Consider the following 1,153,433-nt stretch of genomic DNA (forward strand, 5'->3'; position numbering starts at 1 on the left):
GAAATATATGAGTTCCCAGGTAAAATACAGGATATTCAGTCAAATTTGAATTTCAAATAAACAAAAAATATTATTTTTATTGAGGTAAAGTTCACAGAACACAAAATTAACCATTTTAAAATGTACTTTTCTATGACATTTAGTACATTATGATGTTCTGCAACTACCACCTAAATCAAGTTCTAAACATTTTCATCACTTTACAAGATAATCGCATGCCTATTAAGCAACCCCTTCCCACTCCTCCCTCCTCCCAGACCCTGGCAACCATCAATTTGCCTTCCATCTGGATGGATGTATTGATATCTATTCTTGGTATGTCATATAAATGGAATTACATAACCTGAGATCTTTTGTGTTTGGATCTTTTCACTTAACATAATGTGATTCATCCACTATGTAGCATGTATCTGTACTTTATGTCTTATTGTGGCTAAAAAATATTCTATTGTTTAAATATACTATAATTTGTTTATTCACACATCCACTGATGAAAATTTGTACCATTTCCACCTTTTGGCAGTTGTGAATAGTTTTGCTATGAACATGCGTGCACATGCACTTAATTGAGTACTTAATTTCAGTTGTTGGTATTATACCTAAGAGCGGAATTATAGGGTCAAATGTTGATTCTATGTTTAATTTTTTGATTAAGTGCAAAACTGTTTTCCACAAGAGTTGTGCCATTTTACATTCCCACAAACATTATGTGTGTGTTCAGATTCCTCCACGTCTTTGCCAACACTTGATATTTTTCTTTTTGTTGTGGTTTTTGTTTAATATAGCCATCCTAATGGGTGTGAAGCTGTAACTCATTGTGGTTGTGATCTGTATTTCCCTAATGATTAATGATGTTGAGCATCTTTTCATACTCTTGTTTTCTATTTGTATTTGTATATCTTCTTTGGAGAAATGTCATTTAAGTCTTTGCTCATTTTTTAATTGAATTACTTGTCTTTTTGTTGCTGAATTTTAATTGATCTCTACAGATTCTGGATATTAGACCCTTATCAGACATATGACCTGCAAATATTTTCTCCTATTCTGTAGGTTATTTTGCACTTCCATGATAATGTCCTTTGATGTTCACAAGTTTTTTAATTTTGATGACGTCTAATTTATTTTTTCTTCTGTTGCTTATGGTTTTAGTGTCATTATCTAAGAAATCATTGCAAAATTCAATTTCATGAAGATTTGTTCCCATGTCTTTTTCTAAGAAGTTTATATTTTAGCCCCTATATTTAGATGGATGATCCCTTTTGAGTTGTTTCTATCTATGTATCATACAAACTAGGGAGAGATCCAATTTCATTCTTTTGCATGTGGATATCCAGTTGTTCCAGCACCAATTGCTGAAAGGACTATTTGCTGCATTGAAGTATCTTTACACCCTTATCAAAAATCAGTTGACCATAGATATTTTGGTATATTTCTGGACTCTCCATTTTGTTCCGTTGGTTAATGTCTATCATATGTCGTTACTACCATGGTGATGCACCCCCCTCACCCCACCCCCTCCCCAACTTGGTCTGCAGCAGCAAGAGTCAGCCCTTTTAGAACCAAGCAGATGACTCCAATCTCTGGAGCCAAGGAGGTGTTGACCTCCCCTACTGGGTCCAATCTCCTGGGACCTTAGTGGCAGTAGTAGTCCTACTGGCCTCTGAGCCACCCTCAAAGTCATTTTTCTCTTTTTTTGAAGGAGATAACATGTTTGCAGCCAAACAAACATGTCTATTGGCCCAGCAGGCAGTAAGAACTTCCCTTACAGGTGAATATTAAGGACTCTGGGAAGATTAATTCGAAGGAAGGAATTTAGGCACTAACTCAAAAATCTAGGCCAGAGTTGGCTTGGTCTGGTCTAAGGAGTAGCAATAGGAATGCAGAGATTTTGGAAATATAACATCATAAAATCATAAAATGAGTAGGAATTGCAGAATTATTAAAGGAAAAATTCTTTTTCCATTATACAACAAATAACTATTGCCCAAATGCTTTCTACTGTTATGACTAACATATTAAATTACCCAATAAATGCTAATTCTATAATTGTCCACAGTCAAGCTGGATTTTTGAAAAATCTGCACATTCACACAGAACTCAGACTAGGCGAAATGTACATAATTATTATCTTTTGACCTCAGTTTTTCCCTTAAGTCATCAACTTATTTTGGTAAACTGGCTTTTATATCTACCTATATAATTACCTTTATCAATATGATGATATTTTGCTTTAACTCCTCTTTTTTTTAAATATGATTTAAGAAACAAATGAATAAAACATGATTATAACCTTATGTTATTGGGCACATAAGATATAAAACTATGATTTGTGGTAATAACATAAAGGGATGCTGTAAGTTTAAGGGTTAATTTTAACCCCCAAGTAAATTACTGAATTCATTTTCTAACAAAAAAATGATGTGATACAGTTAAAATATTCTACCAGAGAAATATAAAGTGAATATCCACAGATAATCAGAATGCACAAAAAATTGCATAGGCCAATTAAAAGATAAACTAGCACTGAATAGAGTTATAGTTTTAAAAATAATTCATGTTTTTATTTATATGATTTTTTTCTTTGAAATGTATGCACTCTGGGAAGGGAAGAGTACTATACAAACAAATTCAAAATCTTAAGTCATTTCATAGTTTTAGGGGTGCTTTTTTTTCCCCAAAACACACTCATAAAAATGATAGGAACTCATTGATTGCTGAAAGCAAAAGCTAAATTATATGATAATTTCACTAAACTGTCATGTTCAGAGAGTATTATATTATTATTAAGACATTAGATTTTCATTAAAGGTTAAGAAATTGAATGTTTTAGAAAGAGGCTTGTGTTAAGTAAATTATGCAAATTAATAGGTAAATTTGCTTGCATTGAAGAAATATGCTAATTTTTAACCTTCTGACTTAGTCTTAGGAAATTGCTAAATGCTGAAAATGTCTAAACATTTCAATTTGAGTGCATTATTAAAAATGTAATGATAGATTTTCTTACTCAGTTTGTACTTAACAACTGAAAGGGTTATTTTAAGTTAACTGTAAGTAAGCTCCCTAAAGCTTTCTTTGATAAGCAATCCCTCTGTAGTTACTACTTTATTAAAGCCAAATAAAAAATCACACTGATACTTGAAGCACTTTCATATGTTAATATTTTATATATTACCCATGGAAGCTGGAACTCTACATTCACTCTTCTACTTTTCTCTCATTTTGATTGCTTATTATATCTAGAAAGCATATGTCTTTCTAGATATGATACAGAATCATTTATATTTTAACTTATCAGATGGTTTATTATCTCCATTAAATTGTGACATTTTCAACACAGGCTAGAAGCTCACAGGGAAGGAATTACCAGGGGTAACATCTAACCCCAGAAACATGTTGTCAGATGTGTTAGTATGAAACTGCCTTCTGAATTGTTAATTATAACTTTTTACAGCAAATAACACATTATTTCGATTCTTGAAGATGGTATTTATTTATAAATAAGCTATGTAAAAATATTCTATCAAAGCAACTAAACCATAATAAATTCCATTATATATTTTACAAAGTATAATTTATCAAAACATTTATATTCTTGACATAACCAATAAGAACTTTTATGATTTTTAAAAGAAAAGATCAAAGTGTATATTTGCATAGATTAATTTCAGGGCCGAGTTGTTATATATTTTCCAGACAGAAAAAAATAATGATATATAACTAAAGTAAAACACATTAAAGTATTCAAACTTGCATGGCATTAATGACAAAAATGCATTAAAATTAATTGAATATTTTCAACCTATAATTTTTCTATATTATTTCATTTGTTGATAAATTTTAATCATCATGGATCCGTTATTGAATACAATGGGAAAGTTCTTTTATGATTAATTGACTTATATTTTACTATTTACATTCAGTTCGTGGTATGTTAATTCCTTTAAGGGGGAACTGTAATTCCCTGGGTTAATAATCAGTCAGATAATTCAGACCTTCCATTTCAGAATAGTAGACTCTCTTTTTAACCTGAGAATATATTAAAATCAAAATAGGGGAGTATAAAATAGTATAAATTAGTAATAATAAAAAGTATAGGAGGAGAGAGAAAATTGTCTAAAAATTCTTCTTAAAGTAGAAAATAGAAAAAATAATATAATACGGAAAGGGGGAACAAAGAAAAACTTTCCAGTGGACAAACACAAATATAACATTAGGTAATCAAGTTCAACATCAACAGTGATATGCTGATATGATATCATGTACCCTTCATATAATGTGATGAGAATGGCATTTTATCTCTGAGGTCTTCCTCTAAAAACCATAGCCCAGCCTAATCATATGAAGGCCATCAGTCAAATCCCAATTGAGGGACATTCTACAAATACCTGACAAGTATCCCTCAAAACTGTTAATGTTATCAAAAACAAGGAAAGTTTGAGAAACTATCACAACCAAGAGAGGCTAAGAAGATATGACAACAAAATGTAATGTGGTATCCTGTATTAGATCCTAGAAGAGAAAAAAAAAAGGATACTAGGTACAACTAAAAAAATAATAATCATGTTTCAATATTGGTCCATTAATTGTACAAATATACCATAATAAGGTAAGATGTTAGTAAGAGGCGAAACTGAGGGTGTGCTATCTGGGAACTCTCTGTACTACCTTGTATTCTTTGTAAATCTGAAATTAGTGTAAGAAGTAAATTTTATTTTAAAAAATTATTTGTAAAACACGAGTCACATAGACACAACCAACTTGACAATAGAGTTTCCATCAATCACACTAAGTGTTAGAAATTAGAAGAAAATTTTAGAAGGACATTATTTTCAACTTATAAAGGAATATACCAATAAGTCATCCCTATCTTATATTTTTGTACCCCCATTCACCCTTAAGATGAATTTATATTAGGATACATTCTAGCCACATAATGGAGAAAAACTGGGACAGAATTTTTCTGAAAAATCAAAAGACTATTTAGAAATGTATTCTAACCAAGGATTGCAGTGAAAGGAAGTCTCAGAATGATACTTTTGCAGCAAACCCATAAATTAGCCTTAACTGGTTGAACAAGAGGATAGGAGGGCTTTGAAAAGGGTAATCACCAAATAAGAGATTTACATGCAATAGACAGTATCACTCAAAAACGGATACATCCAAAGACCTGGAGACTGCATATTTGTCAATAAAATCAAATTAAATTTTGTAAAATTAAATACTAGGAACTAAAAAAATATTAGTACCCAAATTTATGGTCTCATGATCAAAACTGAATTATGTCACTATTTTCAATATTGATGAGTTATTGTTATTAACACTTTTTCTGTTAGTAAATGGTTATGGAATTGGGCATTGGGAGATGGAATTGTATTATTTATATTCTACTTTCTGTAGTAAAACATATTCACAAAAATAACATAAGCCACATTTATTTTCATATATTGGCATCAACCTTCATGCAAAACAGTAGTGAGTACTGTGACAATACTATAAAAGCATAACAAAAAATTACAAAACCCCAAACCATATAATCTTTCACATATTTATATAATTTTCTATTTATAGTTATAATTTTGATTAACTGCATAGCACACACGGTTGAGGATTCCTAAAATAATCATTTTTTCTGAAATATTTTAATTTGAAGGTGAAGATACATATGCACAAATCTGTAGGGGAAATCTTAAAATTCATTTTGTATCACCATTTTATTATAAAGAAATCCGTACCTCAATTCCTATAATATTTGCTTTTCTGTACTATATTCCCAACATACTTTCTTAGTAGGCTAAACTTTTCTGTATATAAAGATAAAGGGGCCATGTTCTGATTTTATTTTATATCTCAGGTTTTAAAAATGATGCCATCAATGCATAGGGAATAAAACCCAAAACAAATCTTGCTATGTATTAGCAATCATTTCTAGGTATACAGGATCTGGCAGGGTCAAAAAGCTGGCAGTGGATTTATGGGGAGAATCATAGCAATGGATGAAAACTAGTTATGAGACTGTGGTCACATCATTCTTCTGGAGATTTCCAGTGTGTAGGATTAAATTCAAAATACATGTTTATGAGTGACCACCTGTGCCAGAGTCTGTAACTGTTAATGGTATAGATACAAAAAGATGCTCAGACCCTTTCTTCAAAATCAGATGGTTTAATAGAGGAGATAGATACGTAAAATATTCTTATAGTCCACTGTGGTGGGTGCAACTGTTATATAGATTTTAGCTGGGGTCGATGACAATTGAGATTTAGATATGATTTAAATTAACCCTATTCATGTTCTGCTCAAAGTTTCTCCAAATGCCCAAGTTCTCAGGTTCTCATGATCATCTCTGGCTCCTGCTTTCTCCCCTGGCTGAATGTATATCCACCAAATCCACAACTTTGTCTTTTATTTCTGATCTGGCAGAGAGTAACAGTTGGATCTCAGCCCCTTTTATATAAGTAACAGACAAATCTCCCCCAAATAAAGACACCAACGAAGACAAAATCAATTACCATCCCCTGCATCCTTAAGTTTATTTTTGGGGTGAGACACAGGGGTATTAGACAGCCACAGAGCAAATTATTTAATTTTGAATTTTAGATATCCCAGTTCTCAAAAGTACTATAGCCAGCTTGCCATGGTGCTGAGCCAATCCACTACTCTGCTTTTTTCTCTTCTCAAAGTTACTTCTAAATTCCTCTTCCCTTCTAAGGCACTATTGCCTGTTTCCTCAGAGTATTACTTCATATCCATGATCCCTTTATTTCAATTGATTTATAAAAATATTTTCTTAAATAAATATTCCTTCCTTATAAGAATTTCTCTTAAAAGCATTACAGAAATTTTTCATATAGCTTCAATTTACTATAAATTAATGCATAATACATTCATACATAAACACAAATTTTAATGATAAAACAGTAATATTAGCATATATAACACTATTAAAAATATGCCAGACCTAGGGGCAAGATAGAAATAAAGACACAGACCTACTAGAGAATGGACTTGAGGATATGGGGAGGGGGAAGGGTAAGCTGGGACAAAGGAGAGAGTGGCATGGACATATATACACTACCAAATGTAAAATAGATAGCTAGTGGGAAGCAGCCACATAGCACAGGGAGATCAGCTCGGTGCTTTGTGACCACCTGGAGGGGTGGGATAGGGAGGGTGGGAGGGAGGGAGACGTAAGAGGGAAGAGATATGGGGACATATGTATATGTATAACTGATTCACTTTGTTATAAAGCAGAAACTAACACACCATTGTAAAGTAATTATACTCCAATAAAGATGTTTAAAAAATAAACAAATAAATAAATAAATAGGCTTAAATTTTTTTTTAAATAAATAAAGCTTTCAGCCTGCACACACACACACACACACACACACCCAAAAAAAATGCCAGACAATTATAGAAGCACATCAAATGAATTATATATATACCAGGATATAGATATTGCTATGATATTTCCACTTTATACATGTTATTCTTAATCCATTAAAATTAGAGAATTTTGCAAATGCTACTCCAGCTCAGCAAAACTTTAAGGAGTTAAGGAGCATGGGGTTCTTCTAAACGTGGCACATACAGCTTTAATTTTGAAATATATTGGTGGTGGTCAAAGTTACAGAGTCAAGGTAGAAATTTGTGAAGGAAAAAGGAATTTTAAGTACAAAGACAATGAAATATGAAAAAACATGGTTAGTATGGTGAAGCATAAGGATCTCAAAGTGCTACACTGTTACTTGCAGTGGTAAATGGGTATCAGGTGGTGAGGAGTATAGTTCAGAAAAACAGTCAAAGCCCAGAGCACAATAGACTTAGAAGGTAACTGATGATATTGAAATCTATCTTGTAAACTTCTCAGGCTAAGCAAGGGATTAGAATAGAATATAGAGTATAGAATATAAAATATTCTTATGAAACAAAACTACTACTTAAGTGTAGAAAAAATTAGTAGGAAAGCAAGACTGCATTTAAACAATACCATGAAAGAAGAATATGAGAGACTATTATAATAGTTTAAGTGAATGATGGCAAAGTCCAGAACATGGGTAACAATGATGTTGGAGACTGGTAGATTCAGAGATTTAATTTGTCTTTTGTCTGCTAACAATCAATTCAGCCTATACTAAAAGCAATACCTTCACTATTATAGGGAAAACAAAACAAAAAAGCAAAACAAAACAAAGCAGCAAAACTACTTTTCAGTGGTCGCTGACAAAGGAAAATGTAGGAAAGTCAATAGTAGAGCATGGTAACCAACTTGTAAGGTGTTACTTTAGTCCATGTGAGACATAATGGTGCCTGGGAATACAGTGGTAGCTGAGGAAATGATGGGAAATGTATAGCGTTTGATTATATTTTAAAGCTAGAGCCAAAAGGAAGATCGGTTGCAAGTGAGTTATTAAAAACAAGAGTTAAGACTGCCAAGCTTTTGGAACAAAGGAACTGAGTAATATACAGGGATGAGGGAAACAGCCAAAGGGAGCAAGCGTCGTTGTGAGTTTGGATTGGAAACAAGATCAGTTTGGGACATAAGTTTGAGACACATTTGATAATTAAGAGAAGATTTCAAGAATACAGTTTTAGGTAGGAGGCTGCAGTTCAGCTGAAGGAGTTGCTGGATGGATACAAACTTTGTTATATAATATAATTAAAGCCATATGACTATAATTTAATATAGAGTTAAAGCCAAATGACTGGAAGATAGAAATGGTATGGTAGCTGGGGATGAATGTTGGTCAGTAAGAGTTTCTGTGTGTGTTTGCATACATACACGTTGATGGAAATCATTGAAAAGAGAAGGAAAGTGATAATGTAAATGATATTAAAGTATGTATTTTCCACAGAACTAATGTCCTAAATAGTGATTATTTACTTATCAAGTCCATATATACATATAAATGTTCTATGTTATCAGTGGTATTGCAATACATAAATATTTACATTATTTTCTAAGTTAAAGGAATTCCACATTCCAAAATAGCATGTAGAAAGATATTTGAACCATTTTACATTTTATTATTGGATATTGCAGGTGTTAATTTGGATTTTGAAATATTGAATATGCAGAAATTTCATATTTTATTTCTGTGGAAATCAGACTTGCAAGTAATACAATGGCTTAAATGGCTTCATTTAAACCATGAAAATGTTAAAATACTTGTTTGTGGTTTCAGAGAATGTTGTTATTGACAAACGAGAATGTGAAATTCATGTTTACAATACTTTTGTGCAAAGTTCTTTGCACTTAGTTTTTCTCATCTGTAATTGTTGTTTCTCAGACAAGAATTTGAATCAGACTTATACATAATCAGCAAACATATTTTTAATTGGCTCAAATTTTCAATAAAATCTGAGTCCATATTCTGCGTAGTTTCTTGAACAGCTCTAGCAATATTTTTTCATAGACTTTTTTGTAATACCACATGTCATAAACTTTTAAGTTTCAAATAAGAAATGTATTTAATAAAATTGAAATGCCACTAACAGAAGCCTATATTCATATTCATATAGAAATTCTTTCAGAATTTGTGTGGTTGACATTTAGAACACTAATATGTTGAATTGCCATGTAATTGTTATTTTTCTAGAGCAGTGATTCATCTCTAGGGTATCATTGCCCCCCACAGAAGCACAGGTGCCACTTGATGTGTCATAAACTTGTATAGAGTCAAAATAAAATTAAAAACCCTGTAAATAATGACTATGAACTAGACATATTAATAGAGGAGACTTTCAAATTTAATTTGGGCATAAATCAAACTACATATAATATTATCTGAAATACTAACTCAACAAGCAAATTCCAGCACTATTAGTGATGCTATGTATATTTTAAAGATTAGCATATCTATATTATTTTAGGGGAAAGTTAATTTGAAAGATTGAGAAAGTTATTGAGAATTGTATAGACTGTGCTTTTTGTATAACAGTTTCCTCAATCCAGCTCATTTTAGCTACAATCTGACAGTTTTTCTTAATAGTTTGAACTAGTTCAAAGAACCAGTAAATATTGATGAAAGGTTGAAATATAGAAGGGCGGAGATTTAGGAATAATGTTTTAGAAACTGATGTGATGTGGACAGATTGTCCAGCCTGGGCTCAAACAGAGCGCACATCTGAATGTCACAGTTTCTCATGGTGAGTTTTGATTAATTAATCTTAATTTAGGGTTTAGAGGTCTCTGAATACTTAATACTGTACCTGATTCAGGAGTGCTGAAACCTAATAAACTATCATCAACCAGGATGTGATTTGATAGGTATTTTGAGGCCTGTCATTCATTTTCAATTTGTGCTCACCTTACAAATGCAATAGAGATACGGCAAGTGTTAACATTACTCCTAAACAGGATTGAGATAAAAGAGTCAATTTAGTACTTGGCTGATGAAAGAGTTAATGAAAATGATTTTGAATGATACAAATTAAACACAGTACTGAATAATTTATTTTTATTTTAATTAATCCTTATTTTTAATCCAGTCTAGTTTATAAAATTAAATACTTACATAATACTTAGCAAGTGTCGTGCATTATTCTAAGTATGTCATATATTATATTTTCTAATTTAACGAGAAATATGAGCTGCACAATAGGTACCTTTACTATCCTGAGTTTACAGACGAAGAAAATGGAAAAGAGATGTTATATAAACTGTTATGCCACACAGATAGGAAGTGGTGAGGCTGAAGTTCAACTCCAAGCAGTCTGTTTCTAGAACATCATGATGTGAATGTGAATGTGCACACACACACACACACGTTTTATATATAACATGTAGCAACCGTTTGAGTTAATTTTCTTCCCTTTCCTAACCTGTCAGTGCTTAGTTCAAAATTAATTTCTTTCACAGAAATAATTTTCAGTACTCGCCACCATTTAAAACACTCTGAAGCACTGTGCATTTGATGTTTTGTACTTTATGATTTATTTGGATGAAGTATATGTAAGTATACACAATAAGGTTTCAACCAGTGCTTTATACCTACAGAAGAATGGGACTATACAATTTCTTTTTCTAGAGCATTTAAAATAAACTGTAAAATCAACTCGTATTTTCATACAGAAGAATCTCAATATTTTATATAGAGCTGTATGAATGTATTTTAGAGCTTTATTAATTTTGCTCAGTGATTTGCTTTTATTTTTGCATACTTCATCAAAATCAAAATTGTTTTCTAACACAGAGTTTCTTAGACTTGTATTATGACCTTTTTAAAATTACAGTACTTTGCAGGATATGCACTGCAGCTATAAATTAAATATATATTTGGATTAAAATAAATAATAAGATATCACAAAGTTAATTATTATAAGAATTGGTAAATGTATTTAAATATGTATTTTTTTATTTTATACTTGAGAAAAATCTTACAACCAAATTCTTTTAATTTATTAAAGTAAAATCATCACAATAAAGCTCAATACTTTAATATTTTATCATAAAATATGACATATATAGACCAATATTTTTCATGGAAACAATTTTTGTTCATTATCACTGATCTACTTAATATTCTAAAGGATGAGAAGGTGCAAGTATCATCATATCAGTTGTAGCATAAATTATTTTCCAAAGCTCAGCTGTCATCCCAGCATAAAATAAAAAGCCAATTTAAACATGCACCTTGAGGTCATTTCCTCTTTTGCATGAATTGTGTACTTTTAATTTTTATGTTCCAAGAAATTTCATCATGAGCAATTATCTCCAACATTGTTTTAGAAATAAAAGATGCACATTTTTAATGTACAAACTAACACATTTTTATGTATGAGTAAAGAATTAATACTTTTCTTGAATTCAGGTACACTTTATCCATTGATCCATGGAGAAAAACTATGAAATAAATAAATGTTTTGATATGAGGGGTAATTTAGAGAGAGCTTTTATTGGAAGGGTAAAAAAAAGTATATATCCCTGATTTAAAAGTAGAGATGGAATTATGAAATCCTAATTTGGAAGAATTATATAGGTCACCAGAAAACAATTTAAAACAGAAGTAGAATTATGGAACATTTTGCATTTACTTGTTCATTACATTGAGGTAATCCAGAGCAAACACCTAATTAGTAAGACTCTAAGTCACATCCACAGCTTTCCTGGTTGCCATGGCAATGGTGATCTATCCTATATTAATGGCATTATAATGAACATCAAAATGAAGTAAATTATAATTAAAATGAAGATTAATTACTTATCTTGATCTTGGGGGATAGTCTGGGGATGCCCTTGAAAGGGTTTATGATAAAGAACAAAAATGAGGTCATGATGTAAGACATGCAGGTAATGTTTACAAGTTTAACGTGTGATTGCATGCTCAAGAGAGGCTGAGGCTTATGGTAACACATGAATTTGTTTCTACTTCTGACTTTGTTTGAAGACACTGTAGAGCCATGTTTACTGGCAGCACCTTGGATTTGATTTTTACTTTGATGCCATTTCTTAGTTTGAAAGTCTTTTGCTACAAGGAAATGAAGATTAAAACTAGGTTATATTTTTAAAACCAGCAATCCTTGCTTTTGTATTTTCTCTAACATTTTTTTTCAGAAACTGAACTAATACCTCTTCAGTTATTCTTTCTGATATTTTATCATTGGTAGCTAGAAGCCAGTGGATAATTTTTACACCCAGCCTGAAATCTTCCATGCTAGGGATAAGAGTTCATGAGATTCTCTTTCTACTTTTTATGTTACTACAGCAGCAACAGTACTGCCAAATTTCTACTACTACATAAATACGTTCTTGTTTTCTCCAGACCACAGAAACAACCACCTCATTCTTCTTCAAGCTCTCAGCAATAGCCTTAGTGAGACCTCCAATTTCCATAACACTCTCTTCCAGACTCTTTTAGTTTCTTCCTGCCACCATTACAAAACAATGCTACATGTTTTAAGTGTTTCTATACCACCACAATTCCATTATTAAACTATGCTCCAATTATTTATTGTGGCATAACAAACTAACCTCAAATTTAATGGTTTAAAAATTTATTGTTGACACCTGATTTTATATGTCAGGAATTTGGGAAAAGCTTAGTTGGGCAAATATTTTGATCCACACGGTATCAATTGAGTCACTTGGTAATATTCCGGCAATGACCATGCTGATATAGAGGGTTAAATACTGCTTAATTTCCCTGTCTTGTTCCTGGGTTGTGATGACTGATAAAGCCAGGAGTTGGTAGCACTGGTATATCTCAATGTGGCCTTTCCACATAAAAAGCTTGGGCTTCCAAGGCAAGTTTGGGGTGGTGGTGGGGGGACATCCAGTGTGGGAGTTAGTCAGAGGGTCACCACTACAGCATGAAATGTACCAAAAGGGCAGAGAGGGAGAAAAATTCAAATACCTGGTTTCACCCTCCTCCCCATTTTGATTTTTTCTGTTTTCTTTGGTCCAACCTAAGAAGAAGCCACACAGCAAGAAGGCAAGTTAATGTAGTCGACATGGGGAAAAAGGGCAAAGAGTTGAGGTAGAGGGTCAAACAGAAAAAAATTAGAACAATCCCCCAGTTTTGCTCTTCAGCAACTATTCATTCACTTTCTTTACTTTAAGAAAATCTATTTCATTACCATGGAGATGAAAAATTACTATCATGAACCATATCACTGGGCAGATGTTGATTCAATTGACACCTCCAGTTCTAAAGTCTGTGGTGCTGGCAAAAGTGTTTTGAGCAGACATATGTTTATCTAGGTTATGTAAATATCTCTTGAAGGACACATTGCAGCCTCTTCTATGAAAAAGGAATACAATATAACGTACCCCAACGTGGCTAGGGATTCCACATTGACCTCTGCTGTGATTGGACTCAAAAGTAAAAGTAGCAAGATTTTTCTAGCTCAGCAAAAACCCATGCTGTTTGAGAATTTTTGCTTCTCATTACCACAATTTTGCAAAGAAAGTCACTATGCATAAAAGTAATACTTACCCAGTAGTTATAGCTATAGTTCTCTTAAACTCCTCAGCCACAGGGAAAAATAAAAAATAAAAAGGTTACTCAAATTGTTGAACTGAAAGCTTAAAAATGAGGTTATAACTAGCTGGGGTGAATGATTCTGATAAACAAGATAAATTTGAGTTTGCTGCTATGCTGTGGTTGCAGATAAGACTATGGCTATTACATTTTGTTGAGTTCATTCACACTTTCCAGTTGTGCCACTGTAGCCATATTGTATTTGTGCCTATTGAACAACTTGGGTAACCAAATGAAGGTGACATTCACAAGAAACTGTGTCTTATTTGCGTTTATTGAGAGACATTTTTGCAGCGAATGTCCTCTAATGTGCATTTCTATGGAAAAAAATCTTCATACTTTGCATTTATTCTAAGAGGTATATCCAAATGACTCCTCCTCAGATCTCCTAGTCATCAATCTTTTAATCTTGACTTCTTAAGACCCTAACTCGCCAGTCAACCCATTACGAATGTCCATGAGTCACTACTCAAGGTCTGTGTGTCTGGCCACCTTTTCTTCTTAACAAAGTGGAAATCATATATTTTGCTCAAAGTTCTGAAGTTTTCTTTTCAACACTTTTTTTCAAAACCAATCCTGCATACGGCTGTTTTTCAGAAGCCATCAGATTCGAGATGATACCAGCTTCAGACTCAGACTCAGCTGCAAACCAACTTACATTTTTTTTCTCTTCTGTTCATAGTCATAGTGGACACCCCATGAGGTCATACGAGTGTTGTGAGGGAGATGCGGAAGAACAGCAGGGGTAAGTATTATGGTAGTCTGAGTCACCTGTTCATGTAATTTATTTGCATCTTTTAAAGCCTGTTTGGATCCAGCTTGTATACACCATTTCTACTTAAAGATGGAATGCTGCTGTGCATGCATCAGATAATACTCAGTTTACGAATGGTAGAATGGTAGCTAAGTTCAAAGAGACTTCTTGTTCCATGGCCAAGAATAATGATTCCTAAAATAGTTCCTTACACATCTTGAGAGAATTCTAGTCAACAGTATGAGGCCTGAATAATCATAAAAGGCACAGGAAAATTACATTACATGTATATATTGTTTTCACATCTAAACTCTGTCTACTGCAATCATATGGCTACCAGTTGGATTCGTTAAACCCACACTTATGTTCCTGTGTAGAATTTATTAAGAGCTTCCTGTAACTTTTAAAAACCAAGAAAACCAGGGAACAAAAAGAAATATTGTCCCTGTTTTATATATGGTTTTGTGTATCATGATAGCTTCAACTTAAAGTCAACCTCTGAAAGGCTCCATGGTGTTTATTAGCTCACTTAGTGGTAGAACTCAAGGTCAGGGGTGAAAAGAAAAAGAAAAAAAAGTCACAGTTGATAGAACTTTGACCAACTATAAAGATAGATAGATAGATAGATAGATGTCTATGTCTCTATCTACACACAGAAGGTGCACTTATATATTTATTTTACATGAAGCAAAGGTATCCCATGCATAATTTTCTGGCTAGATGATCAGAGATTTCAAAGGAATCCTTCAACAAAAGATGACAGAGATGTCAAAGGAAAGGGTATTTGGATAGAAATTAGAAAATTCCTTGGGCCACTTCCTACATACTTATGCCTCTTAATACATGTTAGTGAAAGATGACCGCCAAGATATCATTGCAAGAATTTACATCAAAGACATATTGCTCTTTCAATTGAAAGTTTGAATTATTTTACTTGGCAAAGAATCTTGTGCTACTGAAATGCTGAGCAAAGGAAAGGAGCACACATGATATGTGATGGAGGGGGGAAGTCACATACATCACTACTGCTTTGTCATCATACAATGAACATTATTTATTAAAGATTATATTTTATTAATTATTATTTTTCACTTTTCTATTTTGTTTATTTAGTCTTTTATGAATTTTCCCTAGATCATATTTATCATAGCACTCTAAAGATATTTTTTCAAAATTGTTTCTACAACTGAAATTCTGAATGCTTTCTTGATTTTGATCTTCCAAATTTTCAGTTGATGTTCTAACTCCCTTATTTCTATGATTCACCCACGATCATTTTCATAAGTGTTTGCTTTGTTTTGTTGTGCTTTTGCTTTATTTGTTTTGGTATTAGTTAGTGAGACCTGTATTTGTTAGAAGAAAATAACTCTGAAGGATAGAATCTGTGCATTATCATAAATCTCATTTGGAACACCTTTCTAATTTGTTTTAAATAGTCAGCCAGGAATAAGAATTGGGGTGGAACTGAGCTGTACTGAACAGAAAATATATTCTTAGATTTCTCCTTTTAGCAACAGAAACATATGATGTGGTCTTTCAGAACTCAATAGTGTTTATGGTAGAATCTAGAGATTTGCCTATTTTGAAATGGCTCATGTGGTATAGTTTACATACCACTTTTAAATAACTTGCAAAATAAGCATTCTTAAACTGAGCCATTTCTCGTGTTCTTGTATTTTTTAAGAAAAATGTGGTTATTTCAGTATTATTATTGATCACCATGAGGGAAAAATTGCTCACCCACTATGTTGTTATATTTTTCATTCATACAATAAATATTTGTTGAGTACCTTCAGTGTGCCATTTACATTGCTCTGAGTGAAATATGCAGTGAGAATAAAAACATATTTCTTCCTTTATAGAATTTATTGGCTTACTTTTCAAGTGACTTAAATATTATTTCCTAACATATATAATATTAATATAATATTAATATATTCATTTTTCCAAAAACTTAATGGTGTTTCACATTCTTATGTTTTTAAGAAATATCATTCAGATTGCTAGAGTTGTGCTTATTACTTATAAGAATCTTCCCATTTAACATTGCTAATTGCTAAGAGCTAAACTGATAATTCTGTAGCAATTTTCCTTTCAAAATATTCCTTAGTATGTATTCTCAGGCTTACTAGTATATGATGGTAATAGGTCATAATCATATACCTCTTTTAAAAATATTTTAAGGTATTATGAAAAGTGCATTTCCTTTCAATTCAACATATAACTTGATGAGCTCTAGTAGTTTTCCGGTAGCGTCTTTAGGGTTTTCTATGTATAGTATCATGTCATCTGCAAACAGTGACAGTTTTACTTCTTCTTTTCCAATTTGGATTCCTTTTATTTCTTTTTCTTCTCTGATTGCTGTGGCTGAACTTCCAAAACTATGTTGCAAACAAGTGACAAGAGTGGGTATCCTTGTCGCATTCCTGATCTTAAAGGAAATGCTTTCAGATTTTTACCATTGGGTATGATGTTAGCTGTGGGTTTGTCGTATATGGCCTTTATTATGTTGAGGTATGTTCCCTCTATGCCCACTTTCTGGAGAGTTTCTATCATAAATAGGTGATGAATTTTATCAAAACCTTTTTCTGCATCTGTTGAGATTATCATATGGTTTTTATTCGTCAGTTTGTTAATATGTATTACACTTACTGATTTGCAGATATTAAAAAATCCTTGCATCCCTGGGAGAAATCCCACTTGATCATGTTGTATGATCATTTTTTTTTGTAACATCTTTATTGGAGTATAATTGCTTTACAATGGTGTGTGAGTGTCTGCTTTATAACAAAGTGAATCAGCTATACATATACATATATCCCCATATTTCCTCCCTCTTGCATCTCCCTCCCACCCTCCCTATCCCACCCCTCTAGGTGGTCACAAAGCACTGAGCTGATCTCCCTGTGCTATGCAGCTGCTTCCCACTAGCTATCTATTTTACTTTTGGTAGTATATATAAGTCCATGCCACTCTCTCACTTCATCTCAGCTTCCCCTTCCCCTTCCCCCTCCCCGCGTCCTCAAGTCCGTATACCCTGAGAAAACCATAATTCAAAAAGAGTCATGTGCCACAATGTTGTATGATCTTTTTAATGTATTGTTGGATTTGGTTTGATATTATTTTGCTGAAGATTTTTGCATCTATGTTCATCAGTGATATTGGCCTCTAATTTGCTTTTTTTTTGGTATCTTTGTCTGGTTTCGGTATTAGGGTGAATGTGGTCTCAGAATGAGTTTGGAAGTATTCCTTCCTCTGTAATTTTGGAATAGTTTCAGAAGGACAGGTGTTAACTCTTCTCTAAATGTTTGATAGAATTCTCCTATGAAGCCATCTGGTCCTGGACTTTTGTTTGTTGGGAGTTTTAAAATCATAGATTCAATTTCAGTACTCATAATTGGTCTGTTCACATTTTCTACTTCTTCCTGGTTCAGTCTTGGGAGACTGTTTCTTTCTAAGAATTTGTTTATTTCCTCTAGGTTGTCCATTTTATTGGCATATAGATGCGGGATTAAAAAATTAATACACAGAAATCAGTTGCTTCTCTATACACTAACAACAAAATATCAGAAAGAGAACTTAAGGAAAGAATATCATTTACCATTGCATAAAAAAGAATAAAATACTTAGGAATAAACCTACCTAATGAGGCAAAAGACCTGTACTCAGAAAATTATAAGATGCTGATGAAAGAAATTGAAGATGACAGAAACAGATGGAAAGATGTACTGTGTTCTTGGATTGAAAGAATCAATATTGTTAAAATGACCAAGGCAATCTACAGATTCAATGCAATCACTATCACATTACCAATGGCATTTTTCACAGAACTAAGCAAAAATTTTTTTTAATTTGTATGAAAACACCAAAGACCCTGAATAGCCAAAGCAATCTTCAGAAAGAAAGCAGAACTGGAGGAATCAAGATCCCTGACTTCAGACTATACTACAAAGCTACAATAATCAAAACAGTATGGTACTGACAAAAAACTAGACATATAGATAATGGAACAGGATAGAAAGTCCAGCAATAAACCCATGCTTGGGTTAATCTATGACAAAGGAGGCAAGAATATACAATTGAGAAAAGACAGTCTGTTCAATAAGTGGTGCTAGGAAAATTGGACAGCTGCATGTAAAAGAATGAAATTAGAACATAACACCGTATACAAAAATAAACTCAAAATGGATTAAAGACCTAAATGTAAGACCAGATACTATAAAACTCTTAGAAGAAAACACAGACTGAACACTCTTTGACATAAATCACAGCAATATCTTTGGATCCATCTCCTAGAGTAATGGAAACAAAAACAAAATCAAACAAATGGGACCTAACTAAACTCAACATGTACCATGTCTTTTTAAAAGGTCAATTAAAATATTTTCCTATATGAATGTTTCCCATTAGCAAATATTGAATCACTAGTAAAATATTTCAATCCTACAAGGGTTCTCTAACTTGGATGATGTCTTGAAAATAAAGGTTAAAAAATAAAAATATTATGTTGTAATATGGAACTTGCATTCTAGATTATAACCAACTTTTATTATAAAATTTTTATTTATTTATTTATTTTTTCAATAAATGCTTGAAGCAACTATATTAAAAGTATCAGTATCTTATGGATTATACAGTGAACATAGACTATCTGATATTGTCCTGTCCAAAGTTTAATAAAATTGTACTCATTCTCTCAACACATATAATTTGACCTCTTACCATATCCTCAGCTGTAAGTCAAAATATTTATGACTCAGTTATTCAATAACTTATACTCTATGAAATTTCATTACCTTAGGTTACTCTGAAATTAATCTATTTCCAATGAGAAAGACATTATGGATATTTGTTAGGAGCTGAGTGTTCAGAGCTAAATTTCCTACATTTGAATCTTAGCTCTACTACTTACTATTTATTTGACTTTGGAAAATTACTTATCTATTGTTTCTTCAGTTTACTCAATTGTGAAATGAGGATAGTAATAGTACCTACACCACAGGGTAATTGTGAAAGTTAAAATGATAAATTAAAAGTAATTAATGCAATATTTGGCACACCTCAAACAATATGTAAATGTTAGTTGTTGCTGTTAATTATTATCAATTTCTGGTTGTTTTAGTGTGTATGAATTTAAAAATGCATAAACCATAAGAAGTATCAAAGATTGAAATATTGGAAGTAAATAAAATAGTATTTATATGTCTCTTAAAACCGTTCAATACATTTGGAAAAAAAGTCACAATATTTTGATAGGTGATATAAGGAAGTGTCCCCTACACAAGTAGTATATTTTGTAATAATGCTAACTCATTGAGCAAAATAACCAGTGGCAATTAGAGTGATTAAAAATTAAAATAATTCTTCTCACTTCATCTGCTCATCTTAAGATAATACTCAATGATCTACCACACATATATATTCATTGTTATGCAAGACAGGAGAACAAGGGTTTTGCAGGAAAAAAAATTCTAGTGAAAATCTAATATAAATTAATCTAAAAGGTGAGTAAGTTTGTGATAAACAGAAAGGACATTTCAGATAGAGCTACTGGTAGGATCAGAAATATAGATGTTGGGAAAATTAAAGCACAATATCAAACCAGGATTCAGTTGCTACACAGCTCTGTCTTTCTACAGTCACATGCTCCTTTTAATGATGAAATAATTCCCTTTCTTTAACATAGGCAAAGTTAACCTTGTGTCCACACAGCCTATGCCAAATAGGATATTTGCATTCTATGTGAAATAAAAGGCACTCTTTCTGAGCAGAAATTTATTTATTTAACAAAATATTCATATGTAAAAGATATTCTGGTGGACTCCAAGACTAAAATGCTGCATATGATAAAGGCAGTACTTACACAGGATTTTCTGGGGAAAAGGCGGGAAAACCAGTTCTAGGTGAATAAAATGGCAAGTCTGAAAGCTCAAAGGCATAGGAATGGAGAAAGAGGACAGAAAAAATTTCAGGGTGATACCTAGAGTGTATGTAAGTAGTCTTGGCAGGGGTGGGTTGGCGCTGAAGTTAAGTTGAAAGATGTAAAACAATGATGTTGAGAAAATAGGTGAAATATTGTGGAAGAAGATAAACCGACCAAAACTTTTAGCTTAAGCATTTATTGAAACTTTGCAATGTGAGAATAGCTGGAAATGTGTCCTACAGGGAACAAGGAGCTTAAAGATTTAAAAAGGTTCAACTGGGGAAGGCAGTCAAATTTTGATTAGTATTAAGAATTGGTCACTAAACAAATTTTCAGAAGATATAGAAAAACTTAGGTTGGTTGCATTTATCATGAGACAGGAAGTGGGAGCAGCAAGACTAAAGTCACAGTTGAGCACTCATCAGTTGGATAATTTGGATTTAGCAAGGGGGTGGGGAGGAATAGTTGGGCCTACAGTCTTGCAATGATCAGTGGAAAATTTTTAATTGGTCAATACCTATTACAATACAAATTTGAATATTCAGATGTTCAATAAAGAGCTTTGGAAATCACGTGAAGAAGACTCAACTTCTTAACAAGGAAACTGGAGAGCAGTGGAAGAGTTTATGACACATTTGCAACATGATCAAATTTATATGTCTAAAGAAAAATAATACTGCAAGAAATGTAGATAGAAAAATTTTTTAGATTAAGCCAGCTGGGTACAGGGATATCAGTTAAGAACCTATTGTAGTAATCCACTGAGAAATAGTGGTTGTCTGAATTTGGGAAGTGGCACATGAACCGAAATGGATAGAGATGAGACAGAACTAGGAGGTCAGATGAATGATAATTCGTAAATAAAAGAGCGTGGGATGCAAGGAACAGGAAGGAGTCAAGGAATTTTTCCAAGTTTCAAGATTAAATGGTGGGTTGAATAGTGGAATAGGAAATTGTTTTCATGTGGATAAGAGCACTGCAATTGGGTGGACGGAGTCCTGAACAAGTTTGTAGCACAGGGTAAATTGTGTTGAACATACTGAAACTGAAGCAACTGAAGATAGAGAAGTAGAGATGAGCAATAGGAAGGTGGATACAGATGAGAAATCAACGTTTGTGCACCTGGTTTTGAAACCATTAGCATTACTAGGATAGCACAGGCACTTAAGAGTAGACTCCAGAACCTGACTGGCTAGGTTTGCTTCTTGGTGCTATAGTTTACACAATGTTTTATCTTTGTGCTTCAAGGTACTCTATTTATGAAATTTGATGTATTTACATCATGGAAGTTGGCAAAAGCAACAAATGAGGGCTTTTTTTTTGAAAGCCTATTTTTAAACATTTACCAGCAAACCAATATAGTGTAGTCTCTTTGTGGATGATGATTTCAGGGCTTTCTCTGCCTGATCTCTTTGTTGTTTTTCTTTTTTTGGCATGTCTTCATCAATGCAGGGCTTGAAATTCTTAATTACTGGCCATCTTGAATTAGAACCCCGCATTTACTCAGTAAATGCTAAGTTACACTCTCATGAGGCGAATATTTTTCTGTGTATAATCTGGGGGAAACTGGGGAGAAAGTGAGATTGGAATGAATGAAATTATCAAGAAAGAGTGACTTTGGGTAAAAGCAAGAAAGTCTGGGGCAAAACCCTGAGAAAAAATAAAAAGGAAGAAAAACAGAAAATGGAAATAACCAAAGAATGCAATTTTTTAAAAGAAAATGTAATACCATGTTTGTGCACCTGTCTAAGTGGGTGATGTTTTCATGGTGGGCGAGTGTCAGCCCCTGAGCAAGACTGTACTGTTCAATGTGCTCAAGGTCACCAAGGCTGCATGCACCAAAAAGCCACTCCAGAAATTCTGAGACTGGACACCTGCCCATTTCTCCAAACAAAATAAAGTTATTTTCCCAGTCTAAATAAATATTTTTAAAGACATTAAAACTCATAAGGCAAGTATGGACTCCCCTTTATGTTGCTTGGGGACCTATATCAGAAGTCTAGGTCTCATTCTACACAGTTTGCCAAGATCATTCAAGTAATTTCATCTGTTGCCCTATTTGTTTAGCTACTAATAAAGAGAATGGAAAAAACCCCACAGGTTTTCTTGCCTTTTCCTCAATGAAGCACAAGCAACTACATATGTAGGAATAATATCTTTCTAATATGCAAATGGTTTATGCTTTCTAATTAAAAATGTTACACATGATGATCACAAACAATTCAATAGAAATCACAAGACAGAAATTCCTCACATTCCACCACTTAGAAACAACAATGGTTTATTTTGGCAAATATTTTAACAATTATTTATGTAAGCAAAAACACATTCTCACTTGAGAATGATAAAATCATTCTATACACCCTGGTTGTGTATTGCAGTTCTCACTGAACACCTGGCACACATTTCTCTGTGAATCCATTCTTGATTATCACAAAAATGGATATAAAACTGTACTTAGCATAAAAAAACTTCCAAGTGGCAAGTAATCAGTAAAGAATCATTACCATTATTATTAGAATTTCAATGTCTATTCTGTAGTTCATTTATGAATTTACCGTAATTTATGTAACTTGACCATTCTAATCAAAGATTGTTTTGTACAGTAGTTAAAGGTATTGGACTTTCAAATCAGCCTAATGTGATCATATATTTAATCTCTCTGACCCTCAGTGTTTTCATCATAAAATGTGGATAATTTTACAACTAATATTACAGTGTCCTGAGGAAAAATAAATGAAACAATGCAAAAATGTGTCTATTATAGGAAATAGTATGTAATTACTACTAAGCAATTTAAGTTTTTATTATTACATTTTAATTATTTTTAATTCATACTCATGTTTCATTGCTTATCTAGTGCACAAAATTGCTTGTTTTTTTCTAATTATCTGATTGTAACTAGTCTTCTTTTATTTTGCTCTACTCAATGACTTGGGAAAAATCCCAAAGAAAGATGAGAGATGTGCTGATATTTGGATAATAGTCTGTGGTGGGATAATAGTGCAATAATAATAAATTTTTTTTTTTTAAACTACATATGTCATTCTCCCTGTCAAAGTTTTAAGCACATAACATTGTATATTTTCAAAATACCTCACTGGGGAAAATATAACTCTCTATATCTTGCAAAAGAGTAAAGTAAGGCCAAAATGCAGTTTGTTTAAGAATTGAAGACTTGAACTTAAGTTCAAGTTTAGATCCTCTACATCCTTAGAAACACTTGATATGGTCAATCATTTTAATTTAAGCATTCACATAAATATGCAGTGTCATCTCAATGGGATTTTAATTTGCATTTTCCCAATAACGAATAATAATTTCTTTTCATGTGTTTATTAACATCTTTGGCAAAGAATCTATTCAAATATTTTTCCATTCTCTTTTTAATTGGCCATTTGTATTCTGATTATTTAGTTTTAAGATTTATTTCTATATTTTGATTACAAGTAATTTATGAGAATTTTTTTGTTGTTTTTGCAAATAAAGGACAGTTTTACCTCTCCCTTTCCAATCTGGGTGTCTTTATTTTTCTTGCCTTATTGAACTGGCTGGAAGTTCTAAGACAATATTGAATAGATGTAGTATGATTTGACATGTTGTCTCTTTCCTGATACTAAATTAAAAGATTCAAAATTTCAACATTAAGTGTGATTTTTGGACACCCTTTATGAAGTTGAAGAAGTTTCCTTTTAACCCCAATTTACTGAGCATTTTTATCAGAAATAAATTTTGGATTTTTTTAGATGCCTTTTAATATCTATTCTAAAAATCGTATATTTTTCTTTTTAAAGTAGATGATATGACAGATTAAACTGACTGATTTTGAGTGTTAAAGTAAACCCATATTTCTGGGTTAACTGGTCAAAATATAAAATAACTTTTAAATATATTGTGTAACAATTTCTACTTGTTAAAATTTTGTTTAGATTTTTTTGCATCATAAGATATATTGGTCTTTGGTGTTCTTATTCTGCCTTCTTGATCCTGCCCTCTTTGGTATAGTTTTCGTCATGCTTCTTATATTAAAATTTTATTAAACAACTTTAGTATGTAGTTTTATACTTCTCATCAAATGTGGAAAAATCTGGCCCATGATTTTTTTCACATATTTTACTGTAATCCATCATCTCTTTTCTTTCAAGGATTCAAATTGCAGTTACATTAGACTTCTTAAATTTATCTTACAGCTCAATTTGCTTCTTCCTTTTTTTAATTCTTCACTCTGCTTCATTTTTAATAGTTTCTCTTTTTTTACTTCAAATTTACTAATCTTTCCTACTCTGATGTCTAACCTGCTGTTAATCTCACCTAGTGTTTATTTACTACATTGTAGTTTCCACGTCTGGATGTATAAATTTTAAAAATATTTTCATGCCTCTACTTAGTTTTTGAACATATGAAATGCAATTATGATAACTGCCCTATGTCTGTTTCTTCTAATTGAAACATGTATGTCAATTCTCTGTCAGTTTCCATCAGTTAAATTTTCTTGCTAGTATGGTTTATATTTTCCTGCTTCCTATCATACCTGAACAATTTTGTGTTCTTATAAATGTTCTTGAGCTTTGTTCCATGCAGTTTAGTTACTTGCAGAAATTGTATCTTTTGGCATGTTGTTTTTATGATTGATTAGGCAGTAATGGAGCCACATTCAGACTAAAGTTAGACTCAGTATTGAGTCAACATCTTCTCTATACTCATCACAATATCCCATGAATCTTTAGACTATCTAGTGACCAGTGGAAACATGTGCTATTCCTGGCCATGTATAAGCACTGGGCACTTTTACCCCTAATCTTTTCAACATGGCTAATTCAGAGGTCTCTGTTAATTTTCATACATATATGCACTTTTCCGTACACTGCTGAATATTCAGAAGAACCTACCGAAGAACTCCAGAGTTCTCCATGTGCAGTTCTTTCATCTGAAGTTCTCTCTGTATTGTAAACTGCAGTCACTTTGGTCCTCCAGGAGTCTCAGACCTTTCTCCTAAACTCAGTCAGTGTGTCTAATTCCTTCCAGGTTTTTTGTTTATTCACCATGATCTTCGAGTCTTATCAGGGCACTATTCTGGGACAGTAATAAGGCTCACCTCATTTTTTTCTTTTCTTTCTCTGCAAGATCACTTTCATTTATCAGTTAATCTCTAGTATCTTGAAAAACTTTTTTCACATATCTTTTGCCCATTGTTTTGGTGCTTCTATGGAGAGGATAAATCCTTTCTCTGATATTTCACTTTGGCCCAAACCTAAGTATTGTGTTTCTAGTCATTTACTGGATCTCTATAGAAGAAAAGCAAAGGATGATCATCTAGGTCAACACACTCACAAGATATTTCCCTTATTTAATTTTAACATTTGTAATAACTTTGTATCACATATTATTTTGTGCTCTCTGTATTAAAAAATAATACAGCAGTTTCCATCCTTTATTTTTTATTTTTAGAAGATCAACATAGCAATTTTCAATACTACCTTTTGAGGATTCTCAAGGTATGCGCATAACAACATAAGAGAGTGTACTTGGCATTCAATACAGGTTTAATTGGGAACTTGGCAGATATTCAGCAAATGCTACCTAGAAGAATTGATTACAGAATTACATTTGAATTCATGATTTGGAGTTTTCAATGGAAGAAGACATAGCATGAGAGCATTTCAGACATAGGTAATATTAAAAAATGTGCACAGGTGTGAATAGAATATAATGTATTTGCAAAGTCTCAAACAGACTATTTCTCAATTATGAAGTAAAGTTGTAGAATGTTAATTCAGCATTGAAAATGAGGCTGAGGTAGCAGACTGTTGCCAGTCATCAAAAAAGAGCCTGTATAATAGCCAACATACCTGACCATGATCCACTGATGAGAGTAGGATAAAAAACTGAAAAATAAAATCTTTGAGAAGCCATATGGAGACTCCAACAAACATTAGAAAAAATAATTTTTAGAATCAATCATATGGTGATGAGATTTTTGACTAATATCATTGTCATCATGGGACTATTATAGCAAAAGACAGACAATAGGTTGATTATAAGATCTGGGTTTTTAAAGGGTATATAAATGATGAAGCAGAGTCAAGGGTTTTGTGGATGATGCTATGAAACCATGAAATGATCAGTCAAGAATTTCGGGGTTGGCAAAGAATGAAAATAATATTGGATTGTAGTGGGTACAACTAGAAAAAAATAGGAAGCTGTTTCCTAAAAATGGGACAGAAGAATTTAAGATTCTGGAAGTTCTGCAGTTCTAATACTATTAGAATGACATTAAATGAGATAAAAAGAAATTAACTGGTTTCCCTCCTTATGATGGTTTGTTCTAGAAAATAGTTCAATAGTTTAATAGAAAATAGTGTAATCCATTAACAATGCTATGGCTATTTGTGGGAGGTATCAATGGAATAAAGCATGATTTCTATAACACTTTAATGCCTAAAATAAACCTTTATGTTCTGGCCTCCTTCAATCCTCTAGCCCTAAGTGTGATCACCCTCCACTCCAAAATGCATAGAAATTGTCCATTCCTTCTTGGTGCCAAGCACTGTCTAATCTCTGAGTCTTATAGTACATATTGCTGTGTATTGGGACACTCCTCACAATCACCCTTTTTTTGGGGGTGGGTGCTGCTAAGCCCTGCTATCATTAAGGTTTCAGCTCTAAGGGTACATTTTCTAAGAAGTCTTGTTTGCACCTTCCTCTGCTACCCTCTCAGTGAGGTTAGTGTACCTTTTTGTATAACCAGAAAACACCTATACTTACACAGTTTGATGTGATATTGCCAAATTTCCTATTTCTGTCTGTATTCAAAAACCAGTATTTAGAGTAACCTTCAGCATTCTTTCTGAGAATCGCCAATATAAGTATTAATAAGCTGTGCACAGATCCTCAGTGAACAGTAATTGTTCATGATCTTATTGAGGAATCTTTTTTTTTCCAAGGAGAAACTCTTCTGTTGAATATCTTTATTTTTGCTTTCAAATATTCCTTAAAATGCACAGAGAATCACCAAAGATTACATATTCTGCACCCCAGAGTCCTTGAACATAACCTTTCTCTAATATATCTGTGTCATCTGTGTTTGCTCTGCTACCAGTAGCTTAGGGAAAAAATTATACTTTCACTGGCACAGTGGCAAATATTGTTTTTCCATTTTTGCCGATGTCTGGGATTGGAGACTTATAAGGTTCCTTAAACATCTCTGTCCAACACTGCCGCCTGAAGGTGTCTCTTATATGCTCACAGCCACCATTGTTAGTACCAACATTCTGGATCCAGTATTTTTGTATTTTTATTTCTCTTTTAGTTCTGGCTCTTATTCCCTGTGGTTATATTTACTGCAGAGCATACATCTTTACTGTTGGCAGCTGCTGCATCACGTTGCTACATTAATGCCTACAGAACTGCCACCAGTGCCAATGCAGAAATGTGCAGAAGCTGCTCCCCATGCCTCTGTGTCTTTGTGGTGTTGTGCCATCCACGATGGTTTAATTCATCCTCCAGCAGTGACCCTAGGATTCCAAGGATTCACAGAAACTCTTTAGTGAAACACATCTTTCAGGTTTTCACTTGCTGTTATCTCTCCCAGGAATTCTGCTCCAACTCTATAGGAATTAGAATGGGGAATTAAATTTATCCATTTGTGCAGTCAACGTACTTTTATCCAGTTTCTATTAAGTGCCAGGTGCACAACTAAGCAGTGAGAACACAATGAAGGTATTGTTTCCTGCCAAATCAAGTGGGCAGTCTAGGGGAAGAGACAAATACTCAGGGTTTTTTTTTCCCATTTATCCCAATTAATTAAAGAATATTATCATATGCCAGGCATTCAAATGGAGTAATAAATACAATTGACCAGGTCCTTGCCTCTTGGAAGTAAAATTCCTCTACTCTTGAAGAGAGTTATTAAACATAAACTCAAGCAGTGACAGATGTTATGAAGTAAAACAAAACGGAAAAGTAAAACACCATATTATACATAGTGAATCATAGAGGAGAGTCTTTTAGATAGAATATCCTCACTACCAATATGACATATAAGCAGGGATCTGATAAGGATAGTAAAAATAGACCAGTCAGAAGGACAATAGACAATTACAATAAAACATGCAAGGCCATTGTTATGATTGTTTTAAATAGTTTCTACCTAAATTTAATTTTGATTATTGTCACAGTTTACTAAGGCATGGCATTCTTGTTTCCATGTTTAACATTTTTTTTAATTAAAATTTTTCCCTCTACAGTTAAAACTATATCACAACTAACTTGGACAGAAAAAAAAAAAAAAAAGAACGTGAATTTAATCATGCAGTTTTTCAATCTAAAACACCCAGTTGGTTACTAGTTACTAAACATGGATTTAATGCAGTCAATCTCTTCTTTTCAACAGTCATTATTTCTTTGGTTGAAGTCATAGGCATAGGAAGCTAAATATGCACGTTGATTGATCATCAACTAACCAGGGTGATTCCATCAATGAAGTTACAGATAATCATTCTGGCCATTTGTAAAAGGTAATTAGATTCTTTTAATGCCAAATAAAAAGTCCAGATCTAGCTCTTTATGAATAGTTTATGCTGAGAAACTGATGATGGTTACGTTTCCTTGTCTTTCTAAAGGGATACTACATGGGAGACAGATTGACACAGATTTGTTATGGCTCTTATTTTTTCATGTACATATTTTAGATAGATAAATAGAGGGAGAGAGCGCCATTTCTCATACTGAAAGGTAAGATGATCTTCCCTAGTTTATATAGAATCAAGGAAACTTTTACTCTTGTTTTGTTAGTGTAATATATAGGATCCCTGAGTGTACAAAATTAATACAAAGTTTTCTTTAACCCACACAATTTATATATATAAATTATATATATACACACATCTATCCAGATTACTTTATCTTAGAAAACAGCATTACATGTGATCTTTGTGCTAGCAGTAAAGTTTTTTTTGTTTCCCAAATGTTAAATACTTGAGTCATTAGTTAAAATTAAGAAACACATCTATAAATTTGGAGCCACCTATATTTTTAATTTGTTAAGATGATCAATATTATTAGCGCTGGTTGTGGTATCCCCGTTTCCTCATATTTAACAACAGTGAGTGTTTGAAAAACCCACCCAAACATTGTGCTGTGTACCTAAAAGTCTGAAATGCCATTTCTAGGACAATGAGTTCTAGACATATTTATGGTCTTTTCAGGTAGATACAAAATGTGAGAAAATAGCTGCAATCTGCCTCAGAGGTGTTAGTTGAAAAAAAATCACATCAGAGTATAAGTCCTCAATGAATTTCAAGTAGCATAATCCTGTAGTTAATTTCCAATGCCTGTTTTATTTTAAAATCACTGATGTGTTTGTCATTTATTGCTATACTATGGCAATAAATTATTCCCAACCATGGCAGCTTAAAAAAATTTTTTATTATCTGACAATTTCTGTTGTCAGGAATCTGGTCATTGCTTTTCTGAGTCCTCTGGCCCAGGGTTTCTCACAATGCTGCAAAATCATGTTGTTGGCTGGAGTTGCAATCATCTCAATGTGGGTCTGCTGTTCCATGAGGAAGGGATAACCCCTATTACTTTGTTTCCCTTTGTTTTCTTTCTGTATAGCTCCCGACAAGGCATTGTAGCAGAAGTGAGTGGCTTCTAGCCAAAGACTGAAATGGGAGAAATTTATTTACCAGAAAATGTCTATGAGATCACAGAGATAAATAAGACCTGGAAAGTAACCCCAGTAATAGTTTATAAACCCTTGTGCACAACTCAGACCTGTGCATACATGGATCTGATTCTAAGTAGCATGCCTAAGGCTTTGTAAGCTGAGCAAATAGAGCTTCATTGAGGTCTCAGATCGACCCCTGAGCAGTGCACATACACAGGGAAGAATGAAATCGCACAGTGAATCTTTTTATTATTGAATTATAAGTATTCTATATATATAGAATAATATAACATATATATGAATATATTTCTTATATATATGTTATATTATTCATATATATGTTCATATTCATATATTCATATATATGTAACATATATATATATTCTGGTTATAATTCTTCATCCGATACAAGATTTGCAAATATTTTCCTCCATTCTGTGAGTTGTCTTTCTTAATGGTGTCCTTTGAAGCACAAGGTTTTAAACTTTGAAGAAATCTATTTTTTCTTTTGACACTTGTGCTTTTGTTGTCATATCAGAAGACGTTACCTAATTCAAGTTCACAAAATTAACTCCTGTATTTTCTTTTAAGAACTTTGTAGTTTCAGCTCTTACAGTTAGATCTATGTTTCATTTTGAGTTAATTTTGATGAGGAGTCCATCTTCATTCATACTTTCATGTGTGGATAGGTAATTTGTTGAAAAGACTATGATTTCCTCTTTCAACTGTTTTGGCACCTCAGTAAAAAAAATCATTTGACCATAAATGCAAAGGTTTATTTCTGGAATCTCAGTTCTATTCTATTGATCAAGGTGTCTATCTTTATATCTGCACTGTACTGTTTAATAGTGTGAGTTTTAGTAACTTTTGAAATTGGGATTATGAGTCTTCTAACTTCGCTCTTTTTCAAGATCACGTTGGCTGTGTATCTTATGTTGATTTTTCTGAACTATGTAAATAATTTAAATATTCTGAAAAATAAACTTTAAAATATAAAAGAAAAAGCAAAGTTGAAAATAAAGTGAAAAAAATGATCCTAAATATAAGTCAGATTGACCACATAGATAAGTAAGTAATGAACATACTGTATATTCTTACCATACGTTTTTAGTTTTAAATTCTAAGAAAAATAGTGTGTAAAGATATAATAGACATCCTTCAGATTTTTTATATTTTAGTAGTTAATGTTGCTATTTAAATTATTTTATGAACTTTATATAAGACTATATTGAGTAAGTAAGTTAAATTAGGAACCAAAATATATTTAAGGTAAAACAATAAAAATATAAAGTTTTCTTTAAATAGAAGTATGGTTGACTTACAATGTTATGTTAGTTTCTGGTGTACAGCAAAGTGGTTCAGTTATATATATACATATATATGCATATATATATATTATTTTTCATTATGGTTTATTACAGGATATTGAATATAGTTCCCTGTGCTATACAGCAGGACATGGTTTATCAATAAAAATATAAAGTTTTAAAGAATGTTTTAAAAGATTAAATTTGATTTGGAAAATCAAAATTTAATCATCAACCTTAAAAATGTATTTTCTAAGTTTTACCACTGAAGGAACCTAGAAGAAATGACACTCAGAAGCAATGAACCACATTCTACCCAGATCTTGTTCTTAATAATGGAACAGAGGCTTAGGAGATTTGGAGAAGAACTATGTGATTGTAGGACATTTTATGTCAGAGATCAAGGAGAACACAATATATAATAGGTTTTTTGATCTGACACTAAAACAAATTTTAAGGTGCCCCACTACTTGAATGCTGAAGAATATACACACAAAACTAAACACTGATTAGCCACTAGAATATTCAAAAGAGAAAAATATTTCCACCATACTAGGTACCATTACTCCAACTTCTTTTGAGAAACAGACAATAGATGAAATAAAGATTTAACCCAAATTTAAAAAAAAAAAACAAAAAACTGTTGTTCATTCTCATTTAATGACATTCTTATTATGAGGCTGTCAAGTAATAGAGAAAAAAATATAGTACCATAAAAATCACCATTTTGCTACCTTTAATGAAATAATAGATTCAGGTAAGGATCATCAATAAATGTTAACATCGGTTGAAAGGCGACACTTTATTATTCCATATATTGCTTTCTAACTGAAAAGGGGAGATGTTTTTAAGGGAGAAAGCTGGCAGTCATCACTATAACTAAATGTTTAAAATTAACATCACTAAAAGTTAGACTGTCTATAATATGTGCTGCTTAATGGAATGTGATATTATGTACCCAAATCACTATGAAGAAGTCTTGCTAAAAATATTTAACCTGAGTTTAATTAAGGTTTAGACTATCCTACTCTTTGGACAAAATTAAGTAATACCACAAAAAATTAGGTCAATCCAGAATGTTTAACTTCTATAAGGAAACTTGTCTGATTTCTTAATGAAATAAAGTCATGGAAACAAACAGGAAAAAAAAAAAAAAGCGGCCAGTACTGTTTTACTTTTAAAAATAAATAAAAAGCCATAATAACCATATACAATGGAAAAATCTGGATCCTGAACCCTCTTTTGGAAAAAAAAGATTCATTGTAAAAGCCAAATGCAGAAACTCAAGGTTAATAAATCATATTAGAAAACTGTTTATTTCCTTTGGTATGAAAATTATAGGAGTGTTGATGTAGAACAGGATTCACCTAACTACTATGGCCTTGAGCAAAGGGCAGGTATGCTTTCTTCTTATTATAAAAATCTGGGTTTCCTCAACTTAGAGTTCTCCTGTAACTCAACCCACTGCATGTGCAAGTGTCATCTAGGTACATCTATCTTGCTTCCATGGGATCTGGGGACAAGGAGAAGGGATACCTATACACTGATGCTCATGCTGGTCGCTATGCCATTAACAATAAAGTCCTTCTGTGACCCAGAAGTATTGTGTCTTCTATCAAATTCCATGAAACTGCAGCAAGCTAACTTGTTGACTCGCAATCAGATAAAACCTCAGACCTTTCACAAACTTGACAGTCAACTAATCAACTAATCATATATTCCTTAAAAAAATTTTGTTTGAAAAGTTTTGCTTAAAAAGAAGAATCAGAAATTCTTATGAGTTTTCTGTGTTGTTACTCCAAGTTGAGGAATCTGATAGGTCTAATTTAACGCTCTATTCCAACACATTAGGTTAAGATGATTCCTTAGTAAACAAAAAGGACCCTCACAGGGATCAATAAGAATGCTTACTGTATAGCACAGGGAATTATATTCAATATCTTGTAATGACCTATAATGGAACACAATATGAAAAAAAGAATAATAATCACTGTTGTACACCTGAAAATAACACAGTATTGCAAATCAACTATACTTCAATAAAAAAATGGGAAAAAGTTAAAATTTAAATTAAAAAAAAAGTAAAAGCAACCAAAAAAGAAGCAACTAGGGGAAAAAAGATGAATGGCAGCAGTAGTAAACCTAGGCATGTTAGAAAAAAAAAAAAAAAGAGTAGAAGAAATAACCTGAAATTTTTATGTTGAAAGTTTTTGAAAGTTCAGGAAATTATTTTTGTTGCTTTTATTTTTTTCCTTTACAGTTAAGAAGGTGTTTGCATGTTTATTTCAAAGAGAGAAGGAAAAGGAGTTGGGGAATTAAATATATTTTTCTGATCATTCATTTGGCTACAATGTTAAGGACAATAGTATTCAATAATAATAAAGGTGACCATTTTTTCTTATTTCTGACTTTAATTTGAATACATACTGTATGTCAGCCTTAAGTGGGATATTAGCTATAAGACTGAGAAATAATTTCTGCACATGATAAATGCATTTCTATTTATCCTTGGTTTCAATAATGAATCAAAAATTTCGTTAAAATTATTCTTTTAATTTACCAAAATGCAATGTAATCATGTTTCTTTTGATTGGTTGATGTATGACATCGAAAAAATATTTATTATTGAAACTGTTCCTTAATTTAAACAATTTTATTACTTGTGGCGTAGCAATCTTTAAATATATTGCTAAATTTGATTGTTAATGTTTAATGTAGAATATTTGCAACTTAAAATGATGCATTTGTATTAAAATGATGCATTTTCAGTTTTTTCTTATTCTGGTTTTGATTTCAGGGTTAACAGATTAAAAAATGAATTGTTATATCTTTTATCTTTTCTCTGCTTTGTAACAATGAAAATGAAAGAAAATTATATAGTTTTGAATGTTTGAGCAAGAAAGTTATTTTGGGGTGAATCATTTCAATGATCTGTTTTGTCCTCTTCATAAATTAAGTTAGTATTTGTCAAAAAAGTCATCAGACTCATTGAGGTTTTACACTTTTTCCATAGAATCACATATATTAGGCCACAATTAGTTTATAAACTTGATAGAAAAGAAAATACAGATATAAATAATTCATCTCTAAAGTAGATGGAAACTGCAGAAAATTGCCTCTTCATTTCACTTTATATAAATGATATTTTAGAAAATAAAATTAATCACTCTTGAGATTATGACCACTTTATATACTACACATGAATAAAAGTGAGTTTTAGAATTATGGAATACTAAAAAAAGTACATTGAAAAGAACATTCAAATATTTATTATTAGAAAATCAAAATATGTGTCTACATATATAAATACCTTGCTTTGGGTATGTTAATCTATTTTATCTAGGCTAAGCTTTTACATCAATAATTTAGAACATGTTTCTCATTTAATCCTTCCAAAAGCGTGTTAATTTTTAGACATATTTACCTACATTGTTAAAGGCAAATTGCCCATTTTCTCCTTAGAAGTAAAAATAGTCTTGTGTATTTTTATTCATTTAAAAATGTCATAAAAGTTTTTTCAGATTTCATATTTACTTAAAACATTTTAATATACATATTACATAGACTACAGGAAAATTTTATGTCTTGATATTTATGAGACAACTACTTAACAATAAATCTTATTACTTATAATAGGTCAGTAGTACATATTTTTGGACTTTCTTAAAATATATTTGTATTTTCAGCAAAAATAAATATTTCCCAAGATTTTCATTATTAATACATACTAATACTTTTCCAATTGTGTTAGACCTGCCAGAAAAAAATTTTGAACATGAGAAAGAAACAGTCTTTTCTTGCTTCTGTTTCCACTAACAGTACCTTGGATAACAGCTTTTCAAAACATTGATGTATTACCTGCATGCATTGTTGAAAAATGCATGAATTTTTTTTTTTTAAACATCTTTATTGAAGTATAATTGCCTTACAATGGTGTGTTAGCTTCTGCTTTATAACAAAGTTAATCAGTTATACATATACAATATATTCCCATATCTCTTCCCTCTTGCATCTCCCTCCCTCCCACCCTCCCCATCCCACCCCTCTAGGTGGTCACAAAGCACTGAGCTGATCTCCCTGTGCTATGCGGCTGCTTCCCACTAGCTATCTATTTTACATTTGGTAGTGTATATATGTCCATGACACTCTCTCACCCTGTCACATCTCACCCCACCCCCTCCCCATATCCTCAAGTCCATTCTCTAGTAGGTCTGTGTCTTTATTCCCGTCTTGCCACTAGGTTCTTCATGGCTTTTTTTTTTCCCTTAGATTCCGTATATATGTGTTAGCATACTGTATTTGTTTTTCTCTTTCTGACTTACTTCACTCTGTATGACAGACTCTAACTCCATCCACCTCATTACAAATACCTCCATTTCATTTCTTTTTATGGCTGAGTAATATTCCATCGTATATATGTGCCACATCTTCTTTATCCATTCATCTGTTGATGGACATTTAGGTTGCTTCCATGTCCTGGCTATTGTAAATAGAGCTGCAATGAACATTTTGGTACATGACTCTTCTTGAACTATGGTTTTCTCAGGGTATATGCCCAGTAGTGGGATTGCTGGATCGTATGGTAGTTCTATTTGTAGTTTTTTAAGGAACCTCCATACTGTTCTCCATAGTGGCTGTATCAATTTACATTCCCACCAACAGTGCAAGAGAGTTCCCTTTCCTCCACACCCTCTCCAGCATTTATTGTTTCTAGATTTTTTGATGATGGCCATTCTGACCGGTGTGAGATGATATCTCATTGTAGTTTTGATTTGCATTTCTCTAATGATTAATGATGTTGAGCATTCTTTCATGTGTCTGTAGGCCATCTGTATATCTTCTTTGGAGAAATGTCTATTTAGGTCTTCTGCCCATTTTTGGATTGGGTTGTTCGTTTTTTTGTTATTGAGCTGCATGAGCTGCTTGTAAGTCTTGGAGATTAATCCTTTGTCAGTTGCTTCATTTGCAAATATTTTCTCCCATTCTGATGGTTGTCTTTTGGTCTTGTTTATGGTTTCCTTTGCTGTGCAAAAGCTTTTAAGTTTCATTAGGTCCCATTTGTTTATTTGTGTTCTTATTTCCATTTCTCTGGGAGCTGGGTCAAAAAGAATCTTGCTGTGATGTATGTCATAGAGTGTTCTGCCTATGTTTTCCTCTAAGAGTTTGATAGTGTCTGGTCTTACACTTAGGTCTTTAATCCAGAAAAATGCATGAATTTAAGTGTAAAGAGATTAGCGAATATTTACGTAGCACTAATCTAATTTTTTTATATAAATGTTCCATCTTATATATTTTTTTTAAGGGGAACACTTTTTTAAGTGTTATTTCCATGAACACTTAAGGTTAAGAAGGTGTATTGAAGTGGTAATTTGCATCAAAAGACTTCAGTGTTCTGCATCTTATAATTCTTAAATCATGTTACACCCATTTTACATGTGGTAAAGTCAAGGCATAGAGAATTAATATAACTTGCCATTGTAACACAGATTTTGTATATATGTATGTATTTGTATATGTGTATATATGTACTTATATAAATGCGTTTGTGTGTGTGTATAATCACATATATAATCATATATATGTTCACACACACACAAATAATTACATAGCCTCTAGTCTTTTTTGATTTGAAGTGTAGCATTGAAAGAAGACCCTGACTGGAATAGTTTCATCAATAATGCGAGATGAGAAATAAAGACAAACTGTATTGAATCATTTGAGGAGTATAAAAAGAGGAGAACAAAACCAAAACGTGAATTATTTTTTTACTTAGAAAGAATACTGCCTTAGAAAAATATTATCAAAATATTTACAGCGATGATGTGATTCCTTCAATGTGTTTCAAGAATAATATACTTTGGTTAATTACGTTTTATTTTAAAAATTCCACTGGTCTTCTTTACAAAGTTTTATTATGAATATTTATAAGTAAAGAATTATATAGAAGGCAATAATTTAATGACTTAATCTCATTAAACAACAAAAACAAAACGTATCATTTGGTTACATAAATACAACCAAAAGTCAGTTTCAAACGATCCGCTCATCAGATGAATTCAAGAGATACCCCTTTGTTCAAGAACAAGAAAATTAAGCCTGCTTTTGCAACATTACTTCATATTCTTCAGGAAATGTAATTAATGTAATAAAAAGTGAAAATAAACACTAAAAGGGAGACTGTTTCACCGTTATTTCTATATGTTACTATTGGCTGATAAACAATACAGGAAAATAAGAAAATAAAACATCACAACAAATGCTGGGATTATTAATTGGTGCAATGCTTGTGCAGAGTCACGTAGCAACAGATATCAAAAATTTAAATGCAAGTTACTTTTACCTCAACAGTTCCAATTTTAGATATATATACCTATATTAGAGTCTGTATTATATGGATAGAAATTTATTTAAATAATCCAAGTATGAAATAATGAAAATCATAACTAAAGCAATATGCAATATATATGAAGAATTTAATATATTTATAAAATATTTAGAAAGTGAAATCCAAAGAACCTCTTGTCTGCTTTAATCTGAATAGTGAGTAGGAAATATAACCTTAGATTTCTTCTGGTTTTTTTTCCTATGGTGACTTGTAAGGGGCAATACTAATGGTAGAATATAGAATATATACAGCAGGACCTATTTGTCACATATTGAGATGAGTTTAGATTTGGACTAGTTTACTGTGTACTGCCTAGAACATAGGCAAATATTCAGGGCATAGTCAAGGAAAATATTGTAAAATGAATAAATAAACTATTAAACAATGTTGCAAGTTAGAGATCAAGATGAAGATTTATTCAAAGGATATAGATTTTGGCCTCAGCATTATATAAATGGTTGTGGAAGCCATGACTATGAATGAGGGCACCAATCTGCATAGCTTTGCCTTTTTCTGCAGTAACGTTAATCAGCCAAGGTCTAGGAGTAGAGAAATCAAATATTTATATGTGTGATTTATGGCTACAAATTGACTTAACATAGCATCCAAATCCTAAGGGCACAGTCCTTTTTTTATATATCAAACATATATTTCACCAAACTAGGTTGATGACTTTTCTGTGCATTAGCATGTATTCTGCTTAAATTAATGCACACACACACACACACACACACACAACACAGAATATGCTATATAATCATGTCCTCTATACAATACAGTGATTTTGAAATGACCCTGGTATTTCATTATTTCTAGAGTGATGTCACTTTTAACAGTGTAAATCTCCCTTGTATTTAAGTATAAAAATCACTTGTGGTTAAAAATTATTTCCATGTTGAGAAAGCAGAATAGTAGGCTCTTATATTCCACCAAATGCTTACTGGGGCTGACAGTAGTAGACATATCATAAAATGGTATCTTCTGACTATTTGGCTCATTCTATACTTTGATATTGGAAATATATTTCCACTTTCTAAAACTCATATTAGCCTTTAGAAGCATGCAGTTAATTTGGATATTACTTGGTTGATAATATTTTACTACCCTCAGTGGTTTCCAGTTTTACCCAATATATAAAAAGCAGGAGAAAACTATGTAAAGCATTATGCAGAATCATGTATGGCAGGAATAATTCAAACATCTGAGACCAGATTGGTAATTTAAATATGTGAAGTGGCAAGTATAATACTATTGTGAGTTTTGGTCACTTTTCTAGAAAAAATGGAACCCCACCTGGAAGCATCAAAATCCATTTTGCTTGAGATAGAAAGAGATGAGAAGATAGAGAGACAGAGAGAGAGAGAAACACAGAGACAGAGAAACAGAGACAAATGGAGAAAGAAGAGAAGCAGAGACAATCCTGTCCAAAAGAACATGATCATAATTAAAATTTGCCCTGAAGTTTGTTGACTCTTCTAATATAAATAAATAAATAAAAAGATATGAAAGAATATCCAAGTACGATAATTGTTTATTGAGAAATTCATTTTTGTTAAAAATCATTGGAAGTTCCAGTTCTTGTCTCCACGTGTTAGGAGCTCGAAAGTTGCCACTGCATCCTAATAACAAGTAAAAAGCTGAACAGACTGAAAAATGAACAATTCTTCTAGGATCTATAAGAGACATGAAGACATGGACAATCCGTGGCCCCTGAGATAGGTGACATAGGCAAATACAGGGAGATACGGCTTAGCAAAGAAGAGATTCATGAGTGTAAATGACCATGGGCACCAGTGCTGGAGAGGAAAACCAAAACTGTGATGGATGAATTGCTGGAGTCACAATGTGGACAAACTTGAAAGTTAAAAGCTCAGAACCCAGTCAGAGGGGGGGTTCCCACACTTTTGTGGGTCATGTCTAGGAGCTTGACCAGGTTTCAAGAGTAAATATTGGAGAAAAATCCTCACATGCTTCCAGCAGGGAGAGGGGTAAAGGAATCATCCAGAAGACTCTGTTCTTAATAAGGCCTACACTCAGGAGAAATTAGTTAACCTGACCTTAACCTGCTGGGGTGGTATCAGAGCAAAACTGTCCAGGCAGAAGGGTAATATCCAACTCCAGCCCACTCTAGCCATTGTATCCCACCTAAGGGAGAAGGAAAACACTGCTCTGTGTATTCATCCCTCCCTCTAACTTAACCTCTGGCAACCACTAATTTTTTAACCATATCTCTTTTCTCAGCATATTGGTTATACTTATTTACTGTTTTTATGTGTTACCCTAGAGTTTTCAATATACATTTACAGCTCATCTAAATCCACTTTCCAATAACACTATGCCACTTCACGAGTAGTGTAAGTACTTTATAATAACAAAATAAACCAAATTCCTCCTTTCCATCCCTTTTATTATTGCTATTATTTATTTCACTTATATACAAGCATACACACACACACAAATCTCTGTGATGGGGAAAACTTGATGTTGTTTATTGTCATGATTTTAGGATTGCAGACAGTAGAAATTGTGGCTACATAATTCCTGTTTATAATGAACAGGAAATGGCACATCTGTCTTTCCATGACTCTCTTTAAAGAATATGAATCTCTTCCTTTCCTACCCCTTTCCCTCTATCTCTTCCTTCCTTTCTTTTATTCTTTAAACTTTTTTTCATGCTTCTATATCAAAACAAATTTTTTTCAGTTTTGACCTTGATGGGAGGAAGGAGTTTCCATTCAGAAGATTAAACTGTATATCTCTTTTGAGTTTATATTTTAAAGATTTGAACCTATGCATTCTTTCATTGAAAAGAAGGATCTCAGATTTCCAGGACAATAAAGATATGTGTTCTTGGTGAGAGAGGGATAAGTAAAGCTACTCATATATATGTTAAAATTCCTATAGAAATGGAATTACAATGGAATTATTAACTCAAAGGATTTTATTTTTATATCACAAAAATTTTTGAACTATAAAATTCAACTTTGGGGTATAAAATCTACATAAGGTAGCTTGGAAAATTGACCCACTGTGCAGTTCTAAGTTTTGGATACAGGAGAAAGGAGGGTGTTGCTGAGTATCAGTAACATTTTGCATGAGATGCCTCAGATCTTCCCAGCTCTCAGCTACCCATTGTGCTCCAGCCAACACAACAAATAATTCTATAGAAACCTAAGCAGTCCCTCCACTGAGGGGTAAAGCCTGGCTTTTCCCAATTCTTCCAGACTTAAACAATACATTAAGGTTTCTTTCCCAGTAGCCAATGAAAGATCAAGTGACCACTACCAGAACTGCAGAGAAGTTAATTCCCTACAGGATACATTTTGATGATTGTGGATAAGAGATGGGAGAGAGTGCTGCAGGTAAAGTCCCGCTCTGTTTCGTCCTTTGATAGACTGTTTCTATACCACCTGCCCAGATATGTCCTCCACACTGATTGACTGGCTATGTGTCTTTTCTAGCAGTGGGCAATGTATCTCTTCCCATTCTTTTCTGCATGTCCTTTTTCCTCACTCTATTTGTGCTAGCCTTGCACCTCCCAATAAAACATTAGCCTTAACTTTCACTTCACATTATGTATTTTTAGCAAACCCTAGGCTAAGAAATTCTAAATAAAAGTAAAGTTTAGATGATCAACCATGAGTCTAGGGATGGGTATAATAAAAAGGGAAAAAAATATGAGAAACATGATAGAATTGGAAAGAATGAAGCATGCAAAGAATTAAAGATATCTTGAAAGTTTAACACAGGTGTGCTTTTAACTGAATGTTAGAAATGTCGAAATTTGGAATTTTGTCGACAGTGTAAGTGTAAAAATTATGTAGCTGTATTGTTAATGCAGAAGAAAGTCTATGGTCTCTCTAGACTCACTGGTACCACGATAGATGGGGTCTGTTAGCATAGGCAGTTTTGTTTAGTATGATTTTACTTGCTTAATAAGCTAGATTGGTGCAAGAGAAGCAAAAGGCTCAATTATGAACTGGTATTCAATTGATCCTAAGTGTTGAAGAGAATATTTTATGGAATTTAAAATTTTCAAGTCAGTTTATTTACAATAGACATAAGGTTACCAATGGAGCACAGTGGGAATTGCATGCAACACATCTATAAGTATGAGCAGATTGGAAAGAGAATCCTGGATATGGTTTGATTTCTGTTTCAGCACAAAAGATTGCAGGGGAAAGTGGCATAAGTGGAAGATAATTACCTAAAATTACAATTTTTCCACAATAGTTTTGTTGTTGTTCATTTAGCATAGGCTGAGATCCCAAGCAGTATCTGGAATGGTTTCAGGGATGCGGGCTGCCTGAGACTAGGGAAGGTTATGATTGGTCTTGGCTGAACAAGGCTGACTCCATCTTCTGTGTTTTGGTGAATGCCTTGCTTAGGGATGAGTTCCCAGAAAGTTTGTGTCAAAACACGAACCAGAAAAGAAAGATAATGAGCCAAGATAAACCGATACAGATATGTAGGCTGATTCCTGAAACTCTGCTATTACATTCATGGTTATGCAATTTGCCCTCAGTGTAGGCTCTTATATAACATTTTTATTCTGTGGACTGCATAGTAGTTTGTTAAAGGAATCATCTCTTTAGGAATATTTAGTGATATGGAGGTTGGTACTTTAAAACTTTAAATAACCTCTTTCAGACTTTAATTCATAAGATGTAACATCAACAACCATGAGATAATGTTTCCTTTTTTTTTCCTTTTCTAGGTCAGCTCATATACACTTTGAACAAACTTATGGCATTGATTATTCCTTCATTTCTCTTAAAGATAAGTCTCTCAGCACTACCTAAATCACCATCATTTTGTCCATTATTATTTTTACTTTTTTCATTTATTTGCATTTCATGAACATTCTCTTTAGTCTCATTGGTAACATTTCCACCGTTTTCAGGTTTACTATCTGCCATCCTATCTGATTCATCATTCAGCTTGCTCCTGTGTTATCAGGGAACACATTATTAATCCTATTGTTCTGTTTCTCCTGGCTGACATATTTAACAGGATCAGATAAAATTTTAGTTTCTTTCATACAAGATGTAACCTCACTGTGCTCTTTGCTGGTAATGACTTCCTTGCTATATCATTTCATTTATTAGGATTGTGCTCAGTGTTCTGGGGAGGGGCAATTTGACTTATTATCAACCAGAGTTTTGTTTGTGATCTCCTACATGCCTATGATTAAAATCCATGAGTGCTTCCCTAGGTAATTCAATATTATATTAATATTAAAGCTTAATACAGTATCATTTTATTTTCCTACTTTCCTAATTTATAGTGTTGGTGCAAGCTGTGGCTTTGTTTAGAGTGGTTATAAGTTGTTGTGACAAGGCTAGTCTTATGTTTATAATTGACTCAGTAATTTAGCTTATGGTATTGGGGAGACAACAATATTGTAGTTCACTTATTTCGTATTTACCATATTTGTTGTAGCTATACACAAATGCATGTCATGGTTCAAAAAAACATTAAGATCACACAGATGTATTTATTTATTAAATACATATTCACTGATCACTTTTCATGTAGCATGCATTGTATTCAGTGCAGAAGACTTAAAGACAAAGACCAGTAGTCTCTCTCCTCAAGCAGTTTATAATGTAATGGGAAGGCAGCTCAGGTAAATGGCAATGCAGAGGTGCACTAAGATTTTCAATGAAAATAAGAAAGAGTCAATTTGGAATTGTCAATTTTGTGGTGCTTTGAGAGACATATATGTAGATGGATTCAAGCAAGAGTTGCATATAGTTTTTAAGAAATCCACATAGGTGTCTGAGCCAGAAGTAAAGACCTGGAATTTATAACTCTCGCTATGATAGCTCTTTAAGGAGAGGGAATTAGATCCCTTGGTAGAATATGGGAGACACAGCATTTGACCTTGTTTCGACTTTGTTTTAATGTTATTGAAACTAATGAGTAGAGTAAAAGGATAACTTGGAACACAAAAATGTACATGGAGAACATAGAACCTTCTATTTGTAATATGCTCTGTAATGGAAATTAAAGAGGGATCTTAACAGAGAGAATACTTATTTGTTTTTCTTTTTAAGATGTTTTTCTTTGCAAGAGTTTATTTAATTGATGCTGTCAAAGGTCTGTAATAAAGAAGGAGATGAGGTTAAGTGTATAAGAGATGGACAAAACTGAATTTAATGTTGAATTAACAAATGAAATGGTTTATCATATATTTATATTAATTGACTCTAGAAGTATTTATGTGTTGATTGGTCTAATAAGCAAATCATTATATAAACTCTTTAAACAGCACACTTATTCATTAAGAGGTGTTTAATAACAAGAGCTAATATAAATCTAACTGTGTTCTCTTTATTTCCCTAAGGGAATGTAACCTAATTGAGACTAAAGGGGGCATTTTATTTAACTGTATTTTCTCCATTATTTCTATACTATCTTGAACATTAAATGTGAACAAAATTTGTTGATTGTTATGAATTTTTGGTTGACATGTAAAAATTGGACTTTTATCTACTTTAAAAATAAGGATCAAAACAATTTTTTTTTTTTTTTACTGTATCATGGGTGCATGAGTGTGTGTGCATATAAAAGTGTTAGAGCAGAGAAAGCACATGAATTTCTAGGAGAAGGGGAGGTGCCATTTTGTGTGCCCCACTCAAAACCCATCCATTTCTTAAGAAAGGCATATGGTCCTTAATATCATCCCAGAGGTACTGTGGTTCATAAGTATCTACTGTGCCACATCACTTGTATATAATCAAATGGTATCTTACTAAGTATTTATATGAGCTATTGGATATAGGTCAATAATTCTCACAAGTAAGGAGACACACACAAATATCAGAATGCATATCTACTGAATTGTAGGGGAAACACAAGTGAAACAGTTGAAGAAAGCAAGAACCTGTGTTTATTTTTTTTTTAGTTAAATTTGACAAATTAGAATGCATTACTGAATTATTCAAGCAATCAATTGTTGAGTGGGTAATCCATTTCATTTAGAATTGTGTGATAAAAAAGCAATGTGATGGGTTATTGCAATTCAATGTAGGGTTTATTTTCAATATGCCAGACTAGGAACATTCCTTTGTTTTCTATACCTCCCATGATGGCATAAGAGTATAGAGATAGATAAAGGAATAAATAGGTAATAAACAAGAAGAAGTTCATAAACAAATAAAGATTTTGGAGTATTTCTGAGAAAGAGAGAGAGAGACTAACATTGGGGTATGTATGAAACAGAAATAAGCATCAAAGTCAGGGCAAAGAATATGGTTCAATGTTGCCCAATAAAAGGAAAGAGAAGTCAACTCAAGAGGAGTCCAGAGAGATTTTCTGGGCTTAGAGTCAGAAGCAGGAGAGAGTTGTAATGAAACTCATGTTAAAACTGAAAGAATCAACTCAGAGCCTGTATTAAAAAGCATTCTTCATACAGAGAATAGGGAGCCTGCATCATTCCCAGACAATCTAATGCTGATGTGAATGTCTGTAAATAAGACCTCCATATATTAGCCTTTCTGGTGTCATTAGTATATGTCCCTAAACCAACAGCATCCAAATCTCCTCATCTAAAAGTGAGTTTTGCCAGTTATTTTCCAAAAGTGATGGCTAGAAAGCTCACAGCACTTTTATTCACAGTGATGGTCTAACCATGGAGTAAAGAATCTACTTACTCAACAGGAAAGAAAAAAATTACATCTACACCATCCCTGGGCTTAATATATGAATTGAGGAAAATTAAATATCCTCATGCTTAAAGGCAAATCCTAAGCATGACAGATAACAACTAAACAAAAACAAAAACAAACAAAGAAACAATAGAAAACTGAACCAAGGGAAACAAAGATAATTTAGAAAAATAAAATATTCACAATAAGCTAAATTTAAATTCAATCGAGTATTCAAATATTCCAATATTTGGAGGAAATGCATTCCTTAGAAATAAGATGTCATGGAAAAATTAAGTCAAAAAAGAAACCTCAAAAACTAAAATTTGAATTTATATTTTAAAGAAAAATAAATGGGCTATAAATGATATATTCAAAAGCATTCCCTCGAGACATAAAGAAAAATATTAAAAGAAAGCCTATGAAATTAAGATGGACATATACTTTTGGAAATGTACAATCTTAAGTGTCAGTTTGGGATACTTCCAATTGCACATAGTAGGAAACTTAACAAATTATATTAAAACTGTGCTTGCTCCTGTATCTGAAACATCTAGAGATGAGATTAGCAATGGAAGTTCCTTGAAAAGAGCTCAGCTTCTTTCTCTGTCATTGTCTTAGCTTTGCTCTCCTCCATGTGTGACCTTTATCCTCTGGTTAACTTCTCCGGCTGCAGCAGCAGTTCCTCATGTCACATCTACATGCCACGCTATCCATATAAGTAAGTATCTTTCCAAGTAGCTTCAGGACAACAGGAAGAAAGCTTCTTTTCCGGAAGCCCTAGTCACGGCCATCTTTATGACCCTGCATCAACATTTCAGAGAAGGGCATGGTGACAGCCCTTCTTGCCTTAGCCTGGGAGCTCAGAGTGTGTTCTGGCTGATGATTCAGTGGAAGTGAGCCTTTTTCCCACTTCAAAAACCGAGAATGTCCTGGTGCAGAGTTTGCAAAACCATGGGGGTCATCCATCTGCTGTTGGTTGAAGATATGAACAATGGGAAGGTGTGGCTGACATCTCCATCCCAGGAGGGGGCAAGACCCCTGGACCAGTATCAGGCATGAGGCAGGACAGGCAGTTGGTGTGATGCAGGAGTACAGTGTCAGGGTACCTGTAGTGTCTGTACTCACCTTGCAAGTATCCTAAGTGTCCAATGCCAGAGGGAATATGACATTAAATAGCAGATAAAAAACATGACAAGTCAGGAGAGAGACCTAAAGAGAAAGGGGAACTTGTTATATTTTGGTACCTTTAATGGCACTTCTCTCTTTAGTTTTTGTGAAAGAGACCCTGCATTTTTATTTTGCCATAAGCTATGAAAATTAGGTATCTGGTCCTGGGCACAGCATATATTTCTTTGCAACACATCAGCCTAAATTGTGCCATACACCCAATCCTGAATCAAATAGAACAAGAAGGAGAATTACATGTGCATTTGTAAGCAGAAATAAAGATGAAGTAAGAATAATGACCCTGCATTTCATGGTTATATGGTAGAGTTGTGATAACCTCAATAAAAGAAGATTCAGTGCCAAGCGAATTTCCACAAAAACCTATGCCATAAAAGATCTATAAAGAGAGGAGAGAAAATGAATGAGAATCAACTATGAAAGAAATAATAGAAGAAAATTTACTTGCGATCTTAGATGACATAAAAGACCTCATTTTAAGATGAACAGAGTAAGTGAAAAAATACTCATATCTATACACATGTTTATAGAATTTTAAAACACAAAAGATAAAAAGCAAATCCTTAAACTAAAAGAAAGAGAGGAAAGAAATATTTCCTGATAATGAGAATAAAAACAGCAACTGGGAACAATGAACTTCACAGATGCTGGAATCTTGCTGTCAAATGTCTGAGCAAAAAGGTGTTGTGGGGCCACATCTAAATTCTGTTCTCAGCCAAACTATCAGTCAACTGTAAAGTCATAAAAGATATTTTCATACATAAAAGAGAAGGAAGATTTTCTTCTGATGAACATTGTTTATGCTCTAGCCAAGTGGTTGTGGTGTGCCGTTGCAGGGGGGAGGAGGTCAATACAGAAGACATGTGGCCCAGGAGACAATGACTCTAAGTATAGAGAGTTGGACAAATACTTGCAGTAGCCTAGTGGGTGTCTCCTCCAAATCATGCAGAGACATTCAATAGGGAGATTCTAAGAAATAAGGGATCTGGATAAAACATTAAGTAGATTGAAAACTGAGAAAGAGGGTGGTGATAAAGACACAAAAATGAACAATATAATAAGAAATCAGAAACTCTAGTAAAAATATTTATGTATAAATGTTACAGTTTAAGTAGAAAGCAAAACAAAAGATGTGGTGGAGAGATAAAAATTGAAGAGGTACAATAAAATCAAAATGTTTGTTTTTGAAACTAACAATAGTAATATTTGAGTGTCTATGGAGTGATAATAATAGTACATACAGATGAAAATACAATATTTAAATTACTTGGAAGATCATTAGCATAATTTTCTAGTAACAATGAGAAGATTATATTGCTTCATAATCTTAATTTAGGGACATAGAATTAAAAAAAATTTTGAAGGCAGAACATAAAAACTCTTAACATCCCTGAAAATGCTAAATTAAAAGTATTGTTGATAGGAACTGGGGAGATTGGGAGCAAAAATTACTCTCAGGATAAGCCTGAGATTTTGTTAACAGTTGACTGAAATAGATATAAAATTTTATGTCGATTTTTTTTTTTTTTTTTTTTTTTAGGGCTTCCTCTAGCTGTGGCTATGTCGATTTTAAAGTTGCAACTATGTTTTATAGGAAGGAATAAATGCAAATTTTCTTACATTGACAAATGGAAAAATGGATTAAACATATTAAATAAACATAGACAAATTTTAAGAATTTGCCTTTGAGGAGATGGACTTGAAACCAGCAAAGAGAGTTTTGCAGAGATAATGTTATTTGTCTACCAAACATTCATTTTCATCCTGTGAGCGCAGAAAGATGATAATCAAGTCTTTATGTCTCCATTTGGAAACATGTAACTAGTTCCCATCAATGGAATGTGAACAGAGGGAAGTAGCCCTCCTACCCATAAACAGCTCCCCATTTAATTTTTTTTTTCACATTTTCTCCTATACCTATAGCAAGAGTCACTTAAAGGAGGTTCTACCACAGCAGGTCTACTAGGAACATCCACACCAGTCTTTGAAAGAGCAACAGACAACATTTTATGTGTTAAGCTGCAGAAATTTGGGGATTTTATTTTATACCAGCTAGATATAATTGTACTGAGTAAGTCAAAATACAAGGAGACTGTTTCATGATAAACCCTTCTAAGTGCAAATGATATGCTATCATGGGTATGTATCACTCTGAGGAAAATTGTTTTTAAAATGTCAATGAAAGCAAAAGTAAAAAGCCTTTGCTCTTGCTTTACTGAAGGTTAAAACTGCATGCAATGCAATTTTCTGAATATCATTATATGCATCATGCCAGGTTTCAGAAAGCACTATATTGAAAGCCTATGATTTCAATTTCCTTGAAAATTATAAAATCTATATTTTCCTAAGAGAATGAAAACACTAACTTGAAAAGATATATGCACCACCATGTTCATCTGCAGCATTATTTATAGTGGCCAAGATACAATGCAACCTGTTTCCATCAGTGGATGAATGAACAAAGCAAATATGGTATACATACACAGTGGAATATTATTCAACCATAAAATAGATGGAAACCTTGCCACTTGTGACAACATGGATGGACCCTGGGGGCATTATGCAAAGTGAAATAAGTCAGATGGAGAAACACAAATACCATATAATCTCACTTATATGTGGAATCTAAAAACAAAAACAAAAAAACCCTCAGATACAGAGACCAAACTGGTGGTGGCCAGAGAGAGGAGTTGGTCAAAAAGTACAGACTTCCAGTTTTAAAATAAATAAGTCCTGGAAAGGTAATGTACAGCATTGGTGACGATAGTTAGTAATAGTGTATTGTATATTTGACAGTTGATAGGAGAGTAGATCTTAAAAGTCATCATCACAAGAAAAAAATTGTAACTATGTGTGGTAATGGATGTTAATTAGACTTACTGTGGTGATCATTTCTCAAAATATACAAATATCAAATCATTATGTTGTACACCTGAAACTAACATAATGTTATATATCAATTATATCTCAATACCAAAATAAAATAAATGAAAGTAAATAAAGGTATATATGTATATTTAAAGTTAACCAAAATGTTATAAAATGATTAATTAAAAAATACATGTACACACAAGTGAGGATTTTCATAAGAAATAAGATAAGGTCATGTATTTGGCAAAAAATCATTAAATAAAAGGGACTAAATAATCAGAATAGATCTCAAACAATCAGAAAGCAAAAATGAAGAACATTGTACAGGAACTCACTGAAGAATCACAAGCAAAAATATACATGGAATAATTTAAATCTGATGGACTATAGTAATACCACAAAACTGTTTTATTAATGCAGGAGACTGAAAGAAATGTTTCTTGAGTATATATTTAGAAAACCATTAGATGATTTCTAATTTGTCTGCAGTGCACTCTGGCATATTAATAAGCCTATTTATTCATGCAACATATTAGCTTCACACTACCCCCATTATAATTTAAACTTTTAAAAAATAGAGGCAGTACCCTGGACTATATGTTTACAAGGTATAAAAGAGTATATCAGTCAGATTTTCCTGCGTAATAAACTAATACAAACCTATGGCTTAAAGTAAAATCATTTTATTTAGCCTATAATTCTGTGGCTCAGCTGTGTGATTCTTTTAAGCCGGCTCAGCTGATCTCTGCTGGGTTCTCTCATGCCTCCATTGCCAGCTGATAAGTCACTTGGCTACTAAATGTTCCAGGATGGCCTCACTCAAATGTTCAGCATTTGGTGGCCTGATGAAATAGGGGGATATGCTGTGACAACTCATTTCTGCTCTTCATGGTTCCTTGTCACCCAGTAGGTTAGCCTGAGCTTCTTCCTGTGATATCCCATGGTAGTCTCAGGATTCCAAACGGCAGCAAGAAAGCACGTGTTCATGTGCAAATGCTTTTCAAGCCTGGGTTTGCACTTCATTAATAATGTCTCATGGCCAAAACAAGCCTCATCACCAAGTCAGAATCAAAGAGCAGAGAGAAAGACTATACCTCTTCTTGGGAGGATCCTCAATATCATAGTGCAATAGCATGGTTGCAACAAGGGGGGAAATTTGTGAACAGAAATGGCAACTTTCAAAACACTAATGTCAGAGTTTAAATATACATTGTATATGTATATGTATTTCTATTTATTTATGTATTTTGTAATACATACATGCACTATTATATACACAAAGCATATGCTGCATGCACATATTCTTCAGGGCTTTATTTATTTAGTTTTTAGCAGTAATTTATAATACTATAGAGTCTTCTCTTTTAGATTGCCTTCATGGGCGTTCACTCAGTGCCTAGAAGTCTTACCATAGTCAGGCTTGGAAAAATCATATTGAATTCTCTATTTCAGGAAAGCCTGAGAAGCTGTGGAGCTAGGTTTTTAGCATGAGACAGAGAAAGAAAAGTTAAAAATGAATTGCAAAGGTATTTTTTAGATTTTGCTCGGCAAGCTCTGGCTAGATCTGGAATTTCAGTTTATTCTAGGGTAATAAACATGTAGGCATTCCTTTACTGATATAGGATTACAGGTACTTTCCTGTGGCACCATGTTTTCCTCTGTACCACCACTACTTTCATAACAAAATGAATTTGATTTTCCATAGTACAACACTTCAGTACTTTTGTACTACTGAGAAATTGTTAAAGAAAAATATAATAAGTAGTTTAGAATTTTAAAGTAGCCCCAAGAGTCTCTTTCTTCCTATTATAATACTATGACATCCACATCTTGTAATATGCCGATATGGCTTATATGGAGTAAAAAGTATCCTTGTTCTCCTAAATATCTTTGCATAATTATATTTAAATGCCTTAGGCTTTCTGTGTAGATCCGATAGTTCAAACGTGTGGGTACTCTTGAAGGAAGGTCTGTTAAGGTGGGGAACTTGGACAAAAGACTACACCAGTTATTAGTTTACATAATTCCAGCACTTTCAGTGGTATTAATTTGTTTGACTTCAAAGCAAGAGATATTTGCTTAAAATATTTCTGAAAGGCAAAAGCAATCATTAAATTAAATATATCCCATGTTTCTTTTTTTAAAACATCTTTATCGGACTATAATTGCTTTACAATGGTGTGTTAGTTTCTTCTGTATAACAAAGTGAATCAGCGATATGTATACATTTATCCCCATATCCCCTCCCTCTTGTGTCTCCCTCCCACCCTCCCTATCCCACCCCTCTAGGTGGTCACAAAGCACCGAGCTGATCTCCCTGTGCTATGTGGCTGCTTCCCACTAGCTATCTATTTTACATTTGGTAGTGTATATATACATGCCACTCTCTCATTTCATCCCAGTTTACCCTTCCCATTCCCCGTGTCCTCAAGTGCATTCTCTATGTCTACATCTTTATTCCTGTCCTAACCCTAGGTTTTTCAGAAGCTTTTTCTTTTTTTTTTTTTTAGATTCCATATATATGTGTTAGCATACGGTGTTTGTTTTTCTCTTTCTGACTTACTTCACTCTGCATGACAGACTCTATGTCCATCCACCTCACGACAAATAACTCAATTTCATTTCCTTTTATGGCTGAGTAATATTCCATTGTATATATGTGCCACATCTTCTTTATCCATTCATCTGTCGATGGACACTTAGGTTGCTTCCATGTCCTGGCTACTGTAAATAGAGCTGCAATGAACATTGTGGTACATGACCCTTTTTGAATTATGGTTTTCTCAGGGTATATGCCAGTACTGGGATTGCTGGGTTGTATGGTAGTTCTATTTTTAGTTTTTTAAGGAACCTCCATACTGTTCTACATAGAGGCTGTATCAATTTACATTCCCACCAACAGTTCAAGAGGGTTCCCTTTTCTCCACACACTCTCCAGCATTTATTGTTTGTTGATTTTTTGATGATGGCCATTCTGACCAGTGTGAGGTGATACCTCACTGTAGTTTTGATTTGCATTTCTCTAATGATTATTGATGTTGAGCATCCTTTCATCTGTTGGTTGGCCATCTATATATCTTCTTTGGAGAAATGGCTATTTGGGTCTTCTGCCCATTTTTGGATTGGGTTGTTTGTTTTTTTTGATATTGAGCTGTGTGAGCTGCTTGCATATTTTGGAGATAATCCTTTGTCAGCTGCTTCATTTGCAAATATTTTCTTCCATTCTGAGGGTTGTCTTTTCATCTTGTTTATGGTTTCTTTTGCTGTGCAAAAGCTTTTAAGTTTCATTAGGTCCCATTTGTTTATTTTTGTTTTTATTTCCATTTCTCTAGGAGCTGGGTCAGAAAGGATCTTGCTGTGATTTATGCCATAGAGTATTCTGCCTATGTTTTCCGCTAAGAGTTTTATAGTGTCTGGCCTTCCATTTTGGTCTTTAATCCATTCTGAGTTTATTTTTGTGTATGGTGTTAGGGAGTGCTCTAATTTCATTCTTTTACATGTAGCTGTGCAGTTTTCCCAGCACCACTTATTGAAGAGGTTGTCTTTTCTCCATTGTATATTCTTCCCTCCTTTATCAAAGATAAGGTGACAACATGTGTGTGGGTTTATCTCTGGGTTTCTATCCTATTCCATTGATCTATACTTCTGTTTTTGTGCCAGTACTGTACTGTCCTGATTACTGTAGCTTTGTAGCATAGTCTGAAGTCAGGTAGCCTGATTCCTCCAGCTCAGTTTTTCTTTCTCAAATTGCTTTGGCTGTTTGGGGTGTTTCCATACAAATTGTAAAATTTTTTGTTCTAGTTCTGTGAAAAATGCCAGTGGTAGTTTGATAGGGATTGCATTGAATCTGTAGATTGTTTTGGGTGGTATAGTCATTTTCACAGGATTAATTCTTCCAATCCAAGAACATGGTATATCTCTCCATCTGTTTGTACTGTCTTTAATTTCTTTCATCAGTGTCTTATAGGTTTCTGCATACAGTTCTTTTGTCTCCTTAGGTAGGTTTATTCCTAGGTATTTTATTCTTTTTGTTGCTCTTCTCTATATGTTTGATAGAATTCGCCTGTGAAGCCATCTGGTCCTGGGCTTTTGTTTGTTGGAAGATTTCTAACCACAATTTCAATTTCAGTGCTTGGGATTGGTCTGTTTATATTTTCTATTTCTGCCTGGTTCAGTCTAAGAAGGTTGTACATTTCTAAGAATTTGTCCATTTCTTCCACGTTGTCCATTTTATTGGCATATAGTTGCTTGTAGTAATCTCTTATGATCCTTTGTATTTCTGCAGTGTCAGTTGTTACTTCTTTTTCATTTCTAACTCTATTGATTTGAGTCTTCTCCCTTTTTTTCTTGATGAGTCTGGCTAATGGTTTATCAATTTTGTTTATCTTCTCAAAGAACCAGCTTTTAGTTTTATTGTTCTTTGCTATGTTTCCTTCATTTCTTTTTCATTTATTTCTGATCTGATCTTTATGATTTCTTTCCTTCTGCTAACTTTGGAGGGTTTTTTGTTCTTCTTTCTCTCATTGCTTTAGGTGTAAGGTTAGGTTGTTTATTTGAGATGTTTCTTTTTTCTTGAGGTAAGATTGTATTACTATAAACTTCCCTCTTAGAACTGCTTTTGCTGCATCCCATAGGTTTTGGGTTGTCGTGTTTTCATTGTCATTTGTTTCTAGGTATTTTTTGATTTCCTCTTTGATTTTCAGTGATCTCTTGGTTATTTAGTAGTGTATTGTTTAGTCTCCATGTGTCTGTATTTTTTACATATTTTTTCCTGTAATTGATATCTAGTCTCATAGCATTGTGGTCAGAAAATATACTTGATACAACTTCAATTTTCTTAAGTTTACTATGGCTTGATTTGTGACCCAAGATAGGATCTATCCTGGAGAATGTTCCATGAGCACTTGAAAAGAAAATGTATTCTGTTGTTTTGGATGGAATGTCCTATAAATATCAATTAAGTTCATCTTGTTTAATGTATCATTTAAAGCTTGTGTTTCCCTATTTATTTTCATTTTGGTTGGTCTGTCCATTGGTGAAAGTGGGGTGTTAAAGTCCCCTACTATGACTCTGTTTCTGTCAGTTTCCCCTTTTATGGCTGTTAACATTTACCTTATATATTGAGGTGCTCCTATGTTGGGTGCATAAATATTTACAATTGTTATATCTTCTTCTTGGACTGATCCCTTGATCATTATGTAATGTCCTTCTTTGTCTCTGGTAATAGTCTTTATTTTAAAGCCTATTTTGTCTGATATGAGAATTGCTACTCCAGCTTTCTTTTGAATTCCATTTGCATGGAATATCTTTTTCCATCCCCTCACTTTCAGTCTGTATGTGTCCCTAGGTCTGAAGTAGGTCTCTTGTAGACAGCCTATATATGGGTCTTGTTTTTGTATCCATTCAGCCAGTCTATATCTTTTGGTTGGAGCATTTAATCCATTTACATTTAAGGTAGTTATCTATATGTATGTTCCTATTCTCATTTTCTCAATAGTTTTGGGTTTGTTTTTGTAGGTCTTTTCCTTCTCTTGTGTTTCCTGCCTAGAGAATTTCCCTTAGCATTTGTTGTTAAGCTGGTTAGGTGGTGCTGAATTCTCTTAGGTTTTGTTGTCTGTAAAGGTTTTAATTTCTCCATCACATCTGAATGAGATCCTTGCTGGGTAGAGTAATCTTTGTTGTAGGTTTTTCCCTTTCATCATTTTAAATATGTCCTGCCACTCCCTTCTGGCTTGTAGAGTTTCTGCTGAAATATCAGCTGTTAACCTTATGGGGATTGCCTTGTATGTCATTTGTTGTTTTTCCCTTGCTGCTTTTAATATTTTTTCTTGGTATTTAATTTTTAATAGTGAGATTAATATGTGTCTTGGCGAGTTTCTCCTTGGATTTATCCTGTATGGGACTCTCTACGCTTCCTGCACTTGATTGACTGTTTTCTTTCCCATATTAGGGAAGTTTTCAACTATAATCTCTTCAAATATTTTCTCAGTCCCTTTCTTTTTCTCTTCTTCTTCTGGGACCCCTATAATTTGAATGTTGGTGCGTTTAATGTTGTCCCAGAGGTCTCTGAGACTGTCCTCAGTTCTTTTCATTCTTTTTTCTTTATTCTGCTCTGCAGTAGTTATTTCCAGTATTTTATCTTCCAGGTCACTTATCCATTCTTGTGCCTCAGTTATTCCGCTACTGATTCCTTCTAGAGAATTTTTAATTTCATTTATTGTTTTGTTCATCATTGTTTGTTTGCTCTTTAGTTCTTCTACGTCCTTGTTAAACGTTTCTTGTATTTTCTCCATTCTATTTCCAAGATTTTGGATCATCTTTACAATCATTACTCTGAATTCTTTTTCAGGTAGACTGCCTATTTCCTCTTCATTGGTTTGGTATGGTGGTTTTTTACCTTGCTCCTTCATCTGCTGTGTGTTTCTCTGTCTTCTCATTTTGCTTAACTTACTGTGTTTGGTATCTCCTTTTGGCAGTCTGCAGGTTCGTAGTTCCCCTTGATTTTGGTGTCTGCCCCCAGTGGCTAAGGTTGGTTCAGTGGGTTGTTTAGGCTTCCTGGTGGAGGGGACTGGTGCCTGTTTTCTGGTGGATTTGGCTGGATCTTGTCTTTCTGGTGCGCAGGACTATTTCCGGTGGTGTGTTTTGGGGTGTCTGTGACCTTATTATTATTTTAGGCAGCCTCTCTGCTAATGGGTGGGGTTGTGTTCCTGTCTTGCTAGCTGTTTGACATAGGGTGTCCAGCACTGTAGCTTACTGGTCATTGAGTGGAGCTGGGTCTTAGCGTTAAGATGGAGATCTCTGGGAGAGCTTTTGCCGTTTGATATTACATGGACCCGGGAGGTCTCTGGTGGACCAATGCCCTAACTTGGCTCTCCCTCCTCAGAGGCACAGGTCTGACACCTGGCCGGAGCACCAAGACCCTGTCAGCTACACGGCTGATTAACTAAAGTTCAGGATTCTCTTCAAATTGGCACAGACATATAAATGTGATTTGATTTGAGCATCCTTGAATCCCTAGCCGTTGAAGCACAAGCTTTTCAAGTCTGCTAGTGTCAGAATATCTCCTGCAGAGGCAGGTGGCTGTGGCTTTCCGTGGGGACAAGGACACTGGCAGCAGAAGTTCTGGGAAGTACTCCTTGTCGTGAGCCCTCCCAGAGTCCCATATCCCATGTTTTTGGTAAGCATGAAACATAGACATGAAACATAGCAGCTTTATTCAAAAAAAAAAATTTTTTTTTGTGAAACTTACAAGCAAACAAGATGTCCTTCAGCAGATGAGCAGATAAACAAACTGTGGTGCATCCAGACAATGCAATATTATTCAGGGATAAAAAGAAATGAACTATCAAGCCAGGAAAACACGTAGAGGAAACTTAGATACATACTGCTAAGTGAAAGTAGCTAATCTAAAAAGGCTAAATACTTATATGATTTCAAGCATATGACATTGTAGAAAGGGAAAAAGACAATAAAAAGATCAGTGGTTTCCAGTAGGTTGGTGATGAGGGAAGAAGGCCTGATATGTGGAACACAGGGCCTTTGGGGCAATAATATCATTCTCTGTAATACTGTAATGGTGGATATATGTCATTATGCATTTTTCAAAACCCATAGAGTACACAAAGAGTGATCCTAATATAACTATAAATTTTAGTTAGTCATATTGTTTCAATATTGGCTCATGAAGTGTAACAAACCTACCACACTGAAGCAAGATGTTAATGATAAGGGAAACTCTGTGTGTGTGTGTGTGTGTGTGTGTGTGTGTGTGTGTTGGAGAAAAAGGGTACAGTATATGAAAACTCTTTGGACTCTTTGCTCAATTTTTTATAAACCTATAACTATTCTAAAAGAGTAGCCTAAGTAAAAATGACCCAAATTTTTATATACTGTCAAATAACACACAAAGAAACGAACAAAAAAAAATTATAGTCAGGGGGTAGAGACTCATGCTATAAAGGAAATATAATGGCTCCTATTTGTCTTCAGAGTGTGCAAAGTCATATTTATTTTGAACTTCAATTAGACAAGTATCATTCCTGGTAAAAAGATGAGAACTTAATACTTCCTTCACTTTAGTGCATGATAATATTGCAGCACAGAGATGAAGTCAGCGTGTTTGATCAAAACTACTTTTATAGGGCTTCCCTGGTGGCGCAGTGGTTGAGAGTCTGCCTGCCAATGCAGGGGACACGGGTTCGAGCCCCGGTCTGGGATGATCCCACATGCCGCGGAGCAACTGGGCCTGTGAGCCACAATTACTGAGCCTGCGCGTCTGGAGCCTGTGCTCCGCAACAAGAGAGGCCGCGGTGGTGAGAGGCCCGCGCACCGCGATGAAGAGTGACCCCCACTTGCCGCAACTAGGGAAAGCCCTAGCACAGAAACGAAGACCCAACACAGCCATAAATAAATAAATAAATAATTTAAAAAAAAACAAAAAACAAAAACTACTTTTATAGTAGCATTGCTAACAGCTCTTCTACCAGCACTTCTACCAGCATAATAATAATAATAATAGGGTTACTTATGCATCAATCTCCAACTTACTATCACTTACTAATAGAATGTGATTTGCATAATGTTTCTTTTTATGTATGTGTCTAAAATTTCTCTTTTCAAAATAATGTATAATGATTGCCCAATATTTCAACTATACCTGAAAAATAATATGATTTTAAAAGTTAGGGAAAATTCCAAAAGAGATAGTGTTAGCTCATAGGGGATCTAAATGTTAGTGTCTTCAAACCTTTCAAACAATTGCAAATACCTTAACTAGGATTGCTTCAAAATCATAGCTGCATGTAGTAAACGTAAAGAAAAATATATATTAGAGGATTTCCCAGTTCTCTCTAAGATATATCATTTAAATGGGATTTCTGTTCTGTAAATTGAATCAAACCATTTACAAAATAGTGCTTTCATAGTTCTATTGATGGATGTGAATGAATTCTTTATCATTGTTGCTATCATATCATAGTAGAGAAATCTAAACAGATAGATACAATTTTTGCTAAGAACAAGATCAACTTCACTTTTGGGCAGTTTCTAAATTGTGTTTGTCAGTTGTTAGTGAAATTATAGAGATAGATGATCACTGGTCTTGACCTTTCATTACTCCAAGGCCATGGTGTGAAGGAGCAGTTTGCTGCTGTAAAATTTTTTTACTTTGTTTCAATTTACAGTATCTCCAGGTCATTTCTCAAAGCTCAGAATGAGATAACTGTCCGGAAAGGCTTACAAAACTTCCACCCTTACATTTTAGATGTTATAACTAGCTTCTAGATTTTGGCAAATCTTCTTATTCTTATTGTACCTACTTATAACTTAAATTGTTTTAATTATACAACTATGCGGACAGATTTTGGGGTATAACTGCACCTGGTCTTTTCACCTGTTACACTTAATCTATTGAACTTACTTCATTATAAATGGATTTCCTTTGTATGCAATATCTAAGTGTATCCTTCTTGAAAAATGTTTTAAGCTTACATTTTTAATAAGAAAAAGTATTTCCAGATGGTTTAGATCCCCAAATAATTAGCTTTCTCTTATTTTAAAAATTAGGAATTAATGCAAAAATGAGCAAGTCGTGATCCTGAAACGACTCTAGACACTCCCAAAAACACGTCTGATTTTGAGCGACAGCACAGCTGTGAAATATAACATCTGTATTGTGATATCTATTGTTGAAATAAATCCAATAGGTATGCACTGGCATCACCCAGTCATCTACAGTCACTTAGTCATCCATAGGATAGAAAAATAAACAAACCACTACTCATTTAAAGATTTTATACACGTGGGTTTACATTTTAATTTTGGGAGAAACAAATTATCACCATTCCCTCTCTCCACACCACACACACACACACACACACGCACACATGCACCTTCAAAGAAATGCTATTTTGAAGAGACGTGTTCTATACCTTTTAGTGAACAATCACTTACTATGGAAATTCATGTTATCTGCAATGCCAGAATCTCCAATCTACATTACAAAGACAGACAAACCGATCTATTATCTTGAGGTCTGAGGGTTATTGCAAAAGAACCCTATTTCTTTTAAAATATTTTCCTTTTTATAGTTATAAAATAATAACCATTTAGTTATTACTTGGACTAAGCTATTCTCTTTCCAGGAACTTTGTATTAAAATTCAAATAACTTCACCTAGTATTCTTATTTATTTCCATCCGTTTTCATTGCCAAGACAGATTTATTATCAGATATTTTAAAAATCACCCAGAAATCAGAGATCATTGTCCTGAAAAATATAACAGAACAATTCATGAATGTAGGAAAGTGCCATGTAGATGTTGCTGCATAAGAGCCGTTGGTGAGGATGGGAACCACCATGACTTCCTAAAAGGCTGTTCTAGCAGATGGTAGCTACATAGGGTTGAGGTTTAATTTTTCCTATCTAAAGTTTGGTTTTTATTACTTTATTATTTTTATACTTTAATTTTTCTGTTATAGTTTTGGCCACACCTTAAGCCCTAAATGCTGCTTATCTTGGGTTTCCAGCATCATAGCAAGTGGAAAAAATGAGAAATTTCCTCCAAAATGATAGAAGGGAAAATGATAATTTTATTTAGATAGACTCCAAACTCGGACTGCCTGTGATCCTCTTACTCATTGTTAGTTTGAGTTCTTCCTTTTTTATATACTGTGAAAAGCTAATGAGATTTCTTTTGCTCTTGCCTATGAGTACTGTAAGCTTGTACGGATGTCCATTTCAAGCAAATTCTTTGGTAATAATAATAATAATAATAATAATAATAATAAACTATTTTAAAGACATCATGTGTGTTTTGGGCTGTTTTGCCCACTAAGCTGTAGACTATTGTAAGACAAATCTATTTTGCTTTGTTATAACCTCTGTCTCTTTTTTTTCTTAAATCAGAAATGCTAACCTCACTATCTGATACATAATAAAAATTCAATTAATATTTCAAATGAATGGGAGGACTAATGAAAAGTTTCAGCCCGTGTTTCTTATCTATGGACCTACAACTAAACTATTGCAAAGACTGTTTTCTATAATATTTAATTATCAAAGCAATTCTACAGTAAGTTTCCACAGCCTAAGAAACCAAACATTTTACTTCTTCCTCTATAAAAAGCTGACTAAAGAAAACTGAGTTAGTTCAACTTATTTTCCATCATATTTAAACCATTCTACTATGTGCTAAAAAGAAATAATTGTGTTTTACTCTTCCAATTTATCCACCCAGTTTTTACTTACATGTAAGTTTTCCTTTCTATTTAGATGTTCTGTTATTTTTCCCATCTGTGCATAATGGAAAGCAAAACACTGTAGGCTTTTCATACTTTTGTTGTGGCTCCTATACACTAAGTATCTGTTAAAAATATTCTAAAACGTAGCAAAGGAAATGGGGACAATATGACAACAGAGAAAGTGGAAAGGTGTATTCTTTGCTTGGAAGCAATTTTTATATATATATCACAACACTTAAAGACTATAGTTTGTGGCCATTACCCAAACTGAACCCAAAGTGTAATGGCATATGCTGTGTTTACTTTTTGTATCTGGCTTCTTTTGCTCAGCATTAAATGTTCTTGCATGTTGTTGCATGTAGTAACAGTGCATTTTTTTTATTTTCTTTTTTAAAATTTTTCTTTCTGAAATAGTTATAGACTCACAAGAAGTTTCAAATAGAGTATAGTCTCCTCTACCTCATAATTTTTGAGACTGTTATAAAGATGCCTAAACCAATCAAAGTCATTATAAGACATTATCTTTATTCATGGAATTACATGCAAACATACAAAGTTAATATATTGGAAAATTAAATCCAGAAATAAAGTTTAAAAAATAACATATGGGGCTTCCCTGGTGGCGCAGTGGTTAAGAATCTGCCTGCCAATGCAGGGGACACGGGTTCGAGCCCTGGTCTGGTAAGATCCCACATGCCACGGAGAAACTAAGCCCGTGAGCCACTACTACTGAGCCTGCGCGTCTGGAGCCTGTGCCCCGCAACAAGAGAGGCCACGACAGTGAGAGGCCCGCGCACCGCGATGAAGAGTGGGCCCCGCTCGCCGCAACTGGAGAAAGCCCTCGCACAGAAACGAAGACCCAACACAGCCAAAAATAAATATTAATTAATTAATTAATTAAAGAAACGTTTAAAAAAATAACATATGACTAAATAGAGTTTACACTGTGACTCTAAGAATGTGTCAGTATTAGAAAACCTCTTAACATAACTCAACACAATTCCAAATTCCAAAGTTAATGGATAATAACCATATGATTGTATCAATAAATTCAGGAAAACATTTATAATACTATACAAGTTATAATAAGGTTTTTATAAACTTGAAGTAAAAGAGAACTTAATAAATTTCAAATACATTTTATTAGCTAAAATCATTAGCAAAGATTATACTTACTAGTGAAAAATTACTGGGGTTACTATTAAAGTGGTGGATTTTTGCTGTCACTGCTGTTATTTTCTGTTGTGCTGGAGTTTCAGTTATCTCACTAAAAATAAGTTACCTGTTTATGGTCAAGGCACTTTATATAATAGGAATAAAAGGAAACTTCCTTTTCTAATCAAGGTAATAAAGCCAGGAAACAAAATTCTTAGAAAATATTGCTAAATATGACTTCATAAAAATGAGAAAAATTACAGTATAATACCTTACACGAAAATAACAAGTGACTAACAGGAAAAATGTTAGTACCTTCTATGCTTAACACCTTTACAAATTCCTTGATAGTATTCAAACGTTCTTACACACCAACCAGTGGTATTGTTTTAAAATTATACATCAATAACTGTACATAAAAATATATTTATATTAGTTTCACATATACAACATGGTATTAAATTCTGTCACAATCAAATAAATGTAAATTAAAATAACAATGAGATGCCATTTTTAAAATGTCATTATAGCAAAGCCAAATAATGTATAACACACATTGCCGAGGGAATATGAGAAAGCCTGGACTCATACGCTATTGTTGATACTCTGAATTCCTTCTACAGCCTTTTTTAGGGGTTGGGGGTGAGGAAAATGGCCAATCTTTGGCAATTTTAAAAATACATATATGCTATAAGTCACGAATTACATCTCTAGGAATTTATCTTATACTTGTATTGACAAGGAATGGCAAATAATAAACAGTAGTATGCTATTTTTAGTATTATCTGTTATTGCAAATATATTTATGTTAGCAAAAGACTGCAGACAACAATTGTTCACATTAAATATGCTGTACATCATCATAATCCAATGCATTAGAAACAGAGTAAAACCAGTGAGAAAAATAAAAATAATTATATGTAATTCACTTATTTTTTAACAATTCCTAAAAATCCTGTCAACATTGAATCCTCCCCTCTCCCAATTCATTAGTTCACCTGTATTCATCTAGTGGTAGATTATTAAATGTCAATAACCAACCAGTTCTTCATTAGAGAGAAGCTAAACTTAGTTACCATGTCTTTGATGGTAAAAAGACAATACTGAAAATGGCCACAGGTCTTCAAACCCTCAGTTATGTTCAGTAGAATATAGCTGTGTAAATTTGTTCCCTCACATTTACCACAATTATATGATTATATTGTATGCCAGTGATGAAAAAATACAGAATCAATTGCCTAAGCAAACATAGAATAAGCTCTGTCAAATGGATGAGGTGAAAATTAATATAAATTTCATTTAATGTATCTAGATAACTCTATTTAGAAGATTTACTTTGTAAATGCACTGTATTGTTTATTCTTGTGAAAGATTCAAATTATAAAACATGTGGCTTGTTAACGTGGCTTGAAAGCGTGTAAGCTGAAATGTGTATTAATAACATATTAAACTTTAAAAAAGTTTTAATTGAAGGGGAAAAGTGTTATATGAGCTTACCTATTTAGGATGAATATAAGATATTCTAAGATATTAAAGGAGATCCTTTCCTTTACAATGCTTATAATAATCATCATCAGCTATGACCTTTACAGAGATATATGTTCTTTTATTATTATTATTTCATGGTGGAAAATATCCAATTGTAAAAAATTTAAGGGAGTTCTTTATTTAAATCTGTAATCTTCTTTCAAAAATATCTATTGGCATATCAGTTCACTCTAACTTTCAACAATTGAAAGACTACTAAATTACAATCAAATAATTCCACGAGTATATATTCTTTCTTTATAGAAATGTTTAAAGCATCCTTCATCAAAACAAGGAACATACATGTGGTTAAGTCCATTTTTAATTGCTTTGTCTTTTTCTTTAAGAGAGATCTCTTTGGCATTACCAATAATTATCGTCCTTTCCCCCGTGGGGTTTCTATTATTCTGAGACTTTGTCCTGTCCAACCGCCTTGATAATTATTTCTGCTAAATACTGTGATTATACTTCTTGATTTAAGAGTAAATTTTTTGTCACAACAGAATATCTAAATTAAAACTAAAGGAAAACATTTTCTAAATCTAAATATCTATCTATATATCTACCACAGCTGTCACAATTTATCTGTTGGATTTTTACCCTTGGAGCCCTTCAATTTTATTGTATAGGATTAAGGAGGGATTTCTGTGAACATTTATGGTCTGCAAGATTTTCACACATATTAAATAATGACCAGCAACATCCAACAGAAAGTGAAACAAAATTCATATGGAACTGCAAGACACCAAGTTAGCTAAAACAGTCCTTAAAAAGTAGAAGAAAGTAGGATAACTCACACTTCCCAATTTCAAAACTTACTACAAAGAAACAGTTATAAAGAAAGTGTTTTACTGACACACAGAAAGACATATACATCAATGGAATAGAACAGAAATAACTCATATACTTATAATCTACTGATTTTTTTCACAAGTGCCAATTTAATTCAATGTTGAAAGAGTAGTCTTCTCAACAAATGATTCTTAAAAAACCAAATCGTTCAAGTGAAAAATGAACATGATCCTTGTCTCAAACCAAATACAAAAGTTAACTCAAAATGGATCAAAACTATAATACTCTTAGAAGAAAACTTAGGGCAAAATATTTATGATCTTGTATTTGGCAAAGGATTCTGACATAGGACACGAAAAAGCACAGGAAAGAAAGGACAAAATAGATAAATTATACTTTCTTAAAATTGAAACTTTTGTTCTTCAAAGGACACCATCAAGAAAGTAAAAAAACAAAACAAAACTATAGAATGGGAGAAAGTATGTATCTGATTAAGAGATTTATAAGAATATAAAAAGAATTCTTACAACTCAATAAAAAAGACCAGTAACCCAATTAAAAATTGGACAAAAGATATAAATCATTTCTCAAGAAGATATACAATTAACCAATAAGTACATAAAAAGATTCTTGACATAATTACTCATCAAGGAAGGTAAATCAAAACCACATTGAGATACTACTTCACACTCACTAGGAAAGCAAGAATGAATGAGTCATATAACAAGTGTTGGCAAAGATGTAGAGAAATCAGAACGCTCACATGTTGCTGGTGGGAGTAAACAATGGTGCAGTTGCATAGGAAAACAGTCTGGCAGTTCCTCGCATGATTAAACATAGATTTACATTATGACCCAGCAATTCTTCTCCTAAATATATACCCAAGAGAAGTTAAACTCCTGAGTATATATTCAAGAGCAATTAAAATGTGTTCACATGGAAACTATGAATATTTATAGCAGCATTATTCATAATAGTAAAAAGTAAGAAAATCCAAATGTCTAGTAATGGATGAATGGATAAACAAAATATGGCCTATCCATACAATGGAATATTATATAGCCACAAAAATGGGTGAAGTATTGATACATGCTACAACATGGATAAACCTTGAAAACATCATGCTAAGTGAAGAAAGCCAATCACAAAGGCCATATACTATATGAGTCCATTCATATAAAAGTTTAGAAAAGAGAAATCTATAGAGACAGAAAGTAGAATAGTTGTTGCTTAGGTCAGAAGCATGGAATGGGGCAGTGCGTAGTGAGGTGATAGCTAAAGGTTAAGGGTTTCTTGTGGAGGTGATGAATATGTTCCGAAATTGATGATGATGATGGCTGCACATACATATGCATTGTAGTATAAATCCTGAGAGGTGGGTTTTTGTTTGTTTGGTGGTGGTGGTGGTAATTAAGCTTTGGTTGTGAAGGCATCCATATCAAAAAAGCATCCTTTTCAAAGATGGCTATCTTGAAAAAAGCAGTTACCAGCCACCTTCCTCCCTTAGGCTTCTTTGGGAGATCTTGGTTGATTTTGATAACTGATCATTTGGGTCACTTGTTTCTTCTCTTTCTGTGCTTTCCTGCTTTTGTTTTAAATCCACCAGTGTAATTTCCAGGACCTGCAAGTAATAGCTTTTTTTCTCCCCAAACTTTCCTGATGACTATTGCTGAAGGGTGTCTTGCAATCATAATAAGAACCATAAAGTTTGCTCCAACCGCAACACTGCTTGTCAATAGAGTGAGACAGGCACAAAACATAGATATACTAAAAAATGTTGAATTGTACATTTTATGTGGGTGAATTATGTGATAGGTAAAAGTCAGATGGACTTTATATAAGCATTGAAAGATACCCTTTCCTTCAGCAGCCAGAGAGCCAACTGTGATGGAAAATCTGACTGAGGAAAAATAGTAGAGTAGCTAAATTGCTACCATGGTTGAATTCACAGACCATGCAAGTCCCTATGCGAGAGTGGGTCCCTGATAGGGAAGGAGTGAGATAAGGGATTAGTGATAAGGAGATGCTAGTGAATGTGCTAGAGAAACTTTAATTCCCAGATTCCCCCGAAACCTCTGGACAAGCAAAAGTGGACTGCTCCCCCGTGCTAGAGAAGAGTTGCCTTCGTCTGGAAACTGTGCAGAGGTCTTTTCTGCATTAGATAACTTGCTCGACGTTGTTTACTATATCAAGAAATGGCAAGTGTCTGACATTTTTCCTATGTGTCAGCTAACATGTTAATATATCACAATATCATGAATTCTAGTAAAAAACACAAGACTCCTGTTTCAAGGAGGAAAGGTTGTATTACTCATACCATGCCAAACATGATCATATTTCCCTCTTTCCCCTTGTAAAGCAAAATCTTACACATTTTCCCACCATTACTCAAGAGGTAATATTTCAGGGGATACCCTCTCATTGATCCAAGGAACAAGTCAGCTTACATGTTTAATCTGAAAACATGCATGTGTATGTTACTGATATAAGAAGAACTAATAGACAAAGGAGCCAACAAGAATGTCCCACGTTCTAATCTATGTAACTAACACCTGCCTTCATTAACTGTATTAGTTTTCATTAGACTACGCAGTAGATGAAAAGAAAAAAAAATCCCAGAATAAGTGCAGTTTAAAATGATAGAGTTTCATTTACATCTAAAATAAAACTTCATAGGAATGCAAATAAGAGCAGGCATGCAGGCTCTGCTACATTAAGTCCTCAGAGACCCAAGATCAAGTTGTATTGACCACTCCACCTTCTGCAACGTGGCCTTCACTGTCCACGACTCCGACCTCACTCCAGGAGGAAACGGAACAAAGACAAGGAATTAAGAAAAAGGAACAAAGGTCATTCCCGAGCCACTTTCTAAGGAAGGGTTCTGGAAACTGCCTCTCAATACTCCTACTTACTTTTGATTCATCAGAATATAGTTATATGCATTCATGTAGCTACAAAAGAAGATGGAGAATAGAGATCTTATTTTAGAACAACATGTGCCAAGATAAATATTACACCACGGAGGAAGATGGGGAGAAAGGACTTCAAGAACAGCTATCAGTTTCCCCTCAAATAGCCGGTTTCCTCTTTAATAGCTGGTTGGTTATTTTATCTTACCCACAGAGCACATTCAATCCCAGACCAAGCATCTCAACAAATTGTTGTATTTGCCTCAAAGCCCATTGTATCGAGCTGATGCAGGGTCCCTTCAATCAAGTCTGGAAGTGGCTCCTCTTGGTCCAAGAAACTGTCATAGCCAAGAGGACTCTAAGGAGACATGACAACTAAATGTGAAGTATAGTGGGATGGTGGAACAGACAACGGACATTATATGAAAATTAAGGAGATCTGGATAAAATATAGACTTTAATAATAATGAATCGGTATTTCTTCAATATTTGTAAAAGTTGTAACATACCATTGTGAAATGTTAAAAATAGAGTAAACTGGGTACGAAGTATACGCCAACTCTCTGTACTATCTTCATGTTTATAAAGTCCATTCAAATTATATGACAACACACATGTGGGTTAAATAAAAGTCATATTACTCCTTTGATGTACTTTTTTTACTCTTACTTGTCTATCAGCTTCTATGAACTATTGCATTAGTAAAGCATTCTGAGATTACAGAGGTTAAATTGTTCTTTTCTTCATTTGTATAATTATGAGAAATATGTTGAAATACCACTATCACATTCAATGAAGAATGTTATGGTCACATCCCAAAATTAGATAATAAACTATTTATTCTGTAGATGTGTTTTGCATAATTTGAACTCTGGAAGGAGAATTTCAAATATTGAAATATTGGATGTGGGAATTTCAGCTTACTTTTTAAAGTTGCAATTGTTGGAATGCTTATTTCTTCACAGCCCAGGAAAATCATAGTGTGCCAGTGAATGTGATCATTTTAATTCCTCAGAATATCTTGCTCTGGCTTTTGACACCAATATTACCTATTTATGCCTATCCCATTAAATTTTATGGTTGATTCATCAGTGTTATTCAAATTGTAATAATATGTCACATGTCACACCCTTAAAATATTATAAATTTTAAAATGTAATAGTGAAAAATATGTCTCTCCATTTTCTGCTGAAGTAAAGAAATAATATGAGCCATGCCTTCTTTTCTCAAACTCACTTTTGAAGGGTTGACAGAACTCACAGGCAAGTCGACAGATCTGTCAAAATAAAATGAATGTTAGGGGAAAATTTGGGGAGCATTAGAAAGCGAATGGGTTGAGACTTATGTGGCAACAGAGAATTTAGAGGAGAAGATGAAAGCTTCTCATGGATAGGCGATATTGGAGAGAGTGGGAAAATGTATTTTAGGTAATCCTGTTAACTCTTTCTGGTAGCCACTGGAGGACACTCAGACATCAGCCAGCTGATCACCTGGCAGATTTAGCAGGTTGGCCTCTGTTGTCTTTTTGAGCCCTGGTAATGTGGTGATGGTTGACGACAAGAACATGGAAGACTCTTTCCTTAATGTTCCCTTCTACCCACCAACTTACATACTCTGAGTTAGAAATAGATAACATGAGAAAACCTTCTTACAGTATTTTTAATATCTGTAAAATCAGTCTAAATATTAGCTCAAGAAATCGAACCAGTCTTTGAAACCTCTCCATTATCTTATAAAGTTAAGAAGACAAATGTCTAGACCATTGGGGGAATATGTTCATTTTTCTTTTATTCCTTTGGAGATGGGTAACGGCTTTACTGGAGGGCAGTAGCCAAGAATGAATTAGAGTTGCATAATGACTATTCCATTACATTTCCTTTAATACTTTGACTTTAATTCTTCAATACTAATAGTGTTTTTTGCTGTTGAGACAAGGAACTGAATTTTGCTTGGAAAATCCTACCAGAATATTTGTCTTTGCATATAGTTCAGCTGGGCAAATTGGAAAACTGTTTGACTGGTGTGAAATAAATGTAACTGGAGGTTTGAAGAATGACTACATTGATTAATCACATCACTAAAAATAGTTATAGGAATTTACACATGTATTTTCTATATCCCAATTTTTAACATAAAGTTGATAACTGACACTATCCAATTCAAGAATTCTCACTTTTTAATGTAGATGAACTACAAATATGAGGTTGTTTGCCTCTTAAATTCTCCTTTCCACTATATACCATGCAACAATCCTACCGCTAGTGTGGATAGCTGAGGAGGAAATAAAGAAAACTGGGATATAAATTTCTGCATTTACATTGTGATATGTCTGCAATGTTAAGCAGGACGTACCTATTTTCAGTTCTGGCTTTGACACATTTATTGGTAGTTTGACGTTGAACAGTTTATTTAGCCTATCTTAATCTCAGTTACAACCTCATTTGTAAAATGCAGAGCACAAGGCCAGTTTTCAGTTGGCAGGTTCAAATGAGATGAGTATGGCAAAATAAGCCCAAAATTAGGCACATAGAACTCAGTGCATTGTAAGATGATCATTAAGTGAATTTATTATAAGCAGAGTAGAAATAAAAATTAACATAAACTGATTAGTAAGTTATTGAGAAAATTAAGTATTTTTTACAAGTTAAGAACTGGGCATTATAGTTAGATTCTGTATAACTATATATTTATAGCTGTGTATAGGGAATAGACAACACTGGGAAAATGAAACAATTCATTGTAAAAACTGCAAATGGAAAATGTTTCTATTTAAATTTATTTAATCAACATGTGTAACCGAAAACATTGCCTATCACACTTTATGGCACGCTACATCTTGTGACTTCTATGATTTTTTTAACTGAAAACTTATTAGAATCAGAATTAATTTTAGAATCTTCCATTTTTCTTTTTCTTGGCTAGTTTGAGTCTATATCTATTTACTTTGGTGTATGTACTTGGGTGCATGAATGTTTATCTTGCAGTTAATAAATATTTTACTACAGGTGCTAAATTGGCACGTTATTTGTCCTACTCTCAAAAATTTTTTAGACTATTGAAACTTATAACTGAATTGTCCTTTTCTGACAATCTATCAATTTGAGAAAGAAATACTGATTTTTTGCTCTTTGTGAAATTGTCCAGAACATACTGGTTAGAAACACAAGTAACACAGTATATCTATATACTTTACATGACTTTAACTTGTGCCAATAATCTGCCATATAGTTCACTGAGGAAATCCATTTATTAATTATACAGAGTTATTCATATGGTATTGGATAGCACTTAAAATAAAATAAAATATAAAATAAAATAAAATATAAAATAAAATAAAAAATAAAAAATAAATAAAATATAAAAAATAAAATAAAATATAAAATATAAAAAATAAAATAAAATATAAAATAAAATAAAATATAAAATAAAATAAAATATAAAAAATAAATAAAATATAAAAAATAAAATAAAATATAAAATATAAAAAATAAAATAAAATATAAAATAAAATAAAATAAAATATAATGCCTTCAAAATTTTATCTGTGCTGTATGAAGACATGAAAGTAAGCTCATTTTTCTCTTTCTGTGTTTTTTACTAGTCAGAACCTGTAGGTTTGCCCTTTGATACTTAGTTTCACACCTCATCTGTCTGCTGATTATTTTAGAAAGTAGATATTACTTAATGACCCAAGAGAATTTTGTCCTTATGCCTGGAATGTGATTTATTTTTCTCCAACAGTAATAATTTACCAAAATATGAGCAGGTACTAGGGTCCATCATAATGAATTGATTTTATGGATGGTGAGAGGTGATATTTTGACAGCCAAATAAATTTTCCCATGTGTTGATGGAACATATAAAAATTCAATTTCTTTCTGCTTAGCTATTGATTATACTCCAATCTTTTAGGGCCTGGATAATAATTAGTCTTTTATCTATTACTTGGTAGTTAACAAAGCAAAATTTGTAATTAAAAACCTCTGGCATATCAGGAAATATACACTATCTTTTTATTCTAATTGACTTGTATTTATTTAACTTATTGATTTAACCGTATTTTACTGAGTGACCATATATCAACTATATTTTACTGTATTTTACTGAGTGATAAGTCCAAGGCAGGCAGTGTGACAAGTATCTACTGTTTGCAAATGACTCCGAAGCATTACTTACCAAAATGGAATTTAAGAACTCATGGGAAGTTAACAAAAAATAGAATGTAATGAACTCTAAAATAAAGATATATAGAAACATCTTAGTCAGCTCATGCTGCCATAATGAAATAGCATAGACCAGGTGGCTTACACAGTAGGAAAGTATTTTCTTACAGGTCTGGAGGGTGGGAAGTCCAAGACAAAGATGCCAGCTGATTCCATTCCTGGCTTGCAGGTGGTCATCTTCTCACTGTGCCCTCACATGGAGGAGAGAGAAAAAGCTCTGTTCTCTCTTCCTCTTCTTATAAGGACACTAATCCTATCATAGGGGCCCCATCTTCACACCTTATTTAAATCTAATTACCTTCCAAAAGCCTCACTTCCAAATATCCTCACATTGGGAGTTAGGGCTTCAGCATATGAATTTTGGGGAGATTCCTACATTCAGTCCACAACAAGTTACTGTGGGATCCCAGAAAAAGGAATATCTAATTCTGCCTACCAACTCTTTATACAGGTTTTACTTTCATGTCTTCATACAACACAGATAAAATTTTGAAGGCATTATATTTTATTTAAAACTTAGGTGCCATCCAATACCATATGAATACCCAAATTTTTTCAAAGAAAAACTAGGATTTCATAAATAGATAACTAAAGAAATTTGAAAACAGATTAATACCAGAGTTATGAAATTTCCATAAAAAATGACACTGAGGGCTCCCTTTCAAGAACTTCCCACCACTATTACCCATGCATAAATAGTTCTTGATGCCCCAAATTATCATGATTCCTTGAACATTTTACATAGTATCATATATGTTCCATTCGTGCATTTAATTCTTTCTATATGGATTATTAGGTCATTCTGGGTGTGCCCCAACCTCCTTCTCATTCCAAAGCATTCAGCTTTTCAAAAATTTTTGGTTTCATATCCTTAATATACGGAATCTAAGTAGTTTTTAACAGTAAAGAGTTCATTAGTAACTAACTTTAAACTAAAAATATCAGAGATATATTAAAAGCAGTTCATAATGAATGGAATTTTGACTGCATGCATTGTGACATGTGTTGCTATTTATCCTAGAGACCAACATAATTAATCACTTACCAGTTAGGAGCTTCATTACTTAGTACATGCATCACTCTCTATTTATGTATTAAAGAATTGCATTAACACTAATGGTTATCAATTGCTACTAAAAGTAACCCATGGTTATTAACTGACAAACTAAGTAAAAGCAGTAGTACAAAGTAAATTAGTATTTAATTAGCAAAAATATTAAATATCAAAATATCCATCACTTCAAAATACATATTGAATGGAACTATCACTTGACTTAAATAAGGAACACAGCTACTATTTTACAGGAAACAGATAAACTCAGGGAAGTGGTTGTAATCTGTAGCTAAATATTTATATTATATCTGGATATGGTCCCTTTCTTTTTCTCCACTAATATATAGCTGTTTGGACAATCTCCCAAATAGAAAATATTATTATTAAAGTTTACTATGTACCTAGAACTAAGAAGTATTAGCTTTGTTTCAGAACTTAGAACCCAATGAGGATCCTACATTGTGTCGGGGGGAGGGGAGGGGAGATTGGGTGAATCAGTCCCACAGTAAACTTTCAAGTCAACGTTTCTGTTAGTCCTGCTTAGACAATAAATAAGCTATGTCTTTTACTTGTTGACCTGTACTGTATATTATAATCTTGTTTAAATGTTTGGATAACTACCTCTTCTCTATGTAAATTCATGCACTGTTTGCATGCCTGGTTCTCTGATTCTCCAGAAAATGGATTTACTTTTGCTCTACTATTATCTTCTTTGATTAAACCATCTCTTCTGATATTAGTAAAGTTTCTAGAGTCACTCTGCTTGCATATTTAAATATAGTTTCAAATGTTATTATTTATTGGCCCAACTATTGCTCAAATACAATTTATGTAACATTCATTTTCATTTCAAAATGTCCCTTATCATCTGTGTGTTTGTTTCCTGAATTGTATACTGGGTGAAAACAAGTTGAACTGTTGTTGCATCTTGCTCTGCTGACTGGTAATTAATCTTACTAACCATCTCTTCTCTAGTCACTGGCTTCAAACAAATTTTCCATTCATCTCTAAGTATTATTATTTTAATTAATTTATTTATTTATTTATTTTTGGCTGCGTTGGGTCTTCGTTGCTGCATGCGGGCTTTCTCTAGTTGCGGCGAGCAGGGGCTATTCTTCATTGCGGTGCACAGGCTTCTCATTGTGGTGGCTTCTCTTGTTGCAGAGCACGGGCTCTAGGAGCATGGGCTTTGGTAGTTGTAGCATGTAGGCTCAGTAGCTGTGGCTCGTGGGCTCTAGAGCGCAGGCTCAGTAGCTGTGGCGCACGGGCTTAGTTGCTCCACGGCATGTGGGAACTTCCCGGACCAAGGCTCGAACCCATGTCCCATGCATTGGCAGGCAGATTCTTAACCACTGCGCCACTAGGGAAGCCCTCATCTCTAAGTATTAAGAGGAAATATCTGTCTTTTTTTCCTGGTAGACATAATAGATTTCACACAAAAAGAAAATTATGGTGATAAACTTTTTGTTTGATATGGTGTTTGAACTACTTTTTCAAAGAGTCCTAATTTTCCATTCCAAGCTATAGGATAAAGGGACAAATACAACTCTACTTAGTCAGTTGAATCAGAAACATATGCTTTCATTTCAGTTAAATGAGAAGAAAGGTTAATCTTCACACTTCTAAATCCTCTCTGATATACTAGGAGTTACATTTACACAATGCAAACACAAACAAGGGGAAACTGGAAAATTTGGTCATAAAGGCTATCAACTTTCAAGATGATTCCAAAAATTGCTTTTGAAAAATAAATATAAAAGTAATCAAATGAACTCCCCATAGCTATTTGTAGTTTTGTATTCTTGTAGTCTGGTACAGCTTATTTGAATAAAATTACTTCTTAGAAAATTAAACTCAATTCAGTATCAAATAACTAGTTTTAATTATTTTATTTCAATTGATTCACTCTAAACATATAAATTTGTTCTAAATCAAAAGAGGTTATGAAATATTGAGTTACTGTTTAACCAAAATGCTTAATAATAAATTATATTTTTATTTGTGGTTATAATTGTTTATAGTTAGATTTCATATTTGATAACTTTCATATATATTTCAAATATATATATGCATACATATTTTGAATTATAAAAGACATAATATTTGAATGTCTTTTAACATTTTTGAAATATTCAACACTTAAAATTTTGTTTACCAATCCTGTTATGTCTGATGTAGTATGTCTTATAATGCCTTATAGCAGGTATTATGTTTTATTTCAAAACATATTAATGATTTTGGGAAAACAAATGTACATATTTGACTTCCTATGCATTTATTAATATATTTATAAATGTTTGGTATTCACAATTCAAAGTGACAATCAGTTTGACTCAGAATATTTTTCAAAATAGAGTAATAAAGTGATTCATTTTTACTTATTCTCCAAGTCATTAATATGTTCCCTCACAAAAAGTTTAATCTAAAATAATCTTAGTAGGGCAGCTACTGATACAGTTATTGAAATATAAATAATTTCCTCCCCAAATCCTCAGTATATTTTTCCTGACAGCTGTACTGAATTAAACAATTAAAGTAAATATCAATTAAGTACAAGTACAACAAGTATTTTTCAAATATGTGTGTAATTGCCATGTTAATCCCCAAGGAAGCTCTTTGTTTATGTCTTGCTCTTTTTCCTCCTTCCAAGAGGACTAAATATTCCTATTGTCCCCATTTTATGTTTTATTTTGAGCTGAAAATTCATTATGTTTCCATGTCCGTATGACTTGATTTTCATTAGAGATCATTATACTACAGAAAAATAATATATCTCAGAGACAATGCCAGCAGGGTCTACTCAGCCTTGATTACATAGCATTGTGTTTTTAAATTAATGTCTGAACACTGAGATCAATTAACATTTTTAAGGAAAATATTTTCTGCACAACAAATTGCATTTAAATTGTCTTGTGGGTAGTTCATTGTCATAAAGTATAATTTTAAAAAATTCTTATCACTGCTTGGTTATGATGAAATGGAAAGTCTGATAAACATTAACCCCTATAAACAGATAAGAAAATAGGAAATGAAAGTTCTCTTTAAGGTGTTGAAATGTTTTAGGATAGATTTTCATGCCAGATGATAATGTAATAACATAAACTAAGGCAGAATGCTTAAGGGATAATAAAGGGAAAATAATAGTGTCCGTTTGTGCCTTGAGTCTCTGGAACATCTTGCACAATGGCTACAATAACTTTTTCTCAGGCAGTAGTAACTCTAAAACAAAAATCAAACAAAGAGTACTCTTTTCAGATGGATAAGATCAAGTATAACTATATATTTCATCTACTGGATCAGAGAATAAAACTCTGTTGAGAAAATAAAAACAAAATGACTTTAACTACCTATATCTGAGTTCAAACTGAGAAACGACGCTTGGTCCTAGGCTCCATGTCCAGATGTTTCAAACAAATTTGGGAAGTTATAAACAACCTCAGGAAATGGACACCTTAGCTTTTCACATGAAACTTATCTTCATATTTGAATCACAAGCTGATTCATATTTGAATCACAGTTCTGATTATAATCCTTAAAAATGCTTTTCCTCTGCCACATGTGTAGATACTGAGAGCAACCCTGAGGATGATGGTAGATGATAGACTCTGTGAAATTAATACAAGTTTCAGGCCAGTGACTCAGTATAGAGTTGGCTTCCAATGCAAGCATTTAGAACTCGACCTTAAGGAAAAATAGCATCTCTTTCACCTAAGATGATAGTAAATAAAACATCCAATAATTAAGAAGCAGAACTAAAAAAATGAATGCCCATAAAACGGCAACATATATTGTCTAGAACTGACATGGAACACACCATGTTATCTTGGCACCAGAGTTCAGGAAGTGCAGATATTGTATGGAACACTGGAGACATTTAAAATGCCAATCTTTGGGGAAAAGCTTTTAAAAAGCCCATTTATACACTTGTCATGTGTTGATCATTTTTATTTATAACATGCATCTGGGCAGTGTCACATTTTGTAACTTCCCTTAACAAACACACAATGTTGTTAGCTCTTCTTGGCCTAATCAAATAGATATGTATCGATCTTTTTAATAGGGGCTTGGTAACTTTTCAACAATACATAAGTATGTGAGTACCGAATTTGATTAAATTGTATTGTTAAATGTGTAAATGAATATATGCCAATATATAATTAAATAGAAATATTGAATACATGTACATTTTAAAAAACTGATCTGAAATCTGAATGATGAAGTTTAATATTTCACCAGAAAAATTGGAATTTTAGAGAAAAATATATTATTGAGGAGTCAGTAGCATACAAGAAATTTTTTGCTACAAATATAAAAGCAATATCATATCACTGTACATATAAATACTAAAATAGCAGTTATTTTAAATATAATTGTATTTTTTAGTCACATGGATGCTAAAATGGAAAGTTCAGTGGTGATAAAAAGACCTGAGTTAGAATCACAGTTCTGTCATTAACATGCTTGTATAAAACTTGACAATTTAAGTCTCTGTATTCAGGATTATTATTTTAAATAGTAATGAGAATTCTAACCTTAAACATTTTGTGTGAACAATTCATGAGTTTAATGTAAGAGAAAAGTCCTAGAGGCTGATGAGCATGCCAGAGCACGTGTGTGTTTCCCCTTGCAAATATATAATGCTGCCTTAAATCACTTTTTATCTCATTTTTAAAAAATAAATTTATTTATTTATTTATTTTTGGCCACGTTGGGTCTTTGCTGCGGTGCGCGGGCTTTCTCTAGCTGCGGCGAGCAGAGGCTACTCTTCATTGTGGTGCGCTGGCTTCTCTTGTTGCAGAGCACGGGCTCTAGGCACACGGGCTTCAGTAGTTGTGGCACACAGGCTCGGTAGTTGTGGCTTGCAGGCTCTAGAGCGCAGGCTCAGTAGTTGTAGCACACAGGCTTAGTTGCTCCGTGACATGTGGGATCTTCCCAGACCAGGGCTCGAACCCGTGTCCCCGCATTGGCAGGTGGATTCTTAACCACTGCACCACCGGGGAAGTCCCTAAATCACGTTTTAATAAAATTACTTAATAAATATAATAAAGGTAAAATTAAATTGAAGAGGTTTAAAATAATCCCATGCATGCATACATAGTAGAAAATAAATTATTAAAATGAAAATCCAGAAAAATAGTTGCTTTATTTTTACTCACTCTTTATACAACTTCTCCCATATCATTTTGTATGTAGGCATCAGAAAGGACTAATTAAATTATGTATTTCTCCTTAATATTAATTTTCAAATATAACACATAAAGTAAATAAAATATTCACTATGAAATATTATTATATGAAATATAATGCACAAAAATGCATTGTATTTCAATTTTTAAGTATGGTGTTTATTTGCATCATTTCCCCTTTGAAAGTTTCCACTTAACGCTACTGAGACATTGTATCTGTGGAATATATGTCTAATGGGTGCATTTTAGAGAGATATGCATCAAAACCTTAACAGATTAGAGAAATCTTGGCTCTATCAATATTCCAACTGACTTTCTCATAGACATTAATAAGCTGCTTCTGTTATGTATATTGATATGCAAAGAGCCAAAATTTCCATGACACTTTGAATGAAAATAACAAAGTGGGAGAAACTATCCTACTAGAAACCAATGAATGCATGGGGGTAGTTTAGACCACTTGCAGGCGGGGAAGGCAAACGCATAACCAGAGTAAGTGTTTATTTCAGTAAGTACAGAATGCTGCTCCTTCCACAGTGGAAGCGGTCCAGTGTAATCAATCTGCTGTCAGGTGGCTGGCCAGTCACCAGGAGATGGGTACCTTATTAGGGGCTGAGTGTTGGTCTTTACTGCTGACAGATTATTCACTCAGCAGTTGGCCTTGGTGAGTGGACATTCATGTTGCTGGGTCCCTGCATAACTTCCATGGCCACATGGTTCATGAACCCATTGGACAACAACAGAGATGGCTGAGGAAAGAGGCTGACTGGTATCCACGAAGTAGGGTCACCCTAGCCATTTGATTATTAAAATTCTTCTCTGCTGAGTTCACCTTGGGGTGAGCATTCACAAAGGACACAAATATCTTCATGGTTTTTTCCCATTCAGAGTCATTGCACATATCTCTTTCCCAAATTTCTTTGTCACCAGTTCTTCAAACATGTTTCTTCCAAGTCCCTTTTCCAGCCAAGCCCATAAATCAACATATATTTTCACATCTGACCGTTTTTCTTTCAAAGCAAACAACTAGAGTAAACCAGGCTCAAATCTTCTCCTCACCCGTCAGCTGATCATAGGGAATGCTCCCTGAGATACTAAGGGTAGGCTGGGAGAGAGCAGATTTTTAATAAAAATGGCAAAGTTGTTATACACGAATTTCTTCAATCATAACAAGGGTATTCCCTAGCAGTATACAAGAAGAACAAAAACCCTTCAGATGGAACTGAGCTGAGAAGTTTTCATGGGAGGGGAATAATTTAAGAATGCTAAGAGCTAAATGGGGTATCAACAAACATATTAAAGCAGATAGATTACTGTAAAGAGTCATCCATTAATTTGGATCGAGAAATCAGATGTTAGGCAGGTATACATAAGGCTAACATGAAATAATCAGCTTCAGGTTTCCTAATATTTCTCAGATTCTCTCACAGTGTAGTGTTTAAAGGAAAACATGTTTCGTGAAAGCCAAATGAGTTTATTTGATAAAGAACTGAGTGGGGATTGGAAGGCAGAAGAAATTCTGGATTAGGTATAGAACTACAGATGTGAGTCTGGACTCTTGTTCCAAACATGCAAGAGGGCCAGAAATATACTCCACAAGCTGCAGCATTTGGAGAACTTGGGAAATGAGTACAATTTGTCAAAAATATAAATTGGGGAATAATCCTGGCAGGGGAGCTGAAATGAACTCCAGAATTCTCAGCTGGCTTTTATTTGTTTTTGCAGAGGGACTAACCAGAAAGTTAATTCCACTTAAGTTACTGAAAGGAGAGTGAACAAGTGTTTACAACAAAATAATGGGATAAAGATTTAATAAAACCTTTGCAATTTCTTCCTTACTCTTCACCTGATGGTTTATGGCAGGCATTGAGCTGCTGTGTCTTGTGGAACTCACTCTGATCATGAGTTTAAGTACCTTATAATGCATTTTTGTTACACACATTATTTGCCTGAAAAAAAAAGTGTGAAAGCTAAAAGAATCAAAATGATATTTGAAAGAATAAAGGCAACATATCTTGACCATTTACATAGCAGAATATTTCCAAAATTTGAAGAAAAGAGCTCTTCTGACTTCTAGAGAGGAAGAGATGATGATACCATCAGACGCTGCTGGCCAGTATTTTAAACACCAAACGAGACCAGGCTAATATCTCAGAGAGCAGTAAAGAAAGGACCATTAGACAAGACCCTAGCTCCCTGGACACAAGCCTTGATTGCCTTGGTACAAGCATGGAGAAACATTTAATGCACATAATACTTTTGGAAATCACCTGACTCCATCGATAGTCGCACGTCTATCAATAATTGACATCAGAGAACATGTTGGGGCTTTCAGCATCATTGGCATTAAACTGTGAGCACAGTGAACTGAAACAAGAGAGAAACAAATGGGTGGCAGGCATATAGCAGTGATATGAGTAGGATATTCAAGTTCTAAAATTCAATATTTATGCAGGTATTATATAAAAAAATGAAAAAGACACATACAAATAGAAGAAAATATGTTAGCAATCTTGTTGGTAACCTTTATGTGAAACCATATATATTTATGGTTTTTCAACATCATATTTTAATAATTTCAAAGTAAGAGTGAGTTGACATTTCTTTTTCAGCCTTAATTTAAATGTTTATTTCTGTTATAACACATTAAAAACAAACCGACAAACACAGAAACAAGAAACTTTCGACCATTATTTTGTTGGTTTGTCTAGGAATGTTCCCTTTATAACCCTAACTACAAATGACAATCAGATGCTCAGATACTTCCTCCAGACAATGCCACATACCCATTTATTTACAAATAGCTGGATGATTAACTGAAACGTACTACTTCCTTTCCAAAGTTTCATGACCTATAAGTAACATTAAATTGTGTCACCGTCCTTGTTCCCTGGGTTGCTGGTTGCTTAACAGAGTGCTATCAAAGAAGCCATCGCCTCAGTCTCCACTTTTTGCAAAACTGCCTGAGAAAATATGACAGCCTTTACAAATATATCTAACTTCAATTTAATCAGCACGAACAATTTTAATTTGGATAAAATGCTAAAAAATAAGGCATAAGCTACACTGAATACATTTTTTAATTCCTTGAGTTTTTAATTTTTTGCCTTTCCTAAGATATTCTCTTGACATAATGAAAAAATGCTAGACTAATAAGTGGTCTTTTAAAATGCCTTTTGCTTTTAATCAGTATTGTACTAATTATGTTTCTGAGTATATAATTGCCTTTGCTCTCCTGAAAAGGAAAAAGAATCAGTTTTCATGAGACAAAGATTTTGTCCTCAAATGTGAAAAAAGCGATTTCTTTAAATTCCTCAAATTATAACCATATAGCTTTCTTTGCAGACTATAATTACACAATGTCCCTATAATTTCTCTCAGTACAAATTTAGCTCCTCTTCTGTATGATTATTGTATAGCAACAGTACAATAGCTTCTCCTCATGTGACTGCATTTTGGCTACCTACCCTGGCCCACATTTGCATAGAAGGCATGAGAAGCCAAGAAGCTGGGAAAACCAAGGAAATACAAGAGTTATTTTTTTTAATTGACAGTTTTGCAAGCCACACGTATTTATTACCTGAATTTCCTATAAAAGTACTTGTTACTTTGAATATTTTTCTGAGTTCCTGATAGGAAAATCTTTTAACATCAAGTCCTTAAAGCAGTTAGGGAAAATAGGGAATTACTGACATAAAAACACTTACATTCTTATCGTTCTCCATTAAATACTTATATAGTTTTTAAAGAATCATAAAGTCTAAGAAAACACATTAACTTTTCTGACAAAAACATGAGCTACTTTATCAAAGTAATTTGAAACAATTTTATGTTTCCTGCAAAATTCGCACCGAAATCTATTTAGTCAGTTCTTTTCAGTTCTTTATCATACCAGCAGGTGGCAGAATTAAGGCACAAAATTGCAGAATCCTTGAGAAAGGTAGAAATATCCCTTTTCAATGTCTTGGGATGGCAGTTGTTTTCATTCCTGTGCATGCAGGTGACTGAACTCATTCAGTTCTAGTCCTCAGCAGATGCAGCCCTTTCCTTGAACTAGCTGAGGCTGTACCCTTTGATCACAAATCACTACTTTGCTGCAGTAATTTTCATCCTTTGCCATAAAGCAGATCCAAAGCATATGGTACACATAAATTTGGATCATTTTAATACTAAGTTACACCAGGCATTCTCTGGGAGAATGACTATTCAAATGAGAAGGAAAAGATGAAATTAATCTTGCCTCAGATTATCAAAGATATTTTAGTGAATAGTGCATTCCTGCTTTGTTTTAGAACAAAATAAATGATAAGTTTATGGATTACGTGCCTTTTGAGAAATGATTCAAGGGCTTGGTGTATGTAAGCCTGCTGCTTTTCCACTGAAATTCTCTCATATGTTCCTACGTTTATTACCTGTCAACAAATGCACACATCCCTTGGTGGTGAAAATGTTTCTTAACTGGTTTTCCTATATTGAGTGGACTGAGTAATGTCTACATTTTCTTTTACATTTCTAATCTCTGAGTTCCCTTATTAGGTTATTTTTCTTAAAGAGATAATCACCTCTGCATATCTTCTTTTCAATCCTTCCAAATAATGTATAATCAAATTAGAATACAACACAACACACTAAACTAATCAAGGGATGCTTTTATAAAAAGCATATTTATTAATCTCATCTTAATTAAAGATACTGAAAATCTGCATTTTGGTATTATCAACTTCTAAGATCTTTGTAAATATTTGTCTAAGAATTAAAATGAGATGGTGAATTTAAAACTCCTGGAACATAGTCAATATGTATATATTACATTTTAATATCTTTCCCCCATGTTAAGTGTATGTTCAAAACTCTTGTTTTAAGCAAAATTATCTTCTTAAATAAAATACCTCAGGATGAATTCAGCCATAAGTTTCTCATGTTATAAAATAAAAGGAAAACATTTTAAAAGGATCAATTAGAGGGTTGTACACCATGTTATCAACTAAAATATAAGATATAAAAATATATATAAGTAAAGAAAACAGTCTGAAGATTTACCCACCAGATATCTCGTGGCTTGGGCAAAGGCAACAAGACGCCAGTAAACAACAAAACAGCAAAGCTCTAAGATAAGAACATAATAACATATATCGATACTATTTAAGGAGTTCTTATTATGTGTCACAACACAGCAGATAAGTGATATTTTCCTCAGTTTAATTAAATAGAAGCTCTCAGACATAAAGTAACATATTTATCACCCAATCACAGAAGAAAGAACTGGGATTGAAACCTAAGAGGATACAATCAAAAACTGTTGCTCCTTCCTTGCCACGTCACAGTTCTTGATAATGTATGGCTCTGTATTCACACCTGTATTTTATACTCTGTTTTGCATCCCTACAATTTCAAACATATAGACTGCTACACTATTTAAATGTCAGGCTGAACTCTTCTCATATGAATTTGTTTAAAAATAGTAATGGCATTAGTATGGTTAAATTATAATAGTCCCATTATGATTGGCAAAATAATATAATTAGTGTATGAGAGCCATTGTTCTAGTTTTAGTTTTATGTATTATAGTACATAGTTCAATTCTTACAATCCTGTAAGGTAAGCAGTACTATTATCCCCAATTTACAGTCAAAGGTTGTGGGGCACGGAAAAATGTAAGAACTTGACGAAAATCACACAGCCAAAGTAGAACAAAAATTTGAATTTAGGCAATATGAGTCCAGACCCTGTCATTTGTTCTATAAAAGAAAATCTCAGCAGTGCAGATGCTATGCTTGTAGGAGTTATTGACAGAGCATCTTTTGTTAGACCTGACACTCTGAAACTGTTCCATAAAGAGTTAGGAAATTTTCATGGAAGAATCTGTAGGTGGTGAGGGCAGGAATAAAGTAGGAATCAGCAGGAAAGAACAGAATGGAGGTCATGTTTGCCCAAGTGTAAAAGAGGAGTTGTGACAAAAGAATGATGTAGATCCCTGCCAAGACAGTGAACTTCATTTTTTCACACTCATTTAACCTTGGAAAATGGCTAGACCATTTGATTAGGAAGAAAGAAAAGAATCATTGCCTGTCTTAATCATGTGGTAATCTGACAAGGCAAGCTGTGAAATGTGATTTCTGATTCAGCATGTAATTGGTTTCATAAATAATAGGAAAAGACTTGCAGTGGTATAAACTCTATCAGGATGGCCATGCTATATATAGTCCCTGTCATACTCTGTTCTAAAGGCACTTTATGTATAATTTTTCTACTCTGGAATTCATTGAGTAAGATTATTGTTTTTTCTGCATCAGAAGTGTGGAGTCTGGAGACTAAAAATAATTTTTAAAACACTCCTTTTTATTTATTCATTTTTTTCTTTAGTTTTTTTTTTTTTTTAATTTTTAATGTCAGACTCTTAAATAACATATTCCCCTAAGCAACATAGCAACCAAAGAAAGTCTTGCTGGAATTTTAGAGTATCCAAATGCCACAAGGATATAAGAATAATACCTCAAGTTAGTATTTATAATAATGTATGATCTTCTTAATTTTTGCTTGAACTAGCTTGCTAAACTTTCAGGAATTTCAAATCCATTTACATACCTATGCAGACTTGATTATAAGCCTAACAGATTTCGGCTTAAGTATTTCCAGTTCACTTACATCTAAAATTTTTCATTAGTAAATTAAACATATCAATGTAACAAAGATTTTAAAGTAAGCATGTGTCAGTGTAAATGCTTTCCTTACAATGATCTTTTCTCATCAAAAAGCACTGTGAATGTGCAAAAATGATTCAAATTAAGTTGCAAATTAAGTTGAAAGTAATTGAATCCATTAAACTTTTTGGTCTATCTGGGATGCTCCAATTGAGTATTTTCATCAGATTTTTAAAAACATTTTATATATAGCAGCAAACTTTCCAGGAGAAAATTAAATATCCAAAGAATGGACTTTTTATGTGCTAAATCTATGTTTTAACCATTCTCTTTCTATTGGGCTCTGGTAGAATTAGAGAAAACCTGGCAGTAGTGAGGACCAGAGCCTTATAATTAGAGCCTATATGTTCTATTATAATCTTTACAAACACAATTTTAAAGGACAAATATTGATTTATTCTGAAGCTACAGATGTCATTTAAAGAAGATAGAAAAATTTTCCTCCTAGGATGAGATTAAATGATCAAAAAGATTTTGTTTTCTTTAATGTGACTAAACCTATGTAAGAGTAGAACATTTAGAGCCCCAATACACCGATATCAAATGTCTGCTTCAGGTAACTTATTTATCAAAGGGGTTTCTTTATCCCACGTAAACCAACAATGCCCTGGTATCCAATGAACAATCCAGGACTGACAATGTAGCTTGATGATGTCATCAACACATTCGTGTATTTTATCTTTCTATTCTGCCTACCTCCCACGAAGGTTACACTACATTCTTCTCATATTCACAAAATAGTCTGGAATCTCCAGCATTGCAAGACACTGCAAACCAGAAGAGTTAAGAAGGGTAAAGAAAGACACAACGTTCATGCTAGCTGACTCTTTACCTTTCAATCAGGGCAGAAATCAGGTTGTCTGGAGACCCCACCAGTAGACTTCCACTTACATCTTATTTGTCACAAGAATGTTGCAACTCCATTCATTGTTTCATGGAAGCCTGGGAAATCATTAATCTGGACTCTTTGCTTCGCCAAAAAACTTGAGATTCTAGTAATAAGGAGTAAGAAAATGATGGATTTTATGAAGGCACTTAGCTGGGTTTGACACAAAATACTTCACACTTATAAGTTAAAGAATATGAACAGAATGAGAAAACAGTAGATGAAACCATAGATACTTGCATGTGATGAAAAAAATCATATATCTTTATATGTTTTGTTATATCATTCAATCCCTCTCTCTCTCTCTCCACTCTCTGTCTCTCCAGCTGTCTCTCATTTTGATCTCACACTTGGCTTTAACAAGTTTTTTCTTCCTAGTTCTCAAAGATATTAGTCTTGACTCAAAGGGGGTGGGGGGAGTTTTGTTTTAGATACAACATAGATAGCATGCATACCAACTAAAATTGTTTGTTTGGTTTTTTGTTTGTTTGTTTATCCTGAAGTATATTAATTGTCCAATATTCTGTGCATATAAAATAAAAAGCTGAGACTTTTTTTTCCATTGGGTCACAGTGAAAATATAATACAATGTCAAAACATGCTGCCATTTTAGTTATATAGCTTACCTAAAAGTTGGTTTCCTACAGTCAAATTAGTTAGATCAAAGGTTCAATTATATACTTTTATTAACTTATTTTATTTTGTTGTGGCAAGAACAGTTAGCACAAGATCTACCCTCCTAACAAATGTTTAAGTGCACAATACATTATACTATATAATAAATGTTGTATGGCCGCTCTGGAGACCTTATTCATTTCGCTTAATTGAAATTTTATGACTGTTGATTAGTAACTCTCCATTCTTCCCTCTCCCAGTCCCTGGCAACCAGCATTCTACTCTTTGAGTCCATGAATTTGATTCATTTAGAGAACTTATATAATCCTGCAATATTTGTCTTTCTGTGACTGGCTTATTTCACTTAGCATGATGTCTCAAGGTTCATTCATGTTGTCACATGTTGCCAAATGTTCTTCTTTCCAAAGGCTGAATAGCAGTCCATTGTATGTATCTACCACAGCTTCTGCATCTACTCACCTGTCCAACACTTAGGTACTTTCCACATCTTGGCTGTTGTGAATAGTGCTGCAATGAATGTGGGAGTGCTAGTAACTGTTTGAGATTCTAATTTCAATTCTTTTGAACATTGGTCTTTACAATGATTTAATGAATATGACACAAAAAATAAGGACAACAAAAACAAAAATAAACAAGTGAGAATACATCAAACAAAAAGCTTCTTCACAACAAAGGAAACAACCAACAGAGTGAAATTACAACTATTGGAATGGGAAAAATATTTGCAAAACATATATCTAATAAGAAGATAATCTCCAAAATATGTAAGGATCTTCTACAACTCGATAGCTAAAAAAAACTAATAACCTGATTTAAAAATGAGCTAAGGACTTGAAGAGTCATTTCTCTGAAAAAGACATACAGATAACAAACAGGTATATGGAAAAATGGTAAGTGTCACTAATCATCAGGGAAATGCAAATCAACACCACAATGAGGTATCATCTCACACCTGTCAGGATGGCTATTATCAAAAAACCAAAGGCAATAAGTGTTGACGAAAATGTGGAGAAATTGAAGCCCTTGCATACTGTTGGTGGGAATTCAAGTTGGTACAGCCACTATGGAAAACAGTATGGAGATTCCTCAAAAAAATTAAAAATATAACTACCTTATGACCCAGCAATCCCACGTCTGTGTACTTATCCAAAAGAATTGAATGCTGGATCATACTGAATGTGCTCAACAGCTGTTTCAATATTTTTCAGACTCAGAGAGTCTCTGAAATCATTATTAATTATGCACTCATGAATAAACTAATTCTTCTATCATGCAGTCAATCTGTTATATACTTGTCTTGGGAACACTGAGTTACTATCAGAGAAAGCATAGTAAGATATTTATCTTTACATCTCTCTAGAAAAACACAGGGAGACTAACTGCAACTAAAATTTTGTATCAAACCAAAGTATTATTAGAGTTCATATTCCTTCACTTGAAAATAGAGACAATATTATTCTACCTATTTAATTGTAGTGGAATATATTATTAAAAATATTTTGAAAATGTTGAATTCTAAGTAAGAATGAAGACAGCAGGGATAAGGAGACAAAGAGGGAAGCAGAGAGAGAAGAGTAGAAGAAAGTGACAGGAAAAGAAAAAAATGTTATTTTATGAAGATCTGATGTTTTAAAATTATGTGTTCGGATGGTTTAGAATTGTTAACACTAATTTTTAATATTCAAATTCATAACTCATATGCACATAAAAGTCATCTTTTGTTATACTCTTGGATGGAGTTCTCCATCTTGCAAACAAGAAAATTCTTTTACTTTGCATTTTTAATATGTACTTCTAAGCTTTTAAACACCTGACACTTTCAAAAGAAGAGAGTAAGCATTCATACTTCAACAAGATTTTTCTAAATTTATGTGAATTTAATACCTTATGAATTATGCCGTACCTTTGCATGTTTTGTATAACTTGCTTTTTTGAAGGTCTCATTTATTTATTTCACATCACAGTTGCTGTAGCAACCGATTACTGTACTATTTAGTTTTATGGCTTTTTTGATAAGACTATCTCCAAATTACAGCATGTCTAGAACTTGTTGGCTCATAATTTAACTTTCACTGTGAAGAAACAACATATTAGCCCTATCTTGGCAGATTTATATTGGCTTCCTGTTTCACTAGAATTATCTTCAAGCTATTAATTCTGGAAGATTTTCTTTTCTTTCGGTGATTAAATGAACTAGAATCCCCAAATCTTTCAGGATGTCCAGAGAAAAATACCATCTCTACAACCTTTACCCTTCTGATGAATGTTTTTGCGAATTATGGTGTTTTCAACTAAAATGTTTGTCTCAAAGGCTTTTGTTGTTGCTGCTGTTATTTTTTTTCCATTTACTTTGGAAGCCTAATCTTCATTACACAAAAACTAAGAATTATTGGTCATTTAGATTTTTAAAAAATTTTCTACTGCTCTTGGGGATACCTGTTTTTTATATGCAGCGTCAAAATGGAAGATTATGCTGAATGATTATTTTGGTCTGATGGGCTTACTGAATTGCCTTATCGTAACCTCAGTCTAATAAATTGCATTAATGAGATATTATTTTGAAATGATGTAAGGTAGACCCTTGAACAATGAAGGGGCTGGGCCCCAACCCTCACGCAGTTGAAAATCTGCTTATAACTTTCCAGTTGGCCCTCCTTATTCAAGGTTCTACATCAGCAGATTCAGCCAATAGCAGATCGTATACTACTGTAGTAAGTATTTGTTGAAAAAATCCGCCTATAAGTAGACCCATGCAATTCAAATCCTTATTGTGTTGTTCAAGTGTCATCTGTATATATTTAGGCTTAATATACAGAAAATATATATTTGAAATCTAACTTACGTGGAGCTGCGGGAAGTACCAACCTGTTGAGCTCATGAAACCCTGTATACATCCTGACATGTCTACAGCAACCACAATAAACCAGGGATTTGTGCCTTTGTCTAGATATGGTCACATAGACTTACTTTTTATAAGATTACTAACCACATTTTTCTACTCTGTTTGACTGTTTCAGGGTATTCATGGGCTTCTTTTACTTTGAGCCCATTTAGATAAACATTTAGACATCATGATAGACAAATACAGCTCTATTTTAGAATAATGATTTAGTTCAAATTTCAAATAATTCTGGGTAAATCCTGAACAATATAAACCTCTGGTCAGCCTTTTTATCCACTTTCCTCCTTTTTTAAAATTAATTTTCTATATTGAATGGTAAAAAAGAAAAAGAAAGAAGTTGTCTAGCTTTCCTTCAGAGATTGCCAGAAAGAAAATAAGTTGAATTACAAACAAGGCTGGACCTCAGTACTGGCTTGCAAAAAAAAAAAAAAGAGAGAGAGAGAAAAAAGGATTATCAAATTTACTGAATTTCTATTTGTCTTTCATGATGGAAAAATCGCAGTTTTCTTCCATGATCATGATATTAGTAAAGGTTGCAATATTTTCTCAAGCATCATCGCTGCAAAATGGGTTTAATATTTTGTCAACAAATTTTTCAAGATTCCATTTTTTTTGATACCAGGCATATACAGTTTGACCCAAGTTTTTTGTTATTGTTTATTTCTCTAAGTGAGCAAAGTGCTTTTTTCTTTCTATCTGGGAGAAGTAATATACATGATTATTCAAAACGGAGGCAGGGCTTAGTGTCAGTTTTCCATCCTCATATATTATCCTGGTACTTTCTCTGTACTGTTTTGTTCTTTTACTGCTGTCCCAATTCTGACATGGATAGCTGCTCACTGACTCTGCAGCTGTTCATCTTCTGGATATATTGGACACAGTGCCCTTGATAGAATGCTGAGCCCTCTCAATGGATGTCAGCAGAGAAATTAATATTGGGCAGGGTTTATATCCTTTTGCTGTTCCTTCCCATTTTTCTATATAGAACAGAAGGAAGACTATGTACTTTAGACTTTACCGAAGTTGGGGGAAAATATGAAATTACTATACATATACTAAAAAAGGAATTATATGTTAAATACCATTTCTTTTATGGTCTAAATATGTTGAATTATCGAAGTCAAACTGTCACTCTCCTCAATACCTCCATTACAAACCTTGTACTTTGCCTTCAGGTTTGCTTGAGAGCTCTCTGAAATTACCTTCTTCTCTTGATCTCAGAAGGCTCCACCCAACGTAGAGACCACTCTCTTCTCAACTTGCTTATGCTTTTTAAATTCTTCATCTCACAGTACATTTCCCTTCATTATTTGTTTTAGAGTTTTCCTCAAAGCCTTCCAAAATAATTCTCAAAGTCTGATAAAACCGTCATAGATTCGTGTACCCCAGGTATGTCCACCACTTAAACTTGTGCAGTTGTATTCAGGTCATTTTATTCTGCCAGTTGTCCTGAAGATAATAGTGAAAGACACAGATACATAAACACACACAAGCACACAAAATAACCCCAGCCCCGACACAAATCCACCCACACACACACATATACACCAGTCTAGTTCCCTCATATGAAAGTCAGAGAACTGATCAAAAACCAGTGAAACATGAGACTTAGAATTGAGACTTTTGGGAGGATTTGGAATATGAAAAGCACCCCAATTCCTAAACCATATTGAGACTCCCTTGCCAGCCACACAAGCCCCTCTAGCTCTGTTAGAGGCAGATGTCCCTATGTGACTTGAGGACTTGGAAGGATATAACTTGAGACAACTGCTTTTCAAGGAAAAGAACACTCCCTTCATTTCTCATCTCTACCAACCTTCTTTTTAATACAAACATTCACAGAGGCCTTATTGTGGTGTAAGACCTATAATTAAGGTATACATTTATATATGTCTGCCTTGATATCTAATAAAGTCAGCAGGGCCTCAAATGGCCTAACCACTAATAAATATTTAAGAACAGATAGCTTACTTAACTCCACAGAGAAGTATGGTTAACATTCTTGCAAAATGAAGCAAGATTTTAATAATAAGCATATCTTTAACAGTTTAAATTTTGAATCAATGTGTGCCTGAGAAGTTCTATGAAAGTAATCATTTTTGTCTGAGATTGTATCTAACGAGATGGCAAAAATATCTTACCACACATGAGTCCATGCTGATGTAAAGAAGTGACTGAATAAATAAATAAATGGAGGATAAGAGACAAATCTTCCTTGTAAAAACATTACAGATAATTTCTGTATTACTCTGCCTGCACTGAAGAGGAAGATAAACCCCTACTCCTCAAGTGTGAGTTTGTATAGTGAATTTCCTCCTAAGGAGACAATATGGAAAGGGGGGAAAACAAGCAATGAGAAAACCTGACAAACACTACCCTAGCCAGGTGATCAAGGTCAACATCAGCATTCATATTAATACTATTAATCAAGTTAATAGTACATGTCCTTGATATGATGGGATAAAATGGCACTTTACCTCTATGGTTTTCCTCCCTAAAATCCATAACTCCAGTCTATCTATGAGGGAAAAAACCCACATAAATTCCAACTGAGGAGCATTCAACAAAATACCTGGCATGTATTCCTCAAAGCTGCCAAGGTCATTAAAAACAGGGAATATCTGCAAAACTGTCACAGCCAAGAAGAGCCTAAGGAGATGAGACACCTAAATATCATGTAGTATCCTGGATGGGATCTTGGAACAGAAAAAGAATATAAGGTAATAACTAAGAAAACTTGAATAAAGTAGAGAGTTTAGTTAATTACAGTCGTTTAACATTGGATCATCACTTGTAGCAAAGGTACCATACTAATATCAGATGTTAATAATGGGGAAACTGTGTGCAGGGTATAAATGAACTCTGTATTATAATCTCAATTTTTTTTCTGTAAATCTAAAACTGTACTATAAATATTTAAAAGTGTCAAAAATATCTTACTACACCTTTAAAATCTTTATTGACAGTTTTCAAATTTACCATAAGATAACCTTTATAAAAACCTAATACCTCCTATTTTTCAATGGAGCGAAAAATTTACCTATTCCAATTTCAAATCTTCTGTGTTTGTGTGCCAACTAGAAATCACCTTGTACTGCTTGTGAAAATCCAAAGTCTTCACATTATCTGAGTCCAATTCGAGTCTTACTTCCTCTATGAAATTTTCTCTTATTATTTCAAATCTTGTTTCTCACTTCAACTGAGCTTTGAGTGAATAGATTCCTGCTTAGTGTACCTGTGTACTTTTTTTTTACTGCAATCTCACACATCTATTACAGCTTTGTGTGTAATGGATGCCCACCTTATGCTTATGAATTGAATTTAATTTTAATATGAGCAAAAAATATGCAATTGTTTTATATAATGAACACCTTGTTTTGTTCACCTCAGTTTGATTTATGGTTCTCTTGACTTCTCATATGGAATAGAAGTTGTTCAGGGAGATAAGCAATGGATTTTATTTCCAGTGCTATCTCTTTCTCTACATTAGCACAAAGATGAATTTATAGTAGCTCTTGATTATTAATCATTGGCTGATTACAAAACAAGTAAATAAATATTCAGAAACAATGAGCATGTTAGATTCAAGATATCATTGTTAATGTAACTGGGATGAAAGTGATTGGGAGGAATTCCTGGAGAAAAAAGTATAATATTCAGTAAGTTGACATCATGACTGACTATTATCAATTCAACTTTAGGTTAGGTAAGTATGAATTAACATATCTATATTAACTTATGAAGTAAAACAAGTGATTACGTTAATAAAATGCCAAACTCAAATTCTGCATAAAATCAAAATCATAATTGTAGCCTATCGAGTTTTAAATACCATTTATCTCCAAATGTAATTTGAAGTAGCTCTCCATAAGGAAATGAATATTTAGTTTCTAAGTAGCTGTCTTTCCACACTGTAATGTAGAAATTAGTACTGGGGAAGAAACATTTTCCTCTCAGGCACATCCTCAGATCAAGAATTTCATACTCCACCCTACTTTGCCTTATTCTTTCCTCTGCTTTCCAGTTGGGTATGTCTAATAAGAATAAAAAATTACTAGAAAAATAAATTGTGAGTTGAGAATATTTTTTATTCATTACCCATTGAGTGATGGGTTTTAGCATGATGGACATATGTTTGTATTAAGTTCACTAGCAAAGGGGAGTAAACTACATAAGTGAAATGAGAATTGGCAGAATAAATCCAGGTGGTCAGTTAAGTAAAATAAAAAATAAGGGAAGAAGAGGACATTTCAGTGTCCATGTGAACTTAACTCACACTGACTGAAAGGTTATAATAGTGCAATATTAAGTGATTAATTACATCATCCTAAACCAACAAGTTTTTTAATAACCTTAATGTTTTCATAGCTAGTGAGGAGCTAAAGGCAGTTACACTAAAGGTTTGTTTTAAATTGTTATAAAAGAAAATCAAAATAAACAAAAATTAGTAGAAGAAAGAAAATAACGACAATAAGAAATAAAATAATGAAATAGAAAAAAGTGATATGGAGAGTAGCAAACCAACAAAATTTAGTTTTCGAAAACCCTTACGTTGATAAATCCTGGGGAGAAGGGTAAAAAAAATAGACAGGAAAAATGAGAAAAGAAAAATTAGGCAAAATCAGAATGAAAAGCAGGCCTAATCACAGATGCTACAGATATTTAAAAAAGATGATTTTATGAAAAAAATATTTACCAAAAACCTTGATGATTTTTTTGAAATGGAAAAACAATTCCTCAAAAACAGTGCAACTGATACAGGAAGGCATAAAAATTTTTTAAAAGTACTGTATCTATGAAATAATTTTAATCTGCCATTAAAAATCATTCCACAAGAAAACTTCATTCCCAGATGACTTCACTGTGAAATAACTAAAAGACAAGTAGCATACTGTTACACAATATTTGCCAGAGAGCTGAATAAGAGAAAATGCTTCCAGATTCATTAAGTTTGAGCAACATGGTCTTGATAGAAAAGTAAGACAAAAATATAAGGAAGGAAAATTACAGCCCAGTACAACTGAAACAAAACAAATAAAACAAAAAATAACAAAATAACAAAATATATATTTTTAAAAATTATTTATTTATTTATGGCTGTGTTGGGTCTTCATTGCTGCATGCGGGCCCTCTCCAGCTACGGCGAGCAGAGGCCACTCTTCACTGCAGTGTGCAGGCTTCTCATTGCGGTGGCTTCTCGCTGTGGAGCACAGGCTCTAGGCCTGCAGGCTCAGCAGCTGTGGCGCAGGGGTTCAGTTGCTCCATGGCATGTGAGATCCTCCCGGACCAGGGCTTGAACCCATGTCCCCTGCATCGGCAGGAGGATTCCTAACCACTGCGCCACCAGGGAAGCCCACAAAATATATTTTAAAAACTAAATCTATAAGATGATTTGTTTAAAAGACAAATTCATCAATTCAATTTGGTTATACTACAGGCATATGTTGTTAACATTTGAAAGTCAGTTACTACCATTCAAAAAATTCACAGAATGAAGGAGATAAAGAGAACTATTACCACAAAAGATTCAGAAAAAGCATTGGATAAAATTCAATACTGAAATGAAGCAGGACCCTATGGCCCTTCCCCTCCATGTCATCAGCCTGCCTTTTGTCTGTGGAAAAACTTTAGCCAAAAAATAAATTTAATCAGAGAAGTGAGAAAATGCAGAAGCAAAGAAAAACAGTCTAATAAGACTAAATAATAATAGTTTAGTCATTAAGCATAATCAAGGACCTTCAGTTCCACCTCAAGGGCTATAGATAATATTCTGATACATCTCCTGTGAGCTGTCTTGTAGATACTGAAACCCCTACCAGGTGGAAGGAGTTAACTACATGATGACCAGACTGTAACCATGATATTTGCTGCCACAATTCCTAGAATTAGCCTCAAGGAAATGGGAACAAACCGACCCTGGAACTGAAGTTTAATTATGCTTAAAACAATCAAGATGACACTGGTCAGACCACCACATGACCAATTTCAAGAAGACTGTCAGAGCTGACTGTGCTGTTTCTACATGTAGCCCCCAACCTCCACCTATAAAAGCTCTTGCCCCCTGACTGGCAGTGGGGGTGGGGGAGGCGGCCTTTGGACTGGAGTCCACCCTCCAACCCCCATCCACACCCCCTGTTGTCGGCATCCAAAATAAAGCAAACTTTCCTTTCCACCAACCTTGTCTCTTTATTGGCTTTTGAGCGGCGAGCAGCCGGACCCCACATTCGGTTACAGTTACTGCAATTCAGAAAATTCACAGAACGAAGGAGATAAAGAGAATTCTTATCACAAAAGATTCAGAAAAAGCATTTGATAAAATTCAACATATATTCATGATATAAAACTCAGAAATTTGGACACAAAGAAGCATCTTTACTCTTAAAAACAGTTGGCAAACCATGGCCCTAAGACAGTGCAACTTGTCTTTGTTATAAAATAGAAGTACTTATGCACAGAGCTACATTCATCTGCATGTTATCTCTGGCTGCTTTTTTGCTCCATTGTCAGTTTTGTAGTAGAGATAGAGGTTGTATGGGATACAAAGACGATGATTCACATACCTCTCCCTTTACAGGCAGTTTGTTGACTCCCGAACTACAATAAAATGACTGAAATTTCTTGGTGAGATTGGGTGAGATTTTCTTATTGGAAGGATGCCTGCTATTCTATTCACTATTTTACTAAAGGACGTAGCCAGTACATTGACAAGGAAATAAAATAGAAGGCATAAAGACTGGAAAAGAAGACATAAAAATGTCCTTATTCATATATGACATTATTGGGTACATAGAAAATCTGTAAGAGTTACAGACATTAGTATATTTCATAAGTGAAATTGTCAGGGTCACTAGATAACCATCAATACAAAAATTAACTTTATTTCTATATTGCAGTTGCAAAATATTAGTAATGAAGAGTTAAGATATTTTCAATATATTAAAGAATTTTAATCACTTAAAAATAGCTCTACTGAACAGTATGTCAGGTCTTTACACAGAAAAATACAACATTATTGAGATAAAATAGAAAATACTTCAGTAGGTTGAGGTTTATACTATGTTACAATATTGAATGCTCAATATTATAAAAATGTTTTTCTCCCAGTTTGATCTATACATTCAGTGGAATCTGAATAAAGGTTCCAAAATATTTGGGAGGGCAGCAGAGTGGGAATTAATACCCTTATTTTAAATGCACCATGAAATGCCAAGAAACAAAGATTGTAAAGAAAATTTTGAAAAATAATAGTTATAGAATTTATGCTGTTATATTCGTTATAAATCTGACTCAATATGTATAGTCATTTTATGAAGAAAATTATTCACCTGTATTGAAAACCTTTAAAGAAGACCTAAATTAGAAAAATTAAATATTCTTACCATGATAAGGCAATATCATACACACGTCTATTCTCTCCTCACAGGATGTTTTCATAAAACTTGAAGTCAATTCTAAAATATACATTGAGAAGCCAAGCTCCAAGAACAGCCAGGACACTCCAGAAGTAAAAGTTGGTGGGAAAATGTCTGACTGGTATCTTTATTTATTATGAAACAATTTAATTAAGACGGGATGGTCTTAGGGCAAGATTGGAAATGTAGATCATTGGAACTGAAGAAAGCTAGACAGAACCAGACATGTATGGACATATAAATTATAAGAAATGTGGCATTACCAAACAGTGAGGAAAGATCAATCTTCTTAATTAAGTTTTCTGATTCAATGAGATATCTATATAGGAAAAAATGAGTATTTACCCCCATTCGTAGCATAAAATATTAAATTGAGTTCAACTGTAGATAGAAATGTAAAAAGCAAAAGGAGAAAATAAAATTTTTCAATGAATACATGTGAGAATTCCTTCATGAACTTGATGTAGGAAAAAACTTTTAAAGAGTTTACACAAACTTCTAAACAGAAAATAAATAATTCATTTGAATACATTAGATTAAGAGCTTCTGTTCATCAATAGGAAATAGTAAGAAAATGAGCAGTACACCACAGAGTGAGGGAGATAGTTATAAAATTTATAAGTAACATAGGTGTCATATTTATAATACATAAAAAGGGTCAATACATAAATAAGAACAAGACAGCTAACTCAAAAAATAAAAAATAAAAAGTACAAAACCATGAACAAGGAGATCACAAATGATGCTATTCAAATGGCCAATAAACATTTGAAAACATGTTCAAACCCATTATTCATCAAGGGAATGCAAAGTAAAAACTGGGAATATTACACATACTTATAAGAATAAATAGATTTAAAAGTGACTGCTGATAGGAACATAAATTGTTTTAAAAACTTTGGAAGTCCTTGGGACTTCCCTGGTGGCGCAGTGGTTAAGAATCTGCCTGCCAATGTAGGGGACACGGGTTTGAGCCCTGCTCTGGGAAGATCCCACATGCCACGGAGCAACTAAGCCCGTGCGCCACAACTACTGAGCCTGCGCTCTAGAGCCCACAAGCCACAAGGTGCCACAAGTAGTGAAGCCCGTGCACGTAGAGCCTGTGCTCCACAACAAAAGAAGCCACCGCAGTGAGAAGCCCTTGCACAACAAAGAGTAGCTCGCTGCAACTAGAGAAAGCCCATGTGCAGCAATGAAGACCCAATGCAGCCAAAAATAAATTTAAAAAATAATTTTAAAAAAAAACAACAACAAACTTTGGAAGTACTTTTGGCAGTATATACTGAAAATGAACATATGTATAACCTGTCACTCAACAATTTCACTCCCTGGGCAACAAAATACGTGTACGTGGATGTTCGTAGCAGAATCACCTGTAATAGAAAAACAACTAGAAACAATGTAGATGCTCAACAGTAAATTAAAAAATAACTTTAGAACTGGATGGTGGAATGTTTATATAGCAATAGAAATGATTTAATTATTGCTACACCACCACCATGGATGAATCTCTCAAGCATATACAGCTCATACTGAATGATTCCATTTATATAAATGTAAATAACAGGCAAGCATGTTTATGGGTTTAGAATTTGGAATAGTAGTTACTTCTGGAGAGCAGGAGTGATTAGCAATTGGGAGAGCTTCTGCAGAGGGCTATTGGGCTGCTGGACAGTTCGTGTAACTCATCAAGCTGTACACTTGTGATATGTGTACTTTCTCTATTTATAGACCCCACATCAATAAAATAGCTAATAAAACAAGAAAAAAAAGACATCAAATTTCAATACAAAATGACCTCATAGTTAAGAGTGCAGATTCTGGATGCACAATATCTTGGTTTGCACCCAGGCTCTGCCAGGTACTATATGGATAATCAGGAACAGCTTACTGCCCTCCTTCTTCACCTGTTTCACCATCTGTAAACTGAGGATAATGTAATTCCTATTTGTTCTGAAGATTAAATGAGCTAATACATGTAAAGCCACTGAACAGTGCCCAGCACTTATAAAGCTCTAATTAAATGTAGACTATTTTTGTTTATTAAGATTCAACTCTAGGGCTTCCCTGGTGGCGCAGGGGTTAAGAATCCACCTGCCAATGCAGGGAACAGAGGTTCGAGCCCTGGTCTGGGAAGATCCCACATGCCGCGGAGCAACTAAGCCCGTGCGCCACAGCTACTGAGCCTGTGCTCTAGAGCCTGCGAGCCACAACTACTGAAGCCTGCGTGCCACAACTACTGAAGCCCATGCGCCTAGAGCCCGTGCTCTGCAACAAGAGAAGCCACTGCAATGAGAAGCCCACGCACCGCAACGAAGAGTAGCCCCCGCTCGCCACAACTAGAGAAAGCCTGCGTGCAGCAACGAAGAATAAAGGCAGCCAAAAAAATAATAAACAAATTTAAAAAAAAAAAAGATTTAACTCTAAAATGAAATGATTTATTAAGGTAGTCTTTGTAAGGAATCTGATTGAGATTTCTTCTCCAACTGGGTCCATTAGAAAATGGAGGCCGTAGGGAAGGGTATTGCTCATGGCATTAATGGTATTAGAAAATAGGGGCCAGTGAAATGCTTTTCCTGCTCTTATGGGCAGGAGGGTGAAAGTGGGATAAACATATGAAGACTGGAGCCACTCTGGTGGCCGTATGATTCACCCAATCAAACAGAGTCCTTGAGAACACCCCCAAACAGGCGTTCTGGCTTCATAGACACATAATCTATGCAGGACGATAGGGTCCCACAGTTGGTTTAACATTCTGCTGTTGGCATGTTGAAATTCTTAATAATTTTTGAACAAGAGGCTCTGAAATTTCGTTTAGCACTTGGTCCTGCAAATTATGTGGGCGGTCCTGCCCAGAAGTGTTCTGTCAAGTGCATAATCTTTGTCATATATACAGATTTGTTTGAAAGGACTTGTATGGGTGGTAAGAGTGTCCAGAGTTAGGAGAAAAAAGAAGTTCCATTTTCTGCCTATTTGGCAATAACTCACCACCCCATTCGCACTCACCTGTAAAGAATCCTAGCTCTCATGACAGACTATGAATGCTCTTGAATACCTTCGCTCTTTGTGGGAGATTGATTCTAATCTCCCTGAGAAAGCTATGGAAGTTCTTTACAAGGAGCTGATGATTAAAGAAGACTGTATTCTGAATACCAATCTAAGGTATTACAAGAACAGGGGGAGAGAACATATCTATATTTATTTGATTGATATGTTTACGTTTGTGAAAGATTGCTAAAAATGTGAAAAGTTCAGTGAGAAACAACGTGAATATTTCTTTCATAATAAATTCCAGATAATAATTGGAACTGACTCTATAACAAGTCTTGCTTCTTTTTAAATGCAATATTTCACCAATTATTTTGACATGATAAGAACACAATGAAAATCTACAAGTTCACAAAGTTAAGGTCTAAAGAATTGCTGATATTTTGAAATAAGACAGAGGGGCTTAAAATCTAAAGGACAACTTCTTGATTTTTCTTTTAAAAACTCTGAAATTTGCTCATGATTGTACAGACTAAATATATTATTGCTTGAATTTTTGCCATTTACGCTGAAAACTCTAATAGGCCTAAATGTAAAATTCATTTATAAGTCAAAATTGTCTTAATACCGACTTAATTTTACTTACCTTTTTTATTCCAACAGGTTTCCCATCCTGTACCTTTACTATAGTTAAAATTTTGAGGACAAATTGTGAATAGACTGGTTTACTTAAATAATGGGTAATATTTTGTTGCAAATGTAAAAAACCCAACTGAGCCCAATTTATTATCACATAACACAGGCACATCATATTACCTGCACAACAAAGATTTCTATGACTGTTGAGGATGTGTGCATGTGTCTGTGTGTGTGCATGTATCCATGTGACATGTGAGGACGTTTATAAAGCATGTTGAATAGAATTTCTCTGCAAAAATTTTCTTAAGTTTCCCAAGCAGCAAAAGTTAACGTGGAATGAAATGAATGTCTTCACAAAGAGAAAGGACATAAACATGAAATTAAACATAATTTAGAGTTATGGTAGTGATGATACCTACTATATCTATTATCAGCTAAAGCTAAGAAACAAAAGATTATTCATTGAAATGATAAATAGAATGACTAAGGTAACTAACTTGAAAATACGAACATAGTGATGGAAAAAGAGCAATATGACCAAGATTTGACTTTAAACAAAATGCCGAAAACAATGTACTTTATCGGTTCAGTAGAGGTCACAATTATTTCCATTGTCTAACACTTTTCCCCCTAATTTCTAGATATATTTAGACAAATCTTTATATGAGTTTCTCCAGTTTATTTGAATAAAAATTCCAAACCTGTAGAATAGGTGTGAGTCCAAAAACACTGAAGGCACAACTTTAGACTGATAAGGAAAGCTAAAGGATATATAATTATTCAAAATTTAGAAGCTTAATAATACTTATAAAAGACTGGGTAGTTGTATGTAAAACCTGGAAGCAATAATGGGTGGCATTTAGAAAACAGTTATCTAAATTGCTTGCAAATTGCCTGCACCATATCATTTTTATTCTAGGCAAAAGTTCTTACTCCCATTCCTAAACTCATCTGCCCTTTCCAAGTTCTAAGGCCATTACTGAACTAGAAATTACTTATAAAGAAATGATTTGAGAGCTCTATATCAGTGTATAGTGATGCAATATCAAGTTACACCTTTTGCTAGTATTTTGTTAAGTTAAAATAACTAGCTCTGATATATTCCACAGTTCTATTATTGGGTCCACCCTAGTTACTATATCCCGTGTTGTACTTTTCTGATTAGCATACGTCTGTTTCATTTCCTTTTGCTTACCCACCTGTCTTAATGTTTCACCTCTTGTCTGTCCTCCCTTGAGACCTGAGGAGTACCTGATTAATTTTCTTGGATGTCATTTCTCCACCTCTATGTTTCTGTCGTGATCCCCCATAGTGTTGTGGATGGTTCTGCTACCTGCCTTTTCTTGCTGTGCTTTCAACATGTGACTTGACCTGAACTTCTCCTGGTTGAGCTTTACTAATGCTATCCATTCAATTGTAATTGCACATGTAGCTATAACTTTAATACCATGTTTGTTTAGTTTCCTAAGGCTTCTGTAATAAAGTAGCACAAGCTAGGTAGCTTAAAATAAAAGAAATTTGTTGTCTCACAATTCTGGAGGTTAGATATCTGAAATCATGGTGTTAGGAGTGCTGGTTCCTTCTGGAAATGCTGAGGGAGAAGCGGTTCCATGACCCTCTCCTAGCTTCTGGCAATTATCAGCAAAACTTGGTGTTCCTTGGCTTATAAATGCATCACTCCAATCTCTGTCTCTGTCATCACATGACATTCTCTCCTTCTGTGTCTGTGTGTCTTCTCTTTTTATAAGGATATCAGTCATATTGGATTTATACCACTCTAATCCAGTATGACCTCTTCTTGACCTGATTACATCTACAAAGACCCTATTTGCAAATAAGGTCACATATACAGGTTCTGGGGATTAGGGTTTCAACATAGTTTTTGGTATATACAAATAGTACCACGACACTATGCTTTAATCATCTAAAAGAACAAAATAACAGCTAAAACATGAGTATTTATTATACATCAGAAAATTCTCTGAACACTTTATACATAACATAAACTATTCCTAACACCAAATCTGGAAAATAGATATTATTATGATAATCCCTATGTTACAGGTGGTAAAGCACTACATAAGAATGCTTATTGCCTAACGTCACAGAAATGCTAGTTACACACAGGGCTGTTACCTTAATATCTGCATCATACAATTCCCAAAATTTATAAATACCATTATTCTTATGTTTATTATTTATGTTAAATATAGCTAAATATTTTCTAAGTATAAAGTATATCTAAAATTCAAATCTAATACTACATTTTGCATTATTTATATCTGATTTATTTTCTGTAATCATTCCTCCTAAATAACACTATTTTCTTCAGACCAATCCCAATATTAGAGCATATTTTCTATGCTGACTATATAATGACTTGGAAGTCAGAAAATTTTTTTTCTGGGAACAAGTAATTTAAAACTGTAAGGAAATGTGACTAAAAGTTTTTGAGGCTGGGAGCAAACCAAATATAGGCAGCTGCATGTTTGTATATGTATGTGATTGTGAAAGTAGGGAAAAGGGTCCCAAACCCAATTAAGGAAGCATAAAATGTAAAACCCAAAGTGAACAGGAAGGTAATATATATCAATTTATGTAGTAGGGACATGGATGGCCAGAAATTCAATCTATCACATATATCAAAAGTGAAGCTTCTTCCAGAATACATAAAAAATCTGAATGCAACCGACACAAGAGATTACGTTCTTAAAATCCACAGACAGGAAAGGAAATGTTTAAAATCGTATGTCGTGCTGATTTGGAATGAAATTGGATTCCTTCAGTAACTGACCAAGGTACTGTCAAATCCAAATCATCAAACAATGCACTGTGCACTTCAAAAGAGGGATCTCTCAACTAATGAATAAAAATGCCTATGGCTAATTCCTTTGTCATCATCTAAGGATCACTGTCACTAGAGAATATTAAGAAAAATATTTTTGAAAAGCCCTCCATTAAGATTATAGATTACTGTTTCTTCTCAAAAAACCAAGGCAAATGTGAATATAGCTTTCTAATTCTTAATGCAAAATTTGAAGAGTTTACAACCGTCATAAAAGCTTCTGTGTTTTCAGTCACACTTCAAATTTTTCCTATTTTTCCTGAAGGATATTACATTACAATAGCTCTTCCTCCTCAACAGCTTTTATCTTAAGAACCAAGATCATGAGTTGGATTAATCTTGTCTGAAAATGGAGTAGATCATACTATCGTTGAAATAGGAAACAGCCATAGGGGTCCTGCTTTAGTGTCTTTGTGCTAAAGTAAACTGGATAATCATTGTATAATTTTCGCCCTGGAAGAGGGACAGTTGTTTTTGATTATTCTTGTCAGTAGATGTGAAAGATACATGGTTTTAGAAAAAATTTATTTTTAAAAATAAGCATAGAATTAGTCAATGCATTTTCTGCCATAATTGGTGTTTCTTGTGTGTTTTTTTTTTCTCTTTTTACATACTCTTAGCTTCTCTTATTCTGCAAAAATTTCCTCATTCATTTTAAAGTTCTTTAAATTTAAAGTTCTTTAAGTTTAAATTTCCTCATTCATTTTAAAGTTCTTTTTAGGTAAACAAGACAGTCAGGTGTGCCAGAAAGCCACAGAAATGCTCATGGTTCTCAAGCTCTGAATATATAATCCCTTTGAAATATATGCAATTAACAAGAAGTATAACGAGTAATGTAGACAGAAGATAAAATTCAAACAACAGGGAGACAGTCTTGGGAATGCACTGGGACTTATTTGTGCTTTCATCAAATAATTAGATACCTGGCATGTATCAATGATGGTTTTAAAAAATGAAATACAACTTGGGTTCAAAAAAGGATATTATATATACATGAGGATAATTTATTAGAACTACTGAAATTTGTTTTTAAAACTGCTTAGATTTGATGACTCACAAACAAAATTATGTGGAAGGGGAAAATAATTGAAATACTTAGAACTAACACCAACTCAGTGAAAGGTGATTAATCCTGTTTCAGAAGAAAAGAAATAGAATCTCAGAACTGAAGGTCACCTCCAGACATAGCTATGCTTATCTACTTGGAGCAGATTTTTTAAATCCTATATTTAAAGATATCTGTGATTGATATCTCATACCTTTCTCTAGAAATGTAACCTTCTCTTTAGTCAAATGTCCAATCAATAGCATCTGCTTAGGTCTAAGTTTCTCCAATATTATACTTAAGAGTCACCTGAGAAGCCTGTTAGTAACGCAGATTGCCAAGACCCACTCCCAGAATTCTGCTTGATTTAACGGGTTTGGAGGCTGAGGTAAGAGACATTATAACAACTTCCCAAGTGATTCAGATATAGGTGGCTTGTGGACCATACTTTGGGAAACACTGCATCAGTTAACCCAAACCCCTTTAAAACCCCTTGTCATGACCTTCCAAATTCCTGACTCTGGAATCTAGCCACTCTAAATATATGAATATCCTTTACTACCTGTATAGGTATAGGCATATTATAAAGACAAGGGAACTTGTGATACTAGTCAGGAGTATATTAAACAGCTCAGATTAACAGAAGTGGTGATTTAGCTTCAGGACAGACTTGCTCTTTGCCCTTATCTTTTGGTTGTAATTTTCCATTTGCTTCATTTCTATGATCGATTCCACTCCTGTATTATATTTCCAATGTAAATATTAAGTCTATTACTAACTTACTAAGAAGATCTAGTCTTTCTTGAGCTTTAGGTCTTTCTTTTTTGAATACATTTTGACTTTCTTCTAAGTCAGATTTCTACTTGAACCACTCACCTATTGGCAGATCCTTTTCCATCAATGCTCAGTTGTACAGTATTGACCACCTTTGAGCCTACATGTCTGCACATTAGCATATGACAGCGCTCCTTAAGTGTCCCTTCTACAACCTGAAATGATTTCTAGCTGTTAGTGTTACAAAGCCCCAGCATCCCATTTATATAGTAATATATGCACACAGTACCTCTACTATAATTTATTCTAAATTATTCCTCAAATCACTGTCATGTAAAGTCAGATGACTTCCTCAGTATCATACAGTTTGACTTGAGAAACAGGCTTTATTGGGAAAACTTTTGGATCAAGTTCAAATAATAGAAATCACAGGTTCTCCAACCCATTCATCATCCCAAAGAGGCATGCATTCAGTGGAAGAGGGTCTCTCTCCATACCATTGTTCTTTCTTACAGGGCAGGCAAGAAAGCAACCTGGTCTGTCAGAAGATTAAGAGAATTTCTGGGCACTAAGCATTTACCTGTTTCCTGGAGTTGTCAAGAAAAATCTAGCTGCCTAGAACTTGAAGAATTTGTGGTGCATGGGTGGTGAGTGGTAACTCTTCCTGCCACAGAGGAGAAAGCCATCAATACCCTTAGACTGGAGAGAATGCTGCCTGAGTTATTAAGAAAAGGGGGTATCCACTGGTCCTAGTTAGCTTGTTCTCCAGATAAACTAGAATGACCTACAATGGTCATTTAACACAATTCAGTAAGCATAGGTTTACTTATGTTTATACAGACTATCTTCCAACAACCGTGGTTTCAACCACAATTTCTACCATAATTATATCTAAGGAGAGTTGGAACAAGAAATTTTACTAAGTTACAGTGTTGGTCATGTAGTGGACTATTCATTGCATTTTTTTTTTGAATTTTATTTTTTTATACGGCAGGTCCTTATTATTCATCAATTTTATACACATCAGTGTATACATGTCAATCCCAATCGCCCAATTCATCACTTCATTGCATTTATTATCTAAATACAAATTAAATAAATATATGGCCACTGTTTTTTTCAAGTAAACATTCAATAAACACAAAACCTTTACAATGTAACAATTAAAACCATCTTGTTTATAACTCTTTTGGAAAACAATAGTGGAATAAACAAAGTATTAAGAGGCAAATTTTTGACTTCTAGACTGAGTTCACAGATTATAAACTTCAGATCACCTGACTTTTTAAAACTTTAAGTTATTTTTTTTAATAATGTGAGCAAATTGGGTTTTATGTTCTCTAGATCATTTAAAGCATTAAAATTGTATGCCCCTGAGTTTATGTGTTAACATAAACCCCCTAAATTAGCTATAAGACAGTTATTAAATGGTATTTTTCTCCATAGCTTTAGGTACTGTGATATGCCTTCAGTATAGAAATGTCTCCAACTTCCATAAGGTGGGGCTGTTTCTGGTATGTATCTGCTCACAGAGGAATAGCTCTACCCTATTGGGTATTCTGCTTTTCAGTTACAATTCTTTCTAAATTGGTTCATTTTGCTAACAGCTGTTTGCCCATTTTGAAACACTTTTCATGTCTTTTTTCTTATTCTACCTCTGTATTGAGATTAATAACAGCTGACTCTTGTCCTTCTCATTAATATTTCATATGACTGAGCCAGTTAATATCACCCATTTTCCTATTCTTCTGGAGTCTAAACAATCTCAACTTACTGAGATCTTATGGACCATTCTATCTGACTAATTTATCAATTTAAATTTACCCTTTTTCTCAGGAAAAAATTATAAAATTAATATTCTAATGAGGATTTCTTAATGTAAATTGTTTTAGTGAGAGTACATCCAGGGTGAAACAAACTACTCTAAGTTTTTTTTTTTTTTTTTAGGTCTTTGCTGGCTATCTGTTTTAAATATAGTAGTGTGTACACGTCAATTCCAAACTCCCAATCTACCCCTCTCCCTCACGCTTCCCTCCTGGTAACTAAGTTCTTTCTCTAAGTCTGTGAGTCTGTATCTGTTTTGTAAATAATTTCATTTGTTTTGTTTTGTTTTGTTTTTTTAGATTGTGCATGTAAGTGATATCATGTGATATTGTCTTTCTCTAAGTATTTAAAATAGAGGGAATTTGATGTAGATAATTGGCTTAATAGATGATGGAACAGCTTAGACAACAGAAGTCGTGATGTTGCTGGAGCCCAGCGGACAGGCCCAACAGGCAAAATCTGTCATTACAGAGATTTGCTTGGAGATCTCCTAGTTAGTAAGAGGCGGCAATGACAAGAATCTGCTAGATAGAAAGTAGGGAGAAGTAACCAGCACCTCTGATCCTCTTATCCTCTAATATCCTACAGCACTTCACATTAGACCAACCCAGGCAGAAATGAGTTGTCATCAGCCACTGGGCAACATTGCCTTTGAGGGTCATTCCCCCAGTGAGGTTAAATAGAACAAGTAATAGGGCATAGAAAGTGCCTGAGGGCAAGTTTCACACCTGTCAATTAGAGCATGTATATTTCCACACTGCTATAAACATTAGTGGATAATGTTGATGGCAATAATTATTGTCTATTAAAAAAAACCTAACCCCAGGACTAATATCAGAATTTTTAAAAGTACATTTCTTTTATTTTGATGTTAAACTATTGGATATAATATAACTATGAGTACAGAGTTAGCCAGTAGAAATATTCAAATAATATAGTTATAAAGCATTGGGAGGAGATAGGAAAATCCGAATTAAATCTTCACATGTAATTGTGAACATCAGTAAATATTGCATAAATCTGTCAAATCAATAGCTGATAGCAGTGGTAAACAAAGAAACACAAATAAAATCAGAAACGTTTGACATTAGTACTGATTCAGGCAGAAGGCTGAGCTAACATGGATTTTTCTTCAGGCAAAATGGTATAAGATTTATGGTTAAAAATAGATAGTACTATATTGTGAAAATATAGAATTGAGCTTGAAAACAATGTCATGGTGACAAATATCAATAGAGGGCCCCATAGAGCTTTTGAGGTACAGGGCTTGAACAGCTCCAATCATTCGCTGCACTCGCCACATATTTTAAGATTATTATTTAATTTTTCTCCAGAATTCACTTTAAAATAACTTTGCTTATTTCTGAGGAGGATCCTTTTTGAATTAAGTTTGAGAATGCATTGGATTTATAGATTGAATTAAGGTAACTTGACATGTGTACACTGTTGAGTCTTTCTCTCAAAGGACAGAGCTGGAAGTCCAGGGAGTTTAAGATACTGAGAGTCACAGGACAAAGTATTTGAGAGGAGAGAGCTTCACAGAGAGAGAACCAGAGATCTGCAGGGGGTTCCCCTGAAGTGGAAACTGTCCAAGCAATGTATTAGTCTGCTAGGGCTGCCATACAAAATACAACAGAATGGATAGCTTAGAAAAGAGAAATTCATTTTCTCACAGCTCTAGAGGCTAGAAGTCCAAGATCTAAGTGTCAGTAGGTTTGGTTTCTCCAGAGACCTCTCTCCTTTGTTTGCAGATGGCTTTCTTCTCACCATATCCTCACGTGGCCTTTTCTCTGCTCACACGTATCCCTGGTGTCTCTTCCTTTTCTATAAGGACATCAGTCATATTGGATTAGAGCAACAGTCCCCAAACTTTTTGGCACCAGGGACTGGTTTCATGGAGGACAGTTTTTCCACGGACTGGGGGCGTTGGGGGGGCCGGGATGGTTTCAGGGTGATTCAAGCACATTACATTTATTGTGCACTTTATTTCTATTATTATTACATTTTAATATATAATGAAATAATTATACAACTCATCATAGTGCAGAATCAGTGGGAATCCTGAGCTTGTTTTCCTGCAACTAGAAGGTCCCATCCGGGGGTGATGGGAGACAGTGATACCCAAAGTGCTTTGCTTAGGTCCAGTCTACGCCGTAATCTCATTGCTGTCACTGCAGAAAACCCGGCTTCACAAAAATAGGATAGTGGAAGCAGGCTTTTCAGCTTTTGTGGCAATCTCAGGCTATTCCGCTTTGACTTTAATCCAGAACCTATGGAGATTTGAAGTTGTCTCACACATACTTTTAAGGCCACCGTCATTTGCCATCTCAAGCAGTTGATCCTCTTCTAGCACGGACAGAATCGATTCACCTGGCTTATTCACAAATGGGTAGCGGATACATTCCTTCCCAGTTCGGGGATCTTTTGTGGTTGGGAGGTAATGCTAAAACTCTTGAAAGCTGAGATAGGTGATCATGCACCGGCTGGGAGAAAGAAGGCCCTGGCTCAGTCTCTTTCAAAATCTCTGCTAATGTTTGAAACATGTCAAAAATCCCAGTGTTCACTTGTCACCGCCACAATTCCAGTTTGGCTTTGAATGCAGCCACTTTATCTGTGGACTTGAACACAGCTGTCGGTCTCCCCTGAAGTGACAGATTGTGTTCGTTGAGCAGGTTGAATATGTCACACAGTAAGCAAGTTTTGTGACCCATTCTGTGTCACTGAAATGTGCCGCCAGTGGTGACTGTTTTTCTAAAAGAAATCTCTGGAACGGGTCTCATAACTCAAAAACTCTGACCGGTGATCTACCTTTAGAAAGCCATCTCACTCCTGTGTATAAGAGAAGACATGTGTGCTCTGCGTCCATCTCCTCACAGAGCTGCGTGAAGAGACATGAGTTAAGGGCATGTACTTTAATGTTGTTGATAATTTTAATCACATCCTGCAAAATGTTGTTAAGTTCAGGTGACATTTTTCGGCTAGCCAGCATTTCTCTATGGATGACAGTGTGTAGACTCACATTCAGAAGCGACCTCTTTGACCCGAGTAGTGAAACCAGAAAGACGTCCGGTCATGGCAGCCACTCCGTCCGTGCATATACCGACACAAAATGACCAATTTAGTTTTCCTGATATGTAATCATTCAAAGACTTGAATAGTTCTGCAGCTGTGGAGTTGGTTGGCAACAAAAGTGCACGTAACATATCCTCATGCACATCTTCCTGAAAAATATATCACACAAAAACAAGCATTGTTGCCTTATTGTCAACATCAGTAGACTTGTCATCCTGGACTGTGTACCACAGTGACTCATTAATCCTAACAATTGTGCCTCAATATTCTCTGCTATTTCATCAATTCTTCTAGGTATGGTGCTAGTTGAAAGAGAACACGTGCCACCTTTTGAACTTCAGCCTCTCCCAAAAGTTCACAACAAATGTCCTTAGCAGCAGGCAGGATCAAATCTTCACCAATAGTAAAGGGCTTCTGAGCTTTAGCAATGTGGTCAGCCACTAAGAATGATGCTCTCAGTGTAGACATATTTGATGAAATGGTGCGTCACCTTCAATAATTGCTTCTGTTATTCGTGTTCATGTTTTTTCTTTTGAAAAACTCCAAAGACTTGCCTTTTAATGCAGGGTGCTTGGTCTCCATATCATGAAGCAGTTTTGAAGGTTTCATGGCTTCGTTGGATAGCCGGTCACCACATATTATACAAAGCAGACTTGGAGAATATGAATCACCTGTTGCAATGAACCCATAATTTAAGTAGGACTCTTGGTATTTTCTTTTAAATGCAGCTTTCTTTTTGTTGGCAGTCTTAGAGTCTTTTGCTGTCTCATCATTGGGTCTTTCCCCCTTTTCAAAGAAGCTCTCCAGTGACGTTTATTTTTTACTCATTTTGGCTAGGGTTAGCTTGTGGGCTTAACAAAACTGTGACTGAGACAAGTGCATGGTGTGGGAAAGAGACACGGATGTAAGTGGTAAATAAAATAATGGGTGGGCCACAGGCAGACTAAAATAAGTGTCGGATTCTGACTTAAAGCCTGTCACCAGATGCAGCTGTACAGTTGAAGTACATCAACTCACATGCCACTATAAAGCCTGCCACCAGATGCAGCTAATTGTCACTTGCCACTCACTGATAGGGTTTTGATATGAGTCTGCAAGCAATTGATTTACTGTGGTCTCTGTGCAGTCAAACCTCTCTGCTAATGATACTCAGTATTTGCAGCCGCTCCCCAGCACTCGCATCACCACCTCAGCTCCACCTCAGCTCAACAGGAATTAGATTCTCACGAGGAGTGCACAACCTAGATCCCCTGCATGCACAGTTCACTGTAGGGTTTGCGCTCCTATGAGAATCTAATGCCGCTGCTGATCTGACAGGAGGCGGAGCTCAGGCGGTAATGCGAGCGATGGAGAGCAGCTGTAAATACAGATGAAGCTTCACTCGCTCACCTGCCGCTCACCTCTGCTCTGCAGCCTGGTTCTTAACAGGCCCCGGACCGGTACCAGTTTGTGGCCCGGGGGTTGGGGACCCCTGGATTAGGGTTCCACTCTTAAGAGACCTCATTTAACCTTAATTACCTCTTTAAATGCCCTATATCAAAAAATAGTCCTATTGAGAGTTAGGAATTCAATACAGGAAACGAGGGGACAAAATTCAGTCCATAGCAGCCAGGGAAAGAAGTACCCAGAAAGTGGAGAGAGACTGTGAATCATACAGGACCAGGAATAGTTCATATCTAACATCCATGGTAGAGAATCTCCTAATTCATAGAGTACTGGATAGAATACTCAGAAAGAGGGACTTCCCTGGTGGCGCAGTGGTTAAGAATCTGCTGGCCAATGCAGGGGACACAGGTTCTATCCCTGGTCCGGGAAGATCCCACATGCCACAGAGCAACTAACCCCACGAGCCACAACTATTGAAGCCCACGCTCCTAGAGCCCATGCTCTACAACAAGAGAACCCACCGCAATGAGAAGCCCGCACACCACAACAAAGAGTAGCCCCTGCTCGCTGCAACTAGAGAAAGCCCACGTGAAGCAACAAAGACCCAACATAGCCAAAAATTAATTAATTAATTAACTTTTAAAAAAATAATGACCTTTAAAAAAAAAAAGAATACTCAGAAATATATTGCCTCATTAGTGGGACAAAATGGCCCCAGACAAATAAAGATTAAAAGTAAGTGTAATATTATCAAATTTAATTTAAATAACATAATTGTATCCCAGAACAAAGCTCCAAAAGTTTATAGGGATACAATACAGCTAGCATCCACAAAGCTAAAATTGAAGATACCTATATCTCAATCAAAAAGTACCAGGAATGCAAAAGAACTGGAAAATGTGACTTACAATGAGAAAAAAATGAAGAAACAGATGCAGAAGTGACATAAATGATACGATTATTAGAAAAGGACATATAAAAAGCTATTATAATTATATTCCTTATGTTTAAAAAAGGGAAAGGGATATATTAAGTAGGAATATGGAAATTATAATAAAAGGCCAATCACATTTCTAGAGATGAAAAATAAAATGACTGAGATGAAAAATAGAGTGGATAAGGTGGTGGGCCCCCAAAAATATGTCCATATCCTAATCCTTGGTACTTGTGAATGTTACCTTCTTTGTAAAAAGAGTCTATAGATGTAATTAAAGATCTTGAGATGAAGAGATCACCCTGGATTATCTTGGTTGGTGGTAAATCCTATGACAAGTGTCTTACAGGAGACACACTGGAGGGCAGGATGAGCAGAAAGAGATGCAGCCACAAGTCAAAGTATGCTGCCAGCTGCCAGAAACTAAAAGGAGCAAGAAATGATTTTCCTATAGCGCCTCTGGAGGGGAAGGAGTGGGGCCCTGCTGACACCTTGATTTTGGATTCTGCCTCCAGAACTGTGACAGTATAAATTTCTGTTGTTTTAAACCACTCAGTATGTTGCAATTTGTTAACAATAGCCTCAGGAAACTAATATGGGTGTTAGCAGAGATTATATTACTGGGAAAAAAAAGTCTTAGAGCAATAATAATTACTCAAAATGAAACAAATACAAAACAAACAAAAAAAAGACAAAAGAAGAGAGCACCAGTAATTTTGGAGAAAACTCCAAGTAAGCTAATATGAGAATCCTCTCAAGGACAGGGCAAGGTGATAACAAAAATATTGAAGAGATATTGACCAAAATATTTCCTAATTTGATGAAAACTATAAACCCATAGGTCCAAGATATTCAATGCACCCCACACATAAGAAAAAAATAGCAAAATACACTGTCATAACATAACCAGTTTGCTTAAAATCAATAATTAAGAGACCTTAAAAACAGACAAAAATAGTATGTATTATATGTAAGAAAAAAGATAAGAATGACAGAAGACTACTCATTATAAAAAACCCAACCAGAAAACATTACATCAATTTCAGTAATATTATCTATGGGAGAGAGAGTAGATCCGATAAGTTTAAATTAAATCGTATTTTTTAAAAAAAATTTCACTTAAATGTGGCTCTATATTCATATTTGGCAGGACTGGCTATTACATTAATCTGTTTTTTATTCTGTTTACAATAATTCATAATTTAAATTTAAAAGTAAAATTAATACAGATGGCCAAGAAGCACATGAAAAGCTGCTCAACATCACTAATTATTAGAGAAACGCAAATCAAAACTACAATGAGGTATCAGCTCACAACAGTTAGAATGGGCATCATCAGAAAATCCACAAACAACAAATGCTGGAGAGGGTGTGGAGAAAAGGGAACCCTCTTGCACTGTTGGTGGGAATGTAAATTGATACAGCCACTATGGAGAACAGTATAGAGGTTCCTTAAAAAACTAAAAATAGAATTACCGTATGATCCAGCCATCCCACTACTGGGCATGTACCCAGAGAAAACCATAATTCAAAAAGTCACATGCACCCCAATGTTCATTGCAGCACTATTTACAATAGCCAGGTCATGGAAGCAACCTAAATGCCCATCGACAGATGAATGGATAAAGGAGATGTGGTACATATATATAATGGAATATTACTCAGCCATAAAAAGGAAAGAAATTGAGTCAGAAAGTCAGAAAGAGAAAAGCAAATATCGTATATTAACGCATATATGTGGAACCTAGAAAAATGGTACAGATGAACCGGTTTGCAGGGCAGAAATTGAGACACAGATGTAGAGAACAAATGTATGGACACCAAGGGGGGAAAGCCGTGGGGGCGTGGGGGTGGTGGTGTGATGAATTGGGAGATTGGGATTGACATGTGTACACTGATGTGTATAAAGTGGATGACTAATAAGAACCTGCTGTATAAAAAAATAAATAAGTTAAAATTCAAAAATTAAAAACAAAAGGGATCCCAGAGAGCTCCCTTTCCCTTTCCACCATGTGAGGACACATTAACCAGGAAACAGGCCTTCAGCAGACACTGAATCTGCCTGTGCCTTGATCTTGGACTTCCAGTCTCCACAAATGTGAAAATAAATTTCTGTTGTTTCTAAAGCCAATAAATAAATAAATAAATAAAAGTAAAAATTATTTTCCTTCCAGAGGCTGTAACTTGGGCTCTGGAAGGATGAGAAAAGAGATTTCTGTGTTAACAATAAATGATTCCATATCACTTATGCCCATGTACATATAAAGTGATAACATGAAATGGAAAAACTCTAAAATTAAATATATGTATTTATATTTGTATAAATATATATGTATTCGTTCTGTATACAGAACGAAAAAGTAAGCTACAGATCAACATTCCTAATCAATGTAGATGCAACAATTCTCAACAAAATGTGAGGATACTGAACACAGAAATATATTTTAAAATACAATATTTACCATATTTTAATACGTGGGAGAAATGCATCCTGTATTGATGATACGTGGGAGAAATACATTCTGCATTGATGCATTTTTGTCACATCCAAATTAAAAAAGAAAAGATGTGTACTCAGGATCCAGGGTTCATCAAATTAATAGTTTCAGTAGTACTTCACTGGGGACATCCTGAAAGTATGCTGTCTTTATTTGTGATAAGGTGCCAGTAGCTTTAACCATCATTGCTTTGACACCATCAGTGTAACTGACAGCACCCTGGAAAAGGCAAATAAATATCTTAGTATTATTATAAAAATAGTTTTGACCTTACAAATTTTTAAAAGAGTCAATGTTTCCTTAGGTGGAAAGTTTACCTGTAGCACAGTAATTTGATCAGATTTACTTTAGTTTCTTTATAATCCCCCATATTCTGATGAAAATATTTGAATTTTAAAATACCAGTTTAATTTTCCTCCCATTGAACAATTATTTTTTTTAGCATTTAATATATTTATCCATCTAGTCAACTTTATATGAATGATCCTAATATGTTAATGTTTCTTACATATGAGTAATGAAAAATTGTGCATTTTTATTACTAATATGTGAAATAAATATTTTTCCTTTTGCATGCATTAAGAAAGGAATATATATGTATGTATTACTTTTATAAAACTTATCATTGCACAATATAGTGGAAGAGACCTTTGCAGAAAAACAATAGCAATTAGGTCATAATATATAACAGCTACTTTGGGTAGAAATGTTCAAAGAACTTGCCAGCCCGGCATGAGTGTTTCAGTTCCCCAATGAACAGAAGAGTATCACAGCTCGATTCAAAGCTGGCTGTGTCAAGCCCTTCAGACTTGCTTCTCATTCAACAACTAAAGTTATCTAAACTGGTCTATTCCCATTTGCTGCAATTGATGGGCAGCAAGCGTTTGTTGGCTCTTCCTTCTTCCTTTTAGTAGCTGCATTCACCAAACATTTATTGCATCTACTATTTACTGGACACTTTGCTAGGCACTGGGGATGAAGAAATCATATAAGACTTTGTCCCTGACTGCAAAGAACTTGTAACTTAATTTACAGTCTAAATATGACTTCTCAGCCCCATAGCGCTATAGTTGCTCTCAATATGAAAAGGGATTGAGTACTTTCTATCATCTAATTCATGGTAAGACTGTTTTGAGGAAATGTGAGTTCATCTTGGGCTCTAGTGATGGATAATTAGTCGCCTTTTAGTGCACATTTTCTATGTACCAGGCATTAGGTTAAGTACTTACAAAAATAAAGAATATTTCATTTTGTATTCATAAGTAACTTCTGAGAGACATTTGAATCTCTTTGTTTGACACTGGTGAAAACTGAGGCTTAGAGAGGAAAAGTCATTTTCCTAAAGCACGAAATACATGGGCCACAGATCAGCCCAGGTCACTTTATCCACAGTTCGTGCTCCTCTCATTCTATTATCTGCCTCGCTCAGGGACAAATCCACTTATGCTGATGAGAGTTAAGCCATCTCTAAAATATTCTAAAAATACTGAATTTTAATCCTGAACTCAATACACACCAGGAAAGGGGATGAGGAATAGTTGCCAGAAGCAGGTTTATTATTGTGATTGATGCCAGGTTAGTATCACGGCTACTAAGAGCCTTGTTGGAACTTATGGAGTATAGCTGACATTATAATACTTGTTGTTTTACAATCATCCTTTATCATCAGATTTCATGTAATCCCTATATATATATAATGTATTTGGAAATGATCTGAAACTAAAGATAACACTGAAACTTGAAAAACCACAATTTGATTCTGGCTTGGACCCGTTCCTCAGCTGGACCAAGAAACATACAATTAACATGGCATTTGTTGTTTTTCGTTTTTTTTTTTTTTCATTTGTGGTTTACATCTTTCTTTTGGGGGTTGTTTCATTGTTTTTTGGTCAGAGGCCACTGCAAGAACTATGCTTTGCAGGAATACTTTTCATTCCAAAATCTTGCAAATTTTGGTCTGTGGAAGATTTGTAACTAATTCAAGCTTGATTTTCACTCTCTTCATCAATTTCAGCTAGTTTCTTTTCCTTGGCATTCACAAAATACACCTTGATTTTTTTCTTCTTTATAAGATTCTCTCATTTGGGGGATACAATATATGTTCTACAAACCATTTAATGGCCATCTCAAGATAAAACTGACCTCTGATGTCTTCTTTGATTTATCATGACTCAGACTGAGTTCGTCCCTACTTTTAGTCTATTACCACATTCTCAAAACCTTTTCATTTGTTTTGAAGTCTAAAGTTTTTTCATATGTGTTTATTTGATCTATACTAATACATGAATTCTTTTTGATATCTGCTATCTTAAACTGCTTTATTCAGTCAATGAAAATTCGATACATTCTTAAGAAGTACTGTTTGTGAGAATGATTTAAAAATAAATCCAATAGCATTGTTCCACAGAAAACATTGAAGGACCCAAATTTATAGCAAATTCCATGGCAGTTTTAAAGTTGAGCTGCTATAGTAAACTGGGCATTCTTGATACTTGAACATGAAATGTGTGCACAGGGAAAAGAAATAACATTGTACTTTACAAGCACTGTATTGTAAGTGGAAAATGCAATGTCTTAAATAAAACTGTATTTAAAACTGGAAAAAATAAAATAAAAAATAAATCCAAAATACCCACTTTTATAACTACTGAACATTGTCTCAAATGTTCTATTATTTTTTATTGTTTCAATTTTAATTAGTAAATTCACAGTATATTTACCTCACCTTACAGTTCACAAACTAAAACATATTCACATCTGTTATTTCAATTACTTTTACCTAAATTTCTGGAAAATAATACAGGCAGATATTTTATTTTTCCGATATCATAGTTTATAGGAACAAAATTAAAACTTTTTAATTAACTTGTCCAAAAAAATCACATAAACTTTAGGCTGTGAAATTGGCACTGGAAATCAAATCTTCCCATGTCAAGCCTTTGTAATTCATCTTGATATTTTCCACTTCTTAGGGACATACCATGATATTTTTTTTATTGATCAACAAGAATAGATGCAAATGAAAAAAATTTTTAATGGCCTTGTCTTAAAAAATTCTTGTTAAACCAATATCACGAAACTGTGTTTTACAGATGTGCATTTGAATCAGTAAAAGTCATATCGATGAATTAAGATGTTGTTTAAACTTTCATCATGGATCACAGACTACTTCAGGACAGGCCAACCACTCCCAAAGCTTGCAAAATAATGCCCTTTAAATGTCAAACCTCTTGGCAGTCTTTTCAATATTCGATTAGTACTGTTTAGAGTCGACATAACCCAGCAGCTCAGCTTTTATAGTAAGCCTACGTACTCATCTAATGGTGAGATGTGAGAAAACTGTTATCCTGCAAAAACTGCCCTTGGATGAGTATGATCAAAAAGTACTGACCATATTTGATCTTAGAGCAACACAAATCATTTACAAAACAAATCTTGCTGCATTGAGAGGTACATTTACAGATTCTCACCTTCAGTTTTTTTTTCATTTGTATTTATAGGCATAATACCTGAGATATCCTATATCCACAAATGATATTCTAAAGAAAGATTATCTGAACCCCTTTTTCAAGAAATGTCAGAATGCTGGAAATCTGCAACTCTAATTTTTACAAGTCAGTTATCCTGTAGAATGGCAAGCCCTTGCTTTGTGAAGGCAGGTGGTATATTAGAAAGATGTCAGCACTTGGAGGCAGAAGAAAAATTCTGCCATTCCATTACTGAGATGTGTAAGTGTTCTAGGTCTGGTAGAGGAGACCAAAAAAGGAATCAAAGATAGCTCCTGTTCTCAAGAAGCTTGGCCTAATTGATGAATTAATGTGAAATGTAAATTTAGAATTATCTACATGTTTGAAAGGTATAGATTAGGTATTATGGAAGTTCAGATTAGGGAGAGATTTACCACAATATTACGGATAGCAGAAAATTTTGAGAATAACACGATAGTAACTTGGAAGGCTTCAGTGTATATATGACTTTAACTTGTACAGAAAAAAAAGGAGTTCTGGATAAAGTGAACTAAATAAGTAAAGGAAGGGTTGCCAGAAATTACGGGACACAGTTTGCAGAAAGATGTACATCAATTTGGTTGGTAGAGAAGTTACATAAGAAGCAGCCTTAGAAATCAAATAGGGCCAATTATTTCAGACAATAAATTCAGCAGAAGATCATGAATGCAAAACTAAAGTATAGTTTACTGTAGAAATAAGAAACCATTGAAGGTTTTGAACAGAATTAGGATTAATCTTAGGGAAGTCTTGTCTGACGTTGACATATACATTTGTTAACATGAGTTAGAGACTAAAAGTAAGGAATTACCTTTGAGCCACTACAACTTCATTAAAACAGATTAGAATTAAAGTATAAAAGAAGCACTGCAGAGAATTGGTCTCAGAAATGTTCTGGAGGGAGCTTTGACAAGGCATGGCAACAGATGGAATAATCACAACAATTTTAATTTTTTTAAACTTTGATTCATCAAGTATCTGTTGAACTTAATATGAGACAATTTAAGACAAAAAAAAATCACAAAGCAAAAAGCACTCATTATTAATAAAAATGTTGCCACTCCATATTTTGCTTTTTATAGGCCACTTTATCAAGTATTGTACATATATTATCTTACCTATATTCTGAACTATTTATGAAATGAGTTTTATTCATATTTTATAGTGAGGAAGCAAGGACTCAAAGAGAATAAATATTTTGCTCACATATCAGAAAGTGCATGTGGCAGATTCAAGATTCATTTTTCAGTGTTTCAATCCCAGAAAAACTAAACAATTTTCACTTTGACCCTTGCAAGCCATTCATCCACTCTTACTTTTTCCATCTATCTTGTTAAACACAGGACTGACCGATCAATGACTTCTAATCTGTGACACAAGTTTTGATGACTTTTGTCCTATATTAATATCTGAATATCTTTATACCTTCCAAGAATTTGAACAGTGAAAAATTCTCAGTACAAACCTGTACTTGATCTTTGTCAATCTTCCCTATAAATTCTGAAATCTGATCATGTCCCCCATGGCATTCATTATAGAGCTGTCCGTATTGTACCATTTTAATAAAGGTGGAAGCTAGTGGTTTTGAATGGGTTTTCTCCGTCCACATGCAGACATGGAAAAATGTCGATAGTAAAGTACCTTAGAGGAAAAATATTGAGAAGAGACAATAAATATATTGAAGTGCAGAAAGGGAACTGATACAGAGAGAAGAGGGTTAAGGGTCATGCTTGGGAAACCAACTTGTCGAGATTTTCTCCAAGAAGGAGTATGAAGTTCACTTTTCAGTATCCAAAAAAATATTAACAACTTCAGGCTTGTATTAGGAAAGGACTGATAAATGAGAGGATGCATTCAATCAGATTGTGATGCAGATTAGAGGAAGTTTCAAAGGCAAGGTCAAGTCATTATTGGGCTTGGGGGAACATCATGGTTATATTTGACCATTCTATTGAGGACAAGAAACTAGAGAATCCAAGAGTGTAATATGACCAAGTTCTTATAAATATTTGATACCTGGAATACTGGCCTTAATGATTCATTTTACATGACTGTTTTAATGTCCCTTTATTTATTCCACATTTGTGTAAGTCAAATTAGCCACTTTCATTTCAGCAATAATATTTAATTTTTGCCTTTTGTGATATGTTTGCTAATATAATTCACTTCATTTTTTTCTATTTTGTTGGCTCTATTAACTTCAAACATCAAAGCAATTGAATATATATAATTTGAAACAAGTTTATAATAAATGAGGGGTCAAATTTGAAAGAACTGAGAAATTTCATATGAAATGAGAAATACTGTAATATTCTTATGTGTGTGTTCATGTGTGTCTGTTCTCCTGTTCACATAATGTATGTGAGTTTCATCCATGAGGTTACGTATATCAATACACTGTTTTTATTGCTGAGTAATATTTCACTGTATGACTATGCAACAATTTATTTTTTATTGATGAATAAATATTAATATTAATTAAGGATGTTTATTCATCCTTCCCCTGATAGACTTTCTTGTTTTTTGTAGTTTTTAGTCTTTGGCTATTACGAATAAAGTTGTTAAAAATGTTCTTGTAAATATCTTTGTGAAATATATATATATATATATATACACTTATTTATAAAAGTTTTAAGATATATAGAAGTTCATATGTATATACATATATACATATAAAGTTGGCTCAATAGCTATGAATAGAATTGTTTAATCAAAGATAGTTGTATATTTAACTTTATATTATACTGTAAAACTTTTCCAAAGTGGTTGCATTATTTGAGACACCATTAACAATGTGTAAAGTTGAAATCACCTACTTTTTATCAGAATTTTCCATTCCTTAAATTTAGCTTATGGTCAGTTCTTGTCTAAATAATTAAAATAGGCTGTCACTAAGTCTCCCACACTACGGTCAAGCTATTCTCTATTCAGCATCTTCACAGTGAATTCAGATTGATAATGCAAAAATACATGATGTAATACTTCAGTTCTTACTGCACATTTTTAAAGTCCGTCAGCCAGCATCTTCTCATCTTTAGCATAATATCCACTCTTTAGGAAGAAGATAGCATTGAATGCCATGACTCTGCTTATCATAACCTATATGATCCAGCCATAATTAATTTCTTGTGGCATTTCTATTTTTTTATCTTCTTTCTGTCTCTGACACTCTCTCTCCCTTCCCCTGAGCTAGCTATCTCCTTTATATTATGCTGGAAACAGTATAGCCCTCATTTCCAAAGGCTTACAAAACTGACTGAAAGTTTCTCTTTTACAACTGAGACATTTTTACTTATATCGATATTAAAATTGATTTTTGCAATAGATTAAATTTTCTATTGATTTTTGTCTCCCACATGAGTTTGGCAGCATCTTGAAAGTAAAAACAGTGTCTTATTCGTTGTCATGTATGTGAGAGATAGAAATTAACAAATAAATATTTGCTTTATAATGATGCATGAATAAGTATAGTTATTAATAAACAGTTAAATTATTATGAAGCTGAAAAATATCTGATATTTTTCAGGTATGGCTACAATTTAAATTTTGTTGCGAAAAGTGTAATTGAAGAGTGATAGTAGTTACCACTTAGAGACACCAATGTGACCATTATTTTTATATAGCACATATTTGGAGCTGTATTCTGTTATTTATTGAAGTGAAAATAGAGCCCTAGAAATAAATGTCAGGTAACTCTCTGGAGGTAACTGTTGAATGTAAGATTCAAATCCAGCTGTCTCAATCCAGATGGTATTGGCTCCAATAATATTTTTTGCAATTATTGCATTGAAGGTGGTACTCTTTGATAAGACAGTCTAAGAAATACTGAGCAGGACATTTTTGGCATTCTTAAATAATGATACCTCAAATATTATCTTCTCTGCCTCCGCAAATTGCTAGATCTTCTTTATTTTTTATAAATGAACAGGAATAATGATTTTTACAGATGAGTAGGTATATGTTAGCTTAGATGTGTTACTATACAATACATATGTATATATATTCTTATTTATGTATTTACCTGTGTGCAAATATATGTATATGTACATATGTGCATATATTTGCATGTATATGTATTCATATGAGTATCTATTTGTTTATGCCATATATTTATAGAAACATATTTCTAAGGTATATCTGCTAAGTCCTCTTTGAATAAATTCTCTCAAACTAAGCATCTCCCAGGTTCTACATGACCAAGTGAGTTCTCACTGAATACTGGGTATTCAGTTTAACACTTCAATTAAGGCACTGAATCTATAAGGTAAATGGAAGAACATCTTTCTAATATATCAGTTCTGAAGCAGAGCTGCTTGTGCCTGGATTTTGTAGGGAGTTTTATAGATGGTCTCTCTCTCTCTCTCTCTCCCTCTCTCTCTCTAATTCAAATGCATGATTTGCCTCTTCATTTGGCATCTTATTAATTCTCCCTTTCTCCCAGGCATATAGGATTCCAATGATTTGAATCACTTAAAAGCAACTTCAGTGGCATGATTTACAAAATGATCCTTCCACCCACTACCTGCCCTTGCAGCCTCAACTAGGGATTTCTAAATGAGCCAAGTATATTGAGTCTTATGCTTCTGTCTTAAGTAGTTTTTTCTCACAGGAGACTTTCCAGTCTAATGTTAGGGCGCCCCATCAATGTCCAATATTTGTCCAGACCCAAAGCAATAAGAGGTTACTTGGTCCTCAGGAACAATTATTGGCGGGCTTCCAACAAGTTTTCGTGAAATGAACGTCCATACTTGAATCTCACCTAAGCTTGAGATATGATTGTTCTATATTTTAAATTATATTTCCAAACTGGATAGAGTCAGTATTTTGAAAAACTATTGATTTTATATACTTAGTTTGAGGAGAAAGATTTATGAAATTAGCGTATTAATTCTAACATATACTTCTACACTTTTGTAAATTATACTTCCTTTTATAATTTTGGTTATTTGTTTTAATTTATATGTTTACCAGTTTGGAAGTCTCTTTGTTTGCTGTGAAGGATGGATCCACTTCCAGCATTTTCCCTTGTACAATTAATTTTATTTTTCCTTTTTTTTACCGACTGTCTTCACATGTTCCACCCTCTATCCTGAAGAACGATAAAGCAACAAATTAAAAAAACTCAATTTTTGCTCCTGGAGGAATCTTCTTGTCTCCTCTCTCCCCTTCTCTCTAATGGGCTATTAAAACTATCAAATACTTCTCTGAACACAGCTATATGAATCTACATATTGATATGTTATTCAATGTGCTAAGAAAAATTAAATAAAAATGGTTAACTGTCATATTCAGATAAAGCCATTGTACACTAAAAATAAAAAGCATCAAGTTTTTTTTTAAATAACTTTACTTATAAGGGAAAATAATTCAGCTGGTCTCAATTTTCTCAAAAGCAACCTTCAAAATCACAGTCCAATTGAGTTACTCCTACTGTATAGTTAGAGAAGGAATGTGTTATCCATGGATTTTACAATCAGTTCAAATTTCCTCAAGTATAAAGCCAATATAAAAATTATTTTAAACATGCAAGAACTCATTTTTTGTTCATGAGAATGACTTGGGAAATTACTACAGGATGAGCTTTAAGCAACCAAGAAATGACTTGGGAAATTACAGCTAAAGGACAAGCAGTGATAATTGAATATATTTATATGAAAAGTAAATATTAAAACAAATATGAGTATTAGAGCAACAGAAGGATAGCAAATGTTCTGTCTTCTAACCAGGTGGATATGATCAAATTAAAACAAATTAGCTGAGGAAGAACAAAGATGAGAAGTAAAGTGAGTCCATGGATTGTCTCCTTTATAATACTGAAAGTCAAATAGTATCAGTTGGTTGGAATACTAAGTACTGAAAAAATAAGAGGAAAAAGAAATGTGCATGTGTGAGCATTTCCTTGCCTTGCACAGATGCACAAGAATGCAATTATAGTACCTACAATTTGGGGAGGAATGGGGCAATTAGATTAATATGTAATATATTTAAAAAATCATGCACCAACATACTACTGAATATTTTATTTTGTATTTAAATTTTGTAACCTTCATAAGATATGTCTATTTATAACTACATATATCTTACATATCTATTTCTATAACTATAGTCCTCATATATATTTTTTATGATAAATATATAATAATATATCAAATAGAGTATGCATATAATATATGCATTATAACCATTGTATTATGATATTTGACTTGTTTACAGCTTGAGCTATTAATATTTATGCCTCTAAAACATCCCTGTACATGCTTTTTTTTGCACCTATGTACAAATTTGTATATATACATAGGAGTGAAATTACTAGGTCAAAAGACATGTCTAGATTTAAATACAAAACAATTTTCTGAAGTAGTTGGATTTGCAAAATATTTTGATAATTGTTTTAAAGCTGTGTTAAATATTTAACTACTCTATTTTATTCAGTTATTTTTGTGATAATATATGTTATATAATTAAAATAGCAAACATTTGTTGACTACCAACTACATGCTAAAGGCAGGTGTTATAAAGCCGAATAAAATAAGGTGCCTTCAAGGACATCACAAATTTGTTACAATTAATGGAATTACAACAATATATTCAGGTTGCATGTGGCATTGACATGTTTCATATCTTACTAAAATAGCTCTTCACTGGAAGATTTTAAACAGCAGATGACTATGTCTACTAAAACTAGGAATATCAGAATCAATAAAAACTATATTTTTATTTGATCCAGGTACCTACTTTGTACAAACCATATTGCATCATAATTTTCCACTTGGATTTAAATTCTGGTATCTGTACTCATCACAGGCTTCAGGGAAATCAGCAACAAAATAAAGACATAATAGCTAAGCTATTAACTGAGAGATAGATACAGCTGGATAAACAGACAGATAAACCACAAACAGAGCAAATAAAAAGCACCAAAAAAAACCTCTATCTGAAATTCAAAACTTTATGTTCTATAGCACTGTTTCTTCATTGTCATACTATTTTATCTCGAGAACTATTTATCCAAGCCTTGAAAATGATTTAGGAAATTAATTAGATCCACAGAAATTTCATCAGCTTAAAATTTTTTCATAAGCTTTGATTGAACACACAACCAGTCCCAAGAACTGCCAAATACATGCACATGTTCAAAGTTATATTACACAGAGACATGTAATCTCACATATTATTACCCCTATATGAGAGAGCTACATCCTTCCAATCCTTCATCTATATGGACATGGGATTTGCATATTTTAGTTGACTGTCATAAAGGAAATTCATTGAAATCGCTTCTTCTTCACTGCCATAGCTCAAGACTCTCCGCCGGCTTGTGTGTACTATCGCGGTAAAGTCCTGATTGATCTGTTCTCTGTGGTCTTTACCTCAACTTCATTTCTGCATACCTTCCTTCTCCTATAATCATTCTGAAATATAGGCATAATCATATTTTAAGCTCCTAAAACACTTGAGTAACTCCAACTTTGTATAAGCATATTTCATACTCCAGTTCTTTATATAGTTTCGAACACTAAGTATGCATAAAAATTATTGGCTAAGGAATGAATGTAATGAAGAAAAGGTAAGCATGGAAGATTGTTACAAATTATATCTTTCAGTTTTTAGTTTTAATATTTCTCATATAACATCCTCTTTTAGTTTCCCACCTTATAGAAAATCTTTTTAGTTACTGCCCATTTCTCAGGTAAGTTTTTTCTACATGCCCCAAGTTTTATAGTATCAAAATTGCAAACTTTGTCATCCTTCAGACAACACTGAGTTAGACTATGATTAGGACTAGTCTGTGTGTGTGTGTATATATATATACATACATATATTTTTTAAAGGTATTTATAAGTACTACATTATGAAAGAACTAAAATTGAATTAAGGTTGTCATTTATCTTAAAGTCACATATTTTTTATTTTGAATTGACTCTGATTTATAATGCTATATGCCAATAGTATTTACTAGAATATGAAAAGAGATCAATCATATTTAGTATATTTTGTGTAGGATGCTAAATCTGTCATATTTTATGCTTATTAACTTATTCATTGCATAGATATTAATTGACTACTTATTGTGTGTCAGATATTATTCATGTCAAAGTTTACACTATGGCTGAACAGTTAATTGTCTTACTAAAACAGACATCTTTGCAACTCCAGAAAATGCAAATATAAATATTCTCTGATGTCATGAACTGCAATGATAGGGAACAGTAAAAAAGCAATTTTCATGCCTATAAATTTCTATCGTTTTATTTTATTTTTTTGAGTTATAAAGAGATCAAACAAAAATTCTTTATTATCAACCAACAGAATAATAAAGAATTTTTATTAACTTTTCTCCAGGAGGTATTATTTGTTGCCATTATTTTTTTTTTTGCTTCTTTTTCTAATTTGATTGCTTAGAATGTAGCAGGAGTTTTAGAATTATATCTGAAAATAAGTTAGGAAAAAAGTAAAGAAGAAACTATTCATAGCACAAATTTATTGAGAGGATTATTGATTTAATTAAAATTTTAAATTGTTTTAACAAAATGATTTATACTTCCCAATATTAAAGGACAGTTATTAGTTTTACAGATTCATAAATAGAATTTGGGAATTTGTGTTCCAGATTCTAACAACTGTATATTGTATGGCCCTCTCTTGATGCCTCTGTACAACACATTATCCTAGGTTTGGAAGAATTGAGTTAGGAAAATATCCCTTTGGTAAAGTTGATTTTACATTGAAGTTGAATATATTTTATTTATATTTGGTTCTGTATATTTTAATCCTAACGACTGAAGGAATACCAAATTTTATTAAGTGTAAAGTGAAAAAAAGATCATATTGACTTACATTTTTATTATGACTGAGTGACACTGAAAATCCACCTGCTTATAATGTAGATGAATGTTAATAGTTTTAGGAAAATACTGTACACTTTTCTCAATTGCTTTAATACAAATGTTTTAAATAATACTGAGTAATATGATGAATTTCAGCTGTAATTTAAATCATTTTAAAAAGTTTAGAGGAACAATATGCAGTATATTCTTATCTTTCATTATTCTCAGCAAAATTGTTTTTATGTGATCATGAGATATCTAAGGAATATACTGACCTCAAGTTGTTATATTTTCTTTAAATTCTCTCTCTCTTTTATTTTTTTGGCTGCGTTGGGTCTTCGTTGCTGCTCACAGGCTTTCTCTATTTGCCGCGAGGGGGGGCTACTCTTCGTTGCAGTGTGCGGGCTTCTCATTGCAGTGGCTTCTCTTGTTGTGGAGCTCGGGGTCCAGGTGCAAGGGCTTCAGTAGTTGTGGCACGTGGGCTTAGTTGCTCTGCGGCATGTGGGACCTTCCCGGACCAGGGATCAAACCCATATCCCCTGAATTGTCAGGTGGAATCTTAACCACTGCGCCACCAGGGAAGTCCAAGTTGTTATATTTTCATTATATTGCTATAAAATAGAAATTAAAAATAAGCAAATACCCGTAAACATTATAATAATTATATTTGTGTTTAGCTGAACTGATGTTGTCTTATTTATAGAAACAGCTGAATCTTTGAAACTTTGTGATTTATAACAATTGAGGTTGATTAATGTTTATTTTCTTAAGTTTTAAATAAATGAGATCACATATACATTATAACAGTACTTGATTTATTAAGATAAGCTAATCATGGCAGCAAATGTTTAACATGATAAGACGTTGACTATAGCAGATGACTGGGAAAGTTTTAGCTGACAAAATTCTTTTTTTTTTAATGAGTCAAAGATCAGTTCCACTCTCTGGGGAAATGGAGTAAAATATACCATTTTCTCTAATAATCCCATCAAGTATTTGTCAATATCACCAACATTATAAGGTTTTTTTCATTTGATAAATATGTGAAAATGGTCAAATTTCCAAATCTCAATGATCCTTAATTTCTTAATTAAAACATTCTAATATTCCTGAAATAAAGTAACTTTTCCATAGGGTTGAAATAAGGATTAAAATAAATAATGTAAGTGAACTGCTAATTAAAATTTAATACATGCGGATTATTCAACAAATATTATCATTATTAATATTTTTATGGACCATTGTTTTGTTGTATGTGAATTACACTATGCCAGATGAAATACTGAATTAAAGTGAAATATAATAGAGGTTTTAGTTTTAAATTAGCTTAAAATTTATCTGGGAACAAAAATATTAATAAATAGATAAGAATAAGAACACTTACCCACACACAAAAATAGAAATGTTTAGATAATAGGTGGATTGTAACAACCCTAGTAAGCATGTAAAGTATTCTAAAGATTATTGTAAATTCTAAATTCACACATTGTTATTCAAAATATTGTTATCAAGGGAATAAATAGGCAAAGTGTGTCATAATTCCCATTGCTAAATGACTGTGTATCTGTAGACGGAAAGAAAGATAGAGTCCTTAAATAAGTTTGAAGGAGGTAGGGTTTCTTTCTTTCTTTCTTTTTTGTGTTCAGATCAGATGTGACTCCTTACCTCTGACAGCAGAAAAAGAAGTAACTCTACCTGAGCCTTTTAGCAAAACTGCACAACCCAAAAGGACAAATTCGAAGATCATTTGTGAATGTATTTTCAGATAAAAAATGCATCACGTTCCCCTCATTCTTAATCTCTCTACTGTCTCATTCAAAACTTGAGGAGTGAGACATTTTATTACATTCTGACCTCCTCCGTGACTAGACAGAATGGTGCCACTTATACAAAGATAATGGCTATTTTATTTTAATGACAATCATTTTTGTACTCAGGTGTTCTTAGTATATAAAAAGAAATGCTTATAATTCCACAAAGAGATGATCGTTGTGGCTAGATTTATTGAGAGAAGCTGGGACACATACTAGACTGAAAAGAGAACAGGATATGTCACAGACACATGGTAAATGAGTTGTGACTAAATTCTCGATTTTCATTTTCAAGTTTTGTAGAGCCTGCAGTCTCACTCTAGGGGTTGGTACTATTTTTATGGTAGAATATATCTACGGATGATCTCCTAGGTGTGATTTTATTAATATTTAAACAGATTTTAACAGTAAGCCAAACTAATTGTTAACAGCATTTTTTTCATATTTATTTTATCATTCTGGCTCCAAAATATTTACTCAATATGGTATCAACATAGTATCTCAAATTTATGAAATATTACCCTATGGAAATCATTTTTAACTATAAATATTCAGCAACTGGACCATATTTAGCTACACTTATATCAATCAGCAACCTATCCTAAAACAGAAAGCCCACCCACAGTAAGATAATTAACAGATTAAGGAGTCATTTACAAAAGAGTAGATGGGGAATTGAGCAGCAAGAGGATAGTGCATTCATTGTTGTTTAGCCACATGGAGCTGTGACTGCCTCCCTGGGGAAGAGGGCACAGGCCCGTTGCTAGAATCCAGAAATACAGAACAGTATACTTGTGAAGTACAGTGTACTTTAAGTAATGAATTTCACACAGCAATACAGGCAGCCCATAGTGATTGCACAGAGGCTAAGGGGAATAAGTGAATGAATCCACACTTCTCCCTTACTTTGATATTCTTCCATGGTGTCTTAGTCTGTTTGGCTGCTCTGACAAAACACACAGACTGGCTGGCTTATAAACAACAGAAATTTATTTCTCACAGTTTTAGAGGCTAGAGGTCCAAGATCAAGGCATCAACAGATTTGGTGTCTGGTGACAGCCACTGGTTCATAGATGGCTATCTTCTCACTGGGTCCTCACATGGAAGAAGGAGTGAGGGGGCTATTCTACTCTCCTGGCCTAATCACCCAAAGGTCCCATGTCTGAATAACATCACCTTGGGGAATAAGTTTCAACTTATGAATTTGGTGGGGGACAGAACCATTGTCTATAACGTTCTGGTGTTGGGCCCCCAGATTCATGTCCCTCTCATACGCAAAATACATTCATTCGACTGTAATATCTCCCAAAGTCTCAACTTGTTCCAGCAGCAACTCAAAGTCTAAAGTCCAAAGTCTAATCTAAATATCATCCAAATCAGATATGGGTGAGACTCAAGGTGTAATTCATCCTGAGGCATACTCTTCTATAGCTGAGACTCTGTATAGTGCTTCTAAAACACAATTGTGAAACAGGCATAGGATAGACATTCCTAATCCCGAAGGGAGAAATAGGAATGAAGGCGTGACAGAAAGGAGTGATTCTGATAAATCTAAAACGTAATGGAACAAACAGCATTAAATCTTCAAGCTCAAAAAATAATCTCTTCAGCTCTCAGGGATTGGAGTCTATGCCTACAATTCTTCCAGTTTTGCTTCTGCTGTTCTTCCCAGTTGGGCCCTCCCACCTGCACTTCTCCAGGGAAGCAGGTTGCTCTTCTGATTTGGACTCTCTGAGCTGACTCTGCCTTCTCCAGGGCTCTCTGCTGGGGCCCCACCCACCGAAATCTATGTGAGGGTGGCCTTGCCCCCATGGCTGAGCTCGTGTACTCTGTGTGCCAACAGAGAAAGCACTGAAGACACCGCCAAAGTTTGCTACCTGCTCCCTCTGGAGGGGTGGTTACTGTGACTGCCCTTCCCTGAGGCTGGCAAAGCCCCACCCGGGGTAGCTCCAAATGCAGTAAGTGGAGCCTGCCATTTGAGATGGTGCCAGCAGGACCTGCTGAGGTCCCATGAATGCCAGCAGCCCCTCCTTTGAACCCAGTCTGCCCATTGGACGTTGAACCCGGAGCCCCTGACAGGACGGATAGTCCTGTTGATCTCTGAATTGCCTTTGGGGTCATTCTTCCATTGCTTTGGACAGTAGTTCCTGCCTTCTGTTGAGATGACTGACTGATCATCTTATCAAATGGTCATTTGGCCCTACCCTTAGTGTTCTCTCCCAAACAGACTTTCTCATGCCTTTCTCATTCTTGTATGAGAATTTTCCAAATTTTAAAGTTCTGGTTCCTTTTTGACTCAAAATTTCATTTTCAAGTCATTTCTCTCGTCTCACATTTCATTATAAGCAGTCAGGAAGAACCAGGTCGCTCCTTCAACACTTTGCTTAAAGATTTCCTCTGCCAAACACTAAATTTCATTTCGTGCAATTTCTACCTTCCACAAAACACCAGGACATGAACACAATTCAGCTAAGTTCATTGCCACTTTATAACAAGGAACACCTTTCCTCCAGTGTCCAAAACCATGTTCCTCATTTCCATCTGAGACCTCATCAGAATGGCCTTTATTGTCCATATTTCTACTGACATTCTGTTTAGGATTACTTACGTGTTCTCTAAGAAGACTAAGGCTTTCACTACAGCTATCCTCTTCTCTTTCTGAGCCTTTACCAGAATCTCCTTTAAAGGTCTATTTATGGTAAGATAGGTTTTGGCATGCCCCTCAAAACTTTTCCGGCCTTGGCCTCAACCAGCAGTTCCAAAGTCACAACTACGTTTATATATATTTATTACAGCAGCACACTCACTTCTTCGTACCAATTTCTGTCTTAGTCTGCTTGGGCTTCTGTAACACATGCCATAGAAGTGAGTAGCTTAGAAACAACTGAAATTTATTTCTCACAGTTCTAAAAGTTAAGAAGTTCAAGATCAAGACACCTGATCAGATTCCATGCCTGGTGAGCTCCTGCTTCCTGGTTCATAGACAGCCCTAGAGACAGGCACTCTCTAAGTCTCTTTTATAAGGGCACTAATCTCATTCTTGATGGCTCTGCACAGGTGGTGGTTGACGTAGCCCATTTAGGTCATCCACTTAATACACAGAAAATGGTGAAGAAGATTGGAGAATGGATCCCAGTTGCAAAAGGAAAACATCGTGGCACACCATTTTTAATTAAAATTTAAATTATCAGTTCAACGACTATTATCAGTTTGTAGCTATTTATTCAATGTTAACAATAAGCAAGTTATTGGACTTGACTTAAAAAAAGATTAACATAGGTATCCTTACTTTCAATAAATAGGAAATTTTTATAAAGGAAATGTAATGAATATGTGTTATAACAAGACTGGCGATGTAAAATACTATGAGGACTATAAACAGAATGTTAAAGAACTGATGACAGAGTAAATAAATCCCTACATATAAGTAGAAAAACCTTTTAGAACAGGGAGAGAACAAATTGAAATAAAAATTTCTTAATTTTTAAAAGCATTATTTAGGAGTTTGAGAAGAAGGTAATACTTGAAGAAAAGATCGTCATATAATGATATATTTTCTTTTTCTGGTTTACTGAGTTTCTACAAAATTCTACCTATTTTGCTTAATTTACATGCCTCTATAATCTTCTGAGATGCTAGTATTATCTGGAGCCCCAGTGCCACCCAATCTATAGTATTTTGTTATAGCAACCTAAACTAAGACTAAGACAGTGATATTTTCCCCCATATTAGTGATTCTTTTGTGAGAATAGTCCTTCTGTTGACTCAGTCAGTCTTGTATGCCATGCTGGTAAGTTTTCTCCCATTTTCAACAAATGTTACAGAATTAAAACTTGCCAAGTTGTGACTTATGACTTTTCTGGTTTTATCTGATGCATCCAAATATTTCACAACTTCTGCCAAAGTGGCAATGATGAGAATATAAAAATCACAAATTTAGATCCAAAGAGTTTGTATTTAACTTACCAGGTAGTGAGGAGATACATAATATTTTGAAGTCATGGTAGGAGCTGAGCTTTAGAGAGATGATTAAGATGACCATGTATAGAAAAGTTGAATAAGTACAGAATGGAGACTGGTATTGAAAGTCTAAGTCAGGAAAGATTTGATTATGTGACTGTGAAAGGAACAAAAAACATACCAACCTCAGTGGATTAAAACAACAAAAATTATTTCTTCATATCACATTTCTATCACAGGTCAGCCAAAAGTCTCTGCTTATCATGGTTATTCAGAGATTCAGACATCTGCTGCATCTAAAAACATGCTACCATGGTTACAGAGCCAGGGAAGCTAGAATGAAGTGAATGACTCTTAAGGGTCTGCCTAGAAGTGTCACACATCACTTCAACTTATGGTTTATTGGGTACAGAAAGTAAAATGACCCAGTGTAGTTCTTATGGGACAAGAGTAAATCTCCATGTGCAAGAAAAGAAAAATCAAACTTAGAATGAGAAGAATTAATGACTGCCACATAAAAGTAGGAAAGGAATTTGATTGCATGGATAATGTGAGGAATAGAATTGATTAAGTAGGAATTTTTAAAGTACAGTCTATAAGACAGTTAAATCTGAGACTGTGTTTCCATTGTTTCTTTTGTCTATTTTTAGTAAGGTACCCACATTTCCCCTTTTGCTTCTTAAGGACTTCTAATATCAGCATCTAATACAGACTTGCATTAGGTTGCTGTACACCCTCTCACATGTGAGAGGTATGGAAGCAAACTAATCCAAAAAGTCTTTGAAATTCTAAACCTGACTATCCTAAAAGTTTTCGGGGCAATTTATTCAAAAGAAAGCTATGAATACAAGCTTGCTTTGAGAAAAAGACCACTTTTTTAGGCATCCAAAATGAGATGGGAAACAGGATATAGATTTGAATCTAAAGACAAACATTTCAGAGTCAGCAATCTCCAAGAGAGTTGAATCTCTGATAAACCAAAAGGTTATGTACCCACAGTTTGAAATGTCATCAAGTAGTGATCTGGAAATCTAGGCAAAAATAGCAAACAAGTGAATTAATGACCTAAACTTCTATAATTTTATTGCAAAAAAATAAATAAAGGGGGATTTCTTAAGGTTGAAATTAAAACATAAATTCAGATTAGAATACAACAAAAGCAAAATTATGGGAATCACATCTCTTATCCACCTATCTACTTGAGTGTTAGTCAAAATACTCTGACAAGGTAGAGATAAATTTTACTTTTGTATTTTAATTCAATGCTCAGATTGTTGGAGCCACCTCCACCTGTTTAAATGTTTAAAAAAAAAAAAAAAGCTGGCAAGAGGCAAGTATAACAACTTAAATTATAATACAAAATTTAGAAAAAATATTGTCCTTTCATCTAATCAATATTTAAAATCTTATTATACATTTTACAAGGGGCTGCATAATAACAACAGCAAAAGTCATCTGATAATCAGTCCTATCATTTCATGTGTATTTGATAGTTAATTGATTCCACTGAGAACCGATTAGTTAATAGTAGAAATCAGCTTCTATTTATGTCATGCTTTAAATAACGGTAGCTGACCAGAAATTAGGTTTGTTAAGTTTTTAAGATATATGGATAAAAAAACATAATAATATGACATGGGATTTCTTTTTAAAGAAAATGTTATCTGAAGCCATTGCTTTAGTGTTTGGGGTAGCTTTTATTGCATAGCCATCCTAAAAATTTTGCATGCACTAAGCCAATGCATGCACTGATTATTTTCATTCTTTTCTACCACAGGCTAAATACCATATATATGTATAATAGCATAACCTTATGAATTTATGGTTTCCAAACTCAACTAGACCAATTTTTCTATCTTAAGTCTACCTCTACTCTTCCTAACTTACTTCCAGGAGAAACATGCTTAACCTGACAGTACGATAAACATAGGAGTAATGTAGATCAGGAGAGATATGAAGTGAAAGGTTTAGAGTACTGTATGTATGTGAAAACCTATAAGTAAGACAGAAAGACAATATGTATTGGAAGATGTCTAGAGTCTGCAACATGCAGAATAGCAGAATTATTGATGAGTTAGTGGGCAAGTCATGGTAATTAATTTGATCTTTATTCTATATATATATAAAGGAAAGTCATTAGATGACTTTAAGGAGAATTGCAATTCAATCTACACTTTTAAAAATATAATTTTCTCAACTTGGAGAAGAATTAATTGGAGGAGAGCAAGGCTACCAAAGACAGTAGGGAAGGAATAAAGTAGACGGATGGGAGAAATACCTGGGAACTAATTGAAACAGCTTGATGACTGACTAGAAGTGGAAAGATAAGGAATAAGATGGCATCAAAGGTGAAGCTAAACTTTTTACTTTAAACATGTATTTGGATATCATCTGATGAGAGAATGAACCCTGGAATGAATAACTATTGAGCAAAATGTTACTTAATTTTACTTTATAACATGTTTGAATTGCGGGTAGGTGGTTGAAAAGACATTTGTGTTGGACATGTGCATTATGAGCCACAAGCCTATATGTGACAGTAAATCCAAAGAGAGTATTTTCTGCTTAGGACGTCTGTGTCAACTAGATGTCCTGGAAATGAGCTGTTAGTTATATCAATATTTTCAGAATGGATAGAGGCTGAAATGTCAGCAAAGCAGGATCAATATATATTTGCTAGAAAGATAAGAGGGAAAAAATCAGGAATGTGTAATCAAAGAAACTGAAGTTGCTGGAAATAATGAAGATAGATAGAGGATTGTACGTCCAAATAGCACAAAGCTCAAAGGAGATGTTCAGTTTACAAAATGGTGGAAAAGTTAACTATGTGGACCCTGCCTTTCAACCATAAAGACAGAGCATGAAGTAGGGCATGGCAATGTTAAAAAACTGCCAATGGACCAAAAAAAAAAAAAAAAAAAGCATCTACTAATAGATCCAGAGAATATTTGAATAAAAGTTGAGCTAGTTCTGACTTTGCTGTTTTATGTAATCACACCTTTTACAAATAAAAATATGACATCTCAAAATCAAATATATAATTTTATTTCTTATAGTTTATAATGTTTGGATAGTTGGTTATCATAACAAAACTATTGACTGGTAACAGATTACGTACACTGTGCCTTTAAAAATGTACAATTAAATGCTATTTCCCAGTAAATTATTTATATAAATAAATAGTAACAAAAACAAATTGACAAAATTATCTCAATGTACCAATGTGATAGATAATTCTTATTGAATTGATGAATTTCAATATGCCATTCAATACTTTCCATTAATGAGAATTACTATGATAATAAATACTTAGATTAAAAATCAAAATCCTTACAGATTATCACAGTCCATATGATATAACATTTTTCACGTACAAGTTACAATGAAGAGATTTTTCAGTTGGTTTGCAGAGTTCTACATAAGGAATCAAATACTTGAGCCTGAATCTTATTTATTTAAATGACTCCCTTCATAATGCCATGCAAAATTTGTAGTTTTCGTAAAAATCAAATGTAACTATTATAAAATGCTCTATGAGCTATGATGTCAAACACACAGACGAATATATACAAATATATATATATACACACACACACGCACTCTTAATGTATTATTTTATTTAACTTTTATAAGAAAACATAACATACAGTATCACATATGTCAATTTGTTAAACTTGTTTTCTTAAATGCAATCATGACAAACATAAAAGTATAAAATTTTATCTAAGAATGCTCATAAAAGGCTTTTTTAAATACTTAAATAATTTGATTCTGTGATATGCTTTATAATTATAATGTAGACTATTTATTGATGGTAAATGAACCAAAGAAGAAATTTCAATGTTCCAGCTATTCTTGAGGAATAATGCTAATATGAATGCATGTTTCTGATCAGCTTAAGTGAAGTCAGGAAAAAATTGTAACTTGCAATCTTCATACCAAAATCTGCTATTACCTCTTTAGCATTCCAGATCTGTAATGATTATTAAATTATTACTTATTACTTATTTATTTATAAAGCATTTTCTAAAGCTATAGTCGACTTTTTTTCCAAATATGGTGTAAAAGAGAGCAGGACTGACCTGGTATTGCATACTTCCTCAATTGCTTTGGACTCGAATTAATTCTTACTGGTATCTGGGTAACCAGAATATTTCTTGCTTCGATAATATATAGCTCAATAATTTTCAATGTTGAAAATGAATGTAATTTCTAAACTATACTATCTTTTTATGCATTACAAGTACATTATTCATAACTTATACACTGTGTGGGAGATATTATAATTAAATAGCAAAATTTGCTTAATGATAATTTATAAATCTAAAATTTAGTAGTATGAAATATAGGAACATTCCTCATTAGCACAACACTTTTAAGGCAAATCTCCCAATCTGTGTTACGTGAGGGACAAGTTATGGGAGATATTAATAAAATCTTTGTGAAAAAAAAAGGAGTTCACAGACAAACTGGTAAACAATACATATTCTACCCCCTCTTCATGACTTGCAATATTCACCTGCTATTATTAATATCTGTCATAAATCAGCAGACAAAAATATACTTAATATAGTTAAGATGGTATCACCTAAATCAATTTTAGTACAGAATTATTTTGTCACAATGTGACTATGGTTTTTTTGCAGAATATTATTTTGCAGTCCTACAGGAAGGCACTTTGAAAGATGCTTACTTAAAGCAAATTTTAAAATTGAGAATCTAATTGTGAAGTTCTGTGTGCCAAGTATTGTTCTAAGAACTTTAGAAACACTATCCAGTGTAAGCCTCCTAACAAAGCTATGAGAGAAGTATGATTTTAATCTCTACTCTACCAGTGAGAAAACAAGCACAGACAGGTAAAGTAAATTTCCCTTAATCACACAAGTGCAAAGTTCTTAGGATACGGACCTGGAGGTTGTGGATCCAGGGTACAGATTTAATATATTGTGCTGAATTTCATTACCATTTTATCTTTATTTATTTTGTTTCATCTCATTTCATTTTACAGACTGTAAATACTAGAATTGGTTGTACAAATTAGGTTGAGTGTACCTATCCACACCTGCATCCCTGCTGGGATACCACTGCATCTTGCACAATAGAGATAAATTCCGCAGGAAAAAGCAGTTCCAAATAGAGCACGGGTTAAAATTTTAACAACTCTCTTGACAGCCGAGCAATAGCAGATCCCAGTGAGAGCTAAAATACATGGTGAGAGAGGTTTGAACTCTGAACATGACTAGCTTGAGTGGACATATTTACGATTCTGAAAAGGATATCATTTGGACATTTTAGAGTGGGATTGAAAAGTAGCCCACAAAACCCAGGTGATTACTGCAGCTATCAGAATGCATCTGTATTAACAGTCCAGGTAATCCCAGAGACTCTAGTACCTTACTCTTCTTTGTCCTCAAAAAACTGAAACGTATACAAAGGGAATAAATGTTCATAGGTGAGGGAGTCATTGATTCTGCTATAAATTAGAAGGGTGTTAGATGAATTTCCATTGAAAAATGCATTGCATAGGTCTTTAAATGAAAATAGTGTTATTCCTCCATCAGTTTGTGATTAGGTTAAAGTGCTAGTCATTGAATCAGTTGGGACAAGAACTGAGGAATTTGCACTACAGATATTCTTGTTGTTATGAAATAAATAGATCAACATTTTCTGAAAAAGTTAAGTTCACCACACTTAGACTCAGGAGACTGACTTATGTTGGATCTTTCAGTTACTAGTGATTTAATTTTTTGATATATGATTCTTACATTACTTGATTCCTTTCCCTAAGCGTGTTCAAACGCATAATTTCTAAGGTATTTGAAAAGCCCAAGGTCGTTTTGTAGTCAGATATTAGGAGATGCAGTCATGTGTTAGCAATCGCATCTTCTCTACAAATGGTCAGACATCAAAGGAGGTTAAGAGGAAGTTTCCTTGATGTCCTGTGTTGAAACTCAATGTGTTTACACACAAATGTGTTGTAAACAGTAGGGGCTGGGTAGTTGCTCTACAGTCACATTGAGAATCTCCCATACAAAAAAAAAAAAAAAAATGCTCATTGATTACCTTCTATGTACCAGTATTGTATTAGCATTACAAAAAGCAGCAGTGAGCCAGACAAGTCCCAGCTTTCACTGAAGTTCCACAGTACTTGTGAAATCTGGCTTCTGAGGTTTCACAACCAAGAGCTTTCAATGCAAAGACAGGAATAAATACAGTGTACAGGTAGACTAGATGAGACAGCACAGGCTTTGTGAGTCACTAGAAATTTGTTTCCATAAGTAATGACATAGAAACTGAGACAAGAGGGATTCATGATCATTATCTAGGTGAAGAAGGCAGGGTATTACAAGATGAGAAAAACACAAATGCCAAAGACTGGAGGTGAGATGAATGGTGTATTTGGGAATTGCAATTAAAGTTTGACTTGAGTATTGAATTTAAGAATAAGAAATGGTACTGATAAGGCAGAATTTGTTGGCAGGATCCAGGCCATTATAAAATTTCCCAAGCGAAGGCATTAAAGGAGAATTGTTCCTTTAAGGTGTAATAATTTACATCTGAGCAGTGCTGGAAAACAGGAACAGAAACGTGTTCCTGATTTCTAGTGCTCTTTCCAAACTACAAGAGGTTGAAATTAAGTTCTGTTAACATACGATATTACTCCCATTCTCTCTCTTTCTTCCTTCCCCTCAACCACTTGTCCTAGATGTAGAAGACTTTTCATGGACCCATCTCTGCTGTTTTTGAATATTCTTGATGCAAAAATGGATGTGATGATACTAGTCTCGCTAAGTTCATGCTAAATTGCCTCAACTATATGCTCCAGGCGTAGCTGTCTGTCGGGCACACCAAGAAGTCCAGTCTCAGCAGGAATCTCCAGAACCATCAGAGGGTCCTCATGAAAATGGTCTCAGTGCCTTGTTTAGTCCAGAGAATTCACCATTGTTTCTTCATTATCACATCTTCATTATCTCATCACAATGAGAATATTCTAAGATTCTTCAATCTGTAAGTGTTCTTACTCTCTGCAGTTTCTTTTTCCCATTTACTGGAAAAACAAAAAGATGATTTGAGTCTTGCCTCATTTTTTTGATGTTGTACTTTTTAAAGGTTCATTTCAAATAAGACTTTACCAGACAAGGGTACAATTTAGTTTGTCAATATTTTCCTTAGACTGCCCCTTCTAATCTTGCAATTAAAATATTGATAATTTTAATTAAGTATATTTTATAAAACATGAATAATTCAAGCAGTGAAGCAGCAGAGAGAATGATTGCTTTATAAATCATTTATTCAACTATATAATCAGTCATATGAATTAGAATAATCACAAGTTAGGGGTAAAATATACAAATTAAGCTGAATTTGGGGAAAGACTGGAAAAAGAGAGCCTTTTAAATACAGCTGTTGAGGTTTATAATGATCAATTAATATTTCAAACCTTATTTGGTAACATAACTGCCATTTGCTAGAGTGTTATTATCAAATCATGATGGCTTTAGGCTATTTCCAAGAATAAATTTCAGCTTCCATGGAAAAAAATCTTATTACACTAAAAATATTCAAAACAATACATTTATAGGAGCTATTAGACAGGAGTTTCAGAAACTCCGTGGAAAAGCTGACCTACTTATTTGGGTCAATATGTTTTTTAAGTGTCTCCTTGAAGAGGGTAGTGCTCTAGGAATCTGAATTTACCAACTTTTGGTGTCAAACATTAATATCAATAATTAAAATGTTAAAATTCATTTCCTATAAATTTTCTTTAGAAACTTGCTCAAGCATAAAGAAATGAAAGGGAAAGCCTTACTTTGAGATGTCAATTATAGATTCTATTGAAAATACTACACAGCTTATTAAAATATTCAAAATCTCATTTAAGTTGAAATTATTATATAAAAATACCTTTTAAAATCACCAGCTCTCCTGGTAATCAATGTTCAATGGAAGAATGGATAAGCTCAACATTTAAAGAATCTTTCAATTTACTGCCAATCTTCAAAATAAAGACTTTTAATTATTTTGGCACACCTCAATTTATTATTCAGTATAGAAAAGAAAATGATCTGTATAATACAATTGCTTCTAATAACTTTGGATATACATAGAAGGAGTGTGAAGTATAAGGGGGAGCAGTTGTTAGGCCTTTTAAAGCAAATGATAGTAAGGAATCTTAAATTTTTCTTAGGACCCAGCAAAGTAACTTTACCTCTGTGTTTCTTAGTCTGCAAAAATGGAAATGATGATGCTATTTCACAGGTTTCTGTGCGTTTAAAATGAGAAAACTATGGGTGAAAACATTTACGAGCTGTAGAAGCAAACCATCTGATTTCTTTTCAGTGACAATTGGTAAAATGAACATAATGCTATACTGTAGGATAATTTTGAAGATTAAATGAGATAACTCATAAAGTAAATAACAAAGTGTCTGACATAGTGTAAGCACTGAATAAAAGTAGATATTTGTCACAGTAAGAAAGTAATAACATCCCATTTTGTACTTATTTATAATATCATCTTTATAAAGACAAACACCATGTTGAAATATAACACATGCTATTGATGAAGGGAGAATACATTGTTTGTAATATAGTCTTCAGTTTTATTATATATTTCCTGTGCCAAATCTAAAATAACATTAAACAGTCAACATTCATCTTGCCCTACAATTTGTTTCTTTATATATAATCTTGTCTTTCTCCTGGTCTCTGTCAGAAACTTTAGCAAAGACTGCTTCCCTTTTAAAAGAATCTGCTAGGTCAATCCCAGGTCAACATTTAACAACTCTCTAGTGTTCAACGTGTCTTATATCTCAACTCAAGAAAAAAAAAAAAACACATAATAAAGATGGTCATAAGAGTGCTCCCTACTTGCTACTCTGAGACCAGTGTGATTTAAGAAAATGGATGTGATAGACATTTTGTAATGCATGTAGAGAAGTGTTGCACAAAAAAACATATGTAATAAAGGTGGTTATAAAAGAAAAAAATTGAAATTTATATCTCAGTGCTATTTTAACTCTATGCTTGAGATCATATCTTTTATTAAATAAATGTTGAGAGGGTTGGCACACAGGGACTAAAGTGAGGGTGTAGGTAGGAACAAAGCTGCTTTTTCTTTCAGTATAAATGAAATATGAGTTTGCCAAGGATGTGGAATAGAAATTTTGGATCTCTTGGGCTTCCCTGGTGGCGCAGTGGTTGGGGGTCTGCCTGCCGATACAGGGGACGCGGGTTCGAGCCCTGGTCTGGGAAGATCCCACATGCCGCGGAGCGGCTGGGCCCATGAGCCACAGGTACTGAGCCTGCGCGTTTGGAGCATGTGCTCCGCAGCGGGTGGCGGGGGGCCGTGACGGTGAGGGGCCTGCACACCGCGGTGAAGGGTGGCCCCCACTCGCCACAACTAGAGAGGGCCCACGCACAGAGACGAAGACCCAACACAGCCAAAAATAAATAAATAAATAAAGTGTAAAAATTTAAAAAAAAAAAAAAAAAAAAAAGAAATTTTGGATCTCTTAACTATCTTGAACAAGTTGCATTTAAATTTGATGAGATAATACTTCACCTATAGGAACAAAATATAATTTACCTAGTGTAGCTCATTCCCTCAAAGTTGAAAGGCTTATTAAACGTTGCATTATGTAAAAAGTTTTGAAGTCTATTATAAAAAAATGATGTCTGTTATGTCTTCACTGTTCTAAGACTGATTTTTAATATGGCTCTCTATCCACTAATTTCAAAGTCATGTCAGAGCTTAATCAGCCTTTTCTTTCTCTTCCCTGGTAGAGGAGCATTTGTAAAACTAGATGAGACTCTGATCTAAGTTAACAATTACAATTTCAAAGTGCAAAACCCAGCAATGCAGGTACTGAGTGAAGAATTTGATAAAGCCAAGTAGTTTTGAAATTAGTAAAAAAAAAAAAAGAGAAACTAAAAAGTGAAAAATGGAACATAAAAGGTTAGAAAAGAAGTCTGTCTGAGCTTTTTCACTCAGGGTCAAAGTGACTTTCTAGTGCAGTGATAAACAGGAATTATGAAACAAAATGATGTTAAAATCACAAGGAAAAATAAAAAGCGTTGTGACATTATCTCTGTGCCTTATTTCATATCTATCAGCCTCAGCACAAATGACAATTATAAGCAGATGTTTTGCTGAATGTTTCTTCTTTTGTGAGAAATAAGAAAGTTAGGGAATAAATATAAATAACTGCATTGAAGATAGATCAAAAGATAGATTTCGAGCTAGGCATAAAGTCATATTAAGCTTAACGCCTTCTGAAGAATTTTCAGTGGTATAAGTTATCATACAAAAGGGCCCATATTAATGTAACAATTTTCAGATATACATTTTTAATATCTGAGGAAAAGAGTGGTAAACAATGCAAGCAATACAATCAAATATAATCTTAACTCTTTGGTAGTATTTTAAAATCATCTGAAATTTTATAAAAAATGTTAAAAAGATCTGGTTCTATTATATTACATCCTTCTGTCAATGAAAAAACCTGGAATACACCATCTGAAATGTACAACTAAAGATTCAATTCACTCTAAAAATGATTTTGGGAGAGCAGTAATTGATACAAGCTTGTGAAACTGGGTTAAAATTTTCTGTGTCTCTAATTGTAATTCACATACATTAGTCAGTGGAAACAGCCATTAATAAATCTTGTAAAGTTTAAATCACTCATTTAAAGTTAATTATGCCCTAAAACTTTGCCAGTATTATGCTAGGTCTGAGAATAAATAAAGGAAGAAGAGGCTCTGTTTTTAAACAACTCAAAATATTGTGGAAAAGAAAAACAAACAGAAAATAAAAATTCTATGTAAACCTGGATGCATGAACAAGATAACGGTTCAGCATGGAAAGAAATGCACAATTTCAGTGCACACTGGCCTCTGCTGACTAAAATGCAGCTGGGAATCATCAACGTGGCTGCCAAGGCTCTGCCTGATCTGGCTCCCAAGTTACATGGCCTTTGATTATTCTTCAACCTGTATTATATTGATATTATGTGCACTCACAGTACCCTAGCCACACCGTTCTTCTGGCCATTGTCTGTTCTGTCCACTGTCTATTCTACAGGTTAGGATTATTCCCCTCACTTGGAACTTTTGCACTTTCTATATTCCTTTATACTAAAATAACTTCTTTACGATTCTTTCCATAGGCAGCTCTTTATTTTTTTCTAGGTCTCATTGTCGGTATCAACCCCTCAGAAATGCTTTCTCCATCTTGCTATCTGAAGCAGCCCCTCTGCCTGTCATTTTGAATAGTTGTACTCTTTCTGTTTTTCTGGAAATTCTTTATTTGTTTCTTTACGCGGTTGTTGGTTGTCTTCTCCACTAGAATAGATGCACTATGAAGGCAAATAACAAAAGTTTATTTTTTGTCCTGCTATCCTCAATTCTTAGTGCAGTACCAAGAAGCCCCAGTTTCCTAATTTGTAAAATAGGGATAAGTTATAATATGACTTCATGGGGGTGATTTTTTGAATTAAATAAGAAGATGCATCTAAATATTTAAGAGTGACTATAGTGACTGCCAAAAAATATATATTTTTTCACACCTAAATTTTTTTGCTGATAATCTTCTACATGCTACAAATGTTTGGCTGCAGAGGGGAATAAATATTGTATTTAAAATACATTCAGTATATAGAGATAACAAATGTTTCTTATTTTATATATAATGGATACCAATGATATACACATAAAGGACATTATACACGTATACAATAATAATCAGTGTTATAAATAACAGATATTACACATCTATCCAAATACTAGATGTAATTCTTTATGATGTGAATAAAGTTTTGTGTTAAATATCATCATGTCAACAATAAATATGACTAAAATAAACACATAATACTTCTGACTTTCTCTTTATACATATATATTCAATTTAATGGGATGATCTTGTGAAAGAATAAAATTGGTCTTAAATGTAATTTAAAATTGTAAGTTAAAAAATGCTATTATGAAGCAAATGTAAAGTAAAAAAGAAAATAATTTGTCTTTTACTAAATTTCCAATTTTAGGATGACTTCTTTTCTTCTTATTATTAGAGTGTCTGTAAAAAATTAAATGAGTATAATGATGAGCAATTACAGAATGAGATATCTTTGGAAATCAAATCAGCCTGTATCATTACTGCTTTCTTGAAAAACTGATCTTGTAATTGTTAGAATAATACCTGAACCTGTGGTGAGCTTATGATCTTACGATTACATGGGGAAGGCAAATGAGAGCAGTTATAAATATTGCACCACTTGCCTCTCACAAAAAATGAAAAAATGAAAAAAAATAGTAAATTCGAAGAATAGAAAAATTCTATTACTTTTTAAAAGAGCTTTTTATTAAGAAGAGCATAATTTCCATTACTGTACCTTATAATTACCTTAAAAATTGGCAAAATAATGGTTGTAAATGGAAGATAAGTTTAAAATGAAAAAAGAGTCCTAGGTTGAAAGGATGCAGCACAAAACAGGGGATTCTTGTGAAGGGAGAGAATATCAGTGGTGGGTGGGAAGTGGGAGGAAGATTTGAGGAAATACCTTAGATACACATTTTACACCAAAAACCTCCCACAAACAAACAAACAAAAAACCCTCAAGCACACCATTAGGCTACAACTGGCCCTGAATAATCTTTTCTGAAACATAATGTTTGAAAATATATTCAGAATGTCACTCTTTCATTTGAACATTAATTAAAGTCATGGCATTTAATTTTCCTGACTTTATAAAAAGTAATGAAATTAATGTGACATTCTGTGTTTTATCTTCTCCCCATCTTCACCCCATCATAGTCCATATGATCACTTTCTCGATAACACTTTCTGCTTCTGTTGAATGCTCTCTCAATTAATTAAGTTTTCTTATTTTAAATATTAGTTATCTATGCTTCTTTAGTAATTTTATGCTCCATTTTCTCAATTAGTAGTTATAGCTACAGACAATATGCCATTAAGAGGAGGGTTCATAGGTTATAGATTATGATCTTCTTCTAAATGTGAGCTGACTGTTTAGATGCCACGTCCATAGTAAGAAAGAAAGAGAAACAGATTTATTGTAACCTTTTTCTTGTTTATATCTGCCTTCAGGTTTCTATCAGACTTAATTATGTTGATACAACAAATAGTTTCAAACACAAAATGCCTTTGAGGAACAAAGAATAGAAGCAGTTGATAACTTAAAAAGTCAGCCTTGTCTTTACTTTAAAAATATGTCAGATTTATGGAACTGGAGTGATGGGCTGGAAATTTTCTTTTTCAGAATCTTAATTTGTTAATCTGACACAAGCCTAGTCATATAGTTCAAAATAAGCTTATTTTTCCTTTTAATTTCTATAGAATTATTTTATGTTACATTTTAAATTAAAAATTTTTAAATGGTCATTGTGAGGGACTTAATACTGTACTTTGTAAGAAAAAGATCTTTTGTTTAAAATACTGGGCAACTCACTGAATCTGTGGTAAAGTTGAAATATTGTCAAGATCTAGAGATCAGGGATTCTAGGAAACACTCATCGTAAGGAATACACACCAACCATTTTCAAAGTTTACTTTTTGGAGAATATCCTTGAATTGGTCTACTTTTTTTATCATAGTTGTTCCCTCTGTTCCAGAAAAGAAGTGTATCTTGATTAACTTCTGGCGTATACACAATAGTGTGAAAAGTAATTCTCTACCCAAAAGGAAATTTGAATTTTTAATCAAGAGATAATTTGGGGCCAGTAAAAATAATTCACAACCATAATAATAATAATTCACAAAGCCTCTTTCACTTCCCAACATTCTTTTAAACTATTATCTCTGATATCTCATGAGTAACCCAATCATTTATTCTCTCAGTGGCTACAGCAGGTAGGTGTTTTTGTTGTTGTTGTTTGTTTGTTTTTTAATCATGCAGGTAGTATAAATAGATTCAGATGAAATTCAGCAGAAAGTAACTTCATATGTTATTGGTGAGGTAACCAAAATACCAGTAAACCTCTACAAAAATTTTCAGATGGTAATTAACAGAATTCCATCCAAAATAACACCAAGGAATTAGTCTGGTGAAGGCACAATTGCCACTAATATAGAACACTGTACCCTGCAGATTTTACCAATTGAATTGAACATGATATTGCTGTGAGCTCCACTACTACTGCACCACAAATACTGGACGCTGCTGCAACAGTGCAGATATGACGTCAAATACACAAGCAGTGAAAGAAAACTAGATAAATTAGATTACAGCAAAATTTAAATCCTTTGTGCTCTAATTGCTACCATCAAAAAGTGAAAACATTTGGGGAAAAAAAAACCTTCAAATCACGTATCTCACAAGGGACTTTGATCCATAAACTATAAAGAACTCTTACAACTCAAAAATAAAAACACAACCAATAAAAAGACAAACCAATAAAAACTGGGCAAATGCATATTTATGGAATCTAAAAAAAAAAAGGTACTGATGAACCTAGTGGCAGGGCAGAAATAAATATGTAGACAGAGAGAATTGACTTGAGGACACGGGGAGGGGGAGGGGGAGGGGTAAGCTGGGGTGAAGTGAGAGAAGCATCTACATATATACACTACCAAATGTAAAATAGATAGCTAGTGGGAAGCAGCCACATAGCACAGGGAGATCAGCTCAGTGCTTTGTGACCACCTAGAAGAGTGGGATAGGGAGGGTGGGAGGGAGGCTCAAAAGAGAGGGGATATGGGGACATATGTATGCATATGGCCGATTCACTTTGTTGTACAACAGAAACTAACACAGCATTGTGAAGCAATTATACTCCAATAAAGATGTATAAAATAAAATAAAAGTACTTAGAGTTTGAAATAAAAAAAAAAAATACTGGGCAAAAGATTTAAATATGTTTTCCACAATCAACTTCTCTAACTTTATATTAATTTTTTAATCTTTCATAAATACCCACATCTCTTGCACATTGGATTTCTTGCCACTTTTTTATGTTATTTTATTTTGCTATTTTTTGATTTGCTTTTACATCCCCCAGGTCTTTTATTTATTTGCTCCTCCAAGTTAAAATGCAGAGGGAGAACTCCTATCATCCTGTAAAATTTCTACGTGCACTTCAAGACTCAGATCAATATATTTCACTCATTAACATTCATGAAAACGTCTGTGGTGAAATTAGTCTCACCATTATTTTACCCATGTAGTAGTCTATTTGCATCTTTATATTGTTACTTATTTTTGTGGGTCATGTTTGTGTACGTAACTGCCTCTCTTTTGAAGGCAGGAAAAATACCTTGGTTCTCACTTTTTGTGAGCTTTGTATTTCCCAGGAATCTAAACAGGGTCCTATAAATATAGAAGTTCAATAAATTTGAAGAATAGAATTCAGCACACTCATACCCAGTATTATTTAACAAATCAAGATATATTATTTCACACCTATATGTGAGGTAAATGTTAGTTATCACTTGGGAATACCTGGATGTATACTTTGCTTATGAACGCTATACACTTTACAATTGTGTTTTGGAAAATTTCCCTTTCCTAGGATAGGGGGTTTATTAAAATTTATTAATTTTAAAGTTAAAATCTCTTGGTTGAAACAGGGGTATAAAAAGGTATTTCAGAAATAAATTTTAACAGAAGTTAAAATGATTTATATTTTTAAAGAAAGAAATTTCAAAACATTCATTACCAGGCAATTGCATAATATGATATATTCATAAACTCTTCTATGATTTTAGTTTTAATTAAAATGTACCTAAAGTGTTTAAACATGGTTGGTGTGTATTTTCAGTATTATTCAATCATTAAATAAACTGTGAGGAAAAATGCTAACTTGAAGGCAGCAAATATATTCCTCCTACTTGTTTAAAAATAATCTCTACAAAATATTGCATATTTAGCATAGTGATTTTACAATAGTGTTCAGAAAAGTCTGAAATATCAGGCAAGGTTCCTGGAAGTTTTCCTCTTGGAAAGTTAATTCAAAGCTCCCAGTGCTGTTTCCATCAGAAAAAAACAAGTTTTACATACTGGCATTTCATTTTTTTGTGTGTTTGAAATACAGTTTCACTGGTAAAATATTATTTACAAATATTTAGTTTTATTAAATGATTGACAATAACCTCTGATATATGTGAATAAAATATTTGGTTCAAAATTATTTAAATATTTCAGTACAGTTTATTATCCCAGAATTAGCCACACTATAATTTAACCACCTTTCAGAAAATATTTTGAAATAGTAGTTTTTGGGGATCAATAAGTAAGCTATTATATAGAATACTGAAAATAATTTCCCTTAATTTTAAGGTGGCATATATACTAAATCTATGATATTTTATAGTAAAGTGCTAGGAGTTTTTTTTGTTGTTGTTTTGGGTTTTTTTTTAGGAGTTTTTAAATAAATGGAAAATTATGCCAATTAATGATTCCAGGTGGTAGATATCAGTCATGAGAATTAATAACACAAAAGGCAGTGGTTCACAGACAACACGTTTGGTGATATTTAAGTATAGTTTATAGGCAGAAGAAATGTGCTAATTTAGGAGACCATGAAGGAACGCTGAGTTGAGTAATAGACTAGGAGGTATAATTTCAAACTACAGAAAGACTATCAAGGAAGGAAAGACTATCAAAGAATACAGCCTTAACTGATATTAATTTGCAGTGTGACTGAGGAGACTGAAGACTAAGAAAATATATTTCCACTTGGCAACAAGTATATCATTGCTTAGTTTTGAGAAACGTTTTCAATAAAATAATGTTGAGGGTCAAATGATAGATGGCTAAGCACTAAGTGTTTGATGACAATAGCAGCATATATTTTGTATAAGAAATTTTGTAGTATAAGGAGAATAGATTTAAAAAATTAAGTAGGAGTGGATTTGAAAATTAAGCAGGGGTGACTCCGAAATGGAAGACGTAGATTTAGAAAATGATGAAACACTACGACCTCATACCCACTAGAAGAAATAAAGTGGGAGAGAAGTGAAAACAGATGAGTATGACTGAAAAAAATAATTTGCAAATTCTTGCAAACCATGTCTTCTTTCTCAGATAAGGTAGTATATATATTAATTATGTTTATATATTAATTACGTTTTTGTGGAAGATGCTAAAACAAAGTCTTAGATTAGATAAAAAATCAAAAACTATACATTAAAGTAAACTAAGGAAAAGGTTATTTCAAACCTTTGGATATTTTCAAACTCGGATATTATTTCAAGTACATGCTCTGCAAGTGTTGCCTTTAAGCCAAGATGATCTATTAAGAATACGTAGAGAGTAAGATGAATCACAATTATTTTAGATGGTTTCTTTCAAACAGGATAATCGCCACTAAGTTCACAATGAGACCTGACAGCTATAAAAGTACTCTAATATTTTCTGAGGAGAGTATCACATGCTGGCACCTTATATTGCTGACTAAGATCTAATCGAAAAGTTTTAAACTGTAGCACACGGTAGAATAACAATCAATCGATCTTAGGAACACCTTTTTAGGTAAGATTTTATAAACTTAATTTTTGGGTATTTTCCAAGTTTCTGTGCAGCCTTGGTGTTATATGACTTCATAATATTTCATTATGATACCATTTATGCCCATGTCTAACAAAATGTGTTAATTAAAAATGTTTATTCCCTAGCACTGACCTCAGTTTGAATTTTCATATTTTTCCCTTCCTTATTTTGCTATCATAATGATACTAAAAAAAAAAACTGTATGTATTTTTGTATTAGGCAAGTTTCTCCAGGGAAACAGAATCAATAGGATGTATTTCTTTGTTTGTTCGTTTATTGTAGGAATTGGCTCACATGGCTATGAAGCCAAGAAGCCCCTTAATCTATTGTCTGTAAATTGGAGAATTAGGAAGCCAATGGTGTAATTCAGTCTGAGTCTGAAAATTTGAGAACCAGGAGGTGTGATGTCCAGGAGAAGGTGGATGTCCCAGCTCAGGAAGAAAGCAAATTTGCCCTTCAGCTTTTTTCTGTTCGGGCCCACGCTGATGAGAGTGGATCTCTTTATTCAGTCTACTGGTTCAAAAGCTAATCTCTTCCAGAAATATCGTCACAGACATACTCCGAAATAATTTTATTAGCTATCTGGGCCTCTGTTAGCCCAGTCACGTTAACACAAAATTAGCCGTCACACTGAATAGTTTTTTCCTTTCCTTTTTTAATATTTTGGATTATTTTCTTAAAATAAATTCCTGGGATTGAGATTATCTGTCCAAGATGTGTAAATATTGTGTGACTTTAAAAAATTAACCTGGGGCCTCCCTGGTGGCGCAGTGGTTGAGAGTCTGCCTGCCAGTGCAGGGCACACGGGTTCGAGCCCTGGTCTGCGAAGATCCCACATGCCACGGAGCAACTAGGCCCGTGAGCCACAATTACTGAGCCTGCGCGTCTGGAGCCTGTGCTCCGCAACAAGAGAGGCCGCGATAGTGAGAGGCCCGCGCACCGCGATGAAGAGTGGCCCCCGCTTGCCGCAACTAGAGAAAGCCCTCGCACAGAAACGAAGACTCAACACAGTCAAAAATAAAAATAAATAAATAAATTTTAAAAAAAAAAGTTAAAAAAAAAAAAAAAGAAAGATCAGTTTGGCTACAATATGCAAAATTAAAAAAAAAAAAAAATTAACCTAAGCATTTATATGTATTCATCAGTATAGAATCATTATTCCACCTAGTAATCCTTTAGCAGTCAGTACCCAAAGGGTTTAATGAGTTCATCATTTAAACCACATTGTCTGCAACAATAATATTTATATGCTAAGATACTGAAATATTTTCAAATGTATAAGATTTGGTGTATGTTTTTCAGTGTAATAATTTTTATAAATTATAAGAAATGTTACCTATGACAAATAAACATAATTTATACTCTAGCCTTCCATGAATGAGTAGAGCTTTATAGAAGAAAAAAATGTATTCTTGTCAAGATTTATCTCAAAAAATTATAATTCATATTAAATGTCCTATATGCTAAAAAAAACTTTTTTCTAAATAAATATTTATAAATTCATATTATTTTATTTTCTCTCTTATTCCAGAAATGTAGCTGGATTTAATTTTTGAAGAATTTCAACATAAAATTATTTATTTTGTTCATATTTCCTTATGTTCTAAAGTGATTTTAAAATTTTTATTTTATATAGGTGATTTTAAGCACATGCATTTAAAAAGATGCAGTAAGAGAAATTACACATTTTATTTTTATATTTACTGTAGCAGGGGTAGAATATTTTACTGTGATTTTCTTAGATTTTTCTCATAAAATAGACAAAATATGGTTTGAAATTATCATGAACAAGAAGAACTGGTGATAAACCATCTAAAATTACTGGGACCTCTTTGAGTAAGAACAAATATTTTTAATATGAATATCTTTTTTTGTAGCCAATCAGTTGATTGTAAATTTATGTCATGTATAATTTGGTCATTTTAAATTTCAATTAGATGCATACTTATGACACTTAATTTGAAGTATTATCATGACAATACTCTGAATTTTAATTAGATATTTAAGAGATGGCTTGACTATGAGGATATGTTTTATAATACTTAAATATAAAAGTACTTTTACTAACAATTATATTTTTGCTTATATTTCATTATTTATATAATTTATCTTTTCATTGAAAGGCAGTTTAAGTCCAACACTTAATGCAATACATATATTTTAAGGAGAGAATAATCAATTATCTTTCCTATATTTTACACTAAATACATTTCTTTCATATCTGTGTATGTTAATATATGTGGATCTCCTACCAAGAATGCATTTAGATGCATATATTCTTATATTTTTCCCAGCTCTCTAATGATAGATATCTAGGTCAGTTCCTACTCTGGAAAATAACAAACACTGCATTGCACATTCTTATAATGCCTCCTTGCATATGTGTGCATGTGTTTCTCAAAAAGGTGAATAGTGGGAAAATTGTTGGGTCACAGTGTATTACTATATGTCATCGACTATATTTATAGACTATTCATTACATGCTCTCAAGAAGCAGTTATCCCAAATTTTCATTAGTATTTCATATTATTTGACTTTGACTTTTTCAAATATCAAAGGATCAAGTCTATACCTTTTAAAAATTTACCTTGCATGCTAACTCATAAGGTTATAATCTCTTTATAGATTACCTTCATGATATGCCATTCTATGAATAGCTAACTCACATTTACTGCTCATTTTATTCTAATTTATTATGTTATTTAATTTTCAGGAATTTATTGTATAGTGTCAATAGCAATTTTTGTCAGCTATATTTATTGTAAGCATTTCTCTCAGTTTGTCTGCTCTACCAAGGAGCAGAAACACAAAAGCCAGGATTGGTTTACTTGAATGTTAAAATATGGACACCAGTTTCAAACGCCATACTCATGCTGCCTCTGTATGAGCTGCCTTCCTTACATAAATATAAGACACAATGTTCAACTTTCTCTTTTGCATTCAAACAAAACATTTTTTTTACTCTTTCATCTAGTATCCATTGACCAAAATCTTTTTATAGTTTCATTTTACGTGAATATATTATATGATATTGCTCAGTAATCATTAATCTATTTAAACAACTTTAAAAGGACTATGTTCTTAATCAATGTATATATTATATTTATATAGAATATGAATATAAATAAGATACATTATTTATATCTTCATTATTAATATAATAGATAAAAGAATTTATGCTTACACCACCTATATTCTTAAGGTTTTTAATTTTCTTCTCAGACAGCCTGAAGTTCACATACTGTTAGTTTTTTGAGAAAGCTTCAGTAAAATTCCTTAATCATGTTAATGTAAAATTAAATTAAATATAAATCCTTAAGTATAAGGAAGAAATATACAATTAAATTTAAAAATTCAGAACATATATTACTAAAAATCATGGTTAAGTATATCATATATTCCTGAGGTAAAGAGTGACTTTTAACACTAATGACAAAACCTGTAGAGGCAATATGTAAACACATTCTAAAAAGTAAATTTTAAATACCTAGAATGCTTCCAAATTAAGGCAATAAAGTTTAAATTATGCAAACTAAAATGACTTTTAAAAATAACGTTACATAAACCCATCCCACAAGCCAAACACTGTCAAAATCTTGGTGTATATTCCTTTACGCATATACTCTATGTATATAATAATGCAAATTTTATTTTATTAAAAATATTTTAGTTTATCCATCCTGTACTTTAACTTGCTGTTTATTCTCTTTAACATCAAAAAGGATATAACATGCAGAATTAAAATTACATTGCAAACCAGTGAAATATCTATAACACATCTTATTAAAAGCTACTTAAAAGTAAAAATATAGGAGATAAAAACAACAAAAAAAATTGCCAAAAGATAGACTGGTTACAATTACTTGAAAAATATATTCAACTTCACTAGTAATTAAATAAATGCAACTTAAAATAGAAATTTAATGAACTTTAATTTGTTCATAAAATAATTATTTAGTTAAAATACTAATTTTTTAATAGAAATTTCTGTACAAAGATACTTATAATTCACCCATACTGTTTTACACGATTGAATTGGCAATATATATCAAAAGTTTTAAATATGTTTCTATCCCTTACTTGGAAGTGGTGACTGGTTAATTAAATTATAGTAATATTAAATATCAAGTCATTAATGGCACTGAAAAATTATAATGCCATATTTTAATCGGTAAAACAAGTTTAAAGAACATTCAAACATTTTCTTTAAATTATGAAATGCGATTATTTCTATTTTTCCTCTCAACTCACTCTCTATCCCCGCACTGCCAATTGCCATAGATGGCCTGGGATCCTCAGCTGATTATCCTGCGCCTGTTCTCAAAGAGCCCATTTCACATACCTCTCAGGAAACAGTAAAGTTAAAGTTTAGGTGAATATTGATTACCTAGTCAGCTAACAAAATATTTCCCATTAGCAGAATAAATCTAGGGAATCCTTTGTGGCACAGGCTTTGTTGAATTTAATGCTTTACTATCGGCCCATGCAAAATAAAAGTGTATCTTGTTTACTGGCAAAGACAAAATAGCAAAAGACCGCCAGTATTGAGAACCATGTTATAGAATAATGACACCAGCACGTATAAGCTGGGCATCCTGTAGTATTAAAAGCAACAGGCAACATTTTATGAATTCTTGATTTGTTCAAAGCTTGGTGCTTAGCACTTTGTATAATTTACACCACATTTGCTTTTTATAAGCCTAAAAATAAATATAAAATGTGCAATAGAAGTTTATAACATATTCAGACTCTTTTTATGTTCCTCTAATAAAAGTTGAAAATTAATTAGGGCCTTTCTAACAAAAGGGCTTAATTAATTTAAAAGTCATTTTAAAACATCAGATCATTATATCTGCACAGTCAAGAATATTTTTGTTATTAATGTGTTTACCTCTTACTTTTATACTATGTAAAACTGTGTGTTGGGCCAGAAAAAGACCTCACTGGAAAATGATCCACCTAAACCAGCAAAGATTCCAAATACACATTTTAGGTGTTGTTCTTACAATAGTAATATGAAGAGTATATAAATGGCTGTCATAATTCATTGCATGCTATTAAATACATACTGTATTTTAACTTCATAAAGCATTTGAATCTCATATTATTTGTTGATTCCTTTTATATAGTGCTCTTTATTATTTCTTAACCTTAAAGAATTAAAAATGATCAATGATATAGTTGAGTGGTAAAGAGTGTTGGCTCTGGAGTTAGATTTTGTTGGTAGAATCCTGGCTCCATCAGTAATTAAATGTGAGAAATTGAACAAGAAACTTTGTCTTTGAAGAGTATATAACACTTCCTAAGTGTACAATAAATATACCCAGATATAAATTAAACATTGCAACTGAGGTAATAATTATTTTATTTTACATTTGCTGAGGCATAGGGGCCTAGTTTATACATGTACTTTAAGTAAATGAAAGGTAATTTTTTTCCAGTTTTGGTATTTTTTTTCATACTCAGAAATACACTTAGTTTCTTTCCACTGGTATAGTGAAATGAGTCAGAGAAAATGACTTTCCACATTTCAGTTTATTTGGCATCTCTTAAAGAAGAGTTCCAAAAAAGGAAACAGCTACTTGTGTGAAATTTAGCAATAAAAACTTGATTTTCTCCTTTGATTTTCTTCTCTAGTTATTCCTAAAATGCTATGATATTTCTATTCCCCAGAAAACCTCTTCTGTAAACAAAATTCTGGTAAATATAATTGAACAAATCTGAGCATTAAGATTATGTCAGTAAAATACAGCAGAAAACAAATTTGAAGTTGACATTAATATAGCAATAAAGGTAATAATTCATTTTATTGTGAAAAGAAACTCCAAGTTTATATAGTAAAAATTAGGAATCCCCATTAAACATTTGCTAATTTAACTTAATTTATTATAGAAATGTTCTGAGGGAAAAGAAAGATGGACTTCTGAGAGTCTATGTTCTAACATATCATCCTGCTACTGAAATCACTTTAAAGTCCTGATGATCTCTTTACTTTTAAAATAACTAGAAGCCATAATTTAGAAATTGATGAAGATAATCTGTAGTACTCAAATACAGTGGGAGAAATGAGACAATCAATAATTTTAAACTGCACTTCCCCAGTGTAGCAGTATTTCCTCAATGTCTGGTACCATTACAAAGCAGGCACTTAGGGTTTTTGTGTGTATTTCCTCTACTCTTTAATCAATTTGTGTAATTCAAGTTAATCCACATACTAATGACTAGAGAAAGTTTAATGTGTTTCCTTCCATATATATTTCATTATGAAAGTATAAGGTATCAGAGCGACAAAAGTGCATTGAGTAGTCTATTTTAACACTGCAAGAAAACCATATAGGTAGTTCTCTATCCAATAAACATTGAGACATAACCCTACTTACATTCATAAATTGTTTTACTTGTATTGGGTGTTCAAATGTGCATGCTTTAGTAGTTACTTTTGTATTAATTCCAATATCAATTTATGTGGAAATATGTAAATTTTAGCAATTTGTTTTTAGTTTACCACTTCCTCATAGCTAAATAGATATTTTAATTTTATGTCCCATGTGCCTACTGCAATCACATGAATCCTCTGGGAATTAATAATGTATTTTTCCATTGAAAACTTGCTTATATTTTTTTAGGTGACTGTTTCAATTTTTTGCATTATGGGAGGATTTAACCAGCATGACCTATTTCATTAATGATGCCAGAAGGATATATCTATTAAATTATCCATGACTAAAAACAAATTAAAATTGTTAACAATACATTAAAAGTGTTCATTGACAAAATATTCCTAACCACAGAAATATTAATTAGAAAAGAAAACTCTACTTGAATAATTGTGTTGAAGGAAGATTAACTGTAGAATAATTTTTACCCATCCTTATCCATTTTTTACCCATTCTAAAATAAAGCTAAATAATATGTTACTTCCCTCTTCTGCTTCAGAGTAGAGAATAAGACTTATGACTTACCAAGTTTACGTCTGGAGTAGCCATGACATATGAATTTCTTCATTAACTGTACACAGACATACCTCAGAGGTATTGGGGGTTTGGTCCCACACCACCACAATAAAGTGAATATCACAATAAAGCAAGTCATGAATTTTTTATTTTCCCAGTGCATATAAAAGTAATGTTTACATTACACAGTAGCCTATTAAGTGTGCAATAGCATTATGTTTTTTAAAAATACACATACCTTAATTAAAAAAATACTTTATTGCTAAAGAATGCTACCCATCATCTGAGCCTTCAGAATTCGTAACATTTTTGCAATACCAACATCAAAAATCACTGATCGCAGCCTTTTCTCACCTTCTGAGATGGCCCACACTCTGTCTGTGGAGTTTCTCTCTAAATAAATCAATTTCTTACCTATCACCTTGTCTCTCACTGAATTCTTTCTGCGATGAGACATCAAGAACCTGAGCTTCATTAAGTCCTGAAACCAGGTGTGTGATCTCAGTTGGAAGACTATGGGTTTTGGCTGAGTTCGAGTCCTGGCCGCTTGGGTTCAAGTCCCAACCAGGGTTTTGGCCGGGTTTGAGTCCCTGCACGTGGGTTCAAGTCCCAATCTGAGGTGCACGGTTTCAGCTGATGACCACGAAGGGACAGTGTTAAGGTAAGAAAATGTTGAGAGTTAGGTCTTAGTCCTAAAGAGGCCCGTGGGACACCGCGAGCCAGGCATACTGGGGAGGACACTCTGCCGATATCTGCTCATTTTTTGACTAGCAGGTCAGCCCCGTATACTTAGGCACATCCAACTGCAGATCCAGGACAGGATTGTTAATCTCTATACTCTTCTCCTTGACTCTGAGGTTTTTCTCCTACATTTTTGCATTCTTATTCATTCCTGCTGTATTTATTTCTTTCCTCTGTTAACCCCAGAAGACCTGTGTGACCACCAAGGTGTACTTTTTATTGCTTTTACTCCCCTCCCTCTGACCCTTATAAGTGCTGAGCCTTTATTCAACTCCCGCTCATCGTCAACACTGCTGGGGACGTCTTCTGCGCCGTTTCTTTGAGACTTTTTGGGCACTAACACCTGGTTGGGCACTAACACCCTTGGAAGGCTTAGCATCTAAAATCATAAGTGCAAATCTTGACCAAGTTACGCAGTGGATTTTGACGTAAGAGTGGATTTTTGGATAGCTTGGGAGTTAGAGACGTCACCTCAGGCTTGTCTGAAATGGGTCAGGCTGCATCAAAATCCCAACCAATACCCCTCTGGGCCATATATTCCTGGATTGGAAAAGATTTGGACAACAGGAATTAAAAGGAAAAAACTTAGTAGGTTATATAATCAGGTTTGGCCACAATATGAGTTAGGAAATTTAAAATGGAGTGAAGTAACCTATGTTCAAATGTTCATGGCCTTATATCTAGGCAATGGAACTGAAAAGGAATTTAAGGCATGTGTAGCTCAGAGGGATGACTCTAGGCAGGACACAGAGGACATTTTAACTGACCCACCCTACAGGGCCATGGATCCTGAAAGAACGTGGATCCCTCCTCCCCCGAGGTACAGGCCCTTTTGGCTATACATTTCATAGCCCAGTCTGTCCCAGACATCAGGCGCAAAATTCAGAAAGCAACTGCTGGTCCTCAGACTCCAATGAATGATTTGTTCCAATTGGCTTATTTGGTTTTCAGTAATAGGGATATGGCCAAAAAGGCTGAATGCACCCAGAGAAATATGCAAAAGGCCTAAATAATCGCAGTGGCTTTGTCTGCTCAGAGACCACCAAAGGAGAAGCTGGCTTTTCTGGGCCAGTCTGGCCCTGGAAGACCACAAGGCCCACGGGTACCCATACAAGTCCAGTGTACTCAGTGTGGACAAAGAGGGCACTGGAGGGAGGATTGTGATCGATGTGTCCTCTGCAAACAGCCAGGGCATTGGAAGAGGGAATGCCTCAGATTCCAGAGGGCGACCGGGGCCCCTCAGCCATTGATGGTTTTGCAATAGAAGACTGAAGGGGCCCAAGGCCGAAAGTGGCTCTGCCTAGAGATACCAGCTACATAACTAATGTTGAGCCTCAGGTGGTCATTGACGTGGCAAATCAATGTGATAGAATTTCTTATAGACAATGGTGCAAGCTTCTCGGTCTTAACCCAAAGGATTGGAAAGCTTAGCAATCATAAGGAATATGTAATGTGGTTGTCAGGGAAGAGACACGGGCACAATTTCTTGGAACCCCTTTTGTGCAAGATCAACGGCCAGCTGTTTTTACATTCCTTTCTGTTTGTGCCTGACTGTCCCATTCCTTTAATGGGAAGTGATTTATTAACTAAGTTAGGGGCCACTCTGTTTCTCGAGGGGCAAGGGAACCACCAAATGGTTCTAACAAAAAGCAAAAAGGAACAGATAAAATCTGAAGCTAAAATAGAAGCCTTAGTAGACCCTGCAATGTGGAATATTGAGGTTCCGGGCTTGGCCAAAGATATCCAGCCAGTGATTATTAAATAAAAAGGGTTATATAGTGTCTAAATATAAGGTACAAATTTCTTAAACCTAGGGAAGATCCTCAAAAATGTTTGTAAGTAGATTACCAAAATAGGAGGCCACTGGTCTGACTAAAATGACCATAGCTGATATTCAGAGCCTGACAGGAATTTTGGAAGAGCCCTTCTCCCCTAAGCTAATTGAGGAAAAGTAAAACTTTCCAACATAGGTGATGGGTATGTCAGTCCTTCAATATCATTGAGGTAACCACCCAATTCTTTGAAAAAGAAAACAAAACTGTCCTTGTTTTACAAATGTAGTCCTTACAAGACCAGAGGTGTGGCTCCAAAAATAATCCAAAACCCACCAATCCTTTTACCACTCCCCAAACTTCCCTATTTATCATAAGAGGCTTGTAAATATTAAACAAAGGGGAAACAAAGTCATCCTAGGAGGAACTTGCCTGTACCTTTGAGATGCAAATGTCCTACCTGGTCTTCTCAGGAACCCTTATTTCTGCCATCTTTTTAAACGCAAATTTTAAAAAGAGGGTAAAGTTATTTAGAACTTGACTTGTCAAGGATAAATAGAGATCTTAAGTGTCTTTTCTGTAAACACTAGTAAAAAGGGTTTAGCCATCTAGGTAAGCGACCTTGATTTGTTCCATCTGCTAGAAGCCCAATTTGAACCAACCTCTTGCAACTGATGGCTTTTATGTTGTACATGACTCAGGGCTGAAATTTTGGTATGGGAACTGTGAGGCCTCTGTGTTTGTTTGTTTGTTCATATGTATCTATATGTACGTTGTAGGTGTATGATATTGCCAAAAATTAATTTGTAAAAGAGCTCTACTTAATTGGCTTTTAAAAAATGAAGCGCTTATATAAATACTCAGAAATAAAAAACAATCTGGCCAGATTGAATTTCAGGTTCATGTCATCTGGAAAATATTCAGTACTAAACTGATATCTGGTACTGAAGGTGGCTTAAGCTTGTTGGTTTGATTACTATAGACATGTTAGAGTCATCCATGATAAATATAATACTTCTGTTGTACCTAGGTTTATTAGAGGTCAAATAAGACCGCATTCTATCTGTTACAAATTTGTCAACAAGAAAAGTAACTCAGTGTGAAAAAAACTTTTAAGAAAACTTTTACTAAAAAACTTTTAGTAAAAGAAGGTGTGAAGAATGAAAAATACTGAAAAGACTTATGTATGATCAGGATTTTATAAGATTGGATTGAATTTAGTTGGGTAAATGGATTTTGTTAGGAATGGGCTAGAACAAAACTGGATTTGGTTTCTCCCTCCAAAGTTTTCTTGAAATGCTGCTTTTAGTAACAGATAGTATGAATTTCTTTGCCTTTAAGTGATCTGTATTTGCTTTTGAGATCTTTTGTAACTTTGGTTAAGGAATAAGTATTGTCTCACAGAGACCTATGATCTTATTTGACCAAGTGTTTTAAAACTTTTTGCCAAACTTCCCAAATACCAAATTTGGGATATACCAATTTCCTTTGATTTCCGTCTAACTTTGGTTCACTTTAGAGGGCCCCTGAGGTATCTTAAAGAGAAATATTTAGGAGTATTTGGTATGGTAAGTTAAATGTAATCATTCATAATCCTGGTTATTGTAACCAAGTTTCTTTATCAATTACACTGTATTCAGATGTTTAACCACGGCTTTTAAGTCTTGTCATTTGTAGATATTTTTGTACTCTGATGCTTTCACAAAAAGTGCTTCATCATCAAGGAGATTCATAAAAAGGCTATGGAAGCTGTTACAACAGTTCCACACCAAGATGATGGCTATGGGAAGATTCCAGCCCACACTGACTTAACCCAAGGTGCTGTCCTGCCCCTGGGGCCCCTAGATCAGGCATCCAGAGATTTTTACTCCTTAACAAGCAGGGTCAACGCCCCTACTCAGCCTTGAAGTAGTTACAGAAGATGGACCCTCGCCCTTCTGCTTCCTATAAGAATATGGGAGTAAAATCTCTGAGGGGGGAATGAAACAGGAGTGAAGGGGGCAGGGCACAACCTTTGAAAGAATGACATAGCCCGAGGACATGACATAAACGGATAAGAACCAAATGGGTCCAAGATGGTGGAGAAGTCGACTTCCACTAGACCTTGAGCCTCGGTATACACTCATTGTAACACATCAGCAAGCTAAATGACACACCCACAGGCTCCATGACAGTTCTAAGGCAACCATAAGAATCAAAAAGTGGGCAGTGACCCAATTCCTGGAAATCCCTGCCTCTTCCAGAAATAGCTGGAATACTCCTCCCACTCATTAGCCTATGAAATTACCCACCACTATAAAAACTGACAACCCCATACCCTGGTGCCCTTTCTCACCTTCTGAGATGGTCCACTATCTGTCTGTGGAGTGTGTTTCTCTCTAAATAAATCCACTTCTTACCAAAAAAAAATCACTGATCACAGATCACCACAACAAATATACTAATAATGAAAAATTTTGAATTATTACAAGAATTACCAAAGTGTGACATAGAGACACGAAGTGAGCAAATGCTGTCGAAAAAAATGGTGCCATAGACTTGCTCAACACAGGGTTTCCACAAACCTTTAATATGAAAAAAATAAGAATATCCATGAAGTACAATAAAGTACAATAAAGCACAATAAAACAAGGTAATTATATTTGTCATTGTATTGAATTTTCTTCCATAAAAGGAAATATTTTCATATTTTATTTCATATTTTATTTTCTCCCACTCCCTAGTACTGTCTGGCACACAGTGCTTACTTTTAAAAAAAATCAGGAAGAGAAATGCCGTTCATTTATGCCTCAGTATATTGGTCTATGACCTTGGGATCAGAGATCTCAGAAAAAAATGTGTTCTATTTTCTGACCTACAAGGACTTTTTTTTAAAGTATGTTTCAGCCTCAGGGTAGATGTACATTTACTGACAGTAGTTTGAGATCCATCTTAAGCTTGTTGCAATATTCCCACAATTTTCATCACCTGTGATTTCTTCCCATGAAGCTTTGTTGCAGGATGGGTGTCTGAGAGAGTGTTTGCTGGGATTTAAAGTGTTTGATTTTTTATTTTCTTTTGAAGTTTAGGCATTCTCTATCTTCAATTTATACTGAAAGCAAGATTTCTGTTGAGGTTCATTTTATTAACTTTAATTATTCCATATTTTTTGGGGAAAAAATATTGGAAGATTTTAATCTTGTTATTTCTCATCATTGTTAGCTAACCAGAAGTCCCTAAATGCCACTCTGATATGAGAATACAAATTATAAGGAAAATATGACTTTAACAGATGGAAATCCTGGAGTTTCTTGAAAATAACATTAAAATTAAATTTAAAAGGCAGTATGAGAAACTAAGAATTTGCATGAACTTACCTTTACAAAATGGGACATCATTTTATACAGTACCTGCATATGAGCATGTTTATTTTAATTTTAGCAGCACTCTCCTTGAGACGAGAGTCCTATAAATGTAAAATATAAGACATGAAAAAAAACTTTTTAAAGCTCCTCATATTTCTATTCATATTAATATGGGCAAACAAGTTTATAGGTCCTTTGAGTTCCCCAAATGCCATTTAGTATATGTAACAAAACTGCAAACCAATTAATATAATCTTGCTTTCTTTTTCTTAGAAGAGAAGCAATGTTTTTAATAATAATGTGTGCAAGACGATTTCAGGATTTAAATATTCACACAAAATATTATGGTATATCTTTTAGAATAATAATCCCTATTTCAATAAAAATGTTTTTAATATACTATGCAAATCAATATGTTCTGGTTTGGGATATTATAATCTCAGTATTTGCTTCAGCGAATATTATTACTAATCCTGAGGCAAACAGGAGCATATTACTTTTTTGCTAAGCCTTGTATATTGTACCTAATGACTGAAAATGGATCACTGGTAATATAAATTATTTCAACAAATTTTTAATATTTTAATATCTACATTTTAGCAGCAGCCTAATATTGTAGCTTTAAGGCAATAAAAACCATTTAACAACTGATCAATTTACTATTATCCAAATTTAATTATAATGTATCTACATTTATAATTTTATTTTTTATTTGTTATTTTTTTGACAATAGACAAAATTTTTATCACTAGTCTGTATCTGATAACAGTTTTATCTCTAAAAATTAAATTAAAAATTATTTTTACTAACAAAAATGTTTTATCCAAAGAAGCAAAACAAATTTATTTTGGTATATAATAGTATAGAAATTCATCAACAACATATATGTGTCTATCATGTCTCATAATACAGTCACATCAGTTTAAAACAATCTACACATTTGCCTACCAAAATCTCTTAAATTAAAATGCTCAGGAGTTCTCTATGATTATGAAAATAATGTAATAAAGGTAATAGATAAATGAAAACTTTATTTAATTAGTTATAATTACGCCTGAATATAAATTTATTTGGCAATATTTGTCTGGAACATTGTAGCATTGACACATATACACTACAAAATGTAAAATGGAGGGCTAGTGGGAAGCTGCTGCATAGCACAGGGAGATCAGCTCGGTGCTTTGTGACCACCTAGAGGGGTGGGATAGGGAGGGTGGGAGGGAGGCACAAGAGGGAGGGGATATGGGGATATATGTATACATATAGCTAATTCACTTTGTTATAAGCAGAAACTAACACAATGTAAAGCAATTATACTCCAGTAAAGATGTTAATAAAAAAATCCTTGTGGATTTTACTTTAATAATTCTGTATTTTTTAACATAGTGCTATAAAGCACTGTAGAAATGCAAACTTCTAACTTTATTATGATTTATTTGCAATCCAAATAGGAGGAATTCTTCTCTACATGTCCCATGTCAAACAGATTAATTTACAGTTGGAAGATATACTATATTTTGTCTTTATGCTGTTTGATTTAGTGCCATAAAACTCTTCATGCTAGCACAGAAAGTCTATGCGGTTTCATAAAAATAGCACAATGCAATGTATTGAAAACAAAACATGAAATTTTACAAACTCATAAAGTGTTGATTACAACTGATTATGCATTCTCCTTTCAGTTCACATGAGAGTTTAGTCAAATTACTTAATTGAAATTACATGCAAAAAAATTCCAGATTATATTCAATGTAAACTTTTGGCCACATTTTTGTCAGAAACTATAAAAATTCAACAAATTTCATATAAATCATGAAAATATGTCACGGACTACATACTAGAAAACAAAGACAAATTATTGTAGAACTCAATGTAAGAGAGAGGAATATGTGAGGAATTTGAAAAGAAAGCATTAGGAATGAAGAATTAATGCTCTAATAACTGAAGAGAGGAATAAAAAATCCACAAATATACAGGAGATTTCAACACTCCTCTCTCAGTAACCAAGATAACCCGTAGGTAGAAAATCAGCAAGGATAAGAAGAACTGAACAATACAATCAACCACTTTTTGTTTACAGCTTTTTAGGCAATCCTTTTTTTAAAAACTGTTATTTAAAAATCTCTTATTGTTTTACTATTACAAATAATGATGCAGTTTCATCCTGTTCATGCACCTAAATTGAAATATTTTTAAGTAGAAGTTCTAGAAGTAAAATTGCTGAAGCAAAGTTTATGTGCATTTTATACTTGATAGTTATTGCCAAATTGACCTTTAAAAATATATACTCCCATCAATATTGCATGAGAGTTCCCGTTTCCTCAAATTTCCTGCACTAGTTATTATAATCATTTTATTTTTTTCCCAATCTCATTGTTGCATCAATATTCATTTTCCTGATTTTTTGTGAAGTTGAGCAGCAGTACTTCATTGTGTTTGTCATTTAAATGATTTTGTAGAATAATGGATTTCTATTTATAATTTTTTTCTATAAGATTGCTTATATTTTATTTTTTGATTGCAGGTTTTTTATAAATGATGAATTTTAATCTTCAATCTGTTGTGCATATTTAAAAATTATTGCTCCCTGTCTCTTAACATTATTCATGATACTTCCAAAATAAATCCCATTAATATTTTAACTGATATTGTACTGAATTTATAGGTCTATTGAAGGAAGAATCTATCCTTTTCACAATGCATCTTTGCTTTTAAGGAATTATCTACCTTTCTCTTTAGGTCTCCATATATACTTCAAATGAATTTTATAGTTTCACTCTTACAGAAATGACACTACTTTTAAGTATATACCAACATATATTATAATCTTTGTTGTTTACATGAATGGGATACTTTTCATACATCATTCATACTTTTTAATTGTGGTGTAATAGAAAGTTGATGAATTTCACATATTCACACTAAGGGACACTGTATACACAGATAGTTAAGATCCTAGCTGTGGATTGAACTCTATTTGACTGCTCTCTAGGTGTACATCCTTAGACAAATTGTACTACTCACACCAATCCTCAGACTCACTGTAAAATGAAGCCACACATATACAGGGCTTCTAGTCATTGTACTGGAAATGCTGCTAATATTTTATCCTTAAGAATGAGGTTTTTTATAGATTTTTTACAGGTATTTTAAGAGGAAAACACAGTAACCTTTAATTTCTAGGTTACAAAATATTTGTTTTCAATTATTTTTGTGAGATTTGGTGAGACTGGACAGGCTGAAAATCTGAACATTACAGATTTTGACCAACATTACAGGTATACTACAATGTTTAATACAGGCAAATTGCTTTTATTCTTTAAAATAAAACAGAAATATTGAGGTCTTTGGGGAAGGTATATTTTTGTATATATTTGAGAAATACTAAAAATTTTTTATTATTGATTTTATTCTTTTTCAAAAGAGTTTCTTTTTCCAAAACTCAGGATTAAGTAAGCAATTGCAAATCTTTTCCTTTTGATCTGCTTCCTTAATTAAATTTAATCACCATAAAAATGCATTTCGATTTTTATTTACATATGCGTGAATGAAAATTTAAAACTAACTTGGACACTATAAAATTTAATGTTAATACCAACCACTATATTTAGAACCATGGTTACATTGTTATGGTTATGCACAGAGAAAAAGAATATGGCTTTATATATTTATATTCTAAACAACAGGGGAAAAAAGGAAATGATTTAGCATTTGAATAACAAATACATAGCAATGTAAGTATAGGCATTTCATAAAGTTTATGTGGAAAAGTCTGTATGAGAGAACAGCTAGAAAGATTTTGAAAATAGAATGGTCATATGAAGACCTAACCTTACTAGGAATTGAAATGCCTTCTAATATTAGTATGTTTAAGCTGGTGCTACTGAAGGAATAGCAATCATAACAATAAAGCAAAGTTGAAAGTACAGAATAACTGTGGGAACTTAAACTATGCTAAAGATTATATTTCAAACTAACATGGGAGAGTAGATGATTTAGTAAATTGTTTTGGAAGTAGCTATTTTGAAAAGTAAATAAAGCTAGATACCTACACAAATCCATTATCCCAATAACTTCTTCATCAATGATCTAAACTGAAGACACATTAAAACTACAGAACAATACAGAGACTGTTACATTCATAACATTGTAATGGAAGAAGGTCTTTCAAATAATCAAAGGAATCCCACAAGCTATCAATGGAAAGGCTAATGAAATTGGACACACACAATAAAAAAAAAAAAAAAAAAAAACAACTTTTGTGGAATGAAAGGGAAAAAAATGCCTAAACACACTAAAATTAAATATAGATACATACACCTACACAGAAAATATATAAATATAAAATATATAAATATATCTATATTACACATATGTGCATATAGTCTATGTAAATTTTAACATATGTCTATTTAAATAATAAATTTATGAATACCTGAGCATATTTTTACAATAATAGGAATTTTTCTTATTACAGTAACAGGGACTATTTCTAGAACTGGAGATAAGAAATATTTCACATCTATACATTTTCACACATAAGCCTACATACATACATATGCACTCAAAGACAGTGAATGAGTTAGAAATACTGTTAAAGCCTTCTTTGATACAAATGTTCTTTGCATTCTCCACTTCTGGGAAGGTGGTATGGTCATGTGACTTGCTTTGGCCAGTGAATTGTGAGTGGTTATGAGTAGCATATCTGTAGAATAGATTTCTAGACAAACAGTTTTGGCATCGAATAATAAATGCAGTTTAAACTTCAATAGATAGTTTTCAAATAAAAGAGACTGCATAGATGTACATTCTGAATTTTTTTTTTTTTTTGGTGCAAGTGGGGGGAATTAAACTCCTGAGATACTAGGCATATATGCACTGCAGCATAGTCTAACCTGATCTGATACCCTGGTTAGGTGGTAAGCCTTACTTTAGATAAAACTTCCCTTTTTATTACTTATTAATCTTGGGAAAGTAACAATATCTGTCTAACCCTCAGTTTTCTTACACCAAAAGTATTTTTTTTTTTTTTAAAGGAAGCTTTAAAAAACAGCTTTATTGAGGTATCATTGACATAAATAAACCATATACATTTAAAATGTACCTTTGAAAATTTTGATATATGATAATATATACATGGAAACTTAATCCGCTATAAACAAAGTGAACTTATCCATCACCTTCAAAAGTTTCCTTGAGCCCCTTTGTAATCCTTTCCTCCCGTCCCTTCCTACCTCCCCCTCCAACTCCATCTCCAGACAACCATGAATCTGCTTCTGTCACTAGAGATTAGTTTTCATTTTCCAGAATTTTGTATCAAAGGAATCATATATACTTACTCTTCTTTTGTCTGGCTTCTTTCATCCTACATAATTATTTTGAGATTCATCCACGTTTTTGTGTACACCAATAATTCGACGTCTTTGTTCCCAACTAGTATTCTATTATATAAACATACCACCCTTTGTTTATCTATTGACCAATTGATGTTCATTTGGGGTTATTTCCAGTTTGGGGCTATTACAAGTAAAGCTACTCTGAGTATTTATTTAAAAGTCTTTGAATGGACAAAAACATTTACCCATTTCTCTTGAGTAAACACATAGGAATGGAAGGCCTGTATCATATAATAGATGTAAGTTTAACTGCTTCGGAAGCTGCTAAACTATTTTCTAAAGTGGTGAGAGTTCTAGCTCCTTCACATCTTCATCAGCACTTGGTATGGTAAGTCTTTTACATTTCAGCCATTCTTAAAGGTGTGTAGTTATCTCTCACTGTGGTTTTGATTCGATTTCCCTAATGACTAGTGATTTGGCACATTTTTTCATTTGTGTATTTGTCAGATATATATCTTCTTTGATGTGGTGTCAGTTCAGATCTTTAGCTCATTTTTAAATTGGGTTGTTTGCTTTTTTATTATTGAGTTTTAAGATACTACTATTGACTGAATTTTGTCTCCCCCCAAATTCATATGTTGAAGCACTAACCCCTACTTGACTGTATTTGAAGATAGGAGTTTTAGAGGTTAATTAAGGTTAAATGAGGTCATAAGGTTGGAGTCCTAAGAATTAGCGGCCTTACAAGAAGAGAATGCACATGCATGCCATTTGAGGACACAGCAAGCAGGTTGCCGTCTGCAAGCCAGAAATAGAGTCCTCACCAGAACTCAACCCTGCTGGCATTCTGATCTCAGATTTCCAGCCTCCAGAACTGTGAGAAAATAAATTTCTGTTGGTTAAGCCACCCAGTCTATGGGATTTTGTTATGGAAGCCCAAGCAGACTAAGACAGATAACATATATCTGATTTACAAGGATATATAGACATAGATATATACATACACACATGTATATAACATATGTATATTTTCTTGATACAAGCCCTTTATGAGATATATGCATTGCAAATACTTTCTCCCAGTCTGAGGCTTTTCTTTCCATTTTTAAAACTGTTTTTAAAAGAGCAGATGTTTTTAATTTTGATAGAGTTCAATTTATTAATTCTTTCCTTTTTGGATCATGCTTTGTGTGTCAAATATAAGAAATCATCGCCTAACTCAGGGTCACAAAGATTTTCTCCTGTGTTTTCCCTTAGAAGTTTTATAGGTTTATGTTTTATGTTTAGGTCTATGATTCATTTTGAGTTAATATTTGTGTATCCTGCAAAGTATGAATCAAAGTATGGTGGGGTTTTTCTGCATGTGGAAATCCAATTACTACACTGTCTTCATATCCTAGCTTTATAAAAAATCTTGAAGTCATGTAGTGTTACTCTTCCAACTGTGTTCTTTCTTCAAAGTTGTTTTGGCTGCTCTAGTTCTTCTGCATTTCTAAATGAATTTTGGAATCAAATGTCAATTTCTATTTTTTTTCAAAAAAAGTCTGCTGGGACTTTGATTGAGATTTCATTGAATATATACACCACTTGGGGAGAATTCACATTTTAGCAACAGTGTGTATTCTGACCCTTGAACACAGTATGTCTCTCTATTTACTTAGGTATTTATGTTCTCTCACTGATGTTTTCAGTGTGCAGGTCTTATACATCTTTTGCCAGATTTATCCTTCTGTATTTCATTTTTTTTTTTTTTTTTTAGCATCATAAATTTTTATTTTGCTAATAATCAAACAATTTTAGCTCTACATACAGAAAATAACATACACTATGGATGGCATTGTAGGTTTAGAAGTTGTTCCTGTGCTAAAATGTCTTCTCCTATCCCCAAGGTATCTCTTTTTTTTTTTTTTTTTTTTTTTTTTTTTTTTTTTTTCACACACACACACACTGTATTTTATTTTTACAAGACATAAATAGACTGACACCAAAAGTATTAAATGCAATTACTTATATGAAAATTGATGTCTTCTTATCTACTTTCAATAAGAGAAAATTAGAAGTTGAATGGATCTCTGATTCATCTGTCTAACTAAAGTACTTCCTACGATTTTTTTCCTCACCATTTTAGGAAACATTTTTTTTTTCCAGCAGTCTTTGACATTTCACATTGAGGTGAATATGAAACTAAGATTGTCTATTATGTCCTGGGATTTTTAAAATAATTCATTTATTTTAACCTTCATAATAGTTACATAATACTTCTTAAGGCTCCTCTTGTGACTATAAATTTTAATTAATATGAAGACAGGGCAAAAGAATGTCACTATTTATACTTGGAAATATTTTCAGTAGGCATTTCTTAAGTTTTCTCAGTGAAACCACTTTGAAAAAGAAAAATCTAAATCCTACCAATGTTTAGACTTTAGGAATTGATATGTTTAGTTTAAAATATGTTTAGTAGAAACAATTGGAGACAATTCTGAATTAATCAATTGGACCTAGCCAAAAACGTTTTGATTTCTATTATTGAAAATTTCTTTTTCTCTGAGTTAGATAAACTTAAATCAAGGTTTGTTTCTCTGATTCATCTCAATACAGTACACTTAACAGAGGGTGCTTAGTGGAGATCTGAGATCTGTTCCTGATGAAGTCCAAAGCCTCCATAGGCCTAGAGGGGATGGCTAGATGGGAAAGAAATCACTGTAAGAGTTTTGAGCATTAGTTAGTTGTGGGAATCCTACACAACTTGCTTCATCATATGATACTTGGAGATCAAAATGGCAGAAGTAATGATTTGGTCAACGAAGGGTTATTAATACCATATCCATGTTTAACACTGAATAAGGATATCAGGATTACCAAGGTGTGTTACCTTAGGGTAACAGTTACTTTCTTGCTAGTGGAACTTAATATAGCCCAAACATTAAAATAAAAATAAATAAATCTATTAAAAATATATATCTATATAGCCCAAGCATTAAAACTACTCAAAATGAAATATAGCATAGTGTGGAAAATTGTATATAATTTAATTATAAAATTAAAAAAAAATAGATCACAATGTTGGGTCCATAGATATTTAAACTTATTCACATTTTGATTTATTAGTGCTGTTATTATTATATAGTAAACACATACTTCATAATTTACTACTTTCTCAAATATGAACCTCCATTCTTACATTTTGAAATTATTTCTGAAAACAATTGCAGAAAGAATGCTGTCCATATACACTAAAATTGAGTCTATGCTAATATATACTTTGAGGAGAGGGTGTTCACATAGAAAATTTTTATTTTTTTTGCCTCAGTCCAAGTATACCTTTAGGTTATGTGCACTTTGATGGCAAAATAGTTCTTAAATATATAATTCAAGGTTAGAATTTCAAAGATGCTAAATGAATGCATGTTAAAAAGTCTTAGAAAATACTTAGTCCAGGTTGAATTTCACCAGGGCTAGATTAATTGTCTTGGTTCTGAATTGATTAATGAATTTGACTTCATTTCTAATGAAAAATATTGTTTAAATATTTGATAGATTTTCCCTAGAATGACTAATGGAATATAAAATATACATTCTTATTACTTCATATAGTTTATTCCTCAGAGAACATTTTAATTCAGTTTTTTGATTAATAACAATGTCCACAAGAAAGGCTAGTCCCCAGCGACATACTGCATCATTGCTGACAACTAAAAAAAAAACAAACAAACCCATGAATATTTAATGTTTAATAACAATTTACAAAATTACAGACCATAATAACAAAAAGAGATTGTGATAGTTGAATTCAGTCTCTTGGTACTAATCATGTAGTACAAATAATGACACTGGAAAATGTATTGAAGCAAGATTTTACAGGTGCCTATATTCTAATAAAACTTTTTAAAAAGATAACTAGATTTCAATAATCTTAAAGTAGTTCAGGAATGTTGTTTTTAAATGACAGAAACTAATTACCATATTCTTACTTCTTGGAACATGATTAGTACTAGAAATGAATGCAAATATTGAAATTGGCCTCAGATGACCTAACCAATAATACAAAATGCAAGGGGCTAATTAGGTTCATTTCATTAAACACAAAATGAGGGTGAAATTCCTCTCTCAAAATTAAAACTGTCACTATTTTAAAGTCCTAATCCTACATTATAGAACCAGTCTTTAACTAAAAGATATTTATTTAGTTACACTATATGATGAACACTGTATTAGGCCTAGATTTTCTCATTTTCAAATTTCAAAATTTAACTAAAATGTGTAGCTGAACTTTTTATCAAAAGTTACACATACACAGTAGAATAAAATCACTTTATCCAATAGTATCAGAAGGTGAGCTTTTGCAAATGCTCTAATTTTATATGCAACTGAAATCTTGTTTACTAAGTATAAATGCTTGTTATGATTAATCATTGATGTTAGGTTTCTTACCAATGCCTTGAATTTTTTCCCTACCTCTTAAAACACAACTTTTCTATTACCTAAGTAGTCTAAAACATAATTATAAACATAATTATTATTAAAATTATTTTTAATTATTTTTAATTTTAATTAAATTATTTATAAATAATATAAATATTTTAATTATTTAATTTTAATCAAATTATTATATAAATAATAATTATTTATATAATTATATAATTTATATAATTATTTATAATTATAAATTATAAATAAATCCATTATTGTATGGGACAGTGATGTATGCAAAGGATGGTTATTAAAATTGGAAGCATAAGAACTTCAACTTCTGATTAAAATGTGAACATAAAAATCACACTTTATACCATGAAAATATTTTTTAAAGATAAAATAAAAATGATATACTTCTATGATGCTTTCAAAGAGCAGTGGATATTAGGTAGCCTCAAATAGCTGAATTACATAGATAATAAGCCCTTCAGAGGGAAGCAGAAAGCTGTTGTTTTCAATAATGGACGCAAGTACATAACATGTTCATTATATAGTAGCCAGTTTTACAGGTTTCAAGTAGGTAAATAATTCTTAGGGCCAAACTATTAATCATAAAAGAGAAAAATGATAAATCTAATCTCCTCAAAATAAAAACTTATTTTCATCAGTCTCAATTTAAAAAACGGGAAGAACCAGACAGTGAGAAAATATTTCTAATAGATTTATCCAACAGAGCACTTGTATTAGAATACATAATTACTCTTAAAAATCAATACAAAATAAACAAGCAACCCAACTAAAAATGAGTAAGGACTTAAAAGTCCTTCACACATACATATACACATACACACAATATACAATTAGGCAATAAATACAGAAAGAGAAGAGCAACTTCATCATTCTTCATAGAACTTTGAATTAAATTCCAATGAGATATGACTTAGCCATAAGAATGAAAAAAACTAAAAACTGTGATAATGCCAAACGTTGGCAAGGAATTGGAACAATTGGAATGCTAAGGCGTTCCTGGGGTTGTTGTGAAACAGTAGAACTGCTCTGAAAAACTGTTTGTTTTTTAAGGGTAAAATATATCTGCTTGATGATGCAGCAATTCCATTCATAGTTATTTTGTTGGCATCAGAAAAGTATGACCACAAAACACTCATACATGACAGTTCATAACAGCTATTCATGATAGCCAAAATCTATCAATAGAAACAACCCAAATGTTCAAGAACAGAAGAATGATAAACACAATGTGGTATACTCATTCAGTGAAATATTATTCAGCAGTAAAAACACACTGGTGACACACAAAATGCCACCTATGCATCTCAAAACCATTATGTTGTACTAAAGAAAGCAAACAGAAAAGAGAACGTACCCCTTTATTACCACATCTATGAACTTTAAAAATGGGTCTAAAAGTAATCATGGTAATAGAAATCAGAAAGGGATTACTTTGGAGTTTCGCGGGTGGTGATGCAGGATTGACTGAAAAAAGTCACCGAAGGAACTTTCTGAAATAAGAAAAAGGTTCTATATCTTGATTGGTGGGTTGGTAACATGGGCATATGCATTTATCAAACTCATCAAAGTGTGTATTTTAAATGGATATAGTTTTGCGTATGTAAATTACACCTTAATAAAAATGCAAATTATATTACAGAATATTGGGACCAGAAAATATTGTCATATCAGTTATAGCACATAGCTATTTAAAATTCATCCCTGGAAGAAATAAATTTACTTGAGTTAAAGCAACAATGCTTAAAAGCTGAAATTCTTTATTTTATTTATCATTTTGATGGTGGCTGAGGGGAGATAGGCTCAACGAAATGGCAGAGACACGAGAGAGACATGTTCTCCAAGGAGCCTAGGTATTTTGGCGTGGGGATTTCCTAGAGATATTTAATGTTGAGAGCACTGTTGTCTGGTGGAGGGGGGATGTGAGGCTTAGGCTCTGAGGCTACTTTCTAGTATCTTCTGATAAACAGATGTCAGAGTATTATTATTGGCAGCAGTATTATTTAGTCATATGTATCTAACTAAACTATCCCTCAACACGTAATCGGGTGTTAATATTTATACTTAGTTATTTTCCGAGCGGGTTTTTATCGATAAGCTGCCTTTATTACAGTTTACTGCTAAGGTCTAAATTCTGTGGAGCCAGAAATATTTTTATCTAGTAAGTAGACTTTAATAGACAATCTCAAAATTTGTGAAAAAAAGAATCACAGATTTAAAAAGAAATAGATCCATGTTTTCAAAAAATTTTAAAATGCCTTGTTAATCTTATGAAGAAAGTGGTTAGGTATAATGTTTATGGGTGCTGAAAATTTATTGATTAATCAAAAGATTTTTGCAATACCTACTATGTAGTAGGACAGTCACTGTGTAAGATGAGAGATGTTTAGCAGAGGACCTCACTTTTCTGCTCACATCACCCAGTACTCTACATTTATATGCACATCAATATCACTTCTTTTTTTTTTTTCTTGGTGTCCAAATGCAATGGATCTAAGAAGGAGTTCATAATGGCATTACAGCTCTCTTGGTATTTTAATGTCAGTTTAAAGAGTTTTCCTGTGGAAGAGTTGGAGACAGTAACATGCTTCTTTAAGTCAAATGTTTGGGTTTTCAATTTCAAGCACTTTCTTTGGCTACAGGACCCCACTCATACCAACCTAAGTGCATATACCAAGCAAAGTACTAGGGAGTTAAGCAATCTCTTAGAGGAGTCCTTAGCCAATATCTGATGGATTTATCCTTTGTTTGTGATAAATTTGAGGCATTAGCCATATTGCCTTCTAAGGTTTCCCAGAAGAATTATAACTTGTTTGCTCACATTAGCACCTACTCGAAAGGAAACGTCCTTTCTTTTCCTAATTCACTCCTTCATTCTTACCAGTAGACTTGAACAGCTGCAGATAGCAAGGGTGATTGAACTGGGGAATGTGCCTGTGGCCTTCGTTTTGATAGTCACTTGGTTTCCTGGGTTCTTCTTCATATTGCATCTTTTAGGGACAGGTATTCAGTTCCGATGCATGAAATCATGAGCTTATTGTTTTATAACACTTACTCAATTCTTGGGTTGAATTGTTATGCAACAATAGATTAATGGAACAAGTAAAAAGATACCCACTTTCTGTTACCAATATAGTGGTCACTGTGATATTCTGCAGAAGACTAAAATGTTCAGGGTCTTTCCTATTATAGGACTGAAAGCATGAGAATTAAAATATCCATTGGACAACTCAGTGGATGTGTAATGTTCTTATTTCCATGTTAATTTTAACAATTTTTTAGGCTTTTTCTTGAAAAGGATCTAAATGATTGCTTCAACAGATCTGCATACCTGGTGCCAGAGGCTATTACTCTTATTAATATGTAAAATCCAGATGAAACACTTGCACAGAAGCTGATAGTCAGGCTATAAACTGGGTAAGTTGATAGTCAACCACTATCATTCACCATCCACCATCTGTTTCTTTTACTTATTTAAATTTTTTAAATTTTTAAATTTAATTTAATTTAATTTTTTTACAAATGTAGTCTTTTCATTTTTAAATTTATTTATTTATTATTTTTGGCTGCATTGGGTCTTCGTTGCTGCACGCAGGCTTTCTCTAGTTGCATTGAGTGGGGGTTACTCTTTGTTGTGGTGCGAGGGCTTATTGCAGTGGCTTCTCTTGTTGCGGAGCATGGGCTCTAGGCACGCAGGCTTCAGTACATGTGGCACGCTGGCTCAGTAGTTGTGGCGCATGGACTTAGTTGCTCCGTGGCATGTGGGATCTTCCTAGACCAGGGCTGGAATCCATGTCCCCTGCATTGGCAGGCAGATTCTTAACCACTGCACCACCAGGGAAGTCCTACAAATGTAGGACTATAAACTGCGTAAGTTGATAGTCAACCACTATCATTCACCATCCACCATCTATTTCTAATTTGTTTTACTTATTTAAATTTTTTAGAACCTGAACTCATTAACTGAATAGGAGTATAATAGGGAAAATCTCCCCTCTATTATTTAAAATTTCGATGCTGGCACTTAACCATGCAATTTCACCTGAGATGTGTTATTTATTTTGATTTATTTATTCTGATTTAATTAATACATAACATATAAATAAATATTATTTATTACTTATAGTAAATAAGTTTCATGGGCCTCTCTCAGTTCATTCCATCATAATAGCTCTTACTTCATTGGTTGACAAGTGATGTGAGGATTCTGACAGCTGTCAATAATGTCTTTCAGTTATATACCAACGGACTAGAGAAATGAACACAGGATCAGTTTTCAATGGAGCAACCATGAAAAGAAATAATCTTATACCTACCAACATGACAGATATTTTAAAGCCTGAAAATTCCAAATGTTGAGGAAGATATCAAATAATAGGAATTTTAATTAAATATTTGTTTGAATTAAAATTAGAATGCAACTTTTAACAAAAAATTGTCTTATAATAAATTTAAATATATGAATTATAAATTCTGACCCAGCAATTCCTTTTCTAGTTAAAAATTCTAAGGGAGTTCCTTTACAGCTACATCAGAAAGAATATTCATATCAATATTTGCTGTGAGTTAAGCAAAAGAAAATTAGAAGAGAGCAAATTCTCAATAGACAGGAGAATGAATAAATAGGTTGCAGCAGATTCATTTAATGGCTTGATATACAGCAATGAAATTGAGCAGTATATCTCCATTTATAACCTGAACGGATCTCAGAAAATAACACTGAATTCAAAAAATTTCAAATTAATATACATAGCATGATACATTTGTATACCATTAAGATAAGCAAGAGGATGATAAAAGACAGAGTTTGGAATCATGTGTACACTTAGGAGGAGAATGTGATTAGGAAGGTACTCAGTACGGGCTAAAGGTATTAGTAATATTTTATTTTATTTCTTAAATTGGGTAGAAAGTACACAGATGGTGTGTGTGTGTGTGTGTAAATGAGTACATTTCATAATAAATAAAAGTAGAATATAAATCAAAGTGTTTCTAAAAGGAGGTAGTGGCCAAATTTGTCAGGCGGCTAACTCCAGTCAGTAAGGAAAATGTTCCATATGTACATTTTGCTTACAAAGAGGTAATGAATGACTTTAATAGGAGATTCATTTGAGTTGTGGGAATTAAAGCATTGTTGGGTTGGATTTAAGACAGTGGGTTTCATTGAGAAGAAAGTGAAGACTTAGTGTCTGTAAGTTCAGATATCTTTGCTTAGATTTACTGCAACGGGACGAAGAGAGGGTGCAGTGGCTGATAGTGAAAGAAGGGACAAAATAGATTTTGTTTTGCTTTATCTTTCTTGTAAGTTTTTTAATGAAAAACATTACAACATGCTTTTATTGACTCTGCTAATAGAAAGAACTTTGTGATGCAGAGAATTAAGGCACAATTACAGGCGTGGAGTCTTTGAAAAGGTGAGTAGAAATGGGACTGAAGGGGACAAGATGGGTAAATGGTGGTTATTCAGAGAGAGTGTAACACATAGAAGCTGATAACATTGAGAGACCTGGTGATGGGATAACGAGAAACTTCTCTCATAATTGCCTTTTTAATCTCAGCTGAGAGGGAGGAGTGGCAATGCTAGAGACTTGAAGAGAGAGAAGATATGAAATAATTTTCCTATGGCAGGATGGAGGGAATCATTTTGAACTGTTGTAGGATTTCCAGCCACTTCCTAAAAACAACTCTGTTTGTAGTCATTTGGAGTTTTGCCTAATGAGTATGAGAGGGGAAAAATAGAGCTGGCATTATTGAAAGTGATGCAAGAGATAATTACAATGAGCCACGGAATACAAGGTTAATAAGAATGGAGTTAGGTTATGAAAAGTCAAGGAACAATGTGCTTTAAATATAAAAAGCCTAAGAGATGTGTTTTTATTATCACTGTGACAATCACTGAACAATATCTTTGATTTCTTTTTTACCCATGCCCTGTGATAAAATTTTATTTACTGGAAGAAAACAATTGAATAACAAACATAGAAAAGAAATTTAGCAAAGGTTTAGAACATTTTTCTGAAAATACACATAATCTAGTGTTTAGGGCAACATGTAGAATATTGTGCCATTCTTACGCTATTTTTATTGGGTTAAGCATTGACAAATAATTTTTGAGAAAATTTAATGATTAATAATTACTACAGATCTTTGTTGTAATTAGACATAATCAAGATTTAAATTACAAATAAAAACTATCAAATGAATATATTTTTCTAGGGTCATTTAAACTTTCAGCAAGTGCATTATAACAAATACTCTCCCAGAGTAATATTTGAGCACACAGAGTAAAAAAAATTAAGTTTCACATTTTTCTTACAGCAAGAAATATATTTTATTCCCAATTCTTAGTTGGAATATTTTTAAATTCTTAGAAGTTTTAAAGTTTTGCTTACTTAATAAATTAGCTCTCTTTTTTTTGTTATTATTGTAAAAATGGAAATTTATATCATGTAATCTACCTATCCACACACTTTATGCAGAAGCCAAACAATACATCTTAATTGTGGTTTAATCTTCAAATTGACCTTCAAAAATAGGGCAATACATTAAATTCCCACAGATGTGTATGTCAGAGCCTATATTCTCATTTTTCTGTCATATTCACATTTGCATTTACCTGATAACAGTGAGCTAGACAGTCATTTTAAGTACTTAGGTGTGCTATTGGCATTTCTTTCTTTGTTAAATGCCTTTTAGACACTCAGCACTTTTTAAATGGATTATTTGTCTTTTACTTATTCATTTATATTTTTAATATAATTCCAATGTTAATGTCTTTGCTCTCACTATATTTCCAATAGCTCTTGTAATCAATCTGTGCTTAAAATCTAAATATATTTGTCATACAGTGTTTTCTAAATCTCATGTAATCAGGTCATGTTTTCTGTTTAGATTCTTGGTTTTTCCTTTCATGAATTCTGGGTTTTTATATTACCTAAGAACCTTCCCCTTTCAAACATTGTAAAACATTATAATTTTAGAGTTTCCCTATATTTCTTTTCTAAATTTATTTTGGATGTGCTATTTAAATAAAATTAATATTTTAAATAGATTATGAATTAGTAAGAGAATATTATCTTCCTGGGGCCAATTTCCCAAAAATTATTAATATAATAATCCAAGATCATTAACAATCATCCATGCCCAGATATCTGGTTAAACATTATTTCTGAGTGTGTCTGTGAGGGTGTTCCTGGAAGAGATTGGCATTTAAATAGGAAGACTGAGTAAAGAAGGAGGCCCTCCCAAAGGTGAATGGCATCATCTAACCCGCTGAAGGCCAGAACAGAACAAAAATGTGGAGGAAGGGAAGATTTGTTCTTTCTCTGCCTGACAGAAAGCTTGACACACAGAGCTTGAGCTGTGACATCTGTCTTCTGCTCTCAGGGCTCCTGGCTTTCAGGCCTTCAAACTACACCACTGGCCGTCCTGGGTTTCCAGCTCGCAGAAGGCAGACCATTTATACTTGACAGTAGATTATTTCTGAGCATTCTCATCCGTAAGAATTTTTGTGTCAGATAACATACAGCTCATAATGAATGAGTAGTTCTGAATGGCTGATATTTTATATCCCACTATTAGGCACTCAGTCTTTACCTGATTATAGTAGCCAAAGTCTGCTTCTCAAGAAGAGAATAATAATTGGAAAATGAAGACATGAATATACACAAGAACCTTAGAGGCCAGTGCTGGGATTTTCCCATTGGTTCTTGCCCGATGTTTCATAAAGTACCCTTATTTGCCACAGACACATAAAGCACCATGAGATCTGCTGAGTTATAACAACCAAGCAGAAGAACAGAGTGCAGTGAAGCTTGGATGGGCTGCAGTGATTTCTCCTGCTCTCCTTCCCAGTCAAAACTAGCATGCATGCTTATGGTTTACACGGTAAGTGCTCTACTTAAATGCGAAACACACTGCTACTATATTCAAAAAATCTTACTGATAATCATGCCTCATTTTTAGTGTTAGGTATTCCAAGGTGAAATAATCTGCCTTTCACCATGGAGAGGAGATATTGACATTTTTCAGAAAACTAGTCTTTATAAACTTGCACCAAAAGTTGGCCCTAAATTGTTTAATTTTTAGTGATTTATTTATAATTGTTAGAAATACATATACACATATATGTAGGTATATTACAATAAACATATATTATAATGTACATTTTATATATGTATATATTCATATATGTATACTTTGTGTTGCACATAAAATATTTGATGCCAATATAATCACAATTCTTCTAAATTATTTTTTGTCTCCTTCCAGAAGGCTTTATTTTAGCATTTTAAAAATATTCTTGACAATCAAAGACTTCACCATAATTTTTGGTTGAGTTTCTCCCACTTTAATGTTCTTATAAGGTACGTGATGGAAATTTTCCACCTGGAGCTTAACACTTATTTTAACTTTAGTGAAAATTCAAATATATATATATATATTTTTTTTTTTTTTAATCTTTTGTGCTTACCTCAATTTTTTCTCTCATATTTTCACTCTCCTTGTATTTTTCTTATATACTCTGAAAGATATTTCAAGTATATCTTTCAGAATACTGCTTCATTTTTCGACTGTGCTAACTTACTGTTTTGAAATTTTGCTGAATTTATTGTTTTGAAATTTTTGTTTTTAATTATCATGTTTGCTCTTCTTTTCATGCCATTTCTTTCTTTCTTTCATTATACATGTACAATTCTGCAACACAACACATATCTATTTCCTCTCTTTATGTCTTTTCTACCAAACCTTATGCTTTGGTGGTCATGAGGGATTAATCTTTTTTTTTTCCTTTTAAATATTTATTTATTTATTTATTTATTTTGGTTGTGTCGGGTCTTAGTTGTGGCAAAGGGATCTTCACTGCGGCACATGGGCTCTTTAGTTGCGGCATGCATGCGGGATCTAGTTCCTCAACCAGGGATGGAACCCAGGCTCCCTGCACTGGGAACACGGAGTCTTACCCAGTGGGAAGACTGGACCACCAGGGAAGTCCCCATGAGGGTTTACTCTTGAAGTTCTTTTTTCTTACCTTTTATAGAGGCCTCATTCCCACATAAGTTCAAATATATTGGCATCTTCTAAATTTAATCTTCAATCTATAACTCTATGTGGAACTTCAGATGTATACATTCTTATGTCACCTTGAAATCTGGAATACCTAAGAGATATTTAACCTGTTTAACCAGTCTCAACTTGAACTTATGATTTTTCACAACAAATTTATTCATACACTAATGTCTTCTATCACAATAAATAATCATTCAAGCAGTGTTTTTTCTGGAACCTTAATAACAATAATAAATCACTCCTCTATTTTACCTCTTTAAATAATTTCAAGTCCTGGTGATTTTAAATATGTATGTTTTCTCCTCTTTGTTGACACTGTTCTAGACTAAGGTAACGTTATATCTCACCAGTATTCTTGTCTTAACCTCATTTTTACCAATAATACATTTTTGTATTCATCCAATAGATTTTCTAAAGTGCAGGTAAGGTGAATTTTTTGAAATGTAAATTTGATGTGTCATTATCCTACATTAAATATTTCAGTTTCTACTCACTAGCTTTTAAATACAGAGGTCAAATATCTTTATATGAATTAAAAGACTCTCCGTAATTGGTATCTTAACTCCTTCTGATGATTCATCTCTGGTTTTTTTAATCTTATATGGTGACACTAATTATCAGAATATTTTTCAATTTTTATAATTAAGAGAGGACACTGAAAAAGAGAGTGGATTACACTGACTTTACACAGTAAGTAATATTCTTAGTTTGGTTGAGTATTCTCAATTGATTTCAATGCATAAAATAGTAATTTTACACACACAGATATCTGTAATAACAAAGCACAACCATATAAATACTCATATTCTGAAGAAGTCATAGTAGACATGAGTGTTAATCTTTATTGCTGTACCTACAGAAAATTTAGAAGAGCCATCACTTTGACCATCTGCTCTACTTTCTACTCATTCATTCTGATGGAAGAGAAAATCTAGAAAATGTATTGACTGCCAAGAGTATAAATATACCTGCTGGCAAAGATTAATGATCTGTTACAATGGACAGTGAATCAGCTATAGGATGAATTCCATCTCACTTGAAAAAACATCCTGAACTGTGAAAAATAATATGAATTATACTTACAAAATGGTAATGAAAAGGTTTGATATAAGAGATGAAAGCAATGAAATTCCAATTGCTTATTGCATTAATTTATTGATCAGTAGCTTGGTAAGTGTATAAATTAACAGAACAGTTAAATAGTTAATATCTAATGCTACCAAGTAATAAAACAATTCTGAATATGAGATATAGTGATTTTACTAAGTCATGGTAAAAATAAGCTATAAAATTCCGTTAAAAATATCATCTATATTTCTATCTATCTATCTATCATCTACACACATACATATGTGTGTATGTGTACACATATATATACATACATTGTAAAACCTTATAATATTTACTGAATATGTATATATATATATATATATATATATATATATATACACATTACAAAACAGTATTAGAATCTCATTTGAAAAAAATTTGAAAAGAAAATGGAGGTAAAGGACTTCTTTATTTTTGGTTTCTGCAGAGTTTTATAAAGGGAATGCTAAGCAATAATTCAAAGAATATTGAGGATGAGGATAAACCTCAACTGTAAATTCTTCACTAATGCAAGAATTCCATCTTGAATACCTCAGATAGAGATCCTTGGCACTTAATACTGTCCATCAATGCAGTGTTCACAGGGAAGTTATTTCCATTTTTGGTCAATTAAGTTTTTTAGAAGATTTTATCTAATGATTTTTCTTTTTAACTAATTGAATTTTACTACCAACATATGAAATCTCTGTTCAACTTTCATTGAAAACTCTTGTGAAATGTTAAAAGAATATGACCCATTAATATCCACGTAACTTTCTAGGTACCACAGCCAAGTTGTTATGAAAAGCATAATATAATACTAATAATTCAAAATTTTTGAAGTATAGCATGTTATATTAGTGTATTCAGTAGGATGTTTGAGGGTATAATAACTAATCTTTTAACAGAATTTGTCTACATAGAATTTACTTGCCTAGTGAACATCACAGTTTCCTTTAAGATACATTTTCACTAGGAATAAATGTAACACGCTAATAAAGAAAATGAAAATATCTAGGTCAAGTTTGGAAAGAAAGAAATAAAGTCTGATCACTACATTATTTCTGTTTTTAAATACAGTAAATATATTTGCTAATTTTATGCTTGAGGGACCATGAACTATAAAATTTTTATACTGCAGGATTCAAGTGACATTTGTAAGAGGATGTGGTCCTATCATCTCCCTCTTAGAATCTAAACTTTAAAGGATCAGCTGATGAAGAATAAAAATTATGGGTTTTTTTGTTTTTTAATTTATTTATTTATTTATTTATTTTTGGCTGTGTTGGGTCTTCGTTTCTGTGCGAGGGCTTTCTCTAGGTGCGCGGTGAGCGGGGGCCACTCTTCATGGCGGTGCGCGGGCCTTTCACTGTCGCGGCCTCTCTTGTGTGGAGCACAGGCTTCAGATGCGCAGGCTCAGTAGTTGTGGCTCACGGGCCTAGTTGCTCCGTGGCATGTGGGATCTTCCCAGACCAGGGCTCGAAGCCGTGTCCCCTGCATTGGCAGGCGGATTCTCAACCACTGCGCCACCAGGGAAGCCCTAAAAATTATGTTTTAAGAATAATATTAGTAGGTATATATTTAATTTTATACATAAAGTACTAGATCTTTAAGCATAGATTTAAAAGATTACTAAATGTTAAAAAGCATGGAGAAAGTTCGAATGATAGTGCTAAGTGATGGTAACTTTAAATGAAATTTTCACTGGGAAGATCATTAATGATGTTATTTTTCCCAATTTTGTTTACCAAAATTATCTCAAAGCTAAAGAAAAATAATATGCAGAAAAAATTAGGAAAAGTTATTTTCTATTATGCTTTCATTAATCTTTTCTAACCTAAACACAACAGTTTTCATAAACAATTCCTTATATTTGAGTATTTTATTTTTATATTTATTGACTAATGCAAAAGAAATTTGCACAGCTGAAATGTCCACATATCCCTCTACTTCCATTGGGTTGGATAATTAATATCTTTTATTTTTTTAATTTTTTATTTATTATTTATTTATTATTTTTATTTTTGGCTGTGTTGGGTCCTCGTTTCTGTGTGAGGTCTTTCTCCAGTTGCGGCGAGTGGGGGCCACTCTTCTTCGCAGTGCGCGGGCCTCTCACTATCGCGGCCTCTCTTGCTGTGGAGCAGAGGCTCCAGACTCGCAGCCTCAGTAATTGTGGCTCACGGGCCCAGCTGCTCCATGGCATGTGGGATCTTCCCAGACCAGGGCTCGAACCCGTGTCCCCTGCGTTGGCAGGCAGACTCTCCACCACTGCACCACCAGGGAAGCCCAATATCTTTTTCAAGACAATAAAAAAATGGATAACTTATAAGTTAGCCAAATGTGAAACATGTCTTTCCCCATAAGATAAAACATATTTGAGAGAAAATTAAAACTCACAGGTTCTATGCAAACGTTTTCTAAATATAAATATTTCTTGTCTGAATATTGATTTAACTATAGTCTTGCTGTATTCATGGGCTTCAGCAACCCAAATACGATATAGCAAAGGGGACCAAGAGGAAAAAAATAAACAAACGAACAAAAACAAAAATAAGTAAAGAGAGAAACCAAAAATGAAGGTGCACAAAATCAAAGATAAATTATTCAAGAGAGAGATGAACTGGTGGAACACATCCAATCTTGCTGCCAAGTCAAGTAAAGTGATGTCTGAAAGTGTCCATTGGGTTTGGTCCAATTTTGGTCATTGATGAATTTGATAAATTTAAATGCAATAAAGGAGAATGAATTGGATGGAAGAGTAAATGGAGAGAAATGTCTTTTCTCGTATTATTGCTGATAATGCATCTGGTTTACATAACACCTGAAAATGTTTGATAATACATATTTTAAGTCATCCATGAGCTGATAAATTTGTAAGGATTTATCATGCTAACCCCAGTGAAGTAAAGTAAAATAAAAGCTGATTTTTCCTTGAGGAATTTAGCGAAGAAGAGAAACTCAAGCACTGGTTTTCACAGACTCAGTTTTTGTGGAAGACAAAGCTTTATGCCAGTACATGTGTAGTAAGGTTCTTGCCCATAATGTTGAAATCCCTAAGCGTTGTTCCCCTATCTCAAAGGGCCACAACAAAAATTGTTTTGGTTTTATGCGAAGTGGGGGTGGGATAGTCTTTTAGAGAAGTTTTAAACCAAAGCTGGTATTCAAAGGTTTTTATAGATATAATTTACATTGCCTGGGATGTTCAAAAACAGCCCAGCTTTGGAGGAAAATCAAACTAAATAGACTGAAACTCCAGCAGGAGTTTATAAGGTAACAGTGTATCATTGAATATTTTCTTCATAGAGAGCATTTGCTAACACTAGACATGGCTGATGATTGAACTTGGCCCTTACAGAAGTACTCGACTGGGTAAAGAAAATCTAGCAAAGATTTGGGTGTTTGTGCTGTTCTGGCACAACAAATTTGAAAATCCAGGCACCCTAAATGTGTGCTTCTGTTTATATTATAGTCCAGCGGTCCCCAACCTTTTTGACACTAAAGACCGGTTTCGTGGAAGACAATTTTTCCACGGACCAGGGTGAGGGGATGGTTTCGGGATGATTCAAGTGCATTACATTTATTGTGCTCTTTATTTCTATTATTATTACATTGTAATATATAATGAAATAATTATACAACTCACCATAATGCAGAATCAGTGGGAGCCCTGAGCTTTTTTCACTTGCCACTCACTGATAGGGTTTTGATATGAATCTGCAAGCAATTGATTTATTATGGTCTCTGTGCAGTCAAACCTCTCTGCTAATGATAATCCATATTTGTAGCCACTCCCCAGCGCTAGCGTACCACCTCAGCTCCACCTCAGGTCACTGGGCATTAGATTCTCATAAAGAGCGTGCAACCTAGATCCCTCGCATGCGCAGTTCACAGTGGGGTTCTTGCTCCTATAAGAATCTAATGCCACCGCTGATCTGACGGGAGGCGGAGATCAGGCGGTAATGCGAGTCATGGGGAGCAGCTGTAAACACAGATGAAGCTTCACTGCTCGCAAGCCACTCACTTTCTGCAGTGTGGCCCAGTTCCTGACAGGCCACGGACCCTTACTGGTCCATCTGCCAAATTCTTGTGCTAAGTAGCAGGTTAAGAGTTTCTGTAAAGCGAAATAGAATTCCTATAATCTTGCAACATTTAGAAGAAATATTTACACCTAGAGAACGGGGCCTCTCTCAAGTGCACACCATGCTTTTCACTCACGACTTTTGTTATGATTGGAGTAGGGTGCAATCGAAAGAAAAAACTACAAAGCCTGAAACCGCCAAATAACAGACTCACACAATCCTTCAGTTGAGAATAGAGAGAGACCCAGTAAGATTCTCAGATAAAAAAATTTTGGGAACATTGCTATACACTGAATTTTGTGCCCCCTTTCCAAATTCTTATGTTGAATCCTAATCCCAAGTGTGATGGTATTTGGAGGTGGAGCTTTGGGGAAGTGATTAAATCATGAGGGGATTAGTGCCCTTACAAAGAGACCCCAGAAATCTTCCTTGTCCCTTCTCTCATGTGAGACACAGAGGAACGATATTCGTTTATGAACCAGGAAACAGGACCTCTCATCAGATACCAAATTTGCCAGCTCCTTGATCTTGGACTTCCCAGCCTCCAGAATTGTGGAAAATAAATTTCTGTTTTTCATAAACCACTCAGTCTATGGTATTGTGTTATAGCAGCCTGAATAGACTAAGACTAACATGCACGAGGAATAGGAAAGAACAAAAGGATAAATGATTCTTACTAAAATTTCAACCTTGTCCTGACCAAATGAATCTCAGATGGATTGAAGGGATCCATCACTTACTCTGTCTGCCTAACAGTAGAAAGTGGGAATGATCTTGTCGAAAGATATCATTTGGAGCTTTTTCTGTTCCTTTCTACGTTTTGTCTAAGATAACATAAAAATTATTGCACACGTCAAGAGATAAGATGATATGACTCATAATAAAGAGAAAAACAAACATTAGAATGAAACCACAGAGAATCTCGACATTGAGATTAACAGATAAGGATTTTAGAATAATTGAAACAACATAAATATATGGAAATTAACAAAATATGTTAGACAAATAGATGAAAAGATGGAGAGTATTGCTATCAATAGAGTGAATCACCTATACATGATACAAATATGAAACAAAATAGCTATAATTTATAACCCTCTGAATAGGTTTAATAGTAGAAAGGGCACTGTAAAATACGACTAGTTAAGATAAGGTGGATATAAAAAGCTAGCAGAAAGGGAAAAAATAGGGGGTGAGGGGAGAAGAGCAGAGTCTTTGACACAAAGACAACATCGTAAAAGTCTAAAATAAGTGTAAATGGAGTTCCAGAGAGGAGAAAGAGGAAATGTAGCAGGAGAGACATTTATCAAAGCTAGCAACACACAGATTCAAGAAGCTCAGTGGACACAATGTGAGAGAAATATAAGGAGAGGCATAATTGGATGCATCACAGTCAAGCCTCTGAAAAAGGAAAAGGAAAAGCAATTTTTCAAAACATCTTGAAAGGAAAAAGACATGTTACCACAAAGATCACCAGAAGACTTATAGAGAAGACTTTAACAAAATCAGTGAGTCAGAAAATATGAAAAGGGTAAAAATAATTTCAAAAAAATTACAGATATTAAAAATCTATACCCAACATAAATTTTCCTGGAAAACTCATGTGAAATAAAGTAACTTCAGGCAAAGAAAAGGTGAGATAATTTGTCACCAACAGTTCTGCACTACCAGAAGTGCTTAAATTCAAACCTAACCTCTACTTAACTAGCTGAGTGACTTTTTCCAAGTTTATTTACCTCTCTATCTCAGTTTCCTTATCTGCAAATATGAGATACAAATATTGCCCAACTTACAAGAACAAGGTTTAAAGGATTCATGGATTTAATATATTGAAGATACTCAATCTATTCCTAGAATTTAAAATATACTTAACATTATTTTTATCAGTTTTAAACATTGTACTGAAAACTACTATTTATTGTTGCATAGTATCTCATTACTGGGAGAATATGTTTCAATCACTGAGAGGCAAGTTTATGTGGATATCATGAGCCAGCAATTAGGATTTAACTTGAATTATTTCCTTGATATAAATCTTTGTCTTCCAACATCTCATTTGTAATTCTGGACAAGTTGCATTACCTCTTTGTGCCTCTATTTCTGCATCTATAAAATATCAATACTATATGTAGCTAACATTGTATGACCATTGTGAGTTTTAAGTTAAGCAATGTATGTTTAGAGATCATAAACATATAGTATTTTTAGTAGTATTATATATTGTTTTTTGTAGACATTATACACAGTGCTGTAATAGCAACTACTACACCTATCTCTATGTGCTCGTCCAGGATCAATTCCCAGAGATAAGATCCTCAAGAGTAAACATCTATCAACATTTTAAGATGGTAAGTATCATTAGACTGCCCTTTAGTCTATCCTAGAAATTAAAATGCTCACCAGGAATGTACAAAATAGTGCATTTCTACACATCCCTGAAGAAGATGGATAAAAGCATTGTTATATTCATATAAATTTTTATGTATTTTACAGCTGAAAAGAAATAGCTCACATTTTCCCATTTTTCAGCTAATAAAATATGATAAATCACTATGATTAATAATATACTGTGCTCAATGAACATACTTTAAAAGTAGTATTCTAACAGAATTCAAATTTAAAAAGCCATTCAGAATACTAATTAAACACAATTTGTTTTGATTTGATGATTGTCCACATACAGTTATATTTATTATAGTGACCTCTATCTGATTGGTAAGCAACAATGATTCGCATAAATAATTTTCATTGGAACAACATAATGCTCCCTCCTTTTAAACTTCTGACTTAATATTTTTCATTACTGGACCTAATTAGAACTCTTTTTCTTCCCAGATGAAACAATAACATATACTTGTGGTTTTGTTCTTATCTTCTTTGAACTAAGAACAAAATGAAGTCAATAAAAAATGTGCTGAAGCTAATTCAATGTGGAATGGACACCCTGAACTCAGATTGTTAGAGCTTCAGAGGTCCTCAGAGATCATTTTAACGCGATTTTTTCCCCAATGCTGAAGCCCTTCTGAAACTTCCCTAGTAGTTATGCATTCCACGTCTGAAGGGGGATGATTAGCTGTTAGAAATTACTTTCTAATATTGAGCCAAAATTTCTCTTTTTTTTTGGTTGCATTCACAAGCCTGACCCTAATTCTGCCCTAAGATGTCTTAAGGCATCTTCAATACAACATTTTTTAAATGTAAGAACACAGTTTAAAAACTAATGAAGTCCTAACTTTTGATAAACCAACTTTGCTTTAGATATTAGAATGGTATTTGATTTCCCCTCTTCCTGGCTATTCTCGCTAGGTAAATTCAATATCTCAACATCTCTTTGTACTTAAGAAGGGAAATTTTTATTTAATTTCATTTAAGGCTTTTATTTATTTTACTAAATTTTGTAATTTCTTTTAAAAAATCAATTTTGTAAAGATTTATTTTCCACATTGTCAGGGCATCAAGGAGTAGTAAGTTCAATATTTGCATGTCTCTTTATAAACTCCAACAGCTAAAAGAAACACAGAGGCTTACCTTCATATATTGGGCATATTAATCAAAAACATTATTTGATATTGAGCTACGTATTATTTAAACCTTTACAAAAAAAATTCCGAAAAGATTTTTTAATTTGAAATAAATATATACGACATTATCATATCCTTTAACATCACCAAACTGAATATTCTTTTCAAAAAAATTCAATTTACTCAGAGCTCTAATGATAAAAAAAAAAAAAGAAAATCTCTGGAAACATAAATTTAAAGTAATCTCATCTTTTTATTCAAACTAAGTAAACCTGTAGGTAAATAAAGATTAAGAGGAGGCAAAAATGTCTTTGATAATTACAAGTTAATTAAATAGAATATAAAAATCTGAAAATGAAAGCATTTTAAATGCTTTGGCCACTTTTTGCCCAATGTCTAATTTACACCTTCATATTTTTAAGAATGAGCCATATAAAATGTGGAATAACAAAACTCACCCCACAGAAACAAAGGATAAGCTTTAAAAAGGCAATTCTTTCTGCTGCTGCAGCTAAAGCTAGAATTGCCCTGCAGGCAACTGCAATTCTCTGGTACGTTTAAGTAGTTCTCACTTACAATAGTGGAGTAAGGCAAAAGACCCTGAGGAGAAGCCCTTTTGTTTCATTTTTGATCACAGCAGTTTCTATAAAAGATCAAATTTTAATGAAGGAAAAATTAATATATGTTTAGATGATGGAGACAAATAATACAATAACAACAGCCCCTCCAACCAGTCCTTTTGAAAAAAGAGAAACTAAATAATTACTCATGTGAAGTCTGCTTATAGATCTATTTCATAGCATTACAATTATTTTTGGATGAATAAAATTGCTGGAAGACATATTTCTTCTCTTCCTTCTTAAAACTGGGTAATAATCTGTTAAAGTCATAGCTAGGTGTACCTTTAGACTTGCTGTGTTCTGTTTCTAAACAACCTAGTTTAACTCTTATAAATGCAAAACACACCCTGTATTAATCCTTTCTGCTTAGCTGCTCAGCAGGATGAATTTAAAGTCATCTTAATGGCCCCAAGCAATATTTTAAAAAAGAAGCATAGAAAAATCTTAAGAGATCATCTGGATCATTCTGATGTCAGAAAAATAACACTCCTAAATACAGCCTTCAGTGTTCTATTTCAGACTCATTTTCAAATTCCCAAGTAATAGAGTTTTAATAACAGGAAGAGATGTTAATCAAGAATAAATTTATAGAGTTATACAAAAATAGTTCGGTGAGAATTTGCTCGTTATGGTACTAAATTTGAGATGCTCATCATACCGTGTGCCCCACGGGAACTGGTTTGTATGCAAAACTGAAGAATTTGATAAAATGAGGAACGATTTAGGTTCATCATAAATAATTGTAATAATATGAAAATTCTTTAGAACAAATGAAATATATCACAGGTAAAGAATATGACAAAATAGAAGTAATTACTTAAAATTACATTAATATTGTTCATATAAAACTTGAATGTTCTTTCAAACATAATTTTGTTAGTAGATACATAGAGAAACCTATTTTGACCTAAATAAACACGTATATTAATTTGTAAATTATAGGAAAACCAGATTTTATGTACTTTATTAGAAATTTAGTTGTTAAACATTTATTTCTTGTTCTGAATATGGTGTTTGTACAGTTATAAAACTGGGGTTAGGTATTTATTATAAAAATAGACAATGCCTATTGTTTCTTTTTTTATTTGTACACGTGGGGAATATATGACTAAAGGTGTTGGAGCTGATTGGAGAGAAAACACATACATTTTTCCTCTTATAGGAATAAATTTTAAATCTACTAATGACAAAGTTGCATTATTATATATATATTTTTTACTTAATATTCTGTTTGAAATCAAGTGTTACTTTAAACTGATAAGAAATTTTCTTAATTATTCAGAGAAGAGGCTTGGAAGTATTTGCATAAATGAAATGATATTTTAGGAATGTTTGGATTTTTAAAAAAGAATGATGGAGATAAAGACATGATATGTAAAACAGAAATAGTGTGATGTGGAAGCTATACCATGTTAAAAGTTTAGCCATTATGTTATGGCCATTCCTTTGAAATTAATTCCTGGTATTTTGACCCATATATTATTTTATAACTTACTGAGAGAACCACATATTAGCTCTGTGAAATTGCATAGCCCACATGTTTAAAGCACAAATTAGCAAAGAAAATTATCTACATTAACATTTGGATTTGGAGAAATCATGAGATTTAATGATGTTGTACCAAAAGTATTTTATCATCTATATTTTTCCCTCAGATGAATATATAAAGTATATATATATTTTTTCTGCTCAAAATGCCAGCAGATTTTGTGCTCTGGTTCCAGGTAAGATGGAGTAAGCATATTTCACCCTGACTCTTCCACTGAAAGAATGAAACATTCCAAAAATGGATTTAGTAGCTCTTTGAGGACTCTGAAAAGTAAATAGTAGCAGACTGACTGGGGAAAATTTCAAGCAGCACTGAACCAATGGTGATTTACCAATTGTTTTCCACTGTTTTTCCAGGGCCTGAACACTACACAGCATAAAACACAAAAATAAATTCTTCTTTACAGATAAAAGAACACCAGGAAAAGCCCTCTTGTTTGGTTCACAGAGCTAGAAAGTGACTTTTTAAAGATCACCAGACAGGAAATCACAAAGGTCACAACAAGAAACCACAGGAGCCAAGACTGTGAGGAAGAGGAACCTTCCTTTTTGATTGGTGGAGCTCTGGTGCCAGGAGGTTGGAACAAACCACTGGTGCTTTTTGCTCTCTCTCTGTAATTCTAGCACTTGGCCATGAATGTGGACATGCTCACTGAAGTGTGCCAGAGCCAGTGACTAAAGCCCAGTCCTCCTAACAGAGAACCAAAAAGGAGAGCCCCAGAGAACCCGGAAATACTAGGAAGATTGCAGAGAGGAAAGCGTGTGAGAAAGTGACCCCTACAGTTGTCTATCAACTCCTGGGCTTGCTCTTGAATTGAAAGAAAAAAATGGAAAGTCTCAATAAATGCACTGAAGAATACAAAAGCGAATCAAGTGGAAATACTACATATAAAATATGCAACAGATGAAATGAAGAATACACTGGATGGGCTCAACAGCAGGATGGAAATGACAGAGGAAAGAAACAGTGAACCTGATAGATCAATAGAAATTATCCAATCTGAACAAAAAAGAGGAAAAAAAGAAAAAGAAAAAATAGAACAGAAAAGATTCTCAGGAATCTATAGTAAACAAACAAAAGGCTAAATCTTGATGTAATATGAATTCCAGCATGAAAGAAGGTGGTGCTTTAAAAATATTTACAAAATTAATGGCTGAAATTTCCTAAATTTGGCCAAAGACATAAAGTGACAGGTTCAAGAAGCTCAGAGAATCTCCAACAAAACAAATCCAAAGAATGCTATGATCAGGTACCTAATAATAAAACTGCTGAAAACTAAGACAAAGAAAAAATCCTGAAGGTAGAAGAAAGTAGAGCACCATTTTTATTTTTATTTATTTATTTATTTTTGGCTGTGCTGGGTCTTCGGTTCGTGCGAGGGCTTTCTCTAGTTGCGGCAAGTGGGGGCCACTCTTCGTCACGGTGCGGGGACCGCTCTTCATCGCGGTGCGCGGACCGCTCTTCATCGCGGTGCGCGGGCCTTTCACTGTCGCGGCCCCTCCCGTTGCGGGGCACAGGCTCCAGACGCGCAGGCTCAGCAGTTGTGGCTCACGGGCCCAGCCGCTCCGTGGCATGTGGGATCTTCCCAGACCAGGGCTCGAACCCGTGTCCCCTGCATTAGCAGGCAGATTCTCAACCACTGCGCCACCAGGGAAGCCCAAGAGCACCATTTTTAAAGTGCTGAAAAAAAGTTCTATATCCAGTGGAAATATCCTTCAGGAATGAAGGTGAAAGACATTTTCAGATGAAGAAAATCTAAGAAAATCCATTACCAGCAAATTTGCTCTAAAATGATTGCTGCTAAAAGGAGTTTTTCAGACTGAGGGGAAACAATGCCAGACAGAAACTTGGAACCTTAGCAATGAAGGAAGAACAATGGAAATGGTAAATATTTGGGTAAATATATTATATTATTTACCTCTGGGTTTTTATAATTTATTTGATGCTTAAAAGCAAAAATGATAGCACTGACTGATTTGGTTTTTAATGCATATAGATGCAATATACAAGAGAACTGTAACAACAGGAGCTTAGATAATGGTACGTTTTCTATATTTCTCATCAAATGGTAAACTGTTGGTTGTAAGCAGACTGTGTAATTTGAGTATGTACGTTGTAATCCCTAAGACAACTACTAAAAAAAATTATATGGAGATAAACTTAAAACTACATAACAAACCTTAGAGTGTATTACTAAAAATTAATCAAATACTGCAAAAGAAAATGGAAAAAGGGGGAAAGTAATAACAAGAAGAAGGAACAAAAAAATTAAATTATAGAACTAATTCCGTACATCAAAAATTACATTAAAGATAAATTATATAAATGTAAATGATCTAAGCACACCTACGAATAGATAGAGAAATAGGGTTGTTTAAAAGTACAAAGAAGAATAAAGATATATCGTGCAAACACATCAAAACAAAGCTAGAGTGGCTATATAAATATCAAAGAAGCAAAAGAGCAAAGGACATTACCAAGGATAGGTAAGACATTGCTTATTCACCAAGAAGGTACATAAGTCTAATATTTATGTGCCTAAAAATGAAATTTCAAAATACAAAAACTGGCAAAACTTAAAGGAAATTAAGACAAATCTACAGTTACAGTTAGAGACTTCAATATTTCTCTCCCAATAATACATAGAACTATTAAACAGAAAATTGATAAGGATATAGAAGAAATGAACTCCATCAATCAACTGGATTTTATCAACAGTTTTTAGAACATTATATCCCAAAACATCAGAATACTTTTCAAGAGCATGTGAAATATTCACAAAATGTAATCATTTTTGACATATTCCAATGTATTAATACACTATTTCTTATTGCCTAAAAAAAAGCAAAGAATGAGTCAGTAGTAGCCTCACTCCCAAGTTAATCTCTTTAACTTCATTGTAAATGGCATGTGCTTATATCCTTTAACTTGATGAGTCTATTAGACATATTAGTGGCTTAAAAGAATTGTATTTAAGGCTCCCAAATCTGTGTTGAACCTTAAGTTTCAATCGAAAACATATTCATAAACTCTGGAAGGAAAGGAGAAAGGAAGAGAGTAACAGAGAGAATTTCCCCTAATGTCTAGCAGTCAGGTCACAGACAGAATCAGTATTCAGCTCTGGAGCAAAAGGATTTGTATAGGGTATGAGGTGGTATTTCAGTTCACTTTGAGGACATTATTGTCTAAGATATGAGAGTACCTTACAATCAAACCTACTCCATTGGCAAAATACTCTGAGGAGCCTAAGCCCAAGGAACAACAGTACAACACTCTTCAGGGCTACATGCTTACCCAATATTTTAATGACAAATTCTGTTAGAAGCTGAGTAGGAATATGGGCTTAGGTTGGAGATTTTATCAGGAACTTCTATTAGATTTTTCCATGTAATTGCAAATATTTTTGAGACCACCATGTGCAGGTCTGCCATTGGTGAGAGAGAACAAAAGTATAGGCATTGGTTTTCCATACTGCATCTTAAGGCCTACATTTTGAAACTTGTTCTTTACTGCACTATAATGACTGGACACATTGTTGTTCAGTAATATAGTTATACCTGATTTTTTTAATTAAATATATAGAGAATGTATGCACATATATATAATTCCTTTTTTAACTGAAGTATAGTTGATTCACAATATTGTATTTGTTTCAGGTGTACAGCTTAGTGATTCAGTATTTTTACAGATTATACTCCATTAAAAGTTACTACAAGATAATGACTATAATTCCCTGTGCTATATAACATATACTTGTTGCCTATCTATTTTATACATAGTAGTTTTTATCTCAATCCCATATGCCTATCTTGCCCCTCTCCCCTTCCCTCTCCACAATGGTAACCACTAGTTTGTTTTCTATATCTGTTAGTCTGTTTCTGTTTTGCTATACACATTTTCTTATTTTATTTTTTTAGATTCCACATATAAGTGATAACATAGAGCATTTGTCTTTGTCTGACATATTTCACTAAGCATAATATTCTCTAGGTCTGTTCACATCACTGCAAATGGCAGAATTTTATTCTTTTTTATGGCTAAGTAATATTTAATTATATATATATATATATATGTATATACACGCCACATTTTCTTTATCCATTTGTCTATTGATGGACATTTGGGTTGCTTTCACATCTTGCCTATTGTAAGTAATACTGCTATGAACATTGGGGTGCATGTATTTTTTTGATGTAGTGTTTACATTTTTTCCAGGTAGATACCTAGAAGTGGAACTGATGGATCATATGGTAGTTCTATTTTTAGTTTTTGATGAACCTCTATACTGTATCCCACAGTGGCTGCACCAATTTACATTCCCATCAACAGTGTACAATGGTTCCCTTTTCTCCACAGCCTTGCCAACATTTGTTGTTTGTAGACTTTTTGATGATAGCCATTCTGACAAGTGTGAGGTGATATCTCACTGTTCTTTTGATTTACGTTCCTCTAATAATTAACGATATTGAGTATATTTTCATGTGCCTGTTAGCCATCTGTATGTCTTTTTTTGAAAAATGGCTATTCAGGTCTTCTGCCCAGTTTTTGATTGGGTTGTTTGGTTTTTTGATATTGAGTTGTATGAACTGTTTATATATTTTAGACATTAACCTTTTGTCAGTTATACTATTTGCAAGTATTTTCTCCCATTCTCTAGGTTGTCTTTTTGCATATATAATTTATTTCTTCTGAATGAAGGAAACACAATTTAAAAACATTATTTGGATAAAGTTATAAATAGATGCTTGTAATCTGGACAGTTATATCAATAACATCCCGTATAGGATGTTATGGTTAATAAGCCTTATTTCTGTATATTTTCCTTACATGTTATAGTACCCTAGGCCATTTACTCTCTATAGTCTCTGAAATGAGGGCTTTAGATTAGATGTGCTCTGTTTTGCTTTTTGACTCTTTGTTTCCGAGTCATGGAGGCAAAAGGATTTTAGTTGGGAACCCGAATCAGACTGATGCTTCATTTAAACTTTGAAGGATGCCTATTTAAATAGAAGGTAATTTATATTTAGAATAATAAAAGGTGATAAAGCTGAAAACATAAAAAGTGTCAAGGTAACAGAAGTGGTATAATAGAGCCAGCTTGTACCTGCTCATAAAAGCTGTTTGTATGCAACTATTCCCAGTAAATTTATGTCACGTAAGTAGGATGATATCAGTAATGGTAGAAGAATTTACAGTATGGAAAAAATAAAAACAAATTGTGCCCACACAAATGGTCCACTGTTCCAGCATTACCTGAGTATAGCACCAAAATATACCAACAACAAATAAACAAACAAAAAATCTAACAATTGTCCAGAAGAAAATCAGAGAATTAATAGACATAATGCACAGAGTCTCCAAAAATGTTTTCATATTCTTAGCAAAAATTAGAAACCAAATGTAATCAAAATAATTATTTTGAAGATTTAGCCAGAATCCTCACTTCACTTCTTCCTTCCAGTAAGCCTAAAGGAAAATTCAGATTTCACTGTATGAACTTATATATGCTTTCACTTGCAATAGTTTCTGTTCTGTTGGAATAGGCAGTTCTGAGATGGATCTTTTCTCTTCTTCCCATTAAAATGTTCGATCATTGTGCTTCAGCTCTAGCCTCTTCCAAAGACCCTTTTGCCAAGCTGTACTGCTCAGAATCAAATTTTTCAGGAAACATCTTCTGACCCTGTTCCAAAATTTGCAGCTATCTCCCCTTAAGGAGCCATGTTCCTATTTTGTGGTAAATAGTTTAATGATCTTTCCATAGGATGTAGATATTTTGCTTCTGTGAATTTTTTAAATGCAAAAGAACAGATCACTGATGGTAGGACCTCAGGGATCATATTGCTTTTATAACTTCAGGGAAGAACGAAGCATGTTGGGGCAAACCAGTAGAAAGAAAACTCTTTGAAAACACTGTGCTCTATAGTAAATATCTTGCTTACTTCCAGCGACACAAAAGCCCTTGGACATAGGCAGACATTTATTACGTCTTTAACACTTTTTCACATTCCTGAAAATAAAAAAAAATACCCATGACCACAATCATGTTTATATCAATGATAATCAGATAGACAAAGACAACTGTTTAAACTGGGATATACCCAAAATATTGCATGGATTAATTTATATATATCCACAAATATTGCCAGAATCCTTAAGGATAAAAATTATAAAAGCACAGGCATAGTTAGAGATTCACTCTTTTATATCGCTTATAACTAATTTCAGCTACAGTTTAACATTCAAAATATGTGCAGAAAACTCCCTATGCAATTTCTCAGTCTTCTTCAGTATAGTTAAAAAATTTGTCACATAAGAAGAAAATTGAGAAAATTCTAACAATTTTAGTTTAAGAGCAAATATCTTAATGTTGTGACTATTATAACAAATCATGCCTGCTTTCCAACTCTGACATTCATTTACACACCGACCACAAAGATGAAACATTTGTATTTAAAACGTATCTGCTATATGATTAATATGTAAATTGCATTCAGGGCACAGAAGTAGGCAAGGGAGAAATGAAGATCAGTGAGTTGAAGAACTTGCTCTCAGAGGGCTCAGAGTCCAATGGGGAGGCCAAGAGACATGCATACAGAGTTACATCTCTTGATAATTGCCTGGTTACACAGTGCTGGCAAAATAAGCCAAGAGAAGAGTAAAGAGATCCTAATTTGCTAGCAGATGAACGTACCTAATGGAGTCTGTCCAGTATTAAGCAGACATATTGCAACATGCTTTAAATTACAGTATCAATACATTAAATTCAAGGTCAGTCAGCCTTGAATTAATGGCCATTATTAAAGCAGGTGTATTGATTTCTGTCAGTAATATAATGAATGTTATTCAAATGGTCAAATGATGAGTACAATTTTTGATCACAGTTAAACACATCTGCTCTTGGGGTACTGGAAATAATTAAATAAATATTCTAGATGAATAAATCCATGGGTAATTGATTTTATATGATAAATTTAAAATATAAAAGAACTATTTTTTGCAGGGCAGGGGCCATTTTGTCCAGTGTAATGTCTGAAAGAGTTATCTATACCAAAATTTCCCAAATAATATTTTCAGACATTAAAGCATATTAATAAGCCTTAATTGGAAATAAAATAAGTCTAATATATTACTAATCTTATCCACTGGAATGGGCAAAGCTGTAACATGGACCCATCAGCTGGTCAGTTAAGCTTGAGATTAACTTTGTGTTTATTTAATATAAGTATACACATTTTAATTATTTATAAGCATGCCACTTCGTGAACAGGCTTGGGAAGTGCTGTTCTAATCTCAGAGACTATAAAAAGCAATTTTAGGGACTTGGTACACCAAAATAAATGCTCCTCCTGAGTTCTCTGGTTGTTCCAATGAAATAGTAATTGTACAAAAACCTAAACACAAATCAGGAATTTGACCTAGATTCTTCCTCCTCCCTTATCTCCTTTATGAAATTATATTTTAATACCAGTGAGCACTGCTGTTAGGAATAGCACGAGGCATTCACTCCTCATGCTAGTAAAACACTAGAAAAAAACCTATGGCCTCTCTTCCCACCCTTGCTCCTCCATGGTTAGAAATACTCTAACAATTTTTTTAAGATTGGGAAGAGGATGCCTCATTATGACCTTTCTTTCCACCTCTCTTGTTACTACTGTTTCCCTGCAGAGAGAGGCATTCTCAGATTTCTTTCAGCCATACATTAAGTTTTGCAAGGTAGGTTCAGTTACTGAGGGAAAGATAAATTAAACCCAGAGGTGTCCTAGAAAGGAAGACACTGGCCATACAAAAGGTCTGTGTCTGCTATTGAAAGTTATTTTATTAAATAAAGCCAACATTTTGATCACTCTCCGTTTTTCTTTTGTATCTTATCATTCACTCCCTAGGAGAACTCATTTAGTTTCATATCTTTAAATTTAATCCATTTCCTGATGACTTCTACATGCTAATCTCCAGCCCTGTTTTCTCCCCAGAATCCTAGACTCATTATCCCACTGACAGTTTGGATATGTATAACAGGTAACTCAACCATAAATGTGCCCAAAGAGGGAGGAGATATGGGGATATATGTATATGTATAGCTGATTCACTTTGTTATAAAGCAGAAACTAACACACCATTGTAAAGCAATTATACTCCAATAAAGATTGTTTTTAAAAAAAGCAATTAAAAAAAATTTTCCAGAAAATATAAACAACAGTTTTCCTTCTAAATTCCCTATTTCAGTTAGATGAATTTTCATTTCTCCAATTGCTCAGGATAAAAATTCTTTGTTGACTCTAATTTTTCTTTCCTATCCATCCCATCACCTAAGCAATCTATCAACAAGTCCTAAAGAAGATGTCTTTTAAATATATATAAGCTGCAACAACTGTCATTACTTCTACTGCTGTATCCTAATCCGAGCCACTGACCTTTGCTTCCTGGTCCATTTTAATAAACTACTAAGTGATGCCTCTACCTCTATTGCTGCCTCCTAACAACCCTTTCTACATGGACGTCAAAGTGATCTATACGTTTTAAAACTTTCAAAAGTTTGCAATCTCATTGTATCAAAATATATGTCCTCACCATGGTATACAAATCTTTTCAATACACAGAATGATTATGAAATGTGCACTACACTGTAGCATTCATAAGACATAGTTTTATTCTTTACATTATTCTGCATTCACAGCAACACAGAGTAGCTAAAGAAGATTTTAAAATGGACTTCAGCATCTCAGAGATGTGGGTAAATATTTATATTAGCTTATAAATTCTTGTCATAAAGATATAAAAATTGTCCTTAAAAGAAAAACCATGAATTCATTAGTAAAAAAGAGCAATAGGAAAGAAGTGTATGTACACGATATTAAAGTAAACATCTTAAAGAATGAGAGAAAGTATAGTGATTTCTTTATAAAATCTTAAAGCATTCTGGCTGTCACAAAAATATGTTGTGACATTTGTTTCAATCCAATCTGTGGCTCCCTGGCTGTCATTTAGCATGGCTGGGAAACTCCCTTGGAAAAGAAAAGGCAAATTAAATTTTCATTTTAATATTGCTCAGGAGTAGTCAGAATTAAATTGCTAATTATAGAATCACTAATTAGAAATACAGCATCTCTAAACATAAAACATTTCTTTAAAGAAAAGCAATGCACATTTTCATTTAGAGATAAGCATTATGTAAAATATGATCCTAAATACTATTCTGAATTTCTCCAAAGCCACATAGAATAGTTAGAAATAAAAGGATTGGGAAGGGCTATTTAGCTTAAGTTATTTTGTTGTTTAGTAGAAGAAGCATCATTCTAGTTCCCTGCATATTGAAAAGTCCTCTCCCTTGGTGGAAACCATTTAAATCCCTGAAAAAAAGTACATTTCAATATTGGGTTTTTATAATTAGCTTTGCATTATATACACATGTTCAGTAATCAAATCCTAACTTGTGGTACAGAATATCAATTTGTTTTGAAAGCATTGTTTATAGCGAATATATCCCTTTAGACAATGCATAACTTGAACAACATACCCAAACAGAAAGGAATAGCCTGTGGGGAAATTTAAAGCTTTATTGTTTTTAGAACCATGACATTATAATACAATGCTTTGTGCAATACTGATTTATAATTTATGTTATCTGTCTTTTTTTAAAAAACTTTGAGAGTGAACTCTTGGGATAATGCTTAACTTATTTTAGATGTGTATTAAAATGCTCAGCTTCAGCATTTATAAAGTATTTTGATAATAATTTTGCTTCAAGCTGTATTAACTATTAATCCTAAATTTATGTGTTTACATTGAGAATGCATATTCCATATGTATAACATTTATCTAAAATAGCAAAATAAATGAGTAAAAATGAATTCCTCATCAGCAATATCCCAAACTATCAACCACAAGAAACTATTATTTCAACATCATTTTAACAAGACCACTTATTGAAAGAGTATGAGAATAAAATACCAGCTAAAATTTGAAATATAAAATATAGCTCTAGGAGGAGCTATGTGTCTATATAGGAGAGGAGAGGGAGTTAGTTTCCTTTCATTATTATTTAATAAGAAAAAAGTTTAAATCTCAAAAATAGTTGAAAATAACTTGATTTCTTTATTTTATCTGCAAAGTATGTTTAATTTACCATCCTTATTGTTTGGGAAAACAAAGATGATACAAAAGGTATTAAAACACATAGGTTGTTACTAAAATTATATTTTATTTTAATTGTGATGTATATTCAAATTATAATATAGCATAAACGGATTTATTTGATTTTCTAAAAGTGGGAAGAAGACCCTGAGGTTAATTATCTGAGGATCTAAATCTTTTGATTTCTTTCTTGTTTTAATTTTTACTATATTTGCTACATTCAAAATTTTCTTTCCCAGTACGCATTACATCAGATGAATATGTGCTCTAATTTTTAATCAAATGATGCAAACATAGTTATCAAAAGAACACATTTAGTAGTATATTTTATAAAGTTTATGGTTGATAGACATGATATTGCACCTCTGACATTCTATCATCAATAAGTAGACCGGCTCTGCGACTGGTAATTGATTCAAATAGAAGAAATGATGTCCCAACTTTATGTAGAAGGAAAATTCATATTTTTTGTAGGAAAAGGCCACAAAGTTATTTTTTTAGAAACATTAAGGTTATGTATCTATCAGGAGCTTCAGTGTAATCGTGCATGTGTCTTGCAAAGTCACTGCAGCTTCAGCATCTTAAAAAATGAGATTTGTGTGTGCGTGTGTGTGTGTGTGTGTGTGTGTAATTTTACGTAACTTTTATTAGTTTATTTAAGATCACAACAAAGGGAACCATTTTCTGTTCACCTCAAAATTATCCACAATAATAAGTATTGGGTGAGAGTGGGCTTCTTCCTCCCATTTCTGAGAGATGTAAAATCATGCTCCTCACACTTAACAGATGTAAAATAAAAGTAATTGTGATATTATAATATATTCAGTTATGTATTTAATTTAAAGCATCTATTGAGCAGCTATCAAGTTTTACATATCTTTGATTTGTAGTTTAATTAGGCACGTTTTCTATCTGCCTACTGCCCATGTCCATGGACAGAACACATACAATTAAATAATAATTGAGCCAACTCTTAGCCTAAATATTTTGTAAATGTCCATAGAGTCATAAAATATGATTAATATAATATTTTAGAAATCTAAACATATTTATATGAGATCTTTGGAGTTTATTGCTTGGTTCTTTTCCTAATAAAAGTATATGTGAACTTCTCCTGTTTTGGAGTGATCTTTTTACAACTGGTCTAGTCCTAGAAAGGCCTGAGATTTACTCTAGGAAGCTCTTGTTCTCTGACTAAATCTACACAGAAATACATAATATATGATTACTACTTTGAAGATTTAAAGGATTTAAAAATTCAACAATAAAAATATTGAAGAAGGCCCAAAATACATGATAGTTATTCTAAACCAGTTTATTCCAGAGTAAAAGGATGTTTAAATTATTATGTATTAAACACTCAAAGTGTACCAGGAGCTCTAGTAGCTGCTTCATACATTCAATTATCAAAACAATCTTAGAATATATTACTATTCCTTTTTTACATATAATATTACATAACTTGTACAAGATTGTATAGCCAATAACTAACCTACCTAAGTGGGTCTTGGGCATAGGTTTTTGTGACTCCAAATAGTTTCTTATTTCTGAAATAATACTGATCATTTACAAACACATATTTTTGAAAATGGTAAAATAATTTAGTTCTAATTAATGTATCAATTCATTAGAGTTTCACTATTTCATCCATTTGATATTTTTATACTAATTATCTACAACCTTTATCATACTGTGCAAGGTATAGAGGACGCTGTAGTAAACAAAACAGAAATTGTTCCCACCCTCATAGGTCCTATGCTCTAATGAGTAAAGCAGGAATAAAAAATGAACATACAATTATTTGTTTTTAGTGATTTTGTTAAATGGTATAACAGAGAAGTAAGTAGTGTCATAAGCATCTACAAACACAGACCTGAATTGTCCACTGAAGCAAGGGATGGTTTTCTGATTGAAAAATGATTAATATGCAATCTAAGTTAGAAGAAGGTGTAAAGGGTGACAGGATATTCTAAGTAGATGTGGTACGCAGAATAATGGCTCCCCAAAGAGGCCCACAACTTAATCCCTGGAGCCTCTGAATATATATTATGTTATATGGCAATATTTGTAGATGTGATTAAGTTAAGGATCTTGAGATGAGGAGAGTATACTGGAGTATCTAAGTGAGCCTAACATAATTACAAGTATGCTTGTAAATAAGAGAGAGATACAGAAAAGTCAGAGTCAGAGAAGGAGATGTACTAATGGAACCAGAATTCAGAATCTGACAGATTTTGGAAGCTGCTACCCTACTCACTTTGAAGATGAATGAAGGATTCACACCCCAAGGAATTCAGGGGGCTTTGAGAAGCTGGAACAGGAAAGGAAATAAATTCTCCACTAGAACCTCCAGAAGGAAGACAGCCCTTACAAAATCTTAATTTTAGCCCAGTAAGACCCAATTTGGACTTCTGATCTCCAGAATTTTAAATTAATAAATACATTTGTGTTGTTTCAAGTCACTAATAATGTGCTAATTTGTCATAGCAGGAATAGAAAACTAATATAGCAGAAGAAGTAGAGCACATAAACCCCAAGGTAGGAATGACCATGCCATGTTCACAAAAATACAGTTTACTGCTGGAGAAATGGAGAAAATATTTAAATCATTTTAAAATCAGATCCTTATAAAGTTCTTTATTCTTCTCAAATCTCTTTGAATCTCATAAGAAGGTTCTCAGATGTATCTTATATCTACCAAATGACCGAGGCTTTCAGCACATGTGGTATTTTAGATTGCTAAGGCTGCTGTAATAAAATACCACAGACTGAACGAGAAGGTTAAACAAAATAAATTTATTTTTTCCAAGGTTCTGGAGGCTAGAAGTCCCAGATCAGGGTGCCAGGAAGATTGGATTCTTCTGAGACCTCTGTCCTTTGCTTGCTGCTTTTACAAATGGTAGTCCTTTGTGTATATGTGCCCCTGATGTCTCCCTGTGTCCTAATCTCTTCTCCTGATAAGGACACAAGTCAGATGGGATTAGCTCCCACCTTAATGGTCTCATTCTAACAATTAACTTTTTAAAAGCTTAAATCTAAATAGAGTCCCGTCCTGAGGTACTGAAAGTTAGGATGGCCTTTCTCCCAGCTCACTGTGCCCTCCTTGCTTCTGAATTTGTAAGTAGTAAACCTGACTCTACTTCCTTTGTGTGGGTGTATTGAAACTTTGTCTTCAGTCAAAATAAGCCCTTTGGTTTCACTTCCCCAAAGTGGGAGTTTTGATGCTAAAGAAGTTAGCTGCTGCCCCTGTGTGGGTAGTTTGTGCCTCTGAATTCAGCAGCTCATATTCTGCTTATTCTAAATTCAATATACCAGCTCCAGCTTCTCAGCACCTAGAGCTTCAAAATATTAATTCTGGGGGGGATACAATTCAATCCATAATAAATGGTTACAGAACATCATCTACCATGGCTTCTGTGGTAGGCACTATTAATAGTTTCCTTAAATTCTTGACGTAAAAGATGATCACTCCTCAAAATCCATTGAAGTTAGCAGTAGCCATATGACTTACTCTGACCAAAGAGATATGAGAGAGAGTGACACTGGAGGTATTTAAACGCCTGACCCTTTGGGGGCTCTTCCTGCAGTTGCCTTAACCAGTGAGATTCCAGATGGTGGAGGTTCTGTCAGTCTACAGGCTGGGCTAGGTAGAGGATAACTGAAATCAGAGCCTCATGCCATGGGGACGAGGCATTCTCACTTGTTTATAAAGCACAGGTACATTTTCCTCATTTTTTTACTACAGCATAGCCTAGTTTTTGCTAACTGTGTGCTTTATCTCAATGTATTTTGTGCATCCATTAGCAAGGTGTGTCATAAGGTAATTGCTTCTTTGCTTTACGCCATTTCAGTTTAGGAAAGGTTTCATAGGAATGTTACTTTTGGATGGGGGGAAATGTGTAATGTGTTTGCGTGTATCCACATTTTTTCCCGGAATGATAAAGAGGGAGAGTAAAAAGTAGCAGCAGCAATAGAGCTGCTATTCTTGCTGCTCCCGGAATATTTATGATGTCTTACTCTGTGCCTAGTTGTGCATTAGAGTCCCTTCATGTCATAATTTCCTTTATGCTTTCTTACTGTGCCTTGGTTTACATTTGCACTTAAGTCAATTTGTCTCTTTTATTATTTTCATCTAACTAAAGCAAAAGATCAGTATTTTCCTTTCTGTCACTGTGATTTTTTATTGTTTACTTGAGCCTCTGGTATTGATTAATACACCACCCAATTTCCACTCTGATCATTTTAGGACGCCAGACGTTATTGATTCAGCAAATACAGCTGAATCTAGATGTGTCCTGGAGGTTGATTACTCTTGATAATTTCTTCCAATACATTTTGAGAGGTTGCTTTTAGCTTTGTAAAACACTCATTTTAAAGAAGAAAAATATTCATGTTTTGGATTCCATTTAAATAGTTGACCAAAACACTGCCTTATATCAGGAAAGACCTTATTTTTTGGCAGAGGAAGTTTATCTTCAGGAAGGGCATATTGACACTAGGACACTAGAAGAGCTAAATATAGAGGAGCAGAAAGGAAACTTGTTCCATTAGATGTGAAGCCATATTCTAAAGACAAGGTAAGTAAAAGAGTATTGAACAAAGAGGTGAAATTCCAGTAACTTACATGAGTTACTATATTTGCATTTTGGTTTGTGTGGAGGGGAAAAAAGAGAGAGAGAGAGGGAAGGGAGAGAGGGATATGTTTGGGTGTGTTTATTACCCAATTAGGTTTCAAAAAAAGTGGTGCATCATGCTTTGTTACACAAACCAAGGCTTTTTTTTCACTTGTTTGTCATTTTTAATCCCATAAAGATTGGTTTTATTAAATTATTGATCCTTTAGAAGCTAAAAACATGATTTTTCAGCCTACATTGTATATCAGAGATGCCATATGTCACACTTGTGGGCACTGAGTCATAAATTAATTACTCCTGTCTCTTTCTCTCTCCAACTGTGTGGATCTTGAATGTGAAGCTTAGAGGTTGAAGTGTCATCTGGAAACGACGAACACAAAGTTAGTAGCCAATCGTTAATAATACGAAAGAAAAATACAGGTATCCCCCACTTTTCAAAAGATCGCTTTACGCCATGTCACTTTTACAAAAGATGCATATTAATACATGTTTTCACTAACAGAAAAAAATTCAAAGATGATTTTCACTTTTACAAAAAAAGCTGAAAAGTGAAAATAATGTTCAGTGTTGGTTTTGCAGCAAGTCATAGTAGAAGCAACACGCACCCTGAGCAGTGAGGGCGGCACCAACAAGTTCCTTCCCTGGGATCTATACTCAGTGTCTTAGCATCAAACCTCCATAGCCTTGAACTGTGTCTGTGAGCATCTGCGCTTTATCTCAATTTATTTTGTTCATCCATTAGCAAGGTGTGCCATAAGGTAATTGCTTCTTTGCTTTACGCCATTTCAATTTAGGAAAGGTTTCATAGGAATGTTACTTTTGGATGGGGGGAAATGTGTAATGTGTTTGTGTGTATCCACATTTTTTCCTGGAATGATAAAGAGGGAGAGTAAAGAGTAATTACGCCTAGAGAGTGGGACTAAAAGGCTAATATGAAAGAGTAGCTTGCTTTATATTATACATTTGAACTGGTGGGGTCTTTGAACATATTCCTGCTTAAATATACATAAATAAATTAGAGGAAATAAAGTAATTGCTTTAAAGTAAAAAAATACATATGTATGTATTTATATAGTATATATAATTTTACTTTACTTACTTTAAATGATTTAATTTACTAAAGTTCTTTCTTCCTAGGCAAGAAAATTGGGTCACTCAATGGAAAGAAATTCCAATAGGCATTAAACATGTCATTAGCAACATTCAAAGTGAAAAACAATAGAGCGACATCTGTGCGATACTCAAGGAAAGAAATTATGAGGCAAGAATTTATATGCAGCTCACCTGTCCTTTAATTATCAAAGCTATAGAAAATTTTTGGAAATGCAAGAATTCAGAAAATATCACACTAACAAGATCACACCCTTTCCAGGAAACTAGATTTAACTTCATCTACTTAAGAAATGACTGTGGAAACCTCAGGAAAGGGACTGAGAATTACATATGTTTAACTGTAGATCTAAAATTAAGACAAGAGAGAACTTAATGGTTCAGCATTGCTGTGCTTACTGTGGATGATATTGATAATAAGTGAAATTAATAAAATGTTAAAAGACAAGGCACAGGTAAAGGAAGAATAATATAAGTTTCTCAATTGCCTCATAAGGACAGTTGAGTTTCAAATAACATCATGTAAAGTTTTAAAATTTTGAGCAAGTGTAGACATATGCAACAATTCATAAATAGATGCTTAGGAAGATACTTCTATTGAGTAAAATGGATGCTGGAGGAGATTAGGGCAGAGGGTTACAAAGATATTACAAGATAATTTTAATATTACTTATAATGGAGAACCAATCAATATAGTACAAAGGAGGAAGGCCCTTATGAGCATCATTCATCCATTAGATTGCTAACAAAGTAAAATTCAATTATATTTTAGATATAACGCACAAACATGATCAGAAGTTTAAAAATAATAGGATGAATAAAAGAATACCATACAAAGTCAAACAAAAAAAAAAGGAAGGAGAAGTAATAGTTATAATCTCAATAGCTTGCAAAAGTAAAAATCTAGCCAAAATTCTAAATGAGAAAGAAAAGAAAGAACATCTATAGGCCTCAATGCACAGCAGAATTATAATACCTATCAACAGCTATGCACAAACAAAAGAAAAAAAAAGCTCAATAGGAATCTTTTTGAAGCAGAAACTACAGGATATGAAATATAGAATGGCACAGATAATAATAGGACGTAATATTCCTCTGCAGTCCAAGACATATCAAGTGTATAAAAATTTGATATGGATACAGGAGTACTAAACAATATAAGATGAAAAGGTAAAAAATATATATATATATATATATATATATTTATATATACCAAAGCCTGTAATCTTAAAGATTATAACTTTGTTTCCGCTATATACAAAACATTTACAAAGAAAAGAACCCTATAAAAAGTCTCAAGATAATCCTGATATGTTTTTAAAAATTTATATAATGTCCTTTTATCAGAATAAAATAAAACTAGAAATTAACACAAACTTAAAATACTTTATCTTGATGTTGAAATCATGATTTTTTTCCTTTTAAAAGAAACAGCCCTTGTGTAAAAAAAAATAATTTTGAATATTTTCCAGAATATAATTGAAATGAAAAAAACATAATATATCTAAATATTTGATATAGCTGAGGCAGTTTTAATAGGAAAATTCATAGTATTCTAATACCTACATTAGTAAAAATAGTAAAGGAATAAAATGTCCAATAACAAAGCTAGAAAAGTGACAATAAATCAATAAGAAAAAATAGTAGAAGAAAATAATTCAAGAATAAGAAAGCAGTAAACAATGAGTTAAAAAGCAGAGATAAATTAGAAACAATAACTAAATACATACTATTTGGTTGTAAAAAAAAAATCAACAATAGAAACAAACTGTTGATTAACCTAATCCAGAAAACAAGGGGAGGGCTTTGGTTACTTGCATATCACCACTGAGTCCCACACCACACTTTTATATATTCTGTTCTACAAAACTGTGATTGTAATCTGAAAACTGTATATCCAAGGACCCTTTGCTACTTCGCTTTTTACTAGACTTACACTAGCGTTCAGAAGGTGGTTGGAAGAGAAAGTTCCTTCTTTTGGTCCCAAAAATATGTCCACTGCAGACAACTTCAGTGTGTAATTGTAACGTCAGGGTCTAGGATTCTAGATCTGCTCAAGCCAGCATGTTTGAATGATCAAGCACCAAATGAGAACCAAACTGGAGAAAGAAAGTTCAGAAAAATAAAAACTGAAGACCAAACTTACATGTGACTATTGGTTCAAAATCACAAACAGTAAACACAGGCAAAGAGTATAATAAAATAATATAAATTTTACTGCAAATATCATCTGGTTGGAAGATAAAAATTAAAGAGAAATCTCATCATAAGTAATAACAAACAAGAAAAAAAATGCCTTAGAAATGATGAAAGTGTGCTAAACCTAATGACATACAATCTTCTTTTATAGGAAGACTCATTAAAAGAAAAATTCGTGTCAAGTACAGTTATATATTTGATGAAATACTAATAAAATGCCAAGAGGATTTTGTGTCTGAAACTAGAAAAAATGATTTTAATTTTTTTATGGAAAAATATACAAGGTCAAAGCAACCAGGCAAATCCTCAAAAAGAAGGTCAGTGATGTGGCTGAGGCAGAATGGGACTAGCTCAAACAAAAAATAGAAATATAGTATAAATATTTTATAAATAAAGCTGTACGATATTGACACAAGAAAGATTGCCAGAAAAAACACAACAGCGCAGATCCAGAAATAGATTAAACAGTTAGTGTATGATAAAAGTGCTATTTCAAATTAGTGGGGAAAACAACATTTTTCTAATAAAGAATTTTGAGACAGTAGGTACTAGTCTCAAATAGAAAAATATTAAAAAATAGAAAAATATTTTTTTACTAGAAAAAATAAAATTTGGAATTGTACTTCATAAAACATATCATAAAAACTCTAAGTGGTTGGAGGTCCAAAAGTAAAAAAGAAACATAGTATCAAAATAAGCAAGATTTAGAAGGAGAGATGAGTGAGTTCATTTATATACTGGAAACGAAGAAAGTTTTTTAACTAGGATTCAGAACCCAGTAACAATTAAGTAAGTGACTGATAAATGCAACTACAGAAGCATTAAATTTTAATGTATAATATGTATGTATATATGCTCATCATATTTAATGTATCTATGTATGTATATGTTTAATGTAATGTGTATGCATATATAGAGATATTCATTTATCTATACATCTATCTATCAATAACCCTAAATTAAAGACTGAATATGGCCAGATAAGTTTTAAAATAGTTGTAAATAGAATTACCTATGTCTACTTTGCCATCACCTAATCACATTCTCCCTTTATTATATGTAAAATTTCTAAGAAATTTCAGTACAAAATCTTATACAAGTACTTTCGATAAAAATGTATACAGTGTGTTGAAAAGAAATCGTAAATTAAATTATTTGAGCCCTACTCATTTGTTCCTCATTTGTAAATATGGAACAATCATAATCATATGTATCGTGATATTTGTAGAGAATAAGCATCATTTTGTCCCTTTTTTCTCTGGGAAATGTATTCTCCTTTTTGGACCTGCCACTATTTCCCACTCATCTCCATGATGTTTGAAGGTGCTTCACCAAACATTCCGGGAAGGGAATTGAACAAGAGAAGTCTGTCTTTCTTTCATTTTCTGTATCTATGTAGCAAAGCTTAAACCTATCAGTAGAAGCATTTCCTACCATTCAGACATGAGAAATGGGTGAAATTAGAACGAAGAATTAGAAATGGAAGAGAATAGAGGGTGAAAGAGAGTTGTTAGTTCACAAACTGGCCCGTGTACTTGGAGGGTAAGGAGAGACCTAGGAAAGAGGCAGACCCCTCCACATTGGTAGGTGGCAGGTTTAAGGAGCAAGGGAACTTACTACAAGGCTTGCCTTGGGCCACTGAAAGATGAGTAGCTCTCCGCACCCACCCATCAGAATCCTAAAAGCTTATGCAGAAGCCTTAACTGGGTTCAGCCATGTATACAGTCCAGATGGTCTTAAGAACACATTACTCTCTCAAGGTTGCTTCCTTGAAACGGCTCCAACTATGGGAACTGTGCACTGAACGTAGATTCCAAGGATGGGGAGGGGATAAAGAGCCTCTGATTGTCAGTGTACAGATTCCAGGTCGATCTGTAGTCATGTCCTCTCATGGAGCTCCTCCCCTTTTCCAACAAGAGTACACACATAAGAAGCTGGAATGAGAGAACAAGCTCATGCTTTTAAACTGTTGTCTGTATTTGTTCCACAACCACACTTTTGTCCAGCGTGTGGTTGAACCACACTGAAGCTATTTTGTCAGCTCCGTCTTAAGCCTGTAGCCCTACCCTTTCCCCTTTCTGCATGACTGAGCTTTAGCCTACTCACAAGGAATGTATCCAAGCTAGATAAGGTCCCCATCAACTTTCACCCTTGCCTTCATCTGCTGTAAAAACTGGAAGAGTGCCTTTTGCTGACGCAGATGGTTAATGGTCATGAGATCGCTGGGGGAGAGGAAAAACCCCTGGCTCCCATTGGTGCAGACATGCTTCTCCCTAGTGGTCAGACCCTATTTTTAGCTTTGGCCCCTTTAAATTCCCCTGTACCCCTTGTGGTGTCACAAGCAGCTGCAAATGCCTCTGGATCATTGTCTGTCTGAGCCTGCCTGTATGTAAGTTACCCACAATAAACTTCATAATTGCACTTTATGGAGTTGCTGGCTTTGTTTTTGGTCTCAAATTTCCTTCTTAGTTCAGAGGATATTATTCAATATCTCCATCTCCCAGCAGTCCACTAAGTTCCAAATATCAGCTGAGGACCTTTATAATAAATTCATCTAAATACTTAGGCTAGTATAGGTTAATATGTCTGTCATGTGCAATCAAAAATACCCTTACTTATTCGGTTATTGTAGAGATCAAATAAAAGCACCTCATAAACTATGAAGCCCTATACAAATATATGGTATTATTATCATGATGACATAATACTTTCCTCATGTTGACTCAGTTCTTATGAGTGTCTTTTTCACCTTTATTCAGAGAGTTTTAATGACTAATCAACTTCAATTAGTAGTGAAAAGACACGATGATACTACTCAGTGAATTTTCAGACCCAAGGAAAAAGTGCAGCTATGAATGGATTTGAAGTCTGAGAATTCCATTATAGCACTTTATGAATAAAAGTGAGATTTAAATTTTTTTATATCATCACAATGATTACAGAGGTATGAAAAAGAACACTCATTATGACTATGCAAAAACCAAAACTGTTTTAAATGAATTATCACACATTAATTTTAAAATATCGTGCTAAGACAAAGGAACATTTTGAACCCAGTAATGGACGGTAAAGACCACTTTGCAAGCATAGAGAGTACAGTGGCACTGTAGAGGATTTTGGAAAGGTAACTTATTTAACAACAGTTTTACAAGCCAGTAATACTTGATGGATTTTTATATGTTTGTTTGTTTGTTTTTTTTCTGTTACCTTAGCAGAAATAAAAAACAAAATATTTACATTCAAACAGAATATGCATACCATGGTTGACTTTTAGGTTCCATAATGCAAACGGAATTTACCTTAAGCCTTAAAAACTCTATCCTCTGAATTTTTCTCCTTTACGTTCATTCCTGCTTCTCTTTCAAGCTTTGATACTCTGTCCTTTTTTTCTTAGATGCTCCAGTTCCCCCAACCACACACCCAAGACAAAAACGAAAACCCAAACCCACATATATTCTATATCTCAAAAAAAATATTTAGACCATCATAAAAGAAAATTAGGCTCCACACATTTGTAAAATGTAATTTCTGCTTTAATTCCTCGTATTTTACTCCAGGGAGTACATCAGTGGGATAATAGGTATTTGTTGTTTCTAGCTCACAGCACACTATCTTCCATTTTTCCCAATGTTATCCATTTATGAAAATTAATAAAGTTTTTGTTTAAAGAGATTCTGAACCTATTCTACTTTAGTAGATTATTTTAGAAAAAGCAGCTCTTTCTGTAAACGCTCTTCAGCAATACTCATGATGGTGGTTCACTGAATCAAATCCACTTAATTTCTTTTTTGCCTAGTATATGACTATAACAGACTTTAGTAGATGTGGAAGGAGCCTGGTTGAAAGACGAAAAATAATCAGATTGAGCTCTAATGTATATAAAAGGTAGGGCACGAAGCAACCATATCCTGGGATTCCCCAATTACAGAGAAAATAAATGCCCTTTTTCCTTAAAAAAAAAAAAAGTTGAGCGGAAATTCACTCACCTGCTAGTGACAGTGAAAGGACTACTGTTACTGACTAACATTTATTGAGTGCTTATTATATGATAGATGCTAATATATTCTAGATACTATTTTAAGCCATACCTTTCCAAACTTTGTCATCACCTTGGATTACCTGGTGAGTTTATTCCAGTTTGACTGTTGAGATGCCTTTTTCCTACTTTGATGTATCTTTGTGACTCAGTCTCCAAAATATGAATAACAAAAAAAAATAATGCATAATCACTTAGATCATGGTTTAAAAGTTAACAGTTTTTTCTGGTTCTTTCCTTTGTATATAGTTCCAACCTTCCTTGATCTTCAAACAAAAAGGCTTTTTTCAGAACAATGAGTAGTTTTTCTCCGAGTTTTTTATTTCACACTGTTCCTCTTTAGACCATTCCTAAGATGATTTTATTACGATATAAGTTTTCCTTTTATGTTTAATGTTTAAGATTCCCTTTCAAAAGCCTAATTAATGGTTTCCTATTTCAAGTTCTAGTTCTAAAGTCTTTTCATCTTGCGTTTCACTGTTTTATTTTTAGTTCTTAAAGCTAGTGTGTTTCCCCCCCATCTTTATTCTTGATTTTTACAGAAATGTGTTTGAGTAAAGGTAAAGTTCAGCAGAGAATCATTAAGCTTTGATGGAATTTAGGTAATATTTGTAGGTGCGAAAACAGAAATTACATCTATGTGGAGTCAAACCAAGGGAGCTTACAGAGTTGGAGGATATAAGAGACAAAAACAGAGCAATTGCAAAATCATAATAGATCAAGTATGGGTTTGAGATGTTTTGGATTGATAAATGGAAGTTAATTCTTGTGTGGAAATACCCTACTGTAAAAGGTAGAAATTGGCAGATTTTCTTAAAATGTGAATTACAGCTATAGTCACAGACAGGATTAACTATATGATTTTCAGGGCCCAGAGTAAAATGAAAAGGTGGGGCTCTTTATTTAAAAATCATTAATAAATTAAGATGTCAACATCAGAGTTTTAAACTAAGCACAAGCCCTTCTAAACTGAGGACCACATGTGATGGCAGAAGTGGCATTCCCTTGAAGCTGGTGGGAATCATTGTCATGAGGATATGCCCATCAGATCTCTGACCTCAGGGAATCTAATTGACCATTGGTCCCAGCTGCTGTGCTTTGAAATCCATCACTGCACTCTCAGTGAGCTCATACTTCCAGTAGTGTCCTCTCAGCAAGGACTGAGAGTGTCAGGGTCACTGAAGCTGGCCTGTTCTTGAGAGATATGTTATATTGCTAACTGGTGACTTTGGCTTAAAGACTCAACATTGTCCTTGCCATTAACTTTCTTAGAACTGTACCCCTGTCTAAGAATTTTTTTTCTATCTAATCTTTCTTACTTCCCTCTCTCCTCCACAGGAGTCAGACCTGCATTATGGTCTGATAGCTTTCCTGACCTTCTCCAGATTTTTCCCATTCTCTCTCACCCAATAAATCTCTTGTATGTCTAATTCCATATTGGTGTCTGCTTCTTGGAGGACTCAAACTAAAATATATGGCACCAGTAGTAATCTGCATTCTGGGACCACTTACTCATCACCTGGTGGGCAAACATGATGATATCCAGAGTAGTATGTATAGCACAGATAGAGTGGGAGTGGCAATCCAGTCAATAAAGAATTCACTGTAGGTGCCCTGGAAAATTGTTACAGATGTGGGAAATGCCCTTGCAGATGCAATGATTCAGGCATCTGAAAAGTGTGAAAGACAGCGTAAGTGGCTGGATATTGTTGACACTCTCCAGAGGGATAATGAGTAACTTAAAGCCATTAATAGCAAATAAAGAATAAGTTTGAGAGTCAAAGGGTTGTTTTGTTTGTTTGTTTGTTTGTTGTTTGTTTTCTTGCTTGTTTTTAGATTACAAGTATGTCCTTATAGTGGAAAGATGAACATAGTTGAGCAGAAAAGAGAACATCAAAAATTAGAGGTACAGCATCAGTAGGTATTAAATACTCAGCCAAGACATAGTCAACAATGGGACTATCTGAGGTATTGGATATTGAGGATGCTAGATCAAGAGGGTGAGCATATAAAAAAACAGGTAAGTAAAAATTCATTGACTTGAGAGTACTTTCTAGGGATTTGGGATTTAACAACCTGGCAAAGATCCTAGGAAATGGATCGAACTCTCTGTCAGGGTGGCTCTGAGAGATGTGGAGAAATTGATGACTAATGCTGAGCAGAGTAGAAATGATCGTTACTCTGTAAGTAGAGGTAGAAAGAGAAAGGCTGAGGGAGGTGGGCATGCTGAAATCAAAATCTTCTCTGAGGTCAAGAAAATTGCCAGAGTATTGTGTTCTATTGGAAAGTAAAAAGGACACACCATTCACCAAGGCTGTCAAGAATGTGTTGGTGAAAAGGGCCAGCTTCACTGGGAAGTCAGGTTAGGCACGACATCAGGGTAGTGATTGCAGTGCTCAGTCTGTCAATATCTATGGGGTCCCGAACTAATAGGGGCCAGGTGACAGCACCTAAATGCCAAGCCAGAAGGCTGCAATTGCTATAATGAATAGCAAGTTTGGAGGGGCAGACAACAGGGCTTCACCAGCAAGGAATTTTATGAACAGTTAATAAAATATCATGTCCCTTGGAACCATCAACAATGGTGCAGGAGCAGGCAGCTAAGATTGGTTACCTCAGTAAAAATTCATGACACTTGCTCAGTTTTCAGCCCATAACCAATTTTCAGTTCTGGAATCTATTGACTGGAGAGGTTGCAAAATCCTTAAGAGGAAGTACTTTGCAACTGTATAGCAAGTTTATACCATACTAATTCCTCCAGTCGTTATCCAAAAGAACCTATGGCCATTCACTCAGTTTACTGTACAATGAGGAAAGAAGAATAATCCGATATTTTGAGAACTAATGAACAGCGGGTTCTGAGATGGCATGGATACCCAGAGACCCGACGTGCCAGCATTGACCTCCTGTTAGAGGTATTTTATGGGGACCAAGTAATATATAGCATCATGGTTAACTCTTGCCTGTGAGGGTAAGAGTTAACACCTGTGAAACTGGGAACCCCATGTCCCAATTTCACAAAGCAATATTTGCTCTGCTTTGGTAGGAAAATGAATGTACTAACCTGGAAGCAAAGAGGGAGGAAGGTACTCCGATCCATCAAAACGTAGCAGAGGTAGAATAAGGATAAATCGAGAATTAAGTTAAAAATATACCTTTAACAGCTCTGTCTGCTTCAAAGGTTTAGAGGAACAACAAGGGAAATTAAACATTAAAGAAAGATTATAAGTATATCTAATTGCTATAATAAAGGAGGTGACAAGTAAAGAATGTTTATGCAGTCACTGATGTACTGCAAGTTATTTAAGACCTGGGAAACTCAAATGCTGAAGGACGCCAATGTTTTGGGGAGGACCACCAGCTAAGTACATGTAGTTTCTTATTGGATGCATAAGGTTACAGAATTTGGAAGCATCAATAAACAGCTTCAGTTCAGAAATCTGTTAATGATGATTCTCCAGCTGGTATAAATGTTCAAAGAAGAGGGACGATTTTTCAAAAGGCTGGATTTATGGACCTAAGGAACTCAGGAGGAGAAAAGAAAAAGAGTGGAAGATAGACACCCAATAAAATACATTCCAAAAACGCCTTGAGTTTCTCCTGTGATTGAAGCAATGCAGACGGAATAACATGAGGTGGGATTAGGGTAAGACTACTAATGTCACCTGTGGCTTGTCCTCAATTTAGAGTGCCCTGCTTATCATAGAGGATATATTTATGCATTGTGATTCCTGCATGGAGTTGTTAAAGAAGAAAATGTAAATAGAATGGTTTCAAATATTCAAGAGATTCATTGCGAGGAGAAATTATATCAAACTGTTGTCATTACAGCTAATCTGGACATAGGATGAGGTCGTAATTAATCTCCTCATGGATGATTTCTGTCATCTGATTTCAAGATCTCAGTCCATAGGATCTGGTCAAGTGGCATAGACTGGTTAGATCTGGTACAAAACTAAGATGAATTCCTCTATTTTCTATTCCTTTTTCTAAAATGCAATGTCTAACAAATACTAGGTAGAGATATTATTTCAAGCAATATTTTTGCTGCAGTACCTTGAAATATAAGAGTGTAGAGATTGAATTTGATATCCTTCTGTCCTTTTGAATCACTAGGCAGATCTGAGGCAGACATTTGCATAAATTTGATAAATCTCTTTTGGTGTATTCCAATAGACTTCTATCCATTATCAAGAATAAAGTCCAGGGACTTCCCTGCTGGCACAGTGGTTAAGAATCTGCCTGCCATTGCAGGGGACACGGGTTCGATCCCTAGTCCAGGAAGATCCCACATGCCGCAGAGAAACTAAGCCTGTGAGCCACAACTACTGAGTCTGAGTGCCACAGCTACTGAAGACTGCGTGCTGCAACTACTGAAGCCCGCACAGCTAGAGCCCGTGCTCCACAACAAAGAGAAGCCGCCACAATGAGAAGCCCGTGCACCGCAATGAAGAGTAGCCCCTGCTCACCACAACTAGAGAAAGCCCACATGCATCAACGAAGACCCAAAGAAGACCCAATGCAAACAAAATTAAAAAATAATAAAAACAAAAAATAAAAAATAAAATATATAAAAAAAAGAATAAAGTCCAAACTGAAGCTACGGACTAGACAGTCTAAATAATAGTGTTCAGACCATTACCTGAAACCTATAATACTTTACTTGCTCAGCAGCTGCCCTTCAATCCTTCTAAAACCATTGATTTTGCATCTACAAACAAGGCTCATATGATAATTATTACCTTTTAAATTCTTGTCCCCTTGTCTGATATTTTGACTGATTCAGGGGTCTTGATTTCATCAAAGTAGACTAAACTGTTTTCCAAAGCTAAGAAAAAGTTTAAATGTTTCTCTGGGGACAAACCTGCTCATTTTCTGTGTGTCCTTGTTTCCTGACATGTGTTGGAAGCCTGCCTGGAAAATGAAACCAATAAGCGATGGGAAGCAGAGGCAAGAAATGAGATGAAAAAGATTTCATGGTGAAGGCCGTGGTTCCATTAGTACTGAGGCTCTGCTACTCTACTGCTTTTTCTAGAGTTACGTGAGCTTTCTAAAAAAGCTTTTTGACCAGAGTTACTTGGATTTGGGATTTCTTCCAGTCTTTGTATTGAAGTGAAAAAGAGGAGAAGATACATTTTAAAGACTGGCTTTTCTGAAAGGGTTTTGTAATCCTACTTTTTTCAACTCTAACTTATTATTTAAAAGTAGATAGCACTTGAAATTGGGAGAGAAACGGTAGAATTAATTTCTCAGTGATTTTATTATTGCTGAAATCATTTAATTTGAGATGTGTTGTCATTTATTTTGTTAGATCAAAGTTCCATAAAGGAAAGGGAGTTTGTCTGTTTTGTTTAAATATCTAGTCCAAGAAGAATTCGATAAATGTTCTATGAAACTTTAAATGTACTATGCATTGTAGAAAACACACGAAGAGTTAAGACGGACAATGCAGTTGGAGTAGCTTTTTTAGAAGCTTCTTGAACTAATAGAAAATGAAAAACATGGAAGAATATTTAGAGGTTTAGCTGCCCATATAATTAGTCATATAAAAGTCATATAAAAAAGTGGCACAAGTTGAGAAGATTTTTACATGTTTTTACATGGAAATGGTATCAGATTCTCCCCTGAGGAGAACATGGTGAACAGTGCCTTTGATGATAAGCTAAAGAATTTAACAAAATGGGGACTTCCCTGGTGGTCCAGTGGTTAAGACTCTGTGCTTCCACTGCAGGGGGCAAGTGTTCGATCCCTGGTAGGGAAAGTTCCACATGCCACATGGTGTGGCCAAAAAAAAAAAAAAAAAAAAGAATTTAACAAAATGAACTAAATAGTAAGTGAGTGGATGCTTTCTTCCTTTCTTCACTCAGCAAATAATTCATTCATATCGTACAGGGGCCTGGGCACGTAATGTGTTTTAAAGCAAGACACAGATGGAGAGGCTTTCTTCCTCTTTTCTTGGATTGAAAGCTGCTTTTTAACTTGATACTGTTGCCAAAACTCGACCTCTGTTCACTGGTGCCAAATAGAAACGCAGATAGAGTTTTGCGTGAAGTAGAAAAGAATAGCTTTATTGCTTAGCCAGGCAAAGGGGGCCACAGCAGGCTAACACCCTCAGAACTGTGTGTCCCACTCTAGAGGGGGTAGTGGGGAGTCTTACAGTGTTCAAGGAGCAGGGCGTGGTCAGCGCGTGGACATTCTTCTGATTGGTTTGTGGTGATGCAATTGGGAGTCAACATCATCAACCTTCTGGTTCCAACCTGTCTGGGGTCTACATGCTCGTGGGCACCAGTTAACTTCTTCTACCTGGTGGGGGGTTTCAGCACCTGCAAAACAGCTCAAAGGACACGGCTCAGAATGTTATCCGTAGCCCTTCAGGTAGAACTAAAGGTCCTTGACTTTGCTTAATGGCTAGAGTATTATTTTGTCTTGCTTGACTGTTTTCCTCTCTTTCTGCATTGTCTCACTTCTTTGATTAAATATATTCTTTGACTAAAGTTTTCCTACAGACAAAAGGTGGGTGGAGGACATGGACGGCGGTCTATTTTGGGAAGACCTCATAGGGTCCTGCTGGCTTACAATACTTCCTTCCATTAGCAAATATCCCTTTTCCTGTGCAGAAATTTCAAGTGTAGAAAGGCCCTATTTCTTAGCAAGTTAGTCTTTTTTTTCTGAATTCTTATAATGCCTGTTCTTAAAACACCATCATAAAAATCTCTTTATTTATGACTATTACTTCTAAGAATATTAACAATTTAAGGTAGAAAAATCTATTACTTTTACCAAAAAAAAAAAAAAAAGACAATTGGTAGAAGAAAATATTTTGGGGTGATTTAAAGTTAAACAAATACATTTTAGTGAAGCAGGTAAAGTATATTTTCCTTAACTGCTATATCTGACTCAAAAAAAAATTCCTTAAAGGAGGAATTCACAAGAATAGTCATTATTGTACTATACATGATAGCAAAACATTTTAACAATTGAACATGGAAATTAGATTATTTACAAATGAATTTATTATATTCCAAATGAATACCAAAGTATCAAAAAAAAAACCCTTATAACCAATCAAAAACCAGTTAAAACAAATTTAAGAGTTTTTGCTTGTTTTAAGAGCTCTTATTATGAAGAGCCCTAGAAATTAAACATTAGCTGAGAAAAAGAAAAGATATGAGGACCTATAAAGAAAACCCCAATCTCTATTAAGCAACCTAAAGGCAGACCTAATTACTTTTGAAGCTCTTAACTAAGTTTATCTGCAAAAGAAAACACACCAAAAATACATATTATATTAAATAAAAACGAAGTTCAATAAGGGGTGTTGTTACTTCGTATGTATTAAGGACAAGATAAAATAGTGGCAAGAGAAGAAAGAGGCCACAAAATCGTCTTACTGGGAACACATGGGAGGTGTTAGGCAGTTCCATTGGTATCCACAGCCAGTAACGTCACAGCTGGGAGATGGCTGGCTCTGCTATCAAGAAACTCATTCTCTACCAATGAGAAGAAATGTCAGTAAAATGGCATGTCAGGGGGAAACAAGTTTGGGACCTAATTGGTACAGCTGTGCCACAATGTCTTTTCTCTCTATGAGATGTAAATTAAGCCATAGAGAATACTAGAGGAACTAGAACTTCTTAGAAAAATAGAATTTCCCTAGGGAATTCAGGGATGCCCTGATTAGGGCATATAAAATACAACCCCCCCCCCCGCCCCCCCAAAACCCTAGAACCTCTTCTTGTGCCAGAAAGCAAGGAAGTGCTCAAAAAATGAAGGGGAAATGTCAAATGGACACAGAAGCCAGCCATTTGACAAATAGTCAAGTCTGGGACAATTTAAACACCTAAATAAATTAAAGTAACATATCAATATTATAATCCATTGACCAAATTTGGAAACCATGACTCCATACTAATCTAAATTACTACATTAATAAATACTTATATAGTTTCAAGTAGTCTCTCTACAAAATATCTATTCATTATGAAGAGTAAAATAATAACTTTGCAATGGAGAAATCTGGCCAACAACACATTAATCAGGTGATCAAAGTGAATATCATCAGCAGTGGGACAAATCAAACCTGTGATCTGGCAGGACACAAAGAGAAGGAAGAACACAGCATCACTTCTCTCATCTTCTTGCCAAAGATGCATAACCAGAATCTAATCAAAAGGACCAAATTGAAGTATATTCTACAAAATAACTGACTGGCAATCTTCAAAAGTGTCAAGGTCATGGAGACTGAATAACTCTTCCAGACTGAAGGAGAATAAAGAGACATGACTACAAACTAAATGCAAAGAGTAATTCCTCACTGTCTGGGTCAGCTGGCATTTAGCTGATCTAGGCTGTACTTCACCGGTCTTGACTCCAGGCTGTGGACTGAGTTCAAGTCTGTCCCACAACTTTCATTCTCTGGATCAGCAGGTACCTTAGGCACAAGTTTTCATGGACAAAATTCAGGGCAAGCTCAAGTGCACAAGTATAGCTGAAGTTCCTGCTCACTTGACATCTAAAAACATCTAATTTGCTAATGCATGTCACAAAGCCAAGCCCAATATCAAGGTGTGGGAACACACATGGCTGTATAATACTGCTCTAAGAGAGCAGTGAAGAATTGAGACCAATACTTCAACACGCCTCACGTACTATGTGCCTTACGCTTGTGTAGCCTTGCTATACAGTCTGGCACACAAGATGAATTCTTATTCCAGGTATGAATCAGTGCCAGTCACATTGCTGAACCCAAGGAAGGTGCTTTTTCTTACTAATCTATTGTTGTAAAATGTTCTTTTTTTAACTCTCGTTGATGAAGTGACTATCATGTCAATGGCCTCTAACTATCTAACAACACAGTACATTGGTTTGAGGCAAAGGTGGCCTTCCTGCAGTTTGGACCTATCATTATAAAATCTGTAAACATTTTGTATCATCAGTTCAATTTTTTCTGGTCTGGAAAAATACTCACAGATGTGATTTAAATTTTAAAAAAAAGACATAAACAAGGGTGCTTATTAAAGCATGGTTTGTGAGTGATAAAGTAGAAAATCCTAAAGGCCCTCAACAAGGTAGGAGCTAAATATTGCTGGTTTAGTCCATGGAAGTTAAAAAAGAATAAAGAATAAAGGAGAGTTAAAAAGAAAAAGATAAAAATAGTGGTGAAATAAGCTGGCTTTAGGATCACAATGCCTGGGTTTATGTGTTGGCTCCAGTATATAGAAATTCTGTGACCTGATGAAAAGTACCTAACCTATCCATGTTAATATCCTCTTCTCTAAATCCAGGTATGAGGAACATTTATTTCATGGGATTTTTTGAGGATTAAAGGAAATAACGCAGATAATGCTCACAAAATGGTGCCTGGCACAGCCCATTTCAAAAGCTCCTAGGGCTTAACACTACGTTGAAATTACTATTTAATAATTACTTATTATGACTTTTAAGCATGATAATAAAATTAGTCTATCACTAGTTCAAAAAAAAAAAAGTAGATCAGGGCTTCCCTGGTGGCGCAGTGGTTGAGAATCTGCCTGCCAATGCAGGGGACACGGGTTCGAGCCCTGGTCTGGGAAGATCCCACATGCCGCGGAGCAACTGGGCCCGTGAGCCACAATTACTGAGCCTGCGCATCTGGAGCCTGTGCTCCGCAACAAGAGAGGCCACGATAATGAGAGGCCCGCGCACCGCGATAAGAGTGGCCCCCACTTGCCGCAACTAGAGAAAGCCCTCGCACAGAAACGAAGACCCAACACAGCCATAAATAAATAAATAAACACAAAGTTAAAAAAAAAAAAAAGTAGATCAGTAAACTAACATAAAATGTCCCTAATATTTCGTTATATATCACTATATACATTATTATGCATATATCAGCTATATATATATAAATACATCACTAAATATGAATTACCTATGATGATGTGCACATATCTCCTAATGTCATTAGAAAAATTAATTTTTAAAAAGCAGTAATCTAGTTAAACATTTGGAAAAAAAATAAAGCTAGATTGTCCTTCCCCAAAACATTTTAGAACCTATTCCATAGATTTAATTAATCATATATTAGTACAGATCTATATATTTTAACATATAATATCAAAGATTTAATACAAATTCGGTAAAACTTCCTTAGTATGAGGATGAGGACAGAAACTACAGCAATCTTTATTAAATAATTTTCTACATGAAAACAACTCCTTTCTGTAACAAAACAAAGATTACACAAATGTGAATACATGTAGTGAGAAAATGCATTATAATAAGAAATTTTAATGAATTAACTATCTTTAAATTTATCAATAAAAAAGACAAAATTCCTATATTATTTTTTAATAATGAAATGCAAACTAAATGAAGTGTTCAGAGCTTTGTTTAAATCACCAAAAAAAAAGAAAGGAGGGGTTTTTTTTTTTAAATGCTATAAGCATTCTTTCCTATCTCTAAGACAATGTGCTCTTAAAATATTTACTTTGTAATGCTTTGTTTCATTACATAATTAAATTGCTATAAAGTCAAAGTTTCCACTAGTTCCTAATTACTTTGTTTCACTGGACCCAATACTACCAAATAAGTTTAATTTCACTGTGTTTAGAAGCACTTGTAACAGAGACCACTTCACCCAATCCAATTTAATATGACCAGATATATGAATTAACTTGTTAATTATTTCACTCCCACACTTATTCATTTATCCATTCAAAATTAGTTATTGAATATTAATTATGGGCAAGGAATAAGATATAGCACTTTTTTATACTTATTTAAGTTAACACTGTCAATTGTTATATTTTCCTTTTGGCTACCACAGGGACCTATTTCACACACACACACACACACACACACACACATAAAAGGTCCCAACTTAGTGTAATCTTCCTATATTTATACATTCATTTAATTAATTCATTTATTTAACTCTATTGAATATATGTTGTATGCCCTTGGTTATTTCATGGACTTTACATTATATGGCAAGATATAATAAACAAACAAATAAATAAATATGATTAATTAAGTAGAAAAATAAAATATAAGATGGCGATAAGTATCATAAAATAATAAAAGCAGATTAAAGTGATAGAAAAAATATTCAGTGATGTGTACAACTATAGCAACATTTTACTCACTATTATTTTATATCAAAGGCTTATAAAGTTTTTGAAAATTATTTTTAAAAATCACACTACCTTTGACAGGATTATTGTTTGATTATTATTTTTTCAAATGTTAAATATAATTGGACCTCCATTTATAAGAAAATAAGATCATTTAACTTGCTAGTTGACATTCCAAGTAATTATTAGTCTCATATAATGCTGTATGATTTTTAAGACATGCGTGCGTGTTCTTTTGTGTATTTCAATTTTGATAAAGATATCAATCTAATTTTTTTATTTTCAAATATTCCTAATGTCAAGGTATAAATATACAGATACTTTCAAAATAAAATAACAGACTACCATTGTAACTAATATTCAAATTACATAATTATTATTTTTTTCACAGGTACAAGTAAGCTAGCTAGTTCAGGGCAAAATAGTAAGCTAGCTAGTTCAGGGCAAAATAGTAAGCTAGCTAGTTCAGGGCAAGTAAGCTAGCTAGTTCAGTAAGCTAGCTAGTTCAGGGCAAAGAAATGCTTTGACTTCAAAAATTAGACCAAGGATTTGAATACTTTCCATTAAAATATTTTATTAATTTATTTTCCTCCACTTGTGACTACAGATGAGCCTTATAATAATTCTTCCTTAGTTGAAATTTTGTTTCTTATAAAAGGTACTTCATTTATTTGTTTACCTAAGACTCTGTCCAACACATTCCTTAATGCATGCATGAATGCAGTAATTGGTTATTCTATCATTCATTTAATGCCTAGTTAATGAGTACCTTCTAGGTGAAGGGCAATGTCCTAGGAACATGAATGGACACTGAAATCAATGATGTCTGTAAGACATGGCTTTGGTATTCCTAATTTAACTTCATAGAATCTAAGAATTATAGTGCATGATAAATTACTAATGGCCTCTAAACTGTCATGAAAATGCTCTTTAGAACAATCTGACATATTACAATGGTGCATTATCTGCAACATCATGGCATTGCCTTCTAAGACTCATTAAAGAGGGGATTCTGAAATATGAAGGGGTTTCAGATGTTCTGCAGTCAAGAAAACAGTAAAGTCTATGAGACTGTTTTAGGACACCACAACATTCCAACCCCTCTCTCTACCACCCTAAATGCACTCTGGGGACAAACTTGATTCCTTGCTCATCCATGAACACACCACCGCTTCTTCCTAGTCTCCGTTTTATTTTTCCTAATTCTAAGATGTGCAATGTTTCATCTCCATTAGCTACTGGTGACTTAGAGAAACTTTAACTTCTCTCTCCCTGGCTTCCCTCAACACACAAGCGTGCACACATGCACACACATACACACACACACACATTCACCCCAAACCTCCAAACAGTACAAACTGTTGGTAAATACCAGTGTGCACTTTCTATGGAAACATGTCTTCCAGTCAACTCTTCTGACCACTTTCAAAACATCAACCCTTAAGTACTAGCAGTCATCACGGCCATCTTCAGTCCACCTAGACATCAAAGACTGACTCCCCAGGGAAACGTGTTCTCAGTACTACTGAGCCAACACTTTTTATTTATTGTAATAATAGTAACAGCAATGTCAAAAACAACAGTAAACAACAATATAGCTAAGTCTCTGATCATTACTTTTCATAACTGATAATCTATGTGATGAAACTAAAGTTTTTGTCATACTTTTTGCTGTTGGGTATACTTATAAATTTATTATATAGATTGTTACATTTTAGAGGGAGAAGCCTATATGATATTAATCTATCTATTTATCTATTGTTGTGCTTTGTACAGTGCCCTATAAAACAGGTTACTCATTACATATTTATTGAGTTTAGTAATTAATAGAAAATAATTCATGAGTGCTACAAGAATGTTGACTACTTCATTACACTGTTTAAAAGAATTAGTTTTGTTTCCCATCATCCCCTCATCACATTTAATGCTAAAATTAATTATACTTAATTTTTACACTTGCAGAAAATTGGAGAAAAGTGGAAAAGAGTTCTGATTTTGTCACAAAGCCCACTAATAGCTTTTGTATAAATTCTGTTAAATCTTAAATCAGTTTTTTTTTTTTTTTTTTTTTAAGTTCAAGTGTGTGGGCTGTGACCCTGACAAGCTTCTGAAAAATTCTTATCAGATTCTAGTTGCTCTGGTGATCAACCATCTGTTTATACAACTGCAATTTTATTTCTTTTGGAAGATTAGAATAAAAAAAGGAAATGAGAGCTTCTCTGCTTATTTTTTCATCATTCTATTTTGTTATAGAACTTTTAGCACTGGAAATTAGAAATCATGATCATTAGAACAGTTTTCAAAAGACATCTTTTGATTTTATGTGAAATTAAAAAGATAATGACCTTTAACAGCTTATGGTAATTCACTAATAAGATCATATTGCTAGATATGTAAGAATTAATATAAATATAAATCTTATATAGACAAAGACACAGAGGAAATGGAGAGTTTTAATTTTTTTTTAATTTTAAGAGAGACACTCAAAATGGTTGTTTTAAGGTAATATGCCAAGTACAAATTCATAGAAAGGAAGAAAGGAGGCAATAAACATAATTGAACCACTTAAATGGGAGGGATATGAAAAGGAGAAATTGGAGCAGAAAAAAAGGAAGAAATATTAACTGCTTGCTATGACAATTTCTAAATTTTGTAAATTTTATAAAATCATTGTGTCTATAAATAAACATGATTAAGATCCCTCCCTGTACCCATGAAGAGGCTTGTACAAGTCAAATCCATAAATTCTGAGCTTCATTAGCTTCTTAGTAATTCTGCCTCTGGTAAAGTTTACCTAAATTTTGGAAAATCTTGAAAACTAAAGGAAAGAATCCTCTAATTCTGAATGAGAATATATGCCAGGCTCAGAGTAAGAAAGCTGTAAATCTGAAACTTACCAATTACATAAACAAACTAGTTAATGCACAGCTGTATTCAATGAGGGTGTGCACAAATAAGTTTATGAACTTCATAATTATGAATAATTCTTACATGAAGCTTATTTTTATTTTTAAGCAAAAACTTCAGGGAATTTGCTCATTACCTATAATATTGACCATTGAGGTATGAAACCAGAAATTGTTTCCCAGGAGCTCTTTTGGCTAAAACGATAATTAAGACTGACTGAGGAACCCAGGTAGATATAAAGACATTTTAAGGAAAAGTAGAGCAAAATCAACATTTTCATTGTAGTAGTTTAACTTGTGTTTGATCCCCCTAATGGAGAGAGAGAATCAAATACTTGCTGTGTGCTAGAATCAAAATGGCCTTTGAATTATAGACTCATTTCTGATAAATTAGATAATTACTGCAGAAAATTTTACATGCATACATAGATGTATTTTACACCATTTGTAAAATTGCCTTATCCAGGAAGTATATATTTTTTCATAATACTCTTGACCTAACGGTACAGATTTTCCTAAGTTCTCCATTATCAAATATCACTTCTGGTCCTTCCTCTTCTGGAGTGAAAAATACATTATGCTTTATATTAGTGATATCATCACTAAAAAGTGAACCCCAGGTAATGAACTCTTAACTGAAAACAAGGGTGTAGCCAAGAGAGTCGTTTCTATGTAGTTTGCAAAATAAGCCTGGGTCTGAACTGTACTTAAGGCCATTAAGAAAAATTATACATTATGCACATTTTTTCTTAATGAACTAAAATCTTTAAAAAAGAAAAGAACAAGTGGGCTACAGTTTAATAAATAAATAGACTTTCTTTAATTATATGTTGACTAATCAAAATAGTTTCAGAACTATTCGCTCATTAAACGATTCATGCCAATTCATCATTGGCCCACTTCCGCCAAATTTGGCTAGCCTAAAAGTTCCATCTGAATTTTCCATGCAGCATAACAGGTAAGACTTTTCAATGTACATCCCCATGTGCTTTATTTTCATATATTTTCAAAGGGTACACTAATAATTATTTTTTTAAAAAAAGATTCAAGAATATTGATTGTTCCTTTCAATACTTGAAGCCTGATACTTTGAATTAAGGGTTGACTTATGTCATAAGCATGTGACAGATTCAAATATCCCTTTCAATTAATCATACTCCAATCAAGTTAATTAATGTCCATTATGTAGAATTACTTTTTTTGAATTCTATTCTAGCAGAATTATGCTGGCAGCACTTAGCGATAAGAGCTTACCTAGTTATACGTATAGGACCTACCATTTTTTCTGTAACCAGCGTAAAAACCAGTTGACACATTGCTACTTCATTGCAATGTAAAAGGATGAAAAAAATGGTTATACCATGTTGTTTTATAAATGGATTCTTGCTTTATCATATCAGCATGATGGTGTTGGTCTAGTAAGTGCAGCCATTTTTCATAAACAATGTTGCGAGGAACATTATAACATTTTATCCTCATGGTGTAGTCATCCATCTAACTATGCAAAGGAGTAGGAATTGTCTTGTTACTTTCAGGATGGTGTACAACAATCTTTCCCCTGAAATGTTTAATGAGGTATGATGTTAGTTTTACAGGCTCATCTTAGTTCGTGTTAATTTAATTTTTAACAATAAGAGAAATATAATACACCAGGGTTTTCTTACATCCATTGATACTACAAACATTTCATAACTTCTGTTAACGTTACTGAAAATATCAAGAAAATATAGCTGCGTAATGTTGCCTAAAAGAGAATTTAAGATATTGGGGATTTTTGTCCTCTGTGGTGAAGATACCTACACTACATTATATTCTACCGTGTAAGTTTTCACTTTTTCTCATGTTATGTAAAATGAAGTTTAAAGTGGCAACCTTCCCTACACACATATAGAATCAAAATTTTGGAAATCTCTACACTATGATGTCTATTCGATTATGTTATATCCAGAAAAAAAAAACTATACTGTTTATCAACTACCCAGCTAATAGTGGAGGATAATTTATCACGATCAAAAATGCATCAGAGTGAACATTATTACAATATTTGAAAATTAGCAATTTTTTAAATATGTGATTTGTCCCTTGGCTAGAAAACTTAGAGCAACAACTGTCAAATAAGTATGACGGTACTTGATAAGAAATAATGAGAGGACGAAAAGAACACAGTATTCATATGCAACAAAGATGAATTGCAGTACACTCAAAATGAATTGTATGATTTTTTAAAATTATAATGAATAGACTTGCAGCATAGCAAGTCACAGTTGCAGCATGCAACTAACTCAGTGATATTCTATGTCTAATTCACTTTTCTGAATCTACAGTTTGTGAACAAGCTATCAGGAATAACCTCTTGTACAGAACTTCATGAGATGTGTGTATTGACCTCATCAAATCCATTAGCTGTAACCAATATCATGCTCCTTGATTATATATTATGCTTTAATGTTGCTGTCAAATTAGCTAATTTCCTTCTGTTGTTATCATCATTGATTATTGTTTACTAAGTATATCAAGAAAAAGATCAGGCAATTTTAGCACAGAGATCTCAGTTTAAACATCCAAATTTTATTTATTTTATTGATTATTTTTATTTTTTATTTATTTTATTTATTTATTTTTATCACTCTTTCACTCTTTAATTCTATGAATTTGACTATTTTAATTCTATGAATTTGACTATTTCATCTTTGTGTTTTATGGTGAATACCACAAAGGCATTCAACTTCTTTTCCAATACAAAAGGAAAAAAGGCATCCAATAGTTGTGGTAACCCACCCAAGGGCAGGTGAGTTCATCAAACTCTCCTTTAAGGCCTTGAAGGCTGTGTTTTCTGATTCTTCCCATAAAATTGGGCCAGGGTTGTTATTGTTGAGTAAAACAGGGAGAGGTCTGGCCATAAGAGAGAAATTTAGAATCAGATTTTGGCACTAACCAAGGAACCCCGGAAAACCTGGCACTAAGTTTTGGTTTTTGGGAAACTTAGGACACTAGGAAGTCTATCTTGATCTAGATGTAGTCCTTGTTGTGATATCAGATGTCCTCAATATCTAACCTGGGTTTAGGCAAACTGCAATTTTTCTTTGGTGACCTTATGTCTCTTTAAGGTTAAAAGCTTTAGCAAATGGACGCAGTCTTCCTGTGAGGAGGCTTGAGAAGGACAGTAAAGAAGCAAATCATCCACACAGCGCAACAAAGTAGAACCTCCGGGAACTTTATATCATCCAGATCAGCCTTTAGGATTTTTGAGAAATAAGAAAGACTATCAGTAAAACCCTGAGGCATTACTGTTCCGGTGAATTATTTTTCTTCCTAAGCCAAGGCAAAAATGTATTGGCTAGCTTCTTCAACTGGAATACTAAAGAATGCACTGCATAAATAAATTACAATAAAGAATTTACTTCTGGTGGGAATGGATGTTAGAAACTTATGAAGGTAAGGAACAGCAGAGTGGAGAGGAGTAACAATGTTGTTTATTGCTGGGAGGTCCTGGACAAGTAACCATCCTTGGTTTTTAAGTTTTCTCAGGGGTGAAATGGGAGTGTTATGGGGCTAGCACAGAGGATAATGAGGCCTTAAGACTTGTAATCTTCTATTGTGGGCTTTATGCCTTGAAGCACTATTTTATTTATAGAGTATTGCTTCATTCTGGGAAGAGGTTTTGAGGGGTCTATTTGAATTTTGATGGAAGAGTTGCAGCAAATTTTGCCAACAGTAGTTGGAGTTTTTCTCCTATGAAAAGTGATAGCTAATTCAATAAGGACAAATGATCAATGTTTCCAGAATCTGCTCTAGTGCTATCAGAGATGGAACAAATTAAAGATGTGAAAGGGTCATTTAATTCACCTGGTTGGTTACTTTTATGACTACTGTCAAGTTCTAGAATTACTTCCCCCTTTTGGGATGAAGGAATTCCAGCATTATACTTCTCTAAAAAGTCTCAGCCTAATAAGCTTGGTAAGGGCAGAGGATACAGGAAGAAAAGGATGTGTCTGTCTCAGCCAGCCTAAACAAAAGGAAATGGTTTCAGAGACAGGAACCTCTTGAAGTTCATTACAGACCCCCACTATCTGAACTTTTTTAGTTGTCTGGGGCTGTTTTATAGTAGAAGGGTTGGGCACCACGAGTGTGGTTCTGGTATCAATTAGGACTGGAAGGATTTCATTCCCCATGTGGAGAAATGTTTCTCTATGGCAATTAAAGAGGAGGATTAGTGAGAGTTCCTGTAATTCCCTGGAGCCTCACCATTGAGAATTGAGAGGACGTTGGAAAGGCTGGTTAGGTTGAAGGTGCCTAAAATGCTTAAATTTGTAGCAATATCTTTTCCAGTGCCCTGGCTCTTTGCAAAAATTGCAGAAGCTAGGAGGGTTTTGGTTCATTTAGGAGCCCCCTTTTGCAGGAGCCCCCTTTTGCAGGAGTTGAAGATTAAGAATTTTGGCAGTCTTCCTTTTAGGTGACTCATCTAGACTAATATAGAGCTGATTTGCCAGATTAACTAAATCTGGAGTGGACATAGTTTCTCATTCCATCCTGGTCCTTTTTACCAGAAGGGAAAGATGATGTTTCAGCCCATTAATAAACATAGAATTAAAAGCTACTCATGTTGGATCAATATCTGAAGGAAGACCAGAATTTTCTTTAAAAACAGTCTGAAGTCCATTGTAACGTCATGAATTGGTTCATCAGATTTCTGTGTGCAAGGCTGAATTTTGTTCCAAGCAACAGGTTTTGGAACAGCCCTAGGACTTGCTCTTTGAAATTGCCTAGTAATCTTATAATAAGTCAGCATGATCATCTCCCAGTTGTAATTCTAGAGACCTTTCAGGATTTTCCCAATTAGCAATTTTCATCCAATATTGGGCCTGGCCTTCATGAACTAGCTGGTATAAGTCAGAGAAACCAGGGTGATAAATTTGAATGATTATAGTAAATTCCTCAGCAAATCTATGAGGATCTTTGGTTATTTTGGGAAAATCTTTGACCACGGCTCGCATTTCAGGTTTAGTCCAGTGAGTACAAGTTAAGGGTTTAACCTCTAGATCCTCAGAAGGCTTAATTTCAAAGGGACAGATTCTGACAAGTTCAGAAGAAAAGGGAATGGGGAGAGTTTCAGAGAAAAGGGGAATTTTGGTGAAAGAATTAGCATGAGACAAAGAAGCCAAGGTCGACTGCAGGAGCCATTTTATCTTTCTTTAATTGTTTGTTTACCTTTGTTAATTGAAAAAAAGGTTTTTTTTCAGACAGGACATTTTAGACTTCTTCTTTTGGAGGCCTCAAAAGGCCAATCAAAATAAGCATTCCTCCAGTTCTAGAAAGTTCTGAGCTATTGTAGTCCAATTCGATTTTAAGGAAATTATGTTTGGAGATTTCAAAAGTTCCTCATACAGGCCATTGATATTCTATGTTGCCTGAGGCCAGGTCAGTCCATTTGGTTAGAAATGCACACGAGGAAGGACCTCAGTCTTTATACATAAAATTGGTTGGAGTTTCTGGTGGAGGGCAGCACCTTCAAAATACAAATAACTGGGATCCCAATTCCTAGCAATTTTTTCTCTATAGTAAAAAGCAACTTTCAAACAGTTTAAACAGCTTACAACACAAATGGCTGAATTCAAACAGCTTGCCAATCAATCCCAGTCAGTTCTAAGAAGACAGCCTGGTTTCCGAGGAGCCAGGCTGAAGTTTTGTTTGTTTGTTTGTATTTTTTTTTTTCCAGTCGGTCTCCAGAGGGCAGCCCTTCCAAAGGAATAGGCAGAAGACTGAAGAATCTGGCACTGTTTCCACGAAACAAACCCTGTTCCTGAAGGAATGTGTTGAGAGCTAGCCAATTTCAGAAGTCCCGGCTCTGAAGGGAATGGGCTGAAGGCTAGCTGATTTTAGTGGAACAGTCTGATCTCAAATCAGACTGAAGTGCCAAATGCATATTTGCGCATAGAACAAGGTCTTACCCAGAAAGACACAACTTTTAAATAGATTCCAAATAAAGCCTGGAGAGCTTTAGATGCGAAGAGAGTGTTAGCTTCCCCCGAGAGGAAGAAGTACCTTAGAAAACAGTGAGCGGTAGTGGGCTCAGTTGTGTGTACTGCACCTGTTTGCTCACCGGCCTCGGAGCCCTCAGGAGTCTCCTCCAGTCCCCGAATGGGCCACCAAAATGCTGATCGTAACTAAAAAGATGGCCAGGTACTTCTCCAGCAAAGATGAATTTATTTGGAATTAACAGAGAATAGCTATCAATTGGGGTTCTGCCACCGTGGTGAGTTACTTGCTCGGCACAACAAGGAGGGAAGGAAAATGCTTTGACAGAGGGAAAAAGGCAGTTGGAAGGGCTCTAAGTAAACAAGGAGCCCATGGCTTTCATTGGCTGAGTCCTTGCCAGGAAAATAGTGGAGTCTTTCTTCCTGTGGGCTGTGCAATTGTCGGAGGGTGTGAGAGCTCCTGCTTCCACTCTCAACTCTTATCTAATCGAGGTTTCTATTTATTAATTTTTTACATTACTTTGGTATAAATATGTAAGTGTAACCAACACTTTCAATCATTAACAGAACTGATAATTTTAACAGCAATATTCATTTAAAAATGTATCTTTTGATTAAACAATTAATGACTTGACTTGCCATTTAAGCTTTTAATGACATATCAAGCCAGATGTATGTGTATGTGTGTGGGCATACATACATATATACAGATAATACAGTTTCACATATAGTGAATTAAAAATAGGTAGAAGATGGTAAATCCAGATGGCTCAGTATATGAGAATAAGAGATTCTGAGAAAACATACTGGATGAGATAAAATATATGAACTAATTATGTCATAAAAATATTCACAATTGAAGAAAACAAAAAGACTTAGAATTATAAGATAAAATAAATGTCTAGAAGCCTGACATCTTAGAAGATGTGTGTATGTGTGTGTCTGTGTGTGACAGACAGACAGACAGAGAGACAAGGTCACATTTAAAGGCAAGGAAATCAGACTGATATCACACTTCTCAACAGCAACACTAGTTGCTAAAAGATAATAGGAAAAAATAATTATGGAATTTGGAGGACAGTATATTTTTAAATTATGCTGTATCAGTCAAATATTCTCTTAAGTAATACAGTTACATGCATAATTTAATGACTTTTATAGAAAAAATGATTCAAAAAATATGGGCATCATTCATCCTTTTTGAGAAAACTAAATGTAATTGCAGTCCAACAATATTAACATTCAAACTAAGAATGGGAAAGCTTAGGATTTACAAAAAATTGGAAATGAACAAGAAGAGTAATTTTTTTAAAAAACTGTAAAAGTATTTAATCTAAAAAAACAATTATTTCAAATTAGGTAGTAAGACAATAAGATCTGAAAAAAAATGTCCTCAGGAAGAAAAGAAAAATATCACGTAACAAAGATAAAATGCATATACTTTGTAACACCTTAATAAAAATACACTTTTTCTCTCAATAAAAGTAATTAGGGTCTCTGAATGAAAGGTATATGTAAAACAGAATCATGATCCAAGTACAGAACTGAAACATGACATTGTTTTAAGAGCTGGTGCACTAAAAAGCATAAGCAATTTGACCTTTGAACCAGACACTGTCCACACAAATTTCTTTTATTCCATCTGCTGCTGAGTCAATGATACCTGTGGGCTCTGAGCAAATCCACACGTGCATAACCTGACAGCATCTTTCCTCAGGATGACACCTACACCTCTGATCTCCTCCCCCAGAGATTGCCTGTTGCCCCACCACAGACATCTCCTCTGTATTTATGGTTTTGTACCTTAGAAATATCTCCTAAACCTCACCTTTGACTCTGTGAGTTGGCAGCTGGTGGAAGGATTTGTCCCTGTTTTGCCTCAAGTGATGGTGCTGAACTTCAGCTTCTCTGAAAAAAGACCAAGGGCACTGATAGCTCAGGAGCATTGGTCAGCTCATAAATGCCTTTCCTTAACGGGTCTCTACACCTTTCCTGCTTCATTCTTCTTAGCCCTCACTCCTGATCCTTGCAATTATATTCCCCGATTAAAATAATGAAAAATAAGACCTGTCTTTATGCTCAGCTATTTTGGGAACACAGCTAAAACAATGATTAATTCAGGATTTTTTTCTTTTTAACACCAGGAATTGAAATCACAGGCACATAGAGAAATAAAAAAGAATAAATGATCACTAGTAAACACTACTTACTTAATCACAATAATACAAATAAAGGTTATTGTGTTTAAAGTACTGTGCTTAAAATAGTACAAATAAAAGATTATTATGCAAACTGGAAGCCCATGGGCCTGATATTAACTGTTTCATTAGAATGAATAGTCTGTAGAATATTTTTTTAAATATTTATTTGGATACAAATGTCTCAATTTTAGTCATGCACTATCCAATCCATCATTATTTCCAGTTATGTTAAATGAGTCTCCACTTATGTTCTGTTCACTATTATATGTTTATTTTCTATTTTATTACTTTTAGATCTCTCTTTTTAGTTCATTCCTTCTACTTTCCTTGGGTTTACTCTGTATTTGTTATGTTTTTTTTGCCTCTTGAGATGGATATATATCCTCTTGTTTTTGTTTTTGTTTTGTTTTGCTTTTTGTTTGTTTTGTTAAGACTTTATTTTTCTAGAGCAGTTTTAGGTTCACAACAATATTGACAGGAAGGTACAGGGAGATTTTTCCCATATACCCAGTACATTAATTTTTGTTATTGGCCTTATCCCTTTAAATATCTGGTTTTGGGGCTTCCCTGGTGGCACAGTGGTTGAGAATCTGCCTGCCAATGCAGGGGACACGGGTTCGAGCCCTGGCCTGGGAAGATCCCACATGCCACGGAGCAACTGGGCCCGTGAGCCACAATTACTGAGCCTGCGCGTCTGGAGCCTGTGCTCCGCAAGAAGAGAGGCCGCGATAGTGAGAGGCCCGCGCACCGCGATGAAGAGTGGCCCCCGCTTGCCACAACTAGAGAAAACCCTCGCACAGAAACGAAGACCCAACACAGCCATAAATAAATAAAATAAATTAAAAAAAAAAAATCTGGTTTTGTAGCACTGCAGCAATATGATTAAATAAAGTTACTGAACACAGTGTAAATATAATATATCTTGATAATTTAAAAGTAGATGCATAACTGAGATTTTGGTAAGTGGGCAAGAAGAAGGATAATTAGGATAAGTTCACAGAAGTGTGAGGGTTACACATGCTGAGAAATCTATAAATAATTTTTTAAATAAATGGATCAACAGATGGAGAGTTACATATATTACTAAAACTTACAAAGGTAACAAAAAAAAGTGTTTACTAAACACTTAGTAAAACTCAAACATTTTTAAAAAAAAGGAAAGTTGACCTATTACTGTTTTAGGTGTTTGAAATTTTAATTTTCAGAGTGAGGTGTCAATATATAATGTCTAATCAGTGGTTCTCAGTAGGGGTTATTTTGTGTCCAACGGGACACTTGGCAATGTCTTGAGCCATTTTTGACTGTCATTACTTGGGGGTCTGGGGTGGGAGGAGGGTGTGGGAAACGTGCTACAGGCAACTTGTGGAGACAGAGCAGGGATACAGGATGCTCCAAGACATCCTGTAGAGCTCTAGGAAACCCCTGTAATGAAGAATCACCCTGTACAAAATGTCAGTATTGCTGAGGTTATGCAATTGTGGTCTAAAGTTAGTATATCAAGAAACTTTTATTAAGCAATTTAGAGTTATGGAGTTTACCACAAGAAACCCAAAACAGAAATGATTCAATTGCTGCTCTTAATAAGAGGAATGGATGTGGGAGTATTAGGGTAGGGAATTGTTGCTTTTCATCTTAACTCATCTATAACATGATTTTTAAAAAAATTTTGTATAGTTTGGTCATTTTAAAACATTAATAGCAATGATGACTGTTAATGGTCAGCTACCAGGTTTTTTGGGATAATTGTGTGGATTTCAATCCAACATATTATCAAAAATTATAATAAACAGATGGTGGTTTTTGAACATGTTGAAGAAAGTTTAGCATTAAGAAAACAATGTATGTTGCCAAGTATGTAACATTGGCTATTATTATATACATGGATTTTATAAACAAGCGTCAGTATAAAAAGAAACACGGAGTTAAGTAATGAGAATTAATATTTTTAAAATAACATAAATAACTTGTTCCAACCAACTTAAAACAATGTAGTTCCAAGAGTTCTTGACTAGGAGAAAGAAAAGAAAATGGGAGATTATAGCAAGAACAATTATTTTTTGGTTTTGGAAAATGTCCAATCCAATTAGAAAAACTGTCATTATGTTGATTATTTATTACACAGACTACATTAAAAGTAACAACCCATGTTTGGGTTTCAGCAACTGCATGCATTAGTGAATTACAATCTCTATGGATGCTTACCTAATTTAGACATTTTGTAATACAAAAATGCAAATTTTAAAAAATGAAAGGAAAGACATCGTTGATTTATAGATTGTCATAGTATAGTTTGCTTTTAACATAGCTTCGTTTGAATAATAAATTGACATCGTACCTTTTAAAATATTTCCTTTTTGAACCCAAAATAAATTAGTATTTCAGTATATCTGTTGCATATATAAAATGTTCTCATAAATAAAGCTTATTTAAGATGCTTCTTACACAACCACAGTGATTTTTTAAAAGATTCTGAATTTATACTTGTAAACTTGGATGATTATACATTATCAAAATAGAATTACATGGACATAGCAGAAATAAACATTATAAATCATACTCAGATTGATCCTAAACTTATTTTTATACAATAATATGTCCATAAAAACAAAATTATCCCTGAATACACTTATAATTTCAGAACCTCAAGTAATAATGCTTAATTTAAAGTACTACTCATGACAAAAAAAGTAACATACAAATCATTCAATTTTTTTGTTGATGATGATTCCTAAAAGTAATTATGCAATGAGGAAGTGAAATATATAGAGAGAGTAATAGGTAAAGTGAAGTAATAGAATATTCATTTTATATTACTAATTTTTAACCTCATCATGTTCCTGAAAACATGTGAGCTAATTGACTAAATACATACAATGCTCCGTAAAATATCTGCACTTCCCACAAATTATTTGCTAAAAACTTACATCAATAGAACCAGATTTGAGAAAATTTCTAGTCTCCTGTACACAACATTCCCTCTTGGGAGTTTCAGGGGTTTCTAAGTCTCAAGACGATTAATGGAAATAATATCTATTCTACTTTCCATGCTTCCATAGAAGGTAGGAGATCACAAATTGACTCCACAAAAGGAAAATAAATGTGTGAGAATAAGTTATCTGATTTATTAACTTAGGAGAAATAGTAGAATCGCCATGGCTGAGTTCCATGTGTATCCTCCTATTTTTGATACAACTCAAGTGCTGAAATGGTAAATTCTTGTCTGCTCTTCATTATTTTGTATACTTGCTAGAGCAGATTCTGCCTTGAAAAAGAAAGTTCTTTGGGTTGGTGAATTTAGTTTAAGTGATGAGGGTAAAAAGAATCTCTTTGAGGCCATGTGTCTAAGCCATATTCTCAAGAAAGCATATATCATTAATAAATCAAGTATTTGTATCTTTATTTATTAATGGGAAGAGGCCAAAGGGATATTCATTATGGAACCCTTCAAATCCTAATGTCTGAAATCAATGATAATTATTTATACAGTAATTCAAGAAATATTATATCTTCATAACCCAGTACCTTTTACTATTTAGACATATTTTTCTGTGGACAGAAATACACCATAGTAGAAACTTACTGATATTTGGGGAGAAAAAAGATACCCAGATATATCAGTTTGGTTGTGTTATGTAATAAATCACCTCAAGATTTAGTGGCCTAAAACAAAAAATATTTATTATTTCTTACAATTCGTTGGTTTTGCTGGGGAATTCATTTTGTCTGAGCCAGCTTGGGTAGGGCTGGATGGTCTGGAATGACCTCCCTGACATATCTGGAGACTCAGCTGAAATGGCTAAGGTTATTCTTGGGACTTTTGGAATGGTCAGTTCCACTCTCTAAATGCACTCCCATCCTCCAGAAGGCTAGCTCAAATTTATTCACATGTTGACAATAGGAAAGGGCAAATCCCAATGTGCAAACATCTTTTGAGTCTCTGCTTATATCACAATTGCTACTGATTCATCAGTCAGAACAAGCCACCTGACCAAAACCATACTTATTGTGGAAGAGGATTAACCCAACTTATGAGTACAGGAAGGAGGGTGATCATAGCCATTTGTCAAAAGATCTACAACACCAGCAAAAGAAGAAAAGAAATTTGTCATTGTTTCATATATACCAGAATGCCAACTATTTTTATATTTAGATATCAGATATAAATATTCTACAAAAGCAGTTTTCAGAAGTCTTCCAAAATGAAGGTATTGCATTAGGTGAAGGGGCTCTATTTTCCACAGTGTATTCTTACCTGTACCCACTAAATGAAGCCAGCTTAGACAAATATTCCATCTACATATTCAAAGCTCAGAAACCAGCTTCTAGTTCTGGTCAAAATTTAGTAAGAAAGATATAGTTGAGGAAACCAATACTAGGAATTTATCTATCATTTTATATCAGCAGATGTTTGAGGAATAATATGCAGTAAAATTATAGAAAAATAAGCAACCAATAAATGGGCAAAGATTATATAGGCACACAGGTGTTCTGAAGGTAGTGTAGGAACAATGGCACAACTAAATAATGCTTATTGATATATTAAAAGTAATTCAAGATAGCATTAAAGTTACAAAAATGTCAATGCATGGTGAAGTGGGCAATCATGTATTCTTAAAAATGTTCAAGTACAAAGTTTAAATTTTCAATAATTTCAACTGCCAAGCAAAGCAAGACTAACTCTTAGATTTAGCTTCAAAGCCTCCATCTGTGGTCTCTACTCTATAAATATTTATTTTCAAATATATAATAATATATATATAATTATTGGTTATATATAAATTATAAATTACATACACACACATGCAACTATTTCAAATGTCTGAATAATTTAAAGGATTCACAAGACTCCACAGATATTATTCACACAAGATTTTAGTTTTAATGCAGAGAAAGGATATGGTACAGCAGGAAAACAAAACACAGATAAGAACCGAGCCTTTGAGACACTTTTTGTTGCACAGAATATGGTTCATAACTGTATTGTAAATCACCAAGATATGTACAAGGACTCTTGGTTTTTGTAGAGCTTGAACAAAAGTTTCTAGCAAATTTTATGCCCCACTGGTCACACAGGCAAACAAGAATTTGTAGCTGGGTAAACCGGGGGAAAGCATCATGTAAACATCCTTAAACAATATAACCACTTGGCACAGGGTGCTTCCAGAGGAGTTTTAAACATTACACAGAGTACTATAGATTATTAATATCCCATATTGTCTTTCAATTGGCCAAGAGTTGGTACCACGCTTCTATGTGTTCCTAAAGATCAGCATAAAGCTGTGCTTGTCCAGGTGTACGATGACCCTACCTTACATATATATATTGGCAAGTGTACATTAGTGAATGATAGAAGTTATTTTTTAATAATCTTACAGGACACCATTTTACTTTTACAAATGCACAAAAAAATGTATCTGATTTAGTTGCAAATAGTGTGTTATTTTTTGCATATTTATGAACAAGAAAAAGAACTCCAGCATTACTTGGAATTACAAAATATAAAAATTACTGGAAATATTCTCAAACTCTATCAAGCAGAGCTTCAAACAAAATTAATTTTAGTACAATGTAGACATGACAAATGATGAGTGCTAACAGATATAGACAAGACACAGAGATAGAAAAAGAAATCCAAGTAATTTCAATGAATTAGACATAACAGGTGTGTGTTTATGTGTATTCTGTGATATTTAGATAAAATAATTTTGTACGTTTCTATGCATATATTTATGCAGGTATGATTACATGTATTGTGTGTTCATGTACATATAATTTTTTAAAGTTTTGAGAGTACACAATGAAAAATTTTCTGTGGTTATATTTAAAGAAGAGAGTAGCTTGAGGTGAGTAGGTGAATGGAAATGTTTTTTCTGTATACTTTTCATTCAGTACAAATCTGTGTAATCTTACAGCATATGTTTTGTACTGCTTGTTTTAAATCATTTTGATATGTTAAGTGTGAAATTAGGGCTTCCCTGGTGGCGCAGTGGTTGAGAGTCTGCCCGCCAGGGCAGGGGACACGGGTTCGAGCCCTGGTCTGGGAAAATCCCACATGCCGCAGAGCAATTAGGCCCGTGAGCCACAACTACTGAGCCTGCGCGTCTGGAGCCTGTGCTCCGCAACTAGAGAGGCCGCGATAGTGAGAGGCCCGCGCACCGCGATGAAGAGTGGTCCCCGCTTGCCGCAACTAGAGAAAGCCATCGCACAGAAACGAAGACCCAACACAGCCATAAATAAATAAATTAATTAATTTTTTTTAAAAAAACCCTGAAATATTTAAATTTAAAAAAAAATGTGAAATTAGTTATAAATGGTTAATTCATTGTTAAAATAGTTGAAATTAGTCAAGTGTTGTTTTGTAGATTTGGCCCAAATATATGAACAAGAAATAAATGGATTATTCAGGTACAATAAAAAGTAAGGAAAATCCAAATTTGACTTTAATTTATCTCAATTTAAATGATTTGGATCTTTAAATGACAGAGTGAAGCTTTGTTACACATTTAAAGTAATTATGGACTAAACTACAGGATTGATTTTGCAACTAGAAAAAGACAACTTTAGGAGGAGCAATATGAGAGAGAGTGCACTGAAATTAAGCACAGAAAGTTGGTGGGTGATATATTTTGTTTTGCAGGTAATCCATTTTTACAAAAAATTTTGTTTATAAAAAATTATCCTCTTGCACTGTTGGTGGGAATGTAAATTGATACAGCCACTATGGAGAACAGTATGGCGGTTCCTTAAAAAACTAAAAATAGAGCTACCATGTGACCCAGCAATCCCACTACTGGGCATTTACCCAGAGAAAACCATAATTCAAAAAGACACATGTACCCCAATGTTCACTGCAGTGCTATTTACAATAGCCAGGACATGGAAACAACCTAAATGTCCATCAACAGAGAAGTATATAAAGAAGATGTGGTATATATATATACAATGGAATATTACTCAGCCATAAAAAAGAACAAAATGGGTCATTTGTAGAGACATGGATGGACCTAGAGATTGTCATACACAGTGAAGTAAGTCAGAAAGAGAAAAACAAATATCGTACATTAACGCACATATGTGGAATCTGAAAAAATTGGTAGAGATGATCTTATTTACAAAGCCGAAATAGAGACACAGACATAGAGAACAAATGTACCAATACCAAGGGGAAAAGGCGGGGGGGATGAAATGGCAGATTGGGATTGACATATAAACACTATTTATACTATGCGTAAAATAGATAACTGATGAGAGTCAAGCTTATTGGAATAGCAAAACAATATTTTATTATTAATAAAAACTCATATTTATGGATCTAAGTTTAACTGATTATATTACAAAATATAAACTTAATGAATTCTAAGTTTTAGCAAGCAGTGTTTTTTGCTATGGTGGTCAATCACTAATTCAACAGGATCGCCTCTATCTGATGTTACCTATACAATAATGGGGTTGGAGGTGGGGCAAAGGCAATTTTAAAAGGAAAGAATCATATATATGGAGAGGTTTTTTTTTTTTTTAATTTATTTATTTATTTATGGCTATGTTGGGTCTTCGTTTCTGTGCGAGGGCTTTCTCTAGTTGCGGCGAGCGGGGGCCACTCTTCATCGCGGTGCGCGCAGGCCTCTCACCATCGCGGCCTCTCCCGCTGCGGAGCACAGGCTCCAGACGCGCAGGCTCAGTAATTGTGGCTCACGGGCCCAGCTGCTCCGCGGCATGTGGGATCTTCCCAGACCAGGGCTCGAACCCGTGTCCCCTGCATTGGCAGGCAGACTCCCAACCACTGCGCCACCAGGGAAGCCCTGGAGAGGTATTTTTAATGATATACTTTGTTCTAATTTTTAAGGGCACCATATTTTACGTAATTGTACTGTGCTAGCTATCAATATACATGCTTCATTGCTTGTACTGCAATAATAAAGTCCTCTAAACATTTTTCTTTTATTACCTGGCACAGTGTTAAATTTTATCAGTAGAGGGTACTGGAGGGTCATTGAAGGAGTGAAGGGCTTATCTTCTTGGTTCCAGTGTGCTTCTGTTCCTCTTATTTCTCCTATGGCTGCTGATGGTATGTATGGAGAATATCTAGTGGCACTTACCACCATCAAGTTTCAATACCATCCTAGTGGATGGCTTCCCAGTGAGTTTCTGTGAGTTCTTTGCAAGTTCCACTGGTACCCCAGGGGGCAGCGTTTCAGGAATGCAAAGTGGGTCTCACTGGCATTTTTGTACAGGGTCTCCAAGTGAATCTAATTTAGCACATCAGAGAGTTGTTGCCTGTTTGGCCGGCCCAGCCTGGGTTCCTCAGTGGATTTCCCTATCTAATAAGTAATGGTTGAAAACTGTCCAACAAAGTGATTGGGATTAGGGGAGATTTCCCATTTGTTTCTTTCCTGTTTGGTCTGTTTCAGCCCTCAAGGGAGTCATCCCTCCCAACATCTTATATTACTCTGTTTATTAGAAGTTTTTTGTTTTTACCCATTCACAATTAATCTCTAGTTACAAGTTAATAATTGTTTGCATGCAATTTCTCTGTTCAAATTGCTGTGGTTTCCGTCTCTTGATTGACCTCTAAATGATACAAGTTTTAACAAAGAGAAACAACTGATCTTACCCTAAACTATGTTCAAGACAGGGAATGATCATATAATTAGGAAATAAAACGACTCTCTTACATTCTTCCCTTTCTGTTATCTGCTTTATGTAATATCATCATCATTCTTTATCATTTTTAAAAGGTAGAAAGATTGAATGATGAGAAAAAAAGTCAATTAAACTTGTTTTTTTAAAATGCTGTGTTCAAATAGTGGATTAGGAACCAGATCTGCTTTCAAGCTATGAGTATGTCGGTATCCTGTTTTATAACCTTGGACAACTGATCCCTCAGTGTCTTTCCTGCCTTGCCTTATGTGTACTGGTTAAAACATACATTTGAATCTACTTTTAAATATATCCATATTCTTCATTAACTTTTAGCAAAAATAATTTGTTTCGATAAAAAAACCTGTTTTCATCACAATGAGGATTTTCCATTGTAATCAAGTGTTTTGTCAACACTAGTCTTTTAACTGTTTAACACTAAGACTTTTTCACTTTGATTCCCTGGAAGCTCATTAATAAAGCAAGAGTCTATAAGAATCAAGCAATATTTTAAGTTGCTAATTTGAGAAATTAGAGACTGACTTGATGCTTTTAAGTGTACTAAATCAGGCCTTTCTTTGAAACTTCAATGGCAGATTCAAAAAATGTTTAGGATAATAGATAATAAAGTCTACCAAACTACAAGAATACACAGGAATAAATAGGTGTTTGACACAAGTTCCAAAGTGGGGAAAGATTGCCATATTTTGATTAGTAAACAGTGCTCCATACCCCACAAATTACTACTAATTAATAAAGTTGAACATTTATAATATTCCCAACTACAACGAATATTTTTGTGAAAGTATACAAGAATATGATGCCTGTATATTAGATCTAGCTCAATAATCATCATCTTTTAATGGAAAGTAAATTTTACTCATTTTACAGGCAAAGAAATGGGGATTTAGAGTTTAGGTAGTTTTGCCAATGCACTCAAAATGTTGAATAATTTTTCATCTATTTGGAAAAGGCTTAATTTATGAGTCCCTAGCAACAAAATGAGTAACTAATAAAAGTTCTCCCCCAATTTGAGTGCTATCAAATGCTACGCCTGCAATTGAAACGTGCAATCCTTACTCTTTCAAATGTGCTTTGCTAAGGCTGCTTTCATCAAGTTTAAGAGGAAGCAAGATCTGAATTTGAAATTAGATAGTCTAACCAGACAGGCAAATGAAAAGACAGAAGGGAATGGAGGAAAGCAGACTCTGAGGAAGCCAGCAGTATAAAGCAGGTATTATTTGAATCCCTTTTTCTTTGCAGGTTTGTGACTGGTGTCTTCACAGAAGGTTTTCAGTGACATACTGAGAACTCTAATTAAGAGAGTTATCTCCATTTGTGAGGCTTGAGGGGGCACTTCAATCAAGTAGAACCTGTTGAAGTGTGAATAAGAAGAGCAGGGGAAGTCAGACTGTCATCGGGGGAAGTAAGTTGGCTGTTGACCAAGTGGCATCACAGGACAGCTTTGCTGCAGCAAAATGTCCACAATCTACTATGGAGACTTGAGGCAGAAATTACCTTTTGCCAGTACACTGGACATGGATCTGTTTCTCAGGGGTAGACTGACAACTCTCAGAGGCTGATATTTAAGTTCAAATGCCGATTTATTATTTTGCAGTGGAAAACACTACTTATTTCTTGTCTGATTAATATATTTCCTCTATTGAGATGAAGTTGCATTAGAAGTTGACACATTTTTCAAGAATGGCATGGTAGTCATGAGACCTAAGGGGAGAATTTTAAATAATAATACCTTCTGATAGTCTGATGCATCTGTCTCCTCTGTAGAAATATACCTGTCGTTAGAACTAGAAAGGTCATATATCTTCTCTTTTCACTCCTTGAATAACGACGGCATTTTTTCTTCTCCAACCTCATTCTTTTCTCTGTTTTTATTTTTGACCAGTCCTTCCAACTGACACATTTCAGAGAAAATCTGTTGGTGATATTCAGATGCACTCCTTCCCGAGAAGTTGGAGACACATTAGGTAATCTTGTAAAAAAAATAATAGGGCTTCCCTGGTGGCGCAGTGGTTGAGAATCTGCCTGCCAATGCAGGGGACACGGGTTCGAGCCCTGGTCTGGGAAGATCCCACATGCCGCGGAGCGGCTGGGCCCGTGAGCCACAATTACTGAGCCTGTGCGTCTGGAGCCTGTGCTCCACAACAAGAGAGGCCGCGATAGTGAGAGGCCCGCGCACCGCGATGAAGAGTGGCCCGCACTTGCCGCAACTAGAGAAAGCCCTCACACAGAAACGAAGACCCAACACAGCCATAAATAAATAAATAAATAAATAAAATTTAAAAAATAATAATAATAATAATAATAAATTGGGCAAATTTGACACCACCAGAAATTATTAGCAATCTGTGGAATAACCAAGAGTTTATATATCAATGTATGCTAAGTAATTTGGGAAGATTCAGATTGCAGTTATGATGTTCTGGTAGTAATCTCATGGAAACTCATCCAGGGATTCTATCATGACTGTCTTTTGTTAGCTAAATTTTAATTAATTTATTTTTCCTTTTTCCATTTTTATTTTTAATGGATTTTAATTTCACAGAATTGGATTTAATCCTATTTACATTCATCATTGTTTCATACAAGACTCTATCTATCTATCTATCTATCTATCTATCTATCTATCTATCTATCTATCTATTTCAAAATCCCTATACCTTTATCTATAGTACAAAGTATCATATATTTGAATATTAGAACAATAACCCAAACTTAGAACCACTTTTTTGGTCTTTCCCCATCTCTTCCTTTTCATTCCCCAACCATTGCTATCTCTATTCTGAATTCTGTGTTCATTATTCCCTTGCTTTTGGTTTTTTATATAATTTGATAATGTTTATATGTATGATGAGAAGATGTGTGAGATACTTCAATCATAGCTGTGAAGAACCCCTCAAAGAGCCAAATGTCGTCCAATGGTGAGAAAAAGGATGAGTGAGCAACTGGGTGAGAGTGCTTTCCCCATTCAGCTGAAAAATCCATCGTAAAGATCTTTGCTCTGATTTCAAGTTCACCTCACAATCTAATAAATACTTACTAGGCTCCAAGGAAATTGCCAAGAGATAAAAATGCTCTAAGAACTTTACAAAATGTTTTGTTTAACTAAGAGTTTGCATTTCCCATTATAAATTTGACAGACATTGTGATTCTAATTTAGCTTGTCATGGAGCATCCCTGCGGGGAGAGCGCACACAGGTAGTTTGAATCTTTGAACATTCATGCTGGAGATGAGATTGTTATGTTGAAAGCTTGGTGTGAAATCAAAACATCTACAATCAAAGTTATTTTCCACAGTGGTGATAAAAATAGCAATTAACATTCAAAATACTTAAAAAGTATGGGCTTTGGGCTTGTCCTCAAATCCAAACTGTGCCACTTAGAAGTTATGTACACTCTCTGATTCACATGTCAAAATCTTAATTGTAGTAGCTCCCAGATCCTTCTTGAAGTTAATGAGTGTGTTAGAAAGCACGTAGCACAGTTTCTGACACATAAGAAGTGCTCAATCTGTAATTTTTTTTTTTTCCTCCTTCTCCTCCTCTTCTTCATGGCAAGGTAAGTTCTTTCTAGGTTGGACAAACATACTGGCTTTTGATTAATTTCTTTACATCAAGTTCAATTGCATGCCCATAGAAAATAATTATTTTGGTCAAAAATTTTTAAAATACATTCTTGAATATGGGAAATATTGTGCTCAAGACAATGTAAAAACCATCTTCTCTAAGTACACTTGGGTTCTTTACTACCGTACCACTGAATTGAATACTTGTGACAGATTTAAATTACTGACACAACTTGCTTCTTTGGGGTACCAGCTCTGCATGCAGATTACACCATGCTATCTGAAATCCCAAATATGTAACTCTTCAATAATATTATCCAGAAAACTCTCATTATCAGAACTAACCAAAAGGCTTCATAACACAATTTGGAATCTGCTGTAACAAAATGAAGACTCCAGCATGTTGTATTGATCTCCTCGCCTAAGCACCTAATCACGAGCACTAATCAGACTTGGAGACATAAATAAGAATGTAGATGGATGCTTAGAAGACAGTTCTTAAAAAAGAAAAAAAAAAAAAAGGAAAAAGCTGTTATCAATACAAAGTACAAAACATTAGGAATAGAGGTCGTTGTGAAGTGACTTGGCAAAACCAACCCTTGCAATATCAACACAAGTTTTGCCTACTTAATCTGTATTTTAGGGGCAAATTTTCTGAGAACAATGCCTTTTGTGCCACACTGTTATATGGAATTTTGTGTTTAGGGAAACAGCCCCAAAACTTTTAGTTTAAGAACCATTAAAAATAAATACTGTTCTGCAATATTAAAGAATGGACAGGTAATTGTAATGGTTGCTCAAAAAAAAAGAACAAAAAACAGTATATCTCAAGATATAATCCATGGAAAAGCTACAAATGAATCACCTTGTAGCTTTGCAAAAAATTAAAATTTCCAGTCTCTTGCTAGATTAATTGGTATGTAGACTCTAGGAATCTACACATGTTGAGATGCACAAATGCTTCTCATGCATACTTAAATTTGAGACCAATGTCCTAAGAAATTTTTCTTGGATAGGTGCCCAAAACAAGGAGAGACTAGCACCTGGCATGGACAGTCAAATCAGGTGAAGATGGACACTCCTGAGGCTTATTCCTGGCAAGATTATAATTACAAACAAATGCTTACAAATGTTGCTGTTGCCCTCTCTTATAAGAGAAACATATTCATAATAAGAGATGAATATTGTGATAAATATTGGAATATCAATTATAGATTCTGCTGACCAGACTTTAAGGAAACGGTTATTCTTACATTTTACCATTTTGAGTACAAATGAAAGATCCACATAGAAACAAACTTAGAAATAGCTACCAATATTACACATGCATTTACACATCAAATCACCTATTCACTTTTGAAAATATACCCTGAAAATATAATTGCACACATACATAATCATCTACATACAAATCTCTTCATAGAAACATCATTTATAATAGCAAAAGACTGAAAACAATCAAAGATGAAGTAATAGGAGATTTGTTACACAAAATATATTGTACTTATACAATGGAGAACTCCTCACCTTAAAAAATATCAGGAAGCTCTCTGTGTACTGACATAAAGGTAACACACTACATACTGATTTAAGAAAAATTGCTGAAGAGTGTATATCATATACTAACACAGATGAAAGAAGAGGAAATGTAATGAAATGTATCTATATTTACACTAAATCAAATAGGTTTTATGAAAAAGTACTTAAAATAAATTCTTATAGGAGTATATTGACGGAATGGTAGGTGTTGGGACAGTGTTGGGACAAGACCTCTCAACATATACCTTTTAATGTCATTTTGCTTTTTGACTTATGTTAATATATTTTATATTAAAATAAATTTGATAAAATGTATTTTATCTCCAAGTACATAAAAATCCTTGTGATACACAACTAGACATATTCCACATATTTCCACCACTTAACATACATCAAAGACTTAAATGGATCTACAGCTTTTCGCCTCTGGCTTTAAATTGTGGCTTGTTATACATTCACAACGTATTTATTTCTCCTTATTTACTTTTGTATGCATGACAACTTCTGAATCGAACCACCTATAAATTATTCATTGGATATCACATTCAAAATTCGTGGTTCAGTTCAGATTCCAAGATGTTCATGCTTAAAATTCAGACGTCATCAGTGCTAAAGGTAGTTGTAGAGGAGGAGTTAACATTTGGATTATGAATGCATATAAAACTCTTTTTTAAATCATCACTCTTCTTTGTAAATTTTAATCACACGATTGTACAAGATTTGTCAAATAAAAAGGGATATTTTGCTCCCTCAGAGTTTACATAACTGATATATCTCCTGGACATAGTTTGATGAAGTCACTAATCAGCAAGTTTTTTAAAAACATTTTGATAAGCAAGACTTTTAAGTTTAATTAATTGGTTGTAACCTAGAAATACAGACTACGGACAGAAATTCAGGAAGAATACCTGTTCTGAAAAGGACTGGAGAAATGATAAGCTAATCATAGCATTCAGAATCTGACAAATTGTTCCAGGAGCTGATTTTAGGGGACCGGAAGGATGTATTTGTATGTCTTGTTGGTCATCTTTTGGGGGCAAGTATATTCAGAAGATACTCCAATATTACAAGCTTCTTGCAGATTCTGATTGTCTTCTACTGTGTTTCCTTCTCTCCTCTGTGACCATATTGGGAGACAGTTAAAATTCTTGTTTAATGCTTCTATGGAGACAAATGAGCTGCTCTTTTCAGTTAACGCTTTGGGAACGTATGTGATTAAATTTTACCAGTAAAGGAAAATTCTGTATCTTCAAGGATTTCTCTTCACTATTCTTCCACCTCTATCCTTGAGGTGAGAAGCTGGGCTTGGGGTATACCTAGGGTGCCATTGAAGTCTGTAACAGGAATAAAGCTACCCCTAATAGTCTCTGAGAGAAAACTATTTAAAGCTTCATTGAGAAATTTTAGCTTTTGCCCAGGAGCTAGAGCGTGCATGACAGTAAAACAGTGGAGTGGGAGGTTGTAGTAGAGTGTATGGCAGCAGAGGTCTCCCAAGAGTAGACAGGACATAAGGCAGCACGAGTACCAAAACCCCAGGCTGTCAGTGGTTTGGCTTCAGAAGCCCTTATGGTACCAGAACTCTTGTTGATAACAAGGATAGCTTTATGCTAATTAGCTTTACTGGAGTTATTGAGCGCATTGGTTGGAGCCTAATTATAATAAATGAATGCAGGAGATTGACATCAGAGATAAAAAGCAAACATCACTATTGAGTGAGAAAACTGTTGAACTGTTAGAAACAGGGCTGTGTAATCTCTACCTTTTGCTTAAGGTAAAAAGTCAGTGAACAAATAGTGATTTTTTAGAAGTTCTTCAATAAGGAATTGAATTTGTTCCATGATATCAGAAGTACTATTACAGGGCAATTAGGAAGAGGCAAGAGATACAAAAGACCCTCCGTCTTAGTCCATTTGGGCTGCTATAACAAAAATACCATAGACTGGGTGGCTTATAAACAACAAACATCTGTTTCTCACAGTCCTGAGGCTGGAAAGTCCAGGATCAAAGTGCTGATAGGTCCCGTGTCTGATGATAGCCCACTTCCTGGTTTATAGATGGTGTCTCCTTGCTGGAGTCCCTTTAATAAGGACACTAATCCCATTCATTGGGGCTCACCCTCATTATCAGATCACCTCCTAAAGGCCCCATCTCCAAATACCATCACACTGGGAAATGTTTCAACACATGGATTTCGCGAGGGCATAAACATTCACTTTATAGTAGTCTCTGTTAGCCAATATTGATGTAAAAGATAATATTAAGCTGCAAAAAAAAAAAATAAACTTTGAAGTCAGACTTAACTTCTTGAGCTTAAAACTTGATGAATAACTAAAATTGGAGAGAGTGTGTCCTTTACCGTCTCACCAGAGGGATATTTTTCACTCAACTATCGGACATTTTGTCAATAAACAGAATGATAGTTAACATGTATTAAATGTTTACTGTGTATCAAGCAAATTTTTAAGCACTTCACTTAAATTAGCTCATTTAATTCTCACAGAAAACATGTGGTAGGTTATCAGCTACTATTATTATTCCCAAATTACAGGTGAGGAAACTGCATTAGAAAAAGTTAAGTAACTTGAGACATTAATACAGCTATCAACTAGCAGAAGTGGCTCTAAATCTTATTCAATTAATCACTAGTAATAGGATTTGGTGTCTGTATTTACATGTTGTCTCTTAAATGTAGAAAAGTGTTAACCACATTTAATAAAATAAATTCTTAGATACTATGTTACTATAACTAAAATAATTTGTACTTTAAATAGCATATTACTATCTATTGGAAATTAATCTATTTAGCAAAAAAAATTTTTAAAGACCTATAATTTTCATTTGGAGATGTATTTGGAGATATTTTCTAACAGGGGGTCTATCATGGGCAAATCACTCTAAATCACAAAATGAAATGAAAGATTATTGTTCCAATATGAGAGGACACTTTGAATAATTCATTTTTATATGAAAATTATCAAATAGATGATATTATTGATTTACCTGACTTTGCAAATAAGAAACCTGAGGCCGACTGAGGCTACGTGACTTGCACTAGTTAACTGAGGCTTTTTAGGGAAAGAGCCTATAAAGCAATTTCAACCTGTCTCCTCTTGTACAGGGAGATATGGACTAATTTCAGTCTTTTGGATTAACTAATATACAAAGAATAACCTAATACATATGCCTAATTGTATTATAATTGGGAATATATATTAGGAATATTTTCCTAGAAGTAGTTTTCTTGAGTGAAAGTATGAATGCATATGGTCTTTTGCAGGATACTGTCAAATCTCTGGATATAGTGCTTCTGTTATTTTGCATTTATACCAGGAAGGCATAAATTTACCCATTTGACCACAAAGTGTCCAAAAGAATATGTTGTCAAGTTATTGTATTTATTTCATTGGATAAATAATTAATAGCATATTATAATATTTTCATATGCACATATCTTATTACAAGCAGAATTCAACATTATTTCATATATTAGGAACATTTACATTTCTCTGTGTATGTGTGTGTGTGTGTGTGGGTTTGTATCCTTTGTTTAAATCTTGAGACTATTGTTCTATTGGATTATTTGTCTTTTTCATCTCCATTTTTTAGAAATTTTTAATGAATAATCTGTGTGTTATGTAATTTGCAACTATTTACCAGGATTTTTCTCACATTTTTGTTTAATAATCTAATATCTACCAATCTTTTCAGTGTAAGATAATTTTTGACTAATAATTTTCCAAATCTTCTTAAATATTAGAACTTTTCCCAAATATTTTGACTCACCTTTATTCTATGCAACTTTTCCATGTATTTCAAAGTAGATCTTAACCCCATATCCCAGATATTTGTTAACTTATGTTAGAATGAATGAGATATGTTCTAAGTGCAGGAAAGTGGCAAAGTAGCAAATAAAGTAGCATTCCTCTAACTATAATATCTATGTACTTTATAGAATTATAAAATACATACATAGTGTGTGTGTATATATATATAAATCTGAGAATTGTGTAAGTACTTTACATGTATTGCCTAATTTAATAGTTTAATACTATCTAGACTCTGTGAGGCTGGTACTATTTATCCTCCTCCTTTTGCAAATTAGGAAACAGAGCCACAGAGAGCCATGCATTGAGTGCAGGCAGCCTGGGTTTTTAAATCACTACAAATTCTTCCTTTCACCCTGCTCAGGCTGTGACCATGCTACCTACTTACACATCTGGGTTTCAAAGTATTTATCATTTAAAACCAAGTATGACGTGTAGGATATTGGATATTGTCCCCATCTGATTTGAGAAACACAAAGCAATATTGCACAGACATGAAGTTCATTCAGTGCAAATCTAATATTATCTTATCATATTTCCCACAAATTGTGTTACTTGGAGAACTTAAAATAACTATTTAGATTTAACTGTAGCTATAGCTACTGCTATTATCAGAGACAATGTGAATGTCTTCTACTTGAGTAATCACTAAATCATACTCATCATATTGACAGGCCATAGAGAACAGTGGCTAAAGTTCCAGCTTGAAATTAGTCAGCCTGGATCAAATGCTTATTCAGGCATTAAGTTAGCTCTGTAGTCACAGACTTACTGCTTTAAATTTGTTTTCTTCTCACCTAAGTGGGGATGAAAATAATAAACTATACTCATTAGATTTTTCAAGAACTTAAATATAACATCAGAAATGCTTCACACATAAGTGTTACATACGTTTTTACCTATTATTATATCCAAAAGAACTAGTTAATTGCTATACAAAGAGGAAAACATGCCAATAACTACATTTTATAAACAAGAATAAGATAATCAATGGATTTCTTCCACTGTCTTTAATGAGCTAAAATGAGAAGCAAAGTAAATCTTTTACATATGACTACACATGGGAAATAAAGCATGTTACTCTGCTAATTTGGTTTGGAGACAATATCAAACTATGATATTGTTTTAGCATCAGTAAATCTGATGCTTAGAGAAACTAAGTATTTAATGGAAAAAATCACAGCGAGCAGGAGAGAGTGGATGGGGAGAGGTTTTCTCCTCATTATTCCCACCAGCCGAAGTCAACTTGGCAATCACCAGGGAGGTAGATACATGTGAAAGAAAAAGTTTTTTTCATAAATATAATTTAAATCAGTAGCAACAGAATCTACTATGAAAGAAAAATAGAAGACTATGTAAGGAGTTCATTATTACTCTTCATTAGTCACAATGAAAATTAAAGCTTAGCATATAAGGTGCCCAGTGCTTACCTTCCCTAGTTATTCTTAGGCTTCTTGCAATAACTTTATAAAAAGAAAAAAAAATGTTGGTTGACTTTGCCCAACTCAAATTAGGTACTTTATTATAACAGTTTACTATGTTTTAAGAATCTTATTCTGACTCTAAATGTCTTTATCATTAGATTTAACATCCTGAAATTTAAATATCTTTCATTCTTTTGGGTTGAAAGCTCAATATGAGAGTCTAAATAATAACTGTCAAGGGATATAATGTCACAACAATCTTTTAGATAGTTAATAATTACGGTTGCACAATGAATCTATTATCTACTTCATATCTCCAATCATCATTTGAAACACTTGGGTTTAGAATCTGTGGCTTTTAGAAAAGCAAGCAAGGTCATAACCATTCAGTATTTGCAGCCTACAAGGATCTCTGGCATCATCCCTGCAGCAACACATTAACATTTCTGCAGCTAAAAATGATCACACTAACTGCGATGTATAAAGAATATAAATAGCCTGACGTCCATTCTCTTCAGATTTGCCACTAAATGCCTTTATTATGATTTTCAGAAATTTTTGGATTTTAGAACTGTGAAAAAGGTTATGTCTAACAGTCATTTAATTAATTTAGATAGCTAGTTATATAGAAGTTAAAGTGAAGGCATTAGTGGACAAGAGAGTGAATACCAAGCACTAAATGCTATTTGGAGAAAAAACCCAGAAAGCTGTTTTAGAAACATCAGAGCCTATGGGCATGGCGAATATTTTCTTTTATTCTTTGCAAGATTGATGCATAAGGAAACATTTGGCAAATCTAGGTATATAAATGGATCTTATAAAATGAAATACACAGAACTCAAAGTAGTAACCTAAATACAGAGGTAGATAGAAAACAATGCTACATGATAACTATCCAACTTGCTAGGAGATGACATCTTAATTATTCCAACCACAAAAAAGAAATGATAATTATTGATAGAGGTGCTAACATTACTATAATCGCAATCATATTACAATATATAAATGTTTCAAATCAACATGTTGAACAACTTAAATTTACAGTTTTGTGTCAAATATATTTCAATAATGAAAAAAAGAATTGCATGAACTATCACAAGTGTGCCTAGATTAGAGAATTTAGACCCTTACCTAAAACTGACACAAAAATTACCTGATGGAATATCCCATTATCAGTTTAAATAACAGAATAAAGTATATCAGAATATTCCAATTTTGTGAGATAATTAATTATTGTATATATAATTTGGTAAATAAAACACACAAGAACCCTATATATATTTCAAAAGGCAAACCATTACTTCTGTTATTCGGTTTTACTAATTCCAGGCAAGTAGCAGCACATTAAATTAAGTTGATGTTGCTTAACTAAAATAGGCATGAGATCTGTTCCTTTGTATCTTACACCTAATGAGTGCATGTGACTTTAAGACAGACTATTTATTGCTTAGCAATATCTTTTTGTTTGTTTCACTGCTAATAAGAAAATAACATAAGGCAATAATGAGGTAAAAATAATTTTCTGTTTTCTACCCTGTTTGATTAACGTGGCATATGAATATTTTTATTTTATTGAAAGTTCTGTTTTAACCACCTTCATTTGATTACTTTTGAAATTTTTAAGTTCATTTTTAAGTTAATTTGAAAGAGTAAATATGCAAGTATACCAAAAAATCTTTGAATAGAAATCGATGATACTTAATGGAATAGAAATTACCTGACATCATGTTAAAATGAGCTATAAAAGAAAATAATAGAGACTTCCCTGGTGGTCCAGTGGTAAAGAATCTGCCTTCCAATGCGGGGGGTGCGGGTTCAATCCCTGGTTGGGGAACTAAGATCCCCCATGCCACTGGGCAACTAAGCCCGTGCGCCACAACTACTGAGCTCATGTGCCTCAAACTACAGAGCTCACGCGCCCTGAGCCGGCATGCTGCAATGAAGAGACCGTGCACAGCAACTAAGACCTGACACAGCCATAGAAAAATAATAAAGAAAATAAATAAATTAAATAAATTTAAAAAAACAAAAAAAGAAGAAAAATTAAAGTGTGAAATAGCAAAAAAGTATAGACAAATAAAATATTGAAACCAAGATAATCTAAAATTAACATGTCATGAAAGGGAGCCTTAGTAGAAAAAAACAAGAAATTTTAAAACAAAGGCAAAATAAGAAATTATTAAATGAATTGTTAAGTAACTTGAAAATGTATTATTAAAAGTTAAAAAAAAAAAAAAAGAGTGTGTTAGGACATCCCTGGTGGTCCAATGGTTAAGACTCCACGCTTCCACTTCAGGGGGCAAGTGGTCGATCCCTGGTCAGGGAACTAGGATTCCGCATGCCGCGTGGCACGGCCAAAAGGATAAAATAAAATGAAAGTTTAATATTACCTTATTTCATTAAAAATAGCCAATGTTGATTTAGTTTCTAAATAAAATAAACAGAAAATATACTGTAAGATAGTATATATGTTTGATAAGAAAAGCTACCAAGAATAATTGGAAATGATGATTCTTAATTTCTGGCTTACAGTTTATTAAATATATCTAAAACATTGATTTTTCCAAAATATCCTCAAATCCTAAAATTTACTGGTTTTGTTTGCATATTAAAATGAAAATACACATTTCAGTATTGACTTTTTGCAATGTATATTAGAATGAAGACCTTTTCTCGTTTAGTAAATTGGCACTTTAAAAAAAATTATTTTATTGAAGAACAGTTGATTTACAATGTTGTGTTAGTGAACTGACACTTTTGTCTAATACCCATATTTAACTTGTATAGATAGTATGAAGACTTTCATACATACAGCTGCCCCCATTCTTAATTATTATTTTTGAATGGTGTAAGGTTGGAGTACGTGTGAGGGGGACCCTCCTCCTTGTCTGACTCATCAATATCACAGTTTATCATCTTTTTTCATTGTCTTGGTTGAGGTATAGGAAAGCCTTAGCAATCACAGTCAGGGCAATCGTTTTCTTGTTTCCCCTATCCTCACTAACACCTGGAATTATCCACCATTCTAAATTCTGCCCATCTGGTGATATGAAATGGTATCTCATTGATATTTTGCTGGTTATGGTGAGTTTGACATCTTCCTACTCTTGTAAGACATTTAGACTTTTGCTTAGAGTATTGCCTATTCTTAATTTTCATCCATTTCCTTATTTGTTTTCATTTTTAAATTTGCTTATGTACGAGAGTTTCTTGTCAGTTTTAGACGTTGCAAATATGTTCTTCCATATTGCCATCCATCTGTTAATAGTTACCTAAGACATCACTGATTGAAAATAAATCTGTAAATTTTTTGTAATCAAATGTATCAACTTACCTTTGTAATCAAATGTATCAACTGTATTTGTGCACATTTAATCCATCAGGTTTGTTTTGCTTTTCACATTTGATTCTTTAAGGAATATAGATTTTATATTTCAAAGTAACATGAGGTAGAAATTCAACTTAATTTTTCACCAGAGATTAATTGCATCTTCCCAACCCTGATATGTTCTTGCTTCATTTACAATGTCAATTTTTCCATTATAAATTTTCTATCTATAGATGGGTCTGTTTCTGAGCTCTACGTTTTGTCACGTTTGATTTTTTGTTGCACCAGTACCACACTTTTGATGGTGATGATGGTTATTATTATTATTATTTTTTGGCCACACTGTGTGGTATGTGGGATCTTAGTTCCTTAACCAGGGATGGAACCTGTGCCCCCTGCAGTGCAAGCATGGAGTCTTAACCACTGGACCGCCAGGGAAGTCCTGATTATTTTTCTTTACAGTATACTTTTATATGTGGTTGACTAAAACTTCTTTCTTAAATTGACTTGACTCATAGATAGTATGTACTCTTCCATATACATTTTAAAATCCATTTGTTGAATTTCTCAAATATTTATTTGATTTTTATTGAAATATGCATTCTTGGTTTGTTTGGGTATAAAGACATCATATAACGTGTCTTCTATATCATTGCTCATCTTTTGACAGCTTGCTTTGTTGTTTTCTGAGAGGAGAATATTGAAATCTCCAGTGATAAAAGTTGATTTATTTATTTCTCTCCATAGTTTTGTCAGGTGAAAATTCATTGTGGTGCACATATATTGATTATTGCTTTATCTTCTTGATGTGCTATTTGTCTTACCAATAGATAACATCCCTACTTGTCCCTTATATTGCATATCTTTTGAAATATATTTTCTTTGATATTGAATTTGCTACCATTGATCTATTTTATTTGACATCTGACAATTATTTAGATTGTGATCAAATTTCTCATCCAAATTATGTCATCTATGAATAAAATATCTTAAGCTAATTAAAATTTACAAATATGTGTTGATTTACTGACACTTTGATTTACTTTATATGAAGAATATTTAATCTTTTAGTAGCTATACATCTTTGTTTTTGTTTAAGTGTATTTTACTCTAACCATCAAACGGATAGACAAATTTCCCATTCATTGTTTCATAAATATTCATATCAATTTTCCTATATTTTATATGATTTGATCTGTAAATATTTATTTGTTAAGTCAGAAAAATGTTTTGTTCTACGTTTTGAGGATCTAAATTTAGTTATTATATTCACAAAACTACCCAGTGAAACATAATTCACTTTAATGTTGATTTGTGATTCATCCATTTTTTGGATAATGAAATTGTGTAGAGAAAATAGTTTCTATTTCTGGACCATTTCCTCAACAATGTCTTTTTCTCTTCTTTTGCTAATAAAACACTTATAAACATTGTACTTCTTTGCAATGATTTACTATTTCATTACTCTTCCTTTTCAGACTTTCATCTGAGAATCTTATCTAGTTATTCTTTCAGATATATTAATATACTGTAAAAGAGACATGCACATCATTCTTTGACTTAAAGAAATGATTTCCATGCTCTCTTCTACTATATTATTAGAATTTCCATGTTTATCCAATCTATTATTACTTTTAATAAAAAATACTTGTAGATTTAAAATTAACTTTTTAAGTAGTGTCTTATTTTTTCACAAAATGTCTTATGCATTTTTAATAAAAATAATAAAATTTAATCAATTTTATCAAATTGCCATTATTTCTATGAATCTGGCTTGCCCATTTCTATCCTACACACATCTCTATTTTCTGTATACCCTGGGGAAAAAAAACCCAGAAAATTTACTCTTTTGAGACAGTTGAGGGCAATCAATTCTTTTGTTCAACTTTTGCCTGCTTCTTGCTAACATCATTGAATTTCAATAGGTTATACCTTTGAAGTACTAAAATAACCTCTGCAAAACCTGAAATTATGTAAAATGTCAGGTAATAACTGTAATTTTTCCCGATGGAACCCAGTGAAAATTAGTAAACAATGCTTATAAACTATTGTGTGGTATGTGGATAAAAGTCAAAAAATACAGAGCCATTTTCAGACGTATTAAAGATAATATTATGATAAATATATAACCTTTTCAATCCAAACTAAATTGACTTCAATATATGCATGTATATTATTTACTTTTTGTGAACATATTCAGAATTTTTGCTGTACTCAACTTGCAATACATTAGCAGTCTGAGTTGTTGATATACAATGACAGTATAGGAAAAAAATATTAATTAATTGAATTTGGATCAATCAGGTTATCTCAAGTTTTTATTCTATAACTTACTTGCTATATGTTTTAGACCAATTGAAAGTAGGGTGCTACCTTCTCACTGGTCCTTTTTGAAACAGAAATGTTCCATTTCATTTTGCTTATCATGAACTTGTTTATACTAATTGGTCCTGTCACACAAAAAAATGGGTAAATGAGAGTTCTGTTGCTAAACAGAGGGGGTTTATCAGGGGTCTTGCAAAGCAAAGTCTCAAAGGAGATTTTTCTCACTATAAGACCAGTGGCTATGTGACCCTTACTGACACCCAAGAAGCACCTACTGGAAATTGACGTGCCACTGGGATCTATTTTTTGATCTAAAAATGTTGTGTGGTTCAGACAGTTCTCCCGCTACAGCTTTTACAAAGCAGATACGTTTGTCACCACATCTTCCTGCACGAGATGAGAAGGAGAAAGTCTCTGACTCTCATAGCATCAAGAAAGTCTATCATTCCAGATGCTTCTTTTTTCAAGGTGACATTTGAGTAAGTAGTTCTTTTTTCATACATAAATCTATTTAAATTAAGAGAGATACATAGTCACATAGAAATAATTAACTGCTTTTTAGCCATCTTTTAATGCTCTAGCAAAGGACTCAGCAAGTCCTGAAAAGCTGGCAATTTCACTCTTCCTCCATGAAACCCTTGCCTTTTGTCTTATTAGAATTCTATTCTATACTTATATATTAAGTCTATTGGTATATTGACAAAGTTGACACTTTCCAGTACTAAATTAATGATCCAATAGTTTGTCATTGGAGAGTGCAAAAATTTTATCCAAGTCCTCTTCCAAAAGTTACCTTTTCCTCATTTCCCCAGTAGTGAATGAATTAGTTAGTTGTATTTTTATTATAATTTTTATTATAATTGAAACATGCCATGTTTAAAAAAATTTTTTGACAGATGACCAAATATAGAAAAGGAAATTGGAAAAGAAAAACTATGAAATTACCATATCACATTTTATTACAGGAAAAATATTATATTATAAATGACAAGACTCAAAATTTAATACAGTAGTTTCTTAGACTTCCAAGCTCACTGATAGTCTCTTTATTTATCTATAATTTATTTATCTATAATTCATTTATAATTACCATACCATGAAATTCACCCTTTTAGTGTGTCAATTCATTGGTTTCTAGTACATTCACAAAGTTATGCAAACATCAACACTAATTTGGGAATACTTTCATCACTCCCAAAAGAAACCACATAACCATTAGCTGTCACTTCCTATTTACTCCTCACCCAGCCCCTGGCAAAAACTAATCCACTTTACGTCTTTATATATTTGCCTATTCTGCATATTTCATATAATTATCTAATATGTGATTTGCGGGGGCTGGCTTCTTTAATTTATCATAATGATTGAATGATTATTATTGTTGTAGCATATCAGTAATGCATTTCTTTTCATGGCTGAATAATATTTTATTATATGGATATATCACATGTGGTTTATTCATCAGCTGAAGATTAGAAATAACTGAAATTTTAATCAAAAGATAGATTCTGAACCAACCACAATTAGGTAAAAGAGAAATAAATGTATGAATATTTTGATAACAACTATTAATTTCAAGAAAAAAGAAGCCTACAATTATCAGATCATAAAATAAGTTATAGAAACAAGAAGAATAATAAATTGCCCTGAGAACTGTCTACATCATTAAAATTTGAATGCATTAAATCAGTGGTTCCATCTTTGTTTATCAATCTTTTGACAATATGTATGTATAACTTAATCATTGGAAAAAATGAATTATTTCAAAACTAGAAGCTAAATTCAAAATTATTTAAATAATATAAAAGAAAAATATAAAAATCAAGTGTATTTTCCTAAAAGATATCACATTAGACACATAAAAATTTACATTCATTTCAAATAGCATATATTTGAATAGCCACTGTGTAAAATAAGCAAGGCCTTGAAATGAATTTAGTGTTAAAGGTCTAAAATTAGCCCAGTTTGTTATTTTCCTGTTTTATAAGCACTCTATAGCTACTGTCTTTCAGCATAATGTGTACTGATTTCCATACAATACTACATTGGCTTACTTCCTTGCCTACTAAAAAGTTGCTAGAAGTTACCATTTGTGAAAATATTGCCATGAATCTTTTCTCATTTCATTTTCAATTTGTATAGCATATTAATTTTTTCTATGTGCCTACCTTATGAATTTTAAATATTAGTTCTATTTTTATTACATTTAATTTGTTCACCAAAGCATATTTGACAGGTGCTATCCAATATTGTATTTACTTAGTCAATTTGAGACAAGATGCTATACTTAGATCTATTTTGTTCTGTCTAAAAATGTTGGCAGAATGAGAATCCTGACATTTTAAAGTAAGAGCAATCAATTAAACAAATTATACCCCACATTAAGAAGGGGGAAGAAAAGATGTCAAGTCAAGGAAGAAAGATTATTTAAAAATTAAGTTCAAGACGGTAATATGCAAATAAATAGTTGACAAAGTTAACTACCATTTTAGCCCAAATCAGAGTTAGAAATGATAATTATCCTTAGGCTTAGATGAAGCTTTAATGTTAATGAAATATTAATCTTTAATGCTACTGCAGTATACATAGGTAATACATATACATGTTTATCTCCATATTAATACAATATATGCATATATAATATACCATGTATTTATATATCAATATTAATATAATATATATATTATACTATAAAATTAATATTGAGACTATGATAATGGCCAAAGTAAGATTGTGATAGAACATTGCAATTCTATGAGAGCAAAGGGAATACACACTCTCTTTCATGTTCCTTGAAAGTTAAAGAAATCTTGCAAAACTGTGTGTAATATTGTACCTGTCCTGGAGGATCCAGTTTTTTGTTACAAAGGATACTGCAAACCCAGTTCTGGACCCAGTAGGCAGTTAAGATTGTCTGGTTTTAGGGATTTTTTTGTGAATCCTTATTTGACTTCAGTCAGAAAGAATTATATAATCCATAGTGCCAGAGAGTAAACTCACAGTTTTTTTCTAAATGCCTGAATGGATGGGTGGAAAGCTCTGCTCTAATCCACTTCATGAGGCCTGGGCTTTAATCATTACACACCATAGATCACCTTAAACTCAGCCACCATGCTCCATCCCTCAAAATGATGACTGACTCACATAGCTTCAACGCTTCTTGTCATAGTGGAGGGGCTTTGTTCTGTTTCTTGCCCAGGAGAAGTTTATTTTGAATTTAAGAGTGTCTGTGACGTTGTACTTAAAAATATTTAATTTGCCATAACTGGGTTTGGAAGAGAGAGGGTTAATTTAGAATGTCAACTCATGGTGCCTTCTAGAATTGGAAATTATCTACCTGCTGGTATTTTTGAGTGAGAAGTCTATTTTAAAATTAAGGAATTATACAGTAACATCTCTAATATTTCTTCCAGATATAAAATTATATTATTGTGTGTGTCAATGATAATTTTGAAATTCTTTCCTCATATTTATGCAGAACACATTACTTTTCTACTGATACTTTATCACATGAAGACAGTTGATTTTGACACAACCTGAACTATCTCTACATATCAAGAGTTTACGATTATTAACAATATACCATTTTATTTTTAAAGTTATTAAAATATAAGCTTTTTCACACATGCATATTCAGACTTCAGCCATTCTTTCAGCATCTGGAGAAATATTTCTATAATAGCTGTTCGGACCTCTATTCTTTGAACTGTACAAGTCAAAGCTGTCTTCAAATGTCTTTGAATTCACTGGAAAATGCCATAAAAATAGTTTCCCCTGAAGACTGGATTCCGATTTTGAACATACTTTACCTTCAATGAAATAAGTCAATCCAGTTTCCAGACAAAATGGATGACAAACAAAATATAAGAATTCATTTACTGAAAATGAGGAGCATTTATGAGGAAAAGTTTTTATTGAAGCCAAGAAATCCTCTTCAAATACGTTCTAAAAATTTACTCTGTGATATTATTACTATGAGATATCCCTGGCTTCTCACAGCGGCTCTCTTATCAGGATCAACCCACAAATTATCTTTTTCTTCCATCATGGTGAATTACTTTGAATCCTGCTGACTCTGTGTCCTCATAATTTCACTTTCTACCTTAGGAAGTTTTTAAAAGTATTTTCTCAAAATATAATAACAATTCTCATGTCACTTCTTGACATATTAATGTTTTCCTCATTATATATAGAGGATGAATAAAGGATAAATACCTGTTATAATCCCTTCTTGTTAAGATTCTACCAACTCCTGCATCCTGAGGCAATTTTTACCTTCTCTGTGAAGCAAACCCTGAAAAGCTCAGTTGGAAACGCTGTTTTCCTATTTCTTAACTTCAATAAAACTTTGTTCTATCACATGTCCCTGTATTTTAACGAGATCATTTATATTTACTTTCCCCCCACAATATCATGAACCCATAAGGATTACAGCCATAATTTCCAGTTACCCTTTAGCCCTCCATGTCCTGTATTTTAATTATAATAAGTACACAAACATGTCCCAAGAAAATAAATTATATATAAGTGTTTAAAATGTAGGAAAAGAGGTTATTTTCATGTTGAGAAGAAAAAAAGAAGTTAGAGGTCATGAAAAGCAATGGCACTTTTGCAGTGTAACATTTGTCAAGTTAAATAATATGGGAAAATCCACTAAACTTTGGAACCTCAGTTCTTCTTATAAAAGAAAAGACAAAAAATAAATTTCTATTAAATTTTGATATTTTCTGAATTAAAATTGTCACAAATTTGCCTAAATCATTAATATCACTGAAGGGACTGGGAAAATACTTTTAGGAACCCAAGAGTATCTTGAATTCTTTAAGCCACTGAATTAAGTGAACTAAAAATAATATGTTTTAGGGCATTTTCCATGGGAAACATCCTTGTTACTCAGCAACTCTCACATCACAAAGAGACTAAAAAAAGAGTTAACATTCATACATTATGTCATACAAACATTTATCATACTATCGTTTATATGAGTTTCTTTAATTAATAGTCTATAGTTCCAAAAAACATATTAATGGGCACTGGTGTTAGATAATTTTTGAAAGCTGCAAATCATACAATTCAATAAATCTAGCTACTACCACCTAAAGTTGAATAGAGAAGCAAGGTCAAAGTAAAAGAGAAATAGTTGAAAAGTATTTAAGAATGTAAATAACACCAAGTATCCTGTTGTACAGCTCATGCAATTAAATTAGGATTTCTTTAAGTATTTTTACGCATTATTTTTTTTTTAAATTTATTTATTTTATTTATTTTTGGCTGTGTTGTGTCCTCGTTGCTGCATGGGCTTTCTCTAGTTGCGGCGAGCGGGGGCCACTCCTCGTTGCAGTGCGCGGGCTTCTCATTGCAGTGGCTTCTCTTGTTGTGGCTCACAGGCTCTAGGTGCGCAGGCTCAGTAGTTGTGGCGCACGGGCTTAGCTGCTCCGCGGCATGTGGGATCTTCCCGGACCAGGGGTTGAACCCTTGTCCCCTGCATTGGCAGACGGATTCTTAACCACTGTGCCACCAGGGAAGTCCCTCCCCATTATTATACTTGTAAAATGCATACCTCTCCAATTTCGTTTGTAAAAAATAGTACTAAAAGTGCTTGTTCCACCCCAATAACAAATATTATTTGTTTGTGCTACACTGATCTTTGCATTTAAAAAAAAAAGTGCAAATGCTGTTTATTTGTATAAATGTGCTTTAAGGACCACTGATTCCCTTTACACACTTCATAAATGTCAAACCTTTATTTTCTAAGAGAGGCAATTCTTTTATGCAGTGTCACTTTCCTTCTCCCCATGGAGTAACTGATGACTTTACTACACATGAGTCACCCATTTACAATTACTGTTGCCTAAGACAGTCGGTCCACTGCTGTTTCTCTGCACCCCATTGCTGTGGCATGTTGTGTGGAGTTGTGCCTCCGTGAGTGCTTGCAGCATTTCTCCTGCACGCTGTGCGCTGGTGGTTTCCCTCCTCACCTCACCATATCGCAGCTGTCATCCTGCTGTCATCGGTCTTCCTGGATGTCTTCCCCAGCGGCGCTGTGTTACAATGCATTGCCTCATTGCTTAGGATCTGGCTGGGATCCAGGAACTCGAATTTGGCAATCCTTATGAATGAAAGCTTCTGCCAATGTGCTTACTCTCATAAGTATATTGAAATCTTACGTGCAGGACAGAGATAAATTTTATGCAAGCCTACATAAATGACTGAAAAGAAATTTAGTAAATTTACTGAGAATTTCAATGTTAATTTATACTGGTAGAAAAATAAGTAAGGAGTCTGTTTTAGTCAGGGTTCTCCCGAGAAACAGTACCAATTGGTTTTTTTTAAGAAGAACTAGTAAGAGATACATATGAATTATAAATATCTTCAGATATATATTTTATGTATATATTACATATGTACATATTTATATATGTTTACATATATACGATATATTATAAGGAATTGACTCACATGATTATGGGGACTAGTAATTCCAACTCTGTAGTGTCGGCCAGCAGGTTTGAGACCCAAGAGAGGAGATGGTGCAGATGATGTCTGAAGGTAGTTTTCTGGAGAGTTCCCTCTTGCTCAGGGAGGCTGATTTTTTGTTCTATTCAGTCCTTCAGCTGATTGGATGAGGCTCACTCACATTATGGAAAACAATCTGCTCTACTCAAATTGGACGGAGTTAAATGTGAATCTCAATCCAAAAGAACCTCCAAGTTGACACAAACATAAACCATCACAGATTCCATTTAACAGTCTACTAATTTAGTTTCAAATAAATTTTCTTTTTTTTTAACAACTTTATTGGCATATAATTGCTTTACAATGGTGTGTTAGTTTCTGCTTTATAACAAATTGTATCAGCTATACGTATACATATATCTCCATATCTCCTCCCCCTTGCGTCTCCCTCCCACCCTCTCCATCCCACCCCTCTAGGAGGTCACAAAGCACTGAGCACTGAGCTGATCTCCCTGTGCTATGCGGCTGCTTTTCTCACTTCTAATGAGTAGTTTTTACTATTTAACTAGCTGTGTACAGCTTCGTTATCTGTATGTTACTTTGAATTCCAAAATTACTATAAATAACTTATCTGAGCCTTTGATTTAAGCAATACCATATTGTCAACAGCTATAAGTAACAACTAATCATGAGGTTACCAAACATAGTATTAAGATGTCTTTTTTAGACAAATATTTCTTTTTTTGCCTTGATTTTGGCTGAAGAATCAAAAAATTAGTGAATTTCATAAGGTTAATATATATTTAAACAAAATTTTTGGATTTAATAAGTATTATATAGAGTTATGATCAAAGAAAATAAAATAAATTCATATTATCAGGCTTCCATCCAATTTAGATTTATATTAAATACATGAAATAATAAGAAAGATGTCCCCAGAAATAAGAAAAAAATTGGAAAATGACAGAGCTCAGATGAAAATGAATGAATGAATTATATTGTGGTTTGTGTCATGGACTATAGCATTCTTGGAGAGCATGCTTGCTAGGAATGGGATGGATTTTGATGAACATCCAAGGGAAAATTCCAATGGATAAAAACAATAAGTAAACACAGAAAATAGATGGACATAAAGGTCACGTGTCTTTACAAATTAAAAAATATTTATTGAGCACTTAAAAATATTAAACACATTTTGGAGATAAAGAAAAAATATTAATAATGAAAAGTGAGAAATGTAACCACATGCATCAAATATTATAAAAAGAAAAGGTAAACAAAATACTTTGAGGACATAAAGAAAAGTCTATTTAAGAAAGGTAGTGTATTTTAGACATATGATTACATAATTTTTGTAGTTTATTATTCAGTAACTTTGGTGAGGGAGTTCCATGTACAGTATTCTTTTTTAATGCACATTTACAATACAGTCAGATAATCTGTCTAAATAATGAATGTATTGAATTAGAGATTGTCTGCTAACACACATATAAAAGTTATGTAAGAATTCAGGTAGTGAATCTTGCTTCTAAGAAATGAAATTCAACTCTTTCTGATGTGACTTGTGGCAGAAAAAGCTGAGTTAATGAAAGCATTGCTATCTATAGTGTAGATGTTCCAGGGACACATGGCACATCAAGAGTTGATTGAAATAAGAAAGGAGACACAGAAATCTGCATGACATACTAAAAAGTCAGTTGTGCACGATTTTTTCCTGATCTTCTAGTTTTGAGATTAATTTGGTATCAAGCTTACAAGTTGCTCTTCCTCTCCCAGATAGGAAGGTGTGCAGATTTTGTGCCTCCAAACAGTCAGGGCTTGTTAAAGAAATTTACAAGTAGAAGAAGTGATCATTCATTCATTCAACGTATTGTTTATAGATCTATCAGAAGTTCTGCTCAAAGTAGAGGATGCCAAGATAGTAACCTTCACAGAATACCCAAGACTTGCAAAGGTTTCTGGGAACCACCTTCTAATTAGCAGGTAGAGTCTCCTTGGAGCACATTAGTCCTATTCAACACACCAAGGTTCTAAACTTGGCCAGCAGGGGAAATACAGACAACCACATACTTTGCTTCTTTCCACTCAATAAACGCTTCCCAAAGGATAACAAATTTCCAATTAAAACTCAAGTGGGTGGGCTTCCCTGGTGGCTCATTGGTTGAGAATCTGCCTGCCAATGCAGGGGACACGGGTTCGAGCCCTGGTCCAGGAAGATCCCACATACCGCGGAGCAACTAAACCCGTGAGCCACAACTACTGAGCCTGTGCTCTAGAGCCCGTGAGCCACAACTACTGAAGCCCACGCACCTAGAGCCCGTGCTCTGCAACCTACAACAAAGAATAGCCCCTGCTTGCCACACTAGAGAAAGCCCGCAGGCAGCAACGAAGACCCAATGCAGCCTAAATAAATAAATAAGTTTATCAAAAAAAAAACTCAAGGGGGAAATGGATTTTGAAATGCCATTATGTAGCATTTTATAAATTAGAATATCTAATTTTTTACATCACTTTTCTGCACTTTGATCACTTTGCTGCACTGTAGCAAATAACAAATTCTATCACTTTTGAATACATAGAATATTAAAAATTCATGATTTGATATTTTAAAACCACACTATTTTATAATTAAATCAATCTTTATCTTTTTATTATTCAACTGAAGAAGTTAACAAGGAAAAATGTCTACATACATTTTATAAATGTATATATATCATAAAAGATATATAGACACATATAATACACACATATTTATATATCTTTTTCTCCATATTTAGTTTAACAGGACTTGAATCAAACTGAAATGCCATATTTTCTTTCAGTTAAATATGCATAACTTCATCTAATTTACACAGTGCACTCTTGCAGATTTTTCTCTACCAAAGGGTTTTGATGATATTTTCTGTTAATCTCTTGCAGAATGTACAGCCTTAACAAATAAGTCAGTAAAAAAAAAAGTTTAGTCTCTTTTGATTAACAACTCATGCATGGTTCATTATATAATGTAATCCTATAATTTTGTTTTATACTATTTTCAAATTATTTCATTTGTATGCACATCTTATCTTTAAAAATATACTTTGGAGGGGCTTCCCTGGTGGCGCAGTGGTTGGGAGTCTGCCTGCCGATGCAGGGGACACGGGTTCGAGCCCTGGTCTGGGAGGATCCCACATGCCGCGGAGCGGCTGGGCCCGTGAGCCACAATTACTGAGCCTGCGTGTCTGGAGCCTATGCTCCGCAACAAAAGAGGCCGCGATAGTGAGAGGCCCGCGCACCGCGATGAAGAGTGGCCCCCGCTTGCCGCAACTGGAGAAGGCCCTAGCACGGAAACGAAGACCCAACATAGCAATCACTCAATCAATAAATAAATCTTTAAAAATATATATATATATACTTTGGATATTTTAATTACATCCTTTTATTTTAATTATACCATTTGCAACTTGGCTTCATTTTGTCTCTTAAGCATTAAATCATTTTATTTTCTTTGAGTCTGTCCAGTAACGATAATACTTTTATGACTGATTTATAAGTATAAATGATATATTAAATTACTGTTTCTTTTTCTTTTTCTTCCTCTAGAAAAGTTTAGTTGAGATTATATTTAATTTTCACTGATCTGTGAAAATGTTTATATAGCTATTATTGAAATAAATATATTACAGTTTAAGTATTGGAGTTACCAAAATATTTCTTAATATGCAAAATTTTGCTGAATACATATAATAGATTTTGAAAAATTACAAAATCTTAAAAAATAAATGACTGCTTTAAACGTTAAACTTTTTAGCTTATATACTCCTTTACATCTCATTGTAAAAGTGTTGTTAGTTTAATTACTTACATTCATGTCTTTAATTCTATCAATAAGTAATATGCTCATTTTTCTAATATTTGTGCAGTTCAGGGAAGATCTATAGAAGTAATTATGACCATTCTTTATCACTATTGAGAACGTTAAGAGCCGAAGGGTCTGAGAAAATACACACTATAAAATCTCTATACAACCAACAAATGAGTGAAAATAATCTTTAAATAACATATTTTGGTAGCAAACTGACATCTGGATTCAGGTGCAGTATGGAGGCCCCCTGCTTCTCCACATTAGTGCACTAAATTAGCAATCAACTAGTTCATTGTGGAATCAACTGCTGTTTCCAAACAAAGAATGCCAGCATCCAATGTCAGGGTTGCTAAGTGCCTGATTACACTAAGACAATGATAGGCTGCCAAAGCTCTCCCTTAGTCCAGCTTTAACACTGAAAAGCCAAGAGACATTTGGTATGCAGAGCAGAATGTAGTCAAACATGGGTAATTGAACGACTTAAATTAGTTTTTTTTCTGTGTATCCCCTTTTCTTACAATCACATTCTTATACTCTCCCTGGCTGTGTAAAGGATCTGTTTGGATCTATATGGTTTTTATGGAAAAAGATGTAAAGATCCACTAAAACAACCAATTGTCTATCTTTATACTTGTTCTATTTTTATCAGTCCTGAAGTGGTTTTAAGATTTGTGAACATTCAGTTCTATTTAACCTGATCTCTATAACCTCCTGGCATCTCTCATTGTAATTAAGGGCCTAACAATCAATTCCCCAAAAATATGTTAGATATTCTCAGTGAAATACTACCCAGAGGCATTATCTCAACCAGCACAGTCCTCACCCTGTATAAGGCCTTGGTGTTAGTTATCACCACTGGCTCCCTGAAAATAAGCAAGTTGACTGATGACTTGGGAAAAACAGGAAAATGAAGGTTATTCATTTCCAAAATTACCTCACATGCCTGGAATATTTGATTACTGAACAAAATAGTCCTTCAATCATTTTCTAAGTTACTTAGAACTCTGTTCCTCAAATTTATTTTTCCCATTATTGTTCCACCTTGACTTCAACACCTAGCCAATATAATAACTGCAAAGATGCTTCAGAATCTCACATTTATAGATTTACATAATCATTGCAGATTTGAGTCTCTTACTTACATATCTAACTTCCTGCTGTTATTTCTACCTGGAATATGTTTTACTTTTCCAATTAAACTGACTACTACAGAGTTCTCCCTTCTGGTGATGGTATTACCATATATACCTTATTTTACAAGTTAAGAATTTATCATTTATCTTTGCTTCCTTTTTTTTCTTGCAATATCCTCCATGCATTCAGAGACCCAGCATTCCTTGCATTCTAATTGCTTTATGTCTCTACAGCATTATCCCAGGAAATATATATGGGACAATCCCTCATCACTTTCTTAAATAACTAGCCATCAATCATAGGATAAAGATAAAACTCCTCTAAGAAGACATTCAAGACCCTACATCATTTGAGTCCTGTCCATTTTGCAAAACTCATCTTTTATCCTCCCTGACACTTTACGACCCAGCACACTAGATTTCTTATAGTTTCCAGACAAACTATGTTGTTTTGTGCAAAATTCATTTATTTATTTACTGTGTCAGAAAATACTAAGAACTTCGCTGGGCCTTTGCTTACTCTCTTTTTCCCAGAAGATGTTTCTCCCTACTTCAGCTGGCTAATTCCTATGATTATCTAATTCATTTCCAGTGTTGTGATGCTTCCTTTTATGTCTAAACTTGAATAGTTCAGGAGTGCCCAGGTTAAACATTATTTCTGGATGTGTCTGTAAAGGTGTTTCCGGATGAGATTAGCATTTGAATTAGTGGACTCAGTAAAATAGATTGCCCTCCTCAGTGTGAGTGGGCATCATCCAATCTGTTGAGGTCGGAAATAGAACCAAAATATGGAAGAAAGAGGAATTTGCCCCCTCTTCCCTCCTGCCTGCTTGATTGAGCTAGAACATGGATCTTCCCCTGTCCTTGGACTGGGATTTACACTTTTGGCTCCCCTGGATCTCAGGTCTTCTGACTTGGACTGGAATGATGCCAATGGCTTTCCTGGGTCTCCAGTTTGAAGACAGCAGATCATGGGACTTCTCAGTGACCTAATCACATGAGCCATATTTTCATAATAAATCTGTTCATATATATGTATGTGTATATATATATATATATATATATATATATGTATATATATATATATATACACACACAAACACATACACACAAACACACATATATATGTATAATTGATTCTGTTTCTCTGGAGAACTCAAATAAAAGTGTCACATCATTCAGAAAGCTGAGCTTGATAACCTCACAAGTTTCATGTTTCTCACACTTGGACTTTTTTTTACAAATCTACAACTATCTCTAACTCTGATTCTGGGCCTATTGGCAATATGCCTCTTTCTCGGTTGTAGGAGATCCCACTTATCCTTCACCATATAAGGGATGTTGCAACATGCCTCATACAGTAAAAATAGTGATAATTATTTACTAAGATTCTGTTAATTTTCTGAATAAATTTTCAAATACATACACTTATATATCTGTAAAAGAATTCAAACTGCAAATAATCACATAGGCTTGGAAAATTTAGAATCTAAGTTTTTTTAAAGCTCATGAATTTCTAGCTATAAATTGAAAAAGAAAACATTAAACTTTTACACGAAGCCAGCTTTGCATGTGAGTCATTATCAGACAGAAGTTAGGGCATAAACAAGAAGAAAAATATGCCCTTATCATTGGGGCACATTCTCTTCATTTTGAAGAGTCTCACAAATTGTTTTTCAAAGTTGACTTGAAAGATAATAGAAAATACGGTTAAGTGTCCTGACATAAATGAGTTGAGGAATTTATAAAATAGAGGTGCCATTCAGTTCTAGAATTTCTGTTAGAGCACTTGTACTCTTTGTGTGTGTAAGATTGTATTTGAATTCAGGTACCTCAGCTTTTAAATTTGTGTTTGTAGAAAAAAAATTTTGTAATTTTTTTTAACATTTTGCTATTTCTACAGTATCTTAGAACCTATTTAAAATATGCATGTAAGACGATTTCTACTCTCTGTCTGATCATTTATAGGCTAAAGCTACTTATGTTAACTTTTCCCACAGTGGCAATGACTGCAAAATCTGGAGTCTTGCCAAATTGAATTTCAGTCCTGGCTATGTCATTTACTAATTGTGTGATTATTAGCAAGATTTTAACTTCTCTAGTCCTCAATTACCTCATTTGAAAAGCAGAGGCAATAATAATAACTACTTCATCTATTATGAGGAGTAAATAAGATGACAGACACTTGGAAGTAATTACATGCCCAGTACATCTTCTGTTTATTATTAACGTCATGTGTCTCCTCTAACATCTGTAATGTTGCTTCCAATATTCTCTTCTCAAAATTAAAATTCTATATACCTTTTCTGGTTATAATTTTTAAATAATTTTTTGGGGATTAAACTTGATTTAGATAAACACTGAGGATTGACTTTCACAAAGAATGAACCTAATTATCTGTCACTTAATGATAAATATAGTATGACTGTTGTAGGCAGACAAGTCTATTCTTTGGGAATATATGTATATATGTATATAAAAGAAGAAAATATAGTTTCTGTTCTCGCAGAATGTTTTATTTTGTGTATGTGTTGATTTTAACATATACAAAATATTATTTATTCTTATTTTGATAACTAAATATTGTATTAAAAACACAGATGGAGTAATAAATCATAAAATCTTGCATAATAGGAAAACTAAAATTATTTGATATGATGTCAATATAAAAAGTAGAGCAGTGACAGGAACAAGTCCACAGAAAAAATGACAAGAGTGAAATGGTCTGCCATTTTGAAAAGACAGGAAAAAATGACCCATTGTTTAGAAGTGAAAACATTGATCATGTGCAAGTTTAAGCCATCAAACCATTTTTATATATAATTTATCCAGTGTTTACCTTCAAACATTTATCTTTAAATATTATCCCTTTAGAGCTAGGCTAATTTTTCTCCCTCCTTTCCTAATGAACATGGAATGGAGACATCAGCCTAATTAGAAATTGAATTCAGCCACAATTCTATGTGTCAGTTTATTCTTCTATCATAATTTTCAAATATTTAACCACATTTTATTCCAAATAATACCTTATAATTGTATACAAAGAAGAGTAAACCTTAATCCTTTTTTTTAACAAATAAAATGTTTATTGTAATGCCCAATACAATAAAGAGTGCATGGAATGCATTTTGTGAACTTCAGTCATTCAATAAGCACTAAGTGGACACATGATGTTCCAGATCCCAGGCCAGATAATGAAAATACACCTTTGAAAAACACAGATGTGGTTTCTATCTTCATGGACCTATGTATTTGCACATCTTGAGGTATTAAATGACCAGCTCCAGGCAATATTTTTCCAGACTTATTAGCTCCTTTTAAACAGTCTACATTTTTTATTAACATATAACAATTCTTAATTAATATAATTGGTAAAAATAAATAAATAGGAATATGTACAAAGGACATGTGAATCATACTGAATAAATTATGACTGGTACATATACCTCTGGTTTATTACCAGGGGTAAATTACATGCAGCATAACAAAATATGCCTGAAAGTATGTTTTACTGTAATATACAAATGACTACTAAATTTGGAAATTTAAGGTATTTAGACCCATTAATGAGGAAGTGTCTGCTTTTATAAACATGTATGTATATATAGAGAGAGAAAGAGAGAGAGAGAGAGAGATTTAAAGTGAGGAATTGGCTTCTGCAAAGATGGAGACTGAAAAATCCAAGATGTGCAGCTTTTAAGCTGGAGACATACGAGAATGAATGGTACAGCTCCAATCTGAGTTCAAAGGCCTGAAAACAGGTGGTGTAAGTCCCAGTCTTAGTCCAAGGGCCTGAGAACCAGGAGAGATGATGGTGTAGTCCAAGTCCAAGTATGGAGACAGATGAAGACCTATGTCCCTACTCACAGACAGTCAGGAAGAAAGTATTCTTTCTTACTCAGCCTTTTATTTATTTCAGGTCTTTAACAGATTGGACGAGGCTTACCCACATTGGGAAGATCAATATGCTTAGTCAACCGAGTCTCAACCAGAAACGCCAGTACAGACACACTCAGAAATAATGTTTAACCGACTATCTGGGCCCCCAGTGGCCCAGTCAATTAGGTACATAAAATTAATTATCACAATATCATGGAAGACAGATAAATACCAAAATGATTGAGTGCATGCACTTGAGTCAAGTTGTTTGTATATTGAAACTTTGTAGTTACATGACTTAAGTCAAGTTCATTAACCTGTGGGATTTAAAACAGGAAGGAGTTCACAATTATATATTCTTACACCTGGTGTTTAAAACAAATAGCTTTGGTGATTTAAATAATGCAATAAAACTAATAAATCTAAAATTTAGAAATAGGTTTTCATAATTAAAACTCTACAACCAAGTTATACCTCCAGTCCTGAGGTTGTAATAAGTACAAGACTATCTTTTTATCATAAACAACTAAATAACTGGGAGGAGGAGCACAAAATAAATGGTTTTTGATGTTGAAGAGCAGGCAGTTCAGGATCATGATCTGTGAGACAAGTTGTAAATGAGATGAGCTCCATGATTATCCTAACTCTCTGCCTGGACACATTTTCTAAATTACAGCATGTATATGAGGACAATAACAGCATATAGAATATGTCAGCCTTGTTAAGCTAAGATCAGAGTTGGAGTTACTAAGATGTTTAAACATTGCAGAACAAAGTACTGGAGAAGAGGCAGCTAAGCAGAGGAAAAGATTCATAAGTAAGTAAGAGCCTTCCCTTGAGTTTTGGGCTGCTCCCATGCTTGCCTACTCTTTGCATGAGGCTAAAAAAAAAAAAACAACGATTGGGAAAAAAACTATTGGCATAAGAACAAGTATCCAGGGACTGTGAGATGAGTATCCCTGGAACTCATAAAAGGCTAAAAGATAATTGTGCTCAAAATAATCTGATTGGAAAGGCACAGTGAACACCCCCAGCAATCAGCAGGGGATCCACAATTCAGTAGAAACCACAGAAAGCTCTCACCATAGTATTAGAGCTAAACTAGATCAAAAGTAAACACTACACACAAGTAAACACTACATATCTAACAAAATCTAAAATAATCCTCAAAAAGATGAGACTAATTTTCAAGTAGGTTAAACATAAAGAAAATCACTGAATGGAGAATCACAAAAAAGGCTGATAACCAATGATAAAGATCACCTCTTAAAAGTAGAGGAATGAAAATATAAATCGAGTTAAAAATAACAAGAAAAGAACTTCCCATACAAAACTATATAAACCAGAAAACACTGAAATAATCATCTTAAGGAGCTGATACAAAACAAAACAAAAAGACAACAAAACCAAAGTTGTCAACCTAGAATTCTTTTTCAGTAAAAAAATTCTTGTTTTTAAAAAATGCAGTCTGAGTTTGTATTTTAATGGTGGTGTGTTGTTGAATTACATTTAATGTAATTATTGACATGGTTATATTATATTTAACTCTAACCATGCTATTTTTTTCTATCTAGCTAATTTTTTGGAAAATATAACTTAGATATTTTCTCATTCTTGCTTTATTTTTTCTCTTCCCCCTAAACCTACCCCTGATACCTGGGAAATTAAGACTAATTGGAAAGCATATTGAAATTCACTGAAACTTTGATAATTACCTACTTTATTTGAAGAGTAATTGAATAATATTCTTTATCACATGTATAAAAAGATTCCTGGAAGTGATAAAGCTATAACCTCATTGCCTATTACATTCACACAGTTTTGCTCTCCTTGAATAAGCATTAGCTCCAAAAAAATCATTATTATAGAAATAAAACTTGACATTGTGTTTTAGGACATTATTGTAATTTCCTGCACAAATACAGGGCTTTATAGTATTGTTAAAACAAGTTTTCATTTACTCTGCTGGCCAGGGTACTAGCAATTTCCCTTAATTATAAAAAGTCCTTATGTTTAGAGCATAATGCACATAAGGACAAGGAAAATGTTAACAATTAATTCTCAAGTAGGAAGCCATGTGGGTACAATGCAGCATGAGTTATTCTACACTATTTCAAATCCCACAAAGGGGCACTATCAACAAGAGGTTCAAAATAACTGGCTTCAAACATATAGTTAAAATTAATACTAAGTGTATTGTCTTTGGAACTCAGTGTGAGCTGCACGAACCATTTTAGAAAACGCTTAGCCTAATCTCACACCACCTGTAAATCATGAACTTTTCTTTTTTCAAATCTATTAAACTGTAGCTTGATTTTCTAGTGAGCAATTCTAACATTCTTATAATTAAAATTTTAAAGAAATGGCATACTAGTCTAAAGAAGATAAAAACATTTGTTGAGCTTATCAGTAATCTGTTTCCCATGCCAATCTGTCATTGGTGTTGGTCTGACACTTTTGATGAAACAGGGTGGATCAATTCTCCTCTTCTTAAGACTGGTCCTTCTTTATTCACTGGAATGACGGTGTTTTTCCAGAGGTTCCAAGAGTAGGACTTCATATTCTATGTACAATTTACATATACTATTTCTTAGATTATTAACCAAATATTTTAATATAAAGCTAAAATAAAATTTCTACAAAATTATACCTCTATAGAAGTAATATAGTATGCGGGAATGTACCAGGGAAGAACAAACCCGACTTCACATTGGATCTATTCCTTTATCTGTAACCTTTGTGCTCTGTTACCTGTGCTTGGTCATGCTTGCCCTGCACCTTTGTCTCCTTAAACAGTAAAAGGGTGTTGCCTAAAAGCCTGAAATATACATAATAGCTCTTTTTCCAGGCTGTGCCTCACAGGCTTGACCTTTAAAAGCATAACACTTTTCATTCATATAGAGATAAAAACTTGCAGGACAGAAAATAACATTTGTCTTGTTGAAAGTTTACAAAAACATTATGACCGGACCTAGTGGAGAGCTGCAAGAACAGAGGATAGTCACATCCCCTCTGGGGTCTGGCCAGCACCAAGAAGTCTGCAACAACCAGCCACGCGCCCTCCCATTTTAGAATAAATGAAGCCTGAATTCTGAATTCTGAATTCAGGGAAGATGGTTCTTTGGGACACTAGTCCGCCATATTCTCAGTTGGCTGGCTTTCTGAATAAAGTCATTATGGTAAGTCCCCTACACACGAACAAGTTCTGTTCCGAGAGCACGTATGTAAGTCCAATTTGTTCCTAAGTCCAACAAAGTTAGCCTAGGTACACTAACACAGTCAGCTATATAGTACTGCACTGTAATAGGTTTATAATACTTTTCACACAAATAATACATGAAAAACAAACACAAAAAATAAAGAAAACATTTTTAATCTTACAGTACAGTAATCTTGCAGACACATGAACTAACTTACGTGATTGGATATGCAAACGCATGTTCACATCTTTGAAAGTTCACAACTTGAAGGTTCGTATATAGAGGACTTACTATATTCTTTGCCCCAACATGAGGTCTCTCGATTTATTGGCTGACCTGTTTTTCAGCAAGCAATATGAGCTTGAACTCAATAACAGGGATATTGTATATGACAAAGATTTTAAGAGTCAGATGTAAAGACTGAGAGAATAATATATAGGAAGAAGATATTTGAAATGCATATTTAGTTACTTAGAAACACAAAAATAAAGAGAAAATTGAATTAAGAATGTAATATTTTTTTATGTTTACTTTTTGAAAATGGTTTGGCATTGTATTAGTTTTCTAGTTCTGCTGTAACAAAGTACTGCAAAGGGGTGGCCTATAACAAGAGAAATTTATTTTGTTACTGTTGTGGAAGCTAGAAGACCAAAATCAAGGTATCAGCAAAGGCCATACTCTCTCTGAGAATCCAGAGAATAATATTTTCCATGCTTCATTCCACTACTGGGTATTTTTCTGAAGAAACAAAAAGACTAATTCAAAAAGATATATACACCCCTATATTTATTGCAGCATTATTCACAATAGCCAAGATATGGAAGCAACCTAAATGCTCATTAGATGAATGGGTAAACACTATATGGTATACATACACAATGGACTATTACTCAGTCATAAAAAAGAATGAAATCTTGCCATTTGCAACAACGTGGATGGACAGGGTGGGTATTATGCTAAGTGAAATAAGTCAGACAGAGAAAAACAAATACTATATAATTTTACTTATATGTGGCAACTAAAATTTTTTTTTAAATGAAAACAACATAACAAAACAAACAGACTCATACAGAGAACAAACAGGTGGTTGCCAGACTGGAAGGAGTTTGGGGGATGAGTGAAATAGGTAAGGGAGATCAAGAGATACAAAATTCCAGTTATAATATAAATAAGTCATGGGAATGAAATGTACAGCATAAGGAATATAGTCAAAAATACTGCAATAACTATGTATGGTGACAGACAGTAACTAGACCTATTGTGGTGATTATTTTGTAATGTATAAAAATATTGAACGACAATCCTGTATACCTGAAACCAATATAATATTGTAAGTCAATTATACATATATATATACATACATATATATATATGTATATATATATATATATATATATATACATATATATATATATATATAATTTCCATGCTTCTTTCCTAGCTTCTCTTGGCTACAGGCTATCCTTGGCATTCCTTAACTTGTAGTATTATTATTTCAATTTCTGTCTCCATCTTCACATGGCTGTTTTCCGTCTGTGTTGTGTGTGTGTGTGTGTGTGTGTGTGTATGTGTTTGGGTCCAAATTTCTTTCTTTTTATAAGGACACCTGTCATAACAGATTTAAGTCCCCCTTAATCCAATATAACCTCATTTTAACTTGATTACATCTGCAGAAACGATGTTTCCAAATAAGGTCTCATTCACAAGTTCTAGAGACATGAATTTTTAGGGGACAATATTCAACCCAGTACAGTAATAATCAGTAAAAAGTATTTTAATGTTATTCCCCTTTAGTGAGTTAAAATATAATTTAACTAAGTATGTGAAATTATGACATTGTGTCATTTATTTATTTAATTATTCATTCACAGATACAGATCACCCATGCAGTGATAGTCACTGTGGTAGATGGCTGAGAAAGAAAGAAAGAAAGAAAATAAAACAGAAGGAAGGAAGGAAGGAAGGGAGGGGAAAATAAAAATAGAGATAAAAATAAGAAAAATACACAATTTATTACTACCTTAAGTCTTAAGTAGATCATCTTTTGCTTTGAAAAATGTATTTGATGTCAAATTGCTAAACACAAAACATTCAATGATGATACAAATGTAATTTCTACAAAGGTGGTGTCACATGTCCTATTATTCTATATAGGATATTTAACTCCCAAGTGTCAATTTCCCAGATTCAGTCACTGAAAAAAGTAACAACCAGAGCAATAACAATCCAGCCCTAGAAATACTGATTATCTGGTAACTAGAAAAACAAGATTACACAAATTTGTCCCTAAAACATAACGCCCCATGGACACCATAAGCAAAATATACAGAAAAAGCAGTATCAAACTCTACTATCTGCTAAGTTTTCAACCTCAAATTCTAAAAGTGAAATATCTAGAACTAACTAGGTTGATTTTTAGCCTATTTCTGTCCCATTATATCAATACAATGATTCTCTAAATATGCTGTGGAAATCACTGTATTCAAATTATCTGTAATGACTGTTAAAAACAGACATTCTTTGGCCTAAGACTACTAACTTATTCAGAATCTTTATTGATAAGTACAATAATTTGCATTTAAATTAGTTCTTTAACAGATTCTTACATTAAAATTTAAGAACCATTGCTGTAGCCCATAATAGCAGTATTAAAAAGGAAAAAAAGAAAGTCCTTCCAACAAGAAATGTTATAGTATGGAAAAACTAAAATGAGACAGGAAGGTTAAGAGAGAGCAATTGTCGGAAGGGTGTTTGAACAACTGCTAATGACAGGAAGGAAAATAGCTGTGGAATGGGTGAGTAGAAATGGCAAGGAAGGCCATCTTAAATCTTTGTTGATGAGATAAAAATGTATGAAAGACACAGTCAAAGATTGCTGAAATGTTGATCTTACCTATGGGCAAACTCCAGAAGCTCAACGGATTTTTACTTTGGCACTGAGATTTTACTAGCATTCTAATTCAGTTCCTTGAAATCTGACTAATTTTTCTCTTTAGAAGTGACGTGATCTCACCTATCTAAGGAGAATATTAAAGAATCAAATTATGAGCTTACTGTAGTGGCTATAACCTTGTCCCACTATTTATTAAAAATTATTTGAAGCATTAAATATTCCTCTAGAAATCTGGTGTCACGTGAAATAAAGGTAAAAATGCTATATTTTTTCCAGCGTTATCTTGGCCTCCTGCAAAGGTGTTTGACCAAATTACATTTCAATATTATATAGTGAACATCAAAGGTCCCTCCTTTTCTAAGAACATGGAGCAAAGAAAAGGATGAGTGAAATTTCAGTCAAGTTTATAAGTGGCAAGAGGGACCTAATTGAGGAAGTTTCAGATGAATAGCTATACTCAATAGTTCTCCACTGCCTGTAGGAATATATTCAAATCACTTGCCAAGGTCTTGATCTGACCCCTATCTATTTCTCTTAACCACGTCTCTTAGTTCTCCCCATATGCATCTTTCGGTCTTAACATGCTAAAGTTAGTCCTGTGTGTCTCCTAAGTACATGTTATTCACTTTGCATAGTACATCTTTCAATTTATTTGCCCACCTCATGAACTCCCTCTAAGGTCAACTCAAAAAATCTTTAACAGTGTAAATGAAAACTATGCACATCTTTTTACCTAATTGTATTTTATTATTTCCATAACTGTTATAACATTTAGCTAATTATAGGACTTGTTAACATACCTCCCTTCCCTGGTAGACTGTTTCCAAAGATTTTTTTTTTCTTTATTTTCACAGTTGGGATTATATCATAGTAGCTTGCTGACATTATTGAACTTTGGCTGAAAACTGTGATCATGAAAAAGAGCAACAGTTAAAGAAATCCTCTCAAACTGTTTGTGTTCTGGAAACAGTTTCCCGTAAACAACCATCTTTCACTATAAGATTTAAATAAGACTCACAGATGCCACTGGCCTCTGTTTATCTATTACATGGACAGATACAGACACTCTGAATTCCCATTCTTTGTCTCATAAATGATTAGTCAAGCTTCTTGTTTCCACTGATCAAACAAAACAAAACTTTAAGTTACTCTCTTTCCTCCAGGCCCCTGAATTTTGGCCCACCCTGAATCTGAACCAGCACCCAGTTCCTCCTTAATAGCCTCTCCTGGAACAGGCTGGCCTCAGAGTAAAAGACTCACTTATCTACTCTCCACTCTTTCATCCCACTTCACAACTTTTGGTTCTTTCTAGTGATGCATATGTCTCCCTATTTAAAACAGTCCTTTTGCTCTTCATCAGAGAATTCTCCCTATTGCAAAACAGCTGTCCTTCCATATCTGTGGGTTCCACATCTGCAGATTCAACAAACCACACGTTGAAAACATTAAAAAAAAAAAAAAATTCCAGAAAGTTGCAAGAAGCAAAATTTGAATTTGCCATGTTGACAAATATTTATAGAGCATTTACTTTGTATTTGTAACTATTTACAAAACATTTATACTGTATTAGGTATTATAAGCATAAAAACATTAATAAACAGAAACCTCAGTTAAATAGAGTTGGGAGACCAGAAGAGGTAGCTCTCACCCCCTACTAGAATAGCAGAGACAAACAAGAAGAAGAAGGACTCCTCTTCTGTCCTAGCAAGAGCTCAGCCAATGAGAGACTGTCACAACTCAGCCAATGAAAAGCCATGGACTCTTTGCTTACTATAGCTCTCCCAACTTCCTTCCTCTCCTCTATAAAAGAGTTCACCATGGTGGCACACCCCAAATTGCAATTCTTTGCTGATCTCTAATAAACCCATTTTTGCTGGAGAGTGAACTGGCAGTATATTTGTTTTAGGTCAACATAAGTAATCTAGAGATAATTTAAAGTGTGTGGGAGGATAGGTTTGCACATAGATTATGTGCAAAGACTAGGACATTTTATATAAGGGACTTAGGCATCCTTGGATTTTGGTATACATGGAGTGGGGAGGTCCTGGAACCAATCCCCACACAGATATCAGGGGATGATTGTAGCCTTTTGAGTAAAGTCTTTCCAAAACATAGTTATGCATTTGTTTTTTATTTGATACTGCTTAATAAATTTCAACAAGATTAATTACCCAGTTCTCTTTATACATTTACCTTAATGCAGTATTTCCAACATATACTGAAGTGTATTATTCATGTAACTTTGTAGAATAATAGCTCATCAGGGTCAATGTTTAATACAGTTCTAGAAAAACAGTTATCACTCCATAAAAGTTTACTGAAATTATAAATATATTTATTTAATTTTAATATATTTTCTGATTATAAAATAAATATGCACATAACTATTAGAAAATAGATACATGAAAAGATTAAAAGAAAAATTAGTTATCACATGAATATGTATTTTTGAGTTTTTTTTGTTAGTAACAATTTTATTTTTAACATTCAGTCTCGATCTCCATAAATAAAATGTAGTTTCATGTGGTAAATATGGTACAAAATACTGCATAATTCTTTGTTATTACATAATTTTAAATATGTGAATTTTAATATTAAACATTGGTCAATACTCTGACACAATCAAATATATTGATTTATTTATTTCATTTTATTACACACTTGCATTGTTCCTAATATACATATAACATGACGATATGTGTATAAACTATTAATCAAGTAACATAAAGGAAGGAATAGCCTGATTTCATAAATTTAGAGCAGATAAAGAAGTATATCAACATTTTTATACATTAGGATACATAGAAGGAAGTGTCATAAATTTATATACAGTATATATATAATTATATATCTTATACATACACATAGTATATATATTGTATTTTCCTGTATCTTTGCTTCCATTAATGAATACTTGATCATCATATGACTGTGTGTGTTTGCTTGCAAGTGTGTATTTCCTACATTCAATTTGTGCTCTTCCATGTCTTTTCTATTACCTTGAGTCACTTCTTAGCTTGTAAATAATCATTAAATTTATATTCATTTTCAGGTCTCCCTTTTCTCATATATAAATGCAATAAAGAAATGAACCCTGTATGTAAATACTGTCAAATAACAAGGGGAAAAGTATCAGCTGGTCTTTTAGACTAAGTACTGAATTTTAAGGTTCTGAGTGTATATAATCTTATTCCAAATATTTCTTACATTTTCAAAACTCAAGAAGTTTAGCAATCATTATTATTGTATTGCTTGTATGTTTATTAGACCTCATGTTGCCCAGGTCCTTTGCTCACAGTGTGTTTCTTTTTGCTCTTTACTCTATCACAATCTCTGAAACTTGTAGGGCCTCAATGTATATTTGTTGAATAAACCAATAAATCCTACAAATCAATTTGGGAAATAGTGAAAATCATGCTCTGACAATTGGGAGTAAAATTTGTTATTGAGTTGTTCTGCTTCCTAGGTAAGAATATGTTCCTAAAGAACTACAACTGCTTAATACTGAGATACTACAATAGCATGTCAGGATATTTTTGTGTGAGTCCAAGAAATGATTCCACTTAAATCACTGGCACAGGCAATTTATCTTTTTAATTTTAAAACAAAGGCACAGCAGTTTTCCATTTATGAATTTGTTTGTGATAACACTTTATATGATATGTAATAAAGATAACACCTTTTTACATGAATAGTTATATTTTTTAATTCTGTAAAAATCATTTTTATGCACTGAACTTTTTAAAACTTTACAGGTAGTTATCAATCATTCCTTCCTTGATCTCTTCCATTGCATTTTTTTCCTGTAAAAAATTTTTTTTAAATGAAAGAGTTTGGAACATAAGCAGATAGAGGGGGTTGAGTTATATTAACTCTTCTCAAAGGATAAGGTCTCTCAAGGTAATTAACAGAGAGAAAAGGATGGACAGCACAAATGAGACATGAGTAACTTTAGAAAATGACAGAAATCTATTTTATCAGTGACTGCTTTCCATTTTTTTTAGTTGAATGTTATCAGAATATTTTAAATGGATAATTATAATGTGCTTATATGTAAACAAGCTTAGAACTTTCTGCCTCAAATTTATAAGCTATCAAGCTTTCTACACATAACTTCAACCTTAGTTTTTTAATGAATTATGGAAAACATTCTAATGAATCATTATAAGAGGGCAACAGGGTCAGAATATCTGATAGTTTAGGTACATAAAATATCATTCAAGAAACATCTACTTAGAATTAAGTGTATTACAATCATTTCTCATTTATATGAGAGCCTTATTGTGGTCCAAAGCATTAAAAAATATATTAAGTGATACTAAAATTCTATTTAGAAAAATGTTATTTCAAAAGAGTACTTAAAATTTTTTTGTATTACTAGCATATTTTCTTCAAGCAAATCTTCCATAGAAGTATAGTATATAAAAACTATCAAGTGATACTATTCCATTGGATGGGTTAAGGAAAGAAAAGACCACTTTAGTCGGAACCTTGGGAATTCCCACCTAATTTGGGTCATATTATTCAGTAATTCAGGATCTGGGAAGAACAATTTGAAAACTAATACTCAAAAACATAGTTAAATTCAGTCTGTAAATATGTGTTATGATTCTGTTTTGTTTGTTTTGTTTTGTTTTTATACAGCAGGTTCTCATTAGTTATCTATTTTATACATACTAGTGTATATATGTCAATCCCAATCTCCCAATTCATCCCACCACCACAATTCCCCCCACCGCTGATTCTGTATTGTTGTATTATAAAAATGTATGAATTTGTATGTGTCTATCAGAAATATATATTTGTATAGTATAATACCATAAATCCTTATGTGGTTAGTGGATTGGACCAGATTCATGATCATAAAACCAAAATTTTGTTCTATCAAAGCATCCCTATGAGTTCAGGTTTTTAAAAACTATATAAACATTCACAGATTAAGAACATCAGGGCATATTCTTTTCAGTTTGCTGATAAAATGCACTCTAAATCCCTGGTGTGCAAGATTGGGCTGAGTTAAAGGTTTCTTTTGCTTAGGCTCAAGGCCAACCTTAGCAGTTTCTTCTCCCTTTGCCAGTAGCACCACATCAATTTGACAGTAACTGTAACATTAGTTGCAAAGGGACATGTGCCCGATGACATCTCTAAAGAAAATCAAAAGAGGAATTGGAGATTCACCTTCAACTCAGAGAATGGCTGACCTAATCTCCCCACTGCAGGCCTTTCTAAAATAAGGATAGTTTCCAAGAAATCCTAGGCATAATCCTTTTTAACAGTACATCCGTTTGGGAACAAGAGAGTAAAACAGAGTACACTTCAACAAGAAGTCATTACATGTCACATGTAAAGTTCAAACCCTATGGCATATTGACCCAATTAATAGCCTTGAATATCATCTACTCCAAGAAGTATTTCTTTGTGTTGGGGTGGAGCTCTGACAGTGAGGAGTTGTGGGATCCTGAAAAGCAGATAATTAATACACAAAGCTCCCCCTCATAGATTACATAATTTAATTTTATATTGTACTAAATCAAAGGATGGATTATAAATAGCATTTTATAGATAAGAAACTAAGGCTTAGGCAGATAAACGACTTGTTTAAATTTCATAATAACAGTGGCCTTAGAATAAGTCTTCATCTCAGACTGGGAAATCAATAGTTTTAAGTAGATATTCTGGTCTCAAGTGTTCATTTTGTTTTATATTCTATCATTACAATTATATTGAAACACAAAATGTATACTGGTAAAAAATTGCCTAAATAAAAGCATAAAGCTCAATGGGCTTTCAGGAATTGAGCCACAATCAATATCAAGAAATACAATAGAACCACTTAGAAACAGCCACCCTCATGTCTCCTCTTCATCAACCAAACACCTCTCCCCAAAGGTAACCCCTATCTTGATTCATAGTACCATGAATTAGTTCTGCCTGCTCTTGAACTTTATATAAATGAGATGATACAGTTTTAATTCATGTCTGGTTACTCTTTCTCAAATTATATTTTTACAGTAGAGACCTGATGTTGCTTGTAGCAGTACTTTATTCATTTTCATTTCCATAGATTATTCCAAAAACAATACACCACAATTAATTAATTTGTCCTCTGATGATTGAAAGTGTGCTATTTATAGTCTGCATAACTATGTTGAGAATATGCCTAGGAATGGAGTACCTATGTCATAAGTTATGTGTATGTTCAGTTTTAATATATAATACTAAACCAACTTCCAAAGTGGTTGTAACAATATACTTTCCACCAGCTCTAGTCATAGCTTACATATGCTTGATCCAGGAAGATCCAACAGTTGTCCTAAAGTTTGTGAACGAATTAATTCATGATAATGCTGTCAAAATGCAGTGTCCCACTGCTATGTATAGAATAGATAACCAACAAGGACCTGTGTATAGCACAGGGAACTATACTCAATATCTTGTAGTAACCTATAATGGAAGAGAATTTTAAAAAAAAAGGATATATATATATATATATATATATATATATATATATATATATATATACCAAATCACTTTGCTGTACACCTGAAACTAATACAACATTGTAAATCAACTATATTTCAATAAAAGTTTTTCTTTAAATGCAGTGTCTCAGGAATCCATCCCAACAAATATAATTCAATATTACTGGGGAAGTGCCAAATAATCTGCACATTTAATACAAAAGACCATAAGATTGTGATGATGAAGATAATTTGAGGGACATATGTGCAAAAACTTTGCATTGAAAAGTTTTGACATCAGTCCCCAAAATCAGAAACCTAGAACCTGAAATATAGATATTTAAATAAAGAAATAATCTCTCAACTTTTCCCACCACTATAAAATTTAGGATATTAATAAAGAAGTATTTCCATAGATTAGTGGGTGTCCTTAATCAAGAAGAGATGGTAGGGACTTCCCTGGTGGTGCAGTGGTTAAGAACCCGCCTGCCAATGCAGGGGACACGGGTTCAAGCTCTGGTCTGAGAGGATCCCACATGCCTCGGAACAACTGGGCCCGTGCGCCGCAATTGCTGAGCCTGTGTGCCACAACTACCAAAGCTTGAGCACCTAGAGCCCGTGTTCCGCAACAAGAAAAGCTGCTGCAAAGAGAAGCCCGCGCATTGCAACGAAGACCCAATGCAGCCAAAAATAAAATAAAATAAATAAATTTATCAAAAAAAAAAAAAAAAGAGAGGGTATAATGGGAAAAATAAATACATTTTATGGATTCACCCAGAAACATAGGAATCTAGACCCTCTCAGTTTTTCTTCCAGAAAAGACCATGGGACTTGGTGTGTGTCATTGGATAATAAAAGGACAAACACCCCAATGGCTCATCCTTGATTATGATTTTATCTAAAGTCTTTACTTTCTTCTGCTTTCTTTAGTTTTAAATTTATGTTCTTTTTGCAACTTGTTTAGTTGAGGGCTGTGGCAGAGACATTTAGTGGCTATGAGAAGTTTATCTCATGTTCTAGACTCTTAATTAGATCAGGGCCTTAAGATGGGAGTGTGCCTCCTCCATCCCTCTCTCTTCCGTCTGTAGCATCTTTGAGGCCATCCAGATGGTGCATCACAAGATGGTAGAACCTCCAGAAGCCTAGCACCCTGTGTGGTGAAGAGAACCTCACTGACAATGAACATGTAAAATGAGTGTAGAATTCACTTCAAGTAGTGGTTGTAAGAAAAGCAAAAATCTGATAAATATGGTAGTGATTTAGGGGTCAGTTTGTAGGTGATAAGAAACTGATATAGGAAGTAAGAAATAGATTCATATACATTATGTGAGGGCAAAATATTTGGTTATCTTGGGCCTACATTATCTTGACATGGTAATCAAAATCCCAATGAACTTCTAATGATAGGGAAAGATCTTGGGGGAAAAAATAAGGTTAATAGTATGTATTGGTTGTTAGTGGATATATTTGGCAAGATGTTGCAAGACAATAATGGGCTCATGCAAGAACGGGGTAGTCTGTTAGAAGACATGAAATATGAAGAGAGATTCCAGAATTTGTGTGACTTGCAGAGTTGCAAACGCTGGCTGCTTTTAGTAAAAGATGAAATTGAGGAAGTTGTTGACAAAGATTGATTTAATATGAATGGCCTGTGCAATACAGTACTAATTTATGAAAAAAAGTGAGCTCCCATTATTGAAATAAATACTATGATAAATATCTGGCATTGGCTATGTTATTACAAAGGTGCCTCCAAATCAAACATGAAAACAGAGCAGATGATAAGACCCTCACATTTCATATTCCTATCAGTCCTTACATTCTCAATTTTCAGTTGTACAGTCAGTCATATCCTTTCAAACGTCTCCCAAAATGCTGCAATTTTTAGAGACCAAACTTTAACAACAACATTTCTCACACCTACATTAAAATTCTGTCATTAATGTCTGGCAACACACTAAGATGTCCCTTAAGATTTTCCTCCTTCTGGTGTATGTGCCCTGCATAATCCCCAGATCTGTAAAGATGATAAACTCCATGATTTATCATGGAGTTTATCATCTTTACTCCATGATTAGGTTATGTTATAGGGCACATTTGATCTTAAAATAAGAAGATTATCTGGGTGGGTGTCATCAAATCACATTAGTCCTTTAAATGAGTGTTTTCTCTTACTAGAAGGGAAAATGAATTCAGAGAGAAACTCCAGCTGGCCTGGAAGAAAGCAAAAATCCATCCTGTGAACTGCCCATGGAGAGGGGTGCCCTTTAGAGGCTTCGAGTGATCCTAGCCCACAGTTAGCAGGAAAAGGATGACTTCGGCCCCACAATGGCAAATAAATTAAGTTGTCAACAATCTAAATAAAATTGGACGAGTTATTTTTCTCCCTAATAAGCTTTACGGCACTAAACTAAAATAGAATTGAAAGAATGCTTAATTTATCCATGATCAGAATATCCCTATATTATATGTGACATCCAAGTTTAATTTAAAACAAATAAATGAATGGCACATTAATGGATGTCATCTAGTAACTAAGAGGATGATGTCTTTTAGCCCAAATGAGTTTCCCAGCCTTCATAAACCCTGGATATATTGTGGGATGGGGATTTTTCTTTCAAAGTTAGATATTCTGTCAGTGTATAGTAAAAATATTGTGGGTGGAGGACACTATTTTGAACATTCATTACTTTGAAAAACAGAAAAAATAATATTATTTTAAAAATAGACTGTGAGGAAAACAATCATAAATTAATTTACATATGTACTAATACACACATATAATTTTTGAATATATATATATATATATATATACACACAAACACACTTAAGTTACATGAAAGAGCTTTCTGTGGTGGTACAATAGAATGAATAAATGTTAGGTAAAACTGAATAATGCTATTGCATTATCCCAGAAATCATGATGATAAATAAATAAATACATAAGTATATTTATGAGATTGTGTATATTTTTATCTATATAAGGACAATAGAAAATTATTGAATTAACGGCTTAATTTGAATAAAAGCCTTGCCAGTAATTAAGAACAATGAAAGGCACTCTTTTAATGATTTATATATTGATAAAAGTCTTTAATTTTTATTTTACTTGAAATTAGAATGACAAAGCAGTAGATGAGGTTTTTTTCAAGGACTGCTAATAGCATAGTTTCTGGGTGCACAGAGAATGAAACATTTGATAATTATTTTTAGAGACTATTTGTGTAGGATGATGATTATTTTAAAAGGACAGGAGATAAAATAAATTAAAATGTTCATTTTGTCTATTGCTTATATGCTTGATTTAAATTAGACATTTTAGTGGTAAGTTTCTCCTAAATAAATGTTCATTGAGTTGTGTCAACCTTATTCATGTGACATTCAAACTTATCAGAAACAAGAGTCTAAAGTTATATTGAAGGCACCTGGAAGCTTCCATACAAACCTGAGTTAAGTATAAACAGCCTTAGTCACATCCACTTCTGATTTGAAGGAAATCTGCAAAGACAAACAAGAATATCTTTCTTATGAGAATGACTCTAACATTCAAGTATCAGTTTTTGTTTAACAACTATTGTCAAGACTAGTTGCTTTGTGTGCGTACAGATATGTGTGTATGTATATATACATATACTTAGTGTGAGTTAACTATAATGATTTACAAAATTTAATGAGAATTTATTATCGGAATAAAAAAATCATCTCTGCAGGGCAGCATCTAAGTTCCAGGAAAGAGTCTATGACCACATTTTGCTATTGGCACAAATATGTTGACATTGACTTATCTATGCATTGTTCTGCCAAAGATAAACATGCCTCCAGGCAGTGCCTGCTGAGATGTCTGGATACTCAGTGTCCTCTGTTCTTTGATCCATGCATTCTATACCCTTCACACCTAAATCCCAAGGATATATGATCATCTGACTCCCTGACATGCTGATACTTCTCTCTAGGTAGCAAATGAATCAATGCATTTATGAATAAACAAACAGACAAATAAAAGTTATGTATTTATTAATTTCTCTACCCTTCAGTATAATCTTGGACAGGAGACTTGCTTGTGGCAATGGGGCATTTGTAAATGTGGTCCAGGGCAGATGCTTGAGAAATGCATTTGCATGAGGATTCATCTCATCTTGTTGTTCTTTGCAAAGCACAAAAAGCACAACCACATCATGTGAGTTAGTACAAGCTAGCCTGCTTAAGAGAGACACATGACCTGACATTGAGCCAACTGGCTGACATGTGAGTGAGATCCCAAAGGCTAACCAACCAGCCAACCACTAAATATGAAAGGCATCATACACCATGCAGCACTATATGAGACTGCCCAGACCAGAATAACTACCTATTTAAACTAGAGAAACATGAAAATAATAAATGTTTGTGGTTTTCAACTACTTGATTTGCAGTGACTTGTTACAAAGCAAAAACTAATAACTGCACCCTTCTTCCAATTCTAATCATTGTCATCATAATTCTTCTTTTTTACTGATGGGCCCCAAAATAGCATCAGATATGGAATATTTTGAGCTAGATTTTTCTAACACAATTTACTAAAGATTTTTTCAACACAGTTTGTAAACTTTATCTATAAGTATAGAGATTTGATCTACTTCTTTTAACTTTTATGAAGATTAAAGGAAATAACATATGCACAGCACTTAGCAATAGATGTACTGTAAAGCACATTTTCAGAAAATTTAATCATTAATATTACTAAAACATGTTCATCAGCACTTCATGTTTTTCTGATATCTCTCATATTTTAAAATGCTTAAATACATTACAAATTAAATAACAAACAAGAATTCAATTATCTTTACAATATTCATCATAGAATTTAAAACAATAGCCTACAGATGAGTGCTAATGTATATTCTATTACTTCTTGATCAAGGCATAAGAGTGATGTGTCTTGTTTGTTAAGTTTGAATCTTAAGGAATCGGATTGGCTTATGAATGTATTTTTTAATTGGCAGGTTTCGATTTTTTGCCAAAGTATAAAGATTGGAGTAAGCAAGAAGTTTGTAATAGATGGTTTACAATGTAGCAGGATAAGATAAGTTCAAACGCTACTTTTTTAAATGTGCAATCAGAGGCACATGGAGCCTAGGGATAGAAATATGTATATATACATATTTAAAAGATTTGGAACTAAATCTAGGTTATTTCCATTGTAGGTTCCTTTCAATCTATGGAAAAAATAAATTAAAAAGTGAGATAATAAGATAGAAAATTGAGGTGAATAAGGAGATAGATGAATTTAACAACAAAAACTCATTTACTAACAAAGACCTAAAATGAAATATGCAAATTAAGTTTATAAAAATAAAAATCAATAATGCATGAAATTTACTCAGCAGTGTTACTCTTCCAGGAAATCTATCCCAGAATTAATTAGAATAAAATAAAAGGATAAATGATTGATATGAAGGACAGGGAAGGGAAATACAACATATATAAAATCGCCATTCATGGAAAACAGACCAGAACAAATGAAACATAAGCAAAAAACAAAGATTTAATTTAGCTGTATCTTAAAATTGAGAGGTTCATGTATATATTGGGAGGTTCATGTATATACTCAGGTACCCTTCACAACTAAACTCTTGCTAGTCAAATATTCAATAAAATTCCTTTCAAAAGTTATCTCAAATTTAATTTTGAATTTAAAAATACCTTAATCCACAGGCAGATGCCAGCAAAACTATTACAAGCTGAGAGGGAAGAATGTAGATTGCATTGCAGTTGTGTCCTAGTAGGAATACATCTCATACTTGCATTTTTTAAGTTGGTTTTTCATTTGTGCCATCTTCACCTCACATTATTAAGCCAAAATAGCTTTCTGTGAAGGAAAGTATGTGACTCTAAAGAGTCTAAAATGGTTTTTAGCAGCGCATCCTTAAGAGGAAAAACTGGAAAAATACATTTATGTAGAGAATTCAATTCATAACAGCCATAAGCTTGGCATGCGTATCTGCACAATTGTGCACATATTTTTATCTCTGAAATAGAAAAGGAAATTATAAAAAATTGTTGGTTCTGGTAAGCTTTACTGATTTACTTAAGCTTAACTTTTAAGAGAGAAAAGGAGAGAATCACAGTTGCTATGGACTGATTATCACAGCTATAAGAAGTCATTGATCACCACATTGATAGTGCAAAAGGATTAAACATCTTCAAAGTTCTGAAGAGGAAGGCAATGAAGAAGGGATATGATATATGTTGAAGCAGGTGCATTTCAAAGCACATTTGGAAATGTTCAAGAAATGTAACAATCATGAGTATGTTAAAGATTGAAGGTGAAGTAAGTAGTTTCTGTTGACTGCCCATCTATAAATATCAATCTCATTGATTTGCAAAATAATAGGAAATATGTGCATACATAAAAATAAGTAATGAAATGGCTATCCCGAAATGAAAAGGCCATCTAGTGCAGTATTTCTGAACGTTGAGGGAAAAGAAATGCCAGATCGGAAAGGACCCAAAGGTAGGTTAATGAGGTAGATATGGTGCAGGTTCTGTGAAGCCAAAATACTTGTTGTTGTATAACTCTTCAACTGTCCAATAAAGGACTGTTCAAGAGTCTGTTGTCCATTAAAGGACATTGGATCCTAAAGCCTGGATAAAGAAGGTGTTTTTAAATGATTAAGATATTAAAGTTTTCAATGCTTTATCTGATGCAGAACTTCTTCATAGATAATAAGTCAAAAGTGAGTATTTTAGAAGTAGTTTTGTAAATAGTTTTTTCTGCTGTTGTTGCTTGTTTGCCTTTTATTGCTCTGTGATTAATAATAAAAGGTGGCTTTGAAATAATGAAATAGAGGCTTCTATTCTCTAAAAAATTCCCCAGCCATACATTTTAGGCAATGTATTTAATTAAGATAATTAAAAATGGTGCCAATATCACAATTCCCTATTTTTGATTCATGTTTTCCTTTCTAGTCAAACTGTAACGATGAAATTTAAATATTCTACATATTTACTCAGTAAATTGTTTTAGTCTACCAGAATATTGCAAGATGGATGTTATTTATAAGCATTTTACTCAATTAAACAAAACAATGTAATTTTAGGACCCTAAGATTATGGGAATTAGCTCCAGCAATTGTAATATGTCTCAAGAATCTTCCCTAATAAATTATGAATGAAAAACCGATGCTGATCTGGTACTCATTTTAAATAAGATGTGCAAATTAAGAACATACTTGAGCATTCTCTAAAGAAACTAAAATAATTAATTCATAATATCACAAAAATAGAAATATCTTAAAGAATCTGGGTGAATATTTTATCCCAAACTAGTGTAGTACATCATTATCAATGCAGTCCTAAGTACATAGTGTTTAACATTTCTGTGGTTCTTCATTTTTTATTTTAAACATACTTGGTGAGGCATTATTGGGAAACAGAAATGATTAAAAGACAATTATTACACCTGATGAAAATTTCTGAGGTACACCAAAACATACTTAAATTATTATTTACAAAAATAGTTTCTGGCTAGCAACCAATAACTTGCCCTTTCAAAATTATTGCTAAATTATTAATTAATAGATAAAAGCCACAAGTTCAAAAACTAAAAGAACTTTCAATGGTATCGTCAATGCAAAATTCAAATTAATAGTAAAACAGGTAATATCTGTTTGAAACTACCCAGTGTTTTATTCATTTTCAGCATCAATTCAGGAAATAAAGAATAATTTGAGGACAAATTAATAAAATAAGGGAAAATTGGGCCAGCTGTTCCTCGATCTTTGATGAGAAAATTTAAAAAGTAAACTTTTTCATCCAGTGTTGAACTATAAATTGGGAGAAAGGAAGAGAAGAAGGAAGAAAGGTTTGGAAGACAAAGGGGAGGAGGGGGTGAGCAGTGGAGAAATAGGAGAAAACAACAATAAAGAGAAAGAGGGAGGGGCTATTTTTTTCATGAACTGTCTAAAAGACTTGTGTATAACTGTATGTATCACTTACTGTAAAAGGATGAAGTATGTATAAGTAAATGACAGAATACTGTGGGAGGTTACAGGAAACAGTAGAACAATTATAAACACAGTAATTGAATAAGTGAGACCTGGGTTTAAATCCTGGCTTTACTTTCCAGATGGAACTATTAGGTAGAAATTACAAAAGATTTATTAACATAACTTTTATTGTTGATAAAGTGCTGATTACTAAATCCCAGCTGATGTTAAGTAATCAATAACTGTTGTTGTTATTTTTGCCATTTACAACAGGGGTAAGCCAGGGATCTGTGATTTAAGTAGGTTGCATTCAATTGCAGAAGGTTAAGAATGGTTAAAAACATTAAATTCAGAGGATTTCGCCAGTTTTGATGGGAGTGGTAAGAGATAAGATAAAAATATATGGTGAGTATGGAACAATTATTAATGAGGCTCTTATGCTAGATACCAGCATCTCAGTTGGTAAATATTTTAATCAGAGCTGGGTTTTAGGAAAGTTTATCTGGCAAGAGGGAATGGGATGGATAGAAATAGGAACAGGATGGAAGAAAGGGGAACCAATTAAAAAACATTACCAATGTTAAGTAATTAGTGGTGAGATTCTACTTCAGATATTTGAAAAATTTGAGCTCGATCATACATCATTTAAGTAAATTCATAGATAGTTAACCACGCTAATTGAAAATCTAGTGATGAAAGGACTGGCGCCCCCTAACAGAAGATTCATCATTACATAAATATCATTTCATTGTTACTAAATATTGCTAGACTCTGGGAATACGAAGAAAGAGAGATCAGTTTAGTGAATCTCTCTCCTTAACTTTCCCTTTTCAAGAAAATTAAACTTAGGAAGACATCATTTAAATTGGCAGATGGCACGAACCCAGAGAAAATAACTAATATATTAAATATGACAAGTTAATAAAAGTTTTTTAAAAGTCAAAAATTTAGTAAAACACATAGTTTAAAAATTGTACACTTACTGGGTGCAACAGTTCATATCAAGTACAATTTAAAGGCTCACCATTATGATCTGACTGCAAAAACAATAACAAAAAAAATTTAAGCCTAATAGCTATATAGAAAAAATTTTCTGTGTTTTGCACAGAAAAATGGATGCAAAACACAGGCAAGCGTTCTTTTCAGAGAGAGAGAGAGAGCAAAACAGATTAATCATGATAATATCATTAAATGGTAAATATTTTTCAGACAATTCTAATATATCTGCTCTTTGTCTGCTTCTCAGACTTCAATTGAACTGTTGTACATAGTTCACATAGCCATGATTTAACAAGAACATTGTTAAACTGGATTTCTTCCAAGCAACAGCAGTAAGGATAGAGAGAGGAAAGAAACCTTGTAATAGGAGTTCTAAGGGAGTAGATTCTTTTTAGACAGGATGAGATTTCAGACAAATACAATATTTTCAAATATTTGAAATGCGTCCATTGTAATTAGAGTTTAGATATTTTACCTGTGGCTCTGAAGAGTAGAGCTTTTGGAAAATAGATGTGTGTGTAATGTCCTAAAAGCGTTATAATAATTAGAACTGCCACCCTGCAATAGCTTCAGAAGGTTACCTCCAGGGTGAGGATGGTAGGATACTTATCACTGAGTTGTTAAACAGATAATGAATAGCAACATTGGTGAATGTCAAAGTATGGAGAATAGGCTAGTGCAGATAATCTTTAATTTTCCTTTCCTTCCAGAAAATGTATGGTTCTATAAAAATGGAATGCTTTTGAAATCAACAGAATGGATTGAAGTTAACATTATTTTGCCATATTTTACAGTTGCTCATTTGGCTTGATATGTAAAGCTCATCTTTTGAGCATAAATATAAAAGGATTTCCTGGCCTGTAAAATAACTCTGAAAGAACTTTTCTCGGGTATTAATTCGAGATGCCCATATATTCACCTTTGACTTTAGCGTGTCTTGAAAATTTTTAACATTTGAAAGTGTGATCTTTATTGGATTGGCTATGGCAAGTCAAGCAAATACATTATTAGCATTACCTAGAGACCAAAAGAGAAAACACTCTGGGCTCAGGTTAAAGTCAGAGTCAGGGCAAGACAGAAATATCTTTCTATATCCGGCCCAGCAGGCATGGAGATCCTCAGTTGACTGTTTCCAGACAAGGTGAAGTTTCTCATCTGTGGAAACAGCGCTTACCTGCAGGCTGTCAACGACAGCCAAGTGAAGAAAGCTGCAGGACTCTAACTTCTCTCCCTGAAACAGGAGAGCCCTGTAGAAGCACACCTGCTCATCTAATCTTGTCTTCTGGAGCCCTGGCCATGGTCCACACAGGAACAGAAAGTTCTGTTTTTATACTTCTGCTATGCACATTGATAAATCATGCATAGTATTTCTTTGTGTGTACGTGTGTTTAAACTTGGCCTGTGTGTTTTCACATTCATATATATATCCTGACAATTTGTCAATTCTTAATTAACATTTTGCTTTAAGATCAATAATATTCAAATATGTGGTATGGTTATGTTCCATTCTTTAGCTGCTATATAGTATTCTATTTTACTATGTGCTGTAATTTAATGATCTGGTCCCATACTGGTGGACAAGTCCTGTTTTTCCAAATTTTACTGCTATAAACAGTATCACACATATCCTGACATGTATGTGCAAGAGATTCCTTAGACAATATGCCCAAAAGCAAAATTGCTAGCAGATATAAATATTTTCAAGATTACTAGATACTGCTGATTCACTCTACAAGTTTCCTAGTTGTTAGACTTCCTCAAATAATTGCTTATTATTTGAAGATTTAGTAAAATGTTATTAAAACTTCTGGGTCTAATGTACTTAGAGTAAGTACAAGGACGAGTATGTGAGGCAATGTGGGAGTTCTGCCTTCAAATCTTCAGTGGTTTTGCACGGTACCGTTTTGTCTTTTGGACCACTGCTGGTCTTTCCCACTTTTGTTCTTGCTTTTTTGTTCACATATACATCTCCTTCTTTTTTGTTTATTCTGCAACTGCTATAGCTGTGCCTACAAGTTTTCATACACAAAACTTTTTTTTTTTTTTTTTAGATTAAATGCTTCCAAATTTCACTTAATGATTTCCTCTTTTACTCAGGATTTATTTGGGAGTATATGTACTTGATTTCTAAAGTTGCAGTTTCCTTATGCTTTTATTATATTGAATATTTTTACCAGCAGGGAATGTGATCAATGTGACAAGTTTTGTTTTTTTTTTCCTTGCATTGTCCCCGAACAGCTTCAGGGTGGTACTAGCATTATAAAATTATGCTCCTTTATTTTTCTTTATTTTTTTCTATACCCTTAATAAGTTTGAGCAAAAGAATTGACAGTTACATAAAGGTTTAGTAAAAATGCATTGCTATATGAACCTCCTATTATTTGAATTTCCTTTAAATATATAGAGTATATATTTCTATTCCTTATGATTGCTGATATATGTGCATTTATCATTACCATTTTATTTATGTTTTTTATTGTCACTGATTTCTCCTCCTCCTTTTCCTTCATTAATATGCTCTAAGCTATTCATTAACTTTTCCTTTTTTTTCATTTTATTTCATGGGAGTGTGTTGTTTCCCAAGTTCATACTCTCCAGTTTGTCTTATTTCTCAGACACCAACTCAATATACATCTAGTTCCCATAACCCCATAGTCTTCTAGTATCCTCTCAATTCAGTTGATTCTTAATTTGTGTAATGTGGAGGTTTCAGTTATTTAAATTTCAGCTACAATGTATGTTTTAAATGTTACAGTGTACCCAACATAAAGTGTGCGTTAGGTCACAATGGGGTTGAGTTGGTGTTCAGTCAGACCAGCCCAGTTCACCATATTTATGCTTATACAAATACAAAATTAAACACACAGATGTATGTAGACACACAGTCACACATACACACATACCTGTGTGATTTTTATTGTTATTACTATTTAATGACTGTCTCCTCCACTAGACAGTAAGATTGATGTATGTAGGAATCATGGCGATACATAGTACAATCTACATACGCCACTGTTGAATTTGTATGGCCCAGCCAAGTCACTATCTGGGACACTTCAGCAACCAACATTTTCTATTTAATTAATGAAATAGACACATCACTATAAGTGACAAAAATGACCACAACATGAAATAAGAATGAATAATGCAGTGTTCTTTAAAATACATATGGTAATCTGGGGAAAATTCAAAAAATTTCATTAGGAAATTTATTTAGAAACACAAGAACATGATTAAATGTTAAATGTCTAGGTTTTATTAATCTGGATAAAATGTACAATATGGGTGACATTTCTTTATGTAGATGTTCTCATTGTCAGAGATAAATAACTGGGCTTAATGTACAACTAAAATAATTTGACAAATCCCTTTCTCTGTCAAAAATAATTCCAATAGTATTTCCAAAATATGTTGTTAAAATTCTAGTCACTGAATTTTGTATACAAATAGCAGTGTTATGTCCTGAGTAGTTCATAATTCACGCTCCTCATAAGGTGAAATATCAACCAATTAACCTTTTGAATGTTTCTGTGTATTTAGTGAATAATTTATTTCCATACTGATATAGCAAATGTTAAAACTAAAAATTAAGTGAGAATGAAAACAACAGGGAAAATAATATCAAAATGTGTATAGCACAAATGCTTCTACCCAGGTGTAGACATAAATGTGTATGTTTGTGTTGCAAATCACAGTATAGTTGTTAACAGACTATATGAGGAAGGAAGCCTAATGAATAACGTGGTTAACAATATTAATACAATTGCTTAGGCAGAGTGTAGTGTATTTATTTTTTGGTTTTGGTGTGTTTTTTCATAATTTTTTTATATCACTCAACAATACCTTGTGAAAATACTTAAAAATTAATTTTTGCTGCTCTAATTCATTATCTTTTTCATGTCAAAATACTTGCTAGAGGTTGAATGTTTGTGTCTAAAGATTGAATATCTGTGTCTACCAAAATTCTTATATAGAAATTCTACCTCCCCATGTGATGGTATTTAGTAGATGGAGCCTTTGGGAGGATTATGAGTTGGAAGCCTCATGATTAAGATGACTGTCCTTATAAAAGAGCCCCCGGAGCACTCCCTTGCCCTTTCTGCCATGTGAGAACACAGTGAGAAGTCAGCAGTCTACAGCTCAGAAAAGGGCTGTCACTGGAGCTCAGTCATGCTACCATCCTGATCTCAGATTCCAGCCTCCAGAACTGTGAGAAATACATTTCTATTGTTTAAAAGCTACCCAGTCTATGTTACTTTGTTACGGCTGCCCAAACTGACTAAGACAATACTATTTTATTGTTTACCTATCTCATCATTTATTCAGTTCTTTTCTACTAATAGGAATTTTCTTGATGGAATGATAGAATAAGCATCCTTACATGTGAGTCTTTATAACAGTATTTTTCAATATATGATACATTATACAACTTGAATTTTGTCCCTTAATCCTCACAACTTCATACAGTAGCTAAGTTTATTATCCTTATCTTGTAGACATGGGACCTAAGGGACAGGGAGGTCATGTCCCTTTTCCATAGTTACATAGTACTTCCTCTCCATGTGTGTATCAGTGAATGAATATATAATTAAGTGATATTTTTAATAGTACACATTAATATATTGGTTTTTTTTTTTTTCTCCTTTGGTGTACATAGCACAGCTCTAAGATACATTGCTAGTTCCATGTAACTAATTTCCAAGTCAGAGGTTTCCTATTGGTGTGCCACTTCATGCATGGGATACACATGTGGCTCAGATCATGGATCCCCTGAAACTTTGAGCCCCCAGAGCACAAAAAAGAGCTTCATCTTACAACGGGCCACATAAATGCTATCACCTCAGTGTCTCTTAATATAACAATGCTTGAGAGGTTGTCTCAGTGATGTGATAGTTTTGCAAGATTCGTAACTGTGAACCATGTCTCTGGTGAAAAGTGATACAGAAAGGCAGAATCATAAATTCTTGGTCAGCCACCAAAATCTACATGAATTTCTAGGGAATAATATTTTTAAAGGATATCCCAACTAAACATATAATATATTATTTTCTAAGAAATCCCTAACATCACCAAGCAAAGCTTAGCAATATATAATGCTTGATTATAATTTGTGTTCCTTTCTTCTCATTACAGGCTAACCTAAGCTAGGTATTAAAAATAAAATTTTTAAGGATGGATTTTGACCCTAAATTTCTTAAAGTGTGCTGTCTATATATGTGATAGAAGGCAGATTTGAAAATGGGAGACAGGGCTGGGGCCAAGATCTGAGAGATAAAGAAAAAACTATCATAGAACTATCCATTTATGTACCTCATAAATCATACACTTCTTGTCATGTGGTTTGATTTTGGCCTTCTAAAATCTACGGTGACAGAGCTTTTCTTGGATATCCTCTTCTGCACTGTAGGCTACAGAATTGGAGAGGGTCTTGAGTGCTTGTGTATGTTAAATAGGTGACAAACAAGTATCAATATCTCTTTTGGAAGTCTATACCTTTCACAAATTTAGGCATTTCTAAATATAACCAAATGAAACCCTGTTGGGAGATAATTCCTCCTGGGTTCCACATTGCTGTACATCTTTCGAGCAAAGGCACAGACAAATTAGTTCTTGATTATTTTTTCAGGGATGTCTGTTTAGCAAATAGCCATGGAAGAGCCAGAGATTGTCCTTTACTTGAACGAAGGAAGGCACACTTACTGTACAGTATAAATATTTGAATTTCCTTAACTCAGAATTCCTCTCCTTTAATGCAACTTACTGATTTTGTAGGTGTACCATGGCCTTCTTTTCACCAACTTGTGGGAACTGAGGCTCAAAAAACTGGCACAGGAAAGTGCTGGTGTTCAGCAACTTTTCTTGCTTTGAGTAATAAATGCCTTGACCCTGACACAGGTTTTCATGCCTTCCTCCAGTGTACATGAAACTATAGCAGGCTAACTTGTTAGCTTGTGAATAGGATAAAACCTCAGATCTGTTAGTTGTTAACAAATGCTAAATAAGATGGAGTTAATTTGTTTATAAATACAATCACGTAACCAGATACAAATTCATATGTGAATGCACACATAAAGCTTTTTTTTTTTCTCATGTGTTTCAGAGTGTATTCAAGGACATAAAATAGTTGATGAATATACTTCCTTAGAAGACGTCTTTGCCAAGTTTCAAGATAAAATGCTAGTGAGAAAATCTTTAACTGAACTGTTATATAGTGACTTTGAACACACTGGTTTGATAGTGATTGCCTTTTAACATAACATAATCCTGAGAAATTCTTATAACTCATTATTTAGTTTGTTTGCCATCTAAATGCCTTAAATAGTGCTAAACTAAAGCATTTTAAACATTTATGTACATATTCTATGCCTCTAAATATGTTTTAGATATAGGTTTCTTTGATCTTATAATAAAATTCCTTAGTTACAAAATCACAGATTGAATGGTAGGAGAGTGATGGAAAGTAATAGAATCTACTTACATAGTCTCTAATATCTGTACAAGAAAATAGCAGAGCACAAATAAGTGGGGCACATCCAAACTAACACCCTGAAGAATTCATTTAACAGAGTATTTCCACCCCAGTGGTTAGTACCATAGAAAACCAAGTCAAATAGCTCTGAACTTTTCACAAGCAACAGAGGAAAAAGGGCAAGTTCAAATGAGAATATGTTTGATATTAGCTCTGAATAAGTAATTTTAAAACATCTTTCTTCTCATTATGTTTTAAAAATTATCATACCACAGAAACAATCATAATCATCACAATATTTATGAAGGCTGTTGATGAGAACATTACATGTTTATTATAGTGTTATTTGAGAAATGGTACCTGATTCAGCTTTCACCAGACTTCCTATCGTAGAGTATTTGGTCCATTAGAAAATGTTCATCTTTCACTTGCTTGATTCAAATAATACATATGGCCAGCCAAACTCTTCAGGGATATTAGTTCTAAGTTAAAATAAGAATAAACAGTATTCTCTGTAAATGACATAGTTTTGCAGTTTTTCCTAATCTTCCATGTTTATCAAAGTGAAATCATGAGGGTCTGAATATATCATAGATGCCTTTAAAAAGTAATTTATTTTTCCTGTACAACATTAAAAAAACTTTTCCTCCTAAATGCGGTGGAATACAGCCTTAATTTAAAAGTCCTTAATTTGCTTAATTTGGCAAGCTCTTTTGAAAATCAGTACATATATCTGTTAAGTATATGTGTCCCTAAATGCAAATACATTACAATGTATACATCAATCTAAATTGCACTGTTTATCATTAGATAATGCATTTATATTTTTAACATATGTAAAATATTATATAGTATAATTGTTTAAGAATTAGTTACATGTGAAATAAAATGATGACCTCACTCTGTAGATACTTAATAAAAACCAGTTTATTAAATTTCTAGGACTGACTTAACAAAGTATAGGCTTCCTCATTATCCAAAAGTAGAACATTCCTACGACATATTTCATAAGCTGAAATGGCATAAATAGAAGAAACAATTACCTTAGGACATATCTTACTAACGGATGCACAAAATAAAAGGAAATAAAGCACAGATGCTCACAGACACAGTTCAAAGCTATGGCAGTTTGAAGTTGAGATGCTGAGCGTAGCTCCTGGGGAAGGAGCTTGGCGGTGCCTCTCTCCTGCTGTACCACTCTCACTGCTCAGGATGCATGACGCCTCAGTACCTGCGTACTGCAAAACCAATGCAGAGCACTGTTTTTGCTTTTCACCTCTTTTTGTAAAAGTGAAAATCCTGTTTGAATTATTTTTTGGTTAGTGAAAACAGGTACTAATGCAGGTCTTTTGTAAAACTGAAGTGGTATAGAGTGAGCATTTGAAAAGCAGAGGATGCCTGTACCTCAAGCTGGGTAACTTAAACAACAGAAATTTATTTTTTCACAGGAATGTAAGTTAGAAGTCCAAAATCAAGACATCCACAAAGTTGGTTCCTTCTGAGGTCTGTGAGGGAAGGATCTGATCCAGGCCTTTCCTCTTGGCTCGTAGAAAGCCAAATTCTCCTTATGTCTCTTTACATCCTCCTCCTCATGTGAGTGTCTCTGTGTCCAAATTTCCCTTCTTAATAGGGACACCAGTCATACTGGATTAATACCCACTATAATGACCTCATTTTTAACTTGATTATCTCTGTAAGAACCCTATCTTTAAGGAAGGTTACATTCTGAAGTACTAGGTCTCCAACATATACATTTTGGAGGAACACTTGTAACAACTCATAACATCAACTAATAACCATTTTGTACCATATAAATCTGGAAAATCAAGGATAATATATAGATTTATTATAAGCTGTTTTATATTAGTGTTGAAGTAAATTATATGATTTTTACTCATGGGCAAACTGATATTTTAAAATAGTGATTATAATTTTTCACACACTGACTCAACCATATTTTGAGATTTTAACATGGTAAACTATAATGTGAGTGTATTCTTTATTCCTTAATTTTTGTTTTTAATTTAAAAGTCATTTCAAAGCCCAGGACCAGATGGCTTCACTAGTGAATTCTACCAAACATATGAAGAATAATTCACACCAATTCTTCCCAAATGCCTCTAAAAACTTGAAAAGGACAGAACATTCTATGAAGCCAGCATTGCCATGATAAAAAAAAAGCCAGAAAAAGACACTGTAAGAAATTAAAACTATAGACCATTATCTCTGATGAACATAGGTGTAAATAACCTCGACAAAACACTAGCAAACAGAATTTGATGGCACATTAAAAGGATCATACACTATGATCCTGGAACACAAGTATGGCTCAGCATATTTATTTATTTATTTGGGATAAATTTACTCCTGGAATGAAAGGATGATTCAACATTTTAAAATCAACCAGTGTAATTTATTACATTAACAGAATGAAGGAAAACAAATAAAAAACATGCACACACATGATTATCTCAACAAATTCAGGAAAAGCATTTAGCAAAATTCAGCACCCTTTCATGATAAAAAACATTCAATAAATTAAGAATAGAAGTAAACTACCTCAACATAATAAAGACCACAAAAAGCCCACAGCTAGCATCATACCCAAAAGTTAAAGATTGAAAACTTTTCCTTTAAAAATCAGGAAAATGACAAGGATGCCTGCTTTTACTGCTTTTATTTAACATGATACAGAAAGTCCTAGGCAAGAAAAAGAAATAAAAGGCATAAAAATTAAAAACTTCTGTGCATCAAAGAACAAAATCAACAGAATGAAAATGCAACACATGGAAATGGAGAAAATTTTTGCAAATTATATACCCAATAAGGGGTTAATATGCAGAATGTATAAAGAACTCCTACAACTCAACAACCAAAAATCACACAACTGAGTTAACAAATGGACAAAGGTAGTTGGATATTTCTTCAGAGAAGACATACAAATGGCCAACACACAAATGAAAAGATGCTCAACATCACAAAAGATTAGGGAAATAAAAATAAGAACAGCTATGAGATACCACCTCACACTCATTAGGATGGCCACTATCACAAAACAACAAAAATAACAGAAAATAGCAAGTTCGAGTGGTTGTGGATAAATTGGATGGATACCTTGTGTACTGTTATTGGGAATATAAAGAAGTATAATCTCTGTGGAAAACAGTATGGTGGTTTCTTAAAAAAAAAAAAAAAAAGAATATTGACCATGTAACCAGAAATTCCACTTCTGAGTATATACTCAAAATTATTGAAATAAAGGGCCCAACAGTATAATAATACACCATGTTCACAGAAGCAATATTCACAATAGCCAAAAGTTGAAAGCAACCCAAGTGTCTGTCCTTTGACAAATGAATGAATAAACAAAATGTGATAAATAAATACAATGGGATATTTTTCAGCCTTAAAAAGAAAGGAAATTCTGACACATCCTAAACATGGATGAAACTTGAGGATATTACGTTAAGTGAAATATGCCAATAACAGAAGAACAAATATTATATGATTCCGCTTATATGAGGTATGTAGAATAGTCAAACTGCACAACATGAATGTACTTAATGCCAATCAGCCATACACTTAAAAATGGTTAATAAAGCAAATGTATATTTTACCACAATTTAAAAAAATCATAAAAATCATTTCATACTAGGAATTTTCTGATCAGTACTGCTTTGCTGTAAATATCACTAATTAAATTTTACATACTCAAAGAAGTTCTATTATAATAAAGTTCCTTTCAGCGTTAAAGAGTGACAATGCATTTTTTTCTGAAATTGCTAATATCAGCAAAGTACATATTATGTTTGATATTAAATGCAATGATGACAGCACTGGTTATGAAAAATCCAATTTGAAGTTTCTTTTATAAAATAGAATTAGCCAGGCAATTAGCCATGTTCTATTTTAATGGCAATTAATCAGGAAAAAATGAAATCTTCTATGTCTGCTATACTTGTGTTGCACTTGAAATTTAATTACCTTGTTAAAATATCTCTACGAAACAATGAAATCTCAAAGTAGAGAACACTTTGGATATGTTATTACTCCTTTTAAAATCATACATACATGTATATGTATTTTTATATTTATAATCATAAAATAATATCAGGGAAATGTTTAAAGATACCAAGTAAATTTGACCACGTTACTAGAAACACAAGACAATTTTTATTAATATTACTAAAACAACCTCTACATTGCTGTTTCTTGCTGTAAACTTGTATTAAATTACTAGGACTGCCATAACAGAGTTTTGCAGACTTAAACAAGAAATTTATTTTCCCACAGTTCTGCAGGCTAGAAGTCAGAGATACCCTTTTTTGCCTCCCAACCATGGCTTTAAAATCTCAGGTAAATAAGTGTATCTTCTCATAAATAAACAAAAATACAAATGGTTAGAATTTGTTCTTTCTTTATATTGACAGAGGGTGTGTGTGTGTGTGTGTGTGTGTGTGTGTGTGTGTGTGTGTGTGTTTTGATATTCTTTACCTACTTCTGTGATCTCAATTGACTGAAATACTATGTGAAATTTAGTACTTGATGTAAGGTCATTTGGTATGGTTTCAGGCAATGAAAATTTGGTTATGTTCCATGAAAGTGTATTCATTATTCTCCTTTTTAAACACAATAATTAGTTTATGAGCACTAATTATTATTTTTTGTTTAATTTTGCTTCAAAACTTTCCTCAAGTGTCGAAGTTTTACTTAGAGGCACAAAGGATTATTCATTTGCCACACCATCGTGTTTGAAATAGAATATAGCATAAATATATCTCAGGTCATAACTGAAGAGGCCTAGATTTTTTTCCTCAAACTAAACTGATTTTCATTTTTTAAAAAGTATATATGCATACCAAAGCATCAAAATTTGTCCTGAATTAAATGTATTAAATATTAATAGTGCCTTGGAATGATATCATATTTTGATTAGGATACCTATCCAGACAAATTATATATTCTGAGCAGAATTCTAGATGACTCATTGATATTTGAAGAATAGTTTCTAGGTAACATTCTTCACTGGCATGTCCACCTGCTTTTTGTCTCTAGCAGTTTCCATAGTTAAGAATCCTGCCTAGATTTAACATGGCAGTCGGGACAACTTGCCAGAGTGCTGCACTACATATCAGCTAATTGGACCACTAATGAGCTGAGTGACTTTTTAATACCAACTGCCTGCAAACCACCCAGGGTGATTGCAGATGGCTTCTTAAAATTAACATGCCTTGTTTCTTACATGTCAACAATGTAAAACACAAGATATGAATTTAAACATTTGAATACCAGTCCCTCATCCTCCAATACGGGTGGAAACTTGACCTTTTGCTTTTATGTGATATACTATTAAAATAGCCAAAATTACCATAAAATCAACAAATCTGTATAGAAAATTTTATTTTCTCTGTGCTAGTAAGAATTATTTCTCCACTAAAGCCAAAAGAGTTTCATCATTTTCACTATCATCTCAGTCAAAGCATACATTTTTAATTGCAGAGATACACCTTTGACATTTTAAAAGTAAGGCTCAGGTTAAGAGAAGCAACAGTAACCAGATGTTAAACAGATCCTGCAGAAATAATTTTCATAGATGTTTTCTACTTATTTTACCAAATGCTGTCATTTACGTTTATATATCTAAAATAAATACCGTTGGCTTAACTTGGCTTAGGTACATCTCTTTAATTTACAAAAATAAAAAAAGTCTTTTAAGCTTACATCTGTTTTTTAAAGTAACCATTTGGTGCCTCCAACTACGGTAATCTTCTTTCTCTGAAAATGCTCTACTAATATTGTTACTAAGAAGTTAGCCATATGGCTATTTTATTTCTAAAGCATATCTTGGGAATGATATTTACATTCAATTGCACCCCAGATCGAGCCAATCAGTGTAATCCAGTGAAGGGAATCTCTGCATCAACAGTGATGATTAGACCGATGGTAGGGAAATCTAACTCTTTTTAGGGCAGTAACAGCCAAGGCGAGGACCTCTAGGACAAAAATTTCCTTTTTCCTAAGAGATTCACAGCCAGTCAGTCTCTCTACTGAATATAGCTGAAGCCCATGTGGCAATGATCACCAGAGGTAGCCATGTTTCCTCCACAGGAAGAACAGATAGATTTAGGATAAAGCCAATACTCTGTGGCCAAGTAGTGAGGCAAAAACAAGATTAGGTGGGACCAGGGGATATATGGGAAATCTCTGTACCCAATTTTGGTGTGAACCTAAACTGCTCTAAAAAGTCTTAAGAAAAAAAAAAATAAGTAAAAGTTTGGTTCTTGAGGATATAATTGTCATGGAGATAACCACATCTCTCTACCACAAATATAAGAAAACACATTTCGTCACAGCATTCTTCTATTGATGGGTATTTGGATTCAGTACCAGCTTTAGATTTAATTACTAAAGCTTCTATAATATTCCTGTACCATCTGTTTCTTGATTCAAGACTTGACTTCTACTAAAAATGTTCAGGTCATAGAACGGCTTTATATTTAATTTCATAAGAAGCTGCCAAAATGTTTTCCTTTTTTTTTTTCCCAACTGCTCAGTTTACGTGAAGTGGAAAAAGAACATCCGTAGTTCCTCCTCTTGTACCTCAACAGCGACTCCTGTCCCAGGCAGCCTAGCTGAATTCAGGGCCAGTTTAAGTTAACTCCTCGCCTCCTGGCTGCCCTTCCGATGGCTGGGCTTAATCTCGAAGGGTCAGGATTCCCCGTTTCTCAGCATTCACAACGCAGAGATAAGGTTGGCACACGCGTCTCAGCCTCCCACTCCTTGCCCTCGCAGGAAGCAGCGGGAAGGCCCTCCTCCTCCACGGCGCACGTGGCCGGCCCAGCTCCACCTCCGCCGTCGCAGTGCTGCGCAGGCGCAGGGCGAGCCGGGATGTGCGGTCGCGGACGGCGGGGATCATTCCGCCGCTTTCTTTGTGTGGCTGAAGCTCTAGGAACTACCCTTAGTTGAGAAGAATAATCAGACCCTTTCGCCCCCTTCCTCCCAACGAAGTGGGATCAGGAAGTGGGTGGGAGAGCGATCTGCTGACGAGGGTAAGGGTGGAAAGGCTCAGGCCAGGGGTTGACGCAGGCCGCGTATGGGAGGGATGCTAGGAGTTTTGACTCACTCGCACGCTACGTGTCCTTCCGCGCACAGCACTGGGTACTTTTCGGTGGGCATTTTGGGCCCTGACCAGACGCGGCGTTTTTGGAAAATAGTGTCCAGTGTGGCTGAAGCGTTTTGTGTGTTGCAGGCCCTTGTCAGCCCCGCCCGACACGAGGCGCCTTGGATCACTGAATAACTTCCTGATTCTCCCTGGTCGCTGCTTGTGAAGCATTTCCAGGTCAGTACAGGTCTGTGTAGGGCCCTTTTACCACCAGATGCGCAAAGTGTTTTGAAAAATGAATGTACCATTATACCCTACTGCTAGCAATGTAAGAAGTTTCCAGTTGCTCTACAAGCTTACCAACATCTGTCGTTGTCAGTGTATTTAAAATTTAAGCCATTCTGGTGGGTGTGAAATGGTAACTTTTCATTTGCATTTCCCTCATGACTAATGTTGAACATCATTGCCCATGACCTTTTCAGCCATGTCTATATTTTTGTTTTTGAAATGTCAGTTGTTTATTAATTTAACTGGGTAAATTTGTTTTATTGATTTATAACATTTTTATACACTTGCGATACAAAGTATTTCCCAGGAAAATTCATTAGGAATATTATTTCTTAGAATGTATCTTGTCTTTTCATAGCCTATTTCGTGATGAGTATAAGATTTAAATTATATTGTTGTTGTTTTTTTTATCATGCTCTCTTTTATTTCGTGATTTTATGGGCTTTATCAGGAATCTTTACTTACCACAAGGTCTCAAATATATACTTTTACATTTACTTCTTGTAAGATTCAGTGGTTTTGTTTTTACATTGAGTTCAGTGTTTCAGCTCAAATTGTTTTTTATTCATAGCCTAAGATAGTGGTCATTTTTTTATATGTTTGTCTGTTGAGTATCATTTATTGAAAGGATGTTTCTCCCACCTCCTATCCCTGTAAAATGTCGTGTTGCCTTTGTCAAAACTGAATACGTTAGGTGACTCCGTACATGAGGGTCTTCTAATGGATTCCCTCTTCTGTTAAATTTATTGATTTTTTAAAAATTCTTGCAGCATTATCACACTATCATGATTATTATGATTTAAAATCTTGAAATCAGATTATGTGCTTAATCAAATATCCTTTTTAATTGATCTTGCTATTTTAAATCATTAGCATTTCCATATAAATTTAAGATTTAACTTTTTAAAAGGTAGATGGTATTTCAATGTGGTTTTAATTGTAATTCCCTAATTACATATGATGTTGCATATCTCTCTGTTTTCCATCTGTATATTTTCTTTAGTGAAGTGTCTGTTCAGATCTTTTGCCTATTTTTTAACTGTGTTTGTTGTATTTTAAGAGTTCTTTGTATATTTGGATACCAGTCCTTTATCAGATATGGGTATTACAAATATTTTCTTCCCTTCTGTGGCTTGTCTTTTCATACTCTTAACAGTGTTTTTGTGAAGCAGAAGTTTTTAACTTTAAAGTAGACAGACAGACATCAATTTTTTTCTATTATTGATAATGCTTTTGATGTTGTATCCAAAAACTCTTTGTCAAACTCAAGGTCACCTACATTTTCTCATATGTTATTTTCTAGTCAGACTACTTTTGATTCTCTATTAATGTGGATCTAGTTTGTTTTGGTCTTAGTTACAGGGCATGATTCTTACTCTAGGTCGTGATCCTATCTTATAATGTTTGGCTTTTATAGACAAGGTATAATGTGCGGGAGCTCAGCTGAACACTCAACATGCTCAGAAAGGTACATCCACCTTTAAGATGCCAGGATTGCAGGGATTTTCAACACATGTGACTTCCAGTGTCTCCATACAGATCTAAATTCATGCTCTACACACATGCTCTCTTCTCTGCATCATGAAATCTCACCCTGCAAAGGCACAGATAGTCCTAGGATGTCTGGTCGTTGCCTGTAGGGCCCACAGGCAACTCTCAGACATCCTTATGCACCACATCTTCCAGAGCTGGCTTTTATCTGGTACCTTGCTTCACAAATTCAGTCATATCTGCAGCCCCCAAATCCAATCTCTGTCTGCTTAACACAGCAGGCTCTTTTGGGGCTGTGCAAACCAGGGCAGGTATGGAGGTCTCCTTCTCTGTGGTTTTCCTCTCAAGGACTGTAGCCCTATGCTGCTTGTTTTCCAATAATTTGCAATATTGTCCCTTTCTATATAATTTCTTCATTTTAACAGTTGATTATGGTAATACGGAGACCCACTACCAATATTTTAATCCTTGGCTCTGATGATTTTGGTTTGTTATTGTTTTGTTGTTGTTGGATTTATTTTTTAATTGATTGAATATTAGAAACTTAAACACTTAAAACAGTTAACAAATTACCTGAATTTACATGTTTCCTCCTGAATCCCAAGAATGAAAGAGGTAATAAATAATAGCAATAAATTTCTATTTGCTATCAAGATGTTAAGGAGTGGAAACTTAATAAGCATCGTAGAAATAGCTGGAGCTTAGTTGTGTATTGTTTGGTGTGTGTGTAGAGAAGTTAAGAAGGAAGCTCATTTTTGACTAATGTTTGGAAATTACAAGCACCTCTGGAAGCACATATGTTTGTTTGTGAGGGAGGTGGGACAAAAACAAGATAGATTGAAAACTCTAGGTCCATAGTACCTTTTCCCAAAGTAAGCAACCATGTGACCCTCTTTGCCAGTGTAGGGAAGAAGTTTGGAAATTTCTCGTTATAGTTTGACCCAAAGTGACTTCCAACATTTTTAGCTAACGATGGGATTTTAAAACTGAAATCAGAGGGAATAAATGAAAGTTCATATGCAGAATATAGAAATGTCACAACCTTATTTCAACACTTAGCTCTGAGAAGAGTAACAATTAGTTTTAATTCACTGTGGGTAAAAGATTACAGGAATCTCTTCTGATAAATATCATAGGCTTAAGAGATAAGCCATAGGCCAGTGCCTGAGGACGCTGGGAATTTCCAATGCCTGTCTCCAGGCCAGGACACCTGTCTTCGTAATGACCGAGAAATTGGCTTTTAGAGGAGCTCAGAGGACCTTCAGGATGGCAGAGGAGTAAGACGTGGAGATCAACTTCCTCCCCACAGATACATCAAAAATACCTCTACATGTGGAACAACTCCTAAAGAACACCTACTGAACGCTGCCAGAATACCTCAGACTTCCCAAAAGGCAAGGAACTCCCCATGTAACTGGCCACATGGCTGACAGGGTCTCGGTGCTCCAGCCAGTGTCAGGCCTGAGCCTCTGAGGTGGGAGAGCTGAGTTCAGGACATTGGACCACCAGAGACCTCCCGGCCCCATGTAATATCAATTGGCGAGAGCAGTCCCAGAGATGTCCATCTCAACACTACGACCGAGCTCCACTCAACGACCAGCAAGCTCTAGTGCTAGACACCCCATGCCAAACAACTAGCAAGACAGGAGCACAACCCCACCATTAGCAGAGAGGCTGCCAAAAATCATAATAAGTTCACAGACAACCCAAAACACACCACCAGATGCGGTCCTGCCCACCAGAAAGACAAGATCCAGCCTCGTCCACCAGAACACAGGCACCAGTCCCCTCCACCAGGAAGCCTACACAAGCCACTGAAACAACCTTACCCACTGCAGGCAGACATCAAAAACAACAGGAACTATGAACCTGCAGCCTGTGAAAAGGAGACCCCAAACACAGTAAGTTAAGCAAAATGAGAAGACACAGAAATACACAGCAGATGAAGGAGCAAGGTAAAAACCCACCAGACCAAACAAATGAAGAGGAAATAGGCAGTCTACCTGAAAAAGAATTCAGAGTAACGATAGTAAAGGTGATCCAAAATCTTGGAAATAGAATGGAGAAAATAAAAGAAACGTTTAACAAGGACCTAGAAGAACTAAAGAGCAAACAAACAATGATGAACAACACAGTAAATGAAATTAAAAATTCCCTGGAAGGAATCAATAGCAGAATAACTGAGACAGAAGAATGGAGAAGTGACCTGGAAGATAAAATAGTGGAAATAACTACCACAGAGCAGAATAAAAAAAAAGAATGAAAAGAATTGAGGACAGTCTCAGAGATCTCTGGGACAACATTAAACGCACCAACATTTGAATTATGGGGGTCCCAGAAGAAGAAGAGAAAAAGAAAGGGATGGAGAAAATAGTTGAAGAGATTATAGTTGAAAACATCCCTAATATGGGAAAGGAAATAGTCAAGTCCAGGAAGCGCAGAGAGTCCCATACAGGATAAATCCAAGGAGAAACACGCCAAGACACATATTAATCAAACTACCAAAAATTAAGTACAAAGAAAAAATACTAAAAGCAGCAAGGGAAAAGCAACAATTAACATACAAGGAAATCCCCATAATGTTAACAGCTGATCTTTCAGCAGAAACTCTGCAAGCCAGAAGGGAGTGGCAAGACATATTTAAACTGATGAAAGGGAAAAACCTACAACCAAGATTACTCTACCCAGCAAGGATCTTATTCAGATTCGATGGAGAAATTAAAACCTTTACAGACAAGCAAAAGCTAAGAGAATTCAGCACCACCAAACCAGGCTCTACAAGAAGTGCTATAGGAACTTCTCTAGGCAGGAAACACAAGAAAAGGAAAACAACTACAATAACAAACCCAAAACAATTAAGAAAATGGTAATAGGAACATACATATCAATAACTACCTTAAAAGTAAATGGATTAAATGCTCCAACCAAAAGACGTAGGCTGGCTGAATGGATACAAAAACAAGACCTGTATATATGCTGAAGAGACCCACTTCAGACCTAGGGACACATACAGACTGAAAGTGAGGGGATGGAAAAAGATATTCCATGCAAATGGAAATCAAAAGAAAGCTGGAGTAGCAATTCTCATATCAGACAAAATAGACTTTAAAATAGTCTTTAAAATAAAGACTATTACAATAGACAAAGAAGGACACTACATGACGATCAAGGGATCAATCCAAGAAGAAGACATAACAATTATAAATATTTGTGCACCCAACATAGGACCACTTCAATACATAAGGCAAATGCTAACAGCCATAAAAAGGGAAATCAACAGTAACACAATCATAGTAGGGGACTTTAACACCCCACTTTCACCAGTGGACAGATCATCCAAAATGAAAATAAATAGGGAAACACAAGCTTTAAGTGACACATTAAACAAGATGGACTTAATTCAGATTTATAGGACATTCCATCCCAAAACAACAAAATACACTTCGCAAGTGCTCATGGACCATCCTCCAGGATAGATCGTATCTTAGGTCACAAATCAAGCCATGGTAAATTTAAGAAAATTGAAATTGTATCAAATAGCTTTTCCAACCACAATGCTATGAGACTAGATATCAATTACAGAAAAAAAAACTGTAAAAAATACAAACACATGGAGACTAAACAATACACTATTAAATAACCAAGAGATCACTGAAGAAATCAAAGAGGAAATCAAAAAATACCTAGAAACAAATGGCAATGAAAACACGATGACCCAAAACCTATGGGATGCAGCAAAATCAGTTCTAAGAGGGAAGTGTATAGCAATACAATCCTACCTCAGGAAACAAGAAACATCTCAAATAAAAAACCTAACCTTACACCTAAAGCAATTAGAGAAAGAAGAACAAAAACCCCCCAAAGTTAGCAGAAGGAAAGCAAAGATCAGATCAGAAATAAATGAATAAGAAATGAAGGAAACAATAGCAAAGATCAATAAAACTAAAAGCTGGTTCTTTGAGAAGATAAAATTGGTAAAACACTAGCCAGGCTCATTAAGAAAAAAATGGAGAAGACTCATATCGATAGAATTAGAATGAAAAAGGAGAAGTAACACCTGACACTGCAGAAATACAAAGGATCATGAGAGATTACTACAAGCAACTCTACGCCAATAAAATGGACAACCTGGAAGAAATGGACAAATTCTTAGAAAAGCACAACCTTCCAAGACTGAACGAGGAAGAAATAGAAAATATAAACAGACCAATCACAAGCACTGAAATTGAAACTGTGATTAAAAATCTTCCAGCAAACAAAAGCCCAGGACCAGAGGGCTTCACCAGCAAATTCTATCAAACATTTAGAGAAGAGCTTTTAGAGAAGAGCTAACACCTATCCTTCTCCAACTCTTCCAAAATAGAGAGAGGAACACTCCCAAACTCATTCTACAAGGCCTCCATCACCCTCATACCAAAACCAGATAAAGATGTAACAAAAAAAGAAAACTACAGGCCAATATCACTGATGAACATAGATGCAAAAATCCTCAACAAAATACTACCAAACAGAATCCAACAGCACATTAAAAGGATCATACACCATGATCAAGTGGGGTTTATTCCAGGAATTCAAGGATTCTTCAATATACGCAAACCAATGAATGTGATACACCATATTAACAAATTGAAGGAGAACAACCATATGATCATCTCAATAGATGCAGAGAAAGCTTTCAAAAAAATTCAACACCCATTTATGATCAAAACCCTCCAGAGAGTAGGCATAGAGTGAACTTACCTCAACATAATAAAGGCCATATATGACAAACCGACAGCCTGCATTGTTCTCAATGGTGAAAAACTGAAACCATTTCCACTAAGATCAGGAATAAGACAAGGTTGCCCACTCTCACCACTATTATTCAACATAGTTTTGGAAGTTTTAGCCACAGCAGTCAGAGAAGAAAAAGAAATAAAAGGAATCCAAATCGGAAAAGAAGAAGTAAAACTGTCACTGTTTGCAGATGACATGATACAATACATAGAGAATCCTAAAGATGCTGCCAGAAAACTACTAGATCTAATCAATGAATTTGGTAAAGTAGCAGGATACAAAATTAATGCACAGAAATCCCTTGCATTCCTATACAGTAATGATGAAAAATCTGAAAGAGAAATTAAGGAAACACTCCCATTTACCATTGCAACAAAAAGAGTAAAATATCTAGGAATAAACCTACTTAAGGAGACAAAAGACTTGTATGCAGAAAACTATAAGACAGCGATGAAAAAAATTAAAGATGATACAAGCAGATAGAGAGATAGACCATGTTTTTGGATTGGAAGAATCAACGTTGTGAAAATGACTATACTAGCCAAAGCAATCTACAGATTCAATGCAATCCCTATCAAACTACCACTGGCATTTTTCACAGAACTAGAACAAAAAATTTCACAGTTTGTGTGGAAACACAAAAGACCCCGAATAGCCAAAGCAATCTTGAGAAAGAAAAATGGAGCTGGAGGAATCAGGCGCCCTGACTTCAGACAATACTACAAAGCTACAGTAATCAAGACAGTATGGTAGTGGCACAAAAACAGAAATATAGATCAATGGGACAGGATAGAAAGCCTAGAGATAAACCCACACACATATGGTCACCTTATCTTTGATAAAGGAGGCAAGAATATACAATGGACAAAAGGCAGCCTCTTCAATAAGTGGTGCTGGGAAAATTGGACAGCTACATGTAAAAGAATGAAATTAGAACACTCCCTAACACCATACACAAAAATAAACTCAAAATGGATTAAATACCTAAATGTAAGGCTAGACACTATAAAACTCTTAGAGAAAAACATAGGCAGAACACTCTATGACATAAATCACAGCAAGATCCTTTTTGACCCACCTCCTAAAGTAATGGAAATAAAAACAAAAATAAACAAATGGGACCTATTGAAACTTCAAAGCTTTTGCACAGCAAAGGAAACCATAAACAAGACGAAAAGACAACCCTCAGAATTTGAGAAAATATTTGCAAACAAAGCAACCGACAAAGGATTAATCTCCAAAATATACAAGCAGCTCATGCAGCTCAATATCAAAAAAACAAAGAATCCAATCCAAAAATGGGCAGAAGACCTAAATCGACATTTCTCCAGGGCAGATATACAGATTGCCAACAAACACATGAAAGGATGCTCAACATCAACATCACTAATCATTAGAGAAATGCAAATCAAAACTACAATGAGGTATCACCTCACACTGGTCAGAATGGCCATCATCAAAAAATCTACAAACAATGAATGTTGGAGACGGTGTGGAGAAAAGGGGACCCTCTTGCACTGTTGGTGGGAATGTAAATTGATACAGCCACTATGGAGAATAGTATGGAGGTTCCTTAAAAAACTAAAAATAGAACTACTATACGACCCAGCAATCCCACTACTGGGCATATACCCTGAGAAAACCATAATTCATAAAGAGTCATGTGCCACAATTTTCACTGCAACAGTATTTACAGTAGCCAGGACATGAAAGCAAACCTAAGTGTCCATTGACAGATGAATGGATAAAGATGTGGCACATATATACAATGGAATATTACTCAGCCATAAAAAAGAAAGGAAATTGAGTTATTTGTAGTGAAGTGTATGGACGTTCAGTCTGTCATACAGAGTGAATTAAGTCAGAAAAAGAAAAATAAATACTGTATGCTAACACATATATATGGAATCTAATTAAAAAAAACGGTTCTGAAGAACCTAAGGGCAGGACAGGAAAAAAGATGCAGATGTAGAGAATGGACTTGATGACACAGGGAGGTGTGAGGGTAAGCTGGGACGAAGTGAGAGAGTGCATGGACTTATATATACTATCAAATGTAAAATAGATAGCTATTGGGAAGCAGCAGCATAGCACAGGGAGATCAGCTCCGTGCTTTGTGTCCGCCTAGAGGGGTGGGATAGGGAGGGTGGGAGGCAGATGCAAGAGGGAGGAGATATGGGGATATATGTCTATGTATAGCTTATTCACTTTGTTATAAAGCAGAAACTAACACACCATTGTAAAGCAATTATACTCCAGTTAATATCTTTAAAAAAAAAAAAAAAGAAGTAAGTCATAGAAATGCTGTTTGGAGGGGAGAAAATTGCACTATAATGATTTGTCTTGAGTGTATGGTTTTTTCAACAACCGAAGAAATCATGCATAACAAAAACTCAATGTTAACTACTGGTAGTAGGTCAAAGATAACAGAAATAATTGAGGAAGGGTTGTTACCTATAACATAGGGGGGAGAAATGAGTTGGAAGTCAGTTTCACTTAACCAGTGAAAAGACAAAGATAGAGGATCATTTTAACCCTTGATTATAAACATTCAATTTACAATTATGGTACAGCACACACTCTGCCGTCTCAAAGAAGCCTTTCCAAAACTTCCGCATGTTATTTTGCTCCCATAACCCTTGTAAGTACCCTATTGTTACATCACCAGTATTATACTTTACTTGTTCATTCAATTCACATTCCTTCCTACCAAAAGTTAAATTTCTTGTTGGTAGGGTATGCTTATTGCATTTCTTCATTCTTAGTATTTTTACAAAGTATGGTTTATGTTATTTTTTTGAGTGGGCAAAACTTTGTAAAGTAGGAGACATTTCATTTCTAATAATCCATCTCTTCTAATACTAACTGAAAAAAAGCTTTTTTGCCAAATATTACCAATAAATACATCTCACAAAATACATTAATAGAGTTGTGGGATGAGTTTTATAGATTCTGTTCAATTTAGGTGGAAAAAATAAAGCAGTTTGTATGAAAGCTTCCTCAAAATCTCTCACAACTCAGAAAAGCTTATCATGTTTATTTCTTTAATGTCAAAGTTCATTGTGGCTCCAGGATTTTGATTTAAAAAATATTTGGACTCTTGCATTTTAATTTTTTTATTATTCATGGCCCATTACTGTGAGTTACAAATGCATAAATTAATTGTTGCCTCGAGCAAAGAAAATTAACAATTTGCCTTCCTTTTAAACTTACCAGTATTTAACTATTAACATGTATTTTACTTTAAATATATATATTTTTTAAAATATGATGAATCTCTCTCTCTAGCTTTTGCTTTTGCTCACATTCTTCTTTTGGTGGTGGTGGAGTGATTAAAGAAATAAACATTTTTTTAAGTGATGTTAACAATTGATTATTTTCCATAATAATTTTCAATATTTTCAAAGATTTTAACCTTATATTTTATTGGCCAAATTATATATAAACAGCCATATATATATACTGTTAACTCTTAAACTAATTATAATTTAAATCCATACTTTTTTGGTATTACAGAAAAATCAGTTTTTAAAAAATTTTCTCTGGAATATTACAATCATTCTAACACAAAGTTAATTAGTGATCTTCAGTCTACCTAGTTTGACTTCCATATTATATTTACTTGATTCACATTCCCTTATAAAACTATCATTATGTTGTCATAGGAGTCCTTAACTAGTATGATATGATTTCATTGACCTCATAATTTCTAAATTTTAGCATAGCTATTTCTCCGTATTTCTATTAAGCACAGACATGCCATCAGAAAACTATTTTTCTTTTCCTTATCTTAGATCATTTAATGAATAAAATCATCATAAAATGTCCAGCTAACAATAACTAGATATCTTGGCCTTTGCTTGTTCTAATTTAATTTTGTAAGAATATGAAATAAGCGTTTACACTGTCTTTGAGCAGGATATATTTCTCATCCAATGCTTGTAAGTGTTTCAAGGACATTTAAAATGGTATGATTTCAATAACAAACATAAAATGTTTCTATGTCTTTACTTATATAGCTTAAATGTATTTCAAAATCATAATTTTCTAAACTGTTATTGCTCAGAATACAAATGAGTTTTCATTAACCATTCATATCTTTATCCTCTGTTCATTTGAATTAGTTTTGTTCTGTTTATACGTTAAGGCAGTTTTATAAACCACCATCTAATTATGCTTGCTGGGAGTATATTTTGGACTGCTTAACCTTGATATAACTGAAATGAAATATCTACAACCCTACTGTCTTTCAAAACATATGCATGAAATATTCTGAAGAATTAATAACACACTGAGATGACTAATACAAGATTTCCAAAAGTACTCAGACACTTAACTATCAGTTATCATATGTTAGGGTGTTCTTTTTCTCTGCAATCAGTGTCAAATCCTGAGAAATATTTTTTAACAAAAATTTCATGATGCATTTCATGATAAAGAAAACATGCTTGAAAATAGCCTTCTGCCTTGTAAAAAATGGAACAAATAATAATAATTAGCTTTTAGTTAGAAGGGTAGAATTCACCTGCCAAAATACAAAATCTAAATCTAGCACATACCCAATTTCTAGATTTGTTAAAGTAGATCATTGATCGTATATGTTAATCCCCAAATCTTGAGAAAGTTAACATCATGTACTGGTAATTTACAGAGTCACTACTGACCACGAATAGCACCATATGAAGGCAAATACCCATTATTTGTAAATTGTTTATGTGCTTTATAGAGAACTCAGAGTAAGCAGATTTACCTAATTTTACAAACTTCCTTGGTCACCGGTTTTCAATAATCGATACAAGGGAGGCAGGTTGATAATGATGGAAAATACAGGATATACAGAACTGAAATGATTAAATTATCAACACATTCTATTCAAAAAAATTTTTTAAAGCATGGTTTGAATACATATTTTATAAACCTAATTACATAGTGAAACAATGAGATTAATATATGGTAACTGTCCTGGAGGATTGTTGAAAGAATCACACACATAGAATCTCACATACAAGACCTAAAAATGTTAAAATGGAAATAACATATGGTGATGAAAATGCACCGAGAGGACATTGGAAGGGAAGTTTAAGAGATACGCAAGTTTGATAAGAAGGAAAACAATGCAGGCCAGGCTGAAGTACTATTTGTTTATAAAATGAAATATGATGCAGGAGATGAACAACATGCTGTTTAGGGAGAAAATATGTAGAATAATTTGGAATAAGAAACTTTTGATGCCTGGAAAATAATTAGAAATTATATTGCTACAGGAAAGTTAGAAAATTAAAGAGCTAAATCTTAGAGATTTCTGCACTGAAGAAATCAGATTTCTGGACAAAAATCTTTTTGATTATTTAAACTTCTTTATTGTAAAATATACCTATTGAAAAAATACACAATGCAAAATTTTACAGTACTATAAATTACTCAGAAGTAATTAATCACATATAACCATATCCAAGTCTAATAATATATTTTAGTATTTCCAAAGACACATGCCTCCTCAAATCACTACCTTCTCTCTTTCCCTGAAACAGGCAGAATCCTGTTTCCTAAGAGTATAATTTCATTTTGGCTGTTTTTGGATTTTATGTAAATGGATTCATATGTTAGATGTTCTTGGATAACTTGCTAAACTTGACATTTGTGAGATATAACTATGTTGTTGCATGTAGGCGTCATGTGTTTATTTGTATTGCTGTATTTTTTCTCAACCTTTTCATATAGTCTAGTGTGAATAGACATTTGTGTGACTTCTGTTTCGATGCTGCTATAAACATTCATGCATATGTTTCGGTGCTCAAGTACATGCATTATTGTTAAATACATATCTAAAGAGTGGAATCGCTTTGTCATTGAATTTGTATATGTTAAACTTTAGTGGCACTTGAGGACACGGGGAGGGGGAAGGGTAAGCTGGGACGAAGTGAGAGTGGCATGGACTTATATATACTACCAAATGTAAAATAGACAGCTAGTGGGAAGCAGCCGCATAGCACAGGGAGATCAGCTTGGTGCTTTGTGACCACCTAGAGGGGTGAGATAGGGAGGGTGGGAGGGAGACGCAAGAGGGAGGAGATATGGGGATATATGTATATGTATAGCTGATTCACTTTGTTATAAAGCAGAAACTAACACACCATTGTAAAGCAATTATACTCCAATAAAGATGTTGAAAGAAAAGAATAATAATTAATCTTTTCAGCTTTCCAGTAATTCAACTACCAGTAACCTGTTCTTTGACCTGTTTATGTCATATTTCCTGCTGTATAATTGTAATATTTGATATCCTTTTCTTTTCTGCTTTTTATATTAGGCTTTTGCATTCTTCATTTTTCCTGGTATCTGATTACAGCACACATGTGATTTTGGCTTTGTGATTCTAGTCTCAAAGCTCGTAACTAGTATTAAACTTTCTTTAATCCACAGTTAATAGAGTTCATCTAAGGCATTGCATATAATTACCTGTGCATCAAATATTCTGGTTGTAGAGTAATGCCCCTCCCTCAGTTTCCCTCTGTTCTCATCAAATTATTTATTCAATAAAATTTGCATTTAAGAGAATAAAGAGAATAAAAATTAAGTCAACTATAGTTCTCTATTTTTCTACAATTTTTGTATATATATGTGTATGTGTGTGTGTGTGTGTATATATATATATATACATATATATATATATATATATATATATATATATATATATATATGTATATATATCTCTGAAGGCATTTGGCCTGTCAACTGGATTTTTCTTCTGTTGATCAAAGTCATACCCTGAGGACTTGAAGAAATAAAAGCAGAGATAAATAACCTGTCCCCCAGCTCCTCTATAGATAGATTGATTTGATTACTCAACATGAGAATTTTCAAAAAGAAAAAGAAGCTATTTTTTAAAACTGAAAATTCAGCACTGTGCTATTTTTCTTTACAGCATTTAGAACATTTAGTACTGTTGTGTATCTTTCAGAGTCCATTTAGTTCATATATATCTTACACACTTGATTGTAAGGTCCATTAAGATAGGTATTATCATTTTATAAGACACAGTTTCCATCATCCAGTATACTGATTAGTTCAATAAATATTGACTGAATGAATGAACAAATGAATTAGTGTTAATGAAGGAATCCATTCATTAACTTGCCCATCTTCTGTTCAAAGACATACTACAAGTCTAGTTATTTTATTCTGGGCTGACTGTTGCCAGGCCTTTGCTGGACTATGACTTCACTACTTACTGGCACATAATCCACAGTAGCCAAAATAATTAAGTTACATATGAAATAGTGTGGTACAATAAAAATAAATAATGTTCAGGTCTTTCTCAGGGCTGAACGCATAATGCAGTTGTTCTTTTCAATTCTGATTTGGCCCAAATGTCCTAAATTTTTTATATCAGGTGTCCTGAGTCATAGCCTTATTTATTCCATAGGTGCACTCACTAGAAGTGATTGTCTCATTATTTTTCATTCAACTAGTACATATATTTCAGTGGGACAAAGTTAAGAAAAATGTAATTAATATTATTCTGTTGTAAAAATTGATAATTTCTTAGTCTCTGGGATCAGGGAAATCCATGTCTCATGTGATGCGCTGTCTGGAGTGTAGACACTCTACTGTCGCTGACTCATGGCTGGGAGCTCTGTAGTGTGGGGCAAGTTTTCTGGATCACAGAAACTGGTATGAAAAGAAAAGGTTAAAGTTATTTGATGTTGAATTTTGCCTAAAAAATCGATATGGGATTTTTGAAGTATTTAGAATTTGTCAATTATTTTTCAACTTTTTCTTTCTTTCTGGAGATGGAGATTTAAATTTGGCTTTGGCAGTCTGAGCTCTTCAGTTGCTGATGTTGATAGCACATCTTATATAAGGAGAAGAAATTCTGCCTTTTCATGCCCTTAACTGTGTCTTTTGATTTGTAACAGTTTTTAATTTTTATGATGTCTGTTTATTTGCTTATATTGTTCTAATTATGCCCGTCCAAGTTCTTGAAGACATTAGTAAGATTTCACAAAGTATACCTACATAAGGCTTTACTAAGGCAAGAGGAGGAATAAAACACAGACGAACATCAAGGAGTCCAAAACATCTAAACTTAATATCCAGATTCTTCCTTTTTCACACATGACATGCTTTATTCACAGATCAAGATACTTGTGAAATAGCTCAAGTTCAGGGAAGCCACAATCTTAGCCAAGAGGGATCTTTTGTATACCTCTGGTCATAGAGTGAAACCAGACAAGCCATTAGTCCACCTGTATTCTGTAAACATTGGTATGTATATGGTGTATCCAGTATGTCTCAAGTCCTTGTGCAGATCTTCATCAATCAGTAAATACATTCTGGTTTGGCCAAGGGTTAGCACCATTTATCCAGACCTCTGTGGAGAATAACATATAGATACAACAGACTAGTTGATATTACTTGCTTACCATTGTGTCAGGAAGACATTCTCCTACCTTTTGATCTAAAAGCTTTGGGATTTTAGAGTGTCACATATATTTTTTATATTGTCAATCTTAAAGGAATTTTGAGAATCAGGTGAGGCAGAGATTAAGTTTTTGTTTTAGTTTTTTGTCTATATGGATATCCTAATATTCTAGGCCATGTTTTTGCATAGATTTTACCTTCCCCATTGAAAATATGGAAGATTTTGTGAAAAATCAAAATACCTATTAAGTGTGGATCTGTATGTAGGGTTCCTTTTTTGTTCTACATACCTGTATATGTTTTCCCTTAGGCCAACACCATACTTCCTTGAATATACCCTACCTTTGGTGTAGGACTTGAAGTGAGATAATGGAAATCATCCAAATTTGTTCTTCTGTTTTTTTAAAAGGGTTCTTTTTATATTCTAGATCTCTTACATTTTCATGTATATTTAAAAAGCAGTTAGTTTATACAGAAATTTTTAATTGCTATAAATTTTGCTGAGAGTGGATTGAATCTATAGATCAACTTTGAGAGAAAGAGCATCTTGAAACTGTTCTTCCAATCCATAATTATGATGCATGTCTTAATTTATAATTTATGTAGGTCTTTTTACATTTCTCTCTGCAACATTTTATAGTTTTCAATGTAGAGAACATGAAATTTCTTTTTCTTTCTTTTTCTTTCTTTCTTTCTTTCTTTCTTTCTTCCTTCCTTCCTTTCTTTCTTCTTTTCTTTCTTTCTTTCTTTCTTTCTTTCTTTCTTTCTTTCTTCCTTCCTTCCTTCCTTCCTTTCTTTCTTCCTTTCTTTTCTTTCTTTCTTTCTTTCCTTCTTTCTTTCTTTCTTTTTCTTTCTTTCTTTCTTTCTTTCTTTTTCCTTCCTTCCTTCCTTCCTTCTTTCTTATCCCTACCTATTTTGAATTTGTTGACACTATTGTAAACAAACTTATTTTTATTTTCCTTTCCAAATGTGTCTTAAGATTACATAAAATATAACTGTTATTTTATTTATTAACCTTGTATCCTGCAAATTTACTAAATTCATTATTTGTTTTAGTAAGTGTTTCATAGATTCCTTTATGTATTTTAAATAAATAGTTGTCATCTGAAATATAAATGAGAGTATTTATTCCTTTCAAATCTGTATGATTTTAGTTTTCTTGGCTTATTACAATAATGAGAACTTTCAAAACATGTTGAATAAAAATGATGAGAGTTGGTATCCTTGTATTTCCTGGATTTAGAAATTCACCATTTAATAACTCACCTTTAAGTAGCTATAATATTTTGTAGATGTCTGTTACCAGAATGTGGCAGTTCTCTTCTATTCTGAGTTTACTGAGAGTTTTTCTCATGGATGGACATTAATTTTTGTCAAATAATTTTTTGCATCTTTTACCCTAATCATGTAGGTTGTCTATATTCTGTTAATGTGGTTAATATTAGTAATTCAAGTATTAAGCCAAACTTGTTTTGTTGAAGTTGACTATAATCGATCATGATGTGTAATCTGTTTTTATGTCTGGAATTCATTGGTTAATAAATCATAAAGTTTGTGTCTGTCTGTGTGTGCCAGCATGTTCATGTAAGAAATTGGTCTGTAATTTTTCATGGTAGTATTTTTATGGGTTGTGAAGTGTTTGTTCCTTCTCTGTTTTTTTCAGGGATTTGTATAATATCGATGCTAATATTACCTTAAAAGTTGAAAAAAAAATCCATAAGTAAAACAGTGTGAACCTGGAGATTTCTTTTGGGAAGATATGGATAAAAATTTAATTTTTTAATATTTATGGGGCTAGTTAGGTTTTTTGTTTAATTTGGTTTAATTTTAATAAGTTGTATAGTACAAGGTATGTTTCCTCTAAGATATATAATATGTGGGCATAAAATTATTCATATTTATTATAATTAGTTTAATTTCTATAGAGTCTGTAGTGATGACTCCATATTCATTTCTGATATGGACTAATTGTTTCTTCTCTTTTTTACCCTTCATCAGTCTAGCTAGGTTTTTAACAAACATTTTAATCTTTTCAAGGAACAAACTTTTGTCTTTAATGCTTTTTTATGTTTTTTCTCTGTTTATTCTGGCTCTAATTTAAAAAAATTTTTTTTCTTTTTGCTGAAATTGGATTTACTTTTTTCTTCTTAAGGAGGAGCTATAACTCCTTCATTTTAGACATTTACTATTATACTGTTATATTTTAATATAAACTAATATTAAGCTATTATATACTATAAACTACTGTTAAACTAGTATTTCACTTTTATGTAAATGTGTAAAGCTATACGTTTCTTTCAAGGTACTGTTATAGAATTATCCTATGAATTTTGATATGTTCTATTCTCATAATCATTCAGTTGAAAATATTTTATTCCATATTTGGAAGGAAATATACTCTGATTTTAATCCTTGAAATGTATGAAGACCATTAAAACTCACGGTCTATCTGATACACATACCTTTTGTCCTTGAAAATAATGTGTGATTATTCTATAAATTATCTATTTGATGTTGCTGCTGCTTATATTTTGTCCAGTTGTTTTATCAATTGCTGAGAGAAGGGTTTTTAACATACCAACTGTGGTTTTGTTTTTGTCAGTTTCTCCCTATTTTGTTCTATTCATTTTGATTCATGACTTTGAATTAATTGCAAATAATTTCATTTCCTAATGATGAATTACTTCTTTTGTCATTAAGATATTTCTTTTCAGCAGTGTTATTTTACATGAAGTCTATGGTACCTGAGATTACTACAGCCATTCCATCCTTCTGCTCACTAATAACATAGTATATGTTTTTCAATGCATTTTTTTCAGCTTATGTATTTATATTTCAAGTGCATCAATATAAACAGGTTTTTTTTCTCAATTCTGACAATCTCTGCCTTTTAGTGACACCAGAAAAAATTTCTCTATGGTTAACATAGACCAGAGACTATATATTCTACAGGTTCATCAAAGTTCATAATAAAAATCACTACATTATTGATCAGCCTTCAGTTTTCTCATATCATCTGTCCTATCCACTTTTCAAACTCCCAGAAATCTTAATAAATTAATTAGCACATTAATTTTTTTATTTTTCTCTTATCAGTTTTAAAGCCATTCTCACTAGACATTTTTGTCCCACAAAATTAGATTAACAAATCTGGTTACATCCTACAATTTTCTCTATCTTCTTTTAGTTATTTCAACTTTGCTGTCAAAAAAATAAAAAATGTAAACAATAAATGTGGAACACAGAATTAAACAAAATATTTATTAACTGAGTTAATTATCTTGGTGCACTAGAAATATTTGGGCTCCAAAATCATCAGCTTTTCTGTACTATATTTTTAAATTCATATTTGTATTATTATTATTAAGGGAGAAAAAATAGCATACTAATCAGAATGAGCAAAATTGAAATGACTAGAATGAATAAACATTTGAATGTCCATTCTATTGTTTGAATTTATTATGATATCATATATACTTTAACATGTCTATAGATATTATTTCAAATTAGAAGGGAAAATCCGTAATTGGTAAAAGTTTATCTTCAAGTAAGTATTTTTAAAAATCTCTTTCAAAAGGAATTTGAGCATCTACTGAGACTAAACATAATGCTAGGACCTGAGTTTGTAGATATAAATAAGAATTTGTCTTACTTTGAAGACCTAAGAAATTACTGAGTATTCAGTAACTTCTAGATATTCTGGAATTTAAAAAAAACTTTAAATTTCTTTTAAAACAAAATGTATCTTAAATACATAATTTTCTTTGTTTTTATTTTCTTTGTTTTTATTTTTTATTTGTTTTTATTCTTTTAACATGGCTAGTATATCATCCTTTTCATTTTAGAAACTTAGATATTATTAAGTTTGAGTCTACACATTTTCATAAATTTAAGATGAATTTATATAAAGGAGTCAGGTGTGTAACAGAATCATCTTCATGTCTAAAGGTATAATTGGAATGAAAAATTAGTAAATCCTATGGCAAGAGCTACCGCAGTTTTTAAAAAGATAGAAGTTGGTGAAAATTATCAAAAAAAAAAGTAAAGGTTAATGGGAATTATAATGTCAAATTAACATTTCTTTCAATTACTGAAGTTCATTAGTGCTAATCTGTACATGATTTATGGTCAATGGAGACAAATTGAAATGGCAATTGTTGCATAAGACTTATTAGAGCAAACAGACTTATTCTCAATTTTTTAAAGCAGATAATTTAGATATGTTCCCAGCTAAAGTATTTTAAGAAAATTTCATAAATTTCTCTTATAAAACATAGTTTTAAATGACTTGCTCTATAATTTCAAAAATTATTTCTACATAATTATATTTCAGTAGTAAATGGAATGTACAGAATATCCTTAAAATTCATGTGCAAATGCAAGATATAATTAACATGATATTTTCTTTAGGAAGATAGCTGGCAAAGCTTATTATTTAGTTCAGTGTGTATTCTCCCCTTATATTAAAAAGTTGTCATGACAGTGAGAGCAGATTAATATCCTGTAAGTCTTAGCTGAAGAATAAATTTCCAGCTTAAAAAAAATGAATATCTACATTATCCCATGCATCACACTAGCCACTAAACTCTGTCTAAATAATTTGCCATTTTTTTAGTATAGTAGGGATACAAAATGTTGCACCGGAATTTTCAGTGTAATGTAGAGAGTGTTATTATTCCACTGTGAGTGAATATTTTGGTTTATATTGAGGATGTAGGACTCCAACCTCTGATTAGATTTCGATATGTTCTTCAGTTCCCTTCAAGGAATCTTACACTTGGAAAGTCAGCTAAGTGGACAACCTGTGGGATATGCCTAGTGATTTCAACCTCAAAAGATTATATTTAATAACTGAGAAGTTAAAACACAACTGTCTTGTTTAAGATTTCATTTTTAGCACATATTTATTTTTCTTTCCTAAGGCTCACATGGTAACTGGGAACATAATACTTTCCTTAAACCAATGACCTAAAATGCTAACCTCTGGCCAACTAAGTTTTGTATGGCCTGAATTGAAACAAGAAAACTAAGGCTGACATAGGTGTGTTTGTAAGATGACATTCCTGACCAAAACTGCTATTGGTGTTAAACATGTCATGCTGTGAACTTAGGCTGGTGGTAGATAGCGTTTTTCATATACATTTGCTTGGAAAAATAATGTATTCATAAATTTACAAAATGCTGAAAAGAAACAAACAATAATTTACTCTTTTAAAACAACTGTTCCACATCTACATCATATAATTTTACTAAATAAACTCACTTCATTAGGTCCCATGCATATTATCAAGGAGAGCAACTCAGAGATGAAGGGCATTTCACTTGGTGTGTAAGTGCATGGGCTTCCAATTCACATGATACTTGAATTCAGAATGGTGCTCCCCATGTATTAGATTAGGTGAGTTATTTAAATCTTCTTTCACTTCTATAAAATGAAAACACTAAAATAAAAGCAGTGTTTGATGTGAGTAATAAATAACACATACCCAGCGCCTTGAATATTGTAAGAGCTAATTAAATTATACCTCTTATTGTATTTTTATAAGTAACTCTTTTTTTTTCCAAACCCATTGCTTTAACATAAGTACTAAAAATAAATTAGAAAGAGCTGGAATTATTGTAAGCAGAGATAAAAAAAAAAGAAAAGAAAATGAAAGTAGGTATTATATTACTATGTCAAAAGGCTCTCCAAATCTATAAGTAGATAAAAAAGAAACATAATATTTAATTAATTACTTAATGTTTATTTGTTTGGTAAAATTTTTACATTACTGCAGAATTTTCTTATTTAAATTTTGATTACATTGTTTATTTAAATATGTAAATGTAAGCTGAACTGTTTAAATGATAGTTATTAGAAAATTTTATGAAATAAATTAAGTCATAGGGCATCAATATATGCTTTGAGATTCATTGAATAGTTGCAGATACAGAAAAATGCATATTTTCACAACCTCTTATAAGGCTTGCATACTAGTGGGATTTGGGTATTTTACATTTTCTACATGTTGATTTTCTGTATTCTCTAAAATTTGTAATTACTTTGTATAAAAAGAGTGATAATGCTCAACTTTTCCCCCTTTTCTCTATCTTCTTTTCCCTCTCTTCCTTCCTTCTTTTCTTCCTCTCTTTCCTTTTTTTCCTCCTTTCTTTCTTCCTGAAAGAAAAGGCGGAAGCTTAAGAAAAATCAACAAGATGGATTCCATAATTCACATTGAGCAACATGAATTATTGCTCAAATTCTAATTCACTCCCAAAATCTAATTGTATTTATCAAAACATAAATGTGTGACAAAGAAAAGCTTCAAAACATTAAGGAAAAGATCATGGATGCTATTTAACAAAGATTCTTTATCTGAATTTCAGAAGTGTGGAATAAATCAAATAAAAATTGTTCTAAAATTATATTTTTAGATAAACTTTATTTTTTTTTCATTATGCCATTCTTAACTGAAGATGTCTGGTAGTGCTGTGATAATAATGTAATCTGCTGGAATTTAAAAGACTAGTGGTGATTTCACAGCAGGCCCGATCAAGTGGTACATGCAGAAGTTTGGAAAAGCCCAGTAATGTCATGGTGTTTCTACAGTTGTAAGGCTTGCTCTGTCAACAAAGTTGAGGACTAAAAGGTTTTCACTAATGCTAGCAACAATCAGTATCACTGGATTCACTGATAACATTCAAATTAGAGTGACTGTAAAAGCAAATGGAAAATGAGAAACTGGAAATCCTAAGTGAAGACTTCTGATACTTTTTTTTCCCATTTGAATGGTTTGTCACAGATAAAGCAGTCGTTTCAAGTGCAAGTGGATCCCAGAAAACACTTTTTATTTATAACAGGGGATATATTTGAATATATTGAAACACTAATGAGATAAATGAGCAAGAGGTAGAATTGAAAATAAAGAAGAGGACGCAATGTGAATAATAATTTAAATAGTCAAAGAAATGGGAAATACAATGTAAATCACAGTAGAGAAATTGTCCTCCAATCAGGAATAAAAATCATTTTTAAAAGGATAGAAATAGTAGAGCATGAGCACAGTCGCTGGTAATTTTACAGGATTTAATGGATAGATGAGATGTTTGAAGTGCATGTATTTTTTTCAGCATAGGAAATGGCATCTACTGAGATTGAAAGAGGAAGAAGGATGTGAAGTTTGAGGAGCGCGAAGTTTAAAAATGTAATTACAGGGAGAGTGAGGCTGATGTTAAAGATTGGAGTGGTTGCGGTGAAGTAGTGGGAGAGACTACTGTTGTGAGTACTGTGTACCCTAGCTCAACAGTTTTTTAGTATGAAGACTAAGGGTTTGATACATGTAATCTGGAATGGTGTGGGACCCTAATCATCATACAAAACTAGACCATGTCAACCTTATTTCAAGACTTGGCTCACATGTCACCTTTATCTCTTAACATTTCCAAATTCCCTTAGAAAAAATTAATCATTCTTCTGGATAGCATAAATCTTGGTCAGTAGATGTTGTATGAAATATTCTAATCATGCTGTATGAAATATTTTAGTGTGTATTTTATCTATTAGGTTCTGAGTTCTATAAACAATGATCGTCTTTACACAGCTCGTTATCTGAAATAGAGTTAACTCTTGTTATTCTGTAAGCTCATGGCTAGGTTTAATGTTCATCAAGATCAGACAGTCTTTTGTTCTACACTTTGCTTCCTTAGCATAGTAACTGAAATTCAGAAAGATACACACACACACACCCCCACACACACACCCACACACACACACACACACAGCTAAAAGGAGGATCCACTCTGATCCTGTAATTGTTATCATTTCAGAACCCTTACTCTTTTTATTCTGCTTGGTCTCTGACTTAGCTTGGCTGACCTTAATTACCATTCACTTACTTCTTTACAACTAATTTTTAGATTCCAGTGCCTTTCCAAAATCCATAAAGTTTTAATCTGTAATTTTTAAGAGCATGGGATTTAGAGACACATCCATAGTTTTTAAATCTTTCTTTATACCTCACTGGCTGTGTGGACTTGAAATAATTGACTTGTGATAAGAAAAAATAAGTTTAAAAAATGTTTTGTTTTTTTTCTTTCCCCTGACCATTAAGACCTAGGGCTTTAATTAACCTCTTAAGCTCTGAGAGTGTTAAATTTATGTGCTGTTAAATAGAAAAGACGTGGTTAACATTTTTTTGGGGGGGCGGGGTGTAGATTATAAGTAACCAACACAGAGTAAAAATTCAGTAAATATATGAAATGAACAAATCATAAATTTCTTATCTAGTCATTTCTTTTAACTGTGTGTTGTGTGTATTCTATGCAAGAGTGAAACCTCAAATACACAGAACAAAAGATGCCAGGTGACTGTATCACCAACAGTGTCTGTCAACAAGTATCCATTGCAGACACCATCTGAAGGCCAAGTCTGGCAAGTACTAAAAAGTATTCTACAAATGTTTACCAATGCACCATTTGGGACTGACTCTTACTAATCACGTGAAAACAGTGGAACAGGAGATACTGTCTAGGTAATATTTTGAAAACAATAAGTAAAGAAATAGATAAAACAAGAGAAAAAGAATTTCTAGAATATACTGTAATAAGATCTAAAATGTCAAATTACACAGGAAAGCTTGATTTATGCAAGACATGATAATGTCATATTTGTTATTTTAATTTATTCCTAGCTAAATATTATTAAATTTTACAAAACAAGAAATCAATTTCAACAATAAAGAAGAGTATTTATACAAAGAGGTTTAGAAGCATGCCCCAAATAAGTAAAAGAAAAATATATATTCTGTATTAGCTTGCTAGGACTGCCATACCAAAATACCACAGAATGGATGGTTTAAACAACAGAAATTTATTTTCTCACAATTTTGGAGGATAGAAGTTGGAGATCAGTGTTGGCAGGGTTGGTTTCTTCTGGGGCCTTTCTCAATGGCTTGTAGATGACAGTCTTCTCCAAGTCTCCAAGTAGTCTTCCCTCTGAGTGTGTCTGTGTCCTAATCTCTTCTTCTTATAAAGATACCACTAATATTAGATTAGGGCCCATCCTAATGACCTCATTTTAATTTAGTTACCTCTTTAAAGATGCTATACCCATATATAGTCACATAGTACTGAGGGTTAGGACTTCAACAAACAAATTATGAGGGGTCACAGCTCAGCCCATCACTTACACATATGTATTTTAAAATACTTTATGAAAAATCATAACTCAAATTATAATAAAAATAAAGTTTGTACATATGTATAAAATATTTGAAAGATATATACCACACAAAATTTCTTCAATTACAATAATCAAATACATAAAACTAAAATAGTAATATATTTGATTTTTTCCTACATGTTTATATTAAGTAGATAAAGATTAAAAAGAATTACAAGGAACTGAGTCCTATCCTTGCTGCCTGTTAGCTGTGTTACTTTAGGCACATTATTTGCATCTTTACCAACGTATATAAAGTAATTTAGTATCTAATACATGCTGGACATTTGTAGGGCTTTAATGAACCAGTACAAGTACTTATCATTATTATCAATATTGATTTCAATTTTGTATTATGATATAGTAGAATATTTTAGAAGAAAAATATAGCTGAACAAAGGTTAGACTAGCATTTACTCTAAGTTATACTGAATTAATTACTTTTTAAAATTTTCCAACAAAATATGTGCTTGTAATTACATATAAATTTGTATCAACTCATATCCCTTATACCCACTTTACTTTTTCCAAAGTAATCTTTTGCTAATTGAGTACTACTAGTTGTTTGTATGGATGAGTGCCTTTGTGAGTCTTTTAGGGTTTTCAAAGCAGCACTTTCTTCTGTATATTTGGAAAGTTTTTCTGTGGTAATCATTGCCCATTTAAAAATCTTTGGAATAAAAACCTAAGTACTAGATTGTTTTGAGATCTGATCAGAGACACTATATACAACAGTTAAGGAAACAAACATATAAAACAATTAAGGAAAAATCAAAACACGGGTTATTGAGCTCAAGTTGCCTAAATCTAAGTTGTGAAAAATACCCTTGTCTGCCTTAAATAATATAAGATAAATCCAATACATTCCCTACCCAGAGTACATTAGTTTTATTGATTTGCCATGTTTTTACTTATTTAATTTTTTAACTTTGAGAGCATTTCATGGTACCTTTCCAAGACCCTAGCAAAACTTATGAATGTGTTTGCATTATTATCTCTTATTAAAAATGTCAAGGTGTGATATTTAGCATTACTTTATTTTAAAGAGCCCACCACTGCCACTAATTTTATAAGCTTTAAGCTTCATAACGCCTGGGTCTGTCTCTACGATGTATTTTATATACAGAAATATCAGAGAAAATGCACATTGTCATTTCTTCCAGGATTGTGACTGTTGTAAATTCTTTTTATTTTTCTCAGGCACTGACTGATTTGAATTTGTGCTGGGAATTTTTAAATACTCTATGTCTGTGAAGGTAATGCTCCTAAAATAAGGCTGAGGCAGTAAGGATATGTAGAATTCAAGATAATTGGGAGTGGGAGGAAAAATCTGGACTGGACTGTCGCAAGATACTAATAAGGCTGTGTAAAATCCAATGTAAATACAGATTTACATGTATTTTACATGATCAATATTGTCAATTAATGTTCCACCCTTTCTTAAACCTTCCAATATATTTAACCCAGGTATGAATAGATGTTAAATGCTATTGCATCTCAGAGCTATAGTCTAGAAAGAGTTGATAAGTGTGTTACATAGTTACAAAAGCGAAACAGTTCTCTTCTAAGGATGTATCATGATCAAGTCCTTTAGTTGCTGTACACCTCTATTCACCTCTATTTGCTACCAACTGACATTGTATTACTAACTAAAAAATATTAAAACTGCTTCTTATCTCCTACTTTTCTTCTAATATTTGTCCAGTGATTGACTGTAGGTATAACCAGGTGAAATGGGAATGAAGTACACACTGAACCAAGGAGAAAAGTTAAATAGAAATGAAATTCACTCCTTTTTATAGAAAAATTATTGAAATGCCTATAAATTATTCATTATCTGATTTTAACAGCAGAGTAACGTGATTCTGGAAATATAAGCGTATATTCATAATGAATGGGCGTATCGGCATATTTTGTATACATATTGTATATTACTCTACAAATGAAATATTATCTGTGTTTCCAGACTTAATGGCCACCCTGCATGTTTCATCAGTACAGCACACTTTCTGTTATAGCGTGATTGATTGGTGTCTGTTAAAATAAGTCCTCCACATGTCATTCCAGCTCATTTAATCTTGATAAAGAGGTTTTGGTCTTTCTTGCTTTATGTTTCTTAAGAAATAGGCTTGCCAAAGATGATCAGAAACTGGAGTAACTCCTAACCTGACTGATAAAATTTAATATTTTAAATATATCTTATAAGTAATCATTAGGAAAATATTCCCTGAACTCTTACGTCAGTCCACTATATACACTCCAACCTCATTAATCACTAGTAATTATATTCAATAAACAACAGAGAGAATACTAAAATAATTTTACACAAAATTTTTACTCTCCAAGCATCTCTTATAATTTGTTTTTATCCCTGAAGCCATTCAAATAGACTCTTTTACCACTGAATTTAATAGCCTTTCCACAGTACTCGTCTTCTTTCCACACTGAAACTGTGTTTTTAAATATTTTCCATTTTTCTTCAGTAACATTTTACCTTTATCCTCTTCAGTATCAATCACTATCCATCATTCACAGTCAATATTTTTTCTCTCCCATGAAAATTAAAAACTGCCACTTCATATGTCACTAAAAACCATAAGTATAAAGTAAAAATGTGAGTAAAAAATAGACAAAACAGACATTAAGAATATAGGTTTGTTGGAGGAGGCTACTTAGGCAACAAGATACTCACTAACTAATTAAATTTAAAAACGCATTATATTTCCTTTCATAGTAATGGTTACATATCACCGTCATTTTCTATAAATCATAGACTCTTGGTGTCCATAATAATGTTCCTTGAAAATAAAAATAAAATTTACTTATCCTAAATACAGTTTTAAAACCTACAATTAATTCCACCTTATCAGAATGCTATACATTAAATGGGTATATATTGGCATATTTTGCTCTCCTTAGATAGAAAATTATAAATTTTAGTGTGACTGTAACTCTAGCGTAGTCCATGTTCAGATTTGGATTTATTTTGTATATTAAAATCGCTTCATAATGTGTATGTGTCCTTCCTTCTACTAGCTTTGGGTTTAGTTTTCTCTTCTTTTACTAATTCCTCAAGTTGTAAAGTTAGATCGATTTCAGATCTTTCTTTTTTTTTAATGTAAGCATTAAATAGCTCATATAATAAATATAATAAAGACATAAATTAAATAGCTATAAATTTCCGACTCAGCTCTGCCTTTGCCTTTCACACAACGTATATCTAAACCTACAAAGATATTTATGATGATTCTCACTCTTCTTAGCAAATATGGAAATACACATGTAAACCATAATGAGATACTGCTATTCAACCACTAAATTTGTAATTATAGAAAGACTAGTTTGCCAAGGATGCAATGATCCCTGCCAATTAAAAGAAAAAAATTCCATGCCTCTTCTATTATGTGGCAATACCACTTTTACATTCTTCACAGAATTTCACTATAATCCAAGTTGAAAACAACACATGTCCATTAATGGTGGAATTAATGAATCAATTGCAGTTAAGCTATTCAACAATAGAAAATAATGGATTATTCCTATAGGGACTGTAGATGAAACTCACAAATACAACAGTGAGAGGAACTAGCCAGCCACAGAGGAATATACATAACTTGATGATGTCAGGCAAAGTTAGGAGCTGAGAGGGCTGATCATGATAGGGATGATGCAAATATCTGTGTATTAGAGAAATTCTAATGGACTTTATGTCACAACAAAACTTCTTAAGTGGTTGATCAAAACCCCTAACTATAAATTTTTTCATAGATGTTGAGTTGGATGCAGGGCATATAAAACAGTGTATCAAAATAAGATGAATATATTTACACTAAAGTAGGCAAATATGATGCCCCCGATTACTCATTTTGTGTACAGAACTCTGAAATACATTCTTCTTTTGACATTTTTGTTTATATGGAAACACTGTTTTTTTAGTTTTCATAGATTAGTTTTAGCTGAGTTCACAAAATGACATTTATACTTTGATACATTCAGAGGTCACATCAGTGATGAAAACCAGGAACTATCTGCACTGAATGACATCAGAAGTTTTACCCCAATAATTACTGATGGAAAATGTTGTAGTTGGCAATTCTACAATAATCTGCTTCAGAAAACTGAAAGAAATTCAAGACCTTTGGAAGAAGATGATGTCATTTTTCAGAAAAGAACTTCTACTCTGTTTCAAGTCACAAAAGAGCATATGCAGAAATGTGTTAATCTATCATGTTTGGATTATTTTACCTAGAAGTGTGTTGATTTTTGTGATGCCTCAAGATAAGATTTTTCATTCTTTCATATTTGCTTTGCCCTGTAAACCCATTATATTCTGGAAGAAATTCTTTTTGATAGCTTCCTGCTTTCATTAACAAAAATTTTGTCACGAAAGGAACGGTGTGAATTTGATGTCATAATATGCATTACCAATAATCCAAACAATATATAGACCTTGTTGTATTTCCTCTTTCTTGATATTTGCAAAATAAAATATGTTAGTTTGATTAAATGAAAATACCTGTGTGATTTCTTTTTTAAAAAAGAAGGTATATTTTATTTAATTGTTTTCAGTAAAACAGGTACACATCATAGTCACATGGCACTTATTAATCCATTGTGTACACATGAAAAAATTATCACGGTAAAAGAATGTTTTATATATATTACTTTCTTCACTATTCTTTTTTCTCAACATAAAGACTGTAGTGTCCTCTCACTAATCACCCTCTTCTTGGCTTGCATGCTGTTTCTCTCCAGCTAGTAAATCTATTTTGTATTTTCTAACCTCTCAAATTAGTCATCTTTATGATTATTTTATCTAGTGATGTTTTTTGAGATGTACTCATAAGATTTTTTCTTTTGCTCTCTCTTCAGATTAATACAATAGCTTTCAGACAGAAATTTGGGGATAATTTCTTTTTTTTTTCTAAACTTCAAATTTTAGAAATCCTTTTACTCCTGAGAGTGATAACATGACTTTGTTTTTATTTCTATGAAATTATCCTTACTTGGCATCCATTCATTAAAGATAAATTCCAGGGTAGAGAATTCTAAGCTTGCAATGTTTTGTGTGTATGTACTTTGATGTTGTTTTATCTTACCACCGGACTCAAAACTATTAGTGCTCTGTAATCTGAGTTTCATTGTAGCTTTTAAGAATTTACATATATAATTCATGATGATCCCTTTATAAATGTGAGCGTTTATCTGTATGTGTATCTGTGTGTGTAAATATATGTACTTCATTTTATATGTATATTTATCTCGGATTACTTTAAAGATGTTTTCCTTTAGTGTTCTAAAATTTATGATAGAAATTTCTATTAGTGAATCTCATTTATAATTATAATGTTTGTTATTATTTGTGCTTTCTGAAAATGCAGATTCACACTGTTCAGTAATTTGATAATTTCAAAATCATTAACCTTGCGAAGGTTTTTTTAACTCATACTCTGTTTTATTTTTTCTAGAACTCTAATTGGATATATTTTGAGTCTTCTCCCAAAGCTCCATGTCTCTACACACTTCTCTTATGTTCTCTTTCTCTGTCGTAGCTGCATGCAGTGGAGAATGTTCAGATCAAATTTCTACCATTGTATTTAAGAATTGCACTAAGTGTTAATTTTAAAATTTATATTTTTGTTACTAAGAATTACATTTGTTTACCTTTCAATACTCCTGATCATTTTAATAGGCTTCTGCTCTTGACTCATTTTTTATTCTTACATTAAATTGTATATATATAAAATTTAAACACTCATACATATGTATACACATACCAACTTATACACCTACGTGTGTGCGTGTATCTTATTCATTCATATACTAGGCATGAAATTTCTGGTATCTGGATTTTGTATTATTTGCATTTTTGATGTTTGTTTTTACTGCCAACTCTCACTCAGCATGATTTCTTTCCTTGAGTGTTTTTAAATTATTTTTTCCTTTCATATTAAAAGCATCTATTTTTTTGAACTCTATACTGGTAATTATGTATGCCTTAGACATCAGTTGTATGAGTGTGTGTTCTTGTGTGGTGTGTGTGTTATGGGCCATGAAAATTGCATAAAGCAGGGTTCCAGGCCATTGTGAGGGCTAACCAATGGCAAAAACTTTTAAAGGAATTCATTTTTCCTTTATAAGGAGGTAAGTCTGTGATAAACACTTAAACATTTTGTATCTGCATTGTTTTGCGAAAAGTGTTTTCTCTACTGTGTCCATTTTCTGTGTTACAGATCTATGATGTATGGTCTTTAAGTTAACTTCTTAATATAGCCTTAATCATCTCTCTGTACCCTAAAATCCTAAAGCTACTTCTATTCATAGATATGCCTGTCATATATTAAAGATTCAAGAATTTCTTACCTTCATAGATCTATGTTTCAGGTGTGCTTTTGGCCTAAGTGATTTCTCTTAATTTCTTTTAGGGCATTTACTCATTTAAATTTTTCTATAATTTAATAATACGTAGAGATGTTTATAGTGTGAGGATTCCACAATATTGCTGAAATTAGAATTCAATAAAAAGTTTTCTTAAATTCAATCAGCACTTTAGGCACATAGTTCTTATAACCAAACAGAAAACCAAGACCAAGTATCTCATGAAATCATTTAAGTTATAAAATCAAGATGGAAAATATTAATATTTACCTTGATACAGATACATTTCTAGAACATAGCACAGTTGCCATATAAATTTGATTGAGTGAACTCATTTTTTTACAAATGAAGTTTTTTATTTGAATCATGAAAAAAAGAATAAAAATTTAAATAAAACTATGAATATTTCCATCATTTATAACACACGCAATGTGACATTATATTTGAAATTGCATTTGAAGTTCTTTTGAGGTAAATATTCTTAAAAAGTAGTAAAAAATATTCCTGAAATCAAAAGTTTTAACAGACTACAGTTAATAAACATATTTTGGATGTACAATTCCTCTTGACAGAAAATTGGAATACTTAAGATTTTTTGGAAGCTAATTGTACTCTCATTTAGTTTAATGAACATTTTCTGTAGCAATATTATGATTCATATTTCTCTCAGAAAGAGCAGCTTGATACTTATGAAGTGTTGAGCTATTCTGTGCAAAACTTGTGGCTACTTTGGGAATATTTTTTTAACAATTACCTCAGTCTTACATTGCCAATTATTTCTTAGAGAGATCTATTCTTGTATTGAGAATGTGTTGTTAACGCTTGGAATAAGGAAACTGGCCTTCAGCAGCAGAGTGTAGCTATTCTAGAGAAAATTTTGCTTGATAGTAGCAGCCCCAAATATTTTTCTTTACTAGCAAAGTTCCCTCTGAAAAGATCATCAACTAACCATACCATCATTGATGGGGGGAGTGAGGAGGGAGAACATCTCTAAAACTCACTAGACAGTTTTTTCATTATGTTTTTACAGATTTTTAAATCATTATCTGTAAGTAAAATTACCATTAAAATTGAGGTTTTACAAGAGTCAAATAATAGCACTTATTTTACCCTCTCAAGTTTGGGCCCAGTTGAGTGACAGAAGTATAAATTAAAATGTCATCTGTTTTATTATTAATAAAAGATATTGTTGAATATGACTTATACCTATTTCCAAAATTGCATGATCTGAATTAAAGAAATATCCTGCAAAGGATATTTTTTCCAAGATACCATCTTTTTTTGGCAGAGGGGTGGGACAGTGACTCTCTAGGGATGTTGTTAACTGCATTAAGTATCAAATTTTGTAGGTAGAAATTTATTATCTATAAATATGTTAATTTAGCCTAATATCTGAGATCACTTTAAAAGTCTCAAACTGGATTTTCATTCATATACAACAAATTTAATCTCTTCCACTAGCCAGTATCTTAAAATATTAATATTTGAAATGCTGGAATTTTCAAATTTAATGCAGTGATATTTCATTCTATAGATGTAGTTGTTAATTTAAATTTCACTGTCATTTAGATTACTAGTGTGGTGTAATCAAAGCAGTATTCTTAGATTCAGTAAGAACTCAGTTCAAAATTTAGCTAAAGTAAATACTGTGTGATCTGTGCATTAACTTTCTCATCTTGAAAATGGGTTTATTAATGCCAACCTGTTGAGAGAATTAACTTCATATATCACAATAAATATTTCACAAAATAATAATCCATATATATCCATATATGTTAGTTTTTAATCTGCCTAAGAATACATTTCATTTAACATTTTTTTTAAAAACTACGTATTTTAACAATAATTTCTGTTTTATGAAACATTATGTGAAAAGTTACTCATGTTAGCATATTACATATAGATAATTAAATAATCACCAAAGGCATAAATTATTATTTGCCAAAGCATAATTAATTCTCTTCCACATTGTCTATAGAAAAATTTATCACATATTTTACCACACCAAAACATTCTCATAATATTAAAATTCTCTGGAACAGTATAATCTCTATTTTTGTCAAATAACAGGTGCTTGTCCATAGTCCCTTCACCACTTTGAAAAATTTCTAAAAATCACTACTCATTTTCCTATGATTTTGATTAATTGCTTAATCTCATTGACTTGCATATATTAATGTACATTAATTTGGGGGCTGTGTGACAGAAAGAAAAAATTAAGTGCCTCATAGAAATCCTACTTTGAAGACAATGGCTTATATTCACAATTTTGAAATCTGTTGAATTACAACTATAGCAAAAAATTGCTCAAACATCCTTCCTAGGTTTCAATTTAAACCTCAAAATTATTTCCCACCCCTATTTCCCTTAGAAATAATATAAAAAGTGATCAAATCGAATCTTTATGAAAGAAGTTAACAGAAACACCTCATAGGACAATTTTAACAGAAAATCAATACTAGTGATTGATATGGAATAGAAATATTGCCCAGATTATAATCTGTGAAAAATTAAAATATCAGGTTAATGCTATAACAAAAATCATAATAAAGAATCACAAATATAGAATTGTAATGTTTAATTATGTTTATTACAATAACAACTTTTTAAAACTTTTTCATAATATTTTAACATTAGTATTAGGCAAATATTTATAATATAAATAGTGTATTGCTATTATTTCTCCTGTCAGCTTTCTCATTTCCTCAGTCATTTTTAAGTAAACTTCTAGTCACTTTTTTTTTTTATCATATTCTTTTTTTAAAATTTTTTTTTAATTAATTAATTAATTTATTTATTTATTTATTTATGGCTGTGTTGGGTCTTCGTTTCTGTGCGAGGGCTTTCTCTAGTTGCGGCATGTGGGGGCCACTCTTCATCGCGGTGCGCGGGCCTCTCACTATTGCGACCTCTCTTGTTGCGGAGCACAGGCTCCAGACGTGCAGGCTCAGTAATTGTGGCTCACGGGCCCAGTTGCTCCGTGGCATGTGGGATCTTCCCAGACCAGGGCTCGAACCCGTGTCCCCTGCATTGGCAGGCAGATTCTCAACCACTGCGCCACCAGGGAAGCCCTCTAGTCACTTTTGAAGTAACCTTTTTCATTAAAACATAAGATACACAGAGAAAAGTGAACAAACTTGTTGTTTAATGGATTTTTACCTATTGAACAAACCAATATAACTATCACTTAGATCAAGAATATTACCAGAACCTTAGAAACTTCTCTTGTGTCACTCCCTAGTCCAGTACTCTTTCTTCTGTCCAACTAGAGAGGGAGGAGTTAAAACTACTGACCTATAATTCATTTCTCTTCTGATTACCAGGAAAGCCTAATGGAAAGAAAAGAAGAGAACCAACTAGGCATAATCTCCTTTAAAAAAATTTTTTTACAAAATTTGCAGCATATCCAGATACTTTAATAATAAAATATTAAAAGATACATTTTATTAAAAAGCTCTAAAGAGAAAACAGAGAAATAACTGAATCCCCTGATAGATAATATACAGTAGTGATTAAGGTACCAAATCGTACAAATATATAAAGATTAGAGTAATTATGTATTAAATCATAAAAGAAATATTTTACAATGATTTACCCATTTGTTTTAATATAATTAAGTAGATGCAGCATATGTTATCTTTGTATCCGAATCACCAGGCTTAACCAATTTTTCTTACTCTCATATATGCTATTTCTTCATCACTGCCACACACAAAAAATTGAGCAGGAAAGTGATGCATACGAAACTGAATTTAATAACAATCTGTAGATTGTGTAGAACTTGTAGAGTATGAAGAGACTGAGAGCAGAAAGAAATATATTTTATTTAAACTCTAAAGGCATACTGAGTTGATTTAGAATTATGGACATAAGCTTCCTTTTAAAATGATAACTGAACTTCTACGTAAATAGGCAAATAGTACCTGCTAAGAGAAGGATGTTTATCTTATGGAATGTCCTAAAAAGGATGTCCCTGATTAAGAAATGTATATAGTTAGTAAGTCCAGAATCTATGAGTTAAATAGGCATGACTCCTTAGAAAATGGCACATAAATATTAAAAGACAATGGAGATGTCTCATAAACTAAATGCTCTTCTGTTGTGGATGTAAAACCACAAAACTTCAACTGGAGCCTTGTCCGTAATTCTAGGCTAAGTCATCTAGGATTGATATAGAAAGGACCCTGGAACCACCCTCCATATGTAGACTTACCAGGCTTTTTCTGACACTGTTGACTGCCTGTATCCTTGTACTTACCAGTAAAGCTTAACTTTTTGTAAGAGCTCAGATTTGACAATTTGACAATTTGATCCTTTGTGTTAGTTTACTCATAGATTAGTTTAGCCTGTTTTTGAATTGTATTTAAATAGCATTGAACAGTACATTAACATTTGTATATAAATTCTTTGCCTTAATATTATCTTTATGACATTCATCTATAGCACTGTATTTGTCTATATTTGAGCCAGTTACATCTGTATGTGTATATATACATTCATATATATGTATATATACGGAGATAGATAATATTTCAGCTTTGTTCTTCAAAATCGTCTTTGCTATTTTTTGTCTTTTATATTTCCTTATAAATATTATAAATTTCTCATTAATATTCATAACAAACATGCTGGGATTTTTATTGTGATTACAATGAATCTATAGATCAATTGGTGACATCTTAACAACACTGAGTCTTAAAAGTCATGAGTGTGGTACATCCTTTCACTCATTTAGTTCTTCTTTAATATCTTACACAAATGTTGAAAATTTTATTCTTGGATATTTGATGCTGTTTAAATGGTGGTGTTTTGTTTTAGTTTCTGTTTTTTACATAATAGAAACAGATTTTTTTTGTTATATTGGACTGGAATCCTGCAAACTTCCTAAATTCACTTAACAGTTCCATGTAAGCTGGTATTACTTGAATGTATACATTATAAATTTCTTAAAATTTCTTGTTTTATATTATCTGTGCAATTTCTGTAAATTTTATGAGAGGTTAGAGGTAGAAACAAATACTTATTATCAAGTTACCTTAGTTGACCAAAAGTTAATACTAAGGTAAGACTTATTCACATTAAAAAATCAAAAGGAATACAATATGAATGAAAAAAGAACTTGTTCTTTATGTCCTGTGTTTATAAAACAGGGAAAATAATTATATCTAGCCAATTAGATTGTTTTGGATTAATTTATTTAACATATTAAAGCCTTTAGAAAATACCAAGAGCTGTAATTTTTGCTAATTCATTTTATGCAATATGTGTTTATATATACATAATTATGAAGTGGGTGGTATTTTGAGAAAAATTAAAACTTAGAAGGAAACAAAGTAAAAAGATAGTTATCACGAAGTATATGACTGCTTTATTTTATTCTAATACCATACTTTCCCCCGTATCAATTTTTTCTATAAATGCCTCTATCACTTTCTATTTGTGACAAAAAAGTTTTTTATTTTTTAAAAATAAGTATGATAAAATGAGAAATATTAGAATTTTTTTTTACTTCAGTTAATGAAAGCTAGAACCACCGCCATAAGAGGTAACATTTTTCTAGCATTCTTAACTTTATTTTTCTCCGATCTGTAAAGCCCTTTGGCAGAAATATACTTTGTATGCCACACCTGCCGGTCAACTCTGCTGTTCTATCAGCTGATAAATGTGAGCTAGCACTAGTGTTTTATAGTTGATGATTTATTGGGTTATTTCAACCCATATGAATAAGTGGAACAAGAGAGTAAACCAAATTGTATTATTTTTGTAGGTTTTTTTTTTTTCCAAGCTAGAAGAGGGAGAAAATACCACTACTGAACATAATAATAGCATCTGTTATTGATGCAAACATGAACATTTCATCCCTCACTGATGGGAAAAATCTTTCATAAAGATGAAGATGATGGAGCATCCTGTTTCTGAGCTTTTACTCTTATTTTTTTCAATCTTCTCACCTTTACCAGAAAGTTTCATCTTCCTATGAAGATTCAAGTTGCTCAGTGAGGAACTAATATATATGAATTGTGCAAACGTGTTTCTAAACAAATACATGTGTCTTCACCCTGTTAAAATGTCAGAGTCAAGCATTTAGTAAGTGATATCTTTAAGGAAAAGAGAACCACTTTTATTTCTTTTAGTCTTCTTTTTTCTATACTAATGACTGAGTCACAAAGCTCATTTAAATATTTTAATATAAAATTAATACCCCAGTTAATATAATCTTTTAAAACTGAAAAAAAGGGGAGTGATTAAAAACCATTTCAACTCTACCACAATTTCCAGGTGTTATTTCCGATAGAATTTAAACAGAGTCATGGATTTGCTCTCAAAAGGTTTATTATGAAAGTGTTTCATGTATCTTAAAATGCATGCCTGAGGTATGGTTTGGTAATACTACCTGTTTTTATAGTTATAGATGTGCATCTACTCTGGGGGGAAAAAAATCAATGAAAATATTTCAGGGAGACACCTGTAAAATGAGCTTTACATGTTATTTAAAATGACGTGCTCTCCTCTCAATAAATCGTTTCACTATATTAAGCAGGAAACCATTGAATTGTCAGCCCCATACCCGCCTCCCACCAAGATGATATAAATTAACTCAAAACCAAAAAACAGATGGCAAGGAAAATGCCCCACCCTCATGCCGAGCCTTGCAATTATACCTCTTCCAGTTTTGGTTGCCTCTCCTGTGACTGGACCAGAACACTCTCCTGATGCTTTTGTCTATGTGCAAAGCAGAAAATTGAGAAGCAATTTTTAGAGTTATGCTGATTAGGATAATCTTCATGATGTGCTGATCTCAAAAGCCTGGTATCCCTAGAGTTGAATTTAGAAAGATGTAAATCGGTTTTTTGCAATGTGTAAATTAATAACTTGACATTTCACAGCTGTTTTAAAGGCTGTGCTTTAAAGAATGAAATATCAATCACAAATATACATCTACCCAGAAATGTCAAATCCCACCCAAATGAATACCACTGCAAATTAGCAGCGGGTCACATTGTTCTGCTGCCTTTCACCTGTGATGCATTTCCTTCCTTTCCAGGTTAACAGCTCCCCTGGAGAGGCTTAAACCTATCTTCTACCTCATATAAAAGATGGGTGGTGAGCTGCTTTAATAACAGAATATAGTATCCAAATGCTAAACCTATTTGTAAGAAACAAGGTGGTATAGTAAAAGGAGAAATAAAAATGGGAGTCAAAATACCTGGATTGAATCCCCAAGCCTGTACTAGAATGTTGTTTGTTCCAAGGTCTCTCATGGCCTCAGTTTTCACATCTTTAAAATTGGCCTTGCCTAGTTCACAGGGGCTTACACAGTTAGAACGAGCTAATAAATATTCTGTTTTAATTTAAAAAGTAAACTTAGAGAATTACAAGGGATTATTAATGCTCTAAAGAATAATGTTTCCTCTCTGGTTATATACACTTATGTCATGATATGTACTTTGCCCATCAGGTCATTGGGGGAATGGCATTTTGTCTCATATAAAGAATAATTTAGTAAAATAAACTGTCATTCAGCAATTGAGTCCACATGAGTAAATATAGACAGGAACTGCTTAACTACATTTCATGTCTAAAGGGCACCTATCATCTTTTCAGTAATTTTCAAAATACAGTTCAAATTCTGTCTCTAATATGCAATTTCTGAATCCCAATAGAGGTTAATTTTTAGAATTCTATAGGATATTTCTGTACTTTTACTATATGTAGGGAGTGTATATTGTATTATAATTACCTGTTGAATTAAATTTGTCTTTTCCTAACTGGACTGCAAAATGCTTGAAGATGCCACGAATGTTTTATTCACTTCTACGTACCCTTGGCATTGAGCATGATCTGTACACATAGGGTTCAATAGAAACATGCTGAGTGAATGAATAAGACATAAGTTGATTGCACATTTTATCAATTATCCCATTATTGGAAGGACACCCTAATCTTCTATCTGAGAAATTTAAGAATGAGGCAGAGTTATATCAATACTTAATTCCAGTCAGCCCTGGAGCCAATGAATATTTTTGGTATTTTTTTATTTTAAAGAGTTATCAATATGAAGGGTATTCTTAAAGAAATATATTCTATCCATTAATGTATTCATTTAAATAAGTTACACTTAAGATTAAATATTTTGCAAAATATTAAGATCAAATATTTTGGAAAAACTTTGCATTGAAGCACTGTTTACTTAAGTACAAGTTTACCCAAACCATATGGTACACTAAATTTATCTTTTTAAGTTTTGATGCTTTTTGCATTATAAGCGTAATGAATTTACCAAACACATGAGAGTGATTCAAGAAATGTAATGAATACATGTGTTCATATTTGTCAGTTGATTGAATTGGAATCAATAATACATGTAGGGTTTAATATTACTGTTTAATAAGTTATTTTTATTTAGCTCTGTATTAGATTATGTAAAACAAGTTACTCCAAAATTAAAAATAAGATTCTTTTTCTTAAGTGATATTTAGGAGAGCCGTATTCTAAGGAAGTCACAACAGGCAATTTGTTTATAAAGTGAGGTCTCAAATCATAGAGATCATTCAAAGAAACTATTAAACATTGAGATTCATGGGAACATACACCTATAAAAATTGTGAAAGTGGCTTAAGTATGCTTACTTTCATATTTTATGCAATTTTATTAAAATAATCTTGTAAAATGAGTCTATGATCTGTGACATCCTGTGCATCAGTATAAGTAGAGCCATGGAGGATGGCTTCATTTGTTAATGTTTCCAGCAGTAGACGTAATGTTGTGTTTCTAGTCCTGGAATGAATTAGCTTTATATAATTATCTCTACACTAATACAAAATAAAATCTTGTTTTAGATTCTTCACACTAATATAAAAACAATTTTCAAAATATACTGGCTAAAAGGAAGATCTTCTGATACACAGTAGGACTTTGCTGGTGTTCTTGTGAAGATTCAAATACAGGGATAGCCTGAAACACCATAATTAAATGCAAAACTAAGTTGGGTTCTGATTGCCTCCTAAGTCATAATTTGAAAAATATATATTTCTTTGTTTCCTACAAGGACATAATCATTAGATATTCTGGCTCAATTTTAGGAATACGAGCACGCACACCCTAACTCATAGGTGTACTTTCCTTTTCTCTCTAAACATAAGGCTGACAGTCAACTTCCAGGCCCTGGACAGATGCTCAGATACCATTAACTGTCTTACCTCCTATGTTACAGCCTGCTCTCTCAGAAGCAGAATTTATTGGTTTTTGATCCTATCTACAAATGTTGAAAGAAAGAAAACAAACAAAAATAAACTTCAAGCATCTGTCCACAGTTTCTAGTCCTGATTTATTTTATCTCAAATCTTAATTTGTTGGAATTTGATAATATTGGAATGGGGAGACCTATGTCTGGGCTAACTCACTTTCCTAGTTGCAAGATGCTGATAAAAAGTGGTAATTTGTAAATATTTTTCTGAAGATTGTGAAGATACATAGTATACACTATAATATCCATACACAATTTCCAAGAAATTCTACATTTAGTTTATTTTTTAAAAAATTATATACAACTTATATCTAAATTTGTGTATAGTATAGCCTATTTAAAATAAAAATTGGAAACACTGAAATGCCAAATAACAAAAGAATAGTTTAAATATATTAAGATGCAATTAACATACAGTTAAGGCATTTACAAATTTGAAATTCCTATTTATAATGCACTACTAAGTTAAAAAATTAGAATGATTTTATATGACTAAGAATAAAACAAAAAAAAACTGTTAGTAGATAAATATGCAGATTTTTTTTTTTTTTAAAGATTGATTGATTGATTGATTGCTATGTTGGGTCTTCGTTTCTGTGATAGGGCTTTCTCTAGTTGCGGCGAGCGGGGGCCACTCTTCATCGGGGTGCGCTGGCCTCTCACTATCGTGGCCTTTCTTGTTGCGGAGCACAGGCTCCAGACGCGCAGGCTCAGTAGTTGTGGCTCACGGGCCCAGTTGCTCCGCGGCATGTGGGATCTTCCCAGACCAGGGCTCGAACCCGTGTCCCTTGCATTAGCAGGCAGATTCTCAACCACTGCGCCACCAGGGAAGCCCTATGCAGATGTTTTTAACCATGTAAATTGGTAAGGGAATTATCATTTTACTTATCTACATCTGGTTGATTTTCTAAGATAAGCATATATATGTTTTGAAATTTAAATTTTTGATTAAAAGCAAACTAAAAAAAAAATAGCTTCTACAAATAAGAAAGATATTCCTATCATTGGACAATGAAAATCCACTAATAGAATTCATCCTTAGAGGAATAAAAGAAGAGTTCTTTACTAAGATTTATTTAAAGTGATATTTAAGGCAGTTTTATTCATAGAAGTGAAAATTTTAAATTGAATACTCAATATTAAGAAAAATTTTAGAAGAATATATGGTAAAAACATTACTCTTAAAATATATATTTTAGGAGATTTTTAATGGAGTGGAAAATGAAGAAAAGATGGAAAACAAGACTACAAAATCTGTATAATATCTCAAGTTTTGTGGTTTTTTTTTTTAAGTCAATGTACTATCAGAAAAAAAAACCCTGCAAACTATAAGAGATGGCTTTGGCTTTCAGATGCACATCCAACTTCAGAAATTTTAAAATGTGAAGAATTCACATTCAAAATAGAGGACATAGAGTATATACAGAGAAAAAGAATATGCAAAATACCAGATTGAAAATACAGGCATGATTTCTTCCACTGCATTTTACATTTTGTCAAAAACAATCAAAATAATTTTTAATCTAATGATGCTACATTACTTCTATCACTGGTCCAACTTCCATTATTATTGCTACCGTATCACTACTATTAATATGAATACAGTTTATTAAATATATTCTTCTCTCTATTAAGCCCTTTACCTACTCAGTTAATTCTTAAAATAACCTAGCAATGTTGATACTGACACCTCCTCCCAATAGACGAGGAAATTAAGGACTTTTTTAGAACCTTTAAGTAAATAGTCTTGCCCATCCAGTAATCAGTGAAGCAGGATTAAAACCCAGATTTGTCTTGATCTAAAATATTTGATGTAATAAAACGTTTACCATAAATATGCACAGTATTGTCAGAACAGTATACTCTGCTATTTTTTAAATACTTTGGATTAAAGTATTTAAAATGGATAAAAAATGGATAAGCCTCATTTTCTTTTTCTCATAGAATCATTTTGATTTGATTCAACAATGATACCTAAAAAGTAATTATTTAAGTTATATTTTTCTGGTTCAATCATATATACTTTTCTGGTAAAAAGTATATATGATTTTATTCATTGAAAAGCTTAAAATTTTATTACTTTATATTACAGTTTAGTCAAATTAAATAAATGAATGTGTATTTACTACAGGTTTTACTTTTGGTCATGTCTCTAGAATGTGGCTGACTTTCCCACTACTATTGTCCACATATTTAGTGCTAAATCACCTATACTTTTATGAGACAGAAACAAAAAGAGTTGGTAAATATTGAATACATGAACTATTCTGTATCCCTCATTTTGGGGAATTCCTAATTTTGTAGGGGTAAATGATGTTTACATTATTCTAATAAAAGTTTAAAGAAGTACAAAAACATTCACTTATTTTCTTTTTCCCTCCATGGAAAGTCAATCTCAAATTGTTTTTACACAGTTTTTACAAAGACTCCACGTATATTTTAAAATTTCATAAAGGATTCCCATAGATTGTGCAATTTAAGCCTCTCAGAAACCCTTTTTATTGGTGGAGCAGTTATTATTTTTCAAGTGTAATAGTTGGAACATCTGAATAAGGAGATACACGGTATTTATATAAAATATTTTTGAACATTGACATTTTATTCCACTGAGAAACTCCATTGAGAGATGCAAGGAAGAATCATGAAGCAAAGGGCTCCCACCATCTCCACACTTACTAGTTCTGTGTTCCTGGGCATGGTGCTCAGTTTCTTCGGTAAAAAAAGAATGAAGAGGTACTTTGTCACAGTTGAGTAAGATAACAAGAACTTATGACAGTGAATGGTGGGTAGTGGGTGGGCAATGAGTACTAGTTGTTAGTAGTAGTAGTAGTATTAATAGCAGTAGCAGCAGAAGCAGTAGTGTTTGTCTTTGGGTATAATAAAAAAAAAAAAAAAATGAGGAACCGTACAGGAATCCATAAACCCATGTTGACAAGGCTACTCCACAAAGATGAAACTGGTCATAAAAAGACATTTTTCCTAGCTGCAATATTATCTACTCAACATATATTTCAGACATTCTGAAATTTTTCCCAACTTATTCTAATTAATCATTAGGGATGTTTTACTTGTATTTTTTTCAAAATATTTTACTTACTACTGCATGAAATTTCCTATTTTTGAAATTTCTTCTTTCTGCTTATATCAACCCCTGTTATGTCATAAATCCCTAATGCTTGGAAAAAAAGATTTTCAAGTACATGTTGCTGATATGTGAGACAAGGAAGGCCTGATTTCCAACATTTCCAAAAGGGAAGGTGACCCGTGTTCTCAATGTACAACAGAGATGGTTGTAGCAGTTTTGAGTATGGTAAATTTAATAGATAAAATCTACATAAACAAAAGCTCTTTGGGGTGCTCAATGATTTTAAGAGTGCAAGGGGGCCCTGAGGGAAGTGAAATTATAATGAACATGTTCCTATTTAGAGAAGAAGTTATGGAAAAAGTACCACTGGAAGAATAAGTCCTGGTCATAAGCCATGACCACTACGGGACTGATTTTGTGGGGATGGAACAGTTGATGAGCTTGACCTTTAAAACAACTGAAGTTTCATGTACAGCAGCAGCTGAGCCAAAATCCAAGAGGTATCCTTGTGTTTCCCATCACCAGTCACTTGTATCTTGTAGGACAAAGCCCACATGGACCTTTTGACCAGTGGTGAGAAATCGGGAGAAGGTTTGCCTGATGCCACTGCATCCTTCTTCTAAAAGCTTTGCTGTAAAAAACTGCATTTGAACTGATTTTGTGGAATGATGGCCATCCTCACTGCAATACTGCTATGCTTGCTTTATTTCTCTGATTAATTCATGTTAGAAAGGTATATGAGACTCAATGAATATTCAGTTTTCAGTAGCTTAATTCACAACTTCCTGTATAAAATCTTCAATTCTGGCACTTGGTTGAATTGTTAGAATGGAATATGTTGTCCTGCATTTGTGATTCTTCATGGCTCTGTCTAACATTTGTGTATCCTTTGTGCCTACCACAGAACCTAGGACCAGCTCTGCATACAATGAATATATACTGAAAGCATAAGTTATCACCTTCCAAAAAAATTTGACTGCAAATTTCTTAGATGTACAAGGCACAGACCAAATTATACCAGTCAGGAATCCACTTTAACTATATTTGTTCTCTCAATTAAAAAAAAAATTCCAGGGCTTCCCTGGTGGCGCAGTGGCTGAGAATCTGCCTGCCAATGCAGGGGACACGGGTTCGAGCCCTGGTCTGGGAAGATCCCACATGCCGCGGAGCAACTAGGCCCGGGCGCCGCAATTACTGAGCCTGTGCGTCTGGAGCCTGTGCTCCGCAACAAGAGAGGCCGCGGTAGTGAGAGGCCCGCGCACCGCGATGAAGAGTGGCCCCCGCTCGCCACAACTAGAGAAAGCCCTCGCACAGAAACGAAGACCCAACACAGCCATAAATAAATAAATTTAAAAAAAAAAATTCCAAACATCTCTAATATTGCTCTTGAACAATGAATTTTGAGTTGTCTTAGCCACAAGAGTTAAATATTTTTGGAACTTTTGTTATGATATTGTGACTGAACTGTATATCTTTGTCTACTCCTTTGTCTTCGTAATAAGTAGCATTCTCTATTTTTCTACCCACCAGCATAACCCTAGTTTTATGCAAACTTAGTTTTATCTTTCAAGCCATAGGAACTTACATCAATCATTCTTGCTCCCTAATTTCCCGAACAGTAAAACCTGGCAATGTCTCCTCCTCTAGTTTGTTATCACAATACACTCTTGAAATTTTTAATGAATTTGATTCTAAATCTGAATTTGCTTCATGAAGCAAAACACTTTCTGTTGCAGGTCAGTAGCAACTCCCCTTATTAAATAAAACTAGTGATATTTTGTAATAGATAATAGTTTCCACAAATTTTCATATGAATGGAGGTAATAGTAGAGGGACAGGCTGTTCATTTAAAACATTGTCCATTGAAAAGTTGTCAATGTTTTCATACCACATGTCTTCCCTATGAATGGCTTTAATAGTCCTACTGGTAGAAACAAAGAATTTAGATTGTTTCTGTTAAATGTATGGCTTATATTTTGAAAAGGATGATCTCTAGATTTAAAAAAATAAATTTAAATCATGCTTTGAGGTCAGTGGTTCTGTTGCACGACAAGCAAGAACCTCCTATATATTTGCCTTGTTTTTTCTTACCTTGGCTGTAGAGGTGGAGTCTGCACATTTTAGAGACAGTGTTTTCTATTTCCACAAACAAATCAATTTAAGCTGGCCCAGCCAGGACACCCTGTTACATGCTCTTGCCAACAAAATATTTTCAGTCTCCAAAAGCTCTTGAAACTCATCCACATATTCTTCCTGGAGCTCATGGCACTAAGCAAAAGATATCCCAAAAGATACTTACTTTTGCAATTCAGCAATCAACTTAACGTAAATTTCTAAGAATTCACCTTCTTACCTTTTTTTTTAACTCTAGAAAACAAGAGCTTATTATTACCATCCTATTTATATTCGTTGAAAAATATATGCACAGATCTTGATTAAAATCCTTAATTCCTCTCTAAGTAGACTCTTCTGATTGTTGGACATCATAATGCTTGTACAAAGGTCTCTTTTATGTGTATTTTCACCAACAGAGGGCTCAGACTAGCAACTGACTCAGGAGCCTCTCCATCGCTGCTCTGTCCTTTCAGCTTTCCAAGTTAGTGAACGACACTCACTCAGCCTTTCTCCCTGGCATTTAGGAAAATCATCACATGCTCAGTTTACATCTCCTTCCTGGAACCACCAATTTCCTTTTGGTGACTTCCAACCCCCAAATGCTACACCATTAGCAGCACCAAAACAAACAAAAGACAGAAGAGGGATAGGCTAGGGAAACTTTTCTGAAATTCCCAGCCTTTTTCTGAGGCATTGCTCTTCCAGTATAGTCTTTTGAACAGACTGAAAGTTGATCATTTCAGAAAACAGGCCCAGAATTGTTTATTATAAGAAAAATTTTAGAGAGGAATAAGGATTGCCAGATAATCTCAGAAGCTGAATTCGCAGAAATAGGTGAGGTTTATTTTTTGCAAGTCCTTTGTAGAATTGATTTTAGAGCACTGGAATAAAGCAGAAAGGAAAATAAAGTTATGAAATTTTGTGTTACAATAGGCTAGATGTCAGATAATATATGATATAATACATGCATACCGAAGACATTGATGTTCAGGTAAATTCCATTATGTTAATACTACTTTTCAAAAGAAAAGGTTTAAGATGAATACTGAAATCAAATCTAAAATAGTGCATATATAGCAATGTTTTCTGTGAGCCACTTCATATTAGAGGTACAAGTTACAATGGTAAAGGCTGATGGATGTATTTTTACTCAGTTCAGGCCCACCAGCTGATTGCATGGAATTCTACTGCTTGTAGTTCAAGAGAAGGGAAAGAGTGTATAGTATCGCAGTAGCTCAACAAAATTTTGTTATACACTGTGCTTGCCATATCGTATCAGTCCTTCAGATTGTTTTCCTGGTGTCCAGTGAAACTATCTGCACTGCTGTAGCCACACCCTAGCCCCTCTGGGGAAGTGGAATGTTTATCTACCTCTAGGGTCCTTTTATGTTTCATTCTCTTAGACACCTTCTAAAGATTCATGCTCAATGTTTTTTGTTTTGTTTTGTTTTCCTTCTCCCTTCATTGTTAAGATAAGGGGTTATTCTGTCTCTAAATTCTCTGTAAAATTTTCTTTTGTCTCTTTTGCATCATATGTTTCTCCCCCAAATTTCCATAAATAGCAACTTTTGAGGGGATGAGTGTCAGTCATAGGCTTTCCTTATAAAAATTCTTTGGTTATACCCTCAAAAACAAAACACCATGAAAAAAGAAAACTGAAAAAGACAAAAGACAAAGGAAATATTGAAGAGGCTGCAGTTAAAAATTCTTCAAATTAGGGCTCTTCAGTTTAGAAGACTAAAAAGAAACATAATTTTAAAAGGCTCCATACATGAAAACTGTCAGATTATGAACTTAATTATAATCATATTTTAGATATACTAAAAAGTTTCCCCATTGTTTACGTGAACTGCTCAGTCTTTCCAGAGTCTGGAGAGCTAAAAGCCCCTAAGAAGGCTTTGACCATTTGAGTTTTAAATCTGGTACTGCCAGCACACCAAGCTGTGCTCATTCTCCAATAAAACATTTGCAGGGCATAAAAGGTCTTGATGCTCATCCAGAAGTCTTCTTTGGGGGCAGTAGCACTGAGCAAGCAGTCTTACCTGGCATCAGATACTTACTTTGGCTCATCTGTTAGTGAGAGTTTCTTTAACAAACAAAAAACAATGCAGACTAAAAAGTTAGAAAACATTGTTGTGAGTTTTCTGAAGATTTTTTAAGATCCTTTTTTGCATATGTCATTTTTCAACCAAGTCATTTTAGGGTGCATGCTAGTGCTAGTATTTAAATATATTCTAATCTCAATAGTGGGTCCGTATCACCTGTAGTGTGCTAAAAAATAATTTGAGGTCTTTTTGGATGTCCTGGAGGTTGCCAAGAACAGAATGTATAAGTTAAGAACTAGCATGTGGAAAAGTCAGCCACACAGCCTGATGTATCATTTAGCAATACTTATTTCTCTGTTTCAATACCTACTTTATCTGTGCTCTTTCTTGATGTTTCCAGAACAACAAAGATTTAATTTTCAGTTAGTTATCTTAACAGTGGTCAATTACAGAGTACCCCTAACCTATTCACTGATCCCATTCTCTGGAAACAGGCCGTTTCCAGAAATTGAATGCACAGACCCGTGATTTTTACTTTCAGACACATCTCTAGAAAGATAGGGAAGAAGAAAAGAAAGGGAAGACAGGAACAAAGGGAGGAAGGGAAAAACAGATAACATAAAATATGTAAATGCAGATGAAAGAACAGAGGGGGCGAGTATAGAAAAGAGGAGAAGAGGGAGAGGAGAGTGAAGAAGAGTATTATATTCTATTATATTTATTATATATATAATATATTATATATTATATATTATATTATATTAATAATATTAATATAATATTAATTATTAATATAATATATATTATATATTATATATAAATATATTATATATAATATTATATTGATAATATTAACATAATATTAACATAATATTAATTATTAATATATTATATATAATATATAATATATTATATTATATTTATATATTATATTATATTTATATTAATTATATTATATTATATTATATTATATTTAATATTTTATAATATTTTATAATATAAAATTAAATTATAATTTGTGAATAACTTTATAAAACTGCAAACATAGATTACCAGAATAACTAGAAAGTAATATTTAATCTAGATTTAGTGAAAACTTAATCAAAAATGACAAATAATGACCAAAAATATTTACAAAGGTAAAATGCAAATGAAAGACTGGAAAGACATCAGCTGTATGTGTACATTCACTGCCCAGATGTTGGCTTTGAGCCACTCAAAATCTATGGGCCAGAGCGCCCTACTCCACGCTCAAGGGGTAGGTAGTCCTTCTCCTCTGGGAAATAGAGGTACAGTCCTAGAAGACATTAAGTCCAGAGCTACTGTAAACTACATCTCCATTTGTTGTTTGCTGACATTCTTTAACTGAGATTCACGTTTTGAAAACAATATTTGGGGGTCGGGGTGGGGTCTCTTCAAGCCCATAGTTATTTTGCCCATCCCTTACTTCTTCATAATGATTTTTTTTTTAAGATTTTTTTTGATGTGGACCATTTTTAAAGTCTTTATTGAATTTGTTACAATATTGCTTCTGTTTTATGTTTTGGTTTTTTGGCTGCGCAGCATGTGGGATCTTAGCTCCCTGACCAGGGATTGAACCCGTACCCCCTGCATTGGAAGGTGAAGTCTTAACCACTGAACCTCAGGGAAGTCCCTCCCATTCATAATGATTTTTATTGGAGTCCAAGTCTTTTCAGCTGAGTATAAGAATTACTTACGTTAAAAAAAAAAAAAAAAAAAATTACTTACGTATTTATTGCCGGAATTTAAATATTTTTTATGATAATACCACCCTTTTTCCAAAATACCAAAAAAGTTGACCCCTTTATCATTATTAAATACATCTCTATTTCCCTGGTAATATTACTTCTTCAGACATTTACTTTGTCTGATATTAATATAGCTACACCAGATTTCTTATGATTTGTATCTGTGTGGTACATATATTTCCATTTGAGTTGTACAAGACAAAGAAAAAAAATAACTTTTTTTTCTTTTCTCGTACTGGGAAACAATTTGTAGATATGCTGACAGAGAAACCAGACAATTTGAATACTAATAAAAGACCAAGCATTTAAGTTAGCCATGAAACGTAATGACTTTCTTCTCCTGAAACAAACACTGCTGGACAATGTCATTTCTACATAGAAAAGCCTATTGCTTGTGTGACCAGCCGGGAATGCCTGCTATATGAAGGGGGTCCAAAAGAGTGAAACAAGAAGGATAAGAGAGGAGCAGAGAAAGCCTGTAAGTACTGTGCCTATTCTTTCTCCTCCTGGGGAGAAGAGTAGACATTCCCTCACTTCCAGGTAAGCATAGGAAGTGAGAAATGTGTTCTGTCCCAGCAAACGCAACCCTGCGAGATGCTGTCATCTCTGTATGTTACAGATGGGAAATTAAAAACTTATAAAGTCATATTAATTAGTTAGTCATATAACTAGTAATTGAAAAATCTGGTTTTGGAAGCCAGAATCACCTGGACAAATGTCATGCCTCATTCAGAAAGTCCACACTTCATAGGTACATGCATGTATGTATTCATGAAATATTTTATGGGAGGCTACTAAGTAAATAACTATTAACAGTTGGAGGAAGTATAATGAAAATAACAAAAACCATGCCTTCCCTTTTAAAACATATGGTGTAGTGGAAATTCAATTAAAATGCTGTGTGCTGAAGTGTTTTGATAATCAGGTTTGGCCATGTTATACAACTATAGAAGGGTACACAAGCTTCATCTGGGGGCTGGTGAAAGGAAGTGATCCCTCCACAATGAGTAAAAATTGGCAAGGTGAATGAATCATGGATGCAAGTGGGAGTAGCAGTAAAAAAAGAACATTTTGTGCAAAGCCTAGGGTAAGAGAAAATACAGAGTCATTCAGGAAATAGATGACACTTGATTTGTATGACTAAGGGATTACTGGTAGTGTCGAAGAGACATGATTCAGGGCCATATAAGCTCTGTTAAGGATTTGGGTCTTCATTAAAAAAAGCAAGGTGGGGGAGGCTTGAAGATATTTTTAAGTAAAGTAAAACTTGATCTGATTTGCACTTTAAATGATTTGCTTAATGTGTATTTTGGAAAATGAATCAGATGGAATTAAGACCTCATTATAAGAAAATAATTAGGAGGAGGTAGCAGCAATGGAGACAAGAAATGATGTTGGCCTAAACTAGCAAATTGCCACTGTAAACAGAAAAATGTAGATTGACTCAGAGAAAATATACAAAAGAGAAGAATGGGAGGACTTTGGCATCATTTGGACAAGAAGGAAAAGGAATCGGAAGGGAAATGCTAAGTCTGCTCTTGGGAGCAATTAATTGGATCTTATTGCTATTCACTATGGAAGGAAACTGATTTAGAGGACACAGAATAAATGAATTTTCTATATTGGACATGTCGAGTTTGAGGTATCTGCAAGCCAACCAAGTGAAAACGTACAGTAGGATAATGAAAAATCAGATCCAAAGTAAAAACTACGAAAATAAGGATACTGATTTGGATAATGAAAGTTCAGTTTACAACTTAGGGAAGAATGCTGAAAAGGGACAAATGAAAGGGGTAAATGAAAAAGACACAACAAAATTAAAGAGAAGACTGCCATAGGAAAACTGGAAATGATGGGTTTTGGAGAGTAAGCAAGAAGTTTTAAAAATAATGTAAGGGCTTAATGATGACAGAAGTTATGGGAAGATTAAGTATGACAGAACTGAAAAAATAATGGTAAATTTAAGAGCAGTAAGGTAGATTAAATAAGACCATAAAAATTTTGCTGTCCCATTATTTAGAGATGGAGTCAAATTCTCCTTTCCTTGATTTGGGGTTTACCTAAAGAACTACTTGACAAATATACTGTAGTGGAGCGGAACATTCCAGGACTTCCAGGTCGAAGCCGTGAAAAGTTTGTGGCCTGTACCACAGCTACTAAGATTTCTAAACCACCTGTGAAGAAGTGCAACTACTTAGGTGGCGATATGGTGTGAAGAAGCACTAAAATTATGTGGAGAGGGAGAGAGGCTCAGCCTTCCAGCTTTTCCCCAAGGCACCAGGCATGTGAGAAAAGGTATCTTGGAAAACACCTCCACCCCCAGCCCAGCTGCCAGCTAAATTCCACTGAGTTACCCAAGTCAATGCCATGTGAAACAGAAAAAAAATGTGCCAGCTAAGCCCTGACTAAATCTAAGAATAATAAAATCATAATATATGATAAAATGGCTATTTTAATTCATTAAATTTGGGTGAACTTTTAGTCAGGGCTTAGCTCCCCCCTACTTCTTTGGAGTAGTTCCTTACTATCCAGCTATCTGAGCGGCTGGCTTCTGGGCTATAGTCTTCATTTTGCCCCAAATAAAAATTAACTCACAACTCTCACGTTGTGCATTTTTTTCTGCCGACAGTAATATGGAAGATATAAAATATAGCTAATTAACAGGTGGACTTAGCTAGATGGAATTCCAAGTTAAATATGACAATGAATTCAGTTTTCTTGCTTGTGATAAGGTACAGATAAAGAAAGATGAGCTAAGAAAAAACTGTCACTGTTCAAGCAGAATTTAGAATCTAAAGGAGCCAGAACTTGCTGAATTCAAAACTAAAAGAGTTTCTCATCCCTAGTTTCTCCAAAAAAAAAGAGGTTATCACTTAAGGAATGGATTCAGGGCAAATGTTCAATATCCAGGGCATTATCAGTAAAGCAGTTAAAAGAGTAAAGATACTGAGAAATGTGACTGTAAGATCTTTTCTTTTGTTTAATCCTTAGAACAATTTTAGGGTTGGAGGGACATTAAGTATATTGAGACGCATATGTCCTGTCACTTAGACAAAAGACGTAGAAGAATCTTAAAATCTAGTCCACAGCTCTGTGATACTCAAGTGCAGGTAGAGGAGGTCTGTCTTGCGAAGAAAGGAGGGAGCACTTTGTCTAGTAGAGCAGATTATAATTTGATATATAAAAAGGGTATTTGACCAGCTTAGACTGAAATGGAAAGAAGCATAATGAAGTAAAAAAAAAATTTTTTTTAAGGAATCTGGACTCCCAAACTTCCACAGGCAGGAAATGGGCTGAGAAGCCTACTCAATTGCAAAGATCAGTCATTTATTATGTGAAAGAAAAGTGGAATCAGAATCAGAATGTAGAGCCAAGAGTGGTAGAGAATCATTTCCAGGAAATAGGACTTGGCCTTAAAGAAGAATCTGGTGACAAATGCAGCTTTTATAGCTGCTTTTCATCGATCCAGTGCACTATTTCTTTGTCACCCATTCTTCAGTGGACTTCCAGGACAACACAGTACCTGGATTTTTCTCTTAATTCATTGTTTGATTGCTCTCAGCCTTCTTTGTTTTAGCAAAACTTTTATTTCTCCCAAAATTCGTAATATGGACTACGCCAGGGTTCAGCCTGTCTATATTCACAACACTGATAATCTCATCTATTCTCCCGGCTTTACATATTGCCAGAATGGTGATGAATACCTAGTTTAAAACTCAAATTCTCTCCTAAATTCTAGACTAATTTATCCATATATTTATATGACATCTATCATTGTATATCTAATAGATTTCTCAAATACCACACGTATAAAACTTAAGTATGGTTCCCTCTCAAACTTCTTCCCACAAAATTTGCCAACTGATTTGAGGACAGCAGCCATTTTCCAGTTGTTCAATGAAATGTTTTGGAATTATCCTTTACTCTTATTTTCCTCTCTCACTCCACACTCAATCTATCAAAAAATTCTATTACCTCTATAAAATATACCCATCACTTCCTCCACTGGATTTTTCTATTGTTAGGTTATCCTCAAAATTCAATTCTTCTAAGAGTTAGGGTTAAATTACTTTTGAAGAGGTTCTTGTGTGATCTGGAGGTAAAAGTGAACCTGTGGCCATTGCTCTCTGAAGGACATGGTAATTACTTGTGGTGACAGATGAAAGCATAGGAACTGGCAGGTTTAGCTTTTCCTTGTTCTCCTCAAAGCTGCTTCCAGTTCTTCCAATTTTTGACAGTCTGCACCCCAAGCGAATTACCAGACACTTGGCTGTGAACCCCCAAATACTGTACCTGCCATGGACTACTACAGCAGTTGCCAGTTCAGAATCCCACTGGAGCCTGTTTTGCTACTCAAATTGACTTGTTGGTGACTCCTCCTGGTTCCCCAAACCTCATTAGACCTTTACTTCCTAATTTTCTCCAAAAATTATGCAAGGCCTAATATGTATATTTGGACATAGAATATATATATGTGTGTGTGTGTGTGTGTGTGTATATTCAGCTTCTCTGGGAAAACCTAAGTAATAGAACCAAGAGTGGTTCTAGAGGAACAGATTTTTAAAAAAGCTTTATTGAGGTAAAAGTGATATCAAAGTACTGCACATATTTAATATATATAATTTGATGCATTTTGGCATTTGCATAACATGTGAAACCATCACAAAAATTAAGGTAATAGACAGACAGCTGTCAGTTCTGAAAGTTTCCTTGTATAAAGCCACTGCATTTCAAGATTAAATTTTCAAAACTGGATGTGGGGTTTCTGGAATTGGCTCTCTAATATGTATTCAGAAAAATTATGATTCTATTTCCAGTAGTAAAAAGACTAGCAATAATCCATGTCAAGAACATCTGACAATAGATATATGCAAATTATCCCTACTGGAGGTAGATATATTTATGTATATCCTCTGACTTCTGTTTCTCTCGAGAACCCTGACTAATATCCATATATATATGTATGAATGTATATATATTTAAAGAGATTTATGATAAGGAATTGATTCATGTGACTGACAAGTGCCAAGATATGCAACTGGCAAGCTGTAGACCTAAAAGAGCTGATGTGTATAGTTCCAGTCTGAGTTTAAAGACCTGATAACCAGGAAAACTGATGGTGTAAATTCCATTCCAAAAGCCAGCAGGATGGATACCCAAAAGCTAAAGTTTCAGTGGTGTCTGAAAGCTGGAAAAGACCAGTGTCCCAGCTCATTAAGCCAGGCAAGAAGAGTTCTCTCTTACTCAGCTTTTTTTGTTCTATTTAATTTTCAGTTGATTGGATGAGGTACATACATATTATGGGTGCAGTCGGTTTTACTCAGTCTACTGATTCAAACCTAGAATTCAAACCTAGAATTATGTATGACCAAATGTTTGGGACCCACATACTCCAGTCAAACAACACATAAAATTAACCATCACATATGAAAATGCAAAAGACTCAGAAGGCTCCAAGACTTGTATAGAGCTACTACAATGAAGATAGTGTGGATCAGTGAAAGAATGCATAAAGAGATCAATCAAACAGTTTAGAGAGCCCAGAAATACACCAACAGAAATATAGTCAACCTATCTTTCACAAAGGAACAAAGGCAATTCAAGTGAGAAAGAGTAGTCTTTTCAAAAAATAGTATTGGAACAACAGAACGTCAAAAAAAAAAAAAAAAAAACTGAACTTAGATACTGAAGTTACACTTTTACAATAATAAATTCTAATGGATCATAGATTGTAAACATAAAACCTCAAAATATATAACTTCTAGAAGATAATGAGGGGGAAATCTAGGTGACCTTGGGTTTGGCAATGAGCTTTAGATATACCAGCAAAATCAAGATCTATGAAAGATAAAAGAATAAGTTGGATTTCATTAAAATTAAAAACTTCTGCCTTGTGAAAGACATTGTTAAAAGAATGAAAGGCAAGCCACAGACTGGGAGAAAATATTTGCAAAACATATATATAATTCAGGACGTATGTCTTATAAATATATAAGAATTCTCAAAATTCAGTAATAAGAAGACAAACACCCAATTTAATATTGGGCAAAAGACACCTCACCAGAAAGAATATGCAAATGGCAAATAAATACGTGAAAAGATGCTCACCTCAAACTAACATAATTTTGCATATCAACTGTATTTCAATAAAAATTTTAAAATTAAAATATATTGAAATAGAAAATAGAAAAAAAAGACTCAACATCATTAGCAACTTGCAAATTAAAACAACAATGAGATAAGACTACACACCTATTAGAATGGCTAAAATCCAAAACATCAAAAACACCCAATGTTGATTAGGGTACAGAGCAATAGGAGCTCTGCCTTCATTTCTTGTGAGAATGCAAAATGGTACAGGCACTTCGGAAGATTTTGTTCATTACAAAATATATTACAAAGCTTAACATAGTCTTGCCATACAATCCTGCACTCACACTCCTAGGTATTTAACCAAATGAACTAAAAACTTTTATTCACACAAAAATCTGCACACAAATGTTTATAACAATGTCATGCACAATGTCATGTTATAACAATGTCTAATTTCTAAAAATTAGAAGCAACCAAGATTTCCTTCACTTGGTTAATGTATAAGCACACTATGGTGCATCCACACAATAGAACATTATTTAGAGATAAAAATAAATGAGCTACCAGGCCATGAAAGACATGAGGGAACCTTAAATGCATATTCCTAAGTGAAAGGAACCAGTCTGAGAAGACTACATATTGTTTGATTCCAATTACATGACATTCTAGAAGAGGTAAAACTATAGATAGTAAAAAGATAGGGGTTGGAAGGAGAAAGGATAAATAGGTAGAGGGTGCATAAATAAGAGCACAGAGTATTGTATAGGGCAGTGAAACTACTCTGTGTAATACTGCTATGGTGAATACATGTCATTTAAACATTTGTTAAAACCTATAGAACTGTGTAACATTAAGACTGAACCTTCATGTAAACCATGGGCTTTAGTTAATAACTATTTATCAATATTACTTCACTGTGGTAACAAATAAATCACATTAATTCAAGACATTAATAATGGGTAAATTGAGTGGAGGAGACAGGAGGTATGTGGGTACTCTCTGTACTATTTGCTCAAATTTCTCCAAACTTAAAACTTCTCTAAAAATTAGTTATTCTTATTTAAAATTAAATTTTTAATTTAAAAAGAAATTCATATAACTATTTTCCTATCAAAACAGAAGTATTTCTCTAAAAGTCCAAAAGAAAAAAATGGATGAGTATTAAGAAAATTATGGCAAAAAAAAAATGAATATACATTTGCACCACTCACACACAAGCATACAGATATTCATAAGGATATCTTTTAATGATAATGTTATGTATGTGTCAGTATTTTTAAAGCACATTTTGGAATAGTTGGTTAAATATTAAGAATAGTTAGATAAGAAATTGGTAGCTTCCGTAAACTTTGTTTATGAATATCACAAAATTAATAATAAATAATATGCCCCAAATTCTATTATAATTTAATATGAGAAAATTAATACTATAAAACAAAAATTCTTGTGTATGTGTCTGTTCTTTTAAACTTGTAATTAGATATAATTATGTTGTCGGGCTATGCATGGTCAAACAAATATGAACAATACACCTTTGTAAAATGTTCATTAAAAGTTACATCATAAGGCCAGGACACAAAGTTTGCATTGCATTGGCATTGCTAAGCAAATTTAACAGTTTTGTTTCCTCCTCAGAGAATATGATTGTCTCTGCTTTCATCATATTTGTGGGGCTGATATCACCTTCTTTCTCTGGTAAATAAAATTTTCATTTAAATCATCTACACTACCTAAAAGAAAACATAGAATTTACAAATAACTTATATTCGTTAATGAATATGCTTCTATAAGATCAATTTCAGTGATGTGTAAATAATATTGCTAACAAGATTTACAAAACTAATGCTATTTTTGTCTGTTTTAGTATACACTCAATATTTAGGTGGATAAATATTGATTATGTAAAATCAATAAAAATAGCATGTATTTGAGAGGAAGAGAGCCCTGAACCAAGATGGCGGAGTAGAAGGACGTGCTGTCACTCCCTCTTGAGAGAACACCAGAATCACAACTAGCTGCTGGGCAATCATCGACAGGAAGACACTGGAACTCACCAAAAAAGATACCCCACATCCAAAGACAAAGGAGAAGCCACAGTGAGATGGTAGGAGGGACGATATCACAGTAAAATCAAATTCCATAACTGCTGGGTGGGTGACTCACAGACTGGAGAACACTTATACCACAGAAGTCCACCCACTGGAGTGAAGGTTCTGAGCCCCACGTCAGGCTTCCCAACCTGGGGATCCAGCAACGGGAGGAGGAATTCCTAGAGAATCAGACTTTGAAGGCTAGTGGGATTTGATTGCAGGATTTCGACAGGACTAGGGGAAACAGAGACTCCACTCTTGGAGGGCACACACAAAGTAGTGTGCGCATCGGGACCCAGGGGAAGGAACAGTGACCCCAGGGGAGACTGAACCAGACCTACCTGCTAGTGTCAGAGTGTCTCCTGCAGAGGCAGGTGGTGGCTGTGGCTCTCTGTGGGGACAAGGACACTGGCAGCAGAAGTTCTGGGAAGTACTCCTTGGCGTGAGGCCTCCCAGAGTCCGCCATTAGTCCCACCAAAGAGCCCAGGTAGGCTCCAGTGTTGGGTTGTCTCAGGCCAAACAACCAACAGGGAGGGAACCCAGCCCCACCCATCAGCAGTCAAGCGGATTAAAGTTTTACTGAGCTCTGCCCACCAGAGCAACAGTCAGCTCTACCCACCACCAGTCCCTCCCATCAGGAAACTTGCACAAGACTCTTAGATAGCTTCATCCGCCAGAGGGCAGACAGCAGAAGCAAGAAGAACTACAATCCTGCAGCCTGTGGAACAAAAACCACATTCACAGAAAGATAGACAGGATGAAAAAGCAGAGGGCTATGTACCAGATGAAGGAACAAGATAAAACCCCAGAGAAACAATGAAGTGGAGATAGGCAACCCTCCAGAAAAAGAATTCAGAAAAATGATAGTGAAGATGATCCAGGACCTCGGCAAAGATCAAGAAGATGCAAGAACTGTTTAACAAAGACCTAGAAGAAGTAAAGAACAAACAAACAGAGGTGAACAATACAATGACTCAAATGAAAACTACACTAGAAGGAATCAATAGCAGAATAACTGAGACAGAAGAACAGATAAGTGACCTGGAAGACAGAATGGTGGAATTCACTGCTGCAGAACAGAATAAAGAAAAAAGAATGAAAAGAAATGAAGACAGCTTAACAGACTTCTGGGACAACATTAAATGCAACAACATTCGTATTATAGGGGCCCCAGAAGGAGGAGAGAGAGAGAAAGGACCCAAGAAAATATTTGAAGAGATTATAGTTGAAAACTTCCCTAACACGGGAAAGGAAATAGCCACCCAAGTCCGGGAAGCACAGAGAGTCCCATACAGGATAAGCCCAAGGAGAAACGTGCCAAGACACATAGTAATCAAATTGGCAAAAATTAAAGACAAACATTATTGAAAGCAGCAAGGGAAAAACAACAAATAACTTACAAGGGAACTCCCATAAGGTTAACAGCTGATTTCTCAGCAGAAACTCTACAAGCCAGAAGGGAGTGGCATGATATACTTAAAGTGATGAAAGGGAAGAACCTACAACCAAGATTACTCTACCTGGAAAGGATCTCATTTAGATTCGATGGAGAAATCAAAAGCTTTACAGACAAGCAAAAGCTAAGAGAATTCAGCACCACCAAACCAGCTCTACAACAAATGCTAAAGGAACTTCTCTAAGAGGGAAACACAAGAGAAGAAAAGGACCTACAAAAACAAACCCAGAACAATTAAGAAAATGGTCATAGGAACATACATATCGATAATTACCTTAAACGTGAGTGGATTAAATGCTCCAACCAAAAGACACAGGCTTGCTGAATGGATACAAAAACAAGACCCGTATATATGCTGTCTACAAGAAACCCACTTCAGACCTAGGGACACATTCAGACCGAAAGTGAGGGGATGGAAAAAGATATTTCACGCAAATGGAAATCAAAAGAAAGCTGGAATAGCAATACTCATATCAGATAAAATAGACTTTAAAATAAAGAATGTTACAAGAGACAAGGAAGGACACTACGTAATGATCAAGGGATCAATCCAAGAAGAAGATATAACAATATAAATATATATGCACCCAACATAGGAGCACCTCAATACATAAGGCAACTGCCAACAGCTATAAAAGGGGAAATCAACAGTAACACAATAATAGTGGGGCATCTTAACACCTCACTTACACCAATGGACAGATCATCCAAACAGAAAATTACTAAGGAAACAAGCTTTAAATGACGGAATAGACCAGATAGATTTAATTGATATTTATAGGACATTCCATCCAAAAACAGCAGATTACACTTTCTTCTCAAGTGCACATGGAACATTCTCCAGGATAGATCACATCTTGGGTCACAAATCAAGCATCAGTAAGTTTAAGAAAATTGAAATCATATCAAGCATCTTTTCTGACCACAACGGTATGAGATTAGAAATTAATTACAGGGAAAAAAACGTAAAAAACACAAACACATGGAGGCTACACAATACATTACTAAATAACCAAGAAATCACTGAAGAAATCAAAGAGAAAATCAAAAAATACCTAGAGACAAATGACAATGAAAACACGATGATCCAAAACCTATGGGATGCAGCAAAAGCAGTCCTAAGAGGGAAGTTTATAGCTATACAAGCCTACCTCAAGAAACAAGAAAAATCTCAAAAAACAATCTAACCTTACACCTAAAGGAACTAGAGAAAGAAGAACAAACAAAACCCAAAGTTAGCAGGAGGAAAGAAATCATAAAGATTAGAGCAGAAATAAATAGAAACAAAGAAAACCATAGCAAAGATCAATAAAACTAAAAGCTGGTTCTTTGAGAAGATAAACAAAATTGATAAACCATTAGCCAGACTCATCAAGAAAAAGAGGGAGAGGACTCAAATCAATAAAATTAGAAATGAAAAAGGAGAAGTTACAACAGACACTGCAGAAAATCAAAGCATCCTAAGAGACTACTACAAGCAACTCTATGCCAATAAAATGGACAACCTGGAAGAAAGGGACAAATTCTTAGAAAGTTATAACCTTCCAAGACTGAACCAGGAAGAAATAGAAAATATGAACAGATCAATCACAAGTAATGAAATTGAAGCTGTGATTAAAAATCTCCCAACAAACAAAAGTCCAGGACCAGATGGCTTCACAGGTGAATTCTATCAAACATTTAGAGAAGAGCTAACACCCATCCTTCTCAAACTCTTTCAAAAAATTGCAGAGGAAGGAACACTCCCAAACTCATTCTATGAGGCCACCATCACCCTGATACCAAAACCAGACAAAGATACTACAAAAAAAGAAAATTACAGACCAATATCACTGATGAATATAGATGCAAAAATCCTCAACAAAATACTAGCAAACAGAATCCAACAACACATTAAAAGGATCATACACCATGATCAAGTGGGATTTATCCCAGGGATGCAAGGATTCTTCAATATACGCAAATCAATCAATGTGATACACCATATTAACAAATTGAAGAAGAAAAACCATATGATCATCTCAATAGATGCAGAAAAAGCTTTTGACAAAATTCAACACCCATTTATGACAAAAACTCTCCAGAAAGTGGGCATAGAGGGAATCTACCTCAACATAATAAAGGCCATATACAACAAACGCACAGTAAACATCATTCTCAATGGTGAAAAACTGAAAGCATTTCCTCTAAGATCAGGAACAAGACAAGGATGTCCACTCTCGCCCCTCTTATTCAGCATAGTTTTGGAAGTCCTAGCCACAACAATCAGAAAAGAAAAAGAAATAAAAGGAATACAAATTGGAAAAGAAGAAGTAAAACTGTCATTGTTTGCAGATGACATGATACTATACATAGAGAATCCTAAAGATGCTACCAGAAAACTACTAGAGTTAATGAATGTGGTAAAGTTGCAGGATACAAAATTAATGCACAGAAATCTCCTGCATTCCTATACACTAACAACGAAAGATCAGAAAGAGAAATTAAGGAAAGAACCCCATTCACCAATGCAACAAAAAGAGTAAAATACCTAGGAATAAACCTACCTAAGGAGGTAAAAGACCTGTACTCAGAAAACTATAAGGCACTGATGAAAGAAATCAAAGATGACACAAACAGATGGCGAGATATACCATGTTCTTGGATTGGAAGAATCAACATTGTGAAAATGACTATACTACCCAAAGCAATCTACAGATTCAATGCAATCCCTATCAAATTACCAATGGCATTTTTTTATGGAACTAGAACAAAAAATCTTAAAATTTGTATGGAGACACAAAAGACCCCAAATAGCGAAAGCAGTCTTGAGGGACAAAAATGGAGCTGGAGGAATCAGACCCCTTGACTTCAGACTATACTACAAAGCTACAGTAATCAAGCCAATATGGTACTGGCATAAAACAGAAATATAGATCAATGGAACAAGATAGGAAGTCCAGAGATAAACCCACGCACCTATGGTCAACTAATTTATGACAAAGGAGGCAAGGATATACAGTGGAGAAAAGACAGTCTCTTCAATAAGTGGTGCTGGGAAAACTGGACAGCTACATGTAAAAGAATAAAATTAGAACACTCCCTAACACCATACACGAAAATAAACTCAAAATGGATTAGAGACCTAAATGTAAGACCAGACACTATAAAACTCTTAGAGGAAAACATAGGAAGAACACTCTTTGACATAAATCACAGCAAGATCTTTTTTGATTCACCTCCTAGAGTAATGGAAATAAAAACAAAAATAAACAAATGGGACCTAATGAAACTTCAAAGCTTTTTCACAGCAAAGGAACAAGACGAAAAGACAACCCTCAGAATGGGAGAAAATATTTGCAAAGGAATCAATGGACAAAGGATTAATCTCCAAAATATATAAACAGCTCATGCAGCTCAATATTCAAAAAACAAATAACCCAATCCAAAAATGGGCAGAAGACCTAAATAGACATTTCTCCAAAGAAGACATACAGATGGCCAAGAAGCACATGAAAAGATGCTCAACATCACTAATTATTAGAGAAATGCAAATCAAAACTACAATGAGGTATCACCTCACACCAGTTAGAATGGGCACCATCAGAATATCTACAAACAACAAATGCTGGAGAGGGTGTGGAGAAAAGGGAACCCTCTTGCACTGTTGGTGGGAATGTAAGTTGATACAGCCACTATGGAGAACAATATGGCGGTTCCTTAAAAAACTAAAAATAGAATTACCATATGATCCAGCAATCCCACTACTGGGCATATACCCAGAGAAAACCATAATTCAAAAAGACACATGCACCCCAATGTTCATTGCAGCACTATTTGCAATAGCCACGTCATGGAAGTAACCTAAATATCTATCGACAGACGAATGGATAAAGAAGAAGTGGTACATATATACAGTGGAATATTACTCAGCCATACAAAGGAACAAATTGGGTCATTTTTTGAGACATGGATGGATCTAGAGACTGTCATACAGAGTGAAGTAAGTCAGAAAGAGAAAAACAAATATTGTATATTAACGCATATATGTGGAACCTAGAAAAATGGTACAGATGAACTGGTTTGCAGGGCAGAAATTGAGACACAGATGTAGAGAACAAACGTATGGACACCATGGGGGGAAAGAGGCAGAGGGCTGGGGTGGTGGTGTGCTGAATTGGGCGATTGGGATTGACATGTATACACTGATGTGTATAAAATTGATGACTAATAAGTACCTGCTGTATAAAAGAATAACTAAAACTAAATTTAAAAAAATAATATGTATTTATACGTAAGCCTTTGATATTTTTTTGAAAATTCAAAAAGTCACATTGTAATTTTTTACATAATTTTGGTGTAATTATATAACAGTCTGAAGAAATTAGCAAGTAAGGGTTTTTCTGTTAAAATTTGAAAGAAAAATATGATAAGGAATTGGCAGTTTTCCTACCATATAATATACATTTTAAGCCAATTTTGATGTTTCTTATAGGTTCAGATTGGAAAAGAAGTAAAAAAAATTTTTTTTTTTTTGGCCACGCCACATGGCACGTGGGATCTTAGTTCCCAACCACGGATCAAACCCCGCACCCCTTGCAGTGGAAGCACTGAGTCTTATCCACTGGACCACCAGGGAAGTCACTAAACATTTATTTTATATATTTTTTACTTGAATATTCTTAAATTATAAACCAAAAAGTTATAGTGCTTACACACCTTGATCACCTCTGAATCAAGTTTCTCCCTCATTAAAACTGATGCTTTTAAATAACCATTTGATTGAGAAATCTTGTTTTATACATATTTTGGTTGGAACATTTTGTAAGTAATGTATTATTTCTACCTCTTGAAATTTCAAGTTGAAATTAATGAAAAGAAATTTTCAAAAATTTGAATGCAGATTATTAAGGTTTCTGTGATATTTGAGAAAAAGTCATTTACTTGTGAAACTTTTTTTTTTTTTTTTTTTTTTTTTTTTTTTTTTTTTTTTTTTTTTTTTTTTTAATTTTTTTATAGCTACTTTTATTTTTATTTATTTATTTATTATTTTTGGCTGTGCTGGGTCTTCGGTTCGTGCGAGGGCTTTCTTTAGTTGCGGCAAGTGGGGGCCACTCTTCGTCGCGGTGCGGGGACCGCTCTTCATCGCGGTGCGCGGGCCTTTCACTATCACGGCCCCTCCCGTTGCGGGGCACAGGCTCCAGACGCGCAGGCTCAGTAGTTGTGGCTCACGGGCCCAGCCGCTCCGTGGCATGTGGGATCTTCCCAGACCAGGGCTCGAACCCGTGTCCCCTGCATTAGCAGGCAGATTCTCAACCACTGCGCCACCAGGGAAGCCCCAACTTGTGAAACTTTTGAAGATATAATGTTTCCCCCAACATCTTCTATTTCTTATAGATGAATACACATTGGGAAACCTATCTGATATAATTAGCAGATAGTTGATGATAAAGCAATTAAATAAAAGGTCATTTGCCTTATCTCTGAACAAAAAATTACCATCCCTGTTAGTCTGTTAATTGGTGGAATAATTTGTTTTATGCATGTTTCTGTTCATGCTGAAAATCAGTAACTCTCATAATGGAATGCCCTGGTTGAACCTGGTATACACAAATTGTAACACCTAGTGCTATGGTTGCACTTTAAACTGATACGTTGTCACTTCAAATTACTTTGCATTGGCATCTGTGGTTATTTAGAACTACAAGTTAATTTGGATGATTTCCAGAACAAATAAAACAAGTGTAAAACTGTCTCAATGCATTTATTGTGCTTGAATGATTGAAGGACTTTTTTTGGGGGGGGGCGTTAATGTTCCAGAATAATTTTATCTAACAGCAGGAAGTGGCTAGACTCACAAACAAACTGTTCTTTTCTTGTAAATTATATGAAATCTACATGAAAAAGGATACTTAATTTTAATTACAATAATAATAAATAGAAAATGACTAAAGCATCTTACAAAAAAGTTCTATGCATAACATAATGACAATAAAAACTATAACAGTAAAATTGAAATGGCAATAGTGATAGAAAAAAGTTAACAAAATAAATAGAAAATGTAAGGATTTTGAACTACTCATAGTAAAGGAATCATGGTATAATGAACAGGAGACTAGAGCTATTCAAAAATGATAAACAAAAAAAATGTAATCCTAAAACTATTTATTTTGGAGGCTAGAAGATGATATTTTCTATGAGAATTTACCAATTCTATGCCATCTAAGGAACCACAGACTAAATGAATACACATCCTTTATGTATACGGCCATATCCATATTCTCAGTCTCTCACTACAACTTATGAATCTTATCCTTACATATACCTCTTTATCTTAACCTCATGTTGCAGCCATGTAACATGCACACTGCAACATGGTGATGACTGTCTCCTGAAGCACATCTTTTCTCCATCTGCATATTCACTCAGGGAAATCTCAAGTCCCGTGCTTTAGTCTACATGCATGAATGTATGTCTTCTGGCCTGATTTCCTAGCTAACATATAAAACCTCCTAGGTTTAAATACTGTGATGGTTAATTTTATATGTCAAGTTGGCTAAACTGTGGCTCCCAGGTTTTGGTCAAACACCAGTCCAGATATTTCTGTGAAGATATATTTCAGATGTGCTTAACATTTAGATCAGTAGACTTGAGTAAGGAAGATTGCCTCCATAATGGAGGTATGCGCCTCACCTAACGAGTTGAAGGCCTTAAGAGCTAAAACCGAGGTTTTCCAAAGAGCAATTCTGCCTCAAGACTGCAACATAGAGGCCATAACTGGTTTCAGCCTGTAGATTTCAGTCTCACAACTGAAACATCCACTCTTCTTTGAATTTTCAGACTGCCTACCTGGTTGACAAATTTTCAGCTTGTCAACCCCCATCCAATTCCTTAAACACATATTCTTTCTCGCTCTCTCTCTGTCCCTCTCTCCCATATATATACATATATATGAAAATTATTATATGAATAAAATTATAATACTTTTACCTGAGATATATATTATAAAGAGCTGCTTTCTAATAAATGGATGAAATTGAAACATACCTAGAAAGTAATAGAAGTAGAAAGAGAAGTGATGGTGGAAATATTTAACACACAATATTACAAGTGTACCAATAAATTAGAAAAGACCTCAGGTCTTTAGAAAAATAAATGAAGGTACACTAGTAATAAAGTGTCCTAGTTGTAATGTAAAGTGTAAAGCCTTGTTTTAAACCTTTAACGAAATTGAATTTGTAATAAAAAGTTATTTCAGAAACTCTTTGACTTAGAGCTATTTCCTAACAAATAGACATGAAAAAATTAACTAGAATGTAGAACAAGCTTCTGCAGAGTATAGTAAAGGTATTTATATTCCCCCAACAGCAAAAGAAAGGAAAATTATTATATATCAGTCTCATTCATAAATTTGAGTGTAATTATTCTAAAAATTGTTCACAAATAAAATGCAGTGATTTTTTAAAAATTATAATACATGTTGGCTATGTAATTTCATCCCAAGAAATTAAGAATCTTTGATATTAGAAAGTCAATTAATTTAGCTAACTAAACTTACAGAATTAAGTGGAAAAATCCAGAATGTATGCTCTATAATTCTTTCTATACAAGAATGACAGGGATTTCTGTCTTTATTTTGTTTAAATAATGTATCCTTATTTAGAAGTGTGCATGGCACATAGTAATTCTTCAGTGATGTTTATAAAATGAATAGCTGCAGAAAAAAAAATACATAAAAATACAACCTTCATTCACTGCTAAAAAAAATTAAACCCTTATCAAACTAGGAACAATATATAACTTCCTTTAATGTGTTACAGAGTATCTTAAAAAAAAAAAAGAACAACTACAGCCATATAGGTGTTATATAGGTAACGCAATACTTATTGTTGAAATATTGAAAACAGTATCTGTAAAACTGGTGAATATAAAATCAAGATAAGATTTTCATTAGTAAGTATACAAAGAGAAATATGACTTTATAATGGTATATTTTATAAAGGCGTAAAACTGTAAGGTGCCCAATAGTAAATGGCAATTCTGAATTATTTGATATTTCATATATACAATTATAAAATTTTATTGAAAGACATTAACAAATCCTAAGTAAATGAAGGTTATATCATGTTTTATTTTTTATTGTAACAATATCATAAAAATATCTACTTTTCAGTATTTTATCTTTTTACTTAATGAAATGCCACTCATACCAACAGATCCTTTTTTGAGAATTTTCACAAGCTGATTAAAATATTTATATGGAGAGCAAATAGTCCCCAAATTACAAGATATTTCTGAAGAAAAATAACCTGGGGATAATGCTTTCCTACATTCAAAATATGTAATATAAAGTTATAGAAATTAAGGTAATGCAGTATTTGATCAGGAGTGGACAAATTTATGTATAAAATAGACCCATGCCCATATGAAACTTTAGTATGGCAGAGGTACTCTGTCACATCATTGGTAAAATGGAGGACTATACAGCGAAGTAACTAGAAAAAATAAAGTTGGATCCTCAAATCCTCATAAATAAAACTTAACTCCAGATGAATTAAGAAACTAATTGTTTAAAATCCCCAGCAAAACTATGAAGAAAAACCATATATGTGATTGAAAGAATGGAGAGAAAACATCAACAGACAATCCCCCAAAAAAGAATCACATATGGCCAGAAAATAAACGTGAGATGTTCAAAATTTTTAATGATTAGGGGAATGCAAGTCAAAAGTGCAATTAAATTATATCCTACATATTACATACATTCCATTCACAAAAATTGCTAAAGCCTACCAATATCAAGTGTTGGGGGCTTCCCTGGTGGCGCAGTGGTTGAGAATCTGCCTGCCAATGCAGCGGACACGGGTTCGAGCCCTGGTCTGGGAAGATCCCACATGCCGCGGAGCAACTAGGCTCGTGAGCCACAGCTACTGAGCTTGTGCGTCTGGAGCCTGTGCTCCGCAACAAGAGAGGCCGCGATAGTGAGAGGCCCGCGCACCGCGATGACGAGTGGCCCCCACTTGCCGCAACTGGAGAAAGCCCTCGCACAGAAACGAAGACCCAACACAGCCAAAAATAAATTAATAAACCCAAAGTTTGAAAAAAAAAAAACTGGAAAGAAAAAAGTAACAGTACTATTGATGATTATAAATAAATATGGGAAAATATCAAGTGTTGGGGAAGATGTAACTCTACAGAATCTCTCAGGCACTGCTGGTGAGAGCTTAACTTGATACACCTACATTGGAGACCATTTTTACATTACGTTTTTACATCAGAAAATATATTTTCATAATATATTCTTCCATTCTTTTCAGGCCAAAATGTTTGGAATCTACCTGCCACCACTCTTGCTCTCAAGACTATGGTGACCAAGCACCTAGTTTTCCTAGGACTGAGAGGATTCTCAAGATTTGATACTTTCCGTGCTATAACTAGAAAAAAAACCTAAGGCAAATCAAGAGGTCGGTCACCATAAGTCACACCTCACACTCAATTTATCAGAAAATCTAGTTTGCTTCAACTTTAAATTATGTTCAGATCATCAGCTTGACACCATCTCTACCATTACTACCTGCCTCAGACTCCCGATGTCTGTCACCTTTTTGAGATAAGAAGTTAATCTCTGAAGAAAAACATTGATTTGAAGCCCAGTTTCACCCATTACTATTATTACTACCAGTGCTACTTAAGTACCAAATACAGACGCAAGGGTTTATATGTATCATCTCATTCTTATAACAAAATGAAAAAGGTTTATTATCCTTGCCAGGAAAACTCTGAAACCTGAGCCTCAGAGATGTAATTTCCTCAACTAGTAGCTGTTGGAGTCTACTCCATCTCAGATCCTTCCATAATACTTGTGATTGCTATCCATATGGGTGACATGTAGATAAAGAAAACAGAATTTCAGAGATTCCCAATAGTAGAAGCAATGTGAAGGCTTACCTTTACTACTCTACTTTTGTTATATCTTGTCTCTTGCCCACATCCAAGATTGACAGTAAGATGAGAATGGGGTCAAGAGAGGCCAACTTTAAATGTTTGCAGCCCACTTCCTTCATTCAAAGAATTTCAGGAGTTTTATTACAGGTGAGTAAACAGAGCCCAGAAATTGTTTGCAAAATTTTTCCTCATTAAGTACTTGTTAGTCAATTTTCTTAAAAAGAAAATTGCTGAAATCAGATAGGTTTTGATTTTCACACACCCAACTCTACCCTATTTAATTCGCCAAGCATTAAATAGGGCATTTTGTACTCCTCTTCTACAAGTTCATGCGACACAGTTATTTAATTTTGAGAAAATAAATGCTATTTCTACTTTCTTTCACCTAGAAAAAGAAGCAATAATTTTAAAAAATAAATTCAAGCACATTTTGCTTTAATTATTGTGAATAACAATCTATTTGATTTACAATGATTTGTAAACTTTAGGCATTAAATACATATGAAATAAAAATAGTATAATGCTATATTTGTGTCATTTGAATTTATATATGAAAGTTGTCTCCTGATATAAAGGTGCAAATGGAGCATTTTGTCCTCCATGGTTATTAAAGATATGAGAGGAAAAACTGTATTGTAGATGCATTGTATTATTTTTACAGAGGTCATACCTCAAATCTATCAGTCAAGTGTTAGCACAAGGAAAAATCTAACTGAAAGCAATTTATCTCCTTCATAAGAAAAACAAGAATACTTTCAGTGTCTTATTTTAAGCTCTTAAAAAATGTTTTCTGGAAACTATGATTCCTGTCTTTTTTCTTATAATTTCAGCTTTTTGTGAGAGAAAATGTTCTTTAAAATCAGAGACCAGTTAATAATTTGTGAGTTCCTGTAATTGGGTTCCACTTGCATTTAAAAAGATAGGCTCTCGGGGAAGACATAACTGTACTTGGTCACATTGGTGTGTCACCTTGGCAAAACATTCAAAACCACAAGATGCCCCAAATGACTTTGTCTGGAATAATAAATATAAACATTGATATTCAGTGATTACTTTCCTAAGAAAACACATTAATCATACCTTTCATGGGAATATACTAGTTTAAATACTGGGCACAAAACTGTTTATTTGGCCTGCTTTCTTTTAATTAACAGGTATGTCTTTCTAAAGTTAATGTAAGCTTGGTAGCTTACACTCTAGTCTGTATATTCTTCAGGAAATGACAAATGTTAAGAACAAGGACATAAATTAATTCATGCTGGAAAGAAGGAAGAATGCCATTCTTAACAGGAAACAGCCAGCTAAGGATGCTAGATGTAATGTGTACTGAACTGGATATGTTGGAAAAAGACAAATGGGGCATCTTAATATTCTGACTCTCATTAAATGGCAGATTGGGTGTGTGAAAAAGATCTTACCAAGGTCTCATTAATATTCCCAAACGTGGAAGGAGGGCAGATGAGTATAGGCAAATAGACCAAAGAGATATTCTGCATAAAGAGATGGGTCACTCCTTCCCAAGAGAGTGGTCCCAACAAGCATAAAAGCAATGCTACCAGGATTCCTCATGAAAGTGAGCAACTGCAACAACTAGAAGGACTTATGAAAATACATTACAAATTTTAAAGAGGGAATGACACTGAATTAGCAGAGGAAATACATTTTTTTTAGATTAAGCTACTAAAAAAAACTGTAATCAAGTTTCCCGAGATATCCCCAAAGAGAGAAACTCAGGCAAGTAATAATGAAGAAAAAAAAACTTAATGACAGTAAAGATAATGTGAAGATGTGCTTTGAAATAAAATGAATGAAAAGTAGATTGTTCATTATTGAAAATTGATTTAGTAAAGAGCTAAACCTAAAGTGGTTCTCAAGTAAACATTTAACATAATGCTTACCTGTGAAACAGTAGAGCTAGTCCCATCAAAGTCAGCAATAGGATATTTATTTGCCCTGACCTTTATTTTTAATATATTAAAAAAAAAAAACCTGGCCAATAAAATGCCATAAGAATTGACGTGAAAGAAAAACTCTTTTAACTAAAAAGATAGAAATTAATATTATTATTTGCAAATGAAATAATTTTCTTCCTTGAAAACGCAAGCGAAAAACCTAAAATCTCATAGATGTATAAGAACAGAAGTTCTATAAAATGTATAACAAATGCATATATAAAGAGGCATATGCATGTATGCAAATATAGGGCTAATATTTATGTAGTTGAAATATATTTCATGTTTTCAATAAATTAAAAATCAATAAAGATATTGTTGACCTGATAGAAATAGACTGCCAGTTATTTCTCTAGCAAAAATAGGTTTATTCAGGATCAGCAAAGAATTGAGATTTGGGGTCTGCAACCATAGGAAGCCATGTGCTAATCCCCCCACAGCAAAATAAAGATTTTTCATAGGAAAAGGAAGCTGAGAGGGCTATAGAAAACAGAGTCCCTGGTGTTGGAGTTCAGGGCAGCCCACCCAAAAATATGCCACAATGGCATGATTATTTGGAATTAAAATTAAGAAATGGCCAACACAAAAGGGACACTCCGACCCTATTTTCTGTCTACCTGAAAGCAGGAAATAAATCTTCCATGTGAAAGGTGCACTCCCTGCATCTGGAGATAGAAGGACACCCTTATCACCAGAGATAGAAATTCAGACCAAGAAATTCAACCTATATGAACAAACCTTGTTACTTCTTTAATTTACTACCCCAAACCCACATTCTATTTAGATTCTTCACTCAGTAAGTACCCAAAACCTAAGTTTCTTTGTTCTGTCAGTTCCTCACAAATTTATCGTTTCTCTTTATAAAAAGTATAAAAGATGCCTCTTTGGCCACTTCTCATGTCCCATTTCTATGAGACCTCTGTGTGCACAAATACAAATTTGTTTCTTTTTCTCCTGTTAATCTGTCTTGTGTCAGTTTTGTTATTAATCTAGCCGCAAGATCTCAAGAGGGATAGAGGGGAAAATTTCCCCCTCTCCAACAAAGTCCATGCCTTCTCCATTGGTGAGTTTCTAGAGATTTGGTCATCCTCTTCTTCCTGGTACAAAGAGGAAGACTCCCTTACAAATGGAGACTTCCCTTGTAAATGCAAATGTCTCTTACAAATGGGTAACTTTTACTTGCCTTTCAGAGCTTTTTCTTATGTGTAGGGTTTCTTAAAAATAACCAGTTCAAAATAATCCTTATGCCAAAGAGACATATTTTGGGACGGAAAATTGTGCTTCCCTTCAACAAAATATGTTATAATTCATGTAAATAAATACATGATTTTAGTGTATATCATTGAATAAGAAATGATTTACAAGAAACAGTAATATAATTAAAGTTTTCTTCCATAGAGTTTTACTATATATCATGTCCATTTCATATTTTAACACTTAAAAATGTAATTTCTATTTTGAATCAATAACAGAATTAATATATATAACTCTAGATCAAATAAAAATCACTTACAGTTTATTTCTTGTTTCCTGGTTAGAATAAGGACAATCAGTAACATTAATTAGATTCATTTATAATGATTCAAGGAAAAAGTGTACAAAAAAACACAACAGACCAATCTATACACTTACCTTGATTCTGGCCAAGATAGATAAAAATAGATAAAATAGCTATTGCTTTTGGTAAAAGAGTTAGAATTATATAAAAGATAGTAGAAGCTAAACATTTTAAGCATGCAAATAGCTAAATTCCTAGGAAAGTAAGATAACTTTTTTAATTGAAAGAAAATTTTGGTTTTCTATTATTAAGAATTAGGCTTCCTACCAGAGAATTATTTTGGAACTTTAACATGCACATTTTGTATGTAAATACGTCTGAAGTTTTAACAGCACATAGATCCTGAGTATTCACAAGTGAGATATGGCTTCCTTTGTGACTATGTATCTCCCTTAATATATCTCACTTCATAAATTTTGTGAGGCAGAGGTTTGCAGACTGTATCACCAAGTGAGAGTAGAGCAGACACATATGGCAATAGTTTCAAAAAGAACAAATACACTTTTTTTTAAAGGTATGCTTTCCTACTTTCAGAAGAAACAAGTTAACATTAATACTAACTTTTCGCAAGTTTTTAAATCCTTTTTCTAGAGCCTGGCACCTTGAATTGTGGTTCACGGAGTATGGGCAACAGTATGGGCAACACCTGAGTGTAAGTGAGAACTGCAGAACCTAAACACCCACTCCAGCCTTACTGAATCAGCATCTGCAGATGATACATATGTATATTAAAGCTTTAGAAGCATCTTCTATAGAATTCCAAGATACTTAAACTTCTATTTCTTGTTTCCTCAGTTACGGTCAGGATCTCAACTCTACCATATTCTAGGATAAGGAAATACAAACTTCTCCAACTGACCAACTCTATCAGATCTACCATTTTGTTTGTTGCTTTGTTTGTTTCTCAGTCTAGATCAAATATAATTCCACATAGATGGGTGAATAATTAGCCCACAGGCTAACTGAAAACACTGAAAAGTCTGAAAATGGAAATGTTTAATTTATTATGTTCCTGGAGGAATGCAGAATAGACTCTGACTAAAACCAGAGTGGAATGGAGTGATTCTTGGAATTTTACTTTTATTAGTCATTAAAATACCTTCTTGCTTTCTATGAATTAAAACTAAGGTGACAATTTATCACTAAGTGATAATTTATCACTCAAATTGGTACATTTTTGAGAGTGAAAGTGTTAGGGCATAGACTATCTTAAACACCAGATATAAACCAGGACTGTCCTGGACAAACTGGAAAATGTGGTCGTTATTCATTTAATTGAAAGTCTTAACTGTTACATCATTTATAATTTAAACTAAGAAATATAATTCATACAAACAATTTCAATTATAATCAGGCTGAATGGGGTTTTGGTCATCATTTTGGTGGTAAGTGACAACTTATGGTCTTTCCAAAGTGACAACTTATGGTCTTTCCAATGTTTATTTAATGTAAGCCTCCATATAACTGTAGCATATGAGACAGAAGTATTTATTTTGAGAATTGAGAATCATAAATTACAAAAATGAAAATTAAGTATATATATTATAGAAGTCATATATATATAATGCATATAATAGTCTACCATTCTAAATGGAGAAAAATATTAGAAACTGTTTCTATAAATCTCTTTAAAATGTCTATAGTGATTTGTAAAAAAGTAATTTAAATTAAAATTACACAGGCTTTTATTTTAAATAGAGAAAGAAAGATAATTTTAATATATACAGTGCTATATTCAAAATGGCTTTGTAACTAACTTTCAAAGATATGTTTCTTTGTTCTTTTTTTTTTTATTATTCAGGATCTTAGAGAATGGGACCATTTCACTGAAGTTTGAAATTTTTTCATTAATTTTAAATGAAATTCCTTTTTTGCTTTCTAATTTCAATGTATTTTTTGCCTATGATATTTCTATTAAAGAAGCAAGAGGGAGGAGATATGGGGATATATGTATATGTATAGCTGATTCACTTTGTTATAAAGCAGAAACTAACACACCATTGTAAAGCAATTATACTCCAATAAAGATGTTTAAAAAAAGCTTATATTAAGACCAGATCTTCAAAGATCTTTTTTTTTAAAAAAACATGATTTTCAACTTGGCTGCACATTATAGTCACCTGTGGAGATGTGTTAAAGTATCAATGTCAGGGCCCCACGCCCATGACTCTGAGCTAAGTGGCTTTGGTGTACTCCTGTCATATGAACATTCCACATGTGAATCTAATGTGCAGTCAAATATAACCAATCTTTTAAAATATGAAATGGAAAATTTAGATTAAAATGGACATAACTAAAATCCCTACCTCTTTTCTCTTCTAATCTCCCTCAAAATACGTATGAAAAACAGCGTAGATGTAAAATTATAGTACTATCAACAACTAAGAAAATTACAAAAATAAGTAATTTACAGATTCTGGAAATAATTTTCACTAACTGTAAAGCCAGTGGAGCCACAATGGAAAATGCTTATATTTAATCTAACAACGTGTTTCTTCTGATTATAAAATAAAGACTCTTTTATTGGTTTCAGTTTAACAAAATGAGATTTCTTAAAGGTCCAGACAAGAAATTTGAGTATGTAAATCTGGCTAGGTATAGGAATAAAGACAGATATTCCCCCAACAGGAAATTGAAAGTGAATATTCTGCTAAGAGACATTAAATTCAAAGAGCATTAAATGAATAAAGTGCAATGTCTATAGGATTGGTCTAGAGCTGCCTAATTTAGCTACTGTAGATCAAAGAGGAGAAATGTTGACAGTCACTCCTCTTGAAGGGATTTTATGTGTTTTTATTTGACCAAAATACTGTTTACACATCCTCTCCTAAAACTCCCAGAAACCCATAGAGGATGACAATTGGAAGGCCAGCTTGATGGAGGCTCCTAATACAAAGGGAATGACAATCTTCAATATTAAAATGCAAAAATCAGAAACATCTGTGGTAACACTGCATGCTGAAGACTGTAACTTTTCTTGTCCTCTTGGATTGGAAGTTCAGAATGTTAGTTGATTGTGGCAAAGAGAGAATCCACTTCATTCTGGAGCCACCAACATCAGAAGAGGTGAGAAGGGAGTCAAGGGTGCTCAGATCAACCTCATCACTTCAGTACTCTGACAATAAGCAGAGTAGTTAGTAAATAAATGAGGACCAAGGTAACAGACACATTTTGTACATTGACTAACACTGGGTGGGGCTTCATTAGTTTCTCTGCACTTGAATATGAGTAAAATTAACTTAAAATAACAATCAAAGCCTGTGGGGAGAAAGCACCACAGAACAAAAATGGTGATGTGATCCTGAAGACTCGAAGTATAGGAGGACTTTAAAAATAACTTATCTGAGACAAAAATAAACAACATATGCTCTGCTAAACCAAATTGGGGGGAAAAATTAAGAAAATATCTGTTACCCTTCAAGCATTTTAAAATTGATACGAAATTATTTTATACTATTTAAATACTTAAAAATGATATAAGTTCTATGAAAATATATGTACAATGTTGACATCTTAAACCAAATGTCACCTCATTTTTTAAATGAAATTAATGGAACCTGAACACTATCACCCATTTAAAAAAGATCATGAATGAGATGTTCTTTAACAAAGGAAAAGTCACATTTTCCCTTTTGCTCCTTGAATTTAATGTATTTCACTTCCCACACAGAATTTTATTCTTTATTATAAAATAATACTCTATTATTCCTGAAAGTCTTTATTAAGCACCCTATCATTCTTGTCTCACAATGAAAACATATGTGTAAATTTAAGTTGAAACTTTAAAGTTCTTATGACCAGGCTCTAAGTGCTCATTTGCCCCCCACCCCTGGGTTCACTTATCATTACAATTATTAATGGTATTCAGTTGACAGAATATATGCCACAAATTTTAATTTAATTATAATTAAGCATAATAATTTTAAAATTTATTGGAAATGCATCTCAATGAATTGAATAGAGCTGGTTTTTCAACTAGATCATATTTTCATGGATAAATATTATTGCTAGAATGCAGCAGTTTTCAATATCATTCTAATTCTATTTTTCATTTTATGGTTATAACCTTTTAGAAAATTTTTTCACATAAAGGGAGATGAAAATCATTTAAGCAATGTCATTGGATATTTAATTACTTTCAAATTATATGCCAGAATCATGGAGTAATTAGTTTTTGTTAATTAATTATGTAATTAAAGTAAATAAATAGAAAACACTTGCCTGGAAAAGGAGACATCCCCAGTTTTTAGTCAGCCACATTCTTAACAGCAATACTAGGACATAGCATCTTAAGAAGATTAGGGGAGGTTGAGAAATATTGGTTTTTAATATTGGTTTATTTTACATGATAAAAAAAAAGATTTTGAAAGAAGAGATAGGAAGAAAGAAGCAGACTAGAGAAATATTTCAGGCAGATCATTTTAAAGAAAGGGAACATCTGGAATTTAGTAACTAAAAATTATTTTAAAACTTTTTGTTCCGGAGTTAGCCTAATGTGGACCCATGTTTACTGCAGGTCTCTGCTTCTTTTAGTTTGAAGACAACTGTAAAACTATTAATGACTTCCCCTTTGGGGAAGTAGGTTGTTTAACATATGGAGATAACGGCACCCCCAAACCTATACAAGGCCTTTCTTTGCTCTTCTGAGCTCTCAAATGGAGGAAGAGGCAAACTGATTTATTTGAAAGCAGGACATTCGGGGATCTGTTTTCCTCATGGCTACAGTTATTACTATTAAAAAATTGCCAAGATATGGAAACAATGTACCTAAATGTCCATCAATGGATGAGTGGATAAAGAAGATATATATACATACCACATCTTCTTTATCCATTCATTTTATATATATATATATATATATATATATATATATACATACATATATATATATATATAAAATTTTTTCAACCATATAAAAGGATGAAATCTTGCAATTTGCGAGAACATGGATGGATCTTGAGGACATTATGCTTAGTGAAATAAGTCAGACAGAGAAACACAAAATACTGTATGATCTCACTTATATGTGGAACATAAAAAACAAAAAAGCAAACAAAAAATCAATCTCGTAACTACAGAGAACAAATTGGTGGTTGCCAGAGACAGGGGGTGGGAGGTGGGCAAAATGGGTGAAGGAGGTCAAAAATACCAAATTCCAGTTATAATATAAATAAGTTATGGGAATATAATGTAACTATAGTTAATAATACTGTACTGCATATTTGAAAGATGCTGAGAGAATAGATCTTAGAATCCTCATCACAAGAAAAAATAATTTTTTGTAACTGTGTATAGTCATGGACATTAACTAGACTTACTGTGTTGATTATTTCATATATATATATATATATATATACACACACATATTGAATTATTATGTTGTACACCTGGAACTAATATAATATTACATGTCAATTATACCTCAGTTACAAAATAAGCTTATTTAAAAATTCATGTGTACCACCAAGCCAGAGATTTTTCATTAAGTTAATTGAAGTTGTATTTCCTTATTTTAGATTTACTTTTTCTTCTGTCCCTACAGCTTTTGTAAATTCTTTATTATTAAAATCATCAATAATCTGCTGTCAAATATAAAGGAAATATCCAGCATGAATTTTTCAATCTTTAACATTTTTTGTGTCTTTCTGAAAAATCTTATCTATTGTTATATTTGAAAGCAAACCATATGCACTGTCTCCAAATTATTGACTTGAATTGCAGCCTAGACATGCCATGTCTTCTCAACTCTTTAATTTATAGCTATAGTTACATATCTCACAAGTACCTCAAATTAAGATTCAAAAATGAAAGTCAGTATCATATTAAGCCAATTCTTCTTCCTCGTAAATTGCCTATCTGGTCAATTAATTGGGTTTTATTCATTTATTGTTAGCCAATAATTAATTTGAGTTATCAAATATTTATTAAACATTTGCTGAGTATCAGGTGCTGTTAAAATCCAAAAAATATAGCATAATAAAATAGATACTTTCACCACCTTCATGAAACATATCTTGTACTGGAGTAGAAAGACATTAAAATAGTCACACAAGTAAATGTAAAATTGCAATGCTGTTTACTGCCATGAAGTACAGGTACTTGAATTCATGTTCCTAAATAATAAGGAGGCCTGGCCTAGCCTGAAACAAATTTTAAAAAATGCTTCTCTGATAAATTGTTTTCACAAGTCAATGTGTATTGTGGTGGGAAGAAGAATAGTGCAGACAAAGGAAATAGTAAACAAATATACCGTGGTGGAAAAAAGATGATAATGATAATTTTAAAATCTTTGGTGGTAGGCAGAATTTAAATACAGCCTCTGTATTAATTTGCTAGGACTGCTGTAAGAAAGTTCCAGAGACTGGGTAGCTTAAACAGCAGAAATTGATTTTCTTATAGTTCTAGAAGTCTGAAATCAAGGTGTTAGTAGGATTGGTTTCTCCTGAGGGCTGTGAGGGGTGCTCCATTTGATACTTCTTTCCTTGACTTGTAGGTGCCGTATTTATGTTCACATGGTGTCTTCCTTGTGTGCGTGTCTGTGTCCAAATTTCCCTCTTTCTTAAGGACAATAGCTATATTGGATTAGGAGACCATGCTACTTTCATATGACCTCATCTTAACTAATTTCATCTACAATGACCCTATTTCCACATAAGATCACATTCTGAAGGACTGAGGACTTAGGACTTCAACATATGAATTTTGGGGGAGACATAATTCAACCAAATTCAACTCAAGATCCTCACTCCTTTTGTACACACACCTTCTCCCGGTTAATCAATGAAACACTAACCTAGGGGCTGCTGTGAAGAGATTTTGCAGAGGCAAATTAGGTCTTAAATCAGTTAATTTAATACAGGGATATTACCTTGTGTGAGCCTAACCCAATCAGGTGAGCCATTAAAAAGGACTGAACTCTTTTCAGCCACAGATCTATAATATAGATTCTTCTATGAACTAGTCTCTGTATTGCTACAAATTATCCTTATAACCTTTGTATATTCCTTAGTATATTTTTTATATTCTTCTGCAACATACCATTTGCTACAGGCTGACATTTTATTTGGTAATATATGTCCACCATGATCTTTACAGAAATAATTTTTATCACACTGCTTTTCAGTCTTTTTTTTTTCCCCACAAGCTCATTGAACTAGAAGAGATTCTCTACGTGCACCTTGATTTGTTCTGTCTGTCTTGGTGTGTTTTGACAAACATACCTTTGTCTCTTCCTAGAATGCATTTTCTTACTTTAGAACCTAATAAGATTGCCCATCAATCTTTTAGAATTTAACTGCTAACATCTTTTCTGTGGTGTTGTCACTGCTTTTTCTTACTGCCAAAGGTAGCCCTGTGTTCTTGTTACACAAAGGTGCACCTCTCTTCTAATCCTCATCCTATTAGTAATTTTTAATTACACATCTATCTTCTCAATCTCACTGCTATCTCTTTAAAATCAAAACATTTGTGGTACTCAAATGTATATAGCTACCCTGGCCATATATTAGGAAACAAGCAATATGCGTAAACTGAAAACATTTCAAATTCAAATCTCATCATTACCGCATATTCAGAATGAAAAATTAAATGATATTGTATAAGACCTGAGCATTTTCCTTAAGATAAGTGACACATATTTGATGACTGATTTCACACAAATCCCATCAGTCTGTTCTATTGTAAAAGGAAACAGAAATTCTCTCACCCATCAGAAAACAACAGAATAAAATTTGGTCTAGGAAACGACATGCTCATTTGATTTTAGTAATTGCTTCCAAACCTTTTCTATATTTTCCTTATAACCACCCTCTATATGCCACTCATCTTCTTTTGCACATGTCCAGCTTTCATACACTTTTTAATATATAAATATATATGAAATACGCTCTCAAGATTGGTCCATTGCTTATGAAACTGAGTAGGACCCTGCCCCTGCTGGACCTTTGTGGGGACAGATCCCATCCCCACCCCCATGTCCCCTGCCTTTAACCTCCTAGGCCTTCTCCATGTTCCAATAAACAAATTTAATCAGAAAAGTGAGACAATGCAGAAACAAAAGAAAACAGTCAAGCAAGACAAAATAATAATAGTTTAGCCATAAAACGAAGTCAAGACCTTTAGTTCCTCTTCAAGGGCTATAGATAATATCCTGAGCCATATCCTTGACTTGTTTTGCAGATACTAAAACCCCCACCAGGTGGAAGAAGCTAACTAAATGCTTACCACAAGGATGCAGACCTCAGACCGGTTGGAACCAGAAGGTCGATGACTGAGATTCCTGAAACATCACCCTGTTACCTCATTATCAACCAGTTGGAGAATTGAGCACAAGTTAATCATGTACCCCATGACCCTCTCCCTCACCTTGTCTTTAAAAACCCTTCCCTGAAAGCCACTGGGGAGTTTGGATCTTTGGAGCATGAGCTACTTGTTCTCCTTCCTTGGCCCCATGTTGGGTGCCTTGCAATAAATGCTGCACTTTCCTTCACCAAAACCCAGTGCCAGTAGACTGGCTTTATTACGCGTGGGCAAGTAGAACCCCAGTTTGGTTCTGTAACACTTACTCTTTCAGAGAGATTTTGGTGTACCATATTCATTGAAGTGCACAAACTGAATTGACAATAACTTATGATAATTATTACCACATTGGTTTTCAACATTTCCCATCTTCAAGATATACCGTGTACTCCATTTAGTACGAAAGCATCTAAAAGTAAACTTTAGACATTTTCTAATTTTCTTTAAATTGTTAAAAAAAAAAACCTTAAGCAAAAAATAATGCAGTTCATTTTATCACTCTGTGAGCAAATGAGTCTTAAAAGTGCACCTTATATATGAAGATAATTTTATATTAGCTTTGTTTAAGATAATTGCACATATTTTTGCATTCTGATTACCAATGTAATTAGGTTTAAAATGTTAGGCTTCAATGAAATTTATGACTTATCCATTAAAATGCATTTTTTACATTTATAAATTCATATTTTCTTTCTCTGGTTCAACAATATTCTGGTGATGATACATTTAATGAATTGGAATAAGTAGGCTAAACTGTTTAATCTGCATTCTGTCATTCTTTCATCCCCAGGTCCATGAAAAATTACGATTATTTCTGTTGTTCTCTTTTAATCTTGAGATTTCCTGATGTCTTCGTCTTGCTCAAACCCAGCCACCTGCTATCTGACTGTCATTCACCAGCCTGGTCACTTGGCTAATGCTGTTTTACAGGCATTTCCATTTGTGTCACATAGTCCAAGGTTGTATGTTACAGTTCCTGCCAGCCATTCCTGTAGGTCATGTCCTGCTGTTAACCAACCTTTGCATGTACTCAAGCCTGTAGAGCTGCACTGGAGCAAAACAATGCTGACAGACTGGCAGTGTCCCAAGTCCTTGTTGGTAAGAATCCTGTCTTGCCATTTGGTCTCTCTCACAGGGCTGACAGGAGTTCCAAATCATCCTGCATTTTTTGGCCACCAAACCAATTCTACTTCATATACACCTTCCTTGAAAAGTGTTTCCTTAAACAATAATGGTAGACAATTACATGTCGTACGAACAGGTAAACATAAATTTAATAGGAACTACTTTTTAAATTTTTATTTGAATAATTTCAGACTTTATAGAAAAAGTGTAAGCATTGAATAAAATTTCCCACATATTCCTCAAATAGTTTCACCAAGTGTTTACATTCTGACACATTTACATCATAGTCTGTGTGTGTCTGTTTTCTGTGTGCATGCACATGCATGTGTGTAAAGATAGATATTCTATACAGAAATAGACATTCAGCTACTCAGCCTCCCAAAGTCTGAGGCTAAAACAATATATGCATATACTCTCTCACATATATAAATATAACAAAAAATATATACATGTTTATGTTTTATATATACATAAACGTACACACATATGTAATTTTTGGTGAATCATTTGAGAACGTTTCAGATACGATTTTTACTCCAAAAAATTCAGTGAGTATTTCTTGCACAAAAATATTTACTTGAATAACTACTGTGCAGTTTTCAAATTCAGCAAAGTTAACATTTATTTAGTATTATTTATATAATTAACTAATATTATTCGGTTTTATCAATTACCCAGTGATGTCTTTTAAAGCACTGGCTCCCTCCATCACCTACTTCAGTTCAGGAGTGTACACTGTATTTAGTTTTCATGTCTCTTCAGCCTCCTTATAAGCTGGAGTGGTTCTTTTGCATTTCTTGATTTTTCATGATGTTGACATTTTAAAATATTACAGAATATAGCCTGATTGCTTTTTATTTTGTAGAATATCACTAAATTTGTTTTTTGTTGTTGTTGTTCTGGATGCCTTCTCAAGATTAGATCCATGTCCTATAATTTTGGGCAAAATTGATATTGTGTTTGGCATATTTCTAATAATCAAAGGTGGATAAAATATTACTTCTTCGTATTTTATATGTTAATGGAGGTCATGGGGGATGGAAGGATGTGAGAGATGGGTTTGGATGTTTTAACTGCACCAGAGAGATTTTTAAAAAGCAAGAACAAGCAAGAAGTGACAGTCATTTTAAGACATGGGATTCTGGGGCAGGCTGTTTACCCTATCTGGTTTGAGGACTTCTTTTTTAAAAAAAAGCTTTATTTTTAAAAGGTATATTTTATATATAAAACACCAGTTTGATGAGTTTGGAGATATGCATACACTCATGAAACTATCACCACAATCAAGTTAATAAACATATCTATTACCTACTAAAGTTTCCTCCTGTTCTCACCCGTTTTTTTTGTGGTAAGAATACTGAATATGAGATCTACCCTCTTAATACATTTTTAAGTGTACAACATGTAGTTGTTAACTATAGGTACTATATTGTAGTGCAGATCTCTAGAACTTATTCATCTTGCATAACTAAAATGTTATACCTGTTGAATATTTCCCCTTTCCCTCACTCCCTGGCAACCACCATGCTACTCTGCTTCTGTAAGTTTGACACTGTTTTAGATACCTCATATAAATTGAATCATGCAGTATTACTGGCTTTTTCACTTAGCATAATGTCCTCCATTTTTATCCATGTTATTGCATATGGCAAGATTTCCTCCTTTCTTAGGGCTGAATAATATTCCATTGTATACTGTATTTTCTTTATCCATTTGTCCATTGATAGATATTTAGGTTGTTTCCATATCTTGGCTATTGTGGATAATGCTGCAATAAACATGAGAGTACAGATACACTTCAACATATGGATATTAACCCCTATCAGATACATGGTTTGCAAATAATTTCTCTGCTATTCTGTAGGTTGCCTTTTCATTCTGTTGATTGTTTCCTTTGCTGTGCAGAAGCTTTGTTACCATTGGAAAATGGGATTCTGGCACCAGGTGCCAATTTATATTGTCACCTGTGCTCACCTACATTGAAATGCCTACAGAAGAATTAGTTTTGGCAGACTGACTAACTACTATTTTACATGTTAATGGAGATCATGGGGGATAGAAGGATGTCAGAAATGGATTTGGATGTTTCAGCTGCACTAGAGAGACCTTTAAAAAGCAATGACAAGGGGCTTCCCTGGTGGCGCAGTGGTTAAGAATCCGCCTGCCAATGCAGGGGACACGGGTTCGAGCCCTGGTCTGGGAAGATCCCACATGCCACGGAGCAACTAAGCCCGTGCGCCACAACTACTGAGGCTGTGTGCCACAGCTACTGAAGCCCACACGTCTAGAGCCCGTGCTCCACAACAAGAGAAGCCACCACAATGAGATGCCTGCGCACCGCAATGAAGAGTAGTCCCCGCTCGCCGCAACTAGAGAAAGCCCGCGTGCAGCAATGAAGACCCAACACAGCCAAAAATAAATAAATAGAATAAATAAATTTTTTTTAAAAAGCAATGACAAGCAAGAGGTTTTAAATTCTTGCCTAAAACCATAGTCAGGAAAACAATTTTTCTGAAGGCTTTAAAAACTCATATCTTCATACGTTACTAAAATTCAGACATAAAGTCTGCTCTGTAGTTACTGAGTTACAACCTAGGTTATATTTGCAGCCCACCAAATCCACTAATTGAAATTTAGGACATTGACTGGGAAAGTGTGGAATTCTGAAAAGTAGAATTGTAATAATTGAAATTATTCCATTGACTCTATATCTAGACTCCAAAAACTCATTAAGCCTTCCAGACCACTAGATTAGTTTGATTTTCACCTGTCTGATAAAATTGTTCCTGCGTTGCCTGAAGAGCCTGTAATGATATCGTCAGAAGTAGTTCCTCTGCACGGGGACAGAAATTCTCTTTATATTCCATGCCCATTACCTCATTGCCTCCAGACGTGTAATTAGAATCATACCTTTACATGTTCCACAGCCATTTGTAAAGCAGAACACTTACATACAAACAATAATAAACAAAAAACAATAATTGTTAAAATGTGCTAATATATTTTGGTTAAGCCTTGGGGATTATGTGTGGAGAATATTTCTGAGGGTATTAAAACCAGTAAGGGAAGAACATAATTTACTTCAGTTTGAATTTATCAGTATAGATGTACGTGTCAGAAAATACAGATTCAATTCAAACTTTGAGCAGTTTGAATTGACTAAATTTTGTTATAGGCTTAATAAAACCTCTTCTCAAAGATTGTATATATTGAATGATGTTGCAAATCAAAAATCTATAATGTCAAGAAGAAAAAAATCCAAAAACTCATGAAGTTGCCATCAGCTCAAAGGCTCACAACGATGATATCTGATAGCATCATTAGGAAACTTCCTTCACCACATTTAAGAAACACACACTAGTGGTTGTCTCATTTTGGATGAGTGGAAGGAGGAAAACCAAACAGTAGATGTAAGTTGTTGTCAATGTTATATTTTTATTTTGATATGGTAGTAGTTTCACTGATATTCTTACTAAACATAATTTAATAAATAAGCGTTTAGAGGGGTGGAATGGGGAGGGTGAGAGGGAGATGCAAGAGGGAGGGGATATGGGGATATAAGTATACATATAGCTGATTCACTTTGTTATACAGCAGAAACTAACACAACAATATAAAGCAATTATACTCCAATAAAGATGTTAAAAAAATTTTTTTAATAAAAATAAATAAATAATTTTTAAAAAGGAAGTATTTATATAGGTCAATGATGAGAGTATGTGAAGAAACAATGATTATGATTCCAAAGAAATGAAGGAGGAGAAATGCATTGATAAGGAGAGCAACAGCATCATTCAAAAGGACAGTATGGGATGTTCTGTCTAGCCCAAGGATGAATATGGATGGCTCTGTGATTAAAATGGGATTTCAGTTATCAATATGATATGGAATCCCAGGAGAATGTAAGCCAAAAAACTGCATTTAACCACCAGAAACAAGATGTATGTGGTTACAATAATAGACAGTGTGTATATACATAATACATATATATGTGCACATATACATACAGAAAGAGAGAGAGAGAGGATATTTTCACACAGGAATCATCAGATGTGACTAAATGATTTATGGGAAATTTCAGTTGGAAGTGGTTGGACAGCATTTTAAAGCACTAGCTCTTTGTGTAACCAAAACCAAATCCTCTTCATGGGGAGACCTGAATTGAGTCACCATGATCAAAATTGGTGGCTCCCCAAACAATTCCCATGCCTAAGTTAAAACAAAGATCCAAAGGCAAATAATTAAAGGGAAGAGGGTAATCTTTGAAAAGACCCTTAACATCATGAGAACATTCACTAAGTATTTTCATTATCATTCTTAACAGGGTCCAATACCGTTTATTTGGTAAATATGCCACTGGAGAAAAAGAATTGTCCATAATATTGGAGTGTAAGAGAACATTGGCTCTGGAGTCATTCTAGTCACTACTGTCTAAACAAATGTGGTCCCATATTCAGTATGGGGACTTATGGGAATCAGATGGTAAGTGGATTTGAGTGAAAGGCCATCCCTAGGAGTTCAGTGATTTCATTTGGTGTTTATATCCTTAGATCTGAAATGTGTAGCTTAACCAGACATACCTAGAACTTAGTTGACAAAAATACAAGATACTCTGGATTTCTTGGGTTACAAACATACTGTTCTCTATCTCCATTGTTGAACAGCAACTCTATTTCCCCTTGATTCTCAGATAAATTACCCCAGCCAGTACAATAAAATGTAATGAACACCCCCTTTTAAGGACAAATACATATAGTAACACTAATTTGTCAATGAATTCAAATTTCAAATATTATATTACTTTTATACTAATTTGATGTTATGAGTCATCTAAGATTGTACAATGTAGGTCTCTATTTCATATTCAGTGTCTGATTCAGACTCCGCTATCCCTTTATGTGAGCATACCACAGTGTTCTAAGTATGGGAAGGAAGAAAAATGAGATACTACATTAGATGTTATATTTAGGGTGACCTTGTATCCTTGTTTGCCTGGGACCATCCATCTGTCATTTTGTAGAATTTCCCAGCAATCTATCCATTTTAGCATTTGTCTTACATTTTTCATTTTTAAAGAAAGTATCATTAATATTAACATTAAACTAACTATAAATGAACTTGGTGGTCCTCCACATAGTACATGCAACTTCTATCATGACCTCATGCAACATATACTAACCTTTTTCCTACTCTGACTCCTTTTACATATTCCCACAGAGACCCCTGGGAACCCTGTTGATAATATAAAGTTAGGTATATCAAAGTTGTTACAAATGGGATAAGCAGCACCTTGACAAAGCCTCAGTAGTGATTCCAAAGGTAGAAGTCAGGGAAGGCTACATAAAGAATATTGGGATCTGTGGTTAGTCACAGCGAATTTAGGGCAGAAGTTGGTAAGGAAAGCCTGAGAAGAGGTTAACTACACGTTTACTGGAATTGCCAGAGATCTTATTTTCAGAATATAGTAGTCAAAGAGGAATTACTGTTGATGTGTCTTATCTTGGAACATTCAGATATGAGCAAGGTGGTATTAAAACAACTTAGATACTTTGTGCTGAACTTTATGATTCGATATAACTTATTTTGCACCTCATAAATATTTTGAAAATTGTGGTTTCTCTTTCATTTCTCTACACAATGTAATGAATAACTCCCTTTTAAGGACAATACATATAGTAACACTAATTTGCCAGTCAAATTCAAACTTCAAATAGTATTTAAATTTAGTTATTTTAGTGTTCCTTTTTTCACTCTTAAAATTTCCCATTTTAAAAAGATAAATCATATGTTATCCTACTTATATTGAAAGGTCCTATTCCTATGTTCATCCTTGTTCTCAGATCCATGTATTTAGACAATAGCAGATATGAATGGCATCATACGTCATCATGTACCTCATTCTGTAAGCCAGGATCCCAAATTTTCATGACATTGTTTTCCAGTTGGTATTATAAATGAGGCTTCAAGGGGATATTCCATAATTCTGTAAATCCAGCTTCACCTGGATAATATAGAATATAGATGAGAACATTGAATGTTGTGAACATTAGCGCATAACCAAAGTTCTTTTTTTTTAAACAAAATTTCCTTGTTCAGATGTCAAGTATGCATCAGATAACATATTAGGGGTATAATTTCAATGAAAATAAAAACAATGGAATTTTTACAAAATTAAAAATGTACTAAGAGTTTAATACTTAAGACAAATCTACAAACATCAACCCAAGGGGAATGGAGCCAGACTGTGGTAAAACAATTCCTTTTATTCTTGATTCCTGGTTGAGCTTTGAGCCTTTATGATCTAGAATTGTCTACTTTACAGAAAACAGAAAATGTGGTCACTTTAGAGATGTGGTAGTCTATTTAGACTAATTACAATTAATAAATTGTAAGAAGAAAAAGAGAAGGTATAAACCATCTTAAAGGAAATAAATATTTGTATTTTGTCTAGATTCAAAGAACCTTTTTCATTGTGAGCCAATTATTTCCCATTCCCCTTTCTACGTGTAAGAGAAACCTGAGTGTCTTCTGGGAAACTATCCCACCCCCTACTCTGTTTTTTCTGTTGGTGAAGTTTGAGGTTGACTCTTCCACCATACTAGTAAGCATTGGAATCAAGACAGGCTAGACAGCATCTCATAATTCCTTGGCCTCACTGACTGGTTCAGGAAAGAGGCAATACACCTAACTATTCTATATATTGATAATGGTGAACTTCTCAAAATTTACCATAAATTTGAAATATTTCTCTCCACTCTTCTCTCTTATGCCTTATGACTCCTTTTCTTCCTTACCCAGTTAGTCTAATTTTAGAGGCATTTGGGAAATGTATTAGAGATACTCTCTACTCACATTCAAGGAATAATGACATGTTCTGCTGGAGTCTTTTCTCTCAGTCTGGACAATTGGTGGTGTGCCTTAAAGCAATTATTTCTGATCTGGGCATAAAGTCCTTTGCCAACTTTGATATGAATATACTGTCATTTCAGTTCTTCAAAGAAAATATTTCTCAGATTCTTACTATATGGATAATGCATAATAATTTTTGGAGTTCTTGCGAGTTGTTTTATTTTTCATTTTTCTCATTTCATGAAAAATTTCCAAAAAAGCTAAAAGAGGATGAGCTAAAACATATTTGTACAGATTATCATGAAATCTTTTTACTTTTGCAGTTTAGTAGAAATCCGGTGTTTTATCTATTTATTTTTTAAAATATTAGCATGGTCATTTTCATAGCTTTGTCATATTTTTATATTTTCTCTATATTTATATTTTATTTTCAACTCAAACCTTATATGTTTCTTTTTTCTCTCTTTTTTATTGTTTATATTATAGGAGTATAAATCTATTTATACAGGTTTTACAATTTTTAAAAAAATTTTTCTACTCTATATCTATATTCTATTATTTTCCATTATCTTATATTTCTCTTTTGTCTTGCTATTACTTTCTATTTCCTATTATCTTATACATTGAAGGCCATAAATATAATAAATCAAATTATGCATTTGTATTAAATCATAAATGTACCCATGTCATTTTTTGCATTTGTTTGTTAATTGATAATACTTTAGTCTCCTTTAATCCATTCTTTGCTTTCTTGGCTGCTGGACACTTTCTCTTACAAGACACAATATCACAAGTCAGTTGGTTGCTGCATTTTGTTCCTATATCAGTTTCCAGTGTCTAAAAAAATAGCATGTTGGCCCAAGATGGGATTTGTACATTCTCTGACTACCTGATCTGTATAAACTCTAAATATATCATGTAAATAAAAAGCTATAACATAAAATCTGCCCTGGAAATGGGATTCTTTCTGCCTCTATAACTGCTCTACGTAACACCTATAAATCTTAAAATGTAAATTTGTGCTTCTGCCACACGGCAATTTGGAATATGTAGAAAATAAAAAGACTAATTGGGGAAACATTCTGGATGTGACAAAATGGAGAAATCATGCAGAGAAGAAACAGCATAACAGTTGTCAGTTGAGTTTTTTCTGACTGTCTCCCCATCTCTTAATTATTGGTATAATGTGGATTAAGAATGAATATTTGTGTTTCCTAGCCACCCTGTTTGTTGTAGCAGAGCACACAAACAGTATGCACCAATCCAGGTGATTCATTCTAGTAATAAAAGTCTCTTCTAAATTTTGGCAATAAGATTATTTTACCAAACTTAATTTTTAGTGCTGTTGTTCGAGGTCACCTGCCTGCATCTTCATCTGTATATTTTTACTCACCATTTGGGAGAGACTGGCACCAGGACCCAAAAGACAGGTGATGTCTTAAAACTGAAATCTCACAATTAAAACAAAAAAATGGAACAGCCAAAGCAAAACAAGAATCGCTTCTTCAATGTAATTCAGTTCAGTTCAAGTTAACATAAATTATATTCAGGAAGTACTTATTGTTCCCCAACTCTAACACAATTTGCATAGTGATTTGATACCAATTTGCAATCAGACATATACTTATATTCATACATCCCAATAAGATAAAAAAGAATACCATACGATCAGATACACATTATTTACTTTCCCATCTTACTTTCTGGAAATTTCTTTTCTTTTCTTTCTTAAACTAACAAAGTCCATTATCATTCGATCTCCCCACGGTGCTTCTTCTCAAAGACTCTTTTCTCATAATCTCACAGAGTAAACCTTGGGCTACTTGACACAACAGCCTAATAAAAGCTGTTTAACCCAGGGATGGACATTTAACTCAAAACAGACACAACAGAGACACTTGTTCCCAAGAATTAGGAATGAGAACACAAAAGTTACAACTAATAATATGAACTTTAAGAGACAACACAGGTATGTGACTGCTATAAAGGGAGGAACAAAGCAGATCAAGAAAGAGGAACAATGGGACAAGACAAGTAGCCTCAGATAAAGGAAGGCAGAACTCAGAGAACAATAAGTCTGGTCCCTGAAGTATTGCCAGTTCCTTAACTAACTACATGATAAAGTCAGGCTCAGCTATTGTTCTCGGGTTCTCTAACACTTCTGTAACCATCCAACACACTTTCTATTTGTCTTAAGCTCACTTTAGTAAGCTTTTGTTCCTGGTAACCAAGAACCAAGAACAAAAAGAAAGGCAGTAACCTTATTTCCTTATATTTCCTTTATATATAAAATTATTGTATGTTTATATAAAAAATTCTTATTCTGATTCCTCTGTATTACTTATTGCCTTCAATGGCTAATGATCATTGTTTACACTCATTTCTCATAATCCCACATGATGGCAAATTATCACTCCTCTTATGCAGTGTTGGCTACTTTAGGATGTCTCTCTCACATACAAAGGTTTTTCTATAAAAATCCTCTTCTTTAATTTTCTAAATAATAATAGAAATATAGAATGTATCCAAAAGTAATTTCTGAAATGAATAAATTGAGGTTTGATAAATAACCTAACCCACAAAAAATAGAAATTATCTTGTTTTAACTTGTTTTCACTTTCACATCTGTATTTATATTGAAATTAAAGTTTGAAATGAATTTTTACAACATGAACTACCATGTGGGAAAACCCAACAAAATTCTACTCAATAAGTATTTTTAAACTGAGAAAACATGACATCAAATTGCTCCTGTTTGAGTATTATGAAAAAGGTTTCATTTATATATGTCAAGTAATAGTAGAAGAGAGAACAGGCACATATGACGGAGGAATGGAAAGATGAAGGAGAATGCAGGTTAAGGATTGATTGTGGTTGCATTGCCTATACTTTATGAAATTGTTATATATTACATTTTATATCTAAAAATACCATGCATGTTCATTTCTTTCAACCTTAAGCTATCATTTTACAGTTGAATGAACTGAGCTTTAGGAAACATGATTTACTTTATAAAGATCACAGAACTGGTTATTAACAGAGCACAGTCTCTTTATCCTTTGTCCAGAGTTTTTCTACTTTGTAATTCTATTGTAACCTAAAAAAATCATAATTCTACTTTCCAAATTTTCCTGTTCTTACTCTTTTAATCTATCACAGATTTTAAGCACTTGTGACTTAAAGTTCTCATGTAATAATAGGAAAAAAAAAAACAATGTTGGCTTGTGATTCATCATGCAGTGCATGCAAATTAAAATATTCTATCGTATTTGAATTGGCAGTTGTTTTGTTATTACTATAAAATTAGGAAAAATGTATCCACAGCATTTTAGTACTATTGAAATGCCCAAAATCATCATAATAGAAAAGATAGTTATATATTCTTGCTATATGATACTAACAGAATATCTGTTTAGAATTACAAGGCACAGAGAACATAAGCGTAAGTATCAAATTGCTTAGTTCCTATAAATCTATTGCATTTTTGCAAGCATCAAATCAATGCATTTCTTCTTTCAAATCTACTAATTTATGGTAATCTGTACTGCTAGCAGGCTCTCTGAATATCTTTGCATATTAAATGCATTTGGATAATACAAGACCAGTTTTTTCATCACTAAAGTAAGGGAGCTCTTTTTTCTTTAATAACAAAAATAAGATACTTTTCTTCTGGTAAATACGGTTCAAAATATTTCCTAAAAGATCATCCTTCAAGAGGAAAAATGACTTCAACATTCAAGGGAAAAAAACATTCTGAAGATCCCAGGTCTTTCATTTTCGTCATTTGAGATAGCCCATGATTTATATGGAAGGGTGTGTATCATTTCCTCATTTCACATGTGCACTGTTCTTTTGTACTTAGTGCAGAAGCTATGTAAATTTCTAAAGACTGTGACTCTCTAGCAGGAAAATGCCAAGGAACAGACCCTTGACATTCCCCAGGGGCTATAATACATGAGACCCTTCACTCTTTAGGTTTTCTGAGATTGTCTTCTTTAGTCCCAAGAACTCAGGTCAGTGCCTATTCAGCCAAATGCAAACTTCACAGTCTGACATTCTCCAGTGGTAATGTGGCTTGTGGCAAACAAGACAGGATGCACTGGAAGCTATTTCCCTGAAATTAGGGGATAGTGTCACTGGGGGAAATCTGCTTCAGCTATGTTGATGACAGATATATAGATGATAGATGATAGATACATAGATAGATAGATAAATAGATAGGCAGATAGATAGATAGATAGATACACATAAATTGATGTAGTATAGATATAACTAAAGCCAAGAGGTTTTTTAAAACTTATTCAACTTAGACAATAAACATGTAGTGATCAACTCAAGAGGTTATTACCTAATTTTCCGATATAAATGATGATGCTATTTAGAACTAAACTACCCCATTTCCGTCATCTCCAATATCAATTTGCTCTAAGTATAGAAGTTCTCCCTATGATTATGACATAGTGTAAAACCACCAGAGGATTTCTACTGCAGAAAATAATTTTCAAATGAACACATAATTAATAGAGACCCACAGTGGCCTCCACACTGTGGCAGGCATTATGGAAAGCAAATAAATATATGATTCAATACCTAATATTGAGGAGTAATAATGCAGTTACATGCCAAAACATAAAGACAAAGAATTCCATTCTGAGTAATCAGGAAGATCCCTGCTTTCCCCGCCCATACAATAGGTGAAGACTGAAGAGCTGCACAGAGACTATACTTACACAAAGGTTCAGCTTCACTTTCCTCCCATGAAACCTTCCAACAAACATGGGGGATAATTAGTCACTAAGGACAAATAAGCTATGATGATCATGATCATTTTAACAAGTGAGCATAAATTATAAAAGGAACATTATATTTCAAATTAAAAGTTAATTAAAAAGGCTAAAAGGTAAAATCATTGCTCGTGAAGAGGTTGTTTTATTTTTTTTTTCGTATTCAAGAAATGTCTGATTTTAGACCACTGCAACCATTTTGTGTTTAGCTTTGACTATCACTGAAAATTCTGATTTTGAAATTTCTGCAGTAAATTATAGGGACAGTCTTCTGTATGCTAGGTACTCTTACTCAATTATGTTACTGAGTCCTCAGAATTCTCCCAAGGTTGTACTCATTTTTCATCTTGCTAATACCCATTCAAGAGGATAGTAATAGTCTTAGGTGGGATGTGAGTGTGCAGGATGAGGTAGATGGAGAGATGACATCAGTCGGAATCAGCACATCAAGGAAACATGATTTTGAAGTGTTTACTAGGAAACTCCCAAATCATTCACATACTCCTCTCAAAAAAATTAGCCTTTCTTATCTTCCGCACAAAAGGAAGAAGCCAGAAATGTTATCACAATCAACAGAAAGGACAGCAAAGTTGTAAGCAACAAAGAGACACTAACCTTTTTTTCTTCTCTTCCTTGTCTAAACCCAAGTAATCTAGAAGATGAAGGAGGAAAAGGTGCATGTCTCAGACAATGCACCCTCCCCTCAAAGCTGAGGAGAGGAAAGAATAAAATAAGACACACTCCTATTCACACCAATGCTCAGTGCCAGGGAGAAGGTATCATATTTAAATTGCATATGAGATTAGAGTTCATAACTAGAAACAACTGAAGTTTTTTACATAACCAAAAACTCTAGGAAAATTACGGTATTTTCCTAAATACTGATAAGATCTTCTACTCAATAAGGAGGCAAAAGTACTCAGAGTAGAGTGAGGGTTAGTGGAGAAAAATAAAAATATTTTTATTTTTGTTTTTATATCTAGCCTGAAGTTCAGACTGTTCAATAAATTGTTATAAAATTATTCCAAAAGAATAAATAAGTGCATGATTTTCTGTTCTAAATTTACAAATATTTGAAATGATTTATGTACTTTCTTTGAACTAGGTTTTAAAAATATTGTTTCTTCATAAATCATATCTGAAGGTCCCGCATAGGCTGTTTAGTACAAAGAGCATTCAATTAGAAGTTGGAAAACCAGTTTCTAACCATAGCTCTGTCAATAAGTAGCTCTGTGGTCTCTGACAAGATTAAACCTCCCTTAGACTCAGTTTCCATATCTTAAAAAATAAGGGTATTGGGTGTAAGGAATTTTCATTGCAAACATTTTATAATTCAAAAAAAAATTATTTGTCTAATGGATACCCAATGATATTGGAGAAATAAAAGCATGAGGCAATTTTAAAACTAGTGGTCACTGATCTTAAATGTGTAGTTTTATTAATTTTTTTACAAATATAGATAAGAAAATATAATTGTCTAGAAATTTATGGGAATTCAAATTAATTATTAAATATTTTGGTTCGTTAATGTATGAATATTGCCTCTGTAGTTATTGAAAGAAAAGAGATAAACATAAAACATAATTCCCTCCCATAAAGAGAAGATATCATAGCCACCTAAGCATAATTGAGGAATCCAAAGAGTATATTTTAGCACAGTAAAATGGTATAAGCCATATCAACAAGCAGTGTGAGATTACTTCAAAATAGGTTGTATAGCAAAGAATAGATATAAGAATTTACATATAAAATAGGATGGAGTAATCACAAAAAGCATCAAAGAAAATAAAGAATATGAGACTTTTGCTAAAGACAGGTGATAATTCGATATAGCAAAGATAAGGGAATTAAAGCATTGCAAGAACAAAAGCATGAATCCTGGAAGCCAGAGATACACTAAGTGAATAATTTTTTCTTTTATACCTTCATAGCTTGGGCAGTTCTGGTTCCAGTCGTGATAGAAGAATGCTTATCCAGACTTAACCATCGTAAACAAAGATAACACTAAACACATTATATGAAACAACAGTTTTTCAGGCCTCGGACACGGAACACTCCAAGTCTGTCATTCATTTGATAAGGAAAGCGTGTAAGCTGGGGTATAATACAGCATGGCTTTCTGCCTCAGATCCTATTTCATACAACAGCACAAAAAGGTGGAATCCTGACTGAGATCAGCTATCTTAATGGCAGAAGAAACATATCAAAGTTTGGGAGTCTGGAGATGAATAAAATTTTCAAATCAGGGTTCTGGAGAGAAAAGAGCAAACAGAATAAGAGTACTAAAATTTTGCATAGAACAAATGGAAGAAGAGTACCAAAAATCCGCATAGAAGTCATTTTAAGTGTTTGGCCAAATACATAGCTGTGCATGTACAGAGTGAAACACTGTGACGCCTGGGAGAAAATTGCTACTGGAGGGCTATGAGCCAAATGGTTGGTTCACACTGTTCAGAAGACATGGGCGTTCCAACCTTCTAGTGTTTAGAGATATCACTAAAAGCTCACTGAAACGATTGCAACTACAAAAAGACTATGCCTTTGAAGTGAACTCATCTTGCCCCAGAATAAGAGCTGGGGCAACTGCATATATGTATGCATGTCTATATGTATGTGTGTGTGTGTGTGTGTATATATATATGTGTATATATATATATACACACATATATATACATACACACATTGCAAACTAAATTATTTCAACAAAATTCTGATTTTTTAAAAAATAACTTAAAAGTCACCCTTCAAACTTGAGCAATGACTTAGATGTTGATTAATCTTCGTCTCTTCTAAAATACCTTGAGGATAGCATATGAACATTTGAAAATACTTTGTTTTTCATTCAGATACCTTTAGTCGAAGATGAAATGTTGCTCAGAAAAAAAAATTGTTTTATCTTTTGCCTTATTTTGTTGTGTATGTGCTTTACCAAATCTATAGCATTGTAGGCGTGAGTTTCCTTTATTTTTCTGTTTTCTCTTTTTACATTAGTGAGTTATTGTCACTCTGATTGACTTTTGCTTTGGCATGTACTCATTTATCTTGCTTGGTTAAGAAATGTTTTCTGAAGGTCTAGAATTTTCAAGCTTGTTAGACGACAAGGAAGGCTACTTACGCTTTTCCCTGGAACCAATGCTACTGTCAAGAGTTTTCCTTTTCTCTCATCTTACACCAATCTGATATCTACTTAATGAGGTTACTAAATGCAGACATTCATAGATAACTTGAGTCAATGTGACATTGACTTTTTTTATTACAGTATACTTGATTTACAATGTTGTGTTAGTTTCAGTTGCACAGCAAAGTGAATCAGTTATACATATACATATAGCCATTCTATTTTAGATTCTTTTCCCATATAGGTTATTACAGAATACTGAGTAGAATTCCCTGTGCTATACAGTCCCTATGAGCTTTGAGTACTAACACCCTAGCTGCTTTGTTCATTGCTATTGCCTCGGTGGCACAAAGAATACTTTTAATCTAGGAAGGATCAATAAATATTAATTACAAAAAGGGATTTGTAGAATTGTCAATTGTATTGCTCTCTTCTCCTGACTTTTGTTCACTTGAACCTATTCTCTTTCATGGTTGAAACACGCGTCTGCTTAGATGTTTATATATGCGTAGAACTGTATGTGTCTTAACAGCTTTGGTAAATCAAATTCCTCCACTGGGTGGGGAGGATCCAGTTCATTAGTGTTGAAAGCCATTACTGAATGTAAGTGTTTTCCTCTGTCCACATATAGATAACTTATATTTCTTGAGTCAAGCATACATTTGTGTTGGTTACACAGAAGTATTAGAATGGGCACTGTATAGTCTAAAAGATGGATGTAACGTATGTTTGGGAAAATACAGGTGAAATTTTAGTATATAGTGATTCAGATCTTGCCCCTACCAAATTATATTATGCCTTAGCTTTTTGCATTTTAAACCCATTAACCAACCACACACACACAAAACCTGAAAATAAGATGTATATTTGCTTGTTTATTCCATTTAAAAATTCAGCTATGGGTTGCATGTTCTCATCACAGATAAACTATGTTCAATAGTTTATTCAGTATTATTTTGTTTTGTGTGAAAATCCTAAGGGGCATACTGCATAGCTGAGTATTTCTTACAAATTATTGCTCATGTTATTTACCTCTACTTTGTAACATATCTTCAAGAGAAAATATACTTAAGATTTTTTTCAAATTCCTCTGGCAACAGTAGAATACATATATTTGATTTACCTATAATGCATGTAGCCATTTTGCAATTGCTTTAACATATTGCGTTCAACATTTTGAAAGTTCTGTACACTTAGAAATAAATTTTTACTTGATTTTCTCCATTTTGGGCATAACCCGCCATAACATTTGATTTACCAGTCTGTAACTAAATATATTTGACTTCTTTTCTTTATTGCCAATCGTAACAAATTTGCAAAATTCTTACATACCAGTGTACTAGACTATAGGTTGAATCAACACCATGGTTTTACCTTTTCCAGCCTCTGGATCTGTTCTCAAAATATAATTATTATTACCACCTTTTATCTTAATACTTGGGTTTGTAAAATTGATGTGTGTCCTTATTAACATAACTGGTCTTACACCAGTCAATAAAACTTGAACCTTTAGCAGAACTTCCTTTATCTTCTTCCATCCATTACCAACCCTCACACCTAACATCAGTAAGTAAATTATAAATTATACATTATTATATAATTTATAGTTATAGAGTATAAATTATAAATTTGATTAGTTTATAAATTGTTAACTGATTAATTGTTCTACACTTTCATACTCCTTTTTAAAAAAGTTTTCTGAGAATAAGAAACAGCACACAAGTTAAGGAGTTTGGGAATTTTTATAGTGTTATGAAACTGTGTGAGCCTGCTTTTTAAAATTCTCTCAACAATTCCCTTTTCTCATCTTCTCAAGTTCTGACCCATTTCACTTTGTCTATGTGGACATAATTGAAACTAAGTAAAACCTTACTTCCTTGTGATAAAGACACTCATCTACTTTTGATGTCAAAATAAACACCATACTTCATACTAGCAATTTAACTTGAAGTTGGAATATAATGTAATTACCTAGGACTGCATATGGATAAATTTGGAATATAATGTACCTTTGGGGCATAGTATGTTTTCTGCCAATATCAGATTTCAGTACCAAGAATGGATGAAAAATGTTGTAAAAATTGACTCTTTTCTATATCTTCTTCTTCTCCACTAGAATATCAGCAATTTTTTCTTGCTCATCTTTGTATCATCAAGATGTAGCACAGAACCTGAACCTAAGCAAAAAGATAAAGAGTGAATATTTATTAAGCACTTTATAGGGTAGTGATTACAGGGCTCTTGAAATGACTTAATACATGTAGGATTTAAGAAAATTACTTAATCATCTTTGTGTCAAATTTATCACCTGTAAAATGACAATAATAATAGAGCCTCTATCAAATAGTTGAGAGAAAATTTAGAGAAATGACCTGAGTCATTGAGCAGAGAATTTGGCATATAAAAATTCCTTAAACTATAAACCAGCTATTCTGCACCTGATATAATACTTGGAATTTTACCTCTATTATTTTATTTCCTCCTTACAACAAATTTCTGCAAGATAAATATTTTATTTTATTTCCTCCTTACAACAAATTTCTGCAAGATAAATAAAGTAAGATTTTCTGCAAGGTAAATAAACAAAGTAAATTTATATGACATAGAGCCAGAAATTAACCAGAGAAGGCCTACCCCAGAGCTTCTACTATAACTATATTTCATCCCTGTTTAATATGGCTGACATTAAATGATTAAATAGATACAGAATAGATAGGATGGGATTAGATAGGATTCCTTATGATGCAAAACTAGAATCCATTTATGCAAACCCCACACACCCCACACATTTATTTAATACCCACTACATTTTTTAAAAAATTAATTAATTAATTAATTTTTGGCTGCATTGGGTCTTTGTTGCTGCGCGCAGGCTTTCTCTAGTTGCAGCGAGCGGGTGACACTCTTTGTTGTGGTGCACGGGCTTCTCATTGTGGAGGGTTCTCTTGTTGCGGAGCACGGGCTCTAGGCATGCGGGCTTCAGTAGTTGTGGCTTGCGGACTCTAGAGCGCAGGCTCAGTAGTTGCGGCGCACAGGCTGAGTTGCTCCACCGCATGTGGGATCTTTCCAGACCAGGGCTCGAACCCGTGTCCCCTGCATTGGCAGGCAGATTCTTAACCACTGCGCCACCAGAGAAGTCCCCACTACATGTTAAGTATAGGCTAAGGGAAGCAAATGTGGTTATAAATTATTTTGGAAGGTGTAAATCCATGAAACATAAAGCTGACAAACAGTTTTTCCCACTCTAAGGTTCTGGCTGAGAGAGGACACATACAAAGCCAAAGCAATATCAACATATAAGCTCTATCAATGACCATCTAGTTAGAACAGAATTAGATCATGAAGTTGGTGCTATTATTTTCTATTTCAAAATCAAATCACATGACTAGCTATAGATGGGTTAGTAAGATAATGGTGTATTCTCCAGACGGACCTCTCTGGAGGGAAAGGGCAGCAAGGCTAGAGCACCTACTGTGTTAAATTTTAAAGGAAGCAGGAAAAAAACACTCCCTGGGATACATCACCCTAAAAATGGTAGAAATATGAATTAAATTGTATATTTCTCTTACCTTGGGGAAGTGAAAGTGGAAGATGCATAGGGAAAACAGACCGGGTTTCCACAATGACACTCTCAGTGAGAAGAATGGTGACATCTGAAGTCTCTCCTGTGGAAATGTTAAAAGGAGAAATTAACAGCCATCACCCAACAGTCTGATAAACTTCCAATTACTCGTTCAGGAAGTACTGCTATACAGGTATCAGATGAATGAGAGCTCCTGGTATACTGTGATGACCTAAATCGGTTTTGTAATGTACACTGGAAATTGACCTGAAATAATACATGAATTGGGGAGAAAGGGAAGACTATCAAAGCAGAGATAAACCTCACAGATTTAGAAGGGAAAAGGGTTTAACTTGGTTGAGCAGATTTTTTAGGTGAGATATAGATAGAAAAATTTAGTGTAGACAGCAGTCATTTTGGACCAGGCTTTGTCTCTCTCCCTCTCTCTCTCTCTCTCTCTCTCTCTATATATATATATATATACACATACATATATATCATTTTTATACACATATTATTTATATGTTTAAATACACATGTTTTGGACTTCCCTGGTGGCGCAGTGGTTGAGAATCTGCCTGCTAATGCAGGGGACACGGGTTCGAGCCCTGGTCTGGGAAGATCCCACATGCCGCGGAGCAACTAGGCCCGTGAGCCACAACTACTGAGCCTGCGCATCTGGAGCCTGTGCTCCACAACAGGAGAGGCCACAATAGTGAGAGGCCTGCGCACCGCGATGAGGAGTGGCCCCCACTTGTCGCAACTAGAGAAAGCCCTAGCACAGAAACGAAGACTCAACATAGCAATCAATCAATCAATCAATCAATCTTTTTAAAAAAAATAAATAAATAAATACACATGTTTTAATATTTAATTAATTAATCATTTGTTTATATAATGTTAACCTGTCAAGATTGGGAATAATAGAAGGAGAAATTGGAAACTGCAGGATTTCTTAGGGAACTAACTACTAGAAAAATAAATAAAAGTGTCATGATACACACCTTATACACACAAGATTTGATGTGGGTATCAGATAATCTTTTATTTAGAAAATAAATAATAAAATTACAGGTGTAAAAACAAAGATTAGAATGAAATAATTTTTTGACACATAGATTAGTTTAAACTACATTTACTTTCAATAAAAAGAAAAATTTAACATCATTTGAAAAATATATTTTAGTATTATTTAGATGTGTATGCATTTTAATGCATTTTTCCAATGTGCTATTAATCAAGCAAGATTTCTAGAATGTCAGGAGAATTCTGTGCAATCTAAATATGTAATCAGTGACTAGTAGCAAAGTTTATTTATGTATCCATGTAGTTTCTGGTCATTTTTATCTGGCACTTGTTTGATTGAGGAAACAAGAAGACTTTTGCTTCACTGCTTAATGGCCTCTCTTTTTCCAGTTTGCAAAAAACCCTTTTGGCTAATTCATATCTGCAACTATGAATTATTTGTGGTCTTTTACTTAACTTTCTATAGAATACTGTCTACAAGGATAATGAATGATAATATGGATAATAATAAGGTAATACTAGCATGTATTCTGTTTAATAGTTCATTCTGTATGAGGCATTGTTTTAAGCACTTTATAGGCACAATTATTTTACTCTTCACAACCAACAAGTAAGGCATACATAGTGGTTTTCCAAAGTTCCAAACGTGGAGACTGACTCACAGATTCATTTTATTTTGCTTTCAGTGTGCCTATCACCAAGTTCAACAGCTTAAACTTGGCTTTTTTGTACCAGTGGGAGTCAGTTTTCTTCAGATGCCAGGACCATAATTCCACTCTTTGGTTCTAAGTCTGACTTCACTGAAAACATCTAATTAAAAGAAAAATTTTTTTTAATTTGGACTATTAGGTTTATACGCTGGATTTTTTTTGATTTTTGTTTGTTGGTTAGTTTTTTATCAAGCATCATAGTAAAATTCAGAAAAAAAAACGATTAAAATGTGAGAAAAATATTCTTTATAAGATACAATAAGAAAATAGTGTTTACTTTTTATTCCCATTTTATTTTCTTTCTTAATTTTATTTTTAAATGAGCATATTTAAATGACAGAAAATATTATAATTAACTCTCATGTATCTATTGCTTTGATGTAATAATTTAACATTTTGCCATATTTGCTTAATCTATTTTTTTGTTGTTGCTGAAGTTTTATAAAGCATGTTTTTAATATTGTGGCACTTTACTCCACAATACTTGATTATGCCTCTCTAACAGTATAGATATTTTCTTATAAAATTTAAAGTGTCATTCAACTCTAACAAAATTAACAGCAATAATTTAATAATCACATCTTATACCCAGCCCATATTTAAGGTTTTTTTCTGACTTTTCTCTATGCACACTATACATATTACAATTGGTATAGTCTAATCAAAGTACACATAGTACATTTAGAGGTTATGTCTCTTAAATCTGTTTTAATTTTGAGTATCACCTGCACCCAATTTTCCTTCCATTGACTTGCTGAAAGTCTGAGTCTTCTGAATTATCTTATTGTGTCCTCTGTTGATTTTTGGCCTTTTTCTCTACCCCCATATATTCTATAAACTGTGAATTAACACTAAAATTTTACTTATTATTTTTCCCTTTGTTTTTTTTTCCCCCAAAAAATTAACAAAACTTCATGTAGAGTGTACTTCATGTTATATCAATCAAGAGGGATAAAGTATCTGGTTGTCTGACTGGGGAAGTTAATTTTGTTGGTGGCTTTAGTTGCTGAAAACTGGATTCCTAGGTGGTAACGTTTCTTTTTCCTTATGACCAACAAATAATCTGTGGGTAAACTTTAGCATGCTACGAAGAACAATTTTCTTACTAACATTCGACCTAAATTTTTTAGCATTCACTCATGCTAGTTTTCCACATCAATTATTTCATCAGTTTTTGCAAAATGGTGATTTTGTTAATTTAATTTTTCCTTCCACGTTCATTAACTGACAATATTCTAAAAAGAGAGGCTTAGTCTGATCAGAACATATTCTTTATAAATCATAAGCATAAAAGTAAACAGCTGCAAACATATTTAAGTATATTTGATGGTAAAAAAAATTATTTGGACATCTCAAACTAAAAAAGAAAAAACTTATTTAGTTTTTTATTTTTATTTATTTTTTATTATTGCTAACCAGTCCCTCAAATTCATTCCTTTGAACTCTCTAAATTTAGCACATGTTCTTTTTATAATAAATAGTGCAGATTTATATACATAATCACAATAAAATCCATACTTGACTTTATATTCCTCACATAAATAGCCATATATACATTTACAATGAATAAGTGTTGAGAGAGGATATACTTTGAAACAATCTAAGTAACATCATTTTAAAGGATCAATCTTAAAATGCTATATATCTTCAAATAATTATGTTAAAATCTCACTGTGATTAATTATCTCCCGGGAGTATACTTATTATTTTAGAAGCATCTGCTAAAAGGAATTAGATAAGAAAAAATAACTTTCTGAAACCTGCTTTTTATCAGCATCATTTTGACAGATTCAGGCTACCTACAGCCTCAATTCTCCCGAAAGGCAATGATATAACATTTATGTCAAATGTAATATAAGCAAATAATCAGTAGTGAAGCTTGGAAGAGTAACAGGAAAATATAATTTGGGGTATATGATTTTGTTAAATCAAATAATGCCAAACTTTTCTTAATACACAAGAAAAATTGAGGTGATGTTGAAAGTTGGCAATATTAAAGATATATTTGTATAGTTAAGGAGATATTACAACTGTGTTTCACTCTAAGTTTTTAATCTTCAGTAATTATGGCTATCAAAAATCACTAGTTATCTTTTTAAGGCATGTAACATGATCGTATTTGCATTATATAAATTTAACACATTTGTAGAGAATTTACACATATCATTACCTGGTAGTTCAAATTTACTTCAAATTAAGCATATTTTTAAAAATTCTTTTAGCCATCTATTTCATTAAAATGACTTAAAAATTAAAATCTAGTAAGTATTAATTAGACATTCACTGTCTAAAAAAACAAAGTGCCACAGAAGCCACAACAGTGAATTAAGCCATGGCAATAAAAATGGTCAACCCATAAAGGATAAGTGATATGTCCACACATCTGCAATATAAAGAAGTATGGGTGTAATGCATATTCTCATAACCAAGGTATATAAAAAATAAACAAATCTTACTAACTAGAGCCAAGTTTCTCATTTTTGGAGTGAGAGATCATAGATAAACTGAATGATCAAGTGGTAATAGATTAGTGCTGGCGACATCAGTATAAACTCATGTTACTATACATACAGATAGATACATTTAAAATACTCATGAATATGTGTATATACACAGGTTAGCATATACACATATATTTCCTTCTGGTGGAAGCACATTCTGGAAGCCATGACGTCCCAGCAGGAACAAGCACATCCAGTGCCTAGAATTCTGTTTTTAATGTCATTCTCCAGTGAAAGTGGACCAGGGCTTCTAGAAAAATGGCTAGGATTCTAGGGCTGGGGCAGCAGATAACAATATAAGCCTGCAGTATATTTTAATAACAGAAAGTAAGAAAATATTTACCCCCCAAAAGTATATCTATCAAAGAAAACAGTGAAAGAGTTGCAAATGGCCAAAGCTGACAATTTGAGCTACAAAATACTGTGGTATTGGATTGTAAGCCAAAGTATACAGTAAATATCCATGAATCTATACTGATATAAGTAAATAATTGAATAAATAAATAATATGAGGGAAGAGTTGGCTGCACATATTACTTCTTTCCAAAGTGTACTGTATGGAAAGGGAGAAAAAAGAGTAATTTTAAAAAGAAAAAAACATAATGAATTCAGTCAGGTGATCAAGATTAACATCAACAGTAATAAGTCATGTTGATTATATATGTGTGTGTGTATATATATATATATATATACCTGTATCTATATCTATATCTGTATCTATATCTATACCCAGCTATCTATCTATCTATCTATCTGTCTTATTTGTTCTGTTTCTCTAGAGAACCCTAACTGATATGAAATGAGAGTACTAATATTGTTATTCTTCAATTTGCCATGGTGTGTACATTTTATGGGATATTCTAATTCTTCAATCCCTGTATCCTTGAGAACCAAGATTTTCAGTTTGGAAAAAAGGAGATACAGATACAATACAGAGGTGTTTCAGTAAAAAGCTTGTAGTTCAGTGTTTCAATTGAAACTACCTGTATGAACTCAAATATTTTAGTGTGTGTGTATCATATATTTTCCTATGTATAACAACTGAAATGCCTAGAAATAGTGATCAACACAGTAGCAATGAACATTCCTAGAGATGGGATTGTGGTCATAAGATGCCATCTCATACATAAAGAAAGTAGTGCTTCTTAGAGAAATGACTACTCCGGTTCTGACACACAAAAAAATGTGTAAGATTAGCCTGGAGTTTCCTGTTAAATCAGATATAAAAAGCTTTCATTGTGTATTGGGGTACTGTCAAAAGGCTAGAAAACCAGCCTGAAAAGTTTTCTGCTCTCAAAGACAACACCATTTGAGCTCATTAAGAATAGTAATTGCAGTGAATTAAAACCTATCAAATGTGTTCAAATCCATCAGTTTATAAAGATATTAAAAACATTAACCTTTATAGAATAATAAGCAACAATTTTAATACCTTCAAATATAGCGTACAAAACATACAAACAAATGAAGTATTTATACTGCCTTTTCTCTATGAGACATACCACTGCATAAACAAAGGAGGATAAGTAATTGTTTATAAAATTATTCTGTATATAAATAAAAATATATGACAGGATTACAATATTACCAGTTGTCAACCTAACAAATGAAATGATCTGTCAATGAACACCTATGACTACTAATGTCATAAAAAGAAGGAATAGCAAACCTATGAGATTCCTCATGAAAGAACATTGCATCTCCCAAAATCTGGATAAAGGAATACAGTTGGAGTCCTACGTAACTTCTGGGCCTATATGTCAATGCTCAGGAACTACAAAGGAGAGAGGAACATGCAACATGACATGAGTATGTAATCAACAAAACCCAGACCATGGGAAACTCTACAGGCCAAAGGGTACAAGCGCATCATTAGATAAGGTATAAGAAAGAAGTCAAAGAACGGAGGGTGAATCTGTAAATTAAAATATACCTTAAAAATAACAACTAAGAACTTTAGCGTCTAGGTTTACACATTTAGATAGTAAAACTATAAAGAAATGTAAGAATTGATGACTAAAAAGGACTGGGTTGTGGTTAGTTACGTAGGAAAGGGAGGACTCGATATTGGGACAGGACATGGGGAGGCTTTTCATGGATGGTTGCCAAAGTTTTATTTCTTGAACTGGTATTGGTTAGAGTAGTATTCACCTCATAAAAATTCATTCAACTATATTTTATTGTGCATATTTTTTCTGTATCTGTGTTTTATTAATAATAAAAAAGGTTCATACCAAATAATATATTACAAAGTCAGTGATTATATACAATAATCTCATCCATTTATTCCAAACTGACTTATCCAAAGGAGATGTTTTATACCTCAATGTAATTTCAAAGATAGGGATATTTTATATCCCTCTAATTATTTGATGTTTGATAGGGAATGTTCCATTAAATATTTTAAAATCTTCATGTGCATTTATAAAATTTTAAAGAATACTTTTTATTCTTAACTAATAATTTAACTCTTTTCTGTAATTTAGCATCATTTCTAAGGTGTACTTTCCATGCATTGGCTGAGTATTAAATTATTCACTATAAATACCATTCGTAAGACAGAATACTTTGGTTTGGGCCTACCTAACATCCTCAATTCCTTTTTGGAAATGTCTCCTGTCAGCCCACTCTTAGAGTCCAGAAGAACAATGTGGTTCTCTGTCCCTGGCACCAGGCTTGGGACATGTAATCCACATTTAGCCAAGCCAAGAACCAAATCCTCTTGTCCACAGTGTTTTTATTGGTGAAACACAAGATGACACAGTCTTAGTAAATCTGTATAGAACTAGCTCCTGGCCACAGTGGTTATTTCAGGAATAGACATATTATCCACTTTGTAAGCAAAGTAAACCATGAAAATGTGTGATAATATACTAAAATAGAAGCCCTCCTGGTTTGCTAGCTTGCTACCTACAAAGACTTCGAATTGGGACTGAGGGCAGTAATTCTGCCTTCATTAGATGCTGGAGAAAAGCCAATATGACTAGAAGTATGAGATAAAGAGAAAGGACTCTGTTTCTGGTGACAGTGTTTGACACCCAGATTAAAACAGAATTGCTGACATTACAATTCTTGGCTTTCCATTTAAATAATATAATTGTCTATTTTGCTTAAATCTATTTGAGTTGGATTTTGTGACAATTGCACTATTATATTTGCAATGTTTCATTCAAATAATGGCATGTCCAACTAGCATAATTGTTTGTTATGACAGTTATCCTTGAATGTAATTGAACATGTCACAAACAACTGATAAAAACGTTTGATTAAATATTTTGTCAAACACTGTGATAGATAAATAACATTTGACAAGATTATTGTTACATTTTCTATCCTATATCTTTGTTCATTTATTCAAAAGGCTTGTAATCTCTACTATGTGAAGTACATAGCTCCAGATATGGGACATGTGATCTATGTGGGATCACTCTAAGACCGAAGGGATATAACAGCAAGACATATAAAGTTAAAGGTAAAATTCTTGCTTTCAAGAAGCTTAGGAACATACACACACACACACACACACAAGTCCTAAGAAAACGTGAGTTTGTAATTGTTACTTGCCTAATTGTTAATGTCTCCTTCATTCAACTATCTCACCTCTTTGGCTTCTACTAGTACCTTGAATACACCATAAAATCCAGTCTCTATGTATCATGTGGGTTTGGTACAGTATGTCTTTGGCTGGGTTCCCTAGAGGCAGAGCCTGAGATAGAAACTATTGTTCAAATATTTAGCAAGATAATCTCAGAAAAAAGGAAGTGAATAAAACAGGGGAGAGCAGGGAGAGAAAAAGTAAGCAGGAACGAGTTCTTGGCTGGGGACTAACTAGGTTGAACCACCTGAGGTTTATGGAAGACAATTGTTACCATAGACTTAACTCCTTCTTGAAAGCAAGGGGGGAGAAATGTGTACCCTGCGTGTCACTTAGTCACTGGCTGAGGAGGCCTGCTTCCAGAAGTAGGGGTGGATGCAGCTCTGGGGAAGGCAAGGCACAGGGGCCAACTCACTGGACAAAAGAGCAGCTGTGAGTGGCTATTAGCCAACACTTGCAGCAACTAGGAATGAATATCGTGGCCAAAGGGGATCTAGCAAGGTACCCTCAGAGTCTACGCCTCCAGATCCATCCAGGCTAACATGGCTGCAGGTATGCTGTTTCTCCCCGTCTAGGCTGCCCATCAAAGTCTGCTGTGTCAGAGAAAGTTGAGCACTGTTCATTTGTTGTTTACAGCACTTCATGACTCAATGATCACTTATCACAGTATAATATAATAATGTGCTTATAAGTGTGTCTTCCCCAGTCTGAGAATTAATTAAAGGTAGTAATTAAGTGTGATTAATCTTTATTTCCCCAGTGCCCAACACAGTGATGTGACCTCATGTTATTATTGATTGCACATATGCGAATTTTTAATTGTTTGAAGGACTGAGAAAACGATAAAGACAAAGCTGAAATTTTGAATACATAGTTCCCTTGATATAGAACGCTTTAGAGCTGGGTCTCTCAAAGTAAACCATTGACCAGACAGATGACCTGGAAGTTCTTTTAACTCTCCAAGCCTTAGTTTCTTAATGTAAAATGCAGGGATGATAAATATTGCTACAGGCCTGTTACCAGAACTAACGAAGTTAATGCATATAAAGGGCTTTTCACAATGAGTAATAAATAGTAAGTGTTGAACATACACTAAGTAAGATTTAGCTTGTATCACTGATGATTTTACTGAAATCCACAATGATTGCAATAAAATTTTAAATTTCAAAATCTTGTGCTGAAATTTAATCATTTAAGTGTTTTTAAAGAGTCAACAGAAAGGTGAGGAATGTTAGGCGTGAATTTGATATTTTCTGTATACTGTGCTTTATTAGCTCTTCAAATTTGTGGCACATGACAATATGTATCATAGAAGTTGCTGTTTTGCTGTAGCTCCTGGTATCATATATCCTCTCATTGCTGAGGCTAGAATTCATCTTCACTGAGGTCAATTTAACAGACTAATGTCATCCTGTTATTGGTCCCCAAAGGAGAGTTTCATCCTTTAATCCCAAGTAGCTCTATTAGTTTATAAAAGATATCTAAGGAGTGACAAAAAACATGGAAAAGGAAGTACATTGTATAATAAAAAAACCTATCTCAGCTTTCTTAATTAATTCAGTGTTTTTAATCAATTATCCCATAAGATTGTGCTCCCTATATGAGTCACACTGCTAGACCATCAGATTGCTGCTAAAATGGTTTTTTGAATGCTGTTATAACCTAAAAATGTAGTTTCAAGAAATAAAGTTCCCCATCTTAAATTATACCAAGACATTGATTTTAAGACATTGATTATTACAATAAATTATCTTTCTTCTGAAATCTTTACTAAGAAACATTATTAGAAATTTAAACATCTAATTACAGATAAAAGGATTCTAAATATTACACTTTGTCTTTTATACCTTATTTCATATACTCTATACTTTCTCTACAGCTTATTATGAATCAAAATTTGGGAGTGTATCGATTAAAGGTTTAATTTATATGTGTAAATCAGAGAATGGTAAGAACTGCCTAGTTTTCCATTTTCATTAAAAGCTAGAAGTGAATTAAAAATAGAGTAAAATGTGTTGGATTTAACCACAGTTTGTTGGTCTAGAGTACTATAATATGCATGTGTGTGTATGTGTGTGTGTCCTCTATCAGCAGAAATCTAGAAATATTACTGTCCATGGAGCTTGAAAAAAAATGCATGTCTTTGTGTTGAGTCTATATCTTTTTTTTTTTAATTTTTTATTGGAGTATAGCAGATTTACAATGTTGTGTTAGTTTCTGCTGTACAGCATAGTGAATCAGTTATATCAGTTACACATACACATATTCTTTTTCTGGGGGGCTGCGTTGGGTCTTTGTTGCTGTGTGCGGGCTTTCTCTAGTTGCAGTGAGCGGGGGCTACTCTTCGTTGCAGTGCACGGACTTCTCATTGCGTTGGCTTCTCTTGTTGCGAAGCACGGGCTCTAGGCGCACGAGCTTCAGTAGTTGCGGCACACAGGCCCTAGAGCACAGGCTTAGTAGTTGTGGGGCACAGGCTTTGTTGCTCCGCGGCATGTGGACTCTTCCAGGGCAAGGGATCGAACCCATGTCTCCTGCATTGGCAGGCTGATTCTTTACCACTGCACCACCAGGGAAGTCCTGAGTCTATAACTCTTAATCTCTGTATATCCATAACCATATATATGGTTATTACTGTATATCCAGTACATAGAGGAGAACTGGACTCAGAAGTTGCTCATTGAATCCTTGTTGACTGACTCACAGATTGACTTAATACAACATGTTTTCATGTAAATAAAAAAATGTAAACAAACCACATTTTTGTTATTCAATCTAGCTATTAAGTCTATTCATATCTTCACAATCCATTGTCTAATGCCTTTTTGCATCATCAGTCTTTGTTTTGGCCTTTTGCAAACTGTAAATTTCATTTTTCATAGCAAAAAAACTTTTTTGATTCATTCATTTATTCATTGAGTCTGGTGACAAATACCTATTGAATATTTATTACTTGCCTGACACTATGCTAAGTGCTGAGGGAAAATTACATAATTCTAAATATTTACAACAAAAACAGAGGAATATCAAGTCATTAACTAGTAACTTTGCAAATTAAAAACTAATACAGATGATTCAGGTCTACTAATGGATGACTCCCATTATCTGATCATATATGCTGGAGTATTTATACAACAAATTGATTAGAAGGCAGAGCCAATGATGCCATGCCTTTTCTAATCCTACTTTCAAAATTCACCAAGGAGCAGAGTGGATGTTGTAGAATAGTTTATCAGAGCTGATTTCCATTTTCTTGTCTCACCTACATGATTCAATAAATTAAGCATGCTAAAATAACAGGCGTTGAAAGATATTTTTAAAGGCTCAGTTTTTACATGTGGGCACAATTACAATACTGAATTTACCCATTTTGGCCCCTTCTCTGAATTCTACCTCCCAATTTTCAGGATTTATATTGCATATCTATCTTTTCAAGTTGTTTTTGAGTATTTTTTCTTTCCCAGGCTCTGATCTGGGCAATATTTCCCAGATATATTGTGAATAAGATATCCAAAGTTTCTGGTTTAAGGCAACTTATATTTTAATTGGGAAGACAAAATAAATTTAAAAATGGAAAAGTATCAGGTCATTATAAGCTCTGTGGAGAAAAATGCAGGGCAAACAGTCCGTGTATTGTACGCAGGATGGGGGATAGTGAGCAGGTATGGCGGTAGTGAGGAGTTAACGTTTGATCAAAGACCTGAGTGATGTGAGGGGGAGCATTGCTTGCTGGGAACATAGTGTCTATAGGCCCTAAGGTGGAAATAAACTTGGAATACAAGAGATACAGGGAAAATGTTCCATATGTGAGAGAAGGGAGCCTTAGGGAGAGCAGGAGAAGGACACAATAAAGTTCTCCTCTTGGCTATTGTTGGACCTGCATTTATTCACTTTTTATAACGTTGGCAAGCCCCAGACATACTCTGATATTCTTCCCGTTTCTTTATCATCCAAAGCATTTATTTCCTTAAACATCAAGCCTGCTCCTAAGTAGCTCTAAAACCGTTTCATATAAATTAGGGGTTTCTTTTTCACTGGTCTGCTTAGACCTAAGGAACAGTCAGAGAAATGGGGAGTCTAAAGTTATTCCCGGATCCATAAACCTCTCTTTTCTTAGAGATTTAGAATTTAGTAATACCTAAGAAGATCATTCTAACCAATATAAAATTATGCGTAACCAACTCACTTTAAAATAAAATGCCATGCCAATCTGATACTTACAGTAAGATAATGAGGTTTTCACTTTTCTTTTGCAAGAGGAGGAAATTATTAAACGTTCTTTAGGGAAACTCTCTAAACTTATGCTGCCCTTCATTTTCATCCTCCCAGTTAGATGTTCACAATGGAACTTTAAATAATATTCTGTAGGATGCAGAATAGTATTTCTATCCCTTTAACCACTTTCCTATCACTAGACAGTTATTAGTTAATTATTGAAAATAGAGTCCTTATCCTGAATACTCACATACCAGGAAATCTTTGAGGGTCCTATCATTCAGCCTTTGTTCTTGAATACGCCATCCACGGCCATAATACTGATACTGTAAGAGTAAATACAAATAGAAAAAGAAAAAATTCTCCCAGTTGGAAATGAAGAGATTCCCCGCCTCACCTCGCCCTGCCTTCCTTTTATTAAGAGTATTTACTTAAGAACACTTGCAAATGTAAGTTCTTTCTCTGTGAAATATATATAAATATTTTTTTAAAATTAAATAAACCTCTCCTCGGTTTTAAGACCCAGGGATGTCTTTCTAAAGGACCTAGGAACCATCTCTTTGAAACGCAGTCATTAAGACAGATAGCACCCCGATCTCCCACTTTCTGTGGGAAGGTAGGAACCTAACTTCAGCAGACACCTTGCTCAAGTTGCAAAATGACCTCTTGTCATAAAGGTAAGAGTAGTTTTTCTTTCTCCAGGTAAAGCCACTTAATTAACAGAGATATCACCCCTATTACCAAGTAAAGTTAAGATGAACTACGCGTGACCAGTGGTGCTGTCAAGTCCTCTTACTTGAGGACGGGTTTTTATTTATCTTGAGAACATGTGCGTAATGGATGGTATCTGCTTGGCTGTATAAAGGTGTGAGATTTCTTTAGGTCTTTGCAGTCTTAGCGGATTGCCTGGGATGTACATCACATTCTGGTCTAATGCTTCTTTAATAACAATACTGCTTTCTTTCTCTTCTAACTTGGTGGTGAGGTTTTCTTGGTTGGGAGAAGATTTGGGCTTTAATTATATTTCTCCAACAATCCTGACCCAGGTCTGAGATGCGGGAATGGGGTGATGTTTGATTGCGAGTGATAGAATGGAAGCTGACAGACATTCAAAGAAACAAAATCGCCAAGTTGAGGAAAGGTATTATAAGAGTGTGAATCTAAAAGTGCCGATACCAGGTTCAGGAACTGACAAATGAATCAGACATATAACAATGGATTCCAAATTGTGATTTGAAGACTGAACATAGATTTCCTAAGGTGCTGTAGCCGGGGGTGGGGAGTGGTGACTTCAGCCCTGAGGAAGAGCAGTAATATTGTTCTGACATAGTTGAGGCTTTGCTGGAATCTTGTATCTAAGAAGTACATTTTAAAAAGCAAAGTCCTTATTTTTTTTTCCAGGAATAAAAACCTTTATGCAGTTCACTTTTTTTTTTTTTTTTTTTTTTTTTTTTTTTTTTTTTTTAAATCAGTTTATTTGTTTGTATCTGGATCCAATTAAGGTCTACACATTGTTAGTGTTGATATTGCTCCTAAGTCTTTTTTTTTTTTTTTTTTTTTTTTTTATTTTATTTATGGCTGCATGGGTCTTCGTTTCTGTGCGAGGGCTTTCTCTTGTTGCGGCGAGCGGGGGCCACTCTTCATCGCGGTGCGCGGGCCTCTCACCATCGCGGCCTCTCCTGTTGCAGAGCACAGGCTCCAGACGCGCAGACTCAGTAATTGTGGCTCACGGGCCCAGTTGCTCCGTGGCATGTGGGATCTTCCCAGACCAGGGCTCGAACCCGTGTCCCCTGCATTGGCAGGCAGACTCTCAACCACTGCGCCACCAGGGAAGCCCCCTGCAGTTCACTTTTGAGAGTACATCAGGAAGGAAGACTTCATCAAAATGCCAAGATAGTTTTCCAAATAACACTTGATATACCCAACAGGTAAAATTAAATAAATCAATCTTTGAATTAGTAATTTAATTTTATTCTTTAAAATTAGCAAAAAGGAAAGATGGATTCAACCAGTGGAAATAGACTCGGGGAAATAGAATATATTTGTCCTCATTCTCCCTGACGTGATGGTAATAAAGGAAAGGCAAGCAATTATGTGGGCACTCTGAACATGTAATTATTCTTTTTCTTGCCATTTCTCCTTCTCTCTAAAGGGACTCACAACTTACGTCCCTTTAATGAATGACCTTAGGGGACTCTTACTAACATACAAGTCAGCACATAATTTTTTTGGGGGTGGGGAAGGGAAGCGATTATTGCCTGATTTTATACCACAAGAATAAACTTGGGTTCCACTTTTATATAGATGGGATTCTAAGTTCTAAAGGAATATCCTCAAACCGTAATATCTCAATTGGCTGTCTGTCCTTACTGGCAGGAGGACTAGAGAATCTAGCCAAAGTCTGGGAGATGAGCAAAGACAGAGTGAACCAGCAGGTCACAGAATAAATAGGATTTGTGGTCTAATAGCTGGGAGAATTTGTGCTCCACTCCAGCTGATGCGCCCTGATGTATCAGTGGGCACAAATTCACAGGTGTGTGCTGTGTGTGTGTGTGTGTGTGTGTGTGTGTGTGTGTTTTCTCAGCCAGTAAGCAGTTAAGTTATAGTTGTCCTTATTTATAGTAGTGCTGGGAGACTGGGATTTCTTGAGATTTATAATCAAACGTGTGACAGGAGATATAATTGGAACAGGAAAAGTGAATTTCATGTGTGTGTGTGTGTGTGTGTGTGTGTGCACATATGTATATAGTATTTATCTTCTTATAAATTGAATAATTTGAAGTTGCATTTAATCCAAGCTCATTACAATTATTTATATGTCTGCCTTGCATGCTAAAGAAACAATTTAAATTTCCATTCTTATTTCTAACATCTCATGGAATACAAAAATAATTCCGATTGCCCTAAATGACTTTGATTTTCTCATAATGTGCATGTCTTGTATGTATGTTCAATTACCTTATTTTGCATAAATATGACATAATTAAACTTTATTGCTTGTAATTTACACCCGTGGTTAATCATAGCTCAAAGGCCATGCTTGCATTCTACACAATGATTTAAAATAAAATGCCTTTCCAAATGAATAAATGTTCAGTATTAATAATTGCATTTGGAAGTGCTTTTATCCAAAACTACTGGTATGATTTATTAGAAATAGTCAATGTCAGTTAGCGGCATTTTAACAGATAAATTACTTTCTATAATAGCAAACCATTTACTAAGTAGAATATAAAAGATTTGGGAAAGTAACTCCTGTCAATTAATGCAACTTTTGTATGTAAATTTGTTTATTACTGAAAAAAAAACCTTGCCAAGTTTTTCTTTTTAAATATTTGACACCTGTAGTTTTATATCTGACCATTTGTAAAACATAGAAGTATTAGCAAACAGCTACACATCTGAAACACTTAAATGGTGTAAATAATATAGATGATGATCACATTTCAGTAAATTTATCCTAAAGCATAAGTCCATCATTTGGCAATTTATCCATCATGAAAAGGATACCATAAAGAAGAAAACAATGCTATTTGGGAAATATATTTTTTGGTTACTCTGGAATATGTCAAAAATGTGTAGCACACTTGATTTTGAAGGCATCATAACACTCATTAAAACACAAACTTAGGCAAGTACTTTAGGCAATCACAACGCAGTTGTGATTGAGGAAAAGCAAACCGTGGGGGGCGGCCAGGTGCGTGTCTGCCACCACTTCCCTGCGCTGCCCCTGCTTGAGGAAGGCAGCAGTCCTTAGCTGACAGCAGCAGCACCCTGCTTCTCTAACCGAGGGTGAGGAGGGTAAAGTTAGAAAAGCAGAAATCACACTCATGATTAAACAAAGATAAATTAATATTGGTACAAGGTTAAACATATCCGAGAACTAAAAGGAAAAAAGGAGCACTGAAGCAGCTGCAGATAACCCTAAGAAACAAAGGAAACACGCTGGCATTGCCAGATCTGGAACCGTGGGGGAGGAGACCTTTGACCCTGTTTCTGGGGCAGAGACCGCTGATAGGATGCTGGCTGGTGCCGGCTGGTGCTGGTACCTCTGAAGGGATATGATATGAAGACGGCTCTGGCAGGGCAGCAAGAAGCTGTAGCTAGGATCCAAAGGCCGCTTCAAGGTGAAAGTTTACTGCTATGGCAACAGCCACAGACTTAAAGCAAAAAGGGAGGGCATCTCCCTTATCCCTTCCTCTTCTCTTTCCAGCCTTTTTGTATTGCCCGCACTCAGGCCCCTGACGGACAGCCACCAAAGGAGACAATCAGCCTGCAGTCTCCCAGCCCAGCATCACAAAGGGGCATTTAAAAGGTTGGATTTGGAGGAGAGAGGAAATAGCTTAATTATCTGCACAGTACCTTGCCTGAGAATCAGTCACCCGAGGGAATTAAATGCTACAGTCTCCGTGTTACAGTTTTTTGGAAGTGGAATAGATTTAAAATCAGGCTTCCCTAGTCTTACTCACTGCCTTGGGCTATGGCAGGGTTTTTGGCTAAATTGGAATAACCCGACCTGGATGAATGAGAGGCTGTATGCCCACCAGGCAACCCTAAAGCAGTGAGTGCATCACCATGACAGGGTGTTAGCAGTGCTAGGAGCAAAGGTCAGGCACAGGCTGACAGCCAGCAAGAAGCAGGGGCTGAATTCACCCAATAACCTGAGTGAGCCTGGAAGGGGATTCATCCCTCGACCCCACAAAAAAGGAAGCTGTGGCCCTCTTGACACTTAGTTTCGGTCTTGTAAAACCCAGAGCAGAAAAAGTAGGTGAACCACTCTGTGTCCTAGACTTCTGACTCACAGAAACTATGAGATGATGAATGAATGCTGTTTTAAGCCACTGAGTTGGTAGCGAGTTGTTAGGGCAGCAGTAGAAGCCTAACACTGATGGCCACCAGGGGAGGTATGTTTGCTTAAATCTTCATCCCCTGCTTCTCGTCACTTTGGAAAGTTTCAAAATTCTAAGAAGAGAAAGAGAAACCTCTTTTGTAGCTAAGAGTGCAGTGGATACCCTCGAATTACAACCTGGGATGTCCCTTCAGAAGAAAAAGCTTCACAGGCCCCACTCAGCCTCGGTTCTGCATATAAATTATTCTCATACTCAGCTGTGAGTCTATTCTAGTAAAATGAAGACTAGGAATAAAGCCGATTCCCTGTTACCCTGAACCGGAATGATGGCTGTGTTCTCCAACTCATATACACCAAAAAAAACCCAAAACCGAAACAAAAACAAAAAAACAGAGGTTGCCAGTTTGCCAGGCAATTCTGGGCTTGCTTGGAAAGAAGCTCAAATATCTATTATTCCTAGAGCTAAAGTAGTGCTTTGATAAACAAATTCCCCTTTCAGCATTATAAAATGTCATTACTTTTGGCCTAGAGACAGCAGTTACAATTATTCTGGGGGTCCTGGATTCTTTTATTAGATTGTGATTGATGGCCATTTGATAAATATTATTTGATCTGAGCATTTGGGGGTATGTAAGCCCAGTGCAAGCATGCAGAGCTGCTACCTGGACACACTCCGTGAACTCCTGCTGGCACGCTCTATAACTGTATTTGTGGTGTACTGCCAGGTACCCACTATACTTATAAGGCTTGTCAACATTATATAGTTGAAATAAGAGAAGAAAAAGTACTCGGTCTTTTAACAAAAGATTTAACATAGACAGGGTCCTGTGCAAAACTATTCCATTAACAGTGGACATCACTGATGCTTGGACCCCCTTCTGCGGAATATCAAAGTTGAAACAGGAAAATAGCTACTACTGCACAGACAAGGTCTAATATCACAACTGTGGCTGAACAGACTGCTGCCATTATGGTACCTGGGATGAAGCCTTGGATATCGCCAACATTTTCTTTTTTGTTTTCTTCCCCCAAAAGATCAGGATCGATTGGCTTCCACGTGACAAGGCCTGCAATATCTCTGTGCACTCCTTTCACAAAGCTATTTGAATTATTCTACAGTATTTCATCAGTGGATCAGACACGTTTAAACACGATATGAGCTATTGGTAGGTGTTGTTGAAATGTTCCTTTGCATTGAAGGCGTTCTGATGCTGACTTGCACTGAGGAAATTGCTCACACTGCAGTGATTAAATGAAGAGGAAATTCAGACCCTGTTGCTCCAATGTCCTCCACTATGAAGTGGAAATGGCACATTCCACCAGGGGCCAACCCAGGTTCTTAAGGCCTTGGTCAATTTCAAGAAGAGGCGGCAACATACTCATGAGTTGCAGAACCGGTTCCACTCACTGTATTACCTAAACTACTTGTACAAAAGGACCTTGCTTTTGAAACTTGCCACCTGATAAGATAGCATGATTCACTGATAAAACCAATGGCCAGAATGGGGTATCTAGTGGAATGCCATAACTTGAATATAAAACAGCTAAAGCCATCTTGAGACTGATTGAAATATGTCCTCATGTAGACTCACAGATCATCACTAATAATGGCTTTAGCTCTATGATAAGACCATTGGGACACCAAGATAGTGATGACTAAATATATAGTGATATGATGTACATGTAACTTTTAGACACACACTCACTCTCTCTCAGCTGGAATCACTGTGTGTCTTGGATAACAGTTCTACAGAATCCCCGTGCTCGTGAAGGGCATGGCAATATATTCTCATTTTCCATTTAGATTATGAATACCTTGAACACTAAAGGAGAATTTCACATCCTATATAACCTAGAAATGTCCATGCATAAACTATTCATAGGAGGTATTTCTAGATGAAAATTATAAATTTATATGTCACACATTTAAATTTTCAAAAAATTATATAATACCTCTCCAACTTGATTGTATGTACTATGGAAACAGAAACACAGTTTACCTCTGTATGATTTCCTTGAATCGACTACTTCAACTTCTAAATATAGTAGATAATAAATGTACATTGGTTGGCAGGTGCACAGGTTTACCTGTGTTGTGGCCATATTCAGTATATTTATAGTAGAGTTTTATTATTCTAAGTAATGTACTTATTTAGGTGTATATAACACATATACCTGATACAAATAGAATATACCTTGAAAGTACAATAAAAGAACTTCTCTCATTCCAGTCATCCAGAGTTCCTCTACTCCTCCCTATGACCATTCTTTCTGTTTGTATACAGATATATTCCAGAGTAAACTAAATATTTTATCCATCAAAATTATGTTTTACCCAAATAAGAGCATAGAGGCACATTTCCCTGCATTTTCCATTTACTACTGATATATATATATATTTCATTCCATGTTAATAAATATAGAGCTTAGAATTGCTTCAGGCTATTTTACCAGCTACATAATATTTATTTTGCATTTCTTGTGTGTTTATTTGTGTGTATAGAAGTGAATTAAACAGACAGAATTCCCACTATCAGGGAGCTAGCAATGTAATTAGGAGAGACAGTCATTTAATAAATATATAGTATATTTGATGGTAATAAGTGATGTTCAGGGAAAACCAGAAAGGTAAGAGGAATGTTCAGAGATAAAGGTGATAGTGGGTTTGCTAGTTGCTGCCCGAAAACTACGAAGGTCTCACTGAGAATGTGACATTTGGCAGAGATCCAAGAGGAATGAGGCAGTGAGCTGTTTGGCTCTCCTGGGGCTTTTGCATCTCCCAAGTGGGAAAAGCAGGTAAGAAGAACCACAAACGTTCATGCTGCAGCCAGGAGGGGAGACTGGGGCGCAAGGAAGAAGAGAAGGATTCTTGGAGATCAGGTCTCAGAATGCACTGGAGTCAGCTCAGGTAGGCTTTTAAATTATTTTATTACAGTAGCTTTTACATTGAGGGATAAGAGGAATAATGGAGTCCTGGATAGGTTTACATGAGAGGAGTATCCTGACCAGACTTACACACTGTCAGCCATATTGTGTGTCTTGTGTAAGGATAGACTATATAAAGGTAAGGGCAGAAGCAGAGAGAGTAGGTGGCAGGTAATTTCAGAACTCCAGATGAGAAATGACGGTGGCTTGATGGGGTGTTATCAATAGAGATAGGGAGATGTGGTGTATACTCATCTGCATATATTTTGCAACCAAAGCCAGCAAGAAATAAGGGTAGATGAGAAGTGGTATATGAAAAATAAAAAAGAGTCAAGGATGAGTTCTCAATTTCTGCCCAGAGGAAATGGAAGGATGGAGCTGAGAGGAAGATAAGAAGCCTTACTTGGGGTCTGTAAAAAGTTTAGGGTGACTATTAGTTACTCATATAAACTAGGTAAAAATGGTAGTGAAGGCGTGAGTGTGGTGAGAGAACACAGAGTGAATATACTAAGTTAGCTATGGTTTGAGGAACAGTAGAAGGAATGAGCTAAAAAGAATATAGTGATTGAAAAAGGAAATAGTTGAAATTGAGATTATTAGGGGTTGAAGTTATTGGCAATGAACAGTTTGACTAAATCATTACTGTGGAGGTTGGTATTTGAGGCAAGTGGTGTAACATCAGTGGAGAAGATGAATCTAAAAACTGAAAAGAGGGTATTGGAGGAATCACTTTGAAATCAACAAAACTTATGAAATGATTAATACAAAATTAAGCAATTTAGTTGAATAATGCATGTTCATCTACAATTACAGCTAAAAATACAGTTGATATATATTGAATGCAAACATATATTGAATTCTAATTGTAGTTAAAAGCTAAAAAAAATACTATAGATTTCAGAGAAATAGTGTTTTCTGAAAATGAGTAAAGTACAAAGAAACTTTTTTTTTTCCCCCTTCAGGATGTCATTTTCACATTTTGGCATTATCCAAGCACATACTTGTCATGTCTATCTAAAGAAGAGCAGGTCTGATTTAACTCATGTAATCCACCATGGTCTTGCAGTACTTGAGATTAAAAGAAAAAAGCTATGGAAGACCTTTGTTCATATAAAGACTCCTGCTTTTATTGATGTTCATCAGTTAACACAGCATCTTATCTTTCAGGACCACTACTCATCAAAGGTCAGTTTAATAATCTCCATAGTATTGTCTTTACCTAAACTTTCGGACATCATTAATTTTACTTCCTTATTATTCATTTTCCTAATATTCTGATTAAAGTCCCCTGTAGTGACCACTTATTTGCATCCTATTGGTACAGGTGCACACACATGTGCGCACACACAAAAATTTTGTCCACACACACCACCCGTCTCCAGTTTTACCATGCTGTTCCTTTGTGATAAGGACCTTATTCCTTTCTATCAAATTATACTATTTAGATTTTTATTGCTGCTGTAACAGGTTAACACAAACTTAGAGGCTTAAAACCATGGGTATCTGTCACCTCACAGTTCTGTAACACAGAAGTCCTGGTGGACTCATTAGCTCTGCTGTTTTCTCTGCTCAAAGTTTTACAAGAATGAAAACTGAAACAAAGTGTCCATGTTGGATAAGCGGGCTCTTATTAGGAGGCTCTGGAAAGACTCTGATTCCAAATTCACTTAGGTTGTTGACAAAATCCAGTTCCTCAAGGGACTATTACTAAGGTCCCCATTATCTTGCTGGCTGTTAACTTGCGGGCTACCCTCTCTGCTTCTGGATGCCTCTTTCTGGTCCTGGCACGTGGCCCTTTAACCTTGGAATCTCTCTGACTTCCACTTGGCTCTATCTCTTCTGCCTCCAGCTAGAGATAGTTTTCTGCCCTTGTGATTAGATTGGCTCCATCTAGGTAGCCCATAACACTCTCCCTAGTCCCTATTTGTAGATCCATAACCTTAAATACCTCTGCAAAAATCCCTTTTGCCGTGTAATGTAACCCATTCCCAGGTTCCAGCGATTAGAGTGTGGACATCTTTGGGGGACCATTCTGCCTACCACACGTACACATCTCCCTCATAACCACTTTCAGACTCATCTTTAACATTTCATCTTTGATTAGCACCTTCTGTGTTCTTCACCAATGCCTCTGTGAAATCCATCCTTAGTTATTTGGATCTAACTAATCTTTGAGCTACCGACCTTTCTGTGTATGTATGTGTGTGTGTGCGTGTGTATACATATATATTTCCTTTCCAAGTCTTCATGTTATTAGCCTCTTCCATGTCTATTCCTGCGCTGTTCCCCTTAGTAATTTTATTGACGATAGCAATTGTGCCTTGTTAGTAAACTTTTGCTCTTCAAAATATACAACAAAATCCAGAATCCACATCTGTCTACTACCAGCTTTCTGTGGAGGTCAAGACATTTAATTCCATCTTTGATTCAGTTTTAAGAACTCTTTAAATGCTTTTTGCCTATGCACACTATCATCATTGTAAGTTAGTGATCCTATAGACATTCTCTGTGCCAAACATTCTTATACTTTGGGCAACATCAGTAGCTTTCATTTTTTTCTCAATTCTAAACTAAGTTCACATTTCTTTATCTGCTTTCTGAAGTGTGATTTACAGAAAACTTGCAGAATGTGGCACCAGATGTACAGGACCCAAAGGCAGAGGAGTGCAGAGTGCGCTGCTCTACAGAGTGTATGAGACCTGAAGACAAACAACAGATCCCTCCACGCTATTCATAAGCCTCTCACAGATGTCACTGTGAGGATGACATCAGAAATGCACATTAGGAACAACTTCCAATCTAAAAATTACTAGGAATGTTTTCAGTATCTACATCACTTCTTTACTAGAAACCCTAAATCCAGATCCTACCCAGTTTGATAGTTTTAAAATAGAAAAAACTATTTTTAATTATAAACAATTAATTTTAAAGAGTATTTAGACAACAGAGGTGTATAATATGAACATGAACTAATCACCCTTAATATTTTGATGAGTATATTGTATATTGACATACACTTGTCTATGTACATACATATATATGTGTGCGTATATACATATGTGTGTACTTATTGATAAGATACATATTTAAATAAGCATACACATAACCACCTAATATGTATATTTTTATATACAATCAGCATATTATATATATATTTTTAAATTAGCATCTATTGTGACAATATTCTTTAGCAATACATCCTGAGATAAATTGCTGTACTTATCAGCTGAGTCGTTGTGCCTGTCTGTAAATATTTTATAGAAATGCAATTTGGGATGCAAGGAGTATGAACATTTAGAATCCATAAATGAATTTCTAAAATCACTTTAGTATCTGAGGAAAAATGAGAGTTTTAGTTTGTTTATTAACTGTAAGACCTATAAGAGGAAGAGAGCAAATATTTCTAAAATAGAGCACAGTATTATGACCACAGAATGTTGAAGTATTTAGTGTGGTTAAATATTGTCTCATCACACTTTTCAATAATAATTATACACTTAGTTCTAATTACCACATCCTCTGAGTAAAGAAACCAATAGAAGTAGCTCTTCATTTTCAAAAATAATTTATTTTACTCGAAAAATAATGCTTATGACAGAGAATTTATGAATTACCAAAATATAACCCCAAAAAGGTAGCAAAATAAAGTTAGTGAAAATCCTATAACTACAAAAATTATCACCACAACAATTTGGCCACTTTAATTTCAGATTCCTTCTTTCTTCCTCTCTCTCTCTCCCCTCTTCCCCTATCAACTTCTGATGTCACATTTCCATCTCTATCTCTGACCTTCCTCCTTCCTTGTTATAAGGACCCTTGTGATTGCATTAGGCCCACCCATAGAGTTCTGAATAATCTTCCCATCTCAAGATCCTTAGCTTATAATCACATCTACAATGTCCCTTTGACCATGTAGGGTAAAATATTCACAGGTCCTGTGGATTATTCTGTGGACATATTTAGGAGGCCATTATGCTCTCTACCATGGAGTCTAAATAAGAACAATTTGGAAAGATAGTTGGCATTTTATGTCATGGTAACTAATAATACAATCTCTAGAATCAGATTTTTGGTTTCTAATCCTACTTTAATAGCTGCATTACTTTCTGTTACAATTAAGCTATCTAGGCCTTAATTTCCATCACATTATCACTTATAGAATTTATTAAAATAACTTCAAAACACAGTACAGTAAAGGTACCTGACTCATAGTAAACTATCATTATTATCAATATTAAGCAGGAGCTGAAAAATTCCTATTTTAATAGCCTGGATTTAAGAATGTTTAATTTTTTAAAAAAAAGAAGAATGTTTAATTCACACCACCTACATGGGTGTGTTATAAAGAAAGAAGGAAAGAAGGATCCTTTCAGCATCATTTCCTAGGAATTCACCACTAATTATTTGGAGTCATTACATTAAATGAAACATTTGGCATTGGTGCTCTAAAGAATCTTCACAGGATTTGTTAGAAAATGAACAAAGGCAAAACCAATGTTTCTCTTTTGTTTTCTCTTAATTTTGTGCTAAACAATATATTAAAGATAGGTGATCATCTATTTTCTCATTCATTCCAGGCCAGGTTTGAGAACAAATGTGGGGATTATTAAAAGTGAGAGTTATTAAAATTATGCCAAGGTGCAACTCAAGATATTTGGTCACTTTAATTACATAAAAATAACATAATATTAAATAATATCACTCATCCTATCAATATGTTATTTTCAGTGCATATTAATGCATTTTTCCAAAAAAAAATTAACTATAAGTTTTCTTACAATGGCTGTGTATTTGAGCAATTTTGTTTGCCATGATTTCTAACGCAATATAACCTTAATTCAAAATTCTGTGCTTTGGGGGCTTCCCTGGTGGCGAAGTGGTTAAGAATCTGCCCGCCAACGCAGGGGACATGGGTTCTAGCCCTGGTCCGGGAAGATCCCACATGCCGTGGAGCAACTAAGCCCGCGCACCACAACTACTGAGCCTGCGCTTTAGAGCCCGCGAGGCACAACTATTGAAGCCCATACACCTAGAGCCCGTGCTCCGCAACTAGAGAAAGCCCGCGCACAGCAATGAAGACCCAACGCAGCCAAAAATAAATTAATTAATTTTAAAAAATTCTGTGCTGTTCTTTACATCCCTTAGCTCTTGTCACTTTCAATCTTGGGTGCCATTATGTTCAAACCCTGAAATTACTTTTATTAATAAGTGAATTGAACAGTAGTGTCTCCATATCCCTATGACATATTAAATAGGACATGAAGTTATTGATCTTATCAAGAAATTGAAAAAGGTTGTTTCAATGTAGCATTATGTAATGTAATATGGGTATGTTCTGAATCCCTAATGGTCGTCAGTTTTTACTCATATTACAGAGCAGAATCAAAGATGCTAAAAATGTCTTGGGTATTAGGTATAGGACATAAAACAATTTTTTCTCAGTGATATTGTGGCAGCTCTAATCTATGCACATGTGGATTTTGCTCAACTTTGTATCAAAATACAATAAAATTTTGTATTTTGAAACATACTTTGAACAATCTAACACAGAGAAAATAGATGTTATTTATTGGGCCTCCTCCAAAGCCCAGCCTGTGTCAGTTATTCTCTTCTCCCAATTTGTGTATCTTGGATAAAAATATAATCAAATTTCAGTGTAGATTTTTTAAATTGCAATTTAAAAGTTATAACAGTAAAAGTTTCCATCAATCTAAAGCTTTTTCCTTGAAAATTTACTTAGCTGTTACATACTAGGCTGGATTTTTGAACAAACTTAAATAAAAAGAAATCATAGTGACCATTTTTTCATTGAAACATATTTTTTCATGTCTCTAAGACCCTGAGCTTAGCAAGGGTCAGAGTTATGCTTTAGAACTTTTGTGTCCAGTAAACAAATACAATGCTTGACTCAGAAAGATTTATGCAAAATAAACAAATGAATGCTAGCTTTCTACAATTATTCTGCTTAAGAAAACCCTACTGTGTGCTGTTTGGGGGACAGTGGTTTAAGCTGGGGATTTTTGATTTGGTTCCACAGCTCCAGCCAAAACAGATCTCTGAATTGAATCTAAATGCTCTCTTGGAAAGATGTGAGAATGCAGTCTGCTTAGGTGTTGAGGTTCAAATCCGCATTTGAGAAAGCATTTTGAAAATTTACATATAAAATCCTCAAATAAATCTGCCATTACATGATCATTCCCAATGTGGAAGTCACTTGAAGAAACACATTTATTTCCATGACCTCTCCTATAAATACAAAGATTGCAGTTATACATCAAGATTTTTATTCATTGTGAATACTATCTAGGAGGCAAATGCATTTTTATTGAACTGCAAATCAATGAAACAGAATTAGTTAAAAACTAGGTGACAGATTTTAATTAGCTTTAAATCCAATTATAGATGCTGTATAACAGTTATGATAGATCACCTATTTTTTTAAACCTTAATTCTATTTTTAAGAGAGATTACTAAACAATTCTTTGGTTTATTTTCCTTCATTATTTCTCTCTTTACTTTAATATGGCTAACAATCTTCCTAACATAAAGATTAGAAAAACACCTGTAACGTTTTTATCTTCTGCTAGTTATTTGTTACCTGTAATCTCACCTGACTGGCACCTTTGACTTTACTCTTTCTCTTACACCAACATCTGCCAGTTATGGTTGGCTATACCTTCAAATATATCCTGGTACTACCAATTCTCATCGCTTTCACTGCTAGTGCTATGACCATCAATATCACTCATCTACACCACTACAAAAAGCCTTCTCACCGGTCTTTCTCCTTTTACCCTGCTCTCTACAGTCAATTCTCTACAAAACATCCAAGGTAATTATTTTAAAACATCACACTGTAGCATTTATCCAACAAAACCATACTGTGCCTACTCATCTCATTTAAAGTAGAACCAGAAGTCCTTACTATGACCCTGAAGTCATGACATGACCAAGCCCCACCCTGTTTCTTGGACTACCCCTCACCAACCCCAGGTTTATGACACTAATCTGCTCTCTTTGCCTCCTGTCAGCAGAACTGGGTTCTGATCACCAAATATCTAACCCATAAAGGTCTTTATACAAGCATGAAAACATCAAACTCTCCATAAAGCAGGAGAGGTAACACTGGACTACAAAATGTTCACCGTGTGTCTTGTGCAGTTGGGTGTGACCACATGACTCATCTCACAAGAGAGAAGACAAGAAGAACATACCATACCTAGACACAATTTGTCACAAACTATCACACCTCCCATCTGTTCTTCTAGGGCCCATTCATCTTTCCTAAAATCATTTACTCTCCCCTAAGAGGTCTACTTCCCCTTTCCCTTTCCCTTGCCCTTTCCCTTTCCCTTTCCCTTTCCCTATTAAGATGATATTTAAGCCTGAATTCTAAGCCATCTCAGATAGTTACTCTGAGATGATTTTTCCCTGGGTATCTCCTATGTATACATGAGGAATACATGTTACTAAACTTGTTTGTTTTCCTCTTGTTAATCTATCTTTTATTACAGAGGTCTCAGTATTGTATATCTATAGTACTGATGCATACTTCTCTACTAATATTTGAAAATAGAATGCTATTATTTTTAAGAGACATTGCTTCCTCTTAGGAATCTCTGTCTCCTTTGGGATGAGGACCATTTAAAATGTGGTCTTTCGAATACCTATACTTCTCTACTCTCCTCTTCCTATCAATGAACACTGAAATTATTTTACATATCATCGTCTTCCTCAAAGTCTTAGGTTTTTTTGAGAAAGAAGGTCTAGTATTTTTAGGTATATACCAAGGTTGAATTTTTTTTCCCGTAGAGGGCCAAAAAGTAAATATTTGGGGTTTGGGGGAATATACTATCTATGTCATCACTACTCACATTTGCTGTTGTAATGCAAAAGCAGCCATAAACAATACATAAATTAGTGGACATGCCCTTGCTTCAGTCAAAGGTTATTTATCAAAAACAAGCAGTGGGCAGGATTACTTTGCTGACTGCTGATCCAGATTAGTAACTGAAACTTCCCTATACTACATCTCTTTTCAAGACTTCTTTAGAATTTAAATCACATATTCCCATCTATCACCTTCCATTTATATTTATTACGAGATTCTTTCACAATTATTGTTTATGAGCCTCCTTCCTTAAGTTTCAAGACTATATATATAGTCTTTTTCAGATTCTTTTCCATTATAGTTATTATAAGATATTGAATATAGTTTCCTGTGCTGTACAGTAGGTCCTCATTGCTTACCTATTTTATATATAGTAGTGTGTATATGTTAATCTCAAATTCCTAATTTATTCCTCTCCACACACCCCCTTTCCCCTTTGGTAACCATAAGTTTGTTTTCTATGTCTATGAATCTATTTCTGTTTTGTAAATAAGTTGATTTGTATCATTTTTTAGATTCCATATACAAGTACTATCATATAATATTTGTCTTTCTCTGTCTGACACACACCACTTAGTATAATCATCTCTAGGTCCATCCATGTTGCTGCAAATGGTATTATCAATATTTCATTCTTTTTTTATAGTTGAGTAATATTCCATTGTGTATATATACCACATCTTTATCCATTCATCTGTCGATGGACATTTAGGTTGATTCCATGTCTTGGTTATTGTAAATAGTGCTGCATTGAACACTGTGGTGCATGTATCTTCGAGTTAGAGTTTTCTCCATTTGTATTGGCCATTGATATTCAGAATATCAACACATACAAGTTCTTTAGCAGTCAACAGAGTGCTAGATGTATGAAATAAAGTGTCTTTGTATGTGTGTGTGTATTTGTCTGTATGTGTGTGTGTGTGTAAGTTCGTGCTTAGCCTAGTTTATATGAAGGTACTCAAAGCTTTTGAGAAGCCTCTGTTGATCTTCTATCCACATGATGAAAGGACTTGTTGACTCAGAGCGTTTACCCTTTTGTCACCCTGCTGAAGAACCTCTGGTCCCATTCTCAGCACAGCTGCACCCCTGCCTGCTTTACCTTCCCAATATTTCTCCCCACTTCTCCATCTTATTTGTCAAGGTTTTATGGAAAGGATTGGCTATGTAATGTTTTGAGTAACTGAATTTAATTTTTATCTCTTCCTTAAGATTGCATGTACATTAATTAGCTAAATTGTGTTTTTAACTCCCATACTACAATGCTTTGCACATCCTAGTAGATAACCATGTCCACCTTTAAAATAGGAATGGTAATGCCTGTTTTATCAGTTCTCAAAGATCATAATATATAACAAAGATGAAATTAAAAAGAAAAGTGATTTTAGAACTGTAAACTAAAATTTAAATGCAAGTAGGATTTTATATATAAACATTGTAAAGCATTGATATAATAGGCAATATGAGATTAGTTTATAAAACACAAGACTACCATTTGCATATTATTCATACTAATTTATTGTCATGGACTATACTTTTCTCAAAGAAAATGACACTTCTAAATAGAATCTCTTGAACAACTGAAGATATTAAAGATATTATTAAAAGAATGTCATATAATATATGAAAACTGTATTTTAAAAGACATTTCAAAAAGTGAACAATAGAAATAACTTTTGGGCAGTCAACAATACTTCAAAAATCTCGCTAATACTTTTTGAATCTTTCAAGTCAGGAGAAGAGCACACATAGTTTTAAATTACATTCATTTCCCAGAAACAGGTATTACCTATCATCTTAACTCTCTCTTGCCTGTCAAGACATGTCACACTACTATTTAAGAGTAAAGCAAAGAGATCTGTCCGTAGCTATCAATTTTTATCCCATAAGTATTTACAAAGAAAAATGTGTTTTTTTAAGAACTCACAGATCAGTCTTGAATCAAATTGCCATTTCCTCCAAACCCTATGAAATTTTATGGTTTAAAAAAAATGAAACTATTTCAATCACTAGAGAGAATATCATGTACCTTAGGTGAAAATACATAATTTTTATAAAGATTTTGTTATCCTTTTCACAGAAAGAGAAACTTTTCATGTTAAGATGATGATGAAAAGACAGTGCTGGTATACTTGCAAGGGATCAGAGACAAAATACTTTTATTTATATTTCTATATTCTGAGATAAAGAATATAGTTATATAATTCAGTGTTTTCTTTAACATGATATAGATGGAAAATCATGTTACTCTTCATCACTTTTTATTATTCCTAAAATATTTAAATGAGCCAGTGTTAGGTAGATTAAGAGAAATAAAATGTACTTTCAGTTACCTAAGTAGAGATGAAAGTGATGATTAGAAGGGAGAAAGTTGGAATGAAACCAAAAGTTATAGGATTTCAAATGGAAATTCTCTTTAAAGTTTCTGCTGTGTAGGAACCTATTTCTTTTCATCCAACATAGTTCCATTTAACTGTGGATTTTAGAGAAATTATACCTATATCTGTATTAATGTCTGTATCTATACATGTCTCTTTATCTGTCTATTGAAAGAACATATCAATGATTTTCATGATTTTATGCATGCGTGTGTGTCTTTGTGTGAAAATCTAATAACTGTATGGCAAGAACTGTATGAACTCTTTTTGTGTCATCATAGTTTTCATCACCTAAGTAATCATAATGTAGAACTTGGTGTGCAAGACCTGTAGTGAAGTGGAATACAGCCTATTCTTACATAGGCATAATGTGAGTGTTATTTACTGTAAAATTAATAATGTGTAAGTTTTCTTAATGTTTTATAAATTTGCTTTCAAAGAATTGCATTACCATACAGTTTGCCTTTCTCTCTCTCTCTCATAATTGGAGAAACTGTGTTATCAGCCTATCATCACAGGTTATGTGCTTTTTAAAAATGTAACAATGTTTCCAATACTGTATTGTGAATAGAACTGTAATATTGTATGTCACAAAAATTTTATAACAATTCATTCATTACTGTATAGATTAATGAAGCAATCATATCAATTACACTATGCTACCATAAAGAAATCATACTGCTGCTTCTTCATTATCAGTACGTGAATTGTTATACTTGTAGATAAATATGAATTTCTTTTTCACATTATCGTTTCAGTTTTGATGTCCAATGTTAGTAATACAGATAACATCTACAGTGTTTTATATCAAATAAGACAATATTGATGTAGGTAATAAAGACAGACAATTCATCTTGTAAACAGATGATGAAAACTTACAGTATCAGTAAATACAGAACAGTATTGTGAATGTATTCTCTCTTTCATATGAATTTCCTGATAACATTTTCTTTTCTCTAGCTTAGTTGTTGTAAGAATACAGTATATAATACACATAATATACAAAATATGTGTTAATCAACTGTTTATGTCATCGGTAAGACTTCTGGTCAACAGTAGGCTATTAACAGTTAACTTTTGGGGGAGAAAAAAGTTAAATTAGAGTTTTGGGATGGACAGGGGTTGGTTCCCCTAACCCCTGAGTTGCGCAAGGTTCAACAGTAATGCAGTAAATAGCATGTTTTAATGTTTGTTCTTGTTTACATATTATATTAGCTAAAACACCTCCAATCATGATCAACATTAACCCATTAAATATATATCTGGTTCTTAAACAATAGGCAAAATAAAATGTGAGCTGAAAGGATTATCAAAATCATCTAATCCACTGTTTTACAAATTCTATTCCATGGTACCCTAAAGTTAGGGTATTTTTAGATGTAAAAGTTTTAATTAAGGTAGTCATTGAGGAAAGGCTTGTTGTGTTTCTGTAGCTTAAAATTGGGGACTGAACCTTTTGATATCTTCTGATGTTCTTATTTTACTGTTGAGAAACCTTAAGACTCCAGAACTTCCTAAATCATCGGCTATTGTCTCAAAATAGCCACTTAATAGCTGAAATTTTGTATCAACTTTGGGTCACAAAAATAATAAAAGAACAATTTTTATTCTCATATAGAGCTAATTGAATATTGACATATTGTCTAGTTCTTAGCAAACAGGTATGTTTAACTATTTTGAAGAAATGACAATTTTATTTAATTTCATTTTTATGTGCATAATTGTGGCTAAAAGCCAAAATATATATTCATTGAAGAAAACATATTTTTCACTTTTACTATTTGGAACCAAATTGAAAATTTCTTAATGCAGCTTTCAAGTGTGCATTTTACTCAGAGCAATAGTCAAGGATCAGCCAATAGAGATTAAGAAATGGTCCTTGAATATATGTACAATGTAAAATGGCCATTTGCAATAAAACAGTGTTTATCTTGTAAATTAAGAATAATATCATGACCTGAATCAGTAGCAGGAATTAGTAAGAATTGTGTAAATGTAACTGTGATTTCTTGCTATCTACTTTTCTAATTTTTGCCAACCACATACTCCTTTGACTGTGGACATCCATATATCCATGCATCATTTTTTCTTAGAATTTTGAGTCATTATACATGTAATTACATGAGTGTTTGTGTGTGTGTATGTGTGTGAAATAATTGCTACAAAAGAAGCTAGCAAGCATATTTAAAAGAGTTTGTATGAAGTGCTTTTAAACATAGTCCAAAAACTATTTGGCTGTCATGACTGGTTATTACAACACAAATCATGTGTTGGCCTATAGCTGTTGAAATCCCTAGCTGCTGAATGTCCTAGAAATTAAATTATATTTTTCTTTTTCTGCACTCTACAGAATTTGAGGCTGATCTCTGAGGTTAAATCATTTTTTTGACCTTGAAGATCTTTCAAGAAGTATTCATAAGAAGCTGTCTCTGGAGCCTTCCACTTTAAGGTAACAAATGATGTGAACTATGTCCCTAGTGAAAAAAAAAAGCAAGAAAATGTTCAGCTAACAGAATCCAAGCTAACACGATTTAGATTCCTTTTCCTAAATGTTTTCCCTTTGTTCATTTTCTTATTTATAACAATTACTCAACTTCTTACCAAAATAAAATAATAATAATAGTCCCTAACACTTTAGTACCCTGGAAAGATATATGAGTGCAATTAAAGTAGTAAGCATAGGCATTAGGGGAAATGTCTGTCTCCTACTTATGATTTTCTTGAAAAGAGGTTTTCTTTAAACATCCATAGGCTTGAGTTCCAACATTCATTTCTGTGGATGAAGATGATCTGAATTCTCTTGAAAGTGAGCAGCGATGTTTAAATTTCTTAGTTGGTTAGAACTAGTTTATTAAAAGTCCTGTATGTAGGGTGAATTTGTCTTTTTATCTTTTTGTTTTTTTAAGTAGATACATGTGGGAAGTGATATTGTTAGTAAATAGGTCTTCTCTACAAATTCAATTTTTCCCTCAGAATTTTCCAAAGACTAGACTGGGAATCTAATGATCATATATTTTTTCTCTCACAATAGGTAATTTTAAACTTCAGTTTTATCAGTAATGTAGGTGATATTAGGGTTCTCTAGTAGTTTTTCTCTCTTATTTTTTAAATTAATTCTATACTAGATTGGGGAAGGGGTCTAGTTCTTCTTCACTGGGCTCAGTCATAGAAGTTTATCATAATAATAGAAATAAAATATTTACTTAATTCTTCATAAGTTTTATGGTAAACTTTAAATTACATAAACCTATTCCCAATTTCTCTTATGAAAACTGAGTAAAGAGTTTATATATAGTAAGCTTTTTTCCAGTTTTATTGAGATTTATTGACATACAGCATTGTATAAGTTTAAGGTGTACAGCATAGTGATTTGACTTACATATGTCGTGACATGATGACCACAATAAATTTAGTGAATGCCCATTATCTCATATAGATATAAAATTAAAGCAAATCTTAAGATTTGTTCTCCTAACATTTTTCATATATAACATACAGTAGTGTTAGTTATATTTATGTTGTACATTATATATATATATATATATATATATATATATATATATATATACACTAAGATTTTATTTCTTCTTTTCTTAGTAAGGTATAGTTAAAAGGTACATGTCCTGGTTAGTACTTGTTGTCAATTCTATTTTTTCTGTTTTACACATAATAGCTGTTCTTACTGTAGACTATATAAGAACAAAAATCATGGAAAGTCCTAAGGGGATTCTTGGGTGCAGCTCACATACCATAAAATAATGTGAAGTTAGTAAACAGAGCAATGAATAAGATAAAGTGCTTATGATGCAGATATGATCCACATTTGTAAATGTAACTATTTAATAAGTGTATATAAACTGATGTGCATTATTATGTTAAAGTACCAAATATGATAATGTACAAAAATCTGCTGAGAAAATCTAAAAGCTTCATGAATCCTGTGTATTTGCTTAAAGAGAATTCACATAGTGGAGCAAAGTATTTTTACCAAAGGGACTGTTAAGTCAATTTCCTGATAGTGGTCAAGGGAATATATCTGGTGAGTGATGTATTTTTAATTTTGTATAAGTGAAATAAAAATTGCTTTTGTATATGTGTGTTCATGTATGTGTGTCTCTGTGTGCATTGCACTATGAGTGAGACTGCTCTATCAAATCTGCGTGACTTTTAAAATTAAGAATTAAGGCTTCAAGACATGGATTGACCTAGAGAGTATTATGATTAGTGAAGTAAGTCAGATAGAAAAAGACAAATACTATATGTTTCACTTACATGTGGAATCAAAAAAATAAAACAAACAAATGAACATAACAAAACACAGACTTATAGGTATAGTGGACAAACAAACAAACAAAAAAAAAGAATTAAGGGTTCAAACAACTAGAAGAAAAATAGTGACAATGATTTTTTAGAATTCTGACTATATAGAGTGCTAAACTAACAGTACTACTACTACTACTAATAATAATAATAATAAAACAAACAAAAAAAGAGAGATGTCAAAATGGGCCCTATCTCTTGAGGGCAACATGGTATTTTGTTATTCACTGACATTCAGCTGGGTTTAAACATCAATTTGACTAGCACTGGCCTTCCAAAAGTATTTATGAACCTAATCATTTTATCTTAGTTCAGGATATATCACTCAGGTGCAATTTTGTCCCCAAAAGAGCATCAAAATGTGGTTGTAATGCCTTCCCTGTAGTGCATAAATCCATCAGACTAAGGACTTTGTATTTAATTCCCCGTTATGAGGGGGCAAAAATACTAACAAAAAGACACAAAACCTTCTCAAAACCTTTAGTGATAGTGCTTATTCCCCAGACATCCTCATGTGGCCACAAGGCCCCACTGCATTTGTAGGTGTTGTATAGATAGATAATTGTTTGTCCTTGAGGTATTAATATTTAGTTTTCTGGCTGTGATACTCCTATCAATTTGGATTGCTTATGTGGAAAATATACAAATTTTGTTTCTGGAAATCAGGTCTCAACATTGCTGTCTAATTCATCATCCATTTGGGGAAATCCAGAATTTCAGCTATATTACTGGTTTTTCATATTTTACCCCTGTATTGATTAAGACAATGGAAATCAAAATAAGACCATGGGACTATACCTGTTTTGCGCATTATGTAAAGCTCAGAATATGTTCACTGAAGTTTACTAATTCCTTAATCATTCTTTTGTTTAAAATATATTTTATAATCAAGATGCCTTATACTAGGAAAACACTGACTTAGAAAATACCTGAACTGCTTAAATGATATCAGAAACAATTCTCCTTAAAGAAAAAAGTTATATCTAAATCTAGGTAAAGTAGTGTGATAGGATATTAAAATGAAAGATTGAGCTGAAGCACAATAAATAATATATTTTGAGGTGATGTATTAGAGACTATAAGAAGTATTCCAATATATTTTATTTTTTCTTTATTACTAAAACTCCTAAAGCTAGGCTGTATTACATTTACAGAATATAAAAGACCACTTTTCAGTTTCCCTTGCTTTTGGCATAGTCATAGAAACAGGTTGTAGTAAATGGGGTGAGTAAAGAACTGCAATGGTGTAACTTTGGGGAAGAGGTCTTAATGGGAGAAGGCACGCTCTTTCCCTTATGTTTTTCCTCTTTACTGCTGGATCTCTGGATACTTACCCCCTAGAAGTCCTCATGTGGCTTGAAGGCAAAAGTGCATTTTGGAGGTAGTTATTGGTAGTTATTTCTAGATTCAGATTCACTGTGGTCCAGGCCAAAGAGACCCACGTAGATGATAGTAGACAGCTGGAAGAAACGTAGATCTTTGAAGAATCATAGAAATTGACCTTGTGACATTTTGCAAGTGATATAGCACATATCTTAAATCACCATTTAATGCTTCTGGGGGAATGCAGCAGTTAACTGTATTTCCTCCCAGCTAAGCTCCCTTGGTAAAGCCTCCAATCAGTCTCTCACTGTTTCTTTAGCTCTGATACATACTTAGGATGATCTTTATTCCTTCTACATTTTCTGAACTCCTTCTTCCAAGATTCTTTGGTTGAGTAAATGAGCTGGAAATTTTGGAAAATACCTCCAAACAATTTTTTTACCACTTCATATCCCCTTAAAGGATTAATTCATGTCTTAGAAACTAATTTAAAAAGTTAATTTTGGTGAATATCAGCTGGTATTAGCCAAATATATATTAGCTCTTAGGTAACATGATAACATTTAAATGGTCTTTCTATTCATTACAAGTGAAGGTCACATTAAACAGTGTGAACATTTCAGGCAAGTGGATTATCAGTCACAAAATGAGTTAAATTTCTTCTCCCATGTGTAAGTATAGAACTGCTATAAAATAGGTGCAAATTAATAACTTTCCAAGGTTACACATCCTGTAAAAATATGTATCATTTGACTTTCACCTCAGGAACAGACACCCTTACTCTACAAGCATTGAATTCTCATACTTCATACTTAGACTGCCGACTGGTACTGAGTAAAATGTCAAAGAGAACAAGGGCCCATTTGACAGCCTAGAATACTCAGCTGACGGTGACAAGTAGGCAGCTCTAACATAAATAGCTCCTAGCTATGCTTTGGAAGGGTTATTTTCCTTAGATGGCTCTGTAGAAACCTCAGTGACAAGCTGTTATATCTTTTACAAATCTGCCAGCTACCTTTTATGAGCTTCAGTTGCTCTTTATGACTATAATAAAAGAAGAGTAGCAACCACCTGGGTATCCAATGGTCCCCAAAGCAAGCATCCTTATACAGAGAATGTAATGAGATTTTTGGATGTTCTTTCCCTTCAGCAAACTGGTTGCTATCATAACTCTTCTTTCCAAACCATTCCATTGTTACTTTAATAAAAGTAGTATGTATGAAGTATACTTAACAATTCTCATTATTGTTAATTAATCTAATAATCAACAAAATAGTATGCCCACTATCAAAAAAAATAAATCAATAAGGAAATCAAAATTTCCAGTAATCTAAACAGTACCCATTAACTAAACAGTAATAAGTTTAAAGGTAATCATTCACAGTGCAATAAAATTATATGATATTTTCAGTAATTATTTTTGTGTTCTAAGTATAAATTTGAGACTGTAATCATTTTAAAAGGACATAGTTAAAATAACACCATGTGTATAAATGTATCAACTCTTATTTCAGATTATTACAATAAATTCATAAATTTGTACCATCCTTTAACTCTACATCTACATAGATGACATTACAGAATTTTAATCTCTCATGGATTACCAAACTAAGTGTTGCCATTAAAAAGGTTGATAAGAAACTATGCCAAAAATTCATTAATTCACTATATGCCAAATCTATTTTTTAAAAGTAAAATAGAAGCAATATCCACTGTCTCAATTCCAAAAATTGTGGTTATTTTTTAAAATTTGCATATATTTTATGGATACTATGTTTAAGTTGCTAATTTTTATTTCTTTAGTGCCTAGAAAACTCACAGCTGACTTAGTGTCTTACATTTTGATGACATGCAGGAATTTTATTATGTAAATTTTGAACCCTGCCTTTATTCCTAATCAATATTATATTTTAACTTTATTTTCCTTCCTAATTTCCTGTTTCTCTATTTATATGTTTCCTTTGTTTTGTTGTTTTTAATTATAGAAAAATATAGTTATATGTATTTTTATAAGTCATTACAATTTTTTCTAAATGAGGTACTGGTGTAAAGCAAACAGACGTATTCAGTGCATCTGACGAGACTTTTTTTTCTTTCTTGAGGTCAGCACCATGGTTTTTATTTCTCTATCTGCATATGTCTCCATTTTTCATAAAATAAAATCTAAATGCAATAATTGATATACAAGTACCTCTATGACATTCCAGGCATTACTATTTGTTACTAGTTACTATTTGCTACTACTACCAGTTTGAGGCTTGCTTTAGACCTTAGTATCATCAAACTGCTTTTAAATCCTCATACAAAGAGAATTTTTGCCTCCTTATTGTACCCTATACCTACAATTCTTTATCCATTTGTCTTTATTTTCCAGAATTCTACTTTAAGATTTAATTTAGGCATCACCTTTTTCACTGAAGTTGTTTTTGGCTTCGTTTTGAGTTCAGTTTCTTGAATACATTGAGCATTTTTTCACAGTGCTCTTGCCTCTGTATGATCAGTCCTTCCACATTACCCGATACCTAAACAATGACCTCCTGGCCTGGTCTCATCACCATTGCCTTAAATAGTTTTTTGTTTGTTTGTTTGTTTACTTTCCTTCCTTTTCTCCATCTACGTTTTTCTTTAGATCTCTCCATTCTCTATGCTTCCCTCCATTTTAATTGCCATTCAGGTCTCACCTCCTCTGTAAATCATTCCTCAATGTCCAACATTTTTCTGACCTTCCATTCCTCTGACCACTACAGTCATTACTGGTCATGCCATTCATCTAGTGTTTCACATGTACTGTTGGCTACTGTTGTTAAGTGCTGTTAATTGCTTTAAAAGTGTGTTCTGCATCTTCAACTAGTTTGAAACTTTCAAGTACTGGCTCTTAATCAGGAGTTCACAGCTGATCTGTGGGTGTTCTCCTGAAGATCTATGAACCTTTTAAAATTACACATAAGAAAATGTATATATGTGCATTTTTATATACACTTTCTTTTTCAAAGAAACGGTGTCTAAAATTCTTTATCAACTAAACAAAACACCCATGTCTAAAATCCATGGATCTAAAAGATTAAGAATCATGGTTTACACTGTTTTTTTCTTCTTCCATCAGGCATACAAATGAAATGTATTTGTATTTATATTGTATTTGTGTATTTGTGATTAATTCCCCAAACCCCAGGCTGTCAGTTTGGATCACTACAGAGCCATTCCCTAGAAGCAGAGAAAAACCAGAAACAGATCAAGACTAACAGAAAGTACAATAAAGCCATGGATTAGCTCAAATCCATATTTTTTCTGTCTTGGGTTATATTAGTCATATTATCCTCTCAAGGATTTTTTAAACATTTTATTTTATCACAAGATATAAGTTACAAACACAATTCTGTAAAATATATATGTATAATTTAAGGACTAATCAAAGATCAAGATATAGAAAATCACCTGTACCCAAGAGGTCCCTTAGAAGACACTCCACATAGCAATTCCCTTTTTTCTCTTAGAAATAATATTTACCCTAAATCTAGATACATTAAAGTAGACATAAATAAAAATTGAGATATACTACAATCATAGATTGGGAGATTCCTGTTAGGAACTAATTCTTTTTTGGTCTCTCATGTTTCTGCATGTTTTTCATGCAGAGTCACAGCTCTGTTTTTTCTGGAATACCTTTTCAAGGATGTTTGTGATACAAACATCCTTGGAAGACAGAAATGGAGTGTCTTCCTCCTGAGTAAAGAGAGTTTATCTTCCAGTGTAATAAAGATAATGTCTCCCTCTTGGGCAAAGATTAGTTAGGCTTATATTCCAATTCAAGACAGGTACCCTGAATTAACTCTAACTCTCCTTGTACATATGCAGCAAAGGTGTTAGAAAAGTTTGTAACAGTATTGTTTATAAAAGCCCCAAACTGAAAAAGACTCAAATTTCCAACAACAGTAGCATAGAAAAATACATTGGTGTATATTGAGGTAATACTTTCTACTAATGGAACTTAATGAAATATAGCTAGCTACACGCAACATGAATGTATCTCACACACGTATGTTTTGGAAAAAGAAGCGAGTGCAACAGAATACATAATAGACAAGTTCGTCTATATAAACCAAAAATAAGCCACAAGTAAATGCTATTATCACCATGTGTATATGTTTGTGTGTGCATGTGTGTGTGTTTCTACGTTAGAATGATAATGAATAAGCTGATAAACATTTGAGAAACTGGCCAAAACCTGTAGGCCATTGTCAAATAGAAATACCTTTGATGGCATTTTGTTTCTTTCTTGATTTCAAAGAGAAGATTCACTTCACAAGTAATAAGATGTTTGTTGTTGGCTTTTGGAGATAACTATTTTCAGGTAGTGGAAGTTCTCTTTTATTCTAATTTGCTAAGAGTATTTTTAAATCATGGATATACATTACAGCTAATCAAAAGCCCTTTCTGCATTTTATGAGACAGATGTAATATTTTTCTGTCGCATAAAATGCAGAAAGGCAGAATACAGACATCTATATCTGAGATGTCTTACAATCATTGATTTTGTAATGTAAAAATCAATCCAGTATTACGGAAATTAAACAAACTAGGCTATGATGTATTTTTTTTTATCAGTTTGCAAAAATTTTGCTTAAGATTTCCATTTTTATTCTTGAATTAGAGTTGCCTGTAATTTGCTTTCCTATAATGTTATGTCGGTTACTGGTGATAAAGTTGATGTAAGCTTCATAAAATGATTAGTGATATATTCTCTATTTTTCTATACTCTGCAAGAGTTTATAAGCTAGGTATCTTGCTTTTACTTTAGTATTTTTAGAGTTTTTAGGGAAAATCATATAAGCATGGAATTTTATTTGTAGTAAACATTTTTAATGTTGTTTTCATTTTAACATAAACATTTTATAATTGAATTACTCATTATTCAATTGTTTTATGATTGAATTAATGTAATTCAATTACCTTATAATTTAAGGTTTTATGTGTTTTCTATTACATCTTTTCTTCTTGCCTAATAAAGTTATATTTTATTTCATTAATAAAAATTCTTCATAATATAGTTAAGTTTTACTTTTGGCAGCATCTATAGCTAATGTCCCATTTTCATCGCTGATATTGGTTGTATATGTTCTATCATCTAGTTCTGATCAAGTTTTCTACAAATTTATCAAATTTTTGTCATTTGAAAGTTATATTATAAAATATTTATTTATATATGCTTGGTTTCAATTTTTTTGCTACATTACACGTTAGTTTATTTTCACCATTTTTAGTTTATTTTGAATTTTTTCCAGCACCTTGAGTGACATTCTTTTCAACACAATGATTTTCAGCCTTCCACTTTTACAATATATACATTAGATGTGATGACATTTCTGTTAGTATCAACTTAGCTGCATTGGTTTGTCATTCATTTCAAAATATTTTCTAATCTCCAATATGATTTCTTCTTGGGCTCTTTTACTATTTAAAAGTATATTTCACAATCTCAGAACACCTGATGGTCTTACTTAGATATTCATAAGTATTATTATTTTTGGTTTATTACAATTACTGCATATGATTTCAGTCCTTAGGAGATTGTTGAAATTTGCATTATGAACTATTAAATAATCCGTATTTACAACTTTTGTGTATTGCAGTTGTTTGGAGCAGTGGTTTATGTATATAATATATATATAAAATTTCATATATATTGATTTATATTTAATAATTTATATAACATACATATATTATATAAAATTCAAATATATATACATATTAGGTGTTCTTAGTGAGGTTCATATCCTGTATATCCTTACATAGTTTTTGCTTGTTTTTCAGATTACAATGATTATTAAAATCTCCCAATATGATTATGAATTTTTTTGTATCTCTCTCTAGTTCTGTCCTTTTTGATATTTTTATATTTAGGCAGTATTTAAAAATTCATACTAATTTAGAATCATAATATATTTAATTACTAAAAAGGGACCCTTTTATATCTAATTTACCTTGTTTAATGTAAAATCTCATTGTCTATTAATAATATAGCTACAGCATTTTGCTCTTACATATTGCATGTATATATATTAGATATGTCTTTTCTAATCATGAAATAATTGTGTTCTATTTTTAATTTTAATCTCTTAGCTGGAAACTTTAGTGTATTTATTTTTATAAATTTACTGATACGTTTATATCAAAATTACTTTTTTGTGCCTTCTGTTTGTCCTCTATATACTGTTGCTTTTTCCATACCTTTTATACTATTTTTATCATTCTACTCTTTTATCATAATATTTTCTACCAGTTTGAAATCTTATTTAAGAAATTACAACATTAATATTTAACCTATAAAAGCCTAATTATAATGTATTTATTACATTATTCCTGAGCCAAAAAAAGAGACTTAGATAACTTTAATCTCCTGTACTACCTAGCTCCACCTAACTTATATTTTATGGTTATTTTACATTATAATTTTATCTTGTTTATTATAGCAAGACATTATTTTTTTATATCTACATTTTTAAAGTTAAACGTGTTCTCTCTCCCTTCCTTCCTCTCCCTTCTCTCTTTCATTCTTTCTTCTTATTATTTTTTTCTAAATCTCTGACCTTCTTTGTGGAAGTAGTATCCTTCTAACAGAGGTAACTTCTTCATATCTTTACTTTTAGTTATGGTTGTTTTGTCAACTTTCTCAGCTTTTTAGAATTAAATATTTATTTAAGTAATCCTAGAATTCTTAAAGGTTTTTTTTTAATCTGTTTATATAATAGAATTCAAGTTTAATACTTATTTTCTTACAACATATTGATGATATTATTTGTCTATCATCTGTTATTTGTCTATATAATGACTTTCATTGCTTCTGAGAAGTTAATTGTCACAGCCTTTAAATTGTGCATGTTTTTCCTCTGGATATTTTTGGATCTTTTAGTTACCTTTACCTTTCATCAGTTTCTCTCTTATGTGTCTTAGTGTAGATTTTTTTTTCTTAACTAACTACTCTTCGTATTCATCAAATTTCTTGAATCTACTGATTAGAGTCTTTAACCAATTTTGGAAAATTCTTGGTCAATAACTCTCTCAGTATCTCTGATGCCACATTTCTCTCTCTTCTCCTTCTAACTGCAGTTAAATTTATGTAATCCCTACTTACTCTATTCTCTTTGCCCTTTTATTTATTTTTAAGCAAATTATTCTTCCTGATGCTCCTGAATTTCAAGTAATTTATTTTTCATATTTTCCAATTCAGTGAGTCTCTCTGCAACTTTTCCTATCATGCTGTTAAAAAAATGAATTGTTGGAGAGTAACGTCAGGAAAATTGTGATGCAGGTACCTTCAGATTCCCATCCATACACAGAAACAAGGGAAAAAAAACAAGCAGAAACTGTTGGAACCAACTTTGTCAGAATTCCAAAAAACAGTTGAGTTTTACAACATCCAAGCAAATGCTGAATCAACAGAAAAACAACTTTATAATGGTTGGACTGTTTTGTTGGGTCCAGTCCAACAAATGGTTAGGTGGTTTTCCCTGCACTTGACCTATCTCCTCCCCAATTTGGCAACTGTCTTGAAGAGACCAGCCCACATCCCTAGTGGGATCCTGTTCACTGCTTCTAGAGGAAGCAGAGAAGCCTTTATTCTCAAATTATTGTGTTGTCTGTTCTAAAATATCTGGAGGCTACCTGAGGGACTGACACAAAGCACTAACCTCTATTTTGCCTACCTTGGAAACCGTTTAGAGTAGAAAAGCTGTGAGCATTTCTCAAAAACATTGTAAGATGATTGAAACTGCAGCACCCAAGGGCAAAATATTATGGTTGAAACATAAAAGAGGCTACATAAGGAGTGGAAGGAAAAGCTGTGGAGAGAGTTTCATCTGGAAATTAAGGCATTCAAAAGTGTTCTCGTACATTTGGGGATTTAGAAAGTAATACACATGTCCAGGATGGGACACATGCTCATAAAAAGACCAAAAACACACTAAGTTTTTACCACTGGTTGATTTATAAGCTCAGAACAAGCAGGAAGTAATGGCTGAGTCTGAAGCAGAATTGTAAGTGGTCTAGCCAGTGTTAAAGGAGGATCCCACTAATGAACTAATCTACATCGATTGGGAGAGAAGTTTTTGTTTTGGACTATTTTGTTTAAACTTCTGGCATTCAAGGAAATCTCAGTCAAAAAACTGGCTGAACAGAAGCAACAATCAACAATATCAAACCCTGGAGAAGGGGGAGAATCTGATTTATAATGTTACCAAATTGTAATATTCAAACATCTATTTTAAACAAACAAACAAAAATACAAAACATACAGAGAAACAGGAAAGTATAGCTCATTTGAAGAAAAAGTAAATGGGCAGAAACTTTCCACGAGGAAACAAAGACGTTGAACGTACTAGATAAACACTTTAAATAAACTGTCTTAGGTGTACTTGAAGAGCTAAAGAAATAAGAAAATAAGGAAAATGATGTATGAACACAATGAGATTGTCAATAAAGAGATAGAAATCATGAGAAGGAACCAAACAGATATTCTGGAGCTTAAAAGTACAATAACTGAAATTAAAAATTTACTAATGTGTTCAACAGAAGATTTAAGCTGTCAGGAGAAAGAATCAGTTAAGTTGAAAATTAAACAATTGAAGTTATATAGTCTTAGTCGTAAGAAGAAAAACAAATGAAGAAAAATGAGCAGTCTAAGGGATCCCTTAAGTGGACCAACATACACATTGTGGGAGTCCAACATACACAGAGTGAGGAGAGAGAAAGAGAAAGACTATTTGAAGAAATAATGGACAAAAACTTTTCAAATTTGATTAAAGATGTTTCAAATTTGATTAAAGACCACTGAAGTTTGTGAGAATTTATGTTAATAATCCAGGCATCTACCAGTATTATCATTCTTGGAAAAGTATCAAAATCTATGGCTTGTAGTGTTTTGGACCACCTAGGAAAGTGGATTTGGGGCTGTCATTCCACAGGATTCAATTTCTAGTTCTATTTCTCAATGACTCTTTTCTCTTCCTGTGCTCAGTACCAATGCAACCTTCCTTTCAGATTCCTCTGGGTAAGGGAGTAGGATGGTTTTACTTCTGGCTCACATTGAAGTTATAGACATTTAATGCCTAAACTTGAGTAGAGTCTCCTACTAGAATCCCACCTAGAACAGACTTGGAATTTTCATTTCTGTCCCTTCAAACCTAAGTACTGTTCTGCTAGGTGGTAAATATCCTCAGAGAATAATCAGCTTGGTGCTTCACTTTCCTCTATGGAGTCCCAAAGTCACTTAAGATTTTGGTCAGATAATTCCTTATGATTTGACAGAACTCTCACATTTATAAGAGGATTAAAAACCTATTTCCCAGTATTGTATCCTAAATTCAGTCTGAGGTTAACCCAAATACCAAAACACCATATTACTGGAAAATTTCCCATGTTTTTTCCTTTTTAAAACCATGTTCCATCCTCGTGCATTTCATATATGCATATGCATATATATGTATACACATACATATATATATATATATATATACACTTACATATGTGTACATATGTATATGTACATAATTATATGAAACCACTTACTTTAATTTCACCTTCATACAATTTACATAAGGATATTTCCTTTCTGTGGATTCCAAATGAGTTTTGGAAATAGCTGCATTTATGTCTGTGTTTGATTGTAATTATACACTTCCTTGGCATTCTAACACTCACTTTCCTACCACACACAATCCCTATCTACATGCCTGGTGCATATCATTTTAGAGGCAGAGGCAGAACCAGAATGTTTGCAATGCCAAGTTGATTTTACGAATTACTGAATGTTTTAAATGTGTTACTTTGATTACAATTATTTAATTTTATACATTTTAATGATATGCATATTTTCTCTATAATTTTCATTAGTTTTCAAATATTTGTTCTTATTTTTATTATTTATAATATAATGCTACATAAATGATATTTATGTTAACTAAATTATTTATAGCCTTCATATATCAAGGCATTAACAATTTAAATTTAACTTTAAAAATTATATTACTTTCAAATTTTCTGACCAATTCCTTGTTTTTAGCCCTAATTATTATTAATATATGGTCCAACAGCCTCAAGCACTTTGATGATGACAGTTATATTTTATAGTATGGATTGTTGCTCTATGTCTCTTTTGAATTACTTTTGTTTATTCTTGCTTTGTATTACCTTCAAACCGTATAGGAATGACTATTTTTCTCTATCCAGCCTTCGTTTGGATGGAGTAGAACAGGAGCTCTTTCTTTTTCCAGTCTTTATGTCTTCATCCAAAAAAATCACATTATTTTTATTAATATATGAGGGATCATATTATGTCAAAAGCAGGAAATAGGCTTTACATCTTTTTTCTGATGGATCAATAACAAGCTCCCTTCAACTTTTTTCTTCCATGTAGTAGGTATCCTGGGAAGGTCACCCTGACAACCAAAGCAGGAACTACAAACTATTCTTTTGTTTTTCCACTTAATGATGGGCAAATCTTACCAGACTCTTCAACCTAAGTTGTGAGATTGAAGGTCCTGTCCTATTCTCCACAAATTCTGAATAGTCTCATGACTTTAAACCTCACTTAATTATTCCCTATTTGTCCAAAACTAGAGGGGTAGAGGAGTGAGACAGTAGCTCCATAAAACTCAAACCTAATGATGCGTTCGCGGGGAAATCTTGACACAAATTGTGAGATCAAAAAAACCACAGCTGGTTGTGCAGGTGCAGTCCAGGTGGGCCTTGGCAGATCATTTTGAACTGATGAATTGTAGTTCTTATTGTCAGGGCTGCAGCGATATTGTAGGTTCAGCTAAAGTAGTAAATTATTGGGAGGCATCATTAACTTCCGACTAAGATTCACTTCCAAACAGGTGGCTGTTCAATCTAAAGATATTTTTTCAAGTACAGCTAGATTCCACATGTTTTAAAGCGTGCACTAACACATACCAGTTGTGCATGAATCTCAGAGCCATTGGTAATTAGATTTATGGGAACCACTAGGCAGAAATAAAATCATCCATCTACCTTTCCCTAGTCTTACAGAATTACAGAAGTAAATGCTACAATTCCAAACTCTGAAAGCAAAAGAATTACAAAAAAATCTTTGTAGACATTCTGCCTCCAAGAAGGTTAAGTATAAGTCCTCACTTATAAAGTGTGGGCTACACAGAGTAACTTCATTCCAAAGAGGAAGGTATGAAAAGTAGGGGAAGAAACAGTAATTTTAAAGTCAAGAAACCTAATAAATATTATTTCAACTCAGTGATCAAGGTTAGCATCAACAGTGATAAGTCATGTGGACAGTGTGTATCCTTGATATGTGAAGAGAATGTCAGTTCATCTCTGTGGCTTTCCTCCCGAAAACCCATATCCCCAGTTTACTCATGAGATAAACATCATCAAGGGACATACTACAAAGTACCAACCAGTATTCCTCAAAACTGGCAGGTCATCAAAAGTGAGAGACTGAGTAACTGTCACAGCCAAGAGGAGCCCAAGGAGATATGGATGCATCAATATAATATGATATCATAGATGGGACTCCAGGACAGGAAAAGAACATTAGGTACAATCTGAGGAAATCTGAATAAGGTAAGGACTTCAGTTAATAATGTATCAACACTGGTTAATTTTGACAAACATACGATACTAACATAGGATGTTAATGATAGGGGAAATTGGGTGTGGGATATGTGGGAACCCTTTGCACTATCTTCATAATTTTTCTGTAAGCCTAAAACTATTCTAAAACAAAAAGATATTTTTTAAAACATAAGTAATGCTCAGAAAAAGTGGCTTCTGATTCAGTACATGTGGATCGGAGCCTGAGATTCTGCCTTTCTTATAAGCTCCTGAGGCTGCTGGCGCTGCTGGACTTGGTTCAATGCAGTTGTTCTCAGGGAGTGGTTCCCAGGTCAGCAGGATCAACAACACCTGAATGCAGATTCAGGTGGGGTTGGTGGGGATGCAGATTTTCCTACCACCAGCTTACTGAATCAGAAAGGCTGGGGCTGGGGCCCAGTAATCTGTTTCATAGCAAACGCTCCTGGGACGTGGACCCTGCTAGTGTGGGGACCACAATCATTTTTTCTCCTTGACTATCAGCCATCATAGTGTGACTCCAAGGCCATCACTGGAACTGAAGGCAACAACCTCTCATAGACCCCTGCACCAGCACCTATATGTGGTCCCTGGTTAAAGGCATTTCTCTTATCTTCTAATAGCTTCCTTTTCAGCCTTTTACTTCCTTAGCTTTTGACAAAATAGGTAAGGTCTTATCTTTAAAATAAACCCCTGTTTTACCATATCACTCACACTGGTTCTGGTTCCCTAACCATCTCTAAATGATAGACTTAAATTCCCTTTAGTCCATAGATTATTAATCCATGTAGAATTGTTATGTTTGTATGAGATATGGTAAGTATCTTTATTTTCCTATAAAGATAAAATAATTGACCGAGCATCGCCATTCAGAAGCACATCTAATGTAATATTTATGTGTATGTTTCTATTCTTTTACATTGCTAATTTGCATTCTGGAACTATTCCACACTGCCTGAATTAATACATTTTACAACTTGTAATTGTGATATATGTTCATATTTAATAGGGTATGTCATACAACATAATTCTTCTTCAGTTATGTCTTTTTATATTTGGTTTGTTGCAATGCCTATATATTTTGGAATAAGTTGCATATATAGGTTTATTTCAGGAGAATATATGTCTTAATGATATCGAGTCTTCTTACCCGTGACCATGGTAGATATAATTTTTTGTGGAATTTAAAGCAGTAATCTGTCTGTATTCAAATTTGGCATATTTTTATGTTACTTGCATTATTTCAGAATACCTAATGTGGTTCATATCAGTCATTTTACAACCCCCTCTGATATAGCTGTGTGTTCTTTGTTTTAAGTAGATCCTATTATGACAATTTGCAGACCATTTTGAGAGCAAAATGAAGTCTACACACTAGTCTCCAGGCATTTTTTGGTCACAGGAAGCAACTTTATGAAGATGAGAGCAGGGCTCCCTTTACATGCTTCTTTCCCAAGAGATGGCTGTAGGCTTAGATGATGACTTAGTTAGAACTAAACTTGGATACAAGAAGTAATGAAGTCCAAAATAAGTTTTAACAAAAGAGAAGCTTATTCCCTCTCAGGCTTATGAGGAAGGGCAGAAGCTGGCAGAAGCAGGCTGAGATTGCGTCTCCCTAATGCTCAGGAACAGTTTCCTTCCAGTTCATCATCCTGACATCCCTGAGTGTGAACTTCATCATCATGGTCTAGAATGGCTGCTGGAGATTCTGGTATTTCATCTGTGTACCAGGAAATCAGGTGGAAAAAGGAAACAGAGCAGTGGGCCATGTGTGATAACCAAATGTTTTTAATGGGCACATGACACTTCCATCCATCTCATTGACTAGAGCTTGGCCATGTGGCCACACCTTCATAGAGAGGAAGGCTGGGAAATCTTGTCTTTACAACAAGTAGTCATTTGCCCTCTTTAAAAGTGGGAGGTCTTTATTAAGAAAGGTAAAGTTTATTTTAAAGATAAGACCTTACCACAGTTTATAGACCACATGGTTTTACAGAACAGATTGAGGGAAATTGGTAGAAACCACATTTTGGCAATCTGGACATCTGTTCCTTGTTCCTTGAGCTATAAAGGTAAAACCTTCTGCCTTCTTGAGACATTTCTTGGGGGGCGGGGTGGGGGGTTGTTTGGCTGTGGTGCTGAGGGAGAAGAGTCTGCTTCTGTCTTTCTTTGTAACTCCTTTCCATCCCTTTTAATGGAATAGCTAACTTAATTGATAAATGTGATATTCTTTGGATCATATTTTATTAATGTCTACAAAATACTGTTGTTAAAGCAAGAAATAGACTGACTCTACGGTTTGTCTCATGAAGTAGTAAGAAGAACAATGTCATTTTCTCTCCTTTTTCTCCCTGAAGGGTAATCACAATGGGGAACAGATCCATTTGCAATTTTCAGATACAACCCAGAGGATAGGAAGAGTAATGGGTATGCAAAATTTCCAAAGTTCACTTAAGTTACAGAGCAAAATTTTGAAGGTTGTCAACCAAATTTAATTCTGGATTAATTTCTCTTATCATTGGTGATTTGCAGTTCTGAATAAACAGGAATTTTTAAATATACACAAAATGAATTCTTGGTATAATTCAAACAAAAGTCATGCACCATTTAATTTCAAAATGAATATGTGGAGTATTATAAAAAAAGAAGCATAAGCAATTAAGAAAATAAAATCTGAAAGCAATGAAAAAGCACATTTATGTTAATTTGATGCTGTTAGTTCACTCCCATAGTAGTCATAGCATAAGCACTAAAAATTTTATGAACAGTTTCCTAAACTAAAGATTATATCTTAAAAATTACATTTCATGAAAAAAGTTGTTTTTCATGCATAAATCCAAGCTCATATTTACAAATGAGTGCCTTACTCATAGGTACGAACGATGTTGTGTGGCTTCTTGCTGACCATCCATCCCTGCAGTAATTCACACTCTCCAGCTTCTACAGTACAGCTGTGAAGTCAGTGGAGAGTCATTCAATTATCTGTGATTTTACACATCTGTCAGTTAAATCTGAACATCAAATGCAAAATTGTACACAGACGGGCATTATGCGGATTTGTGACTCTCCCTGCTGGCTGCTGAATCTATACACCAACAAAAGAGCCATAAATGACCCTTTCCATACATAAGAGATATAGATGCCTTTTTCACTAATGTTTATGCTATACCAGCCCCAAGAATTTTCAAAACAGAAAGACCTGTAATCATCAATAAGCTGAAAATGGATCCTGCAGATTAATTTGACATCTTCTTTAGAAAATATAAGGTTTCTGAGTGCTGTGTGGCATCATAGTGGTTACCACTCTTTACTTTTAAAAAGTTTCACATGGCCAGAGGAAAAAAAATGTAGACTGAACATTCTTCACATCCATATGTGTTTGGGTGGAAGGCTTCAGAATGAGCTGAACATGTCACAGAACTGAGAGCATGTAGTACACCCAAACATACCTCCCTAATTGAACAACATTACATTTTATTAGGGTGATTCTTCCAGGGTCACCTCAATTTCAGGGAGAATGTTATGTTAATTGCTATTCTTATTATTTAAAAACTTCAAATCACATATACTATGAAATCCTGTTTTCTGTATAATTATGAAAAATTATGGATTATTTATTTATGATAGCATTTGAACAGTTTCAGATTATAATCAGCTTGAAATTTAAAGGATGTCTGGTTTTCAATATATAAAATTTAAGTTTTTAAATAGTTTTTATATATTAATCTTTCTTATCTATTTGATTCATTTATCTTTAAATTCTTAGCATCATGCCATAAAATACATCATGGGCCAGAAAATTTTGATTAATATTCTAGCCTTTTGCTTAGTAAATTTGTGTTAATATATTGGAGTCTTTTCCATGATCAGAGTGTATCTCATATGTAGATATAACATCAACTTGCCTTTACTCCAATATAAAATAATCCATCTATAAGAATGCAAAAGTTCTACATAGTTTTTAGTTTCTTACTAAAGAAAACACAAAAAAAATTGTTTTTTATTTTGAATAGTACTTAGTAGAGATCTTTGAACACAAAAATTCTTCTAATAATGAAGAACTCTTTTTTTTTCCTGTTATCTAATCTAAAATCTGAAGAGAATTTCCACCCCAACCCATTCCCAGTTTTTGTAGAAAACATTGAATTTTGCCGTACAATTCCGTATTTATGTATGAAAACTTTTCCAATCTGTTGGTGGTGGTCCTGAACCTCTTCTCATTTTGCTATCATATGTCGATACCTGTGAGGTGGAAGCAAAGTAGGCTGACACATTCCTATGAATCAAATTTGACACTTTGACCTTTGTGTTATCTCAGGTTAGCACTATGTCCCAGATTGCCTTTCAGAACCATGAAATATAGCTAAAGCACTTTGTGGGGGGCAAGAAAAAGGAAAGAATGGAAAAACAAAATGAGAAGTTGATGCCAAGATGGCTTCCTTATCATCTTTAATAGAAAGTGATAAAAGCTTTGGGGAAAATTATGGGAGTAAAATCTTATCAATGAAACCTGGAGGAAATAGATCCAAGAGAACTGATAAGGGGATAGATAAGCAGCACATTGCAAACAAGAGATCAGTGAGAAAATAATTCTCTGGCTGCTGTGAGTAGAACTGGTAAAAGCTAGAACCCTCAAGGAAGAGATATGAATAGTGGCAAAAAAGCAATAAAATTGGTTTTCTTCTCACTGAAAAACGTAATTCTTGCTTTCCACCTGAGCATATGTTATATTTACTCACAAGTAACTCAGTTATGACCATTGGGGGAATTCCCTGGTGGTCCAATGGTTAGGACTCCAAGCTTCCACTACAGAGGGCACAGGTTTGATCCCTGGTTGGGCAACTAGGATCCCATAAGCCAGGTAGTACAGCCAAAAACAAAAAAAAATTATGACCACTGGTTTTTTCTTAAAAGTATACAGATAATTGAAGGCCAAGGACATGAGTCTACTTACTATTGAAGGTATTCTGTTAGAATTAAAACACTTTCTAGAGGAATGCTTGCAGAAGCCTGGTGAACAATTATGGACATTGATTCTTAGAATTAATGATCATGGGAAAACATTGGTAATTCTAGACTGCTAGTGAATTAGATTTTTGGCTTGAGAATTGATCTCCAAGTAGCTGCTTATTTTTGTGAACAGGTACTTTCTGGTGGAATGACAACTGATGGGCTATGTTGAATGAATGAAGGGATTTGTCAGGCTTATTTTCAGAGGGGTAATAGCCATAAACCCTTACCAGCCCAGAAATGAAATTTACCTTCCAAAATATGGATGATCTCGGGTTGTCTTTATCATGGCCACATGGGCACATCTAATTTAATGTAATAGATGTGGATTATGACAAATGCTGTGATAAGGACTTCCCAGTCTTAGAGTTTTATGTATTTTGTTATAGGAATAAAAAAAAACTTAGGAAATAGTAACTGACATGAAAGCTCAGTTACTACCATGGGGCTGATTGATATAAACAAGACTCATGTCATTTGAAGAACGACATAGTAAAAACAAAGGTTAACTGACAGGATTTCTATTGATGAGTTGAAAGTTCACCATCAGAATTTGTGGGATGGAGGAGCCACTCTGACACCACCTCCACATGTTAAAATGCCAAGAAATTTTTTTTTTCTATCTATCCTAATTTAGAGAGACCCAAATCAAATTGAGAGGATTGATTGGGGACAGAAATACTTGAACAGAGGCTGAATTTTTCCCTCCAATTAAAACAGTGGTATCTGAGATAGATTTACTGAGATGTCAAAATGTGTTCTTCCAATTTCTAATGAAAGCTCTTAGGCTAGATGAGAAGATTTAGGTCAATTAACCTTCCAAAACTTGCGGCAAGTGTCATGCACAACTATTTTGGTTGAGAAAATGGACGAATTAGATTACTGTAATAGAACATCAGACCCATCAACAATGCCAGGAGTGTGCTTAAAACCCTCACCCAGGAAGGACGATTGACATTCTAAATAGCGTGGGAACAAAATGACTTTAAAGGTCAGAATTGCTAAGTGGGGAACAGGAGTGCTCGTTCATGGGAACACTGCATTAAGTCTCAAGGCAGAACATCTCTAAACAATGTATTCTTTATCTTTATTCTCAGATGGCATGGGCAACACAGATTAAAGAGATAATTTGACCTCTTTATGGAGCAATTGGTTGGAACTGGACAGCGAAAAGAACAAAACCATGTTGATATTATAGAAATTGATGGATAGTGATAAATACGCCACCTGGAAGTTGGTGTTTATAAAAGCCTGTGCTAGATATCTGGAATACAGTTATGTTCATAAACTAGTACACTCTATAATTATCAGTTAATGGCATCTGGTCTCTACCCAGTCATTGGAAATATGTAGTTAGTGGCCAAAGGTCATTTATGTTGAGAAAAAATAAGAATGATATAATTTTAAGTGATGTACTGTGTGTAAATTAATACTTTTATTTTTCTGCTAAATGTATGTATTATAAGAAAAGGGTTGTAAGTTCATTGCTAGAAGTAAATGAAAATCAAATCTATGTACACAATGACTCATAAGAAGAGTTTATTTCTGGAAGCTCATTCAAAGCATCTGATTAATGTAATACCTATAGAGAATTATTGGCCAGAAAAAAAATTTTAAGTGGCTTTAGAAAGATTACACACTCTACTGAAATCTTACACATGCTCAAACGACTATGGATAACAAAACGAAAAAACAAAATCAAAATATTTGATCTTGAAATATACTGTTAACAGGCCTCAGAAGGAATGAAGCTGTTATCAACACGCTTAACAGCAATAATTCAGGATGCTCATTTATATGTTTCAAACCCAGATGGTCACTGGGGTGTTAAGAGGCTTTTTTTTTTTAATGAAATACTGCAGAAACTGTTTTAAGACAAATTATATAAAGATAACTGACATATGTGTCAAGGATATATTGACAGAAGTCAGAGAGTACATTGAGAAGAAGAGAATTACCCAGAGATCTACAATCCATTCTGGTCAAATCCCTTTGAAAATATGCTAATGGCAGATATTTATTAAAAGCACTGTTGGTATTTACTAACAGAGAGTGCCTTATTTGGCTAGAATTGCTTATGATAAACAAACATACAACCCAAAGATGGGGGGATGCATAGTTCCCTGGAATACGTCACACAAGCTATTGAACAGATACATTTCATTATGATAATAGCTACCTTTTATGTAATCAATGATGGCACATAACATTTAGAAAACTCAAATATTATATCTGAACCTCAGTATTTCCTAATGAGTTATGGAAATGGGAAACTAGGTCTATAATCTAGGCATATTACTGCTTCACCTGGTGCCTCATTACTACTTATGTCTATGAAATTATGATTAAATTTTGACATTATGTAAGATCTCAGATTCTTGTACGTGATTTGATGATCTGAAATTTCATGTTAACTCAATGTATAATTTCTTGAAAGGCAATATACACTTTACCTGAATGGCAAAGCTTTAAATGGAGCACTTTTGTTTTTTGTTTAGTTTTCTTCTTTAAGAAGGAAAAAAGAGAAACTACCACTGCTAAAGGAAAGCATGGAAGTTACCACTCCAGGCTCTAAGTTCAAATATTGACCTCTCCTATCTGAAGTTCATAACGTTTTTGTTTTTTCAGAATGGGAGAATGGAGTGTAAGAGAATTCTTGTTGGAATCACTAAACAAACATATAATTTACTGAGTCTATTTTCATTTCCATGTTTGGATTATGTGATGTGAGAGTGGGTCATTTTCCCAAAGACTAAAAGGCAATATAAGAATAAACGTAACAAAAGAGTTAGAGGAAAAGAGTTATATCAAAGGAATATTTAACCAAAAATCAAGTATATCTTTCCTAATTGCTATCATCAACCAATAGACAAGCCACTTTTCCTATTGATGAGGTTTTTGAATTTTAGTTTACACAGTTCCTCTGCAACCTTACTCCTCATGGCATTAATATCCATATATACAAATTGTTCAACATTCTGCTCTCTAAATTTGTTTAGCTCACCAACTAAATCATTATTTATTTTCTACCTCTGTTCATCCCTAATCTTATGACCATACTTTCAGACCACTTATCATGATAGCACCATTTGTGAAATATCCAGTTGAAGTATTCCACAATTTGAAACTCCCTCCTATATTTCTTGCTCGTTTAAGTAATACAATTTCAAAATCTCTTAGCTGCAATTTCAAAATGCTAAAATTGTAAAAGCAAATGGTGTTTTTATAATTTTTGTGCTAAAACTCACCTTGTGGTAAAAACCTGACCTAATTGACTTTATTCATCTCACTTTATAGTCATTGGTTCTCTCACTTGATGTAATTCTGCGTATATTTAGATGAAGAAAAATAATTATCTTTGATTACTGAGTCCTTCCCCAATCTCTGTTGGAGATGTTACACAATGTTAACTTACATGTTATTTAACATGGTAACTTTCTAAAATCTGAAACATGCTGAATTATAAAAATATTTGGTCCCAAGGGTTTCAGATAAGGGATTGTATATCAAGAATTTATTTGATCCCACCCAAGACATAAAATCCTGTATTCAGCCAATTTTTTGTTTTTCCTACCACCATTCACCATATTTCTTCTATTCCTTCATACCCTGTTTAGAATAAGTCCATCATTTTAATGAAAAAATTACAAACTCCACAGAATATCCTTGTATTATTAATAAAACAAAACAAATAACAATCCATTTGCATTTTTTCTGCTTGCATCTCAACATTTAAAGTTACATGACCAGGGCTTCCCTGGTGGCGCAGTGGTTAGGAATCCGCCAACCAATGCAGGGGACAGGGGTTCAAGCCCTGGTCCGGGAGGATCCCACATGCTGCAGAGCAGCTAGGCCTGTGCGCCACAACTACTGAGCCTGCACTCTAGAGACCGCAAGCCACAACTACTGAGCTCGCGAGCCACAACTACTGAGCTCGTGAGCCACAACTGCTGAAGCCCGTGTGCCTAGAGCCCATGCTCTGCAACAAGAGAAGCCAGTGCAATGAGAAGCCCACGCACCGCAACAAAGAGTAGCCCCTGCTCGCCACAACTAGAGACAGCCCACACGCAGCAATGAAGACCCAACACAGCCAAAAAAATAAAAATAAACAAAATAAATAAATTTATTTAAAAAATTTAAAAAAATAAAGTTACATGACCAGTCGGCTTTGAATTTATCATTAAAAAAAAAAACCGTCTCTCAACTCATTCCCTAGCAACGGCAAATTCCCTAAACCAAGTGTTTTCTAATTGCTTTATTCTCTTTTAGACCCACATATGTTTTTCCCAGTTACACTTAAGTGGTTACCAAATGATCATACACCCATCCATTATTGAGGTAATTGAAGGACTCAGAGAGAAAATCCCACACCTTTCCCCTTCCAAACGCATATGTTTGTCCTCAATTCCTCTATCTCGGTTAATTTTAATTTTCTCTTAATGTACATTAACTTGAAAGTATCTTATTTACTTACTTGTTTACTTCATTATTGTCTATCTTCATTCCAGCCAAATTAGAAGCTCCAATGAAGGAAGGAATAGCTTCTGTCTTATTCCCTCTGGTATCTCCAGGTCTAGAATAGTGTCTGTTATGTAGAAGGTGTTTGAACAAATCAATTACCTAATTTATTCTGGAAAATCTATTTTATTATAATTTACTAAAAATTGACTCCTAGTTGTAGTTGAATGAGTTTAATTCAAAAGAAAGGATTTTTTTTCTTGTGCCAACAATTTTAAAACAGATGCCTTTCATTTTGCTTATCATTAAACAAAAAATTGACACCTAATAAAAGAAGTTGTATTTACTTTTGTTAGAAGAATTTTCATCTGGATTTTACTGAATTACCTGAAGAAGCATAGCATTTTCGAAATGTAAAAATAAAAAATTTGGATGCATCTTTCAAACCAGATCAAAATTCTCTTCTTGATGTGTTTAACACTTTATGAGCCTGCCAAGTATAGGATGTGGTTCTCTCTGTTTGATCTGATAGTTAACTACTGGTTATCCAGGAAAGATGATTACTGTGATTTTTCTTTTCCCAGGAATCACTTGTTTTAAATTTGACATTGCAAGTGTATTCACAAAGTCACTAAGTACTTTTAGCAGTGTGTGTTTGGCACAGGGTCCTTTCAGAGCTTGTTTTTGTGATTATATTTTAAAAGAAGAAGAAAAAGGAGAAGAAAGAGTAGAAGAAAACAGAGGAAGAGGAAGAAAGATGAAGATGACAGAAAAGCGAAAAGCATACAATCTCCAGCTTTAGCTTATATACTGTAAAACTAGAGTCATAAAGTTTTATCTCCCAGCCTCTCTTCCTATGCTATTCCTGGAGTATATGAGCCTTAAAACACATTTTAGGAGGTTTTGTTATCTTTCCCCAGATACTGAATTAAGGACCAACACAATTTCACATTGCATAAAACTGCCACCCAGGGCTCCAGACTCTTCTATTAGTGCCCTTTCCTCTAGTCAGTATCTCACATTATCTTCTCATCCCCTCTCTCCACATACCTTGGCTGTCATTATTGATTCACACTTTCCATTCAAAGTATGATTTTTTCCCTATTCTCTAACAAGACTGTGTTTTTCTCACTAATGTTAAGCCTTACTATAAGATGGGACCTTAGGGTAAAATTGTTCTCATTACTTTGTCCAAGCCTAGGGAAATAGGAGAGAAAGTGGAAGACTCAAAAGTCTGTCTCCATTCACACATATCCATTTCTTGACCAAAGAATAGCAAGAGTGGGTATTTTACCTATTTTTTTGCATAAGAAACTATCATGCAATAAAAGATCATGTAGCAAATATGCTTGCTATCACACCAAATTATATGCTCATTTCTTGGAACAAATGAAGAATAGAAGAAGCTATATAAGCATACTGCTGAACCTTCCTTGTCAATGTCTAGCCATCAGCAACCACAGAAGCAATTATAACATTTAATATCACGGTTTCCTATAATGCACTCTCTCTGGAAAGCCTCTCCTGGAGGCACCCATACTTTTCTCAGAGCCCAGTAATTGGGCCTGCCTGGGCTTTTACCATGTTTCATTACTCTGGGTTACATAGTATGTGGAGCACTCATCTGTGTCTTCACTGTGTTGTGTGCTACTTGAGATCGGTGAGTCTTTTATTTCAAAGAGGGTCACAATTTATGGTTTGATTAAATAATCAAAACTCTTTTGAGCTTTCAGCAATTCGCTAATTCTTTTCTCAAATATTATCCTAGGCAGAAAACCACTTGCCACAAGACACCTTAGATATATGTTGGAATTCCAGGAATTTAGGCTCACTGGTAAAATAATAAAATCAGGCCTTTGTAAATTAGTGAATACAAAGTCAGGGGAATGTGGACAAATGTAACATATTGAGCTGTTATGCGCCCAACCCTTCATAAAGGTTCACTGAAGTGATTTATCTTTAAAAAGTGGACATTTTACTATTAGTAATGAATGAATTGATTCTCAGAGAGTTAAAGTCAAATTGAAGTTCAAGTCTTTAAATTACTTCCTGGTGTGCCCAATAGTGGTTGGAGGTACAGTTTGAGAATAAAATCACTCTTAAAAAAATATATATCAAATAACTAAAGTTACTTTAAGATAATTTATAATGATTACTGAGACAGCATTTCAACATGATAAAATGAATTGTAAAGATTTGATTGACAAAAATATTGAAGTAAGACCGTTATCTGGAGTATTATTTTTATCAAATGAACTAAATTCAGAGTGCCATCTCATTTATAAACAAAGCAGTAAACATTTTGCCTCTTTTAGGTAATGTCAATTGACCCCCAAATGCTAAAATAAAGTTCATGATTGCTGAGTGAGTAACCTGGGATGTCATAATGCCAAGACTGAGATGGAACTCTTTTTATATTGCCTTACAAACATTTTTGAAAACACATATTTTTATTCCTAATTGATGAACACTTTAAAACCAATGTAGTTGGTCATTCATAACAACTTCTGTAGCAGGACAATTACTTGCTGAACTTCTAAAACTTAAAGTGGATAAATATTGATAGAAGCTGATACTGTTGAAGTCTATAATGTCAGGAACCACACTGGTTCCTTCATACCTCCTTCAATTCTATACTTTTCATTTGCATTCTTAATACTAAATACCCTCCAGTGCCACTGACAAGTGTTTAAATAGAAATTCTATAACAGTTATTGCAGACCACATATTCACAGTTTTCTGCACTTTGTTTATCAAACAATTCTCTACAACACTAGGAGCCATTAAATAAGCCACTGTAAAATACACAGTTCTTTTTTTCTTAACTATGGTTAAAAATAGCTTTAGGTTTCAAAGTATATTAAAATTAGATGTAAGAGGTATATAAGTTTATGATGCTTAGTTAGCTTTATGTAAATTTAAAGCATTGCAGGAACAGAATTCAATCTGGATTGAATGCAAGATGAGTTAATTATCTTTACTGTCATTCCAGAATGATACTAAACTAAGAGAATTTTCAAAAAAAAGATACCCACAAAAACATAGTGACTGTGCCATCCATTAATTCTTTCTAATATAGTTTTATATGTTATTAAGAAAGAAAGAAAATGATCCCACAAAAAAGATTGAAAATGTATGGTTTGTAGCCAAGAAAAATCTGTAATTGTGTGGGTAAATCTAAACAAATGTTGAAACTATAAAACTGAAATGTCCCCATTAGTGATAACTATAAGATAAAACCAGAAGAGCAGACAATAATACATGTTTGTGAGAAACAGGAGAGAGAAAGTTTTAGGTATAGTATTGTAAGGTCATTGAATTGTTTGAAAAGAGAATGAAGAAATTTATTCACTTCAAAATTTTAATGAAATGGACATTATAATTTCAATAATAGCTGCTTTAAAGGGAGAAGTACAGTGTATAAGTTCCAAAATGCTAACATAAGCATGTAACAAATACATATTCTTTATAACACAGAAAAGAAAACAATAAAATAATATGGAAATACAAAATAATATGAGAGAAATAAATCTTAATGTTTAATATTTCCATATTAATGAAAATCACTTAAAACTGAATGATAATGCAAATACTGCTGATATAGACTGTGAGATGAAGCCCAGATGGGCTTAGAGGAACATTTATACCTTTAAAAGCTTCTATAGGAAAAAAATCATTGCACTTAAGTGCAATAATCTGAAAAGCAAATAGGCTAACATATTAATGAAACAGGAATCCAATTTAAAGAGAAAAAAAAGATAGATTAAACCTAAAGAAAGAAGTAAGAAATTTTTAAGTGAATTATTGAAAACTAACTGAAATAGAAAACAAATACAAAATAGAGATGATCAAGAAAGCCAGAGGTTTTTCCTTGAGAGAAAAAAAGCAACCAGTGTGTGTGACCAGCAATTTTATAATGCCATTGTCAAATATTATTCTGCTAGTATTCTTTTGGACACAAATGTAACAATAACATTTTATATTCTTCCATTACTCATGCTATATATGTCAATATATGTCAGAGTGATGTAGTCCATCACTTCATATATCTTTCTTTTCTACCCACCTTCTGAATCAAAGTAGTAACTTTCCCCACTTTTCTTCTGGTGAGATGGATCAAGGAAACAGAGAGAAACCATAAATATATAATGTTAGGAATGAAAACATAGAAACAGATAGATCATGACTCAAAAATATTTAACCATTAAAAAAAATCTGGTATTAGCATATATCAGCAAATCAACCAATGAAAAAGAATGGGAAGCCAAACTCAGTCTTTGTAAATGGCACGTTAAAGTTTGGACAGTTCCACAAATAGTACTGAAAAAAAAAGTCAATAATGTTGAGTCAAAATGTATTACAATCCCAAGCAATACATGCAAAAATTTTTGAGTGTATTAAAGACCTGTATTTGAAAAGAAGATCCTTAAATTTTTGTAAGACTAGCTAGTCATTATTTTTATGTTTTGGAGATTATGAAATTAAGTATGACATAAAAGCAATAAAGGAATGATTGATAAATTTGACTACATCAACATTTTAATTTTCTTCACTTCAAAAGACGTTCTAATCTGGAAGAAGATGTTTTCAAGGCATAAACTAGATTATTATTCATCAAACAAACATAGGGAGAATCTATAAATAAAAAGAAAAAACAAACAATTCTACTTTTGTGTATACATCTAAAAGAAAAATCTTACACAAAGTAAGAAGGAAATACTATATACAAAAATTAAGAAAACAGCCTAACATCCAAATAGTTTTTGCATAGCAACATAATGGAACAGTAATCCACAATGAAACTGGGTGAACTGAAGTTACGTATCTCAAAGTGTTAAACGGTGTTAAATTTAATCAATGTAAAATTTAAAAAGCAGGTTTACAAATACATAAAATAAGATTTATATAAAGTACAAAGTGTAAAACATGGTTAGGCTAAGAATATAATATGAAGAGTAAATTTTTTTTAAGTTACAGGAATGTTCTAAAACAAATTTGGACAGAGAGAAAGAGGGATGTTATCAGCCCAGGAAAATGGGAGCTTCAAATGCACATATTAGTTTTATTTCTAAAATGGGTTTTAGGGCCTAAATATTTAATTGCATTATTATTCATAATTTTTGAATATTAAAAACATCACATGATTAGATTTGAACTGTACTAATTATATCTTCTCGGGTTATTCTGAGGATTAGTGTTATAAAAGTATGCATGAAGCACGGTATCTGGTACAAATGCTTTTACTGTTATAAGAAATATTATAAGTACATTATTTAACTATGCCTCCCAATAAATGTACAGATATGGTATAATATCTCCAAACCCACGTATAGAAAATTGTGTTTCAAATATAAAAAATACCTTTGTTCATCAGAAGACTATTTCCTCACAACCTCAGAATGTAGCAGTATTTTTTTAAATAACAATATGATACCAAATTTATGAAAACTTCTGTTTTCTGTTTGTTTTAAAGATTATTTTCCTTTGCTCTGAATTTGTTAGTGCTTAAATTGATATCCTTAGTTAATAATATATAGATTTTCACTGATCTCTTCATTGAAATACATTGCTTTCTAGTAATGATGAGTATCAAGTTAGAAGGTAAGAAATAACAGAAAAATGTAATTAATGGGAGCATTTATGTTAAAGAAAAATCATAAAAAGCTAAAGGGAAAAAATATATAGTTATAATCAAAGATAATAAGCCAAGTTATATTAAATAGATACCAAGATTTCATAATTTTTCTGTGGCATTCTCATTCATGTGCCTTCATATTTCATATGATTTTTAAATTACTTTCAGACCATCAAAATTCAAGGGGATAAAAAGAGTGATTGTGCATATTTATTTGTCAGCCTTTTCTTCTCATCATTTACACTACACGGGGATTATTTTCTTGTATGGGTTTTGCATTGGACGTGCCTCTTCAGTTAGGACAAGAATAACACACTTTCAAATTTAGATATTGTCACCATATTGTACATTACAACTCCAGAACTTATTCATCCTATATAAATGAATCTTTGTACCTTTGACCAACATCTCCCCGTCATCTTTCCCTCACCCACCAGCCCAGGGCATCCACCATTCTACTCTCTGCTTTCATGAGTTCAAATTTTTACATTCCACATACAAGTGAGATCATGCAGTATTTCTCTTTTTGTGTCTGGCTTATTTCACTTAGCATAGTGTTCTCCAGGTTCATCCATTTTGTCCCAAATGACAGAATTTCCTTCTTTTTTTAAGGCTGAATAATACCATTGTACATATATACCACATTTTCTTTATCCATTCATCCATCTATGAACAATTAGGTTGATTCCACATCTTGTCTATTGTGAATTATGCTGCAATGAATGTGGGAGTGCAGATGTCTCCTTAAGATAGCAATTTCATTTCCTTTGGATACATAACCATAAAAGAAATGGATGGATCATATGATAGTTATATTGTTAATTTTTTGAGGAACCTCCATAATGTTTTCTGTAATGGCTGTACCTGTTTACATTCCCACCAACAATATACAAAAGTTCCCTTTCCTCCACATCCTTATCAACCGTTTGATGTACTCTCATTTCTCATTTTTCCTAACATACACATTAGCCAGATAGGACTGATCATTTTTAACAGTAAATGCATTTAGGCAATTTTAGACAATGTTTTTGTTATACGTTGCTGTTTAAACAAATAAACTAAAGGACTCAAAATTGTGCTTTCTAAAATATTTTTTGTTTTATTTTGAAATAATTATGTATCCACAGAATATTGCAAAGAAATGTACACGTTTACTTTGCACTCTTCACCCAGTTTTCCCCTCTGTTAACATCCTCCATAACTATAGTATAGTATTACAACCAGGAAACTGATATTGCTTCAACCAACATAAGTTACTCATATTGCACCAGTTATAAATGCACTCATATCTGTGTGTGTGTATGTGTGTGTAAATTTATGTAATTTTATCATATGTATAGTTTCATACTACCCCTAACCCCTCTCTCTCAAATCTTTTTTATTTTTTTTCTTTTTTGGCCATGCTGAGTGGCTTGCAGGATCTTAGTTCCCTGACCAGGGATTGAACCCGGGCTCCCCGGCAGTGGAAGTGCAGAGTCCTATCCACTGGACCGCCGAGGAATTCCCTATCTCTAATCTGGTAAACACTAATCTGGTAATCTGCTCTCTATCTCTGTAAGTATGTTATTTCATGAATATTAAGTAAATGGGATCATGTAGTTTGTATCCTCTGAGCTTGGCTTTTTATGTAAAATATAATTTCTCAGGTGTTGTGTTAGTTTCTGTTGTACAACAAAGTGAATCAGCCATATGCATACATATATCCCCATATCCCCTCCCTCTTGAGCCTCCCTCCCCCCTCCCTATCCTACCCCTCTAGGTCATCGCAAAGCACCAAGCTGATCTCCCTGTGCTATGCTGCTGCTACCCGCTAGCTATTTTACATTTGGTAGTGTATATGTGTTGATGCTACTCCCACTTTGCCCCAGCTTCCCCCTCCCTCCACCGTGTCCTCAAGTCCATTCTCTATGTCTATGTCTTTATTCCTGCCCTGCCACTAGGTTCATCAGTACAATTTCTTTTTTTTTAGATTCCATATATATGGGTTAGCATATGGTATTTGTTTTTCTCTTTCTGACTGGTCAGAGTGGCCATTATCAAAAAATCTAGAAACAATAAATGCTGCAGAGGGTTTGGAGAAAAGGGAACCCTCTTGTACTGTGGGTGGGAATGTAAATTGATACAGCCACTATGGAGAACAGTATGGAGGTTCCTTAAAAAACTAAAAATAGAACTACCATATGACCCAGCAATCCCACTACTGGGCATATACCCAGAGAAAACCATAATTCAAAGCGACACATGCAGCCCAATGTTCATTGCAGCACTATTTACAATAGCCAGGTCATGGAAGCAACCTAAATGTCCATCGACAGATGAATGGATTAAGAAGATGTGGCACATATATACAGTGGAATATTACTCAGCCATAAAAAGAAACAAAACTGAGTTATTTGTAGGGAGGTGGATGGACCTAGAGTCTGTCATACAGAGTGAAGTACGTCAATGCTTTAATTTTAATTAAAATTAAAACTTATTTAAATTAGTGATTAAAGGTATTCAGAACTCTGAATACCTTTGAAGATGATGCTTTCAAAGAGTCACAAGGAAAGCTTCTGGGATGCTTATAGTATTCTATTTCTTGATCCAAAATACATGAGTATGTACACTTTGCACAAATTCACTGAGCTGTATATTCATAATCTGTGAACTTTCAAATATATTTTATCTTATAAGAGTTTAAAAAGGAATGGAAACATTTGAGGCCAGTCTCTCATATAAATATAGATAAAAACATCCTAAATGGAACATTAGCAAATAAAAAGCCACATGTTCCAAAATAATTTTAATATCAAGTTGTATTTATTCATGTAAGCTTAATTTAAAATTATGAGATGTTAAATGGCAGTCACCAATTAAACAAATTAAGAGATTTTAAAATATCATTACCTAATAGAGAAAAACCATTAGGTATGATTAAATCCTGCCATACATCAAAGGCAAAATTCAAATCTCAAAGGATTAAGGATTTAAATGTGGCAGGTAAACTTTTAATAATTTCAGAAGAATGTTTAGAAAAACATTTTATCACCTTGGGGAAAGAGTAGAATTTCTTAAGATGCAATGCTAATCTTAGAAGAAAAGGTTTATAAATACAACTGCATTAAAATAAAGACTATCTATTTATCAAATACGTCCTGAAAAACTTAAAGGGTAAGTCATAATCTGGGAGGAAATATATGCAATGTAAATAATTAATGAAGGACTATTTTCAGAGAAAAAGTGTTATTTTAAAAACAAATAAAAATCAGGAAAAGATATGATTGATAAATGGGAAAAATACATTACTAGTTCACAAAAGTGAAAAAATGAATGAAAGTTTTTAGGCTAATTTTTACAAGTGCAAACAGCATAGTTTTTTACACACACATCAAAATTCAAGCATATTTACTTAAAGGAATAGATCCAAGATGAATTTGAATCCAGCAGCCATCCACTGCCAATAACTGGCTGCGTGGGATACGGACTAAACCACTTTATCAAGCATTAAGAGATAAAGTGGTCTAAATCTGAGCTTATAATTAGGACACTGGATTTTGAATTCTACAAAGAGAATAGTTACAAAATAAACTGGTGAGAATGCAAAAAAAAAAAGGAAAAGGAAAAAAATACAACTACAACATTGGCAATAGTAGGGACCAAAATTGTTGTTGGTTCTGACTCCTAAGTTTTTACCATGCACAGGCCTCCAAGAAATGGAACAAATTGTTTAAGATGACAACCAGTCATTCACAGGAGCAGGATTCGAAATCAAATCTATCCAACAGTAGAGACCTTGCTTTTTCATATGAAATACCATTAGAGAACAGGAATCTAATTCTCATTTTTGGTATGTTTTGACTTGGTCTCACCTTAATGACTCAGATTTAGAAGGCTTCCCTTTTTACGATTTCCAAAAAAGAATGCTTGACAAGTTAGACAGCAAGCATGTATCTCATTAGCTCCTAGGAAATGTCAGATTCATTCACACATTCAGAGAGTTAATGATGCATTTCTAGATGTTTTCTTATAAGTAACTATTTTCTAGCTAATTTTAGAACACCTAGAAGGTTCTGTTATTTTGTGAATTGTGAAAATTCAATCTTCTGCTAATGTCAGAAAACATATACTCTGTGAATGTGTAGAAATTAATATATAGATATATATGATATACTTATGAATACATAGAGAGTAATATGTAATACTTCTCTATCTACTGTTCTACTGTATGTACTATATACTCTTTACCAGCAGTCCCCAACCTTTTGGGCACCAGGGGCTGGTTTCACGGAAGACAATTTTTCCACAGACTGGGTTTGGGGGATGGTTTCGGGATGATTCAAGCACATTACATTTATTGTGCACTCTATTTCTATTATTATTACACTGTAATATATAATGAAATAATTATACAACTCACCATAATGCTGATAAGAGGCGGAGCTCAGGCGGTAATGCCAGAGATAGGGAGCAGCTGTAAATACAGATGAAGCTTCGCTCACTTGCTCGCCGCTCCCCTTCTGCTGTGCAGCCCGGTTCCTATATTATATAGGGGATTGGGGACCCCTACTCTGTACTATTTACTATATTATCAATTTATAATCTATACTATTTATACTTCATATAAACTCTAAACTATACTATATACTCTATAGTCTATTGTACATACACATATTTTTTCTGACAGTTGGAGGAGATATCTATGATAAAGTTTCATGACTAAGTCTTCCTCTTATAATTCTCATTAATATCTTACTTCCTAAGCATGTGTGAAACTATGTGACGAAAGGACAATAAGTTAGTTATTTCCACACAATCCATCTGTCTCTTATCCACTCTAAAGATGAGTCGATCTTTTTTTTATCGTTAACAACTCAATTTACCCATTCACTTTTAAAAAGTGGCAATCAGCCCATATTCTTCTAAGCAGTTTTATTAAGATAAAGACTAAACTGCTGAAAAAAATGCAAGGGCTTAAAATAGATTGAAAGTTATCTCATGCACATGGAACAACTTAAAAGCCCAAAGAGCCTAGGTACGTGAGGCACATTTGCTCTGTGATTTTTCTTTTCAGGGATTTGTTTTCTTCTCATTTCATGCTCCATCATTCACACACATGTTTGCTTCATCAGCATGCTTGACATTGTACCTCCACCACATTGGACGTTTCAGCCTGCAAAAGGCAAGAGAGGCAGACCAGGGCAAGAAATCTCCTTTTAAACAAGCACCCTTCATTTCTGTTCATATTTCATTGGTGAGAACTTACCTGCAGAGCCATACCTGGCTGTAAGTGTGAGGATGAGAAAAGTCATTCATACCTATGCAGCCATGTGCCCAGAAAGTAAATAAAATCTTGTTTTGAAAGTAAGTAAAATATTGCCTGAGGTTTTTACTTTATTGTAATAAATTGCATAAATCAGTAAGAATAAGGCATTATTCATTCACATCATGGCTCTTTACAACCATTTCCCCAGAGATACAGACTCAAGAGCCACATGTTCTGCTTTACAGGTTTTCAAAGATGACAGTTCACCAACTGTGATGACACAACAAGGGTCACCAACTTTCCAACTTTATGGGTCCATACTGCCTGACCACTAATCCAAGGCCTCATATTTTAGGTTTATGTTGTAATTTCTGTTTTATCTTGATTAAAGTTTAGGCTGCAGTAGCAAGAAGTTCCCGAATGTAAGAACTATATTTTGTAGACTCACCAGCAGCTAGATGCAGCCTGGAAGACTGGGGGGATGTATTTTGGGATAACAACTGACACAGCATTTTAACTTTAAAAACTGAAACGCCACTATCACTCTAAAAAGCACTCAATAAAGGTCAATAATGGTCACCTAATGATTAAATTAAATGGTATCCCTTTGCTTAAATACCTTCCCCCAAACCCCCTTTTCATTCTTTCATTCCTCTTTCTTACAACACCTCAGCATCGGACAACAATCCTCATAGCTTGAACACCCATTCTCTTTTAGTTCATCAGAGATTCAATTCTTTTAACTTTTCCTCTCTTTTTCATAATATCTTGCCCTCATTTTTGCAAGCTCTACATCTCCTTGGTTGCCTACTTTTCTTATTGTATGTTTTATGGTCAATCTTTAATTTTAACTCTACTTCCTAGATTTCTCTGCAAAACTCCACTCCCAATTTCTAACTATGATTATATCTCCACATTAAATGTCCATTTATCTAGTTTATCAATTAAAGAACTCCGTCCACTCTTTTCTAGCTCAGGCTTGCCGTTGCTCATGGTATGTCCTTTATTTTGCATGAAATCTTCTTTGTTTTACTTTCTCTTTTTTTTGTCACCATTCAACTCATTCTTCAATGTTTATGTCAAATGCTGAAAATAAAATACCCAAAGGAATTCTGTCTTATATAAAGATTTCATCCATTAAGCTTCCATACAACTCTGTATCTTTCTATGGGACTCATTCTTTAACTAAAGTTCTTGTCCCTATTCCTTGCTTCTAAGATCATCCTCCCACAAACTGTACTGTGGAATACTAGGATTTATCTGACATCACTTCGGGCACCTGCTATTTTGAGTTCCATGCACTTCTTCCCTGTTTCTGTCTCCATGGTAGGCGAGTCCATTCACAGCAGATACATTCAGAGCCCGCTCAACATGAGGCTGATATCTCTAAAAAGACACCAGTGGAGATTTCGAAGTGGTCGGGCTCAATTTTTTTTTATGTCCCTACAATTTTACTGTCCACAGTAACAATGTATAAGTTTGTGATATGTACAATTTTTGAAGTGGTTAGCATAAGTCAGGAAAATTCAATCATAAGAGAAAAACATTTTAAAACTGTTCTAAATTGCCTTCGTAGTCCATGAAAAATACAAATAGACTAAAACGTTAACAATGACTGTGTTGTCAAGCCCCAATTTCAAGACTTGTTTTTCTTTCCTCAGGATCTCCACCTTATACACAATTTATTTATTCTCTCCTAGGTGATGTCTCATCATTGGTTTCTTTTGTCTATCTGTAAGCTTTTTTTTTGTTGTTGTTTAATTCAAGGACTACGTTTTCATTTACAAAATTTCCAGTTTTTTGTATGCCTGCTATTTTTATATGATGCTCTTTTTTCTCACAGTTTCTAGTCCATTTTTTACTTTGAACACTGTAAACATGCTCTCTTTCATAGTTCTCTATTATCTTTAGTTCTTTGTCCATTATTTAATACGTATTTTGAAAGTTGTTTTCTGGTATTTAAGAGACCTGGAATGAAAAGACTTCCTATAAAATATATTATTTATGCCTTGTAATTCATATAGGTTGTCTAAATTCAGAACACTTTTAAAATTAATTTTTGACCTGGAGTTTCTAAAACTCGTTGGTGATTTATAGACATCTTGCTTCCTTGCTTCGTATCTAAGACATTGGGGTAAAAACCTATAGTCTCATTTCAAAGATGAGGCAGTATTCCCTCAATGTTGATTTAATGCAAGACGCTCAGATTCATCTCTCTGTAGCTGAATGTGATGGTCTATGGCGTGGCAATCTTTCTTACTGGGACTTATGTGTGTATCACCTTTTCATGCCCACTGAAATGTTTAGTCAACTCCTACTTGCAGTTTTACTTTATCCTCTTTTAACTTGTAACTTAGAATTGATTTTCTTTTTATTTCTTTTGAGCTTAATTATATATTCTTAACATATTAACTAGAATTTATATATTTTTCAATGTAGGGACCTACCCCCATTAGTTCAGTCCACCATGTTGACAAGAGTCCTCTCAATCCCCTCAGAGTGCATCCTTTTTCAAACATATGGCTACTTATCATGGTTCTCCTTTCAGGAGAAATCTATCCCTTATCCACATGGCTTTATCTTACCCCAGGCCCTAGACCCCTACTCTCAGCAAATCTGAAATATACACTCAAGAATCACACATTATGAGGTATAGTAGCACTAGCCAGGACTTGGCACTCCAGGAACCACAGAACATTTTAGGATGGGTGAGGGTATTCCAAGTCCTGTCTCTTTAAAGACTTCTCTTTCAGTAAGACAGCTCAGGTGCTTTATGACATTTTTGGAGATTAGACAACAATTAGATCAAATAACCACACACACAAACATTAGAGCACAAATACTTGACTTCAGATGCACTGCCATATAAAACCACAATAAGAGAGATATTTTATCTATCCATAGCTCCTGCTATGGCAACATGATGCAACTTTATTATTAAGAAATGAGAAAGGTCAAAGTTCTCCTTCTCTTTGTTTATTGATGTTTTCAGGCTATGTCACTGGGCATAGGTGTCCTGAACTCATCTTTTTTTTTTTTTAACCTACCAATTGGTAACAAAAAGTTGGGATGTTCAAATTAACCACTTCATGTCATTCTGGGTCAAATCAAAATCTAAGATCAAGTACCATCTTTCCATACAAAGATTTTGGATACTACAATGAAAACAGATACTATTAGTCAATAGAGCTGGAGGAGGGAAATCAGCTTTTTTATTAACCCTGATCTTATATGTAAACATGGTATGTTTGTCTCAACCAAGCTACTAGATTATAAGCTTTAAAATATAAAGAAAGTTTCCTAGACATTGTGTCTTCTAGATGTTAGGTGCTAATTTTTAAATCTGTTAATTAAATTTTAATTGTAGTAGTGTTAGCTTAGAGCCACATCAATTCCACAGGACTGAGAATTCAAGCCCCACAAAGAGCGTGTTTTAACATGAAAAGTTCAGAGACTTTCACAGGTAAAACCAGACACATTCTCAATGTCTATTTATCAATTTGGTAAATATCTATAAGTTACATAGTTGATCTAAGAATGTATTACTTTTCCCACAATTTTATAAAGTCTAAAAGCGTATTATTAGTATATGTGACCATAACTTGCAATCTTTCTCTATCAGCATATGAAACAAATAACTATATAAAAAGGAAAAAAGCTAATTTACTGGATGTTTGTTTTTAACAAGCTATGCTATATTGTTGAAAAATATACTCCACTGGGTTCAAAACAAGCACTCATTTGATATTACTTTTTGTCTTGTACTTGTTTTGGTAAAAATCAATGAAAATTAATTATTTAGAGAGAAAAAGCCATAACTCTTTACTGCAATAAAAATAATGATATTTAAGAAGAATAAATAGTTAATGTTAGTAATTCTTTAATGGTCCCGTAATTGGTGATATTAAGTTTGGTCACTTGGTTAAGGTAGTGTTTGCCAGATATTTCCATTGTCAAATTAAGTTTTTGGTTTTTTGTCATTAATTAGTAATCTGTGAGGTGATAATTTTAGACTCTTTGTATCTCCTAACATTTATAATCTAGAGATTTCTCATTAACTTATGGTTCTTGCTTAGTCATTTACCACTACTTTAGTCATTAGTCATTTACTACTAAAATCAGCCTAGTTGTTCACTGCTGATTTTTCTATTTCTATCATTTCCTTTTAATCAGCATTCTTATATAAATAAGAATTTTTCTCTCCCTCTTTTAATATTTTTAATATTAAATGTCAATATGTTGCTAAGTGATTTAGTGCAAAACTTGAGTGTAACATCAGAATATAAGCACTTCCTATTAAGGAGTGAAATAAATCCCTCAGCTGTACTAAAATTAGAAACTACCATTGAGAATAACTTATTGAACCTGAACAACTACAATCAGACATATAGCTGAAAAAGAAGAGGTATGTTTGTTAGGGAGGCCACAGCCTTCACGAATTAGACTTTTATTTTTCTTGGACTTGGTTGAATGCAACAAAATATGTTTAGCTATTACCCTACACATTCCCATTCCAGTAAATTTTCAAGCAGCCTGCAATGTTCCTTCCCTTACAATATTCACCGTGAGCACGTTCATGGAGAGGATAGTCCTTTATATAGTAAGGGAGGTTTTCATTCAGGAAATGCTAAGAGGCCTGACAGCCTGCCCTGTGAGTGATCTTGGTGTGCTCTCTGACTACTGCCACTCCATTAGCAGGGACATCACAAAGTGCTGGCATAGGTCACTTTGGGTTAGAGTTGAGGACTACTACAGGCCTTTGTAATATTTTTAAAGTTTTGTGAATAAAGATAACAATATTTGTTCAGGTTTTTAACAAATACTCTTTTATCAGGTGAATGAACCTTTATGATTTGTTAAGTGTCTGGTTCTGTTTTTATTTTCATTCATGAATGAGTGCTGAATTTTTATCAAATATTTCAAAGCAACAACTGAGATTAACTTGTTATTTGCTAAAATATCTAAACACACTCTTATACTTTCTGATACTAAAGCTCTTTTTTTTTATTGCTGGAACAGAACAAATTTAAATGTGATATAGTTTATATACATACCTTGCAGGCTTCAATTTGATAACAGTGTATTCATGCTTTCTGCACTTATGTACCTAAGTGAGTTTCTTCTACAATTTTATTTTCTTGTATTTTTCCTGTGCAGTTTTATAATTGAGGTCACACAGGACTAATAAAATCTGTCGGGGAGTCCTTTTTTCTTTCCTATTCTCTTAAGAACTTTCATAAGATAAGGATTGTTTGTTTCTTGAAAGGCTTGTTAAGACATCTCCAAACCTACTTGAACCATATTTATTTTTTCTAAAACTTTTTATAGAAAAAAATTTTTTGGCCACTGATTCATATTTTTATATTAATCATTATATATTTCATTAATATTAGTTGAAAATATATTTTCTAAAATATCATCTCTATTACTCTTTTTCAAATATATCATCATTAATGTTTTCACAAGTCTGAAGATTTTTAAACAGCTTCTACTAATTTAACTCTTCTATTTTAATGCTCATTTACCTTCTTTGTGCTTTTCTTTTTCATTTTTTCCCTAGTTTGTCCTAATGGATTGTCTTGTATTTTTACTTTGAAAGAATCAATTTTTGTTTTATTATCTGTATAGTTCTTTTCCCCATGATTTAATATGTGTTTTATTTATGTCTGATTGTTATAAATTTCTTTGTCCCTCTTTTCTGTTTACTTTGCATATTTTTCCTATTTTCTTGAGTTAAAATTTTTTAATTAACATAATTTCATCCTTATTCTTTAATTCATACACCCTCCACTATAATTTGCCTCTAATCACCACTTTGACCAGATCTCACAACTTGTAATATCTATTACTTTCATTTTTATTCAGTTCTAAATAGCATGTAATTTTCCATGTGATTTCCTGTTTACCACTTATCATTTAGAAATGTGCTTTATACTTTTCAACTGGATGTTTGCTGTTTTCTGGGTTTTTTTAAATTTTATATTGAATTGCATTGTGTTTTCCATGATATAAGTTTTTCAATTTTTAAAACTTCCTTTGTCAATACATTATGACCAATTTTAAATATATTCTATGTGCCCTTGGAAATAATTTATTTCTTTATTATGTGTTCAAGGATCAACATCTATCTATTAGATTGGATAGGTTAGTTGCATTGTCAAATCCTCAATATCCTTCCAAATATTATATTAACTTTATATTTTTAGTTTTTGTGAGATTTTACTTTAAATATTTTAAAACTATGTTGTTATATCCTCATACATTAATGACTTTACCTATCTTCGGTGAACTGTTGAGGTTGTAGTTATGCTATTTATATAACATCCTTAGGATGAGTGTCCTTACATTTTGACTGTAATTAATATTGTTAGATTAATGTTTTCTCTCTTTCACTCTCTCTTGTTTCTTTCTCTGATATATCTGTATATTGAGCTTTTATGCTCCTACATTTTATGTATCTCTCTGAATAGTAGATAGTATTTTTAAATCAAATCTGATATTCTTTGTTAGTAAGATAATCACATTCCATTTTAATAATAATATCATATTTGGAATTATTTCTGCTCTCTGTGGGTTTCTATTTATTATATCGTTTTAATTTTCTCCTTTCCTTTTTCTTATTGAAATGATGAATATGTCTTTAAATTTTCCCTTGCTAGTTTTGAGTCTAACAATCAAACAACATATTTAAAGTGTAAGTTTTTTACATTAATTGGTATATATTTAACAGCCTCATAAATCAAACCCACACCTGAACAGATTTCACTAGATACAGAACAGTTCCTTCCATCTCACTTGTTATGATTCCCTTAAATTAAGACACTTATTTTGTTCAGTTTTTATTCTTAGAAATAAATTGACATATCAGTAAGTCAATAGACAGATGATATACAATGGATAGATAATTAGTCAGGGTTCTCTGGAGAAACAGAATCAATAGAATAAATACAAATATAAATAGATTCATTATAAGGAATTGGCTCATACTATTATGGAGGCCAAGAAGTCCTAAAATCTGCAGTCAGCAAGCTGGGGACCCAGGAGAGCGCACGGTACTGTTACTGTCCGAGTTCAGAGGCACAAGAACCAGGAGAGTTGATATTGTTGTTCCAGGCTGACTCCAAGGCCTGAGCCAGGAGACCTGATGTCCTAGCTTAAAGATAGGCAGAGAGAGTGAATTCTTCCTTACTCCTTCTTTTGTTCTATTCAGGCCTTCAGTAGATGAGATGAGGCCCACCCACATTGCAGAAGGCAATCTGCTTTACTCAGTCTACAGATTCATGTATTAATCTCATCCAGAAACACCCTCACAGACACACCTGGAATAATGTTTAACCAAATATCTCAGTATCCTATGGTCCATTCAAGTGGACACATAGAATTAACCACAATAGATAGAGAGATGGATGGATAGATTCACTTACTGATGTATTTCACCACTTTGACTCCTATCTTCCTTTTTCCATCTAACTCCATCACTCTGTGCTCTTCTCCTTGTCCCTGAAGTAAGTGCTTTGGTGATTATTCCATTGTGGATCCACAGGTATTACTACCCTCCTTAGATTTTATATCTTAAAAAGTCTTTGCTTTTCATATGTGAATGAAATTTAACTGTGTACAGAATTCTCAGAATATGTTTACTTTGCCTCAGTGCTTTGGAGACATTCCCCTCCCCATTCTGACACCTCTTGCTGAGAATAAGTCCACTGGGTGGAATCATGCTGCCGTTAGATGTGATCCCTTTTTCCTCCGGGAATCATAAGGGATTTTCTCTTTGCCTTTCTCATTCTGCCATTTCTCAATGATAATCTAGGTAAAAATGTCCTTAACATGTTCTTCATGTTTGTTAATTCTTCTCTTATAATTTTTTTCTTCTAATACTTGTTGTGAGCTGAATCTCCTCTGAATGCCTCAATACAAATTTTGTCTTTGGCTTTGTCCAATCTAGAGCTTCCTGTGTTTTGAATTGTTCTATATCGCTGTCTTTTATTTTGATTTCCAGAAACTCTAATTTGTTCCTTACTACATTCATCTAGAGACTTGTCATATTCTAAAGACTTGCTATGGAAAGTGTGGTTCTCCAATGACCAGTGTCAGTATCGCCTGGAAGCTTGTAAGAAATGCATAATCTCCAACCCCAATCTAGATTTACTGGCTCAGATTCTGCATTTTAACAAGATCTCTCAGTAATTCTTGTATCTGTTGGACTTTGAATATCTCAGAATTTCATAGGCATATTCATATTAAAGTCACCTTAATATTATTCTCTAATTTGCTTTTATCAGAAATGAATTCATTTCTTAATAATAATGCTACTGATTGTCTCTTCTAGTGCTAGTTTTCAACTTGGACTTTGGATACTTATTTTTCAAATCCAACTTGAGGGTTAGGGTCTTTCAAAAAATTATTTCTTGCCTGTGTTCACCCATTAGAGTCTTCGTCTTCATGTTGTCTACAACCTATGATAAATATAATAACAACAATAATAATAACACAATAATCCATTTTAATGAATATTTGAACACCTACCATGTGAAGACATTGTTTGAGGTGTGGGAGCACATTATTTTTGCAAGAAGAAATTAGCACTAAAAAATTAAACATACATGTCGAATTTTAGTAAACGTTGTCATGAGCTGTAAATTAATACCATGAAGGAGAAAATAATTAGTTGAGATGGAGGGATGCATAGAAAACTTTATTTAGGTAGGGAGGTCAAGGAAGTCTATGAAGAGGAAGATGGGAAGGATGACTGGGTTATCTGAAGGGATGGAAGGAAGGGCAAGATTTTGCTGGCACTGGGAACTGCATGGAGGAAAGAGCGTGTCATGAGCCAGGAGATGACCTCAGAGACTGGGGAGTCTGCAGCAGAGTAAGAAGAAGGGAAATGGCTCAGCAAGAGGATGGAGAAATGGGCAGAGGACAGATCAGGTAGGCCAAGGCAAAGGAATTTAGATTTTGTAATACTACAATACAAAGCCATTGAAATGTTTAAGCAAGGGAGTTAAACATGACCTAAATTATGCTCTGAGAAAATCAGGTTTCCTGTTTTCTGGAGACTACATAAGGGCAGAGAAAGAATAGGAGTGGTACACCAAAGAGGAAGCTGGTGCAATTATTTGAGACCAATGGTTGGTTTGGACTAAGGTGACATCAACAGTTGAAGGTGAAAAAAAAGATTTAAGTAATATCTTGAAGGTATAATTGGTAAGACAGTATTCATATTTTACAAAGCTGAACTCAGTGGTGTGCAGTGTATGAAAAACTTATTCCTTTTTCATCCCTCACTTTAAATAATCTCTGTCAGATCTTACATTCTTGCCCCTAGGTTAGTATATTTAGATGCAAAATCACTCTTGGTTACTTCCACGTATTAGAAAATTTATTTTCAAGTATATGTTTGTTAAGTCTACCTAAGATTAGTATCAAAATTGTGACTTGTTATCCAATTTAAGCATGTCCCCTTCTCTGGCTCTGGCTCTGGCTCTGGTCTGGCCCGAGGAGTCTGCAGGGCAGGGGGAAATGGTGCCCTGTGGTTTCTGTCCTCCAGGGCTTCTCCCTACTTGACTGTGCTGCCCTCTGGCTCCTCTATCTAGGAAATGGCAGGGAGGTGAGACAGCGGGGCCGGGAAGGTACGGCATGACCGGTGTTTTGTAATCTAGCTTTGATGTCTTCTGCATCCCAAATACACTCAAGTGTTATATTTATTCTTTCATGGGGTACATTGTAGCTTTTTGGAGGCAAACTTCCTCTGTCATGGAGCACCCCAAAACTGCCATTTCCTTGCAAACGTGTTGTCCTTTCAAGTTAGCCAGAGACACAGCTTTTGTTTCTTCTCTAGAGCATGGAAACCCAGCACAGCCTCCCCTTCACAGCACGGTCCCACTGCTCTGCAAATGCAGATGAGGCCAGCCAAGCCAGTCTAGCACCTGGAGACTTTTCTAAGACACAAGTCTGTGCTTGTCTTGATTAAACTCTTCAGAGGGACAGACCGTATGCTCACAAAACCCCTCTCAGCACATCTCTCTTCTCTAGCAACTTAGAAGAGCCAGGATTTGCCAGCTAAGAAAGCATCCAGCTGGAGGGAGATGTCAGTCTTGTCTCCTTGTAACCACCCCTTCCTGTCTCATCAGATCTCTTGAGACTCCCTGAGCTAGCCTTGAAAGAAGGGAAAATCCTCACCCACATAGAAAGCAAAGGGAGGTAAAAAAGAGAAGACTCTGACAAACCTTTATTAAGTCACAGACATCCACCTCTCTATCCACTGTCTTTTTTTTATATATATAAATTTATTTGTTTATTTTGGGCTGTGTTGGGTCTTCGTTGCTGGGAGCGGACTTTCTCTAGTTGTGGCGAGCAGGGGCTACTCTTTGTTGCGGTGCGTGGGCTTCTCATTGTGGTGGCTTCTTTTGTTGCAGAGCACGGGCTCTAGGCGTGCAGGCTCAGTAGTTGTGGTTTGCGGGCTCTAGAGCACAGGCCCAGCAGTTGTGGCTCACGGGCTTAGTTGCTCCGCGGCATGTGGGATCTCCCCAGGCCAGGGCTCAAACCCGTGTCCTCTGCATTGGCAGGTGGATTCCTAACCACTGCGCAACCAGGGAAGTCCCTATCCACTAAGTCTTTACTCTTCTCCATATAAATGTAGAAGTGGGTGGTAAGCGAAGGATAGCAAGTCTAGTTTTTGGATATCTTTTAGTAAATATTGAATTTTTTTTTTCTAACACCTTTTTTTTTAAGTTTTCTTTTTTTCTTAAACAATGTTTGTCCCTTAGCACCTTTCTTCTCAGTTTGGAGACTCAATACAGTCATCAGAAGTAGCCCAAAAACCTCTTTAGTATTATCATTTAGTCCTCAAATTAACTCTACAATTTAGTTTATTTTTCCTATTTTTCAGAAGGGGAAAATGACATACAGGAAATGTGAGTAACTTATGCATGTTGACATACCTAATATGTAGTAAGCAAGGATAAAACCAGACTCCTCGGTTTTTCTGACAAGAAGATGATAACTCAGAATTCTACAAACTTGAACGGAAACATTACTGTGACTTCTCTAGAATATGAAGGCCTAGGTTTAAAAAAAAGTACATTTTTATTTGCTTAAAATTCATGTGGTCTCAAAGTGAATTCTTGTTTTACTATGCACGTTACTCATACAAAAATAAAAATTGACCCTAGTTTTTTTTGCTTATATATTGAGTCTAGTCTTCTGTGAGGATGAAGAACTATTCCTGACTTTATAGATATCCTCTCCATAATCTTACATGTGCTTTCCTCTAAGTAGAATCCAAGAGAAGAAATATTTTTTTAGACTTTGACAAATGTATTTAATGATAATCAAGACTACAATTTAATTTTATCTTATCCTCAGAAAGGAGAACACATAACGTAATGCTTGTCTGATTGAGCGTTTGGGGATTATTCTCCAAAGAAAATAAATTATAAAGAAATGAATTTTTATAGAGGTTACCTATAGCCAAAGTTCATATAGTACTGTTTTTGTTTTCTTTTTTGAAAAGGAGCTGGAGTTTAACTCTGAAATGCTGTATGGTGACCAATCTAAGAAAAAAAGGGGGGAAAAAAGTAAATCCAGCCATTATACATTCTTTGTTCACAAGTACTCAATGTTCTGATCTGAAATGCTCACCACCCACTCTCACATGTCACTAGAAAGAAAACGTCTGCTGTACTGCTAGAGAAATACTTGTTCTGCTAACCAACAATCATATTTTTTTCAGAAGCCCTGGACAAAGAAAAATACAATTTATACCCTATTTGACCACAGGTATTTTATTTTCATTCAATCACTATCATATTTTCAAATGTGAATTTCAAACACTTCAAGGTATTTCTTCTTGGCATTTCCCAAATGATACACTAAAGTTTGCTGGTTTAATATATTATACTGAGAATATTTCCTTCTCTCAGAAGAGGACTTAAATGCCCTCACAGACATGAAACTAGAGGAAACTGCATTATAGGAACCATCCTAAGACAACTGTCAGAAGGTCTGGATGTAAAATTTCCAGCCCTGTCACTTGACAACCAAGGATATTTTAGTAACAGAAAATCTTTTAGAGCTGTAATATCGTTATTTGTAAAATGGAGATAGCAATAGTTATCTGTGGGGTTTATTATGGGTACAAAACGGTAACACTTCTGCAATTGCTTTGCAAACTATAAAGAACTTAGCGTTATTAAAATATTTCAAGACAGTAAATTACATAATTTTTGATGTTTTGTTAACTATTTCTGGAGACTGAAGAATCACTTTGTGTCCTAAATCAGCAGTGTACTAAATGGTACTTTAGTGGTCTGTTTCTAGGGAATAACTTTCACATGGGTATTATCCAGTTGCATATAGTGAAATGTGATATATAATCGAGCATTACACATTTAACATCATCTGGGAAATTGGAATGGTCAGTCCCTGAGAAAATAATTAAAACCTGTGCTTCCCCAGAAATATATTGAAATGCATTTCTTGGGTAAAAGATACATGTGGGAGGAAAAAAAAGATAAAATTGCTTTCTCTTTCCTTTATGTTCAAGAATAAAATCAAATCCCTGGAAGAATACAGTGTAATGTGTAAGGAACCAAACAACAGTTGATGCTGTGCTTGAAAATGTTATTTCAGCCGCAATTAGAAAATAAGAGAACGTTCTGAAAAATGCTCTGAAAAGTAAGTGTAGGTTCTAAGAATGAAAACAAAAACAAAAAGCTCAATTGAAAATATGGTGATTGATGAACTACTAATCCAAAGGACCCTTGGCCATGTGAGGTCATATTACTTTGTAGACTTCCAAACAAAGGTGGGTTCTCTGACTAACCAAATATGCCTATATTCTGTCATAACTCCCAAGGTGAGTTACCTTTCTCCCAGGACTGTGGACAGCACAAGAGTGGGGGGGGGGGTCATGGTGAATTAAATCATGAATTTAATCATCTGGTTTTCTCCCCAGTTCTACTGTAAGTTAAGTTAGGCATGGCTATAAAGAGGCTGGGTTGCATCTTGGCCTCACTACTTTACTGTAATTTATAATGTAAAACATAAATAAATTTACATATAACAAAATAATTAATTGTTTTTGTGTCACATAAGTAATTGTTTTGATAACTAAGTTAATTATGCAAAGAAGCAGTTAGTTTTCAAATACTTGGTTGTTTTAAACACAGCTTATAGCTAAGTCTAATGAAACTATTTGGTTTTCTTTGCTTAATTGTTTTTTTCTTTTTTTTATTAGTTATCTATTTTATATATATTAGTGTATATATGTCAATCCCAATCTCCCAATTCATCCCACCACCACCCCCCTCCCACTTACCCCCTTGGTGTCCATACGTTTGTTCTCTACATCTGTGTCTCTATTTCTGCCTTGCAAACTGGTTCATCTGTACCATTTCTCTAGATTCCACATATATGCGTTAATATATGATATTTGTTTTTCTCTTTCTTACTTACTTCAGTCTGTATAACAGTCTCTAGGTCCATCCATGTCTCTAAAAATGACCCAATTTCGTTCCTTTTTATGGCTGAGTAATATTCCACTGTATATATGTACCACATCTTCTTTATCCATTTGTCCATCAATGAGCATTTAGGTTGCTTCCATGACCTGGCTATTGTAAATAGTGCTGCAATGAGCATTGGGGTGTCTTTTTGAATTATGGTTTTCTCTGGATATATGCCCAGTAGTGGGATTGCTGGGTCATATGGTAGTTCTATTTTTAGTTTTTTAAGGAACCTCCATACTGTTCTCCATAGTGCCTGTATCAGTTTTCATGCTTATTTGTTTTTAATGCACTCTTTGTATTATTTCAAACCAAATAACTTCCATTCAGACTGTTCATCAGATTATCCAGGAAAACAATTATATTAAAAAAATTTAGGTCACTTATTTAAGAAATTAAGGGTTATCCTGTAATTGACACCTTGACATCCATATATCTAGGTTTTAAGTCTGCATAATTACAAGTAACTACTGAATAGTAAGGATCAAGCAGATGTTCAAATTATAATGGACATTTGTAATGGAAGGAGACCCTATTTAATAAGATTTCAACCTCTCCTATTTAATCACAATCTTTTCAAATACTATCAATTTGGCAAGGGAGAAAAATAATTGTGTGGCTTTATTCATAGCAGTAATTACTTTATACTTATCTTCTGTATTGAAACACACACACACACACACACACACACACACACACACACACACACACAAAGGCACTTTCCTCCAAGGTATTATGTCACGAAGCTACTATCCCATTTCTCCTTCTCTCAGTCAACATTCTTTGTAGCTTCCATTTCCATATCCATACAAGGCACATAAATTTTACTTTTTTGCAATGCTGAGTCTACATTTCTGACTTTAATACAAACTACCTATTAAAGCTTAACAACCAGTTCCTAATAAATGCATTCTCTGTCCTCATTCTTTTATTCTCTCTGCAAAATTTTCTCTCTAATTTGACTTCTTCTATGACACCATACAGTCCTGATTTCCAATCTACTTTTTTAGGACATTTTTTAGAAGACTTTATTTTATAGTAGTTTTAGCTTAATAGCAAAATTGAGAGGAAATTACAGAGATATTGCATACCCACTGTGCCCAGGCATGCATAGTGTCCTTGGTAATCCACTTCCCCCACAAGAGTGGTACATTTGTTGCAACTGATGAACCAAATCGAGACATCATTATCATCCAAATGTCAGTGTTTATATTAGAGTTGACTCTTGGTATTGTACATTCTGTGAGTTTAGACAAATGTATAATGACATGTATCTGCCACTACAGCATCATACAGAGTAATTTCCTTGTCCAAAAAATCCTCTGCGTTCAGTCTATTCATCTCTCCTTTCCCCCAACCCCTGGCAATCACTGATCTCTTTGCTCTCTCTGTAGTTTTGCCTTTTCCACAACGTCACATAGTTGGAATGATACAGTATAATTCGAGATTGTCTTCTTCCACTTAACAATATGCACTTAAGATTCTTCCATGTCTTTTCATGGCTAGTAGATCATTTCTTTTTAGTGCTAAATAATATTCCACTGTCTGGATGTATCACCATTTATTTATCCATTCACCCACTGAAAGACATCCTGGTTGTTTCCAAGTTTTGATGATTATGAATAAAGCTGCTATAAACATCCACATGCAGGTTATTGTTTAGGCATAAGATTGCAGCTATTTCGGGTAAATACCAAGGAGTATGATTGCTGGATCGTATGCTAAGAGTATGTTTAGTTTTGTAAGAACAGTCTATCGTTCTGAATTCTGCTTCTCTGTCTTCTTTCCCAGTTTTTTCCTTTATTTGCCTTCCATTTCTTTTGAATACATAATATAATGATTTATCATTTATAATCTAATTTCATTTAATTTATAATTTAATTTTTCTGACCCAATCAAGCTGGTATTAAGATATGGGTAACAATTTTAAAAAGTCTTCCAAATAGTCTTTAGGCTAATCTCATAAGCATGAGACCTCTGAAACACTATTTCCCAAGTTTATGAATTCTCTTTCAACATTCTGAGAAGAATGAGTCTCTTCTTTCTCCTCAGTGTCCTTAGGTGTCTTGCCATAGATGTCTGAGTTGTTCTCCCAAATACAAAAACATTTTCCTGCACTCTGCACTCTAAGCAAAAGTTGCCACATGTATGTTTACTCTGTCTGATCTTAGTTTCTAATTATTTCTGATGATGCTAATGCCAAAGATCTACTTATGGATTGTGTTTCCTATAATTTCATATGACTAAATAATTTGCTGCCCCTAAGAACATAATAACACTGCCTAGGTGATAATATGAGCTCCAACACTTGTCAACTATGTGGTCTTGGGAAAAAAAAAAATAGCACCTACTTTTTTTTTTAATTTTTTTTAACATCTTTATTGGAGTATAATTGCTTTACAATGGTGTGTTAGTTTCTGCTTTATAACAAAGTGAATCAGTTATACATATACATATGTCCCCATATCTCTTCCCTCTTGCATCTCCCTCCCTCCCACCCTCCCTATCCCACCCGTCTAGGGTGGGATAGCTGAGCTGATCTCCCTGATAGCACCTACTTTGAAGGGTTTCTAGAAGAAGTAACTAAAGTAACTAAATTAATACTTTTCTACATTGGTCAAGACAATAGTTAGAACACATAAAAGACTAAATAAAGAATAACTACTATCATTTTGCCTTTTGTTAGTCATTATTATTCCCTCTCTTAATAATACGAACATTTTTAATTTACTTTAGAGTTTGTAGCTGTTACAGGTTGAATTGTGCCCCTTTCATAAAAGATATGCTGAAATCCTATCTCTTGATATCTGTGAATGTGACCTTATTTGGAAATAGGGTTTTGCAGATTTAATCAAGTTAAAATAAAGTCATTTTCTTGGGCCTTATTCCAATATTATTGGTGTCCTTCTTTGAAAATGGAAATTTGGACACATCATAGAGAGAATGCCACGTGAAGACACAGAGATACACAGACACAGAAGGAAGACAGCCGTGTGAAAACAGAGGCGGAGACTGGAGTGATATTGCCATGACCAAGAAATGCCTAGTGCTACCAGAAGCTAAAAGAGGAAAGCAAACGTCCTTCTCAAGAGGTTTCAGAGGGAATATGACCCTGCCAATAATTTGATTTCAGATTTCTAGCCTCCAGAAGCCTGACTAAATTTCTGGTGTCTTAAGTCACCCAATTTGTGGAACTTTGTTATGGCTTCCCCAGGAAATTAATACAGTAACTTTGTCACGAAATAACACTCGTCATTCTCTGAACTTTATTTCTCTAAAGCATTTGTATCCAAAATTGTCTAATAGAGAAGAAAAAGACTATCTTCCTACCTATGCAACAAATCTTTCCTTTGACTTATTCTTTTATATTTTCACAGTGCCCAGACTTCTTTTGTAATTTGATCATGTGTTTTAAAGACAGAATGACACCCCACAAGGAAGTCTACCCTAGTAGGCTGAGTATTTATCTTTGCAGTACCACTATCTCCGGAGCTGAATGATGCGTCTAGATTCTCTCTGTTTTCATGACAAGATCCTTTAACACCATACATTTCTCAATGGAGTTAGAGATAATTCAGACTCAGTCTCATCACTTGTTCTGGTCTCATAACTGGGAGCTAAATGTTAGCTCCAACTTGTTCAACTGTTGCATTTCCCAGAATGCTCGTTGGCCATTATTCAAACAGAATCTGATCCAGTCTACCCTGGAGTGCCAGAATTCTCACTGTTGTAACTTTCAGGGTCCCTATCTATCACTATTTCTCACCAAGTTCCCTCTGCTGCAGTCTTATTAAAATCGTAACAAATAATAACTAAATCATAAGACTGATTTGCCTGCTTCCATGTCTTTGCCCATTCTGTATCCATTTTTTAATTTACATTTTTATTGAGGTAACATAGTCTATGACATTATGTGTTTCATGTGTACAGCATTATATTTCTACTTCTGTATTCCCTATACCATGCTCAAAACCACCAAATACTTAGTTTCCATCCCTCACAATACAGTTGATCCCCTTTACCTATTTTGCCCTCCCTACCACTGCCTCTTCCCCTCTGGTACCCACTACTCTGTTCTCTGTATCTTTGTGCTTGTTTCTGCTTAGTTTGTTCATTGATTTTGTTTTTTATATTCCACATGTGAGTGAAATCATACAGTATTTGTCTTTCTCTGTCTGACTTATTTCACTTAGCATAATACCCTCATGATTCATCCATGTTGTCACAAATCTGCTAGAGTTTTGTTGTTGTTGTTCTTTGTTTGTTCTTTTTAGAGGGAGGGGAGGATTGTTTGTTTCTTTAGGGATTTTTTTTTTGTAAGTGACGATATTGCAAAATATAAATTAGAAGGTAGAATTTTAAATTCCATTGAATGTTCTACATATGAAAGCATATTAAAGAACTGAAATCATATATTATTGACCAGTAATTTGTCACTCTTTTAATACTACTGCAAATAAAGCTAACACAACTTAGGATGTGATAGAGGAAATCCAAAGTGCAAGCCAAGTTGATTGGACATGCTCGTGTAACATTATGTTCCATGTGATGTCTTAAGAAAGCATACTGCAATCCCCCTTCATATCATGTATCATTATGTAATATCAAGTAACTATGTATGAACTTATTTGATGATAGTTGTCTATCTACCAGCCAGACTGTAAGCTTCATAAGAGAAAAAACTACATTTGAATCTTCATCATTTTATCAGCACAATTCTTGATAATCCAGAGCATACAGACAATAAATATTTCTTCAGGGAATAAAAGAGTCCTAGGGAATTTAGTCAGATTGTTAAAGGATGTATACATTTTGCCATATCAGAAAACCTCAGAGACAGTGAGTCATTTATTTAGGACAGAGTAAGGAAAAGGTGAGAAAGAATCCATAGCAGTTTGCAAATGTTTGAAGTTATTTCACATAAAAGATTAAATGGACCTGTTTTAATCTCTTCCAGGTGGGCAGAACTGTGATAATAGACTAGAAATTTCAGAAAAATACACTTCAGGTAAACAAGAAAGAAGCCTTTTCTAAAAAGTATCAGTAGAACGTTTATAATACAATATGTTCACCAAGTGATGCACAGCAAGCTCCTTAATAGAGACTGAAGCAGAGGAAGAACCGTCACAGTTCAGGCTGAAGAAATTTTCCAGGATTGGCTGCTAATTTAAATTAAATCATCTAAAATCATTTATAGCATTAAGATTTTATGATTATTTGATGCCATTGTCTAATGCCAAACAAGAAATAATTGACATATTCAATGAACTGAATGTTTTGTAGACTGTATTCTAAATTTAAAATATTTTGTAATTTATTTAACATAATAGTCTAGAGTCGAAAAGACCTCACAGTACTGAAAATCGATTAGTAAATCCAACTGTAATTCTATGTTTAGTTAAAATAAGAAGTCTCACCTTGATAGTGTTCAAATCCAGTAGTGAATTGCAAATCTCTGAGTCTCCAGTCAATTCTCTCTCTTGCGTTTCAGACAAGGGTCCTGAACTCAGTCAACATTTTCTCCCGCAATGATGTCCTGCCTAATGCATTTGCTAATTGGTTCTTTTCACTTTTTTCTTCTTTTAATCTGGGGACATTCACATACTCTATCATGGCCCCTTACATTTGGTTAAGAATACCTGACAACAACTCTTGTGTAGGCAACTGTACCGAAGGAGCTGCAGTAGTCTCTTGTCATCATTTTTCTCTGTCCTTCTGGAGCTCATATTTCCAAGATATATTTTGCACTGCCTCTGCCATTCACACTTACCATCTAACAGAAATTTCTTTCAAATCGACAACCTAATTTCAGAGGAATGATGATACATTATGCCCTGCATATTTCCAGATCAACTGAATTTTCTTCATCGAAATGCATACAGAAGTTCTGGTAGTGGTGGTAGTAATTGTGGGAAGGTGGTAGATTACATTGCTGTTGGCCAAGTAGCTTGGTGCCCTTCCCTCCGTGAACATGTAGGAAACATACAGCAGTGCCCCCTTATCCGTGGTTTTGCTTTTCTAGGTTTCAGTTGCCCACAGTCAATTGCAGTCTGAAAATATTAAATGGAAAATTCCAGAAATAAGCAATTTGTAAGTTTTAACTTGCACATTGTTCTGAGTCATGTGATAAAATCTGTGCTGTCTGCTCAGTCCTGCCCAGGATGTGAATCATCCCTTTGTCCAGGTATCTCATCCACTAGTCACTTAGTAGCCACGCTCAGTTATAAGATTGACTGTCATGGTATTGCTGTGCTTGTGTTCAAGTAACCCTTATTTTACTTAATAATGGCCCCAAGCTCGCTGGAAATTCAGATATTCTCTTACTGTGCCTAATTTATAAACTAAACTTTATTAAAGTATGTATGTATATATAAAGTTCAGTACAATCTAGGGTTTCAGGCATCCACTGGGGGTTTGGAACTTATCCCCATGAATAAGGGAGGACTACAGTATATCCTTATACCACTGAACTCAAGCATTGTCATGTGACTTATCATATGTGAGCAGAAGTGGCCCTTGTCAGTCTGAGCAGACATTTTACGAGCCAACACATGGTTCCAATGTCCCTCTGCCACAGACTTACAGTGCTCTATCCAGAGGCTACCCTGTCAGCCTCGGACCTAAAGTGAAGACACCATGCATTGACTACGCAGGCAGTAGTCAATCTGAGACTGGCATTTAGGAAAATTTGTCCTTTGTTGTTATGAGCCACTGAGATTAGGGGGTTGTTTGTTACCACAGTATATCCTAATCTATCTTGATTGATGCAGGCATACAGAGCTTGAAAGTTTTTCATCCCAGAAGTATGGCAACAGTTATAAACAAATTGTGTCTGGCATTGAGAACAATGTGGAGAAGCAAAGTGGTCAGAAGGAGAGTCTATTGGACAATCTGAAAGGGAAGCCCCAGGGTGAGTCCGGAGGAATTCAACTTCAGTTGTGTCAGAAGTAATTTGCAAGAAATTTGATGTAAAATGTGTAATCAGCTCGAATGGAAAACAGCAACTTTATTTGCCAATTTATGTGGTTTAACCACAGAATAAATTTGGGGTTGAATGGGAGAACATGTTGCTGTAGATAAAGATGTTAGGATGAGGTTTTTTGGCTTCAGGAACAGAGAGGAAGTGACAGCTTTTAAGGACAGGAACAGGAAGAAATAACAGAATTTTGAAATCTGTTGGATGAACAGCCTGGATGTGGGAGCAAAAAAAAAAGAGTAAGGTTGGTTAGTGATGCCAAGGTAAAGTGACTGAGAAGTGAACATGCTACCACAAATGGTGAGAGAAAAAAAAAATAAAAGAACACAGATAAGAAAAGACAGATGAACACAGGAAGGAGATAGGATGGCAGATAACATTTGCTTGTGTGCAAGCACTTGGCATAATGAGTTTGTCCTAGTAATTCATATGCAATCTGTGGTGCTCCTTCTCTCCTTGGCATATAGAAAAGAGGGAAAGGTCACTACTTGGTATCACTTTGAAATTATTATTTATTTAGTTGTATAGTCAAATTAGCACAGCATTTGAAAGAATTCCAAGTAGATATAGAGAAATTCGTTTATGGATCAGTGGAAATATTAAAGAAATATTAAGAAAATATCAGTCTTCATTATTTCTAGGGGAATCATTTCTAAAACAGTAGTAGGAATGAGGTAAATTGAAGGTTTTTAGACTATTAATCTGAATTTATCTGCATAGTTCCTTATGTAAATACAATAGTCTATATTTTTATTTGAAATTAAACATACATATTACCTCAACCTAGAGAATAATAGCCAGAGGAGTAAAATAATAGCTGGGGAGGAGGAAGAAGAGAAAAACTAGATTTTTAATAACTATGTCAAAACAATAACATGTCAATAATGAAAGTTAGATCTATGACCATCAAGGATTGCAAATCTTTTTTAGGAGAAGCATCATTTTCAGAAATTTTTAGAAATTTACTAGTCATATATGACATGGAAGAAGAGCTGGAGACAGGGATGATCTCCCACTTTCTTGCTGCATCATCTTCCTCTTCATTATTTGGAAAACTGAAGGAGATAACAGAGTGTGTATAAATAATGAGAGTGTCTGATGGAATGAGACAGCATCTACTTGGTCATCAGTACTGGATTTGAGACGCTAAAGAAAACTGATATGAATAGCAATCCTATTTGGGGACATCCCATTAATCATTTATTCATCCATTCAACAACTCTATCATCAAACAAGTACTACCTACAGGGCATCAGTCAAGGTATTGGGAACAAAGAAGTACACAAAATAAACAAAATTCCTTTCTCTATTGGAGCTTACAATCCAGATCAGGAAGACAAGTGATAGAAAAAATATGTAAAATATAGTTTATGCCAGATGTTTTTGAATAATATAGAGAAAAAAACGAAGTGGGGAAAAGATAGGAAGTGTGTGGCAAGTGGGGCCAGTTTGAAATATTTTGATCAGAGGATACTTCGTTTGAGCCACCTGTGAAAGATGATCTGTGAATCTCAAGCGCTTGGGGCAAAAGAGGTGACCATATAAGAAAGAATTAATTGTATGAGGCTAGTCCTGATGGTTTCAGGGATGGGCTAGTGGCTTTGCCAAGAGCACCAGAGCTCAGGACTCCATTTTACTCTTGTTGGCATTAGTCTAGAGGGTGGAGAACACCGATCTCCAGGGACCCAGGTCACTCTTAGAATGAATGAAGTTGCATGACCTTCTCTCACTTCTTCAGTTCAAATTCCTGATAAATATGAACGTGAAGATATTAGCATTTTTCAAATGGAAATAAGTGTTGAATATACATTCTCACCATGCTTGATATGAGGCCAGCCACGGCATGAACTATATACCTGGTAAACATGTCTGCATGAAGATGGTAGCTCTCCAAAAAGTGTAAGCTGTTGGGACACATTTCAGATCATGCACTAAAGATAATTTTTGGCAGCTTTGTTTGGGCCTCATCTAAGTTTAATAAAACTTATTGCAGTAATCATTTTGCAATGTATGTATGAGAGGTCATTATGTTGTGCACAAAGCTGTGTGTCAATTATATCTCCATAAAATTGAAAAAAATACCAAAAAACAGACACCAGATTAAAAAAAACAAAAAACAAATCTGAGGACACAGCTCCATGTGTGGTGATGGCAGAGCTGCAGGCCATTTGGCCCCCTTGAGCTGATAGCAGTGGGACACACAGAGGCACCTATCCTGGATCTGAGGGAGGAAGTCAGAGTATTTTCATGCAAAGCAATGGATGTTAAACTAAGTTGCAAAGGCATCTAGACAAAGGTGTTTTTTTTGTTGTTATTGTTGTTTGCTTACTTTTTCATTCTCAATACTCCATTGTTTACAGATACAGATACAATATTTCAGGGTTTAAAAAATAAAATAATATGCCCTGATTCACATGACCAATTTTTGGATATTCTCAAGCTCTTTTGTTTTAAAAGGTATATATTCTACATTTACATTAATACTTTAAAATTAAAATTTTGGGGGACAGAAGAAAAGGAATAACAAAAATATTGTCTTTACAAATATATAAAGCATGGATTTACATCTATATTATTTTAGTGAAAAATTATGTTTACTTTTATAGTAGGGATTTATGGTAGGGAGTTTCTCCCAATAGTTTGATATTAAAGGGTCTTGTTATTACAAAATTAATTCCAAGTGAAAAATCTATCATATCAAAAAGTGGAATCCAATTTTGACAATGTACAACATTTAAATTTAAATTGATTATATTTTGAAGGTAAATGAAATATAAAATCTAAAAATAAAATATAAATAAAACATTAAATATTTTTAAAAAGAAAAGTAAAAGAAGATATGTGTGCCATAGGATATTTGGCAGCAGCGGTCCTTATTCTGTATTTCATGGAATGTAGTGTTCTGTAAATAGATTTGGGGGGAAACTGAACTTTGATGAGACAATTAGTATATCTTTATTTCCATTAACCTTTAATGGAAATTATCCTTCACTTCCTTTATGAATATAGGCAACACACCATGGGAGATGAGCACTATCTGACATTGTAACAATAGTATTCACAGATATTATCATTTCATATTGCAGTGATAGCAGTTGCTTTTAAACGTCATTTTCACTAGCTATTGTCTTGAAATTGTGATATTTAACAGCCCTCTCACTAGATCTTTTTATTTAATCCTTTAGTAAAGAAGCACATATAGCATTTAATTACAAAATTTTTTCTAATTAATATTTTGATGACTAAATTTCAACATAACTCATGTTGTAATCTACTGTATTTTAATACAATATATTTTGTGCATTTAATTTTTCATTCTAAGTAGGACAACATAGGCTTCAAGAGATTATCAAGAGGTCCAAAACATTTAAAAAATGCCCATTGCCTTTTCATACACATTTTTGAGACTAAATAGCAAATCATCAAAATTGTCTCATATTAGAAAATTCCCTTTTCTCTGAGAACTATGGTGGTACAAGGAAAAAGCAGTCTCTATCTTAACTTCTGTGGCTTGTTTATCATTCGTACTTGTTCAGATTATTTAATTCAGTTACATAGAATATGAATGTGAAAAGAAAGAGATTTGGGGCTTGGAAATTTGGGCACTCATATGATTATTAAAATATATTGTCAAATTAATTTGTGCGAGAAAACATGAAAGTTGGCAGAAAAACTGTAAACATCAATCTAGGAGTTAATGTACTCAAATTATTTCACATACATCCTCAGGTTCTAATACAAGTTTAAAGGAATGAACTTGGAAATTTCATAGATTGCATTAGGGGTGTATTTAATTCAAGAAGCACAAGGGACCCCAATTCTCAGATTGCTAAATTAGCTCATATATGGCTTCACACATTCATTAATACAGTATTATTAGTGTATGCTATGTGCTGGACTGTCTTTTAGATGCTGGGTATAATGAGATGAAAATATAAAATAATGTTATGGAAATTACAGTGTAGAGATAGAGATTCATAGACTAAACAAGTAAAATATCACAAATGTTAACATACTTTTATATAATATAAGCAAAAGTAAAGCTAGCTAAGAGAAGAAAGTGGAGGGGAGGCATTTTAAGTAGTTTGTCCAGGAATGGCATCTTTGCTGTGCTGATGCTAGCGCCCAGACTTCAAATTTCTGACCTGATTTATTTGGTGAAGAGAAATTATTTCTGGCAGAGCACAGAGTGAGTGAACCGTTGTTACCTGGGTGTATTTGAGGATGAGCAAGGAGGCCATTGCCTCTGGAGTAGATTGGTTGTTGGAAGGTTTGGGAGATACTGAAAGGCTGGCTGGAGGAGCAGCTCATGTGGAGCCAGGTAAGGGCTTTTGATGTATTGTAAATTGACAGAAAGCCATTGGAGTGTTTTAAGTACAGCAGTGTTATGATTTGATGACTCTAATAACATAAAAAATCACACAGTACTAAAATAAAATTAATACAACCAAAACAGATGAATGAAAACTGTATGGCTCTACATAAAGATATTTTAAATAAATTTATGATAGTGTTTTAATTTAAAATATAATATTTAAGAGGGGATTTATGCTTTCTTGTTTTAACTGATATTTGTTTGTTCGACTCAATCAACTAAACTGAGGGGATTAATGCTAAAATTACTCAGACATAGTCTATGAAAGAAAATTAATATCATATTAATAACAAAAATAATAGAGAACTCTTTTGAGATCTTTCTATGTATCAGGAATTTTGCTCTGCATTTTACATGTATATTCTAATTTAATCTTCATAAGAGTCTTACAAAAAATGTACTGTATCAGTTATATGTTTGGGCTGTAGACCCTAAAGACCAAGCTCTTCATTATTATTATCCATTTAGGCAAACCTGACCTTGAATAGTTGATTCCCACATTATAAATTCTCATAGCAGTTCATTTGGAACTTTACAATCCATGGATGTCAATAAAGAATGGCTAAAAAAACTTTCCTCCCTACTTCCTAAAAGATTAGAATGACTATGTAGCAGAAATGAATATCCTCAATATTTGTATGTTCAATAAATCCCTAGATCATCCCTATACAAATAAATACATGTTATGAGTAACAAAATCTTTATACTAACTCATGGCCCCATGATCAAAGTTCAACTTCTGAAAACTGAGATCAGTGTACCAATTCAACGCAATGAAATATATGCTTCTAAAGTAGGCTTGAAAAATATTGTGAATTACCTGACTGTTGATTTTAGAAAATGGGCTAACCAAGAATGGATATACTTAACAAAACTGTGAACATAAAATGAAAATAGATGTTCTGATTGTAAAGAGAATTATTAATCTGATTTTCAAACTGGTGTACAGATTTCCTGCAGTTTCATAAAGACCATTTAGAAGACAAATATGGTTCAATCTTTTAAATTCAATTCCAGCTGACCCTTCCCATTTATTCATTCATATATCTATATGACTATGGATATATTAATATAGAAATTATACATATAAGTATATATAAAATATATATTAATATAGTCACATATGTATTATTTATACTTGTTTTATAATTATTTGTTTACTTCCCTTAAATTATATATACTGGATTGAAGTTTGTATGAATAACTCATTTATTTCAAAATATAACAAATAATATAATGGTGAAAATTTTTGAATTTCATTAGTTTTCAATTTAGATTAACTAAAGTTTTGAATTGGAATTTTTCATATTTTTAAATGTATTTATTTACTCTAAGGATGATTTTTTTTGCAATAAAGTTCATGATATAGCTTTTGTTTGCCTTGATATTTGTATAATTTTGTTTCCAATCCAAATGATTAAATATGTTTCTTTTTGAAAGCCTTGAACTCTTATTTTTCTGTTTATTTTTAGGTGTTGCAAATGAAGAAAAAAGATATTGAGTCATGTTATCTGTTCTGGAGAACTATATGGAATAATCTATATAAATAGAATGTGAGATTATTGAAAAGTATGCAAACCCTGACGTAACATCCAAGTTCGTGATTATTTTTAAATGTGCTAAGGGTAGTTAGTCACACCAAAGGATTCCTCTGAAAATAAACATTTTCAAGAAGGTATGCTTTAGATTTCTATTTAAGTTAGTAAAATATTAAACAAAGCAATTTTTTCCAACATTAAATAAAGGATGCAAAAAGTAGCTTTAGTAGTGAAAAAGCTGATTTGAAAAATATATTCAATGTATTCTTTTTCATATTCAAATATGTATACTACACATTTGTGTCCAAAGTGAAATCATATGACAATCATTTCTTCATATAAATAAAAATTTGAGATACACAACTTTACATGATTTCTAATGACACACAAATGATGTACACAGAACTCTATTACTGCTATTCATGTTAATAGCTTAGTGGAAATGCTTTGGAATTTTTATTTCCCCAGAAAACAAGAATATTTGTTAACATTGTTTAGTAGTCTCATGAAGTAAAGATGGAACTAGTTGAGAACACTGGAAAAGGATGAAAGTTTGTCATTTATCAGTGGCTATATAAACAGGTCTGATTTTTTTTTTAAATCAGTCATATAGGTTTTATGTCCTAGAACAGAAAGACTACAATATTTATGCACTTTAAGTTACACCTACCATATTAATACCTAATAATATAACAGAGCAAACAAGTAATTTCTATGGTTCCCTGTAGTTTCTACTTTAAATGTAGAGAAATAAAACCAGGTATCTCCACTAGTAACCCCAGCTATTATTCAATACCAATTGCAAGCGGAACTGTATAATTATTCACATACATGTGCACACACACACGAAATACGTGTCAATAAATTAATCTGTTGAATATTTAATTAGTATTTAAATCTTTATTATAATAATTGTTTATTTTATAATTGCACTTTAACATTTCTCACCCAATATTTATGTTTGAATTTGTGACACCTAAATAGACAACTAACAGGAATTAATCTGAGTTTGTCAAGACTAGAAAATTAAGAAATCAATTTCTCTCTCTCTCTCTTTCTCTGATCTCGGTCATTTTGCTAAATCTATTTCTATTAAAGTTTACTGGGAATCAGTTTCAAAGATTCCAGAAGTAATAATAGGTCACAAAATTGTTCCATATAGTAGTATGGTCCTCATGCTTTATGCTGTCTGTAGGCAATCAGTGATATTAGTATTCAGAAGGTGCACGTCACAATTACTGGAAGCATGTTAACTTAGTCCAACACCCTTTCTTGAGAAGATTAAATTTTCTAAACACCATGGTAAATAAGGATCTATAGAGATAAATAAGGCACAGTCTTTTCTGTCAAGGAACTCATAGCTAATACTAAGAATCTAACCATGTTTTTTTAAATATTAAGGAATATGAAGATAATGCATGAGAGTTTGGGTGAATAAGAAATGAAATCTCACCAAATTAAAGCCACTGATATTAGAGCCTGTTACATCTTCTACCATTACTCTTTTTTGCACAATGAGGATATAAGCTATAAACAGCTAGAGAGAGAAGGAGTCTAGGTCTTAGATGACCTCTCTGTTGTTTCCACAAACTTGAGCTGCAGACCCAAAACATCTTGGTACATAAAACAAATAAACCCCTGACTCATAGACTCATTTAAGCTACTTTTGTCAGGTTTTTCTTTTTCATGAAGCAAAATGTAATTCTAACTTGTATGCGTTCATGAATAGATTGATTTACAGATAGATATCTATATAGATATCCATCTTGAAATATAAAAAGTTATTTAAAATTATTTTATTTAAAATGAATGGATCAGTACAATAGAATTACATGTCTTAGCTATTACTTATCCAGTGCTATTATCATGTACAAAAGTAAATGATGTTAAAGATTTCAGCTATTTCATTGCTAACCTTGTTACCTTGTAACAAATTGTTTGGATAAAACTCATTTTTTCATATTTATTTCCTTTATACACAAATTTTTAGGCAATTTCATACCAAAACATCCATGACTATTATCTAGAAAATGGCAATACTTTGGACTGTTTAACAAATTATTATCATTTTCTGTGTGTGTGTGGAGTTACAATTTGATACATGCCAATGCATAAAACTTTGTGTGGTTGCTAGATTATATTATAAAGATTGATAAATCATGCTTCTGCACAAATTTAAATCAATTTACAATAATTGATAAATCATGGCTAGACGTTTGTTTGAGTTGATTATTGATTATCATTGATTATTGATTTTTTTAACTTGATTGATTATTGATTATTTTAACTCCTACATTTTGTTAACAGCCCACTAGTGACTTATGACTGGCTAATTGATTTAAGTTGTCTGTATTCCAAAAGACAATACATTAAGACCATTATGAGATTGTAGAATATAAACTAAATTTTAAAATTTATACTATAATTAATAGCAATAAATAAAAATTCAAATAATAAAGAAAAAGCCTTATTCCATTTTTGTAATATTTCTAATCATAAGCTATTTCCACTTGCATACATCTTAATCACATAATTCATTAATCATATGGACAAACTTTAGTGAAATTATTTTAAGCTTTTACTGTGGACATTTAACAGATGTTTAAGGAGGACTTGATAATGAATGCAACTGTATACTTGGCAAATGATCAACATTTTTCTTGAATTCTATAAGAAAGGAGACTTTAGTAAAGGATAATGGTTTCTTCAATTTGATAAAAGATTAAAACAATTTCCTTAGAAGTAATTTACTGTGCAACATCACATGTATACGTATATATGCATATATTTTATATGATTATATATAGTGAAATTTGCAAATTATCTTACAGAGTTGCATTGCTGCTAAAGAACATTACTTACAAAAATTATTTTGCAATTAGGAGGCCATGCAACATTTCAGATATATTTAATATTCCCTTATGAAAACTCAGTAAACTTTGCAAAAAATATATTCAAATATTTTTGTTGTATCAACCAACCGTTTAAATTAAATAACAAGCATTATTTCAGCCAGTATCTAATTAGCATGCCATTAAATCACAATGAAATATAAGAGAAAACAGATCAAGAAAGCATACTTTCCTTGGAATGAGAGGGAAGACAAAGAATAGGAGTACTATTGCTCATTTAATCTGAGCTGCTATAGATGAAAAGAAAGCCACTACTCTAACAATCATATCTATTCATTATTCCCACTTCATTAGTTATGCAGAAAAAAATGGATACTGTTTGTGCCTAACCTAAAACTGAAGTACATCAAACAGCATGAGGTTACTGTGACAATTAAAAAAAAAAAAAATGAGTGGAAATTGACCCACAGAGACGGAATATATCCATTATGAAAAATATTTTCCATTGGCATCACTATTCTTCAGTTTCAGAGTCATCTTAGGGATTATAAGCATCATCCTCAGTTCATAGATGATGGCATTGAGAAGCAGAAAATTGTGATCAATTGTATTACTGATAGACAAATATTCACTCCCTTTCAGCTTGATCACTGAAACGAACTTACATGGCGCCTACTGAAACTAAGCTGGGACATGCAGCCTGGAGACAAGCTCAGCCAATCCGAATAAAAGGCCAGCTGATAGAAAGACTGACACAGGTCTGGACCACTGGGTGAAAAAATAAATGCTCACCATTTAAACAACTTTTTTTAACAAGAACTGACAGATATAGAAACTGATATCACATATCGGGTGCTGATATTAGTGTGTGATGAAAAATCTCTTGTAGGAGGCTGGAAAAATAGCGTTTAATGTTACATAGAGATGAAACTTGGGGTAAAATTGTTTTTCACTAACTGGGAAGATTTATGTCATGTAACTAATAAACTTCTGATTTTGCTTTCACCAAAGAAGTTTATAGGCAGAATGTTAATAGTGTGAGCTACATTTGACAAGGTACAATGAAAAAGTGATTGGCTCAGAAAAAAACTAACCAGCTTTGTAAGCAGAAATGAGAAAGAATAGAGAAAGATAATAAACTGAATTGTTAGGGAATAAAATTGTTTCTAACCAAACCAAACCACAGATGCAGCCTCTAGGAAAAGACCAATCCAACATGCTGATATTAAGACACACCATTAAATCAAAGACATGTACAAGGCGGCTTCAATAGGCAAATTGTCCCACAGAATTTTTTTTTAACCGAAATTACCTGTAGGCAAGTCTAGAGGTAGATAGATGGTAGATAGATACATACATACATAGATACGTAGATACATAAATAGATACATAGATTTCCATCTCAAAGAGTGTGGCTTTGGAACATGGAATTGACTGAAATCATACATAGAAAACTCACAACATATTTGGGGAGAGCTGTGCTAATGAAAGCACACACACCCTGGGTTAAAAGAAACTGACTGAGATGGAAAAGCAAATGCATGTGCCACTAATATCATATCATAGTAATGAGGCTTAGAGAGTTCTTGGTTGCCAGAAAGAGAGTATTCTCCAATCCCTCCCCAGCTGTGGCCAAGGAGGCTCTTGAAGCAAGAAGTGCCTCCCAGAGAGTGGGTCCATTCGCTGGATAATATTGAACTGGGGACCTGCATCTAAACATGAAAAATGAAGCCTAAATTAGTGTATAATTGAAACACAGGATAAACAGACTGGAAACCTTTGCCCAGCCATATTTCAGGGTTGCTACGAACCACTGAGTTCTATGAGGCTCAAATTCTTTCCATTTTCACAATTCCACCATTTATCCCCCGCCCCCCTCTTTTGCCTCCATTGTATGTTTAATGTATCTTTTAGTTCATAGGTCTCCGGACTAAGAAGAGCCTAATTCATACTTAAGTCGATCACCAGATCCTGGAATTCTAGCTTACTGCTATAAATAGATGAGACTTTTAACATGTCATGAGGAAGATGCATGTGTATTTTGCATACAGAAGGAAAGTGGATATTTGTGAACAAGATTAGACTATAATAGAGTGAATTACTCTTCAGCAAATAATCACTCCCCTCACTTTTCAGAAGAATCTGTTTTCCTGAAGTATGATTTTCCACTTAACCAGGTAATTTGATTTCTCCAGTGACTATGTGTAAAAGTGCCTGAGCAGAGATCTTAAATGGAATTTCCTTGGCTTGCTGTCTTGTGCTCCAGTGGTCTGCCAGAAAAATAGGACCTTCCATGTAGCTTGACCCCTTAAATCTGAACCCACTTGAAAAAGACTTGAATCCATATCCCAAAGTCAGGTAACTGGAGCAGAGTTCCCCCAAGACCAGCCAAGCCCAGCTAAATCACAACCTAAAGCAAAGCTTCCCAGGGAACTGTACACAGGGAACAAGAAACATAAATGTTTTCAATATAAACCACTGGGGTTCGTGGTGGTTTGTCACATAACATTATTGTGTCAATAGCTGATTTAACCTAAGTAGGATTTTTTTTCTCCATGAAGTATACTATATTTAATGGTAAACTAGGGTAATGCCTGAGAACCTTTGGATTAAATGCTTTATTAAGTGTTCATTTTGTTATGTCTTACTATCTTTAATAAGGGATAAATAGACTCATTTTTGTGGACATAACATTTCCCTTAAAGAATATACTGTGACAGAAAAATGTATTATTGTTATCATCTTAATGGATTAATTTACTTGTCATTCAAAATTATGCTTTGTTGATTTCATCTAAAGAAGTTATAACATCATTATGATTATATGAAAATTGATGGTTTAAGTTTTTGGAACACAGTAAAGCTATATTAGAATATGAACTTACCGTACCTTGTTTATGATACAAAAGTATGTGTCTTACAATTTAACAGAGCATTGTAACAGATGAAGACTGTGAGACACTTATTTTTAGAATTGGCTTATAGAGTTGATTTTTGGAAATACTAAATACTGTTATGACTTCCATCTGCAAAAATATTTATCTAAATAGAAATTATTTTATTTCTTATGGAAATAAGTCCTAATATACTTCATACAAAATAGTTCATCAACACAGTTTTGTCATTTATATTCTATCTAAATTTGGCATTGGTTGTATTTAGGTCACATATGTAAAATATATTAAAATGATATCTCAAATAAATCAGCTTTCTACTTAAAGTATAAGTTGAATTAAGGCTCATTAGGTGGCAGCACTGGATTGGGACATCCTGCTTGATAGAGGAATTTGAGAAGTAATCCTTTCAGGATGGTGGATTATCTCTGCACTGAATGTAATAGTGTTAGCACCAATGGCAGCTTGGAGGGCTTTGGCATGATCCCATCCCCCGCACCGTTGGGTTTTTTTTTGATATGCAGCACTGATACTTTCTCGTTCTTATATACAGTGTGAACACAAGTATCTCCTAAAACATTGCTATTTTTGCTGATCCAAAGCATACGCTCCAAGAAAAAATGGTGTACCTATGCTGAAAACTCAACTTTAATCTGTGCTCTTCCCTTTACATCTAGATCTTTGACCCCAAGTCTCTCTGATAGAAAAATTCTATTACCTCTAATTAGCGTAAAGTTTAGAGAGTCATAGGCAGAGGAAATAGAAGTAATGGCTGACATTACACTGCAGTAGAGTTGAGGTTAAGTTACACATAGGAAGAATTAAATAATATATTTTGCAGCTAGATTTTGGACAGCCTAAAGATCTATGCTAAATAGTATTGTTTTATTGGCATGGGAAAAGCATTTAAGTCTTTTGCAGAGGGAAAAAAATCATCAGAAGGGTACACTGCGGAAATATGTCATGTGGTAAAGTGAATGATGCTTTTGCAGTTAAAAACTGAATGCAAAAGGACCAGGTCAGAATCAATCACTATACAAGAGGAACCGAAGAAAACTTAATGGAATTAACAGTGCAAAAGAGGGGTAATGTAAGTAATGTTATTTGATTGGTTCAACAGAACTTATCAGGAGTGAAGGAGAGAAGGAAGAATTTTGGATGAAACTGAGATTTTCAGGTGTCTTTATTCACATGGACAAGATAAGAGTTTGAGATGTAGATGTGAAAGAACGTTGCTGAACAATTATTTTATTTGTATTTCTCAAGTATCTATAATACAAGTAAATTATACTGTCAAAAATTATGCAGCCTTTAAAAACATTCATTGATGTTTTCACGTAACCAAAAGCATTCGATTCACCTGAATATTCTATACATGTGAGTTAAATCATATTGTAATTTATTACAATTCATAATAAGACGATGTATTTATATACTGAGTGTCTTAAATAACGTTTTAGATTCATACAGAGTAAAGCAACTTTTGCAATTCTGATTCCACATTCTAACTCTACATCTTCTCCAAGTTAAATGGTTGCATTAAAAAAAATCTTTTCTTAGAAACCATAAGTTTTTGATAGAACCTGATATATTAATACTATGTTCAATTTGTTTAACTTTCACACTCTTGAACTAAACCCATTTCAAGGATCAAAATCTATATGTGGTTGAAAGGAAGAGTTAAGTGGTGTAATAATTCCTTTCCCCATTTATAGCTATGCAAAGGCGTATCTCACTCCTAGATGAAGACATGCACTAAGTAATAACTAACTGCCTTGGCTTTTGTTTTATATACAATTTTTGTTGTTGTTACTTGTGTTTGCATTTAGCTTTGTTTGAATTTACCTGAGCAATATTCTTTTCCTATTTGGTCTAAGGGGCAGATGAAAATAATTTGTTCACTGTTACATGTTATCCTAATGATCATCTGGTCATTGTTAAAAAGCTTGGGGAAAAACTAATTTAAAAAACTGTGTAGTTAGTGTAGTTGAATTTAAAATGAAGAGATACATTCAAGGATAGATAGATAGATAGATTTCTCAGTGATATGATTATAACCAAATATCTACCTCTCTACTTCACATTAGCAAAGCCTACAATTGATTTGGGCACCTAGAGTTGACCAGGCTTCTTTAAAATGAATACATTTTAATAAAATCAGTAGTGACTGGTTTGTGAATCTAAAATTCAGTGTCTTTTACTTTCCCCTAGTCAGAAAAACAACACTTGTTAACGAGATCACACACTTTCAATTATAAAGCCATGAACACCACCACATTCCCCCCCCCCCAAAATTAATTTGATGACCCTTGGGAGCATAGTGACTATGACACTATATTAAGGGGGCCTGTTGTATAATGAACATTTTCTGTTTCTTGATCTGTGTGGTTCTATAGGTGTGTCCACTTTGAGAACATCTATGGATATGTCCACTTGTAAGTTGGGCACTTTTGTGTTTTTAAGTTATATTTCAACAAAAAGTTTCCTTAAAAATCAAGTTGATAATGTTAAGGCTTTGGGAAAGTTGATGAACACACCTATGATGATGATATGGCAGTTATTACATGTAAGGTAATGCTCTAGAAATATTGCATGACAATTAAGCTAATCTTAATATCAACCCTGTGAGGAAGTTCCAATTATTATTCAACTTTGTGTATAAGGAAAGTGATATACAGTTATATAACTTGCTCGAGATCATAGGCCAAGTAAGTAAGGTTTAGAACTCAGACTTTGTAGCTTCTGAGTGTCCGTGCTTTGCTCCCTTTCACAAGAGGGTAGCATATTCTTCTTCAGTGCATAAATATCCATGTCTTTCAGTTCAAATAGGTCCATTATAGTAAGTCTGCTACTGCTATAGTAGTAAATGTAAAATACTACTGTGCTACTACTAATATACTACTACTATATTACTGTGTAATATCATAAAATATTTGGTTTCATATGTACAGATTCCAAATCTTTTGTTACTATGTTCATTTTCAAGATGAATTATAATTCAATTATTTGAGTATACATTTTAATTACATTTCAGTAATTCCTCTTGTGACCATACCCTCTTCCTGTTGATTGAATTCCAGAAATAGCCTATTCTTTGTAGATACCTAGCCTATCAAGAGTTCTTGTTTTCCAAAACAGAAAACTATAAAATCCAACAACTCTTGCCTTTAAATTATATTCTTCCATTTTTTAAAAAAATCATACAAAAATCTTCCCTCTTTACTCATCTTTCACAATGTACGCTTCAGTTAATTATGACTCTCAACAATCTTTTTTTTTATGTACAAACATATAGTCTTTCACATATAGTCTTTTTCCTTCCCTTTCTTCCTTTTTCTTTCCTGATATTTATCTCCTGTATTTTGCATCTGGACAATTTATCTCTTTTCTTCTCTTCTCTTCTCTCTGTCTCTCTCTCTGTCTCTCTGTCTCTCTCCCTCTCTCTCTTTTTATTCTAGGTATTAATAATATTAAGTTTTTCTTCAACTCCTTTCCACTGAAGGACCAATGAGTCAGACACATCAACCATCATGTATCAGTAGGATGAAAACTGATTTGCTCACTGTTAGAATGTATAAATAATCCCTACCCATGTCAGAGAAGAGTCCCAGCATTTTTGCTGCTGTCTTGCCTATTTAGGGACTTGATTCTAAAAATTCTACCTTCCTCTCATTATCAAATCTTCTTTCTTAACTCTGCCATTTCCATCAGTATTTGAAAGTAACAATAGTTCCTAACTTAAGTGAACTCTTTCTTTCTGAAGTATCTTTCATTTGCCACTCAAGATCCATTTTATAATCCACCTGCTCTCTACCCTGAGAGCCTGACAGCTATGCCCTACATCAGTGGACATTTTTGCCCTTTGGTTTCCAAAGAGGAACCCAGCAGGAAATGGAAGAAAAGGATAAATGTAAATTTGAGATTTGTATGCCCCTGGTTTTCTTCTTGAGGAATTGCCCTCTACTAAGGTCTCTGCTCCTTCAAATCATTCTGGAATTATCTTGGAGAATGTTATCTGTTCTCTGATTGGTCATTAACTGATATAGTAACAGGGTACTTGGAAAGATTCTGATTAGTATTTAAAAAATTGACAATTATTTTTATACATGTACACACATCTAATCCATTGTTTCTTAATGTTTTGCACATCTTGTTTGTAAAATACACTATTAATATTTAAATTAATATCTAAAATATTAACTAATATTTTTAAAATTTACAACTGAAAATTTTAATAACTCTACCTAGGTATTTATACTATGTAACTTATTAAATTGACACTATATCTAGAAGTTCCACTATTTTATAAGAAATGCAAATAATTAAATCACAAATGTCTATTCTGTGACCAAGAGAGGTCATTTTTCTCCAGACTTCTATGTGTGATTACATTTATGTTCTCAAATCATTTACGTTCATGCATATACAGAGTTGTCCATTTTTATTCCAAAGTTGAAGATTAAATGTTCATGTTGTCAGGTGCAAAATCATTTTGAATGCTGTTGTCATCATAAATCGACAGTGGGATAAGAGAACTTTACAGATAGTTACTGAGATAATATATAAGCTATATTCTTTTTTATTATCATTATCAGTGTTATTTGTATCTTTACAACACTGAAAATTAGATGAAATAATATAGAAATAAGTATTTTCCTCTAAGTTGTTTAAGTTTAAAGTAATAACTTAGGAATTTATATTATTTTGAAAAATAAGTGATAGAAGATACATAAAGTGATGAAAAAATTCAGCATATTCTAGAAAATGGTCTAATTCTACTTTTTGATCAAACTAATAAAAATAATGGAATTTATTCATATTGCTATACTACTGAGCAGAAATGGCCTGATAACATGAAAATAAAATTGTATGATTCCAATAAGACACTCAAAATAGACTTAAAACCATAAAAATATTCAAGAAAACCAATTATCATTATATTCTATTATAGACTGTTAGGTCTCCAGAGTTCCATTAGAAATGCACTTATTTCATTTGTTAATTTTATTTTTGTGCTTCTAAAATCTAATTTCGAACTTCAAAATCACATTAAACAGATATCTCATGATAGTTTACTTTTCCCCCACTGGGTAGAATTTTGAAGAGTGAGAAGATCCAAAAAAGAAAATAAAAACTAATTTTACCACATCCCAATTTGATAATATTCTTGAGTAATTGTGAACTTTATAAATCAATTAGAATCATAAACTCATATATGGTTATTTATCAATCCTTTTTCTATTTTTTGCCACTATAATATACCATCAACATCTTGGGCATAGGCATCCAAATTTTTCTTGTAGTTTGTTTATGTGACATTTTTTCTGGTTTAGTCTACCCTGCATTCTTCTTTTTACTGTACCATCTCCTTGTTCAAATTAATGTTCCCTACTTCATAACAAGTTAAGCATGCATTATTCCTTAGGCTTTTTATACCTTCCAAATCCTGTACCCATTCTAACTCTATATTTTTATTTTTTCTTAACCAAAATTATCTTCAAATAAGTTATTTTTCTTACTGAGGCCTGCCTTTAACAATTTTTTCCTTTTATCCCCTACGTTATAAGCTCTATTTAAATGTTCTTTTATACTTATCCGAATAACTTTCCTACCCTTCATAGGCTCATATATTCTGTTACGACTTTGACTTCTTTTAAACAATATTATCTGTTCCCTAGCATAAGAGTAGAGCAGCTGAAAAGTAAATATGTACATCAAAAACTTATCCATTGAGAGAGACCTTCACGATGGTGGAGGAGTAAGACGTGGAGATCACCTTCCTCCCCACAAATGCATCAGAAATACATCTACATGTGGAACAACTCCTACAGAACACCTACTGAATGCTGGCAGAAGACCTCAGACTTCCCCAAAGGCAAGAAACTCCCCACGTACCTGGGTAGGGCAAAAGAAAAAAGAAAAAACAGAGACAAAAGAATAGGGCAGGACCTGCACCTCGGGGAGGGAGCTGTGAAGGAGGAAAGGTTTCCACACACTAGGAAGCCCCTTCACGAGCGGAGACTGCGGGTGACAGAGGGGAAGCTTCAGAGCCATGGAGGAGAGCGCAGCCACAGGGGTGCGGAGGGCAAAGCAGAGAGATTCCCGCACAGAGGATCAGTGCCCACCAGCACTCACCAGCCCGAGAGGCTTCCCTGCTCCCCCGCCGGGATGGGCGGGGCTGGGAGCTGAGGCTCGGGCTTCGGAGGTTGGATCCCAGGGAGAGGACTGGGGTTGGCTGCATGAACACAGCCTGAAGGGGGCTAGTGTGCCACAGCTAGCCGGGAGGGAGTCCGGGAAAATGTCTGGAGCTGCCCAAGAGGCAAGAGACCATAGTTTTGGGGTGCGAGAGGAGAGGGGATTCAGAGCACCGCCTAAACGAGCTCCAGAGACGGGCGCAAGCCACGGCTATCAGCGTGGACCCCAGAGACAGGCAGCTAAGGCTGCTGCTGCAGCCACCAAGAAACCTGTGTGCCAGCACAGGTCACTCTCCACACCTCCCCACCCGGGAGCCGGTGCAGCCCACCACTGCCAGGGTCCCGCGATCCAGGGACAACGTCCCCAGGAGAACACACGGAGGGCCTCAGGCTGGTGCAACGTCACGCCGGCCTCTGCCGCCTCAGGCTCGCCCTGCACTCCGTACCCCTCCCTCCCCCCGGCCTGAGTGAGCCAGAGCCCCCTAATCAGCTGCTCCTTTAACCCCATCCTGTCTGAGTGAAGAACAGAAGCCCTCAGGTGACCTACATGCAGAGGCGGGGCCAAATCCAAAGCTGAACCCCAGAAGCTGTGCGAACAAACAAGAGAAAGGGAAATCTCTCCCAGCAGCCTCAGGGGCAGCAGATTAAATCTCCACAACCAACTTGATGTACCCTGTATCTCTGAAATACCTGAAAAGACAACGAATTATCCCAAAATTGAGGTGGTGGACTTTGGGAGCAACTGTAGACTTGGGGTTTGCTTTCTGCATCTAATTTGTTTCTGGTTTTATGTTTATCTTAGTTTAGTATTTAGAATTGATTATCATTGGTAGATTTGTTTATTGATTTGGTTGCTCTCTTCCTTTTATATATATTTTTTTCCCTTTTTCTCTTTTTGTGAGCATGTATGTGCATGCTTCTTTGTATGATTTTGTCTATATAGCTTTGCTTTTACCATCTGTCCTAGGGTTCTGTCTATCCGGGGTTTTTTTTGTTTTTTGTTTTTTTGTATAGTTTATAGAGCTTGTTATCATTGGTGGATTTTGTTTTGGCTGCTCTCTTCTTTATTTCTTACTTTTTTTACTTCTTTTCTTAATTTTTAATAATTTTTTTATTTTTTATTTTAATAACTTTATTTTATCTTTCTTTCTCTCTCTCTTTCTTTCTTTCATTCTTTCTTTCTTTCTTTTTTTCTCCCTTTACTTATGAGCTGTGTGGCTAACAGGGTTTTGGTGCTCTGGCCAGGTGTCAGGCCTGAGCCTCTGAGGTGGGAGAGCCGAGTTCAGGACATTGGTCCCCCAGACACCTCCCAGCTCCACATAATATCAAAGAGCAAAAGCTCTCCCAGAGATCTCCATTTCAACACTAAGACCCAGCTCCACTCAGTGACAAGCAAGCTACTGTGCTGGACACCCTATGTCAAACAACTAGCAAGATGGGAACACAACGCCACCCATTAGCAGAAGGCTGTCTAAAATCATAATAAGGTCACAGACACCCCAAAACCAGACGCAGTCCTGCCCACCAGAAAGACAAGATCAAGTCTCATCCCCCAGAACACAGGCACCAGTCCCCTCCACCAGGAAGCCTACACGACCCACTGAACCAACCTTAGCCACTGGAGGCAGACACCAACAACGATGGGAACTACGAACCTGCAGCCTGCAGAAAGGAGGCCCCAAACACAGTAAGTTAAGCAAAATAGGAAGACAGAGAAACACACAGCAGATGAAGGAGCAAGGTAAAAACTCACCAGACCAAATAAATGAAGAGGAAATACGCAGTCTACCTGAAAAAGAATAAAGAGTAATGTTAGTAAAGATCCAAAATCTGGGAAATAGAATGGAGAAAACACAAGAAATGTTTAACAATGACCTAGAAGAACTAAAGAGCAAAAAAACAATGATGAACAACACAATAAATGGAATTTAAAATTCTCTAGAAGGAATCAATAGCAGAATAACTGAGGCAGAAGAACGGATAAGTGACCTGGAAGATAAAATACTGGAAATAACTACCGCAGAGCAGAAAAATGAAAAAAGAATGAATAGAATTGACAACAGTCTCAGAGACCTCTGGGACAACATTAAACACACCAACGTTCGAATTATAGGGGTCCCAGAAAAGAAGAGAAAAAGAAAGGTACTGAGAAAATATTTGAAGAGATTATAGTTGAAAACTTCCCTAATATGGGAAAGGAAATAGTCAATCAAGTCCAGGAAGCACAGAGAATCCCATACAGGATAAATCCAAGGAGAAACACGCCAAGACACATATTAATCAAACTATCCAAAATTAAATACAAAGAAAATATATTAAAAGCAGCAAGGGAAAAGCAACAAATAACATACAAGGGAATCCCCATAAGGTTAACAGCTGTGATGAAAGGGAAAAACCTACAACCAAGATGACTCTACCCAGTCAGGATCTCATTCAGATTCATTGGAGAAATTAAAACCTTTACAGACAAGCAAAGGCTAAGAGAATTCAGCACCACCAAACCAGCTCTACAATAAATGCTAAAGGAACTTCTCTAGGAAGGAAACACAAGAGAAGGAAAAGAACCACAATAACAAACCCAAAACGATTAATAAAATGGTAATAGGAACATACATATCGATAACTACCTTAAAGGTAAATGGATTAAATGCTCCAACCAAAAGACATAGACTGGCTGAATGGATACAAAAATAAGACCCGTATATATGCTGTCTACAAGAGACCCACTTCAGACGTGGGGACACTTACAGACTGAAAGTGAGGTAATGGAAAAAGATATTCCATGCAAATGGAAATCAAAAGAAAGCTGGAGTAGCAATTCTCATATCAGACAAAATAGACTTTAAAATAAAGACTATTACAAGAGACAAAGAAGGACACTAAATAATGATCAAGGGATCAAACCAAGAAGAAGATATAACAATTGTAAATATTTATGCACCCAACATAGGAGCACCTCAATACATAAGGCAAATGATAACAGCCATAAAAGGGGAAAGCGACAGTAACACAATCATAGTAGGGAACTTTAACATCCCACTTTCACAAATGGACAGATCAATCAAAATGAAAATAAATAAGGAAACACAAGCTTTAAATGATACATTAAACGAGATGGACTTAATTGATATTTATAGGACATTCCATCCAAAAACAGCAGATTACACTTTCTTCTCAAGTGCTCATAGAACATTCTCCAGGATAGATCATACCTTGGGTCACAAATCAAGCCTTGGTAAATTTAAGAAAACTGAAATCGTATCAAGTATCTTTTCCAACCACAAAGCTATGAGACTAGATATCAATTATAGGAAAAAATCTTTAAAAAATACAAACACATGGAGGCTAAACAGTATGCTACTAAATAACATACAGATCACTGAAGAAATCAAAGAGGAAGTCAAAAAATACCTAGAGACAAATGACAATGAAAACAGGGCGACCCAAAACCCATGGGATGCAGCAAAAGCAGTTCTAAGAGGGAAGTTTAGAGCAATAAAATTCTACCTCAAGAAACAAGAAACATCTCAAATAAACAACCTAACCTTACACCTAAAGCAGTTGGAGAAAGAACAAAAAACCCCCAAAGTTAGCAGAAGGAAAGAAATCATAAAGATCAGATCAGAAATAAATGAAAAAGAAATGAAGGAGACAATAGCAAAGATCAATAAAACTAAAAGCTGGTTCTTTGAGAAGATAAACAAAATTGATAAACCATTAGACAGACACTTCAAGAAAAAAGGGAGAAGACTCAAATCAATAGAATTAGAAATGTAAAAGGAGAAGTAACAACTGACACTGCAGAAATACAAACGATCATGAGAGATTACTACAAGCAACTATATGCCAATAAAATGGACAACCTGAAAGAAATGGACAAATTCTTAGAAAAGCACAACCTTCCAAGACTGAACCAGGAAGAAATAGAAAATATGAACAGACCAATCACAAGTAATGAAATAACTGTGATTTAAAATATTCCAACAAACATAAGCTCAGGACCAGATGGCTTCACAGGCGAATTCTTTCAAACATTTAGAGAAGAGCTAACACCTATCCTTCTCAAACTCTTCCAAAGTATAGCAGAGGGAGGAACACTCCCAAACTCATTCTGTGAAGCCACCATCACCCTGATACCAAAACCAGACAAAGATATCACAAAGAAAGAAAACTACAGGCCAATATCACTGATCAACATAGATGCAAAAATCCTCCACAAAATACTAGCAAACAGAATCCAACAGCAGATTAAAAGGATCGTACACCATGATCAAGTGGGGTTTATCCCAGGAATGCAAGTATTCTTCAATATATGCAAATCAATCAATGTGATAAACCATATTAACAAACTGAAGGAGAAAAACCATATGATCATCTCAATAGAGGCAGAAAAAGCTTTCAACAAAATTCAACACCCATTTATGATAAAAACCATCCAGAAAGTAGGCATAGAGGGAACTTACCTCAACAAATAAAGGGCATATATGACAAACCTACAGCCAACTTCATTCTCAATGGTGAAAAACTGAAACCATTTCCTCTAAGATCAGGAACAAGACAAGGTTGTCCACTCCCACCACTATTATTCAACATAGTTTTGGAAGTTCTAGCCACATCAAACAGAGAAGAAAAAGAAATAAGAGAAATCCAAATTAGAAAAGAAGAAGTAAAGCTGTCACTGTTTGCAGTTGACATGATACTATACATAGAGAATCCTAAAGATGCTACCAGAAAACTACTAGAGCTAATCAATGAATTTGGTAAATTAGCAGGATACAAAATTAATGCACAGAAATCTCTTTCATTCCTATACACTAAAGTTGAAAAACCTGAAAGAGAAATCAAGGAAACACTCCCATTTACCATTGCAACAAAAAGAATAAAATACCTAGGAATAAACCTACCTAAGTAGACAAAAGACCTGTATGCAGAAAACTATAAGACACTGATGAAAGGAATTAAAGATGATACAAACAGATGAAGAGATATACCATGTTCTTGGATTGGAAGAATTAACATTGTGAAAATGACTATAGTACCCAAATCAATCTACGGATTCAATGCAATCCCTATCAAAATACCAATGGCATTTTTCACAGAACGAGAACCCAAAATTTCACAGTTTATATGGAAACACAAAAGACCCCGAATAGCCAAAGCAATCTTGAGACAGAAAAACGGAGCTGGAGGAATTAGGCTTCTGGACTTCAGGCTATATTACAAATCTACAGTAATCAAGAGAGTATGGTACTGGCACAAAAACAGAAATATAGATCAATGGAACAGGATAGAAAGCCCAGAGATAAACCCACGCACCTATGGTCACCTTATTTTTGATAAAGGAGGCAAGAATACACAATGGAGAAAAGACAGCCTCTTCAATAAGTGGTGCTGGGAGAACTGGACAGCTACAAGTAAAAGAATGAAATTAGAGCACTCTCTAACACCACACACAAAAATAAACTCAGAATGCATTAAAGACCTAAATATAAGGCCAGACGCTATAAAGCTCTTAGAGGAAAATATAGGCAGAACACTCTATGACATAAATCACAACAAGATCCTTTTTGACCCACCTGCTAGAGAAATGGAAATAAAGAGAAAAATAAACAAATGGGACCTAATGAAACTTCAAAGCTTTTGCACAGCAAAGGAAAACATAAACAAGAGGAAAAGAGAACCCTCAGAATGGGAGAAAATATTTGCTAATGAAGCAACTGACAAAGGATTAATCTCCAAAATTTACAAGCAGCTTATGCAGCTCAATATCAAAAAAACAAACAACCCAATCCAAAAATGGGCAGAAGACCTAAATAGACATTTCTCCAAAGAATATATACAGATTGCCAACAAACACATGAAGGGATGCTCAACGTCACCAATCATTAGAGAAATGCAAATCAAAACTACAATGACCTCACACCAGTCAGAATGGCCATCATCAAAAAATCTACAAACAATAAATGCTGGAGAGGGTGTGGAGAAAAGGGAACCCTCTTGCACTGTTGGTGGAAATGTAAATTGATACAGTCACTATGGAGAACAGTATGGAGGTTCCTTAAACAACTACAAATAGAACTACCATATGACCCAGCAATCCCACTACTGGGCATATACCCTGAGAAAACCATAATTCAAAAAGAGTCATGTACCAGAATGTTCATTGCAGCTCTATTTACAATAGTGAGGACATGGAAGCAACCTAAGTGTCCATCAACAGATGAATGGCTAAAGAAGATGTGGCACATATATACAATGGAATATTACTCGGCCATAAAAAGAAACGAAATTGAGTTATTTGTAGTGAGGTGGATGGACCTAGAGTCTGTCATACATAGTGCAGTAAGTCAGAAAGAGAAAAACAAATACCGTATGCTAACACATATATATGGAAACTAAAAAAAATAAATAAATAAGGTCATGAAGAACCTATGGGCAAGATGAGAATAAAGACGCAGAACTACTAGAGAATGGACTTGAGGACACGGGGAGGGGGATGGGTAAGCTGGGACGAAGTGAGAGAGTGGCATGGACACATATACACTACCAAGTGTAAAATAGATAGCTAGTGGGAAGCAGCCACATAGCACAGGGAGATCAGCTCGGTGCTTTGTGACCACCTAGAGGGGTGGGATAGGGAGGGTGGGAGGGAGATGCAAGAGGGAGGAGATATGGGGATATATGTATACGTATAGGTGATTCACTTTGTTGTAAAGCAGAAACTAACACACCATTGTAATGCAGTTATACTCCAATAAAGATGTTAAAAAGAAAAAAAACCTTGTCCATCTATTAGAAATTCCAAGTGAAATCATTAAATTACCCTTGTGGAAATCCATGAAGTTCTACCCAGGTTTATAGTAGCTACAATTATGATGTTTTTCTAATACTTTTAATATTTTATCTAATCATTTATTTATTCACTTAATTATTTGTTAAAAATATTCATTCACTTATTCACTAAAAATTATTTAGCATTATTTTATCTGCTGGATTCTGGCATATATATATATATATATATATAGTTTGTTTGTTTTTTCCTCTGCTCATTAGTTGGGCAGATATTCCTTAATGAAATAATTATTTGCTGAGGAACAGCAGAACCCTTTGGTCCCTGCTGATTTTACTTTTTTCTTTGAACTCCATCATTTGAGCTGAGGGAGAGTTTAATTCTGTTGTTTTGGTTCTGAAGAGACTATAAGGAACACAGTCAGGGAGGGAAATGTCCCAGCTTGGGGGTCAGAGCCTAGGCAAGGTGAGGACGTCAGTCACACGTGGGGCCAATCTGAATTGGTTGCCAGGGCCTGATGGGGTGAGGAAGGATACAGTTGGGGAAAGGCCCACTGAAGGTGACAGATGCCAAAAAGGCTGCGAGTGAGCCTAGTGTGAGATGAAGCAGCCTAAGCACTGTGAGGGGGTCGGGCAGAGAGGTCTGCTCTGTAAGATACAAGGCAGAACAAGGAGATGTCCACGCATAGAGGCAAATGATGCAGTGTCTTCTGTCAGAGGCCCAGCCGAGTGAGAAAGGCCTGCCATGGGCTGTCAGAGTTTAAACATGAGGAGGAGGGCTTCCTTGTGATGGGACAGAATAGAGAGCCCGAAATAAGTTCACACACACGGAAACATAATACAAGGCAGAGTGGACACTGTAGGTCAGGGGGTGAAAGGATGGACTATTTATTAAATGATTCTGGGAATACTGACTTTTCCTATGAAAATAGGAAATAGGGTTCTTCTCACACATCATACTAAAATCAATTAGACTTTGAAGTGAAATAGTATAGATTAATTAATATGAATTAATGAATAAGATTTGATGAATAATATGTAATATCCAGAATTTGAAGTATCCTTTAAAGTATTAATTAGTGAATAATAAAAATTACCCTATAAATGTACCTGTTTCTCTGTAAGGAAAAAAATTTTAACCAAAACTTAAAATAATTTACCATAAAAGAAAGAAATGATAAATAGAACTATATTAAATTTAAGAAGTTTTCTCCTAAAAATACAGATTAAAAGTGCGAGATGGAGGGCAAGATGGCGGAAGAGTAAGACGCGGAGATCAACTTCCTTCCCACAGATACATTAGAAATACATCTACACATGGAACTGCTCCTATAGAACACCCACTGAACGCTGGCAGAAAACGTCAGACCTCCCAAAAGGCAAGAAACTCCCCACGTACCTGGGTAGGGCAAAAGAAAAAACAGAGACAAAAGAATAGGGACGGGACCTGCACCAGTGGGAGGGAGCTGTGAAGGAGGAAAGATTTCCACGCACTAGGAAGCCCCTTCGCGGGCGGAGACAGCGGGTGGCGGAGGGGGGAAGCTTCGGAGCCACGGAGGAGAGCACAGCCACAGGGGTGCGGAGGGCAGAGCAGAGAGATTCCCGCACAGAGGAGCGGCGCCGAGCAGCACTCACCAGCCCGAGACGCTTGTCTGCTCAGCCGCCGGGGCGGGCGGGGGGCGGGCGGGGGCTGGGAGCTGAGGCTCGGGCTTCGGTGCTAGCCGGGAGGGAGTCCGGGAAAAAGTCTGCAGCTGCCGAAGAGGCAAGAGACGTTTTCTTGCCTCTTTGTTTCCTGGTGCGCGAGGAGAGGGGATTCAGAGCGCCGCCTAAACAAACTCCAGAGACGGGCACGAGCCGCGTCTGTCAGCGCGGACCCCAGAGATGGGCATGAGACGCTAAGGCTGCTGCTGCCGCCACCAAGAAGCCTGTGTGCGAGCACAGGTCACTCTCCACACCTCCCCTCCCAGGAGCCGGTGCAGCCCGCCACGGCCAGGCTCCCGTGATCTGGGTACAACTTCCCCAGGAGAATGCACGGTGCGCCTCGGGCTGGTGCAACGTCACGCCGGCCTCTGACGCCGCAGGCTCGCCCCGCCTCCTCCGTACCGCTCCCTCCCCCCCGCCTGAGTGAACCAGAGCCCCCGAAGCAGCTGCTCCTTTAACCCCGTACTGTCTGGGCGGGGAACAGACGTCCTCAGGCGACCTACATGCAGAGGCAGGTCCAAATCCAAAGCTGAACCCCGGGAGCCATGCGAACAAAGAAGAGAAAGGGAAATCTCTCCCAGCAGCCTCAGAAGCAGCAGATTAAAACTCCATGAACAACTTGATGTGCCTGCATCTGTTGAATACCTGAATAGACAACGAATCATCCCAAATTCAGGAGGTGGACTTTGGGAGCAGGATATATTAATTTTTCCCCTTTTCCTTTTTTTGTGAGTGTATATGTGTATGCTTCTGGGTGAGATTTTGTCTGTATAGCTTTGCTTTATAATAGCTTTATTTTATTTCATTTTATTTTATCCTCTTTCTTTCTTTCTATTTTTTCTCCCTTTTACTCTGAGCCGTGTGGATGAAAGGCTCTTGGTGCTCCAGCCAGGCATCAGGGCTGTGCCTCTGAGGTGGGAGAGCCAACTTAAGGACACTGATCCACAAGAGACCTCCCAGCTCCATGTAATACCAAATGGTGAAAATCTCTCAGAGATCTCCATTTCAACATCAAGACCCAGCTTCACTCAATGACCAGCAAGCTACAGTGCTGGACACCCTATGCCAAACAACTAGCAAGACAGGAACACAGCCCCATCCATTAGCAGAGAGGCTGCCTAAAATCATAATAAGGCCACAGACACCCCAAAACACACCACCAGACATGGACATGCCCACCAGAAAGACAAGATCCAGCCTCATCCACCAGAACACAGGCACTAGTTCCCTCCACCAGGAAGCCTACACAACCCACTGAGCCAACCTTAGCCACTGTGGACAGATACCAAAAACAATGGGAACTACGAACCTGCAGCCTGTGAAAAGGAGACCCCAAACACAGTAAGATAAGCAAAATGAGAAGACAGAAAAACACACAGCAGATGAAGGAGCAGGGTCAAAACACACCAGACCTAACAAATGAAGAGGAAATAGGTAGTCTACCTGAAAAAGAATTCAGAATAATGATAGTAAAGATGATCCAAAATCTTGGAAATAGAATAGACAAAATGCAAGAAACATTTAACAAGGACATACAAGAACTAAAGAGGAGCCAAGCAATGATGAAAAACACAATAAATGAAATTAAAAATACTCTAGATGGGATCAATAGCAGAATAACTGAGGCAGAAGAACGGATAAGTGACCTGGAAGATAAAATGGTGGAAATAACTACTGCAGAGCAAAATAAAGAAAAAAGAATGAAAAGAACTGAGGACAGTCTCAGAGACCTCTGGGACAACATTAAACGCACCAACATTCGAATTATAGGGGTCCCAGAAGAAGAAGAGAAAAAGAAAGGGACTGAGAAAATATTTGAAGAGATTATAGTTGAAAACTTCCCTAATATGGGAAAGGAAATAGTTAATCAAGTCCTGGAAGCACAGAGAGTCCCATACAGGATAAATCCAAGGAGAAACACGCCAAGACACATATTAATCAAACTATCCAAAATTAAGTATAAAGAAAACATATTTAAAGCAGCAAGGGAAAAACAACAAATAACACACAAGGGAATCCCCATAAGGTTAACAGCTGATCTTTCAGCAGAAACTCTGCAAGCCAGAAGGGAGTGGCAGAGCATATTTAAAGTGATGAAGGAGAAAAACCTACAACCAAGATTACTCTACCCAGCAAGGATCTCATTCAGATTTGATGGAGAAATTAAAACCTTTACAGACAAGCAAAAGCTGAGAGTTCAGCACCACCAAACCAGCTTTACAACAAATGCTAAAGGAACTTCTCTAGGCAAGAAACACAAGAGAAGGAAAACACCTACAATAACAAACCCAAAACATTTAAGAAAATGGGAGTAGGAACATACATATCGATAATTACCTTAAATGTAAATGGATTAAATGCTCCCACCAAAAGACACAGACTGGCTGAATGGATACAAAAACAAGACCCATCTATATGCTGTCTACAAGAGACCCACTTCAGACCTAGAGACACATACAGACTGAAAGTGAGGGGATGGAAAAAGATATTCCATGCAAATGGAAATCAAAAGAAAGCTGGAGTAGCAATTCTCATATCAGACAAAATAGACTTTAAAATAAAGATTATTACAAGAGACAAAGAAGGACACTATATAATGATCAAGGGATCGATCCAAGAGGAAGGTATAACAATTGTAGATATTTATGCACCCAACACAGGAGCACCTCAATACATAAGGCAAATACTAACAGCCATAAAAGGGGAAATCAACAGCAAAACAATCATAGTAGGGGACTTTAACACCCCACTTTCACCAATGGACAGATCATCCAAAATGAAAATGATAAGGAAACACAAGCTTTAAATGATACATTAAACAAGATGGACTTAATTGATATTTATAGGACATTCCACCCAAAAACAACAGAATACACATTTTTCTCAAGTGCTCATGGAACATTCTCCAGGATAGATCATATCTTGGGTCACAAATCAAGCCTTGGTAAATTTAAGAAAATTGAAATCGTATCAAGTATCTTTTCTGACCACAACGCTATGAGACTAGATATCAATTACAGGAAAAGATCTGTAAAAAATACAAACACATGGAGGCTACACAATACACTACTTAATAACGAAGTGATCACTGAAGAAATCAAAGGGGAAATCAAAAAATACCTAGAAACAAATGACAATGGAGACACAACAACCCAAAACCAATGGGAAGCAGCAAAAGCAGTGCTAAGAGGGAAGTTTATAGCAATACAAGCCTACCTCAAGAAACAGGAAACATCTCGAATAAACAACTTAACCTTGCACCTGAAGCAATTAGAGAAAGAAGAACAAAACAACCCCAAAGCTAGCAGAAGGAAAGAAATCATAAAGATCAGATCAGAAATAAATGAAAAAGAAATGAAGGAGACAATAGCAAAGATCAATAAAACTAAAAGCTGGTTCTTTGAGAAGATAAACAAAATTGATAAACCATTAGCCAGACTCATCAAGAGAAAAAGGGAGAAGACTCAAATCAATAGAATTAGAAATGAAAAAGGAGAAGTAACCACTGACACTGCAGAAATACAAATGATCATGAGAGATTACTACAAGCAACTCTATGCCAATAAAATGGACAACCTGGAAGAAATGGACAGATTCTTAGAAATGCACAACCTGCTGAGACAACCAGGGAGATAGAAAATATGAACAGACCAATCACAAGCACTGAAATTGAAACTGTGATTAAAAATCTTCCAACAAACAAAAGCCCAGGACCAGATGGCTTCACAGGCGAATTCTATCAAACATTTAGAGAAGAGCTAACACCTATCCTTCTCAAACTCTTCCAAAATATTGCAGAGGGAGGAACACTCCTAAACTCATTCTACGAGGCCACCATCACCCTGATACCAAAACCAGACAAAGATATCACAAAGAAAGAAAACTACAGGCCAATATCACTGATGAACATAGATGCAAAAATCCTCAACAAAGTACTAGCAAACAGAATCCAACAGCAGATTAAAAGGATCATACACCATGATCCAGTGGGGTGTATTCCAGGAATGCAAGGATTCTTCAATATACGCAAATCAATCAACGTGATACATCATATTAACAAATTGAAGGAGAAAAACCATATGATCACCTCAATAGATGCAGAAAAAGCTTTCAACAAAATTCAACACCCATTTATGATAAAAGCCCTGCAGAAAGTAGGCATAGAGGGAACTTTCCTCAACATAATAAAGGCCATATATGACAAACCCACAGCCAACATTGTCCTCAATGGTGAAAAACTGAAACAATTTCCACTAAGATCAGGAACAAAACAAGGTTGCCCACTCTCACCACTATTTTTCAACATAGTTTTGGAATTGTTAGCCACAGCAATCAGAGAAGAAAAAGAAATAAAAGGAATCCAAATCGGAAAAGAAGAAGTAAAGCTGTCACTGTTTGCAGATGACATGATTCTATACATAGAGAATCCTAAACATGCTACCAGAAAACTACTAGAGCTAATCAATGAATTTGGTAAAGTAGCAGGATACAAAATTAATGCACAGAAATCTCTTGCATTTCTATACACTGATGACGAAAAATCTGAAAGTGAAATTAAGAAAACACTCCCGTTTACCATTGCAACAAAAAGAATAAAATATCTAGGAATAAACCTACCTAAGGAGACAAAAGACCTGTATGCAGAAAATTATAAGACACTGATGAAAGAAATTAAAGATGATACAAATAGATGGAGAGATATACCATGTTCTTTGATTGGAAGAATCAACATTGTGAAAATGACTCTACTACCCAAAGCAATCTACAGATTCAATGCAATCCTTATCAAACTACCACTGGCATTTTTCACAGAACTAGAACAAAAAAATTCACAATTTGTATGGAAACACAAAAGACCCCGAATAGCCAAAGCAATCTTGAGAACGAAAAATGGAGCTGGAGGAATCAGGCTCCCTGACTTCAGACTATATTACAATGCTACAGTAATCAAGACAGTTTGGTACTGGCACAAAAACAGAAATATAGATCAATGGAACAGCATAGAAAGCCCAGAGATAAACCCACACACCTATGGTCAACTTATCTTTGATAAAGGAGGCAAGCATATACAGTGGAGAAAAGACAGCCTCGTCAATAAGTGGTGCTAGGAAAATTGGACAGATACATGTAAAAGTATGAAATTAGAACACTCCCTGACACCATACACAAAAATAAACTCAAAATGGATTAAAGACCTAAGTGTAAGGCCAGACAGTATCAAACTCTTAGAGGAAAACATAGGCAGAACACTCTATGACATAAATCACTGCAAGATCCTTTTTGACCCAGCTCCTAGAGAAATGGAAGTAAAAACACAAATAAACAAATGGGACCTAATGAAACTTAAAAGCTTTTGCACACCAAAGGAAACCATAAACAAGACCAAAAGACAACCCTCAGAATGGGAGAAAATATTTGCAAATGAAACAACTGACAAAGGATTAATCTCCAAGATTTACAAGCATCTCATGCAGCTCAATAACAAAAAAACAAACAACCCAATCCAAAAATGGGCAGAACACCTAAATAGACATTTCTCCAAAGAAGATATACAGATTGCCAACAGACACATGAAAGAATGCTCAACATCATTAATCATTAGAGAAATGCAAATCAAAACTGCAATGAGATATCATCTCGCACCAGTCAGAATGGCCATCATCAAAAAATCTAGAAACAATAAATGCTGGAGAGGGTGTGGAGAAAAGGGAACACTCTTGCACTGTTGGTGGGAATGTAAATACATTCTGTTGTGTTCTCTCATAGTGGCTGTTGATACAGCCACTATGGAGAACAGTATGGAGGTTCCTTAAAAAACTAAAAATAGAACTACCATACGTCCCAGCAATCCCACTACTGGGCATATACCCTGAGAAAACCATAATTCAAAAAGAGTTATGTACCAAAATGTTCATTGCAGCTCTATTTACAATAGCCAGGACATGGAAGCAACCTAAGTGTCCATCATGGGATGAATGGATAAAGAAGATGTGGCACATATATACAATGGAATATTATTCAGCCATGAAAAGAAACGAAATGGAGGTATTTGTAGTGAGGTGGATGGACCTAGAGTTTGTCATACATAGTGAAGTAAGTCAGAAAGAGAAAAACAAACACCATATGCTAACACATATATATGGAATCTAAGGGAAAATAAAGGTCATGAAGAACCTAGTGGCAAGACGGGAGTAAAGACACAGACCTACTAGAGAATGGACTTGAGGATATGGGGAGGGAGAGGGGTAAGATGTGACAGGGTGAGAGAGTGGCATAGACATATATACACTACCAAACGTAAAATAGATAGCTAGTGGGAAGCAGCCGCATAGCACAGGGAGATCAGCTCGGTGCTTTGTGACCACCTAGAGGGGTGGGATAGGGAGGGTGGGAGGGAGGGAGATGCAAGAGGGAAGAGATATGGGAACATATGTATATGTATAACTGATTCACTTTGTTATAAAGCAGAAACTAACACACCATTGTAAAGCAATTATACTCCAATAAAGATGTTTAAAAAAAAAAAAGTGCAAGATGTTAAAAGAAGGCAAAAATTGGGAACTATTATTTCAGCACAATTATTTACCAAACGATTATAATCTGAAATATATGAAGAAACTCCTTTAAAAACATAAGAAAAGGGGCTTCCCTGGTGGCGCAGTGGTTGAGAATCTGCCTGCCAGTGCAGGGGACACGGGTTCGAGCCCTGGTCTGGGAAGATCCCACATGCCGTGGAGCAACTGGGCCTGTGAGCCACAATTGCTGAGCCTGCGCGTCTGGAGCCTGTGCTCCGCAGCAAGAGAGGCCGCGATAGTGAGAGGCCCGCGCACCGTGATGAAGAGTGGCCCCCGCTTGCCGCAACTAGAGAAAGCCCTCGCACAGAAACGAAGACCCAACACAGCCATAAATAAATAAATAAATAAACAAATACTTAAAAAAAAAAAAATAAGAAAAAAGAGGAACAGGAAAGTATAAACGTAAGCAAACCCTTCCAAACGTTTTACAGAAGAGAAAACACAAATGTCCTGTGAATACAGCAAAACTGCAGAATTTTAAAATAATGAGGGACATGTAAATTAAAATAGTTGAAATATATTCTAAACCAGTTCCGTAAAAGGAATGCCTTTTTGGCAAAATACCACTGTATAATTTGATTAGGTTGGAAAGGCTAGTCATATGTTATTTAATAATAAAGTAGGTCAATCCTAATTTATTAACGATAGATGGTCTGTCAGTAATTATTTTTAGGCCAAAACTCATTTTGTTGCTTAGGAAATCTGGTTAATTTTGGAAAAGTGGTTAAATAAGTGATGAAGTTCATATAATCAGGCACTAGAAAACAGGAGTGGAAAAAAATAGGTCTCTTGACAAGTAATTCACAATGGATTATAGCAAACTTGATAAGCAAGAGGACAACTTTATATTTAAAATAAGCACCAGAAGTCATATTGAAAAAATTATCAAAGCAGGAAATGTTTCTAATCACACAATTTAGTTTTTTATTCATGTCTAAAACTCATGTATTTTGATAACACTGCTAATTGATAAGCATAAGATACAGCACAGAAACATTTCTGTTTGGTATTTCATCTCACTTCTTAAGCAGAAAATGTAAGATTATAGGATTTTTATACACATTACTTTCAAATTTTCTCCTGAAAGAGCTAATGAAAATGTTATAGGTTGTAGAAGTTAATTTATGGATAATTCTGCAGGCAGAAAAGCTCTAAATTAACCTTGCTGTAAAGGAGAACTCAGTGTTCTTATTCATTAAGGCTTCCAGCTGTGCTCCAGTAGAGTGTGGAAGATGTTCCTCTTCTTTCAGCTTCGGACTTACACTGCAAACCTCTTTTCAAAGTCCTTTTATATATGTATTTATTGTTCTGTTTCTCAAAGGAAAGGAAGAAATTGCAGTTGATATAAAATTATTTTTCTCTTGATAACATCTAACCGATTAAATTCAGAAATTTCCATCAATAAGCTTCAGCTATACAATGTTCCTTCCAAACCAGTAGGACAATTTAGTACCTATGAAATCAAGGCAGAAGCCTAAGATATAATGCTTGGGAGCGTCTCATTTTATTTTTGTAATTTAAATTTTCTCCTTGGTAGATTAGGCTAACAACCTATTCTACCAAGGAACGTGTTTGTCAAGAGAATGTCACCATCAAAAAATAGTGTTTTATATAAGAGGAGTTGATATGGATTTTTACATTTGGGTTTCTATTAAATGTGGCATAATGAAATGCAGTCTTCAGTTTAAAATATTTTCCTGTCTTTGCAGAAGAAAAGTATTTTTAAAATCTCCTAGACTATGGTTAATAAAGTGATGGGAATTTGTAAAACTTTTTCTGTGGAGAAGAGTAAGCCTTTATCTTACTCCATTAATTGATTGGAAATACACTTATATATAATTTATAACTAACTCATATTAATATTTGACCTCATGTGCCAAATACTGTGCTAGACACTGAATATAAAGCAGTAAACAGTGCATACATGATCTTTAGCATTTAGAGCATTTACTGAGGTCAGCATTGTCATAATTTAGTCTCATTTATGGAATAGAATTTAAAAAATATTTTCTGACTCACAAATCTAAATAAATGTATCCCAAAGGAAATCGTCAGAGCTGATAGGTAATTTCACCATGATTACAATAAAAAAGTAAGCAAGCAAATATTCAGTTACAAAGCAAGTTAACAGGATATGTGCAAAATAAATAGGGTAAAGAGTTGGAGAAAAATTGAAGAAAAATTGACAGAGATGAGGTAAAGTATTTCTGGAGTGGCAACTTTAAAACAAAGTCTTTTAACAGCTTTATTGACATATAAATGATATGCAATAAACTGCACATATTTAATGTATACAATTTGATGAGTTTGGACATATGCACACACAAGGATAGAAAACAGCCATGGAAAAATCTGGGAAAAGAACTTACCAGGAAGGAACAACCTCATATGTGAAGGCCTTAAGACAGTAAGGCAGTGGCTATGTTTAAGAAATGGAAAGAGGCCAGACCAGTTAGAACTAAATGGGCAAGAAGAAGAATGAAGAAACTGTAGGCTTTGTAGATAAGTAGGAGCTCTAACAGGGGCCATTTAAGTGAGTTTTAATTTTAAATCAAAATACACTGGAAAATCAGTGCAAAATTTTAAGTGGAGTAATATGATCCTCTTTATTTAAGGTAATTTTGTATATCCTGTAGAGAATGGATGGGAGGGGTACATGAGAAAAAGGGTGACAAGTTAGGGGAAAATGCAGTAACAAAGACAATATTGAGTGACTTACACAAGATTAGTGGCAGTTGGAGATACAACAGCAAATGTATGTAACCTCTCTAGAGATTGTACATAGAGGAATAGAGGACCAAGAGCCAAACATAATCTCAGTTTAGGGGCTTGGGCAACTAGGTGGATTTGGTATCATTTACAGAGATTGGGACAAGTGATGATGTTAAAGGCGCTGATCTTAAAGATGATGAGGTTAAATTGCTGACACTGGTTTCAGCAGTGCACAATTATGTGTTTGATGCTTTTAAGAGAGCGGTTTCTGTGGAGATTTTCAGCAAAGGCTGATGGACAGAGTAAAAACAGAGGTAGGAAGCTCTTAAATTGATCAAGAGAAACAGAAACAACTTAATACTTGGAGCAGTATTTGGAGCTAAGGGAAATGTATTTAGTTTTTGTTTTGTTTTGGGTTTTTTTTCCCTCTGAGGTTCATATATGATGATGGTGATATGATACTGATGATGATTATAATGATGGTGATGACGATGGTAACGCAATGACTATGATTATATAATTCACATATTGAGATGGCAGTTTTTCTTGTTTAAATTGAAAAACAACATATAATCTACATCAAGCTCTCATTTTCTTCATTGTGAGAGACTCTTGTCCTTCCTTCCTTCACCTTCACTAAATAATTACCCACAATTGTTCAAAAATTATAGAGAATTGTATCTTTAAATGTTTTAGAGCTATTTAGAAAGTTGAGTACAGCTTTTATATAGTTCTCTGGTCCCATTTTATAATTTAATTGCAAGTCTTGGTAATTCAGCAGTAATCATTTAAAATTTGAAATGTCAGTGTCACTGGCATTAAAAATATGTTTCATCAATGGAACAGAATTCAAAATATATTCTAACTTATAAAACTTGAAATGAAATGTGGTCCACAGGAAACCTCCAGTGTGGATAGGTAATTTAACCATAACTTCAATTGTTTTTCTTATTTATCTAATACACTTACTTAGAAAAATTGTTGGCAGAATATGTATCTTCTGTAAAGCAGGGAATTGAATCTTTTGTTTTGAGGTACAATTTGTCTAAATGAGAGACCATCTGTTCATATTGAATGAAATATAATCTCGCAAATAGGGGCAGCCTTTGAATCATTATGTTGTGCATTAAGATAGCAATGGGTTTAAGTTCAAGATCCAAAAACAGTAGTGTATCTGCACTTTTCTATAACCATTAGACATTGGTCTATGTTAAGTGCTTATCTATCTTGGTCTTTTGTGACGTCTCATTATCACTATTTGCGAGTCTTGTTAAACATTAAACAGCAAGACTGAATTACCAACATGGTCGTATATTGGAACTTGAACTTTCTTCTCACATGTTTGGCTATGTATTTACTGTGGAAATCTTCATTTTTGTTGTTGTTATTGGCTTTTGTTGTTTCATTTCCAGTTTTGTTTTCTAATCTAAAATATAGCTTCAAATATGTATTTTGAAGGAGAAAATTGACCAAGGCATCCTTACTCTTCCCCTTAGCCAGATTCTTTCAGACTCTAGGCCCCTGACATCACATTTCCTGGAGCACTTAATTTAGAAAACTTCCAATTATAAATTTTTTCTCTTCCCCTTTGAGAGATAAATCTTCTCCCAGCCTCTTGCCAGTTTTATAAGCCATGTCTTTCTCATGGATCTGAGAACTATCTTTTTGAATGTAATCATCAAGAAACATAGCATCATCAAGAAAGATAGCACCCTGGGCTTCCCTGGTGGCGCAGTGGTTAGGAATCCGCCTGCCAATGCAGGGGACACGGGTTCGTGCCCCGGTCCGGGAAGATCCCACATGCCGCGGAGCGGCTAGGCCCGTGAGCCACAACTACTGAGCTGGCGCGTCTGGAGCCTGTGCTCCACAACGGGAGAGGCCGTGACAGTGAGAGGCCCGTGCACCGCGATGAAGAGTGGCCCCCGCTTGCCGCAACTAGAGAAAGCCCTCGCACAGAAACGAAGACCCAACACAGCCAAAAATAAATAAATAAATTTATGAAAAAAAAAGAAAGATAGCACCCATATTTCCTCATCTTTGTGGGAGGAGAGGAGCCTAACTTCCATAAGTACTTATTAGGGAACACAAATGGCCTAATCACATTGACAAACTTCCCCTAGTACTTTTCCACTAGCTTACCCAGTGCTTAAAACTCTCCTTTCTGTTGTTAAGTGGAGTTGAGTTCAGTCCCTCTCCCATATTGCAGTAATCCTGACGCCTATTGCAGCAGTCTTGAATAAAGTCTTCCTTGTCTGTTTAACTCTATCTGGTGCAAATTTCCTTTGAGAATATAAATAACATATTCTCTACATATATATATATTTTTGGAAACCCACTGTTTGGTACAATATGCTTTCCTTCCATATCCCAGGACACCTAGAATTTTTTTTAAGATGGTTTTTTTTTTTTTTTTTTGGCTTAAAGCAAAGAAAAATTGTCCTATCTTTAGAGGTACATAGTGTATTTATATTTTACTTTTCTGGATAATAATATCTATATATAGTAAATATATGTGGGAAACAATACCATTTTAATCTATAAAATAATGAATGAAGGATCAAGGCACTAAATAAGTAAATAAATACATAAATGAATTTAATTTAATGGAGTTATGTACCAGAGCAAAAGTTTTTTAACTACATGTAACACTTTCAGGAACTGTCATTCATATTTATTCTCTCTCCCTTTCTCCCTCTCTCTCTCTCTCTCCCTCTCTTTGCTAGAATGTAAACACTATTAGACTTCAAGTACCTTGTAGACCAGGATTATATCTTACACTTTTTTAACTCTTCTGGTATGAAGTAGTTACTTAACAGTTGAATGATTGTTTAAATGAACGATTAGCTACCAAAATCAAATGTATTAATCTCCTTTGCCTGCATTATATTTTTATAAACAAGTTATGTTACTCAGTATTGAATCATAGAGATTATCAATAAAACCAGGTGTTAATACAACTTGAAATTCTGAAGCAGCAAGTCATATGTTAGAAGAATTGGTTAAGAATATTTGTAATAATAATAACATTAATAATGACTAATCTTAATGTTGTATGTAATACCTTCCAGGTACTCTCCTAATTGCTGTACATTAATTAACTCTTTTAGTCTCCACGACAAACCTAAGAAATGAAAACTATTATTATTGTATTTTACAGGGCCTGATACACCTTGTCCAATTTTATCATCAGGAAGTGACAGAGCCAGAACTTGAAATGAGAGCCTCTGTTTCAAAGTCAGTGTTTTATTGTAATTTAATATTGTATTATAGTACTGAATATTTAGCTTTTTAAATTTACTTCTCTCAAGGCACTTGAACAATTTACCTTTATCTTTAATCCACAGAAAATAACAAATGGAACTTTTCTTTAGTTGGGAAAGCAGGAGAAGGCACCAGCATAACAAATTACATCACAAAGCACTGATCCCAGCAGACTGAAGCAGGCAAGCACACAAGGGCCACCAGGTACTGTTGAGAAAATCACAGCCGTGAGTGTTGGAAATACGGGCCCAAGTGTGAACACACAACACAAACCCCCTTTTGTTGCTCTGGATTAAGAATGTTTGATAGGCTGGTCTGGAAGGAAAAGCACAACCCCAGGTGCACAACTGCCTTCTCTCTCATTCCTTGGTCAGCAACACCAAAATGTAAGCCTGACTAGTATATAAAGTGATTCTTGGGAGAAGGGGCTACAAATAAAGCATTTACCTCAGGACAGCAGCTTCACCAAAAGCCAAAGGGGGAAAAGAAAACCCTTGCGTGTAAATGGAGTTTTCCTCCTGGGAAACATTAGTCTCCTGATCACTGGACTGTTGAAGAAATTCACATCAAGTTGCAACCTACCTTAATATTTAGGACGATTCTAAAGCAATGTGATGGCTAATGATAAAATGGAAGCTGAAATTGCCTTATGGGCAAAATTCATGTTGTCCATGTTGAATAAATAGAAAATTAAAACAATAAATGATACATGTGATGAAAATTGCAAGAACAATGATAGACCAGCAGGTCAGATATATTAGAGGTTTATATGTGTTCTTTAATTTTGAATGCAGCAGCTATAACTTTAACAACGATATCGGAAATCTACTCTTCAGTCTGCTACAGAAAACATATGCTTTCACAATCTCTCTATTTCTGTGTGTTCCCTTTAAACATAATCTTCAATAGATAGGACATTAAAAAGTGAGGCTATTCCTGTATATTTTGTGCTTATGTTTGGCTAAAATCTGGCATGTTGTCTTAATTTATAAAGAAAAACTTCTTAAAACGTCATATTTATGGCACCTGTGTGGTCATATCTGAGTAAACCAGCTCTTGTAAATAAAGTGTCTTGCTCACTAGGTTACATTTTTATCAACAAGATTGTTGTATCAAGGCTCTTGGACAAACCACATGAGCAAAATCACTTATTTCATTTTCACTTTTCCTTGGGAACATCATCCTAATAATCTGAGTTGTTTTTGTTTTAGATTTATAAGTATTTCAGTGCTATCCAGAAAGTGAACAAGTCACCAGAGAGCTTTAAACAATTTTTCTAAGTTTCTACTTTTCTACAATAGTCTGTTTTATCTTATCACTGGATGTAGTCTAAAGTTCCTTGCCATTGACTTTTTTTTTATTTTTAATACGTTGAATATTGGTGAAAGAGCTTAAAATACAGTAATAATTCTGATTTTCCAAAAAACTTTTGTACAAAGAAGTTAAAAAACAATTTCAACACTATAGGCAATAGATTATGTAGTGTTAGTCTCATCAGTAGAAATAAATGCAGTGTAAAGTCTGAATATGACCACTGTAAAGGTCAACAAGACTTTGGTAGAATAAATTCTCTTGTGTTTATTAAAATTTGTCAGGACTTTAAATGTTATTATTTTTATTTTTAATGATACTATTACAGTATAACAAAAGAAATGAATATAAGTTATAAGTGTACAGTTCAGTAAATTTTCATAAAGTTAACACAGCTGCATAACTAACATCCAAATCTAGAAACAGAATATCATTAATATTCTCAAATTGCTCTCTATGTGCCATTCCAATCATAAAACCCCTATCCTGAGCTTGAACACTTTAAATCAAATTTACCTTCATTTTAACTTAATGGAAATGGAATCTAAATTATGTACTCTTTAGTGTCTGGCTTACTTTGCTCCATATTATTTTTGAGATATTCTTCTATGTTGATTTGTGCAGTCTTTATTCACGTATTCTCATTGCTTGATAGTATACTATTATTAAACACTATACCAATTCTACAGTAAAAAGGCATTTTGTGTTGTTTCAACTTTTGAATATTATGAATAGAGCTCTGTTGAATATTTTGTATACATCTTTCGTTTAATACATGTTAAACAAGATACCAAGGTGTCGAATTTCTGGATCAAACTGCATCTGTATTTTCTGCTCTATAAAATACCATCAAATAGTTTTTTTTTTTAAATGATTGCAACTGTTTATGCCAATTGTTCCACATGCTTAACAATACTTCTTATTTTCTGACTTTTTCTTCTTATTCATGATGGTGGGTGTGTAGTGTTAGCATCTTGTGATTTTAATTTACATTTCTCGGACGAAAAGAAAGTTGACAGGTTTTCATATGCTTATCGGTCATTTCAAGACCCTCTTTTATGAAGTGTCCAAGGTTTTTGTCTATTTTTCTGTTACCCTGTCTGCTTCTTTCTAACCAATTCTTTTTTCATAGATGCTAGTGTTCAGGTGAAATTCCCTATTTTTTTCCTTTATTTTCTGTAGCATATTTATCAAAGCTATTTTAACGTCCTTGTCAGCTAATTCCAATATGTGAATCACTGCAGATCCGAGTTTACTGTTTTTCTCTTCATTTTGGTCATATGGTTTGCGTGTGCTTAGTAATTTTGTTTTAATGAGAGATACTGTGTTTTTAAAAGTCTGCAGATGATATTAACTTGCCTGAGTGATGATTAAGGTTTCCCTCCGCCAGGTAGAGAGCGGAGGCTGATCACCTCAGCCTAAATAGGACTGTGCTCAGTCCACACAGAGAAAGACCCAAGGGAAGATGTCCACATCTGACGTGCACTTGACCACCCAGAATTTTTAAACTATCGATCTAGTGTCTAGGGCCCCTCCCCTGATCAATATCTGACTCTAACATTTTGTCCCCAAATTGAGAGAATATTGCCTGATTTTAGAACGTGGCTTAGATTTTTTGGTTCCAGTCCTATAAAATCCCAGATTGGAACAGGCCCTGCATTCTTGAGCACAAATTCCCACCAAAAGCTCTCTGTCCACTGCCAATAGTCTTCTGCCAACATAAAGGTCCAGTTCTTGGACACCGGTGCAGAATTAGAAATAGCTAAGTTCTCCAGAAGAAAAGTGGCTGCAGATGTCTGCTCACCTCTCTGAAGGTCTTTCATCTCTGGAGTTTTAGCCCCTCTAGATACCATTGCCACTGCAGATCTCTGATAGCTTCAAAGAGATGACTTCTCTATTTTATCTGGGTTTTCTAGTTTTCTTTGGTTGGAATGCTGGCTTGACACAAACTACTCCATCCCATGGAGAAGCAGAAATTCTTGATCACAATGCATTTGTAAAAAAATATATATTGTATTTATACGTGTGTATTCGTGTGTATATAGATAAATATGAATTTTAAATGTCTTGGACTAATTAAAATTACATTTAAACCTAATATTTGAGCTTTGAAACCTTAAGAATCGGGAGAAAAATGGACACACATGTAGTACAGATGCTCCAATTAGAGTCTTTCCATGTGCAAGTTTGAAATAGCCTGTAACCTGTATTAAATGAATGCAGATTATGTGGCATGCACCTATAGATTCTGCTTGACTTTTGCAATAGGCCAATGGACATTCCTTCTGTTAGATTCTTTCATAACCTCATCAGGCAATTTTTGCTTCTGGGAAAAGATACAAAATTGGGGGAAAAAAGAAGAAAAAATTATTTGGTTTATCCTAGTTTGGGAAGAAAAACAGAAGTAGGAAAATAGAATCAAAGTTAAATCTTAAAGGCAGACAGAAATAGGAATATAGGTGAAGTGCGGGGAGGGGGGAGTAAATAAGCCCATAGAATGAGAAAATAGATTGAATTTTTTTTTAAGGGAAGAAAAAATGTCCTTAATTAATTGTTTCTTCTATGATGTTAAATAAACTTTATGAGGTTCTAAGGATTGATTTTCATGTTAACTTGAAATTGGCAATAAACAAACATCTTGTGATTTTTTTTCATTCTACGTTTTTAATTTAAAGTTCAACTTTATTCTTTACTTATATTTTCATGCACCTTTATTTTTTCTGATACGGTTCTCTGCCTTCCCTAGGTTTCCTTTTTTTCTTTTCAAAAATTGTAACATTCTTAGGTTTCATGTGCTACTTATCTCTTCTGTCTGATCATTAATAAAGCTATTATTGAACACTGTGAATTATTTTGAGCTACAGGGCAAGTTATGTATGTCCTACTTTACCTTCCAAGTTGTAATCTATACAATTCTCACAATGTGTTTGATTTCCCACAGAGTCACCATTTGATTGTGATAGTTTCTTTAAATGAATACTGCCTACATGTTTATAACAAGCTTTAGGCTATAAGAGTTAGAAACAAAATTCCTTGTTCTCCCTAATCAGAATGCTGCTAGGCAAACGTTAAAGCATATTGCCTTTGCTTTCTAATCCATCAGTTATTTCCTTCTACTTGTTAAACATTAAGAAGGAAACTTAACCTAAAGCCATATATTTGAAAAATATATATTATAATATATATCTATACAAATGTAATATACTTAATTGACGTTTGAACATAAATGTTATATTCTGAAGCTACACATCAAAAATATAACTATTTAAGTATGCCTGATTTTAGTATACTATTATTTTCCATAAATGCATTTTAATATTAATATTTTACTGTTATTATTATGATGATGATTCTGATGCATGATTTGGTGCTGATGATACAGGCACACCTCAGATATATTGTGGGTTTGATTTCAGACCATGCAATAAAGCGAATACTGCAATAAAGCATCAGACAAATTTTTTGGTTTCCCAGTGCATAGAAAAGTTGTGTTTACGCTATACTGTAGATTTTTAAGTGTGCAATAGCATTATGTCCATAAAAACTATGTACATAATTTAATTTAAGAATATTTTATTGCTAAAAAATGTTAACCATCATCTGAGCCTTCAGCAAATCATAATCCTTCTGCCGATGGAGGGTTTGAAATATGGCAAGGATTACCAAAATATGACACAGAGGCACAGAGTGAGCAAATGCTGTTCGAAAATGGCACCAATAGACTTGCTCAAGGCAGGGTTGCCACCAACCTGCAATCTGTAAAAAAACCAAAATATTTGCCAAGCACAAAAAACAAGGTATGCCTGTATTGTAAAAGCCACTCACATAACATTTTACAGCCAAAACACCCATATTTACACATGGTAAGAGTAACAATTTGATTTTACTAATATTTTCATAAGATCAATTCTGAAACGTATATACCATTTCGGAGTCCATATCCTTATTTTTTTCGTTTACAGATACTACAGAATAAATTAAATAAATAGAAGGAAATTTCTTGACCTAAGAAGTCTCCAATTTTGTATTGTGACACAAACTTTATGCAATCAATTAAATAGAATCTGTTTCTTAAATGTCTAGTTATAACTAATTCACAGATATGTTTTACAAGATAAAAGAAAGTGAGTCCTTGTATACTATTTATAATTTTACTTTCCACTTGTATGGTCAGGCCACCCAAGATGGCTGTTCTCTTGCTCTCTGTACACCCCCTGCTTGACCAGTGCCTGCTTCACTTATACCCTACTCACATGACTGACCTTCCTACATACTTGCCCCAGACCCCAGCTAATTATTAGAACAGAACATCTCCACTATGATAGCTTATCAAAGGGGCAATGAAGGGCATGCCCCCCTGCTGGTTTCCCTGGTAACCAATGAGCCAACCTGACTTAATTCCCTCTCTAACTGGTAACCTCCCCTTCCCCCCAGGAGCGAAGACTGACACCATGTCCTGCCCTCCATTTCCACCCACGGTGGGGGGTCGTTCCAGGAGCTTGTTTCAGACATGTAAGATCCCCCTTCCATTAAACCGTTGGTGTCTCTGTTGCTGACTCCAGGCTCTTTCTTCCATCTGGAGGCAGCCCAACACTTCCAGGAAGAAATCTCACTGTGTCCTAGAATCCGTAATGGTGAAGCATACGTTTTTTTCTAGTATAACAAACATAATCTAAAACCTGAAAATTCCTGAATTTTGAGTTCCAGAGTCTGTTTTAAAGACACTACCCTTATATAAGAATGTGCTTTCCTTGCCACAGTAAAAATGATTTTTTACAGCTAAAGTTGTATTATGAGTCATTAGGATGAATCTAGAATCTACCTAATGAAGTTCCTATATATAGAAACAACATTTACATCTGCATATATGATACTCAATGATAATTTTTAACAAACAATTGTAGTTTTCTCCCTGAAGCAAAATAAAGAATTGCAGAAATAATAAGACAAAAACTATTTGGTATGTTTTACATGTTTTTATTGGCTCTTGAAATGCAGTACATTTAGTTTATGACTCAAACTAGAAATTCCCTGGTTTGGCAAAGCTGTCCTATTGGATATTTATCATGGTACTAACACAGCATTAACCCCTCAACAGAGACAATTTCTAATTAGTCCTTTGACTATCCTAGTGTAGTGAGTCGAATAGCATTCCCCCAAAAGTCATGTCCACGCAGAACCTCAGATTGTGATCTTTTTTAGAACTAGGGTGTTTGCACATGGAGTTCATTAATAATGTCAAGACTAAACCATTCTGAAATTAGGGTGGTGAGCGTAAATCCAATAATTTGTATCCTTACAAGTAGAAGAGGACAGAGAAGTTTATAGAGAGAAAATGGGGGCAGAAACCTGGAGTTAGGCTGCCACAGCCAAGGAATGCCCACGGTCAACAGAACCTAAAGGAGGCAAGGAAGTCTTCTTTGCCAGAGCCTTCAGAGGGAGTATGGCTGACACCTTGATTTCAGACATCTAGCCTCCAGACCTGTAAGAGCACACATTTTTGTTGTTTTAAACCATCCAGTTTGCTATTCTTTGTTATGGCAGCCCTAGGAAACTAATACACCTGGTACTGATGGCTTTGAAGGGTAACCTCACAAGAGACACTCTGGAGAGTTGTTTTATTGGCGTTACTATAGGAACTTACCCAGCCTGCGTGTGATAGACAGGGGAACCAGTCATGGACAAAGAGAAAACAGCCTGTCAGTAGATGTCTGAGCTAATAGCAGTGGGACCAAAAAACAAGATATAGAATTATGCAATCGTGTATTCAATCATGAATACTCATAAAATAAATATTTCTAAGAACCTAGTATATGCCAGGCAATGTGCTGGATACTAAGGATATAACAGACATAAAAAATAAACAAAAACAAAAAATTAGTCTCTGCTCTTAAGGTGCCTCCAATCTATTCCAAGAAAATGTGGATTTCCTTCATGGAATTAACTGCTATAAAAATAGTAAGCACAAATGGTTAGAATATACTAAAGTCTGTAATTCTATCCAGAACAATGGTTCTCAACTTTAACTTACATTAATATCACCTAGGAAGCTTTGCAGAAAAATATCAGCTTGTTCTCCTTCCTAAGAGATGCAAATTTAACTGGTCTGATTTTTGTTTACTTACTGCTTTTCTTTTGTTTTGGAAGCTCCCTAATTGCTTTAACTGACAGCAGAACTCTGGAATTCTCTTGGCGTGCTGGCTTTCAGGACTAGTGCTTCTCTTACCTCATGGTAATAAGGTGAGAAAATAGGTGCTCTTCCCTCCCAGTGCAGAATAGACTCCTGGCTGCGTTGTGCACCAGCTCATGGCTGCTCCCACAGCCGGTGTGAGGTGGCGAGGCCTCGCAGCACGCTGTGTCCGCACCCACTGGATCCGGATGAGTAGCCTGTCCCCTCCCATTCAGATGAAACTGACTCAAATTCCAACCCACTTTTGGTGGGAATCCCATGCCTTTCCAGTTTCATTAAGTATCCAGGAGAAGTGACCTGTCTTTTTATTCGTCCCACCTGGCTCCAGGCTCTTGGCTTCAGTTCTCTGTTTATTACTGTTTCACCATCTTTGACAGAAGTTATGTTGTCACAGATTTATCATATATACCCTTATCTTCAATCTCCCTACAGAACATTTCTGTGGAAAGCAGATTTTCTAAAAGTTTTTGTGCCTCCCTCTGTGTCTCTGTTTTTCTCTCTTTCACACACACATGCATACACATAACACACACACACACAACATGCATTTGTTACAAAATTTTATTAGGAAATTAATTTTAAAGGAAATACTAAATAGCATATGCCAAATATAGAGTGATAATTTGCAAAAAGATCCTGGATAGCACAGATATTTTTGTTCCAAATCTTACTGGGATTTTTTTTTCTTTTTTTTTCTTGACTGAATATGAAAAACCTGATTATCATCCTCATTAAACTCATTAGCTCCTTGAAATGTACCTGCTTCCATGTTGAACTTCCAATAATTTCTCTAAACCTAACTAAAGCCCTGATCTTGGAATTGACCGAGAGTTCCCTTATGGGTCTGCCTCATCTTCAGTGCTAGCTCAGACTCAGGTTATAAGCTTGTGAATACTGTTTCAGTTTACAACTTTGAAGATCCAAAGGCGTAATAGGAGAAAATGTTCCTGTATTGTTTATGTATGTGTCCAATTCATCCTTCCACATTGCCAGAGGCAGAACAAAATGAACTAACTGTGCTAGCATTTGCCATCTGATTTCACTTTTCAAAAGAGCTGTTCCTATTTTCTCTAAAACATGTCACATCACCATATCAACTTCATCAACTTCTCTGTGAAGTGACTATACCATGTACTATACATTCTTTTTAAAGTCCCTTTCTTATGATCTTCTTCCCTGTCTCATATGACCAGCATACAGATGGCATTTCACAAACATTAGTTCCCTGCTCCCTTCCTCTGGCCAAATCAGAAAATTCTAGGGATTGGTAAAGCAAATTTTTAGAAGTAAATTGATATCCAATTAGTTATGAAATTGAGAACCAGAGCTATTTAGGCCTGAAGTTGTAGGGAAAAAATGTCACCGTAGGGTTTCTGAATGCAGTATGTAGGTAAGTATTATAAATTGCCTTGAAGCTAGGATATCATCAAGTGATATTGTCAAAGTAAATCTGGTATGAGCTAATGAGTACCGGGTCCAGTTTGATGGAAATGAAAATAAAGGAGAATGTTTGACTCTGAGAGTAGATTGGAAGTAAAAATCAACAAAAGTGAGTGAAGGACCTGCTAGTATCAAATATAATTCACTAGTTTGAAGTCAGGAACAACTGGGAGACCACTAATGTCAAGGTCAGACACCAGAAATGAGAAGAATAGCGAGTTTTAAGAACCCCTGCAAAATTAGTGTTAATATTCCTAAGATAGTAGTGAAGCATTCAAGTTCACATCTCCTAAAGATAACTGTAAGCATGGAAGTGAGCTGAACTTGGCTGTTCCAGATGTTGAAGCTAAAATTATATGAATGTGACACACTGGTTTTCAATGGAAAATCTAGACATCAACTTCGCGTAGCACCTAAGATTAGACGGTTAGAACCAAAAGGGGAGAGAGTTTGAGGACAAAAAGAAGTTCCCCATCAAATGTTCTAAATTCCATTACAGGGAAAGGAAGAGAGAAGGGGTGGAGAATCGCTAAGCAGGAAGGTTGTTCTTCAAAGAGTCATCAAAATATTAAGAGTAGACTCCGTTGGCGTTAAAAGGAGTGAATGGGAAGAAAATGGATAACAGCTGCATGGCTTCACTAAGAATGGCATGTTAACCAGAAAAGAGAGAAGACAGCAGGACGAAATGGGTGCATCTTCAGTGTTGACTGACACTTGGAATTCTTGAAAATCTCCAGTTGAGCAAGACACTTAATTATAGTGACTGTCCATTTCTCTATTTATAAAAAAGGCATTGATAATATTTGGGTTCCTTATTTCACAGAATAAGGGAAGAATATAATTGTATAAATAAATGGTAGAAGAGAGCCTTGTATAACTGTATAGAATGTTATTAGTAAAGCCATGGTTAGCTATGTTATTAATAACTAGGTATATCATAATAAAGTCTTATAATTGTTTAGGATAAAATGCTACATTTTTCTCTCCATGAAGCATCAGCCAAATTAAACAGAAATTGCAATCCAAATTGTTATAGTAGACATGTGTTCTCTGCTTATTCAATGTCTCTTCAAGAACCAGAAGGCTCTGGAGGTATCTTCGTCCAAGACACCATCAGTTCTCTCCTGGATTACTCAATTTCCTACTAACTGATCTCACTGCTTCTCTGCCCATGTGCCAGAGAAGTCTCAACAGAGTAGCCAGAGTGATCTTTTTAAAAACATAATTTGGATTATGTCATTCCTCTGCTCAACACCTTCTAAAGGTTCCACACTTCACTCAGAATAAAAGTCAAAGTCAAAAATGAGTTGCAGTTTCTGAGATCATGTCCTCACTCTCCCATTCTAACCACACTAGGCTTCACACCATTCCTCTACCACATCAGAGAGGTTCCTGTCTTAGGCCTGGAAAGAATGATATCTCCATGGCCACCTCCCACTTCCATGCAAGTCTTGCCCTGGCAGGAACTTCTCAGTGAATCCTACCCTAGGCACCATATTTAAAGTACCAACCCCCCATATCCCAGTCCTTGTACTCTCAAGCCCTTTCCTTCAACATAACTCTTTATCATTTTTTGCAAAGTATCTATCACCTTCTAAAATATTATATAATGTATGTCTTTTTATGATTACTATTTATATTCTGATTTCCTTAGCTCTATGAGAACAGAAATCTTTGTGTCTTTTTTCACTGATGAGCCGATAGCAGAGTATCTGGCCTATTGTTGGTGTTCACTAAATATTGGCTGCATGTAGTCTTTGAACTGCTAGTGGACAGCAGTTTATTCTATTTGTGGATAGTCATTTATCTCACTGTTCCCCCACTCTCCAGTGGTAAAAGTACAGGCATACTTCATTTTATTGTGCTTTGCTTTATTGTGCTTCACAGATACCATGTTTGTTTACAAATTGAAGGTTTGTGGCAACCCTGTGTTGTCAGATGATGGTCAGCATGTTTTAGCAATAAATTATTTTTTATTTATTGTTTTTTTAGACATAATGCTACTGAACACTTAATAGACTACAGTATAGGGTAATATGCTATATTTTATATTCATTGGGAAACCCCCCCAAAAAATCTGTGATGCACTTTGTTGTCCCATTCATTTCACGTTCTTTAATTTTTATTTTATATTGGAGTATAGTTGATTTTAAATGTTGTGTTAGTTTCAGGTGTACAGCAAAATGATTCAGTTATACATATACATATATCTATTTTTTTCAGATTATTTTCCCCTGTAGGTTATTACAGAATACTGAGTAGAGTTCCCTGTGCTATATAGTAGGTCCTTGTTGATTCTCTATATATAGTAGTGTGTATATGTTAATCCCAAACTCCTAATTTATTCCTCCCACTCAAGTTTTCCCTTTGGTAACCATAAGTTTGTAGACTTACAGATCAATGGAACAGGATAGATAGCCCAGAAGTAAATCCACACACCTAAGGTCAATTAATCTACAACAAAGGAAGCAAGAATATACAATGGGAAAAGACAGTCTCTTCAATAAGTGGTGCTGGGGAAAATGGACAGCTACATGTAAAAGAATGAAGTTAGAAAATTTTCTAACACCATTCGTTTTATTGTGGTGGTCTGGAACCGAACCCGAAATCTCTCTGAGGTATGCATGTAACAGACAGAACTACACTAGGTGAAGAACATAGGACAGGAAGTTCCTCTCCCTTAGTTAACAATTTACATGGTGGTATTTGTCATTTTTGTTGTATTTATTTTCAGCATCTTTTTGTTCATGAACCATGGAGAAAATGCTTGATTCTGAAGGTAGGTGTATAATCCCACCATATGGAGAGAACTGCCTAGAAAATGAAGGCAACACAAACAGGAGTAAGCTCAGAGGCTGAGAGAGGTAGGTACAGATCCTTAATAACATTTCTTTAATGTCTGGGTGGAACTTTGCCATAGTCTAATTCGACCTCTTTTCAAACCACTTAAGTGAATGATTAAATTCACATTTGTTTTTTTCAGTCACAACAACTTAATTTGTGTTTCTGGCAATTATATCCAAAAAAATCTCTAACTCTGTGGAGAGTAGGGAAGTATTATGGCTTTGTTGTTGTTGTTTGTTTCATAGCAGCTTGGATAGTCATAATGTGTCTAGAAAGTTTATTTTTCTGGAATATATAAATTAATTGTGAAAAATCACCTCTAATTGATTCCATATTCCCTGTGAATTTTGGGATGACCCAAAGAGCTCATTAAAATGATTTTATATACTGTTTAGATACTTCAAAATCAAAACTTCTTCTTGATCTGGAACACTTTCAAGCTCAGGTTTCTATGCTCATTTACCTCTCTTTGATCATCCATCAACTTTTTATGATCATTTTCATTTAGAAAACTCAGCTCATCTCCACTCATTTTGCATCTATAATCATGTCTGTGGCCACCATTTTCCCGTACTCTAAAACGTCTGCTTCTTTTTTTTTCCTTGACTTTCCTTTTAAATTCACATTTTGTTTGCTCTGAGGTAACATGAACAAATCTCCACTTCTCATTTTCTAAATTCTGCAGGAGCTTTTTGTATGAATTCATATTACACTAAACCTCATGCTTGCCTTCTCATTTATCTCAGATTTCCTTTGGCTCCCAATCCATTTCATGATCCAGTTTAAAATGCCTATCTCTCTGAAACAGAGAGAGAGATGTGCAATCGCATTTAATTTCATCCGCCCCTTTGCACAATGTTACAACTATTGCTTATATGAGAACATTTTCTGCCACCTCTGATTACTTTCAACGTCTTCTGTTTTATCAGCATCCTGTCACTTAAAACTCAGTGAAAAACAGTTTTTTCTGTGTTTCCTTAAAATTCCCCCTACACAATTTTATTTATAGTTTTCTTTCTAAATTAAAAACTCCATAACATGCAAATGTTCTATATAATTTACACAATTTAATTTACACAAAAATATTGATGTCTTAGTCTACGTGCACGTTAAATAAAAATGTGCACAATTTACTCTCATAATTCTCCACATTAACAGAGAAGACATCATTATTAACAAAGTTTTATTTTTCACACTTTAATCAATATTATTCATATGTTTTTGTCTTAGTCTTTGATAGTCCTACTGCATTAATTCACAAGGTACTCAGCATGTCTATAAATTACTTGCTGCCATAGCTTTACAAACACATTGCCTTTTGTACATTCATTTCTACAGCACATGTTCAGATTATATATTGCTCTAAAGTAAAAAGGAGAAAATTAGGCAGTTTAATTGTGAAAGTTTTACAAACTTAAATACACATGCATACTTATAAATAGATTTCTGATAACTAAGCATAATTTTTCCATTAAAAGTCAACCCTAACATAACCTATTATCTATTGTTATTATTAATGGTAATAGACTTGGTGTGGGGAGGTCTAGTTGTAGTAAGGGATATAACACATCCTAGCCTCACCTGATGGTGAAGGGATGTGACTAAAATAAGGAGAAACAGGTGGGGAAAAAGTCTGAGAAGCATTTCGAAGCCTACCTCCACTCAGTGTTACTTGAAGGAGTGAATATCAATAGAATGTTTTGAATCTGAAAGATTTCTGGAATAATTAAATATGTAGTATCATCAAAAAAAAGGGGGGGGGACCTTCAAGATGGCAGAGGAGTAAGACGTGGAGATCACCTTCCTCCCACAAATACATCAAAAATACATCTACATGTGGAACAACTCCTACAGAACACCTACTGAACACTGGCAGAAGACCTTAGACTTCCCAACAGGCAAGAAACTCCAAAGTACCTGAGAAGGGCAAAAGAAAAAAGAAAAAACAGAGACAAAAGAATAGGGACGGGACCTGCACCAGTGGGAGGGAGCTGTGAAGGAGGAAAAGTTTCCACGCACTAGGAAGCCCCTTCGCGGGCGGAGACTGCGGGTGGCGGAGGGGGGAGCTTTGGAGCCACGGAGAAGAGCGCAGCCACAAGGGTGCAGAGGGCAAAGCGGAGAGATTCCCGCACGGAGGCTCGGCGCTGAGCAGCACTCACCAGCCCGAGAGGCTTGTCTGCTCACCCGCCGGGGCGGGCGGGGGCTGGGAGCTGAGGCTCCAGCTTCTTCAGAGGTCGGATCCCAGGGAGAGGACTGGGGCTGGCTGTGTGAACACTGCCTGAAGGGGGCTAGTGCACCACAGCTAGCCGGGAGGGAGTCCGGGAAGAAGTCTGGACCTGCCTAAGAGGCAAGAGACCATTGTTTTGGGGTGCGTAATGAGAGGGGATTCCTTCTCTGTCTGCCCGCAGAAGGCAGAGAACCTCCTAAACGAGCTCCAGAGATGGGCACGAGCTGTGGCTATCAGCTTGGAAATCAGACACAGGCATGAAACACTAAGGCTGCTGCTGCATCCACCAAGAATCCTGTGTGCAAGCACAGGTCACTATCCACACCTCCCCTCCCGGGAGCCTGTGCAGCCCACCACTGCCAGGATCCCATGATCCAGGGACAACTTCCCAGGGAGAACACACAGCGCACCTCAGGCTGTTGCAATGTCATGCTTGCAGAGGCCAGCAGGTTTGTCCTGCATTCCAATTATAACTACCGTTCACCCCGCCCCCCACCTGGCATGAGTGAGCCAGAGTCCCCTAATCAGCCGCTGCTTTAACCCCATCCTGTATGGGCGGAACAGAAGGCTGAGAGCGACCTACACGCAGAGGTGGGGCCAAATCCAAAGCTGAACCCCAGGAGCTGTGTGAACAAAGAAGAGAAAGGGAAATTTTTCCCTGCAGCCTCAGGAGCAGTGGATTAAATCCCCACAATCAACTTGAGGTACCCTGCATCTGTGGAATACCTGAATAGACAACGAATGTTCCCAAAATTGAGGTGGTAGACTTTGGGAGCAACTGTAGACTTGGGGTTTGCTGTCTGAGATTGACTTGTTTCTGATTTTTATGTTTATCTTAGTATAGTTTTTAGCATTTTTTATTATTAGTGGATTTGTTTATTGGTTTGGTTGCTCTCTTTTTTTTAACACTTTTTTATTACTTTATTTTAATAATTTTTTAAAATTTTAATTATTTTATTTTTTTATTATTATTTTTTCTTTCTTTTTTTTTCTCGCTTTTTTTCTGAGCCGTGTGGTTGACAGGGTCTTGGTGCTCCGGCCTGGTGTCAGGCCTGAGCCTCTGAGGTGGGAGAGCCGAGTTCAGGACACTGGACCACTAGAGACCTCTTGGTGCCACATAATATCAATCAGCGAGAGCTTTCCAAGAGATATCCGTCTCAAAGCTAAGACCCAGCTGCACTCAATGACCAGCAAGCTCCAGTGCTGGACGCCCCATGCCAAACAACTAGCAAGACAGCAACAACCTCACCATTAGCAGACAGGCTGCCTAAAATCATACTAAGTTCACAGACACCTCAAAACACACCACCAGACGTGGCCCTGCCCATGAGAAAGACAAGATCCAGCCCCACCCACCAGAACACAGGCACCAATCCCCTCCACCAGGAAGCCTATGCAAGTCACTGAACCAACCTTATCCACTGGGAGCAGACACCATAAAACAGGGGAACTATGAACCTTCAGCCTGCGAAAAGGAGATCCCAAACACAGTAAGTTAAGCAAAATGAGAAGACAGAGAAACACACAGCAGATGAAGGAGCAAGGTAAAAACCCACCAGACCAAACAAATGAAGAGGAAATAGGCAGTCTACCTGAAAAGCAATTCAGAGTAAACATGACCCAAAATCTTGGAAATAGAATGGAGAAAATACAAGAAACATTTAAAAAGGACCTAGAAGAACTAAACAGCAAACAAACAATGATGAACAGCACAATGAATGAAATTAAAAATTCTCTAGAAGGAATCAATAGCAGAATAACTGAGGCACAAGAACGGATAAGTGACCTGGAAGATAAAATACTGGAAATAACTACCACAGAGCAGAAAAAAGAAAAAATAATGAAAAGAATTGAGGACAGTCTCAGAGACCTCTGGGACAACATTAAACGCACCAACATTCAATTTATAGGGATCCCAGAAGAAGAAGAGAAAAAGAAAGGGACTGAGAAAATATTTGAAGAGATTATAGTTGAAAACTTCCCTAATATGGGAAAGGAAATAGTCAGTCAAGTCCAGGAAGCACAGAGAGTCCCATACAGGATAAATCCAATGAGAAACATGCCAAGACACATATTAATCAAACTATCAAAAATTAAATACAAAGAAAAAATAACATACAAGGGAATCCCCATAAGGTTAACAGCTGATCTTTCAGCAGAAACTCTGCAAGCCAGAAGGGAGTGGCAGGACATATTTAAAGTGATGAAAGGGAAAAACCTACAACCAAGATTACTCTACCCAGCAAGGATCTCATTCAGATTTGACAGAGAAATTAAAACCTTTACAGACAAGCAAAACTGAGTGAATTCAGCTCGCCAAACCAGCTTTAGAACAAATGCTAAAGGAACTTCTCTAGGCAGGAAACACAAGAGAAGGAAAAGACCTATGTAGCAAACCCAAAACAATTAAGAAAATGGTAATAGGAACATACCTATTGATAATTACCTTAAATGAAAATGGATTAAATGTTCCAAGCAAAAGACAGACACTGGATGAATGGATACAAAAACACTCTATGACATAAATCACAGCAAAATCCTTTTTGACCCATCTCCTAGAGAAAAGGAAATAAAAACAAATATAAACAAATGGGACCTAATGAAACTTAAAAGCTTTTGCACAACAAAGGAAACCATAAACAAGACAAAAAGACAGCCCTCAGAATGGGAGAAGCAAACGAAATAACTGACAAAAGATTAATCTCCAAAATATACAAGCAGCTCATGCAGCTCAATATCAAAAAAACAAACAACCCAATCCAAAAGTGGGTAGAAGATCTAAATAGACATTTCTCCAAAGAAGATATACAGATTGCCAACAAACACATGAAAGGATGCTCAACATCATTAATCATTAGAGAAATGTAAATCAAAACTACAATATGGTATCACCTCACACCGGTCAGAAAGGCCATCATTAAAAAATCTACAAACAATAAATGCTGGAGAGTGTGTGGAGAAAGGGGAACCCTCTTGCACTGTTGGTGGGAATGTAAATTGATACAGCCACTATGGAGAACAGTATGTAGGTACCTTAAAAAACTAAAAATAGAAGTACCATATGACCCAGCAATCCCACTACTCACTATACCCTGAGAAAACCATTATTCAAAAGGAGTCATGTACCACAATGTTCATTGCAACACTATTTACAATAGCCAGGACATGGAAGCAACCTAAGTGTCCATCGACAGATGAATGGATAAAGAAGATGTGGCACATATATACAATGGAATATTACTCAGCAATAAAAAAGAAACGAAACTGAGTTATTTGTAGTGAGGTGGATGGATCTAGAGTTTGTCATACAGAGTGAAATAAGTCAGAAAGAGAAAAACAAATACCATATGCTAACACATATATATGGAATCTAAAAAAAAATGGTTCTGATGAAACTAGGGGGAGGACAGGAATAAAGACGCAGATGTAGAGGATGGACTGGAGGACCCAGGGAGGGGGAAGGGTAAGCTGGGAAGAAATGAGAGTAGCATTGGCATATATACACTATGAAATGTAAAATAGATAACTAGTGGGAAGCAGCTGCATCACACGGGGAGATCAGCTCGGTGCTTTGTGACCACCTAGAGGTGTGGGATAGGGAGGGTTGGAGGGAGATACAAGAGGGAGGGGATATGGGGATATATGTATGCATATAGCTGATTCACTTTGTTATACAGCAGAAACTATCACACCATTGTGAAGCAATTATACTCCAATAAAGATGTTAAAAAAAAAAGAAACATGGGTATGGAAAGCTGAAACCTCACACTCCTTTTACTTCTCTGTTCTTTCAGAATGCTGAAAGCTACACTTAACTCTCTGAACCAAGTTTGAAGCAAACAAGAGTTTGCATCTCTTCTATGCAAAAATTGATGAGTCAAGAAGAACGAACCAAATAAGCTGAGATGAAAAATCACCCACTAAACACCCCCACTTATATCAGCCTACAGTGAACGCCAAAGTTATCAAGATTCACTGTGTGTTCAGAATTTGATGTTGGGTTTTAAAAAATATTTTTAGTGTTAAATATAAGCTGACAATCAAGAATTATCAGACATTTAAGGAAAGCCTCTAACCTAAAAAAATAAAAAATAAAAATAAACAGAACAGAAGCAATATGGAAACAGAACTTACTCAAGGATTAAAAAGCTGTTGTTAATATCTTCAGAAATATAAAAGAAGATAGTGCAACCCTGATGTCATAATGTAAGAAATATTTCAAGAAATAAAAAGAACTCTTGGGATTTATAACATGATAATAGAAATGAAAACTCAATAGGAGCATTAATAATAAAGTTGAAATATTAAAGAAAATCAGGCAAAAAGAGATGGAGAATATGAGATTAAAATGAATTATATTAGAGGAGCAGCTCAGAAAATCCTGCATACAGAACTTAGCACTTCCAAAAGGAGATTAGAGAAAAAAATATAAGGGAGAAAATTATAAACAATTTTCCAGAACCAAAGAATGCATATTGTCAGATTGAAAGCCATCATTGAGTGATTACCACAATTGATGAAAATAAACCAGCACCAAGTTCTGTTGTGAATAGCACATGATTCGGGAATATCAGAGCACTATGCACAATGAGAACAGTTAAGAAGCTTCTAGAGGAAAAATTTAAGGTCACAAAGAAGGATCGGATCAGAATGACTCTGGAAACAAGAAAGCCATGGAGTGTTATCTAAAAACTCTGATGGAAAAGGATTTCAGGTATATCTCATACCTGATACATTGCCAGTACATCATACAGTTAGGTGTTATTATTACATTATTATACATGACCAAAAAACTAATCATAACATTTTTCTACTTAAAACACTGCAAAGCCTCATCTAAAATTACTTGTACTACCACCCCATTATACATAAGCTCTTCGGGGTATCATGCAGGAACTTCCATGCTATGGACTCTGATATTTCTCCAAAGATGTCTCCCACTGCTCCCTTATCATACATGACTCACAGGGAAGGCTACACTGATTTTCCTGGAATATCATTACTTTCCCTTCCATCTCTATAAGCAATAATTGTACCTTTTAAACTCAGGTGAAACATTCTCATTTACAAACATCCCTCTCACACCCATATGAACCCAAGTTGGATGAAGTGCCCATAAGAGTTCTCATATGCCCCGTGCTAACTCTTTCCTGTACTTATGGCATCCTGTTATAATTGTCTATTTTTGCCACCAAATAGAGCTCACGAAAGGCCAAAAGACTGTCCTGTTCTTTGCATTTTTCTCTCTATTTTCACTTTTTAGTTGATTTCAACATATATTTATTTGGTGTATCCTGTGTTCCAGGCTCTCTTCCAGTTATTAATTTTTAAAGTGTTTCATCTGTTGTGAAAAATGTATCCAGGCATTTTTTTTAACATCTTTATTGGAGTATAATTGCTTTACAATGGTGTGTTAGTTTCTGCTTTATAACAAAGTGAATCAGTTATACATATACATATGTTCCCATATCTCTTCCCTCTTTTTTTTTAAAAAAAATACAGACAGTACTTTTAAATATCCTTTTCCTCTTTTTACTATCTAATTGGTTGCAGTTCAAATCCTCCTCCTGTATCTAGAGCTGGAGGTCAGTTGATCAGTTTCCAGCCCCAAACACTGGACCATTAATCCCTCCTGCATTCTTTTATGTACTATCCACATGTGTACAAATAAAATAAATGAGAAACTTTAAACCCCAGACTGCACCACTTACTTTTGGCCCCAAACCTACACACCTGGCTTTCCTAGTGGACTCAAAAGGTCCTGTTTCATACTCACAGATCTACTCTTTCAACCAGTCTTTTCCTTGCAGTTACAGTCTCTGAATAAATGCATAACAGTTTCTGATATATCAATAAGCATATGAATAAACTTGAGGTCTTATTAAAAGGCAGATTCTGAATTAAGAGATCTAGGTGAGCTAAAGTTCTGAATTTCTAACTAGCTTCCAGTGACACTCATGTTGACACAAGCTTAAGAAGTAGGGGTCTGCTAGAGAGATCAGGAGTTTGAGGCATGATAGTAGTGGTGGTGATGATGGTGGAGATGATAATCCAGATGCCTTCACTGAATTCCTATCACTGGAGCAACAGAACTCTAATATTCTGGTGTTGAAAATGTGGCTTTCTTAGCCAAGAAGGAAGACATTGAAGAAAAGATTACATGCCTTAATATCTTTAAGCAAATTAAAAGTTCTGTTCTATAATAACATGACTCTATTAGCCCACTTTTATTGAGCACTTGCTTTATGCTGAGTCCTATGCACTGTATTTTAAGCACTTTATATGAGCTTCTGATTTGATTCCATTAATACCCTTCTTTTACAAATGAGGAAACCAAGGCATGAAGATGGTACATAACTTGCCTCAAAATCAATAACGTAATACATGGTGAATCTATGATTTTAATCCAGAAAGTCTGACTACTGTGCTGATACTCTGAACAAAAGTTCTAGAAATTACAGAATTTAGAGTCAAAATATGGGTACAGCCATGAGGAAAGAGAGACTTAATCCACCCAGTTTAGCCAAATAATTATTACAGATTTAACTAATTCTAACAATTGGTTGTTAATCAATTTTCAATTTTGTTGCTTTCATCTCTGTTTTTGAAGGTCTTTATCATTTTTAAATAGGAAGTTCAAGCTGGTTATTTCAGAGATGCCAGCCATATGGCATTAAATCAGAAGCCTTATGAATTATTTGGAAGCGTCTTTTGATCTCAGATGTGAAAACAGCATGATCCATTTTGTGTCGATCCTCGGGATTTATTTTAGAGCTGTAACCTATTTAGAATAAGTTTTTTGTTTTCTTGCTTCCTAAATGTCAGTTTTAAAAGACTCTAAAATTCTTGATACTTGACACTTGACAAAATAAGGGCCTCTGATTTTTGCTTTGGCAAAAAAATACACAATTAAAAATGGAAATATACATTTGATTTTTTGTGAAACATGTTTCCTCAGAAAAGGAAAAACATTGGATTCTGCATCAATAAAAACATAGAGCCCCTAACAAGGCAAGTGCTCTCCTATTATATCCTCAGCTGGTGAGACATTACCTAAAAGTATTATGTTCTACTGGGAGCACACACTTTAAATTTGTCATTTGAAACTGAAAACTTCCAGAGAGATGTGTCAAAGATGCCAAGAGAATTAGAAACCTGTCACATTAAAAGTATTTAAAACCATACACAACCTTAAAAGTGAAGATTTAAATGAGACAGGACACTGGTTTCAAATTTTTGAAGTACAGTGGAAGAATTCTAACATGTGGAAGAATTCATTGCTTTCTGTGTGGCCTCAGAATAACAGAATGGGAACACACATACTTGAAAGCAGAAGGTTTTCTGATTTATGACCATTTAAGAAAAACAAAGATGACCCCAAAATTAAAGCTGTCAAAAGCATTCACATATGAGTCAACTTAGCCCTTCGTTGATCATTTACTCCTACATGAACCTTTTTCTGAAGCTTTCTCTGTGGCAGGCACTGTTCTAGCATGAACATGATAAGCTACCTTCATTGAGATTTCAATCCAATGCAAAGGTGTGGGTGCGGTATAGATAAAATCAAGAAAAGACAGTAATATGATAACAAGTGAAAATTACCTGGGGAGGAGGTGGAACCTAGGATTGCCTAGGGAGGACTGATATATTAGCTGGGAACAAAATATAAGAAGGAGCTACCTAAGCAAAGGTTACAGGGATAAATGAACCTATGTAAATAGAGACCGTGAGGTGGTGACCAGCTTGGACTTTCAGAGGAACTAAAAGACCAAGGCTGAATTGTAATGAGTGAGAGGGAGAGTAATATGTGTTCGGGTCTGAGACAGACAACTGCCTTTCTCATACTTAAACAGCTAGGCAAACTCTTGAGAGATCCTCCCCAATTCATATCCTATGAGCATCCAAAACTTCAGCCTCCATATTAAAATTCCTTGAGGTAAACTCTTCTATTTTCTTTATGTAAGCCTGGGTAGATATTTCATTACCTGCAACAAGGTAAAATTAAAAGGAAATTTAAGATCCATGCAGCAGATGGTACTTCCAAGATGGCGGCAACCAATTCTTTCACCTATTGCTTTTACAGTGGGACGTTGACACTCTTCCCATTTGAGATATGGGCTCTACATGTCCTCCTCTGAATTTCCGTACTATAGTGGAAAGTGACATCATATGATTTCCAAAGCTAGGTCATTATAGGGGATACACCCTGATCTTCTTTGCGAAAGTTATTCTGGAAACTAAGCCACCCTGGTGTGAGGAAGCCCAGGTCATGTGGACACATGTGAGGAAGGAAGCCTTTGAGATCGTTCCAGACTCAGCCGCCATCTGACTGGCACCACAAGCAAGACTGATAAGAACCATCCAACCATGAGAGAAGAGGGAAATAATTACTGTCGCTTTAATACACTAATTTTGTGGTGATTTTTTTTAAACACAGAAATAAATAACTGGAACAATCCATGTTAAGTCCTCATAAAATAATTAATACCTAATTAGTAATATCTAATTTAGCCACATAAATATGTGGTTTAGGACCCAGACACTTTTTTTTTCTTTTTTGGTGGCCTGAAATTTTCCAAAAATTATTTTCTGAAATGCTTCAGAAAGTTTTATGATTGCAATATTATTTTCTTTTGTCCATAGTCTTCTTTTAAACTTCACCATTATTGTCTGGAATTACCTCTAGCCTTTATCTGAAACAAATTTGCAATGGATATTTGTTAGACCTCTTTAGTATTACTGTATAACTCCAGTGGATTTTCCTGTAATCATCTGCAGTTGTATACTATAATCCACTTCTGTTGATTACTTTATCCTGCTTTATGTATTATGTTTTCCTTTTGTGTTGATTCTTGCCTTTTTATTGCTAATATGCTTTGATATGATTTAGACTTTCTTATTTACTTTGTATTCCACACCCTGAATTGCCATGTTACATACTAGTACTCAAGAATTTCAAATCATAAAGGTGAATAAAATGATAATATAAATGGAATGTCTCTAACTCATTAAATATAGGTTATTAAATAGTGTTTTATATTCAAAGTATTTGAAAACTAATTTAAAAAGCAATAAATATAACTCAAACCAAATAACAGATGCTTATTTTGTGGTGAAGAAAAGAGTCTCCCATAGGGCGACTGAAATGTTTGAGGCCAAAAAGATTTACTATCCTGTGTCATATCTGAAACAATGTTGTAGTTTCTTGGCTATGCATTTTAAAAACTATGCAAATAAAGAACATTGAGACCATATTGTGCTTTCTATTCCTTCTGGGAGACATAATAGTTAATCATAATGTATCTGTGACTCAAAATATATTCTTCCTTCCGTATAAGAATGTACCAGAGAAAGATAGGGCACTAAAAATCACAGAAAGAGATTTATAATTTCCTCTTCCCTACAGACTCACCCCAAGGAAAATAGAATTTAGAATCCTGATAAGGCCACAAGACTAGAATAAAGCCCATCTCTAAACTTCCAGAATAACTACTCTTTCTATAACTAAGAAGCTAAAATTCAGATATGCCCAAAGCAAAGTGGACTTAAGGTTAGGGACATAAAAATAAATATTGAAGTGTAGCTAGAAATGCTCAAATAAAGAAAATAAAAAATATTCTGCCATAGTCTATTTCTCTACAACAAGAGATCTCAACCTTTTCTTACAAATGCATGAATCAGGTGAAGGAAATTTTTAAGTACCAATACCTGGACCCCAGCCCCGCAAAAATCTGTTTCAATTGGTCTAGTCTGAGCTTAGACATCTGTATTTTCTGAAACCATCCCATATGATTTTAATATGTAATCAGAGCTGAGAATTACAATTTCATATCACCACTGTTTCCCAAAATATGATTCATGAAACTGAGATTCTAAATTTGTTGTGAAAAAAGAGAGAGTGAATTCCATTTATAAGTTAAGAAAATTGTGCTTACCAAGGTCACAGGTCTTTCTTCCATTCCCTCCCTTGCTATGACCTCACTATGGATAAAATATATTTCCTCACACCATTAATTCTGAGCTCTGATTCATGGACACAAAAGACCCACATCCAAGCAGAGGTTCCATAAGTGCCTGTGTGGTTTAGTATGGCCTCTTATCTCCTGTCATTCACCATGAAAAGAGCCTGCCTGGAATAGATTCTTCCCCTTCACCCAGGTTCCAGAAAGAGTGATGCCTGAAGCAACTAGACCTATGTCCAGCTGACCCTTGGTTCTGTGAGTGAAAAATATGTTTATTATTGCAAACCACTACAAATGTGGCTTTTTAAAAAATGTAGCATTATCATAGCAATAGCCAACCAACACAAACTTAAGATTCTTACCTCAAGATTCCTAAAACTATACACTTACTAGTCTTTATTATGACTCTAAGAGAGGCCAATATCATGCCATTTTGCAAACTTCTATTTTATTATAGAACTTTATGTTTCAGGAATTATCTCAGATAACTTGTTTTCAGAAGAAAATGCTATGAGAAAATGCAAAATGCATAATGAACAGTTAACAATATTTTATGGAACTATACTAGAATCATAGATGACTTTATTGATAGCATCCAAAAATTTACCAACTGGAGAGAAGACTTCCATATTCTAATTATAAATGAAGAAGTAATAACTAGAAAACTTGGGGGGAAAGCTGAATACTTGATAGAACTAAAGGTATGAAAAAATTTGTGTGGGTCAGATATTGGATTAAAACTACCAAAAAAATGAATAAAGAAGTAATTTAAGGGCTTCCCTGGTGGCGCAGTGGTTGAGAATCTGCCTGCCATTGCAGGGGACACGGGTTCAAGCCCTGGTCTGGGAAGATCCCACATGCCGCGGAGCAACTAGGCCCGTGAGCCACAATTACTGAGCCTGCGCGTCTGGAGCCTGTGCTCCGCAACAAGAGAGGCCGCGATAGTGAGAGGCCCGCGCACCGCGATGAAGAGTGGCCCCCACTTGCCGCAACTAGGGAAAGCCCTCGCACAGAAACAAAGACCCAACAGAGCCATAAATAATAAATAAATAAATAAATAAAATTTAAAAAAAGAGTAATTTAAGTTTTTAAAAATAACTTTACTGAGAAATATTTTACATATTGTATAATTCATCCATTTCAAGTGTATAATTCAATGATATTTTAGTAAATTTACCAACTTATGCAACCATCCCCATAAATTAGATTTAGAAGATTTTCATCACCCCAGTAATACTTTACGCATATTTACTGTTGATTTCCCTCTCCTCCATCACAGCTAATCACCAACCTACTTTCTATCTCTAAAGATGTGCCCTTTCTGGACTTTTAAAATAAATAGACTAATACAATGTGTAATTTCTTATATCTGGCTTCTTTCACTGTGTGTAATGTTCATCCATATGATAGCATGTATCCGTGGTTTGCTCTCTGATAGTTGAATAGTATTCCATTGTATGGTTATAACACATTTCATTTATCCATTCAACAAGTTGATGGACAAGTAGCTTATTTTCACTCTCTGACTATTATGAATAATGTCAATAAGAAGGATGTAGAGAAAAGGAAACCCTTGTACACTGTTGGTCGGAGTGTAAACTGGTGAAGCCACTGTGGAAAACAGCATGGAGGTTTCTCAAAAAACTAAAAATAGAACTACTGCATGACCCAGCAGTTCCACTCTTGGGTATATATCAGAAAAAATGAAAGTGCTAATTCAAAAAGATACAAGCATCCCAATGTTCATAAAACCACTATTTACAATAGCCAAGATCTGGAAGCAACTTAAACATCCATCAACAGATAAATGGATAAAGAAGATGCAGTATATATACACAATGGAATACTACTCAGCCATAAAAAAGAATGAATTTTGCCATTTACAGCAACATGGATGGACTTGGAGGGCATTATGCTAAGTGAAATAAGTCAGACAGAGAAAGACAAATACTGTATGATATCACTTATATGTGGAATCTAAAAAATACAATGAACTAGTGAGTATAACAAAAAAGAAATAGACTCACAGATCTAGGGAACAAACTAGTGGTTACCAGTGGAGAGAGGGAAGGGATGAGAGGCAAGATAGGAGTAGGGGATTAAGAGGTACAAACTACTATGTATAAAATAAATAAACTACAAAGATATATTGTACAGCACAGGGAATATAGCCAGTATTTTATAAATGGAGTATAATATTTTAAAATTGTGAATCACTATGTCATACACCTGAAATCTGTATAATGTTGTACATTAACTATACCTCAGTAAAAAAAAAAAAAAAGAAGAAAAAGAAAAAAAATAAGAACATTGTGTGCAAGTCTTTGTGTGGATATATGTTTTTATGTCTCTTTGGTAGATACCTAGGAGTCAATTTCTGGACTGAGAAGTATCAAACTTTTTGGAGTTTTAGTCCATTGGAAAAGGCAAACACTATATACAGAAAATGGTGTGATAATGGCTATGATAGTGCTGCACATTAAATTCTATAGAAGAAAAGCTACAGGTTCAAGGTAACACTTAAGTTGAAAGCATGTGGGTATGCAAACAGTATTAAAGGAAAGAGGTTAGGGATGGTTTTCCAAATCAGTAATGACAGGAAGAGTAAAGGCATCATTTGTGAAACATGACAAACACCTCAAAGGAAGGCATGGTTATGCAGTTTGTGAAACTGGCCCAATTCCTGCAATCTGACTCAGGTCTGCATCTGTCCCAAAGGAACGATTTTTTTTTTTTTTTTTTGTAAGCACAAAGATACTATCATGTTGGACTACTATCTACGTGAGGTAACTTTTTAAAGTCATCTGTTGGGGGCTAAGGGATATGCTTTTTAAAATTTGCACAAGAGTTTATATAGCACAGCTGTGCATGGACGGACTTGCATGTCATTGAAAGGACTTTCAGTTTTCTGGTTTAGTGTTTTCCACATTTATTCATCCAGTGATCCATAGGAAATGCGCATGCCCACGGGGTGAACTAAGGTAAGCACGCAGCTGCTCCTGGCTTGGGGCACTGCAGGAGTCACGGTCTCCTTGCCGTGGCCCTGAGAGGGGAGGACACGATTATCGAAGCACACCTGTAAGCCCCTTTGTGAAGCACGGTGAATGGAGGAAGACAGAGTCATCAACAGGTTTTAAAAAGCACATCTTAGCAATTAAGCAGTATGTTCAGTTGAAACAGCCTGGACGCAGGCAATCAAGCAAGTTTGATGTTGCGGAGACATGAGGGAAGAGGAAGAATCAATCAAGACGTTGAATCTGCAATCTGGGAAAGACATGATGAGAATCTATACCAGACAGCAAGCGTAGGAAAGAAAAACAGAGACTGAACTGAAGAACTATTTAGGAGATAAAATTGGCAGGGACAGAAGATATACAGATGGCCTACAGACACATGAAAGAATGCTCAACATCATTAATCATTAGAGAAATGCAAATCAAAACTACAATGAGATATCATTTCACACCGGTCAGAATGGCCATCATCAAAAAATCTAGAAACGATAAATGCTGGAGAGGGTGTGGAAGAAAGGGAACTCTCTTGCACTGTTGGTGGGAATGTAAATTGATACAGCCACTATGGAGAACAGTATGGAGGTTCCTTAAAAAACTACAAATAGAACTACCATACGATCCAGCAATCCCACTACTGGGCATATACCCTGAGAAAACCATAGTTCAAAAAGAGTCATGTACCAAAATGTTCATTGCAGCTCTATTTACAATAGCCAGGACATGGAAGCAACCTAAATGTCCATCGACAGATGAATGGATAAAGAAGATGTGGCACATATATACAATGGAATATTACTCAGCCATAAAAAGAAATGAAATGGAGGTATTTGTAATGAGGTGGATGGAGTTAGAGTCTGTCATACAGAGTGAAGTAAGTCAGAAAGAGAAAAACAAATACAGTATGCTAACACATATATATGGAATCTAAGGGGAAAAAAAAGCCATGAAGAACCTAGTGGCAAGACGGGAATAAAGACACAGACCTACTAGAGAATGGACTTGAGGATATGGGGAGGGGGTGGGGTAAGATGTGACAGGGTGAGAGAGTGTCATGGACATATATACACTACCAAATGTAAAATAGATAGCTAGTGGGAAGCAGCCGCATAGCACAGGGAGATCAGCTCGGTACTTTGTGACCACCTAGATGGGTGGGATGGGGAGGGTGGGAGGGAGGGAGATGCAAGAGGGAAGAGATATGGGAACATATTGTATATGTATAACTGATTAACTTTGTTATAAATCAGAAGCTAACACACCATTGTAAGGCAATTATACTTCAATAAAGATGTTTAAAAAAAAAAAATTGGCAGGGACTACTGAAGCAAAAGAAAGAGTCTAGAATGACTCCTAGCTTATCTATTTTATTTGATAGCTGAGTTCAGGATGGACACCTTCACTAAGATATAAAATGGAGGAACAAAGAAACACATTTGACAGGATGTTGGGGATGAGAAATATTAAAATCCATAGTAAAAGAACAATTGTGAATGTCAAAACCTAACTTGAACTATGAATTTTATGTGCAATTGAGGAATTTTAAAACCTCAAAAACTGATTCATGGAGAGACATCAGCAGGATGGCAGAATAGTTTACCATCATCATCTCCCCTACCTCCCCACCCACCCCCAACAGAACATTGACTTTGACAGTCACCCACTGACAAGAATACCTTCATAGGAATCTAGGAGTCTGGTGGAGAAGATCTAGCACACCATCAGAGCATAAAATCTGAATTAGATGTATTAAACAGTGTAAGAACAGTTTCACTTTACTCTTGCATGCTTCCCCACGGCAGAAGACCTCCATGCCAAGAGAGACCCACTCAGGCCACCATTTCTCTTGGGGAGGGAAAGTGAGAGCAGAGGGGATGCCCGACTTCTTCAGCTGTGGCTGCCCATGAGGACACTGCCCATGAGGACACTGCCCATGAGGACACTGCCCATGAGGCCCGCCCCAAATAATAATGTGATGAGCATGGCTGAGGGCTTGGAAGAGGCTGGGAGCACAGTCAGGACTCACACTTCATCAGAGGCCGCGGATCTTACTAAAGGTAAGTGGATTACTGAGTGGGCTCTATCAGGAAGCCAGCCCAGGAGCAGCTCGGGCCAGGTTGCCTGTGGAACTCCCCCGCCGGGCCACGGGCGGTCCCTCGCCATCAGCTCCTTGCACTTGCTCCCCTGGACCGTGAGAGTGAGCCTTTACAGACAGCTCATCAGCACACACAGAAAGCGAGCCCAACTCTTCAGGGAGAAGCCAAAAGCTTCCCCAAATCTAATAAGAGTAAGAAACGGTAAAAATTTGCAAAACATTTTGCTGTACCCTAAAGTCTGCCTCTAACCAAATTCATATCATCTTATTGTGTGGCTTAGCAAAAAAAAAAAAAAAAAGTTTACTGCAGTTCCTAAGACCCTTCTTTCTAAGAGAACAGTCACAATGGATTTTTACAACATTATTCTAAAGATCATCTAGAAGAAGCAGGTGGAAATAATCAAAATTATTTTGAAAACTAGGTGCCATGAGGGATGATTACTTGCTCTCACTAGTCATTAAAACGCAGGTCATAGAATCATGCTTTTGAAATACTAAACAATTCCTTTCAGTCTCAGGTCTGGGTATGACAGGGAAATCATTAAACGTGTCTACAAGACAATGCCTTTGAATTTTCAAAAGCCAAACTATCAGTGCCCGGAGGTCAAGACTGATATAAAAGTGATGCTTGTGCAGCAGGTAACAATGGGTTGTGCTATTTCACCCCATCCCTTATTCCCACGCCTTTGGAAAGATGTAAGTTCCTTGAACATAACAACTGCACTGAGGAATAAAAGAAATCCTCAGTTGACTGAAATACATTAGCCTGGAAAGATAAGGAATTAAAATAGAAATCCAGTCTAGGAAAAAAAAATTAGGTAGTAATTAGGTAGTATCGGTGCAAATGATTTATTTTTATTTACATTCAAGACTCTTTTCAGTGTCTGGCCCACCAGTACACATGTTTCATTAAAAGCACTGCTGGTCAGTTTCTCCTCTTCCTTGAAAGTCCTTCATGGTGGACCCTCTTCCTAGTTCACTTCCAACCCAGGTGTAGAAGCTAATGCCCATTTTGGAGAGCAGTGTATCACCCATCACCTTGCCTTACCCGAGACTGGCATCTCCCTGCTCCAGGACTACTGGTAAGGGTCTGCACTCCAAGGAAGCTCTTATAACAAGGGTGTGATCTGGGATCTCCAGCACTGATCAGGCATAACAGTGACTTTTCTGATGGCTTCTTAGGCAGAAGACTCCACAAACTTCTCAGCTCCTTTTCCATCACTGAAGCCTTCACTGAGTGCTTTTACTTCTTGCATAGCAATAGGTATTTATCATGAAGGATGGAGACCGGGCACAAAGAAAAGGGGAAAATTTCTTTAAAAATTTTTGGTTTTCATCTCCTATGTAGTGAACATGTAAGAAGAGAATGTGGAAAGAGGCTACCAGAACGTTTGGATTCCTGGACTTCCTTGACTCCTACTCAACACTAACACTTCTTCCCATTCTTCCAGAAAAAGGAAAGGGTGAGATTTTTTTTTTTTTTTTTTGCTAAGGAAGTGACTTTCCTCCTGTCATCCTACCTCATCACTCTTCACATCCAAATGATGCCAATTCCTATGCACTCAGTCTCTTATATTTCTTTCATGTTCATCACATATTAGTTCCCATCTCCCTACCTTGAGCCCAGACCCCCTGCCCCTTAGGTTGTTGTAAAGGCCTTCTATAGGGATTCTCCTTCTCACTGCCCACGCATCCTTCACAACGTAACCATGATTTTCCTTAAAACCAAAATCTGAATTATATCATTTTCCTTCTTAAAACCTTGTTGGGTCTTTATCAAAAATTCAATATATAAAAGATTTTAAAAGGACATTTTCAAATACATTCTTTATTAAAAAATAAATAATTATTAAAAATATAACACAATATGCAGAAGACCTCTATAGAGAAAATTATAAAAAGCATTTGCAGGTATTAAAGAAAACCTAAATAAATAGAGGAAGGATTGTGTTCCACATATTTGTCAAAGGGATCCAATCATGGAAATATAAAGAACTCCTACCATGCAATGAGAAATGGAAAAAAATATATTATAGAAATTGAGGCAAGATGTCTGAATAAGTATGTCATAATAGTGTTACCCAAAATCTTAATAAATATAAGAAAAAATGAATAGTTAGGAATTTCGAAAATATAAATTAAAATCATGATAAAATACATAACTATATTTTACCAGAATTGTTAATATCTAAAAGACTGATAATGCAACTGTTTGCAAGAATATGGAGAAACAGAAATTCTCATGAACTGATGACAGCATAGCAATGACACTCTGAGGAAAAACATTGTGGCCTTTTCTACCGAAGTTAAGTATACATACATGTACTCTAAGACTTAGAAATTTCAGTTTTCAGTGAGTGTGAGTGGGTATGTATCTTAATGTATGTTCCAAAAGACCTTTATAAAATTGACAGCTGTGTTAGTTTATACTGGTTTCTTGTGGTTAAGCCTGCTTGTTCCTGCACGTAAACACAGCTAGAAGATACAGTTTCAGTTTTCTGCAAGTTTGCCCAGAGGGAGGTTTTTATTAGAAAGGGGGGTGAGGTGCTTCCTTGCCTCCTTGCCTCAGACAGGTGAACTGGTTTTATAGAGACAGTTTAGGCGTGGGTTAGGGACCTTGGGTTGCTCCCCTGGGTGACAGTTTTACAACCAATTGTTCACCAAATGAAGTAGTGCTCTTGAATTTAGAAGCCCTGGGATACTAAAAACTCTTACCTACAAACACTAGAATCGCACTCGACATGATGGTTATGACTCTTTGTGGAGCAAAGCTACCAAATAGCCTGGGCCGGTAGGACTATTATATTAGACAGAAATAGATTTCACTTATTTCAGTCTTTATAATTCTTAGGTCTTTATCTTTACAGAGGTGAAGCTTCACTTTAACTAATATAGGAGGTGATATTCAAAATTAGAAAATACAGGGAACCCAGGACCATGCAAGAAAGATTCAAAGAAAATGAGAGAAGTCTTTTATTCATCCAGGCTCAGAACAAATGGTTTTACAAAGCAACCTTCACCCTACTCATCCTACTTTGGTAAGTTAAACTTACCATATTTTCAAAGCATCCCATACTTGTAAAAAATCTTTCCTACCCTCTCTTCATCCAAGTAGAGTTTAATCAGTGCCATTAGCTAACCTTCCTCCTTTTCCTATCCCACTTTGATTCTCAGTCTCCCACACACACAGTTTTATTTTTCCTCTGATATCTAGTAATTGGTTTTAAAAAAATGTATCTTTTTGCTTCTTTCAGAAACACTAAAACTGTTTTCCTTAATAAAAGTTGAATTGTTAAAAAATAAATCAAATGTTTAAGTTCCTTAGCATTCTCTAACCCAGGGCTAAGTCCAACCTTGTACCAATCTGATTTGGAAGGGTACTGGTGATGAACACAATGGATTATCCTGCCTTATCAGACTTAGCTACTGTCTGTTTTACAGCACTTTTGATCATTTACTCAGCCATCCTCCTAACATCTCCCACAAAGGGAAAGTGAGCATGCCCAAGTCTTCCCATTTCTACCTCATAATATAGAAATATATCATACAGGAACCATTGCCACTTCTAATGAGAAAGATACAAGAATTATTATAATTATGCACTATATACTGTGTAGTTCCTATATTCTTTTTCCATATTAAACTGGATTTTTAAGTAGTAAACAGGATCTATGTTCAATGTATTTTATAGTCAATTGCACATTTAATAATTGGAATATAGTAGGGACTTAGATACTTTACTTCATAAATATCTTTAGAATAGTATTAAAATATATAATAAGTTATATTGATTTCTCATATTGTAAGATGTGTTGATTGAACAAAATTTGTTAGTGACGTTTTTATTACACAGTGATAGACTTAAGAATTCTTAGGGAAGATTGCAGTGACAACCGTAGCACTAGAATCATTTGTTTTAGAGTCTTCCTCTAAGCTCCTTTTTAGCTATTATGTAACTTCTGGACACAAGACTTATGGGAAAACAAATCAGGCTTTGTGCCTGTTGACCTAGGGCTGACTGCAAGTCCTTGTGTTTTCTGGATACTGTCTTTTCTATAAAAGCGTATTATAATGGTACTATGAGCTTATTTTAAAATTACATAATTTTATCCCCACATTATACATTATACAAAAATCAACGTTTTAATATTTTTTACCGTTTAAATAGGCCAAAATCATAAGAAAATATATCTTGAAAAGTTTCAGTATGTAAGAATACAGTTACAAAATGTTGCAAACATAGGCCTATTTATCTCATTCTGAAACCAATATACTTACCTATGTGGAATAGTAATGTTATTTTTGAGGGCAACCAACTAAAACTGCCATTTAGGCATTATATACGACTTGCTACTGTAGCTCTAATAACATTTTTACTTTTGATCAAAACTCCCAGAAGTCTCATGACAACTAATATTAAAACCATTGAAGCAAAAGTTTATATAATCTTGGAATGGATTTTTAATAAATCAGGAGGGATTTTCCATCACTTTATCTAAAGGTCTAACATCTTTTGAAGGATTTAAATATTTGGAGTCCTAAAGCTAGAGACTTTTCCCATATACTAACCACTTTCCCTTCCTTCATAAAGGACATAAAGTTAGGCTTACATTCCCTGTGAAAGAACACTCCCACTCCTAACCCAAATACCCCACCATCACAAGCTCAGGTGATAGGACTAAGAGTGGATAACACAACTGGATTCTTTCTCCAGGGAGTCTGGAATGGAGGCAAAACAATGCTGAGTCACTTAGCTATGCATGATTGTCCTGTAAAGCTGTATACATCCTATCTCTGAGATTCCCATCTGGGGGGTGCTCTGATTTGCTACATGCTGATATTAGGCAGCCCTATACAGAAACGGGACAGGAATACATATACACGGAGAAAGATAAGAATCCAAGACCTTAAGAGAAAGACAGAGGTGGCTTTGCAGCCATTGAAAAGCCTAAATATGCTTTCTAAAATTAAATTCCATTTCCTTTACCTCTATACTTACAATAAATTTAAGTTAATTGGTTTCTTTCAGCTAGGACTTAAGTGTGCATATTTAAAAACTCACGTTTTGAAAACAAATTCCAACTTTAAAATGAGGAAAATCTTTCCTCTTTAGTAAGACATAATTTTATGTCCTGGTTTTGGGCTGCAAAAAAATTAGGACACTAGCCGAAGGAAGTTGGAATATTCTAACAAGGGGAAGTAATTTTCTAATGCTAAAATATGAAACCCTCCAATTTTGGAGACAGATTTATTTTCTCGCTGTGACTCCAAATAACACTATATGGCTGGTTTTGAATTTCCGCTCTGGGCTTAACTATATGTATAAAGATAAAGATTAATTAACCTCTACCAGTCAACAATCTCCAACTAATTTTTAGTGCTAATTATGTGCAAATTATGACATTATATACATTGAAAAATAAAAGAAACAGCACTGTTTCCATTTTCAAGAAGTTTACACCTTAAATAAATAGTAGCTATGTAAATATCCAATAGTAATGTAAGAAATTAAAAAGTGTCATAAATAGGTAGAGCAGTGGACCTCAAACTTCTCTCTCGAAAACTCCTACACTCTTAACTTTATTGAGGACCCCGAAGACTTTTCATGTATGTGGGTTATATTTACTGACATTGCTGTGTTAGAAATTAAAACTGAGAAATTTTTAAAAATATTTACTAATAATTTTAAAAATAATAACACACATAAATGTAAACAAAATAGCACCTTTGGATGAAAATACTCTCCAAAGAAAAAGTAAGTTCAGGGCTTCCCTTGTGGTGCAGTGGTTGAGAATCCGCCTGCCAATGCAGGGAACACGGGTTCGAGCCCTGGTCTGAGAAGATCCCACATGCCGCGGAGCAACTGGGCCCGTGAGCCACAACTACTGAGCCTGCGCGTCTGGAGCCTGTGCTCCGCAACGAGAGGTCGCGATAGTGAGAGGCACGCGCACCGCGATGAAGAGTGGCCCCCGCTTGCCACAACTAGAGAAAGCCCTGGCACAAAAACGAAGACCCAACACAGCCAAAAATAAATAAATAAAATTTTTTAAAAAAGTAAGTTCAGTGAGAAGAATAGTGTTGTTTTACATATTTGTGAATCTCTTTAAAGAGATGTTGAATTTTACCTGATCCTGAACTTCTGGGAAACAGTGAAATTTAAAAAATATGCCCAACCTTTTGTTTTCCAGGAAATGGCCCCCTGTAAAATGGCTCACCCTTCCTCATATGACTTAGTAAGGCTCATAGATGCCCCCTTGTTTACCTGTGACAAGGCCAGACCCAGACCCTCCACATTCCCATTCTTTGCCATGTAAATAACTAGCTAATGAGCTGTCACCCATCCTTGGTTGATGGCCTTAGACTCCTACGTCTTAACCTCACTCAAAAAGTATTCTTTGGGAACAGAACCGGAGGTGTTTGGAATTGAATTATTTTTTAGAAATGTCTCTACTGTGTTTTTTTCCCAGCATTTATTGATGTACTATTTCTTAAGATAAGGAAGAAAAAAATCAACATAATTTGTAAATTATAGTCCTTAAAAGTTCTATATCTAAATAGCTATTTTGAGTGAGTAAGCAGCATTCTAAAAGGAAGAAAAAAATATTTAAAGGAAAAAGAGGGATCTTTCTGTCATTTTCATTGCCATAGCTACAATGTGCCCAACAGCTAAAACACGTTCAATATTTAATATATATTTATTGAATGAATTAAGGAAGCTGCTATTAAAATAATAATATGCTTCAGAAAAGAAAAGGACATGAATTCTAAGTTACAAATTTGACCATGTATCATTCCCAGTGTTAGACTTTCTATGTCATAAAAGGTTAAGAAAAAAAAAAACAGTGCTGTCTGTTCTAGATTAAAAGAAAATTAAGAGCCAAAACAACGAAATACAATAATGTGTGGTCTTTGATTGATCTCGGGATGAAAAAATCAGCTATAAAAAATGCTTTTGGAATATCTAAATATTCTCAAATATAGAATTGGTATTAAATAATATTAGGTGACTTGTCTCAATCTTGTTAGCTGTGATGTGATATTATCATAAAACAGGAGAATTTGGGGGCAGAAGAGGCATGCTTGAGGTATCTAGGAAGGAAGTGTCAAGGTATCTGTAATTTACTCTGAAATGCAAAAAGAAAGAAATATCACTAGTGAAGCAAATTTAGAAAATAGCAACACTTGTTGAAATCAGATTTTGAGTGTATGACTGCTCCTTTTACTAGTCTTTATACTTTTCTGAATATGTAAATATATTTATGCTTATAAAAAGTGAAAGAGAGAGAAAAGGAAGAGAAAATGTTCAGATAAAGAAAAGAAAAATAAAGTAGCTATACACCCACCTCAAGCCCATATCAGAAAGAAAAGAGATTTAAAAGTTTCCTTAGCAAATGTGAAGCTCGAGAGTAAGGGAGACAGAAATGCAATCTCTAGGCTAAAATACGAGAAGGGAAGCTCTTCAGATGCCTCCTCAATCAAAGATAAGGTGAGTAGCCAGGGACCAAAATCAACACATTCTTATGCGTTAGCATCCAACTTTTCCCTGAAACTTATGCCAAAATATTTTAGCCTAGAGATATATATTAACAATATACAAAAATTAGCTTTAACAAAAAACCATGATATCTGTATTATTATTTATTTTTATTATTATATTTACTATATCATAAAATTTGGTGTTATAAGTATGCGTGCGAGAGAAAGAGAAATTTTGATTATTTCATTGGATAAATTCCTAAAAATAGAATTATTGGGCCAAAGATCTGAACATGTTGAAGGCTCTTAATTAAGATTACCAAACTCATTTCTAGAAAATATAGGCATGATTGTAAACTATCATAATCATAATGGTTACCATTTATGTAATTTCCTCTATGTAGGCATTACGCAGAGAATATTACAGGCCTGATTTTCTTACTCCATGCAATAGCTCCATTAAGTAGATATTATTACCCTAACTTAACAGACTGAAAAACTGAGGCTTAAATAACTTGTCTAAGTGTGTAGAGAAAATAAATTTTGCAAATTCATCCATGTTAATTCTTTCTACCAACATACAGAGATTCCTACCAACATTGCTTGGAAAGTTAGTATGCACCTTTCAAATAATGGCTGTTATATTTTTTAAAGACTAATATGATAGGAAGAAACTTATATCTCATTGTTTTTAGGATGCTCTTATTGACCCTTTTATTGGACAATTACAATTTTTTTTAATACTGTCTTTTCTTGTCTTAAACACATCCTCTACTTGGACTCCATCAGATTCTTATGAATTAGGAATTGTTATGTGTAGATTAATATTATGAGCCTTCTGTTTGACTTATGGGTTAAAAATATTTATTGGTCTCTACTGTGAATTGGGGAAAAAAATCATACATCTTTTAAAGAAATAGGAGTTGTTCACCTAAATCTACATTTAAATAGAAGAACATAAAAAAAAAAAAACCTCGGGTAATTCATGTGAAAAGGAAATGTAGAAACAGACTCATTTTGTGGATGCAATTCAAATTCAAGTTAAATTTCCTGGATTTTTTAGTCCAAATAACGATTTTGTAACTGGCCACTGCAAATATTTGTGTAGATTTTTTAATATTTATTTTAAAGCAACTTCACAAAACACATTCAAATTGCATTAATCCCCTAATCCTTTTCCACTTGTTTCATGGTTTTATCTTTCTGTAACAAAAATGGAAAGGTACAGATGAACAAATTTTTAACATATTTGGTCAATGCAACTATTCTGAAAAACCTGATTACAAAACAACCTATTTTTCTTTAAATGAGTTTTTTAAAAAATGCTATACACAGTGTGCAGATCAAACTTGGCATCAGTTTTTGTATATTTTAATTAAGGGGATTAATTTAGTTTACTGTTATCTAATCTTTTAATCTATCTAATCTATCCAATCTTTTAAAATGAAAGTGCACTCAACCAAACAGTTAATTGTAATGTACAAAATAGATACTTCTTTTTTAATATTTCAATCATGTTTAATTGAGTGCAGCTATAATTTTTACAATTACTTGTACAGATGCAACATGAAATATCTATGTAACTTATTTAAACACATTTATATTCAATAAATGCCTCCTTCACTGACATTCACAATATATCAAATGCTAACCTTATACATATATTTTCACATATGCAATATGAAGCCTATAAATATAAAGACAAAGTGAAATGAAAAGTGGAAACAATGATCGAGCCAAGTTAGGAACAGCTCCTACTTTTAGGGTAAATATTTTAAAGGTTTGAATCATGTAGATTTGCTCTTTTCTTTGAGAGCTACCAACAGGGAATAAATGGTAATCTAAGCCATATTTATTATGGAACTGTATCTGAGAAGATGTGTAGTATTGTCAAAAAGCTTTCTGGAAAGAGTCATCATTAAACAGCATTTCTAAGAGAGAACTAAAACAGCATAACCAAATGAATATCATTCTCAGTTTAACGCCATTGTTGGTGTATATTTAGCTAGATTCTACTCATAAATTCTCAGAGGATATGAAGTAGATCAGATAAAGTATAAATGATAATTCAAATAGGTTAATCTTTTTAATATATTATCCTCCAGATTTAATAGAAACTATTTTCTCCAACACAATACCACTGATTTGTAGACCTATCCTTTGCAAAAGGTTCAGGTATCGTCAATCAGTAATAAATGTTCTTAGGATATTCTACATCTTAGCCTAGAAAACCACATCCCACTAGACTAGTCATTCACTTGAGTAATAAATTCTTTTAGAGGCATTTGTAAGAAGGAGAGCCAGGATGAATGTTATTCTCCTCTGTAACACTATTCATATTTTGCAAAAGTGAACGCTTGGCTTTTTTTTTTTTTTTTTTTTGGTCAATTTTATTACTCTTTAGGCAAGTTGCAGTAAATCCCATTCTTCACACACTTGATGTGTGAAGAGAGATATAGAGTTCACTTCAGAAGAGAAAAGTACATAAATCTTGATGAAATCTGAAAATGAAAGAAATGCCTAAAAAAAATTGTCTATCAATATCCAGTCTTATTTCATTATAGTGTGTGTGTGTGTATCTTTTTAATTTGTGAGAAATGGATTTAGGAGTATCCTAAAATAAAATCTCAAGACATTTATTGCAAGCAATTAATTTCCTTGGGGGGGGGGGAAAACAGGGCTACAACAGTCACGTCAGTCTATGTCAAGCAGCCCATGAAACAAGTTGGGTTCATGCTGTTTATTTATTATTAAAATTCATACTTTTTTACATTATTAAAACATGAGAGGAAAAGAAATGAGTCTTAGAAGATTTCAGTGCATGTGGTTATTGTACTTATGACAGTCTCAACCTACTGAGTGGCTGAATGCTATTACCACTGTAGTGGCAGGTAGGGAACAAGGTGCACTTACTTGTACTATATATAAACCTGAGCTCACCCTTTTACACCTGCAGCATCTTGGAAATCTATCTTTCTCTCCTAGTCGTATCTAAATCACGTCTGTCACAAATATCTCCCACAGCTCTGATTCCTTAGGACATGCCCCTATCTCTCAAATCCAGTAAAATTGTGAAAAACTTGGAGTAAAAAAGTAGGCTCTCTTTTATGGATGCTACCATTATTTGCCACACAGGGAAATTAATATAATTTGGAGATCATATGTTTGATTGTATCCCAACAGATCAGGAATCCTAATTCCCATTCTTCTACTTAATAGTCCTGTGACTTCATATATGTAACGAAATTTATATTAGACTCTGTTAAGATATCTAGATATTGTGGTTAGCCATCCTGATTCTTAAGGTTTCCCGAAATTTTTACATTTGCATGTGATTTCACAACTGAAACTATATTCAGCTTCTACATAGAATGTCTGAATCCTCGACCACCCATTTTCTAGAGGAACAGAATAAAAAAAAGGAGATAGCCAGAAGACACAGACAGGTAATGCACAAATTATATTCCTAGCTGTGGCTTTGGTCCAAGACCTAGTAGCTTCATAAGTTGAGTTAGTCTTTATAAAGCTTTCAGAACTCCTTTTGAAAAGAGTTGAAATTGGCTTTCTTTTGGTCAATTTTATTACCACTAGATGACTGGTAAACTTAAGAATAACCCTAAAAGCCGCACTAATGGGTTTTTGGCCCTTTTTCCACAGTCATTTTCTCTAATCATGGTTCTTCAGATGTTATGACTCTAATGGGGAAGGGAGAGCAAAGGGAGCCGTTCCTAAGGAAAAAATTCATGGAAGACCAAAGGGAAAAAAATCAATGTGTCCCTAAGGCCTAGAGCCTCAGACTGAGTCACACATTCTCAGCCTTCCTGGGCAGGGTCCCTTCCTGGGTGTATTATGCAGCCAGCAGTGTGCTCTTAGAGAGAAGTTCACATAGAAAGAACCCTAAAAAACACACCTAATGGTCATGAGTCAAATTTTTGAAGAGTTTCAATTTTGTGCAAAGCACAAAAATTACATTCTAAGTAAGACAGACATTTTGCACAATAAATACGTAAATTAGAACAAATTAAAAATTGTGGTAACTTTTATAAAATAAATAAGTAGATCCTGTGGGAAAATAATTTACACTGAGTATTTGGTGTATCCTCTCTGAGATAATTAACAGAAAATGTATTTAAAAATTAGTAATGATATTTGACAGAAAGATATTTATACAGAGAACTAGAGGGGGGAGGAAAACAGGGAGGTGGAAGCACAAAACAGAGAATAAATCGAATCAAGAACTTTCTAGTACCTTAACCAAATAATACCCTTGCTTTAGTCACCTGAATGAACACACCTAATTCTCTAGTAAGAGAAAAGGAAAAGGGCTTTACCTCGTGTCTGTCTTCTTTTCCTCTTCATCCTTTTGGGGTTTCTGCCTCCCAGATGGCCTCCTATAGTCTTTAAACCATCAGCCCCTTTGCTGCTCCTCACTTCCCTGCATCATTTTCTTTCTAAAAGCATTAACCTACTAATGACCCCAAATTGAAAACCCTGTCCATGATTTTTCCTATGAGTTTTGATCAATTTAGCCAACTCTCAACTTGCCATTCTCACTCAGATGCCAAAGAATCATCAAAATATTAATATATAAGAAAATAAAATCTAAATTTTAATTCCATCCTATAAGAAAATTTGTACTCTTTTTCAGTAATTGTACCAAGATATATCTAGTTACTCAACCTGAAAATCTAAGCCCAGGCTCTGTAGTTACCATCTTGCCCAAACCACCACCAAATGTTTCCTGGGCTTTTGCAATTGCCTCCTGACATCGGGCATTTGTTTCTACATGTGTTCACCACTGAACAGTCGATTCTCCCAACAGTACTAGACTCACAATTTGAAACAAGTATTGGATTACATTGTTTGTGGAAAAAATGACAAATTATTTAATGACATCCATTCTTACCTTTGTTAATAATCAAATCGCTAGGTTCAAGTTAGACACATGGCTGCCCAGGTAAGAACTAGGCATTCCATCTTTTCTCACAGCTTAGTATGACATATGACTAAGTGTTGCCCAGCTGGAGGGGAGCTGCAGGGATGAGTGCTACTTCAGGGTTCTGCATTCAGAAGGAAAAGGACCTACACTCCCATGGCCTTCCCCACTGGCAGGGAAGCAGTGTCTTCTAGAGAAGCCGGAAATGGAAGCCAGCTTTTGAGAATTCCAGAGTATTAGTGCCAGACCAGGCCCTCTTATCTCTGGGCTGTTACAAAGAGATGAAAAATTCTAACATTTTAAAAACGATTGCATGTTTGATTTCTTTGTTACAGCAGCTGAGTGTGAATTCTAAGCGTGACAGGTTGTATTTTCTCAAAAATGACTGCAGTACTATGCTTTATTCCACATGCTCTTCTTACAATGTGACTTTGACAATCCTCTTGTCAAGAGGTAGGGTCTATACTCTTTTCTCTTGAATGCTACAAGCCTTATATCTATGACAGAAACAATGGTATGTGACTTCCAAGGCTAGGTCAAAAAATTCTACACGGTTCCCTTGGGATATTTATTTTTGTAACCCAGCCACCATAATGTAGCAAAACTCAAATCAGCCCATGTGGAAAGATAACATTGAGGAGGCACTGAGTATACAAGAAGAGAGACATGGCCAGTCCCCAGCAGCCCACCTGCTGTTTCAGCTCCAGTCACATCTGAATGCAAGTGCATGAGAACCCCCTTTATAGTAGCCTCACGAGGAATTCAAGTAAAGCTTATCTCAGTGAGATTTGTGGTTGTGGCTTCTACATAATGGAGTAAACGCCAATAAAATTCATAGAAAGCCTACAGAGTTGTTCTGGTGGAAGCACCACCATATTGAACTGAAAGGAAGAGAAACAGTACAAAATAAAAGCAAGGCTTTGGACTTCCGAACTTTTATGGGCAGGAAGCAGTCTTGAGAGAACTACTCAGCTGCAAACGCGAAGTACATTTGATGGAAAGGGAAGGATGTTTTAGAGAGCAGGACCAAGATCCCAAAGAGAGAAGCCACAAGCCACAAATAGCACTGCGATCCAATCAATGAATTAACAATATTTTCCCAGCTGGATTTAAAGATTATTATTATAATCCTCTGTGCCTCCTATTTACCTCACCCCCTTCAGTGACTTCTGCAGTTATCCCATGCCTATCCAGCCTTGCATGTTAAGTATGTGGGAGCAGAGAAGGTACCTCTTTATTTCCTATGGATTCATGTCAAAGAGAGCTGTGTTTGAGGAATGTAACCAAGGAACAGCACCTGAGAGCCTCATCCACAGCTATACATGATTTAAATGATGAAACTTACTCCTCGATCTTGTTCCTGATGCTGTAAAGGGATGAAACTTCTGGGGGTTCTTGGGCAAGGTGAATATATATTGCACATGGGAAGAATGTAAATAATCAGTTGCCAAAAGGGAGAATATGGCCCCCAAATTCTATGTTACTCCTAACATTGAGAAATAGAGTCTATGTCTCTCCCCAAAATCTGGGCTCTGCACACATAACCAAGAGTGTATGGTGGAAATGATACTGCACCCATTTCCAGAAGGAGGCTAAAAGAAACTGGTAGTTTCCACTTCCTGACTCCTGAGGCCCTCACCTTATATGCAGTTACCATGCCGTAAAGAAGCCCAAGCACCCAATTTCTCCTTGTCTGGAGAAATTCACACGGAGAGGGATAGAGTCCCCTGGCCGTCAGCAGCAGCTGAGTTTCTGTTCAACTGCCAACATTAACCTGCAGCCATATATGGGATCCTTTTTTTTTTTTTTTTTTTTTTTTTTGGGCTGTGTTGGGTCTTCATTTCTGTGTGAGGGCTTTCTCTAATTGTGGCGAGCGGGGGCCACTCTTCATCGCGGTGCGCGGGCCTCTCACTGTCGCGGCCTCTCTTGTTGCGGATCACAGGCTCCAGACGCGCAGGCTCAGTAATTGTGGCTCACGGGCCCAGTTGCTCCGCGGTATGTGGGATCCTCCCAGACCAGGGCTCGAACCCGTGTCCCCTGCATTGGCAGGCAGATTCTCAACCACTGCGCCACCAGGGAAGCCCCCAGGAGATCCATTTTTAAAGTGGATCCTCCAGCTCCTATGTGGATGACTATGATGTCATGTAGAGCCAAGACCAGCCTTCCTTTCACTAGATTATGGGTTGGTGATCCGAAGAAAACAATGTTGTTTTATGCCAACAGGCTTGAGGTGGTCTGTTAAAGAACAGAACACCTAATAATACATAATTTCCTCACTTTCAACCCTCAAAAATTGCACAATGAATTGGGGAAAAATACCCCACAAGCCCAGATTACTTAGCAGAACCTGATAAGCCCTTCCTGACTTGGTCCCTGACCACATCTCCAAGCTCATTTCTTTCCACATTTACCATCTCTATTTTTCAGGTGCAAGAGGTTTCTTTATCTTCTTCAAATCAGTCTAGTATTCTTCCAACTCAGGGCCTTTGTTCTTGTTGACTTCTTCTCTGGAATATACTTTCCCTGATTTGTGTGGTTTCTTCTCATCATTCAGCTTAAGTGCCACCTCTTCAAAAAACACTTCATTATAGTTAAACTTGTTCCCTTTGCACTTCCTCCCTTTTACAGTGCCCAATTTTATTTCTTTATAGCACTTATTATTATTGAAATTAACTAGATTAATTCATGGGTTTATTATCTGTTTCTACTACTAGATTTTAATCTCCATGAATCAGAGACATTTTCTTCCTGTTCTCTGCAGGTTCTCCAAAGCTATGTGTGACACATATTAAGTGTTAAAAATATATTTGAAATGAATACTGGTTGAATGGCAAACATAACTTATATTTTGTTTCTCACTTGTCAACTTTTCCTGTCACCTGGTGACATTAATATCTTATTCAGACTTAATAAGACAGGAATATTCCAGGATTTTCCATTGTGGCCACATGATTCCATACATTACAAAGGCCAACAAATTTGTGTTATTTAAGGGAATGATGAGTTGGGTTCTGCCATGTGTATAATTTTCAGATATAACTTAAATTGGGTGGAGTACATATAATGTCCTTTTTTTGTATTTTTAAGAAAATTAAAACTAGGTACCTTTAAAGCTACAAATAATCAAGACAGTGTGGGATTGGCATAAGATAGACATAGAGGTCAATGGAACAGAATAGAGTCCAAGAATATTTAGGTTTGATAAACCTGCTGGTTCATGAGTTTTAGGTGGTTACAATAATAAATAACCAAAATTTTCTAAAAAGTATGGTAGGATAGACTTTGAATCAAACGGACTATTTGGTCTTCAGTTCACTTGCTGTATAATTTTGAGCAAATCGTAGATAGTCATTACTGTGTAACGCTTGCCCATCAGTTGAATCTGGGATTTGGCCTTCTCACAGGACACCTAAATTTATGATAATTTTTTAATCTCCTCCTTACAAGCTGCTGCACGTTCCTTCAAAACCATCTGGTTCCAGAACAACTTAGTTAAAACAAAGTTTCACTCCAGATGATACGTAAATAAAGACATCACTTTTTTGTTCTTTGTTTTAGCTTACATTCATTGGGCACATACATTGCAAGAATTATTTAAGCACTTTAATTGTATTAATAAAATTAATATTCTGTCTCCATTAGGTTGCTAGGATACAAATAAACCAACTGAAGCACCGTGAGGTTAAGAGCTATATATCAAACAAAGCACAAATTTAAATGTGACTGGATCAGAATTCCTAGATTTTTTTAATAGATCTAAACTACTTTCTTAAGTTGACATGGCCCCATTTAATTTTCTTCAGGATATCTCCATTTGCATGCCGCACAGTCAAAAAAAATTTTAACGTTCAAAATTGATTTCATTGTCTATCCTTCAAAATGAATAAATCTCTTCCTTTTCTTATATTTCATATGGGGTTGAATGGCTATTATGATAGCCAGAAATCTGGAAGTTTCTCTTTTACGACCCTCATATTCAAATATTCTACCAAATTCTATTGATTTTACCTTAACAGTTCCCTAATCAATTCAATCCAAAGAATTCCCATATCTGTCTTAGTTCAGGCCAGTGCCATTACTGGTAGAAACTGCTATAACATAGTCCAAAATAGTTCTCTTTATTTCCCCTGGTGTCTGATCTATTTCAGACATTGCTACAACAAGTAATATACCTAATAATCAAATCTGATCATGCCATCAGGGCTGGATAAAATCTTTTTTTTTTTTTTTTTTTTTAAAGATTTATTTATTGATTGATTGATTACTATGTTGGGTCTTCGTTTCTGTGCTAGGGCTTCTTGTAGTTGCGGCAAGGGGGGACTACTCTTCATCGCGGTGCGCGGGCCTCTCACTATTGTGGCCTCTTTTTGTTGTGGAGCACAGGCTCCAGACGCGCAGGCTCAGTAGTTGTGGCTCACGGGCCTAGTTGCTCCGTGGCATGTGGGATCTTCCCAGACTAGGGCGCGAACCCGTGTCCCCTGCACCAGCAGGCAGACTCTCAACCACTGCGCCACCAGGGAAGCCCGCTGGATAAAATCTTACAATGACTCTCCACTTTACATTGAATTATTAATTTATTTTTAATCACTTTGTCTCTCTATTAGAATGTGAGCTCCTTGAATGCAAACTCAATATTTAACCTAGTCCAGCATCTGATTCTAATGAAGAGCTAATATGATCTGATAATCATTATTATGAGAATGAATTGAGGAAGAGAGCTCAGCTTATTTTAAAAAATCAGAAAAGTAATAGAAATCTAATAGGCATGAAAATCAGTCAGTAAAGGCATTAAAAATGTACTTAAAAGTGAACTGAATTTTTTATTAATTGAGGAAAAGCCCAACTAGGTTCACTTATTTTGAAAAATTGGTAGAGAATATTTGTTATCTCAACTGTAAAATAAACACTTAAATTGCCTACTCGTTTTTTATTAACATAGAGATCTAAAGAGAGACAATGATTTCCTACTTTATTTTGTTTTGTTTGCACATTTTTTTATTTTCCTGGTTTCTTTCTTTGCTTCTTCCTTCCTATCTACCTCCTTTCCTTCCTTCCTTCCTTCCCTCCTTCCTTCCTTCCTTCCCTCCTTCCTTCCTTCCTTCTTTCCTTCCTTAATAAAATAAAACTCTATCCAGGTATTTCATTATGTTAATGGCAACTTCTACATAATAAATTTTATAGATAAGGAAAAATGGTTTTTCACATTAAAGGTAATGGTTCAGGGCTAAAGAGATCATGAATATCAGAATCAGATTTAAACTTTCCAAGTTTTGAAGGCTCTATTCTTTACTCTGTACATGTCACATTTTTCAGGTGCATAGCAAGAACTAAATGAAGAGACAAATAGTCTGGGGAAGGTTTTTGAGGGGGTAGTAGTGATAAATCAAGGACTAAGGAAAAGTACAACTGTCTAAAAGAAGAAAGAGGGGCACTTTTGTTAGTAAGGATGCATACAGAGACATATATAGGATGGTAGAAAGAGAGAGGAAATGGCAGCTGCCTTGTGTGCAGCTGTCGTAATTGATAACCCAGACATACTGTTGTAATTATAGAGTTCCACAGAGAAAACTTTTTAAAACTCACATTTAATACATCTATATATAAGCAAGTTTAGGAAAAACACAATAAACTGTGGACTCTTAGAGAAAGTTAGATGGAACTATTGGTAGAACAGCTAAGGGAAAATGTGAGAAATTTTAGAAGCAAAAAATTATAATGTGTTCCACATATTCTTTACCATGTGATTTTTCATGAAATCTAAATTTAAGTTAAATATGTATCTGAAATGTAAAGACAGTGAATAAATATGCCTTTTAATTTGACCTGAGTTAATCTATTTCTTGTAGGTACATAAATAAAAAAGAAAATGGCACACTTCCTCTCAAATCCAGCTAGTTTGCCCTAAAATGGTGACATATCTGCATGTAATATGTTAGATGAAAATATATATACTTATATTATTCAGCATAAGTACTAATTCCAGTATAATATAATTTTTATTTCATGCAAATGTAGAGATATTAAAACAGTATATCTATTTTAAATATATTGATATACAAAACATATGTAAATCTGTGGATTGCTATACAAGCAATCATTTCAAATATTTGTAAATATAAGTCTAAATATAATCTAAGTATACTAATGAAATGTTTTCATGTTATAATTAATTAATTGATAAATAATTGATATTAATTAATTGATAAATAATTGATTCATTTAATTGATGAATAAAATATAATTCCTGAAATTTTATTACTAATGTTCAATTACTTTCCCTAAATGAAATGTCATACTGGATTCTTCTGTCAGTTCAAAGCTGGATAGCATTTTTCATTTATTCAATGAAGACTATATTGTCAAATGGAAAAGTAGCAAATTAATTGTCATTTAGACTTCTGCCTCTGTAGAAGGTGGAGAGAGAAACAATTGAGCTAAGAAAGGACAAGGCATTTTTTCAAATTCCTTGGATTCAGTGGTTAAGTATTGTGAATGCCTATTATATGGAGATTTCTTTTCTTTATGGTTATTGTCAATTCCAATTCCTTTCACAAAATACCATATAAAAGGCCTGCAAAATACCATAGTGGACTTGCATAAAAAGTAAATTGTTTTTTGCTTCAAAGCACTCTAAAGAATTAGGATATGTATATGTGTATATAGATACATATATATATATTTAAAGAACAATATATTTCTTAAAATACTTTGTATTGATACAAAATTATATATTATATATTCTGAGTTCTTTGGGAAACTAATATTCACATATCGGTAAAGTGACATTACCCATTATATGTAAAAACTATTTTTAGAAGTAACTATTCAGGCCCATTTCTTGCAAGTTCTGTGTTCAACACATTTTGGTCTAAGACGTTTTTCAGAAACTGTACATTTAAATTTGTGTTTTATGATGTTTATACTCATCATTGAAAGAAATTTTATGACGGAAATGTTTATTTATAAAATGAAGACATTAACAAGAATAATATCTTTAAAGTTGTTCTTAAGGAAATTGGGTTAATCTTCTGAATATAAAAGTTGTTAACTAAGCTTCACAAATTGTTAAAAGCTGGTGATGATGGTAAATTGATGATAATAATGGTAAATTTTTAGCATTGAGTTCTTGTTGATCTTGCCCATGAACAGGGAAACCAAGTCTTTCTTATTCACAGTTCCCTTTATGTCGAGTTCAATGCCAACCCATGAGAGGAGTTTTCAGTTAGCTGTTTTAAATAATTTTGGATTTTTAGGAAACTATAAAAGAGTACCTTAAAGGATTATTTTCTGGAAAAAAAAAAAGCTCACTATTCTTCCAAGTCAACACTACAATGGATACTTCAGTCCAAAAAAAAAAAAAATCACTAGGAAATATATCAGTAGAAAGCAAAGTTGTAAGTCTTTGATGAATTCTCTAATAATGGACTCTCTCCAGCTGAATAATTTCAATTTTGATCACTTCATAATTTTAAGGCTCAAAAATATGATCCAATAGACCTTTTTCCTGTTAATTTTCCTGAGGTATCTTAAAATAGAGAATTAAACCAAGTAAAAATGAACATTTGGTGGTATAATTTACAATACAGAGAACTGTAAACTTGCCAAAAATGTCATTTCTTTATATTTTATTAAGATTTGATACTGGAAATATATTACTGCATATTAACTTAAGAATAATTAGACTTGTGTTATGGGACTTCCTGGGCAGTCCAGTGGTTAACACTCGTCACTTCCAATGCAGGGGGCGCGGGTTCCATTCCTGGTCAGGGAACTAAGATCCCACATGCCAAGCGGCCAAAAAAAAAATTATACGTGTGTTATTATAAGACTATATGTGTGCATTCAATATTTTTTCTGGTTAGGAAGGAAAAAGAAGATACATAAACTCTCTAATTGTGTCTTTTTTTTTCTCAATGTTGTTACAGTGAACTCCAAAGTTTTGACTGTCATCTCTTTCAGCAAGGGAAATTTTATCTATCTATCTATCTATCTATCTATCTTTCTATCTGCCTATATCTATCTAAATCTATATCTATAGAAAGAGAAGGAAAAAAAAGAAAGAGAAAGTAACACTTTGAACTTGTTAGTAGCCAAGTGAAGTTGCCATTTAACTTGAGAAATATTTTTGAGCACTATGACCAATGTAAATAGTAGAAAATGCAAAGGGAATTAAGCATAGTATTTGACATCAAGTACCTTATAAATTCGTAATTATTAGGCAAGTATACAAAAGTCATAATATAATGTGTAGGGAGATACATTCCAAAAGAAATTCAAAATGCAACGATTATTCAAAAGACAAAGAAGTTACAGGCAACTGAAAAATCAAAAATGAATAAAGGAGGACACGAAGCTGATATGAGCATTGGAAATTAAATAGTTCTCATAGTGAGAGATGAAAGGGAATACACAGGTGGAGAGGACAGCATGGGGGATGTGTAAGAGAATATGTATCTATTTAAGGAGAAAGCAATATTCCAATTTGGCTGTAAAGCATGATTTCTATAACGGATGTTGGGATAAAATCCTGGAAAGATAAGTTGTGTCCATATTGTAGTTTGGCTTATATTGTAGTAAGGGAAAAGATAGAATACTATATTTGATAAATGTAAAAATAGGATAATTTAAGGTAGTAATGAGGTCTGTAAAGGAAAATGTTGGAGCTTGATTTGGGGAGAATATAGTGAATTTCTTAGATAGGGTGGTTCAGAGAAAACCTCTCTGAGGACTGAACGTTTAGCTAAGACATGACTCATGAGAACTAGGAAGTTGAATGCATAGCCAACATTAGTTTACAAATTATCTTTCCATGAGGTTTTGGTTATTTCATAAATCAATTTTAACTGTGATAACATTAATTATTTTTTCTAGAACACATTCAACTTTTAATACAGTTCTGTGTTTCTATGGTCTAAGGAATCACAAGATAATTTATTAGTTCATACTAAATTAGGCTTTATTTTTATCTGTTGAAAGTTATGAAAACTCTGATTGATAAAAATCAACTCTCAATTAAGAACGACTAGCATTGCATGTATTTAAGTTTAATTACCTGAACTTTAAAATTCGGATGAATCCCCTCAATTTTTGATATTCACCTCTAACTCAACCAAATCAGAGACACAGTTTCTCAGAACAAAGACATCTGTCCCTACTTCTATGCAAAAAAAAAATTACCAATAAAGTAAGACTTAGACTATCTATTGTTTTATTCAGCATATATAAAAAATAAAATTTTAAAATTTTCCTCATGAGAAAACAGATTAAAATAAACTTTGCAAGAGAAGGGAAAAACATGATTTACTCCATTCCCCTACCCCCCAACCCAATAGCATTGGAGGTGCTACTCATTGTCTAGGGCATATAATAATTATCTGCATGTACAAAAATGGAGAGGATGGTCAAAAGAGGAAAAAACGTTTTCTGTTATTTCTGCAACTGTAGTCTCAGAGGGACTTTCTTATATCTTTTTTTGGCACTGTAGCTAAGGTAATAGTTATCAGTTCTCATGTTACAAATGCCCCTGGTATAAAAGAATTGAGGTGAAAGGTTGTAGTTAATAGTAACTACATTACTACATTTTAATTGTGAAAAATGAGAAGCTTTTATTTTTAATAAGCTTTTATTTTTATCCAGGACTATATTAATATTAATTAGTATATTAATAATTATTTATGCAAATAATTAACAAAAGGAGTACTGAATTTAGAATGAGAAGCCTCTGGCAATGTCACAAACTAAGATCAATTTCAGCAAAAATAAATAAAAAGAGAAATAATAACATCTCTGTCTCACAGGGTCATTGTAGAGAAAATGAGACAATATACATCAGAATTTTGGTTATGTCTAAATCACCATGTAAATGGAAGGAATTGTTACTCTTATTTACACAGGCATAGTTGTAATTCTATTCCACGTTGACACTTTTATTTCCAAAAAATATGATTTCTTGGGGCTTAGAAACAAAAAAATTTCAAGAGCTGAATTAGGAAATCATTGGACTATGTAGGTGAAAGTTCTATAACATGGACAGAACTCTTTCTAGGATCTTGCTTCAAAACCTTCCCTGCATATATGAAATAGATAACTAATAAGGACATACTGTATAGCACAGGGAACGCCACTCAATACTCTGTAATGACCTATATCAGAAAAGAATCTAAAAAAGAGTGGATATATGTATATGTATAACTGGTTCACTTTGCTATACAGCAGAAACTAACACAACACTGTAAATCAACTATACTCCAATGAAAATTAATAAAAAATAAACTTCCCTTGATAGCAGGTATAAAGGCCTAAAAGCAAGACATCGGATAACTGCAAATCCTGATGTGAGCTGAAGTACTATGGCCTGGAGTCTGGCCAATGGCAGGTGGTGAGGGGGAAGGCAGACCTGTGTAAACAGGCAGGGGAGCAAACTGCTTCCCCAGGCAGGGGCTAAAATATCTCTCACAGCGATCAGGCTATCTCTCCAAAGTCACACAGATCACGGGTAGCTGACTTGACACTACGAGTTTATGTGTCCTGGAGCCCAGGCCCAGGATGTATCTTGTATGCTCTAAGAATTGTGTTTCCCAATTAAGTGTCTCAAAGAACTGTTAAAAATAAAGTATTAGGTTTTATGTTGAAATTCTAAGGATTGGGACATAAAATACTCGAGCATTATCTTGTAAAAAGCATATGTTAATAATTGTCCAAAGTACATGGCCTGAGAATTAGCAGGAAAATGATTTCAAGTTTTTGAAAAATCTACAGGTAATCAGGTACAGGTACTGTTTAACACTGCAGTATCATTACCCCTGTATCTATAGATTTTGCACAGTTTTTTAAAATAATAAATACCTGAGATATTGATAAACATGTCTCCAGGGTCCTGCCAGGATTTCTAGTGTTCTGAGGCTTGAAGTGGTGGTTGACTGCATCAGTACCTTGGGGCATTCATTTAAAACACTGCGGTAGGGGCTTCCCTGGTGGCGCAGTGGTTGAGAGTCTTTCTGCTAATGCAGAGGACACGGGTTCGAGCCCTGGTCTGGGAGGATCCCACATGCCGCGGAGCGACTGGGCCCGAGAGCCACAACTACTGAGCCTGCGCGTCTGGAGCCTGTGCTCCGCAACAAGAGAGGCCGCGATAGTGAGAGGCCCGCGCACCGCGATGAAGAGTGGCCCCCGCTTGCTGCAACTAGAGAAAGCCCTCGCACAGAAACGAAGACCCAACACAGCAATAAATAAATAAATAAATTTAAAGAAAAAACAACAACAACAAAAAAAACACTGCGGTAATTAACCAGAGCAAATTGTCGATGAAGTCAGCTCTCATTAACTCAAGGGATCCTAAAAAGGTAAAGCTAGACTGAAATTAAAATGTCATAGAAAGTAAGCAAGTTTGATGAAAATTACCCTTTATCCTGTCTTTAAAACTTTTGCCAGCCATTGGCAACCCTATCTAATCCACCTAACACGTGTCCTGTACCATCTAATTACCTAACTGGCACTCCTGTGAACAGGATAGACTCACAGTGTACGGGCATCTCACTTTCCAGTCATGTTTGACTTTCTGGGTTTTCAGAGATCAAATCTATAGTATCTAATAAATCTGAATTGCCCTATGCTATTATTGCGATAGAAGTGGTGGCAAGGAACTCTAGGCAAATATTTACATTTTAACAGGGGTTTTCTGGAAGCAATACCTTAACATAAAATATTGAATTTTTTGGTCTTACCATCTAAAGATACTGGGGGAATTATCAGGAGGCAATGGACTTTTTGACCTTTCAAATTCCAGTGTTCACCTTTACAGCAAGTGTCCTTGACTCATTTATTTTGCAGTCAGTGACACTGGCATGATATTCTTCACTGGGTGAGAAAGCAGAGGTGTTGTAACCAGAGGCCATGGAGCGTTTTCAGTTTGCATCCCTTTCTCATCGATAAAGGAGAAAAATGAATTCCCATGGGGCAGTTTCATGCAGTGAATATGTATTGAGATGGCCAACTTTCTGAATGACTATCCAGCTAGGAAAGTTCATCCAATAGAAAATCTCAAAGGAGAAGTTCCGTCAGCCTTAAGTGACAGTTTTTAAACATTTAGCACAGATGTTTTCCTGTTATAAATACATTTAATAAGAGCAGAGTGACAGAAACAAAACCTGCACCTAGAACTGTAGCTTTCGCCATAGTACACCTCAAAACCTAACAATTGTGGACTCTGGCAGCTCAGGAAAACCCACTGCAGGAGCTTCTCTGGCTCCTGCTGGTTTGGGGAGACCCCTGAAGCTGCACATCTGAATGGCAGTGGCTAAATCCCACCACCCAGGCACCTGGCAGGCCAGATGAATTCACTGTATCCTTCGACAGCCAATTAAATGTTATTTGACTAAATATTTTTATTTCTGTGCTTTTCCTATGGAAAAAAAAAAGTCATAACCATTCTGATATCTGCCATGGGTTCAGAAAATCAACAACTTGCCGCATGTTACATGGTCAGTTTACAGTAAGGAAGACACATATCTTCAGATTGAAACTGCTACTTACTTACTAATATATCCTATTTCTCTCTGTTAGGTACAGGGCACTTTCTGTATCCTGAAATTTCTACTCCTCTCCTCCCTATTCAGGACACCAGGATCCTATAAGAGACTGTGCCATCTACAAGTTTTATGACTTTTGATGTATCGCTGGATCTCAGTTTCAACATCTATAATATATGTTAATTGAATTATGCATCTCATTTTCATCTTAAAAATACTTAAATCTACAGCAGTACCTTTCCTCCCTTTTCTTCATTATATTAGTGGATTTTCAAGATTCTTGTACCAGCCTTTCAATGAAACTATCGACCTAGAAGAAGTTCAGGGAAACAGGGAACAGATTAAAATGACACCACAGAGGGCAATCAGTACAATCCAGATTGGGGGAATGATATTAATTCTTCATCAGATATTTTGCAAGGAAAAGACACAGAGAGATAGAGAGAGAGAAAAAGAGATTGAGCTAGTGCTGGGATAGGAACATATAGACTAAAAAAGGCTTAAAAAGCAAAGCAACAAATTGTTATATGTGAACATTAATAAAATCTTAATTTGAAAAACAATAAAAATTTGTGAGAAAATCAGAAAATTTGAACATTGGTTACTGGACATTAAGGAATTATTGCTAATCTTTAAGTGTGAAATGATTTTGTTGCTATGCTATGAAGAATGCATCTTTATCTTAGAGATGCAGTTGAAATATTTGCAGGTGAAATAAAATGTGTGATTTTTACCTCAGTATAAATCTGGAGAGTGAATGAGTAGTGGTATAGAATAAAAATGAATTATGAAAGTTATGAAAATTATGAAAAGCCATGAGTTATGGGTACATGTTTAAAATTTTCAATAATAAATGTTTAAATGTGTTTACATAATTAAAAGTAAATATCATTGATAAAAATAATATATGGAAGTTTTACCCTAAACATAATTTCAATCTAGTTTAATAAATAATGAAATCTGATTTCTATATACTGAACTTGAGAGCTTGAAAGACAAAGTCCTTTGGCATTCATAAAACTAGTTACCATTTTGAGTGCTTCAGATTTCATTGATCATATATTGAACATGCCTTTTTACATGTCCTATTTGTTTCTCCTTTTATTAATCTGTTTATTCTTAATTTACTCCTCCTCTGAAAAGGGTAAGGGATCCTTTACTGCCTTTACAATATAGCCAGAGAACTTTGCTACCATCACTACAAGACATAAATTATAATCACAGATGTGTACTTCACAAAAACAAGAAAAGGCTATATCCTTTCACTCACATTCATTAAATAAAAGTACTTGGATTCCCTAGGGGGCCTACATATTTGTTAGTACAAAAATGCAAATTGGGTTTCATTTTTATTACTTAAATTCTGGCACTGTTTTCAGAAACATTCTTCAAGGGAGAGTAAAAACTTTAGTCTCGAAGAATTAGTAGTAAAGCTTCACCTTATACAAAAACCCATCTAAAACATTTTTTTCTGATTGAATTTATTAACAGTTTTATTTACACATTTCATCTTGGTATGATTTCTTAGATATAAAAAATTGAAAAAAATAGTGTCAACATATAAAAATATTGATAAAAAATATGCCACTGATACCAATTACTTGTTCTGGTGATTATACATTTTCTGTGACAACAATATATTTTCAAATTCTGAAGAAAGATTGCTATCTCAGTTTTTTAAAAATAGTACATTAGATACAAAACCTCCAAAATTATAAATTTTAACTAATCTATATTTTTCTGAAACATTTTCATGCCATTCTATAATTTTTATATTAATATATTTCTCATATTAATATTGGTATTCATGTTGGAAAATGTATTATGGACCCATGTATATTAATTCCTAAAAGACAAGCTAGCCTCAGGTTGCAACATTCCCATGGATTGCACCTGTGATTTTGATGGAAGATGTTTATAATTTATATGAAAATTATAATGAAAGAAAATTATGCACTTTTTTCTCTAGTAATTTACGTGTTTCTTTATGCAGTTGAAAACCTCAAGAGTTTTCAAAGAGGTATTGCTGCTTGCTCAAGAATACAATATTAATCATAAGATTTTCATGTTATTGATATACCCTATGAGCTAAGAATTTTAACTATAAACACAGAGAGAAACTGAATAAATTTGTACAATTTTACATAAATTGTTAATCTAAAGACACTTTAAATAAGGCCCGGCTTCCCTGGTGGCGCAGTGGTTGAGAATCTGCCTGCCAATGCAGGGGACACGGGTTCGAGCCTTGGTCTGGGAAGATCCCACATGCCGCGGAGCAACTAGGCCCGTGAACCACAATTGCTGAGCCTGCGCGTCTGGAGCCTGTGCTCCGCAACAAGAGAGGCCACGATAGTGAGAGGCCCGCGCACCGCGATGAAGAGTGGCCCCCGCTTGCCGCAACTGGAGAAAGCCCTCGCACAGAAACGAAGACCCAACACAGCCAAAAATAAATAAATAAATAAAATTAAAAAAAAAAAAAAAATACTCCTCTTGAACTGATTTAAAAAAAAAAAAATAAGGCCCAAGTTAAAGTATAGGAGATATATCAAGCAATATCAGGCATTTAGAATTGTTCTAAAATTATTAATGTTTATTATGTAAAAGAAGTCCAAAATCTAGCTATCAATGTATTCCAATGCCTGATATTTTGGCCCAAAATGTATTCTAAAATAAACCTCACGTGATGAAATCCACTAAGAGTAACCTCTGAAAATCCATTCATTTAGTACTGAACAACACCCAGTTTCACTGTCATGGCTATTGTGGACATAATTGTCCAACATTCACACACAACTTAATTTGTCAGAACATTAATTCTCAAAATGGGGTCTTCTCTGCCATAGTTTGTTCCTAAGCCAATATTAGGTGTGTGATCACTTGATGTCACCTAATTAGCAAGAGGAAAACACAACACTGAGTTTGAACAATGGAGAGAGCTTTGGGGCTAGAATATAGAGGAAGTAAGTTTGAGTCCTGGCACCATTATTGGGCAAATTATTCAACCTCCCTGAATCTCCAGTTTTCTCCTTTGTGAAATGGTAATAAAAATATTTAACATTCATAGTTTGTCAGCTGCTTTATTGAATTTTCATCCAACAAACATTTATTGATCCTTTATCATAAGCTGCTTATATATGATACTTGATTTTGGAGACAAAATTTTCATTATATTTTAAAGTTCAAAGAATTTATTTTAGAATAAGACACTAAGACAAATAAATCACCATGTCCTGGTGTGATAAGTGCAATCGCAGGGGTATGCACATTTTCTCTAAAGCAAAGTAAAGGCAGATGTAAATTTTATGGAAGGGTCAGGGAAAGTCTTCTTAGGAAAGTTGATTCTTTTAAGTTTTGAAAGACATATGAGCAGAAGAGTTAGCTAGATAAAGATATGGAGAGAAGGTACAGACAAAGCAGAAAATGTGTAAAAAGACATGAAATCCTTCCCTTCAGAGTTTGGATAGTAATTCCTACTCTACCATTTAGGCTTTTTATCAATTCTAAGACACTTTTTTTTTTTTCACATTTTTACATCATGGAAAAAATTGTGCATTTTACAGTCAATGGTGTCTTATAATCACTGTCAGCCAGATGACAATTGTTAGAAAGTTGTGTAAAAACTTTCACTGATGCCTCTTACTAAGATCAAGCAAGAGCCAAGATCAGTAAATCTTGGATTTGGTGACATACAGAGAAAAATATAGAGATGGAGATGGAGATGGAGATGGAGATAGAAGAAGGAGGAGCATGAAGGGATGGAGGGAGGTAGGACGAGAAAGAAGAGATATCTCTCTCTCACTATGAATTTCTATAAATTTTCTTCTATACATCTCTTATATTTTTAAAATTGAAGTATAGTTGACTTACAATATTATATTAGTTTCAGGTATACAATATTGTGATTTGATATTTTTATAGATTACACACAAGGCAAAGTTATTATAAAATATTGACTATATTCCTTGAGCTGTACGTCACATCCCTGTGACTTGTTTATTTCATAACTCATAATTTTTACCTCTTAATCCCCTTCACCCGTTTCACCCCTCCACACACCTCTTGTTCCTTTTTATTTACACTGGTTTCCTTTTCAGCTACCATCCACAGATAACTTTTAACACCTCCTGATGAACTTCTGTTCTATTTTCACCTTAAATTCCTTATGAAGAAGACTTTAGTGTACTCTCAACAAAGTATCATGCTTCTCTACAAAATAAATCACAAATTAATTTAAAATGGAAGCTAAACTTCTGGCCCTTCCAGAATGATTTGTAAGTATATGTATAATCAACAATTGACACATCCCCTGATGTCCACTCTGCATCATATCCTAGATGGCTCCAATCCTGTGCAAAGCAAGGGTGCTGCTTTCCTAAAAATAACAACCCCAGAATTTATTCTACATTAAATTTATAGCAGAATAAAGCTGAATACACATTATCCTGGTTCTTCTATGGGTTCATAAATTATTGGAAAAGTTTTTTTAATGGTAAGGGGAAGTCTAATCAAAATTTACTTTTAACCCACAGTATTCTCAAAATTTGCTTTTCATATTAGTTGAACTATAATTACATAATTCACTACATTTTAAATATTTGTTTTTGTATATGTTTCTCCAGTAGACTGTGAACTCCCTAAAGGTCTGATCCTCTTGATGTTATTTGTTTCTGAAAATTGACAAAGGACCTTATACTTGTTAAGGGATTGGTAAATGATGTTTAAATGTTTAAGTATATTAAAGAATTTAATTTTTGAAAATATAAACACACACAAGCAATGTTACTGATAAAGAGCATACTAGGAATTGAAAGACATAATTTAAACTGAGAATAAAGATATTTTTTTCTTTCATTTCACAAATAAAATACATGTTAACAGTATCCATCTAATCAAATCACCTAACATGGATATCTAAAGATATCTGACTCAGATGCAAGTAGTAATCAAATGCACAGGTATTAAAATTTTAAATTTTCATAAATTTTAACTAATTACAGAAAAAGTGGTATAAGATAAAAATTACAAAAAATAACAGATGAATCATTGATTAGGTAGATTTGCTCTCATGAAAAATTATAAATAAAACCTTCTTGTACTATTCACATAACACATAATTTAAAAATTAAGAAGTGCTCTAATCATTTAATATTTATATTAAAGAAATGAAATAATTATACATGTAATAATGAAGTACTTATATCTGGGAGGTGGGGTTCTAAAAGTGTCATCAGATGCTAAGAAAAGTTTTTGTATAATTTACTCTCAAAAGCAAATGTAAGAAAAAAGGTCAGATTAAGGGTGAACTGTGAGGTTTTAATGAAAAGCTTCGAATTAAAATCAGATGAGACAAAAGTAAAAATCTCCACACTACAACCTGTTCTACATTAGACAGTATGCATCAGCACTTTAGGAAAATCAGGTTAGAGCGATTAAATATTTATCATCCTTAAAGCAACTAATTTTGAGCATTTCTTGAATTTACCTAAATTTACTTCTTGTATAACCATTTTTGCTGTTAAATTGCCTTATCTGTTGCTAATACCAGCTCAATAGACTGTTTTAAAATATTAATAATACATCTGTCTACTGACTATGCTTCTTCTTGAGGATATGGGGAGGGGGAGGGGTAAGATGTGACAGGGTGAGAGAGTGGCATGGACATATATACACTACCAAATGTAAAACAGAGAGCTAGTGGGAAGCAGCCGCATAGCACAGGGAGATCAGCTCGGTGCTTTGTGACCACCTAGAGGGGTGGGATAGGGAGGGTGGAAGGGAGGGAGACGCAAGAGAGAAGAGATATGGGAACATATGTATATGTATAACTGATTCACTTTGTTATAAAGCAGAAACTAACACACCATTGTAAAGCAATTATACTCCAATAAAGATGTTTAAAAAAAAATTAAAGTGTAAATTTCTTAATATAGTTTGCATGTGTTGGCAGACACCCAGCTCTTATTTTGTATCGCACAATCAGAAGAGTTTTAAAACAAACAAACAAGCAAAGAAACCAAAGCCCATTTCAGAGTGTTTTATTTCATGAAAACATTTATCAGACTTTCCTAACACTTCACACTGCAAATTCAGGAACTCCAGAGGGCAGAACATTTTAGAATCACCTATTGCTCTTAGCAGACAAGGAAGGCTAGAAGTAATTGCTCTAACAACTGCCAGAAGGTTTCCACAGTCTTTTTTTTTTTTTTTTTAACATCTTTATTGGAGTATAATTGCTTTACAGTGTTGTGTTAGTTGCTGCTGTATAACAAAGTGAATCAGCTATACATATACATACATCTCCATATCTCCTCCCTCTTGTGTCTCCCTCCCACCCTCCCTATCCCACCCCTCTAGGTGGTCACAAAGCACAGAACTGATCTCCCTGTGCTATGTGGCTGCTTCCCACTAGTTATCTATTCTACATTGGGTAGTGTATATATGCCCATGCCACTCTCTCACTTCATCCCAGCTTCCCCTTCCCCTTCCCTGTGTCCTCAAGCCCATTCTGTACGTCTGTGTCTTTATTCCTGTCCTGCCCCTAGGTTCTTCAGAACCATTTTTTTTTTTTTAGATTCTGTATATATGTGTTAGCATCCGGTATTTGTTTTTGCCTTTCTGACTTACTTCACTCTGTATGACAGTCTCTTGGTCCATCCACCTCACTACAAATAACTCAATATCATTTCTTTTTATGGCTGAGTAATATTCCATTGTATATATGTGCCACATCTTCTTTATCCATTCATCTGTCGATGGACACTTAGGTTGCTTCCATGTCCTGGCTATTGTAAATAGAGCTTCAATGGGCATTGTGGTACATGACTCTTTTTGAATTATGGTTTTCTCAGGGTATATGCCCAGTAGTGGGATTGCTGTGTCATATGGTACTTCTATTTTTCGTTTTTTAAGGAACCTCCCTACTGTTCTCCATAGTGGTTGTATCAATTTAAATTCCCACCACCAGGGCAAGAGGGTTCCCTTTTCTCCACACCCTCTCCAGCATTTATTGTTTGTAGATTTTTTGATGATGGCCATTCTGACCGGTGTGAGGTGATACCTCATTGTAGTTTTGATTTGCATTTCTCTAATGATTAGTGACGTGACGTTGGGAATCCTTTCATTTGTTTGTTGGCAGTCTGTATATCTTCTTTGGAGAATGAAACGTAGAAGCTTTTGCATAGCAAAGGAAACCATAAACAAGATGAAAAGACCCTCAGAGACCCAAGATGAAAACCCTCAGAATGGGAGAAAATATTTTCAAAAGAAGCAACTGACAAAGGATTAATCTCCAAAATATACAGGCAGCTCATGCAGCTCAATATCAAAAAAACAAACAGCCCAATCCAAAAATGTGCAGGAGGCCTAAATAGACATTTCTCCACAGTCTTTTAAGCTAGCACAGAGCAGCTTTAATGGTCAGCTACAACTTGCCTCCTCAAACAATCAGGATTTACATGGCTATATATTTCTGAAGGGTTTTTCCCGCCGGAGCCCTCTGGATGATTGGAGGAGTCCAGCTACCGTGGCCCCAGTACGCTCAATGTCTGAGCCTTGGGTTATTCTGCATTTGCAAGAATATGGCTGTGGGTGTAGAGAATAAAAATATAAGCAGCAAACAAATACACAAATCCATCCACTCAGGTTTTAGAAAATAGCAAGCAATATATAAAACAGATTTAGGGACTGTGCCTAAAGATGCCATCTGAATATTGCCTCAACATAGAACCTTGGTATATATAATCAAAGCGACATAAAATATTTTATAAACATCTAAACTCCCAAAATGCAGTAAAATCCGAATCACTGGATTTTCTCCCAGCAAAAAATGTCTATTAACTAACATTTTGATATAATAATAAATGTTATTTGAAATGAAGGGCAGATGTAGCAGATCATAATCTTCATGTGAACATCAGTCAACAAGTAGCCCAGGTGCTGGGAGATATAAATCGTAGTATAACCTAGTTGCTACCTATCATCAAGGAAATTATAGATTAGTGAGAACAAATAAAGAGTTTATTTGCATACATATGGTAAATGTCTTTTGAAATTGGCAGCAAAAAAAATTCAGTTTTCAGGATGGCATTTATGGTGAGTGCACTTTATTATGCTCTGATATTTGAAAATTGGATACTCCATGTATAGTGTGTACATTTATCATTTTCACTCCCTCTCTGTTAGTATGCGTGTGTGTGTGTGTGTGCACATGTGCTCATGCGTATAAACTAGGCCGTCCATCTCCACAAATATGAGACCAAAGTTATTATATAGCTTTCTGTCATGTGAAAAGTAGTATCTGTAAGTCAAATGCACCAAAATTAATCTTTATGGACTTGAACAAAATATCCGTGGTCAAAATATTTTCTTCAAGAGGAACAAGTTTTTTCTTACATGTGACTTTCAAGGTCATAATCTTGGGCTTCAAAATTGCACTTTAACAACAGTATAACAACAATAATAGGGGCATTTATAAGAAAAATTTTAAATAACAGAATTCAAACTTAGTATGAAAGGATGCTTAAAATAGTATAAATTCACAATATACAAGCAAATATATACATATATATTCTTTAAAGTAGCAATAAAACCATAACATTTCTAATTTATAAGTACATACATACTGACAAAAATTAATAGATAATACAGCAGAGCAATAATTTGAATTAGTGGTATGCATACATAATGTTCTATATGCATGATAAACTAAGTAATTTACACTAGAGTTTAATATCTCATCATTTAAATTGACTGTCCTGTATTTTTCTATAAAAGTAAACTTCACTTTAATATCTAAATATTAACTGTTAACTGCAGACTTATTTTAAATATACCCAAATTATATTTTCATCATGAAGATAGTTTTAAGAGCTGCTTTATAATTTCTTTAGTGTATCAAAATATTTCACATTCAAACCTGACTTAATTTCCCATACAGTTTCACTACAATATTTCATTATTTATGCTGTTGTAAAGACACAAAACTATGGTTTCTCCTCTATTCTGTCCTCCAGATCTTTTGGAACAATGTACGTGCATGAGTTTTATAAAATTCATTACTAGAAAGTGCTGTCTGGCATTTTCTTATTCCAGTAGCCAAAATAACTGGTGAAATCTGTAAGCCAGCAACCACTTCATCAATGGCAGACCCTCGGTGCTATAAATCCATAACTAATCAGGATCAGCTGATGATGAAGGCAACTTGTCTTGAACAATGTCTATTCTGGGGGGAAAAAACCTCTGCTGCAATCCAATGCAGCCTTCTCTAATTCTTGGCATTATAGTGTAGATTAAAACTATGTTGGGTTCTGTAATAACTAATAATATAACAGCAAACAATAATAATAGTTCACACTTATTTAGTGCTTACAATGTGCTGGGAAGTATGCTAAGAAGTTTATGAGTAATCTCATTTAATCCTCACAACAAATGTAGGTATTGTCATTATACACATCCTATAGATGAGGAAACAGAGGCACTGATTTAAATAAATTAACCAATATTTTAAGAAATCACTAAAAGGCAGAGATGGGAATGGGAACCTAGGGAATGTTTATCCAAATACCTGTTTTTAATCCCTGCACTATCTGTGAAAAAGTCCATCACACTCAGTAGAAAGCAACAATGCAATCAAAAAGGACCAATACTTTTGTGTATAAAAACACTAAATGCATATGTTTTAATAAAGAATTATTGGATTACAAATGCAAGAAAAATGTGCCTTATTTTAAGCCTGTTTTTTTCCTAACAATGTTTTGAAAGAAAAAAAGTTATACACTTCAGATTTTCGCTCAATCTTCTTATATTAATTATGTATCCTGGGGCTTCCCTGGTGGTGCAGTGGTTAAGAATCCACCTGCCAATGCAGGGGACACGGGTTCAAGCCCCGGTCCAGGAAGACCCCACATGCCACGGAGTAACTAAGCCTATGCACCACAACTACTGAGCCTGCGCTCTAGAGCCCACGAGCCACAACTACTGAAGCCCGCACGCCTAGAGCCCATGCTCCGCAACAAGAGAAGTCATCACAATGAGAAGCCCGTGCACCGCAACGAAGAGTAGCCCCTGCTCGCCACAACTAGAGAAAGCCCACATGCAGCAACGAAGACCTAACACAGCCAATACTAATAAATTAATTTAAAAAAGAAAATTATGTATCCCAAACTCCAAGTGGAGGAACATTCTGTATTTTAGTTCTGTTAAAATGTTATCAAATTCAACATACCCACAAATAAGAATCCAAGATATAATGTATTTATAGTGCATTAGTTGATATCAGATATGTACAGATATGAGCCCCCTAACAGGAATGAAGGTGTTCTCAGCATGATCTAACATGCATAACTTAATATGCATGTAACCATAATTATAAGACACTTTAATCACAGGCCAATTTTATTTATTCCCAGAAAGTTAACCAAACTATTGGCTTAATTTTTTTTCTTTCAGTGAACACATGGTAAGACCACACCTTAAAAGGAAACCTATTGCTCACTTGCATAATGAAGTTTTTCAATAAACCAAGCTGACTTTTTTTTGGATTTTGGAATTTTATTTTATTTATTTTTTATACAGCAGGTTCTTATTAGTTATCTATTTTATACATATTAGTGTATACATGCCAATCCCAATCTCCCAATTCATCCCACCACCACCACTTTCCCCCCTTGGTGTCCATACGCTAGTTCTCTACATCTGTGTCTCTATTTATGCCTTGCAAACCACTTCATCTGTACCATTTTTCTAGGTTCCACATGTATGAGTTAATATACGATATTTGTTTTTCTCTTTCTGACTTACTTCACTCCGTATGACAGTCTCTAGATCCATCCACGTCTCTACAAATGACCCAATTTCGTTCCTTTTTATGGCTGAGTAATATTCCATTGTATATATATACCACTTCTTCTTTATCCATTTGTCTGTCGATGGGCATTTAGGTTGCTTCCATGACCTGGCTATTGTAAATAGTGCTGCCATGAACACTGGGGTGCGTGTGTCTTTTTGAATTATGGTTTTCTCTGGGTATATGCCCAGTAGTGGGACTGCTGGGTCATATGGTAATGCTATTTTTAGTTTTTTAAGGACCCTCCATACTGTTCTCCATAGTGGCTGTATCAATTTACATTCCCACTAACAGTGCAAGAGGGTTCCCTTTTCTCCACACCCTCTCCAGCATTTGTTGTTTGTAGATTTTCTGATGATGCCCATTCTAACTGGTGTGAGGTGATACCTCATTGTAGTTTTGATTTGCATTTCTCTAATAATTAGTGGCGTTGAGCAGCTTTTCATGTGTTTCTTGGCCATCTGTACGTCTTCTTTGGAGAAATGTCTATTTAGGTCTTCTGCCCTTTTTTGGATTGGGTTGTTTGTTTTTTTAATATTGAGCTGCATGAGCTGTTTATGTATTTTGGAGATTAATCCTTTGTCCATTGATTTGTTTGCAAATATTTTCTCCCATTCTGAGGGTTGTCTTTTCATCTTGTTTGTAGTTTGCTTTGCAAAAGCTTTTAAGTTTCATTAGGTCCCATTTGTTTATTTTTGTTTTTATTTCCATTACTCTAGGAGGTGGATCAAAAAAGATCTTGCTGTGATTTATGTCAGAGTGTTCTCCCTATGTTTTCCTCTAAGAGTTTTACAGTGTCCAGTCTTACATGTATCTCTCTAATCCATTTTGAGTTTATTTTTTGTGTACAGTACTAGGGAGTGTTCTAATTTCATTCTTTTACATGTAACTGTCCAGTTTTCCCAACACCACTTATTGAAGAGACTGTCTTTTCTCCATTGTATATCTTTGCCTCCTTTGTCATAGACTAGTTGACCATAGGTGCGTGGGTTTATCTCTGGGGCATTCTATCCTGTTCCATTGATCTATATTTCTGTTTTTGTGCCAGTACCATATTGTCTTGATTACTGTAGCTTTGTAGTATAGTCTGAATTCAGGGAGTCTGATTCCTCCAGCTCTGTTTTTTTCCCTCAAGACTGCTTTGGTTATTCGGGGTCTTTTGTGTCTCCATACAAATTAAGATTTTTTGTTCTAGTTCTGTGCAAAATGCCATTGGTAATTTGACAGGGATTGCACTGAATCTGTAGATTGCTTTGGGTAGTATAGTCATTTTCACAATACTGATTCTTCCAATCCAAGAACATGGTATATCTCACCATCTGTTTGTGTCATCTTTGATTTCTTTCATCAGTGCCTTATAGTTTTCTGAGTACAGGTCTTTTGTCTCCCTAGGTAGGTTTATTCCTAGGTATTTTATTCTTTTTTTTTGCATTGGTGAATGGGGTTCTTTCCTTAATTTCTCTTTCTGATCTTTCATTGTTAGTGTATAGGAATGCAGGAGATTTCTGTGTATTAATTTTGTATCCTGCAACTTTACCAAATTCATTGATTAGCTCTAGTAGTTTTCTGGTAGCATCTTTAGGATTCTCTATGTATAGTATCATGTCATCTGCAAACAATGACAGTTTTACTTATTCTTTTCCAATTTGTATTCCTTTTATTTCTTTTTCTTCTCTTATTGCCATGGCTAAGACTTCCAAAACTATGTTGAATAATAGTGGCGAGAGAGGGCATCCTTGTCTTGTTCCTGATCTTAGAGGAAATGCTTTCAGTTTTTCACCATTGAGAATGATGTTTGCCAAGCTGACTTTTTTATGATAATCCATTCAGTATATGAAGGTTTTATGCAAATGACTTGGAACCCTGCCAAAGTAGCATGGACTCTGTGGTTGTTAGTGTTTTGTTTTTGTTTTTTTTTTTTGTATTTTTCAGAATAAATTAATTATCAAGTTTACTAAGCTATACATTTTTGTTCAGTCTAAGGTACACTGACTAAGGGGTCAGAAAATTGGGAGAGCTACCTAATTCTCCAATAAATGGAGGTCCACTTTGGTTAAAACATTTACATTATCTGGATACTTTAAATTAGGGTGTAGTACTCCACAATCTCTAAGGGTCCTGCCAATTTAAAAATTAAATGCGACTAACTTTCCACTTTTCTTCATTATTTCTCATACCCACAACTCCAAAAACGTGCTCAAAAACTGATATTTTAAAAAGCTTATATAGTTTTAAACTTTTAGATCACATAAAAAAATTTCTCTTGAAGTAAATCTTCAATAATTCATTAGGTTTTAGGATTCAGATCTTTATAGTATTTAGGGACTATTGATCGGCTAAGTGACTCGGCAATTAAAAACCAATACATTTTCAAATGGGTTTTTCCATTCAACCATATAATTGAACAGTTACCCAACGGTAAGCTAATCCACTTACCTCCATTTCGACCTCACCTAAACTATTACAGAAACAGATATTTATAATCTCACCTAGAATTTTAGGATATTTTCAAAAAGTATATTTTTAAAGTAATTCAAAGTCTCAGTGACCATTATCTCTATATGGACATAGAGAATATATGGCTAAACATTTTTAGCAAAGTAATCATTTGTCCTAAAAACACCTGATAATAAATTGGGGTAGATTATCCCAGACTGAAAACCTTATTTGCAAATATAGCTTGCTTTTCTATTACTCTACTCAACTATATTACACACTGGGGAAAAAAATTCATTCTATTGATTTTATCAAGTATAAACAGAAACACGAAATACCTGTTCATGTGTGCATTTCTTCACTCATGCATGCTCTCACACACACATTTCTCCCCAATACTGCTTCGCAGATTCTGGTTTATGCTGCAATTTCTACGATCCTGAATCTTATGCATCCACTGCTAGCAGGTGTCTGCAGGTGTTTGCCTACAAGAAGTTCATTGACAGTTTATTGCAGTAAGAGTACTTTCTAGTGAAAATTAGCTGCAAAAGCACTGTAGGCTAAGTAATGTAGGACAATGATGCTTCATATGCTGTGAATGCATAATTATTTATTATTGGTGAGGAAAAGGTTCATCATTCTTCTGTGACCTTTTTTTCCATGGAGAAAACTAGTTATCAAATTCTGGTTTTCACAGATATTGTCAGTGCACTGGAAGGACTGCAGCTGTACCATGAGTCTCATGGACATTTAACTTCTGACAGCTGTGAATGCTTCTTTGTGAATGCAGACATTGCTCTTTGACTCAGAGTTTCTGGAAGAACTCCAAGATGCATTCTCGAGCACTGCTGCAGGCTCTCTGAGTGCATATTAGGAGAAGGTGGTCAGAAACGTCATGAATTGCTAAAGTGGACAGATACTTTTATTGTTTTTACACACATGTATTTCAGCATGGTTATAAGTAGATGAAGTGATAGCCAATGATGATTCTAATATTTATAAATGTTCAATATTTGGAGATTCATAATTATGGCAAATCATCCCATTATAATTTTACTGACATTGAGGAAATGCTGACATACACAAACACTCAAATATTTTCTTTGAGTTTTATGGAGGTTTGCTTGTTCCATTCAAAATTAAATTGGGCTATTTGATAAAGATGATTGATAAATTAAGGTCAGATGTTTAAAAATGATAAAATATTTACTATTTTATTTAAAGCTATTTGTAAGTGGATGTTGGTTTTTTGTGATTAATATTTTCATGAACTAAAGTGATTTATCACTTATTAAGAAAATTAATTAAATCATGGGTATCTCATTGTATGTATTAATTTGAAAAAATTTAGAAAATATGTGTCATGCCAATTTTCAATTTTCAATTATTTTTATAACAAATTCATGTCACAAAGGACTATGGGGTTATATCTATAAACTTATGCATGAAATTGTTGGTATGAATCCTCCTCAAAGGAATCATTTTAGCATTTTATTATTGATTTTTCTTAGGAGGTATATAATGCATGCTCTGACTCCTTTATTAAATGTAAAATAATAATTAGTCAAAAATTCAAAACTAGGGGAAAACTATTATTAGAGACTTTTTTACTTTAGGAAAAATTATACTATAAATATTCAAAAAGTATTGTTTTAAGAACCTTATGTATTTGGGTTACTGTGATAATAACTTCTGGTAGTTAATAATGTCTTTGATATTCTTAAGGTAGATCAATATAAAGATGGTTTATTTATAAATATATTTCATGACCAGTTTAAGATATATTTTATTATGGTGTTATTTTAAAGAGTAGTATTATGTATTAATAATTTGGAATGTATTCTTATTGTTGATTTAGAATACATTTGACATTATAGAAATGATGAATCACTTAGAAAGTGTCTTAATTGAAGCTGATCATTAAGTATTGATATACATTATTCTCACTTTTTCTTTAAACTGAAATAAAAGTTCAAAAGTGTGCATTTGAATTGGCATAGTTAAGTTGAAAAAATGGATACTGAGAGTCCTTGAAATTCTCTCATAGTCTGGAGCTGCTATGTACTGTCTGTATGAATTATGGAATATCATCAACTACCTTGAAACTCAGTTTTCTCATCTGTAAAGAAAAACACCTCATAAAGTTGCTGTAATAATTACATGGAAGAATGAGACAATCTACATAAAATAGCTACCAAATAGTAAATGAGTATATGTATGTTGTATGTATGTATACATTTTATTTACCTTTGATTTTGGATTATAAATGAAGTATAAATTGCCTGATGATGCTTATGTTAACTGTGGTTGGTAAATCACATTACAAATTGAAAAATATAGTCAAATAGATTCCTATTTTTTGCGACAAATCAATTTAGGCCTCCCTTTCTCTATATACTATAATACTTCTAAATGCTACCATATCAATACTATAATGAAATACTTTTAAATTTAAAAGTACCTAGAAATAAATTCATGAGTATCTTCAAATGGGTAAGTGGCAGTGTAGTCATTGATCAAAGTCTGCCTGCATAGCAGTCACTACTTATATAATATAGCAATTAAGGACGCAGATTGATTGTACAAAAAACTGTGCATCTTATACTGGTGATTCAAATCCAGATTAGTTTTTTGTTCATTGGGATATGTAACAATCAATTAAAATTGCAGCAAACATTGAAATATGTCATATGACAATAACTATGAATCTAGTGTCACTATAAAAGCTTCACTAGATTGATGGAATATCTTTGATCATGGGATAAAAAATGCATCACGTTAGATTAAACAAAAACTGAGCTGCCGCAGATCTGTTTTTCACAGAAGGTACACCATGCACAAGTGGGCGTTGGATTGCCAATATTTATTTATATGACGATAACTTTACGTTTTAGGAGAAAGTGAATAATTTATAATCTACAATTTAAGAGTAATAATTATATGTTATTTTTCTTCTAAGGAGATTACATTTTAATACTTAACATTTGATTAACCAGTGTGGTAGTCTTATGGTCCATTGAAGAGAAAGAACAGTGAATTCTTTATATATAAAACCTGTGATCTACCCAGAGAGGTGTCATCATAAATGCACGTGCACAACTGATGCAAAGCCAGAGTCAAGAATGGGGTTGAGATCTCTGAGAGCCACTCTACTGCTCTGGATCAGGTGGCTTCCTACTTACTGTGGACTTAAGCTCTGAAACAATTAATGCTGCTTTTGAAGCTATACTGATTCTTCCCACAGTGGAAATATAGGTTAATTTTATTACCAATATTTCAGATAGATTGATTAAAAACAAAACAATCTCAAAAATTACAATAATTTGTTATACTTGGAACTGGTTACCAAGCTATTACATCTTTGTTTCAAATATATAAGTATGATATTATTTAAACTGAGATTTATTCAGATCTTCATGGAAATTAGAGGCCCTATTTGAATTCAATAAATTCATTAATTACAATTTGCTGTCCAAACTCTGCCTACATTAATTGTGCAAAACACCACTAAACTTCCAAATAGAGCTTTTGCATTCAAATAGATGGAATGCAAGGGTTCAAGTGCAGTTTTTTTACTGACTGCCTTCTCTGCATAAAAAGTCTCTTTTAGAAAACTCCTGAAGCAAAATACCTATTTAGGACTTTCTTTTCCAGTTCTACTAACATCCCACTGTGTGATCTGGAGAAAAGCACTTTAGAGAGTACTTCATCATGCATAAAAAGGCACTGATCTTGTAATAAAATTCTATCGATATAAAATAATCTACCTTTCCTTCTTTATAAGGGTGTAATGAGGATGTAATAAGGAATTTTGAAATGCCTGTAAAATGCCTTGAAATCTTTAAAAGAACGATAGAGGCCCTCAACTCAATGCAATTTAACAGAATTGAATAGAGACCCTCAACAGAATGCAAATCAGGCCTCTTGCCAAATATGAATCATAACGGTCCTTATTTATTGAGGGTGTCATAATCACCATCATTAGTTATGAGTGCAGCTGTTCATATTGAGTGAATTTCCAAGGTATCCCAGAAACTGCACAAGAAACACAGTTTCAGTCTTGCAGGGATTTGTATTCCAAAACTGCACTGTTCAATATGGTAGCCATTCGCCACATGTGGCTATTTAAATTTAAATAAATTAAACTTTTAAAGATTAAAATTGTATTTCCTGTATTTACCAGTCACATTTCAATTACTCTGTAGTAATATGTGGTCAATGGCTATCATATTAGACAAACAGGTATAGATTACTTCCATCATCACAGAAAGTTCTATTGGAGAGTACTCTTGCAGAGGCTTGACAAATATATGCTACAAGAAATACTATTCAAGCATACAATTTATGCAATAGTATTTTTATTTATTTTATACCACTTATTTTGACTAGAGAATGCAGGTGGTTTATCAGAAAGTCAAAATATCTCTGAAATCACCCAACCATCCTGATATGAATCAACTAATTGTTTTATATCAAACATAATAGTGTTTAACACAATATAGGTACTAAAAAAAAATGTGTTGAATAAATAAACTTGTAAATGGGTATTTCTTGTGTATACAAAGAATTTTTTGGAGCTCATTTTTCTCACTGTTAAGGGGGTAACAAACAATAAAATGCTGTTCTCAATAAGGCATGATAATCTAGTTCAGAAAAGGAGAAAACTGGGCTTCCCTGGTGGCGCAGTGGTTGAGAATCTGCCTGCCAATGCAGGGGACACGGGTTCGAGCCCTGGTCTGGGAAGATCACACATGCCGCGGAGCAACTAGGCCCGTGAGCCACGATTACTGAGCCTGCGCGTCTGGAGCCTGTGCTCCGCAACAAGAGAGGCCGCGATAGTGAGAGGCCCGCGCACCGCGATGAAGAGTGGCCCCCGCTTGCCACAACTAGAGAAAGCCCTCGCACAGAAACGAAGACCCAACACAGCCATAGATAAATAAATAAATTAATTAAAAAAAAAAAAATCTGTACTTTAAAAAAAAAAAAAAAAGAAAAGGAGAAAACTTTAAGCAGTTACTTGAACACTATGCTACAGCAAGTGCTAGATAATGCAAGAGAATGTTCAGATAATCAAATCTTTAATGTTGGTTAGAGGGGACAGGGAAGTTTTTTTGTTTCTTTTTTTTTAAGACCTATTATAATATTCTAATTTATAAAAATTCACATTTAGTATTGAAAAGTCTTCATTGTCTTAGCAAAATCAGAAAAAGTGCTATAATAAAATGCTGTCATTAAAAAACAAACAAGCAAACAAAAAAAAACCCTTGATTTTCTAGTTAAGCCTTTGCCTGATACCACTGTTGAAATTATATCACTTTGGGTTGTGTATGATATCATCCAAACATAAAGATATAAACTTTGTGTGCTAAAACCTGACTGACAACAACAGGACCGTTAAGATTTCACTTTAAGATCACACTGTACAGGGACTAAAGCAGAGACGGGAAAACAGAAGTTTCATAGATCTTTCTTAGGAAAAAACCCTTCAAAACCAGCCAGCAACAGCCGCTAAAATTTATATAGCGTTTACTAAGTGCCTGCAATTTCACCTTAACCCTATGAGGTAGGTTCTGCTATCATGAAAGTTGTTTTTTTTTTTTTTTTTTTTTTTGATGAAGAAAGTATCTACAGGGAATTCTCTAGAACAATAGATAAAAGAATGGTAGAGGAAGTGAAAAGCCAGTTAGTTGAAAGGGCAACACAAACCAAAGTTTTGGAGTTGGGAGAAAAGCAGATTTATTTTGAAGGGATAAAAGGATTATGGGAGTCTCCTGTTGAATGAAGGATTCCAGTTGATAAAAGTTGAATAATGTAAGGTTAATTTAGATATTCTCATGCAAGCCATGACCCATCTTAAAGTATTGTGAGGAAACTATGTGTTAGGATGATTGTTTTTCTCGGAAAAACCAGAAAGGATACAGAAAATCTAGGCATAACATAATGCTTGTTTGGACTTGTTTCCTAGAAATGACTAGAGATATTTGAGAACCAAGAACTCATGAATTCCAAGAGACAGATCATAGCTGCAGGAGGAAGATACACAGAAAAGCTTATCTGGCTCTGTAATGAAACTGCTTCTTTTCCACAGGAATGTGCATATTTCAGTGAGTGAATATAAGCCAGAAGGCAGCAGGCTTTGTTCGAACGGGCCCGATATTAGTTTGTATCTTTAAAATATGTCACAATTACACACTCATCTTTCTGTAGACAGCAGTGAAGATCTGCTGCTGACAATTTCAAGTATAATTACTTATCTTCTCTAAAGAACCATTTTGATATTTCCCTTCACCCATCAGAGTATCAAATAAAGCTAATGTTGCCAGTACACAGCATGGTTCTGTATAGTGAAGATAACAGAAGCTAGCTTCTATTAATTACAATTCTATTAATTAATATTGCCAGCTAGAATTGAATGTCACTTATAAGAGCTATGAAGAGAAACCATTTTAACCAATTAATTTACACTCATATTTTTAGAAAGATATTCAGTGCCTCCATTGATAGCAATGTGTCATAAAAAATAAAATAGTTTCGAGTACTATAGGACAGAAATTAATTTGGTAAAATCATCTTCAACTCTTCATCACTTCTCATATCATTCTTCCAAATATTATCCTTATTTCTGAAGTACATATTTTTTCTTTTTAATTTTTTATTGGGAATGTGAATGTAAATTGAAATGTTCTGATAGTTAAAAATATATATATATGGTGAAAAATAAATTTCCATTCTACTCAAGATTTCCCAGTCTTCCAAGAGGCAATCGCTATTGCTGGATTTGTGTATCTTTCCAGAAAACTTCTCTTTTCTCCCTCCCCCTCTGTCTCTCTCTCTCTCTCTCTCAGTTTCGACAAGGTACATAGATGATGCTATATATACTATTAATAATGACAGAACTGTATTCCTATATACACTATTATTACAGGAAGAAAGGTCTTCCAAGGTATAGATTGATGTGTACCACTTTTCATTTAGTCAGACATGTAGGCCATTCTTAGTCATTTACAAATGCAAGCATCTGTTACAAGGAATATCTTCTTATATATCATTTTGTGTACTTAACTTATGTACACCTGTAGGCTACTTTCTGAAAATATGATTGTTCAAAAGATATATCCATTTTAAATGTTGGTAGATATTTACAAGTGGTCCTCCAAAGAGTATGTTTTAATACCTAATTCTGGCAAAAAAAAAAAAAAAAATCAGAGGGTATTTACAAGGAACTATATGAGACAGGAAGAAAATTGTCTATTTTTTGCACCTCTTTCTTTTATGCCTCTGAGAGCATATTCCTAAGACTGTAAATAACTAAGCTTATAAGTGAATAAATAATCTTGGTAAAATTAGTTTAGCCGGCCATTTCGGATTTGACAAATATCACTGCATCATATATTTAACTGCTGTAATTCTAAAAGTATCAAACTAATCAAAAACATATGCTATACAGTTATTTAGTTTAGCAGTTGCATAGAGAAACAATCATAAATGATGACTCATGTTTTCACCACCAGGAGAAACTTTTCTCCTTTCAGGGATATGTGGTATATGTAATTTCAATTTCAAAGACATTAAAAATATAACTTAAATCTGAAAAAATTTTCATTTATTAAATAAGATAGTATAGTCTTCTCAGCCATTACCATAACACAAGTAATCTATTCAAGCTAATTTGGGAAGAGTCTGGAATCTAGCATTAGAATTCTGTAATCCTAACTCACCAGTCAGGCTGACAACAACAACAAAATACAAGGTCTACTGGCTTTAGATCTCAATGATGTTGATTTGTACTCATAAAATCTCATAATTATTACCAAAGAATTTCCTTGTTTATAATCTCTGTTAGACTGTTGCATGAGGGACTATAATTCCAGACTAAGCATTTTACTATTCTGAAAAACCCACACAGTGATACACAAATGTAATATGATGAGATATTTTAAGAAATGCTTTTAACATAAGAATTCCTCCAGAGTCCGTAAGGCACTGAAACAATAATTCCAGGTAATAATAAATATGAATTCACAAAAATGTATGGTCAGTTTCAAGTGACAAATATGCTAATCGTGGTTTGAATTTAAATTTTAATATGCAGGTATCAAATTATGTCCATAATTTGCACTAATTATTGACAAATATATTACCACATATGAAATGTATTTATAATGACGCTAGATCATGAGCTAATTATGATATGCATAAATATATTCATAAACATTCAAAGATTCTCAGCTTTTCACATCCATCTCAATCAAATAATGTTTAATTCAGTGTCAATGACCTTAAATCTGGAGAGATGTATTTGATCAGACATTTAATTTTCTAGTTCCTAAGTGTGTTTATGTAATCATATGTGTGCATTTGAGTGTTGTGTGGTAGCATGTATACATATCATATGACTGTATATTGTTGAATATAGACTAAAACATGAATATGTTTGTTCGTGTAGATAAAAACCTTGCTCAAATTTGATCAGTTACATGATTCATTTATTTCTTTTCTAGGCAATAATCAACACTCAAAGCAAATAGGGATCTACACACTAATAAATGAGGCTCTTCCTTATTTCTATGATGTTTTCCTTCCCCATTCTTCTGTTCTTATCTCTTTATGTCTCAGTATTTTCTCAAAATTCACTTTCCTGCAGAGTAGCTTATAGAGACACCTAGTGGTAAACTAATGGCGACTTCTCAGGCCATCCTTAATATTGACTTAATGGCAGAAAGTTGTCATTGGTTTGTTTGAACCACAAGAGGTAAACTGGAATATTTTTAGTGTCGGTGTTTCTAACAAAATTATTACCTATGTTAATTGCAAACATGTTTAGTGCTTCTTAGCTCAACAAAATGTATTTTAATTAGGACAATAAAGTAAAAATAAGACAAAAACAAAAATTAAACTAAAATTTGTTATTAAATCCAATTGTGAAGATTTAGAAAGTAATAGAAGAATGAACTAAAATAACTATGTTTCAGTTATTTTGAGTAGTCCAATAATTAGAGAAGCTATTTTATACCCTTTGAGAACTTCTACAGAGGTTATCAACATTGAAAAAAATGTGTCTGTGATAGAACTGAACACTTATATTCCAAAAGTTTCTAACTGTAATTAATATGTAATTTGAAAATTATGACACTTTAAATCTTTCATTTTGAAAATATAAAAGCATTTATTAAAAAATAAATGTTCTAAAATGTTAGAAGATAATGACTAAATAAAAAATACAGCAACAAGCCTTTTTTAGGTGAAGTTTAAGTTACCTGTTTATATAATGTACCTGTAGCAAGTGGCTATCATTCCTAAGCCAAATGTTTCTAAATTTAACAGTAAGTTCTATTATAATATTTTCTTTTTAATTATATGATATTACCGATTGCTTTTCTTCCTCACTTACACTTACCCCAAATTTAAGCAAAATAAACAGAATTGTTTCCAAGCCAAGTATGAATGGCCTTACTAAAAAAAATATTTGCAGAATAGAGTCAGGAGAAATTTCAAGAAATGTTGCAAAACCTCAGGAGACTGCAAAAGTCACCACCTCTAGAAAACTCTTTCTAACTCAACATAGATGTGGGAAGATATGTTAGTGGCTATATGTATATACATATATATCAGAATTTATATTAATTTTGTATTTAATCACGATATTATAACCACAATGTTACCCCAAATATTACCAAGAAAGACACAATATCAATTATGTTTAAGACGACTCCAAAAGATACTATATAATTAATTCCAAAATTAAACGGATAAAATACATTTAAGTGGTAAAACCACCCAGTTATCAAAGGAACAGGCACATGTGCACTCAGCCTGCATTGGGTCACTTATAACAATCAACTTTTTTTCTATTCCTGGGATGGACTGCAGCTGAAATATTACAAACACTGGAAATAATGCCTTACGAATGTAAAGACCCTTTTTGGGGGGAGGGAGGTGTCTGGTTTCATGGAAAGAGCCAGGAATACTTACTGTAGAGATGACGCTAGTAGAGTTTAGCAGGTGACTCTTCAAGAAACTTGCTTTCTACCGTTACTGCATTTATTTAGGGATTTCCAGCTTTCTAGTACACACCAAATACGTTCACAATCTCTCTGAAAGTCGTTCATATTCCCTTGTATAGCCCAAACATACTTATAAAACGTAATTCTTAAGAAAAAAAAAAAAAGCGCCCTTGTTTGCAGCTAGGATGAACCACTCCCTCTTCCAGGGTCCTTTACAGTAAGTACAAGAGACAGCAGCACGGGCTGTGTTAGTCTAAACGGGAGGTGGAAGGCAGACGATCAGCCCAGGGCTGGAATCATCTGTCCCTGACCACCAACAAGCCTGACACTGTCGGGGTTATTCCCACCCTTCCCTTTTTCAATCCGAGGATTGCACAGTCCCACGCTAGAGTTACGCACACGGTCCAAGAGTCCTCTGTCTCCCACGAATGTGACATTCAAGGTGGGGGGCGCTCCGGTTGCGCCGCCGGGGCCCAGGGACGCCTTCGCTCTCGGCTGCCATCTATCGGCCACGGAGCGCCCGCTTCGCCCCGGGCCCATCATGTCTGCTGCAGCTTGGCTCGCACCGGTGGCGCGACAATAAACAAGTGCACTGCATGGGGCCCTGCGCCCGCGCCGGAGCAGATGTCTCAGAGACCCCTGCACTGCTTACCGCGTAGCCACCTCCTCACCGCCGGGGAGGGAAGACGCGACTTTCTCTGAGTTTTTTTGAGCCGCCGGGCTGCCGGGACACGCCACAGGCTTAGAACAACGCCGTTCCTGCCCCCCACCTCCCCGCGGACCCCCAAGGATGTCGGAGATAGAGAATCCCAAATAATGACGTTCGTGCGCCGCATCAAGAGAAGGAATAGAGGAAAAGCCCCTGCAAACACCGGGAGCGATGAAACAGCCAAGAGGATGCGGGAGCCTTACATGTACTAATTAGGGGCCGCGGCGGCGGGCTTGGCAAGGGGACGGCGGCGGCGGGATCCCAGTGCGGTGGTCTCCGCTGCGCGGGTGGGGGGGTGCGGAGGACGGCGCAGGAGCCGCAGCCGCCGTGGGAGCAGCCGAGGGGCCGGTGCCACCTTCGCTCGCCCCCTCACTACCATGTACAGTGTGCGCTGCAAGAAGAAGGCGGGCGATGTATGCACACCCCTGCGTCCCGCTCCCTCTGGCTCGTCCCCGGGCGTGCGCCACTGACCAGGGGGGAATGTGGTGAAGACGGCGAGGAGAGCCGAGGGGGGAGGGGAGGGCCGGCCCGCGCGAACCCAGGCCGGAGGGTGCGAGGAGCCGGAGGCGGCTGGAGGGGGTGGCGGCTGCCGCTGGCCTGGAGAAAGTTGGCCCCTATACAGATGGCAACTGTAAGTACCCGCCTGGGGGGTGCGGCGAAGGATGCCGGGGACCCCGCGATCGCGCGGCGGCGCGGCTGGGAGCGAGTGAGCATGAGTGTGAGCGGGTGCGAGCGCTCGGCGAGGCTGACCGTCACGTTGGCTGGGCCGGCGGGCAGCCTGCTCCGCGTCCCCCTCCTCGGGCTCCACGCCTCCTCCCCCTCCAACAGCTCCTTCCCCGCCCCGCCCGGCTCCAGCTCCCGGCCCCTAATGCGAGGCGCCTCGACCGCCGGTCCTCCGCCGCCCCCTCCCCCTCCCTTCCCGGCTCGCCGCTCGCGATCGCCCCCCTCTGCCCCCCTCCCACCCCGCTGCCGGCTCCGACTACCACGGAGAGCGCGGGGAAGAGCGGTTGGGGAGCCCCGGAACCCGCGGTCGCCACCACGGCGGCGGCCCGGGGGTGGCGGCGTCCGGGCGCCTCTTTTCTCCAGCCGCTCGGATCGCAGCGCTCGCCCTCCCTCGGCTTCCGAACCCCGGTGCACACCCCAAAGAGGTATTTTTTTGTAAGGGTGGCTATGATGAGTGGGCCTGGGAGATGTGAGACGGGGTAAGTCGGCCGTTTACTTTGCAAAAGAGGCTCCAGTGTGTGTGTCTGTGTGTGTGGCGGCCGGGTGGCTTTCCTTGCCTCCCCGCCCTCCCCCGCCCCTTTCCCTTCCTTCGCTTCGGGGCGGGATGGGGGAGGGGAGCCTCGCGTCCTGGAACTCCGGGCGCTTCTGCCTGGGCCGCTGTGGGAGCAGCTGTGCCCGGAACCGCGGTTCCGGCCTGGGTGCTGGGCTTCAGCCCGCCCGGCCCCACGTTGCTTAATGCAGGGATGTTCAGGGCGACGATCCAGGGTTTAAATTCTTTGGGGGAAAACAAATACAGTTACCCCGCCCCCGCCCTCCATTAAAAAAAAAAAGAATCTGAGAATGTGCAGCGTACCCGCGAATTTACATCGGAGGTGCGTTTCCCAGTCAGAATGTCAGCCTTCCCCGGCTCATTCAACTTTATTTTTTCAAATTTTGGGGCTCCTTTGATGGCAAGGAGGAGGGGAAAGGGAGTGGGGTGAGAGGAAGCTCCTCGACCCTGGCTATCCAGAACTGAATTAAAGTTGTAAACGCTCGAGTTAAATATTGGCTGGACACATTTTGCGATGGGCTGTCAGAGGGGCGGCAGGTGAATGGGGGCGGGGAAGCACCGGGAGGGAGGGGGAGGGGACCCAACCCCAGTTGAATGGATGTGCAGATTTGATCCAGCGGAGAACGGAAATTTCAAGGTAAACGTTTTGCTTTCGTAGAGGGTGTTTTTGCCGCTTTTAAGCCGGGAGGTGTTTGTCGTTGGCGTTGGGAGGTCGGGGATACTTGCGACGTTTGTACACTGTGGGTTCCCATTCGTCTCGACACGTCTGGGTGGCCACACGTGAATGATTCGCAGGCACACTTGCACATGTGCGTGCGAATGCAGGGGCTGTTAATAACGCGGGCTGGATTCGGCTCGGGGATGAAGATCGAGGTCTCCAGGCTTGAACCCGTGACTCAGAAACGTCTGGGCTTTAGTGTGAGGTTGCGATTCGACATCAGACTTCGGTGGTGGTGAGGCAGAGGCAAGGCTGACCAGAGAAAAGGCATTGGTTCCCCGAGCCCAGCATTTCTACCAAATATTCCTACCCCCCTGCCCCCAACCAACGCAACACGCACTCACACACACTCACACACTCGCTCCATTTATGTCCTTTCCTTTATGAGTGCTGCTGTCGACTCGAAGTAGGAAGTCGAAGGAAGCCTTTAAGGGGACAAAAAGAAAGCCAGAACGAAAAGGGAGAGGGGCTCAGATTGATTCCTTGGGGAGATGAAATTCGGATATTAAAGCACTGGCTTGTGTCACTTGCTGTTCTCCCTCCCTTACACCCTGCTATTTTGCCTCTTAATCAGCCCAAGTGCCCTTTCTCCGGGGGGAAAAAAAAAGGGGGGGGGTAGGGGGAGTAAAGCATTGACAATTAAATGTAATAAGCAACTCCAAACGTAGGGATGCTGGCGAGGTGGTAGTTCACTCCAAATCTTGCAAATTCAGTAGGGTTAGTTTTGCATACCGTGGCAAACAGACGCGGAGCGCGAGGTTACAGAGGCTTTGGCGCTGGTCCTTGGTTTACTTTTAGCTGGTTCCGGGTAAGCAGTAGGAACGTCCTGAACTCCAGGTATTGAGAGGTGTTCACGGGATCGCGGATGCCTTCGCAGAGTTCTTTGTAATCCGTCGTGCAGAACTATTTCAGTGGCTTAAAGATGCGGTTTAGTAGCGTCGCTGACATGATCAATGAGGAGAAGTGGACGCAGGGCGCTCTCAGGGAAGAGAGCTGCTAAGTGGCACCGTGCATGCAATTAGGACGCTGATGTGCTTAATAGCGTGATAGTGAAGTCCACCATCAAAGCGAACGCTCTCTCCTTTTTCTCCATACTCAAAGCTCCTGAAGAAAATAGGTGATTTAAGAGCTTCTTCTGGGTCCTTTTGATGCATAATCTTGCATCCTTTTTGCCTCTGGAAAGTATTCTTTAGGTTCCCACTCTGGCATTTCCAGCGATGGTTTTAAAATAGCTCAAGTATTGTGGCTCCTGGCTTTTCTGTGAAAATGGGAGACCTTCACTGTGAACTGTTACCTGAAGAGGTTCTGAAGGAAAGACAGAGGGACTGGGTATAGGTGAGGTAGGGAACCTTGTAAAATGGTGCTTCCTTTCTCTTCAATTAGAACCATGAAACTGAACTGACAGCCATTTTATGTATATTTATGGATTGGTTTTGAAAGGGGGGGGAGCCGGGAAGAATACTAAAATGGGACTCTGTCTAACCTGCCCTTATCTTGTAAAGAGCAGCATGTTCCTATTGTCATTAGGAAATGACATCAACCTTTAAATCAAAATGAATGTCAGATTTTAATAAAGTCTGGAGAATTTCGAGGTACCACGGATGGTGGAGGGGGGGGGGAGAGGTTCATTCATATCCCCTCCTTCTGGATTTCAGAGAAGTAGTATTAGGAAAGAGAGAGACTTTCTGATTGATCCCTTAAATTTTTGTCATATTCTGTTGTTTCCTTTTTTTCTCTCTCCCTTGCAGGAGATAAAATGCACACTTGCTGCCCCCCAGTAACTTTGGAACAGGACCTTCACAGAAAAATGCAGAGCTGGATGCTGCAGACTCTAGCTTTTGCTCTAACATCTCTCGTCCTTTCGTGTGCAGAAACCATCGATTATTATGGGGAAATCTGTGACAATGCATGTCCTTGTGAGGAAAAGGACGGCATTTTAACTGTGAGCTGTGAAAACCGGGGAATCATCAGCCTCTCTGAAATTAGCCCTCCCCGTTTCCCAGTCTACCACCTCTTGTTGTCTGGAAACCTTTTGAACCGTCTCTATCCCAATGAGTTTGTCAATTACACTGGGGCTTCAATTTTGCATCTGGGTAGCAATGTTATCCAGGATATTGAGACTGGGGCTTTCCACGGGCTGCGGGGTTTAAGGAGATTGCATCTGAACAATAATAAACTGGAACTTCTGCGTGATGATACCTTCCTTGGCTTGGAGAGCCTGGAGTACCTACAGGTCGATTACAATTACATCAGTGTCATTGAACCCAATGCTTTTGGGAAACTGCATTTGTTGCAGGTGCTTATCCTCAATGACAATCTCTTGTCCAGTTTACCCAACAACCTTTTCCGTTTTGTGCCCTTAACGCACTTGGACCTGCGGGGGAACCGGCTGAAACTTCTGCCCTATGTGGGGTTGTTGCAGCATATGGATAAAGTTGTGGAGTTACAGCTGGAGGAAAACCCCTGGAATTGCTCCTGTGAGTTGATCTCTCTGAAGGATTGGTTAGACAGCATCTCCTACTCGGCCCTGGTGGGGGATGTGGTTTGTGAGACCCCCTTCCGCTTACACGGCCGGGACTTGGATGAGGTGTCCAAGCAGGAACTTTGCCCAAGGAAACTTATTTCAGACTATGAGATGAGGCCGCAGTCGCCTTTGAGCACCACGGGGTATTTACATACCACCCCGGCATCGGTGAATTCCGTGGCCACTTCTTCCTCTGCTGTTTACAAACCCCCCTTGAAGCCCCCCAAGGGGACTCGCCAACCCAACAAGCCCAGGGTGCGCCCCACCTCTCGGCAGCCCTCCAAGGACCTGGGCTATGGCAACTATGGCCCCAGCATTGCCTACCAGACCAAATCTCCGGTGCCTTTGGAGTGTCCCACCGCGTGCACTTGCAACCTGCAAATCTCCGATCTGGGCCTCAACGTTAACTGCCAGGAGCGCAAGATCGAGAGCATCGCGGAGCTGCAGCCCAAGCCCTACAACCCCAAGAAAATGTATCTGACGGAGAACTACATCGCCCTGGTGCGCAGGAGCGACTTCCTGGAGGCCACCGGGCTGGACCTTCTGCATCTGGGCAACAACCGCATCTCCATGATCCAGGACCGCGCCTTTGGGGATCTCACCAACCTGAGGCGCCTCTACCTAAATGGCAACAGGATTGAGAGGCTGAGCCCGGAGTTGTTCTATGGCCTGCAGAGTCTGCAGTATCTCTTCCTCCAGTACAATCTCATACGCGAGATTCAGTCTGGGACCTTCGATCCGGTCCCCAACCTCCAGCTGCTATTCCTGAATAACAACCTCCTGCAGACCATGCCCTCAGGCGTCTTCTCAGGCCTGACCCTCCTCAGGCTGAACCTGAGGAGTAACCACTTCACCTCCTTGCCGGTGAGTGGAGTTCTGGACCAGCTGAAGTCGCTCATCCAAATCGACCTGCACGACAACCCTTGGGATTGTACCTGCGACGTGGTGGGCATGAAACTGTGGGTCGAGCAGCTCAAAGTGGGCGTCTTGGTGGACGAGGTCATCTGCAAGGCGCCCAAGAAGTTCGCTGAGATGGATATGCGCTTCATTAAGTCGGAGCTGCTGTGCCCAGACTACTCGGACGTGGAGGTGTCCACGCCCACGCCCTCCTCCATCCAGGTGCCCGCGAGGCCCAGCGCGGTGACCCCCGCCGTGCGGTTGAACAGCACCGGGGCCCCCGCGGGCTTGGGCGCGGGCGGAGGCGCGTCGTCGGTGCCCTTGTCCGTGTTAATCCTGAGCCTGCTGCTGGTCTTCATCATGTCGGTCTTCGTGGCCGCCGGGCTCTTCGTGCTCGTCATGAAGCGCAGGAAGAAGAAGCAGAGCGACCACACCAGCACCAACAATTCCGACGTGAGCTCCTTCAACATGCAGTACAGCGTGTACGGCGGCGGCGGCGGCGGTGGCGGCGGCGCTGGAGGCCACCCGCACGCGCACGTGCACCACCGCGGGCCGGCGCTGCCCAAGGTGAAGACGCCCGCGGGCCACGTGTACGAATACATCCCGCATCCGCTGGGCCACATGTGCAAAAACCCCATCTACCGCTCCCGAGAGGGCAACTCCGTGGAGGATTACAAAGACCTGCACGAGCTCAAGGTCACCTATAGCAGCAACCACCACCTGCAGCCGCCGCCGCCGCCGCCGCCGCCGCCGCCGCAGCAGCAGCAGCAACAGCCCCCGCCGCAGCTGCAGCTGCAGCCGGGGGAGGAGGAGAGGCGGGAAAGCCACCACTTGCGGAGCCCCGCCTACAGCGTCAGCACCATCGAGCCCCGGGAGGACCTACTGTCGCCGGTGCAGGACGCCGACCGCTTTTACAGGGGCATTTTAGAACCAGACAAACACTGCTCCACCGCCCCCGCCGGCAGTAGCCTCCCGGAATATCCCAAATTCCCGTGCAGCCCCGCTGCTTACACTTTCTCCCCCAATTATGACCTGAGACGCCCCCATCAGTATTTGCACCCGGGGGCAGGGGACAGCAGGCTGCGGGAACCGGTGCTCTACAGCCCCCCCAGTGCTGTCTTTGTAGAACCCAACAGGAACGAATATCTGGAGTTAAAAGCAAAACTAAACGTTGAGCCGGACTACCTCGAAGTGCTGGAAAAACAGACCACATTTAGCCAGTTCTAAAGGCAAAGAAACTCCCTTGGAGCTTTTGCGTTTAAAACCGACGAGCAAGCAGACACACACCGCGAACACATTTGATTGTGTTGTTTCAACGTTTAGGGTGAAGTGCCTTGGCACGAGATTCTCAGCTTCGGAGGAAGATACTGAAAGGGTGTGCCATTTCCTTTTCATATTACACGCGGGGAAACATTTGTGTAAGCTGGGCACATCACTTTCCCTTCTTGCGTGTGGAGGAGACGAAGAGTAGGGCTTTACTGAGGGCAGTTTGCTTTGCGAGTGACTTGTTAAAGGTCTCAGTAATTTTTGTAGTGGTTGGAAGTGTTAAGAATGGTGGGAGATGGCAGCGCATAGATTCTATTCTTCCTCTTTTACTCCCTTCTCCCTCCCCTTCCCCCCCTTTGAGCCATGGGTGGGTCTAAATGGCTTTTGTGGAGAGATTAGCACACCCCAACTTTAATAGAAGGTTTGTTCTCTCTCTCGCTCTCTCTCTTTCTCTCTCTCCCCCCTGCCCCGCCCCCTTTCTGCTTCCTCTCTTTCTCTGCCTCCCCGCCTTCTTCCTCCTCTCTCATTCCTTTCCTTTTTAAAGGATGTGTTTGTATGCATTCTGGACATTTGAATTAAAAGAACAAAAGTATTGTGATCTTGAAAAGATCACCATAGATGTGGACAAATCATTAAAATTACAGAGCTATATGATCCATAATTGATTAGTCAAAATAACTTATTGACGAAATATACAAATATTTTATTGTAGCACCTATTTTTATATGCACATTTAGCATTTCTCTTTCCTTCACTATTTAGCCTATGATTTTCACAGAGGTGTCACACTGTATCAGGAGCTGCATTTCCAAAACTGAAGTGATATCAGGAAGGCATTTTAAATCATTAAAATATGGAGAACTTAATGGCAGAATCTTAAAAGTCAATGCAACCCACCCAATTGGATCTGTAATTTAAAAAACAAAAACAAACAAAAAAAAACATTGTATCCCAATGTATAAAAGAAAAAGATTTAGGGCAATTAATTGGGCCATTCCAGTGAGAATCATGTGCAAGTTTCTGGTTTTGTTAGAGGAGATTGAAAAGTATTTTTATTAGTCAACCAAAATGATGTATTGATCTGACTACTATTGTAGCCAATTTTTGATTGTTTAACCAAACAAACCCAGTTGCATTTGTACAGATCCACGTGTACTGGCACTTCAGAAGACCAAATGATGGACTGTACAAATCTCTATACAATGTCTTTATCCCTCTGGGCAGCAAGCAATGATGATAACCACGAACAGGATGTCTGTAAGATGGGGCTACTGTTGTTACAGTCTCATGTATCCCAGCACATGTAATTTTTTAAATAGTTTCTGAATAAACACTTGATAACTATGTCACATATGAGGGACTGAAGTAATGATTACTTAAGGTGCAAAAGAAACAGCTACGTGTGATTGACTGAATCGCCATTATGAATAATTTAAGACAGAGTAGCTAACTTCTATTCCTAAAAGAAAAAAAACGTTCCCCGAATTATCAAATATATATAATTACACCTTTGTTGGTTCAGGGAAATATGTTTATCTAAATGTGTCATTTAATGTGTTTATTAATGAAATTTCGACTGTATACTTTTTTTCCTTACTGAAGTATTCATCTAACATGTGGAGCATGGTAAGTAATGTATTGCACATTGATTTCGTATTTTGTCATGCCAGTATTATTTATTCGGTCTACAATTTTTCATAGTTTAACTTGTGTAAAACTACCTTCAACAATTATGACGGGTACTTTATCTCAAGTTGATCTGTATCCTAAATGTTCAAAATGTTTGGTGAGTATAAGCTGTTCATCTCTGAGTAAGGTTGGCCAGTGAATTAGATAATATTTATGGGTAGGAAACTTTTGAATTAATCGAAACTTAAAGAGCCATGTGCTTTATTGCTGTTGGTGGATCTCCCCATAATCTCACCTGGAACATGTACAACATCAAGGGCTGTTCATGAACTTTATGTTTAAGGAATATTTTCCGTGGCATTCTGCCACAAAGAGGCAGCATTCACCCATGAGTAAACTGACAGTAACTACTTGAATTCAGATTGAACAGGTGGTAACATTTTCCCTAAGGAGTTAAAAAATAATTAGTAACGCTACATTGGCCAAGTGAAGTAAACTATCCCCATTCTGTGTAACATTTTCCCTTGCAAATTTTTTTTTCAAAGGGGAAAGGAATAAACTTAATGCCGTGATATTATCATAAAAAAAATGTATCTCCTGCTCTCCATCTACCTCCTCCATATTAGATCCAGCATTGTAAGATAAATATAAATACTAGCATTTGACATCACAACTGGGGTTGTTGTTAATTTTTTCTTCACAGTGGGAGTTATTTTTCTTTAAAAAATGTCAAAATCTCCTCCACAATATTATTATATGTAGATATGGCAGTGTTGTATGATTTATAAAATATTAATACAAAGTGGAATCCTCCATGTAACTAAGTTTTTAGTTCTTAATTGATGCATTAAAAGTAAGAGGTAAGAATTACATGAAGTCAAAAATGTAGTTCTGGACAATATAAGTAGCTTCCAGAAAAAGTTTGTTGATGTATTTTTCAAAGATTTACAAAATAATATTATTATTTTCAAACCAGCACTATTTCACATAATCTTGTTACATATACACTCACTGTAGGTGGTTCATTTCTACCTCTACTCTTCGTAAGGTATCCAGTATTTTTTTAGTCTCAAAAAATAACAATTATATGATTTATGGAAAGAAGTTACTTCTAATTTTTAAATTATACTCTTCCCATCTGTATTAAGAGGATAAAAGTAAACTTATCCTTGCCCTAATAAACTTGAAAAATTTTTAACATGTAGAATCATGAAACTGTATAGAAAAATGAATTATTTTTCTCCTTATACATGGTTTCCTGCCAATACATTAGCATATACAACAGAACATAATTTGTGTGGTTTTGAATATTTGAATTTTGGTTTTTCAGGTATACTGAGTAAATAATTAAATTGGGTATATCAGTGGTATATGACTGGATTAAGGAACCCTGCAAATTCTCTCCATAGAATTTTGGAGAACAACAATATGTAATGTTTCAGGCATCAATTAAAATTTGGATGCAAACTAAGCTTACTCTTTGTTCTTGTTCTATTTGATATGTTGCATAATCTCATACAAATATATCTCCAGGTAGAGATTACAAAATTTTATTTTTATCTATATATATGATTATAGTGTAAATATTTAGTTATCTCAGAGAAAGTAAATATATTCCATGTAAATGTAGATAACTTGTATGCTGATCTTCAAAATAATTTACAGCTAAACTAATGATTGGAGTTACGAATTAACCAATTTTAGCATTAATATCACACTCAGAACACATCTTTTGTTTAGGCAACATTATCACCCCTACTTATGTGAAGTGGAAATTTTTGGTAAATGTCCTGGGTATCCAACTCTGTCCCTTACCACTGTTCCCTCAACCTCAATAGGAAAATCAAACTAGTGTGTAATGAAAAAGCCACGCAAAATGTGGAAAAGTTTAGAACTTAAGAACTTAATCTAAGTTACCAGTTTCTTGCCCTATATCATTAATTCTATTCTTGTTACTAAGTTAGCAAATTATTCAAATTAAATATGTATACTTTTCTCTCCTTACTCTTATTTCCTGACTCTCTTCTTATTTTCCTTACATCTCACCCTTCCCTCCCTCCTTCTTTCTTCTTATCTTTTCTCTTCTTTATTTTTCAGTAGGGCAAGGGAAAGAGTGAGAATAGTTCAGTCCTTGTTTGAAATGCCAAAAACTGGCTACTTCATTTCAAGAGCTCAATAGGTCGTTCCCAAAGTCACACAACTCCAAATTAATGAAAATAAAGCAGACCACAAACATGCTTCCAATTCATTTCGAAATATGCTTTTGTTGCACTTTCAGATGGCCCCAAATTAAGATATTTGCAAAGGTGGCAAAATATTTCCTTTTAAGTCATTTTAAGAACAAATTTTACACTGAGAAAGAAGAACTGAAAACAACAAAAGAACCAATTTAAACTCTGGAAGGCAGGAACATTTAATGAATTGTTTTTCAAAGGAAATAAAATATGAAACTGATAATTAAACTGCTATTAAATTAACTATTTAGTTTATGCATAATTTTCCTCATACACATTGAAGTGCTCTACAGTTTTGCAAATACAAATATATGACAATAAAATTAAAGTAGTTGGACGGACATTAGTCATGTGTCTAAAAATAATTATCTAAGATCTAAATCCTAAGAAACTTATATATCAATTAATATGCATTTGACAACTGTGCATTTTATCATTAATTTGATTTTAATTCAATTTAATGCCTATCTATAACTATCCATATATATTTCCATTGGTAATATATGTAGCACATATATGGCATACAAAAATATATTATTAAAGCATTGCGTACCCAATTTTCATTTCAATTTTTTAATTATTTCAAATTATACTTTTGTGTTCTACTCTTTAGGCATGTTAGACTGGGGGGAAAGAAAAGAATCTGATGCAGTATAATCTTTGAGTCTGACAATAATATACTCTTTTCTTCCTCTATTTATGGCAGATCATTTGGCTTACAAGACACAGGTCAAACATTTCTCATGGTAGTTGTGCCAGTATTATAAAATGAATAGCTTTTATACTCATTTTTTAAAAGAACAACATTTAACCTTAAGTTTGAGTGATTTAGATTATTTCTAATAAAAAGAACTTCTGAAGATCAAAACAAACATTTCATAGAGAACTGATGAAATGCAAATTTGAAATAATTTGACTTTCTCACTTTCTATTTACTGTCAAAAAATATAATGATATATGGCATAATGCTAAGTATGTCAGATACATTTTTATTAGATATTAAGAAAGTCATTTATAGAAGAAAAGTAATATTCATAGAGATATGTTGAGTGGAAGTCTTCCAATGAGTTTTTTTTAATTAGGTACTTAGTGAACATGAAGGAATATTGTACATTTCTACTATAAAATAAACAGGTTCATGCTTCAAAATTACATGTGTTTCTAAAAGTGGAAAATATGAAACAATGATTTTAAGGGTGAATTTTTTTTAAGTTAAGATATGCAGAAATAGAATCGTGGCTTTTTCAAATTGAAGGCTCATCAGCATCTTGGTCGACTTTCAGCAAACTTATTTGAAGATCATTACATTTTAAGACATATTTCCAATGTATCACAATGTAAACTCAATTCAAATTTGTGATACTCCAGTACTGAATCATATATATGCTAGTAGCAAATTTTGGTTACTTTTTAGTGTTCTGGAATATACATATTTTAGAGTTTCTTACAAATTGATTTCTACCACCAGTAATAATTTCTAGTGTTTCCAGCTAACACATTTTTTAAGAATCTTATTGTATAGTTCATTAAAAATACAACTTAATATTGAGTATTGAAACTAAAATAACTATATTTTCAATTTGTAATTGAATACATATCTATTTAAATAAAACATGAAGGGTGGCAGTAACCCATGTTAATTGATTAGTGAAGTTCTTTGTCAGATACTGCTATAGAGACCCTACCAGCGTGTTTTATCCAAGAGAGATTCATCAGGCTCTTGTAGACTAAAATTTTAAATAGTCAGTGTAAAAATTGATATGTGAAAAGGAATACCTGACTAATAAATATATTTACCTGTAATGGTATATCTATATAAATTATCCATATAAAATCCTGCTTTTTAACATTACAATATAACATTTTTGCTCTATTTAAGTCCAAAGTCAAAAAGAGTATTTCATGTCTGAAAATCCTAATAATGGGAAAGTTATAGCTATCAAATTTATCTAAATCCTGAGTTTTAATATTGACTTTAAATCTCCACTCCCAAGTGTTGGGTTGGCCAAAAATTTAGTTCGGGTTTTTCCATAACATCTTAACGGAAAAATCTGAACGAACTTTTTGGTCAACCCAATGTAAAGTTCATAGTGAATGTTTTTCTTTATATTACTGAACTCTGCCCTCGCTAATGTCCCCTGAAGATATACAAATACACGTAATATTTTTCCTTTATGTTTTTCTTTTTGATTGACATTTAGGTAGCAAATATTAAAATATACAGTTATGAACTAGCAGTTGTTAAAATATGAATTAAGTTTGGTCTCCCACAAACAGTATCCCTCAATTTTATAATTATCTCCAAATTTTTAAAGCTAGTGAATAGTATATTTACATAAGTGGTTCCAAATGTGAACATTCAGATCCAGAAATTACTCATATTACTCAGAGAATATTTAAAATCATTCACCTTACTGCCATTTAAACTCATTCAATCAGAACAATGATGTTTTGCTACCCAGTTACGAATAAAAAGCCCCAAGTCTTAGGTGAAAATTAAGTATTTCATTAGAAATTTTAACAGGAAAAAAATGTAAGTGATAAATATTAAGTATTTGGATTCTAAATGTAAAATATCTTCTCCGAAGCTAACAAAGTTGTATATATAGAAAAAATCATTACATTGGGTGTTTGTGTAAAATTATACATTTTATAAAATTGCTTGTTTCATATGGCTTGCAAAATCTTTTTACTTTCAACAATGAACTCTGTCTTCATTTAAGAAAGTTTATCTGATTGAGGATTTCTTTTTTCTTGCATAGGATGTCATCTTATTGTCCTATTATGGCTTTGGCCTACACCTTCATTTAAAAGCTCTGTGCCCATTTTTAAACGTATTGAAAATGGTCTCTATTATTATGTTTAATTCATGCAACCCAAATCATTTCCTCCTTCCCCCCAAAAAATTGAAAAGAAGTTGGTATATTTCACCCATTTGCTAACTTAACATGAATTTTGAAGTCAAATTAAAGATTATCCCAAATCATTCCAAATATAGCAATCCAAGTGCTGTGTAAGCACGACAATGTGAGTGTGAGGATGTGGATATTAAACTGTCACTATGGACTTGTCACTCACTAATAATCATCTTAAATACACAGCAGCTAAATATAAAGGTGAAAACATCTTTGAATGTTAACATACTTAAATTACACACTTTGATTAACCGGGTAGCGCATATAGTTTACAAAATGCCACTATTGTGTGCTTATAAACACTAAAGCAATACTCACCAAGTGGTGACCCACAGGCAAAAGCCTGGAAAATCTGTTTCACTTGATCAGAACAATTTTATTTCCACTTAAATAAATTTGAATTTGAATGCCTTTAGGCTAGATAAGCACCCTCCATATTACCTTAACCTAGCACCTTCATATAATTTCATATTATCTGCTGGACCACGAGAAAATTTGAACTTTCAACCATGTTTAAATAAAATTTTTTCCTCCAATATTAAAATGTATGTATCACAATCATGAATTCTCAGCCATTGTTCTCTAGGAGCTCAGAGTTATTAATTCTTTATATATAACATATGAAGTAGCAGATTCTATGTAGGTTTATATTATAAAGAAATCAAGATTAAATAAAGGAAAAATAAGAACGAATAACTTTACAACCAGAAGGAACTGTTTTACTATATGTGAATGCTCTATTAAAAATGTAAATGTAAGTGTTAAAGATTTACAGTGACTTGGAGTCTCCAAGAGCTACTTTTGTAAACTGTCCTGACCCTCACAGGCCCCTGGACGTTCTAAGGGGAGCAGCAATAGTAACTAAAAAGTATGTTCTTACAGAGGGGATATTATAATTGCAGTTCACAACAAAAGCTTTTCCCCAAATTTCTAACTGCTCATGTACTTGAAAACACTGCAAAAGGTCAATTCAATAAAAATATGTCAACATCAAATATTATGAGAATCACTTCCAGGATGGAAAATAAAACTTAGAAAATCTGATCCAATAGATTTAGGACCAAAAAAAAAAAAATTGTAAATGGGAAGACAGAATTGCCAAGGCTATTTTTCAGTATGTTAGAACAAAATAATGAGTAGAGGAAAGATATTTTTGGTATTTCTGACTGTGCTAATGATAAGTTGTTTGTAAATTGGTGTATATCTACAGGAAGTAAGAGCAAATGTGATGAGATTCCCAAACTCTCCAAATCTGTTTGTTTTCTTTGAAGATTTATGTTCATTTTTTGAGACTAAACTCTGACATATTTTGTAAAGAAATTTTGGATTTCTTCTCTAAATTATTTTTCTAACAAAATGTGAACTAGCTTTGCTATACAAATAGACTGTCAGTTGGATTTTTATTTTTACTGTTGATTTGGTTTATCAGTCATGTAATCTTAACGTTTTCCTTCATTGAAAGCTAATTAGCTGTGCCTGAAATAACAAAATAATAGTTGCATATTATTTGCTGTTGTTTTATACCAAATGGTAGCCACTGGCAACAAGGCAGAAGATGATTCTAAAATTCCAAATTATGTTCCTTTTCCCATTGCAGATGGTGTATCCCTTGGCAACTTTGTGTCTCTGCCTATTTTCGATTTGTAAAAATTAATACAATGCACTTGGTTTATGAAGAACTCAAAAAATTTAGATCTCCATTTTCTCTGCTGGGTGTATGTAAACTGTGGTTCTTTCTAAATTTAACAACGTGTAATTAATTATCATTGTTGTTTATACTATATACCTATGAAAGTTATGATCATATCTTTCAGATGAAAACTTCTTTTTTCCTCTCTTTATATATATGTATGTGTATATATTAGTTTGAAATGTATTTTTCAGTTTCTCCATTAACAGTTTCTTTGTTTACAAAATTGCATAGTCACTTGTAGATACTTTACAGTAAATTTAAAAGTACATCTTCTTTGAAAAGAAAGAACTTAGTGTAGTCTTATTGACTTTATTACATATTCTTACTCTTTGAAATAATTGAACTTTCAGTATATTTCAAAAATATATGATCAGTATTTATTTCTCAAAAAATTGAATGCTGTTTCTAAATTGCAACTTTATTATATTTGCTTATTTTGTGTGCATTTAACACATTTTGAAGTTATGTGTGAGATAATTTCCATTATTTTGGTTTTAATTCAAACATTCTTGGGCATACTTATTTTTTATTAGATAAGATTCCATAATATCATACAATGATATATCAATAATCTGTACCATATATAATATTTAAGGCTCCTTCGCTTATTTTTTCTGCAGAGTTAACTGCAAAAGGTAGAATAAATATGTGATATATCATTCATCATTTTAATATTCTAAATTTAGCAACTGCTCTCCTACATAACGATTAATAGTATAGATAGTACTGATTTCTTTTTTCTGCTCTGGTATAAATTTAGTTGTTAATCCAATAATGAAATTACTTCCATTCTCAATATTTTCAAATATCATTACAATTGCTATTTACTAGTTTCAGTGACAATCTGAGTTCCTCCTCAGATGCTTAAAGGAATCTTAATAGATTGGTATAAACAGAGAGCTCTAATGGTTAGAATTAAAATGGTAGCAATGACAAATCAACAATAAACATAATAATAAATCATTACCTTCTCTATAAAGAAGAGAACAGAAAATCAAGTACATTAAAATAATGTCCTGAAAGATATTGGAAGTGTGGCAAGCTGACACTCATACCTAATAAAAAGATCTTACTAATATCATCTTGCAGTATTTATATTGTTCTATATAAATATTATGTTTCTATTCAGTGCAACAGAGAATTTATTAATCCAGAATTAATCCATTATTTTTCTCTCTAACTTGCCAAAATTCATCTAAATAAAGGTAGAGTAGGAAAAAGAGATATTTGAGATAATGGCTATATCTATCGCCAGATCATAGAACGATACCTTGCAATTAGTAGGCACTCCCCAAATGAACTAACAGATACATATTTATAGATGTCTACAGACTAAGGTGAATTCGTGAATACTATAAAGATTCTAAGCTGTCTATCACAACACCATTTACCTTGGCATAAACTTCAAGGATGGCTAAAATATCAATTAGGATATTAGGCGACTGTTTAGTAACTTGGCATGCAAATTTATATCAGGGAACCACTGGGGATGCTACTAGTGAATTTTAAATAAATTTATAATAAACACGGGAAATACTTTCCAAATGGCTCCACTTTTAGTCCACTTTTCTAAAAAATGTTCAGATAGTTAAAGAAAAATGGAAATGAGACTTGAGCACTAAGACATAAAACTTATCCCAATTTTGAATTTTAATTATTAGTTTTGTTTTGCTGGTATAACTGGCTAACTTTTTAAAATAATTACAGAAAGTAAGGATTGCTGTTCTGTCTTACATTACTGTTCAGAGTCTGCCTTATTCGAGATACTGGTGAAATTTTCAGGCATTTCACAGATATGCTCCTGGTGTTTTAGCCTGGTGAGGTGTTTATCTATTTAGAAAGCTTTTCTGAGCACTATGTGCTTTCCTCTGGGTGTGAGAAAATCAATTCATCCTTTTAATGAGAATGTTACCTCCAGGGAAAAAGTAATCCAGAAGGAATAATACATTCCTCAGGGCAGCTTCCTACACAGGGACACGCTTTTCTCTAGGGCTCACTGCATGTATATTTCAGTGGGAGAATTTTAATATTTTAAAATTCATTGCATTTAGTCATAAGGCACCGTGACTATAGGATACAGTATTTTTTTGAATATATATTGACATATTTTTCTAAGCTTTTTTATACATCAATTATAATTTAGGAAATGTTATATATTCTTAAAAATTTACCTGTCTTCATATTTGAAGTACAATAAAATAGATTATTATTAATATGTACTTTACATATTTTGTTAAACTTAGAGACAGAGAACAGGAGGCTTAAATGACATGGCTTTAGAATTGCACTTATGGGCCCCAAACAGCACAATTTTAGAAGTCTTTAAGCTGTTTCGATACCAAAATATAAACTCTTTCTCTCCAAACAAACTTACCTCATTTTAACCTTGAACATTTGGATGATGAAGTATTTACTTCTTGCGGTCACTTAGAATATTTTGGAGAGTTCATGAGTTGAGAATGTGAAGCTGTTTGACTTTATAGCCATGTGTTTTAATTCTTCATCATCATATGTAACAATATATTTCAAAATTCCCTTCAGTCACTACTTTTGCCCATTAAAGAATATTGGAATACAACTACATAACTTTATGGATTTTAAATACTTAGCTATTTTTTCTTTTACAAACACTTATAATTTTATTTCCAAATTAAGAACCAGTTAGATATTAAATATATAATATTAAAACATTAAGATATGTTAATATTGTGCTTTTGTTTGTAAAAGACTCACTCTCATAGCCAAGAACTAAAGTAAATAAATATCTGATTCATAAGATATAGCAACTATCAAAATATTTCAATGGAAATCTGATGGTAAATAAGAAAAATGCACTTCATTTTAAGAATACTAGCCTAATGTGGAATAATGAGGAATAACACTCAAAAAAGCACCTTTTTAAAATATCTAACATAAGATGAAAGTTAGATTTTTTGGGGGGGAAAGATCTTTTCCTCCTGCTATTTTCTCTTATTTCTTACTACCAAATCAGTTTCCTGTTATTAATATTCATTAACAATTGCTTAATTTGAACTGCTATTTATGATTTAAAGATGAAATCACTATTTGTTACTTAAAATAAAAATAATTGGTTGACTTATTCATAAATAAATTTGATGTGGCTATTTATTTGTGCATTCAAATAACGTTTAAACTAGACTAAGATCAGTTGTTTTTAAAATGAATTTCATTAAAACCTATTATACATCTTGGATATTAAAGCCATTTTATCATATGCTAGAACATATTAAATACTTCTAAAGAGAAAAAAAATGAATGGATATTCAATAATTTGAATCTCTTTTTAAACACTTGAACTGTGATTCTATGAACATTACTGAGGTAAACAGATTTCTGTTTACCTATCGAATGTGCGTATTCATATGCATGACATAAATACTCTCTTAATAGTCTGAATTACATTTTTGTTTGTTGAACTGGAAAAAAAATGACATAATATCTAGACAACTAAGTAAGAAAATTTAAGGTCTTCATATTGATAAAATATATCGTAATATATCATATATTATGCACATTTTGTAAATAACTTGAAAAGATACAATCATATGTACTGGCAGAAATTAAATACCTGTATTAAAGTTAAACACTGTAGATATTTTATTCAAATTTTATAAGGTTAAATTTCTATTTGCAAATATTTTTAAAATAAAATTACATTAAAAGTTAGTGTATTAAATGTGGTATGAATAATACTAAAAGCAACATTACTTACAATGCCAGAGAATGAAGATAAACATTGTTTAATTATTCAAAAATAGTTGGAAAAAAAATGTTTATGTGGGAAATTAGGCAAATAACCGAAGTCTGATCTCTAGGTATTTTGCATGGTGATTCAATTAATAGTATGTATTTTCACATACTTTTTGTATTCATTTATTTTAATTAATTCCAATGTCTGACATACATGCTAAAGATAACCCCTTTAAAAATGTTATTTCAAAATCGCAAAAAAAAGATATTAAACAATTATTTATGCATACTCTGCATGACAGCTATGACAAGCCTATAAATATCACAATGGGAGGAGCAATGTTTGATTTAATTTTGCTCCCAACTTATTTTACTTACTACTCATAAAGATTCCTTTCTATTTGAAAATTATTATGTGAAACAGGAAATTTCCCATGCAGTTGGAACAAGGGCTACAATGAAACAAAAGAAAATAAGAATGTCATTACGATAAAATGAAGAAAATATTTAGAAAATGAACCTTAAATTAGTTTTTAAAAGTTCTGAATTTAGTATCTATCAGGTAGTAAATAAATGCATACATAAATATGATAATCACATAAGAATTTTGGATAAATAATTTTAAACTAACTCTTAATCCCACTACATCATAATCTGTTGTAACATTGTTATTAGATTCATATTCAAAATATTAGAGATATTGGATTGCATTCTATTTAATGTGTTTTTCTTCAAATGAATCACGTTGCTGTAGCTGCTGCTATGTTTTCCGCTTAGAATCAATTCTGTAATTGAAATCCTATGTAGGTGTATCATCTGGAACTCTTGTTGCACTGGATCTATGGGTGCTATGAAGAAAGTCTCCATAAAATAAATAAAGGTCGTTTCTTATACCAAATACTTATTCAGTCATGAACTCTAAATATATCTATATTCTTATAATTGGGTAGCACCACTGTTTTAGCACTGGAATGGCACTATGTATTAACTAAAATTTGGGGGTTGGGGTCTCATGTTTTCCTCTTTAATTTTTTAATTTCCCAATGGATATAGAAACTTGATGCAAAAGTTCCTATATAATGAATTATTCACATGAACCAGATTCGTGTTTTTACATCATTATTAGACTACATTTCATGGTATGTTATTATGGTTTATATTGTTTAAATTGAATGTGATTCATGGATCTTTAAAATATTTATCCCTGTGTCACAATTACCCTATTTCTTTCATACACGGTATATAAAATAATATTTTTTGCCTGATAATTTTTTGTAATGCAATGAGCCAGCTAGAGTTGTTAACTATATCAAACAGAGTGCAAGGATATGGCATCTGTCCATATAGGGAAATCAAAGGTATTTTAAAGTGATTATTGATCTTTTTACATGTTGACAATATTCAGTTCAGTGAAATGCCATATCCTTGATTATTTTTTCACAGTTGATTTATCAATATATTACTTTGAGTTTTGAAAATTTTTTATTGTTCTAGTTGTTCATAACTTTAGGAATTCACTCAGTCTGCTTGGACTTAACCTGGGAAAACTGTGAAGTAGATAAATTATACCTCCCTTTCAGACTTGTTCTCTGTTTTTGGCTTTCCTTTTAACCTGCAGTTCACCAAAAACTTACAGTCATGTCGCTTCCAATTTATTCTTTCTAAAGTGTTAGTTTGTTCACGGCTTTGTGCTTCATGAGAGTGATATGATGAAGGTGCCTTAAAATCAGGATTTCAAGGCTATTAAACATACCTCTACCTACAGAACCCCAAGTTCTGTGACAACAGTGATAGTAGGAGATGTGGGACAGGAAACTAAGCTCAGCACCAAAGATAGAAACTATGCAGATTAGCTCACTCATCTTATGGGGGCCAAGCCTGCCAATCATGCAGAAAATGTAGCCGCCTCAGAGCAACTAAACTGCCTTTTTGTGGTTTATATTTTCCATATTGGGTTAAAAAAAAAAAAAAAAAAACCCAGAAAAGAAATTCAGTGTGTGTTACAGATGCGACTTAATCAAAGAAAGATATTTTAGTCGTCACATCTAACTATTTCTAACTATTACATGTCAATGCCTTTTAAGAAAACTTTGTTTTAAACTGCATTTGCCACAGTTTTCATAAGGGATATAAATGGAAAAGATGGAGTGCATTTACAACAGTTATTAGTTTTTCCATAGATGCAACTAAATTTATTCTGATGTTAGTCTACAGTTTTAAAAATTGTCAAAGAAAATATACATAGTTTTTTTTGCATTATCTGGCTGATACAGCAATTATGTATATTTACTTAATAAATTACAAACGGGTGAAATTATGGTTTGGTACTATACTATTGAGTTATAATTTATTTACTACTACAATGAGATCTTTTATTTCTACCTCCACAAATAATGCAATTTCATGAATAAGTAATTCTTTCCTTTAAAACTTTCATTTTAATTCTAATTTAAATAGCTTCTTAAATAAAAACATAACTCTTCAGTAGTAATAGGATTCTGTAATTTGAAATTTCCTGAATAAAACAGAAAGATATTGTGCTTACCCTTTTTAAGTGTAATCTAGACTACAAAAATGTTTTTAGTTTTACAGTTGGAATTGTTAAAAAGAAACCTCAAACTCAGGGCATTAAATATCTTTCATATAAGGTAATCTAACAAGTATGATAAAATAATTAAGTACTCATATTTTCAATATTTCAAGATCATTAGCATCTTTAACTTAAGCAATTTTAAACTGGTGTCATAAACTTACCTTTTGTGTCTGGAGACATAGGAGAACTGAAGAAGCAAATGATGTTTTCTTTTAGCATGTTATGATATGTGTGTACATGTTTGTGTTATGCGAGTTTTACAGGAGGGGTTGCTTGTTTCATTAGTTTTTTGTTTCTTTTTTTACATTTTGCAAGCCATCATGAATATTTTTATTATAAGCTTCACACACAAGAGCCTGCTGAAGATTTGAAGGAAGGGGCAGCACGATCTTCACAATCCTTGTGTCCCATCACTCACCAGCAGAAAATGATGCCAAGAAGACCTGTGGCCTATACTCTCCATTGGTCATAGTCTCAAGACAGGGTGGGGCTTACTAATGTGCAGTGGCTACACCTTGTTAACTGCATACATGTTTGTTATCTGATTACAGGAATGGTAAACAGGATGTTAGCAATAGACACTCATCTTCAAATTTTACTGTCAAACATATCAATATTTCAAAAGATAGCTTTGATCCAGGAAAATGTTAATAAGATTTTGAGTGAGTAAATGTAGCCAATGCACATCCGGCTTAAAACAGAAATTTTTTTTAATCTTTCCATTTTTATCCTTTTTACAAAAAGTATAAAACTGGTTGCACGTAACTGAGATGAAACAAAAGAGCAAAGCCATGTGAAATGTTGACCTCTTACTGTGAATTAGTCTCCCTTTTCTGTTTGTTTTGCCTTGTTTCTTATAATATATATTTAGTGTGTCACAGCAGGATTATTTTTGACAATTTTTCTTGGAATGGTTATTTATTTGCATACTTCTCATTTTCTCTGTTACTTAACCTAAAAAATGTTTGAATTATTGAAGTATCAAAATATTCCTTATTATACTGAATTCCAGATCATTTGTTTTACTTTATACCAATTATATTATTGTGGATAACGATTGTCTACAAAATATAGCTCTTCTTTTTTCCTGTTTTGCATTCCAGTGCCCTACTTGCTATGTACTATTTTAGTTTTCCTTTTCCTTGATATTTTGCTTAATGTAGAGTTCATTTTTATCACAAGATTTACGTGACGTTCTGAAAGTCCTTGGTAAGTTAAAAAATGGAAAAGTCATTTTTTGGAACCACGAATTTGTTTTAAAAACTTATACTCTCTTTTATTTGTGTGTGTGTGTGTGTGTGTGTGTGTGTGTGTGTGAAAAACTAAATCTTGAAAATTGAGGAAGTTTATTCTTCATTTAATTTTGTTGCTTTGAGTACTCTTGATGCCTGAAAAAAATACTTAGGAAAATAATATAAAAGATATCATGTACAAGTGAAAGCTGCAATATATATTATGCAAGAATAATATATATTGTGTGTGTTTTGCCTGGGTCCTTTTCTGTTATTTTATTCCCCTAACCTCCTAAATTTTGTTAAGTCTGAATTACAAGTGGCTATCCATTTGGATAAGTGATTTTTAAAACTATACTGAACTGTGGACCACTTAAGATTCTACACCTGGACAATTTCAATAACCTGAGTCACTCAAAGTTCTTAGTTTGGAATAGCCACCTAAGACGAGGCATCAGTGTTCAGTGTTTCTTGCCCCAAGCATTTTCCCTGCTGCTGCGTTTGAAATCTCCTCCCCTCACTCTCCATTCTCAAGAATGCTGTCTAGGATTCTTCTCTCACCTCTTACACAATCACAGATTACCTGGGCTGCTGCAAGGTGGAGCCACTGGTGGTAAAGTGGAGTTAGAAAAACAGGAGAGTAAAGAGAAAGAGCTGGAGAAGGGAGTTCTTCTGTCACTGTTTTCAGCAGACCCAGGACAGTTCATGCCAGGAACTTCCCAGTGCCCGCTGCATTTCTCCACTCACACTTCCCAGAAAGTGCCCTGAGTGTGAGTGCAAACCTTTGCACCTATTTCTGTGATGATATTTCTTTGATATTTCCTTCTGACATGTAGATGGTTTTCCTTTGTCTGTCCGTTTGTTTGTTTGTTTGTAGCCCATGCATTAGGAACATGGTTTGTATGCGTGAGTGTGTGTGTTTTGTTTGTTTTCACTACTCCCCGTCTATGTACAAAAAGAGACTGGCAGGTGAAGAAGAAAAGGTAACTATTTAACCCTATCTCTGTTTTCTTAACACTACCAACAGTAGATAGATAGCTAGGCAGATAGGCAGAGAAACAGATAAATGGACCGTGCATTTGTTTTGGGTAGGGGAGACACTGTGTGCTTGTTGCTCTATTCTATTATTTGATGGATCAGGGAGGAAAGAAATCCTGATTAGAAGTAAGGAGTTGTGGCAGGGGGAAGCATTAGTAAAAAGAAAAAATTGGGGTGAATATTAGTTGGCCTAAGATGTGCTGTCTTCAGGCACCTCATTTTATTCTCTGCTACCTGGAGCTGCTGGTCTAACCCTAGTCCCTGAGCTGAGCAGCGATCTCCAGGACTTTCATCTCCTTTCCTCAGTGGCATTCAGTCTTACCTACCTTGAATTCCTTCTACAGGCCTTGAAAGGCATAATAACTTTCTTAGAATTGGTAAAGACCCCTGTGCCTTTACATTTGGAAAAGGCAGAGGTTAATAATCTGTCATTTGATTGGAAATATGTGCCTGGTAACTTAGATCTTTGAATTATTTTTAATATTGTCACATATGGTTCTCTGTAATATCTACACAGGGTAATAAATACTTAAGGGGCATTATTGATTAGATCATTTTGTTGACAATTATAAAAGTATGTTTTTATTGTTTGATTTATATCAGAAAAAATCAAAAAGGGACTATGGATGATAATGTTTTAAAATAACCCATTTGTAAATTCATTTTTGTGTATTTCTTAACCAAGTCACAAGTTTTTATTTAATCCAAATTTATTTGTTAGTGACAGAAATGTATATGTGCATGTAGAATTAAAATTGATAATACTTTTCATTTGAAATGCTGAGGTTTTGGAAAAAAGTCATTGGTGACCCAGTAAAGTAAGTGATATATCTAAGAATGTACATCCTTGAAGATACTCTGTCATTGTAAAAGGGCATGGCCACAGCATTTTATGCAGTTATATGTAGATTCCAATAGAGCGATTTGGACACTTGCAATAGGTATCTTTATTTTTTTTAAAGCACACTATGAACAACTTGTGTGAATTTTTTTTTCTGTTCAGACTAATACATTTAAATCTAAAGAATACTATGTCTCTGAGAATGGCTTTTTAAAATATTGATTTCATTTTAAAATGAAGGCTAGATTATTAAGCATTCATTACAACAAGCCTCTACCTCATCAGTTCTTAAGAAACCGCAGTGGCCTTGGACAGTTCTAGTTAGGGAACATTAACTTCATTTGGACTTCTTACTATCTAATGACAGCCAAGTCACGAAAAAGGCAACTCGCCTTAATAACTAAGCTGGCTTGTGAATGGCTTTCTAACTACTTCTTTAATAATACCATGAAATTATATTATTTCGATCATGTCAATGAGTCAGAGAATTTCTATATGAACATTTTTCAGCCTGATTTGAAGCAGAATATTTATTCCTGTGAGATGACAGCAGCAGACAGATTTTACTGACAAGAACGAATAGCTGCATTTGTGAAAAATCAGTGTGAAGACCACAAGGCAATGAGAATAAGTGGCAGATAGTGAAATGCCTTCTGAGAATGAGAAGACAGCCACCAAATGGCAGTACACCACGTAAAGCAATATACCATATGTGTGACAAGTCAGGTGACTGTCAGTCTGACCACTTTCAGAAGAAGCTGCAAGATAATGCAACTCTAAGGTATGTTATATTTAATGTTTAACATTTTCTCTTATTGCTAAAAGTATGCAGGTCTTCATATTCAGCTGGGAGGTGAGGTCAGTAAAGTAACCAGGCACATTACATTTGTGACTTCTTGACAACTGACAGTATTCCTTGTTAGAAACTGGCCAGGTTTGACTGACCTTTAATATAGTGGCCAGATGTTATATTCTTTTTTTTTTTTTTAAATAAGCAAATGAATGAACAAGTCTTGTCTTATTAGGTTAATACTCATTCATGGACAATCAAGGAAACTCTTTACAGGCAATGCTTATTAAAAAATGCTGAAATAGAACTAGTCATCACTCTCAATACACTAGCTATCTGCACAGAGAAACATATAGAAAAATAGATCATTTCAATATACTAGGATATAAATTTATAACTTCTTATCATCACTTTAATTTGGAAATTTGGCCAAAAGATTTACTTTTAAAGTATTAATCAAACACTGAAGATTGGTCTCTTTGAGTTATTTTTATTTTAATGATTTTGTTAATCATATTTATATCAGCACATTTTGCTGAAACCATACTACATACATATGTTTCTGAATTTTCTTCCCATCCCCTACTTGAATTCATCTTTGCTAAAATTTCACTAGCTTGATTGGTTCTACTACTGAAATCATTAAAGAAAACACTGTATTTATTTATCTGAATCCATTACTTAAGAATCATGGTTCTTGTGCACATTTTAATTTTCTTTCTTTTACACATAAAGAATTCAATTGATTTGGAATGTGGTGTGTTTGGGTACTCAAAAGTGATAACTGAAAACAGAAATAATCATAGAAATTGTGACCTGGATTTCATGCTAAGTTAACTACTATCTGGGAATCAACTAATGATCTAAGTGAAAGAAATTAGTTTCTGGGAGACACTACAATGAAAGTGTTCATTCTTCTCTTTCTCTTCGCTTCTCTTTCACCCAGTAAGTGACTGAAAATAATTAGTTAATTCCAGTTACAGAAACAGTTTGAAACCAGATAAGACTATAATTGATGTATCAGGTTTAAAAAAAATGATTTACTAACATTTTACTGTAGCTAAACTATTCAGACTAAAGATATTCTATGTTCTTTGGAATGTTTTGTTTGTAATTTCAGATATGTCTCTGACTCAAGCTACATACCTATAGCAGAGACATTTTTTTAAACAAAATTTACCAAAAAGTATTGTTAGTCAAATACATATGCTTATATATTCAATTCAATGAATGTTAAGATATTAGAAAACTGTCAATTCCCCCCAAATCTGAGAAAAACTTCAAGTTTCAGTTTTGTAAGTTTGTGTAGATTCAGTCCGAACCTATCAGAATTTATAATGGTTAAAATTCAAGTAATCATGAGAATTTTATTTATTAATAGAAGGTGAGCAGTTCAAAACGTATTAACACATTTGACAGAATTTTAGAATTGTCCTCTATGTGTTTGGTATTAAAAAGAGTAATGAGTTTCATATATAAGATATTTAATACTGCAATTTTGACCAAATCCTTAAATTAAAATAAACAGGTTTTTTGAGAATTATGAGTTACCAGGAACTGTGCTGAACTATTTATCTTTTTTGATAGTTTGTATCCAAATTTGCATATGTTTACAGCAAATGCAGACTACAATATTCTTGTAGTTATAATTAGAACACTTTTCTATCTTTTGCCAAAAAAATGTTCACTCTTTTAACTCTCCCTGAGAATACTACACATTAATGCATTTGTTGGCAGTGAAAATCAGTAGAGTAACATAAAGTGATATTGCATAAAGTTGAATTTTTATATTTATTAACATTCCTCTGTACTCAAAAGTCTTATTTCCTTCAAATTTGGACAATTTCTTTTTATGAGGTAAAGGAAAATGTGTCATAAACTTAATTTCCACATCTAGATTGCAGGATTGTTGGTCCCTGAAAAACAAGATTCTTTTAATAAGAAATTTACCTAGAGTAATAAAGTCTTAAAGCTTTCACTGCAAGCAATTTTTGGAAAATCAGCAATGAGAAAAATGATTACTGTACAGCAGTAATAAGATATAGTGTATAGGTTTAGTCAACATATAATGTGGTATGATATAGTTTACGAATTTTTCATGGATTAATGTAATATATCCCTTCATAGGAAGGGGAAACCAGAAGCAGCATCTAGAGGTTTTTTTTTTTTTTTACAATCATCTGGATTCCAAATTTTATGTAGATTTGTACTTGGAATCTTCAGGTTTATTTTAATACCCAGCAGTCTTTATGAACCCTGAAAATAAACATTGATATCAGGATTAAAGGGCGAGCCCCTCTGCCTCCAAATTATTGTTCTTATCCTATGAATGCTAAAACCTAAAAATATGTAGAAAAGTAGATATATGAAAATATAACTGTGAAATCTCTTATAAAAATGGAAATGGAGTCTGTAAGAATACAATGGGGAAAATGCATTACACTGGGGGTTGGAAAAAGTATCATGAAAGATGTGGTATCCTCAAATGCTTCAAAAATAAGATTTTGACAGGGAAAAGCGGGAAATCCTGATGTTTTTTAAGGAACCTCCATACTGTTCTCCATAGTGGCTGTATCAATTCACATTCCCACCAACAGTGCAAGAGGGTTCCCTTTTCTCCACACCCTCTCCAGCATTTATTGTTTGTAGAGTTTTGATGATGGCCATTCTGACCGGTGTGAGGTGATACCTCATTGTGGTTTTGATTTGCATTTCTCTAACAATTAGTGATGTTGAGCATCTTTTCATGTGCTTTTTGGCTATCTGTATGTCTTTTTTTGGAAAAATGTCTATTTAGATCTTCTGCCCATTTTTTTTTCAGGTTATTTAATTTTATTTTTTTAACATTTTTATTGAAGTATAATTGCTTTACAGTGGTGTGTTAGTTTCTGCAGTATAACAAAGTGAATCAGCTATACATATACATATATCCCCATATCTCCTCCCTCTTGCGTCTTCCTCCCACTCTCCCTATCCCACCCCTCTAGGTGGTCACAAAACATTGAGGTGATCTCCCTGTGCTATGCAGCTGCTTCCCACTAGCTGTCTATTTTACATTTGGTGTGTATATATGTCCATGCCACTCTCTCATTTCTTCCCAGCTTACCATTCCCCCTCCCTGTGTCCTCAAGTCCATTCTCTACATCTGCATCTTTATTCCTGTCCTGCCCCTAGGTTCTTCAGAACAATTTTTTTTTTTTTTTAGATTCCATATACATGTGTTCGCATATGGTGATATGGTGTTTGTTTTTCTCTTTCTGACTTACTTCACTCTGTATGACAGACTCTAGGTTCATCCACCTCACTACAAATAACTCAATTTCATTTCTTTTTATGGCTGAGTAATATTCCATTGTATATATGTACCACATCTTCTTTATCCATTCATCTGTCAATGGACACTTAGGTTGCTTCCATGTCCTGGCTGTTGTAAATAGAGCTGCAATGAACATTGTGGTACATGACTCTTTTTGAATTATGGTTTTCTCAAGGTATATGCCCAGTAGTGGGATTGCTGGGTCATATGGTAGTTCTATTTTTAGTTTTTTAAGGAACCTCCATACTGTTCTCCATAGTGGCTGTCTCAATTTACATTCCAACCAACAGTGCAAGAGGGTTCCTTTTTCTCCACACCCTCTCCAGCATTTATTGTTTGTAGATTTTTTGATGATGGCCATTCTGACCGGTGTGAGGTGATACCTCATTGTAGTTTTGATTTGCATTTCTCTAATGATTAGAGATGTCGAGCATCTTTTCATGTGTTTGTTGGCAATCTGTATATCTTCTTTGGAGAAATGTCTATTTAGGTCTTCTGCCCATTTTTTGATTGGGTTGTTTGTTTTTTGATATTGAGCTGCATGAGCTGTTTGTATATTTTGGAGATTAATCCCTTGTCAGTTGCTTCATTTGCAAATATTTTCTCCCATTCTAAGGGTTGTCTTTTTGTTTTGTTTATGGTGTCCTTTGCTGTGCAAAAGCTTTTAAGTTTAATTAGATCCCATTTGTTTACTTTTGTTGTTATTTTCATTACTCTAGGAGGTGGATCCCAAAAGATCTTGCAGCAAAATCAGAAAACATTTTTGAATTAATAGATATAATGGGTGAAGGAGAAAGACCAGTCAAATATAAATGAACATGGATGACAATTTTTGACATAAGGGATTGAGGTGTTTTTTGTTTTTTTTAAAATTTATTTTGTTTATTTATTTTTGGCTGCATTGGGTCTTTGTTGTGGGTAGCGGGGGCTACTCTTTGTTTCGCTGCTCAGGCTTCTCATTGCGGTGGCTTGTTGCAGAGCACGGGCTCTAGGCGCACAGGTTTCAGTAGTTGTGGCACACGGGCTCAGTAGTTGTGGCTCTTGGGCTCTAGAGCGCAGGCTCAGTAGTTGTGGTGCATGGGCTTTGTTGCTCCGCGGCATGTGGGATCTTCCCAGACCAGGGCTCGCACCCGTGTCCCCTGCATTGGCAGGCAGATTCTTAACCACTGCGCCACCAGGGAAGCTCGGGAAGGAGGTGTTTTTAAAATATATTTTTCTGATTACAAATTTTGACGTCAGTAATAGTCCTCTCATTACTTCTATTTGCTGATTAGTTTTTGAAACTTCCTTTGAATCTTTCTGAGTGCACACAACTCTACCAAAGATAGAGAATGAAGAGTGGTAAATATTTTTATGTGTTATTTTTGTAGTTTTTACCTAATTAACTATGAACCGAAATATTTCATTTTTGTGAATTGCTGATCAGCACAGTGGATTTTAAGAATACCTCTTGGATTTGCTCGTAGTCTTAACCACTGGTAAAGATACATAGCTGAATTTGCATGTGTTTTCCTGTGATGGAGTAAAGCAGAATGAAAATAAGTATTTTCCAATAAATGGAAAATACACTAAATATGTTCAATAGAAGGGCCACTTTGATAAATCACTCTTGCTTTTGTGTGTGCATGTATGGTGGCCTTATAAAATTGTATATTTCATTTTCCTATTCACAGTAATAAACTTAATTACTTGAGTCTTCTGGTCCACCAGTTGTATTGACCAGAGCAGGATTCTCATTTTTCATATGGGAGAAATTGTTTCTAAATTTCTCTAAGGCTGTCAAACATGTTAACATACAACCTTGAGTTAGCAAGATTCCTCCTGTGTTCTTCTGAGACTTAGAGGTTTAATGATTTCATTCCACAGAAGAGTTTAGGTAACATAATCCATATTTTTTAGTATTGTAATAGACTTCCTGCATCAAATTTTCAAAAACTAATTTCCCAGAGCATATTTTATAGTCTAAGTTGGATGAGTTCTTACTTCAGCTGCTCTTTTTCCTGAAAAGGAAATGGACATAGAGCAGAGTAATTTTTCTTGGTGCTGGAGGTGAGGTTTTTCTTGCAGGGTGCTCTTTCTCATTTCTATTACCCCTGAAGTGCTCCTTAATCTCTGTGCAACTTGTGTGCTACAGATAAAATGACAGTAGGATCAGGACTCAGCACCTGAAAATGAAGCTATCTGGGCAAGGACCTTATGATTTCTTTTAGGAGATATTGCTATAATAGCTGTGCTCTGGCCAGCTGGCCCCATTTTAACACCTCATTTGGAGTAGAGCCACATATGCAAATTTCCTTTCTAAGTGCATGTATAAATGTGCCCCTAGGCACTCATCCTGAGAGAGGAAGCAAAATTAAAAATGGAATATAAATTTTCCCAGGCTTCTATCTGAGCCTCAAACTGAGGCAGGAAAGACAGCAAACTCTGGGACCATCAGAAATGTTTAGATTCTGAATTTCTGAAACATCTACCTAAAATCTGAAGCACAAGGTGTGTGTTGTCATAGTTTCTTGGGAAAGAAAATAATTAGGAGGTGAAAGGTTTTCACTTTCGATGGAAGAAATTTGTGGCTTGGTACATACACTGGACAGGATTTGGAAATCCAGGAGAGACATTTGTTTAACCAGACACTTCGAACTCAAGGTCATCAAGTCTGCCTTGTTCCTTGGCTGTCATCCTAATGTTTCATCATCTTCCCCTCCCTTTTCTTCTGTGTCTTTTTACACTTTCTACTGGATTTCTACTTTCAGTCTTTAAACATGCTTACATCCCATTTACATGAATTTTTTTAAAAGCTTTATTTGATCTAATGATTTCTCTAGCTATTGTGTCTCTTCTCTCTCTTCTTTTAACTAAACCTTATTTTTAAACCATGATCTGCCATTCACTTCTTAACTATTGTCAACCCATGTCAGTTGGATGTTTGATTCTACAATCATTTTGACAATGCCTCCGATGATATCACTAGTATCTTTTTAACCCAGAAAAATGGCTTTTATCTAGTGGGCTTCCTTGCTGCATTTGACTCAGTTAATTGCTCCCATATTTCATGATCATGTGACATTAGCTTCCAACTCCCTCTTATGATCCATCTTGCATCTGTGATCATTTCTTCTATCTTCATATTGAGGGTCATGTGTCCCTCTTCCCTTAATACTGATGTTTCCCAGATGTCTAACTTTATTTTCCTAATCTTTCTTTTCTCTCCAGTTCTAAAGCTTTTGAGTCATCTAGGGAACTTATTAAAACTTCAAATGCTTTGGAGACCCCCTTACCCCACCTCTGTCATTCTGGTTCATGGGGTCTGCAGCTCCTTCCAAGTGAAAGAGAAACCTACATACCCACTCTGGTATATATAGACCACTCCTGTTGAAAATGTACAAGGAGGCAGGTGAAGTAGAATTAACCAATACTCGACCATTTCATTTACCCTTCTCTTTCCTCAGATGCTGCCATTTTACCTTTGAATATTTCTCAAATCATTCTCTTTTATCCCTGATAATACTGTTCAAATTTAGGCCATAAATTCGTTTTTTGAATTGTGGTAAAATATACATAAAATATACATAACATGTTACATAATGGTAGCCGTTGTTACCATTTAACCACTTTGAAGTATATAGTTCACTGACATTAAGTACGGTCACATTGTTATGCAACCATCACCACCATCCACCTCCAGAACATTTTTTGTCTTCCCAAACATAAACTCTCTATGCATTAAACTATAACTCTCTATTCCCCCTTTCCCACAGCCCCTGAAAACCACCATTCTACTTTCTGTCTGTATAACTTTGACTACTCTAAGTACCTCATCGAAGTGGAATCACATGGGATTTGACCTTTTGTGAGTGGTTTACTTCACTTAGCATAAAGTCTTCAAGGTTTATCCATGCTGTAGCATGTTTCAGAATTTCCCTCCTTTTTAAGGCTAAATAACCGCCCATTATATGTAAATATATAGGGAGATACATAGATATATAGATATAGATATAGATATGTCACATTTTGTTTATCCATTCATCTATCAGTGGACACTTGGCTTGCTTCCATCTTTTGGCCAAGGTGAGTAATGTGCTGCTATGAACATAGATGCACAAATATATGTTTCAGTCCCTGCTTTCAAATATTTTGGGAATTTACCCAGAGATGGGATTACTGGATCATATGGTAATTCTATCCGTAATTTTTTAAGGAAATGCCATACTGTTTTACATATCAGCTATACCATTTTACATTCCCGCCAGCAATGCACAAGGGTTCTAATTTCTCCACATTCTCACCAACATTTGTCACTGTTTTCACTTTTGATAGTAGAGGCAGTTTCAATGGGTATAAAGTGGTATATCACTGTAGTTTTGATATGTGATTCTCTAATGATTACTGAATTTGAACATATTTTCATGTGCTCATTGGTTATGTGTATACTTTCTTTGTAGAAATGACTATTAAAGTCCTTTGCCCATTTTTAAATTTTTTTTTTTATTGTTGAGTTGTAGATGTTCTTCATATATTCTGGATACTAATCTCTTAGTAGATATAAGTTTTGCAAATATTTTCTCCCATTCCATGGGTTTTCTTTTTACCCTGTTGATGGTGTCCTCTGATGCACAAAATTTTTAAACTTTGATATAGCTCAGTTTACCTATTTTTTTCTTTTGTTGACTGTGCTTTTGGTGTCATAGCCAAGAAATAATCACTACATCCAATGTCATGAAGCTTTCCTCTTGTGTTCTTTTCTAAGAGTTTTATAGTTTTAGCACTTACCTTTAGGTCTCTGATCTATTTTGAGGTTTTTTTTGTATATGGCATAAGGTAAGGTCCAATTTCAGTTGTTTTTTGACATTTTGTTATAAATATGTATAATATAATATAGTATACTATAATATATATACTAAATATAATGTAGTATATATTGTCTACCTCCATTCATTCATCCACATTTTTATCAGAGTAATTTGTAAAAACTGTAAATCTGCTCATGCTATTCCCATGATTAAAAACTCTCTGATGTACCTCCTTTTCCTATAGGAAGAAGGCTAATGTCCTTAAGATGGTAAATAAGATTTTCACTATTAAGGCCCTTGTCTCACTCACCCACACACTCTCACGCAGCATTAACACATGATATGTAATTTATTATCTCTCTGCATTTGGTAACACTGCCCCTTTCCCTAGAATGCCATCTCTGTCTTCTAGTTCATACCTTAGGCAGAAAGTCCTTCCTTATAACTCACCACTCTCTAAGCACCATACTCAAATAGGGCCCATTTCATGTGCACCATTAAATCTGATGCCTATCTCTTACAACGATCTCATCAGTTACTGTATAAGAAAAATGTTTGTCTGTCACTTTTCCATTGCTAGACCATGAGCTTTCCTAGGGAAAGAACTATGTTTACTCATCTTTATAGCCCCTATGCCTTAGCATCTTAGGCTTAATATTAAATTAGTGGCTAAGTGGAATCTTGAGGAGCATGTAGTTTTTGAGATGAGCTAGGGTGAAAGAGGTTAGAAAGAGGGATAATGGAGGAACTATTGGCAAGGCTGGAATTTCTTAGGAAGGGCAAAGGTTAGGAGTAAAGACAGCATTTGAGAGCAGTTCAGTGCCTGCGAGAGAGGAATCTGGATAAAGGCAAGAGAAAGGATATATGTGTGGGGAGGGTCATGTGACTTTGGAGGTCAAGAACATCTAGGAAAATAAAGTATTTCTTTCTGGGCTAAATGCCAAATAGAAATATTGTTCAAAAAGAGGCATGGCTACCTCCCTATTAGGAAACAAAAATCGCTGTCAGCCGCAGCAGCCATAGATGTATTACCTATAAGAGAATGCAATTATGACTATAGGGGAAAAAATAGCTCCTGACTCAGCCTTGAAAGTACCTGGAAAAAAGGACACACTGCCATTTGGCCACTCACCACCCATTTGGGTCTGAGCCCATTCGTTATTATAACATACACAGTAGGATTGAAATAATAGGGGAAAAGGAAAATTACGATGGAGATAATTGTTTTTTTCAGGTGATTTAATCCAGTATTTATTTCAAGCTACAATTGTTTTGGATAAATATTCTAAACCAAGTATTCTTCTCATAAAACAATTCAAACATAATGCTTCAATTCAGATTATATTTTTTCTCATTTATTGAAATGGCAGATATTTTGTGTTGCTTTGTTTATGCTGAGGACTGAAATAATTACCTAATTTCAGATTTTTTATAGTACAATTACATTAGTTTCATTTTAATTATTTTTAGTTGTGACTTTGAAATTTTATGTGATTATATCTAAGTCACAATTGTTTATTATACATGTCATCTGGTGCCAAAATGAATTACTGAAAGCTAGAAAAATCATGCTATAGCCTTCACCATAAATTTGATTGGAACGATAAAATCACATAATAATATTATTGCTTTTTAGGTCAAGTATCTTATCTTCCTTCATTTATCAAATCCTATAAAAACTTCAAAAAATGCCATTCTTCCTCAGACTACCTCCTTTGTACTGCTGCTGACTTGAAATATTCCCAGAAAACCATGCTAATCTATCATTAGTCTTCTAAAAACATAGAACTATGGCACTGTCATTTCCAACGTATCAATAATAATAATGTCCACAATAATATGTCTGCATGTTCCTTGATTTTTCAGTGATTTCAATCTACAATATTTACTTAATAATAAGTATTTATTTTAGTTGTAAAATCACAGTGTCATATTTTAAGGATTGCTCATTTATTCATGCCTATATCACTTTCTTCAGAGAACATTATTTGGTTCATGCAATGAATCAAGCAGTGTATTAGAAATTAGGGAAAAAATGGCAATTTGAGAGCTTAGGAAACTTGCCTAATAATACTATGAAAGATATAAGCAAAAAGCATTTTTTTTCTTTTTGGTTAATAATATGGAAAACCAATCTACTGGAGGTAGAAGAACAAAGGGATAGAAGAGCACAAAAGGAACTTTGTGTAGCTGTCTTCTGAGCTACATCTTGAATAAATAGTAAATCTTAGTAGTTTGGAAATTTTTTTAAGAATTTTGTGCTTTCTATGACAATACTTCTCTCTCTCTCTCTCTCTCTCTTTAAATTTTGGAGACATCAATGATATTCCTTTGGTCTCTTTACTTCCAGACTGAAAAACCATATAATCATATAAGTGTCTTGTCATTGAATACTCCATCTCTTGAATTATTTTAATTCCTCCCTTTAAAATTCCTTTAAGTGATTCTTATTTTTAGTTTTTTCTAGAAATACATTGCTAAAACAGTTAAAATTTTAAGGTATTAATTGAAGAAACAGATGTCACCATGATGCACAGTGAAAGAGCAGAACCTCTTATGAGCTGCCTGACATCTACAGGTAGATGGTTTTGGAAGCCCTGGGTCAGATGTAATTAAAGTTACATCTATATATCTGTGCTCACCTACCAATTTCTATGCTTGGCTATTCAACATAAATTCCATTGTGATTCTTCCCATGTGATAGTCTGAAATTTAATAATGCAAATAATGCAAAGTTATTTATTTTTGTAGTATAGGTTTTTATCATATTTTCTATGTATCAATGCAGAACATTGAATGAAAACTATGCAAAACTAACATACATTACATACCAAGATATTTTAGTTTAGTTTTACTTGCAGACGACAGCGTGGAAGAAGAGTATCATAATTTAAGAATGCTGTATTAAGCAAATTTATTATACAGTCTTTCATATCCTACAGGTAAGTGACCTAACAAGCACTGAGCATTTCTCATATGCCAGAAAACAAAGGCAGAGGCTTTGCAAAATTATTTCATTTTATCCTTAAAAAAACATCTGTAAAATTATCTATTATCGGGGCTTCCCTGGTGGCGCAGTGGTTGAGAATCTGCCTGCCAATGCAGGGGGCAGGGGTTCGAGCCCTGGTCTGGGAAGATCCCGCATGCTGCGGAGCAACTGGGCCCGTGAGCCACAACTACTGAGCCTGCGCGTCTGGAGCCTGTGCTCCGCAACAAAAGAGGCCGCGATAGTAAGAGGCCCGCGCACCGCGATGAAGAGTTGGCTCCCGCTTGCCGCAACTAGAGAAAGCCCTTGCACAGAAACGAAGACCCAACACAGCCAAAAATAAATAAATAAAAATAAAAGGAATTCCTTTAAAAAAAAGAAAAAGAAAAAGTGTCTATTATCCTTATTTTGCAAAAGATGAAACTGAGGCATAGGGAAGTTAAACAACCAGATAATCAAGGTCATAAGGCAAACAAAGTTTGTTTGGCCGTAAACCCCATAATGATTCTACTATATCATATAACACCTAACTAGTAGGTTGACTTTGTTATTAATATGAAATTACTAAACATACTAGACATAAGTAAGAAATACTTAGATTTAAATAAATCCGGAATAACTCTGAAACTACGGTAAATATCATGGAATCTCACTTTTGTTCTGGAAAATCCTATTGTATCTTACAGCATCTAGTGACATAATGCACACTCTATAAATATTGAAGTACAATATCAATTATAATTGGAAGATATTTTCATAGAATGCCAAATACATTTTGTGATAAGTGATACCCACATACCCTATACTTTAAGTAACATTGAGTGTGATAAAATGAGTAAGGTTCCCTCCAACCCCACCAAAGACATCTGCATCTTAATCCCTGGAACTTGAATCCTGCAAATGAATATTTAACATAGTAAAAGGGACATCAAGTTAAATGTCTGAGATGGGGGGGTTATCCTAGATTATCGAGGTGGGCCCTAAATGTAATCACAGAAGTCCTTAAAGAGGGAGGTAAGAAAAGTCAAAGGAGGAGGAAGGCAATGTAAGGAGGGAGACAGCAGTTGGAGTGGTGTAGCCAGGGAGGGCGGGCAACCTCTAGAAACTGGAAGAGGCAAGATATGGATTCTGCTGGAACCTCTAGCAGGAACTGGCCCTATCAACAGCTTGTTTTTAGCCCATAAAGACTCCTTTTGGACTTCTGATATCCAGAACTGTAAGAGAATAAATTTGTTTTGTTTATGGCAGTCATAGGAAATGAACACATATTAGAAATATTATTTAATTTCCAATTTTTTTTTGTTACTAAATATTGGATAATCTTAAGACATTAACTCGAGGTCCAACTGTTTTGTTATCATTTGTAGTAGACAGGGTTGAAAACGAAATCAAACCATAAAAAATATTTACCTGGGATGTTTTATGTTTAATTTATATTACTGTCAAAGACTAATTATGCTGCTGTAAGTACCAGTCTCAAAGTTTGAAAGTTCTTAAATGGAACTACTCATTGGTATAGTTATCCAGTGCACTGAAAAATTAATTGAGATTTTTAAATATAACTTGTAGTCATTAGAAGAGATCAAAAGAGGATCCTGGGAACTACAGACCAAATGTTTGCTGAGAAAACTTCAGGAATATATAAAACAGTTGAAGAGAAACATAAAAATTGGTAGAAATTCAACATGGTTTTATAAGAATAAATTGTTTTTAATAAAATAGAATTCTTTGGAAAAGTAAATTAACATGTATGCATTTGGTGTCTATGATAACATTCTTACAATTCAAAATTCTTTGTTTTTTGCGATGTTTCTAAAAGCCGTTTCACTAATAATCAGTCATTCCATAAGTGAGTACAAATTTTTAAAAATTTTCTATTGTTTTCAAAATGGAAAACTTACTTACACTAAGGATGGAAATAGAGGTTGTTAGGAGGATGGAGTAGTCAAGTTTACACAGAGTTGGTGAGGAGACCACTTACACAGCATCTACAAGAGGTGGTGTACACTCAGATTTTCAAATTTGAAGACAAATATTAAAGAGTAAAACACCAAATCAATAAGTCAAAATGATAAAAAATAAACAGGGAAGATCACTCTGCTACCAGGCAATACATAAAGTGTTAGAAATATTATAAACTTAAAACTCTTTGCTATAACTGAATTATTAATTAAACTGACCTGAGAAACATTAAGCAGTGTCTCAGACATATAAAACCCATTGATAAGTGGAAAGGAATCAAGAATTATTTTTTAAAGAAGAATAGACTGGTTAAATGTACCAAAGAGATCCACTAAAACTAAATCAAAGTTATCAAATCTGCAAATAGTGATTATTGCACATACATGAATAGACTAGATCAGAAAAGTACAGGCCCAAGTGTTTATTAGGAAGAATATCTATTTTTCCATTTAAAATCTATACCCCATTAACTTTTTTTTTAAAAAACAGGTATTTATTCTCACCCTCATGAGTCTGTTGGTTGACTGTTTTGTTTTTGTTTTTTTTAATTAATTAATTTATTTATTTATTTATGGCTGTGTTGGGTCTTCGTTGCTGTGTGTGGGCTTTCTCTAGTTGCGGCGAGCAGGGGCTACTCTTCGTTGTGGTGCACGGGTTTCTCATTGCCTTGGCTTCTCTTGTTGCTGAGCATGGGCTCTAGGTGCTCAGGCTTCAGTAGTTGTGGCACACGGGCTTAGTTGCTCCACGGCATGTGGGAATCTTCCCGGACCAGGGCTCGAACCCGTGTCCCCTGCATTGGCAGGCGGATTCTTAACCACTGTGCCACCAGGGAAGCCCTACCCCATTAACTCCTTATTTAATTTACTGTGATTTGTAGTTATATTTCTGCATTGCATGTTAACTGATTTTGACATATACATATATATATGGCAAATTCAAATGATTAATACAGAGAGCTGCTTCTTGAAAAGATTACATGACAAAATACCTCATAAATTCTCTTACAAATTTAGACATTAACTCAAACTGAAAGAATTTAAAAAAAAATGGAAGAAAATTAGAAAAGGTGGTGCCAGAAGAGCTTCTTGACAAGCCACTCAGTCATCTTCAATTTCTCTGTGAGACTGTATTAAACGTAAGATCTCCAAAACCAGGAAGGGTGAATCGCATTAGGTAAAAGTTTTGTTAGTAATTTTATCATCCATTCAACACCTTCTCCAATTGTCAGAAATTGGCTAATATTATTACGGGGTTTGAAGGAAGCAATTTAGGAAGGGAACATTGCCATAAGTTATAGTGCACCATAAAATCACATTTAGCAGTAATGTATTTTTGAACTTTTAGTTTTAAAGTATATTTATAACATCATCTTATGATAAAATATATTTAGGCAATTCCTAAAAACAATTTGAGAAACATCAGAGTGAAGAATTTGTTTATTCTTCTATGAGGAAAACTAGTGACTTAAATATTTAAAATTTATTTATAAGTGAGATTTATTTGTCTATACTTTCTAAAAGGTAAAAATCTAAGAATGATTAAAACACATTCATTCAACAAATATGTATATTTCAACTATAATATATTAAGCACTCTGCTTGGTTTAGGGATTGATAAACAACTAAACACATAACTTCTATTTGTAGGATTCCAATCTAGTGAGGATCTTAATATGAGAGTGAGTCTAGTGAGTTTACTAATCTATCGACACACCTTATAATAATTATTATTGTGTTGATATCTATATTTCTTGTCTTTATGTTGAAAGGCATTGTGTTTTTGTCAAAGTGCACACAAGTAAATTCTACAACATTTAAATCATTTTTGAATGTAGGTACTAATTTAGTTAATAATTATTGAGTGTTTTCCAAATGCCAAAAACCATACTAAGCATTTAAATTCACTATACAGTTGTAACTATTAAATAAGAAAACAGCCCAATAACAAAAAGAGCTATTATTATCCTCATTTACCATTAAACATCTTGGAGACAGTAAATAATTTTCTCAAGCTCACAAAGAAATTAATTGGCAAAGCCAATGCTGAAACCCACATCTGCCTGCCCCAAATGTTCTGCTTTTAAATACTTCATTATACTGATGTCAAATTTTATTTTATGTTTTTATCATCCTGCCTATATAAATGTTTACGTTAAATTGTGCCTTTCTGAAACATAAAATTCAATTTTACGTAGATGAAGGCAATAGAATCGATGAACTGCCAATAAGGATTTTGCCAAAAATCCCCAACTGTGTATAAATTTATACTATTCTTTCCTGTGTCATCAGTGTTCTCCTTGTGATCAAGGGCATAAGTTGGAAGCACTCTGTCTCACGTTAATGAGGTTAATTATTCTGACTAGGGCCATTGAACAGTGGTAAGTTAACTATGCTAGAGATAAAACTCAAGACTTTAATTATATTAATATCATGCTTTATTCTATAAGACTTTTTTAGTATAAACATTCACTATAAATAGGAGATAAAGAGTTGTTTCCAAAGCTAGCCTAATCTGATTCTACTTGAATTAATCATAAAATGTATATGCTTTCACATACTGAAAAAGTGATCTGACCACTTCATGAAACAAGGATAAAGTGTGTGGGATACACACGTACAGGCATCACCATCCATGTGTCATCATTTTCCACATAACACCACTGTATTACTTGCTAATATTTTTTAAATGCCAGAAAGATAAATTTTGAGAATTTGCATGATTCCTATATCAAATATCTATATCAACGAAAGTTTGGTACATTTTCAAAACTCTTAAAAGCTGAACTTGTTAAGTAAGTATATTTTATTCAAGGCTGTAAGGTTGGCTGAAAATGTAAAAAAAAAACAGTCAGATATTTTCAGTGATTTAAATATTCATGATTTAAAATTAAATGTTCAATTTAATTGCTTTATACTCCAAAGAGATTTTAATAACCTCTACATCACTTAGTATGTTTCCACGTTGCATAAGACAGTCGTAAAGACAGAAACGTGAATACATCCTGGTCCTGTGTATCCAAATAATTCAAAATCTTGTTAGAAAGTATTTGTGCCTCTAAACAGTCAGTGAATTATACAAGAAAACTTTGAAGGCTTCCTTTATCTGTTAGAGAACCGTCATACTGATGGTTTCCAAACGTTTAAATTTTATCTAGAATGTTTGAATTGAAACACTCTGAAAGAAACAAGTTTTATAATTTACTTCCTACTCTGTTAGATAACATTTGTGATTTTCTTTCTTTAAAACTTCAAGAAATTTTTAAATTTTATTTTTAATACCTACATGTGCTTCTTTCCTCTTAGCCATTTCTTTGAGTCTCCGGAATTTACATGAAGAATTTATATATTCTGTCATGACTTGTCTGTCTCTTCCCACACCTGTCACTTGTCTGATTAGGTGAACAGATGACTGTCTTCTCAATTACATTCTAGAACACCATCAAATTCTCCTAGAATAACCTACTGGGTTTGCATCAGTCTGAACCGTGTTCTCTTCTGCACTCAGTTAATTTTCCCCAATTTTCTCTTTTACCTCCTATTTTCACTTTTGTGTTCTCTGTATTCAGTCTATTCTTTCTATCAAGACAATACTTACTCCCTGAAATTGGCTCAGGTATTAATAATTTAAAACCCTCCTTCTTTTCTTATAAAATGAAACTTTGAAACTAACAGAAAGAAGTGAGATTCTCTTGAAAAACAATACTCTAATTCACATGAGAAAAGGAAAGAGAGAAACAGGAAAATTCAGGACGGAGAAATTTCTCCTGTGAAATGATATAAGAACAAAAGAACAAGGATCTCAATTTTATATATACAAATATAATATATTCATTTGTTATGGTTGATATTTTCTGAAAAAGAGTACAAGTTAAAACATCAAAATATAAGCAATACATTATCTGCCCTAATTAGAAGCAAAATTATACATACTAATACACTTTTCTTCTTCAAATACATTTTTCCCACTCATCTCTTCTAATGAGTGTTTTTCAGTTTATAATATAATATCTTCTGTCTTTCCTGATTTTTAAAAATTTCATCATAAACTGTGTTTAATAAAAAAATTATTTTTTCCGAGTCATTAACAGAGTAAAGTGAAAGATTTCAAACAAAATCCCAGAAACAGACCAACCAGAAATTAGAATTTATCATTTTTCTCTGTCACAATTTTATATTTAACTTTGCTACCATCATCACAAATGATAATTTGTGAATCACAGTGCAATAGTTTTACAAATAATATTCTTAGAGTAGCTGTCATGATCAGAATACAAAAATACATATACACATTAGTGGAACAAAAATCATTTCAAAACTAGAAACTTACCTTCTCATGATTTTATAATTTTTATTGGATTAAATTATCGAAACAATATAAATCTACATTTAAATATTTTATTAATTTTTATAGGTAATATGAGACTATGAAAATGATTTTCATGTAATTAAAATGTGTAATCTTGTGAATATTTTCCATAGACATTATACCATAATTATGATTTTGTAAAGTTTATTGAACTCCTATATGAGAGAAATCAATATTTGGTAAGATTTAGAAATATGTATGCTTTAAAAACGATATTATAGGGCTTCCCTGGTGGCGCAGTGGTTGAGAGTCTGCCTGCTAATGCAGGGGACACGGGTTCGAGCCCTGGTCTGGGAAGATCCCACATGCCGCGGAGCAACTGGGCCCGTGAGCCACAATTACTGAGCCTGCGCGTCTGGAGCCTGTGCTCCGCAACAAGAGAGGCCGCGATAGTGAGAGGCCCGCGCACCGCGATGAAGAGTGGCCCCCGCTTGCCACAACTGGAGAAAGCCCTCGCACAGAAACGAAGACCCAACACAGCCATAAATAAATAAATAAATAAAATTAAAAAAAAAAAAAAAAAAAACGATATTATATTCATATTTATGCCAAGAACATTCCTGAAGCATTTAACTAAACTATCAATACTAGCCATGGTCTACAATTAGACAAGTGTGATTTGCCCTTTGAATTCCTCACAATCTACTGGAGAAATATTTTTATATTAATTCTGCAATAGCATTGACTCTCTTCCCTCAGTTTCCATGACATGCATCACCTGATTCTATATGAGCTAAATAATTTTTGGCATAAGGTCAATTGCCAAGGGAATTGGCAATGATTTATTTCTTCTTTCCAAGGAAAGAAGAAATACGATACAAATAAGAAGGGGGAAAAAATGGAATACTGATAGGTTTCAGTCATATAAGAAAACTCCCAATTGATACCATATCCACTGGTATAGTAACAGATGGCTAAAGTGTATATTGAAAATCTATGAGAATTAGCGATCCATGATGCTGAGTCCTTGTGAGCTAAATGTTTTTGGCATCAAGGTCAATTGCTTCTGTTGATCCCCTGTCTTAATGTGTTGCTATTTCATCCTAAAACTGGTGGATGTTCACATCAGGAGCTCAACTCATCTAGGAGAAAGAGAAGAGAGCTACCAGGTGTTGGAGTAGCCAATTAAAGCAACAAGTCAAAAATGAAAGAGTTAATCTTTAATCACTACAGCCACGGTATAAACAAGAATCTAAAAATGGAGGGAGTGCTGACTCCCCCTGTTCCACTTTACTCCATGGAATGCCATGTAGCTTGAGTGGCAGTGGGTCATCCCACTGTTGAAGGAGCCCCAAACAAAAGGCTTCAGCAGGTTTCTGGACCGTGGGGTAGGGACAGCGGGGAGGTCAAGGAGGAAGGGCTAGGAGTGGAAAAGTCCTGGGAACTGAGTCAGAGTGTGGAAAAGTGGCTTCAAGGTTGCCCATCCTCCCACCATAAGGAGGCCTCAGTGGGAGATGCTTGAAGAGGACCTCTGCCCAAGCCTCAGATAAAGAGACCCAGGAATGAAGGCACAGGGGCTATGAAGGCAAATATGCCACCAGCATGACTGGCAGAGGCCTGAGTCCTTGATTGCAACTGTCCTCAGAGATCGCAGTGCATCGGCTGTGCACCAAGCCTGGTGTGGGAACAACAGCTTTTCCCCATGAGGCATGACAGGTAAAGCCTTTGTAATTGCCTGAAAAAATCACACATAGTTTTTTTTTTCTCTTTCTCAGTTACTTTATTTTTTTTAACATCTTTATTGGAGTATAATTGCTTTACAATGGTGTGTTAGTTTCTGCTGTGTAACAAAGTAAATCAGTTATACCTATACATAATATCCGCATATCTCCTCTCTCTTGCATCTTCCTTCCACCCTCCTTATCCCATCCCTCTATGTGGTCACAAAGCACTGAGCTGATCTCTCTGTGCTATGCAGCAGCTTCCCACTAGCTATTTTACATTTGGTAGTATATATAAGTGCATGCAACTCTCTCACTTCTTCCCAGCTTACCCTTCCCCCTCCCCATGTCCTCAAGTCCATTCTCAACATCTGCGTCTTTATTCCTGTCCTGCCCCTAGGTTCTTCATAAACATTTTTTATTTTTTAGATTCCATATATAGCACATAGATTTTTACCCAGGAGCCAGACTCCTCAGTTTACATTGTGATACTCACTTCAGTAACTGTGAGAATCATTGTGGAGAATCACCATTAACGCTGTAGAAGAAAGTAGCTGATAGCCTGCTTTAGAAGCTTCTCCAAATAATTCTTTACAAGTGTGGGTCAAGACTTAATCCTTACAGAAAAAAAAGAGCAATTAAATAGAAAGTTAAAGATACCAACTGAGTTGCATAGTTGTGTGTTCCCCGATGCATAGGCCTCTCTTTCAGTACTTGAGAAAATCTAGGACTCCCCGTAATTACTACATATTGCCTCCCGAATTTTGAGAAAAAGATGAGAGGAGCAGGTAAAGGAAACAGACCTAGGGGATGTGAAAGTGAATTAGGAAGACTGTTCAGTGGTCATTTTAAGGTTATGTAATAAATTATTTCAAGTTTATCTAAAGGGAGGACAGAAAGAGCCAAGGCATTGAGATGGCGGAAGGAGTGTACTTATAAAAATAAATTTCAAATGAGTGACCCTGAATGCAGGAAAGGTAGCATAGGATTGCTTCTTTCTTCCTTCCATAACTTTGTAAGATCCAGGGGAAATTCATTAAACACACGCTCAATTGTTTATCTTTTATACGCTGGCTCTTGACCTGACAGCTGGAGAATCATTCATCCAGACATAAGACTCCTTGAGAATGTGAATAGTTGTAAGTGCTGATTATATATGTATGTTTATAACTATATATCTTGGTTCCAAGAGTTCCACACATGGAATGACTAAAAGAGAACAGCGGAGCTTCTGGCTCCTGTGGGCAGGATATAGATTCTAGGAGAAAAGAGCCATCAAAGCTGCCAGGGCTTCTTTTGAGGCAAGTCAATGCAAATTTGAACGATAAATTCTGTTTTGAGGTGGGGGGAGCATGGAAATAGTTCTTAAGAGCCAAGCACTTTAATCCCACTTCGGAGGACGGTGCCCACCCGCATCCCACTGTTGCCTAGGTGAATGACTCAGGATTGGGAAACATCTTGTCTTCCCTGGGGAATCTCCACTGACAGATGTTACCAAGTTACAGAGAAAAGACAACCAGAAATAAAATGAGCCTGAGGGTTTTTTTTAAAAAAAAAAATATGTTCACAGAAAATCAGGGTAAAATATAAATTAATTTCATATTATATTTATAATAATTGGAACAATACATTTAGCTTCATATTGACTCTAACATAAATACATACTTAAAAGTTATTTAAAACCATGTTTTATGAGATAATTTAAGTGGTTTTAAAAGATTAGAATATATCTTATATTTAGTTTGACAATCAGGTGCTTCCTCCTATGAAAGTGAATCTTTACATAATGGTCCAAAAAGCTACTATTCCAATGTATTTAGTCTTTATCAGACCAGCATTATGACTAACTGCAGGATATGAACACTGATATTTCTTAGATTTATATACTCAGGCAACCTCAAGTCCTTGTGCCAGAGTCTCAGTCCTATTCACCTTCTCTACAGAAATGAGTATCTGCCTCTTTGCAGCCATTGACAAAGTTTATCTCAAAAGAGTACATGCAATATAATTTCATCTTTTCTTTATTTTTTTTGTATTCTATATTATGTAAAGTTCAAGTAAATTGGATGGGATATAAAAATATGAATCAGGTTATATATACTAGTCAGTGGCTTAAACTATTTTTTTTTAATTAATTTATTTATTTATTTATTTATGGCTGTGTTGGGTCTTCGTTTCCGTGCGAGGGCTTTCTCCAGTTGCGGCAAGCGGGGACCACTCTTCATCGCGGTACGCGGGCCTCTCACTATCTCGGCCTCTCTTGTTGCGGAGCACAGGCTCCAGACGCGCAGGCTCAGTAATTGTGGCTCACGGGCCTAGTTGCTCCGCGGCATGTGGGATCCTCCCAGACCAGGGCTCGAACCCGTGTCCCCTGCATTAGCAGGCAGACTCTCAACCACTGCGCCACCAGGGAAGCCCCGGCTTAAACTTTTTTGAAGAAATTATATAATGTAAAGAGAGCTTTCTAAAGTATAAGATACACAAAATGATATATGAAAAAATGTATGCAATTCTATTAGAGAAGTTAACAGAGTTTATGGACTCAAAAATTCCATGAACGGCTCTAAACCTGAGTAAAACAGGTGAAACAAATATAACAAAAATAAATTTCAATTGGTGAATGACCTAAACTTTAAAGTTGTAAAATAACAGAGAGACACGTATTTTTCTAATTTGTCTAAGCATGACTCCAAAATCAAAGAGCATGAAGAAGATAAACTACATATAAATTAAAAATATTTCTATATATCTGAGAAATGGTAAACTAAATTTAGAGGAAGCTGGAGAAATATTTGATTACAACATACATTAAAAGTATAGTGTGTGTTTCCCTGATACATGAAGAAGCTCTACAAATTAGTAAAAAAGTAAAAGAGTATCTTAATAACAAAATACATAAACTATATAGTCTATTCCTAAAGAAGACTATATAAAACAATTTCAAATTTAAGTTTTCAAAGAAAGGAAAATAACAGTGGAGACAACATTTTTTTTCTATTATACTACCAGATATATATGCATACACACACTATGCTGAGTATGGTTCAGGTAAAGGGCCAGGTTCACATAAAGGCACTGTGACATGAATACCAATATAAGCAAAAAAAAGTTTGTACAGTCTTCTATGTACAATTTTAAGAACATGTTGTAAAAATATACATAAAATGTGGACAAAGACTTAAATCTAAAGGTTCCTTATCTTAATGTTACTTATTGTAGCAAAGAATTACAAATATCTTTAACAAATTTGGAGTACTTTTTTAAACAAATGATGGTATTTCGGAATAATGAGTATTTAAAAGTGACGCTGCAGATTAATTCTCTTTATGTGGAATATTTTAACTTATTTTACATGTGTTTCAACATAAAAACATATCCCAATAAATTATAATAACTTTTTATCTATAAAAATGACCCATACTGAATATTACCAGTGTTTTTTATGGCTAGTAGACTTATGCTAATTTTGATTCTTTAATTCCATGTTTTACAGTTTTTCTACAGCAACGTTTTCCTTTTAGAATAAAATGTATTTAGTTCCGAACCACAGCAGAAGTATTTAATGCAGATTTTCCTTGTAAGTGTTTTTAAATATATTGAATAAGTATTAATTGAATTGCTGCTTTAAAATCAAATGGTGGACATAAATCACAGCAAGATCCTTTTTGACTCACCTCCTAGAGAAATGGATATAAAAACAAAAATAAACAAATGGGACCTAATGAAACTTAAAAGCTTTTGCACAGCAAAGGAAACCATAAACAAGATGAAAAGACAACCCTCATAATGGGAGAGAATATTTGCAAATGAAGCAACTGACAAAGGATTAATCTCCAAAATTTACAAGTAGCTCATGCAGCTCAATATCAAAAAAACAAACAACCCAATCCAAAAATGTGCAGAAGACCTAAATAGACATTTCTCCAAAGAAGATATACAGATTGCCAACAGACACATGAAACAATGCTCAACATCATTAATCATTAGAGAAATGCAAATTAAAACTACAATGAGATATCATCTCACACCAGTCAGAATGGCCATCATCAAAAAATCTACAAACAGTAAATGCTGGAGAGGGTGTGGAGAAAAGGGAACCCTCTTGCACTGTTGGTGGGAATGTAAAATGATACAGCCACTATGGAGAACAGTATGGAGGTTCCTTAAAAACTAAAAATAGAACTTCCTTATGACCCAGCAATCCCACTATTGGGCATATACCCTGAGAAAACCATAATTCAAAAAGAGTCATGTACCACAATGTTCATTGCAGCTCTATTTACAATAGCGAGGACATGGAAGCAACCTAAGTGTCCATCAACAGATGAATGGCTAAAGAAGATGTGGCACATATATACAATGGAATATTACTCAGCCATAAAAAGAAACGAAATTGAGTTATTTGTAGTGAGGTGGATGGACCTAGAGTCTGTCATACAGAGTGAAGTCAGAAAGAGAAAAACAAATACCATATGCTAACACATATATATGGAATCTAAAATAACTGGTCATGAAGAACCCAGGGGCAAGACGGCAATAAAGAGGCAGACCTACTAAAGAATGGACTTGGGGACACGGGGAGGGGGAAGGGTAAGCTGGGACGAAGTGAGAAAGTGGCATGGACATATATACACTACCAAATGTAAAACCGATAGCTAGTGGGAAGCAGCCGCATAGCACAGGGAGATCAGCTCGGTGCTTTGTGACCACCTAGAGGGGTGGGATAGGGAGGGTGGGGGGGAGGGAGACACAAGAGGGAAGAGATATGGGGATATATGTGTATGTATAACTGATTCACTTTATTATAAAGCAGAAACTAACACACCATTGTAAAGCAATTATACTCCAATAAAGATGTTAAAAAAAAAACACACACACACACATATAAAATTAGAAGAAAAAAAAAAATCAAATCGTGCCCGAGAAATATTTTTTCAAGTTGTGTAACACGAGGAACATTACACTTAGAATTTAATTTTTGAAACTCTAGGCCTTTGATAATTATTAAATGATATGGGAAATGGCTAATACATAAAAACTTACTACACTACTTATAATCAGTATATGCAGACAACAACTGCAGGGAACACACACGCTATGATTCTTCAGTTAGAGTAGTGAAGATGAGTCTACCGCAAGTGTTAGCCTTCTAGCTAGGATGACTTTCCTGTCATAGATAATTATGGACATTAGCTGTCCTTGATAGCTTGGTATCAAAAGTGACACTGACTTTGAGTGTATGAATGGGAGGGAAAAATAGAGAAGTGGCTGTTAAAATAAATTGTAATCAAATATAATTAAAGAAGATAGATTATTTAGTTTATTGAAATAAGCCAAATGAGGTAGTGTGATTTCAATATAATATCTTTTGTTTTGAATATTAATCATATTTTACCATTTCTAAAATTATTTTATTGAAATTCAATTCTTCCCCATGAGTAAAAGATAAAGATTGAGATGTGCTGTTCTAACAATATAAATTTTTAATCCATTTACTATTTCTCAAATTTTGTACAGGAAAATATGTGTAAAAGTTTTTAAAATGAATCAGAAAAGGAAAAATAACTTGTGTTTATCTAAGAAAAGACACCACATTGCGTACTAAAACCTCGAAAATTATTTCTTAATGTACTTTTGGCCTACTTGTCATGATTAAGAATATTTCAAATAAAATATTAATTCATTCATTTATAACAAAACTTTACATTTTGGAGAATATGAAAATTTCTTCTCTGGCTATTTATCCTGATGAAATGTAAATATGTCATTCTTTATCTGATTGCTGGGGGCATACAAATCCAAGTTTGGCCAGGAGGATCCCCACTTTATATGTGTTGGAATAGTCTGGACGATATAATTTGGAAATTTTTCTTTTTGTTTTCATTTTTTAATTGTTATAGTAATATTTGCATTAAAATAAGCGAAAATGGGTTTGGTAGAACTCCACTTTGAAAATATAGCTTCTTTGGTGGTCTTTTCCAGTAGTCCCAGTTTAAAACTTGGTTATATCTATAAGATTACTTGAGACCACAATTCTCTCTTTATGTGAGCCTTTTTGTAGAAATGTCAACAAAGGTTACCCTTGGAAATATGGCTTGTTTGGTGGCTCATTAGTAAGACAAGGTGTGGATGTGTAGAAAAAAAAGATATTTTTGGTAATAGTTTTTTAAAATCAAATATGTTATAAGTTAATAAATATAAATAAATTTACTCAAGACATAAATATTTCATAGTTGTATTATATTTTTAAAGCCTGTTCAATTTTTGAATCTTTGCTGGTTGATGATAAATTATATAGTCAACCCTACCTATTACCATCATCCAAAAACATTGACTTTTTATTGTACCCAAAGTTCTGTGTGAATAAAAATCCCTCATAAATCTCTGAATGCTCTTTAACAATGAAATATCAAAAATGCCCCCAACTCTTTTATTATCGAGCTATTAAAGTTCTTGGCATGATGTTATCAGTAATTAGAACTCAAAATAACTTATTTATTCAAATTCTTCTAATTTAGTCTTTTATACATTTAAAAATATAACTTAAAAAATGTATGTACAGTACTACTCATATAGCTGGAATTAAATGATTCATTTATTCAAAATAAATACATAACTTTTTAAATAGCTTTTTACATTACCTGGCAAATACACTAAAGGTTTTGTGTTGCCTGTTCTCTTGTATGATGGATGAAAATGTACTAAGCTCGCTAGCTTTTTGTTTTTGTATGTCTTTAAATACAGATATAGAGTCAAGACATCTCATTGGTTCAATTGAGTTGCTATGTCAAAATGTTTTTATTAAAATTGTTTTCATTAATTTATCTTTTTACCATTTGTTGCAAATGAACAGTGAAGTGATAAAAAATGATAGATGCCAAAGACAAGAGGAAAAAACAAAAAAACAAAGAAAACAGATTCTGATTATACTAAACAGACCTTTTTACATTTTCAGGCGGACTTTGACTAAACACTGTGTTCCTTTCAGAAGTAAATGATAGAGCTCTTTAGAAAAGCCACTCAAATGAATTCCTATGACCTCTAACAGGCTTTAGGAAGCTAACTCAAACTGAGAAGAATTAAAGAAAAGTAAGATATTACCTTGAAACTAGAAAATTGATGCTCAAGTAATTCTGGAATTAATGATAATCTGATGTGTGAGATGTACGCCTAATATATTTGTCATAGATCCGTCTAAGATATTTAGAACAAAGTGTAAAAGCATCACAGTGGGTGGGGAAGGGAAAAAAAATGGAAAATGAGTAGCATCTTTTTCAAGAGTTTAAACTTCTGGAATGACTTCAAGGAAAGCAGAATTAGCAAACTATTATAGTAATTAAGCCTAGTTTAAACAAAAGATCTTCCCATGGCACGGTTTGCATCTGAATAAAATGAATATAAGTAAGATATTACATTTCCTATTATTTTTGTTACTAAGTTACTATTGTCATCTTCCCTCATTCTGGAAAAGCACTAAAAGTAGAACATCTGCTTTTGATTAAATTGGTGTACCAGTATTTCTGTTCAAATCCCAACCATAATTAAAGATTGCTATTCCTATCATCTTAAAAGATGTTTTGGAAATTACATCTTATTTTTAAACATTACTCTCCTTTTTATCTAATAGTTATACTTCTTTTTGTTTCTCAAAAATAAAATAAAGTAAAATGACCTGTTCTGTAAAGGTTAAAGCCATTGTTCTAAATACTCTTTAGCACATGACAGATTTTTTATGATGGTTGCCTTGGTGAGTTTAGCTAATAAATGAATCTTCTAGACAACTTTCATATGCTTTTCTTTCTGAAAATTTGTCAAACTGCAACATTATCCAAGAGCTCAGTTCTTTGATTTATGTTTAATAGTGCAAGGGAGGACTCTGCGTTTAAAAGAAAATGAGAGATTGAAGAAAAAGAAAAGCTTTCAGTAAGTGTGGTTACAACTAAATTTTTTTCTTTTTATTCCTCAAATTTGGACATTTTCTATTACCCAACCCTTTATTTTCTTCAATACCTTTAGTGAAACTATGTTTAGAACTATCCTAATAGAATCTGATTACTTGCCATAAATCTAGAAAGAATGTCTTGACATCTTCAGCTCTGATTCTCACTGACATCTGAAACTCAAAATGTAAAATATGAACCACACGTTCAAGCCACTTCTTCCTACATTTCCTACTTCAGAAATTTGCCCCACTATCTGCATCACATTGGTCCACTCTATTGATGACATCACTTTAATTGTGACCGATGAGCAAGAAATGGCAAGTGTTGTGAATGAGTTGGTAACACACTCTACTCTAGAGGATGCAAGGCAAACCCTACCAAGATTTAAGGGCTTGCCACATTGGTAAAGTTCTTAGGGTCCAATTAGCTGGGGCATGCTAGGACATTCCACACCAAGGTAAAGGTTAAGTCATTGCACCTTGTGCCTCATACAACTAAGAAAAAACGTAAGGCTTGGAAGGTGTCTTTAGGTTTTGATATCAGCGTATTCCATACTGTAGAATACGGCCATCACCCATTTATTGGTGTGTAAGGCTGCTAGACTGAATAAGGCAGGAAAAAGAAAAGGGTTTGTAGCTGTTCTAGACTGTGACATAAGAAGCCCTGTCACTTGGGCCATATAACCCTACAGATTTCAAGGTACTTGAGGTATCTCTGGTAGAAAAAAATGGCATACGGATTTGCTAAGTATTTGCTAATACTGACAAGTCTTAATACAACGGTCAAAGTGCAGACAGACACTAGGACTCTGGCGATGCCAACTGCTGCAGAAAACTATACAACATTTTAAAATCAGTTCTTGGCATGCTCCTGGACCCTAGTAGAAAGGGCATCTGACTATGGGCCAGCAAGTGATCATGTGTCTTAAACGTTCCACTGTGCAGTAGATACTGATACTGTCAGATCCACATAATTATGGGTGAGCTCAGAAGCAGACCATCAGAAAATGCAAGTGGGCTCAAGAGGACTTAGCGAACACAAGTTGCACAAGTCAGGTGCCCAGCACCGCATGTCACCCACCAATATTGAACCAGTACCTCTCTCACAGCTGATATCTATCCCTTAATGGCCTCCCTATGAGGAGCTGATGAAGGATGAAAGCATCTGAACTTGGTGCATGGATGGGTCAGCGTGGTGTGAGCGTATGAGCTAAAAATGGGCTGCTTTTGCACTAAAGCTCTTCTCAAACGTGGCCCTTTCTCAAAAGTGAAAGAGAGCAGTGAAGGAAATTCTCCCAATGGGTACAGGTTAAGTTTGTTTACGTGGAGATAGAAAAGAGAGATTGGCTTAGTTTGTTCGTCAGGGGACTGGGAAGAATGAGATTGAAATATTGATTACAAGAAGACCAAAGAAAGAATTGTGTAGATGGACCTACTGACATGGGGACAAAGTATAGAGATCTTTGTATCACAAATGAATGCCCACTAGAAGTGTCCCTAAACAAGTAAGTAGACAACAGATTCTCCAGTGGGTAGATTTCAGTCAGTCTCTGCTCTAGGCCAATCCAGTGCTTATGCGGTGGAATCATAACTATCAGTACTGTAGGGGCAGAAGTAGAGGCCCTATAGCATGGGCGCCTTCAAAGGGCTATCTACTGGTGCCGCTGAATAAATACTTGCCAGCAATAGAGGCCAAAACTGAATCCCCAGTATGATACCCTCCTCAAGGGGAATAACCAGCCACTTGGTAGCAAGTTGATTATATCAGGTCCCTTCTACCCTAAATGGGTAATATTTCTTATGGATTGAGATTGACACATATTCTTGGATGAATTTGCTTTTTTTTCCTGCAGTGCCTGCACCATCATTATCCAGGGGCTTCCAGAGTATCTCATCTCCATCCTGGGACAGCACATAACATCTCCTCACTCCAAGGAATCCACTTTACAGCAAAGGAGATGTGGTAGCGAGCACATGATAATGAAATCCATTGTCTCCATCCACATACTACATTCCAAGTTGTTTCCTGACAGAGCAATGGAATGGCCTTTTGAAAGCATAGCTGAGGAGCCAGTAAAGAAATGACATCCTCACAGAATAGGCTCTATCTTTCAAGATAGAATATGTACCTTAAACCAATGGCTTATACGGTGCTGTGTCCCCAAAGGTACAATACATAGGTCTAGAAAACAATAGGTTTAAGTAGAAGTGACCCCACTCCACCACTGCCAGTGACCTGCTTGAGGGATTTGTGCCCCTCACCCCTGGTTTCCAGACAAGGGGTGCTTCCACAGGGTGGACACAGTGAGAGTCCGATGGAACCTTAGGCTAACGCCACCATCTAACCAATGTGACCTTCTTGTGCTAATAAACCAGCAAGAAAAGAAAGGAGTTAATGTTCTAGTCCAGGTAATTGACCCTGAGCATCATGAGGAGAAAAGACTGACACTACATACGAGGAAGAAGGAAAAGTAGTTTTACGCTTAGATGATCCTCCAGATCGTCTCTGGCTGCTCTCATCTCCTGTTCTAACTGTAAATAGGCAAGTGCGGTAATCTCAGCTTGATGAGGGTGTGGTGTCCAGTGGCTGACCCCTCACGAAGGTCTGGGTCAACCCACCAGATAAGCCAGTGAAGCCACCTAGCCAAGCCGAAGTACTAGTCTCCCAGTGGAAATCTAGATTTTTGGGGGAAATCCTAAACAGGCGGTGGAGGGCAGCAAGGATGAGCAGCAGAAAGAACCTCAAGAGCAATTGCAGCAGCGAGGGCTGTAGTCGATCCCACTCTTCCTCATCACGTAAGTTTTTCCAGACATTGTGAAAAACCAGAATCAAGGAAAAGCCTGGTCAGAATGGAGGGAATTTAATGGAAGAGTTGAGTGATGAAGGAGGTGGAATGCCCCGTCCAGATTCTTTATACAGGTGGCGGTCCCATCCCACAGGTGTTGTGACTGTTGGCCAATAACAACCCCCAGTTTCTCCCTTCCCCAGAGAACTGCCCAGACCAAACAGGAGCCACCAGACCTGGAGGAATCTATCCCACATTGGGAGTCAGACCTCAGCCAGTGACTGACTGAAGGCAATGAGTGATTGCCCCAAGGTGGGACTCACTCTGTGTTGCAGTTTGGTCCCCAAAGCTTCCTTGTGTGCTAAGATTCAAGATAGTCTCTAAGAAAAGTACATTCTTAGGGTTCCCCCCCTCCCACCTTCCCTGTCCTACTTTCCTCATTCCTTTTCTCTTGAGAGTACATCCCAGATAATTCACTTGATTAGGATCCCATCTCATGCTCTACTGCCAGGGAACTCCACCTAAGACCTGGGCATGCTTTTTAACATCTCAGCATTATTACATATGGTGTTTCCTCTATCCAGGAGCTAGCACTTCCCTTATCTAACAAATTCCTACCTATGCCACATATCAGTTAAATTGCCTTCTATTCAGGGAAGATTTCATAGATATTCAGAGTCAGGTGCCCATTTTGTCTCTTAGCTTTCCAGTCCTATCTTCATGTTAGCACTGTCTCATCATATTATAATTGTTTTTGTCTCCTGCAATGGAACAAGTATTGATTTTAATCCTCTTTTCTGTCTTGACTTGTCTTCTCTCTCTCTTCCCCCTCTTCCTTCTTTCCTTCCTTTCTTCCTTTTACCTCCTTTCATTCTTCTAACATATATTTGGTGCCACCTATGAAATGCTGTGCTAAAACTCTGAGAAGTAGAAAAATTTATAAATCATAATTTCAGTTTTACAGAATTTTACAACCCAGAGTTTTGGTTTTTTTTCAAGTACTTGAACTATAAACACCAAGGAAAATTTTCTTTATGAAACATTTTTGTTTAACCAAAACTCCTATGACAATTCTTCTTCCATCCTCTATTTCAATGTTAGGGTTTATCTTGCAGTACTTAATTAGGCTTGATCATTTCTTTTTCTTTGGATAAAAAAAAGTGAGTAAAGGGTGAATTTTTTAATAGAAGCTCCTTTAAAGGTTTACTTTAAAATAAACTTATTTCTCTTATTCAATCATGAATTTGTGAAAAATGGACATTCTGAGTCTTAAAAATTAAATTGACTTTTTTCATTTTTTATATATATAATTTTTATATACATACAGGATATAATGGATATGAAATGTTTCCAGGAAACATTTATTGTGACACACTATTTTATTTAATGAATTCTATTTTTTTTACTCTCATTATATGTTTCAATAAAAAAAAATATAATCCCTGGAAGTAGAAACAGGCAATTTCTAGGCTACACAAATTGATCTGCAGCATGAAAATGGTTGGTGCGATCCCAAATTTTACAATATTATTATACCCTATCAGACTAATAAATGTATATATGTATATATTGTATATATGTCTATTCAACACATATTTTTATATAAGAAGAAATTAAATGGTGTCTAAACTTAAGAAATATTGCTTACCTTAGTAGAAAAGATATATACATAATCTCCTATCAAGTTCTTATCCATCAATTCATCTGTTGTGTCAATAGTAATAAAATATATGATATGACTGGTAGAAAAAGAAAAGTGGAATACGTATTACCTAGACTGCTGAATAGAAAGAAACTGAATAATTTTGGAAGGCTATTTGTTCAAATTAATTAAATTTTAAAATGTGAATATGCTTTGAACCAGCAAATTTAGTTCTAGGAAGTGCTATAAAGATCTATGTACAGAGGGTTATATGCAGAAGTATTTTCATTGCAGCAAGATTTGTAATAAAAATAATGAAATATATTAAATTTTCATCAATACAAAATTGCTAAATTTTTATCTCCATAAATTGAAATGCATACAGCTGCTTTAAAATTGAAGTGGATATTATTCATATATATTAAAAAGTATATACATATACATATGCAAATATATATTTATATATAATATATAAATTGACATATATATATAAATGCATATATGTACACTCTATTTGTAGATATTTGTTTATCTATACACATATGTATTGCTGAAAGCCTGCTTTTGGTTTCAAGGTTCGTTGGATTCGCCAGCAAAATAACCACTCATCTCACACAACTGAACAGATTTAATTAATTTCTTTAATAGATGGTTTAACTTAATTTCAATATACAGCCATTAGAAGGGGATGAATAAAAGTATTAGAGAGAAATAAAAGTATTAGAGAGACATAGCAGAGTGTACTTCACCAGATTGGGCCGACACCTTCATCCAGATTCAAACAGCAGCTGGGAAGTCCTGAGTGACAGCAATCTGGACTCCCAATTGGGAAGGGTCCCAGGCGGTGCATCCACCCCACTGGTTAGACTTCAAATTGTAGTTCCGGGGGCTTCCGTTTGTAATTCCAGGCCACAAACTTATAGCATCAGTTTGCGTGCAAAAATGCAGCTCTGGTTCAATTGTAAAAATGCTGTTAATTTCACCATGTGAGTCACAAGATTTTCCAGACCCCAGGGGACTGGCCAGGTCTCCAGGGCTCAAGAAATTTCAAGACCCACTCCCTTTCTTATCGTACGTGCTGCTTGACTTGTTAGTAACAATTGTTAGGTGTGCAGACAGGCACGCAGTCCAGGCAGGGTCACAGGTCAGTCAGAGGCCTGCTTTTGCATCTGAAGCCTGAACAAGACTACTTTACTAGTTTTCCCAACAACATATAGGCAATTTTTCCCAGATAGAATTTATAAAAGATAAGCTGCTAGTCATTGCATATTGTATATTATTCTTTTTTTACAGGACTATAGGGATAGTTATAGTTAAAATAATACATTACAATATCTATTGATTTTTAGTGGAAATGATTGACTACTTTTATAATTATTAAAAAAGCAATAACATATTTTATAACTTTGATCTAGCAGTTCTCTTTTTAGATACAAATTATGAGAAAATAGCCAAAAATTCACTAAAAGATTTATGTTCAAACTGCTCATATAAGTGTTATTTTTAATTGTAAAAAAAGGGATCCAGTAACATGTTCAATTGCAGGACAACAGTTAATAAATTATGGAGCATTCAAATAATGTATTTTAACCATTGAAAATACTTTAGAATGTAATTAATGATCTTAGGAAATGCTTACAACATAATTCTAATGAACAAAGAGAGGATAAAATTAATACAACATGTAATCAAGATTCTGTTTTTAAAGATTCTGTTATTACATGCATAAGCACATTAAATTTGGTAATAAAGTAAGAGCTAAGAGTGAGAATGACAAATTGGCTTATCGGGAAAATCCTCCAAGAGATAATAGCTTAAGACACTGAAGAAATAAAGAGGAAGACAGGGGTTATGCAAGTCAGAGAGCATCATCTTCCTGGAGCTTGAACATTATAGAGATGCTGAGAGGTCAAGTAAGAGTTTCCAGAAGAGTAAGTAGTGTTCTTAGGGTCAGTAATATACTATAAATCATCGCATTCCCAAACCCCCATCCTGTCTCAGGTCTCCTAAACACTCACCTTCCTATCATCAAAAAAAAAATCTTCAGTAAAACTACAAATATAATGACATACCTGGTGTGACTGAGTTTGGTGATGGCTAGGATTATGCTCTGAGCTGCAATGTCATGGTGTTGGGTGGGGGGAGGAAGAGATTAGATTCCCTAGGTAGATATAAGAGAGTGAAGGAGCCATGTGGGAATTCAAAGAAAAGAGAAAAAAAGAGAAAGAAAAAGAAAAGAAAAATCAGAAGCAGCTCTAGAGTGTGAGGGAGAACACTAAATTTTCTCTGCTGGTGAAACTGGGAGTTTGAGTCAAATTGTATTGAATCTCCAAGGATATGGAAATCATAAAGCAACATTTGAGCAGAGGGAAAATAAACATAATATATACATTTCCTAAGTATTAAACCCTTTTTTAAATTCTTTACACCTTGACGGACTGTACTATAGTGATTGATAAAGTTGTAAATGGAATTCTGCTTTGAGTCAAGTGAGCTAATGGTTCAGATAGGTACTGGATTAAACTTTATCTATTGGTCTAATTAGAGACAGGTACCATAAGGATTTACTTAAATCTTATAAAATGTCAATGTCTTCAGATATGAGGTAGCCATTAGTGATTACCTAGTGTATTAATTTGCTAGGGCTGCCATAACAATATGCCATAGACTGGGTGACTTAAACAAAAGAAATTAATTTTCCCACATGCAGTTCTGGAAGCTAGAAGTCCCAGATCAAGTTGCTAGCAAGTTTGGTTTCTCCAGAGGCCTCTGTCCTTATCTGCCTTCTCACTGTGTCCTGCAGGGCCTGTGCCTGTCTCATGTCTTCCTTTTGTTATAAGGACACCAATCATATTAGATTAGGGCCCCACTCTTATAACCTCGTTTAACCTACATTACCACTTTAAAACCCCTATCTCCAAATACAGCCACATTCTAGGGCACTGGGGTGTAGGACCTCAATACACAAATTTGAAGGGGAACAGAATTTAGTACATAAAACCTATAAAAGTTTGATGGGGGCTTTTCATTTGGATTAATTTATGACTTCGTTAATTTCTTACATCCAAAAATCTGTTCATTGAATTTCTATCAAATGAAGTCTAAGTATGCATTGTTTAAAAACCTCCATTAAAAATAAATATATTAAAAGTAAATTTGGGGCTTCTCTGGTGGCGCAGTGGTTGAGAATCTGCCTGCCAATGCAGGGGACACGGGTTCGAGCCCTGGTCTGGGAAGATCCCACATGCCGCGGAGCAACTAAGCCCGTGTGCCACAACTACTGAGCCTGCGCGTCTGGAGCCTGTGCTCCGCAACAAGAGAGGCCGCGATAGTGAGAGGCCTGCGCACCGCGATGAAGAGTGGCCCCCGCTTGCCGCAACTAGAGAAAGCCCTCGCACAGAAACGAAGACCCAACACAGCCAAAAATAAATAAATAAATAAAAAGTGAAATTCTTAAAAAAAAAAGTAAATCTGCCAAATTGAGGGATTTTTTTTTGTTTTTTTGTTTTTTATTTTTTTGTTCAAGGCAGTGAGAAGAAAGAGCTAACAAAAAAAGGGTAGATATACTACTATTCTCGATAAGTTTCTCAAGTAGATTGAGGATGATTTCAATCAGTCTGGTGCAGAAAAATCTATCAACCACCTTCCAGAAATAAAGGGGTGAACTATTCCAAAAATGACACTACCAACTAGGAGAATAGGTAAGGTCCAGGTCACTACTAGCATAACCTAATCTGAAGAGGGGTTCTCTGAATAGGCAGCTTTCCAAATGAGACCTGAAAGAAGAACAGGAATTAGCTAATAAGAGTGAAGAACATTCCCAGGAGGATAATCCAATTACTGCCTTGAAACTGACAAAACAAATTGCTTTTAAATCAAAGTATCCTTTTTCCATTGCAAACAAAATGTTTATCTTTACCCTTTTGGTTTAGGTAGATAGAATAGCATCCCCACCTTCCCCTGTTTTACTTCATTAAAAAACCTGCAGTTTGGATTCCACATTGTTTCAATTATGGCCCAACTAGCTCGACTCTAATTTTCTGTGTTTTTATAATATATTCCTTAAATAAATGGGACTGAAAATAAAACTATATGTCTTAAGTTTCTATAGTGCTTTGTATCATTAAATGTTTAATATTAATATAAAAGGAATTAAAATATCTAAAACTAAAGCAAAACTGCTACAGATGCAGTGAACACATACACTCTGACAGCTCATTAGTCTGGTAGCATGTTATACTGGAGAACATCTGGCATGCATCAAAGCTCTGAGCATACTCAAGGTAATGCTTTCTTTTTGAATAATATGTCATGGATAATTAACTATTTATTAAATCTTGCATACTGATGCAACTAAACCAATTCATTGGACACCTTGACTATCAATTATATTACCAAGGTCATGGAGCTATAGAACAGGGCCAGGGGCATGGCAGGCAGTCTGGAAGGATTAGGGGGAGGGAGATTGGTCATTCAAATGGAACCAGAGTTTCATTAGTTGTTTTAAGCTTTTTTTTCCCCCATAAAAGGCAGATAGAGCTTACTTTGCTCCATTCCTTCAATATTAATCAGATTTGGCCTGTGTGATAGCAGCACAGTATCCTGAAGCAGTAAATACACCCGTAAGGTTTGGGAAGTTTCTTTAGGCTCTTGCACAGAGGTCCTAGAAGGTACTAGAGTTTTGGCTTTGGGTTTTGAGTCTAGGAAGCTGGCTCTATATTAACTGTTTCAAATTTCTTTACTCTTTTCCTTGTTGTTGAATGGACTCCAGACTCAAAACAAGAACTGTGGTTGGAAAGCCTCTGGCTTTCCAGAAATCTTTCTGGGGTATCCTGTCTCTTTTGCTAAGTGAACTCAACTAGGCTGAGCCTTGCCTTTTACGTCAGTGCCAATTATAGCAGTAGATCTTAGAAACCCAGATTATAGTTGTTGCTATGAACATTATTAATTAGTAAAGTTTTAATGGGGGTCCTAATTACATGGGAACTTTCCATATTGTTGGAAGAAAGCCTCCAAATTTGCTAAGAAGCCTGTACCTGGAATGTCTTGCCTTTTGGAAATCAAAATAACATTAATGTGGTTATAACGCTATTGATGTAGTAATCCCTGTGAGTCAAACTAGGGATGGAGGCATATTTAAAGAATATAATACTTGGGACTTCCCTGGTGGTTCAGGGGTTAAGACTCTGCATCTATTGCAGGGGGCGTGGGTTCAATCCCTGGTGCAGAACTAAGATCCCACATGACGTGCTGCCTAAAAAAAAAAAAAGAATATAATACTAGAATGTTTTCTGTATCTATAAGTCTATTTCTGTTTTTTGGGTTTTTTTAAATTTGTTCATTTGTTTTGTCTTTCTCTGTCTACTTATTTCACTAAGCATAATACCCTCCAGGTCCAGAGAGCAATCTAGTGGTTACCAGAGGAGAGAGGGTTGGGAGGAGGGCTGAAATAGGTGAAAGGGCTTAAGAGGTACAAACTACCAGATATAAAATAAATAAGTTACAAGGATGTAAATGTACAGCACAGGGAATATAGTCAATATTTTATAATAACTTTTTATGGTATGTAATCTATAAAAACTACTGAATCACTGTGTTGTGTACCTGAAACTAATATAATATTGTTAGTCAACTGTACGTCAATAAATTTTTAAAAAGGAGGAAGAGAGAATATAATACAACCAGGTGAGTTAATTAGTAAATAAATACTTAAGTAAATAAAAGAAATTCATATTTTTTACTCCAGTCTCTTGTAGGATAGCAAAGGGATTTAATACATAACACCTGGAAACACTGGATCTAGTTTCCTCTTCTCCCAGAATCTCTTACACCCCACATTCTCTTAAGCCTCTCATTTTTCAACCTCCCTCCACCATCACTACTCCGCTCTGGGATCCCAGCCCACTGGACTCTGACTGCTTCCTCCCTTCCTCTCCTCTCTCCCCTCCAGCTCAGTCTGTCATTCCCTCTCTCATGTCTGAGTATTATTTTGGCTCATTCTCCGATTTGCTTGGGGAACAGGTGGATATGGCAGGCTCTTCTGTGTGGAGGTGGTAAAATTTAGGGATAGGTCAGGATTTGCATGAACAATTGTTTCACGATCGTTAGCAAGTTGAAGGAGGAGGGTATTTTCTCAATCTCTTTTTTTATTCCTCAGTGGTCACAATGAATACAAGAATTTTAAAGATAGAGAAAACTATCCTATCAGAGAATGTATGCGTAGGTACTATAGCCTTGAAAATGGTAGAACTCATCATCGGTTAAAGTAAAAAAGGGACCTATTTATGAAAAGATTTGAGTTTTAGAGAATAGAAATTACATATATGAAAGGAAAATGAGGGATACCCTAAGGGAAAAATAGCAACAATGAAAGATGGTCTAGTTCTTTAAATATGGGACTGGAAAGAGACAGATATTTAGTTGTAACTTGTGAGCTTGATATTGACTCAAGCTCAGGGAAGATTCAAGAGAGTGAACTTAGCCAGATGGTTACAGCAATTTCTGGAAGTCAAAAAATAAATCAATACTGGAATCAATTGAGGAACCTCTTTCAAATGGGTGAAGCAACGACATAATATGTTTGCGTCAATGTGGAAACTTTAAGCAAACAATAAACAAGGTTTTTCAGGTTCTATTCAGTGTGTTGCAGAATGACGCAGTTTGTGTGCGAAGGTGAGGGGAAGTAAGACCGGTGCTTTTAATGAAAGAGCATGCTTGGGAAGTGTGTGGATTTATATTTAGAGGGAAGTACTAAGAAGATATGCACAAAAAGGAAGTCAAGGTTAAGTCCAGCTTTGTATTAGATACTATATCTACAATAAATAGGATAGCCACATACTTTGCTTTCCAAACTGGTACACCTGTGAGTGTGAAAGAGAGCACTATTAATAGTTATGTAAAAACAATAAATATAAACCAGCATTGACCTGAGTGAATTGGATGTATGGTCCCTGTAACAACAGAGGTTGCATTTTGGATTAAATTATTCTTCTCAGTGGGGTATCAGTGCACATGATTTGTGCAAATAACACATATTTTTGTCAGTTAAATAACTCAATGACATAGCCTTACTACCTCCACTATGCTGAAAGGAAAAGGATATTAGGAAATGTATTTATGAAACAATAAGCATAGAGGAAGGAATTGTGGTTGTATGTCCAATTTTTGTACTAAGGATAGGTCAGCTAGATAGACCTAAGAGAAGGAGACTACATCATGTAAAGGTGAATAAGGTTGATGGTAGGATATTCACCTTGAAGATTCCAAAGCTCTTAGACATAGCCAGGTGAGGTCAGAACACTGCTGGGATAGTAAATGACTGAGACTATCAGTAATGTGAAGCCATGAAAGTTATCTTTCATGTGATCTTCTCACTATGAAGATGGTCTCTAACACTGAGTAGAACAGGATTGATTGTGAACCAATCAGCCATGCTGTCTGAATACAGATATTCAAAAATTTTAAGACTATGAGTTTCATTATAGCCTGTAAGAGAAAAAATTGAAACACCACCACAATGAAAACAGATAGAACTGAAAGATGTATCCCAATTTCAAAAAGCCAATTCGTGAAAAAAAAAAGTGACTTGCTTAAAATAAATAAATGTGTTTAGGAAAATAAAAGCAAAACCAGATAAAAGGTTAGATCATTTCCACACATCTGAAAAGCAGATAGACTCATTAAACTAGTTCAGGTATGCTCTTTCTCATAGTTACAGTGATCAGCTTATACTGCAGGTGATGATAGTCAAAGATCAGATTCCTTGGAATTTCATTATTAGTATGAATGGTCTTTATTAGTTTCAATCTTCTTGGAATTTATGGCTAGAGGGAGTGAGAATACCAATTCGTAGGAACCACTTTGCTTATAAGGTGGGCAAGACTGTCATCAATTGAGTTAATTATCTTGTTATTGGAGAACTAATTAAAAGAAGTATAATTAAATATTTTGCCAATAGGCTAAGATGTTTAGCAGTCGAAATTTCCAGTAGTACCAATGACTTCCAGTAGTACCAATGACTTTCTGATACCAGAAAATGTATGGGGTGAGCACTAAAATATGTATTTGGGTATTCAGCCTTCCAACAGACAGAACATCTGTAGACCCCAGGCAAATTGAAAACAATATAAGTTATTGCTATAGATTTACTATTGTCCCCAATTATTCACTTCTCACCTCCCTGTAAAGAATATTATATCCTTCCCCGTTGCCCTGTGAATTGCCAAGAGTCTTCCCTGTAGGAGGAATACACTTTCTCAACAGATTGACATTGGTTTTGGCCATGTGAATGGATTTGGACAATTGGATATGAGCATACATGAATGACGCCACTTACAAATTAAAGTTCCGAGATCATTTTCCTTTGTCATGAGAATGACATGTTCCAGACAGAAGCTGCTCCTTCAGTGCAGAACTAGAAATGAAGCGGAGCCACAAGAGCCAAGCTACATGGTGCTGGTGCTGTAACTTGGGGGAGAAATAATATGTTGCTCTAAGGCTCATTGTGAGATACAATGTAAGCCAGAAAAGATCTGGGACTTTTTTTTTTAAACCAGAGCAAAGCTAACTAATACAAGTAACCTTCAAATAAGTGGTAGATGGACATAGGTTAATTGAAGTTTAAAGGAAATAAGGTAAATGTATCTTCTTTCTAAACTCTATATTGACATAGTGTTGCAAAATTAAAATCTAATAATGCCTAGAGGCTTATGAATGAGTACAGTGAGCCTAAACACTTACCAAGTCTATTAGCCTTTAATTTAATAACTTAGAACTACCCACAAATGTGGATCCTAGCCATGTTCTTTATTCCTTGATTAAAAATTGGTTCTACTCCATACCACTGAAGGAAGGATCTCAGTGCAAAGTTATATCACACTGAAAGTAGGCAGAGGACATGAAGAGTTCCATCAGAAACCTTATCTAGTTATATAAACACTTTTAAGAACAGAGCTACCATTTGTTAATTGAGAGTTTTCATGATCTTTTTAAAATACTTGTTAGCCAGAAATCACAGGGAGATTAGAGAATAACTATCCATATGTTGGAGGCACTTAAGGAAAATAATTGCTATTCTGACTTAGAGGAGTGCATCTTTCTCAGTGGGAAATAAGCTGGACTTCAGATGTACAATGTACTAAGTTCAGCTTATTTCCAGTAACCATCAGCCATGGAGAGAAAAGCATCAGCTAATAAGGAAATTAATGAAAGAGACAATAGCTGCATTTTGCTTGGCCTCATTAACATCTGATGAAACTTTTAACCTTCATGCAATAATAACTGCCAATATTACGATGATTGTAATTAAGTCCATGAGAGAGAAGACACGTGTATTATATGTCTACAGAGGGCTTTGTGAAAATGAAGTGTCCCTGGTGAAAGAGGCATTGCTTGTTTCAAGGGAGTAGCATAAACCTAGAATTTGATTTCGGGTGGTGGTGATAGTGGCAGCAAAAATTCAGAACTAATTTTATTACTAATTCCATTAATGGCTTAAGCTGGATACATTTTTAGAAGGACCAATCTGTAATAACTATTGCCTAGTGGACATATCTATATGAAACTATTAAAGAGGCTGTGGTCTGATCAGGGGGGCTGTGATCAAATGAGAATATTTGTATCCCACTATAAATGTAATTTATTTCATCTAGTGTAGGAAGACCGAGACAGTTTTGATAGATGATATATATATAGATAGATGATAGATAGATAGAGAGAGCTAGATAGGGAGAGAGATAGATAGGGAGAGAGACAGGTGATAAAATATGCTGAAGGGGGCTGCAAATTCTAAAAGAACATAAGGATTTCAGGAGTTAATGTCATTATAATTCCAGGGAGAAAATCATGGATCCCTGGAATTCAGTAGGCCTTGGAAATTGTGTCAGGATGCCTAGTTAGGTGTCCTGTAAGACTTTGGAAGTAAAGGAAAATTTCCCCTGATGACTGTAAAAAGTTTCTATGAATCTAGGAGTAAAATGCTATTCTTATTTGGTGAATTGATAATCAGGTTCAGGCCCAAGATGGGTTGAGCATACAGGTAGATACAAGATATAACTTCAAAATCACAACCAAATAAAAAGTGCAAAATGTATGGGGCATGCTAAGGCAAGTGTGACGGTTAGGGAACATTGCAGAGCAGTTTTTCAATTACATTAGAAGAATGCCTAATGTTCTCAGGTTCATAGGACCACCCTTTCTCACTAAAGGGAATTAACTCTGACCTTCCTTCAAACAAACAAACAAAAGAGCCCACTGTGTGCCTCCATTTGGGCCAGTAGCAATCAATGATTAATCTCAAGTTCCTCACAAGGGAAAGTCACGTGGTCTGAGGACACATTTCTGGGTCCAAAATATTTTCATATTTAGGGATAAATACAGGAAATGAAGCCTTCAAATATTTTGTATTTTAGCTTGTGAGGCTAGGTGGAGGGAGGGGGTCAAGGAAGCAGAGAATCTAAAATTGGACACTATCTACCCTATGCAACTTCTTGATTTTCCACAAAAATAAGAGGAGCTGAGGTAAGAAACTTGGCGACTCCACTAACCTATTTTTATTACCTTCATACCAATAAATCGGACCAGCATTTTGTTTGTATTATAATAGCAGTAGTTTCTCCAGAATGAATAGAGGCTTTCCTCACCAAATATCAATCTATTAAGGTCACTGCAGAGATTCTAGCCTGTGGACTTTCCTATAAAATACATTTCTCCAAAATGATTTACTAAAATGACGATCCACCTTTAAAGTAGAAAACTTGAGGGGATTATATGATAATATTTATATTTATATATATGCCTTACATACTGTAGTAACCTGAAAGGAGTTGGGAAATTAGAAAATAAAATCATCTTAAAGGGGAAAAGATATATTTAGTTATACCATTTGACTTTTATGCTGGCATGAAACCTAGAAGAAATCATGCTCTTCCCTTTATGAGTTTTTGGAAATCCTTCCCGCAACCCCCCATCCCCCGCCCACACATGCCCTTGTTCTTTACATATTTACAAGTTACAGAGAGTCTCAATTTCTAATACACATAAGAATATGGATCTAATGTCTGAGTGGGTGTGACATGACATGAAACCTGATCTAACATTCCTGGATGAAGGAATATAAATTAGAATATGTGCTTAGAGAATTTACATGTTTGTCTCAAACCCAAATGGCAAAGACAATTTTTTCCCTGAGTTGTATGTGGCTACAAACAATATCCACACAGGCATAGTTAAAGTCATAAAAGAAGTCCATTTCTGTAGTTCTGAAATCCCCTTCTGTGACTGTAGCATCCCTTGAAGATCTGTTGAATTTACTGAGACAATGGCTATTTTATCTGTCTATCTATCTATCTATCTGTCTATCTATTATATATTATACATGTATATACTATTTACTCAAGATATTTATAAAAGAAATACAATAAATCTTTGCTGAATCAAATAATTAATTCATATTCTGAACGAAAGGAAACACATTTTATAAAAGGCCAAGTAAAAATTGAACACAGTCTTCTGGGAGAATAATATAAATATAACATAAACTGGTGGTTTTGTAGACCATAGAGATGGTGCCTTCCGTCCTTCCTTCCTCCCTCCCTCCCTCCCTCCCTCCCTCTTTCCTTCCTTCCTTCCTTCCCTCCTTCTTTCCTTTCTATCTATCTCACATTTTCTATACCAACCTATATTTTTCTCCCTCTTCTTTTCTGCCCACTGGGGTTTATTTAGTTTTGACTTGTTATAAGGGGTAACTCTAGGATCCTTGTCTTAATGAGGTGACTCCAAATCTTGTTTTTACTTGTCCATAACAATTTGGTATCCTTAACCATGACATCTCTTTACCTGTGTCCAGAGATAGGATGGTGCTAGTGACCTGAAACTGAACCTCGAAGATTCTGGAACCTGCTGGGATCTCCCCTCTTCTTTGATCTGTATCTGTCCCCAAACTATTTAAGGAGAGATTTGTACCTTTGTTTTCCAAATAAAGCATATTAAAGTCTAATGGGATTTCACCACTGGAGAGCTTGAGAGGAACACTCACTAAGGGGCTTTAATTTTAACACTAGGAAAGTTTATTAACATATAAAAAGAATCAGATCTTTCCTTTAACATGTTAGTATGTTTTTCTAAAAATTTCTTCAATATACTTGTCTACTGTTTACTGCAGGTACAATGGCCCTTAATGCAATAGAGTAATGTAAGTTCCTGTCCTAAGAATACTCAGTCAACTGAACTTTCTCAAATTCAGGGAAAAGACTAAAATCAATGAGGGTGATTCTAATTTATAAAAATATTTTAGGTATTGTATTTAATAAGAATTAAAAGTGAAGTAGTTTAATTGTTTTTTGTCTTTGTTGTTTTAAATTTTTTCGCTTTAATATGAAATTATACTTAGTGTTGAGTCCAGAGTGATAGCTTCTAAAACTAGGAGAGAAAAAAATGACTTTCATAAATGTTGCTAGAATTTGGGATTCATAGCCCTTTAGAAATTTAGGAATTTAATGATGAGTAAAACAGACCCCATTTTGCTGTCATCAAAAAGTATAGTGTAGTGGGAGAAGCAGTTATTGAAAATAATATGATAAGCATTGTGAAGGACAAATGCAGTGTGCTATAAATGAAGGATCTAACTTAGCCTAGATACCACATCTTCTTTATCCATTCATCCGTCGATGGGTATTTACGTTCCTTCCATGACCTGGCTATTGTAAACAGTGCTGCAATGAACACTGGGGCACGTGTGTCTTTTTGAATTATGGTTTTCTCTGGGTATATGCCCAATAGTGGGATTGCTGGGTCACATAGTAGTTTTATTTTTAGTTTTTTAAGGAACCTCTATACTGTTCTCCATAGGGGCTGGATCAATTTACATTCCCACCAACAGTGCAAGAGGGTTCCCTTTTCTCCACACCCTCTCCAGCATTTGTTGTTTGTAGATTTTCTGATGATGCCCATTATAACTGGTGTGAGGTGATACCTCATTGTAGTTTTGATTTGCATTTCTCTCATAATTGATGATGTTGAGCAGCTTTTCATGTGTTTCTTGGCCATCTGTATGTCTTCCTTGGAGAAATGTCTATTTAGGTCTTCTGCCCATTTTTGGATTGGGTTGTTTGTTTTTTTAATATTGAGCTGCATGAGCTGTTTATATATTTTGGAGATTAAAACTTTGTCCGTTGATTTGTATGCAAATACTTTCTCCCATTCTGAGGGTTGTCTTTTCATCTTGTTTATGGTTTCCTTTGCTGTGCAAAAGCTTTTAAGTTTCATTAGGTCCCATTTGTTTATTTTGTTTTTATTTCCATTACTCTAGGAGGTGGATCATAAAAGATCTTGCTGTGATTTATGTCAAAGAGTGTTCTGCCTATGTTTTCCTCTAAGAGTTTTATAGTGTCCGGTCTTACATGTAGGTCTCTAATCCATTTTGAGTTTATTTTTGTGTATGGTGTTAGGGAGTGTTTGAATTTCATTCTTTTACATGTAGCTGTCCAGTTTTCCCAGCACCACTTATTGAAGAGACTGTCTTTTCTCCATTGTATATCCTTGCCTCCTTTGTCATAGATTAGTTGACCATAGGTCAAGATAGGGTTTATCTCTGAGCTTTCTTTCCCGTTCCATTGATCTATATTTCTGTTTTTGTGCCAGTACCATATTGTCTTGATTACTGTAGCTTTGTAGTATTGTCTGAAGTCAGGGAGTCTGATTCCTCCAGCTCCACTTTTTTCCCTCAAGACTGCTTTGGCTATTAGGGGTCATTTGTGTCTCCATACAAATTTTAAGATTTTTTTTGTTCTAGTTCTGTAAAAATGACATTGGTAATTTGATAGAGATTGCATTGAATCTGTAGATTGCTTTGGGTAGTATAGTCATTTTCACAATATTGATTCTTCCAATCCAAGAACATGGTATATCTCTCCATCTGTTGGTATCATCTTTAATTTCTTTCCTCAGTGTCATATAGTTTTCTGCATACAGGTCTTTTGTCTCCCTAGGTAGGTTTATTCCTAGGTATTTTATTCTTTTTGTTGCACTGGTAAATGGGAGTGTTTCCTTAATTTCTCTTTCAGATTTTTCATCATTAGTGTATAGGAATGCAAGAGATTTCTGTGCATTAATTTTGTATCCTGCAACTTTACCAAATTCATTGATTAGCTCTAGTAGTTTTCTGGTGGTGTCTTTAGGATTCTCTATGTTTAGTATCATGTTATCTGCAAACAGTGACAGTTTTACTTCTTCTTTTCCAATTTTTATTACTTTTATTTCTTTTTCTTCTCTGATTGCCATGGCTAGGACTTCCAAAACTATGTTGAATTATAGTGGTGAGAGTGAACATCCTTGTATTGGGACTGTAGTTTTTCTTGCTTCTGCTGTCTGCCCTCTGGTGGATGAGGCTATCTAAGAGGCTTGTGAAAGTTTCCTGATGGGAGGGACTGGTGGTGGGTAGAGCTGACTGTTGCTCTGGTGGGCAGAGCTCAGTAAAACTTTAATCCGCTTGACTGCTGATGGGTGGGGCTTGGTTCCCTCCTTGTTGGTTGTTTGGCCTGAGGCAACCCAACACTGGGGCCTACCTGGGGTCTTTGGTGGGGCTAATGTTGGACTCTGGGAGGCCTCACGCCAAGGAGTACTCCTCATAACTTCTGCTGCCAGTGTCCTTGTCCTCACAGTGAGACACAGCCACCACCCGCCTCTGCAGGAGACCCTCCAACACTAGCAGGTAGGTCTGGTCCAGTCTCCTATGGGGTCACTGCTCCTTCCCCTGGGTCCTGATGCGCACACTACTCTGTGTGTGCCCTCCGAGGGTGGAGTCTCTGTTTCCCCCAGTCCTGTCGAAGTCTTGCAATCAAATCCCGCTAGCTTTCAAAGTCTGATTCTCTAGGAATTCCTCCTCCTGTTGCTGGACCCCCAGGTTCAGAAGCCTGACATGGGGCTCAGAACCTTCACTCCAGTGGGTGGACTTCTGTGGTATAAGTGTTCTCCAGTTTGTGAGTAACCCCCCCAGCGGTTATGAGATTTGATTTTATTGTGATTGCACCCCTCCTACGGTCTCATTCTGGCTTCTCCTTTGTGTTTGGATGTGGGGTATCTTTTTTAGTGAGTTCCAGTGTCTTCCTGTCGATGATTGTTCAGCAGTTAGTTTTGATTCCGGTGTTCTCACAAGAGGGAGTGACAGCACGTCCTTCTACTCCGCCATCTTGAACCAATCCCCCATAATGTATTATTATTGTTAGGAATGTTTTAGAAGATAGTTAGCCAGGCAAAAATTGGTGTAGTAATCCATGTAATTAGGCAAATAAATGCTCAACCTGGTATAGACTGCTTAACAGAGTTCAATTACTCTTTTTATTTTTATTTACTTATTTATTTATTTTTGGCTGTGTTGGGTCTTCATTGCTGCATGCAGGCTTTCTCTAGTTGCGACGAGCAGGGGCTATTCTTCATTGTGGTATGCAGGCTTCATATTGCAGTGGCTTCTCGTTGCAGAGCACAGGCCCTAGGCATGCGGGCTTCAGTAGTTGGGGCATGTGGGCTCAGTAGTTGTTGCTCGCGGGCTCCAGAGCACAGGCTCAGTAGTTGTGGCACATGGGCTTAGTTGCTCCACAGCATGTGGGATCTTCCCGGCCCAGGGATTGAACCCGTGTCCCCTGCATTGGCAGGCAGATTCTTAACCACTGCACCACCAGGGAAGTCCCTCAATTACTCTTAAAACAAAGAAAACAAAACTTTTTTCTCATGCTTACTTGCAAATTTCAGGACTTGTTTTTCTTTGTCAGTTATTTGATTTGTGAAGTAGCCATCCAACCTTGTAAACACTTTATAAACCCATTCAATAAATACAACATACTATTTTTGGTAGCAATACAACAATGGCAAAAATAATAAAAAGTGAGAAATATTATTAAACTTATTATGATTTATTATAGTCTTTGTTTTGACAGAGTCTGATACTAGATAAACCCTAAGGGAATTGTGAGTGGTCATGTGCATATAAGAAAACGTATGTGAACTGAAAGGGGGAGGCCACCTGAAAAATAGGAAACTTCCACTTTAGCAGATAAATAGCTGGTACCTGAAAGGAGGAGAATAAACTAGCTTGGTTGCTAAGGGCAACTCTAAATGCTACTTCTTCAAGCATGATATTGTATTGGAAGATTCATGTCTGTGCCTCTGCTATTTATTGATCTGCAAGTGATTAAGATGACACTATTTTAAGTCAGGTGTTCACACAACTGTCAGCAATCATGAGTTGTGAAGCAGAGAGCATAAGCACATGGGCTTAAATTCTATACCTTATGTGATGCCCAAGCCACAAAAGTGAAAGACAGGGAGGGCTAGGAACATGAAGAAATGTGGGCTTCTTATCAAGCAGAATGTCACCCTTGTCAAGTAAGGCTGACATTTGCTATAATGTAACAGGATGCTCATCTGTCTTGGTCAAAATGCAATTGGTGGGCTTCCCTGGTGGCGCAGTGGTTGAGAGTCTGCCTGCCAATGCAGGGGACACGGGTTCGAGCCCTGGTCTGGGAGGATCCCACATGCCGCGGAGCAGCTGGGCCCATGAGCCACAGTTACTGAGCCTGTGCGTCTGGAGCCTGTGCTCCGCAACAAGAGAGGCCGCGATGGTGAGAGGCCCAGGCACCGCGATGAAGAGTGGCCCCCGCTTGCCACAACTGGAGAAGGCCCTTGCACAGAAACGAAGACCCAACACAGCCATAAAAAAATAAAATAAAATAAATTAATTAATTAATAACAACAATGTATTATCCACTTCAAAGTTTAAAAAAAAAAAATGCAATTGGTGTACAATGGAAAATTACCTGAGATTAACTTGACATATTTGTTGTTTTGCAGCTCTTTGTCCAGTTACCTTACATAAAATTTGCAAAATAAGTCATGGATGTAAAAATAAATCAGGTTAAAACCACAATAGAAAATTTATAAGGATGACTCAAATTTGTTCAGGTATAATTAGGACTACTAAAGTTGTGTAAGTTTGGCTGAATACTATTTCAAGTGAAATTTACAATTTATATTGGACAATATTCCATGGAATATAAACGTTTATAACTATATCTTTTCCAGCTTTGAGATATAATTGAGAAATAAAAATTGTATATATATTAAAGGTGCACAACACAATGTTCTGATATACATATACATTGTGAAATGATTACTACAATCAAGCTGATTAACATATCCATCACCTTACATAGTTGTCTTCTTTTTTTGTGGTGATAACACTTAAGGCCTACTTTCTCTGCAAAATTTCATGTATACACTACAGTATTAATTAACTATTGTCACCATGCTGTACACTAGATCTCCAGAACTTATTCATCCTGTATAACTGAAACTTAGTATCCTTTAACCAACATCTCCCTATTTCCCCCGCTTCCCAGCCCCTGGCAACCACCATTATACTCTCTGCTTCTATGAATTCGACTTTTTTAGGTTCCATGTATAAATGAGATCCTGCTATAATTTAAAATCTTAAGCATTTAATATTGTTACTCTTACGGAAGTTGGAATGTTGACCTGTGCTGAAAAAAAAAACCTACCAATTCCATTTTTCTAATGAAATCATGGTCATTGAACAAATAAAGTCTCATTACGACTTTGGCATCTGGTATTTTCCATTTGAACAAAAGGTTTTGCGATTACAGGATGGAATGTTAGATGCCTATAGACTGTGGTTTCCATTTTGCCACTGGAATGTGCATTCATTTGAAAGCACAGCCTCCTTTCATCTTTGTTTCCACCATGCCAGTCAATGCCTTTAGACAAGGTATTTTAATCTGTAGTGCCTCAACTGCATTAACTATAATGTAGATATTAAAATTTGCAAAAACAACGACTCCTCATCCACTATAATCTAAAAAGCAATCCCTAATTTTTAGTATAAAAATAATATAAAGACTGTGAAAAGGAATTACCCAGATAGAGAATAAAGCTTAGGCATAGTCTGTATGTAGCATAAATAAACTTAACATCAAAGTTATCACTTTGCTTTGCACCTGCAAACAGATAAGTCACCAGCAGACCGCTGAGCACAGGTGTGATGTGCTCAATTCATCTGAGACCCCTAAACAGAATAAACTGCTCTATTTAATTCTCTGTGAAGCCTCTGAGTCTATCTTTATGAAGCTCTTGACAGAGTGAACTTTTCTACATCCCCAAAAGTAGTTAGGTCCAAATTCAGTCCCATTGGTTGTGCCAATGAGATATAAAAAATCTGCGGTATTACTTGGTACATCAAAATCAATGGAATTGTTCTCAAAAAGCTGATAGTGGAAGCATATTATATAATAATGTTCTGTACTTCTTAATAAAAGGGTGACTATAGCTGGTCCCAGTGAGACATGGTGAATTGATTTTTTTTAACCAGCTCAGCAGGCAACTCCAAGCTTAGAACAATGGAACAAATACTTATGTCAGAGCAGGGGCTTGGGGGGAGTAATTATAAAAGGTGTGATTCTCAGGAACCACACTCAGAATCTTATTCAATAGGTCTTCTGGGGGCCCAGAAATCTCAATGCCTGACAACCCTAGATCCCCAGGTGTTTTTGATGCAATCAAAGGTTTATAGACTGAAATTTTTTAAAAAGTCAGGTTTACTGAGGTACTATTTACATAAATAAAAATCATCCTCTTTAAGAGCACAGCTCTTCAAGCACATCCTCTTGAAGAATTGTGTGACCACCAGCATTAACAATATAGAGAACTTTTCCTCCTGCCTCTTGGCACTCAGTGCCTCTTCCTGCCCCAAACAACTGACAACCAACCACTCATCTGTGTTTTTGTCACTACAATTTTGCCTTTAGGAGAATGACATATAAAAGGAGTCACAGTATATGCATGCTAAGTGTTATTTCACTAACATTATGCTATTGTGATTCATCCATGCTGTTGCATGTATCAGTCATTCATTTATTCCTTTTGATAACAGAGTAATATTTCATTTTAGGAGTGTACCGCATTTCTTAATTCATCCACAAGTATGTGCACATTTGAATTTTTTCAGAGTTAGACAATTATGGGTACAGCTGCTACGAATATTAGAAAAGTCTTTGCGTTGACAAACGTTTTTGCTTCTCTTGGAATTGCTAGTCATATAGTAGTTGTATGTTTAATGTTACAAGAAAGTGTCAAACTGCTTTCCAAGTAACTATGCCATTTTGTGTTCCCACCAGCAATGTGTAATACAGCAATCTGCATACTTGTCAGAACATGATATTTTTTGTCATTTTTATTATAGCCATCAATATTTAAGGGTATCTCATTATGTTTTAATTTGTATTTCTCTATTGACTAATGATGATGTTGGCTGCCATCTACACACTTCCAAAGGCAAAACATGTCTGTGTGTCCCGTCTTTCCTACAAGGGACTTGTCAGCATTTGGATTATGATTTTATAGATTATCTGGCTTTTTCTCATTGTTAGAGGTGGGGTTAATATTGTCTGTGGCTTTTAACATTTTAAGTGGAATCTGATGCAGACAGAAGTCTAACAAATACTTTTCTTAAAGGGCTTGAAGGAATTGAACACACTGAAAGAAGTCATGAAGTTCCATTTCTGTCAGTGGGTATCCATGTGAAAACTCAAGAAACTTTCCTAACTTCAGATGTATTTCTCACTCTCCGAGAAAAATAGCAGGATAACTGAGGAACTAATATATATATTTGTATCATTTAATATCTATCAAATCATTTATTACAGAAACATAGTGGAATCTTCTAAATGGTCCTGATAAGCCATTTCAATAAGCTCTGCGACTTGAGAATCAAGGTGTCAAATAAAGGAATAAAGGAAGGAAGGAAGGAAGGAAGGAAGGGACTGTGGGAGAAGGGAGAGTAGAAAATAAAGTTGGATATCACACATATTTTCCTCAAGTGCGAGAGTAGCAATAAGAATCATATATCTGTCTATATCTTAAATTATAATTAAGTCCAAAATATATGTAGACTAAAGAAGGTTTTAATCAGAAGGGCTTTCTAATAGCTTCCACTTTTCTTTCTCTAACCTATCTTTATCATGGAATGATATTTTCCATGATATTCTCTTTATTCTCCATAGGCAATTCCAAATCACTAACACAAGTAACATCAATTTTAAGAAGAGAGCAATGCTAAAATGCTTATGAAAATTTAAAGAAAACTTTCCTGAAGCTAAAAAGTGAAGATGCCTATCAATTATTAATAAAGTACCCTCTGGGCCCCAGTGCTGACCAAAGATGAAATATTTCATGCAATGAGTGAACAGAATGATCATAACAACTATAAGAGTTTAGCATTCTTGTGCACATGTATCCAGAGGTGTTGAAAGTGTTTAGTAAATGAAAAAAAAAAAGTATATCCAATTTTTTACCCTCTCAACAAACTGATAAAGCAAAAACTTACTTGAGCTAAAGTAATGAAACTGAGCCAAGAAAAAATTAAATTCCACATAGAGCAGGAAAGAGAGTAGACAGATTTATTGAAGTATGTGATAGTCTCCCTAGGGGGTTGTTAAAGGCTGGACCTGAATCATTTGAAAAGAGTCCAGGAAACACACACATACACACATACACACACACACATATAACAATGAGAGACATGCTAGAAGGACTTATTTGTAGTGTCTGGCAAATTGATTAAATGTTTATTTACCTTCAATAATTTTGAAGAGCCATGATCATAAAAAAAAGCTTCAGAGTAAGTATGTTTAGAAAGTACATTGCAGGATTAAAGAGTTAAAACTATATTAGATGTGAAGAAATTTTGAATTCATTTACATATAATATTGGAAAGGGAAAGGTTTTTTAATATCAGTGCAAAAAAACTACTCATCATAATGAAAAAGTATGGCAAACTTCACTAATTTAAATTTCATTATTCTTAACAGTTAATGACCATAACAGGAAGTTATAAGACAATAATAATAATATGATAAATATGGCATTCAAAACAATAAGAGCCGGGCTTCCCTGGTGGCGCAGTGGTTGAGAATCTGCCTGCCAATGCAGGGGACACGGGTTCGAGCCCTGGTCTGGGAAGATCCCACATGTCGCGGAGCGACTAGGCCCGTGGGCCACAATTGCTGAGCCTGCGCATCTGGAGCCTGTGCTCCGCAACAAGAGAGGCCGCGACAGTAAGAGGCCCGCGCACCGCGATGAAGAGTGGCCCCCGCTTGCCGCAACTAGAGAAAGCCCTCGCACAGAAACGAAGACCCAACACAGCCATAAATAAATAAAAACAATAAGAGCCAATATTTACTGGACAATTATTACATGCCAAGTGCTCTACTCCCTACTTTATAAATATTACCTCATTGAAATCATCTAACAACCAAAGTGAAGTGCACAATATTATTATCCACATTATGTAGATGTAAAAACTTGGTTAGATGTACAGTTGGCCCTTGGTATCCATGGGTTCTGCATCCGCGGGAGTACCGGCTATACTGTGTCACTTTTAATAAGGGACTTGAGCATCCCTTGGATTTTGGTACCACAGCAATCCTGAAACCAATCTCCCATGGATACCAAGGGATTTTATGGACTTGTCCATGTTCACACAGCCCTTAAGTATTTACGTAGTGTAACAAGATAAAAACCTAGGCCTGGGTATCCTAAATCAGTGCTTCTTGGAACTTAATGTGCATTTGGATCAACCAGGGATCTTGTTAAGATGCAAATTATGATTCAGTATGTCTGGATTGGGGCTCAGGAGTCTATTTCTAACAAGCGCCCAAGTGATGCTGATACTGCCTGTCCAAAACCCACGCTGTGACTAGCCAGGCTACCGAGTATGACTTCTTACCACTCAAGTATACTCCCTCACATATAGGTATCAACTGAATCAATCATAGATAAGATACAGGTAACTATGGAGTGATGAGACTCTATTATGTGTTTATTTATGATGAGTGATTAGGCTGGGATCAGGAATTCTAGGTAAGGAAGTAAATGTAAAGGCTTCCAAAATTTAAAATGCAGAAGTGCAAAACTTCTTTGTATCCAATTGTATGTCTATACATTTATTATGGAAATAGATTCTTACATGTGCTTAAATATTTTTTAAAGTGTTTACTGCAGTGTTATTTGTAATAACAAAAAAAAATGGAATTTTCCAAAGTATTTAGCAGTAGGAGACAGGTTAAATAAAGAAGAATAAATCTATCCAACAAAATATTGGGAAGCATTTAAAAAGTTACTTTATTGGAAAAGGACTCCATTTGTTTTGTAAGCCCAGTGTAGGTAGGGACTGTCTGTTTTATGCATGTCTGTAATGTCCGTAAAGATGGAGCATGTCTTCTACACAGCAGGCGTTCAAAACTCAACAATTTTTTGTTGCCTGAATGAATATATGACTTGCAAGATATACGACTGAGTGAAAAAAAATGTATAATAGTAGTTAGAGGGTTTGGCGAGGGCGGAATCTGTACATTTTGGGTAGAGGTAAAATGATGCATTTATAGAGGTAAAATTATACTTTTATACTTTCTTCTCTGATTTGATTAATGTCAGCTTTGCTATTTGCAAAATAAAATTAGTTAAAATATGCAAAAAGGAGAATCAAATATACCAAGAAGTTAGCATGTTAGTCCTTAGATTCCAGTCTCTTTCTTTTTTTCATGGTTAAAAGCACATAACATAAAATTTACCATCTTAACCCCTTTTAAGTGTACAGTTCGATAGACTAAGTATTTTCCCACTGTTGTGAAAGAGATCTCCAGGATCTTTTCATCCTGCAAATCTAAAACTCTATACCCATTAAACAACAACCACAGTCTCTTTTAAAGGAAGTGCTTCAAACTACTATGTTGAATCAAAGATAAATTTCCTTCCACACTTCTTCCAATATTTTATTCATACATTTAAATTCATACAGTCAAAATTAGCCTCAAGGCTTCCCCTTTCTCATTTTTTAGGAGTCCACTTTGTTTAATGCTGTTCTCCCAAATTTGAGGATAATCAAAGTGAATTAAATGTTATAAGTTGATTTGTGCCACTATCTAGTTCTGCATATCAATTTTATAATATTAAGTATTCCATAGAAATTGTGAGGTAATTTGGGGATTAAGAAGGGAGATACAACTGAAAGAAAATGTTCTACTGTGTATTCTAAATCTGTTTGACTGTGCTCCTAGTAATGGCTACTTCTATTCTTCAACTCTCCCAAAATTTAGTTGTAAATAAAATAGAACCTGCTCAAAATCTACAGAGGCTAAATTATGAGTCCAGATCCTAGGGCTCTGTGATACAATTTATATGATTTATAACTACTATGTTTTTTTCAGTTTTAGAATATGTAAACACATCTATTTCTTGAGATTGAGTCAAATATTTCTTTTGTTCTTTAGGATTTTGACTATCCAGTGTGATATATGGATATTGAGATTTTTCAAAATCCCTAGGACCACAAACTCCATCCAGACGTCCTGATTTATGTCATTAAATGTTTGAGTCCTACAATTTTATCTTCTTCTGAGATAAATTCACCTCCAGATAATTTGCAGAAAATCATTCCAGGCTAAACACTAACACGTGATATGGCCAATATTTGTGTATTACTAGAACTGCTGTTCCATTCAGCCTGTTTTCAATGTCAGATTCCTTTTTTGTGTGCTGAAATCTGATGGCAATAGAGCTGCACTTTTTCACAGACAGGCTCTTTTGAGGGGAAATGTATTATAGGCAGAGGATACAAGTGGATAGTGTGTCCCTGAGTAAGGCCTTGGGATGTCAGATGTACTCATGGCCAAACAGAGGTCTCTTACTGGGAATCATGGTCCTGTTTTCAGCTAGGGTGCTGTGAGTGAAGGCTATCTATACCATCCTCCACAGTGGGTGCTCACAATCAACCTGGAATCTCCTTTTTTATTTTCTTAAACTTGTAATCTGCCTTATGGTGTACCATTTATTTGAACGACATATAATCAGCAAATTATAAATTTCTAAAGCCTGTACGTTAGGTATAAAGGAAAACAGGAAGAAGTTTAACTTCCTTTGGAATTTTAAACAATGCAGATAAGTCTCAAATTTTTATTTCAAACGAATAATACGACACATAAATTATCTGGAATAACATGGTCACAAATTTTTACATGAGAGATTTGTAACTGAAGCAATAGAAAAAATAAGTATTTTCAAAACTGCAAAAAAAGTTGAGTTTGCAAACTAAAAATGAGTTAGATTAACCAATCATGAGAATGTACTTTCACAGAACACATAAAGGCAGTAATTCTCCAGGTGTGGTCTAGGGTCCAGAGTTATTAGCATGACAGGGGAATCTTTGATAAATGCAAATTCTCAGGCCCACTGTAGACCAAGTGAATCCAGTGGGGAAAGGGCTTACCGATATGTTTTAAAGACCCCCTCCAGGAGATTCTATCCCCTGGCACAGTTTTCAAACTGCTATAAACTATAAATCATTCACCACTCTTTGATCAGTGCAAGTAATCTTAACCTAAAAAAAGAAAGAAAAATCAACTGCACCAAGTATACATTTGACGTTTCCTTTGGTAGCCCAAGTACAATTTTAAGTGATATCTAATGTAGTCTTTGTTCTTAATTTCTGTAGCTCAATTTGTAGCTTTGATAATAGTTCAATGGAATTTACTGTGTATTTACATATACTCTTAAACTGAGTATTCAATGATTGTGGCTCGTCAAGGTTAACTGTGACATCAATGATTTCTGTTTCTACCCTCACCACTTGTGAGGCTGCAGGGGTGTCTGACAGCGCTCCAAGTGTGCGGTGCCCTCAGCTCTCCAGCTGAGCCCAGGACGCTGACAATACAGGTTCAGGAAAGGGTCATTGTGCGAAGCTAATTTCCGGTAGCTCTGTGAGACAGTGATTCTCTCCACAAAGTGACTAATTATGAATACTATGGAAAGATTGATGTTCTTTTTCTTCCTACTCTTTCCTCAATCCTATGTTTGTGACCATATAAACCCCAGTACTGCTGATTGGAACTTCATATGGGCAATCCGGTTGGCTCAAAGGAAATGCAGCATTTGAACTAAAATATCCATGAAATTGCTGTAAAGGCTAATTTGAGGGTGGGCAGTTTCAGGCAAATGTGAAAACAACTTTTGTTCTAGTATGACTCTAATAGGACTTATGTAGTGGAACTAGACAAGGATTTGATAAGGTTACAACAAAAATAGTTATTTTCTAACACCAGATACAAGCAGTCCAATTACTGCTGAAGACTTCGATAGGCAGTAATGGTGTTTATTTAATAAGTGGGTGCTTGCAATTTTATGGAGTATAGATGTGATTTTTTTCATGCACTTTTATGCATCAGAAAATTCATAACGCTAACTTTATTTCCCATGGTAAAACCCTTCCGATTTTCATTAGGCATCTCACTAGCACTTACAGTGGCAATGATGGGTTTCCTTGGTGCCATTTTTAATCTCATAATTTAATTTGGAGTGCATGTTGTGCATTTGTGAGAGGGACAGCAGGGATTCGATGTACTCAGTTTTTAAGAAAATGTACACTTAGTCAAAGCGGAGTCACTTATGCAATAACTAAACTTTCTTTTCATGTTGTAACACAGGAATTTGATTGAAATAAAGAACCCAGCATTCATTTAAGTGGAATTCAAAGACGCACTAAGGATTGCTACGCAAAGTGTAGCCTGAGGGCCAGCAGCATGAGCATCGTTCAGAACCTGACGGAAGTGCGTGATCTCAGGAATCACCATAGACCACCTGAAACAGAATCTATTCTAACAGGATTCCAGTTGGTTAGTATGTTCATCAGAATTTCAGGTGCACAGTACTGGGGAGAAATCAATAATATTTGATTTATCCAGTATGTTGGTATTTGCCACCACAAATGAACATGCACTTTGATTTACTGAGGTTTTCAGCAGCCACTTTGGGGATTAATATGTGCAGAAATTATCACGCCATCTGTATAAATCTTGCAGACCTCAGCATCTGCCATAAGTATATAAAAAATGCATCGTTTTTTATACCTATTGTGTCAAATAGTTATTTGACATTGAACAGGTTAATTTTTCTGCCCTTAAATTTCCTCATCTGCAAAATGGGGACAACACTAATACTTCCATTACAAGGCTGTTTTGAGGATTCTATGAATTATACATGTAAAATATTTGGAAGAGTTTTGGACACATAGTAAACAGTCCTTACTCATTATCTTTAGTATTGCTTTTTGACATTAGGCACAGAAGGGTGATTTGCACTCTTCAGACCAAGTGAGAAAAGGGGCCAGGAACTAAGATGGGTGAGTGAGTAGGTGTGAGTTCAAAGATACTATAAAGAGGCCCTTTGGTTTGTCTCAATTCCTCATGACACCTTGGGATGAACAGAGCAAGGTAAGACAAAGCCAGCTGAGCCTCACTGGTCATCCTGGGTTGCTTGAAGTTTTTGAGCGTAGCTCTAGAGAAATTCACTTGGCACCCCTGAGGTCTGCCATAGGGCAGCCAAGTTCAGCAAGGGCAGCAGAAAGCGAAGCAGCAGTACTCACGCTAGCACTATGTTATAGCACCCTTCATCAAAGAGGGAGAACAAACCCCCAGAAAGATGGCTGATGGCATTAAAGATAAAACTTGAAAGAAACAGAATTTTCTCTAGGACGCCGTTTTTTGTCTAAAGGGATTCCACAGAAAGCATCATGTAGTTGAAGGAGAAATCTGGCCAGAGGGGATAAACTTCACTTGGTATTCTGGCCACTCTGGGTATTAGCTCATCTCTTGATTTTTAAAATAATGTGTTTTTACTTCATATCAGGTTTCTAGAAAATTTACTTAGGATCAAACTTCTAGAAATATGCTTGTTTTAGGATAGGTGTATCCCTTGTTGAAATGTAATAACAGAAAAAAAGATGTGCAGATTGGATCTTCCTTGAAAAAGCAATTTCAGATAATGTTTCACAGAGAATTATAATGAAAGAGTGTAGCATTGCTTTCTTCTTAAAAAAGAAAAAAGAAAGAGGGAAAAAACACAACTAAAAATGACTCTGAAAATGAGGGCACTTTTTATATTTGTCATGTGGAAAGTGAAAATAGTTTATGACAACATTTATGGACTATTCAAGACTGTCTACAAAGTGGAATAATGATGATGATGATGATCACATTAGAGACAAATGCTATTATATATTGGGCTTCTGTGAAGTGCAAATGACCATATGCATTGCTTCTGATACTAACAGAAAACTACAAGATAGATATCATTAGTATCAGGTAGTAGTATTTCTCATTTAAAGATGAGGAATATAACGTTCAGAGACATTACATTACTTGTCCCAGGTCTCAGGCAAGGCAATACTAATAGATAACTAGATGGGCCATTCCCATTAGTCTGCACCAACATCTTCCCATAAGTCAGGCCAGAGAAACTTCCTCACTAAGAATAGTATTTCTGCTTTTTCCCCAAGCCATCCTGCTGCATTAATTCTCATATTCAGAGCCTCTACTGTGCTGATAATGAACTAAGTAAGCATTCAATTCAGGTGTATATGTATGACTCTGAAGTCCCTACTCTTAAAAATTTATTCTCCCACAATTGGCCATTGAAGGCAGTCACCACTGTAGACATTCGCATTTTCTAGACAATCATTTCCAGAGTGGAAACAAATTTCTATTCCTATCAGCATCACCTAAACCATAGGGCAGAAATACGTGTAACATCCATTGTTCCTACACATCAGAGATGATGTGATGCTCTTCCGTGTTTCTTCTGAAAAATCTGGCTCCCTAGCAAATAAATTCTTGGTGCTTGATATAGATTTGCTAATGATTAAAAGAAAAGACACAGTTAAGTTTCTCCCCTTAGGAGTCATACAGGGCTGCTGAGAAGGGGCTCTCCCTTTCCCAAAATAAAATAAATAGAAGTCAGTAGAGGGAAGATTTATACAATATTTGCTGTGAATCTTATCACAATCTTTTCTCTTCCCTCTCAAAAAAAAAAAAAAGGAAAGTTAAGTCCATTATGCTTGAATAAACTCTTAAATTTGCAAGATATGAGCAACCACATTTCCATCTGCATCAGAACAATTAAATATAATTGTTTTTAAGTTCTTATAAGACAAAGTTCAGGAGAGCCATTTTTCCAAATCTATAGTTTTCATACAAACGGCGAGAAAAAGTTCCCGCCGTTCACGGGTACTTATTTATCACTCTGTGACTTTTCTCACTGAATTTTTTTCTTTAAAGTTTTTTGTTTTAGTCGTGTTATTTTTGCAGCCTGTTTCATTCCTTTGAAAGTTCAAAACCCACATTTGGCCAAGAGGTTCCCAAATCACCTGGATGCAAAAGATGTTTTACCAGTCTGCATAATATCTACAGCAAGATGTGAATACTTATTGAAAGTAGAAGATGTTTAAGGGAGGAAATAGAAGGTATTTGGCTAACATTTCCAGAAACTACTTATGAAAGCTTGATACGTGTCTTTAGAGCAACAATGCCTTGGGATTGACATGCCTGAGCCCATTTCCTAGGAAGTGTCCCTGTGAGTGTCCAGTGGATTGCACGGGGGCTGGGAGGAGGTGCAGAGCTCTGCCAGCTCAGCATGTACCCTGCGGGGCCCACGGCAGCCATGTGCCCCTGCTGTCTGCTCCCTCTGCACAGTTTACTGGGTGAGGCTGTGCCTTTAATGAGGAAACCTGCCTGTAAGAGAAATCCAGCTCAGCTTTGCAGATGCACTGGGACAAAAGAAATGACAGGAATATGAATGAAAAACTTGATAGATTTGGCCACACATAAATATAGAATGTCTACATGTTAAAATACAGAAAAAAAGGTCATTTCAATAGAAAAACAGAATAAGAAATATAACCTGACAATACTCAAGACATAAGAGAGCCAATAGACCTATGAAACATATTGAACTTCACTTGTAATCAAACAGAAAGGGATGCAAATAAAATAACAATGAGTCCCCACTGGAAAAGACCGAAAGGGAAAAAGTATTAGCAACGAGCAGGAAGCAAGCACTTTCATACACTGTTATTGAAAATGGAGGAAATACATGATAAATACCTTTGAGGGGAAAATTGTCTATCTTATCTATTTATCTATCTTAAAATTAAAATGTGTATAATTTTGATACAGTAATATTGTTGACTGGAATTTGTCACAGAGACATTTTAAAATATGTTAAAAATTCATATACAAAGGAATTTCGTTATAGTATTTTTGGAAATATTAAAAATGGAAAAGGAGACAACCTAAGTGTTAAGAGTTTATAGTTGTAGAAAAATTAATGGCTAATTATTATGATGTGGTACATGAATGTAGTCAAAATAATAATTTTAAAGAATACGTAAGGATATGGGGGAATAATTATAATGATTATTAAGTTAAAAAAAAGTTTGCAAGACAACATGTAACTTATAACATCAATTACACAATTATAAGATATGAAAATTCAGCAACTATAAAAAATGGTTATGTCTGGATGTTGGAATTATGATTTAATTTTTCCTTAATTTTAAAAAATCAGATTCCTATAGGTAAATGTATCTAATGTACAGAAAGTTATATAATTAAGTGCTAAATTCTCCTAAACCGAATCTTCCTAACCTTCAGGTTTACTTGCCAGAATTGATAAATTAAAAATAGTTGTTTGCTCTTAGTTCCGGGAGATACATCCATAATACTAGATACTAGTCTAACATCACTATTTGTCTCTCTGATAGATAAAGATTTAGCTAATTTATACGACTCCCCTGCCCCCCTACAAGCACCAACTCAATCCTTTTCCTACCAATACAGTCATATCATGCAGTTTAATTTTTCGGTTAGATAAAATATAAAAGTAAATAAAGCATTTAAGCCACATTTCTTATTACCTCAACTACATATACTATCTCTTGACTTCTCACTTTGTTAGATGAGGCTATAAATGCCCTATTCCTTCATTTGCTTCTCTTCCCCTCTTCTACCATCTATTTCTGACATTTATAAAATTATGTTTGCATCTGTAAGACAACCGCTGTTCTGTAACCACGTTAACTTTTGTAATTTGTGTGGAGATTAAGCTTATATTTGAAAACAATTGGAGAGTATTGATTACGTCATATCTTTCACTTTGAAGGTGGTATGATTCTTCTTTGACTACAACGTCATGATTACTTGTCAAAATAGAATATTTCCAGGATTAAGTCATTTTTCTTACGGGTGAGGTAGCCAGGATAATAAGCCTTGTGAACATTCAGCCGCAGGGAGCGTAGTAGCCAGAGACGCCAGAAGCTGTGCTCTGAAATCAGTGCTGGCCTGAGATGTGCGCTGAGGCCAGGCTTCCAGGGACTGGTCCTAACCAATGACTGAGCTTGGGAGGGTCACTATGCAGGCGCAGTCCGGGACCACGTGGGACTCTGCTCTGGGCTGGAATTGGCACTAGAACTCCCTGAAGACCTCGAGGTCTTCCTTCCCTCTCTTCTTCACGAAGACTCAGACTTGCATTGCCTTCCTTCCAAAAGCTCTTCCAGCCTTCCAGCCTCTCCCCATTTCTCACAGAATCACTCGCCCAACTGAAATCCTTGCAGGTTGAATCCTACCTTGGCGGCTGCTTCTCCCAGACTGAACATAGATGCCATTAATTCCTCAAAAGGATGCAATATTTTAATGTGCTTTATACTTTAACCCTCAGTTCTGTACATTTTCTTAGCAATATTATGTTAATTATTAATTATATCATCCATTATTTAGATATTATACATTATTAAATAAAATATTAATAAAATAACTATATTAATAATTAATTAACCATTTCCCTTTAATCTATGTTTTTATTACATAATCAGGTTTTATTTTCAAATTTCCAATTATACTGTGAATTCTGGTGCACACCATTTGCTCCATGCCCATGACCTCCCTCCCAGGGAACTCTGTCCTCCTGCTTCAACTGTTATTCTAGTATTTTCTTTTACTCATCTCCAAGTTTGAAATCACTATTGATTGGATCTCAAGATCTTTCCTTGACTTATTCTTTATTTCTTCTGAGGTACACACTAAACTAATTTCCTAAGAAAGGATGTGCCAGAAATAAATTTCTGAGTTTTTGGAATTTTATAATGGCTTTGTTCTGACTTAGATATTATTGAGCCATCAGAGTTTTCAATTCTAGTTAGAAAATACTTTCCTTCAGAATTTGGAAGGCCCGATTTCATTGTCTTGTAACACACACTATTGCTGATAAGAATTCAGAGACCAGTTTGTTTTCCTATATTATTAATTAATTGATAATCTTCTCCTCTATGAATTCTCTTATAATTTCTTTCTATATTATTCACATACTGAATTTCACAACAATATATGAAAATATAAATTTTGTGTGCATGTGTACAGTTGGCCAAAGTGTTTTTAAGATTCATGTTTCTCTTTAGCTTTTAGTAATTCTTACCTTTCATAATTGCCTGTTTTCTTTCCATTTTCTTTCTTGTCCATTTCTCAAATACCTTAAGTTTGAGATTCAATCACCTGGGTTTATCCTCTGTGTCTTGTTCCACCTCCATTCTCAGTGTATTTTTTATTTGGTCAATATAGAAAATACATCTTCTATGTATTCCATAACCAATCTGATATTTCTTAAGAACCTCATGCCACCAGTGAGGAAACATATTTCAGATAATATCGTAGCATTTTTCCTGTTAAAGTACTCTATTCATAGTTCAACTCCCCACCAGTGCTAGTTTAACTAGTTCTTTTTATGCAAATGAGTCTTAGATTATGTTCTCCTTTCTCTTCCCCAAATGACAATTGTTGATATGAGGGGGTCTCACTGTGTCTTTTTCATGATTAAGAGTCTCTCAGATTCACCCATGTGCTCTGTGCTGTTTTCTGCTGTGAGGAGCTGGTCTGGTATGACTACTGGACAAATAACCACTGATTCTGAATGCCGTGTTTGGCATATTGTGGGACAGGCCGACAGCAACGGCTAGGATCTGTGGTTCTGTCCATTTGCCTTTCATCTTAAAGTCCTCACACCCATATACTTCTTTTCTCCAACCCTAAACCTCTAACCTTTTACTCATTGTGTTCAGCAACTTCTTGTAACTTTTTGAGTTGATTAATCATTTCTCAACTGCTTGCTTACTGCACATAGGTTTGTGGTGGGGTAGAAAATTATCTCTGTATCTTAACTAATTGCTTCTCGCAAATGTTCTCATTCCTTATCTGGGTAATTTCTCAGAAATCTCAACGGACAGGGCACTGATGTGAAAGCCAAGGTTCCTCAGTGAGTCCATGGCTTTCCTATGCTGGTTCAAGTACAACAGGACACTTGCTCTCAGTGCTTAGGTTCCCTAGTGCATTTAAATTGTGCACTTCGCTAAGATTAGGACCTGACGGACAAAGTGACAATTAAGTAGGGAAGACTCACCACGTTACCGCTATCTTCTCCCTTCCTCTAATAATCCTCGAGAGCAGGAGTGAGAAGACTATTCTCTTATTTTTTTCCTCCTGAAGTGTGATCTCATGATTCAGCCCAGCGTCAGGTAGAGTCAGGAGAGAAACCAGTCCTACGATAGAAAAGCACAAATCAGGAAGCATTTCACCAATATTGTATTTACCATCCATCTTTCAGGCAACCCCGGAGGAGCACTTCTATCTTCCCCTCCTCCTGAGTTTGGAACTTATTGAGAAATAAGACAGAGGAACCAGAGAGCAAATGACACCTTAATCACTGATAAAGCTGTTTGGTCAATGTGGCTTTAAGAATATGGCCACTTGGCTCTGAAATGCTTCACCACAGGGTTAAACAGACTGGCCTGCCCAATATTGGCAGAGCTGAACAAAGTTGGCCTTCCTGACCAGGGAAGCTTATCCTCTGAAGGAGTGGAGAAAAGTAGGCCTCCTGCAGACTAGGTGGTCCCACAAGAAAACCTGGAGTGCCCTCAGCCGATTAAGCAAATGTGTGGCTCCTCGAGCAGGCTGCAGCTGGATGTATTCTTCCCATACCTTTGTTGCTGGAGTTCTGAAGAAGGAATGTGCTCCTTTTTCATGGAAATGTGAGGAATGGAAAGTAAATATTCTCCAATAATACTCTTCAGATTTGTTTTTCTTGCGAAGCTAAACAATTAATTCTATGATCAGCCCTGACTATAGCTGCTCACTTTTGTAGAGGGCAGGGGTGACTAAACAGCCTACCCCTATTTCCAGCTTCACCGTGCCACTCGCCTGATGCCAACCTGGTTTCCATGTCACTCCTCCTGGACTCACTGGAAGGAAGTTAGTTTCTGCCCCAAACGGTTTTGAAATGAGTTAGAACCTTACTACTTCTGACCCCGAAGCATCGGCGTCACCTGGGGGCTTCTCAGAAATACAGAATTTGTTAGAAATGCAGAATTTCAGACCCAGCCCAGAACTACTTATCCTATAGTTTAACTCCTTGAAAGTTAAATCCTCAGGTAATTCTTATGTACATTAAAGTTGGAGAAGCACTGTTCTAGAACAAGTCATTAATTAAAGTACCTCAAAGGCTTTGCTAAACCCTAAGCTGAATATTTCTTCCCAATCGGTTTTGCAACACAAATTAGCCATACCACTATCTTCAACGGACCTCACTAGAGATTATGAGATGAAATTAAATTGTAGTGGATGAAATATAGATGAGATTAAATGAGCGCTACTGGAATGGCCTAATAGTCATCAGTCACACATTCTCCATATTTGAATTTAAGCTACCCCCATTATGGAGTTCTAAAAAGTATTACAATTCAAAAATTGAATCCCCTTACCCAAATACGAATACAAAACTTGAAAATACATCAAAGTCCATATTTCTTATTAAAGTAAATAATAAAATAAATTCTAAAAATGAAACTCTTTGACCTCGTGATCTAAAGTGGCTTTCCGAGACACTTGGGCAGATAACCCACTCTGAAGGCTGGGCAGTGGATGCCTTTTCAGTAGCTGGTGCCAGAACTTGTCATCCGCTTATTCCTGCTGTCTTCTCACTCAGAAAGTGGCATTTGAGGCATATGTGCCTTTTAGCAATGTGAGGAAATTTGCACTGGTGGTGGCCCAGTTCCCAGATCACGAGATCTCTTTCTTTCCTGTGTTATTGAGCTTAGTACAAAAAAAGGGGAAAAAACCTTAAAACCAATATCTCTACATAACACCTCGAGGCCCTGGACATCTTTCTTCTTTCATCTCTTGAACACTTCCAGCCTGGAGTAGCATTTTTTTCTACTCTCTCTTTCTCTGTAGTAGAAGCTATGCCTTTATTTACTTTTTCTTCTCCTTTCACCCCTATACACTGAGGAGGGCTCAGATGAGCTTTTAGCAGTTTAACCTGAGTTCACTTTTGTTTTTCTGAAGCACATACACAGCAAGCGATTTTGCTAGATAAAAAGACTTATTTTACTCTTTCTCTGGTGGTGTTAGACTTCTGTATTTCCCATTGAATTCGCTAGTTTTGCTTTGTGAGGCCACTTGGTTAGACAGAGCAAATTCTGGGTCGGCAAAAATCATACTATTCAAAGAAATATTATATATCTTCACATCCCTTGTCTATTTCCCCAAGGAGACATTTTCCCATCAGACTAAGGATGAATGGATATGATTGTTATTACCCAGCCTGGCTCTTTCAAGGAGGCTTCTCTCTTTTGTGTCTGTTTCTTCAGAGCACAAGCAATGCTTCCTCACCTACATTACCCGGGTCACCTTGAAACTCACTAATTGTTTGGTTATATAAACTAATCTTTCTAGTCTTCCTCTCTCAAAGTTGTCCATGTCTTCCCCAACTACTTAATATCTGTAAATATTTCTCTAACTACTTAGGCCTTATCTTCAAGTTGTGATTGATATTTTTTAATATTTTTATTTTTAATTTTTTAAATTGAGTATAGTTGATGCACAATATTATATAAGTTCCAGGTGTAAAACATAGTGACTCACAATTTTTAAAGGTTATACTCCATTTATAGTCATTATAGTATATTGACTATAATCCCTGTTTTGGACAATATATCATTGTAGCTTATTTTATACCCAATAGTTTGTACCTCTTACTCCCCTTCCCCTATATTTCCCCTCCCCTCTTCCCCCTCCCCACTGGTAACCACTAGTTTGTCCTCTCTATCTGTGAGTCTGCTTCTTTTCTGCTATATTCACTGGTTTATTTTTTAGATTTCACATGTAAGTGATATCATACAGTATTTGTCTTTCTCTGACTTAGTTTCCTTAGCATAATAACCTCCAAGTCCATCCATGTTGTAGCAAATGGCAAAATTTCACTCTTTTTTATGGCTGAGTAGTATTCCATTATATATATATATATATATATATATATATATATATATATATATATATACACACACCACATCTTCTTTATCCATTCATATGTTGACAGACACTTAGGTTGCTTCTGTATCTTGGCAATTGTAAATAATACTGCTATGAACATTGGGGTACATGTATCTTTTCAAATTAGTGTTTTAATTTTTTTTGGATATATACCCAGGAGTGGAATTTCTGAGTCATAGGATAGTTCTATTTTTAGTTTTTTGATAAACCTCCATATTGTTTTCCACAGTGGCCATACCAATTTACATTCCCATCAACAGGGTATGAGGGTTCCCTTTTCTCCACATCCTTGCCTTTTTGATGATAGTCATTCTGACAGATGTGAGGTGATTGATCTTGTTTTAGGAATTTTTTATTTAATTAAATATTTAACAGGTTATCTCTCAACATTTTTTGGACTCTTTCTGAGAGAAGGTTCCTAATCATTGAGATCTTGCCTCTTTTCTGCTGCTTATTTATTTATTTGGGGGTATACCCAGCCACTCTTTCTGATCCAGTAGAAACCAAAACAGGTGTCCCCTCCTTAACACCTTCCTTAAAAGTATATGTCTTCTCTGCTTTCTTATCTGTCTGGTTTCACCTTCAAGATGTCATTTGTCTCCTATCAAATGTGTATACCTTTTCCTTTAAAATGACAAGATTTCTCATGTGGAAATTCTCTCTTCCTCAAGCTTAATTAGCTTGTATTTATTATGTGTTCATTCTTCACTATTCCTGCTATCAAAAGCAAAGCATATTTTTAAATCAATCCAATCACTCCTAGATTTCCTGAGAAATGAGATTCCTACGGACAGAATGTTCCAGCTCAGGCTTTTTAAATTGCTGCCTTAAGTCTTTGTACTTGCAGTGATTTTTACTGACATGTTTTTTGTCCTCAGTAGCAGCTGATGGCATACACTTCACAATTAATGGCCTCTTTTCCTATCATATTTTGTATAATAAGATATACTGAGCTTATGTGGATGGAACCACAATCTGGATCTCTGAAACTTAAAACTTTAATCAGAGTTTCAGAAACAACTGAATTCTGGTTCTGTTTGAGACCAAATAATGGGGTCCGACTCAAGAGTGTGTGTATGTTAAAAACTACATAGAGCCTAAACGAACATGGGGCGTCTGATCTGGCACTACTAGCTCACATATTGGACACTCTCAGGACTTCTCACTGGAAATTTAGCTGCCTTTGCAATGATAAATTCTAATCTGAGGTAATGGCTGAGAAGTACAAGAAAAGCAGGTAAAATTAATCCATACTTCAATGACTAGTTTAATGAATTTTTGCTTGTTTTAAATGAGCATAAAGTAGGTCTCAGAGTCTCCTTTTGTTCAATATAATTTATCTACTTGATAAAATCTGTGTCAGCTTAGGTGGGGTCATGTTATGTCTTAGGTCAGATTGGTGTCATCTGCAGAGAATTCTATTCCTGCTTATTAAGGTCTGTACAGGCTACACTTAATAAGTTGAAGGCCCATTAAAAACAGCACTGAACCTCTAAAACCAGAAAATCCCCTATGGCTAAGCCACTGTGAGAGGCTGAATTCAAATGCCACATAGCCTTTACTCCCTAAGGCCTTTTATTAGTACTATAGCAGAAACATCAATCATCTTTGGTCCTCAAATACCAGTTCTTAAATATTCTCAAGACTATGGGATGCAGGGCTTTCCATGAGCCAATATAAAGTACTCCTATCTACTCTGTCATACAGAGTGAGGTAAGTCAGAAAGAGAAAAACAAATATCATATGCTAACACATATATATGGAATCTAAAAAAAAAAAAAATTGGTTCTGAAGAACCTAGGGGCAGTACAGGAATAAAGACACACACGTACAGAATGGACTTGAGGACAGGGGGAGGGGGAAGGGTAAGCTGGGACAAAGTGAGAGAGTGGTATGGACATATATACACTACCAAATGTAAAATAGATAACTAGTGGGAAGCAGCCGCACAGCACAGGGAGATCAGCTCATGCTTTGTGACCACCTAGAGGGGTGGGATAGGGAGGGTGGGATAGGGAGGGTGGGAGGGAGGCACAAGAGGGAGGGGATATGGGGATATATGTATATGTACAGCTGATTCACTTTGTTATACAGCAGCAACTAACACAACATTGTAAAGCAATTATACTCCAATAAAGATGTTAAAAAAAAAAGACATAGAACAGAAAAATGAAAGGTGACATACTAGGTTAATTATTGGTAACACTGAGTAGAGAACAGAACTTTAGCTAACTTGGCAAATGTGCTTGCTTATCCTTCAGCCTGGAATTAGGTGGACTCAGTCATACAGTCCCTGGTGCCTTTGGGCACATGCCTACCTCCTGGGCAGGGCAAGAGCCAGACTCTCCAAGCTTCCCCCATGGAACAGCATAGGACGCACATGACTTGCAAAGCAGCTGGGCTCAAAAGGAAACCTGGAGGCACCAAGTCAACCACACTCATTTCTTCTCTTAAATGTATTGGTCAGATGCATTTCTCCCACACATTTCTCTCCTGGAGAGTGGAGCATAAAGTCACTCCTTTCTATGAAAGCAAGAGGAAAACGGGAAGAAACACCTCCACTGTACTATGTAAATGTGGATGGAGACTGGTTTCTGCATTCAGTTGATTACTCTTTTCACTTACTTTTTAGCCAGTTATTTGGGAAAATACTTGGAAGTGGTAAATATTGTCCCTCTCCAAAGCATGAAAATATTTATGCATATTTTGGCAGTTTCAGTCAGTTTTCAATGGTTTTTGTTTTAGCTGGGGCTCCTTGAGTGAGGAGGTGAGTGACTTTCTAACAAGCCAACTAGATCACTGAGCAAATCTGTGTTATCTGAGCAAGACTGGGAAAGGGAATTTTCTTAATGAGGTCAAAGATCTATGGTTCCAGTTCCAGCTACAGTACTTGAGTTTGGGCAAGTGACAGTCGTTTTATGCTTCTTTGTCTTTAAAATGAACACAAAACTTCAAAAGATTATTGTGATTATTAAACAAGAAATATCTGTGCATTGCATGGCATAATGATTACAGTTAACATGTTATTCAAGTAAAGTTGGAGCTCTGATTCTTAATCATTATCAACATCATTAAACACAAAGTTACTTTTTGATTTCATATATAAATGTTAATATTTTTGTATGTGTAATATGCCAAAACACTGATAATTATTGAACCAACTACCTTAATGATCTCTTCTTTTTTTTATCTGCACAAAATATTGCCATTAATCACTGACCTGCCCTCCAATGAGAGTACTGCTCCCTCTATTCCTCTCTAGGCAGCTAAATGATAGTAGTTAAAATATGTCTCATGAGATTTTTCTGTCACCAATATCACTGCAAAGAGTGTATTAATAATTCCTGCAACATTCATCTGGACAGCTGTGGACTCAGGGGTTCATGACCCTATGACAGAGGGTGTGTCTCTTAGTGTCTCTTTGAAGAGACAGTGAGAGCTGGAGTGATGAGAACAGGGCAAGGGAAAAAGAGCACAAGTCATTCATGAAAAGGACAAGTGAACTGATTTAAAGGGATAACCAGAGGATGAAAACTTCAGTATTTCTTAGTTCCACCATGGAAGCCATAGACATAAAATTTTCAAAAGTTATTTTCTGCACTGCCAATTAGATTGACTATTATTAGGTAACCTTGGTTTAAGTACATCTACCTGGAGACATGAGGTGGCAGATGAAGTGGGAGTTTTAGGCTTGGATGTAAAAAGAATTTTGCACATTTCTTCCATATACAGGATTACAAGACACGATGATCTTTGTCACTGCCTGAGGCCTAGATATCCTTGACCAAATATTAGTTCCAGAAAATTGTGAGGCAATGACTTTTGTGATTATTTTGAGCCCGTGATCAAGTGGAAGGTGTTGTACTTAGTAATGAACAGATATTCTCAACACAGCTTCAGGCAGGCACTCATGTTTGCTACTTAAAAAAATATTAGCCAAAAAATGGAGTAAATCCTTCAATAATTTCATTTGTGTCTGCTAGGGATACATCCTTGGGAATATGTGCATTACTAAATTAAAAATATAGATGATTCCAACTGTTCTTAAAAATGCATAATATTTCACATTCTTAAATAAAATATCAAAGTTATTTGAATAAGTATCTATCTGTATTGTTAATTTGTGAGATTTCAAAGATAGAAGACATAAAGATCACATTCTTTTTTTTTCTACCTTTTTCACACTATTAAGGTAGCTGGTAGGACTGTTTGTCATATCTGCCAGTGACAGTTTACAGTGTTAATAACAGTGACAATGAAAGTTACATTAGTGCTATTTTTTTAAATCAAAATAGAAAATGCAGAATGCAAAGCTATTGAATACCTATATGAAAGCCTCCATTATGTGCAGGTACTCTGTTTTAAAAGGTCTGAATCCAATTATAATAATTTAGGGTGCTTACAGAATTTCATCAGAAAAAATTTAAACCTCTGTCAAAAATCTTGAAAAGCTAGCCATTAGGATGGAACACAATGAAATAATGGTATTGCGATAAGAATCTCATTAAGGGACCCCTTTCTGAGTTTGCTCTTTCACTGAAGGTACACACTAGTTTTGCAATTTTTTGGCAATGCATTATGCAGCGTAAGTCATGACTTGGTGTTAGTCAAAGTTAATAGTTCCAAGATTTATCTGATTTGGTTTAAAATTAGATTTCAAATACTCAAATGCAAATGACAAAACACAATGATAGCATTGCCCTTTAGCTCTAGTTATTGTACTAAGAAAAAAAGTCATCAAAAAAGCAATTGCTTTGGTTAGAGAAAAATACACTAGAAATCTAGTCTATAACCTCTTTTTAGAAAAACATTAAGTAAGCATTATTAAAACTATTAAAATCATATAGGAAAGATAATAATTCCTAGTATGCTAAGAAATCTTAACATATGGCATGTATGGAATAATGTACATTTTAGTCAATACATCTTTATTTTGTTTTCTAGCAGAATGTTTTGATAGTATGACAAAAAGATGCTACATTTGCTGATTTTTTTTTATAAAGTTCTGTGTAAATAAACAAAGGCATAATTGAGAAATTTACCTATAGTCCATGAATTTACATATGAAATTCTTCCCCACTGGTTAGGGACAGTGGGATGGCAACCCCCCCAGATTTATTTCTTGGTTCATTTATATACTTGATATTAATCAAATATCTATTTTGAGCAAGTGGTAAATTATCTATATTTGTAAGACTGGTCCAGTTTTAGGTTAGAGTTGATATATAACCATGATGCTTAGGAAAGGTTTACTTTAAAAATTATGGAATACAGAGATGACTGTGAGTCCACACCAAAGAGAGTGTAGACTGCTTTGAGCTGATCGTCAGGCCTGTGGCGGCCCCTGAAGCCTGGCTGTCCACTCTGAGCCCAATGAACACCCAGAGGACCGTGGAGTAATTCTCACAGTATTCCCCAAGGCAGGATATGAGCCTGTAGCTGGTCTCTAATCATCCCGGGTACCAAACCCTTGACAATATTCCAAATGTGTCCCATAGGGCTTTGGACCAAGTGAACATGTTTCAGAGTTACAGTGAAGTTAACAGGCATTTGGTCCCCTGAATTAAGTTCTTGTTGGGTTGGCAGCATTATAAGTATACAAAGAAGCTCTATAGTCTACAGTAGAAATAAAAAGAATATAGCTTTTTTATCTAGATTTAAAAAAAATAAATCAAGGACAAGAGAGTCCTGCTTGAGATCCCATGATTACAACTTTGATATAGAGTAAAATACAATGGGCAAAATATCCTGAAGTTACTCTATCCAACTCTAACATTTACAGCTATATGCTCATCAGAGCCGCTGCCCACAGATCATTCTTAAGGAAGCTCTCTGATCTTCATGTCAGCTTCGTAAAGATCAGTAAATTTAGGGCTACCTTTTTTTTTTTATAAATTTATTTATTCATTTATTTATTTTTGGCTGTGTTGGGTCTTCGTTCCTGCACACAGGCTTTCTCTAGTTGCAGGGTGAGCAGGGGCTACTCTTTGTTGCGGTGCGAAGGCTTCTCATTGTGGTGGCTTCTCTTGGTGCAGAGCACGGGCTCTAGGCGCACGGGCTTCAGTAGTTGTGGCACACGGGCTCAGTAGCTGTGGCTCGTGAGCTTAGTTGCTCCATGGCATGTGGAATCCTCCCGGACCAGGGCTCGAACCTGTGTCCCCTGCATTGGCAGGCAGATTCTTAACCTCTGAGCCACCAGGAAAGTCCCAGGGCTACCTTTTTATCCCTGCTTCTGAATGCTTGAGATCATAGGCTTTTACTTTCCCTCTTTTTTTCCCTCATGAGGATCCTCTTACAGGAAGACCACACATTTCATAATTTGTGACAATAAAATCTTCAAAGCAAATGGGAAGATGACTTGTAGGAAAATCATAATGAAAAATGTTTCCTTTAGTAAAGACTTTGAAGTATTTTATCTTACAAAGTGAGCATCTAAAAAAGAAATGTTAGTTATGATAAGTACGATTATTAACCACAGTAAAGATAAATTACTTTAAACAAATTTAATTTACTTATGGAGTCTGAAAGATAGCCTTAAGGAGCACATAATTCTGTAGTTACAGTAAGAAGAAAAAAGCATAAATCACAGGGGCAGGCTTAATATCCTGTTCAAAATTATCTTAAAAATATGAATGTAAAGGCAAACAAACGTTAGTAATATGGTTTGTACCTGGAAATGGAGTTGTAGCATAATTCAATGCCACAGATACAGATTACAAACTGTTTTGTACAAGCTGGTTTGATGAGTCACATTTCACCTTGTGAGCTGTTTTTTAAAATTTTCCATGGCAAAAAGGATTAGCAGCAATGTATGTTTTTATTATTCACGAGACACTACATATAGTCATATTTCGTCTATTGTTTTAGCATATTACTGTCTTCCTGTAAACAAAGGATCATCTTTTATATAAATACTTGTACATATCAGCATATCAATTATCATGCAGGTTTAGTAAAAAGTGATGATCTCTGAGGACAATATACAGGAAGTAAGTACCCTCAATCATTAAAAAAATTCTCTACTTACAAAGAACTTGTAAGGAAACGGATGTCTTGATGAATAATGTGAGATTTAGATAAGAACGGTGTGAAATGCAATGAAACAACAGTATAATTAATTACATAACTTGGATTAAAATATATAGAAGATTTATTGAGTGAAATACATTAAAAACCATACAGCAGTAGAGATTAAAACTGATTTTGAAGTGAATTTAAAGATTTATTCATAGAATGAAATTAATGTTTTTAAAGACAACTGAAAGGCAGAATTCAGTGTTTGCCAGGTGATTGTGAGTATTCTCAGAAAAAAAGAGAAGACTTTTGAAAATGTATTTCACAGCAAAGTCCTGGAAGACTGTGCTGCATTGTCTTTTCTAATAGCAGAAGGCTACAAAAGCAGCATGTGCACTTAATATTTTTAAACATAGTTTAATTTTTTTTAATATTTAAAACTCTCAAGGATGTAATTTTTAAAAGCCTAATTTTATTCTGGGAGCAGCAGTAAATTGGGAGCTACAACACATACCAGAATCTCAGTAGAACGTTTTTTCTTTTATTTCAATTTTATGTACAACCAGCGGAAATGTATTACTGTAATTTTTTCAAAACCCAGTTTTACATGTGTTTTCCAAATTATTCATACAACAATTCTCAAGGTAGGCATAACTCTGCCACCATTCAAACAAAGACATTTATGTTGGGAGCAGCAAAGTGTCAAATAACAGTGAAACTCAGGTGTGGTCTAGAAACAAGGACATCAAAGAGGTCGGACTGTTCCAGGTTTAAATTCAAGATTGCTTGCTTACTTTCCCTCACACCTTAGGCAAGCTATTGAACTTCTCTTTTGGAGCTGGCATGAAATTTAGATATAATATATGCAAATATGCCTTTGCAGACACTCCAAAAACAGCAACTGCTGATTTACTGTAATCCCAAATTCATAGTTTTTTTAATTGTATGACTTTGGGAAAGCTGCCATTTCCTCAACTCTAAAAGTTGGAAAATACACCTACCTTATATGATGTAGTAAGGAGTACGTAAGGTAATATGCGTAAGCACACCTGGCACAAAAGAGTGACGTCCTTTTCCTGGCTCGTCATCCTGCTCCTTTATCTCTGTCTATTTCAGGTTCATAATCAAGAATTCCTTCCCTTGAAGACACTGCTTCCCTTCACTTTTTCTTTAATTACTAAGAAATGAGGGTGAAAATGGGAAATTTGAGTGGCTCAAACAAGTCTATTATAGAATAAATCACCTTTTTTTATTCTATGTTCTCTGGAAGTAAACTGAGTTAGAACAGGAAATAAAATAATCATTAAGACAATCAAGTTCTAGTTTCTCCTTGCCTCTGCCTTTAATCTCTAAGGGATACATACACATGGACAGGTTACATATTTTCTTGGAAGGGGAGAATCTGTTTTCTAATCTGTTACAATAAACTGATTAAACAGATGATCTTTAAGACTTATTCCACTTCTAAATTCTATGTTATTGTCTAATCAATCTCCACATCCATGGATATCTATTTTATTTATAACATTGTTCTCAATTTTGTTAGCTTGAATGATAAAATTCTTATGTTAATGAAATCTCAATTGTGATTTTTAACCTTGCACAGACCATGGGTTTTGCTCCATTCCAGAAGCTACCACTAATGTATCCTTTAATGAGAGAGAGATGAGCTGATAAAATATGGATGATCAGCAAAAACTCATTTAAAGTGCAGAGTCTGCTAATATCATCATCACTTACATAGAACTGTTATATACTCATTACATATAACTCACACATTTCTCAACATTGTGCTCTGTAATCTTCATAATGTTAGTAGTGTTTTTCATGAACATAACAAAATAGCCAGGATACACTGTAGACACCTGTACGTATATAATATCTAAATATATTTGTTACATTAGAAATTTTAATTGTTGAGTGTATATTCATAAAATGGCCTATTCTGTGCCAGATAAACACATTTGGAAAATTTTTCTCAATGTGTACAACTTAATGAGGAGACATAAATTGCTGCTTTGACCAATTTCAGTAAACAAACTGATCTGCATTTCAAGGATACTGAGGACATAGATACTATGTGATGGTTATTATTAATAACATTTCTCAAGAAACTAAATATTGTAATTACTAATATTCAGACAAAGATAGAATACTTTTATGTGATGAAAATTATAGGATTGATTCCCAGTCCCATGTTAATACAATCAGGTCAGTTTGAATTTTGTTCAGCTTGATTTGAATATTTTGTGTTTAGAAGGTCCAAAGTATAATTAACTACTTGTCTACCTTGCTAAGGTTCCAATGTCAGAAAAAAATATATAACGATTGACCTAATTCTGTTTTATTTTAGCATTAATGTGAGATTTGTTCAGGCAAATAAGTGACCAGAAATGAAAACAAGGCATGGTTTGTCATCACATCTGAATAACTATATTAACAATATCATTTATTTATCCCAATAATATTTTTAAAGCTAACCTTCTATATTTCAGGAACTGCGCTAAGATAAATGCAAAACCTCTCTTAATTATGAAGTTCAGTATTGTTTGTAGATAAAACCCACATCCCAAGTTTTAAATTCCTTTTGGAGAGAAATGCTGATATTTTATTTCAATAAATTAGTACATAAAACTATGTAAAGTAAACCTAAATAAAAGAGATACCTAGGGTGAAAAGATGCATAAAGAAATGCTGTATTGTGAGAATTTAGGACATTTATCTGGTAAAGAAAAAGACGGTCAATCTGCATCATGAATGCCATGTCCTGAACATCTGAGAGCTAAACTGCTCTATAGTTCTAAGGAATCCAGATAGTTTTACGTTGTTTTCTTGAGCGAATCCATGATGGCATTTTCTGTCTTAATTAGAACAGACTGTAGGTGCCTCTTTTTCATATGAAGTGTAGGAGAGAACTAAAATTTGGATTACAAAGCAAGCAGTAAACCGATATTTTTACATGTAATATCTCACTTAAACTTCATAATAAATCCATGTGGATAGATATTTTGGGTTCCGTTTTTTTAATATGAGGAAATAGAGTCTCATCTCTATTGAATGTGCTACATCACAGGTAAAACTCACATTCTAGGTTTTCTGGGTCTAAAGACCTTAAGATCTTTTCATTCTACTGATTTACCTCGTTTGACAAGGATAGAGTTATAGTAGAGTCAAATACATCATGAACTCCATTAAATATTTGCATTGCCTACCAGAGATATATAAGCAAAATACCTACACTGCCATGATGGAATTTAGTGCTGAGAAGATTCAGGATAAAATCATATTCTATGAAAAGGAATAAAAAAAGAGACATTGGGTTTTCATTAGACAGAAAATGAGTATCAAATAAATCAATACCAAAGTTATATCTGTGCACTCTTAGTTGAAATGTTAAAGTGTGTCATCAAAAGTAAATGAGAAGGTAAAGCAATAGTAGAATAGAATTTAAATGATTTAATACAGTAATCGGTATTTGTTGAAGGTGCTAAAATATCTACGTTTTTAACAGACCCTGAACTGTGTTGAATATAAATAAAATAAGAATAAAGTAACACATATCTAGGTTTTTCACACAAAAATATTCATCAATTACTCTGCTACTAGTTTTGGATAATGTATACATAGATAAATAAATTTCCTGCAGATTAAATAACATGTATTTCACGCATATCAGGGTTTCTTGTTTTGATAACTAGCCAAAAATTAAATGTGTTAGGCCAATTAAGAACTAGTTAAAAATAATCTAATTGAATAAAAACTCACAGTAACTATTAGTATAAGTGTGTATCATCTATATTTTTTTTTCTCTCTCTTTCATCTTCTATGGGCTGCTTTCTCAGAGAATGCTCACTGTCTTTATTAACTCTGGAAACTTCAACAAAACAAACAAATATTTTGCGGCACTTCACTGCGGCCCTGATATGCATAAAATACATGTTATTAGGTTGTATCTGAACACACTTTCATGTAGTTAAACTATTATAAACTAAATATAATAAAATGCAATTGCAAATGATTCCAGTGATGTACTTAAAATTAGCTATTTTAAGTTCAATGAATCAATCATATTTGTTGTAATTATACGTATATAGTATATATAATAAAATGTGTATCTGCATATATAAATTAAATACATATAAAAACAATGGGTATTGTATATGGTATATGTTGAAAAAACATTTGTTTAAATAATGAATGAATAAATGTATGATTGTATAAAGCCAGCATAACTGATAATGCTAACTAGACTAGAAAAAGGAAAATGTGTGTCTTATTATCTTTTGCTTTACCACAATATGAAAAATTGTAAAATAGTTTCTAAGGCTAACATATTTCAAAAATATACCTTATTACCATGAGTAGAAAATCAAACTAATCACTACATGATTCAAATAGAAAGGATACATTTCTAAGCATGGTAATTTAATTAAATGTAAAAGGGTCTTACGTGCCAATGCTAAAGATTCAGTTTAATTGAAAATTACTTACATACATATTCAATTTTAAACTAAATTATATAAATAACTTTCATTAATTTAATACATATAGTAATAAACAATGGAAGTTTCTCCTTAAATTTTTATTGTTTGAATGTGTAATTTATCATATTGAGAAGACAATAATAACTGATGACAATTTTTTAATGGCTTCTATTAAAATGTATATAAATGTAAAATATGCTCTGGGAATCCTTAATCCCTAGAGTGTCTGCTTACTCTGCAATATCATATACTCATGAATTTGTAATCCAAATTGGTATTTCTGTATACAAAAATTGACACTTTCATAAATAATTTAGTTTTTCTAGTCTTATAAATACAAAGTTGTTTGCACAATATGGAATATAAATGTATTTCCTGGCACTATCACTTGATGCTAGATTTTATAATTTGATTCCCAGAAAAGGATACATTTTCATAATACTCTTGGCTTATTTATGAGACAACAATTTTGTTGATAAATCATTGTCCTAAATGCATCACTATGTTTAAGAAGAGATCTCTAAAACAACACAAGTTTAAATTTTTCTAATCCATAATTCATGAACAATAAATTTCTCTTGTGTTCGAGTTTTTCCTCTGGGATTTCATAAGATCAGGGGTTCTTGATGCAAATACTAGGAAAATCCCATTTTACTTCACTTTATTATTGTAAAGGGTCTGCATTATTAATCATACACATGATCATAACTCAGACTCCTAGTAACCACTGAGGTTGCTAGAATATACGACAAATGATTTATGCAAAAAATAATAAGGTTAGAAGGTAAGGAAAAGGCTAGGTTATGGTTCCCTTAAGCATGATGTGTAGATCCTGGTACTGGTTACCTATTAACATAATAATAATGTCCTGTGTGTGTGTGTGTGTGTGTGTGTGTGTGTGTGTGTGTGTGAACAAACCATAAAACTTAGTGGCTTAAAGCAATAAACATTTACTTAGCCTAGGAACAAGCAAGTCACAATTTAGGCTGATTCAGCTGAGTAGTTTTTCTAGTCTCATCCACATGTAGACAGTTGGGGGTCAAAGAGGGTTTGGAGGTGACTGAGCCATATGTCTCTTATCCTACAGTAGGTTAACTGGGCATATTCTCATGGTGGGGGGCGTGGAGGCAGTGGTACAAATTCAAAGTCCTAAAATTCAAGCTTATTTAAGACTGTTTGAATTACGGTCCCCAGCATTTTATTGGCCTTAAACATGCCTCATGGTGGAGCCCAAAATCATGATAGAAGGTATAAAGTTACATAATAGAGTATGGACCCATAGACTGGTAAAGAATTAGGACTACTAAAGCAATCAATGTACCACAGTCTTCTAAGCTTTTAATTAGGTAAGATATGATAAAAGCCTGTGAGTAAGATAGGCAAAGGATATATACAGGGGAAGGCTGTAGCCATTATTGTCAAAACAGAATTGAAAGGATTTGGAATTCTTTTGGTTGTGAGAGGTCAAGATGACTGTTAAGTAAAATACATCTTTGTGATGTATGATGTAGTTGTATAAGTTTCCTACAGTTGTCATAACACAGTACCACACAGTGGGTGGTTAAATAAGAGCAATTTGTTCTGTCACAATTCTGGAGACTGAAAGTCCAGAATTCAGGGGTTGGCAGGGCCATACTTCCTTTGAAACCTGTAGGAGCAAATCTTTTCTTACCTCTTCTACTTTCTGGTATTTGTTGACAATCCTTGGCGCTCTTTGGCTTGTAGTCACATCACTCAAATCTCTGTCCCAGTTGTCACAGGGCTGTCTTCTCCCTGTGTACTTCCTTTCTTCACATGGGGTTCCCTATGTTTCTCTCTTCTTTTAAGGACACTAGTCATTGGATTAAGGGTCCAAACTACTCCAGTATGACTTTATCCTGATTATGTCTGCCATGACTCTACTTCCAAATAAAGTCACATTCTGTGTTACTGAAGGTTAGGATTTCAACATATCTTTTTGAGGAACACAGTTCAACCTATAACAATAGTGTCGGGCTTCCCTGGTGGCTCAGTGGTTGAGAATCTGCCTGACAATGCAGGGGACACGGGTTCGAGCCCTGGTCTGGGAGGATCCCACATGCCGCGGAGCAACTAGGCCCATGAGGCACAACTACTGAGCCTGCGCGTCTGGAGCCTGTGCTCCGCAACAAGAGAGGCCGCGATAGTGAGAGGCCCGCGCACCGCGATGAAGAGTGGCCCCCGCTTGCCAGAACTAGGGGGAGCCCTTGCACAGAAACGAAGACCCAACACAGCCAGAAATGAATAAATAAATAAATTAATTTAAAAAAAAAAACACAATAGTGTCATTCATGAAAATAAGGTGTTGATAGGAAAAATGTATTCAGGGAAGTCATGAGGAAAAGCTGAGTTTGAATTCAGAGCATTCCAAATCTAAGCTTTCAGAATAGTATCCAATTTAGAAACACAGGAAACATTTAGAAATGCAAGATTAATTTAGAGATGAGAATGGAGCTAGAGAGAAATATGAAACATTTGCCAAGGCAAAGCTTTTTCAATCTAAAGACTAATGCACGAGGGTAGGTACATAAATCCAGAGGAAATTTTGGAGAAGGAAGAATGAGAGAGGTAGGAAGACATACAAAAACAGTATTATCATCAAATTAGGAAGAAAGTGTTTTACTTAGTCAACTAAGGACCAAATACAGTATTGTACCTGAATAGACTAATAAACATTAGAGATTGTTTACAATGAACAAGGCAACAGTTAAACCAAGGCAAGTATAATCTTAATAATTATTAATTTAAAATGGAGTCTAAATTATAAAAATCTAAATTATTATAACTAGCAAATTAAGGAATAGTCCATGTATGAATTTTAGAATTTATGCAACAGTACTTAATATAATTTTATCAAGAAGAGTTTCAACTAAAATCTTTAAAAATACCATTTACCTGCTTTTCAAGTAAGGATCTTGAAGGATCAGGAATAAAGAAAGCCAAGTTAATTTATTCTGATTATAGAATTCTAGCTCACAAAGCATATGGTAAATTTTGAAAATTAAAGTAAATATTCCCTTGAAATGCCTAGTTTTAGTGAAGTATCCACTGGAACTGGAATTGAAAATAACAGATAAAGTGAAATACAGTTCATCATGTTCTTAAGGAAAAGTAGAAGTTTTGGAAGGAGGTACCCCTTTTCTGAATCATTCCAGCATATCCTTCATTACTGTTCTATCACTGGGAAGCAGATTTCTCAAGGGAAATAAGGGCAACAGATTTGGACCCAGAATATAAATAATAAGTCTAAATCCTGGAAATACTTTTAAAAAACAAGCAACTAATTAAAAAGAAACCAAAGTGAGAAAAAGAATGTCAGTTGCTCAAATGCCCACCTTTGGAAGTGATTAGTTTTACTGTCTTTTCCAAAGTATTCCTTGAAGATATTAATAACTGTGTGGGTTGTGTTTTATTCCAAGCAGTTCTATTTGGAATGTTAGCACTGAAAATATGGCATTAAGGGATTAAAAAGAGTAATGATGCCAGTATTATTAAAGGAAAAAAGCCTGCCAAATGTAAAACAGATAGGTAGTGGGAAGCAGCCACATAGCACAGGAAGATCAGCTGGGTGCTTTGTGACCACCTAGAGGGGTGGGATAGGGAGTGTGGGAGGGAGAAGCAAAAGGGAGGAGATGTGGGGATATATGTGTATGTATAACTGATTCACTTTGTTATAAAGCAGAAACTAACACACCATTGTAAAGCAATTATACTCCAATAAAGTTGTTAAAAATTTTTTTTTAAAATAAAAAGGAATTTAGTGGTATTTAGTGGAAAAACATGAGATCAACAGGTTGCAGAACTAGTGAGTTACCTAATCTGATGCAAGTTAATCTCTTGCTTTAAAAAAGAGAAATGCTAAAAACCTGTTTACACTATTATTAAAAAGAGTAGCTGAAATGATGCATATAAAGTGCTTGATAGTATAAGCTCAGCAATTGTTAGATTTTTACCTTTTAACTGAAAAATATCAAGTCTCTGCTTGCCATTTTTGTAACAAATAAAATATAGTCATAGAATCTGTAATCTATTTTGTGCATGGTTACTTATAAAAGTAGGTAAAAAGGTCATAATCTTTATTCAGTTAATTTATCTTATAGCTTATTTTACTTATTATCTCTCAAGATTTAATTTAGGACCCGTACAATTCCACATGCCATATATAACCAAAGTTTCCATTGTAGAGCAGTTTTGTTTCCTTTCTATCTTGTATTCATATTAAAGTTTTGATATTCTTAGGTATGCCTTTGAAAGCTAAGAAGAAGTCTTTCACAAAGCATCATATTTATATTCCCTAAGTAACTGTATGTATTACTGCCATATAAAATAGGAACTTAAGTAGTTGTTTGGTTATAAAATCATAGGTGTGAAAAGTAAGACAAGAAGCCCAAAGACCCATAGATGCCAATAAATGAAAATTCTGGGTAAAAGGAAGCAGTATTTGCACTTGCACCAATTTCCTTGTAGCTAGAGGGTTTTCTGGGGATTCTGCTGTTGGACAAGAGCCCAGGTCACTCTTGGCACCTACTCCATGCCTGGGGCGGCAGCTGGTTCATACGCTTATATATTGATTACCCTCCAGATGGATTGAAAAGATGAAGTAATTATGAATTATTATAGAAAATTAGGTTTTAAATTTTGACATGATGAAAACAAACTTTAAGTCATGGTATTTCTTAATTACAGTGATTAAGGATTTATTTTCCATTTAATATTAATAATGAATAATTTTAAAAATAAAAACTCAAGTACTATTGCCATAAACTTAAAAAATTTTTTCTATTCAGTGCTATAGAATTAAATTAAGTGCCCTACCAAACTTGTAAAGATATGATGGATACCCATGCAGATTTCTCCCATTCCTGAAAGTCCTATGTCCCTTTCTGCATTTGACTGGACACTAAAGTTTACTTTCGGGAAGTTACAGTGACAAGGAAGATATTGCCTTGAATTCTCTTACTCTGTAACTACTTACTAAGAATCTTGATCATAATATATCTGCACAACATTTCTAAACAAAAACATATTATCATTAAAGGGAAGCAGGAACTCACAAATGCATACTAGCTTTATAAGTTTTAAAGCTTATTATTATCTTCAAGGTTTCGTTCACATATGCATCGATTCACTAAGTTGAGGAATAGTTAATATTTACCCAATACTAGAGTAGTTACTTTGGGGGACAAAGTCAATAAAACAGTGCAAGAAATTCCCTATTTTTGGAAATAACACATACAAACATGATACAACAGGATAGAGATTACTAAACAAAACATGTACAAGAGCTGCGTACTGTGTTGAAAACTCTTTCCCCATTTGCAGAAACTATCTCAAGGATCTGGTCGATGATTCAGTAAGCATTTCTCAGCCAAAGAAAGACGAATGTGGCAATATAGAGGGAAAGAAGTCACATAACATGTCTCTAATCTTATCTGAATGAGTAACAATTTCATTCAAGTTGGTAACTATTACCCAACTTCTACAAGGTGTCAGGAAATCTGTGCCCCAAAACATTTTTAAAATAAATATTCCTGTTCTGTAAACATGAAATTTTTAAAAAAAAATTACCCATTGAGCACCTATTATGTGAATGATGAAGTTCAGTGAACATAAAAGTAAATATGATACCATCTCTCTCTCTGAGAAGCTCACTGTCTGATTGGTAGAAAACCACATAAATGATAAGCTTAGTGATAATGTTAAAACACAAATATCTGAAATTACACATATATATGCATATGCATGTACACGTAAAACTATATGCTTGAATTATGCTTACATTTACATATATGTATCACAAAAATTATGGTGACATTCTCTCAGGTTTTCTAAATACATAACTAATTGCTTAGAGTCTTGATTATACCACAAAACCATCAATATTTCCTCAATAATTATTTAAAAAATATCAAATGGAAGCTACAGTCTTACAAATGCACAGCACCTCTTTCTGTTCAATCATGTATGATGAGGGCATTCTTATCGTGTTGACCAGATTCCAAAGGCATATAATATGGTAGAGGACAATTAAAATTAGTATTCAATTCTATTTTCATTTTTATGTAAAAATACATGATCAAGTTTCACAAGCAGGACAGAGATTAATTATTCTACCTATAGTGGATCTTCCTGGTGAGAAATAATCTTTAGTACAAAGACAATTTCAGATCACCATTTTCTAAAACTCTGTACTCACATGACACCCTAATGACTATTTATAGAACTGGAACTTAACCAGATTCTAGGAACAATAGATTTGTATGTGTTGAATAATCTGTTGCTGCCAATGTAAATTATTTTGTTCCTTTTGTGGACCAGATAGAGTATGCTAAAATACTCTGCTAATATTTCCCTTCCTGGAACTAAAACTACATTTATCTAATATTTTTTTCTTAAAGTGAAAACAGTATTTCAGAAAGTTTATGATCTTATTTTAGCATATTTAACACTGATTTTAAATCTATATATCTATTTTCATCAGGAATATCCTTACACTGGAAGATGTTTTTGTGAACAAAAATGATATAAAAAGAAAAAAAGTAAGACTTTTGAGCTTAATTTTTTTCTAGGTTCCTACTCGTTTAACTTCACATGAATAAATTATATAATTTAATTTAATATGAATAAATTCCACATATTCCATTTAACAAACAAAGTCATGCAGTGGCATTTACTATGAAATCTCTACTTTTTATTTTAATGCAAAACAATTGTTTTAATACCAAAACAATTCAAAGAAGATATTCAGGTAATTAAAACATCTCCTGTAAAATTCCAAGTGGAAAACACAAAAGACAGAGTTCATGAATGATAACTTATGACACTATGATTTTATTAAACAAAACACTACTTAAAATTCTAGTCAGTGTTTGATTTTCTTGTAAAGAAATGTGTTTGGCATAGTTTTACTAGCATTTTGTAGATTTATTTAGCAGCTGTCATTTTGGCTCCATAAGTAATATTTGTTCTAAACTTTGAGATTACACAAACATTTGCTTTTCAAAGGCAGCAGACGCTTCTCTCATCTTCCACACTTAAAAAAAACCTTTGAACCTAAACTATGGACGACAGAGTGTCATTAAATGAACACTTACACAGTTTTAATAAATTTAGAAAGAATCCATCTACATGATGTTCCTGTATTATTGTCAAATTTTAAAAACTCTTTTATGGGAAACATATGAAATTTCTAATCAAGGTTGGAAACAATGCTTGTTTTCTTACATATGAGATATTTATGTATGCTTTAAACCATTAGCACCAAATTATTGACATACTGATTATGGAAAATTACATGCAATTCAAAGAGCTCTGTTAAATATTAAGACAAATTTAGCCAGCTTTCGTTCCAAGACTTGATATTTCTAGGTTATTACTATATGAAGGATAAATAGACCATGATAAATAAGTTTGACAAGGATATTTTATTCATGACTTGTTATTACATTTCTCTTAGATAATTGAAGCCGCCCACTAAAGAGTTTCTCTTTCCCTCTTGCACTCTTGAAAGGTAGCCCCTCTGGGTAGCCAAAGGAATCCTTTCTAAAGTGTACTTCAGATCATGTCACACTTGGAGTAAAATCCATGGATACTTCTTTAATGTTCTAAAGATATAGCTCACATTCCTCCTCATGGCTTACCAAGTCCTCTTCTGGCCCCATTTTCCCTTCCCACCTTTTATCTCTTGTTCCCAGAATATGAAGCCACAGGGTGGGGGGAGGAGGAAGAACTTCTCTTATTGCTCTCTGCTGCCTCTGGGCCCTTCCACATTATTCTTTAAGTCATCAATACTCTCTTTCCTCTTTATACATATCACTCTTTACAGAAGTCTTCCCTAATCCACCAGGTCCACCTAGGTGTCCTGCCTAAGTATACTAAGTAGGAGTTTTCATACTGCTCCATGGAGGCCATAGACGTGAAGTTTTAAAATACCTGTATCTGTATTAAAAACAATAATACCAATACAAGGCATAAGTATAGGTCACAGAATATAAACAGATTTTTTTTTTAATGACTCTAATTTGGTAGAGACTTCCATGTATATTACGAAGAAAGTAGACGAAAGGAACAATTTTAGATCAGAGTATTTCAGAGCAGGAAAACGTTTTAGAGATTAAATAGATTAGATCAGACTCTTTATTTTGTACAAGAGGAAATAAAACTATAAAAATGTCATCTAATTGGCTGGGGAGTTAAAACTTTTTTCTCTAGCTGGTTGCTGGTCAGACTATAATGCTAATTGATTAAGCCTAGTTCATTGTTATTTTGACATCCTGAAAAATTTGCTGTACCTTACAGTGAAGCATATCATATAATGAGATAAAAAAAGTTTTTGTTTTTTTTTTTTAAATGAGGAAATAAGGGAATAGAAAAGTCAGGGCAGGGAAATATATAACAATAGTTATAGTGTCAAAGCACAAACTGAAAGCTGTGAAAACAAGTACCATTTTTTGAAGTGAGTAGAACATCTGGTTATCAGATTCCTAGAAGGCAAAGTAAAATGAGAATTATCACTCATAATAAAATTTTCAATGTCTATTTAATAACACATAGGAATTTCTCAACAGCACAGTTTTCTTCTAAAGGATTTTTCATACACAAGGCACTTAGTAATATAGAGGAGAATATACTCCACAGCATCATTAAAATAAAGACTTCGGCAAGTTTCAGAGTTCCTTGCCTTATAAAATCTCTCAAAATAGAGTGATGGCATAATGCCAAACAGAGTTTGGTAAGTGCACACCTGCAAAAGGCCTAAATAAGCAGCTCTGTTCTCTGTTGCTCTGGTTTGGAACAAAAATAAAATTAAGAACTGATAACAGATGGAAGGGCTGTGTATCTTTTTAGAATTCTCCATGAATATTCATTCTCACAATAAAGATTTGGTTCAGAACTAGATGGAGTAGAGTCCAAAATATGATATGGATTTACTATACTCAAAGGAGACTAACAATTGCTACGAATACAACTTTCTTGGAGTGAAGAATAGGGAGAAATAATAGCACATCATTGCCATTAATGATGCTAAGTAATTTTCTATATTACCAAACTAGCAACTAATGAATAGAAAAATGTATATGTTGCTTTTTCCCCCCCGGGGCATAAAGTTTACTAGGAAGTGAGTTTAGGATCACTACTTGGGGGAACTCAAGAAGCAGAAACAGGCAGATGGATACTTTAAACTAGGATGCCTTAGCTGATTCTATAGAGTGTTGGACCTGTGCTGGCTCTTAAGATTGCTACAGAAATGATGCCTGGGGCACCAGAGCTTTATACTCCCATACAGACTTGCCATTGGATAGAGCTAGAAATTTTTTTTAACCTAAATTTTCAAAGTTTTTTCATAAACCAGTACACTCTATTCACAAAACTGTTCAATGTTCTCCATATCTGTGTAAATAACCCTCTTCTTGATTTTGTGTATTTTTTTCGAGCTTTTTATTGTCCAAAATTGTTTCAGTTATTGTTTTTATTTATAGACTTGCCTTTTCATTTTTAAATAATTTCTTTTGTTTTACAGTTTTTATGCATATGCTATTACCTCTCCCTATTCTCCACTCCAAGAAAGCTGTATTCTTAGAAATTGCTAGTTTCCTTTGTGTATTTTAGTAAATCAATATTATATTTTGGACTCTAGTCCATCTAGTTTCTGTTCTTTTCTCTTGCTTCAGTTCCACTGAATTTGTTTTGATCTTTGCTAAATCTTAAATGAAACTTCAGTTTACGTATTTTCTTAAATCTTACTTTCATCAATATTTATTAATTGTACACCTCAGTTTTATCCAAAATACAGATTTTTTCATGTTTTAAAATATCACTTATACCTCAAATTTAAAAATTGTAAAATAAGTGGTATTTTGACACCCACTTAATTTAGATGTTACCATTCTTATACTTCTCTTTATACCTCATCACACTTTTAAAATAAAATTAATGACTTCACGCTAATATTATTAGATAATTTTTAATAATTTTTAGTTTCTCTTCTAAGAAAAAAATCTCTTTAAATGAGTTTTTAGTACTTTTTAAGGCAATTCTTTAATTTTAAGTAATTTTATTTCTATGCTTAAAACTTTCTTATAATTTTAATATAATGACTGCCCTATTCCATATCTCTTATTTTGTTTTAGTTTTTGATGGGTTTAGGTACAGAAATTTTCATTTTCTAAGAAACACAAGCAAAGCTACAGTGAATACTCTATCAAACATAGATGGGTATAAGATGTTAAAAAGTTTAAATAGGTTGTATGATTTCTCCTACTTTACTTAATTGAGAATTTTACATTTTTAATACACAGGAAAGAAATCTTTGACTGGATATGAAAATACTGGGTCATATAGTTCAACTCCACAGAAATATTATTTAGTATGTAGATGCCACTTCATTTTATTTTGCCCAGTAAACATATTTTGATTTCCTTTGTGGGATTATTTCTTTAACTGTGGACGTCCAAAAATTTGCTGTGATACATCTAGGTATGGGCCTGGTTTTTCAATCATGTTTCCTAGAATTAAGGTCCTCTCTCAGTCTACATTCTTTCTTCAGGAAATATTCTTTCTGTAATATCTGACAACTTAATTTTCAATTGTTCTTTGACTTCTGAAGGAAAACCTGTTACTTCTACATTGGAAATGCATTCCATCTGGCACAAACCCAATATATGTTTTCTCATAGCTGTAAATTATGAACTTATATTTGCATTCTAAGAAAGTTGCACCTTCACATGTGTTTTGTAAGATATAAGATTCTTTTGAAGGAGGGACACAACACAATGACACTCACATAGGTGAAAAACATATATATATATATTTTTTTTGCATATAGTATGAAATGAGAGAAGGCTACCAGGCAGGGCCACACAGGAAGCTGTACCACAGGACAGGGTAACAGCAAGCTGGAAGTGATGAGGCAGCTTTTATATGGCAAGTGGGATGGGGTAAGGTAGGTTTTGATGGCTCCCTTTGGACTGGCCAACTTGAATAATTTCGCAGGCTCTGGGGATAGGGGCTGTTTCTATTCTCTGGTACCTGGCACTAGGACAACTGGAGTGAGTGCATAGTAGCCCAGAGTGTGAAAGCCCAATATGGGAAGTGGTTCAGCTGTGAACTAAATCCATTGCCCACGGAGGGGAACAGATTAGCCTCTAGACAGGGTCTCAAAACTGGGTCATTTAAAAAAAAATGATATTACAACATGATTAGGTAATAAAACAAAACATAAATTCTGTTCTCTTCTGTTTCAAACTTTTTATTTATATTTTTATTGAAACCCTGCTACCTTGCTGTCCTCTTTATCTATCTTACTGCATGTTATTTTTATGTCAGCCTCTTCTCTCTTGCTTATTTTTCACTGGGATCTTTTCCTGCATTCTATTATTTATGCCAAACTACGCCATCTTTTAGGACACTTGGTGTGTATTTGTCTATTAATTTCTCCACTAGTCCTAGATATATTCAGAGGTAGGGAAAAAAACATTTTCATTATAATAGTATGTGGGAAGACACACAAAGGTACATACATTTTGATAATCAGTTCCCTAGATATTTTATCTTTTATTAATGAATCTAGAATTACAAGAGTCCAAAAATTATTTGTTAAATACTGTTTTTAGTGGATTTCGTAATTGAGAATCTCTTGTCTGAATTTGAGTTTGTGAATTATATATATTGTTATTTATCTGTGCTAGTCCCTTGTCACAGGTCAGAACTGAACACTGGATAATCGAGACTATAAATAATGAACTGTTGTAAGTGAAAAAGTTCACATAATTACATAGATTACATATTCTAAAGCTCTAAGAGCCAATTCACTGTACTGGTCTAATCAGAACGTTTACGTGAAAGAAGATTCTCTTTTACTGCATGTAGTTATCAAAATCTCCTTGCACATACCAGCATATGTTTGACAAAGTATTTTATAAACTATAAATGTGTCATACAAATGTTAGATATTGTTACTTTGCTTATTTTCTCTGGCACATGGAAGTAAAAAATTAGGTTCAGTATGATTTGCGTGTAATTTAGGCAATGATAATGCTCTTATTATTTATATCAAAGAAACTCAAGGAAATTAGAAAGTAAATGTACTCTCATCTTTCTATTGTCATTACAGATGTCCTGATAATTTTTTACTGTCAAAATGTTTACTAGAAAATCAGTCAGATGACTTGGGCGTATTCCAGGTTCTATCACTTACTAGTTTATTCAGTATTTATTTATGATTTATTTATCCTCTGAGAGCATTGTTTCTGCTCCTGGGAGACTTAATTTCAGAGTTAGTGGAGACCTCATGATCACAAAAAACGATCACCCGCATTTTTCAAATGAAGTAGAATCAACCCTCCAAATCTGCAGGTTCCACATCCATGGATTCAACCAAGGAGGATCGAAAATATTTTTCAAAAATTCCAGAAAATTCCAAAAAGCAAAATTGAATCTGCCACCCTCTAGCAACTATTTACATAGCATTTACCTTGTATTAGGTATTATAAGTAATCTAGAGATGATTTCAAGTATATGGGAGGATGTGCTTAGTTAGGTTAAATACAAATACTACACCATTTTATACAGGGAACTTGAGCATCTGTAGAGTTTCATAACCTAAGGGGTCTTGGAACCAATCCCCTGGGATACCGAGGGATGACTGTAACCACAGAACAGAAGGCTAAATAGTCCTAATCGAATGTGACAGCCACCGAAACAACCCATCCTTTTATCTTTGCATGTTCCACTGTGTACTGTCCTCTGTTTTGTAGATGATCTGAGGTGGAATATAGAAAACAAAAATGAAAGCCATAACATGCTATACAATTTGAAGGTTATTTGTATTAATATTAATAAAAATTTGATATTCCAAAAGAGTTTCACTCTATAATAGCATTTTAGTATTTGTAGTTATTCTGATCAATTCTTGTCACGTGAATGTTTGGTATTTTCATATTAAGAAAATGAAAGCAAGTTTTTGGAGAAAAATTTTACATCACTAAACAAAAAAACAAATCCTATAAGAAAAAAACTACAATGTTAGAGCTGTCAGGTCATAATGAATATTCGTCACTTATTGCATGTATAGTGATCCATGTTGATAAATGATAGTCCTAGAAACTCACCTACAACTTCTAAGGAAAAACAACACTGAATATATTTAAACTTTCCACAGAGAGATTTTAATACGAGTAAGAGGAAAATGGGTTGTGAATTATTGATGGATAGAGTTCATGTTGAAGATGATCCCACATATTTTCAATGCATATTTAAAACTTTTATGGAAATCTACAGGGTGAATATCTAGCTATAAATATCATAACTTACTCGTGTAAGGTGGCAACTGCTGATCCTATTTTTTTAAATTGTCTTTTAACAAGCAAACCTCTTTTCTGTTGGAAAAGCATTTTCTTCTGGCATGCATTCTGTATGCTTCGTTTCCACTTTTATGCATTTTCAACAAGAATGACCCAGATGTGAAAGTTTTAGCATCATTTATATATATCAGCATAAATTAATGGCTGACGATACATAATTTTTATTTACTCTTTCTCTATTTCAGTGTATTCTATACAAATCAATCTTTTGTCTTATGAAAGAGATTATTAACAATTCAGAATTGAAATCTGTTAAGGCTAATCATAATACGCAAATCATATCTGTATATGTATGTATGATTTATCAATGTGTTGAAAATACATATTATGTTCCAAAATTCTGAAATATTTCAACCATTTCTTAAGCACAGCAAACTAAGAAAGTAAAACTTGCTGGCAGGTTTTATAATTTAAAACGGCTTTAACAGTCTTATAGGAAGTCTGAAAAACGTAATTTCAGTCAAAAACCTAATTCTACAACTACTTACCACTGCAACATATGTTCAGTGGCTAATTCTTATGCCAACTGACTTTTTCCAACTGCTGCCAGGGATTTTGAAAATGTTCAAGACTCTTTTATGTTTAGAATTGTTGGAGAATTCAGAGATGAAAAAGGCCATTCATTCCATGGCTGTCTATACACATTTGCAGAAAAAAAAAAAAAAAAAAAGGACAATAGAAATTCAAAGCATAGAATTCCTAATATGTGATAAATAGATCTTTGGTCTCAATTCTTTTTATTTATCTTCTCTCTCCACTCCTCACTCCCATCAATCCTGGCTCCCTACCCAGCTGACAGAAAATTTTGTATTGTTTTGGCCTAGAAAAATCTTTCACAAATACATTTCTACTTGAGAAAGTAGATATTGTCATTCATTTACTAGTCATTTATTGCCTATGTTCTCTGTGCCAGGCATTGTCTAGGGCAAGAATGCTATTAAAATAACAACAATAAAAATACAAAGTTTTTGTCTTCCTGGAATTTACTATCTAGCAGATGAGACAAGCATTAATTAAGTACTTACAAAAATGCGCATAAAATTATGAGAAAAAAGAAGTGAACTTTCCCATTCCATTGTAAGGTATTTGAACCAGCAAAGGAGTCAAAAGAACAGACTTTCCTAAAGAAGCAACGACTGAACTGAGTTCTGAAACCAAAGTGGGAGTTAAACAGATAGAGCAAAATAGGGTTTAAGTAGGATGGAAGGCTGGAAAATCGCTTATGCACTAGTACCCTCTAACTTTTTTCCCATCTATCTCTCCTCCCATCTTAAGACTCCCACAAGTCTTCTCAAACTATCAGGGAGATTTTTCTGTCATATTTGCTGAAGGTATTCTCATTGACATTTCTTTTAAAATGTAAGAGAGAGTTCAGATGTTCCTTAGACATTGATACTCCTAAATGTTATTACTGATATTCAGCTTTTCCACTTCTGATGTGACATTTGGAGTACATTGTTGGCATAAATTTGTATTTCTTGCATTATTTTCTTTGACATTCTCTAAATTGAAAATCAATATGTAAAAGTTAAGAAATTCTATTGGTTATATTTAATTAAATATAATATGCTAGGTTAAAATAGATTACTTAGAAGAAGTGGATGTCAGTTCTCTCTGATGGATAGTGGATCTCTTATTCACAGGTTTCATTGAGTATCAAAACTTTTTAAAAAGTGGTGATGTACATAAATTACATCTAGGTCAGGAGCCATAAGTCCTAATTTCTTTCTAACAGTTTCTTATCAACATATATGTATATCCTTCTTATATATCCTTCTTATATATATATATATATATATATATATATATATATATACATATATCTTATATGTATCTTCTTATACGTCTTCTATATATCTTAGTAATAAACCACTTAATACATGAAAAAACTTCAGTACGAGTTTCTTAGAGATAGCTTCTCAAAATCATAATTGAAAATGTTAAGATATATTTTGTTATGAACAATATGAATATTGGTTAAGAAAGCAAATTATTTAAACTTTCAGTGTTTCTGTTTCCTCATCTAGAATAGTTATACTAAAGAATAGTCATAACTACATTTATATTATAAATTAAATATCTTTTAATATATTAAATATTTTATTTTATATTTAAAATATATAGTATACATATTTATATATTCACCATATATAAAATAATTATAATACTTTATAAAAATGATATAATAATTAGATAATTTATTTAAAAGTCTTATTGTAGCATATTTCCTGTCAAAAGTAAACACGATTTGTAGCCTATATTTATAACCCAATATATAAATAATTAAAGTCTTAGTCCATTTGGGCTGCTATAACAGCATACCATAGACTGGGTGAGTTGTAAATAAGAGATATTTATTTCTCTCAGTTCTAGAGGCTGGAAGTCCAAGATCAAGATGCTGGCAGATTTTGATGAGAACTCACTTCCAGGTTCATAGATGGCCATCTTCTCTCTGTATCCTCACGTGAGAGAAGGGAAGGAGGGACCCTTCTGGGGTCCCTTTTATAAGGGCACTAATCACATTCATAACAGTTCTACCCATGTGTAGCCAAGCAGAGTGGTCTGTGCATCTTACCACTGTAATTTGTTTATGGGGTGGAATGTGACCTGAGATCCTAAGATGGACTTGTCAGAGAAATTCTTGTTTGTTTGTTTTTTTTTTTGCTGGGCTTTTGGAAAAATAAATCCTTTTCTGACAGGGTTTCTAAAGCAGAAAGTTTGTAATCCGAGACTGTTGGTTCCCCTTATGAATATCTCACGCAGGGATCCTTACCCAGAAGTGGAATATGGAGTTCTGACAACGCTGTTTGTCTCCCTAAAAAGAACTGCACCTGAAGTCAAACTAACCTCGGACTGCTATACATATGAGCTAATCATTTTTTTTTGTTTTTCTTTGTTTTTACATGGTCTACCAGCATTGGTTTTCTGTCACTTTTAAATGAAAATTTTCTGAATATCATATATGTATCAGTAACAAACTCTATAACTTTACTTGCTCCAAGTCTATTCAATATGAAATACATAATGTTGTAGATCCTTCTTTGACACACCTGAAGATGAACAATAAAGACACATTTCACCTTTGTTTTATGTTTTGGAAATAAAAATAAGTAAAGTCTTCTTTTTGGAAGAAACATAAATTATGGAATGTCCCTGAGCTCAAAAGTTTAATTGAATATCTGAAAATCTTCTAGTTTATTTTCATCCCTGCCATCACCTTTTCCAAACCCACCTTGTTATAGGAAATCAAAGTAGGTTATTTGTGGGAAAAAGTTGCTTTGAATTATTCCCTATTGATCTCAGGTACTTAACACAGTTTCTACAAAGTCTAACTTTCTCCCAAGGAATAACTAATACCCGGAGAGAAGCCAGCTCTTTACACAGTAACATCATGATCATTTTTACCAAAAGGAAATGGACTGTGATTATTGAGGTATTGTTTCCCATGAGTCCTCAACAAGATGCACTAGGAAAGTAGTTTTGTCTGTTTCTTATTAGCAGTGTGATAGTGTGATGCATGGAAATGTACAGGCTGCTTATGGGGAGAAAAGTATCATTTCTCTTTGGAAAAAGAATCTACCTGGGGCTTCCCTGGTGGCACAGTGGTTAAGAATCTGCCTGCCAATGCAGGGGACACGGGTTCGAGCCCTGGTCTGGAAAGATCACACATGCCGCGGAGCAACTGGGCTCGTGAGCCACAATTACTGAGCCTGCGTGTCTGGAGCCTGTGCTTCGCAACAAGAGAGGCTGCGATAGTGAGAGGCCCGCGCACCGTGATGAAGAGTGGCCCCCACTTGCCACAACTAGAAAAAGCCCTCGCACAGAAACGAAGACCCAACACAGCCATAAATAAATAAATTAAACCTTATTTTTTCCACTTACAAGTTATGTGGCCTTAGGAAATCATGGAGCTTCTCTGAATCTCAGTTTCCTCATCTGAAAAATAAATATAACAATATATACTTTAGAGTGTCTTCATGGTTGCTAGTTGTATAATAATGCACTGGTACAGACGTGATATTAAAAATGTGATCTGCATTGTTGTCTTAGTATTCTGCTAGACAAGCACAACAGAATTATACCTCCAGTTTAGCCATGAGACAACAAAGCTAGCTTAGCTCTCTTCTGACTCCCAAACAATTGACCACAGAACTCTACCAACAGGCCTATGAGACACAGAGGATTTATAGTGGGGTTTCCAGGTTGGGGATGAAGAGTAGAGACACCAGCACACTATGAGTGAGAGAATTGATTCCTGGGAAATCTAATGTATGAGTTGACTTTTTTTTCCTACATGAATTCAGTAAGGAACCAAAGTCATTGTTAGGATTGGCAAGTGATAAAAGTGACTCAGAGCAAAAAAAGATAAATTCTAGATCATCACTTTTCAAAGTGTGGCTCATGGACCCCTGAGTGTCTTTTTAATATTCTGTGTGACAAAAGGCCAAGCACACATAAAGGACTTCTGTTGTATACCAAAGTACAATGGTTGACTCTAGGAAAAACACTTGCACAATTGTTTTTGTTGTCAGCTGAACTGGCTGCTCTTTAAATGGAGCAACATGTTTACTTGAAAGAATAACTGATAGATAAACCACGATTCCTATGAATTGAACAACTAGCAGATATTTTCTCTAAAATAAATGAAGTGAGTCACTCACTGAAGTAAGACATCTGATAGTATTTGTTGGCAATGATAACATTTGAACTTTCAAGCAAAAATTAGAATACTGGAAATCTTTTATCCTCTACTGTGAGCTAACCAACTTTCCAAACCTTAAAGCCTTTCTGATGAGGTTAGTGGTCTTAACAACTATGGATTTTTGATATTGTATACTGAACAAATGTTACAAAATTATACACAAGTAAATAAGTAAATAATCTATTCAAAATGCAAGATAAAGCAATGAACTTGAAGGTAACAGCATGTAAGATAAGTTGACGTGATTTCAGATTCTTTAGTGCAACTAACCTTTAAGAAACTACAACTTGTTAAATATCCTCAGTTTTCTGAAAGGCTATTATAAATACTTCTCCTTTTTCAAACTACATATCTGTGTGAGCCTATATTCTTCATCTCCCTCAAACAAAATGTCAAATCACACAAACTGAATGCAGGGCAGACATGAGAATATTGTCTTCCATTTGGCCAGCCATTAAGAAGATTTGCAAAAGCATAAAACACAGTCATCTCAATATACAATTTTGTTTTGAAAAATATGTTATTTTACACAAAAAATATAATTTACGTTAATACATCTTTATTATTATTTTAAGTGACAGTAAATTATTTTAAACTTGTCAGTATGACCCACCCTTCTCCTTGAGGTAGTACATGTAGAAGTATCAATTATAAAATGAAAGTAAAGTAATTACTGCACCATTGCCTGGACCATGCACAAAACCAGCAACAACAAAACACAAAAGAGCAAAATAACATAAATTGGGAAAGAATATTCCTCAGAAGAAATCTCTGGGATGAGTAGGATGAAAATCGTGACAATTTATCAAAAGATATAAAAATATCTCAGTAAACGGAGACTCGTATTTTTGCTGTACATTTTTAGAACTGTCATATTTTCTATTATGGACATATGTTATTGATTTAGTAATAAAAATACAGACAATCTAGCAGCCATTGTCACATCTAATGGTAAAGCAGGAGACATTCTTATAAATAAAAGGATGACTCCTTTCACCACTGTTAATAAAAATATTTTTGTAAGTTCTGTCCATACAGTACAGAAAATGCGAATAACAAGTCGAACAACTGAAAAGGGTAAGGCAACAATTATTTATTTTTTGCGGCATAGCAGTGTGCAAAAAGAATTATTTTTTTAAATTATTTTGAATATTTCACCCAATAATTTCACTTCCAGGAGATAATCACATCTAGGAAATAATCACACAAATACAAAAAAAAAAAAAAGTATTTATTTCTCTGTTATTTATAATAAATTTCTCTGAAACCAAAAGTTCAACAGTAGTTTAATGTATCACTTACGGGTCTCTACTCATTATTTCATTATTTCTTAAGTGCATTATTCCAGTCACATTTTTGCCCCAGAAATCCACTTCTTGTCAAGGTCACCAATGGATCCCCCTTCCCCGTTGTTAAATCCTGTCATCTGTTCTCAGTCCTCAGCTTACCTATGACTTTTTAGCACCATCTGTTCTGCCACAATGGATATTTCCTCCTCCATCATACAGTTTCTTCATGAAACATACAATGCACCACCTCCCTTGGTTTAACTACTGACTCCTAGTCCTCTCTTTCAGTCTTCTCTGTTGGCTCCTACTTTTCTCTGTAACATCACTGTATTAGAAAACCACACAGTTTAATCCTTGGTCCTCTTCTCTTCTTTATTTACATTTTCTCCCTTGGTGATCTCATCTGGTTTCAGGACTTTAAATATCAAATAGATGCCAATGACTGCCATATTCTCTCTCTAGATTCTTACCTCTCCTTGAACTTCTTTGTTTTTTTAAAAAATTAATTAATTAATTAATTAATTAATTTTTTTGGCTGTGTTGGGTCTTCGTTTCTGTGCAAGAGCTTTCTCTAGTTGCGGCGAGCGGGGGCCACTCTTCATTGCGGTGCGCGGGCCTCTCACTATCGCGCCCTCTCTTGTTGCGGAGCACAGGCTCCAGACGCGCAGGCTCAGTAGTTGTGGCTCACGGGCCTAATTGCTCCGTGGCATGTGGGATCTTCCCAGACCAAGGCTCGAACCCGTGTTCCCTGCATTGGCAGGCAGATTCTCAACCACTGCGCCACCAGGGAAGCCCTCCTTGAACTTCTGACTCATACATTTAAACTGCCTTTTTAATGTAGTGACTTGGATAGTAAATAGACAGACATCTCAAGTTTGGTTTAGTTTTCCAAAACTGAACTTCAGATCTTCCTCCCAACACTGGGAAGGATGACAGTTTAACCAGCGAAGACAGTGGATAGTGTGGCAGACAGAGCAGATCATGCAGGTCCTGGCAATCTGTGTTTACAAATTATTCCTTTTATTAGAAGAGCATCAGCAATCCTCTAGTTTGAAAAAAAAATAATTAAAACATATGGAAAGATAAAAAAAGATTTTTTTCAGACTTTTATGAACTCCTGGTATTAGAGAGATAATACTTTTTCCATATTTCCTTCAGATTTCTTTAAAAATAAGAAGATAATCTTTTAGATACAACTGATGCTTCTCTTTTCACTCCATCCTTCCCTTTATTTTTTCCCTCTCCCTCTCCCTCCCCCACACCATCTCCTTCTCTCCCTATTTTTCTCACTCTTCTTGGCTAACATATTTCCTCCTAAACTATTACCACATCCTCCTAACTTTATTATTGTATGTATCTATTTTACCTTGTCAAATAGAATATTGGGTACGTTATTTCTTTAACCTCATTCTAAACAACTTAAAGGTACCCCTCCCTGTCCATGCAAACATATGCATGTTGTTTTGCATATTTCGTCCCAGAATTAGAGTCTGTTAAATTCTTTTCATAAGTGATTTACCCACTTACTCTATCAAAGTAAGTTCTTCCATCTTCATAATTAGGGAGTCTAATGCTCCTTCCAAATTTAGTGAAACATCATGGAAACAGTGAGCTGTCCTCTTTCCTAACAAGAACTGGGTAATAAGATTGCCTTTGAGAGCTAAATCACCACACAATAGAGGTAATTAGCCATCTGTTGGGAGTAACTCAAATTGTCTCTAAATGTATTACTAAAAAGTGTTGGAATTCCTAAATACCCCACCAAAGTGGCCTGTAGTCATCTCAGGATGGGAGATTGGAATGGAGCAGTAATTTAAGTAGAAACCTAATCGACTATATGAAATCTGTTTGGCGAAAGACAGCACATACTTGTAGGAACAAAGTGTTTAGAAAAAGTAAACGGAAAGAGTCAAATCCTGGCAAAGTGGTTAGCACTTTTAAGAACAAGCCCATGAATTAAAGCCATTTGATCCTAAGGGCTGTTAATATCAAGGTAGGAAAATATTTCCATTTTTCTCTTTTTAAAATTCTATTCTCACCATGCAGTTGGATACTCATATAGATTTTCATTAAAGGATGCAATGTGATGGTAATATTACTACAAGCATTTCAGTTAGTGAAGGAACATTGATCTTGCAGGAGCTTAGTATGCAACTAGAATTAAAGTAAACCTCTGCTTAAAAATTCAGGAAAACATTTGAAATCCATCTTTCTCATCACCTCACCCACGTAAGGATTGGTGTTTACCATGTGTCAGAATAGTCTTGAATGGCCAGATATTTGCTTTAAAAAATGACCTTTGCTTTCTTCTGTTTTATCTAGGTAGTTATTACTTTTAGACAAACATTCCAGTAACTCTCCTCAATCAAAATTCTGAAAGTAGACCTGAAATTCTGAGAGTCTCCCAAAGTGGGGATACTAATTGACTCTACAATTTGAGTATGAAGGAAAAATAAAAGAATACTCTAGAAGACAGACATGAAAAGAATCTCACCTCCTACTACTCGGCTTGTGGTTTCTAAGAGCTATATAAGCAAGTTCAACGCAAGTTCAAAATGTACTGCTTTTGGATAAGCTTGAGCTCATACTTTTTTCTTGGCTGAACCCAGGTAATAATGACACCCAAATTATCATGAACCTGATTATCTATGTAGTTCCTGCTTAGGAAGATATTCTGAAACCTGTAGCATCATTCATGGCATAATTTAATTTATGGCTGTTTCTTGTGTTAAATAAGGAGCATTCTGGCTTATATATGTTTGTTATAAATGCATGACAGCACCAGAGAGACATGGAATCAATATTCTGGGCTTCGTATCAATATTGTTTGAGAACTAATGTCTGGGACATGGCAGGGACTCAATAAATACTTGCTGAAATAAAGGGATAAATGTGAGATTTCTTCTTCTATAATATGTTTATACCAACTCCATGAGATACTAAAATTGCCCCTTTAAGAATTATTTCACAAAAAATGAGGAAACTGAATTTTAGGAAGAAAAAGTTTAAGTAGTTGGCCCTAAGTAAACGAACTATGAAGAGGCATAGTAGAGATTCAACCCCAGGTCAGCTGGATTCAAAGCCTGCATTCTTTTCCCAATGCCCATGTTTCAAAATTACTTCTTTCAACTCTTTTCTCTTCAAAAGCCTCATTTCAATATTCTTTTAAATAAAGCTGTTACTACAGAATAGTAATTAACAAGTATTTTTATATGCTATTCAGACTGCACCATAAACTGCATTAAATTCAACTCTCCAGCAATTCAAGTTTGCTGGAGAGAAGGAGAAATTGAGCCATATCCAAGATAAGTCTCTTTTGATGTAATTCTTGAGCACGGATTAATGATATATAGTCATAAAAATGTTTTATTCAGTCTTATGTCATCATCATCACCATCATATTTTGCATATATTTATTGTTTACATTTATAAGGTTATAAATTCTTTATTGCTTTTGAAAATTTTTCTCATTCAGCATAATTCTTACAATAACCATGGTTCAGAAATATAATCTCTACTTTATGAATAACAATTTTGAGATTCAGAGAACTTAAGATATGTGTCTAGTATTTACGTTAGTTTCTATATGGTTTCAGAAACTCATTTCCCTACATATCCACTGCCTCCCATTCGTGATACATGAAAGATATAATGGTGCCACTTTATAATCTCTCTCAAAAGACAAGTGATTGAAATCTCAGCATTTGCCTTTTTATAGGAAGGTGGATTTGGATACTAGATGGGACATTTAAAGGCTTAGACATTTCATAAATACAAGAAAAATCTCTCTGGCATGCCGCTGGTGACCTTGCTTAATTTTCTTTATACATTGCCTAGCCTTTTCCAAGTTCTAGCTGTATTTTGAATTATCACACATCCCATTTCTTACTCTGAATTTTAAAATTCTGTTGCCTTGCATTTTGGATGTCATAAAGTTAAAACAAATTCTAATTAGTTTTTGTGCATGTGTGTCTTGGCCCCACTCAGAGGTGCATGCAATAATGCAAACCTGTCTGAAGAACATCTCTATTTATTAATGCCAACCACATTAAAAGGGATAGTGAGGGAAATTGAACCCACAAACAGTTATTAAGTACCTACTAATATCAATAATTTATGGTAGATGTTTGAGCAAACAAAATTAGTGACTTTAATTGAAGGGTAGCAGAATATGCCACCCCCAAAATATGCCACTTTGGCATAAGGATATTTGAGTTGAAGGCAATTGAGAAGCAGCAGATACAAGAAAGCTCTCTGCCTTATTTATCTAAAGCAGGACATAAATTTACAAGGGTGTCCCTCTTCCTCTTCTCTACCAGGAAGAACAAAGGTTAATCCCTGGAGAGAAATTTAGAGCCTTATCAATGTAAAGGGCACGGAGAGCTTGAATCTGCATAGCAAATCATCCTCTGTTGGCCATGCTCTTCCTGGCAATCACATTATAACTGGCCTCTGCCACACCTATCTTTTATTTTGTCTTTAGCTGACAATGTTATTTAAAGCAGAGTTCTCAGCCACCTCTGAGATTTACTCATTTTCCCCTGGATATCCCTCACATATACATAAGGTACATATTAATAAACTTCTGTTGGTTTTTCTCTTGTTAATCTGTCTGTCATTACAGGGATCTCAACAAAGAACTAAGAAGGAATAGAGGGAAAATTATTGTTTTCTTTTCTGCACAATCTTCAGGGAGTATGTTTCTACTTGGAGATTAATAGAGGTGTGTATCTCTTGCTGGAATAGCATACTAATAAGACAATGGGCTGGTAGTTGCTATAGTTCTACAGAGAACATTACCAAACCATTTATAGTTCAGGCACACACTAATCACCAATAGATATGGTTACATAAAAAGGACTTGAATAGACACTTTTCCAGAGAAGAAATACAATACAAGTGGACAACAGGTATATGAAAAGAGGCTCGACATCACAAATCTTCAGGGAAATGCAGATCAAACCCATGATGAGATCACCTCACACCTATTAGGATGGCTATTATCGAAATACCAAAAGACAACAAGTGTTGGTGAGGAAGTGGAGAAATAGGAACACTTGTACAATATTGGTGGGAAACAAAATGATGTAACTGCTATGGAAAACAGTATGGAGTTTCCTCAAAAAATAAAAAATAGAACTACCATGTGATCCAACAACCCCTGGGTATTTATCCAAAAGAACTGAAATCAGGATCTCGCAGAGATATTAGCACTCTCATGTGCACTGCAGCACTATTCACTATAGCCAAGAGATTGATACAACCCAAATGTTGACAGATGAATGGATAAAGGAAATATGGTGCATACATACAATGGGACATTATTCAATCACCCAAAAAATGAAACCCTGCTGTTTACAACAGCATGGATGAACATGGAGGGCATTATGCTAAGTGAAATAAACCAGACAGAGAAATACTGCATGGTATCACTTATATGTGGAATCTAAATAAAACGAAACAAAATGAGTCCAACTCAAAAATAGAGTAGATTGATGGCTGCCAGAGGCTGGGGGAGCAGGGGGGAAATGGGAAGATAAACTTTCATTTACACAAGATGGATAATTTCTAGAAATCTGTTTACAGCATTGTGACTGTAGTTAACATTACAGTATTGTACACTTAAAAGCCTGTTAAGGGGGTAAATTTCATGTTGAGTGCTCTCACCACAGTAAAGATGAAAAAATAAAGTAAAATGAAAACATCATAGAGACAGAAAGCAAAATGGTGTTTGGAAGAAGGGAATAGAGAGTTATTGTTTAATGAGTATAGAATTTCAGTTTTATAAGATGAAAAGGTTCTGCAGATGGATGGTGGTAATGGTTGGACAACAATATGAATGTACTTAATACAACTGAACTGTACACTCAAAAGTGGTTAAGATAGTAGATGTTATGCTATGTATATTTTACCACAATAAAAAAATTGAACTAAATTTTAAAAATCAATGCAAATTTAGCCTTCTACACCATAATACATCTATGGTCTGTTTTAATACAAACAACCACACCACAAAAACAAACAAAATAAAAAGCTTTTTTCAGTGGTTCAGAGCCATAAAGTCAGCTTTGATGGAGAAAATAGCAACAAAGTCAAAGATCCAATGAATTGAAGGGACTGTAGAATTCTAGCGATCATCTTTAAACTTGGAAACTTGTACTGTTAAGCTAAATACCAACTATATTGACACAATGCCAACAGATAAGGGAAGGGTGAAAATTAATGAATAACACAGATTCTTCCCAAATTGCCCTAATCTTTGTTGGCATGAGCTGATACTCTTTAAATTTACAATGAGTATCTTATGAAACATAAGATATTTTATGGCCATAGTTATATTATACAATTTGTTATACAACCTTAAAAGGAAATGTTTCAGCATTAACTAAAACTTGAATATTTTATTCTTGAATAAATCCATAATGGGAAGGACAGTTTCAAAACTCACTCTGATTTCTCTCATCATATATCAATATAATTTTATCAATATGGATTGTAAATATTTCATTGCCCATTTGAATATCATTAAAAGAATCCAATTTTTTTCATTACCATGGAGGTGGAATTATTTTCATAGTTTCAAAGAGGTAACTTTTTCATCAGGAATGTCTAATGAAGAATATTAAATATATTTTAACATTAGTAAATTAATCTAAGTATGATAAACAAACCAAGTATTTATCATATTCACAAAATATCATATAATAAAATTACATTTTTGCCAGTATCTAAAAATTATAAATATTAAGTAATAGTTTTCTTTAGCTTAATGCACAGGAACAATGATTCACTTTCTTCCAGCCTATGAAAAGGTGGCCAGAGAGATCGAGATAGATCTGGGGTTGTCTGTTGTTGTCACTCTTCTTGCCAGAGGGTTTTCACTCTAAAACATATCTGACCAAAGAGAAAAACAAATATCATATCTTAACACATATATGTGGAACCTAGAAAAATGGTACAGATGAACCTGTTTGCAAGGCAGAAATAAAGACACAGATGTAGAGAACAAACGTATGGACACCAAGGGGAATAAGTGGCGGGGGGTTGTGGTAGTGGGATGAACTGGGAGGTTGGGATTGACATATATACACTAATATGCATAAAATAGATAACTATAAGAACTGCTGTATAAAAAATAAATAAAATAAATTAAAAATAAAAAAAAAAAAATCTGACCATGACGAAGGAGTCAGAAGAGAGGGTGAAAAGGTAAAAGTACACAGAAGCAAGAAGTTCAAGCTCTGTTGGACATATGTGTAACAGAAGGCAAATTTCTTTCCCCAGGATAAATCAGATATTATACACATTAGGGGTGGGTCTATCATTGTTTTAATACTTAGCTCTCTCTTATATTTGTTTATTTTCTCTTATTAATCTTGCTTTCTGATTTCTATGAAAACTTTACTCAAAATATTATATATTAAGCTTGGTATTTTTTTGTCTAAACCCTTAACCTTGTTTGACTTTATTTATAATAGCTACAATATGGAAACAACCTAAGCATTCTCCCCTAAGCCTTTATAACTCTTCTTCTACATTAAACCAAGGCTGGTCCGGCATTTCCAATTCACTCACTGTGGCCATCTTTTGATTCATGTTCCAGACAACCAACCAAACTGTTAGCACCCTTTTTAAATATCGGAGCTGCAACATTAAAGACAGAATCTTTGCTTACTGAACACATGTCAATAAATTTAATCTGATCCAACCTTATGTTGTTTCCACCATCATCCCACACTCTTGCTGTTCATCTGTTACCAAGAAAGACTTTGCTGCCCAATGCACGTAGAAGCCAAGTGGGCTTTTGAGGAATGTCTTAGTTCATTTGGGATGACGCAGTTCCTTGCTAGTTGCCAAAAGTTCTTATCTGATTTGGTGGACTGAGCCTGAAACAGGACAATGTCATGTAGATTTACCAAAGGGAAATAGTTGGCCAGAAACCTATTAAAGTTGCTCCTAAAAATAGAAATGGGTGCTGCTTAAGCATATCCACCATTCTTGTTTAGAATCAAGATATGATTTTCGATGAGTAACATTTTACAACAGCTACAGCAAAAAATGAGTCAAGGCATACAAAAAAGACCACTGGAGATATTTTACTCAGTAGAGGTAAAAAGCCACAAGTTTATACAATCAACCATAGCCATGTAAAGCACAATGAACAACTGAATAATTATGGGCAGGTCATTTGCCCCCTGTAAATAAAAATTCCACTACTTCAGCTGATAAAAGTCCCCAGACCAATATTCTTTGGGAATGTCATTAATAGGGCACATCTAGATAAAATATGAGGTCAGAATTTTAATTGGTCTTGATATGAGGTCAATTCAAGTTGTGTTGTGTAGCCAGTACTCTTGGAAAATCAGAAAGTTTTTGTCTGTGGGTGTTGCATGTAAAAAAGCTGGATTCAATATGAAAAAAAAACTGATAAGGGTGATATGATATGTGAGAGTTATAAACTGGACATATGGTCAACTCAGAATTGGAAAACTATGTTTCAGTATGTTAAAACATAGACCGATGCATATTAATAATTTTACATTTATTTGAGCAAAAGTCAATTGAAATTGGGCAGCACTAAAATGGAAGGGGTTAGGAGCATTCCGCCCACAGGAGCCAAGAGAAAGATTTACAGAAAAGTGAGGAATCAAAGAAAGGAAGTTGTTTGACTGGCTATAGCCTAGCTGACTGCTTGTGACTGGCTGTCCTGAGAGTTTTGATTTTGTAACCTGAAGGCATTTACAAGCTTAGATTTTTGGTTGCTTATGTAGGCTGACAGGGCATGAGAGCTTCCTCAGACTAATGGCCTCCTGATTTAATTTAACAAGTATTAAAAAGAGTGCTGATGCTCTGTATGGAATGTCTTTAGTTACCAAAAAGCCTAGAGCTTTGACAGAGACACATTGATGCTACTGGTTCCTGGAGAGAAGAAAAATAATAAATTGTGTAATAACAGTGAATAAACTCTGGAACTATGGACAAATACAACTTAAATAAAAACCTCACCCATCTGGTTAGCACCCCCCATCTTCTCTCTTTCTCTCGCTTTCATTTTTTTCCTTGTGGTATCTGGTTTGCAAATATTCTTCAAACACTAGGAAGATACATTTGATAAATAAATGAATCAAATAAATAAGTACATAAATAAATAAAATTAAAATAAGGAATCAATTTATGCAATATAACTAGCCCAATATTTTGCAGTCTCAAAATAATTGAAATCAACAGTCTTTTTCTTTCACATTTTCCTATTATGACTTGTAGCCTATGATTTCAAATAAAATTTTGTTCAAAGTTGAATCAAAGTATTTGGGGCTATAAACTTCTACTCCCATAGAATATTTTCATGATTTACCTCATTCTGTAGAGGCTACAGATATTGTTTAGTATAAAATACCCCCATCACCAAATTCCAAGATCACACCTTCAGACTCATAACACTCCTGTATAAGTATTTGGTATTTCGGCCTTTAAACTGCAATTCCATAAGCACGTCTTCACTCCTCAGACTTTTGCACGTGGCTAAGAAATTCCACTAAGAAATGCTCCATCCACTCAAGTTCCTTTGATCTGTATCCTCATCCTCAAAATTCAGTTAAATGCTATCTCTGCTGGGGATTATTCCTGGACAACTCAGGGTAAAATCTGAATTCTCTGTGTTTCCAAGTAGATACACTTTTTCTGAATATTAACCAAAGTAAATTTTAATTGTGGGGGTTATTTTTCTCCTTTTCAAAACTTTTTTTATGAATTGCTTAAATGAAGGTTCGACCCTGGTTCTTTTCCATAGCCTCAATGTCTATATTAGATCTTCCGACACTACTGAATTAAACAGCAAGGGCTAGTACTGATAAATGTTTTCTTCAACAATCAGTGATTAGTCACCAGTCAAGACATGTGCCCCAAATCCCCATATGTCTTTGCTTTAGGCAACCTCCTCCAATGTCCCCTTCTGTCTGCAGATTTAGATTTTGGCTGCACTCCTGCATCTTTGTCTGCCCCTCTCAACACAGAATAAAGGGAGAGGAAGAGAGGAAAGGTGAACATTAAGTCAGAGTATTTTGTCTCTCCAGTAGCCACCCCATCAATGTATGAAAATGCAGTCATATGTGCTCTTCCTGTAAAACAATTCCCTTTCAATCGTCATTTTCAAAGAGTACTGAGAGGCATGAAGCCTTAAATGCTGTTTGATGAGGCCAGTAGGGGAGATCTTTCTCTCGCTGGAAGTTTCCTTGCAAAGTTCTTTATCTGAACCAGCTGCCTTTTCTCATACATTGTGTATTGTAGTGTTTCTTTGCACAGGGAGTAGAGCAGATTCATCATACTCATGCTACCAAAGTGTATCAGCACATAAAAATTTAATTGTGCTAGAGTTATGTATACATTGTCCTACTGGAATATCTGTCAGATGCTATGTTCAGCAGGAGAGTTGTGATATGCAGTAGAGCAGGGGTTCAACCAACTGTAAGTAAGAGGTTAGACAAGCTTAACATGAACCAAAGCCAAAGAGTTTCCTGTATTGGCTGGAATTCATTATGACTTTGCCTCATCAATACAAAAGCAAGTGATGTCGGTCCAGTAATAGATTTACTTTCAGAGTTGCCCGTATAGAAGTGTCACAAAGTGAACATGGGATAATGGTGAAATGTCTTTTAAAATGTTGTGAGACATTTGGTATGCTAGGTATAGCTCCCAATGTCATCATTGTTAAGTAATTTAGTATTAACAGTTCTTAATTCTTTCAGGTACATTGCCGGAGTATTCAAAGTGAGCTGCAAATACGAGTTTAGGTTGTCAAACCAAGGCTTTATAAAAATCTTCCTGTGTAATCTCATGTTCTATTTTTAGCTGTGCATTCAAAAACAAAATAGAATCAATACACTAGGGACAGTGGAAATTTGTATACGGAAGAAATCAGAGTAAAGTAATGATCCAAATTATATAATGTTTTGAGGGTGCAAGAATTTTTCTCAAACACTATACACGGAAGTGCATATTTTTGCAATCTTTCTGGAAAGCCAACTGGCATTTTAGGAAAAAAAAACCCGACAATATATTCATTATTTTTCTCCAGATCATTCAAATTCTCTAAATTTACCATAAGGGAAAAATTAGGATTATATTCAAATTTTAATGGCTGATGATGATGTTCTTCCCAGAATTGTGCATAATAACAGAAAAGTAGAACTAATGTAAATGTTGAAAAGTAGAGAAATATTTGAATGAATGCTATAATGATTATATAAATGACTATCAGGCAAATATATCACGTTTCAAAAATTATTTAATGACATAGAGGAAGCATGATAATAATATGGGAAATATATTTTACTGTGACATTTTGAAAATTAATATTTCCAATATGCATACATTACACATGTAAATGAGCTCTACTGTATGTTTCTGTGTAATAGGATCATGGAAAAGTTCAAATTTTTTTTTACATTGCCCATATTTTCAAATCTCTATGTATTACTGTTAGGAATAGCAAAGATGTAGTGGTTTCTAGAACATGTTCACATGCTCACATGAACATGAGCTAGATGTAGCACTCATGACTCCAACATGCAAGTACCTGGAAATATCAAAGTCCACAAACTTCAAGATAAATATCGAGCAAGCATAAAAACTCTGACCTGTATTTTTAGAAGAAAACCAAGATGTTTTATGGTTATTACCTCGTTGCAATTCCTTACTTTTTACCATCTGATAACCTCAAATCTTAAACAGATTACACTGTTGAATGTTTAATTACCTATATGTTCATACATTGTTCTTTAAGTGAGGCAAGCAGTCAGATCCAGGACAAACAATGTTAAGTCTGAACAGAACTTGGACCTCCTACAACATCCCAAATCAAACACTTGATTTATCCTGGTTTCATTCAAAAAGACAACATATAGTTTAGATAAAACAGGCTGAAAGAGGGACCCAGTATGCCCTCCCACCCCCACCGCCAAATGATTACGATTTGGTCATGTTTTTACAGGGATAGAGTAAGGTGAGTGCTAAAATTAATTTTAGGAAGGATCATAAAACCTAAAATTGAACCCAAAGTGAGGTAGGAGCTGACACATTTTAAAATATTAGAAATATGATTACATGGGAAACCAGCTTTATTAGTTTGGATTCATTCCTGGAATGACATTTTTCAATATCTTGCATAGTAATATAAAAATCCTTCTATTACAATCACTTCAGTCTGGTGACTAAAACGCAAAAAGTATGCAATATAATAGAATACACACACATACCTTAGGTATTATTGTACCATTCCAGAAAACTTTGTACTATTCTGGATAATATTGTATTATTCTGGATAACTTGTATTATTCTGAGTAAAATCTGCATAAATTTAAGTTCTGTTATCAGAAAAACATACTGACCATAGCTGCTCATAACCATGCTTTCCTTATATGTAATAGTATAAAATTAACATTTGTGCTCTTGCTTTCAATTAGGTACAAGTAGGTAGTACAGGATGAAAATTCATCAACATAGTTTTGATTATAATTAAAAGACTAAAGACAAGTGCTTTAATTTTTTTCCCCCATTTTTTAAGGGGTGAATGTGTTTGTGCATTTAAGTATGTGTCTGCATGTGTGTGTGTTTGTGCATGTGAAGCACAACTGAGGGATAAGACACACTACAGTCAGGAATTTTTGTTACAGCTGCTGCTGTGGACCTGACGGCTTGTGTTCACCTGCTCCCCAGATTCATATTTTGAAACCTAATCCTTCAAGTGAAGGCGTTTGGAGGTAAGGCCTTTGGGAGGTGATTAGATCATGAAGGTGGAGCCCTCAGGAATGGAATTAGTGCTTTTATAAGGAGCTGAAGAGACCGAAGTTCTCCCCTTCTACCATGTGTGAGGACACAGAGAGAAGTGGGATGCCTATGAAACAAAAAGAGGGCCCTCACCAGACAGCTAATCTGCCAGCACCTTGATGCTGGACTTCCCAGCCTCCGTAACTGTGAGAACTACATTTCTGCTGGTTATAAGCCATCCAATCTGTAGTATTTGGTATAGCAGCCTGAACAGACTAAGACAGTTGCTAATTATAATCGTCATTTTCGAAGGTGGAGACAGGAAGTTGCATCAAAATCTCCGCAGAGAGAGGGGTTAATTGGAAAATGCGAAAAACACTTAAGATCATTTTGACACATCATATACAAATGTATTCCCTTGCCCCTGGAGAATGTCATTTTAAATAGGAAATCTGAACTCCTATGAAAGAAGAAAACATTTTTCTTTGACTGACATTTAAAATATAGATGTATTTTTAAATATACACACAAATATAAAACAATAAAATTGTTTTGTAATTAATACATTGCTATATTAATATAAGTAAAAATAAAAGCAAGTGTTTAGTTTTCTTTATATTTTTCACTGATTATATTTTTATATATGTAAACATATGCATATATATGCACATATAAGATACATACACGTTCATGTAGACACACAGATACACATAGGATGAGACAGAAAGGCAGAGAATCAGAAAGTAGAGACTGAGAGACAAAGATACAAAGAAAGACAGAAAAAATGTTTCTCTGTATTGATGGATTTTTTTCCAAGAGGAAAAGACCCCCTTATTAATTCTTCCATATTCACATATCCATTCGTTCACTCACTCATTCATTGTTAGCTTTTTATTAATTTTGTGGTAAGCGATGACTTAGGTTTTGGGAATATAATAAAATTTTATTTTTGCGATCAATACACTAGTTACAGTTGTGAAAACCAATGCACATATTAAAATTTCAAATATTGGTTGATGCTTTAAATTATTCAAATAAACAAAATAGCTCATAATTTAAGTATAATTTACTTGTATATAATATTCTACACGTACACTTGTATATGAAAATATATCTAACATTCAATATATGTTATCTATTTTGTCAGTTCTGATTCTCATATTTTTCATAAATTTGCATAGAGTTAGGACTTTGATACATATTTGTGGCTAAGTGTAGGGATTAAATGATCATTTTAGTCTGTTCAAAGTAGTGTTAAGGATACAGAAAAACTAACCTAAGGCAGAATGTTGACTAGTAAACAACTGAATGTTTCACAAAATTATTTGCCTATTAGTGCTAATTATTGTCCTAAATAAACCTAGGAGGCAATAAACAAGCAAAAAGTGTTTATTTGGAATCAAAAAATTGCAATTCGGGGCTCACAGATTCTGGTAGCAACCAAACAGTGTCCCAGCTAGGGAGTAAATTCAGAGGCTTTTGGAGACAAAGAAGGGAAGTTTGCACTGCAAGGAATTGTCATTGGAGTTGGAGACAGAACGTAGTCTTAGCTAAACAGGATTGCGTGCTATGGCTATCACTAGAGGGAGGTAAAAGGTCGTTACTGTGGCAAGCTGCAGGTGTTCTTGCAGAGCCCTTGGAATATTTGTGGTTTAGCCCAGTTCTAAAGTTCATGCTTCCATCCGATGAGGAAATGCATAAGGTCCACCTTCTTAATGGCCTCCCGGCTCCATGTTAAAACCCCTTGACATAGTGACTACATTTTATTTCATATTTCACATTATGAATTTATCACCTCTCAACTCAAAATCCAAATGTGATTGCATATCCTGCAAAAAGTGGAGCCAAGCCCTTTAAATATTTTCCTTTTACCATTGGGCATGATATTAAAGTTTTTCAGAAGAGAATGCTGGAGCAACAGGGCAGGACTGTCTTTCCTGGTTCCAGTGTGCTCTCCTCAGCAGGCTCCTTGAGCAAACAACACATCTCCCGTGCCCAGCTCCTGCACCGCATTTGCCTTTTCAGCTCCAGGCTCTTGAAGTACACAGGAGTTCAACAGTAGACTCCTGCAGCCTGTGCGGCTTCTCCAGCATGAGGCTCCTGCAGAGTGGGTGCCTTTTCCAAAGCTCAACAGCTACAGCATACATGGCTTCTCCAGTGCTTGGTCCCTGCGGAACAGGCAGTTTCTCTAGAGCCTGCTTCCTTCCATGTACATGGGTTCCTCCTGTAGCACATGGGTTCCTGAGAGCCAGCAGCGGCTACTCCAGCATCCAGGTTCTGCAGTACAGGGTGGTCTGCAGAACTCAGAGACCAACAGATTCCCCTGGCAGCTCCCTTTGGTGTTTCTGTAGTACAGTACTAGCAGTGAGACACCTTCCATGAATGACTTTTTCTGGCACCTAGAGGTTGGATTTCTAGCAAGCTCTACCAGTACGTATCTATGGGGGAGTCGGGGTGAGGGAGAATGTGCTCATTTTCCTTTGAGGGCTCCAGCCCAGTCCTAGAGGTAGTGGCTGCATCTTGTATCTGTGTTCCCATATTCTTTAGAGTTCTCTTTACTTCTCTCTACTTCTTACTGGCCAATATGTCTTTACTCCAATCCCTTGTTGCAGTTAATCATTCTTTAAACTCCCTGTTCAAATAACTGTGTGGTTTCTCTCTCCCAATTGAACCCTAATGAATACACAATTGATTAATTACAATGATTACAATAACCAGACTAAATACACCGATCTGGTTAATTTTTAGTTATTAATTTTATTTCATATCCTTTAAACTAGACAAGTCACGAAACACTGAATGTGATACAATCAGTTCTATGCCTCATATTTCTATAGGATTACTGACAAACTAAGTAAATCCTAAGGATGGTGGTCAGAATGGTGAAACATCACAAAACCATATGTGTTTGTGTGAACTCAGGCTCTTTCACTGGAAAACCTTGGAGGAGGTAACCCTCTTTAAATATTTGAAGCTTTATTATGTGCCTAAAAAATTAGATTTGTTGTATAATCAATTGAAAAAAATGGGTATAATTTAAGGGAATGTAAATGTTGCTGTAATAATAAGGAAGAACTTCTAACAACCGGTTGGGTTAAAATGGGGCAATAATTCCTCTGTCACTAGAAATGACTAAATTAAGTCCAGGTGCCTGGACCTGAACAGCACTTAAAATAGTACCCAAAAACTTGGGATTTTTTTTTTCTGAAAGTTGTTCAAGATCTTTACATTAAAAACTATAGCTGAGGGATCTTCCCTGGTGGTCCAGTGGTAAAGAATCTGCCTTACCATGCCGGGGACGCGGGTTCGATCCCTGACCAGGGAACTAAGATCCCACATGCCGCAGGGCAACTAAGCCTGCACACCACAACTACTAAGCTTGTGCGCCTCACCTAGAGCCCACGTGCCGCAAACTACAGAGCCCACGCAGTTTGGAACCTGCACACCACAACTACAAAGCCCACGTGCCCTGGAGCTTGCGCGCCACAACTGGAGAAGAGAAAACCCACATGCCACAACTAGAAAGGAGTCCACATGCTGCAACGAGGAGCCCGCACGCCGCAACAAGAGATCCGGCATGCTGCAACTAAGACCTCACACAGTCAGAAATAAAGAAAAAACAAACAAACAAACAAAAACTATAGCTGAGGTGAATCTTTTTAAGTCCTAAATAAATGAGAGATATATATCACATTCATGAATTAAAAGACTCAAAATTTTTAACATGTTAAGTGTTCCCAAGGTGATGTACAGATTTAATGCAATTTCAAAATTTCAGTAGGTTTTTTTGTGAATAATGGCAAACTGATTCTTAACATAAATGGAATGAAAAAGTTCCAGAATAACCAAAACAAGTTTGTCAAAGAAAGACAAAATAAGAAAACTCTCTTTTTCTGACTTCAAGTTTTACTGTTAAGCTACAGTAAACAAAACAGTGTGGTTTAGCAAAAAGACAAATAACTCAGTTGAACAGAGCAGACAGTTCAAAAATAGGCCACCTCCTACTTATATCATGATCAAATGATTTTTTTCAAGGGTGTTAAAACAATCCAGTGGGGGCAGAAACTCTCTTCAACAAATGGAGTTAGAATCACCAAATAGCCATACAAAAAAGAAGACAAAACAAACCTTAAACTTTAACACAGAAAATACAAAAATTAATTCAAAACAGGTCATCTCAAATTCAAGACCTAATACCCAAGACATAAACATTGAAGTTGAAAGCCAAAACTATAAATATTCTAGAAGAAAACACAGAATATGTCTGTAACGTAAGCAGGCAATTATTTCATTTTCAGATTATCAAAATTAAAAATTTCTGTTCACCAAACTCTTATAAGAAATTAGCCAGTAGCAGTACATACCAACAATAATTATCTACCTGCTGAAAGCATTATATCTAGAAGCTAAGAACTTTGAGAGGATAATATTAGCAGTGATAAGATTTCAATGACACAAGATAAAAGGAGATATTTAGGATGGGTTTGAGGAAATGCCATATTTGAAATGCCAGTAAAAAAGGAATTGGAGTTGTGTTTGACTTACCCTTTTCTCAACAAATAATGATTTTTAAGGGAGAGTTAACAGGAAGACCTGAAAAGTTGGCAGTAGATGTGACAGTTAATTTTATGTGTTAACTTGACAGAGCCATGAGGTGCCCAGATATCTGGCCAATATCTGGTTGTGTCTGTGAGAGTGTTTTTGGATGAGATTAACATCTGAGTCAGGAGACTGAGTAACGCAGATTGCCCTGTCTAATATGGTTGACCATCATCCAATCAGATGAAGGCCAGTATGGAACAAAAAGGCTGATCCTCCTGAGAGAGGAAAGTCATGCTGCCTAACTGCTAAACTGAAATGCTGGTCATTTCCTGCCTCTGGACTTGAACTGAAAAATCAGGCTTTTGGACTAGAACTTATCCTATTGGCTCTTCTGGTTCTCAGGCCTTCCTCCTGAGTCTCCAGACGGCTAACTACAGATCTTGGGGCTTCTCAGCCTCCATAACTGCATGAGCCAACTTATTATTGAATCTCTTCCTCTCTCTCCCTCTCCCTCTCTCTCTCTCTCTCTCTCAATAGCTAGCTAGTTAGGTATAGATATAAAAATATATAGATATGTAGATCTGTTTGGTTCTGTTTTTCTGGAGAACACTGACCAATATAGGAGCGATATTTTAGAACAGCAACATCCTATACAGGAAAGAGAAGAAGGCTATCGACCTCTCAACAGCAGATACAGAACACTGCTGTCCCATGTACTTTCCACCTCAAAACAGATTCATAGATAAAAGTTGGCTCTATATATCACCGCTCTATGCAGGTGCTAGGAAAGACAGTGATGGCAGTGAAAACAGAAGTGTGGCAGAAGCGTAACTGGTTATTCACACAGAAAGGATATGTGTTAACAGAAAAATCCCTAATGTTCTTTAGAATAGCACTAAAGTTTGTCCAGACATAGGCTGACTCATTGCAACATCCCTTCCTTTGGAGTTATTTTTTATGAAATGTTTGAATGAGAGTGACCCTGACTTTTACTTAGTTTGAAATAGATCATATATATTCATATAATAGAAATAATAGAACAACCATAAACTCACTACCCAGATGAAGAAGTTTAAATCCAAGTCCCCTGTGGACACCTCCCAATCCATTTTGTCCCTCCTCCTCTGCTCTTACTGTACAAAAGGCAATTATTGTCTGGAATTTGATATACATGAGTTCAATAGGTGTTTTCAAATTTTGTTACATATTTATCACAAAACAACACATAACATGGTTTTGGGTGTTTTTAATTCTTGAATTGGATTTTATTATATTGCCTATATCCTTTTGCAACCTGGTATTTTTCACTCAATTCTGTGTTAGTGAGATCTCTCCATGTTGATAAGTTCAGTTCACTCATTTTCTTCCACCTTAGTTTTGTGCAACAGTTGATAGGGATAAACTGAAGAACTTCCATTTTGATCATTTTGCTTTTTTCCTTTTCTCTTTTAGCGAAATTGAAAGTACCCTGATGAGTATTTCAGGAATTTTCTGGGTAGGAGAACTGACTTTGGCAGGAGTTTGTATGCCACAGTTGTTTTCTCCTTTCAGAGCTGAGCTGAAGTGTTAATTACTTATTCCAACTGGCAGTCTATGCCCCCTCAGTCTTTGCTCTCTCGGCTCTTTCCCCAGATACCTGGCACAACTGGCTTCCTCCTTTTTTCAGGTGAAAAGGAGATATCACTTTCTCAGAGAGGTGACATATCATCTAAAATATCATTATCTTCCTTACCCTTTTTCTTCTCAGCACTGATCTAACACATTTACGTTTTGTCTATATCCTTTCACAAAGTATGCGTCTATGGGACAGAGACTCTTCTGTTCACTGCCGTATCCTGGCACATGGAACATCATTGGGCATGTAGTAGGTACTACATTTTCAAAATGAATTTCTGTTAAATCTTTGGAAAAAACAAAATATCTGCATTTGAAGGTAGTAGATTCACAGGAATACTGTATCAAGACAGACAAAGGGAACAAACTATATTCACCTCCCAGGTTAGTATGTAAGATTACCTCGGGGGATACTGACAGGATCTTTTTCTACCTTTTATGAAAGGCTGACTGACTTTACTTTCTACATAGCAAATTAGGTCAGGATCTGAGTTCATGGGAAATAGTCACTGTATTCATAAAGTACAGTGAGCTTTCGTTTACTGGTTGTGTCCTGTAATTCTTCTTTGTTCATATATTTAATGATTAACAAAGTCTGCTTCAAGTTGCGGTTTTTTTTTTTTAGAAATTCACGTTCTTTTATTTATTTATTTATTTATTTATTTATGACTGTGTTGGGTCTTCGTTTCCGTGCGAGGGCTTTCTCTAGTTGTGGCAAGTGGGGACCACTCCTCATCGCGGTGCGCGGGCCTCTCACCATCGCGGCCTCTCTTGCTGCGGAGCACAGGCTCCAGACGCGCAGGCTCAGTAATTGTGGCTCACGGGCCCAGCCGCTCCGCGGCATGTGGGATCCCCCCAGACCAGGGCTCGAACCCGTGTCCCCCGCATCGGCAGGCAGACTCCCAACCACTGCGGCCACCAGGGAAGCCCAAGTTGCGGTTTAAAAATAGTAGATGTTAAAGATTTTGTATGAAAGTAGCATGGTAAAAGAGAGAAGGTGAAGGCAGGCAGGTGGGAGCCAGGATGCAGTGTGCTTCATGCGACATATTAAGGGGTTTGGACTTGATCCTACAGGTGTTGAGGCCACAGAAAAATTTTAAGCAGGAGATTGTATTTTAAAAAGGTCATCCTTGCAGCTTTATGGACAGACTCTTGGGGAAAGTCAGGAGTCTGTTGCAATACTGCAGTTTATAGAAGATGAGGGTTGAACTAATCACAACATACTAGTTGTTGACTACAATAGGAGGCTTTTAAACAAAATTTTATTGGCGTATAGTTGATTTATAATGTGTTTCTGCTGTACAGCAAACCTACACATATATTCCATAAGAATTTAATCATGTTTTTATAATTAAAAGTAACTTAAATTTTATAATTCTCTATATATTACAATACAGAATCAAAATTTGTGCTGTAAGTTACTTAAAAATCTAACCACATTTATATACTTGATGAAACTGATGGCCAGAGAGGTGAAGTGACCTAGTCAAGATAACACATGACACATGGGTCATGACAGACTTAGTTGTTTTGATTCTATGACAATGGATTGGTTTTAACTACATAAGTTAACAGATTAGAAAGTTAGCCATTTATTTCTTGAAATGTAACTTTTTTTCTGAAGCTACCCAGGTGGCATTTTACTAGAAATAGTGTTAATTATTTTGGACCTTTAACTTGTTTCCCTCTATTCTTGCCTAGCCAAAATCAGATGATGGATCTTATAGAGCTTTGAAATAAGCAACATTGTGTTGGAAAGATAACATCTAGGATTTGGGTCTGGAATATAGTGCTGGCTGTGACCTGAGCAAATAAATTAGTTTGAGTCTCCATTATGAATTGAAAGAGGAGATTTTGATTTTGGTGTCCTTTTCAGAAATCTAATAGCTTTTGTTTATAGCTTAAAAAACAAACATTAAAACATTAAGCTGAACTTATCATCAGTGATATGTAACTCAGTTATATGTTAAAAAGCTTTACACAGATATCTAAGTGTGTAGAAATTTTAGCTGGTTGCAAACATGAAATAGCTAGTAAATTAGATACTGTGTTTTATTTTTTCCCTTGTTTTTAAAAATAACTCCCCAGTAGGGAAGATGAGTACCTCTCTGCAGCAATTGACTGCTTGGAATACCTTCCAGGCCAGATGGTGTTGGACATGAGCAGAAACTTTCCAAAGCAACCAGATAGAACAGACTTAGTGAAAAAACTTCTGTTTGATGCTTTACCAAATTTTAGAGTGTTAGGGAACCTCTGTTAGATCACTTGTCTGAAGTTTATAGTGCAATTTCAGAGCTCTTAGGTAAGATCTTACTGGATAATAGAACTTGTCTTTTGGGGAAACAGAAAAATGCTAATTGTTCTTTACATTAATCGAAATATTCAAACTAGGTGTGAATCTGGATTAATCTTTTATATCACCAAATAGGCAGTTTTCAAATTCTCATCTCAAGTGATTGACAAAGTTTTTTTTTTTTTCAAACAAGGATTCAAATATGGTCCATAAATTGCAATTGGTAAATTTGCTCCTTGAGTCCCTCAATCTATAGATCTTTCTTTCCCTCTTATTTATTTTATTGTGGTTATTGAATAAGCCCATTGTTGTCCTTGAGTTTCCCATATTATAGATTTTGCTGATTGCAAGCCCCTTTATCAAATATTTTTTCTGTCATGTATTTTCTTGTAAATTGCTGTCATTAAAGGTCAAAGGCTTTTAACAACTTTTTAAAACAAGTTAACAATATTTTGGAACTACTGCATTGTCAAAGTATAGTTGGTGAGTAGATAGTTGTACAATTGTCAGTTATTACAATACAGTTTTGTAAAGATGAACTATCTGAAACCAAATGGTTAAAAAGAGACTAAGTTTGATCTATTTTAAACTTAGACTTTAATGAGGTGTGAAAACTTAAATGATGCATCAATATGCTAGTATGTCATAATCTTTCTTTAAGATCTTATACTGGCTGGTCTTTAAATGGAAGGTTGAGGATTCAAATTTATAATATCTGTTCTCCTAATGAAGCAGGAAATAACTTGCTATAAAAAGTTATAAGAACTTGTGAACTTCTTGCATACTATAGGTAAGAGAATGCAGCTCTTAACAGTGAGGTGGAAGATTGTTCATGATTTGGGAATGAGGAGGTCTTTCAGAAGTAAGCTGCTGAAATTCTAGTGAAAGAGTTGGCAGAGCAACTCTGTACTTTTGACTTGCAATCTCTATTTTGCACATATGTGAATATCATTATTAGACAATCAAAACTTATACCTTTCAAGGGAAGACAGGACTAACTGCTTAGTTATATTCTTGTTCCTAGAAGCAACATTCTCACAGACATGAAGATTTCATGAAAAATATTCTGGTAAAACCAGTTTTACTAGTTGGTCATTTTTACTGTAAGAATTACCAAAGTTCAAAACTGGACATCGGTGCTACCCTAAGTGCCTTGGACAACTCTCCTGTGTTTATTAGAGCTGTCAGTCATGTTGCTGCCTGCCCACATCCATCCATGATGCCTTCTGGGGGAACCTCTCCTGCTCATATGCATGAAGTCTAGGTGACTTGTGAGCCCTGCCACCGCTCTAGCCGAGTAGATAGTGCTGAGCATCTGAGCCAAGAGCAGTCTACCTGTAGGCTAGTGAGACTGACCTAGCACAAGAATCGACTTGGCCAATCAAATATATATGATGATAACAACTGAGAAAACAGAGAAACCAGTATGTAGTACACTTAAGCAGCAGACGTGATGAGGGAGAATCCTGTGTGGCCTGAGGTGGTGACAGTAGTAGTTGCTTTTTAGAGAAGCTGCCAGCTCTTCCAAGCCCTATGTAATATGTTTTTTGTTTTGTTTTTTTCTTTAAGGTAACTTGAAGTTTACAATCCTTGTGGCCATAGATCAAACTGTAGTGTGTCAGTGTGCTTCAAGATCCATCAAATGCAGATAAACCATTCCAAATCAAAATGAGTATTGTCACAATGTTCTGTCCACAAATGTAAACATTATACTAATCCTTCAAGGAACGTAGAGTGGTCTTTCACAGGAGGTGGAAAGTGGGGGTTAAAACCCAGATGTGGTTGTAGCCTGGAGCACATTAGAATCACCTAGGCAGCTTTTAAAAACCCTTACCTGGCATCAGATTCAGAGCTCTCACATGGTAGTGTTAGAACCTAGCCCCCCAGGAGGCTCTAAAATCTAGGGTTGAGAACCACTAATCTAGAGATGTTATGGTACATAAGTTTGGACATAAGTCACAATTTGTGAATCTTAATTTCAGTTAGTAAATAGTTTAAGGATTCTTTTTCTCCTGAAGTGAATCCCCATTTGTTAACTTCTAACTTCTGTTTTTTAAAGTATATAAATACTTGATTTAATGTGCCAATTAGTAAATGGTTTGAAGGTACTGAATTGCAGTCAGCTTCAGTGTTTTAGGGATAAATGCCTACATGTGATCTATGTAGTAGTGTTTGAAAGCACTAATTCCACACTGTCTTTTGTTCTAGTTAATTTTTAAGAAGTTTTGTAGACTAGATGTTAGAGACTTACTACCTTCTGTGAACTTTATTTATGCTATTAAAACTTTTATAAGTAAACAATTTAATATTTTAATGCTTCAAGCACAGTAAGAACCCCTGCATAATTTTCTTTTAAAATTGTTTTTATGTATATATGAGTATTTGTATGTGTTCTTGGGTAGTGATTGAATGGGAGGAAGAAGGGAGTAGATAACACATGCTGCTTGGTAACAAACACAAGCTGCTTGGTAACATGTATACATCCATGTATACTTGGCTTTCATTTAATACTAGATACTGAGCATTAAATATCTTGAAAAATGTTTATAACCACCTAGTATTTAATAGAACATATGTTTGCGCTTCTATTAGCATTGAAATTATTTCCAATTTTCTTTATCGGAATGTTTTAGATACTTGTTATAAATTAAGTGCATCTCTATCTCCCATAAATTTCTGGAACTAGTACTTAAGCTATGTATACTTAAGGCTCTTGATGCATGTTTTATCTTGTGTTTATTAACCATTATTTTGGAAAGTGTAATAGAATATATACTATTCAGTGTGTATTTCTAAAATAATCAGAAAAAGTCCTGATTTTTATATAAAAACCTATTATATATTTAGGAAACAATATGCTCAAACTAGAGAAATTGTAGAAGTAATAGTTCGTAGACAGTGCTTTGATCTCCCAGTCCCTTTTTAGATCTAACCAGAGCATTATAGAACTCTAATAGTTTGTCATTCTTGTATATTTCTCCTTCAGAATGTTTCCATCAGTTCTTTAAATATTCCGAATATTTCTCTCAAAATTTTTACTATTTAATTTCTATCGATATAAAATGTAGGACCATTTATTATAGTTGTTTTGCATTAGAAAAGATACTGCTGTTTGTAAATTTTACAAATACACTATTGCCTATCTTAATCCACTGATTTAAGTTGTATGTACATAAAAATACCTTTATATAAAACAAAAAATTTTGCCTTTTTTCACCCTAATATCTTTCTACATAAATTATCTTTTCTAAAAGCTTTGATATTCGTTCTCTGTAGAACTATGTAAATCAGAAAAATAACACATCCTAATATGATCTGTGAAGCTGAGAGTTATGCTTCTGGTCTTTAACCTTTTTTTTTTAAAGATGAACATTTGTGAATATGTATACACTTTCAACTATCTGTATGAATATAATACTTTTATATTAAATATGAAAACAAAGTTCTTTGAAGTGATGCCAACCAGGTCTGAGACATGAAATGTTTCTAAAACTTACTTAATTTTTCACAAAATTATCTGGGTCTCACTTTTCTTTTAATCATAGTGTCAGTTGATCATTGAGACTTACTGATAAGCCAAAATATGCCAAAATAACCCTTTTCCTTTGAGATTTTAAATCTACACTCGGAAGCTCTCTTTATGAATGTTCGCCAGATTATCATTTTAGTCCATGGCATTGATCACCTGTATATACTTGAATTAAAAACTTCTCAATGTATGTATAACACTGATTATTGGTCAGTAAAAGCACCAAGTCAAGCAATAACTTTTAGCTTATGCTAGTTTATGTGGCATGCAGATAAAAACTAAGGAATAGTCTTAGGTTGAGTTTACTGGTTTGAATTACAAATATATATTAACAAGTTGCTTTGTTGAAATTTGGCATACATAGGATAATTGCCATTATACCAATATTGTAGCCTGTTGAGCCTTTCGTTGTTGGGAGTCATTTTTGTTGTTGATGTGTATCACAGAAAAACCAGTGTTACTGCATGTATGATTTTTACTTTTACATGGCTTAAATCATGTAGTGGGGGAGGATAGATTCTTCTAAAAATAGCTACAACTAAATGAAGAACTAATCAATAATTGTAAAAATGTGCATAACTTTATGTATAAACCTACCAAAAAAGCTGTATAATTATGTATGAAGTATAACTTTAAACTTAAAGTAATTCAACTCAGACATTAATTTTGTGGTTATTTGGTACTCTGTAGTATGAAGATCAATAAAATGTAACTCCCGTCCACTAGTAAACTCAACCTTCTGTTGTAATTTTGTACATATATTATTATAAATACCTTCCTGTAGGGTTGTAAGCTGCAGCTGAGTTAGAGAATATTTGCATTCAAAGGACTATAATGTCAGTTTAATTGAACTATTTCACTTATGGAGAAAATCTTAAACTTGTCTACCAGAAATTCTGCATTGAAAATCTTGATCTTAGTCTTGCCATATATTCCACTTACACTGCTCCAGTCGTATCAAAATCATGATTCCATGATCAAGTAATCTCCAGTTTACCAGAGATTATAGTTATTTAACTTATAGCTCTGCAATGTTCTGGTCATAGTGTTGTCATTTATTCCTTTTTACAAGTGAACCTGACATTTTATATAAACTGTCTTATATATGCTTTAAAATACACAGACGTGTATATCCAGCATTTAATGTTTGCCCTTATTGTTATGTATTATGTAGTAATAGTGGTATATTTGCCTTATATAAGTGTAGGCACAGTTTTTAAGGATCATTGAATAGCAGCCGATCTGTGGAGAAGCGTTTTAAATCAGTTAATTCATTTGTTTAAATACTATTATCATAGTTTCTAAATTCTACTAGTTGAATTCTTCACTCTCTTAATATGTAGCTTCCAGTACTTCAGAGCACACGTGAACTCCAGTTTAAGCCAGTTAATTCCTTTGTTTTTATTGTCTTGTTTTAAATGTCTTTAGTATGAGGCATTACATTTTCTTTATCCCTGTTAGCACTCTTTCAGATGCTCATAGCATGAGAGCATTTATTCTGTGTACTTTTCTGAGAGAATGAATTTTAGGGGAAAAAAAAGAAATTGGCAAAAGTGATTCTTAACACTTTCGGGAAAGTGGTAATATCATATGGCCATTAGGTCAAGTGATTGAAAAGAACATGCAAAGACTACACAGTTTTCCTTAGCATTTCATTCTGACTTGCTGTGTTCCCAGAAAAATAACTGTCTAGTACAGAATTTTATTAATGAGATAATGGAAAACATATTAAAAATTGATGGTTGCACACTGCATAATCATAATTGTCCTAGAAATATAAGTACCCCCCAGGCATGAACTCAGAAATTTAAGTATTAAATTAAAAAAGTAATTCTTTTTCAAAAGAATTACCTCATTGCAAAGGCAGGAGTTTGGATTGAAATGGCAGTAAACTGAAAATTGCTTTATATACCTAGGCATAATATGATTTGTATAAGAATTTTGTTTCTTGTTTTTTCCTTTTGCGTTTCTCTCTAAAAGTTTTGGGGATTTATGGTGTGTTTGATTTACAAGGGCTTTCTTAAATTCTGTAATCGTTGTTTATCATTCTGTGTCTATTGCACTTCAAATTGATCTAAATCTTTAATATACTTTCTTTTCATCACTATAATAACATTTGCAAGAGATTATCAAGTGATGGCATTATTTGTTCTTAGAAGAAAGAACACTTGATATCAACCAATCAGTTGAAAAGATTAATTGAAGATTTCAAAATACTCAGAACCAGAATGTATACTGTGAATGGTTTTACCATATTTTTAAGGTGGATGCCTCTCAAAGCATAATTCATCAAGAGAGATTAACACACTTCTTTATTAGGGAAGCGTATATTATAGGACAGCATATAATAAAATAACATATTTGAATATATGTAGTAAATTATCCACTGTTGGAAATTTATTCTTCTGAATTTCCTTAATGTTTAAAGAAAATTATCTTTTCATTCATTAATAATGTAAATCAGTGTGGACTTAGAATTTCAGATCATTTCATTCTCACTCAGGTAGGGGTATCTAATTTTTCACATCGTCTAGCAGATTAACACCACTCACCTGAATGTTCACTCAGTGAGAATGTTAAGCAGTCTTCTGTAAATTGGAGTACTTCAGAAGTGCTTTGCAGATTTTCTCTGTGCTAACTAGGCACTTGAGAAGCATTTTTAGTGTTTCTAGAATTCACTTGACTATGTGTCAGTCAGACTTGGAAAATGGTTTTCTAAACCACTTTTTTCTTTCTCATCTTCCCTTTAAAAATGCTATCTTAATCCATAAATATAATAATCAATGTATATGGAAGACAGTTCTTAAAATTATTTTGATTTTTTCCTTCTAAACCTTTTAAAGTCAAGACTTATAATCTTGTAAGATCTTTATTTTTTCCTTTATCTCTTACTGTGTGATCAGTTATATTTCATAAGTTACATATTCCTAAATATGATTCATTAAATGTGAAGCATAACATTGTTCATTAGCTTCATTAAATAACTAGAATATCTAAAATTCTTTCAAATACTCTATATTCAGTAGTTTAAGTTCTTAATTGTAGTTTATTTAAAAATACTGTTGCAAGTGCTTTTAATTTTTTATTAATTTTTTAATTGGAATATAGTTGATCTACAATGTTGTTTGTTTCTGCTGTCAGCAAAGTGAGTCATACATACACATATATTCACTTTTTAGATTCTGTTCCCATATAGATCATTACAGAGTATTGAATAGATTTCCCTGTGCTATTCAATAGATTCTTATTAGTTATCTATTCTATATATAGTAGTGTGTATATGTCAATCCCCATCTCCCAATTTATCCCTCCCCCTCTTTCTCCCCCTGGGTAATGGTAAGTTCGTTTTCTACATCTGTGACTCAACTTCTTTTTTGTAAATAGGTTCTCTTGTATCATTTCTTTAGAGTCTACATATAAGCAATATCATATAATATTTGTCTTTCTTTGTCTGACTTCACTCAGTATGACAATCTTTAGGTACATCCTTGTCACTGCAGGTGGCATTATTTCGTTCTTTTTTTATGGCTGAGTAATATTCCATTGTATATATGTACCACATCTTAGAAAGCCCAGAGATAACACACACCTATGGTCACCTAATCTATGAAAAAGGAGGCAAGAATATACAGTGGAGAAAAGACAGCCTCTTCAATAAGTGGTGCTGTGAAAACTGGACAGCTACATGTAAAAGAATGAAATTATAACATTCTCTAACACCATACACAAAAATAAACTCAAAATGGGTTAAAGACCTAAATGTTAGACCAGATACCATAAAACTCTTAGAGGAAAACATAGGCAGAAGACTCTCTGACACAAATCGCAGCAAGATTTTTTTGATCCACTTCCGAGAATAATGAAAATAAAAACAAAAATAAACAAATATGGGACCTAATTAAACGTAAAAGCTTTTACACAGCAAAGGAAACCATCAGCAAAATGAAAAGAAAACCCACAGAAGGGGAGAAAATATTTGCAAACGAAGCGACCGACAAGGGATTAATCTCCCAAATATACAAACAGTTCATGCAGCTCAATATCAAAACAAAACAAAATAAACAACCCAATCAAAAAATGGGCCGAAGATCTAAATAGATGTTTTTCCAAAGAAGACATACAGATGGGCAGGAAGCACATGAAAAGATGTTCAACATCACTAATTATTAGAGAAATGCAAATCAAAACTATGCTGAGGTATCACCTCACACTGGTCAGAATGGCCATCATCAAAAAAATCTACAAGCATTAAATGCTGGAGAGGGTGTGGAGAAAAGGGAATCCTCCTACAATATTGGTGGAAATGTAATTGGTACAGCCACTATGGGGAACAGTATGGAGGTTCCTTGAAAAACTAAAAATAGAGCTACCATATGATCCAGCAATCCCACTCCAGGGCATATAGTCAGAGTAAACCTCCATTCCAATCTCTAAAACCATAGGTGGAAGAAATGACCCAGAAATTAAATGACTGCCCCAAGTTCTTTAGCTAAAATTTGAACCAGATCTCTGGTTTACCAATCCGTGAATACTTTATTTGGTTCATGATTTTGCATTGATAATCTCTCTGAGAATCTACAGCATTAATATAAGAGTTTGAAATACAGAACACACCTACATACTCTGAAACATTTGAGCCCACACTTTTTTTGTTTTCCTGTTATTTAAAATGAAAAGTATTCTCTAGAGGAGTTCATAATAAAGTATAGATACTGGTGAATTAGAACAAAAAGATGTTTAATACTGGCACAGAGGAAGTGTGGTCTTAGAGCTCAAATTGAAGAAGGGAAGTTACTTATTATCTAACCAAAACCAACTACATAAACAAAAGCCAAGTCCGCTGTAGAGCACTTCCAGATATATTGAGTGGAGGTGTCCAGTTTTTATGGACTGTGGCTGTAGGGGAAGAATAAAGCCTCATCTATAACTTAGTAGTATGGATATAACAATTGAAGTAGCCTTTATATGTATAAGACAAGTATTAACTGCAAGTTCTTTATCTAAGGCTTCACAGGAGTTTTTGGAACATAGCCCAGAATAGACCAAGATTATCATGGTCACAAAAGATTAGTATAGCATGGGCTGTGAGAAGGAATATTAGCCTGAATAAACAAAGATTATCTCCCTAGCTAAGATTTGATTTTTCACGAGTTCTTAAGTGAGGAAGTCCAGCTGTCTCATTATCTAGGGATCTTTGTTCCAAAAGCCAGAAACTGACTCTGGATAACTTAGGTAGAAAAAGGGAATGTTTTCGGCAATATATTAGCTACCCCCAGATTCAATGGGAAGTCTTAAAAACCAAACATGAAAAAATGTTACCATTTCATTAAAGCTGCTGCTGGGTCTTCCCACCACAGGAAGCTTGATCTGAATTTAGGAAATTCAGGGAAACCAATTAATGATCACTTACAAGGAGGTGGTAAAATAAAATTCAAATTACATGGTGCATGAGCTCATAGCAATGGCATTTACACTTTAATGCTCAGTAGGGACACAACTCATTTCCTCTTTTCTGAGCACATTTTTCTTTTCAAGTAGCTAAGGATACAGTGGAGTTACTTATTCTCCTTTTCATAGTAATATCAAGAGAATGTGAATCATGCAAAGAACAACCAAACTTCTCACTGTGGAGTGAGGGCAGGAAGAGTGACTATAGTTGAATATGAAGGAATATGTGGTTCTGTATTTTTGAAAACAAAGGTATTAATATATAAATAAATGCAACATTTTTAATTAAAAATTCCTCTAGTCTCAGTTCCACCTCTGCATAGTCTAACCTGAGGATTTTCTTAATATACTGTTATTCAAAAGATTTGGGACCTAATTAGGTTGTTTTTCAAATTATACTATAAATGTATACTCTGTTTACAGTGAAATAATACCCTACAACTCAGTGACCTAAACAGTAAGTAGTTATTACTATTCATGATTCTAAGTCTCAGTGTTGTCTTTGCTAAGCTTATTCATGTGTCTACAGTCTGCTGTGTGTTGGGCAGACAGATTCCCCAGCTTTGGCTGGGTGCTTCCCCATGTTTGGGTTAGTTGACTGATCGGCTGGTCTAGGACAGCCTTGGCTGGGGCAGCTGAGCTTTCTACCATGTGGCTTCTTAACTACTACTGGGCTACCTCAAGTTTGTTCACATGACAGCAGATTCCAAGAGTAGTGCTAGGCTCGAAACTGCCAAATTGTCTTCCCACTGAGAGACTGAATATAACTATTGGACAGTGGCAAGACTATATATAAAAATGGAATTCTGACTCACAATCTGCAGCAACCAGTCCAGAAAGTCAGTCCATTATCTATAGAAACCAGTTTAGGAAGCAAACTGCTGTCTCTATCAACCAGCCCTGGAGGGCAAACAATAACCCTGAAACAGTCAGCCCTGGGTGGCTAGGACTTGATTCATAACTGACAGCTTCCCTGATTTTTGTCCCTACTTCCACCTTCAGACCAACTGGAGAAAGCCAAATTATGCACCCCGTACCAGTCATGTAAGATGTCCCTCTCCTAGTTAGCCTGCCTGCAGTTTCCCTACCTCAGCAACCACTAATGAGGGCATATCCGAAACCTTCCCCTTTTTTGCCCACTGGAAAGCTTTCCCACTCTTCCTGAGCAATGCAAGCAACAGTGGCTGACTCCCTTGCTATAGCAAACTGTGATTAAATAACTTTTCCTTGTTCTCATTTAGATGGTCTTCATTTATTTTTCACAGCACCATCTTTTTTTTTTTTTTTTTTTTTTTTTTTGGCCAAAGTCATAAAGTCAGCCAGATTCAGTGTGTGGGGAAAGAGGTTCTACCTCTTAATAGGATGAGCCACAGAGTCACATTTTAGAAAAAACATGGCTACATGGAGGGGGTATTTTTGCAATCAATCTACCATACTTCTGTCTGTGAGCAAAAAACTTTCCAGTAATGCTGAATTCTTGATGTTCTATTTTAATCTACCAATTAAAGGAAGACAAAGGAAATAACTGCTTCTAATTTTAATATTTTAAGAGTTTCATATTAATGACTCAGTAAATTTTATAATGCCCCCCCCTCTTTTTTCTGAATAGGTTTCTTATGTTTACTGATTTTTGAGAAAATGATTTTCTGCAAAACTTATTCTCATTGCATTTAAGGCAGTGAAGGGCATGCATTAAGAAGTAGCGCAGGATATTAATTCTTACTCAAGAGGCTTTGCTCCACTTAAACTTCATTTCAGGGCCTTCTACCATATTCCCCGGTAGACTGCCCTTTTCTGTTTGTTAACACAGGTTTTCATACTATTGAAGTGACAGCATCTTATAATGAACTTTGATTCTGAGCTTTGGGAAAAAATAACAAGAACTAAAACCTTCACTGAGCAATTTTCTTATTGGGTAACATGCAGCACTTACTGCCAGAACCAGGGAGACAGTTTTCTGACTGATTTGAAAAGCTATGAGAAACAAAAAATTTGAAGAAACAGCACATCTGCACAAATTCTTCCTTAATTGTCTATGTACAGTTAAACTTCAATAAAATAAGTGTGATTCTTTGAAAATTCTGTGCCTCAGTAGAGACATTAGTCTATTTTTCTCTGGCAAATACTGTTTGTCCAAGCTTATCAAATAACATTGTTTATATTTAGGCCAACTGTATTCACAAAAGACTCCTACATTTTCTGGTAATTTGGTTAAAATAATAACGGTGAACACTTCATGTGTAAAGTATTTTTCTCTGAGGGAGGATCAGAACAAAGCAAAAGGTAAATGAAAAGCACAATTGTTGAAATTAGTCTTAGATTCTAAAACATGAGTTTAGTGTGTTGTAAACTTCACATTTGAGTATATTATGAAGAAAAAGCAGTTACCTCAACCTCTTATCAGTTTATAAGGCAAATTTTCCTATGACTTGTGAAATTTTAACGTATTAAAAGATAAAAATCCTGTAAATTTAAAAATATTTCTATATCAAAGCAAAAGTGTTGTTTGTAAGAACTAGAAAATAAACTATAAATGCAATTTTAAAATAACCTGAAATTACAGCTATCGTAACAGATAAAGGAATGTCTCATTGTGGTTTTGATTTGCATTTCCCTGATGAGTGATGTAGACCATCTTCTCACGTTTCTGTTGGCCACCTGTGTGTCTTTGGAAAAACATCTACTCAAGTCCTCCACCCATTTTTAAAATCAACTTGTTTTTTGATGAGTTGTATGAGTTCTTTGTATATTTTGGATATTAACTACTTATTAGCTATATCATTTGCAAATACCATCTCCCATTCAGTAGGCTGCCATTTTGTTTTCTTGATAGTTTCCTTCACTGTGCAAAAGCTTTTTAGTTTGTGGTCCCATTTGTTTTTGCTTTTGTTTCCCGTGTCTGAAGAACCAGATACCAAAAATATTACTAAGACTGATGTAAGTATCCTGCCTTTGTTTTCTAAAAGTTTTATGGTTCTAGGTATTATGTTTAATTCTTTAGTACATTTTGAATTTATTTTTGTATATGGTGTGAAGAAGTAGTCCAGTTTGATTCTTCTGCATGTAGCCGTCCAGTTTTCCCAGTACCGTTTATTGAAGAGTCTGTCTTTTCCCCATTGTATATTCCTGTCTTCTTTGTTGTGGATCAATTGACCATATAAGTGTGGGTTTATTTCTGGGCTGTCTATTCTGTTTCATTGATCTGTGTGTCCATTTTTGTGCCAGTCAGTACAATAATGTTTTGATTATTGTAGCTTTTGTAGTATGGCTTGAAATCAGAGAGCATGATGCCTCCAGCTTTAAGATTGCTTTGGCTATTTGGAGGTCTTTCGTGGTTCTGTTCAATTTTTAGGATTTTTATGTATTGACTTTGTATTGATCCTGCAACTTTACTGAATTTGTTTATTCTCACCACTTTTTGGTGGAGTCTTTAGGTTTTCTGTGTATAATATCATTTATTGAAATGAACTCTTTATATAAAACACAGTTAACTTTTGTCATAATCATGGCAAATATTTTACTTTTTAAAAGTACCCATTTACTAAACTGGATAAATACATTTGTAAATCTGAAGAAACGACACAAACCCAATTTGCTTTTAACTGCAAAGACACTGGGGCATACAAATCAGTGAATGGCCCAGACCTGGATCTTGAAGATAGAAGATTCTTTCATGTTTTTTCCTGCCTGTTTTGCCTCAAGTTCGACCACATACCTGCTTCCAAAGTAAAGCAGTTTCAGGTCTCACTGTGCTCAAAAGGCCTGTGTTCCATGGTGTACATGAGCACAGGATATTTGAAGGAGGTGGACAGCCTCCAACAAACTGTTGAACTGCTCCTTCTCCATATATGGGATGTTCTCACATTTGGGCAAGTATATTTGGTAACTACAGAAGTTTACACAGAGTGTAAAATGATTAACAGCCTACAATTTTTATTTATACAGCAAAGGACAGTCTGGAATTGTCACTCCCACCAACCATGAGTTCTGTTCTTCAACTAAAATGTTTTGCGTACTTCAAAATGTGCATGCTTCAAGCCCTGGAATTTTTGGATGCCTGTATCCTGGGAGTGTTTGAATGAGGACCATGGTGTAGTCCTCATCAGTCTTCCATAAAGTACTCATGATTCAGGGAAAGTGAAAGAGTTGCACGCTGTGAAATTCCTCGTCTCTTCCCTGTTCACACCAGTGTTCAGTAGTCACTTTCCCAATGTCCGTAAGATTGGTCTCAGTCTAGTTTCTAGAATCCTTTTTGAGGCCTGGCTGTTTGAAAAAATAAAACTTCATTGGGCATTTCATTCGAGAGAGAGAGGGCTTTGAGGTAAACCACTGAATTCAAATCCAAGTTCCACAGTTGTTGTCTTGGGCAAATCATCTAATTTTTCTCATTGGTGAAATGGTGATCGCAATACTGTAATGACCGTGTGTGTCTTGACAATAGCACAGATGAAAATTCCCTGCACAGTTTAAGGCCTTAATAAACAGTAGTTTCTGGGAACCTATTGTAGAAGCAGGCAGTAATCTAGTAAAGAACAAAATCCAGCAGGGCAGCTTTAAGGGGAAAGATCCTGAAGGAACTGCCCCCGTGGAAAAGTGCCCATTATCTGCACCATCATTCTCCTCTTGGATTTAACACTTGCAGGTCCCTTTGCCTAGGAAGCTTTTCCCTGGTGTTGTCACATAGTACTTCCTTTATTCAGTTCTCTGCCCAAATCTCACCTCAGAGAAGCTCCTCCATCACTCTTACTTCCCTTACTCTGCTCTATTTTTTTCTCACTACATGATGTTATGTTGAATATTTACGTGTCCTATAGAAGGTGAATCTCTGAACACAGGCACCGTGTTTCTAAAATGAAAATATCATAATTCTCCTCATGGCCTCTTTTGCATCACACACTATGCCTCACTGTAATCCTAAGTTTGCTTTAAATTTGTAATTGTAGTTTTCTCACTTTTCAGATCAGAGTAATAAAAAATTAGTTCCTTGCATACATGGTGATATTCACACATTCTTTAACCTTAACTAAAAAGCATTGTTGCTCGTTGGCATATCCTTCCACCACTTCTCCGTCCAAATAACTCTTGTTGTTCTAGCAAATAGATTTTTTTTTTACATGGTTAACATATCAAGACACTAACTGGACTTTGGAGGAAAAAAATGAAATGGAGTCATATGTTAACAATAAAAGCATTTTACCAGGATGACTTTTTCATCAATCTCTTCTGATAATCCTTCATTGAAGGTTATTATTTTGTACAAACCCATCAATTACTTCATATTTTCTGTATTACAGATATTCAGGTGCATGTCTTACATCCCTGTGAGCCTATAAATTACTTGAAGGCAAAATCCGAGATTATTATTGCTTTTTTGCTAATTAGTTTCATATACTGTGCTGTTTATAGAATAGCTATTCAAAATGTGCTGAATAAATGAACAAATAAGCATATCTTAATGAGTAAAGATGGTCATCTAATATAACACTGGCTTAAATGCTGTCTGCACAACTTATTACCCATGTGATTTTAGGCAAGTTGCTTTAATTTGTTGTGTCTTAATTTTTTTATATAAAAGGGCTAAAATATTTTGTTGAGAGAATTGTTTTGAGGACTAAATAAAGATGCCCTCAACAGATATGCAGTAAGCATTGGTTCACTTTTCTCTCTAGGCTCAAATACACTCTCTGGGAAATTGTTCCCTATCCACTCTCTTGCTGACAGTATTGGAACTGGGCAAAGGAACTATGCCTTGACTGGGGAACTATATTTTCTTGGCTCTTGCCAAGGATGATCGGAGGCCCAAGAGCCATTTTAAGGCTTTAACCATCACAATGACTTTTAAGCCAGGTTTGTTGTTACTTTTTGATAGCGCATGTATCTTAACACCTGGTATGCTGCTTTTTTTTTTTTTTAGCAGTCAGCTCTGTGTATCAATAGCTACTATCATTATATATACATAGTTCCCAGAACAGCTATATATTCACTTTCTCATCTGCTTTTCCTCTCGTTTCTCTAAATGGGTGGTCTTCATGGTTTCAACCTTTAGAATCCTTTTCCCTCTTAAGAATCTTTGGAAATTCCAAAGAGCTGCTGTTTGAGTTACAACTGTCTATATCATATAAAAACTAAAAGTGAGAAATATTATGTTACTTTAATTTAAAAACATTGTCAATTGCATGGTAATATTTCTATAGAGTATAACTTCTAAAATAACAAGTTGTTTTGCAAGACTCTACTACCTAGCTTAAAGGAGCACAGCTGGATTTTCATGTTTGCTTCTGCCTTAGTCTCTTGTGATATGCTGTCTTTTAAGAATTTTTTTTAAATTTATTTATTTATTTTTACAGATCCTCGTGGTTATCTATTTTATTTATTTATTTAATTTATTTTTTTATACAGCAGGTTCTTATTAGTCATCAACTTTATACACATCAGCGTATACATGTCAATCCCAGTCTCCCAATTCATCACACCACCCCCACCCGTTGCCGCTTTCCCCCCTTGGTGTCCATATGTTTGTTCTCTACATCTGTGTCTCAACTTCTGCCCTGCAAACCAGTTCATCTGTACCATTTTTCTAGGTTCCACATATATGCATTAACATACTATATTTGTTTTTCTCTTTCTGACTTACTTCATTCTGTATGACAGTCTCTAGATCCATCCACGTCTCTACAAATGACCCAATTTCGTTCCTTTTTATGGCTGAGTAATATTCCATTGTATATATGTGCCACAACTTCTTTATCCATTCGTCTGTTGATGGCCATTTAGGTTGCTTCCATGACCTGGCTATTGTAAATAGTGCTGCAGTGAACATTGGGGTGCATGTGTCTTTTTGAATTATGGTTTTCTCAGGGTATATGCCCAGTAGTGGCATTGCTGGATCATATGGTAATTCTGCTTTTAGTTTTTTAAGGAACCGCCATACTGTTCTCCATAGTGGCTCTAACAACTGGCATTCCCACTAAACAGTGCAAGAGGGTTCCCTTTTCTCCATATCCTCTTCAGCATTTGTTGTTTGTAGATTTTCTGATGATGCCCATTCTAACTGGTGTGAGGTGATACCTCATTGTAGTTCTGATTTGCATTTCTCTATTTTTTTTTTTTTAAACATCTTTATTGAAGTATAATTGCTTCACAATGGTGTGTTAGTTTCTGCTTTATAACAAAGTGAATCAGCTATACATATACATATATCCCCGTATCTCCTCCCTCCCACCTCTCCCTCCCTCCCACCCTCCCCATCCCACCCCCCCAGGCGGTCACAAAGCACCGAGCTGATCTCCCTGTGCTATGTGGCTGCTTCCCACTAGCTATCTATTTTACATTTGGTAGCGTATATATGTCCATGACACTCTCTCACCCTGTCACATCTCAACTCTCCCCCTCCCCATATCCTCAAGTCCATTCTTTAGTAGGTCTGTGTCTTTATTCCCATCTTGCCACTAGGTTCTTTATGACCTTTTTTTTTTTCCTTAGATACCATATATATGTGTTAGCATACTGTATTTGTTTTTCTCTTTCTGACTTACTTCACTCTGTATGACAGACTCTAACTCCATCCACCTCATTACAAATACCTCCATTTCATTTCTTTTTATGGCTGAGTAATATTCCATTGTATATATGTGCCACATCTTCTTTATCCATTCATCTGTCAATGGACACTTAGGTTGCTTCCATGTCCTGGCTATTGTAAATAGTGTAGTGTATATTTTGGAGATTAATCCTTTGTCAGTTGCTTCATTTGCAAGTATTTTCTCCCATTCTGAGGGTGGTCTTTTCGTCTTGTTTATGGTTTCCTTTGCTGTGCAAAAGCTTTTAAGTTTCATTAGGTCCCATTTGTTTATTTTCCTTTTTATTTCCATCTCTCTAGGAGGTGGGTCAAAAGGGATCTTGCTGCGATTTATGTGAAAGAGTGTTTTGCCTATGTTTTCCTCTAAGAGTTTGATAGTGTCTGGCCTTACATTTAGGAATTTAGTCCATTTTGAGTTTATTTTTGTGTATGGTGTTAGGGAGTGTTCTAATTTCATTCTTTTACATGTAGCTGTCCAGTTTTCCCAGCACCACTTATTGAAGAGGCTGTCTTTTCTCCATTGTATATTCTTGTCTCCTTTGTCAAAGATAAGGTGACCATATGTGCGTGGGTTTATCTCTGGGCTTTCTATCCTGTTCCATTGATCTATACTTCTGTTTTTGAGCCAGAACCATACTGTCTTGATTACTGTAGCTTTGTATTATAGTGTGAAGTCAGGGAGCCTGATTCCTATAGCTCCGTTGTGCTTTCTCAAGATTGCTTTGGTTATTGGGGGCCTTTTGTGTTTCCATACTAATTGAGAAATTTATTGTTCTATTTCTGTGAAAAATGCCATTGGTAGTTTGATAGGTATTGCATTGAATCTGTAGATTGCTTTGGGTAGTGTATTCATTTTCACAGTGTTGGTTCTTCCAATCCAAGAACATGGTATATCTCTGCACCTGTTTGTGTCATCTTTAAATTCTTTCCTCAGTGTCTTATAGTTTTTTGCATACAGGTCTTTTGTCTTCTTAAGTAGGTTTATTCCTAGGTATTTTATTCTTTTTGTTGCAGTGGTAAACGGGAGTGTTTCCTTAATTTCTCTTTCAGAATTTTCATCATTAGTGTATAGGAATGCAAGAGATTTCTGTGCATTAATATTGTATCCTGCTACTTTACCAGATTCATTGATTAGCTCTAGTAGTTTTCTGGTAGAGTCTTTAGGATTCTCTATGTATAGTATCATGTCACCTGCAGACAGTGACAGCTTTACTTCTTCCTTTCCGATTTGGATTCCTTTTTTTTTTTTTCTTCCCTTATTGCTGTGGCTATAACTTCCAAAGCTATGTTGAATAATCGTGGTGAGAGTGGGCAACCTTTTCTTGTTCCTGATGCTAGTGGAAATGCTTTCTGTTGTTCAACATTGAGAAGGATATTGGCTGTGGGATTGTCATATATGGCCTTTATTATGTTGAGGTAAGTTTCCTCTGTGTCTGCTTTCTGCAGGATTTTTATCATAAATGGGAGTTAAATTTTGTCAAAAGCTTTTTCTGCATCTCTTGAGATGATCGTATGGTTTTTTTCCTTCAGTTTGTTGATATGTTGTATCACATTGATTGATTTGCGTGTATTGAAAAATCTTTGCATTCCTGGGATAAACCCCACTTGATCATGGTGTATGATCCTTTTAATGTGCTGTTGGATTCTGTTTGTTAGTATTTTGTTGAGGATTTTTGCGTTTATGTTCATCAGTGATATTGGCCTGTAGTTTTCTTTCTTTGTGACATCGTTGTCTGGTTTTGGTATCAGGGTGATGGTGGCCTCGTAGAATGAATTGGGGAGTGTTCCTCCCTCTGCTATATTTTGGAAGAGTTTGAGAAGGATAGGTGTTAGCTCTGCTCTAAATGTTTGATAGAATTCGCCTGTGAAGCCATCTGGTCCTGGGCTTTTGTTTGTTGGAAGATTTTTAATCACAGTCTCAATTTCAGTGCTTGTGATTTGTCTGTTTATATTTTCTATTTCTTCCTAGTTCACTCTCGGAAGCCTGTACTTTTCTAAGAATTTGTCCATTTCTTCCAGGTTGTCCACTTTATTGGCATATAGTTGCCTGTAGTAATCTCTCATGATATTTTGTATTTCTGCAATGTCAGTTGTTACTTCTTTTTCATTTCTAACTGTATTGATTTGAGTCTTCTCCCTGTTTTTCTTGATGAGTCTGGCTAATGGTTTATCAGTGTTGTTTTCCTTCACAAAGAACCAGCTATTTTGCTCTTGTTTCCTTCATTTCTTTTTCATTTATTTCTGATCTGATGTTTATGATTTCTTTCCTTCTGCTAATTTTGGGATTTTTTGTTTCTTCTTTGTCTAATTGCTTTAGGTGTAAGGTTAGGTTGTTTATTTGAGATGTTTCTTGTTTCTTGAGGTGGGATTGTATTACTATAAACTTCCCTTTTAGAACTGCTTTTGCTGCATCCCATAGGTTTTGGGTCGTCGTGTTTTCATTGTCATTTGTTTCTAGGTATTTTTTGATTTCCTCTTTGATTTCTTCAGTGATCTCTTTCTTGGTTATTAAGTAGTGTATTCTTTAGTCTCCATGTGTTTTTATTTTTTACAGATTTTTTCCTGTAATTGGTATCTAGTCTCATAGCGTTGTGGTCAGAAAAGATAGTTGATATGATTTCAGTTTTCTTAAATTTACCAAGGCTTGATTTGTGACCCAAGATATGATCTATCCTGGAGAATGTTCCATGAGCACTTGAGAAGAAAGTGTATTCTGTTGTTTTTGGATGGAATGTCCTATAAATATCAATTAAGTTCAACTTGTTTAATGTATCATTTAAAGCTTGTTTTTCCTTATTTATTTTCATTTTGGATGATCTGTCCATTTGTGAAAGTGGGGTGTTACAAAGTCCCCTACTGTTTTTGTGTTACTGTCAATTTCCTCTTTTATGGCTGTTAGCATTTGCCTTATGTATTGAGGTGCTCCTACTTTGGGTGCATAAATATTTATAATTGTCATATCTTCTTCTTGGATTGATCCCTTGTTCATCATGTAGTTTCTTTGTCTCTTGTAATAGTCTTTCTTTTAAAGTCTATTTTGTCCGGTATGAGAATTGCTACTCCAGCTTTCTTTTGATTTCCCTTTGCATGGAATATCTTTTTTCCATCCCCTCACTTTCAGTCTGTATGTGTCCCTAGGTCTGAAGTGGTTCTCTTGTAGACAGCATATATACAGGTCTTGTTTTTGTATCCATTCAGCCAGTCTATGTCTTTTGGTTGAAGCATTTAATCCATTTACATTTTTGGCAATTATTGGTATGTATTTTCTGATTACCGTTTTCTTAATTGTTTTGGGTTTGTTATTGTCGGTCTTTTCCTTCTCTTGTATTTCCTGCCTAGGGAAGTTCCTTTAGCATTTGTTGTAAACCTGGTTTGGTGGTGCTGAATTCTCTTAGCTGTTGCTTGTCTGTAAAGGTTTTAATTTCTCCATCGAATTTGAATGAGATCCTTGCTGGGTAGAGTAATCTTGGTTGTAGGTTTTTCCCTTTCATCACTTTAAATATGTCCTGCCACTACCTTCTGGCTTGTAGAGTTTCTGCTGAAAGATCAACCTTATGGGGATTCCCTTGTATGTTATTTGTTGTTTTTCCCTTGCTGCTTTTAATATTTTTTCTTTGTATTTAATTTTTGATAGTTTGATTAATATGTGTCTTGGCGTGCTTCTTCTTGGATTTATCCTGTGTGAGACTCTCTGTGCTTCCTGGACTTGATTAACTATTTCCTTTCCCATATTAGGGAAGTTTTTAACTATAATCTCTTCAAATACTTTCTCAGTCCCTTTGTTTTTCTCTTTTTCTTTTTGGACCCCTATAATTTGAATGTTGGTGTGTTTAATGTTGTCCCAGAGGTCTCTGAGACTGTCCTCAATTCTTTTCATTCTTTTTTCTTTATTTTGCTCTTCAGTAGTTATTTCCACTCTTTTATTTTCCAGGTCACTTATCCATTCTTTTGCCTCAGTTATTCTGTTATTTATTCGTTCTAGAGATATTTTAATTTCACGTATTGTGTTGTTCATCATTGTTTGTTTGCTCTTTAGTTCTTCTAGGTCCTTGTATTTTCTCCATTCTGTTTCCAAGATTTTGGATCATCTTTACTGTCATTAATCTGAATTCTTTTTCAGGTAGACTGCTTATTTCCTCTTCACGTGTTTGGTTTGGTGGGTTTTTACCTTGCTCCTTCATCTGCTGTGTATTTCTCTGTCTTCTCATTTTGCTTAACTTACTGTTTGGGGTCTCCTTTTCGCAGCCTGCAGGTCTGTAGTTCCCGTGTTTTTTGGTGTCTGCCCCCAGTGGGTAAGGTTGGTTCCGTGGGTTGTGTAGGCTTCCTGGTGGCGGGGGCTGGTGCCTGTGTTCTGGTGGATGAGGCTGGATCTTGTTGTTCTGGTGGGCAGGACTGCGCCAGGTGGTGTGTTTTGGGGTGTCTGTGAACTTATTATGATTTTAGGCAGCTTCTCTGCTAACGGGTGGGGTTGTATTCCTCTCTTGCAAGTTGTTTGAATAGGGTGTCCAGCACTGTAGCTTGCTGGTCCTTGAATGGAGCTGGGTGTTAGCATTGAGATGAACATGTCTGGGAGAGCCCTGCTATTTGATATTTCGTGGAGCTGGGATGTCTTTGGTGGGCCAATGTCCTGAACTCTGCTCTCCCACATTAGAGGCACAGGCCTGACACCCGGCTGGATCACCAAGACCCTGTCAGCCACATGGCTCTGAAGAAAAGGGAGAAGAAAATAACTAAATAAATAAAATAAAATTAAGTTATTAAAATAGAAAATTATTTTTAAAAATGAGAAAAATAAAAAATAAGAAAAAAAAAGAAAGAAAGAAGAGAGGAACCAAACCAAGAAACAAATGCTCCAATGATAACAAACGCTAAAAACTATGCTAAAAAAAAAAACAAATGGACAGACAGAACCCTACGACAAATGGTAAAACAAAGTTATACAGACAAAATCACACAAGGAAGCCTACACATACACAGTCACAAAAAGAGAAAAAGGAAAAAAAAATATATATGGTTGTTCCCAAAGTCCATCGCCTCAATTTTGGGATGATTTGTTGTCTGTTTAGGTATTCCACAGATGCAGGGTACATCATGTTGATTGTGGAGATTTAATCTGCTGCTCCTGAGGCTGCTGGGAGAAATTTCCCTTTCTCCTCTTTGTTCGCACAGCTCCCAGGGTTCAGCTTTGGATTTGGCCCCGCCTCTGTGTGTAGGTCGCCTGAGGGTGTCTGTTCCCGCTCAAGACAGGACGGGGTTAAAGGAACAGCTGCTTTGGGGGCTCTGGCTCACTCGGGCCGGGGGGAGGGAAGGGTACGGAGTGCAGGGCGAGCCTGCGGCGGCAGCGGCCTGCATGACATTGCAGCAGCTTGTGGCGCTCTGTGCGTTCTCCCTGGGATGGTGTCCCTGGATCACGGGACCCTGGCAGTGGCGGGCTGCACAGGCTCCCGGGAGGGGAGGTGTGGATAGTGACCTGTGCTCGCACACAGGCTTCTTGGTGGCTGCAGCAGCAGCCTTAGCGTCTCATGCCCGTCTCTGGGGTCTGCACTGATAGCTGCGGCTTGCGCCCATCTCTGGAGCTTGTTTAGACGGGGCTCTGAATCCCCTCTCCTCGTGCACCCCAAAATAGTGGTCCTCTGCCTCTTAGGTAGGTTCTCTTCGGCAGGTCCAGAGTTTTTTCTGGACTCCCTCCCAGCTAGCTGTGGCGCACTAGCCCCCTTCAGGCTGTGTTCCTGCAGCCAACCCCAGTCCTCTCCCTGGGATCCAACCTCTGAAGCCGGAGCCTCAACTCCCTGCCCCCACCCATCCTGGCGGGTGAGCAGACAAGCCTCTCGGGCTGGTGAGTGCTGGTTGGCACCGATCTTCTGTGCGGGAATCTCTCCGCTTTGCCCTCCGTACCCCTGTGGCTGTGCTCTCCTCCGTGCCTCTGAAGCTCCCCCCCTCCGCCACCCGCAGTCTCTGCCCGCGAAGGGGCTTCCTAGTGTGTGGAAACTTTTCCTCCTTCACAGCTCCCTCCCGAGGTGCAGGTCCCGTCCCTATTCTTTTGTCTCTGTTTTTTCTTTTTTCTTTTGCCTACCCGGGTACGTGGGGAATTTCTTGCCTTTTGGGAGGTCTGAGGTCTCCTGCCAGCGTTCAGTAGGTGTTCTGTAGGAGTTGTTCCACATGTAGATGTATTTCTGATGTATTTGTGGGGAGGAAGGTGATCTCCGCATCTTATTCTTCCACCATCTAGAAGGTCTTTCGACTTCTGAGATTTTTGACCCATAAAATAGGCTCATAGAGCTCTTTATCTGTGAATTCGTTATCCCTTAAGAAAAGGGAAGGATGACCCCAAAAGAGGCTTCTCCTTGGTTACCAAAAGCAGGGCTACCTCATTGGCTCCAGAGGGCAGGGCCTGGGCTGAGGGGATGGGAGCAAACTAATTGCAACTGTTAATGAACTCTCATTGTCCCATGGTACTGCTTTTTAAGAAGTAATATGCAAGGAACTTTTTATTCAGAGTACTGTGTGCCTTTGTATTAGATATAGCTTAAGAGAAAACGTTTTTGTCTCTTTATTATGCAGGTATTTCCTGTATTAGCAGATGGAAAATATCTTTTCTGAAGCCTAGTCCTAGATTTCTTTTAGATAGCACTAGGAGAAAAGAGTTAGTAGTTAATCTTGAGATGACTCAAGTTACAATATTGTAAAGAAAAAATGAGGGTGAGTGTATTAACAACTACAGTGTAGAGCTAGAAATGTTCTCTATCAAGAATATTTTTAAGGTTGGGGTGTAAATGAAGATTTTAAGCATCCAATGCAACATAGCTATTCAGGAACAGAGCAGTTTTCCTGAAACCTGCAAGAAATGTTTCCTTTAGGAACTCCTGTGTTGTCACACTGATAGGTGCCTGAGGTATGTACAGGAAATGTACAATATAGATCAAAATGCCAGGGTACTTTCAAACTGAGTTCTAAATCTCATTTTAATGAGACATTTAAAGCTAATACAGCACAGAGTGGAATTAAGTCCAAAATAGATGGCACAGATGACTATTCAGAAAACAAATATGAATATATTTAAAATAGCCAACATTATTAAATGTCAAGTTAATTATCGTGTTGCTCTAAAATCAAAATTCAAAAGTAATACTTTGGTTTGCTAGATAAACTAAAAAATTATTTGCCATTTTCCTTCAAGTCTAAAATATAATAATTAAGAAATTTTGTTCCAATTAAACATATGGAGAAAACTACACTGAATATATATAATGTTATCCAATACAAGAGTGGTCTATGGACTACACTTTAGATAGCAGGTCAATGAGGAGTTCAAGAGCCTTCTGTGGTATAAAACCTGGAATAAATTTTTGCAGTGCACTGAGGAATTCCTCAGAACTCATAGCTAAATTTTCACAGAGCATCAGGAATTTCTCTAGCTAGTAGGGTGTGTCTGAGTATTTTAGTAACTTTTTTTGTGTCAGTTTCTAAGGATTGTGGATCAATGTAATTTACACTAGAGTGAAGCTTATTTTCTGTGAAGGACTTTTATGAAATTTAAAGGGACCATCATTCGACAAATATATAGCTTTGGAATAGTACTTTGTCTACGTTACTTGCACACTTAGCACAGAAGGTTAACTCTTCAAAGTCAGTAGACATGAGTTATGTCAAACATTTTTCAGGCAAAGATTTTGTAAAATGCTAACACAATTTAGTTAATTTAGTGAAGACCTTGGAAGCTTTTATTTATATTAACTCTGCCTCTGTTGTGAGGGTTCTAATTAAATGTCTTATCTCAGTAGGTTTAACTGTGATGAATTCCTGCTTCAAAATTAATCTTTTGTCTTGGTTTCATTTTTTTTTTTTTTAAATTGTACTGTTACTTTACAGTTTGAGGAATATCGTTCTAATTAAGGCACTAACCTAAATAAAAGAGATATTCTTTGTTCAATAAATTAAAAAAATAATATGTTAAAAAGTTGAACAGGGAAATTATTGTCTTATATATTAGGGTAATTGCTTACATAAATAACCCTTGACAACTTAGTGGTGGAAAATAATCATGATATAGCTGGGTATTCACTTATAGATTTTAACACTTTTAACTTGAGTCCTTAACAATGAGATACCAAAAGTATATGTCCTATTATATGTAAAGGGTTTCAAACTTTTATGGAGATGATAAAAATATTTCAACAAATGTCTACTTTCCTTTTAGTGTGTAAGAATTATTTATCACCATAGATTTTTCATGTAGTCTTATATTTTAAAGATGCTCTATACATCACGATCATTGCTATCATAAAGACTTCACTATAACGTTGTATGTTGTGATTGAAGCAACTAACTTCTCCCTGCTAGAGAAAATTTGAGATGTCATTTGTATCCATTCATAATTATTCTGGTTTTGAGGGTCTTTTAGGGATAATAGAAGTTTGCATTAGTACTACAGTGATCAGATTTTCAAAGTTAATTAAAGCCTTAAAATTTTCAATTCATGAATGTTTCACAACTAAGCTAACCATTCATTGACATACTCCATCTTTCAGTATCAAACATAACTTTTTATTTAAAATATTGATGCTGTTTTCAGATGGTTTTGGAATTTTTAGCTAGAATGAAAATCTCCAGGATTTTCTCCAGGATGTATGAACTGAGCTGTTTGACCACTTGAAAACAAACAAATGAATCATTTTCATCATACATATTATAGCTTTTAGTTATTAACAGCATTTTAGTTAAATTATTAACTACATTAGCAGTCCAGCTTGCGATCTTCATGACAGAGTTTACACAGGGGGTTGGCTAAACTTTTCTGTAAAGATCCAGATAGTAAATACTTTGTTTTTTGGACCATATGGTCTGTCACACCACTCGACTCTGGTGCTGTGTGAAAGAAGCCACTGACAATATGCAAATAAATGAGTGTGGCTGAGTTGCAATAAAACGTTATTTACAAAAGCAGACATCAGCTTGGTTTGAGCATGTGCACTCATTTGCTGATGCATAGTTGATACCATTTTAAGTGTGCGGTATATATTTTCAGTTTTCTGCTACGTTTTACTTTTAGTCAATATGTCTAAAACTGAGGTACTATTTTTTGTCCTATTTCTCTACTTTAACCATCCTCATAGTCCTTCATGCACAATAAAGAACATCCTAAATGGATTTCTCGGTTTTTTCTCAAATATACTCACTCAGTAAAACATATATTGGACATTAGTGCAACTCCAATTCACAGCTCCATTTTTCTGTTGAACCCATTCTAACCCATTTAACAGAATTGCTTTTATTCTGGTCAACAGTACCCGCTGAATTGATAAATCCAGTGGTCAATTTTCAGTTCTCCTTAATCTTGATCATTTGGTATTTGATGGAGTACTCTGCTCATTCATTCAGTCCTCCTTGAAACACTTTGTTCCTTTGACTTTCAGCATACTGCACTTCCGTGGTTTTATCTCCAGTATCACTAGCTGCTCTTCTTGTCCTTTTCGTTCCTCACTTCCCTGACCTCTTAATGTTGGAATTCCCCAGAGCTGAGACCTTCTCTATTCAGTAAAAGTCTGTACATATTTTTCTTTCATGATGTGGAAGGCTTAACTCCTGTCTTTCCCTTTTTGGGAAAAGACAGTGACATAGGATCCATTTAAATGTTTTCAAAGGTATTGGAGGTTAATTTGTATAGTTAGAAAGGAGGGGATTTTGATAAAAGTGAATAATTTGTTACATGTTTAATAAGGAAATTCGACATTATAAAATAGAAAAGTTGCTTTTGCAATAGGTAGCAATAAAACCTTTTTCCCCAAAGTAGTTATCTTTTACTTACAAGAAATATGAACGATTTTTAAAAGCAGCATAGGGCTTCCCTCGTGGCACAATGGTTGAGAATCTGCCTGCCAATGCAGGGGACACGGGTTCGAGCCCTGGTCTGGGAAGATCCCACATGCCACGGAGCAATTGGGCCCGTGAGCCACAACTACTGAGCCTGCGCGTCTGGAGCCCGTGCTCCGCAACAAGAGAGGCCGCGATAGTGAGAGGCCCGCGCAGCGCGATGAAGAGTGGCCCCCGCTCGCCGCAACTAGAGAAAGCCCTCGCACAGAAATGAAGACCCAACATAGCCCAAAATAAAATTAAATAAATAAATAAATTAAAAAAAAAAAAAAGCAGCATAGTCTTTCTTAGAAGTCTCACGTATTCATTACATAAGTCAGGCAGTCAGTTCTAAGATCTAGTAACATCAAGGAAAATTGTTTAGACTAATGTATATTACCACAAAAATATCAATTTTCACAAATGTTAACAAGCTCATGGTATCTTAAGTTGAGCTTTTGAACCTTTAAAAATAAATGTCTGACATTTATTTTTAAGCTCTTCTATTAATCTCCGATTTGAAGATTTTTGAATGTCAATCATATAGTTACTTGCACAAATATATGGTCTTATTTAAATCCAGTAAATTACTTTGACAGTCATGCATTTTTTCAAGAAAAATTAAAAGATGTGATTATGCTTTTTTTGAAAAAAATGTGACATTTTCTGTAGTCAAATAGTTTGAAAATCAGCACATATTTAGTGATGTGGTACATCATTTCTAAAAACGACTGTTAAATTATTTCCATATATGTTGGATTTGTTTCCTACCCTTCTATCTGGGAACACCCTGCATTGAGACCAATAGGATGGGGCAGAAGTGAAGCTCTCAGATATGGGCATAAACCTTAAAAGACCTGGTAGCATCCACTTACTCTCTTGGAATCCTGAGGCACCATGCTGAAGAGGTCCAGGAATACCCTGCTGGAGAGACCACCTGGAGAGAGAGTTGTCTGGTCCACATCTGGCACCTCAATGCTAGGTATTTGATGGAAGCCTTTTTGGCTTCTTTGGCCCTACTCGAGTCTCTGGAGGACTACAGACCAATGAGACACCTTAAGCAATGAACCAGAGCAACGAATTAGCTCAGCCCAGCTGAGACTGCAGAATAATAAGTAAATGTTGTGTAGGCTACTACGTTTTTGACAGATTGTTATGTAGTAGTAGATAACATGATAGAATTGATATCTGATACCAACGGGTGTCTTTACTGGAGGACTTCTGACTCTTTAATCTGGCAAATTACATTTTGACTCCTTAGAATGAGATGTTCTCAGCAAATTCTTTGGTCTGTTTGAAACAAGCTGTTTAGTGTGTTAAAAATATTCGATATTTTCTGAATATTTCTGAAGGTCTAAAGCAGTACTGATGGAAATATGAGTCAGATACATTTAAAAAATTACCAATAGCCACATTTTTAAAAAAGCCAAAACTGGGAAATTTAACCAAATATATTAAAATTTTATGAAGTAATCAAAAACATATTGAGATATTTTGCATGTTTTCACTTTGCCTTATTTTATTTTTTATTTTATTTTATTTTATTTTATTTTATTTTATTTTATTTTATTTTATTTTATTTTATTTTTTGACAAGAAAGTAGGATTTATTGGTGGGCATGAGTAAGGAGGGGACAGTGCCAAGGCTTTCATGAGTGCAGGGCCCGCCATCTGTCCAGGGGGCCATGATTAGGGATGTGTTTGACCCCACAGCCATCCGGGATAAGCCACTTTTCTGCCACCATGTTTTCAAATTCGTCGCATTAAACTTAGTAAATCCCCACTACTTGGAGATGTGGATCTTCTGGCAGCCAGGGAACTTGAACTTGCCCCTGCGGAGGGCCTCAATCACCTGCTCCTTGTTCTGCAGCTAGGTGCAGATGGACATTTTGACTTGGCCAACGTGGACCCTCTGCCTCATTTTAATTTAGGACCTTTAAGAGGTGATTATCTCCAGATGCTCTCATATTCTGAGGAGCTGGGAATTACAGCTTCAACATAAGAATTTTGAAGGGACATAATTCAGCCCATAATACTACTTTAAACATAAGTCATACGGATGTCTCCCACTCTAATCCATCACCTCATAGATCATTGTTTCTTCGCTTTTAATTAACCTCCCACTCTAAAAGCAGTAACCCCAGCTCCCTGAGATTCACTTAGTTGTTCAATTTCAGTAAACATGTATAAGAATATCAGAACTGTTAACCTGTACCCCTGTGTGAAACAACTTTATCAACTAAGTATGTTTATGTACAGTATCTTTTGCTTTGAGTCTTACAGTCTCCATACATTTCTAAAGTTACTTAGGTCAGTATCTTTCCCACCATCCTCTTCAGAGAGGTTATTTCATACATTTGTAATACCATTAGATTCTTACAGTTTGAATTTCTGTGTTACTTCCCCTGACTTCCTAAATGACTAAAATTTGGATGCATTAAAATTTACTCTTTGTCCTGTAAAGTTCTGAGTTTTGACTTAAGCAGTAGCGTCATGTTTCCATCATAGTACCATAAAGAATTGTTTTCACTATCCTAAAAAGTTCCCTGTAGCTCACATGGTAGACCTTCCCCGAACCTCTGGAAACCACTTTTCTCATTGTTGTTGTTATAGTTTTGCATTTTTCAGAAAGCCATGTAAATGGAATCATATTATGTAACATTTCTGAGATGGCTTCTTTCACTTAGGAATATGCATTTAAGAATCATCCCTGATTTTGCATGGTTTGATAGCTCATTTGCTTTTATTGATAAATGGTTTTTCATTGTATGTATATATCATTGTATGTATATATGTATATATCATAAATTGTTCATAGTAGTTGGTTTTAGGGCTGTAGTGTGGTTATTCAGTGTGATTCTTGTTTAGAGCTTTTAATTCTGTTGTAGTATGTTGACCTTCATTGCCTCACACATAGGTATAGTATTTTAGCTCCATTTATCATAACCCTATACAGTATCCAAGAACACTCTGATCTAGTGTAGCTTTTTACATCCTTTTCATCTCCTCCCTTCTAAAAGCAGATATCAGGTCCTCTAAGACTGTGTTGTACTTTAGTTTCTTTATTGCTTCTAAACACACACAAAGCTCTTACCAATTTTACCTCTGTTGTATCTACTATCACAGTCTTATTTTTTAAAATGTCACTAAGATTATTAATATCAGAATTTGGAGAAGAGAGATACCATAAATTACAGTTTTTTGGAAAATTTCTTAGAGATGATAATTTTATTTGGTCCTTCAAGAATGATTAATGTGTGGTAAGCAAAGTGGATGGCGGGAGGGTGTTGTCAATAACATTCCAAATTAGGGTAGACATACACAGAGTACTAATTATAATACGCCCATTTTGAAGATAAAGAAGTTGACCTTCATATATAAGAACTTTGTGGGAAATGAAAAGATATGTGATTTAAATGATATTGACATCAATTGCAGTAGCCAAGCGTGAACTATTAGGTCATTACTGAATCTGAGAGAGAAGGGTCTCCCTCAGATCCTCAAATATTGAATCCAGTCTTGATAATTGCCTGAAAAGAAAAAAAATTTCTCAGTCTACTTTGAAATGGATGATCTGTTTCTGACATTTATAGCTTAAGTTATGTACAGAAGTTCTCTGGTCAGCTCTGATCACCTCTTGATCACCTCTTGTTAGCCTTTCTTCATTGAAAATTGAAGGCTAAGTTTTCTAATCAAGGAGGAAGAGCAGAACTCTTGAGAAGAGAGCCAATGAATTTTACAGCGGAATTTTCTATTTTGTTGTGTGTTGCTTCCAGTGTTTCCAAATCCTCTTCCATTCTGAGTTGGTGGCAGACAGCTGGGTCTACGTTAGGGCATGAGCATTATGTTGAAGGACTGTGTGTAGAGTATTTGAGACATGATGATGATAATTATTTTTATGTAAATGCTCTAGCATTAAATTTACATATAATAGTCTCTTTCTTTTAGTGCCTTATACATCATCTAATTATAGGGCTTTTGATCAACTGGTCTCTGGCAGTGAAAATTATCTTCTGCATAATTGGCCCCAAACCCAAACCTCCTACATTGTTGCCTTTTTGTCTCCTTTCACACATTCTACTTCATGTATTTTGTCAGGGTCCTTTGTGGGGAGAAACAGTTAAAAATTTTAAAGTACTTAAAGAATCATTTGAATTTGTCACCAATTTAGAGTGACCATATTTTATATATCTACATATATGAAGACTCACTTAGAACTGAACATTACCAGCTATAAGAAGTTGTTAAAGGTTATGCTGTATGTATTAGAGTTCTCCAGAGAAAAAGCACCAATAGGGGGTATGTGTGGACATATAGATGTATAAATATATTTATACAAACATGTATGTAGGAATATAAATAAGTATATATAGAGACTTATTGTAAGGAATTGGCTCATTTATGGAGGTTGGTAAGTCCCAAGATCTTACAGGATGAGTCTGCAAGTTGGAGACTCTGGTGAGCCAGTGATTTAGTTCCTGTCTGAAGGTTAGCAGGCTTGACAGACATGAAAAGCCAATGTTTCAGTTCAAATCCAAAGGAGGAAAAAGCTGCTGTCCCAGTTTGAAGGCAGGTAGCCAGGAAGAACTCTGTCCTACTCAGGGGACAGTAGGCCTTTTTGTTCTTTTCAGGTCTTCAATTGATTGAGGCCCACCTACATTAGAGAGGGCAATTGGCTTTACTCAGTCTGCCAATTTAAATCTCAATCTCATCCCAAAGCACTCCCATAGACACACCCACAGTGTTCAGCCAAATATCTGGACACCTCGTGGCCCAGTCAAATTGACACATAAAATTAGCCATCACACTGTATTTGAGTTCTAGAAATTACTACTAGATTAATGATGAAATACGGAGGAAAATCTTAGCACATACTTCATAACAAGCTGCAGAGATTAAATAGGTAGAGCACTTCTCTAATGAAAAGTAAAACCCTACCTAGTTTTCCACATGTGTTGGGAAAAACAATTCTTCACTACTGTGTGTCTCCTTTTACAGTAAAACCACACGGAACACTTTGCTTCTGATGCTTATGGTCACTGAATGTGTGGGGATGTTTTCCTACAACAGTGATCAAGTCTCACACAGCAACTGGGTGTTCTACAATTGAACTAAGTCCAGACACTATTTACCTAGAGATGGTGTCAGATCCCACAGGTTAAAGGCTTAGTCCCACAAAACTTCACCTCTGCTTCCTCGACACACACACACACTCTCTCTCTCTCTCTCTCTGTCTCTCTCTCTGTCTCTCTCTTTCTCTCTCTCTCTCTGTTTCTATCTGTCTCCCTCTCTGTCTCTCTCTCTGTTTCTCTCTCTCTCTCTCTCTCTCTCTCTGTCTCTCTCTTTCTCTCTCTCTCTGTCTGTCTCTCTCTCTCTCTGTCTCTCTCTCTCTCTCTCTGTCTCTCTGTCTCTCTGTCTCTCTCTCTCTCTCTGTCTCTCTGTCTCTCTCTCTCGCTCTCTCTGTAGATACCAGTTGCAAGCCCAGGTTCTCACCTTTGCTTCTAACAGGCTGTAGCTCAACGGTTGCAGTGATCTCCTCCTTGGGATAATTTACTAGAGCATCTCACAGACTGCAGGGAAACACACACTTGCATTTACCAGTCTATCAAAGGATATGATAAAGGATACAGAAGAATAGTCAGATGAAGAGATACAAAAGGCTGTGTCTGGGAGGATCCTGGGTGCAGGAGCTTCTGTCCTGGTGGAGTTGGGGTGCATCGCCCTTCTGATGTGGATGGGTTTGCCAACCTGTAAGCTCTCTGAAACCCATAGTTTTGGGATTTTATGGAGGTTTCATCACACAGGCATAATTGATCCTTAGCTCCATTTTCAGCCCTTCTCCATTTCAGGAGCATGGGGATGTGGGGCTGATATTCCAGGCTTCTAATCACGGCTTGGTCTTTCCAGTGACCAGCACTCATCCAGGAGGCATTCATTAGAACAAAAAAACACTTCAATCACATGGGAGATCGTAAGAATTTCAGGAGCTCTGTATCAGGAACTGGAGTCAAAGACAAAATAATAGAAAAAAAGATATCACTAGTGCTGTCTTCACTTAAGAAATTACTAGGGTTTCAGGAGCTATTTGCCAGGAACCGGGGGCAGGGACCAATACATATTTTCCATTATCTCACACCTATCTTACAATGAACCTATTAAGTGCTAGGGTGTGAATTTGTAGACTTTGCTGTTTTTACAGTATTATGTCTTTAACCACCTGGAACACAAAATTAGTTGAGTTTTACATACTGCACTCCTGTGTCCACATTATATTACAAGATGGTGAAAATTGGAAATGATTCCTGCATGATGACAGCACTAGAATGGGGAGGGCATTGGAGGTCAATACTGTCCTTGGACTTGGGCAACAGGCCCTGAATATCACAAATACTCAAACATAAAAGACTTTCTTACTTAAGGAATTTTTTGAAGAAAAAAATGTTAACAATTGAGCAAAATGGAATTATAAGTGAGGGAAACATGAACCAAGGTAGCCATCCAGGCTACAGGATGACTGAATGGACTTTGGGGGCTATGGTCTCTGTCTAGGGTTTGTTTCAAGGTTAGCTCTCCAAATTCCCCTAATAATGTCTAGGCAGACTGGTTATCTCAGACCACTGTGCTTTCTCCCTTTCTCTGCTTGTGTGAAGTAGTTTGGGAGCTATGCGGAATTGCCTGGCAGTTCTGAATTGGAAACCGGTAATGTGAAGGAGGAGAACTTGTCTGACTTTGTGGGCAGTTTGACCTGGTAGTCTCCATCCAAGTTTCAGGTCCAGTCACTGCCTGAGTTTGGGATCTGAGCACTCTTGCCCGTGATCTGTCTAGAACATCCACATTATCACTCAGATGGGAGGGCTGACTCTGGTAATGGTGTAATTATATCTTAAACATCTTTATTCTCATTCTCTGTGGGATTACTGGGAAGCAGGACCCTTCATGGAAACACAACCTGGGACAAGGGCTTACTCTATAACTAAAATATTTAAACGTATGACATGTGGGCCTACATTTACCCTCTTGGCTTGTTGCTGTGATGGTCAAGGCAGTATGAGACAGTGTGGCTTATACACAGTATTAGGAAATTCATGGAAGACGGCCAAGATCCTTGCATCATATTCCTGAGGGAGTGAAGAATGGCGGCTGCAGAGGTGATTGTCAAGTTAGTAGGCAGAAAAATTGAAAACAGGTAGTGAAATATACAAGAGTGTGGGGGGGGGGGCGGAGTTTGAAGGATTTGGGGGCTGATCAATGAGTAGAAAAGTTTGTGGTACTAAGAGTAGGGGAAAGGGCCTTCAGGGTTTTCCCTGCCTCCTGTTCTTCCCACCCCCTTCCCAATAAGGAGTCCTCAGCAGTGGTGCCTGAGTACAACCTCTGCCCAGTGACTCAGGTAAGGAAACCTTGGAATAAAGGTGACAGAGCTAAGACTGCAAGTATGTGAAGAACATGATGGTATGGGGGACTCTGAATCCTTGACCTCAACTCTCTTTAGAGATGGCTGTGAATTGGCTGTGCAGCATGTCGGATGTGGGGAGGGCAACTTTCCCACATGAAGCATGACAGATAAAACCTTGGTAATTGCCTGTGTTCAGAAATGAAAAATCACACAGGTTTTTTCAGCCAGGAACCAGACTCAGGCAATATTTTTGAGGCAGTGACATGTGACTTTCAATTAAGTGGACACCAGCCAAAGAAAGGCAAAGGAGGTAATTCAAATAAAGTTGGCAACATAGATTTGGACTATAAGGGTATTGTTGTAAAGAGCAAAACATTCAAGTAAGCCAGAGCTGTAATACACAAGGGGAAGGGGACTTAAACAAGAGGCTAGGAAAGAAGCATGACAAGTTTTGGAAGTGCTCACCTTTAGTCATTTTAAAATTGGGAGAGATGATCCTGCAATAGAATATGAAACTGAAAGCAAACAGATAAATGGAAGTGGAAAAATATAGCCATACCAGAACAACAAAAACTAGAAGGAGACAGTAATAATTATCTAACAGTGGTTAAAGATACAACTCTGAATTCTGTCAACTCTTTCTTCAAATCTTCACTTTTTCTAACTGCCTCAATTTTAAGTTTTAAAAAATAGCTTTTAGCTATTACTGTATACCATCTCATTATATTGATTAACTTTGGCCTCTTTAGAAAGGTTGGCTACTCCTCAAAATTAAAAATAGAACTACAATTTAGCAATTCCTCTCCTGGATATTTATTTGAAGAAAATGAAAACACTAATTTGAAAAGATATATGTACCTCTGTGTTTATTACAGAATTATTTACAATAGTCAAATTATGTATAAAGAAGATGTGTATATGTATATTCAGTGAAATATTACTCAGTCATAAAAAGTGAAATCTTGCCATTTGTGATAACATGGATGGGCCTGGAGGGTATTATACTGTGTGGAATAAGTCAGACAGGGAAAGACAAATACCATATGATTTCACTTATATGTGGAATCCAGAAAACAAAACAAATGTACAAACATAAAATTGAGAACAAACAGGTGGTTGCCAGGGAGGTGGGGGGATGATGGGAGAAATAGGTGAGGAAGATAAAGACATACAAACTTCAAGTTACAGCACAAATAAGTCACAGGTATGAAATGTACAGTGTGGGGAATATGTTTAGTAAGTACCTAATATCTTTGTATGGTGACAGATGGTAACTTGACCTATCCTGGTGATCATTTTGAAATGTATAGAAGTACCGAATCACTATGTTGTGCACCTGGAACTAACATAGTATTGTAGGTCAGTTATACTTTGAAACAAACTCATGGAAAAAGAGATCAGATTTATGGTTTCCAGAGGTAAGGGGTGAGGTGAGGGGGACTCGGATGAAGGCAGTCAAAAGGCACAAACTTCCAGTTATAAGTTCTAGGGATGTAACGTACAACATGATAAACATAACTTATAGTACTGTATGTAAGTATGTGAAAGTTGAGAGTATAAATCATAAGTTCTCATCACAAGGAAAAATCTTTTTCTTTAGTTTTGTATCTCTATGTGGTGGTGAATGTTCACTGAACTTATTGTGATAATTTCGTGATGCGAGTCAAATCATTAGGCCATACATCTTAAACTTATACAGTGCTGAATGTCAGTTATCTCTATAAAACTGGAAGGAAAAAAGGAAGAAAAAGAGGGGTATCTAGAGGACACAAATTTCCCACACATCTTTACAAAGGAAATCCCTGGATTAAATACACAATAAAATTAATTATAGCAAGGGGGGAAATTGGTTTATCATTCTCTTTGGCTTTGTGAGAATATCTTTTAAACTTCATTTTCAGTGGGACATTATCCTCTTTATTTTTCCTTCAATAACCTTAAATAAGATTCAAGACTATTTTACTGTGCTTATGTTTAAGAAAAGAGATTTTTTTTTTCTGTACTCAGAAAGAAGAACATACATCAGGGTGGCTCCAAAGTTGCCTCATAATTTCTGAAAGCTGCCTGCTGTCTTCACTTTCTTTTAGTTCAAACTTCGTTCCATTTCTCTCATTTTTCCAGTCCTGCTCTTTGTGAATTTACATCCAGAAGTTTGTCTTCAGCCTGAAGCTTTGTCTAAGGGAGAAGATTTCATTAGCTATTTGCATGAGTTCATAGATCCCAGATAATTCCCGTATTGTCAGATCATTCAAAGGTTCTTTCGTAGCTGCAACTTAATTGGAGCTCACACATGCACTCCCATTTTTCTGCAGAATTCAGATTGGCCATTCAAGTTTTCTAGTTGATAATTATTTACAACTCTCAGGGCTTTCAGAAGTTTCTTTGCGTTTTCTGTTTCTTACCATTCCTACTACCATACAGGTTTTATGTGTGTTTGGGTTTCTTCCTCACCTATTAGAGTCTTGGCAATACAAGTGGAAACCTTATCTTTTAGGTTTGTTTTATATGTTGTATTGAAGTTTTTTACCTGTTATCCTAGTTGCTGTGCCTGTTTTGTGGAGGTATATTAGAAGATTCAAAATCTACAGACTGCTTATAGTAGAATCTTTAGATTTTTAAAATTGTATGAAGGGGATCAATGTTTATTTATTGAGTTTTACATGGCAGGAATTATGGTATATAATAAGTACAAAAAGTTATTGTCCTCATGTTATCATCTCTTAATGATAGTAGATAACACAACAGTTACAGTGCTTAGTTACGGTAGGAAACAAAGCACATAGGAAGGGAGCCAATTCAGATTGGGGTATGTGTGTGCCCACTTATAAGAGGCATTATTCAGGGAGGTAGTATCTTAACCAAATTCTAAAGGAAGGAAATATGTAAATTAGTGGCATAGAAGAATACATGTGCAAAAGCCTTGAGAGTGATGAAATTACATCTTGTAGTAACTATAGTTTATTATAATGGATGTATACATGCAAGCTAAAGAATTTATATTTATCTGGAGAGAAATGAAAGGCTACTTAAGAATGTTTAGCATGAGAGTGATATGTTATTTTATACCGGCTTTTTAGTCTTTAAATATGGTAATCTGAATACAGAGCTTTTATTGGATCTGTTGTGGGGCTGATAGGTCAGTGGTTTACTCAGATATATCTAATATGCAAAAATAAGAATGACCCTAACCAAGATGCTTTGGCATTAAAAATAGTACTCCAAGAACATTGCCCTCTAAGATCTTACAATCAGGACAAGGTAATGTAAATAGCACAGGCAAAGTTAAATAGAAATAAAGTTCATTGACTGGAGAGACCAAAGAGTCCTTTGTGCAGGGGACACAAGAATTGAGCATATGCTTACATTTTAATTCCTATGTTAGAACTTTTGCTGATGGACGCGTTATGGGAAATATTTCCACAGAATTTTGATGTTTCGTCTAAAATATTAAGGCGGTATTTTTTGAGTGCACTTACATGTAACTTGTATATTTTGGCTCCTGCCATTTACTATCTTATTCATAAAGGTTGTTTTGGATCTATAAGCATCTTTTGTTTTTACAAACTAGATTTATAGGAAACAATTTTTATTCCTCAAGTTCTTTCTACTGAACTTAATGTGAAACTAAGTCCTGTAAATCTTGTTTACTATACATCCTTGTTATCACTTGGTTAATTTCATCCTTGCCATACTGACTACCCCCTTAGTTTAGACCATTGCATCCTTTGAAAATATTGGTTAGGGGCCATGTTATAAATCTCTTCTTTTAATAATACCTTTTATCCAATGTCTATCTCCCAACTTCAAGCCCAAGAAGATGGCTTTCCATAGCCATTAAAAAAGTGAGTTTTTTTTTCCTCTTAAGTCTTTAGCTTCCAAGAGGAAAATGTAGCAGATATTACAAAACAGTATTTTACTCATTCTGTTCAAGCAGCTGAAAAAGAGTAAAGAACATTGTACTGGAAATCAAGGCCTGTTGAATTTTAACTTCCAGTATAACCAGTTGCATTTAATTTCACTGAGCTTCTGATTTTATTTGAAAAGTAAATAGCATGTTCAAGGTCACTTGGTTTAAAACAGTGGATTTGAGACTCAAAACTTGATGAACTGACCCAGTCACAAACTCAAAAAGTATTCCAAGTCAACTTTACTGGGCTGAACCAAATTTTCTTTTTCTATCATTTAGAAACTGATCATTATAGTAGAGCTGTTTTGCAAGAATGCTTTGACTTATTTCTGGTTTTCATCATGTTAAGAATTTTGAAGATAGACCAGAGGTTAATTCTGGCTTTGCAAATGTTAAGCTCTGTGACCTTGACAAGACTGTTAATGTCTCTAAACTGGTTTCCTATTGTACAGCAATTGAGACAGTAAGGTTTGTCATAAAAGAAGAAATGCCAATTGCTTAACAATTGCCTAGCATACAACTTGGCTCATAAATTGTGAAGATACTAAGTTTTGGCTTTGCAGTTCCCTTAAAACTTCATTGCAGGAACACATATATATTCTTCCAATTCTAAAATAAGGACATATAATTGATCAATTCCCTATTTTAACACACATAAAAAATATGCTAAGGGAAATTACAGATGGACAGTTTTGGGCTTTGAGTTGAGGTAATGTGGCATGAATGCAGGTTAACTGAGAAAGAAAGGGGCCAGGTTCCCTCCTCTTCTTTCTCCTATCTTGGTTTATAGTAACTGATTTTATTGTCAATATTTTATGGTGTTGGCTTCTGTGTTCTCAGACAGCATGTGTGTATCTTCAAAATATAAAGTGTCTTTGATATCCCTACAAAACACACTCACAAACATACACTCATATTTCTCTAGGGAGAATTTGACATTTAATTTAGCATCAGGAAAGTAGAGGAGGTAACTTGAATGAAAAAACAAGGTTCAAAACAGGTTGAGTATGGAAGATACTTCATTTATGTTTGGGTCTGAGTGTTGTTAAAATATAGTCTTCTGAATTTTGGAAATAGTACTATAAGCAGGAAAAATATTTTGGCTTAAACATTTGAAATCAGTGTAGAGGTAGAAAATATGTCACAAAATGGACTGGCAGTAAATAGCAACTGGTTGTTAGAAAGACAATTTATCCTTTCATCTAAACAATTACCTACATGAAAATGTGCCAAATCTTATCAACACACCCCTCCCTTTTGTTTGCTATGACAGCTGCTCATTCCAGTTGGGTCAGTGTCAGAAGAAAAATCAATCTCAGTGAAATGATTAATTCCTCATAAATCCAGTCTTTTATCTTTCCCAGTTGCCTGTTCGGCTGATTGTTCAAGAGTCATCTTTCATATACTTAGAATCCAGGAAAAAAACGACCACCAGAATCTCCATATTGAATGGGCAAGTTAAACACTTACAAAAGGAATATTATATACACTGAGCACCTACTGTATGCCTTTTTCCATGGGTTTTTTTTTTTAATATCTTTATTGGAGTATAATTGCTTTACAGTGTTGTTATTTTCTGCTTTACAACAAACTGAATCAGCTATAGGTGTACGTATATCCCCATATCCCCTCCCTCTTGAGCCTCCCTATCCCACCCCTCTAGGTCATCACAAAGCATCGAGCTGATCGCCCTGTGCTATGCAGCAGCTTCCCACTAGCCATCCATTTTACATTTGGTAGTGTATATATGTCCATGCCACTCTCTCACTTTGTCCCAGATTCCCCTTCCCCCACATGTCCTCAAGTCTGTTCTCTGCGTCTGCATCTTTATTACTACCCTGCTGCTTGGTTGAACAGTACCGTTTTTTTTAATTACATATATGTGTGTTAGCATACAGTATTTGTTTTTCTCTTTCTGATTTACTTCACTCCGTATGACAGACTCTAGGTCCATCCACCTCATTACAGTAACTCAGTTTTGTTCTTTTTTATGGCTGAGTAATATTCCATAGTATATATGTGCCACATCATTATCCATTCATCTGTCGAAGGACATTTAGGTTGCTTCTGTGACCTGGCTATTGTAAAAAGTGCTGCAATGAACATTGGGGTACGTGTATCTTTTTGAATTATGGTTTTCTCAAGGTATATGCCCAGTAGTCAGATTGCTGGGTCATATGGTAGTTCTGTTTTTAGTTTTTTAAGGAAGCTCCATACTCTTCTCCATAGTGGCTGTACTAATTTACATTCCCAGAAACAGTGCAGGAAGTTTCCCTTTTCTCCACACCCTCGCCAGCATTTATTGTTTGTAGATTTTTTGATGATGGCCATTCTGACAAGTGTGAGGTGATACCTCATTGTGGTTTTGATTTGCATTTCTCTAATGATTAGTGATGTTGTGCCTCTAATGATTACTGATGCTGAGCATCCTTTCATGTGTTTGTTGGCAATCTGTATGTCTGCTATGGAGCAATTTCTACTTAGGTCGTCCACCCATTTTTGGATTGAGTTGATTTTTTGGTATTGAGCTGCATGAGCTGTTTGTATATTTTGGAGGTAAATCCTTTGACAGTTACTTCATTTGCAAATGTTTTCTCCCATTCTGAGGGTTGTCTTTTCTTCTTGTTTATGGTTTCCTTTGCTGTGCAAAAGCTTTTAAGTTTCATTAGGTCCCATTTGTTCATTTTTTATTTCATTTCCATTAATCTAGGATGTAGGTCAAAAAAGATCTTGCTGTGATTTATGTCAGAGAGTGGTCTGCCTATGTTTTCCTCTAAGGGTTTTATAGCGTCTGGCCTTACATTTAGGACTTTAATCCATTTTGAGTTTATTTTTGTGTATGGTGTTAGGAAGTGTTCTAATTTCATTCTTTTACATGTAGCTGTCCAGTTTCCCCCACAGCACTTATTGAAGAGGTTGTCTTTTCTTCATTGTATATTATTGCCTCCTTTGTCAAAGATAGTGATATGTGTGAGGGTTTATCTCTGGGCTTTCTGGCCTGTTCCATTGAGCTATATTTCTGTTTTTTCTGGCAGTATCACACTGTCTTGATTATTGTAACTTTGTAGTATAGTCTGAAGTCAGGGAGCCTGATTCCTCCAGGTCCGTTTTTCTTTCTCAAGATTGCTTTGGCTATATGGGGTCTTTTGTGTTTCCATACAAATTGTAAAATTTTTTGTTCTAGTTCTGTGAAAAATGCCACTGGTAGTTTGATAGGGATTGCATTGAATCTGTAGATTGCTTTGGGTAGTAGAGTCATTTTCACGATGTTGATTCTTCTAGTCTAAGAACATGGTATATCTCTCCATCTGTGGAGAGATGGAGAGATTTCCATCATCAGTGGAAATTTCCATCATCAGTGTCTTACAGTTCTCTGTATACAGGTCTTTTGTCTCCTTAGGTAGGCTTCATCAGTGATGAAGTGTCTTACAGTGTCTTACAGTTCTTTCATCAGTGTCTTACAGTTCTCTGTATACAGGTCTTTTGTCTCCTTAGGTAGGCTTATTCCTAGGCATTTTATTCTTTTTGTTGCAGTGGTAAATGGGAGTGTTTCCTTAATTTCTCTTTCAGATTTTTCATCATTAGTGTATAGGAATGCAAGAGATATCTGTGCACTAATTTTGTATCCTGCAACTTTACCAAATTCATTGATAGCTCTAGTAGTTTTCTGGTGGCATCTTTAGGATTCTCTATGTTTAGTATCATGTCATCTGCAAACAGTGACAGTTTTACTTCTTCTTTTCCAATTTGTATTCCTTTTATTTCTTTTTTTTCTCTGATTGCTGTGGCCAAAACGTCCAAAACTATGTTGAATAATAGTGGTGAGAGTGAACACCCTTGTCTTCTTCCTGATCTTAGAGGAAATGGTTTCAGTTTTTCACCATTGAGAATGATGTTGGCTGTGGGTTTGTCATATCTAGCTTTTATTATGTTGAGGTAGGTTCCCTCTATGCCCACTTTCTGGAGAGTTTCTATGATATCTGGGTGTTGAATTTTGTCGAAAGCTTTTTCTGCATCTGTTGAGATTATTGTGCAGTTTTTATCCTTCAGTTTGTTAGTGTGGTGTATCGCATTGATTGATTTGCGTATATTGAAGAATCCTTGCATTCCTGGGATAAACTACACTTGATCATGGTGTATGATCCTTTTAATGTGCTGGTAGATTCTGTTTGCTAGTATTTTGTTGAGGATTTTTGCATGTATGTTCATCAGTGATATTGGTCTGTAGTTTTCTTTTTTTATGACATCTTTGTCTCTTTGTCTTTGACTTCTCTCTCTTATTCTTCACCCCTTTGTTTGTGTCTTTAATAGACGCAAAACAGTATTATTGTTACTTTACAACAGGGATTGGCAAACTATTCTCTGCCAGGCAAATGTGGCACAGTACCTGGCTTTGTATAGTCTGTGAGCTAATAGTTTAATATTAAAAGTGTTTCAAAAATTACAAGAATAATATTTCATGTACTGTGAAAATTATATGTAACTCAAATTTTTGTCCATATATAAAATTTAATTGGAACACAACCATGCTCATTCACTGACGTTTGTCTATGGCTGCTTTCCTGTTGTAGCAGCAGAGTTAATGGTTGTAACAGAGACTTCATGCATCACTTTTCACTGCTAGGCACATTACAAATTGCAATGAAGCAGTTATAACTGCAAATCATTTTGAGTGTCATATTTATCACTCTACTCTTGTTTTTTTGTTATTACTAGTACATACTTATCATGTGATAACATGAAAAAAGTGGGATTTGAATGTTCTGCTTTCAAGTCACAGTTGAGTGACAATTATTCTGTTGAATCAGAGGGCAAACAATTCACTTTAGTTTGCAGTGACACTGTAGCAGTGCTAAAAGAATAAAAGGTACATCTACATTATCAGAATAAAGACTCAACACAATATTCCCAACTCACAGGAAGACAAGAATCAGAAAAATAAGAAAATTTAAGATGAAATATCTCCTTATGGAAGAATTTCTTTACGTGCAAAAAGTAAAAAAGAAGCTATAACCAAATTTTCTGAGTTAGCCAAACAATAAAAGCCATTTACTGCTGGTGAATTATAACTGAGTTATGTGATTGCAGCAGCTGAAGAAGTGTGTCCAAAAAGTTAAGACTATGAGCCTTTCAGAGGTAACAGTTGGAAGAAGAGTTGAGGATCTTGGGACCAACATTCATAGTCAATTAAAAAAGGCCAATATTTTTAATGGTTTTCCTTGGTTCTTGGTAAGTTGGCAAGTGAAATCAAGTGCTTATTTATTAGATGAGTCAAGTTGATACCAAGCTGAAAATAAAGAATTAAACTTTTTAGATAGTCTATGTGAAACAACTCAAAAGACAGTTTCCAAATACATGAGAATACTATGTCAGTGCAATCTGAAGTGGAATCTGCTAAGATGTGTTAGAACTAATGGTGGTAAAAATATTTATGGAGCAGGAGAATGATTAATTAACATTATTTTGTTATTGTAGTAGTAGGATCGTTGGGGACATAAGGTCTGAGTGAAAAATAAAAAACAGGGTCTCCGTCCATGTGGTGGGGAGCACTAGGTCAAATGCTAGAATACTCTTTGAATGTGTGTTTTTAAGACAGAGAAGGCTCATACTTGAAGCTCCTGCTTTTGCTTACTGTTTCTGTAAGTTAAGAAGAACATGGGCATAAACAGAGGCAGAGTGTTTTCCTTCTAAAACTTCTCTCAGGGCAGAGTAGTAAGTTGTTATGAGGCTTGCTCTCAGGCCTTTTATTTTGTTTATTATCATGATCATCTCACATTGGCACTTGGGATCTCAAGAAGTCTTATGTTGCTCAGTGCCTGGTAATGGGAGATTTGAACTTGGATGGAGAAGAAAGACCTGTTTCAGCAGAAGTTTCTCAAGAAGTCTGATCTTGCTCAGTGCCTGGTAATGGGAGATTTGAACTTGGAAGGAGAAGAAAGACCTGTTTCAGCAGAAGTTATTCAAACAAAAACTGGTAGTTTTATTTTACCATTGAAACTCAACATAACATTTTGAGACTGAAAAAGAAAAGGATATGGATTGAAAGATTGGAAGGATATGATTCAGATATTCTTAAGCATTGATTTTTTTGTTCATAACATCAATTCTATGGCAACAAAACTGTGTTAATTCTTGTATTTGTAGGGGGCCCTCTGTGGGGTCTAGGAGACTAACCTTTGACAAATGGTAAGGATCCTGTTACGGTGCCGTTTATATTCTCAAAGTTGTTAAAATTCTCAAAGCTTTTCAATTCTGAAATCATTTAAAAATTATCAAGAAGGTGAGGAATCATGTTGTATTATGAGTTTATCTGAGAATTGTGTTTTTTTTTACCATTATGAAAAAATGAAAATATCTACTTCCTATTTCATCACTAACTCAAACCCCGAAGCAGAGAAATGGTGCTATTTTCTCCATTTCATCAGATAGTCTCACAAACTTCGAGTTGTGTAAGTTGATATGCCCACAGTTATCTTCATATCATATTTTTAGCAGCTCCTATCCAACCTGCCAAATACTAAAATCTGTTTTATTTTTGGTAATTGTAGTTTGCCACAATACATTTATATTGTCACTACAAATTCAGAAACAGAAGATGTAACGGTTTATAAAGCATATTGTAATTCTGCCACGTACCAGATGAGACAGTGTTTAATGTAGACAACAGAGTCTATGACAAGTTTCAGGCTCCTGTGCTGCAGGATCCTTGAAGTTTTCAGAATATATATTTTCCAAATTCCTTGTGTTTTTAGACTTTGAATACAAAACAGGACATAATTAAAGGGCATTTAGCTTTCTTTTTGGAGACTGCCATGGTAGAGAAACTATCGTATGTGAAAAAATTTCAACTTTTATCACAGAATTATTTTAGTTTTCAGTATTAGCAAAATTACAGTACTGAAGATAACCAACTGAGTGAATTAAAACTGGATATAGTTAAACCGAAAGATGAATAAGGTCATAATGATATTTATAAATATCTATTTTTAACATAAGGACAATGCATTAATAAAGAAAACATTTTTATATGCTGTGCTCTGGGAAATCTATGTTAAAACATGCATGAGGGCTTGTAGGACCTGCTTTCTGGTGAGTTTTACTGTAGGAGTCAATTCCAGTTTTTTGTTTTTGAAGATGAAAATTCATTAAAATGTCTTAATAACCAAGGCTTTCAATTTTTAGAACATGTTTACCTGCATGCTTCACTGCATAGTGAATAATATGACAAATGTAATTACCTTTCAAAATGCTGAAATGCTTGCTATGGAGAAATATGAGCATATAAGAATTATCTACCATTACAAATTATTGTCTGATCTGCATATAATGCATATGTATTTTTTCACATAACCTGCAGTACTGTCCCTCTTATAAATTCAGTTGTATTAGTAGCAGCTACTTTTATACCAATGATTTCCTAGGAGCCTTATATTCAGCTTATTACTTACTAATCTCCGGAATGTTAATGCTATTAAGTTAAGAATATAATAGCTGTGATGTTTGAAAGATTAAAAAAATTCAGTTTCTGAAGTTCAAGGGAGGGTGAAATTCTAAACTTCTAGAATTCTAAATTCTAAAGTAAGCTGATTCTTTAGTACTTTGAACACATTTAAAATATGTGGCTTAAAGTCTTTGATTGGTAAGTACATCTTTTGGGCTTCTTCCTGGACAGTTTGTATTAGTGCACTTTCCTCTTGTGTATGGGTTATTCTTCCTTGTTTCTTTGCATGTTTTATATATTTGGGTGAAAACTGGACATTTTAGATAATGTGTTAAAACTCTGGAAATTAGGTTTCCTCTTTTCTTCAGGGTTTATTGTTGCTGTTGCTTGCTGTAGCTGTTGTAGTTTGGTAGGCAGTTTTTCTCAACTAATTTGGTAAAATCTGTATCTTTGATATGTGTGGCCACTAACATCTATACTTGGTTAGTTTCATGGTCAGTTTATGATTGAACAGAGATTTACTTGACACCTGGAACAGTAAGTCCCCCAGTCTCTACTGTGGGACTGAGTTGAAGGCATGTCTTTAAGAAGAAGCTTGGCACTTTAATTCTCTGCTATAGTCTTTACTTCCTGGTTGCACAGAACCTCAAAGTCAGTCAGAGGTGTGAGCTTAAGATTTTCCCAGGTCTTTTGTGAGCATGTGTACAGCCCAGAGCATGTGTGTGGCCATAGTGATTCCCATGAATATGTTAGACCATTTCCAAGCCCTCTTATGGGCATCTCATTACTTAGCTACTTCTTCTGGTTAATCTTTTGTTTGCCCCAACTTTTACCTTCACCTCAGGAAGCTGTGATGTCATAATATTCGGTAAATGCCCCCAGTGGAGAAGCTTCAGGTATGGGGCAATTTCTATTGTGTTCAGAAAAAGATAAGCCTTAAAAATAAAAAGCCCTTTGAGTGGAGTCTTCCAGGAAACCACCATACAGGTCAAATGAAGTCTCTCTTTGTGAATAAATCTTCGAAAGAGCTCAAGTTCCAGTCTTCTCTCTCCAGCTAGGAAATCAAGTTGTTACTTTTCAAGGCTGCCACAGAGCTAGAGAATGGGGAACAGGACTACTGTGGGTGAAATTGTGACAAAACTCATTGTTTTTACCAAGATTCAACCATATTTTTATTGATTAAATTGGTTTCTGCAAGTCTTTGGTTAATTTCCAGTTATAAAAACTGGATTCTCTCAATTTTTGCCATTTTTTAAAATTGCTTTTCTGGATGGGCAAAGATTTGGAAGTTCTTACTCTGACTTACCAGACTTACTGCATCAGTACATCTCTAGGAGTGATGCTATGTAATGTATCCTTTTTGAAAAAAGTATCTCAGTTGTTTAAGTTGCAAAGTCTGCTTTTGAATTATAGATCAATTTCATGATAGAAAGATTTTTGAGTAATGACTTCTAATAATCTCAGATTATGAGTGGCAGAGATAAGAATAGAAAACTGAAAACACATATGATAAAATACTCTTTCTAAAGGTAAATTTTGATATGTTTAATATCAAAGCATACAGAAATAGTTTAATGCAGTCTTTTCACATTGAACTATGTAGATATTCTATTTTGTATTTTGGAAGTAGATGAAAAACACATCTGCCAGGTTCAAAGGATGACTTTTTTAATGACATTTTTAGTAATCATGAAGAATTCATATAGGCCAACATTGAAGAAGTCACCCTCAGAAAAGAAATCAAGCTCTGAAAACATTAGAGGACAGGAGGGCAGTAGAAGCTGTGCCACTTTGGGAGCAGGTTTGAAGCATAACTTCACTTTAGTTTGAGAAAAAGAGCAATTGTGGGAAGTCAGCTCTGTGAAAGGAAAAGTCTACAACAAGGTCAACAGGAGCTCCTTCGTTAGCTAACAGCACACACCTAAATCAAATATTTTTAATTAGTTCATATTTTTCTTTATGTCATCTCAATGTCACCTGCAAAACTTGTCAATTCTAGTGTTCCATTCAATTACCAGAAACACTCAGATGTAGTGGGGCAACCAACAAACAAAATGTGATTTATAAAATAAAACTTAATTACATCTGAAATTAGTGGTATGTAATGGAAGTTCACCTCACCAGTTTTAAAGCCAATGGAACCACCCTGAGGAAAGTCCAACTCAGTCATGTTGATGTTTAACTTGCCAATCAAAAACAACGGATGAAATGTTAAGTATGTAGTATCTGTGTTTCCTTCAAAATTTACTCTAATTTACAGACCCAATGTTTACTTTTCAGGGCAATCTGAATATCATATTCACACAGTGCTCCTAAATCACGTGATGCATCTTTGTCTAGTCTACTCAGAAAACTAGTTACAGCATGAGCATACTTTCAGCTTTATACCTTCCCTGTATGTCTGCCCCTCAAAAAAGTCTCACTCCATCCTACTGCCTCTCCCCCAGTTGCACACTGCTGTGTCCTGCTAGTTGATGCTTGCTTGCCTTCTGGTTGTCCCAAGTGGGCCTTTCTCTGTGCTCCTGCCCCTCACTCAGGGTAGGAGATCTCTAATGAGCTTGGGTCCAGGACAGTTTTATGCAGTGCTTTTCTTTCTTTTAACCTTCCCTCAGCTACAGCGTGCCTTTCCCTTGCCCAGGACAGTGAAAAGGTTTGTTGCCTATAATTTTTAAAATAATAAATGAAAATTATACTTCATTAATTAAATGTTAAATAACCTTTGGTTCCTCTCTACATAACATGAAGAGAGAACAAAGTTTTATTATATAAAGCTCTTTCTTCTTGCATTTTGGAGTACAATTGCTGACTATCAATGAATTTATAAATGTTAAGTTATGGTTTTTCTTTAAAGAATTATTTGGATTGTAGGCATTTCAGTTATTAGCTATTTACTAAAGACACAAAATTTATTTCATTAGTTCTAGTATTAGCCACCTAACATTTCTTTTTAAATGGAATTTCTTAAATTTTTTCCTTTTTGTTTTCATCTATTTATTTTACATATATATCTTCATTTGAACACTTAATTTGATTATTACATATCACATATATTGCTGTACTTAGAAATTTACATAAACAATTTAGTACTTAGTTCTCATAGTCTGCTGTGGTGGTATCCTTAGTTATACAGAAAGGATAAGTAAATTTGTCCAAATTACATAGCTTAGTAAAAGGACAAGTCAGAAATTGGAGCTGAGAGACTAACTTTATTCTCATATTCTTAACCATTATCACTTATAGTCTGTCTCTAAGTTAATTTGCATTCTCATAAACTGTGGAGTATCTTTTAATATGCATGTACACACATGCAGACTTGTGTTTTCAGAAAGAATGCACAGTTTCACAGATGTCTTTTTTGATGTATGCGTACATGAATGACAAATATTGTAACTGCACTGATTTTTACATAGTACTGAATTTTTATTTTATCTTTGACGTTAAAAAGGGTATATGCCTCAAGGTTGATTTGTTTCTCTTAATTTTATCTAATATGGTTGTTTTTATGTCTGGAGTATTGTCCCTAGATTTAGTAAAGTTTTAATTTAAAAATGAAATCCTTGTGAATTTATCCTAGAGTCTCTTTACTGAACACTTATTATCCACATTTGAGATCCATATGTTCTGTCACCTTTATCTATTCTAATCTCCATTTTTATGTTTGTTCTGGAGGTATATATTTACAGGGTCTTCGACATCACTCATTATGTTTTCTTTAGTGTTGGTTCTGCCTGTATTTTTTCTAATGTAGATTTTGTCATCATTGTTTCACTTTTAATTTCCACAAATGATTTCACTCTCTTAACAAGCTCTACCTTTATTTTGATTTGATAAGTTATTTTATCTTTCAAGATTTTCACCTCAGATTTCATGTGTTTTAAAATATGATTGATACCTTTGTTGTCAGTGTATAGAAATGCAACAGATTTCTGTGTATTTATTTTGTATCCTGCAACTTTACCAAATTCATTGATGAGCTCTAGTAATTTTCTGGTAGCATCTCTAGGATTTTCTATGTATAGTATGTCATCTGCAAACAGTGACAGTTTTACTTCTTTTCCAATTTGGATTCCTTTTATTTATTTTTTTCTTCTCTGATTGCCATGGCTAGGACAGGCAGGCAATATCTAATATATATTTTGGTGGCCTATTATATATTTTTCAAAAAGTTTTGTTTTCTACAGATTTCTTACATTTTACAGGCAAGGTAATTTTCTCCCCGTTAAGAATGAAAAGAGATCAAACCAAGCCTGGCTTTTGCTAGAAAAAATGTAGATTTTTCTAAAACACTCTAACTGTCCAATCGGTTTCCATTTGCATCATCCTCTAAAATCCTTAGGAGGAAGTATGGTTGATGTAAACTTCGAGAGCCAGTTCAATTATCCAATAGTCAGAGCAAGTTGGCAGGCAGCCAGAGCCCTAGGAAGTCATTTAGATAAATTTCATATTCATATAATTTATTCTCACTGTTTGGTGAGGATTCTGTGCTAGAGGCCATGTTTTCTGTGAACCAGTTTTACTTTGAACCAATTACCACCCCAGTTACTCTTTTCTGCCTCTGTCCTTTGAAAGCATCATGCCTTGTTTGGAAGAAGCCATGCCTCATCAAGAAGCACTTGTCCAATGGCATGCTTTTTGCTTGAGGGTGCTGATATGAAAAACTAGGAGCCTCATAACTTAGCACTATGAAAATCATTGAGTCACAGCTGTGAAATATATACCGTTGAGAATTCTTGTAGTTCTTTGTGCAGCAAATCCAGATATATATCAATATTTGGGGTTCAGCTTCCCACTGATGCTATGCAGCACTCTTGGCATTGGGGGGATGGTTGTAAGTATGTACACGAGCATCTCCCTGAAGCTGGTCCTTTCTGAACTGCACTAACTTTCTGTAGCGATGCAGGTCGTAACATTCTTTTACATCGCATTAGTCATTTCAACATCAAACGCCTTCCTTTAATTTACCATTGTAATCATAAAAACACTTCCTCAATTTAAAGCTTTTACATCATTGGTCTTTTTGACACATCTATCAAGCTATGTAATCTCTTCTTTCAGCATTTCTGGATATTTCTTCCCATCTTTCATTGATCATTTCTGGCTTCTTTCATTGCAATATAGTATCCCTCATCCTCTTTTGAATCTCTGCTTTTAGTCTCTACACATTCTTTCTAGGAACATATAATGTAAACATGATTCAAATATTAGACACATACAGACACACACACTCTCAAATGATGCTTTTAGACTATATATCTCTTCTAAGCTCTACTGCTTTATACTTTTCTGTCTCTGGGAAATCATCATTTGAATATTTAACATTTGAAAGTTGTGTATGCCAAATTTTTCCTAATAATTCAGGACTCCTTTATTTTTTGCCTTGAATGGCATCACTGTCAAAAATGAAACTGAACCATAAGTCATGGAGCAATAATACTATGTCCTTTCTATTTGCCTGAAGACCAAATAAAACCAATTCCGTAATGGTCTATCTTTATACAGTTTGATTGTATCTGAGTTTCACTAATGCTGTGAGTAGCGTCTTAGAACCTTGGACTTACCGTTTTTGTAAAGCCATGCTGCAGGAACAATAGCCTACATGACTTCCTTCTTTATCTCACACATTGACAGCCCCTATAAATTTTTCATGAATTCCAATTCTGTTAAATACAAAAGAAATGCAAATACATTTAAAAAAGTATAAATGCACCCATTAAAAGAAATGTTGATAATTTTCTCATTATAAATTTAGTAATATGTATTGAGTGGGATGGGGGGGTGAGAGGGAGGTCCAAGAGGGAGGGGATATAGGTATACATATAGCTGATTCACTTCATTGTACAGCAGAAATTAACAAAACATTGTAAAGCAATTACACTCCAACAAAAAATAAATAAAAATAATAAAACAAAAATAAAATAAGACTTTGGTTAAGAAAAAAAAATGTTCCTTGTTCTTTAACACACTTTTGCATGAAACTGTCATTACAGCTGTCAAGTTTCTTAGTATTATCTGTATGTTTATGTTTTCTCCATTGGACTTTGAGATCCCTGAAATCAGAAATTATATTTTAGTCATCCTTTTACACTCAGCATATATTTTAGTGGCTGATAAATGGAATCTATTCAAGAAACCTTTGTGGAAAGATGAACTGTGGTGCATCAGCAGAGTGAATCTCAAAAATGTCCTTAAGCATTACCATGCTGCCTGAACATTTAGGATTTTTCTTAACTATCACAATATTTATTAGTCTTAGTATTTTTTTCCCTTTTAAGTAAAATAGAGTAATTTATGGGCCTATATGTAATGATGGGAGAGGTAAAGACATCCTGCCTTAGGGGAGTGTCTCTTAGTTTTATTTGTAATAAAATTTCAGAGGGAAGAAAAAATAATTTGCATTTGATTTTCCACTGATTGTTAATCAGCTTGCAGAATTTACAGTTTCTGAATACTGCTGTACTAGTCATCCTAAATGATCTATATTAAAACAGTATGGACCATTAATGCTATGGACAAACAACCTGTTGAATAACTTTAGAATTTGAGAATCTAATACTTGAGTTTCTGAAAATGTAAAGGTTGACTTTTAGTAATTATAAATCACTACTAGGTAACATTATGTATAGTTACTTGAATCTATTGTAAAAACTGTTAAGTCTTCTGATAATACTTATCCTAAATTTTTCAACTTATTAATTTGAATAAGAGTTCACTGAGAAAGGTAAACACTTAGAAATGAATGTTCAGTATTCCAAGTACGTTAAGTTCAATTTACTTTTAAATTGAGGCGCACACGTAGGGTAATAAAACAGTTACCATGGGAATGCTCACTAGGTTCATTTTAAAACAGGAAAACTGAGGTTAAATAAAAATGAAATATAAACAACCTTTCCACAGGAAAAGGATGACAAGATCGACTTAGCTAAAATCATTGAAAAGCAGGTGGATAGTAAGTGAGTGAGGAAAATGGTGATCCTAATGATATCAAAACATAGGATTGTTGGATTTATCTAGATAGAGGAATTCACACTCAAATGTCAGCAAGGTGGTCACATAGAATCTATTTGCCTATCTACTACCCTGTAGAATCTAAAAGATTTTGTAACGTTGTGGCAAAGATACTTGATGGAATAGAGAAATATATCTGTCTTCCAGGATTGAAAGTAATTCTTAAAGTATATTTAATGTCACCTTAGGTCTGTCATATTAAAAGTTAAAAAGAATGCAATTCCTTTATTTAAGAAAAGTATAACATTGCATGTCAAGTACTTTGAGAACACTCTAGAATATATAACTTGAAAAAGAGAAAATCACAGTATGAAATTCAGGTACCACTTCAAGGTAGGGATGAAGAGACACATAAAACGTTCACAACAGACAGAAATGATGTACTCTGAGATGATGTAGATAAACAAAATTAGCAGTAATAATCCAGATCAACTTGGGTTAACTTAGTCAACTGTTTGATTCCTGACTTTAATCAGATACTAAGAGAAATAAAACAAAAATAGAGTTCTTGTTAGTCGCAACAAAACTTGGCCAATCACAAAATGTGAGAACAGAAGATTTTCTGGACCTTAAAGTTGTTGAATGGGTTGCTAAGTAATAATACCTAATGTTTTCAAATATAGAAAACTCAAGTGCTTTTTGTACTCCATAGTGAGTGTGCCATCTTGTTTTTAAAATTAGCATAGAGACAAATGCAAAATCTACGTGAATAGATGTAACTAATAAAGCAAATGATGTACGACACAGGCCTTTAACAAATGGTGTTCAGTGGGACTGTTGCATGTCAGAAAATAAGGAATTTGAGCTTTCCAGTTTGCTGTAACATTAGACACATTGGTCATTGAAATAAGATATTTTATTTAAACATGCCAATAAGTAAAATTTATTCCTGTGTAAATGCAGTCAAATGTTAAACTTAAACTGCTATGGAAGGTATGCTTGCTTTTGCTTTCAGAGCTCTGCTCTATAGAGTCCTGCAGTTTTTGCCAACAAAGCTATGTATTTAAAGTGTGTTGAAAGTGAGAAGCAAGTTTTTCTGTGAGTGACAGAGTGAGAGTTCACATATGAATTATTTTTATGGACCATTGCTTTTTAAAATGAGAGAAACCTAGAAAGAGACAGCAATAAATTAAGATGTGCTTTTAAGAAATAGGTATGTTTATTCTTATTCAGTTATAATTATATTTACTCATAACTGGTGAAGAACACAGGTTTTAAATAAAATGTTTCTAATTAGAACTACGAACTTAAAATACTACTATAAAGTAATGCTGTATGTAAATGAAGAAAGTTTGAATTCACACATAATAAATGTAAATCAGCCCATAGAATGTATAGAAAGTTATGAGCTCTCTCAGGTTTCCTCTAAGAGTCTTTAGCATGCTAGTAATATGATTATAATTTTTCTTTATTTTCATGAAAATCCTGGATCACTGCCCAAAGGTCCTTACGCATAAAACTGAGTGAGAATCAGCAATCTTAGATTAGGTTATGTTCTTTGTAGCATAGAAATGAATGACAAGAGTTAATATCATATTAAATTAAAACTTGTAAAGAGAATTTTCAGCCATAGACATATCTGAGTCCACATTAATTTGGATTTAGTTCTGGTCAAGTACACCAGGAATTATCCTCACATGTTGAATTTTCTTTCTTAAAAACTGTTAACAGAAAAGTACATATATATAGAAATTATAGTATTATCAGTGCCCACGTACCCATCATTAATTTCAACAACCTTTAACTCACGTTCAGTTGTATTTCATCTGTATCCTCACCTTATCTTCTACCTGATGGCTTTGAAATTAATCCCAAATATCCTATGACTTAATCTGTTCATGTTTCATAATGTATTTTAATAGGTTGAATTGTGATCCAAATAAAGTTGATGTATTATAATCTGAAGTTTAAGTTCCTTTCTAAAAAACTTGGTGATTTGACCTTTATCTTTCCTCATTATCCTTGCAATTTATTTGCTGAAGAAGCAGTCCTTTTCCTTGTAGAGTTTCTCACAGTTTAGATTTTGCTGATTGCACTCCTGTTAACATATTTTTATACTCTTTATTTTCTGTAAGGTGTTAGTAATATTAAGAATCTGCTTTTCATATTTTTCTAAGAATACTTCACAGGTAAAGCTGTGTACTCTCATGAGGAAAATGCTATCTTTTGTCTCCATTTTCTTGATGTTGATAGTTTCTAATATTCATTGCAAGATCAGTTTATTAGCAGTATGAAATTGGCAATATTCTAATTCTGTTCTTATTTAATAGTTGGTGTTCCCTTATAAAAACTTTCCCTCATTGTGTATAATTTAGTTACCTTGTGAAGAAATGCAAGTCAAATACTTAACTTTTTCCTGTAATGGTTTTCAGAATGAGTTGATACCCTAGATTCCTTTGAGGTTGATCAATGTGGCTTTATTTCTCAATATCATTATTGAATTCATTGTTTCGATCTTCTGTGGCAGTTGTTCTTACTGATGCTTAAATTACCCTGCCATTGATCATTAGAAATCAAGTTGTTGCCCAAGTCCTGTTGACAAAAACGCACATAGTGACAAGCTTCTTTTTCTAGTATTAAGAGGTCTGCTAGGCTCATCTTGTATGTGCTGTCCCCAAGGAGGAATCCAGCATATCTGCAAATAGTCTTGGTTGCTTTGAGGAGAAAGTGGTACTTAAAAACCAGATTTGGATACTAAGCAGTGCTTGTTTCTACTGGGTTAGTCATTATTTCAAATTGTAAAGGTCAGAACTAGAAAACATAGTCTTTGTATTTTCAATTAATTTTAGGATTGAACAAATTTTACTTAAGTTTATATTTATGTCAGTTTTCTCTCATGAAAATCTTGGTTCCAAATAATTACTAATTTGCTTATTCCATTAACTGAAGGCTAATGAAGTTTAGATTTGGTGGCTATTGACAGATGAAAGTACAGAACTTCCTAGTGAGTACCTGGTGACCGTTTTTTTTTTGGGTTTCTACCTCATAGTAACATCAGAAGTCCTTTCTGGCTTTGTGGCTTTTCCTTCTATACATGGGTGATAACATACGGATCTTTTGCTATTTGTGATTTGGCCAAATTTCCAGTTGTGAGGGTGGTTAGAATATGTTTTCATCTAGTTTTGATAAAGATGTTATCTTTGGGATTTCTGTTCTGCTAACGTAGTTGCTATGATGTTTCAGACGGAGGGAACTTAGGTATATAAAACTGATGTCTGTGCCATTCCTTGTACTTCTGATATTCTTAATGAGCATGACAAAGGTAAAAAAACAAGAGAACTTGAGCTAGATTATATCTGCTATTTTTCTTAAAATCACATAATGAATAGAAATTGAGTGAATGCAGTTGAGGAAAAGTGAAATATTTTTGTATACCGCAAGCCATATCAATTTTTTGAGATTAAAAATAAAGTAGATTTCAGGTTCTGGTTATAATGAGGTAACCACAGTTTACCTTGCTCTGTCACTGAACACAACTAAAAATCCTGAAAGAATGCATGCAGCAACTATCTGGGATCTCTGAGAACAAAATTGCAGTAGGCAGATTGGGAAAGAAAACCAGAGCTCAAACAATGAATGACCCGTGGTGAATTTCATGAGCGTTTTTTTTCCTCCCTTATATTCTAGCCTAGACACAATGGCAATACAAATCTGTAAGCTGCACACCAAACACAGACAGGTCTTCAAAAGAAATACTTTTTTTTTCTGGTTCAAGGAGTATAAAAAGAGGCCGCTATGAAACTTTAAAAGTGTACAAAATCCCTTAGCTTGTTTTTTTGTTTGTTTTTTTAAATCTCTAATGCCTTCAAACTCCATTTCTTAACTTGAAATCTAGTGGCAGAAGCAGTGAAACAGTGACTGTTCCAGCATCAAAAACCCTAAGAAGAAGGAATCTTTTTATCTTTCCAAAGGCACTGAGCCATGAAGAGGATAGGGATATTTCCTATTATTATTTCTGTCTTCATTCTCTTGCCATTTAGCACCAAAGACAGATAGTCATGGGGAATGTGCAACAGAGAGGGATATTAAGCTCCAGCTTTCTAGCAAGAGAACTAGGAAGAGCTGCTGTTAGGAAAGCATTGAGAAGAGAACAGAGGAAGGAATTGTGAGAATGGTATGGCATAAAAATGTGTAAATGTGTGGGCTCACTCCTGATTTGCACATTTTAGGACCTAGTTTTTTAACCACCATGCCAAACTGAGGACTGAACTAACATTTAGACTGGCTAAGGTCTCAGTTTGGCTCCTGGGTGGAGCACATGCAGGACAGGTCTAAACGGCACTGAAAGGTCATTAAATTGAACTGACACTAGAACCAAAGTGCACAGAAGGTGGGTTGGAACGTGGTATAAAATCTAAAAGGACTGATTTCTTGCTAAAACAAGGAAATAAAACAAAATTAAGAAACAAAAAATAAAAACATACTATCCTCCCCAAGATTTAAACAAGATCCATATTCTAATAATATTTAAAATGTCCAATATATGATCCAACATAACCGACAGAAACAAAGTCTGAAAAATTCTCTAGGGGAAGATAATCAACAGATGCTAAACCCAAGTGATCTAGATGTAATTATAAAAGAATCTTAAGGTGGTATTATAAATACACAAAAGAGGTAAAGCAAAACACTCCTAGAATATTGCAGAGATAGAAATTCTCAGGAGGAAAATAGAATATATAATATAGTACCAAATGGAAATTTTAGAAATGAAAAATACAATAAATAAAATAAAAATTTCTGTTGATGGGTTCAATAGCAGAATAGAGATTACTTAGGTTAGTAAACATGAGATAGGACAATAGAAAGTACCCAATTTGAACAGTAGGCAAAAATATAGAAAAAGAATGAAGACTGAAGGGTCCTGCAGCACAATAAATAACAAATGATCTAACATTCTTGTCTTTGGAGTTCTAGAACTAGAGAATGAATATAATGCAGAAAAAGAAAATTTGAAGACTGAGTATCTGAAACCTGTGGGAACGTAGAGAAAATATTTTCATGTTTGTACATGGTTAAGGTTTCTGATCAAAATAAAACTGGAGTGTGGGTTAGGAGATCAGCTCATTGCTTTGTGACCACAGAGGGGTGGGTTAGGGAGGGTGGGAGGGAGGTGATATGGGGATATATGTATACATATAACTGATTCACTTTGTTATACAGCAGAAACTAACACAACATTGTAAAGCAATTATACTCCAAAAAAGGTGTTAGCAAAAAAAAAAAAAGCCCTTGAAAATTAAAACAGTTATTGAATAGGGGTTTCCAGATCTGTATGTTTACATTTCAAGAGGGAAATAAAACCTCAAACTATCCTTTATATTCCAAAGAATTTTATTACATTAGGGGGATAAATCTTTTTCTCAGGGAATAGGAGAGCAACTTAATAGCAGTTTTTATATAAGCACCTATATTCGTAAGTTTGGGGTTCCTTTCCTGTAGTATAAAATATCAAAGTCAAGAAAAAATAACTTGACTAAACGTATTAAACTATGTAGGTGAAATGGGAGCATTAAAACTTTCATAATAAACTCCAGTCCAGGTGGTTTCACTGGCAAATTCTGTTAATCACTTAAAGAATAAATATCAACAATTATCTAAAATCCTTCCAAAAAAATAGGAAAACGTACTTCCTAACTTATTTTTATGAGACATTACTTTGAGACTAAAACTACCATTTTAGTTTTTTAGATTTTCAAAATCAATGTATTCTACTGTACTAATAATTATGAAAAACATGTCAATTGATGCAGAAAAAGCATTTGAAAAATTAAACTTCCATTCTTGATTTTAAAACCTAGTCAGCTTTGAGAGAAGTGAACTTCTTTAATCTAATGAGATCATCCAAAACAATCCTGCAGCTAACATTGAGTGATGAATAACTTGATTTCTCCCCTAAAAATCAGGAATAGGCAAGGATGATTACTCTCACCCCCCTTATTCCTCATTGTACTGGAAGTTCTAGCAAGAGCAATAAGGAAAGAAAAAGAAATGGCATAACATTTGGAAAGGAAGAAATAAGTGTCCTTAAATTATGTGAATATCTAGTTAAAAATCCCAAAATATCCACACAGAATCTCCTAGAACTAATCAGTGGATTTAGGATGATCTCAGGTACAATGAAATTAAACCTCAGGTTTAATGAAATTCTATTGTATCTCCATATGCTAACAACAAATAATTGAAAATTGAATGAAAAACAGCAACAACTACAAATATACCAGTACCATTTATCATAGCCTTTCACCCCCAAAAAGAAATACTTTGTTGTAAATCTACAAAAATATGCAGAATCTGTGTGTCAAATAATACGAAATAATGAAAGGAATAAAAAGACCTAATTAAATGGAGAAGTATACTGTGCTCATGGATTTGAGTATTCACCATAGTTCAAGTGCATACTCCCCAAATTAATCTGTAGATTTAATGAAATTTCAATCACTATCCCATCGGAAAATTTGTAGGTATAGAAAATCTGACTATATGGAAAGTAAAAAGAATCAGAATAGGCAAAACAATACTGCAAAATATGAAAGACTTATGCACTGTGCTTTGAAGACTCACTATAAAGCTACATTAATCATGAAAATGTGGTATTGGTGAAAGAATATCCACATAATCAATGAAACCCAATAGAGTCCATAAATAGACCCACTCAAATACTGCTAATTGATTTCTAACAAAAGATGCAGAAGCAATTCAGTGGAGAAAGCATAGTCCTTTGGACAAATTGTGATTATCAGTTAGGCACCCGGAAATGAACTTTCATCTATGCTTTACACTTATCAAAAATTTATTCAAAATGTATATAATGTTTATAGCAGCTTTATTCATAATTGCCAAAAAAAGTGGCAATTTAGTGTTAGTCAACTGATTAATGTATAAACAAATTGTGATACATCCATTCAATAGACAAATACTAGCAACAAAAAAATAGAAACATTCAACATGTATGAATCTAATTTATATGTAAAATAAGTCTCAAAAGATTGCATTTTGTATTCCATTCATATGACATTCTGGATAGAGCAAAACCATAGGGATGAGTAACTGACAGGTATAAGGGGTAAAATGAAATTGGACTAGAAAGTCAAGCCGGAGAGATTTTTTTTTTTTGAGGGTGGGAAGGTTAGAACTGTTTTGGATCCTGATTTTGAAGGTGAGTGTATGAATCTGTATATGAGGTAAAAGTCATAAAACTGTACATCTTGAAAAGAACATTAATTTTTACAGTTTTTGGAGTAAATATCATCACTATTGTATTTAGATTCCATTAGATCATTTATAGGAATGATGTAATAGTTTCATTCTAAAAGTTAAATATTTGCAAACACCCTGGAAAACACATTATTTTCAACTATTGAAAAAATTAAGCAGGTACAAATTATTGATGGAATGTGTCTTAGTTGTGTTTCCCTTAGAAAGAGGACTGGGATGTAGGGAGTTCCTTTTGGAGATGGTCACAGGCAGCTCACTGGAGGAAATGAGAAAGTGAAGCAGAGTAGGGACATAGTTCATTACTGAATGCATTAATTAGTGGGTTATTGTGGAGGACAAATAAGGCTCAGTCTAGCTGTCCATGCCCTGAGTTATGTGGAATATGCCTTAAAATTGTCATTATCCATATCCATTCTTACTGTACTGCACATATATGGGCAAGCTCACCGGTGCAGATAAAGTTCACACTTGTTAAAAAAAAAAAAAATCCCTCATTGTTTTTCAGAAATTCAAATTTAAGTAAACCTCTTATATTTAATCTGGCAGCTTTAACAGGTGGAAGCTACATCCTGAGGTACAGTGGAGCCCTTATGGTGACCAAAGGTGGATGTATCTCCTACTTTATCACTTGTGTATTGACTTTGTTATGGTGTTGTTGAAAAAATTATGTAGTCAGATTTTTGAATATTTTCTTTGTTTTGTCTTATATTTTGAATCATAAGTAGAAAAGCCATTCCCTGCCTACATTAAGCTTAAAATTTTTTTGCATTGTTTTATTTTTTTACATTTATCTCACACCTTTGGAATTCATTCTTATATTAGTAAGAATATGGATCTAAATTTTATCTTTTTAAAACCCAGTTATTTGAAAGTTCGTGTTTGCCCTAGTGAGTTGAGATGTTATCTTTATCATATACTAAACTTCCATGTGTACTTGGATTTATTTCTGCTTTCCTATTCTATTTTTCTAAAACCAGGTTCATAATGTTATTTATAGAGTTTTTAATAGCATGTTTTAATGTCCAAAAGGGCTTGCTCCCCTCATAGTATGTTTTCTCAGAATTTTCATAGCTATTTTTCTGCATGTTTGTTTCTCCATATAAATTTTAATATCACTGTAAATGAATTAACTGTATAAATTGATTTAGGGAAAACTGACAACTTTTATAATGTTATCATCATAATCAAGACCACGGGGATATTTTCCCACTTTTCCAAGTGTACCTTTTTGTCATTCAGGAGTTTTTTAAAAAATTTTCCTCATACAGGTTTGACACATTTTTATTTGTTTGGTACCATTGTAAATATTGTTTCCTTTTCCATTATTCCTTCTAAATCTATTTATTGGCTATATGAAGGCTTTTTTTTCCTGTTAATTTTATATTCTGTTAAATTTGTAATTTTTAAAATTGTTTCTACTAGTTTTATCCTTGATTCGTTTGGAATTTTCAAGTTACCACCCTATCATTTGCCAGTAGGTAAAATTTGACATTCACTGTTTTTTGTGATTCTGATTAACTTCCATTGCGTTGACCAACATCTGTTGTACAATGTTGAGAAGTAGTAGAGACAGTGGGACCTTTACGTTGTTTCTGATCTTGGTGGTCAGGCTTCTAGTGTTTCCTTGTTTAGTGAGATAATGACTTAAGGTCTAAAAATCATGTGTGTGTGCAAATGCACATGTGTGTAAAAATTTTAAGAAAATATTTGTAAATTTATATTTTCAGTGTGCTTATATTAGAAAAGCATACTGAATATTTTCAAAGCTTTCTCAGCATCTATGGAAGTAAGTGTATGGTTTTTTTTTAAAGAAATTCACGTTCTTTTATTTATTTATTTATGACTGTGTTGAGTCTTCGTTTCTGTGCGAGGGCTTTCTCTAGTTGCGGCAAGTGGGGACCACTCTTCATCGCGGTGCGCGGGCCTCTCACCATCGCAGCCTCTCTTGTTGCGGAGCACAGGCTCCAGACGTACAGGCTCAGTAATTGTGGCTCACGGGCCCAGTTGCTCCGTGGCATGTGGGATCTTCCCAGACCAGGGCTCGAACCCGTGTCCCCTGCATTGGCAGGCAGATTCTCAACCACTGCGCCACCAGGGAAGCCCAAGTGTATGGTTTTTATTCTTAGATCTATTAATGTGTTATAAGATTTTAATAGATTTCCTAAAATTGAAATAATCATGCATTATTGGAATAAATCATACTCTTAGTGTAGTATTTTCTTAATGTGTTGTATTTAGCTTGCTGATATTTATTATTTCTGTATAGATATTAATAAGTGATACTGTTTTTTTCATTTATACTGTGTTTATCAGGTTTTGATATTGATGTTATGCTTGCTTTATGAAAAGTAGGGAGTTTTCTTTCACTTTCAGTGCTCTGGAGTAATTAATAATGCAGCTGCAGTATCTGACATTAAACATTTGGTAGAAATTTGCTGAGAAACTTTCTATGCCTGGTACTTTCTTTGAGTGTAATTCTTTGATAACTTTCTGTGTTCTATGGAAAGTTGTCTATTTAGACTTTCCCTCTCTGTGTTTCTTTCTTTAGCTTTTTAAAGTCTTTTTATGTTGAGTGATGGTAGGGAATTGGGGATACTGTGTGGTTAGGTGACGTGTCTCTGAGAGGGATGAATAAAATCTTGACTTTTTTTAATGGTAACTGAGAGATTGTTATTTTCCATACTTATCCACAGTTAAATGTGTGAGCATTTCTTTTTCTATTCCTTTAAAAAAAAAACAAAACAGAAAAACTGAGCCAGACTGGAGTGTGTGACGAACGAGATGTAAATAGCTTTGGTAGTATGTGGTCTTTTGAAATATTTGGTTTATTATTCTTTTAAAATCTTTTTATTTGCCTTAGGTGTTTTTACGTAGTTCAGGGAAGTAGGTGTTTGCTTTGGAATGACTGCTGTCATAAACTGAGGGTGATTTCTACGATTTACCTATGAGGGAAGAGGAACAGAATGAGTATAATATTGTTCATAGTGAAATAGCAGCAGTTGCAAGTAGGAAGTTTGGTCATTTTTATGGTTAGGTGTATTTTTTCTGTTTTCTTTTTGTCTGTGCTCAGATATGATTAGAGAGCGGTGCTGTATTTTTTATCTCATTCTGTTACAGTACCAGGGTTACTACATCAGATGTTCAAGTTCTGTGAAATTGTTTATGTACTGCACAGTAACAGCAGGCCGGGCTGGTAGCAACAAGTCAACTACTAGCTGACAGCTGTTAGGGATTTCTTGATCAATGCCAATAGGAAAAATATTACATATTTTAAAATATTAATATTCTGTAATAAGCACAAGTATTGTTCTGTTATTCCTATATTCTTTGTTATAATTCTGATTATTCTAGTATTTTTCAAGTACCAATACTTAGTCTTTTATTTTAATTTTTAAAAATAATTTATTTTAATTTCTTTTCAGTGTCTTATGCAAGTTAATTCCTTTTTGACTTCTCTTCCCTCATCCTGTACTGATTTCCATCCATAGTATCTTTTTTTAATGTCTCTTCATCCCCCTAACTTCAGAGTCATTGGATAATTTATTCAAAGATGGATTAGAAGACACCATCTATTTTAAACTATATCTTTGGTCAAAAATTTGGTATGTAATATAGTTTCATCAGTGACCTTTAGACATGTGGGCACAGCAGTCAGAACAATAAGGTAATAGATCAGTTCAGATTGGGAGATAAGACAAAACTTAAGTTCATACACACAAGTTCCAGCAGATTCCTATTTACAGAGTATAAAGACAGGTGATTAGCTAGTATCAAGTAACTTGAGGTTTGTAATAACATGTTTTACACCCCTATGTTTGAGTAATTTATTAATCAGTGGATTAATAAATGCAAACACATATAAGCAGGTGAGGCATAACTAAGTGTGTAACAAATGGATTGAAAGTCCTGAAATTATTGAAGGATTTTTTGAGTTGAAGCAATAAACGCAGGCCCCTGGAAAAATCAAGAAACTATAGAATTAAGATGAGACATACGTACGTTCTGCAGTTCTTGAAAATGACCTTGACAGGAACAATGAAAGTCAAGATTTTACCCTTTTCTCAAATTATTATCTTAATAAGACCTGTCATTCAGAAGTCTCTTGTATGATTATAGAGCTGATCAACTATTTTTGAAAAATAATTTTTGTGCTTCAGATGCTTGTGGTGGTTTTAGTAGTACGTTTTGTTTTTTGTAGGTTCTAAGTAGATATACCTGAATGGATATAAGCAGTTTTGAACTTCATGCTATCCTTCTTGTCAGCTCTCTCTAAATTTCATCAAAAGATGTTTATGCAATTATAACTGTTTGTAAAACCTTGTATACTAGTTGATGAATCTGATATTTATTTGTAATTATTTTGATATCTTTTTTGTTTTGTTTTTAGTAGTAATTTAATACAAAGCATATTGTCTGGCACCCTGAAGCATGTATTAGTGAAGTGAGAGTGACTAACTCTGATTTTGATTTTGACTCTTAGAAAATTGTTTCGTGAGTAAATATAGTATAGTGATTATAATGTGGAGAAGAGCTTCATGAAGCATGTGGCTATTTTAAGGAGCCAGTATAAAAATAGAGTTAGAAATAAAGATAAAGGCATGCACTAACTTAATGAAACTTTCTGTTGAGATTCAATAAACTGTTTCTAATATAAGAATCTATTGTACAAGAATACAGTACTTTCATCCATCTTTCCATCCTTCATGCCATTGTCATATTTTACTAAAATATATTATCCATATCAAAATGCTGTTGTTTTGATTTAATATAAAAATATTTTTCATATTAAGGGCTAAAAACAAAGAACAGAAGTATAAAATAGCTGAGGTAGCTCAGGAGAAAAAAAATTCACTGGATGGATTGAACAACAGAATGGAGCAGAAAAAGAAACTAGTTATTAACTTGAAGATAGATGAATCAAATTCATCTAATCTGAAGAAAGGAGAGAAAAATGATTTTAAAAAAACAGTACCTCATAGACCTGTGGAACACTATGAAAAGGTCTAACATACATGTAATTAAAGACCAGGAAGAAAAGGAAAGAAAATAGGCAGAATAAAGTATTTGAAAAAAGGCCAGAAATGGGAATTAAGTTTCCAAATATGATGAAAGAAATTTTAAAATTCAAAACGTATTCAATGGACTATTACTCAGCCATAGAAATGAAGTTGAGTTATTTGTAGTGAGGTGGATGGACGTAGAGTCTATCATACAGAGTAAGTCATAAAGAGAAAAACAAATACTGTATACTAACGCATATATAGAAAATCTAAAAAAAAAATGGTTCTGAAGAACCCAGGGGCAGGACAGGAATAAAGACACAGACATAGAGAATGGACTTGAGGACACGGGGAGGAGTGGGAAGGGTAAGCTGGGATGAAGTGAGAGAATGGCATTGACATATATACACTACCAAATGTAAAATCGATAGCTAGTGGGAAGCATCCACATAGCACAGGGAGATCAACTCGGTGCTTTGTGACTACCTAGAGGGGTGGGATATAGAGAGGGTGGGAGGGGACATGGGGTTTTATGTATACGTATAGCTGATTCACTTTGTTATGTAGCAGAAACTAACACAACAACGTAAAGCAATTATACTCCAATAAAGATGTAAAAAAAAAAAAAAAAAAGTACACCAGACCACCCCAAGCAGGATAAGTTGAAAGAAGATTGCCTAGGCACATCACATCAAACTGAGGTCTGGAAACCAAAGATAAAGAGAGAATCTTGAATGTAGCCAGAGTGGGGGGAAAAAAACACATACATACTACCAAGAATTTTATTGATTGCTGACTCAAAACTGTGGACATCAGAAGACAGTGGAACAACATTTTTAAAGTGATGGAAGAAACTCTATGTAGAATTTTATGACCAGTAAAAATATCCTTCAAGAACTATGTACCTAGTTACAGTATCATTGATTATCCAGTGAATTATCCTTCAGGAATGAAAGTGAAATAAAAACATTATCAAAAAAGATAATAAGAGACTCTGTCACCTACATACCTCTGTAATAAGACATGTCAAAGGAAATTTTTTCATACCAGATGAAAACCCAAATCTTCAGGAAGAAATAAAGAGCATTGGGAATGTTCTAGAAGCTGGGAAGTCCAAGGTCAAGATGCAGGTAGATTCAGTGCTGTCCTGCAGTTCTTCCTGGGGATCCCTAGCAGGTGTTTCTCGGGGGCTCTGCCTTCTAAGGACGATTTTTTCCCAGGAAACCCTGTATCCTTCATGCAAATAGATCCTCAAGAATCTTGTGCTCCAGTCCTCTAGGCCTGCTCTGATGCCTGCTCTAGGCCTAAATACTTGAGTAAAATCAGCATAGGCAATAAAAGCTAACATTCACTCATTCAGCAAGTATTTTTTGGGTTCCTACTTTGTACCAGAATGTTCTAGGTGCTAGAGAGGTAGCAGTGCACAAATAAAGACAACAGAAAGAATCTTTGCCCTCATAAAAAAGGGCTTAGTATTAATTTAGTATAAACTGTAATAATTAAAAAATTAACATTACAACCTAGAGTAATCTCCAGAGAATAACAGTTATAGACAGTACTTCAGATGAGAATAGAGTTAGAGAAATAACTCAATTCCAAATATTTCAAGAGCATCAAAGATAAAAAGAAGAGAGGAAACAAATAGGAAAAAAGCGATTGACTTTAGGTCAACCATTACCAATGACCATACAAGTGTAGATGTGCTAATAACTGCAATTAGAAAGTTAGAGATTATCAGCATCAGTAAATGAGGACACAACTATATGCTGTTTATGAGAGAGTAACTCTAAATATGAAGTTATAAATAGACTGCAGTTAAAATGCTGGAAAGAAATGTACCATGCAAATCATAATTATAAGAACCCTAACATGGTGTATTATTATGAGTCAGACTTGGCTTTAAGACAGAGAACATTACCAGACATAGAGATGCATAAACACTATCACAATTACATTATGTATATGTCCCTAGTAGAGCTTCACATATCCACCACAAAATAATAATTCTAAATGTGCACATTCTTCTTAACAGTAGAAACATAGCTGACAGATTAAAAAGAAAAGTATAGACACATTATAAATGTAATTAGAGGCTTAATATTCCTCTTTGTAATTGCAAGAAATAGATTTAAAAAAAAAATCCAAGCAGTGGGGATGTATACTATTTGAGCAACACTACAACAAATTTGAACTAATAGAAAGATACACAGAACACTACAGCCAACAGATGAAGCACATATATCGTTTTAAAATCAACAAAACTTCCCTGTTATGGAGTGCTGCATGTTTGTGTACTCCACATACTCATATGTTGGAGTCCTAACTCCCAATAAGGTTGTATTTGGAGGTGGGGCCTTAGAGAAGCAATTAGATTTAGATGAGGTTATGGTGGTGGAGCCCCCATGATGGGATTAGTGTGCTTGTGAGAAGAGGAAGAGACACCAGAGGTCTTTCTCTCTGCCATGGGAGGATATATGGAGAAGGCAGCTGTGTCTGTAAGCCAGGAAGATAGCTCTCACAAGAACCTGACCCTGCTGACATCCTGACCTCAGACTTTCAGCTACCTGAACAGTGAGAAATACGTTTCTATTTAAGCTACCTAGTCTGTGGTATTTTGCTATGGGATCCCTAGCAGACTGACATTCTCCATTGTAGACGATATCTTGATTTATAACACAAGCCACATCAATTTCAAACGTTGAAACCTTTCTGACTATGTTCTATGATGACAATATAATTAAATTTAAAATGATTAATAAAAACATAGTATACAGTCCCAAGTTACTTGGAAATCATTGCACTTCTAAAGTCACAGGTCAATGAAGAAATCACAGGAGAAATCAGAAAATATTTTGAACTGAACACTAATGAAAACACAGTATATTGAATTTTATGTCTTGTAGCTAAAGCAGTACTATGAGAAAAATTCATAATATGAAATTATAAAGTTCATATTATGAAAAAGTAACATTTAAATGTAAACATTCTAATCTGTCATCCTTAGAATTTGAAAATAGCAAAGCTAACCCAACATACATAGAAGGAAAAAAAGAACATATCCTGTATCACCCTATTTATATGAAGCTGTAGAACTTGCAAAACGAGTCAGCTGAAATTGGAATAGTGCTTGCCTCTGTGGTAGAGGCAGATAGATGGAAAGGGCATTAAAGAAGATTCTAAGGTGATGACAGTGCTCTGCCTTTTGACTGAGGTGTTGATTTCATGGATGTATATATTAGTCAAAACTCAGTGAAATGTACAATTAAGATCAGTGTATTTTCTGTATGTAATTGTAACTTAGAAAAAAACCTCAAAAATGCATCGTATATAAATATGTATTTGCATATCCAAAGCAAAATATCAGGGACTATACTTACCCTTAGAATTGGGATGTACTCTGATAATTTATATTCTATTTTTAACATATGTTTTTTAAATTTAATACCACCTGTTCCAAATCTTTTTATTGGTTTCGTCAACTTAAGATCACTGCTTGCTTGATAGGGAACAGTGCCTTAGAATTCAGAATGTACTTTGTTTTTTATAGGGACAATGTGATCACTGAGTATATAGAATGTAAGGTTTGAAACTTTAATTTGTTTCTATATTTGAAATATGAACTGCATGCAAAACTGTTTTAATGCCTGTGTTACTAATTCATTCAGTCTTTATAACCTTCTCCCTTGAAAAAAAATTAAAGAAATCTAAATATATTCTTTACTCAGCAGCTGTAATCTGATGTTGAACTAAAATGGGACCAGTGTTGTTTATCTGAAATACAATTCTCACAGCTGGCAAGTGTCAGAACATTATTATCTCTTAGAACTATATAAAATCTGTAGCAAATTCTCTTTTAAACTGCAAGAAATCAGTATCCATTGAATTATTTCATTTGTTTTGATTTTTTTAAAAAATTGGTTGAAAGTCACATATATACATACATGCATACACAGACATACATGCTCAAATGCTTTACCAAATAGACTTGATAGACATATAGGTCAAGAGGTAAACTGGAATTGTCAGAAATGAAGAAGAGTTATAAAGTTCAGATAATCACACAGTTTCTTTCAAGCACAGCAGATAAGATCTGTGGGGGTGGGATGGGGATGATAAAACTACTACATGCAGATAGATTATTTTTAAGGTATAGTTTCTGCTTCAAATGCAGATGTTTATGGGAGGCTGCTGTGGGTGGCAGTGCAGTTGTGTGTATAAAGTGTGAGATGGAAAGTGAGTAATTTGCTTCTGAGACACATCGTCTGCTTATAAAGACACAATAAAGTAAATGAATCTTTGTGGTTACTAGGCCTTTTCAGATCATGGTAAGGATTGAGAGAATTGAAAGTAACTCAGACTGATTTGTCTCTTTTACATTGGAGAATTCAGAGTATCTTTTCTTAGGGGAGGAAAGACTGTGGCCAAAAAGAGAGTGGAAGTACCCTTTTGAAAAGCACAGAATTGGGCTGAATTTGAGGAAATCTGAAAAATATTGCAGGGGCGGGGGAAGGGAGGGAGGGAGACATGCAGTATCAATGCTTTTGAAAGATAATGAGGTGACAAGTACTTGATGAACTCCCCCCACCCCCCTCCCCGGTGTTATTGTAGCACCTTTGGCATTTTTCAAAACACTGTTGTAAAGGATTAAATTGCTTTGTCACTGCTTTTGGTTGTTCATCTGAATTCAACAACATGCTGAAATAACCATACAGAGACCCACTTCTGTTGAGTTAAACTAATAAATAAGTTCAGAGCTTATATCTGTTTAAAGCATATAGCCCAGCAATTTTATGTTTTCAAAATTAAAGTAGCTTCTTATCAAAGAATGTGTATGCCACATTTTCTTTTGTTTTAGTAGAATGTATAGTCCGTGGTGAAATCATGCCTAACTAGTTTGCTTTTAGGTCTTATATCTTAAAGTTTCTTATTTTTTGTATTTTTTGCAACTTAACACTTTATTTACTGTCTTGATGAAGTATACAGAAGCACCCAGTCTTTCTTTTTACCTCTTAATCCTCCCTTCTCCCCCAGCATTGTCAACTCTGCCCAAATTGATGATTATTTTATGGCATTAATAAGTTGTTTCTTTTCTCTGACTAACTAATAGCTAATGATGGGTTAAATCTACTTCTGTAGTTGTGAAATCTTTAGTATTTCTTGAAAATTTTAGTCATTGTTAGGTAACCCCTGTTTCACCTGTTTTTGCCTTTCCTTTATCCCCGAGGCAGTATCTTTTTTGTGCTGTCTGTTGGTACAAGCTTGTCTGTTTCTAAGGCAGTCCTACCAGGAACTGTAAATACATCAACAGACTTCTTACTCCTTCAACAAAAATTCATCCAGAAGTACAGAGGGCTAAGGTGACTCATACTAGATCAAGAAACCGGAAGCCAGTCTCCTGCATATCCTTTGCTGTTAATGAGAACCGTAATTTGATTAATCAGATGGATGAACAAAAACTCATGTCATACCCAGTAGTAGCACTTTGTGATCTGCTCCTCCCAATACTGAATCCATTTATAGCATTGGACTTCTGCCTTGGCATGATCTCCTAATTTTCAAAATTGAACTGCTGCCTAGGATGCCTTGTTTCTATCTTCTGCTTATTAGTTGAACCTCTGGAGGCCAGCAATTACGTGAATAGTATGCAGACTACTAATATTTTAGACAGTTTTCATTTGACTACTTGGCTATTTCCCTGGCTTTCTGAAGCACTGGTGGTACATAGGCTTGTGAATGGCTTGCACGTGAACTCATCAGGAAACATTTTTCCAACAAATACACATTTACCCTCAGATTACATTAATACTCTTAATTCTGTATCTGATGCTAATTAGGATATGTGATGACTCCAGAATATTTGTCTCAATAAGCAAGGTCTTAAATAATTTTCAGTGCATTACAGGCTGTTACGCTTATGCTTGAATGGAAACTAAATGGAAGAAAACTTTGCTTTAGATTTTTTTTTTTTTTTTTTTTTTTTTTACTGTAGAACGTGGTAACACATTTTTGTTTTTGTTTTTGTTTTTTCACACACACACACACACACACACATTGTATTTTATTTTTACAAGAGATAAATAGACTGACACCAAGCATTGTACATGGATGACCACAACAAAAGCAACAATGATTGCAATTACCAAACATGAAACACACTCATACTATGTCATAATATTGACATTCAGTCCAGTAATCCTCCACTGTAACAGCTCCTTTACTTTGCAGTGAAAATTGATTTGTATATTCTTTGCCTCTGAGTCCTTGTGGGATTTTTTCTTTTTTTAAATTCAAACAGAAAGTCACAAAAATTATACTCATCCTCATCAGTTCACTCAGTCCCATGTAATTAATTTTTTTTTTCATCTTGATCTTTTGTTAGCACTTTTATGAATTCATCAGTTTTCCATTAGTGTTCTGAACATGCTTATTCATTCAGTTCAGCAGTATAGTCAGTTACCTGAAACCTGTACTTGTCAGAGTCTTTTTCATGAATTTCCTGAAGATGAAACCCTTTTATAGGAACATATTTACAAAAGCATCAGAGTACACCCAGAACTGTCTGTAAATGAAAAAAGACTTAAAAATGACCACGGTTAAAGATTTGATGAAAGTTCATAATAATGCAGTTGACAAGAAAATTAGTTATTTCTGAGATATACATTTTAAAGTAATAACTAGGATTATGACTTATAACATTATACCAGAACATATAAGATTTTTAGAAATTTCATGTAATGTCTGAAACATTTATATTAACATATTTCCATACAAATAACCCAATGAAAGTTTAGTATTAGTTTGTTTATACTGCAGGTTCTTATTAGTCATCAATTCTATACACATCAGTGTATACATGTCAATCCCAATCACCCAATTCAGCACACCACCATCCCCACCCCACCGCGGTTTTCCCCCTTTGGTGTCCATATGTCTGTTCTCTACATCTGTGTCTCAACTTCTGCCCTGCAAACCGGCTCATCTGTATCATTTTTCTAGGTTCCACATACATGCGTTAATATACGATATTTGTTTTTCTCTTTCTGACTTACTTCACTCTGTATGACAGTCTCTAGATCCATCCACATCTCAACAAATGACTCAATTTCGTTCCTTTTTATGGCTGAGTAATATTCCATTGTATATATACCACATCTTCTTTATCCATTCATCTGTTGATGGGCATTTAGGTTGCTTCCATGACCTGGCTATTGTAAATAGTGCTGCAATGAACATTCGGGTGCATGTGTCTTTTTGAATTACGGTTTTCTCTGGGTATATGCCCAGTAGTGGGATTGCTGGGTCATATGGTAATTCTATTTTTAGTTTTTTAAGGAAACTCCATATTATTCTCCATAGTGGCTGTATCAGTTTACATTCCCACCAACAGTGCAAGAGGGTTCCCTTTTCTCCACACCCTCTCCAGCATTTGTTCTTTGTAGATTTTCTGATGATGCCCATTCTAACTGGTGTGAGGTGATACCTCATTGTAGTTTTGATTTGCATTTCTCTGATAATTAGTGATGTTGAGCATCTTTTCATGTGCTTCGTGGCCGTCTGTATATCTTCTTTGGAGAAATGTCTATTTAGGTCTTCTGCCCATTTTTAGATTGGGGTGTTTGTTTCTTTAATATTGAGCTGAATGAGCTGTTTATATATTTTGGAGATTAATCCTTTGTCCGTTGATTCGTTTGCAAATATTTTCTCCCATTCTGAGGGTTGTCTTTTCGTCTTGTTTATGGTTTCCTTTGCTGTGCAAAAGCTTTGAAGTTTCATTAGGTCCCATTTGTTTATTTTTGTTTTTATTTCCATCACTCTAGGAGGTGGATCAAAAAAGATCTTGCTGTGATTTATGTCAAAGAGTGTTCTTCCTATGTTTTCCTCTAAGAGTTTTATAGTGTCCAGTCTTACATTTAGGTCTCTAATCCATTTTGAGTTTATTTTTGTGTATGGTGTTAGGGAGTGTTTGAATTTCATTCTTTTACATGTAGCTGTCCAGTTTTCCCAGCACCACTTATTGAAGAGACTGTCTTTTCTCCATTGTATATCTTTGCCTCCTTTGTCATAGATTAGTTGACCATAGGTGCATGGGTTAATCTCTGGGCTTTCTATCTTGTTCCATTGATCTATGTTTCTGTTTTTGTGCCAGTACCATATTGTCTTGATTACTGTAGCTTTGTAGTATAGTGTGAAGTCAGGGAGTCTGATTCCTCCAGCTCCGTTTTTTTCCCTCAAGACTGCTTTGGCTATTCGGGGTCTTTTGTGTCTCCATACAAATTTTAAGATGATTTGTTCTAGCTCCGTAAAAAATACCATTGGTAATTTGATAGGGATTGCATTGAATCTGTAGATTGCTTTGGGTAGTATAGTCATTTTCACAATGTTGATTCTTCCAATCCAAGAACATGGTATATCTCTCCATCTGTTGGTATCATCTTTAATTTCTTTCATCAGTGTCTTATAGTTTTCTGCATACAGGTCTTTTGTCTCCCTAGGTAGGTTTATTCCTAGGTATTTTATTCTTTTTGTTGCAGTGGTAAATGGGAGTGTTTCCATAATTTCTCTTTCAGATTTTTCATCATTAGTGTATAGGAATGCAAGAGATTTCTGTGCATTAATTTTGTATCCTGCAACTTTACCATATTCATTAATTAGCTCTAGCAGTTTTCTGGTGGCAGTTTTAGGATTCTCTATGTATAGTATCATGTCATCCGCAAACAGTGACAGTTTTACTTCTTCTTTTCCAATTTGTATTCCTTTTATTTCTTTTTCTTCTCTGATTGCCGTGGCTGGGACTTCCAGAGCTATGTTGAATAATAGTGGTGAGAGTGGACATCCTTGTCTCGTTCCTGATCTTAGAGGAAATCCTTTCCGTTTTTCACCATTGAGAATGATGTTTGCTGTGGGTTTGTCATATATGGCCTTTATTATGTTGAGGTAGGTTCCCTCTACGCCCACTTTCTGGAGAGTTTTTATCATAAATGGGTGTTGAATTTTGTCAAAAGCTTTTTCTGCATCTATTGAGATGATCATATGGTTTTTATTCTTCAATTTGTTAGTATGGTGTATCACATTGATTGATTTGCGTATATTGAAGAACCCTTGCATCCCTGGGATAAATCCCACTTGATCATGGTGTATGATCCTTTTAATGTGTTGTTGGATTCTGTTTGCTAGTATTCTGTTGAGGATTTTTGCATCTATATTCAACAAACAAACATCCAACAAACAAAAGTCCAGGACCAGATGGCTTCACAGGTGAATTCTATCAAACATTTAGAGAAGAGCTAACACCTATCCTTCTCAAACTCTTCCAAAAAATTGCAGAGGAAGGGACACTCCCAAACTCATTCTATGAGGCCACCATCACCCTGATACCAAAACCAGACAAAGACACTACAAAAAAAGAAAAGTACAGACCAGTATCACTGATGAATAGAGATGCTTTAGATCTTGAATATATTTATTAAGGTATAAATACTATGAAGCTATGAAAATAATTATCAAACCTGTTTTATTAACATATAATTGACTTAACTATTTTATTTCCAACCAAACTACATAGAGGTGAAATAATGGCATTTCTAACTTGGAATTCTATTTTTTAATTCCCAAATTCAATTGATAATTAAAATACACTTTGAAAAACTGTGTATAATGTTTGCTATTGAAAATTATGTCCTTGGGCTGAAAAGAAAATTAGAAGCAATGAAATCAATTCTGTATTCAGTAACTTCTTTCTTGTATATATTTAGCACATTTAAACTTTTTTGCAGTAGGAAACAATTTCAAAAGTTAAAGCTAGTCTTTCCTTTGTGTTACCTAAATAGTAGGAAGACAAATGAAGTTTGATGTTGTGAGTTGCTATTCAAACTACCCTTTTCCTCCAGCTCACTGCCACTGCTGTAATTGAGGCTCTCAAAAATTCTCACCTAAATTATTGTAACCGTCTTTTAAATGTTTGCTTTCCATTATTTCCATCCTCTTTCCTATTTACCCTGATCACTGATGCCAAGTGATTTTTTTTTAAATTATTTTTTATTATTTATTTTTTAACATCTTTATTGGAGTATAATTGCTTTACAGTGGTGTGTTAGTTCTGCTTTATACCAAAGTGAATCAGCTGTACATATACATATATCCCCTAATCTCCTCCCTCTTGGGTCTCCCTCCCATCCTCCCTATCCTACCCCTCCAGGTGGTCACAAAGCACTGAGCTGATCTCCTTGTGCTACACGGCTGCTTCCCACTAGCTATCTATTTTGGTAGTATGTATAAGACCATGCCACTCTCTCACTTCGTCCTGGCTTACCCTTCCCCCTCCCCGCATCCTCAAGTCCATTCTCTACATCTGCGTCTTAATTCCTGTCCTGGCCCTAGGTTCTTCATAACCATTTCTTTTTTTTTTTTCTTTATTTTCCATATATATGTGTTAGCATGCAGTATTTGTTTTTCTCTTTGTGACTTACTTCACTCTGTATGACAGACTCTAGGTCCATCCACCTCACTACAGATAACTCAATTTCGTTTCTTTTTATGGCTGAGTAACATTCCATTGTCTATATGTGCCACATCTTCTTTATCCATTCATCTGTCAGTGGACACTAAGGTTGCTTCAATGTCCTGACTACTGTAAATAGAGCTGCAGTGAACATTGTGGTACATGACTCTTTTTGAATTATGGTTTTCTCAGGGTATATGCCGAGTAGTGGGATTGCTGGGTCATATGGTAGTTCTATTTTTAGCTTTTTAAGGAACCTCCATACTGTTCTCCATAGTGGCTGTACCAATTTACATTCCCACCAACAGTGCAAGAGGGTTCCCTTTTCTCCACACTGTCTCCAACATTTACTGTTTGTAGATTTTTTGATGATGGCCATTCTGACCGGTGTGAGGTGATACCTCACTGTAGTTGTGATTTGCATTTCTCTAATGATTAGTGGTGTTGAGCATCCTTTCATGTGTTTGTTGGCAATCTGTATATCTTCTTTGGAGAAATGTCTATTTAGGTCTTCTGCTCATTTTTGGATTGGGTTGTTTGTTCTTTTGATACTGAGCTTCATGAGTTGCTTGTAAATTTTGGAGGTAAATCCTTTGTCAGCTGCTTCATTTGCAAATATTTTCTCCCATTCTGAGGGGTTGTCTTTTCTTCTTGTTTATGGTTTCCTTTGCTGTGCAAAACCTTTTAAGTTTCACTAGGTCCCATTTGTTTATTTTTGTTTTTATTTCCATTTCTCTAGCAGGTAGGTCAGAAAGGATCTTCCTGTGATTTATGTCATAGAGTGTTCTGCCTATGTTTTCCTCTAAGAGTTTTATAGTTTCTGGCCTTACATTTAGGTCTTTAATCCATTTTGAGTTTATTTTTGTGTGCGGTGTTAGGGAGTGTTCTAATCTCAGTCTTTTACATGTAGCTGTCCAGTTTTCCCAGCACCACTTACTGAATAGGCTGTCTTTTCTCCATTGTATATTCTTGCCTCCTTTATAAAAAATAAGGTGACCATATGTGCGTGGGTTTATCTCTGGGCTTTCTATCTTGTTGCATTGATCTATATTTCTGTTTTTGTGCCAGTACCATATTGTCTTGATTACTGTAGCTTTGTAGTATAGTCTGAAGTCCAGAAGCCTGATTCCTCCAGCTCCGTTTTTCTTTCTCAAGATTGCTTTGGCTATTCGGGGTCTTGTGTGTTTCCATACAAATTGTGAAATTATTGGTTCTAGTTCTGTGAAAAATGCCACTGGTAGTTTGATAGGGAATGCATTGAATCTGTAGATTGCTTTGGATAGTATAGTCATTTTCACAATGTTGATTCTTCCAGTCCAAGAACATGATATATTTCTCTATCTGTTTGTATCATATTTAATATCTTTCATCAGTGTCTTATAGTTTTCTGCATACAGGTGTTTTGTCTCCTTAGGTAGGTTTATTCCTATGTATTTTATTCTTTTTGTTGCAGTGGTAAATGGCAATGTTTCCTAAATTTCTCTTTCAGATTTTTCATCATTAGTGTATAGGAATGCAAGAGATTTCTGTGCATTAATTTTGTATCCTGCTACTTTACAAAATTCATTGAGTAGCTCTAGTAGTTTTCTGGTAGAGTCTTTGGGATTCTCTGTAGTATCATGTCACCTGCAAACAGTGACAGCTTTACTTCTTTTCTAATTTGTATTCCTTTTATTTCTTTTTCTTCTCTGATTGCTGTTGCTAAAACTTCCAAAACTATGTTGAATAATAGTGGTGAGAGTGGGCAACCTTGTCTTGTTTCTGATGTTAGTGGAAATGGTTTCAGTTGTTCACCATTGAGAACGATGTTGGCTGTGGGTTTGTCATATATGGCCTTTATTATGTTGAAGTAAGTTCCCTCTATGCCTACTTTCTGGAGGGCTTTTATCATAAATGAGTGTTGAATTTTGTTGAAAGCTTTTTCTGCATCTATTGATTTGATCATATTGTTTTTCTCCTTCAATTTGTTAATATGTTGTATCACACTGATTGATTAGCGTATATTGAAGAATCCTTGCATTCCTGGAATAAACCCCACTTGATCATAGTGTATGATCCTTTTAATGTGCTGTTGGATTCTGTTTGCTAGTATTTTGTTGAGGATTTTTACATCTATGTTCATCAGTGATATTGGCCTCTAGTTTTCTTTTTTTGTGGCATCTTTGTCTGGTTTTGGTATCAGGGTGATGGTGGCATTGTAGAATGAGTTTGAGAGTGTTCTTTACTCTGCTATATTTTGGAAGAGTTTGACAAGGATAGGTGTTAGCTCTGCTGTTAATGTTTGATAGAATTTGCCTGTGAAGCCATCTAGTCCTGGGCTTTTGTTTGTTGGAAGATTTTTAATCACAGTTTCAATTTCAGTGCTTGTGATGGGTCTGTTTATATTTTCTATTTCTTCCTGGTTCAGTCTCGGAAGGTTGTGCTTTTCTAAGGATTTGTCCATTTCTTCCAGGTTGTCCATTTTATTGGCATATAGTTGCTTGTAGTAATCTCTCATGATCCTTTGTATTTCTGCAGTGTCAGTTGTTACTTCTCCTTTTTCATTTCTAATTCTATTGAGTTGAGTCTTCTCCCTTTTTTTCTTGATGAGTCTGGCTAATGGTTTATCAATTATGTTTATCTTCTCAAAGAACCAGGTCTTTTTGCTATTGTTTCCTTCATTTCTTTTTCATTTATTTCTAGTCTGATGTTTATGACTTCTTTTCTTCTGCTAACTTTGGGGTTTTTTGTTTCTTCTTTGTCTAATTGCTTTAGGTGTAGGGTTAGGTTGTTTATTTGAGATGTTTCTTGTTTCTTGAGGTAGGATTGTATTGCTATAAACTTCCCTCTTAGAACTGCTTTTGTTGCATCCCATAGGTTGTTGGTCTTCGTGTTTTAATTGTCATTTGTTTCTAGGTATTTTTTGATTTCCTCTTTGTTTTCTTCAGTGATCTCTTTGTTATTTAGTAGTGTATTGTTTAGTCTCCATGTGTTTGTATTTTTTACAGATTTTTTCCTGTAATTGATATCTAGTCTCATAGCGTTGTCATCAGAAAAGGTACTTGATATGATTTCAATTTTCTTAAATTTACCAAGGCTTGATTTGTGACCCAAGATATGATCTGTCTTGGAGAATGTTCCATGAGCACTTGAGAAGAAAGTGTATTCTGTTGTTTTTGGATGGAATGTCCTATAAAGATCAATTAAGACCATCTTGTTTAATGTTTCATTTAAAGCTTGTGTTTCCTTATTTACTTCCATTCTGGATGATCTGTCCATTTGTGAAAGTGGGGTGTTAAAGTCCCCTACTATTATTATGTTACTGTCGATTTCCCCTTTTATGGGTGTTAGCATTTGCCTTATGTACTGAGGTGCTCCTACGTTGGGTGCATAAATATTTATAATTGTCATATCTTCTTCTTGGATTGACTCTTTGATCATTATGTAGTGTCCTTCTTTGTCTCTTGTAATAGTCTTTATTTTAAAGTCTGTTTTGTCCGGTATGAGAATTGCTACTCCAGCTTTCTTTTGATTTCCCTTTGCATGGAATATCTTTTTTCCATCCCCTCACTTTCAGTCTGTATGTGTCCCTAGGTCTGAAGTGTGTCTCTTGTACACAGTATATGTATGGGTCTTGTTTTTGTATCCATTCAGCCGGTCTGTGTCTTTTGGTTAAAGCATTTAATCCATTTACATTTAAGGTAATTATCGATATGTATGTCCCTGTTACCATTTTCTTAATCGTTTTGTGTTTGTTTTTGTAGGTCTTATCCTCCTCTTGTGTTTCCTGCCTAGAGAAGTTCCTTTAGCATTTGTTGTAAACCTGGTTTGGTGGTGCTGAATTCTCTTAGCTTTTGCTTGATTTCTCCATCGAATCTGAATGAGATCCTTGCTGGTAGAGTAATCTTGGTTATAGGTTTTTCCCTTTCATCACTTTCAGTATGTCCTGCCACTCTCTTCTGGCTTGTGGAGTTTCTGCTGAAAGATCAGCTGTTAACCTTATGGGGATTCCCTTGTAAGTTATTTTTTCTTTGTATTTAATTTTTGATAGTTTGATTAATATGTGTCTTGGCATGTTTCTCCTTGGATTTATCCTGTATGAGACTCTCTGAGCTTCCTGGACTTGATTAACTATTTCCTTTCCCGTATTAGGGAAGTTTTAATCTATAATCTCTTCAAATATTTTCTCAGTCCCTTTCTTTTTCTCTTCTTCTTCTGGGACCCATGTAATTCGAATATTGGTGTGTTTAATGTCATCCCAGAGGTCTCTGAGACTGTCCTCAATTCTTTTCATTCTTTTTTCTTTATTTTTCTCTGCAGTAGTTATTTCCACTCTTTTATCTTCCAGGTCACTTATCCGTTCTTTTGCCTCAGTTATTCTGCTATTGATTCCTTGTAGAGAATTTTTAATTTCATTTATTGTGTTGTTCATCATTGTTTGTTTGCTCTTTAGTTCTTCTCGGTCCTTGTTAAACGTTTCTTGTATTTTCTCCATTCCTTTTCCAAGATTTTGGATCATCTTTAGTATCATTACTCTGAATTCTTTTTCAGGTAGACTGCCTATTTCCTCTTCATTTGTTTGGTCTGGTGGGTTTTTACCTTTCTCCTTCATCTGCTGTGTGTTTCTCTGTCTTCTCATTTTGCTTAACTTACTGTGTTTGGGGTCTCCTTTTCACAGGCTGCAGGTTTGTAATTCCCTTTGTTTTTGGTGTGTACCCCCCATGTCTAAGTTCGGGTCAGTGGGTTGTTTAGGCTTCCTGGTGGCGGGGACTGGTGCCTGTGTTCTGGTGGATGAGACTGGATCTTGTCTTTCTGGTGGGCAGGACCGCGTCCAGTGGTGTGTTTTGGGGTGTCTGTGACTTTATTATGATTTTAGACAGCCTCTCTGCTAATGGGTGGGGTTGTGTTCCTATCTTGCTAGTTGTTTGGCCTAGGGTGTCCAGCACTGGAGCTTGCTGGCTGTTGAGTGGAGCTGGGCCTTAGTGTTGAGATTGAGATCTCTGGGAGAACTTTTGCCATTTGATATTACGTGGAGCCCCGAGGTCTTTGGCGGACCAGTGTCTTGAACTCTTCTCTCCCACCTCAGAGGCCCAGGCCTGACAGCCAGCCGGAGCACCAAGACCCTGTCAGCCACACGGCTCTCTCTGGCCTTCTGTTTCAACAGCAGCAGTGTGACTCTGGACAGTGTGGGCCACTTTTTTCGCCACTTGGTTGAGGAGAAGTGTGAGGGCACCCAGCGTCTCTTGAAACTGCGCCTGTGCCCTCTTCCAGGATGTGTGGAAGCCTTCTCAAGATGAGTGGGGTAAAACCCAGGATGCTGTGGAAGCCTCCACTGTTAGGGAGACGAACCTGATCCAGGCACTATTGGATCTGCCTGCCCTGGGTTCTCCCAAGTGATTTTTCTGAAGTCCTGTTTGGTCAACTCATTCCCTGACTATCATGCATTTTATGTGTATTCAGTTGCCCTCAGTATAAATTTTTAAACTCCTTTACAAGATGGATAAGTTATAAGTTCTGGTTACTTACCTACTAATTCCAGGTCTGAGTTTTATATCTAAATTTGTTTTCCTAGGGTTTGACTTTGCAAATTATACTTTCCAGTTTCTCTGAGCTTGCTTTCTGTTAGGTTCTATTATAGGAGACATTAGGGGAACATCAGACAATGAGAAGAATGAATGAGAATGTCTTTATATGTCAAAGTCTCTGTCAGTATTCTTTCAGTGATAGCGGTCAGTTGCCATCAACTTCCAGTGGCATTCCCAACACCAGCATCACTAGGCTAATGCAGAGGTACCAAGAACAAACAAGCCAGGTCTTACTGTCAGGAAGATTTCCAGCCATACCACTCTCCCAATCCACTGAGAAACAAACTCTGCCCTGTCTGAGGCTGTAACAGACTGTTTCCCACATAGCATTGTGAGGCTCCCCCAAGACATGTTTCTCTCTGTTTGGTCTGAACAACTTAAGAGGTCTAGGTGTGCAACATCCCTCCAAAAACCCACCTCTTTGTACTGCTTTTTTGAGCCACTAGATTGTCATAATAACATTGCTTCCTTTTAGTTTCCTACCTTTAGAGGTTGGAATGTATTCATAAAATTATTGATTTCTAAATAACAGCAAGGGTACCATTGTGCTCTTAGCTATCCAATTAATTTCCTGTATTAAATAACTTCTTTAAATACATGAGTGAAGTGATATGATAAATGTTTAACAACTGGCTCTCTGATAGGTATGGGGTAAGGGGATCCACGATTTGTATAATTTGCTCATTTCTTAAGTGTGAATACTCTCATCCTGGCAGATTTCAAACTGCCAGTGTGGTGTCAGTGAATGTGGAGTTAGGAAGACAAGTATACAGTTGCCTCACCTTTATGGGCTGAGTTCAGCACACAGTGTATTTTCTGTGTTCTCACTGATCCAGTAATGAAACAATAATGGATACCAGTGCATTTTCAGGAAGTAGAATTCTGAGATTGGCCTTGGCTTCATACTGAGTTTCTTTACAATGGAAATAAAAGACTGGAAATATGGTGTGCCTTGGCATCTGGATTAATTAAATTACCATTACTGCTTGTTTAAGATGAAGCACCTGAGGAAGATCAGGCTTTGGTAAGACGCATGGCTGCTGCTCATGACTGTTGGGGTGACAACCATTAGTGGGTTGGGGATGGTTATAGATGACTGAACTGCAGAGTTTACAGAATGAAAAAGACCAGCTCGGGAGATAAAACTCTCAGCTTTCAAATCACAGTGATAGAATTCTACTGTGGCAGACTTCTTATAGCTAAAAGGTAGATGTGAGTAAAAACCATACCCAAAAGGTAATTACGCGTGTTGCAGAATTACAATGTAAGCTCAAGATGGAGGTTTATCAAATATTCACTGTAAAAACTAGGACCTCTTTTGGAAAGAAATGGGATTCATGACGTGATTGGACTCAAATGAAACTGAGACTCTTGATTCTCCAAAGTTTTCTGAGCCACCACTGTTAATGGAAGCAACTCATTTTTTAAAATTTTTACTTAAAAGCATTGTAATAACTTGTCCTTAGGGTGTCTTACAGAAGGGAATGTTTATTCTTCTGAAGGTTGACTACTTTCAATCCCTTATTTCATCTGTAACTAGAATCATAATATGTTGCAGGGATTCAAGTGTGATGGCATGTGACACAGGAAGAGATAGTATATATATATATATATTTTTATAAATTTATTTATTTATTTATTTTATTTTTGGCTGTGTTGGGTCTTCGTTTCTGTGCTAGGGCTCTCTCCAGTTACGGCAAGCGGGGGCCACTCTTCATCACGGTGCGCGGGCCTCTCACTGTCACGGCCTCTCCCGTTGCGGAGCACAGGCTCCAGACGCGGAGCACAGGCTCCAGACGCGCAGGCTCAGTAGTTGTGGCTCACGGGCCTAGTTGCTCCGTGGCATGTGGGATCCTCCCGGACCGGGGCACGAACCCGTGTCCCCTGCATTGGCAGGCGGATTCTCAACCACTGCGCCACCAGGGAAGCCCGAGATAGTATATTTTTGAGAAGTATTGCAAATTTTTGCCAATATGTATTTATGGAGGCTAAAGGAAAAATGTGTAAAATTGGATTCTAAAGGTTGAGAGAGAGGAGGACAAAACATAACAACGAGAGAAATTTATCTCAACAGATAACTTACCAGAGATTCTGGATTCTATATATTTAAGTAGTTGGAAGTGGCTTAATTTATGTGGTAGACTGATTGAAAGCTGAACTCAATAGCAGTTGTTTTTTAAATGAGGTTTAGGAGTCAAAACTTCTCTGATACAATGCAAAGGAATGAATCAAATGTTTAATGCAGTGGGAAGGTTGGAGTGTATTCTTTATGAAAGAGCTGCACATAAATATCCTGTTTCATACTCAGAGAGGACTCAGAACAATATCCCTCTACTAAAGAATTGAGACATGTATTAGTGAGAGAGGGCCAGCTTTCGAATAAAGTTCTGTGATTGTTGGACCCTTTCGGTGGGTATGATGGTAGGCGATGCTGCTATGAAGATGATTCCCTAATTTCAATGGTAATTTCAGAGTGACACAGTCTTTATTGCTTTTTTAAATGCAATAAAGGGGATAAAATTACCATATTTGGAAAAGCAGGGACAAAAGGGTAACAGAACAATCTAAACTGCACAAATTTTGGTGGTGATGAAATGATCCCAAGTTTACCAAGAGATGAAATATATGAACAATGTACTAAAGTGTGGTTTGATTAAATAATTTCTAGATCTAAGGATACAAATCTGACTTATATTTACAAAGTAGAATATATTAGCATTCAAAATTTATATATTATAAATCATCCCCTAAGCTGTCTTCATTAGGAACTATGTCTGTTTACTGTGATAACTACCAGGGAGAAATAAACCTATCCATGTTTTAGTAGACATAGGTTTTGCATTAATATTATTCTTTGGGCACTCAATGTGACTCTGGTCCACCAGTCAAAGTTGAGTTTTCTGGACCTCCAGTAATTAAGTTTGGGCACAAATCTTGTACACGGGTGTAAACCATTGGGTCTGTGGAACCAGTCTATCATTAATTCTCTAGTTCCTGAATATATGATTGCAATAAATTTGTTTCCAACCAGCAGATTTCCCATATTGGTTTTCCAAGTGATAGACTGAGGGCTTTTATGGTAGGTAGTACTGTGTGTAAGCGCTTTGCTAGTCTGTTTTTTTTAGCCAATCTGGGAAATAGAGAACAATACTGCATAGCTGGGAGAATTCAATAAAGTAATGCCATTAAAAAAGAACTTGGAAAAAGGAGCTCAGTGGTTTCTATCACATTCTTATTTATATTATACATTTAGTCTATTCAGAAGTTTTATCAATCTCCAAGAATGGCTATAGACTGTAGTGAAATTTTACTTGGTCCTTATTTAAATTGCACTGTAGTTTCAAGTGTGATACCCTTCCTGGAGCAAGGCCTGGAACCTATTATGAAGCCTCTGATCTGGCAGTTGCACTTTTCCCTATATTAAGAAGGACTACTAGAAGTAGTGTAGTAGAGTAGTGCAAAGATCTTGATCTCCTTGACATAACACAGAATATAACACTATATCTATTACATTGGTAATAGCATGCTGATTAGACTTGAGAAGGAGAAAAGAACACAATAAATTATGACAGATATCTGTTAAAAGGGTGAGAAATAAACCTCGTGAGAATTCAGGGTCCTTCCACTTCAGTGAAATTTTGAGGGATCCAGTGGTCTAAAAAACGGTTATAGTATCCTCTTCAAATTGGGACACAAGTTACTATTACGTACACATCTCATAACTAAAAAAGATACACAAAGCTTGGTTGGGCCCCTTAGATTTTAGAGATAGCATGCATTGTATTCAAGTAGTTCCAGAGTTCCAAAGGCTGCAGGGTTTGAGTGTGACCCTGAGCCGGAAAAGATTCTGCAGCATTTCCAGGGTGGAATGTAAGATTTTCTTCTTGACTGGTCTTTGTAACCCAGCAGATCCAACTGTACTTTAATAAATAGGTATGTCATATTAAAACTGTGAAAAGCCCCAATAGAAGATTCACAGAGGAGATCCCTAGAGATTTGGGTTCTTCAGCTATGTGGGATACTCTTCATAACTTGCTACCAGACGTTAGAAACTTAATACCTGTCCTTAGGACATACGGTGCCCATGTAACCTGAGGTGCCACTGTAAATTGTAAATAAGCTGTCACATTTTAGGCTTTCGGATAGCAACAAGATATCTTTCAGTTGAAAATGGTATATATTCTCCTGACTGAGTAAGAGCAGTTCCCCAGGCACAAGTATGTTTATAAGTATGTTTCTAACACTCGTATGGTATTCACTCCTAGCTGCCTGCTGTTTTGCCCTCAGTTCACATTTATTTTTTCACAGGGAGTTCTTTGAATATTTGTTAGAATTTTTTAAAAGTCTAGATTCTACACAGTTCTCTTATTCCAACTAGCAGTGGGCTGTGGCAGCATGAGAAGCATCCCTATAAGATGTTTGCAAAGTCAGCAATACATTTGTTTCTCTTCGTTGTCTGAATCAAGACATGGCCAAATGTATACCCTTATACTTGTGATCAGGAAGTAATGGCTTGGCTGGATAGTCAGGAATTGGGGAAAAACAAATTGGTAATTTCTCTGACAAGGATGCCTGGGCGTTTGGGTTGACAGTTTGGAATAGGATTGGAATTCATATATGTTCATACTATGTATACATGCATGTATAATATATTTGTATATGCATATATACTCATATGATGTGTATGGGCATACTAGGTATTGCAACACAGTATGTTCTAAAGGATATTCATATTTTATACTTAGCTAAAATTATATTCTTTAGTCAGTAAAACAAGTATTTCTACCGTCTACCCTTGGCTTGGTTATATACAGGATGAGGGGTAGATAATGACGGTTGGAATAATTTTAAAGTTATTTTAATTCTGAAGTACTTATAAATTTGTTCCCTGAAGGAATTTTAAATTTAGTTGAGAGACTATTTTAAAACTATAAAAATATGTATGTATATTTGCATATGTTTATACATATATACATATAGGTTAGGTTTTCATGTATTTATATGTACATATAAGTATGTGTATATATAAAACATGTAAAATAATATGATGTAGAATATATGTATAAGGAGATGTATAGAATATAAATACTCTAATGATATCTTTGTGGTTTACTCTTTCATTTTATTTCAGTTTGACTTCCCTAAAGAGTTTGTTACTTAAAGAGACCTTCTTGACCACTGTGGGGAATATCAATCCCCTCTCCCCCAACTACTTTTTTTCTTTAACCTGAATTAGTTTATTCATATAAATTATATTACATAGTTAGTCCTGCAACGTTTATTTCCTGTTTCAATCTACCAAATATGAGTTTTGTAGCCACAGTTTGTGGCTCGGTTCTTAGCACATAGGACAGTGCCTGTTTTAAAAACACTGGATGAATTTAGAGAGGAAGATCATTAAGTTGAATAGTCACAAATATGGTAACTGGCTTTGTCACCAAGTAGTCATTACATTACAGGCATGCTTAATAATTTTACCACATCTCAGATTTTATCACTTGAAGAATGGGAATAATGAAAATATCTTCCCAGAAAGGTAATATGTTTGCATAAAAATGACATACTATATCAGAAAGCACTTATACAAATGCTTATTTACCTATTGGCTCTGGCAAAATCTTTTTTGTTCCCCAGTCACTGTAGACGGTGTGTGCTGGTGCTAATTTGAACGTTTGCTACAAATGATGAACATTCACTTAAGAAGAAATCTTTGTTTTCAGTAATGTAGTGTACACACTGTATATTTACAGATATTTGAAGATGATGTAACAACTATAATTCAGAATTGTCTGTATCAACCAATTTGTCAATTCAAACATTAGCACAGTTTATTAATAATTTTTCTGTGCATTGAATTTCTGTATTTAAACTGCAAAGGACATCAAGCTGTGTTTTCAATTAACTCAAAAAAATCTCCTTCCATTTGCAACAGCAAGGAGTCCCATCACAGAGGGTAATATCAGTAATCTGTTTTTCATCTTATAATTACACAGAAATCTTCTAACAATAGAATGTTTGCAAGAGACACAATCCAGTATAGTAACACGTAGATGTAGATCAGTTAAAATGTCTTTGTGTTATCTTCATTTTTAAGAAAGATCTAGCTAATTTTTGTAGATTTGACTCAAAGACAAATAAGCATTTAAGAAACATGTTCTGGTTCTTTACCTTGTTGAGCTGTGCTTTGTTTTCCTTAATTGATGATGATTTCTTTCATGTTAAATATTGTTCTTCATATGATGTTGTAGTTACATGTACCAGGTCTTTGTGCCTAAATTTGCATCCTGTATTCATTTATTATGAATGGTATGCCCGTAAGCAAATAACTTAGTATCTCTAGCCTAAAATTTCATCTCTAAAATTGAATAATAATAGTCACACGTCATTGAATTAGCATAATTTTTAAAGAAACTAATTGACTTATATCAGGTAAAACATTTCTGAAAACAAATATCAGCTATTAGTATTTTCTCATATATTCTCTTTATTCCAGTATATGAACTTTCAGATGCTTTCTGAATTTGGAAGCATAGGTATTCAACATGCCACTGCAAATTTGACTTCATAAGTAGTTTAGTATTTCATTCTTTAAAAAGAATGATGAAAGTCTGATCAGTTCACTTGAGGGCTGTTTGTAGTCTAAAGCAAACTTCTTAGCTTGGCAGAAGGTCTTTCGTCATTTGTATATTACCTTTCTGTTCACCCTCCTCGCAGAGCAGCCTCTCTGGTGATTTTTGTTGCAGCAAGGTTGAAAGATTGTTTCCCCCAAACACCATTTTTAGTCTTTTGACATGTATACTAGTGTATTAGACAAAGTCAAGTATATTAGAAAGACAGTCTTTTAACTTTGGACCTAGGATATAAAGGGAGGAGCGTGAGTTAATAACCAATATTCAGTGTTATGGATAAGAATATATAAGGAAAGGAACATCAGGCACAAAGGCATAGAGTTTAGAGAGAACATGGAATGTTAATAAATGTAAAAGTTTGGTATGGCTGGGTCATAGACAAAGAAGGGGATAGAAATTAGGGAGAAGAGCTGAAACCAAGCTTACGTAGTCATTGGTAGAATTTTTGTTGTTTGAACATTATCTGAAGTAGGATGACTAACTACCAAAGGGTTCTAATTAAATACCCATTTTCAAATGTGGGTCTCAGGGGAAAAAAAATCACTCTTCCTACAGGAATGCAGGGAAATAATTAAAGGCTGGGAAAGTGGTTATGGCGTTATTGCAAAAGTGCTGAGCAGAGGTGATAATTATCTGATTGGAGAGATGGAGAGAACTAGACTGATACAAAAATTTTATTTCCATAATTTTGTGGTTAAAAATGGATCAAACAACAAAAATTTAAAGATGATGCCACAGATTCCAAGCATTGGCAAGTGGATGGATTTTGGTGCATTTTATTAACTAGAGTCCATAGGGTTTCTCACAAGCAGATTTGAGAGAAAAGATAAATCCAATTTTAGACACATTGAGATAAAGTCCTGTAAGTTTACAAGTGGACGTGTGCAGCAACTATTGCCTTAATTTGAGAGATGTGGGTTGAAGTTATAAATTTGAAAAATATCACAGTTTATCTACCTGAAAGAGGGAGCAGAAAAAGAAAAAGCTCAGGGACACATAGGACAACAGCAAAGGGTCCTTAACATTCATATTATTGGAATCTCAGAAATACAGGAGAAATATTGGTGAATAAAAAAATTTGAAGTAATTATGGCTGACTACTCTCCAAATTTAAGGAAAAAATTAATTTACAGATTGAAGAATCTTGGAGGAGTCCAAACACAGTAAATTCAAAGACTGCCATACCCAGATACATTGTAACACAGATGAGAACCGAAGGTAAAAATAATACTTGAAAGGAAATCAGGAACTCAGCACATTATCAAGAAACACAGATATAAATTACTGCATATTTCTCACCAGAAAAATAAAGGTCAGAATATAGTGTAACAATATTTTTAAAATACTGGAAGTTAAGTGATTGTCAACCTCAGCATCGCATCCAACAAAAATATCCTTCTGGAAGAAAGGTGATAGAAGAGATATTCTAAAATTTAAAGAAATGTAGAGCAAACAAATTGAACAATAGAAAAACAATTTAGATGATTTATCATCAGCAAAGCTGCTCTAATAAAAATGCTAAATGAAGTTCTTCAGACAAAAGGGAAATAATACCAGAGGAAATCTTGGAACTTCAGAATTAAAGGATAACAACAATAATGATAAATGTCTCATTAACCTAATAGCCTATATTTTCTTAATTTTTAAAAAAAATAATTGCTGAAAGCAAAATTAAAACCTTATCTGAGGGATGTTCAGTATATAAGGATGTACATATGACAACTACAAATTAAGGTAGGGTAGTTAAAGGACTATTGTGTATAAAGTTTCTGCACTTTACTTGAAATTGTAGAATATTTGCTCTAAGTTGACTGAGTAGTTTGACATATATATTGTAAAAACATGATTCAAAGAACTATAGTTAAAAAGCCAGTAGATACATTAAATGAGATATAAATAAAAATCCATGTAGTATTTGTCTTTCTGTCTGACCTCACTAAGCATAATATTCTCTGTGTCCATCCATGTTGCCGCAAATGGCAATATTTCATTCTTTTTTATGGCTGAGTAATATCCCATTGTAGATATATATATCACATTGTCTTAGGTCAGTTGTCTGTTGATGGGCACGTGGATTGTTTTCGTGTCTTGGTTATTGTAAATAGTGCTACGAAGAACATTGGGGTGCCTGTATCTTTTCTAATTAGTTTTCATCTTTTTCAGATACATACCCCGAAGTGGGTTTTATGGATCATATGGTAGCTCTATTTTCAGTTTTTTAAGGTACCTCCATTACTGTTTTCCATAGTGGTGGCACCAGTTTATATTCCCCCCCAACAGTGTACGAGGGTTCCCTTTTCTCCGCACATTCTCCAGCATTTATTATTTGTAGACTTTTTGATGATGGCCATTCTGATCAGTGTGAGGTGATACCGCATTGTGGTTTTGATTTGCATTTTTCTAATAATTAGCGATGTTGAATATCTTGTCATGTGCCTGTTGGCCATCGGTACATCTTCGTTGGAAAAATGTCTATTTAGGCCTTCTGTCCATTTTTTGATTGAGTTATTTGTCTTTTCGATATTGACGTGTATGGGCTGTTTGTATATTTTGGATATTAACCCCTTGTCAGTCACATCATTTGCAAATATTTTCTCCCATTCCGTAGGTTTTCTTTTTGCCGATGGTTTCCTTTGCAGTGCAAAAGCTTTTACATTTAATGATATCCTATTTGTTTATATTTGCTTGTATTTCTTTTGCCTTGGGAAACTGATCTAAGAAAATACTGCTGCGATTTATATCAGAGAACGTTTTGCCTATCTTCTCTTGTATGGTGTCATGTGTTATACTTAGATCTTAAAACTATTTTGAGTTTATTTTTGTATGTGGTGTGAGGGAATGTTCTAATTTCATTATTTACATGTATGATATCACTTATATGTTGAATCTGAAAAATAATAAAAATGAGTCCATATATGAAACAGAAATAGACTCACAGACATAGAAAACAAACTTATGATTACCAAAGGGGAGAGGGAGGTGGGGAGGGACAAATTAGGGGTATGGGATTAACAGATACAAACTAGTATACATAAAATAGATAAACAAGGATTTACTGTATAGCAAAGGAATTATATTCAATTTCATGTAATAATCTGTAATGGAATATAATCTTAAAAAATAAGTGAATCATTGTGCTGTACACCTAAAGCTAACACAATATTGCAGATCTATTATACTTCAATTAAAAAAATTCAAAATGGTCAGGAAAAGTGAAACAAGAAGAACACTCAGAAAACAAACGAAATTATAGACTGAAATTCAAACACACCAATAATTGCATTAAATGTAGATGGCCTAAGCCCAACAAATGGATACTGTCAGAGTGGGGATTTTACTTTGTCTACAAGACCACACTTTGTTTTTCTTTTAAAATTTTTTGGCTGCGTTGGCTCTTCGTTGCTGCGCACAGGCTTTCTCTAGTAGAGGCAAGCGGGGGCTACTCTTTGTTGTGGTTCATGGGCTTCGCTTCTCATTGTGGTGGCTTCTCTTGTGGCGCACGGGCTCTAGGCGCATGGACTTCAGTAGTTGTGGCACGTGGGCTTCAGTAGTTGCGGCGTGTGGGCTCAGTAGTTGTGGCTCGTGGGCTTTAAAGTACAGGCTCAGTAGTTGTGGTGCATGGGCTTAGTTGCTCTGCGGCATGTGGGATCTTCCTGGACCAGGGCTCGAACCCGTGTCCCCTGCATTGACAGGTGGATTTTTAACCTCTGCGCCACCAGGGAAGTCCCAGCAAGACCCCACTTTGAATATAATTATAGATGGTTAAAGAATAAAAGAATGGAAAATGATTTGTATAATATAAGGAAAGCTTGAATATAACTATGGATATCAGGCAAAGTAAACTTTATAATAAAGAAAATACATGGGATAAAGAGGTACATTAAGTAATGAAAACAGGGCTAATTCATTAAGAAGACATAGCAGCCCTAAATGTGTATGCACCTAAGAGAAGGGCTTCAAACTTCATGAAACAAAAAACTGGCAGAATTGAATACATAAGTAAATATATTCAGTCTTTCACTTGGAGGTTTCAACACTCCTGTCTTGTTTAATTAATAGAGCAAGTGGAGAGAAAAATAGTAATGAATGAGATATCAGTAATACCTATCAACAAACATTACACAACTGATATTTATAGAATATACAACCTCAAAATAGCAGAATATATGTTCTTTTCAAGTGCATATGGAGCATCACAAAATAGACCATGCCTTAGGTTAAAAACAAATCTTAACAAATTTAAGAGTGAAACTATACGTAATATGTCCCTTGATCCTAAGGAAAATAAAGTAGCAATCAACAATACTGGGTATATTGAAAATCTGCAAATATTTGGATGTTAAATGATGCACTTCTAAACAATTGATGTATTGGAAAAGAAGTCTTAAAGTAGAATGTACTTCAAAGTGAATGAAAATGAAAATACAGCATAACAAAATTTATGTAGTGAATTTTTAAAGCATTACTTTGAGGAAACACAGTAGTGTTAAAAGTAGTATTAGAAAAGCAGAAAGGTCTTAAATTGATCGTCTAAGCTTCTACCTTAAAAAACAAGAACAAAAGTAAAAATCAGAAGAAAGGATATAAGATCATTGTGGAAATAATGAAAAAGAGAATAGACTATTAATATAGTAAAATATGTATGTATAAACAAAGGCAGTTATTTTGAAAACATCAATAAAATTGATGAATCTTTATCCAAATCGATAAAGAAAAAAGAATACATGAAATACTAATATTAGAAACTAAAAGGGAACAGTCTCCAAAGACATTGAAAAGATACTAAGATGGTACTAAAAACAATAGTCTGCCTGTTAATTTGACAGCGTAGATGAAACAGACCAATTTCTTTAAAGACACACAAACTACCCTAACTCAAGAACTATTCAGATTATCCATTCCTGTCTATTAAATCAATTAAATTTGTAGTTTAAAGACTTCCTACAAAGAAAATTGTAGGGCCAGATTGCTTTAATGGCAAACTTCAACAATCATTTAAGGAAGAAACAATAGCCATCCATACAATCTCCCACAGAAAATACATGTAGCACTACCTAACCCATTTTATGATGCCCAAATTAGCCTGATATTAGTACCAGATAGCATATTAAAACAAAACAAAACAAAGCAAAAAACCAAAAACACTAGGTAATGTTCATGCCAGGAATGCAAGCCTGGCTTAATATCAGAAAATCAATCAATTTAATTCATCATATTCACAGACTAAAGAAAAAAGGGATAATCTCCATAGACATGGAAAAAATCATTTTACAAAATTTTATATCTTTCATGATAAAAATTCTCAGTAAACGATAAAGAATGGAAGTTCCTTAATCTGATAAAGAACCATCTACAAAATCATACAGTTAACATCATACTTAATAGTGAAAAACTCAATACTTTCCCTCTAAGATTGTTAATAGGCTGTAATATCCTCTCTCATCACTTACACATCTTACTTGTAGCACACTTTTGTTCATCAGGTGACGAAAGTTATAAAAAGTCATAGGTTAGAAAGGAAGAAATCATACTGTATTCAGAGTACTGTGATTGGCTACAATGAAAATTCTAACATATCTACAGAATAACACGGAGAACTAAGCAATGAGTTTACCAAAGTGGTAGAAAACAAGGTCAGTAAAGGAAAATTATTCATATTTCTGTGCACTTACAATTATGGTTGGAAATAAAAATTTTCAGAAAGAAACAGCATCATTTCAAATAGCTTTAAAAATGAAATACTTAGGTTTAAATTTTACATGGTACAAAATTACCCAGATGGAAGAAATCAAAGAGGACCTAAATAAATGGTATTGTGCTCATGGATTTGAGGACTCAGTATTGATCAGATATCATTTCTTCCCAAATTGATCAGTAGGCCTAATGCAGTATGAATAGAGTTGGCTGAAAGTTTCTCAAGTATCCAAAGATTATTTCATATGTATTTTTGAGATACCTTCCAGTGTTCTGACTACATGATTCTGGAGATTTTGTTCCATTGTGAGAAAGCAAAGCAAGGTTTCATTCTGAGAAAATCATAAGCGGCTTGAAAATATCTTGAACATTATATCTTTTCCAATGCCTTAATAATTTCATCTATCTTAGAAACTCAAACATCTTTCATTTTTAGAGTATATAAATATCTCATTTGTAATTATTCATCACGCTTAGTTTATATAAAGTTTATAATCAAAAATGGTATTTTTCTTCAGTAGCAGTTTACTACTGGGTCAGTGGTTAAATCAAAATTAGTTTGAAAATTGTCACTTGATCTGTTTCCAGAAGTAGCAAAAAGAATACTCTTTGATACCTTTCCACAATCAATATATGGTACTTGAATGAAAGTAAGATTTGCCTGTTGTGTAATGCATTTTCTAAATATATCAAAATTACAAGAACTATGTTCAAATGTCACCACATATCTAATACATTCAACCCAACCTGATTTGCGCAGATGCAGGAGTCTATACTTCTGGATGGTTAACTAAAATGTCGATATAATTGGTATATTTCACATGGCAAGAGCATTCAGATGATTGTTTTTGTGCATATTATATGTAATAATACTATCAGTAAATATAGAATGGTGCTCCTGGGGAATAATATTTTTTAAAACAAAATGTTTATACTTTTAAGATATACTCAGTAGTTCAAAAATGTAAATTCATAGAATGAAATGATGAAGACAGTTTAAGTTAAGGCACAATTATTAATAAAATATGTAGTTTTTTCTTTACTTACAAGTAATTTTAAATAGTCTTTGAAATTATAAGTTTGCCTGTAAAGTGGATAAATGAAGTAGCATCCTGGTACTATAAGTTTCTTCATTCTCTCCTCAAAGCACTTTTTGTTGACAGTAATACTGAGTACTGCACAAGTCATTCTTTTACTGTTCAAATGTGTAGGAAGATCCCAGAAGTTATTGTATGATTTTGTGTGTCACAGATGTTTGGATGTTTTCCCCTCTTGTCCAGAACATACTTTCATTTTTTCTTATGCAATGAAGTGGAAATTTCCGGACGCCAAATCAGTGACAGTTGTGAAGGTTTTGATATGTGTACCTTTTAAACTAATGCATTGCCTAAACAATATATGTATAAGTCTATATTACTTCTGGATTGCTGACTGAAGGTAAATGACATTAATTGCCTAAATCGCCCCAAGTCCAAGATCTGAGTTTGCTCACTGAGATTGGGGCAAATTTAGGGAATGGGTGACAGAGTGGCTTTACCTGCATCCTTTTGGTAGAGTCACTCTGCTGAAGTGATATATATTACTGTTTGTTAATTTCCTGGCTAAAACTGTCACTTTATGGTAAAATGTTAATTATAATCTGAAAATACTTGAAATTATAATTTATTTTATCTTGGATACATAGGGTCTTATTTCTTCTTATTCCTTTTAAAGAGAGATATGCATATCAAACCATAAAATAAGGGTTCAGACTGGGGTTTGCACTGTACAGTCATTAAAGCTGATTTGAAGAGAGTCATTTGAGATACTAACTTCAAACATACTGCAAGTAGCAACTAGTGAAACTCATTAAAGAACACTTTGAACTTTTGTCTTCAAATCTTCAAATGTGTGAAACCATTGGTGTTAACAGCTCTAGGAAACATAGAAAGTTGTTTCTCTCTGAGAGCTGTAATATTATATAGCCATGGTTTTGGCTTAAAAGTTATCAGTGAAAAAAGTAGGGAAAACAAAAGCAATATTCATTTTGTATAGTTAGTTTTGTAATTTAAACAGATACAGGATTCTTGATAGCAAATACTTTTTTTTATTACTGAGTCTATAATGGAAAATGTTGCTAGTTAAGTAACATTCTTTAAATAGATTAAGTCATATTGTAATTATTGTAATAAAGTTCTATTCTTTTAGCACATTTTGCCTTTTAACCTGGTACCCTCTGACCTCCAGGTTGATTTTTAATTTGAATATAGTGAGGTCTACTCTGTTCTGTATAGTTCTATGGTCTATGAAAAATGGGTAGTGTTACATACCTATCGTCATAGTACCACCACCCTAAAAATAATCCCCTAATATTCCCCTAGTACAGTGTTCCCATACCCCCATACCCTTGGCAAACACAGATTTGTTGCCTACATCTGTAATTTCACTTTTCCCAGATGTCATATGAATGGAATTTCTTATTATGTATCAGTAGTTTTTTCAATCTAACTCCTTTCACTTAGGACAGTGTCCTTAGGATTTATCCATAGCTCTTTCATTTTTCATCATTGACTAGTACTGCAGTGTGTAGCTGTGCCACAGTTTTTTCAGCTGTTTACCTTCTGAAGGATATCTTGGTTGCTCCCACTTTGTAGCCATTGTGAATAAAGCTGCTATAAACATTCATATTTTGTGTTGAATTAAGTTTTCAAGTCACTTGGGCTAAACATGTGTATTTAAAAGTGTTTCTTACAAAGTGCTGCATTTTGCATCCCAGTCAGCAACTAAGGGTTCTGTTGCTCTGCACCCTCACCAGTATATTTGATATTGCCATTAGTGGAATTGTAGCCATTTTAATAAATGTTTTAATTTGTGTTTCCCTAATGACAAAAGATGTTGAGCATCTTTCCATATGCTTATTTGCCATCTGTATATCTTCTTTGGTTCCTGTTTAGTCCAGTGTTTTTAAGAAAACTTTTGTTTTCTGAGGGTATTGAATTCCCACTTAAATTCTACCAACCGTCTTTTAAATCACTGTGATTTTTTTAATTGGCAGTCCTCCTAAGATAATTTCTAACCAAAAGTCACGAAGGGGACATGACCAAAAACGTGTGGTTCTAATTGTCCTAAGACATATGTTTACTTCACTGAAATAACTGATAGATTTTTCTGTTGGAAAATGTTTGCCAAACATGAGCATTTTATTTTGACCACTAAACTGTGATTGTAACCAAATAAAGGATTTGTTGTGAGAAAAACATGTTCAATTTGGGAACAAGAAACCAACCTCCAAGAAGGGTATTTTAGTATTAAACTGATAGCCAGAAATGAAACTATATGAAGTGATAGGTATATTTTAATATTTATGTTAATGATAGTTTATAATTTTATTTTGGGGATCAAAGCTATACTTTTAATTAGAAAATGTTACATATAAAATGTAAAGTATTTTCATTATCTTTAATACAGCGTATACAAATTTTCTTAATTGAATTCGTTTTCTAAATTATTTGATTTTTGTGAACTTAATGTTGATTGCAATGTTGTAAATATTATTGCATAATAATAACAACTACATATAATATCCCCTCCTGACTGTAAGTCACATTTAATCGAATATTACTATGAAATATTCATAACTGTTTTAGAATTTCCTATATATGTCATATTTTGTACTTTAAATACTTACTATAGTCTAAGATTTATCTGTTATTTTCTGACCAATCTGTATTTCATATATCTCATATAATTACCACTTAATGTAAAATGTCTGTTTCATTGTGTGAATGAATGATACTACTTCCAAAAATAACCCTAAATCTATCTAGTTTACTCTCCATAAAGATTAATGTTTGATTCAGCACACTTTCCACTTTAATATTTGACACCTGACAAGATATATTTTAAAACTGGTGCTCAAACATACTATGTAGTGGATAAAACAAGATGGCTGCCCTAGATAAGTGAGAATATTCAATGTGTATGATTATCACAAACTTAGCAGTTTTAAGAAAACTTTTTTTATCATCTTTGTTTCCATAGGTCAGAAGTCTGGGCAAAGTGTAGCACACCTGGTTCCTTTGCTCTGGCTTCACAGGATCAAAATCAAGGTGTCAGCAAGGATGGGTATCTTTCTCGCAGCTCTGGGGAAGAATGCACTTCCAAGATTATTTAGGTTGTTGGCAGAATTTGGTTCCTTGTGGTTGTAGGACTGTGGTACTTTGTTCCCATCTGGGTGTGAGCCAGGAACCACAGTTACCTCCTAGAGACCTCTCTTAGATCCATGCATGTGGTGCACTTACATCTCAGAACCTGCAATGGCGTGTCAAACAATTCTCTTGGAATTCTTCCAGTTTCCTCTTCTGCTGCATCTTTCTTGCCTTCTGTACTGCATCTCTCTAACTCCTTTCAGAGAAGGTTTTCTGTTTTTAAGATCTCTGGTTATTAGATTGGACCCACCTAGGTAATCCATAATCTCCTTAATTTAAGATCCTTAAAATTAATATACTCTTCAGAGATCCCTTTTGTTATGAAACGTAACATTCAAAAGTTCCAGGGATTAGGATGTAAACTATTCTGGGTGACCATTCTACCCTATCACACTTAGGCAGTAGACTGAGTTCACTGAAATGTGATAGATGCCAGATGTTAAAAATTTTGAATACTTCCATCTAAAATAGGCTTCTTATCAATTAAAGAAAATGTAGTTGAATTCATTAAGCACTTAATTATATTCAAATCAGCTGAATAGGAAAAATTAAAAACATTATATATTGTGAGCTATGCACTGAACTTACCATAAATTTATTTTAAAATGGCTTAAAGATAATAAAATATTAATTGGATACAATTTACAAATATGAACAAATGCATTTTGAAGATATCCTGCAGTTGGGTAACTATTAATAAAATATATTAATTTAAAAAAATATAAATTTTTTTCTTGAACAACTGTATACATTATAAGAAAATGAGACAGTATCATTGTGATATGCAAATTGTGTTATATTACTTTTACTGCTTGTGTTAGATCAAAGATACTATTTGCTTTATTTGCTTTATTTAACAGTAATTTTTAGTCATTTCAGTGAGTGAAAATAAACCTCTAGTTTTTCTAATAGTGCAGATTTTATGTATAGTAAATATCAAATGTGAATTAAGGGGAAGAATTCTTGTGCTTTATTCGGACAAAACCCTAGTGAATGTTCAATCTGCAGCTGATACATTGAGATAGTCCAATCATGTTCATGATGAAAATCATGGAAACTCGGCATCTGTAGAGGGAACAATTTGATTGCAATCAAGCTTCTGACCAAAGGTATTGCAAATTAAATATATTTGATATTGTCTTTAATACACTGTATTTCCATTTCTCCCAAATCACACCCCCCAAGCCACTTTAAGGAAAGTCCTTCAAGAATCAAGGAGAGAGTTGCATTATGATTTTAAAATTTATCTGAAAACCTCTTTCTCTGAGTTTAGTTCATGCAGTTTTTTATATTTAGTTCCCTCTATCATCTTGGCAATTTGACAGTAGACCGGTGGTTTTTTTCTTGGGTTCGTATGACTTGTCAATCTGAAAATAATCACTGTTGGGAAGAGAGGGAAATGGGAATAGCTTTCTTTATTATTTGATGCACTGTTTTGGGGGTCTACAAGAAGAGTTCCCCTCCCACCAAGTAGCTTAAATAGCCTTTTATTCACAGAAGTTGTGTTGGTTTTGTGAGCATTATATTCACTTGAGTTAAGACACCAAATGTAGATTAGAATAGGGTCTAGGTCATTAGACAACTCAAAAAAGAAATGAGGAAAGTAGACATTCAAAGGAGAAAATTTAATTTAGAAGGTGTGTATGTAAACGTTACTGTGTTTAATGCTAGCTTGTCTAACAATCCCGTTATCTCAGTGTTCAGCATTAAAAAGGGTTATTTCTCACCCACAATATCCCTAGCAGCTCAGGAATCCATACTCTTTGTTTTGTAATACTGACAATTTAAATGTGTGATGCAGGCCATTTTTGCTCACATTCCATTATTTAGAACTCAATCATGGGGACCCACAGGGAAGTGTCCAGGAAGAGAATATTGAAATGCTTGGTGAACACCCAACATATTTCTGTCACAGGAAATTAGAGACATTGGAATAAATGAGATGACTAGCCATAAAAAAGAATAAACAAGTAGGGAATTAATGGAATATCTAAGATGATACGTGTGGTTAAGTGGAGCTACAGAAGGATATGAGAATCAGTGTAAGATTGATGGAAAAATCTCCACTCAAGGCATTTTGTGGTTGTGTGTAGACCAAGGGCAGAAAATACTGGTTATTCTGAATTTGTTCCCCACATAGTTATTATTTAGCATTCCTTACCATACTCTGTGCCCCAGAAGACTGACTTCTGTGGTATGCAGTTGGATTAAACCTTTGAGTGGTACTGGGAGGAGATGGGGGGCTTAAAGGAAAAAAGGACTCTGGGCTACAGTGCCATGTCTCTGGTAGTGATGCTCCAACTATGACTATTGTGACTGTGGTTTCCCCTCTGTGGGTCTTTATCCATAGTTAGAGCTGTCACTGGCCCTTGGTACCACTTACCTCCCCCTTTTCATCAGTTCTGGAGGTGAGGATAATGGCCTCCTGCTATTGTTAATACTTGAATCATTTATATATCCTTGTTTGTTCTGTAACTGTGCCTGGCTCTATGTAAGTAATCCTTGCACTAAAAGTTCTTCATTAAAGCCTTGGGCCAATCTCATTTTCTACTATGTTCACATTTAATACTATTGGAAACTGTGGTTTTTGTTCCATTGGTTTCAAAAGGACAGTCCTTGGGATATACATAAGTATATTTGCATGTATATAATTTATCATGGTGAACTAAATTTTAACATTTCAGAGATACAGCTTGGTAAGAACAGGCTAACCCCCCCACCTGCCCCCCCCCAGTCCCCCATGCAATGTCCTTACGGTTATACGCCAGTAAAAATTCCTTTTTGTTATAAACCTCAAATTAGGTTTATGAGAGGAAGAGAGGGTCAATTATCTATATGAAAGACTAGGAGAATATTGCTTAGAGCTTCCTTACTGAAGAAAAGTCTAGGCTTTCTCATTCAAGTGTAAACCACAATTTTTCTACTTTCTTTGTCTATATCTTCTCTCTCTCTCTCTCTCTCTCTCTCTCTCCGCCCCCCCCCCCAGCTTCCTGCTCCCTCTTCCTCTCTCATTTGTATTAGTAAGGGTTCTCCAAAGCCACAGACTCAGTACAATAGAATGTATTTTTGTGTACATATACATACATATATATGTGTGTATATATATACATGTGTATACACAGATATTTAAGGAATTAGTTCACATGAATGTCGAGTTGGAAGTCTGAAATCTATAGGACAGAAAGGCAAGTTGGAGACCAGGGATGAGTTGATATTATAGTCATGAGTCTACAGACAGTCTGGAGGCAGAATTTCATTTTCAGGAGACCTTAGTCTTTTTTTCTTTTATGGCCTACAAGTGATTGGATGAGGTCCATTCACATTATGGAGGGTAATCTGCTTTATCCAGAGTCTACTGATTTAAATCTTAGTCACACCTAAAAAATACAGCAACATATTGACTGCTGTTTGACCAAACATCTGGACACCCCAACTTAGCCAAGTTGACACATAAAATCCACCATCTATCGATCACCTGTCTATCGTCTGTCTTTCTGACTACGTATGTATATTATATTAGTTTCCTATTACTGGTAATAAATGTTCACAAACTTAGTTTGAAAAACATACATTTATTTTCTCATTTCTGAAGTTCAGAAATCTGAAGTGGTCTTACTGGATAAAATCCAAGTTATTGACTGCATTCAGTAGGTAAAAATAGTGTGTTCCTTCTGGACGCTCTAGGGAGAATCAGTTCTTTTGCCTTTTCTAGCTTCTAGAGGCCACCTACATTTTTTGGGTCTTGGCCCCATTACTCCATCTTTAAAGCCAGCAACGTTGGATGGAGTCTCTCTCACATCACCATCTCCCTGGTCCCATCATCACATCTCTTTCTCTGAATCTGACTCCTCTTTTGCCTCCTTACTCAACCTGTAAAGGCTCTTGTGATTATATTCAGCCCACCTGAGTACTCTAGGATCATCTCCCTATCTAAGGTCAGTTTACTAGCAACCTTAGTTCTATTGGCAACCTCAATTCCTTTTTGTCATAACATATTTATAGGTTCTGGTATATAATTTATATATATTTAAATTGTCTAGTTACATAATTAGGACATGGACATTTTGGTGGGCATTTATTCTGCCTTCTGCCTACTACACTCTCTCTCATCTATATAATCTTTTAACCTCTTAACTTTATAATATTGGTATATAGTTATTATACATCGCCCAGAGTTGTTATGAGGTCTAGGAATATTTAATGATATTCCACAAAAATTCAACTGAACTGAGTAAACAGGAATAAACATGCTTTGTTCATTATTCAGTGAGGAGATAACACTGCCAGTGAAGAAAAAGGATTTTAAATGTGTTTTTTTTTTTCTCTATTAAACATGGTGAGTGGTTATCTGAGCAGAATAGAACATACAGGCACAGGACTACGGTCACTCTTGTTAGAGAAGCTGTCATTATGTTCACCATGAAGCAGATAGTATTTTGTAGTGCTCATTGGAGGGAAGCAAACATTTCATAAATAATAATTGTTAACTACTGAGTACTTAACGGCATTCTCAGTGTAAGATCCTACTCATTAGTTGTTATGGGAGTCCTGAAACACGAAATCTAATGATGTAGGAAATATCAGAACAGTTAGTATCACTGTGTGATTGGCAAATTTGGTTTTGAAATAATCCAGGCCTGGACTAGAATATAAACTCTAAATCTTTCTAGTTACATAATAAGGTCTTCATTTTCACAGGCTTTGTGAGAGCTTTAAATGAGATCAAGAACAACAGAAACCTGTACATAAATTTTTATAGTGGCTTTATTTGTAACAGTCTAAAACTGAAAACAACGCAGATGTTTTCAGTGGGTGAAAAGTTGAACAAACTCTGATATATTCACGCAGTGCAGTAGTACTAAGCAATAAAGGCAAACTATGGATACATGTTACAATGTTGGTGGACCTCAGGACATTATGCTTAGTGGGAAAAAAACCCTCAATATCATATACCATATGATAACATTTATACAACATTCTCAAAATAACAAAACTGTGGCGAAGGAGAACTGATTAATGGTTAGTGATAGTTAAGGGCAAGGGTGGGTTGTAAATATAAAGGGTAGCATGAAAGAGAATTCCTTAGTAGTAATGGAAGAGTTCTGTTCTATCATAATGGAGATAATGGTCACACAAATGTATACATACAGTGAAATTGCCTAAGAGTACACACAGACATACACATGCATGCAGACACACAGACACAAATGAGTGTATGTGATCAAGTTAAAAGTGTTGCACTGATGTCAGTTCCCAGGTTTCAAAAGTGTGCTAGTTACGTAAGATACCATTTGGGGGGAAGGTGTGTGAAAGGCTCCTGGGACTCCATGTACTGTTTTTGCCCCTTCATGTAAGTCTGTAATCGTTTCAAAATTAGAAGGAAAAAATGAGATTGAATGTGAAACTTAGCACAAGATCTGCTACATCAGTCTGTATTAATACATACTATCAGTCTGTATTAAAGTTCAGAGAAAGAGTTGTTGGTGAATGCTCCGAGAAGAAAATAGGAGCAGCAAGGAACCTTGAAGAAAAGTATGATAAGAACATGTTTTATATTAGATACCCTTGAAGCAAACATTAGGTGACATTTTGTATACAAGTGACTTATTCAAAAGAGTATTCCCAGAACTATGAGGGGAAAAGGATGAAAAGCCAAAAAAGGAGATTTTGATCTTGGGTAAAATCACACAGTGGGTACTTTCAGCCTGATCCTACAGAAGAACTCTGGAGGGTTGTTATAACCTGCAGTTGCTCTGGACTAGGACAAAGGAGCAGGGGCTTTGAATATTTTACCCATCGGTGTGTATATGTGTAATGGGAAGGAAGAGGAGGTGACAAAAATTCCAGGGACTTCCTTCTCTATATACATGAGGGGGATATGGGCTTCCTTAAGTCTTGGGGCCATTTTCACTAAAAGAGCCGCTGCTACTGTATTTTTAAAGACAAAGTACACTGTAGCCCAGGCACTCAAAACTGGAAAAAGGTGAACCGAAGCATCTTCATGGAGTGCAGTCATTACGTATTATCTGCATGTGTCAGGTAGAAGGGGGGGGGGGTGCTGCTGATAACTTGGAAAAACAGAAAGGATAACCCTATACAGGGGGAAAGAAGACTCTTCCTTAAAGCATGACACCACTGACCTGCACTTCTTTTCATGCAGCTACTCTTCCAGGGCAGAACTGAAATTCTATTTATAGCATTTTTGGAAAGTTATTCTTCAGCCTTTACTTTAACATTTCCAGAAAGAAAGAACTCAGTGTTTCCCGGGTTAGCCACTGTTAGAAGGAATCAGTCTTCTTTTGGTTTGTTCAAATTATTGAGCTCCTATTCATTCCCTTGTTCACAGGTCACAAGGGATTCCAATTACCAACTAGAATGCCTTCTCTCATTTTTGTTTTGTTTTTTTTCTATTCAAAAGAGAAACTCCTATAGTTGTGCTTTTTTATGCTCCCCTGAAGCCAAGCTACAAGCTGTTACAACCTTACTAGCTTGCATTTTTATCAGAGATCACTTAGTGTTCCAGTTATATACTTCAGATACCACAGTGTACTTATTTTTTTTTAAGTGTCTTTTAGCCCATGCATTTCACAGATAAATAAGACTATTCCATGACCCTAGGGTTATCTTGCCAGTTCTCCCTTCACTCCCAGGTAAGTAGAAACATTTTTCATCATATCTAGAGTTCTGCTGTTGTGAACCTAACCAGATTGGGAAGACGAAATAGAGTTCCCTATTCTTTCCAGTGACCTTTTCCTGCCATGAGAGTTTCCCTTTGTTGTTGTTGTTATTATAGGCAGCGCAGAAGATGGGGAAATTAAAAGGGAATTTGGGAAATGTTGACTTCTTCAAGAAAAGAAATAGCATCTGACTTATTTTAGTTGTATATTAATTCATATATAAAATTTCAAATGCTAAATAATGACGTGAGTTTTTATATATCCCAATGAAGTTAGGTGTAAAAATGTTTAGATATACTAACCTTGGAAAATATTTAATATTCTGTGAACTTTCAAATTTATACCATATGTTCCCTGAGGTTGCTTTTACTTCACTACTAACTAAAAATATATTTAATGACCATTTAGGTTATGTATACTCTTCTTTTTGATACCACATTTCTGAGTTTCTCCTGTGATTATTAAATCACTCCTCTGATTATTAAAGTGTGTATTCACTTTCTAAGAAATATATGTAAGTTTTACCTCTCCAAAGTTTATCAGTTTTAGCCCTTGTCACAAATCCATTGTCTGGATTCTGAACTCTTGTTTTAATTTTCTAGCTAGTGGCTATCAGTTTTGGAAACTGATGGTTATCCCTGGAAACAGAAGCACTCGTAACCAAGAGAAAAAAACATCTATTGTAGGGGGATCCTCAAAGTTTTCCCACAGAGTGATGAATATTTACTGATCTAATAGCGTAGTTTATTTATGAAAATGACCTATTTCCTTTTTTTCCTCTCAAATAGACCATAATTCTAAGGTGACAGATCAAGCTTATATTCACCATTGTATATCATGTCTAGTGTCTGTCATATATTAAATGGTCAATAGTTATGCAGTAAAGGAAGGAATTAATGTTGTTAAAGATAGTGATGAGTTTTCTTACACAGTTACATATTTACAGTAACCTCTTCTAGCCTTGTTAAATTAATTCATCCTCCAACACATCTACTCAATTGTATATGTTTTTGACATTGTCTTAAAATTGTTTAATCAATTGTACATTAGAGTTATATAAAATATTCTAATTCATGCCCAGCTGATCCCTAAATTCTGCTTTAAATGGTGTTGCTTGAATGGATTTGTTTATATTCTTTTCCCATAATTAGTATTAATGGTAACTTGGGATGCGTTTCAACCCAAAGAGCATCCATATTTTTATTACTATATTCAAATTAATCTCTTGGAAATAACTTGTAATGGCATATTATATATAACTTAAGTCTGATTAGACCCAAAAGCACATGAATAGAATTTAGAATTTACTCATAGAAGAAAGAGAATCAGTTAATAACAGCCTATGTAGCTTCCTTACTCCATTTTTGTTTCAATGTTTAATGATAATGTGTCAAAAGAATAATTTGAGGAATAATTTATGGGTTTGCAGTAAAGATTCTTATATAGAAAGAAGGTGGCAAGGATGCTAAGAGATAGACATATATTCCAGAATTGGTCCAAATCAGATTAAATTTAATGTGTTGGCTCAGATGGAGAAGAGCGCCTGTAGTAAGTCTAATTTCTTTTTATTCCCACATAAATTAAATGCATATATTTTGTTATTCTATTTCATTTCTATTATCAAATATTTTGGCCATACTGTATTTTAATTAAAGAGGGAAATTATGGGATCTTCATAATCTCTAGGAGTTGAAAACGTTTTGGGTGTTGCACTTAAAATTGAAATATTTATCAGTTTTCAGTATCTGAGATACTATTTTTTAACATGTTTTCATTTGTATAGACTAAAAAATGGGAACATAGAATGCTTTGTCCTGTGCTCTTTTCCAGTCCTAAAATATTTCCATAGAATTTTTTTCTATGGAAATATTTTAGGACTGTTGATGGATACATATGTACTGGAAGAATAAAGGCATAAGTAAACTATGTGAAGATGTAATGCAATATCTTGCATTCATTTTTTCTGAAGAACTTGGATTCAAATTATGTGTTTCTAGCTCTGAATAGCTCAAGTATATAAAGCTTTTATTTGTTGCAAGGAAGTTCCAGGGAGAAGGAACAGGATTGTTGACAATCTCCTTCCTAGAATTATTAGAAGTATTCCCTGATGATGAGACTTTTTCTACTTTATTGAAGCCCTAGATGTTAGTACCATGCCTGACTCAGAACAGTTGCTCAATAAATATCCATTGAATGAACGAAAGTACACACCCTGTCGGACTTTTCTTTAGATGAGGTCAGCATCCACACATTATAAACAGTAATACTGAGTCTAAAGCAAGGGCCTTGTGATTTCAGCAATTGTAATGTTGCAGTTCTTTTATATTTTACTTTAGTGTTAAGTTATAAGCCATTAAATTGTGAAGTACATTTGTATTTTTTAGACATTTCAAATGGTGAATATTTCAAAAAATAGTAGGTAGTCAGGAATGAACAAAAACTTGAAGGGAAAAGTGTACAGAGTTACCAAAAGAAAGAAGCAGACTGGGTATCTGAAGACTTGCTTCAGGTGTGACAGTAGAAAAGGTGTTATATGATACCACCCTGGAACTTTACTTGCAGAGTAGAAGTCTTTGTGCTAATGAAGTTAATCTAAAATTTATAATGATTTTCATTTGCTTCCTTTTAATTCTACAGATATTAACTCTGAGCATATCATATGTAGGATCCTTTGCTAGGCATGGTGGAGAATATCTTGTAATAGAATAAGGAAGATAAGGTGTGTGGGAGATAATACTCCTGTTAAAAAATCTTTTGAGAAACATGGTGTTGCTTTATGAGTATTTTAGCTTCTACATCATGCATTATCTTATAAAGAAACCTAATAACTGTCCCAATACTTTATTGGAAGCTTTCAAAAACAAAACATGGGGAGTAACAACAATACTAACAGAGTTGCTTGAAGGAGTATTCTTGGCTATTTATTGAAATCCAGTTTTAATTATTATGGGATTGAAAATGTTTGACAGAGCTGATGTACCAGATATGGTTCTAAAAATAGGAGAGTGTACTAGAAACATGAGACCCTTAAATTCAGTGATGGTAACAGGTGCAACTTTAATGAAATACATTAGCATGTTAAAATAAACAAAGCTAAACATAGATGGATAATGATCAACATCTTTATTTACTGAATTCCACAGCAGAGACTAAAGACATCGTAGAAATGTACCTTTAAAATGAGATGTGTAATCTCAGAAAAGCTATTTTAGCTTTTGCAGATTTTAAAACATAGTTGCTCTATTTTTTCTGTCTGCTCAGAGCTGGTAAAATTGTTTCTATACTTCAGTAAAATACAATTTCAAAGTTACTGAATAACTAACTATGCGAAGTCCCATTTATCAGTATAAACCCAGAGAGCATAGAACCACAAATACAAAGTTCTGTGGAGTTTCACCAAATAACCAGATGAAACCCCTTCCCCAAGTCCAATTTTATGTCTTCCAACCAGTTTTCACATGGGGAACATTAGAAAATTTTCCCTAGGAAGATTATGTTTTGTGTGTACTCTAGTACATCGCAGTTTGGAGAGCACTGAATATATCATGGAGTGAGTGAGTTCTCTATTTTTTCTTGAAAGCTTTAGGAGAAAGGTGGAATGTTCTGGAAGATTGTGATTATCTGACAATAGTGTGGAATGAAAGCCCTTGAAATTGGTACACTTTGAAAGGTGAGACTGATAGCTGAAGTGGATTGCCAAAGGCCGTGTGTGTGGAGATTTGTATAGCCTGGAGAAAATACAGGGGGACAGAAAACCTTGATAATGGGGCAAAAATGGAAAATTTTCTTTACCAAGTTACTTACTTGGGTTAAGCAACAGGAAATTGCGTTTTACAACAACAAAAGGGAATATGCTGAACTTCATGTTTTCAGAAGACATTAATGTGTTATTTATGGACAATTTAAAATAATGTATATTCTTACAGTTCATTCATTTAGTATTTTGGTGGGGCGAAATGAATTCCTACCAAATCTTTCTATGATTTAGGGAGTAAAGAAAGCATTTACTTTTTCTCTTCCAGTATAGATCGTTATAAAAACAACAAGATCACTGGCAAGTATAACAAAACTGAAGGAATAGACATGAAATAGTTAAGTCATAAATTCAGCTAGGTGATTCATATTTCTATCTTTGAATGAAGACTTCAAACTTTAGCAACAATAAAAAAAAGGGGGGGGGAGATATCAGTTGGAAAAAATGTTTTCAAGTTCACTTTGAAAAAATAAATGTTTTTAAGCGTTTCTAAAACATTGCAGATTTCTGGAGAATAAAGGACAGTTTCTACTGCTTCCACACATGCTTTCAAAAGATTTTCAGTAACATTTTACTATCTCCATAACACTTAATTCAAAATGTACACATTATTAACTTTTACAGTGAAAACGGAAATTCCTGAAACAAGTAATTTTGGGGATTAACAGCAGTATAAAGATGACAGGAGATAGTAAACAAAATAAATGAAATTATGCCATATGAAGAGGGAAAAAACAGATTGAAAAACTGAACAAATTTTTAGGTGCTGAAATACACAAAGAAGTCTAATAATACAAAGAAGTCTAACCTATGGCAACTGTAGTCCCAGAATGAGAAGAGAGAATGTAATAGAAAAACGTCATGGTCAAAAACATACCAAGTCAATTTAGAGTTTCAAGATGCTAAATGAATCCCATCCTGAATACACACAAAGAAGGTCACATATATACATATAATTATTTAAATATTGAAATTCGAAGGGAAAGAGAAAATCTTGAAAGTAGCAAGAGAAAATCAACACTTTAAATACAGAGCAAAAAGTGAATTGATTAACAGTTTATTTCTCATCAGAAACTATGGAGGCCAGAAGTGAATGAAATGATATTTTTAAATTTCTGGAAGAATCAAAATAGCTGTAAACGTAGAATTCTATATATTTAATGGAAATATCCTTCAAGAAGTAAGGCAAAATAAAGGCCTTTTCATATAAAAAAAACTTGAGATTCACTGTCTTAAATTGTGTATGACAATAAAATGCTAATTAAAGTTACTTCATGTTGATGGAAAATTATACCAGAATGAAATTTGGACATACGTAAAGAAATAAATAGTATCATAAATGTCAAATTTAGTAAGAAAATTATAGAATACATTTTCATGCCTTAGAAAATATTCATCACTGGAAATTGTTCTAGATTATGGCATTAGACTTTATCAGTGTCAAGTAACGACACAGTCTTTTCTAGAAGAACAAAGGACACAAGGTCCTTTTGTTCTTTCATACATTTTCTACTTCTCTGTTAATGTTTTTAATATTTTCATTTATTTTTTTCTTCACCTCTTGAGTGTAATTGAAATAACTTTTTTTTTTTTGAAATAACTTTTAAAACTTTCTTCTGATAGTACCAAAATCTGTGTCCTATCAAAGACACCCTCATGTTATCATTTGAAGCTGGCCCATATTTCCCTGGTTCTTTGTATTTCAAGCATTTTGGATTGTACCCTGAACATTGTAAGTATTGTGTTTTGAAGACACTGGATTCTGTTATATTATTCTAAAGAATGGTGACATTTTGTTCAGCTTGTTTAGATTCAAACTGGAAAAATCTGTCAGAATCAGTATGATTCTCAGTTACATCTCAGTTACCTTCTTCCACTTTTCGCTTCTGACCAACTCTCCAGCAGCCATGGTTGCCTCTGCTCCATCCCCTGGTTCCTCATTTGAAAAAGAAGGCAGACTATTGACTGGAGTTCTAGCCATACTGCACTACAAAAAGACTACAGCCTTCCCTCCATACAGAGTCACAAAATATAGCACTCACTTCATGGTCATAGCTTCTGCAGAGTTTCACTACTCTCAAAACTCTGTTTTTGTTTATGTTCCACAGCCTTTGAATAGTCGTAGTTATTATTTTGTATTTTACCCAGAATTTATAATTAACTCTGACTTGTACAGTCTGTCATGGGCTTAAACCATCACCATCTCAAAAGCAGAATCTGGGCACATGTTCTATAATCCTTAATTGTCAAAGTGTTTCATTTATATTACAGCCAACTCAGAGTTTACATAGGATATAATGATTAGAGTATGTGTTGAAGCCTGTAAGTTCCCTTTACCATCATTGATACTTAATGATAATTCAGTATATTGTGAATCACAGAAGTTTCTTCAGTTCCTTTTATTGATATGACATGGATGATATTTTTCACTCCGTAAACCCACAAATACAGACACAAAGGATACCATTAAGCTGACATTACTTGGATTTGGTGAAGCTATCCTTAGGCGATGGGGTAGAATGATGTTTCTAGGAAAGTAGAAATATTTATCTGGTTTTTAACATATATATTCACAACATTAAAATCACTAAAACAGAAAATTGCTTGATAATATTTTTTGAACAAGTAAATGAGGAGGAAAGATACCTTAAGAGTGAAATATTGGGCTCATACAAATAAAGAGCAAAATAACAAAATAGATTCACAGTTAATATGAGTAAGTCAAACATTTTATGGCCTAGAGAGAGATAATGAGACCAAAAACAAACAAACAAAAAACCCCAGAAAACCCACATTGGTGTTTGAGAGTGACTGGGGAATATATACCATTTGTATGTAGAATGAAAAAAAAATATTTTTGCTTTTATTCATTTGGCCTCATTAACTTTCCCATTGTTTTGCTTCTGTAACTACTACACATTTAAATCCCTAAATTCAATCTTTGAATTTCCATGGCAACTATCAGTAGTGTGTCTTCTGGAATGAATGTTTGCCAGTGTGCATGACCAGGTAAAAAGGTTTTGTAAACCATGTATTTTATTGGAAAAAAACACACACTAATGTCTGGCCTGCTACCAATGATATATGTCACTAACAATGCAGACTGTGAGCAACATTTAAGAACCACCGGTTTGATTAGCTAGTTGTACAAAAATGTAATATTTATATGATAATTGCACAATTTTCATTGAAGCGTCAGTATATAAGTGTTGCAAATTACACTTTAGTGGGAAAAATAAGGTAAGGTAAATGATAACTGAAGTAAAAGCTGTACTCAGTTCTGTTATAGAAGAATATTGAAAGAGCTTTGGGAGTTCAGAAATGGGTACAATTGCTTTTTAGTACGATGATGGTGGAGGAATACCAGGCCAGATAAGTAGGAATCAAGAAAAGCTATGTTGGATGGCGGCCGCTTGGCCCTCCGGGCCGGTTGCTTCCGAGACTGCTGCTGCTCGGCTCCTGGCTGTCCTGTGGGTCACGTCAGTAACCACGGGACCTCGGGGAGCGGCTGCTGTGGTGGCGAGGAGTCACTTCAGTGCGAGGACCTCAAAGTGGGATAGTATTTGTAAAGATCCAAAAATCAGTGATGCTACACAAGAACCAACTAACTGTACAAACTACACAGCTCATGCTTGTGAGATCTTAGTTCCTGACCAGGGATTGAACCCGGGCCCTCGGCAGTGAAAGCCTCGAGTCCTAACCACGGGACCACCAGAGAACGCCCCACATCAGTCTAATCTCTACTTCTGTCTTCACATTGCATTCTGCCTGTATGTCTTCACATCATCTTCTCCCTGTGTATGTTGAATTTCCCCTTTTTTAAGGATACCAGTCTTATTGCATTAGGGCCCACCCTAATGACCTCATCTTAACTTGGTTAAATTTGCAAAGACTATTTCCAAGCAGGGTCACATTCTGAGGTACTGAGGGTTAGGACTTCAACATATCTTTTTAGGAGGGTACAATTCAGCCCACAATGTGTCTTTAAAATAATCAATTTCAAGATCTTCAGTTTTTATATGTGTATTTTTTCCTACAATTGATGTAAAATTTCTGAATTTTAAAGAAGAGCCCTTTCGTATTCTTGGTTGGATCATAATGGCTATCAGATTGCTGTGGTATTTAGATTCCATTTTAAAGAATGCTATAATATTTCAATACTAAGGGCAGTATTTACAATATCCTGGAAATAATATTTTTCCCAACCATTTAAATCCATGGTGAAAAATTTTAGAAGTCAAGTTAAAAATGTGTGAGGGAATATGTGGTTTTAAAAAATTATTTTAGGGTGTGTGGGAGCAGCGTTTTTTGAAGACCACTGATCTACAGCAGTGTTTTTCAACCTTAGTACTATTAGTTTTGGGGAGTAGATCATTCTTTATTGTGAGAAGGCTGTCTTGTGCATCGTAGGATGTTTAGGAGCATCCCTGGCCTCTACCCACTAGACGCCAGTAGCAGCTTCCCAGCAGTGACAACCAGAAATGTTTCCAGGCATTGCCAAATATCCCCTGGAAAGCAAAATTACTTTCCATCATTCCCTCATCATAGAAATAGAGCATATTGATCTCCTTTCAGTTGGTAACATAGAATATATATTAGCATTTCAGACGTATGTTAATCTCGGTTTTGAGTCGTCTGCTATATAGCTCCAGTCAAAACCATGACCTAAGATGGCAGATCGAGAGATATAACTTAAGGGACACGATAATAATTCATTCACAAAAGTCAGTTTTATCCCTGTATGAAGGCAGATGACAAAACAGCTACATATAAAAATCATTTGTTAACTTTTGCCCCATCTCTGTAGATCTCAACATTATAAGCCCTTGCTTATATCTGGAGTCAGTGTGAGAAATGGCTATGTGGAAAAGATCTGTTGTTTTATAAAAGTTCTAACTGAGGACCTTCTCTATTACATTCTCTTACCCTTGTGTCATGAACCAAACCAAGTTCCCACAGTGGTTTAGAGGTGAATTGGTATGCTTTCTTTCAGTTATATCACAGTAGCTCTGTAAAGCTTTTTGCCTTAACTACCAGGAATCTCTGAGCTAGATTTGTGGTCAATTACACCATCTTCCCTTAGTTGTTTCCCAGTATAATTATTTCTTCACTCTCCCTCTTCCCTTAATTTTATTACTTTTTCTCTTGTTTAAATGGTTCTCAGTTGTATTGAATCTATGCCTTTTAGCATAAGCACCTCCTTGTGTTGGAAATGTAAATACATTAAATAAATAAAGTTTATGGGATGATATAGTTTGAACTATCAATAACACACAGAAGGGTGCAAAGTCACTATAGGGTTTTTCTCCTGGCCTCATTCTCTCAATGTACTACTCTGGCCTAAAAAAGGACAGTGATTTGTTGGAAATCTTAAGATAATTATAAAGTAGATAGAAATACCATTTTTCTCTCATAATAAAAAAAAAAGAAAAGCTATGTTGGCTGTGTTAGAGGAGTAATATTTGAGATGAATCTAAGACCTGAAGAAAAATATCAGAATTTCGTGTTTATTCTGTTGTGCAGCAGATCTCTAGTACCTGTTCATCTGGAATAACTGAAACTTTGTATCTTTTGAACAACTTCCCATTCCCTCCACCTCCAGCCCCTGCAATCACTATTGTATTGACTTCTCTTCTGAGTTTGACTATTTTGACACCTTCTATGAGTGGATTCATAGTATTTATGACTGGCTTATTTCACTTGGCATAATGTTCTCCAGGTCCATCCCTGCACTGCAGATGTCAGGGTGTCTTACCTTTTTAAGGCTGAGTAATATTCCATTGTATGTATACACCACATTTTCTTTATGTATTCATCAATCAATGGGCACTTGGTTTGTTTCCGTAACGTGACTATTGTGAATAATGCTGCATTGAACATGCTTCCCTGCACTTCTGTAGATATATCTTTGAGATACTGATTTTGTTTCCTTCAGGTATATAACCAGAAGAGGAATTGCTGGATCATATGGTAGTTCTATTTTAAGTTTGGGGGGAATCTCCATACTGTTTTCCATAGTGGATGTACCAACTTAATTCCTACCAACAGTGTATGAGGGTTCCCTTTTCTTTACATCCTCATCGATACTTGTTATTTTTTATCTTTTTGATTATAGCCATTCTAACAGGTGTGAGCTGATAACCCACTGTGGTTTTGATTTGCATTTATCTGACAATTAGTGATGTTGAGCAACTTTTGATGTAGCTGTTGGTCATTCGTATGTCCTCTTTGGAAAAATGTCTATTCAGGTCCTTTGCCCATTTTAAACTAGATTGTGGGTTTTGGCTATTGAATTATATAATCCTTATATATTTTGGAAATTAACCCCTTATCAGATATATGGTTTGCAAATGTTTTCTCCCATTCATACGTTGCCTTTCATCCTCTGGGTTATTTCCTTTACCATGCAGAAACTTTTTAGTTTAATGTGGTCCCACTTGCCTATTTCTGCTGTAGTTACCTATTTTGTGGTCATATCTAAGAAATCATTGTCAAGACCAATGTCAAGAAGCTTTTCCCCTATTTTTTTCTTTTAGGAGTCTTACAGTTTCTGGTCTTATGTTTAAATCTTTAATCCACTTTGAGTGACTTTTGGTGTATGGTCCAACTTAACTTTTTTGCCTGTGGATAGTTTTCCCAACACCATTTGTTAAATAGACAATCCTTCCCTCTTGTGTTCATGAAACCCTTGTCAGAGATCAGTTTACTGTATATGTGTGTGTTTGTATCTGGGCTCTCTCTTCTGTTCCATTGGTGTATAAGTCTGTCTGTGTGTCAGAACTATACTATTTTAATTACTGTAGTTTTGTATTACATTTTGATATCAGGAAGTGTGGTGCCTCCAGATTTGTTCTTTTTCAAGATTGCACTGGTTGTTCTGAGTCTTCTGTGGTTTTATGCAAATTTTAGGATTTTTTTTTTTCTATTTCAGTAAAAAAAAAAAAGACATTGGGGTTTTGATGGGGATTGCATGAATCTGTTGATTGCTTTGGGTAATACAGACATTTTAATAATATTAATTTTTCCAATCCATAAACATGAGATGTCTTTGAGTGTACTTGAATGTTATTCATCAGTGTTTTGTAGTTTTCAATGTATGAATTTTTCATCTCTTTCGTTAAGTTTATTTCTAAGTATTTTTTATTCTTTTTGATGTTATTGTAAATGGAATTTTCTTAATTTTCTTTTCAGATGGTTGGTTGGTAGGATATAGAAGTAAACTGGTTTTTGTATATTGATTTTGTATCCTGCAAATTTGCTGAATTTGTTTATTCTAACAGTTTGTGTGTGTGTGTGTGTGTGTCTGTGTGGAATCTTTAGGGATTTCTACACATAGGATCATGTCCTCTGCAAACAGAGATAATTTTACTTCTTCCTCTCCAATTTGCCTAATTTATTTTTTGTAATCTGCCTTTCTTCCTTTTTCTTACCTAATTGCTCTATTTAGGACTTCTAGTACTGTGATGAAAAGGAGTGGCAAAAGTGGGCAGTTATCTTCTTATTCTTGATCTTAGAGGGAAAGCTTTTCATTTTTCACAGTTAAGTATGATGTTAGCTGTGGCCTTTATTATGTTGAGATGAGTTCCTTTTATACCTAGTTTGTTGAGTGTTTTATCAAGAAAGAGTGCTGAATTTTTTAAAATTCTTTTTCTGCATATTGAGATGATCATGTGATTCTTACCCTTAGTTCTGTTCATGGGATGTATTACATTTTTTGATTTGCATATGTTGAACCATTCTGGCATCTCAGGGATAAATGGTAGTGGGTGATTGGCCATAAGTGCATCTGCATTTACTTCTTTTTTTTGGTTCTTGTAATAGAGCTTGTGCATACCAACAGAAAACATACGTACAAGGCACATAATAGAAAGGGTGAATCATACGCAAACAGACACAGACATTCATGAATGTAAGGATTAGTAGAATATTCATTTATTCCCCAAATGTTTCATTTTTAACAGAAAAAATTTTAAGTACATAAAATTGAGTTACTACTACAGAAGGGATAATTGATAAGCAAAAACAGATAAGATGCGTGTCCCACCCACAATACAAATGAGCAAAGAAGACTCTCAGACATTATATATTCCCAAGAATAACCTATGAATGTTAAAACAAACAAAACACTTGGCTGTGTTTAGCTGTGCATATAATCTAGATTTTCAAACAACGGCAACATTAATTTGATCTTTGACTCTGAGAACTAGGATGTAAGAAAGTACTTAAAAATTCATAGGAGAAAAAGTGGCAGGGAATAAAATTTTATATATCAGTAAATGTGTATAATTCCAGTAAAGTAACACAATAATTTTTGAAAAAAAATGTCTATGGTTTGTTTTTCTTCAGTCTATGAAATAGGATCAAAGTAGGTATTAGGCAGACAAACTGCTTTCCTAGATTTCAATGTGATTTTAAACTTGGTTCAAAAATTAACTTTGATTTTACTACATGGAAGGAAATATCTGTATTTAGAAGAGTCATAGTGTTGACACATAAGCATGGGATATGCAAGTACTCTTACTGTGATCTGTCACCCTACAGTTTTGGGCAGATATCTTCTGTATTTTATTTATGGTAATTAATGAATTAATTTATTAACAAGTAATGTATGTGCCCCTCTAAAAATGGTTTAGGTAGATTTTGTGATTTTTTTAACCATTGACAACGTGAGAGGTTTTACTGAGGCAGATGGAGGAACACAATATCATCTTTTTAAGGAAAAACAAGGGATATGGTTCATGAATTAAAAAAGGAGGGGAAAGTATTTTTTCCAAGAGAAAAAGAATAATAATTTCAATGTTAAAGGTTATGTTAAAGTAAAAGTGTTGAATAGGGGATATCTGTCATGAAATATAACACTAACCAGAGTAGGAAAATTCCAAGTTGCAAATTGGAGGCATAGTGTCTGGGTATCACTTAATGCCAACATGTTATGGCTTCTCAGCTATAATTAAGCCGAAGCAGAAAGAGCCATTGCTGTGGGAAAGACACATGAATTCTATGGATAAGAGATAAGTAAATATAGAGTGCTTTCGAATTTTGATAGTTTCCATTATTTTAATTTGCCGTTAAATCATAACTAAGATTATTGTATTGTGTCATTATTAATTTTACACGTCTTAACTATTATGTAACTGGCCTAGATATATCCATAGGTTAAGTTTGCTACTTGGAGATTTTGTGGGCAGAAAATATTTCCTCACATTTGCAGCCATCATATGTGACTACTATATCCTGTGTTATATAGTAGTAGAGTTTTTTAATGAGTCTGACACTGACACTGGTACTAGTCTAGGAATCCTCTGGTGTCAGGAACTTGTTCTTTTTCACTTGTTCCTGGCACAATGTCTGTGATATGTTAATATTTTGGCATTAGAACTGTATTTCAGTATATTCATTCCTCATTTTTCTGTGAATAAAAAAGTTGAATTTTAAACTTCTGGGTCCACTCTGCAAAAAACATTCCATTTAAAATGTGAGGACTGTTACTGATAGTTTTTTTACCCTTTGAAAATGTCTTCCGAGGGGTTTCTTACTGCCCAGACTATTTTTTCCAGTTTTTCCTTTACATGTTTGTGAACATTTTAAAAGACTTATGATTTTCAAGTTAATTAATTTATAAAATTTAATTTCCATGAAAGGCAAAAGTAACTTCAGGAAATTTATTCATTCTAACTTTGATACATGAGTCACTACTATAGAATTAGAAAAATAGAAATAAATACAACATAAAATGATATATTTTGTAAGAGTGATCAGAACTTAAGTCACCTAAAAAAATATTCATTTAAGTTCATGTTTTGATATATTTATAATGGTACACTTTTAGATTAAATACTTTAGCATTATTTAATCTTACTTAAAAAATTTATAATATAAAGTTCCAAAATGTCTGTTCTACCTGGAATATAGAATCAAATATATGGAGGACAGAATTGAGAATGTATTAGTGGAATTTTGATTAATCAGTGCATTTTGAAAGTTCTACCTCTGTTTTTTTATTACAGTATCTCCCTGTGACCACCAGTGTCCCAGCAAGTCAAGCAAATGTTTTATCAGGGAGACTTATATTTTACTATTGATAAAAATAAGGGTAGCAATATACTAGGTCTCAGAATCTAAAAGATTTTGTTGAGAGAGCTAGGACCCAGAAAAGTGATCAAATTTGGTTGTACCCAAAATATACTCATGCCAAATGATTGTGTATAATCCAACCTTTAAAACAAAATTTCTTATCTTCCAATGCAAAATTGTTTTCTCATAAAAATAAAGTGCTAATAATGACTTCTTAAGATTTTTATTTATAGTCTTTATTTTAGCCTTCGTTATTTTTGATGAACACAGTTTATCTGAGTAATTCATCAGTTTAGACATCTCTTTTCAGCATTAATAGTAAAGAGGACTGCAGTTGCTGATATCTCAAGAATATAAACCATATTTCTCCAAATATCTTGCCTAGTGTCTTATTTACAAAATATGTCAGTTGACTTTTAGAGTATGAAAATAGTATACAAATTGACAAACTACTGTGATCAGCAGAGCATTGGCAATTTCATTTTTAAAAAGTTACAGTTTTGAAAGATTAATCATGTTACATAAGTGAAGATTAATAATAGAGTATGTAGTCTTAATATTAAATACATCTTTATGAAATATGTTTTCCATGTTTTGCTACAGACACACATGGAAACATAGATGTAAATTAGACACACCTGTATGAATCACATTACTTAGAGAAACCAGTAACCAAGCAAGTAATGCCCACAGAGGAGGAATTTTGTCATTTAGGAGCTTCCCAATGTGACATGTAAGATTAACTCTCGTTTTAGAATTTCTAACAGTCGGAAATTAGATGAAATTTCTATAAGGAAAATAGTTTAAACAATTCTTTATTCAAAAAATATTTGATATCTAATTTAAGATTGAAATAATCATCTGAATGTAAGCACCATGAGGTTTTTTTTTTCATTCACTAGAACATTCTCAGCCTTCACCACAGTCTGTGACACATAGAATGTACCCAATAAATATTTGCTGAATAAATAAATCATACATAGGAAACTTTGACAAAATATTACTTTTACATTTTTTATATCAGTAGAGGGAACAGCATGCAAAACATTTCCCAGTATTCTTCAAGTGTTGTTTTAAATTACTCCCTGAATAGTAAAAGTTCATTTATGGTGTCAAACCTTATTAATGTAAAAACAAATGTTTATTGACTATTTATTATGTGCCAGCCACTGTATTAGATCATTATACACGTTATATATGCTATGTATTGTCCCCATACAATAAGCAAGGCAAGCTTGTTGTATGTAGAGTCATGAACACCTACACTTATATATTAGAATACCAGTAAATTATAGTTTATATATAAATAAGTCCTCATAATCGAAGGCTCTTCCTTGATAAGTGTTCTTAGGGAAATGTATAAAGTTTCAAATTTCTTTCATTGTTTGTTCACACCCTTTTCTGTGCATCTAAAGATGAATGCGTTTAAATTTGTTGGCAACTGTTACAATTTGTTGTTTACATGTAGTGTAAATATTTTTTGTTGTTTTGAACCGAGAAAGTCAAACCTGGTTTCACAGATCAGTTGGACATGATGGTGTCTTCTAAGAGCATCCCTTTAAAGTCTCTGTTTCATGTAATCACTGCCTGGCTTGTATTGTAGTGAGTTATGTGCTCTCTCCTCATGACAGAGGTCTAGATTGTCATCTACTCCTTTGGCAGGAGAGATTTTACAGTTATATATTTCCTACTAATAAATCCTTAGCACAAAAAATGTTACATTATATTCTTCGAAATAAAGCAAACAGATCTTTCTAAAAGTAAAATTGTATCCATTCACTGAGAATACAGGTTATTGTCTCTGTCACAAACTCTGTAAGACTAATGTCAAAAAAAATGACAAGAATAAACTAACCGACGCTATTTCTGTCAAGTATACTTAGCATTTATTAGTGCGCCTCCAAATCTGTGGCAGCCCAGATTTTCAGAAAAGCCCTGGAGGAGATTGGTTCAAGATGGTAGAGTAGAAGGACGTGCGCTCACTCCCTCTTGCGAGAGCACTGGTGTCACAACTAACTGCTGAACAGTCATCAACAGGAAGACGCTGGAACTCACCAAAAAAGATACCCCATATCTAAAGACAAAGGAAAAGCCACTATGATTTGGTAGGGGGTGCACAATCACAATAAAATCAAATCCCATAACCTCTCGGTGGGTGACTCACAAACTGGAGAACAATTATACCACAGAAGTCCACCCACTTGAGTGAAGGTTCTGAGCCCCACATCAGGCTTCCCAACCTGCGGGTCCAGCAATGGGAGGAGGAATTCCCAGAAAATCAGACGTTGAAGGCTAGCGAGATTTAACTGTAGGACTTTGACAAGACTGGGAGAAAGAGAGACTCTACTCTTGGACGGCACACACAAAGTAGTGTGCGAATCAGGACCCAGGGGGAAGGAGCAGTGACCCCATAGGAGACTGAATGAGACCTACCTGCTAGTGCTGGAGGGTCTGCTTCAGAGACTGGGGGCAGCTGTGGCTCACCATGGGGACAAAGACACTGGCAGCAGAAGTTTTGAGAAGTACTCCTTGGGTAAGCCTTCCTGGAGTTCAGCCACTAGCCCCACCAAAGAGCCTGTAGGCTCCAGTGCTGGGTCACCTCAGGCCAAACAACCAACAGGGAGGGGACTCAGCCCCACCCCTAAGCAGACAAGGAGATTAAAGTTTTACTGAGCTCTGCCACCAGAACAACACCCACCTCTACCCACCGCTAGTCCATCCCATTAGGAAGCTTGCACAAGCCTCTTAGATAGCCTCATCCACCAGAGGGCAGACAGCAGAAGCAAGAACTACAGTTCTGCAGCCTGTGGAACGAAAACCACATTCACAGAAAGACAGAAAAAATGAAAAGGCAGAGGACTATGAACCAGATGAAGGAACAAGATAAAACTCTGAAGTGGAGATAAGCAAATTTGCAGAAAAAGAATTCAGAATAATGAAGTGAAGATGATCCAGGACCTTGGAAGAAGAATGGAGGCAAAGATCAAGAAGATGCAAGAAATGTTTAACAAAACCTAGAAGCATTAAAGAACAAACAAACAGAGATGAACACTACAATAACTGAAATGAAAAATACACTAGAAGGAATCAATAGCAGAATAACTGAGGCAGAAGAACGGATAAGTGACCTGGAAGACAGAATGGTGGAATTCACTGCTGTGGAAAAGAATTAAGAAAAAAGAATGAAAAGAAATGAAGACAGCCTAAGAGACCTCTGGGACAACATTAAATGCACCAACATTCACATTATAGGTGTCTCAGAAGAGGAAGAGAGAGAGAAAGCACCCGGGAAAATATTTGAAGAGATTATACTCAAAAACTTCCCTAACATGAGAAAGGAAATAGCCACCCAAGTCCAGGAAGTGCAGAGAGTCCCAGGCAGGATAAACCCAATGAGAAACATGCTGAGACACATAGTAATCAAATTGACAAAAATTAAAGACAAAGAAATTATTAAAAGCAACAAGGGAAAAACAAAAAACATACAAGGGAGCTCCCATAAGGTTAACAGCTGATTTCTCAGCAGAAACTCTACAAGCCAGAAGGGAGTGGCATGATATATTTAAAGTGATGAAAGGAAAGAATCTACAACCAAGATTACTGTACCCAGCAAGGATCTCATTCAGATTTGATGGAGAAATCTAAAACTTTACAGACAAGCAAAAGCTAAGAGAATTCAGCACCACCAAACAAGCTCTACAACAAATGCTAAAGGAACTTCTGTAAGTGGGAAACACAAGAGAAGAGGACCTACAAAAACCCAAAACAATTAAGAAAATGGTAATAGGAACATACATGTTGATAATTACTTTAAACGTGAGTGGGTTAAATGCTCCAACCAAAAGACACAGGCTTGCTGAATGGATACAAAAACAAGACCCATATATATGCTGTCTACAAGAGACCCACTTCAGACCTAGTGACGCATACAGACTGAAAGTGAGGGGATAGAAAAAGATATTCCATGCAAAAGGAAATCAAAAGAAAGCTGGGGTAGCAATACTCATATCAGATAAAATAGAGTTTAACATAAAGAATGTTACAAGAGACAAGGAAGGACACTACATAATGATCAAGGGATCAATCCAAGAAGAAGATGCAACAATTATAAATATATATGCACCCAGCATAAGAGCACCTCAATACATAAGGCAAATGCTAACAGCTATAAAAGAGGAAATCGACAGTAACACAGTAATAGTATGGGCCTTTAACACTTCACTTACACCAATAGGCAGATCATCCAGACAGAAAATTAATAAGGAAACACAAGTTTTAAATGACACAATAGACCAGATAAATTTAACTGATATTTATAGGATATTCCATCCGAAAACGGATTACACTTTCTTCTCAGGTGCACACAGAACATTCTCCAGGATAGATAACATGTTGGGTCACAAATCAAGCCTCGGTAAATTTAAGAAAATGGAAATCGTATCAAGCATCTTTTCCAACCACAACACTATGAGATTGGAAATCAATTACAGGGGAAAAAATGTAAAAACATAAACACATGGAGGCTAAACAATATGTTACTAAATAACCAAAAGATCACTGAAGAAATCAAAGAGGAAATCAAAAAATGCCTAGAGACAAAATGATGAGGAAAACACAACAATCTAAAACTTACGGAATGCAGCAAAAGCAGTTGTAAGAGGGAAGTTTATAGCAATACAGTCCTACCTCAAGAAACAAATCTCAAATAAGCAATGTAACCTTACACCTAAAGGAACTGGAGAAAGAAGAACAAACAAAATCCGAAGTTAGTAGAATTAGTGGAAGGAAAGAAATCATAAAGATCAGAGCAGAAATAAATGAAATAGAAACAAAGAAAACAATAGCAAAGATCAGTAAAACTAAAAGCTGGTTCTTTTAGAAGATAAAGAAAATTGTGATAAACCTTTAGCCAGACTCATCAAGAAAAAGAGGGAGAGGACTCAAATCAATAAAATTAGAAATAAAAAAGGAGAAATTACAATGGACACTGCAGAAATACAAAGCATCGTAAGAGAGTACTACAAGTAAGTCTATGCCAATAAAATGGACAACCTGGGAGAAATGGACAAATTCTTAGAAAGGTACAACCTTCCAAGACTGAACCAGGAGGAAATAGAAAATATGAACAGACCAATCATAAGTAATAAAATTGAAACTGTGATTAAAAATCTTCCAACAAACAACATAATTTAAAATGGGCAGAAGACCTAAATAGACATTTCTCCAAAGAAGATGTACAGATGGCCAAGAGGCACATGAAAAGCTGAGCAACATCACTAATTATTAGAGAAATGCAAATCAAAACTACAATGAGGAATCACCTCACACTAGTGAGAATGGGCATCACCAGAAGATCTACAAACAACAAATGCTGGAGAGGGTGTGAAGTAAAGGGAACCCTCTTGCACTTTGGTGGGAATGTCAGTTGTTAGAGCCACTATGAAGAACAATATGGAGGTTCCTTAAAAAACTAAAAATAGAATTACAGGATGACCCAGCAATCCCACTACTGGGCATATACCCTGACAAAACCATAATTCAAAAAGACACATGCACCCCAATGTTCATTGCAGCACTGTTTACAGTAGCCAGGTCATGGAAGCAACCTAAATGCCTGTTGACAGACAAATGGATAAAGAAGATGTGGTACATATATACAATGGAATATTACTCAGCCATAGAAGGGAACGAAACTGGGTCATTTGTAGAGATGTGGATGGACCTAGAGACTGTCATACAGAGTGAAGTAAGTCAGAAAGAGAAAAATGAATATATTAGCGCATATATGTGTAATCTAGAAAAATGGTACAGATGAACTGGTTTGCAAGGCAGAAATAGAGACACAGATGTAGAGAAGAAACGTATGGACACCAAGGGGGGAAACGGTAGTGGGGTGGAGGTGGTGGGATGAATTGGGAGATTGGGGTTGACATGTATATGCTAATATGTATAAAATGGATAACTAATAAGAATCTGCTGTGTAAAAGAAATAAATTTTAAAAAAAGGAAGCCCTAGGTACCTGCAGGATTTATTGGCAAGCTATAAAGCTAGCACAGCTGGAATTTTCAAGTAACCTAGAGCCTGTAGAATCATGAGCTTTCTCATTTGCAAATTCAAACAATTTAGGTCAACAAGGTTCTACTATACATGAGCACAATGAGGCTGTGTGTGTAGATTTTAATCTTGTAACATTAAGGGGTTTTTATGATATACATCTCTTTTGGCAGAGCTTAGTTTATAGCTAGAGCTTTTTAAAAACTCAGACATTTGAAAATAATACCTCGTACCCAAACAATGTCTAAAAAACAGAAAATATACCTTGTGAGTTAGAGGTGCTTATACCAGTATAATCAGGAAATATCACTTCTGCTTGCACAAATAAATAATATTACAAACAGAAATGTCTACAATAGAATGTTTAAGCCGAGAAACCTAAGGTAGGTTGTCTGGAAAGAGATTTTTAGTCCCTAAAAGAAGCAAAAACAAAGACTTTGTAATTTTTCTTTAACTATTTGGGTTTATTTTTCTGCTTTCCATCTGGCTTGAAATGTTTGCAGCGTTCAGCAAAAGAGAATATTTAACACTAACACGTTTAACATTTTATAATAGTACTTTAGGAAATTTTTACTCATTGGTTTCAAAAGATCCTTATTAAGTGAGGAAACCTGAGATTGCCCAGATGGGAGGTTGGCACTTTGGAAGTACTTGGAAGGGTCTTTACACCTGGATATTTTGTAGTTCAGTTGATCAGGCATGTGTTGAACATGTACTATGGGGAAAGTGCTCTGCTTGGTAGGTCTTGTGAAGTTACCAAGATGGATCAAGTATCTTTGCTCTCCAGAATCTCCAAGCATAGTTGGAGAGTTTGAGTCTAGTAAATATAAGATATATATATGTAAATAAATATATATGTGTGTGTGTGTGTACAAAATACTTAAGTGTAAATCTTTAAAGAGATGAAAAAGAGATTGATTTAAGCTTGGAGAGTATATTTGAGGGAATGAGTTTGAATTATGACTCAAATGTTGGTAAAACATTTAGAAGTAATATTTCCTAGGTTTTAGAATTGTAAATGAAGTATGGAGCAGGGGGAATTTTTAAAAGGGAGTTGTAAGAATAGTAAACTGATCAGTGTGCTAAGAGATAGTGGAGAGACAGGGTAGTGTGGCATAATTTCAGAACGAGTTCCCTATGGAATAGTGATATGTGCATATTCCACTACTAGCTACAAGGATATTACAGGGAATCATAGAAACATATAAATCAGATGTGGTAGGTATGTTAAAGGTAATCTACTCACGTAGTCAACCTTCTGTTTATATCTTAGAGTTTCTAGTTTCTGTAGACCCCCTGACATTTCATAATGGGAATTGTGAAGAAATTGCCTTTATAGGTGGTCTTGAAGACTGAGAATAAGGGAGTTCTCCTATTTGTTCCTTATGCTCACAAAGAAACCAAGTTCAAGGGTTTAAATGTGGTTTGTCCTTTCACAGCTAGAGAAAATGACCTTCTTTCTTATGAAAAATATAGTAAAAAATTGAGATCCTTTTCTATTTTTTAAATCAAGGCACAGATTATACTTCTGTAATATGAAATACATTCAGAAATAGAATGTTAGTCAATTTTGTTTTCATTGTAGAGAAAATATAGAATAAAAATATCAATAACATACCAAAAGTTTAAGAAAACACTTCCGTGTTGATGAGAAAATTGTATTAAAGTTTTTCATACGTATTATGAATTTCATATGAATGGCTGCTACTTCTCTCTCCTGTCTTTTTGTTGTCTTTCTCTTTTACTTTGTTGTTACTGTCAAAGTTAGCTTTTACATGTAACTTTAAGTAGATGAATTTTCTTTGAATGAATTTATTTAAATGAATGATTTTAGATTGCAATGAAACAGCAAAATATTTATATAATCCTTAAAGTTGAGTGAACCCATCTCTAAAACTGCACTTTTTATTCTAAGCTAAGATACCGTGTCCCCATCATGACACCACTCATGCCATATTACTTTCATATAAAGGAATATATTTAATCTAATATGCGATTCAACTTGATATGTGAATCAATGACTGTTTTCATTTTATAGTTGTTTTTTGTCATTTGGTTTGTTTTTCCAGTGTTCAGTGTGAGAGCCATTGACCGCATTTTTTTCTTTCACACTTATGCCCTTACATTTAAATATTACTTTTGTTTATTTTGTTTTTTCTGCCACCGTCACTGAATTACTTACGTTTTATAAAGTACATATCACATCCTAACTGAAAATACTTTATAAAATAAGGTTCCGAAGAAAAGTTCTAGTAGTTTATGATGTAAAATTACCACCACAGGCATTTCAAAACATGACCACAGACCAAAAATCAATACAAGAAAGGGTGGCATTTGTATTATGTGCAAGTCAAGATTACAGGTGAATTTTAGAGATTGGAGGAAAGGTTGAAACACATTTATGGTGAGAATTATCAGTGTTTTTCTCTCTGAAAAAGCCTGGGTAAATTCTGCTAGGAGAAAATTACCAGTAGATAAAGATGTTATGGACATGAAGTCATTTTTTATTCTTCCCAGTAGACACAAGAAGTGTGTGTGTGTGTGTGTGTAATTCCATCTCATCCAAATATGTCATTAAAATACTTCTAGGGTAATCTAAAGAATGAAGGAAGAAGTTAATTGCTGGCTTGAAACTCCTTTTCCTTGGTAATGTTCAGAAATACAAAGCAGTGATGTGGTTAGACCTCCTTGTAAACAGGCTAATCTGACCTCCTGATGGTATTTGCTAGTGAAAACATAATGGAACATTTTTATCTATTAAATACTTTCAATAGAATATACCTTGTCTGTCTAAATGACTTATAAACAAAACTTGAAATTATGAATTTATAAGGCATACACTGCTGGAGATGTCAGTGATGACTTGTAACTATCAGAGTATAAATGAAGATATTGTATGACTAAAATAACGCCATTTCTGTAGGTGATGCCGTGATGCATCCCTTAGGAAACGTGTATGTTAAATTTGAATAACAGTCTGCCTTAATATGGAAAGAAAGAACCTGAGAAGTTAAAATGCTCATCTCAGATGTTGCCAAGTTTGTTGACCTGTGGCTTGTGATTGTTTGCATCCTTGGAACTATTAGTGAAACTTTGTTGAGGATTAAAGACATGCATTCTCTGAGTTGACCTTTTTGTTATGCAAGTTAGAATATTAAGTCACTTTTTGATTTGCACTTATGAATTACTCAAAGTACTAATAATCCCAAGCTCAAGTAGTTCTGCCATTCAGAAAACACCTTACGGCAATTGGTGAAAGTTTAGGGAGAGGTTTGTTAAATATTAATCCTTTGCAGTTATTATACAACCCAGCAATTATACTTTTTCGCATTTATCCCAGATCACTGTGAATGTATGTTCACATAAAAACTCATATGTGAGTGTATGTAGCTGTGTTATTCATTGTAGTCCCGACTGGGAATAGCCCAGATTCAAGGAGTGAATGTTTAGACAGACTATAGTATATACACACCATGGAATACTCACTGATAGAAATGAATGAACTATTGATTTTTACAGCATGGCTTCACAGAATTATGAGTATAAAAAACTGTTCCAAAAAGTAACATACTGTATGATTTCATTTATATAGCAGTTTTGAAATGACAAAAATTTAGAAATGGAGAACAGATAGTGGAGTCAGGGTTAGTGGAAAAGGTCAGAGGAGATTCCAAGGAAGTAAGTGTGTCTATCATAGAATAACACAAGGGATAGTGGTCACATTGAGTTGTTCTTTATCTTGATTGTGGTAGTGGATACAAGAACCTGTACATTTGATAAAATTGTGTACAACTAAATACACACACACACACACACACGTATACAGATGAATGAAAGTAAAACAAGTTATCAAAATATGATCAATGGTTTTGATCAATGTTAACATTCTCACTGTGGTATCATTGTTTTGTAAAATGTTGCCATTGGGAAAAACTATATATACATAGTGTACATGTGATCTCTCTATATTATTTCTTACATGACTCTAGAATTGCTTTGATTTTATTCATCAGCTTATTTGTGGGGTAATTTAGTAAGTAAATACTTCTTCATTTCCTACTCAGTTTCAAGCACTGTACTGGGCATTGAAGATAAAATGGAAAGCAAAATTAGATAAAGATCTTACTTTCCTTGAGTTCACAGTCTAATGAGTTAGACATTAATTGAGAGTGTGAATAATGGACACGTTAAGACCAAATGGCAACTCTAGTAAGTGCTACAGAAGAAAAGTAAAGGGTACTATTAGGGAAAAAAGAAAAAAAAACACAAAAACTGATATCCTAATTTTCCTCAATAAAATAATATTAGAACTGAGTTCTGGTAGCTGAACAGATTTTAGCTCCTCAAAGAAGAGACATTCAGGAGTAAGGTGGCAGGGGGGCAACTGAAGGAGGAAACAGAAAGGCCAAAGGTGCGGTGAAGGAAAGAAGGCTCGTGAGGCTGAAATGTAGAGGACCTGCAAGGGGTGAATTTGAAGATAAGAAGTAACTTGACTCTTCAGCGTTTAAACATTTTTTTCCCATTATGATAGCAATTATATGGTCTTCAGCATGCTGCTAAAAGGAGAACCATTATATTTGGGAAAGGGAATATAATGGAAGGGGAAATAACTATGTTTGCATCCATCTTTGCAAGCTAATACTATTTCTCTGCCTACATTGTGGACACTAGAATTTGAAAGAATAGTTTACTAATGGATATAATCAGATAAAATTGTTGTATTATTTCAAGTAAATGATGATAACTTGCCCTAGAAAGAAGAAAGTGACTTGAATAGAGTTTGAGGTGTTTTGATGTATATTTTGTACATTTGCACAGTTGAGTAGTTGTGACAGAGCCCTTATAGTCTGCAAAGCCTAAATTATTTACTATCTAGCCTTTTTTCAGAAAAAGAGAGTACTTACCACTGGCAAACACAGTCATAGAAAATACTTAAACAAATAAACGTGTCTGTGTTTGATAAAACTTTATTTACTAAAACAGGCCTTGGGCCAAATCGTAGAGTGCACTGGTATTAGTATTAAACATTTGTTACCTCAAACTAGCCTGCCCATACGTGTGTTATGAAAATAGGCACAGGGAGATTTAATATATTTTAAAGCAAACTTTTATAATAACAGCATAGAAATGAATCTAAATAAGGAAAGAAATGAAGAAAGGGGAATAATGATGTAGTAAGTGTAATTAATGCAGTCAAAAGTAGCACATCACAATAAAATTGAAGAATGGTACTGGTGGGATTGATTTAATAGAGAAGATGGAAGTAGTTTTGAATTAGCCACGTAAGAGCTGATGACAAGTTCTATAGTGAATTGTTGGGAGTAGGTGACAAGACTAATTCAAATAAGCTGTGCATACTTATGGTAATGGTAGCGCCTTATTAGTCCAGTATATCAATGTGAAAAGCCGAGCGTCAATTCAGATGCAATGTTTATGTAATCTAATGTTTTGAATACTCTATATCATATGTAATATATAATGTTATAGGCATAGATATATAGATACATATAGGTGTAGATATTCCTTATTGATAAGACTTAGATACAGGCACAGATATACGTATATATACACATATAATCTATTATATATGTGTAAATATATGTGTATACACAGAAATATGCATATGTAGATAGATATAGATATAAATACTTGGCCATGCAATCTTTGTTACTAAGATAACAAACAGATCATCCATTTCAGATTTGCGTAATGCCAGAGTTTCTCAAGTATAAAAATAAAAACATACCTATTATCTGCAAGCATGTTATACAATAAAGTAGAACTTTTGCCTACTTAAATGATCTCTGTATGAAGAAATGCCATCTTTCTTCACAGTACAGTTGACTTCTCTGAAGTAAAGTAGTATAAGGAACACAGAAGGGGATCTATTTTATTATCACTCTAAATAACTAGAAAAACAGCTTTTAAATAAAACATTACAGAAAAATATGTTTTATATGATTATAATTATAAAACATAATTTAAGTGTAAACTCTTACTCTTTTAGGTTTTCTGACATAAGAGCTGATTTATGGCAGGTTAAGGACCCATCATATAACAATACACTTGCTGACACTGTTCACTCCATTGTTGTCATTTAAACTGTAAAAATAATTTATATTACCAGAAACAAGGTAAAACATTTCCCTCTACTCCATGAAATAATCTGGCAATTAGTAAGTAGTTTATTTATTATGCACAAACTCCTTTTAGCCAAGTTCATTAACTGATGTTACATTTGCTGAGGTGCCAAAACTATTGAATAGCCAAATTACTTAAAACATTTTGCCCAAACGAGTGGAATAATCACAGCATTATTTTCTTAATTACTAAGCAGCATAGTTGTGGTATTTGCTGAGATTTGCGATGTAATAAAAATCTGTTTAGCATTTACAGTATAAACTAAATGTTTGGATTAAAATATGACTTAAGGTGAAATGATAGCATCTGTAGTGGGACTTCTCACAGCTGTACTCTAATGGTTCTCAGCAAATACTGGCCAACAATAAGATGGCAATTACAGAAACAGATTTTATCCTTAGATTTTCTATTAAAACTTTTTTGTTACAAGATAATGAGCCATTCTATTAAACCTATTTTTTCCTAGGGATTTCAAATTACTGCCATCTGTTATATCCTTACTTGAAACATCATTTACACATAGTTTAAGCGTTAACTGAAATCAGTTTATACTTATTAAACATCTTTTGGCTTTTTACTAAAAACAGTAAGGGATAATTGGGATTTAAGTCACTGTTTCCCATTCTACTCTGGATAACTAACTAGCACCTTTTCATCTCAAAGATACTAAGATTTGGGATCTACCCAAATATGACTCTTTGGGGGTCTAGACTTTATGGTTACTTGAAGGCACTGCCTGGATGGGGGAGAAACTTGAAGCTGAGTTAGATATTGCTGTTGAAAAGAGGAAGAGAGGGAGGATGGCAAGGGGGAAGGAAGGGAGGAGAGGAATAATTGAGCAGTACTTGTACTACCACCTGGCAAACAATTTTCATTTGCCACTTCACGCAGCTAGTGTCCACAGTGTACATTCCAGACTTTCCCACCTACACATTGCTAAATGGCCTTTTCCCCTCATATAAATACTATTTCTTTTTTCTGTCTGGATTTGTGCCTGTTGTGAAGCCCTGGATGGGGATAGGGCACTGTAGAGCTCCCTATAGTCAGTCTGAAACTAGAGTAAAGTTTTAATCTTTCGATGCGTTTCAAATGTCTCACCTCATTACTCCAAGTCCTCACTTTCTGAATATTTACTTTCTAACTTGCTAATTGTTCACTATGTAGGAGGGGGTTGGTTTAAACGCTGTCTCCTTGTATTTCAGTGACCTTATTGTTTAACGTTTTTTGTGCCCATTACACATTGGAATTAAAAAAGAGGAAGACAGTCATTGATTGAATACTGTAGGGGTTTTTGTTGTTAAATTTAAGGGATTCAAGTACAGTCATGGAGTGAACTGGCTACAGAACTTAGTCAGAAAAAGAGTTTGACCATTAAAATCCATTTCCCTGATTTGCGTTCGCTTTCACTAACTGGGAAGGGAAAAGGTAGCATCTCACTCTGGTCTTACTTTACATAATCTGGGTGTCAAGAGGAGATTGCCCAATGATTCCACCGTGAATGAGAAGCAGTAGCCTAAACATTTACTTCCGGGTCAAATTGAATACTTATAGCAGATCATCAGTCTCAGAGGTAAAGATATTCCTACATAAGGTACTTGATCTTATTTCTGCCAAGTCCATCTTGCTCAATTTGTGATGAAACCCAAATCCCAGTTGTGGCGAATCTTATCCTACAATATCAGCAACAGCCAAAGACGGTTTAGCTACACACGTACGTAAACTGACTCTTCGGTGAAAAACTCCAAGTTCTCTATTAGCAGTTGATTGTCAGTTTTACACAGACCTAAGAGAAATTTTTTCATAATTAATAATTATAATGACAAAGAAAGGAAAGAGAGTAATCTCTGCCTGTGTTCTGCATCTTTTAAAAGTAGCAATTATATTTGCTGGATTGAATTTCGTGCCTACTAAATAACATGTAAAAATGTATGTCAAACTGCCTAAACATTAGGAGACATGTAATACTTGATTAAAGAAGAAATAAAACAATTCATGGGGATTTAGACTGCCTTTAGGCAGTCATCACTACTCTCTAAATGTATTAGTAGAGTGCAGATTTTTGTACTTGTCTAATTTATTAAGCTGCTTTAATGCATAGAACATTGCCTTGCCTAAAAAATTTGCAGCAGTTTCCAAAAGTTCCTGTTCACCATTAGAGTTTATGTATTAGGTGAGTATGGTTTCATCTGTATATTAATATGGTTAGTTAAATGGAATCATGGATTATACTAGCACAGTGACTATATTGACAGATATAATATGTTTACACTCTCCCCATCTGTTTACATGGCATTACGCCTATTCGTAAGTTAATCAAACCTTTCCTGAGAGGGGCTGCCAAAAAGACATTGCTTTGGAAGGGCAACTGAGAAATTTTGGGAACGCAAAGGCAATGTAAGAAAGCTAATTTAAATTAATATGTTGAAAGTTACAAAAAGCCTGAACATTATTTGATAATTTCTGAAGAAGAGGGAGATTTTTGGACCAAAAAAACTGTTATGTAAATTACATAACTTTTTTAAGAATGCTCATTTAAAAATTAATAGAAAGTATAATTAGAAATAAATCTTAGAATAAATTTTTATCAACTAGACATTTCTAGATAAGAATATTATTCAAATAATACACTTAAATACTTTTAATTTTCTCTTTTTTAAAAGAAGGCTGAATCTTAAAAAAAAAAATTGGCAAGATATTTTTTCTTTTCCCTTTGGCATGGAAAACTTTCTGTGAATTTATGACAGCTTTTTCCTTCCCATAGGGAAACATATGACTAAGTGATGTTTTTCTCACTTGGTAATAAGAGATTACTTTTTGAAATTGTATTTTTTAAAGAGGACAGCGATTTATATATTTTTTCCTTGTCTCCTATACCTGTAATACTCTGTTTAGCCAGAATACTATGTACCTGTATATAATTCCATTATTGTCTAATATCTAATATTTTTCTGTTCAATTTTATTCATATTCTGTACTGAAGGAGAGTCTGTCTTGAGCTCAAAGATGTCTAAAAGCTGCACATGCTGAAGGAGTTTTATTTCAACTTATAATGGGCCTTTTGCAAATGAAAGCCCCTCATGATAAAAAAATTCTACCCTGTACATATAGAAATTTCTCCATAAAATAATTCCATAGGTCATACATTAAATATATAATATTTTTTTCTGTCTTCAGATACAGGTGTGAATATCACATATGTTTATTATCTCAAGTTTCACTGACAACTAAATTTGTCTGGTAATGGTGGCTTTTGGAAAAGCTTCAGGAAAGCAATAACGTTTGCACTAGACCTTGAAAAAATGAGTAGGCATTAAGCCAGTTTGTGTTGTATAGAATTGGTGTGCTAAATAGGAAGCGCTTGGCACCTTCTGTTGCCAGCAGGAAAAATGATTTATATGGTAGAGGTCAGGAATTGAGAATAAGAAAGATGTATGATGCTGCTACATATATTAAGGGAAATTACCTGAAGCCCTAATAGTCCATCCTTCGATTTTAAACATTTGTTGGAAATACTTGTTGTCAATTTAAATACTCACACTGTTATAATGTTTAGAATTAAGAAAATCTAGTCTCCATTTGATTCTCATGCATAATTTCCATTATTGCTAATAAGCCTACTAATCTTGATGTTATGTATCTCATGTTCATGTTAATGGGAGAGCCAATAAAATTTCCAGCAATGATCTAATAGTAACTATATATTTCCATGTAAGTCACTTTCTGGTCAAATCATCATATATCAGAATATGTCTGATGCTAAGATGAGAAATGCCCTTTTAAAAATCTAGAAAAAAATGGAAAAATAGTTAAATTTGTATGTAGTAAAATTCTAATGACAGTAAATCACTAAAATAGCATCTGTTAAGTAAAAAAGAAACCAGAAATGTGCATTTGTAAAAGTGTCATTGTTTTGTTCTTGATTTCATTATGACAAAAAAGATACACAGTCTTTGCCAGGAAAATCTGATAGAAGTGAATAATTATTAGGCACAAAGAATAAAATGGAAAGAAATTTGAGCTTATCTATTTTGAAGGGGAAAACAAATAACTGCTAAAATGTTGCAAATAAAAATACTCCTGTTAACTCATTATTTTTAACCACATGGTGAAAATTCCACTTTTTCCTGTTCCATGAGATAAACCTGAATTTTAAGTATCCACAGGTTGAGAGTATTCATTGTACTTCTCTTCTATAACTCCAGCTTTAAAAAGAAATGATATTGCTGCTTAGATTTTCAAAATCCTAAAACATGGCATTCATAGTTTTTTAAATCATAGAGCTGGCCTTGTACATTTAAAAAAGGTTGAAACTATGTACAAATATGAAAAGAGAGACACAACTGTAAAGGATTTTTGAATGGCTTAAATATTAATATTAAAATTATTTTCTGAAAAACAATTTAGGTTGTCTGTTAATTCCCTAAATTTTCATCAGTGTCATAAAATGAATATTTATATTGCTGTATTGCTACCATTATATGTACATGCTGAATTAGACACATATACTAAGAGATGTATATGAATATACATTATATATTCAGATAGAGTGACTAGAATAGCTAGTTAGTGCAGTTAACTAACTTTGTCATATCCCTTCATGCCCAACATATTAATGTTGGCCTAAGGAATATGGATTTTATAGAAGTATGAAATATTACCTTAATTTTGTCTCTAAGATAAACAACTGAATTTATGACCATAAATATATTTTAATTATAGCAATAATCTGAAATTTTAAATTAAAAAAAACTTAGGAGTCCAATTTAACGAGTAAACACATTAAGTATATGGGGACTAGTTTTCACAGATTATTACATTGTTATGGGTTAATAATTCAACAGCTATTGAATTGGATTATATTTTTACATTAAATTAATGTTAGTGATGAATTAAACACTAGTTAAAAAACCTAGTTTTTTCAGTAAGTATAAATAATAAGTATAAGTAATAAGTATAAATGTAGATATGTTATTTCCTTCCTCCGCTGGAACTCCAGCTGCCACACTGAACCATAAAGGAAAGAGTTGTGTCTGAAGAGTGGTAGCAAGTAAAACAGTCCGGGAACTGAAAACATCCTATAGTCGCCACATCAGACCTCACTGTCAGTATCTGAATTGTATATATCAGAAACACAAATTGTTTTTTTATTTAAATCCCAGCTATTTGGATTTTTTTTCTATATTGAGAAACTGGACAACCTGACAGATACAGACTTCTAAAAAATACATATGAACATTCCAAAGGTTTAACTTTTATACCTGTTAATTGCGGGTAGACTTATCCACTGTACCTAATTTGTAATATTGCTGTGAAAATAAATGACTGAAGAAGTACTGCATAGTTAACAGACTAGAAAACTGTACAGCTTCTTGGGGGATACTTGAGTAATTGGCATTTGGCAGAATTACTCTAGACAAGTCACATGGTATAGAGGAGTCAAGTAATTCATGTAGGATTTATGCTGATGATGCTGAATCTGCTTTCTGATAAACAGATACACATCTTGCCAATTATGTTTATATTTTTCTATTAATATGTATTATAGGGCCCTTTTGAATAAATAAATTGAAGAAGAAATATAGAATGAGAGATTGGGGGAAAATAATTTATGAAAGTGATCATGTGTTTATTCATTGAGAAGATTCACATACATAAAAATATTACAAACATGCACACAGTCTTTACATGTAATGTAATGGCATTTTAGAAAGAGAAAATAGTCAAAAAATATGCTTGATAAGTAGAGACAAGACTTTTATTAGTATAATCTGATTTCTTCTTAAATATGTGAGATGTTTGGAGCAATATGACTGTGGAAAAGATGGTGTTATACCTTTTTAGAGGATTATCTTTGATCTTGGACCTTGACAAGAGAAACATCATCTTAAATGTGGGTGACAATTTTAGCTCTGAATGAAAACTGAAAACCAAAGTGCAGGTCTCTCAGGCTAGAAGTATCAGGTTTGAATTGAAGCTAAAATACCACCTATAATAAAACATACTCTCTGGAAGCTACACAGTTTTTAAGTGACATGTAAATTAAAAAGATTTTTCGATGTATTTTGCCGGCTCTGATTCATGAAAACATTTTAAATGTATCTGCTGTTATACATCCAACATATCCCTTAGCTCTTTTCATGAAGACTTGTGGGTACATAATGCTCACTATCTTGAAGAAGTGTTGGGATATTTTTAAGTGACTTGACCTTAGGACTTTAATATGGTTCCTTTTTGGCAAATATCTGAATCAAATGTGTTTTCTGGCGAGGCTGCAAAAGATGAAGCTCAAAAGCAGGGATCTCACCTTGATGAAAAAACAAAAAATACAGCCAGCGTAGTCAATGAAGACTGACCCCATCTGCCTCTGTACTTGTGTACCTCCAGTTAAACCAGTGGCACAGAAGGAATTGGTGCTGTTGAGTTTTCAAGAAACATGCTTACCTGCCGAGAAAGGCTTTCGGGACACCTTTATACTTCCGTACCTCCAAATGATATAGTTACAGAAATGTGGCTTATGAAGGGCAAAGAGACTTAAACTGTTTTATAAGCAGTGGTTTGACTTTTAATACTATCATTAGGCCATGGTGTGTGACTTACTGTCACATTAAAATCTGCATTATTAAAAAAATCAAAAGCTGGTAAAAGTGTTAGTAGGTGATAACTTCATCCATAGAAGGTCAGATGTGAGAGTATAGCAAATTGACTGGTTAATCGTTCTCATTAAGCATACACATTATCTTAAATTTGTATTATTAATGTGACCTTCAGAGGAAAAATGTCCTGAGCATCTTAACAGCAGCCTCTTTTTTTTTTTTTTTTAATTGTTGTTTCAGTCCTTTACATTATCATGTGAAGAAACCAGGAAGAAAATGTTGATGTTTCAGTCACGTGTTCTGTAGGATAAAATAGTTGCAAGTGCTCTGTTTAAAACACATGTCAAGGTAATGTTTACCTAACCAAGGATTTTTGTAAAACACACAAAACTCTTAGGAATTCTAGGATTGAGAAACAAGGATGAACAGAAAATCATGGTTAACTGCAATAAGAAAGTAACATCAAAAGGTTGCTTTTCTTTATTGGAAGAAAAGAATCATAAGAACATGGATACCAGATTTGCTGTGTATTTTGTAAGCACTGCAGCAAAATAGAATTTTTTGAAATGTGTAACAGGGGCTGCAAGGAGATTTTTAAAAATGGCTCTTAGAATGATGGACCCTAGATCTAAATTAAATCTTTCTCTTTGTAGAAGAACTTACTCTCTTTTTATGTTGGTGCTGAAATGACAGGGACCAGTGCTGGCATTAGAATAGTCTTGTGGAGTCCATCTTCGACATTCACAGTCCAAATGAGATGTTAGTTGCTCTTATTGACAATGCCCGAGGGTTCAGATTAAGCCAGCTCATCCGACTTAAGTTAGCATCTCTTTGGCTGACCTACAGTGCCTGGGTAAATTGTTTAGAGGCTTGGAAATATTGCAGACAGTTATAGGAAGGGGTAAGAATGCTTTCTCAAAATTCTCTGTAGAAACTGGACATTGAATTATATCTTCTTATCAGTCCTTTTGTTGTCTAATGTTATAAAGTCAGACATACCTAAATAAATATATACAGGAGAATGAATGGGATCATGCTAGAAGGAAAAAATATCCAGGCATGTAGATAGAGGTGTCTCATATAAACAGCAAGAAGAAATAAAAAATAGATATCTCAAAGGTGGTAAATGAAATCTTAGGCCTGAGATGTAAAACTGTAGAAGTTTGACTACTATAAATAATCAGTCAAAGATTTAATGAACATTTTTGAATAAATAGAAAAAATTATACAAAATATTAAAATGTATCTTAGTAGTTCTAGTTTATCTAGTATTCCTTAGTTTATCAATTTTTTCAAGTGCCTTACATTTAAGAATGGAGTTTAATGTAAAGTTATGTATACTTAGATGTTCTAATTAATATCTCAATGCTTTACTCCTGTAGTCAAAGTAAGTAGGAGAGTTTTTATCCTTGGTCATTTTGTATGCAATGAAGTTGAAATCACAAAGTTTCAGAGGATACTGGGAAGTGAATTAGGGTCCTATTTTTAGCCCCAGGACATCTGTTAAACATTTTTGATAATATAGATTTAGTCAACTTAAATCTCTGATCCTGTTTCTACATTTGCAAAATACAGAGGTAAAGAATCTGAGATTTACTGATGACGTATAATGTCCAAAGATCTTATACTCCATTACATTTTTAAATATAATTTTCAGTCAACATCATCAGGTAAGTCATGTTAGTCTTACTTTCTAAGTGAGAAAAAAGATTGGAAGAAGTTAAATAACTTGCCTGAATTCTTCAGTTCTAACTCTAATCTGGCTAACTCCAACTATTAGTATTTTTATGTTTACAGAAGGGTTATGTTAGACCAATCATAGGATCTTTCTATTTCAAAATGCCCAAATATTAGAGTATCCAGCTGTGCTCAACTTTGGTGACTAAATATGATTTACATTTATTATTGAGTCTGGATTCCCTTTAACTTACCTGATATAACATGTTAAATCCACGAGATGGTTCTTGGTAATGGGACTATCTAAATTGGATAAAATATTTAAGACCAAAATAGCTAAAAAGTGACTGTAAAGACCAAGGTGTAGGTAGGATGGAGAGTAACTGAAACTCTCAAACATTGTTATGTTGCCTGTTAGAGTTGAGTTTATATATAATCTATTACCCAGCAATTCCATGTGCAGCAAGGGACATGTACGAGAATGTTCAAAGCAATATTATCTGTAATTCGTTCCAGATGGAATATAGATCTAAATATAATGACATAGCAAAAGAAGAGTTCTAACCACAAAGGGGTAGGATGTTTTTAGCACAAAATCTATAAAGTTCAAGCAGCCATCAGAAGTAGAATGGATTGATTAATTACACTAGCGTCACACTATAAGGATGTTATAGTTCAGTTAAGTGTAATACAGTATAGCTACATGTAATAGTATGGATTAGTCTCAAACTTCATGTTGGACACAAGAAGTCATATGTAAAGTTATCTATACTACATGGTTCTACTTAAAGTACAAAATCAGGCAGTTATGAATTATAGTGTTAGAAGTCAGAATAGTAGTTACCTTCGGGGGACAGGGAATGGATATTGATCAGAAGGTGAAAGATGGTGTTTTCTGGGTTCCTGGAAATGTGCTGTTTCTTTCTTGAGTGGTGGTTAAACACATGCTCACCTTATGATAATGCATTGAAATCAGTATTGATGAATCATCCATTTTTGTATGCAATTAAAAAATAAGTCAATAAGTAAAAAGAAGTCAAGAATAAAAGTTAAATGAAGCAGTAACAGTTATGTGGTAAACTTAGTATATAGATTATCAAATAGTACTACTTAGCACCAAAATCCTACAAGAATTACCTGACTCACTATGCAACATGACCTGTTTAGAGTAATTTTGGCAAATACCAGTTAATCAAGGATCCCCTCAGGCAGTGGCTCACCAAGCTTTAATTAAATGGAACATTTTTTATTTACTTCATAAATCTAGGCTGTTTTGATAGTAAATACCTGAAATTCAGGTCAAAAATGTATCTTCTCATTAAGTGTTTATTTTTCTCTAATTCCTGTATTTGAAGGGGAACCTTATATTTTGTCTACTGCACCTTGAAGGGAGTTTAAGTTTAGATTTCTGTGATTGCAGGTCATGAAAACATTGCTTCCATTTGAAAAGTATGTCTTTATAAGGGAAAAAAAAAATGTGTTTCCCAACCTCTCCTTTTTTAGTTTAGCTTCAAGCATTACATTCTCTGCCCCAAAGTCTTATCCTTTTGTATTTCTTACTTTGTCACACTACACCCTCACTCAAGAATCTTTGACCTGATACTCCTGGTTTCCCTCTATATTTTTTTCAATCATTAGTTTTCCATCTTCACTATTTTCATCTCTTTAAAGTTTCTCTCTTCTACAGTCCCTTTGTCAAATTTTCTTCTTGCCCACTGTCCTTCTCTGTCATCCCCCAAATTAACCTCTTCTGTCTCCCTCTCACTGACCTCTTAAATGTGCTAGAATCTGACCCCTGCCTCCACATGCCACAGATACTATCAACGTGCTAAAAAGAATGGACAAATTTTTGTTATTAAAATATTTAACATTTCTGAAATTGTTGGCACTGTGGACATTTCTTGTCTTTCTTGCTGCCTTTTAGCTTGTTGATAGCAAATTCTCACAATTTTTCACCTGTTTTTCTGACTTTTTCCTTAGGATCACTGCAGACATTTTTTGTCTTCTCTTCCTCAATTTTTGCTGTTTCTTATTATGAATCTCTTGTTCCTCTATGATTTACCAAGTCTCCATAAGCAGTTTTTTCCAAGTTCATGAATCCAGTATAGCTATATGCTGATGGCATCCATCTTAGTTTGGAGTCACCTGAGACAATGATTTGGATGCTAGTAGTTTACAGATTAGAGGATCTCAGAAACAGTGTAGAAATGAGAAAAGGATGGAAAGGAGGCCCAAAAGAGTGCATTATCAGGTAAGCTACTGTTATGAACAACTGGAGATAAATTCTGTGGGCTATTTCTTAGTGTCAGGGTAGAATTTGTGATTTGGTTGTATTAACAGAGGTGCAAGAGAGTAGGTGTATTTATCCATTGCCTTGTGGGGAACTTCCAATGTTAATTCCCCAGTACTTTTAGCAGAAAGAATTACAGTGTTGAGAAAATCTTCAGGCAAAGATACATAAGTGCTGGATGTTGGGCTGGCATATATGGAAATGGAAAGGGTTGATGGAATTTGGATGTGTCAGACTCAGAATCTGCTACAGTCCATCTTCATATTACCCAGATCCAGTCATGTATACCACATAATGTTTACATTGTACCATCACTGGTTCTCTAAGGTAGTGAGTATTTATAACTCTAAAAAAAGACAAAAGAAAGTATATTGGGTCAGTCAACATTCCATGTTGATTGATGCAGTTGATCCCAAGTCCAAAGTCAGTATCCATTATCTTCCTCTGTCACTCATTCTAAAGTTTCTTACTCTTAGCACATCTGCTGCACCAAATTGCTCGCTCAGTGGGTACTCTAGGTCTTTATCCCTGGGGATCAAAGCCCCTGATTACAACGTTTTGTCAGGCCATCATTGCTGAAATTACACATTCAAGCACACACTCATGGAAGCCACTGAATTTCAAAAACAAAAAAACAAAAAAAACTTACACTAATCATGCTTTGAGGCAGAAACACTCCTTTATAATAATAAAGACCATTTCTTTTGGCTGGAAAGTAACTTCTTTCTTTACCTACATGTCTACTATTACAAGAGCCCAAAATGAGCATTAGCAGTGGGAGCTTTAATTTTAGTAGACTGCACACTGCGTCCTGTAGTGTAAGTATTCTATGCAATTTCCAGAAACCAGGATCTCTAGATCTGTAGAACCTAAAGTTGCAGACAAGAAATATAAATCCCTCAAGTGACTAGTGACTGTGAGAGGATCAACCCCTAATTTTATCCTTTGTTCCCAGTCATCACTAGGTCAGCTCATCATGTGAAAATTATCAGTAAAATTCAGTAGTTCTAGGATAGGACCTGCAACTCTGACACCCTAATAAACCTCCAGGCGAAGCCAGTGCTGCTCTTCCATGAACCACACTTTGAGCAACAAAGCTGTTGAACATTCATAGGTCTTACCTGTCGTTTCCAGCAGTATGATCCCGGCTATTTGTCTGGCAGGTGATCTAAATAATTTCAGAATGCCATCCTGAAAATTTGCTTTCTGGGACCATCATAGAATTCTTTATTCTGCCCAACTTTCCATTCCCATTCAGTCACCAAGACTAGTATCCATGCCTTTTATCTCTCTCCATTTTTAGTTTTGGATGTTGTCATTCTTTGCAGGATTTTGCGATATCCACTAAATTTGCCTCTTGCCTCAGAATTATCATGGTACAGTCTATTTTCTACATTGCATATAGAGAAATCTTTCTAAACTATAATTCTTGTATTTCTGATTAATACACATATAAAAGGAGCCACTTGCTTTCTGGAGAATGTTCAAACTCTTCTTCATGGCTGACAAAACCCTGCATATCTACTTAACTTCCCAGTCTCTTCTAAAACGCTAGTTTCCATTTATGATTTTTATTTGCTAACTATTGATTACCAGGAAGAGGTGTACTTGTGAACGCTAATACCGAATCTCTAAAAAAAAAAAAAAAAGGTATAAAATGAATACATTTAATGAAATGTATCTTGTTAAAATTAGTAGAAAAACTTTAAATTTATGTTCAACTCATAATTTATATGAGCTACAAAGGTAAAATATAAAAATATAAATGTTCTTTCTACTTTATAGGAAAAAAGGGGGACTAATATTTAATGAACTTAAATTATTATTATCTTTAATTTCATAAACTGGAAAATAAGAAGTGAAATTATTTGCTAAAATTGTATATCCACTGAGTGGTAAAGAGATTATTTTTTTAAAAATCCTGTCAGATTCCAAATTTATTCACTTTTTCTGAACAACTTTATGCTTCAGATACAAGCAGTGTATTTAAGAGAATTTTTTTTGCCTTCTGTATTACCATAACACTAGACAAGAGTTTGATCTATTTAGTATATGTAGTGAATTACAAATTTTCAGGAAAAAGAAATTGCATTAGCTCTATGTTACATTTTCTTGGTTTCCCATATTTTCAACAACATGAGTTCGATACCAATGTACTTACTTTAAAACTTTATTTAAGAGCTGCATTTCAAAACATTTATCTCTGAATACAGATCTCCCAAAGGAGACTGGTATTTGTTGTATCATGAAACGTGTATGCAATATCATATGTCTATATAAAATTAATTCCCTTAAATAGGGCTCTGTTTGTTTATTGGTTTTTCCTATTGGTTTCCTTTTTTACGTTGCCCTGAACACACTTTACCTCCTGAAGCTTTCTTAGTTACTGATGCTGTCTTCGTTTTTGAACCTCTTCAATGGCTGTTTTTTCTAATATATGTTTCAGGCTTCATATTTTCTGTTTCTCCTAATGTTGCAAACTTAATATTATTGATGATATATGACAGGAAATCATACATAAATGATGAAAAAAAGGTTTAGACATAATTCAGAGGGTAGATGGATGCTTTCAAAAGGGTATTGATTAGGAAGTAAGAGAATCAGAATTATAATCTAGAAAGATTTCTGTGCACTGTGTAAATGGTTTGGAATGTGGCAGTAGTGTAGGAAAGAGTTAAGTTTGGTGTGGGAATTTGCTGAGCTAAATATTGGGACACAGAACATTGTTCATTTCATATAAGTCTGTTTGAACCACATGACTTGGAGGCCTCATTCTGAAACAATCACAAATCTGTCTATACTCCCTTCTGTGTTCTTAGTCTGACTCTAACTCTTTCACTGTTAACTGATTGTCATCTGTGAAATATGCTGCCATCAGCATTCTGCCAAAGAAAACAGTCTCTTCAGATTAGACAGAAACCAACCAAAAGCATAGTCTCTTAGCATATAAGGAATGGAGGAGGGGCGCAGTTGTGGATTGTCTGATACAGGGTTTGTGGCAAACAGAGCTAATTTCCTGAGCCAGTGCTCATTTTCGAGTCTTACCTGTTGCTCCTTTTTATTAAAGAGATAGCAAAAACTAAAGTAAAAGCAACTCCCATTTAGCATCAGTGATCTATTCTGGAAATACGATGTTCTGCTTGAAGGCAATAACTTAAAGACTATATTATTTTAAAAGTATACAATTATAACATGTTACATTCTACATATCAACTCAAAATTCCCAATCGATCTCTCAAATGTTGTGGAGAATTATGATCTCAAATTTGTAAAAGCCACAGAAAATCAAGTGTGCTCTTATTTTAAGGCAAGGGGATTTTTAAGTGATATGGGCTATTTAGTAGAAAACTACCAGAAAATACTATTCAAACTAAAACATATGAAAATACAATCCATCAAACTCAGGCACAGAACAAGAAAACCTATTTGCTTTCCAATAACTTTCTAACTCAAAACCAAATCTAACATAAGCAAAAATAAGTTATTGGGAAGAAACTTGGCAGGTCACACAATAGAAGGAGTCTTGAAGGTTAGATTATATGAAAACTACAAAATAAGATAGCTTTGGGGCTATTAAGGTAGTTGGAGCTTGTGGAGGTTGCTTGGAAGTATTTCTTTGGCTAACTCAACTCAGGTTCCCTTCAGACACATTGCTTGCTCAATATTCAAATTCCTGGAAGGGTGAGCCTCTTCTGTGTCATGTCACCTTTCTGGAGATAACAGGAGCAGTTCCCTAAATGGACAAATACTGAAGAGATAAAACAATTAAAATAAAAACATTTTCCTTTGTCATAGATTAATTGACCATAAGTATATGGGTTTATTTCTGGGCTGTCTCCTGTTTCATTGATCTATGTGCCTGTTTTTGTGCCAGTACCATACTGCTTTGATTACTGTGGCTTTATAGTATAGTCTAACATCATGGAGTGTGACTCCTTCAACTCTGTTCTTCTTTCTCAGGATTGTTTTGGCTATTGAAGGTCTTTTGTGTTTCCATATGAATTTTAAAATTATTTGTCCTAGTTCTGTGACAAATGCCATTGGTATCTTGATAGGGATTGAACTGAATCTTGGTTATTATACTTATTTTAACAATATTATTCCAATCCAAGAAATGGTATATCTTTTCATCTGTTTGTGTCGTCTTCAGTTTCTTTCATCAACATCTTGTAGTTTTCTGAGTACAGATCTTTTACCTCATTAGGTAGGTTTATTCCTAGGTAATTTATTCTTTTTGATGCAGTGATAAATGGGATTGTTTCCTTAATTTCTCTTCTTGATAGTTTGTTACTAATGTACAGAAATGCAACAGATTTCTGTATATTAGTTTTGTATCCTGTAACTTTACCAGATGTATTGATGAACTCTAGTAGTTTTCTGGTGGCATCTTTAGATTTTCAATGTATATAGTATCATGTCTTTTGCACACAGTGATAGTTTTACTTCTTCCTTTCCCATTTGGAGGCGAGAACATACAGTGGAGGAAAGACAGTCTCTTCAATAAGTGGTGCTGGGAAAACTGGACAGCTACATATAAAAGAATGAAATTAGAACATTCTCTAATACCATAGACAAAAGTAAACTCAAAATGGATTAAAGACCTAAATGCAAGACCAGAAACTATAAACATAGGTGGCACACTCTGACTAAATCGTAGCAATATTTTTTGGAACTGTCTCCTCAAGCAAAGGAAATAAAAGGAAAAATAAACAAACGGGACCTAATTAAACTTAAAAGCTTTTGCACAGCAAAGGAAATCATCAACAAAATGAAAAGACAGCCTACAGAATGGGAGAAAATATTTGCAAATGATATGACTGATATGGCTTTAATATCCCAAATATATAAATAGCTCATACAAGTTAACATCAAAAAAGAAAAAAACCTGTTTAAAAATTAAGCAGAAGATCCAAATAGACATTTTTCTAAAGAGGACATGCAGATGGCCAACAGGCTTGTGAAAAGATACTCAGCATCGCTAGTCATTAGGAGAATGAAAATCAAAACCATGATGAGATATCACCTCACACCTGTCAGAATGGCTATCATCAAAAAACACAAATAACATGTTGGTGAGGATGTGGAGAACAGTGAACGTGTGTACACTGTGGGAATGTAAATTGTTGCAGCCACTGTGGAAAACAGTATGGAGAGTTTTCAAAAAACTAAAACTAAGAACTACCATATGACTCAGCAGTTCCACTCCTGGGTATATATCCAAAAGAAACCAAAACACTAATTAAAAAAGGCATAAACATCCCAATGTTCATAGCAGCATTATTTATAATGGCCAAGTTATGGAAGCAACTTAACTGTCCATCAACAGATGAAAGGATAAAGAAGATGTGTGTATGTGTAGAATACTACTCAGCCATAAAAAAGATAAAATTTTGCCATTTGCAACGACATGGACTTACAGCTCAGGTAAAAGGCAGCACTGTCACCACTCTAATCTTTATTATTTTCTTCCTTCTACTTGTTTTGTGTTTAGTTTGTGCTTATTTTTCATTTAAGGAAAAATGTTAGATTATTGATTTATTTTTTAATAATATTCATTTACAGTTGTGAAGTTTCCTGTAAGCACTGCTTTAGCTGTATCTCAGAAGTTTTGGTATGTTAGAGTTCAAAACAGCCATTGTTTTTGTTCATGACGATTGAGTATTATTCATCACTGAGAAACTCAGGAACAGTCATAAACCTCCTGAGCAGGGTGAATCTGGGTCTAAGAAATAGTCTCTTGAAGACTGCAAAATCAACTGAACTCTATTGAGGTATGATGGGAAACATCAGTTGATTTATAGCCTTGGAGATCAGGCCTCTGAATAGAGGAATACCTGAAAGGAAAAAGGGAAATATTCACCTGTAAGTTAGGTTAAAGAACCAGGAGTTAAATCCTGAGACCCTTCATTCCAGCAGATTCCAAGAGGTTAATGGATGAAAATATTTGTATTATGCCACACTGCTCATTAATTTTTTAAAATAAGGGTGTCATTGCTCTTTGTGATGGTGTCCACAATATTGATTATCTTTTATATAGAGGAATGCATGACCCAAGCTTTTCACTAGACATACTTAGTAGTCCAGACTTTGACTTATTCAGGGAGAAATCCAGTCCATGCTTGGTCTGCTTAGTGATAAGTGCTTGGTCAAATATATGAGTTAGTTGACTTTCACTGACATCATTTCTTTAGATCCTGGGGAGGAAACCAGGTATGAGTCAACGTAGAGTTTTTATACGGATCTGGGCATTCAGATTTTAGCTCTTGGGACTAAATTGGGAAATGTTAGTTTGTAGGGTTGGAGCTGATATTGAAAAAAACTGGAACAATTAAAATTTTTAAAACAAATATTTCCAATTATGTTCTGTTAACAACTTAGACAAACACTTACTGAACCTATACAAATAACTGTATTGCCATGAAGACAAGAATACTCAATAAAGTTTCCAAATTCTGGGTGGTTTGAGAGGGAGAAAAAGATAAATATTTCATTTCTGTTTATAAAAGCATAATCTGCTCAGTGTTTTGATAGCTTAAACTATAGATAGCTTAAGAGAAAAGAGAAAGTGTTTCCATATAACCAGAAAATAGAATATTAAAACATCAGCAATATTCCAAACAATATTCGTAGTCATCTTTTATTAGTTCATTCAGTACTATGTACTTAATTCTTATTCTGTTTGATCTTGGTTTAGCAATCTCATGAACACATCTGCTTCTCCACTAGAATTCTGGAAATCCTGAGTTAATCTGCAGTGTTGTCTTAAACTTATTTATTAAATGCCATCAGAAGTTCTGTGCCGAAGAGTACCTGACTAGCACAGTCATTTTCTAACAGTCTCTGAGATAGTCAGTTTTGTTAAAGCAAAGCTCTCTACTGTAGTTGATTTGGAGGTACTTTCACGGAAGCATCAAAGTAAAACAAACAACTGTCTGTAGATGACAAAAAGATCTAAAAATCTAAAATCACTGTGGTTGGCTTACTGATGATAACTTTCAAAAGTGACAGATCTAATGAGAATTCATTACAGGAATAATGTAATTGATAAGAATTTTTTCTTGTTTCTGTGACACACAAAACAAGCTAAAGTCAATCAAAACAAGATTTGGACAAAATATCTCTAAACATAATGAATATCTATTTTCAAAGAACAGAATCTAACTTATGAAAATAGTTGAACGTAATATTGTTACAGGGAAAAAATCTGATGTATAATAATCCAGGGACATAATGTATCATGAATATACCAAGCATATACCAAAAATATATCAATATTATCAAGATTATTTCAAGAATATATCAAGATTATCAAGTAAAAAGATGCACTAAGTCTGGAGACAGACTGAAACATCAAAGTCTGGAGACAGTCCTAAACATCTGTATATTAATAAAACTTCATAAGTAAGTGATGTGAAATCCCTGATTGAAAACAACTAGAATATATAGGATTCAATGTAATTAGCAAAATTGTGACCGAATTAATATTTCAAAAACAACTGAAATTATGACTGATCACACTAAACTCTTGTCTAATATCAGGCATAGTAGTACCCGGACTCTGATAAATAGAAGCATGTCATAGACAGCCAGTGCGGTGAAAAATCTCTAGAAACCTCATATGATTTCTACAGTATTTATATTAATAACATTTTAGAAATCCAGATTTAGCCAGGAAACGGTAATATCCTCTTCTGATTTGACAACACTTTCCCTACAATTCATATCAAATAAACCTACTTATTTCTAGCATCTCTGTTTTTACAAGGTGAAAGAACACGTACTTTGTGATATTCTCAGGAGTCCCTGGGAACTCTCAAAGTGCAAAAGATATCATTTAGGGTTTGATTTGGGGAAGGCAAAATATCAAAAGTTGTCAGGAGGTTTCAGCATTTGAGTAAATAGGATCATGAATTAGTGAGAAACACCATCTTGGCTACCTATTTGAACAAGTGCTAGTAAAATAATTTAAAAGTAAACACAGAAGATAACATGATCTTAAAGAACCTTATTAGTTCTTTCAAAAGCCAGCATATTTTGTTTGCTTAAGTAATTAGTGGCATGAAAAAAGTCAACATAAAACACAGAAAATTTATTCTTATTAAAACACAGAATCTTTGCTTCCTAAGAAGATTAATCAGGGGTAGAGAAAACTGTTTTGCAACCTCTTATTAAGAGCAGACTAATAATATAAGAAAAACAATTTAACAGAAAACCAAATTTTAGTTTTGCATTATTATATTTAAAACTGAAGATATTTTTAAAAAACGCTTATAAATAAATTTCAGCTAGCTATGACCATGACAAATAAAATTTCCTTTCCATGAACTTCCTACAACTTTCTTTTCTATATTTAACTAGACAACATACCTTACTTAGTTTTCATCATTTCTTTACATGCATTTATGTAAGTGTGTGCATAGTTCTGTGAAGTTCTGTCCCATGAATCGACCGGTGTAACCATCAGCAAAATCAAGATACAGAATTATTCTATCACCATAAAGAAATCTCTCATGCTGTACTCCTGTATATTCTCATCTTCCCCATCATCATCCACTGTTTTGTTCTCCTCTATAATTTTCTTATTTCAGTAATGTTACATAAATGGAATCAGAGAGCATTTAATCTTTTGAGACTGAGTCTTATCACTGTACCTAATGCCCTTGAGAATCATCTGGTGCTTGCATGTGTCAACAATCCCTTCCTTTTACTATTGACTAGTGTCTCATCATTGTATAAATACACTGTGTGTTGTTTACCTGTTCACCTGTTGAAGGACATTAGTGTTATTTGCAGATTTGGCCATTATGATAATTTGTATTTTATTCTCTCTCTCCCCCATTTTTCCTTCTTTATGTTCAGTGCATATCAATTTTGTTAAACTTTCAAAGACCCAGTTTGGTTTTGTTAATTTTTTCTCTCATTTATTTTCTGTTTCATTAATTTATAACCTTATTTTACTTTTACTTCCTTATAATTAGTTTATTATTCCTATTTTTTTATAGTGGAAACTTATGGCTCTGGATCTCTATCATACAGGATTATAAGATAATAAATTGTATTTTTTTAATATAAATATTTAAAGCTATAAATTTTCCTCTAAATGCTTCTTTAGCTACCTTTCTAAATTTTTGTCTTGTGTTTTAATATTATTTTGTTTGAAATATTTTAATTCTCTTTAGAGTAAGAGATAAATGGTATTAGAATTAGAGATAAGGTATGATCACATAAAGTTAAAGGAGTATACCATAGTTGTACACTTCTCTGCCACAAAAGAAGAAAAAACATTTTCATAACCAGTGGACATGCTGATGGATAAATTACTCCCTTGTGATTGCTTATTGGACCCGTGCATTATTTCAGTGCATGAGGAAGAGTTTCCAAATATTTGAAATTTTACTAGATCCCTTATTATTATTGATTTACCACTTTTGTATTAGATATCACACTATGTATAATAGCAAATATTTCACATTTTCCAAGTCTTTTTTTTTTTTTTTTTATGGCCCAGCATGTTGTTTATCTTGGTGGGTGTACCCTGTGCACCTTATAAGAATATTCTGCCTTTGTTGTTTATGGTGTCTTACATAGATCACTTAGGCCAAGACTGCTTAGGCCAAGTGTTGCTCGCATCCTCTCTGTTTTTCTCATGCTTCGACTAGTTGTACTTTTACTTGCTGAGAGAGGAGTGTTAAAATCTTTATGACTGTAAACATTTTTCTCATTAGTCCTTTAATATTAATATGTTGCATTTTCCTTTTTAGTAAGTATAAAAACATTTATAATTCCCTTTTGATTTTTTCTGTGACCGCTGAGCTATTTAGAATGTTATTTAACTAGTTATTAACTAATGTTATTTAGTTTCCACATAAATTTATCTTTGTTACTGAATTTTATTTTACTTTCATTGTGGCCAAAGAACATACTTAGTATGACATGAATCTTTTAATTATATTGAAACTTGTATTATGGCACCAAACTGTGTCTAATCTTCAGAAATATATTGTGTGCACTTGGAAACTTCGTGTATTCATTTACTTTTGTGTGAAGTTTTCTGTAAGTGTCTATTAGGTTAAGTTGGTTGATAGAGTTCAAATCTTCTATATAGTTGCTGGTTTTCTATCTATCAGTTATTGGTATTGAACATAGTCAACAAAACAAATATGTTTATTTTCCAATCAGAATAACAGTTTCTTTAAATACAATTTTGTCAGTGTATTCTCTGTTTATATGAAGTATCTTATGTATACATATTGAATATTTACATAAAAAGGAGATAGGAAAATTGAGTAAGTGCCCTGCAACTTATTAGCTGTGCAATCTTGAGAAATGTATTCACTTTTTTTCTTTTTTTATTAAATGGCAATTAAATAGCAATTAAGAAGTAGTATTATTTCAGAGAGTTTGGGGAAGAGACCAGTATCTCACGTGTAGTATGCAATGAATAAATTTTAGCTAATATATGACCATTTTGCTTTATAATACAATGTAAAGTTTTATTATTTAATCATATTTTATATAATCATAATGTCTTTTCAATCTCATAATATATAGGAGATATTATTTTATACCTGTAATTCAGGTAATAACATTTAAGTACAGTAAGATTAAGTGACTTGCCTAAGGTTAGGCAGTTACTGAGATAACAGATGACTGATAGAACTCAGGTTGTGACTGCAAAGTATATTTTATTTTATGTTTTTATTTTTATTTTTTAAAATTAATTAATTAATTAATTAATTAATTAATTTATAGCTGTGTTGGGTCTTCGTTTCTGTGCGAGGGCTTTCTCTAATTGTGGCAAGTGGGGGCCACTCTTCATCGCGGTGCGCGGGCCTCTCACTGTCGCGGCCTCTCTTGTTGCGGAGCACAGGCTCCAGATGTGCAGGCTCAGTAACTGTGGCTCACGGGCCTAGCTGCTCTGCGGCATGTGGGATCTTCCCAGACCAGGGCTCGAACCCGTGTCCCCTGCATTGGCAGGCAGATTCTCAACCACTGCGCCACCAGGGAAGCCCTGCAAAGTATATTTTAGCTGAAGCTTTTCTAGATATAAATATTATACTTTTTAGTTAAGAAAGATGAAATTAGTGTGTTTTAAAAATTAACTAGACCTAGATTTAGAGATAGATAAAGAAAGGATGGTCTCATACTAGGGATCTCGTTAAGTCACTATGAACCAATATAGCCATGCTAATTGTTAAATTACTGAAACTCATTCCCAAGCAGGTTGGAAAATTATATTGCTCCATCTCCCACAGTGCTCTCATCTCATCAGTATGCTCACCACTGAAGTCCCTCAGAAGTCCTTGCTACCACTTGGTACTACAGAAGATGTCCAAGAGCCTATTTCAGTGTCTGGGCAACAGTGGACAACATTATTTGTCTGTTCCTGCTTATTATCTATTGTTAAATATCTTGTATATCACAATTTGCAGATAGCTATTGGAACAGGCAGATGGATACCTTTTTGTGATACCTTGCCAGAAATTCTTGCAGAACAAGCTGATTCAGATAGAGGTTTTCCTAGCCATTATTGAGCAATTAACACATGCCAGGCAATTTACTAGGTGTTTTAACATGCATTCATGAGGAAAACAATGACCACTAGTTTTCCAGTGCCAGAAGGGAAAATTTATAAAATACTTGTTCATTCCTCCTTTCTTAAAGATACTGATTATACTCTGCATTTAGAAGTACAACTATTCCGTGCGTTGGCTATTACCTTTCATTTACAGTTGCATTATAAACATCAGAATTTCTGAGTCTGTCTATATCTATAAATAGCATTACCTTCTCCAAAAGTCAATGCACTGTGCCTTCACACAGTGTGATAATATTGATAATAAAGGAAAAAGACACTTAAACTTGTTTTGTAGCCATGTAGGGAAAATAGTTGTTTATTCAGGTGTTGTCAGTATTATAAAGATGTAGAAGGACTCTTTCACCCTCCTTATTTTTTTTTCCAGGAACTTACATATATGATCACAAATATAGCTACACTTAAGGGGTGGGATGAGCTAGAAGGTAGGATAGTATCAGTGTATATGTGGACTAAACTGATTACTGCTCCATCTGAGATTGCTCTTGCCAACCAACTCTCACAGACTTTAGGTGAATCTAGACGTAGAGAATAACTTCAGCTATTTAGAAGTTATATAGTATATAGGGAAGATGTCTTCATCTGTCTCATCTTTAGCCACACAGTTATTTGTGAATTGAATAGGGGACTGTTTATTTAGATTAAAAATACATACATATATAACTACTATCTGGAATAGAAGCCCTTAAAGCAAAGATGAGTTGAACACCTGAAAGTCATGGAAGGAAATACACAAATCCTCTCTATCACTAGTTTTCTCCCTCTCTCATTTAAATACAGGCCTTTATTTCTATCAGTTATTAACTGTCAGTATTAAGTATCACTGGTACCTTTACAAGTGATTTTTTTAATGTCCTTAGAGATATAATTATAAAGAATTTGAAAATTCTCTCAGTTCTATCAACAAAGAGAACAATATGAAATTTGTGGTGACATTGCATGTCCATACCTCAAAGAAGTGCTTACAGGCAGAACTGTATCTAGGGTAGCACATGGAGGTATAACATGAATATGTGCCATTTAGATAATTCAAATTTGTACTTTACCTTTACCGTTTTTATCATCTACTTCTATTCCCAAATAAATGTTGTATTCTGTTTAGCTCTAGTTTCTTTAAATTTTATTAATTACTAATCCAAGTTTTACTGTATTTTCTTCAATATTTTCTAATTTGAATGATTTCCAAATTATGTTCCTCCTATTGGATTTCCCTTCCCAGCAAATGTATTCTGAATTAATTTCAGCAACCCTTACTTTACTTATGAAAGCTATCACTACCTATCAGATGTCTTAACCTTGAGATATTATACAATTTATTTTTAAAATATGCTAATAGGTTATCATCTTTAAATCTAAGAGTTTTTAGCCAGCCAGGAAGGAGCAACTTTTATTACATTAAAGATTTAAATTAATTAAATCAATTTATATTTTGGACAAATAAATTGAAATCTTAAAGTTAGAAAAGGAATGTAAGAATGGGAGAATTAAGTACAGAATAGCTGAATATATTGTTTTTCCTTCTAAAATGTTCTTTGTCATTCTTACCTATAATTTTCGGAGGAGAAGAGCTTCATTAGAAATAAAAACAAAATTGGAACAGCGACATTTAAAGATACCTGGAGCCTAAAACTCATTGTATGTGGAAAACTTTTCATAATTCAGTTGCAGCCTTGTCTTAGGTGAACTCATTTGAGCCATTTCAAGTAGGATTCTGTGCACATCATGATCTCAGAATTGCTCTATTAAAAGTGTATAACAACTCTGTGACTACCGCTGACAGAGGTTGTCTTTTATGACTAGTTTATGAGGACCTTTTGACAGGATGTGATCTGGGTGGCTGTGACACCTCATTGATCCATTTACCGTCTATGCCTGGTTGTTCTGTAACAGCTATGAATTGGTTTCCTTCTCGTAACTTCTAACAAGAAGTCTAGAGATTTTCTGAAAAAGTTTTGGGTGTGAAATCTCAGTGTTAATTTTGAGAATATTGTAAACTACATAAGAAATCTATCAATTAAAAAAATTTAGATAAACAACTCCTGTTGTTTATTTGTGTATTTTGCAAACATAAAGTTAATAGAGGTTATTAAAAGTTTAAAGAAAATTAACATTTTGCTTGAAATACAGTTTATTGCTTGTTTATACATAGCATTAAATTTTTAAATGATGACTCCATGTCTCAATTGTATCTTTGCAAAACAGGAATAGCGACATCAGTATTATTCTTAGGATGTGTTGCTTGAAAACATTTATTAAATATTAGCCAGAATAAGCATGATAATATGAATAGTCAGATTGATAGAGATAGGTAGAAATACACTGTGGAGACTCTAAACAAGAACATTTATTACTAAGTCTGATTGTTATGCATCGTTATTTGTTAATTACTCCTTGCAGCCCAAACTTTGTCATCAGATGAATTCTGTTTTTGCTACCTAGATTTAAAACAGTATTCAAATCTGGATATTATACAACAAATTATGAAATAAGTTTTAACCGTTATAAATTTTCTCGTGAATAGATTTTCCCCAAAACTTTATTATTTATGTTGATAGGGCCATTTGCAGAAAACAAATGTTGAAGAACTCCATTCTAATTATAAGAAGCATTGGGTTTCATGTTATGTAGGGAATAAAACATTCTAGGAAGGGAGACAGGAGTATAGATAGAAATACTATAATTTTATAATGAAAATATTCTTATTTATCATCATACTGGCAGAAATCTCACTAATTTGTGACATTATCCAAGGGTAGAATTGAATGGACTTACCTTCCAGAACTGAGGCATTTATTCCCTGGGGGGCTGTTTTATACTTTGATATTGATGTATTTTATAGTTCAGGTAACCAACAATTATCTTGAAAACAACAGGAAATAAATATGATTTGGCTACTTGACCATGAGAATTTGTAATAGCACCAGAATTGTTACTTTGTCCCAAGGTATGCATCCGGTCTGTGATCGGAATCATTCTGTTACTGCCTGAGGTTCACTTCTTAAAGTTTCTGCATTCAAAACAGAACTGGTTAATGACCTACAAGACATATAACTATCGGAGTTATCTTTTCTATGGAGCAGAAATTTTCAGGTTAGCACAAAACTTCACTGTGTCAGGGCACTAATCAAATAGTAAATTAGCAAAGCCAAATATGGTGAATTCTCTAATGAATTACATCATCCATGGGTGGCCTTGTTAACTAATGCCCAGTTTGACTTTGAAAAGCTATTCTGTAGTCTTAATTTTCACGTTAGATAAACATTAATACATGGAGACAACATTTATCAAATCTAGGCTGTATGCCAAGCATCAAATACTATGTCAAGCAAAGACTACATCTCTACTTTCCAAGTATTCACAGAAAAGATGCGATGAAAGCCTCATATGCAGTTACAATATATGTTATTTTCCACTTTATAATTATGTTCTATGTTTATGAGAGACCATATAACAGAACTACAAGCACTGCCTCAGCCATTTAGGAAAGATTCACAAGGTAAGAGGCCCTGAATCAGATTTTTAAAAGAGGAACAGGCACCAAAAAAAGAAGAGATCATTACAGGCTGAAAGAAAAACCTGAGTAAAGAGTGGAAGGTGTGATGTGATATGTCTCATTCAGTATAACTTACCCAGTTTAGAAAAAGTGCCTGAAGCACTTTTCTTTTGCTGTTGTTGTTACTGGTATAAGACAAAACATGTAGACTACCACTGAATTATGGAGCACTTACAGGCTTTTCTGGAAATTAATTTTTCGCCTGTAGGGAATGGGGAAAGAAGCAAATAAGTAGGGCAGTGACAGAATCAGATTTGTGTTTCATAAAAAGGCCTTGACAAAACTGTAGGGCATTGACAGGACGGTGAACAGACTGGAGGGCTGAAGACCAGCAGCATGTCATTATCATAATTTGCACTAGAGATAGTATGGTCACAAGACAGTCTCAGCTGAATTGGAGAGAATCAAGAGACAGGAGACTTACGTTAGAGAAGGAGAGAGAAATATATAGAATGATTCCCAAGAAATTGCCTTGAGCAACAGGATGAGTGACAGTGTTATTAAATAAGATGGGAAACATATTAGGTTCAAGTGAAGAAACTGATGACTTATATTTTGGACAAAATGAGTTCAGGATGCCTATGGGATATCCAAGGGAAAATATCCTAGCAGGCAGTGGAATTTTGGGAGTGGAACCTAGGAAATGGGTCTAAAATATATGGATTAATTAATACATTAGTGATTCTTATAGAGACCACTAGCAATACAGTGTGAATGAGACAGGCTTTGAATTTGCTTCCTTGAAGCCAAGAATGTGATAAAGACAGTCATCCAAGTGTAGAGAGAAAGCAGAGATTGTGGACTGAATTTTAAGAAACTCAGATAAAAGGAAGAGGATAAAGCTTCTTCTTGGATTCAGATTGCAGTCAGTGTAGAACAATACACTACAACCATAATTAATTTCCAATATCTCATCCTACTACTTGAACATTATCCACAGCTGATATTTATTAGGCAGTTAATATAGAACAGGCACTGTGTACACTCCGTGAGATAACATTATTGCGTGTATTGAAAGCATGCTAGCCAGTATATAAAATTACACAAGAAGAGGCAACCCTGAGATCTCATAACCTCCTATTTTATAAATTATGCACATAACAGTGCTGGTGGGCAAAAGTCAAAAGGGCTTTAGAGGCTCAGAAAAGAGGCAAGTTAGATCAGATTATCTGGTTTAGTGCCTGTTTCAAAGATGCTATTTTATTAATTTTACTTAAGTTTTTTGACAGAGCCTTAATCTGGGATTTAAAATAAAAATCCTTTCCTTGTTCAAACCATTTAGAGTGTACTCTGTGTGAGGCATTACTCTGTGGGCTTCATTCCAGCTTCACAGAGATCCTATGGAACAGGAGCCGTCATCTCGGAAAAGGAAGTAACATCTCCAGTGATGTAGGACTTGCGTTTGTGTTACTTTACTTCCCTGCATGAGACATAATCATGGTCGCAGTGATCTCTCAGTTTAGGCTTAGAACTAAATTTTCCATTAAAATAGAAGCATATCCAAGGCATGACTTTTCCTATGTGAATCTTTAGCACATAGTTGCCTGACACACAGTAGATGCAACCAGATGCTGATGGCTGCTAAGGATACATATACATGTAGATGTCCTGAGCAGGGTCCAGGTGTTCATAGTGCAGCAAGGTAACCAGAAGCATGGCTCAATCAGTGACAGAACATGTAGGCCCAGTTTGAACAGAATATGGTGACTAGACACCTGGAAGAAAATCAACACAGAGCAATTGCCTTGTGCTAAACATTCTAGTAGGAGACCTAAAACTCTCACTTAAGCTTTACAAGGGAAAGTAGTATAACCAGCCCTAATGAATGGATGAAGAAAAGATGCATCAAATTGATTATATAACTTATTCAATGTTAGAGATGTCCTTATGGATCCAAAGCTCATTCTTTTTCTGCTGCACCTTGCCACACTCCCAAATAGAATGCATTCTACCGGCAGCATATTTCCATTAGGAGTTAGTCTGTTGATAACAGAAGATACGTAATTTGACTTTCCTGATTAAGAAGGAGTTGTCTTAATAATTACCACTGCACACACTATCAGCAGGACACCTCTCTGTTCTTTCTAATTGAAAGATTATGTGTCTGCAGTCTACTTCAATCACCAATGGATGGTGATTGTAATTTTGGATGGATGGATGGATGGATTAGTAGATATCTTAAAAAGATCCATAGAAAAGAAAAATGGCTTCTCCTCCATAATGCATGTGTATGCACACATATACTATATACATAAAATATATATAAGCTAGTGCATGTGCAGGTATGCACACACATATATACGCTCATCATGATGAAGGGAGAGAGAGGCAGAGGCAGAAGCTTGCTTACCTTGCCTACCACTGAAAGGAAATTTGTGGTTATTCCTCATTTAGCAGTAGTGCAAAAGAACGATTCAGTCATGTGCAAATACTGCAAACATATTGCTAAGGTCAGTCAGTGCTGAGGTGAATTTCTAAGAAAGTGCTGATTGTGTAAGTTAATACTGCTTGTGGAAAGCTTTAACTTTATATTCAGTTTATTTTCAAGTTAAAAGTGCCAGCCCAAATGATCTAGATGTCAAAACCCACCATGTAGAGTATATACCATTTTAACGGTTCTGAGGGTAGCATCAATTTTGACCTCTTTATCTGCACCGTAGTATTCTAATAGCTGTATCATCGGTTCAGGACTGAAGAAAAGCAAGCTTCCACCCTAGTCAGGGTCAGCTCTAGTATAAGTCAAGGATGTTGGAAGTCACAATTCCGCAGCAACATTCTATAGGCTTCCATACCGATTGTCAACACCAGAGATACCAATAAGCTTAGGGAAAGGAATCTCTTAGGTAACTTCAATTCATAAACCTTACCCATCTGTAAATGAGACTCATTACATTGAATTTGACCTAGTAGATATTTTATCTCCAACTTATTAGATTTTATGACAAATGTATAATTAAAATTATGTATAATTACATAATGTACAGTATAATTCAAATTATGTATAATTACAATTATGTATAATTACTTAATTAAAATAGCACTCGTTTCTGAAACACAAATCAGTGAACTATATCAAATACTATTTTATTTCATGGGAAAAGGAAAATGTATCTTAAAATTTTCAAGATTACCTTCCATGCATTATGTTCATTGTTAGCAATAGGAAGTGAAAATTTAGGTAATTTAGTTGCATATTTGGGAGGTGGGATTGTGATGTACCCCAAAATTAAGCAAACTCCCTCCATTTTTTGAATTAAAATGAAATATTTTCCTTAATATATCTTAATCCTAAAAGTTTTCCTGAATGTTTACCTGTTTCTATATCTACATGGTATATTTTTAAAGAAATATTAAAAAATGCTCACCATACATATCTTTTATTAAGTTTTATAAAGGGTAGAATCATTGTTGCTTTCCATCTGTTACTTTCTGTGTCTGACTTCCCTACATCCACAAACCTGATTCACATGATTGCCGTGTCTGTCACAGGGGTTTGAAAGAAAAATAAAAATATCTACTAATAAATGTTGCCTTTTAAGATCTTGGGCAAAATGGGTTGCCTCGTTGCCTGAACCTTGCTATCCAGATCCACACAGCCAGTACAACCTACCTTATTCTCATGGATGTGAATCTTGAAAGTTGAGTATGTGACTATTTAATTCTGGAAGGTAAGAATACTAAAAAAGCTGCCACCCTTGTCTTGGAATTGTTTTCACCCCTCAGAAACAAGTTCATGTGTGCAACAAGAGATATGTATAAGTATGTTTGTAGTTAAATTGTCTTTAATACACCCAAATGGTAAATGGTTTCAAGTGTAGAGTGAAATACATAAATAAATGATTCATCAAATGGATATTCTTAAGCGTAGATAATAAATTAATTACAGTTACAACATGGTGTAATTGCAAAACAAATGTTGAGAGGAAGAAGCCAGAAATAAAAGAATAGATGTGGTATGACTTCATTTTCACAATTTCAAATAGGCAAAACATATTTACAATGTAGTAAATCAGGATTGTGTTTACTTTGAGGGAGGAGAGAATGATTGGGTGGTGGAATGGAATGAGTTGGCTTTCTGGGATGTTGGTTATGAGACTTTTGTTTTTAAATCCAAGGCTGGTTTCAGAAATGTGTTCACTTTGTAATAATTCACTGAGCAGTGCCCTATGATGTATGAGTCCTTTAAGAGGTAGATTATACTTTAATAATAAGTTAGAATTTAAAAAATAAATTTAAAAATCCGTAACCAAAGTTAAATCTCTAATGGTCAACCAGTCATATCCAGAAAAAAAGGTCAAATTCTTTTTTTCTTGTTGAAGAATAGTTGATTTACAATATTGTGTTTGTTTAAAGTGTACAGCACAGTGATTGAGTTTTTTGTGGATTATATTCCATTATAGGTTATTACAAGATATTGGGTATAATTCCTTGTGCTGTACAGTAAATCTTGTTGCTTATCTATTTTATGTATAGTAGTTTGTATCTGTTAATCCCATTATCCTAATTTGTTCCTTCCCCACTCCCTCTCCTCTCTGATAACCACGAATTTATTTTCTATGCCTGTGAGTCTGTTTCTGTTTTGTGTGTACATCCACTTGTATTATTTTTTAGATTTCATATATAAGTGATATCATATAGTATTTGCCGGTTTCTGATTTATTTCACTAAGCACAACATTTATCAAGTTCCATCCATGTTGCTGCAAATGGCAGTATTTCATTCTGTTTTTATGCTGAGCAATATTCCATTGTATATATGTATCACATCTTCTTAAGCCAGTCATCTGTTCATGGGCACTTGGGTTGTTTCTGTGTCTTGGCTGTTGTAAATAGTGCTGCTATGAATATTGGCGTGCATGTATCTTTTTGAATTAGACTTTCCATTTTTTTCTGGATATATAGCCAGGAGTGGGATTGCTGGATCATATGGTAGCTCTATTTTTAGTTTTTTTAAGGAACCTACATACTGCTTTCCATAGTGGCTGCACCAATTTATATCCCCACCAGTAGTTTACCAGGGTTCCCTTTTCTCCACACCCTCTCCATCATTTATTAATTGTAGATTTTTTGATGATAGCCATTCTGACTGGTGTGAGGTGATACCTCATTGTGATTTTGATTTGCATTTCTCTAATAATTAGTGATGTTGAACATCTTTACATGTGCCTGTTGGCCATCTGTATGTCTTCTTTGGAAAAATCCCTGTTTAGGTCTATATATCCATATTTTTAAAGTAATATATTAGCATAAAAATCTAAATGTATATTAAAAACTAAATCATATGTAGGGCTTGTTCTAAGAGTGCTAGCATGGTTTAATGCTAAATTTGCTAATCAAGTAATTTACCATATTAACAGAGTAAAGGACAAAAGACTGAATACAGGAAGTATTTATTGAGTACCTCTTCTGAGCTGTTCCCAATCTTTAGGAAAGACCAGTGACCAAAACAAACAAAATCTGCATTCTTAATGCTTTTGTTCTACTGGAGGAGACAGATAATAGTAAGTCAAGCAAGTGAATAAAATTCAACATTATGTTAAATAGGAGAAAATATGAAAACAAAAAATGGTAAACATGAAATATATATTTGTAGAAGTGGATGGATTCTGTTCTCTAATAATTAGTGATATTGAGCATCTTTTCATGTGTCTATTAGCTGTCTATATATCTTCTTTGGAAAAATGTCTATTTAAATTTTCTGCCCTTTTTTTGATTGGGTTTTTTTTTTTTTTTTTTGGGATATTGAGTTGTATGAACTGTTTTTATATTTTGGATATTACCCCTGTCCATTGAATTATTTGCAAATTTTTTCTCCCATTCTGTAAGTTGTCTTTTCATTTTGTTGATGGTTTCCTTTGCTGTGCAAAAGCTTTTAAGTTTGATTGGGTCCCATTTGTTTATTTTTGATTTTATTTATTTTGCCTTGGGAGACTGATCCAAGAAATTACTGCTACAATTTATGTCAGGAGTGTTTCGCCTATGTTCTCTTCTAGGAGTTTTATGGTTTCATGTCTTACATTTATGTCTTTCATTGTTTTACATGTGGCTGTCCAGCTTTCCCAGCACCACTTGTTAAAGAGACTGTCTTTTCTCTATTGTGTAGTCTTGCCTCCTTTGCTGTAGATTAATTGACCATAGGTGTATGGGTTTGTTTCTGGGCTCAGTATCCTGTTCCATTGATCTATGTATCTGTCTTTGTGTCAATACCACCTTGTTTTGGTTACTGTGGCTTTGTAGTATAGTCTGAAGTCTGGAAGGTTATACCTCCAACTGTATTCTTTTTTCTCAGTATTGTTTTTGCAATTCTGGGTCTTTTGTGGTTCCAAATAAATGGGGATTATTTTAGTTCTGTGAAAAATGTCATGGATATTTTGATAGGGATTGTGTTAAATCTGTAGATTGCCAACAACTGGAATGAGCTTTGAAGTTGACCTTACCCAGAGCCTCTCAAAAATTCAGCCCAGTCAGCACCTTGATTGCAACCTTGAAATACCCTGAGCAGGGCATCCAGCTTAGAGATGCATAGATTCCTGATCAAGGAAATTACGAGACAATTAATGTGGGTTGATCTAAGCAGCTGTATTTGTTTGTTACATAGCAGTAGGAATCATATATATATATATATATATACACACATATATGAATAGTTTTCTCATATTATTTAGTAGAAATTGCTAATACATATTATCTGTGATAGTTAATTTTATATGTCAACTTGACTGGTCCATGGAATGCCCAGATATTTGATCAAACATTATTCTGAGTATTTCTCTGAAAGTGTTTTGGGGTGAGATAAACGTTTACTCCAATCAATTAAAGACCTGAATACAGTAAAAAGGCTGACCTTCCCCTGAGTAAGAAGGTTTCTGCAATTAGCTCTGTAATCTGAATAGATTTAAAGATGCTAATGACTCTGTTTCCAGTAGAAAAGAGAGAACTGATGATAGCCTATGGTGTGGCAATAGAGATAGGCCAACTATCACTATTGGATACTCTTAATCAAACATTTATAAGAAGCAATGGGTGATTGTGTGTGATACTTTGGAATATTTTGGTAAACACACAAGTAATGAGATTGTCAGGTTGCTCCTCATGTCACTGAACAAGAAAAGGATGAGCTCAGGGATTCAAATTCTCAATTTAAGTGCTGTATTAAAAGTCCTGAAGGCTTCTGTGTATTCCCTGAAGGAGACCCTTAATTTCTTGTAGCTGTAGGACTGAGGTGGCTGAAAATCACACTCATCCTACAACTGGCTGATATACAATGCATGTTGAACTCGCAGCTTCTCAAGGTGTCTGTTATAAGGAATGGGTTCTTAAAAGGTGGAATGTGTACACGTGGGAAGACCTTGATCAAGCTGGTGACATTGAGCCCCCCTAATTTTGCTAAGTCTTTTTTGACACTGGAAGCAGCTTTGACTTCTACTGGAAGTGGCCTCTCCACCCCTTCTGAGGGGGTTAACCCTACATTAACTAAGGAAACTATAATGGCCCCTAGCTTTGAGGCAGTTGCCATGTAAGACAATGCTGATGTCCTCAACACCCACCCTACTACCCTTTTTTCCTTCTAGGCCTATAACTAGACTTAAGTTGGTGAGGTACAAAGTGTGATCCAGAAGGTGTTCTGTGGTCTAAAAGAACTACTTGAGTTTCCTAATTTATACAGAAAAAAATCCAGGGAGCTTGTGTGAAGATGGCTTTAAGGATGTGGGATAATGATGGAAGGAATATAAAACTGGGTCAGGCCAAATTTATTGATGGGCTCACTAAGCAAAGATTCTGTGTTATTGATGGAGCTCAGGGAGGTAAAAAGGGCTCAGTTTTTTGGTTGGTTGGCTGAAACAGGACCAAAAGGTGGCTCAGAGTTAGTGAGTTGGAAATGCCAGACCTGCCTTGCTTTAATGTAGAGGGAGGGATTCCAGAGCTTAGGGAGATTGGAATGGTAGAGTGGATTTGTCATTTAAGATTTACTCACCCACACTGGGAGAGACACACAAATAAAACTTCCTCCAATACTATGAGAAATAAGTTTGTGAGGGGAGCCCCATCATCCTTCAGGAGCTCAGATCTCTCTCTTCTCTGTAGTCCAGGCTTTACAGTGGGAACTGGAGTCACCAAATTGGGAAAATTAAATGCAATGGGAGTAATTGCATCTCGGAGTGACAGGAGCCAAGTGGCAGCACTCAACTGCTAAAGACAAGGTGGGCATAGTTAACTAATGACAGCAGAGTCAAAGCAAAGAGCAGAATAGTCTGACTCACATAGACCTATTACCTAGCCGATCATGGTGTTCCTAGGAGTAAAGTAGATAAGAAGCCTATTAAACTCTTACTTGATCTGTGTAAGGAAAATTTCTAGGTCAAATAAACAAAAGTCTCACCCTGAATCACAAGAACAGTCAAGATTCCTTAATCAGCTCTCAGATTTGAGCCAGTTTACTGACCTAGAGGTCCTTTTGAGGAAGGACCCTGCTACTCTGCCATAAATTTGTACTGTTAATCTTTCTCCTAGCCTTCCTCAAAGAACCTGCAGCCTTTCACCAAGGTGTACTGGAGGAAAGGAAATAATCAGAACTTTTGAGGACTACTAGACATTGGTATCTTGATCGTAGATATAAATTATAAAAATGGTTGTAGTTTGGTTGACACAACTTCTCCCACCATGCCACAATTTTACCTAGGCTTCACGATGACATATTATGATAAATGTTTTCCTTTTGCAACTGAACCAGGGCAATACTTTACACAGCCTTCTGCTCCAATATTACTGAGGATTTATTTAAGTATATTTGTTCCTTTGTGCTTATGGTAGAATTACTTCCACCTTGCAAGAATATATTGATACAGATCTCCACTTAATGGCTTGAGGCAAAAGAGTCTTTGCAGAAGATTTTAAAATATAACTCCATGTATATGGCCCTTGTATGTATTTCATATCAGTTACAGTTACAAACACTACACTATGTACGGTCTTCTATTTTGCTGCTTTTGCCTTTAGACTCAGAAAAGCTCCTGACTTTACTGTTTATGCAGTGTTCTATTTAAAGTAGTACTTCACACTGAGATTTTTTAAATTATCTACTCCTTTTTTTATCACCACTTCCATAAAATGTCTGATTGAAATTAGTTACTGCTATAAGTAGCATTAGTATCTGGAATACTCCAGTATACTTCAAAATAAAAGTTCATATTGACCAAACTCAGATTGTTGGTTTCCTATTGATTATTCATAAGTCATGGAAGAAAAATAATAGCTAAAAATGCCTCTCTTTTATTTCAGTCCGTATATGCATACCTAAAACTGCCTCTTGCTCCAGAGTGTGGAAATAATAATCAACATGATATGCATTTGCACTTGAATGGGATAAATTCATTTACAAATGAACTTTATTGGTGTTAATATATTTAAATTAATTTGTCTTAAACACTTATCCATGTCCGTGCATTTACCACTCTTAACACCCTCAACAAGCAAATATCAGTAAAAGATTATAGGTATTTTGAAGAGGATGTTCAGTCATCGTTTGACTATTATCATAATCTTACTTGCTATATGAATATTATTTATTTCTTCACACTGTTTCATTACTAAAGCAATTCATATGATTCATTTCATACAACATTTATTTCAAATAAATGCCATTCTGCACATCTCCTATTAACTTTTTGTTAGTGTCCAAATTTTTATTCCAACTTAGATACTTTTATAAAATACTTGGAAAATTAAAGCAAAGAGAGTTAAGTGGTACATATAATATTAGTTGTATATTAAAAATAAGTTTTCTAACAGTGAAAGTTGTTTTACTTGATTACAATTAATTAACATATTAGAATCAGTTACACTCTGGAATGATGCAAAATAGTGTTTATTATGGCAGAGGAACATATCAAATGCCTTATCCTTCTTCCGAACTGTGTCTATAAGCATTCAAATAGATGCGTTATGTTCGTTGGCAAGCAAAATAAGTGTCCTTGAAATCCTACATCCTTCACTGTAGTTCAGCTCACTTGACACATTGCTAACATATCAGATGATTAAATGGAAACTTATAAGTACTGAATATTTAAAGCAACTTTGTATAATAGACCCATTGAGTATATATAAAACTCAAGTTCATAAAGTAGAAAATAAACTCGTACTTCAAGGAGAGGAATAGGCAAATGGGCTTTGTGTTCCCCCTGTTCCATGTGCTCTCTGTGATTTGGGACAAGGTACATAAATATTTGAATCTCTTGAAAACACTGTAAAATGGGACATTATCTAAATCACAGGTTAATTTAGAGGCATAAATATAGGTTGTATACAGTGCCTAGCACAATTCTTAGGAGATCTAAGCTCACAACGAATGTTACTTATCTTTTTTATATTTATTTATTTTATTTATTATTTATTTTGGCTGCACCGGGTCTTAGTTGTGGCACTCGGGATCTTTGTTGCAGCATGTTTAGTTGCAGCGCATGGGCATCTTAGTTGCAGCATGTGAACTCTTAGTTGAGGCATGCATGTGGGATCTAGTTCCCTGACCGGGGATTGAACCCAGGCTCCCTGCATTGGGAGCGCAGTCTTACCCACTGGACCACCAGGGAAGTCCCCAAATGTTACTTATTTATTTTATTTGTAATACTGTCTTATTGCTATTATTTCAGTTCCTTCACTCTATTTAGAAAATTTCCAAGAATATATTTTCTTAGGTTCTCAATAGCTACTTTCCTTTTCTAATAATAATGAAAAGGATTCAAGAGCAAGGTCAGAAAATGTGTTTTTGGACGATACATGCTTGGGCAGTTAGAAGTGATGAATTCTTTACTTGCGGACCTATCACTAGTAGCTACACATGGGGGGGGGCATGCAGAAGTGCCAGAGGGAGATGTGCCAGGCATCTTTTCGTTCTTCTCTACCATGTGTTCAGTCCCAGCAGTTCATGCCATTCAGCAGGTTCCCCTGCCTTCTTGGTTCCAGTTTGAGTCATCCCACAGGGAGCCCTCGTAGGAGATCAGATACAGAAGGAGAGTGACATTGGTAGTACATTTATACCCCTAGCTCCCAACTTGCAAATTCACCTTTAGGTAGTTTGACCCTTCAAGAGAGGTTCACTACTCCTTTACAAGGTGGCTGACACTGTGCAACTCAGTACCTTTGGGTTCTGGTCATTTCACTCCTCTCTTGTCCTTCCGACTCTGGGTTGTTGCCTCCTTAGCCTTTGGAGTTCCCCTACACACACCTTATATAGAATCCTTTAATCATTTCCTATTGCTGCTTTACAGAATACCACAAACTTAGTGATTTAAACAATACAAGTTTTTATTTTAAAGTTCTAGAGGTCGAGGTCAGAAGTCCTAAAATCTGGGAGTCGGAAGGCTGCTTTCCTACCAGATGTTTTAGGGGAAAGTCTGTTTTCTTGTCTTTTCCAGCTTCTAGAGGCTACCTGCACTCCTTGGCCCTTGGCTCCCTATTACTTTGACATGTGCTTCTCTCACCACATCTCATCTCTGACTCTCCTGTCTCCCTCTTTCACTTATAAAGACTTGTGTGATTACATTTAACTCCATCTGGACACTCCAAAATAATTTCCCCATTTCATAATCCTTGATTTAATCACATCTGCAAAGTACTTTTGGCCATTTAAGGTAACGTATTCACTGGTTCTAAGGATTAGGACATGGAGATCTTGGGCGGGGGGTGCATTTTTCTGCCTATCTCAAGTTCCTTTGTAAATGAGTTCTCAAATTCTCTAATTTTGAGTGTGATTTATTTCTTGATGGGAACCTCAATAATACTAGGAGACCAATTTCCCTACTGTTTTTTAGGTTCCTTTTCCAATATTATTCTGTGTAAGTAGGAAAGAGACACCAACTAATAACAGTGCTTTCTTTATACCTGTTCCCACCATTACCAATATGGTTTAAGCTCATTTTATTCTTCGTGTTTTATTCTCCAATCATCAGTTTTGTTTTTTTTCCCCAAGTCATACTACATATATCTCTAAGAATAATATTCCCAAAGTAAAGCTGTTTTTAGCAAACACTAAAAATAAACCTAAAATCCAGCATCCTTGGATTGATATTCTAAGCTAACTCATTTTAGGCAACTATTCCAACATTACATTTACTTTAAAAAATATTTTTAATATAGAATTCTATTATCCAGAAATTTGGATTTTATTGAATGAGTAAAAGGCCTTCCTATCTCCACAATCCTGCTTATTTTTGCTAAAAATAATGTATTGTTTCTAAGATACATTTTCAGTACCTTCTCAGATAAATTCAGATAGAAGGGAATCCTCTACCTTCTAAATTTCTGTAGGATTTAGGCATCATTTGTGGTTTTTATTGCAATTCATAATGTAGTTATTTCTATTTTTATATCTACACCTAGATTTCAAATTACAGAATCTTTGTATAGTTAAGTTTTATATATCTCTTACTATAGAACATAGAGGATATATATGCAGTTCTTACATAGTTTTCTTTTTTTCCCAAGGTACTTGACTATTTAAAAGTACTAAAGTAGGCACTCTGAGAATGGAGCTGCATATCTTGGTGAATACAATGTTCTGTTGTGTTGGATTTTCTTATATAATGAATTTCCAATATAAGCATCAAACTAGGAGTTTTTTTTCTAATTCATTGCCTAAAGTTCATCGATTGAATCATGGTTAGCTGGCCTAGCTGATAGCATAAGAAGTCATACAAAAACTAAAAAGACCTAAATTAATAAAGGTGAAAATCATATCATGCTTCTGTGTGGTGATTCTTATCTTATACAGAAGCTTAACAGAAAGTTTATGGTATTTTGAGTAAAATGTGAAGTCTTGAATTAACCAGGTTCGGTGTTGATTCTGGTTTTGCTACTTATACAGTATATTACCTTGCTATGTGGCTTAATATCTATGAGCTTCAATTTATTTATTTATTATTATTATTTTTTTTTGGAACTATAATGCTTTTATTACCAGAATGTACAAAACATTGATCCCTTTATAATTCTGCAATACTGCCTCAGATTCCCCCAGTTTCAAACAACTTGTCTTTTAAATTTCCATAACATCCATTTAGCATAAATGATTTTGTTGCTGTTCACAGTAGAAGACAGTCTTTAGCTTTGATGGTTCAGACCTAATTAAACAGAAATGGCTAACTTTGGGCCTAAGATAAATGTGGTATAGAAAGAAGAGCACAGAACCCTACCAATACACATAAACCATACTCCATTCAAATAGTCCTGGGACCTTACTGAATGGACTTTCAAATAAGTAAGCCTCCCATTAAAAAACATTTAAAAATGTACTGTCTGATAAACTCAAAATACAAAAAATGCAGTATCACCAATTATGTGCATTTTCTAGGATTCGTTTTAAAATTCAGGCTAATGTTTAACAATAGCATTTCAATTAAATTATGGCATTGGAAAAGGTTATACTTCTGAGGAAAGATCACATAAACGTGCTTTTTGGGAGAAGATATGTTTGGAAAACAACAGTAATGAATAATTAATATTGCTTTAACATTTCTAAAATCACATAAAAATGATCATCTTTGATTGCCATTTCAGTAAGTTTCGATACAGGGTGTGTTACTGTCCACTTACTAGTAACCAAAACACACATAGAAGACTTGTAACAAATATTCAGAATCTGTTATTTTCATGAGCTAAACATTTCTGAGACTTTAAGATTCACGTTTGAACATACAGTACTGCAATGTTGGCTACATAAAATAAAATAAATAGAAGATCTTTTTCAGAGGAAGCTCATTCATCAGAGGCTGTATTGCATTTAAGGATTTAACACTGGTATATACAGAAGGGAAAGCATTTCACTTAGAAATACTTTACATTACTGGAGCTCTCTTTTTAATATGGCAACATATAGCAGCTTACCATTCTGACACTTAAAAATCAAGAGGAATAGTGCTACTCTTTTATCCTTTGGTTCCCAGTGACAAATAATGCAGTAATCACACCTCTGGTTTTCAGTTCCTCTCGAATGATATTTATTAACAGAGAGAAACCCGACGCTTTAGCTGAAATTTGGCAGCCCAAGAAGCGCACCAACTGCTCCAGAACATCCCTCATGTTCTAGAAACAGTGCTTTCAGTTGACCTTTTGACCAGTAACCCAGGACATATGCCAAAAGTTTCATCGAGAGAGAATTGACACGTAAAGTTTCCAACAAAGACAACTCTGTTTATTTTCTCATTAACAGCACACATTCGTGCCACAGAACCAATGTTATTGGTGATAGTAACTAACGTAGCTCTTGCTAGATCTTCTTTACCAACAGATTCTCGCTTCTTCTTATAAGTCATATTCCCAAAACTAGATGCTACAGCCCAGCCAGACAGACCAAATCTTTCAAAATCTCCTCCGTAAATATCACGGACCAGCTTGTCAGCTTGGGTGCTCTCACCTTTGGATGCCATTTCAAGAGCCTCTTCAAAACTTTCACAGCCAGTCAATAAACTACATAAACCCAGAAAGGTACCCCCTCCAAGGCTTGTCCCAGTTGCTCGTTTATAGTTGTCTTTGGAATGGACTGCTAAAATACTGACCCCGGAACCAATGTTTACTACCAGCAGTGGATAGGGATCCGCCAGGTTGAAAGGCATCTTTTGGCATCTCTCAGGTTCTGAGGCATTAGCAAAATAATAGCACTCTGCTTGTCCATTGAAACTGCCAGAATCTATGTACAGCAAGCCCTTTACAAGGCAGTCAGCTTCATCGTTTGTGCAGGTGGAGGTTTCCAACTGTGCGAAAACCGTTTTCAAACTTGTCACCACCACCTCCTGTAGCACGTAGCACCGTGGGTAGTGTTGAGAAGTTTTTCGCTCTTCCCCTTTGGACAAAAGCAGGCAGGTCCTGGGTTGGAAATCTGATAAAGTGCAGGTTCCCTCTCCGGCCAAAAAGTGTTAAATCTTTTAGTTCAAGGCGTGCATCCCGAATACCAGTGGATCCACAGGCTACATTAGAAGTCAAATATTTCCAGATACTTTTTAAGCTCTCAACTTCTTGTTCTTCCTCTGCTGTGATATCGATAGGTTCAAAATACGAGCGCTTTACCAGAGTTCCCCCGATGTCCATGCCAAACCATGGGAAAGAGGGTTTCTTGGCATCCTTGATCTTCATGGCGTCGGCCCGAGGGGCGAGAGGCAGCCTCCGGTCCTCCCCTCGGGCCGGGAGGGGCGGGGGCACCTGAGACGAGGCCCGGCCCAGGGGGCGGCCCCCCTATCCCCGCGAGGGGCGGCCGGACCGAGCGAGCAGGGGAAGCAGGGAGGGGGCCCCGGGAGGGGGCCCTGCCGCCGCCGCCGCTCCAAACAAAAGGCCTAGGTCCCCCGAGCCGCCGACCAATTTATCTATTATTTACACGTAGGATTTTTGAGGACTGAGTTGCACATAGGTTTGTTGAGAAAATAGTATATGTGAAATAGCTTTTTCAGTATTCACTAAACTTATGTTTTAACAAATCTTAAAAGCAAGAAATGAATATACCAAACCGCAAATCTGATTTTCAGGACTATATAGAAAATCTTCCACCGGAGCCCGAGAAACATGAGCCTAAGAAATATGTGGTCTAACTTAGAACGGGGGAAAAGGCATCGTGTAAATAGTTTTATGAGACCAGATTTGTTGCAGCTGTTGTGGTGGTTTTGTGTCTAAATGAAGGACTGAAGTCCATTTTTGCCTCCTTGGAATCAACAAGGAAAATCACATGGTCATATTGGGGAGAGTTTTCCTTCCCTGTCAGAAGAACCTGTTTTGACATTAAAGTTCTCTCATCAGATCTGAACCACTCTCCTTCATTCACCTCCCTCTGTTCAGAAAAATACTCCTGTCGTAGATCTCAAAGAAATCAGGTTTCATCTGAAGCAGAATAAATGATTTAAGAAACTTGATTATTTTAAGAGAAAATTGGTTTGCCATAGTAAACAATATTAGTAAGAAAGTAAAAGTATCTTACTGTACCTACCCAATTTTTCAGACTTCCCCTGATAAATATTCTTCTAAAATTATTAGATTTATTCAGAAACCACATTTCTTTTATAAACATTTCTTTGTAAAACACCAAACTATCTTCAGTTTGCTCTGAATCACTGTTGTCCTACCTAGAGTCTAAATAATTTGCCAATGAATACATTATAACGTAAGTATTATAGAGTACAGTGAATTATAATGGCTTCTGTCACAATAGAAGGTAAGTGTTCCATCCCATTCACGTTGCAATTTGACAACTTCCTGAAGCAGTTGTTGACAAAATAGCACATATGAAAGGAAGCTTACCCTTTAGCCCTTTGGTACAATCAAAAGAACACAACTATTTAACAAGGGAAGAATTAAAGTCTGAACAGCAGTGCTCTGTCTGGGGGGAATTCTAGTATTGCTTATGAAGGATATTCAGGGAGACAGCTATAAAAACACAAGTCCACTGAAGTTTGTAAATTAATTTAGCAATTGCTACGACAAAGCTAAGGGCATGGAGCTAGCTAATAAAATGTGTCAATCATGAAGGCTTTAAAGAAAAGTGGAAGAGAGCAGTTATTGTAGATTTTAATGGTGCTTCAAGTTTTAATCTTTTCTTCCAGACATGACCTTGTATAATAAATCCCAGGTTGTTTTCTGAGAAAGGAGAACTTATTACAGCTACACAACTGTCATATTTCCAATATTTTTCTCTCTCTTTTACCTTTATGTCAAATGGTTTCTGGATTTTTAAATTCATATGATAATAAAACCATTAGAGTTTTATTCTCTTTATGGAGAGTTGGAAGTATACACATTAAGCAGAGGATATGAACAAAGTCTTAAATTTTCCACAAGCTATATTAAAAATGATTTCCTCTGGAAAAATAGATACCCACTTAGGAATACGAATAACTGTAAATTAAAAAATGGATTAAATTTCGCAGGATATCGATTTACCAATTTAACAAAACAAATATAAGTATATGCTTTGTTTCCACTTCAATAAAATCTATTGAAGTGATAATTAAATTATGGCCTGATATTTTCTTTCAACCTAAACTAAGCTTTCATATTTCCTACAGTAAGTATTATAACACAGAAGATAAATAAGGCTGCCACCTGCAAATCATTATAGTTTAAAAAGTAAATAGTCCTATCAAGATAAAATATTTAGAATAATTTTAAATATACCAAATACTCATGCACACATAAACAGATACATACACATACATAAACATATATGTATATATGTGAGAAACACACATTTTAAGGATAATCTTGGAGAGTTTTAATTAGTAAAGAGTAGTATTTACCTTACAGAGATTCTTTTATTTTTATACCAGAAGATGCATCCTTTAGAAACAATTTTGGTTTTCAACTCTGGATCTCAGAATTTCAGAGTTGGAAAAGTAAATGTCTTTAATGCCTTTTTAAGTAAATGTATTTAATCCCATTACATACTAGGGCTTCAGTTGTCTCTATCATATTTGCATCAGAGATCAACCTGCTTTTCCTGGTCCAGTGCATCCGAGGGCCACTTGGTCTATCGTTGTACATCTCAGAGTGTTGGGCATTTTTCCCTTGATGCATGCCTCCTCCTGTACATTCTTTATGTCAATTAGATTATCATCTGGTCAGAGCTGCTGTTGAATGTCCATCTTCCTTATTATAGACATTAAGCTAAAGATAGTTAATATATATTCTGAGTTACAGATCTAGAAAGCAAGGCAATTGTCTGTTCTCTGCTGAACTGTCGCCCATATGCCACTTTAGTTGCTGTAATTGAAAAGTGTAATGAACATGTACCTCTCCAGCTTGTTGGATTGCAATATATATATATATGCACGCATATATGTCTCTCTATGTGTATATATGTGTGTATACGTACCACTATGTATTATATAATATATATAATATGTACTATATATTATATGAATCAACCCTTCTCCCTTAATATTTATTCTTTGTTTATTTTTATTTAGTTTTAAGGATGTAGCTGTAGTAAGAGAATATGTAAATGATAATCAACAGAGGAAGGAGTTTTTATTACCTAATGTCTAATGGCCTTAAAACTGTCATTAGTGCTGCCTGTTTGTACTGTGTTTCTAATTCATACTGATACATGTAATTGTGTGTAGCCGAAGACTACCAACTTAAGATATCATTCACCTTTAGTGGAAAACATACACTCACATTCCCCTTTTATTTTCTTATCTTTTATTATTGACCCGGTGAAATTCATTGTCTAATTTTACCCTTACTATGAATGCCCACCGTACCCAACAAAGGGATGAAGTAGAAGCTCTAAAACACAAACATTCCCGTTTTCTTTTTCTTTTTTTTCACAGTAGGGTAGTGTTGCAGTTGAACTCTTGATCCATCTCTAAAGTCCAACTGCCTGCATTCACTGGGAACACAGTCAAAGGGATAAAAAGTGACCATAGATGTGCTATAGACTGGGAGTCACCCACCCTGATTAGAATTTTGAATAATGAGGAGGAGACAGTCATGAGGAGATTTAGTATCAGGTTTTTCTAGAAGGAGGAAACCACAACAAATGCAAAGGCCACAAAAAGGAAATAACCTAGGTGTATATGAGTATCAGAAAGAGGTTCACAGACTGCAGTTTGGTGTGTGAGGGGCAGAGGTGTAGGAGGTTAGGTGGGAGAATGAGGCAGGGGTCTTCTCTGTACCCTCTTCTAGCTGTGGGAAGAAGTTTGGATTTTATTTCAAGGCAATGGAATGCAGCCGGAGGGTTTTTAAGAGAGGAAAGAACAATCTGATTTGTGTGGTAAAATTCCACACTGACTGCAGTGTGGAGAATGGATTATAGGAGTGGAAATGAGAAGGCAAAGACAAGCACTAAGCAGCAGTTCCAGTTATCCTGATGTGAGGGAGTGGTGTCTTGGTTAGAAAGTCAGAGGATATATTTGGCAACATCAATTTACTTGGGAACATTTCTCCAGAAGAAAATCTCAGCCTTAGTAATTTAATTAGTGTATGATGCTAATTAATGCATTACACCGTGGTCCTGCTGCACAGGGTGAGAGATTAGAAGGGTGAGCAGGGTTCAACATAGCCTTTGACAACTGGTATTAGTATATCAGACTATGGCTATATGACATCATGTCACATATCTAAGATTTGAATGGCATACTATATAAGATTTTATATTTTTTTCCTCATTCTGTTTTCTTCCACAAACAGAATGGTTTATTTTCACCCTGAAACCCATAGTGGCAGCTGCAACCAGTTTGAAAGTTTCTGCAATCCTGAGAGGAATGGAAAAGCAGAACTTTGGAAAATAAACTGAAATGTTTTGAGTATTCTCACAAAGTTATAAGGTTGTAGGGGAAGAAAATAGTTACTTCTTATAGGAACAGTAGTTTGGTTACTGATCATTAAATTACAAGTTTCCAAGTGATGGGTATTAAAATCTTGTAGGTAATATTGATTTGGATATAACTTTAATAACAATGATTGATAGTATTGTAAGTGAATAAAAAATATTCATTCACCTATACATTTCCTAGGAAAAACAGGAGTTGATTGTTCTGTTTCCACAGACATTTATTGAGCATTTATTAAATATCAGTGCTAGACAGTACCATCAAGGATTTTACAATTCTTTGAGGGGCTATAAGTATGTAACCTGATCATTTGAATATAATGTGGAAAGTGATTAAAAAAGTAAAGGAAGACAAAAGAGTACCCCAGGGCACAGCAGTTAAGACAATTGTTCCAACCTCTACTTTCAGGGAGAACTTGGTAAAAGAGATGGTGCCTGAGTTGACTCTGAAGAAATGAGTAAGAGTGTAGCAGGTGAGGAAAAGTGGTAAGGGCTTCCCTGGCAAGGGGACAGCATAAGTAAAAGAAGGATGACCTGAAAAATATGTTGTGGAAGATAAAATGACAAATAATTACATAGTATCAGAGAATGCTGAGGAGCAGTGAGATTTGATGCTGTAAAAGTATCTGAGGAGGAATTTGTATTCATTGACTTTATTCTGTCTGTGATAGGGATTCTCTGAAGAGTTACATGCAGGTGAAGTTTCAAGGATATATTAATATCCACCCATAGAGAAAATTAAAAATCATATTATCATTAAGCAGTGCTTTTACATATAATTTACACTATATTAATCATGGCCAAATCTACACAAAAGCTTGGAACACGTATATTTAATAATAATGACTGAAATGTATATATGCATATGCATATATAGTTATATACACACGTGTATAAAGATTTATAAACATGCATATGCATATACATACATTTTTTGAGATTAGAAATAGATGCTGAACTCTGCCCCAGATTCTTTACATAACTTTTTTGTCTCCATATAACATTGTAGTTGATGATCTTTTTACAATATTCATAGCTGCCAAAGCTGTTTCTTAAATATGTGTGAACTATAGTTAAAGGGGATTAGCTATAAAATTCTAGAGATAGGATTCCTGCTCATTCCAAGTTCACTCTAAATCTAGCATTTGCTATTCTATGGCTTGTTAATTTACCAGACATTCAATAGCAGTACTTAGTGTATTAGTTTGCGAGAGCCGCTGTACCACAAACTGGGTGGCTGCTTCAGTGAAACTTTCATAGACAGAGTGAAACAGGCAAGTCAGACTTTATTCAGGACTGTCACAGTAAGGATGAGGGATTGAACTCACCTCTGTTGAAACAAAAAGCAGGAGCGTTTTCCACACCAGAGTAGCTAGTGGAAAAGTACTAGAAGACAGTAGAGGGTACGTTGGTGAATGTGATTTGGTCTTCGGTGTTTGCCAATTGGCACTTTCTGAAGTCTGGCTCCTACTCCCCCAAAGAGGCTGGGGATGTGAGAACCTATCTTTATTCTTGGCGCTTACACTTCAAAAGGGTGGCTCCCAGGTACTTGAGAAAGATACTCCTGGTTTGTGAAAGTGGCAAGAAGAAGGGAGAAGATTTACATCTCGAAGAGGTAGGGAAGGAATACATAATTGCAAGTTTTCTAAAATAAATGTGCTAAGATAAGGAAGCTCAGGGGCCTGTAGTCAGGAAGAAACCTGTCTAAAATTTAGTCAAGCTGAGGAGAACCTTAAGGACCTGTCATTCAGCTTAAACAACAGACATTTCTCATCTCACAGTTCTAGAGGCTAGAAGTGTGAGATCAAGGTGTTACTAGAATTGGTTCCTTCTTAGGGCTGTGAAGGAGAATCTATTCCAGGCCTTTCTCTTAGGTGGTTCGCTGGCAGTCTTTGGCGTTTTTTGGCTTCTGCTGCATTATCCTGATCTCTGCCTTCATCTTCACATGGTGTTCTTCCCCTGTGCCTATGTCCAAATATCCCCTTTTAACAAGGACACTGGAGTTAATTGGATTCGGTGCCCACCCTACTCCAGTGTGACCTCATCTTGACTAATGATATCTGCAACAATCCTATTTTCAAATAATGTCACATTCTGAGGCACTGGGGGTTAGGACATCAAATTATAAAACACAGTTCAGCCCTTAACACTGAGTATGTATGAGTTAAAGGACACATTTAATAACCCAAATGGTTCCAGACATATAGAGAATTAACACCTAAATAGATTCCCGCTGCAACGTATGACTATGAGTCATCTGGTTTCAGTTATAATGAAATGTAGTGCTTATTATAACTGATGTTTATATTAGTTATAATATTATACATATATAATATTATACATGTATAATCTCTGATTAATAAACTCTTAATTTTAGAGAGACTGCCTACCAATAAATGTTCAGTATTAACCACTATAGTAAAATTTTCCTGGTTATGTCTGAAAATGGAGAGTAGTTTTCCCCTGCCATATATTTAATATTTGTATATGAATATTTTATTATTAGGTGCTTTTAAAACTCTGACTTGATTTTTACAGGATTTTGGCTTATGCAGTTAAATCCCAATTAATGCATATGAGGTACTTTTCCAATTAAAAGTAAAGTCAAGAAAGAAAAAAATATGTTTAATTTTCCCAGCTATATAGGCTTCTTAGTTTAATCTAAATAATATTGATCAGAAAGGCAATGCCTATGTTATTTCAGTGAAATAATCATATCTCTTTGTAAGTATTATTGTGCTTGTTATTTTGAGTTCACAGGTTTTTATACAAGTAAAGTGTGAGTTGTTCTATCATACTTAACTACAATGAAAAGCTGTTGCTTAAGCCTGTTTTTTCTTCTCTGTGTCTAAGGGGTACTCAAGTTCATGAGGAGATGAGAAAAGAACAAGGTGATGGTGGAGCAGTGGGAGGCGGAGCAGGGAGGGTGTGACTGATTATGTCAACGACAGAAGCAAACTTAAAGAGGAAGAACAGAACAGAACAAAGCAGTCAAAGATGTTCCAGTACAGCACAGTAGGTGAAAACTGTTTTATAGAGGGGTGAACTGAGTGGGAAGAGAGGAAGTTTTTGATAAAAAAGAGAATAGTTTTCTCCAGTTTCTTAGAAAGGAAAAAGGAATGTAAAATACCACTTTTGGAAGCAATTTGTGATATAGCAGTAATTGGATAGTCTTTAAATAGAAAGCGGCAGTGATGTGGTAACTGTTTTTTGCCCAGGTTAATACGGTTATACCTAAATCAAGTTTCCTTTAAATAATTTAATTTAAAATGACTGAAATGAGACTTAGAGTCTTAGCTGAAAAGCAGTTGGTATTGAAAGGGACAGGAGTTTAATACTGGATCACTGCAAGCCATGAGTAGAAAGTGAATGGAAGAGCCTTCTGGAAAGAGGAAATGTTGAGGCCAAGAAGGCCAGTGGATTTTGTTCATTCTTGTATTGTAGTTTAAAGTGTTCACTCTTGTGTTGAAGTTTAAAGTGTTTATTTCAAGGTCTGTTACTGAAGTCCTTTGCTAAAAACAAAACATAGGGAAAATAGGGACTTCCCTGGCGGTCCAGTGGTTAAGACTTCGCCTTCCAATGCAGGGGGTGAGGGTTCCATCCCTGGTTGGGGAGCTAAGATCCCACATGCCTCGCGGCCAAAAACCAAAACGTGAAGCAAGCAATATTGTAACAAATTCAATAAAGACTTTAAAAACGGTCCACATCAAAAAAAAAAAAATAGGGAAAATAAAATCCAAAAAACTGGTATCTGGTCATGGCCTAGCATGGACTTTCCTTAGCCTGTATATTTTTTTAACAATGTGGTTTTCTTAATATGTATAAACAAATTAGACTTCCAGAGCACTGGCCTAATTGAGACTATTTGACAATGCTTGTAGTATACTACTCTTTATATTTAAAAAGCTACATGGATTGTTTATACCACATTAGATCCTGGGCTTTTTCTCTAAAGTATCTTGATCTTTCTGAATTTCATAAAATTAGTTTAGAAAAACAGTAGAATCATTGTTCAGTCATTAATCATGGGTTTTGCTGATGAAGGTTTTACTTCACTTTGAAATGGTCTGGTCTGGATATGTATGGAAGTTGCTTAGCTAAGCAAATATTGGGGGATAAAAAAGCTCAGGCAAGTATTAGTTAATGAATAACATGAAACATCTGAGACTGAACTACTATGCGACAACAACAGCAGATGGAACTGCTTCATAGTTAACTATGAATATGGGGCAAGTCCTGCTTGACGACCTGAGGATCAGCAGAACCTGATAAATATTTCCTAAAGTATTCATTTGTGATCATTTAACCTTTGTATAAATGAGGATTAGGTGGCAGTTTTTAGATGTTGAAGCGGGTGATGTTCTTTTTAGACTACTGTGCTCTGATATCTTAAATGCGTGATACTTTTGGGAAACCAGGAGTATTTTCAGTAGGACATTTTAATGTTTGGTGGTTTCAGAGACTATTAGATTCCAAATCCAGATTATATGACTAAATCTCAGGGGAATAGTTTGAGATTGGAACAGTTTTGCTTAAATACATGTGTGTTAAGTTCATATTGTAGAGTCAAGCTCTTACTGATTTCTAATGATGATTTCATCTTATTGTTGAATCATGTGATGGTCCATGTTTGAAAAAGAAAGGGGGGAATCTAAAGTCTTACAGTTTTATTTAGAGAGATGATAAGAAACAGGAAATGTATATTTAGATATTGAATTAACTCTATAGTCAGATACAGACTTTTCAAACGTAGAAGAAATGTATATGCATGATACGTGTATATTTTACAGAGTAAGACTCTTCATAAGAGTCTTACATAAGTCTTACTGTTCATAAGAAGAAGGTATTGAAAGGCCTGTGAAACTTTGATGAAAAATATTACCATTTTAATATGTGAGTTTTATGAAGTTCCCCTTCTCTCCAGTGTTTTTATTTTTTTTATCATTTCTCTTTAGTTGTATACTTTTCACAAAGAGTACAAAACTATATGCCTGCTCACATTTTGAACATTGACTCGTAATTCCAAGAATTATTTTAAATGAGTATTTTAAACTTTAAAAGAGAATAAAGAATAACCTAGAGGTTGGGAGATCATTTACAAAATTCATGGTAATTTTACTTGTATGTTGAAACAACGTAAAATAATAATGAAGACCATCACGCTTTCTAATTTCAAGCTGTATTATAAAGCTATAGTAATTAAAACAATATCATACTGGCATAAAAATAGAAGTAGAACAATGGAACGGAATCGAGAGCCCAGGAAATAAACCCATACATATATGATCAACTAATATTTGACAGTAGAGCAAAGAACAATCAGTAGAGCAAAGAACAATCAGTGGAGAAAAGACAGTCTCTTCCATAAATGCTACTGGGAAAATTGGACATTCACAGGTAAGAAGATGAAACTAGACCTCTGTCTTACATCACTCAAAAAAATTAACTCAAAATAAAGACTAAATGTAAGACCAGGCAAAATAAAACTACTAGAAGAGAACATAGAAAAAAGCTCTTTGACATGGGTCTTGGCAGTGGTTTTTGGATATGATACCTAAAGCACAGGCAAGAAAATAAAAAATAAACAAGTGGGACTATACAAACTAAAAAGCTTCTGCACAGCAAAAGAGTCAGCCAAATGAAAAGCCAAACTATGGTTTGGGAACAAAATATTTGCAAACAATATATCTGATAAGGGGTTAATATCCAAAATATATAATAAACTCATACAACTCAATATCAAGAAAACAATTGAATTTAAAAATTGGCAAAGGACCTGAATAGACAGTTTCCAAAGAAGATATATGAATGGCCAACATGTATGTGACAAGATGCTTAACATCAGTTATCATTAGGGAAATGCAAATCAAAATCACAATGAGCTATTACCTCAAGCCTGTTAGAATGACTAGCATCAAAAAGACAGAAGGTAACGCATGCTGGTGAGGATGTGGAGAAAAGGGAACCCTTGTGCACTGTTGGTAGGATGGTAAATTGGTACAATTATGGAAAACTGTATGGAAGTTCCCTCTAAAATTAAAACTAGAATGACCACATGATCCAACAGTCCCACTTCTGTGAATATATCCTAAAGAAATAAAAACTCTATGTTGAAGAGACATTTGCACCCCCGTGTTCACAACAGCATTATTTACAATAGCAAAGACATGGAAACAACCTAAGTGTCCACTGACAGATAAATGGATAAAGAAATTGTGGTATATATATATATATATATATATACAGTATTATTTGGCCGTTAAAAAATGAGAAAATCCTGCCATTCAAGACAATACGGATGCACCTTGAGGGCATTATGCTAAGTGAAGTAAAATAGAGAAAGACAAATACTATATAATCTCGTTTATATGTGGAATCTAAAACAAACTAACTCATAGAAAAGAAGAGGTCAGATTTATGATTACCAAAAGTGGAGGAGGAGGGGTAGAGAAAGAAGGAATTGGATGAAGGTGGTCAAAAAGTAGAAACTGCCAATGGTAAGATAAAATAAGTAGCAGTGATGTAAAGTACAACATAATGAGTATAGTTACACTGCTGTATGATATATATGAGAGTTGTTAAGAGTAAATCCAGTTACTTCCCTGGTGGCGTAGTGGTTAAGAATCCGCCTGCCAATGCAGGGGACATAGGTTCGAGCCCTGGTCCGGGAAGATCCTACATGGCGTGGAGCAGTTAAGCCCGTGCACTACAACTACTGAGCCTGTGCTCTAGAGCCCGCAAACCACAACTACTGGGCCCACGTGCCACAACTATTGAAGCTCACGTGCCTAGAGCCCTTGCTCTGCAGCAAGAGAAGCCACCGCAATGAGAAGCTCCTGCACCACAGCAAAGAGTAGCCCCCGCTGACTGCAACTAGAGAAAACCCACACACAGCAATGAAGACCCAATGCAGCCAAATATAAATAAATAAATAAATTTATTTTTTAAAAAAAGTCCTTTTAAAAAAAAAAAAAAGAGTAAATCCTAAACGTTCTCATGACAAGGAAAAAAATTATCTTTATTTTTTTTTGTATCTATGTGAGATGATGGATGTTAACTTACTGTGGTAATCATCTTGAGATATATGTAAGTCAGGTCATTATGCTGTACAACTTAAAGTTATAAAGTGCTATGTCAAGCATGTCTCAATAAAACTGGAAAAAAATAATGAAGAGTCATAGAAGGAGGGTATGAGATTGGAAACAATCTCCAGTAAAATATTTCCTTGATGAAATATGATGTAATAGCTTGCCAAAACCCCAAAATGATTGAAGCAGTGACTCTATTGAAATCATTCTGCACATGTAAACTTAAAATATATATCTAGGCACAATAGAAGAACTTGAAAAGCAGTCTAATTTTTATGTTGATGTGAAAGATGATTAAGGTATAATTGCTTTGCACTATGCTTTGTTTTTAACCTTTAATTAACTTTAATTGTGTTTTTAAATTTTTTGACCTCATATTCACCTTCAGATGGTGACATTATTTGCATTTAAAAAGAGATACCTGATAGTGCCATTCTGGAATCAGACATTAAGGAGAAAATGAATGCAAGTCTGACAGACGACATAACATTTTCAGCTGGAAATGTTTGTTATTACAATTAGTATAAAAATACGGAATAAAAATGACAACTTGATTCTGCCTCTGAAATTGTCATACACAGTAGTGAAAACTTTTTTTCTCAGGGCATGTATCTTTTCACAGCATTACTAAAAGCTGATGAAGAGAGTGTCCTTCATAGGGTTTCCAGTTTTAACCTCACATCTCCATTTGCTCCCTTCCTCCTTTCTTGCTCAAGTTGAACGTCATCTTCAAGAAGACTCTTCTGCAGTTCTACCAGCTGTGACCCCTTCATTTTATAAGTCACTGTAACAATTTATATAACTTTCAGGTTTGTTACCAGGTTGAACCTTATTTTTAAAGTTGCGTTATTGTAATTAACCTAGAACATAACATCCTTGAAGGGGAAAAAAAACTATCCCTCGTAATCTTCGTATCCAAATGCCTGTCTCACGTGCATAGTCTTGACTCCCACTCAGCCTCTTAAGAATGGGACTTGGGCCTGAAACACTTCCTTACCAAGAGATAAAACACCCACAGAGCCCATGCCAGCCTTATTGCTTCATATGGGAATATCTGTTATTGTTTCATGCTCAATGAGTACTATTTTGGCTTTGCTTAAAGCATGTATGTTTTATGGCACCTGACCAATCCCACTGTTAAATCTGTCTTCCATGGGGAAGGATAGGGTTCCTTCCACTGGGGCATGAAAGGGGGTACTCATAGGTGAATCACCAAAACAGACCCCCTGGTCATGGGGGGGACCTACGCCTACCTTTGAAGCTGTCTCTTCTCTGTGTAACTAAAGCATTGTTCTATCCAGTGCTTAACTGCTTTGTGTTTTCCTTGGCAACCCTGATATCAAACTGCAGAGGGCTATCATGTATATTGGAGGCTATAGGTAATGTTCTTTTACAAAGGTGCAAAGTCAGCATGACTTAAGCACAGGAAACAGAGCACAAAGGTTAGAGCTAAGAAATAGACTTGATATGGACTTAGGTTTGTTCTTCTCTGTTACAAGGAAGATGGATTTATACAACAAATCTGAATAAATCATTAAACTTGGAGTGGCAAGTTATGGGTGTATGAGCAGACTGTGTGTCAAATTCAAGTATATTGAAAGACTTATAGATTGTTCCTTTGATTTAACTTGGCATAGTTTTCATCTCTAGTTTCTTTTGGTTTACATGGTTCACTAAATAAAATATGTATTTATTAATTTGGTTGCTAAGGTAGTGATAGGACCAGAGGGATAATTAACATACTCATAATTATAAAACATTTCATCACAACAGTCATGTTGGTGAATCCATATTGTGATTTGATTTCATGATAAATTTTCTTATTTCATATTGTAAAGTTTTAACATAAAGTAAACATCCTAAGATCTAATTAGTAAATTCTATAGGAATGGTTAGTCCAAGAATGTTTTTCAACAAGAAAATTGCATGGTTTTGAAAACTTCACCAGTGTGCTACACATGCATTATCTGGCCGCTGCATTTATTCCCAGACATCACTTCTGGAGACAACATCTCAGGAGAATGGGCGCTTTAACTATACCCAGTGTCTCATACCTCTCACTGGGCATTTTGATTCCTCATAACATGAAGGGACTACAACTTTCTTGAATTAGAGTGGCCGTGGGAAATTTTGGTAACTGGATTAAATTGGAAAGTTAGTATATAAGCTAGGCATTTTGTTCCTCTCATACTAACAAGAATGATGTGACTATCTTTATGGAGCATTTTGCTTTCATGATATTTTGTAGTGTGACCTTAATCACAGCTCTTGCTGTAGGTAAGTTGTTTACAACGGTATGTAATTGAACCAGATAACAATCTCTTGAAATGGCTTGCTGAGGACAGGAATCTGTTATTGTTGTTGTGTATTTTTATGATTGAGCTGGTCATAGATTTTGCTACCATGTGAATGTTAATAAGTCTACATCTGGGAACGCAGCTTCTAAACATCTGATTATGAGAGTCAAATATACCTTTTGGTTTTCTGCTTCTATTCCTTTGCTCCAGTTATTCTTTCTGCTGTGAGAGGACTGTAATTCCTCAAACATACTTCACTAAGTAAACTCATCCTTTATCCCATTATTATTCTCTAGGGAACATATCATTTGTTAAATAGGCAGGTGAAAAAAAAAATGAAAGGTTTTCCTTATTTCTCTCATCAAACACAAATCAGTATAACTTTGATGCTGTAACTAATGGAATTACTATATGTTTTAGTTCAAAATTGCCGTTATACGCTAGGAGGTAGACAATCTTCACTTTTTTAACTACATTCATTGTTATTCTCCGCTTTAGTCCATATATAAAAAGGTACCCTTTGTCATTTCAGACTCGAGTTCTCTCTAGTTCTCATTGCTTTACTTAGGTCTTCTAATTATTAAATTAATGTAAAAATTAATTTCGAGATTTCATGTGTGTGTGTGAGAAAGGTGTATGTTCTCCAAGAAGTATTAAGTTATATGCTATAGTACATGGGTGAGTTCACACAAATTTGATATAGGTCAATACAACATTTTTGTAAGAAAGTAATAACATCAGTAACAACTAAATTGGGTTTGTGCCTTACAAATATTTTCATATATGTGTATTTATATAGATTTTCATATACATAAAATGATGTAATTGAACAAGCATTCCCTTAATTTGTAAAATATTTTACAGCTAAAAGCAAAACAAAACAAAGAACCACTTAATACATCTGTACTGCTGAAGTCTGAGATGTCAGATTACAGCTGAATGTGTTTCCTTCTTATTTATAACAAAATAAACAAGCAAAAAACTGAAAATTGAATCATATTGAATGTAAATTCAATAGTGTAGGTTTCATCTTTATGGAGTTGCCATCACTAATCCTATCTTCAGTGATGTGGTATACCATGAGTCCTGTGTCTAGATTTCATTACCTACAACACTGTTTTATACTGATATATTACATTGTCTATGCCTTAGGTACTGCTTTTATTTTCATGATACCCTGTTACTTATGCAATTCTGTTTTTGAAAAACAGATTTTACCTCTGCATTTTACAGCACAATGTGATTTCTTTCACTTCGGATCATTTTATATTCTCTAGGAAATTCAATTAGCAGTTTGCTGTTCATATTATCATAATGTTACCAAAATCTCTTAAAATATGAATATATTAACTTTTTTTCAGTGACACAGATGTGTTGTTTTAGGTTGGATGTAATGGAATGCATTTCCTAGAAGGCTTGAGATAGAAACCTATTGATTGATTGATTGATTGATTGCCGTGTTTCAACTTGACATCATGTGGGCAATTGATAAATTATATTACAGTCAAATAATCCTGTTGATCAATTTTTATTGAGGTCAGTCTAATTTTGGATTGTCTCTTCCATGTTTCTGGCTATAAGTAGAAGGCCTCCTTAGATATTTTTGTTATGACAACATATAAACACGTCTAAGCCATCCATACTCAACTAAATGTGATATTTTTGCCTAGACTTGGCACTTGTAATATGTACATTATCCACAGTTACTATTTTTTTAATATAAGTTTATTTATTTTTGGCTGCGTTGGGTCTTCGTTGCTGCACTTGGGCTTTCTCTGGTTGCAATGAGCAGAAACTACTCTTCGTTGTGGTGCATGGGCTTCTCGTTGCAGTGGCTTCTCTTGTTGTAGGACACACACTCTAGGTGCGTGGGCTTCAGTAGTTGCAGCACACAGGCCCAGTAGTTGTGGCTCATGGGCTCTAGAGCGCAGGCTCAGTAGTTGTGGTGCGCGGGCTTAGTTGCTTTGCGGCATCTGAGAGCTTCCTGGACCAGGGATAGAACCCGTGTCCCCTGCATTGGCAGGCGGATTCTTAACCACTGCGTTACCAGGGAAGTCCCCACACTTACTATTTAGTTATCTAATTTGGTTAAAAGATTATATGTTTATCAGTAATGACTTCCTTATTCAACTTTGTAACTTCAGCAGATTAGCTCAGTTCTTATCATGTAATAGATGGTCAATAGATGCAAGTTATTTTTAATTAAATTTGCTGAATGATCTCAGCATCAAACAAAGCTAAATTATAACTGTATCAAAATGTTTATAACATATGTGAAGCACTACAAAAAAGACAGAGTATCAAGTATATTACAAATGATTTCAGACTTGTTTGAGAGAAGCAAGAAGGCAAGAATGTCTGAAAGTGTCAGTTCAGTGACAAGCAGCAAGGAAAGTGGGTTGTTAAATCACACCTGAGTTTCAGACGTATATATAAATAATCAGTAAGTATTTCTGGAGTCCAAAGAATGTGTTGCTAAACAAAAAATAGTTTAAATGCTACATATCTGAATATTGGTAAAATATTATATATAGAATTAACCACCTTAGGATTTGTAAGATATTAAACTTTAAAGATTGATCACATCTCAGAATACCCCCACTCAGCTAAGGGTGGTTAGCTATCCTGATCCCCCTGAACAAGGCGAGGAAGATGACAGGAAGAATATCAACGGGGTGTACAATAGAATTTTTTTAGTCACAAGTTTTCATTTATATATTCAATGTATAACTGAAAGTGTATCATTTCAAAATGCTTTTATGCACCAAAATATTAGGTTACAAGTTTTAATAAGAAGATACAGTCCAAACACAAGAAGTAACTTATCTTGGACATAGAAAATCTATTCCGTGTATATTATTTTGCTTACATAAACCTTCATGATTTATGTAGTTGTACACCACTGACTATGAAACTACATTTTTAGTGTGCTACAGGAATTTCATGGTTCCAACCAAGATTTAAAACCTTGTTACTCCTAAGTTAATCTTGTTATTTTAGAAACTCTCTGTAGAATGTAATTCATACTACTTTGAAAGTAACTTTGCACTACTGAGTGAAGTAATGGTTCAGTGGGGAACTTTGTATATCAACACCATAATATGTATAGTTAATTCATGATTATCCATGAGTAGGTAATACAGTTTGAAGATTTTCTTAGACTTTAAATGGTTTCATTCTTTGTTATCGTTATTGTCATCATAATGTTGTTTGTCACTGGTTAACCACAAAAAACTAAGGATGCCTAAGGATCCTTTTTCTGAACCACCAAATAAGCCCCCATGTTAAATTAACTATGAAAGAGAAGCAGAAATGTTGTAAAAGAGACTACAGTGTGATTCAAATTCTTATCAAATAATTAAACCCATTGCAAGTCATTTATTTTATATGTGTATGTATATAACAGAATATAATGTTTTAAAAATTCGTCATTTTAAAATCCTGTAAATTAATAAGGAAAAAGGCAAACAAATATATAGGAAATTGGACAAAATGTTTCAGATGGCATGTCACAAGAGGGTACATGAAATACACTATGGAAATGGGCAGAAATGATAATTAGGAATAGGTGGGGGGAAAATGACTAAATGCTATTTATGAAGATTCTCTGTGTCACTAGTACTAAGTTGATAAATGCAAATTAAAGCAAGATAGTGCCTCAAAGACCAATTTTTAAACTTTGTAGTAGAATACACTTATTGGTGATGATGTTGGGAGACTGGTACTGTTACCCACTGCTGGTAAGCATTTAAACTGGCACATATATTATGGAAAATAATCTGGTATTAATTAAACTAATATGCACATACTCTAAGCCTGAAATTCCATTCCTTGACTTATATCCCAAGCAAGTTTTCACAAATTTGATAATGATCAAAGAACAAGATTTATATAGTAGTGTTGTTTGTGGTAGAAGATATTTGGATGTAATCTAAATGTCCATTACTAGGAAAATGGATCCATTGGTAAATGTTTTAAAGGGGAAAAAAAGAGAGAAGTGTGTTGTGTGAAATGGTGCAAAATAGATGGTAATTTATAGCATAATATCATTGATGAAAATTAAAAACAGATACATCAAATAATACTATATATTTAAGGACACATTTTATATTTTAATGAGTGCAATAGGATGAAATAAGGAGCTCTGAAGAAAAAGGTTAAAATTAAATGAAGAGAAATTTGTTGCAAGGTCATCAGGTAACAGTGTTCTGTGATGTGAGGGATCTGGTTTTCCCTCTCTTCTGTGGATTTGAAATAAAAGCAGAACTATTATTACAATATTACAAGTATAAATATTATAAGTGCTTATTACGCCTAACAATGTATGGAATTTACTCAAAGGAAAACTGGAAATGAGTGGAGCTTAAAAAAGACTGCACAGAATGTAGAGGAACAAGAAAAATAAATGCAATAAAATAATAAAGGTTATAGAAAAGGACAGTCAATAAAATCAAACATGGATAGCTGATATCCTCAAATTAGAGAGAAAACCATTCAAAAGTGTGAAGAGGGAAGGGTTTAGTCTATAGATTTATATGTATCACTGTGTTTCAGGAAAATCTAATAGAGTCAAATCAAATCAAAATTTATTATGGTAATATACTAAACCTCAGAAATAAATTCCATTCAAAAAAGAATAATAAAGCACCGAAAAAATATTTAAGACAAACAAAAGTAGTTCCAAATTTATACTTTGATAACTATAAAACATTGTCAAAAGAAACCAAAGACGATTTTAATGGAAAAACATCTCATGTTCATGGCTTAGAATCCTCCCAAAACTAATCTACAGATTCAATGCAATCTCTATCTGATTCCCAGTTGACTTATTTATAGAAATTAGTAAGCTGATTCTAAAATGTATATGAAAATGCAGGGGACCCAAAAAAGGGAAAACCTTTCTGTTTCAAAAAACACAATCAGTGAAGTGAAAAGACAACCCATAGGATGAGATAAAATGTTTGCAAACTCAGATATATGATAAAGAACTTGTATCTGGAGTATATAAAAACTTAGTACAACTCTTTTATTAAAAGCCAACCCAGTTTTTAAAATGGGTTGGGCAATGGATCTGTATAGACACTTCTCTGAATAAGGTATGCAAATGCCCAATAAGCAGGTGAAAAGTTGCTCAACATCATGAATAACTAATGATCTGGGAAACGTATTATATGTATTATACCTTAAATGGGTGAGCTGGATAATATGTTAATTGTATTTCAATAAGCTGTTTAATTTTTTTAGTAGGCAATGGATTCAAATTGATATTTTTAAAGATAATATACAAATGGCCAACAAGCACATTAAAAAATGCTAAGCATCATTCACATTCATGGAAGTGCAAATCAACGCAATGAAAAACTACTTTCACACCAAGTATAACAAAGATCAAAAAGGTTAAAATAAGGTATGGGAAGAACGTGGATTAATTAGTACTCTCGTATGTTGCTGATGGGAATGTAAAATGGTACAGCTGCTAGGGAAAACAATTTGACAGTTTCTCAATGAGTTAAATATAAAATTACCATATGACTCCACTATTCCACTCCTACATAAATAGCCATAACAATTGAAGACAGGTATTCAAACAAAAACTTGCACATACATTTTCATAGCAGCATTATTCTATTTACAGTAGTCAAAACTTAGAAACAGCCCAAGCGTCTATTGCCTGATGAATGGACAAAATATGGTATATCTATACAATGGGATATTATTCATCCACAAATAACAAATGAAGTAGTGATACATGCAACAGTGTGGATGATCCTTGAAAACATTATGCTATGTAAAAGAAGCCAGACAAAAGGCTGTATATTATTTCATTTATATGTAATATCCACAATAGGCAAATACATAGAAACAAAAAACAAATTAGTTATTGCCAGGGTTTGGGAGGAGGGGAGAATGGCTATAACAACTTTATTGGCATGAATTTTCATTTGGGATAAAGAAAAATTCTGGAACTAGATAACAGTGATGGTTGTGAATGTACTAGATGCTACTGAATTGTACACTTTAAAATGTTTAAAATGGTGAATTTAATGATGTGCTTTTTATCATCATAAAAATAATAGATAAACCATTGTTGTGAACATAGTACTATGTAAAATTTAATCATCTTTATTTTATGAATTATAAAATAATTCTGTTTTCCAGATAAAATGCACAGCTGAACAAAATGATTTAGTTCATTGTTTCAAATGTATTTTCACCCAGATATATAACATAGGTAATGTTGAAGGATCTCTAGTGTTTGAATTTTCCCCTTCATTTGTCCAAATATGTTCATGTTCTTGAAAGGAAAGCAATTCTACCTATTTGACTTTAATTAAATCATTGTTTAGCCTATTTAACATGAAGATTTTAATTTAAATTTGTACCTTTCTCATATTTGTCAAGGTGGGATAGCACAGTGTTTTAACCATTCTAATAATAATTATTGAAATAAAAGCACAGGATGATTTTCCAGGGCCAGGCTGCAAAATATTCTTTGTCTGGTTTTGATTTATATTTAAGGTGAATGTAAGTTGTTGGTAGTATTTTCTAATAAGTATGTCACGTATACCTCAAAGATTAAATTAAAACAGAAGGGTAATATTTGTGGTTTGTGAGGCAGAACCACTTAAAGTATTCCCATTAGGATAGTGATCTGTGAAAATGGGATCGTGTCTGTGTTATGTGAATTATATTAAGTCATGACAACAGACTTCAAGGCATGTAAAAGTTCAGCTTAAGATAGTGACGTCACTAAGATAGTCTACTAGGAAGCTTCAGGCCCTCCTTATTGCTCATAGGAACCAAATTAGCAACAATATAATGATCAGAATGCCTTGGTGAGAAGTGTAGAGAACAGTTGAGAAGCTACAGCAGTCAGACCAATGTAAAATCAAGAAATTGTTCCAGCAGTAGGAGTAGAAAAAATTGTGGCATTTTGCACACCCTTCCATGCCCTTCTTTCTCCCTGACTTACTGTGGTGAAACTAGGAAGAAACCTCACACATTGGCCATCCTCCTTTGGGACAGAATCAAAAGAGAGGATCAAGAGTCAATGTTCTGGCTAGTCTGGAGGCTGCTTGAAGGACTGGAATCTGTCTTGCCTGACTCAGAACACTGACAGTGGTGCCATTTTTTGGAAGCCCCTGAAAACAGACTCTATCACTGTAGCCTATAAGAGCTTCAGTTCTGCAGGCAGATGCTAGGTGGAGCAAGAGATTATGAACTTCTGAAAATAAGCATTGATAAATTGTTTAGGTGAGTTGAGATAATTAAAATCGCATGCACACACTCAGAGATGATACATTATCAGAAAAGGTTTGAGAGGACCTAAGCCTCTGTCAAGGCTGATCAGTGATGGTCATCCCCTTTGTTCTAAGACAGCCCATAAATATCAGGAGAGGTGGTGGTTTTTTCAAATGCTGAAGTCTCAACAAAGCATCACAAAGCATAAAAATAAACAGGGAAACATAACTCAATCAAGGATAACAAAATGAAACTCCAGAAACCAACTCTAAAAACATGCAAATGTAAAAGCTGCCTTACAAAAATTTAAAATAACTGTCTTAAAGATGCTCAATGAGCAGAAAGAGAACACAAATAGCCAGCCAAACAAAATGAGGCAAGTGATGCATGAACAAAATGAGAATGTCAACAAAGTGGTAGGAGCTATAAAAAAGAACCAAACAGAAATTCTGGAGCTGAAAGATACAATGAATGGAAAAATTCACTCAGTGGGTTTAACAGCAGACTTGATCAGCCCGAAGAAAGAATCAGTTAATTTGAAAAATAGGTCTTTTGAAATCATTGAGTCACAGAAGTAAAAAGAAAAAAATGAATCAGAGTGAAGAGAACTTGAGACTCATGGGACATTGTTAAGTGGACCAATATATGCCTTACTGGAGTCCCAGCAGGAGAAGAGAGAGAAAAGGGGGCAGAATTTATTTGAAGAAATAATGGCTGAAAACTTCTCAAATCTGAGGAAAGAAGTGGTCATACAAATTCAAGAAGCTCAAGGAACTCCAATTATATACATCCAAAGAGACGCATATTGAGACATAATCAAACTTTAAAAGACAAAGACGAAGAGACAGCATTGAAAGCAGCAAGAGAAAGGTGATGTATCACATAAAAGGAAGCTTCCTTATGATTCCCAGCAGATTTCTCAGCAAAAAACTTGCAGGGTGGAAGGGAATGATATGATATATTCAAAGTACTGGAAAAAAAAAAAACTATCAACCAAGAATATTATATCTGGCGAAAATGTCCTTCAAAAATGAAGGAGAAATTAAGACTTTCCAAGATAAACAAAAGCTGAGGGTGTTCATTAACACTAGAGCTGCTCTGTAAGAAACATAAAGGAGTTCTTCAAGGCAAAAGCAAAGATGATAGAGAGCAATGTGAAACCACATGAAAATATAAAGTTCTGTCATAAAAATAAATTCAGGGACAAATATAGTAACCTACATTAATGTAAATTTGTTGCATAAATTCACTTTTAATTCTTGTATAGAATTTAAATGAGTAAAACGTAAAAATATCCTATGTTAATTGGTATATAGTATGTAAAGATGGAATTTGTGACATTAATACCATAAAGTGATAGGTGGAGCTATATAGAAAGCTTTATTTGTAAATAACTACAGGGGTAACCAAAAAGAAAATATCTATAGAGCTTACACAAAAGGGAATGAGAAGGCAATCAAATCACGTCACTACTGGAAAAACATTAAAAAAACAGGAAGGCGTTGAGAGGAAAGGAAGGACAAAAAGGTAAGGTACAAGATGTACAAAAAACAATGAATAAAATGGAAATAGTAAGTCCTTTAATATCAGTAATTAGTTTAAATGTAGATTGATTAAACTTTCCAGTCAAAAGACATTGTTCAGGTGAATGGATCAAAAAAACGAGGAAGTGTATGTTATCTTCAAGAAACTCACCTTAGAACTAATGATAGAGGCTGAAGTGAAAGGATGGAAAAAAATATTCCATACAAATGGTAACCCAAAGAGAGCAGGGGTGGCTATACTAATATCATACTTTTAAGTATAAAAGCTGTTGTTACAAGAGATAAAGAAGGACATTATGTAAAGATAAAAGGATCAATTCACCAAGAAGATGTATCAATTATAAATATTTATGCACCAAACATCAAAGCTCCTAAATACATAAAATAAACTTGATAGAATTGAAGGGAAAAATAGGCAGCAATAAATAATATTAGGAGACTTTGATACTCCATTTTCAATAATGGATATAAGAACCAGTTAGAAGATTAGCAAGGAAATGAAGGACTTAAACAACAATATAGTGAAAAGTGACAAATACTCTAGACTTATTGGTAAGGTATTTGTGTGTCAAAGGAAAATAAATCTGAAAGAAATTCAACAGCCTTTTATCTCAGTGAAATTTCTAGGGATTCAGTGATGCGGAGCATATCGATATATCTAAGGTGAAGGATATGTGGTTGCATGTGACCCCACCTACAATGAAGCAAGAGACACAACATTTAGTGTATCTGTATGGATTTTGGAGGAAATGTTTTCCTCATTTGGGAATGTTACTGCAGCCCATTTTTAAATTGAGGTTTAATTGACATATAACATTATATTAGTGTCAGGTGTATAATTTAATGTTTCAGTAATTGTATACATTGTGAAATGGTCACAAGTCTAGTCAACATCCATCACCATACATAGTTACAGTTTTTTTTTCTTGTGATGAGGTCTTTTAAGATTTACTGTCTTAGCATCTGTAGCATTATTAACTGTAGTCACCATGCTGTACATCCCCATGACTTATTTACTTTATAACTGGAAGTTTGTACCTTTTGACTTCCTTAACACATTTTGTCCACCCTCCAGCCCATGCCTCTGGCAACCAGCATTCTGCTCTCTCTATCTATGAACTTATTTTTTGTTATTGTTATTTGTTTGTTTAGATTCCACATATAAGTGATATCATATGGTATTTGTCTTTCTCTGACTTATTTCACTTAGCATAATGCTCTCAAGCCTCATCCATGTGGTTGCAAATGGCAAGATTTCATTCTTTTTTTATGGCTGAGTAGTGTTCCATTAGGTATATATCACATCTTCTTTATCCATTCATCCATTGATGGACGCTTAGGTTGTTTCCATATCTTGACTATTGTAAATAATGCTGCAGTACATATGGGGTGCATGTATCTTTTTGAATTACTGTTTTTGTTTTCTTCAGATAAATAAAAGTAGATTGCTGGATCATATGGTAGTTCTAATTTTAATTTTTTGAGGAACTTTCATACTGTTTTCAGTAGCGGCTGCACCAATTTACATTCCTACCAACAGTGCACAAGGGTACCCTTTTTCCCACATTCTCACTGACACATTATTTCAGTTCCTTTTGATAACAGCCATTCTGACAGATATGAGGTCAATCTCATTGTGGTTTTAACTTGTATTTCCCTGATGATTAATGATGTTGAGCATCTTTTTATGTACCTGTTGGCCATCCGTATGTCTTTTTTGGAAAAATGTCTATTCAGATCCTTTGCCCATTTTTTAATTGATTGTTTTAACTATTTCCCTTTTGAGAAACATTGCTTAGCCTGCTACTGGGCCTTAGTATTGACTGAATGTTTAACCATGGACTACCAAGTTGCCATGGAACCTGAGTTGCCCATTATGTTCTGGGTGTTATCTGACCCACCAAGACATACATTTGGTTGTGTACAGCAGCACTCCCTCATCCAGTGGAGGCGGTATATATATGATTGGGTTTGAGCAGACCCTACAGTCACAAGTAAAGTACATGTAGAATGGGCCCAAATGTCCATGGTCACCATTCTTGCTACACTGCCTTCTCTCTCTAAGCCTGAACCTATAACCTATGGGGAGTTTCCTGTGGTCAGGTAAGTGAGGAAGAGGAGACTCAGGCCTGGTTTACAGATGATTATGCACAGTATGCAGGCACCATCCAAAAGTGTAATGGTGTAGCATTACCACCCCTTTCTGAGACACTCCTGAAGGACAATGGTGAAGGGATATCCTCCCAGTGGTCAGGATGTTGAGCAGTGCAGTTGGTTGTTCACTTCACTTGTATGTAGAAATGGCCAGATGTGTGATTATATACCTGTTCATGGGCTTGGCTAATGGTCCATTGACAGATGAATGGATGAACAAAATGTGTGTGTGTGTGAGAAAGACGAAATATTATGCAATCTTAAGGAAATTCTGTGACATGCTAAAGCATGGATGAACCTTGAGGACATTTTGCTTAGTGAAGTAAGCTAGTCACAAAAGATAAATACTGTGTGATTCCTCTTTAATGAGGTATCTGAAGAAGTCAAAGCAAAGAAATAAATAGAAAGTAGAATGGTGGTCACCATGAGCTGGTAGGAGGGGAAAAAGAGGGGTTGTTGCTTAATGGGTTTAGAGTTTCATTTTGTTCTGGCGATCTTTGTTTCACAATGAAAATAAACTTAACACTACTGAACCATACACTGAAAAATGGTTAAGATGGTAAATTTAATGATTTTTACTACAATTAAAAATAATAAAAATTTTAAAACAAAACTTTAAAAGTTCAGCTTTAGAAGACTGAGAAGAAGCTAATTCCCATTAAGTTCTCACTGTGAGCCCTCCCCTCTATTACATGACTATAACAGTAAATATTAAATACAAAATAAGAAAAAAAATGAGAGAAAATGAATTTTTAAAAATGATAGAAGCATAACCAAGACTCAAGTGGTTTAGCATGACTGATCTTGTTCCAGGTTACAAAGCAGTAAAAAGTTACCTGAATTTGGCTTGTGCAGAGTAAGAGAGTTTAAAGTATCCTACACGAGGATGTGATCAGATCTATGTTCACGTCTTAAAGTCAGAACCTGGGATGTAGTTTTCCCAGCTGAGAAAATTGGCTGCAAATATGTAAGCCTTCTAGCTCCCTGGGACAGTGTTATACATGGCCCTGTCTGTCCAGAAAGCTGACAGTCTTCAGTCAGGGCTTCATGTAAGCTAGTCATTATATTGGTGCTCAGTCCCTCAGATAGGGCAAGAGTCTTGGACTGCTAGTAGATGAAGTATTTCTGAATTAAGATTTAAGGAGGCAAAGGGAGATACAGGACAGCTGTTTGACAGAGAAATTTGTACCCAAATTAATGTACAAATAAAATGCAGTTATCTTCAAAATATGAACAGGTTTTTATTTTAACGAGATTTAACAAGATGGTTTTGCATTTTTATGGGGAAAACCAGAAAAGGTCCTTAAACATTATGAATGAACAAGTCATTCTATATTTCAAGCCTTATAAAGATAGGATAATTAAGACTGTGATATTCTACAAGAGAAGACACAGTATTATAAGGGAGTGAAAGAAAGCCCAGAAACCATATATACATCTATAGGAATTTGTTTTAACACATAAGTGGTCACACTGAAGAGCAGTGGGTAAGTTTTGAACTACTAGATAAATGCTTCTGGAAAATGCCTGATGTCATTTTGGTGCTACCATTCCAGGTTAAAGCTGTGGAATATATATTTTTTGTATAATTCCTTTCCCTTTAGGTTATAGGTTGGGTTAGAAAGGAACTGTGTGCAATTTTGAAGTCAGAGGTAAAGCAGAGGGACAGCATGCATTAGTTTTTATGTGGTTGACTGATATGATTTAAATACATAGTAAGAAAATAAGAACAATGCTGCTGTAACTATGATCAGAGAGAAAGATGGATGTTTGATCTCCCTAAAAATGATTTGTTCTTTCATAAGCAAACATTTCCCTTTTTATAAAATACACTTAGTTTTATATGAGGAAACTCCTTAAAATTATATTTCAATATCTGCTGTTTTCATATGCTCTGTTTAGGAGATTCACAAAGGAATTTTAGTATATAAGGCAATCTAGCATAAAATTTCTGGAGATATGGGTTTAGGAAAACAAAAAATGTTTTATAATAACTTTAAAGAAATTCCTACAGACTGGCAGTGGGGAGTAAAGAAAATTGAAAGTAGGTTCTGTGATACTGAAAATTAACTTGTCACAAATTAAGAGGTACAGTAGAAACTGCATGACTGTGTGTTGCTAATCTGTGCATTATTGGTGTCTGAGTTAATATGAGAAATTGCAGAGGAAGGAGTGAAAGAGATAGCAGATGTAGCTGAGATTCTATGTCCATAAAGTGAAGCAGTTATTTCTATTCCAGTAAGTCAAATACTTATACAAAAGGAGATTCAGGTTTTTTTTTTTTTTTTTTTTTTAAGACAAACATATTAAACTAGATACTGAGGAGCTGACATGAATTGATACTGTTATTCTGGAGCTTCAGAAGATACAGTGAACACAACTAGGAATGTCCTCTAGCAGATTTTAAAAGCTTTATTCTACTTGTAAAAATTAAGCTGGCTGGAAACTAGACAAGTTTGTTGAGGTAGTGTTTCATACTACTAGGAGATTGGAAGAGATTTATTAAAGCAAAAGCACCGGTGGGTCATGCCCTGTGAACTGTACTGTCTGCCAGGAAGACAGAGGACTCTCTCCTAGAGCTGTGGGCTCCAGGATCTCAGTGAAAGATTTTTACCCAAGTTTAGGGCTGAGTTGTAATAAAAAGGAGGATCTGTGGTAGAAAATACAGAATCTATTACATGCACATAAAAGTAAAATTGAAATGTGAGAGAAAGAGAGCTGGGAGCCACAGAAGACAGCTTAAGGTCAAGATGTGTGCGTCGAAGATCAAGAATTAAGGAAAATGAAGCCAGGGTCTGAAATCAGATTAGTCAGAAAAGAGAACATGTAAATCTTTTATGGTAAGAAAGGGATCTATAAGAGAATTTGGATGCAATAGCCAAGATTACTGCTACAAGCCTGCCTAGTCTAATAAAAGCTTATTTTTTCACAGCAAAAAGGCAATGAAAATAAAACGGATCCTGACACTTTCTCTTTCTGGAAGACAGAACTAAGTTTTGGAAGCCAGAATTTATTTAGAAGGAAATTAATAACTATTACATTGTTAACAGCCAAATGTCCAACATGTTTCTTATGAATATTGGTTGAATAGAATTTTCTTTATTGTCTTGTTAACCTCAATGACCTGAATTAAATTACTGTCAATAGTCAATTGTTCAAAAGAGTCTGGAGTTTGGTTATCTCTGAAATACTAAATAAGTACTATTCCCACTTGATATTGACAAGTTAATTACAAGTATATTTTAATGAACTATCTTATTTCCTCTAACACAAGATGCCATTAGCTGAAATGTATTCCATTATTTTATGAGACCCTAATTAATAGAAAACATTACAGATGCAGTTACGGAAAAAAAATCTGACCACGTTGCATTTTGTTTTATGCTTATGGGAAGAACGCATTCAAGTTTATTTAGACCCAGATGTTTATTATGTACCATTCTTTTGTATACATAAGGAAGTAAAATATAAATGAAATAAATGGATTAAGGTATGTCCAAACTTTCTTTTCACTCAGAGCCATCGGTGTTCATCTTTTTCCATAAAATGTCATATTCTGGAGCATCAAGAGAATTGGCTTGCCACACTTAAGATAGCACACCACTGTTGTCTCTGGGATTTTCTCCAGAGTTGCTGACACCTATCTTAAAAGTGTCTTTCTTACGTACACACAGTGAAGACAAATTCCACCTGCTGCCTCTAAGGTGAGCCGGTTGTCCAATATATTTGACTGGTAAATTGGGGAATAATGAACTAGAAATTCCTGGCTCAGTAACTTTCTCTTTCTCTTAGTTATCTGATGGCAGGCAACACAGATATCTCTCCACTTCTCATTTGAAAGTTTTATAGGGTAGAAGTGGGAATCCCACAGTGGAGTTAGTGTTTTATTAAGCCCACTTACCCACAGATTTGTGTCTTCTTCGTAAATTGATCTTCATATGCCTGTTTATTTCCTAATAGGTTTAAAATCTGATCAGAGAGAATATTTTCCTTTACTGTAGATGAGAGTAAATAATATGTATGTACTACTTGAAGTGTTTTACAAGGCCATTGCCATCAGAGTATGTGGCTGCAGTTTTAAAAAGGAGGGGAATGGGCTACAGAGAGCGAAGAGATTATTAGATGGAAGATAAAAAACTCTGAATCAGATGGTTTTTAAAATCTCTAGTAACAATAATGTTATTTGAATGGAAATCATTCCATGAGGCAAAACTTACAGTTCATAGTCTCGTATCCAGTTCTTTAAGCGTAATATCTTTAATTGCCATTTAATGTTAGACATTTGGGAATAAAATGTAAAGCGACATAGACTTGGGAACAGTCCCCTTTCTAGTAGAAAACAAACACAGTTAAGCAATAGACATAAAATGTGGTGAATTCTATCATCATAGTAATAGGTTGTTATGAGACAATATACTACTATAGCAATATTGCTCTGTCTCCAAATGCACGTGTGTAAGAAATGTCACTATTTTCTATAATTAAAGTTTTCCTACAAGCCCTCAGTGCTTCCAGGCCCTTAGGAAATGTTGTCTCATTAATTCTACGGGTATTCTGCTCTGGGTTTATACTCTGGTAGAGTCATTCCCCCAAAGAGCATGTCTTGAGTATCTGTAATGAGCACTATTACAGTTCTTGAATGTTCTGAAGCCCAAAGATGTTGCAGGGCATAAGCCACCTCCAGTGCTGGTCTTACTCGGGTGGTGGCAGAGAACAACGTCTCAGTGCTAAGGACTAGGGATCCAACACTCCTTTCGTACTTCTCCCTTCCTGGTGTAATTTTTTACATAATTATTGGCAGGGCTTACTCTCCTCCTTCTATACTTTCTCATATAGACCTTTTTACTGAAAACCCATCCTTCCTCAATGATTTTAAGATTTTGAAGACAAAAGCTTGGAAGTCCTGCTGACTTGTACTACTTATTTTTTCCCCTGGCAGACAACTCCCCTGAGGCAGAAAGGCATGAGACCTGCTATTCCAAGAATTATGGAGAAAGAGAAAAAAGAAAATGTGGTTAGACAGGAAGAAAAAAAGCTTCCCAAATTATATCTAAAAATATTATCTAGCGACACCAGTCAAGAGATGGTCAGGAAAGATTATATTTAATCTGATAACTGAAGTAGAAAGGCCAAGATTGTTTGAAACAGAGGAAGAATGCTTGTTTGAGAATCCACAGGGTAGAGAAGACATTTTATGCTTGCTGCTGAGAGGTTTTCAATATATCTGTAGCTTAGAATATGGGAGGAGGTGAGAGGGATGGAGAAAAAATAAGACAGGCAAGATAAACAGGCTCTAGGACTTTTATACAACCATATTAAGCAATTTTAATTTTATTTTAAGGGCAGAGGGACGTTTTGAAAATGTTTAAAGCAAAGACAAGGTTGATTTGCATTTTAGAAATCTCACTCTGGTTTCAAGCCAGAGGGAAAATCCTCACACCTCTCACTACTAAATGCTTCTTTTTTCCCTGAGCTTTTATTGGACTAGTAATCTTTCCACCTGCTATTTATTTCATAAGATACATTGTAATTCTGCCATAAAAAGTAAATATCTTTGCATGATATTTGAGGGATAATTAAACCAGTTTTTTCTAACCTCATTAATTCCTAGTTCATACTTGTTCCAGAGTTTCCATATCAAAGTCCATGCCTGATAAATTCTAATCACAGTTTATTCCATACTGGAGAAAAAATACTCTATCCATTATTAATTCATCATGAGAATTTCAAGCATGAAAACAAATATTTTTAATAAAATTAATTATAGAATCCTTGAGTTTAAAGAAAACAACTTTACAGATGTGTCCTTTTGTCTTATTTAAAGATTGCCATAATACTTCTAAAGAGGGAAATTTAAAAATCTTTTTCCCATTAAAATTTTTTTTCCCATTTTAATTGCAATAGCCCTCACTGTCAACAAACATGTCTGTGCTTTTGCTATCAAACTTAATTCAAATCTACCTGCTTTTGTTCTCCCCCTTTGAGTATAATTTATCAGTAACCACTCAGCAACTACTCCTTAGCATTAATATGTAAATGAAGGCTGGTTATATAACATTCCCTTTGAAAGAGCATTTTTGGCATCTGTATATTTCTTCTTGATCTTAACTTTTTTAGGGCTGAAGAGAATGTTCCAGATTTTTTGAGAGCCTACAAAGCCTAAAGGCCTTATATTATTAGCTCCCTCCCCTGAAACCCATAACTCTGCAGTGTCTCGTGTCCTCACTCAGCGCTTCCCTACTTTCCACTCTCCTGGAACCTCCCAGATCTTCCTAGAAAATGCCCTCCACACTCCTGGCTCAGGGCCTTTAAACCGGCAGTTCCTCTGGCTGTAGGCAGTGCTTGCCTTCAAATGTCCACACAGCTTGGTCCCTGACTTTCCTTGTCTTTGTTCAAAAGCCCCTTTCTCAGTGAGGCTTTTTCTAACCACTCAAATAAAATTACAAAAACAATCTCTGGCGCACTACTGTAATCCTTATACCCTTTTCATACTTTTCTAAGTATTTATCACTTTTAAATATACTTTATCAAATCCTTTTTAATTTTTATTTTTACTCTGCCCCTTTAAAATGTAGACCTTTACGAAATTAAAAAAAAAAAAAAATTACTGTTCTGTTTACTGCTGTATCTTCGGGGCTTAGAGAATTGCTTGGAAATTGTGTGGTTAAGAAATATTTGTCCGATGAATTGATTAAATACTAAATGCTTCAAGAATCCTATTTCTCTGTACTTAATATGTATCAAGGCAAATTTTCATGTTCATCTTGAATATATATACAAACACAAAATTTTATTTGTAATCACATATAATTTATGTACAATTATATTATCATATATGTGATTTACTCTAGTAATTGAAGAGTAAGAGATCATATATATGGTCCAGAGAAGTGCCGAATTAATGCTATCAAGGTTTTATCTTATAAATGCATGGAAAAAATTGAAAGGCCTTTAATCAGTCATAATTTAGTCCTCAGAGCACACACACATGTGCATTTGTGTTTTATCTTGAGTATCAACAATCTATTAATGCTAAACGATTAAAATAAAAGATCAAATAATTCTTAAAGTAGTGAACAGTAAGACAAGTATTTGTATTTGTATTATTAAACCCTGTACATGTACGCGCCACACACACACACACAAAACAAGGATTTAGCAGCATCCCAAGAATTTTAACATGTTGTATTTTCATTTTCCTTCAGTTTAAATATGTCTTGAAATGTCCCTTGAAATTGCTGTTTGTACTAAGGGCTGTTTGGAAGTATGTTGGTAATTTTTGGATATTTAGATACATTTCCAGATACGTATTTATTATTAATTTCTCGCTTAATTCTGTTATGTGTCGAAACACACTTTGCTTGATTTATTTTAAATTTCAGGTTTTTTTGTTTACTGGCCTAGAATATGATGTTTCTTAGTGAATGTTCTGTGTTTTATGTTCACTTTAAAAGAAAGTATATTATGCTGCTTGGGGAAGAAATATTTTGTAACAGCCTATTGGGACTACTTACTTGGTGATGGTATTCAGTTTTCTCTATTGTTTCTGATTTTCTGCCTATTCTGTTGATTACTGAAAGGATGCTGTTAACATTTCCACATGTGATTGTGGATTTGACTATTTCTCCTCTCATTTCTAACAGCTTTTTACTTCATGAATTTTGATAACTCAGTTTTCAGATGCATACATATTTAGGATTTACATGTTCTCTTAGAGATGTAATTTCCTTTATCATTATGTAATATCCCTCTTTATCCCTGATAATATCGCTTGTTATGAATTCCAATTTTTGATATTAATATTGCTATTACAGTTTTTTTAATTTGTGTTTGCATGGTATATCTTTTCCATCTTTTATCTTTAATTTCAAATTTAAAGTAAGTTTTTTTTAGATGGGTTTTCTTTAATCAGATCTGATCATCTCAGTATTTTACATGAAGTGTTGGACTTATTTACTTTTTTACACTTCGTTTTATTGTGTTAAGAACAGTTAACATAAGGTCAGACCTCTTAACACCATTTTAAATGCACAGTACATTATTGTTGACTCTGGGTACAGTGTTGCACAGCAGATCTCTAGAGCTTATTTGTCTTGATTAACTGAAACTTTATGACTGATGACTAGTTACTCATCATTTCCTCCTCTCCTCAGCCCCTGGCAACTACCATTCCACTGTTTGATTCTATGAATTGGACTTTTTTAGATAACTCATGTAATTGGAATTAGGGTCTCAAAGAAATATTTGTACTCGCATGTTCATTGCAGCATTATTCAGAATAACCAAGATTTGCAAACAACCTATATGCCCATCAGTAGATAAAAGGATAAGGAATATGTGACATATAAACACAATGCAATACCACTCAGCTTTAATGAAGAGATTTCTGCAATATGTGACAACATGGATGGACCTTGAGAACAGTATGCTAAGTGAAATAAGCCAGTCACAGAAAGGAATGAGCATTTACAGTATGCATCTTCATATAATCAGAATCTACCCTTAATTAATATTTTACTGCTTCATATTTAGTGAAAAAGTCTACTGTAGTATATTACTAATCCTTTTTCCCATCCCTTTGATGTTTTTGTCATGGCCCTTACTTTTACCTATCCTGTAAACATACAAACAGTTATATTTAATAATATTTAAAAGGAAGACAAGTAATTTTCTGTCCGTCATTTATTCCATTCCAGAGCTCTTCATTTTTTGTAGATTCACATATCAGTCTGACATCACATTATTTTTGCTTGAAGAACATTTTTAACAGTTTTGTGGAGAAGATCTGTTAACAGTGAATTCTCTTGAGTTTTTGTTTCTCTGAGGAAGGCTTATTGCTGTTTCATCTTGAAAAGATACTTTCTCTGAGTATATATTTCTAGGTAGGAATATTAAATTGTTTTCTTTAAGCATTTAGAAATGTCCCTTTATTATCTCTGGCTTGCATAATTTTTGACATTTTTATCTTTCTTACTCTGTTTGTATTTATTTTTCTCTGCCTACCTTTAAGTTTTTCTCATTGTCTTTGTATTTCAACATTTGAATAGGATATGCTTAACATATTTGTTTGTTTGTTCCTGCTTTGTTTCTCCGAGCTTCTTGGATATGTGCTATATTGTCTGTCGTTAATCTTGGAAAATTCTCTGTGATTTAAAAAATAAATATTTCTTCTCTTTTAGTCTTTTTTCTCTTTCTGGGATCTTAGTTACACTTAAGTTAGAACATTTAATACCATTCTACAGCTCTTGAATTTTCTTGATTGTAGCTGTTTTATTTCTCTTTGTGTTTCAATTTGTATAGTTTCTGTTTACCTCTCTTTAGTTCACTGATTCTTTCCTTGGCTGCATCAAATTTTTGATGAGCTTTTCAAAGACATTCTTCATCTCAGTTGCTGTGGTTTTATTTCTACCATTTCTGTTCTGTTCTTTCTTACAGTTTCCATCCCTCTGCTGAAATCACCCATTTGATCTCACATGTTCATCTTTTTAATTTGAGTCTTTTTTTTAACTGCAAATTGCTTATTAAAACACAAAGCAATGGACAGTAAAGAACACTCTTATTATTTTTACTTTCTGATGGGAGTAGGGTGAGGTATGGAAGGAATAGGGACAGATGGAGGTAGCACATAAGACAGCTCTGTCCACCCCTACTGCTTTCCTGAGCCAGCTGGGTTCAAAGGCTCTCAAGTGCATCTTACTGTGCCACTGTAAGTTGTGCACTGTGGCTACAAAGAGGTGGTTTGGCCTCTGCAGGGAAAGGATGGAAACTTAGAGTAGGAGCTATTAAGGCTACCAAGAACTTGACAGTATACTTCAATACTTGGTACAAAATAGAGCAGCCAGGCCTGATCTGAAGGGATGGGGTTGGTTTCCTGACAAGCCAGGTTAGGCTAATAATGATTGAAGAGGCTGCCCTGGGCTCAGAATGGGCAGCTGGTGCTAGGTTGGGAGAACTTGGTGGAAGGAAAATCCAAGGAGGGAGCTAATCCAGGGTCATATTTCTTTTCATTCCATGAATCATGACATACCAGGGAAGAGAGGGGTCAAGAATGTCTCACTCCTGGTTTTGCCATATCATCTCTGCCTGCCAATTCTCCCCTCCCACATGGCATACTTATTAACATAATTTATTATAGTGATTTACAATTCCTTGTCACACAATTCTAACATCTGTGTCATGTCTGAGTCTGGCCCAGATTATTGCTTTGTCTATTCTTAGTGCATTTATTCTTGCCTTCACATATATATTATATTGTATTTTAATGCTGACATCATATGTAGGAAAGAAGAGACTGAGGTAAATAACGTGTGCTTGGAAGTGGGCACACCTCTCTCCTAGGCCTTTAATGCAAAGGTTTGAGTCAGTATAGTTGAGTTGTGCTGCTTTTGTAGTGTTGTTGCTTTAGTTATCATCATTGTACTACAGGCTTCAAATTCCTACAGAAGTACTTTGTATTTGGGGCGAGGAGTGAGGTTGGTTTTCTAGAGCAATGTCTCTCCATTGCTGAGTTTTAGGTCTTCCCCTTGTGGCGTGCCTCAGAACCTCTGCGTGCTATTTTTCTTCTCTTTTTCCTCTCCTGACAGTATTCTGCTTACTTGTTACTTGAAGCTTCTGTACTTAATGGTGTGGGTGTGGTCTTAGAGGTGCATTCTCTGGTGTTCTAATTAAGTCTCAGTATTAACCTGGAATCATGTCCCTGGGTCTGAGATTATAGCTACTTTAGTCCTGCTGCCCCTTGTCTGACTGTAGTTGTGGGCCCAATGCATAATCCAACTACTTTCTAAGAAATAGTTTTTGTTTGTTTTTTAATCCTGATATATTCCATCAGTTGTAATGACTTCACCAATGCCCTAGGGACTGCAGTTCTTAGTTACCTTTCATTCCCTGAGAGTAAGGGTTTTGTTCAGTAGTGATTAGGAAGGAGGATCTGAGTGGAGTTTCTTGCCCTTCCTGCACAGCCGCTTTCTCCTGGCCCAGGTCTGGATCTATCACATGAATGCCTCTTGGGATTTTTTCCAGTCTTTTCTATGAGCATGCTCAGCTTTCATCAATTTACAACTCTTCTAACTAAACTCTTAGCTTTGCACCTTCCCCAAATGACTGAGTCCCTACCTTTCTCCTTTCAATGCATACATCGTCTCTCAAAGATCTCGTACTAGTTGGTCGTTCTGTGACCTTTTTACTTCAGTGGGTTCAAAAATGTTGTAATTTTGAAGTTAGCCCATCTAACTACTACTACTACTGCTACTACTACTACTATCCTTTTTTTGTGAGATTTAGAGAGATGCTCTTTCCAGGACTCTACAGTCTGGGGTTGGAAACTGCAATAGATAGAAATTTAAAGATAGAAATTTAGAGGCATAAATATCCTTAGAGTGACTTTCAGAGTAAAATGAAAGTTTAAGCTCATGCTTTCATATCATTCTTATTTCCCAATCATATTAAATCAATAGAACAGTAATTAATAAGCATGATTTCGTAGTTAAAGGAGCATCTCAATGTATGAGAAATTTTAATCAACTTCTAGAATTTGAAAAATGGATGGTAGACTATTTATTGATGAAGCAAAACAGAGAGAGTCACAGCCTATGTACATGTGGAGGAGGATGCAGAGAAGAACAAAGAAGCTGAGCTGCTTTGGGAACCAGAGGGACCCTGGACTTGGAGGCAGCAGGTAGATCAGAGGGAAGGAGTGAGAGGTGGAAGCAGAAATCAGAAATTCTAACTGAAGACTTTAATGTCATTTACATAACGGTATATTATGCATTCACACTTCCCACCCCTGCCTTTATTTAGAGATTGCAGGGCAGCTCGGAATTTGCCTACCACAAGGAAAAAAAACAGTAGGGTTCTTTTCTGATGGTATTATATAATCTCTCCAGGGGAAGAATGAGCAGTTAGTATAGATGAAGCTGACTTAAGAATAGGATTCCTTATTCTGACATTTGGATAACCCCTAATACTTGGGTTAGTTCCTCTCATGCTCACTGTAAAGAAAAATCTTCATGTAACCAAGCTTTTCTTATTATTACAAGAAAAAAATAATGTTAAAGGACTCTGTTTACTTACTAGGTGCCAGTACTTATCTAAAGTAAGAACCATGGAAAGACAAAGCATTTATCAGCTATTTGAAAAATCCAGAAATTAAAGGCAAAATACCAGTATTATAAAAGCAAAAATGTTGAATTAAAATTAAAAGTAGATATGTGATGAGTAAGAAGACAAATAGTTTTTTTAATTAGAAAACTTCAAATATTAGAAAGAATTCATAATAATCTTATATTCATAGTGAAAATAATTATATGAAGGTGGAATAATGTAAGAAGAGATGGCTTTGGAAATATTAAAACATGATTTCCTAGATTAAAATATAAATAATAGATATGTTGGAAAACAGATTTGGTAAAATATTTTAAAATATATAAAAATAATAAAATAACTTAAAATATGTGTAAAAAGTAAGAGACAGAGACTTAATCCAGGAGTTTCAAAATGAAAATAAATCAAGACATACATATACAGTATTTTAATATTTTCAAGTTGCTTGTCTCCTACACTGTGGCTCCCATTAAAATGTATATATCTTTTCATTAAAGGTGCTGCCACATTACACAAACACACAGATGCACACATATATGTATAAATATACACATATATTATACGTGCAAACACATACATTATGTGTAAAAGCGTTAAAGTAACCACCAGCATTGCAGAGGATAAACCAGTGTACTCAGTGGCCTCTGGAGAGTTCTGTGTATGCAGAAGTATGGGCATAACTCTTTATCTTATTATTAATATCTTGTACTAATTTTTATCATTTTAATATCTTGCTTTGACCAACATATTAAAAATAAAACAATATGTTTATTTACATTCTGACTCCAGCACCATATCTCTTTACCACTCAGTAACATTTTGTGAATCACAATATGTAAACAATGTTTCACTATCACCTTGAACAGATTTTACAATCTTCTGATTACACTTGGTTACAGTAAGTATCTCAGTTGGTATCATCTAGGATCTGGTTCAGAATTTCAATCTCAGATTTTTACTTTTCACTGGTCAGGCTTCAGTTAAGGGGATTTAAAATGAAGAGAGAGCTGTTATTTTAATGACTCCTTCTCCTGACTCACCTTGGAGTAGAAGGAGATTGGTTCTGTTTTATAGGCTCTACGTGGCCTGACATGTTGGGTCAAGGAGGGTAAAGAGGAAACACGGCAGTACTTCCAGACATCTCTTAATCACACACACACACACACACACACACACACACACACACACACACACACACACACACACACACGCACACACATTTCTTCTAAACCTGTCATTTCCCCTATGGAAGTATTGCTTATAGTCTCGGGCAGACAGTGTGGGTTGATACAACCCTTAATTATCCCTAAAGGAAATGTCTGGGTTGTAGGTGTTTATGATTCACTTTATAGGGTGAAGGTATTAAAGTGTCTGCATCTCCCCTTGGAATCCCCGTAACCAACAGGACAGCCCCACTGACCATAGTGCTCTTGTGACCTGCCCATTTTGAGACTGGCTCCCTACTTCCAGGATATGTCTCGGTCATTAACTGTTGTACAATTGTTAAAAAGTTATTTCATTTCTTAGTGTCTCTTTTTTCTCATCTTTGATAGAATAGTATGAATGTATCTATTTATTTTGTTTTACAAGAACTAAATGAGATCAAAGAGAGTGTGTAGCACAAAGCCTGGCACAGAGTACTTAATTAATATTACTGTTAGTATAACCCCAGCCTTCACATGTTTGGGTAGAGGTGAGTTCTTTCCTCACAGTACCAAAATATTAGTTTTCTGTAAAATCACTTCATTAAAAAAATCAAGAAAATTCCGTTGAAATTCTACTTATCTAGCAATGTGACCTAAAGAAAGTCATTTACCAATTACGTTTCAATCATTTCATCCAAAACTGAGAAGTGGGAGATAGGCTATAATATCTTAACGTATTTTCTAATTTATAAGTTGTTTTATTGTATTTCAGTATATTTTTTCTTTTTCTGTAACACTTCTTCCTTTACATTAAGGAATGCTGTTAATTTCTCCTCTAAATGAGTCTAGTAGTAGGAGACTTCCACCAGCAAGCTGCCTGAGTTAGTAGTTCACTTCATAACCTGACATTAGTGACAGGTTGTTTCCAAAGAACTGATAGTCATTTAACCCAGAAAGGTAAGGCCAAGGTAAGAGACCTGACAGCCAAAAAGGAAAATCACCTTAACTGGCAGTTTCAATAAAAGTATATGCCTCACAGGCAACAAATTAATTGAACCTAACCTTCCTTTCTTTCTCTCAGTCTCTATTAACAGTGAGTATTCCAAGAGTGAGAATGGTAAAATGTTCTCTAATTCTACATGTTAGAGAGGAAAGTGTGTTTGGAGAAAGGGATGATTTTTTACTCCCTTATCAGAATGGTGTTAAACCCACTTAACTCCAGGACACCACAAGCTTTTTATTTTCCATGAACATTATCTTAACATAGTATAAGAATAAAGTGCCCACATTGATTCCAGGACTTCATTGCTTTATAAATTTTGGACTAAATATGTAAAATCACTCTCTTCATCTAACCAGCGAGACAGTGTCCTATCTAGACTCTCCTGTCCACATTGGATAGGAGCCTTTGACATGTCTTTGTGGGACCAAAGGAATGTTTAGTAAACATTTGAATACAGAGGTGTGGAGTGCAGAAAACAGGTCTAGACTGCAGATGTGTGTTTGGTGGTTAGCATATGGGTGGCATTATTAAAGTAGGACTCGATGAGGCTAGCTAAAATAAACACTTGTAGAAAGAGATGAGGATGAGGGCCTAGATTGCGGCCTTATGCACATGATACTTGAAGATTTTTAGTAAATAAAAGGAAGAATTCCAGAAGAATATGGTGTCATGGAAATGATGAAACAGTGTTTTGGTAACAAAAACGTGGTTCTCTGATAATGAGTTTTGACTTTGATGCAGTCAAGAAAGATGTAAACGTCTTCATTGAATTTCTACCTTGGTGATGCCAGAGCTGGAATAGTTTTACTTAAGTGAGTGAAAACCTGATTCAACTTATTAACTTTTAAGTTATTTCAAACAGTGTTAATTTAGTAGCACCTATGCAGTGAACTATCTTCAACATTATTGAGGTAAAGTTGAAAAAATTTTAAAAAGAGAGACAGGAATTCCCGCCATATTTAACATGCAATCTAGTGGTAAAAGATAGTTAATAAGTTAAATGATAAAAGACAGTTAATGAGTTAAATGAATAAGTAAAAATAGTGTCAGATGAATAGAAGTGCTATGAAAAAAAATAAAAGCAAAAAAAAAAAAATACAAGGTTTTGTGGGGACATTGTAATTTTATTTCTTTTTATTTTTTATTTTTCTTACATAAGCCTTCCATAGCCTTTATGGTGGAGGCAACTCTGAACCACCTTCAACACTCAGGGCACTTGTCCACTTCAGAGAACTTGGGCCAGTGGATAGAGCCCTACCTGACACAGAACACAGTGGGTTACCTCGTAGAGTTGGCGGTGGCAGAGTCGTAATGCCTCCAGCTGCAGCTGCTGCTACCAGCCCTTGGATGTCTGTGAGATTCGCAGTGGGCAGTGGGAGGACCGGTCCTTGCTGCCCTCCTAGCCGTCCGGCCACGCTGAAGGGGATGAGGACAGGCTGTTGGAGGGCCGGCGTGCCTCCCGGCATCACACCGGCGACAGCAGAGGCTAACTGCTGTGCCGTCAGAAGTGGCTGCAAGGATTGGCTGTAGAAGTCTTTTAATAAGTCTGATGGTAGTGAAAGGCAATGCAAGAATTGCCACATATAATCACATATGCCACACATAGTCACATATAAAGCGTGACTTACTCTCTATTCCCTAGAAAACACAGATTTGTAATGTCTGGCTTTGGTGCCGAAACCTGGCGTCTTCCACTTGTGCTGGAGCATTCCAAAGACGTTGTACAGCATCCCTATCCTCCCTGGGTACCTAGAGTACCATCAGATGTCCTGTTATATGTCACTAGTTGTACAGCAGTTTGAACCTCAACCCCCTTACTTACCATCCTACTCCCTCAGGCTAAAATTTCCAGATCCCCCTTTGCCTGCCACCATTTATTAACTAGCTCCTGAAATTTCTTGGTTTGTAGGCTGTTTTCTTTTTCTGAGCAGGGCTTGTACTTCCTCACTCGATCTGGCTGAGATCTCACCCTTTTAAATCTGGGGGCTAACGTACAGTGGCAGTAAGTATGGAGGAGAACAGCATCATGTTGTGAGGCACTTGCTATAGACCAGATCATAGCATGAGGCCATTCTTAGCAAAAAGGAAAAGGGCTACTTCTCCTTTCCAGCAGGATTCAGGAAACTATGGATGTTTGATATATTTTATTCCCATTCACACAAATGTCCCCATAAGTGTCAGGGTCCCACTTTTCCTTATAAGGGTCAAGATATGTCAAGGCTGCATGTTTAGTGTTGGCTGCAGCATTTACAACCTTATAACCTTTCAGTGGACCCGATTTTCAACACGCTCTTCCTTGTAGCTGAAATATTTAAGAATTGCTTCTAATATGGCCTGAGAATTCCTGAGGTTTTTCATAGCATGCTTAAGGTTAGGGACTGTTAATCCTGAGCCTGTGTGTGTGTGTGTGTGTGTGTGTGTGTGTATGTATGTGTGTGCAAAGTCTCCATATCTGGCAAAAGCAAACATCTTACCTAAGGTTTCTTATAATTATCATTGCCTCTATACTAATCAAGTGCAGCAGCTACCTTCCTACTCTTTACCTTGTATCTGAGCTTCTTCCTAATTAAACATTTCTGAAAGCCTTAGTAAATATGATGCCAGTGCCTGACAGGGATCATTACTCACTCTAATTATCCAAAAAAAAATGTGTCTGTATTACTTAAGATCAGTGAGAATGCAAGCCGGAAATCTCATTCTGCAGGTTTATTTATAGGACCAATGTTGTAACCAATTGTCTTAGTCCAGATTTTCTTGAAAATCGAGCCAGAGGTATAGCTTATATGGTAAATCTTTTGTGGGTTTTTTTTGGAGGGGAGAGGCATGGTGGGAGGATTGCTGCATTACTAGGGCAACAAGACTGAGGGAACAAGTATGAGGCCTGCTCTGGGGAAGGAGAGAAATAACTATGAGTTTGTGAATAACCATGCTGACCACAAATTCACAAGGGAATGTAGGCAACAATGCATCTCTGGAAAGGACATATGGAATTACTGTGTCTGGAACTATTAGGGTGAGAGAAAAGGAGGGTCAGACTATCTAGCCATTCTTTCAGGTCACCTGTCTTTCATTGTTCAAAGTTTACCCTGTACAGTTTAACACCCCTACACATTTACGCACTGTTTTAACTGGCCCTGCCTGACTGCTACTGGGGAAACCAGAGCCTGCATGGTTGTAATTGAACTGAACGTGGGTGCTGGGGCTGCTGTAGCTGCTGCGTTAATAGTTGTGATATTGACCATGACAGGGCTCAGCCCTTATCCTGAGGAGAGGCTGAAACAACCATTTGGCTGGGGGGTGTGGGGGGACAGTGGGCAGGGAGATGATGGAGTTGAGCAGATAAGAGGAGTATAATCTGCATATTCAGTCTATTAATATTCTGTTACAACTTTATTTTAAAATATTTTTACTTGATGCTCTTTGTGGGAATATACCAATGACATGTACAGTGTTCAAAATATAAAATATTTTTAAAAGGTGTTTTGTATATGTTTGATTTGTATTAGCATAGCCAACTTGAGATGTTTTTGCACTTTATATTCTTCACGTAACAGAATTCTCCCAGAGCTAATCAGGCATCTGTACTAATGTGGTCACATCACAGGGTAACTGACATTCCTGGGACTATGCCTCCAACTGTGTAATTCAGGAATTGTTGCCCTGCCCAAAAGTCTCATTTAGTTGTTGAGAGTATCTATCTAATATGACCTCACAGTCTTCCTTCACCTTTGTGAATGAAGGATCCACCCTTGTGGATCTCATGCACAAATTTCCAGTCGCAACTCCTAGTTCCCCTGAAGTTGTTAAGCAAACTCTGACTCTAAAGCTGTAAAGTCAGTGGGAAAGATATGTCTGTGCCAAGGTTACAAGCTGTGGATTATCTAGGCCAAGTTGCATTGGAGCCCTCATTTTAGTAAAAATATACTGAATTTTAAGCAGAAGTGGAGAAAATATTTCACCATCTATCTTTACTTTGTCATTTTAGAAGATACTTTGTTCCTCCTCTGTCTTTGTGATTGCATCATAGGAGTTCTTACACTTAGGCCAGCAGACTTCTGGCTCTGATCTGAGTCAAAAAATCAAATCCTGAGAACATTCCTAAGGTATGCATCATGTTGTGTTCCTCTCAGGAGACATTTTCAAGCTCCTCCTCCTTTTTAAAGCCAGAACAGCTGTATGGACTGAATTTATTCCCCTCAAATTCATATGTTGAAGCCCTAACCCCCAGTGTAATGGTATTTGAAGGTGGGACCTTTAAGAGGTGATTAGGGTTAGATGAGATCCTGAGGGCTGAACCTTCATGATGGGATCAGTAAGCTTTGTAAGAAGAGGAAGAAGGGGTGTGTCAGTGGAGAGAACCTTGTCTGCCCTGTGAGGGCACAGGGAGAAGGCTGCCATTTACAAGCCAGAGAGTCCTCCCCAGAACCCAACTCTATCTCAGACTTCCAGCGTCCAGAACTGTGAAAAAATAAACTTCTGTTGTTTAAGCCACCACGTCTGTGGTATTTTGTTATGGCAGCCCAAGCTGACTGATACAGTAGCATTCAAATCGCTCTTGAAAATTTACCACTTCCAGGATGGAACTACATTCCATCCTTCTTCCAGATGTGCGTGATTCCTATGTAGGCACAGGTTTATATTCCTGCTTCCTACAATTCCTTAAACCTGTTTACAGAATAATTTTAACCTCTGTCTCTGCTGTCACATGAAAATATTGGGCTGGCCAAAAAGTTCATTCGGGTTTTTCTGTAAGATGTTAACGGAAAAACCCAAACTTTTTGGCCAACCCAGTAGATTGACAACTTTAATGGAAGATCAATTCTGTTAGGTAGGTACAGATCCAGACAATTAGTAACATACAATAAATCCCCAGGATAAAAAATGTCAGTATTAGATTGCTGTCTACTTCTTAAACAATATGCTCCAAAAGAGCTTCAATTTAAAAAAATTGAACAGTTTAATATTTTTTTAAACTTTTAATTATAAAAAATTTCAAATGTATATAACAGTAGCTAGAAGAATGTTTAATAAAATCTCATATATGAGTCTCCTACCTTCAAAAACTATAAACTCATCGCTAATCTTGCTTTACCTATATTCTCACCCATCTCCCCTCTAGCCCCATTGCATCTATAAAAAATTTAGTACGTATTGGTAGATAAAGTATTCTCTTTAAAAAACATAAACACAGTATCATCAACATACTTTTAAGATTAACAACAGTTTCTTATTATAGTATCAAGTCAGTGTTCAAATTTTTAAGTGTAAGTCTTGATCGAGTGAATATATGACTTGTAATTCATAAAAAAGAGAAACACGTTTATTTGCTTTACTTTTAGCGATCAGTATTTTTAACTTACATCCAAATTAGATAGCTTCATTGCACACTAAAATGCTCCATATTCATTTACCCCTGAATGTATCTGAATATTGGAAGTTTGTCATTCAATCTAAATTTTTTCACGGGTCATTGAGATAAATGTTATTATAACTTTTTTTATATAAAAATGCTAAGAATATGGGATTTTGGTGTTTGACATAATTTTACTGGCATTAAATAATATACAAATTCTAATTTTATATGTTGGAAATTGAACTTCATGTAGTCAGTAGTACAGTTTAGAAAAGTAAGTATATATTGTGTAATCACACTTAATTAAACTTTTTTTCGTATATTATTCTGCAACACTGATAGATAACATATTCCTATCTAATGGTCAGATGTCAACTGTAAAACTTCATAATGGAAGGGAGGCAATTGTATCATTTAGAATTGGAATTTAAGAAAAACTCCCTCCCAACATCCTCCCCTCCCTCCTCCCCTCCCTCTCTCCCCTTCTTCTTCTCTCACCCTCTCCTTCTCTCCTTCCTTCCCTTCCCTCCTCCCTCTCCCTTTTTCTCTCTCCCTCTCTCCCCCCCTTTCTGTCTCTTTCTCTCTCTACCCCCTCCAACACACATACCTTATTTTTCTGATGTTCTTCTCTGGCTTTTTTATGCATTTTGTATTCTATAGATGCTTTTTTTTTATGATTGTCATATCTGCTATAACTAAGTAGAGAAGAATGAAAAATGATTCTTTGTGGTGCTTAATCAATACATAGATCTGTATTAAAAATCAACAAAAGGAGATTATTTTATTTCTTAATATTCACCGTTTTTAAAAGGGATCTTGGAGATAATTTCCAGGTTAAACACACAAAAAATGTATAAGTTGACAGAGCAAAATAAGTAATTATTAAGGAACAATATTATCAATTTAAGAAGAACACAAAAATATAATTTACTTTTTTAAAAGTAACAACTATTTGTTCTTGAACCTTTGGATCATAGAGTAGAAATTCCGTAAGGAGAGATAACAGTATTTCCCTCTTCATAAAACCATGTTAATAATTCTGCCTATGGAAATAAATGTTATCTGTAGATAGAGATATATGATGAATATATACACATATATATTTATGCTATCAATAAGTTATATAGTAGAAATGATGGAGAAGGTATATCTCGGAGATGAAATAAAGAACCAAATAATTATAATTGACCTATATGGGAAAAGAATCTAAAAATGAGTGGATATATGTATATGTGTAACTGATTCACTTTGCTGTACAGCAGAAACTAAAACAACAATGAAAATCAACTATACTCCAGTAAAATTTTAAAAAACTTGTATATATGGTATGCAAAGCTCTGGAAACTAAGTAAGTTTTCTGCTCACCGCTGTCTTTCAAAACCAGTGACTAAGTACATTTGGAAGTTGACTCAACTAGAAAAACATATTGCATATTGGTTGAGGTTAAATCTGGATCAGAGAAGATGTACTTTTACATTAAAATGTTTTTCATCTCCAAGTATATGTAGAATTAGGTACATATTTATATATGTATGTGTGTATTTAAATATAGTCCTAGTAACCACATACACAAATTAGCTCTTAACAGAGACTATTTGATTGTGTTCTTATACACCCTTTCTGAAAACGATTAGCATTCCAGAGACCTATGTATTTTTTGTTTTGTCTTTATGTCTTCCAATAAGTACTTTTATGTTACTGAGAAAAACAACCCACTTCATTCAACAAACATTTTTCACCTTCCTAGTGTATGACAGCCAGTAAGTTAGCTGTATTGGATTCAGTTGTGAAATGCCAAGGTTGTATTAGATTAAAAAACAGAGCTAAGCCAACTCTAATCTTTCATTATTCTATAACTTCTTTAAAGAAAAAAAAAGCCAATCTCAGTTCCTTTGAGTAGTGGTGCAACAAATTGACAATAGGTGGCTTTTGTATTGTCCTTCTTATCACCAGCCCTTTAACAGAGGGTATTTTATACGCACAGACATACACAATATAAAAACAATTTCTTTATGTGTCAGTATTTTATCAGTGTCTTATAGTAAATATGAGTATGACTTGTGGTAACTCATGACAAATGTAGTTTGTATTTAAGTGTTGTAATATGAACATTTTAAAATATACCACAGTTAAATACATTTATATACCATGCATATTTATAAGCTGTGTTAGTACTTAGAATCCAAATTGTTGTCTTTTATTTAAAAAAAAAAAAAAAAACTTGGATTCATTCTGCTTTTTGAGAAACTTCTAAAAGACATTTCCCTAAGTGTCCAATTTAATTGCCTATGATTCATTTTTGACAGATCATGTACTTAAACCAATGAGTCTTAGTTCTTTTCTTGTTTTTCATTGTTGGCAGCCACAAAACTTGTATTACTCATACCCTTGTAGATAAAATTTTTACAATATTACTGACAGATTTTTGTATTAAGTCTTCTGTGTTGTGCAGACCACATGCTGAAGTTGCAGTAGATTCCATCAATCTATATAAAAAGGTGTGAAGATGAAGGAGCCAGTAACCCTACTAAAAAGATCACCTTTAGATGGATATTGAAAAAAGGTGAAAGTGGGTATAAAATGATGAATGATTAGCATTCAAAATAAGAATGGCAGATATGAAAAAGAGGGTCCAAATACTGTCCTTTCATTAAAGAAATAAAGAATATGATGCAAGTTAACTGTTAACTAAGTAAGGGTTTCAATATATAAACATTGACCTGAATAAATACACAAAAAGTTTTTAAGTATCTAATGTGTTTGCTAATAAGAGGAATACTGTAAGACAAGTAAATTAACTTCCTCACACACACAAGAACTACAAAGCTTACTGAAACTGTAAATTTTTTAAAGTGATAGTGTTAAATTAGCTCTTAAACATGGCTAATTTATACCCTGAGAGTACAACTTATGCTTCTGAAAATCAGACACATCATACACAGTAGTACCCCCTTGTCTGTGGTTTCACTTTACAAGGATTCAGTTACCCAGGGTCAATTGTGGTCTGAGAATAGTAAATGGAAAATTCCAGAAATAAATAATTCAGAAGTTTTAAATTGCATGCCATTCTTTGTAGAGTGGTGAAATCTCATGCTGTCCTTTGCTGTCCCGTTCTGTGGCACCTGTGGGATGTGAATCATCTCTGCTCAGCTGATCCTAACCATTAGTCACTTAGTAGCCATCTGGGTTATCAGATCTACTGTTGTGGTATCACAGTGCTTGTGTTCAAATAACCCTATTTTGCTTAATAATAGCCACAAAGCATAAGAGTAGTGATGCTGGCAATTCAGATACGCCGAAGAGAAGCCATAAAGTGCTTACTTTAAGTGTAAAAGGTGAACGTTCTCGACTTAATAAGGAAAAAAAATATATATTGTATGCTGAGGTTGCTAAGATCTACAGTATGAATCTTCTATTCCTGAAATTGTGAAGAAGGAAAAATAAATTCATGCTAGTTTTGCTGCCGCACCTCAAACTGCAAAAGTTAGAGCCACAGTATGTGATAAGTGCTTAATCTTTGGGGGTGGAAAACGTGAATGGAAAACGTGTTCTAAATATTGACAGTGACGTGTTGTGCCAGAAAGTGTGGAGCCTATACGAAGACTTCAGAAAAGGGTCCCCTGAAAAGAGTGACACCAAGCCATTGGTTGCACGTAAGGGATGTTTACACACATTCAGGGATAGGTTTGGACTAAAAATATATATAAATTACCTAAGAGGCTGTATCTGCAAATGAAGAAGCTGCTGCCACATTTCCAGCAGAGCTAAAGAAGTTGATGAGGGAGAAACACCACGTTCATAAAACTTTTATCACATGTATTGTTATAATTGTTCTATTTTGTTATTATTGTTAATTTCTTACTGTGTCTAATTTATAAATTAGAATTTACCATAGTATGTAGGTATAGGAAAAAATGTATATATAGGGTTCACTGCTCTCCGTGATTTCAGGCATCCACTGGGGGTCTTGAAACATATCTGCCATAGCTGAGCGCGGACTACTGTACATACATAATGATCATACTGGGGTAAGTGGATGGTGTAGTTTATTTTCTTTCTCAATTGTATATATACATAGCTATAAATTGGTCATATTTACTCAGTGTGTGTAGCTTTCAGATATATTTCAAAGGAGAGACAAGTTTATAAAAGCTGAACCTGTATTTGCTACCTGTGACAGTGATGTCATTTAATACCACACACACCACAGAAGGAATAATAGCTGACATATTTGTATTTATTATGTGTCAGGCAGTATTGTGACATACAGCACCCATTTAATCCTTACAGCAGTGTTATGATGTGGGTACTGTGAGTGTTCCCAGTTTAGAGAGGAGACAACTAAGGCATGAGTAACTCTCCAGGGTGGAGGGTGAGGATTTGATCTTGGGTAGTTTGAGTGCAGAGAGGACACTGTTAACACCCATACTTAGCTGCTTTCCAAAGATAACGTCAGGCATTTTCATTGAAAGGGAATCTAAGGCTCACAAACTACACTCATTTTAGCTACTTACAAAAGAAATAACATTTCTTCCTAATAATTTAGGGCTACTAAAATTTTGGAGATGAGGCAAAGTGATGTACAGATTTTAAAAGCAAACAAAAACAACAAATCTTTAGGACAAAATGAAATACTGAAACATGACAATTCTTAGATAATAACCTCAGTGAATATTTCAAGAATGTTGTCTAAGATTATCTATGGATGCAATTATGCGTGAGTCTGTAAAGCTATGTTTAGCTCAAGCCTTTAAACTCAGTGGTGGAGGCTGAAAATCCACCAGTGGTAATATTCCATTCAATGAAGAAATGGAAATTAGTATATAAATTTTAAACTTTAGTTACCTTATTGTTCATTTGTTTCAGTCTTAGAATAGAGACATAATAAATTGTAACACCAAAATATGCATCTTTTAAAGTACCCATGTCTAAAAATTAGGTATAAGTTTGTTGATTGTAGGTAACAACATATTTTCTTTAGGAAATCAGCTCTACTGCTGTTTCCTTGTCACAATTCTGGGGTCAAGGCAACTAGAAAACTTACTGGAAAATTAGTTCACAGCTAAAATCTCTAAAGGATAATTTTGGTAAAAATATTGTGATAAGGTGGTTTGCCTAAGTGAAATATACCAGGATAGACTAGAAGCTGAATAATATATAATTGAAGTGAGTTTGTGTATATGAAGCTTACAGCAACACATGTACCAATAGTGAAATATATGCAAATATTAATTTTTTAGTTTTATTACAACTGACATCATTTTATTTATATCTTCTGTGAACTTCAGTGAACTCAGTGGGCATTAGTTATTTTCACGTATTCCATAGTATATTTATGGTTATTTGGATCAATTTGCTTGATAAGAACAAAACTGTAAATGGAAATAAATAAAAATGTAAGTTTATAATTTAAAATATTTTGTTTTAAATTCAACAGAAGAGTGAGCTTGCAATTATTTTGGTATTAAATAGTATATTAAGCAAGTATAAAGCAGGAAAACGTGGATAATATATATATCTATATTATCTACACTTATATTTTATCACTTATTTTTTAAATGAACTTGCAAAATGACTATTATTACTGCCACTTTTTTTTTTTAAACATCTTTATTGGAGTATAATTGCTTACCAATGTACTGCCACTTTCAAATAGAGAATGAGGTTTATAGCACTTAAACTTTCTCAAAGTTGTATTGCTAATGGTAATAATTATTATGTTAGTGGTAATATTATTTATAGCCTACATGGAATACTTTTATCCAGGAAAACTAATTTAGGACTTCACATTTATCTTCATAGCACTTTGAATCTAATATAATAATAATAATAAACAGGGAATTATAATGTAATTATTATTTTAATATTATTACTATATATGCCCTATTTACTTTTATTACTACAGTAACAGTCATTGCTCCTTTATTATTATTATTTGGGGATCAATGGAAAAGACTAGAAAAATAGATTCAAGTATATTAGACTTTTAATATATGTCTTGGAAAGTAAATTAATAGAAGAGTTATGATGCACTTGATAAATTGTGATAGTACATTTAGTAAATTATCTGGAAGAGAACACTCAAATTGAAGTATTACACAGGCACCTAAAAGAAAAATTTAAATAACTACCAAAGTTTTCCATAGTCTGCTGGTGAGAAATGCAAAATTGGATATAGAATAATAGGATCCCATTAATACAAAAGAAACAATGACAAATTCCATATATATTTTTGTGTGTGAATGCACACATATATGGTACATATATTGCTTTAATGGCCCCAATTCTTCATCCTTCCCGTGTCCATTTCCTTTGCAATGTGGCTTTACAACTCCTCCAGTAAAGGTGAGGAAGGTGGACCCTCCTTGATTCCCAGTACATACATATGATTTGCTTTGGCCACTGTTAGCAAAGGATTGAAAAAAACACTTGTGCATTTTAGCTTCATCTCTTGCTCTTTTTTTTTTATAACATCTTTATTGGAGTATAATTGCTTTACAGTAGTGTGTTAGTTTCTGCTGTATAACAAAGTGAATCAGTTATACGTATACATATATCCCCATATCTCCTTCCTCTTGCATCTCCCTCCCATCCTCCCTATCCCACCCCTCTAGGTGGTAACACAGCACCGAGCTGATCTCCCTGTGCTATGCAGCTGCTTCGCACTAGCTCTCTGTTTTACATTTGGTAGTGTATATATGTCCATGCCACTTTCTCACTTCATCCCAGCTTACCCTTCCCCCTCCCCGTGTCCTCAAGTCCATTCTCTATGTCTGCGTCTTTATTACTGTCCTACCCCTAGGTTCTTCAGCACCATTTTTTTTTTTGCTTTTACATTCCATATATATGTGTTAGCATATGGTATTTGTTTTTCTCTTTCTGACTTACTTCACTCTGTGTAACACTCTCTAGGTCCATCCACCTCACTACAAATGACTCAATTTCGTTTCTTTGTATGGCTGAGTAATATTCCATTGTATAAATGTGTCACATCTTCTTTATCCATTCATCTGTCATTGGACACTTAGGTTGCTTCCATGTCCTGGCTACTGTAAATAGAGCTGCAGTGAACATTGTGGTACATGACTCTTTTTCAATTATGGTTTTCTCAGGGTATATGCCCAGTAGTGGGATTGCTGGGTCGTATGGTAGTTCAATTTTTAGTTTTTTAAGGAACCTCCATACTGTTCTCCATAGTGGCTGAATCAATTTACATTCCCACCAACAGTGCAAGAGGGTTCCCTTTTCTCCACACCCTCTCCAACATTTATTATTTGTAGATTTTTTGATGACGGCCATTCTGACCGGTGTGAGGTGATACCTCATTGTAGTTTTGATTTGCATTTCTCTAATGATTAGTGATGTTGAGCATCCTTTCATGTGTTTGTTGGCAATCTGTATATCTTCTTTGGAGAAATGTCTACTTAGGTCTTCTGCCCATTTTTGGATTGGGTTGTTTTTTTAATATTGAGCTGCATGAGCTGCTTGTAAATTTTGTAGATTAATCCTTTGTCAATTGCTTCATTTGCAAATATTTTCTCCCATTCTGAGGGTTGTCTTTTCGTCTTGTTTATGTTTTCCTTTGCTGTGCAAAAGCATTGAAGTTTCATTAGGTCCCATTTGTTTATTTTTGTTTTTATATCCATTTCTCTAGGAGATGGGTCAAAAAGGATCTTGCTGTGATTTATGTCATAGAGTGTTCTGCCTATGTTTTCCTATAAGAGTTTTAAAGTGTCTGGCCTTATATTTAGGTCTTTCATCCATTTTGAGTTTATTTTTGTGTATGGTGTTAGGAAGTGTTCTAATTTCATTCTTTTACATGTAGCTGTCCAGTTTTCCCAGCACCACTTACTGAAGAGGCTGTCTTTTCTCCATTGTATATTCTTTCCTCCTTTATTAAACATAAGTTGACCATATGTGCATGGGTTTATCTCTGGGCTTTCTATCCTGTTCCATTAATCTATATTTCTGTTTTTGTGCCAGTACCATACTGTCTTGATTACTGTAGCTTTGTAGTATAGTCTGAAGTCCGGAAGCCTGATTCCTCCAGCTCCGTTTTTCTTCCTCAAGATTGCTTTGGCTATTCGGGATTTTTTTGTGTTTCCATACAAACTGAATTTTTTGTTCTAGCTCTGTGAAAAATGCGATTGATAGTTTGATAGGGGTTGCATTGAATCTGTAGATTGCTTTGGATAGTATAGTCATTTTCACAAGGTAGATTCTTCAAATCCAAGAACATGGTATATCTCTGCATCTATTTGTATCATCTTTAGTTTCTTTCATCAGTGTCTTATAGTTTTCTGCATACAGGTCTTGTCTCCTTAGGTAGGTTTATTCCTAGGTATTTTATTCTTTTTGTTGCAGTTGTAAATGGGAGTGATTCCTTAATTTATCTTTCACATTTTTCATCATTAGTGTATTGGAATGCAAGAGATTTATGTGCATTAATTTTGTATCCTGCTACTTTACCACATTCATTGATTAGCTCTAGTAGTTTTCTGGTAGCATCTTTAGGGTTCTGTATGTAGAGTATCATTTCATCAGCAAACAGTGACAGCTTTACTTCTTCTTTTCCAATTTGGATTCCATTTATTTCTTTTTCTTCTCTGATTGCTGTGGCTAAAACTTCCAAATCTATGTTGCATTATAGTGGTGACAGTGGACAACCTTGTCTTTTTCCTGATCTTAGAGGAAATGGTTTCAGTTTTTCACTATTGAGAACGATGTTGGCTCTGGGTTTGTCACATATGGCCTTTATTATGTTGAGGTAAGTTCCCTCAATGCCTGCTTTCTGGAGAGTTTTTATTGTAAATGGGTGTTGAATTTTGTTGAAAGCTTTTTCTGCATCTATTGAGATGATCATATAGTTTTTCTCCTTTAATTTGTTAATATGTTGTATCACATTGATTGATTTGCGTATATTGAAGAATCCTTGCATTCCTGGGATAAACCCCACTTGATCATGGTGTATGATCCTTTTAATGTGCTGTTGGATTCTGTTTGCTGAGGATTTTTGCATCTATGTTCATCAGTGATATTGGCCTGTAGTTACCTTTTTTTGTGGCATCTTTGTCTGGTTTTGGTGTCAGGGTGATGGTGGCCTTGTAGAATGCATTTGGGAGTGTTCCTTCCTCTCCTATATTTTGGAAGAGTTTGAGAAGGATAGGTGTTAGCTCTGCTCTAAATATTTGATAGAATTCGCCTGTGATGTCATCTGGTCCTGGGCTCTTGTTTGTTGGAAGATTTTTATTTACAGTCTCAATTTCAGTGCTTGTGATTGGTCTGTTTATATTTTCTATTTCTTCCTGGTTCAGTCTCGGAAGGTTGTGCTTTTCTAAGAATTTGTCCATTTCTTCCAGATTGTCCATTTTATTGGCATATAGTTGCTTGTAGTAATCTCTCATGATCCTTTGTATTTCTGCAGTGTCACTTGTTACTTCTCCTTTTTTATTTCTAATTCTATTGATTTGAGTCTGCTCCCTTTTTTTCTTGAGGAGTCTGGCTAATGGTTTATTAATTTTGTTTGTCGTCTCAAAGAACCCGCTTTTAGTTTTTACTGATCTTTGCTATTGTTTCCCTCATTTCTTTTTGATCTGATCTTTATGATTTCTTTCCTTCTGCTAACTTTGTGGGTTTTTTTGTTCTTCTTTCTCTAATTGCTTTAGGTGTAAGGTTAGGTTTTTTATTTGAGATGTTTCTTGTTTCTTGAGGTAGGATTGTATTGCTATAACCTTCCCTCTTAGAGCTGCTTTTGCTGCATCACATAGGTTTTTGGTCATCGTATTTTCATTGTCATTTGTTTCTAGGTAATTTTTGAGTTCCTCTTTGGTTTCTTCAGTGATCTCTTGGTTATTTGGTAGTGTATTGTTTAGCCTCCATGTGTTTTTACTTTGTACAGATTTTTTCCTGTAATTGATATCTAGTCTCATAGCATTGTGGTTGGATAAGATACTTGATACGATTTCAGTTTTCTTAAATTTACCAAGGCTTGATATATGACCCAAGATATGATCTATGCAGGAGAATGTTCCATGAGCACTTGAGAAGAAAGTGTATTCTGTTGTTTTTGCATGGAATGTCTTATAAATATCAATTAAGTCCATCTTGTTTAATGTACCATTTAAAGCTTGTGTTTCCTTATTTGTTTTCATTTTGGATGATCTGTCCATTGGTGAAAGTGGGGTGTTGAAGTCCCCTAGTGTTATTGTGTTACTGTCAATTTCCCTTTTTATGGCTGTTAGCATTTGCCTTATGTATTGAGGTGCTCCTATGTTGGGTGCATAAATATTTACAATTGTTATATATTCTTCTTGGATTGATCCTTTGATCATTAGGTGTAGTGTCCTTCTTTGTCTCTTGTAATAGTCTTTATTTTAAAGTGTGTTTTGTCTGATATGAGAATTGCTATTCCAGCTTTCTTTTGATTTCCATTTGCATAGAATATCTCTTTCCATTCCCTCACTTTCAGCCTGTATGTGTCCCTAGGTCTGAAGTGGGTCTCTTGTAGACAGCATATATACATGTCTTGTTTTTGAATCCATTCAACCAGTCTGTCTTTTGGTTGTAACGTTTAATCCATTTACGTTTAAGGTAGTTATCGATATGTATGTTCCTGTTCCCATTTTCTTAACTGTTTTGGGTTTGTTATTGTAGATCTTTTCCTTCCCTTGTGTTTCCTGCCTAGAGAAATTCCTTTGGCTTTTGTCTTAAAGCTGATTTGATGGTGCTGAATTCTCTTAGCTTTTGCTTGTCTATAAATGTTTTAATTTTTCTGTTGAGTCTGAATGAAATCCTTGCTGGGTAGAGTAATCTTGGTTGTAGGTTTTTCCCTTTCATCACTTTAAGTATGTCCTGCCACTCCCTTCTGGCTTGCAGAGTTTCTGCTGAAAGATCAGTTGTTAACCTTATGGGGATTCCCTTGCATGTTATTTGTTGCTTTTCCCTTGCTGGTTTTAATATATTTTCTTTGTATTTAATTTTTGATAGTTTGATTGATATATGTCTTGGCGTGTTTCTCCTTGGATTTATCCTGTATGGGACTCTCTGTGCTTCCTGGACTTGATTGACTATTTCCTTTCCCATATTAAGGAAGTTTTCAACTATAATCTCTTCAAATATTTTCTTAGTCCCTTTTTCTCTTCTTCTTCTGGGACCCCTATAATTCGACTGTTGGTGTGTTTATAATGTTGTCCCAGAGGTCTCTGAGACTGTCCTCAATTCTTTTCATTTTTTTTTTCTTTATTCTGCTCTGTGGTAGTTTTTTCCACTATTTTATTTTCCAGGTCACTTATCTGCTCTTCTGCCTCAGTTATTCTGCTATTAATTCATTCTGGAGAATTTTTAATTTCAATTATTGTGTTGTTCATCATTGTTTTTTTGCTCTTTAGTTCCTCTGTGTCCTTGTTAAACGTTTCTTTTACTTTCTCCATTCTATTTCCAGGATTTTGGATCATATTTACTATCATTACTCTGAACTCTTTTTCAGGTAGACTGCGTATTTCCTCTTCATTTGTTTGGTCTGGTGGGTTTTTACCTTGCTCCTTCATCTGCTTTGTGTTTCTCTGTCTTCTCATTTTGCTTAACTTACTGTGTTTGGCATCTCCTTTTCACAGGCTGCAGGTTCCTAGTTTCCATTGTTTTTGGTGTTAGCCCCCAGTGTCTAAGTTTGGTTCAGTGGGTTGTGTAGGCTTCCTGGTGGCGGGGACTGGTGCCTGTGTTCTGGTGGATGACGCTGGATCTTGTCCTTCTGGTGGGCCGGACTACGTCTGGTGGTGTGTTTTGGGGTGTCTGTGACCTTATTATGATTTTAGGCAGCCTCTCTGCTAATGGGTGCGGTTGTATTCCTGTCTTGCCTCTCTGCTAATGGGTGGGGTTGTATTCCTCTCTTGCTAGTTGTTTGGCATAGGGTGTCCAACACTGTAGCTTGTTGGTCGTTGAGTGGAGCTGGGTCTTAGCTTTGAGATGAAGATCTCTGGGAGATCTGTTGCCGTTTGATAGTACGTGTAGCCAGGAGGTCTCTGGTGGACCAATGTCCTGAACTCGGCTCTCCCATCTCAGAGTCACAGGCCTGACACCCGGCCAGAGCACGAAGACCCTGTCAGCCACATGGCTCAGGCTGGTTGGCTTCAAAAGCAGAAGTATATTTTTCAGAGTTCTGAAGCCTGGAAGTCCCAGATCAGGATTCAGCAGGTTTTGGGTTCTGGTGAGGTCTCTCTTCCTGGCTTGCAGATGGTGTCCTTGCTTCATCCTCACATGGTCTTTCATCCAAACTGTGGAATTCTACACTCTAAAGGGTCTCCTTTAGATGTGCTGCCTCTCTCCTTCCGCGCCACAGAAATTTATTTAAGGAATGTTGAAACATGATTAAATGAAGCTTCCATGCTGATACAACCTCAGAAGTATTGCTGCTTTGTTATCTTCCTGCTCTGAGTGATGGGCTATCCATGATCTGCCAGGGGACACTTGGACATGACTCTGCCTCAGGGTCCCCACAGAAGCAGCTCTTTGAAAAGCACCCCGATTTTCTGTCTCATCTCTTGCTCTTTTTCCTATGCCATGAGAGTATTCCTGAGCTAGCCTTCTAGAGGAAGAGACACATGGACCAGCGTTGTTTCATTCTAGTACCCCATCCCATCCCAGGCCAGGCTATAATAGACTACCAATGGACAGCCAGCTGGCCTTGAGATATGTGAGAGAGTCCAGCCAAGATCACCAGGGCTGTCTAGCCAACCTTCAGTTATTGCAGATGCACAAGTGAACCCAGCAAACACCACATGAACATCCCTGCTAAAACTGTAGACTCATGTATTCAATAATTACTTAATTTTTTTATACTGAATTTTGGTCTGTTTTGTTAAGCAGTATTATTGTGGCAATAGAGGAGCAACAGTAGTGTCCTATGAACCTGTGGAATGGAAAAAATATGGAAATATAGGTACTATGTTGCTATTCTTGATTACCTGCAGAAAGGTTATGGCTAGCATAGGGGTAAGTTTATAGAACAAGTGAATTAAAGAAAAAATAAAAGACTGAAACACTGTTACTAAATTGAGTGATTACTGATATTTTCAGTCTTGGCAATTTTTGTTGAACAGAGCTATCCAGCATTGTGCAGAACATTTAGACTCATTAGTCTCTGATAATTAAATGCTTGGAAGACCTCCTAATATGTTGACAATGAAAAGTGATCTTATAAGTTGCCAGGATTAACATGTGTTCAAGATCAAAACTGCTGTATTGTCACTAAATATGTGTGTTCCAGATTAAAGAACAAAAACAAACAAGAATTTCCTATGTAACATAATACAAACTATGTTATGGGAGTCATGAAAAAATTATAAATTTATTGTTTTTAGTCTCAGAGTGGTGAGTATTAAAGAGTGAATCTTTTTGTTACTCCCAGTTCATAAGTTGAAGCCCTAACCCCCAGTGTGGCTGTATCTAGAGTAAGGAAGTAATTAAGATTAAATGAAGTCATAAATGTGGGCACCTGATCTGATTGGATGGTGTCCTTAAAAGAAGAGACAACGTGGTGTGTCCCCCGATCCCATGTGCACTCAACAAAGAAAGGCCGCTTGAGGATATAGCAAGAAAGGGTTGTCCGTAAGCCAGGAAGCTCCCGTAGGAGAAATTGACCGTTCAGATCTTGACTGGGGACTTCTAGCCTCCAGACTGTGAGAAAATTAATTCCTATTGTTTAAGACACCCAGTCTGTGCTATTTTGTCATGGCAGCTCAAATTGACTAATACAGTAAGTTTTAGATGATTTTAATTTACAGTTTATGATATCACTTATATACTTTAAATAGTCAATAACATAAGAACAGTTGCAATCTCTCTCTAAGAAAGAATAATTTTTAAAAAATAGTTAATACATCTATAAGCACTTAGCTTTGTGCCTCACACATAATGCCATACTCATGCAATAGTCAAATACATTATATCAAAGTATTTAACATTTAAATATTTTCATTATAGTATTTAGTGTTCAAATGCCTAAATTTGTACATATAGCAGTTAAAAATCATGTTTCAGAAACATGGATATGGAAAAAATATTACTTTGTCTTTTAATAAATGAATCTTAATTGTACTTAGAATCTCCTCTTTGAAATTTAGTCTCAGTGAATTCAGAATCTCCTCTCATCTCCTTCTTGATGGGATATAATCATCAATGGGGCTCACTCCCTCTTGTGAGAGCACTGTAATCACAACTAACTGCTGAACAGTCATCAACAGGAAGACACTGGAACTCACCAAAAAGATACCCCACATCCAAAGACAAAGGAGAAGCCATAGTGAGACAGTAGGAGGAGCACAGTCACAATAAAATCACATCCTGGGCTTCCCTGGTGGCGCAGTCGTTGAGAATCTGCCTGCCAATGCAGGGCACACGGGTTCGAGCCCTGGTCTGGGAAGATCCCACATGCCGCGGAGCGACTAGGCCCGTGAGCCACAACTACTGAGCCTGCGCGTCTGGAGCCTGTGCTCCGCAACAAGAGAGGCCGCGATGGTGAGAGGCCCGCGCACCGCGATGAGGAGTGGCCCCCACTTGCCGCAACTAGAGAAAGCCCTCGCACAGAAACGAAGACCCAACACAGCCAAAAAAAAAAAAAAATAAATAAATAAATAAATAAAATCACATCCTATTATTGCTGGGTGGGTGTCTCACAAACTGGAGAGCAATTATACCACCAAAGTCCACCCAGTGGAGTGAAGGTTCTGAGCTTCACGTCTGGCTTCCCAACCTCGAGGTCCGGTAGCAAGAGGAGGAATTCCTAGAGAATCAGACTTTGAAGACCAGTGGGATTTAGTTGCAGGACTTGGACAGGACGGGGGGAAACAGAGACTCCACTGTTGGAGGGCACACACAAAGTAGCGTGCGAATCAGGACCCAGGGGAAGGAGCAGTGACCCCCATAGGGGACCGAAACAGACCTATCTGCTAGTGTAGGAGGGTCTCCTGCAGAGGTGGGGTGGCTGTGGCTCACCGTGGGAACAAGGACAGTGGCAGCAGAAGTTCTGGGAAGTACTCCTTGATGTGAGCCCTCCCAGAGTCTGTCATTAGCCCCACCAAAAAGCCTGTAGCCTCCAGTGCTGGGTGGCCTCAGGCCACACACCAACAGGGAGGGAGCTCAGCCCCACCCCTTAGCAGACAAGCAGATTAAAGTTTTACTGAGCTGTTCCCATTAGAGCAACACCCAGCTCTACCCATCACCAGTCCCTCCCATCAAGAAGCTTCCACAAGCCTCTTAGATAGCCTCATTCACCAGAGGGCAGACAGCAGAAGCAAGAAGAACTACAATCGTGCAGTCTGTGAAACTGAAACCACATTCACAGAAAGATAGACAAAATGAAAAGGCAGAGGGCTATGTATTAGATTAAGGAACAAGATAAAACCCCAGAAAAACAGCTAAATGAAGTGGAGATAGGCAACCTTCCAGGAAAAGAATTCAGAATAATGATAATGAAGATGATCCAGGACCTCGGAAAAAGAATGGAGGCAAAGATCAAGAAGATGCAAGAAATGTTTAACAAAGGCCTAGAAGAATTAAAGAGCAAACACCTAGAAGCATTAAAGAACAAACAAACAGAGATGAACAATACAATAACTGAAGTGAAAAATACACTAGAAAGAATCAATAGCAGAATAACTGAAGCAGAAGAACGGATAAGTGACCTGCAAGATAGAATGGTGGAATTCACTGCCGTGGAAATGAATAAAGAAAGGAGAATGAAAAGAAATGAAGACAGCCTAAGAGACCTCTGGGACAACACTAAATGGATGACCATTGACATTATAGGGGTCTCAGAAGGAGAAGAGAGAGAGAAAGGATACCAGAGAAGATATTTGAAGAGATTATAGTCGAAAAATTCCCTAACATGGGAAGGAAATAGCCACCTAATTCCAGGAAGTGCAGAGAGTCCCAGGCAGGGTAAACCAAGGAGAAACACGCCAAGACACATAGTATTCAAATTGAAAAAATTAAAGACAATGAAAAATTATTAAAAGCAAGAAGGGCAAAAATGACAAAAAACATACAAGGGAGCTCCCATAAGGTTGAGAGCTGATTTCTTAGCAGAAACTCTACAAGCTAGAAGGCAGTGGCACGATACATTTAAAGTAATGAAAGGGAAGAACCTACAACCAAGAATACTTTACCCGGCAAGGATCTCATTCAGATTTGACGGAGAAATAAAAAGCTTTATAAACAAGCAAAAGCTAAGAGAATTCAGCACTACCAAACCAGCTCTCCCACAAATGCTAAAGGAACTTCTGTAAGTGGGAAACACAAGAGAAGAAAAGGACCTACAAAAACAAGCACAAAACAGTTAAGAAAATGTTAATAGGAACATACATATCGATAATTACCTTAAATGTGAATGGATTAAATGCTCCAATGAAAAGACACAGGCTCGCTGAAAGGATACAAAAAGAAGACCCATATATATGCTGTCCGCAGGAGAGCCACTTCAGACCTAGGGACACATACAGAAAGAAAGTGAGGGGATGGAAAAAGATACTCCATGCAAATGGATATCAAAAGAAAGCCGGAGTAGCAATCCTCATATCAGTAAAATAGACTTTAAATTAAAGAATGTTATAAGAGATAAGGAAGGAAACTACATAATGATCAAGGGATCAATCCAAGAAGAAATAACAATTACATATGCACCCAACATAGGAGCACCTCAATACATAAGACAAATGCAAACAGCTATAAAAGAGGAAATTGACATTAATACACTAATAGTGGGGGACTTTAACACCTCATTTACACCACGGGATCGATTATCCAGACAGAAAATAAGGAAACACAAGATTTAGATGACACAATGGACCAGATAGATTTAACTGATATTTATAGTACATTCCATCTGAAAACAGTAGATTACACTTTCTTCTCAAGTGCACCCAGAACATTCTCTAGGATAGATCACATCTTGGGTCACAAATCAAGCCTCGGTAACTTTAAGGAAATGGAAATTATATCAAGCATTTTTTCCGACCACAGCACTATGAGATTATAAATCAATTACAGGGAAAAAAAACATGAAAAACACAAACACATGGAGGGTAAACAATACATTACTAAGTAACCAAGAGATCACTGAAGGAATCAAAGAGGAAATCAAAAAATACCTAGTGACAAATTAAAACAAAAACACGATGATTCAAAACCTAATGGATGCGGCAAAAGCAGTTCTAAGAGGGAAGTTGATAGCAATACAATCCTACCTCAAGAAGCAAGAAAAATCTCAAACAATCTAACCTTAGGCCTAAAGGAATGAGAGAAGAAGAACAAACAAACACCAAAGTTAGTAGACGGAAAGAAATAATAAAGATCAGAGCAGAAATAAATGAAATAGAAACAAAGAAAACAATAGCAAAGATCAATAAAACTAAAAGCTCGTTCTTTGAGAAGATAAACAAAATTGATAAACCTTTAGCCAGACTCATCAAGAAAAAGAGGGAGAGGAGTCAAATCAATAAAATTAGAAATGAAAAAGGAGAAGTTACATTGGACACCACAGAAATAGAAAGCATCCTAAGAGACTACTACAAGCAACTCTATGCCAATAAAATGGACAACCTGGAAAAAATGGACAAATTCTTAGAAAGGTATAACCTTCTAAGACTGAACCAGGAAGAAATAGAAAATATGAACAGACCAATCACAAGTAATGAAATTGAAACTGGGATTAAAAATCTTCCAACAAACAAATGTCCAGGGCCAGATGACTTCACAGGTGAATTCTGTCAAACATTTAGAGAAGAGCTAACACCCATCCTTATCAAACTCTTCCAAAAAATTGCAGAGGAAGGAGCACTTCCAAACTCATTCTACGCGGCCACCATCATGCTCATAGCAAAAGCAGACAGAGATACTACACAAAAAGAAAATTACAGATCAATATCACTGATGAATATAGGTGCAAAAATCCTCAACAAAATACTAGCAAACAGAATACAACAGCACATTAAAAGGATCATACACCATGATCAAGTGGGATTTATCCCAGCGGTGCAGGGATTCTTCAGTATATGCAAATCAGTCAGTGTGATACACCATATTAACAAATTGAAGAATAAAAACCATATGATCATCTGAATAGATGCGGAAAAAGATATTGACAAATTTCAACACCCATTTATGATAAAAACTCTCCAGAACGTGGGCACAGAGGGAACCTACCTACCATAATAAAGCCCACGTATGACAAACCCACAACAAACATCATTCTCAATGGTGAAAAACAGGAAGCGTTTCTTCTAACATCAGGAATAAGACAAGGATGTCCACTCTCGCCACTCTTATTCAACATAGTTTTGGAAGTTCTAATCACCCCAATCAGAGAAGAAAAAGAAATAAAATTAATACAAATTGGAAAAGAAGTAAAACTGTTTGCAGATGACATGATCCTATACATAGAGAATCCTAAAGATGCCACCAGAAAACTACTAGAGCTAATCAATGAATTTGGTGAAGTTGCAGGATACAAAAGTAATGCACAGAAATCTCTTGCATTCCTATACACTAACAATGAAAGATCAGAAAGAGGAATTAAGGAAACAATCCCATTCAGCATTGCACAAAAAGAATAAAATACCTAGGAATAAACCTACCTAAGGAGGTAAAAGAACTGTACTCAGAAAACTATAAGACACTGATGAAAGAAATCAAAGATGACACAAACAGATGGAGAGATATACCATGTTTTTGGATTAGAAGAGTCAATATTGTGAAAATGACTATACTACCCAAAGCAATCTACAGATTCAGCACAAGCCCTATCAAATTTCCAATGGCATTTTTTTACAGAACTAGAACAAAAAATCTTAAAATTTGTGTGGAGACACAAAAGACCCCAAATAGCCAAAGCAAAATTGGGGGAAAAAACAGAATGAGGGGAATCAAGACTCCCTGGCTTCAGACTATACTACAAAGCTACAGTAATCAAGGCAATATGGTACTGGCACAAAAACAGAAATATAGATCAATGGAACAGGATAGAAAGCCCAGATTTAAACCCACGCACCTGTGGTCAACTAATCTATGGCAGAGGAGGCAAGGATGTACAATGGAGAAAAGACAGTCTCTTCAATAAGTGGTGCTGGGAAAACTGGGCAGCTACATGTAAAAGAATGAAGTTAGAACACTCCCTAACACCATACACAGAAGTAAACTCAAAATAGATTAAAGACCTAAATGTAACACCAGCCACTATAAAACTCTTAGAGGAAAACATAGGAAGAACACTCTGACGTAAATCACAGCAAGATTTTTTTTACCCACCTCCTAGAGAAATGGAAATAAAAACAAAAGTAAACAAATGGGACCTAATGAAACTTAAAAGCTTTCACACAGCAAAGGAAACTATAAACAAGACGAAAAGACAACCCTCAAAATGGGAGAAAATATTTGCAAACGAATCAACAGACAAAGGATTAATCTCCAAAATATATAAATGGCTCATGAAGCTCAATATTACAAAACCAAACAACCCAATGAAAAAATGAGCAGAAGACCTAAATAAACATCTCTCCAAAGAAGCCATACAGATGGCCAAGAAGCACATGAAAAGCTGCTCAACATCACTAATTATTGGAGAAATGCAAATCAGAACTACAGTGAGGTATCACCTCACACCAGTTAGAATGGGCATCATCAGAAAATCTTCAAACAACAAATGCTGGAGAGGGTGTGGAGAAAGGGGTACCCTCTTGCACTGTTGGTGGGAATGTCAGGTGATACAGCCATTATGGAGAACAGTATGGAGGTTCCTTAAACTAAAAATAGAACTACCATATGACACAGCAATCCCAGTACTGGTCATATACCCTGAGAAAACCATAATTGAAAAAGACTTATGCACCCCAATGTTCATTTCAGCAGTATTTATCATAGCCAGGTCATGGAAGCAACCTAAATGCCCGTCGAGAGACATATGGATAAAGAAGATGTGGTACATATATACAATGGAATATTACTCAGCCATAAAAAGGAACAGAACTGGGTCATTAGTAGAGACGTGGATCGACCTAGGGACTGTCATACAGAGTGTCGTAAGTCAGAAAGAGAAAACCAAATATCATATATTAACACATATATGTGGAATCTAGAAAAATGATACAGATGAACTGGTTTGCAAGGCAGAAATAGAGATATAGATGTAGAGAACAAACATATGGCCACCAAGGGGGGAAAGTGGTGGTGGGGGGGGTAATGGTGGTGGGATGAATTGGGAGATTGGGATTGACTTATATACACTATTATGTAAAATAGAGAACTAATAAGAACCTGCTTTATAAAAAATAAATAAAGAAAAATAATCAATGGGCCCATTAATAAGAATCGAGTTGTATGTTTTGCTTGTCTGTTTATTGAAGCTGTGGAGGTGCAGGTCTTTGTCCTGGTTTGTTATCCTAGTGACACTGATGGGAAATTCTTTCTCTAGATAGTCTTCACTGCCCTTGCAGACATCTGTGCATCCTTACCACCGGCAGTTCTCTCCAAATGCATTCTCCCTCCTCCCATAGATATGTGGGAATTAGCTACACTCATATGAGGACATTTCTACCCTTTCAACTCTGGTGCTTTTGCTGTTTGGGTCATAATGAGTGCACAGCCATGCTGTTTCTCCAGGATGTTCCCAGGAGTGCAGGCGGCACTGTCATATTTCAATATACATATCCCCCCAGATTTCTCATTTTGTTCTGGCCTGATACATGTTTTTCCCAGTCTCCTCTCTGCATCCCATAGGCTGGGAGGGATGAAGGGAAGAAGTTTCCACTCTCTTCATTAGGAACATACACCAGTTTCTCACCAGGACATTCCTCTGATTTTCTTCCAGCCTGTGATATACTCCCTGTTTAAGTATGGCATGTAAATTATTTACTTGTAGTTCAGTATGTTGGTTTTGATATTGGGAAACCTTTTTTTTAAACCAAGCTTCTCTATCATTAAAAAAGTTAAGAATGAGCCCTTTTGTATTCTATCATGTTATGCATTCACTGATGTGTTGAGAGAGAAAAAATACATGCTAACTGAATATGGAAGACGAAAGGAAAAGGACATTCAAAGGAAAATAATCAGTTAATATGGCAAATATTATCCTGCTGAAAATTAGGCTATATTATCAGCCAGTGAAGTAATCTGAAAATAATACAGATTAATTTTTTGTGTTGGAATTGTGGTAAGAGTGAAATACAGACTGATATCAAGCTAAATGATTATTTTTAAAATTTTCTAGAGGATGAATTTCAAATCCAAGTTGAATCAAGCTCGTCTTTGATAGAAAGTGTAATTTCAAATTGGGAGAATAATGTTTGTGTGCAGTTAGATATGGTTTTTGCCCTGTGTTTTTAACTTGATGTCTCACATTTGGAAATGTGCAATTGAGACTTTTTTTTTTTTTTAACCTCTTTACAAACTTACTGTGGAAACAAACAGATGTGCCTGGCTTTATATGAAGAATCTTCCCGGAGACAGGATAGGGGTGTGTAGCATAAAGCCAGAGTAAGAAGAAAATGTGTGATGGGACAGAGAAAGATTTGAGATTTGCATCAGTGTGTGAAATCATAGGAAAGGGAGAACATAGTTGTGTCATTCCACATGGCACTTCCACTTCACCTCAATTGTGAGAATATTTTTAAATGCTGATTTCATAGATTTCAAGATTATGGTAATTTTATATTTCACTACTTAAAAATGATAATTTGCATTTTTTCAGTGGTTTGTGTTTTGGGCTAATATTATTATATCTAAGTTTGTGACTATGATGTTGTTACCTACAATGGAAAGCCTAGAGAAGAATATGCAAAAATCTGACATAAATGTCACATATGCACCTGCCACCAGTGATTCTTTCTGCCATATATGCAGTTATTTTCATACATCCATGTCTGTTCGTTTATTCTAAACCAGTCTGTCTTTTAGTGTTTGCAAACAGAAAATAGTTTTTAGTCTTCCATCAAATAGTTTAAACCTACTTGGTAGTAAAACTTATAATTTTTTTTAACAATTCACTGTTTTTTTTTAAAATTAATTTATTTATTTTTGGCTGCATTGGGTGTAGCCCCTGCTCACCGCAATTAGAGAAAGCCTGCGTGCAGCAATGAAGACCCAATGCAGCCAAAACTTATAATTGAATGCCATAAAAATGTTATTTGTGAGCTTTTTTCTGATAAAAAGACATTTAATGAATTGAATAAATTCAAAAGGATGTCATTTTTTAAGTTAACATAAAAGTATAAAATCATGAGAAAAATATAAAAAGTAAAACTAAAAGTGTTCTTTATGTTGTATCTGTGTCCATATTCATTTTAACTACCCCTAATATGTTTCCTAATACAATATTTAAATCATTTATCTCTATAAAATGTATTAGACCCTAGAAAGTATTTATAAGAAGATCGCTTATACGTTGGATCTTAGTAAACCATCAGTCTTCTTAAGAATATAACCTCATGTGTGGTCCCCCTCTTGTTTGATTCTAGAATCTCTAAGTGTGGCTTAGAGACTTTCTGCTCACATTATTACTTCTCTGACAGAGTTAGGTGAAGGATTCAGAATAAAGTTAATTGAAGGAATTGGGAAATTATTAATTGCTTAATGTTTTCACAATCTATAGAATTTCTTTAACACCTGTTTTTCTACCTAAGTATATTTTAATATTTTATAAATTAAAAGAATAAAATCCAAGTCTAACAAAGCTCTTTCTCATACATGTAAAACATCTAATATGTTAGTGTTCTTGTTAACATATCTGAAAAAGAACTTACAACAAAAATTATTGTACATTTGGAATGCTTCTTAACTTCATTTCTTTAAAAAAAATAATCCTAGAAAAACATGGATTAACTGGGACCAAATTACCATACTGAATATTAAATTATGTGCGTTAGCTTTTGTTGTTATTGTTTTCACTCTTGATTTTTTACTGGGGGTGAGAGATCATGTTTTAAAAAGTTTAAATTCAGAAATTATACAAAGATAAATTAGAAACTGTCCTTGCCTACAAGTTTTGAAAATAAGTGACATAAACACAGCATTTTAGACTTCTGTGCAAATAAGGACCATTGAACACATTCATACACGTATCTCTATGTATTCATATCTATACTTATTTCTACATCTATCTACCTATGTTTACATACCTACCTATCATTGTTTGTTCCAGGATGGTATTGGAATATCAGTAATGGAATAAAATTATAATGTAATTATAAGGTAAGAAAAGTAGGAGTTGTCAACAAAATATTGGAAAATGAGAAAGCTGAGGTTATCCTTGGTTCTCCATAAAGCAGAGTCTGAGACAAAGGCTTGCATGCAGGTATTATTTGAAAATGTGATCTCAGGAAGTTGATATAAAGGGTAGGTGAGTGAAACATGGAAGGAGGAAAAGCCAAAAGAAAGATGTATTTTGGATTTAGCCACTGCTTACAGGTGACTGGTACTTGATCCCACCAGAAAAGCCTAAGGAGCATTTTGAAATGCATGTCAAAACTCTCAGCCTGAAGGAGTAAGAGAGCAGAACTTATACATCACAAACTCCATGGTTGGTAACACTTCTGCACCCTGGAGTTGAGCATGCATAGGTGTAGAGTAGTTTCCTGCTGGCGTCATACTTTGCAATGATAGAAAATCACCTGAGAAGAAAGCATGAGGTACACAGCAATGATATCAGACGAATATGGCTGGGGTTACCCTCACATGAAGCCTGTGCAACCCTGCATAATATGATGGCTAAGCTGGAGGAAGAGGAGGAACCAAGAGGATTTTAAATCGTTACGTAAGAGACGTCTACTCACTGAACCACAGAAATCAGCTTTTGCCTGCCATTAAGCTAAATGCTTCATAGAGCCCTTTGTAGATAATTCTCAATAGCAGTTTCTCCAAGGACCTAATAAAAAAGCCCTAAACTACATGCCGCAGTTCCTATTACTGTAGTTGATCCTAGGACTGTAATCCATATCCATTCTCTTCCTTCTTAAGTGAACATTTTGATTTTCTTCAACAATATGGCATTTCTAGGTTCTTGCTTCATGGGGTCACTTGGTTCTTTATTCACAGAGTATCTGAGCTCTTAATTACTTCACTTGTGATGCTCCCTAATCACTGATATTGGTCATTCATCATTATCACAGACCTGGAGGACCTTAGAGGCACCCCCATGAATTTCCTGGCTTCCAAACTTACTGCTCCCTTGCTTGCTACAGTTGTGTAAAACTATCCTTAATCCTTCATGGTTATCAGGATCTCTGTGGGCTTAGCAGAGTGCCCTTGTTGTTTGTCCCCCAACCCCACCCTGCTAATCCTCTTCTATGAGAGTCCAGATGACAAGATGTTACTCATAACTTTGTAAGTCTATTGTAGTCCTTACAATTCCATTTTCCATTTAATAGTATGTACTCACCACCCCTAATTCAAAACACAGCATTTCAGATTGGCAGAGCCAAAAGTTGTGGGGATCAGAAGCACAGATTTCACAGGTGAATCACAGGGAGTGAGCATGAGAGGAGGCCAATATCACTGCCACCCTTATTTCCTGCACTAATGTATTTTAGCTATTTGAAAGACAACACTATATATCAGCTTATATTCAACATCCTGGAGAAGGATAGCCCAATTCACAGGGTGTTTTCCCAAGCTGGAAAATTAACTCAGTCTTGGCAAGGACATACTACTGTTAGGTTGGCAGATTTTGAATGGTGAGAGATATATATACATAATATTATTGTATTATACATACAATAATTTATATATAATTTATATATATATATATATATATATATATAAATCCTAAGTCCCAAGAACTTGTATCCATATTCATACCTCCTCTGCCCTCTGCCAGGGGGCTGAAATCATCTAAATCTTTTTTCCACTGATGTCTGGTGATTGTTACTGGTTTTTAACGGGGCTCTCAGTTTCTCTCCGCTTGGGTTTCTCCATGTTTCTCCCCCTGTAACTAATCTGGGCTTCCTAATGGCACATGGTTGGGTTCCAAGAGTATGTGTCGTAAGACCAAGTAAGCCAAGCAGAAACTGTAATCGTTTTAGGACCTTGCTTTGGACACTGTTACTTCTGTTGCAGTTTATGCATTAGAAATGAGAAAATAAGACTGGACTCTATATTTGAGGACAGGAATTTTACTGAAATATTTGTGGGAGAATTGATACCAAATGTGAGGACTTGTTTTAAAGTCATCAGTCTCTGACCTCTAGCTACACAATAGTTACCTTATTTCCATATGAAAAAATACATTTACCATTTCCGAAGACCCATGATCAAAGAATTATCTGTAAAACAGTAAATACTTTTAGCGCTGTATGACATATGGTCTCTGTTCAGACTACTCACCTCTGCCATTGTAGCTTGAAGCGCTCACAGACAACATAAATAAACATCTATGGCTGTGTTCTAATAATGCTTTATTTACAAAAACATATGGTCCAGAATTGCCCTGCTGCCCATAGTTTGCTGATGTTTGATCTACTGCATCAAACTCATGTTTGAGGTCCAGGATCTGCCTATCTAAGTCAGGTCCTCAGAAGTGGTTCCTTTTGTGAAACTCTGCGCATTTAGTTTTTCTCAATCTTAAGACTCAAGACCTAAAAAGACAAGTTCTGATCCTCACAATTCAAATACAGTGGTGGAACAGGAATAGAATAATTGCTACAGCCCCTCCCATTCAAAAAGGGAAATGGGAGGCACCACCGAGGCACACAGATTGAGAGCCATTCTGAATCCCAGCTGGGCAGGGATTGCCAGCTTAGTTTTGTGAGCCTATTCCTGTCCTTTGCACTGTCTCTGTTCCTTTTCGTCTAAGCTGAAATAACTATAAAAATTTTGTGGATTTCTTATGTATCTATTGGTTATCTGCTCTGTTAGACAAAAGCCATAATTTTTTTTTTTTTCCCAAAGTAAGAACTTATCTGCCATGGGCTTCCTGCAAGGGTGCTGAAGAACAGCTTTCTTAAGATTTTCAGAAACCCTAAAATTGGATGAACAGTATGAGGCACATCTTAAGATCACCTGTCTAATTGAACACTTTACTGAGGCAACTCTTCAGATATTTCTCAGGTCTTTACCAGTGATCTTATATTTACATGTTGAGTTCAGTTTTTGTTCTGAAGCCCTTTTTTATTTGAAAACCTTGAGTAGGCAGGAATGAGAAATAATTTAAATTTCAAACCAGAAATCCCTTTCTATTTTGACTTTGGTTTGAATACTGAAAAGGTCTTTTTTAAACTCCTGTCTCTCCTCCTCAGTTTTACTACGGGCAGCTTGATGAAGCAAGATGGCATCTCCACTGCTCTTCCTGGATGTATGTGAAACACCCAGCACATTATTAACACCTTAACATTAGTATAGTGCATTTGTTACAATCCGTGAACCAATATTGATATGTTATTAATTCAAAGTTATACTGACTTACAACCTAATTTTGGTAGTATAAGGTTCTTCTAGTATATGTTTATGAGATGTTTATATATGTAAGGCAAAACTTTTTAGGTGGTGCATACCTGAACATGCCTGTATTTTACCATCATATTTGTAGTTTTCCTACGTACAGAATTTTAGGTTGGTAATCATTTTTCCTCAGAATTTTGAAGACATTTGCACATTATCTTTTAGATTGTGCATAAGCTTGTTGCCAGTCAGGTCCTTAAACCTTTTAAGTGACCTGTTAGATCCCTAATCTTTTGTAAGTGACCCATATTTTCTTTTCAAATCTTCCTTTTATGGCGAGTTTTCTAAATTTTTTGGAACAGTGTGCCTTGATTTAGAACTCCGTGTGTGTGGGTGCATGCATGTGTGTGGCTTTGCTAGACCTCCAATTATTTCTTTCACTTAGCTTTAAGTAAGTAAGCTTTCTAAGAACACAGGGCAGGAGACAGCATCCCTAGTATCAACATAATTATTACTGTTAAAGCATAAAAGGAAGATTTGAAAGAAATAAGACATTTTTTAAAAGATACAATTCAGATTACACTTTGGCCATCATGTGCCATTGAAGGTTTTGTAAAGTGATATATGTGTTAAGATGTCACTGCTTATATAATCTCTCATATAAATAACATGGAAAAGTCTAGTATTAGATAGATATTATCATAATTTTTAGAAGACATTTTATTGTCTCAAAAAGGTACTCTTTCTTCCTCAATAATGAAAAAATGATTCTTAGGTGCATAGGCATGAAGAACAGGCAGTTTTGACCAGATGATTAAATTCTTTTTGGTGACGTGACAAATAAATCTGATAAGTTTTCTTAAAGGGAAGGAACCTATATCTCTTTCCTCTTACTCCTTCTTGCTGTTTGAAAGGCAAGCATAAAGGCTGAATCTTCAACTCTTATCCTATACCATGGGGTGACCTTGGGAGTAGAAACCAGGGAAAGTGAAGGACCATAAGAGTAAGTAATTTATCCATCTCAACATTGAGTAGATTAGAAGCCTGGATTCACTCCTTCTGTACCTCTTGACCATAAGTAACAAATATCCTTCTGTCATCTTTACAACAGTATTATAGTGAGTGTTTCTATAATTCACACCCGAACTAAGACTTACTAGTGCATAATTTTTTAAATGAGTGTAACCAGAGAAATTATGAGTTTAATAAGTGACTACACACTTGCACCAGTAAAGTATAGCTGCCTCCTTCATTTCTGTGTTAAAATCAAAGTTGTAATTTTATTTCTTTAATAATTATTCCATACTGTATTTCTTATTTCTAGTGTCTCCTTTACTCCTCTACACTTATTACACACTAAATTTATATACATTGTGTAAATATATATATATTTAATTTTATATATACATTTTCTAATTTCTTGATGCTTTTAAATCATGACATTGGAAATAAAAGTCAAATTTATAATTTGAAAATCTAGCTTACTTTTTCAGTGATGAAATATTATTTATTATTTCAGGACTCTCCAGTGTAATATATATTTTCTTTACCATTTAAAAAATTACAGTGAAGTAATAGTGAACCTATTGTCCATTTTCTCTAGGGAGTAATTTTCTGCATTTCGGGAATAGGAGACTTTTAAAAATATACACTTCATAATACTCTCCAGGCTCCAACAAATAAATACCTTATCTAACCTCTGTGCTTGTATGACTGCTGACTTTGACAGTTGTCAACATGACTTTTTATGCATCATCTCTTGCCTCTAACAGATTCCCTTCCTGTCCAGGAGATCTAAGAAATGTGAGAGTGAGGTAATCACACATACACAGATGCTCTGCTTCATCAAGATGGAAAATGATATTAACAGGACAGCCACTTTCTCCCTTACTGCCCTATGTAAATTTACCAGCATATGTTTAATGGCTTACTATTGAATTCCTTGGTTATAAACCTGAGAGGATTAAAATATAATACAAAAATATTTTTTATAGCTTTGTAATAATGCTTATTGTCTTCTGTCTACTGTGTGTTGAAGAGAAACTCATTTTTTTTTTTTTCCTACAATTCCTATTCACTTATATGCTAAAAATACCAGAAACCCCATTCAGGTTACCAGATAATTTCCATTCCTATTCCCATTACAAGCATTATATGTTCAATTTCCTAAATTATTTTTTCATTATATATTTATTTTGATGTTTAAAATGCTTGACATTTTCTCTCCTGTACTACATTCTTCTGTCTGTTTACAGTTTCATCTAGCTTTCTCTCAAAGCATTTTCCATGTTGAAGATATGTCATTTTCCAAGTGAATAAGATTCCCTCCTTTTATTCTCCCAACATAGGTTGATACATTATGCTTTTGTGATAAGCTTATCTCTTCTCTATTTTAGGGTGTAATCACTCAGTGATTCTAAGAATATTGGTAGCATTTTAGACCCAATTAAATAATCAGTTTGTTTCAAATAGAAGATAAGATAGGGAAATGATAAATGTCTTAGGCTTTATGGTTTTCCAGTAATGGATAATGAGGATTGACCCAAAGTAACATAATTAGATCAGAGACATTTGTTTTTGATGTGATCGTGATTTCAGCTTCACCTCCCAACTCCTCTTGAAAGCCTTTGGCCCTCTCAATATGTATAACAGAATCCAGTGCTATTTACCTCACTGTTCACATTCTGCTCATATACTGCTTTTAGCTAATGTTAACTAGAAAGATGAGATTAAAGAATAAGTTATAGTGGCCAATACCCATTGCATCCAAGCTTTATCCTTACCAATCATTTATATTTTGACAGGAAAAATGACCAAAGTAAATGAAGTTGCAATTACGTAATATGATACGTTATCGGAACCATGTTTCAATATCATTTTTCTACAGTGTAGGGTTATGTTCATTAGAGTTAGAAATAAATTTTCTTTGACTATACATTGTTTCAACATGGTAAGTAAAGGTTTTGTATACCACGTGAGAAGTTTTGAAAGCTGCATTTTAGAATAACTTTAAATTTATTAATGTAGCTTTTGGAATCATTATTAAAACCATCAGTATTACAGGATCAGTCACACTGTACACATACTACCAGTAATGTGCATTCTAAACCAAGTAGTCAATCACTTCATTTATATACCATGTGCAAAGTGCTAAATTATGTCCCATAGATTACATTTCTCATTCTGAACAGACTAAAGAATTAAATAAGGCCTATACATAATACAAGGAGACATTTACTTATTCCAAGAAAATAGCAAAAAAAAATTCAGGTATAAGAGAAAAATGTCAACTAATATTTATTAACTGTTTTCTATGTGTCAGGAACAGACGTAAGCAATTTTACATGTTTTAGCTCACTTAGTCTTCTCTACAATCTTAGTGTGTGTCTGTATATATATATATATATATATATATACAGACACACATAAGTATAAAATCTTCTGTACAATTTTAGTATATATATAGTAGTATATATAATATATACTATATATAATAGTATAATACTTATACTATATTAATGTATATAGTATAAGTATATAAAATACATATAGGGTATAAAGTATATATAGAACATATACACATATAGTGTATAGTATATATATTATATATAATATATGAATATAATATATATTATATAGTATATATATATATATATATATATATACGCTAAGATTGTGCATTTATACACACACACACTCTGATTGTTGTCTTTTGAGAGGTGATGATATTGAGGCAGAGAGAAGTTAAGTAGCTTCCCCAAAGTTACACAAGTAAAAAGTATTAGTTTATTCTGCCAATCTGGCAGAAAACCAAGTGTGCAAAGGAAAATATACGGGGATGGGTCTAATGTGGTATGTTGACACAGTATCATAAAATACTTTAAGTGGAAATGTAAATTGTTTTGAATAAGATAAATAAAAAATAGAGAGTTGTTATAGGTGATACTCTTAACGAATTGCAGTATACTGGATTGTTGGTCATGGATTAATATTTACGTTATAAAGCTTGACTTTTCAATTACCAGTGGGTCATTCTTTCTCTAACTGTCCTCTTTGGTAAGCCTGAATTCTCTTCCATAACTATACCATTTTCCTTAACTCTGAAAACCTCCTAATGATAGTCTTATCTGCTTTCTACCAGCTTTTACAAGTGATCATCCACTACCCTATTAAAAAGAAGATCAATAAGTCCTATGAGATAGGTAAAGCAGTAGGGGGTGATATGATAAGAAAAAAAGATATATCCAGGAAAGATGAGGTATAAAAATGAAAATTCAGAATTTCAGTGTTGTATGTGATAATGTACACCTAACCAGTTCTGTATGTGCGTATATACCCAGAAATACACATATATATTTATTATTCAAAAGTGTTCTTACTATATAATATACGACATTAAGTGATATAGATTTATACCTTTGAAAATGTTCCATTCCTTTTGTAATTTGATACTTTATATTCTGATTTTAGTTAGATCTTACAAGCTTTGTTGCTTCAATACTCTGTTTACCTTTATAAATTCAGGCTTTTCACCATAATTTGGCATGGAAATTTCAAACTGTTGTTTAATTTCTTCAGTATTTTTATGCTATCTCTTTTCAAATTTAGGTAGAATTTTTCTCACTTCAGTTGAGTCCAAGTGATTTGACCTATTCTGATTAGAACTAGAACTTCCTGCAATTTATTTTTCACATTGCAGGAAGAATGATCTTTCTATATCCCTTCCTACAAACCTTATCATATCCTTGTCTTAAAATCTTTACTACCGGGCTTCCCTGGTGGCACAATGGTTGAGAATCTGCCTGCCAATGCAGGGGACATGGATTCGAGCCCTGGTCTGGGAAGATCCCACATGCCGCAGAGCAACTGGGCCCGTGAGCCACAATTACTGAGCCTGTGCGTCTGGAGCCTTTGCTCCGCAACAAGAGAGGCCGCAATAATGAGAGGCCCGCGCACCACGATGAAGAGTGGCCCCCACTTGCCACAACTAGAGAAAGCCCTCGCACAGAAACAAAGACCCAACTCAGCCATAAATAAATAAATAAATAAACCCAAAGTTTAAAAAAAATCTTTACTACCTTCTTATCACTTTCACTGCTTTCTTAAAATTATCTTTAAATTTAATATGTAATGGTACGGCACCTGAGATCTAGAGTAGAGTTATGTCTCACTCTAATCTTTATTCAATTGATCCTGAAAAACTTTTATTCTAAGAATGCATTATGCTCTCTTTGCCTCTGGTCTTTGAACAAAGATACTCAGTAACTCTGACAGGATGTAATGTAACATAATAGTTAAACATATTGGGCACCAAAGCAATTTTCTGAACTTACCTAGCCTTCAGTATCCTATTTATAATGACAATATACCTGACATTTTGTGTGGACTAAACTGAAGAAGGTACTCTGTTTGTTATAAAGTAAACAATAAATGCTAGTTTCCATTATTACCAGCTCTTTTTTATTTGCATCCCCCTCCCATCTGATAAGATTGGGTAGTTGCCAAAATTCTGTATTTCATATATCCTTTTCTCATTGCCTATGAACATAAGAGATTGAGTTTTTTAGTATTTAGCCATTGGCTTATTTCATTAGAGTTTAAGAACTTGAAGGTAGCAACTCTTGTCTTGCCTATACTTTTATCTATTATGCCTGATATATAAGTACACTAGTAAATATTTGTTAAATTAACAGGTGAACAAATGAACAATTACTAAATAACCTTCTTTTATATTTAGGAGGAAAATACAGAGATACAGAATATTTCCTCTTTTTAATTTTTATTTTATATTGGAGCATAGTTGATTAACAATGTTGTGTTAGTTTCAGGTGTACAGCAAAGTGATTCAGTTATACATATACACGTATCTCTTCTTTTTCAAATTCTTTTCCCACTTAGGTTATTACAGAATATTGAGCTGCGTTCCCTGTGCTATGCAGTGGGTCCTTGTTGGTTATCTGTTTTAAGCCCAGCAGTGTGTACACGTCAATCCGAAACTCCCAATCTGTCCCCCCTCCAATATTTCCTAAAACTGTGAACCCAGTAAAACACCTATTTGGAAGTGTTCTAATTAAATACCAAGTCTGGGCAAGATGTAAACCTTCAAAACATAATCTACATGTTTAAATAAGACATATGTGTAATATATTTATTACATTATACTGAAGGACGAAATAGATTGACCACGTAAGGATTTTAGATCAAAAGATTATGACATTGTTTTGGTGGATGAAGTAGGGTTGTTGATGTGACCTAGCGTGACATTGCTGTAGCTTTGAGTACACTCTGAAAAATCATGCTTCATTGGTGTTCTGCTATACTTGAAAAGAAGACAATAGTAACCTGACCTAAGATAATGCATTATTTTCATGAAACCTAAGAATCATATAAAATCTGTGCATATTAATGGCTAAAACCTGTAAAAACAATTTTTCAATTTTATCTAAACTAGCATTGGCCACAACCAATATTTTCATGTGCACAGTTAATAAATTGTCTTAATTTTATGTTTGCTACAACATTATACCATATATGTGTATATTGTACAAATATAGGGAGGGGGATACATTATAAGGAGAAATATTTTGAAAAAGCTTACAGTTGTACTTTAGTCCCTTAATTTGTATCATTTCTTTTCAGCTTTTGATCTGTTGTAACATCACCAATAATTACAACATAATTTGTGTTTACTAGATTTATTGAAGTTTGGGTATCTTCAAATATTTAACATAGTTTAGCAGCACATACACTGAATTACACAAATTCTACATCATGAGTAAGAAAAGTGGGACAATTTAAGACAAATATAACGCACAGTATCATTTAACATGCAAGTTAATAGAGGTTAGAGAATTTGTGACCAAATCAACTAATAAGCTCCAGATTTTTGTGGGGAGGTGGAAACAGGAAAAAATATATATATGTATATATTCTGGGATTCCCATCAGAAAATAAGATTATGAAGAAGATTATGACTGAGAAAGAAACACATGACTGATAAAGTGTTATTTCAGCATGAGTGTTAGAAAATTAGGGGAATGCAGTGTGAAGGCTTTAAGTAGAACACTTTAATTACCATGGAAAACATTGGTATTAGGATATTCAGTACATAAAATTAGAAAGGTAGTTTGGAAACTGGAAAAATGTAGAAAGGGAATTATTCTTCTCTTTGAGACAGTGAATTTTGACATAGTGTTTTGGCCAATATTATGATGTGATGAAAGTGATATTTTGAAAGATTATATAGCAGCAGTTAAAATGATTGATTTTGGTAGGGAATAAACTGGAAGCAAAGGGGTTGATAATAGGATTATTGCATTTGCCTTATGCTGCTAATACTACTGCTACGTGCTTAGAGGCTGCTTAACATCAATTTCAGAATGGAAATTTACTTGTCATAGCATATGCCAGAAGAGTATTGAATAAAGTGAACATGTATATCCCAGTCCCAATTTAGGGTGTCTGTCTTTGAAATAAACAGCCTGAGATGAATTTCTTGAGTTTTTACATGAAATGGATTGAGTACTAACAGACTCTTCAGTGGAATTGCTAACTACTGCAAAACTGAACATAGCAGAGCAGACAAGGGTGTCAACCTTACCTCTATTACATTCTGCACTGCAAAGGGCAGGTGAAGAAAGTATAGACACAGATGCACTTTGAAGGAACAGAATAGTGTTTGTTTATAGGGAAGGTGAAAGAGAAATTTGAGCATAACTAACAATATTGAAGTGAGATTCAAAATAGGTATAAAATTTACTATTGTATACCAGTAGATGTTTAGATGTAAGTAATAGATTGAAAGATTTACAAGAGATTTGTGAAATTTCAGAACACTTGGAATAAATGATTTAGGTAAAGATACTTGATTAATTTATTTTAGGATTTCCATTAAATTTTAGGTCAAAAATATCACATGAAAAGTTATATCATCAATCAAAGCTTAAGAAGCAGTTTTTTAAAATTGACCTCTTTAACAGTTTTATAGGATTAAAAATCTACATGGATAAGAAACTGTCCTCTAAACCTAATTCAGACCATTAGTTATCTCTTGGTAGTTTTAAAATGAGATATGCAAACCGATTAAATTAGACACACAAACCAGTCAGATTATGGACTTTTTACCAGAGGAAGCAACTATAAAATGAGCACAGAAATATGGTTTTTGTGAGAATTCAGAGAATCCTCGTTAAATTATCAGCTCAGTGGCTAGTCCTTGGTTAGTGTTTAAAATAACTGTTAACTCTATTGATATTATTTATTTTGTATACATACATACATCATATTTATTTACATAGCAACAGGTATAGAAATAATCACCTTTTGAATTAGTTTGGAATGAGTTTCTCTTTTAAAAGCAATCCTGCCTAGAATATATGTTAATGCTCTTGAATGGATTTACTAGCAGCAAATTCTTACTGACTGTAGAGTTCAGACCTGGTGCCTGATAATGAGGATTCTTTCACTTTAGCGTGAGAATGTGGTAGACCATAACATTCCAAAGTATCACAGCCGATGTGACTATTGCTTGTAGTACTTCCATAATTAGTTCACATGCCCACTAAGGCATGGCTTTGGAAGACTTGTAGCCAAATATATGTATATCGGAAGATGGTCACTAGATTTAAAGAAAGTTAAATAAAAGTGGAAATATCAGTTCTAACTAACCTGCCTGGAGAGAGACACGGACAAACATAGTGATTACATTCCTCAGATGCGAACATCCTGTCTTTTTGTTACTTAGTTCTCTAAGATTTCTAAGACCCAGGCTGAGACTAAAACATGCATGTTGCCAAAAATCAGCCACCGATTTTTCAGCATTTCCTGTGGTTTCACAAGTAAGTCAATGGCCTTTTCAAATACCAGAATGCTAACATCTAAAATGGAGTGTTCATTGACTTGGGAATCTAATTATAAATAGATGTGAATTCTGGAAAAGGGTTGGTTAACAGGCACTTGAAAAGACAGAAAAATTGAGGATAAAGACTTCTTACTCACTAGTCATATCAAGTTTTGGTTTTCCCTTAGCGTCTGTGTGCTGGTTTAGAGAAGATGAGTGAAGAGTCTAGGATATTTGGAAGGCTCACAGTCCTCCAAGGCCAGCGGAAATAAGAGTCAGACGACCTAGTAAATCCATTAATGAAAGGGTTAGTGGAATGGGTATGAATCTGTGTGTTGAGAGCCAAAACAAAATTGGAAATAAGCCCCTGAAATTCTTCTGGAAATTTTATTGCTAAAAAAGCAAGTTTTGTTGAGTATTAAACAGATCATGCTTGACTCTAATCAGAAGGTCAGGAAGGAGGAATCTTGCTTCTTCAGCAAGCTTCAGACCTGAGTTAAAAAAAGTATATTGACACCTGCTTAATATCCACAAGCCTAGTCTGTCTTCAGGTAGGTGGATTTCATGAAACAAAAGAATTGAAATATTCTCCAGACCAAAGAAAAAGTAATTTTATTTAGAGAAAATAGAAGAAAAGGAAAACTATTATAGACTAAGATTGACAAGGAGAATTCATGAAATCCAAAAGGAATTAACTTGACCGATTTAGAATTAATATTTGGTTCAAATAGCTAACATATCAATATTATTAATATATATATACCAATACTCATTAAGCTTCTTTATTACTAAAACTTACAAAGATGAAAATCCCCTCTTTATAATAATAACTATATATAGTATATATTGGCTGTTCTTCTAAACAATGAGTTACATTGAATATGCAGTGTGTTGTTAAACCAGTATCCAGCTCAGCATCTCTAGGGAAGTTATGCTTTCATCCAGTGTCTCATATGTGGAGGGTGCTCAGAAAATATTTGTCGTAAGAATGACTTAATTAATCAATGAGTCCCAAACTTGTAAGCCTGTTTCCTACTTAATATATTCTTATTGTATTGGGTTACTTAATATTTTTAAAGAGTAATTCTAACCTGATTTGATGATCCAGAGTCTCCCATCCAGAAAAATAGACAATAGGCAGTCACTTTACTATTATACAGTTACATTTATTAATTATGAATTGACAAAATTGAACACCCATTTATGATAAAAACCCTCCAGAAAGTAGGCATAGAGGGAAGTTACCTCAACGTAATGAAGGCCATATATGACAAACCCACAGCCAACATCGTTCTCAATGGTGAAAAACTGAAACCATTTCCACTAAGATCAGGAACAGGACAAGGTTGCCCACTTTCAGCACTATTATTCAACATAGTTTTGGAAGTTTTAGCCACAGCAATCAGAGACGAAAAAGAAATAAAAGGAATCCAAATTGTAAAAGAAGAAGTAAAACTGTCACTATTTACAGATGACATGATACTATACATAGAGAATCCTAAAGATGCTACCAGAAAACTACTAGAGCTAATCAACGAATTTGGTAAATTAGCAGGATACAAAATTAATGCACAGAAATCTCTTGCATTTCTATACACTAATGATGAAAAATCTGAAAGATAAATTAAGGAAACACTCCCATTTACCACTGCAACAAAAAGAATAAAATACCTAGGAATAAACCTACCTAAGGAGACAAAAGACCTGTATGCAGAAAACTATAAGACACCGATGAAAGAAATGAAAGATGATACAAACAGATGGAGAGATATACCATGTTCTTGGGTTGGAAATATCAACATTGTGAAAATGACTATAATACCCAAAGCAATCTACAGATTCAGTGTAATCCCTATCAAACTACCAATTGCATTTTTCACAGAACTAGAACAGAAAATTTCACAATTTGTATGGAAACACAAAAGACCCCGAATAGCCAAAGGAATCTTGAGAAAGAAAAACAGAGCTGTAGGAATCAGGCTCCCGGACTTCAGACTATACTACAAAGCCACAATAATCAAGACAGTATGGTACTGGCACAAAAACAGAAATATAGATCAATGGAACAGGATAGAAAGCCCAGAGATAAACCCACGCACATATGGTCACCTTATCTTTGATACAGGAGGCAAGAATATACAATGGAGAAAAGACAGCCTCTTCAATAAGTGGTGCTGGGAAAACTGGACAGCCACATGTAAAAGAATGAAATTAGAACACTCCCTAACACCATACACAAAAGTAAACTCAAAATGGATTAAAGACCTAAATGTGAGGCCAGACACTATAAAACTCTTAGAGGAAAACATAGGCAGAACACTCTATGACATAAATCACAGTAAGATCCTTTTTGACCCACCTCCTAGAGAAATGGAGACTGTTTTCCTTTGTTTCTGAATTTTCTCACTTCTCTGGTTAAACTTATTCTTCGGCTACAGTTTTTCCACAGACGAAAGGCAGGCTGAGGACATGGGGTGGGGGTGGGGGGCAAGGACCACGGGGTCCTACTCCGTTTCATGGCGAGCCGTTGAAATTGGTTTTTAACCCCAAACCTATTTTTGGTTCAGCTTTTTCAGACACAGAGTTCCAAAATCCGGAATATTTGATCCTCATACCCTTTACACCAAGTATCTAAAGCCATCACCAAGTTTTGTTGTATTTACTTCATGGTTAAAGTCTATCACCTTTTTTTACATCTTATATCATCTCTCTCTTGGACTCTTTCTCAGATGGGCTCTTGAGCAATATCTAAGATCCTACTGGCCTCATGTTTGATTCATGTCACAGAGAAAGAGTTCTACACAAGCTTTGACCCACTTCGCACTGAAAAGGTCTCACCTTAGCAGGTTCCACGTTTCTCTGGCTCCTGCCTGGAACTGGAACTTCTCTGATGGTGCAGCTTGGGATGTTACAGGAGCCTTTTTTGACTCATACATGTGTATCCCCAAGTTCAGCAGAGCCTGTGGCCCAGCAAAGCCTTTACCCAGTCAGAATAGAAACAGAATGGTTAAGGCATCTCCATTCCCTCCCTAATGGACCTATTTATAGGATTCCTCAGAAGTTTCTAGAGGATTAGATTACTATTCCCCCACAGAGGTTGCCAACTGAAAACTGTATCTTTGTATTGGCCTTTTCTCCTTCCTTGTTTCACTCTACTCTCACTCCTTCTCTCTGGAGTCACATTCAAGTCAAATAGCCTGTAAGTAAGACCTTAACTCAAACTGAGCCTTTGGAAGGAAACACAGACTAAGAATGTGGTGATAAGAACAGCCCCACTCTGCATAACATAGCATTCTGGAAGTGGACCACTTTACCTATCTGATGACAAAAGGACCACATTGTGGTGAAGTGGTGATTAGACCAGGCATACAAAATGATCAAACTTTTCTAGGCTGTCATGAGTGGAGAACTGTGATGAGGCACACGTAGAAGTTGAAGTTGAAGTGTTGGATAACTGGGTAACTAAGTTCCTTAAGTCATGCTGGGCGAGCTAGAAGCTTCCATGGCTGAGTTAAAGAGATTCATGTTTCTTGGAACAGTAAGGATACTGTGGAGAAAACCAAGTCCTGGATTTAATTATAAGAGTGGCAGAGCTCAAAAAATATTGAACTCATAGTTTTTAAAGACACTTTATGCCGAGTCCTCAGGCCCTCTAAGGGAAATAGTATAAGTCAGAGGTCTGTGATTGGGTCATTTAAATAGATGACTGTGAGAATCTTGGATCTCCAGATTCTCATTAATCCCCTGGACCGGGTGGAGGACTTAGCCCCTCTCACTTGTTGGAAGAGAGCGATGCAAGATAAGGCTTGTCTTTGTCAAGCTCCACGTCTGCTTTTGCTTATTGCCTCTTGGACCAATAATTGGAGTCACTTCTCAGCACATACCAACAGGGCAATAGAATTTCTGCTGTAAGGAAAGGCCTTACTTGTAGAATAATTGGAGTTCCTAGTTAATACAAACCAGAAGGAAAACAGAGGAACACATGAGGGAGTAGGTCTTGTTGATATTGGACTTGTGGGCAGAATGAAAGACTTGGCAGGGCGGAATTTATTGGCATGAGAATACATCTTCATGAATTGTGTTTAACTTTCTTACCCAGGACACATGGAACTAGTCATAACACTCTGCTGGGATGATTCTTAAATTGTAAACATAATGATGGCCAACTGTAAATGTGATGATGTGCTGTGATTATCACAGTAGAGTACTGAAAAAGGACTCAGAAGGCTACAGAAATGATGGGATTATAAGAATGGATTTATTGCGTAAGGGTGAAGAATGCCTCCTACTTTGGTGTGAAGTACCCTTCACTAAAGCTTTAAGAGATATACCAGTGATGGGGCCTTGGAATTTTTGATTGAGTCAATGTTTGATATAATATGTAGGCTTGGATAGATTTTAAAAGATGCTTCCATCTAGCTAGATTTCCTGCAATTCATGGAAATTATATTCTTTTAAAATGCCAGAGGCCATATTATGACACTTCAGGATTCTATTACTATTGATATAATGAACAGGAGATCTGGAGTGGCAAAAAAGTTACCTTAATCTTTGGGTTTCCCATGGGCAAAATAGTGTGATAGATTCAAGACTGACCCAGGTTGACACTCCTCCTAATGAGAGGTAGCATCTAAACCTCCTCCCTTGTATCTGGGTGGCCTCTCTCTCTCTTTGACCAACAGAATATGGTAGATGTGTCACTGCGCAAGTTTCCTGGTCTAGGTCTTAAGAGACTGGCAGCTTCAACCGTCCTACTTCTTGAAAAATTTGCTATAGAAATATGTGTTTGAGGGGAGGTGGTGGTGGTGGTGCCTTAGCTGTCATATAAGAAACCTGATATGAGAAGTTCAGACCATGTAGAAAAGGCAGGAAGTGAAATGCCACGTGGGGAGAGAGAGAGAGACAGAGAGAGACAGAAACGACAGTGAGCCATATTGACTAGAAATGTGAATAAAAACCATCTTGGCTGCCAACTTTTCAAGCCCAGATGGCACATGGATCAGACACAATCAGCCAGCTGAGCTTTTCCTGAATTTCTGACCCACAATATTGTGAGCAAAATTAAACATTTGTTTTAAGCCAGTAAGTTTTGGACTAATTTGTTAAACAGAAATAGATAATTAGAACATATGAGTGGACAAATACAGTTTAACTTTGTACTTTTAGTTGTATTTTACTGTAAATGTATTTATTTTCCTGAAAATATCAAGAGGTGGCAAGCAAAAGTACAAGATGTCAGATGCTACAACGGAAAATTCTCATCTCTCACCAGTTTCTAGGTCTAAGCCAGTTCACAGACTGAAGAGGATGCTCTGTCCTCTTGAAAAACGTCTCTACAGTATCATCTCAATAATATGAAATAAATATTTCTCCAGTCTTTTTCTAAGCAACCCATAGGCATTTACCAGGGAACTGTGCATTGAAGGAAGAGAAATTATAAAGCCACGTGAAGGCTTTTAAATATAGGATCTGAAATGTCAGGGGATCCAAATGACATCATGGTCCTTCCATAAGGGAGAGGGCTTATTTGGCAAGGTGAAAATTTGTCTGTCTACCTATCTACATATCTCTCTGCGTGTCTGTCTGTCCGTCCGTCCATCCATCCATCCATCCTGTGAAGTCCTAAAAGAAGTTTACCTTGCCTGAGGCCTGTGGATTTGTGGACCCACACTACTGTTATTTCTTTAGTTCTAGAGTACATAATTGGGATAGATATGCATGATATCTAATGGAACTCCCATATTTTGTTTCCTGACTGGAGTTAAGACCCATCATGTTAGGAAGGGCTAATAGGTAATCCCTTAACCTGATCCCCAAACCACCCAAGAAGTAAATCAGAAGTTATAAACCATATCCCAGGGAAAATTCAGAAATTAGAAAGGACCTCCATGAAAAACTTAAAGAGTTCAGGGGTGTCGGTGCCTGCCATTTCCCCATTCAACTCTCCTGTGTGTCCCTGAAAGAAATCAGCAACACATGGATTGTGGTGAATCACACTAGGTAAGTACATCTTATACCAAGAAATCATAACCCTACTCATAGTTGCTAGGGCAGATGTGGTATTTTTGTTGGTAATAATGGAAAACATGTTATGGGCTGCTGCTCTGGCAATTGTCTTTTCAGTTCCCTCCACAAGAAGGATCAAATGCAGTTCACATTTACTCTCCATGTTTCAGTGGCATATGGACTACAGGAAACTAAGTTATCTGAACTTGGTAGTCTTTACTATATTGATGACATTTTGCTAATTGGACTGGGCAAACATTCATGATGCCCTTTCAGTTAGATTCTTATACCCAAGAATATGTGATTCTACACCACACCTCCAGAATTTTGAGGACTTAGACCATGGAGTGAATATAGTATTGGCTCCTCTTGCACCTTTTCACAGATTACCCACTCATGGAGTGTGTGTTCCTTGTTCCTACTCAGGTAGGCCCTGCGCAGCCTCAGTCCCTGGTTCCTAAAGGAGGTACACCACTGGCCAGTGTGGGCTCTTCTTGCCAGTGGGTGAGAGGTAAATAGAAGATTTATTGATTCTGATATCCTTGGAAAGCTGGAAGTAAGTCATGAACTCAAAGAGATTCTCTAGAATGTCTTTTGATGTTTTGTGCCTGGTGATAATTGAGTATTGCAGTAACCCTAGCCCAATAAAGGTAAGCCCACAAAGGGCTCATACCTTATAGAGATAAAAATCTCTGGAACTGTAGCAGGCAAGAATCCCAGTCCAGTGTAAGTACAGGCTGAGGGTGAAGAAAATCTAGAATTAAAGATGTAGGAGGGAGCTGATAAATAGTAGTTATGACAAACTTTTGTTTTCTATCAAAGGAACACCTGCACACTCTAAATAATGGCTCTTATTTTCCATGGATTAATAATCCGTCCTGTTTTCCCTGTTTACATGGTGTGATGGAAACTAAGCACAGACTGTAATTGTTTCATCTATCCTGGAGCATCCCCCAAAACCTGGAAAATTAATTTAATTGAAATTCTGAGTTATATTCATTTTTGCTAATATTATATAGAAGTTACATATAACACCAGAAAGCAAAGAATATAATTTCTATTTAATTTTAGCATAGTGTATTCGAGGGATAAAGTTTAGTATATGCTAGTAATTATCACTAAATTCTTGTACTAAAACAGGCTTGGGTAATTTGTACTTTGTTTCTCAATTAGTTATTGAATATTCACTTGTGTTATTTTTCCTCTGTCATTTGCATTTTGCATGAAATAACATTTCTTTGGTGTTTTGTGATTAACGGCATTTTATGCTACAATATTCATGTTTTAAAGATGTATAGTCTCTTTATTTAATATATGTAATTTAAAATTTATTTTATCATTCACTATTCTATTAAAAACTACCACTATCTTTCAATCTTTTTGAACTATTGAATGTTTAATATTTTTCACATGTATGCTCTCATCTTACTTTAGATTTTACTAGAACAAGTTGCTCATAAAAAGCTTGTCTAGGAAATAATTGAATGTACAATGAGCTTTCTGATTTTCCAGTTCACTGACTTAATCCTTACTCCCTCCTTTGGTGGTAAAAACATTAAAATCTTACATTAGAAATACAAAGATACAGTGTCATAAATTATTATAAAAATAAATCACTGAAGTTTTGTGAGTAAATTCTAATTGCTTACTGGCAGACCCTTGAAAAGTCTTTGGGTATACATTGTTCTTTTGCTTCTCGAGGAGCATATGATTATTTTGTGAAAGAATTCTGTACATGACTTTTTTAAAATACACCAGGAGTCTAGTTGAAATTAAGCATATCCCTGACCTTAGGCAAGTCATCAAACACACTGTAATAAGAGTATGCTTTATACACTCTGTCAGAAATGTGTTGGAGAGTCAAGGTAATAATGTAGAAAAACATTTTCATCATTATGTAAGAATGTTTTTGAAACAATAAATAGCAAAGCTCTGAAAAATTTAGCAAACTTAGCTGCTTCAGTGTGAATAGGGAAAATTTTTCTACATGGGGAAGTCCTGGGCTTGGAGTGGGAAGAGCCTCAGTTCACTTGAATGACCCTGGGAGATAGATGTCTTTAAGTCTTTGAACCATAATTTCTTACTCAGAAGCAAAATGCAGAGGCAAAATACACATTTAGAAGAGCAGTAGTTGAGAAACTATATGTAAAAATCTATATAAACAATGAATTTCTACATTACTGTAGCCATCAGTAGATTCAGGTTTTGTGAGCCTTGAAGCTTATACAATATAAAATAAAGGATACATATTATGAATAATATTGGATAGACAAATTAATATTTATTTAGAATGAGGAGAAATCATCATAAATTACAAAGCTAATAAAACTGGAAATTGCCTCAAATACTGCAAAATCCAGAAAAAAATACCATTATGCTCTTTATAATTTACTTTTTGACATCTCTATAATATTTTCCCTATATATTATTTAGGTGAGTACTCCTTAATCACCTCTTTTTATAAAAATAATTTAAAATATTTTCTATGGAGATAATAGTTTTGGATAGATCTTTTCTTCTTTGCATCTACATATTTCATTGCTTCCTGCTGTAAACAACATTCAAAGAGTGAACGCATCCTCTGTGCCTAGGCTTACATCATGATGCCAGGAAGGTTGTCACAGTAACCCTAGAATGAGAACAAAAAGAAAGGTTCATAAACGTATAGCAGAGTGAGCACAGGTACTGTTAGAAGGGAATGAAGTCAGAACCATCAGTGTGGGGTTATGTCTCTTTCGTTCATCATTATATTTCTAGTTCCTAGCATAGTTCCTCACCCATGAAAGGTGCTCAGTAAGTAATTGTTGAATAAATTTAGAAGTTCATGAGTAAATATATCTGGAATGATTCCATTTTGATTCCTAGAACTCATTTCCACACTGAGGGTTCTAGCAGTATCTTAACTGTAAGTAGACGGGACTGTCACCATTTGAACATCTCACAAGACTCCCTACTCCCCTTGACCATATCTTTATTCCAAAAATACCTGCATCCACACTTACGCTGTAGACTCTAGACTAAGTCTGATGGAGGCGGAGGGGCAAAGTAATAACAAACACCATATTAACTTTGAAATTTTACACAGGCACTATAAAAAGCAAAGTGAACACATTGCTAAAGCCCTTTGAAGGAACCTATTGAATGAGGAGCTGTGAATCTTTAGCTTCATGGTCAACTCATCTCTGAATGTATGCTCTTATGAAAAAGGCGATTCTTCTCAAGTAGAATGCCAGAAATCTTTTATGAAAGTAAACAAGCAATGGTATTTGGGGAAACCCTTACTTTCTTCGTTCACTTTTAGTAGATAGTACCCCCCCACCAAACCCTACCCCCCCACCCTCCCTCACCCTCCCCCACCCCCGGCAATGTGTGGGCATGACTGATGGCTTCCAGAATTAGTAACATTATATTAATTTAATAGACTCGGCACTGTGTTTGCCCTGGTGAAAATTCTTCACAAAATCTACATAGTCACAACCAGCTCCAGACTGCCTTTCTTTGTTAGACTTTCTGGAACTAGATACATTTTTTTTTTTTATTGTTTTACATATTGAACTTTTCCCAATGTTTGATGACCTCCATTCACTGCAGAGATTGTGTCAATTCATTTTTATATCCTCAATTCCTAGCATATTCTTTGACCAAGTATAATCTTTTTGTTTTTAAATTAATTACTTTATTTATTTTTGGCTGCGTGGGGTCTTTGTTGCTGCTCACAGGCTTTCTCTAGTTGGCAGTGAGCAGGGGCTACTCTTTGTTGCGGTGCGTGGGCTTCTCATTGCAGTGGCTTTTCTTGTTGCCGAGCACGGGCTCTATGTGTGCAGGCTTCAGTAGTTGTGTCACGTGGGCTCAGTAGTTGTGGCTCGTGGGCTCTAGAGTGCAGGCTCAGTAGTTGTGGCCCATGGGCTTAGTTGTTCCATGGCATGTGGGATCTTCCTGGACCAGGGCTTGAACCCGTGTCCCCTGCATTGGCAGGCGGATTCTTAACCACTGTGCCACCAGGGAAGCCCACCAAGTATAATCTTAATAAACGTTTGTAGAATTAATTAATAATACAAACAAACCAAAAAAAACCCCCAAAACATATAAATTTGAGTGTTTTAAAGTAACTTTAAAATTAATTTTATTTTGCACCACTTTTCTGTTGTCTTGAAAATGTTGATATTTAACTCACATGCACTGAGTACTACTGTTGGCTACTCAGAATACTGTGTTTTCTATGTAATTCAACAGAGATTTATTAGGCTAGTTACTTAAGTTTATAAATATGAATAATTGTCGTCAAATTGCCTGCCCTCAAAGATCTTATAATCACCATGAAGAGCCAGATGTATTAAAATCTCATCTACGGAGCTTGGGTTAGACTCCAAAAGAACAACATATAATGTAGTCATTTGTGTTTTTGGTGAAGCGTAATTGGTGTTTGATGGTTTTATCAGGGGAAATTTACTAAGGGCATGATTTATCAGGGGAAATTTACTAAGGGCATGATTACAGGATTAGAATAACTAGATTACCAATAACTAGAGATAAGAATACCTCCACTCCCCCCCCCCCACACACACACAGATATGTCAGAGAATGAGGAACATGAAGACTAATTAGTGTAAGTGGAAAGAAACTGGTGTCAGAAATGGTGTCTATTTTAAAAAGCAAGGAATTCAGTATTTTCTAAGCAAAACATAAAAGTTAGGGAGTAGCTAGGTCCAGCTCATGGATTTTTTTTGTATACTGATACCAAAAAATTTGAGTTCAAGCCATGAGGGAAGTAGTCACTCTTGGGATATGAAGGAGGAGTGTAGTATAATCACATTTACACTTTGATAGACTGTTCTAGTAGCATTAAGAAGATATAGAATACATAAATCTCAAAGAAAAGTTCTAGTTAGGAAAGTATATATAAAGGGTACAGGAACATAAAAGAGGCTGGCAATCTAAACATTTTCATTAATTCTCACAATACCCTCTTGAAACTTAAAAAAAAAAGTGTCCTCATTTTGCATATGAACATATTTAGGTTCAAAAAGATTTCATTGTTTTACTTGATTCACTTATCCCAGGCATACATGCATAATTGTCAATTCAACTGTCTTTTTCCAGGAAGTTATAATAACATTTCTCCAGCAATGAATATGAGTCTTCAACCAGGGTTGATTCCAGATTTTCTGCTAGGTTAGATGATAACTTCCTATAGCTAAGAGTTTCTAAGCTGCTGTGAGAAGGGCGTGCAGCCTTATGTGCTTCAGATGACTCAACTCATAGGTTTCAAATGGGGCAGTATAAATTGTGAGAGATTCCCCATTCCAAGAAATGTCAGTACCTAGCATCTTGATAAGTTTTTACTGTATATTGAATAAGTGATAGAATGTTTATTGTCCTTTCCTCATTAGCTTACTCCCTTTTAAATGATTGTTTGCAAGGACACTTTGTTCCTAATCATGAAAATGTTCTTAACTTCATGCAAGTGCAAACCACTAAGTCACAATTTTAAGAAGCAACAAGAGAAAAAAATAAATTTAACTTTGAAGCTTTCCTGAGTAAAATGTTCTAGTTTTCCTGTTCTCCCATCAAACCTCTTCTGCCTTCATCACAAACTGGTTAAACCACTACAGTATTTTGATCACACCAACAGGATCTCTGGTTGCATATGTCAATGTCCTCTTTCTCTGATTATCCAGTGGAGAGTTTAGGAACTGTTTCAGAGGTGAAAGTTTAAAGACCATATTACAGTTTAGTCTCCCTTTTTTAGGAGAGAAAAATCAATTATTCTATACATTTAGCTACTTTGAACAGAAAAGACATTAACAACTCAGAAGGACATAATAATATTTAAGTGCATCTCTTCAAATGCTGATGACCCATGGAAAAATGTATAAATAAAATTCTAATTGTATATACTAAATTGTGGCTGTTGCTTGTTTATATGTTGTAATTTATTTGTTTTAGGCTATGATTAGATTTGGAAGCTCCCCTTGTTCAACTGTTAAATAAATAAGTCACATGATGAATTCATTTTAAATCACTTTCAGGGAGAGTGATGATTAAATCTATGCTAAGAGGCAGAAAGGATTTAGAAGCTCTGTGAAGATTAGAAATTAGAAATAGAACATATAGATCCTGCTTGGAACATTAACTTTATCTAATTATACTTCTCTTAGAATGTGGTCCAATTTCAACCTTCACTTTTTTCCCACTCCAGATAAATCAATTCATGATTTCTTATTCTCATTTGGGTCCTCTGCTTAAAATCTCACAAGGTCAGAATCACAGTATTGGCAGAACTGTGTTCCTTTTTGGAGGCACTGGGGATGAATCTGCTGCCAGCCTCATTTAGTTGGCTGGCCAAATTTGGTTCCTTGCAGATGTAGGAGTGAGGTCTCCACTTCCTTGCAGGCTATTAGCCAAGGCCCTCTCTGCTCCTCAAGGCCACCTGCATCCCTTCTTGTGTGTGCTTTGTGTGGTTGCCTCCCTCAGATTTTGAATCTCCTCCTGCCACATCTTATTTAAATCCAGTTGAAAAACGTTCTCTGCTTTTAAGAGTTCATGTAAATTAGATTTGGCCCATTGAGATAATACAGGATAATTTCTCTGTTTTGAAATCCTTAACCTCAATTATATCTGCAAAGCCCTTTTTATCATGTAACGTAACATATTTATTTATAGGTTCCAGGGATTAGGGTGTGGGTGTCTTTGGGAATCATTCTGCCTTCCATAATTAGTGATAGGATGAATACCAGTGTATCTGTTAACCAGTTTATGAAACAGATCATTTCTCTTAACTTTAAAGTATCATCTATCTCATTTATCTCCAGCTTCAGAAGTAACCATTATTCTTAATTTTGTGTTTACCATTCTTAACAATAATGGAATTTCTATTTATTGAAGAATGCATATTTTCAGCTTTAGTGGATGACGGGAAATGGAAGATGTTTCCAAAGTGATTGTATAAATGTACACAACAACAAAAAACACTGTATGTGCATTTCCACTGTGCCACATCCTCATCAAAAATCAGTACTTAAACATTTTTAAACATATGTAGAGATCTTAGGACATGTGATTAATGTAAATATTGTGAAGATTGAGCCCCTTTTTATTTGAGTATTGGATATTCAAATTTTTTCTTCAGATAAATGCCGATTTTTCTACCAGTTTACTGACTTTTTCTTATTTATTTCTAAAAATCCTTTATGTGGTCCGGTCATATATATTTTAGATGCTCTGTCTCAGTTTATGATATGCTTTAAACTTCCTTTAATGTTCATGCAGAACAAAAAAGTAGGAATGACAGGTGTGATGGGAATAGAGTAAAAGGGATGCACAGAGGGAGATTCTCTGAGAATATCTTGTATATTGATATGATTTTAGAATCATCTTAACATGTCACATAGTCAAAAAATATTTTAATGAAGTGAAAAAGATGAGGAAAAACAAAAATGGATTAAAAAAATAATTACTTCTTTCATCCCACTTCCACAAAGATATTCTTTATATATTCTTCTGCTAACTATATAATTTTGCCTTAAATATTTAGAAGTTTAATCTTTCTAGATTCCATCTTTTTGTTATAGGAGGTATCTAGTTGTATGTCTCTTCATGAAGGGAGCCAGTTGTCTAAGTTCACCTCCTAAAGAAATGCTTCTCCCCTATTGACTTGCTTTATTTGAGGCTATTCCAAAGCTGTCTCTCCTCTCCAGTGCTATTTGTGTGTTCTTGTGACAATAACGTGCAGTTTTGTTACTTTGCCTTTGAAGTGCAGGCAGTCCTCACGTTGCCTGGTTCTGATTTGCATGAATTTTAGTTGCCATGGTTTAGTTAAATAATACCAGTCCTCCAACAACACAGTTCAAAACTTAGTTGCCAGAATAAGTTAACTGTGAGTAATTGCATAAAGCACAAATTTCACTGTGAGCTTTTCATTTCACTTAGCACTGTGTAAATAAGAGGTGCACATCATGATCAGAGACCAATTCTATCACTTCTTTCAAAGTCTGTTGGTGATTGGTCAGTGTGCCTCCGTTATTTAGAAGGAATTGTCCCACAAAAATTAGAGTGCAGAAAAGAAATGAAAAGTGATAATGCCGGATGTGAACCAAATGTAAGTGGAATTATAGAAGAAATAATGATCATGATAATGTTGACACTGTTGCTGTTGGAGAGACTCTAGATATAAAACCAGAGGGACTTGGTGACTGTGAATTTTTTGGCATAAATGAAAAAAGTGGTTTTGATGAATAGGATGAAGATGTTCCAGAGGAAGTGATGCCAGCTAAAATGTTCACATTAAAGGAATTCACAGAGGTATTTCAAGACCTTGGAAGCACAAAGGATAAAATGTTGGAAGTGATCAGTGCTTAGAAAGGAAGCATAGAAAAGATGCTCACTCCATATGATAATTTATGCGATGGAAGAAGATAGGCAAACGTTCAAACTACTCTTGATAAAATTTTTACAAATAAATAGAATTTAATTCTCAGTCTCTAATATTTTACTTTACAGTGCACTGAGCCTTCATTTTACTAGTCTTTTTCCTTTCCCTATGCATTTATAACTAACACTAGGAGAATTTAATATTTTGAAAAAAGATATTTTTAAAGATCATCCTGGAACAATAGTAATTTTTCCAACTGATCGTTTAGACTGTTTTGCACGATTTTGGCCTGCACTGTCCTTTATTTGTGTGTGTGTGTGGTGGGGTGTCGTGTGAGTGCGCGAGGACTGCCTGCCTCTCTTAATATTTGGTAGAGAAGATTCCTCACTTCTGTTTTTTTTTTATGAGTATGACTAGTTTTCATAATCATAATCTTTAATTTCTCCATTTGAATTTTAATTAGAGTTCTTCAACTTTTTGAAAAACCTCATTGGATTAGAATTAGGATTGCATTAACTCTGTAGCTTAATTTATGAAGAATAGACATCTTTATAATATTAAGTCATCTTATTCAAATCATCTTCTATATCCTTTGTCATTATTCATTGAATATAAGATGCTATTGATTGGAAGATACAGCATTATTGTATGGACAATTAAGAAAAAAGAAAAAAAATACTGTTAATTAAATTACACTGTAATGTTTCCATACCTCATTATTATAAGACATTCCAAATTTGAAGATGTTATAAACTGGGGAAATTTAGAACAGATAGAATAACTTCAGAGTTTTATAGCTTTCTCCTTAAGAGATGTTATAAATTCTTAATTATATTTATTCTGTGATAGCATAGGCTCTTGTGAATGATATCTTATTTTTAGTAAGTTTTCTAGTTATTGTTGGTTTGAAAAATACTACTAATTTTTGTGTCTGATTTTAAATTTGGCAAATATGTGAAAGTCTCTTATTCTAATAGTTTGTATTTTGATTATATAGTGATTTTTTAGATAGATTATATAATCCGTAAATAATGACATTTATGCAATTCTTACCTTCATATTTCTTCATTTTTCTCCCCTTTATAGTGTTGGCCAGAAGTCAACTACTATTTTATATATAGTAGTTTGTATCTGCTAATCCCAACCTCCTAATTTATCCCTCCCCCCTATTTTTCCCCTTTGGTAACTGTAAGTTTGTTTTCTAAGTCTGTGAGTCTGTTTCGTAAATAAGTTCATCTGTACCATTTTTTAGATTCCACATATAAATGATATTACATGATATTTGTCTTTCTCTGACTTACTTCACTTAGTATGATAATCTCTAGGTCCATCCGGGTTGCTACAAATAGCATTATTTCACTAATATTTATAATACTAAAAATATGGGCAAAAGTCTCCTGAGTATCCACAACATTTGTAAGAAGTTAAGTATATCACAATATATCTGCTTAACAATGAAACTATTAAGAGCTATGATTACATAAATTTAATAACATGGAAAATGGTGGTGAAAAATAGAGAATATCAAGACATATATACTCTGATCTCAGCTATATAAAAATATAAGTTAAAAATGAAATTGATGAGACTTCCCTGGTGGCACAGTGGCTAGGAATCCGCCTGCCAATGCAGGGGACACAAGTTCGATCCCTGGTCCGGGAAGATCACACATGCCACGGAGCAACTAAGCCCGTGCGCCAAAACTACTGAGCCTGAGCTCTAGAGCCCACGAGCCACAACTACTGAGCCCACGTACTGCAACTACTGAAGCCCGCGTGCCTAGAGCCCGTGCTCCACAACAAGAGGAGCCACCGCAATGAGAAGCTTGTGCACTGCAGCAAAGAGTAGCCCCTGCTCGCCACAGCTAGAGAAAGCCTGCGTGCAGCAACGAAAACCCAACACAGCCAACAAAGAATCTGTTATATCTTCTTTATGAGTATCAAGATATCTTTTTCAGTCTAGATAAATGATCTATACAGACAACTTTGATCTCCACAGGAGCCTATTTTGTGATTTTTACTTGGAGCATAACCAAGGTTTGAAACAAGAGTGAGCAAGCAAAGAAATCTTAATTCTTGATCATAGTGCCCTGTTTTTATTTAGATATTTATATATTTATAATTATAATTTGATTAAATGACTACTATAATTGTTATACATAGCCCCAGATATTATTAATTACATCTGTTAACATGTCTACATATGTTAATTATGTTATATTTCATAACATGAAGTGGCATTAAAACAGGCTAGTTTCTTTAATCACCTAGACTTTCTAAAATGAGGACCTCCAAGAGTAGTTTAAAAATGAAATTCACTGAATTTCAACAACAGTAACATGCTGTTTAGTACAACATATTAATGCATGAAACTAAAGGAGCAAAACATAAATAACATCCCGTATTCTTTTGCCTTAAACACATATTTCTGTTTTTGCTGTCTGAATCACAGAACTCCACTGAAATCCATTTATTGTTGAATGCCTTCTAAACATAAATTCCCATTCGAGCATACTTATCATATCACTGTTTGCTTTTAGACAAATTAAACAATGGAATTCTTATAAAGCTTTTATAAAGGTACTAGTGCCAATTATTGATACATAGGCTGTCTTTTTATTGTATGCTTTGCTATTTTTATGAAGATGCAGCTGAATGAGGAAATTACAGTTCCATAACTTATTAGCAGTGGGGTTATATTGCTTAAAATCTGTCAAATTTGCATTCTCCACAATATCTATTAAATAATCATTGCCTAGACTATTGTTAACAATTATAGTCAGTTAAAAAAAAAATGAAGTGCTACTCAATTGCAAGAACAGTTATCAACCTTAAGATTTATTAGTTGAATATCTTGAATACTGTAAATCATGTTCAAATATCCTTAACAATTAAATATTTTGACTTACTAAGTTTAAACAGAGAAAATATAGCCAATACCATCAAGTTAAAAGTGAATGTTTTTGAAGGCTAAGTTAGGGCATAACATAAATTATCTGTGCATATATTGAATAACTTCCAAAAATGATTTCACATCACTGCTAGCTTAATTGAGGAGGTTTCTATTAGCCTAAGAAACACTGAGTACTATAATAAAGTCTTCATCTCATTCCATTCAGAATGATGAATATGCCTAAAAACATAAAAAATAATATACTAATGAAAGTCACAGGGTTTGTGATATTTTTAGATGGTTGAGTCATTTACATATTCACCAAAGTTATATGCCCTTCCAAGTATGGGTACACTGATCATATGTTTTTTTATTCACCAGCATTTAATTATCTTCTCACAGACCTCTCAAAATCTGGAACTTGATGGATGGCGTTATTGTCACTTTGAATTACATGTTATCTTCTTATTTGCTATAAACCTTTTCCATCTTTAGTGATTAAACAAGCAAATCATTGATTGAAACTACCAAATAGTGTCAAAGCCTTTGAATAATGTTCTACTTTATGATAGATAAGGTGGATGGATAGATAGATAGGCAGATATACAGTTTGACTAAAGCCTCAAAAAATGGCAATATTAGAAAATACTATAAATATTATATATTATATATTAACTTGGAATAGGGAAGTCTAATGAAAATGGGTTAAAATTTAATGCTGATTAATTTTTCTCCATTAAAATATTTAAAACATTGAAAAACAAAACACACGATTAAGCTAAAAGCTATGCACTGGTCTAGGGAAAAGTGTTTTTAACATGTATACATTAGGATTAAGTAAACTTGAGAGTGACAGAATATAAAACTAATAGATGTATAAACAAAATAGAAACTTATTTCTCCTTCATATACTTAAAGTCCAGAGGAAATCAGTCCATAATTGGTTTGGCTGCTCAGAGCTTTATTTGGGACCTAGCTACTTCTACATTCATTGTTGCTCTGATTTCCCCTTACTTCAGAACATGTATCATGGTACAGCAATCATGCCAATATTTCAGCCAGCAGGAAAGAGGATGTGACACAGGACACACCTCTTCCCTTTGAGCACTGTTTCAGATGTCCCACCCTACACTTCCCCTTATAAATCACTGGACAGAATTTAGTATGACCATACCTAGCTGACTAAGAAATGCCAAAGTTATATCTACAGCTGGAAAGAGTTATATTAAAACAAGGGCAGAAAACACATCAAAATTACTAGTAAAATTCAGTTTTTTAACATATTGACAATAGTTTCATTTTCTTTCACACTATATGTATCATTTGCATGTGCAATATATTTTTCAAGAGATTTTTTTATTAAGAAGAAAATCAGGTGGCTCTATAAGAACTATATTTAAGCTCCTTTAAAAAAATGTTTTCTACCTATTTCTCTTTTCCTTTCTAGAAGATATTTACTCCCAATATAAGTTCATTCTACTCCATAGAAATAATGTAAGTAATAAAAATTTATTTGATTCTAATATTTGACAACTTTATTTACATTAGCTGTACTAATAGTCACTGTTAAGGAATTAGTATTTTGGCCAAGAAAAAATGAATATATTGCAACCCAAAAAAAAGTAAGCAGTCATTATAAAGTGAGTAGTTATATTTGGAGGATTATACAAATATTTGACAAACCTGTCCCTTAATAGATTTAAGAAATAAAACATATTTTGCTTTTACTGGAAGCAAATAAGGCATTAACATGTAGAGGATATTAAACTGAAGGTAATCTTTTTCTTTTCTTAAATGGCGTAATTCAATTAACCAAATTATTAAGAGCTTATTTGGCTCTGCTTAATGCCCCAATCACTTCAGTTTATGTTTTCACCTCCCTGGACTTACTGGAAGACCTCTATTTCCCTCTATTTCTTTATAGAAATAGCTTGACATGTAAAATGGGTTAAATTTTATATTAAAGGTTTTATATTTTGTTTCATAAATTTTAAAATCTTTACACTCATTTCCACATTTTCCTATATATAGGTATATTATTCCTTTAAATATATATAAATACTTGACTATATATTATTGTATTTAGTGTAATGCAGTATGTATTTTATTATAAAATGATAGGCATTAGGTAGTATAGGGAATTTCTATAAGTCAAATTCTATATATTCTGTATTATAGTTCTCTTAATGTACATTTTTTAAAGATGTGAAAGTCTTTTTATTACATGTGGAGTCAAGATGATCAAATACTTATGTTAACAGAAAACAAGATTACCTTTGCAAGCTTGGATGTGAAGAATTGCCACAGAGGGTAATAGTATTAATCAAAAAGTATCAAGAGGCAGATTATTGTGCTGCTAGTGAAGTTTAAGCATTAGATTTGCTCACACACAGTTTCCTTCCAAGGTCCTAGTAAGGGCCCTAGGACTATGTTCAATGGATGTTGTCAGTGCAAAGGTTATTCAAGATTTGTACTGCTCCAGAATACTTGAAATGTCCTCAAATGTTAATTCTCCTCTATGAAAATAAAAAACCAAATAACTTGAAAATAATTTATCCTAACTTGAAAAGAAGCCTATAGACTTACATGGAACATTAGCAAAATTAATTAAAAAGTTCAAATATATTTTTTAACCATCAACAATAAAAAACAATTGATCAAACTTGCTAGAGAAGAAACTAAATTACCATTCAATTACCTCTATAGAAAATGCAAGGAGAGTGAGTTCCAAAGATTTAAGAAAAATGATAGTAGTGTGAGGGACAGTTAATTCATAAGCATATCTTCCCCTACATTTTACAGATTCTGTGTATTTTCCATTTTCAAAATGTACAGAGTATTAGAAGTTTTCCCTTATAGTAATCTAAGTAAATATTACATTGATGTTTTTTTATCTTTCTTATTTTAATATATTCCTTTCTTAAAATCATGCCAAATTTGTTTAGCCTTCGAGTCCCTCAAAACTTGGGTCCACCTTCAGTGTGCTCAAATTCGATGAATGCAATTTGAAGTAACCTTGATCCAAAATTTTCTTTCCCCCTTCCTTGAACTAAAAAACTTACATTTAGAAAGAATATCAATCATCCATTAGAATTCCAGGCTGGATATAACACCTAGGTATTCATGGGATCAATTTGGCTTCTCCTATAATAAGCTAATTTATGAATTCTCCCACTCCATCTTATGCCTTCTCTTTCTAGTTTAACCTAGAAACTAGAATGACTGGCAACCTCGACAACTTGGCAGTGCTGTTTTCCAGATCCCACTGACCGTAGCTGAAGCAGGAAAAGTTATAGTAAACTCTTTTGGAGAGCATCCAAGGAGAGCACTGATGGGGAAACTAATAGCTATGTATGCACATGTTTGGATGGATCCATTACACTTAAAATTACTTTTGCAGTGTATCATATCTTTGAAGACATGGTCTGTGGATATTCATTTTAGTATTTGCAGCAAATCTGCTCAGAACATAGTACAAAAAAATAAGTAATAAATGCTTGTGTCTTGATGAATAGATGAAGAATGAAGGAAAAGATGGGTGGTGGACAGGGAAATTTTTAAATTTGTATGTGTTCAGGATTTGTTTTGGAAATACCTTTTATAGAAATTAAACTAGAACTTCTTTATACAGATATAATATAAACATTCTCTTGCCTTCAGATATATTTCATATATTTCATTCTACCATAGTTAAATCTCAGTTTGTATTTTTTCTTTAGATTAACATCTATTCTTGTCATGTACCTACATTTTTTAATATGAGAGTTGCACTGTGATTATGACAAAATATTGTCCGTGGCAGAAGAGAAACTGGAGGAGTATATTCTTTATTTTCCTTAACATATTTCCTTTTTATGATCAATACTTTCTACCTTCTCTATGTTATATTTTATCTTTAGTGTTTCCTAGGGAATGGGAAGATACGTAGAATATCCTGGCAGTGCTTGAACTCTTTTATGTAGCTTTTCTAGAGAAGCTCAGGATTTATTACTCAGCATGAATATGTAGTTATTAATTCAGTCATGTTAACAAAACTTTATTAAATGCCTACTCTGTGACGGTCAAGGTGTAGCTGCCACACACATTGTGAAACCAAACAGAAGCAGTCATGTAGAGATAAGCAGTTTAAAAGAAAACATACAAATGAATTTATCCTTATAAGTTTGACAACCCTACAAAGGAAAGAGGCAGGGTAATGTAAGGGGAATAATAATGGTGACTTACCTTAGAATGTATGAATAGGAGAGTCACACAATATTTTTTTATTTTTAAAAATAAAATTTTGGGGACTTCCCTGGTGGTCCAGTGGTTAAGACTTCGCCTTCCAATGCAGGGGTTGTGGGTTTGATCCCTGGTCGGGGAGCTAAGATCCCACATGCCTCGTGGCCAAAAAAACCTAAACATAAAACAGAAGCAATATTGTAACAAATTCAATAAAGACTTTAAAAATGGCCCACATCAAAAAAAAAAAAAAATCTTAAAAAAAAAGATACTTCTAAATAAAAAAATAATAAAATAAAATTTTTTTTTAGATAATTTATTGCACAGTGTAAGAAAAATAGAAATATGAATCAGGAGAAAAAGAAGAGAATAGTAACCCTGGAAACATTCATCATTAAAAGGAAGGTAGAGATGAAGGTGCCTTTAAATACGGAAATTAAATCAGCCTGAAGTCTTGCCTAAAACTACATTTCCACCACTCATATCTCATCATTCCCAATGCTCCAGCTGAGCCCACTGCTTCAACCATAGTATATATATTAGTTATCTATTACTCTGTAACAAATGACCCCAACAATTAGAAACTTAAAAAAAAATTTATTATCTCACATTTTCTATGAGTCAGAGATTTGGATATGGCTTAGCTGGGTAACTCTGGCTTAGCTTCTCCCACCAGGTTGCAGTCAAGGTGTTGTCCAAGGCTATGGTCTCAACTGAAGTATTGACTGAGGGAGGTTCCACTCCAAGCTTAATCATGGATGGTTGGAAGGCTTTAATTCCTTGATGGCTGTTGACCAGGGGCCTTACTTTGTTGGTCACTCAGTAGGGCAGCTCACAATATGGTGTCTGACTTCCCTCAGAGTGAGAGTAAAAAAGGCAAATAAGAAGAAAACCAGGGATTTTTTTGTAGTCTAATCTCAGAGCTAACATCTTACAACTTTTACTGTCTTTTATATTTAGAAGCAAATTACTAGGTTCAGCCCACACTCAAGAGTCAGGGTTATACAAGGGTATGAATAACAGGGGATGGGAATCATTGGGGGCCGTATTTAGCAGCTGCTCTACAACACCGTGATACAGCTTTTTTTTTTTTTTAAATATTAGGGTGAACAGTTTTCTCAGTTTGACTGTGACTGCCCCAGTTTTGGCAATAAAATCCCAATCCTGGGAAATTTCTAAATCCTAGGCCATTGAAGACAGTTGGCTAGCCTACATACACTTTAAAAACACAGGATTTTATAGAGAGACCTCTACCTACATTGTCTCAATAGCCTTTTTTTCTACTAGCATAATACTACTCAAACTCCAAGACTCTGCTTAAGTATTTTTTCCTCAGAGAATCCTCCCTGTCTCTAATTCAGGGTTAATGGTTCCTTCCCAACTCCAGAAAACGGTTTTTGTAACACTGTTTAAATACTCGTTTCACTCTGCTTGTATCAAGACTTGCTGTGCCCTTTCCTCTCCCTCCACCAAGACTAGGATCGCGGGAAGGTGGTTGATTCCCTTTTGTGTTTATGGTATCCACCTCAGTAGTTAGTAATTTTGCAGGCAGAATGTACATTTTATGGGAGAGAAAATACGACCTCAGAAAGGTGAAGGAAAATGTTGAAATTCATTTAGCCAATAAATGAGGAAAGAAAACCTTCAGTTGCACTGGTGTCTACCACATACCTTGATCATGAGTTATGTGACAAGTTTATATTTAAAATCCTTCCATTGTAGGCAATGACCTATCCAAAATTGTATTATAACCATAAAAATGTCTATATTTTTGGGCACCAAGAAACATAATAACTGAAGAATAATTAAAATAATTTCTTTTTTGTCAGAAAATATAGACATCTTACAGTTAATATTGCTGTCACACTCTGTATTTGTAGAACTCACACTATTAGGATGACACTGATAGAGCATCCTGAGCTTTCTGCGTAAACACTGGTGGATTAAAAATATAGGTGCTACAGGATTAGGTAAAATAGTTTGTAAAACTGCATTATCTAATCCAACAAACAGGAGCCACCAGGAGTTTCACTTTTCTCCCAGGTTGTCATATATTATTTGGATTTTTGAGCAACTGTTTACCTACTTAATACTGAGCCTGGAGTAAGGAGTGTAGCTGAAATATTAAGAATGATTCTTCAGTGTTTATGGATGGATAACAAGGATTCAGTAACGCCAAAGCATTATGGCTGAAGAGAGGAGACAGTTTCCCAGAGTGAATGGACTTTGGAGGTAGAGGAACGGGATTCCTGCCTTTGCTTCTTCCTCCAATTAAATTTAATAATTCAGGAGTATATTAAGAAGGGCTAGGAATTTGGAGGTGACTTAGAGGTCAACTTTGTATTAAAGTTATCTTGGCCTACTTACCTTACTGTTGCTTGACCTGACATGTGACACACAATTTTGGTTGCCTATCCCATGGCTATATTGCTAATTTTTTTTATGTGGATGACAGTAAATAAACCATGATTAATTTAAACTAATATGGTATTCATATTTCCTTTTGCCAGATATTACATTGGGCTGTTCATGTAACTTATATTGGAACAATGATACTTCTAAGAAAGATTTTGTCCCCTTGATTAATAAACTAGGTGATTAAAAACCAATAATGTGATATTTAAAGCTATGACTGTAGTCTTCCAAATCATGCACAGGGACATCAGTAATACACTGCGTTTAAGAAAGAGTGGAAAAATGGGAAGACGTGGACCCATGAATTCTTCAGTAAATCAAATGAATTAGTGCCTACCTTCTAAATCCAAATACCTCTAGCATCTTCATAAGTGTTCTCTTTATGTTTTCAAACTGCAGGTATTTGGATATTCTGTTCTAGCAACTGAGTGCATTCTAACTGAATAAAATAATTCTCTAGTGAAATCATTAGAGAGGTACATAGCAAAAACATTTGAATAAAATTGAAAATTAATTTAATTATATAACCATATTTTTGAAGATCAGTCAACTTAAAAAAACAGTCCACCTTGCTAGTAATGTAACATTTACAGTCTAAATAAATATAATTTTTAATGGCAAAAACAAAGCCAAGATAGGTTAATCCTAAGAAATCTCCTGTATCCTAAATAAGCCTGTATTTTGTACACACACACACACACACATACAATATCTCTTGTGTATGTTTTCCTACTAATATTTTAATGTAGCTAAAAGTGTAGTACAAAATATTTAACAAATAGAGGCTTACTGGCCTGATTTTAGGTAAAGAACATTACCAGATGTTGTTTACATTAATGATTTTAGGTAATAATGGAGTAAGATTAGAGTAATTTTCTCTTTGTCATCTCATCAACAATACAAATGATACTATCAAACTATATTTATGTATATTTTTTCCTAAATAGTCTCACTTTATTGTTAGTGAGATCAACAGAATAGGAAATCAAAACAGCACATTCACTCACTAATTTTCGCTGTGAATAATCGTTGAAACTGTTAGTGAGACCCCTTGTGCTTTTCCAGCTATCTCTAACTTGAACTTGTTCAGCAAATTTTGTCTGCCTTAGTAGCCATGGCAACTTCAGGATAAATATTGATTGCTGGCCTTCCAGCTGTTAAATACCTCTAAGTCTCCTCTAAGTCCATAGTATATCTCTACAGAGACACAGGGATGCAAAACAATAGAAACTTTTCATCTAGATCCAAGGAAAGGAAGTAAAATGTCAAGAACAATCTAGTTTATTATAAAATTAAATAGAAGTTGCAGTGCAAATATTAAGAAAACTTTTTTACTCCTGAGGTGGTAGAACAAATGGCAAATTTCATAGCAATTATATGAAGCTTTTACATAAACAGATCATTAACACACTTACATGTTTAGCTGCTCGAGGGACTGTTGAAGAAAGGTATAAAAAAGGGTAGTTCAAGACCAATATTTTCTCAAAAATTTCATTGCCCTTTTAGGTATGTATTTGTGATATATGGTTTTATGTAATGTCCTCTTAATTGAGGCTAAAAGTATAGCATGTACAAACTTTTTAAAATCATATACTTGTCCCTAGAAACTTACTGACCGCTCTTCAGACAGTGCTGATACCTACAGATTACCCGTGTTAACTCAGAGCTCCATGTCTGTGGCATCTAATTGCCTGTTGTTGATATGTTGGGCAGGCAGACTGCTGTGCCCATCTTGCATATGCTGATAGTGCCCTTTGATTTTTTAGAATACTCAAATGTGTACCATTAAAGACTGTTAAAATGAATATAAGCCCTCTGGCATACTGTATTTTCCACAGATGACCACAGTAATATCTCCTATACCATATACTCTTCTAACAATGTAACCTTGACATTCCTCCCAAGTGTTCTGTCCCTTGGATCACAGGGACTATATGTCTCAGGCAACAGCGTGTGGTAGAAGTAACACTATGTGGTTTCTGAGGCTAAGTCATCAACATAGCATACACTTTTTGCTCCACTGGAACACTTGCTTTTGGAACTCAGCTGTGACCATTTTGCAAGGAAGCCCAAACTAACCCATGCAAAAATATCAAATGGAGGAGCCACATTTCAGCTGATAGCTGGTAGTGGTTCCACTGCCTGTCGTCATCAATTGCCAGACATGTGAATTAAGATGTATACAGATGATACCAGTCCCTATCTGTTAAGTTCCATCAGACTTAGTGTTTTTCTACTGAGGCCCAAGACATCAATGAATAGACCAAGTCATCACTGCTCTGTTCTTGAATTTCTAAGCCTCAGAGTCCCCAAGCACAATGAAATGATTGTGTTATGCCTCCAAATATGGGTAGATTAGTATGCAATGTTAGTAACTAGATAAGGCACCAGCTACTCATCTCCTTATTTGTACTGACTATGTCTTCAGGTAGTAAATTCCTAATTATGTTTGCTAAATTTGTTAAAAAAATGTTTTATGATATCAAGCCCATCTTTATTCAAGAGAAGATCATTGAATAAATATATTATTTTCACTCAAAAAGTTTTATCAGTTGAATTACGATCAAAGAAGCATCTAAGCAGCACAGAAGTTTTCACTAAAAGCATTAGCAAGACTTGCCCCTGTCAAAAGTTAAATAGAATTTATCACTTGGAGATACAGATTGGAGAAACTGATTTTAACATTGTCAGTAGTTATTTTCTTTCCTCCACATAAAATATTATGAAAAATTTCCCTTTGCAATAGGTAAATATTGATTCAGAAAATGTCAGTAATTTATATCCTGGGAATTTGAAATTGAAAACCAGGATCTCTACCAGGCTTTGTTGTGTGTTGCAAATCAGAGGTAACATAATGTTGGAAAATGCATGAAGAAAGAGACAGGAGAAAGAGACAGACAAAGACAGAGGCACACAGGCTATGGTGGCATTTTTTTTTTTCCTAATGGATTTTCTGTTTCTGGTTCTAGTCGTCTTAGAGGTGCAACTGCACATCTTGATACCCCTGTGTCCCTGCAAAACCCAGTTGTCATCTGAGGTTACTTGAAGATAATATATCAGTTAGAACGCCTTTGACTTGAGAACAAGTTACAGTGTCAGTTCTGTTGGTTTAAATGAAAGGAAGGCTGTAAGATTACATAACAAGAAATGTGGAGACAGAGTCATCCAGCAGCTTCGCTGTAGAGAAACCAGAATATTTCCATGTTCTGATACGTTAGTCACAGTTTAAGATTTATCCTACCACCAGTCCCTCTTGTGGTTGTAGGATGCTTCAAAGTGCATATTACATTATTCATTCTACATATTTCTTCATTCAGTACAAGTAGTACCATCTCCTCTGTACTCCTTCTTCAATTCTTTTTGCTCTCACTTGACTCTTCAGAGCCCTCTAATTCTTTATTTCCCCAACACTGGCAAATCCCAACATCTGCATATTATACTATGATCTGATTTAAAAAAAGGACATTCTTCTGTGGCTCTCATCTTTTTGCAGGACAGAATCACTGGTAGTGACTGGGTTTCATCATTTCTTTTTCTCACAAGTTTCTACATATGGAAGCGAGCAATAACCAGATTTATCTTAAGAATAATTTCAATTTTATAATATTTTCAGAAGACACAGATATAGTCAGTTTTCATTTTGAATACTATTTCTTTTCCTTGGTTTCACTTCATCTTGTTCTTTTCTAGCTAGTTCAGGGTCTATAGTTTATCAATAGTAAGAGACCCATTAATAAAAGTATAGGAAATATTCCATAAGAATAATTTCTTAGTAAACATAGTTCATATTCTGAAGCACAATTTATTTTTAACTGAATAGGCAATTAGCTCTGTCAAATATAAATGACTGAATCATACAGAAGTTACATAGAAAAAAAAGCACATCACTCCAAATAACATTGCCCAAAATTAAACACTATGGACATGTGTTGCTTTCAAGATTTTGTTTAAAATTTCTGTTTTGACCCTACCCATACACAGATTATAACATATCTGGCATATAGTTTTGTCTTATGATGTATTTTCTTAGTCTTATGCACAGAAAAATTTCCCCGTGTCATTGAATATTTTTAAAAATATCCGTGAAATATTTTTAAATGAGTGTAGTATTAAAAAATACATGTATCATTTTCATGCTTTTGTTTTTTAGATTATTTATCCTTTTAGTATTAAAATGCTACTGTTATGTATTGATTAACTTTTTTACATTAATATCCACATTTTTTATTAATACTATATCTTTAAATTTATTCTTGTAATGGAGCTACTGGGACAAATAGTATAAAATTTCTTAAGGTTGTCACATAAATGAATATAATTATTAAAAATGTAATTTAAAAAATTTCCTGGGTCATTGATAATATGCCTAAAAATGATTTCTTATGAATTTTCATTTATTTATCATTTCATTCCATCAGTTACATAGTAAATCCTAATAAATATTGTATAGCATCAGCTACTGAAAATTGCATATTGCCCTATAGTCTACAGAACACAATGTAGCTTTCAGTACTTTAATATTTTTTCACTTTTCATTTGTAAAATGGATGCATAATTTTTCAGTATAAGCACACATTTTTTTCCTTTGCTTTGTCATTTGTAAGCAGGGGAAGTTTACATAAAACCAGTAATCATAAGATCTCTTTACCATTATGAGAAAAGAAAAAGCAACTCTAGTTAAGAACAGTTTTAAAATGGAAGGTTAACTCCATGGAAATATACTTTGATATAATAACTTCCATCTTGACAATCACAGAAGTATCCTTTCATGTGTGAAATTCAGATGGAAAACTCAAGCTGAATTTTTTGGACATCAGCAAAAGATATTTCTAATTAATAAAATAGTAAATTCTTTAAAACATAGCCGCTTAAATATTTTTTATTGCTTATGTACAATTTATTTTGGAAAAATTTAATAGCAATTTATAGAACCCATTCATCGACCAACTTCTTATGACACGTGCATTCCTCAAAGAAATAGATTTACATCAGTTTGAATATAACAATATGATCATTTAAAGGACATTTGTTTGATATGTGTTTATATTTTCAATTTAAGAATAGTGATTTTAGTTCACCGGAAGAGAAAGATAAATTCAAATCATCCAAATTTTTCTTCTCTTAACCCAAAATAGTATTTTCTTCAGTATTTTCCCACAGAAAAAAACCTTAAATACTGAAATATCAAATAACCAATTTAGATTTTAGTTGAGTCAGCATAAAATTCTGTATAATAAAACATCAGAGATGTTTACAAATACTTCTAATATATGCCTTTGCTTTCAAAGGTTTTGTATGTGTGAGGTAAAAATCCTCCCTAGAGGATTCTTGGCACCAAATATTGTAGCCCCAGAGAGAATTTCTGTTTCTCCCTATCTAAAAGTATTGATTGGAAGCTTGAGTAACAGAACCTGACTCTTCAAAACACACCCTGGATTGGCTACAATTCTTTTTTTTTTTTTAATTTATTTATTTTTATTTTTGTCTGCATTGGCTCTTTGTTGCTGCGTGCAGGCTTTTCTCTAGTTGCGGCGAGCGGGGGCTACTCTTCGTTACGGTGCGCGGGCTTCTCATTGGGTGGCTTCTCTTGTTGCGGAGCACGGGCTCTAGGCGCACGGGCTTCAGTAGTTGTGGCTCGCAGGCTCTAGAGAGCAGGTTCAGTAGTTGTGGCGCATGGGCTTTGTTGCTCCGAGGCATGTGGGATCTTCCCAGACCAGAGCTCGAACCCGTGTCCCCTTCATTGGCAGGTGGATTCTATACCACTGCGCCACCAGGGAAACCCGGCTATGATTCTTAACTGTTACCAGTGTAGAAGGTGCCCTTCTGGAGTAAAGAAATCTGTTTATGAATAAAGCAACGTGAGCTTTCCTGACTCTCTGCAGCAAGGGAGAATGCCACACATCATTCTGAGAAGAAATCTTGTTAGGAAAAGTGAGTGCAAGGATTTAATTGTGTGTCAGTTAGGCCTGGATGTTATTACTGTGGGATATCAGAGTTGAGTCTTCATATTGGTTGATTATTTAAGGGAAGAGAGATTCTTGGTGAAGAAGAAAGCATTATGTGAGTCACCTGACATACTTCAGCCATTATTGCATAAACGATGAGGATGAGAGTTCTGGTCCTTGGGAACTATCTTAAGAGATAATTGAGAAAGAGAATTTTGGTTTTATAATAATTTATATTAAATCACTCATTCTCACTCTATTTAGATAAGTTGGTAATTCTTTTATCTCTGAAGTTACCTCTTAGTTTCTAGTAAGTGAATAGGAAATGCATAGACTTGTCCTTAGTTCTTTGGAAATCATAAATATGCATAACACATATGCACAGCGTGTGATAGACAGGCCTTGTGACAATAGTGAATACTTAAAACTACGTCCTGAGTACAAGGCTCTGTTCTAAGCATTTTAAAAGGATTAGCTAAGTTAATTCTACAGTGATCCTGTGAGTAGGTATTATTAGAATCCTTATCTTACAGATGAGTAAACTGAGGTACAGGGATTTTAAGAAAGTTGCTCACATTCACACATGTCCTGAGTTCCTGAGCCACGCTTCAAACCCAGTCAGTCTAGCTCTAGAGTGTGTGGTTCATAAAACACAGTAGGGAAAGGAAAACAGGGATAGAAACAGAGAAACAGATCATAAGGTCAATAAAAAGGACATGGGTAGAAAAGTCAAGAGCCCATGAGACCAGATTTGATTGGGGAATTTGGGGATATTAGCTAGAGGTAGGAGAAAAATGTTGGTTACTGATGCAATTATTGTTTATATTGATTTAAAGAGAGATGAGGAGAAAAATGAGTTATAAATGACCTTTCACTTTGGCATTTTGGAAAGGCTTCAGTAAAGATTTAAATTGACTTCATTACTTTGGTTTTGGACTTATATTTCTTTGAAAGTTACATTGTATTTGGGGCTGACCTCAAGTCAAGAGAGGAAGAGTTGGCTGAAGGTGGAACTTTGAAGGGGTGGTTCTTGGATTTTTTACCTATGATTCAGTACCTACACCACCTAAATTATTTCAACGCAGTAAGCTAACCCCCTGTAGCCAGGAGAAATCTTGGTAATAATTTGAGGAACCACTGGTACAAGCTTTTGGGGACTTGAAACAGTCATATGGGACAGTTACTACTAACATGATTTTACAAATATGGCAGCTTTTAAGTGAAGTTATGGTGTGACGCGGTGTTATGTCAAGTGGACCATGAACTGTGGGTATCAGCATCACCTGGGAGCTTGTTAGGTATGTAGATTATCTGACTTCACTCCAGGCCCGTGGGATCAGAATCTCTGAGAATGGAGTCCAGGATTCTGTATCTTAACAAGGCAATTCCTGTGCACATCAGAGTTTGAGATTCACTGGTATGAGGATTGCCTGTTGTTCAGACATAGGCCATGATGGCACTTAGATTACCACCAAAATGCCAGGATAAAATGTTGGTGATTACTTGGAAATCTTAAATACCAAGTATTTAAGAAAATATATTGTTTGAGATGGGTTATCTACAGAGAATGAAAAATATGCAACAGTATGTGAGTTTTCTCTACCACAAAATGTTAAATTCAAACTTATATTCTAACCAAAGGCTATGAACTCCCAATTGCATTTGATTTTTCTGAACCTGTTAAGTATCATGAAGATGAAAACTGTGATGAGGACAGCTCCACCAACTTGGTGAACCCAGAACTTGCTTAGTGGCAGACGAAAAAAAGTGTTTAGCCCTGTTTTTTTTTTTGTTTTTTTTAACAAAATGATTTGAATCATATAGTAATATCTACTGGTAGCTCTCTTATTCTTTTCTGTGTATATAAAACCTTTTAACCAGCAACCAAAGCTCAAACAAAGCACTTCCTTTGATACTTCTCTGGGGCTCACTTTGCATTCCATACTGTGCCCCTTGTAATGCCCCCCTCCCCTTGTTCCTTTGTTTGCTTTCCTCTGTGCCTTTGATGATGTTTCCTTTCTGTTTGGAATGCCTTTCAAGCTTTATCTCTACCACAATTCCTTTTCTTATCTCCTCTGCCCCACCCAGTACCCCAACACCCTCCAGGATGGACTGGGTGCCTACTCTGTACGCTCATACATGAGCCTTCACGTAGCAATTGTTGGGGGATATTTTCTGTGTGTGACTTTTCTACCCTACTGAACTCTAAGAGCCTTGAGGGTGAATGCTGTCTTATTCACTTTTGTAAATTCAGCTCAGGTCCAGCGCCTGCAATTTAGTGGGCACTCATTATAAATTTGATAAACTCAACTAATCAGATCACACAGTCATGAACCTGAAAATCAACAAACACATGTTTCTTTGTGGCCTCAACAGATATAAATGTGACATGGATTCTGAACTAAAAGCCAAACACTTTTTCATAGAAAAGTCCCTCAGGTCGTATACAGTCTTATTTTGGACACCATTTAAAAAAAAAAAAAAATGTGCTTGCTTATTTGATTTCCTAGCACACAGAAAATTAAAAGCAGCAATTTGGAGGCAGTAAAAGGGTGATGCTAGAGGCAAGCATAGGAACAAAAAGAAGTTATAGCTGCTGACTCGAGGTTATACAAAGGTGATACCAAATGTACACATGAAGCACTTTTTTCAAAATTAAATTATGAATATCAACCACTAGTATGTTCTTTGACTAGGGATAAATTAAATTACAAATCAATTATTTTAAAAAGATAACTATAAAAGTTCATTTGTTTGGACACTCCCCATGTACTTTTGAATCACCCCTATATTAATGGAAAAATCACAAAGAAGTAGGAAAGAAATATTTTGAACTAAATAATAATAAAAATGTGGCATGGTAGAGATGTTGTCTATATATAACAGGGCATATTTTTTTATTTTATTTTTTTATTCTATTTTCTAAAATAGAACAAAGCCGGTTCTCTTTTAGAAAAGGTAACAAAATAAATCAAAAGAAATGAGTAATAATAAAGAAAAGGTCAAAGATCAATGGAATAGGTAAGGTACTTACAAGTGAGAAAACGAAGAAAACCTAGCTAATGGTGTTGCATCAGGTACAGATCTCAAAATTCTATGTATTCAGTAAAACCATTTCATAAAAAATATCTTTCACTTATTCATTTAGTAGTTATTATCTCCTCTGCACCAGTGAATAAGAGTTCTTACTTTAAGGAACTTACACTGTTAAAGAAAAAAAAAAATTGAAAATAAACAATTAAAAAGCAAGTATGTAACTTATCAGACAAATATAAAAGTCAGATAAGCAAGAAAACATACCAGCTAACAATGAGTTTTTTATAGGAAATGTGGCCAAAGTATCTGTGAACACGCCTAAGTCAAGTAAGAATAGAGGAGTCAAAATTGAATTTGTAGATCCACAGTATCCTCCCTTTATGGAGTAGATGGAAAAGGCACGTATAGTCAGGGAACGGAGACACTGTCTAAATAGAAGAAATTCCACTCTCTAGATCAGAAATGTGAGATCAAGGGGAATTCTTGTCTTCTTACACATGGAGAGTACTGGGGAATATTCTAGGAAAGGGAGAGAAATTGTTATCCAGCAGAGAGATGTAGTAAAGTCCTTGAGAAGATGAAAAGAGAGGAATACGAGGACAGGACTTTCATTTTAAGCAGCATGGTTTAAAAATTCTGAAAGTTGGCTTCCTTATTTTTCTTTCCTTTTATTTGCCTCTCAGCAAACTAAATTGAATGTTTCTGCTGATGTCTGGATACAAATTTATTGAATACACTGGTTAAGAAGGTTATAAATAGGTCAGAATAATGGAGAATATATGTTTGGATCTAAATAATTTAATACCTAGACTTCTGAGGTTTGGCATATGGGTAACAAGAAATTTGTTCATGATCTACTTGAAATATCAAATGATGGGACAAGTTCTTCAACCAAGATTTTTTTAAAAAAAGCTTTCAGGAGAGAAAAAAAAAAAAAGAGGAAAGACATTTGCAAGAGGGAGCTTCCTCTCCTGATACACTTATTTCTCTATAGTTTTCCCTACCCCAGCCCCACTCTACAACTTGGCCATGTGGATATGAATAGTACTAGTTTGTGTTGAGTGTGGAAAAGACAGGAAGGTATAGCATCTAAATTTAGGACCATAGAAACTGCTTGTGCAAACTTTTCTCTGTGAGTTAATAATGGATTGGAGCGTTAACTTATTACATTACTTAGGGGTGTGTCCTCTGACCAGTACAATCCTTATAGACACTTTAATAATACATGCTACCCTAGCTTAAGATATAGAGATACAGTGAGGGGTCTCAGTTGCCTTAGAACATAATTTCATATTACTGGAAGAGAAATTCCAAATGCATTAACATCATGTCAGAGGTCCTTTACAGTCTGAACCCATGTTTTCCTACTCCTTATATTCTTAAAACCCTAGAGTATGTCCTCAAAAAGTGGTTTATATGATTGGGAGTTTTAAGATCTCAACTTTCAAATATGCAGTTTTCTCAAAGTAAAATGTATATATTTAAAAATGTATTTGCCTAAGAAAATAAGTCCAGTTTCCCATTTCTCCCTCTACAAAAATCCTTTTTCTAACATTGCAGAGAATGACATGCCTCTCATGTGTTTTTAATATTTTTTATCATTAAGGAGACAGTTATATGCTGATTTGCCATTGTCAGTCTGGATTATGCTTGTTTTTCTTGTTTACTTATTAGTATTGCCCACATTTATTCTCAGTTTGGATGATAAAGTATATGGTCACCCTAACTATGGTGCGTTGCCCCAGAGGGTAAATAACTGAGGCACCCTCATATATAAATAGAAGTATTAAGGTTGATATTACAAAAGTGAATGACACTAATGACCACATAATAAATCCTCTTGTTTAGGTTTCCCATTATTTATTTTTAACACAATGGAAGGAAAACCTAATAGAGTTGTCAGATGATAGATTATTAAAAATAATTTTGAAGATAGATAGCTATGTAATCTTTGGCATATCTCTATTAAGAAGTTCAAAGAACTGAGAAACCTTGCTATAATGAAACAGCTTTCATTACCATCTATTTATGTGAACATATTTTCTCAACACATCCCTGAAAAAAGAAAAGGAAAGAAATATAGGAATAAAATTGACGCTGAAGACTATCTCATTCTAGTAATAAGTAATAATCACTCATGTACATGTGACAAAAGAAAAAAAAAGCCCTATCAATCTCACTAAGGCTTTTATTTTTAAAAACTTAAAATTATTATAATTATTATAATAAATATTTAAGTTTTTAAAAACTTAAAATTATTATAATAAATATTTAACAAAGCCTGTAACATAAATATATTGTTTTAATTTGTTATGTACTACTGATAATTATAATAATTCCACTGAACTTTTTAAAACAGACTCTTGTGATCATAGAAAATTGAGTTAAATTTTACTTTATATAAAAATTATGTTGAATGTCTTTTTTTGTTTGTTTTTTTTGTGTTTTTTTTACATGGTAACTAATAAAGGACTTTAAAGCATAAATGTGTATTGCTTGAGGATACCAGTCTATGAAAGAAATGGACAGGATTTGTTTGGTGAAGGAGTAAAAAAGGGTGATAGAATAATGCCTAACTATGAAAGAGTTTATGTTTTTGTTTTTTTAAGTGGAAGATAATGGTGTCAACTTTATAAGGATTTAGATTTGATTACATATATTTATAATATTTTTAAAAAATAGTTATTTGTTCATCTCTGGTTGCATTGGGTCTTCATTGCTGCACGTGGGCTTTCTCTGGTTGCGGCCAGCGGGGGCTACTCTTCGTTGCCGTGCACAGGCTTCTCAGTGCCGTGGCTTCTCTTGTTGCGGAGCACGGGCTCTATGTGTGCAGGCTTCAGCAGTTGTGGCACGCAGGCTCAGTAGTTGTGGCTCATGGGCTCTAGAGCGCAGACTCAGCAGTTGTGGCTTAGTTGCTCCGCGGCATGTGGGACCTTCCCAGACCAGGGCTTGAACCCGTGTTCCCTGCACTGGCAGGCGGATTCTTAACCACTGTGCCACCAGGGACGCCCCTGATTACATATGTTTCAGTGAGTGATATAATTTAATTTTAAAATGTTTATATTGAAAGGATACAAGAAAGTTCTCGATATTAACTTAAAAGTGACCAAGGTGGCATATGGTTTTACAAAATTTTGGGGGGGGGTGATATGGGACCAAAAAGGCATGAAGACCACTGATAGTGAATTTCACCTACTTCCCTGAGTATGCTGTGATCTCCCAGAGTGGGCTGCATGTCGTTCTGTACTTGTCTGGGCAAATTTCTCTCTAAAACTCACTCATAGGGTGATTTCCTGTTCATTCTCTACGATTCAAATCAAACAAGATTTCTCTAGGAAGTCTGCTCTAGTATTTTTTTGTTTTAAGGTAGAACTGCATTTGAACTTCCCCGGTGGTCCAGTGGTTTAAAACTCCGCACTTCCACTGTGGTCAGGGAAGTTCCGCATGCAGCGCGGTGCGGCAAAAAAAAAAAAAAAAAAGTAGAACTACATTGATTCATATACTATAACATCATCACACTTTACTATAATTATTTGCTTACATATATTATTGGTATTAGATTGAGAATCCTGAGGGAAGTGTTTACTAGGTCTGTATAATCTCAATATCTTGTATAACACACCCCCTGGAACATGAGTTGCTGAGTAAATGAAATCTGACGAAAATACTGTAGAAAGAAGTTGCAGATAGGTTTGTGTTTCAGAGAATCACATGCATTTTAAGCTGCTGTTTTTCTTCAAGTCTATAGACGTTAAAACCTTGTCTAAAACTGAGAAGGAAGAAATTTGCTAAAGTGATCTCTTAAATCACAATTGTTTATTTTATTTTGCACTCATCAAATTTTACCTAAATGATTATTCTATAAAGCACAATATTTTAAAACAAAGGGTATATAATATATTCTTGGATTGACTAAAGGGAATTTAAAATTTCTTCTAGCATGGCATATTGGAATTAATTTTTTTATTATTGATGATTTTATAAGTATCTTCAGCTTCACAGGTTGTATTAATGACATAATGCAAACATATAGGATTATTGTTGGTGTCAAATTTTGGAAGACATCACTTTTTCACATGTGAGTTGTACTATTTTTTTATTATTTCCTGTATTCTTGAGCAGTGACAAGTCCAAAACACATTTGAGTTGATTATATTTATTATTAATCACTTACTTCGTTTTTGTTATTCTTACTTTTGTGCTGTATTTTAATTTTAATATCTTTTCACTGTCAATAGTGAATGACAAATCAGCATGAATTTCAATTTTAATGTACATGATATATCACTAGTTTTCATAAATTGTCTAATAATTAAAGTGATTATTCATTATTTTAATTCAAAAGTCACACATTTTTCTTAATAAATTTCTGCTTTTATTAAAGTCTGAAAAATGTTAGAATTTGCTTCTCAATAAAAAAATCTAGTATTTTGTCATATTTATCAGATTTTTAAAGTAATCTCATTAAATCTATCTGAAATTTCTTTTTTTTAAGTACATAAATTTAATGTTAGTAAAAGAAGATACACTTTCTATACTTATATGTTAGGAGATTTTAATTTTTCCTCACTTGTTTTATTGACATAGGAAGACATTTTTCACATTTGCTATAAAACTTGCATAGTCCAACTCAGCTATCTCTCAGCTAGATCCCAAAAAGTCCGTCTGTCTCTCCATTTCACTAGGTCCTAGGAGAATTGTGGTGGAAGGGAAGGCAGAGGACAGGGTAAGTCCTTGAATGGCTATACTTCCTTAGTTTCATGATACATCTGCTGCTGACCAGCGTGTACTTCTTATTTATATTATTCCTTATGAGTATACCATGAACTATTAGCAGATGAACTTAAGATTTTTCTTAAACTCATGTATACATGAATTCACCATAAGAACAGTGTTTAAGAGCCATCCTGGATTAGGATTGCTAGCTAGCACAGTAAGAAAACATGGAATTTCTACAAGATGCATGCACCATGCTTAAATTAAGAATGATTGTGTTTTCACTGTTTTACCCAACCATGGTCTCTCATAACTTGATAGTGTTAAATATCCATCTGCCATTCTAAGGGGAAATACTTCCAGAATATATGTGGAGGTCTCACCTGCTAGAAATTTTCACTGATCAGATTTCAAGAAACCATGTTGATAAAAGTTATGCTTTTCTGTTCTTTCTAACTCCATATTCATTAAACTTATTGATGAAAACATGCTGAACATATGTATCAAATCAGTTTACACTGTCACATTGTTATGCACTCCACAAAGTAATTTAATCTGAATAAAAATCGGGGACAGTACAAGAAGATCCAAGAGATGAGTAGGTTGTATTTGGGAAAATGTATTAGAGCTCAAAAAAAATACATTCAGGAAATCTGCCTTTTGAGTGGACGAGTTCAGCAGTGGTGAAGGATGGTGGTTAACCATGTACATTTTTTACTTTAATTCCTTTTTAACTCTCTGGCTGGAGTTGGAGGTTCAGTCCATGTCTCTGAAAGAGAAAGTATCTCACCTGAATGAAGAATATTAAAGAACTTGAAGTACACTATTATCTAACCCACCAAAAATGGGTATTCTCAATGAAATTGCTATTTTTGGACTCAAAAAAAAACCAAAAAAACACCTCAGCAAAAAAGTGTTCTGAGGTTTTTTTTCACATTTGAAAATATTTTTCTTACAAATGTTAATTAGAAATTGAAGCAAATAGCAGTGCAAGTCTTAGTTTAAGTTCATGTGAAAATTTAAGCTGTTGGTCAAATACCAACAAAATTTATAAAGAATTCTATTAAAAGTAATAGTTTATTATACATTATGTAGTCAGAAAGAATTAAGGAGCGAGTATCCTGTCTTTGAGGGCCTTATCTAGTTGATGAAAGAAAATATGTTCTTATGATACATAAATTTTTATAATACAAAACACTATAGCACTCCAGGTTTAATTACTGCTAGACATCTTTCATAGTATTAGGCATTGATCATTAGACTACTAAGTGTAATGCTACTTTGATTATTTATGAAAGTGGCATATTCATTAATAAATAACGTTTTTAATTTGTGCTGATGAAAGCTGCTATTACAGTTGTTTTCATATATTCATTGATGAACTACTGGCAAACCATTTTAATTCTTGAAAAATAAAGCTTCAAAATGTTCCCAGCCTGTGATTTCCAACTTAAAATTGTGTAACTGAAGCAAACAGTAGTCAGCAATACAATACGGTATATTCATTGTTTATCTAAAATTCAAATTTAATTGGTATTTTTAAATTTTACTTGTTAAATCTTGCAACATTATTTAGTTTCTGTTAAATGAATTAGTAAATGTGTATATTTTTCACAAAACCATATTCACTGTCCCTGTCTTTTCAAATTAATGATATAGAGATATTTACATATATATATAATTTTATTAATTATTTAACTATTGAATAGCATACCATAACATTTACATAACTCTATTTATTAAGGATTTCTCTACTAAAAGCCACTTAAATATTATAAATTATTGCAGATATTATACCACCACACAGTGAGAAAGATCTAAAAGTATATTCTTGCTCATGTTCCTTTGGATATATGGCAAATATCTCTCCAAAGTAAATATTAGAAGGCAAAGTTTAGAGTAAAAATGCAGACCTATTTCATTTGAATAAATGCTGACTTACTCTTCATAATGTTTAACAAAGATATAAACAATTACAGATTCACTCTATTATCATTGTGGACTTTGACAGTAAAAAACAATAATTTATTTTAATTTGCATCCTTTTGATCCATGACATTGATTATCTTTTCAGCTTTTAATTAGTCATCTACATTTTATTCAACTCTGTTATATTGTATTTAACTTTTTATTTATTGGTAATTTTTAATATGTTAGATAACAATGCTCATTGTAAATATAGCAGGTATTTTCTTCCGATCTGCCTCTTGCCATGTAATTTTGTGGTATCTTTTGCTTCATAGGAGTTTAAAACATTAATGTCATCAAATTTAGCAGTACTTTAAGAATTTTGAATGCTATTTTGAAATAGAAGGTACCTGTGGTAGGCTGAATAATGATGTCCAAAGACTTCCATGCCCTAATCCCTAAAACCTATAAATATGTTACCTTAAATGGCAAATGGGACTTCACAGATGTGATTAAGTCAAGGATCTTGAGGTGTGAAATGTATTATCCTGGGTTATATGGGTGGATCTGATGTAATCACAGTGGTTTTTATAAGAGAGAAGACATTATGAAACTTTTCAGAGAAAGATCTGAAGATGCTACACTGCTGGTTTTGAAGACAAGGAATGCAGCGCTAGAAGTTAGAAAAAGCAAGGAAGGACATTCTTTCCTAGAGCCTCTGGTGGGAGGGCAGCTCTGCAGGCACCTTGATGTCAGATCAATAAAACCTGTTTTGGACGTTCACCTCCAGTACAGAATGAGAATAAATTTGCATTGTTCTCAGGCACCAAATTTGTGGTAATTCGTTACATCTGCAATAGAAAACTAATACAACACCTATTCGAAATTTATAAAATTGTCCTATATTTTTAACAGTTCTATAGTTTTTTTTTTAATCAATTTAAACTAGCTGTCAGTTTTGTAACCGATATATTTTGTAGCCTACATTTTCACAATTATTATTATTAATTACTTCATAATTGCTCCATTATTAATTTTTGAAAATGGCTTTCCTTCTCTAAATTAACTTTCCACTGTTTAATTAACATATAGTCATCAGGTTGTTTCCAAATTCTCTTTGCTATGCCTTGGGTCTATTTATACATCATTGTGATAATAGCACCTCTTATAAAAATTTATATCTTTTCATACTGTTTGTTTTCTGGTAAGACAAAAATCCCCTCATTTTTCTTTGACAAATGCTCTTAGTCTTGTGTACTTATTACAGAAAAAAAAATATTTTTGTTCCATTATTTAAAAATCGCTATTACAGTAGTAAACGTATTTTTTAACTTCCCCTTTTAAAGGAATGATCTTTGTCCTTTTTAACTTTGAAATGACCATCAATCCTTCAAATACTTCCTCTTCTTTTTCACTGTTTGTGGAACTCCTGTTCCTAATCATTAGAGCCCTGGATGTAACTCAGTCCTATGAATTTTAATTTATTTTTCAGTTTCTTAATTTTTATACTACTTTCTTAAAGACCTGATAAAAATCAATTTATTGTCTTAAAAATTTGGATTTTTCAGAACATGTGTTTGTGGCAACATCGGATGGAGCTGGGCTCACGGTTTCCAGTGTGCGCCCTAACCAGGCTGAGAGCACAGGTGGCACACATGGGTCTCCCCTCGAAAGAGGCAGCCTCAAGGTAAGTCTTTTCCTTGATTTGCCTCTTCCAAATACATTTAAGAGTTTCTGAACACAGATAATTCCCTTAATTGACTTACATGAGGGTATACATGAACTTTTATATTTGTAGCATATACTTTAGTACATCTTTTTCATTCTTTTTGTGAACTATTTGTGTGAGTATAAATTCCAGCAGGTTCTCAATCTGAAGTTTTTAAACCGGGATTAATATGTCATAAAATAAAACACCCATGAAATTTTGGAATTATTCTTACTTAGGTATGATTGTATAATATGGTATTTAAAATTTTTTCAGCTTTATTAAGTGACATTTTTGGTTTTAATAATGTGTGACTTGTTTAATTTTGAAGCCACATTAGCCTAACTTTACAAAATGAATTAATGAGTTAAATAAGTCATGTTGACCCAGTGGATTTTAGGATTTGAACTTGTAGTGCCTTGCCATTTTCTTCTAGGTTTATTTCCTGTTCTGTCTCTATTTTGTTTGACCTCATTATTGTAAATTACAATTTAATAGGCAATAATCCATATACTATATAATCACAAATGTATTGGAGTACAGGTATTTGCACTATTAGCTTAACTTTTAAATATGTACCTTATAAATTAATGCATGCATTTATACATTATGTTATGTATTTTTCTCAAACTTCCTAAGGTTATGTATATATTTTTATCTTTTCAAAGAGCCAACTTAAGTTTTAATTAATAACACTACAATTTTGATTAGCAGCAAATACCTTAATTTCTCATCATATCTTTGCAAATTTGTTACTTCCATTTTTTTAGTTTGTTTTATTTTGTTGGTCTTTTCATAGATTCCTGATATTAAAATTTTGTCCATTTCTTTCTAAGAAATCTACTTAAAGCTGTAATATTTTATTTGTAAACTACTTAGGCCATAACCCACAAGGTATTTTTTTAGTCACCTTTACTTGTCTATCATTTTCTGTTAAAATGATCAAATAGGAAAGTAGGAAAAATAGTGAATTAAACCCCATATATGCATGACACAAAGATTCAAAAATTAATTTTTCTTCGTTTGCTTTACTTGTCCTTTTTTTTCTGTAATGAATTTTAAACATATCCCCATAGGTCACACCTTGACCCATATATACTTCAATATGTGTTTTTCAGGTCGTAGATAATTTTTTACCATATAACCATGATGCTGTTGTTCTGTTATCACATTTTTTTCTCATTTTCTCTGAACTGTTATCTAGAGTGGATTTATTTTAGTAAGGATTTAAACAAGGTCCACGTACCACATTTAGTTGTTAGATGTTCTACGTCTAATTTTTTTCTTAACGTGGAAACCTGTTAAATTTCCCTTTAGAACATACCACATTGTGTTTCTGCTTGTTCTCTGATTGTCATTTAACTTGTTTCTCTCTTCTCTGTATTTGCTAAAATTTGAAGTTAATTCTAGATATTTGCTTTACAAATTTGACATGAACACTTCAAAGATATTCCTCTGAGATTCATATTGCTCTATATCAGGAAACAGAATATTTGTTGTCCATTTTTAGAGAATCTGAGATTCTACTAGTGGTTTAGGAGATGACAGCCTTATGTTTCCATTTTGAAGTTCTCCATGAAGTATTCACTCAATAATTTTATTCCTTATTATTTCTTGAAAAAATTATTTCATGAGGAATTACCAAATGTTGTTTTTCAAATTTTATCACTTTCTTCATATTTTGGCTTCTGTATACACATACATATCTGATCAGGTTCCTTTGAATTTACTTCTTACTTCTGAAAAAAAAAAGTGTATTTTTTCCAGTTCTTTTATGATATGTGTCAGCTCCCATTTCATGTCCTCCTGCCTGTCTAGCTACAAAATATCAGAATTTGTTTATATTCTGATTTGTGTCCTTCCAAAGCTTGGACAGTTCTTTGAATTTCTTTTATAGAATTTTAAATCATTAGGTTTCTGTTTCCATTTGCTTTGTGGTCACATTCTTTCGGCATCTAGTCATTTTCTATTGGAATTTTATTAGGTACATTTTCTATTTTGTCTTCTATAAAATTTTTCGGTTTTGATTTTTATCTATTTTTTTCCCATATCTAAATGAGATGTGTCCTGAACTATAAGGAAAAGGTTCACTCCAAGTATTTTAAATCTACTTTCTATATATACTTCATTTCTGTCTTTTCTATTTTTATTTCTGTTTTTATCATTCAAAAATCAAACATAAAAAATTTTAACAGTTCACAGGTAGGTATATTTGATTAGTTTATTGTTATTTTCTATTTATATTGCATTAATACATTGAGGTCATTGGATGTTACACCTAGCTAATTGATCTTATTTGGAATTTCTTGAGATATTCTCTGTAGTCTGAACATATCTAGTGTGTAAATATGTATATATTTCAAGATATGATCATAGGCGTCATACTTAAAACAGAATCCTGTTTATGCCATTTCATCCTCTTGCACATATTTGCCAATGGAAATACTGGGAACAATTATTCTTATTCATTTGAAGATGACCACTTTTACTCTTTGCAGACTTTTTGGATTTACATTTTGTTTTTGGTGTTTTGAACATCGTGGTTTGGCCTCCTCTCTGTTGAAAAAGGGGATTGTGGGAAAACTGGCTAAGTTTTTTTTGCTCCATAAAGGGAGGCATCAGATTCCACTGCTTGACTAGGCATTTTCTCATATCTCTAGCCTGACTCTCTATGATGCTCAGTCTTGAAGGGACAGTACCAAGGACTCTTGGCAAGGACATTCATCTAGCCTACTACTTGTCACCTATAAATGAGAGAGTTTTTATCCCCTCTGAAGTGAAGAATACAGATTCAAGAAATACTCCAAATTCATTGTTTTGGGTATATATTAACATTTCATGTATTTCAGATATTTGCCTTCTGAAACTCAAAGCTCTGTTTTCTTTTTGGGGATACCTTATCAGTTTCTATTTTTTTTTCAAATTATTCAGTAGAAAAGAGCTAACTCTACACACAAAGTAAAGAACTGATCATTTCTAATGCTTGTTTGGCAGTTGAAAGGTTTGTTAACAGTGGCTTAAACCATATATGTCCAAAATATTTGGATGTAGTATTGTCTACTGTATTGGTCTAATGGTGAGAATGCTTCCTTTCTCCCAACTAATGGCTATAAAATCTAAAATCTAATATATCAACCATAGTAAAGGGTTACATCTTTATTTACCCAATTATATTATAGTCTCAGGAACTTAAAGTTGACATTCAGTAATTTTGTAAATCTCCATTTGTGTTGGGAATCAAGATGATGTAAATTGCAGAGCTGTGTTGGTGTACTGATGAGTAGAGAAAGCCAGTCTACAGAGAGAAGAATGAAGGCGACCTACAAACTGTTGTAGAGATGAGAAGTCATGTGGCTCCAGGGGGAGAGAGAGAGAGACTGATGATGTGGAAGCTTTGATCCTTGATGGATTTCCTCATCTCAGTTCTCAGCACTCAGGAGGTCTGAATGTACTGCCTGCCCTTGAGTTCAATGAAATACCGCTGGATCCTTTACTTGCATTCTTTTAATAAATGTCTTTCTTTTTTCTTCTTTTAATCTATTTTTCTGGCTTAAGGCATTTAAAATTCAGTTCTCTAATGAGCCAAGATTAACTTTGACTAACATGAATATTATTTTTACCTTACATTGTAGAGATTAATTTAAGAAGTTGTGTGTAACACCCTGCACAGGTACAAGAAACAAATGATAACTTAGGTAAAAATAGCAGATTTTTCAGGCCCTTGCTATATCAGCTTTATTTTTAGCTTTACATGTTTAATTGTGTTCCTAATTCCTACTGAGTCAAATTGATTAGATGATTAACAGTTCCTCAAATCGTTTGCTACCGATGGCACGGTGATCTGTTACTATTGGAAGAAAAACAAACAAACAAAAAACCCTGGGGGTGAATTTTCTGAATCAAATAAATATTATTGTAGCACTTTTATAATGCCAGCATGTGTTCTAATATTTTAATCACTTTTGCTGTCAAAATAAATTGAAATGGAAATACTGTCTCTAAGGACATAAAGACGTATTTCATTTTATTTAAAGTTAACAATTCCATATTTTATACTAAACAAACACTAATTACATGTTCAAAAAAATAAACCTCTGAATACTTATTACAGTTGTATAATACAAATCTGCTAAGAAACATAAGTGATATTAGAAGATTTAAAATATGGACCCATTTTTAATACATTAGCACATTAATTTGTATCATATGTATGAATATACAATACTATATTATTAATTTGTTCATATATATAAGGATATCAAATATTGTGGAGGGTGCAGTATTTCTGAATTATTCAGAGCAAAGCACAGATATTATGGTCTGTCATAGCTTCAAACTGTGATTCTGCTGGTTACTACTAGTTCATGATTCTGGGCAAGACTTAAATCCTCCAAGTCTCAGTTTTTACATTGAGTTCTTGGAGTAATTATGTTAGTTTTATAATATAATGTTTTTCAACGTGTAGCACAGTGCCTGGCATAAAGTATATAATTGGTAACTGATTCTTGTTATAAAGCAGGAGAAAAATAAGTGCAAAAATTAAGTTATACATAAACGATGATAATTACCTCCTTAAGTATAAGGTCTCACGTGGGATTTCTCTAAGGTTTCCTCTTCTGACTCAGTAATAAGTTTACCTCATGCTTGGGGAAGCCACAGCTTCATGAGGGAAGATGTCTCTCAGATCTTCTGCCCTGAGCCCCATCTTTGGCATACTGCTCCCAATCACTTGGGGAAGATCCTAGGAAAATATTGCCTAGTTGTCACATTTTGGCTGGAGAACCTCAGGATTCTGTCATACATACACAGAGTCATTACAAGTTCGACTATGTGTTTTCTGTTTTTTTATTATACCCGATTGATTGATTCTCTCATTGCCCTCTCAGTGTGAAGAGAAGTCATCAGTCTGTTCTCTCATATGAGGCTTCTCACTCCTGCCACTTAGTTCTCCAAGGCTTCTTATTTATTGTCAGCTCTCTGAGAAAAAAACAATGCTTCTCTAACTTGTCAAACATGGTTTGGTTTTTAGAATGGGACTGATGACCTCTTGTGACTGCCTCTATCCTACTCTTTCTGTATTGTTGACTTAAAGAAAAACACACAACGTAAGAGCTGTGAGTTTAAGTTTTATTCCGGGTCTTACTGAGGATGATAGCCTGAAAGACAGCCACTCGGGTAGCTTTGAGGAGGTGCTCCGAAGAGGTAGGGGAGAGGCCAATTTATATATGATTATTTTTTTTTTTTTGCTAAGAAATGCATGCAGTCAAGGATACATCTTAGATCACTGCTAATCACAAAGAACAGATGTCTCAAGTTAATGATTTTAGTGCTTTTCTACGTATGGGAATATGCAAGAATCTGAGGTCATTGAAATTCTTCCTGAGATGTGCATCTAACTATCTAAGGGCCTGTTGATCCAAAGTACAGAGTGCCTCATCCTGTTTTTCATCCTGACTTCCTCTTAGGTTGCACTGTCAGTGGGCAACTGCAGTGGGTTATGAGTCAACCCTTATAGAACTGGGTGGTGAGGAACGCTCCTTTGTTCTTTGTTCGCCGTGTCTTCACCGTAGAAATTTCCTAATTAATTCAAGGTAATTTTTGGTGGAAATAGTCAGCCCATGAACTTCCAGTAATAATGATTTCTGTGTATAATGTTGTCCTGGAAGAGCATAGAAGTTGATGAGAGAATTTGAGTTCAAGTTTCAGATCTGATGTTCACTAGCTGTGTCACACTAACTGCTGCTTCTGTGTGTTTAGCAAGGACCCGTGCCCTGTAAATAATCCCTTGCCTTGTATACACCAAAAAAGGGAAATATTTTGATAGAGGAATGAAGCTATTAGGCAAATTATTATACTCCCTGAATCCCAACTTCTTTACCAATGAAGCAGATATAAGAATTTTAACTTTATAAAATTAAAGTGTATTAAGAAATAGCAGTAATTTGTGTTACAATCTTCGCATATTAAGTAAGGCTATGTTTTTCTTTGCTCTACAGCTGTGAGAGGTTTGAGAAGATATTTTGGAACTAAAAATTATTTTTAAAAAAAGCTTCAATGGTTGAGAATACTGGTGTCTAGGAAAATAGTCTTATTGGTGACAGAATGATTAGATCATTTTTGTCTGTAGTTTTAGGCAGGATAAAAAGACCCTCTCAGCACTTTCCAACTATAAAACAGATGGTGTAGTTAAGACCTGCCAGATGGAGGATATGTGACAGATTAGAAGGTACAAGAACTTGCTGTTGCCTGACTTCACTACCAAGTATATCCTTCCTCTTTCCTTCCTCAGTCAAGACATAATTTTAATAAGTTTTCATTTGTTTTGTTTTGTTCTTAAGAATCTACTCTACTCCATGTGGCCATAATCCTCCAGGGAAGTAGAACTCAGTCCATGAAATAAAATCCTTTTGGTCTAAGATGTGTGTGCTGGTCCCATTACTCTCATCATGAATTGGTTTAGGAGTGGAACTATAATATAATTCTCACCTGTAATATGAAAAGAACACAATTGGCAAACTTCTAAAAAGCTTTTTGTCACTGATAAGAAGACCCAAGCACTTTGGAGGAGTGTTCTTCTCTCCCTGACTCCCTCTCCTTCCATAAACATTGACCTGAAACAACAGCAGCCATCCTTAGAACGTGACAGCAGCAAAACTTCTGACAGAGTAGATTGAAAGAAACTGAGACTTTAATACTATCATTGATAGTTAAGAACTCTGATAACACTTACCTTTGAACTTCTTGCTGTGTTAGAGAAAATACTTCCTTACCTTTAAAATTCAGTTGAGATAGTTCTATGTTACATGCACCTGAAAGCATTCCAACAAATATAAGGATGAGTGCATTACGATCCATGAAGTCCCATTGGCTGTGTGGCAATTGGTTAGTGAGTTCAACGTGATAATTTAAAATAGAAAGTGTAAACATTGATGCCATTGCTGTATAAACAATGAGATTCTTTAGTAGGGAACCATATTGTCAAAAGTAAAATTATTTAGCACATATCCTCCTGAGTTGGATATAATCTACTGGAGATATTAGAGATCAGTGATCATTCTTAGTTTTGTATATACATCAAGTCCATAGCACAAACTAAGCGTTCAAAAATATTTGCCAAATAATAATAAAAGAATAATCCCTATGAAATAATCACTTTGAACAAATATTTTATATTGGCTATACAAAGAACTAGAAAAGGTATAGTTAATAATTGATGGTAGAAAAAGCAATATTTATTGAAACATTGCTGAATTACTTGCTGTAGTTGAAATAGGATGCTAGAAGACACAAAGTGATGGAATGCAATGATGAATAGTTGACTAGTGATATTAGATGTATGAGGAAAGGACAAATCTGGAAAAATATATATAGCCTTTCATTAAGTCTTATTTAACATCTCAAGTGACAGACTCATATATTAAAATTATAGGTCTTTAAGCAAAATTTTGATTTTACTAAATTTTATATATTTCAAATAAAAATGAAATTGAAAAAAATGGAAATATGATTCTATAAGGTAAAGCCTGAAATTAGTGGGACTAATCATTGGAAAAGTCCAAATCTTCTTTTTATCTTGTCTTGTCCTATTTTTCTTTCTCTCTACTTTCTTTACTAGTTATTCTCTCATTACCCAAGGCTCCCTATTTTATGATCATTTCTGACATGTCCTCATAAGGCAATTCTCAGTGTTTTAGACTAATCTCTCTAGTTTACTCTTCAAACTATACTTGCTCCTAGCAAACTAGTTTTGTTGGAGAGAGTTCATAAACTATTTCTCCTTGGAGTGGAGTTGAAAAATATATTACCTAAAGGCAGAATGTAAGACATTCTTTGGAGATATTTAGGAGGTCCTAAAATTGTGCAATAATTAGACCTGTGGGTATGTTTGATATAAGCCAATAGGAGAAATGGAGAATCCGTTTAGTCATTCAGATCAGGAGAATCAACTCCAGAGATCAATTGAATAACAAAACTCCTAAGGAACAGTCCTCAACTCACTCTATAGATAGAGGACTATTTTATTTTTCTATAAGACTTGATCTGAGAAAATTAATTATTAAATATAAGGAGATAAAATAAAAACAATAGGGAAAATAAACTTTCCCTGCTATGAACAATTCTAAGAAATGGCAGTCCTCTAACTAATGAACAAAGGTTATACTCAGGAAATATTGAGAGAGAGAGTGTGTGTGTGTGTGTGTGTGTGTGTGTGTGTGGTGAGTTGGGTGCATTTCCTAAAGCTAAATGTAGCCTGTATATTTATATAATATTAAGTGATCAATGCAGGATATTACCCATTATTGAAAACTATATTTGGATATTTTTGGAATGCAAAATGTGTGCACCCTACTGGCTTGAACAATTTAATGCAAATTCAACAAATTCTCTCATGATTAGTTACTTATGCATTCAAGAATTTGGATCCAGAAGAATATCTACATGTGGTCTTCTATTTTTAAAATGATTTGGGGGATTTGTGCAGTAAAAAAAAAAAGAAATGTTAATATTCTATTTTCTTTTAGTTTTGTTTCTCTTTGTATTTGAACCCTGATACATTTGAAAAGCAACAGCTGGGGAGTGACAAGCAATCTTAGAAATTGTGGATTCTTTCACAAAACCGTATCTAAACTCATTTATAATGTTCCTTCTATTTTCTAGAATTACTAATTGATTTATGCATGTTAACTTATTTTGAGAACTTATATATATATATGTATATATATATAATGTATGTGTGCATGTGTGTAATTTTTAAGTTATTCAAATACGTTGCAAATATCCTTGATTATATTCAATTTTATTAAATATAAAAAACACTCTCACATTTGCAATGCTTTTAGAAATATCGGGCTATAGAATATATGACAATACATGAAAGTCTGAAAATTAAACTGATATATTTTCCTAATGTTTTTAAATGTGTTTCCCAATAAATACCATAATAAGGTTTTTAGGGGAGCAAAATTTGCCACCTCAAAATATTATTTTGGCATGCACATTATTTCAAGCTGAAAACAATCAAGGCCCAAAAGACTCAGGAAAAAAAAAAAAGTGACCTTCCCCTTAACTGCCTAAAAGAATGTAGATAGAGAACCTGTTCCAGGAAGGGAACTATCACGATAGATAACTGTAGTATGAACTAGGTGTGTAGATAGGGTGGAACCTGGCAAAGTCTGTTCCTTTCTGTGCCCCATGGTCTCCGCCTAGCCCAGCAAACATTTGTTTACCACTCATTTGCTTTTTCACCTCCATGTGTATTGTCTTCCTTCCACTTGACGTCCCAAACCACTACCTCCAATATCCTCTTTTCTCCTTAGCTGAAGGTGGTACTTAAAATGAGTATTTTGGCCATTTTGGTGAGTTACTCAGTTTTCCTGGGTCTCTCCCATGTATATTTGTTATTAAACTTCTGTTTAATTTTATCCTGTTCATGTGTCTCATGTCAACTTAATTCTTAGACCAGCCAGAAGAATGTAGGAGGGTAGAGGAAAATCTCTTCCTCCCCGACAGGTTTATATATTTCATTTTCTTAGTAATTTCTCAATTATTTCCCACATAGAATGGCAATAATTTAGTTGGTTAAAGTAAGGCATATTAAAACTCTGATAACCTTGAACAGTGCTATCCAAGAGAGTTTTCCTCAATGATGGAAACTCTTAATAACTGCACTGTCCATTGCGGTAGTCACTAACCATGCGCAGCTATTGAGTGCTTGATATATGGCTAGTGTGACTGGGGGAGAACGTTTTATTCTATTTTAATTAATTTAAATATAAATTTAACTAGCCACAATGGCTAGCATCTACTGTGTTGCCCAGTTATATTAGGAGTAATATATGTATCTTCAAAGTCTTTTTTGTCATTTCAAAATAGATTGCACAGAGGGGAAAGCTTTTTCTGCTATTGTCAGTTAAAAAAAAAGAATTCCATACAATGCATGACCTAATGAAGTGTAGGTATAAAGTAGAAATGGAGAATAGTGGTATATAAGATTAGGTGACTATAGCTTCTAGAAATGTTTTGTCTTCACAGTGATCTATTTTAAAGACTTTGCATGGCTTTTTTGGGGGGAAGACCGTGTTTGGCATTTGTTCCCCACTCTGCCCTTTCTCTCCCCATTTCCTGCCCTGGATAGATTCCCATGTTCATAATCGCAAATCTGGCCTCTACTACGATCTCTTTTAATTGAGCTTACCCTCTGTTAAAGAAAAGGCCTTTATTTTAAAGGTGTATTTATTTGAATTTAATATGAATAAAAATGACTTTTATACTCTGTGAGAAGTAGATATAAAAAGATACACAGTTCTCTAAAGCTCAAATTATTAATTTGTTAAATAAAAACATTTATTATGTGTTTCTTTTAAAGGGGACAGTTAGACAAACACCTGCTTTACCTATAAAGTCAAACATAGCTGTAAATCTCTGAGAAAATTTACTTTTAGATAATTTAAAAATCAATAAAATTCTTGCCATATTGTATAGCTTTGAAAAAGGCATTGACCTAAAAAAATATTTCATGTCACAGCAAATTTTTGTGCATCAAAGAACACAAACAGAAAGTGAAAAGACAACTTATAAAATAAGAAAATGTATTTTCAAGGAATATATCTGATGAATCTAGTATCTAGAATATGTAACTATATATTAAATATATAAAATATTAATATATGTATTACATATAAATGTATATTAAGTATATAAAAATATATTGTTCAGTATTACATGAACAATATAGAGACAAATAACCCACTTAAAAATGGATAAAGGCATAGACGTTTCTTCAAATAATATACAAATGGCCAATAAGCACATGGAAAAATGGTCCACATTATTAGTCATTAGAGACACACAAATCAAAACCACAATCTAATACATTTTAACAGTCGCTCCAGTTTCTTAAATATAACATAAATTGAAATAAAAGGAGAGTAATTTGCAGTTAAGTAATATGGGTTCCATTTACTTCTTAAATTTGTGTCCTGACTAGCTTAGGAGACATAACAAAGTCATCATGTACTTACACCTACAAGTAGTCTAACTATAAATGTGATAGGAATGCTATAAGGTAAATTTCAAGCCACTGGCATCATTAACAAAATAACACATTTTCTTGACACAATGAAAAAATATTAGTATAATTTTGAACAAAGCAAAGTGCTGTATTTCTTCATTTGATGTAGTAGTTGAATTTGTTGCATATTTTGTAATTATTAAGCTCTGCAAAAATAATTTTATTATATAGATTTAAATGTTGCTTAGAAAAGTATTTTTAGAAATACTTTCATAAAAGTATTTTTATGAAAACATATTTTTCATCTACATGAATATCCAGTAGAATATGTGAATGTTCTGGAGAATTAGGGAAAACATTTCAGGTTTTGGTGGCAAGAGGGGAATTGGAGTGATTTCTACTCTCCCAAAGTGTACAAATTCAAAAGTGATTTATACAGTGCACCTCAAATAACATTTATTGTGCTATCTCCAAGCCACTAGAGTCAAATAGCAGTGCCAATGAATAAGGTAGAATACAACAATAACGATTTCTAAAATACTGCCTTCCCCAGTGGTTGGACCCTTTAAAAACCCATTGCTTTAGACACATTTCTGTAGCAGTTACATCCGTGTCTTTTACCTAACACATTCTTTCTCTGTTACAACTTATTTTAAAAATGGTGGCAACTACAGTCATTTCCGAAGTTACATGTTTAAGAACGTGGACATGATAAACTGAGGAGGTGTCAAAAAACTGTTTTTGAGACCAAAGCAGACCAAACCCCTCCAAGCTCTGAAAGAGACTGACGGGGTGGAGGAGTCGTCGGAAATTAGGAAGACGTTCCAAGGAGGAAGGAAGGAGTGCTTCCTTCTCCCTGCAAGACTAATAAGAAAAGTTCAAGACCATTTTAAAAGCTTCCACTTGAATCCACTGAAATTTGTGGAAAATAGTGGGATGGTGGTCAGCATACCAAAGAAAAATTTTCTGTAGCTTCTAGAAGTAAAAGTCTATTTGTGGCAATAGAGAGCTGCCTCTGGGAAAGTAAATGGCTTTCACTGACATTTCCAGATGTTTACTGTTCATCTCAATCACTGAAATACAAGCTTATTAAGGCCTGAGATCTTCTCTCTTTAGTTCACTGCTACAGCTCTACCATCTAAAGCATTGCTGAGAAAATAGCAAGTTGACAATAAATATTTTGAATTACCAAGTGAATGAATTAATGATATGTAGGATAGAACAAGTGATGATACCCTGTGTGGATGGATGTAGCATTTGTCATTCATCAGGATAGAGAACACAGGAAAAATAGTATATTCAGAGGGATGGAGTTAAAAAGATGGGTATAGCATTGGGAATGTTAAGTTTTAGGTCTGTTTGACATCCAAATGTAGATGCCCTATAGGCATTTGGATATATACATCTAGATTTCATAAGAGCCATTTGGGCTATAGATTTAAAAAAGAAAAAAAAACTAGGTGTCAAAATAACTGAAACCAAATGTTGAGCATATAATGCCATACGCCATCATAGTACACAGACCAGGTTTTCAGACAATATTTATAGCAGGTGTGAGATTTTCTTATTGCCCATTGCATCCTGGGGCAGGGAAGATATACTAGCAGAGCTGGATGTCAAATTTTGGACTGGGTGCTTGTAGAAGGCATGATTGAGGAACCACCAACTTTTCTTATGGCATGACCAAGGGCCAGGGTTTATACCCAATGTTAATTGTTACAGCAGTATAAATTGACAGAGTGTTTGAAGATAATCTAACAAGAGGGAACAAAGATTTGGGGTAGTTAACAGAACTTTTTTTGGTTTTGTTTTTAAGATGTCAGTAAAAATAGCATATCTCTATACTCATGGAAATCATCCTGTCAAATGCAAATTAATGATTATTTAGAAGAGGGAGGAAATTTTTATTTGTAGGCAAGAGAGGATGGGTTCTGGCACAACAATCAAGGAATTGGCTTTAGCAATCTGGATAATTCATCTTTGGTAAAGAGTAGAAAGACATACTATATGGGTGCAAAATCTGCTGCAATCAAGATCTGTTGATTCTGTTTCTAGAATTTAATGACTTTTCAGTCCCTCGTAATATCCTGTGATAATCTAATCCCTATTTTATCCCTCCCTTCCCATCAATACCACTCACACAGTCACCGAATATTCATTTAAGGTTGAACTTTATGCTGCTTCCCTGTTTGCTCTGTTGCCTCTTATCCTTTGATGACGCTCTGCCATCCTAGAGCTCTCCTTCAGCTGTCAGTTCAAGCTTGATAACATGTATGTCCTTCAAATACTGTCCACTTAAAGAGCATTTGCTTTTTTTCCCCCTATGATTCCAGGCCCTAGCTCCCAAAACCTCCTTTGAGTGTTTCTATATATGACCTCACATTGACCCCTCACTTATCGCTGTCAAAGTGCTTATTACACTGTATAGTAATGCATCTATTACCTAGAAGTATGTGTCACTAACTGCATATTAATACACCTATTATCTAATTGTATGCTTCACTAGACTATAAGCTCCTTAAGGACAGTGCTTCACAACCTGCCATATCTTAGGAGCTCAATAAACTTCCATGAATGAATACTCAAGTTCCTATTTTCCAGCTCCTGGGGCAGAGTCCTTTCAAAGATTTATAAGAGAGTTAATATAAAAAGGAAATTGTTTTTTATCAGTTTATAACCTAAGTACTGAGATGTAAAAATTGCGTTATAAGGAACCAGCTATGTTACAGTATGTTGTAATTCTGATTTTTGGAAATACGATTTTTTTAAAAAACCAAATAATGGTGGCCAATAGTAGTCCCAGGAATAGTCAAAGTAATTATAGAGCACTGAAACTTTATTCAGGTGTACACTGGAGCATGACCACCAACAAAGAATGAATAATATTGAATGTCACAACAAATTGCCCCAACACAGGAGCTACAGAGAGGTCATTCAGATCACAAAACTCATTGATCTCCTTTGGCATTTAGCACAACTGGGAATAATGCACCAGGACTTTGGTGGTGTCTAGGCTGTGTTCTGTCTGAATTTCAAAGGCAATCTCTTGGACATGATAACAGTGATAAAGGTGTTGTATACCACTTAGTAAACAAAATGGTATGTCCGTTATTATCTGTGAGCTTTTAAATATCTCCTTTGGGATTCTCCAAAGGGATTTGATTTCATTCAGACTGAACACTTTTCACGCACAGATCGCATAAATAAAGGCATGCCCGCAAAATATTTGAAAAAAAATCAGTGAGAGTTATGTCAAGTAACATTCTTGTTAAGTTGACTCTAAAGACTTAAAATCTATATTTTCTTAAAGTCAGATCTTGACACAAGATCAGAAATATCAGGCTGATTTTTAATTGTCAAATGTCGCAGACAGACAAAAATCATAATAGTTGATAAATAGTGACATTTCCAAGTTGGAGAAACTGTTTATATACTTACTTTTATCTATATAGCAGGAGTATATCATCAAATCTTAATATTTTGCCATGTGTGCTTCAGATTATCTTTTAGGAATTAAATATTACAGATGCGATTCACGCCCATGCATTCCTCTCTTCTATTCTGTTCTCTTGTTCCTTCCTTAAAGATATTGACTTTTGTTTTTACTGTAACCCACAAAAGTATTTTTATACAGTCACCAAATGTCTTTGTATCCATAAAAAGTTATTAAAAAGTGTTGTATTTTTGTTTTAAATATTTTATAAATTATATCAGTCTGCATCTTGCTTTTTCTTAGTTAAATTTTGTGCTTTTGAGATATCTTCATATTGATATATTTAATTCTAATTTATTCATTTTAATAGTCATATAGTATTCAAGTTTACAATTATACTCCAGTTTGCTTTACCATTCTTTTATTTATGGATGAGTAGTTGTTTTCTTTTTCTAAATATCTTATGCTACTGAATGCTTCAGTGAACATTCTTGTACATACTTCCTAATGCACACCTACCTGCACCATCTTCACTAAGGCATTTAGGTGAAAGTAGAATTGCAAAGTTCTGGGTGGGCCTTGTACATTTTCAAATGTTATCTATTGCCAAATTTCTTTCTAAAGTGGTTGTATTAGTTTGTGCATGTTCCAGCAGTGAAAATATATTTCTGTTTTTGCAAATACTTGCTGCAATTTTGCTTTATCAGTCTTTTTAAATTTTGCCAATCGGATAGGTATGATATTTTATTCCACTACAAGTTTTGAAGTCAAATATAAATTTTCCTCAATATTACCAAATATACAGAAAAGTTAACAGAGCATAGTACACAGCTTGATGAGTTTTCATAACTCAAAACACACTTGTAACCAGCACCCAGGTCAAAACAAAGAATATTGACACATTGCCTGGTTCCCAGAGGCCCCCCATGTTCACCTTTCTAGTCACTGCCTCTTCCCAGGAGTACCTGATATCCTGATTTCTAACATCCTAGATTAATTTTGCCTGGTTTGGAATAATTTCTTATTGGAAGCAAACAGCATGCACCATTTTGTGTCTGGCTTCTTTTATTTAACATCATGGTTGTGAGTCCCTTCCATATGGCTGTATTTATGCATTCTCATATTTTGTTGAACGACTGTGAAACAGTTTGTTTATACATTCTACTGTGAGTGGATATTTAAATGATTTACTGCTGTATAAAATCCTAAAAGTTGGTGCCTTAAAACAGCTGTTTTATTATGCGTTATAATCTGTGCCTAGACTCAGTGCACATGAGTCTTCTGCACTACTGAATGATGCTTTGGCTGCAGTCATGCGCAGAGATCAGCAGACCGATAGTCGATGCTGTGGGAGCCCTTCTGGCACTGTCAGCCAGACTGCCTCTATTTCCCACTCCGTTCCTTCTTCATATGGTATGGTTCCAAGAGAAGCATCCCAAGATCAAGTTTTCCAGATGCAAATAAGCAGATTCTTCCTATCATTTTAAGGCCTGCGATCAGAAGTCTCTGAATATCGTTTCTGTCACAATCTCTTCATCAGATTGTTACAGCATAATCTTAGATCCTGGGGCTTGTACAGGGAAGGAAAGAATTTGGGAAAAATTAGATAGCTTTGTTCACCCTCTTGCCACAATAATTCATTTCCATGTGAAAAATACGTTCCCTCCTTCCCTCTCTTCTAATTATGTCATTGTTGAAAAGTTCAAGATTTCATCATTGAAATAAGGTCAAGGTATAGATGGGCTCATTGTGTTTAACATCTTAGGTGCATTTGTTTGGTCTCAAAAACTTGTGAACTCAAAAGCATCCAACATATAATGTTGAGAAAAGAACAGGATAACTGCAACAAATACCTGCGTTTAAAGGGTTGCAGGTTGGGGAGACACTGTTTCATAGTAGTTCAGGTATCCAGCCAGCCATGTTTCATCAATACCCATGCTTTCTAGAAAGGATTTTCTTCAACTCTTGGCTCTGACCTCTGAGTCTTTCTTCCTTTTCCTCAGGAATACTGTGAGAAGTTAAGTAGCCTTCTCACTGCTAAATGCCTATGCTAAGTTGAGAACTGAGAGGCCCCCATCCCATTTTATTCCCTGTAACTCTCCAGCACCAACCCTTATGTAAATAAGGATGAAAATCAGGTTTATGTGGAAAAAACCCTTAGCATTCTTAGAATACTTCGTGTCTAACAAGAAGATTGAAGAGGCATGTTTTAAGATTCTCTGAATTTTTTTTTTTTTTTTGCTGAAATTGTCTATGAAATAACACCGTCAATATTTATGAGGTATTTAAAAAATCTTGAGACTATTCTTTTTTTTTTTTTTTTTTTTAGTGGTAGCACCCTGAGTTTCATCTTTTTCTTAAAAGACATTTCTTTTTTTAAAAACATATTTTCACTGGAAAGACTCGTTAATATCCTTAATAGTTCTAAATTCTTCTAAAACATTTACATTCCTTCTTATTTTGTGTCTCTTTTCTCATATATTACCTTAAGACAGTTAGAAAAAGCCAATTAGCACCTTGCAGGTTGAAGATGTTAAGATATCTAAATATCTCTGAAACTATTTAGTCACAATGACAAGTTCATTATACAAACTTTATTTTCCATGTTATTGTAGGTAACGGTGTTGTCAAACTTCCACCTTTTCGCAGCATGGGTCATTTTTTCCTCAGCTTTTATTAACACTTTTTTGTTGTGCTTCCTACCTTCAGGTGCCATATTTCAAGGTCCTTCAAGCCTCGGAACATTGCCCAGTTTTATTTATATATTGTTTTAGATGAAATGTTTTAGATACTTGTTTTAGGTGAGATTAGCATAAATGGAAATTCACCATTTTAACCATTCTAAAGTTTGTAATTCAGTGGTTTTTGATATATTTTTAATGTGTGTTAGTGCAACTATCTAATTTGATAATATTTCCATCACCCCCAGAAGACACCCCATATCTCCCAGTTCCTCTCTCACCCCATCCCAAGGTAACCATTAATTTACTTTCCATCTTTATGGGTATGAAGTGGGGTAAAGGGGTATTAAAATGTATTTTTTTGGAGAAACTTTGGGTCTGATTGAGCTTATTATCATTGTTGGGAAGTCAGAAGCATAGAGGGCCTACTAGGCCCATCTAAATGCACAAGATGAACAGTGAAAGTAACTCACTCATGGTCGAGATAGAGTAGTCAGTAATGTTACAGGTAAATCACAGAAGCTAAGGGGGACTACTGAAAACTAAAATAAAATAAAACAGCAGTGGGTAAATTTATCCATTAAGAGAACAAATAACAGTAGGATTTAAGAGGAATCGTCTGCTGTCACAGTGACGATACGCGTGGAATGTATTGGGCAGAATCAAACTTCTGTGCATTCGAGTGAATATGTCACCCATGAGCATGAAATGTTTCAGAATCATGATTAGGAAAAGGAAAGTTTCTGGTTCTTAGGTTTGAAGGATTTTTTAAAAATTCATTTTGTTAAGGTGAGACTCCATGAAAATTAGAAAATGTTTAACATTGAACATTCTGTATTCTTTATCCTTTAGCATCACTGGGTGTTTGTTCCTGCTCAGTTTTTGGGACTTATTTGAACTAGCTAAATCAGTGTCTGATGATCAAAAATCGTTTATTCTAACCAGAGTTGTTTATGGATAGTAATAGTATAATGTAGTATCACTTGCTGAAAATACTTGTATGCTAGTAGATATTTTAATGTCTGAAATGATGTATACATCTAATGCATGGATGTCAAGATCCGTGAAAGGGGATAGATACTTTGAGAGATTTTGTCACTCCTCAAGTTCTACTATGTATCTGATTACTCTGTCACCATAGAACAGATATAATCCCTGCATTGTTGAAAAATTGACTTTGTTATTAATCATATCCATTCCAAAATGAAGTTGTAAAGTGGTGACTGATTTAGAGGAATATATTGATCAAACTGTAAATTTTGTAGATGTGGAAACTGTTGCCAAGGGAAATTAAATGTCACGTGGTCAAGGTCACAGTGAAAGAGGACATAAACCCAAGTTTTCTGATTCATGGTATAATGCTGTATCAAATTGCCTATATTCCTTCCCTGGACATATCAGGACCAATTCTTAGTCCATCCTCCCCATTTGGCTGCCAAAGTGCTCATTAACCACACTTTCTCTGTTCCTATCTATACCATTTTTAAGTTTCCCATAAATGCTACTTTTACCTTTACCTGACCTTTCCCAACATGATATAGAATCTGGTGACTGAGGTTTTAATCCTAGTAGTCAACTCACTGTGATTGCTGATACATAATATAACTTTTATAAAAGTTTGGCCAGTTGTAAAATGATGATACTAAATACATCTTCCTCCCAGGGTTGTTGTGAGGACAAAACAAAATGTATTGGGAAGTGTTCTGTAAATTGTAAACAAATACAGTTGTGGGTTTTGGTCCTTTTCTTTAGTCTAAAAAATCATAGATGCATTCTTATTGTACTTTAGCCATACTGTTTGTTGTGAACATCATAATCTTACTGCAATAAAAAGTTAATTTACTCAAAGGTGAAAAACACTACTGATGAATAGAAAATACTCAAATATTGACTTATTAGTCTTTCTTACAACTACTGTATTGCCTAGAAAATAACCTTTTAAAAATAATTTTGAACATATGTGTGGAATTCATTTAAATTGAATACTACTTACAATCACAGGTGGAAAAAATATCAAGTTCAGGACCATAGCAGCCGTGTGCTCCTTGTAATCAAGCAAGTGTTGAATTTGTGAATAATTCTGAGATTTTTTTTTTTACTGACTTCTTGAAGAAGTACAACAGGATAAAAAATATATGAAAACCAGTTCAAGGAAACGCATCCCCTGCCTTGCTTAAATCGATTAAGCCAAGTTATGTTTAAAATATGTGAATAAATGAAATAAATATTTTCTTGCAAGTCCTACCACTAGAACTCCTTGCCTTCTAATATGTAGATCTCAAAGAATGTGGTGATTCTACCTATGGTGAAGAAACAGAAGATAGGAGGTAGATTTGTTTGGATTTTTATGAAATTCATACTTGTTAAATAATCATTTCTTTATAAAGTAATGTATGTACTTGTTGAAAAATCACAGCATAAATAAATATGAAATCTGTGTAAAATGAAGACCTAAATGTGAAAGATAAAGGAAAGAGAAAAAAGTGTAGAGTAAAAATGTGTGAATTGGAATGGGAAAAAAATGTTAACAAGTACTTCAGAAGCAAAAGCATAATGTAGAGAGAGAGAGAAAGATAAAGAAAGACTTTTAAAGTATCAAAACTAAGGTTTTCACTTCATGAAGACACTTGTGAAAAATAGTCATTAGATAGCTGAGTAAGATAATTGCAGCAGCCAAACATGACACCGGATCATATCTAGAAAAGTAAGGAATGTCTGCAAATCAACAAAACAATGAAAAACAGAAGAATAATAGGCACATTTTATGCATAAACATGTTACATAATGAAACGATGAATAGTTAATAAATGCAGAAAGGAATGGTCAGTTTCATTTGTAATCAGAGAAATACAAATCAAAGCGATAATTATGTCCCACATTATATCCATTACGTAGAAAAAAATTGGGAAGTTACCTCCAAAAGTGTTCATGTAAATATGAGAAAGTGACAAACTTTTTGCACTGCTTCTAGAATCAAAATCTCCAGCTATTCAGGAGCACATAGTAGTAGTACTTTGTGAAATTAAATGTGTTTATATCTCATGATGTAACATTTAATTGATGGGATATACACGTTTTCTAATTGTCTGTCTCAAAATAAATAAATACTTAACAAACTTAATGTTTTAAAACAACGACAACATAAGGTAGATTGTGAAGGGTTCACGGGGGTCAGTTTATAAACTCTTCCACTGAGCATTACCTGAGGTGGCTAAAAGGCTGCAGACTGGAATCATCTGAGGGCTCATTCTCTGAGAACGAGCTGGCTCTCCATTGGAAAATTAGCTATACCTACAAGCAGGAGCCTCTTATTGTGACCAGAGTTCTCTCACAACATGGTGGCTGCTGCGAGTATCCCACAAGAGAGAGCAAGGTGGAAGCAGCACTGCCTTTCTAACCTAGCCTCAGAAGTCAAGCCCTGCCCCTCCACAGCATTCAGTTCATCAGGAGCACATCATACGTGACTCGTATACACATGTGTACAAATAACATGTTCTTTAAAGTATTTTTTCATTGAAACGGGATCACTCTGCAACTTATTTTTTTAATGTGATGATACGCCATTGACAGTTATACAAATATTTTATATATATTTAGCTTTTATAAAATTATTAGCAAGTATTAAAAACAAGCAGGCAGTCTTACTATAATTTTAATTTTTGAAAAAGAGCTAACTGAAACTTATTTTCATCTCAATTAGCAATTTTTTACAGTATTGAATATAAGCATTAGTAATATGGTTTGTAGCCACTTGAATTTGTTCTTATATAAACTGCTCTTTAAGGAAAGGTGATTGTGTCTTTTTTTTCTTTTTGAACCATTTATAAGGGCTTTTTCCTAATATGTTAATATAAAATGCTAAAATGCTAATAATTTTTTATGCTTACATATGTGCTTTTATTTTTATAGATTCTTGACATTCTGTGCTACCTGAAGACAAAAAAATTTTAATTGGTGACTAGAAATAGACACAAAAACCAGGCAGGCCAAGGCCAACATTAAAAAAAAACAAAAAAAAAATACCACATGATTTTTTCTTAATTTATATATTTTTCATATATAATATGTGTGTGTGTGTATATATATATATATTTATACGTATTAGCGCTGCCCTTTTAAAATTTCTATTTTCCTCAATCTCTTTTAGAGTCTGTTGATGGCAATTAAATTTCAAATTTAGATGTGACTTGCAATATAAAAATATGGGACTGAGATGATATTAGAATAGAAATAGGAATTATATAAAAATCCTAACTTGTGAACCTAATGCCGAAATTAATACAGTATTGGGTTGATTTTCCTTGGGATTAAATGCGAGTTTGATATCCATAATAGAAGGATCATTGTATTATGCTGTTTTGGAGCTTATTAGGTCACACAGAGATGGAGACTTCTAACCCCTTGCAAAAAATGATATGCTGCCTAATATCTGCTAGGATAATGATTAATTGAGGTTCGCGCTGTGAGACTTTGCAGGGCCTGCCTCAGTTTTCAAACAAGGTCCTGCTCTTTTCCGGGAAGCTTCCAGCCAGTGACTGAACAAAGAGGTTAAGCAAGGGCCTAGCCCTCTGTGTCCGGTGAGACACTCCTCTGACCGGCAGCCTTTGCTCTGGAGCGCCCAGCTGCACTGGCAGAGACTCTTGGGTTGGTATGATAGTCTAATGCCTTCATCTGGCCTGGCCTGTTCTTTTCTGTTTTCTTGAAAATTGTTACTCCCTGTAAAGCTTTTGCAATTCTGCTCCATTTTAGTATCTACTTCACTGGGGATACATTTGGCAGAATGTTTTATTTATGTTAAGTCTGGGATTTGGAAGGATGGTATGTATGGTTATTCAACAGTGAAAGGAACAGAGAATAATATATGTATAATGTATATTTCTACATGTAATACATATTATTTAAATGTACATTGAAATATATAAAACTTATATAAATATATTTGCATAATTATTTTATAAATATATTTATATAATATAAAATTTAAATTTATAAAATATATGTTACATATTTATTTGTGTGTTTGTGTTTGTGTGTATATGTGTATGTGTTTAAAGGGCTGATAAAAATCCAACTTCACTACTTTGGGAAAAATCTTTTTTTAAATCCTTTGTATTTAATATTACTGTAATTAAAGGGCCAACGACTATAACACAAATCAAAAAGGGAAAGCTCATTGTTCTCTGTCCCATCTAACTCCCAGCAGGCAGGGTATTGGCATAGGACCTAGGCTTAGAAAATTCAGTGTTTCTGGAGAGCGTAAAATTGAATTTGGAGTAGGTGACACATAGAAAGAAATTATTAGAATTCATTAAAAGCAACTATAACAGTGTTGCATGGCAAGTGCAATAGTATGTGGCATTAGGTATTTCCAGCTGTGATGTCCACCAGTATCTTCTAGTTAAAACATGGTTGTTGGACTTCTTTCTCTTCTTCCTCAGAAGTCACCTTGATTCTTACCCATTTTCCAGCTCCTGCTCCCATGATCCCATGTATCCTGATTCTCTTCCATTAATTCAATATTAGTTTCTGTTGCATGCACACAAGACATTGGATTTATACAAATTTGAACATTAACAGTATTCCCCCATTATCAAATTCCCATAGAGTAATGTAAGTTTAAACACTGTATCCTCCTTTCCTGGTACAATAAGGTATATGGGAGTTAAATTCAAAAGGCTTTAATCCTGAAGCTTTGTTTCATCAGTGACTGCAGCCTGAATTGTCTACTAAGGAAATGAGGCAGTTTAGTTAAAACCTCAAAATTGAAGTTCTTTAGTACCAAGACTCTCAACAGCCCCAACCTTTAAGTTCCAAATCAAAACTATCAAAGCATCACTCCACACCTATGATATTGAGAAAACTCAAGGAAGAATGACTAGAGCCGTTGTCTCAAACAAAATGATGTTTTCAGAACCAGGGCATAGAACAATACAGAAAGATGCTACTTTTATAAGAGTTGATAGTGGAGACTCAATGAAATCTCTGGCAAAAGCAGTAAATAGAGGACTCCTGCGAGTTGGGAAAATGTTTTGGCCTCAAGAGTCTATGACAGGACTTCCCTGGGTGGTGCAGTGGTTAAGAATCCACCTGCTAATGCAGGGGACATGGGTTCGAGCCCTGGTCTGGGAAGATCTCACATGCCACGGAGCAACTGAGCCCGTGAGCCACAACTACTGAGCCTGTGCTCTAGAGCCCGTGAGCCACAACTACTGAGCCCGCGTGCCACAACTACTGAAGCCCGCATGCCTCAACTACTGAAGCCCGCATGCCTAGAGCCTGTGCTCCGCAACAAAAGAAACTACCGCAATGAGAATCCTGACCACCGCAACGAAGAGTAGGCCCCGGTCGCCGCAACTAGAGAAAGCCCGTGCACAGCAATGAAGACCCAACACAGCCAAAAATAATAAATTTATAAAAAAAAAAAGTCTATGACAGTTTACTCAAGCCTGGGAAATTTAACTTACTGGGCGGTTGCAGTCAGTAAGTTAAGTGTGGAAGTTCACTTAATCATGTAAAGTGATTTAAAATCCTTCTGTGCATAGCAGTTCTCGTCATTTGATATACTTATGTTTCCTTAAAAGTTTTAGAAATGCGCAGTGATGAACTCTGCTCTTATTTGCCACTTTGCATATTTATAACTTCTAAATTTCCACTTATATTTGAGCCTTTTGTTTTAGGCACTTCAATGCTAAATTGAGTGTGAATTCTGTCAGGTGACATTTTCTTTTCTCGCTTCACTATGCAGAGTAAATTGCATCTGTAGCAGCCAACTCTCCATTCACAACGTACTTTTATTACATATCTCAAATCTTGTATTTTCTTCTGTTTTTCTCCTTCCTCAGAGACCCAGTGCATTTTTAACCCTGTGCTACAGTATCTGCTCCCGTGAATTTTTGGAGTGGAGTTTCCTAGGTATGTAGTATTTATCTGATAGGGAAGGCCTCCCTTGAGCATTTGCATTTGATTCAGCATGAGACTTCTTCGTGCATTCTTGAAATGAAGCTGCTATCGATGATGCCTGCAGAACCTGGGCTCCCAAGGACCTAGTGAGAATCGCCACTTCTGCCAGATGGTCTTCCCTGATACTTTGCCTTTCCGCAGATTTGATCATCCCAGGCCTTTAGAAACCTTTGGTGATTCAGGGTTTCAAAGAGTAGAAAGAGTCCCTTCTGCCATACATTTTCTGTGGTTGTAGAACACGCCTGCTGTGTTCCATTTTTCCTTTACCCTTTGTAGTTAGGCATAACTGAGTTTTAAAAATTTGTATCTCATCTTTTTTTTTAATTAATTTATTTAATTTATTTTATTTTTTGGCTGCGTTGGGTCTTCATTGCTGCACGCAGGCTTTCTCTAGTTGCGGTGAGCAGGGGCTACTCTTCGTTGCGGTGAGCGGGCTTCTCATTGTGGTGGCTTCTTTTATTGCGGAGCACAGGCTCTAGGTGCGCGGGCTTCAGCAATTGTGGCATGCGGGCTCCGTAGCTGTGGCTCATGGGCTTAGTTGCTCCGTGGCATGTGGGATCTTCCCGGACCAGGGCTTGAACCCATGTCCCCTGCATTGGCAGGCAGATTCTTAACCACTGCACCACCAGGGAAGCCCTGTATCTCCTCTTAAGTTGGTCACATTTTTGTTTGCCTTGTTTGTTGGATTGAATTGCAGTACCTTTACTACTCTTCCCTTCAGATTGTTTTGTGGTCCAGAGATTTATTTATTTTATTTAAACTAAGCAATTTTGTTTTCCTATCCTACGGGGCTTGGATTGGATTTACCTGTTTTTTCCTCTGTTCTGTACCTTAGTGTTTCTCTTGCTTCCTGTAATTCTCTAACATATTCTAAGCAGGAGCTCTAGGGACAGAAGGAATAACTGTATCACCATCTAGCAGTAACTGTGTCACCTTGTGACTGATACAATAAAGTCAGAAATATTGTACATACATTTTCCTGGTATTTCATCCCAATTAGTCTTCCTCTTTTTTTCCTGTAATCATCTAATGTTTTAAATGTTATTATTATGGACTGTTATTATGGATTATACATCCGAAGCTTTCAGAGTGTTCTTTTCAATACTTTCCTGGAATCCAGACCATCTTTGAGAAAATCAATCAAACTTTTTTTTCTATGAATTATTGCCTCTCTTCTTCTGTTAGGTGTACTCAGGTATTAATCACTGTTTTTAACCCAATAAAAAGAAAAATTTTCCTCTTTTCAAGTCTCATTTCCTGAACATATAAATTAGCATTGTTGTTACATGCAAAAATGTAATTACTATTGATGGAAACATACTTTTTAAAAATTTTAGAGCAATCCGTTTTTGTGTCTAGCCTCCTCTTATAGCTTAACATATCTGAAATAAATTTTTAAATGTATTTTCTGATAACAATGCTTTTAATATCTCAAATACATATAGTTAGATTCTTCTTGTTTATTATTTTATTATCTGTCAGTAAGTAAGACTTCTATTCCATGTTTTTTGCGTCTGTGTTTTTTTATTGTGACCATATATGACCTTAAAAAAATGTTTGGGGTCATGTTTTAAGTGACTGTCTTCTGATGGATTTTGCATTACTTCTACTAGGTACCTGAAAGCAATAACAATTCTGGACCAAATTAAGTTAAACCATCTGTTTCTAGCTCTAGTGATTAAAAGTTATGATGAATTCTGGATTTATATTTCCATGGGAATTCAACTTGTGCTAACAGTTATCAGGGAATGGGGAGAATTGCTTTTGTTTTTATTTTTACCCAAAGCCAAGTCTGACACCAGCAGTTCCGTAGCAGCTGCTTCTCTTCCTCTTCCTCCTCCTCCTCCATCCCCTCCTCCCCCGTCCCCGTCCTTATCCTCCCCTTCCCCTCCCCCTCCCCATCCTTATCCTCCTATTACTACTAGTTTACCCATAGAAAGTGTCATTTTTGTGTCCCTGGCTATTTAAAGAGCATCTCTAATTCAAAGTCCATTAATGATCAGGTTTTTGACTTATCTCTTGATTGCTGCATGGAACTAATACAACTAAAATTCTAGGCTTTGGGGCACTGGTAGTTAATGTTACGGCAGGTTCGGCTTCAGGGTTAAGTAACCTCTCTGTGTACATGTATTCTCTTTATTTTTCAAGATTCCTCTTTATAGCTATCTCAGGCATTTATAGTAGCTATTTCAGATGTATTTCCCATGTACTTAAATTGTTTATTAACTTACTACAGAAAATTATTAGTAGATAAAATGTGTTATTTAATTTGACTAATATAAGAGGATAATATGGGCTTAATTGTTTTTAAAAAAGTATATGGAGGTGATTAAATGCTTTGTAGACTTCAGATTTCTGTAAGCAGATAAGAGGAAAGAAGTGATTCTTAGAAATAATGACAATATACTGCAGGGATATAGGAATTAAATCGTTAAAGGTAAGCTGCAAAGAGATTAGTATGACTTGATTGAGTTTGTTTCTGGGTTGTGGATAAAATCTTGGAAAATTATGAAGTAGACAATAGCTAAAGGGCTTTGAAAGTCAAGTAGGGGAGTATGGAACCAATTAGCTAAGCAAAAGGTAGCCGTGGGCTAGATGGGAATATTGTTTTATAAGGCAGGTGGAAAATATGGGTGCATTAGAGTAACTTTGTAGGAAATGTTAAGAACATGGGCTTTTAACTGGCAATAACAGTGGAATGAAATTTTAATGGAAGTGAGCTTTTCTTTATTGAGATGAACTTCACATACTATAAAGTTCACCATTTTAACCGTTTTAAAGTGTACAATTCATTAGTTTTTAATGTATTCACAAAGTTGTAGAACCATCACTACTAAATAGTTAAGAGCATTTTCCAGAGCAAATTCCAGAGAAGTCCCACACCATACCTATTAGTAGTCAGTGCCCATTGCCTCCTCCCCTGAAGCCCCTGCCAACCACTAATCTACTTTCTCTGTGTGTAAGATGTGCCCGTTCCTACCTGTCATCTAAATGGAATCATCATACAGTATGTGGCCTTTTGTGTCTGGTTTCTTGCCCATAGTATAGTATTTTCAAGATTCATTCATGGTGTAGCATGTATTAGTACTTTGTTCCTTTTTATAGCTGAATAGTGTTCCATTTTTTATTTATCCATTCATCATTTGATGAACATTTGAGTTGCTTCTACTTTTATCACTATTATGAATAATGTTGCTATAAATATTTATTCACTAGTGTTTGTGTGAACATGGTTTCAGTTCTCATAGGTTGTATATATAAAATTGGAATTTCTGGGTCACATGGTAACTCTGTGTTTAACTTTTGAGGAACTGCCAAACTGTTTTATAAAGTCAGTGCACCATTTTACATTCCCACCAGAAATGTATGATAGTTTCAATTTTTCTACATCCTCACCAACACTTGTTCGTTTCATTGTTATTATTCATTATTATTATTGTTGTTATGCTAGTGGGTGTGAGCTGGTATCTCATTGTGGTTTTGATTTGCATCTCCTCATGTTCAATGAATTAGAACATCTTTTCAAATTCCTGTTGGTCAATTATATATTTTTAGAGAAGTGTTTATTTAAGTGAATTATTTAATTGGATTATTTATCTTTTTATTGTTGACTTGCAGGAGTTCTTTATATGTTCTTATATTCTAAATACAGGACCCTTATCACTTAGATAAATTGTAAATATTTCTCCTTAATTTCATTCAACTTTCTAAGGGCATTTTATTAAAAAAAAGGTTTTAAGAAGGTCTTTCAACTTCTTGCTAGTGTCTTTCAATGTACAGTTTTTTTTTCTTCCCTGCTTGTAACTTTGGTATCATATTTAAGAAACTGTTACCTAATCCTAGGTCATGAAGATTAAATCTGCATTTGCATCTAGGAACTTTATAGTTTTTTGCACTTACATTTAGTTCTTTGATAAATTTTGAGTTAATTTTTCTATTTGTGTGAGGTACAGATCCAACTTCAGGAGTTTGCATGTGGAATTCTAGGTATCCAAGTAACATTTGTTGAAAAGACGGTTCTTTCTCCAACTGAATGTCACCTTTGTTAAAAATCAATTCACTATTGGAATACAGGTTTACTTTTGTACTCTCAATTATATTCCATTGATCTGTATGTCTGTCCTTATGCCACTACAGTACTATTTTGATTACTATAGCATTGTAGTATATTCTGAAATTGAGAAGTGTGAGTCCACCAACTTTATTCTGTTTTTTTCAAGATGATTGGGATATTTTGGGTCCCTTGCAATTTCATATGAATTTGAGGAGCAGCTTGGTCACTTTTGTAAAAAAAGACAATTGGAATTTTGATAGAGATTGCATTGAATCTGTTTATCACTTTGAGGAGTATTGACATTTTAACAATATTAAGTCTTCCAATTTATGAACATGAAGGCTCTTTGCATTTATTTAGATCTTATTAATACTTTTCAACAATATTTTGTAGGTTCAGTGTACAAGTCATACACTTGCTTGGTTCATTCCTAAGCAATGTTTTATTTTTGATGCTATTGCAAATGAAATAGTTTGCTTTCATTTTTGATTGTTCAGTGCTCATGTATAGACATAAACTGATTTTTGTATACTGATGATATATGTTGAAAATTTTCTGAATTTTTTAGTTCTAATAGTCTTTTTGTGGATTCTTTGGGGATATATATCATAATCATGTCATCTGCAGGTAGAAATGGTTTTACTTCTTTTCCAACGTGGATACCTTTATTTCTTTTTCTTATCTGATTGCTTTGGCTAGAACTTGCACTATAGTGTTAAACAGCAGTGGCACAAGTGAGCTTACTTTTCTTGTTCCTTCTTAGGGGGAAAGCTTACAGTCTTCTACTATTGAGTATGATATTAATTATGGATTTTCTGTCATGTTGAGGAAGTTTCCTTCTGTTCCTTGTTTGGTCACTTTTGGGTGGTGCCTGCATATTGTACAGAGCCATATATAATAGCCACAGGCTTCCCATTGATAACTTTGAGTAAGACAGCTTTTTGTGTAGCTAAAGGCAATTCATAATGATAGATACAAATGCAAACATGAATGAAAGACTTTCCCAGAAACTAGTGAATTAGTGTGTTGGTCTTTCATAGGGAATAAGGATGGAACAATGCAATATACACTATAAATGATAAAGGCAAAAATCTGGTTAGTAATCACAAGATTACATTAAATAGCACATAACAAAGTTCAAAGAAGCCAATTTTAAACAAAAGATTTTCAGTGAAGATCAGTAAAATCATATTTTTATTTGTTATATGATATTCTTCATATAATGAATGATTTGAGAAAATTTAGTCCATGGTGCATGGGATTTATTTTTGCATATGTATTTTATATATTGTGCTTGTATTCAACATATTATTTTATAACTTTGCTATTTTATTATTTTGCCTAGTCTACCTCTGTCCATACTATGAATGAGGGCGATATATTAAGTGAGATGGACTACAATGAAAATTGTTTTGGAAATAACATTATAATTGATTATAGTTACATTCCCTTAACATAATGTTTGTATGCAGCTGCTGAGTATAATAGCAAGTTGGACAGATTCCTTGTCATCCCACACATTTCAATCCTTTTAGAAAATAAATGGCAATGATATTTTCTGTTCCTTAGAAACAGAAAATAGCAATGCTGCATCTCAAATAACAATTTTCTTTAATCAACATTGCAACGTGAGGGGAAAAAAGCTGGCAAAAAGATCAATGAATAACATCCAGTTAGAGAAAATTGAAGTCCACAAATAATCTGTTCAATGAGTGTCCTTGAGTAAATTTACTTTACAAGTATTTGTAGGACAGAAATAGAATTGATATTTCAGAATTATCATATAATTCTGGCATTTAAAATATAGCTGCACATTACTTCTGGCTTGAAATGAGCAGCTGCAATTGGGAGCATTTGAAAGCTATTTACAAGAACTCTGAGTTCTTTATGCAGTCATTTTTCTATAGCCAGACCCTACATGAGGACTCCCAGGAAAAGTGAGAGGCTTTCTATAAAGTCACCATGGTCATAGTTTTTAACATACTGATCTTCTTTCATATGGATATGTTTGCTATATAGCCACTATGGGTAAAACATGCTGTAAAGAAATACAAAATATTTACTGATATATCATCATTTATCTTTTTCTACCTCTTTCTTTCTACTGTGCCTTCTCACAAACTACCCCATCCACATTTGCGTATTTGATGAATGTGTGAATGAATGAATGGAAGATATGAATAGTATATTTAAGATCATGAGTATTATTTAATTCTTCTGAATATATTTAAATTTCAATGGGACACAAAATACTTGGCTTCATGAAAAAAATGGCCAGTTGTGTTTACCAGTCATCATATAGAGTGAGGAATTATATTAGGAACATAAGTCTCTTGCCCTCTCCATAGTCCTTCAATCAAATGCATAAGCAGCTACTCTGTTGAGAGATGCTATCTGTCCATGTGTACCAGATTATTTCCTCATTTCCATCTTCATGATTTTGTTGAATGTATAAGTATAAACTACAGTGTCTAGAATTTTCTCTCTTAATTTAAGTTATCTTTATCTTCAAATTAAGAAACATAATTATTAACGTAAAACACAAATATTGAATGGAAAATGATAACATTTTGTTTACTGAAGAGAGGAGAAATAAGCCTTTTAATAAGGACCTAGACCATATAAGAAAGTTTTACTATGGCATAGAAATATCATTACTATTACTAGGGATGGGTAATATTTTATTCCTTCTTTAAAGCTGATTATATAACTTTTAAATTTATTTTTTCCAAAATATTTGAAGTACAATCAGAGTTTTAGAATTGTAGGATTATATATTGCTCTATCTTATATCTTTTTTGCTTAATTAAGGCATTCAGGTAAACATCTAATATGTATTTATTACTATTGGTAAGTTTCCTTAATTGGCCTGAAATATTTATTTGATTAATGACTGATTATACACATACGCACGCATAATTTCAAATAGTTTAAAATTTTATTGCTCTCTTACACACCATCCGTGCCATGGTTTAAGACTGTCAGTTTAGGAATACTTGAACTATGTTTCCCAGTGTTCTCTTTTGTATATGATTCCAGGTTGGGTTTGGTCATGAGTGAAATCTGCATGATTTCATGCATGATTTCATGACAGCAGCAGTCAGGAGACTCTACTAACTAAAGCTGGTTAGAGTCTGTGAGGAATAGGTACAGAGTACAGAGCGGCCTGCCAACTTTTCGCTTCAGCACATCATGTTCTCATTCCTAACTGCAGGTCTTGCTGACCAGCAATGATTCAGGCCTACCACTAGATGTTCTGTAGCAAACTCACCAAGGGAGGAGCAACAGAGAACCAACAGACTCCACAGACTTCTACAATAGCCTTCTTCACATTTCCATTCCAGCAGCTCCATGCTGATAAAGACTTTCCTCTGATCCTTTTCAGAACTTTACATCCCTAGCACATCCCTCAATTGCATGAGATGCAATTTCAATTAAAAAAAAAATCCCATTTCATTTGTTATTCCATGAAACTCATAGTGTTCTGCTTCCCTGATCAAACTCTAGCAGACAGAACCAAGAAATAAAGTGTAGGTCTGTTAACAATTTGGCTAACATCTATTGAATTTCATACACTGAGTGTGTCTCTTGAGGGAGAGAAGAGGTAGAGGAGAGAGTTATGCCTCCTAGAGTGAGTATCTCAGAAGAGTGAATTTCGTTTTTACAACTCAGTAAAATTCTAAAAAATCCAGTGTGAGATTATCTGAAAGTTTCTACAAGATCTAACTTTAGAATATTTAAATATTAAATACATCTATAGACCAGCGTGTAGATCTGAACATGATCTAATGATCTAATGCCAATACAGTGCCTATTCTTGGTTAATCAGTAGAGTGGCTAGTTCAACTCTGGCCTGTGCAGCAAGTTGATAGAAAAGCCCAGGAAGGCACCAACGTCTAAAGACTTCTCTGAAAGCTTCCCGCAAAAGCTCAGGCAACAAGCTATTTCAGTATATATTTTCAGCTTTGTGGATCATACAGTTTCTTTTTTAACTACTCAGTTTTGCCTTTGTAGCATGGAAGACGGCCATATGCCATACCTAAACTGATGGCCTTGGCCAGATGTGGCTTACACAAACCCCTGCTCTAAATGATCATTGGAGAGATTCAAACTTTTTAGTCTTAAAGCCAATATTATAGATTTCTCGTGAGTTTCAATTGTCTAACCATCTGGTGACAATTAAATACCTTAAAAGACTGTAGAGGCCAACAGAATGACCACATTTATAGAAAATGTAAAATAAACTAGGCTTTATTCTATGACTAATTATTATTGATAATGTGATGGCTAATGCCTGAAATTATGCCTTCGATTAGAATGGACACCTTAGAGGTGAAGAAAAAGGAAATGCATGAGCAAAATCTATTACTCTTACATTAATCAACCAGAGACCAAAATTAACTTTAAAAATCTAAAGTTTTCCCACAAAGTATATTCAGCTAAGAAGACATAAAACACAAACTTCCAAATTAAGAAGTATATTCAGTGGTTACTGGCATCCCAAGGAAAAACAAATCAGTCACTACAGTTTTATGATTCAGTTCACCTGTTATTTGAATAAAACTTTCTGAAACTTATTTCAGCTAAAAATGCCAGGACAGTGTAGTGATTTCATTTCATTTATAGCAATGCACTATTTATTGGCTTTACTTGCATGCATTGCTCTAAGTTTATTTTTGGTACTTGCAGCTGTTGACTTTTCTTTTGTAAGACTTAGTTTTTTAGAGTAGTTGTAGGTTCACAGCAGAATTGAGGGGATGGGACAGAGTTTTCCCATATGCTTGCTGCCCCCACACGTGTGCAGCCTCCCCATTATCAACATGCCCTACCAGTGTGCATTAGTTACAACTGATGACCCTATGCTGACACATCATAAGCACCCAAAGTTTAGAGTTTGCATTTTCATTCACTCTTGGCGTTACATAGTTGACTTCTAAAGTTTGAAGTTTTCGTTTGAGATTCTGATTTGCTTTCCATTACGTTTGAATCATATTAACTTCTTGAATAGCCATTTGTCTAAGCTTTTTAAGTGTTAAATAACATAGAATGTCTACTCTTCTAACTTATGTAGCAACCATATTGCAAATAACACTTTTAGGAGGAATTTAAAAGAGACTTTAGAGATTATGTATTTCAGGTTCTTGCATAATTTAAGAAATCTTTTTTTAAAATACAACTTTAAGAAATAGCTATCTAGACTTCACTTGTAATATTTTACATATAGATAATTCTCTGTCTTTATTAGTGAGAGAGAGTGAGCAAGGGCCCTACTTTTTATATTATATTTTTCTGAGCTTCCTATTATTTCTACTTATTTTCCTAGGTCTATTCTTTAGAATAATATAATAATCTTATCCTATTTTTACAACTATCTATCTGTCTATCTATCTCTGTCATATCGTCTTTCAATCTATGTATCATCTACTGTAATTCCCATGACTAAAGATTCATTTCATGATTTTTACCATCCTAGTTCTTTTTTTTCTTTGATATTTTGTATCTTTGGAAATGAGCATTTATAAATCCTTATGTATGTGAACAAACCTCTACCTCTTTTCCTGAATGTTTTGAATGAATATTCTTTAGAGATATATACCTAGAATGAAATTAAACTGTCTAAGATATAAAAAGAATACTTGGTGTCATTTCTAGTAGTTTTGTCAATCACCTGTGTCTTCCATAAGAATATGATTTAATTTTTAATATTATTACTTTCTTAAACTCCTTAGCTTGTTTATGGCTAATACCCATGCAAGGTCCTTAATCTTGACGAAGATATCTAATTGTAAAACTTAGGTTAAGAAGCTAAGAAGTTGTTTTATACTTTTGATCAGTGATCACAGACAAGGAATTGCAGAAAAAATTTTGGCTGTTTTTTTTTTTTTTTTTTTTTTAAATAAACCCGGAGGTTTCATGAATTCCCTACACTGCCAAGGTCCTTACAAGTCTTCTGTTATTTCTAGACTTATTTTATTTTTTTATAGTAATTGCCTTGCCATGTCTGCACTTGAATGTCACATAGTTGCCTTTTTTGTAATGCAGTTATTCCCACATTTTTAAGGATCATTGGAAAATTGCTGGAATCACATGAATAAACTGCACTTATTGAAGCGTTATGTATGTTACCTGCTATGGACTCAATGTTTGTATCCTCCAAACCCTACTCCCACAGTGTGATAGTATAAGGAGGTGTGGTCTTTGTGAGATAATTAGGATTAGATGAAGTCATGAGGATGGAGCTCTCATAAATGGGATTAGTGCCCTTGTAAGAGTCAGGAATGAGCTTGCTTTCTCTCTTTGCTCCTGACCGTACTTGAGGATAAGTAGGTAGTCTGTAACCCAGGAGAATTCTCAGCAGAATCTGATCATGCTTGGCACCTTGATTTCAGACTTTTAGCCTCCAGAACTGTAAAAAATAATTTCTGTCGTTTATAATCCACCCAATTTATGATATTTTGTTATAGCAGCCCAAGCTCACCGTGGCAGTATCCTAGACTATATCATAGATTCACCGTGCTTTACAATGTTTGTGATCTTATTTCTATTAGCAGTTTGATAGCTTATGGTAAACTTTTGTAATATGCAATTTCTGAGGACACAATACATGTGAAATTAATGAAAATAGGTGTTCCTGGTAAAGTATGTAGACCCTAAGCAATGTATGTTTTTGATATTTTTACATTTGTTATTTGATGGAGGAACATCGAAACACTGCTATCATTGCCAATCACAAATAATTGAGTGTATTTTCCTCTTTTATTCAGTATCTTTATATAAACACTTTTCAATAATTTATTGAATGAGAGCGTACTCTTAAGAGTATGTCAGTCATCAGGCAAAAAGGTTAAAAATGTTTTGTTTGTTTTTTTTGATATTCTAAGTTAAACTTATTCCTCTTGTGATCATTATGTTTACTTTTGCATTTGTCTACTCTCATATTAAATTGGTCTTGATCAATTTTTATTTTTAAAACCTTGGGGGGTTGTTTCTGAAATAATTTAACCTAATATTTAGAAATGCTGCCTTAAGTCGTTAATTTGTCAAAGAAGACTTTCACGTCTGCCAAACTTTCTTGAATCTAAATAATTGTTCAGGGAATATCTATATCATCCAACATATTGCTGAAGGATGTCCACCTGCCAAAGACTGAAGTGAAGTAACATATTCTGGCAAACTTTGAAAAGAGAAAGAGCTTCGAAAATTTGTAAATGTATTTTACCATTTAGAGATACTTGGCACCTGTCATTTTTGTGTTATTTCCTTTCTTGTAGAAAAGAAGAAATTCCTTTCGTGTTTGACAGCTTCCTCAAGGTCAGTGGAGTGGTTCTTTTTACAGTACAACTTCACATATTTTGATTTCCGAGGGTAAAAAAAAAAACAAATTCAAGCCTCAGTGTGTGTACCCAGAGATTTGGTGTTAGATAGTCTGATACTGTTTCTGAGAGCTACTTTACTCTGCTGGTCCTGAACATGGTTTACCAATGACAGTGGTACCAGTAAACAGAGCTGGGGTAAAGGGAATTTGAACAAGTCTTGAAATTAATAGAATTTGCTCCAGCTAGAACTGGCAACAGTAGAGAATGGATAAAGGCGTTTAGGTTGAGATCAAATCTAATGGTCAGGCCTGACCATTCAAAATCACCTAGGCCTGTAAAGTTATTTAAAAAAATTCTAGGATGAGGTCTAGCCTATGGATTTTTGAATGTTTGAATGTTCAAGGTGGGAGGAAATCATAATTCATGAACTATTTTCAGACCTGAAAATTATAGGACTTAAAATATACAAATATATGTATATGGAAGGGAAGGAATTTCACTTGATGGGAAATTCTGAACAGCTATTTTATGGTTTAATCTTAATTCACATATATACAAAGCATGTATTTAGTTATATTAAAGTAAAATAAGAGTGTCAGTAGTCTAAATTTTGCATTTACATTTTTATTATTCCTTAGTTATGATGAAATTAGGTTAATAGGCTTTGTTCTGTTCCCTCTCAAATGACATACCTGTAACAATGTAGGATCAAGATGAGTAAACTATGTGAATAGTGAATATTCATTTTTCGGTGTTTTTTCATTATTAGGTTAAAAAAATAACATAATTCTACACTAAGTGGGATGTAATTGTCATTCACTAAAGTTATTATGCTCAAAATCCTTTACATACTGAATAATGGTATCTCTCTGGTACTTTTGACCCATCAGAGAATCTTCAATGGCCTCAAGATACATTCTCAAATTATCAAAACATGATATATTTTAGTTTCTGTAAACATTAAATGAATAGCCACACACACAAAAAAACCAAAAACAAACAAACAAGAAAAAACTTTGTGGGAGTAAATGCAGAGAAATAGGTACAAAGAGAAGCAACAACTTAAAAATGATAATATTATTAGATTGGATATCTCAGTTCTTTTATCTGGGTAGCTTACACATCATCTTTATCTCTTAATGTCTCTTGAAAGCTTATTACTGCAAACATCATAAAAATATAAATAACCCTGGAAAATTCCAATAGCAGAAGCAGACATGTTAGGTATGGAATTGTTTTTGTTCTTCAAAAGTCCATGATTAAGGACTTACCCAGTGTTGTGCTGTAACTAGCTCAGATCAGCTCAGCATAGCCAATTATGCTCCTCTTTTCCAAACCACATATTCGATGATGTCAGGTTGTGTCTTGAAAGTGGCTGTTGTGGGAGTATATATACCTCAGAAACTGGCAAACGTGAAAAAGCTTTTTTTTTTTTTCCTTAATTTCTTTGTGTTAGCTATTAAACATTTCTAGCACACCAGTGGGGATCAATGTGATAAAAACATTAACATTCTGTAGAATCAGTTAAGTATTTGTCTTACTTGTTGTTGCTGCATATGGGCTAAGAATATAAAGTTGCTTTCAATTGAGTATGTAAAGTTGTCTATTAAAAGAGAAAACATGAAGCTTACCAACTGGTCTAAAGTTTAGTGTCAATAAGTAGATACTTTTAAAGTACTGCTTAAATTTTCCTCATGGAAAGGTAAGTGTATACTTTAAGAAAACAAATGTAAATAGATGTGAATTAGTTCCTTCAAAAAAGTCTCTTTGGGGAAAACAGGTCATCAAATCTCAGTTTAATTCCTTTAACTTGAATTTTATTTAATGAAAGTGTATTCTTTGGAGTGTACATTTTTTTTTTGATACTCTATTAGACTCATAGGTTAATAAAGTCTTTAATGGTATAAACTGCAGTGCCAAAAGGATAAAAAGTATATTGAAACTTGTGGAGGAGGGTCAAATTTGGGAACAAGTCAAAATAAACTCAGTCTACATTATGTTTCTTTTTCTCTCAATATTTAGTTATTTATATTATTAGAAGAGCCATGATTATTCTGTTTCAATTTAATGCTTGACTATTTCCGCTTAAAATTTTGCTATTGTTACCAAAATAGTCTTCAATTTTTAATTATTGAAGTAGTATTTCTAATTTTTCTTACTTAAATTTTGTTTATCTTTCAATCTAAACACATGGTTTTCTGATTAAATTAAACCTACATCTTCAGTGATATATAGGTCACATGCAACTATGGAATGAATTGCCTATTTTAAACTTAATGATCTAAAACATACTTTATACTTTCTCTAAGAGTGTTGGATCCTTCTAAATAAACTTTTTTTAAAAAATTGCTGCCAGTATTGTGATTGTGTATACATGACTATTTCATACAAATCCTGTACTGAATTAACAATAAATATATAAGTAGTTTTAACTTTTTGCTTATATTTTGACAAACTTAGATTCTACCCTACTAGGAAAAAAAAAAAAAAAAGAATAAACACAAGTCAGGAAAAATTAATTAAAATCTATGGAGTGAAGAGCAGTCTTCACTGACCAGGAAGGGAGTTGGGATAACTCTGGAGAAGGAGGTAGAATAAGGGTAATGATGGTTTCCATTGAAGAGTAGTGGATTTTGACCTGGATTAAATGAAAGATCCAAAACATAAATAGTTCTCTCACCTTGGGACTAGGATACTTCCCTAAAAGCATGAACCCTTTTTAAATTTAAGTAGGGTGGAAAATTAATGTAAATCTTTCAGATAAAATCCTAGATTTCCTAAGTCTTCTGAAAAGGCATTACGAAGTACCTCCTAAAAATGGATTGTCTTAGAATTGAGAGGATAGAGCATTTGCCTAATAGCATTGTAGCAAGCATCAGTGATAATGGGAAGACAGTATTAAGGAGCAGCAATTGTTAGCTGCTTTCTTGATTTGCCCGGAATTTATGATCTAAAGGTCCGTTTTCACATGTATTCACTATTGTTGTTTTCTAAATGCTGTATTAATAATGTATTTATTTTAGATTGTGCTAGCTAGAGATAGGCAATCTTTTTTTTTTTTTTTTTTTTTTTAATTTATTTTTGTATTTTTTATTTTTGGCTGTTGAGTCTTAGTTTCTGTGCGAGGGCTTTCTCCAGTTGCGGCAAGCGGGGGCCACTCTTCATCGCGGTGCGCGGGCCTCTCACTATCGCGGCCTCTCTTGTTGCGGAGCACGGGCTCCAGACGCGCAGGCTCAGTAGTTGTGGCTCACGGGCCTAGTTGCTCTGCGGCATGTGGGATCTTCCCAGACCAGGGCTCGAACCCGTGTCCCCTGCATTGGCAGGCAGACCCTCAACCACTGCGCCACCAGGGAAGCCCAGGCAAACTTTTAATAAGCCCACATAAGAAGGAGCATTCGTCCGCAGCACTCCTGGCTAATTTCCCTCAACCTTGGCTTTCTTTTCCTGGCCTCACAGTCTGTTCAGTCCCTCCCAGCTTTGCCCTGTACATTAGCAGCACTTTTATCTGAAGCTGTCCACCCAGACCTTCAAAGATTATTCCAAACTAGTCAGCCTTATCTATAAGGAGGGGCAGGGAGTGGCCTGGAGCACTAATATGTTTTTCAAAGGGCTCTCTGAACATGGTGATAGTACTAGCCTGTAGTGAGAGGAAGGAGTCTTGTTGAATGTGCTCCAGTTGAATGCTGCAGACTTCCCCCAGGAACAGCTGCTTTCTGTTGGGGATTTAGTAAGGTTTGGTAACTTTATTCCTCAGGCTAACACTGGATTTTTCAGACATGCCAGAAGAGAGTATATCCAAAGGAAGATATTCTTTCCTGTCCTGTCAGGTTTCAGAAATTCACTGCCAGCACCAAGTTAGTTTGTCCTCAGACAGGCTTTCTTACTAAATGATCCTAGGAAAAGAGAAAGTGGGAGCTTTTGTGTCAGCCTCAAGAGAACCAGTCATTGGTTCTCTGACCTAGCCATCCTCTTTGACCCAATAGATGACTCAGTAGTGAGGGGCTCTGAGTAAATTCATTCATAATTACAGTTTACAGTACTGACTTCAAAATACTTACACATACTTAGAGTTTCTAATGCAAATAAATAACAATAATTGCTCCTAGAATTTATTAGGTTTCCACAGAACTTAGTGGATTTCCACCAACACAGTTGTAAATGATTTGAAAATGTATTTTAAATATGTGACTGTGTCTTTTCATTTGCTCAGGATCGCTAGTTGCAGGGAGAGCTAGTTTTGATCAAGCGGTTCACCCTCTCCTTTTCTTTGGGCAACTGGAGGCCACTTCACTTATAAATTGCTAATTTTATTCATCTTAAAATCCAGCTGAAGTCAAATACAACCTGTTAACATTATGTAATGGCACTAATAGAAGTTGCAAGCCAAATTTTATTCCTAATTATATAATTTGATGATGTCCTTATTAAATCAAGAATTTGCAACCATAAAGAATTCAGGTAAGAAATATCAGAGTTCCAGTAATAATGTCAGAACCTTAAAAAAGCAAATGTTTAAAATATTTTAATTCATAAAGGAATGTTTTTAAGATACGTTTTAATCTGAAGTTAAAAAATGCTTAAAAAGTAGTTCTGTTTTTAAAATACCAGTATACAATTTTTATTTGTTATGTTGAAATCAAATATTTCATTTAATTGTACTAAAAAATGTAGCTGAAGGTTTTTTGTTTTGTTTGTTTTGTCTTAGGGGGGTAGGGGGTGGTAGTGCTTGAAACAACAGTTATCGTCTATCTTGGTTTTTGTTTCTTAAACTTGGGTGTTGTTTCGGTCCCAGACTGTTGATAGTGGTGCTGTCTGGGCGAGGTCAGTGTTGCTTGTATGGAGTCCCCACAGATACTTCTCCCACTGTGATCAGTGCCATGACTGGACTGGCCCTTGTGGTTCTTATGATTGCAGGATGTACTTTAGCAAAAACCATCAGGAGTTGTGAGGAACAAGATTTATTACCCTTCAAGTCCTGGAGGGTACTTGGCATGCCTGAGGGCCACACAGTGAGGTTGAGGGCAGAGAGAGAGAGAGACTGTGAACCTGGGGCTCGGCCTTTATTACAGTGTATCTGTGGTTTTGCAGGTTTACTCTTTATTGGCTAATTTAAAGAATGGGAATTAAGGTGTGGGAAGGGAGAAATGGGGTCACTCAAGAGGTCAGTTATCTAGGTTACCCAGGGCCTTCTGAAGAGGGAACTTCATGGGTGGAGGCGGCCTAATTCCTTATCTCCTTATTTTGCTAGTAGCTATGTCATAGAGCTGGATATTTGTTTATTCAAGTTGGATGTATTTTGAAAAGGATGCCTTGGCAATCAAAAGCTTAATATCTGGCACTTACACTATATTGGATGGTGATAACTAGGGACAGGTATTCTCTATTCCATGTGGGTGTACACTGCTGACATAAGGGGCTGAAATTTTTAAGATGGCTTCTTTACTCATGTGTCTGACTCAGTTGAAATGACTAGAACAGTTCAGGGCTGGTCAGGTGTCTCTTTGTCTCTCTCCACATGGCCTCTCTATATGGCTAGCTTGAGCTTCCCTACAATATGATGGTTTCACAATTCCTTGCATGTTGCATGCTTCCTTCTTCAGAGCACAAAGGCAGATACTAGCAAGCATTCTCAACACTTGGTCTTAGAAGTCCCAGAATGCCACTTCCTTTTGATTATTTTGGTCATAGTAGTCTCAGGGGTAGCTTAAATTCAAAATGAAATTAAAATAGACTTTACCTCTTGACTAGAGAATGTCAAGGTAACACTGCAAAAGAGCATATGGAATGGGAATTATAGTGTCATTTTAGGAAACATGATCTGCCGAACTCTTTAAACTAGATTTCTATGGAAGATGAGAATTCAATCTAGGAGAACTGAGAGTTAAGGAGATAAATATGACTCACTGACAAAACCTGCATTGTTGAGAAAAAAATTCAGAGTGCAGTATAGCGTTTATCATTAAGATTTCTCTGAGGTACATACCCATCTTTTCTTAGATTCATATCTGTATTGTGGCGTAAGAGGGTCAAATAAAAGTGAAATTACAATATTTTAATAGTACTGCTTCATTAAAAAACCCTTAAGGCATACAATCACAAGTAGTACTGCTTTGGTATTCTTGTGGAAAAATATTAAGACCAAAGGACAGGACAGGGGTCTCTCTATCCTCTGGAAGAATGCAGTGCAACTTCTATAATTCAGGAATACCTGATAGCACAGCTCCCATTTAGGCAACACCAAGACTCTGACTGGCATCTGGTAGAGATGGATAATTTAGCAGACATGGTGAATGACACTCAGCATCCACAAGCTTTATACTGTGATATAGCTTCCTATACTGTATAGGCTAGATTACATTTCCCACACTCTGGGAAATTTGGGAGGTGAATCAGGTTTCACCAAATATAAACAATTCCATTAGACCTGGAAGGCAGAAGTGAGGCAGAGGCCATCTTGCTACTCCTTTATTTATTTATTCGTTTGTTTGTTTGTTTAGTTTTTAAAAATTTTCCTGCTCATTGGCAGGCGTAAAGATATTGGAGGTTTTGCAGCAGCCTCCCAGTGTACAATCACTGGCTTTGTTGATGTTGAAAGTCTTTTGAGTTGGCATAGACGGTGTCTGTCTGATCCATGGATCATACCTAGACAATATGTAATTGAAGTTGAGTTCCAGTAATCTTCCCTGATTCCCACCTTCCTGAATAGGTTAGTCTAGAATCCCCTCATCTAGCTCTTCTAATAATGTTGTTAGTACCTAATCCCTCAATACTAAATTATTTTCTGCTTAGAATAGCTGAAATGGTTTCTCCTTCCTGTAGCCAAATCTTGCCCGAGACAGCCAGTATCTGGTAGATGTCAATAGGGGAGTTCTCTTAACTGGAGGTGCAGTACCATGCAAAAGCAGCATGGCACCCAGCAGGGGTAACTGTCCTCATGGAGTGAAACAAAAATTGTCAAGGAAAACCACTGGAGCCTTTGTAAACTAACTGACCAGATTTACTCTTGAGTACTTGTGAGATATCTCAAGGAAATTTTCACAATTTTTAAGAGACTACACGGGTTACACAACTATCAGTGTATAAAGGTTCTGTCTTTTTTTTTTTTTTTAGTAAATTTATTTATTTTTGGCTGCATTGGGTCTTCGTTGCTGCGCGCGGGCTTTTCTCCAGTTGTGGCGAGTGGGGGCTACTCTTCGTTGTGGTGTGCAGGCTTGTCATTGCAGTGGCTTCTCGTTGTGGAGTACGGGCTCTAGGCGCGCGGGCTTAGTAGTTGTGGCTCGTAGGCTTAGTTGCTCCGCGGCATGTGGGTTCTTCCTGGACCAGGGCTCAAACCCATGTCCCCTGCATTGCCAGGCGGATTCTTAACCACTGCGCCACCAGGGAAGCCCTGGTTCTGTCTTTTTTGAATAAGTGCTCTTGGAATAATTCCATCTGAGAAGTGGATGGAAGGGAGTTGCATTTGGGCTTGGTACTGTAATTTTTTTAACAACTTTATTGAAGTGTTCCTGACACATAATAAACTGCATATACTTAAAATATTGTTTCAATAAATTTTTACATAAGTATATACACTGAAATCATCACTCATTTCAGAATAATTAATATATCCATCATCCACAGCAGTTTCCTCAGGACCCTTTGGAAACTCCTCCTCATGCCCCTCTGTTCCCACTCCTTCTCCTTCGTCTCGAGCGCCAATATTGGCAACAGCTGATCTGCTTTCACTATAGATTAGTTTGCATTTTTTAGAATTTATATAATTGATATCATACAGTACCTACTTTTTTTTTTCCTGCTTCCACTTGGCATAATTATTTCGAAATTTATCTTTGCTGTTGTCTATATTAATAGTTCATTCATTTTTATTGGTGAGTAGCATTCCGTTGTATGGATATACTACAGTTCGTTTGTCCGTTCACCAGTTGACAACCACTTGGTTATTTCCAGGATGGGGCTACTATAAATAAAGCTACTATGAATATTCATGTACAAGTCCTTATATGTATATACCTTTTCATTTATCTTGGATAATTACCTAGTAGTGGAATGGCTAGATAATGTAGTAGGTATTTGCATTTCTATTCACAACCTGAGTTTTACCAAATTATATTCCCACTAAAATTTTCACTTTTACAAATACATAAAGTGAAATCCAACTAATAGTCATCTAACATGTTTGCCATTTATGTGTTCATACACATATATAGTACACATACATGTATGTCTTTATAATTAATATCTATACAAAATTTTGTATATATTTTAGCAATATTAGTATATAGTTTATTATTTGTTTGCATGTTAGTAAAGAGAAAAAATAATTATAATCTGCTTCCAGACTTTGTTTCATTATGTATTCTCATCAAACATTGCCAGATAAAGAATTTATGTTGTTTTCTATAGTGGATTTATCATTTGGGATTTAGATATTTAATACACAATTTTGAGTGATTATAACTTAAGGTTTAGTTCACAGTAATGTATGAGACATAGGGACCATGGTATCATTGTATTCACCTTATTAATACATCTGCTTAGATACCCACAATGTGAAATGGCTTCAGTGATGGAAAACATACATTACTGGAAGCAGAATGGACAAATATACATAAATAAGATACAGACTAGGGAACAAAGAGTTAGTACTATTTGAAATAGAAACTTTTTCTTCTTTATTGTTCATTTTTACTTTCTTCTCTTTGTAGACACTTTTAATTATTTTAGGTAGAGATAAAAACATATGACACTTTTATAATTTTTTTCAAATCTCTGAAATTTGTTCACATAATTTAGTACCACCAGAATGTCATTATATTTCAATTTTAGTCTCTTTACTTGTTGCCATGTGGTTTGATTTTTTTTTAAATAAAAATAAGAGTGGAAGCAAGAATAGATGGAAGAAAAAAAGTAAGGAAAGAAATTTAAAGAAAAACTGGTAAGCATTGCTCCTTATATCTAAAATAACCACACAGTGTTCATTATTCTTAGTGAAAAAATATAAATATTTTTTCATAACAAAAGCAGTAGTACTCCAAAAAATCCAATTGTATGAGTTATTACATTTAACCTTGATCATAACAGAAAGTATTCTGGCTTTCAACATGATTTCTCATAGAGGATTTGCTTACTAAATCCAAATCAATAGTGTAACAGTACACTTACTTTATTGATTGATTGTACAGTTATGCTAAAAGAACATGCATTCCTCTTCTTAGAGTCACTCTATTGTGGTCTCCTTATTATATATACCCCTGCAGAATGAGCCTGAAAGCAAAGCGCACTTTAGCAGTCTGCTATTTTGTAGTATAAGGCAGACGGTGACAACAAGACCTCTTTCCTCATCCTCATTATAGAAATAAGAGGCTCTGAGAACTTAACCCACATTTCTGAAGTTCAGGTCTCTCATTTGTAGAAATAGTAATACCTCCATTTGTCTACATCACAAAGATAATCAGAAAATAAAATCAAATGAGATCACTGAAGTGAAAGTACTTGGTTAACTTCAAACCACTTTAGAAATATACTATGATTTAGGGACAACATCAGGGTTTATGTATGGTTTTCTGCTTTAGGAAAGGCTAGAGTAAGGTTACAATCCAATTTTTAGAATTGAATTATGTGTACAGACAGAGACACAGACTGGCATTCTCAGTACATCTCTTATATTAGCTCTTTATTATAGTTGTCAGTTTTATCTTGATGGTTGGTAATAAATATAATTTTTAAAGTAATACAATATGAAGAAACTTTGTTGTTACCAGGAATTAGCCTCAGCCATTTGAGCTTGCATTGTGCTTGCCATAACTCTGGTTTGGGGCTTTGGGTAGTGTCATATAATCACAAATACTCCAAATATAAGGAATATTGTCTTCCTACATAAAAATTAAGGTGGTTTTGTAAAAAGAGTATTGTATTTTATAACAAATTCACAGAAGAAGAAAATTTTAAAGTTGAATTATCTGGAGATTGTTGAAAAGAGGTCATGGATGAAATATCTTAAACATTAAGAAAAATCAACACTAACTTTTCACCTTTCCATCAGGTTATGAAACTAAATAGGTTTTTACTTACATTTGAATAATCAGAGTATGTCAAGTTCGTAATCTTGACATATTGGGCAAAATGTTTGCATTTTGCTCAGTTCTCCTCTGTTCTTCTGAGGGACCAAGTGCCTAGAAATGTCTCTTGATTTCCTGTGTTTCTAATGACATGGTAAACTAGACCTGTTGAAAATCCTACAATAAAATAATACCTATAAGTGCTGATGAAATATGTTTTAATAATTTCCTTAAAAGCATAGCTGAACTCAGAAGAAAGTAACACATCCCAGGAGTTAAATGAGAGAGATTGGAAGAGAGAGCGAGAGGTATTGAGAGAGAGACAGAGAGGGAAGGCAGGAAGGAAGTTAGGAAGGAAGGAAGAACAGGCAGGCAGTGAGCTTTCCTTATCTGAAAGAAATAGGCTTTAGATAATGGTTCAAACAGGGGTAGAATAACAGGCCTGTGGCCATGTGATATGGAGAGTACAATCTGGGATGCCTTTTAAACCCAAGGTTTTCAAAGGCTTACAACTTTATTGAAATGATAGACCATGGGAAAAATGATCTTGCAAAGAAAAGAAGATTGAATTCTAATGGAGCCGGCTAATATTGGGGAAATGAACAAGAATTCTTATGTAAGTGAATAACAAGAACTTTACCCTTAGGTGGACCTGAGATTGGTTTAATATTACCTTAATATTCTAGAACACCCCAAATCAAGAAAAAGATAAATAAAAATAATACTACAAGTGCTAAATGTGTCTGGGATGCAAGGAAGCAACAAATGCAGTGCCTCTCAAGAGAGCTACACCATCAAGTGAGATCACACACGGATCCCCTCTGCCCATGGACACACCAAATCTACAGCTACATATGGAACAGTTTCCTCTCAAATGGACCTGAAAATTAGCTCCTCCATAATAGAGGATAAAAGGACCACAATGAGGAGAGGCAGAGACTTGATCTCACTATCACAATAGGGAGGGATCTCACAATTACAGAGCTTCTCCGTCAGGAGCAAGGAGTTCATGCCCCACATCAGGCACACGAGCACTTGAGCCCTGAAAGTGGAAAGACAATCCCCCAAAACATCTGGCTTTGAAAACTAACAGGACTTAACGTCTGGGAGACCCAAAGCACTTTAAGGAACAGAAATTCTGCTCTTAAAGGGCTCAAACCACAGACACATTCACCCAGGGACCCAGCACAAAAGCAGCAGATTGAAAAGCACCTAGACTGTATGTGAAAAAGATTGATTTGCTAACTCTAAAGCCTCTGCTGGTGGGGGAGGGGCCTGCTGGGACTCTCACTGGGGACAGAGGCACTGGCAGACGCCACTTCAGTGTTCTCGCTCTGCTCTGCTGGCGCTGGCGGGAGCACGCAGCCACAGCGCTCTCCGGCTAGCCTGCTGAAGCCTCCAGTGCAGTGTCTACTGTTTGTGGACAGCATGCTTTTGTATATGGAAAACCCTGGAGTCTCCACCAAAAAACTTCTAGAACTAATATATTAATTCAGAAAAGTTGCAGGGTACAATATTTATATACAAAAATCTGTTGCATTTCTATGCACTAACGGTGAACTATCAGAAATAAAAATTAAGAAAACAATCCAGTTTATGATTGCATTTCACAAGGATTAAAATTCCTAGGAATAAATTTAACCAAGGAGGTAAAAGATCTGTACACTGAAAGCTGTGAAAACATTGATGAAAGACATTGAAGAAGACACAGATAAATGGAAAGGTAGTTCATGCTCATGGATTGGAGAATTAATACAGTTTTGCAGAAAATGGTGGATATAAAATATTGAACATCCATGACATTTAAAACCCAAATAGGTAATTGAAGTAGAAGACTTCAAAGATCCTTGAAATACTTATAAGTAGTGTAAAGATACCGATAATTTTGGCCTTTTAAGTAACTACAGCATTGTAAGTTTTAAGGGTAATCAGTAAAATTTTAAAAATTAAATGCATAACTTCTAAGACTGTAATGCAGGAAAACAGTGTATAAAAATTAATAGATATGAAAGACGTTGGGAAAAAAATCATAGAAAATCTAGATAAACAGAAAGCATATAATAAACTTGAAAATACTTTCAAATATTTCAATAATCTAATTGTAAAAAGCTCTCCAAATAAAAAACTAAAAAGACTAAAAATTTTTAAAAAATGACCATTGGTTATTTATATGAGATCACTCAAATCATTAAAAATATTCCTATGCAAATACTAAACATACATGAAAAACCTCATGTAGGCATATTAGGAGAAATGAAAGTTTACTGTAAAAATCTGAATTAAGAATAAAGAGTGTATAGCATGAAAATATGTCTTTAATCTACCAGGAAAGTATAAAGAATCTAAGGTGTTATTCATTTAATATTATAACTTGCATTATGAAAAAACAGAACTACAAATGAAATTTTTAAATGTAATTGTGAATTTTTATTTTTCTGTACTTTTTTTTTGGCCATGCCACGTGGCATATGGGACCTTAGTTCCCGGACCAGCGATCAAACTCGTGCCCCCTGCAGTGGAAGTGCAGAGTCTTAACCACTGGACTGCCAGGGAAGTCTTACTGTACTTTCTTGATAGACTCTAAAATATCAGAAATGTGTAAAGAATAAGTCTTATTATATCGAGTTATGGAAGGATTTCTTAATCAGATGGAACATATAAAAAAAGTTACTAATAAATTTAATAAAATTGATAATGTCTGTATAATAGTCACTGTATATATGTTGGTTTACGAATCATATTTAACAAAAGATTAGTATTAATATATTTTTTTTATTTACAAGCTTATAAATAAAAGTCAAGCCAGTATCACCAAATCTATCCCTTAGTGCCAGCAGTATTCTATAGCTGTAAGAACAGTCACAGGAATAAAAGGAATTTAAGAGAAAATAAACTGTCATCCTTAGATTATATGATGGTCTACTTAGAAAACCAAAAAGTCTAAAGAGAATTATAGAGTAAAGAAGTTTAGCAATGTTGGTAAATATTAGATTGTCGCAAATTCAATTTCCTTGAATCAGCAACAAAAAGTCTTTGGAAATAACAATGAAAACATAAGGCATCTAAGAATAAATGTAATAAAGGTGTGCATCACTTTCATGTAAAAGTAAATTTTTATTGAATAGTTATAGTCGAACTAAAAAAAAGGGAGAGATGCAGATTTATGAACATAAAGATGCCATATGAAATGTGATAATCTATAAATTTGATGTCTTTTTCCATGAAAAATCCCAACTAATTCACGTTTGTGTGTGTGCTTGTGCACAGTCATATGTGAGTGTGAAACTATTCAAGCATTATGTAAGTACATGCTGCTGTTTTCAATTTGGTTCTTCAGAAGCAGCCTATAAAATAAGTATGCTTGTACAAGTGATTTTTAAAGGAAGTGTGCCAAGAAGAAACTAGTGAGAGAGTGAGGAAAGCAGGACAGGAACAAGGAGGGAGCCCGGCAAGGATGTGATTTCAGACAAATTACCATAATGAATAGATTTAGGCCGGTTCCATAGGAAAACTCTGGAGTAAACTAACTCAGAGTTGTCCCTTTCTAAGACAATGGACCTGATCTTTCATAACTCTGCACTAGTGAGTTCTTGGTTAGGGGTTGCTTCTGGTTTCCTGTTTATGGACAAAACTAGGTCCCAGGGGCACAAAGATACTTGGACTCAAAGTCCACCCAAACTGAGGGGATATATAAAATGGTTTAAAAAGGAGCCCAAACATTGTGTACACTATCTGTCAAAACAATTTTTTTTTTTTTTTTATTAAAGCTTTTTTTTTTTTTTTTTAATTTTATTTATTTATTTATTTATTTATGGCTGTGTTGGGTCTTCGTTTCTGTGCGAGGGCTTTCTCTAGTTGTGGCAAGCGGGGGCCTCTCTTCATCGCGGTGCGCGGGCCTCTCACTATCGCAGCCTGTCTTGTTGTGGGGCACAGGCTCCAGACGCGCAGGCTCAGTAATTGTGGCTCACGGGCCTAGCTGCTCCGCAGCATGTGGGATCTTCCCAGACCAGGGCTCGAACCCGTGTCTCCTGCATTAGCAGGCAGATTCTCAACCACTGCGCCACCAGGGAAGCCCCAAAACAATTTTTAAGAAGAACAAGAGGGAGGGCTTTTCTTGCCAGTGATCAAGAATTATAAAATATTGCAATTAATATGCAATATTTGTGTAAGAGAAGAAAAATAGACTAGAGGGCCAGAAGTAAATCAATGAATATTTGATAACTTGAAAAGTGAAAAAGATGGCTTTGCAAAATCAGGGGGAACACAGTCGAGTAAATGGTATTGAGACATAGATAAAAATAAAATTAGATTTCTCTTTCTTATTTATTTATTAAATTACTACACATAATTATAAAATAAAATATAGAGCTTGATTTAGGAAAATATTTTTTAAACAAGACCCCAAAAACAAAACCATGAATTAGGAGAACTCATGGTTTGAAGACGTTGAATTAGGAAAATATTTCTTAGACAAGACCCCAAAAGCAAAACCATACAAAAATGCTGATAACTTAAACTACATTATTTCTTCTTTTAATTTTCTGAGGCTTAAATAGATAATTGGTAGAAAGACAAGCCAGAAGTAAAAGTGGAGAAGAGCTTTGCAATATAACCAAAGAAAGATTAATTTCAGAATATATAAAGTACTATCATAAATCAGTGAGAAAAACATAAAGCAATAGAGAAATCAATGGAGAAATTTTATGTATAGATAATTCATAGAAGAAAAAGCCAAATAGCTAAAAATCATGAAAATTAACGCTTAATCTCACTGGTGATCAGAAGAAGACAATACCTCTTCTCTCCTCAAAAAAGAAAAAAATAAAGGTAAAAATTGTGAACTCATTATTTTGACTGACTACCAAAAGTTGGTAAAGATATGAAAATAAAACAGATTTTCTTATCTGTGCTGAAGAAAGTTTAAACTGTTTGAATAATACAGCATATGAAATATGAAACAATGTTTCATATTTCAGGCAATATGAAATAGTAAAGTTGAAAATGAATATATCTATGATGCAATGGTACCAATTCTAGTAGCATAGTACTTCTATAGTATAGTACTTCCATAGCATAGTACTTCTTAGTATACTTTCAAATATTATCACTAGCCATATGTGACTATTTACATTTATATTTATTGAAATTAAAGATTCAGTTACTCTGTCACACTAGCTATATTTTAAGTGCTCAGTCGTTACATATGGGTAGTGTATACTCTTTTGGACAACACTGATATAGAACATTTCATCATCAAAGAAAATTCTGTTCGTCAGCATTGCCCTATGTTATACATATGTACAATGATATTAAGAAGGAATATTTATTATAGTATTATGTCAGCAAGTAATTGGAAGCAAATACTATCAGCAGGAAAATAAATTTACTAATTTATGGTGTATCTATACAATGAAATATATAACAATGCAAGTAAATATATAGAACTACATTTATCAACATGGATAAATCACCTAAAGTTATTGATTACAGTAAATATCATAATGTTTTTGACAATTTGGTGAAATTCTCAGTCATTATTGTTTCAAGTATTTCTTCTCTTTCTTTCTTCTCCTTCTGGTATTTCCATCACCCATAGTTGTCCCACAGTCCTTGGATCCTCTGTTCTGTTTTTTTTCAGTGTTTGTTCTCTTTGCCTTTCAGTTTTTATAGGGATATCCTTAACCCGGAAATTCTTTCCTCAACTGTGTCCAGTCTACTCATAAGCCCATCAAAGGCATTGTTCATTTCTCTTACAGTGAGGTTTTTTTTATCTCTAGCATTTCTTTTTGGTTCTTTCTTAAGAGTTTCTGCATCTCTGCTTACATTGCCCATCTGTTTTTGCGCTCTACTTTATTCATTAGAGCCTTAACATATTAATCATAGTTGTTTTAAATACCCAATCTGATCATTCCTACATCTCTGCCACATTTGCTTCTGATGCTTGCTCTGTGTCTTCAATTTTTTTTTTTTCTTTTTGGTATACTTATAATTGTTTTCTTGATAGCTGGATATGAAATGTGCCAGGTAAAAAGAACTGCTGTAATAGACCTTGAGTAATGTGATGAAATGGAGGTTGGGAGGGGGGGAAGCATTGGATTAGGTCTGTCTTTTAGTGAGCCTATACCTCTGAATTGTGAACTTTACAGATGCTTTTCAGGGTTTTTGTTTGTTTGTTTTTCTTCCTGCTTAGGTGTCACAGGATGACTAGGGTGGGCTAGAGTTGGATATTTCCTTTCCCCCAGGTCAATTAGGCTCTGATAACACCCCAGCAGGTTAGGGTCTGGTTAACTAGTTTCCCCTGAGGGCAGACTGTATTAAGAACAGGGTGCCCTGGTATATATTTCAGTAGGGTTACTTTTCTTCTCCCCCTGTGGAAAGCTTGAGGGGATTTTTCTCCTTTATTACCATGGGAACCTGGCTGAGCTCCTGGAGGTAAATCTCACAAAATTGTGGTATCCCCCTATGATTAGGTCCCCCTGGAGTTTTTAACTCTCAGCCTTGTCCACACTGAACCTCCAGCAATTTGTCAATTATAGTTCAGGTTTTCTCCCAGCACTGGTTTCTTAGGAGGTTTAGGCTCATGAGCCTCTGCTCTAATAAATTGTTCTTCTCTGTATTTGCCTGTCTCTCCCATCTTGGGGGCAGCAGTTTGCCCTGTGTCTGTCCCTTTGTTATGGATCCATAAAGAGTTGTTGATTTTGTAAATCTGTTCAGCTTTTAACTTGCTAGGACAGAGTGGTGGCTTCCAAACTCTATATGAGGAATCTGACAATAAGTGGCATAATGCAAAGGACATTATTACATTTAAATAAAAGTTAAAAATATGCAGAATACCACATCATGTTTATGGATATAATGCGTGAAATAAATGTATAAAGACACGCATGGAAATGAAAAACACCAAATTTAGGAAACTGATTAGCTCTGGTAGGAGTAGGGTGTATAAATGGGGAATGAAATTGATTAGGGCCACACAAGGATGTTTAACTCTGTATATACTGATATTTGTATCTAACTTAAGCTAAGGAGTGGACAAATGAGTGTTTGTTATACTGTTCTCTTTTTTATATATCTGAAATATAATAAATTTTAATTTTAAAACTTCCCATTGTGTACCTTCTACTTGTAGGTTACATCTAAGAATAAACTAAAAATCCTGGTAATAAGTTCTTTAACTACTTTTCCAACACTTGTCTTCTAAATTCTGTGTTAAACATTCTGAAATTAACAGTTCTCTGTTTGTTTGTTTAATTTTTAATGAATGGAAGAAATGTTTAATTTATTGTGCGTTTTTTGTGACCCTAAATGCAAGTGTTGAAATTGCATCATTACGTGCCCCGTTTTTCAGGGTTAAGGGTGCTTCTTCAGCCTATAAATTATTTTTTGTATCTGAAATCCCTTATTATCATCTCAGAGAGTATTTGCTTGCACATTTGGTAAGTGTTTCTTCAAGGACTAATAAAATACTTGGAAAACATAGGGTCTAGTATAAGGCCTTCTTCTGTGTTCATACAAGTCCATTATTCATATTATCCATATTATTTAGTATTCTTGTGAAGCCAGACAGAAAAATGTATAACCAAATTGTTTTATCAAGTAAACTCTAATCATGACTACTGAAAACTTCATTACTTTTTACTTAAAAGTAACATTTCCGACTATTAAGAGAAATAATAAAAATGATTAAGTGCATAAAAATTTGAAAGTTCTTTCAAGTAATTTCTTTGAAAATATTATAATTGCCTCTTGGTCTCTGACCTTTGACTTGAATAACAAACAATTTTTGTTTAGATTATGCATGATCAATCATGTGGTTATAGAAATGTGCCTTCCAATGTGCAGAGAAAGAACATTCAATTCTGATTGTTTCTAATTTGATTTTCGTGACATCTAATCATCTCAAAAACAAATATCTGTGCATCCATCAGTCCTTATTTAACTCTGAACTTCACAAGGCAATCTACTAAAACACAAGGGAGTTAAAGGAAAACTATAAGAGGGAAAACCATTTATTAATTCATTCATTTACTATATATTGTTCATTCATTTATTATTTACATACTAATATATAACAGTATTTATTGTGTACTAAGCACTAGGAAAATAAATTTTTATATCAAAGCCTCCATTTTTTAAAGCAACCCTATTAATAGGTTATATTATCTTCATTTTGCCAAGAGAACATGGAGAAATAAAAATCTAACATTACTGAGTGCTTAATTTATGCCAGACAATGTTTTAATTGCTTAAACGTGTTAATTTTCACAACAATGATATAGGTAGGAATTAATATCATTCCTAATTTATATATGAAGTCATATTGCAAAGATACATTAAGAAACTGGTCCAAGGTCACACAATTTAGAGATTCAGGATTCAATCCTAGGCAGTCTGGCTTCAACACTTCTTCTCTTGAACATTATGTTATAGCTGTTTCTATATAAGAGAGCCAGGACTCAATCTCAGAAACCCTAGCTGCCAAAACCCATTCTTTAAATGTTACACTGTACTACCAACAATCTGTTTCCTGAAATGACAGATTAGGTTGTTTTTGACCAGCACTTACACTAGAAAATCTGGACAAGATATTTTTAAAAACGTATTCAAATGTTTTGGGAACCTGCCAAGGCAGTGAGGAATTACAAGGTTTGAATAAGGAGAGAAGAGAAGCCAAAAGAGCCAGGAACTTGGGCCCTTTAATTTTTTTTTTTTTTTAAACATCTTTATTGTAGTATAATTGCTTTACAATAGTGTGTTAGTTTCTGCTTTATAACAAAGTGAATCAGCTATACATATACATATATCCCCGTATCTCCTCCTTCTTGCGTCTCCCTCCCATCCTCCCTATCCCACCCCTCTAGGTGGTCACAAAGCACCAAGCTGATTTCCCTGTGCTATGCAGCTGCCTCCCACTAGCTATTTTACATTTGGTAGTATATATAAGTCCATGCCACTCTCTCTTTTGGTCCCAGCTTACCATTCCCCCTCCCCATGTCCTCAAGTCCATTCTCTACGTCTGCATCTTTATTCCTGTCCTGCCCCTAGGTTCTTCAGAACCATTTTTTTTTTAATTCCATATATATGTGTTAGCATACAGTATTTGTTTTTCTCTTTCTGGCTTACTTCACTCTGTATGGCAGACTCTAGGTCCATCCACCTCACTACAAATAACTCAATTTCGTTTCTTTTTATGGCTGAGTAATATTCCATTGTATATATGTGCCACATCTTCTTTATCCATTCATCTGTCGATGGGCACATAGGTTGCTTCCATGTCCTGGCTATTGTAAATAGAGCTGCAATGAACATTGGGGTACATGACTCTTTTTGAATTATGGTTTTCTCAGGGTATATGCCCAGTAGTGGGATTGCTGGGTCGTATGGTAGTTCTATTTTTAGTTTTTTAGGGAACCTCCATACTGTTCTCCATAGGGACTGGATCAATTTACATTCCCACCAACAGTGCAAGAGGGTTCCCTTTTCTCCACACCTTCTCCAGGATTTATTATTTGTAGATTATTTGATGATGGCCATTCTGACCGGTGTGAGGTGATACCTCATTGTAATTTTGACTTGCATTTCTCTGATGATTAGTGATGTTGAACATTCTTTCATGTGTTTGTTGGCGATCTGTGTATTTTCTTTGGAAAAATGTCTGTTTAGGTCTTCTGCCCATTTTTGGATTGGGTTGTTTGTTTTTTTGATATTGAGCTGCATGAGCTGTTCATATATTTTGGAGATTAATCCTTTGTCCGTTGATTCATTTACAAATATTTTCTCCCATTCTGAGGGTTGTTTTTTCGTCTTGTTTATGGTTTCCTTTACTGTGTGAAAGCTTTGAAGTTTCATTAGATCCCATTTGTTTATTTTTGTTTTTATTTCCATTTCTCTAGGAGCTGGGTCAAAAGGATCTTGCTGTGATTTATGTCATAGAGTGTTCTGCCTATGTTTTCCTCTAAGAGTTTTAGTGTCTGGCCTTACATTAAGGTTTTTAATACATTTTGAGTTTATTTTTGTGTATGGTGTTAGAGAGTGTTCTAATTTCATTCTTTTACATGTAGCTGTCCAGTTTTCCCAGCACCACTTATTGAAGAGGCTGTCTTTTCTCCACTGTATATTCTTGCCTCCTTTATCAAAGATAAGGTGACCATATGTGCATGGGTTTATCTCTGGGCTTTCTATCCTGTTCCATTGATCTATATTTCTGTTTTTGTGCTAGTACCATACTGTCTTGATTACTGTAGCTTTGTAGTATAGTCTAAAGTCCAGGAGCCTGATTCCTGCAGCTCCGTTTTTCTTTCTCAAGATTGCTTTCGCTATTCGGGGTCTTTTGTGTTTCCACACAAATTGTGAAATTTTTTGTTCTAGTTCTGTGAAAAATGCCATTCGTAGTTTGGTAAGGATTGAATTGAATCTATAGATTGCTTTGCGTAGTATAGTCATTTTCACAATGTTGATTCTTCCAATCCAAGAACATGGTGTATCTCTCCGTCTGCTTGTATCATCTTTCATTTCTTTCATCAGTGTCTTATAGTTTTCTGCATACAGGTCTTTTGTCTCCCTAGGTAGGTTTCTTCCTAGGTATTTTGTTCTTTTTGTTGCAGTGGTAAATGGAGGTGTTTCCTTAATTTCTCTTTCATCATTACTGTATAGGAATGCAAGAGATTTCTGTGCATTTATTTTGTATCCTGCTACTTTACCAAATTCATTGATTAGCTCTAGTAGTTTTCTGGTGGCATCTTTAGGATTTTCTATATATAGTATCATGCCATCTACAAACACTGACAGTTTTACTTCTTTTCCAATTTGGATTCCTTTATTTCTTTTTCTTTTCTGATAGCTGTGGCTATAATTTCCAAAACTATGTTGAATAATTGTGGTGAGAGTGGACAACCTTGTCTTGTTCCTGATTTTAGTGGAAATGGTTTCAGTTTCTCACCATTGAGAACAATGTTGGCTGTGGGTTTGTCACATATGGCCTTTATTATGGTGAGGTATGTTCCCTCTATGCCTACTTTCTGGAGAGTTTTTATCATAAATGGTTGTTGAATTTTGTGAAAAGCTTTTTCTACATCTATTGAGATGATCATATGGTTTTTCTCCTTCAATTTGTTAATATGGTTTATCATATTGATTGATTTGCGTATATTGAAGAATCCTTGCATTCCTGGGTTAAACCCCACTTGATCATGGTGTATGATCCTTTTAATGTGCTGTTGGATTCTGTTTGTTAGTATTTTGTTGAGGATTTTTGCATCTGTGTTGATCAGTGATATTGGCCCTGTAGTTTCTTTGTCTGGTTTTGGTATCAGGGTGACGGTTGACTTGTAGAATGAGTTTGGGAGTGTTCCTCCCTGGGCCCTTTAATTCTTGAGGTATGTGAAGATTCAAAAATATGGTGGCAAAGAGAGGCTACACAAAACTGGCATACACATTGGACGGAGGAAGAAACTGCAGGCCAATACTTTCAGTTAGGATACAATTAGGAACCTTAGGAAAAAAGGTTAACCATAATTTGGTCTGCTTTGAATTACCTCAGTACCTTATTATATTCATGTTATCTGCTAGCTGCCTAACGAAAGCAAAACTAAATCCTTTCTTAAAGTAAGATCAGTGTAATAGAACATAGGACGTGGTAAAGGTCTAACATAGGTGTAATTCAAATCCCATATAAAAGAAAGATAATAGGGTAGAAGAGATAATTAAGCTGTTAATCACTGAGTATTTTCTAAAACTAACTAAAGACTTCAAGTTAACGGTTGAAGAAGATCTGAGGATCCCAACCATGATAAATGCAACTAGAACTACACCTAGGTCCATCACATAAAAACTGATAACAGAAAAAATGTAAATCTTTTTTTTAAAACTTTGTATTTTATATTGGAGTATAGTTGATTAATAATGTTGTGGTAGTTTCAGGTGTACAGCAAAGTGATTCAGTAATAACATATATGTGTATCTATTCTTTTTCAAATTCTTTTCCCATTTAGGTTGTTACATAATAACCTAAATGGGAAAAGTTCCCTGTGCAGAGTTCCCTGTGCTGTACAGTAGCTCCTTGTTGGTTATCCAAGAAAAAATGTAAATCTTAAATAAGCTGGAGGAGGTGTAAAATAACCCATGTTATCTTCAAAGGAACCAAAATAACACCGATAACTAACTTTTTTTTTTTTTAATAAATTTATTTATTTATTTTTGGCTGTGTTGGGTCTTCGTTTCTGTGCGAGGACTTTCTCTAGTTGCGGTGAGCAGGGGCCACTCTTCATCGCGGTGTGCGGGCCTCTCACTATCGTGGCCTCTCTTGTTGCGGAGCACAGGCTCCAGACGCGCAGGCTCAGTAGTTGTGGCTCTCGGGCCTAGTTGCTCCGCAGCAAGTGGGATCTTCCCAGACCAGGGCTCGAATCTGTGTCCCCTGCATTGGCAGGCAGATTCTCAACCACTGCACCACCAGGGAAGCCCTGATAACTAACTTTTTAATGGAAACAATGGAAGCCAGAGGTCAATGTCTATTTATAAAATGCTAAAAGTTACTAACTGCCAACCTAGAAGTCTATATCCAGTTGAAATATCCTTTGACAAATAGCCTACTTAAAAGTCATTTTTAGACAAAAACTTAGGTAATTTTGTTACAAGCAAACCTTTATAAAAGTAAATAATAAAGGATCTTCAGGCACAAAGAGTAGACTTCTCTGCAGATGTTACTGATTTGGAAAATGTAGGACCTTACGATGAGGATTGGGAACATCTCAGTGTTGCATTGGGAAATCTTGTGCTGATTTCCAAATAACACAGCCTTTGTAGACTCGGTAACTGAATACGAGCTAGAAGTTGACTATTCCTACCCTTCAGTCCCACTCAAGTGTGGCCCTAAAAGGTAAAACAGAGGTGAGAGAAGAATAGCTCCCAATTGACAGAGATTTGGGTAGTACGGTTGTTAGTCATTTATACACACACACACACACACACACACACACACACACACAGGGAGGGAGGGAGAGAGTCAGTGGCAGTGGTTTGGTCAGGTGGTTGTGAGGAAAAAATTGGAAGATCAGAGAGAAAGTCATCTGGAGAAGAGGCATGAGGTTGAAACTTTTGAAGTATGTATAAGTGTGAACATCTTTTAATCCCATTTTAACACCCAACAAACAGCGTTCCCCATCAACAACCAAGTAGATAGAATGACTCAATCAGTTGATGTCAGCCAGCCTCTAGTCAGAGTTGGCACAATGAGTGCATGAGCCTGCCACTCAAATCCTGCACCATACCTTGAGGAAATAAACCATCCAACTGGTAGCAAGTTGATGAACAGAAGAATGATTCATCTTGATGAGTTTTTCAAGTTGCCTTTCCTTCAGAACCTCATATAGCAACGTTAAGTGAGGTTACAGAGTGTTTAATTCACCCAAACAGGATACTTGTGTGTCCTGGCACATAGTTTTCGGCAAAGGTGATGTAGTGAGCACACGATGATGGGATTCAGTGATCTTATCACATATAACAGTAACCAGAAAACACCAGCGTGATAGTAATAGAACAGTGTATGAGTTCCAGCTCAGAGATAATAGCCTGCAGGACATCCTGAGTCAGTGGGCCATCATACCTTCAGGATTCAGGAAGACCATTATAACAATGATCATTTGGTTCTTTGTCCCAATAGACAGAATATATGGGTCCAAAAGTCAATATATAGGAGTGTTCCTACTTACCTTTATTCCCAGGTATTCACTTTGGAAATTTGGGGGTTATTCCCCACAAATCTATGCTCTGTGCATATAGAAGTTCTGGTTTCCAAAAAGATATTGCCTCTACCAAGGGAGAGAAGCAAGGGACCAGTAAGTAAGGAAAGAATAATCTTCCTATCTGGAGGAGGTAGGGTAGCTGTCATACCATGAGAGCAGGGAAGAAAATTTTGGCATCCGGTGACACACTGTGGAGATTCTTGATATGCTGTTGCCCCATTCTAACTGTTAATTGCCAAATACAGTAGCATTGGCTTGAGAAGTTCATGGTGATTAGAGACTCAGATCCTTCAGATCATCCCACTGGGTAAGCCTCTGTTAGAGGTGATACCTGTAGAGGTGATACCTGAGGATGATGGGAATCTGTCTAGAATGGGTATTAGAAGAAGGAAATAAGTATTAATTGCTGTTCTAAGACCAGCTGCTGTGATAACAGCTATAGGATATATCAAAAACCTTTCTTGTGTGCGTTTCCTTAGGAAAAGAGACCAAACAAACCTGGAGGAGCCATTCCCAGATGAAAAAACTTTAATACAAAGTAACCAGATCTTCCTGAGAAACGGGGTGGATGTTGTGACGTGCTGCCCAGACCCACCGAGTTCATTTGAGACAGGCCCTCGTTCTCTAACTGCCAGGAGCTTTGGCTGTTGATGGCTTACTGTTGAGTCTCTTGCTGAGGACTTCCTTCAGTCAGAAGGAGCTATCTCACTGAACATTATACTTTTGCCCTAGTTGATGCAGGAGGGGAGATACAGGGCCTCTCTCAATTCAGACATTTCTTAAATACCGTCCCAGGTGCTTTGAAACTACCTCATAGTTCAGATTTCCTCTGTTTCCCAATTATGTTTGTCTTGCACCCTCACAGGTGTTATACCCAAGAGCTCTCCCAAATAAATCTGCTTGCAAATATCAGTTGCAGAGCCTGTGTTCCAAAGAGTCTGACCTGCGCTATTGTGAATAATAAAGCCACATAGTTTAATGCATAATGTAAAGTTGGAGCTAAGGAAATAATTAGTATCAAGTAAAAAAATGATAAATAATCTGATAAAATACAAATATGTTTGAGACAGAATAAATCCAGAGAGTAGGAACATCAGCACCTCTGATCTTCAGGTGCTTGGGAGTCATTTCATACACAGTGTGAACTCGGGAGAGAGCAGTTTGGAGAGATAATGAAATGTTCACTTTGGGGTATAATTTTAGTTGCTTTGATATCTCTCAGAAGACCGGTGGTATGTAGACGAGGACTGCAAGTGTGATGTGATATTAGAAGGAATTATTTCAGGGGACTGTTACTCTAAAAAGAGAAGGGAGTATGTCCAAAGCAGAGGAATGCAGACCTTTAGAGGGGACCAAAGGAATGAGGGTCTGCTAAGGAGACAGACTAAAAATAACCAGTGGGTAGAATAAATTTCCAGGGAGGTCAGTTTACGCCTAAAGACTGATAAAGCTTTTAAGAATGAAGATATTTCCAGAATAATTCTAAGTGGTAAAATAAGATACAAATTGAGGATATTCTACAGAGTTTAGCATCCCATTTTCTTAGTAATTTTAGTAATTTTTAGAAAAATTATTGTTTTGTGATGGAACTGGGAGAAGAGATTGAATGGGATGATGCAGATAATCCTTGGTAAAAACTTTAAAGAATTTTTAGGGCTTCCCTGGTGGCGCAGTGGTTAAGAATCTGCCTGCCAATGCAGGGGCACGGGTTCGAGCCCTGGTCTGGGAAGATCCCACATGCCGCGAAGCAAATAAGCCCATGAGTCACAACTACTGAGCCTGCGCGTCTGGAGCCTGTGCTCCACAACGGGAGCGGCCGCGACAGTGAGAGGTCCGTGAACCGCGATGAAGAGTGGCCCCCACTTGCCGCAACTAGAGAAAGCCCTCGCACGGAAACGAAGACCCAACACAGCCAAAAATAAATAAATAAATAAATAAATTATTTTAAAAAAAGAATTTTTAAACATGGTTTAGCACTGATGGGGGAAAATAAAGTAGAGAGGGAAGTTTGGGAGGCTTGGGAAAGAAGAGATAATCCACAGTGAGGTCTCAGAGGAGGCAGGAAAGGTGATGTTCACAGCAGATGATTAGCCTTAAAAATTAGGAGACATGCTTCCTGAACGTAACAGTAGTGACAAGAAAATTGTGTGGTTGAATTTGTAGATACAGTAGTTTTATTAAATATGATTTCATTGTATGTCTGAGTTTACGTAGATAAATCATTTAAGGTGTGAACATTATTAAGAATTCCTAATACTCTGTAGTGTTCCACTATGTAAATAAACTTGAGACCATAAAATAGCTTTGAAGAGATTATTAAGTTAGCATTGAGTTCAATTCCAAATTGAGAATCCATTTTGAGAATGTATTGTTTTTCATTTCAGAATTGCTTTGGGTTTATTACCACTAATAAAACGAACAAGAAAAAATTCTTCTATAAGAGGTGAAAAACCAACACTCTAAGAATTTTATGCTATGTATTACAAGCCTTGTACAGTACCAGAGGTACAAAAGAGGAATAATATACAGGCCCAATAATGAAAACTAAACAAGAGGTTCTACTCTACATGAAAAATGTAAAAGTGAAATACAAACTCTAAGAGGTTATAGAATTGTTACAATGATGTATAAAGAAATTCAAAATGTCTTTTAAAATAACTTCTATAAATGAATGTGAGAGAATGTTAAGATTAAGATGCTAACGTCTTGGTGCTGTATATTGTACATTGGAATAAGAAATGTTAATATTTAGTGTCTATGTAGTTTTCTTTCAACATGACTTCAGCAGATTAAAATATTTTAAGAACTCTTTGACTTTACTTAATAACTTATAAATCAATTTATTAAAAGTAAATTCAAAGAGTGATAAAAGAATGGTTTTTCAAATCTTAGTACTAGGAATTCATAATGAAACATGGAGTTAAATATATTTTTTAATTTACTTAATTTGCATGTAATAGATTTTCTGTTCTGTAACATTGAAAGCTTCTTTAGCAATTGATCAAAATTTGCTTATCTTTCAAAACAAGTGGTAATGATTTTTAAAGAATTCCTCCATTTAATTTGTTCTCTAATTTATTCATCTTTGTATATTAAGGAAAAGTCCCTACCCTAATGCTGGAGAGAGAGGTAGACAAAGCAGATATGCAGTTTTTAAAATGTAAAAACACAAGTGAATAAATACAACAACAGTGCAATTTCAGGTAAATAAGGTAAGAAGAGAGAGGGCGATAGATGTGGAGGACAGTCTGGAAAGGTCCTCCTGAGGCAGTGACATATGAGTAGAGACCTGAGTGGTCAGTAGGGAAGTGTCCTGTGGAGCGCTAGGCTTTCAGGAAAGGAACACTGAGTTGAGATGAGTTTGGCAAATTCTAAGACCAGCAAGAAGACCAATGTAGCTGGCACCAAGGGAGCAAAGGCGAGAGGGAGCAGATGAGGCCAGAGAAATAAGCAAGAGCCAGAAGAAGGTACAGAGAGCTGTGAGAGAGAAGAAGAGAAGAACAGTCCTTTTCTGTGTGATAAAAAGTCATCTTTCTCTTTGTAGTTTGCATCACTTAAAAAACAGATATTTTCATTAAGTTTTTTGTTTTGCCTACTAGCTAGAGTACTAAATGAAAATGATTTATCAAAATAACTTCACAGTGAATATTTATCCAATATTATTTTCATACATTTAAAAAAATGTTTTTATGAACTCAATATATCCTAATATAAAGTTAACTATATAATATTCAAAACAATTAAAATAAAAGGAAAAATTGTTGGAGCAGACAATTTTTCTAAACATTCCCATATCCCATAGGATTCAGCTGTTTTGTTTTTCTTGGGAATATTAAGAACATTTGGATAATCTTAGATTTGCATTGTAATTCTTGATTGTTTGCAAGTTTCTTTTTTAAATAATTCTTTTTTTCATTTCTAATACCTTACTGGTCTTTTTTTTAAATTTATTTATTTTATTTTTTTTGGCTGCGTTGGGTCTTCATTGCTGCGCACAGGTTTTCTGTAGTTGTGGTTAGCGGGGGCTACTCTTTGTTGCGGTGCTCAGGCTTCTCATTGTGGTGGCTTCTCTTGTTGCAGAGCACGGGCTCTAGGCGCACGGGCTTCAGTAGTTGTGGCTTGTGGGCTTGGTAGTTGTGGCTCATGGGCTTAGTTGCTCTGCAGCATGTGGGATCTTCCCTGACCAGGGCTCCAACCCATGCATTGGGGTTGCATTGGCAGGTGGATTCTTAACCACTGCACCACCAGGGAAGCCCTGTTTGCAAGTTTTACATATGTCTTTTAATTTGGTTGAATAATGCACCCCCCACACACCTGAAAATTCATGTCCACCTGGAAACTATGAACGTGACCCTATTTGAAAACAGGGTCTTTACAGATGTCATCGAGTTAAGATAAGGTCATACTGGATTAGAGTGAGCCCTAAATCCAGTATGACTGGTACCCTTTTAAGAAGAAGGAAATTTGGACACAGACACAGAGAGAAGGTGGGCATGTGAACATGGAGGAAGAAATTGAAATGGTGCATCTACAAACTAAGGAACATTAAGGATTGCTAGTATCCACCAGAAGCTAGGAAGAAGCAAGGAAATATTCTTTCTTGAAGTCTTCCGGGGGCATTGCCTTGACAATACCTTGATTTCAGATTTCCAGTCTCCTGTACTGTGAGGAATAAATTTGCTCTTGTTTTCTGTCACCTAGTTTGTGACTTTGTTACCACTGACCTAGAATGCAAATACAGTCTTTATACAAAGAAGAATTTGAAAATACCCATGTTTTTGTTTTTCCTGATATAATTTTGCATTTCCCATCCTTCAACAGCTTCTGGGTTTAACATGAGGAATAGAATTGTTTGGAGAGTTTTTGTTTCTTTGTTTGTTTTTAACATAGCCTATAGACAATTTTTTCCTTCAAAAGTTGCTAAAACCATTATCTGTAGAATTGACTTGATATACCCATACTCTCTGATATCTCAAGTATATCACCCATTTTCCCTTGCCTCTCAATTATCCCTTGTCAAGTCCCTCTAATTTCATTATGCAAGTGTGATAGAATTATTACATACATATGTATCCTACCTTGGGAAGCATATAAGCTCTTAGAATCATTTACATAATAGAACAATTTAAAACATTTCATATATCTATTCTCCCCTTCATCTGTCTCTTTTTTCCTCTCTCTCTCTCTCAGGCCTGAAGAAAGCAGGTAGAGAATCCCATGTTCCTTTCCATCTATTAATTCATGCACATATAGAAGGACACTAGGTGATCCGAGCCAAGGTGTGCAAAACGTGTAATTCTTTTGAAAACTGGTTTCAGTAACCTCATTATGGCTAATTTTCCAGAGGTTATAAAATGCTTGATTTGCCAAGTGAAGTTATCCCAGCTTTTAATAATTTGTGATAAATAAAATGTGTGTTATCACCAGTCTTCCAGAGTAATTTCTCTCTTCCCAGTTGTCCTTACTTTACGTTTCTTCTTCCCAAGATGCTGTGGTTGCAGAGCAAACTCATATCAGTTTACGTCCATGGAGCCCCACGAGGCTGCCGTTCAAGCATAGCAGAGAGCAGAGCTAGTGCAGGGGCCTGCAGGCCACCCAGCTTTTCACCAGTCCTACACTTGGCCACATTCTTTGAGCAAAATTGGAATGTTTATGATCCAACTGGCTACCTACTTAGCTTTTCTTATTTTATTACCGCTATGATTTGCAAGGTAGAATGTCATTCCAAGGCTGAGGTTTCTCTGAGAACCTTGCAGACTACCAGTCCGTCACTCCAGTCAAGTACCACACAGCTCTCTTTTCTGGAGATTCTCCAGAACCCAGCTTAGTATTTCCACCCCTTTCTTGCCTTGATTTTAATCCACAAGCAGGGATCCAGGATATGCACATGAACTCTTGTCTTACCCTCCCCTCTCCTCTGTCATCATTTCTACTTCCTTCTGGAAAGAATCACCCTAACTCCAAAGAGCTCTCCTTTACTCAGCATGATTCAGCCGCTTCTGCCACCAGGGCCCTTTGGACGCCTTGTGTCTGGCAATCAGTAGGCAAGAAGAGCAGTCATTATAATGGCTGTGCAATTTGACACTGACCAGCAGGCCAAGGTAGGGCTGCTTTACATAGTAGAAGCCGGTGGAATACCTGTGAGCTTAAGTGATCCTCTTGCACACCTCGTGGCAATCTCCTGCCGTAACATGGCATCAAGTCACAACGTAACATTGGGTGGCCCTGGGCAGCAGCCCTGGACTCAGAGGAGTATGAGTAACCTTCTGGGATGAAGGTTTGTGTCGTACTACCCAGTAAGCCACTAAGACCCACCTTGCTGATAGCTGAGCCTGAGGGGCGTTCAGGATGGATGGAAAAGGTAGGAGATGAGCACCAGCTGTGGCCCTGAAACTGACTGAGGTGGCGAGGGCTGCAGTTCTTCCCACTGTTCTCTTTCTTAGGAGTTTTCCCTCAGAAAGAAAAGCCCGTGGGAATTGTACAGGAGCTGACATTTGGGCTTGAGTGAAGTAGATCTGTGCAGCACAGAGATAACTGTGGTGGTTCTGAGAACTGCCTCACTTTGATCATTGACCAAAGACCCCAGCTGCTGTGCTCTGAAATCTACCACCAGTGATGGAGTGCAGAAGGGATACTAAGGCAGGCCCATTCCTGGGAAATCTGAGAATCCTTTGCCAGCCCACTCAAGGCTCAAGGGTCCCATGGAGACTTTGCTGAATCTTCCTTATACTGCAAGGCAGTCTATGATGCTTCCACCCAATTTTCTCTTCCTCTCTCCTTCACCTGTGGTCAGATTTGGATCATGGCCTTACAGCTCTCTCAGCCCTTTTGAGCTCCATCCCTACTTCCTTTCACACAGGCATTTCCTCTTTTAAAGTCTTTGCCTATTTGATTCTGTCTTGGCATCTGCCCCCTGGCGGACCAGGATTAACAAAGTCATCCAATCTGCTGTTCCCAGAATCTGGTTTCTGGATGACTCTTTCTTGAACATTGTTTTCTCTGGCCTTATTTAGGATGGAATTTCTCCAAGTTTCTCTTTCTGGGTCTCATGCATTCTTAGACCACTTGCTGTTGGTGTGAGTCTGGAGTCCAAGAACTGCTTCAGAGCTTTAAACATTCTTGATTTGGTATTTCTTTGACAATGTGGTTTCCTTAAATATTTAGTAGGTTTGTGACCTACTTGTTTTATATCATGCTTCTAGATATATATGTGAAAGAGCCATTTTTTTAAATCTCTCATAGGGTAACAGCTTTAAAAAGATAATACAAAGTCAATTACTAGAAAAATTTGAAAGATGTATTGGATGTTGAAGCAATGTCAAAATGTTATGACATTTTATAAACACTGTCAATTTCTATAAGCAAACTGGTAAACATTTCAGGAGTCTACACTAGTCTATGGACCACATTTACAGAAACAATCCTTTAGATCAATTTTGTAAGATAAAAACTACTCAGAGAAGTGTTCTAGAAATGGATTTTTGATTCATAGAATTCCTGTTTTCATGCTGATCCTAAGTTAAAGGTCTCTGAATTGGGGTGTTTGAAATTATACCCTTGACTGGGGAGGCAACTGGATAGAATGCCTTTCAGCAGCATTTCACCAGTAGGTGTGTTTGCATTTTTTTGTGTGTAAAGAGGGCAAGCATTGAAGAAGCTAATGTGATCAGACTTGATTTTTACCTCAATAACATTTTTTTCTTTTCTCATTTCCCTGTGTATGCTGGTACCTTCATTATCAGGTTAGAAAATTTGTTTTGTTTTACCTTATATAGAATGTTAGATTATCAAATTTACAACATTTTTATTGAAGTCTAGTCAACAGGCTTTGTAAGAAAAACCATGCTTCCTCTAATTTTTGTCTTCAAGTATCCTTTACATATAGTGATATATTAAATGCCCCAAGAAATACCTAATGTAATACAGTATTTTCATATATTTAGTTAGTCATTACCAAGCCCCCTAATACTACACAATCAGTAAATAAGAAGCAAACACCAGATCATAGTTTAAGCAGCAGTTTCCCAACAGCATTAGTCCTCTACGTACATGACAAGGCATCTGCTTAGCTTGGCATGGTGAGGTCCTCACTACCCTCTGCCCTATCTCCTCCATTCTGTCTGACCAAGATGACCTTACCGTTCCCCTCTGTCTTAGTCAATTATCCAGGCTGCTGTTTCAAAAATACTATAGACTGGGTGGCTTATAAACCACAGAAATTTATTTCCCATGGTCTGGAGTCTGAGAAGTCTAAGATCAAGGTACTGGCGCTTTTAGTGTCTGGTGAGAATCTGCTTACTGGTTTATAGATAGCCGTCTTTTTGTCGTAACCTGTCATGTCAGAAAGGGACAAGGGAGTCCTCTGTGATCTCCTTTATAAGGCACAAATTCCATTCATGAGAACTCTGCCCTCGTGATCTAATCACCTCCCAAAGGCCCCACCTCCTAATACCATCACGTTGGAGAATTAAGTTTTAAGATAGGAGTCTTGAGAGACACAAGTATTCAGTCTATAGTACTTGATTCAACTTTCGCCAGGTTTCTTCCTGACTCTAGGTCCATGACCTCTCTTTTCTTAGAGCATTTCTTTAGAAAACTTGTAACTGTAAATTCTTTCTGAGCCCCTTTGAGATCTTTTTTAAAAACTTCTTGTCAGTTTTCCAAGCCAGGCATGTCTTTCTCATGGACTGGGAGCCATCTCTTTGAAGTGTAATCATCAAGGGAGATAGTACCCCGAACTCCCAGGTTCTGGGAGAGGGTAGGACCCTAATTTCAGTGGGAGCCTTGACCCCAGTTGTAAAACTACCTCCTATTATGAAGATACAAAAAGCGTTCTTTTCCTTTGAATACGTACAGCCAATTAGCAAATGCAGATGGTCTATAATTTCCCCACCTCAGCTCTTAAAACTCTCCAGCCCTTTATTTCAGCAGAGTTGAGCTCAGACTGAATTCTGGCCTCAATTCCCTATTGCAGTAGCCTTGAATAAGGTCTCCCTTGCCTATTTAATGATGTACAACACAATTTTTTTTTTGACAAGCTTATTCCATTGTACGTTCATTGTGGTACCATTTCTTCCTGTTCCCGAATTCTTCATTAGTCAAAAATCTCTCCTCTGTAGCAACATAATAGTGAAATCAAAGTGACCCGAACAAGTGAGGGTGTGTATTCTCACTTACTCTAAAGTCCAGAAAAGGAGTGGTATTCAGCTTGATCCAACAGTTTAATGATATAATCAAAGAACACAGGTGTTTGTGAGTCTCAGTATACTTTCCACAATGTTGGATCAATGCTGAAATTCTTTAATCTCTTCGTTATAGGATGGCTGCCAATAAAAAATGAGGCTAAATGCTTCCCTTTTAAAGAGAGAAGGAGGGAGGGAGCGAGAGAGGGAGAAATTTTCATATATCTGACTTAAAAGTTGAGAACAATTACTACCAAGACTTCCAGCAACTTTCTGATTATAATTTTTGCTTATATTTCATCAGAATTCAATCATATTCATGAAGCAAACACTGGCAGCCACATTAACACTGTTAAGAGTAAATGGTTAGCTTTCGACAGTACTGTCCATTACAACATGATATACCTAGAGTTCTTAGAAAAATTCAGTTTTTAAATTTAAGTAAATTGAAGTATAAAATTCTAATTTTTTAAAAACCCAAAACTACCTACGGTTTTTAAATACCAATCTTTTTCTCTGATGTTAACTCAATTTTGAAACAGTTATCTGAATAATAACTGCTAACACTCTAACACTTTTAGTTGAAGTTCTTCACTTTTATCATTTTGCTGGAAATACTTACTTTGTGTTATATTTGCTGGACTTTTAACATAATTTGATAACTGCATAAGAAAATTTTTCTTCTTATAATATGAATGCTTTCCACCATTCTTTTTCAAGCACAAAATTAATTCAAATTATTGTCATAATCATAACCTTTAATGTCATTGCTGAAAAATAAGATGGATATTTAACATTGAATTCAGTGTCATAAGTCAAGTAATATGGGAAAAAATTGAGGACAGATAAAATCTTAACAATATACCTTGCAATCATATCATCATGAAAATATGTATATTCAAATTGGAATATTAAAGTTAGGTTAAAACTCAGCTTGTATTGTGAATAATTCTTTGTTACATTAAAGCCATTAAAGCAAATGGCATGCAGTAGCCTTGTTATTTTGAGTTTTATTTTTGTTCCTGTTTGTCATTGGATAATTGTAAATCTGTGGCTTGAGACTCAGAGGAGATACACTTTCACTCTTAGCTGTATGGCTTCTTTTATAGCCTCAAGTCACGAGGATTCCAGAGAGGCAGTATAAGAATGATTCATATGAACACATGGGTTACATCATGTGCATTAAAATGCTATAATACTGGTCTCGTACTTCTTTTAAATTTGGAAAAAAATGTTCTTTTTCAGTATGTTAAATATGGCTTTACTGAGTACAGACTTGTTCTTTTCAAAATCTATTCTTAGAATTTCTCAACAAATCATCTCATCAATTTTTTAACCTATTGGAAGGATTTGAGCTGGTTTAGGCATTATTGATCTTTGAGAAGTCGCTGGTGAGTCTTAATTCACCAGCCGACTTGTGGGTTAGATTCCAGTGGGTATAAAAGAAATCTGTAGATTAAATAGGTGAAAGATAATGCAGGTGGTGTTCGTGCAATCTTACTGAGTTACAACTACAACAATTTAGTAACTATTTCCAATAGCAAATGTAAAAATTATCCAAGAAATGTTAAAATATGTTCTTAAATATATGTTTGTTATTTAATTGGAAGGTATTTTAATTAACCTTCATAGTTTAATACATTTTATTGAGATATAATAAATAGCAAACATTTTACGTGTATATATTTGGATGAATTTTGACAAATTTAAAGACCATAATTGAAATATGGAGTATTTCCACGACTCACAAAAATTCCCACATGGTCCTTTGCAGCCAATCCTCCTGTATCACTAGCTCCAGACAACCATTAATTTACTTTATGATGACATTAAATGGTTTGCAGTGTCTAGATTTCCCATATAATGAAATTCATATAGAATCGTTTATGTCTGTGTTCTTTCACAAAGCATAATTATTTTGAGATTCATCCACACTATAGCATGTGTGAATATCCAGTCCTTTTTATTGTTTAGCAGTATCCATTTTAGGTATATGCTGCAGTTTCTTTTTTTTTTTTTTCAATTTTTTTAACATCTTTATTAGAGTATAATTGTTTTACAATGTTGTGTTAGTTGATGCTGTATAACAAAGTGAATCAGCTATACGTATACATATATCCCCATATCCCCTCACTCTTGCGTCTCCCTCCTACCCTCCTATCCCACCCCTCTAGGTGGTCACAAAGCACCGAGCTGATCTCCCTGTGCTGTGCAGCTGCTTCCCACTAGCTATCTATTTTACATTTGGTAGTGTGTATATGTCAGTGCCACTCTCTCACTTTGTCCCAGCTAACCCTTCCCTCTCCCCGTGTCCTCAAGTCTGTTCTCCACGTCTGCGTCTTTATTCCTGTCCTGGCCGTAGGTTCGTCAGAACCATTTTTCTTTTTAGATTTCATATATATGTGTTAGCATTTGGTATTTGTTTTTCTCTTTCTGACTTACTTCACTCTGTGTAACACTCTCTAGGTCCATCCACCTCACTACAAGTGACTCAATTTCGTTTCTTTGTATGGCTGAGTAATATTCCATTGTATATATGTGCCAGATCTTCTTTATCCATTCATCTGTCAGTGGACACTTACGTTGCTTCCATGTCCTGGCTATTGTAAATACAGCTTCAGTGAACATTGTGGTACATGACTCTTTTTGAATTATGGTTTTCTCAGGGTATATGCCCAGTAATGGGATTGCTGGGTCATGTGGTAGTTCTATTTTTAGATTTTTAAGGAATCTCCATACTGTTCTCCATAGTGGCTGTATCAATTTACATTCCCACCAACAGTGCAAGAGGGTTCCTTTTTCTCCACACCCTCTCCAGCATTTATTGTTTGTAGATTTTTTGATGATGACCATTCTGACCAGTGTGAGGGGACACCTCACTGTAGTTTTGATTTGCATTTCTCTAATGATTAGTGGTGTTGAGCATCGTTTCATGTGTTTGTTGGCAATCTGTATATCTTATTTGGAGAAATGTCTATTTAGGTCTTCTGCCCATTTTTGGATTGGGTTGTTTGTTTTGTTGATATTGAACTGCATGAGCTGCATGTATATTTTGGAGATTAATCCTTTGTCCGTTGCATCATTGGCAAATATTTTCTCCCATTCTGAGGGTTGTCTTTTCATCTTGTTTATGGTTTCCTTTGCTGTGCAAAAGCTTTTAAGTTTCATTAGGTCCCATTTGTTTATTTTTGTTTTTATTTCTATTTCTCTAGGAGGTGGGTAATAAAGGATCTTGCTGTGATTTATGTCATAGAGTGTTCTGCCTATGTTTTCCTCTAAGAGTTTTATAGTGTCTGGCCTTACATTAAGGTCTTTAATCCATTTTGAGTTTATTTTTGTGTATGGTGTTGGAGAGTGTTCTAATTTCATTCTTTTACATGTAGCTGTCCAGTTTTCCCAGCAAGACTTATTGAAGAGGCTGTCATTTCTCTATTGTATATTCTTGCCTCCTTTATCAAAGATAAGGTGACTATATGTGAGTGGGTTTATCTCTGCGCTTTCTGTCCTGTTCCATTGATCTATATTTCTGTTTTTGTGCCAGTACCATACTGTCTTCATTACTGTAGCTTTGTAGTGTAGTTTGAAGTCAGCGAGCCTGATTCCTCCAGCTCCTTTTTTCTTTCTGAAGATTGCTTTTCTCTTTCAGATTTTTCATCATTAGTGTATAGGAGTGCAAGAGATTTTTGTGCATTAATTTTGTATCCTGCTACTGTACCAAATTCATTGATTAGCTCTAGTAGTTTTCTGCTGGCATCTTTAGGATTCTCTAAGTATGGTGTCATGTCCTCTGCAAACAGCTTTACTTCTTCTGTTTTGATTTGGATTCCTTTTATTTTGTTTTCTTCTCTGATTGCTGTGGCTAAAACTTCCAAAACTATGTTGAATAATAGTGGTGACAGTGAGCAACCTTGTCTTGTTCCTGATCTTAGTGGAAATGGTTTCAGTTTTTCACCATTAAGAACAATGTTCGCTGTGGGTGTGTCATACATGGCCTTTATTATGTTAAGGTAAGTTCTCTCTGCCTACTTTCTGGAGGGTTTTTATGATAAATGGGTGTTGAATTTTGTCGATAGCTTTTTCTGCATCTATTGAGATTATCGTATGGTTTTTATCCTTCAATTTGTTAATATGGTGTATCACATTGATTAATTTGCGTACATTGAAAAATCCTTGCATTCTGGGGATAAACCCCACTTGATTGTGGTGCGTGATCTTTTTTTTTTTTTTTTTTTTTAAGTCCAGGACAAGATGGCTTCACAGGCGAATTCTTTTTTTCTTTTTATAAAATTAATTAATTAATTATTTATTTATTTTTTTGGCTGCATTGGGTATTTGTTGCCGCACACAGGCTTTCTCTAGTTGCGGCGAGCAGGGCTACTCTTCACTGTGGAGCACGGGCTCTAGGCATGTGGGCTTCAGTAGTTGCAGCACGCAGTCTCAGTAGTTGTGGTTCACGTGCTCTGGAGCACAGGCTCAGTAGTTGTGGCACATGGGCTTATTTAGTTGCTCCGCAGCATGTGGGATCTTCCTGGACCAGGGACCGAACCAATGTTCCTTGCATTGGCAGGCTGATTCTCAACAGCTGCGCTACCAGGGAAGTGCCCATGGTGTATGATCCTTTTAGTGTGCTGCTGGATTCTGCTTGCTAGTATTTTGTTGAGGATTGTTGAATCTATGTTAATCAGTGATACTGGCCTCTAGTTTTCTTTCTTTGTGACATCTTTGTCTGGTTTTGGTATCAGGATGATGGTGGCCTCGTAGAATGAGTTTGGGAGTGTTCCTTCCTCTGCTATATTTTGGAAGAGTTTGAGAAAGGTAGGTGTTAGCTCTTCTCTAAATGTTTGATAGAATTCGCCTGTGAAGCCCTCTGGTCCTGGTCTTCTGTTTGTTGGAAAATTTTTAATCACAGTTTCAATTTCATTGCTTGTGATTGGTCTGTTTATATTTTCTATTTCTTCCTGGTTCAGTCTTGGAAGTTTGTGCTTTTCTATGAATTTGTCCATTTCTTCCAGGTTGTCCATTTTATTGGCATAGAGTTGCTTGTAGTAATCTCTCATGATCCTTTGTATTTCTGCAGTGTCAGTTGTTACTTCTCCATTTTCATTTCTAATTCTATTGATTTGAGCCTTCTCCCTTTTTTTCTTGATGAGTCTGGCTAATGGTTTATCAATTTTGTTTATCTTCTCAAAGAACCAGCTTTTAGTTTTTGGGTTTTTTTTAACATCTTTATTGGAGTATAATTGCTTTACAATGGTGTGTTAGTTTCTGCTTTATAACAAAGTGAATCAGCTATACATATACATATATCCCCATATCTCTCCCCATATGTATGTTCCTATTACCATTTTCTTAATTGTTTTGGGTTTGTTATTGTAGGTCTTTTCCTTCTCTTGTGTTTCCTGCCTAGAGAAGTTCCTTTAGCATTTGTTGTAAATCTGGTTTGGTGGTGCTGAATTCTCTTAGCTTTTGCTTGTCTGTAAAGGTTTTAATTTCTCCATTGAATCTGAATGAGATCCTTTCTGGGTAGAGTAGTCTTGGTTGTAGGTTTTTCCCTTTCATCACTTTAAATATGTCCTGCCACTCTCTTCTGGCTTACAGAGTTTCTGCTGAAAGGTCAGCTGTTAACCTTATGGTGATTCCCTTGTATGTTATTTGTTGCTTTTCCCTTGCTGCTTTTAATATTTTTTCCTTGTATTTAAATTTTGATAGTTTGATTAATATGTGTCTTGGCGTGTTTCTCCTTGGATTTATTCTGTATGGCCTCTCTGAGCTTCCTGGACTTGATTGACTATTTCCTTTCCCATGTTAGGGAAGTTTTCTACTATAATCTCTTCAAATATTTTCTCAGACCCTTTCATTTTCTTTTCTTCTTCTGGGACCCCTATAATTCCAATGTTGGTGCATTTAATGTTGTCCCAGGTGTCTCTGAGACTGTTCTCAATTCTTTTCATTCTTTTTTCTTTATTCTGCTCTGCAGTAGTTATTTCCACTATTTTATCTTCCAGATCACTTATCCATTCTTCTGCCTCAGTTATTCTGCTATTGATTCTTTCTAGAGAATTTTTAATTTCAGTTGTTGTGTTGTTTATCATTGTTTGTTTGCACTTTAGTTCTTCTTGGTCCTTGTTAAACGTTTCTTGTATTTTCTCCATTCTGTTTCCAAGATTTTGGATCATCTTTACTATCATTACTTTTTCAGGTAGGCTGCCTATTTCCTCTTCATGTGTTTGGTCTGGTGGTATTTTCCCTTACTCCTTCATCTGCTGTGTATTTCTCTGTCTTCTCATTTTGCTTAACTTACTGTGTTTGGGGTCTCCTTTTAGCAGGCTGCAGGTTCATAGTTCCCGTCATTTTTGGTGTCTGCCCCCAGTGGGTAAGGTTGGTTCAGTAGCTTGTGTAGGCTTCCTGGTGGAGGAGACTGGTGCCTGTGTTCTGGTGCCTGTGTTCTGGTGGGTGGGGCTGGATCTTGTCTTTCTGATGCACAGGGCCACGTCCAGTGGTGTGTTTTGGGGTGTCTGTGAACTTATGATTTTAGGCAGCCTCTCTGCTAATGGGTGGGGTTGTGTTCCTGTGTTGCTAGTTGTTTGACATGGGGTGTCCAGTACTGGAGCTTGCTGGCTGTTGGGTGGAGCTGCATCTTAGTGTTGAGACAGAGATCTCTGGGAGAGGTCTTGCCAATTGCTATTACCTGGCGCCAGGAGGTCTCTAGTGGTCCAGTGTCCTGAACTCGGCTCTCCCACCTCAGAGGCTCAGACCTGACACCAGGCCAGAGCACCAAGACGCTCTCAGCCACAGGGCTCAGAAGAAATGGGAGAAAAAAAGAAAGAAAAAACAATAATTAAAAAAAATTTTTTAAAGTAAAATAAAATAAATAATATAATTAAAATTAAAAAAAATTTAAATTATTAAAATAAAAATTTTAATAAAGGAAGAGAGCCACCAAATCAGTAAACAAATCCACCAATGATAACAAGTGCTAAAAACTACACTAAGATAAACATATACAAGTCAGAAACAAGTCAGTCGTAGACAGCAAACCCGAGGTCTACTGTTGCTCCCGAAGTCCACCGCCTCAATTTTCGATGATTCGTTGTCTGTTCAGGTAATCCGCAGATGCAGGGTACATCAAGTTGATTGTGGAGATTTAATCCCCTGCTCCTGAGGCTGCATGGAGAGATTTCCCTTTCTCTTCTTTGTTCGCACAGCTCCTGGGGTTCAGCTTTGGTTTTGGCCCCACCTCTGCATGTAGGTCACCCTCAGGCTTCTGTTCCGCCCAGACAGGATGGGGTTAAAACCCCGGCTGATTAGGGGGCTCTGACTCACTGAGGCCGGGGGAAGGAGAGACATGGTAGTTATAATTGGAATGCGGGGCGAGCCTTCGGCAGCAGAGGCCAGCATGACATTGCAGCAGCCTGAGATGCGCCGTGTGTTTTCCCAGGGAAGTTGTCCCTGGATCACAGGGATTCTTGATGGCTGCAGCAGCTGTGTTAGCCTTTCATGCCTGTCTCTCTTGTCCGTGCTGATAGCTGTGGCTCGTCCCCATCTCTGGAGTTCGTTTAGGCGGTGCTGTACCTTCTGTGGGCAGACAGAGAAGGGATCCCCTCTCCTCGCGCACCCTGAAACAGTGGTCTCCTGCCTCTTAGGCAGGTCCAGAGTTTTTTCTGAACTCCCTCCCGGCTAGCTGTGGCGCACTAGCCCCCTTCAGGCTGTGTTCACGTAGCCAACCCCAGTCCTCTCCATGGGATCTGACCTCCAAAGACCGAGCCTCAGCTCCCAGCCCCCACCCATCCCGGCGGGTGAGCACACAAGCCTCTCAGGCTGGTGAGTGCTGGTTGGCACCGATCCTCCATGCAGGAATCTCTCTGCTTTGCCCTCTGCACCCTTGTTGCTGCGCTCTCCTCCATGGCTCCGAAGCTTCCCGCGCTGCCACCCTCCATCTCCGCCAGTGAAGGGGCTTCCTAGTGAGTGGAAACCTTTCCTCCTTCACAGCTCCCTCCCAGAGGTGCAGGTCCCATCCCTATTCTTTTGTCTCTGTTTTTTTCTTTTTTTCTTTGCCCTACCCAGGTACGTGGCAATTTTCTTGCCTTTTGGGAAGTCTGAGGTGGTCTTCCAGTGTTGAGTAGGTGTTCTGTAGGAGTTGTTCCACGTGTAGATGTATTTTTGATGTATTTGTGGGCAGGAAGGTGATCTCCATGTCCTACTCCTCCGCCATCTTGAAGGTCCTCCTGCAGTTTCTTTTTATCCATTCACCTGCTGATGAGCTTTTGAGTTGTTTCCAGAGTTTTGCTATTATAAAAAAGTTGTTATGAACATTGAAGCACAAGTCTTTGTGGATATTCATTTTCATTTATCTTATATAATTACCTGCAAGAGGAATTAATTTTATAAGAAACTGCAAAACAGTTCTTCAGAGTGGTATTTCCCATCTTTTGTATTTTTACCTTTGCATGTGTATGTGTATATATATATATATATATATATATATATATATATATATATATATATATTCATATATATATGAAAACTACTATTTATCTACCTATTTATCTGTGAAAAGTACTGTCCAATAAAGCTCACAGTTGGTATGATATAGAATATACTAATAAATACTGTACATGGATATTTACATGGAAATATTATACTTTACATACTAATTTATAATCACTGTTATTTCTTCAATTTATGCAATGTTTGTCTATCCCTGTGTAGTAAAATGTTTTACAAGATTATTCTGATGAATTTTAATGGATTAACATTATTTGTTTAATCAGTAACTTTTTAAATTGATTCTTTTTTATTATAAGAATCCTACAAAGTATTTTTATACTTAATCTTGATGTGCATTTCTAATTAAGTCCTCCAGATAAATTTCTAAATATAACATTATCTTTCAAATAAAATGAATACTCTTTTAAAAGAGTTACAAATTGTGCTGTAGGAACCACAGGCCCCATTCCATTTTCACAAGAAGTAGTTAAGGCAGTCATGCATGGAGTGGCTCTTTAACCCACCCTGTTGCCTAGAATTTGAAAAGGAACTATATTTTTGAAAACCCTACAAGATATTTGTTTTATTTTATGATCATTTAGCTAAATAAAAGCCTAAAATAAAAAAATTTTAATATGTACACTTCTGACCTCATATTCTTCCTTCACTCAGCTTTATTTTCTATATAGGTTGTTAATTTTCAGCCATTTGAATTTAAGTTGACCTCATAAAACAGAATTATCTCCCATATATGTCTTGAATATTTTTATCCAATTTAATTTTTTCCTTTTTTTTTGTTTACTATATGGAAATTTAAATGCCTACATTTAAAAATTTCATTAATAATTTATATCAATTATTTTTCCCATTTAAATGTTCATTTATTTTATGTTTATTTGTATATGATATAAATAAATCGTTTCATCATCTTTATTCAAAGAATCAATCTGTAGTATAATAGAAAGTTTTATTGATAATAAAAAAATTCACATACTTTATGCAGGATATTTTAGTCTATTCTTATGAGCATTTTATTTTTATTTCAGAACCATACTGCCTACAATGTATTTTTATGTTTAGAAGTACATGCTTCTCACCATATTTTTTTTTCCAAAATTGTGTTGACTATTTTCAAATATTTGTTATATAATGTATGTTAATCTATAATTTTCATGAGTCACAGATTTGATTAACTAATTAAGGAAGATGTTAAAACCAGTCTTAAGAACATTTATGGAGTTAGGTATTTTTAGACCATTTAATAATAGAGTTTTAGGAAAAGAATGTGAGAGGAGATGCAAAACTGATTAAATAAAAAAAGAGCAATAAGCGATGACCTTTGGAGTTTTCTTTCTCACTGGACAGAAATCATTGATGTCTACAACAGATAAATATCTGCCTCTTAACCTCTGCGTGTACTGAGCTGTAAGATAGCTCAGGACATAGAAAATCAATTAAAGGTACAAGCAAGTATAGCATTGAAGGGAAAAAAACAGCAATGACTTTAGTCTATGCCCAGGTTCCTCTATTCTGATAGTCCACTCCTGTGTGATCATAATTAATCTCCAAAGATTATTCATAATCACAGAGAGCTGTCCTCATTAGGTTTGGTCTATTTATTTTCATAAGTATAGCAAAAGTATTAATCATGACTGTTAAAAGATAAACTGAAGCATATTACAAAAATTAAGAGTTTATTTGAGCAAAAATTAAATCAGGCAGCACCAAGCTGGAAGTGGGTAGAAGGACTCCACAGACAGGAGCTTGGGGCAAGACTTTTACAGAGAAGTAGAAGCAAAGCCGGAAATAATTTGATTGGCTATAGCTTAAGTGGTTGCACTATTTGGGGAAGCCTCCTTGGCTATTTGTGATTGGTTGTCCTTAGGTTTCGATTTCTTAACCTTGAGGCATCATAGTCTTATGTTTTGGTTTCCTCACATAGACTACTAAGACATGAAAGCCCCCTCAGTCTAATGGCCATGTTCTTTAATTATTTTAATACTATATAATTTTTTTAACATATATTATTGAGCAAACTAAGACCAGATAACTCCTGTTTGTCAGTATTCACATGGTATCTTAGGATCGATTTTTCATAGATTCTGTGATTACCACTTCTATTCTGACGCTAGAAAAATAAGCTCAAGACACTTCCTCCATCAGATTTTACCTCTGTCTCCTATAAGTGTGGGTAAATTAATCTCTTATTGAGGTTTCAAAAATCTGCTAAGGTCCCTGGTCTGCCAGTGGTTTTTCCAATGAACCTGAATCCCTAGAAGCCAGATACTGACCAGTTTTCTCGAGAGGGCTTTGTGTAGGGCACTGCTTCCACAAAAAAAAGGAAAGTCAATTTGTGTTCCTTAATAGTCTCCTTGCCAGAACTGACTAAATGAGAATTATTCTCAAATATGGCACCCCAGGTAGGAAAAGATTAAAAAACAACAACAATTAGGATTTACTCTGGAAACTAGGAAAAGACGTGCATGAATTTAAGCAGCCCGTGAAGTGTATACTTCTATGAAAATGTATTTTATTGGCTATCTCAGGTGAGTCCATGTTGGCAACTTGAAGATGATGCACAAAACTGTTAAAGTATAATTTTCAAAAAAGGTAAAATTATGACTCTAATGCAAATATAAAATGAACACATGTCAAAGATAGTGTTGGGCTTCCCTGGTGGCGCAGTGGTTGAGAATCTGCCTGCCGATGCAGGGGTCACGGGTTCGAGCCCTGGTCTGGGAAGATCCCACATGCCACAGAGCAGCTGGGCCCGTGAGCCACAATTACTGAGCCTGCGCGTCTGGAGCCTGTGCTCCGCAACAAGAGAGGCCGCGATGGTGAGAGGCCCACGCACCACGATGAAGAGTGGTCTCCACTTGCCGCAACTAGAGAAAGCCCTCACACAGAAACGAAGACTCAACACAGTCATAAATAAATAAATAAATAAATAAAAGAACGTGAATTTCTTTAAAAAAAAAAAAAAAGATAGTGTTAACGTACCTGAAATCCTTTCTTTGTTCCTGCAAACTTTTCTTTGAATATCCTCAATCTGGTGTATCTTCTTCACCAGGGATTTCAACTATTCCCCAAAGAAAGGGGGAAAAAAACTCTTTAGTTGGTTTGTTTTGCAAAGGTGACTTTCTCAGACATTGACCAGGTGGTAAAAGAGATCTTACTGTCTGTTTCTAAACCGAAAAGAAAGGTGGTTGCTTGGCCCACTGTTTCTGCTGTTAACACCAATTCAGTCTCCCATACAACACATAAAGCTTTATTAATTTCCACACTAGTTACTTAAAAAGGAATACATATCGCAAAGTGAGGATTAATTTTATTTTTTAATTTTTATTTTATTATTATTTTTCTGGAGATAATTCATTCTAGTTTTATGTGCACGCACAGAACACATATTCTTCCTGTTACTGGGAATTTTCACACTGTTTCTTAAAACATAATAGCACTAGCATTACTGTGATAAGGTACCCCTGACTCCTTCCACAACAGGAAATAATTCTGTCTTAGCCTAACACTGTAGGTGATACCAGCCCTAGTTAAATTTTTTTTGGATACCTCAGACTGGTCCCAGGGCTATCACTGTTAAGCCAATTTAGAGGAAAATAACATTTCTTCAGTAATAGGGAAGTTACAAAATGTCTCAGTTCTCCTTAAGTTTATAGTTAGTGCTGTGAACATTCTGTATGATAAGGAGAAATATCTCACAGGATTTTGTGGATAGAAATAACAAGACATGTGAAAATTCTCTGCCAAATAGTCCATGTCCTGCATCATTTTTCAATGAATTATCCGTTGAAGTTTCATTTTAGGTTGCATTCTTCCCATTAGTTTCATTCTTCATCCTGAAAGGAAAAAAAAAAAGAAAACGGAGAGACAGAGTGTTCTCTGAGAATTCGTATACCCTTAGCATATCACTTGAACATAGGAGCAGGAAAAAAAAAAAGTCAAGGATTTTATTTGAATACAATGATTTATCTGCTCAGTGCTGAAGGACATGAATACATTACAGTATCTTTTGCATTTGACTTTTATTTCTTTCTTAGCAAGTAGATGGTTTCAGAGACTGCTTAAAAACAATTCTAAAATGGTATGATGAAGCATTTATTTCTCTCAATAGCATAGACTTTCATATGAATAATTGAGCTATACATGGAATCTCAGACTACTCCGTAGTTTAAAATTTATACTAATGGTATAATGACTTTTGCATTTCCAAAGTTCACTGTATGGCTCTATAAACTTGCATGTGTTAATATACTTCAGTATTTATGTTTGATAATTTTTCATACTAAATTGATGTTAACTATAATCGTGAAATAAACATGGGCAGGGGTTCAGGAATTAATTTTTTGAAGTTAATAAAATCACATATAATTAACTAGAGAAGTTAAATCTGAGGTATTACTTTTTCTGCTGCTTTTATGCTTGTAAAATTTTACATTGCTTTCTTTGTTTACATGTAGAATTTTCTTTTTTATGCTATGTACAGTTTTCTATATTTTAAATAACCAAATAATTTTCACATATATGTGATAACAAGAAAATTATTTATTTTAGCTTCTTGGTTGGGGAATGTGCAATTTAACATCATAGTTTATAACTGCCTTATCTTTTTAATGGATTTGATATTTTAAGTGCTTTAGATATTCCTGAGGCTGAGGCTGAGGCAGCGTAATATTCTACCATCCATGAAGGGGAAAATCACTGTAAATTTTAAGGATAAAATAATATAATAATTAGAGAATAGTAGAGACATGGTTTCCATTTCCTCTCATCTGAATTCCTGGCTGAACAGTTTAAGAGAAGCTTCCCCCTCTATTTTTATTTTCCTGATACTTAGCACAGTCTTTGCCATATAGAAATCTTATCATTTATGATGTGATGGATTTTGAGAAACCATCTTATTATATTCTGAGTTTTAAAGCTTAAGGATTATAAATTTATATATTATATATATTAGTGTTACTACTTATAATTCAGGAAAATATTTCAGAAAATATTCAGTTATTGGGATATTCACTAGGGATTCTAGACAGATGAGTGTATGGACAGTTGGTTAAGTGACACCTTGAAAGTTAAACAAAAATTTTAAAATGAATAAAATTTGCACTCCTTGGCATGCTAAATGAGGTAATTCCAGAGATTCCACTTGGATGTAGTTGTAGCTTAAGAAGCTGAAAGTTTCCCACGTATCTATCCTATATTCAGACATATTGCCTTATGCTCTGTGAAGGCAAGGACCACTTAAATTTTTGTTCACCACTGTTAGTGTGCCTGCACCAGGAATCTTTTCATAATGCTCTTCTTTTTCATTTTCCCGGCCACATCTAATACAACACTTATCACCACATTAAATTATAAAGTGTCTTACTTGTAATTATTTGAAGCAAAAGTCTTTTTTCTTAATTTGCGTATGTTTTTATAGTGCCTAGTTGTGTCTCAGGTCACTTGGGAAATATTCAGTACGTTAGTGTTTAACGGTTTGTAACTCTCTGCTTAACCAGCAGCAGTGGTCTTGGGTTTGGATTCAAAATCAAACTTATGAGACAAGATAGTCTTCACCCAACGCTGTTACCTTGAAGCATGAACATCAAGAATATAGTAGAGATCATGTGATCCATGGCCACAGATTGCAATCTCAGTTTCTTTGCACTGGGAATGTGGGTGTTCACAAGTGATGAGACTGAGTGGGTGCAGACCACTGTTCAGGAAAAATATGTTCCATGACATTTGTTAAAACAGTAAGGTAGACTTTATTCAGGACCATTGTAATAGGTATAGGGACCACTGCAATGGAATTTTACAGTTGGGGAGAGAGATTGAGGTCAACCCTGAATGCCCACAGCATGGGCAAGTGGGAATTTATAAGCAAAGATGTGAGTAGGGGGTCAGTGAATGGAAAAGTACTAAGAGGAAACATCAGGAGTAAGGGGGATTAGGGCTAAATCAGCTTCACAGAATTCTTGCTGAAGACAGGCCAGGGTCAGGGATCAGACATCACCTGGGGGATGGTGGATGAGAAACCTGATGAGATGTTGAGGGTGATCAGATACAGAGGGTGGGAGGGGTCTGGTTAAACTGTTTTAGCAGAGTTCTTGCTAAAACTAGATTTTACAAGGAAGTACACAGATGGACCTAGAAGGGTTAGCAGATTGATCAAACAAAGAATTTTTGTCAACACCTCAGTTCAGGGAAGCTTTCACGATCTCATCTAGTTTGATAACTTACTAATTACTTAAGCCCCTCAAGGGTATAGTTCCCATTATATGGTGTAGTTATATCAGATTAATCCTGCTGAATCATTTGTCAATAAATAATCTCAAAAAGAAGTAGAGTTGTTTGTTCTGGTACATGGGGAATATGGCCAAGTAATCGTTTCTCTTAGATCTAGCAGTGTAATCAAGTATACATTTCTTGATCTAGTGTTGCAAGGAGGATTCTACTTAAAGTCACATTTTCATGCTTACCTGAGCCGAGAACTTACATGAGAAAAGGCAGCAGAATTCCTGGTAACTCTTTTCTTCCACTCACTAAATTAGACCTTTTTTTTTTTTAATGTAACCATTTAAATGAATATATTTGAAAGTATGTTTTTAAATTTACTTTTTCAATATACCCTTCTACTTATCCTCACAAACTACTTTTTTAAATTTTATTTATTTATTTATTTATGGCTGCGTTGGGTCTTCGTTTCTGTGCGAGGGCTTTCTCCAGTTGCGGCGAGTGGGGGCCACTCTTCATCGCGGTGCGCGGGCCTTTCACTATCGCGGCCTCTCTTATTGCGGAGCACAGGCTCTGGACGCGCAGGCTCAGCAGTTGTGGCTCACGGGCCTAGTCGCTCCGTGGCATGTGGGATCTTCCCAGACCAGGGCTCGAACCTGTGTCCCCTGCATCGGCAGGCAGATTCTCAACCACTGCACCACCAGGGAAGCCCACAAACTACTTTTTTTAAACTGAATTTATAATAATCCATCTAGAAGTAGATATTTTAAATGCATATTTATATATATTTATTTTACAAAATTTCATATTTTTCTACATATATGTTCCATGAAAAAAGTTATTGGTTAAAATTCTTAAGGATCCTTCTCAAGAAATTTATATGTTTATCCAAAAAGATCAAAATTTAAAAGCAAATAAGACCTACTAGGCTCCACTGAAATTCATGGAGGAAAAATTGTTATGTACAACATATTGATAGATATCTTAACTTCACTACCATTATAATTACTCTTGAATAAGTTCTTGTTTGTACATGTTGGTTCTGGGATCTTGTTTCTCTAGTGCTAGAAATGACCATAGATGAATTTTTAAGTTGTAAGAACAACATGTGACTAAATTGTCTCTGTATAATTTATTTTTGAATAAATAATGATTCAATATCAATTTTAATAGCAGAAGGATCCGGAAATAAATATGAGTATACTAAAAGTGGTAGAGACTAAAGGAAAATACTTATATATACCTATGTTTTAATACATACAACAATCATCTTTTTAAAATTGTACACATCTAAAATAGTTGCCCTGATTCTGATCATCACCCACTTAATACAAATAGTTCAAAAGTCCAGACATCAGTTATTAAAAGCCTGTAACCAAACGGCATTAACCGGGAATCCATATGTACATAGTCCCTTAAGTATTTAAGTACTGTATAACAAATAATTAAGAATAAGATGAATAAATTTGGCTCAACTCAATTAACATGGTCAAATTGGTGCGACTGATCATTTCTTCCGTTGAATTGCTTTTTATTTGTTTTAATATGCAGAGACAGTCTTACTGAAATACACCTTTAAAAAATACCTCATTATTAAACATTTCTATTGTGATAATGAAAAAAAACAGCTTTCACAAGTGCATTAAAATATCTTAATATTATTAATTGTGCTCATAATTTAACTGGTATCCCTCAGTCCCACACTTTACTTTGTATAATTGAATACTAGCATGGGGGTTCTAAAACCTACATTTCCGGGCACCTTTAGTAGCTGGCTTTCAGTTAGTAATCCTAGTTGGAGAATCATAGGTCAGACCCTAAGGTTCTGGTGCAAATCCAGCTTTCTGCAGAAAATGACTCTCCGTTTGAAGAAAAAAAAGTATATTGTGACTTGCTTCTTGGCCCTGCTAAGGATTAAATAACTGGTGATAAGACCCCAAGTCAGTTGTGACCTCAGCTGTCAATAATCAAGTAGGGGTTCACAAAGTTATAAAGATGGGCTTGTACACAATATACCACCATCATTTGGAAGTACGATATGCAAGATTTGGCTGAATCAGATCCTGAATTCTTGAGTAAGTTAGGAGAGTATGTGGCTCAGAATTCCAAGACACACACTTCAACTGTTTTGCTCCATCTACCTCCATCCATATGTATTGTCTCATTGACTAGGACCAGTTCACCAAATGAGAAAAGAAAAAAAAAAAAAATGGCTGTATTTTCAGATGGTTATTTGCATTATGTTCCCACCAAGCAGAAGTACATGCTGAAGCACCACAGTCCCCTCATAGAGCTCCATCCCACTAGGCAAAAGGTCAAGGAGCATATATGGTTATCCACCGTGCCTTGTTCTTTGATGGGGATATAGCCAGAGGACTAAGTTGATAACTGATTCATAACCAGTAACACAGAACCAAACTGTGTGATAGGATAGTCAGAAAAAGATTGGAAGATTATTTAAAAGGAAGTTGAGAAAGAGAAATATAGATGAACCTTAAGTAATGGTATGGAGTGTAAGGATACCTGTATCTAAAATGAGTACTCACCACAGGAGTCCATTACAAAGCATGATCTAGATAATTTGTCAGTGACTGCATTTGTAGCTACTCTTCAAGCTGTGATCTCTTTATTGGAACAATTAACAGAGAAAGGCATTTAATATTCAGCTACTAATGTGGAGAGCTGGAAAATACTCCCCTCTTGCTTTTTTTTCCTATATGTTGATTACCCAGGACCATCAGAAGGAGGTACTTTCAAATTGCAGACCAACTGTCCAACTTCACTGTCTTAAATCAAAGCTCTGTTGATACTGTCTCTTCCGTAATTATTACTCATGAAACTTAATTGTTTCCACATCACGTAGAACATCGTAGTGGTCCACTACCTCGCTGGCATGCAGATTAGACCTGGTGAGCTGGATGTATGAATAGCAAGTATCTTAGTTGCCCATGCATAGGGGAAAACCGCTCTACTGATGCAAAGAAAAACAGACTTTATACTCCTTATTTCAAAAGGAGAGAAGTCCATATAGGAAACTGGTTACCAAGATACTAGAAAGACTAGGTCAACAGAAGAGTAAGGGGAACGGAACTGGAGTAGCAAAATGGGAGGAGGGAAAAAAAAAATCTTTTTGGCCCTGCCTCCTACCATTGTTGCTTTGTGTCTAGGTGGATGTGGTGTGTTTATCTTGGTCCCCAGTGACCAGGGCAGAGCAGCCCAATTTCAGTGGTTCTGGGCTTTGATGGAGTTGCCCCTTTTAGGCAGGTCGAGAATTAAATGCAGCATCATCTTCCACTGCAGAGTAGGTGTTGACTCATGTATGCCAGCCCTGGGGCATTAGCTCTTCTGATTTCTGGGTTTCCCTTCTTCCTGTCTGTTTCTCTAGGAGCCCAGTCTCTTGCTGCCCTACACATTTTTCTAATGATGTTGCCATGGATTTGCTGTTCCCATTCTCTGTGATTAAAATACCTAGACTGCTTTCTGTTTTTCATACCCAGATTTGCCTGAAACATTAATAATTAAATTACTGAGCTAATAATGATATATAACTTTAGTGGGAACTTCACTACTCATCCCAAGCTCTGCTCTTTCACTGCTTTGCAAATAGGCCAGTATGCCATGAGAAGCAGCATTAAGCTAAACTCCTCTTCACAGGCCCTACCTAGCTCAGCAAGATATCCATGCTGCAGCATGAATTCTTACAATTTGTTGTAGTAACTTTTTGAAAAATCTAGGTTGTACTTAGCTGGAAATATAAATATGCTGAATCCGATGGGATATTAGCATCCACCCCAAAGGGGAAAAAAAAAATCTTTGCTTTAAAAAGTAACTTGAATTGGTGATATGTATTCTGCAGTGCTATTAGTTTCTTAGCTTTATAAGACATTGTTCTTAACTGAGTCTTATGATTAGATTTATAGCCCTAGTTTACACTGATTCAGAAATAGTCACCTTTTCCAATTTTGTTATCTTTTCTGTGAGTGTAATTTTATCATGTAAGACTAAACAGGATGAAATGATTATTTAAACTAGAACTTTAGTAGCCCTGAACTGTAATTAACAATAAGCAATGATCAAACATACAGGTTTCCTTCTATGATAACAATGGTGATACAGGCAGTATATACCCTTGATAAGAGAGAACGAGGAGAAAAAACTGCTGCTGTAAGCACAGTTGTAACCTTTAAGTTATGTAGAAAAGACTAAGGGGTAAATCATCTTATCCTTCATAATGTGCTTATTATATACACTCTTCTCACTAATTTTGTTATACATTCCTATCCTTGAGATTCTAACATGCGACAGGAAAACAAGATGGAAATATATTCCAGAAGAGCAGATGTTATTGATTTAGAATCATTCATTTGAAAAAGTTAAAATGTCAAGTTTTTAATTATATTTTATTGTTATTTGATTTCATAGGCATACAAATCCAGTCAGGGCAAAATTAATATGTGCATCTCCCATATAGAGACTTCATCTCTATATCGGAGAAAACGATATTTGAATTCAAACTGCTGTTCGATATAATTGTTTTTCCAAGTCTGCACATGTCCTGCCAAGCCTTTTTCATAAAAAATAGAAAGTTCTGCTTCGGTGGGGTGGTAGCAACTGCTGGATGATAATTAAGTACATTTGTTCTTGTTTCTGGTTACAATGCTGGATGATAGCCCCCAGCTTCCCTGCAGTTAAGTGTGGCCATGAGATTGGGTAATGGGATATGGGTGGAAGTGATATGCGCTCCTTTTAGCCTGAGTCTAGGACTCAGTTCTCCCTGTACTTTCCCTTCTGTAGAGCTCTGAGATAGAAGAATCCTGTGACCCTAAATCACCTCCTCCCAAACAGCAACAGCCCCTTCAGTTTGAATGCATGAGAAAGTTCTATTATGTCAAGCCATTGAGAGGTTTTGCTTTATTTATTTTATATTTGCTAAAGGCACTCTAAACAATAAAAGGGATCAGACAATGTGTACTTAACCCATTAAAAAAAAGCATAGTCAAAAAGTACAGTAATTGCTTTTGCTGAATTTTTGGTAAGTTTTATTTAAAGTGGCATTTTAAAGTTTGTTGTTCTTAATTAAAACTTTTACAAGTAATTTGAGTCTGTGATACAAAGTGACCTGTAATTACTCTGGGTCACTAATTTAAATCCTGAACCTTCAAAGGTGGTGAGTAAGCCAGACTTAGCTGATTACTCAGCCTGGCTGTCCAGCTAGCATCTTGCATCCCAGAACTGGTTTTATTGTTCTCCCGTATCTAGTAACACTCAAGAAATATCAAACCTTATGTTGTCATTCAACTATGACCCAGTAAAAAAAAGTTGCTTATAATGTTAAAGAAAAGACCTTTTAATTCACAAAAAAATATTCTTTCCTATTAAGAAAATACCTACTCCAAAGGGACTTCATGGAATCATTCTGCATATAAAGTACTCCCTATATATTTTAAAAATCCTATTATATTTTACTTTGCATATTTTTGTTCATGAATTTTAAAATCTATTATTATTTTAGTACTAATGAACTTCATAATATTGACAGGTCTTTAAATTACACTACAAAAGGTTATGTTTTAAAGAGTTTCTCAAGGAGATAATACTCTAAAAACTGATTTGGTCTAAGTGCTTTGCTAAAACAGAATGCACAAAAGTAATGAAAACATTTTTTATGATAGGTGGCTATTCATATACATTTTGATTATTCTGGGTAAGAGGTGAGGGATACAAAAACACATTTGATGTAATCTTGTAGCTTTTCAGGGCAGAATAGCACATTTGACCTTATATTCTGAAGAATGATACTTATTTGTTGTAAGATCTTAAGAGTTAACTGAATTTGATTTTATTGAGTATATCTTTTTATTTAATTTAATATTTTGCTTTTTAAATAAAAAGCATTTAAGCATAGGATAACTCCACTGAGAAATAATAACTGACATGACTTCAAATGCAAATAATAGACCACCGCTGGGAAAAATTTTCATAGAGGTCACGCACCATTTATCTATTGTCTTTCACTGGGGTCAGAACCTTCATGGTTTATTTTCAACAAATGCTGGGAACTCAATTTTAAATAAAGTACTCAGAAATCAGCTTCTTGTGATATGTTAAATGTTTTGACTTTCAATGATACTTAGCATTTCAGTTGATGTCAGAATGTTAAAAAGGGAATGTTGAATCACAATTCAAAAGAATCTGATTAAACTTGAAGTGAGAGTCCCAGCAGATGAAGCAGTATTTGCTAAGGAAAAAGTCACTGTATGGGATGCAGAATGGGTTTCATATGTAGGTTAAATGGACAAGAACCCACCCGAGTAATCATTTTTACTACCTAGTGTGGTTTAGTTACATAAAATTATTTCGATAATATGCTGATGGTTTGTTTAACAGAACTCAGTAGTTTATTGTTTTTTACTTACACAGTCGTATTTCTTTAAACCTGCTGTTGAATTATCAAAGGTACAACTAGATACAAAGGAGAATTGGGAAAGAAATAAAAATCATATCTGAAGATTCAAGACAGAGGTGATTTTTTTATTAACTTATTTTATGATTCAGAAAAGAATGAAATAATTTTCCTAAAAACAACAACAACAAAAAACAAATTAGCGGGCCCTTCACATAGCTGTGATCTCATCAAAATTGAGTCAAATTATCATACCCACAAATTCATGGATGGATCTCCTGAGTATGTTTTAACCAACTAAATCTGGATGGCCTTAAGAATATTGCTCATGATTATTAGAACAAAGGCATAAACAGAAAATCAATATAAGTTAATTTAAAGAAGAGGCACAGCTTATATAAGCAGTTGCTGCTGAAAGTTTACCATTTTCAATTTCAAAGGCACACTGAGGTATAGAAACTACTGAAGAAGAAAAAAAGAGAAGCTCCATGTCTTTTCCATATTGAGAAATATATTCAAGTAAAGAGAAAGCACAAGGTGAATACTCTGTAATTTTTATAAAGACATAGGGAAAACAATTTTCCAAACTTTTCTTTTGTACAGTAAATCAATTAAGAAAGACATCTTAAAAATGATATCAGGGAAGTAGTTACAGAGCAAAATTATGAGGTAATGGATGTTCCCATTTCTCCTTTTGGAGGATATTACTAGGGAATATAGTAATTATTTTAAAAAGAACATTGCAATAACTCCACTCAGGTTCATAAAGTTTTTGTATGCAGTACATGAAGCAAATTACAAACACATAAATACATGTTTTTGTCACAGTCGACCTGTAACATTTAGAATATTCCGAGAAGCTTTGTCAACAATAAAAATGTTTGGGAGAATAAACCAAAGAATCAATCATGCTGTGTTTAAAGTGCCATTCTGGAAAATCCACTCATAACCCTTTACAGTAATTCTGATACAATCTATAAACACGCAATATAATTTGGTTAAACAATAAAGGGGTGGGCCCTTTCTATGGAATGACTATTACTTAGAGTATCTGATAGCAGAGCCCTCAAGGGTCACCAGGAAGCGTTCTGGTTTTTGTTCTGTTTCTGTCCAGACAGAATTACTGTTAGTACTTTCTTACATTTTGTTTATTTTTCTCCCATATTTTATTAGAGTTGGTTTTAAACATGTCTGAACTTAAGTAGTGAGACAAAATCTTAAAGAAAAAAATTCCTCTGATAAATCTCAAACTAATGTAACTGGTGTCTTAGGTTGTACAAAGATGTTAGAAAATATTTTTCCTTGGACAGTCTGAAACTCAGATTGGTAAATTTCTGGTTTAAGAAGGTTGGGCAACAAAGAAATTTAATTCTTTATCTTTTAAAACTTTTCATTATGGAAAATTTCAAAGATATTAGAAAGTAGAGGGAAAAATATCATGACTCTGATCCATCCAGATCTCAACTTCAACAAATGTCTATTCTATTTCATTTAGCAGGCTCCCTTGCCGTCACTATTATTTTGTATCAAATACCAATTTAAGGCATCATTAACATGCGATTAATATAATCCTTTATATTATCATATATCTAGTCAGTGTTCACATTTTACTTTACATTTTGTTAGATTTGGAATTCAAATAAAGTCCATTACATTGTATTAGATTCAGTTTCTTAAATCTCTCTTAACTAGGTTACCATTACATTTCTTTTTATTCCTTGCTACATTTGGTTGAAGAAACAGTTTTAGTGATAACTGCATTTTTAGATGTCTCCTATAGAGATATAGGTCCCTCTCCCCATAGACACCACGTAAGAATAATTAAGAATCACCTTGATGAAGAAACACTGTCAGTGATGGAAAGGAGTATCTTCTAGATACAGCTCAGTGGAGAGGAAAAATGTGAGCACCACTCACCCTACCTACTGTTTTACACATCTGAAAATAAACAGAGGAAAATAGCTGTCATTTATTTCTTATTTTCTTGGAATATATGAAAATATATTGACATTTTTATGTATTATATTGGGCATTACACTAGTTGATATTTAGTTTCTGAACAAGATGTCTGTTACAACTAAGTTTAAGTTTCAGTTCTGGAATTCTGAGAAACAATTCTGTAATAGCATTCTACATGAAAGCAGTCTTAAGAAGTTGTTTATTTTGGTAATGAATACACATACACGCACATATGTATATATAACTTGGAGTTGAGAAAGAAGATACAGGGGATGGCAACCACATAAATATTTGCAAATTGTAGACTATATTTGGGGAGCCAATAAAAAATGCAGAATACCCTTGGAACTGAATTCACCTCCAATAGAAGAAAGAGAAAATAAAATGAGAAAATAAAATGCCAGAGCTAGGTCAAATTTTTAGCTGAACCCTGCTGTGCTTTGTCCCTGAGCTTTGCAAGATGCAGCTAAGGTTATATAATTATGTGTATTCCTGAGTAAGGTTGAAAAATGCATTTTAAGTGTATCAGTCAGGGTCAACTAAGTAAAATGGAAATTGCATGAGGTAATATAAAGGATTTAGTATAAGAAATTGGTTACACAGGTATATGGAAGCTGAAGGAGCAAACACAGAAATGAGGTAACCCCAAGTTAGTAACTGCAGGAAATTGTTACCATGTCTATGGTTGGGAAAATGAGAAGCATCCTATAAGCTCAGAGGAGTCTCCTCGAGATCCAAGTCTTAAAGGAGGGATACGTTTGAAGAGTGCACTGATATTGATTCCAGAGGCCAGAACAGACTGGAGGCTAGAGCCAGCTGTTGTTACAGTGGTAAACTGGTTCTGCTGGGGTACTCTGTGGCTATGTGGGCAGTGCTGAAAGGAACAGCAAGCAGAGATGGAAACACAAGACCCTTCTCCTCTAACCTTGCTTCCGAATTTTCCTTTAGTTTATCCTACTGCCAGAATCTAATGGGAAGCCACTGACAAAGAAGTAAGGGAAATGAAGGTTGTAGAATCCTAGCTTGAGCCTGTCCAAATGGATTCCAAAGGAATTTTGGAGCTAAGGCAGTGGTCCCCAACCTTTTTGGCACCAGGGACCAGTTTCGTGGAAGACAATTTTTCCATGGACGACGGGAGTAGGGGGGATGGTCCAGGCAGTAATGTGAGCGATGGGGAGCGGCAGATGGAGCTTTGCTCGCTCGCCGGCCACTCACCTCCTGCCGTGCAGCCCGGTTCCTAACAGGCCGCAGACCCCTGAGGGACAAGAGCTAAATAAGCTGCCCACTCAGCATCTACACGTAGCTCGTTAAACATACTGATCGTCTATGAAACAGTAACATACTTTTCCTCAGTAAGATCCACATATCCTTCACATGAACAAAGACACTCATCCTTTCATCCAAGAGGTATCTTGGTATCCATCTCAGGGCACTAGTCATGAAAGAATATTTGGGCCACTTTATCTTTTAGTTTAGTCACAATCCTTTGTGAATATCCTTGCAGTTTAAAGACTAAAATATAGAGTTATCCACAAAAAATAAATATTATCTGGAAATACTAAAGGGAAAGAGGAAAAAAGGTAGAAAAATAAAAATTTGTTAATATCAATTAATTACTAGAAATATAACAAGCAGGGAAGAAAATATGCATAGTTACTATAATCTTCATTTTTATGTTTAGGTTCAATGGTTTATGTAATTTCTTTCATCGCCAATTTCATACTCTTTTTGATCTCAGCCACCAGCTCAGCTGGTCAGTGTTCAGTAACATGGAAGGATGATCCAGACTTTCATTCCTGAAGGGTCTGTATCCTCAGAGGTCCTTCCTGTTGTGCCCTGTAATATTTCATTTATGTTTAAGACTGACCTCACAAAAAAACCCTAGGTCAGAAGTATTCTGTCTCAATTGTGTAAATGTAACACAGTCTGTCTTTGATAATTTAATAACTTCAGCAGTAACTGTTAGCTCCTTCTTTGCCTATTGATTCATAGAAATGAGAACAAAACACCCAGGTGGCTATATCAACTTCTAATTCAATGTAATTATTTTGGTATCACTTGATAGAAACATTCTTACCATTAGGAATTAAGACTTCTAAACCAACCCAGAGCTGCAGAGACAGGAAGCAAAAATTTTGCAGGGAGATTATAGTCTAATAGTGAGAAAGGCTGCACTCAGTTCCACCACTTCATCCTTGAATCCAAGCATTTTTGTTGCATCATAAAATATCAGAAACATCCCTCCTGTAAACAGCTCTTTAATCTTACAGAGAATTTTCTACCATACTGTTGGACCAGTTGCCTCTAGATGCACTGTGCAGGGAGACCACTAATCTATGGGCGTGAGCACATTGCTGTGTAACTTTTGTTGTGAAATACATTTCTTCAAGAACAATGTTGGGTTGGGTACCATGACTCCAGATAAGGCATTCTATAAGTCTACAGATAATGGTGTTAACAGAATCATTTAAGGTAAGAAGGCAAATCCATATCCAGAATTAAAGGGAATATTACAGGAAAATGATTGCCTACTCAAGAAAGGGGTCCAATGTCATTCTGCTATCAGGTGACCAGTTGCTCTACTTAGAGGAAGGATACTATTGAATATATCAGGGGCTCAAGAAATGGTCTCAGTTTTGGCAGGTTTACTCATCAGTGATTGTAGTAAGATCAGCCTTAGCAAGGAAAATTCACATTGCTGAGTTCGTGCTTGGCCTCCAAGTGACTAGTGTCATGGCCACTTTGAACATGGGCACATGGTGCACACAACAAATTAAAGAGAATGACTGGTATCCATAGATCATGTAATCTTTTTCTTCTGATTATTAAGAGTTGACTCTGCAGTGGATATTCTTTGGTAAACATTCAAATATAACACAAGTATCTTCTCACTCTACCCCTTTTGAGAAGTCCAGCCACATATCTCCTTTTTGGATTTCCAAGTTAATAATCTTCCAATCTTGATCCTTCTAAGATCCTAACATCTGGTCAAAGTTTTGAACACTGCCCTTGCATCATTGTGATTTTGCAATATTTTCAGTCAAAACAGGACGATCAGATGCAATAGTCAAAGTCTGCCTAAGGAGAACTTAGGCACTACTGTGTGTCAGGAAGACTATCATCAATTAGAATGTTAGTGCTGCACTAAATGTTTCCATTAATGCCTGCATATTAAGCAACACCACCTGTAACCAAACTTTTTTTTTTTCTTCCTAAATCCACTGGTGTTGAGAAACTGTCCGTGTGTACATTGCTAGGGAATGAAATAAAGGAGAAATGTAACAAGATCAGATGCAATGGAAGCTGAGACATATGCATCTGGAATTTATTTTTATCATGAAGAACTATTCAAGCCTGATCATGTAATAACCTATTTCTAATTGAAGATGGGTTACACTTGTGCATGAATGATTTTATAACAAGTTGGATCAGACAGAACACAAATTATAATCAGAAGTTTACTTGATTGTATGATCAACATTTATTTTCTGTTAGATTCCAATAATAAGATAAGACCTGTTTCTCAAAACTAGAGGAAAAAGAGCACGGTCTTTCTTCAGAACTCCTGAAGTCTGTTTAGTGATTCTCTTATAAAGGCTTTTACAGTGGCTCTATAGAACATTCTGTTTGTCAAGGATACATAGATTATATTTGGATCTGTTTTGTCATGAGGGAAAAATAATAGAATAGCTTTCATAGCAGCCTGAAATTGCTGCAGAGCCTTCTCTTGCTCTGAGCCCTACTCAGAATGTCAACTTTATGGTTACCTCATTAATGAGCCATGAACACACACTTGTATATGATTTTTATTGCCTCTAAAATTGAAAAAGCCCCTTTGAGAATTGTTCTTCTCTTTTTTAGTCATAGTCAGTGCAAGATATAACAAATTGTCTTTTATTTTGGGTCTATCCTGTATAGGTCAAGACCTCTAGACAGAAATTTCACCACAGGGTCTTGGATTCATGACCCTTATTAACAATGAGTTGCTCTCCCATTATCTGAGATGCACGCCACTGGTAAGACACATGCATCTTATAGACTTGCTAGTTTTTTCTTATTAGGTCCAATCAGCATGACCATGAATTTATTTGACCACTGTGATTTTCCATGGGTTACAATTAAGTTCTTGGTGAACTTAATCAGTGGTACTCAAAGTAAGGTCCACTGTCTAGTGTTGATTTGAAAACTCTTTGTTACTGCCCCACAATAAGTATAGAAATTGAAAGTAAGCTTTTACTTACGTTATTAGAGACTGGCATAAATCCACAGATTAGACATCAAATAGCACTGGAGAGATTATGGACAAGAATAGGAGAGCTGGCATGGTCCTGAGACAAGACCTTGAAATTGTACTGCTGTTTCAGTCAGTTGGTAGCAAACAACTTACGGTGATGCATGTAAATTCGTATAGAGAAGAGGCATTTGCCAGATCAATAGCTGCAAACCAAGCGCTGGGTAAAATTTGTTCCAGGTGAGATAACATACCTGGAGAGCATTTGCAGTTGAATCTGCCATCTAATTAAGATTATTATAAGCCACAGTTTATCACTAAGATTCATCTGACTTTTATATAAGAAATACAGCCAAGTAAGTGGGGATGTTATAGGAATCTTTATCTCTACATCTTCCAAGTCTTTACTGATTTCTGCAATTCCCTGTTAATTATCCTGATAAGTGTAATTTACAGCATTGTACATACTATAATAGATTAGATGAACATTTTAATTTATTGTGCACAACTGGATGCTTTTCTGAGTGAAAGATGTGCAATAATTACATCTGGACAGTAGGTGTTAACAGAGTTTGGCCATAATTTATGGTAAATAAAAGTGTCTCTCAATTCATTGGTCCAGGAGCCAATGTTGGGATTCTGATTATGCCTATTACGAATATGGAAAAGAAAATAAGAGGTATACCTGCCAAAATTGAGGTCATTTCTTAAGCCCCTGATATAGATTATGCATTTCAATTCAGTTTCAAGCCCCTTATTTCAATTATGCATTTAAAAACTGACAAAATAATTATAAGTGGGTCTGCAAGCTCACTATCTCACTGTGAGATGACCTTATGTCAAAAATCCTTTTATGCTCTGACAACCATAGGCAGAGTATTGTTTTGGTCCTCAGAAAATTGCATTATATTAAAGTTTAAAGTCTATATATTCTCAAAAGTTCTGAATAATTCTCATTTGCTGGTATTCTGTCACCTTTATGAATGATCCCAATTCCTTTAGAGATAGCCTTGGAATCATAATTACATTTGTATTTGTCAATGTTGTAAAGTCTTTCCATAGTGAAATCTAGCCTCTCTGAAACAAGGGATTACAGAACTTTGAATAAAGTCCAGAAATTTCTTAAAAGTTTATCACTTTCCATTGTGACAATACAAATAAATCTTCTATTAACATGAAGATTTTTTTCTGTAGTATACATCAAGCAATATTTTAGTATATTGACCTCATATTTTATTGCTAATAATCCATCATTACTTGACCACTGCAAAGATTATGTCAAAGTATTTTGATTTCTACTTAATTCTTGCTGCCTATTACAGTGTTTATGATTATTTTGTCTCTGATGATGAAGTACTATTAGTTGGTGTCTGTTGCTCTGGATGTAATTATACTCCTGGAAATCATTTCACCCATCTCAGTGATGCTGTTTCTCATCATCGTTTATGGTCTACATACCAACCACAGCGGAGTTTATGAGGATGATGTCGGAGACCTCATTAATGCAGCTGAAGCCTTAGTGAAGTGAACATACTCTTGACCTGCTGGAGGATATTATCAGGCAGATGGTTTTGCCAGTAGCACGTGATAAATACACTACAGCATTCCTATCTCTCTAAACCTCTGGGATTTTTTCTAGGGTATTTTTAGTATCTCAACCTAACTGAATCTAAGCCAATACAATTTAAGATCAAGTTTCAGTCAATTTTTCAAACGGTTTGAGTCACCTCCAACTATGCAAAAGCTAGTCATTTACATCCAAAATCATTAAGTATACCCAAAACAATAAATTCAACCTATTCTAATGTTACATTACATTATTCTGTGACTAGCATTCTTAGAATTCATTCATGAAATATCCCCCAGGTTTCTGCTGGTATGAATTAACTAAATGCTCCAGTTATTTGCAGCACAAGCTCTCTCTGCGGGTTCAGAAATTTGAGCTTATTTCCCTGGGTCACACTGGAATTGACTCTAGTTATATGTTTGGTGGCAACAAGAGGATGAGGAAGTGGGTCATACAAAAACAGCCATCACTTCTTTAAAAAAAAATAAATATAGGGATTTTTCAGCAATTATTTTCAATTATTCTTCTGCTCCTTTCTCTTTCTCTCTTTCTGCTGCTCCCACACATCTCTGAAGCTCTGCTCATTTTTCATCATTCTTTCTTTTCTTCCTGTTCTTCACATTGGATATTTCTATTAATATACATTCAAGTTAGCAGATTATCTCTTCTGCAAGTTCACATCTTCTGTTGAGCTCCTTTAGTGATTGTCTTTCATTTTTGTATTGTAATTTTAATATCATAATTTGTATTTGGTGCTTTTTAAACTTTCTATCTTATTAATATTCTGTAGTTGTTGAGTCTTTGTTGACATATTTTAATTTCTTTAACCCTGTGAACATATTTATAATAGCTTTGCTTGCTGAATTCAACATGTGGGCCCTCACAGAGACAGTTGTACTGGTTTTTGTTGTCTTCTCTTTTTGGATTACTTTCTTGTTTTGTTTTTTTTTTTTGTCTTACAATTTTGCTATTGGTGGTGGTGGTGAAAACAGGACATTTTAGGTAATATGTTGATCAGTTCTGAATCATGATGCCACTGGGGCTTGTTGTTGGAATTTGCTTGTCTGTGTTAATTTGACTTGCATGGACTAATTCAAAATCATCTCTCTCCTGCAGTGTGAGGCCAATGATGATACTGCTTGTTCTTTTTGTTTGTTTGTTTTTAATTATTGTTTTTATTTTTAAGTCTGGCTTCCTATGTGCCACTCCTTGGAAGCATAACTTAGTGACTGGCTGCAGATTGGTCAGAGGTTGTGCTTAAGAACATTGAGCCAGTAAGACTTCCATTCTTTGTGATGTCTCTGTGTGTGGTTTGGGGAACACATTTAAATTTCAGGCAGTTTAGAAGGCTGCCTCAGCTTTTATGTTCTGCTTCTGCAAAGCTTCATGTTCATCCTGACTTACAGGTCATTGGAGCCCCCTCCGGTCTCTCCTAAGCGTGCGTGTGCTGCCTTGTACATGTGCTCAGACTTCCAGAGCACTAGGGATATCTCAGAGCTTATCAAGGCCCACTGCGTCTGTCTCCTTATTCAGATTTCCCTGTTATATTTTTGGCTTGTCTGAGTGTGTGTTTTTACACTTACAAATGCTTGACTTGATGGGTATCACATCTTGAGGCAGCTGGGATGTTGGCCTTCCCTGACTGATTGCCTTGGGGTTGCCATTGTTTTGACAGTTCCCCTGGGCCTGGTGATTTTCCTATTCTCTCAATCTGGCCAGGCCCTCAAGCGGCAGAACTGCAGGTGCTCTTGGCCTGCGCAGCCCTGGTTTAACTACTCTGCCATTATGTTCAGTGGACGACTAGCAGCAGACCCTGGCTAGAATATCATGGGATGCAACTGTTCTAACCAGGTCTTAGTATTCCTTTTCCCCTCACTTTGCCTGAAATATGACAGGATTTTTCTCCCATAATCTGTGGGACCTTGGTCGTGTTCCTGAAGGTAAATCTCACAATGCTGGGGGGAGGAGGGACTAGGTCCCTCTGGAGTTTTTAATTCTCGGACTTGTCCACGCTGAGCCTCTAGCAGTTCATCAATTACAGTTCTGGTTTCCCTACCCAGCACCGATTCCCGAGGTGAGTCTCAGCTCTGGTAAACTGTGACTCCCTGTGCTAAAGAAGAGTTGCCAATTTTTAGTCTGTTTGGCTTTTCACTTGTTTTAGGGATGGAGTAGTGACTTCAAAGATCTTTACAAGAGGAACAGGAAACTGGAAGCTTCTAGCAGTATTCCTTGGATAAATACCACTCAATTTGTTGTGTGATGTACGGTTTTGTTCAATTTCTAGGTTTTGGGAATGGTTGGTTTTTTGAATGTTTTTCTACCTGTTACTTTTTAGGGAAAAGATACGCTACCATTCTGGAAGTCCCACTCATCTACACATTCGGTGTGTATTTATCACATACAGTATATATTTCAACACTAGATGTTTGATTCAGGTCTTTTGTATATCTTCTATGTTTCTACTAAACATTTTGACATAGAAGATATAGTCATCATAAGTGTTTTAACAGCCTTGTCTGGTAATTTAAGTTGGGGCTGGGTTTGATTGATTTGTATTTCTCCTGATACGTTCAACACCAACTTATCCAGTAGACACAGTGCCTAGGGCCTACAGTAGTTTCAGAGACCCACAGAAATGTTGTAATTTCTGTTAAAATCAGAAGGAAAAAAATGAAGTTTTAGGTTGAATGTTAATATATTTGTCATTAAACCAAAGAAGCTGTAAAGTATAATTTTTATTTATTTATTTTTAATGGAGGAAGAGGATCATGAAGATAATAATGCCCCGGGCTCACGAAAGCCGTAATGCAGCCCTCTACTAACTTCTTGCTCTTGTTCATTGTTTATTATGGAATTTTGCACTTGATTCAGTCTCATTCTTTCTACTCAAGAGACAACTCATCATTTACATTGGTTTCAACAATCAAGTGGATAAACCATTCAGCACCCTGATCTGTCATTCGCTGGATATTTTCAACACTTAGGGGTATTCAGTGTCAACATACCTCAGAAACTCACTTTCATAACTGTAACCTGTACCTTGGCATTATTCAGAAAAGCTCCACTCTGAAACAGTAGCTTCAAATTCTTCATCCTTAGGCTATCATTTCTGATTATTCCAGTAGTCTAATTTTGGTACTTACACTGTTCAACCTCTGGTTCCTTGGCTTTAGTCATTAATCTCAATTCAATCCCTTTTCTCTGTCTTTATTCTTTTCCTGAGTTAGACTATTTTCTATGATTTTCAACTATTTTCTTTTTTTGCAAATATGCTTAAGTGTTATATATATTTTTTAAAAATCCCAACACAGGATAACTGCAGTTAGTTGCTTACTTTTGTCCTGTGCTGAGGCCTCTCCAGTACAGTTAGAGAAAATAACTCAGAGTGGTGCCACTACACAATTACAGTGTTCAGTTTTAACTGGTCCCTCAAAACTGTCTTAAAATCTTGATGTTTCTCTATTTATTCTCTTCTCACGTTTACTCCATCAGGCATTAGAAAGTCTCTCCACTATAGATAACTACAAATCTACCACCCTTTTTTTTTTTCATAGTCAGCAGATGACTAAGGTGATTTAAATGATCCAGTAGGAAACTTCTCAAATTCTTGGTCTACATTGGCATTCATACATCCATTTGTTTTACTCCTAAATATTATTGATTATTTCAAGAAAGCTTCCCAGACCCCAGGCTGGCAGCCCCGTGTGCCTGGCCCCCAGGGCTCTTCCCAGGACACGTACCACCGCCGCCCTCCCCAGGCACACGTGCCCACTCGCTACTGTTGTTTTTTTAATGTTCATATTACTGGTACTAGTATTGTAAATTAGCTTCAGAGTCTCTAAGTAAACAGCAGAGGACTTCCTCTCTTTGTTTTTGTGCACTTTTTCTAGAAAAGTATATGGAAAGTCACAGGGAAAAATGACTTAAGACCAATGCCTTCATGGGTGAACTTAATCTGGTTTTGAAGAAAAATTTAAAGTAATGTTTATGAAACTTTAATGCCCATACAGATTACGAGGATTATGGCTAAGGGTGTAAAATATGTATGTAAGAATAACCTAACACAACTTACCTTGTTAATTACACTTCTTTCTGTTTCTTTAACTTTTTTCTTTCTTATTTTCACATGTGAATTTAAACACAAGTTATCATGTTACAAGTTAGGAAAATCCTTGTCCTCATGACAACTCTCCTTACTGCTATCTATTTCCTCCCTTTTTCAGTAAGCTTCATATACTGGAATATATAATTTGGCTTCAAATTGGTTGCTTCTGAGTTATTTCCCAATATACTGCATTCTGGTCTCCACCTGAATGATTTTGCTGAAACTGGTATTGACATAATTACTAAAGAACTTAAATATTTTAAACTAATG

General features: G+C 34.7%; 2 protein-coding genes across 4 annotated transcripts; one reads left to right on the top strand and one right to left on the bottom strand.

Annotated features, from left to right (window-relative positions):
* Positions 1 to 617,100: 617,100 nt before the first annotated feature.
* On the top strand, positions 617,101 to 624,726 carry SLITRK5 (SLIT and NTRK like family member 5). Of its 3 annotated transcripts, none has more exons than XM_036831115.1 (2): positions 617,101 to 617,175; positions 620,284 to 624,726. In XM_036831115.1, the coding sequence occupies exon 2, from the start codon at positions 620,292 to 620,294 to the stop codon at positions 623,181 to 623,183; it is 2,892 nt and encodes a 963-aa protein (XP_036687010.1). In that variant the 5' UTR covers positions 617,101 to 617,175; positions 620,284 to 620,291; the 3' UTR covers positions 623,184 to 624,726. The 3 variants fall into 3 exon arrangements, with proteins under 3 accessions (XP_036687010.1, XP_036687011.1, XP_036687012.1); XM_036831116.1 differs by lacking the exon at positions 617,101 to 617,175 and adding an exon at positions 617,671 to 617,746; XM_036831117.1 differs by lacking the exon at positions 617,101 to 617,175 and adding an exon at positions 617,684 to 617,692.
* A 305,331-nt stretch (positions 624,727 to 930,057) lies between these two features.
* On the bottom strand, positions 930,058 to 931,163 carry LOC118884307 (pantothenate kinase 3-like). Its single transcript, XM_036831865.1, is given in 3 exon segments — positions 930,058 to 930,199; positions 930,201 to 930,761; positions 930,763 to 931,163. Coding segments are annotated over 3 exon segments (1,104 nt in total).
* Between the last annotated feature and the right edge of the window lie 222,270 nt (positions 931,164 to 1,153,433).

The sequence above is a fragment of the Balaenoptera musculus genome, chromosome 18 (assembly GCF_009873245.2).
Source record: "Balaenoptera musculus isolate JJ_BM4_2016_0621 chromosome 18, mBalMus1.pri.v3, whole genome shotgun sequence".
In the NCBI taxonomy this organism is placed as follows: domain Eukaryota; kingdom Metazoa; phylum Chordata; class Mammalia; order Artiodactyla; family Balaenopteridae; genus Balaenoptera; species Balaenoptera musculus.

Coding starts and splice junctions, on each gene's coding strand:
- SLITRK5 (XM_036831115.1), top strand. CDS start 620,292: ATGCACACTTGCTGCCCCCCAGTAACTTTGGAACAGGACCTTCACAGA.